At 43.7% G+C, this 1,135,094-nt stretch overlaps 2 protein-coding genes and 1 long non-coding RNA gene across 7 annotated transcripts; all 3 read left to right on the top strand.

Moving 5' to 3' along the window:
• Positions 1-18,839: 18,839 nt before the first annotated feature.
• Positions 18,840-66,926, top strand: LOC143781452 (uncharacterized). 3 transcript variants are annotated; one of them, XR_013216717.1, is made up of 3 exons: positions 18,840-18,936; positions 65,671-66,067; positions 66,494-66,926. It is a non-coding gene; the product is annotated as an uncharacterized LOC143781452 (long non-coding RNA). The 3 variants fall into 3 exon arrangements; XR_013216716.1 differs by lacking the exon at positions 18,840-18,936 and adding an exon at positions 63,656-63,724 and having other exon boundaries at positions 65,867-66,067; XR_013216715.1 differs by lacking the exon at positions 18,840-18,936 and adding an exon at positions 63,662-63,791 and having other exon boundaries at positions 65,867-66,067.
• Positions 66,927-206,354: 139,428 nt separating this feature from the next.
• Positions 206,355-290,724, top strand: SDC2 (syndecan 2). Its single transcript, XM_077270928.1, has 5 exons — positions 206,355-206,555; positions 285,694-285,805; positions 287,106-287,248; positions 287,633-287,741; positions 289,153-290,724. The coding sequence occupies exons 1-5, from the start codon at positions 206,496-206,498 to the stop codon at positions 289,314-289,316; spliced, it is 588 nt and encodes a 195-aa protein (XP_077127043.1). The 5' UTR covers positions 206,355-206,495; the 3' UTR covers positions 289,317-290,724.
• Positions 290,725-409,231: 118,507 nt separating this feature from the next.
• Positions 409,232-1,016,170, top strand: CPQ (carboxypeptidase Q). 3 transcript variants are annotated; one of them, XM_077270925.1, is made up of 8 exons: positions 409,232-409,353; positions 457,788-458,242; positions 585,503-585,710; positions 626,604-626,811; positions 855,537-855,648; positions 933,656-933,747; positions 978,154-978,355; positions 1,015,655-1,016,170. In XM_077270925.1, the coding sequence occupies exons 2-8, from the start codon at positions 457,813-457,815 to the stop codon at positions 1,015,813-1,015,815; spliced, it is 1,413 nt and encodes a 470-aa protein (XP_077127040.1). In that variant the 5' UTR covers positions 409,232-409,353; positions 457,788-457,812; the 3' UTR covers positions 1,015,816-1,016,170. The 3 variants fall into 3 exon arrangements, with proteins under 3 accessions (XP_077127040.1, XP_077127041.1, XP_077127042.1); XM_077270926.1 differs by lacking the exon at positions 409,232-409,353 and adding an exon at positions 421,091-421,267; XM_077270927.1 differs by lacking the exon at positions 409,232-409,353 and adding an exon at positions 451,916-451,938.
• The last annotated feature ends 118,924 nt before the right edge of the window (positions 1,016,171-1,135,094 follow it).

Below are 1,135,094 nucleotides of genomic sequence, written 5' to 3'. Positions count from 1 at the left end.
ACTACGTGACTGGGCAGTATAACTACGTGGCTCTGCGCTGTATACTGCGTGGCTCTGTGCTGTATACTGCGTGGCTCTGCGCTGTATACTACGCGGCTCTGCGCTGTATACTACGCAGCTCTGCGCTGTATACTGCGTGGCTCTGCGCTGTGTACTGCGCGGCTCTGCGCTGTGTACTGCGCGGCTCTGCGCTGTGTACTGCACGGCTCTGCGCTGTGTACTGCACGGCTCTGCGCTGTGTACTGCGCGGCTCTGCACTGTGTACTGCGCGTTCTGCGCTGTATACTGCGCGGCTCTGCGCTGTATACTGCGTGGCTCTGCGCTGTATACTGCGCAGCTCTGCGCTTTGTACTGCGCGGCTCTGCGCTATATACTGCGTGGCTCTTCGCTGTATACTACGCGGCTCTGCACTGTGTACTGCGCGGCTCTGCGCTGTGTTCTGCGCGTGTCCGTGCTGTGTACTGCGCGTGTCTGCGCTGTATACTGCGCGGCTCTGCGCTGTGTACTGCGCGGCTCTGCGCTGTGTACTGCACGGCTCTGCGCTGTATACTGCGGGGCTCTGCACTGTATACTGCGGGGCTCTGCGCTGTATACTACGCGGCTCAGCGCTGTATACTGCGCGGCTCTGCGCTGCATACTGCTTGGCTCTACGCTGCGTACTGCGCGGCTCTGCGCTATATACTGGGTGGCTCTGCGCTGTGTACTGCGCGGCTCTGTGCTGTGTACTGTGCGGCTCTGCACTGTGTACTGCGCGGCTCTGCGCTGTGTACTGCGCGGCTCTGCGCTGTGTACTGCGTGGCTCTGCGCTTTATACTGTGCGGCTCTGCGCTCTGTACTGCGCGGCTCTGCGCTGTGTACTGCGCGGCTCTGCGCTGTATACTGCGCGGCTCTGCGCTGTGTACTGCGCGGCTCTGCGCTGTGTACTGCGCGGCTCTGCGCTGTGTACTGCGCGGCTCTGCGCTGTGTACTGCGCGGCTCTGCGCTGTGTACTGCGCGGCTCTGCGCTGTGTACTGCTCGGCTCTGCGCTGTGTACTGCGCGGCTCTCCGCTGTGTACTGCGCGGCTCTGCGCTGTGTACTGCGCGGCTCTGCGCTGTGTACTGCGCGGCTCTGCGCTGTGTACTGCGCGGCTCTGCGCTGTGTACTGCGCGGCTCTGCGCTTTATACTGCGCGGCTTTGCGCTGTGTACTGCGCGGCTCTGCGCTGTGTACTGCGCGGCTCTGCGCTGTGTACTGCACGGCTCTGCGCTTTATACTGCGCGGCTCTGCGCTGTGTACTGCACGGCTCTGCGCTGTGTACTGCGCGGCTCTGCGCGGTATACTGCGCGGCTCTGCGCTTTATACTGTGCGGCTCTGCGCTCTGTACTGCACGGCTCTGCGCTGTCTACTGCGCGGTTCTGCGCTGTGTACTGCTCGGCTCTGCGCTGTGTACTGCGCGGCTCTCCGCTTTATACTGCGCGGCTCTGCGCTGTGTACTGCGCGGCTCTGCGCTGTGTACTGCGCGGCTCTACGCTTTATACTGCGCGGCTTTGCGCTGTGTACTGCATGGCTCTGCGCTGTGTACTGCGCGGCTCTGCGCTGTGTACTGCGCGGCTCTGCGCTGTGTACTGCACGGCTCTGCGCTGTGTACTGCACGGCTCTGCGCTGTATACTGCGCGGCTCTGCGCTGTGTACTGCGCGGCTCTGCGCTGTGTACTGCGCGTCTCTGCGCTGTGTACTGCGCGGCTCTGCGCTGTGTACTGCGCGGCTCTGCGCTGTGTACTGCACGGCTCTGCGCTTTATACTGCGCGGCTCTGCGCTGTGTACTGCACGGCTCTGCGCTGTGTACTGCGCGGCTCTGCGCTGTGTACTGCACGGCTCTGCGCTTTATACTGCGCGGCTCTGCGCTGTGTACTGCACGGCTCTGCGCTGTGTACTGCGCAGCTCTGCGCTGTGTACTGCGCGGCTCTGCGCTTTATACTGCGCGGCTCTGCGCTGTGTACTGCGCGGCTCTGCGCTGTGTACTGCGCGGCTCTGCGCTGTGTACTGCGCGGCTCTGCGCTGTGTACTGCGCGGCTCTGCGCTGTGTACTGCACGGCTCTGCGCTTTATACTGCGCGGCTCTGCGCTGTGTACTGCACGGCTCTGCGCTGTGTACTGCGCGGCTCTGCGCTGTGTACTGCACGGCTCTGCGCTTTATACTGCGCGGCTCTGCGCTGTGTACTGCGCGACTCTGCGCTTTGTACTGCGCGGCTCTGCGCTGTGTACTGCGCGGCTCTGCGCTGTGTACTGCGCGGCTCTGCGCTGTGTACTGCGCGGCTCTGCGCTGTGTACTGCGCGGCTCTGCACTGTATACTGCGTGGCTGTGCAATATACTACGTGGACATGCATATTCTAGAATACCCGATGAGTTAGAATCGGGCCACCATCTAATAATTATAAGACTACAGATAGTGGTTTGGAATTGTGCTGTACTGTCACTTTAAGAGCTGATATTATCTGACAAAACTTGTGACCTGGTGAGCTGATGTAGATTTCATAGGCGTTGGCATAGTAACTGGGTCTGACTGCGCATATCAATGAGCTAATCAGCCAGGTGGCAGTTATTTTTAGAAATTGCCTCAGAAACCAGCCCATTATAAACGTATAGGAAAATTTCTCCATTGAAACGCATTGAAAGACTTTTTTCAAACACAAATTGCGCAAAAACTACAAATCCGATCGGCACGAAAAATACTTAGCACACCTCTTGGGGACGCTGGCTTCGAAATGACACCTCACTGGAGTCTGTGAGTTTAGCGGTTCGGGCCGCATTACGTGCGGACTGAATAATAAGAATAATAAGAAGTTTACCACGGTGGAATAACAGTATAGTGCTTTGTTCCAAAGCACTATAACTAGATGGGCATTTCCTGAAGGAAATACATGGTGCTTGAACAGCGCTGCCAGCTGCCAATGAACCTCAGGAGCAAGTCTGGCATGCAGTGCCCTGCCCCTGGGTATCCAATTTGGCCCCTTGGTAGCCACTTTGATGTGCGGGGGCCCTTGTTAGCAACATTGGCCCCTTGGTAGCCATTTTGGCATGCAGGAATCCTTGGTAGCCACTTTGGCCACATCCTCTTATATACAGACATTACTCCTATATACAGACACCACTCCTATATACAGACATCCCTCTGTATACAGACACCACTCCTATATACAGACACCACTCCTATATGCAGGCACCTCTCCTATATACAGACATCCCTCTATATACAGACACCACTCCTATATACAGACATCCCCTATATACAGACACCACTCTTATATACAGACATCCCTCTATATACAGACACCACTCCTATATACAGACATCCCTCTATATACAGACATCTCTCCTATATACAGACATCCCTCTATATACAGACACCACTCCTATATACAGACATCCCTCTATATACAGACATCTCTCCTATATACAGACATCCCTCTATATACAGACACCACTCCTATATACAGACATCCCCCTATATACAGACACCACTCCTATATACAGACATCCCTCTATATACAGACACCACTCCTATATACAGACATCCCCCTATATACAGACACCACTCCTATATACAGACATCCCTCTATATACAGACACCACTCCTATATACAGACATCCCTCTATATACAGACATCTCTCCTATATACAGACATCCCCTATATACAGACACCACTCCTATATACAGACATCCCTCTATATACAGACACCACTCCCAATATACAGACATCCCTCTATATACAGACATCTCTCCTATATACAGACATTCCCCTATATACAGACACCACTCCTATATACAGACATCCCTCTATATACAGACACCACCTATATACAGACATCCCTCTATATACATACACCACTCCTATAAACAGACATCCCTCTATATACAGACACCACTCCTATATACAGACATCCCTCTATATACAGACACCACTCCTATATACAGACATCCCCCTATATTCAGACACCACTCCTATATACAGACATCCCCCTATATACAGACACCACTCCTATATACAGACATCCCTCTATATACAGACACCACTCCTATAAACAGACATCCCTCTATATACAGACACCACTCCTATATACAGACATCCCTCTATATACAGACACCACTCCTATATACAGACATCCCTCTATATACAGACACCACTCCTATATACAGACATCCCTCTATATACAGACACCACTCCTATATACAGACATCCCTCTATATACAGACACCACTCCTATATACAGATATCCCCCTATATACAGACACCACTCCTATATACAGACATCCCCCTATATACAGACACCACTCCTATATACAGACATCCCTCTGTATACAGACACCACTCCTACATACAGACATCCCTCTATATACAGACACCACTCCTATATACAGACATCCCTATATATACAGACACCACTCCTATATACAGACATCCCCCTGTATACAGACACCACTCCTATATACAGACATCCCTCTATATACAGACACCACTCCTATATACAGACATCCCTCTATATACAGACACCACTCCTATATACAGACATCCCTCTATATACAGACACCACTCCTATATACAGACATCCCTGTATATACAGACATCTCTCCAACATAGAGACATCCCTCTATATACAGACACCACTCCTATATACAGACATCCCCCTATATACAGACACCACTCCTATATACAGACATCCCCCTGTATACAGACACCACTCCTATATACAGACATCCCTCTGTATACAGACACCACTCCTATATACAGACATCCCTCTATATACAGACACCACTCCTATATACAGATATCCCCCCTATATACAGACACCACTCCTATATACAGACATCCCCCTATATACAGACACCACTCCTATATACAGACATCCCTCTATATACAGACACCACTCCTATATACAGACATCCCTCTGTATACAGACACCACTCCTATATACAGACATCCCTCTATATACAGACACCACTCCAATATACAGACATCCCTCTATATACAGACACCACTCCTATATACAGACATCCCTGTATATACAGACATCTCTCCTATATAGAGACATCCCTCTATATACAGACACCACTCCTATATACAGATATCCCCCTATATACAGACACCACTCCTATATACAGACATCCCCCTATATACAGACACTACTCCTATATACAGACATCTCCCTATATACAGACACCACTCCTATATACAGACATCCCCCTATATACAGACACCACTCCTATATACAGACATCCCCCTATATACAGACACCACTCCTATATGCAGACATCCCTCTATATACAGACACCACTCCTATATACAGACATCCCTCTATATACAGACACCACTCCTATATACAGACATCCCCCTATATACAGACACCACTCCTATATACAGACATCCCTCTATATACAGACATCTCTCCTTTATACAGATATCCCTCTATATACAGACACCACTCCTATATACAGACATCCCCCTATATACAGACACCACTCTTATATACAGACATCCCTCTATATACAGACACCACTCCTATATACAGACATCCCCCTATATACAGACATCACTCCTATATACAGACATCCCTCTATATACAGACACCACTCCTATATACAGACATCCCTCTATATACAGACACCACTCCTATATACAGACAATCCCCTATATACAGACACCACTCCTATATACAGACATCCCCCTATATACAGACACCACTCCTATATACAGACATCCCTCTAAATACAGACACCACTCCTATATACAGACATCCCCCTATATACAGACACCACTCCTATATACAGACATCCCTCTATATACATACACCACTCCTATAAACAGACATCCCTCTATATACAGACACCACTCCTATATACAGACATCCCTCTATATACAGACACCACTCCTATATACAGACATCCCCCTATATACAGACACCACTCCTATATACAGACATCCCCCTATATACAGACACCACTCCTATATACAGACATCCCTCTGTATACAGACACCACTTCTATATACAGACATCCCTCTATATACAGACACCACTCCTATATACAGACATCCCTCTATATACAGACACCACTCCTATATACAGACATCACTCTATATACAGACATATCTCCTATATTCAGACATCCCCCTATATAGAGACACCACTCCTATATACAGACATCCCTCTGTATACAGACAGAACTCCTATATACAGACATCCCTCTATATACAGACATCCCTCTATATACAGACATCTCTCCTATATACAGACATACCTCTATATACAGACACCACTCCTATATACAGACATCCCTCTATATACAGACACCAATCCTATATACAGACATCCCTCTATATACAGACACCACTCCTATATACAGACATCCCCCTATATACAGACACCACTCCTATATACAGACATCCCTCTATATACAGACACCACTCCTATAAACAGACATCCCTCTATATACAGACACCACTCCTATATACAGACATCCCTCTATATACAGACACCACTCCTATATACAGACATCCCTCTATATACAGACACCACTCCTATATACAGACATCCCTCTATATACAGACACCACTCCTATATACAGACATCCCTCTATATACAGACACCACTCCTATATACAGATATCCCCCTATATACAGACACCACTCCTATATACAGACATCCCCCTATATACAGACACCACTCCTATATACAGACATCCCTCTGTATACAGACACCACTCCTACATACAGACATCCCTCTATATACAGACACCACTCCTATATACAGACATCCCTATATATACAGACACCACTCCTATATACAGACATCCCCCTGTATACAGACACCACTCCTATATACAGACATCCCTCTATATACAGACACCACTCCTATATACAGACATCCCTCTATATACAGACACCACTCCTATATACAGACATCCCTCTATATACAGACACCACTCCTATATACAGACATCCCTGTATATACAGACATCTCTCCAACATAGAGACATCCCTCTATATACAGACACCACTCCTATATACAGACATCCCCCTATATACAGACACCACTCCTATATACAGACATCCCCCTGTATACAGACACCACTCCTATATACAGACATCCCTCTGTATACAGACACCACTCCTATATACAGACATCCCTCTATATACAGACACCACTCCTATATACAGATATCCCCCCTATATACAGACACCACTCCTATATACAGACATCCCCCTATATACAGACACCACTCCTATATACAGACATCCCTCTATATACAGACACCACTCCTATATACAGACATCCCTCTGTATACAGACACCACTCCTATATACAGACATCCCTCTATATACAGACACCACTCCAATATACAGACATCCCTCTATATACAGACACCACTCCTATATACAGACATCCCTGTATATACAGACATCTCTCCTATATAGAGACATCCCTCTATATACAGACACCACTCCTATATACAGATATCCCCCTATATACAGACACCACTCCTATATACAGACATCCCCCTATATACAGACACTACTCCTATATACAGACATCTCCCTATATACAGACACCACTCCTATATACAGACATCCCCCTATATACAGACACCACTCCTATATACAGACATCCCCCTATATACAGACACCACTCCTATATGCAGACATCCCTCTATATACAGACACCACTCCTATATACAGACATCCCTCTATATACAGACACCACTCCTATATACAGACATCCCCCTATATACAGACACCACTCCTATATACAGACATCCCTCTATATACAGACATCTCTCCTTTATACAGATATCCCTCTATATACAGACACCACTCCTATATACAGACATCCCCCTATATACAGACACCACTCTTATATACAGACATCCCTCTATATACAGACACCACTCCTATATACAGACATCCCCCTATATACAGACATCACTCCTATATACAGACATCCCTCTATATACAGACACCACTCCTATATACAGACATCCCTCTATATACAGACACCACTCCTATATACAGACAATCCCCTATATACAGACACCACTCCTATATACAGACATCCCCCTATATACAGACACCACTCCTATATACAGACATCCCTCTAAATACAGACACCACTCCTATATACAGACATCCCCCTATATACAGACTCCTATATACAGGTCAGAGTTGTGGGTCACTTACTTTTCACACACGGGGCCGGGGGGCACTTACTTTTCACACACGGGGCCGGGGGGCACTTACTTTTCACACACGGGGCCGGGGGGCACTTACTTTTCACACACGGGGCCAAGGGGGCACTTACTTTTCACACACGGGGCCGGGGGCGCACTTACTTTTGCACACGGGTCCGGGGGCGCACTTACTTTTGCACACGGGTCCGGGGGCGCACTTACTTTTGCACAGGGGGCCGGGGGCGCACTTACTTTTGCACACGGGGCCGGGGGCGCACTTACTTCTGCACACGAGGCCGGAGGCGCCCTTACTTTTGCACACGGGGCCGGGGGCGCACTTACTTTTGCACACGGGGCCGGGGGTGCACTTACTTTTGCACACGGGGCCGGGGGCGCACTTACTTTTGCACACGGGGCCGGGGTCGCACTTACTTTTGCACACGGGGCCGGGGGCGCACTTACTTTTGCACACGGGGCCGGGGGCGCACTTACTTTTGCACACGGGGCCGGGGGCGCACTTACTTTTGCACACGGGGCCGGGGGCGCACTTACTTTTGCACACGGGGCCGGGGGCGCACTTACTTTTGCACACGGGGCCGGGGGCGCACTTACTTTTGCACACGGGGCCGGGGGCGCACTTACTTTTGCACACGGGGCCGGGGGCGCACTTATTTTTGCACACGGGGCCGGGGGCGCACTTACTTTTGCACTCGGGGCCGGGGGCGCACTTACTTTTGCACACGGGGCCGGGGGCACACTTACTTTTGCACCCGGGGCCGGGGGCGCACTTACTTTTGCACACGGGGCCGGGGGCGCACTTACTTTTGCACACGGGGCCGGGGGCGCACTTATTTTTGCACACGGGGCCGGGGGCGCACTTACTTTTGCACTCGGGGCCGGGGGCGCACTTACTTTTGCACACGGGGCCGGGGGCGCACTTACTTTTGCACCCGGGGCCGGGGGCGCACTTACTTTTGCACACGGGGCCGGGGGCGCACTTACTTTTGCACACGGGGCCGGGGGCGCACTTACTTTTGCACACGGGGCCGGGGGCGCACTTACTTTTGCACACGGGGCCGGGGGCGCACTTAGTTTTGCACACGGGGCCGGGGGCGCACTTACTTTTGCACCCGGGGCCGGAGGCGCACTTACTTTTGCACACGGGGCCGGGGGCGCACTTATTTTTGCACACGGGGCCGGGGGCGCACTTACTTTTGCACACGGGGCCGGGGGCGCACTTACTTTTGCACACGGGGCCGGGGGCGCACTTACTTTTGCACCCGGGGCCGGGGGCGCACTTACTTTTGCACACGGGGCCGGGGGCGCACTTACTTTTGCACACGGGGCCGGGGGCGCACTTACTTTTGCACACGGGGCCGGGGGCGCACTTACTTTTGCACACGGGGCCGGGGGCGCACTTACTTTTGCACACGGGGCCGGGGGCGCACTTACTTTTGCACACGGGGCCGTGTGATAAATGATCATGTCCTAAAATGGATACCGTACATTTGCATAGCTGCCATCTTTGGAAGGTCAAGTTTGGGGTAATGGAAAGTTCGCCATTATTTCCTATGGGAATTTTTTTTTTTTAAATGCGATTTAAATAAAATCTACATATCGGATCGACTATAAAAGTCATAGCACACCTGTCCCCACCGAGGCCTTCGAAACGCCGCCTGAACGGGGTCTCTGCGCCGAGCGGTTCGGGCCGCATTAATTGCGGAAAACGCGGAGAAGAAGAAGAATAATAATAATAATAATAATAATAATAAAATATAAGAAATCGGATTACAATATGTTGCTTGAACCTAGGAGGTTCAAGCACCATAAATATAAGAAATCGGATTACAATATGTTGCTTGAACCTAGGAGGTTCAAGCACCATAACTAGATGGGTATTTCCTGAAGGAACTACAGATAGTGCTTTGGAATGGTGCCCGGGCTGCCCCTGCAAGACTTTGACACTTGGGTGCCCCTCAGGCAGTCCGATTTGGTGGGTTGGGTCAATCTGGGTCTGATTTTGTGGGCGGGGTAAATCTAAATCCGATTCGGTGGGCGGGGTCACTTTTGGTCCGATTCTGTGGGCGCGGCCACTCTGGGTCCGATTCGGTGGGCGGAGCCACTCTGGGTCCGATTTGGTGGGCGGGGCACCTTAGGGACCAATTTGGTGGGTGGGGTCACTCGGTCCGATTTGGTGGGCTGGGCACCTCAGGGTCTGATTTGGTGGGCTGGGCACCTCAGGGTCCGATTTGGTGGGTGGGGTCACTCTGGGCCCGATTTGGTGGAAGGGGTCACTCTGGGTCCGATTTGGTGGAAGGGGTCACTCTGGGTCTGATTTGGTGGAAGGGGTCACTCTGGGTCCGATTTGGTGGGCGGGGTCACTCTGGGCCCGATTTGGTGGAAGGGGTCACTCTGGGTCCGATTTGGTGGAAGGGGTCACTCTGGGTCTGATTTGGTGGAAGGGGTCACTCTGGGTCCGATTTGGTGGGCGGAGCCACTCTGGGTCCGATTTGGTGGGCGGGGTCACTCTGGGTCTGATTTAGGGGGCGGGGTCACTCTGGGTCCGATTTGGTGGGCCGGGCCCCTCGGGGTCCGATTTGGTGGGCCGGGCCTCTCGGGTTCCGAATTGGTGAGCGGGGTAATCTACTATCTAATTATCTAAGGGCACTTCCGTCTTTCTGTCTCACAACACCGCTACGTCATCATCTCGTGAGACCGCAATGCACTCTTGGGACCGGAGCGCGCAACAAGCATCGGGTACCGGCCACTCCAGGTGCAACAAGCATCGTGTACCGGCCGATCTAGGAGGTGCAACAACCATCAGATACCGGCCGCTCCAGGAGGTGAGTATGTAACTTTTTTATTTTAATTCTTTTTTTTTTTTTTAACAGGGATATGCAGAATACTATGTGACTGGACAATATACTACGTGACTGGGCAGTATAACTACGTGGCTCTGCGCTGTATACTGCGTGGCTCTGCGCTGTATACTGCGTGGCTCTGCGCTGTATACTACGCGGCTCTGCGCTGTATACTACGTGGCTCTGCGCTGTATACTGCGCGGCTCTGCGCTGTGTACTGCGTGGCTCTGCGCTGTGTACTGCACGGCTCTGCGCTGTGTACTGCGCGGCTCTGCGCTGTGTACTGCACGGCTCTGCGCTGTGTACTGCGCGGCTCTGCGCTGTGTACTGCGCGTTCTGCGCTGTATACTGCGCGGCTCTGCGCTGTATACTGCACGGCTCTGCGCTTTGTACTGTGCGGCTCTGCGCTATATACTGCGTGGCTCTGCGCTATATACTACGTGGCTCTTCGCTGTATACTACGCGGCTCTCCACTGTGTACTGCGCGGCTCTGCGCTGTGTACTGCGCGTGTCCGTGCTGTGTACTGCGCGTGTCTGCGCTGTATACTGCGCGGCTCTGCGCTGTGTACTGCACGGCTCTGCGCTGTGTACTGCGCGGCTCTGCGCTGTGTACTGCACGGCTCTGCGCTTTATACTGCGCGGCTCTGCGCTGTGTACTGCACGGCTCTGCGCTGTGTACTGCGCGGCTCTGCGCTGTGTACTGCGCGGCTCTGCGCTTTATACTGCGCGGCTCTGCGCTGTGTACTGCGCGGCTCTGCGCTGTGTACTGTGCGGCTCTGCGCTTTATACTGCGCGGCTTTGCGCTGTGTACTGCGCGGCTCTGCGCTGTGTACTGCGCGGCTCTGCGCTGTGTACTGCACGGCTCTGCGCTTTATACTGCGCGGCTCTGCGCTGTGTACTGCACGGCTCTGCGCTGTGTACTGCGCGGCTCTGCGCGGTATACTGCGCGGCTCTGCGCTTTATACTGTGCGGCTCTGCGCTCTGTACTGCACGGCTCTGCGCTGTCTACTGCGCGGCTCTGCGCTGTGTACTGCTCGGCTCTGCGCTGTGTACTGCGCGGCTCTCCGCTTTATACTGCGCGGCTCTGCGCTGTGTACTGCGTGGCTCTGCGCTGTGTACTGCGCGGCTCTGCGCTTTATACTGCGTGGCTTTGCGCTGTGTACTGCGCGGCTCTGCGCTGTGTACTGCGCGGCTCTGCGCTGTGTACTGCACGGCTCTGCGCTTTATACTGCGCGGCTCTGCGCTGTGTACTGCACGGCTCTGCGCTGTGTACTGCGCGGCTCTGCGCTGTGTACTGCACGGCTCTGCGCTTTATACTGCGCGGCTCTGCGCTGTGTACTGCACGGCTCTGCGCTGTGTACTGCGCGGCTCTGCGCTGTGTACTGCGCGGCTCTGCGCTTTATACTGCGCGGCTCTGCGCTGTGTACTGCGCGGCTCTGCGCTGTGTACTGCGCGGCTCTGCGCTGTGTACTGCACGGCTCTGCGCTTTATACTGCGCGGCTCTGCGCTGTGTACTGCACGGCTCTGCGCTGTGTACTGCGCGGCTCTGCGCTGTGTACTGCGCGGCTCTGCGCTGTGTACTGCACGGCTCTGCGCTGTGTACTGCGCGGCTCTGCGCTGTGTACTGCACGGCTCTGCGCTTTATACTGCGCGGCTCTGCGCTGTGTACTGCACGGCTCTGCGCTGTGTACTGCGCGGCTCTGCGCTGTGTACTGCGCGGCTCTGCGCTTTATACTGCGCGGCTCTGCGCTGTGTAGTGCGCGGCTCTGCGCTGTGTACTGCGCGGCTCTGCGCTGTGTACTGCGCGGCTCTGCACTGTATACTGCGTGGCTGTGCAATATACTACGTGGACATGCATATTCTAGAATACCCGATGAGTTAGAATCGGGCCTCCATCTAATAATCATAAGACTAAGGATAGTGGTTTGGAATTGTGCTGTACTGTCACTTTAAGAGCTGATATTATCTGACAAAACTTGTGAGCTGATGTAGATTTCATAGGCGTTGGCATAGTAACTGTGTCTGACTGCGCATATCAATGAGCTAATCAGCCAGGTGGCAGTTATTTTTAGAAATTGCCTCAGAAACCAGCCCATTATAAACGTATGGGACAATTTCCCTATTGAAACGCATTGAAAGACTTTTTTCAAACACAAATTGCGCAAAAACTACAAATCCGATCGGCACGAAAAATACTTAGCACACCTCTCAGGAACGCTGGCTTCGAAATGACACCTCACTGGAGTCTGTGAGTTTAGCGGTTCGGGCCGCATTACGTGCGGACTGAATAATAAGAATAAGAAGAAGTTTACCACGGTGGAATAACAGTATAGTGCTTTGTTCCAAAGCACTATAATAAAATATAAGAAATCGGATTACAATATGTTGCTTGAACCTAGGAGGTTCAAGCACCATAATAATAATAACATACAGCTGCTTCTCACAAAATTAGAATATCATCAAAAAGTTAATTTATTTCAGTTCTTCAATACAAAAAGTTAAACCCATATATTATATAGAATCATTGCCAACAGAGTGATCTATTTCAAGTGTTTAATTCTGTTAATGTTGATGACTATGGCACAGCCAATGAAAACCTAATCATTATCTCAGTAAATTAGAATACTAGTCATTATCTTGGTAAATTAGAATACTTTATAACACCAGCTAGAAAAATGATTTTAAAATCCAAAATGTTGGCCTACTGAAATGTATGTTCAGTAAATGCACTCAATACTTGGTCAGGGCTCCTTTTGCATCAACTACTGCATCAATGTGGTGTGGCATGGAGGCGATCAGCTTGTGTCGCTGCTGAGGTGTTATGGAAGCCCAAGTTGCTTTGATAGCAGCCTTCAGCTCATCTGCATTCTTGGGTCAGGTGTCTCTCATCTTCCTGTTGACGATACCCCATAGATTCTCTATTTGGTTAAGGTCAGGCAAGTTTGCAGGCCAATCAAGCACAGTGATACTGTTGTTTTTAAACCAGGCATTGGTACTTTTGGCAGTGTGGACAGGTGCCAAGTCCTGCTGGAGAATTACATTTTCCATCTCCAAAAAGCTTGTCAGCAGAAGAAAACATGAAGTGCTCTACAATTTCCTGGTAGACGGCTGTGCTGACTTTGATTTTTATAAAACACAGTGATTGTGTTTGATTGTGGAAACTTCACACTAGACCTCAAGCAGCTTGGATTGTGGCCTCTCCACTCTTCCTCCAGACCCTGGGACCTTGATTTCCAAATGAAATGCAACATTTACTTTCATCTGAAAACAACACCTTGGACTACTGAGCAGCTGTCCAGTTCTTTTTCTCCTTGGCCCAGGTAAGATGCTTATGGGGTTGTCTATTGGTCATGAGTGGCTTGACACAAGGAATACGACACTTGTAGCCCATGTACTGAATACATCTGTGTGTGGTGGCTCTTGAAGCAATGACTCCAGCAGCAGTCCACTCCTTGGGAATCTCCCCCAAATTTTTTGAATGGCCTTTTCTTAACAATCCTTTCAAGGCTGCGGTTATCCTGGTTGCTTGTGCACATTTTTCTACCACTTTTTCCTTCCACTCAACTTTCCATTAATATGCTTGGATACAGCACTCTATGAACAGCCAGATTCTTAAGCAATGACCTTTTGGGGCTTACCCTCCTTGTGGAGTGTGTCAATGATTGCCTTCTGGACATCTGTCAAGTCAGCAGTCTTCCCCATGATTGTGGAGCCTACTGAAACAGACTAAGGGACCTTTATAAATGCTTAGAAAGCCTTTGCAGGTGTTTTTTGTTAATTATTCTAATTTACTGAGATAATGACTTTTGGGTTTTCATTGGCTTTAAACTATAATCATCAAAATTAACAAAAATAAACACTTGAAATAGATCACTCTGTTTGTAATGACTCTATATAATATATGAGTTTCACTTTTTGTATTGAAGAACAGAAATAAATTAACTTTTTGATGATATTCTAATGTTGTAGAAGCACCTATAGAATACGCTGTTAAAAGAACATGGACCTCACATCCTCAAAATAATAGGTTGATGTAATGCCACTGGGCAAAAATATACATTATTGTACATGAGGTTCTTAGTATAACATTCTGATCAGACTGTATGAAGTCCACTGTCACATCACGGCAAACCTCTCAGTGGGTCCTAAGCTATTGCCTTATAGGAGCGGCCGCGTGCGTTAACCACCATCACTGTGACAATGCACCAGCAGGGCGAACAGCCTGGTGCCTCACAGTACCCATGCTGCAAGTCCCCATGACTCTAGACCGCACCACCCCACAAGCAAAAAACCACAACATCGTGCCTGCGTAGTAGTATCTATCGACGATCCCACCACCTTGGTGGAGACACTTTTTTCCACTAGCAAAATGGCGGTGATGCCTGCGCAGTAGCATTTATCGCGTTTTGAATTATACTAGTGTGCAGGCCCGGCCGGTGCTGTTTTAAGGAAGACATTTTTTTTCTAAAGAAATTGATATGACTAAGTAAAATAAAAATATGGATATTATAGATCCAATCATGCTACAGTGCAGGTGCCGCTGCCGACACCTGCCTGATGAATGTGATTTTTTTTTTCAAACCATAACATATACAGTATGTAAGATAGGTGGCAGGTCACTGATAGATCAGTGACTTGTCATAAGCCATACAAATGAAAATGTAAGCAGAGCACCACATAAAGCCCCACCCACAGCCCCGCCCACAGCACCACCCACAGGCCGCCCCAGAGCACGAGAATTTCATTAACTGAAAATAAAGATTAAACAACAACCACAAGACAGATTTCATCAACCTAGGTATCATTTTAATCAGAAAAACGGCGCCAACCTGACACTGTCTGTAGGTTATTCAGCACAATCCTGTTGACAGGTTCCCTTTAACTGCCCTGCAAGGGCCCCCTCTCCAGCTGTGGGCCACGGCACAGATGCACCGGCTGCACTGGCAATATGTCCATCCCTGGGTATAATAACAGTACTATAGATCTGGGTATAATTTGGTACATCAAGCTCCATCTGCATACCTCATTCCTCTTTGTAGCTGTCTATAGTTTTTATTCATACTGTACATAGCAAAAAGTTATATGTTATAAATATTTAGGACTTGATCTCATTATTTTTACAGATTTCTGCAAATTCCAACAGACCTCACAGAAAAAAGAAGTGATTAATGCATGTACATCTCTTCTGGTGTATGTAACGTGCCCAATGCCAATGAAAGACAGCCAAATCTCTGTGCAGCCTGATGTGCAGCATAAGCGCAATAACATGACTAGTTCTAATGCTGTTGCTTCTTATTTTCTGCTCTCCAGATGTAGCCTGTGATTCACACAGCTCCGGATCACAACTACAAGTGTCGTTACTGGAGGTGTTAATCATTACAGAAATAGTACGTTGGAAGACATCTGATTAGAGACACTGTGAACCCTATGGCAAAACACAGTGATACTGGTGTTGTTGTGATGTTTCAGATTTATGGATGAAAACATAATGATGAGACATGATTCTCATCTTCCATGACAAGTGATCACACCTAGAACACTCACAGAAGAGAGTATATTCCAGAAATCCCAAAAACTTACTGCAGGCATAGACTTCAACAATGCCGGTATGTCCTAGGTGCACAGCTGCAGAGAATTTTCATTTTCAAAAGAAAGAGACGAGCAGTGCTAGGTAGCCCACTCATCTCTGTGTGATCATCAGTTTAACAAGAGGTTTAGTAATCATTTAAAAGGAATATTTCACTTTGTACGTGCAGTCTGATCTGTGGACTACTCGGTATAGAGAAGAAGCTGAGCAGAATTATATATCGGTTTGTTATATCAGTATTACATGTATTTTATTCATTGAAATCCCTGGCGTTTGAAAGCCATTGCGTCCAGTGGGTGGTCCTACTGGTGATTGACGGCTATTCGTCTGCATGCAGTCGTGTAGGTGTAGACTTGCAGAGATCGGGATGTCATCACGGACAGGAAGCAGATCAAGAGTTAACAGGGAGAAAATGGGTATGGGAGGCAAAGGATATAACGATATGGGTACTGGAGGGGAGAACGGGGTAAACAGGTGTTAGGCAAATGCTCAGAAAGGGGAAAGAAGAGTACAACTTATTAGTCTGTCGGTTTCTTGATTCCAGCGTCTCGGTTTCCAACGATGGTACCGACAACAGCGGCACATGATGTCTCAGGGTTGTTTTTGATAGATGGAGGTCCGGTCCCTCGATGCAGATAGAGAGACTTTGCTACACTAGGCGGGTTCCCGCACCCGCGGTTTCCTCGTACTGGTCTCAGTTCTTTATACGGTACCACCTGAGTGTGGCTCTGCTCCACAGTGCAAGCGGGGAAGGGGTCAGTATGTCCTGACTCAGTCACCGGTACAAGGCTAGGCCGCACGGACACAGCAGTCACAGGTCCCACGTGTGAGTAACCTCCCGGCGCGGGGGTACGTCGGGAGAGTAGCTGTCTGATGTCCGCAAGCAGTGGACACAATTACAGGGATTGCGCTAGGTGGGCCTACGCTTACAAGATGCCCCGCTATAAAGGCTTGCACGTCACCCTGCTGCGCGCTCTGTCTTCCTGCCAGAACTCCTGCCTTTCTCCCACTTGTAGCCCTTTTTATCTCTGACCCGCCCCCTGCTGACAAGTGTAAAGGTCGGTCCAGGCAAGAATGCTCTCCCCCGTGCAACAATGGTGACAGTCCCGACAATTCCGGAACCGGCGCAAGAGTAGTACCCTGGTCCGGTTCATCTTCTTACATAGGGAAGACTGTCAGTCACAGAGTAATATCACCCACTTGTCTCATATGCTGTGAAATATCAGGAATTTAAATGAATAAAAAGCAAGTTTTACTGAAAATTTTCCAACATAAATCTGGTCAGTTCCTCCTGCTCTGTAACATCCTGCCTGAACACCAGGTACCATGCTCAACATGACAGAAGATATCTCTAATAAGATATAGCAGGTGAAATTAGTATTGAACATGTCACTAATTTTCTAAATAAATATATTTCTAAAGGTGCTATTGACATGAAGTTCTCACCAGATGTCGTTAACACCCCATCCAATCCACACAGGCAAAGAAATCAAACCATAGATGTCCATAAATTAAGTTGGAGGCGAATCTGGGGGGGGGGACAGCGGTGGCATGTGCATCGGGCGCAGTGGTCCAAAGTGTTTTCCCCATTGGCTGCATTTTGCCACCCCTCGGACTGGGAGACTAATGTTTTTTGAGCTGGCTGTCAAGCTGATAGCTGACTCACAGAACACGCAGCGCACTGGCTCCCATTGAACAATTGTACTCTTGTCTTTCAGATGTGAGTATAAATGAAGCTCTGACCACTGGGTCAAACCGGTGTTAGCAGCGTGATCAGGTCTGCTGACAGTGTCTGAGAAAATCTGTCCCCTGCAGCTCCCTCGGATCTGCCGGGCTGAGTAGCATACCACTGCTGGCACCAAAATGTGGAGACATGGGGATCAGCAGGTGCTCTAGTCCATTCCCATGAAACCGCATAGGCCAGGGCTCATCCCACCGAACGCCCACTCTACCATTACCATGGGCATAATACTACTCAGACAACACAGGGTGAGGGTAAAACGGCGTGGCAATACTTTACTGCACCAAAACACAGGCACATAATACATAGAACAGTCCCTGCAAAATACCCAAGATGGTGCAAAATTGTAAAGAGCATGTACCATCCAGGAGCATTATAATGACACTGCTATCTTTAAGGGTATCGTGTGGGGGGATGTGCTGCAGAAGACTGGAGAAGATGGAAGTCTCCAGAGATGAGTCGTGGATGAGAAAAGTCATCATGGCGTCTGGACAAGATGAAGAAGAAAAGAAATAGAAGGACTCCAGACATAACGTCTTCTATCAGGTACCTGGATGTATTTTTTTTGTGATACTGACTAATTCTCATATTTTTATTTATGTTGGGAGCATTATAGGAGGTTGTCCAAGTTTGTGATGAGTCTGCAGTCATTCTATGTGACTTCTGAATTCTCACAGTGCGCACTGCACACTGTCAGGATTATCTCATGCCATGCAAACATTAGGTCACGTGCCAACTACAGTAGACATGGGTGGCCTCACTCTATGAAAGTGAATTGAACAAGGCCGGACACGTCTAATTGGAATGTTGCCAGAAGTTTACAGATTGTACACTTGTACAAGGGAGAATCCTAAAAGTGTGCAGTGCATGCGATGTGAGAATTCAGAAGCCAGCAGTCACATAGAGTGACTGAAGACCTTCATCTCAAACCTAGTCACACCCTTTAATTATAAAATGGAGCCCTGTAGCCAATCCTAGCAGTATATAATATACTCAGTGTCAGGATTCAGCTCTACTTGCTGGTTCCAGTAGTCATCACATGGCCACTTCACTAATATGTGACTTTCAATTTTATGATCACATAACAACATGCCTTTCTTCCTGCTTCTTTCCATTTTTCACTGAACATTAAGAGTATTAGGAAGAGAAGCTCGTAGGCACTTGACACAATTGAATGGAAATCTGGAAAATATGTTTAATTTTTCTATATTTAAACTTTTTTTTAATATAGAAACCTAGATTGTGAGTGTGACATGAAAAATATATTTTCTCAGCATTTGCATGATCAGTTGATGTCAAACTCCCTGGAATCCCCATTAATCTATAGAACTTCATTACCGTACCCAGTATTGCAATGTCCACAAAGTACTGCAGGTCAACCTAATGGAGTCCCATTGACTTTTATGGGCTCAGCTACAGTCCCAGGAACATGCACACTCTTATGAAGTGCAGGATAAAGGGGCCATCATCAGCCCATTTGTTTAATTGGAAAATCTATTTACCGAGCTCCATTTTTCTTCTTGAAGGTTTTCAATTTTGTATGAATTTTGAGAAGTTTTGTTTCACAGAAATGAAATACTATACATCACCATTGCTATTTTCTTTTTTTTTCACTTTAATATTATTAAACCACTAGCTGTGTAAAGTGGGACACAGAGGGGGAGAATATTTTCCTTTCCAAGTAACAATCCAATATTTGTGGAATTATTTTTTTTCTAAAATATTCATTAAAATATTATAGGTGTAAATATAATTATTATAATTTACAGTATGTGCTACAAAGTAAGTGAAGAAATAATATGGGCAGATATCGTTAGGCATATTCAATAAACACATTTCCATTAGGCAGAAACTTCCATAGACAAAGGCATGATCGTTAGAAATGCTTGTTGTTTCTAATGTCAGTCATAAAATCTTTGTACACTCTTCAAGCAAAACTTTATTTGTCTTTATAAGTGTAAGGATCTATGTGTAGTACATGTAAAATATATCCATTAAAGTCCCGTTCACCTGATGGAAGCCAATGCCATAAACTGCCCTCATTCCCTTTGTCATTTTGTTCTATAGAAAAGCGTAGTCGACTATGCAGAGAAATCCCACAATAAATTAAATACTGCTCGGCAAACCTAAACATTGGGAGCCATAAGAAATGGGGGTGTATTTAGATTTTTTCAATGGATTTAAAAATGTGTCAAATATATGATCCAGCCTGATCCATTGGGATCAATTGTATTTAGTCTAATTATACACTAATTTTAAGACAGTTTTAGTAAGTTTTCCCCATTACTTCTATAAATAGTGATTGTAACACTTTTCTTATGTATTCTTCACATCATGTATTTTGGAGCAAGTGTCCGAGCTCTAAAGGTAATGTGTAATCAGAAATTACCTATCGTTTAAAAGGAACCTGCCATGTACAGTAGAATAAGGCTATTAACCTACAGATACACCATTCGGCCACCGGTGCTGAGAGCCCCGCTGCCAGGAGGAAATTAACTTTATTCCACCCGGCAGCATTCGGATTTACAGTTATATGGATGGTGCCTTCACGATTCAGCCACCGCTCAGTGTATACAGTAGAGAGCAGCAGATGAAATCGCGCCCCAGACAGTGACTGTCAGCTGGCTTTCTATTAGAACCGCTGTCAGTCAGTGCCAGGGGTGTGGTTATAGCCAACGCTCTCTATACATAGAGCGGTCACTGAAACCATTCAGGCGCTGCCCCTATGAATGAAACTGGAATGCTGCCGGTGGGGAGTAATGTTCATTTCCTCCTGTTAGCAGGGCTCTCACCACCGCACAGTGTCAGAACGCTATTAACCTGCAGATTAACCCTACATCTGCAGGCTAATAGCATTATTCTACATGACATCTTCCCTTTAAAGTAGGTTTTTATGTTAAATAAATTTTAAAACTTTTTGCTTATTTAAAAATAAAGGCCTAATTTATAGATTCACACTTCCTGTTTTTGTACAGAAGACTTTTCAACAGTCTCATCATTAGCGACAGGAATATAATGACAGATAACACCTGTAAATACAGTAGATAACTCAGGATGCGCAATTCACAATAGGATCTGCTATTCACGGCTCACCTCCTTCCACACCCTTCACAGGATTAGAGCAAGCTCAGTTTAGACTTCTAGACAAACAAACAGGGTCTGAGTCAGTACATTTCAGTGAAGAATAGGGTCTACAGGGTAATGTTTCTCCTTATGGAAAGTGACATGGAAGTGTAAGAAGACTTATAGGCCATGCAATATTTCTTTGCAAAATTAAATATCGATTCTTTTGCAAGTCTTGTCACATGACTTAGGATAAAAGACATACCAGAGTCTCAATTTGCAGACATGTGTTTCAGGGTATTTGACCCTCCTCAACGCAAAGCAAGATATATGATTTGGCTGTATGAGAGGCCTCTGACTGGGGTTTAAGGGTTATTGTCTCTCCCTGGGGAGAGTGACATGTTGTAAGGAGACTTATAGGCCATTCAATGCTCCTCTGGGAAATTGCCTTTTAAGGAGGAACAGGACTTTAAAATGGTTGTCTGGTCCAAATTGATAAGTCTGCATGATAAGTCTGCAATCACTCTGTGTGACTGGAGACTTACAGTACAGACCAAAAATTTGGACACACCTTCTCATTTAAAGATTTTTATTTTCATGACTATGAAAATTGTAAATTCACACTGAAGGCATCAAAACTATGAATTAACACATGTAAATTATATACTTAACAAAAAGTGTGAAACAACTGAAAATATGTTTTATATTCCAGGTTCTTCAAAGTAGCCACCTTTTGCTTTATGACTGCTTTGCACTCTCTTAGCATTCTCTTGATGAGCTTCAAGAGGTAGTCACTGGAAATGGTTTTCACTTCACAGGTGTGCCCTGTTAGGTTTAATAAGTGGGATTTCTTGCCTTATAAATGGGGTTGGGACCATCAGATGTGTTAAGCAGAAGTCTGCTGGATACACAGCTGATAATCCTACTGAATAGACTGTTAGAATTTGTATTATGGCAAGACAAAAGCAGCTAAGTTAAGAAAAACGAGTGGCCATCATTACTTTAAGAAATGAAGGTCAGTCAGTCAAAAACAATTGGGAAAACTTTGATTGTGTCCCCAAGTTCAGTTGCAAAAACCATCAAGCGCTACAAAGAAATTGGCTCACATGAGGACCGCCCCAGAAATGGAAGACCAAGAGTCACCTCTGCTTCTGAGGATAAGTTTATCCGAGTTACCAGCCTCAGAAATCGTAGGTTAACAGCAGCTCAGATTAGAGACCAAGTCAATGCCACACAGAGTTCTAGCAGCAGACACATCTCTACAACAACTGTTAAGAGGAGACTTTGTGCAGTAGGCCTTCATGGTAAAATAGCTGCTAGGAAACCACTGCTAAAGACAGGCAACAGCAGAAGAGACTTGTTTGGGCTAAAGAACACAAGAAATGGACATTAGACCAGTGGAAATCTGTGCTTTGGTCTGATGAGTCCAAATTTGAGATCTTTGGTTCCAACCACCTTGTCTTTGTGCAATGCAGAAAAAGTGAACGGATGTACTCTACATGCCTGGTTCCCACCATGAAGCATGGAGGAGGAGGAGGTGTGATGGTGTGGGGGTGCTTTGCTGGTGAAACTGTTGGGGATTTGTTCAAAATTGAAGGCATACTGAACCAGCATGGCTATCTCAGCATCTTGCAGCGGCATGCTATTCCATCCGGTTTGCGTTTAGTTGGACCATCATTTATTTTTCAACAGAACAATGACCCCAAACACACCTCCAGGCTGTGTAAGGGCTATTTGACCAAGAAGGAGAGTGATCGGGTGCTACGCCAGATGACCTGGCCTCCACAGTCACCAGACCTGAACCCAATCAAGATGGTTTGGGGTGAGCTGGACCGCAGAGTGAAGGCAAAAGGGCCAACAAGTGCTAAGCATCTCTGGGAACTCCTTCAAGATTGTTGGAAGACCATTCCCGGTGACTACCTCTTGAATCTCATCAAGAGAATGCCAAGAATGTGCAAAGCAGTCATCAAAGCAAAAGGTGGCTACTTTGAAGAACCTAGAATATAAGACATATTTTCAGTTGTTTCACACTTTTTTGTTAAGTATATAATTCCACATGTGTTAATTCATAGTTTTGATGCCTTCAGTGTGAATTTACAATTTTCATAGTCATGAAAATATAGAAAAATCTTTAAATGAGAAGGTGTCCAAACTTTTGGTCTGTATTGTATGAATCCCCCCAGCGCATGCACTGTGCGCTGCGGGGATTCGCCAGGTTACACACTCCTAGCCAGTGGAAGTGACTTCGCTTCGACACACGAGTACAGGGAAGGCCACGCCCTCAAGTTGACCACAAATCACAAGACGGGGTGCGATCTTGCTCAATACAAGTTATGGAGCAAGGCCATGCCCACTAGACGGGCCTTGGCCACGAGAATGTACAATGCATGCATACTGTACCATTCGGTCCCGGCACAAAATTCTATGAATCCCCACAGCGCACAATGCGTGCACTGGGGGGATTCATATGTCTGCAGTCACACAGAGTGACTGCAGACTAATCAATTTGGACTGGACAACCCCTTTACCTCTAATGCCACCTATTGGAAGCAGCAATCCAAAAAGTCAATATAGACCCTCTAACGAGCCTTGCCATATAACTTAGGATAAAGCCAAACCAGAATCTCAATTTGCAGACACATGTTTCACGGTGTTGCCAGGAGTCTAAATTCAGGCACAGGGATTAGTGTGAAAAATGCAAGATTTTAGACTTTTTTTGAATTGTAATATAACAAAAAAGCAAATATAAAAAAAAATTAATATAAAAACCTGATTTAAACAAGGGATCGTTTTTTGATGACATGTTCCCTTTAAACAGAATTTACTTTGATTGAAATCCAGGTAAAATTGTTCAAAGTGAAATTTAAAGGAGTGAAACCGTAAACCCGGGGAACAAAAATTTCAATTTAATTCTATTTTCATGGAGTTTTAAAAGATCGGGCTTCAAACAGATCGTATGAGTTTTTTACTCGCTAGTTACTAACAGCATGGAGCTCTATTATTGAGCTACTGTGCAGATATTCCCTCTCCCTGTGCAGCAGAATAATTCAGAATGATCTCCATAAAGACACTGAGAATCTATACATGATACCAGCAGTTTTCTTTTTTCTACTTCTATATCCAAAAAAGACCAAAAATTGCTGATAGAAAAGAAAACTGGATTTTTTTTTTTAGATATACTCTACACTATACTTTCTACACAGAAAATGTTTGATTTAAGTATTAATTTCCAATGTATTATCTGAAAATATCGTTTTCTATGGTATTGGTATTTTTATTATTTGTTTAGTTTTATGTTTGTAATATTTAGATAAAAAATCTAAACTTAACTTTATACTATAAACTTCCGATTTTATAGAGTATATTCATCTAAGGAGTACAATGGCATGTACAAGTTTGGACACCCCTAGTCAAAATTACTGTTATTGTGAACAGTTAAAAGGAACCTGTCACCAGGTTTGTCCCATATGAGAAATGGACACCACTTTTCAGACCTTACAGCTGTAATGTGCTTCCCCAATCCGGCCTACAACAAAAGAAAAACACTTTTCATTATACTCACCTGTGAGACAGATGGGTCTGATGGGTGTCACTGGTTTTGGTCCGGCACCCCTCTTCTTCTTTCGATGCCTTCCTCCTTTTGTGCTTTGTGTGGATGACGCATCCACAACATTCCCCGGCATTGTGCTCTTACGCAGACGTACTTCTTTGCCTTGACCAGGCCAGAGTAAAGTACTGCAGTGCACATGCGCTGGGGTTCTTTGAACTTTCACGGCGCATGCGCACTGCAGTACATTGTTCTGTCCTGGTCAGGGCAGAGAAGTATGCCTGCGCAGGAGTGATATGCCGAGGAACACTATGTGGATGACGTAGGATGCATCGAAAGAAGAAGGGAGGCGCCGGGCCAAGACCAGTGACACCAAACAAACCCGACTGTCCTGCAGGTGAGTATAATAAAAGGTGTTTTTCTTTTGCTGGAGGCCGGATTGTGGGCATATATACAGCATATTAGATTGCTGTACATGAGAGTTCTTATCTCATATGATACAAACCTGGTGACAGGTTCCCTTTAAGCAAATTGAAGGTGACATGATCTTTAAAAGGCCTAAAGTTAAAGATAACACATTTCCTTTGTATTTTAGGCGAAAAAAATATTTTTTATATATATTCATCTTTTACTTTGTAAAAATTCTAAAAATGAAAATGGGCCGATGCAAAAGTTTGGCCACTCTTGGAGATTTGTGTGCTCAGTTAACTTTGACCAAGGTTTCAGATGTTCATTAGCCTGTTTGGGTTATGGCTTGTTCGCTATTATCATTAGGAAAGGCGAGGTGATGAAAATTTCCCAGCTTTTTTAAAAAAAAAAACAGCATCCTCTAACCTTGTGCCAAAAATACAGCAGCCATGGGTACTTCTAAGCAGCTGCCTATGACTCTGAAAATAAAAATGGTGGAGGCCCACAAAGCAGGAGAAAAAAAAATAGCAAAGTGGTTTCCACAGTTCGAAATGTAATTAAAAAATGTCAGCTAGCAGGAACAGTGAAGGTCAAGATAAAGTCTGGAAGACCAAGGAAAATTTCAGTGAGATTGCTCGTAGGATTGCTAGAGAGGCAAATCAGGACCCTGCTTGACTGCAAAAGACCTTCAGAAAGATTTAGCAGACTCTGGAGTTGTGGTACATTGGTCTACTGTTTAGAGAGGCCTTCATTTTGGAAACGAGTCCTGTGGACCGATGAGGTTAAATAGAAGTCTTTGGCCACAATGATCAAAGGTATGTGTGAAGAAAAAGGTGCACAGAGTTTCAGTAAAAGAACATCTTGCCAACCATAAAGCATGGGGGTGGATCAATCATGTTTTGGGGTTGTTTTGCAGCCAATGATACAGGGAACATTTCACGGGTGCAGGACAGAAGAAATGATAAGAAACAAAATGGATAACTTTTATTACAAAATTAGTTTAAAAGAGTCAAAATGATGAATATTCCACCACAATAGACACAAGCGACAAGCATTTGTGAAACGCGCGTCGGGTGCGCTTGGGGGGTGAGTCTTCTTTCCTGGGCTTATGTATACTATTATACTTTTACTTTGATTGTCCTCATATTATCTATATGTTATACATTTTTGTTTGCTACTCCATCTTGCCTGGGTATATGTAATTATATATTTTCCTATAGTATGCCTCATTACCATCTCTTTACATTTTGAGGGGTGTTTTTCTTTTTGTCTCACCCACCAACACTTGTAATTTGTGTCTATTGTGTTGGACTTGGAATATTAATCATTGTGTGTCTTTTAAACTAATTTTGCAATAAAAGTTATACGTTGTATTGCTTATTATTATTCCTGCCCTGCACTTTATTATTATTGGTTTCTGCTTTGTGCTAGTGCTTTTGGGACTCATTACTCCATTCTGGGTTATGATACTTGGTTTATATGCAACAAAATAAATAAAATATGAAACATTTGTAGACTTTTGCTACACTTTATGGTAGCAAGGACCCGCAGAAACTCCATGTGCCATCATACGGTGCTTCTGTGAATCAAAAGAAATAAAGGAAGCTATATGCCATAAAATTGCAAAAAATGTTAGGGAAAAAAATAATTAAAAGAATGGATGTATACGATGCTTCTGTGTGACAGAGTATATAGTTTTTGTTACTTTTAGCGTAACAGTAGCCACTCAAACACCCAAAAAATCCTCATACCACATAAGACTTAGATTATAGTGTCAGATTGCCGTATGTTACATGAAATGTTTAGGCTATGTTTATGCTCCATGCTGGGGATAATGCTCAGAAATGCAAGCAGAGACAGATGGAGTGAGCAGACTGGAATAACAGTAGCTTTGCAGCAAAGGCTCTGTGCTGAATAACATCATGAACACATCATGGATAGCATGACACAGATTTTGCAGAAAATCAATGTTATGTACATTATTATTATACATTTGTTATAGCGCCATTTATTCCATGGCGCTTTACATGTGAAAAGGGGGCAAGTATAGACAAATGCAATAAACATGAGCAAAAACAAAGCACTAACAGGTACAGAAGGAGGGAGGACCCTGCCCGCGAGGGCTCACAGTCTACAGGGGATAGGTGATGATACACTAGGAGAGGATAGAGATGGTTGTGTGGCGGTTCAGTAGGTTGAGGATCACTGCAGGCTGTAGGCTTGTCGGAAGAGGTGGGTCTTCAGGTTCTTTTTGACGGTTTCTGTGGTAGGCGAGAGTCTGATGTGTTGGGATAGAGAGTTCCAGAGTATAGGGGAAGCACGGGAGAAGTCTTGGATGTGGTTGTGGGAAGAAGAGATAAGAGGGGAGTAGAGAAGGAGGTCTTGTGAGGATCGAAGGTTGCGTGTAGGTAAGTACCGGGAGACCATGTCACAGATGATGTTCATATTCGGGATGCGGTGCCCAAACAGTAGGTGTTCTGTACGGACCCCAAACTTTACTGTTCATGTTCCTCCATCACTATTTACCATTTCACCGATTTCACAGAAAGTAGAGATGACTGGATAAAATAGAGTGGAATTGAATTCTACACAAATTTTACAAAAATACACACTAGCCAACATGCAGGATTTTTTTTTCTAATTCGCTTACATACGGATTCAGCAAAATGGTGACTCATGGACGCCATTTTCCTGAACTGTAAAAGGCCATTAGAATATAAATATATAAAAAAATGTATACTCACGTCTCTGACCCCTCCACTCCTCACCAACACCAGTCCAGTCCTCACCACCTCTTCGGATCACCATAGGCAGCATTGAAATTCCCAGGCCTCAATAGCTAGGCTGAGCCTTTCAGGTTTGCTAGGTCCTGGAGAGTTTTGCCCCATCGCCCAATAAGTTAGTGACGTACACCGTGATGTCATATATCCCGGCATGGGCTGTGACGTTTGTGGGCAAATTAACAGAACTGTCTGGAGTCAAGCAAGCCTGGAAAGCTCAGCATACAGTGGCATGTAAAAGTTTGGGCACCGATGGTCAAAATTACTGTTATTGTGAACAGTTAGGCAAGCTGATCTCTAAAAGTCCAAAATTAAAGATGTCACATTTCCTTGGTATTTCAGGATATATACAGTACAGACCAAAACTTTGGACACACCTTCTCATTTAAAGATTTTTCTGTATTTTCATGACTATGAAAATTGTACATTCACACTGAAGGCACTATCAGATTCAGAAGTACTGGGACCCTCACCTCCCCAAGTGCCAAACATTAGGGCCTTGATGACTACCTCCTGAAACTGAAGGAAGGTCCCTGCAGATCGGAACAGCACAGAAGCATTGTACATTGCCATCTGTACAATGTGCAAGGTCAATTTTTTGTACCATACTTTGGCTTTTCGCATGGCACTGTATGGTTGGAGGACCTGATCTGAGAGATCCACACTCCCATGTACCGATTGTTTAGAAATTATTGGACTCTGTGCTGCGATTGGCTGCTGTGGGCAGAGATGATTTTCTTAACCCAGCTTCCAAAGAGTGTGGTGGTGTTCATAGCATCCATTCACAGCATATCTTTCATTTTACCTCAGCAGTATAAGAAATGAAAGCTGCTCTGTGATTGTGTGTTATAGGCAGTAAAGACTGATTTTTTTTTTTGTCACAGTTCATAACAGTGTGGTTGTGTCCGTAGCAACCAATCAGAGCACGGCTTTCATTTTACCTCAGCAGTATATGAACTGAAAGCTGCACTGTGATTGGTTGCTATGGGAAAGCAAAGTCAGATTTTCTTTTAGACAGAATTCATGAGTGTGATGGTGTGCTTACCATGATTCCTTTCAGTATTTAGTGGTTGTGGTGGATTAAGCTTCTTTGTCACACAATGTGATTGAAATGGCTACAAGGCGTGTCGTAATTTACTTGACAACTGTTGCTACAGTTGCGGTCGTTTTGTAGTGAAGAAACAATGAAGAAACACTACGGACTTCATTAGAAAAGTGTATTATGTGGGCTCCCCGTATAGCATGTTCTGATTGTGTAGAAGAACTACAACAGTGCTCTATATAGGGAAGATCAAGCTTTCCTTTTGGCGCACCTATGATCTGGAGGGAACCGCAAAATCATAGTGATGACGGTTACATTTGTACATGCAACATGGAGGGATTCAACCCTAAAAATAATAAGGAAATTATATACCTGGACCTCCCATCACTGTGATTCGCCCTGTGCCTTATGGTCCAGGAATACCTGTCCCTTCACCTGCGGAGAAACTTGAAGATACACCTGATTCAAAAGAATCAGAACATGAATAGCAGGCTTCTGAAGAAGACTTTCACACTAGTCCTAACGAGGCGCAGCTATTTAGTCAGGGACTTGGACCTTCCAAAACGTTCTGCAGAACATTTAGGCTCTAGACTAAGGAAAAGAACCTGCTAGCTCCTGGTACCTGTTTTTCATGGTGACGTTGCTGGGTTAATGCAAAAATGTAACATTAAGTACAATATGAGTGAGTGGAGACTTTTTATTGATTTATCCAAAAAAGTCTGAAAGCTGTGCTACTACACAATAGCAGCAAGTATGATTTAGTGTCTGTGGGGCATTCTGTGCACTTGAAGGAAAGCTATGAGAATTTAGACTTTATTCTCAAGAAACTTAACTTAGAGAATTTAGGATGGTCAATATGTGGTGATCTGAAAGTTCTATCTTTGCTCCTTGGGCAGCAAGGAAAATACACAAAGTACCCAAGCTTTTTGTGTGAATGGGATAGCTGAGATAGGACTCGTCACTGGAGCCAAAAAAAGTTGACAAACGAGAACATCTTTGCAACCTGGACTCAAGAACATAGTTGCGGAAAGTGTAGTTTGTCTCACTAAAGTTCTCCTTCCACCACTCCACAGTAAGCTTGGACTGACGAAGCAGTTTGTGGAAGCTCTACTGAAAGGAGGATAGACGGAAAGAAGGCATTTTTTGTGGGTCCTGATATTTGAAAACTCATGAAGGATGACATGTTCGAAACAAAAATTAAATCTGTTGAGAAAAGGGCTTGGGATTTTTTTTAAAGAAGTCATGAAGAAATATCTAGGTAACAATAAAGATTCAAAATTGAAGTCCATTGTGGAGAACACGCTGAAATGTTTCAAAGCCTTGGTGTTACAGGGGGTATATTCCATGTATTAATTCTTAATGCCAGGGTTGACTATCAATAATCAATATCCGTCTAATACCTCACCTGTTTCATACTCAGGTTCCTTTGCAATATAATACAGTATATGAACGGCCGCAACTAACAGACAAAACCGTGTATCAATAAAGGATATTTATTACGTACGAGTATACAGTTATTTTACTGTTAAATTACCACACTAATACAGTATCCAATAAAAACACACAATACTAATATACAATTAAACCCACAACTTAACTATATTTCCCACCCACGTTACCTAAAAACCACACACACGATAATTACAGCCCATGCGGATATCACTTGCTATCCCTACAGAGATTAAGGAATTAATAGCTGTGATACTTAGCCATGCTGAGGCTGCTTGATCCTAGGGAGGATCCTAGGGAGGATCATAAGGGAGGATATTATCGAAGGGAATGAGGATGTCAAGTTCATATGGGTCGAAATACATGGAGGCAAAAATAGTAACAAAATTCTCATTGAGGTCTGTTACAAACCCCCAAATATAACAGAAATCATGGAAAGTCTACTACTAAGGCAGATAGATGAAGCTGCAACCCATAATGAGGTCCTAGTTATGGGGGACTTTAACTACCCGGATATTAACTGGGAAACAGACCTGCGAAACCCATAAAGGCAACAGGTTTCTGCTAATAACCAAGAAAAATTATCTTTCACAATTGGTGCAGAATCCAACACGACGAGCAGCACTTTTAGACCTAATACTATCTAGTAGACGTATCAGAATAACAAATCTGCAGGTCGTCGGGCATCTAGGAAATAGCGACCACAATATTGTACAGTTTCACTTGTCTTTCGTTAAGGGGGTTTGTCAGGGAGTCACAAAAACACTGAACTTTAGGAAGGCAAAGTTTGACCAGCTTAGAGATGCCCTTAATTTGGTTGACTGGGACAATGTCCTCAGAAATAAGAATACAGATAATAAATGGGAAATGTTTAAGAACATCCTAAATAGGCACTGAAAGCGGTTGTGGGAATAAAAGGACAAGAAATAGGAAAAACCTAATATGGCTTAACAAAGAAGTAAGAGGGGCAATTAACAGTAAAAAAGAAAGCATTTAAACTATGAAAGCAGGATGTCACCATTGAAGCTCTAAAAAACTATAGGGAGAAAAATACTTTATCTAAAAAACTACTTAAAGCTGCCAAAAAGGAAACAGAGAAGCACATTGCTAAGGAGAGTAAAACTAATCCCAAACTGTTCTTCAACTATATCAATAGTAAAAGAATCAAAAGTGAAAGTGTAGGCCCCTTAAAAAAATTGTAAGGAAAGAATGGTTGTAGATGAGAAGGAAAAAGCTAACATATTAAACACCTTCTTCTCCACGGTATTCATGGTGGAAAATAAAATGCTAGGTGAAATGCCGAGAGACAAAGAAACCCCTATATTAAGGGTCAGCAATCTAACCCAAGAAGAGGTGCGAAACTGGCTAAATAAGATTAATAATACGGTAATAATAATAACAATAATTTTATTTCTATAGCACCAACATATTCCGCAGCACTTTACATTTTAGAGGGGACTTTTACAGACAATAGACATTGCAGCATAACAATAAACACAGATCAAAACAGATACCAAGAGGAATAAGGGCCCTGCTCGCAAGCTTACAATGAGGAAAAAGGGGAGACCCCAAAGGTCCATGGTAACAATTGCTTTCGTTGTTCGGACCAACCATAGTGTAATAATCGGATGTTCATGTAATGCTGCATGAACCAGTTATTGGCCTATGTAAGTACAGACACAGAGGGCTATAAATCCATAAAGCATGTGAGAACATGAAGCGATTAAAATAGATAAATCTCCGGGTCCGGATGGCATACACCCACGACTACTAAAAGAACTAAGTAATGTAATAGATAAACCATTATTTCTCTTTTTTAGGGACTCTATAGCGACAGGGTCTGTTCCACAGGACTAGCGCATAGCAAATGTGGTACCAATATTCAAAAAGGGCTCTAAAAGTGAACCTGGAAATTATAGGCCAGTAGGTCTAACCTCTATTGTTGGTAAAATATTTGAAGGGTTTCTGAGGGATGTTATTCTGGATTATCTCAATGAGAATAACTGTTTAACTCAATATCAGCATGGGTTTATGATGAATCGCTCCTGTCAAATCAATCTAATCAGTTTTTATGAAGAGGTAAGCTATAGGCTGGACCACGGTGAGTCATTGGACGTGGTATATCTTGATTTTTCCAAAGCGTTTGATACCGTGCCACACAAGAGGTTGGAGCACAAAATGAGAATGCTTGGTCTGGGTGAAAATGTGTGTAAATTGGTAAGTGACTGGCTTAGTGATAGAAAGCAGAGGGTGGTTATAAATGGTATATTCTCTAATTGGGTCGCTGTGACCAGTGCGGTACCGCAGGGTCAGTATTGGGACCTATTCTCTTCAACATATTTATTAATAATCTGGTAGAAGGTTTACACAGTAAAATATCAATATTTGCAGATGATACAAAGCTATGTAAAGCAGTCAATACAAGAGAAGATAGTATTCTGCCACAGATGGATCTGGATAATTTGGAAACTTGGGCTGAAAGATGGTAGATGCAGTTTAACAATGATAATTGTAAGGTTATACATGTAGCGCCCCCACTGCCGCAGGGCCGAGTGTCATGATTCTCAATGGCGAGAGAACATAGCCCAGCATATATAAGAACTAGCTCTTGGAAGATGGAATCTAAACTGACCATGAACTAAACCTGCCGCACAATTAACAGTGGCCGGGTAGCGTGCCTACGTTTTATCCCTAGACGCCCAGCGCCAGCCGGAGGACTAACTAATCCTAGCAGAGGAAAATACAGTCCTGGCTCACCTCTAGAGAAATTTCCCCAAAAGGCAGACAGAGGCCCCCACATATATTGGCGGTGATTTTAGATGAAATGACCAACGTAGTATGAAAATAGGTTTAGCAAAATCGAGGTCCGCTTACTAGATAGCAGGAAGACAGAAAGGGCACTTTCATGGTCAGCTGAAAACCCTATCAAAACACCATCCAGAAATTACTTTAAGACTCTAGTATTAACTCATAACACCAGAGTGGCAATTTCAGATCACAAGAGCTTTCCAGACACAGTAACGAAACAGCAGCTGTGAACTGGAACAAAATGCAAAAACAAACAAGGACGAAAGTCCAACTTAGCTGGGAGTTGTCTAGTAGCAGGAACATGCAAAGAAAGGCTTCTGATTACATTGTTGACCGGCATGAAACTGACAGAGGAGCAAGGTTATATAGAGACTCCCACATCCTGATGGGAACAGGTGAACAGAGAGGATGATGCACACAAGTTCAATTCCACCAGTGGCCACCGGGGGAGCCCAGAATCCAATTTCACAACAGTACCCCCCCCTCAAGGAGGGGGCACCGAACCCTCACCAGAACCACCAGGGCGATCAGGATGAGCCCTATGAAAGGCACGGACAAGATCGGAGGCATGAACATCAGAGGCAGTCACCCAAGAATTATCCTCCTGACCGTATCCCTTCCATTTGACCAGATACTGGAGTTTCCGTCTGGAAACACGGGAGTCTAAGATCTTTTCCACAACGTACTCCAACTCACCCTCAACCAACACCGGAGCAGGAGGCTCAACGGAAGGCACAACCGGTACCTCATACCTGCGCAATAATGACCGATGAAAAACATTATGAATAGAAAAAGATGCAGGGAGGTCCAAACGGAAGGACACAGGGTTAAGAATCTCCAATATCTTGTACGGGCCGATGAACCGAGGCTTAAACTTAGGAGAAGAAACCCTCATAGGGACAAAACGAGAAGACAACCACACCAAGTCCCCAACACAAAGCCGAGGACCAACACGACGACGGCGGTTGGCAAAAAGCTGAGTCTTCTCCTGGGACAACTTCAAATTGTCCACTACCTGCCCCCAAATCTGATGCAACCTCTCCACCACAGCATCCACTCCAGGACAATCCGAAGATTCCACCTGACCGGAGGAAAATCGAGGATGAAACCCCGAATTACAGAAAAACGGGGACACCAAGGTGGCAGAGCTGGCCCGATTATTGAGGGCGAACTCCGCCAATGGCAAAAAAGCAACCCAATCATCCTGATCCGCAGACACAAAACACCTCAAATATGTCTCCAAGGTCTGATTAGTCCGCTCGGTCTGGCCATTAGTCTGAGGATGGAAAGCAGACGAAAAAGACAAATCTATGCCCATCCTAGCACAGAATGCCCGCCAAAATCTAGACACGAATTGGGTCCCTCTGTCAGAAACGATATTCTCCGGAATACCATGCAAACGAACAACATTTTGAAAAAACAGAGGAACCAACTCGGAAGAAGAAGGCAACTTAGGCAAGGGAACCAAATGGACCATCTTAGAGAAACGGTCACACACCACCCAGATGACAGACATCTTCTGAGAAACAGGCAGATCCGAAATAAAATCCATCGAGATGTGCGTCCAAGGCCTCTTCGGAATAGGCAAGGGCAACAACAATCCACTAGCCCGAGAACAACAAGGCTTGGCCCGAGCACAAACGTCACAAGACTGCACAAAGCCTCGCACATCTCGTGACAGGGAAGGCCACCAGAAGGACCTTGCCACCAAATCCCTGGTACCAAAGATTCCAGGATGACCTGCCAACGCAGAAGAATGAACCTCAGAGATGACTCTACTGGTCCAATCATCAGGAACAAACAGTCTACCAGGTGGGCAACGATTCGGTCTATCCGCCTGAAACTCCTGCAAGGCCCGCCGCAGGTCTGGAGAAACGGCAGACAATATCACTCCATCCTTAAGGATACCTGTGGGCTCAGAATTACCAGGGGAGTCAGGCTCAAAACTCCTAGAAAGGGCATCCGCCTTAACATTCTTAGAACCCGGTAGGTATGACACCACAAAATTAAACCGAGAGAAAAACAACGACCAGCGCGCCTGTCTAGGATTCAGGCGCCTGGCAGACTCAAGGTCAATTAAATTTTTGTGGTCAGTCAATACCACCACCTGATGTCTGGCCCCCTCAAGCCAGTGACGCCACTCCTCAAAAGCCCACTTCATGGCCAAAAGCTCCCGATTCCCAATATCATAATTCCGCTCGGCGGGCGAAAATTTACGGGAAAAAAAAGCACAAGGTCTCATCACGGGGCAGTCGGAACTTCTCTGCGACAACACCGCCCCAGCTCCGATTTCAGAAGCGTCGACCTCAACCTGAAAAGGAAGAGCAACATCAGGCTGACGCAACACAGGGGCGGAAGAAAAGCGGCGCTTAAGCCCTCGAAAGGCCTCCACAGCATCAGGGGACCAATCAGCAACATCAGCACCCTTCTTAGTCAAATCACTCAATGGTTTAACAACATCAGAAAAACCAGCAATAAATCGACGATAAAAGTTAGCAAAGCCCAAAAATTTCTGAAGACTCTTAAGAGAAGAGGGTTGCGTCCAATCACAAATAGCCTGAACCTTGACAGGATCCATCTCGATGGAAGAGGGGGAAAAAATGTATCCCAAGAAGGAAATCTTTTGAACCCCAAAAACGCACTTAGAACCCTTCACACACAAGGAATTAGACCGCAAAACCTGAAAAACCCTCCTGACCTGCTGGACATGAGAGTCCCAGTCATCCGAAAAAATCAGAATATCATCCAGATACACAATCATAAATTTATCCAAATAATCGCGGAAAATGTCATGCATAAAGGACTGGAAGACTGAAGGGGCATTTGAAAGACCAAAAGGCATCACCAAATACTCAAAGTGGCCCTCGGGCGTATTAAATGCGGTTTTCCACTCATCCCCCTGCTTGATTCGCACCAAATTATACGCCCCACGGAGATCAATCTTAGAGAACCACTTGGCCCCCTTTATACGAGCAAACAAATCAGTCAGCAGTGGTAACGGATATTGATATTTAACCGTGATTTTATTCAAAAGCCGATAATCAATACACGGCCTCAAAGAGCCATCTTTCTTAGACACAAAGAAAAAACCGGCTCCTAAGGGAGATGACGAAGGACGAATATGTCCCTTTTCCAAGGACTCCTTTATATATTCTCGCATAGCAGCGTGTTCAGGCACAGACAGATTAAATAAACGACCCTTAGGGTATTTACTACCCGGGATCAAATCTATGGCACAATCGCACTCCCGGTGCGGAGGTAGTGAACCAAGCTTGGGTTCTTCAAAAACGTCACGATAGTCAGACAAGAATTCAGGAATCTCAGAGGGAATAGATGATGAAATGGAAACCAAAGGTACGTCCCCATGAGTCCCTTTACATCCCCAGCTTAACACAGACATAGCTTTCCAGTCGAGGACTGGGTTATGAGATTGCAGCCATGGCAATCCTAGCACCAAAACATCATGTAGATTATACAGCACCAGAAAGCGAATAATCTCCTGGTGATCCGGATTAATACGCATAGTTACTTGTGTCCAGTATTGTGGTTTATTACTAGCCAATGGGGTGGAGTCAATCCCCTTCAGAGGTATAGGAGCTTCCAAAGGCTCCAAATCATACCCACAGCGTTTGGCAAAGGACCAATCCATAAGACTCAAAGCGGCGCCAGAGTCGACATAGGCGTCCGCGGTAATAGATGATAAAGAACAAATCAGGGTCACAGATAGAATAAACTTAGACTGTAAAGTGCTAATTGAAACAGACTTGTCAAGCTTCTTAGTACGCTTAGAGCATGCTGATATAACATGAGTTGAATCACCACAATAGAAGCACAACCCATTTTTTCGTCTAAAATTCTGCCGCTCGCTTCTGGACAGAATTCTATCACATTGCATATTTTCTGGCGTCTTCTCAGTAGACACCGCCAAATGGTGCACAGGTTTGCGCTCCCGCAGACGCCTATCGATCTGAATAGCCATTGTCATGGACTCATTCAGACCCGCAGGCACAGGGAACCCCACCATAACATCCTTAATGGCATCAGAGAGACCTTCTCTGAAAATCGCCGCCAGGGCGCACTCATTCCACTGAGTAAGCACAGACCATTTACGGAATTTTTGGCAGTATATTTCAGCTTCATCTTGCCCCTGAGATAGGGACATCAAAGCTTTTTCCGCCTGAAGCTCTAAATGAGGTTCCTCATAAAGCAACCCCAAGGCCAGAAAAAACGCATCCACATTGAGCAACGCAGGATCCCCTGGTGTCAATGCAAAAGCCCAATCTTGAGGGTCGCCCCGGAGCAAGGAAATTACAATCCTGACCTGCTGTGCAGGATCTCCGGCAGAGCGAGACTTCAGGGACAAAAACAATTTGCAATTATTTTTAAAATTTTGAAAGCAAGATCTATTCCCTGAAAAAAATTCAGGCAAAGGAATTCTAGGTTCAGACATAGGTGCATGAACAACAAAATCTTGCAAATTTTGTACCTTCGTGGCGAGATTATTCAAACCTGTAGCTACACTCTGAAGATCCATTTCAAACAGGTGAACACAGAGCCATTCAAGGATTAGAAGGAGAGAAAGAGAGGAAGGCTGCAGTATAGGCAGACTAGCAAGTGATTCAATTATGAGCACACTCAGAACTAGAGAAAAAAAAAAAAATTTTCAGCAGACTTCTTTTTTCTCTCCTTTCTCAGCCAATAATTTAACCCTTTTTGGCCGGTCAAACTGTCATGATTCTCAATGGCGAGAGAACATAGCCCAGCATATATAAGAACTAGCTCTTGGAAGATGGAATCTAAACTGACCATGAACTAAACCTGCCGCACAATTAACAGTGGCCGGGTAGCGTGCCTACGTTTTATCCCTAGACGCCCAGCGCCAGCCGGAGGACTAACTAATCCTAGCAGAGGAAAATACAGTCCTGGCTCACCTCTAGAGAAATTTCCCCAAAAGGCAGACAGAGGCCCCCACATATATTGGCGGTGATTTTAGATGAAATGACAAACGTAGTATGAAAATAGGTTTAGCAAAATCGAGGTCCGCTTACTAGATAGCAGGAAGACAGAAAGGGCACTTTCATGGTCAGCTGAAAACCCTATCAAAACACCATCCAGAAATTACTTTAAGACTCTAGTATTAACTCATAACACCAGAGTGGCAATTTCAGATCACAAGAGCTTTCCAGACACAGTAACGAAACAGCAGCTGTGAACTGGAACAAAATGCAAAAACAAACAAGGACGAAAGTCCAACTTAGCTGGGAGTTGTCTAGTAGCAGGAACATGCAAAGAAAGGCTTCTGATTACATTGTTGACCGGCATGAAACTGACAGAGGAGCAAGGTTATATAGAGACTCCCACATCCTGATGGGAACAGGTGAACAGAGAGGATGATGCACACAAGTTCAATTCCACCAGTGGCCACCGGGGGAGCCCAGAATCCAATTTCACAACAGCCGAGGGGTACCCGGTACCAGGCCTGTGAGTCTCTGCTCTGGGGTTGTCACGGTGGCTAGGCCCGGTCCGTGACCCTGCTGAGGGGCGTACAGTAATCAATGTAGGTGGTAGTGTTGTAACGGTGCAGTTGTGGGGTGCAGGTCGCGGTAAATAACGAGGACACCAGGTTGCAGTCTCTTTACCTCTTTACTGGAGATCTCTGAGTCCTCAGTCCAGAATACGGTTCACCAGGCTGCGCAAGTCCGGCCGGTCCAATGGCACCTCCAGAGTTCACTTCACAGGTGGAAATCGGTGCCTTCCTTCTTAGCGCTATGTGTTGTAGTCCTTCCCTGCTGTGCTTACGGAAAGTACCCCACAACCGTTGTGTCTGTTTCTTAAGTTCCCTCACAACTCGATTAAATGATGTTCTTCTAATCTTCCGTCCCTTCCTGATGTTACAGTTAGAACGGCACCCGTTTGTCGGATAGGCCTGGAGTTCTTCCGGGACCCTAGAGACGCCCCTCTCCCGCAATTGCCTCCCAAGACTTCATAGGTGATATGTGTTAGACAGCCCGCCTTAAACTGACTGTCCTGCCGCTGTTTAGAGTATTGCTTGAAGCTGAATGTTATAATACTCCCTCGGCGTTCCGGCCACCGGTAGTGCGCCTCAGTAGGGTGTTGCTACGGTCTTACAGCACGACCCCTACTGGAATTCTCCTATTGCTTGATCTCGTTTCTCACTCAGCACAATCTATCTCGCTTCTAGTCCTTTCTTGGGTCCCGCCGCTTCCCGGAGCTGGCGCGGACCCGTTACGTTCTTTCAAATGCCAAGCCTCTGTCAGGATCCCACCCCTGACAGAGACCCTACTGTCTCTTTCTCCACAACACCCTCTGCCACTAGGTGTTGCTTCGTCCAATCCAGTCAGCTTTCTGATCTAACTTCCTGCCTGACCCCCAGTTTACCCACTATGGTGGGGAGTGGCCTAATGAATAGCACCCTTAGCTCCCCCCGGAGGCCCGGCTGTGAAATGTATTGGTGTCTGTGATACCTGATCAGATGAACTCCTTCAGTGCCATCGGACGCACCATGGCTCCCCATAGTGGCGGAGCCACAGTACTGCAACGACCAGGACTCTGGGGCGCTGCACTCCCCCCTGGTTAAACACAGTACTCCGGGACTGGGAAGAAAACAACAATACAAGTTAGCAAAAAGACATACAATTTTGTTGAGTGCAAATAACAATATGTATACTTGAACAGGCTTCCCTTTATGGGAGGTAAGGACACTTGAACGTTACAAACATGGCAACAATATCATAGCAACATGCTATAATTAACTTTTCTTACCCAACCGGGTATTCTACTAAGTGCAAACATTATTGAACAATAATTTAACTTTGCCTTTAAGGACATACACTCTTCATCCACTAAAGACCTTCCTATAATCACATTATAAGGCACTTTAACTTTTTCATTCTCCTACTTTGGATCTGCAGGACCGCCTGTCCTATCGGCACCAGACCTACTGCCTCTCCTTTCTGTTACAGGACCGCCCCGTTCAGCCAGGGCCTACTGCCTTTTCAACTACTATACACGGTATAGAACATAACATACTTTCAGTTTTAGAAACACTGAGCCATATACGTATAGCTCCTAGGAGGACTCACTACCTAACCCCTACGGGTTCACTTTCTGTCCTCTGTAACACATTACTAACTCTTTCTTAACTTTCTATGGAGGACTCAGGGTTTACCTTCTATCCCCATTTCTTATCAACATTATCAACTATCTTCTTAGATCATCAACCTTCATTAATACTTTCTTACTTCCGACTATGCAGGACACTCTGTCTACCCCTAGGGGCCTACTGCATCTTCCTTCTGTCTCTCAATCTTTCTTCTAAGGAACATCATCAGCATTTCTTTACAGTTAACCAATTAGATACATATAACTTTTACATGTAAGCATCATCATTGCTATCTATCAGTCTTAAAGCAATACCATTTCTCTAAGTGCAACATGTGAACATCCCCTTTAAGAGAGGACCAAGTCTCTGTGAGGTAGCGTATCTTCTCAGCTACCAGTCCATACTCAAAGGTTCCAGTGCGGTATCTTCGCAAAGAGTCTTTAAGTAAAACCAGTAGGAAGCGCCTTTAAGAAGGTGCTAACTATTTACAAGGAAAAGTTTGTATCATGCGCTGTTCATGATTTCAGCAGTTCTTTTAAATAACGTAGAAAAATAGAAAACAACCAAAAACAATAGGGATCCCGGGTCAACAAAGGGATCCCTTTAAAAGTTAACCCTAGACGGGTTCAGCAGCAAAAAACAGGAAACAACCAGTTAAGAACTATTTACATTTGTAAAGCAATCATGCTTACTCATTTTTCAGAATCCCCCACGAGGCGCCACCTGGCGGGTGAACCCCTGCAGACCAGGTCCCAAGTCCACTCCCGCTGCCAGGTACACCCCATGGGTTCGGGTCTGTTGCACAACCAGGTCGTGTGCGGTGATCAAGGTCTGCGTTCCCACTTCTCTCTGTGCGGGCACAGCAGGAACACCGGTCACAGACCGGTCACACGGTGACACTTTGGCTACAGGGGCCGGTTTTTCCGGCACCTTGGGCGGGGGTTCCATTGGCCTCTTCTTGCGCACATTCAGAGCGAACCACCCCTTCTCCCCGAAATGTCTGGTGTAGATGACACTGTCTCCCGGGTAGAGGTCTCGATCGGGGTGGCCCTCCCTGAGGTGCGACTCAACATCCCGGCGGTTAACAAAGACCTCCGCGTATAACCCCGGTTCTTTAATAAAGCCCCAGCCTCCTCGGAGCTTAAAGGTGGTGACGATGCCCTGCCTGCGCGGGGCCTGGTGAGCGGTGGGGTCCTTGCGGGCCCGATCCTTTACTGCCAGGTCCTTCTGATGGTAAGCCTCCATCCCAGCCCGGTACGCCTCGTCCTCTTCCTTCCATTGCTGTTCCAGCTGGGCCTGGTATGTCTCCCAGCTCAGGGCCTGCACCATCTCCCCTTCCCGTGTCTCCACCCCAGGGAATCCCATGAGGTCGGGTCCGGGGTTCACCCAGCGGTATACCGTGCGCTCCGCGCGGGCCTCGCAGGACAGGGTGATTGGTGTGATCGGGGCCCTCATATGATGTTCCATGCCCGTGGCTTCCTCCCAGGGCAACAGACGTTGGAGCTTATGAGTCCCAGGGGAAGGGGGCGCTGCAACGGGGCCTACTAACACACCCTCTGCTGGCGGGGCAGGATCGGCGGACTCACCAACCGGTGCGAGTTCACTTTCCGCGACAGGTCCCGCTGGTTCCTCCGGTGAGGTCTCCGATGTCCGGGAACTCTCTGCCGGCACCACTGAGTGCGGAGCCTGGACCCTCACATTCAGTTGGAGAAGTTGGTTGAATAAGTCCTCCATCTCGGCTCTCAGGAATCTGGTGTTGTCCACGGAGGACGGGCTGCTGTGCTCATCCGGGTAGTCGGGGGAGATTTCCACTTCAACCCCGCTGTCGGGTTCAGAGCTGCTGGCCATGGCGTCCTCCACGTGGGTCGCTTCCTGGTCTCTTTCCCGCTCTCTCCTTCGTGGGCGGTGTCGTTTTCTCGGTCTCCGCCCTCCATTGAGGATTAGGAGGCGGATCTCTGCTGCTGACGGACACGTCCTCACCGTGCAGAAATATTTAGACTGGGCGGCCATTGTTTTTCGCGCTCTCCAGCTTGCCTACGCCCACTCCACGCCCCTCTTCTCTTCCTGCGCTCTCCTCAGCGCTGTAATGGCGGCGGATTTTGGCGCAAACTTTTGGCGGCAAGTGACAATCCACAGTCTTTGCAATAAAGTACAGTCCAAGCACAGTAATTCACAGTTCCAAGGCACACATGACCTGATTCTTCAGGCTTAAGTAGATCCTGTTCGTGACGCCAAGTTCTGTAGCGCCCCCACTGCCGCAGGGCCGAGGGGTACCCGGTACCGGGCCTGTGAGTCTCTGCTCTGGGGTTGTCACGGTGGCTAGGCCCGGTCCGTGACCCTGCTGAGGGGCGTACAGTAATCAATGTAGGTGGTAGTGTTGTAACGGTGCAGTTGTGGGGTGCAGGTCGCGGTAAATAACGAGGACACCAGGTTGCAGTCTCTTTACCTCTTTACTGGAGATCTCTGAGTCCTCAGTCCAGAATACGGTTCACCAGGCTGCGCAAGTCCGGCCGGTCCAATGGCACCTCCAGAGTTCACTTCACAGGTGGAAATCGGTGCCTTCCTTCTTAGCGCTATGTGTTGTAGTCCTTCCTTGCTGTGCTTACGGAAAGTACCCCACAACCGTTGTGTCTGTTTCTTAAGTTCCCTCACAACTCGATTAAATGATGTTCTTCTAATCTTCCGTCCCTTCCTGATGTTACAGTTAGAACGGCACCCGTTTGTCGGATAGGCCTGGAGTTCTTCCGGGACCCTAGAGACGCCCCTCTCCCGCAATTGCCTCCCAAGACTTCATAGGTGATATGTGTTAGACAGCCCGCCTTAAACTGACTGTCCTGCCGCTGTTTAGAGTATTGCTTGAAGCTGAATGTTATAATACTCCCTCGGCGTTCCGGCCACCGGTAGTGCGCCTCAGTAGGGTGTTGCTACGGTCTTACAGCACGACCCCTACTGGAATTCTCCTATTGCTTGATCTCGTTTCTCACTCAGCACAATCTATCTCGCTTCTAGTCCTTTCTTGGGTCCCGCCGCTTCCCGGAGCTGGCGCGGACCCGTTACGTTCTTTCAAATGCCAAGCCTCTGTCAGGATCCCACCCCTGACAGAGACCCTACTGTCTCTTTTTCCACAACACCCTCTGCCACTAGGTGTTGCTTCGTCCAATCCAGTCAGCTTTCTGATCTAACTTCCTGCCTGACCCCCAGTTTACCCACTATGGTGGGGAGTGGCCTAATGAATAGCACCCTTAGCTCCCCCCGGAGGCCCGGCTGTGAAATGTATTGGTGTCTGTGATACCTGATCAGATGAACTCCTTCAGTGCCATCGGACGCACCATGGCTCCCCATAGTGGCGGAGCCACAGTACTGCAACGACCAGGACTCTGGGGCGCTGCAATACACATGGGAAGAAGGAATCAGTATCACCATTACACACTGAACGGGAAACCACTGGGTAAATCCGACAAGGAGAAGGACTTGGGGATCCTAGTTAATGATGAACTTACCTGGAGCAGCCAGTGCCAGGCAGCAGCTGCCAAGGCAAACAGGATCATGGGGTGCATTAAAAGATGTCTGGATACACATGATGAGAGCATAATACTGCCTCTGTACAAATCTCTGGTTAAACTGCACATTGAGTACTGTGTACAGTTTTGGGCCCCAGTGCTCAGGAAGGATATAATGGAACTAGAGGGAGTACAAAGGAGGGCAACGAAATTAATAAAGAGGATGGGGGAACTACAATACCCAGAGAGATTAGCAAAATTAGGATAACTTAGTCCAGAAAAAGACGCCTGAAAGGCGATCTAATAACCATGTATAAGTATATAAGGGGACAATACAAATATCTCTCTCAGGATCTTTTTATACCAAGGAAGGTGACGGTCACAAGGGGACATTTTCTGCGTCTGGAGGAGAGAAGGTTTTTCCACCAACATAGAAGAGGATTCTTTACTGTTAGGGCAGTGAGAATCTGGAATTCCTTGCCTTAGGAGGTTGTGATGGCGAACTCAGTCGAGGGGTTCAAGAGAGGCCTGGATGTCTTCCTGGAGGGTAACAATATTGTATCTTACAGTTATTAGGTTCTTTTGAAGGACGTAGATCTGGGGATTTATTCTGACAGAATATAGGCTGAGCTCGATGGACAAATGTCTTTTTTTCGGCCCTGCTTGCTAACTATGTTATGTTAGTTTAAAGATCCTGCTGGAGGGAGCTGTACAGGAAGAGGAAGGGGGCTGATGCTGTGGGAGAAATAAGAATTTGATCCCTTGCTGATTTTGTAACTTTGCCCACTGACAAAGACATGAAGAGTTTATAATTTTAAGGGTAGGTTAATTTTAACATTGCGAGATAGAATATCAAAAATAAAATACAGAAAATCACATTGTATAAGTTATATAAATTTATTTGCATTTCACAGTGAGAAATAAGTATTTGATCCCTCTGGCAAACAAGACCTAATACTTGGTGGCAAAACCCTTGTTGGCAAGCACAGCAGTCAGATGTTTTTTGTAGTTGATGATGAGGTTTGTGCACACAGGTCAGAAGTAATTTTGGCCCACTCCTCTTTGAAGATCATCTCTAAATCATTAAGATTTTGAGGCTGTCACTTGGAAACTCAGAGCTTTAGGCCAGGGTCACACTTGCAAGTGCAATGCGAGAATCTCGCTTGAGTCTCTTGCCTCAATACCCGGCACTGCTGCTGGCACTCAGGACCGGAGCGCTCAGCTGCATAGCAATACATGCAGCCGCACGTTCCGGTCCAGAGGGCCGGTGGCTGTGCCGGGTATTGATGCGAGAGACTCATGTGAGTTTCTCGCATTGCACTCGCAAATGTGACCGCAGTCTAAAACTCCGAGTTGAAAAGTGACAGCCTCAAAATCTTGGGATTGCCCTTTTTTTTGCAATTTTACCGCACTAGGGTTTTTGTTTCCTATTTTCCAGTACATGATATGTTAAAACCAATGATGTCGTTCAAAAGTACAACTCGTCCCTCAAAAAACAAGCCCTCACATGGCCAAATTGACCAAACAATAAAAAAGTTATGGTTCTGGGAAGAAGGGGCGCAAAAAACGAAAACGCAAAAAATGAAAATACCTCTGGTCATGAAGGGGTTAAGTCTGTTATTAAGAGTATTAATCTTTGCATTGTGTATGTTTCTCCAAAGACGATTGCACATATTTAATGACCTGCTTGATTGCAACTAATTCAGACTCTTCCTGTTTAATAATTTTTTGCTCTGTATTAGTGAACGCTCACTTAATATATTATTCTGTGCGATTTGATATTCAGCATCGTTTGAGGCGGTGACCATTTTTTTCATATATTTTAAGTGTAGTGAGATGCCACCAGACTTTAAGTTCTTTGGACATTTTTTGCTCTAATTCCATCATGAGATCCTTAAATTCAACACGTTCATGTCCAATGGCTAGTGTATTATCATTGAATATTGTAGCCAGTTTATTTAGTCTGGCAGTGCAGTCATCTATATCACATAATTTATTCTTGGATATTTCTATATTAAAATGGAGAAACTAACATGCCAATACGATATACTACCTAGTCCTGGTGAAAGCTCAATCCAGAAACTCTGATACGAACAAAGAAAAAACATTTTTTTGCAGATCAGCTTACCAATTAGTTGGGCGTAGTGGAAGTGGAGTACTCAGAAGCCACGCACGGGTTGCCGGATGAATTTGAAATTATATTTTTTACGTTCCTATTTGGACTACTTGAAAATCTGCTAGCGCTTCCCGTGCTGTTAGCAAAGAGCAAGGAGAAAGATTTCATCATAATATCAAGGAGATGGAACGACGATAATAAGATAGATAGAACGTGAACATGATGGGAGACTAGAAGCGTTCTTTTTTAAATCAGGGCACAAGAAAACATAAGAATCAGTCATTGGATTTGAAAAAAATTTCATAAACCCAAATTTTACATACCTAGGTGTAATTTGTCATGTGTTGTTGTTCATCTGAGATTGCATTTATCTTCATTGTTTTAATGACCTAATATGTAAAACCGTAGATTTCAAAGTAGGCATACATTAAGCAAATCGCTTCGCATAGCGGCCAGGTCAGTATTCCATGGCTACTGGACAGGAGAACTGCGAACCGTCTTCTAGCCTGGCATAACTTCATGGTAGTGGTGTGATGAATGCGCTACATTGCTCCAGTCCAACAGTTATAGAATACTGATCTGGTTGTTGAACTTGGGTCCTGCAAATGTATTCACTCATTTCTATTATACAGCATATATTCTCATACACTTATATACACTATAGAGATATACAGTGGGGCAAAAAAGTATTTAGTCAGTCAGCAATAGTGCAAGTTCCACCACTTAAAAAGATGAGAGGCGTCTGTAATTTACATCATAGGTAGACCTCAACTATGGGAGACAAACTGAGAAAAAAAAATCCAGAAAATCACATTGTCTGTTTTTTTATCATTTTATTTGCATATTATGGTGGAAAATAAGTATTTGGTCAGAAACAAAATTTCATCTCAATACTTTGTAATATATCCTTTGTTGGCAATGACAGGGGTCAAACGTTTTCTGTAAGTCTTCTCAAGGTTGCCACACACTGTTGTTGGTATGTTGACCCATTCCTCCATGCAGATCTCCTCTAGAGCAGTGATGTTTTTGGCTTTTCGCTTGGCAACACGGACTTTCAACTCCCTCCAAAGGTTTTCTATAGGGTTGAGATCTGGAGACTGGCTAGGCCACTCCAGGACCTTGAAATGCTTCTTACGAAGCCACTCCTTCGTTGCCCTGGCAGTGTGCTTTGGATCATTGTCATGTTGAAAGACCCAGCCACGTTTCATCTTCAATGCCCTTGCTGATGGAAGGAGGTTTGCACTCAAAATCTCACGATACATGGCCCCATTCATTCTTTCATGTACCCGGATCAGTCGTCCTGGCCCCTTTGCAGAGAAACAGCCCCAAAGCATGATGTTTCCACCACCATGCTTTACAGTAGGTATGGTGTTTGATGGATGCAACTCAGTATTCTTTTTCCTCCAAACACGACAAGTTGTGTTTCTACCAAACAGTTCCAGTTTGGTTTCATCCCAAAACTCCTCTGGATCATCCAAATGCTCTCTAGCAAACTTCAGACGGGCCCGGACATGTACTGGATTAAGCAGTGGGACACGTCTGGCACTGCAGGATCTGAGTCCATGGTGGCGTAGTGTGTTACTTATGGTAGGCCTTGTCACATTGGTCCCAGCTCTCTGCAGTTCATTCACTAGGTCCCCCCGCGTGGTTCTGGGATTTTTGCTCACCGTTCTTGTGATCATTCTGACCCCACGGGGTGGGATTTTGCGTGGAGCCCCAGATCGAGGGAGATTATCAGTGGTCTTGTATGTCTTCCATTTTCTAATTATTGTTCCCACTGTTGATTTCTTCACTCCAAGCTGGTTGGCTATTGCAGATTCAGTCTTCCCAGCCTGGTGCAGGGCTACAATTTTGTTTCTGGTGTCCTTTGACAGCTCTTTGGTCTTCACCATAGTGGAGTTTGGAGTCAGACTGTTTGAGGGTGTGCACAGGTGTCTTTTTATACTGATAACAAGTTTAAACAGGTGCCATTACTACAGGTAATGAGTGGAGGAAAGAGGAGACTCTTAAAGAAGAAGTTACAGGTCTGTGAGAGCCAGAAATCTTGATTGTTTGTTTCTGACCAAATACTTATTTTCCACCATAAAATGCAAATAAAATGATAAAAAACAGACAATGTGATTTTTTGTTCTCAGTTTGTCTCCCATAGTTGAGGTCTACCTATGATGTAAATTACAGACGCCTCATCTTTTTAAGTGGTGGAACTTGCACTATTGCTGACTGACTAAATACTTTTTTGCCCCACTGTATATCGATAGATAGGTTTTGTGTTACTTGGGCACCCCGAGGCACATCTCTGCAAGAAATTTAACACAACTGGAAATGCACTTCAATTTTTTTCTTTCATTTTCCATTCTGTTTTGTTAATCTATTGTTTCAATGAAAAAAAAATATTACGTTTTCCATAAAATTTATATTAAGGCTTTCTGCTTTGAGATATAGTCATCTAACCAATCCTGATTATCCACTGGGAATAAAAAATAAAAAAAAAACCACACATTGAATTCGCTACAGGCAACAATGAGTAAGCCACTCTTCATTTATTTCATTCGACTCACACTTTATCTAGAAAATGAGAAAGAGCTGGAAACAAATATATATATACACTATACATTTAATATATGGATTGTCAGGTTTTCTTCCTATAAATGTGGTGCAATAAATAACTGAAAAGGGCTGATTCCTGCAAACTACATCATACAGATATCATGACACAGACTTGGATAAATTATTACAGATTTAAATAATTTTGCATGTACTTCCTTAGGTTAATGTAGGTACCTGGTGCAGATATCAAGTTTAAAAATAATTCCTAAAATATTCCATTTTGTACACTAGATATCAGAAGCGTAATTATAAGTGCAAGGGTTGCAATTGCAGCCTGGCCCTGAAGTCAGGGGGGTCCAAAAGGCTCCTTTGGCCCATATGAAAAGACTAATAGTATTAACCCCTTCACGACATGCGCCGTACTAGTACTACATATGTCGTGTCTCCCCCTTTGATGTGGGCTCTGGCGCTGAGCCCACATCTTTCCTGGCATATGTCAGCTGTTTTGAACAGCTGACATGTGCCCGGAACAGCCGCAGGTGGAATCGTGATCCACCCTCAGCTATTAGCCCATTAAATGCTGCTGTCAAACTCTGACAGCGTCATTTAATGTGTGCTTCCCATCATAGTGCTGGAAATCCGCTCATCGGTGACCCCCATCACATGATCGCGGGTCACCGATGGGTTGGCATGACAACCAGAGGTCTCCTGCAGACCTCTATGGTTGTGAATGCCGGATTGCTATGAGGGCCACCCGGTGGTCTGTTAAAGTGAGAATAATAACCAAAGAGCTTAAAATGTACAAAATATATTTCTGACATTTTAAAAAAATATATATATAATATGTGACCAATATAGTTGCACTTCTGTTCAATAATAGTTATAAACTCCATTTATGGAGTCTGTCAGCTTCTTAATCTGTTGACGATCAACTTTTTGGGCAGCACCAACCACAGCCTCCCAAGACACTGTTCAGAGAGTTGACTGTTTTCCTTCACCATAAATCTCCTCTTTACAAAGGGGCCACAAGTTACCAATTGGGTTTACTTCAGGTGAGGAAGGGGCCAATGTCAGTATTGTTTCATCTTTAAGGCATTCACTGGCATCCGAGCAGTGGAGACTTCGATGCTGCGATGGAGCATTGGCCTGCATACAAATCATGGTTTTCGTGAAAGATACAGACTTTTTGCTGTACCCCTTCTTGAAGAAAGTGTCTTCTAAAACCAGGCAGTAGGTTTGGGAGCTGATTTTGAGTCCATCTTGAGCCAGAAAAAGTGCAACAAGCACATTTTTATTATTACCAGCCCTTAGTAGTACCCCATCCCCACATTGCTGGCATCTGAGTCAAAGTGGAGATCTTTGCACATTACTGATCCAGCCATGGGTCCATTCATCTGATCCGTCAAGAGTCACTCATCTCATCAGTCCATAGAACTTTTGAAAAATCTGTTTTCAGATACTTCTTGGCCCTGTCTTGACATTTCTTCTGTGTCTTACTAAGTGGTGGTCTGGTTTCAGCCTCCTTTATCTCAGCCAAAGTGTCTGAGCACTGAACATCTTGTACTTCTTGGCCTCCACTGGAATATGACACCACTGTAGGATTATGGCTTACTGGTCGCTTCACGTTTCATTCTTCAAAAATCTTTGGGAATTAATGTGCATCATTTACGTGAAACAGAGGCCAGGGGGGTAGTCGTGGCTAATGGTGGCTGCTCTGTTACACCCTGGCCCTCCTTCTCATAAATACATTGTCCCTTTTGTGATGCACTTGGTGATCCACTTACTTGTACATCAGGGTCCACCTCGATCCGCTGGGGCTTCTTTCTTTTAAGCACCACGTAATGACAGGCAGAGTCCAGATCCAATTTCAACCAAAACAAGTTTACTCAACTTGTTCAGTTTAGTCACAGAAACAGCATAAGGTTCTTCACAATATATCACTATTCTGTTCCCTATGCTATCCCTCACCCCTCCAGGAATATTGCAGGGTTGTACCGTCACCTTCGGTACCATAGCTTTCTGACTGGTCAGACTAACCCGCTTTAGGAATTGCCTGTCCGCTTCGCATCGGATGTTTAGGGTTGTTCCCACGAAGTTAGCTGCTACCATATTGATGCTTCCCTGTATTCCTCCACCACCGAGTGACTGGCAGCCCATAGGCCCTGGACGGCTGGGTTCCCCAGCTTGAATGTTACAGGACACAACTGTCCTGTCCTGCCTCCCAGCCCTTACTCCTCCTCCTATCTAGCTAAATCCTATTGGTCTAACTTATTCCTATCTTCTCTATTGTGCCCCCTAGTGGGCTAAATTCTATACTTTCCCTGTATCTACTTGACACATCAACATCTGTACATTGCATTACAACACATATCAAATATACATGACATTCCACAGTGTCACATATCAGATATACCAGCTTTGCAGGGACTTGGGCAAGGAGTGTGGGGCATGAACTAGCCCACGTACCCCTTACATACGCTACATGTTTTTTTGTGATCCTGCTGACTATTTGCAACAAAACAATATTTTTTTACTTTTCTGAGTTAGTTAAATCTGCTTCATCCAATAGGCATTCGGGATTATACAGATTAGAGTTGGAAAAAGATGATATGGTCAAATTACTCACTGCCTAACAATTGTGCACAGTGCATAGACTCAGTTAGCAGAGACATCTCAAATTTAGACAACAGGGTCATCTGGTTATTGTTATAGAAAAGAGCATTTTTTGGTAGCTCACAACTCTACAGAGCCACTGACTGCTGAGATATTAAAGTAATCCAACAGCTTTCTCTCCTGAAACTTCCATACACAGGAACTGACGAAAGAACTGGAGTTCCGAAACGCACGTTGGGGTGCACAATATCAAATACTTGGCAGTCTTAAGGGTTACTCCCTCATCTTTATAAGTGACTTTTGAACGTATCTGCATATAGCACCTTAATATAGCACTTTATTTTATGCACCCATGCACTTCTTTTATAGCCATTTTTCCTGCACTTGGCCTACCAGTATAAGGTTATATACACATTATATGCACTTCATACACTTTGTACCATATGGATCTCTTGATATAATCATTTCACTGAGTGGCATGTGCAATATATGGTTTCCTTTGATACTAATTTAGTCCTTTGGGGTATACTATATATAAAAAACTTGACCTACCGCACGCAAACATTTAAATGTTTCTATACATGAATTGAATTGTTAATATATTCTTGATATGTGCACATATATATATTATATACTTATATTATATATATTATATACTACATACACATATACTTCTCATGTACAGCACCATGGAATAATAATTTAAATATTGTATATTTTAATTGTTGCTCTATTGCTTTTAATAAAAGATATATATACATATATATATATATATATATATATATATATATATATATATTTTTTTTTTTTTTTTTTTAAACATTCCCTGTTTTGGTGGTTCTGGTTCTGTTTATGCTTGGAGCACGGTCCACAGGTATGCATGGGTAGGCCGAACATGTGTGTGTTCTTGCTTGGAAGGGAGTAGTAAGTCACTGTTAAACTCTTAGGAGGCTTTTGTCCTGAAAAACAAAAATAAAAAATACCAGAAGTTGGACCTCCAGAAATTAATAAGTGCAATATGCTACATTTACTGGGAGAGGAATAACGCTTTAATATAATAATGGTTGAAATAAAAAAAGAAAGATTGCACAAATTTACACAGCTATACATAAGGACTCAGGAACATCAGGGCTAATCTATGCTCACTTTTAGAGGAGGCACTGTCCTGGCACTGTCCTGGCTCTGTATCTACTGGATCGATCAAGGCGAGGTGGCTTATTGTGCCCCTTCCACAAATACTCAACACCCATAGCACATGCTTTTATTATCCCTCCTCTTAGCTACACCCCTGAGGGACATTATAATGTTTTCCTTTGCTTTTAATAGACAAAATGCACAAATGGTGGAGAAAAGTTGAACCTGATGGACCTACAGTGGGTACGGAATGTATTCAAACATTTTTCACTCTTTGGTTCATTGCAGCCATTTGGGAAATTCAAAAAAGTTCATTTTTTTCTCATTAATGTACACTCTGCACCCCATCTTGCCGGAAAAAAAAAACAGAAATGTAAAAATTATTACAAATTTATTAAAAAAGAAAAATCACATGGTCATAAGTATTCAGACCCTTTGCTCAGACACATATTTATGCAACTATGTAACCTATGTAACTATAGTTCTGCATTTTTTCTATACAGCACAAATTATTCTTCAGTGTACAACAGAGACACAAGAGCACAGACATTGTTCACATGGACCTACAGGACTAATGTGAACATTTTCTTTGTGCTGTTGGAACTATGAAATATGTCAGTGCTAAATACAAAAAAAGAAAATGCTAATATTGTATGTAAAACAGTGGAGATTTTTCCTAAAATTTTATAATCACGGGACATTCAATTAAGAAATTTCTAATTGTTTTTCCATATGTTAAAACCCAAGGACAATTCTGTGAAATGGACCACAAAAGTGGTCATATTTACAAAAACATGCCCGAATGTGATAATTTTAGGGGTATTCTCAAATGATGGTTAGTATGAGACTATATGGCTCCTTAGTAAGGAATCATGCAGGCTTCATGTGCTGGCCAAAATCGGATGCCTATGGAGGCACATTGGAGGTCATATGTATCTAGACATTATTTGTGAATCTGAAGTATATGGAGGTACAGTCGAGGCCATATACAACTATATAACACTAAGGAAACAGAACTATAATATGATAGTGGTTATGAGCCTAAGACTATATTTACATAGGCTAAAATTGCAGCAAAAACCATGGCAAACAAAAAAGCATAATTTTATATTTTTAAAGACAATGTGTCATCAAAAAATGACTTATTGTTAAAATCAGGTTTTTTGTTTTAAATGTAATTTTTTTAAGCAACATTTGTTTTACATTTTATGATCTTTCTAAAAGTAAAATTCTACATATTGCAATTTGAAGAATAGCCACTGGGGCTAACGCAATCCTATACATCCTGTCCTTTCAGGAAGTCCTCATGTACATTGGCAGCGGTAGACTGACTGTGACCCTATATTTTCTATCGAAGCATCTAATGATTGTATACAAAAATAATTGTGAAGTGAGGGATAGCAATGCGGGCTGTGACATCACCAATTATGATTGGTGTTATCAGCCGTATGGAGAAGTGTTACTTGTCATTGCAATTCTGCCTCTGATGATAATGAGCTCATTGAAAATTCTTCCTAAAAAACAAGAATAATTTAAAAATAACCAGGGGTATAACAATCGTAGTCATAGTGAATTTGACCGCGACAGGGCCAATGGGGGAGGTCCAGCGCTATATTCCACTCCAGTTCCAAACTATTGCAGCGCAGAGATCCTATGGCTCCTTGTCTGATACTTACTCTACTGCCATAGGTCTATCGGAGTCCTGCAGCTGCAGAACATGTTGGCGTCGCGTTGCAGGCAGGGTGTGTAATGTGTCACTGGGGTGATGTCATTGTGCTGCCTGCAACATGACGTTTCGTCTGATAGGCCTGCAGACTAAGTAAGTGTCGGGCAGGGAGCCAACCAGCAAAGAGAATGAGAAAGAAGACAGCCGCTCTGCGAAGGAGTGGGCACAGGTGAAAATTTAGGTTTTTTTAATAATTGTGTGAAGAGTACTGTGGGGGCAGACTGCAGCAACATAATATGGGTATTACTTCTACGTGGGGACCATATAGGGGCAATTATCATTTATGGGGGCTACATAGGAATACGATATTACTATATGAGGGACAGCCACATAGTGCACATCATTAATGTATGGGGGCCATATAGGAGTACAATATTAATGTTTGGGCATTGTGTCGGGACAATATCAATGTTTGAGAGCAAAAAATGGGAATATTACTAATATATTGGGGTCACAAAGTAGGATGTTAGGCTACGTTCACATTTGCGTTGTGCGCCGCAGCGTCGGCGACGCAACGCACAACGCAAACAAAAACGCAGCAAAACGCATGCAAAACGCTGCGTTTTGCGACGCATGCGTCTTTTTTTTGGTTGATTTTGGACGCAGCAAAAATGCAACTTGCTGCGTCCTCTGCGCCCGGACGCGTGCGCCGCAGTGACGCATGCATCGCAAAACGCAAGTGCAACGCATGTCCATGCGCCCCCATGTTAAATATAGGGGAGCATGACACATGCGGCGACGCTGCGGCGCCTGACGCTGCGGCGCAGACCGCAAATGTGAACGTAGACTTACACTTGCATGTAGGCATAATAGGTGGACATGGGTGCCACAGTATGGGCAATTCTACTGTATTTGGACAAAAAGGAGATACAAGCATTACTACTGTATTAAGGACAGATAGGGGAACATCACTACAGTACTGTGTTGTATTTTTTGAGAATACTGTTACTGAGGTACTTAGGCACAAAAGGTCTTGGTGTAAATATGGGGGTGCTTTAGGTGCATTTTGCAAAGACGACTCCTGGGTGGAAGAAGTCATTATAGCAGTCTGTTCCAAAAAAAATTGAAACGTGAAAATGGAATTACTTAAATTGGAGATGTCACTAGTGAGTATCTAGAGTTACCTATGCTGTAGAATAATTTTATGGGGGTAATATTCATGTTAGTACAGTGATTTTTATTATTAATCTGTATGGTGATATTATTGAGTCACTATTTGGTCGAAATATGTGGCTATTATGTGACAGTATTATTTCTCTCTTGTATGTGGTATTATTGGAATACTGGTCTTGGTACTGTAAGGGGATGGGAAGTTAAAGATGAGGTTCATCAGAATTCTACGGCACCTGCGACCAAATGTCACCATTTGATAAACAAGCCAAACAAGGTGGAACCGGAAGATGGAGGAAGAGTTTCTGAGGAGAGGAAGTTCAAGAGAGCACCTGGTTAGATGGTAGCTGATGGATAGTTACCAAATATAAAAGGGCGGAGCAACAAGGCAGGAATTAAGTTGGTGCCAACCAGTGTGAAAGTAAGAACGTGTGAACGGTGGAATGCAGAGTTAGAGCAACCAAGAAAGGGCTGGGGTTGGAGACCAGTGGAACATTGTTGGTCAAGCACTGAAGTCCGGACTACGTCGGTCAAGCCCCGGAGCCCTGACTCTGCTGGTAAAGACCCGAAGTCCAGCCTCCGCATGTTAAACACCAAAGGTTGAACTCTGATCCTCCTACGGGGCCGAACATCTGCTGTGGTGACCAGGAGATGCATGTGAACCGGGCCATTACTTACAGCATCAAAGCACGGTACAGGGTGTTGGATGCGGCTGTGCAGAAGAAGGAACAGGTGCAGGTGAATGTGAGGAGCACATATAGAGTACTAATTTACTGGCTACCAGAAACTTGATGCCTAGCTGAAAATACCAGTGACCCCCTTTAGTGACAGTATAAGAATCGAAACTGCTTGAAGGACACATTGTAGTGACAGGCTTACCATTGTGAGCACCAGCCATGAAAGGTAAAAAAGAAGGACATTAAAGTGCCTTTCACACCGTGAGATAGTTAGCTAGAATATGATATTGAAACTGTTAAATTGCTGTTATATCCATTTCTGCCAATCTTGTGTGACTTGATACTCTGTATCCAAACAACTGACTGATTTCCTAATTAACACCTTCATTTTCATGTTAGGAAAATAAATAACTTAGTCGGTTACTTTCGCCTCATCTCCATTTGCGTGTTGCATCCTAGTAACCTGTTCAAAATACAGTAGACTTTGTTCAGTAACAGCATGAAGATATTTGTTATTTGGTAATTATTTAACTCTATTATTCGAAGTATTACTTAGGAAAAATATGTAAAAAATTAAATTAATTTTCTACCGCATTTTTTATGGGGCCTAACATTAAAGGGGCCCACATACCTGAACAATATGCTTGTGAAGGAAGGGGATAGTCCAAATATTTCTCTGGGGTCCATAGGGCACTAGTCACACTATTTAACATGACCACAGTGCCCAATCTGCAAATGCAAGTTTCCCCCAAAAAATATTTTTTAAACTACATTCGTTCTATAAGTTTGTTCGTAATCGTAACCCTAATATGTATGTAAGTTGCAACAGAGCAGGAAAAAAAGTTAAAAACTTACATTCACTTTACAGCTGACCGCCTTCCATCCAGTCCTCATCTTTCCACCATTTTGCTGCATCTGCATCCCCTTCAACTATAGGCTAGTATTTACGGCTGTGTTTAGGCCTCGGAAGTCACAGTGTATCATAAGGTTGCAATATAAAAATGTGTAGAAGTGTTGATGTCGTGATCTTCTGACATACAGTGACCTCTGGGTCCTGGACATGGCCAGAAGTCTTGGAAATGCGGTGCACAATGGCAGAAAGAAGAGGACCAGGCAGGGAGCAACAAGGTGGCTAGAGAGTTGAGTAATAGGATATTTTCTTTTTTTTTTTTTTTTTAAACCAGTACCATTCCAGCCCCCCTGCTCCTGGCCGCCTGCTCTTTTTTTTACCATCGCTGAGCACTCCACAGCTTTGGCCTTAATACTATAGGCCAAGACTCCTGGCAGCACCCAGGCCGGAGCTCACTGTGCATTATAAGGTTGTGATGACGACGTGACCTTATGCAGAGCACTAAGCTCTGGCTTTGATCCTTGTGATCCTCCTTGAGATGGTTCTACTCCTTCATTGGAGTCCAGCTGTGTTTAATTAAACTAGATTTGGAAAGGCACAGACCTGTCTATATAAGACCTCACAGCTCACAATGCATGTCAGACTAAATGAGAATCATGAGGTCAAAGGAACTGCCAGGGAGCTCGGAGATAGAATTGTGTCAAGGCACAGAACTGGCCAAGGTTACAAAAGAATTTCTGCAGTACTCAAGGCTCCTAAGAGCACAGTGGTCTCCATAATCCTTAAATGGAAGACATTTGTGACCACCAGAGGTCTTCCTAGACCTGGTTGCCCAGCCAAAATGAGCACCCATGGGAGAAGAGCCTTGGTGAGAGAGGTAAAGAAGAACTTCAAGATCACTGTCGCTGAGCTCCAGAAATGCAGTAAGGAGATGGAGAAAGTTCCACAAAGTCAACTATCAGTGCAACCCTCCACCAGTCAGGCCTTTATGACAGAATGGCCCGATGGAAGCCTTTCCTCAGTGCAAGACATATGAAAGCCCTCATAGAGTTTGCTAAAAAACACATGAAGGACTCCCAGACTATGAGAAATAAGATTCTCTGGTCTGATAAGACGAAGATAGACCTTTTTGGTGATAATTCTAAGCGGTATGTGTGGAGAAAACCAGGCAATGGTCATCACCTGCCCAATGCAATCCCAACAGTGAAACATGTTGGTGGCAGCGTCATGCTATGGTGGTGTTTTTCAGCTGCAGGGACAGGAGGACTGTTTGCTATTGAAGGAAACATGAATGCGGCTGGCCAAATACAGAGATATTCTGAATGAAAACCTCTTCCAGAGTGCTCTGGACCTCAACTTGGCCACAGGCTCACCTTCAAACAAGACAATGGCCCTAACCACACAGCTAAAATAGCAAAGGAGTGGCTTCACAACAACTTTGTGACCATTCTTGACTGGCCCAGCCAGAGCCCTGACCTAAACTCAATTGAGCATCTCTGGAGAGACCTTAAAATGGCGGTCCACCAACGTTCACCATCTAACCTGACGGAACTGGAGAGGATCTGTAAAGAAGAATGGCAGAGTATCACCAAATCCAGGTGTGGAAAACTTTTTGCACCATTCCCAAGAAGAATAATGACTGTACTAGCTCAAAAGGGTGCTTCTACTCAATACTAAACAAAGGGTCTGAATACTTATGACCATGTGATATTTCACTTTTTCTTTTTTAATACATTTGCAAAAATATCTAGATTTCTGTTTTTTTCAGTCAAGATGGGGTGCAGAGAGTACATTAATGAGAAAAAAAATGAACTTTTTTGAATTTACCAAATGGCTGCAATGAAACAAAGTGAAAAATTTAAAGGGGTCTGAATACTTTGCGTACCCACTGTATACACATAGGATAGATATAAATATGTCAGTGACATATATAATTAGTACAGTGCTTGTGTAGTTTACTGCACATGTATCTTTTTACTTTACTTTTTTTTTATTTTTTTTAGCCAGCAGAAGGAAAGCGGGTAGCTGGGGGCAAATGTTTATAGCCGGAGAAGGGGGTAATACCCCTGGAGCTTCCCAGGCTATTAATATCAGCTCACAGCTGTATACTTAGCCTTTCCTGGTTACTAAAATGGGGGACCCCTCAAAAAAATGATGTAGGGTCTCCTTATAATTAATAATCAGCAAAGGCTAGGCAGACAGCTGTGGGCTGATCTTAATAGCCTAGGAAGAGGCCATGGATGTTGGCCCCCTTCTATACTAAAAATATCAGCTCTCAGCCACCCCAAAAAAGGCGCATCCATAAAATGCACCAATTCTGGCACCGCGCTTCGCTCTTCCCACTTGTCTTGGTGCGGTGGCAAGTGGGCTGATAGTTGTAGGGGTTGATGTCACCTTTGTAATGTCAGGTGACATCAAGCCCAGAAGTTAGTAATTCAGAGGCATCTATAAGACACCCACATTACTAACACCATAGTCAAATTGTAGAAAAAAACACAAATCCAGAATAAAGTCCTTTAATTCAAAGAATGACACAGACTCCTTTAATGAATCTGCATTTACCAAAATCACACATACTCACGTCATCGCCCAGTCCACTGAGGCCATTGTCTTCTGTAACAGAATTAAAATGATAAACAACCATATTCCTCACCTGTCCGTCGAGAAGATATTAGTCCATTTGTCCCACGATGGGTCTAGCTCTGCTACATCCAGATGGCAGGCTGCATTGTTACATGATGCGACCATGCAGCCTACTATCTAGCAGAGACACTGAGTGGCGCGTGCTTGTAAAAATCAGATGGCACTCACATGGTCCAAGTACTATGCTATTTTTTTCTTGTACCCATTGACTTCTATTGGTGAGTGCGATCCGATTTGCACATACAGTCGCAACATGCTGCAATCTTTTTCCAGTCTGATCGCGATCTGATCCTAGTTGGAAAAAAAAATTGCAGATGAACACACAATCACAGAATAACATTGGTCCAAATGCATTCCGATTTTTTATTGGATTGCATTCGTCCAATTTAATCGCAAGTGGGAGTGAGCCCTTATATTGCTGATTCATAGGGTATTACATCTTCTTGGGTACATTTTGTTGCTATAAAAGCCTCAAAAAACTTGTAAAAAAATGTATCGGTATTTTAATGCTCACCTATAGACTATTTTGTGATCTGGCGTACATTTCGTTGGTATATAACCCTCAAAAAACTTGCTCAAAATTTATCGGTATTATATCGCTCATCCATAAAGTATTACATATTCTTCCCTCAACCCTCAAAAAACCTGTTAAAAAAATTAGGTTGTGTGCAAGCATTGCAGATTTGGTGCGTTTTTGTTGTGTTTTTTTCTGCACAGATTTGTAGCAAAATCTGATGCCAGCAAAATGAATGAGAAATTTGACTTGCAGATTTGGTGGAGAAAATAACTTGCTGCATGTCATTTTTCTGTGTGTTTTTCAACATTCAATTCACTGAAATCAATTAAAAACACAAGCAAAAAACACGTGCTTTTGCAGCTGCATTTTTCCTGCCAAGAGATTCAGAAATTTTACTCCACGTGTGCACATACCCTTATCGGTAGTATATTGCTCATCCATAGAGTATTCCATGGACTGGAGAACATTTCTTTGGTACATAACCCTCAAAAGTGCATAGCCTTTATGAGTCTAGGAGACCAATACATGGCAATTTGAACAGAATGTGTATGAGACTCTCATTTAGGTCTAATACAGGGTGTATCTGAGTACGGCTACTTTCACACTAGCGTCGGGAACAACCCGTCGCTGTGCGTCGGGCCGAGGTTCCCGACGCTAGCGTGGTCTCCGCCGCACAACGGGGGCAGCGGATGCATTTTTCCCACGCATCCGCTGCCCCATTGTGAGGTGCGGGGAAGTGCGGGGAGGTGGGGGCGGAGTTCCGGCCGCGCATGCGCGGTCGGAAAAAGCGGACCGTCGGGAGCAAAAAACGTTACATGTAACGTTTTTTTCTCCCGACGGTCCGCTACCACACGCCCAAGCGTCGCAAAACAGACGCAACGTTTGGCAATGCGTCGCAAATGCGTCGCTAATGTTAGTCTATGACGAAAAAACGTATCCAGCAAGAACTTTTGCTGGATGCGTATTTTCGGCAAAACTACGCATTTGCGACGTATTGCAGTTAACGCTAGTGTGAAAGTAGCCTACCTCATTTTTGGCAGTTCTTGCTTCCTTCAGAAATTACATTGAAATTTCCAATTTTTTTATTAAAAAAATCAATTTTGGTTTATTTAAATTATAAATTTTTTACGTACTTTTTAAATGTTGCGTTATGTCAAGTCATTATACAGGAAAAAATGTTTCTTAATTTTTATTTCCTGTAAAATGCAATTTCTCTTCGATTAGGAATGTTTTATTGTCAGTCCATAAAGTGGAGTAAAAGTGTGACACCATTGTCCTCAGCAGCTATCTGGGAGTCTGAGATGCTTCCAGGGGTCTTCCCCATCCTGTTCTCCATCCCATCCATTTGAACATTTTCAGTGCCCCCTCCAGACCTCTTTGTGGGGGTCTACCAGAAAAAAAGTTTGGTTTTCCCATTGACTCCCATTATACGCATTATTCTAAATGAGCGTGCAGGTATTAGGAATAGCTCGGTACGAGTATCCGAGCATTTTAGTGCTCACTCATCCCAAGTGAATTTTTTTTTTGAACATCTGAAGTTCGTAACTAGATGTCATACGTACGTTGTAGGTACATAAGTTGGGACTACAAAGAGAAAAAAACAACCAGCTCACCTGCAGCAGCATGTGGCATGCAGAAGCACGGAACCGGTGCAGTCACACGTGCAGCAATCAGAAAGGAGAAGTAAAAATTTTTGTTCCAGCTTCTTTCAAAAGTGTGAATTTAATTTATCAAAAATTAAAAATAAATGATGACAAATAATCATGCACACATCATGCGTGGAATTTATTTTTAATTTTTGATAAATACAATTTTGGACTTTTTAAAGAAGCTGGAACAAAAATTTTTTTTTCTTCTCTCTGATAAATTGGGAGTGCCTGTACAGATTGTAATATGAAAATTAAAATGAAAGCAATCTTTTATTAAATGCATGCAACACTGAAAGCTGATTTACACAATAAGTTATTTTCTGATCGTTCCATTTCACAACAAGACTTTTTTTTTTTTTTTATGGATTTTGTGCAAAATAAAAACAACTGTTAGATATCTGAAGCCAAAAGTGTTCAAAATGTCCAATATGTTTGTATTCCTTACCCTACGACTAAAGCAGATCTGTACCGTATCATCACAGTGATTGTCATGCACAGGCTCAACTTCACTTTTTGTTTTTTTTTCTTTTTTATATGATATTAAATGGAAATAGATATCTCCCCGTACTAGATCTGACATTTAAGTTGCTGAATGTCATTGTTTGCAGAGGATGAAATGTTTCAGAGGCAGAATACAAACAGCAGTAGGTTACAAATGTGCCTTGAGATAATAATACTTCTGGAGATACCTAGAAAAAAAATGGCTTTTTGTACATGAATGTATCTTTTATAATGAGAAAAGGTGGATTTGTTTTGTTGAAGTACATTTGGTTTGGCTTTTTTTCTTGTCGATTTCACATTGAAAATTAGTTAGCGATTGTGCATCTTGTTACCGTGCAGAATAGATGAGAGATTGGAAAACTTAAAGAAAAACTACACTTTTACTCTTTAGACACTTATAGAAATATCCCATTTGTCTGCCTTAGGCCACGTTCACACATTCAGAATTTGGTCAGTATTTTACGCCAGCATTTGTAACCAGGAGTGGGTGAAAAATACAGAAGTGCTGTTGTGTTTCTATTATACTTTTCCTCTGATTGTTCCACTTTGCGTTTTGGCTTACAAATTCTGATGATACTGACCAAATAGTGAACATGTGAACGAGGACTTAGCCTCTCAAAGACATTTCTGTTTTAAAATAGCAGGAAGGGGGGACTTCAATCAATAAATTGCAAGCCATGTAATAACGTGGATGTATCAAACCCACTGAATCAGCAGCCAAACCTTGTGACCAATTCTTCACAGTGGCTCACAGAGTCCTAAGAGGCTGGCCTCACATTATGATATCCTCATGGCCTAAATGACCAATTGACCATGGGATGTTCTTCGAAGCACTTCAATCTTTTCATGACCAAGGGGTTTTTTGGCTTTCATGGCCAGAGTAAAATGTTTCCTTTTGTAACACTACATTCTAAAGGTCATTTTTTTTTATTTGTTAGACTACTCCAAAACATTTCTATTTTTTTTCACAAGACCCAAATGGCATTTTTATCATTTAAAATGAGAGATGCTATTGGTTTTATTCAGAGACAAATGGTCATGAAACAAAATACAGCATATATGTTGTTTAATTTTCTCATGTTTTAGTTTAAAGAGGTGGTCTGAAGGCAAAGCCATTTTCTTCCTAACTCCCTATCTATTGGATGCCATAATCTAAGCTATTTTCTAATTACTCGCTTTAAATTATTCCCTACCGTTCCCTATCTACACAAAGTGCTATTTTATTTTTTTTCCCTGCTTTCCATCTGATGCTGGGATACTCAAATGAAGCGTCATCAGGGAGCAGAGGCCCCGACCCCCTCACTGAGACGAAACGTCATTAGTGACACTCATTTCATGGGCTAGTCCCTTCTCTGAACACTGTGTGCTATCCCTTCTCCTGCACTTTCCCTTAACTTGTGTATGTTGTCCATCCCCTATGTAATGTCTAATTAAATGTATTTTCCTTCCTTTACATTTTCCTAGGATAAGTCATCAATATCAGATCAGTGGAGGTCTGAAGCTTGGCATCCTATTAAATGGCTGATACATGGTACTGCAGTTCAGCTACAACTGAAATACAATAATAATTCCAAAAAAGTATAAAGAAAACTGAGCAGGTACAAGATTCAAAGAGATCTGTGGATGATGTAGGATGTGTCATCCACATCAATCAGTGATTCTGTACATAGAGCAGGCACCGAAAAAAAGTCACCCATTGGACTGGACCGCACCGTATGCCAGAAGTATATAAGGTTTTTTTGGTATATACAGGGGGAGTTCATGGCTTAGATACAGGTCAAAAGACTGCAGTAATAGAGCAGATATAGGTAGTAGCTTTACTTTATAATGGGAAAATCTGCTGATAAGTCCCCTTAAAGAATAATTATCTTAGGGAGACTGGTGAAAGAGAGTCCACAATTGCCACCCAATATTTGTGTGCTTTTTGGGTTAGCCAGTTTATTGCTACTTTTGTGGGTCCTATACTTCCCTTTTTCTCTGACCTTAGATATATTTTATATACTATCCATTGGTGAATGGAGCAGTAAATAAAATAATTTACAGCCTCAGTTTACAAAAATAACCACATTTCCAATACATAACAAAGTAATTCTCAAAACCCTCCTGAGACACCTAGATTACTCGCATGCTTTAAAATGGTTAGGCCCCAAACAAAGCCAAAAATGAGTTTGATTTCAACCATTTGTGAGATAGCGCTACCTGAATGGGTTGGGGGACACTCACTTGGAACGGGATTAAAGCACTCAGGCACGATTTCTCCACATAAACAGTCTATCCGGTTTATTAAGACTCATAAACCGCAGCACAAACAGTTCATTATTTACATCAACGGAACACATTAACTACCGATAGTCTGTTCCAATGGCAGATACGTCTCTGCCTGTAACCCCCTTTATCTGGAGTTACCTTACAGGAGCTCCGGCTCTCCACACTGACTCCTGTCAGTGCTGGTTCCCAGGGGAAAGCTGCCTCACTGGGGTCACCATCATTGTGACCAGGGCACCTCAGATAGTCCAGACCCACAGTGGGGACTGTAGCTTCCCCAACACAGTAGCCGTCCCAGGCTCTGCAGATACGGCCTCTACGTGCGCTATTCCGAAAGTCCAGTCCCAGGCACTTCCAACACACAGGCCATCAGTCCATGGTCTCACCATGTGCTTCCAGGAATCCCGTCCATTCCAGGACATTCCAACACACTTACCATTCAGTCCATAGCCTCATCAGGCGCTTCCAGGAATCCAGTCCATTCCAGGACATTCCAACACACAGGCTACATAGTTGTAACCACTCCCATAGGTGGGAGGTGTGTGTGGCTAGTTCGACCCACCCAGCTCTCAAACTACCTGCAAGCATCCCTCTATAAACTATACAAATACTTGTGGGACTACGGGTCCCAGAACAACAATACTACAGGCTTACAGCGCAGGCTCCCTCAGTGACACATACCAGCCATTTACAATCATGTCGGACACTGTTTCATTATCATCATTACAGATACGCCTCCATGCGTATGCTGAGCACACACAGCACCCCCCGGCTGCAACATGGGCCACTGCATCACACATTGCAGACAATTCCTCACCTCTACATGTCTAAAGTAATCTTAACTGTGTGCCATCTTAGGAGCTATTTCCTTATGTAACGCACCTGTCCTGGATCTGTGCCTTGCATCCCTCACCCCTATCCTGTTGCTGAATTATTTGCTGCTCTATACACCTTGAAGTGCTTAGCTACTGTCTGCAGTCTCCTGGACATCTCACTCCTCCCCGCAGTTTCCTGCATCCCACCTATCTGCTTGTGGTCTCCTGGACATCTCCTGCCTGGGGTTTCTTGCATTTCCTTATCTTACGCACCTGTCCTGGATCTGTGCCTTGCTTCTCTCACCCCGATCCTGTTGCTGAACTCTGTGTTGCTCTATATATCTTGACCTGCTCAGCTACTGTCTGCAGTCTCCTTGACATCTCACGCCTCCCGCAGGTTTACTGGATCCCACTTATCTGCCTGTGGTCTCCTGGACATCTTCTGAATGCGGTTTCCTGCATTCCACCTGCCTGTGGTTTCCTGCATTCTGCCTAACTACCTGACATCTCATAGATGTCTCCAACCTGTTTGTGGTTTCCTGCATCTTGCCTATCTGTTTGCAGTCTCCTGGACGTCTCCTGTCTATCTGCAGTTTCCTGCATCATACTTGCCTGTGGTCTCTTGGATGCCTGTGGTTTCCAACATTCCGAATGTCTGCAGTTCTCTGGACATTTCTTGTGTACCTGCAGTTTTTATGTCCCTCGGCTGTCTGTGTCCCCCACCTATCTGCTGCACCGACGCCTGTGGCCGTGTCCCAACTTGGACCATGGACTTGGAGGATCTCTCTCACCAAGTAAGTCTAACCACTTACTTGTAAGAGAATGGTTGTTTAACGTGAAAAATATAGAAAGATGTAATTGATTTTCTTTTAGTTGAGATAAAACGTAATCATATCTGACTTTACTTTTCCCATGGCAAAATCTAATACTGTACTGTAATAACCTGGCAAAGATGATGTGGCTCACTGACACTTCCGCCGGCATCTAGCACCTGGAATACATGTCCTAATACTGTATCCTCAAATTGAAATCTAAGTAAAAATCAAAAATAAACCTCAATATTCAGCACATCCCTATTGAATGTTATACTGTAATGTTATATCTGTACATTCATAGCCTTTACTGTGTCTTATAATAAGTTGGATTCCATCTAATAGTTAACTAGTACGGTAGATTTTTTTACAGATGTTGTTTACCTGTGCTGTCTTATCTTCACACAGAATTCCTATTTCACATTATTATTGACATTACTTGACGGTATAGGTTGATTTGTTTGCGACGCTCAAGAAAGAAGTGATATCCAGAAGACGACACAGTTTGAAGACACATCTCGGAGAATACAAGGCATTCTGACATTAATCTGAGTTATAAAGAACCGCACTGCTACATGGTGGCAGCAACATCTGAAATGTGTTGATCTTTGTGATTTCTTTTTTTTTTAAAGTGATCAAATACTAAAGGATCAGAATAAGCAGCGAATAAGTATAACATCACCATAGAAAGTGAATACAGAATGAATGCAGTAACAGAGGAGGGATGTCAGCATTTTCAGATAAAGAGTCACAATTGAAATTTCTGAAACAAAACTTTTTGCTTTACACACTACTTCTTGTTACTTGTCAATTATTGTTTGCTGTTTTTTCTTATTAAATAATTAATGTAGGAACAGTGTGTTCTCAGAAAAATACTGAAAACATTGTTATATAAACTTACACATACACAAGCAGCTTAAAGAGGCTTTATTTGATGGTTCATTGATTGTCTGTCCTTAGAAACTGCAAGTACTATGGGATTGTGCCAGGATAATCAAAGAAATCCTTCAGATCACAACAATCTAGGGGTCAGACCCTCACAATCACATAATACATGGTGCTTAAAAAAAAGCCTATTCTAAATACTGAAACCAAAAAAAAATTGAGCCAGAGCATATGTTGATATATATTCAATGAATATGTTTGTATTCATACTCTGGCCATAATGAGGTGAATTACAAGAGTTAGGTACCGTCCCGATTGAGGTACACCTTGTCGTGGTGGTATGGCTTTTACATTTTTTGAACAAAACAATATTAACTAAGTATCCCATGTTGCATTTACTATTACTATTTATTTACTACAAGAAATTTGCTTATTTTATTTTATCTTAGGTTCTATTCTAAGGATTGGCCTTCAACTTAAAATCCCAGAAAACCTTTTGACAAGTTCCAAACTACATTGTTTATATTGTTGATTTTGAAAGTTTTTTTCGAAGACATATATACTTCATTTTTTATTTTAAATATTTGTTTTTTGGTGTTACTTTTGTGCGGATTCACTTCACATGGGCAAGCTGTGAGTCAGAGAAGTCAAGGAGTCTGAGGTCAAGAGCCAGGAGGATACGTCATAAACAGCGGGAATGAAAACCATAATTACAGAAACATGTTAAGATTCTAGTGGATTGATTGACCTGACTGTTAAAGGTGAACTCAGCAAGAGGTAAGAATGAGGACCAGTCCTCCTGCTGACCGGCCACAAAGTACCTTAAAATTAGTTCTAAAGATTGATTTGTCCTCTCAGTCTGACTGTTGGTTTCAGGGTGATAGGGAGAGGAAAATGTCAAGTCAATCTCCAGCTTACAACAAAAAGCTTTCCAGAATTTAGAGACAAATTGCACTCCCCTATTATTATTATCATTATTATTTTTTATTATTTCACCATTTATTCCATGGCGCTTTACATGTGAGGAGGGGTATATGCAGCACCCCAGAGTCCTGGTTGTTGCAGTACTGTGGCTCCGCCACTATGGGGAGCTATGGTACGTCTGATTAAACTAAGGAGTTTCTCTGACCAGGTACACTGACACCACACTTCACACTCCGGCCACCAGGGGGGGTGGTCCTATCTAGTAGGCCACTCCTCACAACTCTGGTAAAACTGGGGGTTGGACAGGAAGACAGGGAGAAGTAGCTGGGAAGAGCTAGTGAGAGGACCTGTCAGGGATGGGATCCTGGCAGACTCCTCAGAGCAGAACTAACCAGTAAACAACGGGAATACAGAAAAGGAAAAATACCAGAAGGGGTCCTGCTGTTAGACCGAGGCAACATCCTTCTGAGGCGCAAATAGTTGGTGGCCGGAACGCCGAGCAAGTAAGAGACTTTAAGTACATTGCAAACCACGGCCGGACAGCTAATTACAGGTTGGCTGTCTCACTTAACACCTAAGCAGACAACGGAGGCAGCTGTGGGAGAGGGGCGACTCTAGAGTCCCGGAAGAACTCCAGGCCTACCCCGTCATACGGGTGCGTCCTACCATATCATCTGGAGGACGGAGAAAGAACAGTAGAGACAGAAAGAAACAGTTGTGAGGACTATCCCGGGAGCTCAGCAGGGAAGAACTACAACACACAGCGCTAGAAGGTAGATACTGATTCCCACCTGTAAGGAGGAACTCCTGATGTGTCGTTGGACCGGCCGGTCTCTGAAAACCCAGTTAACAGCGCTCTGGACTGAGGTCTCCAACATCTTCAGTAAAGAGGTAAAGAGACTGCAACCTGGTGTCCTCATTATTTACCGCGACCTGCACCGTTACAACACCACTTATTGCACCGGACGTCCCCCACTGACAGACAGGGCCACGGACCGGGTCTAGCCACCGTGACAACCCCAGGACTGAGATCTCAGAGGCCCGGCTCCGGGTACCCCTCGGCCCTGCGGCAGTGTGGGGGCGCTCCAAACTTGGCGTCACGAACAGGATCTACTTAAGCCTGAAGAATCAGGTCATGTGTGCCTTGGAACTGTGATTTATCGTGCTTGGACTGTACTTTATTGAGAGAACTGTGTGCTACTGCTTGCCGCGGAGAGTTACCGCCAAAATTCGCCATTGCCGCGCGCGGAGGGAGGCGCCTTAGCTACGTGGGCGGGATCAGCCAAAAGAAGCGCGGAACGGAAAGCGCGGTAAGGCGCCAATCCCGGAAGAGGAACTCCGACCCCCAGCAGGTTAGTGGGAGGAAGGGACAGCCATGTCTGAGTCGGGAGGAGAGGAGGTGGCGGTCGCAGCCGCGGACGCAGGGGCAGCTCCGGTCCCCGCAGCGGGCGAAGCCGCAGCCCTAATACCGCCACTGGCTGCCGCAGAGCCCGCTGCCCCCATCAGCCAGTCGGACACCGCCGCTAACGCAAAAGCCATAATGCCCTTCTCCATGCCCTACCTGCCCGGAGCGACCTGGCTCCCACGATACTCTGGGGAGGCGCATACATTCACTGACTTTAAAGAAGGGCTCTGCAGCCTGCTCGAGTTCTATCCCCTAACCGAGCCCCAGAAAGTTCATATGATAACCGGCCAACTCTTTGGGGCGGCTCTTAGAGAATTGAAATCCTGGCCCGCTGAGGATAAAGGAACTGCACAACAGATTTTTGCCAAGCTTAAAGCCACCTTTGATACTCGCACTGCTACAGAAATTAAACTGATTTTTTATGGATGCAAACAAAGGTCACAGGATAGCTTGCGGGACTATGCCCTTAATCTCCAGGAAGCGATGCGGGCCATTAAGCAGAGTGACCCCGGCAGCATGCAGGATGAAGATAAAATCCTGAAGGAGCGGTTCATTGAGGGGCTCCTGTGCAGTCACCAGCGGGGCCAATTGCACTTCCTGGCTATGCAAAATCCAGACTTGACTTTTGTGCAGTTTAAAGATAAAGCTATCCAGGCATTGCAGGAGCGACAGCCCAGCCGCGCAGTAACACCCAGGCGCCCCGCTCTCACCTACCACCAGGAGGTGGCATCGGATACCCCAGTTGCCGCAGAGGCCGACGCCCAGAGCTTCGAGGACGACTCCCCCGCAGGACTTCGGCTCCAGATGCAAGAGCTAACTAAGAGCGTCGCTGCCCTGGCCCGGACGGTGCAGTCCCTACAGGAGGCCCCCAAAGAGAAGATCCAGTTGGCTTCCAGCCCGGAGGATGTCCCTTGGATGCGACAGAGGAGGACTCCGCCGACCAGGAGCCGGCCCGACGACCGCTTCCACCAGGATGGACGACCCATCTGCCGCCGCTGTCACCAGGTGGGCCATCTTGCAAGGTACTGTCCTTTAAACGAGCAACCCCTGGGGCAAAGGGCCAACCCCCAGGAGTAGGACGGTCAGGCCCGCAGCATTGGAGAACCAAGTATATTGGAGGACGACCAGTTCTCCCTGTAGTGATTGATGGAATCCCCTTGAATGCTTTGCTGGACACCGGTTCTCAGGTGACGACTATACCTTACGTGCTCTACAAACGGTATTGGGAGGACGCTGATATTACTCGTGGCCCTGACGATGATTTCACCATAATCGCCAGTAATGGTCAGCCGTTGCCACAAGTGGGGTATAAGGAGGTCACCATCAAAGTGGGGCGGGTGGAATTGAAAGCCCAAGGGATTGTGATTGTAGATATTGATCGTCGAGAATGTAATCCCATGATGACTCTTGGTACTAATGTTATAGAAAATTGTCTTGCAGAAGTGATTGTTTTGTTGCAACAGGTGGCAGAAAACGCTGGCCACAGTGAACAACGTGCCCTGCAGAAGGAAATCAGAGCTCTGATGCAGAGACAGCAGGTAGAGCTGACTGGTGGTGAGATTGGTCGTGTCACTGTAAGTGATTCAAACCCCATCGCGATACCTCCCAAGAGTGAAATGTTAATATGGTGTCGAGCAGCCATAGGCCTCAGGGGTAGGGACTACCAGGCCTTGGTAGAACCTGTATATTCAGACAATAGGCCTACTGTTCTGACAGCCCGGGGGGTGGTCGACGTCCGACAGGGGAGAGTGCCCGTACGTGTCCTCAATTGTGGGGAGGAAGAGGTCCACCTAACCAAGTATACCACGCTCGCCAAACTGTTCACTGTCAATAATAGTGTAATACAGACACCTGAACCCTTGGTCCCGTCAAACGTGGCGGAGAACAAAGGTTCTGCAGAGCACTCGAAAGACTGGTGTCGGGAATTGCATGTGGGCACTGACTCTACCCCATCTCATCAAATACAGGGGGCTTACAGGGTAGTACACGAGTACGAGCAGGTATTCAGCAAACACCCCTCAGATTTTGGACAGGTGAAAGGGATCCAACATCACATCCCCACGGGAGATCACCGACCCATAAAAGAGAGATATCGCCCTGTACCCCCAGCTCATTACCAGTGTGCCAAGGACATGTTGCGGGAAATGAAGGAGGCTGGGGTGGTGAGAGACAGCTGTAGCCCCTGGGCAGCTCCGTTAGTCCTCGTTAAAAAGAAAGATGGTACAATGAGGATGTGTGTTGATTACAGGCAGTTGAATCGCATTACACATAAGGACGCATACCCACTGCCCAGGATAGAGGAATCTCTGGCTGCTTTAAAATCTGCTAACTACTTCTCTACCTTAGATCTCACCAGTGGGTACTGGCAGGTTCCTGTAGCGGAGGCAGACAAGGAGAAGACGGCCTTCACGACACCAATGGGTCTCTGCGAGTTCAACTACATGCCCTTCGGACTGTGCAATGCTCCAGGAACGTTCCAGAGGATGATGGAGTGCTGCCTGGGACACATGAACTTTGAAACTGTGCTGCTGTATTTGGATGATGTCATTGTCTTCTCTAAGACCTACGAAGACCATCTGAAGCACCTGGCCGAGGTGTTCGAAGCCCTGTCCAAATTCGGCTTAAAGGTGAAACCGTCCAAGTGTCATCTGCTCAAACCTAAAGTGCAGTACCTGGGCCATGTGGTGAGCGCTGAAGGAGTGGCCCCAGACCCCGACAAGGTCACAGTGATCAAGGACTGGCCAAAGCCTAGTGACCTCCACGAAGTCCGGCAGTTCCTCGGGTTGGTAGGTTACTATCGGAGATTCATTAAGGATTTCACCAAGAAGGCCGCACCCTTGCAAAATCTGCTGGTGGGCCAACCAAAGAAGACCAAGGGGAGGAAAACCCCCTTTGATTGGAACGAAGAGCTGGAGGAATCCTTCACCTGTTTGAAGTCGGCACTGACGGGAGAAGAGATACTGGCTTACCCCGAATACGATCAACCGTTTGTGCTGTACACAGATGCCAGTAATGTGGGATTAGGAGCCGTGCTGTCCCAGGTTCAGAACGGCAAAGAAAGGGTGATCGCTTACGCCAGCAGGAAACTCCGTCCCACGGAAAGGAACCCTGACAACTATAGTTCCTTTAAGCTGGAATTCCTGGCCCTCGTCTGGGCAGTGACAGAGAGGTTTAAGCACTACCTGGCCTCCGCGAAATTCACCGTCTTCACGGACAACAATCCGCTAACGCATCTGGGTACTGCCAAACTCGGGGCTTTGGAACAGCGGTGGATGGCCCGGCTGTCCAACTATGATTTCACCATCAAATATCGGGCAGGACACCAGAATGCCAATGCCGATGCTCTGTCCCGAATGCCCAATCTACCAGAAGTGGGAGAAGACCCGGAGGCACTTGAAGAGGTGGAGCTGCCTGCCTTCCATCGCCCCAAAGCCACTCAGAACTCTCACCATGTGAAGAACAGGCACAAGAACCAACCGGATGCCACGTTGAATCCCCTGCCCCACCACGGATGGGCAGAAACCCAGGACAGTGACCCCGCGGTCCGTCAGGTGAAGGAACTCTTGACGCAGGCTGGGTTGCACCCTGGCCCAGATGATCCACAAGAAACTCAACAGCTGTGGAAGGGGAGAAGCAAACTGTTTATCCATGATGGCAAGTTGTGCAGGAGGAGCATCGACCCACGTACTCATGAATTGGTGTGGCAGATAGTGGTGCCAAGGCGAGATGCGCCCATGGTTCTGGGAGCCTACCATGATGGAGCCGGACACTTCGGATGGAGGAAGCTGGAGAAGCTGCTCCGAGGGAGGTTCTATTGGATTGGCATGAAGAGGACCATTGAGAAGTGGTGTCGAGAGTGTGGTCCGTGTAGTCTGCGAAGGAAGGACCGTGACAGTCAACGGGCTCCCCTGCGGCCTATCATCACCAAACGGCCGCTCGAACTGGTCGCGCTGGATCATGTGAAGCTGACGCCTAGCCGGTCGGGCTATATCTACGCCCTTACCATCGTGGACCACTACTCCAGGTTTTTGGTGGTTGTGCCTGTCAAGGATCTAACAGCTAGGACTGCCGCCAGGGCCTTCCAGCAGCACTTTTGTAGACCCCATGGCTACCCAGAGAAAGTACTGACCGATCAGGGGCCTGCATTCGAACCGGAAGTGTTCCAAGAATTCTGCCAGTTGTACGGGTGTAAGAAGATCAGAACTACACCGTACCACCCCCAAACCAACGGGATGTGCGAGAAGATGAACCAAGTAGTAATCGATTTATTGAAGACCTTGCCTGTGGAGGAACGGAACCTGTGGCCGACAAAGTTGCCTGACTTGGTGGATATGTACAACCACATCCCAGTAAGTTCCACCAACTGTACTCCAGCGTACCTGATGCGAGGAAGGTCTAGTCGGTTACCCGTTGATTTGGACATGGGGGTCCTAGTACCCGAAGATACCTCGCCGGAGGCAGATTGGGATACAGAAAGGCAGCGAAGATACCGCGAAGTACAGGAGTGTGTGGAGAGAAGTCTCGCCCAGGCTAGGCAGAAACAAGAAAGGGACTACAATCAACACGCTCCTGCGATTCCCCTGTCACCTGGTGAGCAAGTGCTTAAATGAAAGAGGAGGTTACACAAGCTTGATGACCAATGGGAAGCGGAACCGTATACCATCTTGCCATCCGACTTCGACAACACTAAGGTCTGTCTCATCAGCAAGGACAGAGGGGAGACCTCGACAGCGGTATCCAGGGATCACCTTAAGGTCTGCCCCGATAAGTTAAAAGAGAGGGGCACGGCCCCAGAAATCTCCCCGCCGGTGGAAAAGGAGAAGATGTTCCATACTGTCCTTGGTGACTTTCCCCAGTCCTGGACTCAGATAAATCAGGCCATCGCGGTACCTGTTCTAACGTTTCCACAGCCGGACCCACCAGAAACAACGGTGGTACCAGATCATCTGGTCCCGCAACCTCAACAAGCCTTGCCTGAAGAAGCCATGCCAACCGTTGAACCGGCAAATCCTCCCTCTGCTATCAGTGAGCCTGCCGTACCCACTGTTGATAGCAGCAGCTCTGAGAGCCCCAACCTGCCAGTGCTACCCAGACTCACTAGAAGTGTAGTTAGAAGACAGCGCACTACACCAGCGGTAGCAAGCATAGCGGGCCCTGTTAGGCCAATAGCAACCCCTGCGCTGCGAAGGTCCACACGCAGCACTCAAAATCAAACTCCCCTCCGCTACAAAACTTGGAGGTATTGATAGGGCTGCTATGTAATTGAAAATGTTTGTATGCATATCCTTTTGTTACAGGTTTTTAAATGGACACTAGAGTAATGGACGGTGAATTGCTCAAAAACTTCCACAAGGGGGGCCCCTTTGTTTACCCGGGGTCCCCGCTGTTTCAACCACTGAACTGAGAGTCATAAACTGTGCATGACCAAACTTTCGCAACGTTCAAGAATCCTCACCTCCCGTAAAGGGAAGCTCTGTTATGTTCAATTGTTATGCTATTTCAAAAATCTGTGTGTTTTCTGTTAACATGTATTATTGTTCTTGTTTTCCCAGTCCCGGAGTACTGGATTTAACCGGGGGGGAGTGCAGCACCCCAGAGTCCTGGTTGTTGCAGTACTGTGGCTCCGCCACTATGGGGAGCTATGGTACGTCTGATTACACTAAGGAGTTTCTCTGACCAGGTACACTGACACCACACTTCACACTCCGGCCACCAGGGGGGGTGGTCCTATCTAGTAGGCCACTCCTCACAACTCTGGTAAAACTGGGGGTTGGACAGGAAGACAGGGAGAAGTAGCTGGGAAGAGCTAGTGAGAGGACCTGTCAGGGATGGGATCCTGGCAGACTCCTCAGAGCAGAACTAACCAGTAAACAACGGGAATACAGAAAAGGAAAAATACCAGAAGGGGTCCTGCTGTTAGACCGAGGCAACATCCTTCTGAGGCGCAAATAGTCGGTGGCCGGAACGCCGAGCAAGTAAGAGACTTTAAGTACATTGCAAACCACGGCCGGACAGCTAATTACAGGTTGGCTGTCTCACTTAACACCTAAGCAGACAACGGAGGCAGCTGTGGGAGAGGGGCGACTCTAGGGTCCCGGAAGAACTCCAGGCCTACCCCGTCATACGGGTGCGTCCTACCATATCATCTGGAGGACGGAGAAAGAACAGTAGAGACAGAAAGAAACAGTTGTGAGGACTATCCCGGGAGCTCAGCAGGGAAGAACTACAACACACAGCGCTAGAAGGTAGATACTGATTCCCACCTGTAAGGAGGAACTCCTGATGTGTCGTTGGACCGGCCGGTCTCTGAAAACCCAGTTAACAGCGCTCTGGACTGAGGTCTCCAACATCTTCAGTAAAGAGGTAAAGAGACTGCAACCTGGTGTCCTCATTATTTACCGCGACCTGCACCGTTACAACACCACTTATTGCACCGGACGTCCCCCACTGACAGACAGGGCCACGGACCGGGTCTAGCCACCGTGACAACCCCAGGACTGAGATCTCAGAGGCCCGGCTCCGGGTACCCCTCGGCCCTGCGGCAGTGTGGGGGCGCTCCATATACATAATAAAAAACAAGTGCAATAATCTTAAACAATACATGTCACAACTGGTACTGGAGGAGAGAGGAATCTGCCCTTGAGGGCTCACAACCTACAAAGGATGGGAGAGGATACAGTAGGTGAGGGTAGAGCTGGTCCCTATCAGCCACAATGTTAAAAGGGATCTCATGTAACCTTACAATATGGGAAATAACCAACATGGAGAATGTCTCTGCACTAGGTAATACTGACAAAGGAACAAAATGAGCTTGCCTGCTGAATTGGTCAACCACCACCCAAATAATAGTTTTCCTACAGTTAGAGGTTAATCCATAATGAAATTCATGGACAGATGAGTCCACTGTCTTTCTGGAATTGGCAATGGAATCAATTCCCTGGCCGGCTTATTATCACAGATTTTAGCGTGTGTGCAAACTTCAGAAGCAGATATAAAATCTTTAATATAATTTATAGACGTCCACAGAAAAAGTCTAGCAATGGCTTTTCAAGTAGCTGTGACCCCAGGATGACCACCTAAGGTGGAATCATGAAACTTTTGTAACAGACGCAATCTTAGATACACAGGCACAAATAATTTGAACTCTGGAGTAGCGGAATGAGCCAACGACTAACTCTGTAGATACAATGGAAACCATCATGACCTAAGAAAGAATGGAGGATCTAGAGGAGAAACTGAATCAATACTGCGAGATAATGCATCAGCTTTCACATTCTTAGACCCTGGCCTGTATGTGATAGAGAAATTAAACCTAAAGAAAAACAAGGACTATCTGGCCTGTAAGGTGGTTAATCGTTTAGCTGATTCATTGTAAGCTAGATTCTAATTAGTGACCACAGAAACTTGATGAACCGCCCCTCCAAAAAATGCCTCCATTCCTCAAAGGCCAATTTAACATCAAGTAACTCACGATTCCCAACATTATAATTTCTTTCAGCAGACAAGATTTTTTCAGAAAAAAATACACATTGACCAGGTTAGAGTTTTGGATCACTGCAATAAAACGGACCCTACTCAGAAGCAGCCATGGAAGCCCCAGTACCAACCCAGCATGTAAATTATTGAAAACAAAACAGGAGATGGATTCACAGGGAAGTGCTTCCACTTGGTGCATGAATTCCACCATTACCCTCTTGACTAGTGTTGAGCGATACCTTCCGATATGCAAAGGTATCGGTATCGGATTGGATCGGCCGATACCCCAAAAATATCGGATATCGCCGATACCGATACCCGATACCAATGCATATCAATGGGACACAAAATATCGGAATGGTTCCCAGGGTCTGAAGGAGAGGAAACTCTCCTTCAGGCCCTGGGATCCATATTCATGTATAAAATAAAGAATAATAAAAAAAAAATATTGATATACTCACCCCTCGGACGGCCCCTGGCTCTCACCGGTCCAAGCATCTGCCTCCGTTCCTAAGAATGCAGAGTGAAGGACCTTCGATGACGTCGTGGCTTGTGATTGGTCGCGTGGCCGCTCATGTGACCGCTCACGCGACCAATCACAAGCCGCGATGTCATCACAGGTCCTACACTCACTGCATTCTTAGGAACGGAGGCTGCCGGTTACATCGCTAAGGTCCAGGGTCCGCCGGAGGGGTGAGTATATCCATATTTTTTATTTTTATTCTTTATTTTTTACATGAATATGGATCCCAGGACCTGAAGGAGAGTCTCCTCTCCTCCAGACCCTGGGAACCATACACTGGGAACTTCCGATTCCGATTTCCGATATCACAAAAATATCGGAACTCGGTATCAGAATTCCGATACAGCAAATATCGGCCGATACCCGATACTTGCGGTATCGGAATGCTCAACACTACTCTTGACCAAATTCCAGACTAATGGTGTCTTATCAATTTCATTGGGTATTTCCAAACTAACTGTCACTAATACTAACTTTAGAACCAGGCCCAAATTAATAAAATTAGCAGCAGGCCCTCAGTCAATGAACGTCAATATTGCTAACAACTGGTTCTTGAAGGATAACACCATATTCTTCATTATTTTATCAGAGGTAGAAAAGGTACCTGGGAGTCTGGGTGACCTCCTTGACAATCACCCAGACTTAGACGTTCTTCCGACGGTTTGCATGCCTGAGGACGAGTTGGGCAATTCTTGAGAAAATGTCCAGTGAGGCCGCAGTATAGACAGAATCCAATATCTTGTACACGTTTTTTTCTCCATAACACAAAAACTGACAACTCTAACCTTCAATGGCTTCAACTCAGGTAAATGGACCTACTCTGGGAAGTATAACGGGTATCATGCTGTTCACCATGTCTCTTATGGATTCTGCGTTCAATCCATATGGCCTAGTTCATGGCCTCTGCTAAAGATCAAGGGGAGTCATGCAAAACCAGAGGATCCTTTAGAGTCTCAGAAATACCTTTGCAGAATAAAAATACCGAGGTCTGAGGACCTCCTTGCAGTAGGGAGATGATTATCCCCACTCGCTTGAACTCATCTCCTGAAAACTTAGGTAGCTGGGTAAAAAATAGCTTACAGCTCTCCCTGAACTCCTGAAACTGGCTTTTCTCTCCCAAAAATTTATCAGGGTGGGCTGTTGTGAAATTGGATTCTGGGCTCCCCCGGTGGCCACTTGTGGAATTTAACTTGTGTGCATCATCCCCTCTGTTCACCTGCTCCTATCAGGATGTGGGAGTCGCTATATAACCTTGCTCCTCTGTCAGTTTCATGCCGGTCAACAATGTAATCAGTAGCCTTTCTGTGCATGTTCCTGCTACTAGACAACTCCCAGCTAAGTTGGACTTTTGTCCTTGTGTGTTTTTGCATTTTGTTCCTGTTCACAGCTGCTGTTTCGTTACTGTGTCTGGAAAGCTCTTGTGAGCGGAAATTGCCACTCTGGTGTTATGAGTTAATGCTAGAGTCTTAAAGTAATTTCTGGATGGTGTTTTGATAGGGTTTTCTGCTGACCATGAAAGTGCCCTTTCTGTCTTCATGCTATCTAGTAAGCGGACCTCGATTTTGCTAAACCTATTTTCATACTACGTTTGTCATTTCATCTTAAATCACCGCCAATATATGTGGGGGCCTCTGTCTGCCTTTTGGGAAAATTTCTCTAGAGGTGAGCCAGGACTGTCTTTTCCTCTGCTAGGATTAGGTAGTTCTCCGGCTGGCGCTGGGCATCTAGGGATAAAAAAACGTAGGCATGCTACCCGGCCACTTCTAGTTGTGCGGCAGGTTTAGTTCATGGTCAGTATAGTTTCCATCTTCCAAGAGCTAGTTCTCATATATGCTGGGCTATGTTCTCTCGCCATTGAGAATCATGACAGTGGGCCATTACAGGTTAGGGAGAGATCACATGTACGTAAAAAGCCACTGCCAGCAATGGAGTGCTATAGGAAGTTTTAAAACTGATTATCTAACCCTGCAATTGATATTGTGATGATTCAAGACATTTTTTCAAAATTAGCCGGATTAAGCTTGACGGCAAAAACCTGATGTATTAAAGCTGCCTTAGCTAGATCCTGCATCGTCTGCATTAGATTCACCATCTGGTCACAGAGCGTTTGAACAGGATCCATACTGGCAAAAAGAAAAAATGTACCGTATAGGCAAGTCGTAATGTCATGCTGAGTCACTTCTCACAGACAAGTCAGGGAAGTCAAAGAGTCTGAGGTGAAGAGCCAGGAGGGTACGTCATAAACATAGGGAAGAGACAAAGCCATAGTCAGGTCACAGTCCAGAGTCAGAAATCCATGGCCATTGTGCATCAATGCAAAAGGGGTAATACAAATGGGTAGTCAAAATGCAAATCCAACAGGTGGGAGGGTTTCTTGGGGGAATCTCTTTCTCTGGGTATGTGGCAGGGGGTCTGGAGGAGGGCAGTTAAGACTTCCACTTGTTACACGTATAAGGAAAACCAGTTTAAATTGCTTATGTTTTGGTACCACACTCCTTCATTATTACATAAATTTAATCCTAATATATCTAACCAATGTTGGAGGTGTGGTTCTGATTATGGAGACCTAACCCATATTTTTTGGACATGTTTAATTATACAAAGGTTCTGGAGTAAGGTCAAAACTTTAATTTTAAAGTCACGAGTCTTCATATTCCATTAGACCCTAAATTCTACTTGCTGAATATCCCCCCTATTCCAGATAGGAAGTAGGACTCAGTGGATTCTTTTACATCTGAACACAGCTGCGAGATGTTTAATAGCAAGGAATTGGAGGCTGGCTTATTCTCCGTCACTCAATGAGTTATATTTCCGGATACAGGACATACGAAATATGGAGCACCTCACAGCTTTAATAAATAATACGTTTGAAAGTTTTGAAGCAACGTGGAATCTGTAGGACGTATACTAGGCTTAGAAAGCCTAACAATGGTATGTACCCAGCAAAATGTACCATATTTCCCAGGGACCTCACCTCCTTCCCTCCCTCGTTTCACTGTCTTGTCAATCCTATTTGTTTCTATTATATTTTTTGTTAACTGATTTGCATTGAATGTTTCCATGTATTATACAGTATCTTGGTGTGATTCCATTCTGTAAATTTCTATTCAAAAATCAATAAATATTCAGTTATAAAAAAGGCAAATCCAGGGTCTGGCAACAAAAGATCAGAATGTCTAAGTTTAGAGCACAGAGAAAACCCACCCCTGAGCTGAAAGCTATGACTGGCATAGGTCTGGGACTGACAGCTTACATAGTAACATAGTAACATAGTTAGCAAAGCCGAAAAGGACATTTGTCCATCCAGTTCAGCCTATATTCCGTCAGAATAAATACACCAAAAACAAAAATAATAAAAAAACACCTTCACATAATAAAAAATAACTAATACAGGTAAAGTCACGAGCGGGTTAAAGCTCCATTTGCATTGCCAGTTTTGACAGTTTGCATATAATTATAAAATAGAAATTTTTACTTACTGTTTATTTTTTTCTATTTGTACTTTGTCACCTTATTTTGGTTAATAATCAGATCCTATTTTTACTTTAGCATTTCTAGAGTTCACAGTTATTTAAAAAAAAAGAAAAGTTTTATTCTCATTACCTTTAGGGCATTTTAGAAATAGCGTAATAAGCATTATAATTGTGAGCTGGCATTTACACCCACACAGTAATAATCAAGGATACCAAGCCAGCAAAGAAATACAAATACCTTGTTGAACCCCCTTGTTGGCATAGATACAACACAAATTCAGCAATATTCTCGTACAAGCTTTACTTACAGCATAGCTCCGAGCCGCTTCTCATTATACAAACTGTTTACTTAGTAAACTTCTGCAAAAGTTTCCTTTTATTCCTTTCTGGGCAGAACGTTTCAAGATGCCATCAACTGTGAATGATTTCCACACACTTTAAAGGGAAAACAGATATTTTTTGTAGAATTAATTTGTATGTTCTTAACAAGCGAAGCAAATAAACAACTCAAAAGAACTACGAAGGACGTCAATAAATAATCAATTTCGAAATTTGAATTTGTTAGTAACCTTTCCCCCCCCCCCCCCAAGAAAAATTGGTGGTCAGCCAGCTGCCATATGTTGGTCTTCTTTTGAGGGCTGGGAAGGGAGTACCCAATCCTCTACACCAATCTTCAGTTCTTCTGGTGCCCTCATTTGGGGCTGAGCCCTGTGATGGGCCCCATAAGGGTTCCAATCACAGGTCTTAGCATCAAAAGGAAGTTTTGAGAAGATCTGAAGATCAGTGAACAGTCCCATGAAGCGGTGGCAGTGTAAGGACAGATGAGGCAGGCCTAGAATAGGTGAGTATTAGCACTCATTCAGACATCACTTTTTCTCAAACATGTGCTATTCATGTTTTTTACAGATAGCATTTGTACCAATGAGCAGGGGCATAACAAATGCTGTCACAGAGGGTGCGACTGGCCCATGCGGGAGGAGGGCTCGCCAACATTAGCAGCTATTTCAGATGGCTGGACATCCAAGTCCACAATTCACACCGATGGCCAATAAGAGGTTGGCAGGCGGTGCATGAAAGTGTTTTTCATATGACACTCATAGCAGGCACGCCATTGCTAGCTAATGACCAAAAAAGATAAATGGTTGCACTCACCGGTATTAAATTAAAACTTCCTTAAAAACTTCCTTTATTGGTACCCTTAATTAAAACATGCCGGCAGGAAGGTACTCACGTGAAACACTGTGGACGACGGCCATTTCGCAAAGACCTGTTGAAGAGCAGGAGGAGCGAAACGGCCATCGTCTAGAGTGTTTCTTGTCAGTACCTTCCTGTGGACATGTTTTAATTAAGTGTATCAATAAAGGAAGTTTTTATTTAATACCGGTGAGTGCAACTGTAACACCCCAGGTAACCAGTTGTTACAGTGGCATTACTGTCCTCACGGTGAGAGTGATGTCACGCTTGGAAGCAATGAAGGATCCCTTTAACTGGTATTCAGCACCTTCAACACCGTTCTGACTCCAGGCCAGAAGGGGGAGCTCTACACCCGACTTCAGGGGAGCTGCTCTCTCTGGTCGGGAGGGGGAGTCAGTAGCTAGACAGTTGCTAGGCAGTTGCTAGGCAGTTGGGGAGAGAGAGGCAGTTGGTGAGATGAGAGCGAAGAGAGAGGAAGGAAAGCTGGGGCCGTACAGATGAGTGATTCTTTGGCTCCTGGGAAGGAAAAAGAGAGCAGAGCAACTTGTAAAGAGACTGAAAGGAGGAAGGAGCAAAGGTGAAGTGAAGAGCTGGAGAGAGCAGTTATGACTGAACTTCCTCCACGGTGAGCGCATATACCGGTAGCCGGAAGACCGAGGTTGTGGGGGTAACTTCATGCCCCATGGCAGAAACCGGCGGACAGCCTGATTTCAAGTTACCTGTCCACCATTAAAACCCGAGGACACAGTTACAGATAGAGCCCGTTTCGTGATAGAGATCCTGTAAAAAGGCTCAAGTTACCTGTCGTACGGGTTAGTGTCCTGCCTGGGGGGGGACAGGGAGAGAACATGAGGACCTTGTGTGGGGCCTAAGGCAGCAAGGGACTACAACAACACAGCGCTAGAAGGAGGGCTTCCAACTCCACCTGGTTAGGGGGATTCCTGAGATGCTTCCAAGCCCGCTGGACCACCACCAACACCTGTGATACGGTACCCTGGATTGTGGCTGCCTGAATCATTAGTAAAGAAGTAAAGAGACGGCAACTCTGTGTCCTCCGTTTCTTTCTACACCACCTACCATCTGTCCCTACTACACTGGCAGCCCTGGGGACCCAGTTTCACCTGTGGGAAGCCATACCATCCTTGCTGCCATAACATCACCCCAGTGGACCTCTTTAAGCAGCGTTGGTCACCTCTGACCGAATACCACAGGTGACGTCAGGAACTTTTATTATTTCACTAACCCCTTTAAAGACCGACCCTTTAACATGGGCACCCAGGGCCATGGACCAGGTCACCGCCACCATGACACATTCCTTTAAGTACCGGACCTGGTACCGAGTACCCCACGGCCCTGGCGAGTGTTTCACAACCATTTATCTTTTTTTGGACAATATTTGCATAGCTTTTCTCATGGTCTGCACCCAGTCATCCAGGGGCATGGTGGAAATCACTGTCAGCTAAACCAGCTAGCCTAAAGGGGTCACAGTGATGCCGGTTTGCCTTTGGTTACTGCGATTTACGCCAATGCCAGCTGCCAGCTACAGAAGAAAACGCCGCGATAAGTGAGAGAGGAGGAAGATGAAATAATTTTTTTTTATGCGCTAGAGAACAGTGACAGAATGGGGACAGAAGAAGAATTCAGCTTGTCTGTTTTTAATCATAGACCTAATGGAAAAGAGAAGAATTAGCTGGGTAGAAAGGCAAAATGAGCAATTGTAAGTGCACAGTGCTATATAATATGATGATTGCAATATATTAAGAGGATAAAAATGTTCTTTAAACCCCTTCCTGACATGCGCCGTACTAGTACTGCTCTGCGAGAGGTGCGTTTGCGCAAACCACAGTACTAGCACGGCGGCACGATCGATGTATGTGACAGCTGACACCCCGCAGCAACGCTCACGATCGGTGCTAGCACTGATCACAGGCATTTAACCCCTCTGATGCCGCTGTCAGTAGTGACAGCGGCAAAGAGGGGCATCGCGCAGGGCGGGGACTCCCTGTGTGTTCCATCAGGACAACGCGATGCGATCGTGTTGTCCTAATGGTCTCCATGGAGACCCCAGCAGCGATCTGACACAATATAGTGATGTCCCATCCTGGGACAATGTAAAAAAGTTTAAAAAATTTTTTACAAAGTGTAAAAATATATATTTTTTTTAATCCCTAAAGAAAAATAAATAAATATTTTTCCAATAAATACATTTATGTAAATAAGAAAAAACAAACAATAAAAGTACACACATTTGGTATAGCTGCGACCGTAACAACCCGCTTTATAAAACTGTCTCACTATTTAAGCCTTTCAGTGAAGACCGTAAAAAAAAGGGGGGGCAAAAAACAATGCTTTATCATCATACCGTCGAACAAAAGGTGCAAAAAACGCAATAAAAAAGGATGTAAATAAAAATTATACCAATGAAAACGTCATCTTGTTCTGCAAAAAACAAGCCGCCATACAGCTCCGTTAACAAAAAAGTAAAAACGTTATAGCGCTTAGAATAAAGTAAAAAATAATTATTTTTTCTATAAAATAGCTTTTATTGTGTAAAAGTGGCAAAACATAAAAAAATATATAAATGAGGTACCGCTGTAATTGTACTGACCCGAGGAATAAAGCGGTCTTACCAATTTTACCACAATATGAAAAAAGCAATTCCTGAATTGTTGGTTTTTGTTCATTCTGTCTCACAAAAATCAGAATAGAAAGTGATCAAAAAATGTCATGTGCCTGAAAATGGTACCAATATAAACGTCAGCTCATCCTGCAAAAAAACAAGCCATGACATGATTCTGTTAGCCGAAATATAGAAAAATTATAGCTCTCAAAATGTGGTGATGGCAATAAAAAGCGTCTTTTAGTGTGTGACATCAGCCAAACATAAAAACACAATATAAATCTGGTATTGCTGTAATTGCACCGACCCGAAAAATAAAGTCACCAAATCACTTATACCACACGAGGAACGGCGTAAAAAAAACTAAAACCAATTCTTCACATGCTGTTGATTTTTTCACTCTGCCTCCCAAAAATCGCAGTAAGGCTTGGCGCACATTTATCCTGCACTCTGCGCTGAGCGCTTACATTGGGGTTTCTGTGTAAATCTCTGAAATACATGATTTAGACAGAACCCCCGGCAGAAAATTCCCTATAATGAGGCAGATGGAGGCACTGTGGATGACATAGGACCTGTGATCTGACAGTGGCCATCTTTTTAGGATTGCATAAAAGTGCTGTCGGACACAGTTTTGTGCACTTCTGAAAAGGACACCGCTGACCAGAAGACAGATGGAGTCCAGAGTAACTCTGCAGCCTCATTATAGTGAAAGGATTCCCCGGGGGTTTCATCTGTCACGTCACTTGGAGATTTAGATGGAAACCCCAAAGTATGTGCTCAGCGTAGAGCGCCAGATAAATGTGATCCCAAACTTTATGTAAAATGTTTCCAATAAAAGCTACAAAAAAAAAAAAGACCTCACTCAGGTCCGTCATCTGTTAACAGAAATATAGGGGGCATTCACGTTACTGGTAGTACTAAGGCTCTGGAAAAGCTAAATGGCTCCTCGCTCCCCAAAAGAAATTCAGCAAATTTTCCGCTTCCAAATCCAAATGCCCCCCTCACTTCTGAGCCCCAGTGTGCCTAAACAACATTTAGTGCCCACATGTTTGTCATTTCTGTAGTGATACGAGCTCACCTAATTTGCAGGTGCGTGTCTCCAGAAGCATGAGCTGGGCTTAATGTACTGGTGACTGCAACGTACTGGTCCCTACAGCGTACTGGTCACTACAACGGCAGTTTGCAATTTTCACTCAGCAACATCCACTGCTGCCTGTTTCTGGAAAACACCCATGGAGTCAAAATTGTCACTGCATCTGTAAGTAAATTCCGAAAGGGATATCATTTCCAAAATGAGGTCCCTTATGGGGGTTCTGCTGTTCTGGCACCTCAGGGGCTCTGCCAATGTAGCATGGCACCTTCAAACAAGTGCAGCAAAACCTGAACTGTAATATGGCTCTACTTCCCTTCTGAGCTTTGCAATGTGCCTCAAAAGTAGTTTTCAACCACATATGGGGTTTCGGTGAACTCAGGAGAAATTGCACAACAAACTTTGGGGTCCATTTTCTCAATTTGCCCTTGTGAAAATACAAACTTTGTAGCTAAAAAAGATTTTTGTGGGAAAAATGTGATTTTTTTATTTTCACGGCTTAACGCTATAAACTTTTGTGAAGCACCTGTGGGTTCAGGGTGCTCAATGCAGATCTATATAAGTTCCAAAAGGGGTCTAGTTTCCAAAATGGTGTCATATTGGGGGGGTTTCGAGGGGATCTCCAATAGCAACATGGCAAACGCTAATTATTCCAGTCAAATGGCGCTCATTTCCTTCCAATCCCTGCCATGCGCCCAAACAATTGTTTACCGTCACATTTGGGTACCTGTGCACTCAGGAGAAATTTCACAACAAATTATATGGAGCAAATTCTCTTGTTACCCTTATGAAAATGCAAAATTTGGAGCTAAAAGAGATTTATCTGGGAAAAATTTGATTTTTTTATTTTCAAGGTTTGTTGTTATAAACTTTTGTGAAGCACCTGTGGGTTCAAGGTGCTCAATACACATCTAGATAAGCTTCCTAAGGGGTCTAGTTTCCAAAATGGTGTCACTTGATTTCACTGTTTAGGCACATCAGGGGCTCTCCAAACATGACAAGGCGTCTAAGTATACCAGCAAATTTTACACTCAAAAAGTGAAACGGCGCTCCTTCCCTTCCTAGCCCTGCCATGTGACCAAACAGTAGATTTTTCCCACATATGGGGTATTGGCATGCTCAGGATAAATTGCACAATATATTGTGTGGTCTATTTCTCCTTGCAAAAGTAAAAAAAAATAGGTTTAAAGGCATTTTTTGTGAAAGAAAAGTAAATGTTTATTTTGTTCTTCCAAATTCAAAAAAATCCTGTGAAGCACCTGAAGGGTTAATAAAATTCTTGAATGTGGTTTTGAGTACCTTGAGGGGTGCAGCTTTTAGAATGGAATCATTTTGGGGTATTTTCATATGTCATATAGGCCCCTCAAAGTCACTTCAAATGTGAGGTGGTCCCTATAAAAAATGGTTTTGCAGATTTTGTTGTAATAATGAGAAATCAGTGGTCAACTTTTAAGGCTATGTGCCCACGTTGCAGAATAGAAGCAGAATTTTCTGCTTCAATTCTGCATACCCTTCGCAGGTAAAACGCATGCGGATTTATTTGCGTTTTAGACGCGTAATTGTCACGTTTTGCATGTGTTTTTCATGCGTTTTTGAAGCGATTTTCTAATGCATGTCTGTGGGTGCGGAATTGCTGCGATTCCTCAAAAATAATGAACATGCTGCGTTTTTTACCGCGATGCTTTTCCGCCGCAGAAAAAAAACGCATCATGGGCACATAAATTGCGGAATGCATTAAAAAAAATGGGATGCTGTTTGTAAGCATTTTTTAAGCGTTTCCGCCATGGAAAATCGTGGCAAAAACGCTTTAAAAACGCAACGTGGGCATATAGCCTAACCCTTATAACTTCCTAACAAAAAAAATTATGTTTCTAAAATTGTGCTGGTGTAAAGTAGACATGTGGAAATGTTATTTATTAACTAGTTTGTGCGATATGACTCTCTGATTTAAGGGCATAAAAATTTAAATTTAGAAAATTGCTAAATTTTAATATTTTCGCCAAATTTCAATTTTTTCACAAGTAAGCACTTGTCATATCAAAGAAATTTTACCACTATCATAAAGTACAATATGTTATGAGAAAACAATCTCAGAATCACCGGGATATGTTAAAGCGTTCCAGAGTTATGACCTCAAAAAAGTGACAATGGTCAGAATTGTAAAAATTGGCCTGGTCAGGAAGGTGAAAACAGACTTCAGGGTGAAGGGATTAAGCAACAGTATTATTAACCAAAATCATATCCTCCACATGTCAAGATGAGTTGGGAAGGTGCAACCTAATTTAATCTTTATCTAGTTATTTAAGCCCCATTATTCATGCAAAAGTCAAACATAGTAATGATACGTATTGGGAGTTGTCTGGACATGATGAAACTTCTGCAAACTTGCTTGCAGATTATTGCGGACAAGCAATACTGCTCTCAACCATTCAGACCATAAATGCCATAGGCTTCATTGAATCCTGCTAATTTCCCCAATGTCCAGAGCACGCTGAACCCTCCGGCACCAAACATTGCCATATTTTTTCTAACTTATGATTGCTGTCTACTTCTAGGGCTACATTTCTTCCAGGTAAGGTAAACTTATCAGCCTGAGCGTTATCTGCTGTTTGTTGGAAAAAAGAAAATCATTCATTTCCGTGCTTGGTTTTGCAATTTTGCTTTTTCCTCCCGTTCTTCCAAGAAATATAACCTTTATATATTTGCATTGACAAGAAGAATTGTGTTTTTTTTATGTAAAAAGTTGTAGTCCTGAATAACACCAGTCATGTTACCTTATGTATAGAAAAATGGGAAAAAAATGGTTAATGGAAGAGTTCCTTAAAAATAAGAAAATATTAAAAGGTGGTTTCTCAAATAGACCACCCTTTAACCCCTTCACCCCCAAGGGTGGTTTGCACGTTAATGACCAGGCCAATTTTTACAATTCTGACCACTGTCCCTTTATGAGGTTATAACCCTGGAACGCTACAACGGATCCTGGTGATTCTGACACTGTTTTCTCGTGACATATTGTACTTCATGATAGTGGTAAAATTTCTTTGATATTGCCTGGGTTTATTTGTGAAAAAAATGGAAATTTGGCGAAAATTTTGAAAATTTCGCAATTTTCCAACTTTGAATTTTTATGCAATTAAATCACAGTGATATGTCACACAAAATACTTAATAAGTAACATTTCCCACATGTCTACTTTACATCAGCACAATTTTGGAACCAAAATTTTTTTTTGTTAGGGAGTTATAAGGGTTAAAAGTTTACCAGCAATTTCTCATTTTTACAACACCATTTTTTTTTAGGGACCACATCTCATTTGAAGTCATTTTGAGGGGTCAATATGATAGAAAATACCCAAGTGTGACACCATGCTAAAAACTGCACCCCTCAAGATGCTCAAAACCACATTGAAGAAGTTTATTAACCTTTCAGGTGTTTCACAGGAATTTTTGGAATGTTTAAATAAAAATGAACATTTAACTTTTTTTCACACAAAATTTACTTCAGCTCCAATTTGTTTTATTTTACCAAGGGTAACAAGAGAAAATGGACCCCGAAAGATGTACAATTTGTCCTGAGTACGCTGATGCCCCATATGTGGGGGTAAACCACTGTTTGGGCGCATAACAGAGCTCGGAAGTGAAGGAGCGCCATTTGACTTTTCAATGCAAAATTGACAGGAATTGAGATGGGACGCCATGTTGCGTTTGGAGAGCCCCTAATGTGCCTAAACATTGAAACCCCCCACAAGTGACACCATTTTGGAAAGTAGACCCCCTAAGGAACTTATCTAGAGGTGTGGTGAGCACTTTGACCCACTAAGTGCTTCACAGAAGTTTATAATGCAGAACCGTAAAAATAAAACAAAAATTTTTTCCCACAAAAACTATTTTTTTGCCCCCAGTTTTGTATTTTCCCAAGGGTAACAGGAGAAATTGGACCCCAAAAGTTGTTGTGCAATTTGTCCTGAGTACGCTGATACCCCATATGTGGGGGGGAACCACCGTTTGGGCGCATGGGAGGGCTTGGAAGGGATGGAGCACATTTGGAATGCAGACTTAGATGGAATGGTCTGCAGGCGTCAAATTGCGTTTGCAGAGCCCCTAATGTACCTAAACAGTAAAAAAAACCACAAGTGACACCATTTTGGAAAGTAGACCCCCTAAGGAACTCATCTAGATGTGTTGTGAGAGCTTTGAACCCCCAAGTGTTTCACTACAGTTTATAACGCAGAGCCGTGCAAATAAAAAATTTTTTTTTTTCCACAAAAATTATTTTTTAGCCCCCAGTTTTGCATTTTTCCAAGGGTAACAGGAGAAATTGGACCCTAAATATTGTTGTCCAATTTTTCCTGAGTACGCTGATACCAGATACGTGGGGGGGAACCACCGTTTGAGCGCATGGCAGAGCTCGGAAGGGAAGGAGCATCATTTGGAATGCAGACTTAGATGGATTGGTCTGCAGGCATCACATTGCGTTTGCAGAGCCCCTAATGTACCTAAACAGTAGAAACCCCCCACAAGTGACCCAATATTGGAAACTAGACCCCCCAAGGAACTTATCTAGTTGTGTTGTGAGAACTTTGAACCCCCAAGTGTTTCACTACAGTTTATAACGCAAAGCCGTGATAATGAAAAAAAAAATTTCCCCAAAAAATTATTTTTTAGCCCCCAGTTTTGTATTTTCCCAAGGGTAACAGGAGAAATTGGACCCCAAAAGTTGTCCAATTTGTCTTGAGTACGCTGATACCCCATATGTGGGGTGGGAACCACCGTTTGGGCGCATGAGAGGGCTCGGAAGGGAAGGAGCGCCATTTGGAATGCTGACTTAGATGGAATGGTCTGCAGCCGTCACATTGCGTTTGCAGAGCCCCTAATGTACCTAAACAGTAGAAAACCCCCATTTTGGAAAGTAGACCCCCTAAGGAACTCATCTAGATGTTTTGTGAGAGCTTTGAACCCCGAAGTGTTTCACTACAGTTTATAACGCAAGCCGTGAAAATTTAAAAAAAAAAAATTCCCCCAAAAATTATTTTTTAGCCCCCAGTTTTGTATTTTCCCAAGGGTAACAGGAGAAATTGGACCCCAAAAGTTGTTGTGCAATTTGTCTTGAGTACGCTGATACCCCATATGTGGGGGGGAACCACCGTTTGGGCGCATGGGAGGGCTCGGAAGGGAAGGAGCGCTGTTATGATCCTGGCTTAGGATCACAAATCTAACCAGCTAAGTAAGAGATAATAGGACAAGCTCTGGGGATGTGGTAACTGGACTGACCGCAAACCTGATCCTAACCAAACACACTAAAGGTAGCCGTGGAACGTTTCCTGAAATCCTAGACGTCTCTTCACGGCCTGAGAAACTGACTACCCCTAGAGATAAAGTAAGACCTCACTTGCCTCAGAGAAATAACCCCAAAGATATAGAACAGCCCCCCACAAATAATAACGGTGAGTTAAGAGGAAAAGACAAACGCAGAGATGAAACAGGTTAAGCAAATGAGGCCCGCTAACACTAGATAGCAGAAAATAGCATGGGATCTGTGCGGTCAGTAAAAAACCCTATACAAAAATATCCATGCAGAGAATGCGAGAACCCCCACACCAACTAACGATGTGGGGGGAGTGTCATGATCTCTGCAGGCAGAGATCATAGCAAGCCTATAGAGGGACAAGCTCTCGGAAGATGGAACTATACTGACCATGAACTAAGCCTGCCGCGCAACTAGAAATAGCCAGGTAGCATTTCCTATTTATCGCTAGATGCCCAGCTCTGGCCTAAGACCTAAATAGCTAGCAGAGGGAAATATAAGACCTGGCTCACCTCTAGAGAAATATTCCCAAGAAGACAGTAGCCCCCCACATATAATGACGGTGAGTTCAGATGAAACAACAAACGCAGCAGGAAAATAGTCTTAGCAAATTTGAGGTCCGCTTACTAGATAGCAGAAGACAGATAGTATACTTTCATGGTCAGCAGAAAAACACTAACAAAACACCATCCAGAGATTACCTTAAACTCTGGCATTAACTCATAACGCCAGAGTAGCAATCCCTGATCCACGAGAGCTTTCCAGACACAGTAACAAAACTTCAGCTGTGAACTGGAACAAATAGGCAAAACAAAACATGGACAAAAGTCCAACTTATCTAGTAGTTGTCAGAAGCAGGAACAAGCACTGAGAGGCATCAGATAACATTGTTGACCGGCAAGAAACCACCAGAGAAATGAGCTTAAATAGCGACACCCACTACTGATGGAATCAGGTGAAACAGGAAAGAGGATGACAAGTCCAATTCCACAAGCGGCCACCGGGGGAGCCCAGAATCCAAATTCACAACAGTACCCCCCCCTCAAGGAGGGGGCACCGAACCCTCACCAGATCCACCAGGGCGACCAGGATGAGCCCTATGGAAGGCACGAACAAGATCAGAAGCATGAACATCAGATGCATTGACCCAAGAATTATCCTCCTGGCCGTAACCCTTCCAGTTGACCAGATACTGGAGTTTCCGTCTGGAAACACGAGAGTCCAAAATTTTCTCCACAACGTACTCCAACTCACCCTCAACCAACACCGGAGCAGGAGGCTCAACTGAAGGTACAACAGGTACCTCATACCTGCGCAATAACGACCGATGAAAAACGTTATGAATGGAAAAGGACGCAGGGAGGTCCAAACGGAAAGAAACAGGATTAAGGATCTCCAATATTCTATAAGGGCCGATGAACCGAGGTTTAAACTTAGGAGAAGAGACCCTCATAGGGACAAAACGAGAAGACAACCACACTAAATCTCCAACACAAAGCCGAGAACCAACACGACGATGACGGTTGGCAAAACGCTGAGTCTTCTCCTGGGACAACTTCAACTTGTCCATAACCTGCCCCCAGATGTGATGCAATCTCTCCACCACCGCATCCACTCCAGGACAATCCGAGGATTCCACCTGACCGGAGGAAAATCGAGGATGAAACCCCGAATTACAGAAAAACGGGGACACCAAGGTGGAAGAACTGGCCCGATTATTGAGGGCGAACTCTGCCAATGGCAAAAAAGCAACCCAATCATCCTGGTCAGCAGAGACAAAACACCTCAGATATGTCTCAAGGGTCTGATTAGTCCGCTCGGTCTGGCCATTAGTCTGAGGGTGAAAAAGACAAATCTATGCCCATCCTAGCACAGAATGCCCGCCAAAATCTAGACACAAATTGGGTACCTCTGTCAGAAACAATATTCTCAGGAATACCGTGCAATCGGACAACATTCTGAAAAAACAGAGGAACCAACTCAGAAGAAGAAGGCAACTTGGGCAGAGGAACCAAATGGACCATTTTAGAGAAACGGTCACAGACCACCCAGATGACAGACATCTTCTGGGAAACAGGCAGATCTGAAATAAAATCCATCGAGATGTGTGTCCAAGGCCTCTTAGGAATAGGCAAGGGCAACAGCAGTCCGCTAGCCCGAGAACTACAAGACTTGGCCCGAGCACAAACGTCACATGACTGCACAAAGACTCGCACATCTCGTGACAGAGAAGGCCACCAGAAGGATCTTGCCACCAAATCCCTGGTACCAAAAATTCCGGGATGACCTGCCAATGCAGAAGAATGTACCTCAGAGATGACTCTGCTGGTCCAATCATCCGGAACAAACAGTCTATCAGGCGGACAACGATCCGGTCTATCCGCCTGAAACTCTTGCAAGGACCGCCGCAGATCAGGAGAAACGGCCGACAAAATTACTCCCTCCCTAAGGATACCTGTGGGTTCAGAATTACCAGGAGAGTCCGGGTCAAAACTCCTAGAAAGGGCATCTGCCTTAACATTCTTAGAACCCGGTAGGTATGACACCACAAAATTAAAGCGAGAAAAAAATAAAGACCAGCGCGCCTGTCTAGGATTCAGGCGTCTGGCAGTCTCAAGATAAATCAAATTTTTGTGGTCAGTCAATACCACCACCTGATGCCTAGCCCCCTCGAGCCAATGGCGCCACTCCTCAAACGCCCACTTCATGGCCAAAAGCTCCCGATTCCCAACATCATAATTCCGCTCTGCGGGCGAAAATTTGCGAGAAAAGAAAGCACAAGGCCTAATGACGGAGCAGTCGGAACCTTTCTGCGACAACACTGCCCCAGCTCCGATCTCCGAAGCGTCAACCTCAACCTGAAAAGGCAGATTCACATCAGGCTGACGCAACACAGGGGCAGAGGCAAAACGGCGCTTAAGCTCCTGAAAGGCCTCTACAGCATGAGGGGACCAATTAGCAACATCAGCGCCTTGTCTGGTCAAATCAGTCAGTGGTTTAACGACATCCGAAAAACCAGCAATAAATCGGCGGTAAAAGTTGGCAAAGCCCAAAAATCTCTGAAGACCCTTAAGAGAGGAGGGCTGAGTCCAGTCACAAATAGCTTGCACCTTGACGGGATCCATCTCAATGGAAGAGGGAGAAAAAATATACCCCAAAAAGGAAATTTTCTGGACTCCAAAAACGCACTTAGACCCCTTCACACATAAAGAATTAGACCGCAGAACCTGAAAAACTCTCCTGACCTGCTGGACATGAGAGTCCCAGTCATCAGAAAAAATCAGAATATCATCCAGATATATTATCATAAATTTATCCAGAAAATCGCGGAAAATATCATGCATAAAAGACTGGAAAACTGAAGGGGCATTAGAAAGACCAAAAGGCATGACCAAATACTCAAAGTGGCCCTCGGGCGTATTAAATGCGGTCTTCCACTCATCCCCCTGCCTGATCCGCACCAAATTATACGCCCCACGAAGATCAATTTTAGAGAACCACTTAGCACCCTCTATACGAGCAAACAAATCAGTAAGCAATGGCAATGGGTATTGATACTTAACAGTGATCTTATTCAGAAGCCGATAATCAATACATGGTCTCAAAGAGCCGTCTTTTTTTGAGACAAAGAAAAACCCAGCTCCCAAGGGAGAAGAAGATGGACGAATATGTCCCTTTTCCAAAGACTCCTTTATATATTCCCGCATAGCAGCATGTTCCGGCACAGACAAATTAAACAAACGACCCTTTGGATATTTACAACCCGGTATCAAATCTATGGCACAATCGCACTCACGGTGCGGAGGTAACGACCCAAGCTTGGGTTCGTCAAAGACGTCTTGATAATCAGAAAGGAACTCAGGGACTTCAGAGGGAATGGACGACGAAATAGAAACCAAAGGTACGTCCCCATGAATACCCTTACATCCCCAGCTCAACACAGACATTGCTCTCCAGTCCAAGACTGGGTTGTGAGACTGCAACCATGGCAATCCCAGTACCACATCGTCATGTAAATTATACAGTACCAGGAAACGAATAATCTCCTGGTGATCCGGATTGATACGCATGGTTACTTGTGTCCAGTATTGTGGTTTATTATTAGCCAATGGGGTGGAGTCAATCCCCTTCAGAGGAATAAGAGTCTCCAAAGGCTCTAAATCAAAACCACAACGATTGGCAAAGGACCAATCCATAAGACTCAGAGCGGCGCCAGAGTCAACATAGGCGTCCGTGGCAATGGATGACAAAGAGCAAATCAGGGTTACAGACAAAATAAACTTAGACTGAATGGTGCCAATGGAAACAGACTTATCAAGCTTCTTTGTACGCCTAGAGCATGCCGATATAACATGAGCAGAATCCCCACAATAGAAACACAATCCATTCTTCCGTCTAAAATTCTGTCGCTCGCTCCTGGACAGAATTCTATCACACTGCATACTTTCTGGCGTCTTTTCCATAGACACCGCCAGATGGTGCACCGGTTTGCGCTCCCGCAGACGCCTATCAATCTGAATAGCCATTGTCATGGACTCATTCAGACCTGCAGGCAAAGGGAACCCCACCATAACATCCTTAACGGCATCAGAGAGACCTTCTCTGAAAGTTGCCGCCAAGGCGCACTCATTCCACTGAGTAAGCACAGACCATTTACGGAATTTTTGGCAGAAAACTTCAGCTTCGTCTTGCCCCTGAGATAGTGCCATCAAAGTTTTTTCTGCCTGAAGTTCCAAATGAGGTTCCTCATAAAGCAAGCCCAAGGCCAGAAAAAACGCATCCACATCGCGTAACGCAGGATCCCCTGCTGGCAATGAGAAGGCCCAATCTTGAGGGTCAGCCCTGAGCAAGGAAATCACAATCCTAACCTGCTGAGCAGGGTCTCCAGCTAAACGAGACTTCAGGGACAAATAAAGCTTACAATTATTTCGGAAATTCTGGAAGCTAGCTCTATTCCCTGTGAAGAACTCCGGCAAAGGAATTCTCGGCTCAGATACCGGAGCATGTACCACAAAATCTTGTAAATTTTGTACTTTCGTGATGAGATTATTCAAACCCGCAGTTACACTCTGGAGATCCATTATTGTCAGGTGCACACAGAGCATACAGAGATTAGGAGGAGGGAGAGAAAAAAGACTGCAGCAAGGCAGACTGGAAAAAAAAAAAAAAAAAATTCCAGCAGACTTCTTATCACTCTCCTTTCTCAACCTGGGTCTTTAACACTTTATGGGCCGGTCAAACTGTCATGATCTCTGCAGGCAGAGATCATAGCAAGCCTATAGAGGGACAAGCTCTCGGAAGATGGAACTATACTGACCATGAACTAAGCCTGCCGCGCAACTAGAAATAGCCAGGTAGCATTTCCTATTTATCGCTAGATGCCCAGCTCTGGCCTAAGACCTAAATAGCTAGCAGAGGGAAATATAAGACCTGGCTCACCTCTAGAGAAATATTCCCAAGAAGACAGTAGCCCCCCACATATAATGACGGTGAGTTCAGATGAAACAACAAACGCAGCAGGAAAATAGTCTTAGCAAATTTGAGGTCCGCTTACTAGATAGCAGAAGACAGATAGTATACTTTCATGGTCAGCAGAAAAACACTAACAAAACACCATCCAGAGATTACCTTAAACTCTGGCATTAACTCATAACGCCAGAGTAGCAATCCCTGATCCACGAGAGCTTTCCAGACACAGTAACAAAACTTCAGCTGTGAACTGGAACAAATAGGCAAAACAAAACATGGACAAAAGTCCAACTTATCTAGTAGTTGTCAGAAGCAGGAACAAGCACTGAGAGGCATCAGATAACATTGTTGACCGGCAAGAAACCACCAGAGAAATGAGCTTAAATAGCGACACCCACTACTGATGGAATCAGGTGAAACAGGAAAGAGGATGACAAGTCCAATTCCACAAGCGGCCACCGGGGGAGCCCAGAATCCAAATTCACAACAGGGGAGCAACTCAGCACCCCAGAGCTACCAGCAAGCAGAGAAATCACATATTAGCAAACTGGACAAAACTCATAATATTCTAGGAAACATATTGAACATAGATGAGCAAAAATAAGCAAACAGAACTTAGCTTCTCATGGAGAGACTGATAACGGATGTAGACAGGAGAAATCAGAATAGCACTGAATACAACGACAGCAGGCATAGACTGAGAGTCCAAGTGAGCTTAAATAGAAAACCAGCCCACAGATAACGAGACAGCTGATGCCAGTCACAAACCTGCAGAAAGACAGCACTCACACAGTACCACTTGTGACCACAAGAGGGAGCACAGAAATAGAGTTCACAACAGTACCCCCCCTTGAGGAGGGGTCACCGAACCCTCATCAAGACCCCCAGGGCGATCAGGATGAGCCGCATGGAAGGCACGAACCAAATCGGCCGCATGAACATCAGAGGCGACAACCCAGGAATTATCCTCCTGACCATAGCCCTTCCACTTAACTAAATACTGAAGCCTCCGTCTGGAAATACGAGAATCCAAGATCTTCTCCACCACGTACTCCAATTCGCCCTCAACCAGCACCGGAGCAGGAGGCTCAACAGAAGGAACCATAGGCACCACATACCTCCGCAACAAAGACCTATGGAACACATTATGAATGGCAAACGATGCTGGGAGGTCCAAACGAAAAGACACCGGGTTAAGGATTTCCAAAATCCTATAAGGACCGATGAAGTGAGGCTTGAATTTAGGAGAGGAAACCTTCATAGGAACATACCGAGAAGACAGCCATACCAAATCACCAACACGAAGTCGGGGACCAACACCGCGACGGCGGTTGGCAAAGCGCTGAGCCTTCTCCTGTGACAACTTCAAATTGTCCACCACATGGTTCCAAATCTGCTGCAACCTATCCACCACAGAATCCACCCCCGGACAGTCAGAAGGCTCAACCTGACCCGAGGAAAAACGAGGATGAAAACCAGAATTGCAGAAAGAAGGCGAAACCAAAGTAGCAGAACTAGCCCGATTATTAAGGGCAAACTCGGCCAATGGCAAAAAAGTCACCCAATCATCCTGATCAGCAGAAACAAAATATCTCAAATAAGTTTCCAACGTCTGATTAGTTCGCTCGGTTTGGCCATTCGTCTGAGGATGGAAGGCCGACGAAAAAGACAAATCAATGCCCATCTTAGCACAAAAAATCCGCCAAAATCTGGACACAAACTGGGATCCTCTGTCAGACACAATATTTTCAGGGATGCCGTGCAAGCGAACCACATTCTGAAAAAATAAAGGAACCAAATCGGAGGAGGAAGGCAACTTAGGCAAGGGCACCAAATGGACCATTTTGGAAAAACGATCACACACCACCCAGATGACAGACATTCTCTGAGATACTGGAAGATCTGAAATAAAATCCATGGAAATGTGCGTCCAAGGCCTCTTCGGGACAGGCAAAGGCAAAAGCAAACCGCTGGCACGAGAACAGCAAGGCTTAGCCCGAGCACAAATCTCACAGGACTGCACAAAGGAACGCACATCCCGCGACAAGGAAGGCCACCAGAAGGACCTAGCCACCAAATCTCTGGTACCAAAAATCCCAGGATGACCTGTCAACACCGAAGAATGAACCTCGGAAATAACTCTGCTGGTCCATCTATCTGGGACAAACAGTCTCTCTGGTGGGCAACGGTCAGGTCTATCAGCCTGAAATTTCTGCAGCACCTGTCGCAAATCTGGGGAAATGGCAGACAAAATCACTCCCTCTTTGAGGATACCAGCCGGCTCTGAAACTCCCGGAGAGTCAGGCACAAAACTCCTAGAAAGGGCATCAGCCTTCACGTTCTTCGAACCAGGCAGGTACGAGACCACGAAATCGAAACGGGAGAAAAACAACGACCAACGAGCCTGTCTAGGATTCATGCGCTTGGCAGACTCGAGATAAATCAGATTTTTGTGATCAGTCAAGACCACCACACGATGCCTAGCTCCCTCGAGCCAATGTCGCCACATAGTTTGGCCAAATCCCTTGTTGACAAGAAATATGTAAAAAGCATTCCCGCATTCTATCTAGGGAAAAGGTGACAGGCCGTCAAGAAATGTGTGTTGTTGCCAAATGTTGTGTAACCTATACTCCTTGTGACTTTTGGGTTATAAAAGAAGGCTGGGGTGGCAATAAAGCAGATTATATCTGAAAGACAAACTGTTGTCTGTCTCTCTGATTTATTTCTCCATACTATAGGTACCTATCAACAACGATACCTGAGGTTGGTTTCCATTAGAGAGAAAATCTCGTCTCTAACACCACTCCTCAAATGCCCACTTCATAGCCAACAATTCCCGATTACCAACATCATAATTCCGCTCGGCAGGCGAAAACTTTCTTGAAAAGAAGGCACAAGGCTTCATTACAGAGCCATCAGAGCTTCTCTGCGACAAAACAGCCCCTGCTCCAATCTCAGAAGCATCAACCTCGACCTGGAAAGGAAGAGAGATATCAGGCTGACATAATACTGGAGCTGAAGAAAACCGGCGCTTCAGCTCCCGAAAGGCTTCCACTGCCGCAGGAGACCAATTAGTCACATCAGAACCTTTCTTGGTCAAATCCGTCAAGGGCTTAACCACGCCAGAAAAATTAGCGATGAAGCGACGGTAAAAATTAGCAAAACCCAAGAACTTCTGAAGACTCTTAACAGATGTAGGCTGAGTCCAGTCATGAATAGCCTGGACCTTGACTGGGTCCATCTCAATAGTAGAAGGAGAAAAAATAAAACCCAAAAAGGAAACCTTCTGTACTCCGAAGAGACATTTTGAGCCCTTCACAAATAAGGCATTTGCACGCAGGACCTGAAATACCATCCTGACCTGCTTCACATGGGACTCCCAGTCCTCAGAAAAGACCAAAATGTCATCCAGATACACAATCATAAATTTATCCAGATATTCTCGGAAGATGTCATGCATGAAGGACTGGAACACAGAAGGAGCATTAGAGAGTCCAAAAGGCATCACCAAGTACTCAAAATGGCCCTCGGGCGTATTAAATGCTGTTTTCCATTCATCCCCCTGCTTAATACGCACAAGGTTATACGCACCACTAAAAATCCATACTTCTACCCTATCCAGTCCAGGGTGGAATGTATGGATAAATTCCAAGAAATGATGGAGAAAGATTTAAAACATCTCAAAGACAATATTTCTACAACAAACAAGAGCAACCTCACATATAGACAAAAAAAAGCCCTCAGGGAACTGAAAGAAATGAAAAATATTATCATTAAAAAAAGTGATAAGGGGGGCATGATAGTAATTATGAACATAAAAGATTATAAAGAAAAAATGTTAGAATTACTAATGGATAATGAAACTTACGGTAAAATGAAAGGCAATCCATCTAAACAATATAATGATGAAATAAATATCATGGTAAATGAAGGTTTGAGTTTGGGTGTCCTTAGCAAAAAGCAGGCTGATTATTTATATGTTCCCAATCCCAAAATGCCCATATTATACGGTTTGCCTAAGGTGCATAAAGGAGTGGGTTTGCCGGCTATGAGACCCATAGTGTCGGGTATAGGGTCAATGAATGAACATCTCTGTGAGTGGGTGGACTCCGTTTTACAACCCCTTGTTGTTAAATTACCAGGCTATGTTAAAGATTCTAGGGAAGTTCTCAAAACCTTTTCAAATAAAATATGGCAGAAAAATTATTCATGGTTGTGCTGTGATGTTATATCACTATACACATGCATACCACATACCCTGGCAATGGAAGCGCTACGTGATCACTTGGAAAATTTCAGCTCCTATACCCAGGATCTAATTAATTATGTGTTGCAAGTCACTTTATTTTTTCTAAAACACAATATTTTTTCATTTGAAAATACGGTGTATGAGCAGAGGACAGGCGTTCCAATGGGGGCTAAGTATTCTCCCTCATTGGCAAATCTGACTATGGCGTATTGGGAACGCAAATATATCTACAGTGTGAACAATCCATTTGCCGGGTCCATGGTCTGGTACGGCAGATACATCGATGACACCCTAATTATTTGGGGTGGCGATGTATCTGCCGTACCGGATTTCATTGGATACATCAACGGCAACGATTTTGGTATCAAATTCACCCACAAATGGAATAAAAGTACTATTTCATTTTTAGATCTAGACTTGATGGGGGTAGAAAATCAGATTGTTGACAGCAAGACGCACATAAAACCCATCAGTGGGAATACTGTGCTACATGCGAGGAGTAGCCACCCCAAACATACTATAAAGTCAATTCCGGTGGGAGAATATACGCGGCACAAGAGAAACTGTAGTAGTGAAATATCTAAAAAGGAGGAATTTGATGGCTTAAGAGTGCAGCTAAAAGAAAGACAGTATCCTGACTGGACCCTAAATAGAGCACAAAAAATAGTGGATAAAAAACCTAGAGATAGTCTTTTAACCCTAGATAGGGAGAATAAAAGAGAAAGAGAAGGTAAAAGTAAGAAACCATATGTTTGTTTCCAATACAGCAGCCAGTTCAACGAAATTAAAAATATAATATTGAAAAGGTTACCTATGTTGCAGGAAGACGATTTACTATCAGATATTCTCAAAGATGGGCTCAATATTGTGGCCAGGAGAGCGCCAACTATTGGCAGCTCTTTATCACCTAGTCTCTTTCAATCACAGCCGGCTTCTAGTACATGGTTGCAATGTAAAGGCTTTTACAAATGTGGTGTCACTGCGTGCAGTACATGCAGGTACGCATTAACAAATAACACATTCCAAGATAAGGATAAAAACAAAACTTTCCAAATAAAATTTTTTATTAATTGTCACTCAAAGAATGTAGTGTACAAAATTGACTATAGGGTGCACTACGAGAAAGCTGAAAACTAGATTCACAGAGCACTTAAGGGACCTAGGAAGCACTAATATCCAAGGTAAAAATATATCAGCTGCTGCCAAACACTTTATCATGTGTCATTCAGGTAATACATCTATGATGACAATCCAGGGCATAGAACAAACTAAACTGTCACAGCGGGGTGGAGATATCAAAAGACAGCTTCTAACCAGAGAAGCTTTTTGGATATATAATTTGCGAACCAGATATCCATTTGGCCTGAATCGTAAAAATGAAATTATGTACCATTACTGCTGAATTTATTCCATTCTTATTCTTTGAATTTATCTTTGTATTAATCTTTGCATTGTTGATTGTTTTGTATGTATATTTATGATATGTCATTCAGTATTTTAACCACACTTGTGTGCAATTTCCGCAGCTGTGGCTAAGTTCATGTGTTCAGGACCTGTGGTAATAATCATGTGACCAGCATTGATCACTGGATTGGTCCATGAACACTGAATAACAATCATTGCAAATCTCAGAAAATCATGCATTGACTAAGATCGGGTACGATCGAAACGCGTCGCATGTACTCTGTACTTGGACTTTTGCGCTAAGGCAAGGACTGTTTGTACTACACCAATTTTTAATGGAGAAATAAAGCATTTGAATTTTATGGAGCTGGAACGCCTTCCTTACTTCGTTATGTATATCCATCTTAGTCCAAGATGATGTTCCGTGCACCTGCCTGGATTGGTGAGCTGGCTGTGGCTTCTTATAGCCTTTTCTTTTTGCACGAAGATCTATCTTGGTGAACCAACTGGACCCCTTAATCCGAGCAAACAGATCAGATAATAATGGCAAAGGATACTGAAATTTGACCGTGATTTTATTTAGAAGACGATAATCTATACAAGGTCTCAGAGAAACATCCTTCTTGGCCACAAAAAAGAATCCTGCACCAAGAGGGGAGGAGGATGGGTGAATATGTCCCTTCTATAAAGACTCCTTTATATAACTTCGCATTGCGGCATGCTCTGGTATAGACAAATTAAAAAGTCGTCCCTTAGGGAACTTACTACCAGGAATCAAATTTATAGCACAATCACAATCCCTGTGAGGAGGCAGGGCACCGGATCTGGGCTCATCAAATACATCCTGGTAGTCCGACAAAAACTCAGGGACCTCAGAAGGAGTGGAAGAAGCAATTGACACCAAAGGAGCATCGCCATGAATCCCCTGGCAACCCCAACTTGAAACAGACATAGCTTTCCAATCCAGAACTGGATTATGGGCCTGCAGCCATGGCAGACCCAAAACGACAACATCATGCAGATTATGCAGCACAAGAAAGCGAATCACCTCCTGATGTACAGGAGTCATGCACATGGTCACTTGAGTCCAATACTGAGGCTTATTCTCAGCCAATGGTGTAGCATCAATACCCCTCAGTGGAATAGGGAATTCCAAAGGCTCCAGGACAAAACCACAGCGCCTGGCAAACGACAAATCCATCAGGTTCAGGGCAGCACCTGAATCCACAAAAGCCATAACCGAGTAGGATGACAAAGAACAAATTAAAGTAACAGACAAAATGAATTTAGGCTGTATAGTACCAACGGTGACAGATTTAGCGATCTTTTTTACGCGCTTAGAGCATGCTGAGATAACATGAGTTGAATCACCACAGTAAAAGCACAACCCATTTTGACGTCTATGATTTTGCCGCTCAATTCTGGTCAGAATTCGGTCACATTGCATAGACTCAGGTCTCTGTTCAGAAAATACCGCCAGATGGTGCGCAGATTTGCGCTCCCTCAAACGCCGATCAATCTGAATGGCCAAAGCCATTGAGTCATTCAGACTTGCAGGCGTGGGGAACCCCACCATAACATTCTTAATGGCTTCAGAAAGACCTTCTCTGAAATTTGCAGCCAGGGCACACTCATTCCATTGAGTAAGCACCGACCATTTCCGAAATTTTTGACAATACACCTCAGCTTCATCCTGGCCCTGAGAGAGAGCCAGCAAGGCCTTTTCTGTCTGGTTCTCAAGATTAGGTTCCTCATAAAGCAATCCAAGCGCCAGAAAAAATGCATCCACATTCAGCAATGCAGGATCTCCCGGCGCCAGGGAGAAAGCCCAATCTTGAGGGTCGCCACATAACAGGGAGATAACAATTCTAACTTGCTGAGCGGAATCACCAGAGGAACGAGGTCTCAAACAAAGAAATAATTTACAATTATTCTTAAAATTCAGAAACCGAGATCTATCTCCAGAAAACAACTCAGGAATAGGTACCTTTGGCTCAGACATAGGACTGTAAACAACAAAATCCTGAATGCTTTGCACCCTTGCAGCAAGATGATCCACACTAGAAGTCAGACTCTGAATATCCATGTCTGCAGCTGAACTCAAAGCCACCCAGAGATTAAGGGGATGAGAGAAGCTGGACAGACTGCAGCAAAGGGAGAGGAAAAAAAAAATTGTACTCAGGACTTCTCTTATCCCACTTCTGCGATGCATTAAACACTTTTCGGGCCTGCTGTACTTTATGATCCCAGTGGCTTAGGATCACAAATCTAACCAGCTAAGTAAGAGATAATAGGACAAGCTCTGGGGATGTGGTAACTGGACTGACCGCAAACCTGATCCTAACCAAACACACTAAAGGTAGCCGTGGAACGTTTCCTGAAATCCTAGACGTCTCTTCATGGACTGAGAAACTGACTACCCCTAGAGATAAAGTAAGACCTCACTTGCCTCAGAGAAATAACCCCAAAGATATAGAACAGCCCCCCACAAATAATAACGGTGAGTTAAGAGGAAAAGACAAACGCAGAGATGAAACAGGTTAAGCAAATGAGGCCCGCTAACACTAGATAGCAGAAAATAGCAAGGGATCTGTGCGGTCAGTAAAAAACCCTATACAAAAATATCCACGCAGAGAATGCGAGAACCCCCACACCAACTAACGATGTGGGGGGAGCAACTCAGCACCCCAGAGCTACCAGCAAGCAGAGAAATCACATATTAGCAAACTGGACAAAACTCATAATATTCTAGGAAACATATTGAACATAGATGAGCAAAAATAAGCAAACAGAACTTAGCTTCTCATGGAGAGACTGATAACGGATGTAGACAGGAGCAATCAGAATAGCACTGAATACAACGACAGCAGGCATAGACTGAGAGTCCAAGTGAGCTTAAATAGAAAACCAGCCCACAGATAACGAGACAGCTGATGCCAGTCACAAACCTGCAGAAAGACAGCACTCACACAGTACCACTTGTGACCACAAGAGGGAGCCCAGAAATAGAGTTCACAACAGAGCGCCATTTGGAATGCAGACTTAGATGGAATGGTGTCATGGTTCCCAATGGCAAGGAAACGTCAGAGAACTTAAACTACAGACTAGCTCCTGGGTGATGGAATCTCGAGCTGACCGTGAGCTAAACCTACCACACAACTAACAGTGGCCGGGTGGCGTACCTACGTTTTATCCCTAGACGCCTAGCGCCAGCCGGAGGACTAACTAACCCTAATAGAGGAAAAGACAGACCTGGCTTACCTCTAGGGAAATTCCCCCAAAAAGGAGACAGAAGCCCCCCACATATATTGACGGTGAGTTCAGAGGAAAAGACATACGTAGTATGAAGGTAGGTTCAGCAAAGCGAGGTCCGCTTACTAGATAGCAAGAAGATACAATAGGGAACTTCACGGTCAGCTGAAAACCCTATGAAAATACCATCCCGAAATTACTTTAAGACTCATGTGTCAACTCATGACACCGGAGTGGCAATTTCGGCCCACAAGAGCTTCCAGCTACAGAAAAATAACATAACTGTGAACTGGAACAAAAATGCAAAACAAACTTAGGACTAAGAGTCCAACTTAGCTGATAGAAGTCTAGAAGCAGGAACATGCAACAGAAAGGCTCTGGTTACATTGATGGCCGGCACTAGAATAACTGAGCAGCAAGGCTAAATAGGATACACCCATATCCTGATGGAAACAGGTGAACAGAGAAAGTGAAGCACACAAGTCCAGTACCACCAGTGACCACCGGGGGAGCCCAAAAACCAAATTCACAACAGAATGGTCTGCAGGAGTCACATTGCGTTTGCAGAGCCCCTAATGTACCTAAACAGTAGAAACCCCCCACAAGTGACACCATTTTGGAAAGTAGACCCCCTAAGGAACTCATCTAGATGTATTGTGAGAGCTTTGAACAGTTTTATAACACAGAGCCGTGAAAATAAAAAATATTTTTTTTCCCACAAAAATTATTTTTTAGCCCCCAGATTTGTACACTCACTGGCCACTTTATTAGGTACACCTGTCCAACTTCTTGTTAACACTTAATTTCTAATCAGCCAATCACATGGCGGCAACTCAGTGCATTTAGGCATGTAGACATGGTCAAGACAATCTCCTGCAGTTCAAACCGAGCATCAGTATGGGGGAGAAAAGTGATTTGAGTGCCTTTGAACGTGGCATGGTTGTTGGTGCCAGAAGGGCTGGTCTGAGTATTTCAGAAACTGCTGATCTACTGGGATTTTCACGCACAACCATCTCTAGGGTTTACAGAGAATGGTCCGAAAAAGAAAAAAAATCCAGTGAGCGGCAGTTCTGTGGGCGGAAATGCCTTGTTGATGCTAGAGGTCAGAGGAGAATGGGCAGACTGGTTCGAGCTGATAGAAAGGCAACAGTGACTCAAATCGCCACCCGTTACAACCAAGGTAGGCCTAAGAGCATCTCTGAACGCACAGTGCGTCGAACTTTGAGGCAGATGGGCTACAGCAGCAGAAGACCACACCGGGTACCACTCCTTTCAGCTAAGAACAGGAAACTGAGGCTACAATTTGTACAAGCTCATCGAAATTGGACAGTAGAAGATTGGAAAAACGTTGCTTGGTCTGATGAGTCTCGATTTCTGCTGCGACATTCGGATGGTAGGGTCAGAATTTGGCGTAAACAACATGAAAGCATGGATCCATCCTGCCTTGTATGGAGCATCTTTGGGATGTGCAGCCGACAAATCTGCAGCAACTGTGTGATGCCATCATGTCAATATGGACCAAAATCTCTGAGGAATGCTTCCAGCACCTTGTTGAATCTATGCCACGAAGAATTGAGGCAGTTCTGAAGGCAAAAGGGGTCCAACCCGTTACTAGCATGGTGTACCTAATAAAGTGGCCGGTGAGTGTATTTTCCCAAGGGTAACAGGAGAAATTGGACCCCAAAAGTTGTTCTCCAATGTGTTCCGAGAACGCTGATACCCCATATGTTGGGGTAAACCTGTTTGGGCACACGGGAGAGCTCGGAAGGGAAGGAGCACTGTTTTACTTTTTCAACGCAGAATTGGCTGGAATTGAGATCGGACGCCATGTCGCGTTTGGAGAGCCCCTGATGTGCATAAACAGTGGAAAACCCCCAATTATATCTGAAACCCTAATCCAAACACACCCCTAACCCTAATCCCAACGGTAACCCTAACCACACTTCTAACCCAGACACACCCCTAACCCTAACTTTAGCCCCAACCCTAACCCTAACTTTAGCCCCAACCCTAACTGTAGCCTTAACCCTAGCCCCAACCCTAACCCTAGCCCTAACCCTAGCCCTAACCCTAGCCCTAACCCTAATGGGAAAATGGAAATAAATACATTTTTTAAATTTTTTAATTTTTCCCTAACTAAGCGGGTGATGAAGGGGGGTTTGATTTACTTTTATAGCAGATTTTTTTAGCGGATTTTTATGATTGGCAGCCGTCACACACTGAAAGACGCTTTTTATTGCAAAAAATATATTTTGCGTTACCACATTTTGAGAGCTATAATTTTTCCATATTTGAGTCCACAGAGTCATGTGAGGTCTTGTTTTTTGCGGGATGAGTTGACGTTTTTATTGGTAACATGTTCGGGCATGGGAGATTTTTTGATCGCTTTTTATTTCGATTTGAATGACCAAAAACCAACTATTCATGAATTTCTTTTGGGGGAGGCGTTTATACCGTTCCGCGTTTGGTAAAATTGATAAAGCAGTTTTATTCTTCGGGTCAGTACGATTACAGCGATACCTCATTTATATCATTTTTTTATGTTTTGGCGCTTTTATACGATAAAAACTATTTTATAGAAAAAATAATAATTTTGGCATCGCTTTATTCTGAGGACTATAACTTTTTATTTTTTTGCTGATGATGCTGTGTCATGGCTCGTTTTTTGCGGGACAAGATGACGTTTTCAGCGGTACCATGGTTATTTATATCCGTCTTTTTGATCGCTTGTTATTCCACTGTTTGTTTGGCGGTATGAGAATATAGCGTTGTTTTTTGCCCCTTTTTTTTTTTTTTTTTTACGGTGTTCACTGAAGGGGTTAACTAGTGATATAATTTTATAGGTGGGGTCGTTACGGACGCGGCGATACTAAATATGTGTACTTTTATTGTTTGATTTTATTTTTATTTAGATAAAGAAATGTATTTATGGGAATAATATAAATTTTTTTTCTTTATTTAGGAATTTTTTTTTTTTTTTTTTTTTTTTTACACATGTGGAAATTTTCTTTTTTTACTTTTTTACTTTGTCCCAGGGGGGGACATCACAGATCACCGATCTGAGTTCCAGTGCTGCAGGCTTACCAGAGCCTGGTCTGCACCCGGAAGTAATCCCTGCAGGACCCGGATGCGGCCATTCTGGATCCGGCGCCTGCAGGGAGAGGAGGCAAGAGACCCTCGCAGCAACGTGATCACATCGCGTTGCTCCGGGGGTCTCAGGGAAGCCCGCAGGGAGCCCCCTCCCTGCGCGATGCTTCCCTATACCGCCGGCACACCGCGATCATGTTTGATCGCAGTGTGCCGGGGGTTAATGTGCCGGGGGCGGTCCTTGGGATTCCGTCCTTGGGAATTAGGGCCCACCCCACATGGACGGAATAGTACGTCCAATGGCAGAAAGGGGTTAAAGAGGATTTGTCATCAGTAAAGATGAGTGGATCTTTTGAAATTAAAATTCACCGACGGCCAAATTTTCTCAAAAGATTTGATTTGAGGTGAAAACATTTGCATGAATCTCAATAATTGGAAGCTTGTAATTGCTTGAAAAATAAATGTGGGAGAGGAAAAACAGAGCGAACCCTGCTGATCATAAAAGCTAACATTCTCCAGGCAAGAGAGAGAAGACCCCGCTTGACCATAACAGTTTAAACTGTACAGGAGAGAGAGGACATTGTTGACCATAAGACCTTATACTCTACAAGAGAGAGAGAGAGGACTCCGCTGACCATAAGAGCTAACACTCTACAGGAGAGAGAGGACCATGGTGACCATAAGAGTATACACTCTACAGGAGAGAGAGAGGACCCCTCTGACCATAAGAGATTACACTGTACAGGAAAGAGAGGACCCCGCTGAACATACCAGCTTACACTGTACAGGAGAGAGAGGACCCCACTGACCATATTAGCTTACACTGTACAGGAGAGAGAGTACCCTGTTGACCATAAGAGCTTACATTTTACAGGAGAGACAGAGGACCTCGCTGACCTTAAGAGCTTACACTGTCCTGGTGTAGCAAAGTGGTCCGGGGTGGTAGTCCCAGCCGAGTTAACTAAGTCACAGTCAGTAGACACCCCGGCACCTTGTACAGGAACAGACAAGACGGACACAATCCTCAGGCACAACTTGCTGTCCAACAGGGAAAGAAATGTAATAACAGAGAGTAGGAATAAAGTAGTAAAGTACAACACTGGCTTTCTGCGTTCTCCCTGGCAGTGTCCACGGCTGTACCCACAACAGCCACAGCAGCTGGTAGAAGCAGTAGTCCATATGCCGGAATCTGGAGGCTTAAAATCCCTTTGGTGGGGCCCTTACCGAGTCCTGGGGCCTGTGTTGCAGTCCTTAAGTTCTGGGTAACAGAGTCTATCCCCTTCTGGGGTTTAGCAATGCTCTGGCTGTGACTGCACATCCACCCACTGCAGACGTGGCCACACTACTCACTGTGAGCAGCAGCGTCCTGACACTTTTTCTGCTGCTGACCCAGCCCACTCATTAAATCCTTGCTTTCCCTAATTCTACAACTGTGACACATATAGGAACATGGCAAAACAGGGCAAACACAGCACATCATATTACAATCAGAACAATGCAAACACAGTTATCAGCACATTAAAACTACTTGACATATGCATTGCAATATATATATAAATATACAGTACAGACCAAAAGTTTGGACACACCTTCTCATTTAAAGATTTTTCTGTATTTTCATGACTATTCTTAGCAAAAAAGTGCGAAACAATTGAAAATATGTTTTATATTCCAGGTTCTACAAAGTAGCCCCCTTTTGCTTTGATGACTGCTTTACACACTCTTGGCATTCTCTTGATGAGCTTCAAGAGGTAGTCACAGGGAATGGTTTTCACTTCACAGGTGTGCCCTGTCAGGTTTAATAAGTGGGATTTCTTGTCTTATAAATGGGGTTGGGACCGTCAGTTGTGTTGAGCAGAAGTCTGGTGGATACACAGCTGATAGTCCTACTGAATAGACTGTTAGAATTTGTATTATGGCAAGAAAAAAGCAGATAAGTAAAGAAAAACGAGTGGCCATCATTACTTTAATCATATCACATTGCATGAAACAGCCAGGAAGCCACCTCGTCATGGGAAGGTCACTATAGACTAATTGATAAACTGTTCCCATATTGTATCAGCATACAGCTTCAGTGTGGTCCCTATGAATCACAAACGATCTGTCAAATATCAATTATTGCTGGAAACATCGATCACATGATCACATAAGAGAAAATGATCGAAACAAAGAAGAGTAAAATCGACAAATACTGCCCATCTGTAGCTATAAGGCCGGGTTCAGATGAGCATATGAAAAATCATTCGATTTTCATCATGGAAAAAATGGACAATAATGATTCATATTCTCATCTGTATTCCATCCGTGTGTCCATTTCTTACATCCATATGGCATCTATTGTTATACATTAGCCCCTTCTTGACCTTGCAATTTTCCGTTTTTACACTTATATTTTTTGCTCCCCTTTTTCCCAGAGCCATAACTATTTTAATTTCCATCAATATGGCCGTGAGAGGGCTTGTTTTTTGCGGGACGAGTTGTACTTTTGAAAGACAACATTGATTTTACCATATAGTGTACTGGAATATGGGAAAAAAATTCCCGATCATGTGAAATTTCAAAAAAAGTGCAATCCCACAATTGTTATTTGTTTTTGTTTTTTAATCACCATGTTCCCTCAACGGTAAAACTGACCTGTCAATATGATTCTTCAGGTCAGTATGAATGCATACAAGTGCTTCTCACAAAATTAGAATATCCTCAAAAAGTTAATATATTTCAGTTCTTCAATATAAAAAGTGAAACTCAGTTTTATTTGTTAAAGGGAACCTGATGGCTGATACATGCTCCTTGATCCACGGCTGCATGTACCAGACACTGGCTGTACAATCTCACTCAGGTATGCTTGACTCTGAAGAACTGGGGCATTTTAGAGAGAAACATACTTTAAAAGATATATTCAGCTCTGGCTTGGGATAGCACACGTGCGGGGTCACGCATGCAACAGATATTAAGTGCAGCAGGATAAAGTGCTTGGCAGTTATACAATGGCAGTTGGACAGGGCAGGAGACAGGTAAGGTGCATAAGTTTTTCATACAAACATGCTGCTTGGTCAGTCATACTACATTATGCATTGATCATATCAATCTACTTCTTATTTGTTTTTACTTCTGCTTTCTCACAACTCACCAGCCCTTTAACACATTCTGTGCACTCTCTCCATATTCACCCCTCCCTTCTCCCCTCTCCCATGTATAACTCTGAGGCTCTACTGACATTTCTTACCCACTCCAAACGATTCAATACCTCCATGCAGCACTCAAAACGTTCATACAAATCATCCCACTACCTGCTCTTTCTGTTTTTTCTCCTTTTACTAGTTGCAGGTGACATCTCCCCCAACCCTGGGCCTCCCTCCACCAGCATACATTACTCTCCTCCAGCTGCATACAGAAACCCTGCTGATCTTACTAACATTCAGCGCATGCCTTCTGCTATCGCTTTCCAATGTGCTCTCTGGAATGCACTGTCTGTGTCTAACAAACTATCTTACATTCACTATTTTTTCCTCTCTAATTCCCTTAACCTTCTGGCTAGTACAGAAACCTGAATCCAGCATTCAGACACCACCGCCACTGCCGCTCTCTCGTTTGGTGGGCTGAAATTTTCACATACCGCCAGACCTGAGAACAGACAGGGTGGAGTGTTATGATGAGCTGGTGGTTAGGAGCACTAGAAATTACCAGATGAGCAAACTAGTAATACAGGACGAGCTCTGGGAAGTGGGAGCTCTGCTGACCGCAACCCCTAATCCTATCACAACAACTAGAAATAGCCGTGGAGCGTACCTGACTCTGCCTAGACGCCTCTTCACAGCCTAAGAGCTAACTACCCCTAAAGATAGAAAATACAGCCTACCTTGCCTCAGAGAAATTCCCCAAAGAAATAGGCAGCCCCCCACACATATTGACTGTGAGTTAAGATGGAAGTCACAAACACAGGAATGAAATAGGTTTCAGCAAAGGAGGCCAGACTTAACTAAACAGACTGAGGATAGGAAAGGTATCTTTGCGGTCAGCATAAAAAACTAACAAAAAAACCACGCAGAGTGTGCAAAAGAGACCACCGCACCGACTCACGGCGCGGTGGTGCCACTCTGCATCCCAGAGCTTCCAGCTAACAAGACAAAATCATGATAGCAAGCTGGACAAAAAACAGTGGTAACAAATAAGCTAGCAGGGACTTAGCTTTTGCTGAAGTAGACAAGTCATCTGAAAGATCCAAGAGAACTGAACCAGTACTAGGACATTGACAGCTGGCATCAAGTAACGATCTGAGTGGAGTTAAATAGAGCAGCCAGCCAAGGCCTAAACGAGATCAGCTGGGGAAGGAACCTCAGAACCAGCAGCTCCACTCACAGCCACCAGAGGGAGTCCATGAACAGAACTCGCCGAAGTACCATTCATAACCACAGGAGGGAGTTCGAGAACAGAATTCACAACAGTACCCCCCCTTGAGGAGGGGTCACCGAACCCTCACCAGAGCCTCCAGGCCGATCCGGACGAGCCAAATGAAAGGCACGAACAAGATCGGCAGCATGAACATCAGAGGCAACCACCCAGGAATTATCCTCCTGACCATAACCTTTCCACTTGACTAGGTACTGAAGTTTCCATCTCGAAATACGAGAATCCAAAATCTTCTCCACCACATACTCCAACTCCCCCTCAACCAACACCGGGGCAGGAGGATCAACGGAGGTAACCATAGGAGCCACATATCTCCGCAACAACGACCTATGGAACACATTATGGATGGCGAAAGAAGCTGGAAGGTCCAAACGAAATGACACAGGATTAAGAATTTCAGAAATCTTATAAGGATCAATGAAACGAGGCTTAAACTTAGGAGACAAAACCTTCATAGGAACATAACGAGACGACAACCAAACCAAATCCCCAACACGAAGTCGGGGACCAACACAACGACGGCGGTTAGCGAAACGTTGAGCCTTCTCCTGGGACAATGTCAAATTGTCCACTACATGAGTCCAAATTTGCTGCAACCTGTCCACCACAGAATCCACACCAGGACAGTCCGAAGGCTCAACCTGCCCTGAAGAAAAACGAGGGTGGAAACCAGAATTACAGAAAAAAGGCAAAACCAAAGTGGCCGAGCTGGCCCGATTATTAAGGGCGAACTCAGCCAAAGGCAAGAAGGACACCCAATCATCCTGATCAGCAGAAACAAAGCATCTCAGATATGTTTCCAAAGTCTGATTGGTTCGTTCGGTTTGGCCATTTGTCTGAGGATGGAAAGCTGAAGAAAAAGACAAATCAATGCCCATCTTAGCACAAAAGGACCGCCAAAATCTTGAAACAAACTGGGAACCTCTGTCCGACACGATGTTCTCCGGAATGCCATGTAAACGAACCGCATGCTGGAAAAACAATGGAACCAAATCAGAGGAGGAAGGCAATTTAGGCAAAGGTACCAAATGGACCATCTTAGAGAAGCGATCACAAACCACCCAGATAACTGACATCCTCTGAGAGACAGGGAGATCTGAAATAAAATCCATGGAAATATGCGTCCAGGGCCTTTTCGGGACCGGCAAGGGCAAAAGCAACCCACTGGCACGAGAATAGCAGGGCTTAGCCCGAGCACAAGTCCCACAGGACTGCACAAAAGAACGCACATCTCGTGACAAGGAAGGCCACCAAAAGGATCTAGCCACCAAATCTCTGGTACCAAACATTCCAGGATGACCAGCCAACACCGAACAATGAACCTCAGAGATAACTCTACTAGTCCATCTATCAGGGACAAACAGCTTCTCCGCTGGGCAACGGTCAGGTCTATCAGCCTGAAACTCCTGCAGCACCCGCCGCAAATCAGGGGAGATGGCAGACAAAATTACCCCCTCTTTGAGAATACCAGCCGGCTCAGGAACTCCCGGAGAATCAGGCACAAAACTCCTTGAAAGGGCATCAGCCTTCACATTCTTAGAACCCGGAAGGTACGAAACCACAAAATTGAAGCGGGAGAAAAACAGCAACCATCGAGCCTGTCTAGGATTCAACCGCTTGGCAGACTCGAGATAAGTCAGATTCTTGTGATCCGTCAAGACCACCACGCGATGTTTGGCTCCTTCAAGCCAATGTCGCCACTCCTCAAACGCCCACTTCATAGCCAACAACTCTCGATTGCCCACATCATAATTGCGCTCAGCAGGCGAAAACTTTCTAGAAAAGAAAGCACATGGTTTCATCACAGAGCCATCAGAACCTCTTTGAGACAAAACAGCCCCTGCTCCAATCTCAGAAGCATCCACCTCGACCTGAAACGGGAGCGAAACATCTGGCTGACACAACACAGGGGCAGAAGAAAAACGACGCTTCAGCTCCTGAAAAGCCTCAACGGCCGCAGAGGACCAATTGACCACATCCGCACCTTTCTTGGTTAAATCAGTCAATGGTTTAACAACACTAGAAAAATTAGCGATGAAGCGACGGTAAAAATTAGCAAAGCCCAGGAATTTCTGAAGGCTCTTCACAGAAGTAGGCTGAGTCCAATCATAAATGGCCTGAACTTTAACAGGGTCCATCTCGATAGTAGAAGGGGAAAAAATGAAGCCCAAAAATGAAACCTTCTGAACTCCAAAGAGACATTTAGACCCCTTCACAAACAAGGAATTAGCACGAAGGACCTGGAACACCATTCTGACCTGCTTCACATGAGACTCCCAATCGTCCGAAAAGACCAAAATATCATCCAAATATACAATCATGAATCTATCCAGGTACTTTCGGAAGATGTCATGCATAAAGGACTGAAACACAGATGGAGCATTAGAAAGCCCGAATGGCATCACCAAGTACTCAAAATGGCCCTCGGGCGTATTAAATGCTGTTTTCCATTTGTCGCCCCGTTTAATACGCACAAGATTATACGCCCCTCGAAGATCTATCTTGGTGAACCAGCTAGCCCCCTTAATCCGAGCAAACAAATCAGACAGTAGCGGCAAAGGGTACTGAAATTTGACGGTGATTTTATTGAGAAGGCGGTAATCTATACAAGGTCTCAGAGAACCATCCTTCTTGGCCACAAAAAAGAACCCTGCTCCCAACGGTGACGACGGGCGAATATGCCCTTTCTCCAAGGACTCCTTTATATAACTCCGCATTGCGGCGTGTTCTAGCACAGATAAATTGAACAGTCGGCCCTTCGGAAACTTACTACCAGGAATCAAATTAATAGCACAATCGCAATCCCTATGAGGAGGTAGGGCACTGGATTTGGGCTCATCAAATACATCCCGGTAATCTGACAAGAACTCAGGGACTTCAGAAGGATGGGAAGACGAAATAGACAACAATGGGACATCCCCATGTACCCCTTGACAACCCCAACTGGATACAGACATTGATTTCCAATCCAATACTGGATTATGGAGCTGTAGCCATGGCAAACCCAAAACGACCACATCATGCAGATTATGCAACACCAAAAAGCGAATATCCTCCTGATGTGCAGGAGCCATGCACATGGTCAATTGAGTCCAGTACTGAGGCTTATTCTTGGCAAAAGGTGTAGCATCAATTCCTCTCAATGGAATAGGATACTGTAAGGGCTCCAAGAAAAAACCACAGCGCCTGGCAAACTCCAAGTCCATCAAATTCAGGGCAGCGCCTGAATCCACAAATGCCATAACAGAATAGGACGACAAAGAGCAAATCAGAGTAACGGACAAAAGAAATTTGGCTGTACCGTACCAATGGTGGCAGACCTAGCGAACCGTTTAGTGCGCTTAGGACAATCAGAGATAGCATGAGTGGAGTCAACACAGTAAAAACACAGCCCATTCTGACGTCTGTATTCTTGCCGTTCAGCTCTGGTCAAGGTCCTATCACATTGCATAGGCTCAGGCTTCTGCTCAGAAAACACCGCCAAATGGTGCACATTTTTGCGCTCACGTAAGCGTCGATCGATCTGAATGGCCAAGGACATAGACTCATTCAGACCAGCAGGCGTGGGGAATCCTACCATAACATCCTTAAGGGCTTCAGAAAGACCCTTTCTGAAAATTGCCGCCAGGGCACACTCATTCCACTGAGTAAGCACAGACCACTTTCTAAACTTCTGACACTATACCTCCGCTTCATCCTGACCCTGACACAAAGGCAGCAAAATTGTCTCTGCCTGATCCACTGAATCTGGTTCATCATAAAGCAATCCAAGCGCCAGAAAAAACGCATCTACATTACGCAATGCAGGATCTCCTGGCGCAAGGGAAAATGCCCAGTCTTGAGGGTCGCCACGTAGCAAAGAAATAATGATTTTTACTTGCTGAATGGGGTCACCAGAGGAGCGGGGTTTCAAAGCAAAAAACAGTCTACAATTATTTTTGAAATTCAGGAACTTAGATCTAACCCCAGAAAACAAATCAGGAATTGGAATTCTGGGTTCTAACATCGGGTTCTGAACTACATAATCTTGAATGCCTTGTACCCTTGCAGTGAGTTGATCCACACAAGAGGACAGACCTTGAATGTCCATATCTACACCTGTGTCCTGAACCACCCAGAGATTTAGGGGAAAAGAAAAACAAAACACGCTGCAGAAAAAAAAAAAAATGGTCTCAGAACTTCTCTTATCCCTCTATTGAGATGCATTAACACTTTACGGGCCAGCTGTACTGTTATGATGAGCTGGTGGTTAGGAGCACTAGAAATGACCAGATGAGCAAATTAGTAATACAGGACGAGCTCTGGGAAGTGGGAGCTCTGCTGACCGCAACCCCTAATCCTATCACAACAACTAGAAATAGCCGTGGAGCGTACCTGACTCTGCCTACACGCCTCTTCACAGCCTAAGAGCTAACTACCCCTAAAGATAGAAAATACAGCCTACCTTGCCTCAGAGAAATTCCCCAAAGAAATAGGCAGCCCCCCACACATATTGACTGTGAGTTAAGATGGAAGTCACAAACACAGGAATGAAATAGGTTTCAGCAAAGGAGGCCAGACTTAACTAAACAGACTGAGGATAGGAAAGGTATATTTGCGGTCAGCATAAAAAACTAACAAAAAAACCACGCAGAGTGTGCAAAAGAGACCACCGCACCGACATGCGGCGCGGTGGTGCCACTCTGCATCCCAGAGCTTCCAGCTAACAAGACAAAATCATAATAGCAAGCTGGACAAAAAACAGTGGTAACAAATAAGCTAGCAGGGACTTAGCTTTTGCTGAAGAAGACAAGTCATCTGAAAGATCCAAGAGAACTGAACCAGTACTAGGACATTGAAAGCTGGCATCAAGTAACGATCTGAGTGGAGTTAAATAGAGCAGCCAGCCAAGGCCTAAACGAGATCAGCTGGGGAAGGAACCTCAGAACCAGCAGCTCCACTCACAGCCACCAGAGGGAGTCCATGAACAGAACTCGCCGAAGTACCATTCATAACCACAGGAGGGAGTTCGAGAACAGAATTCACAACAGTGGAGGTGTTGGTTTACTCCTTTCATCGCAATGTGCTTTCCAGGTCATCCCCCCGGTTCCCTCACTTACATTTCCTTCCTTTGAAGTCCACGCCGTCAGACTCTTTAAGCCCTTTTCCTTGCGAGTGGCAGTTGTTTATCGCTCTCCAGGCTCCTCCTGCCAGTTTCTAGACCACTTTGCCACCTGGCTTACTCACTTTCTATCCTGTGACATCCCCACCCTCATAATGGGAGACTTCAACATGCCCATCAATGATCCCCTCTCCCAATCTGCCTCTCATCTTCATTTGGCCTCTCACAGTTTACTAATTCTCCTACGCATGAGGATGGGAATACTCTATACCTGGTTTTCTCCCGTCCCGGCTCGCTGCATGACTTTACTAACTCCCCTCTCCCGCCCTCGGACCACAACCTTCTTTCCTTCTCTGTCAAGAATTGTCTCCTCACCCGGGACACCCCCACTTACCACACTTATCGGAATACACTTACCTTTAATACCCAGCAGCTTATGGGCAATCTGCACACATCTTTAGCCCCCATCTCCTCCCTCTCCTGTCCAGGCTTAGCATTGTCACACTTCAATAATACACTGAAGAATGCCCTAGATGAAGCAGGACCTTCTACATGCAAAAAGACCTGACACAGACAACGGCAGCCCTGGCACACAATGCAAACATGCTTTCTTCAGCGCTGCTCAAGGTGTGCAGAGCGGCAGTGGAGTAAATCTCTCTTAGCAGAAGACTTCATCCACTATAAGTTCATGCTCAAAGCCTATAACTCCGCCCTTCATCTGGCCAAACAATCCTACTTCACCACCCTCATCACCTCACTATCCAACAACCCAAAACGACTTTTTGAAACCTTAAACTCCCTCCTGAAACCTAAAGTACAGGCCCCCATCACCAACCTCAGCAGTGAGTATCTGGCCACTTACTTCCTAGAAATAATCAACCACATCCATCAGGATATCTCAGCCCAATCTCCTCAGTGCCTGGATCCCCTTCCCTGCCGCACCTCAAGCTCACTAGACATCTTTGAGCCTGTTTCAGAAGAAGAAACTTCCAAGCTCCTCGCTTCTGCTCGGCCTACAACCTGCAGCAGTGACCCCCATTCCTTCACATCTCCTTCAGTCTCTCTCACCAATGGTCACCACTCACCTGACTAAAATATTTAACCTCTCTCTTTCTTCAGGTATCTTTCCCTCCTCATTTAAACATGCCATCATAACCCCTTTACTTAAAAAGCCATCCCTGGACCCGAACTGCACTGCTAACTACAGACCTGTCTCTATCCTTTCCTTCATCTCTAAACTCCTGGAACACCTGGTCCACTCCCGTCTAATCCACTATCTCTCGGATAACTCTCTTCTTGACCAATCTGGTTTCCGCTCTTTACACTCCACTGAAACTGCCCTTTCTAAAGTCTCTAATGATCTAATAACAGCTAAATCCAAAGGTCATTGCTCCCTGCTGATTCTCCTGGATCTCTCTGCTGCATTTGACACTGTGGATCACCAGCTTCTCCTCACTATGCTCCGCTCTATAGGCCTCAAGGACACAGCCCTCTCCTGGTTCTCCTCCTACCTCTCTGACCGCTCCTTCACTGTATCTTTTGCCGGCTCCTCTTTCTCTCCTCGTCCCCTTACTATCGGAGTTCCACAGGGCTCAGTCCTAGGCCCCCTCCTCTTCTCTCTATTCACTGCCCCTATTGGACAAACAATCTGCAGATTTGGGTTTCAGTATCATCTCTGTGCTGACGACACCCAATTATACACTTCTTCCCTTGACATCACCCCTACCCTAATTCAAAACACCAAGGATTGTCTGTCTGCTGTCTCTAACATCATGTCCTCCCTCTATCTGAAACTAAATCTCTGCAAAACTGAACTTCTTGTGTTTCTCCCCTCTACTAACCTCACTCTACCTAACATCGAAATTACCCTGGAGAGTTCAACCATAACTCCCAAGCAGCATGCCCGCTGTCTTGGGGTCATATTTGACCCCATATATTTTCTCCCTATATCCCATCACTCACTCGCTCTTGTCACCTGCATCTTTAAAACATCTCCAGAATCTGACCTTTTCTCACCTTTGAAACTGCTAAGACTCTTAGGCTATGTGCACACATTCAGGATTTCTTGCAGAAAATTCCTGAGAAAAACCTGAAATTTTCTGCAAGAAATCTGCATGCGTTTTTGCAGCGCTTTTGCCGCGTTTTTGGTGCGTTTTTTTCCGGACATTTCCCAATGCATTTTATAGTGGGAAATCCGCAAAAAAAACGCAAAATTAATGAACATGCTGCGTTTTTTACCGCGATGCTCTTTTTTCGCGGAAAAAACGCATCATGTGCACAAAAATTGCGGAATTCATTCTAAATGATGGGATGCATATTGTATGCTGTTTTATTGCGGTTTTATAGCGGTTTTATTGCGAAAAAACGTGAAAAATCAGCAACGTGTGCACACAGCCTTACTGTCGCTCTTATTCATTCTCGTCTGGACTACTGCAACTCTCTTCTGATTGGTCTCCCTCTTAGGCTACTTTCACACTAGTGTCGTGCACTGCACGTCGCTATGCGTTGTTTTGTAGAAAAAACGCATCCTGCAAAAGTGCTTGCAGGATGCGTTTTTTCTACATTGACTTGCATTAGCGATGCATTGCCACACGTCGCAACCGTCGTGCGATGGCTGCGTAGTGTTGCGTCGGACCGTTGCCACCAAAAAACGTTGCATGTAACTTTTTTTGGTGCGTCGTGCCTGTCTTTTCTGACCGCCCATGCGCGGCCGGAACTCCGCCCCCGCCTCCCCGCACCTCACAATGGGGCAGCGGATGCGTTGAAAAACAGCATCCGCTGCCCCCATTGTGCGGCACTTTTACTGCTTGCGTCGGTACGTCGCAATTCGTCGTGCGTCGTACGACGCTAGTGTGAAAGTAGCCTTACCAAACTTTCTCCTCTCCAATCTATCTTGAATGCGGCACCCAGGGTCATATTTCTGTCCAGCCGCTTCACCGATGCCTCCATCTTGTGCCAGTCATTACACTGGCTACCCATTCGCTACAGGGTCCAGTATAAACTCATCTCTCTCACCCACAAAGCTCTCCACAGTTCCGCACCGCCTTATATCTCCTCTCTCATCTCTGTCTATAGCCCTACACGTGCCCACCATTCTACAAATGACCTAAGACTAACATCCCCCGTAATCCGAACCTCGCACCTCCGTCTCCAAGACTTCTCTTGTGCTGCGCCAGCTTTCTGGAATGCACTTCCCCAGACGATCAGACTGATACCTAGCCCCGACCTATTCAAGCATGCTTTGAAAACCCATCTCTTCAAACAAGCCTACCACATCAACTACTCAGTAAACTAACTTTGCCCTGTTCCCTCCTTCCAAATATTATTCTGAATCTGCACCCTACTATTCATCTGTCTCCACACCCTCCATGCACATGATAACTGCACTTGATACTTGACTATTGCACTTAAACACACAGGCTGATGACCGGATCATGCAGCATTTTATGAAAATCCCTATTTACTATAATTGCCAGACCTGAACTACAGTAACAAGCACTTTTCACCTATTGTGTCCCCTCCATTTCCTTGTATATTGTAAGCTTGCGAGCAGGGACCTCACCCCTAATGTCACTGTTTAAATTGTCTTAACCTGTATTGAATTTATTGTCTGTACATGTCCCCGCTTAATTGTAAAGTGCTGCGGAATATGTTGGCGCTATATAAATAAAAATTATTATTATTATTATTATTATTATTATTATTATTAAAAGACGTTTGGGACAGAGCTGCATGGAAGACTTGTAATTCAGGCGGGTCCCCAGTAGCTTCTCTCCACATGCTCCCCTGGGGTAACAGGCCTTTCCCTATATATGCAGGGAGAGACCTGTCAGTCATTGGGGATAAGCCACCAGGGACTCGTGCGGATCGGTCTCTGGTGGCTTTTAAAGTATGGCTATGATCACACGTTGCATTTTTGCTGCTTCTTTTCCACAGGCAAAACCTGCTCTCTTGGCAGTAAAGAAGCTGCTTATAAAAAAGCAGGTTTTGCTGAGTTTGTGCTGCTTTTTTGTTGTCTACAGGTCCTTCTCAAAAAATTAGCATATAGTGTTAAATTTCATTATTTACCATAATGTAATGATTACAATTAAACTTTCATATATTATAGATTCATTATCCACCAACTGAAATTTGTCAGGTCTTTTATTGTTTTAATACTGATGATTTTGGCCTACAACTCCTGATAACCCAAAAAACCTGTCTCAATAAATTAGCATATTTCAACCGTCCAATCAAATAAAAGTGTTTTTTAATAACAAACAAAAAAACCATCAAATAATAATGTTCAGTTATGTACTCAATACTTGGTCGGGAATCCTTTGGCAGAAATGACTGCTTCAATGCGGCGTGGCATGGAGGCAATCAGCCTGTGACACTGCTGAGATGTTATGGAGGCCCAGGATGCTTCAATAGCGGCCTTAAGCTCATCCAGAGTGTTGGGTCTTACGTCTCTCAACTTTCTCTTCACAATATCCCACAGATTCTCTATGGGGTTCAGGTCAGGAGAGTTGGCAGGCCAATTGAGCACAGTAATACCATGGTCAGTAAACCATTTACCAGTGGTTTTGGCACTGTGAGCAGGTGCCAGGAAGCATGAAGTGCTCCAAAATCTCCTGATAGCTAGCTGCATTGACCCTGCCCTTGATGAAACACAGTGGACCAACACCAGCAGCTGACATGGCACCCCACACCATCACTGACTGGGTACTTGACACTGGACTTCAGGCATTTTGGCATTTCCTTCTCCCCAGTCTTCCTCCAGACTCTGGCACCTTGATTTCCGAATGACATGCAAAATTTGCTTTCATCAGAAAAAAGTACTTGGGACCACTTAGCAACAGTCCAGTGCTGCTTCTCTGTAGCCCAGGTCAGGCGCTTCTGCCGCTGTTTATGGTTCAAAAGTGGCTTTATCTGGGGAATGCGGCACCTGTAGCCCATTTCCTGCACACGCCTGTGCACGGTGGCTCTGGATGTTTCCACACCAGACTCAGTCCACTGCTTCCTCAGGTTCCCCAAGGTCTGGAATCGGTCCTTCTCCACAATCTTCCTCAGGGTCCGGTCACCTCTTCTCGTTGTACAGCGTTTTCTGCCACATTGTTTCCTTCCAACAGACTTACCATTGAGGTGCCTTGATACAGCACTCTGGGAACAGCCTATTTGTTGAGAAATTTCTTTCTGGGTCTTACCCTCTTGCTTGAGGGTGTCAATGATGGCCTTCTTGACATCTGTCAGGTCGCTAGTCTTACCCATGATGGGGGTTTTGAGTAATGAACCAGGCAGGGAGTTTTTAAAAGCCTCAGGTATCTTTTGCATGTGTTTAGAGTTAATTAGTTGATTCAGAAGATTAGGGTAATAGGTCGTTTAGAGAACCTTTTCTTGATATGCTAATTTATTGAGACAGGTTTTTTGGGTTATCAGGAGTTGTATGCCAAAATCATCAGTATTAAAACAATAAAAGACCTGACAAATTTCAGTTGGTGGATAATGAAGTCAGTGCAGGGCAGCGGCGAGCAGACGCTTCTGGGACTAAGTCCTGCTTTTCTCGTTCTGAGCATGCCCAGAGTAAGATCTCACAGTGGAGATCGAGGGTCACATGATCAGATACTGCAGCTAAGGCCATTGGTCCTTCAGGAAGGTCCTGTAGGTGCTCACGCTCTGTGGCAGCTTCTCATTGGTCCTTCTAGGAAGGTCCTGTACGTGCTGCAAATATTTAAGGCTCGCATGGCCGCACGGCCATGTGCTAGTATTGTTGTTTGTTATATGCTTTGCACCAGTGTGGTCACGTGAGAGTGTGTTCAGGGACCCGGCTAAAATAAGCCCCTAGAATGCTGGCACCTCTGGTGAGGAGTTTGTGTTTGTATGTATTCAGGGACCTGGCTGAAATAAGCCCCTAGAATGCTGGCATCTCCGGGAGGAGTTGTGTGCATGCGTGACCACTGACTGCTCTCTGTTTGGGCAGTTAGCCTGTGCCTCTGTGAAGTCTAACAGGGCACAGTGCTTTGCTTTCACGGCTACTCGGTAAATTAACTGAGTTAGTCCTTACCGCCATATAGTGCCGCTGTTTGCTAGCAGCAGGTACTCTTGCACGCTGGACCCCGGGCTGCGAACGCACCAATATCAATAAAAACATCTCTATTTACTCGGTGCGTTCCGCTAGCACTAACAGAAGTGACAGTTTGCAGTTTGCAAAAACGCAGCATTTTTCCATATAAAGTAAATCATAAGATGTTGGAAACGGCCGCGAAACGGCCTTCGTTTGCTCCTGCTCACAAGAGCTCCTTTCCTCACTCTCCCGGCCATGGAATTTTTAAATGATGATTGAATAAAGTTGGAATTTTTAGATCGGTGAGCACAGATACTTCAGACACTTCAATAAGGTTGTGTATAAAAATAATATATTTTATTAATTAAATTGTTAAAATAGAACAACAAATTGTAGTAAAACAGAAGGTGCCTCTTGTGTGAGGGGCTGCATAATAAATATCCGCTGCACAAGGGGAAAACAGAAGGAAGCACAAATAGACTCTGCTACAGCTCACAAGATCCATACATTCCCTGGCAATATTGGGTAAGGTCTCTCTCTAGAATCTCACTTATAGACTTACATGTCTTCATATTCAGTATAGCAGTGATGAATTGGCTTGTATTTTGGGGATAAGATCAAATCCCTGTTTCCATGCACTTGCACTTTCTAATATGAGGATATCTAGAGGCGTTACTACAAGTATATTTTGATCATTCTGGTTATCATTATATAACCTCTTTATATACAGCAAAAACACTAATAGGAGGGCACCATCAAGCTAATAGTAAATGGGATCAACCCACAGCATGTCATGAAGACCAGCCATACTACAACAGAGACACAGAAACATGCAAAACAGCGGAGATCACCATAAAGGATTAACACATTTTTATTGGTATATACAAAAAAACACACAAAGATTAAAAACATTTAAAATCCTGAAGTTATAAAGCACCATACTTACCCATATAGGGCAAAGGCCCCAGAATGCCGACTAACACCAGAATATTATATAAATGCAAATGGTATATATATATATACAGTGGGGCAAAAAAGTATTTAGTCAGTCAGCAATAGTGCAAGTTCCACCACTTAAAAAGATGAGAGGCGTCTGTAATTTACATCATAGGTAGACCTCAACTATGGGAGACAAACTGAGTAAAAAAAATCCAGAAAATCACATTGTCTGTTTTTTTAACATTTAATTTGCATATTATGGTGGAAAATAAGTATTTGGTCAGAAACAAACAATCAAGATTTCTGGCTCTCACAGACCTGTAACTTCTTCTTTAAGAGTCTCCTCTTTCCTCCACTCATTACCTGTAGTAATGGCACCTGTTTAAACTTGTTATCAGTATAAAAAGACACCTGTGCACACCCTCAAACAGTCTGACTCCAAACTCCGCTATGGTGAAGACCAAAGAGCTGTCAAAGGACACCAGAAACAAAATTGTAGCCCTGCACCAGGCTGGGAAGACTGAATCTGCAATAGCCAACCAGCTTGGAGTGAAGAAATCAACAGTGGGAGCAATAATTAGAAAATGGAAGACATACAAGACCACTGATAATCTCCCTTGATCTGGGGCTCCACGCAAAATCCCACCCCGTGGGGTCAGAATGATCACAAGAACGGTGAGCAAAATCCCAGAACCACGCGGGGGGACCTAGTGAATGAACTGCAGAGAGCTGGGACCAATGTAACAAGGCCTACCATAAGTAACACACTATGCCACCATGGACTCAGATCCTGCAGTGCCAGACGTGTCCCACTGCTTAAGCCAGTACATGTCCGGGCCCGTCTGAAGTTTGCTAGAGAGCATTTGGATGATCCAGAGGAGTTTTGGGAGAATGTCCTATGGTCTGATGAAACCAAACTGGAACTGTTTGGTAGAAACACAACTTGTCATGTTTGGAGGAAAAAGAATACTGAGTTGCATCCATCAAACACCATACCTACTGTAAAGCATGGTGGTGGAAACATCATGCTTTGGGGCTGTTTTTCTGCAAAGGGGCCAGGACGACTGATCCGGGTACATGAAAGAATGAATGGGGCCATGTATCGTGAGATTTTGAGTGCAAACCTCCTTCCATCAGCAAGGGCATTGAAGATGAAACGTGGCTGGGTCTTTCAACATGACAATGATCCAAAGCACACCGCCAGGGCAACGAAGGAGTGGCTTCGTAAGAAGCATTTCAAGGTCCTGGAGTGGCCTAGCCAGTCTCCAGATCTCAACCCTATAGAAAACCTTTGGAGGGAGTTGAAAGTCCGTGTTGCCAAGCGAAAAGCCAAAAACATCACTGCTCTAGAGGAGATCTGCATGGAGGAATGGGCCAACATACCAACAACAGTGTGTGGCAACCTTGTGAAGACTTACAGAAAACGTTTGACCTCTGTCATTGCCAACAAAGGATATTTTACAAAGTATTGAGATGAAATTTTGTTTCTGACCAAATACTTATTTTCCACCATAATATGCAAATTAAATGTTAAAAAAACAGACAATGTGATTTTCTGGATTTTTTTTTTCAGTTTGTCTCCCATAGTTGAGGTCTACCTATGATGTAAATTACAGACGCCTCTCATCTTTTTAAGTGGTGGAACTTGCACTATTGCTGACTGACTAAATACTTTTTTGCCCCACTGTATATATATATATATATATATATATATATATATATATATATATATATATAGTGAGTCTCTAATTCAAAGAGACCAAGCAATAAGATCTGCTTGCCAGTTGAATAACAGTCCTCAAGTATAGGAAACCTCTTATTGTTGGATAATATTAATATAATCATATACTAATTTAATACAAAAGAGATGTTCGCATAATATCTAACCTCAAGACACCAGGCAAAGTTAGATAAGAAACAGTGAGTGGCACCCAATACAAAAACGTATCCACTGAACAATCACCATCCAATTATCGAATGATTATATCATAAGGCCATATCACTATAAATACCACTGATTCTGCCCAAAATGTCTCTGTACCGCAAACAATTGGCTGAAAAGATTCAATGCATGACCTGGTTCCTTAAATAGCAGGTAGCAGTGGTGGTGCAGCGGCAGGGTCCGGCTCCTGAAAGCCCAACGTGTATCGTCACAACTGTGACTTCATCAAGGGTAGGAATTGTGACTATCACATATCGGTATCCATATATACAGAAAAGTGAACGTAGATAAATACTTACAGCTGGAGAAATCTCCCGTTAGAGCCAAGTGCGGCATCGGCATGTGTTCTAAGACTGCCGGAAGTGTATCTATTCAAAATGGCGCATGCGCGCAGGTAGTCATAGTGATTTGAACAAACACAATACTGCGCCTGCGCCACATAATGAAACGCCGTATACAAATACCAGTGCATAGTGGTACAGCCACTACAAATTGCGCCTGCACCACATAATGAAACGCCGTATACAAGTACAAAGAAATAATGGTACAACCCCTACATAAGGAGTAAGTCATATATCGCTTTTGAAATATGTATATAATGTTAATGTGCAAGCGCCAAACAATGAGGCTGCATGCACAAGGCAAGAGGCGCAATGGTATGGTGCTGAAGTGCCGTCAGAGCACAAAAGATCTTTTATTTTATGGCGCATGCGCACTGGGATAGCCTGAAGATACAAGCGATACAAGCAGAGGAGACTATGTACAAAATTATCATTAGAATAGTTTTAAGGCAGTCCCAGTTAAAGACATACTCATTAAGTGAGCAATAAAAAATGATAGAATATGTGTTCACAAGAAATGACAGATAAGATCAGAAAAGGCTTCTAAAATGAGCCTTACCATATAAACTAGACAAACAGAGTTATAAGATGTTAATATGGTCACAGGACAGACTCATAAGATGAAAAATGTGACAAAGGTAGCAGACAAATAAGGCAGAAAAAGGCCCATAAAGCAAAACAATATGAACTGGAAAAGCGGGATGTTCAACAATAAGTCGCCAAAATATACATAATTCAAAGAGGTCATACCTGTCCAGATCGTCATGGAGATGTGAATGACCAAGAATGTTACATATACGTCACTCAGTAGAGCATTATTTAAAAGCAAAAAGCCATTGCCATGTTTCACTTGCATAGAGTATAACACCTGTAGCTTCATCCAAGTGTATGCACTAAGGTGACAGAGAGTTGCTGAAAAAGAATAGATAAGTCCACAATATCCTTTGTTTAGGTACGCTAGCGCACTGTATATAGAAAGCGGTAGACCATCAAATGCTGGAAACCTAAACAATATAATGGAGAGATGGCAATATTGTTATAGGCACTCCTTTGGCCCATAAGAGACACACAAATGAGCAATGACTCGGCAATAACAAGCTCCAGATAAATGGTCCCTACAAAGGCCATACAACAAATGCCAACATGTCCTGATGACGGCAAAAATAACAGTGGCGCAGTTATCTCCCCGAAGTAATCCTCCCTTAAGAAAGAAATCCTACCGGAAATGTTTTAACAATTTTATTTAATAATATAGCAAATCTGAAAGTAAAATTTGTATTGGGTGCCAGTCAGACCCAACTCATACACCAAATTGTATTGAGTATAGAGGAATACAATTTGGATTACTCACGGTGCTAGAGGGGATCTCACCAAGGTCACAGCAGTTCAGCCTGGCTGGGAACGCAGCCTCAGTGACCGGCAGTAACCTCAATGACGTCACCGCTAGCCACTGACGCTGTGCTCGCAGCAGCTCATTCATCAGTGGTTCTCAGCCTGGACGGTCACATTTTGGCACCGTCCAGGCTGAAAACTGTTTATCCCCTAGACATACATTATGGCGTGAGACCTAACAACGGACAGGTGAAGAATATTGTTGTTTTTTTATTTTTGTTTTATTACAGGAGACGAGGGATTCAGTGGAACTATGCGTTAGGTGATTATAACTGTTTTTGTTATTTTTAAATAAAAAAGTAAGTGTTTTATTTCTAATAAAATACTTTATTCTTGCTGTGTCTATATTTACCATATAACTATAGGATTATTAATGAAGAGGTGTTTTATAGACAGTTATAGAACTTCTTGGTGACTTATAATATTCTTGTAATTTACATGGGATATCCCACATAGGGTTGTATTTTGCCTCTATGTACTTGAGGTCCGATGTCTAGGGTAGCGCATCACAAGGGACAGCACCAGTTTTGAGCAATACATTCTGTATGTTTCTTTCACAACCCCACTGTCGAACTTCCAAGTAAAACTGTTGTTTTGTCCTAGGCGAGAGGAAAGAACCACATGGTTCGCATGGCAATGAGAGAGGAGACAAGCAATGCTCCCCCTCTTCTGCATTGTAAAATCAAGTGATCGCTGATTGGTGAAACTGCAGCTTTAGCATCTGCTCCACATATCAGCACAGCCAGAAACTGAGAAGGAGGTATTGAGAAGTTCGCACGGGTCACCCATGTAACTCCTTCCCAGCCATCTGCAAGAGCCTGGACTCAATGACAAGCATGGGCAGTGCTTTTTACATGGCAGTGCCAGACAGCAGGTGGTGTGAGGAGATCTGTAGTGTTCCTGTGAAGTCCATAAAACCAATACTCAACAGTGGGTGTGATCTAAGAGAAACAAGAAAAGAGGAGTCAGCAGAAAGTATGTGGAAAGGCACAATGTGGAGAAAGCTGGAAATATGCACAATATAAATGGGGGAGGTGGTAGAAGCAAAGGGGGAAACATGCACAATATAAATGGGGGAGGTGGTAGAAGCAAAGGGGGAAACATGCACAATATAAATGGGGGAGATGGTAGAAGCAAAGGGGGAAACATGCACAATATAAATGGGGGTGGTGGTAGAAGCAAATGGGAAACATGCACAAAATAAACGGGGAGGTTGTAGAAGCAAAAGGGGAAACATGCACAATATAAATGGGGGAGGTGGTAGAAGCAAAGGGGGAAACATGCACAATATAAATGGGGAGGTGGTAAAAGCAAACGGGGAAACAGGCCAATATAAATGGGGAGGTGGTAGAAGCAAAGGCTGAAACATGCACAATATAAATGGGGGAGGTGGTAGAAGCAAATGGGGAAACATGCACAATATAAATGGGGGAGGTGGTAGAAGCAAAGGGGGAAACATGCACAATATAAATGGGGGAGGTGGTAGAAGCAAAGGGGGAAACATGAACAATATAAATGGGGGAGGTGGTAGAAGCAAATGGGAAACATGCACAATATAAATGGGGGAGGTGGTAGAAGCAAAGGGGGAAACATGCACAATATAAATGGGGGTGGTGGTAGAAGCAAATGGGAAACATGCACAAAATAAACGGGGAGGTTGTAGAAGCAAAAGGGGAAACATGCACAATATAAATGGGGGAGGTGGTAGAAGCAAAGGGGGAAACATGCACAATATAAATGGGGAGGTGGTAAAAGCAAACGGGGAAACAGGCCAATATAAATGGGGAGGTGGTAGAAGCAAAGGCTGAAACATGCACAATATAAATGGGGGAGGTGGTAGAAGCAAATGGGGAAACATGCACAATATAAATGGGGGAGGTGGTAGAAGCAAAGGGGGAAACATGCACAATATAAATGGGGGAGGTGGTAGAAGCAAAGGGGGAAACATGAACAATATAAATGGGGGAGGTGGTAGAAGCAAATGGGAAACATGCACAATATAAATGGGGGAGGTGGTAGAAGCAAAGGGGGAAACATGCACAATATACATGGGGGAGATGGTAGAAGCAAAGGGGGAAACATGCACAATATAAATGGGGGAGGTGGTAGAAGCAAAGGGGGAAACATGCACAATATAAATGAGGGAGGTGGTAGAAGCAAAGGGGGAAACATGCACAATATAAATGGGGAGATGGTAGAAGCAAAGGGGGAACATGCACAATATAAATGGGGGAGGTGGTAGAAGCAAAGGGGGAAACATGCACAATATAAATGGGGGAGGTGGTAGAAGCAAATGGGGAAACATGCACAATATAAATGGGGGAGGTGGTAGAAGCAAAGGGGGAAACATGCACAATATAAATGGGGAGGTGGTAAAAGCAAACGGGGAAACAGGCCAATATAAATGGGGAGGTGGTAGAAGCAAAGGCTGAAACATGCACAATATAAATGGGGGAGGTGGTAGAAGCAAAGGCTGAAACATGCACAATATAAATGGGGGAGGTGGTAGAAGCAAATGGGGAAACATGCACAATATAAATGGGGGAGGTGGTAGACGCAAAGGGGGAAACATGCACAATATAAATGGGGGAGGTGGTAGAAGCAAAGGGGGAAACATGAACAATATAAATGGGGGAGGTGGTAGAAGCAAATGGGAAACATGCACAATATAAATGGGGGAGGTGGTAGAAGCAAAGGAGGAAACATGCACAATATAAATGGGGAGGTGGTAGAAGCAAAGGGGGAAACATGCACAATATACATGGGGGAGATGGTAGAAGCAAAGGGGGAAACATGCACAATATAAATGGGGGAGGTGGTAGAAGCAAAGGGGGAAACATGCACAATATAAATGAGGGAGGTGGTAGAAGCAAAGGAGGAAACATGCACAATATAAATGGGGAGGTGGTAGAAGCAAAGGGGGAAACATGCACAATATACATGGGGGAGATGGTAGAAGCAAAGGGGGAAACATGCACAATATAAATGGGGGAGGTGGTAGAAGCAAAGGGGGAAACATGCACAATATAAATGAGGGAGGTGGTAGAAGCAAAGGGGGAAACATGCACAATATAAATGGGGAGATGGTAGAAGCAAAGGGGTAACATGCACAATATAAATGGGGGAGGCGGTAGAAGCAAAGGGGGAAACATGCACAATATAAATGGGGGAGGTAGTAAAAGCAAACAGGGAAATATGTGCAATATAAATGGGGGAGGTGGTAGAAGCAAAGGGGGAAACAAGCACAATATAAATGGGGGACGTGGTAGAAGCAAAGGGGGAAATATGTACAATAAAAAATGGGGAAGGGATAGAAACAGAGGGGATAACATGCAGAAAATAAATGGAGTAGGTGTAGAAGCAAAGGGGGAAACATATTTAATTTCTACCCCTGAAGACACCAATTGCGCTGTTGTGTGTGTGGTGTCCTGCGTCTTTTTGTAAATATTGTGTCATGTGATGTTCACCTATGTAATGTGTAGTGTATAATGCAGGATGTCATAACGTAAGATAAGTAATGCTGGTAGTGTACAGTATCGGATAAGATATAGGTTAGGACTTAGGACATAAGATAGGTGGTATAACTTAGTGACTGCAGTTAGATAGTCATGTTACAGTAAATAGTGTTAAGGTTCGGAATGAGCCCATAGTGGGAGGGGTTTAGCATTAGGGATAAGAATGACTTCCTGTTAGTTAAGCAGTTAGGGGCAAGTTCAAGAAGTAGTAGGAAATATCTCTGAGCAGTTGTCACGGGGAGACTAGGTGGGCAAGAGCTAATAACCCGGGCCTGTTGTGAATTCTGCTCTTGGGCTCCCTCCGGTGGTTATAAGTGGTAGCGCTGCTGTCTTTGGATCACAGCATTCATCAGGTGTGTCCACTTATTGCAATTCTGACTGGGCTATTTAGTCTTGCTTGACCCTTTAGTTAGTGCTAGTTGTCCATTGTTTCCTGGAGGATTCACTTCCCTGCCTGGTCTCTCTTGCTTGCTGTTCATTTAAACAAAGATAAGTTCTGGCTTTGTTTTTTGCAGTCCACATGCTGTGGGCCTGATCGTTCAAGTTATTTTCCATGTTTTTGTCTTGTCCAGCTTGCTCTGTATAAGGATTTGTTCAGCCAAGCTGGTATCTCTGGAGATGCAGATATACCCTCCATGTCTTTAGTTAGATGTGGAGATTTTGTATTTTCTGTGGTGGATATTTTCTAGTGTTTTAATACTGACCGCATAGTACTCTGTCCTATCCTTTCTATATAGCTAGAAGTGGCCTCCTTTGCTAAATTCTGATTTCAGTCTGCGTATGTTATTTCCCTCTCCTCTCACAGTCCATATTTGTGGGGGGCTGTCTATCCTTTGGGGATTTTCTCTGAGGCAAGATAGTTTTCCCTTTTCTATCTCTAGGGGTAATTAGTCCTCCGGGTTTGTCGAGATGTCTAGGGAGCGATAGGTACATTCCACGGCTACTTCTAGTTGCGGTGTTAAGTTCAGAGTCTGCGGTCAGTACAGGTACCACCTTCTCCAGAGTACGTCTCATGCTGCTCCTAGGCCACCAGATCATAACAGTACAACTGGCCAACAATGAGTTAATTGCATCTCAGAAGAAGGAAAGGAAAGTGCTGAGCCATTTTTTTTCTGTAGTCTGTTGTGCCTTTTCTTTCCTCTTTACCTCTGGGTGGTTCAGGAGTTTGGCGCTGGTATGGATGTTCAGGGATTGGCTTCTCGTGTGGACCAGCTTGCTGCTAGAGTACAGGGTATTTCCGATTATATCGTTCAGACTCCGGTTTTAGAGCCTAGAATTCCAACTCCTGATTTGTTTTTTGGGGACAGGTCCAAATTTTTGAGCTTTAAAAATAACTGTAAACTGTTTTTAGCTCTGAAACCCTGTTCCTCTGGTGATCCCATACAGCAGGTTAAAATAGTCATCTCTCTGCTGCGCGGTGACCCTCAGGATTGGGCGTTCTCCCTGGAAGCTGGAAATCCTGCTTTGCTTAATGTAGACACTTTTTTTCAAGCGCTAGGGTTATTGTATGATGAACCTAATTCAGTGGATCATGCTGAGAAGACCTTGTTGGCCCTGTCTCAGGGTCAAGAAGCGGCAGAATTATATTGTCAGAAATTTAGAAAATGGACTGTGCTGACTAGATGGAATGAGGATGCCTTGGCTGCAATTTTCAGAAAGGGTCTTTCGGAATCTGTTAAAGATGTTATGGTGGGGTTTCCCACGCCTGCTGGTCTGAGTGATTCTATGTCTCTGGCTATTCAGATTGATCGGCGCTTGCGCGAGCGCAGAGTTGTGCGCGCTGTGGCGTTGTCTTCCGAGCGGAGTCCTGAGCCTATGCAGTGTGATAGGATTGTGTCTAGAGCTGAACGACAAGGATTCAGATGTCAGAATAGGTTGTGTTTTTACTGCGGCGATTCTGCTCATGTTATTTCTGATTTCCCTAAGCGTACTAAGAGAATCGCTAGTTCTGTTACCATCAGTACTGTACAACCTAAATTTCTGTTGTCTGTGACCCTGATCTGCTCATTATCGTCATTTTCTGTCATGGCATTTGTGGATTCAGGCGCCACTTTAAACTTAATGGACTTAGAATTTGCCAGACATTGTGGGTTCCCTTTGCAGCCTTTGCAGAGTCCTATTCCTTTGAGGGGCATTGATGCTACACCGCTGGCTAAAAATAAACCTCAGTTTTGGACACAGCTGACCATGTGTATGGTGCCAGCTCATCAGGAAGATTGTCGTTTTCTGGTGTTGCATAATTTGCATGATGCTATTGTGCTAAGTTTCCCATGGTTACAGGTGCATAATCTGGTATTAGATTGGAAATCTATGTCTGTGACTAGTTGGGGTTGTCAGGGGGTTCATGGTGACGTTCCTTTGATGTCAATTACCTCCTCCCCCTCTTCTGAAATTCCTGAGTTTTTGTCACATTTCCAGGATGTATTTGATGAGCCCAAGTCCAGTTCCCTTCCACCGCATAGGGACTGTGATTGTGCTATCGACTTGATTCCAGGTTGTAAGTTCCCTAAGGGCCGACTTTTTAACCTGTCTGTGCCAGAACATGAGTTATGTTAAGGAATCGTTGGAGAAGGGGCATATTCGGCCATCTTCTTCACCATTGAGAGCAGGTTTTTTTTTTGTTGCCAAGAAGGATGGCTCCTTGAGACCCTGTATTGATTATCGCCTCTTGAATAAGATCACGGTCAAATTCCAATACCCTTTGCCTTTGCTTTCTGATTTGTTTGCTAGGATTAAGGGGGCTAGTTGGTTTACTAAGATTGACCTTCGAGGGGCATATAATCTTGTTCGTATTAAGCAGGGTGACGAATGGAAAACTGCGTTTAATACGCCCGAAGGCCATTTTGAATACCTTGTGATGCCATTTGGGCTCTCTAATGCCCCATCTGTGTTTCAGTCCTTCATGCATGATATATTTCAGAATTATCTTGATAAATTCATGATTGTATATTTGGATGATATTTTGATTTTTTCAGATGATTGGGAGTCTCATGTGAAACAAGTCAGGATGGTATTTCAGATCCTTCGTGATAATGCTTTGTTTGTGAAGGGGTCTAAGTGCCTCTTTGGAATACAGAAGGTTTCTTTTTTGGGCTTCATTTTTTCTCCCTCATCTATAGAAATGGATCCGGTTAAGGTTCAGGCCATTCATGATTGGATCCAGCCCACTTCTGTGAAGAGCCTTCAGAAATTTTTGGGCTTTGCTAATTTTTATCGCCGTTTCATTGCCAACTTCTCCAGTGTGGTTAAACCCCTGACCGATTTGACGAAGAAGGGTGCTGATGTGGCGAATTGGTCCTCTGCGGCTGTTTCTGCCTTTCAGGAGCTTAAAAGCCGATTTACGTCTGCCCCTGTGTTGCGTCAGCCGGATGTCTCCCTTCCATTTCAGGTTGAGGTTGACGCTTCTGAGATTGGGGCAGGGGCCGTTTTGTCTCAGAGGAATTCTGATGGTTCCTTGTTGAAACCGTGTGCCTTTTTTTCTCGAAAGTTTTCGCCTGCGGAACGCAATTATGATGTCGGCAATCGTGAGTTGTTGGCTATGAAGTGGGCATTTGAGGAGTGGCGTCATTGGCTTGAGGGGGCCAAGCACCGTATTGTGGTCTTGACTGATCATAAGAATCTGATTTACCTCGAGTCTGCCAAACGGCTGAATGCTAGACAGGCCCGATGGTCCCTGTTTTTCTCCCGTTTTGATTTTGTGGTCTCGTACCTTCCGGGTTCTAAGAATGTTAAGGCGGATGCCCTCTCTAGGAGCTTTTTGCCTGATTCTCCTGGGGTCCTTGAGCCGGTCGGCATTCTTAAGGAAGGGGTGATTCTTTCTGCCATCTCCCCTGATTTACGACGGGCTCTTCAGGAGTTTCAGGCTGATAAACCTGATCGCTGTCCAGTGGGGAAACTGTTTGTTCCTGACAGATGGACTAGTAAAGTGATTTCTGAGGTTCATTGTTCTGTGTTGGCTGGCCATCCTGGGATTTTTGGTACCAGAGATTTGGTTGGTAGGTCCTTTTGGTGGCCTTCTTTGTCACGGGATGTGCGTTCTTTTGTGCAGTCCTGTGGGACTTGTGCGCGGGCCAAGCCTTGCTGTTCCCGCGTTAGTGGGTTGCTTTTGCCTTTGCCGGTCCCTGAGAGGCCTTGGACGCATATTTCTATGGATTTTATTTCGGATCTTCCAGTTTCCCAGAGGATGTCGGTTATCTGGGTGGTTTGTGACCGGTTTTCTAAGATGGTTCATTTGGTACCTTTGCCTAAATTGCCTTCCTCTTCTGATTTGGTTCCGTTGTTTTTTCAGCATGTGGTTCGTTTGCATGGCATTCCGGAGAATATTGTGTCCGACAGAGGTTCTCAGTTTGTTTCTAGCTTTTGGCGAGCCTTTTGTGCTAGGCTGGGCATTGATTTGTCTTTTTCTTCCGCATTTCATCCTCAGACAAATGGCAAAACCGAGCGAACTAATCAGACTTTGGAAACTTATTTGAGATGCTTTGTGTCTGCTGATCAGGACGATTGGGTGGCTTTCTTGCCATTGGCCGAGTTTGCCCTTAATAATCGGGCTAGTTCTGCTACCTTGGTTTCACCCTTCTTTTGTAATTCTGGTTTTCATCCTCGTTTTTTTTCAGGTCAGGTTGAGCCTTCTGATTGTCCTGGGGTGGACTCTGTGGTTGACAGGTTGCAGCAGATTTGGGCTCATGTTGTGGACAATTTGGTGTTGTCTCAGGAGGAGGCTCAGCGTTTTGCTAACCGTCGTCGGTGTGTTGGTTCCCGGCTTCGGGTTGGGGATTTGGTCTGGTTGTCTTCCCGTCATGTTCCTATGAAGGTTTCTTCCCCTAAGTTCAAGCCTCGGTTTATTGGTCCTTATAGGATTTCTGAGATTGTCAATCCGGTGTCTTTTCGTTTGGCCCTTCCGGCCTCTTTTTCCATCCATAATGTTTTTCATAGATCTTTGTTGCGGAAATATGTGGTGCCTGTTGTTCCCTCTGTTGATCCTCCTGCCCCGGTGTTGGTTGATGGGGAGTTGGGGTATGTGGTTGAGAAGATTTTGGATTCTCGTTTTTCGAGGCGGAGGCTTCAGTATCTTGTCAAATGGAAGGGTTATGGCCAGGAGGATAATTCTTGGGTTGTTGCGTCCGATGTTCATGCTGACGATTTGGTTTGTGCCTTTCATTTGGCTCGTCCTGATCGGCCTGGGGGCTCTGGTGAGGGTTCGGTGACCCCTCCTCAAGGGGGGGGTACTGTTGTGAATTCTGCTCTTGGGCTCCCTCCGGTGGTTATAAGTGATAGCGCTGCTGTCTTTGGATTGCAGCATTCATCAGGTGTGTCCACTTATTGCAATTCTGACTGGGCTATTTAGTCTTGCTTGGCCCTTTAGTTAGTGCCAGTTGTCCATTGTTTCCTGGAGAATTCACTTCCCTGCCTGGTCTCTCTTGCTTGCTGTTCATTTCAACAAAGATAAGTTCTGGCTTTGTTTTTTGCAGTCCACATGCTGTGGGCCTGATCGTTCAAGTTATTTTCCATGTTTTGTCTTGTCCAGCTTGGTCTGTATAAGGATTTGTTCAGCCAAGCTGGTATCTCTGGAGATGCAGATATACCCTCCATGTCTTTAGTTAGATGTGGAGATTTTGTATTTTCTGTGGTGGATATTTTCTAGTGTTTTAATACTGACCGCATAGTACTCTGTCCTATCCTTTCTATTTAGCTAGAAGTGGCCTCCTTTGCTAAATTCTGATTTCAGTCTGCGTATGTTACTTCCCTCTCCTCTCACAGTCAATACTTGTGGGGGGCTGTCTATCCTTTGGGGATTTTCTCTGAGGCAAGATAGTTTTCCCTTTTCTATCTCTAGGGGTAATTAGTCCTCCGGCTGTGTCGAGATGTCTAGGGAGTGATAGGTACATTCCACGGCTACTTCTAGTTGCGGTGTTAAGTTCAGGGTCTGCGGTCAGTACAGGTACCACCTTCTCCAGAGTACGTCTCATGCTACTCCTAGGCCACCAGATCATAACCCAGGCCCCTGCAATTTCCCTCAGACTAGGGAAATCCTGACTGACCCTCTACCTAGAGTTTACACTGATGGTGTGCATGTCTAGGCCTCGACCCTCGCCCTGTCTCCTGTTTCAACCCTAGGCTGAAACCAGCGCCCACCACCCAGTGAAAAGATCATACACCAATACCCACAGTTAGAACAGACAAGGATAACGGAAAATATACACCACGCCGCAGTCACTCAGGAATACACTATAAATGTGCAGGGCAAAATAAATACAAATATAGGAAGGAGTAAATAAGACAAAGGGAAATACACCACCAGCAACGATACTCCAACTACTAGCTCACCACTCCAGACCGAGATAACAACGCACAAGACAGAAGCTATAATCGGCGATGCCCAATGTTCAGGAGAACTATTTAAAGGCAATGGGCATGGCCCAGCTTCCAATCCGAGCATCAGGTAAATTAACCCCGGACCAGCTAGACAAAATCTAGCCGACGCCAATGAGCACATAGTGGTCAAAAGCGGAACTACCGCTGTCTGTCGAACGACCTGGTCTGAACAGCGTCCGACATGACAGTACCCCGCCTTCTACGAGGGACCCCAGGGCCCTCACGGCTTATAGGACCCGGCTTGTCCGGATGGCGACGGTGAAAAAACCTGACCAGCCGATCCGCATGAATGTCCGAGGCTGGTACCCAGGACCTCTCCTCAGGCCCATAACCACGCCAGTGTACCAAGTACTGTAAAGTGCGGCGCACTACACGAGAGTCAACCACCTTGGAGACTTCAAATTCCAAATTACCATCCACCAAGACTGGAGGTGGCATAGGCGCCGCGTCCACAGAACCCACCACCTTCTTTAAAAGAGACCTGTGGAACACGTTGTGTATCTTATACACCGTAGGGAGCATACACCTAGGTAGCAATCGGTACGCTACTGGGTTAATGACGGCGGTGACCCTAAATGGACCAATAAACCGTGGACCCAATTTAAGGGATGGTATTTTGAGTCTTATGTTTTTTGTGGATAACCACACCCAGTCATCCACACTCAGGTCCGGACCTGGCACACGCCTACTGTTAGCCACACGTTTGTACCTAGCACCCACACTCAACAGGTGCTGTTTAACTCTCCTCCAGACTGATGACAATTGTGCTCCTAACTGGTCCTCCTCCGGAACGCCAGAAGAGCCCCTCTGGCTCAAAATACAAAATTGAGGATGTAGCCCGTTAACACAAAAAAACGGAGACTCCCCAGACGACTCCTGGCGGTGATTATTGATGGCAAACTCAGCCAAAGGAAGAAAGGTAGACCACTCCTCCTGGTTATCAGAGACAAAGCAGCGTAAGTACTGTTCCAAATTTTGGTTCATACGCTCAGTCTGACCATTTGACTGAGGATGAAACGTCGAAGAATGAGACAACTTGATCCCCAGCCGTGAGCAAAATGCTTTCCAAAATTTTGCCACAAACTGAGTACCCCTATCAGACACGATGTCAGACGGAACCCCATGAAGTCTGACCACCTCCTGCACAAATACCTGAGCCAGAGTCTTAGCGTTAGGCAACGAAGGCAAAGACGCAAAGTGCGACATTTTTGAAAACCGATCAACAATCACCAAGATGACCGTGTTCCCAGCTGAGGAGGGCAAATCAGTGATGAAATCCATGGAGATTTCCGTCCATGGCTTACTAGGTACCTCAAGAGGAAGTAGTGTGCCAACAGGACGGGAGCGGGGCGTCTTAGCCCTAGCGCACGTGGTACAAGCTGATACGTATGAGACCACGTCCTGTCGGATCTTGGGCCACCAAAACCGACGTGACACCAACTCCAAGGTACCTCTAACCCCTGGGTGGCCAGCCAGGACAGCATCATGATGCTCCGCCAAAACCTTTAAGCGGAGATGAAGCGGTACAAAAGATTTGTTGATGGGAAGCTCAGATGGTACCTCCTCCTGAGCCTCGGCAATCTCAGCCTCAACCTCGGTAGTGAGAGCCGAAACCACAACACCCTTTTGGAGGATGGGTACTGGATCCTCCTGAGGTTCTCCCCCCGGAAAACACCTGGACAGAGCATCCGCCTTAGTGTTTTTAGACCCCGGTCTGTAAGTGACAACAAAATTGAACCGCGTGAAAAACAATGCCCAGCGAGCCTGCCTGGGGGACAGACGCTTGGCTGACTCCAAATACAGCAGATTCTTATGGTCGGTAATAACAGTAACCTGATGTACCGACCCCTCCAAGAAGTGTCGCCATTCCTCAAAGGCCAACTTGATTGCCAACAACTCCCTGTTGCTGATATCGTAGTTACGTTCGGCGGACGACAGTTTCTTGGAGAAATAGGCGCATGGACGCAAATCACTCAAAGATGAGCCTTGTGATAGTACCGCCCCCACACCAACCTCAGATGCATCGACTTCCACAACAAAAGGTTTTGATACGTCTGGCTGCACAAGAATGGGGGCTGAAACAAAACTGTTCTTAAGAAATTCAAATGCGCGCACAGCAGCCTCAGGCCAAACTGAGAAATTGGTACCCTTTTTAGTCATGTCAGTTAGCGGTTTAGCAATGATGGAAAAATCCTTGATAAATTTCCTATAGTAGTTAGAAAACCCAAGGAACCGCTGAAGTGCTTTCAGGTTATCAGGACGTTCCCAATGCAGCACCGCTTGCACCTTAGCGGCGTCCATTTTAAAACCAGAAGCAGACACAATATAACCCAAGAAAGGCAACTCTTGAACAGAAAATACACATTTCTCAAGTTTAGCATACAGCTTATTCTCCCTGAGAAGCTGTAACACCTTCCTGACATGATCTAAATGAGTATCACGGTCGCAAGAATATATGAGAATGTCATCAAGGTACACGATAATGAATTTCCCCAAAACATGCGAAAACACATCATTAATGAAATGTTGGAACACTGCAGGTGCGTTAGTCAACCCAAATGGCATCACCAAATTTTCAAAATGACCCTCAGGGGTATTAAAAGCCGTCTTCCACTCATCACCTTGACGGACTCTTATGAGGTTGTACGCCCCCCTGAGGTCAAGCTTGGTAAACCACTTAGCACCTGCCACCTGGTTGAACAAATCTGGTATTAGTGGCATAGGGTATGGATCACGAACCGTAATCTGGTTCAATTCCCTGAAATCCAAACACGGGCGTAATCCGCCATCTTTCTTCTTCACGAAGAAGAACCCTGCTGCCACAGGTGAGGATGAAGGCCTGATGTGCCCTTTGCTCAATCTTTCAGCAATGTAATCCTTTAATGCTTGTCTCTCCGGACCGGAGATGTTAAACATCCTTGCTTTAGGCAATTTGGCCCCTGGTTTAAATCTGATAGTACAGTCATAAGGGCGATGTGGCGGCAACTCTGAACAACCCTTCTCAGAGAACACATCCACAAAATCCAGAAGTGACTCCGGAACGCTTGAAGTTACAGCAGACACACATGTGGCCAGGCAACTCTCCTGGCAGAATTCGCTCCACTGAATTATGTCCTGAGTTTTCCAGTCAATTACCGGGTTGTGCATAGACAACCATGGAAAACCCAAATCCACCTGAGCAGGAAGATTCCTGAGCACCTTACATGTAACCTGCTCGGAATGTAGAACCCCAATGTGGAGTTTCACCTCAGCCACAAATTCATTAATCTCCCCCTGTGAGAGAGGAGCAGCATTGATGGTGACCACGCGGATAGGATGAGGCAGTTTTTCAATCCTAAAACCTGCTGTGCGCGCAAACTCCTCATCAATGAGATTTGTGGCTGAACCACTATCCACAAACACAGTAATTGGCAGCTCACTGCCAGAGATTATAACCTTAGCAGGGAGCATGCATTGAGAAACCACCATGGAGGATATACATAAGCTCAGATTGGTCTCCTCCACACCCTCTGAGCTTAGAAGTTTTCCGCCGTTGCGTTTTTCTTAGACAGTAGAGGACAGATGTTAAGAAAATGACCAGTCTTACTGCAGTAAAAACAGGCTCCCTGCTTCCTGAGCTCAGGGGCTCGACGCTTCACATGTGACACCCCTGCGATTTGCATAGGCTCCGTGGGCTCACCTGCAGCAACCTCACGTGAACCTAAACCCTCTCCCATAGGCGGCTTCTCATGCTCCCCCTGACGCAAACGGCGATCAATGCGGACAACCAGACTCATAGCAGAATCTAGAGAAGTAGGGGTCTCGTACATCAGAAGGGCTTTTTTAACCCTTCCAGAAACCCCATGAATAAGTTGACTCCGTAGCGCTGGATCATTCCACTGTGTATCGATTGCCCAGCGACGAAATTCAGAACAGTAATCCTCTGCTACTCGCTCCCCCTGGCGAATAGTGCGTATCTTAGATTCTGCTAGAGCCATTCTGTCTGGCTCATCGTAAATATTTCCAAGAAAGGAAAAAAAACTCTCCACAGAGTCAAATGCAGCAGAATCAGATGGCAAAGAAAACGCCCATGCTTGCGGATCCCCGCTTAACAATGACAACACCAGGCCCACACGCTGAGCCTCATTACCTGAGGAGATCGGGCACATACGGAAATATAGTTTGCAAGCTTTACGAAAAGAAACAAATTTACTGCGTTCCCCAGCAAATTTTTCAGGCAAAGGAAACTTAGGCTCAGCAACTCTACCTGTCGCTCCAGCTTGCACATTAGATACTGCTAGTCCTTGTTGCTGCACTGCCCCCCTCAACTCAGTGACCTGTAGGGACAGCGCCTCCAACTGGCGGGTTATGGAAGTCATGGGATCCATGACAAAACAAAAAAAAAAGGAAACCCTTTTTTTGTTGTTTTTAAGGCCGATTATAATGTCACGGGGAGACTAGGTGGGCAAGAGCTAATAACCCGGGCCCCTGCAATTTCCCTCAGACTAGGGAAATCCTGACTGACCCTCTACCTAGAGTTTACACTGATGGTGTGCATGTCTAGGCCTCGACCCTCGCCCTGTCTCCTGTTTCAACCCTAGGCTGAAACCAGCGCCCACCACCCAGTGAAAAGATCATACACCAATACCCACAGTTAGAACAGACAAGGATAACAGAAAATATACACCACGCCGCAGTCACTCAGGAATACACTATAAATGCGCAGGGCAAAATAAATACAAATATAGGAAGGAGTAAATAAGACAAAGGGAAATACACCACCAGCAACGATACTCCAACTACTAGCTCACCACTCCAGACCGAGATAACAACGCACAAGACAGAAGCTATAATCGGCGACGCCCAATGTTCAGGAGAACTATTTAAAGGCAATGGGCATGGCCCAGCTTCCAATCCGAGCATCAGGTAAATTAACCCCGGACCAGCTAGACAAAATCTAGTCGACGCCAATGAGCACATAGTGGTCAAAAGCGGAACTACCGCTGTCTGTCGAACGACCTGGTCTGAACAGCGTCCGACATGACAGCAGTGCTGCCATCTACAGCAAAGGAGAATAAGGGACAAGAGTTAGCGCGACCTTGAAGTGACTGAAGAGGCAGAGGGACTTTTCACCTTAAAGAGGTTCTTGGATTGGATGATGTGTCACGAGAAGCCCTGAGCATGGTGAACACCGAAGGTAATAGGACTGAATTTGTGGGACAAGTAGGGATCACGAGCAGTAGATCCATGGCACCAAAAGTGAAAGAAATAGGAAGCGGAAGCACTGAGCAGGTAGAGAGACTTGATGATTAGTACGGTGACGAGCTGAACTGTGACAAAGTAGGGTGAAACAGTGTGCTTTACCGGACCTGGAGAAGACAACAGTGGAAGGAAACCATGGGTTTCAAAATGCTTTACAATGTGAAGGAAGAGTCTATAAGACTTTGTACCCGCAAGCCCTTGCACCCCTTATCCATTCACCACCAGCTACAGGCGGCCTTCAGGGTGCAAGGCCCTCACAGCACCAACACCAAGCCACGACCCACTCTTTCATGTAGCATGCCGGGGCATCACAGGAGAATTCTAGATGGGGGCTGGAATGGGCGCAGCTGGATGGAAGCCCCCCATGACTGCGTTGCCATGAAAGGGTTTTCCTATATTATTTTTTAAAGGCTATGAATCCGATTGGCCGAAAAGGGGATGGGGAGGAGTCTGGGAACTTGGGGACGGGTGACAAAAGGGGTGGAAAAGTGCGGGAAAGCCATTAGCATGGGAACCTAGCGTTGAAAGAAGAACCCAGCAGGAGCCCAGCGTGGATCAGGAGCCCAGAGTGGAACAGGAGCCCAGCGCGACATCACCTCCCCCACTTACCATGGAGTCCATCGAGGACCTTGTGGACAGACTGCAGGACATGGCTCGGTCACGGAGGGATGGCTGGTTGCAGGAGCAGCTGGCCTCTCTGCTGGGCGACGGGGGTCAGCGGGGCAGCAGGGCGCGAAGGACCAGGCCCCCAGAGCGGCTATCCCCAGAGATTGTGGCACGTGGCAGGCGGAGGCCACGGAGCCCCTCCCGGGACCCTGCGGAGGCTAGGTGCAGCGGTGCGGCGGACCTCCACCTCCGGCAGGAATCCAGGTACCCACTCTGCCGGTGCGGGTCGGTGGCGCACCATCGCAACGAGGAGTTCGGCGGCCAGCCCGGCTTTGCCGGAAATGCAGGCCGCACCGAATGTTCGGCCTGCGCATGCGCGCCGGGGGTCGCCGCAGGTCAGGAGAGGGCCCAGTAGCGGAAGTGAAGCGCCGGTGTGCATGGCTAGGCCAGCGGCGGCTAGAGGAATGCAGGCAGCTGCGGCAGCTGCAAGAAGACATTCAGCGGAGTCAGCGCCCACAGGTACCCCAGGGGTGGCCGGAGGAGGGACACCGGTACAAGGAAATGGCAGGCAGAGTAGATTGCAGGGCAGGCAGCCTCCAGACGCTCTGCCGGGCTCCAGATCCAGAGATGACAGCAGTGCACTAATGGGTGGCAGACCACGGGAGGCTGCTGCCGACTGCAGATCCAGGTCAAGCAGACGGTCAAGGGAGCGGCGAGTATCTCCCCTGCTCCGGTCCCCCCTGGTGATGTGGAGGCCAGGGGCGCAGGCCTGGAGCAGCAAGGGGACGGCGACGCGAGCGAATCGGGGAGCGACCAGCCGCTGGACGGAGAGCAGCAGGAGTCCGGAGGTCCGGCAGGCGTGGACACAGCACCCGCGCAGCCTCGTGAGTATATGTCCATGTCTCGTTTGTTACCAGTGGGGGGTCGGTTAGGCGAGGTTGGGGTTAGTCAGAGTGCAGCAGCTGACAGTAGCGTGCTAGCAGGAGTAGGGGGTTCTGGGGTGTCGGGGATTAGTGATATTCTGGCAGGAGTGTCGCATTTTTTGAAAAGTCTGGAAGGGGGTGTTGCGGAAGGCGCTGTGGGGTCACCGCTGGGGGCCTGGTTACACGGTTTGGGTATCGGATCGCGGGCGACGAGCGACACAGCAAGGCATGGGGGGTCGGCACAGGCGTCAGCCACCGATGTATCAGTTTCAGTGCAGACAGAGAAGGATAAAGGGGATACTGTATAGTTAGATGATAGGGAGAAAGGGCAGGTGTATGTATGCTTTGAGGGTCCGCTCGGGGCGCATTTAAAGAAGGAGGTGTAGGAGAAAATTTGGAAGAACGAGTATGTGGAGATTTTCTCCCTCCTTCCTCTAGAAAAGTTTAAATTGGACAAGGGTAAGAAGGAGGATAGCAAGAAGGAAGAGGAAGAGAAGAGAAAAGGTGGCTATTGATTCCGCAAACTTTCGTTAACTGGCAGCAGGCTTTTGCGATAATGGCTAGTGTAATAGGCGAGAAATTTCCGGATAACTGTTCGGGTCTTTTTTGTTATTTCAACTCAATTGGAGAGGCACACCATACCTATGGGGGTCAGGCTTGGCTGCGTTATGACGAGCAGTTTTGTCAGAGGAAGGCGGTTAGTGTTGTGAATTCTGCTCTTGGGTTCCCTCCGGTGGTTGTTGGTGGTAATGCAGTTGTCCCTGGGTTGCAATCCTGGGCAGGTGTCCCTGCTAATTGCAGTGCTGACTGGGGTATTTAAGGTTGCAGGATTCATTAGTCCTTGCCAGTTGTCCATTGTTCTTGGAAGGTTTGGATCTCTGTCTGTTCCTCCTGCCCTGCTGCCATTCAGCAAAGATAAGTGTTTGGTTTTTGATTCTGCAGCACACATACTGTGTGCTTTACAGATCAGTGCTATTCATTGTTTTTTCTTGTCCAGCTTTGACTGTGCAGGATTTTTCCAGTCAAGTTGGATTCTTAGGAGATGCAGATATACGTTCCATGTCTTTAGTTAGATGGTGGAATTTTTGTATTATCTGCTGTGGTTATTTTCAGGGTTTTATTACTGACCGCTTAGCATTCTGTCCTATCCTATCCTATCTAGCTAGAGTGGCCTCTTTTGCTAAACCCTGTTTTCTGCCTGCATGTGTCTTTCCTCTAATACTCACAGTCAATATTTGTGGGGGGCTGTCTATCTTTTGGGGTTCTGCTCTGAGGCAAGATAGGATTCCCATTTCCATCTATAGGGGTATTTAGTCCTCCGGCTGTGTCGAGGTGTCTAGGATTGTTAGGTACATCCCACGGCTACTTCTAGTTGCGGTGTCAGTTTAGGGATTGCGGTCAGTATAGGTTCCACCTACTCCTGAGAAAGTCTCATGCGGCTCCAAGGTCACCGGATCATAACAGTACAACTGGCCAACAATGAGTTAAATGCATCTCAGAAGAAGGGAAGAAAAGTGTTGAGCCATTTTTTTTCTGTAGCCTGCTTTGTCTTTTCTTTCCTCTTTTTCTCTGGGTGGCTGAGGAGTCTGGTGCTAGCATGGATATTCAGGGATTAGCTTCTCGTGTAGACCAGCTTGCTGCTAGGGTACAGGGTATTTCTGATTATATTGTCCAGACTCCGGTTTTAGAGCCTAGGATTCCTATTCCTGATTTGTTTTTTGGTGACAGGTCCAAATTTCTGAGTTTTAAAAATAACTGTAAACTGTTTTTTGCTCTGAGACCTCGATCCTCTGGTGATTCCATTCAGCAGGTTAAAATTGACATCTCCCTGCTGCGTGGCAATCCTCAGGATTGGGCATTTTCCCTGGAATCTGGGAATCCGGCCTTGCTTAATGTAGACGCCTTCTTTCAGGCTTTAGGATTATTATATGATGAACCAAACTCTGTGGATCAAGCAGAGAAGGCCTTGTTGGCCCTGTCTCAGGGTCAAGAAGCGGCAGAATTGTATTGTCAGAAATTTAGAAAATGGTCTGTGTTGACTAAATGGAATGATGATGCTTTGGCGGCAATTTTCAGAAAGGGTCTTTCTGAATCCGTTAAAGATGTTATGGTGGGGTTTCCCACGCCTTCTGGTCTGAGTGATTCTATGTCTCTGGCCATTCAGATTGATTGGCGTTTGCGAGAGCGCAGAACTGTGCGTGCTGTGGCGTTGTCCTCAGAGCAGATGCCTGAGCCAATGCAATGTGATAGGATTCTGTCTAGAACGGAACAACAAGGATTCAGACGTCAGAATAGGTTGTGTTTTTATTGTGGCGATGCTTCTCATGTCATTTCAGTCTGCCCTAAGCGTACAAAGAGGATCACTAGTTCATTTACCATCAGTACTGTACAACCTAAATTTCTGTTATCTGTGTCCTTGATCTGCTCATTGTCTTCATTTTCTGTCATGGCGTTTGTGGATTCAGGCGCCTTTTCATTCCTTTAAGGGGGATTGATGCTACACCTTTGGCTAAAAATAAGCCTCAGTTTTGGACACAGGTGACCACGCACATGGCGCCAGCCCATCAGGAAGAGTGTCGATTTCTGGTGTTGTATAATTTGCATGATGTTATCGTGCTGGGTTTTCCGTGGTTGCAGGTACATAATCCTGTATTGGATTGGAAGTCAATGTCTGTGACTAGTTGGGGTTGTCAGGGGGTTCACAATGACGTTCCTTTGATGTCAATGTCCTCTTCCTCCTCTTCTGAAATTCCAGAGTTTTTGTCTGATTTTCAGGATATATTCGATGAGCCCAAGTCCAGTTCCCTTCCACCGCATAGGGACTGTGATTGTGCTATTGATTTGATTCCAGGCTGTAAGTTTCCTAAGGGACGACTTTTCAACCTGTCTGTGCCTGAACATACCACTATGCGGAGTTATGTTAAGGAGTCTTTGGAGAAAGGGCATATTCGGCCATCTTATTCACCGTTGGGAGCGGGATTTTTTTTTGTTGCTAAGAAGGATGGCTCCTTGAGACCCTGTATTGATTATCGCCTCTTGAATAAGATCACAGTCAAGTTTCAATACCCTTTACCTCTGCTTTCCGATTTGTTTGCTAGGATTAAGGGGGCTAGTTGGTTTTACTAAAATTGACCTTCGGGGGGCATATAATCTTGTTCATATTAAACAAGGTGATGAATGGAAAACTGCGTTTAATACGCCCGAAGGCCATTTTGAATACCTTGTGATGCCATTCGGGCTCTCTAATGCTCCATCTGTTTTTGTTCTTGATAAGTTTTGGATTGTATATTTGGATGACATTTTGATCTTTTCCGATGATTGGGAGTCTCATGTGAAGCAGGTCAGGATGGTATTTCAGATCCTTCGTGATAATGCTTTGTTTGTGAAGGGGTCTAAGTGTCTCTTTGGAGTGCAGAAGGTTTCTTTTTTGGGCTTCATTTTTTCTCCCTCATCTATCGAGATGGATCCGGTTAAGGTTCAGGCCATTCATGATTGGATTCAACCCACATCCGTGAAGAGCCTTCAGAAATTTTTGGGCTTTGCTAATTTTTATCGCCGTTTCATTGCTAACTTCTCCAGCGTGGTTAAACCCTTGACCGATTTGACGAAGAAAGGCGCTGATGTGGCCAATTGGTCCTCTGCAGCTGTCTCTGCCTTTCAGGAGCTTAAATGCCGATTTACTTCTGCTCCAGTGTTGCGTCAACCGGATGTTTCTCTTCCGTTTCAGGCTGAGGTTGACGCTTCTGAGATTGGCACAGGGGCCGTTTTGTCCCAGAGGGATCCTGTTGGTTCCTTGATGAAACCATGTGCCTTCTTTTCCCGTAAGTTTTCGCCTGCCGAACGCAATTATGATGTCGGCAATCGGGAATTGTTGGCTATGAAGTGGGCGTTTGAGGAGTGGCGACATTGGCTTGAGGGAGCTAAGCACCGTATTGTGGTCTTGACCGATCATAAGAATCTGATTTACCTCGAGTCTGCCAGACGGCTGAATCCTAGACAGGCTCGATGGTCCTTGTTTTTTTCCCGTTTTGATTTCGTGGTCTCGTATCTTCCGGGTTCTAAGAATATTAAGGCTGATGCCCTCTCTAGGAGTTTTTTGCCTGATTCTCCTGAGGTCCTTGAACCGGTGGGCATTCTGAAAGAGGGGGTGGTCCTCTCTGCCATTTCCCCTGATTTACGACGGGTTCTTCGGGAATTTCAGGCTGACAGTCCTGACCGCTGTCCGGTGGGAAAACTGTTTGTTCCTGACAGATGGACTAGTAGAGTGATTTCTGAGGTTCATTGTTCTGTGTTGGCTGGCCATCCTGGTATTTTTGGTACCAGAGATTTGGTTGGTAGGTCATTTTGGTGGCCTTCTTTGTCACGTGATGTGCGTTCTTTTGTGCAGTCTTGTGGGACGTGTGCGCGGGCCAAGCCTTGTTGTTCCCGTGCTAGTGGGTTGCTTTTGCCATTGCCAGTCCCTGAGAGGCACTGTACGCATATTTCTATGGATTTTATTTCTGATCTTCCGGTTTCCCAGAGGATGTCGGTTATCTGGGTGGTTTGTGACCGGTTCTCTAAGATGGTTCATTTGGTGCCTTTGCCTAAATTGCCTTCCTCTTCAGATTTGGTTCCATTGTTTTTTCAGCATGCAGTTCGTTTGCATGGTATTCCGGAGAATATTGTGTCCGACAGAGGTTCCCAGTTAGTTTCTAGGTTTTGGCGGGCCTTTTGTGCTAGGCTGGGCATTGATTTGTCTTTTTCTTCCGCATTTCATCCTCAGACAAATGGCCAAACCGAGTGAACTAATCAGACCCTGGAGACTTATTTGAGATGCTTTGTGTCTGCTGATCAGGATGATTGGGTGGCTTTCTTGCCATTGGCCAAGTTTGCCCTTAATAATCGGGCTAGTTCGGCTACTTTGATTTCGCCCTTCTTTTGTAATTTTGGTTTTCATCGTCGTTTTTCTTCAGGGCAGGTTGAACCTTCTGACTGTCCCGGTGTGGATTCTGTGGTTGACAGGTTGCAGCAGATTTGGGCTCATGTGGTGGACAATTTGGTGTTGTCTCAGGAGGAGGCTCAACGTTTTGCTAACCGTCGTTGGTGTGTTGGTTCCCGGCTTCGGGTTGGGAATCTGGTTTGGTTGTCTTCCCGTCATGTTCCTATGAAAGTTTCTTCCCCTAAGTTTAAGCCTCGATTTATTGGTCCTTATAGGTTTTCTGAGATTATTAATCCGGTGTCTTTTCGATTGGCGCTTCTGGCCTCTTTTGCTATCCATAATGTCTTCCATAGATCTTTATTGCGGAAATATGTGGTGCCCGTTGTTCCCTCTGTTGATCCTCCGGCCCCGGTGTTGGTTGATGGGGAGTTGGAGTATGTGGTTGAGAAGATTTTGGATTCTCGCTTTTCGAGGCGGAGGCTTCAGTACCTTGTCAAATGCAAGGGTTATGGCCAGGAGGATAATTCTTGGGTTTTTGCCTCTGATGTCCATGCTGCTGATTTGGTTCGTGCCTTTCATCTGGCTTGTCCTGATCGGCCTGGGGGCTCTGGTGAGGGTTTGGTGACCTCTCCTCAAGGGGGGGTACTGTTGTGAATTCTGCTCTTGGGTTCCCTCTGGTGGTTGTTGGTGGTAATGCAGTTGTCCCTGGGTTGCAATCCTGGGCAGGTGTCCCTGCTAATTGCAGTGCTGACTGGGGTATTTAAGGTTGCAGGATTCATTAGTCCTTGCCAGTTGTCCATTGTTCTTGGAAGGTTTGGATCTCAGTCTGTTCCTCCTGCCCTGCTGCCATTCAGCAAAGATAAGTGTTTGGTTTTTGATTCTGCAGCACACATACTGTGTGCTTTACAGATCAGTGCTATTCATTGTTTTTTCTTGTCCAGCTTTGACTGTGCAGGATTTTTCCAGTCAAGTTGGATTCTCAGGAGATGCAGATATACGTTCCATATCTTTAGTTAGATGGTGGAATTTTTGTATTATCTGCTGTGGTTATTTTCAGGGTTTTATTACTGACCGCTTAGCATTCTGTCCTATCCTATCCTATCTAGCTACAGTGGCCTCTTTTGCTAAACCCTGTTTTCTGCCTGCGTGTGTCTTTCCTCTAATACTCACAGTCAATATTTGTTGGGGGCTGTCTATCCTTTGGGGTTCTGCTCTGAGGCAAGATAGGATTCCCATTTCCATCTATAGGGGTATTTAGTCCTCCGGCTGTGTCGAAGTGTCTAGGATTGTTAGGTACATCCCACGTCTACTTCTAGTTGCGGTGTCAGTTTAGGGATTGCGGTCAGTATAGGTTCCACCTACTCCTGAGAAAGTCTTATGCGGCTCCAATGTCACAGGATCATAACAGGTTAGGCCGGAAATCAAATGGGATCAAAAAAGACATTGGGCTCTGGTTGAAAGTTATGGCCCCTGTGAGGTACGGGCAGTACTTTCATGGGAGCGGAAGTGCCGGCAGCCAACAGTCTGGACATAGCAGCGGAGATCATGGGGCCCAGGGTGGGAAAGAGAAGTCAGGAACATGTTGGCAGTTTAATGACGGCCAATGTAAGTACGGGAACTCCTGTAAATTTAAACACATTTGTTCCCATTGCAACGGAGGCTCTCATGGAGCGTCAAAGTGTTTCAAGAAGGCAAGGGGTAAGCCAAGAGTGGGTGGCAGTCAAGGGGGAGACTCCAGTGAGGCTTCAAAGGATGGCCCTTATCTAAATAGATACCCGGATCAGGAAAAGGCGGGTATTCTTTTACACGGGTTTTCTGATGGTTTTCGGATTCCGGCTCCTAATCACGTGGTTCCTTTTACTACCAAGAACTTTAGGTCAGCAGACTTGCATGGGGCGTTGGTCAGCAGCAAGTTGGCAAAAGAGGTGGAACTGGGTAGGATGGCTGGGCCATTTAGTTCTTTGCCGATCGAAGGAATGATTGTTTCGCCATTAGGGGTGGTGCCTAAGAAGGAGCCTAACAAGTTTCGGTTGATCTACTATTTGTCGTATCCGCGGGGTAGGTCAGTTAATGACGGCATTGATGAAGAGTTATGGTCAGTGGTGTACACTTCATTTGATGCGGCAGTACAGTGGGTGCGGCGGTATGGAAAAGGGGCATTGTTGGCTAAGGTGGACATCGAATCGGCCTTTCGGTTGCTCCCGGTTGACCCAGAGAGTATTCCTCTGCTGGGTTGTTTTTGGAACAGTGGTTTTTATTTAGATAGATGTTTGCCTATGGGCTGTTCGATTTCTTGTTCACTGTTTGAAACGTTTAGCACTTTCCTGGAATGGGTGGTTAGGGACGTTACCGGAGTCCCTTCCGTCATTCATTATTTGGATGACTTCTTGTTTATTGGCCCCCCGGATTCAGACGTATGTAGGAATTTGTTGGCTACTATGGAGTGGATGGCTGGGCTTTTTGGTGTTCCATTGGCCAAGGAAAAGACTGAGGGACTGGGCAAGGTTTTGAGTTTCTTGGGCATCCTTATTGATTCTGAGAAAATGGAGTGTAGGTTACCCGAAGATAAGCTTTTGTGGCTGGTACAAGAGGTACACAGGATTGGTCGATTGCGGAAGGTGACTTTGAAAGAGTTGCAGTCCCTTTTGGGGCGTTTGAACTTTGCATGCCAGATTATGCCCATTGGCAGGATTTTTTGCCGCAGGTTGTCGTTGGCGACGGCAGGAATTAGGGCGTCACATCATTTCGTTCGTTTGACTAAGGAACATAGAGAGGATTTGGTTGTTTGGCAGCGTTTTTTATCAAATTACAACGGTAGATCGTTGATTCAGTTAGAAAAGTTGGATGACTTCGATTGCGAGATTTACACGGACGTAGCCAGTTCGGTGGGTTATGGTGCGTATTGCGGAGGTCGGTGGAGTGCCGGTTTGTGGCCGGTCGGCTGGCGGAGGCAGGGCTTGCACAGGAATCTTGCACTATTGGAATTGTTCCCAATCGTGGTGTCAGTTGTGATTTGGGGTGACATTTTTCAAAATCGGAAGGTCAGGTTTCACTGTGATAACATAAGCATGGTCTCTATTATCAATAGTTAAACTTCATCCTCTCCTCCGGTGATTAGATTGGTTAGGGAGTTGGTGTTGCGGTGTTTGGAATTGAATGCATACATTTCTGCGGTACACTTGCTGGGTGTGGAAAATTCTATAGCAGATGCTTTGTCTCGTTCACAGTGGGAACGTCTCCGGGAGTTGGCGCCAGACGCGGAAGCCTCAGGAGTGGTATGCCCTTCACGTTTGTGGAAAATTGTTGCGGTCGAGGAGGTCGGTTGATTCAGTCCTCAGTCTCTGCGCCTACGTGGCTGGCTTACAAATCGGCTTGGAAAATATGGGAAAGCTGGTTTGGTCAATGGGGAGTGGTGGAATCTGATACTGATAGAACGCTGGCGGTATTGTTTTTGGTGGGTAAAGCGTCTGAGTGGGGTTGGTCTGTATCGAAAGTAAATAAATTTATGGCAGGTTTGGCTTTTGGTTTTAAGCTGCAGGGATCGGTTGATATTACCAAAAATTTTCTGATTAAACAGGCGCTGAAGGGTTTTCGTAGCGGGAATGTTAGTGTCGACAAGCGCAGACCCATTTCGTTTAACATGTTAACTAGGTAGGGGAATGTAGTTGGTAGACTTTGTTGTTCTCATTTTGAAGCTTCCCTGTTCAGGTTGGCCTATTCTTAGGCATTTTTTGGGGTGTTGAGATTGGGGGAGCTGGTGTCTCCTAGCAAACACAGAGCAGGGGGTTTGTTGGCAGAGGACGTTGATTTTTGGGCGGGAGGCATTTCGTTTTGGATTCGGCGGTCGAAAACTGACAAGTTTGGAAAGGGTAAGCAGGTAGTTTTAGGTAGGGTGGATGGAGGTTTGATGTGCCCGCAACGTTGTTTGGAGGAGTACTGGAGTCTGTGGTCTTGTAGATCGGGCCCGCTGCTTTGTCACCAAGATGGGACCTTTTTGTCGTGTTTTCAATTTACGGCAGTTTTGAAGAAGGTTTTGGTGGAGTTGGGATGTGATTCTGGGTCCTACGGGTCTCACTCTTTTAGGATCGGGGGTGCTACAGAGGCAGACGGTTTGGGTTTAGGAGCTGAAGTGATTAAACGGATTGGGAGATGGAATTTGAATCGTTATTTGACTTATGTTCGTCGTTAGGTGTTGTTTTTGGGGTGTATTGAGTCATGCTGGCATGTAATTGTTGTTCTGTTTTTTAGGTCGGCCCCCGTTATTGACCTGGATTTTCAGACATTCGTTCGTGTATTGGGGTGCGTTGCGGGCGGACAACAGGCCGGATGGCAGACAGTTAGGTTTTAGCCATAATATTGTTGAGATTTGTTGGTTGGGGTTCAGGGGTATGTTATGGAATAGGGTGTTGCCGGAATTTTCTTGGGCCGTGCATCTATATAGAGCTCCGGATATTTTACTGGTGCACATGGGGGGGAATGACTTGGGTACGAAACCGATTAGGGAACTGATTAGGGACATCCGATTTGATTTTTTGAGATTGTGGGTCTGTTATCTGGGAGTTCTGACGGTGTGGTCTGACATAGTGCCTAGGAAGCAATGGAGGTTGGCTCGATCCTTGAAAGGCATTAATAGGGCCAGGATAAAACTTAAAAGATCTGTAGCGGATTTTGTATCCAGGAACGGGGGAATTGCAGTGAGGCACTTTGAGTTGGAGGCTGGGGTCGGTAATTTTTGGAGAGAGGATGGCGTGCATTTGAATGAGATCGGTATTGACTTGTGGGCGCTCGCTCTCCAGGAGGGAGTTGAAAGGGCTTTGGCTGTGGTGGGGCACTAACGAGCCTGAGGTGGTCAGGGCTGTTCGTGGTTGGTGGGGGGAGGGGTTCTTGGAGTTGGTGATGTTTTATTGGAGGAAGGTCAATTTGATGGGGGTTGATCTGGCTGGTGGTTACGGGCTCTGGACGGGGATTGTCCTTGGGAGCTTTGGGGTTTTGGTCTGCCCTAAAAAGGGTTACATGGTGCCCTCAAGCTGGTGGTCACGGCTGAGGGTAAAAAGGGTTGTTTTGAAATTTTGGAGGGCATTTTTGCCTATATACATGATGCCAGATCTTTTAGCTCCAAGAACTCTCCCCCTCAAGTTCTTCAGATGTTTTTTTTTATAATTATATTTATTATGTTTTGTTTGTTAATAAATCTGGCCGCTGTGGCCAAAATTATACAAAAGAATTTAACATGTTATGTCTTTATTGCATAATTAGCGTTAAGTTGGGGAATTTTTGGTTTGGTCACAAGTGGCGGGATGGTTTTAGGAAAAGATCCCAAATGGGCTATACGCGGTCAAGTTCCTCGCCAGCGGCTACCATGCAGAGCTACACATGCCCATTATAAATGGATGAGGTAGTAGAAGCAAAGGGGGAAACATGCACAATATAAAATGGGAGTGGGGGTGAAAGCAGAGGGGTTAACATGCACAATACTCCTAGGAGGTAAGGTTTGGATAGGATTCAGAGAGCAACACAGTAAGGGTACTGTCACACAGTGGCACTTTGATCGCTATGACGGTACGATCTGTGACGTTCCAGCGATATCCATACGATATCGCTGTGTCTGACACGCAGCAGCGATCAGGGACCCTGCTGAGATCGTTTGGAACTTTATTTCGTCGCTGGATCTCCCGCTGTCATCGCTGGATCGTTGTGTGTGACAGCGATCCAGCGATGCGTTCGCTTGTAACCAGGGTAAACATCGGGTTACTAAGCGCAGGGCCGCGCTTAGTAACCCGATGTTTACCCTGGTTACCAGCGTAAAAGTAAAAAAAAACAAAAAACGTACATACTCACATTCCGGTGTCCTTCAGGTCCCTTGCCGTCTGCTTCCCGCTCTGACTGACTCCCGGCCGTAAGGCAGTACAGAGCACAGCGGTGACGTCACCTCTGTGATCTGCTTTCACTTTACGGCGGCACTCAGTCAGAGCGGGAAGCAGACGGCAAGGGACCTGAAGGACACCGGAATGTGAGTATGTACGGTTTGTTTGTTTTTTACTTTTACGCTGGTAACCAGGGTAAACATCGGGTTACTAAGCGTGGCCCTGCGCTTAGTATCCCGATGTTTACCCTGGTTACCCGGGGCCTTCGGCATCGTTGGTCGCTGGAGAGCGGTCTGTGTGACAGCTCTCCAGCGACCACACAACGACTTTCCAACGATCACGGCCAGGTCGTATCGCTGGTCGTGATCGTTGGAAAGTTGCAGAGTGTGACAGTACCCTAAGTCTCTTTTCACATCACGTTTGACCCTATGATTGAGATTCCATCAGTCTTCCATCTATAGCCCCAAAAAACAGATGATTGTGGAGTCTACTGAAATAGACTAAGGGACATTTTTAAATGCTCAGAAAGCCTTTGCAGGTGTTTTGTTTGTTAATTATTCTAATTTACTAAGATAATGACTTTTGAGTTTTCATTGGCTGTAAGCCATAATCATCAGCATTAACAAAAATAAACACTTGAAATAGATCACTATGTTTGTAATGACTCTATATAATATATGAGTTTCACTTTTTCTATTGAAGAACTGAATTGAATTAACTTTTTGATGATATTCTAATTTTATGAGAAGCACCTGTATATGGGGCACACAGATGGCACAGAATAAATGGCATTATTTGATGTTGGAAACATTTACACTAACATAACTCTCATGGAGTACTTAAGATCTTATATGGATAACTTTGGGGGACACTGTATTTTGAGGTTATTTACTATAGTGTAATTTAAACAGAATATGTCAGCACATATTCTCCATTTAGTCTGAGAGTAGCATAATATAGGTCAAGAGAGCCTGATTCCAATGATGTATCACTTAATTTACTGGGTGCAGCAGTTGAGACACAGAGTTCTAAGATGCAGCATGTAGCAGAGTTGAGAAAGCTAACAACATCCACAACATAGCTATCTGTGTACATACAGTGAGTATGGAAACTATTCATACCCCTTTGAATTTTTCACTATTTTCTTTCATTGCAGCCATGTGGTCAATTCAAAAAAGTTAATTTTTTTCTCATTAATGTACTCTCTGCACCCCAATCCTGACAGAAAAAAAAACAGAAATGTAAAACCACTGTAGTTTATTGACAGTGAGCTGCTTGTCAAAGGAGGGGGCACAGTCAAACCAGGGCTCATGCCCTGCTGTAGTCCAACAGTTATTATCTCCTAATGAATGATAAAACCTTTATTGTAAGTAAACAGCACACTGTCACAATTCCTCCAATCGGTGGGTGATTGTTTTGCTGTCCTGTGGAAACTGGGTCATGCTGAGTTGTCAGTGTTTTTGTCACGCTGCTGCAATGCAGGTAGGTGCAAGCTCCACTAGATGGCTATAGAGTGGAAGGAGGGCACCACCTAGACAAAGCAGGCCTGTTGTGCAGCAGCAAAGCTACCACTAGGTGGCAGTAGGAATGTCAAACAGGCCGGGTAGATATAGTCAGTAGCGCAGTACCAAAGGAATAGACATAACACAAAGTCAGAGACAAGCCAAAAGGTCAGTAACAGCCAGGAGCGGATAAGCAAAAGACAGAAGGCAGAAGCAGGTCAGGATACAAGCCAAGTCAAAACCATGGAGTAAACATGTAAAAAATGGAACATTGAGTCAAGATGGGGATTGGTGTTATGATCCTAGTGGCAAGGATCGCTGGTCGGACTAGCTAAGTAACTGAACAGATTGACCGCTACCTGATCCTATCCGCAAACAACTATAGGCAGCCGTGGAACGTTACCTAAAAATCCTAGACGTCTCGTCACGGCCTGAGAAACTGACTATTCCTGGAGGGAAAGTAAGTCCTCACTTGCCTCAGTGGAAGACCCCAAAGATATAGAATAGCCCCCCACAAATATTAACGGTAAGTTAAGGGGAAAGCACAAACGCAGAGATGAAATCAGATTTAGCAAATGAGGCCCGCTAATACTAGATAGCAGAAAATAGGAAGGAAACTGTGCGGTCAATAAAAAACCCTATTCAAAATATCCACGCAGAGATTGCTCGAGCCCCCGCACCAACTAACGGTGCGGGGGAAGCAACTCCGTACCCCAGAGCTTACCAGCAAAAAGAAATCACATGTTAGCAAGCTGGACTAGACTCATCATACACAGAAATCATATTGCAGGCAGATGAGCAAAAAATATTCAAACAGAACTTAGCTTATCCTGAAGAGGCAGAAAACGAGATAATCAGGAGTAATCAGAATAGCACTGAATACATTGACAGCCGGCAACAAGTGGAAGTGAAGCAGAGCTAAATAGGAGCCTCCCTGGTGAATAACGAGGCAGCTGATCCAGCAGACCCGCAGGATAATAAACCAAACCACCAGGGGGAGCCAAAAAACCAAAGTCACACAATACCATCTGTGACCACAAGGGGGAGCCGGAAAACGGAGTTCACAACAGATTGGGGAATACAGAGACACGGGTTTAGGCACCTAACGCAGCAGGACAAGTCAGGATATACCAGAGTCAGCTACACACGCTGTAGGCAGAACTATAACTGACGCCGACTGCAGGATGCAACAGAGATAAATAGCAAAACCTGAAACCAGACTGAGGCTGAGAAAAGTTAACCCCTGACATGATCAGACCGGGAAAGGGAAGACAGGACTCAAAACCTGGTCTGGATCATGACAGCTTTGATTGACAGCTTGGTTGTCCAATCTTGTTATGGCCGTGCTGAGCTATCAGTGCTTTGACAGTTCAGCTGTCCATTCTGGGACTGGGAGATGCAGGACTTTCTCCAGGTATTCTCTCTCATTGAGATTGCCCAAGCTGTTTAACTGAGCTGTGTGCCTGTGATCCCTGCCAGAAATAGTTTATGCTTCCTGATGAGTATTAGCCTGATTCTGTTGTTCTGAGTTCTGGTCTTCCATTGCCTGTCCCTTGGACTGTGCTTTAACAATCTCTTTTTCTTGTCCTTTTGCTTTGATCTGCTATCTCCTGGTATTTCAAACCCAGACCATGACCTGACTTACGCCTTTGTCTTTTCCCTAAGCTTTCTAAGTGCTCTCTGGGTAGTGACCCCGAAACTTTTGCCTCACAGTCCGTCCGTGAGTAGCAACTAGTGTCACACACACACACACTTTGCTGATTTTAGTGTCTCAGCTACCTAATTCTGTCCTTAGATTACATAGCTAAAACCTGCTGACAGATTCACTTTAATGTTTAACTGTCGTAATATTTTTATTTAATAAATCAATAGTACACATGAAAATAAGTGACTTTGTAATATATCTTGAAAGATTAGTCCAGGAGGAGAAAGAAGGAGACTTCTATAATAAAATATATACTATTGCTTTATGAAAATAAAAATGACCTTTCAAGGAGCACCATCTGAATGGCACAATTTAAGGAAGAATAATAACTGTAAGAAATAATGTAATTGACAGTATTATATATATAGCATCTATTCTTTCTTCATTTTTCTTAAAGGGTGTTAGTTTTATGGGGTCATTTACTAATTTTCTGTCAATCTACTATGTTATTTATTCATGGTGTGGCACCATTATTCAATTATTGCATTCCATATTGTTCACAGTTTGTTTGCTCAAGTACTTGTGATAATTAATTAATGTATTATAGCATTTCGTTGTTGCATGGCAGCAATATTCAGTTACAATACGCTGATATTTTTTACTGATCGTGCCTCCGATAACAGTTATTTTTCTAAGGTAGCACATTTCAAGATCAACAGTAAGCAATTTTATTGCTAATCATTGTTCATTTCATAGTTTACACTGGCCAATTATTGTTGAAGACATCCAAAAATGAGCACATCATAATAGTGTGACACCCCAGGGGTCCGGTTGTCAGAGTGGTATTGCCTTCCTCACGGGGAGGGTGATGCCATGCCTGGAAGCGACAAGGATCCCTTTAAGAGGTAACAAGTACATACAACACTGTTCTGACTCCGGGCCAGAAGAGGGAGCTCTAGACTCGGATTGAGGATAGCTTTCCTATATATTCTGGCTGGAGGAGGAGTTAGAGGGCAGTCTGTGAGGAGAGCTGGAGCCGAGCAGACATGTGGTTCTGCAGCTCCTGACAGGAGAGTCAGACAGTCTGTAGGAGATAGTGAGGGGAGAAGGAGCAATGGAGGAGAGAGAAACTGGAGTAGAGCTGCAGGTTCAAGCACAGAAACCGGAGGCCGGAAGTCCGAGGTTGTGGGGAACTGTATGCTCCACAGCAGAAACTGGGGGGCAGGAGATTCCAAGTCTCCTGGCCACAACTACACCCGATGGCACAGCAGCAGATAGAGCCCAAAGTTACAACGAGAGAGGGACCCCTGTAAAAAGGTTTGAGTTGCCTGCCATGCGGGTAGTGGCCACCTAAAAGGACAGAGTGAGAGAGGACCTTGTCTGAAGCCTCAGGCAGCAAGGGACTCAGAATACAGTGCAGTAAGGAAAGCTTCCAACCCCACCTGGCTAGGGGGATTCCGAATCGCTTCCAGGCTACCCGGATTCCAAAGACCACCTGTAACCTGTACCTGAACTGCACCAGTAAAAGGTAAAGAGACTGCAACTTTGTGTCCTCCAATTCTTTCCTGCACTTCACCATCTATCATCCTTACCAACTTCACCAGGAGCCCTGGGGACTACTCTTTAGACTTTATTTCCCACTGCACTATTGCCCCTTTTATTGGACGCCCAAGGCCATGGACTGGGTCACCACTGCTGTGACACATCTCTTTAAGAACCAGCCCGGTTCTGAGTACCCCACGGTCCTAGCGGGCGCTCTAATAGTCAACCATTGTACAGGCATTCTCAATTGCACAGGTAAGAAGGAGCTTTGACCAAATTTTTCATGCTGAACTAGACACACAATGTAATATTGGCTGCAAAGCGGATTAAAACGGATGTTGTTTTTTTGTTGCAGAGATATTACCAATCAAAGCACTTGGCATCTGAGGGTATGTAATTGTTCCCCTATATGATGTTGACCAATCATAAGCAGGCAGCAACACACTGGAAAAAGAACATGCCCACAAAAAAAACTAGGAGTAGGTTTCTCAGTGTGTGAGATGTAATCACACCTTATATGTTATTGTTCTTAGGTCAATTTGTAATTGCTCTGCAGTGAGATCAGAGCAGGCAGTCATTACATTTCACACAGGAACAGTCTGTTTTGGGTTTATACTGTATGAGATATAATGACACCCTGCTATGATCTCACTGCAGAGCAAGTACAAGTTGTGAGCATGACAGACATTAGTGTGATTACTGATACATCTCTAGACAGCAAATGCAAGGGCAGGGGGCAGTACAGCAGAGCTAATAGTGCTAGGACAGGAGGAGAGAAGATAAAAGGGTTTGCAATGTGACACAGCAAAACTCAGCTGTGCTGCCCCTTTCCCCAAGCTCCTCTCCTCTTCTCGTCTGACTACTTGCACCACTGACCCCATTCCCTCACACCTCCTCCAGTCTCTCTCTCCAGTAGAGAAAAATTTGATGAAAGGTTCCCTGATCCCATAAAGAATGAGAGGTTATAATGATACATACAGCTCTGGCAAAAAATTAAGAGACCACTGCAAAATGTTCACTTTGTCTGATTTTTCTCTTTATAGGTATATTTTTGAGTAAAATGTAAATTGTTCATTTATTCTATAAACTTCTGACAACGTCTCCGAATTTCCAAGCAATAAATTTAGTATTTTTTTTCTGACAAAGAAAAATGATCAAAATTAAAAAAACAGTGCTTTCAGACCTCAAATAATGCAAAAAAAACAAGTTCATAATCATTTAGAAACAACAATACTAATGTTTTAACTCAGGAAGAGTTCAGAAATCAATATTTTGTGGAATAACCATGATTTTTAATCACAGCTTTCATGCGTCTTGGCATACTTTCCACCAGTCTTTCACACTGCTTCTGGCTCAAAAATTTAAGCAGTTCTTCTGTATTTGATGGCTTGTGACTATCAATCATTCTCTTGATTACATTCCAGAGGTTTTCAATGGGGTTCAGGTCTGGAGACTGGGCTGCCCACGACAGGGTTTTGATGTGGTGGTCTCTTATTTTTTGCCAGAGTTGTATATCTCAGAAAGAGAACACGATACTGGATCTTCCCTTTACATATAAATAAATCCTGCAAACTCTGACCTTCCTATGACCATCCCCCAGGCCATTTCTGGTAAGAAAAAATTTTGGAAGCACTTATAAGCCATTTAATAGACAGCATTCAGATGATCTCTCCAGCCAACCTGTCAGCACATCTAATCTGTTACTTCATGTGTGGACAGATCTGCTGCATTTGTACATTTAACCTTTGGACGAGAGAAATTGGAGTTTTTTCAATCATGCAGTTATGTTGCCATCTATAACACAGGTGTTACACTAGCACCTTCTATTCTCTATAGGTGGTTAGAAGCATGGCGAGCATATAGATATTCTGTATCTGTTTTGTTTCCAGTGGAGGACTTTCTATAGTATAGCTGCGAGTTCCTCTGCATTATGAACCTTCCCACAAACTATTCTGGGACATCTCAGATCTCTTGTTTCTTTTTATGTCAAGCCAACATTTTCTCTACTTCAACGGCGCTGGAGTAACTGCTTTTACATATAAAAATAGATAAAAGAAAATTCTTAATAGTGATCACAAATCATGCAGAACAAGGGACATGAATAAACCGTCACACTTCTGTAATAAAACAAGCTGAATCCATTACCCAGCTGGCTTTATAGTATCATAAGGGAAAAAAAAGTCTACATTCAATTAAATTCAAAGGGAAAAACCTAGGATAACCTGAGTAGATTGATGCCAGATCATGACATGTTCTTTGTATTCAGTCCTTTCTATGGGCGGTATGGTATAGAAATGGGAAATTATTAATTTCCATGTTATTCAATTAATTATCTGTCTTTTCAGGCTGAGGAGTGGAGTGGGCCATGGGCGGACATACCGCATGTGCAGCCTGTGTGGCTGCACCGGTGCCCGGAGGTGGAGGTGGGTCCCTGCAGGGTGGCTAATAATGAGGGCAATCTGGCCTGTTTATCTGGCCCCGAGGGGGCCCTGGCCAGATCGCCCTCATGTGCAGCGGGCAAGGAGTGATCCCTGCAGCTCCGCTGCCTACAAGAGAAAATAGCAGCGGAGCGGAGCTGCAGAGATCTGTCCTGCTTCCTGCCCGCGGTTCCTCTCACACAGACAGTGCCGCTGGATAATGTCATCATTCAGCGGGCGGCTGTGCCAGAGAGAGGAAGCTGCCGATGGTGATGCTGTAGCAGAGAGGTCATTGTGTGTGTGTGCGTGCATGCGTAGCGCTGCGGGGGAATGTGCAGAGAGGTGAATGGTGCTGTGTGTGTCTGTGTGTGTAGGGGAGGAGAAGGCAATGATGTGGCAGATGGGGAGAAGGCAATGATGGGGTGATGGAGAGGGCAATGATGGGGTGGTGTGGGAGGAGGAAATCATGGAAGTTGTGGAATGGGCAATGATGGGGATGGTGGGGGAGGAGGAAATGATGAATGTGGTGGAAAGGGCAATGATGGGGGTTGTGGGGAAGAAGGCAATGATGGAGGTGGGGAAGAAGGTAATGATGGTAACGGAAAAGTCAATGATGGGAATGGTGGGGAAGAAGGCAATGAATTGGGGTGATGAAGGAGAAGGCTGTAATGGAGGTGGTGGAAAGAACAATGATGGGGTGATGGAGAGGGCAATGATGGGTTGGTGGGGGAAAAAGCAATGATGGAGGTGGTAGAAAGAACAATGATGGGGTGGGGGACAGTGCAATGATGGTGGTGGTGGAAAGGACATAATTGTGGTGGTGGAAAGGCAATAATGGGGGTGGTGGGGGAGAGGAAATGATGGAGGTGGTGGAAAGGGCAATGATGGGATGGTAGGGGAAAAAGCAATGATAGTGGTGGTGGAATGGACAATGAAGGTGGTGGTGGAAAGGGCAATAATGGGGGTGTGGGAGGAAATGCTGGAGGTGGTGGAATGCTGGTCCTAAACTGCCAAGTATCTTCTTGCCTACCCTTATAAGCTCTCTACCATGCTGCTACAGTTACTTCACAGTCGGCCCTTAACTGCCAAGCGGTGCTTTGCCTGTTCCATCTTAATTTTCTACCATGCTGCTCCTGACGCAGCTACTGTGCAACCATGCCAGCCACACACTTTCTGGCTGCCCACTGTTTTTCATAGTGCTAAACTGTGTTGCTGCCAGGACTACCTGTCTGTGTTTGCATTACAAAGCTCAAAACGTGTTCAATTGACACCAAGCTGAACTCACAATGTTTTACACATATTTTCCAGGCAATTAAAGGCATTTTAACTACCGTATGTGGTTTGCTGCAGATACATTTTTTGGAGAAAATTCAGCGAAGTCGGAGAATTTGAATTTTAAAAGATCCTCTCGTGACTGTTTCCCTCTAACCTCTGAACTGCCTTTGCATACCGCATAGTGATCTCCAAAGAACTGACAACCCATGTCACTAACCCAAGTTTTTTAAAATATTATTCTACCTATTCCCTAGGATACTATGTCTAGTACATGTATAGTGGCTTGTAAAAGTATTCACCCCCTTGGCTTTTTACCTGTTTTGTTACATTGCAACCTGTGTTTAAATATTTTTTTAATTCATTTTGTGTGTGATGCATCATCACTAAATAGTCTAAGTTGCCAAGATTATTCAAATATTATTCTACCTATTCAATAGGACACTATGTCTGGTACATATACAGTGTGTCACATGGTTACTGCATCATAGTGGAGCCAGAAGACCGCAGCGTCTGATTTCTCCTACTCCTGCGCAGAATAGAAGTACTTCGCCTTCATTGTAAATGGTGTCAATTTCTTTTTGGCAGTACAGGGGTTAATCTGCCATTTTGAGAGCTCTGGGAGCTAGGGCTCTCAACTGAGCATGGTTAGGCATTCCTATCTTCTATATAATTTAGGTCCTGACTGACACACATCATCAGAGATAGCTTATGCTGAATTTCTGGGAGGATAGTAGTTGGTGGTTATAAGCGTAGGTGTTTGCTGGATTTATCCGTGACTGTTGCTTGGTTTAGTGACTGTGATAATTCCCTTTCTTCTCCTACTTTGTTTCTACCTCATCCTCGATTGCCCGGTGCATTCCTCTGTTATATGTGAGTGTATACTTGTATGCCTGGTATTTTCTGTTTCCCCTGTTCATGTTACCTTGTTTGTCTGGTTGGTGTACTGTGGTGCATTTCTATTCCCCTCTTCTCTAGGTGGGGGAAGGGTACAGATGGAGGGCGGATTCAGGAGATAAAGCAGGGTACGTGGCCCTGGCCATGAGTCACCTGCTTAGTGAAAGGAAGTTCACCTGCATGCAGTCTAAGGGTACTGTCACACTCTGCAACTTTCCAACGATCACGACCAGCGATACTGTTGAGGGAGGATCTAAAGTGATCCTTCACGGTTAACCCAGTGATTTCCAAATTAATATACAAGGTGTTGCCGGCAACTGAAAATGACCAGACGGAGACGTGTGTCTCTGTATGGGGGATCGAGCAGATCTCTGGCCCCCGTTTATTTTGTGTATGAGTTTTCATTGTCATAGAAATTATACTTCAACCAATCAGCATAAGAACACGCTCACAGTTCTTAACCTATAAAAATACAGGAAAAACTTAACCCATGAGGATACAGGAAAAATGGAAACTACAGATATGGTCATGTCTTTTTGGCATAGTATGTGTTTTTCTAACACATGCCTCAGCCTTGTATAGTGATACACCCCCGAATCTCTTCCCTGGCTCGAGTCCGAAGACTCAAGGTCTTTATACCAATTATGAACCATAGCCTAGTTGCATACCAGGCTTGTGAACAACAAGATAAAGTTACTTCATGGCAGCTGTAACCTTTTACCTAATTAAATAACAGAATTTATCTTAAAGCAACAAGAAAATGGAGTCAAAAACACAAAATGGAGAATCTAGCACAAAATGGAGAACCTAGCACAATTTGTTCCTTCACATTCCCCCCTAGATACATTTTGTTAATGTCCAGCATCAGAGGTACTATCCCAAGCTCTAAGCTCGAGGGGTACTGGTCTTCACATGACTGATGCCATGTTACCAGCCATGGCTGTTGCGGCGTACCCGTCCCCCCTGTATACTAGAATTTACGAATAACAACTATTGATAACAGTAGTGGGGATCTTTTGAAGATAGCCATGCGCTTGGCTTCAACATCTTCATCAGGTAACTTTGTGAAATCGGTGTAGAGAAGAGCAGAGGTGGCAACGCTTTTGGTTTCATCATTAGTTGTCTTAGTGCAAAATTTCCTAATACATACAGAAATACACCAAAGAACAAGTTTTAGTATTACATACATAACAAGAATTAAGACAACAATATTTAACAAACTTTGAAAGATTCCAGCTATCCAGCCCCCAGGTCCCTCAAACCAATTGGCTGGATTAAGAAAGGAGAAGGTGTCTGCCCACCAACTGTCCTCATTACGGTCATTGTCTTTATCATATTAATCTCTGAGTCTTTGAATATCCTCTAACTTTAACTTAAACTTCATAGTGCTATTGGGATTTATATAATGACAGCATGCGGGTCCAATAATCTGACGCATACCACCCTGTGCTGCTGTTAAGTAATCCATTACTACAGTATGTTGATTAGTGAGTGACTATAATAAATTGGTTTTGGACAACAACCGTAGTATTAAGTATATCCAATATATCCCAAATTTGATCATCTAGATAGTCTGTGGCCCTAAGCAATTTATCCCACATTTGTGTAATCATAGGGTAAATGGAAATAGAACTGACAATTTTATTGGCTATACCCATCTGTACTACTAATCTTTCATGATATTTGACAAACTTATTATTCAAGGATATTGGGGAATTTAGGCTGTCCCATGTGGTTACCAATAATAATATAGAAAATGCGAAAACCAAAACATTATGTCCCCTTATTTGCTACTAGTCTGTTTGACCAGCTTGCAGTGCGATACGTGGATCCACGTCGGCCTTCCTTCCAGCTTTACTGACATAAGAGTGATACTGAGGACTTGGTAGGGACCGTCATACAAGGGTTCTAGTCCGTGTTTTCTGACATGCCTTTTCACGACCACAAAATCACCAGACTTTAAGTTGTAACAAATATCGGTTTCTGCTGAATCTGGAAGGGAAGAAGAAACTAAAACATGGGTGTTAGCAAGATTTTTACTAAACTGAATAACATATTGAACAGCACGGTTAGTTTCTTCTGACAACTACTGAGACTGGAAATTTGCAACTGTGGGCCTAGCACCAAACAATATCTCATATGGGGACAGGCCATGTTTTGCCTTAGGGGTAGTACGAATGTGGTACAGTACAATGGGTAGGAGCTCTGGCCGTGATGCCGTAGTCTCCTGCATCATTTTGGTCAATTGTCCCCTCAGTGTGCCATTCAGCCTCTCAACTTTCCCACTGGATTGTGGATAGTATGGAGGGCTACAGTGGATCCAAACATTGTCAAAACCTCCTGATACACATAGGACTTGGTCACTTTCAACGACTTCTGGAACACCATATCTGCATATAACTTCCATCACCAGTTTCTTCGCTGTAGTCTATGCAGTCATATTGGTAACGTTGAATGCTTCAGGGCAACTGGAGAACATGTCGACAACCACCAGACAATATTCATACCTTCCAGACTTAGGCAACATGATGTGGTCCACTTGGAGCCTTTGGAAAGGATAGTCGGGCTTAGCAAAATGCTTCTGGGGTACGCGTTGAAGTTGACCGGGATTGCAGATCTGACAGATATTACATGCACGGTTGTGTGCTGTCAGGACTGGAGAAATACCTGGAGCCCAGTAGAATTTTTGTACCAGGCTAGGGCCTGGTTTTTTCCTCGATGTGTGGGCCCATGTGCCCACGTGGCAATAGCAGGATACATCCGCTTAGGGAGACACAGAAATTGGTCCTTTTTCCAGAGACCATTGTCCATACATGCTCCATCAGCCTTCCACTGCTTCACTTCTTCCTTTGGGGACATTCTCTGCAGCGTCATTAAGCGGTCTCGCGGGGTCCGACAGAAAACCTCAGTCTGGCGTGGATCATCAGCTTCCTGTAGAGTCAATGTTTCTTGTAACTGTTTACGCTGAGAGCGTGTGGTCACCAGAGTTGGTATGGTCAGTTCAACGGGTAGGAGAGCAGCAGCTTTTGCTTGCATATCCACAAAGACGTTACCAACAGTGTGTGGACTGTTCCTAGGACCGTGCGCCTTAACTTTGATAATGGCCACCTTTGTAGGTAATTTGATTGAGTCCGTGAGGGTTTTAACAGCTTCAGCATTCTTCACTGGAGTCCCGGCGGTGGTAATAAACCCTCGATTGGCCCACAGGGCTCCGAAATCATGAGCAATACCAAATGCATACTGTGAGTCCGTGTATATATTAGCCCACCTGTCTTTGGCCAGAACACATGCAGTAGACGGAGCCTGAAGTTCTACTTCTTGTGCTGACAGTGAGGGAGGGAGGGAGGGAGTGCAGCTCCGTGCACTACAGTATCTTCCGTAGTAACAGTGTATCCGGTGTGGAATCTGCCAAAATCATCAGCACATCTTGAACCGTCTTCCAGGGCATTGTAGAAAGGTTGCATTATACGGGATGCGTCCGGTATCCACTGACAACAATAAGTACATAGTCCAAGAAAACGCTGGAGTTCAGTCTCATCTTTTGGTAAAGGAAGGGAGCTGACGGCTATTTTTCTTTCTTTTGTGAGGTGTCTGGCACCCTGAAGGAGACAGTGACCCAAAAATATCACTTGACCAAGGCAGAACCGAAGTTTCGAGGCCGAAACCCAACAGTTCAGATCTGCCAGATACTTGAGAAGGCCAACAGTGGCAGCAATGGCTTCCTGCTCTGTCTGTGCACACAACAAAAGATTATCCACATACTGAAGCAGCGTGACATAGGGGTGTTCTAATTGCCAGGGTAAAAGACACTCGCCCATATTTTTTGCAAACTGATTGGGACTTCTTTTTGGGCCCCCTGTGGCATAACTGTCCACGTCAATTGTCATCCCTGATAAGTGAATGCAAACAGAACTGGCAATCTGGGTGTAATGGAATACTGAAGAAGGCATTGGCAAGATCGATGACTGTGAACCAAGCAGCATCCTGAGATATCTGGGAAAAAAGAGTATGTGGATTAGGCACCGGAGTTTCCAGAACAGTAACTGCATTAACTGCCTGTAGATCTTGTACCAGCCGGTACACAGGGGGTTGGCCGGGTGGGGTCTTTTTCTTAACGGGAAACAAGGGTGTGTTACATGGGGAAACACAGGGTATCAGAGCACCATTATCAAGTAACATTTGTATTTGCCCCTTGAGACACTGCTCCTGATCATATTTCAAAGGGTATTGATGGACTTTAGAAAAAGGGGCACCAGGTTTGAGAAACACTTTTACTGGTTCTACAGGCATTATTGGGGGAGAATCTGGGTCTATCAGGACCATCATAACCGTAGGAAGGGCATGTAGGATACACATCTCTTTATATTCATCTGCATAGGGGTTATATAACGTAAGTATCAGCTGACCATCATCTTGGAATTGTATTCTGGAGCAGAACTGTGATAATAAATCTGCCCCCAGTAAATTTACCGGACATGAGGGAGAGATTAGGAACTGAACAGCAACCTCAAGGAAAGGACCCACAGGGTTTTGTAAGAGTATATTTATTGGGTCTGTCATCTACTCTAATTAAAACAACCTCTTGATCTGAGAATTGACATGGCGGGGCTGGGGAGTGAGATTCCCAGACAGGGTTAAAAGGGATATTTTAGTATGAGACTAGATTTGTGTAAGGTGGGGAGGGCAGGAGCTGGAGTCTGTTACATGAACCGCTGATAAGGGGAGCTGTGTCCTTGCAGCTGTGAGGGGGGGGCTGGAATTGGAGCGGGGAATTGCTGTGGCTGGTGCTGGCAGTGGCCGATAATAGATGCTGTCAGCGTTTAGCAAGGGAAAGGTGGGGGCTACAACCCTGGATCTCCTCGCTCCACAATTGTAACAGACCTCTCTACACTGAAAATTAGTAACTCCGCATACATCACAAATCCACCCATCAGGATCATAGGGTGGAAGCGCACTAAGTTTTGGCAACCCAGTATATATTGGTGCTTTGGGATTGAGGATTACAAGTTTCCTTCTAAAACTAGACACTAGATTTCACTTTCAATTTACAATATTTCTTTGTACTTCAAAACAATATTGTCGCCTTAAACAAAACACAGATCTACCAGCGTGTACTACACCAAGAAAATACAGAGAGACTCAAGAGCGCAGCCACATGCTGCTGCCCCCTCCCATCGGATATTTTAGAGATAAACACAGAATACAGCAGTTCTCAGACTTAATTAATTTCTACAAAATCTTCATCGCACAATTCACATACCAGGATACCTTAGGAAAAAAAACAATAATTGAGAATATTTTCCCTGCATTCCTGACAGATTTCTTTCCCCGTCTTTGAGCTAACAATATCAAATTCATCACACAATTCAAAATCTTCTTCTACCACGGAAACTGATTCTCCTTTAGAGTTAAATACCCTTACTTAGTCGTGCATAGTACTAGAGCAGCCGTATAGTCTATTCCACTAGGGTTTTTACCTGTCCCCCGCTGGGACAACCCAAAATCGCGGTACTCAGTGAAAGGAGGAGGGCATCTCAGACTAAACCCTCCGGACACCTCTGGACATATATAAATATTTGATTCCTGAGTTACGCATCCTACCCAATCTTCGATCACCTCACCGCGCCTGATTCTAACAGTGATCAGGAATTCAGGATATTTTGACTATAAAGAGAATTACATCACTGGTCAATCCGGGGTGTCCGTCCCTTATGAGGTACGGTTCGAGCACTGGGCTTCCAACGGAACTACACCTCTATATGATTCCACCCAAAAATCATCCCACCTCCGGGGACAAACCTCAGATCCTCTTTGCAGCAACAAACACAGGAAAACCACACCAAACGGTCAGTCTGGACAGTATAACTGCCAACTTACCGTGGTTGTTGTGGGGGATGATCAGTCCCAATTTTCCAGTGCCTGTGTCCGGTCCGAGGATCCTTTGTCTTGTTGTCCTCCGGGGGGCAGAGGCGTTCCTGCTTGGAGCCCCACGTTGGGCGCCAACTGTTGAGGGAGGATCTAAAGTGATCCTTCACGGTTAACCCAGTGATTTCCAAATTAATATACAAGGTGTTGCCGGCAACTGAAAATGACCAGACGGAGACGTGTGTCTCTGTATGGGGGATCGAGCAGATCTCTGGCCCCCGTTTATTTTGTGTATGCATTTTCATTGTCATAGAAATTATACTTCAACCAATCAGCATAAGAACACGCTCACAGTTCTTAACCTATAAAAATACAGGAAAAACTTAACCCATGAGGATACAGGAAAAATGGAAACTACAGATATGGTCATGTCTTTTTGGCATAGTATGTGTTTTTCTAACAGATGCCTCAGCCTTGTATAGTGATAAACCCCCGAATCTCTTCCCTGGCTCGAGTCCGAAGACTCAAGGTCTTTATACCAATTATGAACCATAGCCTAGTTGCATACCAGGCTTGTGAACAACAAGATAAAGTTACTTCATGGCAGCTGTAACCTTTTACCTAATTAAATAACAGAATTTATCTTAAAGCAACAAGAAAATGGAGTCAAAAACACAAAATGGAGAATCTAGCACAAAATGGAGAACCTAGCACAATTTGTTCCTTCACAATACGACCTGGCCGTGATCGTTGGAAAGTCGTTGTGTGGTCGCTGGAGAGCTGTCACACAGACAGCTCTCCAGCGACCAACGATGCCAAAGTCCCCGGGTAACCAGGGTAAACATCGGGTTACTAAGCGCAGGGCCGCACTTAGTAACCCGATGTTTACCCTGGTTACCATCGTAAAAGTAAAAAAAAAAAAACAGTACATACTCACATTCCGGTGTCCGTCAGGTCCCTTGCCGTCTGCTTCCCGCTCTGACTGAGTGCCGCCGTAAAGTGAAAGCAGATCACAGCGGTGACGTCACCGCTGTGCTCTGCTCTTACTTTACGGCCGGCAGTCAGTCAGAGCGGGAAGCAGACTGCAAGGGACCTGACGGACACCGGAATGTGAGTATGTACTGTTTTTTTTTTTTTACTTTTACGATGGTAACCAGGGTAAACATCGGGTTACTAAGTACGGCCCTGCGCTTAGTAACCCAATGTTTACCCTGGTTACAAGCGAACGCATCGTTGGATCGGTGTCACACACACCGATCCAACGATGACAGCGGGAGATCCAGCGACGAAAGAAAGTTCCAAACGATCTGCTACGACGTACGATTCTCAGCAGGGTCCCTGATCGCTGCTGCGTGTCAGACACAGCGATATCGTATGGATATCGCTGGAACGTCACGGATCGTACGGTCGTAGCGACAAAAGTGCCACTGTGAGACGGTACCCTAAGTGTCACCAGGTCAGTCAGTATCTACACACCTTTTCTGAAAAGCCACAGAGCCTGCAACACCATTAAGCAAGAGGCACCACTAAACAAACAATACCATGAAGACCAAGGAGATCTCCAAACAAGTCAGGGAAGTCTAATCAGTTTTTAAAAAGTACAAACCATGGCTGGGTTGTAAAAAAAAAATATCCCAATCTCTGATGATTCTCAGGAGCACCATCAAATCCATTATCATCAAATGGAAAGAACATGGTACCACAACAAACCTCTGCCAAGAGAGGGCCGCCATCAAAACTCTCAGCCCAGGTAAGGAGGGGAATAATCAGACAGGCAGCACAGAGACCAAAGGAGACTTACAAGGAAATTGTAAGGCTCGTTTTGAGTTTGTCAAAAGACATGTGGGAGACTCCCCAAATGTATTAAGGAAGGTGCTGTGGTCAGATGAGACCAAAATTAAGTTTTTAGTCACTGAGGTAAACGCTATGTCTGGCGCTAAACCAACACCGCTCAACACCCCAAGAACACCATCCCCACAGTGAAACATGGTGGTGACAGCATCATGGTGTGGGGATGTTTTTTGGCAGCAGGGACAGGGAAAATAATCCGAGTCAAGGGGAAGATGGATGGTGCAAAATACAGAGATATTCTTGAAAATCTGTTTCAGTCTGTCATTGATTTCAGACTGGAACAGATTCACCCTCCAACAAGACAATACCCAGATATACTGCTAAAGAAACACTCGAGTGGTTTAAGGGTATGTGTCCACGTTCAGGATTGCATCAGGATTTGGTCAGGATTTTTCATCAGTATTTGTAAGTCAAAACCAGGAGTGGAACAATTAGAGGAAAAGTATAATAGAAACATATGCTCCACTTTTGCATTTATCACCCACTCCTGGTTTTGGCTTACAAATACTGATGAAAAATCCTGACCAAATCCTGATGCAATCCTGAACGTGGACACATACCCTAAGGGTATGTTTCCACGGTCAGGAAACGCTGCTTGTTTGACGCTGCGCAGAGCTGCAGCGTCAAACACGCAGCGTTCAGATGTTCCAGCATAGTGGAGGGGATTTTATGAAATCCCGTCTCCACTATGCGTGGAAACCCGCACGCGGCGGCCCTGCGACTCCGGACATGCTGTGCGTCTTTTCAGATCGCAGCATGTCCATACACCTTGCGGGGACGCAGCGTCCCCGCAAGGCATATCACAGGGCGCTATGGGAGAGAGCGATCATCCCGGATGTGAAGAGTTAACACATCCGGCATGATCGCGTCCCAGAAAGGGGGCGGGGCTTAGCGCCGAGCGGCTTCGCCGCTGCGGCGATACCGCCGGCCATCCTGACCGTGGAAACATACCCTCAGGGGAAACATGTAAATGTTTTAGAGAGGCCTAATCAAAGCCCAGACTTTAATCCAATTGAGAATCTGTGGTCAGACTTTAAGATTGATGTTCACCAGAGGAAACCATCTAACCTGAAGAAGCTGGAGAAGTTTTGCCTTGAGGAATGGGCAAAAATCTCAGTTGCAAGATGTGCAAAGATCATAGAGTATTTATCCAATGTGATATGCAGCTGTGATTGCTGCAAAAGAAGGCTCTACAAAGTCCCATCTTTAGGGGGTGAACAGTTATGCACACTGAAGTTTACAGTTATTTTGTCCTATTTGTTGTTAGCTTCGCAATAAATAGAAATCCAAATGTTCACAGTTATAGGCATGTTCTTTACATTAACTGATGCAAAAAATAAAAAAAAAACAGTGAAATTCCAGGTTGTGAGTTAGCAAAACAAGAAAAATGCAAAGTGGTTGGATACTTTTGCAAGCCACTGAATTCCGCAAATATCCCTACTTGAACTCAACAGCCTCAAAAGTATATATGAGGCTGTTAAGCTCAGGGTGGGAAACCCATTGCTATGTCTGGACTAGCTGCGAGTGTCCTGGGCAATATATGAGGCTGTTGAGTTTGGTTAAGAAGACCTACAGCCGGTCTGGACTCAGCCTTAGGGCCCCTTTCCCCTTGCGAGGAAAACGGACGAGTGCAATCCGATAAAAAATCGGATTGCACTCGGACCAATGTTAGTTAATAGGTGTCTTTTCATTTGCAATTTTTTTCTCAGCCGAAATCAGACTGAGAAAAATCTGGATCGGCTGAGAAAAAATCGCAGCATGCTGCGTATTGCTGCGATTCTCGGACGAGACTCGCCAATGCAAGTCAATGGGTGCGAGAAAAAAAATCGCACAGCACTCGCACCATGCGAGTTCTGTCCGAATTTTACGCACCGGTGTCCTTTGAAAAGCCGGCAATTCAGCGCGGTGTACAGTAAAATCACACTGACAGGTTAGAATAGAGTAGATATATACATATAGAATAGGTATACAGTGGGGCAAAAAAGTATTTAGTCAGTCAGCAATAGTGCAAGTTCCACCACTTAAAAAGATGAGAGGCATCTGTAATTTACATCATAGGTAGACCTCAACTATGGGAGACAAACTGAGAAAAAAAAATCCAGAAAATCACATTGTCTGTTTTTTTATCATTTTATTTGCATATTATGGTGGAAAATAAGTATTTGGTCAGAAACAAAATTTCATCTCAATACTTTGTAATATATCCTTTGTTGGCAATGACAGAGGTCAAATGTTTTCTGTAAGTCTTCACAAGGTTGCCACACACTGTTGTTGGTATGTTGGCCCATTCCTCCATGCAGATCTCCTCTAGAGCAGTGATGTTTTTGGCTTTTCGCTTGGCAACACGGACTTTCAACTCCCTCCAAAGGTTTTCTATAGGGTTGAGATCTGGAGACTGGCTAGGCCACTCCAGGACCTTGAAATGCTTCTTACGAAGCCACTCCTTCGTTGCCCTGGCGGTGTGCTTTGGATCATTGTCATGTTGAAAGACCCAGCCACGTTTCATCTTCAATGCCTTTGCTGATGGAAGGAGGTTTGCACTCAAAATCTCACGATACATGGCCCCATTCATTCTTTCATGTACCCGGATCAGTCGTCCTGGCCCCTTTGCAGAGAAACAGCCCCAAAGCATGATGTTTCCACCACCATGCTTTACAGTAGGTATGGTGTTTGATGGATGCAACTCAGTATTCTTTTTCCTCCAAACACGACAAGTTGTGTTTCTACCAAACAGTTCCAGTTTGGTTTCATCAGACCATAGGACATTCTCCCAAAACTCCTCTGAATCATCCAAATGCTCTCTAGCAAACTTCAGACGGGCCCGGACATGTACTGGCTTAAGCAGTGGGACACGTCTGGCACTGCAGGATCTGAGTCCATGGTGGCGTAGTGTGTTACTTATGGTAGGCCTTGTTACATTGGTCCCAGCTCTCTGCAGTTCATTCACTAGGTCCCCCCGCGTGGTTCTGGGATTTTTGCTCACCGTTCTTGTGATCATTCTGACCCCACGGGGTGGGATTTTGCGTGGAGCCCCAGATCGAGGGAGATTATCAGTGGTCTTGAATGTCTTCCATTTTCTAATTATTGCTCCCACTGTTGATTTCTTCACTCCAAGCTGGTTGGCTATTGCAGATTCAGTCTTCCCAGCCTGGTGCAGGGCTACAATTTTGTTTCTGGTGTCCTTTGACAGCTCTTTGGTCTTCACCATAGTGGAGTTTGGAGTCAGACTGTTTGAGGGTGTGCACAGGTGTCTTTTTATACTGATAACAAGTTTAAACAGGTGCCACTACTACAGGTAATGAGTGGAGGAAAGAGGAGACTCTTAAAGAAGAAGTTACAGGTCTGTGAGAGCCAGAAATCTTGATTGTTTGTTTCTGACCAAATACTTATTTTCCACCATAATATGCAAATAAAATGATAAAAAAACAGACAATGTGATTTTCTGGATTTTTTTTTCTCAGTTTGTCTCCCATAGTTGAGGTCTACCTATGATGTAAATTACACACACCTCTCATCTTTTTAAGTGGTGGAACTTGCACTATTGCTGACTGACTAAATACTTTTTTGCCCCACTGTATATACCGTATATACTCGAGTATAAGCCGAGATTTTCAGCTCAAATTTTTGGGCTGAAAGTGCCCCTCTTGGCTTATACTCGAGTCACGGTCGGCGGCAGTGTCGGCGGGTGAGGGGGAGAGGGCGCTGAGGCATACTTACCTGCTTCCGGGGCTCCTGGCGCTGTCCCTGCAGTCCCACGGTCTCCGGGTGCTGCAGCTCTTCCCCTGTTCAGCGGTCACGTGGGACCGCTCATTAGAGAAATGAATATGGACTCCACTCCCATAGGGGCGGAGCTGCCTATTCATTTCTCTAATCAGCGGTAACGGTGACCGCTGACAGAGGAAGAGGCTGCGGCACCGGAGACCAGCTGTCCGGGGGAAGGAGCGGGACGCCGGGAGCAGGTAAGTATTACATATTCACCTGTCCGCGTTCCACACGCCGGGCGTTGCTCCATCTTCCCGGCGTCTCTCCGCACTGACTGTGCAGGTCAGAGGGCGCGATGACACATATAGTGTGCGCGCCGCCCTCTGCCTGATCAGTCAGTGCAGAGAGACGCCGGGACGGGACGCCGAGGAGCTGCAAGCAAGAGAGGTGAGTATGTGTTTTATTATTTTTATTGCAGCAGCACAGCTTTCTATGGTACATCTATGGGGCAATAATGAACGGTGCAGAGCACTATATGGCACAGCTATGGGGCAATAATGAATGGTGCAGAGCACTATATGGCACAGCTATGGGGCAATAATGAACGGTGCAGAGCACTATATGGCACAGCTATGGGGCAATAATGAACGGTGCAGAGCACTATATGGCACAGCTTTCTATGGTACAGCTATGGGGCAATAATGAATGGTGCAGAGCACTATATGGCACAGCTATGGGGCAATAATGAACGGTGCAGAGCACTATATGGCACAGCTATGGGGCAATAATGAACGGTGCAGAGCACTATATGGCACAGCTTTCTATGGTACAGCTATGGGGCAATAATGAATGGTGCAGAGCACTATATGGCACAGCTATGGGGCCATAATGAACGGTATGGAGCATCTATTTTTATTTTTGAAATTCACCGGTAGCTGCTGCATTTTCCACCCTAGGCTTATACTCGAGTCAATAAGTTTTCCCAGTTTTTTGTGGCAAAATTAGGGGGGTCGGCTTTTACTCGGGTCGGCTTATACTCGAGTATATACGGTACATATATATATATATATATGTCAGTGAGACACCTATATATGTATATTTATATTTAATTCAGCGCTAGATAGCATAAAAGCCGCTAATTCAATTGCCGGCTTTTGCTCTCTCCTTCACAAACCCGACAGGATATGAGACATGGTTTACATACAGTAAACCATCTCATATCCCTTCTTTTATTACATATTCCTCTTCACTAATGTTAGAAGTGTCTGTGTGTCAAATTTGGGGGCTCTAGCTACGAAATTAAAGGGTTAAATGGCGGAAACAATTGGCGTGGGCTCCCGCGCAATTTTCTTCGCCAGAATGGTAAAGCCAGTGACTGAGGGCAGATATTAATAGCCTAGAGAGGGTCCATGGTTATTGGCCCCTCCCTGGCTACAAACATCTGCCCCCAGCCACCCCAGAAAAGGCACATCTGGAAGATGCGCCTATTCTGGCACTTGGCCACTCTCTTCCCACTCCCGTGTAGCGGTGGGATATGGGGTAATGAAGGGTTAATGTCACCTTGTTATTGTAAGGTCACATTAAGCCAGATTAATAATGGAGAGGCGTCAATTATGACATCTATCCATTATTAATCCAATTGTATGAAATGGTTAAAAAAAACACACACATTATTACAAAGTATTTTAATGAAATAAACACACAGGTTGTTGTAATATTTTATTGCTCTCTCAATCCACCTGAAGACCCTCGTTCTGTAACAAATTAAAAATAATAAACCAACAATATACATACCTTCCGTAGATCTGTGACTTTCCACGATGTAAATCCATCTGAAGGGGTTAAAATATTTTACAGGCAGGAGCTCTGCTATAATGCAGCTGTGCTCGTGCCTGTAAACCCCGGGGAATGAAGATAATGTAGGTCAATGACCTATAGTTACCTTCAGTCGCGGTGATGCGCCCTCTGCTGGATGTCCTCATATGAACTCGAGCGTAGGAACTTTTACCAGGCTCCAGTTCATGAGGACATCCAGCAGAGGGCGCCTCACCGCAACTCAAGGTAACTCCAGGTCACCCTGCATTTCATTCATTCGCTGGGGTTTTTACACACAGGAGCACAATTGCTTTAGCACAGCTCCTGGGTGTAAAATGATTTAACCCCTTCAGATGGATTTACTTTGTGGGACTGACGGAAGGTATGGGATATTGTTTATTTTTTATTTTTACTTTGTTACAGAACGAGGGTCTTCAGCTGGATTAAGAGAATAATAAAATATTACAACAACCTGTGTCTTTATTTCATTAAAGGACTTTGTAATCATGTGTGTGTGTGTTTTCTTAAACATTTCGTACTATTGGATTAATAATGGATAGGTGTCATAATTTACGCCTCTCCATTATTAATCTGGCTTAATGTGACCTTACAATAGCAAGGTGACATTAACCCTTCATTACCCCATATCCCACCGCTACACGGGAGTGGGAAGAGAGTGGCCAAGTGCCAGAATAGGTGCATCTTCCAGATGTGCCTTTTCTGGGGTGGCTGGGGGCAGATGTTTGTAGACAGGGGGGGCTAATAACCATGGACCCTCTCTAGGCTATTAATATCTGCCCTCAGTCACTGGCTTTACCTCTCTGGCGGAGAAAATTGTGCGGGAGCCCACGCCAATTTTTTCCGCCATTTAACCCTTTAATTTAAAAATCGCATGACACTCGCATGACAATCGCATGATTTTCCTCCGTTTTTTCGGTCCGTTAATCGGACCGTTTTGTCTCTCGCAAGTGGAAAGGGACCCTTAGACCTAATTCGGATGTCAGTTTTTCATGTAAGAGTTCTAACAGTGTTTTTTACTGATAGAACTTGCACCTATTATAGTCTATGGGGCTGTTCACACGTCCATGTATTTTGAAGAGTGAGTAGTCTGTCTGATTCTGGAATCAAACTCGCCAATACAAGTCTATGGGTCTGTGAAAAAATTGGACAGCACCGGGATGCCATCTGTGTTTTATCCGTTTTTCAAGGACTGTTTGATACAAGACACTAGGAAAACTTTTTTTTTTCATCTGAGAAAAAGTTGAGGAAACTCTTGATGATGAAAATTGACTCACTAACCAAACTCTGATGACATTAATAAAAAAACACTGATGAAACTTATACTAATTTTTGCACAGGAGAAAAATCACTGACGTCCGAATGAGCCTTTACTCTGCAAGGTGACATAATAACAGCAATGCCAAGATTTTATGTTTTTTTACTAATTTTAGGTGGCAAATTCTGAGAACGACAATATTTTTACTTTTCCGTAGACGGTTTTGCAAGGGCTTCATTTATGTTTTTTGGGTTATTTTTTTTCAAGATAAGCTGAAGTTTTTATTGGAGTCATTTAAGGTATATATTTCTATTTATTCCATATTTGTGAGGCAGCAGTTTTTGTCTTTTTATTTTTTGTATACGATGTACATTATATGTGATAAATAATGATGATCATATAGAATGAGTCATTAGAAAAGAAACAATACTAATTTTAGCTTTTTTTTTTGGCTTTTTCAATAATAGAGCACTTTTCATTGTTGTAATGGGAATATTTGTCTTTGTATTGTGATTTGTGTTTTTTTGGGATCTTTTTTTGCCACAATAACATTTTTATTCTCATAAGGGAACCTTACTTTCTAAGTATGGAATGTCACTCATCCTTATTGCAGCACATCCGGTGACCATCCCTATCACATACTTATTAGTAGTCTTATTACTTAGTGCTTATATTTTATGGCATTTTTTTTCTTCATTTTGATATTTAGTTATTTCATTGTAGAGGCCATTTCCATTTTATATCTGAGTGCACCTTTAGGAGGGAAAAAGTGGTGAGAATTTGAGATATGTTCAGTAACAGAATTCATATTTATATTTCAATGAATTCTTTGAACTCTTGGAATTCCTTACTTTCTTTGTTCTCAGTATATTAAAACCTGTCTTCATACCACAAAGCTTTACTTCAGCCGATGAGAAACAATATCAGCACTGTATTGAGGTCATAGTTATGATAGTTGAGCATAATCACATGCCTGATTGTAGTATTACAGATTTTCTAAATATGGTGGACTATTAGATGTATTTATAAAGGTGACCACTTTTGCAGCAATGAGGCCAGAGGCACAACTACAATAAGTGCAAGAGTGGCATTTGCACCCCGGCCCTGGAGTCTCTTTTTCCCATATGAAAAGACCAATACTACTAAAGACTTGCAATATTTGGCGACCCTGCTGGAGCTTTTACTTTGGGGCCCATGAGCTTCAAGTTACACCACTGAATGGGGCCCTTGGATATGGAAGTCTCCTATTCTGAATAATGTTAGGTTAGTTACATGGGCTAAACTGGGTGCAGAAGGATTCCTTGATCTCCACACTTGTCTCCTGCAACAAAGGTTGAACTTGGTAGCAGATGAATCCCAAGCAGGCCCGGATTTAGGGGTGGGCCCAAGGGGCTTGGGCCCTGGGCCACCCACCAAGCAGGGGCCTTCCACCAATATAGGGATAAATATCTCAAAACATGTAAAATACACGTCTCTTTGATGTGAACCATTTCTAATGATAAGGAACATTTAAGAAAAGAGAAACTATTGAAAGTGTAGGGACCTGGCTACAGTCCTACATCTCAGTGGCTGGCGCAGAGTGGCAGAGTCATGGCACCTGACCTGCGTCAGCATCCACTGTCCTGGCTAGCCAGGCTTCCTTAGTACCCTCCCTGTACCTAATGCTTAGCTTATGGCATGCGGCACCGTTCTCCGATCTCAACAGAAGCTTCTAGGTGCTACCTATTCAGCTATATGATCGCTCCCTGGTTAGATCAGATGAGAGTTTGTTCAGCTACCTTTGAGGAAGGAGGTGGAGCCACGATGTCGGCGCGAGAAGAGGATTCTCCACCGCGGAGCGCGGCAGCACAACATCAGCCTCTGATATATACAGCCCGGCAGCAGCCCCTCATATATATATATATATATATATATACATATATATACAGGGGTTGGACAAAATAATGGAAACACCTGGAAACATCAACAAAGGTTAGTTTAATATGGTGTAGGTCCACCTTCTGCGGCGATTACAGCCTCAATTCTCTGAGGTATGGATTCATACAAGGTGTGAATTGTTTCCCAAGGGATTTCAGCCCATTCTGCAGTCAAAACACCCTCCAGTTCTTTGAGCAGCGATGGCGGCGGAAATCGACGGCTAACTTGAATGTCTAAAATCAACCATAAATGCTCAATAATGTTGAGGTCTGGGGATTGTCGGGGCCAGATGAGATGCTCAACTTCATTAGAATGTTCCTCGTGCCATGCTTTAACGATTCTAGCTGTATGAATTGGTGCATTATCATCCTGAAAGATGGCGTTCCCCTCCGGGAACAGTGCTTGAACCATTGGATGCACTTGGTCACCCAAAATGCCTAAATAATCTCGGCTGTTAATTCTTTCATGAAGGGATATCATTGGCCCGGCGGATCTCCACGAAATAGCACCCCAGATCGTCACAGAACCTCCACTATGTTTTACAGTTGGGAGTAGGCAGTCTGGATGGAATGCTTCTTTCGGCTGTCTCCAAACGTACACTCGGCCGGAGGTCGGAAATAGGGTAAACGATGATTCGTCTGAGAATATCACATGTTTCCACTGCTGGAGGGACCAGATCTGGAGGTTTCTACACCACTCTAAATGCTTGGAAACATTTGTCATTGAGAACATCGGTTTTCTAATTGCAGCTCTTCCGTGGAATCCAGATTTGTGCAGTTCCCGACGAACAGTTTTTGTGGAAACTGGGTTCTTTAGGTGTTCATTGAGCTCAGCAGTGATTTTCGGAGCCGTGGTCTTACGATCTCCTCCCACAATTCGCTTTAGAGTCCGACGGTCTCTCTCAGTCAACTTTGACTTTCGGCCGGACCTGTGCTTTGCTGCGGATGTTTTTCCTTCTCTTTCAAATGCAGTCATTACTTTGGAGACAGTACCTCTTGACATGCCAAGCATTCGGGCACTTTCTGTTACACTAGCGCCTGCCATACGAGCACCAACAATTTGGCCTCTTTGAAAATCTGAGAGGTCTGCCATTGGTATCAGGTTCTCATCAATGTTCTTACAATTCAGCAAAACAAACAGTTAATTTACATACACATCACATAGCACAAATAATCAACTACAAAACATTACCATATGTTATGTTTATAACATGTTCGAAGATTATGATGCCAGAACGTTAGGTGTTTCCATTATTTGGTCCAACCCCTGTGTATATACAGCCCAGCAGAAGCCCTCATATATATACAGCCCAGCAGAAGCCCCTCATATATACACAGCCCAGCAGAAGCCCCTCATATATATACAGCCCAGCAGAAGCTCCTTATATATATACAGCCCAGCAGAAGCCTCTGACATATAGAGCCCAGCAGAGGCCTCTGACATATACAGCCCAGCAGAAGCCTCTTATATATATATACTGTATATATATATACAGCCAAGCAGAAGCCTCTCATACACATACAGCCAGTACAGCAACAGCCTCTGATATATACAGGTAAACAGCCTCTGATATATACAGCTCGGCAGCAGCACCTCATATATATACAGCCCAGCAGAAGCCCGCACATATATATATATATATATATATATATATATATATATATATACAGGTCCTTCTCAAAAAATTAGCATATAGTGTTAAATTTCATTATTTACCATAATGTAATGATTACAATTAAACTTTCATATATTATAGATTCATTATCCACCAACTGAAATTTGTCAGGTCTTTTATTGTTTTAATACTGATGATTTTGGCCTACAACTCCTGATAACCCAAAAAACCTGTCTCAATAAATTAGCATATCAAGAAAAGGTTCTCTAAACGACCTATTACCCTAATCTTCTGAATCAACTAATTAACTCTAAACACATGCAAAAGATACCTGAGGCTTTTAAAAACTCCCTGCCTGCTTCATTACTCAAAACCCCCATCATGGGTAAGACTAGCGACCTGACAGATGTCAAGAAGGCCATCATTGACACCCTCAAGCAAGAGGGTAAAGGCCCCGTCTCACTAAGCGATTTACCAACGATCACGACCAGCGATACGACCTGGCCGTGATCGTTGGTAAGTCGCTGTGTGGTCGCTGGGGAGCTGTCACACAGACAGCTCTCTCCAGCGACCAACGATCAGGGGAACGACTTCGGCATCGTTGAAACTGTCTTCAACGATGCCGAAGTCCCCCTGCAGCACCCGGGTAACCAGGGTAAACATCGGGTTACTAAGCGCAGGGCCGCGCTTAGTAACCCGATGTTTACCCTGGTTACCAAAAAAAACAAACAGTACATACTCGCCTTTCGGTGTCCAGGTCCCTTGCCGTCTGCTTCCTGCTCTGACTGAGATCCGGCCGTACAGTGAGAGCAGAGCGCAGCGGTGACGTCACCGCTGTGCTCTCACTTCTCACTGTACGGCGGCAGTCAGTGAGAGCAGGAAGCAGACGGCAAGGGACCTGGACACCGGAATGTGAGTATGTACTGTTTGTTTTTTTTTACATTTACGCTGGTAACCAGGGTAAACATCGGGTTACTAAGCGCGGCCCTGCGCTTAGTAACCCGATGTTTACCCTGGTTACCAGTGAAGACATCGCTGGATCGGTGTCACACACACCGATTCAGCGATGTCAGCGGGGCCTCAACGACCAAAAAAAGGTCCAGGCCATTCCGACACGACCAGCGATCTCGCAGCATGGGCCTGATCGCTGGTACGTGTCACACATAGCGAGATCGCTATGGAGGTCGCTGTTGCGTCACAAAACTAGTGACTCAGCAGCGATCTCGCTAGCGATCTCGCTATGTGAGACGGGGCCTTTAGACCCAGAAAGAAATTTCTCAACAAATAGGCTGTTCCCAGAGTGCTGTATCAAGGCACCTCAATGGTAAGTCTGTTGGAAGGAAACAATGTGGCAGAAAACGCTGTACAACGAGAAGAGGTGACCGGACCCTGAGGAAGATTGTGGAGAAGGACTGATTCCAGACCTTGGGGAACCTGAGGAAGCAGTGGACTGAGTCTGGTGTGGAAACATCCAGAGCCACCGTGCACAGGCGTGTGCAGGAAATGGGCTACAGGTGCCGCATTCCCCAGGTAAAGCCACTTTTGAACCAGAAACAGCGGCAGAAGCGCCTGACCTGGGCTACAGAGAAGCAGCACTGGACTGTTGCTAAGTGGTCCCAAGTACTTTTTTCTGATGAAAGCAAATTTTGCATGTCATTCGGAAATCAAGGTGCCAGAGTCTGGAGGAAGACTGGGGAGAAGGAAATGCCAAAATGCCTGAAGTCCAGTGTCAAGTACCCACAGTCAGTGATGGTGTGGGGTGCCATGTCAGCTGCTGGTGTTGGTCTACTGTGTTTCATCAAGGGCAGGGTCAATGCAGCTAGCTATCAGGAGATTTTGGAGCACTTCATGCTTCCATCGGCTGAAATGCTTTATGGAGATGAAGATTTCATTTTTCAGCACGACCTGGCACCTGCTCACAGTGCCAAAACCACTGGTAAATGGTTTACTGACCATGGTATTACTGTGCTCAATTGGCCTGCCAACTCTCCTGACCTGAACCCCATAGAGAATCTGTGGGATATTGTGAAGAGAAAGTTGAGAGACGCAAGACCCAACACTCTGGATGAGCTTAAGGCCGCTATTGAAGCATCCTGGGCCTCCATAACATCTCAGCAGTGTCACAGGCTGATTGCCTCCATGCCACGCCGCATTGAAGCAGTCATTTCTGCCAAAGGATTCCCGACCAAGTATTGAGTGCATAACTGAACATTATTATTTGATGGTTTTTTTGTTTGTTATTAAAAAACACTTTTATTTGATTGGACGGGTGAAATATGCTAATTTATTGAGACAGGTTTTTTGGGTTATCAGGAGTTGTAGGCCAAAATCATCAGTATTAACCCCTTCACCCCCAAGGGTGGTTTGCACGTTAATGACCGGGCCAATTTTTACAATTCTGACCACTGTCCCTTTATGAGGTTATAACTCTGGAACGCTTCAACGGATCTTGGCGATTCTGACATTGTTTTCTCGTGACATATGGTACTTCATGATAGTGGTAAAATTTCTTTGATATTACCTGTGTTTATTTGCAAAAAAATGGAAATTTGGCGAAAATTTTGAAAATTTTGCAATTTTCCAACTTTGAATTTTTATGCCCTTAAATCACAGAGATATGTCACACAAAATACTTAATAAGTAACATTTCCCACATGTCTACTTTACATCAGCACAATTTTGGAACGAAAATTTTTTTTTGTTAGGGAGTTATAAGGGTTAAAAGTTGACCAGCAATTTCTCATTTTTACAACACCATTTTTTTTTAGGGACCACATCTCATTTGAAGTAATTTTGAGGGGTCTATATGATAGAAAATACCCAAGTGTGACACCATTCTAAAAACTGCACCCCTCAAGGTGCTCAAAACCATATTCAATAAGTTTATTAACCCTTCTGGTGCTTCACAGGAATTTTTGGAATTTTTAAATAAAAATGAACATTTAACTTTTTTTCACAAAAAATTTACTTCAGCTCCAATTTGTTTTATTTTACCAAGGGTAACAGGAGAAAATGGACCCCAAAAGTTGTTGTACAATTTGTCCTGAGTACGCCGATACCCCATATGTGGGGGTAAACCACTGTTTGGGCGCATGACAGAGCTCGGAAGCGAAGGAGCGCCATTTGACTTTTCAATGCAAAATTGACTGGAATTGAGATGGGACGCCATGTTGCGTTTGGGGAGCCCCTGATGTGCCTAAACATTGAAACCCCCCACAAGTGACACCATTTTGGAAAGTAGACCCCCTAAGGAACTTATCTAGAGGTGTGGTGAGCACTTTGACCCACCAAGTGCTTCACAGAAGTTTATAATGCAGAACCGTAAAAATAAAAAATCATATTTTTTCACAAAAATTATTTTTCGCCCCCAATTTTTTATTTTCCCAAGGGTAAGAGAAGAAATTGGACCCCAAAAGTTGTTGTACAATTTGTCCTGAGTACGCTGATACCCCATATGTGGGGATAAACCACTGTTTGGGCGCATGGGAGACCTCGGAAGGGAAGGAGCGCCGTTTGACTTTTCAATGCAAAATTGACAGGAATTGAGATGGGACGTCATGTTGCGTTTGGAGAGCCCCTGATGTGCGTAAACATTGAAACCCCCCACAAGTGACACCATTTTGGAAAGTAGACCCCCTAAGGAACCTAAGGAACTTATCTAGAGGTGTGGTGAGCACTTTGACCCACCAAGTGCTTCACAGAAGTTTATAATGCAGAACCGTAAAAATAAAAAATCATATTTTTTCACAAAAATTATCTTTTCACCCCCAATTTTATATTTTCCCAAGGGTAAGAGAAGAAATTGGACCCCAAAAGTTGTTGTACAATTTGTCCTGAGTACGCCGATACCCCATATGTGGGGGTAAACCACTGTTTGGGCGCATGGGAGAGCTCAGAAGGGAAGTAGCACCGTTTGACTTTTCAATGCAAAATTGACAGGAATTGAGATGGGACGCCATGTTGCGTTTGGAGAGCCACTGATGTGCCTAAACATTGAAACCCCCCACAAGTGACACCATTTTGGAAAGTAGACCCCCTAAGGAACTTATCTAGATGTGTTTTGAGCGCTTTGACCCACCAAGGGCTTCACAGAAGTTAATAATGCAGAGCCGTAAAAATAAAACAAAAATTTTATCCCACAAAAATTATTTTTTTAGCCCCCAGTTTTGTATTTTCCCGAGGGTAGCAGGAGAAATTGGACCCCAAAATTTGTTGTCCAATTTGTCCTGAGTGCGCTGATACCCCATATGTGGGGGGGAACCACCGTTTGGACGCATGGAAGGGCTCGGAAGTGAAGGAGCGCCATTTGGAATGCAGACTTAGATGGAATGGTCTGCAGGCGTCACATTGCGTTTGCAGAGCCCCTAATGTACCTAAACAGTAGAAACCCCCCACAAGTGACACCATGTTGGAAAGTAGACCCCCTAAGGAACTTATCTAGATGTGTGGTGAGTGCTTTGACCCACCAAGGGCTTCACAGAAGTTTATAATGCAGAGCCGTAAAAATAAAACAAAAATTTTTTCCCACAAAAATTATTTTTCAGCCCCCAGTTTTGTATTTTCCCGAGGGTAACAGGAGAAATTGGACCCCAAAAGTTGTTGTCCAATTTGTCCTGAGTGCGCTGATACCCCATATGTGGGGGGAACCACCGTTTGGATGCATGGGAGGGCTCGGAAGGGAAGGAGCGCCATTTGGAATGCAGACTTAGATGGAATGGTCTGCAGGCGTCACATTGCGTTTGCAGAGCCCCTAATGTACCTAAACAGTAGAAGCCCCGCACAAGTGACCCCATTTTGAAAACTAGACCCCCCAAGGAACTTATCTAGATGTGTTGTAAGAACTTTGAACCCCCAAGTCTTTCACTACAGTTTATAACGCAGAGCCGTGAAAATAAAAAATCTTTTTTTTCCCACAAAAATTATTTTTTAGCCCCCAGTTTTGTATTTTCCCAGGGGTAACAGGAGAAATTGGACCCCAAAGGTTGTTGTCCTATTTGTCCTGAGTACGCTGATACCCCATATGTTGGGGTAAACCCCTGTTTGGGCACACGGGAGAGCTCGGAAGGGAAGGAGCACTGTTTTACTTTTTCAACGCAGAATTGGCTGGAATTGAGATCGGACGCCATGTCGCGTTTGGAGAGCCCCTGATGTGCCGAAACAGTGGAAACCCCCCAATTATAACTGAAACCCTAATCCAAACACACCCCTAACCCTAATCCCAACAGTAACCCTAACCACACCTCTAACCCTGACACACCCCTAACCCTAATCCCAACCCTATTCCCAACCGTAAATGTAATCTAAACCCTAACCGTAACTTTAGCCCCAACCCTAACCCTAACTTTAGCCCCAACCCTAACTGTAGCCTTAACCCTAGCCCCAACCCTAGCCCTAACCCTAACCCTAATGGGAAAATGGAAATAAATACATTTTTTTTATTTTTCCCTAACTAAGGGGGTGATGAAAGGGGGTTTGATTTACTTTTATAGCGAGTTTTTTAGCGGATTTTTATGATTGGCAGCCGTCACACACTGAAAGACGCTTTTTATTGCAAAAAATATTTTTTGTGTTACCACATTTTGAAAGCTATAAATTTTCCATATTTTGGTCCACAGAGTCATGTGAGGTCTTGTTTTTTGCGGGACGAGTTGACGTTTTTATTGGTAACTTTTTGGGTACGTCACATTTTTTGATCGCTTTTTATTCCGATTTTTGTGAGGCAGAATGACCAAAAACCAGCTATTCATGAATTTCTTTTGGGAGAGGCGTTTATACTGTTCCGCGTTTGGTAAAATTGATAAAGCAGTTTTATTCTTCGGGTCAGTACGATTACAGCGATACCTCATTTATATTATTTTTTTATGTTTTGGCGCTTTTATACGATAAAAACTATTTTATGGAAAAAATAATTATTTTTGCATCGCTTTATTCTCAGGACTATAACTTTTTTATTTTTTTGCTGATCATGCTGTATGGCAGCTCGTTATTTGCGGGACAAGATGACGCTTTCAGCGGTACCATGGTTATTTATATCTGTCTTTTTGATCGCGTGTTATTCCACTTTTTGTTCGGCGGTATGATAATAAAGCGTTGTTTTTTGCCTCGTTTTTTTTTTTTTTTTTTCTTACGGTGTTTACTGAAGGGGTTAACTAGTGGGCCAGTTTTATAGGTCGGGTCGTTACGGACGCGGCGATACTAAATATGAATATGTGTACTTTTATTGTTTTTTTTTTTTTATTTAGATAAAGAAATGTATTTATGGGAATAATTTTTTTTTCTTTTTTCATTATTTTGGAATATTTTTTTTAATTTTTTTTTACACATTTTGAATTTTTTTTTTTTACTTTTTTACTTTGCCCCAGGGGGGGACAATACAGAGCGGTGATCTGCCAGTTTGCATAGCACTCTGACAGATCACCGATCTGAGAGAAGTGCAGGCTGCTTCACAGTGCCTGCTCTGAGCAGGCTTCTGTGAAGCCACCTCCCTCCCTGCAGGACCCGGATCCGCGGCCATCTTGGATCCGGGTCTGGAGCAGGCAGGGAGGGAGGTAAGACCCTCGCAGCAACGCGATCACATCGCGTTGCTGCGGGGGGCTCAGGGAAGCCCGCAGGGAGCCCCCTCCCTGCGCGATGCCTCCCTGCACCGCCGGCACATCGCGATCATGTTTGATCGCGGTGTGCCGGGGGTTAATGTGCCGGGAGCGGTCCGTGACCGCTCCTGGCACATAGTGCCGGATGTCAGCTGCGATAGGCAGCTGACACCCGGCCGCGATCGGCAGCGCTCCCCCCGTGAGCGCCGCCGATCGCGCTGGACGTACTATCCCGTCGGTGGTCATACGGGCCCACCCCACCTCGACGGGATAGTACGTCCGATGTCAGAAAGGGGTTAAAACAATAAAAGACCTGACAAATTTCAGTTGGTGGATAATGAATCTATAATATATGAAAGTTTAATTGTAATCATTACATTATGGTAAATAATGAAATGTAACACTATATGCTAATTTTTTGAGAAGGACCTGTATATATACAGCTCAGCAGAAGCCCCATATATACATATATATATATGTGTATATATACAGCCCAGCAGTAGCCCTCATATATACACAGCCCAGCAGAGGCCTCTCATACATATACAGCCAGTACAGCAACAGCCTCTGATATATACAGGTAAACAGCCTCTGATATATACAGCTCGGCAGCAGCACCTCTTATATATACAGCCCAGCAGAAGCCCCTCATATATATACAGCCCAGCAGAAGCCCCTCATATATATATATATATATATATATATATATATACACAGCCCAGCAGTAGCCCTCATATATATACAGCCCAGCAGAAGCCTCTCATGCATATACAGCCCAGCAGAAGCCTCTGACATATAGAGCCCAGCAGCAGTCTTTGATATAGACAGCCCAAACTTCTACAGTATACACATATACATATGTACATATTTTAATCTTTAAAGGGCACCTGTCACCTCGTTTTTTTCAGTATGAGATAAAAATACTGTTAAATAGGGCCTGAGCTGTGCATTACAACAGTGTATTTTGTGGACCCCGATTCCCCACCTATGCTGCCGAAATACGTTACCAAAGTAGTCGTTTTCGCCTGTCAATCAGGCTGGTCTGGTCAAAAGGGCGTGGTGTCTTCCCCCAGATCTTGCTTAGTTTTCCGTTGGTGGCGTAGTGGTGTGCGCATGCCCAAGGTCCCAAATCCACGTCACAGGGAGTGAAAAGATCGCGATGTGCTGTATTTCATTGGTGATCGGTGGGCGCGGCCATCTTCCTTTGGCCGCGCGTGCGCAGAAGCGGCGCTCTGCTGGCCGCGGCTTCAGGAAAATGGCTGCGGGATGCCGCGCGTGCGCAGATGGAGATCGCGGTGGCCATTTTCCTGAAGCAGAGATGCGAACTCTGCTTCAGGAAAATGGCCGCCGTGATCTCCATCTGCGCACGCGCGGCATCCCGCGGCCATTTTCCTGAAGCCGCGGCCAGCAGAGCGCCGCTTCTGCGCACGTGCGGCCAAAACAAGATGGCCGCGCCCACCGATCACCAATGAAATACAGCACATCGCAATCTTTTCACTCCCTGTGATGTGGATTTGGGACCTTGGGCATGCGCACACCACTACGCCACCAACGGAAAACTAAGCAAGATCTGGGGGAAGACACCACGCCCTTTTGACCAGACCAGCCTGATTGACAGGCGAAAACGACTACTTTGGTAACGTATTTCGGCAGCATAGGTGGGGAATCGGGGTCCACAAACTACACTATTGTAATGCACAGCTCAGGCCCTATTTAACAGTATTTTTATCTCATACTGAAAAAACGAGGTGACAGGTTCCCTTTAACGCCCTTTCAGGACTTCAAGAGCTGACAAGGTCAGATATACTGCGTGAATTGGACTTTAGTGACATCATTAGTGATTTTGCAGAACGAAAATCAAGGAAAGTGCCCCGGATTGTAAAAAATGAATTTTACTTGAATTACTCTGCATAAATGATTTTTGTAAATAAACTTGCATTCGTTTCATTTTGTGTTTTTGCATTACATATTGCAGCACCTTGAAAAATGGGCCTCCCTCCAAAATGGGCCCCGGGCCACACCCACCTCTTAAATCCAGCCCTGATCTCAAGGTCAGAATTCCCAACAGGATGGTCCTCAGCAAGGGGATGGACAGGAGTGCAGTCTGGAGAAAATTTAGAAAATAAGACACACCACAGGTACCAGCAGTCATATCTAAGATTATAATAACTTATACAGTAGTCTCAGGACCAGGAATACAGTGGCTGGTGAAAGTATTCACCTTCCTTGGCATTTTTCATGTTTTTCTACCTCACAACCTGGAATTTCACTGTTTTTTTTTAGGGTTTGCATCAGTTCATGTAAAGAACATGCCGACAACTGTGAACATTTGTTTTTATTTTATTGTGAAGCAAACAACAAATAGATCAAAATAACTTAAAACTTCAGTATGCATAACTATTCACCACCCTAAAGTCAGTACTTTGTGGAGCCTCCTTTTGCGGAAATTACAGCTGCAAGTTGCTTTGGATAGGTCTCTATGAGCTTTCCACATCTTGCCACTGGGATTTTTTGCCCATTCCTCAATGCAAAACAATTTTGTGTGTAAGTAAAGGCTTTTTTCTGGCCACTCTTCCATAAAGGCCACCTCTATGGAGTGTACGGCTTATTGTGGTTGTACGAACAGATACTCCAGTTTCTGCTTGGGAACTCTGCAGCTCCTTCACGGTTACCGTATATACTCGAGTATAAGCCGAGATTTTCAGCCCAAATTTTTGGGCTGAAAGTGCCCCTCTCGGCTTATACTCGAGTCACGGTCGGCGGGTGAGGGGGAGAGGGCGCTGAGGTATACTTACCTGCTTCCGGGGCTCCTGGCGCTCCCCCTGCCCGTCTTGCGGTCTCCGGGTGCCGCAGCTCTTCCCCGTTCAGCGATCACGTGGGACCGCTCATTAGAGAAATGATTATGGACTCCACTCCCATAGGGGCGGAGCCGCCTATTCATTTCTCTAATCAGCGGTAACAGTGACCGCTGACAGAGGAAGAGGCTGCGGCACCGAAGACCAGCTGTCCGGGGGAAGGAGCGGGACGCCGGGAGCAGGTAAGTATGTCATATTCACCTGTCCGCGTTCCACACGCCGGGCGCCGCTCCGTCTTCCCAGCGTCTCTCTCTCCACACTGACTGTTCAGGTCAGAGGGCGCGATTACGCATATAGTGTGCGCGGCGCCCTCTGCCTGATCAGTCAGTGCAGAGAGACGCCGGGACGGGACGCTGAGGAGCTGCAAGCAAGAGAGGTGAGTATGTGTTTTATTATTTTTATTGCAGCAGCAGCACAGCTTTCTATGGCACAGCTTTCTATGGCACATCCTATGGGGCAATAATGAACGGTGCAGAGCACTATATGGCACAGCTATGGGGCAATTATGAACGGTGCAGAGCACTATATGGCACAGCTATGGGGCAATAATGAACGGTGCAGAGCACTATATGGCACAGCTATGGGGCAATTATGAACGGTGCAGAGCACTATATGGCACAGCTATGGGGCAATAATGAACGGTGCAGAGCACTATATGGCACAGCTATGGGGCAATAATAAACGGTGCAGAGCACTATATGGCACAGCTATGGGGCAATTATGAACGGTGCAGAGCACTATGTGGCACAGCTATGGGGCAACTATGAACGGTGCAGAGCACTATATGGCACAGCTATGGGGCAATAATAAACGGTGCAGAGCACTATATGGCACAGCTATGGGGCAATAATAAACGGTGCAGAGCACTATATGGCACAGCTATGGGGAAATAATGAACGGCGCAGAGCACTATATGGCACAGCTATGGGGAAATAATGAACGGCGCAGAGCACTATATGGCACAGCTATGGGGAAATAATGAACGGCGCAGAGCACTATATGGCACAGCTTTCTATGGCACATCCTATGGGGCAATAATGAACGGTGCAGAGCACTATATGGCACAGCTATGGGAAAATAATGAACGGCGCAGAGCACTATATGGCACAGCTATGGGGAAATAATGAACGGTGCAGAGCACTATATGGCACAGCTATGGGGCAATAATGAACGGTGCAGAGCACTATATGGCACAGCTATGGGGCAATTATGAACGGTGCAGAGCACTATATGGCACAGCTATGGGGCAATAATGAACGGTGCAGAGCACTATATGGCACAGCTATGGGGAAATAATGAACGGCGCAGAGCACTATATGGCACAGCTATGTGGAAATAATGAACGGCGCAGAGCACTATATGGCACAGCTTTCTATGGCACATCCTATGGGGCAATAATGAACGGTGCAGAGCACTATATGGCACAGCTATGGGGAAATAATGAACGGCGCAGAGCACTATATGGCACAGCTTTCTATGGCACATCCTATGGGGCAATAATGAACGGTGCAGAGCACTATATGGCACAGCTATGGGGCAATTATGAACGGTGCAGAGCACTATATGGCACAGCTATGGGGAAATAATGAACGGCGCAGAGCACTATATGGCACAGCTATGGGGAAATAATGAACGGCGCAGAGCACTATATGGCACAGCTTTCTATGGCACATCCTATGGGGCAATAATGAACGGTGCAGAGCACTATATGGCACAGCTATGGGGCAATTATGAACGGTGCAGAGCACTATATGGCACAGCTATGGGGCAATTATGAACGGTGCAGAGCACTATATGGCACAGCTATGGGGCAATAATGAACGGTGCAGAGCACTATATGGCACAGCTATGGGGCAATAATGAACGGTGCAGAGCACTATATGGCACAGCTATGGGGCAATTATGAACGGTGCAGAGCTCTATATGGCACAGCTATGGGGCAATTATGAACGGTGCAGAGCACTATATGGCACAGCTATGGGGCAATAATGAACGGTATGGAGCATCTATTTTTATTTTTGAAATTCACCGGTAGCTGCTGCATTTTCCACCCTAGGCTTATACTTGAGTCAATAAGTTTTCCCAGTTTTTTGTGGCAAAATTAGGGGGGTCGGCTTATACTCGGGTCGGCTTATACTCGAGTATATACGGTACTTTTGATGGCGGCCCTCTCTTGGCAGGTTTGTTGTGTTACCATGTTCTTTCCATTTGATGATAATGGATTTGATGGTGCTTCGGGGATCATCAGAGATTGGGATATTTTTTTTAGAACCCAACCCTGACTTGTACTTTGTCCCTGACCTGTTTGGAGATCTCCTTGGTCTTCATGGTGTTGTTTGTATTAGAAATTTTTATGGGCTTCATTGCAAAAGGGGTGAATCCATATGCACATGCCAATTTTTAGCTATTTGATCCCATAAATTTAATTTTTGGCCATATTTTTCTCTCTTCACTTCCCCAACTTAGATTATTTAGTGCTGATGCATCACACGCAACTCGGATTGCAAAAAATCTAAACAAAAGTTGTAATGTAGGAAAATAGGTAAAATGCCAAGGGGTTGAATACTTTTGCAAGCCACTGTAAATCACTGGACAGAGCCAGGGGCATGCTTGATTGGGCGAACGGTGCATGTCACTAAATAGTATCAAGTTCAAACCTGGTGGGAATATAGAACACATTACTGATCAGATACGCACATATGACATGTAATATGGTGCTGTTAACAGGGAATACAATACCGTACAAGTTATTGTATGGGGGATGCCACTGGTCACCAGGTGGCATAGCTATTGAGGAATATTGTATAAGATACAATGCCAGGTGCCAACTGTTATGATGATATTACTACACTATGAGAGGTGCACACCTTTCTCTAATCTGTGCCAAGTGCCCAGAGTTTGAGGAACATAATACCGGTTACGTTACAATGCAAGTTGCCAATCTGACAGAGAATATGATACATGACATTGAAAGCCAGGTGCCAAGTTGTTAGAATATGGTGCACATTTCCAGGGTCAGCGACAGCCCCAAGAGACTCTAGGAGTACGGTAGACGCGCACCCAACTGGGATCAGAGTTAGCGCCGATAGCAGCAGTTCAACTGCTTAGATGCCACTGTCAGATGTGACAGCAGCACTTCAGTGTTTGGATATGGTGGAAGGTGACCCGTCTGACACCCACTGCCCTGGTGCAACATGATTGCAGAGTACGGATGGCATTGTCTTGGCAGGTGGGTGTCCTACTGAGATCTCTGTATCTGACATTTCTGTACACTGTTTAATAATCAAGGCTGGAAAATTTTAGCCTGGGCGCCAAGAACATGTTGCATAGTTTGGTCGCAGAAGAAACTTGTGAGAGTAGATTATATGGGGTAATTCAACTTTTATCTTCACAGAACATGAGGTACATGCATCAGCTTCTTAATACAGCAACATGAGGTACATGCATCAGCTTCTTAATACAGCATAACAGGAAGTCTAAAGGACCTTTTACCAGAGAGAAAATGAAACCAAAGTACAACAAGCATATGCATTACATTCAACTAAGCATATAACAGTAACAACATCGCCATCTACTGTCAGAAAAGTGTAACCTCCTTCACACAACTAAGTCTGTTGCATATCTGCCAACAGAACAAAGCATTGGCCCATGAATTCCGCAACTCATCCATAGTTTTGGGTCTTTATTTAGTACTCGTGCGTGCGAGTCCTAGAAGCGGCTACTAACAAATCATTTCATAAAAGTAACATCCTCTTTCTGCTAGAAATAAATTACAAATGGATTATGTATTGTTAACTCCTTCACCCCCAAGCCATTTTCCATTTTTTTGCTCCCCTTCTTCCAAGAGCCATAACTTTTTTTTTCTGTCACTATAACCATATCAGGGCTTGCTTTTTGTGGGACCAGTTGTTCTTTTGAACGACCATCTACTATATAATTGTCTAAGGGTCACTTCCATCTGTCTGTCTGTCACGGAAATCCCAAGTCGCTGATTGGTCGCGGTCAAACGGCCACGACCAATCAGCGACGGGCACAGTGCGGCCGCGAAATGGCTGCTCTCTACTCCCCTGCAGTCAGTGCCCGCTCCATACTCCCCTCGAGTCAGCACTCACACAGGGTTAATGGCAGCCTTAACGGACCGCGTTATGCTGCGGTGTAACGCAGTCTGTTAACGCTGCTATTAACCCTGTGTGACCAACTTTTTACTATTGATGCTGCCTATGCAGCATCAATAGTAAAAAGATCTAATGTTAAAAATAATTAAGAAAATTAAAAAATCATTATATACTCACCTTCTGTCTGCCACCGGATCCAGCCCAGGCCTTTCCCGCTCCTCACGATGGTCCGGTCCATGCATTGCGGTCTCGCGAGATGATGACATAACGGTCTCGCGAGACCGCTACGTCATCATCTCGCGAGACCGCAATGCACTCTTAGGACCGGAGCGTCACGAGGAGCATTGGTAAACACCTAGGCTGGATCCGGGGGCCAATGGAAGGTGAGTATATAACTATTTTTTATTTTAATTCTTTTTTTAACAGGGATATGGTGCCCACATTGCTATATACTACGTGGGCTTTGTTAGATACTGCGTGGGCTGTGTTATATACTACATCTCTGTGTTATATACTATGTGTGCTGTGCTATATACTACGTGGCTGTGGTATATATTACGTGGCTGGGCAATATACCATTGCTGTGCTCTATACTATGTGGCTTGGGTTATATACTGCATGGGCAGTGTTATATACTACGTCTCTGTGCTATATACTACGTGGCTGTGCAATATATTACATGGCTGTGCAATATACTACGTGGCTGTGCAATATATTACGTGGCTGGGCAATATACTACGTGTCTGTGCTATATACTACGTGTCTGTGCTATATACTACGTGGCTGGGCAATATACTATGTGGCTGGGCAATATACTACGTGTCTGTGCTATATACTACGTGGGCTGTGCTATATACTACGTGTCTGTGCTATATACTACGTCGCTGGGCAATATACTACAGTAATATACTACGTGGCTATATATTACGTGGCTGTGCTATATACTACGTGGTTGTGTTATATTCTACGTGGGCTGTGTTATATACTACGTGGCTGTGCTATATACTACGTGGCTGTGTTATACTGTATACTACAAGGGCTGTGTTATATACTACGTAGGCTGTGTTATACGCTACTTGGCTGTGCTATATTTCTCTGCTGTATCTGTGCATCATGAATCATGGTATGTGTTAAAGAGGGGGGCCCACTGAGACTATTTCGCCCGGGGCCCTCAAAAACCTGGAGCTGGCCCTGGCTTCACTGATTGGTCACGCCCAGCCGCGAACAATCAGTGACAGTCGCAGTCCGCCCGCGAATTGGCGCGGAATTTGAACCACGCTTCGCTAATTGATCGCGGCCGGCCGCCGAATCCTTTGTTTAAATTGCATTATTCTGAAAACTTCATAAATAAATTACATACATATTCTAGAATACCCGATGCGTTAGAATCGGGCCACCATCTAGTACCATATAATGTACTGGAAAACAAGAAAAAAAAAAAGTGCGGTAAAATTGAAAAAAAAGTGCAATTCCACAATTGTTTATTTTTTTTTTTTTTTTTTACAATGTTCACTAAAGGCTAAAACTGACCTGCAATTATGATTCTTCAGGTCATTATGAATTTGCAGACACCAAACATGTATAGGTTCTTTTTTATTTAAGTTGTAAAAAAAATCTAAATATTGTAAAAAAAAAATAAAATGGCTCCATTTTCAGAGACATGTAGCATCTCTATTTTTCGGGACCCTTGGCTAAGTGAGAGCTTATATTTTTTGCGCCGAGTTGACATTTTCATTGAAACTATTTTGGGGTAGATATAATTCAATGTTGCGGAGAACAAATAAATCGTAACTCTGGCATTTTTAATTTTTTTTCTTGTTACGCCGTTAACCAATCGGATTAATTATTTTTATATTTTGATAGATTGTGCATTTATGAACAAAGCAATAGCAAAAATGTGTATTTTTTTATATTTTTAAGGCTACGTTCACACGATCCTTTTTTTCATCCTTTTTTTTTCAGGTCCTGTTTTGAAAAACCGCAGCTAAATTCAGCGCTGATTTTAGCTGCGGTTTTTCATCCTTTTTCTTCTGCGGATTCCACTGCGGGTTTCCAAATGCAGTTTCCTATTGGGGCTGCTGGAAACCCGCTGCGGAATCCGCAGAAAGAATTGACATGGTACTTCTTTTTTCTGCAGGCAAAACCGCTGCGGATTTGCCTGTGGAAAAAAGGATCGTCGGCACAGCGGGTCCTGTTTTCCATTGGGTTACATTGTACTGTAACCTACATGGAAAACTGCTGCGGATCCGCAGTGCAAATCCGCTGCGGATCCGCAGCAAAAACCGCACCGTGTGAACATAGCCTTAATTGTTTTATTTTGAATGGGCAAAAAGGGGGTCATTTAAACTTGCCAGAGACTGCATCAAAGGGGCGTACACGACATATGACGTACCTATACGCCATATGTTGTGAACGGGTTAATGGTTGAAAATCCATTTGCCCATTATCAACAACCAAGAAATTTGCATTTAATTTCTAATTATACAGTGCAAAGATGCTGCAATTTGAATCCAACTGAATCACGATCATGTACCCCTGTGCAGTAATAACCCTGCTTGGTATAATGATAAATCACCCCCCCTCATTATAATTTCATATTCAATTGCAGTGATAATCTGTAGTATATTAATCTGCTCCAACCAGGTTATTATAACACATTTCCCTGCAGTACCAGCCATCTCTTCCCGCAGATTATAATCACCCCTCCCCCCCCCCCCCGTAGTGTAATAATTAATCACCAGGTAACCCTGATTACAACTATGGTAGCGCCCCATAATAGTAGATGTAGGAGAACCTCAGCAGATGACCGCGCTGTTAGTAAAAATATCTATACAAAGAGCAACACTGATAATACCGACATATGGTGACATAATGGTAGACACCAGTCCTGCAGGACATGTGATAGATCACAGTACAGTTATAGATGGTGACTTACCGCTGACGTTCTCTGATGGAATCGTTCACTTTTCCCATCTTTTCCATCTGGCCCAGACCGACATGACAACTTCTCCAGCCAGGACTCATCTGCAGAGAATACAACAAAGACACTTTTCACTTCTTAGATTTCAATCACCGTCCCCATCAATCCCCAACCTGCACAAACTCCTCATCCTTCTAAAACCCCAAGCTGAGCCGCTGCTGCCTTATGTGTCCCCATTACTGCACCTGCTGTGTGCTACTGTGCGCCCGCTATATGGTAAAACAAACGTCTAGAATATATTAGTGCCCTGTGAAAGTGCCCCAGAAAACAGTGCGCACATTTTGCCCCCTAGAAAGTAATAATTCCCTTTGTGTATCCTATTTGACAGCCACAATAATAACCAGAGTGCCCCTTGTGGTAGAACGGCTCACTCATCTGGACACAGAGGTATAACCAGAACCCTGTCTCTTTAAGAAATTGCTTGGTTTATTGGAAACAGCAAAAACCAAGCTTGGGAAAATAAAGACGGCCCTCTGGGCAAAACAGCAAAACAAAGAAACCAAAAGAAACACAGTCCTTTTCCTAGCGGAGATGAGCACGCTCACAGGTAGCAATCTCCACGGGTCAGGTTTAGCACACACCTTCCTGGAATGCTCCCTCTCCAGGCACACATTAAACACTGAAAGCTTTGGCAGTCAGCCATTTAGGTCCAGACTATGTGACTCCTCCATCATGTAATTGATCACATGATCTCGACATCACGCAGGTCCTATCAGGACAATGCAGGTAGAGATACGTGGACATTCTCCCTCCCGCTCTATGAATGTCCACTAACACAAGCTCATAATATAACTTTCAATAAACCGTCCCAACACGTATCTCCCCTTCATCACTTCACCAGTGACTCTGTCACACCCTATAAAAATAAGTGCCCACTTAAAATTTAATAATGTTCTGCGTCTCCCCCTTCACAGCTCCCCTCTACACAGTATGATGCTCCCATATACACGGTATAATTCTACCACACAGTATGCTGACCCCTTAGTAGCCTACATACTGTTTGATGGCTCCAACACTGTATGATGGCCCCCTCACTGTAATCCCCATACTGTATGATGTTCCCCTAAATAGCCTCCATATCGTATAATGCAGCCTATACTCCTCCACATAGTATTCTGCACTCCACATAGGTCTCTATATAGTACAATGCACTCCCTAAAGGCTTCCATGTAGTATAATGCATCCTATAGTCCTCCATAAAGTATAATGCACTCCCCATGGGCCTCCATATAGTATAATGCACTCCCCATAGACCTCCAAATAGTGTAATGCACTCCACATAGGCATCCATACAGTATAATCGACTCCCCATAGGCCTCCATACAGTATAATGCACTCCCCATAGGCCTCCATATGGTATAATGCACTCCCCATAGGCCTCCATACGGTATAATGCACTCCCCATAGGCCTCCATATAGTATAATGTACTCCTCATAGGCCTTCATATAGTATAATACACTCCCCATAGGCCTCCATATAGTATAATGTATTCCCATAGGCCTCCATATACTAAAATGCACTCCCCATAGGCCTTATATAGTATAATGCACTCCCTATAGATTTCTATTTAGTATAAAGCATTACATATATGCCTCCATACAGTATAATGCACACCTCATAGGCCTCCATATAGTATAATGCACTCTCTATTGGCCTCTATATAGTATAATGCACTCCTCATCGGCCTCCATATAGCATAATGAATTCCCCATAGGCTCTCTCTTAGTCCTCTGTATAGAGCACACATTGCTTCTTTCAGCCTCCAGTATACAGTATACCTCCCCCATCCTGCAGTACATTGCTTCCCTCTGCACCCTATATAAACAGCCACCATCCCCTCTATATACTATCCCATCTGGCAATATATTGCTCCTCAGCCCCATCATGCAGCACATCACTTCCCCTCTACATACAGCTCCATCTCAAAGTATATCACTCTTCTCAGACCCTCAAATTAAAGCTCCATCCTGCACTTCTGTATACAGCTCCAATTACACAGTATGTCAGTAATACACCAATCCCACAGTACATTGCTCCTCTAAGGCCTCTGTATATACAGCTCACATCCTGCAGTATATTGCTCCTCTAAGCTCTCATCCTGCAGTAAACTGCTACTCTCGGTACACTGCATATACAGCCCCCGGGAAGGGAGGGGGCATCTGCTTCTATACCCACTCTGTTCATAGGACAAGGGCCCTACATGACCCTGGATCTGGGGCCCTGCACTTTACCATGGTGTACACAAGAGAGGGCTGGGCGCCAACCTGTTGAGGAATAGAAAGGGCACACTAAGGCAGGGGAATCTTTTTTTCTGCCAAGGGCCGTTTGGATATTTATACATCCCTCGGGGACCGTACAAACTGCACGCTAGCTCTGCTCGCAAAGTACATACTGGTGCTAGTGCAGCGCCCCAGGGTCCTGGTCGTTGCAGTAATGTCATTTCCCTTTAGGGGGAGTGATGTTACGTTTGGAGGCAAAGGAAAGACAACCGAATCCAGGTAACACAAACATGCAACACATTTCGCACTCCAGGCCACCAGGGGGAGCTATGCTCCTATTTATTAGGGCACTCTTCACACTTAGGTAAAACTAGTTGCCTGGAGAGGAAGTTAGGCAGTTGCTGTCTGAGCTTTGCTCAGGGAGTTGGTCCCTGACAGGTGTGGGAGCCTGTCAGAGGCTGAGACAGAAGGACACGGAGCTGCGCCTGCCCTAAGTGCGGCAGTTCCTAAGAAAGGACACGACAAGAGAACTGTATTGTAGAGAGGGTGAAGAAGTCATAGGAAAGGCGTGGATACCAGAAGGAGTTCTGCCCTACACAGGCTGCCTTCTTCTGAGGCGCAGGATCCTGGTAGCCGGAACACCGAGGGAGCAGCAGTCCTTTATGCCTTGCTCCAGAGACCGGCAGGACAGCTAATTGCAAGTTACTGATCCGCCCCTACACCCAGGAGGCAAGGTGGCATGATAGAATCCCTGTAAAAAGCCTCAAGCTGAGGTGTGCAGCAGTAGGTCTCCTCTCTTCCACAATGGCCGCAAGAAATGCAAGGATTGCCTAACAGCCGCAAGACATGCAGGGACCGCCTAACAGCCGCGAGACATGCAGGGATTGCCTAACAGCCACGAGACATGCAGGGATTGCCTAACAGCCGCGAGACAAGCAGGGATTGCCTAACAGCCGCGAGACAAGCAGGGATTGCCTAACAGCCGCGAGACATGCAGGGATTGCCTAACAGCCGCGAGACATGCAGGGATTGCCTAACAGCCGCGAGACATGCAGGGATTGCCTAACAGCCGCGAGACATGCAGGGATTGCCTAACAGCCGCGAGACATGCAGGGATTGCCTAACAGCCGCGAGACATGCAGGGATTGGCTAACAGCCACAAAACATGCAGGGATTGGCTAACAGCCACAAAACATGCAGCAGCGGGGACTTGCACATATTTTTTGTGCATGCCAGAGTCACTTGATTACCACACGAGCATGCTCAGATAACACTTTATCCGAGCACGCTCGCTCATCATTAGTGGTGACGTGTTTCTATACTTTTCCTCTGATTGTTCCGCTCCTGGTTTTGTCTTACAAATACTGAGGTAAAATACCGACCGAATACTGAGAGTGACTATGGCCTTACATTCAGCCCTCATACACTGCTGCATCACAGAATACGAGGAGAATATACAGGGGTTGGACATAATAATGGAAACACCTAAAGTTTTGGCATCATAATCTTCGAACATGTAATAAACATGCAAACTGTGACATATGGTAATGTTTTGTAGTTGATTATTTGTGCTATGTGATGTGTATGTAAATTAACTGTTTGTTTTGCAGAAATGTAAGAACATTGATGAGAACCTCATACCAATGGCAGACCTCTCGGATTTTCAAAGAGGCCAAATTGTTGGTGCTCGTATGGCAGGCGCTAGTGTAACAGAAAGTGCCCGAATGCTTGGCGTGTCAAGAGGTACTGTCTCCAAAGTAATGACTGCGTTTGAAAGAGAAGGAAAAACGTCCGCAGCAAAGCACAGGTCCGGCCGAAAGTCAAAGTTGACTGAGAGAGACCGTCGGACTCTAAAGCGAATTGTGAGAGAGGATCGCAAGACCACGGCTCCGAAAATCACTGCTGAGCTCAATGAACACCTACAGAACCCAGTTTCCACGAAAACTGTTCGTCGGGAGCTGCACAAATCTGGATTCCACGGAAGAGCTGCAATTAGAAAACGGCTGCTCTCAATGACAAATGTTTCCAAGCGTTTAGAGTGGTGTAGAAACCTCCAGAATTGGTCCCTCGAGCAGTGGAAACGTGATATTCTCAGACGAATCATTGTTTACCCTATTTCCGTCCTCCCGCCGAGTGTACGTTTGGAGACAGCCGAAAGAAGCATTCCATCCAGACTGCCTTCTCCCAACCGTAAAACATGGCGGAGGTTCTGTGATGATCTGAGGTGCTATTTCGTGGAGATACGCCAGGCCAATGATATTCCTTCATGGAAGAATTAACAGCCGAGATTATTTAGGCATTTTGGGCGACCAAGTGCATCCAATGGTTCAAGCACTGTTCCCGGAGGGGAACGCCATCTTTCAGGATGATAATGCACCAATTCATAGAGCCAGAATCGTTAAAGCATGGCACGAGGAACATTCTAATGAAGTTGAGCATCTCATCTGGCGCCCACAATCCCCAGACCTCAACATTATTGAGCATTTATGGTCGATTTTAGAGATTCAAGTTAGACGTTGATTTCCGTCGCCATCGTCGCTCAAAGAACTGGAGGGTGTTTTAACTGCCGAATGGGCTAAAATTCCTTTGGAAACAATTCACACCTTGTATGAATCCATACCTCAGAGAATTGAGGCTGCAATCGCCGCAAAAGGTGGATCTACACCATATTAAACTAACCTTTGTTGATGTTTCCAGGTGTTTCCATTATTTTGTCCAACCCCTGTATATATATATATATATATATATATATATATATATATATATATATATATATATATATATATATATATATATATATATATATATATCCTCGTATTCTGTGATGCAGCAGTGTATGAAGGCCTGAATGTAAGGCCATGGTCACTCTCAATATTCGGTCAGTATTTTACCTCAGTATTTGTAAGCTAAATCCAGGAGTGGAACAATCAGAGGAAAACTATAAGGGTATGTTTCCACGTTCAGGAAACGCTGCGTTTTTGACGCTGCGATTTTCCGCAGCGTCAAAAACGCAGCATCCAGATGTTACAGCATAGTGGATGGGATTTCATGAAATCCAGACTCCACTATGCATTAAAAAACGCATGCGTGGTGCATTTTTTCGAAACGCAGCATGTTGCTACTATGAGCAAAACACGCATGTACACCGCAGGTGACCTGCCAGTGACCTCAGGTGCAGTTTTGGTCAGGATTTTACCTGCATAAAATCCTGACCAAAGCCTGAAGCAAAAACTGAACGTGGAAACATACCCTAAGGGTATGTTTCCACGTTCAGGATGGCCGGCGGTATCGCCGCAGAGGCGAAGCCGCTCGGCGCTAAGCCCCGCCCCCTTTCTGGGACGCGATCATGCCGGATGTGTTAACTCTTCACATCCGGGATGATTGCTCTCTCCCATAGGGCCCTGTGATATGCCTTGCGGGGACGCCGGAGTCGCAGGGCCGCCGCGTGCGGGTTTCCACGCATAGTGGAGACGGGATTTCATAAAATCTCCTCCACTATGCAGGAACATCTGGACGCTGCGTGTTTGACGCTGCAGCTCTGCGCAGCGTCAAACAAGCAGCGTTTCCTGACCGTGGAAACATACCCTAATAGAAACCTATGCACCACTTCTGCATTTATCACGCACTCATAGTTTTGGCTTACAAATACTGAGGTAAAATACTGACCGAATACTGAATGGCCACACAAGGCACAAACTTTAGGGAATGGGCTTCGCGCCAGCGGCTTTTTTAGTGGTGCAAAGTTTGGCAGAAATATTGCTGAATACTATTAGGTTGGTAAAGGTGGTCCTAAGCCTGTACACGGTGCCCCCCATACCTGACCCTTAGTTCCCCCTTTTTTTTATACATCATTTAGTGTTTTGCACGTGAATTTGTAATAAGAAAAGAAAGAACGGTGGATTGTAGTGACTGTAAAGGAGGAGGAGGAGGAGGGTCATGGAGGGAGATGTGAGGAGGAATGTCACTTCCTGCGCTGCTCATTCTCCCGGGTTTTAACTAGGAGTCGCACTACTCCATCTGTACAGATCGCGGAGGAGACTGAGGGAGGAACAGGCGGAAGGGGGGAGAGGAGCGCACGGAGCCTCATTCTGCAGCCGCACACTCCGGGGGAGCGCGGGAGAAGGGCGCTGTGCTATCAGAGTCCTATAGCTCTGCTCCACCAGGGCAGCTTCGGCGGTGCGGTGCTGTGCTGTGCTGTGCGGTGCGGTGCGGTGCGGTGCGGTGCGGTGCGGTGCGGTGCGGTGCGGTGCTGCAGCGCCCGGGCACGCAGGAGGCAGACATTGCCGGGGAGTCCTACAGCAACAAGTGACAGAGAGCTGCACAACTTTCTCCCGGGTCTCTGGTGTCACCCGCACAGCCTTACTGGGGAATCATGAGGAATATGTGGATACTACTAAGCTTTGCCTTGCTGGCGCTGGTGTCTGCGGAGACGGTGAGCTTCATGGGCTATTTACGCAATATTATACAGTTTATAGTATAGTTTACAGTGTACACTACAAGTCCCAGGATGCAGGCTGACAAGGCATGCTGGGAGTTGTAGTTTAATAAATAACCCCCTGGGTGAAGTCTCAGTGGGTTAATGTGTAGACGAGGAGCAGATGCTGCGGAAAGTTTCCTGCTACTTTTCTTTACAATTCTTGAAGCTTTTAATGCATTTTGTAGACTTCTTCTTATTAATAATAATAAAAAAAAGTGTGTTTGTTTATGAGTCCCATAGTAAAGTACACAGCTAATTAGGTAAAGGGAGAAAGTGCAAAAACACTTTGGTTTAAAGGGTCATTTCCCATATTGATGAGGTCTGTAAAGTGCTGTATAAGGGGGTACAATGAGTTGTTGTCTGGGATCATACAGCAGAGGTTTGGTGCTTGTATCTGATCGGCTAAGGATCATAAGATTCTATATTCTGATATTTTGGATTCTAAATTAATAGAATTTCACTTTTCCCACATTAAATCATTTTGATAAAAGGGTTTTGATTGCTCATGTGTAGTCACTTTAGGTTTGTTTTACAGGATTTAATTTACATCTAATCTGTTTGGAATTTTTAGGATTGCCCCTGGACATGTCTGATCAGTTTGGGATTATTAGGGTTGCTCCTGGTCGGTTTGGGATTATTAGGGCTGCTCCTGGTCGGTTTGGGATTATTAGGGCTGCTCCTGGTCGGTTTGGGATTATTAGGGTTGCTCTTGGTCGGCTTGGGATTATTAGCGTTGCTCTTGGTCGGTTTGGGATTATTAGGGTTGCTCTTGGTCGGCTTGGGATTATTAGGGTTGCTCTTGGTCGGCTTGGGATTATTAGGGTTGCTCTTGGTCGGCTTGGGATTTTTAGGGTTGCTCTTGGTTGGTGTGGGATTATTAGGTTTGCTCTTGGTCGGTGTGGGATTATTAGGGTTGCTCTTGGTTGGTGTGGGATTATTAGGGTTGCTCTTGGTCGATGTGGGATTATTAGGGTTGCTCTTGGTTGGTGTGGGATTATTAGGGTTGCTCTTGGTTGGTGTGGGATTATTAGGGTTGCTCTTGGTTGGTGTGGGATTATTAGGGTTGCTCTTGGTTGGTGTGGGATTATTAGGGTTGCTCTTGGTCGGTGTGGGATTATTAGGGTTGCTCTTGGTCGGTGTGGGATTATTAGGGTTGCTCTTGGTTTGTTGGGATTATTTGGGTTGCTCTTGGTCGGTTTGGGATTATTTGGGTTGCTCTTGGTCAGGTACGATTTGGTTTGAGATTATTAGGATTGCACTTGGACACATCTGATACTTGAGGGATTATTAGGATTGCTGCTGTTCTCATACTATTGGTTGGAGTCATATTTTGTTTTCAGTTTGTATCTAATCATTTGAGGATCATGTACGTTGCAGGGATTACCGTAATGAAATTGATCCCGTCAGTAAAATTTCACTGATCAGATTCCTAAATGCAACAAACGTCATCTTCGTTCGTTACGTGTGACAAGTGACCCAACCCTAATGACAGATGAAAGTGGTTCTGTGACATCAGCCGGGGGAACAATAGCTGTAATTGGGCTAATTCTGGTCTCATTTACTAAATATGGACTTTCCTAAACGAGAGTCTAAAATGGCTAATTGGATATCATCTACGTGTCTGTGGGTTTTCCTCTGATCGTAGGAAATAGATTCTCCCATCAATTCCCCAACCGAAGTGATCTGTATTAATGTAAAGTACATTGTGAGGACTGGTGCCCCCTGTGAAGGGTACCCCCCATATCTCTAGGGGCTGTGCAGCACATTGTATGATCAGTGCATGGAGTCGGGGGCACTTGATACGTTACATTTAGCGACTGTCAGGCTGGTGTGATCTATAACCTGCGTCCATATAAAAAGTTGTTTCTTGTGGGGTTAATCGTTTCCACCATCATCCAAGTGATGGAATTGTAAAAGCCTAAAGTTACAAAATGCAGAAATGCCATTAGGATGTAACTATCCTGGACTGGGCTGATGACTGATCCTGTGCACAGGCTTTTCATGGTATTGGAGGGGGGTCCCTCTAAGAGCTGCTAAAGTTTCAGTAACTTATTAATTGATGGCTGGAAGAATTAAGCCCCCCTAGTGCTTCAGCTGTGTTTATGATATCCAGTGCCCCTCCCCCACTTCCTGCTGGAGCTTCATCCCCTCCAGATCCCCCCTTTGTTGACAGAGCCTGCAGACCAGTGCTCTCTGAAAACTTGTTTGGAGAGTCCCAGTTTGCAATGGGAGGGGGGATGCGCTGCAGCTTTTTGTGCTGTTTTGTGTGTTTGGTTTTTTTCCCTGCAGATTTGGTTACAGATGCCCTGGATAGCCTGACATTGCTTGTGCTTACCAGAAGGAAATCAGATTAATTTGTTTTTGCTGTTTTTAGTGAATATCATCCGAGACCTCAGGGCACTTGTGAAAATTTTTCGACAAGCATAAATCTTGAGATTGATTTTTTTTTTTTCAACCCATTAGTTTATAGGAAAGAATAGCACAGATTGCAATCAGAATGTTGACTGCAGGGTCCTGCCCCAGAGTGCAGACTGTCTAGACTGCTGAGAGCTTGTGAAATCCCCACAAACTGCAGCTCTGGAGGAAAGTGCGCCTATTTCATGCTTGTTCTCCTAATCTGACCTACAGACCATACAGGATCCTGGATTATATTCTTCTATGGCTGCTCCCAGGTTACAGCGGCAACGTGTCATCCCTGTTCCCAGTTGGACTTGATCTCAAGATCCTGTACATATTAGATTAATAGCGTCCCATGTTTGTGTATTGGGCGGGGAGCGTTTAAATTCAACATTTTTGATCCTGAGGGAAATAATCCTCCATCAGAGGTGCCTGACAGCTGCTTGCACCCCTATTGCTATTGGAAACAGGTACACAATCATCCCAACTGAGCGTTCCTATGCGCTCAGGAAGAACAGCTACCTGTCAATTTTGGCTGGACTGGGTGATGTAAAGTGTATGGGGTCCCCATGACTCTCCTGGTGGATCATGTTGGAGATGACAAGGGTTGGACATATTGAATTTCAACTCCAAATCATTGGGAATTTCCTCCCGGGGAGAATCCACAGCCACAGGTGTGATATTATTTCTCTCCCCCGTTATACAGAACACATATGCCAAGCATGCATGTCTATGTGGCATCAGAAGTAGTCGTGAGGTGGTGGTGTCAACAGCCACCCGCCAGATATCAACAGGTCTCGTAAATGTCCGATGTGTTCTTGCACCAATTCTGTTACCTATACCTGCCAGATGGGCACAAGACTAGCTCCTTTTTGTGTAGATTCTTGTTTTCTCCTGTTGCCCAGCCACCAATATTGGTATTTTACAGCAGGCCTGGACAAATCTTGTGAAATTCTCGGAGCCAGCCTCATATTTTAGAAGCCAACACCTGATTGTGCTCCTCTAACCTAAGGCCTCATTCAGACGCCGATGATTTTTCAAAGTATGCAAAAATTGGTCATCGGTGTTTTTGGTTAGTTTTTACCATCTGTAATTTTCATGTATTGTAAGAAGACCTTAGACGCTGTCTTCTCTTTAGGCCAGAGCGACAAATACAGTATATTTCTAGAAGACCATATAGCTGGCAAAAAGAACTGGTGTCCCGTGCCCCCTGGTTGGAAGAATGGCGACAGGTGATTGTTTGGACCCCCAGAGATCAGACCCTTATCAGCTACATTATTTCCGGGATTGTTGATTAGTGTATATATATTACTTTTGTCCATAACTTTATAAAAGTTGATTACCCCCCCCCAGCTGTAGTGGTCTGTGACAATCTACAGAACTATTTTTCAGTCAAAATTATTTTTTTTGCTAGCGTTGGTTCATGTGAAACTTTTTTTTGTGGCGTCTCATTGTATCCGCTTTTTGGCCTTTAATCATGGAGTATCGATGTTGGACTATTAGGGGGCTTTTACACTTTGCTTGAGACTCGCCCATAGAATTCAATGGATGTGGTTAAAAAAAAAAAAAGTACTTTAGAAACTGAATTACGCTGTGCTTTTTTTTGGGTGGGGTTGATGTGGAGTGAATGTCTTCTTACTATGCGGAGAACAGAAATTCCGCTCCACTTCCATGGAATTTTAGTAAATCTTATATTTTTCGATATATAAAAGAAGTTATGTAGAAAATAAATCTGATTAACAAATCTCCATGTTCAAGAGTATGAAGGGGGGAATGTTGTTCTGCAACTTTAGTTGTGATATTTTTTTTTTCTATTCATATTTTGTTTTAACAAAGGTTCTGGAAGCAATTGAGGGAAAATGAGATTCGTGAACAAAACCAGCTGCGCTCTTGGCCCCCATTCCTGAAAAAAATTCTAGTGTCATCCACTCTAGAGATTTTTGGCTTCTCATATGGTAGGAAGCTGGGTCGTTGGGGTGCAGCCAAAGCTCTGCCCACCGTGATGGCCAATTCCCAAACAATTTTGTTTCACAATCTTATGGCCATTGGCCCCCATCGCAGGTGGGCGGAGGTTGTCATTATTATTATTATTATTATTATTATTATTATTATTTATTGTTATAGCGTCATTTATTCCATGGCGCTTTGCATGTGAGGAGGGGTATACATAATAAAAACAAGTACAATAATCTTAAACAATACAAGTCATAACTGGTACAGGAGGAGAGAGGACCCTGCCCGCGATGGCTCACAATCTACAAGGGATGGGTGATACAGTAGGGGAGGGTAGAGCTGGTCGTGCAGCGGTTTGGTCGATCGGTGGTTACTGCAGGTTGTAGGCTTGTCGGAAGAGGTAGGTCTTCAGGCTCTTTTTGAAGATTTCGATGGTAGGCGAGAGTCTGATGTGTTGTGGTAGAGGGTTCCAGAGTAGGGGTGATAAGCGAGAGAAATCTTGTATACGATTGTGGGAAGAGGAGATAAGAGGGGAGTAGAGAAGGAGATCTTGTGAGGATCGGAGGTTGCGTGTATGTAAGTACCAGGAGACGAGGTCACAGATGTATGGAGGAGACAGGTTGTGGATGGCTTTGTACGTCATGGTTAGGGTTTTGTACTGGAGTCTCTGGGCAATGGGGAGCCAGTTAAGGGATTGACAGAGGGGAGAGGCCGGGGAATAGCGGGGGGACAGGTGGATTAGTCGGGCAGCAGAGTTTAGAATAGATTGGAGGGGTGCGAGAGTGTTAGAGGGGAGGCCACAGAGCAGGAGGTTGCAGTAGTCAAGGCGAGAGATGATGAGGCATGGACTAGGGTTTTTGCAGATTCTTGGTTGAGGAATGAACGGATTTGTCAAATATTTTTGAGTTGAAGTCGGCAGGAAGTGGAAAGGGCTTGGATATGTGGTTTGAAGGAGAGATCAGCGTCAAGGATTACCCCGAGGCAGCGAGCTTGTGGGACTGGGGAGAGTGGGCAGCCATTGACTGTAATGGTTAGGTTCGTTGGGGGGGGTCGCGTGAGATGGGGGAAAGATGATGAATTCTGTTTTGTCCATGTTAAGTTTCAGAAATCTAGCAGAGAAGAAGGATGAAATAGTGGACAGACATTGAGGGATTCTGGTTAGTAGGGAGGTGACATCTGGTCCAGAGATGTAGATCTGTGTGTCATCAGCATAGAGGTGATACTGAAAGCCATGAGATTCTATGAGCTGTCCCAGGCCAAAGGTGTAAATGGAGAAGAGCAGGGGCCATAGGACTGAACCTTGCGGGACTCCGACAGATAGGGGGCGAGGTGAGGAGGTGGTGTGTGAGTGGGAGACACTGAATGTCCGGTCTGTTAGGTATGATGAGATCCAGGATAGGGCCACGTCTGTGATGCCAAGGGATGAGAGGGTCTGTAATAATAGGGAAGTGTCCACTTTGTCAAAGGCAGCCGACAGGTCGAGGATGAGGAGGACAGAGTAGTGGCGCTTGCTCTTGGTGGTTAAGAGGTCGTTGGTGACCTTATTTAGGGCAGTTTCAGTGGAATGGTGTGACCGGAAGCCAGATTGTAAGCAGTCAAAGAGGGAGCAAGAAGAGAGATGGGAGGACAGTTCAAGGTAGACGTGTTGTTCCAGTAGTTTGGAGGAATAAGGGAGAAGTGATATAGGGCGATAGCTAGATACAGAAGATGGGTCAAGAGAGGGCTTTTTGAGGATAGGTGTGATGGAGGCATGTTTAAAGCTTGAGGGGAAAACACCAGTTGTTAGTGATAGGTTGAAGAGATGGGTTAGGGTTGGGATGAAGACTGTGGTGAGGTTTGGGATGAGGTGGGATGGGAGCGGGTCAAGTGCACAGGTGGTGAGATGCGATCTTGAGAGTAGAGTGGAGAGTTGATCTTCTGTAATGGTGGAGAAGTTGGTTTTGGAGGTGGAGGGCTGGGAAGTCGGGAGGAAGGGCTCTGGGGGTTGTTGACCAAAACTGTCTCTGATGTTATCAATCTTCTGCTTGAAAAATGAGGCAAAGTCTTCAGCGGAGATAAGTGGGGGGAGGAGGTGCTGGGGGACGGAGGAGTTAATTGAAGGTGTTGAATGACTGTTTAGGGTTGTGAGACAGGGAGGATATGAGAGATGAGAAGTAAGTTTGTTTAGCTGTGGCGAGTGTGGTCTTGAAAGTAGTGAGGGACTGTTTGAATGCGATGAAGTGCTCGTTGGAGTGGGATCTTTTCCATCTGCGCTCAGCAGCCCTGGAAGCTCGCCTCAGTTCTTTGGTCGGGCTGGTGTGCCAGGGCTGTCTGTTGATTTTGCGAGCTTTGGTATGTGTGAGAGGGGCAAGAGATTCCACAGCTACAGCTATTGTGGTGTTATATAGAGCGGCAGCGTCCTCCACATTGTGTATGGAACTTATGTCTGTGAGAGGGAGGAGGGATTCAGAGAATGAATGGTAGGTCAAGATGTTTAAGATTTCTGCGAGGGTGTGAAAGTTTGTGGGGTGGGGATTGTAGACATGGAGTGGAGAGAGATGAGAAGGTTGTGGTCAGAGAGTGGAAGAGGTGAGTTAGAGAGGTTAGATAAGGAGCAGAGGCGGGTGAAGATGAGGTCCAGTGTGTGACCATCTTTGTGAGTGGCTGCAGAAGACCATTGAGTGAGGCCAAAGGAGGAAGTGAGAGAAGTTTAGTGGCAGCTGAGAGGGGAGCGTCAATGGGGATGTTGAAATCGCCCATGATGATAGTGGGGATGTCCGTAGAAAGGAAATGAAGTAGCCAGGTGGTGAAGTGGTCAAAGAAGGTGGTGGCTGGCCCTGGGGGGCGGTAAATGGCAGCCAGTTGGAGGGGGAGTAGATGCGCACAGAGTGCACCTCAAAGGAAGGGAGGGTAACAGAGGGTGGCAGTGGGATTGGGGTGAAGGAGCAGTTATCTGACAGGAGAAAACCAACTCCTCCGCCATGCTTGCTGCTGGGGCGGGGTGTGTGAGAAAGGTGGAAGCCACCATAAGAGAGTGCAGCAGGGGAGGCTGTGTCAGAAGGGGTGAGCCAGGTTTCGGTGATGGCGAGGAAGGAAAGTTTGGTAGTAACAAAAAGATCATGGATGTAGGAAAGCTTGTTACAGACAGAGCGAGCGTTCCACAGAGTCATGCTCTTTGTCAGTTTTGCCTAAAATTCTCAATTTCACCTAAAGGTCTCCATACACATTGGACTAAAGTTGGCTCTACCGGCTGATACCGTCAGGTTTTGCCAACCATCTGATGTGTAAAGCCTTACCTAGAAGAAGACTATGGGGAGAGACAAATTGGACAGTTTATATTTAACCTAATTAAATTTGTGCTCAGGAAGGATAAGCCGATGTCGTCATGGGCCAACAGAGGGGTCATGAGAACTTTCGTTCCTGATCATTGGCCTGTGTAAATGTGGCAGCGATCAGATCACATGGGGAAGTTAGTACGTGGTGTGTGTATGTAGATGTCAACGGTCTATCTGTTCAAAAACTACTCCACCCTTGTGTAAAACTATATCTAGAATTGAAGTTCATCCCCATTCAAGTGAGCAGAACTGTGTTCTGTGGGACGGACCGTGAATTCCCCGACTGACCACGGGTCTCTGGACTCAAACTCCACAGCCGCGTCCAGTCTGGGAACTCACCCAGGCTCTGATAACTCGGATGTCTGAATTCAGCACAAGGTTTCACTTACGTGGCTATATTAATTTTTTCTTGATCAGATTCCACTAGAGTTTTGCGTTTTTAACCTTTTCTAAACTATATTCACATGGTGCATTTTTGGTACTATGTTTTATGGTGCTATACTCTCTTATAGCCGATCATATCTTCACTGTACGGTGTAATGGGACCAATTATTCCAGCTTGGCACGAGCTTCAAGTGGGAAAACTACAGCCAGGACCTCCAAAGTACGTCTCCTCCCGACATCATTTGTTTCTGGGTAGCTACAAAATGCCGAGGACACCGTGCATTTTTTTTTTTTTTTTTTCCGAGATGTATCCAGGATTGAATCCTAAAAATAGGAGGTTTAGGCTAGGAAGGAAAAACTGCACCGAACTGTCTGTGTGAACCAGGCCATCTACCTATGTGTGAATGACATTAGTGGGTCTTTGGATAAGCTGCTTTTTTTTTCTAATCTGTAGAGTTTAGGATTAATGGCCTTTTAAGGCTAGTGCTACTGTCTGACTTTTTTTTTTACATATTGATTGGCATTTGACTTTTTCTATTTTCAGTTTTTCTTGCGGCTTTGATATTTTACAAATATTAATATTTCTGATGAATGAAGAAACAAAGCTCCCATTATTAGGAGTGGTTCCAGCTTGTTAAATTACGGGGCTTTGACATCTGTTCGATTGCAGAGCAGTCGTCCCAGGCCAGATTAGTATAACCGGTCCTCTCGGTCGGACAGTTTCCATGATGTGCAGATTGTTTTGCAACAGTGGTTGCCTGTGACCAGTCTAAAGAAGCAATGATGGTGGAGATCGCAATGTAGCCTTGATGACCAAAACCTAAATCTTTAATGTTTAACCATGGTGGGCCCTGAAGAAGTAGTGAAAAGTGTAATTCAGTCTGGAAAGCTTGGATAGTTTCCCATCATGGTTGTCTTTAACGTGGTGTCTATGTGTGGTAGCCCCCCATGCATGGTAACTTGGTCAGGTCACTTGGTTCTGTGCCTCCAAAACATGGGCCAGGACGCCAGCACAGACGGTCCATGCCTTAGTATTTCATTGGCAGTACCGCCGTTGGAAACAGAATGGGGGATCAAATCTACAAAACTGAGAAGAGGACCACTGGGGAGGGTTTAGGGAGTTTAGTCTTCGGCAAAAAAAATTGAAATGATCAACATGGTCTGTTGAGATCAGAGATAATTAACAAGTAGGAGTAATCAAAAGGAACACCGGTCACAGGGTGGAATCGGGTCAGCCAGGCTACTAAGGAGGAAGTTTAATCTTATTTGGTCGGCCATTTTAAACATTTACGTGTCAAGAGATGAGATGGGACAACCCCTATTAATGTTAACGTGATATTCTTTCTACACAGAAGTTTTTGACCACGATATGGGAACACGGCAATAGTTTTCAGGGAGGTAATGCCACCATCTCTCTTGCCCTGCTGTTCTCTGTGCAGAAAACTAGAGTGAATGAGGCGGCCTACAGGCTAAAACTCTACCAGCATTGTGGACCTTTAGCGGATCCCTCAGGAATCATTGTGGCTACTAGATGACAGACCACCACCGATCCTGGGCCGTTACTTTACAAAATGTGATTTTCTGTAGTCAGTTTATCAGGGACCCCTTTTATAACAAAAGATTAACGGACAACCAGTTTTGAGGGTCAAAATAAACTCATTGCACCTTAAGCGGTGAGTACAGGACACCATCTTGTGTAGAATCATTTCTCGCTTTGCACCCTACAACTACTTTCATGTCACGTTCACACGGCCTTTATCCCCGAGGTTTGCCTTATGATTGCTTTTCGTTCCGTTTCCCCCTATTTTGTCCTTCACGCCTTCAAAGAGTCCCTGGTCCTCCAGGTCTCCACGTAATCCAGATGTCAATGATCTCACTGGGGAGGGGGTGGCCTAATGTCTTTGTGTAAGTCACAAGATGAATCCAGTCAAAAAAAAAAAGTGGAGTCTTATTTTCTTAGGTGTCTGCCTAATGGGAGGTGGTAAATTCCAGCTTACTATAAAGCCATGATGGATGGAAAGAAAACTCCTGCAGGCGATAGGGGCCGTTTATGAGACGCTATTACCTCAATTTAGTTCTCCCGTATGTTTTGGAACCTTTCTTTGCCCGCCTCTCCCTTCTCCACTTGGTAGACAAAAATATTTTCACATATTTGCTTTTTTCACTTCCCAGGATTCAGGGGATGAAAATTAGATTTGTGTTTTGTCTGAGACTGTTTATATTTAAAGGGGATGTGTGCAAAAAACATTACTGCCCCCTTTTAGAAACGGCACCATTCCTGCCTATAGGATGAGTGCAATTGCAGTCGCTTAAATGAGGCTCATCTGCAATACCACAGGCCGCCCATGGGCTGGAGAGGCACTGTTTCTTAAAGGGACTCTGTCAACCTGCCAACAGATTCCCTTTAAGTGCAATAACAAAGACGGTATATGTCTTAAAGGGACTCTGTCACCTGAATTTGGAGGGAACATTTTTCAGCCATAGGGGCTATGGCTGAAAATTGTTCCCTCCAAATTCAGGTGACAGAGTCCCTTTAAGACATATACCGTCTTTATTATTGCACTTAAAGGGAATCTGTTGGCAGGTTTTTTTGCTATTTAATCTGAGAGGGGCATAATGTAGAACAAGAAAGACTGATTACAGTGATGTGTCACTTATTGGGCTGTGTGTTGTAGTTTCAATACAATCAGTGTTTTATAAGCAGGAGATTCACTGCTGGACTAGGTCTCATGTGCACAGCATAGTAAATATAGAAAAACTGACTGAACAGCCATCTAGTCTGAACTGGTGCATAACCAAAAAGTCTTACATAGCAAATAGATAATGGCTGCACTCAAGTTTATTGTGCTAAAGCAAGGAAATGTGCAATACATGAAATGTGAACAGCATAATGGCTTGTGAAATTTATGAAAAAACACATGAGATTTTTAGCACAAAATTTGGCCAAATATTGTGAGCCCATTCACCAAACGTCAAGGTAATCTCATGTGTTTTTTCATAAATTTCACAAGCCATTATGCTGTTCACATTTCTTGTATTGCACATTTCCTTGCTTTAGCACAATAAACTTGAGTGCAGCCATTATCTATTTGTCATGTGCACAGCAGTCCAGGCAATCTGTGTAACCCCGCCCCCACTACTGATTGTACACAGGAAGCTGCCAATCAGAGGTGTGGGCGGGATTACACATAGCTCATCATTCTGACCACTGCTACATCTACAGTAGAGAAAGCGGATTCTAACAAAACTGCACAAAGCTGCCCAGTAAGTGATACATCCCTGGAATCAGGCTTTCTTGCTCTATATAATGCTGCTTTCAGATTACATAACAAAAAACTGCTGAAAGATTCTCTTTAAATCTCACTTAAAAATGAGATATTAATTATTTCTCAATTCAAGAACAATTAGACCTAGTATTTTGGTCACGCTTAAGATTTGAACCTAGAAAATCCCTTTATCGCCCATAAAGTAACAAACCGAGCTTTGCCAGCACAGTATTGTGCACTATAGCCTTATAGCGTTGGGGTCCTGGGTTTAAATCAACACCTACAAGGAGTTTGTATGTTCTCCCCGTGTTTGCGTGGGTTTCCTCCAGGTTCTCCGGTTTCCTCCCATAATCCAAAGACATACTGATAGGGGATGTAGATTGTGAGCCCCAATGGGGACAGCGATGATGTCTGTAAATCGCTGCGGAATATGTCGGTGCTATATAAGCAAGTAAAATCAGTTTTTATTTATTATGCTTATTTATCTCCCCTATTCTACCATGGAAATTTGTCCTATTGTATATGACTGATGGAAATTGTCTTCTGTTTTGGACACTTTAGCATCTTTGAATATGAGCTCCATGTGTTTTATTTTTAGGCTTCTTTTACATTTCGCTACCCTCCTTCTATGGCTGAATACAAGCTGCCGATTATTTTAGCACATCTTGAAAGGCTTTTCAGAAGAAACCTTTTGTAATGATGAATGATGTTGGCTACGGTACATAATCCTCCAAACGTCTCACCTGTGGACACATTCTTGGTGGACAAAGCTCCTCTGTTTAAGAAATGCAGGAGAGCGGTGTGTAGTCAGCTTACCGACACAGGATTTATACCATGTTATTGCAGCAGGTCATCAAAAAAGCTAAAAAAACAAAACACGCCTCCTACCGCTTCATCTCTGCAAAAATGCACAAAATCCCCATGCATCCATTTTGGCTTCAAGGACTCGGACGTTTTGCAGCCATGGAAGTCTCCTGAAACATTCCGGAAACCAGTTGACGCTTTCTTATTCCCCAATGTCCATTTTGAAAGTGTAGGCGGTAAAAGGTTTTGAAGTTATCCCCCTCCCCAGTGAGACAATAAGGTGTTTACAAATAATTTTTTTTTGGGGGGTGGACAAATTCTGAGTTTTTCAAGAGGAAACTGCTTTGGTAAATTCATTCGTTTTGGGGCATGTTCACACAGTGTCTTTTACAAAGCCTTGTGCATAGACCCTTGGATAGAAGTTTAAGAAACTTTTTTTTATTTTATTTTCCTAAAGCTTTTCCAGAAGCTCACGAACCCATAAGGAAGGTGGATTTGACTTAAAAATGAACTGGAAGATTTTTTTCCATGAGGATTTTTAGGGGGAATTTTGGAGCAGAAGGAACAACAACAACAAAAAACCTTATCAGAAAACTGTGTGAACATAGTCTTAATGAGGTATTCCCATCTCCAAGATCCTATCCCAATATGTAGGTGTAATAATATTAGTAAGTACCTCCAATTAGAAATGTAGTATAGGTTTTTCTGACTCGCTATGTCTCGTTCCTCATGTGCAGGCATTGCAGGACCTTAGGTATCCATGGTTACGACCACTAGCTGTCACTAGATCAGCGGTCAGGTATCCATGGTTATAAGGTCCTGCACATGAGGAAAGCGACATGGCAAAAAAAGAAAAAACTATACTACATTTCTTATTGGAGGTATTTGCGAATATTATTGCACCTACCACATTTTGGGAAGGGATCTTGGAGATGGGAGTACCCTTTTAAATGGGGAAAAAAAACAAAACCCCAGCTTATTTTGGGAAACATGTTGTGAGTGACCTTCTCACAGTTGTAATGCTGCGATTTGTTACTGTGACATTTGGGCAAGCAAAGGTCGACATGTAACCCTTCCCTATATTTAAAGCATTCCTCATAGGAATTTTAAGCTTTGACGTGTGAAAGTCGTACCTGACGGAGTAATAATGGGGTAGGTTACAAGTAGCGTCCTTCGGATCACATTGACCTAACCATTCCCCACCCTCCTGCTATCCATGCTTAGTAAAGTGGGGAGGGGTTGGACATGACCCTCTGGAGTAAGTCCGGTGCCACTGTAATTTGCATATTTTTTTATTTTTTATTTTTTTTTTTACTGATTTTTTTTTTAAAGTTTTGCTTTTTTTTTTTTTTTTTTTTTTTATGGCTCTTTGGGACCTGCAACACCTGGTTGGAAACTGAACTGAACCTGGTCGGAAGACTGCTAATGGGAAGCAGAAAACATGAATGCGTTAGATTCATGCGGCTGATGTGATCGCTGACAGTATAGGGGCGTTATGCAATCATCTGCGTTTTATAAATGTTTCATTTGGTTGGAAATGAAAATTGTAATTTGACTTTGGCAGCGACTAAATGTTTATTTCCTCCGAAAGGCAGAATGTCACTAATTAAAGTTTTATTGCATGTAAACGCAATCATTGCGATGGATCTACTGATATAAATATTAGATCAGTTCTCTGTCGGTTTTCTCTTTGCTGATGGGATAATTGCTGTTTTTGTTTGTGTTAGGTCTCTCTTCTTGGATTCTCACCTACCTGCTGAATTGTAACTTTTCTATTGAATTATGACACTAAAGCCCCCGCCATACACATGAGATGGCTGTCGGCCAAACAATGCTTCGGGCGATCGTTTGGATGGCAGCCAGCTTTGCCGGCTCATTTTAATTTTTTTCTTAATGTTCTTCAGCTCGATTTCGAGCCATGGTAACTTTAATGGATGAACTGTAGGAAGACTTGTGCAAGACCAGGGTCTTGATCGTATCACGCCATCGGGTTGCTGGTCTTCCTCTTCGCCTTCTTCGGTCTATTCTTTTGACCCTTCTTCAGTGATTGCCCTCTTCGTATGTTGTGTCCGAAGTTGACAAGTCGTAGCTTGGTGATCATGTCTGGCTGGATTTGTTCCAAAATAGATCTTTGTTCTTCTTGCCATCCATGATATTGATAACGTCCTTCTCCAGAACATTTCAAAGGTGTCGATTCTTCTTCTGTCTTGTTTCTTTATTGTCCAGGTTTCACATCTGTATGTTACAGAAGCGAAAATACCAAACTATGTCTTTGCCGTCAGTGAAATGTTCCTCGATTTGAAGACCTCTCCAGTGACTTCATTGTTGACTTGTCCATAGCTATTCTCCTATCGACTTCCGGTGTTGTTGGTGCATCTTGAATAGAGGTCTTTAGGTTGTAGGATTTATTTTTATTTATTTTTTTTCCCTTTTAATTGTGTAAGATCGTAGCTGCAGTTGAGTTTTCAATTCTCTTGTGAACAAGTTGGAATATCGATATCCGACCGGTGGGATTTTTGCACTTGGCACCACCAATTGGCTGATAACTAGTCTTGAGACAGTTGTACCACTGTTATCTACTGCAGCTTAGCTACTATTCACTTTTATTAGACCCAACTGCACTTCCTGACACTGGCCACGTCGTAGTCTTTAGCGAGGTTCTGTGGTGCTCTGGCTGTTTTTGCTTTGGACCACCACAGGAACTGCCAGCAGCTGACCGGTGCCAGTGCAAATCTCCGATTTATGACCAATCAGGATATGTTATCAGTATCATAGTGCTGGGTATTTCCCATAAAAAAAAAAAATATGATTGTCAATAGTCCTTTAGACCACAAATTGAAATAACGTCCACAGGGAATTGTTTATTCTAAGGGGGTGCAAAGTTTCTTTTTGAATTGGGTTCATACTATACTATTGAACCAATTCAGAAATTGGCAATAAATATACGTAATATGTGAACTTGGGTTAAGGGGCCCAGAAAGGTCCCTCTGTCCCGTATGAGGCGATGAGTATTTAAATGGCACTGAATCCATATTACAGCAGATTTCAGTGAAAGGATCCATGATGTGAACGAATGGCGCGCAGAGGCCGTCGTCGCTGCATCCTGTGCTGTTACAAACACGTGACAATCGGTCCATGCACGCTATGCTAAATCTGGTTTTGTGCCCTCCCCGCACCCCCGCCCTGCTTTTACGGAGATGCATTTGTCGCCATCATTCGATATGAAGTTAATACGTTGCTCAGGGCTTTTCATTTATCACCAACGTGCCTGGTGTATCGTATGTAAGTAATAATGGACCTCTAATGCAGTGTCTCGCTGCGTCCTCCTGCCTGCAGGTTCCAGTAGATGTCATTTTACGCCTCTAAGTTATCTTCCTCATCATCTCCCGGTGATGGTGATCACGGTCTTAACAGCCTTTGGATTACCGTGTATAAAGATCTCATGAATGTATCCAGATGGGTGGCCAGACTGATTAAAGATCCGAATAGCTCCTCACGCAGTCATGCTTGGAAGCCATATTGCTTGGCTCGTGAATATGGCTTTTATTTCGTATGTTTATGGCAGATTTACCGGTTATTCTCGGTCTCCCATACACATGACTGGAGAGAGCCGCACGTTTGCTAAAACGTCTCTACACACAGCAGCATGTGATGGGTCCCCGATCTGGAGACTTGGACACGCAGCTTTCATACACTCCTGTCTTATGCAATAGATATGCCATAGGACTTCACCTTTCTACTGTTTCCTTGTACTTGTGTATGAAGATCCGACCTTTGGGATTAGAGTGGAACAGGCTGCCACGAGAGGTGGTGAGTTCTCTTTCAATGGAAGTCTTCAAACAGCGGCTGGACAGACATCTGTCTGGGATGGTTTAGTGAATCCTGGATTGAGCAGGGGGTTGGACAGGATGACCCTGGAGGTCCCTTCCAACTCTAAGGTTCTATGATCGCAGGTGTCAGAAGTGGGTCACTTCATTTCTTTTCTCCAGTCTAACACACTGGAGAATACTTTTTTTTTCTTCTTTTTTTTTCCTCCATTTACCTGTAAGTGAGCTGATACTCTTAAGTTTGTTCTATTGTTTGGCTTCATAGTTGCTCATAACAACCCGGTGTGTTTGTTCTAGTCATTATCTGTTGCCTGTCTGGATACAAGGTCTTCTGCGTGCTGACTGCTTTACATAGGATTCAATGATTAATCATCAGCCCGGGTATCTGTGTTTACACTGCACAGAGAAATCGGCTTGCATATATCAGCAGCTCTAAAGGGAATTTGTCATAATAAATGACCTATTGTTTCTGGTTTTTTTTTGTTGAATGTATTTTTTTTCCCCTATTTATTTAAGGAAAATAAAGTGCAACTCTCACTCTGGCCATTAGGGCCATTTTAGACTTGTGATCCCTGTCCTTTCAGAAAGTCGTTTCCAGCGACTCCTTATCACCAGAGGCAGGATGACCGGTAACGCTTCTATACAGAGCTGATAACACAGGATCCACCAATCACAATAGCCGATGTCACAGCTCACCCTGCTCACCCTCCCTTCACAATGACATTTGCACACGCTCATTAGATGCTTCAGTGCAGAACATAGGGTCAGGATCTGACCATTGTGGCTAATGTACATGTAGACTTCCTGAAACTAGAAGGTAGTCTAAAAAAAAAAAAAAAAAAAAAAAAATGGTGACCAGTGTGAAGATTGCAAAATTTTGATGTATAATTTTTTTTTCTTTAAATTTAAGATTGTAATATGCAAAAATAAATAAACATTTAGCAAAAAAAGCCTAATTTAAAACAATAGAATATTTTTCTGATCACGCATTCCCTTTACATGGTTATTCCCAACACAGAAAGCTCCACTGTATTCAGTCTCTCTAGAACTGTCGGAAATGGCCAAATCCAGCCCCCACCTACCCCCGGCAGTCCCGCATACAGACTGGAGGGTGGCGCAAGTGTGTAGCCACGACTAGAGTCCTAATCTGTGCCAGCGGTCACAACACACACTGATTTTTATTAAAAAAAAATATTTATTTTTAAATCACTTCTTCAGTGAATTGGTGATAACTTTTAATGTTTAACCCTTATCCAGCCTTTAAAAATAAACAAATAAAAACTGCAGCCGATGGATAAAATTCCAAAATACACTCTACTTGCCTATTCTTTCTGTATACCATTCGGGAGCTCCCTGATATTCTGCTAGCATGCGACTCCTGTCATAAATCCTTTCCCTCAGTGGGCATGACTGTTTTTCTAGGAATAAAGGGGTATTCCCATCTCCAAGATCCTATCCCAATATGTAGTAGGTATAATAATAATAATATTAGCAAATGCCTCCAGTTAGAAATGTATAGTTCTGATTCACTATGTCACTTACCCCATGTGCAGGGCATTGCAGGACCTTAGGTATCCATGGTTACAACCACTCAGAGTGCTAGTAGTCGTAACCATGGATACCTTAGCTACTGCAATGCCCTGCACATGGGGTAAGTGACATAGATAATCGGGAGAATTATGATAGCTTTCTAATAGGAGGTATTTGATAAGCTCAGCTCCGTCTGCCCTATAACATGTCGCCCATGGATCGGACTCTATACACCCAATGCGACACATTCCCTTTAAGGCCAGAACCAGCGCTAATCCACCCTGCGTATCATATAATGATGGCGATCACTTATTGCCATCTGATCAGTACTAATAATTCTGGCTGTGATGGGGTGTCTATTCGGGGATTATAGTGAATCAGTGAGCGAGCTCCCCACCTGCTGCTGCGGCTCCGTGCCTGTCACATTGTGACTTTCAGCATATCCCTGCTTTCTGCTCTGTCGCCTCAAGCTGAGTCATACCGAAAATATAATTCCCTCTTGGACGTGTTAATTAAGCCACAGAAGATAAAATGTGCCGCGGCTTCTATCAGGGGGTCCAGGATGGGCCCGCTCGCTCGGCCATGTGCTGTAAGGTGGCCTTTATTCCATGTGTCCCCGGCCACGTCTGACTTTCACTTAGGTCACATTCATGCTCCCTTAGTACAGTTAGTTTTCTAAATTTAACCCTGCTATTTTAAGGATCAGGACCGCTCACTAGGCACGTCTTTATCTGCAGGCACCAGTAATGCCTAGATGAAAGCCTCGAAGCTGGGTCAAGATCAAACCGTCACCGAATCCAGCCCGAGTGCACGTATATCGCCCGCCACGGTGGAAGCGGCGAAAATGTGTTATCGAGCGATGGATATAAACCATAGCAACCTGCACCACACAAACAAAGTGGGAGACAGGTTATCTGTGTGCGGGAGCTTTAATTGCTCCAAAAAGTGGAATTTTGATGAAAGTAAATGTAAAAAAATGTTGTTGGTTTTTGTGCCTTATTCCTCCTGGGATTCCACTACCTTGCCAGAACAGATCCCATAGTTTTTCTGTGGTTCAAGATCGACCTTGGTGTTAGCTAAAATAAAAAATGCTGCAAAAAAAAAAATAAAAAAAAATATATATATATATATATATATATATATATATATATATATATATATATATATATATATATATATTTTTTTTTTTGCTATCCACATACAGTCTCCAGAATGGTGGACCACCTTGTCGCCATTTGTGTCCGCCTCGCAGGCTGACTGAGAAGGACTAAACAGAACTAATATTCTGGAACCCTGCATTACCTGTAGTAATTTTTTTTTTTTTTCTTTACATTTTGTGGGCACATTTGTTATTTACAGACTATTGACACGTAAAACATTAATTTTACCTATGTCTGTTACATTTAGTTAATAAATTAATTTTCTTTCCGAGCCTCCTGATATGCTGTTTGATCTAAGTTTCAGATTTTCCCTTTGTGGGAGTGTCCCCTCCCAGTAATACAGGCTGGATGTGCTGCTGTCTTCATCAGCTCCTATATCCGCACAGCTTCTATCCTCCAATCTCATTTTCATGTTTGTTCCTCCTTTTTGTTCCACACTGTTTTCTTTGCCCTTCGTGAGATGGTTCCCTACCACCACCCGTCCATTCTGTGGCGACCTGCGTTTAACTCCATCCTTGCTGCTATCACTAAGAGCCCATCCAGATGTCCGCTTTTCACGTGTAAGTTCCATCCATGTTTTTTATTGATGGACTATGACGTGCACGTATTCTAAGGGAGTGTTCACAGACATATACAGTAGTTTTATTTGCTGACTGAGCAGTACGGACAAAAACATGAAGTCCAATTATGATCAGAATCACAGCTCAGTCTCTCCTATGGGAGTCTGGGTCTGTGGAAAAAAAGGATATTGCCTAAATCTATCCTGTCTGATTTTCATGTCTGCTTGATGGAAGCTTTTGATAACTTCTGATCCGCAAACAAAAACATATGCTTTACTGATCATGAAAACGGACAGACTGAGCAAACACTGATAAACATCGTTCACATTTTTTTATTTTTTGCGTACATGAAAATCACTGACATCTGAACCAAGCCTTAAAGGGAATGTCATTAGGTATTTTCTACCCCTTATTTGGAAGCAGCATGATGTAGGAGCAGAGACCCGGATTCCATTGATGTGTCACTTACAGGGCTGTTTGCTGCAGATTTTACTAAAAGCTGTTTTATCTGCTGCAGATCTAGCAGAGCTCTGAATGCTGAGCTCTGTATATACCCGCTTTCAGACTTGTAAGTAAATAGGAGGAAGTCAGAGCTGCGGCTGCTCCACCGCCTCTTGATTACATATACGCCTGAAGGCGGGGAGAGTGACAACAGCACTGATTGGGCGCAGGTCTCGCGTGACATAACAACCAACCTCACATGAGTCGTGGGAACTCTAGCGCCGGCACTGCTGGAAAGGCGTCGGCAAGGGATGTGAGTATAAATGCCAGATATTCAGATTGAGGAGGGTTTGTACTAGTAGTGGACCATCCTTTCACGGATCATGAAATCTGAGACAGTACATCCCTAAATTCCATTAACGAGTATCTCTATTTTTAAGGTTAACTACTGTTTCCCCCTTCAGAAAAAAAAAGGGGGGGGGGAATGCATATGCACCGAAACCATTTATTAAGTGATAATTAACTCCAATAAACCAAGAAAGATAGTGATTCGGCACAGTCAGATGGCCATACAGATCGGACCACACTGCACGGACTGGCTGCGGCTCTCTCTCGACCCGAGTGTGACAGCTGCATAGTTATACATGAAGCTGTCACTCTCGGGGCTGGAGAGCCGCCAGCCAGTCTGTGCACTGCGTTACGATCTCAGTCCGATTTTTATGGCCGTTTGCGTCCTACTATCCTACAACTGCTGCCAGAATACTCTGTGCGTTTTAGGTTGCCCATACTTGCTCAACTTCTGCATATATTCTCCTCCCAGCTGTGATTTCGGCTGGGTCCTCGTAGCAGCACAGATTTATTTTTTGTCACGTTCATATCAGGGCTGTGGAGCTTGAGTCGGTGTCCATTTTGGTGGGGTCGGTATAAAATGGACCAACTCCTAAAATAAATATATAACACATTGGGTACGGTAGTACAATGCAGGATGTGCTGTAAATTGTTTCATAAGAATTTTGGAAAGATATGAAATGTCCTATAAATGTCTGTTCTGTTCCTGATCTAAGGATCTGGGCTTTTAGTTCAGATGAATCTGTGCTGCACTTTACGGCCATGCTCATGAATCTGTGCTGCACTTTACAGACTTGCTCATGAATCTGTACGGTGGCTCGGTGGTTAGAACAGCAGCCTTGCAGCGCTGGAGTCCTGGGTTCAAACCCCGCCAAGGACAACATCTGCAAAGAGTTTGTATGTTCTGTCCGTGTTTGCGTGGGTTTCCTCCGGGTACTCCGGTTTCCTCCCACATTCCAAAGACATACTGATAGGGAATTTAGATTGTGAGCCCCAACGGGGACAGCGATGATAATGTGTGCAAACTGTAAAGAGCTGCGGAATATGTTAGCGCTGTATAAAAATAAAGATTATTAAGATTATTATCTGTGCTGCACTTTATGGCCATGCTGATGAATCTGTGCTGCACTTTACGGCCATGCTGATGAATCTGTTCTGCACTGTACTGACGTGCTCATGAATCTGTGCTGCACTTTACGGACATGCTCATGAATCTGTGCTGCACTTTACGGACATACTCAGCACTGAGTCAGTGCTGTGGAGTCGGGGAAGAAGATTTGGCTTACTGACTCCACAGCCATGGTTCATATGCTTTCCCCTTACTATTAAAACAAAACCAGAACACATGTTTCAGCAAAGAAAACCACAAGGGACTATTTAACACTAAGTAGTGTAAAAGGACCCAAAGCCTACAGGAAAGGCCACCCACTCCATATTTATGAGAACAAAGAGGATAAAGGAGTATAATGGGTATACAAAATTTATTAAATATGCAAAATGTAAATACACACATAACATATAAATATAAAGCATATACAAAATACATATAAGGTGCATGAGGATGGAAACAAATTTCCCCCGGTGAACGGAGCCCAAATGTAAAGTTGGTCTGCAAAAAACAGCAGACTAATATTGTATGGAACCACAAGACCCCACCTAATTAGTAAGTGCAGTGGAGCGACAAACCGTCGCTACTAGTAGGCAGTACAAGGTGTGCTTACCGCAGGTAGAATGGGCAGACCAGGGCACCGGGCTGGAACCAAGGAGAGACCCCCTTTATACTCCTTTATCCTCTTTGTTCTCTTTCCCCTTACTATGTAGCCTTTTATGTTTCTTACAAGACCCCTTATGCCCTCCTTGCTCTCATGCTGCCTTTATGCTTTAACCCATTTTCCTCCTGCCGCTGTAGAAGGGGCTTATATGGGACAGTGCGGACCAGACGGTTACATTGCTGCATTGGACTCATGATACATAATGGACTGGTGTTTACCATCCTGCAAGAAATAAAGCCTTGGGGAGAATTAGCGCTCACACAGTAGACAGAATCCGGCCATATTAGGAGATGATGTGAGTGATGTTAGCAGCGTGTCCGTGCATGCCGCCTCCGAGCCGATGGCTGGGGAGCATTGTTGTGTAAGTGCAGAGGATGGCATGCTACCAGCCAGGTATGAATGGAGTATTGTGCAATGTCGCCCCACCTGCACGTGAAATCAGCTTTTGCTTTGTGACGAGATACCGCTGATGGGGAACAATACGTATTATTTTGCGTACATTTTCATATCGGCATCCCGTAACCTGGTGTAGCTGCGTTTTCCATCTTCTGACCTTCTTGCCTTCTACTAGCTGACGTACATCTCAGAAGCTGCTATTTTAGACCCCGTTGACTGGGTCTGGGACACGGATATTCTGGCAGAGGCCGGCTGGACTCCTTGTTGTTTTAGCAGAGGGGGCATCTTGTGTCCTCGGCGCTGATGTATGTCTTTTGCATCCTCCTTGTTATTACAGCCATCGCCCCAACATGTCCTGTGTATTCAAGACTATTCACTAAAGGATGTCACTGTACAGACATATGCGTTGCTCTGAATTGCTTTTTGTGCCTCATGAATGGTAAATATGATTGATTGAATGACAGGTGCCTCTGCGTGTAACCGCAAAGACGACTGAACCTGTCCATTTCGGCAGGCCCAGTCCCAGTTTTCTTTTACAAGTGGCAGGAAAAATTGTTAAATTTCACCATGCCCCATTCTTTATTCTCACGGGAGATAAAAAAAACGTTTCCAGAAGTGTTAGCCAGATAATTTTTATTTATTTTTTCCTTCTGATAAATCATGCATGCTCGTCGGAGCGGAGCATGCATATCAATGGAAAAGGTTTGGGAGGAACCGATCAGACCCCGCAGTTAGTGGAGGCGTACACTAATCTTTACTGTGAACTGTTTTTCCATCGTGAGCGCTAGATGGGATTACCTCCACTTTTTTTTTTTTTTTTTTTTAATTTTGATTTTTTTTTTTCTTTTAGTCATTTATGGGAATTTGCAAGTTGTTGGCGATCCTTGTAGGCGACTTGGTCTAAAAAGCCAATATACATTAAGGTTGGCCAAAACCGCCCGTTTTTTTTTGAAGGACCAAATTATCTGATCTGTTTGGGGTGTCCTAAAGCTCCCCTGACAGATGCCACCGGGGAGGGTGAAGTCCTTCTGTGTCTGGTGGTGCATTTGTCCCCATTGAAAATACATAAAAGCTTGGCGAGATGGAAGTCACATGTATGGGGGAGTCTGAAGAGCTCTGCCGGACTGTGTATGGGGCACCTTTTAAAAGCATTGGTAAGGTTTTTCCTCTGTAATCTGACTGATGTAGGGACAGAGATTCTGATTCCAGCAATTTATCACTTAGTTTACTGGGTTCAGCAATTGTGAAACAATCCATTTTCACTGCTGCAGAGCTCAGAATGCTGAGCTCTGTATAACCCCGCCCACACCGGTGATTGGCTGCTTTCAGTGTACATTGTGCATAGACAGCTGCCAATCAGTGATGAGGGCGTGGCTGGACTAGGAGACACCTAGTCCTGTAGTAATAATCTCCTGCTGATAAAATGCAGATTTTATTGAAACAGCCTAGTAAGGGATGCCTTGCTGGAATCGGGGTCTCTGCCCCTACATAATAAAAACCTGTTGATATATATACGCTTCAAGATCTTTTATAATGTCCACAAGTCATACCTGGACAGAGGCTGTTGACAATAGTTTTTAAAGTCAGTGGGTGGCGCAAAAAAAAAAAATAGCGGTGCCAATGCAAAATTTTTATTTGCACAATACTATGACCTCTAGGGTGTCTGATTCTGTGCAAAATGCTGTTGACGCTATCAGGACCTGGTCTATAAGATGGAAGTCACCGTGTCAGCTTTTGGGAAGAGTCCTAGCATGGAAACTCGATGTCTTCCAGATTTCCCCCGTGTCCCATCCGTACCTGTATTTATCGCCCACATCGCTCTGCTGTCTGACGCCGCAGTACGGAGCCGTGTGTCTGACTATGGGTTTTCCTGGGCTTGAAATGAAATTTTGTGCGGAGATTTATGGAGGCCGTGGATTAGTGTGTCAGACTTATAAATGACCGCCGCTCGCCTGATCCCAGGTGCGCTGGGCCGCTGACTCCATTGTGGAAGGATATTGCTTAATGTATCACTGCCACGGCCGCAGATTGTCCCCGCGCGCTGCCGTCTTATTGCCCATTTATACACTTCAGCCTTCGCTTGCACCAAGCTAATAATATCCCATACACATGTCCGTCTCTCTATCGCCCCAGTTGGTGTAATATTATGACCGGCTTAATCGATCGCATAGATTCTGTTACCAGCAATGATTAAACACATTGCAGATGAATTATCCAGGGTGAGAACAGGTGTCTGCCCCCGACCTGTGATATTGACGGGTGTCAGACGCCTGATACCTTCCCTGCCGAAGAAGTACCGACTTCGCCACAGCTGCTTCTGCCCCCAATCTGTGGCTGCATGGCGTGTGCATGCTGCGGAAAGTCATCCAGTGCGAGCATCGGTCACAATTAAAGGGTTAGTCCACTCCTTTAAGGAGAACCAGTCACCAGCTCACAACTGGACAGTGTTTTGTTTTTCTTGTGGTTGTGGTGGGTTTTTTTTTTTAAATCCGCCCTACCGTTACGGAAATCTAGGCCATTTTTAATTTAGTGCCCATTTTTATGCTCACAGAGTAATCCGAAAAAGACCACCCCAGAGGATCCTGTAAGTTATACCCCCTTGTTATACGACCATGAAAATGAACACACAAGGCCTAGATCTCTGAAACTGCAAACTTTAAAAAGACAAAAAAAAACAACAAAATCCTCATGGGAGCATCAAGAGTAAAGTAAAGGCAAAAGCTATCCACTTGACTTGGTGATACTTCCTCTTTAAATGTGTTTATTTGGAACAAAAAAAATCATTTTTTACAATTGGGTTTCCGTAAAAAAAAAAAAAAAAAAAAAACTTGCACTGTTTGCCTCCTTTATCCTTTGTGGTGCATTGATGGCTGCAGAATGAGCTAACTGAGAATCCGTCAGTGAGTTTGTTCTCCGTCTAAGGTGAGCGTTCATTACTCCTTTTATCGGGCTTTTCTGAGCACTTTTCACGTTGATTGAGTAGAGGCCACATCAAAGTTGAATATGCAGGGAAACCACTTAACTAATTTTTTGTAAGTAAAATAAAATGAATAAATGTGGCATGTAAGTAGCGGTGTTGCATAGTGGTAGTTTTTTTTTTTTTTTGTTTTTTTCATAGATGGTGATCTGGGGTCCTGTTTTTTGTAAAAATAAAATGAAGGTTATTTTTATTGGCATGGGATTATATTTGCGGCTCATTCAGTGGCTGGTGCTCTCTCGATCTGCACCTTCATGTATTTCTATTCAGCGGTCACACCCGGGTCCGGAGACCTGCAGCCACTCCGTCTAATCTCGGGCCAATTTGCACAGATGTATGAATGAACCTTAATGCAGAGCACACTTGATGAGGGTACATTTTGAATTCTTCTTACCGTATGATTTTTTTTTTTTTTTTTTTCAATGTTATTTTCCCCTTTTTTTTTTCTTTTTTCCCTATAAAGTACTACTTTAGCTTTAGCTGAGATTTTTAATTTTTTTTATATATACCGTATATTTTTTTTATTTTATTTTGCCTCTGAGGCTTAAAAAAATGACGTAAGCGGATAACAAAACTAATGGAAAGGCCTTTAGATGCCAATTAGCAAATTATGCATCTCCAATGAGACGTCTAAGAAGAATACGGCCTGTAGTGGCCGGCTAAGTGCACCACCGTGTCTTCAGAGTGTTCACTTTACGAAAGAGAAAAAGTAAAAAAAAAAAAAAAAGCAGGAAATTGAGATATTTTTTTTTTTCTTCGCCTTTTGAATAATTACTTAAATGTGATTTAAAGAGGCACTTACATGGCTTCCTGTCCAGGATCCACAAATCTGTGTTTGAAGAGGTTTTTTTTTCCTGTGAACAGGACAAAGGTGCTGCAGAATATTTTTGTGATCAGTCTGTTGGATTTGAGATGACCCTATTATTTTGGCCAGACTTTCCACTGCCTTTGAAAATAATTGTGCCCGTGCTCCATATTGACCACCCCTGATTGTTTCTGCCAGCTATTACTCGGTGGAAAAGGCAGTGACCATACAGTACACCTGAAAATAAGACATTTAGTAATTTACTCCTGTCACCTCCTGGACTGATTTTTCACTCTCAGTTTGTGTGTAAAATCTGTGTTCAGTGAAGACAGATTTAGAGAGAATTTTAAAAGCACCAATCGTCATCATCTCTTATGGAAGGAGGCGCTGGAGGCAGAACCCGGACATTCTACTGCAAGTTCTCCTGAAAGGTAGTTCTCCATAGAACACTATGAGCACCAACTGTTCTCACACTTCAGTAAAGGGGAAAATATCTAGTCACTGGAAACTGATTTCACCTAGGAATTGATAATTTCTCTGTCCCCCATGACGGCACCACGGAGAGAGGGGATCCGCCCACCAAGGACAGGAAACCTACAGATAAAAAGGCGGTACCTCTCTCCCGCATCAGTTTGGTTTCCTGTCCTTGACGGGACCTGCAGCAGATCTTACCTCAGATCGTCGTTGGATTCCGGGGCCAGTCAGACCGGTTCAGGCAGCGGGGGTTCCCTGCCTCGGCTAGGCTGGGGCACCCGATGCGCCACCGCTGGGATCAGTAGGTCTCTAGGGTGAGCGGGGGGCTGCAGCAGCAGCGCTGCGGCTCCTAGAGGAATCCTCACTGCGTGGGGGTTCCACATGGCACACACCCGCGAAAACCACGGTGAGGGGTCCCTCCATAAGGTGGTGCACGGCGCGACAATGCGCGCGTGAACAGCGCTCCAGGAAGCATCAAGCGGCATGGTGCCGCACTTCCGGGTTGGTAACGCGCATGCGCGGGTGCCGCAATGCCTGCTGGTCGAAGCAGGGCATTCTGGGCGGCGCAAAGCTTGCTGGGACGGCGCGGTGCATGCTGGGATTCGCGCATGCGCAAATCTAGCATCGGGGAGCGCGCGGGAACCGGCGCTGACTATTTAAATGAGTCCTGTCTCCCTGGCTAGTTGCTCTATTGGAGTACAGCCAGCGTTCCTCAGCAGCCATGAGTGACCCCGAATTGCAGGGCTCACCAGCGCAGCAAACGCAGGCACCGCAGCAGCAGCAGCAGCAGCAAAAACGCCGGCAGCAGGGGCAAGCTACCTCTCATGTCCAGCGGCGTGCAACTGGAGCACGGTCTGGATCTCAGCACAGCAAAAATTCTAGTGCTACATCCGGATCGAAGGAGCACCATACTGTCGATACGGACCATCCACAGCCGGTACTGAGGGTACACCAGGTGGTGAGTGATCTCCGTGAATGCTCCGGCTAATAGAGCCTACCTTTCTTTTGTTGTTCTAGGGAAGGAAGAGCGCAGGGAAGTCCAAACATAGGATCTGCGCCCTTTGTAAAGAAGATTTACCTGCCTCCTGGGAAAAAAGATTATGTAAATCCTGTATGGAAGAGACTCTATGTGAAGGGCTTCCAGGGTTCGCCACAGAACTTAAAACATTAATTAAAACTCAGGTGGAAGATACCTTTAAGTCTCTCCAGGAGGGTAAAAAACGTAAAAAGATTAAACAAAATATCCCTATATCTGACTCTAGTCCCTCAGATAGTGGGGAGATTAGTTCAAATTCCTCCGATTCTTCTTCATCATCCTCTTCATCATCCTCTTCTCAGAGAGGTCGTAGTTGTTTCCCATTAGAAGAAACAGACTCCCTAATTAAAGCAGTCAGAAGTACCATGGGCCTCGCTGATTCCCACACTAAAAAATCAGTCCAAGACATCATGTTCGGTGGACTGGAGCAGAAAAAAAGAAGGGTGTTTCCCCTTAATGACAAAATACAAGCCTTAATAAATAAAGAATGGAAAAAACCTTTAAGAAAGGCCCTACTTACACCCAAAAGGAAATACCCTTTTGAAGACCCTGCATGCTCCTTTTGGGAAAAAGCACCTAAATTAGACGTGGCAATCGCTAAAGCGTCAAAAAAGTTTGCCCTACCTTTTGAAGACATGGGGGTCTTAAAGGATCCCATGGATAAAAAAGCGGATGCTTTCCTAAAAAGTTCCTGGGAAGCAGCAGGAGGGGGCCTAAAACCAGCGGTGGCCGCAGCTTGCACGTCCCGCTCCCTTATGGTGTGGCTTGACCAGCTGGAATCCCAGCTCAAAGATAAAGCATCCAGAGACAGTATACTAAATACCCTACCAGTAATGAAAGGGGCAGCCGCTTTTCTGGCCGATGCGTCGGCAGACTCAATCAGGCTTTCGGCCAGGTCAGCGGTGTTCTCCAATGCAGCCAGAAGAGCCCTCTGGCTCAAATGTTGGCCCAGAGACCTCCAAACAAAGGCTAAACTTTGTAATATTCCTTGTGAGGGAGAATTTCTTTTCGGCTCTACTCTGGATGATATTTTGGAAAAGGCAGGGGACAAAAAGAAGTCCTTTCCCGTCCTGCAATACCCATCTTATAAACTTCCTTTTCGGAGTAAAAAATTCTTCCGTAGGAAGCCACCTAGACCGCAGGACAGATGGGAAGACAAAAAGAATAAGAGCAAAGGGTTTATCTTCAACAAAAGCCCCACCGATCCCAAAAAACCATCACAATGAACTTTTGCCCCAGGTGGGAGGAAGATTGTCCCTCTTCCTTTCAGCCTGGGAAAAGATAACCAGCAGTGCCTGGATTCTGGATTTGGTACAGTCGGGACTAAAATTCAAATTTCTTACGTTCCCTCAGCCATCCTTCCTGGTGACATCCCAGAGAGCTTCTCCACAGGAGCGGATAGCTCTGGAACAGGAACTCACAACATTACTAGACAAAGGGGTTCTTCTGGAGGTCCCCCCCCGAGAAAGAGGGAGAGGGTTCTACTCTCCGATTTTTCTCAGGAAAAAGCCAGACGGATCTTTCAGGACGATTATCAATTTAAAAAATTTAAACAAACACCTGATTGTGGAACCTTTCAAAATGGAGACAATAAAGACAGCAGTCAAAATGTTGTTTCCGCATTGTTTCATGGTAGTGCTCGACCTAAAGGACGCATACTACCACGTCCCCATTCACAAAGACTTCCAAAAATTCCTCAGGGTGGCAATCGAAATAGGAGGGATGGTAAAGCACTACCAGTTTACAGCCCTACCATTTGGTCTCGCAATAGCCCCAAGGGTATTTACCAAATTGATAGCCGAAGTCATGGCAGACCTGAGGAAACAAAACACCCTAATCATCCCATACCTGGACGATTTCCTGATAATGGGCAACTCTCCCCAACATTGCAAAAACCAGCTACAGTTAGTTATGGACTCTTTGGAAAGCTTGGGGTGGCTCCTGAATCTGAAGAAGTCCAAACTAATACCGAGTCAGATTCAGGAGTACCTGGGGATCACGTTGGATTCCATCTCCCAGGAATGTCGCCTACCCCAAGAAAAGATCCAAAAGGTGGTGGGGTTAGTGTCCAGGGCAAGAGATCTTCCCTCTATATCACTTCGAGAGGCAATATCTCTCCTCGGGTCCATGACGGCCTGCATTTCTGCCGTCCAATGGGCCCAGGCACATACAAGGGAGCTGCAATGGCAGACATTAGCGGAAGAAATTTTCCTGAAGGGAAATTTAGAAGGTCGGTTCACCTTCTCATTAAACACAATTCTCTCGCTAGATTGGTGGACAAAAGACAGCAACTTGGGCCGCGGTCTACCATGGGTGATTCCAGTGTCAAAAGTGGTAACCACAGACGCAAGTCCCTTCGGGTGGGGGGCTCACCTACACGATCTAGTGGTTCAGGGGACATGGTCAGACGACGTAAAAGAAGCATCCTCCAACATGAGGGAGTTACTGGCAGTAAAATTCGCTCTTACAGAATTCCAAAAACCCCTTCACTCACATCATGTAAGACTGTTTTCAGACAACAGAGTGGTAGTGGCCTACATAAACCATCAGGGGGGAACACACTCTCAACCACTGATGGAAGTCACACATTCAATCTTACAGATGGCCGAGGAAAATTTAGCATCTTTGACGGCACTTCACATAAAAGGGGTGGACAATGTCAAGGCAGACTACCTAAGTCGGGTCTGCCTAAAACAGGGGGAATGGGAACTGAACCAGTCCATATTCAATCGGATAACGGAGATGTGGGGGGTTCCGACAATAGATCTCTTCGCGAACAATCTAAATCGGAAGGTGACCCCCTTTTGTTCCATAAACCCAGCAGGGAACCCGGTGGCGCTGGATGCTTTCATGATTCCTTGGAAGCACAAGCTAGCATATGCGTTTCCCCCTATCACACTGATACCAGCGGTTCTGAGGAAAATAAGGGAGGACAGCGCCCGGGTGATATTGATTGCCCCTTACTGGCCGAAGAGAACTTGGTTTTCCTGGGCCAGAAGGATGTCCATAACAGACCCTTGGATACTCCCAGACCTGCCCAATCTCCTATTCCAGGGACCAGTAACACACCCGCAGGTAGCGAGGTTACACATGACAGCCTGGAATTTGAGAGGGGGTTACTGATAAAGAAAGGTTTTTCTCAAGGTCTAGTGTCAACCCTCTTAAAAAGTAGGAAATTAACAACTACTAGACAGTATGGTAAAATCTGGAAGAAATTCCTCTCTTCCTCAGGGGCAAAAATCTCCGAAGGAATCCCTCTCAAATTAGTGTTAGAATTTCTGCAAAATGGGCTGGAAAAAGGCCTAGCCACTAACACACTGAAGGTTCATATTGCCGCACTGGGGGCACTATTTAATTACAATCTAGCAAAGAATCGTTGGGTGTCCAGATTCATTAAGGCGGCAGAAAGATCTAGGCCTCTACCCTCACGTAGAGCCCCACAGTGGGACTTAAATCTAGTTCTTACGGCCCTCACCAAAGCACCCTTTGAGCCCTTAAAAGAACTTCCCTTAAAGATTCTATCCTTTAAGACCTCCCTTTTGGTAGCCCTCACTTCAGCCCGAAGAATTAGCGACATACAAGCCTTGTCAGCCGGGCCACCCTTCACGCTAATATTGGAGGACAGGGTGGTGTTAAAAACTGATCCAGCATACTTACCAAAAGTGGCCTCCCGGTTCCATAGGTCCCAAGAGATCTCTCTTCCCTCCTTTTGTCCTAACCCTAAAAACGAGGGGGAAAAATCACTACACACATTGGATGTTAGAAGGTGTCTCATCCATTACCTGGAGGCTACTAGGGAGTGTAGAGAGGAAGGTTCTCTCTTTGTGTGTTTTCAGGGCCCTCGGAAAGGCAAGAAGGCCTCCAAGGGTACGTTGGCAAGGTGGATCAGAGATGCCATCAACCTTGCCTATACTTCAAGTGGGATGCCAGCTCCAGGGGCAGTTAAAGCTCATTCAACTAGGGCGATGGCGGCTTCCTGGGCAGAGAGAGCCGGAGCGACAATAGACCAGATATGTAGAGCTGCTACTTGGTCTTCACCCTCAACTTTCTTTAGGCACTATCGGTTGGACTTAAATTCTTCTTCAGACCTTACCTTTGGTAGAAGGGTTCTGGAAGCGGTAGTCCCTCCCTAATGTAGACAGTCTCTGCAATTCTCTCCGTGGTGCCGTCATGGGGGACAGAGAAAATAGTAGTTACTCACCGATAACGGTGTTTCTCTGAGCCCATGACGGCACCCGTACATTCCCTCCCTCACGCGTGGGTGTGCACACATTTATAATGTTTAGTTATGTATATAATCTATAAGCACGCGGTATCTTTATTAAAGGTTTAGTAATGTAGTAACATTTGTAATCATTAACCTGATGTTCCCTTTATGCTCTGTAAACAAACTGATGCGGGAGAGAGGTACCGCCTTTTTATCTGTAGGTTTCCTGTCCTTGGTGGGCGGATCCCCTCTCTCCGTGGTGCCGTCATGGGCTCAGAGAAACACCGTTATCGGTGAGTAACTACTATTTTTGAAAATAAATGATCAATCCACTCCATAGCTCCCATTGGGCGTGAAAACTCAGAATGCCACTTGGTGCCAGTCATGTACCCCCGGAGGTGTGCTGTGATGCATATTGTAGAGCCTAGCGAAGTAAGAAATGTCACAATTTCATAAGAAAATCGCCGTAAAATTTGGGCGCCAGTAACCAGATTTCCAGAATCCAGCTGTTTGCCTAGGTCGGCCAAGGGTTTACTAACACAGAAAAGGCTTGTCCGTTTATTTCCAGTCTGACTGTCTTCTTAGTTCTCAGTGTTTGTGCTGGTATAGAAGTCATCATGGTGTTATTTTGTAGAATACCAGGTCTGATTTCTGAGCTGCTTTATTATTATTTATTATTATTTTATAATTTATTTTATAATATAATTTATTATAATTTATATAGAATTATTATTTATAATATTTGCCGGGTTGAGATGCAGAATTTCGTAACTTTAGTAGGCTGTGTGGAGCTTAAAGGGAATCCGTCAGCAGGTTTTTACTACCTCATTCGAGAGCACCATAATGTAGGCAAAGAGAAGCTGAATCCAACGATATATCACTTAGTTTACTGGGTGCAGCAGTTGAGACACAATCAGTTTTTTTAGATTTAGCATGCAGCAGAGCTAAGAAAGTTAACCCCGCCCACCCCAGGCTCTGTGAACATAGTCTGTAGACAGTGAGCTGCTTATCACAGCAGGGGGCGGAGTTTGACTAGCACGCATGAGCTGCTATAGTCTGGGCAATGATGATCACCAGGTGATAAAACCTTCAATAGAAGTAAACAGCACGCAGCCTGACATGTGACACATCATTGAAATCTATGTGTTCAACTTTTTCTCAGACTGTCAAAGCAAAAACCTGCTTGCCGATTCCCTTTTTTAAGTGGGTTCTTCAGGCATATTGTATTGATGACCTATCTTTAGATAGTCAATAACAGCTGATCAGTGGTGGTGTCGGACCACCACCAACCTGATAATGATGCCCTATCCTAGCAATAGGGTTTTCAATATCCTTAACTAGGAGAACCCCCTTGAAGTTGAATCTTGAGTGTTTTAGTAAGCGCTTACATTTACCATAGAACTAAAGTGCTGGTGGATCTTTGGCGGCATGGTGACTTTTGTTGTTCCTCCTTGTCATTGGGACGCGTCCTCCCAGAGTCTGACACTATCGGCACAGATGTGACACATTTACTAACACAAGTAACGCTCAGTCGTCAGTTTATTCAAATATGTTTTCAGGAGGAATAACAGGAGCGCAGCGTTCCAGGTAATGATCCAGAAACGTTTCATAGACATTACAATTAAATACTAAGGCGGCCATGTCGGCAGTGGGGACAGATCATGTCGGTAGTGGGGACGGATCCTCTTCTGTTGGCCCCAAGGAGGGATTAACTTGTGATTTCCATTGGGGTCTCCTACTCCTAAACTAATTACCGTGTGGAATTTGCCCCCTCCATGGGATAAGATGCATCGCATGCCTGCTTCATTGCCGCTTATTAAACCACCCGTAGGCTGCTATTCATAGAGCGAAGCCAAGCTCGAGCTTCAGCTCACCATTAGATTGACAGATCCAGCTGACCCCGTCCTTGAGCGTACATAAGATACAACACGTGGTGGTCACACTGACCGACGTGGAGGGAAGTATGGAAACGTTCCACAGGTAAATGACCCTGACGCTTAGACCGGCTGACGGGGGCCTAAACTTTCCTCGGTTTCTTCAGACACCTTCTTGTGCCCAGATTTAGGTGAAGTTGGCCTCAAAAATCTTCTAATATAGAAATGTGTGTAGGTATATGTATGTGTATATATATATATGTGTATATATGTATGTCTGTGTGTATATGTATGTGTATATATATATATATATATATATTTTTTTTAATCTATGGACAGTCCTTGAAATCTCACTGCAATCGGATGTCATCCGAGTGCAGACCGATTGTTTCCACAGACTCATTGACTTGCGTGGCCTGGTGCGATCTGAATATCGGATGAAACTGTCATGCTGTGAGGAAAAACCCTGCCATATGCACGACCCCGCAGGATGACATTGATCCGAGTGCAAACTGATCTTTCTCCTAAAGGAAAGTGGTCCCCATAAGGAGAAATGTAACCATGGAGACACACAGGTCTCCAGTAGAGCTGCATACACCAAATAGAAAGAGGCTTGATTGAGTTTTTTTGCACAATTATTGTAGTCATTTTAGTTGCATTAGAGCAAAAAGTGCAAATGCTGGATGTTTTCTTTAACATTTAAAATAATTTCTGGCAAAAGTCAGTTTCCCACTGTGTATCTGCAGGTTTTTCTTTTTAGTTCTTTTGTTTGTCGTCGTTTCTAGAGATTAATGGCCAGAGGAGAAAATGCTTTTGGTTCCTGCAATCTGCGAGGCACATGTTGTTCAAATAAGAACATTGGTGATTCACCGATGTACAAGCGAGGAGCCGGGGTTTAGAGATTGCCTCTTTTTTATTTTTTTCTTATTTTTTGGGGGGGTCCAAGGTTGGTGCTCATAACATGGCTCCTGTGTATTGTATATTCCTAATTACCATCACATAATTACATTGCTGTAAAACATTTCATTATTAGCCATCATTGTAGCTAGAGGGATGAAAGACAACAAATAAGATATACAGTATGTGTTTATATGTATGTATATGTATGTACAGGTCCTTCTCAAAAAATTAGCATATAGTGTTAAATTTCATTATTTACCATAATGTAATGATTACAATTAAACTTTCATATATTATAGATTCATTATCCACCAACTGAAATTTGTCAGGTCTTTTATTGTTTTAATACTGATGATTTTGGCCTACAACTCCTGATAACCCAAAAAACCTGTCTCAATAAATTAGCATATCAAGAAAAGGTTCTCTAAATGACCTATTACCCTAATCTTCTGAATCAACTAATTAACTCTAAACACATGCAAAAGATACCTGAGGCTTTTAAAAACTCCCTGCCTGGTTCATAATGAAATTTAACACTATATGCTAATTTTTTGAGAAGGACCTGTGTGTGTGTATGTATATATATATATATATATATATATATGTATATATATATATATATATGTGTAATATATATATATATATATATATATATATATATATATATATATATATATATATATATATATATATATATATATATATACAGTGCCTACAAGTAGTATTCAACCCCCTGCAGATTTAGCAGGTTTACACATTTGGAATTAACTTGGCATTGTGACATTTGGACTGTAGATCAGCCTGGAAGTGTGAAATGCACTGCAGCAAAAAAGAATGTTATTTCTTTGTTTATTTTTTTTTTTAAATTGAGAAAAATATTTTCAGAGGGTCATTTATTATTCAACCCCTCAACCCACCCGAATTCTGTTTGGTTCCCCTAAAGTATTAAGAAGTAGTTCAGGCACAAAGAACAATGAGCTTCACATGTTTGGATTAATTATCTCTTTTTCCAGCCTTTTCTGACTATTTAAGACCCTCCCCAAACTTGTGAACAGCACTCATACATGGTCAACATGGGGAAGACAAAGGAGCATTCCAAGGCCATCAGAGACCAGATCGTGGAGGGTCACAAGGCTGGCAAGGGGTACAAAACCCTTTCCAAGGAGTTGGGCCTACCTGTCTCCACTGTTGGGAGCATCATCTGGAAGTGGAAGGCTTATGGAACTACTGTTAGCCTTCCACGGCCTGGACAGCCTTTGAAAGTTTCCTCCCGTACCGAGGCCAGGCTTGTCCGAAGAGTCAAGGCTAACCCAAGGACAACAAGGAAGGAGCTCCGGGAAGATCTCATGGCAGTGGGGACATTGGTTTCAGTCAATACCATAAGTAACGTAATCCACCGCAATGGTCTCCGTTCCAGACGAGCCCGTAAGGTACCTTTACTTTCAAAGCGTCATGTCAAGGCTCGTCTACAGTTTGCTCATGATCACTTGGAGGACTCTGAGACTGACTGGTTCAAGGTTCTCTGGTCTGATGAGACCAAGATCGAGATCTTTGGTGCCAACCACACACGTGACGTTTGGAGACTGGATGGCACTGCATACGACCCCAAGAATACCATCCCTACAGTCAAGCATGGTGGTGGCAGCATCATGCTGTGGGGCTGTTTCTCAGCCAAGGGGCCTGGCCATCTGGTCCGCATCCATGGGAAGATGGATAGCACGGCCTACCTGGAGATTTTGGCCAAGAACCTCCGCTCCTCCATCAAGGATCTTAAGATGGGTCGTCATTTCATCTTCCAACAAGACAACGACCCAAAGCACACAGCCAAGAAAACCAAGGCCTGGTTCAAGAGGCAAAAAATCAAAGTGTTGCAGTGGCCTAGTCAGTCTCCTGACCTTAACCCAATTGAAAACTTGTGGAAGGAGCTCAAGATTAAAGTCCACATGAGACACCCAAAGAACCTAGATAACTTGGAGAAGATCTGCATGGAGGAGTGGGCCAAGATAACTCCAGAGACCTGTGCCGGCCTGATCAGGTCTTATAAAAGACGATTATTAGCTGTAATTGCAAACAAAGGTTATTCCACAAAATATTAAACCTAGGGGTTGAAGAATAATTGACCCACACTTTTATGTTTAAAATTTATAAAAATTTAACTGAGCAACAAAACTTTTTGGTTTGTAAGATTTATGCATCTGTTAATAAATCCTGCTCTTGTTTGAAGTTTGAAGGCTCTAACTTATTTGCATCTTCTTAAACCTGCTAAATCTGCAGGGGGTTGAATACTACTTGTAGGCACTGTGTGTGTGTGTGTGTGTGTGTGTGTGTGTGTATATAGATAGATAGATAGATAGATAGATAGATATCCATCATGGTGCAGCCAGATGTTTAAATGCGCCCTTCCACCTATTTATGTTCCCTCTATCTATTCTCTCCCCTCCTCTTCTTTGATTGACAGCACTGGCGTCATAGCGCCAGAGGAAGGCCAAAGATAGATAGTAAACATGTAGGTGAGAAGGTGTACCTAAATGTTTGGCCCACCAAAGTGCACCGAGCGCCTGTGCTTGGTTTGAACAGTCATTCAGTCCTGACAGAGACCATTTGACTGGAACATCCAAGCACAGCGGGAAATTGAGGACCAGTCGCCATCTTCCAGTCTGGGGCTTCCTGGCTCTCCCTGGACAATTGTAGCTGAGGGAGATGAGGATCAGACAGTTTATATTGTACAATCGCTGTATGAACCCCTGCAGATAAGTCTGACCTCCGCTTACTCTGCTCTCCCCATAGAAAACACATGAACGCTCGATCGACATCAGGTGTCTCTTCCAAACTGCACCTTCCAATCATTATTCTTAACATTGATGTTTCCCGTTTTAAGGATTTGAGAATTAGTGACTGCAGTGCCACGTCTGAATGGAGGGGAGGATGAGCCTGTGCACCACAGCTCAATTCATTGTCTGTTGGACTGCCAGAGAAAGCCTAGCGCTATACTCTCTAAGCCAGTCCCATAGAGAGTGAATGGAGTAGCACTGGGAGTCCCTCACCGTTCGGACCCTCGGCGTTCAGCAAGTTATCACCCCCTCCCATTGATGGGTGATAATTTTAAAACTTGGTACAACCCAACCCCTTCATTACTCCAGAATTTGAGGCCTCATTGTCAGAATGTGAGACCTTGATCGTCTGGTGACATTGCTGAATCCTCACTCTACTGTATATGCTCAACATTAAGTCTGGGGCCAAATATTTCCAGTCTACCAGTACTGATGTTACACAACAGAAAGATGAGGGCGGCCCCAGCCCAGCACCGCACTTCTTGACCTTCATTTTCACCTTGGTGTCCTTGTACTGCCTAGATAGTGCAGTCTCATACTAGTTGCCGTCCTATTACTCTGTTTAGTAAAATCGTTTCCAATGTCTTTTGCCGTCTGATTCTGTGAAGAACTTTTGTAATGTGATTACAGGACTGATTAGATCTGAGGGATTCTTGCGTGGACTCTCGTGCTCCTAATAATGGTGGATCTTGAGGTAAACTGTTTATCTAACCAGAACAGATTGAGGTAGAAGCTAAGCAAGGATGACGGTAGTAATCTGGCCGCACTGTGTGGCTGCCGTCCCGGGTACGTTTTTATGGTACACAGGGTATTGTGTGATTGCTGTGTCCTTTGTATACTACAGCGCACCCATTGCCATTTTTGAAATTTGCCTTTAAATGACTTTTTATCTACTTTTAGGCTCTGTTGAAGTTCACAATGTGCTTCTTCTGGTGCATTACTGCCCCTGTAATTTTTGATCATGGGTATAAACTAACAGACCCCTAATCATCTGATATTACTGTCCTATCTAAAGGATGGCTCATCAATGTAATCCCTTATAAATGGTCTCTGGACATGTCTCCATGACTTAAGCAATTCTCACCCCCTGACAAAGCCGTGTGTGAAACGCTTCAGATTTGGTGGCTAAACCATGACCAGATATTGCGTCATTTCCCTGTTTTCAGAACCGTTACTTTACTTGGGGGAAATTACCCTGTTTCTCTATATGGCCAATGCATAATATGGATTCCTGGTGTTTCAGCCCCATAACATATTTCACTTTTATTCAATATATCTATCACTTATGGCTTTGTTGAGACGTTCCTATGTGGTACAACTACTTGGCTCGGCTGGGTACTTTATATTTTTTTCTAATACATGCTTTAATAGGTTATAGAAATAAAAATTTTGTTCTTTTTTTGATCCCACTTATCAACGTATTTTGGGCGTAGTTCTCAACATTTGCTGAAGTATAGTTTTGCCACTTGACCTTTTAAGAATTAGGAAAGTAGCGTCTACCCATGTTACCCAGGTGTGGCATATGGTGCCACCGTAATGCTTCCCAAATTCATTTTACGGCCTTTGAACTCAAGCCCTCAACGCAATTATTACATACATGAGCCCGATATTTCGTTCAAGGGCAAAAAAAAACTGTAGGAAACACTTTACCAAGCTGACGAGGAGGAATCTGATCCAGTTATCGGCCTAGGGTCCCAAGGGTGTCTGAGCTGCCCGAGGGATGCACCCTCATCGGTCCTGGGATTCGTAAAGTCAGTCTGCTGACATAAAGCCGATGTCCGCTCGCCGATAAAATAGATCATCCCACCCCAGACAGGTGGCAAAGCAGAATTTTGTTTTTGCGTCCTCAACAAATCTACTTCCTCAGTAGAAATTCAAGGATGAAATAACACGCTAATAACATGTAAATCTATTCTATATGTTAATGTAGACTCGTTAACACGTTGTCGGAGCACAGAATGTGGTTAGCGGGGGGGGAAAAAAATGGCTGCTGTAAAGGTGTAGAACTGCTGGGGGTTGTGGCACAAATGTGTACATTATTCTTCTTGATTTGTGGAAAATCTTTACTGAAAGGAGTGGAAGAAACCGCATCGATGTTATCTACTAACCAGTCAGGAAACTTTCAGGAATAATATTCGAGAGTAAAGAAAAAGAATTCCCCACAAAACGCCTTTTCCAGTTATTGTGCCATAATCCCTTCCAAATCTGCCGATACGTTGTGATGTGTGAATCCAATTAGTCAACTGGTGATATGCAGTACTAGTCCATATTGTATAGATGAGCAGTGTGCCCATGTGATACCCCTACATCCCTCCTGGTTTATATGGTTGCACACAGACATTGACATGATGACATAGTCCATTGTTTGCTGTTTTTATTGAGGTTTACTCCTCTCTTTCTTTTAATTATTCAGGGTCTCCATGCACACAGGGAAACATGGTGGCATCTGAACAAGCTGATATAGTTTCCTCTTTGCTACGTCTGTAGATTGTCCCACCATCGTTGCTCATAGACATTTATACCAATGCCGATATTCTATATTTATATACAGATGATGGCAGGACCATTAGGCGCAGTTGCACTGGTCGTCGGTGGCCTATATATATTTGTTTTTCGTCTCGCTATACAAGCTCGGCACTTGTAATCGATGAGAAGGATTGGTGTTCCTTGTTGCTCTTCCCATGGGAATCTGACACACACGCTCCAGTTCGGCTCCTGTTTGTAGCTGTCTATTTTTATGACCTAGTTTCTCTGTCATCTCCCATTGTTCACCATTTCCTGAATCACCTGAGGCCTGGGCTGCGAGGAAGCCAGACGCAGCGATATTTATAGAACATTTATATTTCTTCACCTAATGCCAAGCAACAAGCTGAATAAATATTCTTTTTACGTTCTATGATATTTGCTCACGGAGACAAGTCACATACTGGTCCCTGTGACTAGAAAAGACCAGACTTGGAGGATCTGTCAGCTCTCGCGTCTAGATTTCTGAACACCTCCATCATTCATGTAATAACCATCCCGAAGCATCTTTTCTTACATCTTTGTATTGCTCGGTCCCTCTCTTATTCTTGCTAGAAAATGTATGTATGTACAGTGTTATCAGAAGAAATGCTCTAGAATTATTATTTATAAGACATGGGGAGAGGAGTGACTTGTCGTCTTATTCTACAGCTGATCTGTAGATTTGTTAGCGGCTCTTTTTCTTTTTCTCTCTTTTTTTTATTTTTTATCCTGTACTGTTTTTAGGTTTTGTCTCTTGTGTATAATTAAAGGTGTTTTCTGCTCCTTTCTCTAAGCCTATAAATGACTCCAGTCTGATATAAAAATAATAAACTGCAAAACTTACCTACTGATCATCAGCCGCACCTCCGTCCCACCGGCCTTGACTTCTGGCGGTTTTCCTTCTCTTGCGATGTGGCTGCATTTGCTGACCACGGTGGAAGAGGAGAACAGGAGGCTGTCGGTGGACACGACCAGCCAACGGAGGAGGAATGGAGCATTGATAGGGGACTAAGAATTACATCTTTAATTTTATAGAGCCAAGAGAAGGGTGGCGATAGATGAGAAATTAGTAAGTGGGAAGGTGCACTGAAACTTTTGGCCACACCAAGGGTGCACCGAGCGCCTGTGCTTGGTTTGGACAGTCAAGTATATTCTTGCAGACTACGCAAGCCAGCTCAGTACAGATGTTACTCCAACAGCCTCTGGCTTTGTCATGGGTGTGGGCCAACGAGGCTTCAGTCACCACTCAATACATAGTGAGCTGTAGCCATGCCCCAGCACTGACTGACAGCTTGTAGCCACGCCCCAGCACTGACTGACAGCTGGCTGAGCATTAGAGCTGTCAGTCAGTGGTGGGGGTGCAGTTACATCCACCCTCACAATGCTCCAAGCGGTGACTGAAGTCGCGACTGTCCACACCCACAACTGAAAACCCGAGGCAGCCGGGAGAAAGAGTTATTTTCCTCCTGGCAGCGGTGCTCTCGGTTTGCGTGCCGCTTCAGAACACTATTACCTGCAGTTTAAACCCATATCTGAAGGTTAAGGCTGCCGTCACACTAGCAGTATTTGGTCAGTATTTTACATCAGTATCTGTAAGCCAAAACCAGGAGTGGAACAAATAGAGGAAAAGTATAATAGAAACATATGCACCACTTCTGGATTTATCACCCACTCCTGGTTTTGGCTTACAAATACTGATGTAAAATACTGACCAAATACTGCTAGTGTGACGGCAGCCTAATAGTTTTTTTTTTGTTTTTTTACATGACAGATTTCCTGTAAATGGTCACTGTTGCAGCAAACGTTGCATAAATCAATAGCACAAGCTAATAAAAGGAACTTTGGATTATATATTCATATGGATTCACAGCAACACTGTTCAATAATTTAATGTACGCCATGCAATAAAGAATAGCAGGCCTCTCTCATATCGGTTTACTGTGCATTTCAGTTGTCTCTGAGCTACTTTTCTCCCAATAGCTTAGAGACAAGTGAAATGTAGACAAAACTGATGAAAAATGCAGAATTCAAGTGATAGAATGGCCAGAAAGTGTTATTTCTCATGTATTTTCGTCCCTACATTAAAAAACTATATGACGGGTACACTTGAACACTAATTGAATAAGTTCAATAAGGGTCAACCACTGAGACCCTCACTAACGCCTGGAAAATGCGTGATGCGTCACTTGGGAAAGTGGTATTTAAAGGGGTTTTCCAGATTCAGAAACTCCTTAAGCTGCATATTTTTCAGTAAAACAAACTGAGCTTTACTCACCGTCCCCTGGGTCCAACGCCAAGTCTCCCCTCCCCCCCACACACACCTGCTCCCGATACCTGCTATTGTCTGCAGCGCTGACATGTCAGTAGCAGCCAGTCTGTTAGTGCCATAGCTTTGAGCAAAGCCGCTGAGCTCCAAGATTGGCTGCAGCGCTGTCGACATGACGTCACCACTGCAGACAATGGCAAACACTGGGAGCAGCGGATAGGACTTGGCGCCTGACCCAATGAGGGCGAAAAACAAATGTTTTTAAAAAAAAATAAAAAAATAAACTACATTGGGGGACAGTGGTTTTCAGAAAACTCCTTTTTAATTTTTTTTCTTTTTTCTTCTCCAAAGTAAGTAATTATCCACTGACTCTGTGATCACTGGGGGCCCCAATTACAAGAAACAGACTCTTTCTCTAATTGTTGTAGAGCTGCAATGACCCCCATTTTGTACGGGGACTGATGAGGGATGACTATCTCTCTACTGCGCCGCAGTATGTGTTGTCGCTATGATCATAAAGGTGGACACACAAACTGAATGATTCACGAGCAGATGAGTGGCAGTGTGGTCACTACTCTGCATTTTATTCTTCTGCCTCCCAGCAGGTGTGTTAAGGCCTTTCCCTCCTTTTTCCATCCCATCATGGTGCTGGCATTCTTGAGTATTGTGTGCAGGAATGTGCGCACATGTAGGGGAGCGCTCAGGGCCTCGCTCACTACAGCCAAAGTGGAGGGGAAGTCTGCCAAGCACTTTATGACCTTGTCATTGTTCTCCCTGAAGAAATCCATTCTCATTTGTTCTCTCCTTCATCCCACATGCGGCCCCCTCCCCCCATATCTCACACACGTGCGTGGGTTAATCCTGCCCTGCTCTGGTTGTTATCACTGTCCATGTAATGTTCTGTGCATCTTCCCTTTACCAAAATCGCTGCTCACAGCTGGTGCGACCATCTGTTGGGCGCAAAGCAGATTTCGCTCATGTTTGACTAACAAATCGTAGAGCGAGCCGCCCGGACACGTAACCCACCCTGGATAATATCTGTGCAGCCATGAATGTTGGGGTGGAACTAGAGCCTGGAGTGTAGCTGCACCCCCCGACCTGTGATTTGGGGCAATGCTTTATCCAAAACCTAATAAATCCATCCACGGTTCAATTAAGTCTGCGATGTCGTACGTTACTTCAGATCTTTAAGGCTTTATTTGTTCCCTCGAGCTTTTGGCGAGTGTTTGATATTACTGATTTTCTGCACCCATCAAATAAAATGGGTTACTTGCCTTTTTTTAAATAAAAAAAACTTGCCAAAAACTCAATGTGGGAACGTAGCCCTAAACTTTACTTGGGGTCTATTCTCGTCGCTCGGTCATATGGTGGTTTGCTGGATTTTTCAACTTTTTACACAGTCTCAAATCTGATTAAAAAATATAAAATTGTAAAAAAAAACAATTTGCGTATGAAAAGCCAGCATCAATATGCTACACACTGAGCTGCGCCAAAAGTTAAGAGCTCAGTTTACTCATCGGGTGGTGAAAAACTGACTGCTCCTACTATGGTAGTTAGCCGGGTCTCAGTGGGGTGTCCTAACTTAAAAAGAAGAAAACTACAGAGCATAGAAATTGGCGAGGGGGGGATAATTTCAAAAGGGGTTATCATTAGTGATGGGATAAGGTGTTCTCAGATCACACTCGTGTACTAACAGAGGGTCTTCAACGTCCTCGAAAAATATGTTCAAGTCCCGTGTCTGCGTGTCTGTTAGACGGCCATAACACATGGAGGGATTGCCGAACAGCAAGAGTCTCGGGGATTCAAACATATTTTTTTTCTGCACGCTGAAGACCCTCTGTTGGCACTCGAGCATGCTCAGATAACACCTTATCAAAGCACATTTGCTTATTACTAGTTCTATCAAGGCGGTCCTTTCCAAAAACCATTGAGAACCCTTGGACCCGCCATGGGTTCCTCCTCAGAGGCTGACTGGAGGACTACTATCCAGAATCTGACCATTTGTTAATGGAGCATTCCGCCTCGGCTCCTGGGAGGACGTGTACAATACCTGCCGATTGGCCATCTTTTATGATTTCCTTTGATACTCCAGCACTCCAGGTAGGACAGTGTGTGACTAGGGGCCCAGCCATTGTACACTGTAAATCCAAAGAACTAGATATGAGATAGTAGGGAATGTTATTTGCCTTCCAAAGGTGAGCGCACAACGTTTCGGTCACTGAAGAAGACCTTCATCGGGTGACAGATTTTTATTTTCTGTTTTGTTTTTTCTCAGTCCAGTACTATAACGTATGCTGCCTTCTGGATGGCAACTACATCTCCTAAGATCTCCTATCTAGTAGTGCCTAGTTCTTTGGATTTACGGCCCTTGTTACATGGACCTGGTGGCTACCTATGAATAATTCTTATGCCATAGTAAATGTTAAGTTCCTGTTTTCCAGATGTTTTTTTTTGTTACCTTCTACTTACCGTATTCTTTTTTTTCTCTTGGCTGACGCGTCATGGACTTGAGTTTCCTCATATTTTCCCTTCTTTAACCTTGGAACTTTTGCTTGAAATGTTTGCAGTCTTTGGCATCTGGGAAAAAAAAAAAAAAGTATTGTGTTTAACAAAACCTATAGTGTTCCTTCAGTTAGAGCCGGGGGCAACAATCTGTGTGCAGGGAACGTATCTGTGCCTTAAATAATGACTATAGCTCAGGCTGAGCTCTGCCTTAACGCCTGCAGTGCCAGACTTTGTGCCGATGACTTGTGCACATTAATATAATTCTATATATCCATTATCTTAAGCTTCTTCTAAAGAAAAGATGGGCGACAGCTGCAAATCCATCGGCAGTCACTGTTGGGGTTTCCTTTGTTTGGCTCCATGGTGGGTTATCGTTGGTCTCGGCTGTAGCCGCACCTTGTAGAGATGCACTTTAATTATTAATCTCCTTGTCATGCTTTATTACAGCCGTTAGGACAAACAGCCAGACAATGACCCAGGTACAGGAGACCACACTACAGACAATGACCCAGGTACAGGAGACCACACTACGGACAGTGACCAGGTACAGGAGACCACACTACAGACAATGACCCAGGTACAGGAGACCACACTACGGACAATGACCCAGGTACAGGAGACCACACTACGGACAATGACCCAGGTACAGGAGACCACACTACGGACAATGACCCAGGTACAGGAGACCACACTACGGACTATGACCCAGGTACAGGAGACCACACTACGGACAGTGACCCAGGTACAGGAGACCACACTACCGACAATGACCCAGGTACAGGAGACCACACTACAGACAATGACGCAGGTACAGGAGACCACACTACGGACAATGACCCAGGTATAGGAGACCACACTACAGACAATGACGCAGGTACAGGAGAGCACACTACAGACAATGACCCAGGTACAGGAGACCACACTACGGACAATGACCCAGGTATAGGAGACCACACTACAGACAATGACGCAGGTACAGGAGACCACACTACAGACAATGACGCAGGTACAGGAGACCACACTACAGACAATGACGCAGGTACAGGAGACCAGACTACAGACAATGACCCAGGTACAGGAGACCACACTACGGACAATGACCCAGGTACAGGAGACCACACTACAGACAATGACCCAGGTACAGGAGACCACACTACGGACAGTGACCCAGGTACAGGAGACCACACTACGGACAGTGACCCAGGTACAGGAGACCACACTACCGACAATGACCCAGGTACAGGAGACCACACTACAGACAATGACCCAGGTACAGGAGACCACACTACAGACAATGACCCAGGTACAGGAGACCACACTACGGACAATGACCCAGGTACAGGAGACCACACTACGGACAATGACCCAGGTACAGGAGACCACACTACGGACAATGACCCTGGTACAGGAGACCACACTACGGACAGTGACCCAGGTACAGGAGACCACACTACCGACAATGACCCAGGTACAGGAGACCACACTACAGACAATGACCCTGGTACAGGAGACCACACTACAGACAATGACCCTGGTACAGGAGACCACACTACAGACAATGACCCTGGTACAGGAGACCACACTACAGACAATGACCCAGGTACAGGAGACCACACTACGGACAATGACCCAGGTACAGGAGACCACACTACGGACAATGACCCAGGTACAGGAGACCACACTACGGACAATGACCCTGGTACAGGAGACCACACTACGGACAGTGACCCAGGTACAGGAGACCACACTACCGACAGTGACCCTGGTACAGGAGACCACACTACAGACAATGACCCTGGTACAGGAGACCACACTACAGACAATGACCCTGGTACAGGAGACCACACTACAGACAATGACCCTGGTACAGGAGACCACACTACAGACAATGACCCTGGTACAGGAGACCACACTACAGACAATGACCCTGGTACAGGAGACCACACTACAGACAATGACCCTGGTACAGGAGACCACACTACAGACAATGACCCTGGTACAGGAGACCACACTACAGACAATGACCCTGGTACAGGAGACCACACTACAGACAATGACCCTGGTACAGGAGACCACACTACAGACAATGACCCTGGTACAGGAGACCACACTACGGACAATGACCCTGGTACAGGAGACCACACTACGGACAATGACCCTGGTACAGGAGACCACACTACGTGCCCTGCTCACACAGGCTCATGGTGCAGAAGGAAAACATGGCGTTACTAGTAACAAACACTAGTACAGAGACATCGACCTCCCAGCGAGCGGGATCGCAGCTTCTGTCAGCACCATTCCTTCTCCTTAATCCATCCAATCTCAGACACACGGAGGTGCGGCACAGGCGGATAACCTGCGCGGATTCTCAGATTTCCTCCCACGCTTCAAAAATACACAGGAAAAAAACACCACATTGAGTAGAATATACACGTCACATAAATGTATTGTCCTCGGTCACATTCACACTGAAGGCCCTGCTGCAGAGCAACCGTGCTAACCCCTGTGTGACTGTGCTCCGCTGCTGCAGGACAACCGTGCTAACCCCTGTGTGACTGTGCTCCGCTGCTGCAGGACAACCGTGCTAACCCCTGTGTGACTGTGCTCCGCTGCTGCAGAGCAACCGTGCTAACCCCTGTGTGACTGTGCTCCGCTGCTGCAGGACAACCGTGCTCACCCCTGTGTGACTGCTCCGCTGCTGCAGGACAACCGTGCTAACCCCTGTGTGACTGTGCTCCGCTGCTGCAGAGCAACCGTGCTAACCCCTGTGTGACTGTGCTCCGCTGCTGCAGAGCAACCGTGCTAACCCCTGTGTGACTGTGCGCCGCTGCTGCAGAGCAACCGTGCTAACCCCTGTGTGACTGTGCTCCGCTGCTGCAGAGCAACCGTGCTAACCCCTGTGTGACTGTGCTCCGCTGCTGCAGAGCAACCGTGCTAACCCCTGTGTGACTGTGCGCCGCTGCTGCAGAGCAACCGTGCTAACCCCTGTGTGACTGTGCTCCGCTGCTGCAGGACAACCGTGCTAACCCCTGTGTGACTGTGCTCCGCTGCTGCAGGACAACCGTGCTAACCCCTGTGTGACTGTGCTCCGCTGCTGCAGAGCAACCGTGCTAACCCCTGTGTGACTGTGCTCCGCTGCTGCAGAGCAACCGTGCTAACCCCTGTGTGACTGTGCTCCGCTGCTGCAGAGCAACCGTGCTAACCCCTGTGTGACTGTGCTCCGCTGCTGCAGGACAACCGTGCTCACCCCTGTGTGACTGCTCCGCTGCTGCAGGACAACCGTGCTCACCCCTGTGTGACTGCTCCGCTGCTGCAGGACAACCGTGCTAACCCCTGTGTGACTGTGCTCCGCTGCTGCAGAGCAACCGTGCTAACCCCTGTGTGACTGTGCTCCGCTGCTGCAGGACAACCGTGCTCACCCCTGTGTGACTGCTCCGCTGCTGCAGGACAACCGTGCTCACCCCTGTGTGACTGCTCCGCTGCTGCAGGACAACCGTGCTAACCCCTGTGTGACTGTGCTCCGCTGCTGCAGAGCAACCGTGCTAACCCCTGTGTGACTGTGCTCCGCTGCTGCAGAGCAACCGTGCTAACCCCTGTGTGACTGTGCTCCGCTGCTGCAGGACAACCGTGCTCACCCCTGTGTGACTGCTCCGCTGCTGCAGGACAACCGTGCTAACCCCTGTGTGACTGCTCCGCTGCTGCAGGACAACCGTGCTCACCCCTGTGTGACTGCTCCGCTGCTGCAGGACAACCGTGCTAACCCCTGTGTGACTGCTCCGCTGCTGCAGGACAACCGTGCTAACCCCTGTGTGACTGTGCTCCGCTGCTGCAGGACAACCGTGCTCACCCCTGTGTGACTGCTCCGCTGCTGCAGGACAACCGTGCTAACCCCTGTGTGACTGTGCTCCGCTGCTGCAGAGCAACCGTGCTAACCCCTGTGTGACTGTGCTCCGCTGCTGCAGGACAACCGTGCTCACCCCTGTGTGACTGCTCCGCTGCTGCAGGACAACCGTGCTAACCCCTGTGTGACTGTGCTCCGCTGCTGCAGAGCAACCGTGCTAACCCCTGTGTGACTGTGCTCCGCTGCTGCAGAGCAACCGTGCTAACCCCTGTGTGACTGTGCTCCGCTGCTGCAGGACAACCGTGCTCACCCCTGTGTGACTGCTCCGCTGCTGCAGGACAACCGTGCTAACCCCTGTGTGACTGCTCCGCTGCTGCAGGACAACCGTGCTCACCCCTGTGTGACTGCTCCGCTGCTGCAGGACAACCGTGCTAACCCCTGTGTGACTGCTCCGCTGCTGCAGGACAACCGTGCTAACCCCTGTGTGACTGTGCTCCGCTGCTGCAGGACAACCGTGCTCACCCCTGTGTGACTGCTCCGCTGCTGCAGGACAACCGTGCTAACCCCTGTGTGACTGTGCTCCGCTGCTGCAGGACAACCGTGCTAACCCCTGTGTGACTGCTCCGCTGCTGCAGGACAACCGTGCTCACCCCTGTGTGACTGTGCTCCGCTGCTGCAGGACAAAGTGTTGAAAATCATGTGTGAGTGATGGGTCATTTGTATGTTGTTTCATTGATTCGGAGGAATCTGCGTTCCTGGGTGCAATGCTCTGCAGTAGCGACACTCTGTAGGCCTCATTCAGATGTTGGTGATTTTTCATGTACCCGTTACGAGTGTCATCAGTGTTTGCTCAGTGTCAGTTTTCACCATCAGTGTTTAATCAGTGCAAAGTAAACTGCAAAGCTTTTCCTGTTCCCTACAATGTTAATCATGGACCGCACATGGATCACAGACTTACATGGGTAACCTTAATCTTCGTCAAATCATAAACTGATAGATCTGATCTTCTTTTTTTTTTTTTTTTCTTGTGGACATACAGTACAATCCATAAAAACCATGGACTGGTTAATACCTCCATATCTAACGAGTCCCCTCCGCTCTGCATAGAATCTTTTGGGCACCAACAGACCTCTCCTAGATCAGTAATGGAAAAGTCTGTCTTCACTGAATACACATTTTACCTGTCAATTGAAAGTGAAAGATCAGTCCAGGAGGAGAAAGGAGATTAGTTTTTTCTGATAAGTTATAATATGAAGTTGCTTATTAAATCTTCATTTAAAACTACAGTTACTCTGTAAAAGTGGCCATGTAAAATCTGCCTTAGGTGTGCACCCGATGTCTTTAAGATGCTTAGCAAAAATGTTTCAGGAAAGAAGCAGCTGTTAAGTTTCTTGTTCTGTCTGCTTGGCGGTGACTGACGCCACCATCTTTGCCTTAGGTGGCTTCCGAAACGAGTCACCCATAGAAGGAACATGTTACGGCTTTTAACTGCTCCAAGGTTTCCAAACTCCAAAGTGGCTAAAAGTATAGAAACATTCAACCTGTGCATAGAGGTATCATTTTGCCATTGCTATACATTATGTTCATGTTTCGCTGTGCTGCTTCAGGCGGCTTCCAGGCGGAAATCTATTATTTAAAAAAAAAAAAAAAGTACGCGCATACCGACAATAAATCCTTTCCATGTAACAATAAAAACCTAATTCATAATACATACAATGCATAAGAAAAAAAAAGGTAAAAACATAATACATACCGTTAATAAGTCACCAAGAAAGATGATTTTTTTTTTTTATTATTTTTATACAAGAACTTAGAAAACCTGTGTGTGCGGCCATTACAATGATTTTTAGGCAAGAAAAGGTGGAATAAGATGTCCTACTAAAGGATTAACCTGTCGCGCCCCGGCTAATGCGGCGTCTGATTAATCAGCACTTCTGGTACAGTATCGTTTTTTAACGGAGCCATTTGTAAATTAGCGTGAAGTCTCTTGTTTAGTTGTAGCGGTTGTTAATTTACCTAAAAAGCAAATGTTTGTCGTGATTACTGTATTGTTGCCGCATGGAGGGAACAGATAATCTGCCGGACCGTGATCCATCTTTGTATCCGACTACTTTGCTTAAGCCGGGATAAAGCAAATGAAAATTCCTCGTGCTTCTTGAAGCATCCTTGCCTTTGTGAAGATCTAGTGTTTCTTCAATTCATTAAGCCGCTGAGTTCCTTGCTCCTGAATAAAAAGAATTGCTGGCATTTTAGGAATCTATGAATAGCAATATTGGCAATAAAAAGCCTGATCGGGAAGCGGCTTAGCTCTCCGGAGAACGTGTGTTCCTTCAGACAGACAGTCTTATTGTTGTCTTCCTGGTGGCGGGGTAATTCTCGATTATCTGGTGCTGCAAGTTTTCTTTATGAAGAGGAAAGGCCTTTAAATTAAGTTTTCAGAAAAGCTAAGTCACTGATGCCTCATCTGGCTTTAAAGGATACGATATTAATCCGCTAAAGACTGGGAGTTATTGGCGGCAGTGCTTAAGTGCTAATCCTGAAATCAAAACTTCGCTCAAGGAGGCATGGAGTGGTCGAAATTTGGGAGCGACATTGAAAAAATTGCATAGATATGATGTAGTCTGCCAGGATTCCGTCTTGTTTTTTTTTTGTTTTGTTTTGCAGAAACAGTGCCCCCTAGTCGGCTGGCTGAGCTTAGTATTGCAGCTCAGGGAGACTATTGTATCACGGCTGTTTTTCTTTTAGAACACGTTGCTCATCCGGAATTTACAAACGTTCACCCCTAAACGGCGCCAAACCTGTCTGCAAGTATGGATTACAATGGCAGCTCTGCCACATTGACGTCAATAGAGCTGAACGGCAATACCAAGAACAAACATTAGACAGGTGTCGCCTTAGTTTTTTTTGGGGGAAAAGGCCATTTTTTTAAATTAATTTGGTCAACCCCTTCTAAAGTCATGTTCTTTGTTCAGGAGTGCCCTGCTTTTCTAAACCCTCTGGATTCCTGCTGACTGGGGGTGGGGAGGACGGTGGGCTTCTGAATGATGGACAAATCGGGCTGGTGGCATTGGTGACCTGTTGACCCAAACTGCCTCCGCAGCACCAGAGGAGCAGACGTGCATGGATTTAGCCAGCTTTAGTAGTGATTGCAAGCTTTATGGGCGCCATCAGACGGCCTTATAAATCACACCGAGATTGGAACTCAGTGCACGGACTGGCCGGTGGCTCCACCGACCTGAGCCTGACAGCCGCATGAAATGCATGAAGCTGTCGCGCTTGGGTCAGACGAGCCGCCGGCCAGTCTGTGCACTGTGTTCCAATCTGTCCGAATTATGGGGCTGTCTGACTGCAACCCAAAAGCAAAGCGCTTGCAAACCCAACCTCCTTGGGCACCTGATCTCTGCAGTAAAACCTAGGCAACAAACAGTAAACTGTAGGATAAAAAAATCCCGCCACTGTTCAGAACAGAGGGTTTTTAAAAAGAAGCAATTGCAAAGTTGCTTTTTTTTTTTTTTTGCATTTTATCCCATATTTTAACTAGATGCAACGACTCCTTGAACCTATGAAAGCAAGGTTTGTTTGGAGTCTGACCTCTGGCCCTCCCCATTCCTGTTTGCCTTCCAAAAAGTTGAATTTAGAGAGTTGGAAACTTGTTGTCCAGGATTGGAAAAACTTGGCTGCTTCCCTTTGCTAACAGTGCCACCCCTGACCCAATCCCGGACCATGCAGGTTGTGTGGTATTGCAGCCCAACTCCACTCACTTCCATGGAAACGAGCAGCAATACCCTACATTTTTTTGGCCATGTAGGTAAAATACTACAGAATTCATCATAACAGAACCATATGGACCAGAAAATTTCATGGGAAAAATTCTGGGGTTGTAATGGGTACGACTCTTGTTTATGCGTAGTGTAGTATAGTACCTGCTCCATTGTCTATTGGAGGAAATGGTGGACTAAAACTAATGTCTGGTGACCGTGCATATTCCAGCGTACTGATGGCCATAACCTGATTCTGCTCCCTGCAGCACAATGTAATTTTTATTACCATGCATGAAGAACCTGCTCATTGACGGTACGTGGCAAAAGTTTCCAGTGTTTAGTTCATGATTGATTTTGCACATTTGTTGTATGATGTTATTCATTTTTACATTTAAAAATGACTTGATGTGATGACTTGAGTGTTCATAAATTCTTCCATTGCTCCGTATATAGGCTCGGAGGAGGAAGAATCATGAACGCTATGTGCACACATAGCTGACAGGTGGAGCAGATCATATGTCATCACTTTCCCCAATGTTGTACAAGCCTCTCCGGGAAGTAGACATTGAGTGGTTGTGATCCTATTTCCATCAAGCTAGAGAACTATCTCCATGGGGACAATGCACCCAGGACAAATCCTTAATTTTTGGAAATCGGGACTTACAGACTTTTTTTGTTTTTCTTTTAATTCAGTTTTTAAAAGACCAGTAACCGATATAAGCAGTTGTAGTAAAGGACTGGTTAGCTGTCTATAAATGCATGCCTGCAGTTTTACCTATTAGAATGGCTTATATGGTCTCTGAATTGACTTAAAGGGGATCTGTCAGTAGGGTCAACCCTCTATAAACCTTCTATATGGTCACACCGGTCATAAAAAGTTGAATAAACTGATACATTGATTTTTTTTGTGATCTGATGTCTTGTTCACACTTTTCTTAGATTTTAAAAGCTCATTTACATATTACGTGCCGGACATAAGATCTATGGGACTCGGGTTATTTTAAATGAAAGGGAGAGTTACCAGTGTGAGTCATGTAGATCAGGAGAGCAGACTCAGTCATTACATGGCTCACACTGGTAACTCCCCTTAGAAGATCTTAGAAGCTAATTTACATATTAATAAAAATGTGAATGTCTCTGGAATAAAAAATAGGATTGCAGATTTCAAGTTATCATTTTATTCAACTTTATGTGGGCATGTAGGTCATAGAGACGGTTTTAGAAGGTTGGTCTTACAGACAGATGCTCTTTTGAGTGTTTAGGAGCCTGGCGCACAACTTCTTTGTACAACTGGACAGTTTTATACTCTGCGACATCTTAATCAGATTCAACAGATTGCTCGAAAAGTGACCCAACCTCTTGTGCCACAATTCTGCCTTGATTTTACATTTCTTTAAAACATCCCTAAACATCTATCGGGGGAAACATTTGGAGCTGAATTCCCCATTGGATTCCCTCCTTTGGGATCTGTACGGTTTTTATGATACAGCCCTACTCTTTGCTTCCTATTCCTGGACTATTCAGTATCTGAGTCCGCATTAGACCGGAGATAATGGAATGAAGCCCCTTGCATTTAACTGTGTGTATACACTTGGCAAAAATAGGAGAAAACATATTTTTTCTTACTAACAAAGCAAAAAATATTGGCAAACCAGTACTAGTTGATAACCCGTCAGTCACTTGCCTCTGCTATAATCCCATCGATCTGGCCTTGCACATAGAAGATGCCTTTTTTCTGGTGGGCACTTTATCCTTTAGTGGATCTAGCAGCCTTTTAAGAAAGATAAACATTCTTACAGATCATTGGATCCATGAGTTAAAACTCCCACGGGCAAAAATAATTCTTTTATCTTTCGGGTCGGTGGGGAAAGTGGGTTATTGCCTTATTGTTAACATTCGTGTGCCGTTTGTACAATATAATGTATGAAGCTTTCTCCAGTCCTCCATGCTCTCACCCTCAGGTGAACTCTTAATAGCTTTTTCTATTGCCATGCGGAGTCCACCGTGAGTTCTATGTATTTTTTTATTTTTTTTTACCTCTGACGGATTTGTGCAGCTTATTAACAAATTTGGAAACAAAAGCGGAGCCCCGTCTGCAAGCTGTATATCAAGCATTATCTTGACAGGCTTTCCTTTCAGGAAGTAATTCTGCCAGGAGAATGTTGAACTTTAAAACATTGGTGAACATATCAAATCCTATTCTTTGCAGCCTGAACATTCTGGCAGCAAATCAAGTTATTTGGTTTATTAATTTATTTTTTAGTGATTTAGTAATAGCCTGTTTGCTCTTCAAGAACTTGATTTGTGAGAGTGTTGTACACTTTACATAGCTAGGAAGCTTGGAGGAGGAACTCCTTGGACAAGACTGATCAAGATAAGTTACATGGTCGATTGCTATGAGGATGTATGAGCTTAGAAGGAAACCCCTTTCTTCAGAGTCTGTATTCCCCCTCTCCTCCATCTCTCTAAAGAAATTATCCAACATCTATGTGCTTACCAACGTCTTTTCAGGCAAGCACAAATGGAGCCTAAAGTTTCATTCTTTGAACTACTTTGATCTTCTACAACTCAGTGCTTTTGACAAAGGCATGTCCGAACCTCATTTTTCAGGCATTGAACCCCGGGTGGCGGAAACAAGGCATTGCAAAACAGTGTGAACAGCTCTCTTCTGTGACATTTTGAGTAGACCGGTTAGCTTCTGCTCCTCACGTGCATCAACGAGCTTCTGGCATCCATGACTCTTTTGCCAATTCATGGGTTGACCTTTCTTGAACTACTTCTGCTAGGAACCAACCACTGAACACCCCAGTGGACCGGCTGTTTTGGAAATATTCTGATCCAGTATCGTCGCGATTAGGCAAACACCAGGAACACGCCAAGAACCTTCTATCTTCTGGAGATGCTTTTACACCAGTCATCTAGCCATCATGATCCAAAATAAGAATCTTTACGACTGACCCATTTTTCTGGTTTCCAACATTATATTAAGTTTAAGAATTGACTGTTTACCGTAATTTCCCACCATCCTAATCCAGGCCCTCCATCACAAGATAATCAATGCTTTTCTCATCTGTCAGTACTTTTTATTGTATAGGTGACCAGTGTTTTCCTGCCATTTCACACGTCCTCTTTAAAGAAAATCTTAAGGGAATTTTTCCCTAAAATATTAAAAACAGTTTTCGAAAAGTCTAGTGATACTCGTATAGCGCTACATAACCAGACAGATTTACTGTCCTGGAGGTGGTTGAATCTGGCTGATTAACCCTGAGAGAGCTGTAAAAGTGGCAATGTTGGTATCCACCCATCGTTCCCTGAAACATGGTCAATAAGACGTCCCCTGAGGTCCTCAAATGCGGCCCAGGACTGTCCATCAGTTAGATGAGGGCTGTCTGTTGCTCCCAGGGGACTAAAGAGAAATCTAGATGCTGCTTTTGTGATTTTGCTAGAAAATACTATTAATATTTTGACCTTCTTTCAGTCCTACGTGAGCTTTTTTTTTTTCTCCTTCTGCATAATACACAGAGGTTGTTTGCATAGCACCATGATTAATTTCTTTACCCAAGTCTCAGAACAACGCGGTTGTTGATCTGTTACACGTCCATTTGTACACACTGACTTTCCTTCCAAGAGACATAAGAGGGGAAAGCAAATCTAAGCTACAGTGTCATTGCTTCTCGGAGGAGTTTACACCCAGGTGGTGATTGATTGGTATTTTGTTCTAGCCATGGATTCACAGCAGATGTGCTATGATCTAAGCACGTACGTTCTCTCCCACCACAAAAATGTTGCGTTAAATCGATGAGATCCTTTTTGTGAGAGGTGTTCTCATAAGTCTCTCCCAGACCACATTCTGGTGAAGTGAGCCGTCAGTTGATGCCAATGGTATGAGGAGCATTGGGCTGTACGAACAAATGCCCTTCTGTCTTGCTTACAAGCCTTCTGGTGAACATACGTGTACCTTTTTGGTCTGTTTATTGATTTTGAGGGGAAAACGCTACTCTTGTGCCCCTCTCCTTACAGTTCTCAACTGTTTTTATATTTGAGGAGGAGGTCTGAGTGGTGGAGGATATTTTGGAGCTCAGTGTTGGACAAAATGTCTTCTACAGATATCCTCGTTTGTATCAAAAGTAAAAGGCCTGATTGGGCTTTGTATATTAAAAAAAAAAATAGATTTTTTATTTTATTTTACCATACATACTAAAGTTATGTTAACACTGTGTGTTTTATCCACTCATTAGTGTCTCCCTGAGAGTTTGTGTCTGAGGTCCTGGAAAATATGATTCGGATGTTAGCGCTGACTGGGCCATTGACTTTAATGATGGAGTCACTTTGTGTTGTTGGACATAATTTTTGGCAATATGAGTCTAGTTGGTGTTTCATAGTTACATAGTTATTAAGGTTGAAGGAAGACTGTAAGTCCATCTAGTTCAACCCATAGCCTAACCTAACATGCCCTAACATGTTGATCCAGGGGAAGGCAAAAAAAACCCATGTGGCAAAGAGTAACTCCACCATGGGGAAAAAAATTCCTTCCCGACTCCACATACGGCAATCAGACTAGTTCCCTGGATCAACGCCTTATCAAGGAATCTAGTGTATATACCCTGTAACATTATACTTTTCCAGAAAGGTATCCAGTCCCCTCTTAAATTTAATTAATGACTCACTCATTACAACATCATACGGCAGAGAGTTCCATAGTCTCACTGCTCTTACAGTAAAGAATCCGCGTCTGTTATTATGCTTAAACCTTCTTTCCTCCAGACGTAGAGGATGCCCCCTTGTCCCTGTCTCAGGTCTATGATTAAAAAGATCATCAGAAATGTCTTTGTACTGTCCCCTCATATATTTATACATTAACATAAGATCACCCCTTAGTCTTCGTTTTTCCAAACTAAATAGCCCCAAGTGTAATAACCTATCTTGGTATTGCAGACCCCTCAGTCCTCTAATAACCTTGGTCGCTCTTCCCTGCACCCGCTCCAGTTCAGCTATGTCTTTCTTATACACCGGAGACCAGAACTGTGCACAATATTCTAAGTGTGGTCGAACTAGTGACTTGTATAGAGGTAAAATTATGTTCTCCTCATGAGCATCTATGCCTCTTTTAATACATCCCATTATTTTATTTGCCTTTGTAGCAGCTGCCTGACACTGGCCACTGAATATGAGTTTGTCATCCACCCATACACCCAGGTCTTTTTCATTGACGGTTTTGCCCAGAGTTTTAGAATTTTAGAATTTTCACCAAAACTTCCAAAAATTATGTCTGACTGCGCACAAAAGTGACACTATCGTTACAGTAAATGTCCCCATCAATGCAAACATATGAATTCCATTTTTTTAAGGATTGTGACCTAAGCCCCAACAGAGCCATTTATTTGTGGCTAAAATGTGATGTGAACTTGGCCTAAGACCAATTTCAGACATTTGTAATAAGGATATCGTTATCATGCCATATGAACCAGACCTTGTGCAGTTGGGCACTACGTAGGCTTTCAGATGAACCACTGGTGCCGTTGTCCTTGATTGGGGCACAACTAAATGCTCCTACTACATTCTTAAAGCTGTTTTCATTTTTGTCGTATATTAACGCCTGTACTATGGCTGCAAGACTTGAACCCCCCACAATTCTAGTAAATTGACCATAGATCCCTACAGAACCCTGGTGGCAAAGAATATTCTACCCTAGGGCAAAAATTTTACTAGAGAATACCTTCATGTTGTGATGTCCAGTGAACCATGCCACAATGTGGAGGTCTATTACGGTAGATCATTTTAGACTTCTACGGGGCCTTTATTACGTCTCCATATTGCTCTGAGATCGTGCACAGCCTTACACAGCTGTGTGCATGAGACCGATAGCTTGATTCACATAAACATATGAAAGGTCCTTGTAAATCGCATATTTTATTAGATACCTGAGAAACGGGCGACCCTTACCTTTTTGGATAAATGTTGGTCAAACCAGCTAATTTTAGTGGTACTGGTCGGTTATCTAATGTTCATGATGTTGTCCTGATTTTTCCTACTTGGTGGAAGGTCTGGGTAAAGAAGCGCTGGACAACATTCCCAATTCTTCTTCTTCTGTCCGACGCATCGGGAAGCGGTTTATTCTCTTCTTTCTGTTGAGGACACATGCACAATTGGATTTATCAGCCGGTGTATGGAGGAAGGGATGGCTAATCTAATGTGCAAGGCCATTTTTAATCCCGTATTCCTTAGCGACAAAGATCTGTTATGTTCTGCCACATTAGGGAAAGTGGAAACGCGTGCCTGATGCTTTTTATTTATTCTGATTGACTAAATGTGTTGTAGCGACTCCATAAAAGCTTCCATTAACCGGCTTAACCTCTTCCAGGACTATGTGCATGTTTATTATCGCTTAAAACCCACGGTTGGTTTTATTTGATGGATTGAAGGGTCACTTTTTTTAAAATACCTAGGCCCCGGGTTGGACTTTAAACATTAAAACACAAGGGGCCTTTTCAAGTCGAGTTCTAGTCAATAAATTGTATTAGTCTCTGAACATCATTTTAAGGGAACCGGTCCTGTTCAACTTGATCAAACCAAGCCAGACAGAGCATGGCTTGAGGGGGAGCCACTGATGGGACTTTTTATCCCTTGCATGCCTTTCTCAAACGGTTTTCTCTAAAATGCCATAGTGTTCCTGAGCAAAACCTACTTTATTGCTACTCAACAGAATTGTATGCCACCCGTGGTTAGGACAACATGACATTGATATAATAGTTGAAATTATGTCTGTGATCTTTAGTTGAAATTCATGTTAGGATTGTTGCTACTCGCTGAAACGTTTTAGACCATTGCATGTGTCCTCCAAGATATTATTTTATCTTCATTCCCTTAGGCTATAGGTTCCTGCTTGATGGTCTTTGTCAGGATGATTCAATGGTGACCACTTTCCACCAGCTCTGTTGTTACCTATTGTATGATGAGCCCTCACGAGAAAACATACCATATCTTGCATAGCTTCCCTGGTCTCTTAAATGTAGCAGTATGAATTTCATGAGAGCCACATGCTTTGTTCCAGAAACTGGAACTAGTCCCATTAGAAAAGAGCACGGAAGCCATTCCCAACGGATCAGGTTCCCTGCCTTGTTCTGATGGGATCTGATTACTATTTCTATATAAAAAAAAAACGTACAGCTGTCATGAAGACGTATAAATGAGGCTATAAAAAGTGAATCCGTGATTCACAGTAAGGCTAGGTGCACTCTTGGCCTACAGTATACATTGGGAGATTTTCCATAAAGTAACGTTGGCCATAAACCTAGCGTAGACCTAGTCTAAAGGACTGTGCCTAGAATCTCCACCGTTCCTACAAACTAGGGTATGGAGAATTAACCCAGTGTAATGTATGGAACAACCAGTAGACTGCCTTATTAAATGTATTCTGGTCATATGATCTAGCCGGACATTAGCAATATCTCAATATCGTCCAGTATCCATGTGTCCGGCTTGTAGTATAAGGGTACGTTCCTCTAACGCTGTGGGAAGACATCCACACGCAAATTGAAATGTGTTGAAAATTGTATTTCCTCTGCTTGTCAATTCTTCCCACTTATTTCACTTTTCGCAGAGCGTAGGGTAAAATGGTCAAGTAAATTCTACTTAATTCCACGTGAAACTTTTTTTTATGTATTTATACAACCCACGCCCTACAGGTTACCTCACCTATTTACATCACACATGAAAATAATTTGTATGAAGTGCACAGTGTAATGTTTTCATGGAGCACAGAGGCCAAATGTCACGTTTATCCAGCTCCACATGAAGAGAGCCACAGCGGGTGGTAATGGGAAATGGCCGTTTTACAATCTTTCCAGTACCCGGGTCATAGGAAACGCAGCTTAATAGTAATACGGTGATTATCCGAGCATTGTGAGACCACCCACCGTCCACAACACTTGTGTGTACACAAACCGGAAAACACGGAGCGCCTGTTTCACATTGGATTCTCAGTTTGGCTGGTTTTCCTAAATTTCGATGTTACAAGAAGATTGCTGGAGAGGGATGTCTGATTTTGGAATGTATCATGTAAACTTTTTTCATTTCAGTTTACGCCATTAATTTTACATACAATCACTACTGTCCCCATTGGGGCTCACAATCTAAATTGCCTATCACCATGTCTTTACAGTGTGGGAAGAAACCCACGCAAACACGGGAAGAACATTCAAATTCCTTACAGATGTTGTCTTTGGTGGGATTTGAACCAAGGAACCCAATACTGCAAACTAACCGTGCTAACCACTGAGCCACCGTGCTGTGCATGGCTGCATAACTACGCCTTGGTAGGAGTCGTATATAATTCTCTGGGTCATACTGTTCATCTGTATCTCTGAGTTCATTATTGAATGTGAAAGCACATTTACTTTTTTCTATAGTATGAATGTATTTGTTCATCAGATCCACATTATGATGGTATAGTTCCTTAAAGGAGTTATGTCATAAGATATTGATGACCTGTTCTCAAGATGCCTCATCGATCTCATCCGGCGCTCCCATCAGTCAGCTGTTATTAGCTCCAGTGGCAGATAGATGTAAATGCATTGTACAGAAGTGCAATGTCCAGCTCCATTTATTATGTAGCAGCCACTGCTAGGTACTGCAGAACGTCTCCGGCTGTACACATTAAAGTCAGTGGCCAAATGCCAATCCACCAAGACTAGTGTGTTGCACGTTTGTCTTGACGAAGAGTGCGCCGGATTAAGATATGTAAAATTGGAAAAATAGATGTGCTCCACTTAATTTGTCACGCTTTTCAGTTGCTGTCCACCACCCACACATACTCTAGTCAGAAACTGGAGCACATTTATGGCGTAAATTTTGAAGAACTTGCTGTTCACACTTGGCCATGCCACATCCCCATTAAACTCCATCAACTGGAGCTACAAGTTGTGCAAATAATGTTGTGCTACCTCACAGTTGTGTCAAAAAAAGCGCTAAAATGGGCAGCTTAAAGTATTGTGTAGAGCCCACTGCTGGTTACTGCAGAACAGTTTGTATTCTCCTGAAGGATAGGGCATCAATATTTTGTGACTGGACAATCCTTTTTATTACGGTGCCGTAGAAAGGTGCCCTACATGGCAGCACATGGGGTGGCTATGGCTCCTTGGTACTCTGCTGCCTTGTGGATGAAGCCCCGCTCTACACCATGCCCATGGCAATCTTAGACTACTGGAAAGATTGAATGAAAACCTCTAGGGGACCTTTCATGGCGGCCCAGAGACGTAACTAACAAATTGCTGACTAGAATTGTACGAACGATGGCTGTGGTAATTCTGATTTGATTTTTCACTCCATGGGGCGTATCGGGACTTTAGGGAGTAATACTGCTCGTGTTATTGGGCACATTTATACCAAAGTCTCTAGTGAGAGTGAAGAATTGGTCTTTACTGGTGACCAGATGTTACGTTTACAATGTGTGCTATAGCCGGTGGGTGATTGATACAACTGTCGATCTTCACAAATTACAGCATTGCCCACAACATAATATAATTTTTGCTGTCCAGGGCATGCTGATACTTTTTGTCCAACCGAAGCTATTACACTGGACATGGACCATGATCACTAGGCAAATAATGTTGCTATAAAGATTGGCGTTGATATCCTGCTGTACTAGGGAGAGATACCTGGCCGGTCGGGTTTTGCCTAGAATTGTCTTTCTAAAACTCTGCTTGTTGATAGTAGATCAGCGTTTCCTTAACACAAAACCGTTCCATGTGTTATGAAAATACATGATGTACTGCTTTTGGTGTGGAATTTTATTTTTTTCCCCTTGCAATCATTGTATAATACACCATTTGTTGATAAGGAAAAAAGTCTACTTTTTACCAGAAACAGAGCCACTCTAGTGTATATTAGTCATATTATCGACTAACAAAAAGTGGCTAGTATTGAAAACCATACAGATTTTTTTTAACCCTTAAATCCTGCAATAAGTGACTGTGTTGGCTGACTTATCTTAGCAACTTTTCTACCCTGAGAACAAAAGGTTTGGGCACTGAAAATCCCACAGCCCGATGATTCCTCCCACCCCACCAAGATGCAGCCGAGTGTAGTCAGGACATCTCTCTGGAGGTTAAAGGGACTGAAAAGTGACTATACATCTCTCATGTATCACTGTGCAGGAGCTGTCCTACCTGATGTCCTTGGTTTGCCTCATCGCGCCTTCTCTGCTCAGACCGGCCTGCATTTCCTACTGCTTCTAAGATGTCCACCGCAGTGATGAGCCTAGACCATGCCTTACTTGGCTTTTCTGTGTGTGAGAAAGGAAAGGTAGGGGATGTGTGGTTTATACTTATCACTGCACCCTCATATGTAATGGCGGTGGCCATTGTGGAAGCAGGAAGAAATGCAGGCCAATTTGAGCAGAAGAGGCATTGGGAAAGAGGGAAGCACTTGGCTCAGTTTTTAGCAATGTTGGCCTTGCAGCGTTGGGGTCCTGGCTTCAAATCCCACCAAGGACAACACCTGTAAGGTCTATGTTCTCTCAGTGTTTGCGTAGGTTTACTCCTGATTCTCCCACACTCCAGACATCCTGATTTAGACTGTGAGCCCCAATGGGGACAGTGATGATAAAGCACTGAGGAATTAATGGTGCCATATAAGTGCGTAAATAAAAACTGAGGGCGCCTGTTAGGGTGATATATGTAGTGAGTTTTTCACTAGAGGATGCTGGATATTCACTAATCAGGCTATGTTTAAAGCTTTGCCCCTTCAGTCAGTGAGGAGAAACCAAGCTGTGGTGCAGATATTACAATACACTTTATTGATCCTGAGGGATATTATGGAGTTTGGGCACTGGAGATATTAGGGAGCCTTTACTCGCTGCAGATCTTTGTTGCTGAAATGTCTGCAATGCATAGGGTGACTTGTGTAACCTACCACACCATTTAAGCAACCATTCAAAAGGTAAAATCCATGTGAGATCGGCAGCACAAATTCTGATGGTGAGGATATTCCCTGGTACAATCCTGGTACTATCATACATGGTGGACTTTCCTTCTGGGGCACCTTGTGCGCTCTCTGTAGCTCCATACTACTGCAAGGAGTCCTGGCACCATGGTACAGTGCTGTCTGGAGACCACGTATGGTCTCCTCACGTCCATATAAAACGCGTACGAGAAAAACTGGTTCTGCTGCCATCAGGGTTTCATCCGTGTGTCCTTTTTATACCATTGGTGTTTTTCCAGTATGGATAAAAGAATTGAATGACAAAGCTTCTTCTATAATTTGCAATGTTAAGCACGGTCTGTACACTGCTGCCATCCGTGTGCTGTACATGGTTTTTCACGGACCCCTAGACTTGTATTGGCTTTTGTTAGCTTTGCTGATGGGGAAAAAAAAGGACATGTCTCCGTGTGGTTTGCAGACACATGGTCCATGAAAAACACGGCCATAGGTTATAATGGTTACGTATGGCATCTGTGGAAAAAAAAAAAAACCATACCGGAAAAACGGATGTGTGGAGGAGGCCTAGAAGTAATGGCTCCGCATAGTTGGCATTCAGGGGAGCACTGTGGGTTTTTTTTTCACTGTTGGTTTCTGAAGAACATCTTGAACCCATTGGTTGTCAACAAGACCTCTTTGTTGTCCTGTTTTCGGTGATGGTGTGTTTTTCTTCTCCACCAGGATAATCATGTGGAAACTTTTACATTTGAGACTTTTTTTAGTTTTGAGATGCAAAAAGCAGATGTTTCGGAAGTGATGGCCATAACAGACAAATCTACATTTAGATAGACGTCATAGAATACAACTTCCAAGATCTCCATCTGCCATTTGTACACGTAGTTTGGGCACTGGAGATAGCGCTACAGTTAAGAAACCCATCACCATCTCGCCAAAACTTGTGGCAGGAAATTTTGCCCAAAACTGTATTTTATTTTTTTTTTCAAAAAGTTGACATGCTTGTTTTTGTTCTGCTTTATTGTCAATTGAAGACGATGGGGAATCGACAAAAGTAGGGCTGTGAGTGGCACACTCGTCAGATGTGCCATGGATCCAGGTTTCCTTGCATGATGTGTTGGGGAAAGGTAGTGAAAATGCCACGTATACAGTATATGGCATGTGTAACAACTTGGGGTCCCCTCTGCCATGTTGGGGGCTTAATCTAATGATTTCTTTGTAGCTCTTGGATGTAAAATCAACGAACGTTTGTACCAAAAACGAGAAATCTTTCTCTTCATTTCTTCTTCTGATTTTGCTTTCATCTGGTTAAATACGATGTTCACATTAGGAGCCGCGGGAACATCCGGGATGTATGAAGCCGCTCCAGGAGCCGGCACTCATGCTTGCTTTTATAAAAGACCGTCTGCCATTATTTTGTTAGTATTGATCTGTGTTACGCAGAACACGATCGGTAAAAAGATTACACCTTTTTATGAAGGCATTTAACTTGCATGGGCTCAGTGGCAAAACATTATGATGTTATTTCCTGGAGCAAATGAAAACATTTAGCAAGTTGTCAGATTAGATTAATGGATTTTTTCCTACTGGTGTTAGTGCTTGTGTAGTAGGTTTTAAATGGATTTATTTTTTTCCTTTTTTTTTTTTTTACAATTTTGTTATTTATAATACATTTTTTTTTAAAAACAGGCCTCCTCTTTTTAATGTTTTATTGAAAATACATTTTTATTTTAACTTAAAACTTTAAACCTTTTTGGCACTGCCATCATAATGGTTCCTCCATAATGGTAAAAGCCCAAGTAAATGTTCCCTTGTCTCTTCCTCTACACATGACTTTTAGCTATTTTTTTGACGTGTAAATGACTGGGAGCCCAAGCAGCGCCCCACACTGGCCACCAGGCCCAGAACAAGCTAGTCAACAACACAAGAGCATGGTCACTCATGGCTTCAGCCCAGTAGGCTTCCTCAAGTGCAAATTGCAACTTCTTACAGTAAAGGTCCTTGGCTGAGCTCCGAAACAGTCAGTCCTGATCGTTGCCCTCTGATCAACCAACAAGAAGGCAAACTCTGACAGCTGATATCATCCTTAGAGGGGTGGTCCAACACTAACGTTTTATGTGAATCCTAAATAGCTGTCTAATGTCATCTTTTCTAATATACTTTCAATAAAAATCCCCTCTACTGTTTTATTTATTTTTTTACTTGCTGATTGCTGAAGCTTTGTTTGAGAATCCCCAGTTCATGCTGGCAAGAGTGCACTGTCAGTGCGCATTGTAAAAAGAAAACACAAGGAGCAGGAAAAGTCACTTGCGAGTGCGGCGCTGGTCTCTCCTTTTCCTACACACCAGGTTTTCTGCTTATCATGCGCACTGACTGTTCGTAACTGTTGATCAAAGACGGTGAGCGAGCGCACTGTCACTTTGCCTATTGCACTCATCCGAGAAAATCAGTTGTGTGCATGAGCCCAAAGATGAATATTTTGACACCGATTCTTATTGGAAATCAGTATGACTTATGGCACCATTTTATAAAACTTTCTCAGAGTAGCTTTTTTTTCTCTTTTCAAGTTTTAGTTGTACAAATTGTATATTGTACTGTGAACTTACTCAATGTAGAACTATCTCGCTGTGACCAGTAGTTATATGGATGACCGAGTGGGACCACAGTCTCAGAAGTGTACATGACCGAATAAACCAAATAACATCGCGCCATCATCAACATTACACAGAACTAAGGAAAGAGACAAAAACGACTTCAAAACAGGACAACAGCGGCTCTGCTGCAGCCGGCAGACGATGTGGAGATGAGAGGGATCTTTCTTCATTGTGCTCCTGGTTGGAGTCCTCTCTCCAGCGGTGAGAAGAGAAAGAGAATAACTTGTTTCACATCAGAGCGGATTATTTTTGCAGATGAAATGCAACAGATTGGAGAAAATTTATACGGTTCACCCTAGGATTGTCGGGCGACTTTTCAACGTTTTACATCTTTTTGTAATTTGTATGATTACAGGCTTTTTTTTTTTTTGTTCTTTTGAAGATTGAATAAGTGTGGGTTCTTTTTATATGTTTTTTTTTATGCATATAGGTAACATTTTGCAGCACTGTGCTAGAAGAGACTTGTGGGCCGATATCCTTATCTTGAGAGCACTTGCCATGGGCGCCAATTTCATGCCAATTCCCATAGCCCCAAACATTGAATCCTCAACTTACTTCTCCAATGTTAGGACTTATTCTCACAGATATGAGAAAAACGGACCGATTTATGTACTTCAGAATATGGTCTGAGTGTCAACATTTTTATCAGATCGTGATATGAAGAAAAAATAGTAAAAACTTATTTTTTTTTCTACGTATACGTTTGATTTAAACAATAGGTCATTTTCTGATGATGGCTTCCTCCATAAGGGTCCGTTCACAAATGAAGATTAATTGGTAAAACGGAGATGCGATTGTCAGCATGTGGAATGTAGGCATTTATGTGGAAGACTAGGATGACCGTCCTGTCTCCTCTACCGACGAGTATCAGATACCTGTTTACACCGGCAGAGAACACCAAAAAGCAATAATTTTTCGGCAATTTTGAAAGGATATTTTTCCCCAGTGTTATGATATTGTTGATCTATACACCGGCTATAGGTCACCATTATCCGATAGTTTGGTGGGGATCCAACACCAGTTACCCTTTATTGGCTCTTTCCAACTCCGGCACCAGGTTAATAAAAATCAGTCCTGAATGTTCAGCAACACATCCCTAGTATAAACTACAGTTCCAAATAACTGGACTGACTGTAAAAAATCTCTTAAAGGGTTTTTCCACTACTATGATATTGACGACCCATCCCGAGGATCGGTCATCAGTGTCTAGGGGCCCGACACCCGTGCCGAGATCGGCTCTTTCCAGCACCAGTTAGTCATGTAGAGAGGTGAACACCAGTAGTAAGAAAAAATGGCGCCCACTCCTCAGTCACTCATCTTCAGATACATCGCCTGCTGCGCTGGCTGTCAGTCAGTGCTGGAGCGTGGTCGTTGTGCCCTGACCGGCGACTGAAGCCGCGCTGGCCGCACCTCTATGACTGAAAGCAGGAGGCTCTAGGGAGGAATTTATTTTCCTCCTGGCAGCGGGGCTCTTGGTGCCGGTGCTGGGCTGCTTCAGAACGCTATTAACCTTCAGATTAATCCCATATCTGAACGGTAATTTTTTGTTTTTTACGTGAACGGTTCACTTTAATATTCTACCTATTAGCTTTTTGTACACATTTTCTTTATTGCATGATGTACTACAGTTACTAGTTTGATCGCCCACTGTTATTAAATTACAGCTGACTGGGTCCAAATAATTATGGCCTGCCCTGTTACTTCATTCCAAATGATCTGTAGTAGAGATCAGTCGGTTCACAGTATTGGGGCATAACATCCAGTTAAAAGTAAAGGGAGTTTGTCACCAGGTTTTTGCCATTTAATCTGAGAGCAGCATAATGTAGGGGCAGACACATTGATTCTAGCAATGTGTCACTTACTGCTTGCTGTAGTTTTATCAGCAGGAGATTATCACTAGAGGACTAGTAAACCTGCTGCCATGTAGTCCTCCATATTCATGTGCTCTGTGTAATCCCACCCTACCACTGATTGGCTGCTGTGTTCACTGTGCAGTAAGCTGCCAATCAGTTGTGTGGGTGGGGTTATACAGAGGTCAGCAATCAAGACTGCTAAATCTGCAGCGGAGAAAGGAAGGATTTTATCAAAACGGCGGCAAGCAGCCCAGTAAATGATACATCACTGGAATCTGCATCTCTGCCCTAATATTATGCTCAGATGGGGTAGCAAAATCCTGGTGACAGATTCCCTTTAATTTTGCTGTAAAGATACACGTGGAGAGTCTACTGATCAGGCTGCACATCAGCGCCACCTGCTGGGGGAGCAGTATACTGCAGGTGATGTTACAGAGCCAAGTCTAGGGCTTCACTTTGTACCTTGGCTGGTTGCTGATATATTTAGGAAGCACCTTGCAAAGTGTTGATCTCCAATTTCTTGTATGTGCACACGTTCAGGATTCGCAGCAGAAAATTCTTTTGCAAATCCTGATATGTTGGCAGGAAAAACGCTGCGTAAATTAATCGCGTATTTTGCATGCAATTTTGTTGCAGATTTTTGTTGCTCATTAGTATGGGTGAAATCTGCAGCAAAAAATAATTTTTAAATCTGCAAGAAAAAAAAAAGCAAAGTGTGCACGAGGCTTCTGGATTTTCGTTCACTTTGCTAGTACTAGGAAATCCTTCAGGTTTTGTACCAAAACCGCACAGAAAACACAACATGTGCATTTACACTTAGCTTTTCTTTAAATCTTTCTTAGTGGGGCAGATCTGTTCTCCATAGCCATGTATCTCATGGTAAACTCTGTTGTGCAGTGATTATAGGGTTAAAAGCGATTTTACAGGGTTTGTAGGGTGAGATTATTTAATTAGAAATAAATAATTCACTTCAAACAGCGCCTCTGTTGTACAAAGGACGCATCTGGTATTGCAGTGCTACACCACTCGCTTGAATTAGGATGGGTTACAATACTAGACACGGAATATGGACAAGAGGGCGGGGCATAGACGAGCGTCATAGTCAGGGAAAAGCTGTATACTTGTATGTCTAGGAGTAATTGTAAGTCCCGTGCTGCTAACGATGTGGAAGTTGGCCTAGAAGTAGCTTTGAAGAGCGAAGGATGCGACAAAGTGAGCGCAGTTCATTACGGCTGCCGCTGTGCACTGCAGAAAAAATAAAATAATCGGCCTTTATCGGCATGGGGCTTGATCGGTTGCAAACTGGTTTCCATGGGGCTGCCCTGAAATGTGATCACTAGAGGCTAGAGCCGGGGAAGGGGGACAATGGCCGTAGGGGACAATGGCCGTAGGTGAGCGGCTTGTATTCTGCGTGCCGGAGTTGTTGTCTCAGTAGCTTTAATCCTGTGTCCGCAGTGTAGGACGGGAAACGCAGAAGTTAATGCCAGTGAATGCCTACTGAAAAGCTCAGGGTGCGGGTACATTGTGCCATGTTTGTCTGCCGCTCTAACAAAACATTAATGCTATTCCTCTTTTTTTTTTTTTTTTTTTTAAGTGACTTTGAAGAAATTTAAAAATAAGTTTAACTCTGGTTTAGGCTACTAAAATGATTTAAAAAAAAATAAAAATCATGCAAATGTTAATACTTCAACATTTCCAACAAAATCTTAGCTGGAAGAACCACTGGTTTATTTCTATTAGGAAAAAGGATTATCCAATGCTGAGCTCTATTTATCCCCGCCCACACCTCTGATTGGCAGCTTTCTGTGTACACTGTGCATAGGCAGAAAGATGCCAATCGGGTTTGTGGTGGGGTTATGCAGAGCTCAGAAATATGGAGGACTATATTGCAGCAGGTGTACTAGTTCTCTGGTAATCATCTCCTGCTGATAAAACTGTGATTTCTATCAAAACTACAGCAAACAGCCCACTAAGTGATACATGGCTGCAATCCGTGGCTCTGTTATGCTGCTCTCCAATTGGGTGGCAAAAACCTGATGACAGATTCCCCTGTAATTCATATCAGTTTATATCAGTTTTTGGTGGAAATTAAGTCCCAGAAAAAAAAAAAAATTGAAAAGAAAAAGTTGCAAAAAGTTCCACATTCTGCAATGTTTTCCCTTTCTGTAATATGCTCAGCAAAATGTATAAAAGTATGAAGTGTGGAAAGTATGGTCGAACTTTTTAGGGTATGTGCATGCAATGTGTTTTTTTTTAAAGCTGCACAGCCGTCACAACAAATGAACAATTGTGCACAGTAAAATCAAAATGACATCGCTGTGTACATGTTCCATCTTGTTCTACAGCTTCAGGTTTCGTGAAGCCATGAAGTGGTTAGAAGAAGTAATTTGCCCATTCTTCAGGCGGCCGTGTGAACATACACTTATATGCTAACTTCTTGAGATTAACTAAATTCACAATGATGACGAACAATTGGGTTCATTCTGTTGGCTTCTGTCAACCGCAGATGATGGGTCTTAGAACGGCATGATGACCTGACGGAGGATTAGCTACAGCTGACACCTCCTTCCAGCACAGCTCTTGGGACTTTAGCACTAAAGACTCCCCTTCAACCCAATAAGTCTCAATTTGCACCCTATAAATACTCCCCGATGGAGCACCGATGGTTGTAGCTTGAGAAACAGCCAATTAGGAATCCAAGCTATGAGACGCCTAGTCAGGTAGTATGTATTAGTCCAGACATTAGAGGTTGAATGTCTACTGATGGACATGAATAAATCCTCTATGATGATTGAAATAGCAGCTGCCTGGCCCAGAGACCGCTCCGTGGTTTCATTTTGTGTGATAAAGTACTTTGCAGGCACTTTGTAAGGTGCATTTTATCATTTTCAGAATTTATTGGCCTGCGTGATGTTTAATCACAAAATGATGGCATCTTGATAGCTCGGAACAAACCTCTGATTTATAGCCTTAACACTTGGCCGAGATCTCCTGATTAGCACCCAACTTATTCAATTACAGGAGTCAAACACCTCCTCTGTGGACTGGCGTATAAATACAGACTGACTGGGAAATAAAATCGCACATGAAAACGAGACAGAAGGGAGAGAGGAAAGGCAAAACAATGACTAAATCGAAAATCGTACACTATCTGCTTCAGAGAGGGAGCCAGTAGGTCTAGGAGACACCACCTTCTGGTTCTTCTTTCTCCAGTTATCGGTCATTGAGGCCCCTCAACACTTAACAAATGTTTTTTAATGTGCCCTATTGGGAAGTATTTGTTGTCATGACCGGCCACCTTACACATTCACCGATGCCACCAAAGTTGGCTGGATCGAACAATACATGTCTCCAGATCATGGGCAGAAGTTATTTTTACTGTTCCGCTGAAGACAATGAAAAGTGGTATCATTCTAGGGGACAAGATGGAGCAGTAGGGTTTTATGCAGATAACAATGTTGGTCATATAAGCAACGATGCTCACCTGATGTGGTCGTGTGAAACACATCACTAAACTGGCATGGCTATTGGTGATCCCAGCTGCGGAGGTACTTCGGGTTGGAGGATCCAACATAATAGTAGATTAGTAGCAGAAAACTGGTATCCTGCGCTGCTGGTATCTATCCAATCAAAAATCCATTTAGCCATCAGTTTTATTTTCTACACTTTTCGAAGTTCTCCAACTTCTTCATGAAAAAAATGGGCTTCTTGGTGTTTTTTTTTTTCCTGAAGAAGTTGGATTACTTTCAAAATGAGTAGAAAATAAAACCATTGGCTAACTGGATTTTTTTACAGGATTGATACCAGCAGCGGATTATATTAGTTTCCCACACATTGAAAATAAAACCATATTGCCAATAGCTAATTGATTTTTTTGATTGGAGCAATACCACAAGCGCAGGATAAGTGTTTTTCACTACTAAGCTGTAGACAATAAGACAGATTTAAAGAAACTAGCAATTCATTCGCCAATCGAAAAAAAATTGTTGTTGTACGCTTACATTGAGCAGGATTGAATGTCCATGATTTTCTGTAAGGTGCATGTCTCGGAGGAGGCGCAAAGTGGTGTGTAATTGGCGACTTTTGTAAGATTTGTGATGTAAAGAATGATACCGCTCATCATGAATTTGACAAGTGGGCGTCTCTATGCCTCCCGCCCTGCCCCAGTACTTTGCCAGAGTTGGATGAAAATGACGTGAAACCGTCAAGCCCATATTGAACAGCATCGAAATGCACACAAATGTTGGGACTTTTCGATGCTTTTTACACCAGTTCTCTGGCATAAAATCTGTGATGGATCAGGGCCACTCTTTTGAATAAGCTTCCTAATGATTTCCAACTTTATGTGGATTTTGCAGCAGTAACGGTTCCAAAATCCATGTAAGAAAATAAGTGTGAGCATATGTTACTGGAATATATGTTAATGTATATGTAACATCTATTCTATGCATACAGCATCCTATGCGAGTACAGGCAGTTTAGCAGACAATATGTGGCATTTGGCCCCGTTCCACAGTTTGTATTGGCTCGGAACAAGTCGAATCCTTGATAATGATCTCTTTGAAAAGTCAGTCTGGGTATGATGCCAACTCAACAGATTGCCATGAAGCCGGAGTTGATCTCTCCACATCTTTTGAGTTGACATTGTCTTAGATGCAATGCACATGTACGACAATAAATTGTTCCCAAACTGTATAATTATTCTGGCCAGAATCTTACCTGCCATGTCTCCTTTACCATGTGCCATTTTATATTTTTTGTGCCTTTTTTTTTGTATGGCTGAAGAGATTTTGGGTCCCCTCACGCAGCGGGGCATGAGAGGAACAGCCATCTCTGTACTCCTTCTATAGCTTTGCACCTGAGCCAAGATCATCTGTGATAATCAGTGATGGGGCTCGTTCAGACATTGTTTTTTTCCTACGAGTTCTATCAGCGTTTTTCCCGGATGTATCTCGTACCTATTCTAGTGACTGGTGCTGCTCCATGTATGCTTCCGGACTGAATGATCCTCAAATAATCACGGAGACCTCTTCCATCCTGATCCAAATCCCTGATCAAATTCATCAATACAAGTTTATGGGTCCGTGATTAAAAAAAAAAATTGATGCCATCTGTGTGTTGTCCATTTTTCACGGATTGTGGTGAGAGAAGCTCAAGAAACCTCCATCAGCTTTGTTTTTTGTTTTTTCTCCTGACTGGAAAAACTGATGAATCTGACCAATCTGGTAAAAACTGACTCTTGCCAAATGCTAATGAAACATTTTTTATTTTTGCGTATGATAAAAATCACCGACATCTGAGGCTACAGTCACGTACAGCAGCGCTACACTGAGGTATTTTGTTTTGCCAACCGCATTTAATCTCTGCTGTTCTGGAAAAAAAATTACGTAAGATGCTTCTTTCTTTTTTTTAAATTTAATTGCATCAACTAGGCGTAATTGTTATATGCTCACAGCACTGTAAGCAATAAATTAGCTGTTTGGTGTGAGATCACAAGATTACATGATGCTGTAAATCACAGGATGACAGAGGAATTAATTGTGCAACATGTGAAACTACATGGGTCAAACAAATACTGTTTGTCGGGGAAGACGGCCGTGAAATATTGATCCACGTATTAAAGTTTCAGGGGAGACACAGTGATGTGAGAGCATAAGGGGATTAGATGACGACATTGTGTCCTGATGGATTACGTGGGATGTATTTTCTCATCGTACATATCTCTGGTTTTGCAGCACGGTGGCTCAGTGGTTAGCACAGCAGCCTTGCAGCGCTGGGGTCCTGGATTCAAATCCCGCCAAAGACAACATCTGCAAGGAGTTTGTATGTTCTCTCCGTGTTTGCGTGGGTTTCCTCCCACATTCCAAAGACATACTGATAGGGAATTTAGATTGTGAGCCCCATCGGGGATAGTGATGATAATGTGTGCAAACTGTAAAGCGCTCCGGAATATGTTAGCGCTATATAAAAATAAAGATTTATTTTATTTATCAAGCAGCTGCAGAAAGATGGTCTCCACCGATGGTAGCATCCTTCTACACCACTACCGGTAGTCTTCTGCTCCAGTGTAGGGGGCCAGTGGCCATCTTCTCCAGTACTTGGAGGCAAGAGTATTGGTGCTGTCTAAAAGTACTTTTATATTTTTCCAAGAAAATAAATGTCCTGTTTAGTAGATGGCAGGCCTAATCCGCAATATCTTAGGGTAATGTCCAGCCAGTCTCCTTTTCTTAATATCCTTGGTCTTCAGAAAATCAAATAAATCCAGCATATGTGCCTACTGTCCCTGCAGGAATTATAATTCTGCAGCACACAATTGGACATTTTTTTTGGTGTCTTAAGGGCTCCACACTCAAGTACAGACACAATGTAGCCTTAGGTTTAACGGCGTTGAGCTTGTTTGGCCAAATACTATAAGGGACAGGGAGACAACCCACTGCCAAACCCCCTTTGTTTAGTCTATTGACCTCCCATACACTAGATAGTAGCCCAAGTCCCTGAAATCTGCAGACATTTCCAACATTGTGAGCTTGAGACGAGCTCCCCATCATGTGTATGTTTTAGTTGATGATTTGGGCATTATCAAGTGACCATATGTATTCAATGTTCCGCCACCCGTTGTTGGGTGGAAGAACAGGAATGGTGAAATTTACCATGCATGATCCTTTGTTCCCAAGGTATTTTTCAGTGGTTTAAGGCCTTTTTACATGGGCCAAAAATCTGCCCAACCTGGCTTGGAAAAATGGTCATTCCCGAATACTAACCCAGTTAATCGTGGCCACAATCTGCGAATGTTAATGTCATCTTTTATGGAACTTTAACATTCGTTGCTGTCAGCAGCTCACCTCTCTGTGAGCGGTGGACGTGCTGCCGACAGTATGCAAACGGTATAAGGACTAATTAAAGTGTTATAAAACTTTGCTGTTTCCTTTTATGCTTTGTAGCCCCTCAAATTTCTTGTGAATCTGTGGGGGTCGAGGTTCTGAGACTCCCACCAATCACTGAAAAAAGCGACGTTCAGGAGGCAGAAATGCTCACCAACTGCCTGAGCGGCGCACAGAGCGCAGTATGGACCCAACGGAAAGCTTCATCGGACATGCAACTGAGAATTAAACAGCGGCATCGAGCAGTTCTACGACCGCCGTGGCTCAGTCCCGGTGCTTTTTTTTTGTTTTTGGTCACAAGCATGACCACAGTGTAGGAATAAAGCTTTAACGGGTGTAAATATGCGCCAATGAAGATAGTAGTATATTGTCAATCCATGCTTGTTCTGGGCGGAATGTGCCTTTACACATTCCGAGCTCTTACACATGGCTGAATAGTGCATGCATGTGTATGTGGGGGGATCGGGAGAGAGGGACGTCCACTTCCGAATCTGTGACAGCTGCCGATAGTAGTCCATTCTTTCTTTCTTTTTTTTTTCTGTTTTGAGTGGAATAACTAGTAAAGGCGATGGATTGTTCTAATATTTTCAAAGCCTACCAGGATAAAGGCGTCCTGGTCGGGTCATTTCTGTGGAGTGATGGTTTGATGGTGAAGTAATGAGATAATGAAGGTAATGAATCCCATTTTGTCAGGTACTATGGTAGCTCTTTAATCCTCCACTGTCTATTTTCTAGATGAAACGCCAATTCTATTTTTGTTTCTCCTTACATTGTCTGACGAGGATGGTAATTGTGCCTCGTGTGCTCTGGGGAGTACCGGGAACTGTTGTGATCAGGACAATTACAAACTAATTTCACAGTAAAAGAATTTGTAGTAATTTAGTACGTACACAAATGTTATGCAGTTTCTCATTGCATGGATCCTCTACTCCAATCCTTCGAGATAACAACTAAAGTCTTAATGACCATAGTAATATGAGCCGGTAATCCCAACAAGACCAAAAAAACTAAAATTGGTGGTAGTTTTATAGCTCCAAGTGTTTAGCTGGCTCTACATATTGGATGAAAACCGGGATAGTCTGATGAGGGGATGTCAGACAACGGACAATCTTGGCCGCTCACCACTCCGGGGCATGCACATCTATGGGATAATTTAGACATGATGACTTTACTTCACATCATGATTAATGTTGGAGTTGGTGCACATTTATTTGACTATCCCAGTCTTTTGGCCACAATAATGGTCTATGGCTGTTGGAACGGCTGAGGGATTTCTGCCTCTTACCTACTGACAGCCACGACTCTTCTTCCGATTAGCCAGATTTGGTATGACGTCATCGTGACGCACAAGTGATATCGTGCCAGGCTGGCTAATCAAAAGAAGACGACCGCAAGTAACAGACAACACTGCCTCTCCAGTGCAGTGACCACTATCGTTGCCGATGGACTGAGAGGTGCGGATCGATTTGCACCAACTTTAATATGTTGTAGATTTTACCTTCTACTTTTTTCTTTCACGTCACTGTCCCAATTAGGCCCATGTCACATGCCAGTTTTCATTGGTGAAACACATGTCAGATTGTATGCCTAAGTGAGAACATATCCATAAAGGGGTTGTCTAGTGTATAAAAGCGCTCTCTATGAGATTTGTAACCGATGGGGGAACCCAATTGAGGACCCTTAAATTCGGCTAACACACAGACAGCCCAATGATTTTTATGGTTGAGACGTCATGTTGGAGACCATTCTTTTCGAAAGTTGGCCCCTTGGTTGGCCCGGGTTTCCGGCTCTCCGGGTAACCCCAGCTGACAACTAATTTTGATGTAGAAGATGAATTGTAGTAGTTACTATATGGTGGCTGTTCAGATGAGTGAATGACCTTGTACTACAGGCGCTGACATATCTGCTAGTAGGGCAGCCGCTCATGCAAAGTGAGGCTCATATATGATGGTCCCAAGAAGATCCTGTTTCATTATGTCTGTATGCTGTAATGGCGCACAAGTACCAGGGCTTTCTTCATAAAATAAACCCTTTTAAAGACGTAAAATATTGTAGGGAACCTTTTCTTAACCTTAGAAAGTGTGATATGGTAGTGGTGGTTTACACAGTGATTCTCTATCTCAATGGGTACGTGGACATATTAATGGACTGTATGGACGTAAGTGTGTACAGACATCTGTACAGATCACAAGTTTGTCATGGAGGTTCTCGTATGTTAACAGACCAAGAGCTAACACCAATTGTCCCAAGGTTTGAGTAGCTACGGTACATGGATACACCGGGATAGATGTTATTTCACCTATTTAGCCATATGAGAAAACTCTTTGCATGAACATTTATCATCTATTAAGACAGACAATAATTGTTTAAGTAAAGCAGCTTTGCATATTCGAGAAATTTAAGTGTAATAGCAAAGTTTAGTAAGCAGTCAGCATTCTGGTACTTCTACGGGACCTATGCCGGGGCACATTAATCCATCGCTGCTCTCCGTGATTTCATTTTAATCTGTGTGATGACCACAGAGCCAATTTAATAGCAATGTGTAGACCTGGACATGAGCGGTAAATCCTCATGGCCTCAATCCTAGTGATTTTCCAATGATGTAGGTCAGGGTTCTTGTTTTTTTTATACACAATGGGGCAGCCAACAAAGTTGGGCTCCTCTGCTTTCCATTTTTAGATAATATTTCTTGATGATTTAAGCTCGCAGGATAGCTGTGCCACCATACAGTCCAAATACAATTAGGTTTTTTTGGGGGGCTTAAAGGGACATTCCACCCTATACAAGTCCATTGGCTAGGTGAGAGCTGTTTGTTCTTGCAGTCAGTGGACCGACATTGATCTGAGGACTTGTATCATCTCGTTCTCTCCTTACTGCAAAGTGAGAATGGAGGAGTTGAATATTACGGCAGGTCGTGCATGCACCTCGACCCTCCATTACAGTATGTCATTGATGATACCTACAGATAGCTAGGCGTTGTGCTGCTCTTTGTTCGGGTCATGGACTTAAATGAAGTGTCAAGACGACAAAGAACATCAAAACACTTAGCTATGGTCAGTGTCATACTTTAATGGAGCTTCAAGGTGCACATGTGAGTGGCCATAATATTCAGCTGCTCCTGGCTATGAAGGGAAGAATGAGGGACACAATCTTCCCATTTTTGCAATCCGTGATTGTCTCAGGAGTAGGACCCACATTTAACAGGAAAGGTGGGTGATAACATTTTTAATGCCTCTTTAAATGGGTTGTCCGGCCTGAGGCCACAAGTCTGCAGTCATTCAATGGGTTTGCAGATTTGTAAATCCTCACATTGCGCTGTCAGGATTCTCTTGTGCCGCGAGCGGGTGGTGATGTGACTGAAAGTATGTCATTTGCCTACTTCCTGCCACACTCCTGACTAGACGTGTCTCGCCTCGCCCAATACACTTGCTGCGCCCATCTAGTCTGCATGTGACCACATATATCAGATCTAATGATGAGCGAACGTGCTCGGATAAGGTGTTGTCAAAATATGCTTGTGTGCTAACTGAATGTGTCCTCGGTGTGCTTGAAAAATTGAGTCCCCGTAGCCGCATGTCCGACGGCTGTTAGACAGCCGCAACACCTGCAGGGATTGTCTAACAGCTGTGAGACATGCAGTCGAGGGGACTCGAACATATTTTTCGTGCACGCCGAAGACAGTCGGTTAGCACACGGGCGTGCTCGGGTAACGCCTTTTTCGAGCACGTTTCCTCATCACTAATCACATCGCATACTCCGGTCATGAGCCCTCAACGTGAGTGTTCACAAGTCTGCAGAGTGACTGCAGACTTGTAGCCTAAGGCCGGACAACCCTTTTAAGGTTACTTACAGAAACCTGGATAACTTGGGTGAAACAAGACCCCTCCATGGTGTTCTTACCATTGGCAAAGATCTGTGATGATCATACTCTCTCTGTAATCGCTGTGTCTTTATGGGTGGTGTACCTCTAAATATATGGTAAGAAGCGCGTATGCAAGATATACCGCTCCCACTTGTGTGACCTCACACTTGGAAACCTGAATTTGTGGGAAAAAATATAGGCGAGTCCCTCTAATAGTGTGTGAACTTTACAAGTGTTAACAGGTTTCTGGTGCTGTTGCATAGGAGTAGCCTGCGTTTTCTCTATAGATTCACTTTTAATTGGCACCTCTGGGCATAGCGCAGCTTTGTTTATATCTTGTTATAGCAGTCAGACCAGAGATTAAGAGGATTCTTAATTGATTCACAACAACATAAATCTGATTTCTTTTCTTTCTTTTTTTTTTTTATTTTTATTCTTACTCCTTTTAAATCTGCATAGGTGCTGAGGCTTGTCGGCCTTAATTATTTTCTGTGCTGTCACACAGCGTGACATTTATAGATTCGTTTGTTTGATTGTGCCAATAACAAAGCAATTGCTACTTGCCAAAGTACAGCGAAAGATGAATGAAGTATTGTTCTGCCTCAGCAATTTCCAAAATGTGTTCATGTAAAAGAAATGATTATGACTTGTACCTTGGGGCTCAACCAACGCCTCTTTTTTTATTTTTATATCTGACTTCAGTTTTGTTAACGTTTTAAAGATGTATTAGTCCTACCAGTATCCTAATTGTGGTACCTACAATATCTGATCTTACAGATGGTGGCCACCACATCAGACAAAGACTTGTATATCGACAACACTTCGGTCGAAGAATCCTCCGGAGTAAACCCAATTGATGATGAGGACTACTCATCTGGTTCAGGATCAGGTACAGTGATGATCAATTATCATTTTTTAGTGCTAGAGTTGAAGGCAGCTTTTTGAATTGTGGTATAGTCCACATACTGGATGGTCTCCTGCCATTCTTGCTCTATTCTGAAGCCCCATTTACTTATTCACAACCTGTCCACCATTGTCTTAGGCAGCCCGAGACCTGTCCCTTCTTCCACCACAGTAGTGATTAAGTTGGCCCTGGTTCTATCAGAGGGCGGTGGAGGAATTGAGTCTTGGGATTGAGTCTGAGAAAGCGGTGGCCAGTTTGTGAAGAAGACAACAGAGCTCCAACTGGGAGGAATGGTGTCCTGGAAGGATACCATGTATGATACCTGTTCCACGTATCATCACAAATTATTTGGTGATGCAGTTTACAAAAATTATCTATTTTTGTTAATAATCAGCATCCACAGTCTGCCTTAGTTTACTGGTTGGTTTAGTTTCGCTTCCCTCTAAGCCGAACCTACTTTACACTAAACTACACCTACATGGTTTTATGGCGATAGTCTCCACAACACGTAATCAATGTGGTACATGGAATATACACCAGGTCTTGACATAAATCGGAGTCTGAATTCGGACATAGTTATCTTGTCAAATCTTCCCATTCAGTTCTGTTTTTTATAAACTTTGGGAGGAGGGTGAACCAGCACAGAACTAGGAATTATTGGGGTAGGTGCACACATAGTTTTTAATTTTTAATGCAGGTTTGCTTAAAAAAAAAAAAAAAGCCTGAAAAATCATTTGACAGTTGCCATTTATTTCTATTGTAAAAACACTTGGCTGTTCATATATTCAGATTTTGGAGTGGTGTTTTTTTTTATTTCTGCTTTTGTATTTTGAAAAACACTTGCTGGAGGGAAAATAAGAGAGTGCATGTCACTTATGTTATTTGAAGCGGCTACTGCTGGAATCTACTCCAAACTAGGCACTGTCCAATCGGAAGGCTGCAAAAAAAAAAAAAAACACTTCCAAAAATGCGGAGGAGTGTTTCCCAAAGCCGATCATCCTAGAAAACTTTAGTCTTTGACCACCTCAAAAAACAAACAAAAAAAACCTTGGGCTCGGGGTGCATGTACCCTTATAATCCCCTCAAAATCCATGTATAAGTAAAGGGGCCATTATTACCTATTGATAACGGTGAGGACAAGACAAGATTGTAGCATTAGGACCAGGATGATTGTGTTAATTCATGAGACCATGTAGAAAAATTGTTCTGTAATTTGTTTGTACTAGATGTGTATCAATCACAAAATACGGTAGTTTTCAGAATGTTCATGGTAATGTTTTCTCAGGAGTTGTAGACGTTGATGACCAAGACATGGCAGTAGAACTTACGACTCTTAAAGCACTTCCAGAAGATCTACCAACCAGTCGTGCTCCAGTAGTAGAGATGACCACGCCAAAGATGCAGACAAACTTGGTCGTAAATCCAGAGGTATGTCCGTTCTTCAACACGATTACTTTGTCCTTTTGGCCAATTGATCCAACAACATTATCTTATTATATGGTAGGGGCAACTTATCAAAAGTGACCGATTCACTTTATATTTGCACAGTAACATAGACTACCTCAATTTGGGTGGAAAAAAAAAAAAGCTTTGTCCTGGTATTTTTGTAGGGTCTTTTTGTAGCATAGATGTGTCGAAATGTAAGTGGCTTACCTAGGCACCTACCTGCCTTCACCAGGCTTCCTCTATCACGTATACGAACACTCAACATTTGGGCCTACTCAGTTTATTTTCCATGATGAGTTAAGGAATGACATTTTCGGACCGACCACTTACGTCACATTGTTGAATCTGTATGTAATTCTTATTTAGGAGCCTGTGGAAAAGAGTAATAAAGAACTATTAGAACGTAACTCTGAGGTGGAGGTGTACACAGAGAAGCAGTCAGAAAACCTTTTCCACAGAACAGAAGTCCTTGCAGGTGAGCATTGAAGTTGGGTATAAATGTGTTTATCGCAGAATTTCCCCACCCCAAATTTTTTAACATGAATACAATCAGTACAAATCTATTTTACTTTACGAAAGTATATACCTCAAAGAGACTTATGTCCAGATTAACATGCCGGTAGTAAGGGTAGGGTCACACAACTGTTTTTGCCACATCTGAGAAAAACTCAACTTTAGACTGATCAAGACTTTGTTCAGAGTGGCATCTGTTTTTCTCAGACGTGGAGAGAAAAAAAAAAAAGTTTCTCCAATTTCAGCATTGGAGAAAACTATAGAGAAATTACATTTTGAAAATGTGTAGCTCCATGACTAATAAAGAAGTCAGATGTAGAGTAAAACAAAAAGATTCGCAGGACCCTCGTAAGGTGTCTACATCAGTCCTCCTCGGCAGCTGGACATTGAGGGGCATTGAGAACTGGAATGATTGGGACCTCTTATGAATACTAGCCCCCGTAATGTCATGATGTGTGTAGACCTCACACAAGATGGAGCAATAATCATACGAGATGTTCGGAATGCTGGCAAGAAGGTCCACCTGCCCCAGCGCCATGAAGCTTCTCCAGACTGCTCTCAGTCGGAAACACAAGATAGTCTTGTAGTTATGATACTAAGCAAGTTTTCAGGACTTTTTAGGTCTCTTCTTCAGGCATGGTATAACAAAATATCTGAAGAAATATATGTACAAAAAAAGTGTTTTGGTTTTGTTTGTTTTTTCGGAAAATATTTTTGTTTCTTCAGATACTTTTGTTATAACATACCTGAGGAAGAAACCTAAAAAGTCTTGAAAGCTTTCTTTGTAACATTTATTTTATTTTTGTTAGCCACCAACAAGTATCATAATTACAAGATTATCTTTTTTTTCAACTGCCAAGCACGGTACCAAACCCTTTTTCGTTTTTTGTTTGTTTTTTATTCTTTTAACTAAATGGAAGCACGGGCATGAACACCAGACCAAGGTACCTGAATTGAATTGCTTAATTTTAGTCTGAACCATTCCACAAGTTCAGCTCCTGCCAGTGATTCTTCGGCTTCCGCCTACCTCACGGTGACAGAGCAGCGGCTACTCTTCTTCTCTGCTCTGCTAATGGAGTGTGACTACCGACATCATGCAGATTGAAATCAGGCTCCCCGCTGCCTTACTGCGGGGAGCCGGCTGTCAGTCAGCATGACATCAGCAGAAACACCCTGTCAACAGAGCAGCCCGGAGGAAGAAGAGCTGCTCTGTTGATGTGGAGCAGCAGAATCGCTGGCTGAAAAATTAGAACACTGATTGCATTCTCTAGCAATCTATACATGAAGGATAACCATTCAGTGTAGCACTTGGAGCTCCGACCACAAGACTAATGCTTCTCCTAAGATAACACGCATCTAATCTTGTTTTGCAGCGGTCATTGCCGGCGGAGGTATCGGTTTTCTTTTTGCAGTTTTCTTAATCCTGCTGCTGGTTTACCGCATGAGAAAGAAGGATGAGGGCAGCTACGACCTTGGAGAACGAAAACCATCCAGTGCTGTCTACCAAAAGGCACCAACTAAAGAGTTTTATGCATAAAATCTACTATAGTGTCTCTCTTTTATGAGATCACTGAACTTCTTTTTTTTTTTCTTTTTTTTTTCCTTTTAAATAAAGCTTTTGCATAGAATAATGAAGATTTCATTTTTTTTTTTTTTTTTTTTTTCATTAAAGAGCCTCGGAGGCAACTTTATAATATGAGAAAAAAAATCCCATTGTATTTAAAAAAAAAAAGAAAAAGAAAAAAATGAAAACACTTTTCCTGTATTCCTTAATATAAAAAAAAAATTAAAGACAAAAAAAACAAACCCTGAATTTTGAGTTGGGTAGCAGTGGCAGAGTATTATCTTCTAAGACCATTGGTTTTCACCAAGATGTCTCAGACCTTTATGCATAAACATGCAAACCGACCCCCTGAGAAAAAACGGTTTCTTTTCCAATAGTCGGGTCTATGGCAGGTTGTTGAATATTTTTAGCATGTCTCGGATCTTACAAAATTTAGTTCTATTTCATTAATTTATCTGTTTCCAAATAAATGCCTTTAGTAGTTGTCATGGTGCAATTGTCTTAGAATTCAGATATACAGTATAATAGTGTAAATGTACTTTTTTTTCCTTCCTATGTAAACAAAGGAAATCTGTATAAATCTGTGTAATGATATTCATTTTTTTTTTTACACCTCTGCTGGTTTTTTTTTTTGGTTTTTTTTTCAGTGTACTTTCTGACCGATTTATGCTGACTAATATGTAAAAAGAGAAATGGAATAGCTGCACACTAGCGGTTACTTACAGTAGTAAAGCTACTCTTTTAAAGGTGCATGTTCTCTTAAGTGAAATTTGGATATTTTGGGAACCTCCTGCAGTACCCATGTTCTAACTGAGGTTTACAGGAGACAATTCGTTACATTTTTCACCTGTTCAAGTTCACAATACAATTTATTTTTATTTTTTTGTTACAAAAAAAAATAAATTGAGATTTTTCTTTTCTTTGCAGGCTCAATAGTTGTGGCTGTTCTGATTTTTCCTGATTTTTTTTTTTTTTTTTTAATTTTTTTTTTCAGTACAGGAGTTGATAAAATGGAAGCTGTAGTTTCTATTCTTTTTGTTTACATTGTTTTATGTAGCAATATTTAGTTATGTTTTTTTTGTTTTTGTTTTTTGCATTTACTTTATGGTTTGCCAATTTAGTCACAGCATGTAAATATCTAAAGTTGGGACAAAATTAAAAAAAAACACTTGGTGGAAGTGCTGGAATTGGAAGTGGGTGGGGAGAAGGATCTAGCAATTTTCTTTGGGCTCGATGGTAAATTTTTCTCAAATTCCACTGTATCAAAACTTTCAAACAGTGTAAGACCCTATTCTGGTCAACCCAAAAAGTTTAGTGGGTTTTTTTTTTTCTTTTTTTAATTGGAATAAATTTAGTTGTTTTTTTTTTTTTGTTTTGTTTTGGTTTTTTAAAAACCTGTTAGGTAGCCGGTAGTGTTGACAAGATTTTTTTTTTTTTTTTCAGCTTGTAAAAATGAAAATTCTAGGTCTAATTTTCAGAGAGGTACTTCAAATTTTGTCGGATTTATTTTTCGCATATCTACAAAACATTTAAAGCCCGTTCTTTTCACAGGGCACGTTTATAATTTTTAGGTTTGATATTGGCGTGAAAATGGAAAAATGGAAACTTATTCTCTCCAATCCAAAGCCAAGCCTTAGAAAACGATGTTCCGTTCATTTTTAGGAGTGGATGCACCCTTAGCGACTCCTGCGCAGGAGCGGGCCAGTCATACATTGCATACAGTGATGTGCGGGTGAATCTGGCGGCTATGTATTACATGTGTGATGACCCAGAATGAGACAATAGGAGGCTCCTCAGGAGTCGGAAAGCCACAGGATGCTTAATCCTGCTATGGACAATGGGGATGAGCCAAATCCAAAGACTATAACAGTATTCTGACAAAGTTGCAGAAGTCCACGGCCACTGTACAAACTCCTTCCCATTACATTTATTCTTTCTGAAGGTACGACTAGGAGTTTCGAGAGCAATTTTTGTCGTTTTTCACCATGCATTTAAGTTGTAAAGTCTTTTTAAGCCTTTAAAGTGCCTATGATTCCATGTAAATTGTCGCAGACAGTGTTACAGAGTGTATGACGGTAAACAAAAAAAAAAAATATGTTGGTATTTTATAAGCACAGAAAAAAAAATATTGGTAATTTTGTAGTCTTACATCAATAGACAAAAAAATGTAACTTGGGAACATAAACACTACTAAATAATAATAAAAAAAACAAAACATGTGGCCTAACAGCGGCTGTTACGTGTCGTTATTTCTCACGGCTTTGTACTAACGATCTGGAATTGGGTTTCTTTTGTAGTTTGCAGGCTTTTATCAAATGCGTGAGAATTTAAATCAAAGGTTGAAGAAAAGCATTCCACACTCAAGTCATTCCAACTCTTTGGGAAACGTTTGGTCACCTTTCAGGAGATAACTAGATGCAATGTCACAATGTGATTTCAGTGTTGCGTCATAAATGTCGCCATGTAACCCTAGCCCGATTGTTAGACACTAAACCAGATGATCTTCGATAAAAAGGCTCTACAGGGAATCCATCAGCAGGTTTTAACTATATAATCTGACAGCAGCATGATGTGGTGGAAGTGGTGTATCACTTGCTTTTTCAATTCAATCAGTGTTTTATCAGCAGGAGATTATCACTAAAGGACAAGCTTCCTCGTAGTCTAATCCTGCCCCCCCCCCCCCGCACTGATTGGCTGCTTCCTGTCACTATATAACATACAGAAAGCTGGCAATCAGTGGTGTTGAAGTTGAATTTTGGTCCTGTGCATCATCACCTTTGAAAAAGTGATCGATTTCCAGAATTACAGACTCTTCTTATTCCACATCTGTGATCAGTTCACACAATTTTTTTTTATCATCAGTGGTTGAGGCCGTCCCCATGAACAAGATGCACCTGTCACTAAAATGAATTATTGCTGTATGCACAGAGGTCCATCAATTAAAGTAACAAATCTACTCAAATATCGGGCACAGCAGACAGTTCAAAAACAAGACGCGCGCCAGACGAGCCAGTGAAATTCAAGTGCTCTAACAACACCGAGAAGGAAACTGTTTTATTAAACATTATGCGTTTCTTTCAATCCAAGCATTCTTGATATTGCCAAGACAAAGTCTGCCATGCCCCTGCTAAGATTTCATGGGCGCCGTTGACGGATGCCTACATTTTTCTCATTCTTTCACAATGTGAAGATGAAGTTTCCAATGGAACTTTTTAGTGCTGAAAAACATAATGGATTGTGGGGTCTGGAGGAAGACGATTAGCAACACCTATCGCCCTGAATGTGGATGCAGCAAGATGAATTAAAGGAATTTTCCATTTTACTATGAATATATATTCAAAACCTATTGTCTAGTAGTTGAAGCAGAAATATGTATGACTTTAATTACATACAAAAGCAGGACTCAACTCTTTTTTTTTTTTTTTTTTTTTTCCACTGGAACCTCATCAACCTGAATCGCTAATTAACGAAAGTAGTACTTTGCTGGTGTGGCCCACCTAGCAGTTTGACAAGCTTCTTAGAGATTCAGTCTTAACAGTGCGGAAAGACGGTCATCTGCCACCAAGACCTTGTCTACCGGGTGCTTGGGATTGGATAGACTGATGAGTTGAGAAAACCCTGTAGTCATGGTGCACATTAGTACCAATGACAAAGTCAGAGGGAAATGGAATGTCCTTAAAAACAATTACAGGGAACAAGGAGAGAAGCTGAAGGCCAGGACCTCCAAGAGGGTGTTTTCAGAAATACTTCCAGTGCCACTAGAATTACTAGGAAGACAGTGGGTGCTTAGAGAGATAAATAAGAGGCATAGAAACCGGGTCAGGAAGGGTTTGGGTTCATGGAGAACTGGGACAACTTCTCTGTCGGCTACAGGCTCTATGGTAGGGATGGGCTGCACCTCAAGGAGGAGAGTACAATTGTGCCAGGGGACAATAATGGTCAGACGGATGGAGGAGCTTTGGACCACTTTCTGAAGTTGGGCATAAAAGTACGCCCACGTCAGACTCCCTCCCTTTGATGTGGACTCCGGCGGTGAGCCCCACATCTTTCCCGACACATATTAGATGTTTTGAACAGCTGACATGTGCCCGGAACAGCCTCGGGTAGAATCGCAATCCACCCATGAAAATTAACTGGTTAAATGCTGCTGACAGCGGTATTTAACATTCGCTTCCGGCAATCGTGCCAGAAATCCGCCCACTGGTGACCCCTGTCACGTCATTGCGGGTCACAGGTTGGTTGGCATGACAACTGGAGGTGTCCTGGAGACCTCTATGATTGTCACTGACTGCTTGCTGTGAGCGCCGCCCTGTTGTCGGCGCTCGTAGCAAGAGAGTAATTCAGCTACATATAGGCCAACTGATCATCTGTATGTAGCTGAGCCGATTAAATTATGGCAGCTTATAGTCTCCCATGAAGACTATTGAAGCATGCCAAAAGTAAAAAAATAAATATAAAAGTTCAAATCGCCCCATTCACCAAAAAAATACACATTTTGTATTGCCGCGTTCAAAATTGCCCATTCTATCAATAAAAACAAGGATTAACTTGCTAAAAGTTTGGAATTTTTTTTTACACCACTTACATAAAAATTAACCTAGACAAGTTTGGTGTCTATGAACTCGTAATGACCTGGAGAATCATAATGACAGGTCAGTTTTAGCATTTCGTGAACCTAGTAAAAAAGCCAAACAAAAAACAATTGTGGGGTTGCACTTTTTTTTGCAATTTCACCGCACTTGGAATTTTTTTTCCCCGTTTTCTAGTACACGACATGGTTAAAACCAATGGTATCGTTCAAAAGTACTCGTCCTGCAAAATAACAAGCCCTCACATGGCCATATTGACGGAAATATAGTTATGGCTCTGGGAAGGAGGGGCGCGAAAAACGTAAACACAAAACCGAAAATACCTCCGGTTATGAAGGGGTTGACCTAGGATCCGGAGGATGGGAGGGTGGTTGTGCAAAAAAGGGAATGGATATTTCAAAGTGATGGAGACGGGTCAATGAGGATATAGGGGGGTCTGAGATGTGCAAGGTGAGCAGGAGTAATAAATGAGCTGATAGTATTAAATGTCTGCTGGTGAATGCTAGAAGTCTTGCAAACAAAATGAATGAATTGCACACTCATATCAGTGACAGAATACGATGTGGTGACATTACGGAAATCTGTCTGGTTACCGTACATTCAGAAAGGACAGGAAGCACAAAAAAATAAAAATAATCGAGGGGTGTGTATTTTCGTTATATCCACCTTAAGACCTCTGCTCAATGACGACATAGGGGAGAGCTGCGATAATGTAGAGTCACTATGGGGATGGTGATAATGGAAAGCTGCTAACTGGAGTTTGCTACAAGCCTCCTAATAGCAGGTAGAGGAGGAAATGCTGCAACAAATGGAACAGGCAGCAAGTTATATTAATAGGGTCCTTAGTGGTGATTTAACTATCCAAACATTCAATGGGACATAGAATCTTCTGGTTGTGCAAAAGCTGCAAGTTCTTATCCGCAGTTCAGGACAATTACCTCTTTCAGCTGGTAGATGAACCAATAGGAGACGCTAGGTAAATAGACCCAATTATATAGAAAAAGGAATAGCGAGATGGGGTAAAATATAACTTTTAATAGTAAACATTTAGAAAAGTTTTAAATAAAACCTTGTATATACAAAAGTGTGTTGGTCCAAAAAACTGCTATAACAATGGACGCAAGCAACTGAAGATGGTAAATTTAGTAGGGTATGTACTAGAGCAGTATTCCCCAACTACGGTCCTCAAGAGCCACCAACAGGTCATGTTTTCAGGATTTGCTTAGTATTTGGCAGGTGATGCAATTCCTCCCTGTGCAGGTGATGCAATTATCACCTGGGCAATACTAAGGGAATCTTGAAAACATGACCTGTTGGTGGCTCTTGAGGCCTGAAGTTGGGGAACACTGCTATAAAGCCTAGCGTTGGCTCCTAGTTAGGTAAATCCCAAAATTCAGTGATCACAACAAGGTACATTCAGAAAGAGTCGCACAGAAAAAGCAGTAAAAGGCCAAATTATTTTTGTTTGTTTTTTTCCCTAATACCAGACTCAACTATTATGTGTCCTAATTAACGCGGAGGTTGGCACCCTAGGGATCCTGGGCATTAGCGCCCCAACTCGACTGTGGTTATGCCTATGACAAACAAACCAGGGGAGATAATCTGCTGGATATGGTTCTGTGAAATAGACCAGATACAATTTCAGATCTACAGGTCAGGGAGCATTTGGGTTGCAGTGACCATAATACGGTAAGTTTCAATGTAATATTCAATAAAACATTTCATAGAGGAAACAGAAAAACCTGGAACTTTAGGAAAGCTAACTTCAACAAATTAAGGGAAGAGCTTAATCGTGTAGACTGGGACCATGTCATGGTAACTGGGAATACCGACCATAAATGAGGCGCGTTTAAGAAAATACTACTAAAATCCTGTGGAAAACCTATACCCTCTGGTAATAAAATGTCCAGGAATTAGAAGAATCCAATATGGATAAATAAGACAGTACAATAAGCATAAAACAAAAATAAAATACATTCAAAATCATGAAGGCCGAGATATCAGAGATATCAATGGGAAATGTAAAAAAGAAACTGCCAACCACATTAATATAAATCCCCCCAAAATTATAAATACATTAATGTCACACAAAAAAACTCTGTTGGCATCGGTCCCTTAAAATATGATCATCAAAAGATAATTATAGAGGACAAATAAAAGGCTGAGATATTAAACTAGCACTTTTCATCTGTGCTCATCATGAACTAACTGTTCCAGGGATCATTCAACAAGGCAAAAATCTAAGTTCATCAGTCATCACCTGATATAATTAATATTACACAAGACGTACAGCTGCGTCTGAGCCAATTAAATATTAACAAAGTCTCTGGGCCAGTTGGCATTCATCCACGGATATTAAGGGAGTTAAGTTTAGTAATCGACAGACGAATGTATCTCATCTTCTTGGACTTTCTTGTAACAGCTTCGTTGCAACAAGATTTGAGGACGGTTGATGTGGTACCGATAAAAAAGGTAAGGAGGTGGATCCATGTACCTACAGTCTGACATCGTTGGTAAGCAAAGTTTTTGAGCGCATTATACGAGATGACCCGCAGAGATATATTGCAGAGAATAATATAATGAATAACAACCAGCATGGATTCATGATAGGTAAGTCGTGTCTAATCAACATGTTGGGTTTCTATGAGGAGGTGAGTGCAAGTCTGGAGGTTAGTAATGCGGCTGATGTGATTTATCTGGACTTTACAAAGGCATTGGATACTGTAAGATATAACAGCCTTAGGGTCCCTTTCCACTTGCGAGATAAAAAACGGTCCGTAATCTGGACCGAAAAAACGGATGGAACGTATGCGATTTTCATGCGAGTGTCATGCGAGTACAATGCGATTTTTAATCGCATCATCCGTTTTTTATAATCGCATCATCCGTATGACATCCGTATTACTGTCCGATTTGTACGCACCGGTGTCCTTTGAAAAGCCGGCAATTCAGCGCGGTGTACAGTAAAATCACACTGACAGGTTAGAATAGAGTAGATATATACACATAGAATAGGTATATATACATATATATATGTCAGTGAGACACCTATATATGTATATTTATATTTAATGCAGCGCAAGATAGCATAAAAGCCGCTAATTCAATTGCCGGCTTTTAATTTCTCCTTCCCAAACCCGACAGGATATGAGACATGGTTTACATACAGTAAACCATCTCATATCCCCCTTTTTTTTGCATATTCCACACTACTAATGTTAGTAGTGTGTATGTGCAAAATTTCAGCGCTGTAGCTATTAAATTTAAGGGTTAACTCGCGGAAAAAATTGGCGTGGGCTCCCGCGCAATTTTCTCCGCCAGAGCGGTAAAGCCAGTGACTGAGGGCAGATATTAATAGCCAGGAGAGGGTCCATGGTTATTGGCCCCCCCCTGGCTACAAACATCTGCCCCCAGCCACCCCAGAAAAGGCACATCTGGAAGATGCGCCTATTCTGGCACTTGGCCACTCTCTTCCCACTCCCTGTAGCGGTGGGATATGGGGTAATGAAGGGTTAATGCCACCTTGCTATTGTAAGGTGACATTAAGCCAGATTAATAATGGAGAGGCGTCAATTATGACACCTATCCATTATTAATCCAATTGTAGGAAAGGGTTAAAAAACACACACACACATGATTACAAAGTAGTTTAATGAAATAAAGGGGGGTTAACTAATATTACAGGCAGGAGCCCTGCTAATGCAGCGGTGTGCTCGTGCCTGTAATTCCCCGGCGAATGAATGAAATGTAGGTCATTGACCTACATTTCCTTCAGTCGCGGTGATGCGCCCCCTGGTGGATGTCCTCATATGACCTGGAACGTGGGAAAAAGTTCCCAGGCTGCAGTTCATGAGAACATCCAGCAGAGGGCGCCTCACCGCGACTCAATGTAAGTACAGATCCTGCTTTCCTTTCAGCACCCGGGGATTACAGGCACGAGCGAGTGGTTTATTGCAGCTCGTGCCTGTAATATTAGTTAACCCCTTCAGATGGATTACCTCGTTGGACGTGATCTGACATCAGAAGGTATGTATCTTGTGCGGTTATTATTTTGCCAAGCAAGGGTGTTGCTGATGGATTGAGAGAGCAATAAATTATTACAACAACCGCTGTGTTTATTTCATTAAAATACTTTTAAATCGTGTGTGTGTGTTTTTTAACCCTTTCAAACAATTGGATTAATAATGGATAGGTGTCATAATTGACGCCTCTCCATTATTAATCTGGCTTAATGTCACCTTACAATAGCAAGGTGACATTAACCCTTCATTACCCCATAGCCCACCGCTACAGGGAGTGGGAAGAGAGTGGCCAAGTGCCAGAATAGGCGCATCTTCCAGATGTGCCTTTTCTGGGGTGGTTGGGGGCAGATGTTTTTAGCCACGGGGGGGCCAATAACCATGGACCCTCTCCAGGCTATTAATATCTGCCCTCAGTCACTGGCTTTACCGCTCTGGCGGAGAAAATTGCGCGGGAGCCCACGCCAATTTTTTCCGCCATTTAACCCTTTATTTCAGCAGCTACAGCGCTTAGGGTCCCTTTCCACTTGCGAGATAAAAAACGGTCCGTAATCTGGACCGAAAAAACGGATGGAACGTATGCGATTGTCCTGCGAGTGTCATGCGAGTGTCATGCGATTTTTTAATCGCACCATCCGTATGACATCCGTATGCAATCCGTTTTTTACGTACAGAAAAAATGCAAGCAATCAGAATTCATGTGTGCTATGCCTATATAAAGGCATTTAGCAACATCTGTGATTGCTTGTTGTGAGTTTTTTTTTGGGCACTTTTTGGCTGATCAACAAGCAAGCATGGCTGCCAGAAATCTTAGTCTGGACCCTACTGAGGAGCTCCTCTTTAACTGGATGCTATCACGGGAATATGGAGTGGGATATCCCCTTGTTGATGCTCCCAGGAGGCGGCGTCGATTTTGGGTGCATCCGCTCCTCACCCATCGGCCCAGAAAAGGACATTTTGTGCGCCTATATGAACATCTGCGGATGCATAGGGATAAATTTTTTAACTACACCAGGATGTCAGTTGAGGCCTTTGACTATCTCCTTGCAGAGCTTCGGCCAGCCATTACGTTTAAAAATACACGTTTTCGTCGCTGCATTTCTGCCGAAGAACGTCTCCTGTTAACCTTAAGGTATATTTCTACCTGAAAAGCACATATTGTAAACATATATGAATGTTGATATATCCCAAATCAAATTGACATGTTTGCTTTAATTTTGCCTAAGCCATTCCTGCACACTGGTTTTGGACATGTTAAAGGGACACTGTCACCTGAATTTGTATGGACCAATCTTTAGACCTAGGGGTGTTGTTTTCAGGTGTTTGATGCACCCTTTCCTTACCTGCCGGCTGCATGCTGGCTGCAAGATTTCATTGAAGTTCATTCTCTGTCCTCCGTCGTACATGCCTGCACAAGACAATGTGCAGGCGTGTACTACGGAGGTCAGAGAATGTACTTCAATGCAATATTGCAGCCAGCATGCAGCCGGCGGGTAAGGAAAGGGTGCTTCAAACACACAAAAACCACGCCCCTAGGTCTAAAGATTGTTCCATCCAAATTCAGGTGTCAGTGTCCCTTGAATGAATGGCCAAATTAATACAATTAACATCACTCTCCCTTTAGTATTTAAACTCAGGTATGTATCCTGCTGATTCCGACATTGTTTGTTCGCGACATACCGTATATACTCGAGTATAAGCCTAGGGTTGAAAAAACAGCAGCTACCGGTGACTTACAAAACTAAAAATAGATGCTCCATACCGTTCATTATTGGCCAAAAGGAGGTTCCATATAAAGCTGTGCCATATATAATGCTCCATACCGTTGATTATTGCCCCATAGATGCTCCTTCTAAAGCTGTGCCATATATGCTCTGCACTGTTCATTGTTGCCCCATAGATGCTCCTTATAAATCTGTGCCATATATAATGCTGCTGCTGCTGCTGCAGCAATTTAAAAAAAAAAAAAACATACTCACCTCTCTTGCTTGCAGCTCCTCACCGTCTGTCTCGGCGTCTCTCCGCAATGACTGTTCAGGCCGAGGGCGGCGCGCACACTATGTGCGTCATCGCGCCCTCTGAGCTGAACACTCATAGCCAGAGGACGGGAAGACAGAGCGGCGCCGGCCGGGTGGAACGTGGACAGTTGAATCTCAAATACTCACCTAGTGCGGGCGCTCCCCCTGCCTGTAACACTGTCTTCGGGTGCCGCAGCTCTTCCTCTGTCAGCGGTCACTGGCACCGCTGATTAGAGAAATGAATATGCGCCACCACCGCCAAGGGAGTGGAGTCCATATTCATTTCTCTAATGAGCGGACCCACGTGATAGCTGAACAGGGGAATAGCTGCGGCCCTGAAGACAGTGTGACAGGCAGGGGGAGCGCCAGGAGCGCTGGGACTAGCTGAGTATGCGACGATCCTCTCTCCCCCTCACCCGCTGACCCTGCCGCCGACCGTGACTCGAGTATAAGCCGAGAGGGGCACTTTCAGGCCAAAATTTTTCGGTGAAATTCTCGGCTTATACTCGAGTATATATGGTTTTTTTAAACAAAAAGTTTTAAAAAAATAAAAAAAACAAGTTTGGAATCCAAACATTTTGGTCACATACTAATTATTTCCTTTCAGCAAGGGTAACATGAAAAATGTATCTCACAAAGTTGGCCTATTTGGCCTGAGTACGCCCATAACCCATATGTGTGCTTAATCCACTGTTTTGCCATACCACTATCCATAACCCTACCCCTACCCCTACCTATACTAAGGGGTCGGGTTAGGGTTTTTTTGGTCTAAAAAAAAACCTTTTTGCACTATCGAAATCTTTTTGGTTTACTTAAACATGGTCTCATATTCATCATTTATAATTTGTTGCTGTTTGTGTTTTGCTGTTTACATTTCTAGGTTTTTGTCAACGGGCCAAACCTATGCTTCACTACATCTCGAGTTTCTTCTGGGTGTACCGACTATATCAAATATAGTGAAGCACACATGCTCCCAGATATGGATTGCCTTAAAGGACAAAGTGATGCCTCAGCCCACTACCGAAGATTGGGAACGGATTGCTAATGGCATCTACGACACGTGCCAATTTCCAAATTGTCTCGGTGCCCTTGATGGGAAGCACATCCGGGTCAAGAAGCCGCCGAACTCTGGGTCCCTATACTACAATTATAAGGGTTATTTTTCAGTTGTCTTGTTGGCCTTAGTTGACAGCAAGTACAATTTTATAATTGTAGATATAGGGGCCTATGGAAGAACTGGAGATTCTCGAATCTTCAGTTCTTCCATTATGGGTCGGCGGCTGAAGGCCAATGAATTGTGTGTGCCACCCCCGAGGAGTCTTCCTTCTTCTGGTGGTCAACCAATGCCATATGTGGTAGTTGGTGATGAGGCATTTCAGCTAACAGGGAATGTGATGAGGCCTTATCCGCGCCGGGGTCTGGACAGACGTGGGCGCATTTTTAACTATAGACTAACTCGTGCACGTCGTCTGGTGGAATGTGCATTTGGTATCTTGACAGCTAAATGGAGGGTCTTGCATAGTTCCATCCAGTTAAGCCCCAACAATGTGGACATAGTAATAAAGGCCTGCGTCATACTCCACAACTTTACCCGGCAACATGATGTCTCTGCGTCTCTGGATGGCAATTTAGGCTCACCAATCAATCCTCCACACATTGCCCAGGCTTTGCCCAGACGCACCCAGCTGTCAGGCCTCAGAGTCCGTAATTTTTTTGCAAATTATTTTGTTTCGCAGGAGGGAGCAATACCCTGGCAAGAAAATGTTGTAATCTGATTTTATAAAATTGTTGTGGATTCGTTATTTTTATTCTAAGTGTTAAAAAATTTCCCTTAGATCTGTTTTCCAAAAATGTTTATATTTTCAAAATAAGGAAAATACCAAAAGCCATAACAAACGTGTTGTTTAATTTTACAAACATAAAAACAAGATTCCGCCTTCATTTTGAAAAACACAAAAAGTGCCATACTTGGCAATGCTTGGCTAATTTAAAAAAAAAAAAAACATTACAAGTCAAACAAACAATGATTGGCTGTTCAGGGTGAGGTTGCTGGTTGTGATGTTTGCAATTACTAGTGATGTTTATTGTTTGTAGGCAAACGAACATTGTGTGAATGGGTGGGTCTATAATGTTATGTTATGGCTTCCTGACTGGGGCTATACGCATCAGGTCGTACCTAACTGCAAACAGTATGTTTTTACAAATGTCAGGATAGCCTTGTTTTGCGTTGCCAAAAAAGGCATTGGTGTTGGTTTAGTTTTTTGGCCAACTTGACCATGGGCATAAGCTTGCAAAAAACAATTTTTGGGTCCATGGTGGTACCTCGCACTACATAAATGTGAGCAATCAGATGATGGAGGCACGGTGGCATCAATAGGCGATGGATAAATAATGGCCTATGTTAGGAGGGCTTATACTCGCCGGGGTGTTGACCGTCATATGAGGAATTTGAATTTGTGACTAATTTTGAACAACATAAAAACTTTTGTATAAGCCGAGATTTAAGGGGCATTTATCAAGGCCCCAAATTCCCCCTCTTGGCTTATACTCGATTATCTTTGGAAAGTATTTGTAATCCTTACATTGGCTACATGTTTTAATGTAAAAATAGCCACATATATGTTTTGGAACTACATTTTGGCTTGGAAAGAATACAACAACCAAAAATAACAAGGCTTACTTTTGAATAAACTTTCAACTAGACAATGTTTGCCAAAAATTAACCATGGAAACATTTGCAAACTTTACAAATCTATAAAAGAATTATGTGATGTGGTTGGTGAAGAGGTTGAACTGTGAATATTGGGGCCTTCTGGAAGAGTGCTTTGCTCACGTGGAGCATTTTGATTGATTGATGCTGGGGGGTTGGCCTGTGTTCGCATTATTTGTTGCTGACTGGGCACATAATCAACTTGTCCATGAGAATAGAAAGCTGCTTGTTGTGTATGTTGCTGGGGAAATATATTGCTGGGTTGTGCAAAATTAAAATTTTGTGGTTGAGCCCGAGGAAGCCAGCCTTCACCCTGCCCAAATACATTTGCTTCCCTATACTGTGGACCATATTGACCTTGCTGACCATAATGTCTTTGGTATGGGGGCCATGCTTGCTGAGTCTGTGTGTGGGTAATATTGCTGATGGTGTTTGAATAACCACAAAAAGGAGGCGGTTGGCCTATGTTGCCATGCTCCTGTCCTAATTGCCCTTCCCCAATACTATGACGTGGCAATGATTGTGTGGAAATTACAGATGAAGATGCCCGCCCAGAGTCACTATTTTGACTAGTTAGAGCTGTTTGTTGTGACTCCCTAGTTGCAGGGACATGAGCAGTGCCAGAGCTGGATGCATCGGGGCAGGCAGACAGCTGTTGGTGGTTTTTCTCAATTATTTCAAAAAGCTCACGAGGATTTTGGGGGGGGGGTTGCAGCATGTATGAGGTGCATTATCGCTGTTTTGGTATTTAGCCTTAAATCCATTGGTATTCGGCGAAGATGTTGGGCCAAGCTGCGACAAAATGCTTCCTCGCCATCATCTGAAATGGTGCGACCAATGTAATCCATGACACGTCTATCAATCTCCCTCCTTGTCACGATATTTTGGGCTTCTCTCCTTCTGCGCATTCGCTGTGGTATTGATGCCAGTGGTGAGCTAGATAGGGGCAATGTTGGGCTGCTGCTCCTGGGCTGTTCTTCCTGCTGTGCATGATCCTCTTGAGGGTTTGGGGCTTCTCGACCTTCCTCCTCTGATGGTCCAGGGACATCTTCATCACTTTGGCGTTGTTGCTCACGTTGTGATGGCCCTGCCTCGGCCTCCGAGCCTGTGTCGGTTTCTCGTATGTTGGATTCGGTTCTGGATATTAAAAATGTTGCCAATTACTAAATTTTGTTTGGAAAACTAGGAATTAATGTCCTACAATTTGCAATGCCAATGAAAAACAGTGATGCAGGGACGGAGATGCAGCGACAGAGGGTGATTATGATGGGAAGGGGGGGAATGTCAGCCATGCCTACAACCAGGGTTAAAAGTGGGGAGATGAGCAATGCGGGCCCACGAGAGTCAGGCATACAACTGTATGAGCCACACATACCAGGACAGGACAAGGCAAGCCACATACCACAACAGAACGGGGTTAGGCACGCATAGCAGGACAGGGATGAGTGGGACAACGCATACCCAGCTTCTACTCGAGGGTATAGGGTACTTACGGTCTTAGGTCAATGATGCGTGCTAAAAAGTTTAAGCGGCTCATATACAGGTATGGCCTTTTTTGTCTAGCCCCAGAACCACTTTGCTGACGTTGTTGGCGCTCTCTCCTGTATTGATCCCGGCAGCTCCGCCACCTCCGGGTTACATCATTCACTGCGAACAAAAATTTAAATCAAAAAATTAACCAGACAAATCTTAGTCATGTGAAGGCAACAAAATATATGTAGGATATAATTGGATAAGGGGACTTCCGTCTTTCTGTCTGTCTGTGGCGGATCTTCGATTGCTGATTGGTCTCGGCAGCTGCCTGTCATGGCTGCCGTGACCAATTAGCGATGCGCACAGTCCGGACAAAAATGTACGCTCCTTAATCCCCGCACTCAATGCCCGCCGCCCGCATACACACCTCCAGTCAGCGCTCAGACAGGGTTAATGTCGGCGGTACCGGACCACGTTAGGCCTCGGGTAACGCACCGTTATCGGTGACATTAACCCTGTGTGATAAAAATTTTAAAGATGGATGATGCCTAGCCAGCCACAATATTTAAACGAGATTATGCGAAAAATAATAACTAACATAAAGAATCATTATATACTCACCCTCCAACAACGTTAGCGCTGTTGGGGAGGCTCAGGACCATGCATTGCGAGCTTGCAAGATTATGACGTAGCGGTATTGCGAGGACGCACGTCATCATCTCTCAAGACGACAGTGCATTCTTCAGACCACCGCCTCGCAACGTACAACGGTAAACACCTGCTTTGTATACACATGATGCAGGAGGGTGAATACCGCTTTTTGCATAAAATTGGTTTGGAAACAATAATATCCTGGCAACATATAAAAATAATCCGTGGATGGGCTAGATAATACGTGGGCTCTGTTATATACTACGTGGCTATGTAATCTAGTACGTGACCTGTGCTATATACAGTACTACCTAAACATTCTAGAATACCTTATGCGTTTCCAATTGTCCAAACATCTATTATATATATACACACATATCTCTATATATATATTTCTTTCTTCATTTTAAAATCAAACCAAACAAAAATCAAATATATATATATATATATATATATATATATATATATATATATATATATATATATACAGAGATATATTTATATATATATATATATATATATATATATATATATATATAATCTCTATATATAGATATGCAGATATATACATATATATATATATAAATAAAATCTCTATAAATAATTGACACACCCATAAATATATATATATATATATATATATATATATATATATATATATATATATGTATGTATGTATGTATGTATGTATGTATGTATGTATGTATATATATATATATATATATATATATATATATATATATATATATATATATACAGATATTAACACTTTACTTACTCAGCCTCGTCTGGACATCTGGGGTGCTCTCTGCATAATTGGGAAATAATTGCCGGCAAATATAAGTCCAGGAGGCGTCCTTGACAAGGCGGTTGTGATAATTGGAATCTTGAGGATCCCAAAGTTCGGGGCGCTCCTGGACTAACACCAAGAGCGTCTCCACATTAATTATATTCGACATGGCAAACTGAGGACAAATTTACACTCCGTGGAGGTGTGACACAAACAGGGATTCCTCACATGTGCTGTAGGGGAGCCTGCCAACACTTCCCTGTAGGTCACTTCCTGTCATGGGAGCATTTCACTGTTTTGTGCTAATTTCTCTCACTTCAATCCGTAAAAAACGGATGTCATACGCATGGTGCGAGTCCTGTGCGTTTTTTTTCTCGCACCCATTGACTTGCATTGGCGAGTCTCGTCCGAGAATCGCAGCAATACGCAGCATGCTGCGATTTTTTTCTCAGCCGATCCAGATTTTTCTCAGTCCGATTTCGGCTGAGAAAAAAATCGCAAATGAAAAGCCACCTATTAAATAACATTGGTCAGAGTGCAATCCGATTTTTTATCGGATTGCACGCATCCGTTTTCCTCGCAAGTGGAAAGGGACCCTTATACTGAAGCTCCAGAAGCATGGACTGGGGGAAACTATATGCAGATGGGTAAGGAATTGGTTAAGTACTGGGAGTAGTGGGTATCACAAGGATCTGTACTGGGAGCAGTGGGGATCACAAGGATCTGTTTTAGTGCCAATTATTTTTAATCTCATTACTAATGACCTTGTGGATGGGATTGAGAGTAAAGTGTCAGTCTTTGCTGATGACACCAAACTATGTAGATAAGAAAAAATCTGACCTTGACATATTACAAAATGATCTGGATAAGACGTCTGAATGGCTAAACACTTGGCAAATGACAGTAAATGTTGATCGTAGAGTAATGCACCTGGGACGGAGTAATCCTATTGCTGCATATACAGTAAATGGGAGTATACTCAGGACTACAGTACAGGAGAAGGACTTGGGTATTCTGGTTACAAGTCAGCTGAGCAGCAGCACTCAATGTCAGGCAGCAGCCGCAAAGTAAACAAGATTTTAGGGTGAATAAAAAGAGATAAAATCCCGCGATCCCAACGTATTATTTCCCCTTTATAAATCACTGGTGAGGCCACATCTAGAATATGGGATCCAGTTTTTGGCTCCACATTTTGAAAAGGATATTCAGAAATTAGAGTCAATTCAAAGGTGGGCAACTAGATTATTACAAGGAATGGAGGCCGCTCATATGAGGAGAGGGTGGAAAAGTTGGGCTTGTTTAATTTAGAAAAAGACGCCTCAGAGGGGATCTCATTTATATGTATAAATACACGTGTGGTCAGTACAAAGGGCTGACACATGACTTATTCCTCCCAAAGACCCTACTAAGAACCAGGGGACACTCATTACGAGTGGAGGAGAAGCATTTCCAGCAGCTAAATAGGAAAGGATTCTTTACAGTTAGAGCAGTGAGGCTGTGGAACGCCGAACACAAGAGTTAGTAATGGCCGACACTATAACAGCTTTTAAAAAAGGGCCAGATGCTTTTCGCACAACAAATTACATTGTGGGTTCACACGTTCAGTATTTGGTCAGTATTTGTAGCCAAAATCAAGAGTGGGGAAAAATGCAGATGCGGTGATGTGTTTCTATTATACTTTTCCTCTGATTGATCAGTATTTTACATCAGTACTTGAAAGCTAAAATTAGGAGTGGAACAAATACTTACCGTATTTTCTGGTGTATAAGACGACTGGGCGTATAAGACGACCCCCAACTTTTCCACATAAAATATGGAGTTTGGGATATACTCGCCGTATAAGACGGGGGTCTCCTTATACGCCCAGTCATCTTATACGGCATGTGCGGTGCGGATGGTTCCCAGGGTCCGGAGGAGAGGAGACTCTCCTTCAGGCCCTGGGATCCATATTCATGTAAAATAAAAATAAAAAAATATGGGGTATACTTACCCTCCGAAGGCCCGCAGCTCTCAGCGGTGCAAGCGGTGGCCTCCGTTCCTAAGGATGCAGTGAGTGAAGGACCTTCGATGACGTCACGGTCGCAGTAATGGCGTTCATACCACCTGCCAAGCCAGCAAGCTTTACCCGACATATAGATATAAAGGAATGTCTAATAAAAGCCGTGTGATTTTAGTAGGAAAATATATGATCATTCAATGCTCGATTTCTTGCATATAATTTTGTAAATCTTATAACAATTGTATCAGTTGAACGCTTCATCTTTTTAACAGCATCGCACATAAAAGTGGTGCAAGGACTCGGGAGAAAGGACTTTTGCATACCGTAATTTCTTTTACTTGGGTGACATTGATCTATATTCCTGATCATGTGAATAACGACCTTCACATTCCTCACTGGCGTGTAGGTGATATGTACTGAGCAGAAGTTAAAGATATCATGCTCATGTTACACGGAAATATAGGCCAGACGTATTTATAGATATCAGGGAGGGCCTGTAAGGTAATTCTACAAAAGAAAGCAGAAAAATCACCTTGTATAATTGTCAGCATAGTCAACGTAGACAGTATGGAGCAGGGGCACAGTAAATGGGCTTCTTAAAAGCCTCACAAGACTAAGTGGTTAAAATATACACGTTTGTTTAGGCTTTCTGACCTATTAATGTGTGGGCAGTGAAAATATGTAATCACCTCAATCATTGTGCTGTCACATGAATAGATTTCCCATAATAAAAGTTCTAACAACTTTTACTAAGATATATTTAACCCCTTCACCCCCAAGGGTGGTTTGCACGTTAATGACCGGGCCAATTTTTACAATTCTGACCACTGTCCCTTTATGAGGTTATAACTCTGGAACGCTTCAACGGATCTTGGCGATTCTGACACTGTTTTCTCGTGACATATTGTACTTCATGATAGTGGTAAAATTTCTTTGATATTACCTGCGTTTATTTGCAAAAAAAATGGAAATTTGGCGAAAATTTTGAAAATTTTGCAATTTTCCAACTTTGAATTTTTATGCCCTTAAATCACAGAGATATGTCACACAAAATACTTAATAAGTAACATTTCTCACATGTCTACTTTACATCAGCACAATTTTGGAACCAAAATTTTTTTTTGTTAGGGAGTTATAAGGGTTAAAAGTTGACCAGCAATTTCTCATTTTTACAACACCATTTTTTTTTAGGGACCACATCTCATTTGAAGTCATTTTGAGGGGTCTATATGATAGAAAATACCCAAGTGTGACACCATTCTAAAAACTGCACCCCTCAAGGTGCTCAAAACCATATTCAAGAAGTTTATTAACCCTTCTGGTGCTTCACAGGAATTTTTGGAATGTTTAAATAAAAATGAACATTTAACCTTTTTTCACAAAAAATTTACTTCAGCTCCAATTTGTTTTATTTTACCAAGGGTAACAGGAGAAAATGGACCCCAAAAGTTGTTGTACAATTTGTCCTGAGTACGCCGATACCCCATATGTGGGGGTAAACCACTGTTTGGGCGCATGAGAGAGCTCGGAAGCGAAGGAGCGCCATTTGACTTTTCAATGCAAAATTGACTGGAATTGAGATGGGACGCCATGTTGTGTTTGGGGAGCCCCTGATGTGCCTAAACATTGAAACCCCCCACAAGTGACACCATTTTGGAAAGAGGACCCCCTAAGGAACTTATCTAGAGGTGTGGTGAGCACTTTGACCCACCAAGTGCTTCACAGAAGTTTATAATGCAGAACCGTAAAAATAAAAAATCATATTTTTTCACAAAAAATATTTTTTGCCCCCAATTTTTTATTTTCCCAAGGGTAAGAGAAGAAATTGGACCACAAAAGTTGTTGTACAATTTGTCCTGAGTACGCTGATACCCCATATGTGGGCATAAACCACTGTTTGGGCGCATGGGAGACCTCGGAAGGGAAGGAGCGCCGTTTGACTTTTCAATGCAAAATTGACAGGAATTGAGATGGGACGTCATGTTGCATTTGGAGAGCCCCTGATGTGCGTAAACATTGAAACCCCCCACAAGTGACACCATTTTGGAAAGTAGACCCCCTAAGGAACTTATCTAGAGGTGTGGTGAGCACTTTGACCCACCAAGTGCTTCACAGAAGTTTATAATGCAGAACCGTAAAAATAAAAAATCATATTTTTTCACAAAAATTATCTTTTCACCCCCAATTTTATATTTTCCCAAGGGTAAGAGAAGAAATTGGACCCCAAAAGTTGTTGTACAATTTGTCCTGAGTACGCTGATACCCCATATGTGGGGGGAACCACCGTTTGGATGCATGGGAGGGCTCGGAAGGGAAGGAGCGCCATTTGGAATGCAGACTTAGATGGAATGGTCTGCAGGCGTCACATTGCGTTTGCAGAGCCCCTAATGTACCTAAACAGAAGAAGCCCCGCACAAGTGACCCCATTTTGGAAACTAGACCCCCCAAGGAACTTATCTAGATGTGTTGTAAGAACTTTGAACCCCCAAGTGTTTCACTACAGTTTATAACGCAGAGCCGTGAAAATAAAAAATCTTTTTTTTTTCCACAAAAAAATTATTTTTTAGCCCCCAGTTTTGTATTTTCCCAGGGGTAACAGGAGAAATTGGACCCCAAATGTTGTTGTCCTATTTGTCCTGAGTACGCTGATACCCCATATGTTGGGGTAAACCCCTGTTTGGGCACACGGGAGAGCTCGGAAGGGAAGGAGCACTGTTTTACTTTTTCAACGCAGAATTGGCTGGAATTGAGATCGGACGCCATGTCGCGTTTGGAGAGCCCCTGATGTGCCGAAACAGTGGAAACCCCCCAATTATAACTGAAACCCTAATCCAAACACACCCCTAACCCTAATCCCAACAGTAACCCTAACCACACCTCTAACCCTGACACACCCCTAACCCTAATCCCAACCCTATTCCCAACCGTAAATGTAATCTAAACCCTAACTGTAACTTTAGCCCCAACCCTAACCCTAACTTTAGCCCCAACCCTAACTGTAGCCTTAACCCTAGCCCCAACCCTAGCCCTAACCCTAACCCTAATGGGAAAATGGAAATAAATACATTTTTTTTATTTTTCCCTAACTAAGGGGGTGATGAAGGGGGGTTTGATTTACTTTTATAGCGAGTTTTTTAGCGGATTTTTATGATTGGCAGCCGTCACACACTGAAAGACGCTTTTTATTGCAATAAATATTTTTTGCGTTACCACATATTGAGAGCTATAAATTTTCCATATTTTGGTCCACAGAGTCATGTGAGGTCTTGTTTTTTGCGGGACGAATTGACGTTTTTATTGGTAACTTTTTGGGCACGTCACATTTTTTGATCGCTTTTTATTCCGATTTTTGTGAGGCAGAATGACCAAAAACCAGCTATTCATGAATTTCTTTTGGGAGAGGCGTTTATACTGTTCCGCGTTTGGTAAAATTGATAAAGCAGTTTTATTCTTCGGGTCAGTACGATTACAGCGATACCTCATTTATATTATTTTTTTTATGTTTTGGCGCTTTTATACGATAAAAACTATTTTATGGAAAAAATAATTATTTTTGCATCGCTTTATTCTCAGAACGATAACTTTTTTATTTTTTTGCTGATCATGCTGTATGGCGGCTCGTTATTTGCGGGACAAGATGACGCTTTCAGTGGTACCATGGTTATTTATATATGTCTTTTTGATCGCGTGTTATTCCACTTTTTGTTCGGCGGTATGATAATAAAGTGTTGTTTTTTGCCTCGTTTTTTTTTTTTTCTTACGGTGTTTACTGAAGGGGTTAACTAGTGGGCCAGTTTTATAGGTCGGGTCGTTACGGACGCGGCGATACTAAATATGTGTACTTTTATTGTTTTTTTTTTTTTATTTAGATAAAGAAATTTATTTATGGGAATAATATTTTTTTTTTTTTTCATTATTTTGGAATATTTTTTTTTATTTTTTTTTACACATTTGGAAATTTTTTTTTTTACTTTTTTACTGTGCCCCAGGGGGGGACAATACAGATCGGTGATCTGCCAGTTTGCATAGCACTCTGACAGATCACCGATTTGAGAGAAGTGCAGGCTGCTTCACAGTGCCTGCTCTGAGCAGGCTTCTGTGAAGCCACCTCCCTCCCTGCAGGACCCGGATCCGCGGCCATCTTGGATCCGGGTCTGGAGCAGGCAGGGAGGGAGGGGGGCTCAGGAAAGCCCGCAGGGAGCCCCCCTCCCTGCGCGATGCTTCCCTGCACCGCCGGCACATCGCGATCATGTTTGATCGCGGTGTGCCGGGGGTTAATGTGCCGGGAGCGGTCCGTGACCGCTCCTGGCACATAGTGCCGGATGTCAGCTGCGATAGGCAGCTGACACCCGGCCGCAATCGGCCGCGCTCCCCCCGGGAGCGCCGCCGATCGCGCTGGACGTACTATCCCGTCGGCGGTCATACGGGCCCACCCCACCTCGACGGGATAGTACGTCCGATGTCAGAAAGGGGTTAATTAAAAAAATATAGACAGATATGTATGATATATATATTAGATGGTGGCCCGATTCTAATGCATCGGATATTCTAGAATATGCATGTCCACGTAGTATATTGCCCGGCCACATAGTATATTGCCCAGCCACGTAGTATATTGCACAGCGACGTAGTATACAGCACAGAGCCACGTAGTATACAGCACAGAGCCACGTAGTATACAGACTTAAAATAAAAAATAAACATATACTCACCTTCCGAAGGCCCTTTGAAGTCCTGGCCCTGTGTGCGGTGCACACAGCAGCTTCCGGTCCCAGGGTTGGTATGAGCGCAGGACCTGTGATGACGTCGCGGTCACATGGCCGTGACGTCATGGCAGGTCGTTCTTGCATACCATCCTTGCCGCTTGCATGGAGCAGTCACCGGAGCGTCGCGAGGAGCGGGAAAGGCGGCGGAAGGTGAGTATGTATATAATGATTATTTTTTTTTATTATAATTTTTAACATTAGATCTTTTTACTATTGATAGCCTTGCTTGAGAAAGACTCTTTATGAGCTGAAACGTTGCCATGATGGGCTATTAAAACCTGAACAGATTTTGAAATTTATTTGCAATGGTGTGCTGCCTCTGACTTTTTGGACTCTTATTATAAGGTTTGGTACATGCCTGAGGGGCTTTGCACTCTGAATTTGTTTTTCTGTGCTGCTCTCACTTTTTGCAAAAAAAAAAATATATATATATATATATATATATATATATATATATATATATATATATATATATATATATATATACATACAGTGGGGCAAAAAAGTATTTAGTCAGTCAGCAATAGTGCAAGTTCCACCACTTAAAAAGATGAGAGGCGTCTGTAATTTACATCATAGGTAGACCTCAACTATGGGAGACAAACTGAGAAAAAAAAATCCAGAAAATCACATTGTCTGTTTTTTTATCATTTTATTTGCATATTATGGTGGAAAATAAGTATTTGGTCAGAAACAAACAATCAAGATTTCTGGCTCTCACAGACCTGTAACTTCTTCTTTAAGAGTCTCCTCTGTCCTCCACTCATTACCTGTAGTAATTGCACCTGTTTAAACTTGTTATCAGTATAAAAAGACACCTGTGCACACCCTCAAACAGTCTGACTCCAAACTCCACTATGGTGAAGACCAAAGAGCTGTCAGGCTGGGGTCACACATGCGTGTTTTACGGACGTAAGAGCGCAGAAACTACGTCCGTAAAACTCGCATTACATACGGCACAATTATTCTCAATGGGGCTGCTCCTATTAGTCGTATATTACGGTTCAGTATTATACGGCTTTCTACGGCCGTACAAAATCGCAGCATGCTGCGTTTGTCAGCGTATTGCACAAAAAAATCGCCAATGAAAGTCTATGGGGGCGAGAAAAATACGGATTCCACACGGACCAGCAGTGTGACTTGCAAGAAATACGCAGCGGTGTTAGTGAAAAGTCGGTAATTCAATTGCCGGCTTTTCATTTCTCCTGCACAAACCCGACAGGATATGAGACATGATTACATACAGTAAACCATCTCATATCCCCATTTTTTTTTGCATATTCCACACTACTAATGTTAGTAGTGTGTATGTGCAAAATTTCAGCGCTGTAGCTGCTAAAATAAAGGGTTAAATGGCGGAAAAAATTGGCGTGGGCTCCCGCGCAATTTTCTCCGCCAGAATGGTAAAGCCAGTGACTGACGGCAGATATTAATAGCCAGGAGAGGGTCCATGGTTATTGGCCCCCCCGTGGCTACAAACATCTGCCCCCAGCCACCCCAGAAAAGGCACATCTGGAAGATGCGCCTATTCTGGCACTTGGCCACTCTCTTCCCACTCCCTGTAGCGGTGGGATATGGGGTAATGAAGGGTTAATGGCACCTTGCTATTGTAAGGTGACATTAAGCCAGATTAATAATGGAGAGGCGTCAATTATGACACCTATCCATTATTAATCCAATTGTTGGAAAGGGTTAAAAAACACACACACACATGATTAAAAAGGATTTTAATGAAATAAACACAGCGGTTGTTGTAATAATTTATTGTTCTCTCAATCCATCAGGAACACCCTCGCTTGGCAAAATAATAAACGCACAAGATACATACCTTCTGATGTCAGATCACTTCCCACGATGTAATCCATCATCTTTTTAAGTGGTGGAACTTGCACTATTGCTGACTGACTAAATACTTTTTTGCCCCACTGTATATATATATTGCAATTAAACATGTTTTTTTATACATGTTATTTCCTTTGTGTGTATGAGAACAACACGAAAAAAAATAGAGGGAAAAAAGGCAAATTGGACATAATTTCTCACAAAACTACTCACAAAAAAAGAATGGGCCTGACAAAATTGTTGACACCTGTCCTAAATTGTGGATAAACAACTTTGTTTCAAGCATGTGATGCTCATTCAAACCCAACAGTGACAGGTGTGGGCGATATCAAAAAAATCACACCTGAAACCAGATAAGAAAAAGAGAAGTTGACTCAAAGTTCACATTGTGTGTCTGTGTGTGCGACAATAAACATGGAGAACAGAAAAATTAGAAGTATCTGAGGACTTGAGAACCAAAATTGTTAAAAATATCAACAATCTTAAGGTTACTGTTTACAAAAAACGGAATGAGACCTCCAAAGAAAAGAACACAATACCTACAGTCAAATATGGTGGAGGTTCAAAGATGTTTTAGGGTGGTTTCGCTGCCTCTGGCACTAGATGCCTTGACTATATGCAAGGCATCACAAAATCTGAAGATTACCAAAGGATTTTGGGACGCAATGTAGTTCCCAGTGTCAGAAAGCTGGGTCTGCTTCCTAGGCCATGGGTCTTCCAGTAGACAATAACCCAAAACCTATTTCAAGAAGTACCCAGAAATGGATGGAAAAAAAGCGCTGGAGAGTTCTGAAGTGGCCAGAGTCCGGATCTAATTCCCATTGAACACCTCAGGAGAGATCTTAAAATTGCTGTTGGGAGAAGGTGCCTTCAAATATGAGAGACCTGGAGCAGCTTGCAAAAGAAGAGTGGTCCAAAATTTCAGTTGAGAGTTGCAAGAACTGCTGCCGCAACTCCTGCTGCTCTTGAAAGAGCTGGATAAGAAGTTTATTGGTTTCCTGTTGGGTCTGCTGCTGTTGCACCTGTTCCAATTGCTTAACAAGCTCCTCTATGCTTTCACACTGTATTTACAATGCTATAGCTGCCTTAACCATGACATTGAATCTTTACACTGCAATTTCCGGTACTCTTTGGGACTTCATGCCCACAATTTCCACCAATGGTAGGGATTCACTCTCTTTAAGCAAAATGCACACATGGTAGGTGGAACGGCAGCAATAAATATATATTGTAGGGATTCACTTATTTTTAGACAACTGGTAGCCTTCACACAGTTACGTAGTTCATTGGTCAAACGGAGGTGTATTAAAGTGCATAAACTTCCATTAGAATGTAAAAAACAGCCTTTGTCTGGCATAAAGGAACAAAATAAGCAGTCCATATACAGGCACATGCAGGCTCATCCGTTCAGATAAATGTCCAGTTGTCTCTCAAGTTCCGTTAAAGAGACTAGTACCAAGAGGTCTCTTCACCTTTCCTCCCAGACACAGATCTCATCTCTCACCTGTACAGCAATCCTGGTCCTTTCCTTTGCTCAGTTTGGTCAGCAACAAACAGTTCTCTGAAGCTGCCAGAGGAATCCATACACTGCTCTGTTCCATAGCACACTGCTCACCATGTGTATCTATTTCCTGGTTGTTAGCAAAACACTGCAGGAGCACTTCTAATCAAGACCTGCAGTGCTGGGGCTTAACACTCACCTTATTGTACCACTCTTCTTTTGCAAACTGCTTTAGGTCTCTCATATTTGAAGGAGCCATCTCCCAAAAGTAATTTTAAGATCTCTTCGAAGGTGTTCAATGGGATTGAGATCCGGACTCATTGCTGTCACTTCAGAACTCTCCAGCACTTTGTTTCCATCCATTTCTGGGTGCTTCTTGAAGTATGTTTGTGTCATTGTCCTGCTGGAAGACCGATGACCTAGGACACAAACCAAGCTTTCTGACACTGGACACTACATTGCGAACCAAAATCCTATGGTAATCTTCAGATTTCATGATGCCTTGCACATAGTCAATGCACCCAGTGCCAGAGGTAGCAAAACATCCCAAAAACATATTTGTACCTCCACCATATTTGACTGCAAGTACTGTATTCTTTTCTTTTTAGGCCTCATTCCGTTTTCGGTAAACAGTAGAATGATGTGCTTTACCAAAAAGCTCTATCTTGGTCTCATCTGTCCACAAGACACTTTCCCAAAAGGACTTTGGCTTACGTACATTTTGGCAAACTGCAGTCTAGCTTATTTTGTATGTCTCTGTGTCAGCAGTGGGGATCTCCTGGGTCTCCTGCCATAGCGCTTCATTTTATTCAAATGTCAAAGAATAGTTCGTGCTGACACTGAAGCACCCTGAGACTGCAGGACAGCTTGCATTTTTTGGATAACTTGATTGAGGCTGTTTATTCACCATCCCGATCATCCTGCGTTGACATTCACATCCTGGGAGATTAGCTACAGTGCCATGAGTTGTAAATGTCTTGATTATGTTGTGCTTGGTGGACAAAGCAACATTAAGATCTCTGGAGATATACTTGCAACCTTGAGATTGTTGATATTTTTCAACAATTTGGTTCTCGTCCTCAGAGAGTTCTCTTCTCCATGCTTAGTGTGACACACAGACACACAATGCAAAGATTGAGTCAACTTCTCCCCTTTTTTATATGATTTCAGATGTGATTTTCATATTGCCCGCACCTGTTACTTGCCACAGGTGAATTTGAAAGAGCACCAACGTGCGTGAAATAAAGTTGTTTACCCACAATTTTGTAAAGGTGCTAACAATTTTGTCTTGTGTTGTTTGTGATTTCCAATACACACAAAGGAAATAAACATATGTATAACAAAACATGTGTAATTGCAATAATTTTCTGGGAAAAATATTTTCTGGATCAATTTTTAAGGGTGCCAACACTTTTGGCCATGACTGTATATGGAATCCAGAGGGTGCAAATGCATAAAAAAATGATAAATGAATCCCAGTACCCGTACATGCTATAATTCACGCCTCCAAGGAATTCATTCATAAGCTTAAAATCCCAAATGCAATATCCAAAAATATTATCAGAACATGGTCAAGACACTCACAGCTGCTAATGCCCTTGCAATCTCCACTAGTCAGGGTAGCTGATTTACCGGAGCTTTATCCAAAAGACGCTATAACCGCAATCTCAGACCCCCTATACAAGATCAGAGACAATTTAGAATGTATAATGAGTGACGGCACTCTACTCCCACTCCCGGAGCTTCAAACGAAATTTCCCCAACTCCATCTAAACTTCATTCATCATAATAGGCTTAAAAATGCAATAAAATGCTATCTCGGACTCGGCCACCTTCACAGGAAACTGACAATTTTTGAGAAACTTTTAGTTAATAAAAATCCACCAAGGGGAGTTTTAACCAAAATATACCAAGTAATCGTAGTTAACACAATGCCACTCAAAAGAGCTTTTATATATAACTGGGAGAAAGACCTTGGTATTGAACTACAGGACTGGGAGGTGGATCAAATTTACTAAAACTCACATGGTCCATCGAGCTGTATAAGGGTACAGGAAAATTCATACAACGTCATCACTAGATGGTACACCACCCCGACTCTATCCCACCTTTGGTACTCCAACCTGTTGGAGGTGCTCTAATGACACTGGGACTTTTTTGCACATGTGGTGGTCTTGCGAAATTTTACAAACCTTTTGGAAGGGAATATTGAAACACACAACTAAAATATGTAAATTACAACACCCTCCTTCTCTGACACTCATTTTTCTGAATTGGAGAGGAGACAAATCAAAATATAAAAATAAATCCCTACTGGCATTCCTACTGTCGGCAGCTAAGCTCCTCATTCCAGTTCATTGGTTGATTAAAAATTACCCGAGCCTTGCAGATTGGGTTAATAAAGTGGACCAGTTATACTACATAGAAGAAATATCCGCATTCACCTATTTTTCACAAGAGAGATTTTACACAACATGGGCTCCCTGGAAATCTTTTAGAACTAGCGATGAATACTTGGACATCATTAACAATTAAGAGTCTCTTTGGATGTTTGGATTCCTTTCCAACTCGAAGGTACATTCTCCGATATGTCCTATTAACTTCCTCGTTATTATATTATGATAAGCCGGATGTTCTCCCTTTTGAGGAGTCAACCCCAAACCCCTCTTTTCCCTGTCTTTTTCTCTTTCTTTTTCTTTTTCTGTTATTCTAAATTATCTGTTGAATAGATGTATTATCTGAGAGTTGCCGGTCTCGGCTTCGAGTTCGGTCATCAAGAAAATACAAGAGGTTGTAGACCGAACCTTATTAAAAGTAGTAATCAACCGAAACTGGATTTTTAATCATCAGGTCGTTGCTGATAATGTTTATTGAAATGTATTGGCCACTTGGTGAGCCTTGATTGGTGACTCGCTAGTGTATCTTTATTGTTACCTGCTGTTTGTTATATGTAAAAATTTAATAAAAAGAAATTTAAAACAAAATGATAAATGAACAGGGAGTCCACAGTTGTATTTTTCTGAAAAATAAGACAACTGACAAATATGTAATTTAGGAAGCCATGTGTCTTCTTTGTAATGACACCAACAACATAAAAAGATTTTAAGTTTATTGAACCCCCATAGGATTCCTCTTGGGATCAAGAACCTGCACTTTCGGTGGTGTTGTTTGCTTCTTATCTCTCAAGTCCAACAAATTTGGCATGTCTTCTAATTTATATCCCTAGTTAAGAGCCATCATCTGTCCAATGAGATTAGTTATTATCTATAGACCAGGGGTGGGGAATCATTTTTCTGCCAAGGGCCATTTGGATATTTATACCATCCTTCGGGGGCCGTACAAACACCTCCCACAAAGTACATCCTTACTCTGGCACTGGTGTCAGGACGTAATCTTTCATTGCATGCCCTTCAATGTTCAGTAGTGAACCCTACGTGTGTGCTAACAGAGCAAGAAGAAATTAATGAGCTGGTGGCAATCAAAATACAGCTCCCTACCCAAGAATGCGGTCCCTGAGAATCCTCTCGGGGGCCTGATAAAAGGTCATCGAGGGTCGTAAATGTCCCTGGGGCCTGAGGTTCCCCACCCCTGCTATAGACCATAACTTCTAGGATGAGAGTATTATTTCTGTTAATATTGCTTTTTAAGTATTTAGGTTTTTTTTGTTTGTATCTTTGCAACTATGGATTTTTTTACAGTTTTGTTTTCACAAGTAAAGATCTATTTTTTTATTATTATTATTTCTCTAGGACCTTCAGCATGAAAATTTCAAGGGATCTTAAATAATGTAGGCCACAAAATAACAATGTCCACCTCATGCCGGTCACAAAGCTGCTATGACGGAAAATTTGCATAATTGTTTGTTAACCTTCCTTAACAAATGCTTGTAATTCCTGTCACATCCATGCGAGCTGAACATTCACAGTTTGATTTAAGGAGCCAAAAAGTTTCCTTTTCTTTTTCTTGTTCTTCTTTTGGAGATCAGTCATTGTGCTGCTATATACTCCAGTGATTGCGGGACAGTATTCAATGACGGGAAAAAAAGTAAAACACTGTGATTCCAACTACAGAGATGGATGTTTCACCATAAAAATGAAATGATATAAAAACTTCACATTTCCTGTTACATCCAAGTACACGGGGCAGGTTGGCATAATAATGTCCTGTGTGATAAACGACTGCAGCCCCCAAAAAATCACATGTGAAAACGTTGTAATGACAATTTTACACAGAAAACAAGGCTTCAGACTAATGTGATATAAGGATAAAACTACATGGCGACTTTGATAGTGCAGCCATAAATTGCCAGTGTCTCTGCTACATTGTAGCACGATAAAAGCAAATGGAGTTGAAATACACCCCCAAAGGACCAGAACAAGCAAGTAGCACAAAATTTTGCGACTTGCTTGTTACGGTACCTTCAAGGTCACAATGTGACCCCATTCACTTGTATTGCACTGCGATGTAACAGCGACACTTTGCCTGTGCGACCTGATATCATCCTTTTTATGTGATGTCACTAGGTGCGTTGTCCCTGTTCTGTGATGTCACTAGGTGCGTTGTCCCTGTTCTGTGATGTCACTAGGTGCGTTGTCCCTGTTCTGTGATGTCACTAGGTGCATTCTCTCTATTCTGGGATGTCACTAGGTGCGTTGTCCCTGTTCTGTGATGTCACTAGGTGCGTTGTCCCTGTTCTGTGATGTCACTAGGTGCGTTTTCTCTGTTCTGTGATATCACTAGGTGCGTTCTCTCTGTTCTGTGATGTCACTAGCTGCGTTCTCTCTGTTCTGTGATGTCACTAGGTGCGTTTTCTCTGTTCTGTGATATCACTAGGTGCGTTCTCTCTGTTCTGTGATGTCACTAGGTGCGTTGTCCCTGTTCTGTGATGTCACTAGGTATGTTCTCTCTGTTCTGTGATGTCACTAGGTGTGTTCTCTCTGTTCTGTGATGTCACTAGGTGCGTTGTCCCTAATCTGTGATGTCACTAGGTGCGTTGTCCCTGTTCTGTGATATCACTAGGTGCGTTGTCCCTAATCTGTGATGTCACTAGGTGCGTTGTCCCTGTTCTGTGATATCACTAGGTGCGTTGTCCCTAATCTGTGATGTCACTAGGTGCGTTGTCCCTGTTCTGTGATATCACTAGGTGCGTTCTCTCTGTTCTGTGATGTCACTAGGTGCGTTGTCCCTGTTCTGTGATATCACTAGGTATGTTCTCTCTGTTCTGTGATGTCACTAGGTGCGTTGTCCCTTTTCTGTGATGTCACTAGATGTGTCCTCTCTGTTCTGTGATATCACTAGGTGCGTTGTCCCTGTTCTGTGATGTCACTAGGTGCGTTGTCCCTCTTCTGTGATGTCACTAGGTGCGTTCTCTCTGTTCTGGGATGTCACTAGGCGCGTTGTCCCTGTTCTGTGATGTCACTAGGTGCTTTGTCCCTGTTCTGTGATGTCACTAGGTGTGTTCTCTCTGTTCTGTGATATCACTAGGTATGTTCTCTCTGTTCTGTGATGTCACTAGGTGCGTTCTCTCTGTTCTGTGATGTCACTAGGTGCGTTGTCCCTGTTCTGTGATGTCACTAGGTGCATTGTCCCTGTTCTGTGATGTCACTAGGTGCATTGTCCCTGTTCTGTGATGTCACTAGGTATGTTCTCTCTGTTCTGTGATGTCACTAGGTGCGTTGTCCCTTTTCTGTGATGTCACTAGGTGCGTTGTCCCTTTTCTGTGGTGTCACTAGGTGCATTCTCTCTGTTCTGGGATGTCACTAGGTGCGTTGTCCCTTTTCTGTGATGTCACTAGGTGCGTTGTCCCTTTTCTGTGATGTCACTAGGTGCGTTGTCCCTGTTCTGTGATGTCACTAGGTGCATTCTCTCTGTTCTGGGATGTCACTAGGTGCGTTGTCCCTTTTCTGTGATGTCACTAGGTGCGTTGTCCCTTTTCTGTGATGTCACTAGGTGCGTTGTCTCTGTTCTGTGATGTCACTAGGTGCGTTCTCTCTGTTCTGTGATATCACTAGGTGTGTTCTTTCTGTTCTGTGATGTCACTAGGTGCATTGTCTCTGTTCTGTGATGTCACTAGGTGCGTTGTCCCTGTTCTGTGATGTCACTAGGTGCATTGTCTCTGTTCTGTGATGTCACTAGGTGCGTTCTCTCTGTTCTGTGATATCACTAGGTGTGTTCTTTCTGTTCTGTGATGTCACTAGGTGCATTGTCTCTGTTCTGTGATGTCACTAGGTGCGTTGTCCCTGTTCTGTGATGTCACTAGGTGCGTTCTCTCTGTTCTGTGATATTACTAGGTGCGTTCTCTCTGTTCTGTGATGTCACTAGCTGCGTTCTCTCTGTTCTGGGATGTCACTAGGTGCATTGTCTCTGTTCTGTGATGTCACTAGGTGCATTGTCTCTGTTCTGTGATGTCACTAGGTGTGTTCTCTCTATTCTGGGATGTCACTAGGTGCATTCTCCCTGTTGTGTGATATCACTAAGTGTGTTCTCTCTGTTCTTTGGTATCACTAGGTGCGTTGTTTCTGTTCTGTGGTATCGCTAGGTGACCTCTCTGTTCTGTGATATCATTAGGTGCATTGTCTCTGTTTTGTGATTTCACTAGGAGCATTATCTCTGTTTTTTTTATATCACTAGGTGCGTTATCTCTGTTCTGTGAAATCAGTAGGTGTTTTCTCTCTGTTTTGTTAAATTACTAGGTACATTATCTCTATTCTGTGATGTCACTAGGTGCATTCTCTCTGTTCTGTGGTATCACTAGGTGCATTCTCTCTGTTCTGTGATATCACTAGGTGCATTCTGTTAGGATAGTGTACCAGCTCACTTGGGAAACTAGGAAACACATTTAACACTGCTACTCATGCTGCCGGTTCCTGTACAGACTAGAGATCCTGATCCCGAAGTCCATAGTGGTTACTGCGTGAGCTGATTTAGCCCTAACCACAGACTATACAATGGCAACTCAGACCTATGCTGCCTGAGAGGCCAATGAGCGCTTAATGTTCCTCCTAAAGAACCGGAGGGCAGAGCAGAGTGCAAATTACCTACAGAAAGGAAAGTGTAGATAAAAAAGCTCACAAAAGACCATAACTTACCTCCTTCTGGTGTCTTGTGTTCGTCAGGTAACTCCTCCAATGCCCTTAACACTGATTGTTCTTCTTCTGTGGGAAAGAGAGTGTGTAGATTATCAACAAAAAATGACGCTTAGGCTATGTTCACACTTTGCGGGTTTTGCCGCGGATCCGCAGCGGATTTGACACTGCGGATCTGCAGCAGTTTTCCATGCAGGGTACAGTACAATGTTACCCTATGGAAAACAAAACCCGCTGTGCCCACGCTGCGGATTTCCGCGGGAAAAGCCGCGCGGCTTTTCTGCGGAAAAAAAGAAGGAGCATGTCATTTCTTGGTGCAGAATCGCAGCGGTTCTGCACCCATAGAAATGCATTGATCCGCTCACTTCCCGCATGGGGCTGTGCCCACGTTGCGGGAAGTTAAGCGGATAATGTGCAGATGGTACCCGGGGTGGAGGAGAGGAGACTCTCCTCCAGGCCCTGGGAACCATATTTTGGTGTAAAAAAGAGAATTAAAATAAAAAATGATGCTATACTCACTTCTCAGCGCTGCCCGCGGCGTCCGGTCTTCGGTTTGCTGTGCTTGCAGGACCTGTGGTGACGTCGCGGTCACATGACCGTGATGACGCCGCGGTCACATGACTGTGACGTCACGAAGGTCCTTGTCTGCACAGCCGCGTGCAGCGCCGGGGAGATCGCGACGTCAGAGGGTGAGTATAACCAATTTTTATTATTTTTTACATTACTATTGATGCTGCATATTGCTGCATATAAACCAATGTTGATACACAATACACAGAATGTCAATGCATAACACCTGTGCCCAATCAGGGGATTAGATATACAAAATCCCATGCAGCAAATATATATATCCTACAAGAAAATACTGCAAAGAACCAGGATACATAACCATATAAATTTTATTAATTATTAAAAAACTTCCCCCGGAAGAAGGCACGCACGCCGAAACGCGCGTTGGGGTGATGGCGCCGCAGGTCTGAGGTAACTATGCCGTACTCTAACTTTTTATGTTTCCCTTGTCTGTAACAGGTGTTGTTGCTGGATGTTTTGTACCAGCATAGCATATTGTTCCTATTTTTGGACTTGCTATTCACACCAATTTATGTCAATGTGGACAATGGCACTCTACCTAGCATTTGTTTAACCTCTGATCTGCGGCTCCTTTGTAGTATTCACCTTTCAAAGCATCTTGGTCTATGTTTGTCCAATAGTTTTTTAATAATTAATAAAATTTATATGGTTATGTATCCTGGTTCTTTGCAGTATTTTCTTGTAGGATATATATTGCTGCATATGCAGCATCAATAGTACAGGAGTAATCCCGCAGCGGAAACCGCGGAACAAACCGCGATAAATCTGCAGGGATAACCGCAGCAGTTTTGCCCTGCAGATTTATCAATTCCGCTGCGGGATTAACCCGCAGAGCAAGCTGCAACGTGTGAACGTGGCCTTAAACAGTAAGGACCGGGCAAAGATATGGAGGTCCTTAATAGGGTTGAGCGAAACGGATTGATCATTTTCAGAAATCGCCGACTTTTAGGCAAAGTTGGGTTTCATGAAACCCAAACCTATCCTAGTGTGGGATCGGCCATGCGGTACACGATCAGAGCGCCAAAGTCGCGTTTCGTATGACGCTGTTACCGCCGTTTTTCATCCAATGGAGGAGGACGCAGAGTGTGGGCAGCGTGATGACATAGGTCTCTGTCCCCACCATCTTAGACAAGGGCATGGCAGTGATTGGCTTGCTGTCTGCGGCGTCACAGGGGCTATATAGGGGCGTGCACGCCGACCGCCATCTTACTTCTGCCGATCTGAGCATAGGGAGAGTTTGCTGCAGTTAGTCAGAAGCAGGGACAGAGTTAGGGAGGAAATATAAACCCCCAAACCGCTTGTGCTGGAGCGATTTTCACTGTCCCACACCACCTTTTTGTGCAGGGACAGTGGAGTATTTTAGTGCAGCAGCTGCATAGCTGTGTGCACGGTGCTGTGCAAACCAACTGCTTTTTTCAAAGCAAAAATCCTGTTGCTCCTTTCTGCACAGTTACCTGTCTTGTTTATTTGTCCACACTTTTTTGTTCTGAAGTCCTTTTTATTGCTGCCATACTTGTCCTGAGATCATTGTAGGGACTAGGGAGCATGTTATTGCAGTAATTTTTTTTTTTATAATAATTACAGCCACATTCTGCCACGTTCATAGTGTTGTGTTATACCACTGGGCCAGAGTTGTGGTTCAGTGTCTCCCCCCAAAAGTGAGATAGTAATTCTCACACAGTTTATATTCTGCAGTACTGCTAGTGTGTCGTATATCAGGCAGCCACTTTCTGCCACGTTCATAGTGTTGTGTTATACCACTGGGCCAGAGTTGTGGTTCAGTGTCTCCCCCCAAAAGTGAGATAGTATTTCTCACTCAGTTTATATTCTGCTGTACTGCTAGTGTGTCGTATATCAGGCAGCCACTTTCTGCCAGGTTCATAGTGTTGTGTTATACCACTGGGCCAGAGTTGTGGTTCAGTGTCTCTTCCCAAAAAATGAGGAAGTCTGGTGGAAGAGGCCTAAGGCTGGAGGTGTTGAGCCTGCGTCATCGTCTGGCTACACAAGGCCTAGAAGGCTCCCTTACCTGGGAGTAGGAAAACAGCTTTTAAAGCCGGAGCAGCAGGAAAAAGTTTTGTCTTTCCTTGCTGACTCAGCCTCTAGCTCTTTCGCCTCCTCTTCCCAAAGTTCAAAATCTAAGAGCAGCCAGTCGTCAGTGGATGCTTCTGGTCCAGAAAAAGACGTTTCCTTGTGTCCTTCTCCCAAACCAAAAGTGAAGGATGCGTCAGGCGACACTACAGGTTACTCCATGGAGCTCTTTACCCATACCGTGCCAGGGTTAGAAAGGGAAATTGTACACTGCCCATTACAAGAAGAATCGGACATGGAGTGCACTGATGCACAGCCACAGCTAGATTATGATGCTGTTCCATTGACTCAGATCACTACATTGACCTCGCAGTTTCCTGAGCCAGAATCTGACCCTGATGAGACTATGGTGCCCTGTCCCGAACGCTATAGCACCGGCTTACACGGTGACACTGAGGAAGGTGCACATGACATTGTGGAGGAGGAGGTGATAGATGACCCAGTTCTTGACCCAGATTGGCAGCCATTGGGGAAGAGGGTGCCGCTGGCACTAGCTCACAAGCGGAGGAGGGTTATCCGCAGCAACACCAATCTACATCGCAACAGTTGTCATCAGCCAGGCCCGTATCAGGCCCAAAACGTGTGACAAAAACAGTTTTAGGACAGCGTGGCCAACCGCTGAAAGTTGCACAGCGTGCAATGCCTGAAAAGGAATTCCATAGTAGGAAGAGTGCAGTGTGGCATTTTTTTGACCAAGATCCCAATGATTAGTCTAAAGTGATCTGTAAGAAATGCTCAAAGACCTTTAGCAGAGGGAAGATTCTTCAAAATGTAAATACAACGTGCATGCGTAGACATTTAACCAGCATGCACTTGCAAGCCTGGACTAATTACCAAACGTCCTGTACCGTTGGTGCACCTGGTCAGAATGAAGGTAGTCAGCAACACTACATTGCTTCCCTCACTGTAAGCCCACCGGTTCGGACACCACCAGCAGCAAATGTGGAGGGATCGTCGCAAGGCCAAAGCAGGCAGGGAATCAGAAGGTTATTGGTAGGAAGCACTGTATGTAGGCCAACATCACCAACTGTCTCTCAATCCGCCATGTCCAAAACCACCGCTAGTTCCACCATCTTCAGGTCTCCTGTCCAGCTCACCCTAGAAGAGACTCTCGTGAGGAAAAGAAAGTACTCATCCTCTGATCCGCGTACACAGGGTTTGAACGCCCACATTGCCAGACTTATCTCGTTAGAGATGATGCCCTACCGGTTGGTTGAAGGCGAAGCTTTCAAAGCCCTGATGGCCTACGCAGTACCACGCTATGACCTACCCAGTCACCACTTCTTTGCGAGAAAAGCCATCCCAGCCCTCCACCAGCATGTCAAAGACCGCATTGTCCATGCACTGAGGCAGTCTGTCAGTGGAAATGTGCACCTCACCACAGATGCATGGACCAGTAGGCATGGCCAGGGACGTTACGTGTCCATCACGGTGCACTGGGTTAATGTGGTGGATGCAGGGTCCACAGGGGACAGGCATAGTGGGACAGTTCTGCCTAGCCCACGGTCTAGGAAACAGTTGGCAGTAGGCATTCGACACCCCTCCTCCTCCTCCTCCTCCTCCAGAAGTGACAGCTCGTCCACAGAGCGCAGTTGCCTGGCAACTCCATCCGCAGCTGCCAGTGTTGCACACGAGGTGTCTCATTATGGAACAGCTAGTGGTAAGCGTCAGCAGGCTGTGTTGGAAATGAAGTGTTTGGGCGACACAGACACACCGCGGAAGTACTGGCCGAGTTCTTGCAGCAAGAAAGTGAGTCATGGCTGGGCAGTGTACATCTTGAGGCAGGCAAGGTAGTCAGTGATAACGGAAGGAATTTTATGGCTGCCATAGCCCTTTCACAACTTAAACACATACCTTGCTTGGCTAACACTTTGAACCTGGTGGTGCAGTGCTTCCTGAAAAATTATCCGGAGTTACCAGCCCTGCTCCTGAAGGTGCGAAAACTTTGTTCGCATATCAGCCGGTCGCCCGTACACTCCAGCCGTATGCTGAACCATCAGCGATCGCTGAATCTTCCCCAGCACCGCCTAATTACAGATGTTGCAACAAGGTGGAACTCCACACTGCACATGGTTCAGAGGCTGTGTGAACAGAGGCGTGCTGTCATTTATTTGTGGGAGGATATGCATACACGGGCAGGCAGTTGGATGGCAGACATGGAGTTGTCTGGTGTGCAGTGGTCGAAGCTACAAGACCTCTGTCAAGTCCTTCAGTGTTTTGAGGAATGCACACGGCTGGTAAGTGCAGACGATGCCATCATAAGCATGAGCATCCCACTAATGCGTCTGCTGATGCAAAGTTTGACGCACATTAAGGAGCAGGCGTCTGCAGCCGAGGAGGAGGGAAGCCTTGATGACAGTCAGCCATTGTATGGTCAGGGAACTGTCCAGGACGAGGTTGCGGACGAAGAGGATGAGGAGGAGGATGATGGGGCTGAATATGTATGGGAGGAGGGAGCTTCTCAGGGGGCAATAGAAACTGGTGCCGTTGCAAGGTCTGGTACAGGTTTCTTGCGGGACACTTGTGATGTAGATTTGCAAGAAAGTGCTCCTCAATCCAGCAGAAGCAGTGAATTGACACCTGGAACATTGGCCCACATGGCTGAGTATGCCTTGCGTATCCTAAAAAGGGACCCCAGCATTGTCAAAATGATGACCGATGACGATTACTGGTTGGCCTGCCTACTGGATCCACTCTACAAAGGGAAATTGCAAAATATCATGCCACATGAGAACCTAGAGCAAATATTGGCTACCAAACAAGCAACTCTTGTAGACCGTTTGGTTCAGGCATTCCCAGCACACAGCGGCGGTGATGGTTCTCACACGAGCAGTAGGGGGCAACATGGCAGAGGTGCTAGCGGTGCAGAAATCCGAAGTGGCGTTGGACAGAGGGGTTTTATGACAAGGTTGTGGAGTGATTTTTCAATGACCGCTGACACGACAGGGACAGCTGCATCGATTCAAAGTGACAGGAGACAGCATTTGTCCAGTATGGTTACAAACTACTTTTCCTCCCTTATCGATGTTCTCCCTCACAGGTCATTCCCCTTTGATTACTGGGCATCTAAACTAGACACCTGGCCTGAATTGGCAGAATATGCATTACAGGAGCTCGCTTGCCCTGCTGCCAGTGTGCTATCAGAAAGAGTCTTCAGTGCTGCTGGTTCAATACTGACCGAAAAAAGGACACGTCTGGCTACCCAAAATTTTGATGATCTAACCTTCATTAAAATGAACCAATCATAGATTTCACATTCTTTTGCCCCACCTTCCCCTGCTGACACGTAGTTTTCCTTTAAAAAGGTTCTGCTTTTGGACTCCTCTTACTGACTGCTCCAATTCCTCCATTTGCTGCTGCTGAATGTCCACCATAGGCCATTTTTAACACCTCCCTAAATGGGCTGACTCCCCCCACGGGCCTGTGGTCACCACTTGGCGCAAGCACCCGTGCGAGTGCCGTTTGCCTGGACAGGTGGGTGTGCCCACTTTTGGCCGACGGCACTGGCACAGGGTCCCTCATCGTACAATTAAGTGTCTCTGGCGGTGGGGGTGCACACCCAACGTCAGACACACCGTCGTAATATGAGGGGCCCTGGGCCAGTACCGCCGCCTGCGAGAGAGTGTTCCCCCCCAGCTCAAACAGTGCTCCACCGCTGTTTAGTCGGTGCTGTTACATCCTTAAATGGCACTGCCAATACAAATTGAGAGATGATAGTAAATACACTCACCGGCCACTTTATTAGGTACACCATGCTAGTAACGGGTTGGACCCCCTTTTGCCTTCAGAACTGCCTCAATTCTTCGTGGCATAGATTCAACAAGGTGCTGGAAGCATTCCTCAGAGATTTTGGTCCATATTGACATGATGGCATCACACAGTTGCCGCAGATTTGTCGGCTGCACATCCCAAAGATGCTCCATACAAGGCAGGATGGATCCATGCTTTCATGTTGTTTACGCCAAATTCTGACCCTACCATCCGAATGTCGCAGCAGAAATCGAGACTCATCAGACCAAGCAACGTTTTTCCAATCTTCTACTGTCCAATTTCGATGAGCTTGTACAAATTGTAGCCTCAGTTTCCTGTTCTTAGCTGAAAGGAGTGGTACCCGGTGTGGTCTTCTGCTGCTGTAGCCCATCTGCCTCAAAGTTCGACGCACTGTGCGTTCAGAGATGCTCTTAGGCCTACCTTGGTTGTAACGGGTGGCGATTTGAGTCACTGTTGCCTTTCTATCAGCTCGAACCAGTCTGCCCATTCTCCTCTGACCTCTGGCATCAACAAGGCATTTCCGCCCACAGAACTGCCGCTCACTGGATTTTTTTTCTTTTTCGGACCATTCTCTGTAAACCCTAGAGATGGTTGTGCGTGAAAATCCCAGTAGATCAGCAGTTTCTGAAATACTCAGACCAGCCCTTCTGGCACCAACAACCATGCCACGTTCAAAGGCACTCAAATCACCTTTCTTCCCCATACTGATGCTCGGTTTGAACTGCAGGAGATTGTCTTGACCATGTCTACATGCCTAAATGCACTGAGTTGCCGCCATGTGATTGGCTGATTAGAAATTAAGTGTTAACAAGAAGTTGGACAGGTGTACCTAATAAAGTGGCCAGTGAGTGTATATACAGGGACCATGCCCTCCATTTTGACCTGTGAATACTGTGCGCGAACTACCACTATCTGGTACTCAGCAGAGGAACCCACCCCCGTACGTTGCTTTGCCACCTGTTTATTTACGAACATTTTTTTTGCAGACATTTAGCCCGCTTTACTATTTAGGCCAACGTACTGTGCCAGCCACTTATTCCAGTTGTCCTCCACCGAACAAAGCAGTGCCACCAGTTTACTCCTGTTACCAGTTTAGAACTGCATTGAGCCAACTTTTTTATTTTAGGCCTAGTAAGTCTGTCTGCGCCACTCCTAGCAATCATCCTCCGCTGACCAAACCAGTGCTGCCTGTGTACCCCTGTTACCCATTTTAAACTGCATTGAGCCTACTTTTTTATTTTAGGCCTAGTAAGTCTGTCTGCGCCACTCCTAGCAATCGTCCTCTGCTGAACAAACCAGTGCTGCCTGTGTACCCCTGTTACCCATTTTGAACTGCATTGAGCCTACTTTTTTATTTTAGGCCTAGTAAGTCTGTATGCGCCACTCCTAGCAATCGTCCTCCGCCTAACAAAACAATGCTGCCTGTGTACCCCTGTTACCCATTTTAAACTGCATTGAGCCAACTTTTTTATTTTAGGCCTAGTAAGTCTGTCTGCGCCACTCCTAGCAATCGTCCTCCGCTGACCAAACCAGTGCTGCCTGTGTACCCCTATTACCCATTTTAAACTGCATTGAGACAACTTTTTTATTTTAGGCCTAGTAAGTCTGTCTGCGCCACTCCTAGCAATCGTCCTCCACTGACCAAACCAGTGCTGCCTGTGTACCCCTGTTACCCATTTTAAACTGCATTGAGCCTACTTTTTTATTTTAGGCCTAGTAAGTCTGTCTGCGCCACTCCTACCAATCGTCCTCCGCTGACCAAACCAGTGCTGCCTGTGTACCCCTGTTACCCATTTTAAACTGCATTGAGCCTACTTTTTTATTTTAGGCCTAGTAAGTCTGTCTGCGCCACTCCTAGCAATCGTCCTCTGCTGACCAAACCAGTGCTGCCTGTGTACCCCTGTTACCCATTTTAAACTGCATTGGGCCAACTTTTTTATTTTAGGCCTAGTAAGTCTGTCTGCGCCACTCCTAGCAATCGTCCTCCGCTGACCAAACCAGTGCTGCCTGTGTACCCCTATTACCCATTTTAAACTGCATTGAGCCAACTTTTTTATTTTAGGCCTAGTAAGTCTGTCTGCGCCACTCCTAGCAACCATCCTCCGCTGACCAAACCAGTGCTGCCTGTGTACCCCTGTTACCCATTTTAAACTGCATTGAGCCAACTTTTTTATTTTAGGCCTAGTAAGTCTGCCTGCGCCACTCCTAGCAATCGTCCTCCGTTGACCAAACCAGTGCTGCCTGTGTACCCGTTACCCATTTTAAACTGCATTGAGCCTACTTTTTATTTTAGGCCTAGTAAGTCTGTCTGCACCACTCCTAGCAATCGTCCTCCGCTGACCAAACCAGTGCTGCCTGTGTACCCCTGTTACCCATTTTAAACTGCATTGAGCCTACTTTTTTATTTTAGGCCTAGTAAGTCTGTCTGCGCCACTCCTAGCAATCGTCCTCCGCTGACCAAACCAGTGCTGCCTGTGTACCCCTATTACCCATTTTAAACTGCATTGAGCCAACTTTTTTATTTTAGGCCTAGTAAGTCTGTCTGCGCCACTCCTAGCAATCGTCCTCCGCTGACCAAACCAGTGCTGCCTGTGTACCCCTGTAACCAATTTTAAACTGCATTGAGCCAACTTTTTTAATTTAGGCCTACTACCTGTGTCTGTCTGCGCCACTCAATACAGCTGTCCTTCACTGCACAAAGCAGAGCCTCAATTTGCCGCCGATATCACATATTAAAGTGCATTTGGCCTACTAGTTTGATTGGGCCTCCTAACAGTGTCTGCCGCTCCTTGGTATTCTCCTGTGTTTTTCTCCTGAGCTTCAATCTTCAGGCTTTCGGCCTATAGGAATTTTAAAACTGAATTTGGCCTACTGGTTTGGTTGGGCCTACTAATGGTGTCTGCCGCTCCTTGCTGTTCTCCTCCACTGAACAAAGCAGTGCTGCCTGTTTACTCCTGTTACCAATTTTGAACTGCATTTAGCCTACTTTATTCTTTGGGTCTATATCTGTGTTTCCTCCTCATCCTGCCCATTGCCCAGCCACTGCTAGATGAGTCTGCCGGTACATTGACCCAGACCACTACATTCCCCTTGCACTCTACATAGCCAGTATCTGACCCTGCAGAAAGTCTGGTTCCCCTTCCCGCATACTATACCACCTTACACGGGGACAAAGAGGAAGGTGCAGATGAAAGTGCAGGTTCCTTCAACAGGTGGGGGGGGCATACTCGTTGGCGACGTCACTGGCACAGGGCCCCTCATAGTACGCAAAAGTGTCTCTGCCGGTGGGAGGCGCCCCCGCCGTCAATCACAACGCCGTACTTTGAGGGGCCCTGTGCCACTGGCAATGCGAATGAGTGTGCCCCCCCTGCTTGCTCAGGATCACAGCACTTGCAAAGTTGAAATACTTACCTCTCCCTGCTCCACCGCCGTGACGTAGTCCGCGTTTCCTGAGCCCACGAAAAACTTGAGCCAGCCCTACTCCCCCCACAACTGTTGCCAAATGACCCCCAAATTTTCAATGGCTAACTATTATTATAAGGTAAATTAAGATTGACAAGCTTAAGTAACAAGATTTGATGTTTTTGGCATTAAAATGGGCTCTGTTGGTGTTTTCCTGTCCTCCACTCACTGCCGACTTTGATTCTCCATTGACTTGCATTGGTGTTATGACCCCAGTGGACAGGGTCTCAGAGGAACGTGTAAGTCTGCGAGATTCAAAAATCCAGCTCATAGGGCTGTGGTAACTGGGTTGACCAAATAGCTACTCCTAACGCCAACACTAGAAGTAGCCGGGAATCATGCCTACGGTGATCGCTAGATGACTCGCGCCAGCCGGAGAATCTAACTACCCCTAGGAGAAGAAAACAAAGACCTCTCTTGCCTCCAGAGAAAGGGACCCCAAAGCAAGATACAAGCCCCCCACAAATAATAACGGTGAGGTAAGAGGAAATGACAAACACAGAAATGAACCAGGTTCAGCAAAGAGAGGCCAGCTTACTAATAGCAGAATATAGCAAGATAACTTATCTGGTCAACAAAAACCCTATCAAAATCCACGCTGGAGATTCAAGAACCCCCGAACCGTCTAACGGTCCGGGGGGAGAACACCAGCCCCCTAGAGCTTCCAGCAAAGGTCAGGATACAGATTGGAACAAGCTGGACAAAAATACCAAACAAAACAAAAGCAAAAAGCAAGGAAGCAGACTTAGCTTGAAATACAGGAACCAGGATCATAGGACAAGAGCACAACAGATTAGCTCTGATTTCAACGATGCCAGGCATTGAACTGAAGGTCCAGGGAGCTTATATAGCAACGCCCCTGAACTAACGGCCCAGGTGAGGATATAGGAAAAGACAGAAGCTCCAGAGTCAAATCACTAATGACCACTAGAGGGAGCAAAAAGCAAAATCACAACAGTACCCCCCCCCTTAGTGAGGGGTCACCGAACCCTCACCACGACCACCAGGGCGATCAGGACGAGCGGCGTGAAAGGCACGAACTAAATCGGCCGCATGAACATCAGAGGCGACCACCCAGGAATTATCTTCCTGACCATAGCCCTTCCACTTGACCAGGTACTGAAGCCTCCGCCTGGAGAGACGAGAATCCAAGATCTTCTCCACCACGTACTCCAACTCGCCCTCAACCAACACCGGAGCAGGAGGCTCAGCAGAAGGAACCACAGGCACAACGTACCGCCGCAACAAGGACCTATGAAACACGTTGTGGATAGCAAACGACACAGGAAGATCCAGGCGAAAGGATACAGGATTAAGGATTTCCAATATCTTGTAAGGACCAATAAAACGAGGTTTAAATTTGGGAGAGGAAACCTTCATAGGAACAAAGCGGGAAGAAAGCCACACCAAATCCCCAACACGTAGTCGGGGACCCACACCGAGGCGGCGGTTGGCAAAGCGCTGAGCCCTCTCCTGTGACAACTTCAAGTTGTCCACCACAAGATTCCAGATCCGCTGCAACCTATCCACCACAGAATCCACCCCAGGGCAGTCAGAAGGTTCCACATGACCCGAAGAAAAACGAGGGTGGAAACCAGAGTTGCAGAAAAACGGCGAAACCAAGGTGGCGGAACTAGCCCGATTATTAAGGGCAAACTCAGCCAACGGCAAGAAGGTCACCCAATCGTCCTGATCAGCAGAGACAAAACACCTCAAATAAGCCTCCAAAGTCTGATTAGTTCGCTCCGTCTGTCCATTAGTCTGAGGATGGAAAGCAGACGAAAACGACAAGTCAATGCCCATCCTACTACAAAAGGATCGCCAGAATCTGGAAACGAACTGGGATCCTCTGTCTGACACAATATTCTCAGGGATGCCGTGCAAACGAACCACGTTCTGGAAAAACACAGGAACCAGATCGGAAGAGGAAGGCAGCTTAGGCAAAGGAACCAAATGGACCATCTTGGAGAAGCGATCACATATCACCCAGATAACAGACATGCCTTGAGACACCGGAAGATCAGAAATGAAATCCATGGAGATATGTGTCCAAGGTCTCTTAGGGACAGGCAAGGGCAAGAGCAACCCGCTGGCACGAGAACAGCAAGGCTTAGCTCGAGCACAAGTCCCACAGGACTGTACAAATGACCGCACATCCCTAGACAAGGAAGGCCACCAAAAGGATCTGGCCACCAGATCTCTGGTGCCAAAAATTCCTGGGTGACCTGCCAACACCGAGGAATGAACCTCGGAAATGACTCTGCTGGTCCACTTATCAGGCACAAACAGTCTGTCAGGTGGACAAGAATCAGGCCTATCAGCCTGAAATCTCTGCAACACACGTCGCAGATCTGGAGAAATAGCTGACAAGATAATACCATCCTTAAGAATACCAACAGGTTCAGCGACTCCAGGAGCATCAGGCACAAAGCTCCTGGAAAGAGCATCGGCCTTCACATTTTTTGAACCTGGTAAATACGAGACAACAAAGTCAAAACGGGAGAAAAACAATGACCAGCGGGCCTGTCTAGGATTCAGGCGTTTAGCAGACTCGAGATACATCAGATTTTTGTGAACAGTCAAGACCACCACACGATGCTTAGCACCCTCGAGCCAATGACGCCACTCCTCAAATGCCCATTTCATGGCCAACAACTCCCGATTGCCCACATCATAATTTCGCTCCGCAGGCGAAAACTTCCTAGAGAAAAAGGCGCAAGGTCTCATAACAGAGCAACCAGGGCCTCTCTGCGACAAAACGGCCCCTGCTCCAATCTCTGAAGCATCCACCTCAACCTGAAAGGGAAGCGAGACATCAGGCTGGCACAAAACAGGCGCCGAAGTAAACCGACGTTTCAACTCCTGGAAAGCCTCCACGGCAGCAGGAGCCCAATTAACCACATCGGAGCCCTTCTTGGTCATATCCGTCAAAGGTTTCACAATGCTAGAAAAGTTAGCGATAAAACGACGGTAGAAGTTAGCGAAACCCAAGAACTTCTGAAGACTCTTAACTGACGAGGGCTGAGTCCAATCAAGAATAGCTCGGACCTTGACTGGGTCCATCTCCACAGCAGAAGGGGAAAAAATGAACCCCAAAAAGGGAACCTTCTGTACACCAAAAAGACACTTTGAGCCGTGACAAACAAAGAATTTTCACGCAAAATTTTAAAGACCATCCTGACCTGCTCCACATGCGAGTCCCAATTATCAGAAAAAAACAGAATATCATCCAGATAAACGATCAAAAATTTATCCAGATAGTTCCGGAAAATGTCATGCATAAAGGACTGAAAAACTAAAGGGGCATTAGAGAGCCCAAAAGGCATCACCAAGTACTCAAAATGACCTTCGGGCGTATTGAATGCGGTTTTCCATTCATTCCCTTGCTTAATGCGCACAAGGTTGTACGCACCACGAAGGTCTATCTTGGTAAACCACTTGGCACCTTTAATCCGGGCAAACAAGTCAGACAACAGCGGCAAAGGATACTGAAATTTGACAGTGATCTTATTTAAAAGCCGATAGTCAATACAAGGCCTCAAAGATCCGTCCTTTTTAGCCACAAAAAAGAATCCCGCACCAAGAGGGGAAGAAGACGGACGGATGTGTCCTTTCTCCAGAGACTCCTTGATATATGAACGCATAGCGGTATGTTCAGGTATCGACAGATTAAACAGTCTTCCCTTAGGAAATTTACTGCCTGGAATCAAATCTATTGCACAGTCACATTCCCTATGAGGAGGCAATGCACTGGACCTGGACTCGCTAAAGACATCCTGATAATCAGACAAATACGCCGGAACTTCCGAAGGCGTAGAAGAAGCAATAGACACAGGCAGGGAATCCTCATGAATACCACGACAGCCCCAACTAGACACTGACATAGCCTTCCAGTCAAGGACTGGATTATGGGTCTGTAACCATGGCAGCCCCAAAACAACCAAATCATGCATTTTATGTAGAACGAGAAAACGTATCACCTCGCGGTGTTCAGGAGTCATGCACATGGTAACCTGTGTCCAATACTGCGGCTTATTTTCTGCCAATGGCGTAGCATCAATACCCCTAAGAGGGATAGGATTTTCTAATGGTTCAAGAATAAAACCACAGCGCTTAGCAAATGAGAGATCCATAAGACTCAGGGCAGCACCTGAATCTACAAACGCCATGACAGGATAAGATGACAGTGAGCAAATCAAAGTTACAGACAGAATAAACTTAGGATGCAAATTACCAACGGTGACAGGACTAACAACCTTAGATATACGTTTAGAGCATGCTGAGATAACATGTGTAGAATCACCACAGTAGTAGCACAAGCCATTCCGGCGTCTATGAATTTTCCTCTCATTTCTAGTCAGGATTCTATCACATTGCATCAAATCAGGTGTCCGTTCAGACAACACCATGAGGGAATTTGCGGTTTTTCTATCACATTGCATCACATCAGGTGTCTGTTCAGACAACAACATGAGGGAATTTGCGGTTTTGCGCTCCCGCAACCGCCGGTCAATTTGAATAGCCAGGGACATGGTATCATTCAGACCTGTGGGAATGGGAAAACCCACCATAACATTCTTAATGGCCTCAGAAAGGCCATTTCTAAAATTAGCGGCCAGTGCACACTCGTTCCAATGTGTCAGCACAGACCATTTCCGAAATTTTTGGCAATACACCTCAGCCTCGTCCTGGCCCTGAGACATAGCCAGCAAGGCTTTCTCTGCCTGAATCTCAAGATTGGGTTCCTCATAAAGTAAACCGAGCGCCAGAAAAAACGCATCAATATCAGCCAATGCCGGATCTCCTGGCGCCAACGAAAAAGCCCAATCTTGAGGGTCACCCCGTAAGAATGAAATAACAATTTTTACTTGTTGAGCAGAGTCTCCAGACGAACAAGGTTTCAGGGACAAAAACAATTTACAATTATTCCTGAAATTCCTAAACTTAAATCGGTCTCCTGAAAACAGTTCAGGAATCGGAATCTTGGGTTCAGAACTAGGATTTCTGGTAACATAATCTTGTATACCCTGCACACGAGCGGCAAGCTGGTCCACACTTGTAATCAAGGTCTGGACATTCATGTCTGCAGCAAGCTTAAGCCACTCTGAGGTAAAGGGGAAAAGAAAAAAAAAAAAAAAAAAATGAGAGAGGGAAAAAAAAAACTCAAAATTTTCTTTCTTATAATCCCACTTCTGCAATGCATTAAACATTTAATACTGGCCTGGCATACTGTTATGACCCCAGTGGACAGGGTCTCAGAGGAACGTGTAAGTCTGCGAGATTCAAAAATCCAGCTCATAGGGCTGTGGTAACTGGGTTGACCAAATAGCTACTCCTAACGCCAACACTAGAAGTAGCCGGGAATCATGCCTACGGTGATCGCTAGATGACTCGCGCCAGCCGGAGAATCTAACTACCCCTAGGAGAAGAAAACAAAGACCTCTCTTGCCTCCAGAGAAAGGGACCCCAAAGCAAGATACAAGCCCCCCACAATAATAACGGTGAGGTAAGAGGAAATGACAAACACAGAAATGAACCAGGTTCAGCAAAGAGAGGCCAGCTTACTAATAGCAGAATATAGCAAGATAACTTATCTGGTCAACAAAAACCCTATCAAAATCCACGCTGGAGATTCAAGAACCCCCGAACCGTCTAACGGTCCGGGGGGAGAACACCAGCCCCCTAGAGCTTCCAGCAAAGGTCAGGATACAGATTGGAACAAGCTGGACAAAAATACCAAACAAAACAAAAGCAAAAAGCAAGGAAGCAGACTTAGCTTGAAATACAGGAACCAGGATCATAGGACAAGAGCACAACAGATTAGCTCTGATTTCAACGATGCCAGGCATTGAACTGAAGGTCCAGGGAGCTTATATAGCAACGCCCCTGAACTAACGGCCCAGGTGAGGATATAGGAAAAGACAGAAGCTCCAGAGTCAAATCACTAATGACCACTAGAGGGAGCAAAAAGCAAAATCACAACACATTGGGTTTCGTGTTTCGGTCAGATCCCCGAATAATTGGCGGATTTCACCCGACCCGACTTTTGACAAAGTCGGGTTTCGCGAAACCCGACTCGATCCTGAAAAAGGAAAAGTCGCTCAACCCTAGTCCTTAATAAGTGTAAAGGTATCCAGACCTGCTGATGGAGAAAAAGAGAGGCCTTTATGTAATAGAGACAAATCAGATGCAGATAATTTGTAATCACTCAGTTTAATTACCTTATTGTCCCCATAACCTCCATCTGGAAAAATGGGAAACATTGACGTATGTATGGATGATAGTTGTGATTACGGAACCTCTTATTCATTGCTCCCGAACGTGTTACCATCGAGGAAGTAGAAGCATCAGATGTTTCTCCAATTGAGGAGACAGATGAAAACGTATTTGTCCAATGTCTTTGCTGAGACTTAGATGGTATCTTGGTCCATTGATAGACTCTTTTTAGATGGTAGTCCTTCAAATCTCTATTAAATTTTAAGATTTGTGTTTCATGTATTTTTTTCAATGTCACATCCAAGACTTTCTCAAGGTCTTTATCGAAAGACTGTAGTCTTTCATTGGTACATCCAGCCTGAAGTTCTGACTGAGCTGCGTCAATTATTATTATTTATTTATTTAGCACCATTGATTCCATGGTGCTGTACATGAGAAGGGGTTACATACAAATTACAGATACAGTTAGGTCCATATATATTTGGACAGAGACAACATTTTTCTAATTTTGGTTATAGACATTACCACAATGAATTTTAAACAATTCAGATGCAGTTGAAGTCCAGACTTTCAGCTTTCATTTGAGGGTATCCACATTAAAATTGGATGAAGGGTTTAGGAGTTTCAGCTCCTTAACATGTGCCACCCTGTTTTTAAAGGGACCAAAAGTAATTGGACAGATTCAATAATTTTAAATAAAATGTTCATTTTTAGTACTTGGTTGAAAACCCTTTGTTGGCAATGACTGCCTGAAGTCTTGAACTCATGGACATCACCAGACGCTGTGTTTCCTCCTTTTTGATGCTCTGCCAGGCTTTCACTGTGGTGGTTTTCAGTTGCTGTTTGTTTGTGGGCCTTTCTGTATGAAGTTTATAAAGTCTTTAACAAGTGAAATGCTGCTCAATTGGGTTGAGACTGACTTGGCCATTCAAGAATATTCCACTTCTTTGCTTTAATAAACTCCTGGGTTGCTTTGGCTTTATGTTTTGGGTCATTGTCCATCTGTAGCATGAAACGACGACCAATCAGTTTGGCTGCATTTGGCTGGATCTGAGCACACAGTATGGCGGCTCTGAATACCTCAGAATTCATTCGGCTGCTTCTGTCCTGTTTCACATCATCAATAAACACTAGTGACCCAGTGCCACTGGCAGCCATGCATGCCCAAGCCATCACACTGCCACCGCCGTGTTTTACAGATGATGTGATATGGTTTGGATCATGAGCTGTACCACGCCTTCGCCATACTTTTCTCTTTCCATCTTTCCATGTTCTTCCAGAACTGTGCTGGCTTTTTTAGATGTTTTTTAGCAAAATCCAGTCTAGCCTTTTTATTCTTGATACTTATGAGTGGCTTGAACCGTGCAGTGAACCCTCTGTATTTACTTTCATGCAGTCTTCTCTTTATAGTAGATTTGGATATTGATACGCCGACCGCCTAGAGAGTGTTGGTCACGTGGTTAGCTGTGGTGAAGGGGTCTCTTCACATGGAGATTACCCTGTGATCATCCACCACTGTTGTCTTCCGTGGGCGCCCAGGTCTTTTTGCATTGATGAGTTCACCAGTGCTTTCTTTTATTTTCTCAGGATGTACCAAACTGTAGATTTTGCCACTCCTAATATTGTAGCAATTTCTCGGCTGGGTTTTTTCCGTTTCGCAGCTTAAGGATGGCTTGTTTCACCTGCATGGAGAGCTCCTTTGACCGCATGTTTACTTCACAGCAAAACCTTCCAAATGCAAGCACCACACCTCAAATCAACTCCAGGTCTTTTATCTGCTTAAATGAGAATGACATAACGAAGGGATTGCCCACACCTGTCCATGAAATAGCCTTGGAGTCAATTGTCCAATTACTTTTGGGCCCTTTAAAAACAGGGTGGCACATGTTAAGGAGCTGAAACTCCTAAACCCTTCATCCAATATTAATGTGGATACCCTCAAATGAAAGCTGAAAGTCTGAACTTCAACTGCATCTGAATTGTTTTGTTTAAAATTCATTGTGTTAATGTCTATAACCAAAATTAGAAAAATGTTGTCTCTGTCCAAATATATATGGACCTAACTGTATCACTTACAGTAAGCAAACTAACAATGACAGATTGATACAGAAGGGAGAAGACTCTGCCCTTGCAGGTTTACATTCTACGGGATGGTGGGTAAGGAGACAATAGGTTGAGGGTTGCAGCAGCTTTGGTGTTGGTGAGGCGGTAGCTCCGGTAGTGATGAGGAGGCAGTGGGGTCAGTGCAGGCTGTAAGCTTTCCTGAAGAGGTAGGTTTTCAGGTTCCGTCTGAAGGATCCGAATGTGGTTGATAGTCGGACGTGTTGGGGCAAAGAATCCCAGAGCATGGGGGATATTCGGGAGAAGTCTTGGAGGCGGTTGGGTGAGGAGCAAATAAGTGTGCAGAAGAGAAAGAGGTCTTGGGAGGACCGGAGATTGCGTGAGGGAAGATATCGGGAGATTAGTTCTGAGATATATGGAGGAGACAGGTTATGGATGGCTTTGTAAGTCAGTATTAGTAATTTGAACTGGATACGCTGAGGGAATGGGAGCCAGTAAAGAGATTTGCAGAGGGGGGGAAGCAGAGGAGTAGCAAGGAGAGAGGTGAATTATTCAGGCAGCAGAGTAAAGGATGGACTGGAGAGGTGCAAGGGTGTTAGCAGGTAGGCCATAGAAAAGGATGTTGCAGTAGTCGAGGCAGGAGATGATGAGGGCATACAAAAGCATTTTAGTAGATTTATGGTTGAGGAAAGGACAGATTCTGGAGATTTTTTTGAGCTGGAGGCGACAGGAGGTGGAAAGAGCTTGGATGTGCGGTTTGAAAGACAGGGCAGAGTCAAGGGTTACTCCGAGGCAGCGGAAAAATCTGCTTTGTGGTTCTTCTTTAATCACCATTTGAAGTTTTCTGAAGATTAGATTTTGGTGCACAGAGGCCGGACTGTGCACTGGGTCTTCTCCTAAAGGTCTGTGATTGGCCTCCTCTAAAATCTTAGCAGTGACCTGTAATTCACTGACCGGAGGCAGCAGAGGGGCCAGGGAATCACAGACACTTAGATACCCCTGTTAAATAACATTAAAACCAAAGGTCATGTTCATGGTGGATTATCCTTTTATTGTAACCAGCATTTTAATTTTGTGGCTAACTTTAAAGGGGTTGTCCAGTACTTTTATACTGATCTATCTTAGGACAGGTAATCAATACTAGATCGCTGGGGGTGTAACACCCAACAACCCACACTGATCGGCTGTTCCTGGTGCCGTTGGCGACCAGATGTGATCAGTTGAGGAGCTGCACAGTACAGCTCCATCCTCTGCATAGTAGCCATGGCTGGGTCCTGTGTCATGGTTCCCAATGGCAGGGGAACGTCAGAAAACATAAATAACGGACTAGCTCTTGGGTGATGGAATCTCAAGCTGACCGTGAGCTAAACCTACCACACAACTAATAGTGGCCGGGGGGCGTACCTACGTTTTATCCCTAGACGCCTCGCGCCAGCCGGAGGACTAACTAACCCTAATAGAGGAAAAACAGACCTGGCTTACCTCTAGGGAAATTCCCCCAAAAAGGAGACAGAAGCCCCCCACATATATTGACGGTGAATTCAGAGGAAAAGACATACGCAGTATGAAGGTAGGTTCAGCAAAGCGAGGTCCGCTTACTAGATAGTAGGAAGATACAAAAGGGAACTTCACGGTCAGCTGAAAACCCTTTTAAAATACCATCCTGAAATTACTTTAAGACTCATGTGTCAACTCATGACACCGGAGTGGTAATTTCAGCCCACAAGAGCTTCCAGCTACAGAAAATAACATAACTGTGAACTGGAACAAAAAATGCAAAACAAACTTAGGACTAAGAGTCCAACTTAGCTGATCAGTAGACTAGGAGCAGGAACATGCAACAGAAAGGCTCTGGTTACATTGATGGCCGGCACTAGAATGACTGAGCAGCAAGGCTAAATAGGATACTCCCATATCCTGATGGAAACAGGTGAACAGAGAAAGTGAAGCACACAAGTCCAGTACCACCAGTGACCACCGGGGGAGCCCAAAAACCAAATTCACAACAGTCCTGCTCCTTTTCAAATGCGAACACTATGCAGTTAACGGAGCTGTGCTGTTCCGCTACACAAATAAGCACATTTGTCCGGCACTGGGAACAGCTGATTGTCAGGTTGTCAGGTAGTACACCCCCACCGATTTGGTATTGATGACCTTTCTCAAGGATAGGTCATTGATATAAAAGTACCGGACAATCCTTTTAAGCTCAATCCGCTCACCAAGTTCTCATGCCCTATGAGAGGTCTAAGATTATCAGTTTGGGCAGTGCCAGAATCTACAAATATACCTGAAATGTGAAGAAGATATCCACAATAGCTTTACTCTTTTTCCCTCTTGCACTTTCCATATTTTTATGAGAACATTTATGATATAACCTGTTAAACAGAACCTCTTTGTGCTGTGTAAAGATTACCAATAAGTGCATGCATGCTGTTTCCAAACTGTGTTAATTACTCGCTTCCCCCATCGTTAAGTTAATGTAAATATCCCCATGCTTTCCATTAAGACTAAATCCATTACTGGAACCTTGAGCTGTGAGAATATCATAGCGAACATAATGTCCAGATTCTCCATCTTGGGGCCGCGGGCGTTCTGCAGATGAACAATGTTATTTTAGGGAAATACGAGTTCACAAATCAGAATCAAACATTAGATGATTTGTTATTTTGTTTTAACTCATCTGTAGAGCCAGACGCTGTATAGATTACATCATGTATCTGGGCCATCACTATCGCTCTGTACATTTTGACACCAGACTTATAAATTATGTAGGAAGATTGGAAACATGAATTCTTTTTTTCTTGTCCTCTTCATGTTAAGAAAAATGCAGCTTTTACCACTTGATGCACTGGTATTTTGGTCCAATAAGACAGACAGGACCATGGAAATCCCCGTAGCTCTCTTACTATGCAACTATTGTCCTAATTAATTGAGAAGAGCATTATATACCATGGGGACAAGCAAAATACTCCATGCATGGTAAAACAAAAAGCTTACTCATATTCAAGACAAACTCTCCTGGTGCCCAAGGAAGGGGTTTCAGAAAGCACCATTCTTCCCTGACTCCTGACATGCAGTATGACTGCTGCCATTTACTTAGTTACCCCATGCCCCCCGACTAATCCATAGTATTATTATTTACAAATCTCATTTACCACCATCCACCAATATAGCACAACCTTAAACCCATCTGCCTACAGTTTTGAAGGACCACATTTGAGCAGCTAACAACACTCAGATTCATTGAGGCTTGAACTCCTCAAGACCTCTGATCTCCTCAAGATCTCTACCATTGTCATGGAAGTTTTATAGTAAGTCCTCAATGGATTATACACTTTTTTTTAGCAGATACACAAACGGAATGAGACCTGGGGATTTGGAAGTTAAGTCATCACACTGAACTCTTTGCCATTGATACACACCTGTCCTGGGTCTGAGCTTTAGTCCCCTAACCCCGGTCCACTAAACTTTCTTGTCATCTACTTTGGCTTTGCAAGTAGCCCAGCGGGCTCCCATGTGATCAACTACCTAGACCTCTAAAAAACAAAACAAACAGAAAACATCGAACATATGGCCAAAAGAGAATCTGGAGCATAGGTTTAAGGAATAAAAAACCTTTATTAGACAAACTATGATTTATGGTGGCAGTAAAGAAAAAGAATGCCTGCACTTACATAAAGAACAAAGTAATGTACAACAGTGATTAAAAGGTTAGTCTAGGACCACACAAGTCAAATACTATATCAAATCGAATATATACAATATTGGCTCACAAATGCCGTCCATATGATGGATATAGCGGAGTACAATGGATTGACACAACACAAATAGAATTACTATATTAGAGATGGTAGCCCTCTATGCGAACACCTACTGCTGGAATGAAAAGCTATCTATGCTGTGAAAGTACCATGAGGCTCACAATATGGAGATAAGGTAGATGTGGATAATATACATGTCAAAAGGACTCACACAATGGTATAACTGGTAGTCACAGAAAAAAATACATACCACAAAGGCTCTAATCAGAATCAGATGGTTGTACTCGGAGGAATGAACAGTTGACAGTGTAGATAAACATACCTGAGATACATATGATGCAGGACTTGTTCCAAAACACGCGTCGGGGTGTGCGCCGCACTTGATCCGTGGACCACATAGGTAATCCATACACCTCTGTCTGTTTGCCTCCTTTGTCTGCATTATAATGGGCATATTAACCACTTCTTCTGCATCTCTCTTACACCCATTGAGCACCTAGTTATCTCCTCTGCATCATATGTATCTCATAATGGAACAGGGGTGAGCATAAGCACTCTGACCAGGATGCAGCCCCCACACACAGCAATCGGCAATGCTCGGTGTGTTCTGTCACCTTCACATCATAGGCTTGTGCTAGAGTGACTCTTTGGTTGGATTGGACCAACCAGTTAGTATTTGCCCCTCAAATGCCCCAGCAAGCATTTTTTTACCCGTGACTTTGTTGTTAGTTTAAAACGTTACCCTTCCATGGGTCACTTTGGTAGATACTAAACCCACAGGAGCTACTAACCCAATCATAATACCATCACGATTAGGCCCTTGACAAAGTCGCTTGCACATTTTTTTCGACTTCAAAACCTGACTGTCCCCTTGCTAAATAATATCCATTGTCCCAGGATACTCAGATATTTATTGCTCCTGGCCTTAATGCACGGCAGTGAGGCTTTCACTCATGGCATTGCAAAAATTGTAAGCCATGAAGATGAAATAAAAGTTGAAGTTGTAATTTGTGGTGTTGGAATTCCTTTTTTTCATTAAAAAAAACAAAAAAACAAAGTATTTCCTGGTAATGGGAATTGGCATTGTTATGGGGTTTGGAAGGAATGTTGCCTTTACTGGCAAGGCAAAAGAATTCATGTTCACACATACAATGTACTGTGGGAAAATGCATAGCAAACAATAACAACATTTTTTTCATTAAATTCTATATCTTTCCACAATGGTGACAAATTCTTCTGTGCTGTCATAGCGCTCGAAATATGTAAAGTCCGTGTACTGAATTAATTCATGTAAATGGAGGTAAAAATTAAAGTAGTCACCACATGAAAAGAATGAGTTATCAGAGAATTGTTTAACTCATGTTTTTATGATAAATGTATTGTAAGCATTTTTTTATATTTTATAAAGTGATCTGTATTAAAAAAAAACTCTTGCCTTAAACCAGACTCATAATTAATAAAAAAAAATAAAAAAATCTTGCCTTATATCAGACTCATACTTAATGTTCTTTCATGAAAGCCACATGGACATTGAAGTATATATTGGGCATACTGTGATTAAGGATGGGGGTGAGCGGCAGCATTGCCTATTATGAATGGTGGATCTTTGTCTACTGTACATAGAGGGTTACCCTTCATTGTCATCCTGTCTGTGATGATAACGAAACTGCTGAAATGTCTTCTGTACAGAACAGGAGGTGTGAGTCTAGTGGACAGACTTCTCATTGTTTTTTTTTTTAAATAGATACTGACATTAAAAAATGTAAAAAAAATTGTAAAGAATATATTGAAGAAAATAAACTTTACATAAAACAAGATTTAAACAGTGGGTCATTTTTCTGATGATACATTCCCTTAAATTACTTTCTGTAGCCTAATTAATTAAATAAGACGTATGTGGACCCTGCATACAGCAGTCAATATCTGCTTCCTGGACTCCTGGTCATATAACTTAAAGCGAACCTGTCAGCAGGATTTTGTTCATTAACCTACAGACATTGTCTGGTTGGCAATGCTCAACCAACTGATTAAAATGATACTTCCGGTGAAGAAATCCATCTTGTGGTTCTTGTGTAATCAGTGTTAGACGTTTTCAGTTAATGATATGCGGTGTATCGGTGTGGGACTGTAGGCAGAGTCTTCTCTTCCTGCTCTAAGCCTGAGAAACCAAGGAAAGACCTGTCCAGTCACGCCCCGTTACACCACATATCATTAGCTGAAAACCTCCAACACTGATTATACAAGAACCACAAGACAGATTTCTTCACCTCAGGTATGATTTTAATCAGTTTAACAGCACCAACCTGCCAGTGTCTGTAGTTTACTTAACAAAATCCTGCTGACAGGTTCACTTTGAAGGGAGAAGGGCTTAGTGATTAATATGAACTAAACTTGATTTGAAATTAAACGCAGGAATATATAAATAGGAATAAATTAAAATAATAAATAATGTCCTTGTGGCAATTATTATTACAACCACATTTAGGCAACTATTACTTTCACCCTGAAATTTTAAGTAAAAAGACTAATAACAATAATTATATACATTAACAAATACCATTCCATCTAAAATGAAAGGACGCCCCCATTCTAGCACTCAAAAATGGCTATACATTATGTTACGGAGTTAGGTAATCGTCCTTCTGCATTCAAGACTGCAGTGGCAATAGGAGCAGTGGTAAATCTGAACCATATCTCTGCAGCACAGATAATGCAAGGTTGGCGTGGCCCAGGCCATGCATACTATTACACATAATGTTGCCTTCCCCTGGGTCCACAGCCCTCTGCAGTGCTCCATATCGGGATTTGCAGGTTGCCCCAAGTGGATGAGTGACATCATCTCCCTGGACCTAATGAAGGCCCATTGGCACACACACCTGTGTCTTGGGAGTAAGACTCCTATTCCTATGCTTGTGTGCTCCACCATCTGTGCTTGGTGTGTTTTGTGTCTGTGCTTGCATTTATCCTTGCTGGGTTCCACTTCATCCATTCTACTGCTCTTGAGATTCCAAGTTGTGAGTCTTTGCAGTCCTTGCTGCCCACGTGCCTTCCTGCTTGCTGTATCAAAGCCCATCCGGAGCTAAGGCTTAGATGATCCACCTCACCTAGTGAGCCTAACACTGGTCCACTGTTACTAATCACTGGCTTGTTTGACTGCACTCTAGATCACCTGTCTCTCCGTCCTATACTACCCTATAGGTTTCTAGCGACTTATTCTATTGTCATTGCCTACAATAACCATTCTCCCAACTATTACTCTTGCACTTACGTCTAGTGGTTGGTCAAGTAAGTACCTAATCTAGAACCAAAGCTGTAAGAAATAGGGTACTACAGGTAAATCGTGCCATCTGCCTGACTGGGTGTACACAGGGAACCATATCAATAGAGTATAGATACTAGGAAGACCGTCTAGTTTACCTTTGGTCATTTGGAAGTTGGTGTAGACCCCCATTAGCTGCTGGACCCCAGGTGTTTTGCAGCATTTATGGTGGAATTATCTGATAAAAATAAACCACCTTGACTGCTATAGGGTTTATAATTTGCATGTAGACGTCTTACGGGAAAAGGATAGTTGAATGCTAAACAGTCAATTTATCCCACAATAAGAAACACGTCTGACAAGCCGAAATTACAGCAGATAAAGCAACCTATGTGACTGAACAGAATACGAAATTCACATTAACCTCCAACCCATAAATTAATGGCATTTTACTGAATGCAAGTTAAGCAACGTCTATGTCAGTCTAGAAAGCCGTCTGTATTCTTAGTCGAGACAGAGGTGGAAGCTCAGTAGGAAATTTGTTTGTACAAAGAAGCAAATAATGGCAATCTTTTATATCTCGGCAGGAGTTTTTATAATACAACTAAAAGAGGCGCAAATGATCAAAACACATTTGGCAACAATAGGAAAATAATGATTAAGATGTCTATGAAGAACACCACAACACCACGGGTGACCCCCTACTGGAAAACAAAATATCAAACTTTAAGATTAAACATATTTACAGTTTGATGTTGGCAAATGTCATAAATCCACTTATACTTGTGTATTATCCATGAGTTATAAAGTACCAACACTCAACAAACAGAGGTCCTAGCTCTACAAAAGTTGAGCTTTAAAGAATAGCTATCACCAGATCAAAAGTGCCCAGTTTTTGCTCTTATTTTATTCTGTCTTCTACCCTGAGAACTCTATTTTTTGTTGTTTTTAAATCTGTCGTACTGTTCTAGAGATGTGTGCCCTTTTATTTCGTATTACATTTTTTGAACTTTACAAGGGGCTCACAGGTTAATAATGCCAAGTAGCCTACAGACACGCCCCAGAGGATCATTTGAGCCACACCCCCTTAAAGACGATAAAAATTAGCACTAAATTAAAAAATTCATGAACCATGTAGCATGAAGTTCCTGTACCCAAATGTAAAATTTCTACCTGCCCAGTCCTTACAGATCAAACCAATAGAAACATTATCTGAACTAAATTCTATCATGTCATTTAGGATCCATATACGAAATAAACATGAAGCCATCATTTATGTTCTGATGGACCAATATACCACTATAATACTGCCTTAACATTATCACTCATTTACTCTGTAAATAATATGGGGGTAGTATGGTTGCCCCAGGGCACTATTTTGGAATACTATTATATTAAGAAAGTCCTGTCATCTCTCTGCGAGCAATAAAGGGGACTGGTCTCACACCAGTTGCCCAAATGTGAGCAAAATGTTGTCTCCCTAAAGAGAATCTATCAGCACGATTCTGTAATGTAAAGTATCGACATGGCTGAAATAGCACTGTAATATAGATTACATTGATACCTTTGGTGAAGAAATCCACTTTGTTGTTCTTCTGTAATTCCTATTTGAAGTTTTCTTATTGTTAGATTTCGGTGCACAGGGGCCGGACTACGCACTGGGTCTCCTCCCCATGTCTGTGATTCCGTGGCCCCTCCGCCTGCCTCCGGTCTGTGAATGACCTGCCTTCTTTGTTTGAAATCTTAGCACTGACCTGTCATTCACAGAACTGAGCCAGAGGGGCCGGGGAATCACAGACAGAGAGGGGAAGACCTAGTGCACAGTCCGGCCCCTGTGCACCGAAATCTGATTTGCAGAAAACTTCAAACTGTGATTACAGAAGAACCACAAAGTGGATTTCCTTACCAAATGTATCAAGGTAATCAGTATCACAGCGCCATTATAGCCATGTCTTTAATATTATTACAAAACTGTGCTGACAGGTTCTCTTTAAAGTGTGGCCCCAAATATGATTTTCTCTGGGGCAACCGATTTATTCCAGTCCAACAGTTTTGGGAACTTTTTATCTTCTGGTAAGCCATTACAACTAAATGTGAACGTTTGGTTTAAATGAGTATTAGTTGATTTAAAAAAGGCTAATTTTCTTTTCATATAGTTGTTGAGCTTTACATTTTTCAGTTTTCCCAATCTTTTCACAACATGTCTACAGCGGCTTAATCTGAGAATAAAAATACTGAGCCAACGGAACCATCTGCTGACACAAACACTGACCTTTGGGGCTCAACTCTGCAAATTAATTATATCTGCTTTATGCTGGCAGCCAAGGATAAAGCGTTTAAATAAAATAAATTCACCTTTATATCAATAATGAGTAAAAATACAGCTGCTTGTTATCGGAGGAGGAAGGCAACGTAAGAAAAACACTGAGAATTCCAAGGGAAGGAGAAAAAGCAAAATCCGGTAAAGTTAGAATACGTTTTGGTTACATTACACATGATCAAGAGCATCTTTGCTGTCCATGCGTGGGGGAATCGCTCGAAGCTCAATGCAAACTCTCTAACAGGTGGCAATTATAAAACTGGCGTTTTCCTATGTAGCCGATGAGTCTTTGGGCCTCTCCCCATGAACCATGGCTTGTATTCAACTACAGTCCCCATAGATATGCTCCTGTCCAAAGGGCTGAAAATTCAAGAAGTGACATGATACCCATTCTGTGGCCATTCGAAAAGTCAAGATGCCATGTCACCCTAAACTTCAAGAGAGTCTTTCTGACGCTATAAAAATCGTATTTTTAGTATTCTAATCACTGACTCCAATACCATTGGCATGGTCAAGAGGCTCAGTGCATGACCCCTAACAGCTTTATCGGCAGGCAGGGCTTACTCCAGGCAAACAAGTGCTGTCACTCACCAGTGAGGGAGGTGGGTGCAAGCAAAATCCATCTGCAGAATAGTGCACTATGTTATCAAACCACAAGAAGTGGCTGTCCATCTCTTTTTTTATTTTACAAATCGGCCCAGTGGAAAGTAAAAAAAACAAACCATATACTCATCTACTCTTCTATACCACTGTGCAGATTTAGGTCTCCATGTTTCCGTTCGACAGGGACAGTACGTGATTGTGGCAGCTGTTTTTATTAGTTAAATTTTACATCGAGTTAGGGGTCATTTGTTTTTCTCAGATCAGTTTTATTGATTTGCATATATAAAAGTTATAAACAGACAGCAAAAAGATAACGGCAAAAACAATAGTCCCAAATAATACAAAAAATATACAAATCGACAAATCTAGTAATGTCCCACAGCCAAGCCCATCCTCTAAGTATTGTACATGAATATGTATGCTAGGCTTAGCCACTTTAGGTTAAGACCAGACAACCCCTTTATTTGGTTGAGTTTGCGGTTCCCATCTGCTTCATGAAAAGAATAGAGCTGCATCCTACAAACTGTTCTTGCTGACAAATGTGAAGGAACCCCAATTGGCCCTTGATAAAAGTAGAAATTTTTCTCTATTATCATTATTATTATACAATTTTATAGCGCCATTTATTCCATGGCGCTTTATATGTGCACGGGGCAAATATAGACAAGTACAATAAACATGAGTAAAACAAGGCACACACAAGTACAGAAGGAGAGAGGACCCTGCCCGCGAGGGCTCACAGTCTACAGGGGACGGGTGAGGATACACTAAGAGAGGGTAGAGTTGGTCATGCGGCGGTTCAGCAGACAGAGGTTTGCTGCAGGCTGTAGGCTTGTTGGAAGAAATGGGTCTTCAGGTTCCTTTTGAAGATTTCCGTGGTAGGCGAGAGTCTGATGTGTTGGGGTAGAGAGTTCCAGAGTATAGGGCAAGCACGGGAGAAGTCTTGTATGCGGTTGTGGGAGGAAGAGATGAGAGAGGAGTAGAGAAGAAGATCATGAGAGGATTGAAGGCTGCGTGTAGGTAAGTACCGGGAGACCATGTCACAGATGTATGGAGGAGACAGGTTGTGAATGGCTTTGTATGTCATTGTTAGTGTTTTGAACTGCAGCCTCTGGGCAATAGGAGGCCAATGAAGATATCAAGGAATCACATGCTACATTACAAAGCTGGTAATGGTGCTATATAAATAAACAATAACAATAATAATAATAAAAGCTAAAGAAGAAAACAACCGGGTGCCTCTAGTAGTCACCTACAATCCAAATCTGGAGGTGCACATTCCATCCAAAACACATAAAAAAACTCTGTCGTCTACAGCCAAGCCATCAGATACAATTGTATATGTTCCAACCCCATGGATAGGATGAACACAATGGTCGCCTGAGAAAGACCTTTTTGAATCAGGGTTACCATCCAAGAACAATTCAAAACCAAATTACAAGAGCAACTACAGTAGAATATTATTATTATTATTATACATTTTTATAGCGTCATTTATTCCATGGCACTTTACATGTGAATGGGGAAAATATAGACAAGTACAATAAACATGAGTAAAACAAGGCGCACACAAGTACAGGAGGAGAGAGGACCTTGCGTGCGAGGGCTCACAGTCTACAGGGGATGGGTGAGGATACACTAGGAGAGGGTAGAGTTGGTCATGCGGCGGTTCAGCAGACAGAGGTTCACTGCAGATTGTAGGCTTGTTGGAAGAGATGGGTCTTCAGGTTCCTTTTGAAGGTTTCCGTGGCAGGCGAGAGTCTGATGTGTTGGGGTAGAGAGTTCCAGAGTATAGGGCAAGCACGGGAGAAACTATAAATTCTATTCTTCAACAGGGCCACCATCAAGGTATTAATGCCCTTACTGGTGTATGGGGCGTGGTGAGCAGAATCAAGGAGGGGGGCCCCTCTCTCTTTTTGCTTCTGCTCACCGGGCCCCGGGGCAGAAATCAACTGGTTCAGTAAAAGCACATGCATCCTCGGACGTACAGTTAAAACTATTGCTGGGCAAGAAGCCACCATTTTCCTGCACAGCAATAGTTAATAGCTTCCAGCCAATCAGAGGCCGGCAGTGCCTCAAATGCATGAGGAAGAGGACACCGTTGGACCACAGCCAGGTAAAGAGAAACTTTTTTTTAACTTTTTTGTACTGAAAGCAGACATATAAGGCAGGATGGAAACATATGGGGGCAGGATGGAGACATATGGGGGCCAGAATAAGAGGACATATGGAGGCACGATGTTGACACATGGGGCCAGGATGGGAGGACATATGGGTGTGGCATGGAGACATATGAGGTGAGGATGGGAGAAGATATGGGGGCAGTATGAGCATTCATGAGGCCAGGATGAGAGAACCTATGGGGGCAGGATGGGAGGACATATGGGGTCAGGGTGGGAGAACATATGGGGGCAGGATGAAGACACATGAGGCCAGAATGTGAGAACATATCGGGGCAGGATGGAGACATATGGGGCCAGGATGGGAGGGCATATGGGGACAAGTTGAAAACATATGGGGCCAGGATGGGATAACATATGGGGCCAGGAAGGGAGGACATATAGGGCAGGATTTAGACATATGAGGCCAGAATGGTAAGACATGTAGGGCCAAAATGGAGATATATGAGACCAGGATGCCAGAACTTATGGGGGCAGCATGAAGAGAAATGTGGCCATGATTGAGACACAAGGGGCCAGAAATGACACACAATGGCGCCAGGAATGACACACAATGGGGCCAAGAAATGAGACAAAAGGGATGTGGACATTATTACTATAGGGGCTCTTTAAGGGATATTATTTCTGCTTTGATGTATTTTATTTTTGGGGATACTATGTCGCTTTTTTTCTTCATCTAGTGTAGAGTAGATATTGGGGAAAATTGGGGAATGTGCTCTGGAAGCGGTGCTCTACATAACTGTGTTATTTTCTGCAGTGACAAATCTTGGCTGGAAGAAGTGATGGAGGTCTGGGCTGAATGAAGAAGAAAAGCAAAGATGAAGGACTTCAACTAGAGCTGGTGAGTCAGTCTGTTACCTATACTCTTACACTATATACAGAGCTCTTGTGTAAAATGTCACTGGTGGTCACTTTTTTACCTGTACACTATATACTATATACAGAGCTCCCATATACAATGTCACTTGTGATCACTGTATTACCTGTACACTGACACTATATATAGAGCTCCTGTGTATGTCATTGGTGATCACTGTATTACCTGTACACTGACGCTACTTACAGAATTCCTGTGTATAATGTCACCGGTGAATCGCTGTATTACCTGTACACTTACACAACACAATATATACTATGTACAGAGCTCTTGTGTATAATGGCACTTATGATATTATTAGTATTGTGTTTTTTACTAATGATCAGTATTGTAGTATTCGGTCATTATGTGGTTTCGATATATACTCTGGTCATGATGAGGTGGTATTTGTTCCTTGTATGTGGTATTATTTTGTCACTATGTGGTGGTAATATGTTGTCTGGTCATGGTGAGCAGTATTTGTCCCTTGTATGGGATATTATTTGGTCACTATGTGGTGGTAATATGTGGTCCGGCCATGGTGTGACGGTAATTGTCCCTTGTATGTGGCATTATTGGTCATTTAAAAAAATGTATGTGACACAATCCCTTAAAGAAAAATAAATACACATATACCTAAAAATAGTATTGGGTATTTTAAGAAATGTTTAATTGGTTAGAGTAGAGTCGTGGTCGTGGTGGGAGGCTTAAAAATCTTTTGACCGAAACAAAAGCTGATGGCTATGCATGTGATATGGCATTCAATGGGAACTGCTAATGCATGATTGGTGAGGATGTGGTGCAGAAGTGGTTTTTCCAAGAGTGGGAGGTAGGATTGTGGAAGGTTCGAGAGATGGAGGCAGAACTAGGGAGGGGCATAGGTGGAGTCTCAAGGGGGCCTGAAAATTTAGCCAGTGTGGGGCCCTGGAATTCCTAGTGGCAGCTCTGTCCTTCAATAGTACCCTGGTTAGACGTGTAACCCAATTGTCCCTTGAGCCAGCCCGGTGATAACATGTGGGTCTGTAGGTCTAGGATAGCTGCGCAGTTTCCATTACTGGGAAGTAAAGGCAGCAAACTAAAAAAAATGAGGGTAAAATGGGAAAATTAAAAAATATTTTTGATATAGGCACAATACCACTGAGGGGTCTGCCAACTTGGCACTACAGTACAGCACATGCTTAGTCTTCGTCTGAAGCATATAATTCAGCTACTAAACTATGCCAGGTTGTTTTTTCTACTGCTTAAAACAATTCATATGTGTCAGTATAAAAGGCTGGGGAAATTGAATTTGGTGTTCCTGCTGAACACAATACGATTATGCCAGAAAAAAGGGCATTGATAAATGTTTCCGATAATGCTTCTTCATTTAAAGATGCACATATTACCAAAATGTGATTCCAGACCTATGAAGAAAATGTACTTGATGGTCAGGTCCTGGCTTTACAGGTTGATCTTGTGAGTGCTGTCAGTGGATCTGCAGCTGTACTGGAGCTGTAATGCACAAAACCTGCTCCTGCTGAAACTGCCAGGAGTTTACCTGCTTAGATGCCATGGACAGCAGCGACAATTTAGGTCATTAGACAAAGGGAGGGAGGCTCCCTCTTTTAACAAACCAGCACCCACTATTAACTGATTGCGGGAGGCTGAGCAGTGAATCGATTCGATGAGAATCAGCCACCGAAGGCTGACATAACCTCAGGCGCGATTGCGCAGGTTTCTCCATGATGTCTTGCATCTATCACGTGGAATATCACAGAGCTTGTATAAAAGCCTAAGCAGGGAATGCAGAAGCCATTTGAGGGTGATTTAAGAAAATGAAGTAAGTTAGAGCTCAAAGTCCAGAGAGCAAGCCCTAAAACATTGAACAGATACGCCAGACACTAATATGTTGTGCAACTGCAGCACTGAAGATGAGTAGTAGTCTGAGAATAATCTAAAGACTCAATTGATAGGCGGAGATAGAGATAGAAAAGATGCCAACAGCAGCAGTGCCAGACTCAGTGTGATTGATCAGTGATATAGTGTAGCTGGCATTAATGCTGTTACATTTGAATTGCAATTACACATTTTTTTCTTCATTCTTACTGCTCTAGAAAGCAACAGCAGGACACCGGAAAAAAAAATTCTGAAATCAGTGTCAGAGACAGTGTGCTTGCTTGTTACAAGCGATTGTACCGAGGTTTTTGCATTTCATGTGCAATCCTTTATTTTAAGGGAAAAATAATTGTTTTTTTTTTTTTTAAATAGAAAAGAAAATTTCCCATAATCCAGACATTTAACTGTGATGGTCTACCTCACATAGTGTGCAAGTTGCAGATAATTTTTTTTTTCACATTTGTGTAGCTAGATAAAGGCTTTAAGATTTTCAATAACCCCCCCCTTCCTTTTTTGTGTTAAGAAGCATGACTGCCCTGGTTTTTCATCCTCCAGTCACTGTCTGGTAGTATGTTTGTTAGGCCGGGGACACACTTAACGTATAAAAAAACGGTCCGTTTTTCACGGCCGAGAATCGCACAAATGTTTCAAAAACAGTGATCCGTGTGCAGTGCGAGGATGCGATTTCCTCGCATCAAATGATCCGTGTGACATCCGTATGGCATCCGTATGCCGAGATTTTCTCGCAAGCTTGCAAAACCGACATCTAATGGATTTATGTGCTCAAATGTTCGGGAAAACATATATACAGTATATATATATATATATATATATATATATATATATATATATATATATATATATATATATATATATATATATGTCATTGAGACACATATATATATATTCTGTATTTATATTTCATTCAGCGCGATATCTGTGAAAAGCCGGTAATTCAATTGCCGGCTTTGCATTTCTCCTTCCCAAACCCGACAGGATATGAGACATGGTTTACATACAGTAAACCATCTCATATCCCCTTTTTTTTGCATATTCCACACTACTAATGTTAGTAGTGTGTATGTGCAAAATTTGGCCGCTGTAGCTGCTAAAATTATGGGTTAAATGGTGGAAAAAATTGGCGTGGGCTCCCGCGCAATTTTCTCCACCAGAATGGTAAAGCCAGTGACTGAGGGCAGATATTAATAGCCAGGAGAGGGTCCATGGTTATTGGCCCCCCCGTGGCTAAAAACATCTGCCCCCAGCCACCCCAGAAAAGGCACATCTGGAAGATGCTCCTATTCTGGCACTTGGCCACTCTCTTCCCGCTCCCTGTAGCGGTGGGATATGGGGTAATGAAGGGTTAATGCCACCTTGCTATTGGAAGGTGACATTAAGCCAGATTAATAATGGAGAGGCGTCAATTATGTCACCTATCCATTATTAATCCAATTGTTTGAAAGGGTTAAAAAACACACACACACATGATTTAAAAGTATTTTAATGAAATAAACACAGCGGTTGTTTTAATAACACAGGCCAACAAAAAACAACTTTTTTTATGTTTCTTTGATGAAAATAGGCAAATATTACTAATTTTGGGTCGAGAAACTCAAATATACCCACAGAATTGTTTAATTAGCTCTCGTTTTTTAGATACACGCCATGGATGTATGTGCTGTAGGTAGCGAGAAGCATTCATTACAAGAGTATAAATTGCACACAAATGTCATGTTCAAACTTGAAATATTGTTTAAAATATGATTAAAATAGCAAGAACACAATACATTAACTGAACACAACAGTTCAGACAAGACCTATTCACGAGAACGCTTTCTTTTTGCTTGTCTATTGAAGTTTTCTTCTGGTACATCTCTGATTAATGTCCAACAGTAGTCTGCAAGCATGGAAGCATTCCACTTGCCCTGATATCTTTGTTCCATATTTAAAATATCTTGGTGGAATCGCTCACCATGCTCATCGCTTACTGCACCACAATTGTCCGGGAAGAAATCCAGATGAGAGTCCAGAAAGTGTATTTTTAATGACATGTTGCAGCCTAATTTATGATACTTCGTAAGAAGGTTATTCACAATATCAACATAGTTATCAACTCGTCTGTTTCCCAAGAAGCCACGTACAACATCTCTGAAGGCTTGCCATGCCGCCTTCTCATTGCCTTGTAGGATCTCGTCAAAATTTCCATCCCTAAGTAGGTCACGAATTTGAGGACCAATGAAGACACCTTCTTTCACTTTAGCATCACTGAGTTGTGGAAACTTCCCTCTGAGGTACTTAAAAGCATTTCCTTCTTGGTTCATTCCCTTAACAAAATTTTTCATAAGACCAAGTTTAATGTGTAGCGCCGGCAGAATGATTTTACTGCGTTCAACAAGTGGACAGTTTTGAACATTCTTAATTCCAGGACACATTTTGTCCCTTGTAGGCCACACTTTTATATTGTAGTGAGAAGATCTAGCACGGCTGTCCCACTCACATAGGAAACAGCAATATTTTGTGTATCCCAACTGCATGCCTAACAATATTGCAACCACTTTCAAGTCTGCACAGATCTGCCATTGGTGGTCACTGTATTTTATTGCGTCCAGAAGCAGTTTCATATTGTTGTAGGTTTCTTTCATGCAAACAGCATGGCCTACAGGAACGGAAGGAAGAACATTTCCATTGTGCAATAGTACAGCTTTTAAACTAACCTTTGAACCGTCGATGAAAAGTCTCCAATCTAGTGGGTTGTACTGAACATTCATAGCGGACATTAAACCATCAACACTGGTGCAGAAAACGAGATTGTCTTGCTTTTTAAAATAAACATGTAAATCTCTTTGTCGATGCCTATAGGCAGTCACTTTAACATTGTACAGTAGAAAGTTCCATTGTTTTAATCTTGAAGCCAGAAGCTCTGCCTTTTCTTTCGACAGGTCCAGGTCGCGTATCAGATCATTGAGTTCACCCTGAGAAAGCAAATGTGGTTCATTTGATGCAGACTGTGAATCATATTCAAGATCTTGTGATGAACTTCCGGGCGATTCTTCCTCCTGATCTGATTCCAGTACATATTCCTTTGGAGGGCGAGGAACGGGAAGATCTTTCCCATGTGGGACTGGTCTTATAGCCGAGGGGATGTTAGGGTACTCAATAGTCCCCTTCTTTTTTCTTGACATGCCATGCTGAAGAGGAGCAACCATGCAGAAATAGCAGTCGTCTACATGATTTCTTGGCTCCCTCCAAATCATTGGCACACCAAAACGCATAGAACGTCCTTTATTCTTCAACCATGCAACCAGATTTACTGAACAACTATTGCAGCAAATGTGTGGAGCCCAGGGCTTCTCCTGATCACCAACCTTTACACCAAAGTAATGATGGTAAGCAGTCTTCACAAGTGGAGTAATTGGTCTTCTTTGGTTGGCAAATGTCACATAACCACACACGTAACAAAAATTGTTAACAATATTTGCACATTTACGAGGCATTTTCAAAGTGTAAATTCTCTCCACAAAATTACTGCAACAAGAGAAAGAGACTTCAATTAGTACAAACTATGCAGACACAATGAATAAAATGGCTGACATTGGTTCAACAGGTCTGTAATCAGGTTTACCAATACACATTTGTTGAAAATTCAAAATTTCCCTATTTTCCTGCATAATAATCTTAACCCCTTCCCGACATGTGACGGTATAGTATGTCACATGTCGGGACCCCCGCTTTGATGTGCGCTCCGGCGGTGAGCGCACATCAAAGTCGCGACATGTCAGCTGTTTTTTACAGCTGACATGTGCGCGCAATAGCGGCAGGTGAAATCGCGATCACCCGCCGCTATTAACTAGTTAAATGCCGCTGTCAAACACAGACAGCGGCATTTAACTACCGCATCCGGCCGTGCGGCCGGATATGAGCGCATCGCCGACCCCCGTCACATGATCGGGGGTCGGCGATGCATCAGGAAGGTAACCATAGAGGTCCTGGAGACCTCTATGGTTACTGATTGCCGGTGGCTGTGAGCGCCCCCCTGTGGTCGGCGCTCACAGCACACCTGCAATTCTGCTGTGTAACAGCGATCTTATGATCGCTGCTGCATAGCAGAGCCGATCGGGCTGTGCCTGCTTCTAGCCTCCCATGGAGGCTATAGAAGCATGGCAAAAGTAAAAAAAAAAAGTTTTTAAAAATGTGAAAAAAATAAAAAAAACATAAAAGTTTAAATCACCCCCCTTTCGCCCCAATCAAAATAAATCAATAAAAAAAAACCCCAACCTACACATATTTGGTATCGCCGCGTTCAGAATCGCCCGATCTAGCAATAAAAAAAAAGCATTAACCTTATCGCAAAACGGCGTAACGAGAAAAAAAATCGGAACGCCAGAATTACGTTTTTTTGGTCGCCACGACATTGCATTAAAATGCAATAACGGGCGATCAAAAGAACGTATCTGCACCAAAATGCTATCATTAAAAACGCCAGCTCGGCACGCAAAAAATAAACCCTCACCCGACCCCAGATCACGAAAAATGGAGACGCTACGGGTATCGGAAAATGGCGCAATTTTGTTTTGTTTTGTTTTTTGCAAAGTTTGGAATTTTTTTTCACCACTTAGGTGAAAAATAACCTAGTCATGTTAGGTGTCTATGAACTCGTAATGACCTGGAGAATCATAATGGCAGGTCAGTTTTAGCATTTAGTGAACCTAGCAAAATAGGCAAGCAAAAAACAAGTGTGGGATTGCACTTTTTTTGCAATTTCACTGCACTTGGAATTTTTTTCCCGTTTTCTAGTACACGACATGGTAAAACCAATGATGTCGTTCAAAAGTACAACTCGTCCCGCAAAAAATAAGCCCTCACATGGCCAAATTGACGGAAAAATAAAAAAGTTATGGCTCTGGGAAGGAGGGGAGCGAAAAACGAAAACGGAAAAACGGAAAAAGCTCCGGGGGTGAAGGGATGACATGTATCTCAGCAACAAGAGCTAATAATGATTTTTAAGTAACATATTCGTTTTTAGGATGCTAAAATTATTACAAACCAGCTATTTTCATTTCAGACACATTTTCACTGTTGGCCAGTGTAATTTATTGCTCTCTCAATCCATTTTCAGACCCTCGCTTGGCAAAACAATAAACACACAATATACATACCCTCTCTGATGTCCTATCACGTCCCACGAGGTAATCCATCTGGAGGGGTTAACTAATATTACAGGCACGAGCTGCGATAAACCACTCGCTCGTGCCTGTAATCCCCGGGTGCTGAAAGGAAAGCAGAGTGATCTATACTTACATTCAGTCGCGGTGATGCGCCCTTGCTGGATGTTCTCATGAACTGCAGCCTGGGAACTTTTTCCCACGCTCCAGGTCATATGAGGACATCCACCAGGGGGCGCATCACCGCGACTGAAGGAAATGTAGGTCAATGACCTATAGTTACCTTCAGTCGCGGTGATGCGCCCCCTGGTGGATGTCCTCATATGACCTGGAGCGTGGGAAAAAGTTCCCAGGCTGCAGTTCATGAGAACATCCACCAGAGGGCGCCTCACCGCGACTGAATGTAAGTATAGATCACTCTGCTTTCCTTTCAGCACCCGGGGATTACAGGCACGAGCGAGTGGTTTATCGCAGCTCGTGCCTGTAATATTAGTTAACCCCTCCAGATGGATTACCTCGTGGGACGTGATAGGACATCAGAAGGTATGTATCTTGTGCGTTTATTATTTTGCCAAGCGAGGGTCTGAAAATGGATTGAGAGAGCAATAAATTATTAAAACAACCGCTGTGTTTATTTCATTAAAATACTTTTAAATCATGTGTGTGTTTTTTAACCCTTTCAAACAATTGGATTAATAATGGATAGGTGACATAATTGACGCCTCTCCATTATTAATCTGGCTTAATGTCACCTTACAATAGCAAGGTGGCATTAACCCTTCATTACCCCATATCCCACCGCTACAGGGAGTGGGAAGAGAGTGGCCAAGTGCCAGAATAGGCGCATCTTCCAGATGTGCCTTTTCTGGGGTGGCTGGGGGCAGATGTTTTTAGCCACGGGGGGGCCAATAACCATGGACCCTCTCCTGGCTATTAATATCTGCCCTCAGTCACTGGCTTTACCATTCTGGCGGAGAAAATTGCGCGGGAGCCCACGCCATTTTTTTCCGCCATTTAACCCTTTATTTTAGCAGCTACAGCGGCCAAATTTTGCACATACACACTACTAACATTAGTAGTGTGGAATATGCAAAAAAAAGGGAGATATGAGATGGTTTACTGTATGTAATCATGTCTCATATCCTGTCGGGTTTGTGAAGGAGAAATGCAAAGCCGGCAATTGAATTACCGGCTTTTCTATAGAACACCGCTGCGTATTTCTCGCAATGCACACGCATGGTCCGTGTGTAATCCGATTTTTTCTCGCACCCATAGACTTGCATTGGCGAGTCTCGGCCGAGATACGCTGACAATCGCAGCCTGCTGCGAGTTCCCTCGGATCCGAAATACGGTGGAGAAAATATCGGATGATGGGAGCTGAACCATAGATTAACATTGGTCCGAGTGCTATGCGATTTTTTATCGCATAGCACTCGTCCGTATTACGGTCTAGTGTGACCCCGGCCTTACTCTGTTGCAGGTTTTGGCTTTTTAGACTTATTCCTGACTAGCATTTCTTTTTTTCCCTCATTTTTGGGAAGAGGTTTACATTCTGTAAAAAAATATATATTTTTTTTAAATGAAGACATTTACCTGTGCATGTCTATTTTTACACACCTGGTTTACTAGTAACAGCTGACAACAGTACATGCCACACCTATACGGTGGCCAATTGCAACTTTTTTTGCTTTCCATACGTTTGCCTACATATTTAGCATTTTTTGTTATATCCTTATTGGCAAGGATTGAATTATTTGGGTTGATAAAATTGTCAAAAGTTAATAAGAATATTGTACAAAATGTATGGTAAAAGAGAAAGAAGCAATGGCAATGGGTGGGGTATTGTAAGAGAAATAAAAAACACACCATGGCTAAGAATGTGAGAGCCTCTAGCAGAAGCAGCAACTCTGGTACCAGCTGACTCGGCAGTAGTACTACTAATGTAGCACCCCCACTGCCGCAGGGCCGAGGGGTAACCGGTACCGGGCCTCTGAGTCTCTGCTCTGGGGTTGTCACGGTGGCTAGACCCGGTCCGTGACCCTGCTGAGGGGCGTACAATAATAGATGTGGATGGTGGTGGAGGTGCGGTGCAGTAAATAACGAAGACACCAGGTTGCAGTCTCTTTACCTCTTTACTGAAGGCTTCTGAGTCCTCAATCCGGAATACGGTTAACAGGGCTGCGCAAGTCCGGCCGGTCCGATGGCACATCCAGAGTTCCCTTTGCAGGTGGAAATCTGTGCCTACCTTCCTGCGCTTGTGTTGTGGTCCTCCCCTGCTGTGCTTACGGGATAGTACCCCACAACTGTTGTGTCTGTTTCTCGTGTTCCCTCACAACTCGATTCTGATGTTCTCCCTCTACGTCCCCCTGATCTTACGGTTAGGACGCACCCGTATGACGGGAGGCTCGGAGCTCTTCCGGGACTCTTGCGTCGCCCCACTCCTGTTGTTACCCCCCTGTGTCTTCCTGGGTCTGGGTGAGACAGCCCGCCTGTAACTGACTGTCCTGCCGTGGGTTTGAAGTTTGGCTTGGAGCTCTATACTTCCTCGGCGTTCCGGCCACCGGTTATGCGCCTCAATACGATGTTGCCTCGTCTTACAGCACGACTCCTACTGGTATTCTCCTTGTTGCGTTGATCTCGTTTCTCACTCAGCACAATAAATCTCGCTTCTTATCCTTTCTTGGGGTACCGCCGCTATATCGTGCAGGCGCGGTCCCGTAACGTTCTCTCTGTTCGCTAGGCCTCTGTCAGGATCCCACCCCTGACAGGGACCCCTCTGAATCTTCCTCTACAACACCCTCTGCCACAAGGTGTTGCCTGGTTCCAACCCAGCCAGCTTTCTGTCTAACTTCCTGCCTAACCCCCAGTTTTACCAGACTGTGAGGAGTGGCCTAATAAATAGAACCCTTAGCTCCCCCTGGAGGCCAGACTGTGAAATGTATTGGTGTCTGTGATACCTGGTCAGATGAACTCCTTCAGTGCCATCAGACGTACCATAGCCCCCCTTAGCGGCGGAGCAACAGTACTGCAACGACCAGGACTCTGAGGCGCTGCACTCCCCCCCGGTTAAATCCAGTACTCCTGGACTGGGAAGAAAACAACAATACATGTCAGCAAAAAGACATACAATTTTGAAAATGCAAGTACAAGTAAACTTTTTAACCCCTTCACCCCCGGAGCTTTTTCCGTTTTTCCGTTTTCGTTTTTCGCTACCCTCCTTCCCAGAGCCATAACTTTTTTATTTTTCCGTCAATTTGGCCATGTGAGGGCTTATTTTTTGCGGGACGAGTTGTACTTTTGAACGACATCATTGGTTTTAGCATGTCGTGTACTAGAAAACGGGAAAAAAATTCCAAGTGCAGTGAAATTGCAAAAAAAGTGCAATCCCACACTTGTTTTTTGCTTGCCTATTTTGCTAGGTTCACTAAATGCTAAAACTGACCTGCCATTATGATTCTCCAGATCACTACGAGTTCATAGACACCTAACATGACTAGGTTATTTTTCACCTAAGTGGTGAAAAAAAATTCCAAACTTTGCAAAAAACAAAACAAAACAAAATTGCGCCATTTTCCGATACTCGTAGCGTCTCCATTTTTCGTGATCTGGGGTCAGGTGAGGGCTTATTTTTTGCGTGCCGAGCTGGCGTTTTTAATGATAGCATTTTGGTGTAGATACGTTTTTTTGATCGCCCGTTATTGCATTTTAATGCAATGTCGTGGCGACCAAAAAAACGTAAATCTGGCGTTTCGAATTTTTTTCTCATTACGCCATTTAGCGATCAGGTTAATGCTTTTTTTTTATTGATAGATCGGGCGATTCTGAACGCGGCGATACCAAATATGTATAGGTTGGGTTTTTTTTTAATTGATTTATTTTGATTGGGGCGAAAGGGGGGTGATTTAAACTTTTATATTTTTTTTATTTTTTTCACATTTTTAAAAACTTTTTTTTTTTACTTTTGCCATGCTTCTATAGCCTCCATGGGAGGCTAGAAGCAGGCACAGCCCGATCGGCTCTGCTATGCAGCAGTGATCATAAGATCGCTGCTACACAGCAGATTTGCAGGTGTGCTGTGAGCGCCGACCACAGGGGGGCGCTCACAGCCACCGGCAATCAGTAACCATAGAGGTCTCAAGGACCTCTATGGTTACAATGGAGGAGCATCGCCGACCCCCGATCATGTGACGGGGGTCGGCGATGCGCTCATATCCGGCCGCACGGCCGGATGCGGTAGTTAAATGCCGCTGTCTGCGTTTGACAGCGGCATTTAACTAGTTAATAGCGGCGGGTGATCGCGATTTCACCCGCCGCTATTGCGCGCACATGTCAGCTGTAAAAAACAGCTGACATGTCGCGACTTTGATGTGCGCTCACCGCCGGAGCGCACATCAAAGCGGGGGTCCCGACATGTGACGTACTATACCGTCACATGTCGGGAAGGGGTTAACAGAGCTTCTCTTTATGGGAGGTGAGGACACTTGAACGTTACAAACATAGTTAAATACTTTAACTAACTTTTCTTACCCAACCGGGTATTCTACTAAGTTCAAAATCTTTGAACAATAATTTAACATTGCCTTTAAGGACGTACTCGCTAAATCCACTAAAGACCTTCTTATATCACATATAAGGCTAATTAACTTTTATGCATTCTCCTTCTTTCAATCTGCAGGACCGCCTGTCCTAACTGCTCCAGACCTACTGCCTCTCCTTTCTGTACAGGACCGCCCCTTTCCGCCCGGGCCTACTGTCCTTCCACTACTATACACAGTATAGAACATATCATTTTTCTTTCAGTTCAAGATCACTGAGCCATCTCTATATGGCTCCTAAGAGGACTCACCACTAACCCCTACGGGTTCACTTCCTGTCCTCATTCTTCTATTAACATTATTAAACATTTCTTACAATCAACCAGTTAACTACATATAACTTTTACATATCAGCATTATCAGTACTTTCTTTCAAAACATCATCATTCTTTAAGTGCTTTTGATGAACATCCCCTTTAAGGGGGGACCAAGTCTCTATGAGGTAGTGCAACTTCTCAAGCTGCAAGTCTGTTTGCAGTAAGGACTCCGATGTTGTTTCTGCGACCAGTGTCTTCGCAAAGAGCCCCTTTCGCTTATAAAACCAGTAGAGAGCACCTTTAAGAAGGTGCAAACTATTTACAAGATCAGTTTTTGAATCATTCACCGTCCATGATTCGGCAGTCCTTTGATAACTTGTGCAAAAAGGTAGAAAACAGACAAAAACAATAGGGATCCCGGGTCAACAAAAGGATCCCTTTAAGAGTTAACCCTGGACGGGTTTTAGCAGCAAAACAATGAAAACAATTAACTATGTACAATCAATAAAGCATTTTTGCTTACTCATCTTGTGGCTGTGCAGGGGGTGGTCTCCTTCCAGGCCTCACCCGGCCAATGGGTCGCCTTGGTGTAGCAAGGGCCGGTCCTGGCTCCAGCAGTGACAGGACCCCTCTGCGGGATGCCCTCCTTGCTTGTGGGCGAGCGCGACCCAGAGGCACGCGGTGGACCCGGACCTCCTGAGGTTCCGCGGGGACGGGCTCCGGCACCTTCCCTGCAGAAGGCTCGTCCTCCGGCGTTCCGGCAGCAGCCTGGAGGGCGACGCACCGCTGGATGACTCGAGCTATCCAGCCAGTTTCGCCAACTTCCCTCCTGCACCGGGTGTAGGTCACTGCATCGCCAGGCTCCAGGTCGGAATCGTACCTTCCCCCGCAGGGCTCCACTTCTTCCCGATTCACACGGACCTGCAGTGGCTCCCCGATCTCCTGGATAACTCCCCTTCCTTTCCGGGAGTTAAAGGATATTACTACACCCCAGTGTGACGGTGGAACCTCCTCGACGCTCCTCAGATCGACCTGGGCTGCCGGTTGGGGTCTGTTCCGCCACGCTGTCATCAGGCGCTGCAGGTGCTCCGCCTCCGGCAGGATCCTCAGGCCCTGTGCCTGCAGCTCACACTCTGCCGCGGTCGGGATAAAGGAAGCGGGGGACACCGGAGACAGGCGGACCTCCGTAGGTTGGCCCAGCCGAGCGATCACACGGGCATCGGCTTCCAGGCGGTAGGCTACCTGCCGGGCCTCAGCTGCAGCCGCACACTCCTCGGACATCGGCCATGGGGGTCGGCCTATCGGTAGCTCCGCAAGGGTCAATTCCCGCAACGATGGCGTGTCCGGGGCTGTGTCGGGTTGTGCAGCCTCTCGCTGAGTCGGGTCGTTCCCACGCAGTGCTCCTGGCGTCGCCATTTTCGCTTCCTCTCTGGTGTCCTCTTCCCGCGGTCTCTTTCGTGGGCGGCCCCGTCTCCATGGTCTCCATCCTCCAAAGAGAATGAGGAGGCGGACCTCGGCTGCTGACAGACACGTCCTCAGGACACAGAAATATTTAGACTGGGCGGCCATGGTCGTTCGTGCTCTCCAGCTTGTCTACGCCCACTCCACGCCCCTCTTCTTCTCCTGCGCTCTCCTCAGCGTTGTAATGGCGGATTTTGGCGGCAAGTGGCGCGGCACAGTCTTTGCAATAAGTCACAGTCCAAGTATAATAAATCACAGTTCCAAGGCACACATGACCCGATTCTTCAGGCTTAAGTAGATCCTGTTCGTGACGCCAAGTTGTAGCGCCCCCACTGCCGCAGGGCCGAGGGGTACCCGGTACCGGGCCTCTGAGTCTCTGCTCTGGGGTTGTCACGGTGGCTAGACCCGGTCTGTGACCCTGCTGAGGGGCGTACAATAATAGATGTGGATGGTGGTGGAGGTGCGGTGCAGTAAATAACGAAGACACAAGGTTGCAGTCTCTTTACCTCTTTACTGAAGGCTTCTGAGTCCTCAATCCGGAATACGGTTAACAGGGCTGCGCAAGTCCGGCCGGTCCGATGGCACCTCCAGAGTTCCCTTTGCAGGTGGAAATCTGTGCCTACCTTCCTGCGCTTGTGTTGTGGTCCTCCCCTGCTGTGCTTACGGGATAGTACCCCACAACTGTTGTGTCATTTTCTCGTGTTCCCTCACAACTCGATTCTGATGTTCTCCCTCTACGTCCCCCTGATCTTACGGTTAGGACGCACCCGTATGACGGGAGGCTCGGAGCTCTTCCGGGACTCTTGCGTCGCCCCACTCCTGTTGTTACCCCCCTGTGTCTTCCTGGGTCTGGGTGAGACAGCCCGCCTGTAACTGACTGTCCTGCCGTGGGTTTGAAGTTTGGCTTGGAGCTCTATACTTCCTCGGCGTTCCGGCCACCGGTTATGCGCCTCAATAGGATGTTGCCTCGTCTTACAGCACGACTCCTACTGGTATTCTCCTTGTTGCGTTGATCTCGTTTCTCACTCAGCACAATAAATCTCGCTTCTTATCCTTTCTTGGGGTACCGCCGCTATATCGTGCAGGCGCGGTCCCGTAACGTTCTCTCTGTTCGCTAGGCCTCTGTCAGGATCCCACCCCTGACAGGGACCCCTCTGAATCTTCCCCTACAACACCCTCTGCCACAAGGTGTTGCCTGGTTCCAACCCAGCCAGCTTTCTGTCTAACTTCCTGCCTAACCCCCAGTTTTACCAGACTGTGAGGAGTGGCCTAATAAATAGAACCCTTAGCTCCCCCTGGAGGCCAGACTGTGAAATGTATTGGTGTCTGTGATACCTGGTCAGATGAACTCCTTCAGTGCCATCAGACGTACCATAGCCCCCCTTAGCGGCGGAGCAACAGTACTGCAACGACCAGGACTCTGGGGCGCTGCACTAACATGGGTCACAATTAGTCTCCTTTGCCTCGGGCAACCATATTGGTGTGGAGGAAGTGAAGAGCATCATGGAATTAATGGCATATCACAGCAGAATGTTACCTCTGACAACGACATCATCAGTTTTGATTAATGTTCTCTAGTGAATTGTTTGCCTCATTACACACAACTAAAAAGGATCATTTTTGGACTATTTTTTTTAATATAAAACTTGAAAAGTTTGTCAATATTATTAAATTGGCTGTTGGCTACTTCTGAGTTTCTATCTGTTTCTATGGTGAGGTCATTTTCACATTATTAAGGCTGTGTTTTTGTTAAAGAGCTTAAAATAGTTGGATAAAATCCTGGGACACCTTAGAATGTTACACACAACTTTTCAGGGTAATTGGAGGCTTTTCATTATTGCGATTCATGGCAAATCAATTTTTGGGGAAAAATCTGTTGAGCTTGGAAACTTCAAAATTCAATAGATTGTCTCATCTCTAGTTCCTATGGCAGCAACCAGGTAATTATGCTAGAAGAATGGCCTAATAGATTGCCTGTGATTTTTACACTAAAATACTACAAGTGATCAAGCTCATACGCGTTCAAGTCCCAAAGTGGGGCTGAAAATAAGATGAAAAGTTTAAAGTAAAAAAAAAAGCAAAAAAAAAAGCAAAATATTTTCCCCAATATAAATTAGTATATGACATTAAAAAAAAGTAAGAAAAACAAACACATACAGCATTCTTCGCACTATAGGATGTACTTCACTATAAGAACAACTCAGGTTATTTCCTAATATTTACCGTAAAACTTTCCTCTTGGTGTAGAGAAGTGTAGTGGTCAAAAGCACAAATTTCCATACTCTATTATAGAATAGGGTGGTAGTAGTTCTGTTAGTTTTTCTCTGCAGAATGTAAATTAGACAAGGTTAACTCAACACTGTGGGTCTCCAGACACAAACCTACCACCACATACGTATCTATGAGACTGTAAGTTCAGGTAGGGAGACCCACTGTCTATTGAGGAATTGCTCTCTGTGTATATGGACCGTGAAATATGCTCATGTGAACCCAGCTCTACAGCTCTTTCTGCAGCACGCTCACATATACACTACACTGCTGCATACACAGTACATGCAAACTCATCTCTAGTACTTTGGGGAAAATAAGTATTTTAGACACTGCCGATTTTGCAAGTTTTCCCACCTACAAAAAGTGGAGAAGTCTGTAATTTGTATTGTAGGTACACTACAAGTGTGAGAGAGAGAGAATCTAAAAACAAAATAAAAAACAGAAAATAACATTGATTTTTTAAAAAATTAATTACATTTTATTGCATGAAACAAGTATTTGATCACCTACCAACCAGCAAGAAATCATGTTAGATTTTCTTTAAGAAGCCCTCCTACCTGTATTAATTGAACTCATTACTAGAAATAGGCAAATATTTCAATATCTGGTTCGGATTACAATCGCTGTATTTGCAATGTTCACCGAACATAGCCGAATGCCATTGGAGTTAATGGGAGTACAGATGAGCGAGCATGTTCGGAAACGATCGTCAAACATAAATTCGGAAACGATCGTCAAACATAAATTCGGAACCAATATGGCACGAATATGGTAAATTCGTATTCGGTGATCCTTTTCTGAACATATTCGCCCATCTCTACACATTACTTGTTTAAAAGACATCTGTCCACACACTCAAGGCCACCAGGGACAATATTGTAGACCTACACAAGGCTGGGATGGGCTACAGGACAATAGGCAAGCAGCATGGGGAGATGGCAACAACTGTTGGCACAATTATTACAAAATGGAAGAAACACAAGATGACTGGCAATCTTCCTCAGTCTGGGGCTTCATGCAAGATGTCGCCTCGTGGGGTAAAGAGGATTTTGAGAAAGATCAGGAATCAGCCCAGAACTACATGGGAGGACCTGGTCAATGACCTGAAGAGAGCTGGGACCACAGTCTCAAACATGACCGTTAGTAACACACTACGCCGTCATGGATTAAAATCCTGCAGGGCAAGCAAGGTCCTCCTGCTCACAGCAGAACATGTCCAGGCCCGTTTGAAGTTTATCAGTGACCATCTGGATGATCCTGAGGAGGCATGGGAGAAGGTCATGTGGTCAAATGAGACCAAAATAGGACTTTTTGGTATCAAGTCTACTCGCCATGTTTGGAGAAAGAAGAAGGATGATTACAAACCCAAGAACACAGTCCCAAATTTGAAGCATGGTGGGGGAAACCTCATACTTTGGGGATGCTTTTCTACAAAGGGGACAGGAAGACTGCACCGTATTATGGGAAGATAAATAGGGTCATGTATCGCAAGATACATGAGCTTTGAAGATGGGTCGTGGCTGGGTCATCCAGCATGACAATGGCCCAAAACACACAACCAGGGCAACTAAGGAGTGGCTCCGTAAGAAGCATTTCAAGGATTGGCCTAGCCAGTCTACAGTCCTGAACCCAATATAAATTCTTTGTAGGCAGCTGAAATTCAATGTTGCTCAGCAACAGCCCCGGAACATAAAAGATCTGGAGAAGATCTGTATGGAGGAGTGGGCCAAAATCACTGCTGCAGTGTGTGCAAACTTGGTCAAGAACTACAGGAAACGTCTGACTTCTTTAATTGCAAATAAAATATAAGTTGTGTTTTTCTATTGTATCAAATACTTATTTCATGCAATAAAATGCTAATTAATTATGTAAACATCATACAATGGGATTTTATAGATTTTATTTTTAGATTCTGTCTCTCACAGTTGAAGTGTACCTATGATAAAAAATTACAGGCCTCTCCATTCTTTGTAGGTGGCAAAACTTGCAAAATCGGCAGTATCAAATGTGTATTATCCCCACTGTGTATGCACACGCAGCTCTTCTACATTTACATACAGCATATAGTTAAGCTACATACACAGGTCTGCTACATACACAGCTCTGCTACATACACACACAACTTTGCTACATGGGCACACACATACTCCGCTACATCAACACATCCAATTTATGACCACATCAAAGATAAATTTGTGTAAGAGGAGACAGAAAAATAATAAAAGAGTTTCCAGAGTTCCAGGTTCTCAGTTAACTCATTTTATAGACATCAATATACAATGCAACATGGAGCCTATAGAAGTCAAATGAGGAAAATATTTTCATGAAATCCAACAGCAATTTTTTTGGAGCCTCAAATACATGCATTTAAATAAAAAAAATGTCCCTAAAGGTGGACACCCCCTTAAAAGGGAACCTGTCATGTCCTTTTTAGCATGTCAACTGTCCCAAGTCTATTGTTAGTGATGCTATGTGCATCACTAACAAGTTTTTTCATTAAAACTTTTTTTGAACGTATACTTTGTACCTTGTGAGTGTTAGTCATGTCTTGTCACTGTGGTCTGTGCTTTTTAATTCATTTTAAAGGCTAAATTTTATATTCACTGTAAAGAATGGTGAGGAAGAATATTTTTTAATGTATTAATTCTTTTCTAGGGTCTTTTTTGTTACCATTTTCGCAGGTTACCATTTTTAATCAGATGTAAGAGTAATACGCCGCAGATAAAGAAGTCGTTCCATCCAGCGGATGATAGAACTATCAGTTCCAAGTCAACGGACAAGAATTCGTCAAAGACAATCAATAAAGATTAGTCAGCATTTCGTAGGTGTTCTTTACACGAGAAATACTGATTCCTAAAGAAAGTAATGTGTCAGAAGCCCTGGACCGAATGAAGATTATAGCAGAGCAATCAGTCACTTGTTACAGAAGCCCCCGTCCTCTTAAAGATGACTACAATGGAACTTGAGGATGGATTTTCTAAAACCGGCTATTTTACTGTAAATTGCAATACCTTCGAGCACAAGGCAGAGTCCTTGAATACTTCAATATATAGGGAGTCCGATGGAGGAAACCATTTTCTGATGCTGGGTTCATACAGAATCAAACAAAAAAAAATCTGCATAATTCTATGTGAAATCGAATGCAATTGGCGGAATAAGACTATGGTCACACTATCAGTATTTAGTCAGTATTTTACATCAGTATTTGTAAGCCAAGATCAGGGTTAGGAACAATCAGAGGAATACACTGTGTTCCAAATTATTATGCAAATAATATTTCCTCATATTTTCTCTAAATTACCTATCTGAATTGCAGTCATTGTTATTTTCCAGTCATCTACTATTCTAGTATAATTGCAATGTTTTGGAACAAACTGCCTATGAAGACATTATCTTTTTAAAAAAAATAAACACTCAAAATGCATGTTCCAAATTATTATGCACAGCAGAGTTTTCAACCTTTTTTTTTTTAATTTGAATAAAAAAATGGTCAGTTGTGAAGTTATAAGCATTATCAGCTTATTACAAAATGAAATCAGTTTTCAAGTGAAAACTTTATTCTAGGTGATGTTACATTTGCACATAGGACCCCTTGTTCGAAAGAAGCTTCTGAACTCTCTCGTCCATTGAATTTGTCATTTTTTGGATGGTTTCTGCTTCAATTGTTTTGCATGTGGACAGAATACCCTCCCAGAGCTGTTGCTTAGATGTGAACTGCCTCCCGCCATCATAGACACTCCTTTTGAGGATGCTCCAGAGGTTCTCAATGGGGTTGAGGTCAGGGGAAGATGGTGGCCACACCATAAGTTTGTCCTCTTTTATGCCCATAGCAGCCAGAGATGCAGATGTGTGTTTTGCAGCATGAGACGGTGCATTATTATGCATGAAAATGATCTTGCTGCGGAAAGCACGGTTCTTCCTCTTGAACCATGGCAGGAAGTGTTGTTTTAGAATCTCCACATAGATTATGGAGTTCATCTTTACCCCTTAAGGGATCATAAAGGGGCCGACAATCTCTCTCCCCATGATTCCAGCCCAAAACATTACTCCACCTCCTCCTTGTTGGCGCCTTAGCCGTGTTTTCATGGGGTGTCCATCAACCAGCCATCCTCCACTCCATCCATCTGGACCATCGAGCGTTGCACGGCACTCATCGGTGAACAAAACAGTTTGGAAGTCAGTCTTCATGTATCGTTTGGCCCACTGGAGCTGTTTCTGCTTGTGTGCAGTGGATAGAGGTGGTCGACAGGATGGCTTACGCACAGCTGCAAACCTCTGAAGGACCCTGCATCTTGTTGTTCTGGGGACGTTGGAGGCACCAGCAGCTTCAAAAACTTGTCCGCTGCTATGACAAGGCATTTTTGCAGCTGCTCTTTTAACCTTACGCAATTGCCTGTTGGAAAGAGTCCTCAATTTTTCCTTATCAGCACGCACACGTGTGTGCTGGGAATCAGGTACATACTTCTTGATTGTGCGATGATCACGATGAAGTGTCTTGGCAATGTTGATTGTAGTCATGCCTTGACCTAAATACTCCACAATTTGTTGCTTCTCAGCAGCCGACACATCCTTTTCCTTTCCCATTTTGGCAAAAAATGTAGGCTGCTTAATAATGTGGAACAGCCTTCTTAAGTAGTCTTGCCTTTATTTGGACACACCTGCCAAACTAATTTGCACAGGTATCTGCAATTGCTTTCAGTGATATAAAGAGCCCTGACACACATCACCATCAATGAGTTTAAATGACAAACAAAAAAATTCTAACCTTATCACTCCTAAACTCTTTGTGCATAATAATTTGGAACACAGTGTAGTATAGTAGAAACATGTGCATCAAATCAGCATTTTTTTTGGCTTACAAATACTGATGTGAAATATTGACCAAATACTGATAGTGTGACGGCAGCCTAAGGGAGTATATGGCAAATGGAGCCGTAATATTGCCATGTGCATGAGCCCTAAGTGTTCACGATGCTGAATATTTGCTCTGTGAATGTCTTTGAAGGGAATACAGCAAAGAGAGAACAAGAGGAAAAGATCCAGCACGCCTTGTGGTGTTGCAGAAAACAAACTTTAATGGTGTAATTTAGATAAATAACGTTTCTGTCTAGTTTAGACCTTCATCAGGCAGATTACCATGTATAAAAGTGAAGAGAATATAGTGATTCACTGAGTGAGAAACGCTCCTCCCTGGTGCAGCTCAGCTCACCTGTCCCAGTCAGTGCTTGGTCTATAATCGCTTCACTTTCTACACAGTATTCCGTCTGATGAAAGTCTACAGTACATCGAAACGTTATTTTTCTGAATTGCACCATTAAAGATTGGGAGGTTGAGAAAAACAAGGAGTTCTGGATCTTTTTCTATTGCTTAATATGGGGTGGTTCAGCCCCCATCCTGCAGTAAGTTGCTCATTTGTATATTCAGCCCCTGTCCTGCAGTATATTGCTCCTTTGTATATACAGCCACCATCCTGCAGTATATTGCTCCTTTGAGGCCATTTGTATATTCAGCCCCCATCCTGCAGTATATTGCTCCTTTGTATATACAGCCACCATCCTGCAGTATATTGCTCCTTTGTATATACAGCCACCATCCTGCAGTATATTGCTCCTTTGTATATACAGCCACCATCCTGAAACATTGCTCCTTTGAGTCCCGTTGTATATACAGCCCACATCCTGCAGTATATTGCTCCTTTGTATATACAGCCACCATCCTGCAGTATATTGCTCCTTTGAGGCCCGTTGTATATGCAGCCCACATCCTGTAGTATATTGCTCCTCTCACCCTCTTTATATACAGCCCATTTGGCAGTATATAGCTGCTCTTGGCAGGCTCTAACCTGCAGTACCTCAGAGACCTCCCTCTCCAACAGTAGCAAGAAGTTTCTACAGCTCCAGATTCTGTTTTCGTCCATATGTTTATAAAGTACAGGGACACTAAAAAAAACATGGGCAGCTGGGTGGCTTTAAACAATTACTATCCTAGCAAATGTTTAAGGTCACCCGGCACTTTAGTGGCCTTGTCCTTTGCTTTAAAGAAGCACTCCTCCTCCCACTAAAGTTTTTATTCTTTTAATATATTGCAGCCATCTTATTACAGTTGTGCCCAACAATGTACATAACCCGGCAGAATTTTTGCTTTCTTGGCCTTTTTTCAGAGAATATGAATGATAACACCAAAACTTTTTCTCCACTCATGGTTAGTGGTTGGGTGAAGCCATTTATTGTCAGACTACTGTGTTTTCTCTTTTTAAATCATAATGACAACCCAAAACATCCAAATGACCCTGATCAAAAGTTCACATACCCTGGTGATTTAGGCCTGATAACATGCACAGAAATTCAGAAATTGACAAAAATGGGTTTGAATGGATACTAAAGGTAACATCCTCACCTGTGATCCGTTTGCTTGTAATCAGTGTGTGTGCATAAATGCTGAGTGAGTTTCTGGGATCCAGACAGACTCTTGCATCTTTCATCCAGCCACTGACATTTCTGGATTGTGAGTCATGGGGAAAGCAAAAGAATTGTCAATGGGAAAAGGCAGTTGAACTATAAAAAACAGGAAAGGGATACAGAAAGATATCCAAGGAATTGATAATGCTAGTCAGCAGCATTCAAACTGTGATTAACAAATGGAAAATTAGAGGCTCTGTAAAAACATGGTCAGGTAGACCTACAAAATTTTTTGTCCACAACTGCCAGGAAAATTGCTCGGGATGCAAAGAAAAACTCACAATAACATCAGCTGAAATACTGGGCTCTCTGAAAACTAGAGGTGTGGCTAAATAAGGACAATAAGGAGGCACTTGAAGAAAAATGGGCTGCATGGTCGAGTCGCCAGAAGAAAGCCATTACTGGGCAAATGTCACAAAGTATCTCGCCTACAATATGTAAAACAGCACTGAGACAAGCCTCAAAACTTCTGGAACAAGGTAATTTGGAGTAATGAGACCAAAATTGATCTTGGCCACAACCATAAACGTTACATGATGAAAGGAACACCATTCCTACTGTAAAGCACGGAGGTGGATCGGTGATGTTTTGGGGATGTGTGAGCTACAAAGGCACAAGAAACTTGGTAACAGTTGAAGGAAAGATGAATGCAGCACGTTATCAGCAACTACTGGAGGCAAATTTGCAATCATCAGCCCAGAAGCTGCGTATGGGACGTACTTGGACGTTCCAACATGACAATGAGCCAAGACACAAGGCCAAGTCGACCTGTCATTGGCTACAGCAGAACAAAGTGAAGGTTCTGGAGAGGCCATCTAAGTCTCCTGACCTCAATATCTTTGAGCCACTCTGGGGAGATCTCAAGCATGCAGTTCATACTGGATAGCCCACGAATTTACAGGAACTGGAGGCTTTTTGCCAAGAAGAGTGGGCAAAAAATAAAGAACCTCATCCACAACTACCGCAAAAGTTTTCAAGCTGTCATTGATGTTAGAGGGGGCAATACACGGTATTAAGAAATGGTGTATGTAAAATTTTGATCAGGGTCATTTGAATGTTTTGGGTTGTTATTATGATTTAAAAAGAGAAAAGACAGCAGTTTGATAATAAATGGCTTCACCCAACCGCTAACCATGAGTGGAGAAAAAGTTTTGGTGTTATCATTCATATTCTCTGAAAACAGGCCAAGAAAGCAAAAATTCTGCCAGGGTATGTAAACATTTGAGCACAACTGTATATAGCACTATGCACTTACAATTGCTGATTTTGCCTTTCTACCCAATAAATGATTCTCTTTTCTCTGCGCTATGTAGAAACAGGAAGTCTCTTTTCCCTGCAGAAATCATTCCCCTCTTCAACTCCTGACCCAGCTGTTCCATTGACCCCCTTGCCAGGCACTTTTGCAGCGATTAATGAGTCATAAAGGGAAAATTGACCTGTTTCCCTGGTGATGTAAATGTAAATCCTACTAAATGACCCATGGCCTGGTGGTTTTAAACAGTTACTAGGGAACCAGCTCGGGGGACATCTGCCACTCTGTTCCCCGTCCCAACCTACAGCTGGTTGGAATTCTGACACTACACTGTGCTGGGAACCACTGGCTAACACGGACAGAAAAGGGCCCCTGTGCAAGGACAATATATTGGCCTTTCCAGCCCAAGAGCTGCTAGAAATGCCAAATTTTCACCTGCGTAGGAGGTATAAATGGGCCTCGTTACTACTTGGGCCCCTGTGGGGCTGCACAGGTTGCACCAATGATATGTCCGCCTCTGCTGGGAACCATCTCTGGGCCTCAGCTCTGTCATTTTGTGGATACGGCTCTGTTATATAAATCCACTATGGCAAACTCAGCTCTACTACATCAGTTCCACATCACTTTGTCAATCCTGCTACATCATAGTGCCTACTCCGCATCATCGTGGATTCCAGCTCAGATACTCTCTCGTTGCTGATGTTCCAGCTCTACCACTACTGCCATGGTTGTTCCAACTTGGGCCCACTGCTGCACCAGCGCCACATTAGAGCTGCCCATCCAAACTAAGGGTTAGAAGATCCACATCAGCAGGTGAGATGGAACATTTTATCATTAGGGGATTGCTAATGGAGGAGAATACAGTGCTGCACCAAACACCAGTACCTACCAATGATTCCTTCGAGAGACTATATAATGAAGTGATAGGATCACCAAATAGAATGATCGCACTTATTATGTAAATTCGGAGATACAGAAGGATAACGCAGGTTTCCATTCCTGCATTTCCAGTGTAGTAACATCAGACAGGCTGTACAATCACTGACATCAGTCAGGCAGAAGTTACAAATTGTCATTGCACAGAACCGTTTTTGATTTGCTCGGAACCTATTAAAGAACCACAGGACAAAATTCCCTTTCCTCTCTATGGGTATATTACCATTTGACCTTCATTTTGTTGCTCATCTGATTGAAGTCCACTCTGCATGATATCAGCACTATAAAATGACTTACTTAAAGTGGCTTTCAGATGATATGAATTGAAGTGTGCCGGAGATAAGAGATTTTCTCTTACCAATAGGCAGAGAAGTGCGCAGAACAAAATTCATCCTCTAATATTTCCAGACGCTGGAGCTGGCAAGCAGCTATTATAGATGCTTATCGCTGATTTTTCAGGAAATATCGTAAATGCAGCCAGCACGAAAAGGATTAAGCCATGAAAATCAAGCTGCTTGGACTTGAGAAGTGATTCAGTTTATTATTCAGGAGTTCCACACTACACGACTTGTTCTATGTAGCTGGTAACATCTTGTAATATGGTGCCAGTAGCTCACAGGGTGTCTGTTGCTACATCCATACCGATGAGGGCAAAAGCTAAAAAATCATATAATTAAAGGGAGTCTGTCAGCCCAAAATGACTGCTCAAACCAAGCATAGGTACTTGGTGCACCCTTGGTGTGGCCGAACACTTCAGTGCGCCTTCCCAACTACTCACTTTTCATCTATCTCCATCCTTGATGGACAGCTCTGATGTCACAGGAGACTGAGGAGTGTAGAGATAGATGTATAACAAGTAGAGTGCTTGGTTTGAACAGTCAAACAGTCATTTTGTGATGTCGGACTCCCTTTAAAGGGAATCTATCAGCAGGTTTTTGCTATGCACGGTAATCTGAGAGCACTATGATGTAGAACCACAGACCCCGATTCCAGTGATGTGTAACTTACTAGAATGTGTTTTGTCAACAGGAGATTATCAGGACTAGGTGTCTTGTGCATCCTGGTCCAAACCCGTCCCCCACCACTGATTAGCAGCTTTCTGTTAATGTACAGTGTACAGAGAAAGCAGCTAATCAGTGGGGTGGTTGGGGTTATACCGGGTTCAGCATTCAGAGAACAGCTACATCTGCAGTAGAGAAAACTGCGATTATATCACAATTGCTGCAACCAGCAAACTAAGTGACACATCACTGGAATCAAGTCTCTGTCCTTACACCATGCTGTTGTCACATCACACAACCAAAACCTGCATATTCCCTATAAAGTGATTTCCAATATGTTTTATAGCTGCACACACAATTCATGCATTTGCTTTCAAATTTCCAGGAATGTTCAAAGATCTGGAGAAAGATCTTTCAACAGTGTCTGGTCAGTGTTCACACCAAAGATCCGTGTAACATATTTGCAGCGTGCACTAGCTTGATCTGGTTTTTGGATAAGACTCGCCTAATTAACTTAGATGATGGATGCCATATGGACACCATGTACTTGACATCCATTTTTTACAGCTCTGTCAAAATTAATAACAGGAAACTTTATGTGGGCAAATATATTTTAAATTATTGGCACACAAAAACGAACATACGGTTGATAAACTGATGGCATCCAGATGACAATATGGATGTCAAATCACTCTTTATCTGGAAGAAAAACGGATTTTCATATGCTCATCTGAACTCGACTGTAATGCCTGCTGCAATGCAGTAGCACACAACCTCCACCAGGGGGTGTGGTTGAAGGAAAACAGGTACACTCACAGTGAAATCACAGAGCAGCAGGCAGAAGCCACTAGATGGCGAAAGAGTAGTCAGAAAAAGACGGGTCAGCAACACAGAGGGAACGAAGTACCAGAGGTGACAGTAATACACGTGGTCAGAAACAAGCCAAAAAGTCAGAGCCGATCGGGAGCAGGAAAACCAGAGACACAAGACAGTCAAACAGGACAGAGGACAGCCAAGTCAAATATCAAGGGGTCACAACACTGAGAGCGAGTACAACGAGCGAAGTCACAGGGGAACACAGAAACGGGACCTAGGTAAATAGGCAAATCAGGGTATAAAGGGTCAGCTGCTCAAGCCAGAGACAGGAACTATAACTGACACTGCTTGCAGGTAACAGCAGATTGAAATAGCCAGATAGATCCTAAAACGAGGCAAGGAAGATTAACCCCCGCTTGACCATACCAGAGAGAATAATCAGAAACAAACCCCAGACTGGATCATTACATTGACTTTAGTATTGAGGCAATTTTAAGCCATTAACATGCATTGTTTTTCCCTTTTGCATTGGGAAATGGAAAAAAAACAGTACATTGATTGTTATTCCAATAAACGGGAGCCTCGCTGAATAGGAAAGTTTATGAGATTGAGAAGCACAAACAGTAAGTAAATCTGCTCTATTTTTGTTATAGGGACTAATGGTAACACTGCAACCAGGAATGATAGAGAAAAATTATAATTGAAAGATTGACCCTTGTTCTGTGTTGCATGACCACAGGAGAAATGAATTATTGCACAGTCACTTGTGGTATCATATGTCCCAAGATACAAATGGCCATTGTGTTCTACAAACTGTACTGGAATATGAGCTTTATGTCATCAGGCAGAATAATGTTCGGGTGGTTTTCAGGTACTTGTCACAACACGTTAGACTGAACAATACACATACGCCGTTCACATTTTTCTTCTTTGAAGACACAATATAGCTATATATTATGGCTTGACACATCACTTAGACTCCAGCTCCTTCTTTCAGGCAGGAAATTGTGCCGCATCCTACGGCTTTGTTTGGAATAACTTTGTCCAGTTGCTGTAGAAGGTGCGTTAGAAATAGAACCATCGGATCCTGTCAAATATAAGCGCTAATAATTATTCCATAAAATAAGCTGCCATTTCAGTTCATTTGGCTCATTGTTCGTTCATTGGGTTTGATTTCTTGACATTTTACATGTGTATTATCTCTCTAATTGTAAAGCTGCAGAATATGTGGTGTAAAAGTCCATCAACTTAAAGGGAACATGTCAGATTGGATAATGATATTACCCTACAGATATAGGGTTAATCTGCAGGTTAATAGTGTTATGAAAGTTCCTGGCCACTGTACTGAAAGTGCACCACCTGGGAGAAAATTAACTTTATTCCTCCTGGGAGCCGCCGGCTTTCAGTCATACAGGAGCGCCAGAGAGACTTGAGTCATCACTCACAACACTGAGAGTAACAGCTGTAAACATGTCCTGGCACACTGACTGAAAGCTGGCTCAGAAGTGCATCAGTGCAGAGGATGGTGGTTTCAACTGGCCCACGATGACCAATCCACTTTCCAGGAAACTGTGCATGTAGGAATGCTAGGACCTGACACCCATAATATGGTGGTGCACCATCTTGCTAGAAGAACTCAGGGAACGTGCCATCTTCAGTACATAAAGAGGGCAACACATCATCATGATGGCCATCGTGGGCCACTTGAATGGCCACCAAGGTCTCCCCATCTGACCCCCTTAGACTTTTATCTTTGGTCATCTGAAGGCAATAGTCTATGCTGTGAAGATACGAGATGTGCAGCATCTGAAACAACAGATACTGGAAGCCTGTGCTAGCATTTCTTCTGCGGTGTTGCTATCAGTGTGTCAAGCGTGGAAGAAGAGGGCTGCATTGACAATCCAACACAATGGGCAGCACTTTGAACACATTTTATAAGTGGTCATAAACTTGTAAATAACTCATGAAAGAATAAAGTTATGTTAAAACCAACACACCATTGTTTTTCTTGTGACATTCTCAATAAGTTTGATGTGTCACATGACCCTCTTCCCATTGGAAAAAAGAAAGTTGGATTCAAAATGTCTGACTCCAAAATGGCCCCCATGGTCACCACCCATCTTGAAAAGTTTCCCCCTCCCATATACTAATGTGCCACAAACAGGAAGTTGATATCACCAACCATTCCCATTTTATTTAGGTGTATCCGTATAAATGGCCCACCCTGTAGTGTGTAATTCCTGCATAATTAAAGGATGATTCCCAAGACATTAAGATTGCGGATGACTTACTGATTCTTGAGGGTCTGACTTGCTAGTAATCCAGAGACCGGGGCTTCTTTGGAAAACAGTAACCAGGTTTTGCTGAACAATGTCTTAATGTAATGTTGGTGCATATTTTCATCCATTCTCTATGGGACTGCTGGAGGAAGTCGAGCACAGCAATCCTTTATTTCCAGCAGTGCCATAGACAAAAAAAGCGGTGGTCGAGCATGCACTCCATTGCAGACGGGACTCTGCAGAACTTGGTTCATGGATTCCAGAGCCCCATCCTAGGGATCGCTGGGGGGTTGTCCGCTATCCTATCTTGTGAATATCCCTTTAAATTACAAAGAGTGAAATCGGTAATGAAATTAGCACAAAAGATTGGACGTGCTGAGGATTTTAATCTGCACAGCATGATAACTTCCATGTGAAATCTTTCTGCATGTTTAGAGGAGATTCAAAAAAATCTTCTCCATGTTGTGGAAACTGTATGTATTCCACTGTGGGTTTCCTGCTTGCTAAAACTTGTGGAAAATGTGCAACAAATACACTTCATGTGCCTACAGCTTAAACACTTCAGTCCTGATGAAAGCAATGCCAAGGTGTGAAAAAGGGAGCCCCCTCTCTTTGGAAGAATCGGAACCCGAATCGTTAGCAATATGGAAATGATTAACCCGCCAGTATTGGCGTTTCTTTGATTGCAACCATTAACACTGGAGGGGGACTGTCAGTTAGTCATCTTACCAGTGATTGACCACCATGGACACAAAAGATGTCATTTTCACCATCACATACATGGACATTGGTCTACGGGAATTGGCCCCTTACCACACTGGGTATACCTGGCTCTACTTCCTCCACCATGGTCCACTGCTCTCTGCTGTGCTCCACGTCGGGTTTTGCAGGTTGTCCGGCATGGCTCAGTGATGTCACCTCCCTAATTCCTTTTCAGACCCATTAGGACACACAGCTGTGTCTTAGGGTTGAGACTCTAGGCTTCTGTTTGGTGTGCTCCGCCTTCCATGCATACTGTACTTTACTTGATTCCATCCCTGCGGGGTTCTACTTGATCCTGAGATTTCTGAACATGCCAAGTCCTCGTTTCCCACGTGTCTTCCTGCACCAAAGCCCCGGGTCCGGTTTCACACCCTGACCTAAGGCTTAGAGGATCCACCTCACCAGGTGATCCTAAACAACTGTACATGTATGTGATATTATGGAAAGGGGATAAGACACCTGAAAGGTAGTAGATCCAAATAGATTGCATTATAGACTACAGAATGTTCCCCTGGGTGCTGGAAAATGTTCCTAAAGAAGACATTAGGTTCTTTCTATAATTTACTACAACAAAATATAAATATATTGGGAAAGAATTGACCCATAATATAGTTATAAACCCCCCGCCCTTTACATTTATCTGTATTATCCTCATATTAGATTATCTGTAAGACTCGTGACATTGTAGAAATACCACATTGATGGACGTTAATGTAATGCCCATTGTCCATGCTAAATCAAATCAGCGCCAGACGCAGGGTCAAATGAATTGGATTTATCCAATGAAACAAACCATGCTGCCGGCCTTGCCGGGAAAGTGGCGATTAGGTGAAAGCCTATGCTTGAAGCCATAAACAGGGGCTAATGTAATCAGCGAGAGTACAGCGAACAACATACACGGAGCGGTCTGTCGCTGAGTGCACGGGATCAGTGGGGGGCACGGGACATATCTACCATCACAGCCGGCAATTCTGTACACGGGAAAAGTCTTATCTCCAGCTGAGGCAATCAATAAAGACATTCTTCCAAGATTTTCTTATGTTTATGTAGAGCTCAGTTTTCGGTGTCTGGAGCCACATGGTTTCTGGGCAAAATAACTCAATTTCTTTATGATTCAATTTTCAAGTATTTCTATTTTATATGGTAATATTAAATCTTAGAATCAGTATATATTATATACATATATTATCATCCAATATGATCATTATTAATTGTTATTAGTTGCATGTATTATATGACGTACATAATAATATATTGTGCGTGTGTGTAATATTTAACTTGAATAATGGTTGTAGGGGAACTTGTACGTTGTACGTCCCCCTACAACCATTATTGTTGTAGAGAAGGATGAGCTGAACAGATTAATATATAGTTTTCTAAGGAAAGATTCAGCATAATTTCAGCATTGCTACTTTTGTGATTAGGAGTCCAGTGGGCGGTCCTATACATTGACTGACTCTCAAAGTGCAGGTTGTAAATCAGTAAGAACGCCCAGTGTTAGCAAGAAATACAAGTCATGAATCATTCTCCATAAATTCAATTCTTACCTCCTCCTGTCCTGTACCATTCTGCTGGCAGTTTGCACACCATGCTTAACATGACAGGTTCTCTTTAATTCGGTAAAGGGGTTGTCCGGTGCTTTAATATTGAGTGACGGCCTATCATTAGGATAGGTCATCAGTATGGGGGTGTCCCGGGAATCCCCGCCGATCAGCTGTTTCCTGGCCAGACAGATGTGATCAGTTGTAGTGCAGAACAGCACAGCGCCGTCATCTGCATAGTGGCCGCAGTCAGGTACTGCACACCTGCCTTTATTCGTATGAATAGGAGTAGATCTGCAGCAGTTTTTTTCAGTTTTTTTATTTTACTAAAATAAACCACAGTCAGGAGGGGATGTAGCTTTGGTAATATGGTTGCAAAAAAGGCAACTATGATCATCTAAAAGCGAAAACATAAAAAAAGGATCCAACTGTCATCCAGAAATTTTTTTTTTACATCCGTATGGCATCTGTTGTTATACATTAGAAGTTATTAAAATTTACAAGAACATGTACAGCTTTTTCTGCAAAAGAATTCCAATGTCCCCATAAAAATATGGTTGATCTGAATGGGTTCCGATAATTTTTGCGCACCTATAGACTTGAATAGGCCGATCCGAAATACAGAAGAGACTGGTGCATACTGGTGTATGGAGCGAGGCTGTGCCCACTGGCCGGGAGTATGTATAACTCATACCTCCGGTCCTTGCTCAATAACCAGCGAGTCCCCCCCAGTGCGTGCGCTGGGGGGGATTCATAAGTCTGCATTGGTTATCGGTTTGGACTGGACAACCCCTTTAATGCACAAATTGCCCAATTCTGATTAAGTAGGTTTCCATCAACAAAGATCGCCTTGTCATGGCTGGTGGGCACACTTGAATTTGCCAATTTGAGCACTCAGTATTCTCTTTGGCAGTAATACAGTTCAATACTCATACATTCAATGTTAACAGATATGTTGGTGCACACAAGGTGCCATTTATGGGGCTACTGCCCACATCCACACTCATTGAAGCGAAGACTGCGGCTGTGGAAAATGGCTATGTGAATTTCTGATAGCAAACAACAAAACAAAACATTTTGTGCATGAAAAATGTGTGTGAGAAAATAGTTGTGTGAACATTTCCTTTCCATACCGTGGAGAAAATAAGTATTTGATACACTGTCGATTTGGACGTTTTTCCACCTACAAAGAATGGAGAGGTCTGTAATTGTTATCGTACGTACACTTCAACTAAGAGAGACAGAATCTAAAAATAAAAACCAGAAGATCAAATCGTATGAGTTTTACATAATAAAATTGCATTTTATTGCATGAAATAAGTATTTGATCACCGACCAACCAGCAAGAATTCTGGCTCTCACAGACCTGTTAGTTTTTCTTTAAGAAGCCCTCATACTCTGCACTCATTAGCTATATTAATTGCACCTGCTTGAACTCGTTACCTGTATAAAAAAAACACCAGTCCACACACACAATCAAATGCACTCCAACCTCTCCACCATGGCCAAGACCAAAGAGCTGTCTAGGACACCAGGGACAAAATTGTAGACCTGCACAAGGCTAAGAAGGGCTACAGGACAATAGGCAAGCAGCTTTGTGAGAAGGCAACAACTGTTGGCACAATTATTAGAAAGTAGAAGAGACATAAGGTGACCGTCAATTTTCCTCAGTCTGGAGCTCCATGCAATATCTCACCTCATGGGGTAAGGATGATTCTGAGCTGGGACTAAAGTCTCAAACATGACCGTTAGTAACACACTACGCTGTCATGTAGGGCAAGCAAGGTCCTCCTGCTCATGCCAGCACATGTCCAGACCCATGTGAAGTTCACCAATGACCATCTGGATGATCAAGAGGAGGCATGGGAGAAGGTCATGCGGTCAGATCAGATAAAAATATAGCTTTTTGGTATCAACTCCACTCGCTGTGTTTGGAGGAAGAAAGATTAGTAAAACCCCAAGAACACCATCTCAACCTGAAGGCATGTTGGGGAGACATCATACTTTGGGGGTGATTTTCTGCAAAGGACAGGATGTCTGCACCATATTGAAGAGAGGATGAATGGGGTCATGTATCGCAAGATTTTGGCCAACAACTTCCTTTCCTTAGTAAGAGCATTGAAGATGAGTCGTTGCTGGGTCTTTCAGCATGACAATGCCCTGAAACACACAGACGGGGCATCTAAAGGTACCTTCACACTCAGCAACTTTACAACGAGAACGACAACGATCCGTGACGTTGCAGCGTCCTGGATAGCGATCTCGTTGTGTTTGACACGCAGCAGCGATCTGGATCCCGCTGTGATATCGCTGGTCGGAGCTAGAAGTCCAGAACTTTATTTAGTCGCTGATGGCCTGCTGTCATCGCTGGATCGGCGTGTGTGACGCCGATCCAGCAACGTGTTCACTTGTAACCAGGATAAATATCGGGTTACTAAGCGCAGGGCCGCGCTTAGTAACCCGATATTTACCCTGGTTACCATTGTAAAAGTTAAAAAAAAAAAAACAGTACATACTCACATTCTGATGTCTGTCACGTCCCCCGGCGTCCACAGGGTTAAAACTGCTTTCGGCAGGAGCGCTGCTAATGCCGCGCTGCTGCCGAGAGCTTCCCTGCACTGACTGTGTCAGCACCGGCCGTAAAGCAGAGCACAGCGGTGACGTCACCGCTGTTAATGCTGGCGCTGACACAGTCAGTGCAGGGAAGCTCTCGGCAGCGGCGCGTGAATTGGTAACCAGGGTAAATATCGGGTTACTAAGCGCGGCCCTGCACTTAGTAACCCGATGTTTACCCTGGTTACCCGGGTGCTGCAGGGGGACTTCGGCATCGTTGAAGACAGTTTCAACGATGCCGAAGTCGTTCCCCTGATCGTTGGTCTCTGGAGAGAGCTGTCTGTGTGACAGCTCCCCAGCGACCACACAACGACTTGCCAACGATCACGGCCAGGTCGTATCGCTAGTCGTGATCGTTGGTAAGTCATTTAGTGTGAAGGTACCCTAAGGAGAGGCTCCGTAAGAAGCATTTCAAGGTCCTAGAGTGGCCTAACCAGTCTCCAGACCTGAACCCAATAGAAAATCTATAAAGGGAGCTGAAATTCAATGTTATCCAGCGACAGCCCCGAAACCTGAATGATCTGTGGAAGATTTGTAAGGAGCAGTGGGCTAAAATCCCTGCTGCAGTGTGTGCAAACTTGGTCAAGAGCTACAAGAAATATCTGACCTCTGTAATTGCAAACAAAAGTTTCTGTACCAAATATTAAATTCTATTGTATCAAAAACTTATTTCATGCAATAAAATGTAAATTAATTATGTAGAAATAATTTTTCTGGATAGAGAGGTCTGTAATTTTTATTGTAGGTACACTTCATCTGCGAGAGAGAGAATATTAAATGAAATGCAGAAAATCACATTGTATGATTTTCACATAATGAATGTGATTTTCTGGTTTTTATTCTTAGATTCTGTCTCGCACAGTTGAAGTGTACCTACGATAAAAATTACAGTCTCTCCATTATTTATAGGTAGGAAAACTTGCAAAATCGGCAGCGTACCAAACACTTTTTTTCCCCACTGCATGTGTGAAATCAACCCAACATTACTAAACCCTACCAGAAATCAAATTTCGGAGCATTAAGTGGTGGCCAAATGTACATTCAGGGCTGTATGGAAAGATATGGAGGGCGACTGCCTATATCATACCTTCCAACCTTCCTGGATCCAGGAGGACAGTCCTAAAGGTCGGGGTTATGTCATCAGGACACAGCTACAGTTGAATATAATGGCGTGGCAAGCAGCCAACACGTCTTTGGTTGACCATTTTGTCTAGGTAAAGCCTCAAGGCAGGACATGCATACACTAGTCCCATGAATAGTTAGCAGGGATGTAACAAGCAAGTGTGTGAGACTGTTGGGGCATCATATTGTATGTACAGAGTTATGGGGGCCATCATATTATAGATAGGGAGCTATGGAGACATCATTCTGTATATAAGAATGTATGGGGGCCATCATACTGTAGGGGGGAGATGTGTGGACATTAGTGATGAGCGAGCACTAAAATGCTTGGGTGCTCATTGCTCGGGTCGAGCAAATTGGAATACTCGGGTACTTGGCCAGAACAACGAGCCCAATGTAAGTCTATGGGAAACCCGAGTATTTTTCCCGCGATCCCCTCCGGGGGTCCTTTTAAGGTCTAAAACGTCAGAACATTATGGAAACACTGCTCAAATGACACAGGGACATCATGGGGATCGCCCCGGAAGCATTTCTGACTCCTAGGTCACAGCTGTAAGCAATGTTGTCAGAGTTGCCATTTTTACAGGTGCCCCAACAAACATACAATAACGTAACCAAAATGGATTTTGCTGGGAAATATGTTAAGGTTAGTGTTGAGCATTCCGATGCTGCAAATATCGGGTATCGGCCGATATTTGCTGTATCGGAATTCCGATACCGAGTTCAGATATTTTTGCGATATCGGAAATCGGAAGTGTGCGGTGCGTATGGTTCCCAGGGTCTGGAGGAGAGGAGACTCTCCTTCAGGCCCTGGGATCCATATTCATGTAAAAAATAAATAATAAAAATAAAAAATATTGATATACTCACCCCTCTGGTCGGACCCTGGACCTTAGCGGTGTAACTGGCAGCCTCCGTTCCTAAGAATGCAGGCAGTGAAGGACCTTCCATGACGTCGCGGCTTGTGATTGGTCGCGTGAGCGGTCACATGAGCGGTCACGCGACCAATCACAAGCCGCGACGTCATCGAAGGTCCTTCACTCTGCATTCTTAGGAAAGGAGGCAGACGCTTGGACCGGTGAGAGCCGGGGCCGTCGGAGGGGTGAGTATATCAATATTTTTTATTTTTATTCTTTATTTTGTACATGAATATGGATCCCAGGGCCTGAAGGAGAGTTTCCTCTCCTTCAGACCCTGGGAACTATTCCGATATTTTGTGTCCCATTGATATGCATTGGTATCGGGTATCGGTATCGGCGATATCCGATATTTTTTGGATATCGGCCGATCCAATCCGATACCGATACCTTTGCATATCGGAAGGTATCGCTCAACACTAGTTAAGGTACATCCTTTCCAGGCTAATGACTTGTATATAAGGCAAAATAATTTACCCCAGACCAAAATATTCCTCCACCACTTGGGCTATGTTCATGCAGCGCCCCAGAGTCCTGGTCGTTGCAGTAACGTCTCTCTGCCACTAAGGGGAGTGATGTTACGTCTGATTGCACTAAAGGAGTTCACCTGACCAGGTAACACACACACTACACTTCACACTCCGGCCACCAGGGGGAGTGGTTCTATCTAGTAGGCCACTCCTCACACTCTGGTAAAACTGGTGGTTGGACAGAAAGACAGGGAGAGGTAACTGGGAAGAGCTAGAGAGAGGACCTGTCAGGGATGGGATCCTGACAGATTCCTAAGAAAGGCCAAAAAGTGAGAAAACGGGAATACAGCAAAGAGGCGATAGGACCAGAAGGAGTCGTGCTGTAAGATCGAGGCAACATCCTTCTGAGGCGCAAACAGTCGGTGGCCGGAACTCCAAGTAAGTAAGAGACTCTAAGCATTACTGCAAACCACGGCAGGATAGCCAATTATAGGTTGGCTGTCTCACCCAAATCACCTAAGCAGACAACGGAGGCAGCTGTGGGAGAGGGGCAACTCTAGGGTCCCGGAGGAACTCCAGGCATACCCCGTCATACGGGTGCGTCCTAACCATATCATCTGGGGGACGGAGAGAACGAACATCAGAGACAGACAGAATCAGTTGTGAGGACTATCCCGGGGTGCTCAGCAGGGAAGGACTACAACACACAGGCACTAGAAGGTAGACGCTGATTCCCACCTGTTAAGGGGACTTCTGATGTGCCTTCGGACCGGCCGGTTTCAGACAGCCCGGTTAACAGTGCTCTGGATTGGATACCTCGAGACCTTCAGTAAAGAGGTAAAGAGAATGCAACCTGGTGTCCTCGTTATTCACCACGACCTGCACCACACCACAACATCATCACATCCTCAACTTTCACTGGACGCCCCTCAGCAGGGTCACGGACCGGGCCTAGCCACCGTGACAACCCCAGAACCGAGACACAGAGGCCCGGTACCGGGTGCCCCTCGGCCCTGCGGCAGTGGGGGCGCTCCATTCACACACAGCGTTTTTCAACTTTAACATTGCTTTCAACCAATACAAATGCATTCACTGGGAAATGTCATTGTAACATTTAACAACCCTAGCTGGCTATGTGGTGTGTGACACATAGGGAGACACATCTTGTTTCATTTATGAAAGAGGGACTCTTAAAGTCACAAAGCCTACTTTTAGAGGGGCATCAGGCAGCATTAATATTCTTAAAGGGCCATTATTAAACAGTGGGTCTCCTATGCTGTTATTGCCTACGCAGTGAGTGGCTGGGCTGCCAAGAATTATGTAGCGCCCCCACTGCCGCAGGGCCGAGGGGTACCCGGTACCGGGCCTCTGAGTCTCTGTTCTGGGGTTGTCACGGTGGCTAGACCCGGCCCGTGACCCTGCTGAGGGGCGTACAATGAAGGTGGGGGTATGGGATGATGTTATGGTGCGGTGAAGTGCCGGTCGCAATCAATCACTAGGACACAGGGGTGCAGTCTCTTTACCTCTTTACTGAAGATCTCAAAGTCCTCAATCCGGAATACGGTTAACCGGGCTGCGCAAGTCCGGCCGGTCCAATGGCACCTCCAGAATTCCCTTTGCAGGTGGAAATCAGTGTCTACCTGCTAGCGCTTGTGTGTTGTGGTCCTCCCCTGCTGGGCTTACGGGATAGTACCCCACAACTGTTGTGTCTGTTTCTCGTGTTCCCTCACAACTCGTTCGGATGATGTTCTTCTCCTCCGTCCCTCCCTGATGGTCTGGTTAGGATGCACCCGTATGACGGGTAGGCTCGGAGCTCTTCCGGGACCCTAGAGTCGCCCCTCTCCTAGTGTGCCCTCTATGTCTTCGTAGGTGATGTAAGTGAGACAGCCCGCCTGTAACTGACTGTCCTGCCGTTGGTTTGAAGTATGGCTTGGAGTTCTATACTTCCTTGGCGTTCCGGCCACCGGTAAATTGCGCCTCATTAGGATGTTGCCTCGGTCTTACAGCACGACTCCTACTGGAATTTCTCCTTCTTGCTTTGATCTCGTTTCTCACTCAGCACAATAGATCTCGCTTCTTATCCTTTCTTGGGGCACCGCCGCAATGTCGTGCAGGCACGGTCCCGTAACGTTCTTCCTAGTTGCCAGGCCTCTGTCAGGATCCCACCCCTGACAGGGACCCTACCGAATCTTCCCCCACAACACCCTCTGCCACAAGGTGTTGCCTGGTTCCAACCCAGTCAGCTTTCTCTCTAACTTCCTGCCTAACCCCCAGTTTTACCAGATTGTGAGGAGTGGCCTAATGAATAGTACCCTTAGCTCCCCCTGGAGGCCAGACTGTGAAATGTATTGGTGTATGTGATACCTGGTCAGATGAATCCCTTCAGTGCCATCAGACGTACCATAGCCCCCCATAGTGGCGGAGCAACAGTACTGCAACGACCAGGACTCTGGGGCGCTGCACTTACGACGCACCGCAATACCCCTTTCACGAGAGGTACAAGAGGGCTTCCTGAAAAAACGTTGCATTGAATGCAAGGCCTGCCCTGCTATCAAGTCATATGCACCCCAAGAATCCTTTGAATACAGGTACTGGATGGCCACAGGAAAACCCACTTCACATTCTTCAGTTGGTCCTGCCACACTGTTTTCTTATGTATTAAGTGCAAGGCCTGCCCTGCTACCCAGTCATATGAACCCCAATAAGCCTTTGAACCCAGGTACTGGATGGCTACAGGAAAACCCACTTTGCATTCTTCAGTTGGTCCTGCCATACTGTTTCCTTATGCATTGAATGTAAGGGCCGCCTTGACCCAAATTTGTACGCACCCCAATCCCCCTTGGAAGAAACATGGAGGAGGGCCTCATAAAAAAACTGTCCCATTACAATGGAGCAGGTCTCCTAGACTCGTAATGCCCATACACTAAGTGCATGGGCTGACAAATATTTCCCCATGGGGGGTACATTTTTTAAAATATTTAATGGGGATCATAGACACCCTTGCCAAAAAATTGACTGTCTGTAGCAGCACGGAACACGTGAACCCTTCTAGTGGTGGAAAATGATGAGAGGTGGAGGAAGGCCTCATTAAAAACTAGGCCCAATGTAAAGGAGTGTGTCTCCTAGACTTGTAATACCCATACAGGCAGTGCATGGGCTGACAAACATTTCCCCAAGGGGGATACATTTTTAAAAAATATACTATGGGCATCATAGACACCCTTGCCAAAAATTGGACTGCCTGTAGCGGCACAGAAGACGTTAAGCCTGGTAATCTAGTGGTGGAGAATGACGAGTAGTGTTGAGCGATACCGTCCGATACTTGAAAGTATCGGTATCGGAAAGTATCGGCCGATACCGTCACAGTATCGGAATCCAATCCGATACCGATACCCGATCCCAATGCAAGTCAATGGGACTCATGTATCGGACGGTATTCCTGATGGTTCCCAGGGTCTGAAGGAGAGGAAACTCTCCTTCAGGCCCTGGGAACCATATAAATGTGTAAAAGAAAGAATTAAAATAAAAAATATCGCTATACTCACCTGTCCGACGCAGCCGGGACTTCAGCGAGGGAACCGGCAGCGTTGTTTGTTTAAAAATCGCGCTATTACTTGGTTACGTGAATTCCCGGCTTGTGATTGGTCAGGTCGGCCATGTTGCCGGGACGCGGACCAATCACAGCAAGCCGTGACGAAATTACGTCACGGCTTGCTGTGATTGGTCCGCGTCCCGGCAATATGGCCGCCCTGACCAATCACAAGCCGGGACGTCACGGGAGGCTGGACACGCGCTCATTTTAAAATGGGCGCGTGTCCAGCCTCCCGTGACGTCACGGCTTGTGATTGGTTGCGCCGCGATCAACCAATCACAAGCCGGGAGGCTGGACGCGCTCATTTTGAAATGGGCGCGTGTCCAGCCTCCCGTGACGTCACGGCTTGTGATTGGTTGCGCCGCGATCAACCAATCACAAGCCGGGAGGCTGGACGCGCTCATTTTGAAATGGGCGCGTGTCCAGCCTCCCGGCTTGTGATTGGTTGACCGCGACGCAACCAATCACAAGCCGTGACGTCACGGGAGGCTGGACACGCGCCCTTTTTAAAATGAGCGCGTTTCCAGCCTCCCGTGACGTCACGGCTTGTGATTGGTTAATGGCGGCCATGTTGCCGGGACGCGGACCAATCACAGCAAGCCGTGACGTATTTTCGTCACGGCTTGCTGTGATTGGTCCGCGGCCCGGCAACATGGCCGCCCTGACCAATCACAAGCCGGGACTTCGCGTAACCATGTAAAAGCGGGAATTTTAAACAAACAACGCTGCCGGTTCCTGCGCTGAGGTCCCGGCTGCGTCGGACAGGTGAGTATAGCGATATTTTTTATTTTAATTCTCTATTTTACACATTTTAACATTAATGTTGTTCCGATACCCGATACCCGATACCACAAGAGTATCGGAATCCCGGTATCGGAATTCCGATACAGCAAGTATCGGCCGATACCCGATACTTGCAGCATCGGAATGCTCAACACTAATGACGAGACATAAAGCTAAATCATACTGAAATTAAAAAAAAAAATAAAGGATGTGAATCCACCGATGAAAGTAAATAACAAAAGGGAGGGGCGAACACAGGTTCATATATATGATGCCAGATTGTGCCCAACAAAATATGTTTGTCCCTTGCAACAGTTAAGAGACAGGGATATATAAAAAAAAATATAATAGTATTTCAATATTTTCATACTGTAGAGGTATACACTGGGTCATAAAAGGAGAGTGCCAAGATATAAAAACTGGAATATATCAGAATAAATGGAAAAAATATACATACATCTCATTTTGATGACAGATCCCCCTGGGGGAGTTTATTTTGGTTTCTAATTAGTAACGGGCATCAGAAAAACACCCTTGCACAAAAATGTAGTGACTTTTGCATCGCGGAATACGTTCACCCTGGTGTTGCACTGGTTGTGGATGATGAGGATGAGGATAAGGAGGATGATAACACCAGACAAAATCAGGAAGCAGATACCCATGTGTGGTTGGGGAAAGGTGCATGACAATACACCTCCACAAAAAAGACAATGTATTAGAGGTTATGTTTCGTTGTTTTCACTTGGTGGTGTACAGAAATCTTGCCCAATCCAGCCCTTGTTAATTTTTATGAGTCAGCCTGTCCGCATTTTCAGTTGACAGGCGGATGCGCTTATCTGTTATAATTCCACCAGCAGCAATAAAAACCCGCTCTGACAGAACGCTAGCAGCAGGGCAGGCCAGGACCTCCAAGGTGTAGAGAGCCAGCTCATGCCACATGTCCAGCTTGGATACCCAATAATTAAAAGGCACAGAGGAATCACGGAGGACATTTGTACGATCTGCAAGGTACTCCCTCAGCATCTTCCCAAACATTCCACTTCTTGTGACATCACCCCTTGCCTCTGTTCCGGCACGATGGGAGAGTCTGAGAAAACTGTCCCAGGACTTGGCCACTGTTCCCCTGCCTGAGCTGGATTGTACTTCTGTCTCTCTCGCTTGGACTCCTTGGTTGTACAACAAACTCTGAGGTCTGCTGCCAGCGTTCTCACATGGGAATTTTCTAAGTAATTAGGGTACAAGGGGCCTCTGGTACTGCAACATTTTAGCACACCTCTCTGCCTCTGGCAGAAGAGATTAAAAGTTCTACTTATAGCGTGAGTCTAGAAGTGTCACCAACCAGTAATGAGTGTCACCAAAAATTTTTATAATGCGAGGGTCACGTGAAACGCAGCGCAACATAAAGTCAGCCATGCATGCCAGGTGTCCTCACTAACAGGATGACTAACGATGCTGTCCTCCTCCTTCTCATCCTCCTCCTCCCTGTCCTCAGGCCATCCCCGCTGAACAGACAGTATGACAGCTGTGCTTGTAGTACCGTCTATAGCACATGAAAGTAGCTCCTCCTCTTCCTCCTCTCCTCATTGCCTACCAATCCATGTTGGGAATACATGAGTCTGGGCTGAGTGTAATCCCCCTGTATGGTTCCTTGCTCCATGTCCTCATGCTCTGCCTGCAATGCATCCTCTTTGTGAGCAGAGAGTTTTTCAGAATGCAGAGAAGCGGGATGGTGACGCTAATTATGGCGTCATCGCCGCTCACCATCTTGCGCAGTCCTCAAAGTTTAGGAGGATGGTACATATGTCTGATATCCATGTCCACTCCTGAGGTCTTATGTGTGGAGTCTGAACTGAATATCAACGGCCTTGTTGCTGCTGGTAGTCAACACCTGCCCTCTTCTGCTCACAAATCCTTTCCAACATATGCAGTGTAGAGTTCCAATGCATAGGGACATCACACACCAGTCGGAAAGCCGGAAGCTGCAAACGCTGATGAAGCACGGCAAGGGCGGCTGAAGCTGTAGCTGACTTTCTAAAATGGGCAGACAGATGGCATACTTTAACTAGCAGATTTGGCAGATCCGGGTAGCTTTTCAGAAAACATTGAACCATGAGGTTAAGCACATGGGCCAGGCAAGGTACGTGTGTGAGCTCACCTTGCCTCAGAGCCACCACCAGGTTCTGTCCATTGTCACACATGACCATACCTGGCTGTAGGTTCAGCGGTGTCATCCAAATATCTGACTGCTCTTTCAGCGCTGTCCACAACTCTTCTGCATTGTGCGGTTTGTCACCTATGCAGATTAGCTTCAGCACAGCCTGTTGCCACTTGGCTGAGGCAGTGCTGCAGTGCTTTCAGCTTCTGATGTGTTGATTTCAGAGATGGAGGCTGAAGAGGAGGAGGAGGTGCAGGAGCTGTAGACTGTGGGGGCAGCCCTGATTGACGTAGGGCCCACAATCCTCAGCGTGGGGAGGATGTGTTCCATCCCAAGGTCCAACTGGGTCCCGGCTTCCACTATGTTAACCCAGTGTGCCGTCAGTGAGATGTAATGTCCCTGCCCACAAGCACTTGTCCATGTGTCTGTGGTTAGGTGGACTTTCCCAGTAACAGCATTGTTGAGGGAACGGGGAATGTTGTGGGACACATGCTGGTGTAATGCGGGGATGGCACACCTAGAGAAATAGTGGCGACTGGGGACCGAGTACCTTGGGACGACCGCCGCCATCAGGTTGCAGAAAGCTTCCGTCTCAACGAGCCTAAAAGGCAACATTTCGAGCGCAAGCAGAAGAGATGTTAGAATTTAGTACTGCAGCCTGTGGGGTGTTGGCTGGGTATTTCCGCTTGCGTTCCAATGACTGGGGTACAGACAACTGAAGGCTGTGCTGGGTCAAGGACGTGGATGGGCTTGATGATGGTGCTGCTTGACTGTGGGCAACAACAGGTGCAGGGCTAGAGGCATCTTCACATGCACGGTGGACTGGGGAATGGCTTCTACTCAAAACAGCGGAAGAAGCAGTGGTGTCACCTGCAGTGTTCCAGGAGCCTGGGGTTTGGGCCACAAAATAGGGTGCTTTGCTGCCATGTGCCTGATCATGCTGGTGGTGGTCAGGCTGGTAGTTTTGCTAACCCTGCTGATGCGGGCATGGCAGATGCTGCAAATGGCCTGATTGGGGTTATCGGCAGAGTCTTTAAAAAATAACCAGACTCAGAAAGATCTAACAGTTGGAATGGCAACTTCCCTCATGTTGGTGTTACGGGGAACGGATGCAAACCTTCTGTCTGTGGCCACCACACTGCTTCTTCCTGCCTGTTGTGGTGGTTTACCTCCTTCCCCATGTGTGCTGCTGTCCTTGCTCAGCATGTCTTCCTGCCAGGTTGGGTCAGTCACTATGTCATCCACCACCTTGTCTTCCACATCCAAACCCTGCTCATCCTCCTGACTTTCTGGCAATTGAGTCTCATCATCGTCCACCTCTTGTGACACTTTCCCACCATCGCCTTCGTGTGACCGTGGCTGGTCAAAGCTTTGGGCATCGCTACATGCGACCTTATCTGGACCCACTTCAAGTTGACCATCCGGAATCTTGAAAGGGAAAACTGAACAGCTCTTCAGAGTGTTTAAGTGTGTGATCTGTTGTCTCAGGGCACTCGGCATTGTGGGAGGAAGGAGGATCAGGGTGAGGAATATCCGGTCCACACCCACGGCTACTCAGACTTGACCATGTGGAAGACATGGTGGTGGTGGTGGCTAAGTGACTGGAAGCATTATCCGCTATCCAACCAACAACCATTTCACACTGCTCTGGCTTCAATAGTGGTGTGCTGTGATCCCATAGAAACTGGGACAGGAAGGTCGAGCGAGAAGCTGTGGGTCTTTGTTGTGGCCCACTTTCAGCTTGGCCACAGCCTCGTCCTCTGCATGCACCATCAGAATCACGTCCACTTCCCCGTCCCTTGCCTTGCCCATTTTAAATGGACTACTGAACTGTTTCAAAAGCTCAACACAAATGTATTTATTTGGAGGAAAAATTATATCTAATCAGTATGCCTTCAAAGCTATGATTTTTCCACTATAGATACTACAGGCCACAGACACAGATAACAGACTGTATAATTATTTGTTCTGTTGTCTGTGAAATTTTGAAAAAAAAAAAAAAAAGAGTAGAACAAAGCTAGCACACAGAACTATGCTACGTATGCTTGCGAGACTATGATTTTTCCACCACAGATACACCAGGCCTCAGCCTGACATAACAGACTGTATAAAAATCTTTTTTGTGTTTTTGTGAATTTTTGAAAAAAAAAAAGAGTAGAACAAGGCTAGCACAAAGAACTATGCTACGTATGTCTGCGAAGCTATGATTTTTCCACCACAGGTACAACAGGCCTCAGCCTGACATAACAGACTGTATACATTTTTTTTGTACTTTTGGTGATTTTTTGATAAAAACAAATGTGTGGAACAAGGATAGCAGACAGAACAATGCAACTTATGTCTGCGAAGCTACGATTTTTCCCCCACAGATACAACAGGCCTCAGCCTGACATAACAGACTGTATGAAATATTTTTTGGGTTTTTGTTGAATTTTTGAAACAAACAAACAAAAAAGTAGAACAAGGCTAGCACACAGAACTATGGTACGTATGCCTGCAAAGCTACGATTTCTCCACCACAGATACACAAGGCCTCAGCCTGACATAACAGACTGAGCTAAATGTGGCCTTGATTTTTTTTGGCACAACTAAATTGTGTCAACAAGTTGGCTATGACACACACAAAAAATTTTTGGGGCGCACTCACATATGATGCCTGGGACAAAAAAAAAAAATTAGTTTTCCATGCTCTTCGATTAGCATGACCTGGCTGTAGTCTGCAGCGTGACCAAGCAAATAAATGTAGAAATAAGGAGGCTATGGATTGCTTTAGAATAAAAGGAACAGGTATAATGTGAAAAAAAAATTGCCACAGATATGTGCACATAGACTCCCTGCCTACCTAGCGCTGCAATCACTGGACCCCCGAATTAGCCCTAAAAAGGACTGTTGGTTTCTCAGGAGTTGTGGACTGAACAGTTGCAGACCTACACTTACTATTAAAAGGACGATTCTGACCCTATCTCAGCAGCAGCTCTCCCTACACTAAGTCCGGAGCAGTATGCGGCGAGCAGGGCGGTGCCAGGTCTCTTATAGACCTTATGACGCTGTGCAGCCAGCCAATCATTGTAAGGCTACGTTCACATTTGCGGTCTGCGCCGCAGCGTCGCCGCATGCCTCATGCGCCCCTATATTTAACATGGGGGCGCATGGACATGCGTTGCACTTGCGTTTTGCGCCGCATGCATCACTGCGGCGCCCACGTCCGGGCGCAGAGGATGCAGCAAGTTGCATTTTTGCTGCGTCCAAAATCAATGAAAAAAAGGACGCATGCGGCGCAAAACGCAGCGTTGTGCATGCGTTTTGCTGCGTTTTTGTTTGCGTTGTGCGTTGCGGCGCCGACGCTGTGGCGCACAACGCAAATGTGAACGTAGCTTAATACCATAACAAAGATGTCTGCGGCATTACAGTGCATGGTAGACAATCCCTGCATTGTCATTGGTGCCAGAATTGCAGGGCGGAGACCCGAGCTCCCAACGAATAATCCCGGAAATACTCGCTGCTATCCGAGTACACCGATCACAGTGATACTCAGGCGAGTACCGAGTAGTGGTGAGCACGTTCGCTCATCACTAGTGGACATCATACTGTGTGTGGGGGCTGCTGGGACATTATACTGCATGTGGCTAGCATTGGGGACATAATACTGTGTGTGAGCTGTGGGGGCCATCATACTGCAATTAGGTGTTTAAGAGAGCCATTATACTGTTTATAGGGGGTGTAGTGCAGCGGCAGCACACTTATGCAGTGATGAGGCAGTGACCCAGCAAAGATCAAAGCAAAATGTCTCTTTAACCCCTTTCTGTCATTGGACGTACTATTCCGTCCATGTGGGGTGGGCCCTACTTCCCAAGGACGGAATAGTAAGTCCAGCACGATCGGCCGCGCTCACGGGGGGAGCGCGGCCGATCGCGGCCGGGTGTCAGCTGACTATCGCAGCTGACATCCGGCACTATGTGCCAGGAGCGGTCACGGACCGCCCCCGGCACATTAACCCCCGGCACACCGCGATCAAACATGATCGCGGTGTACCGGCGGTATAGGGAAGCATCGCGCAGGGAGGGGGCTCCCTGCGTGCTTCCCTGAGACCCCCGGAGCAACGCGATGTGATCGCGTTGCTCCGAGGGTCTCCTACCTCCTTCCTCGCTGCAGGTCCCGGATCCAAGATGGCCGCGGCATCCGGGTCCTGCAGGGAAGGAGGTGGCTTACCGAGTGTCTGCTCAGTGCAGACGCTGGTAAGCCTGCAGCCCTGTCAGTGAGATCGGTGATATGACAGAGTGCTGTGCACACTGTCAAATCACCGATCTGTGATGTCCCCCCCTGGGACAAAGTAAAAAAGTAAAAAAAAAATGTCCACATGTGTAAAAAAAAAAAAAAAAAAAAAAAAAAATTCCTAAATAAATAAAAAAAAAAAAAATTATTCCCATAAATACATTTCTTTATCTAAATAAAAAAAAAAAATCAAACAATAAAAGTACACATATTTAGTATCGCCGTGTCCGTAACGACCCCACCTATAAAACTACATAACTAGTTAACCCCTTCAGTGAACACCGTAAAAAAAAAAAAAAAAAAACGAGGCAAAAAACAACGCTTTATTCTCATACCGTCAATCAAAAAGTGGAATAACACGCGATCAAAAAGACAGATATAAATAACCATGGTACCACTGAAAACGTCATCTTGTCCCGCAAAAAACGAGGCGCCATACACCATCATCAGCGAAAAAATAAAAAAGTTATAGTCCTCAGAATAAAGCGATGCCAAAATAATTATTTTTTCTATAAAATAGCTTTTATTATATAAAAGCGCCAAAACATAAAAAAATTATGTAAATGAGATATCGCTGTAATCGTACTGACCCGAAGAATAAAACTGCTTTATCAATTTTACCAAACGCGGAACGGTATAAACGCCTTCCCCAAAAGAAATTAATGAATAGCTGGTTTTTGGTCATTCTGCCTCACAAAAATCGGAATAAAAAGCGATCAAAAAATCTCCCGTGCCCGACCATGTTACCAATAAAAACGTCAACTCGTCCCGCAAAAAACAAGACCTCACATGACTCTGTGGACTCAAATATGGAAAAATTATAGCTCTCAAAATGTGGTAACGCAAAAAATATTTTTTGCAATAAAAAGCGTCTTTCAGTGTGTGACGGCTGCCAATCATAAAAATCCGCTAAATAACCCGCTATAAAAGTAAATCAAACCCCCCTTCATCACCCGCTTAGGCTACGTTCACATTTGCGTTGTGCACCGCAGCGTCGGCGACGCAATGCACAACGCAGGAACACCGCATGCACAACGCTGCGTTTTGCGACGCATGCGTCCTTTTTTTGCTTGATTTTGTACGCACAAAAAATGCAACTTGCTGCGTCCTCTGCGCCATGACGCGTGCGCCGCAGTGACGCATGCGTCGCAAAACGCAAGTGCAACGCATGTCCATGCGCCCCCATGTTAAATATAGGGGCGCATGACGCATGCGGCGACGCTGCGGCGCCCGATGCTGCGGCGCAGAACGCTAATGTGAACGTAGCCTTAGTTAGGGAAAAATTAAAAAAATTTAAAAAATGTATTTATTTCCATTTTCCCATTAGGGTTAGGGCTAGGGTTAGGGTTAGGGCTAGGGTTAGGGCTAGGGCTAGGGTTAGGGCTAGGGCTAGGGTTAGGGCTAGGGTTAGGGCTACATTTAGGGTTGGGGCTAAAGTTAGGGTTAGGGTTGGGGCTAAAGTTAGGGTTTGGATTACATTTACGGTTGGGAATAGGGTTGGGATTAGGGTTAGGGGTGTGTCTGGGTTAGAGGTGTGGTTAGGGTTACCGTTGGGATTAGGGTTAGGGGTGTGTGTGGATTAGGGTTTCAGTTATAATTGGGGGGTTTCCACTGTTTAGGCACATCAGGGGCTCTCCAAACGTGACATGGCGTCCCATTTCAATTCCAGCCAATTCTGCGTTGAAAAAGTAAAACAGTGCTCCTTCCCTTCCAAGCTCTCCCGTGCGCCCAAACAGGGGTTTACCCCAACATATGGGGTATCAGCGTACTCGGAACACATTGGAGAACAACTTTTGGGGTCCAATTTCTCCTGTTACCCTTGGGAAAATACAAAACTGGGGCTAAAAAATAAATTTTGTGGAAAAAAAAATATTTTTTATTTTCACGGCTCTGCGTTATAAACTGTAGTGAAACACTTGGGGGTTCAAAGTTCTCACAACACAACTAGATAAGTTCCTTGGGGGGTCTAGTTTCCAATATTGGGTCACTTGTGGGGGGTTTCTACTGTTTAGGTACATTAGGGGCTCTGCAAACGCAATGTGACGCCTGCAGACCAATCCATCTAAATACAAAACTGTGGGCTAAAATATAATTTTTGTGGGAAAAAATTTTTGTTTTATTTTTACGGCTCTGCATTATAAACTTCTGTGAAGCACTTGGTGGGTCAAAGTGCTCACCACACCTCTAGATAAGTTCCTTAGGGGGTCTACTTTCCAAAATGGTGTCACTTGTGGGGGGGTTTCAATGTTTAGGCACATCAGTGGCTCTCCAAACGCAACATGGCGTCCCATCTCAATTCCTGTCAATTTTGCAGTGAAAAGTCAAACGGCGCTCCTTCCCTTCCGAGCTCTCCCATGCGCCCAAACAGTGGTTTACCCCCACATATGGGGTATCAGCGTACTCAGGACAAATTGTACAACAACTTTTGGGGTCCAATTTCTTCTCTTACCCTTGGGAAAATAAAAAATTGGGGGCGAAAAGATCATTTTTGTGAAAAAATATGATTTTTTATTTTTACGGTTCTGCATTATAAACTTCTGTGAAGCACTTGGTGGGTCAAAGTGCTCACCACACCTCTAGATAAGTTCCTTAGGGGGGTCTACTTTCCAAAATGGTGTCACTTGTGGGGGATTTCAATGTTTAGGCACATCAGTGGCTCTCCAAACGCAACATGGCGTCCCATCTCAATTCCAGTCAATTTTGCATTGAAAAGTCAAATGGCGCTCCTTCGCTTCCGAGCTCTGTCATGCGCCCAAACAGTGGTTTACCCCCACATATGGAATATCGGCGTACTGAGGACAAATTGTATAACATCTTTTGGGGTCCATTTTCTCCTGTTACCCTTGGTAAAATAAAACAAATTGGAGCTGAATTAAATTTTGTGTGAAAAAAAGTTAAATGTTCATTTTTATTTAAACATTCCAAAAATTCCTGTGAAACACCTGAAGGGTTAATAAACTTTTTGAATGTGGTTTTGAGCACCTTGAGGGGTGCAGTTTTTAGAATGGTGTCACACTTGGGTATTTTCTATCATATAGACCCCTCAAAATGACTTCAAATGAGATGTGGTCCCTAAAAAAAAATGGTGTTGTAAAAATGAGAAATTGCTGGTCAACTTTTAACCCTTATAACTCCCTAACCCAAAAAAATGTTGGTTCCAAAATGATGCTGATGTAAAGTAGACATGTGGGAAATGTTACTTATTAAGTATTTTGTGTGACATATCACTGTGATTTAATTGCATAAAAATTCAAATTTGGAAAATTGCGAAATTTTCAAAATTTTCACCAAATTTCCATTTTTTTCACAAATAAACGCAGGTAATATCAAAGAAATTTTACCACTATTATGAAGTACAATATGTCCCGAGAAAACAATGTCAGAATCACCAGGATCCGTTGAAGCGTTCCAGAGTTATAACCTCATAAAGGGACAGTGGTCAGAATTGTAAAAATTGGCCCGGTCATTAACGTGCAAACCACCCTTGGGGGTGAAGGGGTTAATGTTCAACTCAGCAAAACACAGTACACGATATCCTCTGGATTACAGTCACTAAACACGCCAACCAGTGCACCTCTGACCAGTTACTGTGGGCGACTGCACCGCTGTGTTAATATGCTACTCACAGCTTTACACAGTACATGATATACTTCAGTTTACAGTCACTAAACCCACCAGTCCTCCTCTTGAGACCTGTTACCGTGGGTGACTGCATCACCGTGTTAATGTTCTACTCACAGCATTACTCTGTACACGATATCCTCCAGATCGCAGCCGGAAACCATATCCTCTAGTTTACAGTCACTAAACATGCCAGTCCGCCTCTTACCAGTTACCGTGGGCGACTGCACCGCTGTGCATGCTGTGGGTGCCAGGTGTCTCAGCTCCCCTGGCTGCTTGGCTCAAGTTGCCTGTGTTTCCTCACACAGCAGCTCTGCAGAGCTGACTGCTTTGCCCTCTAGCATACACCAGACTGACTCTGACCCTGAAACACCCAAACCCTATACTGCAAGGTTTTTACCTAGCCACTTGTGGCCTTCAGGCACATGGAAAACCCGGCCCGAAATGAAACGGACTGCACGACTACCATCCTGCAGTCTGTTACAAAACACAAAAGCCCAGAGCAGGTTTTCCCTAAATCTGCCTTGGACAACCAGAATGTCCAAAACCTATATTCACTTTAGTCTGCATTGTAACCACAGTTACGCCTGTGACTGCAATGCACCCCCAGGGCCTTAATACGCCTCCGTGCGCATCCTGGGGAGAACACACAGCGACCCCTACCTGTGACATCAGTCACTGAATCACACGGGCTATGGGGGACATCATACTGTTTATGGACAGCTATTGGGGATGTTATACTGTATATAGTGCTATGGGGGTCATCATATTGCATTTAAGTGGCTGTGGGGGACCGCATAGAGGGCTGTGGACGCTGCCAAACTGTATATAGTGGGCTGTGGGGGACATGACACTGTGTATAAAGAGCTATGGGGCACATCATACTGTATTTAGGGAGCTGTGGGTGGAACGCCTGCCAGGGCAGCGGGGCACTCGGTACCGGGTCCGGTACTTAACCCGCCGTCAAGGGCAATATGTTTCATAACGAGTTTAGGGGCATTGCGCCTGTCTGGCACAGGATAGAAAATTGGCTATATTTTCCTTTTTTAAAAATCAGTTACCTTAATAGGAATGTAATAAATGAGAATACACATAATCAGGTTGAAAAAAAATGTTTATTAACCAAAAAAATAATATGTTTCTATCTCTTGAGCATCCTCCTCACTCTCTCCATCTTGATCTGTATCAGACACATCTGGACATTCTTCCACATCATCTTCTGAATCATTGTCACTTTCTTCCCCTAAATCTTCTAGCTGTAAGGGGTCTATCTCATCATCAAACAGTATATTTTGCACTTGCTCAACATGAAGGGCATTGGACAAGTCAAATATTCTCCTCGCCATTTCAGAAGAAAATGAAGCAAGAGAGAGAATATGTGTTAGGGCGCAATGTGCCTGAGAAGCACACTCTTATTTATAACAAAACCTTCTATGACAAATCCACAAATTTAGCACTAGCTATTCATAAAACAAGCTAAAAAAACTATTGGGATGAATAAAAACAGCAAATACTAAAAGTCAAAGGTGTGACGCATTCAGGGGCAATGAGCCGGAGAAGCCAAAACACGGATATCTGATCTCCTGCAGCTCTGCAGCACAAGATGCTTCTCAGGTTTCACACAGCCTTTAAAGTTAGGAAGGTACTGAGAGGAGGGTGTTTCCCAGACAAACCACTGAAAATAGAGAAATGAAACTAAGTGAGCTGCGCCTGTCAGATCAGTTGCCCCTTACGGAGGGTTAAGGCTATGTGCACACGTTGCGGATTAGGCTTAGGAATTTCTGGTGCGGATTCTGTCTCTCCTGGCAGAAAACGCACCTGCGGTTTTTTGTGCGGTTCCGCGTTTTTTTCTGCGGTTTTCTTGCGGATTTGCTGCGTTTTTTACCCCTGCGGTTTTCTATAATGGAATGGGTACAAAAACGCTGCAGACTCACAAAAAAGAAGTGACATGCTACTTCTTTTAAACCGCAGCTTTTCCGCAGCGGATTTTCCGCAAAGTGTGCACAGCATTTTTTTTTTCTCATTGATTTACATTGTACTGTAAATCAATTGCGGATCTGCAGCGTTTCTGCACCTCAAAAAATGCTGCGGATCCGCAACGTGTGCACATACCCTAAAAGGGATGTGTGACTGCAGTGCGACCCAGTCCGTAGCCCTGGGCGCCCATGTAAGAGGGTAAAGTCTTTAAAGGGGTTTTGAGAATAAAGTTTGTTTGTGACGCCACCTGTGGTTCTCGGTCAGAGGTGACCGATGCTGCTTAAAGGGGTCCTCTGGGGTGGTGTTACGGCAGCTGAGATGGTATGGCTTCCCACAGGTGAAGCTGGGTCCCCAGGGCTCCCGATGTATAGCTGAAGATGGTGAATGGTGCAGTAAGGCTACTTTCACACTAGCGTTAACTGCAATACGTCGCAATGCGTCGTTTTGCCGAAAAAACGCATCCTGCAAAAGTGCTTGCAGGATGCGTATTTTCTGCATTGACTAACATTAGCGACGCATTGCCACACGTCGCAACCGTCGTGCAACGGTTTCGCCATGTTATGGCGGACCGTCGGGACCAAAAAACGTTACATGTAACGTTGTTTGCTCCCGACGGTCCGCTTTTTCCGACCGCGCATGCGCGGCCGGAACTCCGTCCCCACCTCCCCGCACCTCACAATGGGGCAGCGGATGCGCTGGAAAAATGCATCCGCTGCCCCCGTTGTGCGGCGGAGACAACGCTAGCGTCGGTGACCTCGGCCCGACACACTGCGACGGACCGAGCCCGACGCTAGTGTGAAAGTAGCCTAAGACACGGAGGACACAGGTTTGCAGTCTTTTTACCTGGTTTACTGAAGACTTCAGAAAGCCACAGTCCAGGGCACCAAATCACAGGTACAGGCAGGGTCCGGCCAGCTTGGAAGCAAGTTCAGAGTCCCCTCTACCAGGTGGAGGTAGAAGCCTTCCTACTAGCGCTGTGGTGTAGTCCCTTGTTGTCTGTGGCTTCTGTCCAGGTCCTCACTGTTCTCTCTCTGTCCTCCTTAAAGGGTAGGACACTAAGGCTACTTTCACATTTCTGTTTTCTTGAATCCGTCACAATGCGTCATTTTGGGAAAAAAACGCATCCTGCAAATTTGCCCGCAGGATACGCTTTTTTCCCATAGACTTGTATTGCCGACGGATCGCGACGTATGGCCACACGTTGCGCCCGTCGTGCACTGGTTGCGTCGGGTTTTGGCGGACTGTCACAGAAAAACGTTCAAGGGAACGTTTTTCTGTACGTCGCATCCAGTGTTTCAGACTGCGCATGCCCAGCAGGAAATATCGCTCTCACGATCTTTTCTCACCCTGCAGTCTGACGGAAATGTGAAAGCACACACTTCCGTCGGTACGTCGCACCGACGCTTCGTGACCGCCCTGTACCGACGGAAATGTGAAAGAAGCCTTACCCGTATGACAGGTGACTCGAGCCTTTTTACAGGGTCTCTATCACGACCTGGGCTCTATGCGCCATTGTGTCTCCAGGTGTTAGGGCAGACAGGTGACGTGTAGTCCAGCTGTCCTGCCGGTTTCTGCTGTGCTTATTGGAGTCGACACAACCTGTCTTCCGGCTACCGGTATCTGCGCTCTGCAGGGAGGTAGCTCATTAGCAGCTATTCTCCCCAGTTCTCACTCTCCTGTGCTTCGCTCTCCTCCACGCTCACTACAAGCTGGTCTTCTTTCTGTGTTATCTCTGTCCAGGAGCTGCAGCACCCTCGTGGCTGCACGGCCCCTCAATCCTCAGACTCCCGTGTCTGCTCAGCTGCACTCCTCTCTTACCAATTACGGCTAAGCTGATGTTCCTCGACAAGCTCCCCTCTGGCAATCTCTGTCTAGCCCCCTCTGACAGGGAGCTCCTTCTTAGCACATCTTTCTGCTTCACTGTCCTCTCACAACCTGACTACTTTCCCTCCAGACCAGAATATATATCTAGGGGAGCCACCCATAAGCTGGATCAGAGCTCCCCCTTCTGGCCTAGAGTGTGAACATGTTGCATGGTTGTGTTTACCTGATAAAAGATCTTCCCTCGCTTCCAAGCGTGACATCACGCTCCCCGTGAGGAAAGCAATGCTGCTGTAACAACCAGGACCCTGGGGTGTTAAATGGGGACATCATACTGTGTGGAAGGCACCGTGGGGGCATCATGCTGTGTGGGGAGTACAGCTGTTACGTCATTGTACAGTGTGGTAGGAGCTGTAGGGCCTATTATTCTGGGCTGGGGGGACTACATGACAGTATGTGGGTCCTGTCTGGACATTATAATGTAGGGGTGGGGGCGAGTGTTGGGAACATGACAGTGGTCACATACTGTGCGAAAACACTCATAGGCTTTACTAGAATACTTTAGGTTGGGCGCATACACTGGACCGGGTGAGGTTAGGGTACTGACTGATAGAATTTGCTCATGGGTGCGATACTTAAAACTGTGTCCTTCTATCCTATGTTTAAAAGTTGTGAGGTAAATTTACAAGGACTTTTCTCCTGGACAGATGAAGAATGGGCACGTATGAAGCAATATGGTGGCATTTCTGATGTCGCCAGCGACTATTGGGAAGATCTGAGTGACATGATGCTGATCACTGTGTGTGGCTGACTGTTAGTAGTAGGGGGGATGGCGGCCATGTTAGTGGAGCAGTGTGTATGTGATGTGACCAGCGTCTCTGGAGAGCTGCTGCTCCTTCCTCACTTTACTACTGACTAGTATCAGAAATGTGTGTTTTGAACGTTGTCCCTCAGGACCGTACCACTTTATAATAGGGGTGTTTAAAGAAAAGAGATTCAGGGTGTAATTTGAAAACCTTTACCTCCTAGTATCGTCACATTCAGAAACAGCACAGTCTCCTGCGTGTGACGTGTAAGCCGCTATTACCACGCACGTCATGTTGTCATTAGGGTAACACTGGTCTGGATAAACCCTTCCCCCCTTTCTGGCACTTAGGACGGCCGGTTCAGGAAGTAAACGAAACGTGTTGTGAAATTAAAGGGAAATAAATGGTAGATAACTGGAGCACGGGAATGTCCTGGACTGTAGGACGTACAGCTCGGGTGACGGCCATTTTATTGGAGTCCAAAACTGATGCAGTGAGTGAGCAGTAGCAGGGCCGGTGCTGGAGACGCGGAAGTTACCGTCAGTGCGGCCTCTTGTGGCAGAGGGACACTTGACTGGTTCTTGGTAAGTTTTTGGGGTGGTCACGTACTAATGGGGGGTTATTGGGTATAAAGATCTGGTGTGGGAGCTCAGGGCATTCTGGAACTTGTGGTGAACTGTTAATATCTTACATTTCTGGCGTAAAGGTGTAGATGTGATTTACTTTCACTTACATTTGCATAATCTAATCTAATGGGGGTTTGATTTAAGGGATTTTCTAGGACTTTTTTTTTTAATTTGGCCAAAAGTTGAGACAGTTAAAGAATTGAGCATTACGTATGACATCAATTCCTGATGCTCTGGCATCCGTCCATCAGTCGCCTGACCGCTGCAAACAGTCACATGCATGCACCGCTAAGACACCACGTGATTGGCTGCAAGGATCAGGTGACTGGCACATGCTGACATCCAATACCAGTGCAGAGCAGGGTGTCGGGGGGCCGGAGCATCGGGGGAAGGAGATTTCTGGATTTTCGGTCATTGTTACTTTTTTGTTTAAATTAGAGGGGTAATAGCAAAATTATCATGGCATTACGAAATGACAAACGCCAACAGCGACAGACAGACCCCATTGACTATAATAGGGGTCAGTTGGGGTTTTAATAATTTTGTCCGGTGTTTTGAGCAAAATCTGCGACGGGTGCTGCAAGCAAGGGCTCCAACATGGGTGTGAACAGAGCCTTATCTGCTGTGCAGTTCTGTGTGCTCTACTGTACTCTGTTATCAAATAACAACTTATATAGCCAACTACCATGGTAACACTTAATATTTCAGAAATCTGTACCACTAGTAAAAAAAGACCTATCATCAAATACATAATAGTAACACGGAAAAAACATGATAAACGGTCAAACAGAGTATTATACCAAAAATATACTTTATTGATGATAATTAAATCAAGTGTAAGGAAGGAGATACAAAAAAGGCGACACATAGGAAGCGCTGTAAAAACTAGCAGGAGGCACGTACACAGGAATACCAGTCCACAGAGAGTCTAGTACTAACATAGTCACATGCTCATAATATATACCGGCATAATCCAGAAAAAATAAACAAAATGTAAAAAGCAACCTAAAAAATAAACAAAACAAAATAAATATAGATGTATATGGACTAATCCATTAAGGGTGTTATCAGCCATTCTCTGTCCTCCGTAGTACACGCAATATTGCCTTGCACTGGTGTGTACTCTGGAGGACAGAGAATGAACTTCAATCCAATATTGCAGCCAGTGGGTAAGGAAAGGGTGAATCAAACACCCGAAAACCCCGCCCATATGACCCAAAACCGGTCCCGCCAAATTCAGGTGACAGGTTCCCTTTAATTGAAAGAATGACCCAGACTCATTTTAATAAATTCTAATTAAACCATACTTACTACCTCGCCCATTCCCCCAACGCCATTGTCATCTGCAAAAGCGTTAAAAAACAAACTACAATATTCCTCACCTTTCCACAGAGAAGATAATCCATTTGTCCCACGACGGGTTCAGCTCTGCTGCATCTAGATGGCAGGCTGCATCGTTGCATGATTAGACCATACAGCCTGCCATCCAGCAGAGACACTGAGCAGCGAGTGCCCAGTGTCTCCCTGTGAACTCCTACCTGTCTGATGGCACCCAGAGCGTGACAAAGTTCTCCTGCTCGCGGTGCTGTCAGACAGGTCCTGCGAGTTCACAGCCAATTAGCTCACTTCACCTATGTGACGTCAGCGCGAGTGCGGTGGGAAATTTTACCTCAGGATAGGTCATCAGTGTCTGATTTGGTAGTGGACAACCTCTTTAATCACAGCAGATTTTTTGCACAAAAAATGTAATGGAAGAAATATGGCATTTGTGCCTCTTGGGAACATGGCCTTACTGCTATGATGGAACAGAAAATCAGAAATGTTTAGTGCAGATGTGAACATAACCTAAGCCAGTGTTCCCCAACTCCGGTCCTCAAGAGCCACCAACAGGACATGTTTTCAGGATTCCCTTAGTATTGCCCAGGTGATAATTGCATTACCTGGAAAGGCAAGAATTTCATCACCTGGGCAATACTAAGGAAATCCTGAATACGTCACCTGTTGGTGGCTCTTGAGGACTGGTGTTGGGGAGCACTGACCTAAGCTATAAGTGTGAAGGAGGTCATAAACTGTGAATATCCCAGCCATAACTTCCCAGAGATATTCTGATGGTGTCTCTGTCGGAAGCTGCAGATTTGTTGCAGAAATTACAGGGACTGATCAATGTGCTTGCAACCACAACAAACCAGTTTAGTTGCAGAGATTTCTGCTATACGTGAACTCACCTTTAAGGGGTTGTCCGGGCATATAATATTGATGGCCTATCATCAGGATAGCTCATCGATATTTTATTGGTGGGACTCGGGCATCCTGAACCTGCACGGATGAGATGTTATCACCTCCAGCAGCTGCATCTAAACAATATACTGATTATACTGATATAAGGGCAGCCCCATTAAATGTTTACATCTGGCCACCACCGGAGCTAATAACAGCTGATTAGTAGGGATGTCGGACCTCCATCTATCTGATACTGACACCCTATCGTATGGATCAGGGCTCATTCATCCTAGTTTATTGTATGAGGGTTATAGGTAGTTTTCATGGGTAGCACTCGTACCTGTCATAGTTTATGGGGTTGTTCACGGAAAATGTCGGAGACATGTTCGATTTTGATCCAAGCGTCGGATCTAAATCGGCAATGCTAGTCGAAATACACAGACGAATAACTGAGGCCTAGGAGATTGTGCTCATGCGTCTTGTTTCACAAGGAAAATCCTCCCTGGTAACCTGGAACTGTGTTTTTGTTTTTTTCTTGTCAATGTTGGCTGACATGCCATTGTTAGTAGTATTTTACCTGATGCTGTGATGGCGAAATATGGGCACTGGGGAATCTTGTAAACTTGTGATCTTTCTTTAGCTTAATTGTTGGATCTGCATACCTTTATTTTTTATGAATTTATGCCTACACCTTGATTTGTCCCATCATTTTTCCAAAGTTTCTTTAACCGTTGTGCTTTATATTTGTTTTGGAGGTTTGGACCTCTTAATACCTTGCTTGTAGTTAGATGGCCTATGTGCTTTCAGATATCTTGATTTTATGTGAGACATAAACTATCTGTCAATCACCATTTAACCCCTTTCTGACCTCAGACGGGATAGTACGTCCGAGGTCAGCTCCCCCGCTTTGATGTGGGCTTCGGCGGTGAGCCCACATCAAAGCCGGGACATGTCAGCTGTTTTGAACAGCTGACATGTGCCCGCAATAGCGCCGGTATTAACTAGTTAAATGCCACTGTCAAACGCTGACAGCAGCATTTAAATACCGCATCTGGCCGCACGGCCGGAAATGAGTGCATCGCTGACCCCCATCACATGATCGGGGGTCAGCGATGCGTCAGGATAGTAACCATAGAGATCCTTGAGACCTCTATGGTTACTGATGCCGGCCTGCTGTGAGCGCCACCCTGTGGTCGGCGCTCATAGCAAGCCTGTAATTAAGCTACATAGGAGCGATCTGATGATTGCTGCTATGTAGCAGAGCCGATGAGGCTATGCCAGCTTCTAGCCTCCCATGGAGGCTATTGAAGCATGGCAAAAGTTAAAAAAAATGTTTAAAAATATATTGAATAATTAAAAAAAATATAAAAGTTTAAATCACCCTCCTTTCGCCCCAAAATAAAACAATTTAAAAATAAAATCAAATATACACATATTTGTTATCGCCGCCTTCAGAATCGCCCGATCTATCAATAAAAAAAAGGATTAACCTGATCGCTAAACGGCGTAGCGAGAAAAAAATTCAAAACGCCAAAATTAAGTTTTTTTGGTCGCCGCAACATTCCATTAAAATGCAATAACGGGCGATCAAAAGAACGTATCTGCACCGAAATGGTATCACTAAAAACGTCAGCTCAGCACGCAAAAAATAAGCCCTCACCTGACCCCAGATCACGAAAAAAGGAGACTCAAGAGTATCGAAAAATGGCGCTTCTTTTTTTTTTTTAGCAAAGTTTGGAATTTTTTTTCACCACTAAGGCTACGTTCACATTTGCATTGTGCGGCGCATCGTCGGCGACGCAACGCACAACGCATGCAAAACGCAGGCACAACGCAGCGTTTTGTGACGCATGCGTTCATTTTTTGCATGATTTTTGGTGCAGAAAAAACTGCATCATGCAGCGTCCTCTGCGCCCTGACAGTTGCGCCAAAATGACGCATGCGTCACAAAACGCAAGGCAACACATGTCCATGCGCTCCCCATGTTAAATATAGGGGCGCATGACGCATGCGTCGCCGCAGCTGCGCCCGACGCTGCGCCGCACAACGCTAATGTGAACGTAGCCTTAGATAAAAAATAACCTAGACATGTTTGGTGTCTATGAACTCGTAATGACCTGGAGAACCATAATGGCAGGTCAGTTTTAGCATTTAGTGAAGCTAGCAAAAAAGCCAAACAAAAAACACTCATGGGATTGCACTTTTTTTGCAATTTCACCGCACTTGGAATTTTTTTCCCATTTTCTAGTACACGACATGGTAAAACTAATAACGTTGTTGGAAAAATACAACTCGTCCCGCAAAAAATAAGCCCTCACATGGCCATATTGACAGAAAAATAAAAATGTTATGACTCTGGGAAGGAGGGGAGCGAAAAACGAGCACGGAAAAACGGAAAATCCCAAGGTCATGAAGGGGTTAAAGGGTACATTGTCTTAACCCTGAGAAGCAGCCGGAAATGTCTAGGTGTCTCTTTCCCTTATAACTTGCTGTTCACTCCATGTTGTCCAGTATAATCTGTCTCTAGCAGCAGAGATAAAGTACAGAAAGTGGGGCTTTATCCGTCCACTCCTACTCTCCTGTCTGTCCGCTCCTGCTCTCCTGTCTGTCCGCTCCTGCTCCTGTCTGTCTGCTCCTGCTCTCCTGTCTGTCTACTCCTGCTCTCCTGTCTGTCCGCTCCTTCTCCTGTCTGTCTTCTCCTGCTCTCCTGTCTGTCCGCTCCTGCTCTCCTGTCTGTCCGCTCCTGCTCTCCTGTCTGTCCGCTTCTGCTCTCCTGTCTGTCCGCTCCTGCCCTCCTGTCTGTCCGCTCCTGCTCTCCTGTCTGTCCGCTCCTACTCTCCTGTCTGTCTGCTCCTGCTCTCCTGTCTGTCCGCTCCTGTTCTCCTGTCTGTCCGCTCCTGTTCTCCTGTCTGTCCGCTCCTGTTCTCCTGTCTGTCCGCTCCTGCTCTCCTGTCTGTCCGCTCCTGCTCCTGTCTGTCCGCTCCTGCTCTCCTGTCTGTCTGCTCCTGCTCTCCTGCCTGTCTGCTGCTGCTCTCCTATCAGACCTGCATTACTATCAAATGGCCACTATAAAGAAGCTGTAAACAGCTGATAGGTGGAGGTGTCACCTGTCGGACCCCACTGATCTGATGTAGATGATTTGTACTAGGGGTAGGTTCACACTGCAGATGTCTCCACATCTGTGAAAAACGATCCAATTATTCTGATCAGTGTCATCAGATTTTCTAGGAAGTGGCGAGAAAAAAAGTTTCTCCTTTCGGTCAGTCCATGAAAATCGGATCGTACTCAGATCTCATCTGAGTACGGTCTGATTTTTTTCACGGACCTATAGACTTGCATTTCCAATTTTCATCCAACACTTGGATTAAGATTGGACATGTTTGAATTTTTCCTAGGGACAGCTCCATAGAACATCATATATACGAGTGCTATCCTTGAAAACCGCTGGGTAGCACTCGTCCAAAAAAATTTGGTTGTGTGCACTAACCCTAAGAATAGGTCATTAATATCTAAGTCTTGAACAATATTAACCTTGTATTTTTCAAGTAGCCTGGTACAAAAGTCTCAGCATTTAGTGACGGTTGCCACCACATTGACGATGTGATGGGTTATGTGATTGCATCAGACTGTAACATCAGGATCTCATGACTGATGATCACAGGGTCTTTGATGGACAAACATCACATTGCTCTCATTTCCCTGAGCCCCGTTTTCCAGGACTCCTAATGAGAGTCTGAATGCTGCTATTTTCATGTGAGAGAAGTTGTGGTTTGCAGCTAATGAGGGCTTATTACAATCAGCTGGTGCAATAATCATAATCGTCTATTCATGGGAAAAAATACATTCAGACAAAAATTTCAAGAACAATTTGGCAGATGAGATTCTGTGCCGTCCTCACAGCTCCTTTTAGTCTATTGTCAATTTAGTCATTTGGTTTAAGATCCCATCTGCATTTTTACTGGAGCTTGAAAATCTACATAGAAAATATATTCAAACCCAAAATGGAATATAGGCTGAAATTTTAGGAAACTGATATGTAGAAACAGCATAAAAGTGCAAGGCTGGAAAGTTTCAGCAGGTTTTAGCTTAAAGGGGTATTTATGATTACTGGCACAATCAGTTCTCAATCAAGAAATCACTTAAGTAGCACCTGCCTGGCAATGTGAAGTAGACCAAAAGATCCTCAATAGCTAGACATGAAGAAATTTTGGGACAAATGAGAAACAAAGTAATTGAGATCTATCGGTCTGGGAAAGGTTATAAAGCCATTTGTCAAGCCTTGGGACACCTGCAAACCACAGTGAAAGCCATTATACACAAATGGTGAAAACATGGAACAGTGATGAACCTCTCAGGAGTGGCCAGCCAACCAAAATTACCCTAAAAGTTCAGCGACGACTCATCCAAGAGGTCACAAAAGACCCTACAAGAACATCTAAAGAACTGCAGGCCTCACTTGCCACAGTTAAGGTCAATGTTCCTGACTCCACCAGGTTCCCTTTAAGCTTCACACACCTATTGTTACTTCCAAAGAGAGAGTTTATAAGAGGCTGTACAAAGGATCAGTCATGTTGAAATCCAGCATGCACTATCGTAGATTTCTCCATACAGTAGAGGTTGTGGACAATTAGACTGCTTCCATAAAGGAATTGTTCGGTAAAAATAAGCCACAGGATAAATTGCTGATCGGTGGCTGTACCACCGCTAGGACCCACACTGATCTCTAGAACGGGGAATTTTGATCTCTGATAGGGGAACTTTTCTCTCTATTGCAAGATGCCTCGACAAGTCAGATACCGATCACCCGCTTCCCTTTACATCTCCACAGTGGAAGCGGCTTCTTACCCAATGGCTAAATTCTTGTAAGCAATATGCTGATGGCGGAGGAGAGTGTTGTAAGAGATCTGGGTGCTTCTTGCAATATTACCCTCTAGAATTGATAGCAACATTAACACTTTCTGAACCTGATCGTGTCCCTTTAAACCTGTAGTGATCTGTCCACGTCAGACATGTGTGGTCCCGGAGCACTGACATAATGACAGACAGTAGCTGGGAGCTTTGTAGTCATAGTGACATTGAAAATGTTCTAATATGAAGCTTTAAATATCCGTCTGATATTGATCCTAAGTGAAGGGGTTGATATATTCATTTACCGCTGTCCTTATTTCAGCGGAAAAGTGCAACCATTAGCCAAAGCTGGAAATTCAAAGTTGTACTTTTTCGCTCCATGGCAGAGAGTAATCGTATATATATTTCTTATTGTTCGATGTCTTGACCCTCCCCCATACAAATTAGATGGCTGTCAACCGAATGATGCTTTGGCCGTCAGCCATCTTGGCCATCTCTTCCATACACACAGGAGCGTTCATTTGTCCGAGCTTCCTTGTATCCTCTATGAGAAAGCCACTGACAGACCTCTTTGCCGGCGGTTTATCTCCGAGAGAACAATATGATCAGCCATCTGAAATCGGACGTACAATCTACACCAGAGGTGTCAAACTGCATTCCTCGAGGGCCGCCAACAGGTCATGTTTTCAGGATTTCCTTGTATTGCACAGGTGATAATTTAATCACCTGCACAGAATGATTCCAGCACCTTGTGGAATGCTAAGGAAATCATGAAAACATGACCTGTTGGCGGCCCTCGAGGAATGCAGTTTGACACCTCTGATCTACACATTAGAGTGTCGGCTGGACGTGTTGATATCGGTGGTTATGACCGACATTAGTCTAATGGATTTGGGGGGCTTTATTCCCACATAGATTGAAGGTGTCTCAGTAACTGGGCCATATATCAGGGATACCATGAATGGGGGTCACTGTTTGAAAACAGGATTCAAAATACTTGATGGGGATTTCATCAATCGATTTACATCATACACGTTGAATATGTTTGTACAACACATACAATGCTTGCGAAAGTATTCACCCTCCTTGGCTTGTTACCTACAACCTGTGTTTACATATTTTCGTAATCCGATTTGTGTGTGATGCATCAGCACTAAATAGTCTAAGATGGTGAAGTGAGAAAAATAAAGGTATAAATTAAATTTATGAGATCAAATAATGAAAAATTGGTATGTATTCAGCCATTTTGCTATGAAGCCCGTGTCACATTGGCAGTGCCTCTGCCGTGCCACAACAGCAGAACAACAAACCCCCCCCATAAGTGACCCCATTTTGCAACCTAAACCTCTCAATGAATTCATCTAGGGGTGCAGTGATTATATTGGGCAGCACGGTGGCTCAGTGGTTAGCACCAAGGACAACATCTGCAAGGAGTTTGTATGTTCTCCCCGTGTTTCTGTGGGTTTCCTCCCGGTTCTCCGGTTTCCTTCCACATTCCAAAGACATACTGATAGGGAATTTAGATTGTGAGCTCCATTTGGGACAGCGATGATAATGTATGCAAACTGTAAAGCGCTGCGGAATATATTAGCGCTATATAAAAATAAAAAAAAATAAAAATAAAGATTATTATTATTATTGACACCACAGGTGTATCACAGAATTTTTTTACCATTGGGCAGTGAGTAAAAAATAACTGCTGGTACGTTACATTTTTACCACCAAAATTATCTGGTAGCCCCAGATTTTCTATTTCCATACTGGGAAATGGGTAAAAATGGCACCAGAATATGTCCCACTTCTGCTGAATGTAGAAATACCCCATATGTGGCTGTACAGTACTGCTTAGTTATATGGCGAAACTCAGGAGGGATGGAGCGCTATTTGCCTCCTGGAGCACAGATTTTCCTAGAGTCCATATACAGAGCCCCTAAGTGCTAGAAAAGCAGAATCCCCCCTCAAGTGACCCTATTTTGGAAACTATACCCCTTTGGGAATTTATTTACAGATGTAATGATGATTTTGACTCCATGGGTATTTTCCAAAAACAACCAGCAGTGGATGTTGCTGAGTGAAAATTGCAAACTGCGATTGCAGTGACCAGTATGTTGTAGTGATCAATACGTTTTAGTGACCAGTACATTATGCCCAGCCTGTGGTTCTGGAGATACGCAGCCGTAAATTAGGCGGGCTCTCATCACTACAGAAATGACAAACATGTGGACGCTGAATGTTGTTTAGACACACTGGGGCTCGGAAGGGAGGGGGGCATTTGGATTTGGGAGCAGAGAATTTGCTGAATTTCTTTTTCTTTCCAGAGCCTTTTTGCCACCAGTAATGTGGAAGCCCCCTATATTTCCGACAACAGATGATGGACCTGAGTGGGGACTTGCTTTTTTTGGGGATTGAGCTGAAGCTTTTATTGGGAACATTTTACATGACATTCGGGATCACAGTTATCCGGCGCTCTGCGCTGAGCACTTACTTTGGGGTTTCCATTTAAATCTCTGAGTGACATGATTCAAATGAAAACCCCGGGGGATCTATTTACTATAATGAGGCAGCAGAGTTACTCTGGACTCCATCTGGCCTCTGTTCAGCATTGTCATTCTTTTCAGAAGTGCGCAAAACTGTGGCCAATGGCACTTTTATACAATCCTTTAAAGACGGACATCACCAGATCACAGGTCAGACGGCGTCCACAGTCATTGTAGGGAATCTTCTGCCAAAGATTCGGACTGAATCACGCATTTCAGAGATTCACACGGTAAGCGCTCAGCGCAGAGCGCAGGATAAATGTGCGCCAAGCCTTACTGTGATCTTTGGGAGGCAGAATGAAAAAATCAACAGCAGAAGAAGAATTGGTTTTATTTATATCTTACGCTGTTCCTTGTGCAGTATACGTGATTAGACGACTTTATTCTTCGGTTCGGTGCGATTACAGCGATACCAGATTTATTTGGGGTTTCTATGTTTGGCTGCTGTCACACACTAAAAGTCGCATCCCCATATTTAGAGAGCTATAATTTTTCCATATTTCGTCTGACAGAGTCATGAGAGGTCTTGTTTTTTTTGCGGAAGAGTTGACGTTTTTATTGGTACCATTTTTAGGCACATGACATGTTTTGATCGCTTTCTATTCCGATTTTTTGGGAGGTAAAATAAACACAAACCTGCAATTCAGAAAATGTTTTTTTTTTTAATACCATTATGCTTGTGGTAAAATTCTTCGGGTCAGTACGATTACAGCGATACCCCATTTATATATATTTGTTATGTTTTGGCGCTTTTACATAGTAAAAACTATTTTTCTGCTGATGGAGTTGTATGGCAGCTTTGTTTGCAGGACAAATGACGTTTTTAGAGGTACCATTTTTATTTACATTTGTCGTTTTGATCGCGTGTTATTGCACTTTTCATTCGGCGGTATGATGATAAAGCATTGTTTTTTGTGTCTTTTTTATGTTGTTCACTGAAGGGGTTAACAAGTGGGATAGTTTTATAGAGAGGGTCGTTACGGACTCGGCGATGCAAAATATGTGTACTTTTTGTTTGTAAATAAATGTATTTATTGTAATAATATTTGTTTCTTTTTCTTTTTGGGGGGAATTTGTAAAAACATTTTTACACTTTTTAATAACTTTTTTTTTTACTTTTTAGATTGGCCCAGGGTGGGACATCACTGCACAGTAACAGAACGCTGATCTGATACTCTGCAATGCTTCTGTACTGCAGAGCATCAGATCGGTATCTGACCGGCAGGGAAGCAGGTGTGTCAGGTCTCGCTCTGAGCAGGCACTGACAGGCCACCTTCCCTGTAGGACCCTGAAGGACCTTGCAGCTATCTTCCGCCCAGAGGTCTCCATGGAGTCCATCAGACCATCGTGTTGTTCTGATGGAAGCACACAGAGAAACCCCTCCCTGCATGATGCTCCTCAATGTCGCTGTCACGATTGACAGCAGTATCAGAAGGGTTAATCGCGCATGATCGTTGCTTGCACTGATTGTGGGCATTGCTGCAGGGTCTCGGCTCTCACATACAGCTGGCACCTGATTGCCGCAGCGCTCAGCGTGAAGTTGCGCTATCAATGCGCCATTCATATACTGCTCTTTTTCGGGAATGATAGCATCATAGCGTCGGGTCAGAGACCCTGTTTTCAGTGACGTGTCACTTACTGGGCTGCTTGGTGCAGTTTTGATAGAATCCCTGTTTTCTCTACTGTAAATGTAGCAGTGATCAGAATGCTGAACTGGGAATAACTCCGCCCACACCCCTGATTGGCAACTTCCAGTATACACTGTCAGCAAGCTGCCAATCAGTGGTGGGGGTGGGGTTTCACAGATTAGCAGGACTGTTTACATGTAACCCCTAGTCCTGCCATAATAATATCCTGCTGATAAAACACTGATTGTATTGAAACTACAGTGGAAAGCCTGATAAGCGACACATGCCTGGAATCAGGCTTTTTCCACTACATTATGCTACTCTCTGATTAAATAGCAAACATTTTCCAACAGATTCCCTTTAAGTTACTCCTTGATGTCACTTACATTAGCAAGCTGCTTTTTTCAACAGCACTTGTATAAAGTCATGTGACCTGTAGAACGGGTTTTTCTTTTCTTCAAGGATTCTGGTTGTACTTTTGTGCTTACTCAAGTGGGTACATGGGCAGACAAGTGTCCAAGAAGAAGTGACCACTACTCATCTGACCCCCCATCCACCCGTATATATATAGTTTCTCGCATGTTGAACCAGCAAGTTAATTACACAACGGCAGAGCTCGGGTGATCTACATAGTGGTCGGTAAGCGTCTGTAATCATTGTATACATCTTCATCTGAAATGTGCAGAAAAAGCAAAACTAGTGGTAATTGGAGAGGAAGTTAGTCTGCGGCCAGGAGAGGTTGATTTTCTCTTGTGATACATCCACACAGGACTGATACACAAGTTTTCCACAGCAAAAAAAAAATCTGCACCAATTTACCCAAGTTCTTGTTACAGATTTTTTTGTTGCAGAAATGCTGCTGATTTTTTGCAGGTTTAACTCTTTGCATTGTACAGTGAGAAATAATCAGAGAAAGGGTAAATTGACATTCTGCAGATTTTAACTCTGCAACGTAGTTCAATTTAGTGTGGATGAGATTTTGTAAAAAGACCATGGACTGTTGTGGTTTTTTTTTTTAATCTGATCGGTGTGGTTTTGGACATTTTTGATGATTAAGAGGGAGGAGAAGGCAGAAGATTTTACTAAATTACATAGTAGAATGGTAAAAACTGCGAGTTCAGTCCTTTATTACATATCGGTGTTGTAAATGTAGTAAAATGTGCTGTATAAAATATTTGGTTTTGATAAAAATGTCAGATTTCTTGATTTGTGGGTTGGATGTAAATGCCAGTCCTTGCAGACAGAGCCCATCGCTGACCGGTAACATTAGACACGAAGGAAACTGAAATCGTAGGAAGCTGAGGATCCAACGGCAGAATTGTTCTATGTATAATTCTAATTAATGTAACAAGTAGCTGCTGATATTTGCTAACATTAATTAGTCCTAGGTTCTTTTGTCTTATGTGCTTTGTAAAATACAAAAATGACCCTAGAGAAAACGTGCAGAAGTTCTAGGGAGCTGGAAGAGCGGCTGTAGTCGGAGGTCGAGCAGCTCGGAGATAAAGGTGCAGTAGGTGAAATACATCAAAGAGAGAGAAATGAATAGGCTACGGCCATGTGAGCCGGCGGTATCCCCCTGTGGAGTCCCTGCTAAGTATACAGGTACCTGCATTCTGCCTGGGGAGGGTTGGGGTCAGGTAGGTTTGTGTGTAAAATTACAGTACAATTTATTTATCTACATCAGAGTAAAAAACGTTAACATGATTCACGCTTCTTTGGTTCCATTTGTTTAGGGATAATAACTAGTGATGAGTGAACGTGCTCGGAAAAAGTGTTATCTGATCATGCTCGGATGCTAAAAGAGTGACTTAGGCGTGCTCGAATAATATATATATTTTTTTAAATTTGTTTATTGATTACAGCATGAATCATACATACATTTGTTTGTATTCATTATTATCCATTAGATGCATAGAATTACCACACATAGCCATGTCTGGAATATTGTAAAGGTTACAAGCAATGCATGTCAATCATTTGTTCATATCCTATTCAAACTTTAACTACATTAACTTCTAATAAAACCTCTAAAACTAACATGCTGCCGCTTAAAGGAGAGTTCTAGATAGATTCTGCCCTGTGAGTAGATAATGGCCGCAATCTTACACCCTTTCCTTGTATATTTGTTAAGTTATTTTAAACTAAACAGTATGGCAGGAGGAGTTCCATCTTCCCCAAATCTTTTCAAATTTAGCTGGATTACCTCTATTCTGGTACAATGTCCGCTCATACGGAATAATGGAATTTACCAAGTCTACCCATGCTCTAAGAGTTGGACAAGAACCACCCATCCATCGCAGAGCCAACACCTTTCGTGCCAAAAACAGCGTCTCCCTCAGAAAAATTCCCGTATGACGATCCCAAGTCTCTGCCTCCCATACTCCAAATAAACATACCAGAGGTTCAAGTGGGACAGGGATCGACACCAGTGATGTCAATAATGTCGTTACCTCATTCCAATATTGGAAGACAATAGGACACTTCCATATCATGTGGATAAAATCTGCGTTGCTAGAATGGCATCTCAAGCAGTCTGATGAGTGTAGACGACCCATTTTAAAAAGACGAATCGGGGTCAAATAGGATTGATACATGATGTATAGTTGGGTCATCCTATTATTAACTGATGGGGAGACTTTAGTTGGGGATTCCAAGATTTCGTCCCATTCCTCTCCCAGTGTGTCTGGGAGAAGTTGTCTCCATTTCCCCTTAATTGAATCTATGGTAGATCCCTCACCCATGGATAACAGATAGGTATACAGAGAGGAGATAAGTCCCTGGAGACCCTGCGAATTAAGGATACCTATTAATGGTAAATCTGAGATAGCTCGGCCTGTACCCACATTCCGCATATGTGACTGGAAGGCTGACCTTAGTTGCAAGTAATGGAAAAACTGAGATTTTGGTATATTGTAGGTATTTTGTAACTGCTCGAAGGAAACAAAAATCCCCTGATTATGTAGATTTCTTACTGTAAGGACACCATACGATATCCAGAATTCAGTGGACGGATGACCTAGTAATACCGGAAAATAACTATTATTCCACAATGGCATTTCAGCTGCTATATCAGCAAATCCCGTTACCCTTTTAATTTGCCTCCATATTGATCGTGCTAGCCGGAGCAAAGGAAGTAAATGAGGAGCAGTAGTTCTCTCCATCTCCAAAAATCCCAGTGGACAATCAATTTTGGCTGAGTACAGAATATGGTTTTCAGAGTTAGGAAGAGTTTTCCCGGGCATCCACATATTCAACATTTTAGCCTGACCAGCAAGGTAATATAGATAGAAGTCTGGCAGGGCCGCCCCACCCCCTTGTTTGGGTCTTTGCAGGGTGGATAACTTAAGTTTAGGCCTAGTCTTTCCCCATATGAAGGATGTAGTGAGGGAATTTAGGGTTGTAAAAAAAAATTTAGGTATTATAACCGCACTGTGCTGAAAACAGTAGCTCAGCTTTGGAAGCAATATCATCTTTATGAGATTAATGCGTCCAGCCACAGATAGTGGTAGTTTGTCCCAGGTAGCAAATTTGGATTTAACCACATCCAGTAACGGAAATATATTAAGATGCAAGTCTAGGTGACTACTCTGGGACATATGTATTCCTAGATATTTAAACTTGGAGACAATGGGTAGCGGTGAGAGGGTTTCAAGGCAGGACATTGAAGTATGGGAGAGAGGCATCAGAGCAGATTTTTCCCAATTTATATAAAGGCCAGAAAATTTACTGAATCTGTCTATCATCGTTATTACTTTTGGTAATGTGTCCTCCGTTTGATCCATAAACACCACCATATCATCAGCATATAGACCGATGACGTCCACCTTATCAGCGATATGTATCCCTTTAATATCTACAGAAGACCTCATTCGTATTGCCAAGGCCTCTATCGCCAAGGCAAATAAAGCTGGGGAGAGAGGGCACCCCTGTCGAGTTCCTCTGTGCAAAGAAAACGGTGCAGACATTGAGCCATTCACCACCATTCGTGCCCTAGGTTTCGCATATAATGTACCTATCCCTCTTAAAAATTTGTTCCCAAACCCATATTTCCGTAAACATGCAACCAAGAAGGGCCATTCAAGGGAGTCAAAAGCCTTGGCTGCGTCTATCGAAGCCAATGCCCACTTGTTGTCTGGTTCCAGAGAACTATATTGTATGACCGACTGTACCCGTCTGATGTTGATAGAAGTATTTTTCCCAGGCATAAAACCGGTTTGATCCGGGTGTATGAGATCCAATATAATCTTATTTAATCTAGTGGCTAGGATTTTAGTGAAAATTTTATAATCTACGTTCACCAAAGAGATTGGTCTATATGATCCACAATCCAGAGGATCCTTCCCCTCCTTCCTGAGTACTACAATATTAGCATCATAAAACGTTTCAGGTACAGATTCCCCCTCCCATATTCCCTTAAGTACCTTTAGCAGTATAGGTGCCAGTTTGTCACGGTATTTCCTATAGAACTCAATGGGAAACCCATCAGGTCCCGGGGCCTTTCCAGTTGCCATATCTGTTATAGCTTGTTCTACCTCTTCCAGGGTAAATTCAGCTTCCATAAGGGCTCGCTGGGGTGGGCTCAGTGAGGGGAATGTTACATCCGATAAATAATCTAAGCATTCATCTGTATCAAAACCACTACTAGATTTATATAACGAGGTATAATAGTCATAGAAGCCTTGAAGTATTCCATCAGTAGAGGATACTAAAGAGCCATCAGACACCCGGATCTGCAATATTGTGTTGGAGGCATTGTGTTGGCGTACCAAGAAGGCCAAAAGTGTACTGGCCTGATTCCCCAGCTCAAAATAGGCTTGGCGAGTGAAAAATAATTTTCGCTTTGACTTAACATCTGCGTGTTGGGTATATAGTCTCTGGGAAGTGAGCCATTCGATCCTATTACTGCTGGACTGGTTGGCTATGTAAGTGGCTTCTGAGTCTTTTAATCTTTGTTCCATCTCCTCATCCTCTTTCGCCGTTACCCTCTTAATATAGGAGATAGTAGAGGACAGACATCCCCTCAAGTATGCCTTCAGGGTGTCCCAAAATAAACCGAGGTTTTGGAGTTCCGAGTGTGTTAGAATGAAACTATTCAGCTGATCAATCGTCCTATCGCTAGCGTCTATTAATTTTAACCAGAAGGGGTTCAATTTCCAGGACTTACTATTATTATTGGATTGTCCAAATTTGAGTTTAAGAATAATTGGGCTGTGATCTGAGATCCCCCGACTACCATGTTCAATACTATCCACCCATAATGCCAATCCACTCGACCCAAATATATAGTCTATTCGAGATAGTGACTGTCTAGTAGATGAGTGACAGGTGTACCCTCTGACCTCTGGGTGACCCATTCTCCACAAATCTAGCCAACCACTGCCATCCATAAACAGTGCCAATTGAGAGGGGGGTTGAGGTAAAGTGTCTCCTGATGCTACGTCATCTAATCTCAATCTATCCATGGATTGATTCATAACTAGGTTAAAGTCTCCCATGCAGATAACGTTGGCTTCCGGGTATTTTAAGGAGAAGCCTAAAGCCATACGAAGAATTGACATGTTGGCAGGGGGGGGATTATAGATACATAACAACACATACTCTCGCGAGTTGATGAATGCATGCACAAAGACAAAGCGACCCTCGGGATCACGTCTCGCCTCCTTGGCCTCCCATCTGACCTCCTTGTGTATCAGTAAAGAGACCCCTCTGGAATAACTGGTGTGGAAGGCATGCAAGGCCCATTGTACCCATGGCTTTTGCAGACATCTAGCCGTATCTCTTGTTAAATGTGTTTCTATTAATGCTACAATGTGGGGATGGCACCTTTTTATCTGAGAAAATACCTTAATTTTCTTTCTAGGGGCTTTGATACCTCGTATATTCCATGTCATACATATAATTTCAGTCCCCATGTTTACTTTTGAAGGAAGAGTTAATGCATAACATTATTATTCGGGTGCATTCCAGCAGTATCATGCAGGGCAAAGAGTTAGTATCAGCGGCAGTCTTACTTAGTAAACAATCAAAACTGGTACATAAAACCAAAAGAAACAAAAAAACTTGAACAGTAGGGGAGAGTATTTCCATTCTCCCACAGTCAGATTGAAAAGGGGATACCCTCACTGGATACAGTGTCCGGTATTGGTGACTTTTTTCACACCCCTACGGAAAGCTCTAGGTATGTTGCCTTTAATCAAGGAGTCCAGGTTAGGAATCTTCCACATTCGGACCCCCGTGAGACCGCATCCACTCAATCGCCTCCGCTGGGTCCGTGAAGAATAAGGAAGAGCCATTGTGGTCGACACGGAGCCGAGCTGGATAGAGCATAGAATAGACGATGTTCTTATCCCTGAGTTGTTTCTTAACATCCATAAATCGTGTCCGTTGCTTTTGAAGTTCCATGGAAAAATCTGGAAAGATTGATATGGTGGCATTATCGAATTTGATGAGGCCCTTCTGCCGCGCCAAGCGGAGGATGGCATCCCTGTCTCTGCAATTAAGGAGGCGTGCCAGGAGAGGTCGCGGCGGGGCCCCGGGAGGCAAAGACCTCATCGGTACCCTATGGGCCCTCTCTACCGAAAATGTTGAGGAGAATTCATCCCCCAATGAAGATTTAAGCCATTCCTCTAAGAACTGTTCAGGTCGCTGACCCTCTGACCGCTCCGGAAGACCTATAATTCGGATATTGTTGCGGCGTAGCCTATTTTCCAAATCATCTGCCTTTTGCTTCCAGGCATTTACGGATCCAGTAGCTTTAGCCAGTTTAGCCTCCATAGGAGTGATAGTGTCTTCTATGTGGGACACCCTTGTTTCAACCTCAGAAATACGTCCCCTCATAGTTTGCATGTCATGTCGCAGGCGGCCCACCTCAGAATGCACATCCTCTATTTTCTCCGTAAGAGATGATCTAGTGAGGGATATAGCCTGCATTAACTGCTCCGATGCCTGTTTAAGAGTCATTTCTTCCTCCTCCCCCTCCCCAGTACCATCAGAGGGGCGACCCCTGCGCTGAGATGATGTAGGGTTGTTTCTAAGGTTGCGTACATTATCATGGGAGTCATCTTTAGCATATTTTTTAAGCTTTTCAGCCGCTGTCGCTCCTTTAGAATGCTGCATGGCGGGTATACGTAAGGGGGATCCCACAAAGCAACCTCAAAAGTAATTGTAGATAAGCTGTGCTCTAATTTTATGGTGTTAGATGGATCGAACTCCGACCCCAGATCCTATATATATATATAGTGCTGGATTGCGCTCTAAGTCTCCGCGAGCTCGACAAATAATGAGAATCACAGGGTGGTTGTCTGGGTGATTACTTAGGTCCAATATGGCTGGGCAGGCACTCCGTTTATGGACAGAGGGGGAGCAGCGGAGAAGGGGTTAATTCCCAATGTTATGTTGCTGTCAATGAGGCGGCTGTATGACAGGGGGGGCACAGGGCCCAATATTTCAGGGCGCACACCGCACCACCCCTCTAATTTTGAATGTTTAGTTATCCCCAAAACAGCACCGCAGGTTTGAAAGGCACCGCTCCCTTTGCTGTTAGGGAGCGCGCTATATTAATGACCACTGCTCCTCGTGAGTACCGTCATCCCCCTCAGGTCTCCCAGTCTCTGCGTACCGGCCCACGTTCTCACCACTGCGATCCTGCCTCCGTCGGCTCCAGCTGGAGGAAAGTCTGGTCCCAGCAGAAAATAATGGCGCCACGTCTTGTGTTCCGGAGCGTGCGCGCCGAAGACGGCCGCCGCTGCACGTGGACTCTCCTGGCGTCTCTGTCTCCACAGCTCCCGCCGCTTCAGATTATCGCCGCAGTCGTCCGGAGCGTCAATCCCCACAGCTCCTGTATGTAGGTACCGCACCCACCGGTACCGTCCACCGCCGCCTCCTCCGGAATGAGAGGGACCCAGCTCCGGCAAGGAGCAGCACCGCGCTCCGTATGCCCTCCTCGCTCCCGCGTGCAGGTATCTCGCTGCTCTCACCAGCGAGGTCGGTCACCGCTGCTTCCAAGGTGACAGAGGGTCCGGGCTCCAGCTGGAAGTAGCGCAGTGTTCTGTGTCTCCTGGTGCGCGCTCCAGAAATGGCCGCCGTTACACGCGGGGGGCCTCCTGACCGCTTCAGCTCCCGCGGCTCCCGGCTCCACGAATCTCCGCAGCGGTCTCCCGGGAGGTCCACAGGACTCTCTAGTGTATGGGGCTCCGGTTTAGTTTAAATTCGTTCAGCCACGTTCATTATTTTATGGCAAAGTTAGTTCAGGATAATTGGAGCTCTCCTTAGGTGCTTCCTGCTTCTTCGGCTACATAGCCACGCCCCTCGAATAATATATTTGAGTCCCTGCATGTCTCGGCGCTGTTCGACAGCCCCAACACATGCAGAAATTCCCTGTTAGACAATCCCTGCATGTGTTGCAGCTGTCTAAGGGTATGGCTCCACGGTCCGGAGGGGCGGCGGTATCGCCGCAGCGGCGAAGCCGCTCGGCGCTAAGCCCCGCCCCCTTCCTGGGACGCGATGGTGCCGGATGTGTACAGTACACATCCGGGATCATCGCACCCCTCGCCATAGGGCCCTGTGATATGCCTTGCGGGGACGCTGCGTCCCCGCAAGGTGTACGGACATGCTGCGATCTGAAAAGACGCGCAGCATGTCCGGAGTCGCAGGGCCGCCGCGTGCGGGTTTCCACGCATAGTGGAGACGGGATTTCATAAAATCCCCTCCACTATGCTGGAACATCTGGACGCTGCTTGTTTGACGCTGCAGCGTCAAACAAGCAGCGTTTACTTACCGTGGAAACATACCCTAACAACCGCGAGACATGCAGCCGCAGGGACTCGAACATATTATTCGAGCACGCCGAAGTCTCTCTGTTAGCACCCGAGCATGATCGAATAACGCCTTATCCCAGCATGCTCACTCATCACTAATAATAACCAAATTGACGTCATCGTGCAGAGGAAATTCACACAGTAATGTCACCTAGAAATGACAACTCAATTAAGGTTTGGCTTAAAAGGGTTGTTCCATCTCAGATAATGTTCAGTTCTGGCTGAAGTTCTTTATCTATAAATAGCAAACTTTCCTCTACCCGCTGTCTCCACTGGCAAGTCTCCACCGGCAAGTCTCCATCGGCAAGTCTCTATCGCTGCTCCTGATGTCTGACATTGACTGCTTCTCCTGAGCGGAAGCAACTGAGCTCAGTGATTTGCTGCTGCCCTGTCAATGTGACGTCTGCACCGCAGCCAATACCAGACGCCAGGAGCAACAGCAGAGACCGGGGGAACTTGGAATGGTGAGTACAGGACAGTTTATTTAAAAAAAAATTGCAGCTGGGGCTGAACATTAACTGATTGGGAACAACCCTTTTAAGCCAAACCTTCATGGAGTTAATTGTAATTTATAGGTGACATTATTGTGTTCATTCTCTCTGCACAGTGACACCATTACCTGAAAGGTAACAACCCCTTTAAGAATACTGCAAACAGTGATGTTACAGCACAGAGGTAATGTCACAGTAAGGCCACGTTCAGTATTTGGTCAGTATTTTATATCAGTATTTGTAAGCCAAAACCAGGAGTGGGTGATCCATACAGAAGTGGTGCATATGTTTCTATTATACTTTTCCTCTGATTGTTCCACTCCTGATTTTGACTTACAAATACTGAGGTAAAATTCTGACCGAATACTGAACATGTGACCGTGGCCTTAAGGTACCTTCACATTAAGCGACGCTGCAGCGATAGCGACAACGATGCTGATCGCTGCAGCGTCGCTGTTTGATCGCTGGAGAGCTGTCACACAGACCGCTCTCCAGCGACCAACGATGCCGAGGTCCCCGGGTAACCAGGGTAAACATCGGGTTACTAAGCGCAGGGCCGCGCTTAGTAACCCGATGTTTACCCTGGTTACCAGCGTAAAATGTAAAAAAAACAAACAGTACATACTTACATTCGCGTCCCCCGGCGTCCGCTTCCTGCACTGACTGAGCGCCGGCCCTAACAGCAGAGCGGTGACGTCACCGCTGTGCTGTACTTTCACTTTCACTTTACGGCGCTCAGTCAGTGTGGGAAGCGGACGCCGGGGGACGCGAAGGTAAGTATGTAGTTTGTTTTTTTTACATTTTACACTGGTAACCAGGGTAAACATCGGGTTACTAAGCGCAGCCCTGCGCTTAGTAACCCGATGTTTACCCTGGTTACCAGTGTAAAACATCGCTGGTATCGTTGCTTTTGGTGTCAAACACGACGATACACGCCGGTCTGACGACCAAATAAAGTTCTGAACTTTGTTCAACGACCAGCGATATCACAGCAGGATCCTGATCGCTGCTGCCTGTCAAACTAAACGATATCGCTAGCCAGGACGCTGCAACGTCACGGATCGCTAGCGATATCGTTTAGTGTGACGGTACCTTTACATATACTGATGTAAAATACTGAGCAAATACTGAACATGTGATTGTGGCCTTAGAAGGACAAGTAACTAAAGCTGGCCGTACACATTACATATAACAGTTATCTTTACTGACTCCATATGAGGGCGCCAATGCTAGAATCATCTGTCAAACATCAGGTGATTGAAGCTCAACCGTCTGCTCTTTGTGTCCTTCTTCTTAATATGTCAGGGGACAATCTGGAGATCCTTATACGCATCAGATGATCAGCAGATCACGTTGACTTTGGCGGGTTCGTACTACTTTTTTCTAATGTGGCCTTAAGCTTCGGTGTTATGCACACAGTAATGTCATAGCACAAAAATAATAAGCATGATAATATGACACAATGGCTGGATCTGAACATCCAGCCCAAACACCGGGTCTCCTGACCTGAACTCACTGCTTCATTGGCATAAATGAGGCAATTAGCTGAAGCCAGGCTGCGTATTTCCCATCTGAGCATTGCACCATTTTTGATATGTGAACTTAGCCTCACTCAATGATGTTTTAGGTTTAGGTATTGTGCACACAGTGATGTCACAGAGCTCATTGCTCTGCAGTAATTCATACAGTTATGTCACAACATTAAGATAATTCTCATAGCAAAGTTACAGAGCAAGGATGAATTGAAAAAATGATGTCACCATGCAAGTATAATGCACACAGTGATGTCATAGCACAGGGGTAAGTCGAACATAGTACCACAGTTAAAGAAGTTGCTTTGTTGGTATTTGCTGACCTCTGCTTTGTTAGTATTCACATAGATAAAATTCAGAATAAATGGCATACGAGTTTCAGAAGATTACTAAATGTTCTGAATTTAAAGGGATTCTGTCGTGTAAAAAACTTAACTGGCAAATTAACTTAATTTCTGCAGGCTAATACTCAATTTCTGCAGGTTAATAGCGCTCTAAAGCCACACAGACACTGCACTAGAAGCCCGGCTACAAGGAGGAAATCAACTTTATTCCACTAAGCAGCCTTGGGTTTTCAGTCACAGGGGCGGCACCAGCACAGCTTCAGTCACCACTAGGTATACACTGAGCAGCGGCTGTAATGGGACCCTGACACTGATTGACAGCCGGCTTTATGCTGATGCATTGCTGAGCCAGTTGTCAACCAATACCGGGGTGCCGGTACAGCCGCCGCTCTCCGTATATCGAGTGGTGACTGAAGCCACGCCTCTATGACTGAAAGCCACAGGCTGTCGGAGGGAATAAATTTAATTTCTTCCAGGCAGCGGGGCTTTCAGTGCTGCGGCAGCACAGCTTCAGAATGCTATTAACCTGCAGATTAACCTCATATCTACAAGTTACTAGCGTTTTGGGATAGGACTGGTTCCTTTTAACCTTGTGAGAAGAATTGAAGCTGTAAAGGTCTCTCTGTAGAATCCACCCCTGGTTTTCTAAGTCTCACAATTGTTTGATCACTCTTTTGCCTCTGATGGATCTATCTATCTATCTATCATCTATCTATTGTAGTGCAGTGATGAGGCAGTGACCCAACAAAGTTCAAAACAAAAGTCTCTTTAATGTTCAACTCACAAAAACACAGCAAACGATCGCAGCCAGCAACCATATCCTCTAGATTGCAGCCAATAAACATGCCAGTCCACCTCCAAGACCGGTTGCTGTGGGCGACTGCACCGCCGTGTACAAAGTCTCTTTAATGTTCAACTCACAAAACACAGCACACAATATCCTCTGGATTGCAGCCAATAAACACGCCAGTCCACCTTCATGATCTGCTGTGGGCGACTGCACCGCTGTGTTAATGTTCAACTCACAGCACTACACAGTACACAATATCCTCCAGATCACAGCCGGGAACTATATCCTCAAGTTTGCAGCCAATATACACACCAGTCCACCTCCTGAGACCAGTTGCCGTGGGTGACTGCACCGATGTGTACGCTGTGTGTGCCAGGCCTTCCAGCTGCCTTGGCTGTTTGGCTCCTCTTGCCTGTGTTGCCTCACACAGGTGGAGCTCTGCAGAGCTTTCTGCTCTGTACTCCTCCAAACTGACACTGAACCTGACACAATCAAACCCTTTACTGCAGGGATTTTAAGTGGAATCTGTGGCCTTGGGCCACATGGAAAACTCGGGCTGGGAATGAAACGAACTGCCCACTACCATCCTGTAGTCCGTTTAAAAAACATAACGATTATCTATCATTCTATCTACTCTATATCTATCCATCCATCCATCCATTCATTCGTTCTTTTTCCTGTATACTTTAGAAAGTTTGTTTTACAATATTGCTTTCTGATAGCCGGAGCAGACCGATGAGCTGCAGTCCCACCATGTCTGGGGGCTGGAGGCTGCTTACGTCTGATATACGCTCCCCATATCTAGACATGGCTCTTTTCATTACTCATTAACAAGTAATTTCCTGCTGTATGATTACACAGTGCCAGTAATAACTAGAAGTCATTTTGCTCTACAGAAGCCAGTGAATCAGAGAAACAAATGTGACTGTGACTCAAAGTTGAACCCTCCTCCTTCGGCCCGAACAGTAGACGTCGTCTTATGACTTTCATGCCAAGAGTGTTGTTTTCCCAGAACCCCCTCTCTGCAGTTCCAGAACCCCCTGTGCTTTTGGGGAATTCTGGGCATGCAGACTTTTATCTCCTTCTCCGCAGCAGCAGCCGCTCTTGTTGCCAGTAAAGTTTAGCGGCTTGTATTTGCATTTGTTCCATTTGACATTACATTTTGGAATTGTAGTCTTCGCTCCGAATTCATATCTTACCAGCACAGACTCAAAGGTTGACAGCTGCTGGATTCCCACGTAAGGACACTAACCCAGTTTCGGTGGGAAACAATAAAACAAACAGCTCATATGGGAGCGATGCTTAGTAATGGAGGGATTACACTAAGTGATGCCGGCTACATGCTGAGAATTACGACTAACACCAGTTTACTGCATAGGACATTTGTGCAATGCTTTGTGTCATTGTTTCTAGCTTTTAATATTCTTAAAAAATCTTTATCCACTTTTCTGTGTTTTCTGCTGGTTCTCTTGACAATGCAGTATGACTGCGAAACGCACTGGCTATCTAACGGAACATTAGTGGATACTACTTCCCCCCTCCGTATAACAACTTAATAATGAGAAATTTGGGTTTCATAGCTGTATAAAACTGATTAAAAAGTGGTCTGCTGACATCTGCTTTGTCTCCATCACATACTTCATCAGTGATATCTGATGAGAAGAATATGAAACTCACCTCTTCACATAGGAAGAAAACAGGGTCTATATTGCTACCTAATAGTAGAAGCAAGCCTCTAAAAGGAATACAGTGGGTTCGGAAAGTATTCAGACCCCTTTAAATTTTTCACTTTGTTTCATTGCAGCCATTTGGTAAATTCAAAAAAGTTCATTTTTTTCACATTAATATATACTCTGCACCCCATCTTAACTGAAAAAAACAGAAATGTAGTATTTTTTGCGAATTTAATAAAAAAAGAAAAACTGAAATATCACATGGTCATAAGTATTTAGACCCTTTGCTCAGACACTCATATTTAAGTCACATGCTGTCCATTTCCTTGTGATCCTCCTTGAGGCCGGTTTCACACGTCAGTGGCTCCGGTACGTGAGGTGACAGTTTCCTCACGTACCGGAGACACTGACACACGTAGACCCATAAAAATCAATGCATCTGTTCAGATGTCATTGATTTTTTGCGGACCGTGTCTCCGTGTGCCAAACACGGAGACATGTCAGTGTTCGTGGGAGCGCACGTATTACACGGACCCAATAGAGTCAATGGGTCCGTGTAAAACACGGACCTCACACGGACATTCTCCGTCTGGGGTCCGTGTGCATTCAGGAGACAGCGCTACAGTAAGCGCTGTCCCCCCCACATGGTGCTGAAGCCGCGATTCATATGTTCCCTGCAGCAGCGTTTGCTGCAGAGAAAATATGAATAATAGTGTTTAAAATAAAGATCTATGTGTCCGCCGCCCCCCCACCCCCTGTGCGCCCCCCCGCTGTCCTGAAAATACTCACCCGCTCCCACGTTGGCTGTCACTCCTTCCTCTCTGCCCCGCGCCTCCTACTGTATGCGGTCACGTGGGGCCGATCATTTACAATCATGAATAGTCGGCTCCGCCCCTATGGGAGGTGGAGCCACATATTCATGACTGTAAATGATCGGCCCCACGTGACCGCATACACTAGAAGCCGCGGCCAGACCAGGAAGCAGCGAGGGAGGCGGGTAAGTATTTTCTGAACAGCGGGGGGGGGGGGGGCGCACAGGGGGTGGGGGGCCTGCGGACAGATAGATCTTTATTTTAAACACTATTCTTCATATTTTCTCTGCAGCAAACGCTGCTGCAGGGAACATATGAATCGCGGCTTCAGCGCGATGCAGGGTACCAGACGCGTGGGTACCACATGCTCCGTGTGGTACCCACTCGCCATACGCGCGGCACACGTGTGCCGCACGTATGGCCTACGTGAGTTCCCAGGCACACGGACACGGATAACTCCGGTACCGATTTATTCCAGTACCGGAATTATCTGGATGTGTGGGACAGCCCTGAGATGGTTCTATTCCTTCATTGGAGTCCAGCTGTGTTTAATTAAACTGATAGGACTATATAAGACCTCACAGCTCACAGGGCATGTCAGACCAAACGAGAATCATGAGGTCAAAGGAACTGGCCAAGGAGCTCAGAGACAGAATTGTGGCAAGGCACAGATCTGGCCAAGGTTACAACAGAATTTCTGCAGTACTCAAGGTTCCTAAGAGCACAGTGGCCTCCATAATCCTTAAGTGGAAGAAGTTTGGGACTACCAGAAGTCTTCCTAGTCCTGGCCATCCAGCCAAACTGAGCAATCGTGGGAGAAGAGCCTTGGTAAGAGAGGTAAAGAAGAACCTCAAGATCACTGTGTCTGAGCTCCAGAGATGCAGTAGGGAGATGGGAGAAAGTTCCACAAAGTCATCTATCACTGCTGTCCTACATCAGTCGGGCCTTTATGGCAGAGTGGTCCAATGGAAGCCTCTCCTCAGTGCAAGACATATGAAAACCCGCATAGAGTTTGCTAAAAAGGACATGAAGGACTCCCAGACTATGAGAAGTAAGATTCTCTGGTCTGATGAGACGAAGATAGACCTTTTTGGTGATAACTCTAAGCTGTATGTGTGGAGAAAACCAGGCACTGCTCATCACCTGCCCAATACAATCCCAAAAGTGAAACATGGTGGCAGCTGCTTGCTATGGGAGTGTTTTTCAGCTGCAGGGACAGGACGACTGGTTGCCATTGAAGGAAACATGAATGCGGACAAGTTCAGACAAGATGGGGTGCAGAGTGTACATTAATGTGAAAAAAAGAACTTTTTTGAATTTACCAAATGGCTGCAATGAAACAAAGAGTAAAAAATTTTAAGAGGTCTGAATACTTTCCGTACCCACTGTATGTCAGCAGATTTTTTTGCTACGTAATTCAACAGCAGCATGATGTAGGGACAGAGACCCTGGTTCCAGCGACGTATCACTTAATTTACTGGGTGCAACTCTGAATGCTGAGCTGTGTATAACCCCGCCCACACCACTGATTGGCTACTTTCTGTGTACATTGTATATTGACGGAAAGCTGCTAATCAGTGGTGGGGGTGTGGTTGGACACATAGTCCTGTAGTGATAATCTCCTGGTGATAAAACACTGATTGTATTGAAACCTCAAAACACAACCTAGTAAGTGACACATCGCTGGTATCAGGGTCTCCGTGCCTACATCACGCTGCTTTTAGATTACATATCAATAACCTGCTGACAGATTTCATATAAGGATCCTTGCCACATGACTTAGGATACACAGCCAAAGCAAAGTCTCAATTTGCATACCCCTGTTTCAGTGATTTTGTTTCTCAACAGTGCAAAGTAAGAGACCTTAGTTGGGTAAGAAGCCGTCGATGGGGGTCTAAGCGTTGCATAGTTTGGTCGCAGAAGAAATTTTTGAGAGTAGATTATATGGAGTAATTTAACTTTTATCTTCACAGAACATGAGGTACATGCATCTGCTTCTTAATATAGCATAACAGGAAGAAAGTGGAACCAAAGTACAACAAGTATATGCATTACATTCAACTAAACATATAACAGTAACAACATCGCCATCTACTGTCAGAAAACTGTAAACTCCTCCTGCACACAAATAAGTCTGTATCTGTTGCATATCTGCCAACACTAAGAAGTAAAGGTTCAATCTGAAGAGACTGCCAAACTGGGGTTTGGAATTTGTACGCCATGTAATGCATCCCCTGGGAAATAAAATATGGAAATAGCAGCTTCATAGAGGAAGAGAAAATGGAATCTAGTGCCGCCTATTGGAAGTAGCACGAAAAGTCAGTAAAAACAGTGGTATAAGCCTTGCCTCTAATTCCTGCAATTTAGTGTTGACCATTTGCAGAGCCGGCTATAAAGCCCGACCAGAATCTCCATTTGCGCACTGCAACACTATTTTTCCTACTAAATTAAAGGGTCGCTTCACTATTTTCCTGAGGGTAGGAACTCAATCTCAGATCGGTGGTGGTCTGCCATCTGGTGCCCCCATCGATCAGCAGTTATGGTGGCTGGATGTTGGCTGTTGCGGAGTGGAACAGCACAGTTCTGTCAGATGTGTAGTTGCCACAGCAGGGTACTGCAGATCTGGCTCTGAATAACTGTAGATCATCAGGGGCCACTACACAGTTGATGGCGCCATGCTGTTCAGCTCAGGAACTGCTATCACTCGGCTGCCGCGGGTAATTTTGAGATGTCATAGAGCATTTATTTGTAGCCACAGTATATAAATCATCATCATGGAGTCCGTCTGGCTCTTTTTCTATTTGCGATGCTATTCTGTTACTCAGTAATGACAAGTATATTTGGCTTTATTTTGTAATTGTTGCTATTTTTCTGTTGGCTTTGCCCATAGTGATAAGTATCAGGATGGCAGTGAACATTATGCGTCTAGAAGAAGGAAGCAATTTGCCGTCCTCTAGCGTGCTGCTTATAGTAAATGAAGGTCGTGTTTGAAATAACGCAATTTCCAAGCTTCAATGTCACTTTTATTACATTATATGGGAAATAATGGAATATAATAACATGCACTCTAAGACAAGCTTCAAGTGTGTGGACATAATACTGTGATCCCCTGATCCTCCAGAAATGCAAGCTTCTCCCTGCGGTGTCACATCACTAAATGTGCGCTAATGTCATCCTCCATATCCGGGGAAATCTAAACGCTAAATGGAACATTTTAGAGTCCAACGTTATTAGTGGCGTTCGTCTTATTTAAATGAATAATCTTCCGGATATTTGAGGTAATGTCCTTTCACTTATCAGAAAAGCTTCTAAATTTTCCATATTAAAGATAATTTACTCTGATATAAAAAAAAAAAAAATCGTCATTAAATATAAGCCACTGCATAGAAATGTAGCTTAAAAGGGGTATTTACATTTTAGGCTTATACACTGCTCAAAAAACTAAAGGGAACACTAAAATACCACATCCTAGATATCTCTGAATGAAATATTCCAGTTGCAAATTTTTATTTATTGCATAGTGGAATGTGTTCAGAACAATAAAACATAACAATTATCAATGTAAATCAAAATGAATATCCCATGGACGTCTGGATTTGGAATGATGCTCAAAATCAAAGTGCAAAATCAAATTACAGGCAGATCCAACTTCAATGGAAATGCCTTATGACAAGGAAAAGATGCTCAGTATTGTGTGTGGCCTCCACGTACCTGTATGGCCTCCTGAGGGATCTCCTCCCAGTCCTGGACTAAAGCATCCGCCAACTCCTGGACAGTCTGTGGTGCAATGTGACATTGGTGGATGGAGCGAGACATGATGTCCCAGATGTGCTCAATCGGATTCAGGTCTGGGGAACGGGCGGGCCAGTCCATAGTTTTAATGCCTTCATCTTGCAGGAACTGCTGACACACTCCAGCCACATGAGGTCTGGCATTGTCACGCATTAGGAGGAACACAGGGCCAACCGCACCAGCATATGGTCTCACAAGAGGTCTGAGGATTTCATCTCGGTACCTAATGGAAGTCATGCTACCTCTGGCGAGCACATGTAGGGCTGTGCGGCCCTCCAAAGAAATACCACCCCACACCATTACTGTCCCACTGCCAAACAGTCATGCTGAAAGATGTCGCAGGCAGCAGATCGCTCTCCACGGCATCTCCAGACTGTCACATCTGTCACATGTGCTCAATGTGAACCTGCTTTCATCTGTGAATAGCACAGGGCGCCAGTGGTGAATCCTGGTGTTCTGTGGCAAATGCCAAGTGTCCTGCATGGTGTTGGTCTCAGAGCACAACCCTCATCTGTGGATGTCGGCACTTAGACCATCCTCATGGAGTCGGTTTCTAACCGTTTGTGCAGACACATGCACATTTGTGGCCTGCTGGAGGTCATTTTGCAGGACTCTGGCAGAGCTCCTCCTGTTCCTCCTTGCACAAAGGTGGAGGTAGCTGGGTTGTTGCCCTCCTACGGCCCCCTCCACATCTCCTGGTGTACTGACCTGTCTCCTGGTAGCGCCTCCAGCCTCTGGACACTATGCTGACAGACACAGCAAACCTTCTTGCCACAGCTCGCATTGATGTGCCATCCTGGATGAGCTGCACTACCTGAGCCACTTGTGTGGGTTATAGAGTCCATCTCATGCTACCTCGAGTGTGAAAGCACAACCAACATTCAAAAGTGACCAAAACATCAGCCAGAAAGCATTGGTACTGAGATGTTGTCTGCGGTCCCCACCTGCAGAACCACTCCTTTATTGAGTGTCTTGATAATTGCCAATAATTTCCATCTGTTGTCTATCTCATTTGCACAACAGCATGTGAAATTGATTGTCAATCAGTGTTGCTTCCTAAGTGGACAGTTTGATTTCACAGAAGTTTGATTTACTTGGAGTTATATTCTGTTGTTTAAGTGTTCCCTTTATTTTTTGAGCAGTGTATATTCACAAGATATGCCTTAAAATCCTGTTATTTACTGACCCCATTTAAGTATATTTTCCTATCTGGTGAATGAGGTCTACTGTCCACTGCCAATTTTCAGCCACTGGTTTCTTCATTCACTAGAGAAGTGTCCATGTTGCTCTTTTGTTATGTCTGTCAGTGGAAACATACCCTCAGAGTCTGTTAGATCAAAATAGCTACCTCATTCAGATTTGGCACTGGCCCCTCACTAGCAGATTTCAGCAGAAATCGCAGCCTTCCCCTTTAGCCCTTATACAAGAATTTGGACTTAGAAAAGGGTCCCCTGAGTTGCTTCCACAGAGTGGCTTCTGGCTCAAAGAGCAAGTCTAAGGCAAGAGAAGTCTAGCTAACAAGGTCCGTAACTGGAGTGAAAACACAGAAAGAAAGCCAAATTCAGAAGTATAGTCGGCGTCATTTGCCAGGAAATCAGTCGGAACAAAGTTAAACAGGCCTAGTTTGGGATAGATGAATTAACAATTTGATTTGGGGCTTATGCACACAACTGTAAAAATCGGGTGAGTGCTATCTGTGGTTTTGAGGGATAGCACTTGTATCCATGATATTCTATGGAGCTGTGCAGATCTCCAATTTTTTTGGGGGGGGACTGCGGGGTACAAGGAAAAAAATCACAGCATGAACAATTTGCCTCTGAGAATCGGATGGAACTTTCCCGTTTGAGTCTATGAGTCTGATTAATAGATCCCACTCTGATTAAACTCTGAGTCTGATTAGCATACGGGACTGTTTTTCTCGGATGGAGAGAAAATGGTTGTGTGACCCTCAGGTTACAAACTGAGTCTATGACAGGAATCGAGAACAACCAAACACCAGCTTTCAGACACAATATCTGGCAACTTCAACAGTATGCTCAGAGTTTAAACAGGGTGTGGTACTTTCTCATTGGCTTCTCAGAGAGGTGATTACTCCTGCTGGACTGCACACACACCCATTAACCTGGCCGACTAATCCCTGACTGGACGGTGTCTGTACTGTCCAGCGATACAGCCTATAACGCCTATTCTATTACCAGTGAATATGGTAGCGACTGAAGCAGACTTTGAGTAGTTCAAAGTAGATATATGACATCGCTCCATTAACCCCTTCACCCCCAAGGGTGGTTTGCACGTTAATGACCGGGCCAATTTTTACTATTCTGACCACTGTCCCTTTATGAGGTTATAACTCTGGAACGCTTCAACGGATCCCAGTGATTCTGACATTGTTTTCTCGTGACATATTGTACTTCATGATAGTGGTAAAAATTCTGTGATAGTACCTGCGTTTATTTGTGAAAAAAATGGAAATTTGGCGAAAATTTTGAAAATTTCGCAATTTTCCAACTTTGAATTTTTATGCAATTAAATCACAGAGATATGTCACACAAAATACTTAATAAGTAACATTTCCCACATTTCTACTTTACATCAGCACAATTTTGGAACCAAAATTTTTTTTTGTTAGGGAGTTATAAGGGTTAAAAGTTGACCAGCAATTTCTCATTTTTGCAACACCATTTTTTTTTAGGGACCACATCTCATTTGAAGTCATTTTGAGGGCTCTATATGATAGAAAATACCCAAGTGTGACACCATTCTAAAAACTGCACCCCTCAAGGTGCTCAAAACCATATTCAAGAAGTTTATTAACCCTTCAGGTATTTCACAGGAATTTTTGGAATGTTTAAATAAAAATGAACATTTAACTTTTTTTCACAAAAAATTTACTTCAGCTCCAATTTGTTTTATTTTACCAAGGGTAACAGGAGAAAATGGACCCCAAAAGTTGTTGTACAATTTGTCCTGAGTACGCCGATACCCCATATGTGGGGGTAAACCACTGTTTGGGCGCATGACAGAGCTCGGAAGCGAAGGAGCGCCATTTGACTTTTCAATTCAAAATTGACTGGAATTGAGATGGGACGCCATGTTGCGTTTGGGGAGCCCCTGATGTGCCTAAACATTGAAACTCCCCACAAGTGACACCATTTTGGAAAGTAGACCCCCTAAGGAACTTATCTAGAGGTGTGGTGAGCACTTTGACCCACCAAGTGCTTCACAGAAGTTTATAATGCAGAACCGTAAAAATAAAAAAATCATATTTTTTCACAAAAATTATCTTTTCACCCCCAATTTTTTATTTTCCCAAGGGTAAGAGAAGAAATTGGACCCCAAAAGTTGTTGTACAATTTGTCCTGAGTACGCTGATACCCCATATGTGGGGGTAAACCACTGTTTGGGCGCATGGGAGACCTCGGAAGGGAAGGAGCGCCGTTTGACTTTTCAATGCAAAATTGACAGGAATTGAGATGGGACGCCATGTTGCGTTTGGAGAGCCACTGATGTGCCTAAACATTGAAACCCCCCACAAGTGACACCATTTTGGAAAGTAGACCCCCTAAGGAACTTATCTAGATGTGTTTTGAGCGCTTTGACCAACCAAGGGCTTCACAGAAGTGTATAATGCAGAGCCGTAAAAATAAAACAAAAATTTTTTCCCACAAAAATTATTTTTTTAGCCCCCAGTTTTGTATTTTCCCGATTGTAGCAGGAGAAATTGGACCCCAAAATTTGTTGTCCAAGTTGTCCTGAGTGCGATGATACACCATATGTGGGGAGAACCACTGTTTGGGCGCATGGGAGGGCTCGGAAAGGAAGGAGCGTCATTTGGAATGCAGACTTAGATGGAATGGTCTGCAGGTGTCACATTGCGTTTGCAGAGCCCCTAATGTACCTAAACAGTAGAAACCCCCCACAAGTGACACCATTTTGGAAAGTAGACCCCCTAAGGAACTTATCTAGATGTGTGGTGAGCGCTTTGACCCACCAAGGGCTTCACAGAAGTTTATAATGCAGAGCCGTAAAAATAAAACAAAAATTTTTTCCCACAAAAATTATTTTTTAGCCCCCAGTTTTGTATTTTCCCAAGGGTAACAGGAGAAATTGGACCCCAAAAGTTGTCCAATTTGTCCTGAGTGCGCTGATACCCCATATGTGGGGGGGAACCACCGTTTGGACGCATGGAAGGGCTCGGAAGGGAAGGAGCGCCATTTGGAATGCAGACTTAGATGGAATGGTCTGCAGGCGTCACATTGCGTTTGCAGTGCCCCTAATGTACCTAAACAGTAGAAGCCCCGCACAAGTGACCCCATTTTGGAAACTAGACCCCCAAGCAACTTATCTAGATGTGTTGTAAGAACTTTGAACCCCAAGTGTTTCACTACAGTTTATAACGCAGAGCCGTGAAAATAAAAAATCTTTTTTTTTTCCCACAAAAATTATTTTTTAGCCCCCAGTTTTGTATTTTCCCAGGGGTAACAGGAGAAATTGGACCCCAAAGGTTGTTGTCCTATTTGTCCTGAGTACGCTGATACCCCATATGTTGGGGTAAACCCCTGTTTGGGCACACGGGAGAGCTCGGAAGGGAAGGAGCACTGTTTTACTTTTTCAATGCAGAATTGGCTGGAATTGAGATCGGACGCCATGTCGCGTTTGGAGAGCCCCTGATGTGCCGAAACAGTGGAAACCCCCCAATTATAACTGAAACCCTAATCCAAACACACCCCTAACCCTAATCCCAACAGTAACCCTAACCACACCTCTAACCCTGACACACCCCTAACCCTAATCCCAACCCTATTCCCAACCGTAAATGTAATCTAAACCCTAACCGTAACTTTAGCCCTAACCCTAACTTTAGCCCCAACCCTAACTGTAGCCTTAACCCTAGCCCCAACCCTTGCCCTAACCCTAGCCCTAACCCTAACCCTAGCCCCAACCCTAACCCTAGACCTAGCCCTAACCTTAGCCCTAACCCTAACCCTAGCGCTAACCCTAGCCCCAACCCTAACCCTAGCCCTAACCCTAGCCCTAGACCTAACCCTAGACCTAGCCCTAACCCTAGCCCTAACCCTAGCCCCAACCCTAACCCTAGCCCTAATGGGAAAATGGAAATAAATACATTTTTTTTATTTTTCCCTAACTAAGGGGGTGATGAAGGGGGGTTTGATTTACTTTTATAGCGAGTTTTTGAGCGGATTTTTATGATTGGCAGCCGTCACACACTGAAAGACGCTTTTTATTGCAAAAAATATTTTTTGCGTTACCACATTTTGAGAGCTATAAATTTTCCATATTTTGGTCCACAGAGTCATGTGAGGTCTTGTTTTTTGCGGGACGAGTTGACGTTTTTATTGGTAACATTTTTGGGCACGTCACATTTTTTGATCGCTTTTTATTCCGATTTTTGTGAGGCAGAATGACCAAAAACCAGCTATTCATGAATTTCTTTTGGGGGAGGCGTTTATACCGTTCCGCGTTTGGTAAAATTGATAAAGCAGTTTTATTCTTCGGGTCAGTACGATTACAGCGATACCTCATTTATATTATTTTTTTATGTTTTGGCGCTTTTATACGATAAAAACTATTTTATGGAAAAAATAATTATTTTTGCATCGCTTTATTCTCAGGACTATAACTTTTTTATTTTTTTGCTGATCATGCTGTATGGTGGCTTGTTATTTGCGGGACAAGATGACGCTTTCAGCGGTACCATGGTTATTTATATCTGTCTTTTTGATCACGTGTTATTCCACTTTTTGTTCAGCGGTATGATAATAAAGCGTTGTTTTTTGGCTCGTTTTTTTTTTTTTTCTTACGGTGTTTACTGAAGGGGTTAACTAGTGGGCCAGTTTTATAGGACGGGTCGTTACGGACGCGGCGATACTAAATATGTGTACTTTTATTGTTTTTTTTTTATTATTTAGATAAAGAAATGTATTTATGGGAATAATATATATATTTTTTTTTTCATTATTTTGGAATATTTTTTTTATTTTTTTTTACACATTTGGAAATTTTTTTTTTAACTTTTTTACTTTGCCCCAGGGGGGGACAATACAGATCGGTGATCTGCCAGTTTGCATAGCACTCTGACAGATCACCGATCTGAGAGAAGTGCAGGCTGCTTCACAGTGCCTGCTCTGAGCAGGCTTCTGTGAAGCCACCTCCCTCCCTGCAGGACCCGGATCCGCGGCCATCTTGGATCCGGGTCTGGAGCAGGCAGGGAGGGAGGTAAGACCCTCGCAGCAACGCGATCACATCGCGTTGCTGCGGGGGGCTCAGGGAAGCCCGCAGGGAGCCCTCTCCCTGCGCGATGCTTCCCTGCACCGCCGGCATATCGCGATCATGTTTGATCGCGGTGTGCCGGGGGTTAATGTGCCGGGAGCGGTCCGTGACACCCGGCCGCGCTCCCCCCGTGAGCGCCGCTGATGGCGCTGGACGTACTATCCCGTCCGTGGTCATGGGGGCCCACCCCACCTCGACGGGATAGTACGTCCGATGTCAGAAAGGGGTTAAAGTCTATAGGAGCTGTAGAAACAGCCTAGCACCGCTGCTGCTTTTTTCCTGAAATGTAGACTTCAATTGAGAGTACACATACTTATGGACCCCCATACTTCCCCAATACACAAGTATATACTGATTTAAAATGATACCTTGGTTGATGAAATCCGTCTTGTGGTTGTTGTTTAATCTTTATTTTCAGTTTTTAGTTAATGATATGCCCGTGCCCCGGGGCGGCCTGTGGGGGTCTTTCTGTGGTGCTCTGCTTAGGTATTCATAATGCAGACTGCTGACAGGTCACTGATTCCTCACTGACCTGCCCCCTAGTTTGCATAATGAATATGATGGATTTCATCAACCAAGGTATCATTTTAATCAGTATAGTGTCACCGACCTGACCCTGTGTGTAGGTTACTGTGCGCAATCCTGCTGACAGGCTCCCTTTAAATCATCCATACGGTTCCAGAGATATGGGCCTTTGCTTTGTATCTAGTGCTAAGTTTTCTGGTTTTTAGCAAGGGGGCGTAGCTCAGAGGATACCGCGCTCCTGTTTGGCTCTGACTTCTGGCTTGTCTCTGACTGCGTGCATTGCTGCTGCCTCTGGTACTTCTACTCCTGGTAGGTTCTGACTCAGCCTGTCTGACCACTCTTTTGTTACCTGTGACACCTGTGCGGCTGCTCAGTGTTGCTGCGCTGTTAGTGTGAGGTCTCTCTTCCCTCGCCAGCACCCCCTGGTGGAGGTTGCGCTGCACTGCACTGCAGCCGCATCACAATAGTAAGACTACTAGCTCCCTTCAGTAAGGCCAGGACCATCAGATGGTGGTATTGCAAGTCGGGCCAGTTATGACCGTAAATTGTGGACGTGACTGGCTCCGTGTGCGGCATTGGGTGGACGGCTGCCGGAGCCGTCATTCGTTGCACGCGTAATTCGGGTCCAAGAATCAGATCAAAGTCGTGCATGCTGCAATGTTTTTCCACACTTACCATCGGTTTTCTTGAAAATCGGCCAAAAAACTGACTACTACGGAAATGCATGTTCTCTGTGTGTGGCCTGGACTAATTATAATTTTGTCTGAACAAGCCCTAAAATTTCTATCTAGTGCTGTATTATTTTTACTTCTAATCCAATAGGGAGTTAAAGCAATGAAAACTGCACGGTCGGCCCCTCCTGTGACATACATGTGTTTTTGTCTGTGTCTCTAAGCCCCTTAAACCTCCATAGTATCAGATAGAAAATGCAATCTCAACGACGACATTCTTGTCGAGGTAAAGTGATATTAACAGAATGTGCTCCATTAAATGGACAATATCCCATTATATAAGACCCTGGGTTGTAATCACTTTCCAGCTTTATAAACTATAATCCAGTGTCCTCACGGTTTAGGAATTCACATAAATGTGGTCCATGTATCTGCGCTCCAATTTCACGCTTTACGCCTCCATTTTTCTCATTCCTTCTTCGTGCAATCATGGAAATAAATATCTGACACTTTGTAATGCCTTGTCCCTGCTTATAAACACAGCCGTAAGTGATCTGCAAAGGTTTACGTGCTGTTCTAGCTGCTGTGCAATTCTTAGGCCCCTTTGACACGTCAGTTTTTTGCCATCAGTCGCAATCCGTCGAATTTTGAAAAAAACTGATTTTTTTTCTCATTGACTTGTATTAGCGACGGATTGCAACGGACGGCCTCACGTTTCATCCGTCATTCGCCGGATCTGTCGAAAATTGTTTGTCCGGCTGCCGGGGACAACGGACATAGTAAAGTTTTTTGTGTCCGGCGCAAAAAACGGACAGCGACGGATCCGTCGCCATCCGTCGTTTGCTAGAATGGAAGCTTATGGGCGCCGGATATGTGAAATGACGGAATCCGGCGACGGATTTTTTTAAACCGAGCCTGCTCTGATTTTTTTTAGGATCCAATTAGCCAGATCAGCTAGTCAGATCAGATCCGTCAAGCCAATAGATTGTGACTGATGGCAAAAAACTGATGTGTGAAAGGGGCCTTATTCTGACAAAGCCGAATGACACAGTATGGACACCACTGTTGTCTCTAAGGGTCTATTCACATACTGTTTTTTTTAGAAACCAGCACACCCGCTGAGTGTTAAAAGAGGAAGACACCCCAAAAAATGATTGGTGCTTCTTTTTATACTGTGTTTTTTTGTTTGTTTGTTTAGTTGTTTTTTGGGGGGCAGGGGAACATTTTGATAAAAACGATTGATGGATTTTCGAGGCCTGAAGAAGTTTTTGAAGCACGTTAAACAAGCTAAAAAAAACCGAACATATGCACAACAGGTCATTTTGACATTGCAGAGCATATGGTGCATTCCTTTTATCCTTTTTCAGGTGGGTTCCTGGGCTGGAGAAGTCCATAAAAAAGAAGCCGTGTGCAAATGCCCCCCTCATCCGTTCGTCTTGAAATAGGTTGAAATAATAGAAGTAGTTGTTCCCCTGTACAGCTCTGCCTCTCTGCCGCTGTTCCTCCACCATACTTGCTTGGCTCGGCTGAGCATTCATGTATATTCCAGAAAGATGCTGGTATCGGGCAGCCGCCTATCCTTGTAGAGAGCTATAGGATTGGGCAATGAAATTCAAGAAGCCAATCCTTCTCCCCAAAATCGTTTGTCAGGACTGAGTCAAGATGCCTCTCATGCACTTCAGATGGTTAGTCAATCTCGCTGACAACAATGCATTTATCTGACTTTTTCTTTAATGTTTATGGGGCCTATAGGCATTGGGCACATTACTTAAAGTGAACCTGTCAGCAGGATTTTGCTAAGTAAACTACAGGCAATATCAACTTGGCGCTGTTATACTGATTAAAATGATACCTAAGGTAAAGAAATCCGTCTTGTGGTTCTTGTGTCATCAGTGTTAGAAGTTTTCAGTTAATGAGATGCCTGTGCTCCAGGGCAGGACTGTAGGCAGAGTCTTATCTTCCTGCTCTAAAACAGAGAAACCAAGGAAAGATCTGCCGAAAGGCCACCCCGAAGCACAAACATGTTCCTCGTCATAGAGAGAGACACAGACTGTCCTTCGGGGCGACCTGTGGGCAGATCTTTCCTTGGTTTCTCTGGCTTAGAGCATGAAGATAAGACTCTGCTTACAGTCCTGGAGCACGGACATCTCATTAACTGAAAACTTCTAACACTGATTACACAAGAACCACAAGAAGGATTTCTTCATCTCAGGTATCATTTTAATCAGTATAACAGCACCAACCTGATAATGCCTGTAGTTTACTTAGCAAAATCCTGCTGACAGGTTCACTTTAAGTAATGTGCCCAATGCCTATAGGCCCCATAAACATTAAAGAAAAAGTCAGATAAATGCATTGTTGTCAGCGAGATCCTGCTGACAGGTTCACTTTAAAGGTATTTTTCTCAAAATCGCAAATTACTTCATGATATTGAGTAACATGTTAATCACTGGGGGTCCAATTGCTTTGAACGCAGCTCCAGAAACCCCTTGAGCAGGGTTCTTGAATGGAGTTGAGCTATGCATCCTTGGCCTTCGCTGTTTGTTGTCAATTGGACTGATGGAAATAGCAGAGCTCTGTACTTGGCTTTCTCTGGCAGCCCCTGGCAATGAATGAAGCGAGGGTTGAGCACGTGCACCTATAATTCTCAACATATTACACAATTTATATCAGGAAAGATTTTCAACTTGAAAATTTAATCCTTCAAGACTCAATTCAACCCCTCCCTGATATTGGAGGTAGCGGTACGTCCTATATTGTGAAAGCAAATGGCGTAGATGATGCATGGGCTTCAGAGCTATGCCAGGAGTGATCAATAGGGACCACTGCATCTAGCTGATTGTGTGGGGGAGTGCTCGCCCTCTTTAACCTCTTTAGTGTAAAACTGACAGTCTAATACACTGCAATACATGGCAATTCTGTTGAAGTCTGTACAAAAGGTGAAATAAAACTTGATAAAAAAATGTAAAGAAAAATGGTATCATAAAAATGTCAACTCATCCTGCAAAAAAGCCCCCACTCCAATCTATCATCTGTTAATAGAAAATAAGGGGGTTTCCATTTTATTGGTAGCTCTGGAAAAGCGACATGACATCCAAAAAATATCCGTGCTTGCAAAGCCAAATTCTCTTCTTAGTTCCTGCTCAAACTACAGTTAGCGTCCACGTGTTTGGCATTGCTGTAGCAGGGTGAACACCCATAACAATTTACAGGGTGTCTGTCTCCAGAAGCACAAGCTGGACACAATGTATTGGGCACTACAATGTCATATTTGCAATTTTACGCATTACAATATTTCTTATAGCAATTTTACTGCATGCTTATTACTAGAAAGCACTTGCGGTGTCAAAATAGTTTTTATACCTGTAGTTGAATTCCCGGAGGGGTGTAATTTCCAAAATAAGGTCACTTTTGAGGCTACCGTGTTTTTAGAGGGTCTTTGCACAAGGCACCTGCAAACTATTACAGAAAAATCTGGACTTTAAAAGTCAAAAAACATTATTTCCTTTCCTAGACCTACCATGCACCCAAAAAGTAGATTTTGACTGGATAATGGGGTACTACTAATTTCAAAAGAAGCTATGTAACAAATTGTGGGGCCCATTTTCTCAAATTGCACCTTAAAAAACTGAAAAATCTAGAGCTAAACCAACATCTTCATGGCCTAATGGTATAAAATTCTGTGAAACACCTGCAAAGTCAAAATGCTCACTGCACCCCTAGATTAATTCCATGCAGGTTTTGTAAAATTAAGTCATTTTTTTTTTTTGGGGTGGAGGGTGGGATGGTTGCTGTTATGGCAACTCAAAGAGTCTGCAAATGTGACATGGTACCTGCAAACCTTTTCCGCAAAATCTGAACTCTAAGCTGACACTTACTGACTTATAGGCCCCTCAAGTCTCTTCAGAAGTAAAGTGGAGCCTAAAAAGCAGGGTTTTTTAAATTTTGTTTTTTTTTTAAAAAAACCCCTGCTGTTAAACATTTAAGGCTTCTAGTATCTTAACAAAATGAAAGGACATTCCTAAATGATGCAGACGTAAACTTTACTGTTTTTTGTGCTATGACTGCCTGATTTAAATGCACAATGAATTCAAATTTTAATAATTGATAATCACAGACGGTGATTCTTCATTGTAAGTCTACGTTCACATTTGCGGTCTGCGCCGCAGCGTCGCCGCATGCGTCATGCGCCCCTATATTTAACATGGGGGCGCATGGACATGCGTTGCACTTGCGTTTTGCGACGCATGCGTCACTGCGGCGCACGCGTCCGGGCGCAGAGGACGCAGCAAGTTGCATTTTTGCTGCGTCCAAAATCAACCAAAAAAAGGACGCATGCGTCGCAAAACGCAGCGTTATGCATGCGTTTTGCTGCGTTTTTGTGTGCGTTGCGTCGCCGACGCTGCGGCGCACAACGCAAATGTGAACGTAGCCTAAGAGCGTGCGACATGAGACTCCGAATTCCTTATTGTAAGAGCAGTTGGACTATGGACCTCTTTGCCATGTGATGTTTATTCACTAAGCAAGTTCACAGAACTATATATACTAGATTTCTGGATTTAGGACATTGATCCAGAGATTTATTCTGATTTGATATTTAGAGTCGAATAGTCTTTTTTCCCTTAACATGGGGCACTTCGCATCTACTGCATTGGGTTTTTGGCTTTTTGTTTATCAACATAATAGGACTATCGGTTGAGCTTGATGTGGACCCATACATCCTTGTAAAATGCCCATGTGCTGTCACCGGACACCAGATTGACCAATAGAGTTGAAAGCATCTATTCACACATCTATGAAAATCAATGATTCGAGAGTGAGATCCATGAAACTATGAGTATATCCTTTTCTGTTCTATGTGTGTGGATCAGATGCGGTCATACAAATTAGCAGGGATACATAAAACTCCAGAATGCTTCCAATTCGCATCTGTTATGAATTGGAATAAGGGAAGAGAGTCAAATGGCCATATAACTCCGACAGGGATCGCATTGCAAAGCTCGGACTGGCTGGCAGCTTTCCTGACCCAACCATTGTAGCATGTATATCTATGCAGCTGACATGATCGGGTCAGGAGTGCCGCCGGCCAGTCCAAGGATTACATTGCGATCCCCGTCCGAGTTATACGGCCATCTGATTCTTCCTTAAAAGCCAACTTTCCAGGGGTCCGTTTGCTTAGAAAGAAGCACATCTATTTAGTGAGAAAAAAAATCTAGAAAAGAATAAAAACGGAAGCAACTATTATAACCCCTAGGAAAAAAAATCAATCCATTTCTCTTGGATGTGGGAATGCAGCTGGGTTCACACAACCTTTTGTCTGTTTTGTTTTAGAACCCAACAAACAGAATTCATGTTCAAAACGATTCCGTTGCCCAACTGATGCAAACAAAAGCAAGAACTGCTGCTTTGATTAGTACCGAGTCCGTCTGGGTTCATTTTCCTTTTGTCGGAAAGAAAATCTGATCTATTTCAAACTTGAATTCTGTTTGTCTGATCCTGGAACGGAAAAGACAAATGAAATCCCCGAACGCGGATGTCAACCCGACCTTACAGAGTGTTTGACCATCTTCACGGTGCAACATCATAGATGGCGGAGTAATACAACCCAGACCATTTGCTATTTCAGTTTTCCAGTCTCTGCTGATGTGGCAGGCGGCTTGTATCCAACTGACTGATTAAATACTCCAGCCATTCGTTACCATCCTGTTACAGTTTGTCTATCTGGTTCAGTTGTTTTCGTTCACTAAGTCTGATTAATAGTCTGATTACTATCTAACAGGGAGAATATGTGCGGATCAGCAGATTATCTTTCCACTGACTTTACTTACAAAGAATGAGTTTCCTGGTTATAGATGTAGACGACAGATTTTCGGCCGGTGGTAGGGAAGTGTGTGTGATCTCTGAATAATATAGCTAAACATTTTATATTTCTAGTCATGGTGTACAAGAATGCTTGTGTTACAGGCCAGATATTAAGTATTCAGATCCATGTTTTTTTTAGACGTCTTATGAGCGGGTTCCGTTCTGTAAAACATCAGAAAAAGCGCTTAGAAAAAAAATTGAAAGACTACCGGTATTCATTTTATTGCTAAACATCTTGCTGTTCATATATTCAGAGTTTTGAGGGTTTTGTTTTATCACTTTAGGTTTCCAAGTGATAAACCAAGTGACCTGACCGTTCTTAATTCATTTCCAGCTATGAATCCACTCCATAATTTACAAAAGAAATTAATAAGATGGCTAAAAAAAATCCATGAGAGTCATGTAAGCAATTTTCCTTAAAGAGAATGCTAGCATTTAATTTATTGCTTAACGGATTTTAAAAAAGGTTAACAGAAAACACCCAAGAAAAACATTAACAAAACGCTACAAGAAATGCTAAGACAGTCACAAAAATACTTTGGGCCAAAAAAAAAAAAACCCAGCATTTCATAAAGCGATTTTCGCTACGATTGTTTTTCATCATTGGAAAAAAACGTAATTTGAACATACCCTAAATTTCCAATAAAATTTAGCTGCAACAGGATTTCAGAAAAAAATTCCAAAAGTGGCCCAGGATACAGAAAAATGAAAAAAAAAAATAGCAAAAACTGTAATAGGGTAAAAGAAAAAGCTATACAGTACTCACCTGTTATGTATCCTTATCTTATGTGCCCCAAAATGATATTAATGAAAATATATTTTCGCCGAAGAGGCCCTCATACATGTTCATTGACAAAAAAAGGTACAGCTCTCAGAAAATAGCCACACAAAACAAACTTTTTTTTAGAGTTATACTTGTTGGTTTTCACTAATAAAATATATAAAAATCTTTTGCAAGTTTGGTATCGATGTTATCATATTGAGATGAAGAATCATGTTGGCAGGTCATTGTTTCCATACATTGAATGCCGTAAAAACAGAAACCTCAAAAAATAATGGAAGAATTGCTATTTTTTCACCATTTCATTGCACTTGGCATTTTGTTCCTGTTTTTATTAAATTATATGGTAAAATGAATGATATCAGTGACATAATTACAAGACTACATTTCATCCCTCGAAAAAAATAAGGCCTGATCTGGCTATGCCAACAGAAAAATAAAAAGTTGGAATACGGGAAGGAAAACAAATGAAAATTGGTGGTGGGGAGGGGTTAAGCCGGGCATACAAATATCAAGGAACCTTCGTTCGGCAGAATTCTCTCTTACCAGTCTCTTTTATTTCACTAGGGTTGTCAGGGCTCGGGTTTCCAAGGTGTAATTCGTGAATCTTAAACACCGTATACTGGGGTCACTGAGTGTGTGCACATCTCTATATAGAAGAACAGCGCTCCACCGGGTGTAGTAGTCCAGAAGAATCTTTATTTAGCCATATAGCATAAGCAACGTTTCGACCATATGCTGGTCTTTTTCAAGCATGCTTGAAAAAGACCAGCATATGGTCGAAACGTTGCTTATGCTATATGGCTAAATAAAGATTCTTCTGGACTACTACACCCGGTGGAGCGCTGTTCTTCTATATAGAGATTGACGTTTTACCCAGGAGGGTTCCCTGGATATGGAACGAGCGCCCAAATGAGTGAGTGCTGTCAGTCACCTGTATATTCTACTTGAGTGTGTGCACATGTGATTGCCTCAATTGCTGTCACTCCCAGACTGCGTGCGGCCGTATTATGGAGCAAGTCGTGGCCTTTTGTTGTCATGAAAAGTGAGCTACACCTTATTAATAAAATAAACTCTTGTTTACTGATCTTGCAACTGCAACAGGTAGTAGGTAAAACACTTGAATTCATCATCTGCATTACATTACAGAGGCACAAACATTTTGGTTACGAACAGCGGCACGTAACTTGTGAAGAACATTGCTGAAGAACAACAGGTTAAGCTAAGGACCTACATCTTGCCAGCACAGGGCCAGGAAGATGTATTTTGCTGGGCCCACTGTACCCAGTACTACACTGGACTATATTAGGGAGCTCTTCCGACTTCTATACCGCACGGATTTGTCCCAGCCTGGTTGATACCATATTCCTTCACTAATACCTCCAGGTCTGGCAAACACTAAAACTTGTGCTTAAAAATGTCTTTCACTAGGTACTCCAACTTGCCTGCTGCTGAAGAACTGCCCCCACTCTAACTTGAACTTCCTTGTACATACTGCTGTCACTGCTGAGAGTATCTTCCTTCTCTGAAGTGGAACAATTGGCTATAAAAACAGGAACTAAGCTCCTAGTGCCCACTTACACTTCCCCAAACAATGGACCAGCCTTACAGTTAACCCTGTCAACCCTGAACACAAGAAAGCTGACTCCTATATGAGGATAACAGACACAATAATATACAGGTCACACAATACATAAAATGTCTTCAGAGAGGGTGTTCAACATCTTCCCCACCTTTACAGGGAGAGAAAAATGCCTTAAAAATTGCTATGTCAAATTTTCCTAGCTTTCGCATCCACACACAATTTTTGAAAATACAGACATAGAGTTGGATTAGGCATTTGCAGCAGTAAGAATAGTCGGCTCTGTTGCTGAACATACAGATTGCATACAGTCTTCCATCCATAATGTTGACATATGGAGAAAATGATGTGAATAATTTCTTTTTAACACAGAATCTTGTCTTCAGTCGCAGCCAAGGTGTCAGGAATAAACTTGTTTCCCAGAGATGAAATACAAAGTTGTATTTACTTCTGAATATAGTTATATTATTAAAATGAGAAGTTCTTGAATGAGGAATCTAAAAGAAGGTTTGATTTATTGTCTTGTATATTCAGCTGCTGTGTTATTTCCTACTGGAGGGATGACCCTAGATATTACGTACGTAGGGCAGTGTAGTGATCACTGTGTAAGGGACACACGGGTCAAGATGGAGCTCTGCTGACATAGTCACCAGTGAAACGGGGCTCTGGGTGTGTTTGTGTGTTGGTATCTTCTTTCATGATTTTACTCCCAGACCAAATAATGCTGGATGACATAACAAGTCAGGACCCAATAACCTCATAAGGAAGGAGTCACTCAGGGATAGAAGAATAAACGGTTGTGTACTGAATACGTGGGTGGAACATACCATATATGTAATAGACAGCAGGAATCAAGCTTTATTTTAGCATCTTATACACAATACAGAGGTTCTCGCTTTATGGTTTAAATTGGAGGCACTTATCTTGTGAACATCATTGCAGTCATACAGTAGACAATTTACAGGCAGTATTTACTTTTAATTTATAATCATAAAGCTTAAAGGGAACCTGTCACCCCCAAAATGGAAGTTGAGCTAAGCCCACCAGCATCAGGGGCTTATCTACAGCATTCTATAATGCTGTAGATAAGCCCCCGATGTAACCTGAAAGATGAGAAAAAGGTTAGATTATACTCACGCGGGCAGTCCGATCCGATGGGCGTCGCGGTCCGGGGCCTCCCATCTTCTTACGATCACGTCCTCTTCTTGTCTTCACGCCGCAGCTCCAGCACAGGCGTACTTTGTCTGCCCTGTTGAGGGCAGAGCAAAGTACTGCAGTGCGCAGTCGCCAGGAAAGGTCAGAGAGGCCCAGCGCCTGCGCACTGCAGTACTTTGCTCTGCCCTCAACAGTGCAGACAAAGTACGCCTGCACCGGAGCCGCGGCATGAAGACAAGAAGAGGACGTCATCCTATGAAGATGGGAGGCCCCAGACCGGACAGCGACGCCCATCGGACCGGACCGCAGCAGGACCGCCCCTGGGTGAGTATAATCTAACCTCTTTTTCTCATCTTTCAGGATACATCGGGGGCTTAACTACAGCCTTACAGAACGCTGTAGATAAGCCCCTTATGCCAGTAGGCTTAGCTCACCTTCCATTTTGGAGGTGACAGGTTCCCTTTAAAGTGTAACTTTAATTTTTTTGTAATCATTTTGTCCGACATGGAAAGTTATGAACCTTTACAAATCACTTTATTACGGTCACTGCCAGCATCTGTACTCCAAGTGAGTGCATTCTGATATCCATGCAGCCGAAACTAGGCTAATAAACGGGGAAAAGCAGGCGTTTGGAAGCCACTTACGGTACATGCAATTTTGTTTTTTTAGGAATGAAGGCAAATCCCCTAATAGGGTGATTTGTAAAGTTTCATAACTTTCAATGCTGGTCAAAATTATTAAATAAATTAATTAATGAAAGTTTAGTTGCCCTTTTAAAAGAGGAATTGTTTCAAGAACATGAAAAGCATGGAGGTCTTATGTGACAAATTTTTAGACATTGTTAGAAATACCAGTTGTATTTTGTGATGTTTTGCTTCTGTTAGGCCATGTATACTTGATGGCGTGAACGGCTCATGACAGTGTGACCAGTTATTGGCATGTAATGGCTACAGAGTTATATATGATCATTGGCAGTGTGTCGTTGGGGATTTTTACCCCTCCCCAAAATCCATGTCGGGTGTTTTGAGTGGTTTCAGGGGCTGAACTCGCTCCACACATGGTATATGGTGGTCGTATTTACAGCCAGCACCCACCATTAATAACAGCTGCTGTTGCTATTAGCCCCTTTAATTCATGCAATCGACTAATCACTGACAGAGGCCTAAGGGTGGCACGTAGATTTGGTGATGGCCTTGTCCCTATAGCTGCCAGCTTTGTGCTATCTGGATCACCATTTTGTCTACTTACTGCAATACTATACTTTTATGGTATAAAAAAACCTCTAATAAGATTAATTGAAAAAAAAAAATTAAACATCTTTTTTTCTCCCAGTTAAATGTAAAGAAATAAAAAAAATTTTGTATCACCACATCCGCAAAAGTACAATATATCACAATATAAAATTATTTAACCTGTATGATAAAGAATATTATGCAAAAAAATTACCCGTTTTTCTACCACTGGTTACCAAAAAAATGCAATAAAAGGCTTTCAAAATGTTTTACGTATCCCAAAATGGAATCAATGAAAACATCAACTCACCAGGCAAGAAACAAACTCCACAAAGGAAAAATAAAATACTGTAGTTGCTAGTCTCAATGGCGACAAAAACAAATTATGTATTTATTTTTTTCAAATTTCTGAACCAAAAAAACAATAGCGGAACTGTGTTTTTTTTTTTTCCCCACAACTTCACCGCCACTTGGAATTTTTATTGTGTTTTTCAGTGCATGATATGTTAAGATAAATGGTGTCATCCAAAACTACAGCTCATCCTACGAAGCCTTTACATGGGTGTGTTGCACAAAAAAAAAGTTATGGCTCTTGGAAGAGGGGGAGGGAAAAAAATAAAGAAAAGGAAAAATTAGCCAAGGTTGGAAGGGGGTTAAAAGTTTGTATGTGAACTACTATAAGCAGCTACCAGAATGTTTTTGTACAGCTGGAAACCCCCTAGAATTCAGTGTAGTAATGTAATTACTTCTTAAACTAACATTATTTTTTCGGAGACTAATTTAGCCAATTCTGCTTTTCTTCTCCCCTAGGGGTTCCGTCATTGGAAGCAGTAGGATGAAGCCTTCTGTATTGACTAGTGGGCTTATGCTCTATATTCTGTATATATGTGTAGAGATCGGCAATCAACATAAGGTCAGCCCAAGAAAGTTAAAACAGATAAAAAAGGAGGTTGCCAACTATAGAGATATCGCTAAATCCATTATCGACCTTGCCGTCTATGGCAGCGCCCAGAACAGATCCTACGAGAGGTTGGCCCTCTTTGTTGACACCATTGGGAACAGAGTCAGTGGCTCTGATAATCTCAAAAATGCAATTAAGTACATGTATAATGCCCTGCAAGAAGACAAGTTACAGAATGTGTCACTAGAGCCTGTCAAAATCCCACACTGGGAACGTGGAAAAGAGTTGGCCATGATGATCCAGCCACGGAAGAAAAATCTGGCTATACTTGGACTTGGAGGCAGTGTCGGAACTCCAGTGGAAGGTAGGACACAAGTTTGTACTAGATCAGATTCATGTTCCATCCCCTGACTTCACATCAAAATTACATGATCTAGATTTATCTATATAACATATGTCTTAAAGGGGATCTGGCATGAGGTCAAGAGTGACCAGGTTTTGTGTTTATTTTATTCCCGCTGCTCCTTTGAGTATTACATTTTTTGTTTTTTTCAAAATCTGCTACACAGTTCCAGACATTTAGGCATTTTTATTTAGTTCTAATTGTTATGATGTTTTACAAGGGGCGTGGCTCACAAGGTAGTTATGCAGATAAACCTAAAGACACACCCCTACAGAATCCCGTGAGGACCGCCCTCTTAGTGAAGACCATGTAAATAAACACTAAATAAAAAGGCCCAAATCTCTGGAACTGTATGGTGGATTTTGAAAAAAACAAAAAAAGGAAAACTCAGGGGTGAAATGAGAATAAACCAAGAGCAAAAACTGACCACTTTGACTCTGTGATTGGTCCCAGTAATGCGATGCGCCTGTGCTGAGAAATTGTGTACTGAAGCTACATGCACTTACACCGCCATACCAGTAGTTGCAGCGTTACTACAAGAGTGGTCTCATTTTTATGGCGCGTTACTACAAGAGTGGTCTCATTTTTATTGAGCGTTACTACAAGAGTGGTCTCAATTTTATTGAGCGTTACTACAAGAGTAGTCTCAGTTTTATTGATCGTTATTACAAGAGTGGTCTCAATTGTATTCAGCGTTACTACAAGAGTGGTCTCATTTTTATTGAGCGTTACTACAAGAGTGGTCTCAGTTTTATTGAGCGTTACTACAAGAGTGGTCTCCATTTTATTGAGCATTACAACAAGAGTGGTCTCATTTTTATTGAGCGTTACTACAAGAGTGGTCTCAATTGTATTCAGCGTTACTACAAGAGTGGTCTCAGTTTTATTGAGCGTTATTACAAGAGTGGTCTCATTTTTATGGCGCGTTACTACAAGAGTGGTCTCCATTTTATTGAGCGTTACTACAAGAGTGGTCTCATGTTCATTGAGCGTTACTACAAGAGTGGTCTCATTTTTATTGAGCGTTACTACAAGAGTGGTCTCATTTTTATTGAGCGTTACTACAAGACTGGTCTCATTTTTATTGTATTGTTGTATTGGGAACTATACAGCCACAACGCCAGGTTTAATTGTTAAAGCCTCCCGACAGATTATTTTTAAGGGTATGGTCACTTATAATTTATAAGCTGCCGATCTTCGGTCTCGATTTGCATGCAGGAGTCTGCTGCATACTGCATTAACCCAACGGAGAGAAATGACCTGGAGGATGCGTTGGTATACATGCAACGTGTAAGAGCATGTTCACATTGGCCCTTAAACAGACAAAACCTAAGATACTTCTACTCCCGTTCATTTTCCCTTAGGTTCTCACACTCAGTGCACACTTTCTTTAAGCTGGACATTATACGTTATTTAGCTTCTCATTGCTGGGTGTCCACAGTTGGACCTCGTTCCTGCTTGGCCCTTATTCACGTTGAGGTCATTTTTGACACATGTTAAAGTTTTAATACTAGAGGTTAGGACCATCCCGATTTGGGCACACCTTGTCGCTGTTACGATGGCTTCACTCTGGAGCAAAAGCCATTTGCAAACAGTGTTATTTTTTTTCCCCAGTAGGTGCAGATTACCCCCAGATCTGCAAAACCAACCATTTTTAAAAAGTGCACTGTTTGCAAAGTTTAACATAAGAGTACACTACACAGAGCCCCGTGCACTTTCGCGCTCCCTATCTTCATTTCTAGCCTGTGTCTGTATGATTTGGCCTTTTGTGATGGTGTCTCTTCCAATGTGACTGCTGCAGCCAATCACGGGCTTTTTTAAAAATTTTTGCCATATTTGCAGAAGTTGAACTTTACACCAATCTTTGGAAAAAGTTGTATGAATCAATGTGTGTTCCTTGCTGTGGATGTCTCCACAGTTTTGTAGCTTAATTGCTGCAGGAATTCTGCCCCGTGTAGTTGAACCATAAAATGGTGACCTGTTGCCGAAACCCTCTGTCGATACAGATCTTATTTTTAAGTTGCAGTCCAAACATAAAGACGACCCAACACTTGTCATAAATATATCATTTTGTTACCTGGTGATAAATAAATCTGCCATTGTTTTTCTTGTTGTTCCTGTTCCTTTCCGTTCCTGAGATATTTTCTCCTCTTCCTTGTATGCAAATGTAGTCTTGTTAGCCAAGTGGGTGTGTTACTCAACTGTTACTGTTCTCTGAGTCTTCTTGAAGAACATGCCCAATTGGTTAAAGCACTTTTTATATACTGGAAATAGAGGGCCATATCTCAGGAACATAGAGGCACTGGAAGAAAAGGAAAACAACGCCAGAGTCAGAGGAACAGTGGGATTTATACCTGGTTGATAAATGACTGGTCCGATTTAAAGGCCTCATGATCACGGCAAAGCTGTGATCAGTAAGACAGAGCATGTTGTACAATGCGACTCCATCCTTTGTGCGTCACCATATGGCTCTCTGTGTGATGCTTCTAGGGGATTGTGGCTTTGTAATATGTCATGTAAGGGAATATTTCATACCTTTTTTAGTTGGATTTCTTATGAATCAGATTAAAAAATGTAAAAACTCTGTATACTTCAGTATGAAGTTGGGGGAATGTTGAGGTACAAAAGTGTGTAGGTGACTCATTATGGCTCCATACAACTCTTAAGTTTGTACACAGCAGTAATACAACCATGCAAGTTTTCCAAAATATCTATTGATCGTAATTATATTTGACTATATAATTAATAATTACTAGAAGTCATTGAAGCGAACCAGTTACAAGTATTCAACAACCAAGTCCATATTTGCATCATATGAAAAACTGCACCAAAATCGGTTCCCAAATCTCAGATAAGCAGGAGTGGTAAGAGCACAGCAGCCCAATAGTGGCCGCTGACTGGCTGCAGGGCTCATGTGGCATAACAGTGTCATGCGGGCTTTGGGAGCCGACATCGGCAGTGCAGGAAGTGAGTATAAGGTGTTATTATTTTACAAGGGGGACTACTTTATTTGGAAAAGGGTTGTCCATGTAGTGGACAACTAACCTTAAATGCTCTTGTCATTGGTGGGGACCAAAAAGTCCTTTTGGCCCATATGAGAAGACCAATACTATTATAGACCCTTGATAGTTGAAGACCCTGTTGGACATTTTGAATTGGTGCCCACTAATTTCAAGTTACCCCACTGGCCACTTCAAAAACCAAAAATCTTCATTTGGTGGCTATGGGTACACGGATTGTAATGCTGAAAATGTGAACACAATTAGGTGCACAGATGATATGCAGCAGTTCTGGGCACTGTTAACAGGTTATGGGCGCGAGTATTGTTGTTTAGGGTTCTGGTTTTTCTGTGGCCCACCGTGTCTTGACAATGTTAGGGCTGCAGACCAAACCCTAAACTGCTCCCATTATGGGGTTCAACAGATACTTTTGGGATCCACCCAATATCCTTGATAGATTACCAAGGCATTGATGGAAAACTGATGGAAAAATGTGAACATGCGCCCTTAAATCCAACAGAAATCTCATGAATGATGAATAGTTGGGGGTGCATCGTACATAGACTCTATATAGCGAGGTCTAGCATTGAAACTAACATTTGCCTAGTACCATAAATATCTTGTAAGAAATTAAAGCATAGAAACAAAATCAGGGAAAATCAGGTAACAGTGCTGCTATTGTTCCAACTACAAAAGTGAGAAGTGCATTGTAGCAGCCCCAGGCAGGGCTCACATGTACTGAAAGCATATTAGCAATAAAAATAGAAAATAAAGCATGGATGACAAAATGAACCCTTTGGGGGTGACGAATGTTTCTAAATCATTTGAGCGTTCACAGAAGACAGGCAGCGCTTACTCCCCTGACAGCTAATTTAGACAGAACTCAAGCTAAGGTGACAAAACCAAAACAAGCGTTACCCAGTATTGTTCTCGGCACACAATGCAGGATTATACAAGGCTGCATATCGTGGCTTATTGTGAAGTTCTACTGTTATACATGTTCATTTTTATCGAGTTTGACTTTCTCAAATATTCCGTGCTCCATCATTTTATATATCCTCTGTCTGTGACCTGCTTGAAATTATTGAAAATATATGGTGACTATAATGCATACATCTACGTAAATGGGTTCTCCAGGAAAAAAACACATTAATAACTAAAAGTAATGTTGTTATAAATAAACTTCTAAATACATCTAAGTAGCAATTGTATTGTCTAAGGAGGTTATTAAAATAGAATAAAAATGGTTGCCAACTTGTTGCCCTGACAAAAACCTGTCTCATAATGATTATAGTCCGGGAGCATGTGAGCTCTTCCTAGTAATACTGGAAATACCATAAGTACTGAGGTGAGAAGATGCTGCTCACACTGCTGTCCACCCTGTTTGATCTAACGCTGGAGATACCAGAGGTGCTGAAGTAAGAAGATGCTGCTCACACTGCTGTCCACCCTGTCCATCTAATCTAACGCTGGAGATACCAGAAATGCTGAGATAAGAAGAGGCAGCTCATAGTGCTGTCCACCCTATCTGATCTACTGTAATACTGGAGATACCAGGAGTGCTGAGGTAAGAAGAGGCTGCTGTAAGATTGTAGTAGCATCGTACTCAGTGAAGAGGCAGTGACCCACAAAGTTCAAACACAAAAGTCTCTTTTAATGTGTTTCCTCTCAGCATTAAAGTCCAATTCACATAAATGCACATAACTTCAGTGTATATTATCAGTATTCAGTTTACACCAGTTCATAGCAATGCAAATCACATGGCTTTAGATTGCGGTCTCTAAACAGGCCAGACTTCCCTTTTCCAGTTTCCCTGGGCGACCGCACGCCATATTACAGTCTCCATACATCTCCATACACACAGCCTCATATGTTGCAGACACTACACACGCCAGCCCTCCTCTGACTAGTTCTCGTGAGTGTCCTGCATCGATGTATCACAGTCTCTTTACTCACACAGTCGTACACAGTCCAGTATATCCTCCGGATAGCAGCCGGGCACCATATTCACCTATTTGCAATCATTACACATGCTAATCCTCCTTCGGGCACAGGACATCCAGCTCCGGGCACAGGACTTGTCCACATCCGAGACCAGTACAATGGACGACTTGCATGACTGTATACGTTGCGGGTGCCAGACTATTCAGCTTCCCTGGGTGCTTGCTCCGCTGGCCTTTGCCTCCATGCACTTAGCCAGCGCTCTGCAGGCCTCTGCTCTGCACACTAGCACACACCAGACTGACACTGACGTGCACCTCACACACCTGACACTTGACACACCCATACCCCTTACTGCTGGGCTTTTAACACACACAAACCTGTGGCCTTCAGCCACATGGAGAACCCGGATCGGAAATCCGTGGCTCCCATGCACACCTATGGATTTCATCAGTCTGCATGCACATTCTGGGGAGCACAAACAGCGCCTCCTAGGTGTAACAGAGGCTTCAGCCTCACACTGCTCACACTGCTGTCTGCCCTGTTTGATCTAATCCTGGAGATACCAGAGGTGCTGAGGTAAGAAGAGGCTGCTCACACTGCTATCCACCCTGTCCATCTTAACTAATACTGGAGGTACCAGGAATGCAGAGTAAAAAGAAGTTGGTTAATTAAGCTGCTGCCATCATATCTGATCTACTACTGAAGATATCATGAGTGCTGAGGTAAAAAGAGGCTGCTCACACTGCTATCCATTCTGTATTTTTGATCTACTTCCGGAGATACCAGGGGTGCTGAGGTAAGGAGAGGCTACTCATACTACTGTCCACCTTACCTTATCTAATACTGAAGATACCAGAGATACTGAGGTAAGAAGAGTCTGCTCATGTTGCTGTCCAAATTTCTAATGACATTTCCTTAAGTTATTTTTTTTTTCTATATAGCAGACAATTAGAGGGGGTTATCCTTCAACAGGATAGATAATAAATGTGTGATCAGTGGGGGTCTGATCAATCCTCGGAAGAGGGGTCCCAAAGTCTTGTATGACTAGAGGGGTAGTCTATATGCGTGACTATTTCTCCAGACACTTCTCTGTGAGTAATAGTGTTCATGGGTGACTCTCACTTCCATAGATGGTAAATACAACGGTAGTCACACGTGTGTGTTACACCGCCCTTCACAAATTTGAACACATGACTCGCGTTCTAGTAATTAATGGGGGTCCCAGTTGTTGGATGTCCACTCATCCATTCTGTGGATAGGTGAGCAGTGTTGTTAGTTGGTTGACCACTGTGAGGCCTTTTTAGCCCTTCTCGCCCTAATCTTCCTAGTACTTACTGTGGATTTGTAATACCTAGTAATGTTTCCTGAAGCGTTTTGCTGTTTTCATGTTTGATGCTTTGTATTGCACAGAAAGAATAGACAATAGTCCCCTGCACTGACGGGAGGGAGAGAACATTATTCAGACATGAAATATAAGAGGTAGGAATAAAAGAGTCAATTATAATATGATACAAAAGCACAGAAGTTTCTGCAAGAAAATTACCATGAATATTTTTTTGTAAGAAACCAGCAGCATAACTGGTTTGTGGCACTTAAAAAAAAAATAGTGATATATACATACGTTCTCGATTAGGCAGATGTAATTTCCATTCTTTAGTTCATCTACCGCAAATAGGGATTTTCTGGGCACGTAGATTATTAAAGCTTTGTAAGGCTGCAGATGATCATATTAAAATTGTCTGATTTTCATCCAGAAATAGATGAACGGTTTTGAATGGTATTTCATCCATGTCTCCATTTTTTACATCCATATGGCATCAAATTCTATACAGTGCCATGCGAAAGTATTCGGCTCCCTGAAACTTTTCAACCTTTTTCCACATATCATACTTCAAACATAAAGATACCAAATGTTAATTTTTTGTGAAGAATCAACAAGTAGAACACAATTGTGAAGTTGAACGAAATTTATTGGTTATTTTAAATTTTTGTTGAAAATCAAAAACTGAAAAGTGGGGCGTGCAATATTATTCGGTCCCTTAATACTTTGTTGCGCCACCTTTTGCTGCGATTACAGCTGCAAGTCACTTGGGGTATGTCTCTATCAGTTTTGTACATCGAGAGACTGAAATTCTTGCCTATTCTTCCTTGGCAAACAGCTCAAGCTCAGTGAGGTTTGATGGAGATCGTTTGTTTGTTTTCAGCTCTTTCCACAGATTCTCGATTGCATTGAGGTCTGGACTTTGACTTGGCCATTCTAACACCTGGATACGTTTATTTGTGAACCATTCCATTGTGGATTTTGCTTTATGTTTGGGATCATTGTCTTGTTGGAAGACAAATCTCCGTCCCAGTCTCAGGTCTTTTGCAGACTACAACAGGTTTTCTTCAAGAATGGTCCTGTATTTGGCTCCATCCATCTGCCCATCAATTTTACCCATCTTCCCTGTCCCTACTGAAGAAAAGCAGGCCCAAGCCATGATGCTGCCACCACCATGTTTGACACTGGGAATGGTGTGTTCAGGGTGATGAGCTGTGTTGCCTTTATGCCAAACATATCGTTTGGCATTGTTGCCAAAAAGTTCGATTTCAGTTTCATCTGACCACAGCACCTTCTTCCACATGTTTGGTGTGTCTCCCAGGTGGCTTGTTGCAAACTTTAAACAACACTTTTTATGGATATCTTTGTAAAATGGCTTTCTTCTTCCATAAAGGCCAGATTTGTGCAGTGTGCGACTGATTGTTGTCCTATGGACAGACTGTCCCACCTCAGCTGTAGATCTCTGTAGTTCATCCAGAGTGATCATGGGCCTCTTGGCTGCATCTCTGATCAGTCTTCTCCTTGTTTGAGATGAAACTTTAGAGGGACGGCCGGGTCTTGGTAGATTTGCAGTGGTATGATACTCCTTCCATTTCAATATGATCGCTTGCACTGTGCTCCTTGGGATGTTTAAAGTTTTGGAAATCATTTTGTATCCAAATCTGGCTTTAAACTTCTCCACAACAGTATCACGGACCTGCCTGTTGTGTTCCTTGGTCTTCATGATGCTCTCTGTGCTTCAAACAGAACCCTGAGACTATCACAGAGCGGGTGCATTTATGCGGAGACTTGATTACACACAGGTGGATTACATTTATCATCATTAGGCATTTAGGACAACATTGGATCATTCAGAGATCCACAATGAACTTCTGGAGTGAGTTTGCTGCACTGAAAGTAAAGGGGCCGAATAATATTGCACGCCCCACTTTTCAGTTTTTGAATTTCCACAAAAATTTAAAATAACCAATAAATTTCATTCAACTTCACAATTGTGTTCCACTTCTTGTTGATTCTTCACCAAAAATTTACATTTGGTATCTTTATGTTTGAAGCATGATATGTGGGAAAAGGTTGAAAAGTTCCAGGGAGCCGAACACTTTCGCAAGACACTGTACATCAACATTTATTAAAATGTACAAAGCCGAAAACAGTTTCCTATTATTTATGTGCTTATATAATTCTGTTGTGTTTCTGAGCTGTTGTATGTAGTCACGTAACCACAAGCTCCTTCCTGGTACAGTCAGTTCAAAGCACAGAGTACATAGATTTCCTGTCTGTGCTTTGAACGGAACGTAGCATGCAGGAGGCGGGACTCAGCCAGTAGCTGTCAGATCAGTGTGCAGTGAATGGTGATATCATGGGAGTATGGGCATGTGAACCCTCTGAAAATTGTGGGTGCCTGGGGATGTGCACATGGAGCAAAAGCATAGAGGCAGTGCAGGCTCCACAGAGAATAGTAATCTTATCAACTAGTGACTTTGGCCAAAGGGTGCGGTGCTGGGTGTTCCTGAGTGCTAGATTACATTATAATATGTGTACAAGTGCTTCTACATTAGAATATCATTAGAAAGTGAATTTATTTCAGTTCTGCAATACAAAAAATTAATCTCATATATTATTTAATCTTTACAAACATAGTGATCTATTTCAACTGTATATTTCTGTTAATGTTGATGATTATGGCTTACAGCCAATGAAAATGTCATGATCCAGGCCAGAGTTTGTGTCTTATTTTTCTCTCCCCGGTCTGGTCGTGCGGGGGTTTACCTTCTCTGCCTCGTTTTGGGTTCTGTGGGGCTATTTCAGTCTGCTGTGGCCTGCAGACCAATGTCAGTGATAGTTCATGCTACCAGGCTAGAGCAGCTGACCCCTTGATATCGTGTTTTATCCTCTGCCCGTTTACTCTGTTCCCGTGACTTCCCTTTTCTTACACCCCGCTTGTCTTAGTGTTCACTCCCTGTGCTTGGACCTCTTGATATGTGACCTGGCTTGTCTTCCGACCTGTTTTACTGCCTCACGTCACCTTTGCTCCCGTATGGCTCTGACTTCTGGCTTGTATTGTACACATGTATTGCTGTGACCTCTGGTAGTCCTTGTCCTGACTGTTTCTGACTCAGCTCATCTGACCATGCTCTTGCCACCTGGTGGTGCCTCTGCTGCTGCACAGTGGTGCTATACTGTGTGTGCAACCTCTCTTCCCTCACCAGCATCCCCTGGTGGAGGTTGTGCTATATTGCACTGCAGCAGCATTACAGAAAACCCCAAAGTCATTATCTCAGTAAATTAGAATAATTAGCAAACAACACCTGCAAAGGCTTCCTAAGTGTTTACAAATGTCCCTTAGTCTGTTTCAGTAGGCTCCACAATCATGGGGAAGACTGCTAACTTGACAGATGTCCAGAAGGCAGTCATTGACACACTCCAAATGGAGGGTAAGCCACAAAAGGTCCTTTTAAAAAAGCTGGCTGTTCACAGAGTGCTTTATCCAAGCATATTAATGGAAAGTTGAGTGGAAGGAAAAAGTGTGGTAGAAAAAGGTGCACAAGCAAATGGGATAACCGCAGCCTTGAAAGGATTGTTAAGAAAAGGCCATTCAAAAATTTTGGGGAGATTCACAAGGAGTGGACTGCTGCAGTAGTCAGTGCTTCAAGACCACCACACACAGAGGTATCTAGGACATGGGCTACAAGTGTCGCACTCCTTGTCTCAGCCACTCATCACCAATAGACAACGCTAGAAGCCTCTTACCTGGGCCAAGGAGAAAAAGGACTGGACTGCTGCTCAGTGGTCCAAGGTGTTGTTTTCAGATGAAATTAACTTTTGCATTTAATTTATAAATCGAGGTCCCAGAGTCTGGAGGAAGAGTGGAGAGGCCACAATCCAAGCGGCTTGAGGTCTACTGTGTAGTTTCACAATCAGTGATGGTTTGGGGAGCCATGTCATCTACTGGTGTAGGTCCATTGTGTTTTATCAAGACCAAAGTCAGCGCAGCCGTCTACCAGGAAATTTTAGAGCACTTCATGCTTCCTTTTGCCGAGAAGCTTTTTGGAGAAAGAAATTTAATTCTCCAGCAGGACTTGGCACCTGTCCACACTGCCAAAAGTACCAATACATGGTTTAAAAATGGCAGTATCGCTGTGCTTGATTGGCAGCAAACTCGCCTGACCTTAACCCCATAGAGAATCTATGGGGTATTGTCAAGAGGAAGATGAGACAGCAGACCCAACAATGCAGACGAGCTGAAGGCTGCTATCAAAGCAACCTGGGCTTCCATAACACCTCAGCAGTGCCACAGGCTGATTGCCTCCATGACACACCACATTGATGCAGTAATTGATGCAAAAGGAGCCCTGACCAAGTATTGAGTGCATTTACTGAACATACATTTCAGTAGACCAACATTTTGGATTTTAAAATAAATTTTCAAGCTGGTGTTATAAAGTATTCTAATTTACTGAGACAATGACTGTTGGGTTTTAATTGGCTTTAAGCCATAATCATAAACATTAACAGAAATAAACACTTGAAATAGATCACTCTGTTTGTAATGACTCTATATAATATATGAGTTTCACTTTTTGTGTTGAAGAACTGAAATAAATTAAGTTTTTGATGATATTTTAATTTAGTGAGAAGCACCTGTATATACATATACATGTGATTCATTTGTTTCCTGCCATACATTGAGCCTGTGTGGTACTAGTGTCAACATCTGTAATATTATTGAATGCAGGAGATCATTGGGCTAGCATACACTAGTTGAAGTGGGAGGAATATGATGGGGACTATGTGTGCAGCAATGTTTCCATATTGAGACTGTATAGGAGTCTCAGATTGGTACTTTGTAGTGCCTATGCAGTAAAGATGTAAATTAGCTAAAAAAAGAGACTTTTTAGAAAGTTTCAAATGGTCAATTAGACTAACACATCTTGAATTTGTCAATCACACCGACATTGACAAACCGTAAAGAAAAGTGGCAAATACATAAACCGGACAACAACTAAGCTCTGTAGTATAACTGTGTTTGGTCCTAGGCTTTTACCTTGTGCTATTGTACATTTATGGTGTGGGATTAAAGAGGATCTTTCATCAGTTTGAGCATGTTAAAGTGACGAAATCAAGGAATTGTGGCTTCAAAAAAAACCCCAAAAAACAGTTTTTATTTTTTAATTTCTCTGTTGTGGAGATTTTTGCTTGCAAAATTTAGGTTATAATTTATGATATGCCCTACGGGGCATAACGAGAATGTGTCTTTGGGGGCGTGTACTGCTTCTCCTGCATGTAGTTGACCAATCATAAAGAGGCAGCAATACACAGGAGAAAGAAGAACACACCCCTACAATAGATTAGAGAAGGTGTAATGACAGTCAAATTTAACGATGCATCGCCCACAAAGTCGTCTATGTATTCCAATATAGAGACATCTTGCAATACAAAAATATACTAAACCGTGTGCATTTGGGAGTCTGTGAGCGTCATATGTGCATGTATTGGCATTATCCTGTTGTGCACCCCGAGCGTAAATCAGAAACGCGTTGTGAATAGACACAGTAATTTGGGCGGTCATAGTTTATTGTAGACTTTATATTCCTTTATCGTGTGGCGGTTTGTTTTACTTCGTGGATGAAGACTCTCACTTTATGCACACTTCTCTCCCTGTCAAGCTTCGGTCACCTATTGATTAATGATTTATACTATTTGAGCAGCATATTTTCTATGCGCACTTTGATTACTGCGTGATCCTCAGGATATTAACACCAAACCACCACACACATCACTTTCATCACTTGCGTGATGTGCGGGGGAGGCAGGGACGCACATATGCTTGTGATGATTTGTGTTTACTGGAAACCGTAAATCCTCTGTGTGATCTAAAGGATTATCAGACACTTCTCTAAAAGTGATTTAATCTCTAATCAAAAGACCTGCAGCTCGGATTAGAACCCGTGTTCCTGGCGTTGCGTCTGGTGCCTATGGGGAGAGGTCCCTCTGGACACAGATGGAGACAGGACATTTCAGTCACGGAGCCTGATGTTCAGCAACAGGTTCATTGTACAGTATTTGTGTCACACTGATTTGGCAGATATTGCACATTGTGGATGTCTCTGGTTGCTTAATCCCACTTTTAATACAAATTAGTTCTCCTCATTGTAAGCAAAGGAAACTATCCTGCTAGAGCCACTTATTGATTATAGCCACCATGTAAGTCAACTTGCAACCAATTAAATGGAATCTGTCAGCAGTTTTTTTGCTGTGTAATTCATAGACAGCATGATGTAGGGGCAGAGAGACTGATTTCAGGGACGTCTCACTTATTAGGCTATGTGCTGCTGTTTCCATACAATTAATGTTTTATCACCAGGAGATGATCACTGCCCAGACTAGCTGCCTTGCACCAAGTGGTCCAACCACACCCCCTCCTCTGATAAACAGCTCACTGTCAACAGACAATGTACACAGAGAGCCTGGTGTGGGTGGGGGAAGCTTTCTGAGCTCTTCTATATGCTACGTCTAAGAACGCTGATAGTATCACAGCTGCTGCACCGAGTAAACTCAGTGACACATCAATGGAATCAGAGTCTCTTTTCCCATATTTTGCTGCTCTAGTATGATGTAGCAAAAGCTTTATGATAGATTCCCTTTAACGAGCCTTGCATTTTTGGCTAGTGATATTACCCGTGCCAGATGCCCACTTGCAGATGGCTATTTTAGGGCACTTGCCTGAAATAAACGACCTTAATGCGGTGATGGGAGATTCCTGTTTGTCCATTTCTCACCATTTTGATGACATATCCACAAGATAGGTCCTCAAAGTGATATCGGTGGGGGTGCCGGGTGACGGATCCCGCCGATTTTCTTCATCAATGTGATATCAGTGGTGGTGCCGGGTGTCGGACCCCCACCGTTTTTGTATCCGTGACATTTCCCACAGATAGCTAATTAATGTGATGTGAATGGACAATCCCTTTAAAGAAACCAGAAAATCTTAATAGGATATAATGATGCGAATTACCTCTTTCCCAGAAGGCAAAAATACTATGAAGCTTGACTTATTGAGCTTGAATAGGAAATCCATTGATTGATCTTCTGACATGTCATAACTCCAGGGGTTAGGAGCTGGCGGCAGAGCGCCTCCCTCTGGCCAACATAGAATATCATCAGTAGCAGCTGTCATCTCCTATCTCAGTAATGGGAGAATCTGTCTTCATTGAATACAGATTTTACCCGTAAAACAAGAATTTTAAAAACGACTGATCAGTCCTGATGGAGAAAGAAGCAGATTCGTCTGATAAGATACATGACAAAGTTTCTTATTTTCACATGTACGATTGATTCTAGAGATAAAGATTAAAACGAAGGTTACAGTTTAAGGCCATGTGCACACGTTCAGGATTTTTCACGTTTTTTTCGCTATAAAAACGTGATAAAAACGCGAAAAAAAACGCTTACATATGCCTCCTATTATTTACAGGGTATTCCGCATTTTTTGTGCAAATGTTGCATTTTTTTCCGCGAAAAAATCGCATCGCGGACAAAAAAGCAACATGTTCATTAAAAATGCGGAATTGCGGGGATTCCGCACACCTAGGAGTGCATTGATCTGCTTACTTCCCGCACGGGGCTGTGCACACCATGCGGGAAGTAAGCAGATTATGAGCGGTTGGTACCCAGGGTGGAGGAGAGGAGACTCTCCTCCACGGACTGGGCACCATATAATTGGTAAAAAAAAAGAATTAAAATAAAAAAGTCATATACTCACCCTCTGATGGCCCCCGGAGTGTTCCCGCCTCTCCCGTGCATGCTCTCTCTTCCGTTCCTATAGATGGTGTGGTTCAGGACCTGTGATGACGTCGCTGTCTTGTGATTGGTCGCGTGACCGCTCATGTGACTCACGCGACCAATCACAAGCCGCGACGTCATCGAAGGTCCTGAACCACACCGGCATCTATAGGAACGGACGCCGCTGAGATCGGCTGTCTGCAGAGGGTGAGTATAACCATTTTTTTATTATTTTTAAACATTCTATCTTTTACTATAGATGCTGCATAAGCAGCATCTATAGTAAAAAGTTGGTCACACTTGTCAAACAGTATGTTTGACAAGTGTGACCAACCTGTCAATCAGTTCTCCAAGCGATGCTACAGATCGCTTGGAAAACTTTAGCATTCTGCAAGCTAATTACGCTTGCAGAATGCTAAAAAAAACCACGGAAAAAAAACGCAAAAAAAAAAATGCGGATTTCTTGCAGAAAATTTCCGGTTTTCTTCAGGAAATTTCTGCAAGAAATCCGGACGTGTGCACATACCCTAAATCCTATTCAGATTACTCAGTGAAATGTTTCTCATTGTTCCTTAGCATACCGATCACGTTTGATAACATACTGTTTAATAATTACCTAATTATCTATCTTACCCTTGAAGAGCACTCCCTGCGACCGTGTGTATGAGACCAGCATACTTGCAGTCACATGCCGACTAGACTCTGGCTTCTCTCAATTCTCTCCTATTGAGTCACGTTACCGTCCGCTCACTCTGGGATTCCCAGGGAACCGCAGATTCTTGTCCAAAGCCTAGACAACCCCTTTAAGGCTAGAAATGGCTGGAAAGCTGCCTCTATGGGATACTGATTTTAGTAATGTGACCGGAGATGCAATCAGTTAATTTGTTTTTTTTTTAGCTGTAATTAAAGCAATTTACTTTGTAAATCTTAGTTTTTGCTTTGACATTTAAGATCAGTGTCAAAAAGTTTAGAAGTAATTCTTTGTTCTTTTACAATAAAACTGGAAGAAAGGAAAGGAGGAGCCACTTTCCATATCACCTAAATATAAAAACCTCATGCCCCGTAATATTTGACAGGTAGCTAGAACAGAAAGCCTCCTCATCAGCTTGATTTGTGAAGCACCGTGACCCGGGTCATGCTCTCCAGGTGTTTGACATGACTTCGCCAAGAATTTCAATGTTGCAACCTGATAAAGAATTGACACTGTTCCCTCAACTTATAACAACTTCTGGATGTCCATTGTAGCTTGAAATTTGTAACTCTGTGAAAAAAAATAGAAAATAGAAATTAATGCGGAAGCTAATAAATATGCAATTAAAAGAGTAATTATAGCTACGCCGCTTCTGTATGCAGATGGATATGGAGAAATCCTAAATTATTCCATTGACTTATGATAGAGTGCGGGTGCAAAGTGCACTGTCAGAAGTATCAATAATAATGATGGAAATGAAACTATTCAAGAGTGAAAGAAGCCGAAAAGAAGGTTCTAACACAGGGAAGCAGAAAAGGAAGCTGTGAGCTGTGAGCCACCTTATACGTTGAAAACAGGTGCTACCATATATAATATACAAGTATATTAATAGTGTGCAGTTGAGCACCTACAGAGGTAAATAACAAGGACACCATTCTCTTCTGGCTCTCCTCCTACCTCTCACCACTCCATCACTGTACCTTTTGTTGGCTCCTCATCCTCTCCTTTTCCCCTTACTGCCAGGGTTCCTCAGGGTTCAGTCTTAGGCCTTAGAGCAGGGGTGGGGAACCTCAGGCCCCAGGGCCATTTACGGCACTCAATGACCTTTTATCAGGCCCCCGAGCAGATTCTCAGGGACCGCATTCTTGGGCAGGGAGCTGTATTTTGATTGCCACCAGCTCATTCTTCTTGCTCTGTTAGTACACACACAGTGTTCACTACTGAACACTGGAGGGCATGCAATGAAAGATTACGTCCTGACACCAGTGCTACAGTCAGGATGTACTTTGTGGGCGGAGTTTGTACGGCCCCCGAAGGACGGTATAAATATCCAAATGGTCCTTGGCAGAAAAAAGATTCTCCACCCCTGTCTTAGAGCTTAGACCAACATCCTCAATAATCTGAGCCTCCCACTCCCATCTCTAAGACTTCTTTTGAGCTGCACCAATTTTCTAGAATACACTACCCATAACTATTTGATTTTTTCCCAATACACACAGTTTTTAGTGTGCCCTAAAAATACACTTCTTTAGACTGAGCTATCTTTTTACGTCACTGATTCTTGTTTTGCGCTTCCACATTTTTCTTCCAAAACAGGACCCTCGTAGCATCTGTTCACACCCCCTCCATGCAGTTATTAGCCCATTGTGTCTGTACTTGTACAGACACTGGCTGGAGACCGGTTCATGCAGCTTTATGTGAACACCTTATTTACAATACAAGCGCTTGTCACCATTTACCTTTCGCGTCCCCCCTATTTCTTCATAGATTGTAATCTTGCGAGTAGCCGGACCCTCACTCATCTTGGTATCTGTTGAATTATGTTACTCTGTTATGTCTTTATTGTCTGTACAAGTTCCCTCTATGTTGGTGCTACAGAAGTAAAATTTACAATTTTTTTTTCAAATCCAGTGACTGATTCTCATGTTTTTTTTATGCCCTGATTAAATATAAAACACTTCAATTTTTAACCATCCATTATGCATTTTGCACAAAACACTCGTGAAATTACATACAAGCAAAATGAACAAGAAAAAAAAACTTTATTGTAGCTAAAAATATTCGCAATATTATATCTAAAAATGTATTGAACATTCATTCTGCAACTTTATTGGAAACTAATTCTTGCTCCTTTTCCTTTTCTCTTCAAAGCTTCTCTTGATACCTTTTCTCTTATAGAAGGCCTGGGGATCTTCTCTGAAGAATCCAGCAGTAGCCCCCCATCATGTTCACATTCCATCTACCTTGGTACCGTCGTTCCATCTCCTTGATATCCTGATGTCACGGTGATACTGCGATAGAGAGAACACAGGAGATCGTGGTGTCTGGTTACACGAACTCCTGCACTGATTAGAACTGCTTCACCATCCTATTAAACAGTGCAGGTTTTCCTGGCTCTTTCATTGCAAGGGTTAATCAGTTCAGTTGATCTCCTGGAGCCCTCCATCCTGTGTCGTCTCAGCTGTTCTGTGTTGGCCACTCCTCTCAGGTATATATGCTTGCCACTAGCACTTGGGAGTTGTCAGTGAGAGTTCACACTTCCTTGTTTAGGGTTGAAGGAGAAGTTCACTGTTTGGAGTAGGTGGTTAGAGAGTCCATATGACCACAATAAGCCATACACTCCATAAAGGTGGCCTTTATGGAGGAGTGAGCAGAAAGAAGCCTTTACTTACACGGAAAAATTGTAAGGCTCATTTTGAGTTTGCCAAATGACATGTGGGAGACTCCCCAAGTGTATTGAGGAAGGTGCTGTAGTCAGATGAGACCAAAATTTAACTTTTTGTCCACCAAGGTAAATGCTATGTCTGAAAGCAAACCAACACAGCTCATCATTCCAAGAACGCCATCCCCACAGTGAAACATGGTGGTGGCAGGATCATGCTGTGGGGATGTTTTTAAGCAGCAGGGACAGGGAAAATTATCAGAATTGAGGTGAAGATGGATGGTGCGAAATACAGGGATATTCATGAGCAAATCCTTTTTAGGGCTGTCCGTGATTTGAGACTGGGATGGAGATTCGTCTTCCAAAAAGATAATGACCCAAACCATACTTCTAAAGCAACACTTGAGTGGTTTAAGGTGAAACGTATAATTGTTTTGGAGTGGCCTAGTCAAAGCCCAGACCTTAACCCTTTCACGACATGCGCCGTACTATTAATGCGCATGTCGTGTCTCCCCCTTTGATGTGGGCTCCGGCGCTGAGCCCACATCAAAGTCGCGACATGTCAGCTGTTTTGTACAGCTGACATGTGCGCGCAATAGCGGCGGGTGAAATCGCTATTCACCCGCCGCTATTAACCTGTTAAATGCCGCTGTCAAACGCTGACAGCGGCATTCACCGCTCCCGGCCGTGTGGCCAGAAATGAGCGCATCGCCTACCCCTGTCACATGATCGGGGGTCGGCGATGTGTCAGAACAGTAACCATAGAGGTCCTCGAGACCTCTATGGTTACTGATGCCGGCCTGCTGTGAGCGCCCCCCTGTGGTCGGCGCTCACAGCACACCTGCAATTCAGCTACATAGCAGCAATCTGATGATCACTGCTATGTAGCTGAGCCAATCGGGTTGTGCCAGCTTCTAGCCTCCCATGGAGGCTATTGAAGCATGGCACAAGTAAAAAAAAATGTTTTTAAAAATATGAAAAAAATATAAAAATATAAAAGTTTAAAACACCCCCCTTTCGCCCCATCCTAAATAAAACAATTAAAAAAATCAAACCTACACGTATTTGGTATCGCCGCGTTCAGAATCGCCCGATCTATCAATAAAAAAAAAAGCATTAACTTGATCGCTAAACAGCGATGGTCGCCGCGACATTGCATTAAAATGCAATAACAGGCGATCAAAAGAACGTATCTGCACAAAAGTGATATTATTAAAAACATCAGCTCGGCACGCAAAAATAAGCCCTCACCCGACCCCAGATCACGAAAAATGGAGACGCTTCGGGTATCGGAAATTTTTTTTTTTTAAAGCAAAAGTTTTGAATTTTTTTTCACCACTTGGATAAAAAATAACCTAGACATGTTAGGTGTCTATAAATTCGTAATGACCTAGAGAATCACAATGGTAGGTTAGTTTTAGCATTTAGTGAACCTAGCAAAAAAGCCAAACAAAAAACAAGTGTGGGATTGCACTTTTTTTGCAATTTCACCGAACTTGGAATTTTTTTCCCGTTTTCTAGTTAAAAACATGGTAAAACCAATGGTGTCGTTCAAAAGTACAACTCGTCCCGCAAAAAATAATTCCTCACATGACTATATTGACGGAAAAATAAAAAAGTTATGGCTCTGGGAAGGAGGGAAGTGAAAAACGAAAACGCAAAAACGAAAAAGGGCCGCGACTTGAAGGGGTTAATCCAATTGAGAATCTGTGGTCAGTCTTGAAGATTGCTGTTCACCAGAGAAAACCATCTAACTTGAATGAGCTGGAGCAGTTTTGCCTTGAGGAATTGGCCAAAATCCCAGTGGCAAGATGTGGTAAGCTGATAGAAACGTATCCAAAGCGACTTGCAGCTGCAATTACCTGTAACAACTCTGCCGGCATCACGGCATGGCCTCTCATCTCTCACACTATCTTACTCACTGCTCCAGGCCATGATGTGGTTTCTGTTTCTTGCCAGCTCTATATTCTGTTCCTCTGCTCTCTGCATGCTTCCTGGCTGTGTGTATAGGTGGGAGGCGCCTGAACTCTCTGGTTCTTATAGGAATTAGGTGCACCTGTCTAATCTGTTCCTGACCAATTACCAAGAGGCCTCCAGTATTTCGTGCAGCTCCACCCAGTGGACTGGGCCTGTGCAATGTGTCAGCTCAGTTTGTGTAGCTTCTGAGTTTGCCAGGCCTTGCTCTGTGATACTCCCTCTCTAGAGACTTTTCTCCTTACCTTGCCTTGATCTTGTTTTCCGCTCTCCAGGAGGCAGAATATCCTGGTCCCTGTGTCTTTGTTCTTGTTTCTTGTCTTGTTCCATTCCCTTGTCTGAACCTAGTCTTATCTTGGTCTCCTTGTTTGTGGCTTCCTTCCCTGTTGTGTCTTTCCTTGTGTTCTCAGTCTGCTTATGCTCCGCATTCTTGCGGCTCTGCCTGCTCTGTACCTTTGTGGCTTTACTTCTGCTCCGCCCTCCTGCGGTTCTGCTCCTTTCTACTCTGCTTATCTTCTGCTGCTGCAGTAATCTCTTGCTGCAGCTCCTCTCCGCATTCCTTGCGGTTCTGCTCTGCTTTGCTGCTGCAGAAACCTCTTGCTGCAGCTCCTCTCCACATTTCTTGTGGCTCTGCTCTGCTTAGCTTCTGCTGCTGCAGTAATCTCTTGCTGCAGCTCCTCTCCATATTCCTTGTGGTTCTGCTCTGCTTAGCTTTTATTGCTGCGCTATCTCTTGCTGCTCTACCGCTCCTATCCACAGCCTTGCAGTTCTCTTCTTGTCTGAACAGGTCCCAACCTGTTCCTTCTTTCTCCTTTCCTTCTGGCTTGTTTCCGTACCTGCATCTCCTGTGTAAACAGGTTCCAACCTGTTCCTTCCTACCTCATTCCTTTCTGCTTGTTTCCTTTCCTGCACCTCCGGTGTGAACAGGTCCCTACCTGTTACTTCATATCCGTTCCTGCACCTCCTGTGTGAACAGGTCCCTACCTGTTCCTCCATACTACATATCCGTACCTGCACCTCCAGTGTGAACAGTTCCCTACCTGTTCCTTCATACACCACATCAACCAGCCCTGTGTTCTCTGCCGTGCCTGCCAGCCCTGTGTTCTCTGCCGTGCCTGCCAGCTCTGTGTTCTCTGCCTTGCTTGCCAGCTCTGTTCTCTGCCAGCCCAGTGTTCTCTGCCGTGTCTCTGTCAGCCCTGTGTCTCAGCCATGCCAGCCTACTCGTCTGAGTTTCAGCCGTGCTCTTCTGCCAGTCCTGCCTGATGCCCACACCAATCCTGGTGTTCCTGTCTCCCAAGTGGGATCAGAAGCCACAGCCAGACACCACCCTGGAGTAGCACCTGGCAGCTGCCTGCTGCACAAGCCTGACCTCACCATCAGAGGCTCCAGTGAAAACCCAGGCAGCTGTCATAGTCACGCCCCTTCCAGGGTAGTCTGGTTTGTGGCCCAGTGGGGCCACAAACCCCCCGAGCTCACGCCCACCAGTCAGGGTGTGAGCGTGACATTACCCCAAAAGGAAGCTCTACAAAGTACTGACTTTAGGGGGGTGAATAGAAATACACACTGCAGTTTTCAGTTATTTTGTCCTATTACTTTGCTTCCAAAAAAAAAGAAAACCAAATATTCACAGTTGTAGGCATGTTCTTTTCATTAACTGATGAAAACCCTCAAAAGAAAGTCAAATTCCAGGTTGTGAGGTAGCAAAACATGCTGAGGGGTGTGTGAATACTTTTGTAAGCCACTGTATGTACTACAGGCAGAGCAATAAAAGGTAGCAGTAAAGGTAGAAAGTGGTACAGTACATGTAGTGCAGGTAGAGAGTGGTAAAGTATATGTTGTACAGGTAGACAGTGAAAAAGTATATGTAGCATTGTATTTTAGAGAGTAGCATAGTACATATAGCACTTATAGAGAGTAGTACAGTACATGTAGTACAGGTAGAGAGTATTATAGCACATAGTACTGATAGGGCGTAGTACAGTACATTTAGTTCATTACTGATAATATAGGTAGAGAGTGGTACAGTACATTTAGTACTTTACTGATAGTGCAGTTAGGGAGCAGTACAGTATATGTAGTATAGGGGCAGTACAGTACATGTAGTACAGGTAGACAGTGGTACAGTACATATAGTACATGTAGACAATGGTATAGTATATGTACAGGTAGAGTGGTACAATACGTGAATTACAGTAGGCAGTGGCACAGGACATGTAGTACAGGTAGAGAATGGTACAGTACATGTAGTACAGGTAGACTGGTATAGTACATGTAGTACTGGTAGACAGTGGTACAGTACATGTAGTACAGGTAGAGAGTGATACAGTACATATAGTACAGGTAGACAGTGGTTTAGTACAGGTAGAGAGTTATTATGTTCATATAGAACTGGTAGACAGTGGTATAGTACATGTAGTACAGGTAGACAGTGGTACAGTACATGTAGTACAGGTAGACAGTGATACAGTATATATAGTACAGGTAGACAGTGGTATAGTACATGTAGTACAGGTAGAGAGTTAGTCTGTACATATAGAACTGGTAGACAGTGGTATAGTACAGGTAGAGAGTGCTACAATACATGTAGCACAGGTAGACAGTGGTACAGTACATGTAATACAGGTAGACAGTGGTATAGTACTTTTCAAATCCCTTCACTGGCTCCCAATTTCCCAGCGCATCCAGTTTAAACTACTAATATTGAACTACAAAGCCATCCATAACCTTTCTCCTCCATATATTTCCGAACTAATCTCTCGATATCTTCCCTCACGTAATCTCCGGTCCTCCCAAGACCTCCTTCTCTCCTCCACGCTTATTCGCTCCTCACCCAAACGCCTCCAAGACTTCTCCCGAATATCCCCCATCATCTGGAATTCTGTTCCCCAACACGTCCGGTTATCCACCACATTTGGATCCTTCAAACGGAACCTGAAAACCTATCTGTTCAATGAAGCTTACAACCTGTAATGACCACTCAACCACCTTCACACCACCGGAGCTAGCGCAACCCCCAACCTACTGTCTCCTGCCCCACCATCCTGTAGAATCTAAGCCCGCAGGGCAGGGTCCTCTCCCCTCTGTACCAGTTTGTCATTGTTAGTTTTGTTTACTGTAAGTGATATTTGTATTTTGATGTAACCCTGTCTCATGTACAGCATCATGGAATCAATGGTGCTATATAAATATAATAATAATAATAATAATAATGTAGTACAGGTAGACAGTGGTGCACCATATTATGGGTGTCAGGTCCGAGCATTCCTACATGATCAGTTTCCTGGAAAGTGGATTGGTTGTTGTGGGCCAGTTGAATAACCACCAAGGTCTCCTGATCTGACCCCCTTAGACTTTTATTTTTGGGGTCATCTGAAGTCAATCGTCTATGCTGTGAAGATATGAGATGTACAGCATCTGAAACAACAGATACTGGATGCCTGTGCTAGCATTTCTTCTGTGGTGTTGCTATCAGTGTGTCAAGAGTGGGAGAAGAAGGTTACACAGAGCACCCAACACAGAGCGCACAGCATAGAGCACATAACACAGAGCGCACAGCATAGAGCACATAACACAGAGCGCACAGCACAGAGCACTCAGCATAGAGCACCCAACACAGATCACACAGCACAGAGCACTCAGCATAGAGCACACAACACAGATCGCACAGCACAGAGCACTCGGCATAGAGGGCACAGCTCTCAGCATAGAGCACCCAACACAGATCACACAGCACAGAGCACTCAGCATAGAGGGCACAGCACTCAGCATAGAGCACCCAACACAGATCGCACAGCACAGAGCACTCAGCATAGAGGACACAGCTCTCAGCATAGAGCACCCAACAGAGCGCACAGCATAGAGCACTTAGCATAGAGTGTACAGTACTCAGCATAGAGCACACAACACAGAGCGCACAGCACAGATCACTCAGCATAGAGGGTACAGTACTCAGCATAGAGCACACAACACAGATCACTCAGCATAGAGGGCACAGCACTCAGCATAGAGCACACAACACAGATCGCACAGCACAGAGCACTTAGCATAGAGTGCACAGCACTCGGCATAGAGCACCCAACACAGAGCGCACAGCACAGAGCACCCAACACAGAGCGCACAGCACAGAGCACTCAGCATAGAGGACACAGCTCTCAGCATAGAGCACCCAACACAGCGCACAGCATAGAGCACTTAGCATAGAGTGCACAGTACTCAGCATAGATCACACAATACAGAGCGCACAGCACAGAGCACTTAGCATAGAGAGCACAGCACTCGGCATAGAGCACCCAACACAGAGCGCACAGCACAGAGCACTCAGCATAGAGGACACAGCTCTCAGCATAGAGCACCCAACACAGAGCGCACAGCACAGAGCACTCAGCATAGAGGGCACAGCACTCAGCATAGAGCACACAACACAGATCGCACAGCACAGAGCACTCGGCATAGAGGGCACAGCTCTCAGCATAGAGCACCCAACACAGATCACACAGCACAGAGCACTCAGCATAGAGGGCACAGCACTCAGCATAGAGCACCCAACACAGATCACACAGCACAGAGCACTCAGCATAGAGGGCACAGCTCTCAGCATAGAGCACCCAACACAGATCACACAGCACAGAGCACTCAGCATAGAGGACACAGCTCTCAGCATAGAGCACCCAACACAGAGCGCACAGCACAGAGCACTCAGCATAGAGGGCACAGCACTCAGCATAGAGCACACAACACAGATCGCACAGCACAGAGCACTCGGCATAGAGGGCACAGCTCTCAGCATAGAGCACCCAACACAGATCACACAGCACAGAGCACTCAGCATAGAGGGCACAGCACTCAGCATAGAGCACCCAACACAGATCACACAGCACAGAGCACTCAGCATAGAGGGCACAGCTCTCAGCATAGAGCACCCAACACAGATCACACAGCACAGAGCACTCAGCATAGACGGCACAGCACTCAGCATAGAGCACCCAACACAGATCGCACAGCACAGAGCACTCAGCATAGAGGACACAGCTCTCAGCATAGAGTGTACAGTACTCAGCATAGAGCACACAACACAGAGCGCACAGCACAGAGAACTCAGCATAGAGCGCACAGCTCTCAGCATAGAGCACCCAAGACAGAGAGCACAGCACAGAACACTCAGCATAGAGCGCACAGCACTCAGCATAGAGCACACAACACATCGCACAGCACACAGCATCCAGTATAAAGTACAGAGCATCCACCATAGAGCACACAACACAGGTCGCACAGAGCACTCAGCATAGATGGCACAGCACTCAGCATAGAGCACCCAATACAGAGCACTCAGCATAGAGCGCACAGCACTCAGCATAGAGCACCCAATACAGAGCGCACAGCACTCAGCATAGAGCACACAACACAGAGTGCACAGCACAGAGCACTCCGCATACAGCACTCAGCATAGAGCACCCAACACAGAGCACTCAGCATAGAGCGCACAGCACTCAGCATAGAGCACTCAACACATCGCACAGAGCACTCAGCATAGAGCACCCAACACAGCGCACAGCACACAGCATCCAGTATAAAGTACAGAGCATCCACCATAGAGCACTCAGCATGGAGCACAAACCACAGAGTAGTACAGCGCAAGCACCAGTATACAGCACAGAGCTCACAGCATAGAGCACAGAGCATCCAGTATACAGTACAGAGCATCCACCATAGATCACCCAGCATACAGTATAGAGCACACAGCACCCAGTATACAGCACAAAAGCACACAGCACTAAGTACACAGCTCAGAGCTGACTTGTGCGCTTTTTAAAACTGCAAAATAAGTTTCGGCTCTAAAATGTGGTGAGTAGTTGAAATAATAATGGAATTTATGATCTACATGACATTGATCCTGTTTGGAGTGTTGATTGTATTTTCTTAAAATTTATAAGAATGTTGAAACGAAAATATTCTTTAATAGATATTTCATAGAAAAACTATGGATTGTGATATTGTGAATTAAACCAAATGTACCTTAAATTAAAAGTCAATACAAATAGTTTGAAATGAAAAAGTGTTACTTTAAGTTATATCTATAACTCCAAAACAAATACAACCTCCCCTTGGGCATTTTCTGAAGTGTATTAGATGTGGCACAACCAGAAACTGTATCTTGCAGTTTTTGAGTACTTATTTTCCTCCATTGGTTTCTTCAATATACACATTCATCTGTCAGCAGAATTTCGCTATGTAATCTGACATCAGCATGAGGTAGGGACAGAGACCCTGATTCCAGTGATGTGTCACTTTACTGGGTGCAGCAGCTGTGATAGATTCACAGTTGTCTCTGCTGCAGATCTAGGAGAGCTCAGAATGCTGAGCTGTGTATATGCCGCCCACAACACTGACTATCAGTGTTGTGTGTACTTGTATATTCACAGCTGATAATCAGTGATTGGAGTAGGGTTGGACTAGTAGCCATAAGACACCTAGTTCTCTAGTGATAATCTCCTGCTGACAAAGCACTGATTTCATTAAAACAGCAAAACACTGCATGGTAAGTAATGATCGCTGGAATCAGGACCTCTGCCCTTACATCATGCTGCTCACAGATTACATACCAAAGATCTGCTGTCCAATTCCCTTTCATGCTTGCAGAGCAGGTGGTGTCAGACCTGTGCACTGAGATGTCCCCTTACACCCAGACTATCACTGGGCTACAGATGCTGTTGCTGCTTTACTCTTTTTCCCAATTTTTCATTTTTTTTTTTTTTTTTTTATCCCGAAGACCAGTGAGTTTTTTGAACATTAAAGGCTTATTCCAGCCCCAGCATTAAGTGACTGATTCAGGAATAACTGTGAGTACATGATATGGGGCTACGTCACTTCTTTATACATTTACAGTGTCAGAATTACATAAATGGTTATTCTCACATTCAGTCTTCAGGAGCGCACTGCTCCCCAGCCCCCGGCGCTTCACTCCTGGGGACTGACAGTTTGGACCAGGGGCATCGCTGTGTCCCAAACTGTGCGCTCGTCGTCTGCGACATCAGAGGAGCGCAGGTGCACTGAAGCCGGCCACATAGAGCCAGCCTCCGAGCAGCACGGGCAAGCTCTATATCACAGAGCCTGGAGACCAGCCACGGCTAACAGCCTGCAGAGGTGGCCGGTAATCTAGGTAACAAGCAGTAAACTGTGGAATTAAAAATTCTTCAGTCCTTATGAGCAGAATGAATTTTTAATAAAAAATAAACTGGAAAGTTACAAGCACTTTGCAATTTTACCCATGTAAAGAGGACAGGTCACCATCTAAAAAAATGAGCTCTTAATTTATTCCTACTGTTCTCCTGAGTATTCAATTTTTATTATATGGTTCCAGAGATACGGGCACTTTTTATTTAGTGCAACACAATTATGGTCTTTACGATGGCGGACGTGCTCACAGGATCCTCATGGGCGTGTCTTTAGGCTGAAAGTCTTTAGGTAAAGACCATAAAATGCAGTACTGTATAAAAAAGGGCCATGGTTTTGGAACTATATAGTGGATTTAAAAAAAAATGGAACACAGAGGAGAACAGCAGGAATAAGATAAGACCCTAAACTGGCCTCTTTTTCACTCACCAGCAAAGTAGCAAGGCAGTGACCCAGGTAAGCAGGTAACATCCATATTCAGTATGTACCTGCACTACTATGGTAATCCTTATTGTGGCGTCGGCTTTACCCAGGTCCCGACACAGGTCTGTGTTCACCTCACACAGCCAGACACACTCAGAACCTTCAGAACCTTCAAGTTTAAATGTAAACCGTGGCCATGGGCCACTTGCAAGACTGGTCTGGAGGGAAAGATCTATCCCACTATCTTGCAAAACTTTCAAAATCGGCCATGTATCAAATACTTATTTTCCCTATTGTACATACAATAACATATTTATATATATATACACACATTATATATATATATATATATGTATCTATACATATATATATAGATATATATAATGTATGCATAGTATAGACATAAATAAACTGAACACAAATACCATTTAAATGCAAGAAGCTGCAGATACTTTAATTTGGCCATAAGAATTTCTAGCAAAATACCGTGATGAAATAAGTGTTCAAAACATCCTGTAATCCTAATCAGTTGTAGTCATTTAATTACCATAAAAAAGATTGATGCTTTGATGCAGTTGAAACGCATGTTTCCCATCAGTTCTGCCTATGAGCTCTCAGACAGAGTGACATCAGAGGAAACTTGCTTGAAATGTGACCGAAGGAAACAAAGGCGAGATAATGGAACAACCTGTAAACAATTAACACAAATGCTTCATCCAAGAAGAGACAGGAATGGAAATGTATTGTTTGGTGGTTCAATTCATATGATTCATTACCCTTGTGGACTTAAAAAAAGGAATCTGTCAGCAGTTTTTTGTCAGAGCAACATGATATAGAGACAGAGACCCTGATTCCAGTGATGTGTCACCTACTGGGCTTCTTAGTGTAGTTTTGATGAAATCACTACTTTATCAGGAGGAGATTCACTCTAAGACTTGTAAACCTGCTGCCATGTAGTCCTGCACATTCATGAGCTTTCTTTAACCCTGCCCCTATCACTGATTGGAAGCCTTCTGCCTATGCACAGTGTACACAGAAAGCTGCCAATTAGTGGTGCAGGTTATACAGAGCTCAGCATTCAGAGAACTGATACACTTTCAGCAGATAAAACAGGGATTTTATCAAACCTTCAATAAGCAGCTTAGTAAGTGATACATCAGTAGAATCAGGGTCTCTACACTTACATCATTGTCATGATTCCCAATGGCAGGGACTTAGGCAAAAAACGGACAAGCTCTAGGAAGGATGGTATCTTAGGTAACCGCGATACTGAACCTAACACGCAACTAAAAATAGCCAGGGGGTGTGCCTACGTTGTCTCTAGACACCTCGCGCCAGCCGGAGAACTAACTACCCCTAATAGAGGAATACACAGACCTGACTTGCCTCCAGGGAAACCCTAAAGGTTATAGTAGCCCCCCACATATAATAACGGTTAGGTAAGAGGAAAACACAAACGCAGTATGAATATAGATTCAGCAAAGCGAGGCCCTCTGACTAGATAGCGGAATATACAAAAGAGGACTTCGCGGTCACCTCAAAACCCTGAACAGCCATCCTGGAATTACCTTAAAGGGAACCTGTCACCTGAATTTGGCGGGACCAGTTTTGGGTCATATGGGCGGGGTTTTCGGGTGTTTGATTCACCCTTTCCTTACCCGCTGGCTGCATGCTGGCCGCAATATTGGATTGAAGTGCATTCTCTGTCCTCCGCAGTACACGCCTGCACAAGGCAATATTGTCTTGCGCAGGCGTGTACTCCGGAGGACAGAGAATGAACTTCAATCCAATATTGCCGCCAGCATGCAGCCAGCAAGTAAGGAAAGGGTGAATCAAACACCCGAAAACCCCGCCCATATGACCCAAAAATGGTCCCGCCAAATTCAGGTGACAGGTTCCCTTTAACTCCGTTGTCAACTCATGACACCGGAGTAGCAATTCCAGATCACTAGAGCTTCCAGCCGCACGAGATATGAAAATGCATGCTGGACAAAACAAACACAAAAGCCAAAGATTCAACTTAGCTGACTTGCAGACTTGGAGCAGGAAGCAAGCAACAAGGTGCTCTGATAACATTGATTGCCGGCACTGCAATGACTGGGAAGCCAGACTAAATAGGAGACTCCCAATTTCCTAATGGAAACAGGTGCACTGGAAAAAACAAGACACCAGTCAACCAGTACCACCAGTAACCACCAGAGGGAGCCCAAAAACAGAATTCACAACAGTACCCCCCCCTTAAGGAGGGGGCACCGAACCCTCATGAGAACCACCAGGGCGATCTGGATGCGCCCTATGAAAGGCGCAAACCAAATCCGAAGCATGAACATCAGAGGCAGTCACCCAAGAATTATCCTCCTGACCGTATCCCTTCCATTTAACCAAATACTGAAGTCTCCGTCTGGAAATGCGAGAGTCCAAAATCTTCTCCACAACATACTCCAATTCACCCTCCACCAGCACAGGAGCAGGAGGCTCAACAGAAGGAACAACCGGTACCTCGTACCTCCGCAACAACGACCGATGGAAGACATTATGAATGGTGAAAGATGCTGGTAGATCCAAACGAAAAGATACAGGATTAAGAATCTCCAAAATCTTATAAGGACCTATAAACCGAGGCTTAAACTTAGGAGAGGAGACCTTCATAGGGACAAAACGAGAAGACAACCACACCAAGTCCCCAACACGGAGATGATGACCCACACGACGATGACGATTAGCAAACTGCTGAGTCTTCTCCTGAGACAGCTTCAAATTGTCCACCACATGACTTCAAATCTGGTGCAGTCTATCCACCACAGTGTCCACTCCAGGACAATCCGAAGATTCCACCTGGCCAGATGAAAAACGAGGGTGAAACCCTGAATTGCAAAAGAAAGGAGAAACCAGAGTGGCAGAACTGGCCCGATTATTGAGGGCAAACTCTGCCAACGGCAAAAAGGCGACCCAATCATCCTGATCAGCAGACACAAAACACCTCAAATAAGTCTCCAAGGTCTGATTAGTTCGCTCCGTCTGGCCATTAGTCTGGGGATGGAACGCAGACGAAAAAGACAAATCAATGCCCATCCTGGCACAGAACGTTCGCCAGAACCTGGACACAAATTGAGATCCCCTGTCAGAAACGATGTTTTCCGGGATACCATGTAAACGAACCACATTCTGAAAAAATAAAGGAACCAACTCCGATGAAGAAGGCAATTTGGGCAAGGGTACCAAATGAACCATCTTAGAAAAACGGTCACACACCACCCAAATGACGGACATTTTCTGAGAAACCGGGAGGTCCGAGATAAAGTCCATAGAGATGTGCGTCCACGGCCTCTTCGGAATAGGCAAGGACAACAACAATCCACTAGCCCAAGAACAGCAAGGCTTGGCCCGAGCACAAACATCACAAGACTGTACAAAGGTACGCACATCCCGAGACAGGGAAGGCCACCAGAAGGACCTGGCCACCAAATCTCTGGTACCAAAAATTCCAGGGTGACCTGCCAACACAGAAGAATGAACCTCTGAGATGACTCTACTGGTCCATTCATCTGGAACAAACAGTCTCCCAGGCGGACAACGATCAGGCCTATCAGTCTGAAACTCCTGCAAAGCACGCCGCAAGTCTGGGGAGACAGCAGACAAAATCACTCCATCCTTAAGGATACCCGTAGGCTCAGAATCACCAGAGGAGTCAGGCTCAAAACTCCTAGAAAGAGCATCTGCCTTCACATTTTTCGAGCCCGGCAAGTATGAAACCACAAAATTAAACCGGGAGAAAAACAAAGACCAGCGCGCCTGTCTAGGATTCAGACGCCTGGCAGACTCAAGGTAAATCAGATTCTTGTGATCAGTCAAGACCACCACCTGATGTCTAGCACCCTCAAGCCAATGACGCCACTCCTCAAATGCCCACTTCATAGCCAAGAGCTCCCGATTACCGATATCATAATTTCGCTCGGCGGGCGAAAATTTTCGAGAGAAGAATGCACATGGTCTCATCACTGAGCAATCGGGACCTTTCTGCGACAAAACCGCCCCTGCTCCAATCTCGGAAGCATCAACCTCAACCTGAAAAGGGAGCGAAACATCAGGCTGACGCAACACAGGGGCAGAAGAAAAGCGGCGCTTAAGCTCCCGAAAGGCCTCCACAGCCGCAGAGGACCAATTGGCAACATCAGCACCCTTCTTAGTCAAATCAGTCAGAGGTCTAACCACACTTGAAAACCCAGTTATAAATCGACGATAAAAATTAGCAAAGCCCAAGAACTTCTGAAGACTCTTCAGGGAAGTAGGCTGCGTCCAATCACAAATAGCCCGAACCTTGACAGGATCCATCTCAACAGAAGAAGGGGAAAAATATACCCCAAAAAGGAGATCTTCTGAACCCCAAAAATGCACTTTGAACCCTTTACAAACAAAGAATTGGACCGCAAAACCTGAAAAACCTTCCTAACCTGTTGAACATGCGACTCCCAGTCATCCGAAAAAATCAAAATATCATCCAAATACACAATCATAAATTTATCCAGGTATTTACGGAAAATATCGTGCATAAAGGACTGAAAGACTGAAGGAGCATTAGAAAGACCAAAAGGCATTACCAAATACTCAAAATGGCCCTCGGGCGTATTAAATGCAGTTTTCCACTCATCTCCCTGCTTAATCCGCACCAAATTATACGCACCCCGAAGATCAACCTTAGAGAACCACTTTGCCCCTTTAATACGAGCAAATAAATCAGTCAATAGTGGCAAAGGATACTGATATTTGACTGTAATCTTATTCAACAAGCGATAATCAATACAGGGCCTCAGGGAGCCATCTTTTTTACCCACGAAAAAAAAAACCTCCTAAAGGGGATGAGGATGAACGGATATGTCCCTTTTCCAAGGACTCCTTAATATACTCTCGCATAGCAGCATGCTCAGGCACAGACAGATTGAACAAACGACCCTTGGGAAACTTGCTGCCAGGAATCAATTCTATAGCGCAATCACAATCCCGGTGAGGGGGAAGAGAACCAAGTTTAGGCTCCTCAAAAACATCACCATAATCAGACAAAAATGCCGAAATTTCAGAGGGAGTAGATGAAGCAATGGAAACCAAAGGTACTTCCCCATGAGCCCCCCAACATCCCCAGCTTAACACAAACATTGTTTTCCAGTCGAGGACTGGATTATGAGTTTGCAACCATGGCAATCCAAGCACTAAGACATCATGCAAGTTATGCAACACAAGGAAGCGAATCACCTCCCGATGGTCAGGAGTCATACACATAGTCACTTGTGTCCAGAATTGTGGTTTATTCCTAGCCAAAGGTGTGGAGTCGATACCCTTCAGAGGGATAGGAACTTCCAAAGGCTCTAGGCTAAACCCACAACGTCTGGCAAAGGACCAATCCATAAGACTCAAGGAAGCGCCAGAATCCACATAGGCATCCACAGTGATAGATGACAATGAACAAATCAAAGTTACAGACAAAATAAACTTAGATTGTAAGGTGCCAATTGAAAAAGACTTATCAACCTTTTTTGTGCGTTTAGAGCATGCTGATATAACATGAGCAGAATCACCACAGTAGAAGCACAACCCATTTTTGCGCCTATAATTCTGCCGTTCACCTCTGGACAGAATTCTATCACATTGCATAATCTCTGGTGCCTGCTCAGAAGACACCGCCAACTGGTGCACAGGTTTGCGCTCCCATAAACGCCGAACAATCTGAATAGCCATAGTCATGGATTCATTCAGACCTGTGGGCGTAGGAAACCCCACCATGACATCTTTAACGGCGTCAGAGAGACCTTCTCTGAAATTCGCCGCCAGGGCGCACTCATTCCACTGAGTAAGCACAGACCATTTTCAAAATTTTTGACAATATATTTCAGCTTCATCATGCCCTTGAGAGAGGGCTAGCAAGGCCTTTTCAGCCTGAATCTCCAAATTAGGTTCCTCATAGAGCAACCCCAGTGCCAGAAAAAACGCATCCACACTGAGCAGCGCAGGATCCCCTGGTGCCAATGCAAATGCCCAATTCTGGGGGTCACCCCGCAACAAGGAAATAACAATTTTAACCTGCTGAGCGGAATCTCCAGCGGAGCGAGATCTCAGAGAAAGATACAATTTACAATTGTGTTTAAAATTCAAAAAACGAGATCTATCTCCAGAAAAGAACTCGGGTATAGGGATCTTGGGTTCAGACACAGGAGCATGCATAACATAGTCTTGGATATTTTGAACCTTAGAAGCGAGAGCATTTAGGTTTGAAGCTAAACTCTGGATATCCATTTCTCAACAGCAGAGATCTGAGCCATTCAGGGGTTAAGAGGAGAGAAAAAAAAAACAAAAAAAAAAAACAGCAGACTGCAATTATGGCTAGGAGAACTTCTGAGCAAAAACAAAAAAAAAAAAAAAAAAGTGTCAGAAACTTCTTTTTACTCTCTTTCTTCAGCCAATACTCTTAATACATTAGGCCGGCAATACTGTCATGATTCCCAATGGCAGGGACTTAGGCAAAAAACGGACAAGCTCTAGGAAGGATGGTATCTTAGGTAACCGCGATACTGAACCTAACACGCAACTAAAAATAGCCAGGGGGTGTGCCTACGTTGTCTCTAGACACCTCGCGCCAGCCGGAGAACTAACTACCCCTAATAGAGGAATACACAGACCTGACTTGCCTCCAGGGAAACCCTAAAGGTTATAGTAGCCCCCCACATATAATAACGGTTAGGTAAGAGGAAAACACAAACGCAGTATGAATATAGATTCAGCAAAGCGAGGCCCTCTGACTAGATAGCGGAATATACAAAAGAGGACTTCGCGGTCACCTCAAAACCCTGAACAGCCATCCTGGAATTACCTTAACTCCGTTGTCAACTCATGACACCAGAGTAGCAATTCCAGATCACTAGAGCTTCCAGCCGCACGAGATATGAAAATGCATGCTGGACAAAACAAACACAAAAGCCAAAGATTCAACTTAGCTGACTTGCAGACTTGGAGCAGGAAGCAAGCAACAAGGTGCTCTGATAACATTGATTGCCGGCACTGCAATGACTGGGAAGCCAGACTAAATAGGAGACTCCCAATTTCCTAATGGAAACAGGTGCACTGGAAAAAACAAGACACCAGTCAACCAGTACCACCAGTAACCACCAGAGGGAGCCCAAAAACAGAATTCACAACACATCATCCTGCTCTCAGATGGAGTAGTGATACCCTGGTGACAGGTTCCCTTTAAGGTGTTATCCGGCATCCGTGGGTGCTAACCGAGTGACGTCAGCGTGCTGATTGTTCTGATTGGCTGCAGGGCTCATGTGGTATAACAGCGTCACGTGAGGACCATGAGATCAGTGCCGTTATTGCTGGAGCGGCGCTGGAAATGGAGGTGACTATAGGCTGATTTTATTTTATAAGGGAGAATATAGCAATTTAGAAGGGGTGTCTGAATAGTGGACAACCCCTTTAAGGAGAGTCTGGCTGCACAAAATGACTGTTCAAACCAAGCACATGTACAAAAAGTAATAGCTTAGTTTTCTGAAATGCCCTCGTGTTGTAGGATGGGAAGATCGCTTTAATATTCTTGACGGCAAAACACAGCCCATCAGATTTATAGTTTAGTAAGAACTTAAAAAGTTTCCAGTCGACCAATGTTTGTTGTCACGGTGACCGCAGTTTTATTTGCTTTCCAGTTACAATCTATCCTTTATCAGTGACATTTTGTAACAGTGAAACGTGTCAGGTCCGCTCTTCCCATTTGTAGCGATTTCTAGGAAGTCTTCTGTCACAATGTTTAGATGTTTGCAGTGATTTTCTTTGTATGTGTTTTTCTAAATTAGCTGGATTTTAGCACCTCACGCTCACAAGAAAGCGAGGAAAAACAAGTTATTGTTACAAGGATTGATAAACCTTGTTTTTTGTAATGTTAAATATATTTTGTCTTAAAGGGCTTGCCTCTAGTGATGAGCGAACATGCTCGAATAAGGTGTTATCCACCATGCTCGGGTGCTAAGCACGTGACTTTGGCGTGCTCGTAAAATGTGTTCAAGTCTCCACGTCTGCATGTCTCGCGGCTGTTTGACAGTTGCAACACAAACAGACAGGTAATCCCTGCATATGTTTCTGCTCTGCTGTGTTGGTACTTATCTCCCCTCACTTACATTGCCTGTGACCCTGTCACATACCCCCCTCTCTGCCTAAAGCAGGTAGTTTTGGCACCTTCAGACACCAAACAGGGAATTTGGGAGAGGGCATCCGTGTTACCGTGTAACTTTCCTGGTCTATGCTCTACGTGGAAACTAAAGTCATGGAGGCTTAAGAACCACCTAGTCACCTGGACATTATTACCCTTCTTTTCCCTTAACCATCTTATAGATGCATGGTCTGACACTAGTTTGACCTTATATCCTAGTAGGTAATACTTCAGCATATCCAGGGCTCAGTTTATGGCTATGCAACACCCCAGGTAACCGGTTGATGCAGTGGTGTTGCCTTCCTTTCGGGGAGGGTGATATCACGCTTGGAGGCAAGGAGGATTCTCTCGATCAGGTAAGGCACCCACATTCAACATATTCCGAATCCAGACAAGAAGGGGGAGCTTAGGACCCGGATTCAGGGGAGCTCCCTTAGATTATATGTGTTCTGGTCTGGAGGAGGAGATAGATCACTCTGGAGGAGACGGTGAGGAGACAGGAGTGAGAGCAGAGAGTGCAGAGCCGTGCAGCCAAGACTGAGCTGCAGCTCTGGGAAAGGAACAGAACCCGAGGGGTTGAATCGTGGAGGAGCTTAGAGGAAAGGGGAATAGCGGCAGGACACCCTTAGAGCCAGAGCATAGTAACCGGGCACCGGGAGCCCGAGGTCACGTTCTCCAGGATGCGCGACAGAACCGGAGGGCATAGGACTGTATGTCAATTGCTCACACCAAGTCTGAGGTGATGCAGTAACCTGAGAGCCCGGGTCATGATAGAGACCCTGTAAAATGGCTCACACTGCCTATCGTACAGACATCTGTTTCAGGCCAGGAGAGAGAGGACTCTGTCATCAAGCTACAAGCAGCAGGGACCTCACCATCTAGCGCATGTAGGAAAGGCTTACGGACCTCACCTGGGACAGGGACCCTCTATTGCCTCTAAGCCGGCCGGACCACAGCTTCCCTTCACCTGGTACCCTGGACTGAGGACTGGTAAAGACTACAACTCTGTGTCATCCGTTATTTCCCGGCATACACCATCTTGCCATAGACCTAGGGAGCCCTGGGGACCTACTTCACCTGTGGGAAGTTACAAGATCTAGCTGCCATACCATCACCCCAGAGGACCCCTTTAAGCAGCGTCGGTCCCTACTGACCGAATACCACAGGTGGCGTCACGAATAGGGTTGAGCGACTTTTGCTTTTTTAGGATCGAGTTGGGTTTTGTGAAACCCGACCTTCTCAAAAGTCGGATCGTGTGAAATCGGCCGATTCTACTGTAAAGTCGGGTTCCGGTCCCGGAACACGAAACCCAATGCAAGTCAATGTGCATTCTCTCTCTCTCTCTCTCTCTCTCTCTCTCTCTCTCTCTCTGTCTCTCTCTCCCCTCCGTGCATATATTGTATTTGACTCCGGAAATCACTGCAGCCCAAACGGTAATATGGCTCCAAGACGCCGCAGAAACCGGGCCGGAACCTATGTCATCACGCTGCCCACAATTAATTGGCTGAAAAAATGGCGGGGAAGGCGTCATTCAAAACGCGACTTTGGCGCCAAGATCGCGTACCGCATGGCCGACCCCACGCTGGGATCGGGTCGGGTTTCATGAGACGCCGACTTAGCCAAAAGTCGGCGACTTATGAAAATGACCGATCCGTTTCGCTCAACCCTAGTCACGAACAATAGACTTTATTCACAATTCCCCTGAAAGACCGTTCCCCTTTAATTGAGCACCCAGGGCCACGGACTGGGTCACAGCCACCGTGACATCCCCTTTAAGTACCGGACCCGCTACCGAGTACCCCACGGCCCAGGCGGGCGACTCAGCTATACATGCTTTCTTGACAATGGCATAATTTTTCTTGTGGGAAGAGAGCTCCTGGCTCAGATACAGGATGGGATGTTCTTCACCATTTATCTCTTGAGACAGCTCTGCTCCTAACCTGACTTCTGAAGCATCGGTCTGGACCACGAATTCAGCTGCTCCACGATTTCTCCTCCCCTCAGTTTAGTCACCTCATACAATACCTCATTAATTGCAAAGTGTGGGAACCTGGTGTCTGACTCCGGCTCTTCAGCAACTCCGTTAGTGATGGAAATATTGTCAGACACCCCCTTTAAGGTAAGGTCTCTACTTTGGGCAGTCCCAAAGTTCTCTGCGGACACCCTCAAATCAGGGAGGGTGGCCTCCTCGGACACTGTCTTGTTCACTCCAGATCTGCCGAGAAAAGCTTCCACATCATCCCTTGGAATCATCTCCTGCAAGGCCCGTCCTACCGCCTTCCGGACGTCGGTGTTGCGACCTGAACTTGGTGGAGGAGCGGTTCCTCCGCTGAGGACATTCCCTGCCAGGAATTCCATCTGCTGCATCAGGACTTTATTTATCTCCTGCTGGACCTGCTGCCTCTCTTGGTGCTGCTGCTCTTGGCCCTGCTGGTGCTCTTGGTGCTGCTGGAGCTGTTGCTGGCTCAGGTGCTTGATCAGCTCCTCCATTTTATATGACCACTGTTCCATCCCTATAGCCACCTTTACCCAGTACATGCAGTTTTCTGTAGCCGCTACATGTGTTCCTGGAACGTTGCCCGCATTCGAAATACCAGCTGTGGTAATGTGACTCAGCTACTCACAGAGATAGACACAGGGACATTTCTTCTGCTGGTTTATTCAAACACGGCATAAACCAGTGCAGGGTTCAACAACACAAACCTGGCATTTTCTGGCAAAACTAGAAAACAAAAGATAACGTATAGTACAGTCCTTAGGCCTGCAGAGATCTGTCCAGTGCAGTTGTACATAAACACTTCACTGGAGCTGCCTGCCTCTAGACACCACAGAAACTCAGTGGTCAGATATTTAACTTTTCGAACCACGCCCTCCTGGTGGAGACATGGTGAGTGGCCGTCCCGCCCATCTCTTACAGCCACTCACAAAAAAACCCATTCCCATGGCTAATTAACCCCTCTCAGCACATAACATGCTGGACCAAAACTTCTGGGTCTTTACATCACAGAAAATAGCAATCTTCGTGATACATATCTCCCCTCCCCTACATTGCCAGTGACCCTGTCACAATATGTTTTAGGTAGTTCTAGTGAAATCTGTGTGTGTCCTAGTGAACAGAATATGTGACTAGCTAGCCTATGAACTGTAGTTATAGAGGAGATGGCACTGAGTCAGTACTAATATCAGATTAATCATTGCACTACTGTATATAGCTCCTCGAGACTTAATGCTATAGTAATACATCCCAGTGTAAGGAGACTTATAAGCCATGCAATGCTTTTCTGAGAAATAAAAATAGACAAATTGTCTCTTCAGAGAGGAAGAGGAATGGAACACTTATGCCAACTATTGGAAGTAGCAATCTTAAAAGTCAATATTGACTCTAAAGAGTCTTGCTACATGACTTATGACTGACTTTTATCCTGTCATATATGGCAAGGCTCGTTAAAGGGTCAATATTGACTTTTGAGATCGTTATTTTCAATAGTTGGCAATGGAGTTCAAGTTCTCTTCCTCTCTGCAGAGAGAATTTGCATATAAACTGCGGGAAAACATCCCCCAACTGATGCTTGCAGAAATACATCTACAGTTAGGTCCATATATATTTGGACAGAGACAACATTTTTCTAATTTTGGTTATAAACATTACCACAATGAATTTTAAACAAAACAATTGAGCTGCAGTTGAAGTTCAGACTTTCAGCTTTCATTTGAGGGTATCCACATTAAAATTGGATGAAGGGTTTAGGAGTTTCAGCTCCTTAACATGTGCCACCCTGTTTTGAAAGGGACCAAAAGTAATTGGACAGATTAAATAATTTTAAATAAAATGTTCATTTCTAGTACTTGGTTGAAAACCCTTTGTTGGCAATGACTGCCTGAAGTCTTGAACTCATGGCCATCACCAGACGCTGTGTTTCCTCCTTTTTGATGCTCTGCCAGGCCTTCACTGCGGTGGTTTTCAGTTGCTGTTTGTTTGTGGGCCTTTCTGTCTGAAGTTTAGTCTTTAACCCCTTCACCCCCAAGGGTGGTTTGCACGTTAATGACCGTGCCAATTTTTACAATTCTGACCACTGTCCCTTTATGAGGTTAGAACTCTGGAACGCTTCAACGGATCTTGGCGATTCTGACATAGTTTTCTCGAGACATATTGTACTTCATGATAGTGGTAAAATTTATTCGATATAACTTGCATTTATTTGTGAAAAAAATGAATATTTGGCGAAAATTTTGAAAATTTCGCAATTTTCCAACTTTGAATTTTTATGCCCTTAAATCACAGACATATGTCACGCAAAATACTTAATAAGTAACATTTCCCACATGTCTACTTTACATCAGCACAATTTTGGAACCAAAATTTTTTTTTGTGACGGAGTTATAAGGGTTAAAAGTTGACCAGCAATTTCTCATTTTTACAACACCATTTCTAAAAACTGCACCCCTCAAGGTACTCAAAACCACTTTCAAGAAGTTTATTTACCCTTCAGGTGTTTCACAGGAATTTTTGGAATGTTTAAATAAAAATAAACATTTAACTTTTTTTCACACAAAATTTATTTCAGCTCCAATTTGTTTTATTTTACCAAGGGTAACAGGAGAAAATAGACCCCAAAATTTGTTGTACAATTTGTCCTGAGTACGCTGATACCCCAAATGTGGGGGTAAACCACTGTTTGGGCGCATGGCAGAGCTCGGAAGGAAAGGAGCGCCATTTGACTTTTCAATGCAAAATTGACTGGAATTGAGATGGGACGCCATGTTGCATTTGGAGAGCCCCTGATGTGCCTAAACATTGAAACCCCCCACAAGTGACACCATTTTGGAAAGTAGACCCCCTAAGGATCTTATCTAGATGTGTGGTGAGCACTTTGACCCAACAAGTGCTTCACAGAAGTTTATAATGCAGAGCCGTAAAAATAAAAAATCATATTTTTTCACAAAAATGATTTTTCGCCCCCAATTTTTTATTTTCCCAAGGGTAAGAGAAGAAATTGGACCCCAAAAATTGTTGTGCAATTTGTCCTGAGTACACTGATACCCCATATGTGGGTGTAAACCATTGTTTGGGCGCAGGGCAGAGCTCGGAAGGGAAGGAGCGCCATTTGACTTTTCAATGCAAAATTGACTGGAATTGAGATGGGACGCCATGTTGCATTTGGAGAGCCCCTGATGTGCCTAAACATTGAAACCCCCACAAGTGACACCATTTTGGAAAGTAGACCCCCTAAGGATCTTATCTAGATGTGTGTTGAGCACTTTGACCCAACAAGTGCTTCACAGAAGTTTATAATGCAGAGCCGTAAAAATAAAAAATCATATTTTTTCACAAAAATGATCAATTTTTTTTTTCCCCAAGGGTAAGAGAAGAAATTAGACCACAAAAGTTGTTGTGCAATTTGTCCTGAGTACGACGATACCCCATATGTGGGGGTAAACCACTGTTTGGGTGCATAGCAGAGCTCGGAAGGGAAGGAGCGCTATTTTACTTTTCAATGCAAAATTGACTGGAATTAAGATGGGATGCCATGTTGCGTTTGGAGAGCCCCTGATGTGCCTAAACATTAAAAACCCCCACAAGTGACACCATTTTGGAAAGTAGACCCCCTAAGGAACTTATCTAGATGTGTTTTGATAGCTTTGAACCCCCAAGTGTTTCACTACAGTTTATAACGCAGAGCCGTGAAAATAAAAATTCTTTTTTTTTCACAAAAATGATTTTTAGCCCCCAGTTTTGTATTTTCACAAGGGTATCAGGATAAATTGGACCCCAAAAGTTGTTGTTCAATTTGTCCTGAGTACGCTGATACCCCATATGTGGGGGGGAATCACTGTTTGGGCGCATGACAGAGCTCGGAAGGGAAGGAGCGCCATTTGGAATGCAGACTTAAATGGATTGGTCTGCAGGCGTCACGTTGCATTTGCAGAGCCCCTGATGTACCCAAACAGTACAAACCCCCCACAATTGACCCCATATTGGAAACTAGACCCCCCAAGGAACTTATCTAGATGTGTTTTGAGAACTTTGAACCCCCAAGTGTTTCACTACAGTTTATAACGCAGAGCCGTGAGAATAAAAATTCTTTTTTTTTTCTTCACAAAAATAATTTTTTAGCCCCCAGTTTTGTATTTTCACAAGGGTATCAGGATAAATTGGACACCAAAAGTTGTTGTTCAATTTGTCCTGAGTACGCTGATACCCCATATGTGGGGGGGAATCACTGTTTGGGTGCATGACAGAGCTCGGAAGGGAAGGAGCGCCATTTGGAATGCAGACTTAAATGGATTGGTCTGCAGGCGTCACGTTGCATTTGCAGAGCCCCTGATGTACCCAAACAGTACAAACCCCCCACAAGTGACCCCATATTGGAAACTAGACCCCCCAAGGAACTTATCTAGATGTGTTGTGAGAACTTTGAACCCCCAAGTGTTTCACTACAGTTTACAACGCAGAGCCGTGAAAATAAAAAATCTTTTTTTTCCCCACAAAACTTATTTTTTGGCCCCCAGTTTTGTATTTTCCCAAGGGTAGCAGGATAAATTGGACCCCAAAAGATGATGTCCAATTTGTCCTGAGTACGCTGATACCCCATATGTTGGGGTAAACCCCTGTTTGGGCACACGGGAGAGCTCTGAAAGGAAGGAGCACTGTTTTCCTTTTTCAACGCAGAATTGGCTGGAATTCAGATCGGATGCCATGTCCCGTTTGGAGAGCCCCTGATGTGCCTAAACAGTGGAAACCCCCCAATTATAACTGAAACCCTAATCCAAACACACCCCTTACCCTAATCCCAACAGTAACCCTAACCACACCTCTAACCCAGACACACCCAACCCTATTCCCAACCGTAAATGTAATCCAAACCCTAACCCTATCTTTAGCCCCAACCCTAACTGTAGCCCCAACCCTAGCCCTAACCCTAGCAATAACCCTAGCCCTAACTCTAGTCCTAACTCTAGCCCTAACCCTAACCCAATGGGAAAATGGAAATAAATACATTTTTTAATTTTTTTATTTTTCCCTAACTAAGGGGGTGATAAAGGGGGGTTTGATTTACTTTTATAGCGGGTTTTTTAGCGGATTTTTATGATTGGCAGCCGTCACACACTGAAAGACGCTTTTCATTGCAAAAAATATTTTTTGCGTTACCACATTTTGAGAGCTGTAATTTTTCCATATTTGAGTCCACAGAGTCTTGTGAGATCTTGTTTTTTGCGGGATGCGTTGACGTTTTTATTGGTAACATTTTCGGACACGTGACATTTTTTGATCGCTTTTTATTCCGATTTTTGTGAGGCAGAGTGATCAAAAACCAGCTATTCATGAATTTCTTTTGGGGGAGGCGTTTATACCGTTCCGCGTTTGGTAAAATTGATAAAGCAGTTTTATTCGTCGGGTCAGTACGATTACAGCGATATCTCATTTATATCATTTTTTTTATGTTTTGGCGCTTTTATACGATAAAAACTATTTTATAGAAAAAATAATTATTTTGGTATTGCTTTATTCTCAGGACTATAACTTTTTTATTTTTTTGCTGATGATGCTGTATGGCGGCTCGTTTTTTGCGGGACAAGATGACGTTTTCAGTGGTACCATGGTTATTTATATCAGTCTTTTTGATCGCGTGTTATTCCACTTTTTGTTTGGCGGTATGATAATAAAGCGTTGTTTTTTGCCTCGTTTTTTTTTTTTTTTTCTTACAGTGTTTACTGAAGGGGTTAACTAGTGGGGCAGTTTTATAGGTTGGGTCGTTACGGACGCGGCGATGCTAAATATGTGTACTTTTATTGTTTTTTTTATTTTATTTAGCTAAAGAAATGTATTTATGGGAATAATATATATATATTTTTTTCTTTATTTAGGATATTTTTTTTATTTTTTTTTTACACACATGTGGGGAATTTTTTTTTACTTTTTTACTTTGTCCCAGGGGGGGACATCACAGATCATTGATCTGGCAGTGTGCACAGCACTCTGCCAGATCTGCGATCTGCTGTGCAGGGCTGCAGGCTTACCAAGTGTCTGCTCTGAGCAGACACTCGGTAAGCCACCTCCCTCCCTGCAGGACCCGGATGCCGCGGCCATCTTGGATCCGGGACCTGCGGCGAGGAGGGAGGTAGGAGACCCTCAGAGCAACGCGATCACATCGCGTTGCTCCGGGGGTCTCAGGGAAGCCCGCAGGGAGCCCCCTCCCTGCGCGATGCTTCCCTATACCGCCGGTACACCGCGATCATGTTTGATCGCGGTGTGCCGGGGGTTAATGTGCCGGGGGCGGTCCGTGACCGCTCCTGGCACATAGTGCCGGATGTCAGCTGCGATATGCAGCTGACACCCGGCCGCGATCGGCCGCGCTCCCCCCATGAGCGCCGCTGATCGGTGATGACGTACTATCCCGTCGGCGGTCATACGGGCCCACCCCACCTCGACGGGATAGTACGTCAAATGTCGGGAAGGGGTTAACAAGTGAAATGCATGCTCAATTGGGTTGAGATCAGGTGACTGACTTGGCCATTCAAGAATATTCCACTTCTTTGCTTTAATAGACTCCTGGGTTGCTTTGGCTTCATGTTTTGGGTCATTGTCCATCTGTAGTATGAAACGACGACCAATCAGTTTGGCTGCAATTGGCTGGATCTGAGCACACAGTATGGCGGCTCTGAAGACCTCAGAATTCATTCGGCTGCTTCTGTCCTGTGTCACATCATCAAAAAACACTAGTGACCCAGTGCCACTGGCAGCCATGCATGCCCAAGCCATCACACTGCCTCCGCCGTGTTTTACAGATGATGTGGTATGCTTTGGATCATTAGCTGCACCAAGCCTTCGCCATACTTGTCTATTTCCATCATTCTGGTAGAGGTTGATCTTGGTTTCATCTGTCCAAAGAATGTTCTTCCAGAACTGTGCTGGCTTTTTTAGATGTTTTTTAGCAAAGTCCAGTCTAGCCTTTTTATTCTTGATGCTTATTAGTGGCTTGCACCGTGCAGTGAACCCTCTGTATTTACTTTCATGCAGTCTTCTCTTTATGGTAGATTTGGATATTGATACGCCGACCTCCTGGAGAGTGTTGGTCACTTGGTTGGCTGTTGTGAAGGGGTTTCTCTTCACCATGGAGATTATTCTGCGATCATCCACCACTGTTGTCTTCCGTGGGCGTCCAGGTCTTTTTGCATTGATGAGATCACCAGTGCTTTCTTTCTCTCTCAGGATGTACCAAACTGTAGATTTTGCCACTCCTAATATTGTAGCAATTTCTCGGATGGGTTTTTTCTCTGTTTTCACAGCTTAAGAATGGCTTGTTTCACCTTCATGGAGAGCTCCTTTGACCGCATGTTTACTTCATAGGAAAACCTTCCAAATGCAAGCACCACACCTCAAATCAACTCCAGGCCTTTTATCTGCTTAGTTGAGAATGACATAATGAAGTGATTGCCCACACCTGTCCATGAAATAGCCTTGGAGTCAATTGTCCAATTACTTTTGGGCCCTTTAAAAACAGGGTGGCACATGTTAAGGAGCCGAAACTCTTAAACCCTTCATCCAATTTTAATGTGGATACCCTCAAATGAAAGCTAAAAGTCTGAACTTCAACTGCATCTGAATTGTTTTGTTTAAAATTAAATTGTGGTAATGTCTATAACCAAAATGAGAAAAATGTTGTCTCTGTCCAAATATATATGGACCTAACTGTACTTCATGCCAAACCAACCTTATTCAGATGAATGGAACTGAGTTTCATTTGCAGAAATTTCTGCATCAGAATCTTCAGTGTGCCAATCCAGCCTTTAACGAAGCATGCCCGTCAAAATTTGTATCCTCTTAATATGTTGCCAGTACATGAGACTGTGTACTTACAATTGCTCATTTGCCTTTCTATCCAGTAAATTCTCTTTTCTCTAAGTAGAAACAGAAAGTCTGTTGTCCCTGCAAATATCATTCCCCTCCACATCTCCTGACCCAGCTGCTTCCTATTCCCACCTTTCCAGGGACTTTTGCAGTAACTTGTGGCTCATACAGGGAATATTGACCTCCTGTTTCTACATAGAGTTTAGAAGGATTCATAGTCAGTTTTTAATTACGTGATGTCACAGTCCTAATGGAAAAGAGAAGAATTATCTGGTAGAAAGGCAAAATGAGCAATTGTAAGTACACAGTGTTGTATAATATGATGACTGCAATATATTAAGAGGATAAAAATGTTGGTGGGGGAGGAGTAGTAGTGCTTCTTTAATTGATTCTTCCTCATTTTCTTATGCGCATAAGATCCCATCAGATTTCGGTGCCAGAGACCAAGTTTACTATGTTCCCCACCTTCCTCAGACTCTAAAGTTTGAGAGTTTACTTGCTTCCCTATTCACTTCCCATTATCCTACATGCACAGCTCTCATTTCAGGGCTTGTTGGCCACCTTATGAAATATCTGTTAGGGTAGCATATATTCACACATGCTAGATCAATCATAGAATTTTCAACACCCAAAATTAGTCCCATTCATGAAAATTAGGTCTTTCTACAGCTTGAAAATACATTTCTGCAATCCCTAGATCTGTCATGTATGAATATATCTTTATTCCCTGCCCGATATATGACCTAGTGGTACATCATATGCCAGGATCCCGTGTATAGAGCAGATTTAGAATCTGAACCGGGATCGTATCCAGCGGATGCTGGCTGTGATATATAGCCGACATCTTCAGGTGACATCAACAGATGGAGCACGTGCTGATTGATGCTGTTTAACCCTTTAATCTGTACCTGCCCCCATTACCCAACCAGGTACGCTATAGCGGGTGTTCGATGGGTTGTCACACCTGCGGGGACTTGCTGAATACCTCCATGGTTGCCATCTTTGTCTACCTATAAAGCTTAACCTGTGGGTGGTCTTCATAGCAGAACAATAGTTTGTCTATAGAAAGAACAAGCAATCAGATGATTAATATCTGTTAATGCAACCTAAGACAGATTTCCAGTGGGCCACACTGCTTAAATGTGTGGTCGCTGTGAGATCAGTTTTTTACCTGCCGGCCCTTTAATTTTTGTGGAGAGAACTGTGCCGTGCGCATGTAGCATTCTGTACTGAACACCGACACTCACAGAAGACTTCCGGTACCCTTTCAGGACATTCTTTGTGGGTGGAATTAGCACGCTTTGCCCTCACGTCCTGCTACCATCATCGCAGCTCTGTAGCTTCATAGCTTTGCATCTCCAGGGTCTGGGTGAGTTTATATATGGCAGTCTCAGTGTATGGTATGATCCTATGTAATCTATATACATTTCCCCTCCAAAAGGGAACACTAAAATACCACATCCTAGATATCACTGAATGAAATACTCCAGAATAATAAAACATAAAAATGATCAATATAAATCAAAATTAACCCCTTCACCCCCGGAGCTTTTTCCGTTTTTTCATTTTCGTTTTTCGCTCCCCACCTTCCCAGAGCCATAACTTTTTTATTTTTCCGTCAATTTGGCCATGTGAGGGCTTATTTTTTGCGGGACGAGTTGTACTTTTGAATGACATCATTGGTTTTACCATGTCATGTACTAGAAAACGGGAAAAAAATTCCAAGTGCGGTGAAATTGCAAAAAAAGTGCAATCCCACACTTGTTTTTTGCTTGGCTTTTTTACTAGGTTCACTAAATGCTAAAACTGACCTGCCATTATGATTCTCCAGGTCATTACGAGTTCATAGACGCCTAACATGACTAGGTTATTTTTTACTTAAGTGGTGAAAAAAAATTCCAAACTTTGCTTAAAAAAAAAAAAAAAAAATGCGCCATTTTCCGATACTCGTAGCATCTCCATTTTTCATGATCTGGGGTCAGGTGAGGGCTTATGTTTTGCGTGCTGAGACGGCGTTTTTAATGATACCATTTCGGTGCAGATATGTTCTTTTGATCGCCCGTTATTGCATTTTAATGCAATGTCGCGGCGACCAAAAAAACGTAATTCTGGCGTTTGGATTTTTTTTCTCGTTACGCCGTTTAGCGATCAGGTTAATGCTTTTTTTTATTGATAGATCGGGCGATTCTGAACGCGGCGATACCAAATATGTGTAGATTTGATTTTTTTTTTTAATTGATTTATTTTGATTGGGGCGAAAGGGGGGTGATTTAAACTTTTATGTTTTTTTTATTTTTTCACATTTTTTTCAACTTTTTTTTAAAACTTTTGCCATGCTTCAATAGCCTCCATGGAAGGCTAGAAGCAGGCACAACCCGATCGGCACTGCTACATAACAGCGATCATCAGATCGCTGTTATGTAGCTAAAATGCAGGTGTGCTGTGAGCGCCGACCACAGGGGGGCGCTCACAGCAGGCCGGCATCAGTAACCATAGAGGTCTCAAGGACCTCTATGGTTACCTTCCTGATGCATTGCCGACCCCCGATCATGTGACGGGGGTCGGCGATGACGTCATTTCCGGCCGCCCGGCCGGATGCGGTAGTTAAATGCCGCTGTCTGCTTTTGACAGCGGCATTTAACTAGTTAATAGGTGCGGGCAGATCGCGATTCTGCCCGCGCCTATTGCGGGCACATGTCAGCTGTTCAAAACAGCTGACATGTCCCGGCTTTAATGCGGGCTCACCGCGGAGCCCTGCATCAAAGCAGGGGAGCCGACATCGGACGGAATAGTACGTCCGATGTCGGTAAGGGGTTAATATCCCACAGAGGTCTGGACTTGGAATGATGCTCAAAATCAAAGTGGAAAATCAAATTCCCAGCTTATCCAACTTCAGTGGAAAGGCCTCAAGACAAAGAAATGATGCTCAGTAGTGTGTGTGACCTCCATGTGCCTGTATGACCTCCACCGGGCCAATTTTTACAATTCTGACCACTGTCCCTTTATGAGGTTATAACTCTGGAACGCTTCAACGGATCACGGCGATTCTGACACTGTTTTCTCGTGACATATTGTACTTCATGATAGTTGTAAAATTTCTTTGATATTACCTGCGTTTATTTGTGAAAAAAATGGAATTTAGAAAATTTTGCAATTTTCCAACTTTGAATTTTTATACAATTAAATCACAGATATATGTCACACAAAATACTTAATAAGTAACATTTCCCACATGTCTACTTTACATCATCACAATTTTGGAACCCAAATTTTTTTTGTAAGGGTTAAAAGTTGACCAGCAATTTCTCATTTTTACAACACCATTTTTTTTTAGGGACCACATCTCATTTGAAGTCACTTTGAGGGGTCTATATGATTGAAAATACCCAAGTGTGACACCATTCTAAAAACTGCACCCCTCAAGGTGCTCAAAACCACATTCAAGAAGTTTATTAACCCTTCAGGTGTTTCACAGGAATTTTTGGAAAGTTTAAATAAAAATGAACATTTAACTTTTTTACACAAAAAATTTACTTCAGCTCCAATTTGTTTTATTTTACCAAGGGTAACAGGAGAAAATAGACCACAAAACTTGTTGTACAATTTGTACTCAGTACGCCGATACCCAATATGTGGGGGTAAACCACTGTTTGGGCGCATGGCAGAGCTCGGAAGGGAAGGAGAACCATTTGACTTTTCAATGCAAAATTGACTGGAATTGAGATGGGACGCCATGTTGCGTTTGGAGAGCCCCTGATGTGCCTAAACATTGAAACCCCCCACAAGTGACACCATTTTGGAAAGTGGACCCCCTAAGGAACTTATCTAGATGTGTGGTGAGCACTTTGACCCATTAAGTGATTCACAGAAGTTTATAATGCAGAGCCGTAAAAATAAAAAATATTTTTTCACAAAAATGATCTTTTTGCCCCCAATTTTTTATTTTCCCAAGGGTCAGAGAAGAAATTGGACTCCAAAAGTTGTTGTACAATTTGTCCTGAGTATGCTGATACCCCATATGTGGGGGTAAACCACTGTTTGGGCGCATCACAGAGCTCAGAAGGGAAGGAGCACCGTTTGACTTTTCAATGCAAAATTGACTGGAATTGAGATGGGACGCCATGTTGTGTTTGGAGAGCCCCTGATGTGCCTAAACATTGAAATCCCCCCACAAATGACACCATTTTGAAAAGTAGACCCCCTAAGGAACTTATCTAGATGTGTGGTGAGCACTTTGACCCACCAAGTGCTTCACAGAAGTTTATAATGCAGAGCCGTAAAAATAAAAATTCTTTTTTTTCACCACAAAAATTCTTTTTTAGCACCCAGTTTTGTATTTTCCCAAGGGTAACAGGAGAAATTGGGCCCCAAACGTTGTTGTCCAATTTGTCCTGAGTACACTGATACCCCTTATGTGGGGGGGAACCACCGTTTGGGTGCATGGTAGAGCTCGGAAGGGAAGGAGCGCCATTTGGAATGCAGACTTAGATGGAATGTGTTGTGAATTTGCTTTTTGCTCCCTCTAGTGGTTACTAGTTTTTTGACTCTGGTTTTTCTGTCATTCCTTTTATCCGCACCTGGGTCGTTAGTTAGGGGTGTTGCTATATAAGCTCCCTGGACCTTCAGTTCTATGCCTGGCAACGTAGTTATCAGAGCTAGTCTGCTGTGCTCTTGTCTACTGATCCTGGTTCCAGTTATATCAGCTAAGTCTGCCTTTTGCTTTTTGCTATTTGTTTTGGTTTTGTATTTTTGTCCAGCTTGTTCCATATCTATATCCTGACCTTTGCTGGAAGCTCTAGGGGCTGGTGTTCTCCCCCCGGACCGTTAGACGGTTCGGGGGTTCTTGAATTTCCAGTGTGGATTTTGATAGGGTTTTTGTTGACCATATAAGTTATCTTTCTTTATTCTGCTATCAGTAAGCGGGCCTCTCTGTGCTAAACCTGGTTCATTTCTGTGTTTGTCATTTCCTCTTACCTCACCGTCATTATTTGTGGGGGGCTTCTATCCAGCTTTGGGGTCCCCTTCTCTGGAGGCAAGAAAGGTCTTTGTTTTCCTCTACTAGGGGTAGCTAGATTCTCCGGCTGGCGCGTGTCATCTAGAATCAACGTAGGAATGATCCCCGGCTACTTCTAGTGTTGGCGTTAGGAGTAGATATATGGTCAACCCAGTTACCACTGCCCTATGAGCTGGATTTTTGTATTCTGCAGACTTCCACGTTCCTCTGAGACCCTCGCCATTGGGGTCATAACAGTTTGCCAGGCCTATCAGCCTGAAATCTCTGCAACACACGTCGCAGATCCGGAGAAATAGCTGACAAGATAACTCCATCTTTAAGAATACCAACAGGATCAGCGACTCCAGGAGCATCAGGCACAAAGCTCCTAGAAAGAGCATCGGCCTTCACATTCTTTGAACCTGGTAAATACGAGACAACAAAATCAAAGCGGGAGAAAAACAATGACCAGCGGGCCTGTCTCGGATTAAGGCGTTTAGCAGACTCGAGATACATCAGATTTTTGTGATCAGTCAAGACCACCACACGATGCTTAGCACCCTCGAGCCAATGACGCCACTCCTCAAATGCCCATTTCATGGCCAACAACTCCCGATTGCCCTGGTGGTCGTGGTGAGGGTTCGGTGACCCCTCACTAAGGGGGGGGTACTGTTGTGAATTTGCTTTTTGCTCCCTCTAGTGGTTACTAGTTTTTTGACTCTGGTCCACACTTGTAATCAAGGTCTGGACATTCATGTCTGCAGCAAGCATAGCCACTCTGAGGTAAAGTAAACCGAGCGCCAGAAAAAACGCATCAAGATCAGCCAATGCCGGATCTCCTGGCGCCAGCGAAAAAGCCCAATCCTGAGGGTCGCCCCGTAAGAACGAAATAACAATTTTTACTTGCTGATCAGGACGATTGGGTGACATTCTTGCCGTTGGCTGAGTTTGCCCTTAATAATCGGGCTAGTTCCGCCACCTTGGTTTCGCCTTTTTTCTGCAACTCTGGTTTCCATCCTCGCTTTTCTTCGGGTCATGTGGAGCCTTCTGACTGTCCTGGGGTGGATTCTGTGGTGGATAGGTTGCAGCGGATCTGGAATCATGTGGTGGACAACTTGAAGTTGTCACAGGAGAAGGCTCAGCGCTTTGCCAACCGCCGCCGCGGTTTGGGTCCCCGACTACGCGTTGGGGATTTGGTGTGGCTTTCTTCCCGCTTTGTTCCTATGAAGGTCTCCTCTCCCAAATTTAAACCTCGTTTTATTGGGCCTTACAAGATATTGGAAATCCTTAATCCTGTATCTTTTCGTCTGGATCTTCCTGTGTCGTTTGCTATTCACAATGTATTTCATAGGTCCTTGTTGCGGCGGTACATTGTGCCTGTAGTTCCTTCTGCTGAGCCTCCTGCTCCGGTGTTGGTTGAGGGCGAGTTGGAGTACGTGGTGGAGAAGATCTTGGATTCTCGCCTCTCCAGGCGGAGGCTTCAGTACCTGGTCAAGTGGAAGGGCTATGGTCAGGAGGATAATTCCTGGGTGGTCGCCTCTGATGTTCATGCGGCCGATTTAGTTCGTGCCTTTCATGCCGCTCATCCTGATCGCCCTGGTGGTCGTGGTGAGGGTTCGGTGACCCCTCACTAAGGGGGGGGTACTGTTGTGAATTTGCTTTTTGCTCCCTCTAGTGGTTACTAGTTTTTTGACTCTGGTTTTTCTGTCATTCCTTTTATCCGCACCTGGGTCGTTAGTTAGGGGTGTTGCTATATAAGCTCCCTGGACCTTCAGTTCTATGCCTGGCAACGTAGTTATCAGAGCTAGTCTGCTGTGCTCTTGTCTACTGATCCTGGTTCCAGTTATATCAGCTAAGTCTGCCTTTTGCTTTTTGCTATTTGTTTTGGTTTTGTATTTTTGTCCAGCTTGTTCCATATCTATATCCTGACCTTTGCTGGAAGCTCTAGGGGCTGGTGTTCTCCCCCCGGACCGTTAGACGGTTCGGGGGTTCTTGAATTTCCAGTGTGGATTTTGATAGGGTTTTTGTTGACCATATAAGTTACCTTTCTTTATTCTGCTATCAGTAAGCGGGCCTCTCTGTGCTAAACCTGGTTCATTTCTGTGTTTGTCATTTCCTCTTACCTCACCGTCATTATTTGTGGGGGGCTTCTATCCAGCTTTGGGGTCCCCTTCTCTGGAGGCAAGAAAGGTCTTTGTTTTCCTCTACTAGGGGTAGCTAGATTCTCCGGCTGGCGCGTGTCATCTAGAATCAACGTAGGAATGATCCCCGGCTACTTCTAGTGTTGGCGTTAGGAGTAGATATATGGTCAACCCAGTTACCACTGCCCTATGAGCTGGATTTTTGTATTCTGCAGACTTCCACGTTCCTCTGAGACCCTCGCCATTGGGGTCATAACAGGAATGGTCTGTGTTATGACCTGGTGGGTACGGAGCGGTACTGAGATGACCTGGTGGGCAAAACCAATCATGGACTCACTACGGAGCAGCACTGAAATGACCTGGTGGGTAAAACAAAAATAGGACTAGCTCTGAGGAGCTACTCCTAACACCAACACTAGAAATAGCCGTGGAGCGTACCTAACTCTGCCTAGACGCCTCTGCACAGCCTAAGAACTAGCTACCCCTAAAGATGGAAACGGAAAGCTATCTCGCCTCAGAGAAACCCCCAAAGGAAGATAGCCCCCCACAAATATTGACGGTGAGTGGAGAGGGAAATGACAAACTCAGAAATGAAACTAGATTTTTTAGCAAAGGAGGCCAATACTATCTAAATAGACAGAGATAGGATAGGTTGCTGTGCAGTCAGTATAAAAACTAAAAGTCCACGCAGAGTTTACAAAAATAACCACCACACCGACTCACGGTGTGGAGGGGCAAATCTGCGACCCCAGAGCTTCCAACTAGCCGGAATATTTCATAATGACAAGCTGGACAAAAGAGACATAAATTCAACTGAACCGAAGGTCATAAGCAGGGAAACACCCAAAAAGTAGCAGACTTATCTTAAGCTGAAATGGACTGGCCAACAGAGAACTTCCAGGAAAGGACTGAATCCACAGGAAATACATTGACAGCTGGCATCCACTAAAGCCAAAAGCCCAGTTAAATAACAAGGCCAGGAAACCGATTAGTGAACGCAGCTGCTAAGTTCCACTTGAAACCACCAGAGGGAGCCCAAGAGCAGAACTCCCAAAAATACCATTAGCAACCACAGGATGGAGCCCAAGAACGGAATTCACAACAGTACCCCCCCCCTTGAGGAGGGGTCACCGAACCCTCACCAGAGCCCCCAGGCCGATCGGGAAGAGCCAAATGAAAAGCACGTACCAAATCGGCAGCATGGACATCAGAGGCAAAAACCCAAGAGTTATCCTCCTGGCCATAACCCTTCCACTTGACCAAATACTGAAGTCTCCGCCTTGAAAGACGAGAATCCCAAATCTTCTCCACCACATATTCCAGCTCCCCCTCAACCAGCACCGGAGCAGGAGGGTCAGCGGAGGGAACCATGGGCACCACATATCTCCGCAACAAAGATCTATGGAACACATTATGAATGGAAAACAAAGCTGGAAGGGCCAAACGAAAAGACACCGGATTGATAATTTCCGAAATCCTATAAGGACCAATAAAACGAGGTTTGAACTTAGGGGAAGAGACCTTCATAGGAACATGACAAGAAGACAACCAGACCAAATCCCCAACCCGAAGCCGGGGACCAACGCACCGACGGCAGTTAGCAAAACGTTTAGCCTTTTCCTGAGACAATGTTAAATTGTCCACCACATGAGTCCAAATCCGCTGCAACCTGTCCACCACAGAATCCACCCCAGGACAGTCCGAAGACTCAACCTGCCCTGAAGAAAAACGAGGATGAAAACCGAAATTGCAAAAAAACGGCGAAACCAAAGTAGCCGAACTAGCCCAATTATTAAGGGCAAACTCGGCCAACGGCAAGAAGGTAACCCAATCATCCTGATCAGCAGACACAAAGCATCTCAAGTAGGTTTCCAAGGTCTGATTGGTTCGCTCCGTCTGTCCATTTGTCTGAGGGTGAAATGCCGAAGAAAAAGACAAATTAATGCCCATTCTACCACAAAAGGACCGCCAAAACCTAGAAACAAACTGGGTACCTCTGTCAGACACAATATTCTCTGGAATACCATGCAAACGAACCACATGCTGGAAAAACAAAGGAACCAAATCAGAGGAGGAAGGCAACTTAGGCAAAGGTACCAAATGGACCATTTTAGAAAACCGGTCACAAACCACCCAGATGACAGACATCTTTAGAGACACAGGAAGATCGGAAATAAAATCCATGGAAATATGCGTCCAGGGCCTCTCAGGGATAGGCAAGGGCAAAAGCAACCCACTAGCTCGAGAACAGCAGGGCTTAGCCCGAGCACAAATTCCACAGGACTGCACAAAGGAACGCACATCCCGTGACAAAGAAGGCCACCAAAAGGACCTGGCAACCAAATCTCTGGTTCCAAAGATCCCAGGATGACCAGCCAACACCGAACAATGTCTCTCAGAAATCACCTTATTAGTCCATCTATCAGGAACAAACAATTTCCCCACAGGACAGCGGTCGGGTCTATCAGCCTGAAACTCCTGAAGCACCCGCCGCATATCAGGAGAGATAGCAGAAAGAATCACCCCCTCTTTGAGAATACCAGCCGGCTCACGGACTCCAGGAGAATCAGGCAAAAAACTCCTAGACAAGGCATCAGCTTTCACATTCTTAGATCCCGGAAGATACGAGACCACAAAATCAAAACGAGAGAAAAACAAAGACCACCGAGCCTGTCTAGGATTCAAGCGCTTGGCCGACTCAAGGTAAATCAGATTCTTATGGTCGGTCAAGACCACAACACGATGCTTGGCTCCCTCAAGCCAATGTCGCCACTCCTTGAATGCCCACTTCATAGCCAACAACTCCCGATTGCCAACATCATAATTACGCTCAGCAGGCGAAAACTTTCTAGAGAAGAAAGCACACGGCTTCAACACAGAGCCATCAGAGCTTCTCTGAGACAGAACAGCTCTTGCCCCAATCTCAGAAGCATCAACCTCAACCTGAAAAGGGAGAGAAACATCTGGCTGACGCAACACAGGGGCAGAAGTTAAACGACGCTTAAGCTCCTGAAAGGCTTCCACAGCCGCAGAGGACCAATTCACCACATCTGCACCTTTCTTGGTCAAATCGGTCAGAGGTTTAACCACAGTAGAAAAATTAGCAATGAAGCGGCGATAAAAATTGCCAAAGCCCAAAAATTTCTGAAGGCTCTTCACAGATGTGGGCTGAGTCCAATCATAAATAGCCTGGACCTTAACAGGGTCCATTTCAATAGCCGAGGGAGAAAAAATGAACCCCAGAAAAGAAACCTTCTGAACTCCAAAAAGGCACTTACACTGTTTGTGAAGGGGTCTATTAGCACGAAGAATCTGAAATACCATCCTGACCTGCTTCACATGAGTCTCCCAATCATCGTAAAAAACCAAAATATCATCCAAATATACAATCATAAATTTATCCAAATACTCCCGGAAAATATCATGCATAAAGGACTGAAACACAGATGGAGCATTAGAGAGCCCGAAAGGCATCACAAGATATTCAAAATGGCCTTCGGGCGTATTAAATGCTGTTTTCCATTCATCACCCTGTTTGATGCGAACTAGATTATACGCCCCTCGAAGGTCAATCTTGGTAAACCAGCTAGCCCCTTTGATCCGAGCAAACAAATCAGAAAGCAAAGGCAAAGGGTACTGGAATTTGACCGTGATCTTATTGAGAAGGCGATAATCTATACAGGGCCTCAAGGAGCCATCCTTCTTGGCAACAAAAAAGAACCCCGCTCCCAACGGTGACGAAGATGGGCGAATATACCCCTTCTCCAAGGACTCTTTTACATAAGTCCGCATAGCGGTATGCTCTGGCACAGACAGATTGAAAAGTCGACCCTTAGGGAACTTACAGCCAGGAATCAAATTAATAGCGCAATCACAGTCCCTATGAGGAGGCAGAGGACTGGATTTAGGCTCCTCAAATATATCCTGGAAATCTGACAAAAACTCAGGAACCTCAGAAGAAGGGGACGAGGAAATTGACATCAGAGGAATGTCACTATGTATCCCCTGACAACCCCAACTAGTCACGGACATGGATTTCCAATCCAGCACTGGATTATGTACCTGTAACCATGGAAACCCCAGCACAACCACATCATGCAAATTATGCAACACCAAAAAGCGAATATTTTCCTGATGTGCTGGAGCCATGTTCATGGCTAACTGTGTCCAGTACTGAGGTTTATTCTTGGCCAATGGCGTAGCATCAATCCCCCTGAAGGGAATAGGACTCTGCAAGGCTCCAAGGAAAAACCACAGCGCTTGGCAAATTCCAGGTCCATTAAGTTCAGGGCAGCGCCAGAATCCACAAATGCCATTACAGAAAAGGACGACAATGAGCAAATCAGGGTAACAGACAAGAGAAATTTAGGCTGTAAAGTACTGATGGTAACCGACCTAGCAACCCTCTTAGTTCGCTTCGGGCAGTCAGAGATAGCATGAGTAGCGTCACCACAGTAAAAACACAGCCCATTCTGACGTCTGAACTCCTGCCGTTCTGCTCTCGTCAAAACTCTATCGCATTGCATAGGCTCAGAACTCTGCCCAGAGGACACCGCCATATGGTGCACCTCCTTACGTTCACGTAAGCGCCGATCAATCTGAATAGCCAGAGACATTGATTCGTTCAAACCAGCAGGCGTGGGAAACCCCACCATAACATCTTTAAGAGCTTCAGAAAGACCCTTTCTGAAAATAGCCGCCAGGGCATCCTCATTCCATTTTGTAAGCACAGACCACTTTCTAAACTTCTGACAATATATCTCTACCGCTTCCTGACCCTGACACAGAGCCAGCAAAATTTTTTCTGCCTGATCCACAGAATTGGGTTCGTCATAAAGCAGTCCAAGTGATTGAAAAAACTAATCTATATTGAGCAATGCAGGATTCCCTGGCTCAAGGGAGAATGCCCAGTCCTGCGGGTCGCCACGCAACAGAGAAATAACAATCTTCATTTGCTGAATGGGGTCACCAGAGGAACGGGGTCTCAGAGCAAAAAATAATCTGCAATTATTTTTAAAATTCAAAAACCTAGATCTATCCCCAGAAAACAAATCAGGAATAGGAATTCTAGGCTCAGAAACAGGAGTTTGAACAACATAGTCTTGGATACTCTGTACCCTTGTAGCGAGATGATCAACACGCGCAGACAGACCCTGAACCTCCATATCAGCACCAAGCTCCTGCACCATCCAAAAATCAAGGGGGAAAAAAAAAAAGGACAAAACAAGCAACACAAAAAAAAAAAATGACTCAGAACTTTCTCTTCCCTCTTTTGAGATGCATTTAACACATTGTGGGCCAGCTGTACTGTTATGACCTGGTGGGTACGGAGCGGTACTGAGATGACCTGGTGGGCAAAACCAATCATGGACTCACTACAGAGCAGCACTGAAATGACCTGGTGGGTAAAACAAAAATAGGACTAGCTCTGAGGAGGTGGTAACTTTACTGACCGCAATCCCTACTCCTAACACCAACACTAGAAATAGCCGTGGAGCGTACCTAACTCTGCCTAGACGCCTCTGCACAGCCTAAGAACTAGCTACCCCTAAAGATAGAAACGGAAAGCTATCTCGCCTCAGAGAAACCCCCAAAGGAAGATAGCCCCCCACAAATATTGACGGTGAGTGGAGAGGGAAATGACAAACTCAGAAATGAAACTAGATTTTTTAGCAAAGGAGGCCAATACTATCTAAATAGACAGAGATAGGATAGGTTGCTGTGCGGTCAGTATAAAAACTAAAAGTCCACGCAGAGTTTACAAAAATAACCACCACACCGACTCACGGTGTGGAGGGGCAAATCTGCGACCCCAGAGCTTCCAACTAGCCGGAATATTTCATAATTACAAGCTGGACAAAAGAGACAAATTGAACTGAACCGAAGGTCATAAGTAGGGAAACACCCAAAAAGTAGCAGACATCTTAAGCTGAAAATGGACTGGCCAACAGAGAACTTCCAGGAAAGGACTGAATCCACAGGAAATACATTGACAGCTGGCATCCACTAAAGCCAAAAGCCCAGTTAAATAACAAGGCCAGGAAACCGATTAGTGAACGCAGCTGCTAAGTTCCACTTGAAACCACCAGAGGGAGCCCAAGAGCAGAACTCCCAAAAATACCATTAGCAACCACAGGATGGAGCCCAAGAACGGAATTCACAACAGGTCTGCAGGCATCACGTTGCATTTGCAGAGCCCCTAATGTACCTAAACCGTAGAAACCCCCCACAAGTGACCCCATATTGGAAACTAGACCCCCCAAGGAACTTATGTAGATGTGTTGTGAGAACTTTGAACCCCCAAGTGTTTCACTACAGTTTATAACGCAGGGCCGTGAAAATAAAAAATTTTTTTTTTTCTATAAAAATTTTTTAGCCCCCAGTTTTGTATTTTCCCAAGGGTAACAGGAGAAATTGGACCCCAAACGTTGTTGTTCAATGTGTCCTGAGTACGCTGATACCCCATATGTTGGGGTAAACCCCTGTTTGTGCACACGGGAGAGCTCGGAAGGGAAGGAACACTGTTTTACTTTTTCAACGCAGAATTGGCTGGAATTGAGATCGGACGGAATGTCGCATTTGGAGAGCCCCTGATGTGCCTAAACAGTGGAAACCCCCTATTCTAACTGAAACCCTAATCCAAACACACCCCTAACCCTAATCTCAACTGTAACCCTTACCACACCCCTAACCCTGACACACCCCTAACCCTAATCCCAACCCTATTCTCAACCGTAAATGTAATCCAGACCCCAACCCTAACTTTAGCCCCAACCCTAATTGTAGCCGCAACCCTAACCCTAACTGTAGCCCTAACCCTAGCCCAAACCCTAACCCTAGCCCTAACCCTAATGGGAAAATGGAAATAAATACATTTTTTTAATTTTTTTATTTTTCGTTACTAAGGGGGAGATGAAGGGGGTGTTTGATTTACTATTTATAGCGTGTTTTCTAGCGGATTTTTGATTGGCAGCCGTCACACACTAAAAGACGCTTTTTTTTGCAAAAAATGTTTTTTTGAGTGCTATAATTTTTCCATATTTTGGTCCACAGAGTCATGTGAGGTCTTGTTTTTTGCGGGACGAGTTGACGTTTTTATTGGTAACATTTTTGGGAATGTGACATTTTTTGATCGCTTTTTATTCCGATTTTTGTGAGGCAGAATGACCAAAAACCAGCTAGTCATTAATTTCTTTTTTGGGGGGCGTTTATACCGTTCCGCGTTTGGTAAAATGGATAAAGCAGTTTTATTCTTCGGGTCAGTACGATTACAGCGTTACCTCATTTATATAATTTTTTTATGTTTTGGTGCTTTTATACGATAAAAACTATTTTATAGAAAAAATAATTATTTTTGCATTGCTTTATTCTGAGGACTATAACTTTTTTATTTTTTCACTGATGATGCTGTATGGCAGCTCGTTTTTTGCGGGACAAGATGACGTTTTCAGCGGTACCATGGTTATGTATATCCGTCTTTTTGATTGCTTGTTATTCCACTTTTTGTTTGGCGGTATGATAATAAAGCGTTGTTTTTTGCCTGTTTTTCTTTTTTTTCTTTACGGTGTTCACTGAAGGGGTTAACTAGTGGGACAGTTTTATAGGTCGGGTCGTTACGGACGTGGCGATACTAAATATGTGTACTGTTATTGTTTTTTAGCTAGAGGAATGTATTTATTATAACAATATATTTTTTTTAATTATTTATTTAGGATTTTTTTTTTTTTTTTTTGCACATGTATTTATTTTTTATTTTTTCATTTTTACATTGCCCCAGGGGGGGCATCACAGTAAAGTGACAGATCGCCGATCTGACACTTTGCTGTGCACTGTGTCAGATCGGCGATCTGACCTGCACAGTAGGGAGGCTTCCCGTCGCCTGCTCTGAGCAGGCCCAGTGAAGCCACCTCCCTGCAGGACCCGGATGCTGCCCCGCGGCCATTTTGGATCCGGGGCTTGCAGGGAGGAGACTCTCGGTAAAAGGTGAGCACATCGCCTTGTACCGATCGTCTCAGGGAAGCACGCAGGGAGCCCCCTCCCTGCGCGATGCTTCCCTATACCGCCGGAACACTGCGATCATGTTTGATCGCAGTGTGCCAGGGGTTAATGTGCCGGGGGCGGTCCGTGACCGCTCCTGGCTCATAGTGCCGTATGTCAGCTCCGATAGTCAGCTGACACCCGGCCGCGATCGGCCGCGCTCCCCCTGTGAGCGCGGCTGATCGCACTGGACGTACTATTCCATCCTTGGGAAGTAGGGCCCACCTCACATGGACGGAATAGTACTTCCAATGACAGAAAGGGGTTAAAGCATCAGTCAACTACTGGACAGTCTGTGGTGCAACGTGGCAATTGTGGATGGAACAAGACATGATGTCTCAGATCTGCTCGATTGGATTCAGGTCTGGGGAATGGGTAGGCCAGACCATAGCATCAATGCCTTCATCATGCAGAAATTGCTGACACACTTCTTCCACATGAGACCTAGCATTGCCATGCATCAGAACAAACCCAGGGCCCAGAGCACCTGCATATGGTCTCACATTGGGTCCGAGAATCTCATCTCGGTACCTAATGGCAGTCAGGGTACCCCTGTCGAGCACATGTAGGGCTGTGTGGCCTGCAAATAAATGCCACCCCTCACCATTACTGACCCACAGCCAAACTGGTTATGCTGAAGGATGTTGCAGGCAGCAGATCGTTCTCCACGGCGTCTCAAGACTGTCATGTCTGTCACATGTGCTCAGTGTGAACCTGCTCTTATCCGTGAAGAGCACAGGGTACCAATGTCGAATCTGCCAATCTTGGTTTCTCTGGAAAATGTAAATCGATCTGCACTGTGTTGGGCTGTAAGCACAACACCTACTTGTGGATGTCGGGCCCTCATATAACCCTCATGGAGTCTGTTTCTGACAATTTGATCAGACACGTGGTTGTTAGTGGCTTGCTGGAAGTCATTTTGCAGGGCTCTGGCACTGCTCCTCCTGTTCCTCCTTGCACAAAGGAGAAGGTGGAGGTCCTGCTGCTGGGTTTTTGCCCTCCTACAGACCTTTCCACGTCTCCTCGTGTACTGGCCTGTCTCCTGGTATCTACGCCATACTGTGGACACTACCCTTTTAGCCACAGGCCGCATTAATGTGCCATCCTGGATGAGCTGTGCTACCTGAGCAATTTCTGTGGGTTGTACTGTAGACACCACCTCATGCTACTGTACCTTTAGGGGTGAGTGCAATGACAAAATGAAAAAGTGACCAAAACAACAGCCAAAAATGATGACAACAGAGAAATTGTCTGTGGTCACCACCTGCAGAATTACTCCTTTATAGGGGTTATCTTGTTAATTGCCTATCATTTCTACCTGTTGTTTGTTCTATTTGCACAACAGCAGGAGAAATTGATTCACAATCAGTGTTGCTTCATAACTGGACAGGTTGATTTCACAGAAGTGTGATTGACTTGAAGTTACATCACATTGTGTTGCTTAAGGCCATGTTCACACGCTGCGGGTTCCTCTGCGGGTTAATCCCGCAGCGGAATTGAAAATCTGCAGGGCAAAACCGCTGTGGTTATCCCTGCAGATTTATCGCGGTTTGTTCCGCGGTTTCCGCTGCGGGATTACTGCTGTACTATTGATGCTGCATATGCAGCAATATGCAGCATCAATAGTAATGTAAAAAATAATAAAAATTGGCTATACTCACCCTCTGACGTCGCGATCTACCCGGCGCTGCAAGCGGCTGTGCCGACAAGGACCTTCGTGACGTCACGGTCATGTGACCGCGGCGTCATCACGGTCATGTGACCGCGACGTCACCACAGGTCCTGTTCGGCACAGCAACTGTGACCGGACGCCGCGGGCAGCGCTGAGAGGTGAGTATAGCTTCATTTTTTATTTTAATTCTTTTTTTACACTATTTTATGGTTCCCAGGGCCTGGAGGAGAGTCTCCTCTCCTCCACCCCGGGTACCACCCGCACATTAACCGCTTACTTCCCGCAACGTGGGCACAGCCCCATGCGGGAAGTAAGCGGTTCAATGCATTCCTATGGGTGCAGAATCGCAGCGATTCTGCACAAAGAAGTGACATGCTGCGGGTTGTAAACCGCTGCGTTTCTGCGCGGTTTTTCCCGCAGCATGTGCACTGCGGTTTGCGGTTTCCATAGGGTTTACATGTTAATGTAAACGCTTTGGAAACTGCTGCGGACCCGCAGCATCAAAATCGCGGCGGTTCCGCGGTAAAAACCGCAGCGTGTGAACATGGCCTAAGTGTTACTTTCATTTTTTTTTAGCAGTGTACATCACATAGGATACACTAAGACTGCTATATATACATCATAGTATACACTTACAGCAGTCTCAGTTTCTCCTAAGTGTTGTATAAAGCAACCTCCGTGTCTCTTATATGATGTACTTTTCGGATTATAATGCGCACTTTTCCCCACAAATTTGAGAGGAAAATGGGGGTTGTCTTATATTCCGAATGTAGCTTACCATCAGTGGCTCCCGAGATCTGAATTTACGCATGTGCCGCCTCCTGCGGACATTTACCCAAAGCCCACTGCAGGAAAATCAATGGGAACGTAATGGATATACAGCAGTCTCATGCCTCCTATGTGATGTATATACAGCAGTTTCCCATCTCCATTGTGATGTAGACAGCTGTCTAATATCTCTTATGTGATGTACACATCAGACTCAGTGTCTCCTATATGATGTATGTAAAACAGTATTATGTCTCCTATGTGATGCATATACACCTGTCTCATTTTTCCTATGTGATGTTTATAGCATTTTCAGTATATTCTATGTGAATCATATATATCAAAGTATCAGTGTCTCCTATGTGATGTATACAGCAGCCTCATCGTATCCTATGTGATGTACAGTGGGGAAAATAAGTATTTGATACACTGCCAATTTTGCAAGCTTTCCCTCCTACAAAGAATGGAGAGGTCTGTAATTTTTATCTTAGGTACACAATTAGAGATGGAATCTAACAAAAAAATCCAGAAAGTCACATTGTATGATTTCTACATAATTAATTTGCATTTTATTGCATTAAATATTTATTTGAAATAATAGAAAAACAGAACTTAATATTTGGTACAGAAACCTTTGTATACAATTATAGTGGTCAAAAGTTTCCTGTAGTTCTTGACCAAGTTTGCACACACTGCTGCAGGGACTTTGTCCCACTCCTCCATACAGATCTTCTCCAGATGTTTCACGTTTCAGGGCTGTCGCTAAGCAACATTGAGTTTCAGCTCTCTCCAAAGATTTTCTAATTTTCTATTGGGTTCAGGTCTGGAGACTGGCTAGGCCACTCCAGGACATTGAAATGCTTCTTACGGAGCCACGACTGAGTTGCCCTGGCTGTGTGTTTTGGGTCATTGTCTTGCTGGAAGCCATGACCCATCTTCAATGCTCTTACTGAGGGAAGGAGGTGTAGGCCATAATCTTGCAATACATGACCCCTTCAATACTGTGCAGTTGTCTAGTTGCCTTTGCAGAAAAGCACCCGCAAAGTATGATGTTTCCTCAACCATGCTACACGGTTGGGTCGTGTTTTTGGGGTTGTACTCATCATTCGTCTTTTTCCAAACATGGCTCGTGGAGTTTATGCCAAAAAGATCTATTTTGGTCTTATTTTACACATGACCTTCTCCCTTGCCTGCTGTGGATTATCCAGAAGGTCATCGGTGAACTTCAAACTGGCCTGGACATGTGCTGGTGTGAGAAGATTGACCTTGTGAGCCCTGCAGGATTTTAATCCATGACGGCGTAGTGTGTTACTAACGGTCATGTTTGAGACTGTGGTTCCAGCTCTCTTCAGGTCATTGACCAGGTCCTCCCGTGTAGTTTTGGGCTGATTCCTGACCTTTCTCAGAGTTATCCTTACCCAACCAGGCGAGATCTTCCAGATTGAGGATGATTGACAGTTATTTTATGGTTTTTCCATTTTCCAAGGGCATTCCTTTTAATGGATCCGCTAACGATGTGTCCTAAATGGTCTATATTTTTGCGATAGCGCTAATGCATGCGTTAATGTATGGTTGCATTGCTTCAGCAATAGAGTTCTATGCACAGCGAACGCTTCCGTTCACTGTGCGTTCGCCGTAACGGACCCAAAATCGCGGTAGTCCGCGTTCGAAGGTGCTTCACAAAGTAACGGACCATCGCTAACGCATGCCGACTTTGACATGCATTAGGATGCTTTACGCTAATTGAAGTATGTGGGCATGTTAACGGATCTGTTACATAGCGTTAGTGCCGCTTAGAAACGGATTGTCCGAACGCGATATGTACCTAGCCTAAGCCTACGTGAAATGTGAAGATAATATCCACAATAGTATTTTTGTTTTTCCCTCTTGCACTCTCCATATTTTTATGAGAAAAAATTATTATATAACCTTTTACACAGAACCTCCTTGTACTGTGTAAAGATTACCAATAAGTGCATTCATGCTGTTTCCAAACTGTGTTAATTACTCACTTGTCCCATCGTTAAGTTAATGTACTTACTTATTTTCCCCACTGTAGAGGCAGCAATCTCATATCTCCTATGTGATATATGTATACTGCAGTCTCAGTGTTTCATATGTGATGTACATGTGGCAGTCTCAGTGTATCCTATGTGATGCATATGCAGCAATCTCATATCTCCTACTTAATGTATATACAGCAGTTCTAGTGTATCCTATGTGATTTATATACAGCAATCTTATGTCTACTATGTGATGTGTAAACTGCAGTCTCGGCGTATCCTATGTGATGCATGCAGCATTCTTAGTATATTCTATGTGGATGCATTAACAGCAGTGTCTCCTATGTGATGTATACAGCAGACTCAATGTAGCGTTTTATCCCACATTTTTTATATTAGTGATTAAAATCTTGGGACTTGCTCGTCGATTTTGAAACACTGTCTGAATGAGCTGCAGCATAATTAGAATTATTGTCATGCTTTTTTTGCTTATCTATGGTGGCAGAAATCACAAAAGTTAAGCATGGACCTTTTATGTTGCTCATCAGTTTTCTTCCCAAGACAACTCTTCTTCTTCACATGTGCACATAAACACCAAAAGGTTGGACAACCCTGGGTTAACGCATCTGCTATCCTAATTCTATTCTTTGTTCCACCCAACACAGCCTGAAGTCAGCTTCTTCTCTTTGGAGAGAAGCATTGATTGGTTACAATGCGTGCCTCTAAAATATTCATGTGTGACAAATGCCATTCCCTCTCTAGTGCACTAAATGGAAGCTCTCTTCAGACCCTATCACTGATGTCACAACTCAGCTGTCGGATGACCTGGGACCAGGGGCACCTTTCCTGTCCCTAACACTAGGGTGTGCCCTAACTTGCCCTATTCCCCAGGATACTTCTGAAGGTGAAGATGCTGGGGCCACTACCCTTGCCTTATCTCCTAAATCAGCCCTCTGTCTGTTCCCTTCCCCCACCCAGGGAAGAAGGGAGCTGCCGTTTACCACAGTATACCAACCCGACAAGGCAACACGAACAAGGGTAACTGAAATTACCAGGCATCCAAATATTCACTCACATATAACAGAGGAATGCATTGGCGAGTGGAGGATGGGGAAAAACCAAAATAAGAGGAGAGAAGGGAATTCACGCTTACAAACCGACACAACAGTCACAAATAACTCCTCCAAATTTCCTCTCATACTAAGCACCAAAACACCTCTCCTCCGAGTCATGCAGCATTAGCTAGCTCTGACAATGTGTTTGAATCAGGACTCAGATTATATATGAGAAAGGAGTGGCTATCCGAACTCAGCTAAGAGCGCAGACTCCCAGAGCTTCCAATATGGCAGATTAACCCCTGTTATGCCAAAAGAAATAAACACCATTTATAAAGAAGGTGAAGTACTGCTTTTCAGCGCAGGAGTAGAACCAATCAGATCCTACGGTTTTCTGACTCCTCTCTGTTGTGGTAACCCCGTGACAACTAAGGCTTATTTCACACTTCCGTAGAGAGAGATTTCCCCTGTCTTGAAAATTTGTTGCTGGATTCCAGTGTTTGACGGTCAGCGACAGATCCTGCGTCCATAGGCTTCCATTGCAGCGCACGACGGACCGCTATTTTCTGATGGATCCAGTGCACGACGGATGGCCATTAGTGTTGAGCATTCCGATACCGCAAGTATCGGGTATCGGCCGATACTTGCGGGTATCGGAATTCCGATACCGAGATCCGATACTTTTGTGGTATCGGGTATCGGTATCGAAACAACATTAATGTAATAATGTGTTAAAGAAAGAATTAAAATAAAAAATATTGCTATACTCACCTCTCCGACGCAGCCTGGACCTCACGGAGGGAACCGGCAGTGTTCTTTGCTTAAAATTCGCGCGTTTTCTTCCTTCCGTGAAGTCCCGGCTTGTGATTGGTCGCGTGCCACCCATGTGGCCGCGACGCGACCAATCACAGCAAGCCGTGACGTAATTTCAGGTCCTTCAGGATTTTAAAATTACGTTCTGGCTTGTGATTGGTCGCGTCACGGTCACATGGGCGACGCGACCAATCACAAGCCGTGACGTCATGGGAGGCAGGACACGCGCGCATTTTAAAATGCGCGCGTGTCCTGCCTCCCGTGACGTCCCGGCTTGTGATTGGTCGCGTCGCCCATGTGGCCGCGACGCGACCAATCACAGCAAGCCGTGACGTAATTTCAGGTCCTTCAGGATTTTAAAATTACGTTCTGGCTTGTGATTGGTCGCGTCGCGGTCACATGGGCGACGCGACCAATCACAAGCTGTGACGTCACGGGAGGCAGGACACGCGCGCATTTTAAAATGCGCGCGTGTCCTGCCTCCCATGATGTCACGGCTTGTGATTGGTCGCGTCGCCCATGTGACCGCGACGCGACCAATCACAAGCCAGAACGTAATTTTAAAATCCTGAAGGACCTGAAATTACGTCACGGCTTGCTGTGATTGGTCGCGTCGCGGCCACATGGGCGGCACGCGACCAATCACAAGCCGGGACTTCACGGAAGGAAGTAAACGCGCGAATTTTAAGCAAAGAACGCTGCCGGTTCCCTCCGTGAGGTCCAGGCTGCGTCGGAGAGGTGAGTATAGCAATATTTTTTATTTTAATTCTTTCTTTTACACATTAATATGGATCCCAGGGCCTGAAGGAGAGTTTCCTCTCCTTCAGACCCTGGGAACCATCAGGGATACCGTCCGATACTTGAGTCCCATTGACTTGTATTGGTATCGGGTATCGGTATCGGATTGGATCCGATACTTTGCCGGTATCGGCCGATACTTTCCGATACCGATACATTCAAGTATCGGACGGTATCGCTCAACACTAATGGCCATCCATCGCTAATACAAGTCTATGGGAAAAACCAGGATCCTACAGAAAAATTAGCAGGATCCTGTTTTTTCAAAACTCGACGGATTTCGACGGGAGGAAAAAGACGGAAGTTTGAAAGAGGCCTAATCAGGAGCTCAAACACAGCAACCATTGTTAATAATCCATAATTTAGTACATTTTACCCATCCTCATCTCTTCTGGCTTCGTATTAGATCAATAGTAGCATGAAGCTACAGTTAGGTCCATATATATTTGGACAGAGACAACATTTTTCTAATTTTGGTTATGGACATTACCACAATGAATTTTAAACAAAACAATTCAGATGCAGTTGAAGTTCAGACTTTCAGCTTTCATTTGAGGGTATTCACATTAAAATTGGATGAAGGGTTAAGGAGTTTCAGCTACTTAACATGTGCCACCCTGTTTTTAAAGGGACCAAAAGTAATTGGACAATTGACTCCAAGGCTATTTCATGGACAGGTGTGGGCAATCCCTTCTTTATGTCATTCTTAATTAAGCAGATAAAAGGCCTGGAGGTGATTTGAGGTGTGGTGCTTGCATTTGGAAGGTTTTGCTGTTAAGTAAACATGCGGTCAAAGGAGCTCTCCATGCAGGTGAAGCAAACCATCCTTAACCCCTTCACCCCCAAGGGTGGTTTGCACGTTAATGACCAGGCCAATTTTTACAATTCTGACCACTGTCCCTTTATGAGGTTATAACTCTGGAACGCTTCAACGGATCTTGGCGATTCTGACATTGTTTTCTCGTGAAATATTGTACTTCATGATAGTGATAAAATTTATTCGATATAATTTGCGTTTATTTGTGAAAAAAATGAATATTTGGCGAAAATTTTGAAAATTTCGCAATTTTCTAACTTTGAATTTTTATGCCCTTAAATCACAGACATATGTCACGCAAAATACTTAATAAGTAACATTTCCCACATGTCTACTTTACATCAGCACAATTTTGGAACCAAAATTTTTTTTTGTGACGGAGTTATAAGGGTTAAAAGTTGACCAGCAATTTCTCATTTTTACAACACCATTTTTTTTTAGGGACCACATCTCATTTGAAGTAATTTTGAGGGGTCTATATGATAGAAAATACCCAAGTGTGACACCATTCTAAAAACTGCTCCCCTCAAGGTACTAGAAACCACTTTCAAGAAGTTTATTAACCCTTCAGGTGTTTCACAGAAATTTTTGGAATGTTTAAATAAAAATTAACATTTAACTTTTTTTCACAAAAAAATTATTTCAGCTCCAATTTGTTTTATTTTACCAAGGGTAACAGGAGAAAATAGACCCCAAAATTTGTTGTACAATTTGTCCTGAGTACGCTGATACCCCATATGTTGGGGTAAACCACTGTTTGGGCGCATGGCAGAGCTCGGAAGGAAAGGAGCGCCATTTGACTTTTCAATGCAAAATTGACTGGAATTGAGATGGGACGCCATGTTGCATTTGGAGAGCCCCTGATGTGCCTAAACATTGAAACCCCCCACAAGTGACACCATTTTGGAAAGTAGACCCCCTAAGGATCTTATCTAGATGTGTGGTGAGCACTTTGACCCAACAAGTGCTTCACAGAAGTTTATAATGCAGAGCCGTAAAAATAAAAAATCATATTTTTTCGCAAAAATGATCTTTTTGCCCCCAATTTTTTATTTTCCCAAGGGTAAGAGAAGAAATTGGACACCAAAAATTGTTGTGCAATTTGTCCTGAGTACGCTGATACCCCATATGTGGGTGTAAACCATTGTTTGGGCGCAGGGCAGAGCTCGGAAGGGAAGGAGCGCCATTTGACTTTTCAATGCAAAATTGACTGGAATTGAGATGGGACGCCATGTTGCATTTGGGGAGCCCCTGATGTGCCTAAACATTGAAACCCCCCACAAGTGACACCATTTTGGAAAGTAGACCCCTTAAGGAACTTATCTAGATGTGTGGTGAGCACTTTGACCCAACAAGTGCTTCACAGAAGTTTATAATGCAGAGCCGTAAAAATAAAAAATCATATTTTTTCTCAAAAATTATCTTTTTGCCCCCATTTTTTTATTTCCCCAAGGGTAAGAGAAGAAATTAGACCACAAAAGTTGTTGTGCAATTTGTCCTGAGTACGACGATACCCCATATGTGGGGGTAAACCACTTTGGGCGCATAGCAGAGCTCGGAAGGGAAGGAGCGCCATTTGACTTTTCAATGCAAAATTGACTGGAATTAAGATGGGATGCCATGTTGCGTTTGGAGAGCCCCTGATGTGCCTATTCATTAAAAAAACCCACAAGTGACACCATTTTGGAAAGTAGACCCCCTAAGGAACTTATCTAGATGTGTTTTGAGAGCTTTGAACCCCCAAGTGTTTCACTACAGTTTATAATGCAGAGCCGTGAAAATAAAAATTATTTTTTTGTTCACAAAAATGATTTTTTTAGCCCCCAGTTTTGTATTTTCACAAGGGTATCAGGATAAATTGGACCCCAAAAGTTGTTGTCCAATTTGTCCTGAGTACGCTGATACCCCATATGTGGGGGGGAACCACTGTTTGGGCGCATGACAGAGCTCGGAAGGGAAGGAGCGCCATTTGGAATGCAGACTTAAATGGATAGGTCTGCAGGCGTCACGTTGCATTTGCAGAGCCCCTGATGTACCCAAACAGTACAAACCCCCCACAAGTGACCCCATATTGGAAACTAGACCCCCCATGGAACTTATCTAGATGTGTTGTGAGAACTTTGAACCCCCAAGTGTTTCACTACAGTTTATAACGCAGAGCCGTGAAAATAAAAATTCTTTTTTTTTTCACAAAAATGATTTTTTAGCCCCCAGTTTTGTATTTTCACAAGGGTATCAGGATAAATTGGACCCCAAAAGTTGTTGTCCAATTTGTCCTGAGTACGCTGATACCCCATATGTGGGGGGGAACCACTGTTTGGGCGCATGACAGAGCTCGGAAGGGAAGGAGCGCCATTTGGAATGCAGATTTAAATGGATTGGTCTGCAGGCGTCACGTTGCATTTGCAGAGCCCCTGATGTACCCAAACAGTACAAACCCCCCACAAGTGACCCCATATTGGAAACTAGACCCCCCCAAGGAACTTATCTAGATGTGTTGTGAGAACTTTGAACCCCCAAGTGTTTCACTACAGTTTACAACGCAGAGCCGTGAAAATAAAAAATCTTTTTTTCCCACAAAACTTATTTTTTGGCCCCCAGTTTTGTATTTTCCCAAGGGTAGCAGGAGAAATTGGACCCCAAAAGATGATGTCCAATTTGTCCTGAGTACGCTGATACCCCATATGTTGGGGTAAACCCCTGTTTGGGCACACGGGAGAGCTCTGAAGGGAAGGAGCACTGTTTTCCTTTTTCAACGCAGAATTGGCTGGAATTCAGATCGGATGCCATGTCCCGTTTGGAGAGCCCCTGATGTGCCTAAACAGTGGAAACCCCCCAATTATAACTGAAACCCTAATCCAAACACACCCCTTACCCTATCCCAACAGTAACCCTAACCACTCCTCTAACCCAGACACACCAACCCTATTCCCAACCATAAATGTAATCCAAACCCTAACCCTATCTTTAGCCCCAACCCTAACTGTAGCCCCAACCCTAGCCCTAACCCTAGCAATAACCCTAGCCCTATCACTAGCCCTAACACTAGCCGTAACACTAGCCCTAGCCCTAGCCCTAACCCTAGCCCCAACCCTAGCCCTAACCCTAACCCTAGCCCCAACCCTAGCCCTAACCCTAGCCCTAACCCTAGCCCCAACCCTAGCCCTAGCCCTAACCCTAACCCTAACCCTAGCCCTAACTCTAGTCCTAACTCTAGCCCTAACCCTAAAGGCCCCGTCTCACTTAGCGACGCTAAAGCGATCCCGACAACGATACGACCTGTCAGGGATCGTTGCTGCGTCGCTATGTGGTCGCTGGTGAGATGTCAAACAGTGAGATCTTCACAACGATCGCTGCTGCGATCTCGCTGTTTGACATCTCACCAGCGACCTGTAGCGACCTGTACAACGATGTCACATGGGAGCTATTATGACGATTCAGTGTCTGAGTCGTCAACGAGGTCGTTGGTAAGGTGTCAAACACAGCGATGTGTGCTACCCAGCGGGACCTCAACGATCAAAAAAAGGTCCAGGCCATTTCGACACGACCAGCGATCTCACAGCAGGGGCCTGGTCGCTGCTACGTGTCACACATAGCGAGATCGCTAATGAGGTCGCTGTTGCGTCACAAAACTTGTGACTCAGCAGCGATCTCGCTAGCGATCTCGCTTACTCGGTTAACCCTAACCCTAATGGGAAAATGGAAATAAATACATTTTTTAATTTTTTTATCTTTCCCTAACTAAGGGGGTGATGAAGGGGGGTTTGATTTACTTTTATAGCGTGTTTTTTAGCGGATTTTTATGATTGGCAGCCGTCACACACTGAAAGACGCTTTTCATTGCAAAAAATATTTTTTGCGTTACCACATTTTGAGAGCTGTAATTTTTCCATATTTGAGTCCACAGAGTCATGTGAGATCTTGTTTTTTGCGGGACAAGTTGACGTTTTTATTGGTTACATATTCGGACACGTGACATTTTTTGATCACTTTTTATTCCGATTTTTGTGAGGTAGAGTGATCAAAAACCAGCTATTCATGAATTTCTTTTGGGGGAGGCGTTTATACCGTTCCGCGTTTGGTAAAATTGATAAAGCAGGTTTATTCGTCGGGTCAGTACGATTACAGCGATACCTCATTTATATCATTTTTTTTATGTTTTGGCGCTTTTATACGATAAAAACTATTTTATAGAAAAAATAATTATTTTGGTATCGCTTTATTCTCAGGACTATAACTTTTTTATTTTTTTGCTGATGATGCTGTATTGCGGCTCGTTTTTTGCGGGACAAGATGACGTTTTCAGCGGTACCATGGTTATTTATATCAGTCTTTTTGATCGCGTGTTATTCCACTTTTTGTTCGGCCGTATGATAATAAAGCGTTGTTTTTTGCCTCGTTTTTTTTTTTTTCTTACGGTGTTTACTGAAGGGGTTAACTAGTGGGGCAGTTTTATAGGTTGGGTCGTTACGGACGCGGCGATACTAAATATGTGTACTTTTATTGTTTCTTTTATTTTATTTAGCTAAAGAAATGTATTTATGGGAATAATATTTTTTTTTCTTTATTTAGGATATTTTTTTTATTTTTTTTTTACACACGTGGGGAATTTTTTTTTAACTTTTTTACTTTGTCCCAGGGGGGGACATTACAGATCATTGATCTGACAGTGTGCACAGCACTCTGTCAGATCGACGATCTGCTGTGCAGGGCTGCAGGCTTACCAGCGCCTGCTCTGAGCAGGCACTCGGTAAGCCACCTCCCTCCCTGCAGGACCCGGATGCCGCGGCCATCTTGGATCCGGGACCTGCGGCGAGGAGGGAGGTAGGAGACCCTCGGAGCAACGCGATCACATCGCGTTGCTCCGGGGGTCTCAGGGAAGCCCGCAGGGAGCCCCCTCCCTGCGCGATGCTTCCCTATACCGCCGGTACACCGCGATCATGTTTGATCGCGGTGTGCCGGGGGTTAATGTGCCGGGGGCGGTCCATGACCGCTCCTGGCACATAGTGCCGGATGTCAGCTGCGATAGTCAGCTGACACCCGGCCGCGATCGGCCGCGCTCCCCCTGTGAGCGCGGCCGATCGGCTATGACGTACTATCCCGTCGAGGGTCAGATAGGCCCAGGTCACCTCGACAGGATAGTACGTCTAAGGTCACAGAGGAGTTAAGCTGCGAAAACAGAAAAAACCCATCCGAGAAATTGCTACAATATTAGGAGTGGCAAAATCTACAGTTTGGTACATCCTGAGAAAGAAAGAAAGCACTGGTGAACTCAACAATGCAAAAAGACCTGGGCGCCCACGGAAGACAACAGTGGTGGGTGATCGCAGAATAATCTCCATGGTGAAGAGAAACCCCTTCACAACAGCCAACCAAGTGAACAACACTCTCCAGGAGGTCGGCGCATCAATATCCAAATCTACTATAAAGAGAAAACTGCATGAAAGTAACTACAGAGGGTTCACTGCACGGTGCAAGCCACTCATAAGCATCAAGAATAAAAAGGCTAGACTGGACTTTGCTAAAAAACATCTAAAAAAGCCAGCACAGTTCTGGAAGAACATTCTTTGGACAGATGAAACAAAGATCAACCTCTACCAGAATGATGGCAAGAGAAAAGTATGGCGAAGGCGTGGTACAGCTCATGATCCAAAGCATACCACATCATCTGTAAAACACGGCGGAGGCAGTGTGATGGCTTGGGCATGCATGGCTGCCAGTGGCCCTGGGTCACTAGTGTTTATTGATGATGTGACACAGGACAGAAGCAGCCAAATGAATTCTGAGGTATTCAGAGCCATACTGTGTGCTCAGATCCAGCCAAATGCAGCAAAACTAATTGGTCGTCGTTTCATACTACAGATGGACAATGACCCAAAACACAAAGCCAAAGCAACCCAGGAGTTTATTAAAGCAAAGAAGTGGAATATTCTTGAATGGCCAAGTCAGTCTCAACCCAATTGAGCAGCATTTCACTTGTTAAAGACTTTATAAACTTCATACAGAAAGGCCCACAAACAAACAGCAACTGAAAACCACCGCAGTGAGGGCCTGGCAGAGCATCAAAAAGGAGGAAACACAGCGTCTGGTGATGTCCATGAGTTCAAGACTTCAGGCAGTCATTGCCAACAAAGGGTTTTCAACCAAGTATTAAAAATGAACATTTCATTTAAAATTATTGAATCTGTCCAATTACTTTTGGTCCCTTTAAAAACAGGGTGGCACATGTTAAGGAGCTGAAACTCCTAAACCCTTCATCCAATTTTAATGTGGATACCCTCAAATGAAAGCTGAAAGTCTGAACTTCAACTGCATCTGAATTGTTTTGGTTAAAATTCATTGTGGTAATGTCTATAACCAAAATTAGAAAAATGTTGTCTCTGTCCAAATATATATGGACCTAACTGTAGATGACAGACCTGTTGGATCTCCTGGGAGAATCCATAGGCATTAATTTGGCGTTGGACCCTCTGCAATTACAATACCCCATGTGTTTAAGAATTTTGCTTTGTGTGCACAGGGGCACACTCATGGGGTGATGAAAAGGGTAATTCACAAACTGTTCCCAAAAACTTTACACAAACACATATTCATTAGCAAACCTTCCCTTAGTCTTGCTTTCTCATTCTTAGTATTCTAAAGCATGATCTCATTCAGTCATATCACAAGAATTTTCTTTCCTTCTGTACATTAACCCTGTGCTCCAGGGACGACAGCAACACATACTTTCTGTCTAAGAGCAGCATTTCACATATGTACTGACTTATCCTCCAGGATGCTTCAAGCACATAAAAAGTGTAAGCCAGGAATTACAATGTTCCTGTCATCAATTTTGTTTAGATGACTTGACCTATCATACATGTAACCAGTGGGTTATTTAACAATGACAACCTTGAAACAAGATCTAATAACATGTCTGTACTTAGCCATGAAGTCTACTACTAATGAGATCAATTTAAAGGAAGTCTACAGAGAGAACGAAATTATAAAATACTGGACTGATTAAATCAATGCCGAATGTTAAATGGAACATTGGGCTCAGTTCCAGGTACAATGTCTCCCACACCCAAATAGTCAAAAGTTTGCCTGTGAAACTGGAGGTCTATTGTTCACATTCCTTGACCTAGGAGTGCATTTGTCAGGATTCCCAGATACTGAGAATTATCGGGGCGAAAAATATGAAATACACATAAAAATATGAAACTCTAACCAGTGAGAACGAAATCTGAAATTGCAAATTATGAATTTCTAGGCAGTTTGCTTTTCCGTAAATGTTGGCTGCTTCAGACAGAGATAATTGTGTATATTTAAGACACCACATAGAAACTTAGAGGTTGATTCCTTACGACTGGAGTTTTGTACACTAGTCTTGATTTATGGTACGCTGCTTCCTCCTCTCTTTTCTCTATGTTAGGGAATGTTCCCAGTCAGTAAATGCTGCGGGTTGGACGCTGCCTACATCCGCAGCGTCCAACCCGCAGCCGCCAGATGTTACAGCATAGTGGATGGGATTTGAAGAAATCCCATTTCCACTCTGCGTGCATCAGCACCCTCAGCTTTCCTGCGGAGACGCACATGCGGCGCGTCTTTCCAGACTGCAGCATGTCAATTTATCTTGTGGAGACGCTCAGTCTCTGCAAGATAAATGTCCCCGTACAATGTATTGGGCACGGTGTTTCTGCACAGTTCAATGAACACATTCGGAATCACCTGCGTTCAAAAGCCGGCAGCGCTTTGGACGGAGAGGACATGTGCTGTGTCCAAAGTGCTGACGGAGGGAATTGTACACAGATCCGCAGTGGAATTCTAAAGGAGGGCAAATAAAAATAGAATATAAAGAAGTAGGTTTAATACCATTACCAGTATCCTTGCATGGCACACTTCCCTTCTCCCCACAGGGATGCCGACTAACTCACTGCCCCGGCCACTCTCCGGCCTCCGCTGCCGCTCCTAGGTCTCAAGACTTGCGCATGCTGCACAGGTTTCTGGCAGCATGCTGAGGGTGTGCTCTCCCTGCCTCTTACAGGGGTAGCATGTGGACTCTTGATTTGCCCCCAGCCAATAGCTGGGAGACACTGGGTACTTAAAGGGTTGTCCACTACTAGGACAACCCCTTCTTAAACTAAATGTTTGACCCCGATAAAATAATGAAGCTTATACTCACCTTCTGTGTCGACTCCATTCCAGTGGTGTCAGCACTCGCGGTCCTGGGGCTGTGATGCGTTGGAATGACACGTGATTTCTGGCGCCCAATCATTGCTGGCATCACTTTCTATGCATTTGGACAAACTACATGAAGAGGAAGTCCATGATGAGTTGCAGTGTATATACAGTTAGGTCCATATATATTTGGACAGAGACAACATTTTTCTCATTTTGGTTATAGACATTACCACAATGAATTTTAACCAAAACAATTCAGATGCAGTTGAAGTTCAGACTTTCAGCTTTCATTTGAGGTTATCCACATTAAAATTGGATGAAGGGTTTAGGAGTTTCAACTCCTTAACAGGTGCCACCCTGTTTTTAAAGGGACCAAAAGTAATTGGACAGATTCAATAATTTTTAATGAAATGTTCATTTTTAGTACTTGGTTGAAAACCCTTTGTTTGCAACGGCTGCCTGAAGTCTTGAACTCATGGACATCACCAGACGCTGTGTTTCCTCCTTTTTGATGCTCTGCAAGGCCTTCACTGTGGTGGCTTTCGGTTGCTGTTTGTTTGTGGGCCTTTCTGTCTGAAGTTTAGTCTTTAACAAGTGAAATGCATGCTCAATTGGGTTGAGATCAAGTGACTGACTTGGCCATTCAAGAATATTCCACTTCTTTGCTTTAATAAACTCCTGGGTTGCTTTAGCTTTATGTTTTGGGCCATTGTCAATCTGTAGTATGAAACGACGACCAATCAGTTTGGCTTCATTTTGCTGGATCTGAGCACACAGTATTGCTCTGTATACCTCAAAATTCATTTGGCTGCTTCTGTCCTGTGTCACATCATCAATAAACACTAGTGACCCAGTGCCACTGGCAGCCATGCATGCCCAAGTCATTACACTGCATCCGCCGTCTTTTACAGAAGATGTGGTATGCTTTGGACCGTGAGCTGTACCACGCCTTCGCCATACTTTTCTCTTTCCATCATTCTGGTAGAGGTTGATCTTGGTTTCATCTGTCCAAAAAATGTTCTTCCAGAACTGTGCTGGCTTTTTTAGATGTTTTTTAGCAAAGTCCAGTCTAGCCTTTTTATTCTTGATGCTTATGAGTGGCTTGCACCGTGCAGTGAACCCTCTGTATTTACTGTCATGCAGTCTTCTCTTTATGGTAGATTTGGATATTGATACACCTACCTCCTGGAGAGTGTTGGTCACTTGGTTGGCTCTTGTGAAGGGGTTTCTCTTCACCATGGAGATTATTCTGTGATCATCCACCACTGTTGTCTTCCGTGGGTGCCCAGGTCTTTTTGCATTGATGAGTTCACCAGTGCTTTCTTTCTTTCTCAGGATGCACCAAACTGTAGATTTTGCCACTCCTAATAATGTAGCAATTTCTCAGATAGGTTTTTTCTGTTTTCACAGCTTAAGGATGGCTTGTTTCACCTGCATGGAGAGCTACTTTGACCGCATGTTTACTTAACAGCAAAACCTTCCAAATGCAAGCACCACACCTCAAATCAGCTCCAGGCCTTTTATCTGCTTATTTGAGAATTACATAATGAAGGGATTGCCCACACCTGTCCAGGAAATAGCCTTGGAGTCAATTGTCCAATTACTTTTGGTCCCTTTAAAAACAGGGTGGCACAGGTTAAGGAGCTGAAACTCCTAAACCCTTCATCCAATTTTAATGTGGATACCCTCAAATTAAAGCTGAAAGTCTGAACTTCAACTGCATCTGAATTGTTTTGTTTAAAATTCATTGTGGTAATGCCTATAACCAAAAGTAGAAAAATGTTGTCTTTGTCCAAATATATATGGACCTAACTGTATATATATATACTTGGCACACTCCAGTTGATGTGATGAAAGGAGATTTAATATGTGAAATACATACAGTAGTCACAAGTACAAACGTTTCGGTCTGTGAAGACCTTCATCAGTGTACTAATAGAAGTAGTAAATGGGTATGGAGCTTCTAGCCCGCTAATAAAGATGATGTTCAAATAGCGCAAGATGAGCTGATGATCAGGAGCCAGATATAGGCAAGTCAAGTAGTTAGGGGTGGAGATGTGACATTATACACACTATAATTTAATGTTTGGGAACCTACTGTCGGCACCTCGTCCACTGGCTGTGCTAAGCAGTTTGCTTTGCAGGATGAGTTGCAGACCTAACTTTCTCTTCATGTTCAGTTTGTCCGAAGTCGCGGACAGTGACGCCAGTGCTGATTGGGCGCCAATGTCACGTGTCACAAAAACTGCATGGGAGCCCCGGGGAGAGTGAGTGCCGTCATCACGGGAACGGCGCTGGCACGAGAGTTGAGTATAAGGTCATTATTTTATCGGGGCCGAACATTTAGTTTAGGAAGGGGTTATGCTTGTAGTTGACAACCCATTTAAGGCACCTTTCCCTGTTGGGAGGTCCCTGAGCAACAATTTTGTTTAGTCAGTCTGCTTGCTGCTATCCCGTTGTCAGGTTCCTAAACCATAGAATCTTAGAATGCTAGAATGTTAGCATTGGAAGGGACCTCCAGGGTCATCGTGTCCAACCCCATACTCAATACAGGATTCACTAAGCCTTCTCATATGTCTGTCCAGCCTCTGTTTGACTTCCATTGAAGGAGAACTCACCACCTCTCGTGACAGCCTGTTGAACTCATTGATCACCTCCACTGTTAAAAAAAATGTTTTCTAATATCTAATCGGTATCTTCTCCCTTTCAATTTTATTGCATTGTTTGTTGTGTTTCCATGTACATGTAAATGAGAATAAGGATGATCTTTCTACACTGTGACATCCCTTCAGATATTTGTAGACAGCTATTAAGTCTCCTTTTTTGCAAGCTAAACATTCCCATATCCTTTAACCGTTCCTCGTAGGACATACTTTGCAGTCCGTTCACCATCCTGGTATCTCTTCTCTGAACTTGCTCCAGTTTTTCAGTGTCTTTTTTTTAAAATGTGGTGCCCAAAACTGTACATAATATTCCAGATGAGGCCTGACCAAGGAGGAGTAGATGGGGGTCTAATAATTTCACGTGATCTGGACTCTATGATTCTTTTAATGCATCCTAGAATGCGTTTTCCTTCTTTGCTGCTGCATAACACTGTTGACTCGTGTAGACTGTGATCTATTAGTATGTCCAAAAAGAAGAAAAAAAGCAATACCCGCACTGCTGCCTTATGCGATCATCTTACAGCGTGCCTTTGGTTGCTGCTCCAGTATAAATGCCCACTCATCCACTGTTTTTTTCTTTTTTTTGTTTGTGATCTATTAGTATACCCAAATTTTTTTCACACGTGCTGTTGCTTAGTTCTGTTTCTCTCATTCTGTAGATGTAATTTTCATTTTTCTTGCCCAGATGTAGAATTTAGCATTTCTCCCTGTTAAGTCCCATCCTATTAGTCGATTCCCTTTGTTCAAGCTTATCTTGATCCCTCTGAAGCCTCTTTCTTCTCTAGTGTTCGCTATCCCTCCTATCTTTGAATCATCTGCAAATTTGATTAATTTACCTTCAGTTCCCTTATCTAGATCATTTATAAAAACGTCAAACAACACTGGGGCCAAGACAGATCATTGTGGTATCCCACTTGAAACAGTCTTCCAATTGGATGTGCAACCATTTATTACCACTCTTTGAATGCATCTAACCGTAGCCTTGTCAATCCCATACTTGGTCATTTTTTAAATAAGGAAAGTATGAGATACTTTATCAAATGCTTTGCTGAAGTTGAGATATACTATATCTACTGCATTTCCCTGATTCACCCAGTCAGGTATTCCATCATAGTAAGATATTAGATTAGTCTGGCATGACTTGTTTGCTACAAACTCATGCTGGCTCTGGTTAATTACTGTACTCTTATCCAAGTATTTACATACATGCTGTTGAATAATTTGTTCAAAGATATTTCCTGGTATAGAAGTAAGGCTCACTGGCCTGTAGTTTTCTGACTCCATCTTCTTTCCTTTTTTGAAGATGGGGATAACATTAGCCATTCTCCAATCTTTTGGGACTTCTCCTGTTTTCCAGGATTTTTCAAATATTCTAGGTCATGGTTCTGAAATTTCCTCTGCTATCTCCTTCAGTACCCAAAGACGTAATTCATCTGAACCAGGAGATTTAAGTTAATTTAAATTAGCTAAGTGTTCCCTTACTATCTCTCTGTTTATAGATGGTGTGGATTCTTTTATTCCTTCCATTGCACCGTGAAAATCAGTTGATGTTACAATTGCTTTCTTACACAGATGCAAAATCAGAATTTAAAAGTTTGGCCTTGTCAACGTCATTTTTTGCCACTTCACCCTTTTCATCCTGTAAAAATTCTATAGCAACCTTGACTTTTCTTTTGCTTTTGACATACCCCTAAATTATTTTTTACTGTTTTTGGTCTCCCTTGCAAGCCTTCATTACTGGCTTCTAATGCTTGTGCTGCATTCCCTGCAGACAGCATTATATTCTTCTTTAAGAAGGCATTTAATATACATTTCTTTTTTCCTTTCTATCAAGTGTTTAAGTTTGTGTTCAACCATCCTGGTCTCTTTATATGCTTCAAATGCTTCAAATTCTTTCTTCTTTTCTGGATTGTTACTGATTGTGCAGTGAGAGTTTCATTTAACAAAATCTCTCATACGTCTTGGACATTTCTGTCCTTTAGAACATCCAGCCGTTGGACCTTTTCTACCATCTTTCTGAGTCCATTAAAATCTGCCTTTCTGAAGTCCAACCTTAAAGTCTGAGTCCTCGCTGGTCTTCCTTCTCCTGTAATCCAAAATTCGAGGATAGCATGATATCTGTCCCAAGTACCTGTGCCAGTCTTGTCTGAATCTGTACCTGAATCTGAAACTGCACCTGTGGTACCTGAGCCTGAAACCTCTCCAGCAGTAACTGAACCTGTAACCGCACCTGTGGTATCTGAACCCGAAACTGCATCGGCGGTACCTGAACCTGAAACCGCTCTGGCTGTACCTGTACCTAATCGAGAAAATTATAGGAATGAATTTAGGACTAATCAAAAGTCAATTGTGCACATGTAATCCCTTTAAAACTTAGCTTTTAATATAGTAATAATAATTATAAAACCCTGACCCAAAGCAAACCTTGGTTTAATACCATAAAAATACAATACCACACTTTAGGTCACCTGTTAAATTACTGTACTATAACCTACTGTTCTCGCCTGCCTTACTGTGGAGGTTGGCACCCTAAGAGACGATTTATTGGCGCCCCCACTCAACGCAGGCTGTCCCTCTCTTCCCTACAATGTCCCTCTAGATGTAGGTGGGAAAACAATATAGCGGAGAACAGTGGTGAAGAAAAATAGGATATTACCAAATATATGCAAACAATAAGGGAATTTTAACAGGTGCCTCCAAATGCTACATTAATGATCCAGCACATAGCTAAACACCAATAGAATATGGATATTCAGTCCAGCCAACAGACGTATTTGTCCCATGTCAATAATGAACATTCAATGTCATATATACAATACCAAGGGACCAGCCCAAAAGGATCAGAATATACCAATATGCAGTATAAAATATGACTTAGCGTGTGCTGGTATTGCTGGTATTGTCATTGTATATATGACATTGAATGTTCATTATTGACATGGGACAAATACGTCTGTTGGCTGGACTGAGCCTTTGGTTATTATTCTCACTTTGACAGATGAAAATTAACGTTTTTCATTTAGTTGCACACAGAGATATTCTAAGAAAGACAGAACTTAACTTTTACCATCTTAAATATTCAGGTTTCAGGTTTATAAACCTTTTGGATTGACCGACAGCACTGGAGTTGTTCAATAATAAAATTAATCATCAAAAATACATATTGCTTAATGATTGTGAACACAGTATATAGACAGTGGTGATTGAAAGTTTGTGAACACTACAGAATATTTCCGCATAAGGTTGGAAGAAAACTATATCGTATTTTCACACGAGTCCTAGAAATTAAAAAAAACAATAGAAGTGCACATATTTAGTATTGCCGCGTCCGTAACGACCCAACCTATAAAACTGTCCCACTAGTTAACCCCTTCAGTGAACACCGTAAGAAAAAAAAAAAAGAGGCAAAAAACAACTCTTTATTATCATACCGCCAAACAAAAAGTGGAATAACACGCGATCAAAAAGACGGATATAAATAACCATGGCACCGCTGAAAACGTCATCTTGTCCCGCAAAAAAACAAGCTGCCATACAGCATCATAAGCGAAAAAAATAAAAAAGTTATAGTCCTCAGAATAAAGCGATGCCAAAATAATTATTTTTTCTATAAAATGCGCCAAAACATAAAAAAATTATATAAATGAGATATCGCTGTAATTGTACTGACCCGAAGAATAAAACTGCTTTATCAATTTTACCAAACGTGGAACGGTATAAACGCCTCTCCCAAAAGAAATTCATGAATAGCTGGTTTTTGGTCATTCTGCCTCACAAAAATCAAAATAAAAAGCGATCAAAAACTGTCACGTGTCCGAAAATGTTACCAATAAAAATGTCAACTCGTCCTGCAAAAAACAAGACCTCACATTACTCTGTGGACCAAAATATGGGAAAATTATAGGTCTCAAAATGTGGAGAAGCAAAAACTTTTTTGCTATAAAAAGCGTCTTTTAGTGTGTGACAGCTGCTAATCATAAAAATCCGCTATAAAAACGCTATAAAAGTAAATCAAACCCCCCTTCATCACCCCCTTAGTTAGGGAAAAGTAATAAAATTAAAAAAATGTATTTATTTCCATTTTCCCATTAGGATTAGGGTTAGGGCTATGGTTAGGGCTAGGGTTAGGGTTAGGGCTAGGGCTAGGGTTAGGGCTAAAGTTAGGGTTAGGGTTGGGGCTAAAGTTAGGGTTAGGGTTTGGATTACATTTACGGTTGGGATTAGGGTTGGGATTAGAGTTAAGGGTGTGTCAGGGTTAGGGGTCTGTTAGGGTTACCGTTGGGATTAGGGTTAGGGGTGTGTTTGGTTTAGGGTTTCAGGTAGAATTGGGGAGTTTCCACTGTTCAGGCACATCATGGGCTCTCCAAACGCGACATGGCGTCCGATCTCAATTCCAGCCAATTCTGCTTTGAAAAAGTAAAACAGTGCTCCTTCCCTTCCGAGCTCTCCCGTGTGCCCAAACAGGGGTTTACCCCAACATATGGGGTATCGGCGTACTCAGGACAAATTGGACAACAACTTTTGGGGTCCAAGTTCTCTTGTTATCCTTGGGAAAATAAAAATTTGGGGGGCTAAAAATCATTTTTGTGGGAAAAAAAGATTTTTTATTTTCACGGCTCTGCGTTATAAACTGTAGTGAAACACTTGGGGGTTCAAAGTTCTCACAACACATCTAGATAAGTTCCTTGGGAGGTCTAGTTTCCAATATGGGGTCACTTGTGGGAAGTTTGTACTGTTTGGGTACATCAGGGGCTCTGCAAATGCAACGTGACGCCTGCAGACCAATCCATCTAAGTCTGCATTCCAAATGGCCCTCCTTCCCTTCCGAGCTCTGCCATGTGCCCAAACAGTGGTTCCCCCCACATACCACATACGGGGTATCAGCGTACTTAGGACAAATTGGACAACAACTTTTGGGGGCCAATTTCTCCTGTTACCCTTGTGAAAATACAAAACTGGGGGCTAAAAAATCATTTTTGTGAAAAAAAATTTTTTTTATTTTCACGGCTCTTAGTTATAAACTGTAGTGAAACACTTGGGGGTTCAAAGCTCTCAAAACACATCTAGATAAGTTCCGTAGGGGGTCTACTTTCCAAAATGGTGTCACTTGTGCGGGGTTTTAATGTTTAGGCACATCAGGGGCTCTCCAAACGTGACATGGTGTCCCATCTCAATTCCAGTCAATTTTGCATTGAAAAGTCAAACGGCGCTCCTTCCCTTTCCGACCTCTGCCATGCGCCCAAACAGTCGTTTACCCCCGCATATGGGGTATCAGCGTACTCAGGACAAATTGTACAACAACTTTTGGGGTCCAATTTCTTCTCTTACCCTTGGGAAAATAAAAAATTGGGGGCGAAAGGATCATTTTTGTGAAAAAATATGATTTTTTATTTTTACGGCTCTGCATTATAAACTTCTGTGAAGCGCTTGTTGAGTCAAAGTGCTCACCACACATCTAGATAAGTTCCTTAAGGGGTTTACTTTCCAAAATGGTGTCACTTGTGGGGGGTTTCAATGTTTTGGCACATCTCGGGCTCTTCAAAAGCAACATGGCGTCCCAACTTAATTCCAGTCAATTTTGCATTGAAAAGTAAAATGGCGCTCCTTCCCTTCCGAGCTCTGCTATGCGCCCAAACAGTGGTTTACCCCCACATATGAGGTATCGTTGTACTCAGGACAAATTGCACAACAACTTTTGTGGTCTAATTTCTTCTCCTACCCTTGGGAAAATAAAAAATTGGGGCGAAAAGATCATTTTTGTGAAAGAATATGATTTTTTATTTTTACGGCTCTGCATTATAAACAGTGGTTTACCCCCACATATGGGGTATCAGCGTACTCAGGAAAAATTGTACAACAACTTTTGGGGTTTATTTTCTCTTGTTACCCTTGGTAAAATAATACAAATTGGAGCTGAAATAAATTTTGTGTGAAAAAAAGTTAAATGTTCATTTTTATTTAAACATTCCAAAAATTCCTGTGAAACACCTGAAGGGTTAATTAACTTCTTGAATGTGGTTTTGAGCACCTTGAGGGGTGCAGTTTTTAGAATGGTGTCACACTTGGGTATTTTCTATCATATAAACTCCTCAAAATGACTTCAAATGAGATGTGGTCCCTAAACAAAAATGGTGTTGTAAAAATGAGAAATTTCTGGTCAACTTTTAACCCTTATAACTCCCTAAGAAAAAAAAATTTTGGTTCCAAAATTGTGCTGATGTAAAGTAGACATGTGGGAAATGTTACTTTTTAAGTATTTTGCATGACATATCTCTGGGATTTAAGGGCATAAAAATACAAAGTTGGAAAATTGCGAAATTTTCGCCAAATTTCCATTTTTTTTCACAAATAAACGCAGGTAATATCAAAGGAATTTTACCACTATCATGAAGTACAATATGTCACGAGAAAACAGTGTCAGAATCACCGGGATCCGTTGAAGCATTCCAGAGTTATAACCTCATGAAGGGACAGTGGTCAGAATTGTAAAAATTGGCCTGGTCATTAACGTGCAAACCACCCTTGGGGGTAAAGGGGTTAATGACAGATTTTTAATGATTTGGGTCCTAATGAATCAGAAACATAATTTGCAAAATGTTTTCAAGTACGGATTTTTCAGAAAAGTGCGTCCCAATATTCAATTAAAAATGACAATGACATGATTTCTTATTTTGAAAACATTCATTTTACAAACACAACACAAAAAATTGGACCTAATTATAAAAATTATAAAATCTTAGTTGCTAGAAGCTAAAGATTAGGCGTCCCAAAAAAAGGACATTGGTAGATAATGGGTTAACAACATGCAACGCCTTTAGTTACATGTGATCTGTTGTGAATTTGGATTCTGGGCTCCCCCGGTGGCCGCTTGTGGAATTGGACTTGTCATCCTCTTTCCTGTTTCACCTGGTTCCATCAGTAGTGGGTGTCGCTATTTAAGCTCATTTCTCTGGTGGTTTCTTGCCGGTCAACAATGTTATCTGATGCCTCTCAGTGCTTGTTCCTGCTTCTAGACAACTACTAGATAAGTTGGACTTTTGTCCATGTTTTGTTTTGCCTATTTGTTCCAGTTCACAGCTGAAGTTTTGTTACTGTGTCTGGAAAGCTCTCGTTGATCAGGGATTGCTACTCTGGCGTTATGAGTTAATGCCAGAGTTTAAGGTAATCTCTGGATGGTGTTTTGTTAGTGTTTTTCTGCTGACCATGAAAGTATACTATCTGTCTTCTGCTATCTAGTAAGCGGACCTCAAATTTGCTAAGACTATTTTCCTGCTGCGTTTGTTGTTTCATCTGAACTCACCGTCATTATATGTGGGGGGCTACTGTCTTCTTTGGAATATTTCTCTAGAGGTGAGCCAGGTCTTATATTTCCCTCTGCTAGCTATTTAGGTCTTAGGCCAGAGCTGGGCATCTAGCGATAAATAGGAAATGCTACCTGGCTATTTCTAGTTGCGCGGCAGGCTTAGTTCATGGTCAGTATAGTTCCATCTTCCGAGAGCTTGTCCCTCTATAGGCTTGCTATGATCTCTGCCTGCAGAGATCATGACAGTTTGACCGGCCCATAAAGTGTTAAAGACCCAGGTTGAGAAAGGAGAGTTATAAGAAGTCTGCTGGAATTTTTTTTTTTTTTTTTTTTTTTTCCTCCAGTCTGCCTTGCTGCAGTCTTTTTTCTCTCTCTCCTCCTAATCTCTGTATGCTCTGTGTGCACCTGACAATAATGGATCTCCAGAGTGTAACTGCGGGTTTGAATAATCTCATCACGAAAGTACAAAATTTACAAGATTTTGTGGTACATGCTCCGGTATCTGAGCCGAGAATTCCTTTGCCGGAGTTCTTCACAGGGAATAGAGCTAGCTTCCAGAATTTCCGAAATAATTGTAAGCTTTATTTGTCCCTGAAGTCTCGTTCAGCTGGAGACCCTGCTCAGCAGGTTAGGATTGTGATTTCCTTGCTCAGGGGTGACCCTCAAGATTGGGCCTTCTCATTGCCAGCAGGGGATCCTGCGTTACGCGATGTGGATGCGTTTTTTCTGGCCTTGGGCTTGCTTTATGAGGAACCTCATTTGGAACTTCAGGCAGAAAAAACTTTGATGGCACTATCTCAGGGGCAAGACGAAGCTGAAGTTTTCTGCCAAAAATTCCGTAAATGGTCTGTGCTTACTCAGTGGAATGAGTGCGCCTTGGCGGCAACTTTCAGAGAAGGTCTCTCTGATGCCGTTAAGGATGTTATGGTGGGGTTCCCTTTGCCTGCAGGTCTGAATGAGTCCATGACAATGGCTATACAGATTGATAGGCGTCTGCGGGAGCGCAAACCGGTGCACCATCTGGCGGTGTCTATGGAAAAGACGCCAGAAAGTATGCAGTGTGATAGAATTCTGTCCAGGAGCGAGCGACAGAATTTTAGACGGAAGAATGGATTGTGTTTCTATTGTGGGGATTCTACTCATGTTATATCAGCATGCTCTAGGCGTACAAAGAAGCTTGATAAGTCTGTTTCCATTGGCACCATTCAGTCTAAGTTTATTTTGTCTGTAACCCTGATTTGTTCTTTGTCATCCATTGCCACGGACGCCTATGTTGACTCTGGCGCCGCTCTGAGTCTTATGGATTGGTCCTTTGCCAATCGTTGTGGTTTTGATTTAGAGCCTTTGGAGACTCTTATTCCTCTGAAGGGGATTGACTCCACCCCATTGGCTAATAATAAACCACAATACTGGACACAAGTAACCATGCGTATCAATCCGGATCACCAGGAGATTATTCGTTTCCTGGTGCTGTATAATTTACATGACGATTTGGTACTGGGATTGCCATGGTTGCAGTCTCACAACCCAGTCTTGGACTGGAGAGCAATGTCTGTGTTGAGCTGGGGATGTAAGGGTATTCATGGGGACGTACCTTTGGTTTCTATTTCGTCGTCCATTCCCTCTGAAGTCCCTGAGTTCCTCTCTGATTATCAAGACGTCTTTGACGAACCCAAGCTTGGGTCGTTACCTCCGCACCGTGAGTGCGATTGTGCCATAGATTTGATACCGGGTTGTAAATATCCAAAGGGTCGTTTGTTTAATTTGTCTGTGCCGGAACATGCTGCTATGCGGGAATATATAAAGGAGTCTTTGGAAAAGGGACATATTCGTCCATCTTCTTCTCCCTTGGGAGCTGGGTTTTTCTTTGTCTCAAAAAAAGACGGCTCTTTGAGACCATGTATTGATTATCGGCTTCTGAATAAGATCACTGTTAAGTATCAATACCCATTGCCATTGCTTACTGATTTGTTTGCTCGTATAGAGGGTGCTAAGTGGTTCTCTAAAATTGATCTTCGTGGGGCGTATAATTTGGTGCGGATCAGGCAGGGGGATGAGTGGAAGACCGCATTTAATACGCCCGAGGGCCACTTTGAGTATTTGGTCATGCCTTTTGGTCTTTCTAATGCCCCTTCAGTTTTCCAGTCTTTTATGCATGATATTTTCCGCGATTTTCTGGATAAATTTATGATAATATATCTGGATGATATTCTGATTTTTTCTGATGACTGGGACTCTCATGTCCAGCAGGTCAGGAGAGTTTTTCAGGTTCTGCGGTCTAATTCTTTATGTGTGAAGGGGTCTAAGTGCGTTTTTGGGGTCCAGAAAATTTCCTTTTTGGGGTATATTTTTTCTCCCTCTTCCATTGAGATGGATCCCGTCAAGGTGCAAGCTATTTGTGACTGGACTCAGCCCTCCTCTCTTAAGGGTCTTCAGAGATTTTTGGGCTTTGCCAACTTTTACCGCCGATTTATTGCTGGTTTTTCGGATGTCGTTAAACCACTGACTGATTTGACCAGACAAGGCGCTGATGTTGCTAATTGGTCCCCTCATGCTGTAGAGGCCTTTCAGGAGCTTAAGCGCCGTTTTGCCTCTGCCCCTGTGTTGCGTCAGCCTGATGTGAATCTGCCTTTTCAGGTTGAGGTTGACGCTTCGGAGATCGGAGCTGGGGCAGTGTTGTCGCAGAAAGGTTCCGACTGCTCCGTCATTAGGCCTTGTGCCTTCTTTTCTCGCAAATTTTCGCCCGCAGAGCGGAATTATGATGTTGGGAATCGGGAGCTTTTGGCCATGAAGTGGGCGTTTGAGGAGTGGCGCCATTGGCTCGAGGGGGCTAGGCATCAGGTGGTGGTATTGACTGACCACAAAAATTTGATTTATCTTGAGACTGCCAGACGCCTGAATCCTAGACAGGCGCGCTGGTCTTTATTTTTTTCTCGCTTTAATTTTGTGGTGTCATACCTACCGGGTTCTAAGAATGTTAAGGCAGATGCCCTTTCTAGGAGTTTTGACCCGGACTCTCCTGGTAATTCTGAACCCACAGGTATCCTTAGGGAGGGAGTAATTTTGTCGGCCGTTTCTCCTGATCTGCGGCGGTCCTTGCAAGAGTTTCAGGCGGATAGACCGGATCGTTGTCCGCCTGATAGACTGTTTGTTCCGGATGATTGGACCAGCAGAGTCATCTCTGAGGTACATTCTTCTGCATTGGCAGGTCATCCCGGAATTTTTGGTACCAGGGATTTGGTGGCAAGATCCTTCTGGTGGCCTTCCCTGTCACGAGATGTGCGAGTCTTTGTGCAGTCATGTGACGTTTGTGCTCGGGCCAAGTCTTGTAGTTCTCGGGCTAGCGGACTGCTGTTGCCCTTGCCTATTCCTAAGAGGCCTTGGACACACATCTCGATGGATTTTATTTCAGATCTGCCTGTTTCCCAGAAGATGTCTGTCATCTGGGTGGTCTGTGACCGTTTCTCTAAAATGGTCCATTTGGTTCCTCTGCCCAAGTTGCCTTCTTCTTCTGAGTTGGTTCCTCTGTTTTTTCAGAATGTTGTCCGATTGCACGGTATTCCTGAGAATATTGTTTCTGACAGAGGTACCCAATTTGTGTCTAGATTTTGGCGGGCATTCTGTGCTAGGATGGGCATAGATTTGTCTTTTTCATCTGCTTTTCACCCTCAGACTAATGGCCAGACCGAGCGGACTAATCAGACCCTTGAGACATATCTGAGGTGTTTTGTCTCTGCTGACCAGGATGATTGGGTTGCTTTTTTGCCATTGGCAGAGTTCGCCCTCAATAATCGGGCCAGTTCTTCCACCTTGGTGTCCCCGTTTTTCTGTAATTCGGGGTTTCACCCTCGATTTTCCTCCGGTCAGGTGGAATCCTCGGATTGTCCTGGAGTGGATGCGGTGGTGGAGAGATTGCATCACATCTGGGGGCAGGTTATGGACAATTTGAAGTTGTCCCAGGAGAAGACTCAGCGTTTTGCCAACCGTCATCGTCGTGTTGGTTCTCGGCTTTGTGTTGGAGATTTAGTGTGGTTGTCTTCTCGTTTTGTCCCTATGAGGGTCTCTTCTCCTAAGTTTAAACCTCGGTTCATCGGCCCTTATAGAATATTGGAGATTCTTAATCCTGTTTCTTTCCGTTTGGACCTCCCTGCGTCCTTTTCCATTCATAACGTTTTTCATCGGTCGTTATTGCGCAGGTATGAGGTACCTGTTGTACCTTCAGTTGAGCCTCCTGCTCCGGTGTTGGTTGAGGGTGAGTTGGAGTACGTTGTGGAGAAAATTTTGGACTCTCGTGTTTCCAGACGGAAACTCCAGTATCTGGTCAACTGGAAGGGTTACGGCCAGGAGGATAATTCTTGGGTCAATGCATCTGATGTTCATGCTTCTGATCTTGTTCGTGCCTTCCATAGGGCTCATCCTGGTCGCCCTGGTGGATCTGGTGAGGGTTCGGTGCCCCCTCCTTGAGGGGGGGGTACTGTTGTGAATTTGGATTCTGGGCTCCCCCGGTGGCCGCTTGTGGAATTGGACTTGTCATCCTCTTTCCTGTTTCACCTGGTTCCATCAGTAGTGGGTGTCGCTATTTAAGCTCATTTCTCTGGTGGTTTCTTGCCGGTCAACAATGTTATCTGATGCCTCTCAGTGCTTGTTCCTGCTTCTAGACAACTACTAGATAAGTTGGACTTTTGTCCATGTTTTGTTTTGCCTATTTGTTCCAGTTCACAGCTGAAGTTTTGTTACTGTGTCTGGAAAGCTCTCGTTGATCAGGGATTGCTACTCTGGCGTTATGAGTTAATGCCAGAGTTTAAGGTAATCTCTGGATGGTGTTTTGTTAGTGTTTTTCTGCTGACCATGAAAGTATACTATCTGTCTTCTGCTATCTAGTAAGCGGACCTCAAATTTGCTAAGACTATTTTCCTGCTGCGTTTGTTGTTTCATCTGAACTCACCGTCATTATATGTGGGGGGCTACTGTCTTCTTTGGAATATTTCTCTAGAGGTGAGCCAGGTCTTATATTTCCCTCTGCTAGCTATTTAGGTCTTAGGCCAGAGCTGGGCATCTAGCGATAAATAGGAAATGCTACCTGGCTATTTCTAGTTGCGCGGCAGGCTTAGTTCATGGTCAGTATAGTTCCATCTTCCGAGAGCTTGTCCCTCTATAGGCTTGCTATGATCTCTGCCTGCAGAGATCATGACAGTGATCATTCCAAAAATAATAATAAGAATTGTAGATAATTTATTTTTATAATCAATGGCTTACATGCCATAGAGGCAGGTTATATGGCTGTTATAGGGGCTTCGAGATAGAAGAGTGAACCCCATTTTGTCATATATAGAGATGGGCGGACACCTGGATGTTCGGGTCCAGCAGGTTCAACCGAACAGTTACAAAAAGTTCAGGTTTGGGAACCAGAACAGTACCCGGATCCCAACCCAAACCCGGACCCCATTCACTTAAATGGGGGGTCCCAACATTCAGTGTTTGCAAACACCGCTTCTGATCGGCGATAAAATCATCACCGCTGGTCGGACAACCGCACTTCCCACACTGTCATTTGAGAGCGCAGCTGTGATCGGAGGTATAAAGTTTACCTCCAGTCACTGGTGTCATCTGATTATGGGTCCTTAACCCCTTAGTAGGGTCGTCATCTCATTGCCAGCAATAAATTACTAAAAAAGACAAATTATTTCGGGACATTATTTTCTCGTCTTCTCATAGCCAACAATGAGGGAGACAAACTATTTCAGGACATTTTTATTTACTTAAATTGCCCTGACGTTGAGTTGATCTCCTCCATACGTAAGTGCTCTTAATGTATCTTCTCCTTTTTCCATTTTCTCCAAATTTTCCTGATCACCAGAGGAAACAAAGCAAACGTCCAATGTCATTAAGGTTTCTAAAGCACTTAGCAGATGTCTACCTTAATCCTCCGGGGAGACGACGTTTAGTTTTGTTCTCTTACATTATAATTTTGAACGATTCTTCTAAATATGCAATGTGTATATCACATCCTCGCAACGTCCCTGCATTCTCTTTCAGCAAGTACAATATATCATTTGAGCGGAATGTAAAAATATAATTTAATATAGTTTTTTTCTTTTTTTTTATAGCTTTGCTGTAATTACACGTTTCTCTCCTGTGTAATTATTTTGCAGAGTCTCTGAAAGTGCTTTTAAAAAGAAAAAATGTAATGGATTACAAAAGTATTGGCATTTATAACATCATAATGGATAATACAGAAATGTAACAGTGCGAGCCAGGGTTACTGGATGGCAACGTGTCAGAACATTTGCAATTATGGCCCCAGTCTCTAGAGAAAATGATATAAATTGTGAAAAGCACAATGATCGACTTTAATATATATGATGCCGGGCAGACAGTCAAATGGGCCACTTTGTTATGTAACTTCAGAACTGTGTTTAAAGTCCTATTTTAGTGTATATGAGTTTACAGCAGCGTTATAAGAGAGGTCTGTAATCTTCCAGTATGGGCTTTCCATGAGTTAAATATACAGTCTCGTTCCCACAGCTATAAAATGACAAATGAATGCTCAATGTAGATGCTAAAAACTCTTGAGTAGTCATGACACATAGCTCTCATCCAGATGTCTGTTTTTCATAAATAAAATAGGTACCCATTTGTTGCGGTCAAGGCTGGGCCGATCAGACTGTTACGTCCAGCTATTGCACATGTGGATTTGTGGACCCACTGTACCACAGGGCCGGGCCTACCCAAGAAGGGGTGTAACTAAGTGGCTACTTTGGTGTTCACTGGAATCTCCAGTGGTGAGGTCAGGCTTGTGCTGCAGGTAGTGGCCAGGTGCCACTTCTGGGCAGAACCCGGTTCTGACACTACATTAGGGCTTAGTTCAGACATGCACTGGCCGTACCAGGACAATTGGACTATGGGCATTGAAGTGGCCACACTGGGACCAGGGGTTGACTGTCAGGCTCTGGCCACACTGGGATCAGGGGACCTCACAACTCAATAGCAGTACACCTTACGAATAGTGATGAGCGAATATACTTGTTGCTCGGGTTTTCCTGAGCACGCTCGGGTGATCTCTGAGTATTTGTTAGTGCTCGGAGATATAGTTTTTATCGCCTCAGGTGAATGATTTACAGCTATTAGCCAGCTTGAATACATGTGGGGATTCCCTAGCAACCAGGCAACCCCCACATGTACTCAGCCTGGATAGCAGCTGTAAATCATTCAACTGAGGCGATGAAAACTAAATCTCTGAACACTAACAAATACTCGGAGACCACCCGAACAACGAGTACACTCGCTTATCACTACTTACGAACTAATGATTCAATGCCTTGCTTGACGACTCCCTAGGGGAGAGATAGTGTCTTATACAAGATGCCTCCCTGCTATCGACTGGGAGCCATCTTGCAGGTGTACTACTAGCCTACTAATAGCTGAGCATTTAGGATAATGCGCGCTGCACCGTTAAGAACTGGGAAGCACAGGCACACACGTATTATGCGAGCTGCCACACTGCGGAGCCCTCCCCCCAAATCAGGATATAGCGGAGGGGCACGCCAAGAGACAATGCCGCGGGGCTGGGGCGGTGAGTAAGCTGCGTCCCTGCATGAAGGGCGAAGGTGACCCCAAGAAGGTTGCTGGCAGTGGCGATATGGCGATACACCTTTATAATCCATGTGGGCGTTTACGTGTTGATGTTTTTTTGTGGAATGAGTGAAAGAAAAAATTTTAAAAAAGAACCGAGACGTGTCAGTTTTTGATCCGAGATACTGATCAAACTTCCTAATCTAAGGCTAGGTTCACACTAGCGTTTCTGTGCGCAGCGTATCATCTGCATGCGCAAACGCATGCTTATACCTCCACATCATCTTACCCATGACACACAAAAAAGCACTGCGTGTGCATGCTTTTAAATGCGTTTTGGCATGCATTTGCATTTTTTATGCGCACGGTGGATTTGGTGACATCATTTCCTGGACATGCACAGTTAAAGGAAGTACACATGCGTATCGAACGCATGCGTACACATCTCCTTGCATGCCAATGCGTTTCCATAGACAGTAATGCATTTTTTTACGCACTCATCCGCAATCATCTGCATATGCACGATTGCACAATATTTTACGCCTCAAAAAAATGCAACATGTTGCGGTCGCCGGACCCCGCCGCAGACCACGAAATGATGCATGCATACGCATTCGCAAGCGAACTCATGCAAACGCATGTCTCTGCTTACAGCATGTTAAAGATATGTACGCATGACACATGCGGATGTATGCGGGAGCTAATGCGACCGGTCCGGCTGTAAACTACTGTGGAATGAATGAGAAGCTGCCGGCGTCAGCATCAGTGAGGTCACCATCTTGGGTGTCAGGTCCGAGCATTCCTACCTGAATAGTTTCCTGGAAAGTGGATTGGTCATGGGCCAGTGGAATGGCCACCAAGGTCTCCCGATCTGACCCCCTTAGACTTTTTTATCTTTTGGGGTCATCTGAAGGTAATTGTCTATGCTGTGAAGATACAAGATATGCAGCATCCGGAACAACGGATACTGGAAGCCTGTGCTAGCATTTCTTCTGCGGTGTTGCTATCAGTGTGTCAAGTGTTGTGAATTCCGCTCTTGGGCTCCCTCCGGTGGTTGTAAGTGGCATTTTTGTGAATTCTGTTCTTGGGCTTCCTTCTGTGGTTTTGAGTGGCATGGCTGCTTCTGGGATTTAGCATCAGCAGCTGTTTTCACTGATCGTCTTTCTGGCTCGGCTATATTAGTCTGGCCTGTTCTCTCATTCAATGCCAGTTGTCAATTGTTGAGCTTGGAGTCATGGCTCTCTGAGGATTTCCCTGCCACTCTGACCATTTCAGCAAAGCTAAGTCCTTGCTTGTCTTTTTGCAGTTCACTTATTGTGGACTTGTTGTTTGGCATTTTCTATGTTTGCTCATTTGTCCAGCTTATCAGTATGGATCTATTTAGCTAAGCTGGAAGCTCTGGGCAGCAGAGTTTGCCCTCCACACCTTTAGTCAGGTGTGGAGATTTTTGCATTTCTCTGCGGTGGACTTTTTCTAGTTTTTATTACTGACCGCACAGTTTTCTGTTCTGTACTAATTCTGTCTAGCTAGTAGTGGCCTCCTTTGCTAAATCTTGTTTCATACTATGTATGTCATTTCCTTCTCTCACAGTCATTATTTGTGGGGGGCTGTCCTATCCTTTGGGGATTTTCTCTGAGGCAAGATAGCTTTCCTGTTTCTACCTTTAGGGGTAGCTAGTTCTCCGGCTGTGACGAGGTGTCCAGGGAGTGACAGGAACATCCCACAGCTACTGCTAGTGTCTGTGTTAAGATTAGGAACTGCGGTCGGTATAGTTACCACCTGCTCAGAGCTAGTCGCATGTCGCTCCTTAATCACCAGACCATAACAGTCAAGAGTGGGAGAAGAGGGTTGCATTGACAATCCAACACAATGGGCAGCACTTTGAACACATTTTATAATTGGTCATAAACGTGTAAATAACTCATGAAAGAATAAAGTTACGTTAAAACCAAGCACACCATTGTTTTTCTTGTGAAATTCACATTAAGTTTGATGTGTCACATGACCCTCTTCCCATTGAATAAAATAAAGTTGGATCTAAAATGGCCGACTTCAAAATGGCCGCCATGGTCACCACCCATCTTGAAAAAGTCTTCCCGCTCACATATATTAATGTGCCACAAACAGGAAGTTGATATAACCAACCATTCCCATTTTATTTATTTGTATCCATATAAATGGCCCACCCTGTAGTTTCAGAGTACACATAATACAGTGATCACCAGTGACATTATACACAGGAGCTCTGTATATAGTGTCAGTGTACAGGTAATACATTGACTCATCAGTGACATTATACACAGGAGCTCTGTACATGGTATACAATGTATAGTGTCTGTGTACAGGTAATACTGTGACTCACGAGTGACATACACAGGACCTCTATATATAGTTTTAGTGTACACATAATACAGTGATTACCAGTGACATTATACACAGGAACTCTGTATATGGTGTCAGTGTACAGGTAATACAGTGATCACCAGTGACATTATACAGATGAGCTCTGTATATACAGTATTGTATAGGTAATACAGGGATCATTGGTGACATTATACACTAGAGCTCTGTATATAATATACAGTGTATAGTGTAAGTGTACAGGTAATACACTGACTCATCGATGACGTCTCTAGTTGAAGTCCTTCATCTTCGCTTTTCTTCTTCATCATCCAGCACAGACCACCATCACTTTTTCCAGTTAGGACTCGTTTCTGCAGAAAATAAGTTATCTAGAGCACTTTTGCAGAGCACATTACTTAATTTTTTGCCAACTTCTACAGTATACCAGATGAAGAAAAAAAGGTGACATAGTGTCGCCCTGCACAGTACCAGCACCCCCCATTGAAAAAGCATTCTCCAAAATAAAATACATCACTGCAGTAATAATATCCCTTAATTAGCCCCATATGCTAATAATGTCCCCCATCCTGGCCCCCTTATGCCTTGTTCCTGGCTCCAGCCATATGTTCTCCCGTCCTGCCCTCATGTGTCTCCATTCTGCCCCCATGTGATGTCCCATCCTGCCCCATATGATCTACCATACTGCCCCATTTTTTTTAAGGCTATACAGAGATTTAAGTTGCTGTTTTTTAAGGTCTGTTCTTGAAAGTATGTCTGGTTTTCAGTACTGACCACCAGCTGTAATATGTAACTTCTCATTTGTCATATGCCAGATTCAGATTAGATCAAGTCTTGTAAAATTTTGCTAAGTGGACTTTGCATTGGTCTTTACCTGAATGGGATAACATCGCTTTACATCATAGCAGATGCTCAGATTTCACATTTTAGCAGTCTTCTTTAGTAAAATGAATGGAAGCTTACCGTAATACATTACGCCCACATAACATTACAGAAATGTCTCAAAAATATAGCTGCCAACTGATCCTTATTCCATCACGATGTCTCATGTGCCAGAGCCTGTTTATGGAAAGTTCTTACCTCTGAAAACACTCACTTTTTAGTAATGTGTCTTGGTCAGAGAATTCCAAATTCCCACCAACATACATTAAGCATTTAGGATGAATATAAAACTTTTACATTCAGAAATACTTGTGGCATTACAATATATATATACTGTAGAATTTATATATGTATTGAACCTTCCGAGGACCTGACACTCGGCTCTTGTCCCAACCGACTCTGTGAGGTCCTGCAAAGTTCATGTTGGAATTATCGTAAATCTTTTATAGTTGGTTAGTGGACCTAAAGTCTCATCTCATAAGGATAATTTATAATACATTGTTATATATTGTCAACTGATTGCTAAGGGAATGTTATCTCGGATTATTTATGTCTTCAGCACATGGCTGAGTTGGCCCTGGGCATGGATGTTGGGCTATGTATGGGCTTGTGTTGGAACCTTTCTTAGGAGGCTCCGACTCAAGTTCTGCCAATTTTGCCATAGTAAAGGCACAGCATACTCCACAGTAAAATGACGGCCAGCCACACTGACACCATTATAGGTATGTGGGATCTGTCTGGCTCCGTTTAATTCTTTCATAAGATGGACCTTCATCAAACACAAGATTGATCCCTACCTAGACGGTTCAAATATTTTTTGCAGTAACTGCAGCGAAAGGTGGTCCTACAAAGTATTGACTCAAGGGTGGCTGAAAACAAATTTATATTTTTTAAATAATTAGAACACCATGCATCACTTCCTTTACACTTCTCAAATACTTGGTATATGACATAAAATCCAAATAAAATACATTTATGTTTGTGGGTGTAACATGAAAAAACGTGTGTAATAGGGAGGAGGAGGAGAGGAAGTCAACTCGCTGTTGTTCGCTGAACTCTGCTTAGATGATGATCACCTCATGGAGCCGCCCTGGTCTGGGATGCCTAAAATGAACGAGGAAAGGATGAAAATCTCCAGCATTGCATATATAAGTAAAAATTCACATTTATTTGTTGTTCATAAAAGTTTACCGCAAGTAATCCGATAGACTGACCGACGCGTTTTAATTTTAACAGTCTTAATCCTGGCCTGAAGTCGAAACGCGTTGGTCAGTCTATCGGATTATTAGTGGTATGCCAGTATGAAACTTTTATGAAAAAAATATGGGGTATGAATACTTTTTCAAGGCGTTGTTTTGCAACTTTTTTTTATTTTCATGTATTCTTTTGATTTACATTTTAAAAAGTAAAACATTTACTCTTTAAAAAGCATCTTAGTCTGCGTTTCCACATTCGATAACTTTAGTAAATAGGTTCCAGATGGCGTAATACTACCAGATATTGCAGGCAAGGACAGAACAAAGGATACGCACTGTAATTATATGCCGGTATTTCAAAAATGGAGTTTTGAAAGTTTGCCAACGCATTCCACTATAAAAGTACCGCACAAGTCACTCACTGCATTGTATCAGGACTCAGGTGAATGTCTACCTTGTGCTCGTGTGTGACCACCAGGCTTATCGCTCATTTCACAAATATCCCCTCGTGCTTTAACGAGAATCCATCTGTTTCTGGCAAGAATCTGATTTGGCAAACGTTGCTTACTGGCAGTTCAGAGCAGCAGATCTTTTACAAGATGAACAAATGCTTCAATGACTTCAATATACGACTCAAATGATGTTGCTTTGCTAAATCCTAGCAGTCTGTTGTGTTCGTGAACAGTTCGAATACACAGGCAGCAGATAACCAGATGCTTTTCTCCTTACTCACACAAACACTCGCAATATGTTAACGCTCACAACCGTGCAGATTCAGAATAACATTTGTAGAGATTTTCACCCACCCATAGACTTGTATGGGTAATTTTCATCCATGACTTGGATCAAAAAATGACATGTAGCCGTGATTTTTGGTGAACTGATGGTCTGCCAAAAACACAAATGTGTGAACCGCACCATAGAATATAATGGATACGTGATCTATCTGTAAAACACAGATCGGACACCCGAAGGCCTCATTCACATGTCCGATTTTCCCACTAACGAGAAATACAGACCGAATATTTTGATCAGACTTTGATCAGAATGTGGTCTGGGTATCATCCATTTTTCTATTACTTGGAGAAAAAATATTCTCCACTTTCTCTTTTTTGACAGTCCGTGAAAATTGGACTGCATTCGGATGTCATTTGAGTCAATTCCGATTTTTTTCATGAACCTTTTGACTTGCATTGACCCTTGGATCAAAATTGGACTTGTCTTTGATATTTTCTGTGGACCACTCAGTCCGAGGAAAAAATCGGACATGTGCATAGTACCATAAAATATCAGAGGTACGAGTGCGATCAGTGAAAACCAGGGATGGCATTCGTACGTGAAAATTGGAAGGTTAACGAGCCCTTAGGCTTCATTCAGACGTCCGTTTTTCACAGATAAAATACATAATAGTTAGTGATGAGCAAGTATACTCGTTACTCGAGATTTCCCGAGCACGCTCAGGTGATCTCCGAGTATTGTTAGTGTTCGTAGATTTAGTTTTAATCGCCTCAGCTGAATGATTTACAGCTGCTAGACAGGCTGAATACATGTGAGGAAAGTCTGTATGTTAAGGAATTCCCACCCGAGCAACGAGTATACTTTCTCATCACTAGTAATAGTCTGTGGGACTGTTCACATGTCTTGGATATTATTTTTGTGGACATGTAGCCATGTAACTGATGAATATTACCCTTACAAGTCTACGGGTCTGTGAAAATATCGGACAGCTCGCGGATGGCATCAGTGAGCAGTCAGTGTCCTGCCAATGATTAGCATGGAGAAGAATAGGGGAAGCTTTATCATTTATTTTTGCATTTATGAAAATCACTGATGGTAAAAACTGACACTAACCAAAAACACATGAAAATCGGATGAAAAACACTGATGACACTGCTACTCTTTTTTTTAGCAAATAGGAAAAATCACTTATATCTGAATGATGCCCAAAAAGGTGTGATAGCAACCGTAGCTCAAAGCTTTGGGCGATGTTCATATGTGGCAGATTTGCTGTGGATTTTTCATCAGTGGATCCGGAGCTCGTCTGCTGTCAAATCTGCATGTGTTACAAGAGGATTCTGCTGTGGATCTACTGCAGATTTCACCCTTTACTTTGCAAAGTGTGACATTTTCATTGAATTCTGGATAAAGACTTTCTTCAGTCTTCTCTACATGATAATTTCACTGCATACATTTTCAGTAATGTGTATATGTGATTTGTTCAAATTTTCTGCTAAATCAGCAGCAAAAACGCAACTTGTAAACACGTCTCTAAAGGCAGTTTTGGGGCTAACAAAGACCCCAGTTATTTGCTTGATGTATGCCCAAACAAATAATTGCCTGCACATCTTATATGGATTTGAAACGCACCGCAGGTCAGGTTACTCTGAGTAAGTAGAAAGCACAGAGGGCAGGAGATTTAATACACTGCGTGTTTGCATAGCAAAAATACGTAGCATCAAAAACTTGCCAAAAAGTCATCATGGTAACTAGTGATGAGCGAGTGTGCTCATTATTCGAGATTTCTCAGCATGCTCGGGTGTTCCCTGAGTATTTTGGGCGTGTTCGGAGATTATGTTTGAGGCGCCGCGCGGCTGCTAAACAGCCTGAATACATGTGAGGAATGCCTGTTTGTTAGGGAATCCCCTCATGTATTCAGGCTGTCTAGCAGCCGCAAATCATGCAACTGCGGCGACTCAAACACAATCTCTGAGCACGCCCAACATACTCGGAGAACACCCAGGACAGCTCGGGAAATCTCGAGTAACGAGCACACTCGCTCATCACTAATGGTAACTTGACTAAAAGGAATCCTGTCATGTAAAATAATGCTATTTACATGCAGATATGAGGTTAATCTGCAGGTTAATAGCATTCCGACACCATGCAACGCCAGCACTGAGCGCCCCGGAAGTAAATTAACATTATTCCTCCCCAGTAGCGTTCGTGTTCCAGTCACGGGTGGCGCAGGCACGGTTTCAGTCACCGCTCTGTGTATGGTAAGTGAAGGCTGTGACCACGCTCCTGGCACTGACTGACGGCAGCTTAGCATTAGGGCCGACTGTCAGTTAGTGCTGGAGGCGTGGTTACATCTGCCAATATCTATTCACAGAGCGGTGACTGAAATCTTGTTGGTGCCGCCCCTGTGACTGAAAGCCGAACAATGCTGGGGGGAATAAATTTCTTTTCCTCCTGGCAGCGGGCTCTCAGTGTGTGCACCGCATGGTGTCAGAATGTGACTTACCTTCAGATGAACCCAAAATCAGCAGGTAAATAACATTATTTTACATAAGGGGTTCCCTGTAATTGTGTTTTGTTCTGTAGAACTAAACTATTCCTGTAAACATTTTAGGAAACGTGAAAATATTACGAATAGTGTAGTATTTAGAGGGATTTCCATGAATTACATATTGATGGCCTAACTGTAGGTTTGGTCATCAATATGTGATCTGTGTATTTAGGATACCTGGGACCACCACTGTTGATATCTGCCCCGGCAGCAGGCGGGTGTAAGCAATGTAATTCATATCAGAAAAGAGGCACTAACACAACCAAAATACTAAAAGTGAAAAACTTTTTTGGAGTAACAATAAAACACATAATGTCAAAACATAGAAAAAGCGACAGGGAGATGACAATGGTAAACCAAGGCAATGATAGAACCACAGTAATGGATCAGGCAAACAGAACCACAGGCAGAGTAAACAATTGTAAACATGTAGGTCCGCTCAAAAGTGCAAGTGCATTGTGCAACAGAGTATACCATTAAGGGTAATATAGATGAAGAGTATATCCAAAGTAAAGGTACACACAGAAAAAAAAACCCATGGAGGCTAACAGCCAAAATCAGGGAAAGAGTGCAAAGACCATAGACAAAAGTGTACATGTAAGCCTGAGGAGTTACCTGGGCCGTGGCACCATGCACCCCAACGCGCGTTTCTGCATAGTGCATTGTATAGAGCCGGCCACCACAGTTCTGTATGTTGATTAGTGGCCGCTGATTTGGAGGTAAACTGCATATTGATGACCCATCCAGTGGACAATCCCTTTAATAACATGTACTGATAGGTGACGTTTCATGAATTTACTAGTGCAGTGACAAGTAATATTAGGATTGTTTAGTAATAATGCATTTGAGTGATATTTGCTGCACAAATTATAATGCCATATAAATATTTCCTTGCGATTTTGTGCAATCTCCTGTATGACAATGCTCTGTATTACTATGGTAATACCGTGGAGGAAGCTGGTGTGTGACACAGTATGTGAGGCTCTAAGCCGCTTTCCATGCCTTTGGCAGATGATGCTAATATCTTGCCTTTAAGGCGCTCGCACATTACATTTGACATTATAATGGGAGCTGAGCTGTAGTCAGAGGAGCTGAACTCCAGTCTTAATGCTCCATAATGATAATGATGTATTGGATGCATTATTTAAAACACCTTGAAACGCGTCATTAACTTCTTGACCAGCGCTGATTTGTGACTCCACTTTGCATTACCAGCAAACACCTTAGATTATTATCAGTAGTCACAAGCTGCCCAGGATTTGTCGGTATGATGACAGTATGGATTTATGACCTCTTGCCATGGTCTGAGTCTTGTGTGCCTCCTTCCTGGTAAACGCTTCATTCAGGGGGCTGAAGCATATCTTCGTATTGATCCTAATGACACTTTTTAGGAATTTGTGCAAAGATTTTATCAGAGCTGGACTACATAAGCCTACAGGAAATATCCCCGGTGTATCCACCCTCTAGGGTCCTGAACCAGTCTCATCTATTCTGTTCTTAAGATTTTAATTAGGTTGTGTAAGGCAGCAGCTTCCTCATCAGTATGGTAAAGAGGCAGTGACCCAAGAAAGTGTAACTTAAATGCATTCATTTGCCAATTTACTAAATAAATTGAAACATTATCTTCCGGTTTGCAGCCGGAACGTCCATATCAGTCTGTTGCCGCAGGCATCTGCACCACCGTATAACTCGTGGGTACGGTAATGGCTTTTCTCTATTCTCTAGCTCTAGTCTGTGTTCAGTCTCACACAACCAGGCATACACAGAGCCTCCTGCTCTGCTGCTTGAAAACCAACACTAACACACCCAACCCTTACCTGTAGGATTAAATGTGAATCATGGCCATGGGCCACTTGAAAGACCTGTACTGGAGGGAGAGATGCGTCCCACTACCTTGCTACAGCTCTCTCAAAAAACAAAAGCCATGTCAGGATTTTCGAAATCTGACTTGGTCAAATAGCTCGACCCAGTGTTTGCTTAAATTTACTTTGTATTGTAAGCACAGCTGTGGCTGTAACTGCAACACTCTCCAGCGGGTTCAGTATGTTGCCATTCACATCCTGAAAGACATGTAAGGACCCTCTTATATGATTCCCATCACTGCCTCACAGTTGGCACTAGAAAAGTTCCAATAAGGTTGCAGTTTAAAAAAAAAAGTGACATTGTAGATAAGTATGCCGTATGCCTCTGGCTTTTTTTTCCTTCAATTTATTAAAGGGAATCTGTCAGAAAGATCAACCTCCCCCTCCCAAACTGCACATGTGGGCATGTAGGTCTTTGAAAAATCCTTTGACACCTTTATGTCTTTTGTCTGTTGCAGCATTCCCAAGAAGTTAGATTTTTAATTATTATGTAAATTATAATTTAAGCATTTTCTGAGCCTTTGCCTCCTCAGGTTGTTTCCTCTGTGGTAGATTGTCTCACTCGGCTGCTCACAGAAGTAGATATGGGAATACTTTCCGTTTAAATCTTCCACTGGTTTATTAAAAAGGTGTAGAATAAACCAGTGCAAAGTTAACTAAAATAAACACGGCCCTTTTGGCATAACGGGAAAACAAAAATAGCATACAGTACAGTCTGTGTTGCGGCGGGGATTCGCCGGCTCAGGATAACAAAACACAGGGTTGAGAAGGCTGCCTATTTATCTTCTGGACCACACCCTGGGGTGGAGATATGGTGATCAGCCTCCCACCCACTTTTCAGCTGTCCACAAAAACCTAGCCCTTAAAATGGCCTATTAATGCCTCTCAGCACCTAGTGTGATGGAGCATTTTTCCAGGTTCATATCACTGAAGCTAACAACCTCAGTGACACATATCTACCCTCCAGTTTTTTAACAGTGACCTTGTCACACTTGCTTTAACTTGATTGATAGCTCACTTTTTGATTTTCTTGCCTGACATGACACAAATAGCGAGCCATCAATTAAGCTGACATGGCTGGTGCTAAGCAGGGAAACAACCAGGAAGTGCTCTGTCATGCCCAGAGCACCTAATGTCTCATTGAAATGTGAATTAAAATGCCGATTCCTCGAACATGCAGCAACTGATAGAAGATATAAAGGTGTTTATGGATTTATCTTTAAAAGACCTGCATGCTTATATGTGCTGTTTGGGGAGGGGGTAGTGGAGTTGATCTTACTGACAGATTCCCATTAAGTTACAAAATACCTTCTTAACTTTTTTTGCATTCATGCAAGTCAAACATGTTCTATATATGTTCTTTCTCAGGCTTCTTTTTATATGAGGATTTAATTTTCCGGGGAATTGATCTTAACCATTTGCTTCTGCAGTAGAATGTCTTAGTTCTCGCCATCAAGAAGGACGAGATGTGTGCAGTCATATAAACTCGAGCTCCAAAATTTCTTATTTATATTTTTAAGATTTTTCCGTGGATTCATTTGCATGACAAGCATATGCTAATCCCGTACAAATCTCCGTCGCTTTTCTGAGATCTCTGTACTCTTCGACTATTATTTTTTTTCTGCACTTATTGAAGGGTGATGATCAGTTATGCGAGAAAAAAAACGTATTTGCCTCCATTGATGAGCAATCAGTAACATATTGCATGTCATTACGTTTCTTCGTATGGTGCCTGAGTTAAGGATTGGGCTAAATGAGACACCGCAGTAATCCCTCTTTCATCTGTTATGAGAAGTGATATGAAATGGAGATTGCAGTGCCAGCCTGCTGGGACATTGGGTTTCTAATGGAATATGAAATTTTCGAGCAATCTGGCTGTTTTTCCAATGGCGTGGAGCCAGGCTCCCGAATTATCTTGTCATTGGGACATTCCTTAGGTAGAGTATTGAACCTGGTGTTCATTTCAGGCAGCTGCAACCTATCAGCACTATTTCTATTTACCTGCATGCCAAGAATATCTCCACTTTGGTGTCTACGCCGCTCGCTGTTCCTTATTCCACTGACAGCAGGTAATTATGCACAGTAAACATAGGGGCCGATTCATCAAGGATTCCGAGGCGCACATTCACGCTATGCCAGTCTTGCTGGAATAGAAGGCATTGAGTTCATTAAGAAGGGCACGCCACTTAATGAATTTTGTCATCTCTTCTGAGTGGTGTGGGCCGCTACTCCAGTCGGGGACAAAACTCCATCCCTTTTGATGAATTTGACAGGCGGTTGTAGCCACGTCCCTGTTCCTCCTCAGCTTCACCGATTTTAGCAGAGTTGATTCAAACCAGTACAAAACCGCCAAAAATTTAATATTTTTTCCTGCTCAGTTCTCAAATACATCAAAGCTTTGATGCCAGTTTTCTGACTTAAATTCTTTTATGAATCATCCCTTAAAAAGGGTTGTCTGACCTAAGGGTACAAGTGTATGTGACTGCAGACTTGTGAATCCTGACATCTCACACACCGCACACTGCGAGGATTCGATGGTGCCAGAGCCTGGCATGCATACTTCATACTTCCGATCACATTCCAACTAGACTTGTGCGGCCTCGCGCTACACACGCATTGAGTGAGGCCGCACCCAACTAGTAGGCACGTGACCACATGTATGCAGATCGCATACATGCAGTCATGTTCCTGACACTGGAGAATCCTCATGGCTTGCAGTGTTATGCAATGTAAGGATTCACTCATCTGCAGACTTATAGGATAAGGCAGGACAACCCCTTTCATGGAGTTTGACTTACCTCTGTAAGGCTACGTTCACATTTGCGTTGTTGGGCGTTGCGTCGGTGATGCAGCGCACAACGCATGCAAAACGCATCGTTTTGTGATGCATGCGTCCAATTTTGGCTTGATTTTAGCCGCAAAAAAAATGCAACATGCAGCGTCCTCTGCACCCTGACACATGCGCCAAAAATGACGTATGCGTCACAAAACGCGAGACAACGCATGCCCATGCACCCCCATGTTAAATATAGGGGCGTATGACTCATGCGTCACTATGCGTCGCCGAACCTGCGCCCGACGCAACGCTAATGTGAACGTAGCCTAACGCTGGCCGTGTTTAGTTTGGGTCTTGCTCATGTTACCTGTCATTTCTCTGACCTATACAATTTCAACAACATACTTTACATAAATCAATAGCACATGTGAATTAAGAAACTTTGTAATATATCTTTTGAGAGAAATCTTTCTTTCTCCACTTATGAGCCTTTTCTCCTCTGTCTGCATCCTAAATTCTTCATTCACTCCAACATAAAGGTAAAATTTGTCCAGCTCTTGACTATGATGGTATATCTGTGAGCGCCTAGTATGCACCTCAGAAGGCTATAGAGAAAAAAAAGTAATTACTTGACGATTGTGAGAAGGGAAGCATAATGTAGTGGCATTGCTTATGTAAGGGTAGCGCAGTGGCTCAGTGGTTAGCAGTGTTGCCTTGCAGCGCTGGTGTCCTGGGTTCAAATCCCACCAAGGACATCTACAAGCAGTTTGTATGTTTGTGTGGGTTTACTCCATGATCTCCGATTTCTTCCCAGAATCCAAAGACATACTGATAGGGAATGTATATTGTGAGCCCCAGTGGGGACAGTGCCGATAATGTGTGTAAAGTGCTGTGGAATTAATAGCGCTATATACAGTACAATAAATACTGGCTCTTTTTTCATACAGCCTACAATATGTTGCCACTGATTATGGCAGATGAAGGGCACCCCTTTTGGCACTGATTACATGAGTCTTTTTACTGACACTGTTTTCTATTATTATTATAGCGCCATTTATTTCATGGTGCTTTATATGTGAGGAGGGGTATACTTTACATAAAACAAGTACAATCTTGAACAAAATGGGTCACTGACTAGTACAGGAGCAGAGAGGACCTTTCCCGCGAGGGCTCACAATCTACAAGGGATCGATGAGGATATAGGAGATGAGGACAGAGCTGGTCATGCAGCAGTTTGGTGGATCAGTGGTTACTGCAGGTTGTAGGCTTGTCAGAAGAGGTACGTATTCAGGTTTCTTTTGAAGGTTACCACGGTAGGCGAGAGTCTGATGTCTGATATGTGGGATCGAGAGTTCCGGAATAGAGGGAATGCATGGGAAAAATCTTGTATGCGATTGTGGGAAGAAGGGATAAGAAGGAGAGGAGATCTTGTGAGGATCAGAGGTTGTGTGCAGGTAAGTACCAGGAGACGAGGTCACAGATGTATGGAGGAGACAGGTTGTGGATGGCTTTGTACGTCATGGTTAAGGTTTTGAACTGGAGTTTCCGGGCAATTGGGAACCACTGAAGGGATTGACAGAGAGGAAAGGCCAGGGAATAGCGGGGGGACAGGTATATTAGTCGAACAATGGATTTTAGGAAAGATTAGAGGGGTGCGAGAGTGTTAGAGGGGAGACCACAAAGCAGGAGGTTCCTGTAGTCAAGGCGGGAGATGATGAGGGCATGCACTAGTGTTTTTACAGAATCTTGGTTGAGGAATGTCCTGATCTGGGAGATGTTTTTGAATTGGAGTGGAAAGGGCATGCATGTGTGATTTGAAGGACAGATCAGAGTTAAAGATTACCCAGAAGTATCCAGCTTGCGGGTCTGGGGAGAGTAGGCAGCCTTTGACTTTGATGGATAGGTCTGTTGGGGAGTTGAATGAGATGGTGGAAAGATGATGAATTCTGGTTTATCCATGTTGAGTTGAAGGCAGATGACAGGTCCAGGAGGAGGAGGACAGAGTAGTGTCACTTGGATTTTGCAGTTAGTAGGTCATTGGCGACTTTAATCAGGGCAGTTTCAGTAGAGTGATGTGGTCGGAAGCCAGATTGTGGAAGAGGGAGCTGGAGGAGAGATGGGAGGACAGTTCAGAATGGACGTGTTGTTCCAGTGGTTTTGAGACATAGGAGAGAAGTGATATGGGGTGAAAGCTAGACAGAGAGGATCGGTCAAGGGAGGGCTTTTTGAGGATGGGTATGATTGAGGCATGTTTGAAACATGAGGGGAAGACACCATTTGTTAGTGATCTCTGGAAAAGATGAATTAGGGTTGAGATGAAGACTGTGGTGAGGTATGGGGAGAGGTGAGATGGCATTGGGTCAAGTTCTATACATTCTATAGGCTGTTGGCATTATTAGAGTTACTCTGAATTGGTGCACTTACTATCTTTATGGGCTGGATTTATGAATCAAAAAAAGTGTAGGAAGTTTGGTCTTTTTCATTTTGGTGTGGAATTAGCACGTAGTTGGCTCCATAGAAACACCAACAAATGAATCTAATTGTTTTACACGCATTCCGTTGTTTACAAAACGGCTTTAACCCTGCATTAGGTGTAATAGGCCTGATAGGCACAACTCATACATTTTTGTCTCCCCCTTCTCTCCAAGGAGGCAGGGGATCCCACCCCTCTCAGTACTTTTCTATCTTTAGGCGCTGTTTGAAACCCCTCCCGCTCAGTTTTACCGCCATCATTGCCGAGAGCAGGTGTGACCTCCATGGTCTCTCAGGCTCATTTTCATTGCGCCTGAAGGTTCTCACTTTTGAAGATTCATACTTTTTGTTTTTTTTTTCATCACTATTGTTTATTTTGTTTTATAAATGAATAATGCAAAGTTTGTGAATATTTAGTAGAAATAAGTAGGGTTTTCCCATAATTAAGAGAGATTTTTTAGAAATGGCCTTTCAGGCACATTGCGCCCGAACACATAATAATAATCTCTGATATGATATAATATGGTATGATATGATAATATGATCTGCCAACCTTGCTTTTCTCACTGCCAATATATATACATACATATATATATATATATATATATATATATATATATATATATATATATATATATATATATATATATATATATATATTTTTTTTTTTAATGAAAAGGATAAACAATTACCTCCTTTTATGGGTCAGGTTCATATTTTTACCGAAATTCACTTTTTCGAATGGATAGATCTGCGCTTTGCAAACCCATAAATTTACTCTTCAAAGTTTAGGTAGAGCAATTCAGAGCATATCCTCAGTTTTTTCAGTTCTTTTAATTCTGTAATTACATGTAATTGTAGAAAGGTTGTTTACGTCTAACATGTTGGGAGTAGACTAGTGATTTTGCAGCTACAATTTTCCAATTTTCCTCACTAGGAAATTGCTCATATATTTCATACAACCGCCATTCAATCCTAATTGAGCAAAGGTTTTGCAGCTGCTTTAGAGAAATCAGTTGGAGGACGCTGCGAGTTATTCCAGAGCAATTCTAGCTCGAATTATTCAAAATTCAGACTTTCATATTGTATCTTGAGAATTTAAAGGACAAGTTTTTTCATTAATTGTGGAGTGAATTGTCTTAAGAACTAGGTCTAAACTGCAGACAAGCAATAAACACTTTCATCAGGAATATAAAGTGCACCTGTCACCAGCTTTTTCATGTAGAGCTGGACACAGGATGTAAAAATGGTTGCAGAGCGTAATATAACATTTTCGTTTGTTTTTAATTTCGCCTCTCTGTCGCGGAGATATTAGCAATCAAAGTATTTGGCACCTAATGAGTTAACTTTAGTTAAGTGCTAGTGGGTGTTTTCACTGGGGGAGGTCACTACTTCCCCCTGTATGAGTCTTATAACACCCACCCGGACTTAAGAGAAGTTAACTCATTGGGTGACAAATACTTTGATTGTTAATATCTCTGTAACGGAGAGGAGAAATAAAAACAGTTTTATTCTGCTCTGCAGCCATTATTACATCGTGTGTCCAGTTCAAGATAAAGATGTTGTCATGGTTTGGACAGGGTTAATGCCCTGCCCTCTCAGGGTTAATTGTTGTGGCCTCCTTTTGGATCTGGGAGGGATATTTATACCCACTCAGGGCTAGGATTCTTTGTCAGTTATACTCTCGATTTGTCTTTGTGCCTGACCCCCTGGTGTGCGTGTGCATACTTTGTTGTTTGTTTGCTCTCTGTGTTCGATCTGGTCTGTTTTGATTCTCTCGGCTTTCTGACCTCCAGCTTCCACCTTACTATCCTTTTGTCTCACCCTCCAGTACCTTGCTTATCTCCCAGTTATTGACCTCGGCACGTTTGACTACTCTCCGGCGTTGTTCGCCTCCTTTGCACCCCGTCACCTGGTTCCGCCCCTGGCCATTCCCCTTCTGTCACATTGTTCAGGTCCTGCTTGCTACCCAGTGAGTTCTCTGCTGTTCTGCTCTGGACTCCCTTACTGCGGCGAGTAGCCTCCCGGCAGTAGTTACACCCGGAATCCTTGACAGATGTTAGGAGGTCATCTTTCAATTCAAAAATCGCAAGAAAGCAGGAGAAGGCTATAAGAAGATAGCAAAGCGTTTTCAAGTTGCTCTTTCCTCAGATTGAAATGTAAGAAATGGCAGTTAGCAGGAACAGTGGAGGTCAAGATAAGGTCTGGAAAACCAAGCAAAAATTCAGTGAAAGAGAGAAGCTGGTAGGATTGCTAGAGAGGCAAATAAGAAGCCCCACTTGACTGCAAAAGACCATCAGAAAGATGTAGCAGACTCTGGAGTTGTGGTACAATGTTCTACTGTTCAAAGGCACCTGCACAAATATGGCCTTCATGGAGGAGTCATCAGAAGAAAACCTCTCCTGCATCCTGACCTTACAATTTAGCGTCAGACGTATTAAAAAGAACATCTAAACAAGCCTGATGCATTTTGGAAACACGTCCTGTGGCCACAATGATAAAAGGTATGTGTGGAGAAAAAAGAGAACAGAATTTCAGGAAAACAACATCTCGCCAACCATTAAACATAGGGGTGGTTCAATCATGCAGTGGGGTTCTGTTTCAGTCAATGAGATGGGGAACATTTCACAGGTAGAATGAAGAATGGATTCAATGAAATTTCTGCAAATTCTTGATGAAACATAACACCATCTGTTAAAAAGCTGAATTGAAAACAGGATGGCTTCTATAAATTGTGGTAGATCGGCCAACTTAGCTGCACAGAGAGGTAAACACAGGAACGCTGTCTGTTTGAATCTTCCACTGGTTTATTAAAGGTACTGCATACACCATTGCAGTGTTTATGGCCTAACAATAAAAACAAAAAATTTACATGTGGCACAGTCCGTGTTACTGCGTGGATCTGCCCGCTCAGAAACAAACAACAAGAGCTTCAGCTTTCCTTATCATGAAAACATAGCTCTGGAGCTTGCACCTCCAGGCACACCCAGCTTTGAATGAGCCAGAAGGCTGTGTATTTATCTTCTGGACTTCACCCTGGGGTGGAGATATGGTGAACAACCTCCCACCCATTCTGCACTGTTTAATCAACCTAGCCCAAAACATGGCTGATTAGCCGCTCTCAACACTTAGTGTGCTCGAGCATTTTTGTAGGTTCATATTACTGAAGCTAACAACCTTAGTGATACATATTTCCCACAAGTCAACATCCGCAATAGACTACCTCAAAAGGCAAAATTGGAAGGATTTACAATGGCCCTCAAAGTCCCCTGATCTGAAAATCATTGAAAATCTGACCCCAAGTAGCAGTGCATGCAAGGCAACCCAGGAATCTCACAGAACTGGAAGAATTTTCCAAGGAAGAATGGATGAAAATCCCTCATCAAGAGGTGAAAGTCTCTTGACTGGCTTCAAAAAGCATTTACAAGCTGTGATACTTGCAAAAGGGGGTACTACTAGGTACTAACCATGCAGGGTGCCCAAACTTTTGCATTGAACCATTTTCCTTTTTGTAATTTTTAAAATCTAAAAAATTACAATATATATATTTTTTTCCCAAAATACAAAGGAAATGTCTCATCCTTAATGTTAAGGTTTTTTTTTTTAGATCATTTCACAATAACAGTCATTTTGACCAAGGGTGCCCAAACTTTTACATGCCACTGTATATATGGACAGAATGTAAATCTTTCTAATTATCTTTTTACATATTTGCTGAGGAACCATCCTCTTTGTTCAGAGGGAAGAAACTTTAACCTTGCTTACAATCAGCGATTCTTCATTCAGGTTTTTGCAATGTTATCGGAGAGCAGCATAATCTAGAGAAAGAGACCCTGATTCCAGCGATGAATCACATAGTTTTTTGAGCGCAACAGTTGTGATACAGTCGAGAGTTCTCAGATGTAGCATGCAGCTCAGAAAGCTAAACCCTCCCACACTACTGAATTCTGTGTACATTGTATATTGAAATTAAGCTGCTAATTAGTGATGGGGGTGGAGTCGGACCATGCTGCCCACAGATTACATAGCAAAAACTTGATGACAGATTCCTTTTAAGGCCAACTTACAAACTCCTTCTTGATCATCAAGATGTGTAAATATGCCACTGATCAGCCCACTGGCAGTCACAAAACTTATGGGGTCCCTGTGAAAACACAATATATGGGCCCTTTGCAGCTCAATAGCTCATCATAATGATCAATTCCACCTGATTCGAAGGTGGAAATGGACCCCCAGATCTCTGGGACTCTTGTGCGCTGCACAGGTTGCACTAATGATATGTGCGTGTGTGGATCAGTCCATGAACACATAAAACGCTGATTGGATTTTTTATACTGTCACAAAAATAAATGTTGTCGGAAGCATATTACCTATGCAAATGGGATGTGTCAACGACACTGGGATATCTGGATGTGTTTGGAATGATACATAACTCAGCGCTGCTGTATCTCAACAGTAGCTGCAGAGATCAGTGAGAAGAAGAGGGCGTGTTCTGTTCTCCCCTACATGATGCCTTTTGCTTATGATTGGTCAACCTCATACAGAGGAAGAAGTACACACCCCCAGAGGCAAATCTCTACCAATGCCCAGGTGAACTTCCATGACATGGACAGTTCACCATTCTCAGAGTATTGAAAAGTGCTCTTTAAATAGTCGGAACTGGAGTTATCTCTGATCTCGGCAGTTGTGCATGCGTCAACTGTCATAAAGAACTGAACTTACATAGTCTTGTGCCTAACATGTTCTCACTAGATGCTACATGTAGCGCTACCTTCATATTGCCAACTGCGTAAATATAACATGCATATCACCAAGAGTTTAGCCGTGCTATTATATATCATGATTGACTAGAGGGCTTAGTTATACAGAGACACAGGACTTAGGGTTGTCTGATCTAGAGCTGTATTGGCTACAAATGGATGTCACCTGTCTTCAACAGAAACAGATATAAGACACCAAAAGGCCAAGCTAATCATCACCTCCTAACAAAGTGAAGTACATTAAATGGGCAGGTGCAAATCTGCTGTGACAACTATGCAAAAGCAAACTAATGCAAAGGTGCAGCAGCACACTGGCTTTTAGTACTTGCAAACAAACCCTATTTTTTATTGCATTACGACAATAATCTTGCAAAATCTTCTCCACCAGACTTTTTTTTGCATACAAGAAAACCTGATGAAACCGAACTGTGAAAAACTATCACACTGACTGAATGTTGTTGAAAATGTTATTCCAAACAGTGATGGTAATTGCTTGTTTTTTACATACCGTACTAGAAAAATCAATAAAATAGAAATGAGGCCATAAAGAAGTTGTCCACAACATGGACAAGCCCTTCTCTTAGGCTACTTTCACACTAGCGTCGGCCCGACGTACCGACGCATACTGTGCAAGCGCCGCACAACGGGGGCAGCGGATGCAGTTTTTCAACACATCCGCTGCCCCATTGTGAGTTGCGGGGAGGTGGGGGCGGAGTTCTGGCCACGCATGTGCGGTCGGAAACAGTGGACCGTCGGCACAAAAAAAGTTACATGTAGCGTTTTTTTGTTCCGACGGTCCGCCAAAGCACGTCGCAATGCGTCGCTAATGCAAGTCAATGGAGAAAAAATGCATCCTGCAAGCACTTTTGCAGGATGCGTTTTTTTCTCCAAAATGACGCATTGCGACGGAGGCCAAACGACGCTAGTGTGAAAGTAGCCTTACCCCACGCTTGGCCCCAAGAAAATAAAAAAGCTTTTACTCACTTCCCGTACCGGCGCCGTTCCAGCAGTGTCGGCACTTGCATTCCCGGGGCTCTCATGTGGTTATGAAATGTGTTCCCCGCGCCCAATCAGCACTGGTGTCGTTGTCTCCACCTTCTGATGAATCGAACATTCAAGTCAGGGCTGCGGCTGCTCTCTCACTTCCTCTTGATGTTCAATTTGTTGAAAGGTGGAGACAGTGACACCAGTGCTGATTGAGCACCGGGCTCACATGTCATAACAAAGGGTTGTCCTGGTAGTGGACAACCCCTTTGACCTGACATGTATAGCTCACTGCAATAATGAAGTATTGCAGTGCGTTATACCAGTAATCAGACCATTGCATGTGCAAAAACAATAGTGGGACTATAGTAAGTAAAAAAGTAGATATAGAAAAAAATGTCTCCCCTTACTATAGTAGTGTAAGTGTTGATAAAAATATATACTTAATTAATATTGCAGATGTATGTTAGGTGTGTGCCAGATGTATGTTAGGTGTATGGTAGATGTGCCTGAATATCATTGAACATCTGTAGGATCATTTGAAGAGGGCTGTCCATGCTCGGCGACCATCAAACTTAACTGAACGGGAATTGTTTTGTAAAGAGGAATGGTCAAAACTACCTTCATCCAGGATCCAGGAACTCATTAAAAGCTACAGGAAGCGACTAGAGGCTGTTATTTTTGCAAAAGGAGGATCTACTAAATATTAATGTCACTCTTCTGGTGAGGTGCCCATACTTATGCACCTGTCAAATTTTGTTTGAATGCAGATTGCACATTTTCTGTTAGTACAATAAACCTCATTTCAAGGCAGAAACATTACTGTGTCCAACAGTTATTAGATATATGAAACTGAAATAGCTGTTGCAAAAAAAACAATTTTTATAAAACATTAAGCTTAAGATTAATAGGGGTGCCCAAACTTTTTCATATAACTATATATGAAACATGAATAGCAATATTGCTTCTGGATACTAGGAAAAAATGAGACACTTAGCACATAATTTGGCCAGTTCATGCATGCCCAGCAACCAACGACAAGGTGGTTTCAAAACTTTTTTTTGTCATCGTCATATGTTAGGTGTATGTAGGTGTGTTTTGTATGTTGCTAGTAATATGTAAGGTGTGTATTAGCTATGTGCCACATGTATTAGGTGTGTGCCAGGTGTATGTTAGATGTGTGTTAGGTGTATGTTGTTAGGATTATGTAACATGTTTGTTAGCTGTGCATTAGCTGTGTGTTCGGTGTTCTTTTTTTATTTCTCCTTGTATCTTGGAGGGTGGACATATATATATATATTCAAGTGTTCTTACTTCATTAAAGGGGTATTCCCATATCATTCATTTATGACATTTTCATAGGATATTACATAATTGTATCATATATCCTGGTCCCCAATGCGACCTGCTTCTATCTTGAACATAGGGCCCCATCACATGCTGCTGTCAGAGGAGAGGTGACCAGAATTCTCATACACCTCTGTGCTGCCAATGCTATGGTAACACCCACTTGTCAGAATACCTTACATTTCCAGAAAGTTTAACAGAGAAACATCACAATTCAAAACCATAAGAAAATTTGCCCCATTATTATTCATGATGATTGCAAGTCTATACTAACACAGACAGATAGAACCAACAGATGTGTCCGACTCCTCAGGTGTGCCTGTGTATCAGCAGAATATAACCTATTGTTTAACCCCTTCATGACCTTGAGATTTTTCGTTTTTCCGTTTTCGTTTTTCACTCCCCTCCTTCCCAGAGCCATAACTTTTTTATTTTTCCGTCAATTTGGCCATGTGAGGACTTATTTTTTGCAGGACGAGTTGTACTTTTGAACGACATCATTGGTTTTACCATGTCATGTACTAGAAAACGGGAAAAAAATTCCAAGTGCGGTGAAATTGCAAAAAAAGTGCAATCCCACACTTGTTTTTTGCTTGGCTATTTTGCTAGGTTCACTAAATGCTAAAACTGACCTGCTATTATGATTCTCTATGTCAGTACGAGTTCATAGACACCTAACATGACTAGGTTTTTTTTTACCTATGTGGTGAAAAAAAATTCCAAAGTTTGCTAAAAAAAAAATAAAATAAAAAATTGCGCCATTTTCCGATACTCGTAGCGTCTCCATTTTTCATGATCTGGGATCGGTTGAGGGCTTATTTTTTGCGTGCCGAGCTGGCATTTTTAATGATACAATTTCAGTGCAGATATGTTCTTTTGATCGCCCGTTATTGCATTTTAATGCAATGTCGCGGCGACCAAAAAAACGTAATTCTGGCGTTTCGATTTTTTTTCTCGTTACGCCATTTAGCGATCAGGTTAATGCTTTTTTTTTTTTATAGATCGGGCGATTCTGAACGCGGCGATACCAAATATGTGTAGGTTATTTTTTTTTTTAATTGATTTATTTTGATTGGGGCGAAAGGGGGGTGATTTAAACTTTTATGTTTTTTTTATTTTTTTCACATTTTTTTTTACTTTTTTTTTTCACTTTTGCCATGATTCTATAGCCTCCATGGGAGGCTAGAAGCAGGCACAACGCGATCGGCTCTGCTATGCAGCAGCGATCATAAGATCGCTGCTACACAGCAGAATTGCAGGTGTGCTGTGAGCGCCGACCACAGGGTGGCGCTCACAGCCACCGGCGATCAGTAACCATAGAGGTCTCAAGGACCTCTATGGTTACCTTCCTGATGCATCGCCGACCCCCGATCATGTGACGGGGGTCGGCGATGACGTCATATCCGGCCGGATGCGGTAGTTAAATGCCGCTGTCTGCGTTTGACAGTGGCATTTAACTAGTTAATAGGCGCGCGCAGATCGCGATTCTGCCCGCGCCTATTGCGGGCACATGTCAGCTGTTCAAAACAGCTGACATGTCCCGGCTTTGATGCGGGCTCACCGCGGAGCCCTGCATCAAAGCAGGGGAGCTGACCTCGGACGGTATAGTACGTCCGAGGTCAGTAAGGGGTTAAATCAAGTTTTTGTGTTTCATGTATGGATTTTGTTTATATCACATTCTTTATTAAAAAAAACAAGGTTAGTAACCTTGCAAATTTTACACTGCCCACTAGGGCTTTTTTTTAGTCTTCTTGCACTTTTAGGAAGAGTTTACAGGAGTTTTCTTGCCAGCAGAGACGGGATTACAATGTCAGGTAACGGCTCCATACGCAGTTGATAACACAGGATCCACCAATCACAATAGGTGGCGTAACAGCTCGCCTGCTCCCCCTCCCTACACAGCGACTTTTGTATGTTTTTGATGTTTTTTTACAAAGATAGGGTCTGACCATTGTGACTAATGTGCATGTGTGTTTTCCTGGGGGGGGGGAGAGAGATGGGTACAGACTTTAACAAAAAGAGTCAGTGGCCAGTGTGAAAAGTTCAAGATTTCCAATTAAAGGCTGTAGATAAGCCCCCGATGTATCCTGAAAGATGAGAAAAAGAGGTTATATTATACTCATCCAGGGGCGGTCCTGGTTCTGTTCTGGTCCAATGGGCATCGCGGTCCGGTCCGGGGCCTCCCATCTTCTTACGATGACGTCCTCTTCTTGTCTTCACGCTCCGGCGCAGGCGTACTTTGTCTGCCCTGTTGAGGGCTGAGCAAAGTACTGCCGGGAAAGGTCAGAGAGGCCCGGCGCCTGCGCACTGCAGTACTTTGCTCTGCCCTCAACAGGGCAGACAAAGTACGCCAGCGCCGTAGCGTGAAGACAAGAAGAGGATGTGCTCGTAAGAAGATGGGACCGGACCGCGACGCCAATCGGACCAGAACCGCAGTGGGACCGCCCCTGGGTGAGTATAATGTAACCTCTTTTTCTCATCTTTCAGGATACATCGGGGGCTTATCTACAGAATTACAGAATGCTGTAGATAAGCCCCTGATGCCGGTGGGCTTAGCTCACCTTCGATTTTGGGGGTGACAGGTTCCCTTTAAGTATTTTGTAATAAGCAAAAAAAAAGCTGACAAAAAAAAGTTAAGCACAAAAACCGTATTTAATAAAAAGGTAATTTTCAGATGTGCCATGTACAGTAGGACAACTACTATCCAGCACAATGATGATTCTTCCTTTATTATCGATGGGTCCACCCACTACAATCAGCGATAAAAGCCGATCACCGTGCAGCATGGGAAGGCTTGGACTGGCCCACTGTTGAACAGTAGAATCCTCCGGTGGGCCGTCATTCTCTTAAATGAGCAGTACTTGGCACAATATTCTTCCATCACTATGTACAGACACAGACCGCATCTTATTTATTTCACAATCTACCCAGATCATTGCTGTAGAAATTTGTTAGTGAAGTTAAGTCACATTTGCATGTATCTAAAAAGTGGGGCGGTGCAGTTAGTGACTGGACGGCCATTGGCACTCCAGTCCGACACTGAGCACGGGACTGGCACACAATACAAAAGTAGAAATGTTTCCAGACTCCCAGGCATTACATGAACATAGCGGAGCCACAGTCCGTCCAGAAAGCATATTTCCATGTAACAAACCGGCCAAATCACGACAGCTCTGGCTGACAGATCTTATAACGTAAATCACTGCGAACTGTAAATAGAAACTAGCAGGCGTAAATCTCACTGGAGACCCGGCGGCAGAACCAGGCGGCTTGTATAACAGGTGAGAAATTGGAAGAGAGATGCATTTCCCAGTCTGCCTTGTGAATGCAATCAGCGGAGAGGCTCTTGTGTCATCTCTCTAAGGGCGGCCGCCGCTTTACACAACAAAAAAACCCAGGGAAAGGCCGTGAATAATGTAAAGAGACACATGGGCGCGTCATCTGAGCCCATATTCCCTATTCGTCCTCTTGTGTCTTTATGACAATTTTACTGGAAAATCAAATTAAGTCTTATTGTCTTTGAAACTTATTGGATTACACACGATTTTCAGTCTTTAACCCTTATTCACCAGAATATGATTTTTTTTTCTAAAGGAAGGGCCATCTTTGTTGCAGCACATTAGAATAGCAGATTCATAAATATTTGCCCCCCCCCTCCATTTATGAGAAGCCAATAACTAATTACAGAATCTAATGTACAATTACAATTGCCCACAAGTCACTAAATGAATAATGCAAGTAATCAGCCACCAAGAATATGACCACCTTAGGGACCTTGTTACAGGACCCTTTTGATATGTTTTAGCCTTGATTTTCATATTTCTTTTAGGTGCATCTTCAAGGGATTGTCCATATATTTTTTTACTTAAATGAGCATCTTGGGGGTTAAGAATCATTTTTGCAACTGGGTTTCTGCCTTTAAAATTTTGCACAACTTTGCTCTTACAGGCACTCAATGTCCCTGCAACTTCAACTTTGATGTGGTCTTTACTCAGCTGAGAGGAACTAAGTAAAAAAAACAGATAAAAGAAATACAAACTCCCCACCAGACTGTCAGAAGGAACTCACTGACGGATTTTCATTCAACTCATTCTGTGGCCAGGAATGGACTGCAACACAGAGGCTTTAGAAGGCAAACGGTGCGGGATTTGTAATGCAACCCAATAGCAAAAATGAATTTTAGCCCCAAATACATGCATTAAAGTAAGAAGAAAAAATTAGACAAACCCCTTAAGACTATTACTTAGAAGTGCATTGGGGTGTGACAATGCACTTCCATGCCTTGTTTTCCTGACTATACCCCACCTAGTACCACCCATTTCTACTTGTTGAAAGGTAGCTTCCTTCACAACCACATGAACACAATCGAAATCCCAAAGATCTGTCAGTCAAGCTGGGGGGATCCTTGTCAAGTGGGGAATATGGACAAAAACTCAAGATAGAGGAAGAACTCAACCCATTATTCATGGAAGATGTTTGGAGTAGAAACAAAGTCCAGGCCCCCGATTGTTGTGAATTCTGCTCTTGGGCTCCCTCCGGTGGTCATAAGTGGTAGTGCTGCTGGCTCTGGATCGCAGCATTCATCAGGTGTGTCAAGTTTTTGCAATCCTGACTGGGCTATTTAGCCTTGCTTGACCCTTTAGTCAGTGCCAGTTGTCCATTGTTCCTGGAGGATTCACATCCTTGCCTGCTCTCTCCTGCTTTGCTGTTCCTTTCAACAAAGATAAGTTCTGGCCTTGATTTTTGCTGTCCACATGCTGTGGCCTTATTGTTCAGTTCTTTTCCATGTTTTTGTCTTGTCCAGCTTGGTCTGAATAAGGATTTGTTTAGCCAAGCTGGTATCTCTGGAGATGCAGATATACCCTCCATATCTTTAGTTAGCTGTGGAGATTTTTGTATTTTCTGTGGTGGATATTTTCTAGTGTTTTAATACTGACCGCATAGTACTCTGTCCTATCCTTTCTATTTAGCTAGAAGTGGCCTCCTTTGCTAAATTCTGATTTCAGTCTGTGTATGTTTTTTCCCTCTCCTCTCACAGTCAATATTTGTGGGGGGCTGGCTATCCTTTGGGAATTTTCTCTGAGGCAAGATAGTTTTCCCTTTTCTATCTCTAGGGGTAATTAGTCCTCCGGCTGTGTTGAGATGTGTAGGGAGTGATAGGTACATTCCACGGCTACTTCTAGTTGCGGTGTTAAGTTCAGGGTCTGCGGTCAGTACAGGTACCACCTTCTCCAGAGTACGTCTCATGCTGCTCTTAGGCCACCAGATCATAACAGTACAACTGGCCAACAATGAGTTAACCGCATCTCAGAAGAAGGGAAGGAAAGTGCTGAGCCATTTTTTTCTCTGTAGTCTGTTGTGTTTTTTTTTTCCTCTTTACCTCTGGGTGGCTCAGGAGTTCGGCGCTGGTATGGATGTTCAGGGATTGGCTTCTCGTGTGGATCAACTTGCTGCTAGAGTACAGGGTATTTCCGATTATATCGTTCAGACTCCGGTTTTAGAGCCTAGAATTCCAACTCCTGATTTGTTTCTTGGGGACAGGTCAAAATTTTTGAGCTTTAAAAATAACTGTAAACTGTTTTTGGCTCTGAAACCCCGTTCCTCTGGTGATCCCATCCAGCAGGTTAAAATTGTTATATCTCTGCTGCGTGGTGACCCCCAGGATTGGGCATTTGCCCTGGAACCTGGGAATCCGGCGTTGCTTAATGTAGACACCTTTTTTCAGGCGCTTGGGTTATTGTATGATGAACCTAATTCAGTGGATCATGCTGAGAAGACCTTGTTGGCCCTGTGTCAGGGTCAAGAAGCGGCAGAATCATATTGCCAGAAATTTAGAAAATGGTCTGTACTGACTAAATGGAATGAGGATGCCTTGGCGGCAATTTTCAGAAAGGGTCTTTCTGAATCCGTTAAAGATGTTATGGTGGGGTTCCCCATGCCTGCTGGTCTGAGTGATTCTATGTCTCTGGCCATTCAGATTGATCGGCGCTTGCGCGAGCGCAGAGTTGTGCACACTATGGCATTGTCTTCCGAGCGGAGTCCTGAGCCTATGCAGTGTGATAGGATTGTGTCTAGAGCTGAACGACAAGGATTCAGACGTCAGAATAGGTTGTGTTTTTACTGCGGCGATTCTGCTCATGTAATTTCTGATTGCCCTAAGCGTACAAAGAGGATCGCTAGTTCATTTACCATCAGTACTGTACAACCTAAATTTCTGTTATCTGTGACCCTGATCTGCTCATTATCGTCATTTTCTGTCATGGCATTTGTGGATTCAGGCGCCACTCTAAACTTAATGGACTTAGAATTTGCCAGACGTTGTGGTTTCCCCTTGCAGCCTTTGCAGAGTCCTATTCCTTTGAGGGGCATTGATGCTACACCGTTGGCTAAAAATAAACCTCAGTTTTGGACACAGCTGACCATGTGCATGGCGCCAGCCCATCAGGAAGATTGTCGTTTTCTGGTGTTGCATAATTTGCATGATGCTATTGTGCTGGGTTTCCCATGGTTACAGGTGCATAATCCGGTGTTAGATTGGAAATCTATGTCTGTGACTAGTTGGGGTTGTCAGGGGGTTCATGGTGACGTTCCTTTGATGTCAATTGCCTCTTCCCCCTCTTCTGAAATTCCTGAGTTTTTGTCAGATTTCCAGGATGTATTCAATGAGCCCAAGTCCAGTTCCCTTCCACCGCATAGGGACTGTGATTGTGCTATTGACTTGATTCCAGGCTGTAAGTTCCCTAAGGGCCGACCTTTTCAACCTGTCTGTGCCAGAACATACCGCCATGCAGAGCTATGTTAAGGAGTCCTTGGAGAAGGGGCATATTCGCCCATCTTCTTCACCATTGGGAGCAGGGTTTTTTTTTGTTGCCAAAAAAGATGGCTCCTTGAGACCCTGTATTGATTATCGCCTCTTGAATAATTCCAATACCCTTTGCCTTTGCTTTCTGATCTGTTTGCTAGGATTAAGGGGGCTAGTTGGTTTACTAAGATTGACCTTCGAGGAGCATATAATTTTGTTCGTATTAAGCAGGGTGACGAATGGAAAACTGCGTTTAATACGCCCGAAGGTCATTTTGAATACCTTGTGATGCCATTCGGACTCTCTAATGCTCCATCTGTGTTTCAGTCCTTCATGCATGATATATTTCGGAATTATCTTGGTAAATTCATGATTGTATATTTGGATGATATTTTGATTTTTTCAGATGATTGGGAGTCTCATGTGAAACAAGTCAGGATGGTATTTCAGATCCTTCGTGATAATGCCTTGTTTGTGAAGGGGTCTAAGTGCCTCTTTGGAGTACAGAAGATTTCTTTTTTGGGCTTCATTTTTTTCTCCCTCATCTATAGAAATGGATCCGGTTAAGGTTCAGGCCATTCATGATTGGATCCAGCCCACATCCGTGAAGAGCCTTCAGAAATTTTTGGGCTTTGCTAATTTTTATCGCCGTTTCATTGCCAACTTCTCCAGTGTGGTTAAACCCCTGACCGATTTGACGAAGAAAGGCGCTGATGTGACGAATTGGCCCTCTGCGGCTGTTTCTACCTTTCAGGAGCTTAAACGCTGATTTACTTCTGCCCCTGTGTTGCGTCAGCCGGATGTTTCTCTTCCTTTTCAGGTTGAGGTTGACGCTTCTGAGATTGGGGTAGGGGCCGTTTTGTCTCAGAGGAATTCTGATGGTTCCTTGATGAAACCGTGTGCCTTCTTTTCTCGAAAGTTTTCGCCTGCGGAACGCAATTATGATGTCGGAAATCGTGAGTTGTTGGCTATGAAGTGGGCATTTGAGGAGTGGCGACATTGGCTTGAGGGGGCCAAGCACCGTATTGTGGTCTTGACCGATCATAAGAATCTGATTTACCTCGAGTCTGCCAAACGGCTGAATCCTAGACAGGCCCGATGGTCCTTGTTTTTCTCCCGTTTTGATTTTGTGGTCTCGTATCTTCTGGGTTCTAAGAATGTTAAGGCTGATGCCCTCTCTAGGAGCTTTTTGCCTGATTCTCCTGGGGTCCTTGAGCCGGTCGGCATTCTGAAGGAAGGGGTGATTCTTTCTGCCATCTCCCCTGATTTACGACGGGTTCTTCAGGAATTTCAGGCTGATAAACCTGACCGCTGTCCAGTGGGGAAACTGTTTGTTCCTGACAGATGGACTAGTAAAGTGATTTCGGAGGTTCATTGTTCTGTGTTGGCTGGTCATCCTGGGATTTTTGGTACCAGAGATTTTGTTGGTAGGTCCTTTTGGTGGCCTTCTTTGTCACGGGATGTGCGTTCTTTTGTGCAGTCCTGTGGGACTTGTGCGCGGGCCAAGCCTTGCTGTTCCCGCGCTAGTGGGTTGCTTTTGCCTTTGCCGGTCCCTGAGAGGCCTTGGACGCATATTTCTATGGATTTTATTTCGGATCTTCCGGTTTCCCAGAGGATGTCGGTTATCTGGGTGGTTTGTGACCGGTTTTCTAAGATGGTTCATTTGGTACCTTTGCCTAAGTTGCCTTCCTCTTCTGATTTGGTTCCGTTGTTTTTTCAGCATGTGGTTCGTTTGCATGGCATTCCGGAGAATATTGTGTCCGATAGAGGTTCCCAGTTTGTTTCTAGGTTTTGGCGGGCCTTTTGTGCTAGGCTGGGCATTGATTTGTCTTTTTCTTCCGCGTTTCATCCTCAGACAAATGGCCAAACCAAGCGAACTAATCAGACTTTGGAAACTTATTTGAGATGCTTTGTGTCTGCTGATCAGGATGATTGGGTGGCTTTCTTGCCATTGGCCGAGTTTGCCCTTAATAATCGGGCTAGTTCTGCTACCTTGGTTTCACCCTTCTTTTGTAACTCTGGTTTTCATCCTCGTTTTTCTTCGGGGCAGGTTGAGCCTTCTGATTGTCCTGGGGTGGACTCTGCGATTGACAGGATGCTGCAAATTTGGGCTCATGTTGTTGACAATTTGTTGTTGTCTCAGGAGGGGGCTCAGCATTTTGCTAACCGTCGTCGGTGTGTTGGTTCCCGGCTTCGGGTTGGGGATTTGGTCTGGTTGTCTTCCCGTCATGTTCCTATGAAGGTTTCTTCCCCTAAGTTTAAGCCTCGGTTTATTGGCCCTTATAGGATTTCTGAGATTATCAATCCAGTGTCTTTTCGTTTGGCCCTTCCAGCCTCTTTTTTCATCCATAATGTTTTTCATAGATCTTTGTTGCGGAAATATGTGGTGCCCGTTGTTCCCTCTGTTGATCCTCCTGCCCCGGTGTTGATTGATGGGGAGTTGGAGTATGTGGTTGAGAAGATTTTGGATTCTCGTTTTTCGAGGCGGAAGCTTCAGTATCTTGTCAAATGGAAGGGTTATGGCCAGGAGGATAATTCTTGGGTTGTTGCCTCCGATGTTCATGCTGAGGATTTGGTTCGTGCCTTTCATTTGGCTCGTCCGGATCGGCCTGGGGGCTCTGGTGAGGGTTCGGTGACCCCTCCTCTAGGGGGGGTACTGTTGTGAATTCTGCTCTTGGGCTCCCTCCAGTGGTTATAAGTGGTAGTGCTGCTGTCTCTGGATCGCAGCATTCATCAGGTGTGTCAAGTTTTTGCAATCCTGACTGGGCTATTTAGCCTTGCTTGACCCTTTAGTCAGTGCCAGTTGTCCATTGTTCCTGGAGGATTCACATCCTTGCCTGCTCTCTCCTGCTTTGCTGTTCCTTTCAACAAAGATAAGTTCTGGCCTTGATTTTTGCTGTCCACATGCTGTGGCCTTATTGTTCAGTTCTTTTCCATGTTTTTGTCTTGTCCAGCTTGGTCTGAATAAGGATTTGTTTAGCCAAGCTGGTATCTCTGGAGATGCAGATATACCCTCCATATCTTTAGTTAGCTGTGGAGATTTTTGTATTTTCTGTGGTGGATATTTTCTAGTGTTTTAATACTGACCGCATAGTACTCTGTCCTATCCTTTCTATTTAGCTAGAAGTGGCCTCCTTTGCTAAATTCTGATTTCAGTCTGTGTATGTTTTTTCCCTCTCCTCTCACAGTCAATATTTGTGGGGGGCTGGCTATCCTTTGGGAATTTTCTCTGAGGCAAGATAGTTTTCCCTTTTCTATCTCTAGGGGTAATTAGTCCTCCGGCTGTGTCGAGATGTCTAGGGAGTGATAGGTACATTCCACGGCTACTTCTAGTTGCGGTGTTAAGTTCAGGGTCTGCGGTCAGTACAGGTACCACCTTCTCCAGAGTACATCTCATGCTGCTCTTAGGCCACCAGATCATAACACCCAATGTCCTTGGTGTGACTCCTGGAGACACATTTCGATCTTGACCGTAGGGCTCATGTCTTCTTTATTGAACAGTTGTTCAAAGGATCAGCATGTAAGAATAAAAATGTAATAATAAGGAATAGTTATACTTGAAGAATCGAGCGTCTGATGAAAGTAAGCACATTACATCTAGAAGCGTCCTTAATCTGAGGGTCCTTATTTGTGTGCGGAAACAGACACTTATGTATGAAGACAATAATTTCCTAATAGAGCAGGAGATGATTAGAATAATTGGATTATTTATTTCTCTCCATGATTTTTAATAGTGACTTGTGGTGATATATAACATCTCATCAAATGTATTATTCTAAACTATAGCAGCAATTATTGTAATCTAACGCATCTCTTATTTCTGGCTTGATAAAAAAGAAGAGTTTGTCCCATTAGATTTAAAGGGGCTCCTCAGTTTAGGAAAATATCTTATATGCCCAATTGGAAATTTTTTGTTAGTAGAGGAGGGTCTTCTGTTCAGGATTCTCATTACCTGTTCAGAGAGGAGAGAAGTTGCACCTTGTGTCCCTCTCTGGAGAACCTGTCCTAGTCTTTCAAAGACAGCCTATTGATTTAAAGGGTTTGTCCATACTTTCCTTTTTCTACAACATAGCACAGCATGGTCGAAAAATTAAATTATGCTCACCTAACGATCGCCTGCTAGCCTGATCAGACAAGTGACCGCTGCAGCCAATTAATGGCCATTGCTGTATCTTCATATATACCTATTCCATCTAAAAGGATATTTTCAAGTTTGGAGGTTTTCCCCTATTCAGTGGATGCAGGATAACTTCCCGATCGCTAGGGTCCAACTACTGTGACCCCCACCGATCTCAAGAAACAGATCTCTGAAGAGCCTCATGTGAATGGAGTGGTGCCCTATCATGTGTAGTACCACTCCATTCATTGTTATGGGAGTGCCAGACATAGCCAAGAGCTGCACTCAGGTATCTTCCCTTAAGTGAAGTGGCAATGCAAGTGATTGACCACCAATTTGAAAAGTCCCGGTTCTCAGCATTGGTTGGAGTCCTAGCGGTCAGACCCCCATTGATCGGGATCAGATGAATAAAAGATAACATTAAAACTTGAGCATACCCATTTAAGTGCCCACATAATGCATATACCACTTATAGCAGTCCCTGTTCCCTGAGAGTATCAGGCGTGAACATTACTTTTGGGCAAAGTCATGTGCATCAAATAAGTGTAATGATCGCTTACTTATTTTGCAGGAATAACGGCGGAAGTTCTTGTGGTGTCTTCTTTTGACGAACTACAAAGAAGATCAGTGGAGGCCAGAGGAAAGATTGTGGTTTACAACCAGCCTTTCATTAGTTATGGGGAGACTGTGCAGTATAGATCAAGGGGAGCCTCTGAAGCTGCGAAAGTCGGGGCCGTGGCCTCTTTGATCAGATCAATAGCGCCGTTCTCCATTAACAGGTAAGGCTTGTATGCAATCTCCAGTAACATCTGTAGCAACTTCTAAGCCTGCAATCATGGTGTCCAGAGCAATATGTAACTTTTAAGGTTTTTCAGGATAAAATTATATTCATAAGTTAAAAGGTTATTTCTATTCTACACATTTATCACATATTCTACACTGCATAGGTGCAAGCTGTTGGGTCCAGATTCCCTATGTAAGTAAAAGTAGAGCATGTTAGAGGTACTTCATAAGATCTCCTTCCTTCACCCCATAGTCATCCTATAAAGTATAATGTACTCTCATAGTCATCATACAAAGTATAATGCACCCTCATAGTCATCATGCAAAGTATAATGCACCCCCTTAGTCATCCTACAAAATATAATGCACCTCCTTAGTCCTCCTATAAAGTATAATGGACCCCATAGTCATCCATAGTAGTATGGCCGCTGATTTATTCATTTTTTAAAATAAGTTCTCACCGTTCCTTCACTCCCGCACCACGTGCGTCCTCTTGTGAAGCCAGCAGCTGGCTTTGGCCGACGTCAGCTGCTGACCTCTGATTGGCCGATAGTTTGTATTGTGGCTTGCGGACCTGCACGTCGCAATACACTTCAACTATATGTGTGTTCGAGGACTTACATCCAGTTGCAGCTTTTGCTAGCGTTGCCGGGCCCCTGACCCACTAGGCCCAGTCGTGGTGGCAACTGATGCAACTGTGGTCATTACGCCGCTGGTTGTACTTGTATTTTATATATTACTAGATGGTGGCCTGATTCTAACGCATCGGGTATTCAAGAATATGTATGTAGTTTATTTATGAAGTTTTCAGAATAATGCAATTTATATACAGGATTCGACCGGCCGGGCGAGACCAATTATTGAAGCGTGGTTCAAATTCCGCGCCAATTCACGGCCGAACTGCGCCGGTCGCTGATTGGTCATGCCCGGCCGGACGCGAGCAATCAGTGAAGCCAGGGCCAGCTCCGGGTTTTTGAAAGCCCCAGGCGAAAGAGTCTCCGTGGGCCCCCCTCTTTAACACATACCATGATTCATGATGCACAGATACAGCAGAGAAATATACCACAGCCAAGTAGCATATAACACAGCCCATGTAGCATATAACACAGCCAACGTAGCATATAGCACAGCCACGTAGCATATAACACAGCCCACGTAGTATATAGTACAGCCACGTAGTATATAACACAGCCCACGTAGCATACAGCACAGCCCACGCATCATATAGCACAGCCCACGTAGCATATAGCACAGCCACGTAGTATATAGCATAGCCCACGTAGTATATAACACAGCCCACGTAGTATATAGCACAGCCCACACAGTATATAGCACAGCCCACGCAGTGTATAACACAGCCCACGTAGTATATAGCACAGCCCATGCAGTGTATAACACAGCCCATGTAGTATATAGCACAGCCCACGTAGTATATAACACAGCCCACGCAGTGTATAACAGCCCACTCAGTATATAGCACAGCCCACGTAGTATATAACACAGCCCACATAGTATATAACACATCCCACATAGTATATAACACAGCCACGTAGTATATTGCCCAGCCATGTATATTGCACAGCTATGTAGTATATAGCACAGCCCACGTAGTATATAACACAGCCACGGAAGTATATAGCACAGCTCATGTAGTATATAGCACAGCTCATGCAGTATATAACACAGCCACGTAGTATATTGCCCAGCCACGTAATATATTGCACATATACGTAGTATATAGCACAGCTCACGTAGTATATAGCACAGCTCACGTAGTATATAGCACAGCTCACGCAGTATATAACTCAGCCACGTAGTATATTGCCCAGCCCACATAGTATATAGCCGGTCACGACCAATCAGCTATGCGGGATTTCCGTGACAGATAGAAGTGACCCTTAGACGATTATATAGATAGATATGTATGGAAACCCTCTTCACATGTGCAGCACCCTGAAACTAATGGTGCTTTAATATAATTAATAACTTTAGCATCCAGAGAATGTATAGCAGTCAGAGGTGAAAGTAGAAAATGTCATAATGGCTCAGCTCTCTACTTCATTCCAGTTAGGCTTCTTTCACACTTCCGTCGGCAGAATGCATCGATGCGACGTATCGACGAATGTTTTAAAAATGAGAGAGAGAGAGATTCCCCTGGCTACAAAATCCTTCCAGGCATGCTCAGAATAAAAAAACGGGATACGTCACTGGATTCCTGTTTTTGACGGTCAGCGGCGGATCATGCGCCCATAGGCTTCCATTATAGCCTACGACGGGCAGCGCAAGACACGTCGCTGAGCGATTTTCTGACGTGCAGAAAAAACGTTCCTCTGAACGTTGTCTCCGCCCGACGGACAGCAATTTTCCGACGGATCCAGTGCACGACGGATGAAACGTATGGCCATCCGTCACGATCCGTCGCTAATACAAGTCTATGGGAAAATACAGGATCCTGCAGAAAAATTTGCAGGATCCTGTTTTTTCAAAAATTGACGGATTTCGACGGGAGCTAAAAGACGGAAGTGTGAAAGAGGCCTTATCGGGGTGGGGCACAGCATGTACCAGTCACAGCTTTCATTAATCATACCCACTGTTGCTTGATGTTCTGCTTAGCCAGTGATTATGCTGAGTGGGATGTCAATCAACTGAATAGTGGGCATGATCAGACATTAGTCATGACTACTCCAGGCTGTGTCCCACCTCGATAACTGGAACAGAGCAGAGCACAGTGTGATTATAGCTTTGTTTTCTGTGTCCATCTATCACTCTTACCTGTGAGAAACACATGCTCTTGATGCTAATTATCACCTCTAAAATGCTCTTCTTCTACTGGCATAGGGAATCCGGCCCTGAAAGAGGAGCTTGCACCACGTTTAGCATGTTAAACTGGCCACATCATAGTATAGTAGCTGCAGAGCTGAGTAAAATGTTTTTCTTTCTAATTTCTCCTCCTCACTAAGGTATTGGCTCGTAAAGTTTAAGTTATAATTTATATAATGGTTCAACTGGGCATTACCAGAGATTTGTTTCTGCGGGGCGTGTCATTCTTCCTCTGCATGAGGTTGACCAGTGATAAGCAGACCGCAACATACAGCGTGAAAAAGAGCATGCCCTCTTTTCCTCATGGATATCTTCAGCAACTGTGTAGAGATACAGCAAGGCTGACTAATGTATAATTACAAACACTTCCAAACGTCATCTCACAGCAGTCAGTGTGGGAGAAGGGTGAGAGCTAACAACACTGTGATGTTAGTTCTGTTTGTAATGATACATAACTCAACTCTGTATCTCTACACAGTGTCTGCAGCGATCAGTGACGAGAGGAAGGCGTGTTCTTTTCCACCCTGCATGACGCTCTCTGCTTATGATTGGTCAAACTCATGTAGGGGAAGTAGTACACGCCCCCCAAAGACAAATCTCTGGTAAAACTCAGTCAAACTATAAAATGTAACCTAAACTTTACAAGTTAATATCTTTGCAACAGAGAAGAGAAAAAAAATAAAAATAAAAATTATATTTTACTCAGCTGAAATGCTAACAATACTTCTATTCATTTATTATGCAGCTGGCAGCTTTTCAAGTATATATTGTGATCCCCTATAGTTTATACCACTTTTATAATGAAATGTCTCTAAAGTCATTTTCTACGGTAGGAAAATCCTTTACAAAAATACAATTCTCTTGCCATATGACAAATAGTAATTTCCTGTTTCTCTGATTATTTAGTCTTTAGTTAAATGTAAATTAACCTCCAGAACAGATAAATATTTAATTTGGTTTGATTAGAAAATACCTCAGTGAGCAGATATTGATTCTGTATGTGTGCTCAAGAAATGGGAAGCATTTATATATATAAATATCGGTTAACTAACCTTTTATGTGAAGTAATGTTCATAGTGATTATACAGCACACGAAGGGGCAATAATACATCCATTATATAGCAAAATAGGAGTAAGAAATAATTAGAAAAGACATTTTACAGCTTTTCAGAAAAGCAATAATCAAGGACTTACCAGGATATGCAAGAACATTTTTGCTGTGCTTTTTTTATTGGATTTTTCTTTGCTGTACAAGAATCACAGTAGATGTAGCCTAACAATCAGGGGTGCAAATAAAGGTGGTCACTTACAAACCGAAAATTTATTATCTCACATTATATAGAAATATACGTGAACTAATTGTCACGAACACCACCCATGCGCTTCACATGTGACTTCAATCTGACTGTAAAGAGGGACTCTGCTTACCACACTCACTCGTCCACTCACAATAGGCTGCCAATCAGCGAGGTGCACACCACAGCCAGTTCACTTATCCACACCGCACTTTTTACTTCTACCATTCGCTATTTTCTTATTCCAGTGAGACATTTGCCGTAGGTAACACGCTAGTAAACCCGCACCTCCACTTTCCCAAGCACCTGACAGGTACGCTTCTGGCACTCTGTTATACACACTACCAGGCTATACTTTCCTCCTTCTTCAAGGTTGTGGGTACGTTTAGAGCATACACACTACCAGGCTATACTTTCCTCCTTCTTCAAGGTTGTGGGTACGTTTAGAGCATACACACTACCAGGCTAAACTTTCCTTCTTCAAGGTTGTGGGTGCGTTTAGAGCATACACACTACCAGGCTTAACTTTCCTTCTTCAAGGTTGTGGGTACGTTTAGAACATGCACACTACCAGGCTATACTTTCCTCCTTCTTCAAGGTTGTGGGTACGTTTAGAGCTTACACACTACCACACTATACTTTTCTCCTTCTTCAAGGTTGTGGGTACGTTTAGAGCATACACACTACCAGGCTATACTTTCCTTCTTCAAGGTTGTGGGTACGTTTGGAGCTTACACACTACCAGGCTATACTTTCCTCCTTCTTGAAGGTTGTGGGTACGATTAGAGCATACACACTACCTGGCTAAACTTTCCTTCTTCAAGGTTGTGGGTACGTTTAGAGCATACACACTACCAGGCTAAACTTTCCTTCTTCAAGGTTGTGGGTACGTTTAGAGCATACACACTACCTGGCTATACTTTTCTCCCTCTTCAAGGTTGTGGGTACGTTTAGAGCAACAAGGAACAAACTTATAAAATGTTAGATTTTGTATATGAAAACAGTACAGTGCTAACAAAAATTATATAAAAAGATTTTATAATAAAAACACATGCAGACGAGGCAAAAACAGCACAAAAATAACCAGGATAGTGATAGGACATGTCTTACGAAGTAAGACATTCTAGAAGAGGAGTCACCATTGAAATTTGGACTGATCTACGATACTCTGCATTTTTCTGGATGATATATTATAAAGGGTCTCATCCACACTCCTCCATCTGGTCAGGTGAGAGGGAGATGGTTAATTGTATACAAGGAAAGATGGGTGCAGGATATAATTCTTATATATGTCATATTTTCCCATATGAACATTCTAGTGGAATACTATGAGCGCCACACAAAACAGGACTATGATATCCACATAATTTGGGTTGATATTACATTTATGCGGTTTGTAAGGCTCTTTGAAGCAAAGAAGCAGTAATATTCCCCTGATCACAGATAACTCTGAGGATTGTGTTGACAGCAGATTACTAGTGATATGGCGCAGAAATGGCTCATTTCCATTGTGCCCTAGTATGGAGTGGAGATGTTCACCCTAGGGACAGCTATCTTTCCTGTAGATAATACAAGCACTTGGTCGTACTGAAGAATGTCTTGCTCATTTAATTATAGCAGAGTAGATGCTACCAGGTGTCCACGGACATCACATTTTTATCTGTCCAGTCCATAACAAATATCATTTTTTTTTATTGTCATACTGTTATTTTAGGTCAATTGTTCTGTGTTGGTTTCTTAATAAATCATATAGAGGCCAGCACAACTTATTTTCTGATACAGAGTCTGAAATCCCAGGAGATGTGGTGTGATCAGACCATGTTCCTGTACGTCAGACGCAGCCATTACACCGTACACAGCAGGGGCAGATTTATAAGATTATCTCAGCACAGGAACATTTTATTTACACTCATCCAATTGTAGAAATTATTATTATTATTCCTATATCTATTGATTAAAATCAACTTTTGTTTGTGGGGAAAACCCCTTTAAATGCTTTTACGCATGTAAAATAACAAATACAGATTATACTCACCCTCCCCAGCTCTCTACTGCTCTACGAATTTTGGCTGCAGAAGTGATGTCACAGCTGCAGCCAATCACTGAGCTCAGAAGCTTGTGCTGCCTACATCACCAGAGCTACTGAGCTCAGTGATTGGCTGCAGCGGTATTGCCCTCTGTAGTCTTGATACCACAGCTGCAGCCAAAACAGAGACAGGAGAAGCAGTGGAGAGTCAGCACTGGATCCTAAGAGGGGTAGTATTCGTTGTTTTATACATATAAGAGCTGTTGAAGACCAGTTTTGGTTAAGTATGAATCCCCTTTAAGTTACTTTTTTTTGGTTCCTTTTGGTTGGTAATATTAAGTCTAGGGTTCCATCTGGGCTTGATGAACAATGTACTGGAGATTGATCTAATGATGGGATAGATATCTTCAGGTAAGGGGTTATAAGGGAGGAAGTTAGATACTTGTGGTGAAGCACAAGACAAATTAATCCAACATTGACTGAGAAAAGATAATCTAATGTTCTGGAGGTGATATAATCATAATAATAATAGTAGTAATAATAATAATAATAATAGTAGTAATAATAATAATAATAATAATAATAAAATGTTCCCCTTTATTGTGGAAATTGTTACATTTACTTTTAGAGTTAAGCATAATAGTAAACCATTAAAATAACTCAGAGGATTTAGAAATGTTTTTCTTAAACACGCATAAGGAGAGACCTGTCAATAAAAGGGAGCGGGGCGGGAAGAACCCAGCACGGATCCGCCTCTGTGACTAGTCATCCTAGTCCACTTTCCCAGCCGCTGTCTTAAAGTATGTGTGTTCTGTAATGCCGCAGCTTCTCAAAGTAAAATACACAGTAAATGTCTGCCATAATGGAAACCGAACTCTGATTCATACTGCCTGTCGTTTTGACTAAGCTAATCAGCTAGGAAGTAAATAACTTGGCACTCAACTTGTGTATGGTGATGATTTTTAGAATTTAAATATTTATTACTTGAATGGCAGTCCAGCATAAACGTTTCGGTCAAGACAATGAGACCTTCCTCAGTAGACTGCATTATAAAAGTATAACAAAACAATAATAAGCACATAACAAATAATAGAGTGATTTAACAAAGGAAATCAAAACCAAGAACAATCTCACAAAATATCGTGAGATGTGTCAGGTAGGAGGGCAGGAGAGATAAGGGAAGGATAAAGTAGTATTTTTACATACCCGACTGCTTATATGATATGGAGGGTCACAGGGCATGGGTTAGATCCCATATACTGTAAATGGACCTCTATAAAAGAGCGATTTCCTAAAGTAATAAGATAGCACTTGTTTGATAAAGTATGTAATATACAGGTGAGGAAAATGAATAGTGTACTAACCAGATAACGTTGGATGTGAGCGTGTAGTACTTCAGATTTGTGGTAAGGATAATAGCTGTAACACAACATATAGTCATGTGGGAGGAGCTAATAATAATAGGAAGGATTAGTATAACAAAATGTGATGATTCTCACCTAAGGTAGCCAAAATTAGGTGCATGCGCTGTTGTATAAAGAAGCAGGGAAAACTCCCAAGTGTTGACTGTAATAGAAGACACATTTAAGGCTGTATCCATGACCATAAGAGTGAGTAGTTCTATGCATAAAAAGACTGTGTATCTTACCACGTAATAATTTGTTCCTCACTATGAGCTGTATAGGTATAGTATATACTGGCAGATAGTTGCTCGTATAATAACAAAGATATCTAGGAGAGACGTATACGTAGTGTCATAATCATTTGTATGGTGCAGAGTAAATACATGAGTCCCCTCAGGGAGTATCTATCAAGAGAGGAGTGTAGGTGAAACCTGGCTCACCTATTGCTTAAGGTCTCCTTAAGAGTCCTATTAGGATAGATACAACTGTGACATCGGCTCCTGCAATATAGCAGAGTGTCAGAAAAAAAGAATAATAAATGTGGGTAATAGGGAAGAAAGGTAGAACTTACCAATATATTATTACATTATAATACATACATACTTTATCAAACAAGTGCTATCTTATTACTTTAGGAAATCGCTCTTTTATAGAGGTCCATTTACAGTATATGGGATCTAACCCATGCCCTGTGACCCTCCATATCATATAAGCAGTGGGGTATGTAAAAATACTACTTTATCCTTCCCTTATCTCTCCTGCCCTCCTACCTGACACATATCATGATATTTTGTGACATTTTTCTTGGTTTTCATTTCCTTTGTTAAATCACTCTATTATTTGTTATGTGCTTATTATTGTTTTGTTATACTTTTATAATGCAGTCTACTGAGGAAGGTCTCATTGTCTTGACCGAAACGTTTATGCTGGACTGCCATTCAAGTAATAAATATTTAAATTCTAAAAATCATCACCATACCCAAGTTGAGTGCCAAGTTATTTACTTCCTATATGTTTACTGGTGTGGGTAACCTATCTTGAGCACCAACACAGCTGTGCCACGATATACTTCACTAAGGTAATCAGCTAACATGTTCAACTTAAAGGGAATCCTTCAGCAGTTTGCTATATATTCTGACAGCAGCATGATGTAGGGACAGAGACCCTGAATCCTGTGATGTATCACTTAGTTTACTGGGTGCAGCCGTTGTGATAGAATCACAGTTTTCTTTGCTGCAGATCTAGCAGAGCTGGAATGCTGAGCTGTGTGTAACCCCGCCCACACCTCTGATTGGTGGCTTTTCTGTACACTGTATATTGACAGCTGCTAATCTGTGTTGCGATCTGGGCTGGACCAAGAGGCACAAGACACCTATTCCTGTAGTGATAATCTCCTGCTGATAAAACAGGAATACATCACTGGAATTAGTGTCTCTGCCCCTACATCATAATGCTCTAAAATTACTTAGCAAAAACCTCCTGTCAGATTCCCTTTAAAACCATTTGCTTAGCTATGCAGGGAAACTACTTTTTCTTCATTGTCTTGTTTGCGTAATAAGGGATTGGAGAATGGCTGTGTTCACACTTTGTGGTCAAGCTCCGTGTTTTTTTTTATGTACTCACACCAAGTTTCATTGTGTGACTACAGCCTATAGATCAACGTAGGGAAGCCTATGTCCACTGTATATTATTTAGTAGGAAAATGGAAAAACTAATTATAGGAGGCTTTATGTTATTATGGCATTTAATGGGTTTTGCTGGTTTAAGTAGAAAAGCGAGAAGGATTTTGGGAAACGTCCAACTAACACATAGGGAAGATTTTGTCAAAAAATATCCGAGTCTCCAGCGTTCATCTCTTTGTGCAGTGTATTAAATGAAAATAATTGCCAATAAAGATTCTGACAAGTGTGTAAGAGACAAAATGGGATCTCCTACTTTTACTGTACAGAAGCACAAAACTGTATTGGCCATAGACGGAAAAAAAAATTAGAAATATTTTGTGGTATAATGAATCCGATCCTATTGTGTGTTGCTGGGTGAGGACACTGAGATGCAGGGATAAAGAGCGGAAATGCTGGTGCTTTGTATATTGCCTGGAAAAAGCATTGTTGAAACTATTCATTACACAAAAGAGCAGCTTCTAGATATGGGGAACCCGCAGAGAAATGGAAAAATTAGATGTCAATTTTTTTTTGAGGTTTCTGAAAGTTCACATAGAGGTGAATACTTTGACTCTATCATATCATATTAGAAGAATAATCGGTAAACTTCAATTTATTTCCGTGGGTGTATTCGTGAAGAGGCAGCGTTGCATTTGCACACAATGGTTCAGTTACTGGAAGACATTGGTGAACAGTATTCTAAAGTATGGCAGAGAAAATAATGTGTGTGTTAGGCTACTTTCACACTAGCGTTTTTCTGTAGACGTCGAAATGCGTCATTTTGTGTCAAAAACGGATGCGTCAAAAATAGTGAAAAACGTATGCAACGCATACAGCATTTCGATGGATCCGTCGCAAACACGCTAAACGGTTCCGTCGAAATACTGTATGCGTTGCATCCGTTGCATCCGTTTTTACGACTGATCTGTTTTTAGAATGGGAGGCTCCCAAATTTGATTGGCTGCTGGAAAATATGGAAAACAATATACTGACTGTTTTTACAGCCCATCTTTGAAGGTTTTAGTTGTGGCAGAGATGGAAGGTGTACTTGGTAGGATTGCGAGTGTGGTAACTGACGTGATATTTGAGACGAATCGCCTGGATATCATAGTGCGGGAGAAGGAGGCGGCAGCAGAAAGACGGAGGATGCTTCTGCAGAGACGGAGACGACTATGGATACGTCCGATAAATGAACTGCGGATGACCCGGGGTGTCCAGTCCACTCTGTACCTGGAGTTGCGGCACAATCCAGACAAATTTTTCAATTATGTCCGTATGAAGAAGGAACATTTTGATTATTTGCTGGAAAAACTTGAGGATGTCATCCAAAGGCAGGACACACGGATGAGGCGTGCCATCACACCGGCGGAGCGGCTGATGGTTACACTGCGGTAAGCCTCCTTTTTTTATGTCATTTTTTATATTTAATGTGATATAACATACTGCAGAAAATACCGCGCTGAAACATTGCGTTGCATTTTCTGCAGCATGTATTTTTTTTATTGTTTGTGGCCATTCCACTGCCTTTTTTATTATGTCATTGCTCATATGTAATGTGATATAACATACTGCAGAAAATACTGCGCTGACACATTGCGTTGCATTTTCTGCAGCATGTATTTTTTTTTTTTTTATTGTTTGTGGCCATTACACTGTTTTACACCTGTTTCATGCAGTTTTTATTGTGCATCCCGGCAGAACCTAAAATTCCACAGTGCCATTTATTGAAACTTTACCATGAAACAAAAATTTTTTAAATGTTATTGGTCTGTGCTATTTTTTCTAACATTTTTTTTTTCCACAGCTTCCTTGCTACGGGTGAATCCCTGACTTCACTCCATTATCAGTTCCGGCTTGGCATTTCGACAATTTCCGGAATAGTGAAGGAGACATGTCGGGCGCTATCTGGGATACTTTACAGCAGGAGTATATCCCCCAACCATCAATGAACATCTGGCTGACAAGTGCAGAACTGTTTGAGCAAATGTGCCATTTCCCAAATTGTGTTGGTGCCATCGACGGGAAACACATCAGGATTGCTAAACCGGCAGGAACAGGCTCTGAGTACTACAATTATAAGAAATACTTCTCTATTGTACTCATGGCTATAGCAGACGCCAACTGCAAATTCCTGGCTGTGGACATAGGAGCCTATGGCCGGTCCAACGACTCACAAGTATTTAGAAACTCTCCGATGGGCCGTTGCTTGTATGGAGATACATATGATTTCCCGCCAGCCAGACCACTCCCGGGAACAAGTGGACCACCCATGCAATATGTATGTGTAGGTGATGAGGCTTTTCAGCTATCGCCGCACCTACTTAAACCATATGGTAGCCGTGACTTAAACCGTATAAAACGGGTATTTAATTACCGCCTTACTCGAGCCAGAAGAGTAGTAGAGTGTTCTTTTGGCATATTGACGGCAAAGTGGAGAGTTCTGCTGACTGCAATAAAACTGCAAACCCAAACAGTAGACGAGGTTGTTAAGGCCTGTGTGGTGCTCCATCACTTTATACTGTCCAAGGAGCCTGTTTCCGTTGATGAAGAAGAATTGGAGACAACCTTGTGGGATTACTGCAGCAGCTCGGTTCGCTCCACAGGTTCTGTTACCAGAATGAGGGACCACTTTGCGAATTATTTTGTGTCACCTGTTGGGCGGGTTCCATGGCAAGACACCATTGTGTGACATGTTTATTTCATGTTTCATGGATGTATGTTTATGTACAAATTGTATTTCCCCCCCCCAAAAAAAGGTTCCAAAAGTGTGTTTTTCTTGGTATTAAACCCAATATGTTATACCTTGAAACGTGTGGTGTTTATATTTTTTTTACCTTTTTTTTTAGTTACCATATTACCTAAATGAATGCACAGACACAAAGAGTAGAGTTTAAATCAAACATAATTTTATTTTGATTTTTTTTTTTTAAATATCTTTTTTTTTGGTAAAAAACATACGGTATATATTTTTTGGTTCTTTTCAACTTTTTTTTTTCTTAACTTGTCAAAAAGTAATTTAACAGTTTTTAACCCCTTCACCCCCGGAGCTTTTTCCGTTTTTCCGTTTTCGTTTTTCGCTCCCCTCCTTCCCAGAGCCATAACTTTTTTATTTTTCCGTCAATTTGGCCATGTGAGGGCTTATTTTTTGCGGGACGAGTTGTACTTTTGAACGACATCATTGGTTTTAGCATGTCGTGTACTAGAAAACGGGAAAAAAATTCCAAGTGCAGTGAAATTGCAAAAAAAGTGCAATCCCACACTTGTTTTTTGCTTGCCTATTTTGCTAGGTTCACTAAATGCTAAAACTGACCTGCCATTATGATTCTCCAGGTCACTACGAGTTCATAGACACCTAACATGACTAGGTTATTTTTCACCTAAGTGGTGAAAAAAAATTCCAAACTTTGCAAAAAACAAAACAAAACAAAATTGCGCCATTTTCCGATACTCGTAGCGTCTCCATTTTTCGTGATCTGGGGTCAGGTGAGGGCTTATTTTTTGCGTGCCGAGCTGGCATTTTTAATGATAGCATTTTGGTGTAGATACGTTCTTTTGATCGCCCGTTATTGCATTTTAATGCAATGTCGTGGCGACCAAAAAAACGTAAATCTGGCGTTTCGAATTTTTTTCTCATTACGCCATTTAGCGATCAGGTTAATGCTTTTTTTTAATTGATAGATCGGGCGATTCTGAACGCGGCGATACCAAATATGTGTAGGTTTTTGGTTTTTTTAATTGATTTATTTTGATTGGGGCGAAAGGGGGGTGATTTAAACTTTTATGTTTTTTTTATTTTTTTCACATTTTTAAAAACTTTTTTTTTTTACTTTTGCCATGCTTCTATAGCCTCCATGGGAGGCTAGAAGCAGGCACAGCCCGATCGGCTCTGCTACATAACAGCGATCATCAGATCGCTGTTATGTAGCTAAAATGCAGGTGTGCTGTGAGCGCCGACCACAGGGGGGCGCTCACAGCCACCGGCAATCAGTAACCATAGAGGTCTCAAGGACCTCTATGGTTACAATGGAGGAGCATCGCCGACCCCCGATCATGTGACAGGGGTCGGCGATGCGCTCATATCCGGCCGCACGGCCGGATGCGGTAGTTAAATGCCGCTGTCTGCGCTTGACAGCGGCATTTAACTAGTTAATAGCGGCGGGTGATCGCGATTTCACCCGCCGCTATTGCGCGCACATGTCAGCTGTAAAAAACAGCTGACATGTCGCGACTTTGATGTGCGCTCACCGCCGGAGCGCACATCAAAGCGGGGGTCCCGACATGTGACGTACTATACCGTCACATGTCGGGAAGGGGTTAAAAAACAACACATGTTTTTACAATTCTTCAAAGTGTGGGGTGGAGATACGAGCGGAGGAGGGGCTGGAAGGTTGGACCACGTCGATAGGTGGGGAAAGCCTACTTGGTTGGGGTGCAGTGGAAGGGGGGGTAAAAACAGGAGGCTGACCAGAGGGGGGGTGGTGTTGGGGTAGGTGGAATACTTAATAGGGAAGGAAAGCTGGGCAAGGAAGAAAACAGTGGGGAAGACATTTGGTTTGGGGGTTGGGATGGGAATTGGGACTGGGTTGGGTATTGGGACTGGGTTGGGTATTGAGACTGGCTTGGGTATTGGGATTGCCGTGTGTATTGGGAATGGGTTTGGTAATGGGGGGCCTGGTGTGGAAATGGGGCCTGGTGTTGAAATGGGGCCTGGGGTGGGGCATGGTGTGGAAATGGGGCCTGGTGTGGAAATGGGGCCTGGGGTGGAAATGTAGTGGCTGTGTGGGGAGGTGTGGGGGTAGTTTGGGGTTCGGACAGGGCCTTAAGTAGAGCATCATGGCAGCTATTCATTACCCGCATCTGTTGCTCAAAAGAAAGCTTTTCCATGCTCCTGAGCATGGATTGGAAAAAAAGGTTGGCTGGAGATTGACTTACATCTGAATGCAGCCTATCCAAGCGACTGCTGGTTTCACGGCTTGTTTCACTGATGCGTGATTGCACCATGTTGCATAGGCAGCATCAATAGTAACAAGAGAGAGCGAGAGAGAATTTCCCTGACTGGAAATTCTTCCGCGCATGCTCAGTTTCAAAAGACTGAATCTGTCACTAGATTCCATCTTTTGACGGACAGCGACGGATCCTGCGTCCATAGGCTTCCATTATAACCAACTCTCCCAACCCTGGGCCCCCACAGCTCATACCCTCCATTACTACCCCCTCCTATCGCTCCCAACCCAATATGATTGCCTATGTTGCATAGGCAGCATCAATAGTAAAAAGAGCGCGAGAGAGAATTTCCCTGACTGGAAATTCTTCCGCGCATGCTCAGTTTCAAAAGACTGAATCTGTCACTAGATTCCGTCTTTTGACGGACAGCGACGGATCCTGCGTCCATAGGCTTCCATTATAGCCAACTCTCCCAACCCTGGGCCCCCATAGCTCATACCCTCCATTACTACCCCCTCCTATCGCTCCTAACCCAATATAAACACCCGTAATCTTGCCCACCTCAAATCTGTGCCCATGACGCCCACCCCCCTGCACCCTCTCTCTGGATCACTATGGAATGCCCGCTCCATCTGCAATAAACTCCATGTGATTCACGACCTCTTTACCTCTAGTAATCTTTTCTTTCTGGGCATCACCGAAACATGGCTGACACCCTCTGACACAGCCTCCCCTGCTGCACTATGTTACGGTGGCCTCCACTTCACCCACACTCCTCGCCCTGGCAACAAACATGGTGGAGGAGTGGGTCTTCTCCTTTCTTCCAACTGTACCTTTAACCCAATCCCACCTCTACCCTCCCTTATCCTTCCCTCTTTTGAAGTCCACTCTGTCCGCATCTACTCCCCCTACAACCTCCAAATGGCCATCATATACCGACCTCCGGGCCCGACCACTGCCTTTATTGACCAATTCTCCACCTGGCTCCTTCACTTTCTGTCTGCTGACATTCCCACCATCATCATGGGTGACTTTAACATCCCCATTGACACCCACAAGTCAGCAGCCTCCAAACTCCTGTCCCTTACTTCATCCTTTGGACTTACTCAGTGGTCCTCCTCAGCCACCCACACAGACAGACACACATTAGACCTGGTCTTCACCCGTTTATGCTCCCTATCTAACTTCACAACCTCCCCTCTCCCTCTATCTGACCACCATCTACTCACTTTCTCATCCCTGTCCTCACCTGTCACCCATGTCAAGCACCATGCGCACCCACGCAGGAACCTCGCACACCTAAACACCCACACACTCTGACTCTATCCTACCACTGTCCTCTATATCCTCACTCCACGACACAGACACTGCCACTGCTTTCTACAATGCCACTCTTGCATCAGCTATTGACACGGTCGCCCCCGTCATGCATACCAGAGTGCGACGAACCAATAGACAACCCTGGCACAATAACATCACTAAAAAGCTTCGGCAAGTGTCCAGAATTGCAAAACGGCGTTGGAAGAAAACGCATTCACAAGATGATTTTACTGCACTCAAACAAGCAACACTGGCATTCAAATCAGCTCTCACCTCTGCTAAACAGGCCTACTTCACAACCCTCGTATCTTCCTTATCCCACAACCCCAAACAGTTGTTCAACACTTTTAACTCCCTCCTCCGCCCACAACTGCCCCCTCCGAGTTCCCTAATCATTGCTGAGGACTTTGCCACGCCCTTCAAAAATAAGATAGACCAAACAAGGCAAGTCTTTGTTGTCCAACCACCACAACCCCTCTGTATGAGAGACCAATGCCCAAACCCTATAACTTCACTCTCCAAAATCTCCGAAGGGGAGCTTGCTCATCTTCTCGCCAAATCACACCTCACCACTTGTGCACTTGACCCCATCCCATCCCACCTCCTCCCCAACCTTACCACCACACTAATCCCATCCCTAACCCATCTCTTCAACCTTTTGCTAACTTCTGGTACCTTCCCCTCTGCCTTCAAACATGCCACAATCACACCTATCCTCAAAAAGCCTTCCCTTGACCCGAGCGCTATGTCCAGCTATCGCCCCATATCTTTGCTCCCATTTGCCTCCAAACTCCTTGAGCAGCACGTCCATGCTGAACTTTCCTCTCACTTTGCATCTAACTCTCTCTTCGACAACCTACAATCTGGCTTCCGTCCCCACCACTCCACTGAGACTGCCCTGACCAAAATTACTAATGACTTACTTACAGCCAAAGCTAACAGACAATTCTCTATACTCCTCCTCCTAGACGCTGCCCGACGGACAGCGATTTTACGACGGATCCAGTGCACAACGGACGAAATGGAAGGCCATCCGTCACAATCCATCGCTAATACAAGTCTATGGGAAAAAACGGATCCAGCAGAAACATTTGCTGGATCTGTTTTTTTCTGAAAACAATGGATTGTGACTGATAGCAAAAAACGGAAGTGTGAAAGAGGCCTTAAACATCAATTATCATGTCTCGTTCGTTCAAACATAAGACATTATGGGATGGATCTACTACAGGCGGAGGAGTTAGTGATCCAAACGTTCCGATTCCAACTCTACACTCCAAAATTTCTCAACTTTTCTAAATTCCTATAAAAGTAAATATCCAAGAAATATTGCATTTCCTGTGTTAAATTTATTTAAACCATATAGTAATAATAATAAATAATATATAATACTTTTATTTTGAAGCCAGAGTTGGTGTGGGAATATTTCTTCTGACTCCGCCGCCCTGTTTAATAGGTGACCCGCGATCAGAAATAGGAAGCAGCACAGAAGTGTATTGCAAACTTACATTTACTACATCGGTTAAAGTTTGTTTCTGAGCTTAGAAAACCATTTTAAAGGGTTTCTCCAAAGAAATAATATTAAATGATCAAAAGCATGTCCATGGGAAATAAGTTTCTTCCTACTTCTTTTGAAGTTTGCATTCCCAGATGTTTGTATCAAATATTCCTCAATAACTCTGCCCCAATAATGGCAAGAACAGTGCCAAAATGCAGCCAATAACGGCTTTTTGATATTTTCTAGGTGAAAAGAGATTACTTCTACGCTAGCATAGTAAAAATAAACCAAATAATATATAAATTGGCAACAATGTATCACAAAGATGCTATATTTTGCATCAGCGGACTTTTTTAGCCAATGTTAATCAATGGAGAAATTTCATGTTATCTTCGACTGTGGATGGAATAGGAGTATACAGTATCAGGAAGAGTTATTTATGCACCGTACAGTAGAAAAACATTATATAATAACTATTCTAGACTTGAAGAAATAGGATTGAGATCGAGGACCTCTTTGAAGGAATGTTCCACTTGGAATAGAGAAAATTTAAGAGAAGAAAGAAGCGTTAAAGCGGTTGAAATGGCTTAAAACAGTAAAAATAAGTCATACTACCTCCTCTAACCCCCATAGATCCAATGGGGGCCGCTCCGGTGGTCACGTCCAATGACATGCTGTTCCAAGTCACCTAAACGCTGCTGTCAATCACATTCCTTGGCGGTCAGGAGACCATAGAATGGGCTGTCCTTGGATCCAAGGTGGCCTGCCTTCGATCCAAGGAGGTGAGAACAGGGGAGGATGGCTTGTTTTATTATTTTTAATCCTTCCCTACCACTTTAAAATGTTGCGTAGAGGCCGGACAACCCCTTTAAGTGCTTGACACACTTGGGTCGCCTCTTCCAATGGCCGGTCTCTTGCAGAAGCAACAGGTGCAGAAGACCTGCCACATCTTTCTCCGAACCCCTGAGGTCAGTGGCCTTCATATAATAGTAATGGTTGACTTCGGAGAACTGTGTCTCCTTACGAGGTCCTCAGTCTTCCTGATGTGGCCCCCAGCCCCTCTTACCGGCCTGAGCCGTGTAGGTGCGAATTAAACTCTTATTTTCATGGCTGACGCTCAAACATGATGAAATTCTGAAAATGCTTTTTATGTTCGTACTGTGCACCGTTCAAGTCATTAAAACGTGAGGATTTATTTTAGGCCATGGATGTGTTTGATGGAGCAGTTATTCATCCCCGGCTCGCAATTAGGATTTTATAATTGTGATTTAAGCCAACGTTCCACGGATGACAGAAGATAAATCTTCTATCAATATTTGTGTAAAAAAAAATCACGTCTTTTCATTGACTCCAACTTTAACCGCCTTAGTGGACAAATATCCAGTATTGTGCGTTTATTTTAACACTTCGAGTCAGTGAGATAATAGATGAGAGTTGAAATTAAAGGGGTTGTCCCTTTTTCAATTAAAGGCAATCTATCACCAGGTTTTTTGTTACCCTATCTGAGAGCAGCCTGATGGTAAGGCATAGACTCTGATTCCAGCAATGTGTCGCTTCGAATAAAAGCTATTTTCTCTGCTGCAGATCTAGCAGTTCTCTGAATGCTGAGCTCTGTATAACCCCGCCCCCACCACCGATTGGCAGCTTTTTGTATACACTGTTCCAATCACTGGTGGGGGCGTGACACATCACTGGAATCAGGGTTTCTTTCCGTACATTATGTTGCTTTCAGATTAGATAGCAAGAATATAGTGATTCCTTTTAAGCTTCTACCCTGGATTCCTTTTTTCTTGTAAAACAACAAACTGCGCTCTCCTCCCCTTCCCATGGACCACCGGTGAGTCCCCGCCGCTGTTCCCGGTGTTTGGCATTGGCTACAGCACTGATGTCACTTTGCTAGTGAGCTCAGTGGGTCTGCCTGTGTAGACTGCTGAACTCACATATTGGCTGCCATGCTGTCGGCGCAACATCAAATCAACAGAGCTGCAGCCAATCAGTGAGTTCAGCAGCGCCTACCTATTTGCACCGATGACTTTTCAGAAGTCTCATTATCATCACTGACACCATCACCATGACAGGTAACATCTGTATACAGTAGATAACTCAGGATCCACCATTCCTTTTCCCAGATTAGAGCTTGTTCCGATACAGTTTCTATACCCTTCTATTGCTGCGAATGTCCATGTTCAAAACAAGAAGTAAGTAGGAGTCTGACATTAGGCCTAGTGGCTTGTGTGGAAATTGCAGAATTTTTTTTTAAATATAGATAAATCAAAAATAAATATAAAAATGTGTAAATAATGTCTGTAACATAACATTCACTTTCCGAAGCCACACTCACTTTAATCACTGACTTCTGTGATTGCAGCATGATCCCGCTTTCAGTTCACTACTCGGTACGTAGACAACAACAAACAAATTTCGCTGGAATTCTGGCGTAAAACTGTTTGAAAAGATTTTTGCCCAACTCTTAGTTGCACCCAAAATTGCAACGTTTGGTGCATTTACACCAGATCCATCCAGCTTCACTCAATTTCTGAAAAGGAGGCTGAGCTGTATGGAAGGGGGCATGACCGGCAAATTTATCGTAATGTACACCCCAGCATGTGTCAGAGACTAAGTATTACGCCAAAGGGGTCTTTCTCAACTATAGTGTATATGCACTGAAGCTGTATGTACTTTTCTTGCTTATTTACATAGCATCATTAATTCCCCAGTGCTTTACAGACATCATCACTGTCCCCACTGGGGCTCACAATCTAAATCCCCTATCAGTATCTCTGTGGAGGGTGAGAGGAAACCGGAGAACCCGGAGGAAACCCACGCAAACACGGGGAGAACATACAAACTCCTGCAGATGTTGTCCTTGGTGGGATTTGAACCCAGGACTCCAGCGCTGCAAGGCAAAAGTGCCAACCACTGAGCCACCGTACAGTGCTAACCACTGAGCTACCATTCAGTGCTAACCACTGAGCTTCAACACATTGCCAACCACTGAGCCACCATACAGTGCTAACCACTGAGCTTCAACACAGTGCCAACCACTGAGCCACCGTACAGTGCTAACCACTGAGCTACCATTCAGTGCTAACCACTGAGCTTCAACACATTGCCAACCACTGAGCCACCATACAGTGCTAACCACTGAGCTTCAACACAGTGCCAACCACTGAGCCACCGTACAGTGCTAACCACTGAGCTACCATTCAGTGCTAACCACTGAGCTTCAACACATTGCCAACCACTGAGCCACCATACAGTGCTAACCACTGAGCTTCAACACAGTGCCAACCACTGAGCCACCATACAGTGCTAACCACTGAGCTACCATACAGTGCTAACCACTGAGCTACCATACAGTGCTAACCAATGAGCTACTGTACAGTGCTAACCACTGAGCTACCATACAGGTCTAACCACTGAGCTACCATACAGTGCTAACCACTGTGCTACCATACAGTGCCAACCACTGAGCCACTATACAGTGCTAACCACTGAGCTACCATACAGTGCTAACCACTGAGCTACCATACAGTGCTAACCACTGTGCTACCATACAGTGCTAACCACTGAGCTACCATACAGTGCTAACCACTGAGCTTCAACACAGTGCCAACCACTGAGCCACCATGCAGTGCCAATCACTGAGCTATCATACAGTGCTAACCACTGAGCTACCATACAGTGCCTACAACTGAGCTACCATACAGTGCCTACAACTGAGCTACCATACAGTGCTAACCACTGCACTGAGGTACCATACAATGCTAACCACTGAGCTACCATACAGTGACAACCACTGACTCACCATACAGTGCTAACCACTGAGCTTCAATACAGTGCTAACCACTGAGCCACCATACAGTGCTAACCTCTGAGCTTCAATACAGTGCCAACCATTTAACTACCATACAATGCTAACCACTGAGCCACCATACAGTGCTAACCACTGAGCCACCATACAGTGCTAACCACTGAGCCACCATACAGTGCTAACCACTGAGCCACCATACAGTGCTAACCACTGAGCCACCATACAGTGCTAACCACTGAGCTTCAATACAGTGCTAGCCACTGACTCACCATACAGTGCTAACCACTGAGCTACCATACAGTGCTAACCACTGAGCTACCATACAGTTCTAACCACTAAGCTATCATACTGTCCTAACCACTGAGCTATCATACAGTCCTAACCACTGAACTACCGTACAGTGCTAACCAATGAGCTACCATACAGTGCTAACCACTGAGCCACAATACAGTGCTAACCACTGAGCCACAATACAGTGCTAACCACTGAGCCACCATACAGTGCTAACCACTGAGCCACAATACAGTGCAACCACTGAGCTACCATACAGTGCTAATCACTTAGCTACCATACAATGCTAACCTTCGAGTCACCATACAGTGCTATCCACTGAGCTACCACACAGGGCTAACCACTGAGCCACCATGCTCTGGGTGAAGCCTCTGGGTAAAACGTGGTGGACTCGTTTTCATATGTTGGTAGTTTAAAAAAAATGCAAACAATATCCTGGCTTTATCAAAGCATGATGAAGATACATGCTGAACCTCATACTCTTTATGACAGCTACAAATCTGAAATAACGGCTGGAAGTATTTATGTTGAGACTGCTCCAAATCCCTTCTACGCACCTTTTTATTTTTAATTTTAACATAAGAATGGTGACTGAATATTTCATAGTTATGAAATAGTATCAAACTGGAGAAATTTGTGGATATCACCTGCGCTGCTGTACAAATCACGATCCACACGGTTGTAAGAAAGAATTGACGGTTTATTCACTGACTCAGCGCGTTTCAAAGTCATTATGACTTCTTCTTCAGGTGATTTGTACAGCAGCGCTGGTGATATCCACAAATTTCTCCATTTTTATACTACGTTCTTTGGTCATCGGATCCTTTGACCAGTGGATCTGCAGCAGATGTCAACTCTGATGAGTTTCCACGCTCTAAAGTAAAGATTCGGATAAGACCCTATTTGCGCTTTTCTCTCCTACAGTATTTCTTACTATAGTTCTAAGATAAACTGATCGCTGTCTCAGATATACAATACTAGTTTCATTCATATTCCTAATGTAAAGCCTATGCACAATTTTTATTTTTAATTCATTTGTTTTTTAAATAAGAAGTTAAATAATTTTCTATATAGTCTTCATAGAAAATGTTAAAATGTTCTACCATATTGCTTTGGCATGTTGCCGATAAGTCCTTTATTTAGCTGAGTGCTATACAAAAATGTTACAAGTCCTTTAGAGCTCTTGATTCTTTCTCTTCTCAGCTGTACCTCCTTGTGGAGAGGAGAGAAAGTCTCTCAGAGAGTGTAGAGAAAATGATTAATAGAAAAAAAGGAAAGCACAAAAGAAGGAAATAAGTGCAGCATAGAAGCTGTGCAGAGAGATGAGCAGCATCCTGAATACACATAGACCTCACATCCAGCCTGTATTACTGGGAGGAACACTCCCACAAGAGAAAAATCTACAGATAGCATAAGACTGTAACTGCATATTGGAATTGTAGACTTAAACTCAGTACAATTTAGGTAACCACTAGCATATATCTAAAAAAAACTTTTTTTTTTTCATTGTAAAGATGTCCATAGCCTTTAAAGCTGTCAATTTATGGTTTCACCAACGGTCCACAGAAATTAATTTCCAGAATAAATGTGTTTTTTTTTTTTCAAAAGAAAAACTTGAGGCATCAAATGAAATTGCAATAAATGATTATGCAAATTCTTCAGACATGGGGCAGATCAAGATTAAGGCCAAGATTCATATGTACAAAACACTGGAGAAAGATGTGCCAAATTCATCAGGAGTTGTGTGTCACTCGCCACCACCAGAACAGAAACTGGAGTAAATTTATGTTGTAATGTATGCAATTTTTTTTTTTGCCATGAATTATGATAAATTTGTAGGCCATGCCTCTCTCAGCACAGCTATGCCCAATGAAAAAAGAAGAAATGGTAAGTGCCGACATAAAAAATGTCAAAAGTTACAACTTTTTTACCCAATAACAATGTCAGTAGAAAATGTTGACATTTCAACAGTTTTACATCCAGAAAACCAGCAAACACTACTTGATAATGGTTCCATAGCAGAATGCCGTCTCCGGTAAGGCACTTGAGCTGAGCTTGTCACTGGTGCAGTTTATCAGATTATCATCGCTGGTCTTGATGACGAGTCATGTTGGAGTCAGACATTTCTGAGTCATTATGTGGAGCTCGCCACCTCCTGATGAATTGGGAGCATTTCACAAGTGGCGAGTGCCTCCATGAACCTGATCAGAAATCTTCCTTCAGTCACTGAATAGACTAAAATTTCTGGCATAGGGAACACCACAGCTCGTCATGAATGAACCTAGCTGTAGCGTCTCACCCCGATTCCCGAAAAACTGGTGTGAAAACGCCAAGAGTTGCAACATTTTTGGTGCAACTCCGACTTGTTCAGAATTTTTGCACTTTTCAAAACAGAAGTCAAAATTCTGGCGAAATTGCTTTGATTAATCGTGGCCAATATAGATTCCACATACGTCATTGTACTAGACGCCTGAGCTCAGTGGCACACAGATCCTGTCATTCCATTGGAGAGTTGCAGGTGATTCATCAATGCTTTTACGCTAGAAAAATGTTCTAAATTCCTTTGAAAAGTCACAAATTTTTTGCATAACACAGAGTTGCAGGACAAGTTTGCAAATTTTCAGAGTCAAAACAAAAGAAAGTCAAAACTGCACGCTTATATATATAGATTGGAGGTCTCAGTGGACACAAGGGCGCACGTCCAAAACCAGGGAGCCCATCCTGGACAGTACCAAGACCAAAAAAACAAAAAGACAGCACCACAATGGATGGTGAAAAAATAGGAGCTTACATTTATTCTGCCTCCTGTAGCAACGTTTCGGTCAACAGACCTTGATAAAGGTCACCATCCATTGTGGCGCTGTCTCTTTGTTTTTTGAAGCTTGCAAATTTTGTCAATCTGAAGCGGCTGTACCAAAATGGGTGGAGCTTGGGAGGCGCGGAGGCAGGACTGGGTGTGGCTATTCCCGCTTATCAAATTCATTAAAAGCACTGGCGTTATTTACTCCTTAAATGCTACTCTGGTACCTGACTCTTAATGAATTCGGAGCATCATTCTCCAACATGTTAAATGCCATTTTTAATGACTTAGCCCCTCAGTGTGAAAGCAATTGGTAAGTCTCTAATATGGAAATACTTTTTTTCTATTAGGTTCATATGGATAAAGAACTCTATGTAATATCAGAGGCAATGGAGGTAGAGTATAGATTCATACTGGGCTGTAGACTCCACATCGTGGATCCAAATATCTGTGATATGGCTCTATGCAGGAGCCCTAAAGCTTTAATCCTTTGTTCACTTTAGTGCCTTTTATTTTTAAAAACAGAGCCCTTTGCTTAGCATTTTACGTGTTTTACGTTTGGAACTTCCAGGAAAGTTGCTATATTTTCTTTGCAAATAAAACACGGCCTGGACATGTTCTTTTAGGAATTAAAACATATTTAGAGGCTTGGCTCCATAGTCCATAAAATGCGCTAACTGGTATCAAATGTGCATGTGAAGTTCATTATCTCTAATGCTGTGCCAGAAAAACACTTTAAGCCAATGAAAACGCAGGAACCGGTTGTTAGAGACAGAATCAGTCTAAGTTTAGGAGAGATTTTTAAGAAAAAGTTATTTTACAGAGACTATAAAAAAAAAAACACCAGTAAATAATGAATGCACTGTCCTGACTTTTTTGGGGAGTAAATTGCCTTCGATGAAAATTAAAAATAGTATAAATACTTAAAAAAAAAATCTGCACTCTCATGATAGAATTGGGAGTATTAATTGGACCCAGTATTTCAACAGAATAAACCAACTAAATGGAACAAAACCAGCTGACTAATAAACTGGCCCCAATGTTCATCCGCTGCAATATTACTAAATGCGCCCACACAGTTAAAACTGAATGTGAAGTTTGATAGAATTCTCTCGATACCGGCAACATAGTAGAATTATGGTAAATAAAGCACTAAATGCGCTCATCTGGGGTCAGTGTCCAAATGTTTGAGAGGGGTATATTATGATTTATAATTCAGATAGGTCTGCTCAAAGTGTGACAAATCCTAGTGTCTCCTCATCCTCTGAACGGAGGCCCTCTGGGTGACAAGGTTGCTCGAAAAGTGAAAGCACAGGACTCACTGTTTTGTGATATCAAGCTATATTATAAAATATTCGACTTGGAAGGGACCTCTAGGGTCATCTTGTCCAACCCTCTGCTCAATGCATCTCAGACAGATGTCTGTCCCACATATGGAAAGTACATACGGACCCACTTTTTCCAACGCATTTCAGAAGATTTGTCCTCCTTTGTCAGGGTTCAAGAGCGTTTGGATAATAGCTGTTTAAATTGAAGCCTAGTCTTTTATTTAAACACAAATTATTTAGACGCTCCTCATACCTGATGAACGGGGCTGAATCATCTGAAACGCATTAAAAAAAAAAAGTGTGCCCATATGCATCCAGAGAAGCCTGTTTTCAAGTTAAACAGCCATTCTCTGGACACCTCTCATTCCTGACAAAGGAAGATGAATCTTCTGAAACGCGTTGGTAAATTGTGTCCATATGTACTTTTTGTACAAAGCATGACATCGTAGAAGCTAGTAGAGAGTCCTGGATTTTAACTTTCAGTGCGTTATCAACGAGAGCACGTCAGGTTCGCAACGTGATAAAATGTGGTAACATGGCAGCAGATAAGCATTGACCAGTTAGTGAACTGATTCCGTAGTCAGGTTATGGGTATATAGGCTTGTTTAAAGGGAATCTGTTACCCCAAAATGTGCCTATAAGCTAAGGCTACCGCCATCAGGGGCTTATCTACAGCATTCTGTAATGCTGATGTAACTTGCAAGATAAGAAAAACACGTAATATTATACTCACCCAGGGGCGGTCCCGGTCCGGACCGGTGGGTGTCGCGGTCCGGGTCCAGCGCCTCCCATCTTCATATGATGACATCCTCTTCTTTTCTTCCTGCCTCAGCTCCGGCGCAGGCGTACTTTGTCTGCCCTGTTGAGGGCAGAGCAAAGTACTGCAGTGCGCAGGCGCTGGGAAAGGTCAGAGAGGCCCAGCACCTGCGCACTACAATACTTTGCTCTGCCCTCAACAGGGCAAAGTACGCCTGTGCAGCAGCCGCGGCAGGAAGAATAGAAGAGGACGTCATCACATGAAAATGGGAGGCGCTGGACCCGCACCGCGACACCCACCGGACCGGGACCGCCCCTGGGTGAGTATAATATAACCTGTTTTTTTTATCTTACAGGTTACATCGGAGGCTTTTCTACTGCATTACAGAATGCTGTAGATAAGCCCCTGATGCCGGTGGCCTTAGCTTATAGGCAAATTTTGGGGTGACAGATTCCCTTTAAGTTCCATTGAGAAATTCTGTCCTACTCCTTCTCCCACTTTTTATATGTGAGCATAGAATTTTATAGTTTTATTTATATAACTTTTTTTCAGTGCCTTGGGCAGAAATCTCAGCTATCTAGAGCTGTTACAGATGTTCTGTGTTTTGTACATTAGCACCAGTGACTCCAATGTTGTATATATATCAGTTGTACCTATTGTCAGAGTTATTTTTGTATACGATACAGTGCTTAGCATAAGTGAGTACACCCCCTTTGGAAAAAAAAAATGCTTTAACTCCTTTACATCCTTGGATGTATCCATACATCCAGGCTGGGAAGTACTTCCCGACCTTTGATGTATGCATATGACCAGGCGATTTTGCGCCACAGGAGCTGCGCACACACAGTCGCCACCAGGTGTTCAGCTGACATGACAGCTGATACCCGGCACTCACTGCAATTTAACCCTCTATATGCTGCAATTAATATCAATCCCAGCATTTAGAAGACAGGCAGAGAGAGGGGGCTCTCACTGCCCTCCCATTGGCGTCCCCGCATCATCATTGCAAGGGGCCGATCGCTGCGCTGGTTAGATCATGCGTAGTGCATTTTAAGTACAATCAGAGTGCTGAAAAGTGAAAGTCCCATAGTGGGACTAAGTAAAAAAGTCAAGTAAGGATAAAAAAATTGTAAATATATTTTTTTGAAAATCACAACATATTAAAAAATAAAAGTATATTGTACCCATAAATAAATATTTTTTATGAAAAAAAAAATTATGCACATTTGGTATCGCTGCGTCCGGAACGACCCGACCTATATAACCCTTCAGTGATCACCTTAAAAAAAGTAAATAAAAAGTGAGACAAAAAACTATGTTTTTTCATTATACTGCCGAACAAAAAAGGGAATAAAGCGCGATCAAAAAGACAATTGTAAATAAAAATGGTATAGCTGAAAACGTCTTGTCCCGCAAAGAGCAAGCTGCCATGCAGCTCCATCAGCCAAAAACTAAAAAAGTTATAGCTCTCAGTATAAAGCGATGCAGAAATAATTATTTTTTTCTACAAAATAGTTTTTGTGTAAAAGTGGCAAAGCTGTAATCCTACTGACCGAAAGAATAAAGCTGCCTTATAATTTTACCACACGCGGAACAGCATGAAAACCCCCCCAAGAATTACTGAATTACTGTTTTTTTATTCATTCTGCCTCCCAATAATTGGAATAAGTGATCAAAAGATGTCATGTGCCCGAAAATGGTGCCATTAGAAACATCAACTCATCGTCCCGCAAAAAACAAGCCCTCACATGACTCTGTCAGATGAAATATGGAAAAATTATAGCTATCAAAATATGGCAATGTTTTTGCAATAAAAAGTGTTAATTAGTGTGTGACAGCAGCCAAACATAAAAACCTGATATAAATCTGGTATCGCTGTAATGGCACCAACCCGAGGAATAAAATTGTCTAGTCGCTTATTCCGCACGAGGAATGGCGTCAAAAATAAATAAAACCAATTCTTCACCTGCTGTTAATTTTTTCATTCTACCTCTCAAAGATCTCAGTGAGGCTCAGCTCACATTTATCCTGCGCTCTACGCTGTGTGCTTACACCGGAGTTTCCGTGTAATTCTCTGAAAAACGTTATTCAGACGGAAGCCTCGGCAAAAGATTCTGTTAATGGAAATATTGGGTGGTTCCACGTTTCTGGTAGCACAAAGGCTCTGGAAAAGCGCTATAACTCCTCGCCCCACAAAAGAAATTGAGCAAATTCTGCACTCCCAAATCCCCCCTAACTTCTAAGCACCACAGTTTTTCTAAACCACTGTTGGTGTCAACATGTTTGGCATTTCTGAAGCGATGAGAGCCTGCCTAATTTACAGGTACATGTCTCCAGAAGCATGAGCTGGGCACCACAACGTACTGAGCACTACAACATACTGGTCACTACAACGTACTGGTCATTACAATGTTAGTTTGCAATTTTCACTCAGCAACATTCACTGCTGCTTGTCTCTGGAAAACACCCATGGCTTCAAAATCATCACTACACCTGTAGATAAATTCCCAAAGGGATATAATTTCCAAAATGGGGTCACTTGAGGGGTTCTTCTGCTCTTCTAACATTTAGGTCTTCTGTTTATAGAGTCATTGATCGTTACATAGGTTGAAAAATTACCTAGGTCCATCAAGTTCAACTTTTATCCACCAACTATTCATTTTGTCACTAAATTAACTATAACCCGCAATGTTTTTTGTATTGAGGAAATCATTCAGCCCTTTTTAAAAAGCTATAAGTTATAGTGTCTGCCATTACTACCTCTTGTGGTCGGGCATTCCTCATTCTGACTGCTCTAACTGTAAAGAACCCTTTCCTATTTAGCTGTCGGAATCGACTTTCTTCCACTCGTAATGAGCACTCCTTCTCCTAAGTATGGTCCTTGAATGGAATAAGTTATTTGCCAGTCCTTTGTACTGACCACACATATATTTATACATGTAAATAAGATCCCCACCTAGAGGTCTTTTTTCTAAGCTAAACAAGCCCAACTTTTCCAACCTCTCATCATATGAGAGACCTTCCATCCCTTGTAATAATCTAGTTGCCCGCATTTGAACTGACTCTTAATTTCTGAATATCTTTATTTTTTATGTGGAGCTCAAAACTGGATTCCATACTCTAGATGTGGCCTCACATGATGAGTCTGTAAACTATTGTAGCAAAATCTGCACTACAGGATGCAAATAGCGCTCCTTCCCTCCTGAGTCTAACCGTGTGGCTTAGCGGTACTGTACAGCCACATATGGAGTATTTTTACAATCAGTAGAAATTGTAGGACACATATATATATATTTTTTTTTAGTTATAAGTACCCTGTCTACATGATTCATTAAGATATATGACCATATAGAAGACGTTCCTCTACCTAGGTCTCCAAAAAGAAAGTTTTGCTGTAAGAGCATTGGAGCTAATAAATTGCTATCTTTTGGACCGCCAATCATGAATGCATTCCATCTGAAAGTCACAAAAGTCCAGTCACAAAATAATAGGAGATGTTTGGTTAGACAAATGATTGCCATTTTTTTGTGAGGATGCCAGAAGAGAAATCTGTGGCCAAAAGTGTTTTTCTCTGAAAGGTATCAATCGTCACCCACAAGGCGTCAGATAGAAGATGTGCATTCAGTTGCGGCATAATCCTTTTTTGTCACCCAACCTAGATTGTTATGCCTTTTACATTATGATTTTCATGTCATGACCACATGTACCATATGGTTCTCGAGGAAAAGCTCTATATGGTGCCATATGGACCTGTATCCCAGTCTAATCCTACTTGTAATTATTTGGAAGCACAAATGGAATGTACAAATGTCAAGATTAAAATGGGGCCTCCGCCTGTTGCAGATTGATGGATTTGCGTATGGTTTTTTTTCCTGACCTTTTTAGATGTTCCTTATTTCAGGTAGAATAGTGAATGGGAACGGCGCAGCAATTTGAATTCCTCCTTTTAGTTTGCAGAAAATTGCCCTTCTCTATGTGCCAGCCGTCTGTCATCGATATCATCTGTAGTATCTGTAGTCTCAACCTGGATGTACGACTCTTCCAGAAGAATTTAATGAGCCATCTGGTAATATTTTTCAATCTTTTGTACAGAATCTTCAGAAAGAGGATAAAACCATCATGTTTTCTTTGGATCACAAGCCGAAATGTTTACTTCTGTGCCTCAAGACTGTGTCATTAACACTTCAGACATATTTTCTGCTGAGCGCAATCTTCACACACATTTTCTAAGGGAAGCGATGGCATGACATCAAAACCGACACAAAATAGACTCTAGTGCTGTCAGATTGCATCGTATGCTATTGTCTATGATGTCTAATGTTGGCGTTACAAACCTGAAGAATGAATGCACAGCAGGAAAAAGTTGTTGTATCAGTGAAACTTTATTGTGACAAATCATTTGCAAGTTACAAAGGGTTGGGGGGGGGGTAGAAATAATTTTATATGATGTCAAACATTTGTGAAACCCATATTCAGAAATGTATGCATATGAACAGATTCAACAAAGGATATTAAAGAAGTACTCCCTCCAAAGTTTGCATCCTCCTAACCCCTTAAGCCCCAAGGGTGGTTTGTACGTTAATGACCGGGCCAGTTTTTACAATTCTGACCACTGTCCCTTTATGAGGTTATAACTCTGGAACGCTGCAACGGATCCCGGTGATTCTGACATTGTTTTCTCGAGACATATTGTACTTCATGATAGTGGTAAAATTTATTTGATATTACCTGCGTTTATTTGTGAAAAAAACGGAAATTTGGCGATAATTTTGAAGATTTCGCAATTTTCCAAATTTGAATTTTTATACAATTAAATCACAGAGACATGTCACACAAAATACTTAATAAGTAACATTTCCCACTTGTCTACTTTACATCAGCACAATTTTGGAACAAAATTTTCTTTTTGTTAGGGAGTTATAAGGGTTAAAAGTTGACCAGCAATTTCTCATTTTTACAACACCATTTATTTTTAGGGACCACATTTCATTTGAAGTCATTTTGAGGGATCTATATGATAGAAAATAGCCAAGTGTGACACCATTCTAAAAACTGCACCCCTCAAGGACCTCAAAACCACATTCAAGAAGTTTATTAACCCTTCAGGTGTTTCACAGGAAGTTTTGGAATGTTTAAATAAAAATGAACATTTAACTTTTTTTCACTAAAAATTTACTTCAGCTCCAATTTGTTTTATTTTACCAAGGGTAACAGGAGAAAATGGACCCCAAAAGTTGCTGTACAATTTGTCCTGAGTACGCCAATACCCCATTTGTGGGGGTAAACCACTGTTTGGGCGCATGGCAGAGCTCAGAAGCGAAGGAGCGCCATTTGACTTTTCAATGCAAAATTGACTTGAATTGAGATGGGACGCCATGTTGCGTTTGGAGAGCCCCTGATGTGCCTAAACATTGAAACCCCCCACAAGTGACACCATTTTGGAAAGTAGACCCCATAAGGAACTTATCTAGATGTGTAGTGAGCACTTTGACCCACCAAGTGCTTCACAGAAGTTTATAATGCAGAGCCGTAAAAATAAAAAATCATATTTTTTCACAAAAATGATCTTTTCGTCCCCAATTTTTTATTTTCCCAAGGGTAAGAGAAGAAATTGGACCCCAAAAGTTGTTGTCCAATTTGTCTTGAGTACGCTGATACCCCATATGTGGGGGGAACCACCGTTTGTGCGCATGGCAGAGCTCGTAAGGGAAGGAGCGTCATTTGGAATGCAGACTTAGATGGATTTGTCTGCAGGCGTCACATTGCGTTTGCAGAGACCCTAATGTACCTAAACAGTAGAAACCCCCCACAAGTGACCCCATATTGGAAACTAGACCCCCCAAGGAACTTATCTAGATGTGTTGTGAGAGCTTTGAACGCCCAAGTGTTTCACTACAGTTTATAATGGAGAGCCGTGAAAATAAAACATCCTTTTTTTTCCACAAAAATTATTTTTTAGCCCCTAGTTTTGTATTTTCCCAAGGGTAACAGGAGAAATTGGACAACAAAAGTTGTTGTCCAATGTGTCCAGAGTACGCTGATACCCCATATGTTGGGGAAATCCCTGTTTGGGCGCACGGGAGAGCTTGGAAGGGAAGGAGCACTGTTTTACTTTTTCAACGCAGAATTGGCTGGAATTGAGATCGGACGCCATGTCGCGTTTGGAGAGCCCCTGATGTGCCTAAACAGTGGAAACCCCCCAATTATAACTGAAACCCTAATCCAAACACATCCCTAACCCTAATCCCAACGGTAACCCTAACCACACCCCTAACCCTTACACACCCCTAACCCTAATCCCAACCCTGTTCCCAACCGTAAATGTAATCCAAACCCTAACCCTAACTTTAGCCCCAACCCTACCCCTAATTTTAGCCCCAACCCTAACTGTAGCCTTAACCCTAACCCTAACCCTAATGGGAAAATGGAAATAAATAGGTTTTTTAAATTTTTTAATTTTTCTCTAACTAAGGGGCTGATGAAGGGGGGTTTGATTTACTTTTATAGCGGGTTTTTTAGGGGATTGTTATGCTTGGCAGCCGTCACACACTGAAATACGCTTTTTATTGCAAAAAATATTTTTTGCGTTACATTTTGAGAGCTATAATTTTTCCATATTTTGGTCCACAGAGTCATGTGAGGTCTTGTTTTTTGCAGGACGAGTTGACGTTTTTATTGGTAACATTTTCGGGCATGTGACAATTTTTGATCGCTTTTTATTCCAATTTTTTGTGAGGCAGAATGACCAAAAACCAGCTATTCATGAATTTGTTTTGGGGGAGGCGTTTATACCGTTCCGCATTTGGTAAAATGTATAAAGCAGTTTTATTCTTCGGGTCAGTGCGATTACAGCGATACCTCACTTATATCATTTTTTTATGTTTTGCCGCTTTTATACGATAAAAACTGTTTTTTAGAAAAAATAATTATTTTAGCATCGCTTTATTCTGTGGACTATAACTTTTTTATTTTTTCGCTGATGATGCTGTATGGGGGCTTGTTTTTTGCGGGGGACAAGATGATGTTTTCGGCGGTACCAAGGTTATTTATATCCGTCTTTTTGATCGCATGTTATTCCACTTTTTGTTTGGCGGTGTAATAATAAAGCGTTGTTTTTTGCCTCGTTTTTTTTTTTTTTACGGTGTTCACTGAAGGGGTTAACTAGTGGGACAGTTTTATAGGTCGGGTCGTTACGGACGCGGCGATACTAAATATGTGTACTTTTATTGTTTTTTTTATTTAGATAAAGAAATGTATTTATAGGAGCAATATATATATATACATATATATTTTATAAACAAATATTGGAACAGCATCCAAAAAAAATACCTTAACGTAGTGCAGAGCTCTCCCAGCCAGTAGTCCAATGACCTCCAAATAATATAAACAAAAAAAGGAAAAGCAGCACACAAAATAATAAAAAAGTGGACTTTATTGCCTGAACGGCGTGGCAATGTTTCGGATACAAAATCCTTTTTCAATATATACATTTTAGGAATTTTTTTTAATTTTTTTTTACACGTGAATATTTTTTTTTTTTACACTATAACATTGCCCTGGGGGGTGGGGGGGGGTGCATCATGTTATAGTGTAAGATCGCTGATCTGACACTTTGCTGTGCACTGTGTCAGATCAGCGATCTGACGTGCACTCCTGCAGGTTTACCAGCGCTTGCTCTGAGCAAGCGCTGGTAAGCCACCTCCCTACAGGACCCGGATGCAGCCCTGCGGCCATTTTGGATCTGGGCCTGCTGCAGGGAGGAGGAGGTAAGAGACCCTCGGAGCAACGCGATCACATCGCGTTGCTCCGGGGGTCTCAGGGAAGCACGCAGGGAGCCCCCTCCCTGCGCGATGTTTCCCTATACCGTCGGAACACTGCGATCATGTTTGATCGCAATGTGCCGGGGGTTAATGTGCCGTGACCACTCCTGGCACATAGTGCCGGATGTCAACTGCGATAGTCAGCTGACACCCGGCTGCGATTGGCCGCGCTCCCCCTGTGAGCGCGGCCGATCGCTATGACGTACCATCCCGTCAGTGGTTATACGGGCCCACCCCACCTCGACGGGATAGTACATCACATGTCAGAAAGGGGTTAATATATTGCAGTCATCAGATTATATAGCACTGTGTACTTACAATTGCTCATTTTGCCTTTCTACTCAGTTAATTCTTCCCTTGTCCATTAGATCTATGACATCACGTTGTTAAAACTGACTATGAATCCTTCTAAGGCTAAGCTCTTGGTAGAAACAGGAACTTTGTGCAGCAGGCCTTCATGGTAAAATAGCTGCTAGGAAACCACTGCTAAGGACAGGCAACAAGCAGAAGAGACTTGTTTGGGCTAAAGAACACAAGGAATGGACATTAGACCAGTGGAAATCTGTGCTTTGGTCTGATGAGTCCAAATTTGAGATCTTTGGTTCCAACCACCGTGTCTTTGTGCAACACAGAAAAGGTGAAACGATGGACTCTACATGCCTGGTTCCCACCGTGAAGCAAGGAGGAGGTGTGATGATGCGGGGGTGCTTTGCTGGTGATACTGTTGGAGATTTATTCAAAATTGAAGGCATATTGAACCAGCATGGCTACCACAGCATCTTGCAGCGGCATGCTATTCCATCCGGTTTGCGTTTAGTTGGACCATCATTTATTTTTCAACAGGACAATGACCCCAAACACACCTCCAGGCTGTGTAAGGGCTATTTGACCAAGAAGGAGAGTGATGGGGTGCTACGCCAGATGACCTGGCCTCCGCAGTCTCCAGACCTGAACCCAATCGAGATGGTTTGGGGTGAGCTGGACCGCAGAGTGAAGGCAAAAGGGCCAACAAGTGCTAAGCATCTCTGGGAACTCCTTCAAGATTGTTGGAAGACCATTCCCGGTGACTACCTCTTGAAGCTCATCAAGAGAATGCCAAGAGTGTGCAAAGCAGTCATCAAAGCAAAAGGAGGCTACTTTGGAAAATCTAGAATATATGACATATTTTCAGTTGTTTCACACTTTTTTGTTAAGTATATAATTCCACATGTGTTTATTCATAGTTTTGATGCCTTCAGTGTGAATGTACAATTTTCATAGTCATGAAAATACAGAAAATTCTTTAAATGCGAAGGTGTGTCCAAACTTTTGGTCTGTACTGTATATAGAGAGGTAAAGAACATCAGTCTTTATTACATAACAACATTACATGCAGCCATAATAAAAAGAGAATGAAACAGTGAGTCACTCAAATGGAATGGTCGACACGACACAGGAGGTGAAATTGTCCATATTATAAAAAAACTAATATTTACATATTAATTATTTTTAAAATACATATCCCAAAACTTGCTATATAAGCGGAATCAAAAGTATATATAAAGAGAGCAGACTAGGTTGAGTTGTGTGCAAATGTAGATAGAAATTTCCATTAATGGGATAATAGTAAAGGTATATTATTTATGCCAAATCCTCCCGTGAGAGTGACTTTCACCCCAACGTGCGTTTCGGTGCTAGCCATCTTCCAGGTGTTGTGTGACTTTAGCTAAAGCTCCTCTGTTAAACTATGCATAAGACAGTCAGTATAAAAATCTAATTTGTAGCTGGTGAATCATAGCCATCTTGCTGCACATGAAGTATTTGCAACAAAGACGCCAGACTATAACAATAATGCCTATGGGGTGCTACCCGAGTCACGATCATGTGGTAAAATACATATGTTCCATAAACAAAAGTAAAATAAAGATAAAAATTATAGGACAACAATTTCGTCAAATCTGTCATCTATAAGTTACAGAGTGTGAAATGTTAAAAATGCTCCCAGATCCATATCCCAGCATGGTATCCAATTTCCCATCTGAGATAAACCAGTCAGTGAAACAAATATTCATCAGGTAAGTATGAACATTCTGACATCTAGGATGTCTGTGTGAGTATAAACTGAAGTCAAACAATGAATAACATATAAAAAAGAATAAATCAAAAAGGATAGATTCTAATCTTAAGAGGTGACACTAGGGAGGAGATGATCAGAGATATAGGCAAAACTAAGGGTTTGTTGTGTCTGCTAAAGGCTATGAGTATATCTAGTGGGAGATTCAGATTAACAATGTAGAAGCAGCTATGTCCTCTTCCTTTGGACTATGAGTATATCTAGTGGAAGACTCAGATTAACGATGTAGAAACAGCTATGTCCTCATCCTTTGGGCTATGAGTATATCTAGTGGGAGATTCAGATTAACAATGTAGAAGCAGCTATGTCCTCTTCCTTTGGGCTAAGAGTATATCTAGTGGTAGATTCAGATTAACAATGTAGAAGCAGCTATGTCCTCTTCCTTTGGGCTATGAGTATATCTAGTGGAAGACTCAGATTAACCATGTAGAAGCAGCTATGTCCTCTTCCTTTGGGCTATGAGTATATCTAGTGGGAGATTCAGACTAACAATGTAGAAGCAGCTATGTCCTCTTCCTTTGGGCTATGAGTATATCTAGTGGTAGATTCAGATTAACAATGTAGAAGCAGCTATGTCCTCTTCCTTTGGGCTATGAGTATATCTAGTGGAAGACTCAGATTAACCATGTAGAAGCAGCTATGTCCTCTTCTTCTTCTGCTGAGTTGCATTATACACAGGGACATCTCATTACATGGCTAATAAATAGTAATATTTGAATAAGTTTTCAATAGCCAATTCGACACTCTATACCCTTACCCATCTTCTGTTATTTGCTCTGCCGACGGTCACTGCAAGGTACCGAGTATTAACTCCTATTCTTTAGAGCAGTGCAGCTCTGTTCAATATTCACAGTTGATGGGGTGGACTGCCAGGATCTGATACGTTCAGTTATGATCCCCTTCCTGCGATTCACTGATGTTTATCTTAAAAATACACATAATAGAACTTCTTTCTCCTTCCGTTATTTGATCCGGCGTTGAACGTCTTGGAAAAGTGCCAGGTGTCTACTTTCAGAAAATATATGGGTATGGCGGTCTAATACGATTTTTAAAAATGATAGGTTATTTTTAGTTTGTCAAAAATGTGAAAACTGTCCTTGTCAGGGTTAAATCTATCACATGCACTCAGTATAAGTCAGACAGTCTCTGCACGGGAAAGTAGTTTGGTGATGTTCTGTAACTTGACAATTTTTCAATTAATTTTCCTTTAATGGGATATTATTTTGCAGGAGCACATTGCATATATTAGCTCAGTCAGGATTCTTCTACAGTAAACTGTTTTATAATGAAATTTTCCCAGAGTAATGCCTGCCTTCAATTAGCTTACTAAATATCAAGTCACAAAGTGCCTGCTCTGGTTGTTTTTTTTTACTCGGCTCATCTTGTGAGGATTCACGTCCTTATGGATGAACGCTTTTATGCTGATTTCTTTCTTGTCTCCTTAATGGAGTCACTCGGAAATGTAGAAAGGACTATAGATGTTTGTCCTGTTACGTTACACCATATATATTTATTTTTTTTCCTATTTAGGATGATTTCCTGCCTTTATATTATGTATATATGACTCATTATACACGAGTTACTTTGTGATAATATCTCGTTTTATTACTTTTACTTTAAAAGCCCTTTAGTCCATTATTAAATTATAGATCTTGGGAGATTATACAATTTTCTGAAAAGATGGACAATATTAGAAAACGTACAGAAGGAGAGGAGTAAGAGGAGAGCCAAAATATCCCCCTTCATTTTTAAAAGGGGTGATAACAGGAGGAAAAGTCCCTTTTGCTGCTCCTGGGGTCACTCTACTGTCTCATCTTTCTTTCTGTTTCCATTTACAGCTTTCACCCATTCTTTATATTAAAAATAAGGTGTCTTAATTTCATATACCGTATTTTACGCTTTGTAAGACGCACTTTATTTCCCCCAAATTTGGGGGGGAAATGTGGGTGCGTCTAACAAAGCGGATATACCGCTTACCATTACAGGCTGGGATGAGGGGGTGTCCGCCGCTGCTACCGCCCACCGCCGCTGTCGCCCGCCGCCGCTGTCACCCGCCGCCACTGCCGGGGTTGTCCGCTGCTGCCCCGGGTGATGCTGGAGGCTCCGGTGCTGCGGGGGGCTCTGGCGACATTTTGTGAAAGACCAGAGCCCCCCGGCAGTTCGTCCATGCGTTCTAGTATGACTAACTCCTGGAAAATGGCCGCCGGAATCTCGGGCGATGAGATTTCAGCACTGAGATCTCATCTCTCGAGATTCCGGCGGCCATTTTCCCGGAGTCAGTCATACAGGAATGCATGGACGAACTGCTGGGGGCTCTGGTCTTTCACAAAATGTTGCCAGAGCCCCCCGCAGCACCGGAGACAGCCCTGGAGACAGCCCTGCAGCACTGGAGACAGCCCTGCAGCACCACAGCCCCCTGTAGTACCAGAGCCCCCTGCAGCACCAGAGCCCCCTGCAGCACCAGAGCCCCCTGCAGCACCCCTCATCCCAGCCTGCAGCACAGCAGCCCCCATGCAGCACCGAAGCCCCCCTGCAGACCCCATCATCCCAGCCTGCAGCAATGCTCCACTCCTGCCTCCAGCAACGACCCTGGGACCCTGATCCACCGCAGCCACAACCCCTGGTAAGCAATAAGACGCATGGATTATAAGAAGCCCCCTCAATTTATTAAAAAAAAGTTTTTTCCTATTTTTCTCCTCAAAATGTGGGCTGCGTCTTATAATCCGGAGCGTCTTACAAAGCGAAAAATACGGTAATTTCCTAAATTGGTTATTCCCGCTTTATTTTCTTTTGGGAGTGTTTAAGATTCCCGATTATTTCTTGCCGTTCTAGAATAGAAGCAATTGCCAGTTTGTCATCATTTTCGGAATATTTGATGATAGATTGTAGCAGTTGTATTGTGTTGCTGTTGTATTGTTATTCATAGTTTAATAGCTTCAAGGTTGAAAAAAGACAAAAGTCCATCAATTTCAACCTATAGCCTAACATGTCACATCCAGAGGAAGGCAAAAGCCCCATGAGGCAGATGCTAATTGCCTCATCTTAGAGGAAATCTGTCACCGGGTTTTTGCTATCCCATCTGAGAACAACATAATATCGGGGCAGTGACCCTGATTCCAGTGATGTGTCACTTATTGGGCGGCTTGATATCATTTTGATAAAATCCCTCTTTTATCTGCTGCCAATCTAGCAGTGCTCTAAAATGCTGAGCTCTATATAACCCCGCCCACATAACTGATTGGCTGCTTTCTGCCTATGTGCAGTGTACGCAGAAAGCTGCCAATCAGTGGCGGGGGCGGGGTTATACAGAGCTCATGAATATGGAGGACTATATGGCAGTAGGTTTAATAGTCCTCTAGTGATAATCTCCTGCTGATAAAACATTGATTATATCAGAACTACACTAATTACAGCCCTGGCTGGACAGACATCTGTCGGAGATGGTTTAGTGAATCGTGCATTGAGCAGGGGGTTGCACACGATGACCCTGGAGGTCCCATGCAACGCTAACATTCTATGATACTTCACTGGAATCAGGGTCTCTGTCTCTACTTTATGCTGTTCTCAGTGTTAGATGGCAAAAATCTAGTGGCAGATTGCCTTTTAGGGAAAAATTCCTTCCAGACTCCAAATATGTCAATCATTTCAGATTTTCTGGATTAACAGCCCATCACAGAATCTACTTCCCATACCCTGTAACAGTAGCACCTGTAAGGCTGGTTTCACACTTGCGTTTTTATCTGCATGCGTTTTTTAAAAAACGCATGTGTGAAAAAACGCATGTAATCGCGGCAAAACGCCGCGTTTTTTAGACGCATGCGTTTTTTTTTTCCCCATGAAAAAATCAACTAGAAAATCCACTAATAGTAGAATTAACTAGGGTTAGGGTTAGGGGTAGCTTTTTATTAGAAGAATGTCCTGGTCACCGTAACCCTAACCCTACCCCTAACCCCTAAACGTAACTGAAATACGTGGCACTGAAATACGTGGCACTGAAGTACGTGGCACTGAAATACGTGGTACGTGGCACTGAAATACGTGGCACTGAAATACGTGGTACGTGGCACTGAAATACGTGGTACGTGGCACTGAAATACGTGGTACGTGGCACTGAAATACGTGGCACTGAAATACGTGGCACTGAAATACGTGGTACGTGGCACTGAAATACGTGGCACTGAAATACGTGGTACGTGGCACTGAAATACGTGGCACTGAAATACGTGGCACTGAAATACGTGATACGTGGCACTGAAATACGTGATACGTGGCACTGAAATACGTGGTACGTGGCACTGAAATATGTGGTACGTGGCACTGAAATACGTGGCACTGAAATACGTGGTACGTGGCACTGAAATACGTGGTACGTGGCACTGAAATACGTGGCACTGAAATACGTGGTACGTGGCACTGAAATACGTGACACTGAAATACGTGGTACGTGGCACTTAAATACGTGGCACTTAAATACGTGGCACTATGACTGTCAGAAAATGTTCATTAAACGGTTAGGGGTGAGGTTAGGGGTAGAGTTAGGGTTAGGGTTTGGATCCCTTTTATCACCTTGATGGTGGTGGGTGGCTTTTCAGTCTGTTTTCTGGGTTTTTTCTATAAAAACGCATGCGTTTTTAACGCAAACAAACGCATGTGCTTAAAAACGCATGCGTTTACATAGACAGCAATGCATTTTTTTGCCGCGAAAAAACGCATGCGTTTTTTCGCGGCAAAAAAAACGCGCAAAAAAATACTACAGGTTGCATTTTTGAAAATGAACGCATGCAGAAAAAAAAACGCATGCGTTTGAAAACGCGACCAAACGCAAACAAAAAAAACGCATGCGTTTTCAATGTTAAATATAGGGGGAAAAACGCATGCGTTTTTTGTGCAAAAAACGCTGCAGACAAAAACGCAAGTGTGAAACCAGCCTTACCTGTAATATTATATATATCATGTGGTTGTTAAATGTATTCAGATGAGCAGACCACTATTTCTCTTGCAGCCCGCACACAGGATGGCAGGATTATGAGAGCGGTGTCCCGAAGATCCCCACAGCCTGCATTACAATTGAAGATGCTGAACTCATGGCCCGACTGGCCGCCCGCGGGGTTAGAATTGTTGTCAGTCTCCATATGGGAGCGGTCCAGCATCCAGATGCCGATTCATTCAATACAGTGGCCGAAATTGTTGGGAGCAAATATCCGGAGCAGGTATGTGAGTAGGCGAGGAATACAAAAGTCGGATCTCGCGGTCTGCGGTCTCATCTTCTTTGCAGAAAAAGTTTTATTTTTCGCCTGATAACAAAATTTTGGATGCAACTTTTAACTCCTCAGTTTGATATTATATCTGATACATAAAATATCCGACAGCTACATTTACAGTTCTGTACAACCCCTGAGATGTACATATTCATAGCGTTTGGGGTCTTACAACCACAGACCTCCGATTCATACAGAGTCATTGGGAAAGAATAGGAGCCACGTTTCAACGCCATTTTGGCACCTCACCGGTGTGGTCTGCCTTCATTGTAGGTACACCACTGGTTGTCTTCTTTTTGTCGAAGAAAATCTCTGTAATACAGGAGCGTACACCAGCTCCATATGGCAGCATTGGATAATTTGGATACATAGTGGTGCAATACAGGCACTGTGCACACAGATCTATCATGTGCATGAGGTCTATGCATAGTCTTCTCCTTTTTGTTCTATATGTAAGAATAGTTTCCATTAATTCAATATTAATTTGGAATTTAAACCTGAGATAAGGCTAACATCACGTTTCCTTCTGATCTAGCAGGCTGCCATTTACATCTGTTAGCCAGCATAAGTACATGTGGGGATTCCCTAGCAACCAGGCAACCCCCACATGTTCTTATGCTGGCTAACAGATGTCAATCATTCAGCTGAGGCGAAGAAAACTAAATCTCTGAGCACTAAAAAATACTCGGAGGTCACCCGAGAGGGCTCGGGAAATCTCGAGTAACGAGTATATTCGCTCATCACTAAAAACTATGCTACATTTCTAATTGGAGGTGTTTGCTAATATTATTATTATTACACCTACTACATATCGGGATCTCAGAGATGGGAAAACCGCTTTAAGTCTATTGTGTTCAACCTATAGCCAAACGGGTTAATTCAGAAGAAGTCAAGAACCCCGTGGGGCAGAGACTAATAGCTCAATATTAAGGGAAATATTCCTTCCTGACGCCATCTACCATGGAGTAATATATACAAAATAAAAATACAGATCCGAAGAGAAAAGAGGGAATATTAGGAAATGTCCTTCCATGGATGTATGGAGGAGGTGGGTGATCGGAGGACCAAAGCTCGTTTTTTCTTAACTGTTCAAAACTGAGTATAATGACAACTTTCTTCCCCCAATTACAGCAGAAAGAACGCTGCTCAAATAAGTGAAGTTCTGTACAACTGTTGCAAAACATATACAGTCTTAATAGAGCCTGCCTTTGGGGACATTTGTTTCCTTACTTAAATGCATGCAATTGGGGCTAAAGAAAACAATTTTTGTAATTGGGTTTCATTAAAATTGTTGCACCTTTTGCCTCCTATAGCCTCTGCATGACACTGACTGTTGCTGGCTGCAGAATGAAGTAGCTGGGTCGGCCACATTATCTTTATTTGAACAGATGTGTTTTTGTGGCACTTACGATACTATCGGTATGACAGGTTCTCCTCCTTCTCTGGTTCCTCACAGACTGCACAGCTCCCCATTCCATACAATGGCTGCTGTTGGAGGAGCATGTCACCAGACCTAAATTTTGTTGTCACCACCACCACCGCTCCTCCTGTAACGCTGCCCCGTTCCGGTGTCTGTATATCCTGTTCTGTCCAGATGGACCTGTGTTGCTGCAGTCAGTTGCTGCCCATGGCGGCCCATGTCTGGAATTAGGAAGCCTATAGGCCGGTGAGCGACCTGGGCGGCATTGGATGAGGAGCGGAGGTGGAGGGGGTATGGTGAGTAAGTGTGTACTTTGTGTTTTTATTTTAGATGTTGGATGTTTTCGTTTAGGACGACATTGTATCTCTAATTGTGAAATAATCGTTATACTGATGACATTACTGTTGTATCAGTAGGAGCAGAGTTTTGGTTGGCATGTGACCGGGGATTTTCTTCCAATCAGACTGCAAATCTTTTCCTTATTTTTTTTTTTTTGGGTGGAAGGAGGGGGATACTTAACTGGTCTTTTACTGTTTGGATCAAGTCTCCTTTCATTCCTAGCACTTGATCTGCCAAACCTATAACTATGTCGCACCTTGAGTGGAGCAGAATACTTTTGCCTTTGCGCTTATTAGAGGCGTTTTCATGCTTCTGCCTGTGTCTTGTATGCTGTCGTAGCCTCATGCTATTTTCTGAGATCAGAAATCTCCTAGTTCATGTCTTAGACCGTCTACGTTACATCCTCTTCCTGTGGCTACTGAGGTGTCGTGCTGATTGCGTGCGTCTTCCCGAGAGATCCCTATTTTGTATCTGTGCTTTCATTAGCACAGGTGCCTGTATCACACTGGGTTCTCCTGTGATGACCCGAGTGGATGGAGGAGTTTGAGGACAGTCGGGTCCCAGCATGATATAATGAGACACGTTTATAATAAGCTGCACTGTCTCGCTTGCTTGTACACCATCTTAAACTTTACGGTGACAGAAGATCAATAAAACTTGCTTTAAAAAATCTTGCCGTTTCTTCTATTGGAGTCGGCGGCTAAATAAGACATTTTCTTGTAAAAAGTTGAAATACAATGAAATACAATGCAGTGTTTGGCAATAAAGGTTTGTCCTGGGAACAAGGTCACTCGATAATATCTGCCGCAGGAGCTCGGGCAAATCTATAGTTTATAAAATTCTTACAAACAAATCAAATACCAAGAAAGTTCTAACTAAAGAGTTTGACCTTGTATTTCCATATCATTAAAGCTTAGAGAGTAAGTGTTGTTTTTTACCTAATTCATCAATAGTGCACAAGGAAATAAGCAACTATGTAATATATGTTATCAGAGAAATCTGCTTCTTTCTCCTCCTGGATCGATCATTCATTCTTACAATTCTCAGTTCATGGGTACAATCCGTATGCCGTGAAGACAGGATGTTACATTACTGAAATAGGAGATGACAGTTGGTGCCTAGAAGGTTCTATGTAGAGAAAAGGGGGTAGAAGGGAGGAGCTCTGTCTCTAGCTCCACCTGCTCCTTCCCCCTTTTCTTCTCCGTAGGACTTTATGAGCACCAACTGTCATCTTCTATCTCAGTAATAGGAAAGTCTGTATTCACTGAAAACAGATTTTAGCCGTGAATTGAGAATTTTGAAAATTATCAATCAAGTCAGGAGGCGAAAGAAGCAGATTTTCTATGATAAGATGTATTACAAAGTTTCTTATTCTCATGTACACTATTGATTTATTAAATAAAAGTTCAAACGACTGTTATTCTTAAAAATGTGCCCATTATAGCAAAGCCAGGTAGGATTGGGTTAAAACCTAGCCCCGCAGGCCTTGATCAGATGTACCTGATTAGCTTTGACTAAGAACAAGAACATGTGGTCACTAAGTGTTTCAGTCTGCTGGATGTTCAGCAGAATCGAGTGTGCTGCTGGTGAGTGACCAGCAAAATGTGAGCTATAGTTGGGAGAGAGAGACATGCCAGGGTCTCTTTCTGAATGGAGATTGCAGGGGTCAGCTAGGAAAGCTTAGCAGTCTGTGTGTTGGAGCAGCAGAGAAGCATGTGGAAGCTGCAGCCTGTTCAGTGTGAACTCTACCTGGAGTTAAACACTTCTGTTTGATGCTGGAAGCTGCTGAAGCTCGGGCTGAAGGGGATACCAACACTTTTGTGTATGAAGTTTGCTCTGGGAGAAAGTACTGTAATCTGTTCAGATGAGCCTGCACTGACATTGTTGAGGGAGGATCTAAATTGATCCTTCACGGTTAACTCAGTGATTTCCAAATTAATCTACAGGGCGTTGCCGGCAACTAAAAATGACCAGACGGAGACGTGTGCCTCTGTATGGGGGGTCAAGCAGATCTCTGGCCCCCGTTTTATTGTGTATTGCTTTTCATAATCATAGAAATTATACTTCAACCAATCAGCATAAGAACACGCTCACAGTTCTTAACCTATAAGAATGCAGGAAAAACTTAACCCATGAGTATACAGAAAAACGGAAACTACATATATGGTCATATCTTCTTGGCATAGAAAAACATATACTCACAGGTGCCTCAAAGTCTTATCTAGCAATACACCCCCGAGTCCCTTCCCTGGCTCGAGTCAGAAGACTCAAGGTCTTTATACCAATTATAAACCATAGCCTAGTTGAATACCAGGCTTGTGAACAACAAGATAAAGTTACTTCATGGCAGCTATAACCTTTTACCTAATTAACAGAATTTATCTTTAAGCAACAGGAAAATGGAGTCGAAAAGCACAAAATGGAGAATCTTTCTTAGTTTGTCCCTTCACAACATATGTGCCCTGCTGAATGAATTGTTTATTTGCTGTTATACCTTTGTGCCCAGAAGAGGCTGTTTTTGGTTGAGTTTTATGAAATCAATAAAACTGCATATGTTTGAACCAAACTACATTGCCTGTGTGAATGCTACCTACTGCCTATCTGAGAGTATCCCTACAATGTTTTTTCATAAAAAAACAGCTTTTGGCGCATATACCTGTATAAGAAGTCAAGGAACTGTCCCAATTCTCACGTACTGTAACTTGCCGTCCACTCCTTTCAAGTGATCAGGTACCTGTCATTCATCTATGTTTCTGCTGATAGGGGTGGATTACTCTTGACAACAGGCAGTGGGCAGCAAGTTAAACAGAAGGGAGATACATAGTGGATTGAAGTTTTTATTGCTTTTTTTTCTCTGAAAATGTTATTTTAGGTAAATTATTATCTTTTTGTAAATCATGCTAGAGAAGTAGAGTAATACCACCCTGACTATAAGCACCAAGATGGAGTGGTGGTCAAGGTTAGGTAAACAAGATGTTGTTCACTCATTTATATATATAATGTGATAACTGTACCGCACAGGCATAGATAACTGAATCAATCTGGGTATACAAGATCTAGGTGATCCCACCAGTAGTGCTCTTAGTTACTTGTCCTATGAAGCCTGTGGTTGTGGTTTCCATAGACGCTACCCGATGCTCCCGATTTACTAACCAAAACCATGGCATACAGGACATTGGAGGAAATCTTCATACTGATTACCCACCAGACACCGGTTTGTTACATCCATCTTTAGCCTGGACACTGCTATTTATCCATTTCCAGGGTTTGGATCCATCAGCTTCATAGAAGGAGCAACAACAGTTACTACATCTGAGTCCACCTAGATATACAATTAATTTATCGATGTTTGGGAGTTCAATTATCACTTTATATATGTGAGTGGACATGCTCTTGTTTTCCTAACTTTGACCACCGCTCCATCTTGGCCCTTATAGTCAGTGCGGTGTTCGTCTACATCTCTAGCATAGTTTACAAATTATAGCAAGAATTCACAGGGCTCGTGTAAGATCCCCAGCAGCTGCTAAAATTGTACATATTTTGGCGCTAGTGTATATGGTATAGTTTTTCAAAGTATTATTTTTTGCATTTTTTTAGTTGATGAAATGGCCATCACGTCATAGAAACAGTAGTGACCTTTTAATATGTAAGATTTGAATATCCCTCTTAATTGAAATCGAGTGACTACCTTCATACTTAGAGACAGCTCTGCTAAAAGGGTTCCTTAGTGTTAGCATTTAGTGTTTTTGCTAAGAGCAAAATCAATAATGTGAAAGACTGAAGTAGCCTATCTATCATATATTTCTATCTCATATCTATCTATTATCTATCTATCCAGCGTCAGACTGGAGCACCTTGGGCCCACCAGAGAAAATCATTCTTGGGGCCCACTGTTGTGAACTCTATTTTTGGGCTCCCTCTAGTGGTCACAAGCGGTACTGGGTAGTGTTGTCTTTCTGCAGGTTGCTTCATCAGCTGGTTCGTTATCCTTGGTTGGTTTCCTATTTAGCCCACCTGGATACTCAGTTCCTTGCCTGCTATCAATGTATTCAGTGCTCTTCAGATTCCTTGTGATTACCTTGCTCCCAGCCTCTCCAAGACAAGCTAAGTTTTTGTCTGTTCATTTTTTGATTATCAGCATTCATCATGTTTCTTGTCCAGCTTGCTAGGATGTGATTTCCTCGCTTGCTGGTTGCTCTAGGGGACTGAGTTTCTCCCCCCACACCGTTAGTTGGTGCGGGGGTTCTTGAATCTCAGTGTGGATATTTTGTAAGGGTTTTTTACTGACCGCACAGACCCCTTTACTATTTTCTGCTATCTAGTATTAGTGGGCCTCATTTGCTGAATCTGTTTTCACCCCTGTGTATGTGCCTTCCTCTTACCTCACCGTTATTATTTGTTGGGGGCTTCTATATCTTTGGGGATTATTTCTCTGGAGGCAAGAGAGGTCTTTCTTTCTCTCCAGGGGTAGTTAGTTCCTCAGGCTGGCTCGAGACGTCTAGGAATTTTTTAGGCACGTTCACCGGCTACTTCTAGTGTGTTTGGATAGGTTCAGATTTGCGGTCAGTTCAGTTTGCCACCTCCCTAGAGCTTGTCCTATGTTTGTTACTTAGCTGGAGTAATTCGTGATCCTCAACCACTAAGGATCATAACAGTATAGCAGGCCCAAAGTGTTTAATGCATCGCTGAAGTGGGATTAAAAGAAGACCTGAGTACATTTTTTTTTTTTTTGTATGCTGCAGTCTGTCTAGCTTCTTTTCATCCCCTTGAACTCTGAGTGGTTTTGAGCTCAGCTGCAGACATGGATGTTCAGACTCTGACTTCTAGTGTGGATCATCTTGCTGCACGGGTACAAAGTATTCAGGATTTTGTTATTCATAGCCTTATGTCAGAACCAAAGATACCCATTCCTGAGTTGTTTTCTGGAGATAGATCTAGGTTTCAGAATTTTAAGAATAATTGTAAGTTATTTCTATCTCTGAGACCTCGTTCCTCTGGTGATTCCGCTCAGCAAGTAAAAATTGTTATCTCCTTGTTGCGTGGCGACCCTCAGGATTGGGCCTTCTCTCTGGCGCCAGGAGATCCTGCATTGCTTAATGTGGATGCGTTTTTTCTGGCTCTTGGACTGCTTTATGAGGAGCCTAATCTTGAGAATCAGGCAGAAAAAGCGTTGCTGGCCCTCTCTCAAGGGCAGGATGAAGCAGAGGTGTATTGTCAAAAATTTCGGAAATGGTCAGTGATTACTCAATGGAATGAGTGTGCTCTGGCTGCAAATTTCAGAGAAGGTCTTTCTGAAGCCATTAAGGATGTTATGGTGGGGTTTCCCACCCCTACAAGTCTGAGTGATTCTATGGCTTTAGCCATTCAGGTTGATCGGCGTTTGCGGGAGCGCAAATCTGCTCATCCTTTGGCGGTATTTTCTGAACAGAGACCTGAGTCTATGCAATGTGATCGAACTCTGACCAGAATTGAGCGACAAAGTCATAGACATCAGAATGGGTTGTGCTTTTACTGTGGTGATTCTGCTCATGTTATCTCAGCATGCTCTAAACGCTTAAAAAAGGTCGCTAAACCTGTCACCATTGGTACTTTACAGCCTAAATTTATTTTGTCTGTTACTTTGATTTGTTCTTTGTCGTCCTAGTCGGTTATGGCCTTTATGGATTCGGGTGCTGCCCTGAATCTGATGGATTTGTCGTTTGCCAGGCGCCTTTGGAATTTCCTATTCCTCTGAGGGGAATTGATGCTACGCCATTGGCTGAGAATAAACCTCTTTATTGGATGCAAATGACCATGTGCATGACTCCCGTTCATCAGGAGATGATTCGCTTTCTTGTTTTGCATAATTTACATGATGTTGTTGTTTTGGGTCTGCCATGGCTGCAGGCTCATAATCCAGTTTTAGATTGGAAAGTTATGTCTGTGTCTAGTTGGGGTTGTCAGGGAATTCATGGCGATACTCCATTGGTGTCTATTGCTTCTTCCACTCCTTCTGAGGTCCCTGAGTTTTTGTCTGACTACCGGGATGTATTTGATGAGCCCAGGTCCAGTGCCCCATAGGGATTGTGACTGTGCTATAAATTTAATTCCTGGTAGTAAATTCCCTAAGGGACGACTTTTTAATTTGTCTATACCAGAGCATGCCGCGATGCGGAGTTATATAAAGGAGTCTTTGGAGAAGGGACATATTCGCCCATCCTCTTCCCCTCTTGGTGCAGGATTCTTTTTTGTGGCCAAGAAGGACGGTTCTCTGAGACCGTGTATAGATTATCGCCTTCTGAATAAAATCACAGTCAAATTTCAGTATCCTTTGCCACTATTGTCTGATTTGTTTGCTCGGATTAAGGGTGCTAGTTGGTTCACCAAGATAGATCTCCGTGGTGCGTATAATCTTGTGCGCATTAAGCAGCGAGATGAATGGAAAACAGCATTTAATACGCCCGAAGGCCATTTTGAGTACTTGGTGATGCCTTTTGGACTCTCTAATGCTCCTTCTGTCTTTCAGTCCTTCATGCATGACATTTTCCGAGAATATCTGGATAAATTTATGATTGTTTATCTGGATGACATTTTGGTCTTTTCTGATGATTGGGAGTCCCATGTGAAGCAGGTCAGGATGGTGTTTCAGGTCCTGCGTGCTAATGCTTTATTTGTGAAGGGCTCAAAATGCCTCTTCGGAGTACAGAAGGTCTCCTTTTTGGGTTTTATTTTTTCTCCTTCTACTGTGGAGATGGACCCAGTCAAGGTCCAGGCTATTCATGACTGGACTCAGCCCACGTCTGTTAAGAGTCTTCAGAAGTTCTTGGGTTTTGCTAATTTTTACCGTTGTTTCATCGCTAATTTTTCTAGCGTGGTTAAACCTTTGACGGATTTGACCAAGAAGGGCTCTGATGTGACTAATTGGTCTCCTGTGGCCGTGGAGGCCTTTCGGGAGCTTAAGCACCGGTTTTCTTCAGCTCCAGTCTTATGTCAGCCAGATGTCTCTCTCCCCTTCCAGGTCGAGGTTGATGCTTCCGAGATTGGAGCAGGGGCTGTTTTGTCGCAGAGAAGCTCTGAGGGCTCTGTGATGAAGCCGTGTGCTTTCCTTTCAAGAAAGTTTTCGCCTGCCGAGCGAAATTATGATGTTGGTAATCGGGAGTTGTTGGCTATGAAGTGGGCATTTGAGGAGTGGCGACATTGGCTCGAAGGAGCTAAACATCGTGTGGTGGTCCTGACTGATCACAAAAATCTAATTTACCTCGAGTCTGCCAAGCGCCTGAATCCTAGACAGGCTCGTTGGTCGTTGTTTTTCTCCCGTTTCAACTTCGTGGTCTCATACCTGCCTGGTTCGAAGAACGTGAAAGCTGATGCACTTTCTAGGAGTTTTGTGCCTGACTCTCCAGGAGTTTCTGAGCCGGCTGGTATTCTCAGAGAGGGAGTGATTTTGTCTGCCATTTCTCCAGATTTGCGACGAGTGCTGCAGAAATTTCAGGCGGATAGACCTGACCGTTGTCCACCAGAGAGACTGTTTGTCCCGGATAGATGGACCAGCAGAGTTATTTCCGAGGTTCATTCTTCGGTGTTGGCGGGTCATCCTGGGATTTTTGGTACCAGAGATTTGGTGGCTAGGTCCTTCTGGTGGCCTTCCTTGTCGCGGGATGTGCGTTCCTTTGTGCAGTCTTGTGGGATTTGTGCTCGGGCTAAGCCTTGGTGTTCTCGTGCCAGCGGTTTGCTTCTGCCTTTGCCTGTCCCGAAGAGGCCTTGGACGCACATTTCCATGGATTTTATTTCGGATCTGCCAGTATCTCAGAAAATGTCTGTCATCTGGGTGGTGTGTGATCGTTTTTCCAAGATGGTTCATTTGGTGCCCTTGCCTAAGCTGCCTTCCTCCTCCGATTTGGTTCCTCTATTTTTTCAGAATGTGGTTCGCTTGCACGGCATTCCTGAAAATATTGTGTCTGATAGAGGATCCCAGTTTGTTTCCAGGTTTTGGCGAACTTTTTTGTGCTAAGATGGGCATTGATTTGTCTTTTTCGTCGGCCTTCCATCCTCAGACTAATGGCCAAACCGAGCGAACTAATCAGACGTTGGAGACTTATTTGAGATGTTTTGTTCCTGCTGATCAGGATGATTGGGTGACTTTTTTGCCATTGGCCGAGTTTGCCCTTAATAATCGGGCTAGTTCTGCTACCTTGGTTTCGCCTTTTTTCTGCAATTCTGGGTTCCATCCTCGTTTTTCCTCGGGTCAGGTTGAGTCTTCTGACTGTCCTGGGGTGGATTCTGTGGTGGATAGGTTGCAGCAGATTTGGAGCCATGTGGTGGACAATCTGAAATTGTCACAGGAGAGGGCTCAGCGCTTTGCCAACCGCCGCCGCGGTGTGGGTCCCCGACTTCGTGTTGGGGATTTGGTGTGGCTGTCTTCTCGGTATGTTCCTATGAAGGTCTCATCTCCTAAGTTTAAGCCTCGCTTCATCGGTCCTTATAAGATCTTGGAAATCCTTAACCCGGTGTCTTTTCGTTTGGATCTCCCGGCATCGTTTGCCATCCATAATGTGTTCCATAGGTCTTTGTTGCGGAGGTATGTGGTACCTGTGGTTCCTTCTGTTGAGCCTCCTGCTCCGGTGCTGGTCGAGGGCGAATTGGAGTACGTGGTGGAGAAGATTTTGGATTCTCGTATCTCTAGACGGAGACCAGTATCTGGTTAAGTGGAAGGGCTATGGTCAGGAGGATAATTCCTGGGTTGTCGCCTCTGATGTTCATGCGGCCGATTTGGTTCGCGCCTTCCACGCAGCTCGTCCTGATCGCCCTGGGGGTCGTGATGAGGGTTCGGTGACCCCTCCTTAAGGGGGGGGGTACTGTTGTGAACTCTATTTTTGGGCTCTCTCTAGTGGTCACAAGCGGTACTGGGTAGTGTTGTCTTTCTGCAGGTTGCTTCATCAGCTGGTTAGTTATCCTTGGTTGGTTTCCTATTTAGCTCACCTGGATACTCAGTTCCTTGCCTGCTATCAATGTATTCAGTGCTCTTCAGATTCCTTGTGATTACCTTGCTCCCAGCCTCTCCAAGACAAGCTAAGTTTTTGTCCGTTCATTTTTTGATTATCAGCATTCATCATGTTTCTTGTCCAGCTTGCTAGGATATGATTTCCTCGCTTGCTGGTTGCTCTAGGGGACTGAGTTTCTCCCCCCACACCGTTAGTTGGTGCGGGGGTTCTTGAATCTCAGTGTGGATATTTTGTAAGGGTTTTTTACTGACCGCACAGAACCCTTTACTATTTTCTGCTTTCTAGTATTAGTGGGCCTCATTTGCTGAATCTGTTTTCACCCCTGTGTATGTGCCTTCCTCTTACCTCACCGTTATTATTTGTTGGGGGCTTCTATATCTTTGGGGATTATTTCTCTGGAGGCAAGAGAGGTCTTTCTTTCTCTCCAGGGGTAGTTAGTTCCTCAGGCTGGCTCGAGACGTCTAGGAATTTTTTAGGCACGTTCACCGGCTACTTCTAGTGTGTTTGGATAGGTTCAGATTTGCGGTCAGTTCAGTTTGCCACCTCCCTAGAGCTTGTCCTATGTTTGTTACTTAGCTGGAGTAATTTGTGATCCTCAACCACTAAGGATCATAACAGCCCACTATGTAGCTTCATAGAAATAAATACAAGACCACCAATTGTGTGGTAAAACGCGCTAATATCAGAATATGATATAAAGTAGTACACATCTTAATTATGTAGCAGGGGTTGGGGTAGCCCCCCTCATAGAATATAATGTAGCCCCCTCATAAAGTATAACAAGTCCCCTCATATAGTATAATGCAGCCCCCCTCATATAGTATAATGCAGCCCCCCTCATAGGTTATAATGCAGCCCCCATCTCCATCATTGTTCTCCCTCTCCACCGCCATCATTGTCCTCATCACCACCTCCATCATTGCCTTCTCACCCACCACTCCTATCATTGCCCTTTCCACCATCTCCATTATTGCTTTCTCGCCCACTACCCCTATCATTGTCCATTCTACCACCCCCATCATTGCCTCCTCCCCCACCAGCACCATCATTGTCCTTGCCACCACAGCCATCATTGCCTTCTCCCCCACCACCCCATCATTGCTCTTTCCACCACCTCTATCATTGGTTTCTCCCCCACCACTCTCATTATTGCTCTCTCATCTCCTCCATCATTACCTCCCCCCACCACCATCATTGTCCTTTTCACCACAACCATCATTGCCTTCTCCCCCACCACCCCATCGTCTTTTTCCACCACCACCAATATTGCCTTCTCCCCAACCATCCCTATCACTTCTCTCTCCACATCATTGCCCTCTCCAATACACACACACAGCACCGCACTGCACCACTCACACATACACACACCACAAACACACTCGTCACCAGACGCACACAGCACCACACACACTGCACCGCACCACTCTTACACACACAGCACTGCACCACTCACGCACACAGCACCACTCACCTCTACGCACGTTTCCCACAGCGACAGCACATCCCGGCAGCATCTCCTTTGCCGGTAGCTTTGTCGGTTGTAGCTAGAATGTTTGGGCTCCTTCCAGGTCCTGAATGCAGCCCATAGATTCTAGCTGTTTCCTGGAAGTGACATCATACCTGGAAGCAGCCCTTACATTCTAACATCTAGCCTGCAGGCAGTGTTAGCCTCAGCCTTCGGCTAACACTGCCCACTATGTGAAATGAATATTCAATTTTCTCCACGTCCTTGGGGGCATGGGGAAGCACAAATATTCATTTCTCTTTAGCAGCGGGGACAGGCTCCTGTTTCCAGCTGCTGCTCTGCTGGCACAGGGCGAGCCCCCCTGACTCAAGGACCCCATAGCAGCTGGGTTGCCACTATTAGCGACACGTGTCATGATCTCTGCAGGCAGAGATCATAGCAAGCCTATAGAGGGACAAGCTCTCGGAAGATGGAACTATACTGACCATGAACTAAGCCTGCCGCGCAACTAGAAATAGCCAGGTAGCATTTCCTATTTATTGCTAGATGCCCAGCTCTGGCCTAAGACCTAAATAGCTAGCAGAGGGAAATATAAGACCTGGCTCACCTCTAGAGAAATATTCCAAAGAAGACAATAGCCCCCCACATATAATGACGGTGAGTTCAGATGAAACAACAAACGCAGCAGGAAAATAGTCTTAGCAAATTTGAGGTCCGCTTACTAGATAGCAGAAGACAGATAGTATACTTTCATGGTCAGCAGAAAAACACTAACAAAACACCATCCAGAGATTACCTTAAACTCTGGCATTAACTCATAACGCCAGAGTAGCAATCCCTGATCAACGAGAGCTTTCCAGACACAGTAACAAAACTTCAGCTGTGAACTGGAACAAATAGGCAAAACGAAACATGGACAAAAGTCCAACTTATCTAGTAGTTGTCAGAAGCAGGAACAAGCACTGAGAGGCATCAGATAACATTGTTGACCGGCAAGAAACCACCAGAGAAATGAGCTTAAATAGCGACACCCACTACTGATGGAACCAGGTGAAACAGGAAAGAGGATGACAAGTCCAATTCCACAAGCGGCCACCGGGGGAGCCCAGAATCCAAATTCACAACAGTACCCCCCCCTCAAGGAGGGGGCACCGAACCCTCACCAGATCCACCAGGGCGACCAGGATGAGCCCTATGGAAGGCACGAACAAGATCAGAAGCATGAACATCAGATGCATTGACCCAAGAATTATCCTCCTGGCCGTAACCCTTCCAGTTGACCAGATACTGGAGTCTCCGTCTGGAAACACGAGAGTCCAAAATTTTCTCCACAACGTACTCCAACTCACCCTCAACCAACACCGGAGCAGGAGGCTCAACTGAAGGTACAACAGGTACCTCATACCTGCGCAATAACGACCGATGAAAAACGTTATGAATGGAAAAGGACGCAGGGAGGTCCAAACGGAAAGAAACAGGATTAAGAATCTCCAATATTCTATAAGGGCCGATGAACCGAGGTTTAAACTTAGGAGAAGAGACCCTCATAGGGACAAAACGAGAAGACAACCACACCAAATCTCCAACACAAAGCCGAGAACCAACACGACGATGACGGTTGGCAAAACGCTGAGTCTTCTCCTGGGACAACTTCAAATTGTCCATAACCTGCCCCCAGATGTGATGCAATCTCTCCACCACCGCATCCACTCCAGGACAATCCGAGGATTCCACCTGACCGGAGGAAAATCGAGGGTGAAACCCCGAATTACAGAAAAACGGGGACACCAAGGTGGAAGAGCTGGCCCGATTATTGAGGGCGAACTCCGCCAATGGCAAAAAAGCAACCCAATCATCCTGGTCAGCAGAGACAAAACACCTCAGATATGTCTCCAGGGTCTGATTAGTCCGCTCGGTCTGGCCATTAGTCTGAGGGTGAAAAGCAGATGAAAAAGACAAATCTATGCCCATCCTAGCACAGAATGCCCGCCAAAATCTAGACACAAATTGGGTACCTCTGTCAGAAACAATATTCTCAGGAATACCGTGCAATCGGACAACATTCTGAAAAAACAGAGGAACCAACTCAGAAGAAGAAGGCAACTTGGGCAGAGGAACCAAATGGACCATTTTAGAGAAACGGTCACAGACCACCCAGATGACAGACATCTTCTGGGAAACAGGCAGATCTGAAATAAAATCCATCGAGATGTGTGTCCAAGGCCTCTTAGGAATAGGCAAGGGCAACAGCAGTCCGCTAGCCCGAGAACTACAAGACTTGGCCCGAGCACAAATGTCACATGACTGCACAAAGACTCGCACATCTCGTGACAGGGAAGGCCACCAGAAGGATCTTGCCACCAAATCCCTGGTACCAAAAATTCCGGGATGACCTGCCAATGCAGAAGAATGTACCTCAGAGATGACTCTACTGGTCCAATCCTCCGGAACAAACAGTCTATCAGGCGGACAACGATCCGGTCTATCCGCCTGAAACTCTTGCAAGGACCGCCGCAGATCAGGAGAAACGGCCGACAAAATTACTCCCTCCCTAAGGATAGCTGTGGGTTCAGCATTACCAGGAGAGTCCGGGTCAAAACTCCTAGAAAGGGCATCTGCCTTAACATTCTTAGAACCCGGTAGGTATGACACCACAAAATTAAAGCGAGAAAAAAATAAAGACCAGCGCGCCTGTCTAGGATTCAGGCGCCTGGCAGTCTCAAGATAAATCAAATTTTTGTGGTCAGTCAATACCACCACCTGATGCTTAGCCCCCTCTAGCCAATGGCGCCACTCCTCAAACGCCCACTTCATGGCCAAAAGCTCCCTATTCCCAACATCATAATTCCGCTCTGCGGGCGAAAATTTGCGAGAAAAGAAAGCACAAGGCCTAATGACGGAGCAGTCGGAACCTTTCTGCGACAACACTGCCCCAGCTCCGATCTCCGAAGCGTCAACCTCAACCTGAAAAGGCAGATTCACATCAGGCTGACGTAACACAGGGGCAGAGGCAAAACGGTGCTTAAGCTCCTGAAAGGCCTCTACAGCATGAGGGGACCAATTAGCAACATCAGCGCCATGTCTGGTCAAATCAGTCAGTGGTTTAACGACATCCGAAAAACCAGCAATAAATCGGCGGTAAAAGTTGGCAAAGCCCAAAAATCTCTGAAGACCCTTAAGAGAGGAGGGCTGAGTCCAGTCACAAATAGCTTGCACCTTGACGGGATCCATCTCAATGGAAGAGGGAGAAAAAATATACCCCAAAAAGGAAATTTTCTGGACCCCAAAAACGCACTTAGACCCCTTCACACATAAAGAATTAGACCGCAGAACCTGAAAAACTCTCCTGACCTGCTGGACATGAGAGTCCCAGTCATCAGAAAAAATCAGAATATCATCCAGATATATTATCATAAATTTATCCAGAAAATCGCGGAAAATATCATGCATAAAAGACTGGAAAACTGAAGGGGCATTAGAAAGACCAAAAGGCATGACCAAATACTCAAAGTGGCCCTCGGGCGTATTAAATGCGGTCTTCCACTCATCCCCCTGCCTGATCCGCACCAAATTATACGCCCCACGAAGATCAATTTTAGAGAACCACTTAGCACCCTCTATACGAGCAAACAAATCAGTAAGCAATGGCAATGGGTATTGGTACTTAACAGTGATCTTATTCAGAAGCCGATAATCAATACATGGTCTCAAAGAGCCGTCCTTTTTTGAGACAAAGAAAAACCCAGCTCCCAAGGGAGAAGAAGATGGACGAATATGTCCCTTTTCCAAAGACTCCTTTATATATTCCCGCATAGCAGCATGTTCCGGCACAGACAGATTAAACAAACGACCCTTTGGATATTTGCAACCCGGTATCAAATCTATGGCACAATCGCACTCACGGTGCGGAGGTAACGACCCAAGCTTGGGTTCGTCAAAGACGTCTTGATAATCAGAGAGGAACTCAGGGACTTCAGAGGGGATGGACGACGAAATAGAAACCAAAGGTAAGTCCCCATGAATACCCTTACATCCCCAGCTCAACACAGACATTGCTCTCCAGTCCAAGGCTGGATTGTGAGACTGCAACCATGGCAATCCCAGTACCAAATCGTCATGTAAATTATACAGCACCAGGAAACGAATAATCTCCTGGTGATCCGGATTGATACGCATGGTTACTTGTGTCCAGTATTGTGGTTTATTATTAGCCAATGGGGTGGAGTCAATCCCCTTCAGAGGAATAAGAGTCTCCAAAGGCTCTAAATCAAAACCACAACGATTGGCAAAGGACCAATCCATAAGACTCAGAGCGGCGCCAGAGTCAACATAGGCGTCCGTGGCAATGGATGACAAAGAGCAAATCAGGGTTACAGACAAAATAAACTTAGACTGAATGGTGCCAATGGAAACAGACTTATCAAGCTTCTTTGTACGCCTAGAGCATGCTGGTATAACATGAGTAGAATCCCCACAATAGAAGCACAATCCATTCTTCCGTCTAAAATTCTGTCGCTCGCTCCTGGACAGAATTCTATCACACTGCATACTTTCTGGCGTCTTTTCCATAGACACCGCCAGATGGTGCACCGGTTTGCGCTCCCGCAGACGCCTATCAATCTGAATAGCCATTGTCATGGACTCATTCAGACCTGCAGGCACAGGGAACCCCACCATAACATCCTTAACGGCATCAGAGAGACCTTCTCTGAAAGTTGCCGCCAAGGCGCACTCATTCCACTGAGTAAGCACAGACCATTTACGGAATTTTTGGCAGTAAACCTCAGCTTCGTCTTGCCCCTGAGATAGTGCCATCAAAGTTTTTTCTGCCTGAAGTTCCAAATGAGGTTCCTCATAAAGCAAGCCCAAGGCCAGAAAAAACGCATCCACATCGCGCAACGCAGGATCCCCTGCTGGCAATGAGAAGGCCCAATCTTGAGGGTCACCCCTGAGCAAGGAAATCACAATCCTAACCTGCTGAGCAGGGTCTCCAGCTGAACGAGACTTCAGGGACAAATAAAGCTTACAATTATTTCGGAAATTCTGGAAGCTAGCTCTATTCCCTGTGAAGAACTCCGGCAAAGGAATTCTCGACTCAGATACTGGAGCATGTACCACAAAATCTTGTAAATTTTGTACTTTCGTGATGAGATTATTCAAACCCGCAGTTACACTCTGAAGATCCATTACTGTCAGGTGCACACAGAGCAATACAGAGATTAGGAGGAGAGAGAGAAAAAAAGACTGCAGCAAGGCAAACTGGAGGAAAAAAAAAAAAAAAATTCCAGCAGACTTCTTATAACTCTCCTTTCTCAACCTGGGTGTTTAACACTTTATGGGCCGGTCAAACTGTCATGATCTCTGCAGGCAGAGATCATAGCAAGCCTATAGAGGGACAAGCTCTCGGAAGATGGAACTATACTGACCATGAACTAAGCCTGCCGCGCAACTAGAAATAGCCAGGTAGCATTTCCTATTTATTGCTAGATGCCCAGCTCTGGCCTAAGACCTAAATAGCTAGCAGAGGGAAATATAAGACCTGGCTCACCTCTAGAGAAATATTCCAAAGAAGACAATAGCCCCCCACATATAATGACGGTGAGTTCAGATGAAACAACAAACGCAGCAGGAAAATAGTCTTAGCAAATTTGAGGTCCGCTTACTAGATAGCAGAAGACAGATAGTATACTTTCATGGTCAGCAGAAAAACACTAACAAAACACCATCCAGAGATTACCTTAAACTCTGGCATTAACTCATAACGCCAGAGTAGCAATCCCTGATCAACGAGAGCTTTCCAGACACAGTAACAAAACTTCAGCTGTGAACTGGAACAAATAGGCAAAACGAAACATGGACAAAAGTCCAACTTATCTAGTAGTTGTCAGAAGCAGGAACAAGCACTGAGAGGCATCAGATAACATTGTTGACCGGCAAGAAACCACCAGAGAAATGAGCTTAAATAGCGACACCCACTACTGATGGAACCAGGTGAAACAGGAAAGAGGATGACAAGTCCAATTCCACAAGCGGCCACCGGGGGAGCCCAGAATCCAAATTCACAACAGACACGCTTCTGGCTGGGTCCCCTGAAGCAGCAGGGGCCTTAGGCTGCTGCCGGCCCTATGTGCCAGCAGGTGTAAGTGCCTGGGCCCACCAGAGAATCCTCCAGTTCTCCAGTGGGCCACACCGACCTTGTATCTATCTATATATCTATCATCTAGCTGTCTCATATCTATTATTATTATTATTTATACTAGATGGTGGCCCGATTCTAACGCATCTGGTATTCTAGAATATGTATGTATGTATATAGCAGCTACATAGTATATAGCACAGGCCACGACATATTGTAGAATAGCCGATGCATTAATACAGGCCACGCAGTATATAACAGTGGCCACGCAGTATATATCACTGCCCACGTAGTATATAACATTGCCCACGTAGTATATAGCAGCCACACAGTATATAACACAGCCCACGTAGTATATAACACAGCCCAAACAGTATATAACAAAGCCCACGCAGTATATAACAGAGCCCAAGCAGTATATAAAATTGCCCACCACTAAGTCTTCTGGGTAATTTCGCTAAGCATCGGAAGATGGCGGCAGCCATGCGCGCCTCGACGGAAGGTGAGAATAGCAGTTTTGTTTTTTTTTATTATTTTTAACATTAGATCTTTTTATTATTGATGCTGCATAGGCAGCATCAATAGTAAAAAGTTGGTCACACAGGGTTAATAGCAGCGTTAACGGAGTGCGTTACCCGCGGCATAACGCGGTCCGTTAACGCTATCATTAACCCTTTGGAGGGGAGTATGGAGCGGGCGCCGGGCACTGACTGAACGGGAGTAGGGAGGGACTAATTCTTGTGTGCCCGTCGCTGATTGGTCGTGGCAGCCAGGACAGGCAGCTGGCGAGACCAATCAGCGACGCGGGATTTCCGTGACAGAAGTTGCAGACAGAAAGACAGAAGGACAGACAGAAAGACGGAAGTACCTCTTAGACAATTATATAGTAGATATCTATCTCATATCTATCTATCTCATATCTATTTATCATCTTTCTATCTCATATCATTATTATTTATATGTTAATATATCTATCTCATATCTATCTATCTCTATCTATTATCTATCTAATCTGTCTATCATCTATCGTCTATCTATCTCATATCTATTATTATTATTTACAAGACTATAACTACTATACAGTAATACTGCTCCTATGTACAAGAATATAACTACTATAATACTACAACAATCCACAAAGTATAACAATGACACATAAACCTTTTTGTGCTCTTGCTTTCCTTTATGGAAAGTGACACCTTAGTTTCTCCGCTTTACCCCTTTTGAAAAGTGTTACTGGGACTCTATATTAGATACCAGCTGCAGATAATGTCCACAGGCGCTGAAGAACTGTAAAGTGTTTAATGCTCTGCTGCTGTCACGGATTTGGCCGGCATGATATTCTGGGACTTGTAGTTGCTCGGCAGCCGCCAAACCACATGTTAGCTACCTATGGAGTGGATTTGGATTCTAGTTTGCAGTGTACACAGGTATATAGTGATTCTGACATGTCTGCCGGTTTACCGAGGAGCCTATGATTCGGCGCAGTGCCCTGCGGTAACACAATGAGGGGACGCGTAACATTTCTCCATTATATGTAAAGGGCCTAACTACGGGGGCCCCAATCTCATGACGGGGGGACGCTAGCGAGATGTAATGTGCACAGTATTCTGCTCCTGTGGGTGGAGAGGGGGCGTGCTAAATTTCACCCAAATCGGGCGAGAACTGTGGATTTGTATAGAGCGAGCCTACTACAGATTTTGAGTTTTATATATATATAGATTTATCTATCTATCTCATATCTATCTATCATCTATCTTATCTATCTCATATCTATATATCTATTATCTATCATCCATTATCTATCTATCATCTATCTATCTATCTCATATCTATCTGTCTATATATCTATTATCTATCTATCTATTATCTATCATCTATTATCTATCTATTATCTATCATCTATTATCTATCATCTATTATCTATTTATTATCTATCATCTATTTATCATCTATCTATCATCTATCTATCTCATATCTATCAATCTATTATCTATCATCTATCTATTATCTATCTATCTTTTAGAATTAGGTGAGATCCTGACTTCTGCCTTATCCATTTCTGAACCCTGTTGGAGGGTTTGTTCCATTTGGGTCTCACATGGCTATTTTCTTATCACTTTACCACAAACCATCTTATTCCCAGCAAGGATACTGTGAGTTTCAAGGGCATCTGATATAAGAGATAACACTTTAGTATTACATTCAGTCCAAAGAACAATGCTCCCATCTTCTCTTCCCTAGAAGTTCTGTACATGGAAGCAAGCAATGTTCCCTGTCATTTACGAATTGAGCAGATTTAGTGAATTTAAGAGTTTGTCTTGTACATCTTGAACAGCTCTGACAGAGGACAAGAAATTGACTTTGCCGAGGACTCCTCACCAGGCTGACAGTGCACACATGTTACACTATGTCATTTATGAGGTCTCTGCATATTGAGGTCTATCTATCTTTGGTACATAAGTACTGCCTACACCATTTCATTGTCTTATTGGGGCAAGACATTCTGTTGAAGATCAAACTTAAAGGTGTTGTGCACTATTTTGATATTGTCGATTTATCCTACAGCAGCCATATGTAAACAGTATATGGAACAGCACATCTTTGTACACCCTCTTTTTTTTAATAGTCTTTAGGTCGATCTTGAGCAAAGATGACTTGATGGATGAACGATCTTCTGCAAGACTAGATAAGTCTACCAGGGTCTTCTCTGCCGTTATCTTGATAGTGTCAAACCATTGAGCTGCTGGTCGTCTCCTTCCCCTTGTTCCTTCTATTCTTCTGACTATGATGTCCTTCTCCAGTGATTGCTCTCTTCGTGACATGTGTCCTAAGTCGTAGGTTGGTGATCCTTGCTTCGAGTCACGTGTCTAGCTTGATTTGTAAACTGTTTAGTGACTAAAAATGTTCATTTGGAGAGTGCATGGAGTTGTGGTATTGCTCTCCATATACTGTTTACATTCATCTGTCACAAGCGCTGATAACATCAGATCATGGGGGTGACGAGCAATGGAACCCCACTGGTCTGATTGAAGACTTCCATTGGAGAAGAACTCACCACCTCTCGTGGCACCTCTAAGACTCGACATGTCTGTGAATAGTAAAACAAGCAACTTAGCACTTGTTCTTAAAAATTCTCTCTGTTCTGAAGAATTGAAAGATTTTTAATTTTATTCTTTGCTACTCATCGCCTAGGTTACTGGCCACCTCAGGCAAGCAGCTCCATGCTCACTCACAAGCTCTTTTCTCTTGCGTTTTCTGAATTTGTCTGGATCTGTTTTTATTCAGTGCCACTGGCTTTTGCGGTGCTGTGAAGACAATACTACCTCTGCTCACAGCTCCAGGGAGTGCATAATTTGGGCCAGTGGCGCAACAATGCTGCTGGACCAACCTGTCAGTCAACCTGGAGTGCACTTGTCCCTGGCAAGTAGAAAGCCGGGAGGTAGGTGTAAGGTGCGCTCCTGAATGATGATGTTGAGGCAACCCTTTCAAGTGGGCACTGTGTAAAGCTTCATTTTCCCAACGTTGACCTCGTGCTAAATTTTAACATTTTCTGCAAGTTACCCTGCAGCTAAGGAGGTATGAACAGCAAGGCTAAGTTCACATATGCGTTGCAGATTTCACATCACAAATCTTTGGTCAAAATCGGTCAAATACAAACAAATGGGTTTATCAAGAATCCATTCACGTGTTCTGTTTTGTGGTGGACTTGGTCATGTTGTGCATATTTTTAATTCTCAGCATTTCAATTAAATTGCAAATCATTTGCAAATTTTTGTCATCAACATAAATGTATTTGTTAATGCACAATTTAAAATTGTAAATGTGGATATCAGTTGGGGACTCTACGCGTCTCAAATGCGTGATGTGTGAACTTGGCCTAATAATGCTTTTATATTTTTATTCCATCCATTCTTCTTAAAGAACTTATTTAACTTTCAGTGTAACAGTAAAAGTGTCTTTCTTGCCTACAGCAATCAATCTGTGAGCTGATCTCTGATTGTTTGCCATGGGCAACAAAGAAAAGTTTACCATTCAGAAAGTTTTGATAAATGAGGCTCCATGAGTTTTTGTAAGTCTCTTTATGCTAAAAAAAACACAGTACTATAAATCAGGGCTTCTCTATAAGATACTAGACACAGAAATGTTTAGGTACCCTAAACCCTGAACTAGAGGACCCTTTTCAGAGGACATCCAATTTAGCCAGACAGTGGAAGCCATTAACAATTTTGGAGGACTTGAACAAGTCTATCGTAGAGTCTCAAATAACCCTAACCCTAAGGTCATTCTGGAATACAGTACTGGAGGATAGTCATGGTCACTTTACGTTTGATTCTTCTCACATCTTTGCCTCAGCAAAGTTTTACAATACTGTTGACTATTTGTAATAAAACTTTTGTTGGTTCTGTGATCGCGCATCAATATCTTAGCAATTCCAAAAGTGCTGCATCCCGATGTAACACTTTTCACAATTTTTGTCATCTCAGAGTCAGTTAAATCCATTTTTGGTCCAATTTGCCTGAAGAACACAAGCTGCTTAATAATTTTGCAAACCTTGATAAAGGGCATTGTATCCTTAGGCCTCCATTCAAGTTTATACAGCTTTGCAGTTGGAACATATGCATAAAAATGATGATGTACTCACTTGCCTAATAATTCTGCACACAGTGTAGGTCTTGTCCAAGATTTTTAAGCCTTTTCTGCCCCATCATCCTGAGAGAGGATCTTTCAACTTTCTTGACAAGTTTGAGTCTATATAAACACAAAATTAGGCCACTGTTGAGGTAGCGACAAACCACCAATCAAATGGTATAAAATAAATATTTATTTAAAAATAAACACTGTTTCCATAAAGGTCTAATAAGGAGGAAAAAATTGTGAAAGCACATCATTATCCAATAGAGTACACAGATAAAGCATACACCACATCAAGTTCTGTTTTTATGATAATGCATAGAGTAAATACCAGAAAGATCCATTGGGATGCAGCAATCTCTGTGTCTGTTACACCTAAGTACCCATATCCTAAAATCTAATCAATAGTGGTATGAGAATTAGGGCCAAAGGCATCGCTTACCGATGATATGGAGGAAATGATGGACCCACCACGCTGCCCCGACGCACGTTATGCGTGATTGCTTTCTCAAAGGGAAGTGTGAACTTCAGAGCCTTTAAAAGGAACCTGTTACATCTAGAAATGTTATTTACCTGCAGATATAGAGTTTATCTGCTGCTATATAGTGTTAGAAATCCTGTGTAGCCCCCTTACTGGAGCAGGAACAGCAGCATAGAGAAAATTGGGGCTTCCAGCCATCGGGGTGATGCAGAGATCAGCTACAGTCACCGGTAACTATAAAGTGAGCTTATAATCACTCCCCGACACATTGATCAACAGTATTGTCTGCACACAAATGCTGCACACACACTCTGCAGAGCTGGTTGTCAATCAAAGTGCTGGGGAGCGATCAGATCAATCATTGTGCAGTGAGTGGTGGCTATAACCACTCCCTGCAGTGCCTTAATGATTGGAAGTGAGCGGCTACTGGGGGCATAAAACTTTATTTTCTCCCTGCAGCCACTGCTCCAGTAAGACGAAAACAATGGGGTTTAAATGCTCTTTCCCTGCAGATTACCGCTTTCAGGGATTCCAGTCTTTGGCAGTGGTTTCAGGTAGGCACAAAGACTTTTCATCTAAGCGAAATAGATTTATTTCAGTCCATATATCTGTGCAATACAAACAGAAAATAAATGTGCCTCAGCACAAAGGAGCAAAATAAACAAAGGAACACAATATATGTGAAAACAGGCATTGCAAACCTAGGCCGTCTCTTGCAGAGATGTCCAGTATGTATAAGGTGTTTCCACCTCAACTCCCAGCACTAAAAGAGGCCGATGAACTAGTTTTTATAGTGCGTTCCAAATCTTGGACCTGGATGAAAGTGAACAGCCAGTCCCACCCAGCTTTTTAGCCATTCCAAAAACCCGGACCCATTAAAGAACACCTCTCAAGTCCTACATCACCAAGGCTTGCCACCTCGGTGACACATACCTCCTGTCCAGGACCTATCCAACTGCCACCTTACACACTATACCTACAGGTATAAATAGCAATTCTAGATACGACCGGTTCCCTTTAAGCTGTGAACTTGTTTTTCCATTTTACGATGTACGTAAGTGAACAAGACGGCCCCCACACACTTTTATCCTGCCTTGTCTTCGCAGCTCAAAGCACTCCATTGCTCAACCTACATATCAGAATATTTATTGAAGGTTCACATCTTAAATCGGGTTTTTAACAGAACAAAGAAGTCAAGCATCACAGATCATTTTAAAGGATTTCTGCTTTTTCCTTTTTTCCCCAGCTTCCTCTGTCTACATTTATTTCTTAGGTTTGATACACAGCTCTGTCATGCATCCCTCTAGGATGTTTTTCATGGATTCTATTTTATAGCTTTTTTTATTCCATGTCTGAAGATGGTATTTACATCTTTCTGAAAAAAAAAAATGAAAATGCAAAGTTGGACTCGGGTCATTGAGGACGCTTCATTACATTGCAGAACTCTTTTATCATAAGTAACTGGAGCTCCTCGCTGTCTGAGCGACTGATATTTCTCTTGTTATAACTATATTCAGATGTTGCAGAAATGAAACCATAACTAATTATACCATGATACTGTACATAGAGGCGGCAATACACAAGGTATGGTCTATATATTAGTATCTTATTTAAATTCATCTAAGCATTTTCTGCAAAATATGTCTGTTCCCAGCACTGAAATAACATTATTATTAGCCTAGTCATACATGGAGCTCACAGCAATGCAGCAATGACAACCACGGAGGTCTCCATCAGACCAACCCATCGTCGCCCTGCCCTCATGTGACACAGGCACTGATTGGTTGAGTTAGTGACGCGCTTCCGTCTCGGCCATGTTAAATGCCGCTTTCGAAGATTGACAGCGGCATTTGACATGTTAACAGCCGCGGGTGGATCGTGATTCCACCTGCAGCTGTTCGGGGCACATGTCAGCTGACAAAATCAGATTACATATGTCGGAAAACATGCGGGATCATTGCCGAAGCCTGTATGGAGTGCAGACACATGACCTATGACGTATAAATAAGTCTTAGGTCGTAAAAGGGTTACAAATTTAATGTTTGTTTTTTTTCATATCTCTGTATTTTAAAAAAAGAAATCTTAAAATGTTCACACTGACCACTAGGTCTAATTTTAGACTCCTAATTCCAGTTTGGCGCATAGACATCAGCAGCAATGGTTATTTCATATAGAAGAATATTCATGGCACTCACCAGGATTATTTCCATCCACGAGACCCATTTATCTAAATAAGTTTCATACAGGATAAAGTGCAGTAGAGAAACATGCAACAGCTGTACCGATAGTTTCACTTGCTCAGATGCTTTCGTAGAAGGGATTTCCGGGACTTTGTACAAAAAAAAATGTGCCCGGTTACTACCTACCTGCCTCTTGTGCCCGGCGGCGTTCTTTGCCGGCACAGAGCGATTGCAGTACAAAAAAAGAGGAACACTTTAGATTAGGGTGGCTGGGACCGGCAGTGCTGTAAAAAACATCACAGAAAAAAGATACAGCCTAACCAACAGTCAGATTACTAATACGCTAGCAGGATGCAGCAAACCCCCATGATAAAGGCGGGGGGCAGCACAGGTGCAAAATACTGGCTCAGAGAGCCACTCAAAAACCTACCAATTCATGGAGGGGGTGGCTGTGGAGTATTAAATATGGACCAAGATGGATCTTGCATGGGACACCAGTGTGATGCATAGTGTCTGGATTACAGCCTATTAATGAAGACCATACTGTTAGATCACACGGTCTGTCCAGCACTATATAAGTGCACCCCGCAAGGACAGACACCCCAATACACCAAACCAACACTGAAGGGCCTGGATGCAACCTGCGTAAAAATGGAAAAAAGTACAATAATCTATTGTAATGATTTTCTGAGATGTTTTTTTTTAAATTCTGTTCTATGTTGACCTGCAGTGCTGTCCAGTTTGGCAGCCTGGCTGCGTGCTGTCAGGCTGGAGTTATCAGCTCCCTGCTCCAGCCAATTGGCAAGCACCACACCCTACTTAAGCTTCCCGCTGGAAGCTGACAGATATAGCCTTATGCTCCTCTGGTTGAGGTCTTGGTCTTTTCTCCTGTCTAGTATATGTGTTTCTTGTTTTTATTTTACTTTGGCTTGTTTATTGGCATTTCTTTTGCCTTATGATTTTGTACCTTCTCTGCCCTCTTGGTTTTGTCCCACCTACCAGACCACTCTCTTGTCTTGTTTGCTCCACCGGACAGCAGACCTTCCTTGGAAACAATCCAGTGGACCCTGTTTCCTGTTATAAGACCAGATGTCTTTTCATGGGTTAAATGGTTCATCTGGCATCTGCCGGACGGAGTGGCTTGTGCCAAGTCTGTCTGCGGAAGCCTTTTTGGTCTTTTGGCCTCTGACAGACGTAAAAGAACAAGTAGGAACCAGAAAACCTATTGCAATCCCTTATCTTTTTTTGTACCGTAATAAAAATTTTTGCATTATTATAATGCCAAGACTTTTCTCGTGCTGCGCCAATTCTTTGGAATGTACTACCCTGGTTAATACAATTAATCCCCAATCCCCACAGTTTTAAGCGTGCCTTAAAAACGCACTTGTTCAGACTGGCCTACCGCCTCAACGCATTAACCTAACTATCCCTGTGTTGCCCATTCAACATTTTTACCATAGCCAGGTTGCTCGCATCATGTTCTCACATGCTTTATGCATATAATAGCCCTCTGTGTCTGTACTGTTACATACCTAGGCTGATAACCGGTTCATGCAGCTTTACAGGAACACCCGAGCCTTACACTATGGCTGGTCCGAACAACGAAAGTACCGTATATACTCGAGTGCAGAGCATATATGGCACAGCTTTATATGGAGCATCTATGGGGCCATAATGAACGGTGCAGAGCATTATATATGGCACAGCTTTATGTGGAGCATCTATGGGGCCATAATGAACGCTATAGAGCATATATGGCACAGCTTTAAATGGAGCACCTATGGGGCCATAATGAACGCTATAGAGCATATATGGCACAGCTTTATAAGGAGCATCTATGGGGCTATAATGAACGGTGCAGAGCATATGGCACAGCTTTATAAGGAGCACTTATGGGACCATAATGAACGGTGCAGAGCATTATATGTGGCACAGCTTTATAAGGAACATCTATGGGGCCATAATGAATGGTGCATAGCATTGTATATGGCACAGCTATATATGGATCATCTATGGGGCAATAATCAATGGTATGGAGCATTATATATGGCACAGCTTTATATGGAACCTCCTTTGGGGCAATAATGAACGGTATGGAGCATCTATTTTTATTTTTGAAATTCACCGGTAGCTGCTGTATTTTCCACCCTAGGCTTATACTCGAGTCAATAAGTTTTCCCAGTTTTTTGTGGCAAAATTAGGGGGGTCGGCTTATACTCGGGTCGGCTTATACTCGAGTATGTACAGTAATTGTTACCATCCACCTCTCGTGTCTCCCCTTTTCCTCATAGTTTGTAAGCTTGCGAGCAGGGCCCTCATTCCTCTCGGTATCTGTTTTGAACTGTGTTTATTGTTATGCTGTAATGTCTATTGCCTGTACAAGTCTTCTCTATAATGTAAAGCGCTCCTGAATATGTTGGCGCTATATAAATAAAATTATTATTATTATTATTATTAAAGCTGTACTGGGATACTGTGTACTGTTGCCCTCTTATTCCTCCTGAAAATGTATGAGTAAATTTACAGCTACTCACCCTGGCACTGAACACTTCATTGACTAGAAAAATTGGTAACACAAAAGGGTTTTAGGAAGAATTGATGTATTAGCGGAAAAGCAAGTGCCCCATTCCTGGATCGTTGCCCTGGATGGATTATCCTATTACCCAGTCATGCTGTTTATTTCTTTTTTTCAAGTTCCACCAGATAATTTATAGCTTTTTTTATAGCCGTCTGAATAATAATTTTTGGGTTCCGACTTTTTGACCTCAAGAGAGACAATTTTTAGAATAAACAAGGTCTCCATTCTAGGACTGGGCTCTCGGTACGATGGTGTCGGAGCCGGCCGTTTCAGTTCTTTTACTCAGAAATCTATAGTTACATTGGTGTCATGTGAAGTATTCCTGTAATTTTTACTGCAGACGTATAAAACATGGGACAAAGTGCTTTTTAAGCCTGATTTAATGCAGCTGTTAAGTTCCCAGCTCTTAAATACCAAATACCACACTTTTATGTTTTTGACCTTCCGTACACGGAGATGTCTTAAAATAATTTTCTTCTCTTTTATTGAAATAAAAAATTCGGATAAACATCTCGTTTTTATTAAGTAATGAAACCTCAATGCCACCATGAACGTGATCTCTAAGAACTTCAGCGTGATCTCAAATGTTTGACAAGCAGGTTTCTTACATTTTCCCCATTAGTGCTGTCTATTTAATTTCTGGCATGACGCTGGTTACTATTTTTTGTAAAGATTTTTTTAGGTAACTAAACATCATTTTTTTTTAGATTGCAAAAAAATAAACTTGGTATTGCAAAACATTCTGTAAGAAAAAAAAGGTTAAAGTGCAATCATCATTTTGTATCTACAGTTCCTTTGCAGACCTACGTTTCTCCATGGTAACAGACTACAATCAGATTATGTAGTCTTAGGTCTCTTTCACACTAGCGTTGTTTGCTGTACGTCGCAATGCGTCGTTTAGGAGAAAAAACGCATCCTGCAAAGTTGTCTGCAGGATGCGTTTTTTCCCCATAGACTTACATTAGCGACGCATTGCGATGTATGGCCACACGTCGCATCCGTCATGCGATGGATGCGTCGTGTTTTGGCGGACCGTCGGCACAAAAAAAGTTACATGTAACGTTTTTTTGTGCGTCGTGTCCGCCATTTCCGACCGCGCATGCGCGGCCGGAACTCCACCTCCTCCTCCCCGGACATTACAATGGGGCAGCGGATGCGTTGAAAAACTGCATCCGCTGCCCCCGTTGTGCTACTTAACACACTGTCCGTCGGTACGTCGGGCCGACAGTTTGCGACGGCCCGTACCGACGGACTAGTGTGAAAGTAGCCTAAAACTGCAGTCATGTTCCTTACATTCAGCAAATTTCCATTGAAATAGATAACAGATGAATACGATGTGACTACAGGAGTTGTTTGTACTGTTACTATGAACATTCACACGTCTGTATAATGCTGGACTTGCACATCTCTGTGTTAAGTCTGTGTGCTGTACATTTTTTTTCTCGGACAGCACACAGACCCGTAGGAACCAATTAAAGGGAATCTGTCACCTCATTTTTCGCATATAAGTTGCAGCCATCGCCATTAGGGGCTTATCTACAGCATTCTACAGTGCTTTTAGTCTAGTGCTTCTCACTAAATTAAAATATAATCACAAAGTTATTTTATTTCAGCTCTTCAATGCAACAAAGTGAAACTCATATATTATATAGTCATTAAAGAGTGATCTATTTCTAGTGTTTATTTCTGTTAATGTTGATGATTATGGCTTACAGCCAATGAAAACCCAAAAGTCATTATCTCAGTAAATTAGAATACTTTATAACACCAGCTTGAAAAATGATTGTAAAATCTGAAATGTTAGCCTACTGAAATGTATGTTCAGTAAATGCACTCAATACTTGGTCGGGGCTCCTTTTGCATTAATTACTGCATCAATGCGGTGTGGCATGGAGGCGATCAGCCTGTGGCACTGCTGAGGTGTTATGGAAGCCCAGGTTGCTTTGATAGCAGCCTTCAGCTCATCTGCATTGTTGGGTCTGGTGTCTCTCATCTTCCTCCTAACCACATCCTATAGATTCTCTATAGGGGTAAGGGTAGAAGAGTTTGCTGGTCATTCAACCACAGTGATACTGTTGTTTGTACACCAGGTATTGGTACTTTTGGCAGTGTGGACAGGTGCCAAGTCCTGCTGGAGAATGAAATTTTCATCTCCAAAAAGCTTGTCGGCAGAGGGAAGCATGAAATGCTCTAAAATTTCCTGGTAGATGGTTGCGCCGACATTGGTCTCCATAAAACACAGTGGACATACACCAGCAGATGACATGGCTCCCCAAACCATCACTGATTGTGGAGACTTCACACTAGACCTCAAGCAGCTTGGATTGTGGCCTCTCCACTCTTCCTCCAGACTCTGGGACCTTGATTTCCAAATGAAATTTAAAATTTACTTTCATCTGAAAACAGCACCTTGGATCACTGAGCATCAGTCCAAGTTCTTTTTCTCCTTGGCCCAGGTAAGACACTTCTGGCGTTCTCTTTTGGTCACGAGTGGCTTGACACAAGGAATGCGACACTTATAGCCCATGTCCTGGATACGTCTGTGTGGTGGCTCTTGAAGCAATGACTCCAGCAGCAGTCCACTCCTTGTGAATCTCCCCAAAATGTTTCAATGGCCTTTCTTAACAATCCTTTCAAGGCTGTTGTTCTCCTGGTTGCTTGTGCAAGTTCTACCACACTTTTTCCTTCCACTCAACTTTCCATTAATATGCTTGGATACAGCACTCTGTGAACAGCCAGCTTCTTTAGCAATGACCTTTTGTGGCTTCCCCTCCTTGTGGAGTGTGTCAATGACTGCCTTCTGGACATTTGTCATGTCAGCAGTCTTCCCCATGATTGTGGAACCTACTGAAACAGACTAAGGGACCTTTTTACACGCTTAGGAAGCCTTTGCAGCTGTTTTTTTCTTAATTATTCTAATTTACTGAGATAATGACTTTGGGGTTTTCATTGGCTGTAAGCCATAATCATCAACATAAACAGAAATAAACACTTGAAATAGATCACTCTGTTTGTAATGACTCTATAATATACAAGTTTCACTTTTTGTATTGAAGAACTGAAATAAATTAACTTTTTGATGATATTCTAATTTAGTGAGAAGCACTTGTATATAAAACTGGAAATGGATGTGTGAAGGCAGCCTTAGAGATGTAGACACTAAATGTTAGGAGATTTGTAATTTATGATTAGCAAAGCTGCTTCATTTTTCCTTTTAAAGGGAACCTGTCACCCCCAAAATGGCTGGTGAGGTAAGCTCACTGGCATCAGGGGCTTATCTACAGCATTCTGTAATGCTGTAGATAAGCCCCCGATGTTACCTGAAAGAGGAGAAAAAGACGTTAGATTATACTCACCCAGGGGTGGTCCCGGTGCGGTCAGGTCGGATGGGTGTCTCCGGTCCGCTCCGGCGCCTCCCATCTTCATTCCATGATGTCCTCTTCGGGTATTTACGCCGTGGCTCCGGCGCAGGCGTACTTTGTCTGCCCTGTTGAGGGCAGAGCAAAGTACTGCAGTGCGCAGGCACCGGAAAGGTCAGAGAGGCCCGGCGCCTGCGCACTGCAGTACTTTGCTCTGCCCTGAACAGGGCAGACAAAGTACGCCTGCGCCGGAGCCACGGCGTAAAGACCCGAAGAGGACGTCATGGAATGAAGATGGGAGGCGCCGGAGCGGACCTGAGACACCCATTTGACCAGACCGCACCGGGACCACCCCTGGGTGAGTATAATCTAACGTCTTTTTCTCCTCTTTCAGGTAACATCGGGGGCTTATCTACAGCATTACAGAATGCTGTAGATAAGCCCCTGATGCCGGTGAGCTTACCTCACCAGCCATTTTGGGGGTGACAGGTTCCCTTTAAATGCAGTGGAACAATAAGAACAAAATATCTTTGTGAACATACAGCATCCATAGAAAGGGCTCTTTTCTGTTTCAACTTTGCATATTTCTGTGTCTTATCTTGTGCTCGGCTTTTGTCCCCTCCTGTAATGTTAGCCCCCCCGCGTAAACCTGAAAGAAATATAGCGGGGGTCTCATGGCCTCATGGACCCTGTCATTTAATATGACTTTCTGTCAGAAGAAAGGTCAAATAAAGGTCAGGTCAGTCATCTCTGAAAGTGTGACACTGGTTTTATCCAGTTTTTTCTGGTATGTTTGGCAGCTATTGTAACGGTTTTCTATTGGCTGTTAGCAGCTTTGCCGCTCTTTTTTTGAATATATAAACACCTGTTTTGTGGTATCTGGTCATTCTGTCAGCGGAAGAAAATAAAGACCCCACCCTCCCTCCCCTGAATTTTTGTAATTTTACTGTCGTGTAGTTTAATTGTGGGAAAATCACCCATGTCTGGGTGGATTGGTTTATTGGAAAAGTTTGGTACTTTGGTTTTATAATTTACTAGCTGTACTACCCGGCTTCGCCCGGGTTAATGACTGCTGTTAGCAAAATAGAATGTGTTAACAAAAATTTATTCTGCACACAAAAACCACAAAACAAATAGATAGAAATGTAATTATTAAAAGGCAAAAACTAAGCAAATAGAAGCATTTCACAACATATATTAGCTTTGTTATACTGAGAATGTCTTTGTTGCCTATATTAACCAATCAGAGCTCAGGTTAATTAACTGTAGCAAAATAGAAGCTGAGCTGTGATTGGTTGCTATTGGCAGCCTGATAAATCCCCAGCCAACAGGAAGCCCTCCCCCCTGGCAGTATATATTAGCTCACACATACACATAATAGACAGGTCATGTGACTGACAGCTGCCGTATTTCCTATATGGTACATTTGTTGCTCTTGTAGTTTGCTTATTAATCAGATTTTTATTTTTGAAGGACAATACCAGACTTGTGTGTGTTTTAGGGCGAGTTTTATGTGTCAAGTTGTGTGTGTTGAGTTGCGTGTGGCGACATGCATGTAGCGACTTTTGTGAGATGAGTTTTGTGTGGCGACATGCGTGTAGCAACATTTTGTGTGTTGAGTTGCATGTGACAGGTTAGTGTAGCAAGTTGTGTGCAGCAAGATTTGTGCATGGCGAGTTTTGCGCGTGGCGAGTTTTATGTGTGGTGCATTTTGAGTATGTGCAAGTTTTGTGTGAGGCAACTTTTGCATGTGGTGCAACTTTTGTACATGTGGCAATTTTTCTGTGTGTGCAAGTTTTGCATGAGGTGAGTTTTCCATGAGGTGAGTTTTGCACGTGTGGCGAGTTTTGCGTGAGCCTAGTTTTGCATATGGCGAGTTTTGCATGTAGCGAGTTTTGAGTGGTGACTTTTGTGTTTCGACTTTTATGTGGCGAGGTTGGTGTGTGTGTGTGGTGAAATGTGTGCTGAGGGTGGTATATGTGTTCAAGCACGTGGTAGTGTGTGGCGCATTTTGTGTTTGTGTTCATATCCCCGTGTGTGGTGAGTATCCCATGTCGGGGCCCCACCTTAGCAACTGTACGGTATATACTCTTTGTCGCCATCGCTCTCATTCTTTAAGTCCTCATTGTTCACATCTGGCAGCTGTCAATTTTCCTCCAACACTTTTCCCTTCACTTTTTCCCCATTATGTAGATAGGAGCAAAATTGTTTGGTGAATTGGAACGCGCGGGGTTAAAATTTCACCTCACAACATAGCCTATGACGCTCTCGGGGTCCAGACGTGTGACTGTGCAAAATTTTGTGGCTGTAGCTGCGACGGTACAGATGCCAATCCCGGACATACACACATACATACATACACACATTCAGCTTTATATATTAGATATACCTGTATGTAATCTCCTGTATATAGTATATACCTGTGTGTCATCTCACCTATATATAGTATATATCTGTGTGTCATCTCCTGTATATAGTATATACCTGTATGTCATCTCCTCCTATACATAGCATATACCTGTGTCATCTCCTCCTGTATATACTATATACCTGTAGGTAATCTGCTCCTGTATATAGTATATACCTGTGTGTCATCTCCTCCTGTATATAGTATATACCTGTATGTCATCTCCTCCTGTATGTAGTATGTACCTGTATGTCATCTCCTCCTCTATATAGTATATACCTGTGTGTCATCTCTCCTGTATATAGTATATATCTGTGTGTCATCTCCTCCTGTATATAGTATATACCTGTGTGTCATCTCCCCTGTAAATAGTATATACCTGTGTGTCATCTCCTGTATATAGTATATAGCTGTATGCCATCTCCTCCTGTATTAGCCCTCGTTCACACGTTATTTGGTCAGTATTTTTACCTCAGTATTTGTAAGCTAAAATGGCAGCCTGATAAATCCCCAGCCAACAGTAAGCCCACCCCCTGGCAGTATATATTAGCTCACACATACACATAATAGACTGGTCATGTGACTGACAGCTGCCGGATTCCTATATGGTACATTTGTTGCTCTTGTAGTTTGTCTGCTTATTAATCAGATTTTTATTTTTGAAGGATACCAGACTTGTGTGTGTTTTAGGGCGAGTTTCGTGTGTCAAGTTGTGTGTGTTGAGTTGCGTGTGGCGACATGCATGTAGGGACTTTTGTGAGATGAGTTTTGTGTGGCGACATGCGTGTAGCAACTTTTTGTGTGTCGAGTTGCATGTGACAGGTTAGTGTAGCAAGTTGTGTGCAGCAAGTTTTGCGCATGGCGAGTTTTGCGCGTGGCGAGTTTTATGTGTGGTGCCTTTTGAGTATGTGCAAGTTTTGTGTGAGGCAACTTTTGCATGTGTTGCAACTTTTGTGCATGTGGCAATTTTTCTGCGTGTGGCAATTTTTCTGCGTGTGCAAGTTTTGCGTGTGGCGAGTTTTGCACGTGTGGCGAGTTTTGCATGTGGAGAGTTTTGCGCGTGGCGAGTTTTGAGCGGCGACTTTTGTGTTTCTACTTTTATGTGGCGAGGTTGGTGTATGTGTGGTGAAATGTGCACTGAGGGTGGTATATGTGTTCGAGCACGTGGTAGTGTGTGGCGCATTTTGTGTGTGTGTTCATATCCCCGTGGTGGTGTGATTATCCCATGTTGGGGCCCCACCTTAGCAACTGTACAGTATATACTCTTTGGTGCCATCGCTGTCATTCTTTAAGTCCCCCTTGTTCACATCTGGCAGCTGTTAATTTGCCTCCAACACTTTTCCTTTCATTTTTTCCCCATTATGTAGATAGGGGCAAAATTGTTTGGTGACTTGGAAAGCGCGGGGTTAAAATTTCACCTCACAATATAGCTTTGACGCTCTCAGGGTCCAGACGTGTGACTGTGCAAAATTTTGTGCCTGTAGCTGCGACGCCTCCAACACTTTTCCTTTCACTTTTTCCCCATTATGTAGATAGGGGCAAAATTGTTTGGTGAATTGGAAAGCGCGGGGTTAAAATTTCACCTCACAACATAGCCTATGACGCTCTCGGGGTCCAGACGTGTGACTGTGCAAAATTTTGTGGCTGTAGCTGCTACGGTTCAGATGCCAATCCCGGACATACATACATACATACATACATACACACACACACACATTCAGCTTTATATATTAGATGGAGTTTATTTATTGGTGATTAATTAATTTATGTAACCCTAAATAAACTACACGGCCATTTTTATCCACAATTAAAGCGTTTTGTGTTTTTATTGTATGAATGGGTTCTATGAGGCCATGTCTAAGTGCCAGGTTTGGCTTTTGTTAGGCGTAATTCAGACGTTCGTGTTACACGTACGTGTGGTTTCCGTTTATTTTCATATCCCTTATAACCTTTGGTGCTGTTCATATGCCTGTGTTTTTTCATGGACTGTGTGCCCTTGCAAAACTCATGGTGACTTGTCCATTTTTCTCTGGCATCACAGACGAAAAGTGCCAATAAAAGTCTATGGGTTCACGAAAACATGTACAGCACATAAATGACATCGGTGTACAATCCGTGTGCTGTCCGTATACCCATCAGACTCTAACTCTTCGCTTGGCCATCTATTGCCAGCTTATCTGTCCTTGACTTACGGACTCTCCTGAGAACTTTCTTGTCTGCTCCAACATTGTACTATATACTCTGCCTTTGCCCTGTATTTTATTGGTTTCTGCTTGCAGGAGATACACTCTGACTTTAAATATCTTTTTTTGTGGAAAGTCCTCAGTTAAAAATGATGGACTCTGCACTTTTTGAAAGAAAACCTTTACAACTAGTACTAGAATAAAACCTTCATAGTGCACAACATGATAAGGCTATGTGCACACAGAGTTTTTTTTGTTAGGCCACGTGCACACGTTGGGTATTTGGTGAGTTTTTTTTTTTACCTTAGTACAAGGGGCGTTCATTAAAGGGACACTGTCACCCCCTCCAGCTTATAAACTAAAAGAGCCATCTTGTGCAGCAGTAATGCTGCAGTCTAACAAGGTGACTCTTTTAGTTTTTGTTGCTGATATTCCCACAATAAAGGTATTTATAATTTTGCTCAAATACCTATCTTTGTACCTGACCTGGAGGCAGGTCTGAAGCCTCCTCTTTGAAGCGCCCAACTGCCGTCAGTCATCTCTTCTGGGGCGATTGTCGCCGCCCCGTCAGCACTGTTTTCGTCCGAAATCCGGCGCCTGCGCTCTGCTCTTCTGCCTGGAGCAGGCGCATAGAGCATTGGCCGTCCTAGCTCTGATGCCGGGTTCCTGTCTGCGCCTGTGCGGCCACCCTGTTACTGAATCCCCGCCCCGCACTGTGTTATGCATTATGCACAGTGCGGGGCTGGGATTCCTGGGCTTGCGCACTGCGCTTGTCAGACGCTCCCCCAGGTCCCCCGCCTTCCAGCGTTGTTCTGTGCAGCTGTTCCAAACGCCGGCAAGGATACCTGTATATTCCGGCAAGCTGGTGTGTGGTTTGTCTTGGTGTCTGTGTTTGTATGTTGTAAGCCTAATGCACACGGCGGGGGACCTGGGAGAGCATCGGACAAGCGCAGTGCGCATGCCCAGGAATCCCAGCCCAGCACTGTGCATAATGCATAACACAAGGCGGGGCGGGGATTCAGTAACAGGGTGGCCGCACTGCCCGCACAGGCGCAGACCGGAACCTGGCATCAGAGCTAGGACGGCCAATGCTCTATGCGCCTGCTCCAGGCAGAAGAGCAGAGCGCAGGTGCCGGATTTCGGATGAAAACAGTGCTGAGGGGGCGGCGACAATCGCCTTAGAAGAAATGACTGACGGCAGTTGGGCGCTTCAAAGAGGAGCCTTCAGACCTACCTCCAGGTACAAAGATAGGTATTTGAGCAAAATTATAAATACCTTTATTGTGGGAATATCAGCAACAAAAACTAAAAGAGTCACCTTGTTAGACTGCAGCATTACTGCTGCACAAGGTGGCGCTTTTAGTTTATAACGGCTGGAGGGGGTGACAGTGTCCCTTTAAAGATTTCCCCTGACCCACTTCCTGTGGACTGAGAGCAATGAAACTTGGCACAGTTATTAGTCCTTGTCTACATAGGTGCCACCTAGTGACATACATCTCCCATCTCTTTACGCAACTGTAAACACCTCGCTTGTAGAAGTCAACAGGTTGCTCCAAAAGCAAAAAACGTTGTGACTTTGGAACTCAGAGTCTCATAATCTGGAATATGCTTGCCCTTCAAAAATAAATTCATTGTTGGAAAGAGGTGGAAGTCCGATGGTGCGAGGTCTGGTGAATAAGGAGGATGCCGTAGAGTTTCAAAGCCATTTGGGCAACATGTGAGTTGTGAACTGGTGTATTGTCTTGCAGAAGGTGGACACCTTTGGTGGGCATGCTACGTCTCTTGGCTTTGACGGCCTCCCACAATTTCCACAGCAGTGAAGCATATGCCCCAGTGATCATGGTACCCTTTGCTAGGAACTCCATCAATACGACTCTGTGCTTGTCCCAAAATACTGTAAGCATAACCTTGCCTGCTGAGGGTTGGCACGTACCTTTTTTGTAGGCGGTGAGTCATGATGCTTTCCTTGCATCGACTGGACTTTAGTCTCAGAGTATGCAGCAGCTCCATAGTGGAAAACGCCTAAAGAATGGTCTGTTGCTTCTTTTTAATTTGTGGTGTTTTTGGAAACCTGAAATTAAAGAAAATTATTCTAAAGCCTGAACATATGAACAACAAAGTCATTTAGAAATGACTAGAAAGATATGTTTCAAGCTTTTTTAACATGCAAATTGTTTCTTCAGGGAAGAAGAGGACTAGAGCTAGAGGACTAGAACTCTAGAGGACTAGAGCTAGGGGACTAGAACTAGAGGGCTAGAACTAGAGGACTAGAACTAGAGAATTAGAACTAGAGGGCTAGAACTAGAGGACTAGAAATAGAGAACTAGAAAGAGAGGGCTAGAACTAGAGGACTAGAAATGGAGAACTAGAACGAGAGGACTAGAACTCTAGAGAACTAGAAATAGAGAATTAGAACAAGAGGGCTAGAACTCTAGAGGACTATAACTAGAGGAATAGAACTAGAGAATTAGAACTAGAGGACTAGAATTCTAGAGGACTAGAAATAGCGAACTAGAACGAGAGGCCTAGAACTAGAGGACTAGAAATAGAGAACTAGAACGAGAGGACTAGAACTCTAGAGAACTAGAAATAGATAATTAGAACAAGAGGGCTAGAACTCTAGAGGACTAGAACTAGACGAATAGAACTCCGAGTTCTAGTCCTCTATCTCTCTGAAAAGACAATTTGCATATTTAATTTCCCAGAGGAGCATACATGGCTTTATAAGTCTCCACACACTGACATGCCAGGCTTGGCTTGTCACTGTCCATAAGGATAAACGTTACCCCTTAGACCCCAGGCTTTTTTTAAGCAATTTTTGGGTGCAGATCCCTTCCAAATGTCTCCTTTAAAAAAACATCTTGTGCACATACCCTATAAAGTAACTTGTCCCTGTAAAAGATTCTACTGTAACCCCATATTAAAATGTTTTCTACTTGGAAAGGACCACACTTTTTATATGAGTATAAAGAGTCCGTATGGAATGTAAGACTGATGAGAACAAAAATTAGTTTTGTAGATGTGCAGAGAAGTTTACAGATGTATAAGTCCATATATTGTGCTGTCTAGTGCTATTTGGTCATCTCTGCTGTCCCAGTAGAGCTTTCAATCTAATCCTGCAGTACAGACACATGATAGCACCCTAGGGCCACTTTACGAGGAAGTCAGTTAACTTGTCACTATGTTTCTGGATTCTGAGAAGAAAGTAAATTTGCTACAAGAATACCATGTGAACACAAGGGAAAAACATATAAATCCCATGCAGATGGTTGAACGCAAGCCCATGCCCCAGTCTTACAGAGCGGCAGAGTTAATCATTATGCCATCCAAAGCACTTAGCTCTCTGGCAGGAGAAATCCCGAACAGATCTGTGCTCTCTTCTTTGGCTGATACATCTCTCGTTAGACTCATTTTAATTAGTCTTGCAATGTACTTCATTTTTCACAAGAACCAACAGATTCTCTGTAATTCTTGTTGCTAAGACATTGCCACTGCTGCATTGTAGGATGAGTGACATTTTCCATGCGGAGGATCTGTCGTAGTTACTGAGCCTTGTAAATACAAAACACACGTTTCCCCAAATCCCAGTGGTTGATTACCTCAGATTATACATTTATTCATTATTGCAAATTAGTCAAGAACACTGACACAAATGGGGCACACCCACCGAGTACGGGCGCCGCAGGGAATCTAAGAACCATCGAGGAGTTATAAAAGTGTTTCCTAGGCTACGGCTTCCACACAATATTATCAATTAAATCATAGAAAACACACATTCGATGAAAATTAATGTTCTCCCAATGTGCCGCAGCATACGTGACCATAGTCCTCACTAAAAATAGATTTCTTTTAATTAAGTATGCACTAATTATTCCGAAATGGACGCCATCAATATCCAGACTTCTAGTGAACTCTTAGTGAAAAATGGAGACTTCACAGTGCTCTTATATAGGAAATACCCCCGTGAAAGACTTTTTCTTCAAATATCTGCACCAAGAAATTTCCGGACAGTCTGTAAAAATATAGTACTTTTTGCCCTTATCCGTAAAAGAAATGTAAAGTGTCCGTGATTTTTTAAAGAAACTTCTACAGATTATTTTGACTGTAATTATCACCATTTTATAGTTTACAGTGAATTCAGTTGATCTCGTCATATCAGAATTATGGCCTGTAGACATGAATCGCTTATAATTTGTGATGAGCGCAAGTGCTCGTTTCTTGAGATTTCCTAGGGTGATCGGGTATGCACCGAGTATCGCGGGTGCTCAAGTGACATGTTCGAGTCCCCGCGGCCGCATGTTTGGTGGCATGCGGGGATTCTGTGTTTGTCAAGCAATCCCCCTATGTTTTGTAGCTCTCTAACAGCCGTCAAACATGCGGCTGCGGGGACTTGAACATGTAACTCCAGCACCTGCGTTACACAATGCATACCCAAGCACACTAGGCAAACTCAAGTAACGAGCTTTTGCACTAAGCACTACTTATAATAATAATGATTTATTATGGTTTTATAATGTGTCCGTAAACAATATTGTCTTTCCTTGATTTTTTGATAACTTGTCCAGAAAAAAACTAAAAATCAAGTCGGCAACCATAGTCAGCACAGAAATGTCTTTCTTCCTTATTCACTAAACAAAAGTTATAATCTGTCATATTACAGATAGAGCTGGGCAGCAGTCCGGTCACCCGATCACTGGCTCTACAAGCTGTCAGCTCAGGTTTCCGTTATCCCTTCTCAGACCTCCTCTTACCTCTCTCCCTTATCCCCATTCAGACCTCCTCTTACCTCTCTCCGTTATCCCCGCTCAGACCTCCTCTTACCTCTCTCCGTTATCCCTGCTCAGACCTCCTCTTACCTCTCTCCGTTATCCCCGCTCAGACCTCCTCTTACCTCTCTCCGTTATCCCTGCTCAGACCTCCTCTTACCTCCCTCCCTTATCCCCATTCAGACCTCCTCTTTACTCCTCTCCGTTATCCCCACTCAGACCTCCTCTTACCTCTCTCCGTTATCCCCGCTCAGACCTCCTCTTACTGCTCTCCGTTATCCCCGCTCAGACCTCCTCTTACCTCCCTCCCTTATCCCCATTCAGACCTCCTCTTTACTCCTCTCCGTTATCCCCACTCAGACCTCCTCTTACCTCTCTCCGTTATCCCCACTCAGACCTCCTCTTACTCCTCTCCGTTATCCCCGCTCAGACCTCCTCTTACTTCTCTCCGTTATCCCCGCTCAGACCTCTTCTTACCTCTCTCCCTTATCCCCATTCAAACCTCCTATTACCTCTCTCCATTATCCCAGCTCAGACCTCCTCTTCTCTCCATTATCCCTGCTCAGACCTCTTCTTACCTCTCTCAGTTATCCCATTCAGACGTCCTCTTACCTCTCTCCATTATCCCAGTTCAGACCTCCTCTTACCTCTCTCTGTTATCCCTGTTCAAACCTCCTCTTACATCTCTCTGTTATGCCCACTCTCACCTCCTCTTACCTCTCTCCATTATCCCTGCTCAGACCTCCTCTTACCTCTCTTTGTTATCCCCTCTCAGACCTTCTCTTACCACCTTGTTGTCCTCGCTCAGAACTCCTCTTACCTCTCTCCAGTATCCCTGCTCAGACCTCCTCTTACCTCTCTCTGTTATCCCCTCTCAGACCTTCTCTTACCACTCTGTTTTCCCTGCTCAGACCTCCTCTTACCTCTCTCCATTATCCCTGCTTAGACCTTCTCTTATCTCTCCTTTATCCTCGCTCAGACCTCCTCTTACATCTCCCTGTCATCTCTGCTCAGACCTCCTCTTACCTTTTTCTGTTATCCCCTCTCAGACCTCCTCTTACCTCTCCCTGTTATCTCTGCTCAGACCTCCTCTTAGCTCTCTCCGTTATCCCCGCTCAGGCCTCCTCTTCTCTCTCTGTTATCACCGCTTAGACCTCCTCTTACCTCTCTCCATTATCCCTGCTCAGATCTCCTCTTACCTCTCTCTGTTGTCCCCGCTCAGACCTCCTCTTACCTCTTTCCATTATCCCCACTCAGACCTTCTCTTAACTCTCTCTGTTATCCCCGCTCAGACCTCCTCTTACCTTTTTCCGTTATCCCCGCTCAGACCTCCTCTTACCTCTTTCTGTTATCCCTTCTCAGTCCTCCTCTTACCTCTCTCCGTTATCCCCATTCAGACCTCCTCTTACCTCTTTCCGTTATCCCTGCTCAGACCTTCTCCTATCTTTCCCTGTAATCTCTGCTAAGACCTCCTCTTACCTTTTTCCATTATCCCTGCTCAGACCTCCTCTTACCTCTCTCCGTTATCCCTGCTGAGACCTCCTCTTACCTCTTTCCATTATCCCTACTCAGACCTCCTCTTACCTCTCCCTGTTATTCTTGCTCAGACCTCCTCTTACCTCTCTCCATTATCCCCACTCAGACCTCCTCTTACCTCTCCCTGTTATCCCTGCTCAGACCTCTTACCTCTGTCCGTTATCCCCCTTCAATCCTCCTCTTATCTCTCTCTGTTATCCCCGCTCAGACCTCCTTACCTCTCTCTCTTATCCCTGCTCAGTCCTCCTCTTACCTCTCTCCGTTATCCACATTCAGACCTCCTCTTACCTCTTTCCGTTATCCCTGCTCAGACCTTCTCCTATCTTTCCCTGTTATCTCCGCTAAGACCTCCTCTTACCTTTTTCCGTTATCCCTGCTCACACCTCCTCTTACCACTCTCTGTTGTCTCTGCTCAGACCTCCTATTAGCTCTCTCCGTTATCCCCTCTCAGACCTTCTCTTAACTCTCTCCATTATCCTTGCTCAGACTTCCTCTTACCTCTCTCCATTATCCCCACTCAGACCTCCTTTTACCTGTCTCTGTTATCCCCACTCAGACCTCCTCTTACCTCTCCCTGTTATCCCTGATCAGACCTCCTCTTCTCTCTCTCCGTTATCCCTGCTCAGACCTCCTCTTCTCTCTCTACGTTATCCCCGCTCAGACTTCCTTTTACTCTCTCTGTTATCCCTGCTCATACCTCCTCTTAACTCTTTCCATTATCCCCACTCAGACCTCCTCCTACCTCTCTCTGTTATCCCCGCTCAGACCTCCTCTTCTCTCTCCGTTATCCCCGCCCAGACCTCCTCTTACCTCTATCTTTTATCCCCGCTCAGACCTTCTCTTACAGCTCTGTTATCCCCTCTCAGACCTCCTTTTACTCTCTCTGTTATCCCCGCTCAGACCTCCTCTTACCTCTCTCCGTTATCCCCGCTCAGACTTCCTCTTACCTCTCTGTTATCCCCATTCAGACCTCCTCTTCTCTCTCTCCGTTATCCCCGCTCAGACCTCCTCTTACCTCTCTCTGTTATCCCCATTCAGACCTCCTCTTCTCTCTCTCCGTTATCCCCGCTCAGACCTCCTCTTACCTCTCTCTGTTATCCCCATTCAGACCTCCTCTTCTCTCTGTTATCCCCGCTCAGACCTCCTCTTACCTCTCTCTGTTATCCCCTCTCAGACCTCCTCTTCTCTCTCTCTCCGTTACCCCCCTCAGATCTCCTTTTACTCTCTCTGTTATCCCCGCTCAGACCTCCTCTTATCTCTCTCCGTTATCCCCGCTCAGACCTCCTCTTACCTCTCTGTTATCCCCATTCAGACCTCCTCTTCTCTCTCTCCGTTATCCCCGCTCAGACCTCCTCCTACCTCTCTCTGTTATCCCTGCTCAGACCTCCTCTTCTCTCTCTCCGTTATCCCCGCCCAGACCTCCTCTTACCTCTCTCTGTTATCCCCGCTCAGACCTTCTCTTACCGCTCTCTGTTATCCCCTCTCAGACATCCTTTTACTCTCTCTGTTATCCCCGCTCAGACCTCCTCTTACCTCTCTCCGTTATCCCCGCTCAGACCTCCTCTTACCTCTGTTATCCCCATTCAGACCTCCTCTTCTCTCTCTCCGTTATCCCCGCTCAGACCTCCTCTTACCTCTCTCTGTTATCCCCTCTCAGACCTCCTCTTCTCTCTCTCTGTTACCCCCTCAGACCTCCTTTTACTCTCTCTGTTATCCCCATTCAGACCTCCTCTTCTCTCTCTCTGTTATCCCCGCTCAGACCTCCTCCTACCTCTCTCTGTTATCCCCTCTCAGACCTCCTCTTCTCTCTCTCCGTTACCCCCCTCAAATCTCCTTTTACTCTCTCTGTTATCCCCGCTCAGACCTCCTCTTACCTCTTTCCGTTATCCCCGCTCAGACCTTCTCTTACCTCTCTGTTATCCCCATTCAGATCTCCTCTTCTCTCTCTCCGTTATCCCCGCTCAGACTTCCTCTTACCTCTCTCCGTTATCCCCGCTTTTTGGACATGGAAAAAAAATCATACGTATGTGAATGAGGCTGTAGTGCTGATAATATTGTGATAACAGGACTTGTTGGGGACAGATAGGATGTTTTGCACAACATTTGTCCCTATAGACACTTGTCCTGCTGTAGCCCCTCTCTTAAAGATGACCTGCCACCTGGTCAAAAGTGAGCAGTTAGTTCTTATTTTATTCCTGCTCTCAGTAATCTGTGTTTTTTTCTGTTTTTTTTCAACCGCCATATGGCCCAAGATATGTGGGTCTATTTATGCTACTTTTTATGGTTTATACCATAAGGGCATTGCTCACAGGGTAATTATGCAGAGCAGCCTAAAGACACGGCCCTAGAGAATCCTATGGGCCACACATAAGACCATACAAATTTGCACAAAATAAAAACGCCCATATCTTTGGAACCATATGGCATATCATATAAATAATACCATCATACCTTGACCAGTTATTTCCACATCATGAATAAATACCCCTCTACTGTTATAGAATAATACTAATTTAGCAAGAATAAATAATACTGCTATACTATAGCCTTGCCAATTTTCACCATGCCACTATTGAATTTTTACCATGCCACGATTTCAGTAACCTTTTATGAAAGACTTAAATAGATTTGACAGCACCACTGATATGATCCATTAGGTCAACCAAACCAGACCATCAATCCCCCACCACTGTTTTTTGGGTAATCGGGATGTAATAATCACTTTTGATGTTATTTTTTTGTCCCTTTTGTGTTACTTTTTTCAGCAAGGCCTTGGCCAAAATGAGGTCAGAATGAGGGTCTCATAGACTTACACTGAGAGCTTGTGACTGTTACCTCTGACTTTCGGTTAGTCACAAGTTACAGTCACAAATGGTGGCACTGGACCAGAGTGACACTGGGAAGAGCTGAAGATGGCGGCTAGTAAGTGTAATACCAAGGTAAGAGACCTTATGTTACAGGCTCCTCTCCAATGCTGAAATTTAATAAAAAACAAAACACTGTAGTGGTGCCTTAAAGGGAATTGTCATCAGAAAAATTTCCTATAATCAAGTTTTTGTTTTAATGTCATTTTTTTATTTTTTTAACCATTGTTTTTTTTCCATATCACAATCTTTTATGAAATACAAATTAGAAATCCTTTAAGTGCCATACTTTTTTATACTCTAGCTTCCTATTCTTTCAGGAAACAACACATGTACATTAGCCACAATGATCAGATGCCGACCCTACATTTGTACTAAAGCAGCTAATGAGCACGTGCAAATGTCATTGTGAAAGTTGGGTGAGATGTGACATCACCTACAGTGGGGAAAATAAGTATATGATACACTGCCAATTTTGCAAGTTTTCCCACCTACAAAGAATGGAGAGGTCTGTAATTTTTATCATCAGGTACACTTCAACCATGAGAGACAGAATCTAAAAATAAAGACCAGAAAATCACATTCATTATGTAAAAATCATACCATGTGATTTTCTGGGTGATTTTTTTTTTAAAGATTTTGTCTCTCACAATTGATGTGTACCTATGATAAAAATTACAGACCGCTCCATTCTTTGCAGATGGTAAAATGGCAGCGTATCAATTACTTATTTTCCCTGCTGTATTGTTTTTGGAGGATCCTGTGTTATCAGCTTTGTGTACCTGGCATTTTAATCCTGCCTCTGATGATAATGAGCCTGCTGAAAACTCTTTTTGTAAAGACAAGATGTGTGAGGCAAAAATAATCTCAGTGGTCAGCATAAAAATCATAAAATGACTTTTTTTTTTTAAATAAAGATCATGATATGAAAAAAATTAACACAAAAGGCTGATTTAAGCAATAAGTCACTTTTCAATGACACATTCCCGTCAATGAATTTGGGGTATGTTGCTCCAGCAGACTTGTAATAAAAATTGGCGCATAAATCCTCAGTTTTGATGAATTTTCCCCTTTGTTTGTTCCTCAATCATCAAACTAGCCAAGTTGTGTCGGCTGCTTTCAGAACAGCAGTAAATGATTATTTACGAGTACATAAAAATATCGTATTACTAATTGTCTGCATTTAGAGGAGGCTAATGAATTCCTATAAATTTTTCCTTAATTGCCGAAGATGGCATCGGAGCAGTAAGTCATGGCGCGGCCTTGTAGCTCTGCCACCTCTTCCTGATTGCTCGGCATTTTATTGTAATCTGGAGGTTTTGTTATTCAAATCACTTGTCAGCTGTATATTTTCTCGAATCCTGCCATGTGCAATAAATGTGGGTGGTCTACTTAGTCATGCCCCCATGGGAATTGTAATGATTGCAATCTTGATTCATAAATTGTAAGATCCATCTCCTTAATTGCACAAGAAACTATCTGCCATTAATCTCTACATAAAGACGTTGGAATTCCAGAAGTGCGGTAGAAATGGAAACGATTTCCTATTAATATTTCAGTATTGTGCCCACACCACGGAGGTTTAGTTGTCTTGTTTATAAAGATTTCCATTTCGCCTTGAATGTTAAAAATGATCGTTCTTTATATGAGAAAGTCAACATGTGTTAATACAATGCCGCACGGCTTAAAAGCAATATTGTCAATTTTCTCTGTGGTAGCGGGCTGCTTGCCTCTTTAGCAAGACTAAATCATACCCGCATTATAACATAATTTACGGTATATACAGATTCGCTTTCTATAATTGTCTTTATAAAGAATAGTCCAGTCCTGATTATTTTGTCTTTTATGAACAGAATGGAGCTGAACTGCAAAATCAAACACAACCCATGGGCAAGTGATACCTTTTCTGGAAGAGTCATGTTCTCCAATTAGTGATGAGCGAACATTCTCGGATAGCGTCTTATCCGATCATGGTCGGGTGTTATCCCAGCATCTGGGCATGCTCGTATATTATAATTAACAACATCTGACATAGCGGATATACATAAATAACTCAGAATTGCATTAAGCAAAATGAGCAGCTCCCAAGAAGCATATGTCCTACATGAAAAAGGAGCTCTATACTCACGAAATAAATCAAGTGAGACCACCTATTTTGAATTAAATCAGAATATATAAATTTTATTAGCCTCACACACATATATAGTACACAAAATTAGATTCAAAGTAGATTTTTGGACGAATGTGCAAAATGGGAAAAAGGAGCAAGAAAAAAGACAAAGTACACGGTAATTACTGGAGCATCAAGCCTAAAGGCAGGTCACAAGATTGTTGCCTCAATTATGAAATGGCTCAGGACCTGCCAGCCAAACAGAAAACAGACATCAAAAAGTCACAGACCGGATGTAAACTCCGGATATCTGTAGACGTCTGCCCACTCATAGCTACAAAACGGTCACTCTAGCGCCTTAAAAAAGTGCCAGTGCAGAAAGTGCAATAGTGCAGAGCAGCAGCGGTAGGTTCGATCATTGCTTACCCATGTGGGAGGATGATGTACACCAGACCGTGCACACGTCGCAGCCCCAACGCGCGTTTCGCGTTGCAGACATCTTCAGCGGGGGGCCGTGACACGGCTGTGACTTTTTGATGTCTGTTTTCTGTTTGGCTAGCAGGTCCTGAGCCATTTCATAATTGAGGCAAAAATCTTGTGACCTGCCTTTAGGGTTGATGCTCCAGTAATTACCATGTACTTTGTCTTTTTTCTTGCTCCATTTTGCACATTCGTCCAATAATCTACTTTGAATCTAATTTTGTGTACTATATATGTGTGTGAGGCTAATAAAATTTATATATTCTGATTTAATTCAAAATAGGTGGTCTCACTTGATTTATTTTGTGAGTATAGAGCTCCTTTTTCATGTAGAACACATGCTCGTATATTATGTTTGAGTCCGTGCGGTTGCATGATTTGTGGCTCTTAGACAGCCTGAACACATAAGGGGATTGTCTGTTTATTAGGCAATCCCCACATGTGTTCAGGCTGTCTAACAGCCGCAAAACATGCAGCCGCAGGGACTCGAACATAATATACAAGCATGCCCAGATGCTCGGATAACACCCGACCATGCTCGCATAAGACATTTTCTGAGCATGTTCGTTGATCACTTTCTCCAATCACTTGCAGCCCTGTTGCTAACCGCTCATGGTTCTAAAGATGTCTGCTTGCTGTTATTATTTACTTCCCGGGGATAAAAATGTGTGTGTCCTTGTCTTATGATGGACACAGAAGGTGTAGGGGTTGTTATGTGGCAGACACCAACACCTATCATCACATGTCCAGGATGACAATGATAAAATGACAGCAAAACTTTGGCCCAGTTCATCAAGTCCAGTATTGTTCACATCAGCCTTGATGAGGGGCCATTCAGGGGTGAAAGGCGCCTTATTCAATTAAAGGTGAACGTCACTTAATGAATCAGGTTCATCTTAAACATGACATGTGCCTCTATATTCCTCTCCACAAGTCTTACTCAAGTGTTAAAAACTTATCCCGGGTATCCCTGGCTCTGCTTCTTTCACCTCGGTCTGCTGCCCTCTGTTGTGCTGCTCTTTGGATTCTGCAGATTGCCCGCCATTACTCAGTGAGGTTATCTCCCAGTTTAACACTCATTAGGACACACAACCATATTTTAGGAATATGACTCTAGTATTTGGAGTTTGGTGTTCTCCACCATTTGTGCTCAATCGCTCTGATACTGCAATCATCTTTGCTTTGTTCCATTGCACCTGTACTACTGGTCCTAAGTTTCCTGCATGTGCCAAGTCCTCGCTACCTACTTACCTTCCTGCCAGCTGCACCAACGCCTATTATCTGTGTGCCCACCCAGACCCGGGGCTTAGTGGATCCACCTCACAATGTGAGCCTCACAGTAAGATTTCTGGTACAAGCCACAGCTTGTCATGAATTGTGCAAAAATATTGTGACTTACATATAGTGATTTACTGTAGAATTCTGATGTAATCACTTTGATGAATCGGGCCCTTTGTATTAACTTTTCTTAGAGTCATTTAAAGGACGTTATAAAAATTAGTATGTAAAGGGTCTTTGCGTGGATTCAACTTCCCATCCACAACAAAGTCCACATCTTATCTGGCACATACAGTATGTTTGTTTTCGTGTATTGATTTGCCTGGACAGATAAGGCACCACAATGTCAGGGATCATCCATTGGGTCCAGGTACAGGTACAATAATAGGTACTAAAAGTCCATCATAAGATAACCCCCTTCTCAGAGGAAAAGCCTGCCAGTCTATGTGATCGCCCGGCTGCTGACAGTCCAGTGCAGTCAGCATTGGGAAGTAATGTCTGTGCGCCACCTGACATCCTCTGAGTAACCCCATCCTCTAGTAGTCCGCGTGCCTGTTACAGTCTGGGTCCTGCCATAGGGATTGGTGGAGCAGGAGGCCAATGTCACTCAACTTTGCCATAGTTTTTTCTGCTCACCCAAGCGATTCACTGTTGGAGCAGCCCATCTGGCATTTGCCGGGAAAGGCTAGATGGACAGTCTGGTCTTGGCACACTCAATAGTGACAGCGACAAAGTAAAAAAAAGAATCCATTCTGGGAGTCAAATAGCAAAATTCATGACAGCGCTCATCAGAAGTTATAGAAAAAGTAAAATACTATTTATTCCTCCATAAACATGTGACCAAGTAGAAGCAACGTTTACACCTTTATGGTCTGTATCTAGCCTGATAAAGAAGACCATAAGGGCCTGTGCACACATTGCAGATTCGTATCATTTTTTTTGCAAAACCGTAAGGATTTCCTGATGTCAGCAGATCATTTGACGGTTTTTATTCTATCTATCTAGAAAAGACAGATTGCAGCCCAAACTTGAGCAGATTTCGGGTGCAATACTTCCTGAATAATGCGGTTGTCCAATGCAAAATATAAATGGAAAAAAATCAGGCAGCACTCCAGTTCAAGAAAAAATTGTGGGCTTTAATCCAGCACCAAGTGGTGCAACGTTGTGACCTCACATCTTGGTCTTTGTCAAGCGTCTAACTATCTATCTATTATATACACTGCTCAAAAAAATAAAGGGAACACTAAAATACCACATAACAATTATCAATGTAAATCAAAATGAAAATCCCATGGAGGTCTGGATTTGGAATGATACTCAAAATCAAAGTGGAAAATCAATTTACAGGCTGATCCAACTTCAGTGGAAATGCCTCATGACAAGGAAAAGATGCTCAGTGTTGTGTATGGCCTCCACGTGCCTGTATGACCTCCTTACTGTACAACGCCTGGGCATGCTCCTGATGAGGTGGCGGATGGTCTCCTGAGGGATCTCCCCCCAGACCTGGACTAAAGCATCCGCCAACTCCTGGACAGTCTGTGGTGCAACGTGACGTTGGTGGATGGAGCGAGACATGATGTCCCAGATGTGCTCAATCGGATTCAGGTCTGGGGAACGGGCGGGCCAGTCCATAGCTTCAATGCCTTCATCTTGCATTGTCCTGCATTAGGAGGAACTCAGGGCCAACCGCACCAGCATATGGTCTCACAAGGAGTCTGAGGATCTCATCTCGGTACCTAATGGCAGTCAGGCTACCTCTGGCGAGCACATGGAGGGCTGTACGGCCCTCCAAGGAAATGGCACCCCACACCATTACTGACCCACTGCCAAACCGGTCATGCTGAACTATGTTGCAGGCAGCAGATTGCTCTCCACGGCGTCTCCAGAGTCTGTCACATCTGTCACATGTGTTCAGTGTGAACCTACTTTCATCTGTGAAGAGCACAGGGCGCCAGTGGCGAATTTGGCCAATCCTGGTGTTCTGTGGCAAATGCCAAGCATCCTGCACGGTGTTGGGCTGTGAGCTCAGCCCCCATCTTTGGACATCGGGCACTCAGACCATCCTCATGGGGTAAGTTTCTAACCGTTTGTGCAGACACATGCACATTTGTGGCCTGCTGGAGGTCATTTTGTAGGGCTCTGGTTCTGCTGTTGGGTTGTTGCCCTCCTACAGCCCCCTCAACATCTCCTGGTGTAGTGGCCTGTCTCCTGGTAGCGCCTCCAGCCCCTGGACACTACGCTGACAGACACAGCAAACCTTCTTGCCACAGCTCCCATTGATGTGCCATCCTGGATGAGCTGCACTACCTGAGCCACTTGTTTGGGTTATAGAGTCCGTCTCATGCGAAAACATTGGTACTGAAAACATTGGTACTGAGATGTGGTCTATGGTTCCCACCTGCAGAACCACTCCTTTATTGAGGGTGTCTTGATAATTGCCAATAATTTCCATCTGCTGTCTATTCCATTTGCACAACAGCATGTGAAATTGATTGTCAAACAGTGTTACTTCCTAAGAGGATAGTTTGATTTCACAGAAGTTTGATTTACTTGGAGTTATATTCTTTTGTTGTTTAAGTGTTCCCTTTCTTTTTTCGAGCAGTGTGTATATATATATATATATATATATATATATATATATATTTATATATATATATATATATATATATATATATATATATATATATATACACTGTATATATATTGTAAGGATTGTACTCGCTCAGGTGCGGCGGGTGACACTCAGGAGACACGTTCCATTAAAAGTTCACAGGGTTTATTGCTCCATAAACCACATAGCATCATGAACAACAGGTAAACAGTCTTACGTCAGACAGATGAATCCTCTATGTCCAGCACGCAGGCTCTCCAGCCTAGATATGGTCTCTGTGTGCTGTGTTATGATCTGGTGGCCTAGGAGCAGCATGAGACGTACTCTAGAGAAGGTGGTACCTGTACTGACCGCAGACCCTGAACTTAACACCGCAACTAGAAGTAGCCGTGGGATGTACCTAACACTCCCTAGACACCTCGACACAGCCGGAGGACTAAATACCCCTAGAGATAGAAAAGGGAAAACTATCTTGCCTCAGAGAAAATCCCCAAAGGATAGACAGCCCCCCACAAATATTGACTGTGAGAGGAGAGGGAAATAACATACACAGACTGAAATCAGGATTTAGCAAAGGAGGCCGCTCTAGCTAAATAGAAAGGATAGGACAGAGTACTATGCGGTCAGTATTAAAACACTAGAAAATATCCACCACAGAAAATACAAAATCTCCACATCTAACTAAAGATATGGAGGGTATATCTGCATCTCCAGAGATACCAGCTTGGCTGAACAAATCCTTAAACAGACCAAGCTGGACAAGACAAAACATGGAAATGAACTGAACTATAAGGCCCGCAGCATGTGGACTGCAAAAAACAAGCCAGAACTTATCTTGTTGAAATGAACAGCAAAGCAGGAGAGACCAGGCTGGGATGTGAATCCTCCAGGAACAATGGACAACTGGCACTGACTAAAGGGTCAAGCAAGACTAAATAGCCCAGTCAGAATTGCAATAAGTGGACACACCTGATGAATGCTGTGATCCAAAGACAGCAGCGCTACCACTTATAACCACCGGAGGGAGCCCAAGAGCAGAATTCACAACAGTGCTGTTCAGGACATCTGTCCCCACTTGGAACCGTCCAACACACAAGCCACTCTGCAGTGTCCAGCCAGGACACATTGAAGTGTGTCCACCCTGACAGACTCCCAAACACGCACTCCCATGTGCCAAACACACCTCCATTAGATAGCCTGAAACCACACCCAGGAACCCATCACATGATTAGACATGTGGTTGTGACATCACCACAGGTCCTGAAACACAGATAGGTATGGTTATGCCCCTTACCTAGGGGTGAGGTATATGGGTAGCCAGACCCACCCATCTCTCATAGCTGCCCGTAACCCGGACCCAAATATACTAAGCAACTCCTTATTGCTTTATGTGCAAAAACACTCCGGGTTACATCGCAGGGAGCATCCATCCCTGTGATACATACCTCCCATTAACCACGTGACCACCAGTCACAACACATATTCCCCCCTCTGTTCAAACTTGTGGGGTGGAACACTTGTCCTAAACCGAGAGCCTCGAGACAGGGCACCCACATAATCTTGCTTAACCCGTCAAGAGGGCCTTCCCAATTGGTTTTGAGCATCAGCTCCTGAGACATAGTCCGTCACTGTCACCACATCCCTGTCTGTGAACAATGTGCTATCAGACTTTGTCGCCTCATGTTTCAGCGTCAACAATCTATTAGGCTTTCCCCGCCTCCATCGGTCAGTACGTAGGCATAATCCCCTTGTACCCATACGTCCTGTCTGGTCTGACTCTTTGTCATTTCGTCCACTACAGGGTCTCCCACTTAGGTCACTTAGCCCTGAGCTAACTGAGACATCACTGCTTCTACCTGTTTCATCAGGCCACCTTCTCCCATGGTCTTTATTGCTTGGAGAGCAATCCATACATTTTTCTCTATGTCCTCTGTTAGCTTCAGCTTGAGGACTTCCGGTCTTATGCAAACTTCTTCGCCTCTCTATACCACGAGTTGAAAGTTGAGGCAATCTGTTTGCCATTTCCTGTAGTTCTATATCGATCTGCTCCCTCTCACGTCTCAGCTGCTCATCTTCTTTTAGGCAACCCATGCGATACCCCAGGAGCATCCGGATATTTTCAAGACTCTCGATGGATCCGACAACAAGGAATGGAACCATCCCATCTTCACCCACGACCTGGGCCTTGTCATCACCAAGAACCCTCAGTCTCTTCTCACCGGATCTATTTACAATCTCCTGCATCACTTGCCGAAGCCTTCCGATGACTTTTCCCACCAAATTTCTGGGTACCAGAATGATGTCTTCCACCAAGCCGAGCCGATTTTGAGCTTCTCTCGCTAGCTCCAGACGTCGGACGGCTTCCTCATTCTTCAACGTGATCATTTGTTTTGTGCCGAGGCATTGTAGATGCATCTCTCTCAGGACAGCCACCCACTTCACTGTGACTTCCCAAGTCGAAAGTATGACCAGTTGATGAGTCTCAGGCGCCCAGTGCACCCTACATGCTTCGACCGCCTTTTTAAACGCTTCATGCACCTCCTCACTGGCACACGCTTCTTGCATGTCTTCGGGTATATCTATTACGCACTTGAAGATCAAAAACTCACCTTCTTGGTCATATCGTTGGACCTCCTTGTCCTTAGCATCAGCGCAGTTTTCCAAGACCTCGATGTCCTTTGTTCGGCCATCTGCGTGGCACTTCCCTTGCTGGATTTCTTCCTCCGTGGAGGCCCCTGTTATGACCCCAATGGCGAGGGTCTCAGAGATATCAGCAAGTCTGCAAAGTACAAAAATCCAGCTCATAGGGCAGTGGTAACTGGGTTGACCATATATCTACTCCTAACGCCAACCCTAGAAGTAGCCGGGGAACATGCCTACGTTGGTCGCTAGATGTCTCGCGCCAGCCGGAGAGCTAACTACCCCTAGAAGAGGAAAACAAAGACCTCTCTTGCCTCCAGAGAAAGGACCCCAAAAGTAGGATACAAGCCCCCCACAAATAATAACGGTGAGGTAAGAGGAAATGACAAACACAGAGATGAACTAGGTTTAGCACAGAGAGGCCCACTTACTAATAGCAGAATATAGTAAGATAACTTATATGGTCAACAAAAACCCTATCAAAAATCCACGCTGGAGATTCAAGAACCCCCGAACCGTCTAACGGCCCGGGGGGAGAACACCAGCCGCCCTAGAGCTTCCAGCAAGGTCAGGATACAGATAATATACAAGCTGGACAAAAAATGCAAACAATAACGAATTGCAAAAAGCAAAAAAGCAGACTTAGCTTAATCAAGCAGGAACCAGGATCAGTAGACAAGAGCACTACAGATTAGCTCTGATATCAACGTTGCCAGGCATTGAACTGAAGGTCCAGGGAGCTTATATAGCAACACCCCTGACCTAACGACCCAGGTGAGCATAAAAGGAATGACTGACAAACCCAGAGTCAAATCACTAGTAGCCACTAGAGGGAGCCAAAAAGTAAATTCACAACAGTACCCCCCCCTTAGTGAGGGGTCACCGAACCCTCACCAAGACCACCAGGGCGATCAGGATGAGCGGCGTGAAAGGCACGAACTAAATCGGCCGCATGCACATCAGAGGCGACCACCCAGGAATTATCCTCCTGACCATAGCCCTTCCACTTGACCAGGTACTGAAGCCTCCGCCTGGAGAGACGAGAATCTAAGATCTTCTCCACCACGTACTCCAACTCGCCCTCAACCAACACCGGAGCAGGAGGCTCAGCAGAAGGAACCACAGGCACAACGTACCGCCGCAACAAGGACCTATGAAATACGTTGTGAATGGCAAACAACACCGGAAGATCCAGGCGAAAGGATACAGGATTAAGGATCTCCAATATCTTGTAAGGACCAATGAATCGAGGCTTAAATTTGGGAGAGGAGACCTTCATAGGAACAAATCGAGAAGACAGCCATACCAAATCCCCAACACGAAGTCGGGGACCCACACCGCGGCGGCGGTTGGCAAAACGCTGAGCCTTCTCCTGTGACAACTTCAAGTTGTCCACCACATGATTCCAGATCCGCTGCAACCTATCCACCACAGAATCCACCCCAGGACAGTCAGAAGGCTCCACATGTCCCGAGGAAAAACGAGGGTGGAAATCAGAGTTGCAGAAAAATGGCGAAACCAAGGTGGCAGAACTAGCCCGATTATTAAGGGCAAATTCAGCCAACGGCAAGAAGGTCACCCAATCATCCTGATCAGAAGAGACAAAACACCTCAAATACGCCTCCAGAGTCTGATTAGTTCGTTCCGTTTGTCCGTTAGTCTGTGGATGAAAAGCGGACGAAAACGACAAATCTATGCCCATCCTACCACAAAAGGATCGCCAGAACCTGGAAACAAACTGGGATCCTCTGTCCGACACAATATTCTCAGGAATGCCGTGCAACGAACCACGTTCTGGAAGAACACAGGAACCAGATCAGAAGAGGAAGGCAGTTTGGGCAAAGGAACCAGATGGACCATCTTGGAGAAACGATCACATATCACCCAGATGACAGACATGCCCTGAGACACCGGAAGATCTGAAATGAAATCCATAGAGATGTGTGTCCAAGGTCTCTTCGGGACAGGCAAGGGCAAGAGCAACCCGCTGGCACGAGAACAGCAAGGCTTAGCTCGAGCACAAGTACCACAGGACTGCACAAATGACCGCACATCTCTTGACAAGGAAGGCCACCAAAAGGACCTGGCCACCAGATCTCTGGTGCCAAAAATTCCCGGGTGCCCTGCCAACACTGAGGAATGAACCTCGGAAATGACTCTGCTGGTCCATTTAGCAGGCACAAACAATCTGTCAGGTGGACAAGAGTCAGGCCTACCAGCCTGAAATCTCTGCAACACACGTCGCAGATCTGGAGAAATAGCTGACAGGATAACTCCTTCCTTAAGAATACCCACAGGTTCAGCGACTCCAGGAGCATCAGGCACAAAGCTCCTAGACAGAGCATCGGCCTTCACATTCTTAGAACCTGGTAAATACGAAACCACAAAGTCAAAACGGGAGAAAAACAATGACCAGCGGGCCTGTCTAGGATTCAGGCGTTTAGCAGACTCGAGGTACATCAGATTTTTGTGATCAGTCAAGACCACCACACGATGCTTAGCACCCTCGAGCCAATGACGCCACTCCTCAAATGCCCACTTCATGGCCAACAACTCCCGATTGCCCACATCATAATTTCGCTCTGCCGGCGAAAACTTCCTAGAGAAAAAGGCACAAGGTCTCATAGTAGAGCAACCAGGGCCTCTCTGCGACAAAACGGCCCCTGCCCCAATCTCCGAAGCATCCACTTCAACCTGAAAGGGAAGTGAGACATCAGGCTGGCACAAAACAGGCGCTGAAGTAAACCGGCGCTTCAACTCCTGGAAAGCCTCCACGGCAGCAGGAGCCCAGTTAGCCACATCAGAGCCTTTCTTGGTCATATCCGTCAACGGTTTAACAACGCTAGAAAAATTAGCGATAAAACGACGGTAGAAGTTAGCAAAACCCAAGAACTTCTGAAGACTCTTAACTGACGAGGGTTGAGTCCAATCATGAATAGCTCGAACCTTGACTGGGTCCATCTCCACAGCAGAAGGGGAAAAAATGAACCCTAAAAAGGGAACCTTCTGTACACCAAAGAGACACTTTGAGCCTTTAACAAACAAAGAATTTTCACGCAAAATCTTGAAAACCATCCTGACCTGTTCCACATGCGAGTCCCAATCATCAGAAAAAAACAGAATATCATCCAGATAAACGATCAAAAATTTATCCAGATACTTCCGGAAAATGTCATGCATAAAGGACTGAAAAACTGAAGGTGCATTAGAGAGCCCAAATGGCATCACCAAGTACTCAAAATGACCTTCGGGCGTATTGAATGCGGTTTTCCATTCATCTCCTTGCTTAATGCGCACAAGGTTGTACGCACCACGAAGGTCTATCTTGGTGAACCACTTGGCACCTTTAATCCGGGCAAACAAGTCTGACAACAACGGCAAAGGATACTGAAATTTGACAGTGATCTTATTCAAAAGCCGATAGTCAATACAAGGCCTCAAAGATCCGTCCTTTTTAGCCACAAAAAAGAATCCCGCACCAAGAGGGGAAGAAGAAGGACGGATATGCCCCTTCTCCAGAGACTCCTTGATATATGAACGCATCGCGGTATGTTCAGGTACCGACAGATTAAACAGTCTTCCCTTAGGAAACTTACTGCCTGGAATCAAATCTATTGCACAGTCACATTCCCTATGAGGAGGCAATGCACTTGACCTAGACTCGCTGAAGACATCCTGATAATCAGACAAATACGCCGGAACTTCCGAAGGCGTAGAAGTAGCAATAGACACGGGCAGGGAATCTCCATGAATTCCATGACAGCCCCAACTTGACACTGACATTGCCTTCCAGTCCAAGACTGGATTATGGGTCTGTAACCATGGCAACCCCAAAACAACCAAATCATGCATCTTATGCAGAACAAGAAAACGTATCACCTCCCGATGTTCAGGAGTCATGCACATGGTAACCTGTGTCCAAAACTGCGGCTTATTTTCTGCCAATGGCGTAGCGTCAATACCCCTAAGAGGGATAGGATTTTCTAATGGCTCAAGAACAAAACCGCAACGCTTGGCAAATGACAGATCCATAAGACTCAGGGCAGCACCTGAATCTACAAACGCCACGACAGGATACGATGACAGTGAGCAAATCAAAGTTACAGATAGAATGAACTTAGGTTGCAAATTACCAATGGCGACAGGACTAACAACCTTAGTAAGACGCTTAGAGCATGCTGAGATAACATGTGCAGAATCACCACAGTAGTAACACAAGCCATTCTGGCGTCTATGAATTTTCCGCTCATTTCTAGTCAGGATTCTATCACATTGCATTAAATCAGGTGCCTGTTCAGATAACACCATGAGGGAATTTGCGGTTTTGCGCTCCCGCAACCGCCGGTCAATTTGAATCGCCAGGGCCATGGAATCATTCAGACCTGTGGGAATGGGAAAACCCACCATCACATTCTTAATGGCTTCAGAAAGGCCATTTCTAAAATTTGCAGCCAATGCACACTCGTTCCACTGGGTCAGCATGGACCATTTCCGAAATTTTTGGCAATACACCTCAGCCTCGTCCTGGCCCTGAGACATAGCCAGCAAGGCTTTTTCTGCCTGAATCTCAAGATTGGGTTCCTCATAAAGCAAACCGAGCGCCAGAAAAAACGCATCAATATCAGCCAATGCCGGATCTCCTGGCGCCAGCGAGAAAGCCCAATCCTGAGGGTCGCCCCGTAAAAAAGAAATAACAATTTTCACTTGCTGAGCGGAGTCTCCAGAGGAACAGGGTCTCAGGGACAAAAACAATTTACAATTATTCCTGAAATTTCTAAACTTAAATCGGTCTCCGGAAAACAGTTCAGGAATCGGTATCTTAGGTTCTGACATAGGATTTCTGGTAACATAATCTTGTATGCCCTGCACACGAGCAGCAAGCTGGTCCACACTTGTAATCAAGGTCTGGACATTCATGTCTGCAGCAATCACAAGCCACTCAAAGGTAAAGGGGAAAAGAAAAAAAAAAAAAATGAGAGAGAGAAAAAAAACTCAGAACTTTCTTTCTTATAATCCCACTTCTGCAATGCATTTAACATTTAGTACTGGCCTGGCAAACTGTTATGACCCCAATGGCGAGGGTCTCAGAGATATCAGCAAGTCTGCAAAGTACAAAAATCCAGCTCATAGGGCAGTGGTAACTGGGTTGACCATATATCTACTCCTAACGCCAACCCTAGAAGTAGCCGGGGAACATGCCTACGTTGGTCGCTAGATGTCTCGCGCCAGCCGGAGAGCTAACTACCCCTAGAAGAGGAAAACAAAGACCTCTCTTGCCTCCAGAGAAAGGACCCCAAAAGTAGGATACAAGCCCCCCACAAATAATAACGGTGAGGTAAGAGGAAATGACAAACACAGAGATGAACTAGGTTTAGCATAGAGAGGCCCACTTACTAATAGCAGAATATAGTAAGATAACTTATATGGTCAACAAAAACCCTATCAAAAATCCACGCTGGAGATTCAAGAACCCCCAAACCGTCTAACGGCCCGGGGGGAGAACACCAGCCGCCCTAGAGCTTCCAGCAAGGTCAGGATACAGATAATATACAAGCTGGACAAAAAATGCAAACAATAACGAATTGCAAAAAGCAAAAAAGCAGACTTAGCTTAATCAAGCAGGAACCAGGATCAGTAGACAAGAGCACTACAGATTAGCTCTGATATCAACGTTGCCAGGCATTGAACTGAAGGTCCAGGGAGCTTATATAGCAACACCCCTGACCTAACGACCCAGGTGAGCATAAAAGGAATGACTGACAAACCCAGAGTCAAATCACTAGTAGCCACTAGAGGGAGCCAAAAAGTAAATTCACAACAGGCCCCTTCTTTGTTCAGCCTCTCCAGCTCACTCTCATTCATAGCGATCAGATCGGGAGAGTGCAACAGTTCGATTTCCCGGTCATCCATGGATTTCTGGAGCTGTTGATTAGTCTCCTTTCTCTTGAGCTCTCGGAGAACTTTATCTTGCTCTTCTACTAAGCAGTGACGCTCATCCTCTTTCTGGAGAAGCTCCTGCTGATTATTCTCTTGGGCCTCTCTGAACACCTCCATATCTTTCAGTATGGCCTTGTTCATGTTTTGACACGCTGATAGGTGACATCTGAGCTCAGAAACTTCCTTCTCTAGGTCACCCACTCTGTGCTCAATTGCTTGCCTCAGTACCCTTTCTTGTTCGACTGTTTCTTTAAGCAGCTCTATGTTATGGTCCTGCTCTCTTATGGCTAGCACATGTCGCACCACCAGTTCTTTAATTAAACTTTCAGATGGGGTCTCTTGCCCACCCACACTCTGCCTCTTCAGAGTTCCATCTGTTTCTGCATCCACCTCAATGGCCTCTGCAGGGCTCTCTGTCTGTTTACTCTTAGATACCTCTTGACTCTTGGTAACTCCAGAGTTCTCCATCTTTTTAGCATCAGGTACTCTGGAGCCTTCATCATACTGAGCCACTTCACTCTTTCCAGGCATTGCAGATGTGGGTCTACTACAGGTCTGTTCCAACCCCAGCCCGTCACTAACTACCTCAGTGCTAGGGTTTGTCAGAGACCAAGTAACCCCCTCATCAGGGACGATAACGTGATCTGCACGTGACCATGTCTTTCTGCGGCCCCCACGATGAGGTGAAGATGTGTCATTTTTACTTGGCTCCCCCTTACTGCACTCTTTTCCCCTTGCGTTTGAGTCAAAGTCTGAATAGGAGTCACCCCCTCTCACCCTGTCATCCTGGAACAACTAGTCCCCACATAAACAGGTGTCAGACCCACACTTTCTTCCGGTCACCCGTAACTCTGGACTATTGACTTTAGGTGGCGCTACTTCCTCTTTACACATCCCATTAACAGGAATCCCCACAGCCTGCTGCTTCAATATGACCACTCCGTCTCTCCTCTGAACAACCCCACACTTTGTCAACTTCCCATATGTCCTCAAAGATCACAAAGTCCCGGCCCATCTCAAAGGGGTAGAACAAGTCTGGTGTTATACCGCCACCTTGGCACTCTACATTTTTGGACATATCAATGATCACTCTGTCCACAGTATAATCAACAGTGACCCCATGAATGCAGGGTACATTGACCTTTTTCTCGGTTAGATAGAAAACGAGAGGAGTTCCTGTCAGAGTCACCTGACTCTTTGAGTCCAGCAGTCCAGATACTCCTTCACGGTGTAACATAACAGTACACACCTGGGGGCTGTCACCAAACGGGAAGTCTATGCCGCACTCAGAATACACAAAACACAAACACTGCTGTTCCCCAGACCTGTCAACTGAGGTAACCAAGGGACACCACCCCACTCTGGGGTACACCCCGTGGACTTCCCCCCAGTAGTTTCAAGCCCCAACAGTTCCACAGTATATGTCTCTTTAGGTCGGCACTGGCCCTTTAAGAGTCTGCACCACCTGGTCCAGCAATGTCTTTTCCGACACTTCACCAGTTCCTACTGGTGCTACCACAGCTCCCGCTGCAGACACAAACCACCGGCACCTTCAGCTGCTGATCACAAACTGCTGCTGCTGCCACCGCAACTCCAGCTGCTGCAGAACCTCTTGCTGCAACTGCACTGCACGTAACCACCGCAGACTTCGTGGACCCGCCGATCCACAGCAAACTTCGTAACCCTGCCGAGTTACCGCCAGACGCCTTCAGTCTTCGTGGCCTCGCCGAGCCACAGCAAGTTGATCAGAGAAGGAAAAAAAGAAATACATGGACTCGCCGGTCCACAGCAAGCACCTGCACACGTGCTTTATAAAAAACACAGTCTCTCACTGACCCCGGTCAGTATCACACGGACTCCTGTCCGTTACCTGTTGGTGGCGGCCACACAGGTTCCTGGAACCCTCTTCTCGAAGGTATCCCACAAACAACAATTCTCACTGACCCCGGTCAGAATAACACAGACTCCTGTCTGTTACCTGCCGGCCACACGGGTTCCCGGATCCCTCTTCTCCTCATAGGTATCCCATAAACAACAGTTCTTACTTACCCCGGTCAGTATTTACTCACGGTTGTCAAGACCGTCCACTCTTCTGGCTCAGACCAGCCAGCGCTGCAACATGTGCTCCTTGGATCTTTGCCCGCATTTGAAACACCAATTGTAAGGATTGTACTCGCTCAGGTGCGGTGGGTGACACTCAGGAGACATGTTCTATTAAAAGTTCACAGGGTTTATTGCTCCATAAACCACATAGCAACATAAACAACAGGTAAACAGTCTTACGTCAGACAGATGAATCCTCAATGTCCATAGTAGAGCTGCGCTCTCTCAGGTCTGTGGGCACACAGACTGTGCTATGTCCAGCACGCCAGCTCTCCAGCCTAGATATGGTCTCTGTGTGCTGTTCAGGACGTCTGTCCCCACTTGGAACCGTCCAACACACAGGCCACTCTGCAGTGTCCAGCCAGGACACATTGAAGTGTGTCCACCCTGACAGACTCCCAAATACGCACTCCCATGTGCCAAACACACCTCCATTAGATAGCCTGAAACCACACCCAGGAACCCATCACATGATTAGACATGTGGTTGTGACATCACCACAGGTCCTGAAACACAGATAGGTATGGTTATGCCCCTTACCCAGGGGTGAGGTATATGGGTAGCCAGACCCTCCCATCTCTCATAGCTACCCGTAACCGGACTCAAATATACTAAGCAACTCCTTATTGCTTTATGTGCAGAAACACTCCGGGTTACATCGCAGGGAGCATCCTGTTGTGAACTCTGTTTTTGGGCTCCCTCTTGTGGTCACAAGTGGTACTGTGTGAGTGCTGTTGTGAATTTACTTTTTGGCTCCCTCTAGTGGCTACTAGTGATTTGACTCTGGGTTTGTCAGTCATTCCTTTTATGCTCACCTGGGTCGTTAGGTCAGGGGTGTTGCTATATAAGCTCCCTGGACCTTCAGTTCAATGCCTGGCAACGTTGATATCAGAGCTAATCTGTAGTGCTCTTGTCTACTGATCCTGGTTCCTGTTTGATTAAGCTAAGTCTGCTTTTTTGCTTTTTGCAATTCAATATTGTTTGCATTTTTTGTCCAGCTTGTATATTATCTGTATCCTGACCTTGCTGGAAGCTCTAGGGCGGCTGGTGTTCTCCCCCCGGGCCGTTAGACGGTTCGGGGGTTCTTGAATCTCCAGCGTGGATTTTTGATAGGGTTTTTGTTGACCATATAAGTTATCTTACTATATTCTGCTATTAGTAAGTGGGCCTCTCTGTGCTAAACCTAGTTCATCTCTGTGTTTGTCATTTCCTCTTACCTCACCGTTATTATTTGTGGGGGGCTTGTATCCTACTTTTGGGGTCCTTTCTCTGGAGGCAAGAGAGGTCTTTGTTTTCCTCTTCTAGGGGTAGTTAGCTCTCCGGCTGGCGCGAGACATCTAGCGACCAACGTAGGCATGTTCCCCGGCTACTTCTAGGGTTGGCGTTAGGAGTAGATATATGGTCAACCCAGTTACCACTGCCCTATGAGCTGGATTTTTGTACTTTGCAGACTTGCTGATATCTCTGAGACCCTCGCCATTGGGGTCATAACAGTTTGCCAGGCCAGTACTAAATGTTAAATGCATTGCAGAAGTGGGATTATAAGAAAGAAAGTTCTGAGTTTTTTTTTCTCTCTCTCATTTTTTTTTTTTCTTTTCCCCTTTACCTTTGAGTGGCTTGTGATTGCTGCAGACATGAATGTCCAGACCTTGATTACAAGTGTGGACCAGCTTGCTGCTCGTGTGCAGGGCATACAAGATTATGTTACCAGAAATCCTATGTCAGAACCTAAGATACCGATTCCTGAACTGTTTTCCAGAGACCGATTTAAGTTTAGAAATTTCAGGAATAATTGTAAATTGTTTTTGTCCCTGAGACCCTGTTCCTCTGGAGACTCCGCTCAGCAAGTGAAAATTGTTATTTCTTTTTTACGGGGCGACCCTCAGGATTGGGCTTTCTCGCTGGCACCAGGAGATCCGGCATTGGCTGATATTGATGCGTTTTTTCTGGCGCTCGGTTTGCTTTATGAGGAACCCAATCTTGAGATTCAGGCAGAAAAAGCCTTGCTGGCTATGTCTCAGGGCCAGGACGAGGCTGAGGTGTATTGCCAAAAATTTCGGAAATGGTCCGTGCTGACCCAGTGGAACGAGTGTGCATTGGCTGCAAATTTTAGAAATGGCCTTTCTGAAGCCATTAAGAATGTGATGGTGGGTTTTCCCATTCCCACAGGTCTGAATGATTCCATGGCCCTGGCGATTCAAATTGACCGGCGGTTGCGGGAGCGCAAAACCGCAAATTCCCTCATGGTGTTATCTGAACAGGCACCTGATTTAATGCAATGTGATAGAATCCTGACTAGAAATGAGCGGAAAATTCATAGACGCCAGAATGGCTTGTGTTACTACTGTGGTGATTCTGCACATGTTATCTCAGCATGCTCTAAGCGTCTTACTAAGGTTGTTAGTCCTGTCGCCATTGGTAATTTGCAACCTAAGTTCATTCTATCTGTAACTTTGATTTGCTCACTGTCATCGTATCCTGTCGTGGCGTTTGTAGATTCAGGTGCTGCCCTGAGTCTTATGGATCTGTCATTTGCCAAGCGTTGCGGTTTTGTTCTTGAGCCATTAGAAAATCCTATCCCTCTTAGGGGTATTGACGCTACGCCATTGGCAGAAAATAAGCCGCAGTTTTGGACACAGGTTACCATGTGCATGACTCCTGAACATCGGGAGGTGATACGTTTTCTTGTTCTGCATAAGATGCATGATTTGGTTGTTTTGGGGTTGCCATGGTTACAGACCCATAATCCAGTCTTGGACTGGAAGGCAATGTCAGTGTCAAGTTGGGGCTGTCATGGAATTCATGGAGATTCCCTGCCCGTGTCTATTGCTACTTCTACGCCTTCGGAAGTTCCGGCGTATTTGTCTGATTATCAGGATGTCTTCAGCGAGTCTAGGTCAAGTGCATTGCCTCCTCATAGGGAATGTGACTGTGCAATAGATTTGATTCCAGGCAGTAAGTTTCCTAAGGGAAGACTGTTTAATCTGTCGGTACCTGAACATACCGCGATGCGTTCATATATCAAGGAGTCTCTGGAGAAGGGGCATATCCGTCCTTCTTCTTCCCCTCTTGGTGCGGGATTCTTTTTTGTGGCTAAAAAGGACGGATCTTTGAGGCCTTGTATTGACTATCGGCTTTTGAATAAGATCACTGTCAAATTTCAGTATCCTTTGCCGTTGTTGTCAGACTTGTTTGCCCGGATTAAAGGTGCCAAGTGGTTCACCAAGATAGACCTTCGTGGTGCGTACAACCTTGTGCGCATTAAGCAAGGAGATGAATGGAAAACCGCATTCAATACGCCCGAAGGTCATTTTGAGTACTTGGTGATGCCATTTGGGCTCTCTAATGCACCTTCAGTTTTTCAGTCCTTTATGCATGACATTTTCCGGAAGTATCTGGATAAATTTTTGATCGTTTATCTGGATGATATTCTGTTTTTTTCTGATGATTGGGACTCGCATGTGGAACAGGTCAGGATGGTTTTCAAGATTTTGCGTGAAAATTCTTTGTTTGTTAAAGGCTCAAAGTGTCTCTTTGGTGTACAGAAGGTTCCCTTTTTAGGGTTCATTTTTTCCCCTTCTGCTGTGGAGATGGACCCAGTCAAGGTTCGAGCTATTCATGATTGGACTCAACCCTCGTCAGTTAAGAGTCTTCAGAAGTTCTTGGGTTTTGCTAACTTCTACCGTCGTTTTATCGCTAATTTTTCTAGCGTTGTTAAACCGTTGACGGATATGACCAAGAAAGGCTCTGATGTGGCTAACTGGGCTCCTGCTGCCGTGGAGGCTTTCCAGGAGTTGAAGCGCCGGTTTACTTCAGCGCCTGTTTTGTGCCAGCCTGATGTCTCACTTCCCTTTCAGGTTGAAGTGGATGCTTCGGAGATTGGGGCAGGGGCCGTTTTGTCGCAGAGAGGCCCTGGTTGCTCTACTATGAGACCTTGTGCCTTTTTCTCTAGGAAGTTTTCGCCGGCAGAGCGAAATTATGATGTGGGCAATCGGGAGTTGTTGGCCATGAAGTGGGCATTTGAGGAGTGGCGTCATTGGCTCGAGGGTGCTAAGCATCGTGTGGTGGTCTTGACTGATCACAAAAATCTGATGTACCTCGAGTCTGCTAAACGCCTGAATCCTAGACAGGCCCGCTGGTCATTGTTTTTCTCCCGTTTTGACTTTGTGGTTTCGTATTTACCAGGTTCTAAGAATGTGAAGGCCGATGCTCTGTCTAGGAGCTTTGTGCCTGATGCTCCTGGAGTCGCTGAACCTGTGGGTATTCTTAAGGAAGGAGTTATCCTGTCAGCTATTTCTCCAGATCTGCGACGTGTGTTGCAGAGATTTCAGGCTGGTAGGCCTGACTCTTGTCCACCTGACAGATTGTTTGTGCCTGCTAAATGGACCAGCAGAGTCATTTCCGAGGTTCATTCCTCAGTGTTGGCAGGGCACCCGGGAATTTTTGGCACCAGAGATCTGGTGGCCAGGTCCTTTTGGTGGCCTTCCTTGTCAAGAGATGTGCGGTCATTTGTGCAGTCCTGTGGTACTTGTGCTCGAGCTAAGCCTTGCTGTTCTCGTGCCAGCGGGTTGCTCTTGCCCTTGCCTGTCCCGAAGAGACCTTGGACACACATCTCTATGGATTTCATTTCGGATCTTCCGGTGTCTCAGGGCATGTCTGTCATCTGGGTGATATGTGATCGTTTCTCCAAGATGGTCCATCTGGTTCCTTTGCCCAAACTGCCTTCCTCTTCTGATCTGGTTCCTGTGTTCTTCCAGAACGTGGTTCGTTTGCACGGCATTCCTGAGAATATTGTGTCGGACAGAGGATCCCAGTTTGTTTCCAGGTTCTGGCGATCCTTTTGTGGTAGGATGGGCATAGATTTGTCGTTTTCGTCCACTTTTCATCCACAGACTAACGGACAAACGGAACGAACTAATCAGACTCTGGAGGCGTATTTGAGGTGTTTTGTCTCTTCTGATCAGGATGATTGGGTGACCTTCTTGCCGTTGGCTGAATTTGCCCTTAATAATCGGGCTAGTTCTGCCACCTTGGTTTCGCCATTTTTCTGCAACTCTGGTTTCCACCCTCGTTTTTCCTCGGGACATGTGGAGCCTTCTGACTGTCCTGGGGTGGATTCTGTGATGGATAGGTTGCAGCGGATCTGGAATCATGTGGTGGACAACTTGAAGTTGTCACAGGAGAAGGCTCAGCGTTTTGCCAACCGCCGCCGCGGTGTGGGTCCCCGACTTCGTGTTGGGGATTTGGTATGGCTGTCTTCTCGATTTGTTCCTATGAAGGTCTCCTCTCCCAAATTTAAGCCTCGATTCATTGGTCCTTACAAGATATTAGAGATCCTTAATCCTGTATCCTTTCGCCTGGATCTTCCGGTGTCGTTTGCCATTCACAACGCATTTCATAGGTCCTTGTTGCGGCGGTACGTTGTGCCTGTGGTTCCTTCTGCTGAGCCTCCTGCTCCGGTGTTGGTTGAGGGCGAGTTGGAGTACGTGGTGGAGAAGATCTTAGATTCTCGTCTCTCCAGGCGGAGGCTTCAGTACCTGGTCAAGTGGAAGGGCTATGGTCAGGAGGATAATTCCTGGGTGGTCGCCTCTGATGTGCATGCGGCCGATTTAGTTCGTGCCTTTCACGCCGCTCATCCTGATCGCCCTGGTGGTCTTGGTGAGGGTTCGGTGACCCCTCATTAAGGGGGGGGTACTGTTGTGAATTTACTTTTTGGCTCCCTCTAGTGGCTACTAGTGATTTGACTCTGGGTTTGTCAGTCATTCCTTTTATGCTCACCTGGGTCGTTAGGTCAGGGGTGTTGCTATATAAGCTCCCTGGACCTTCAGTTCAATGCCTGGCAACGTTGATATCAGAGCTAATCTGTAGTGCTCTTGTCTACTGATCCTGGTTCCTGCTTGATTAAGCTAAGTCTGCTTTATTCTTTTTGCAATTCGTTATTGTTTGCATTTTTTGTCCAGCTTGTATATTATCTGTATCCTGACCTTGCTGGAAGCTCTAGGGCAGCTGGTGTTCTCCCCCCGGGCCGTTAGACGGTTCGGGGGTTCTTGAATCTCCAGCGTGGATTTGTGATAGGGTTTTTGTTGACCATATAAGTTATCTTACTATATTCTGCTATTAGTAAGTGGGCCTCTCTGTGCTAAACCTAGTTCATCTCTGTGTTTGTCATTTCCTCTTACCTCACCGTTATTATTTGTGGGGGGTTTGTATCCTACTTTTGGGGTCCTTTCTCTGGAGGCAAGAGAGGTCTTTGTTTTCCTCTTCTAGGGGTAGTTAGCTCTCCGGCTGGCGCGAGACATCTAGCGACCAACGTAGGCATGTTCCCCGGCTACTTCTAGGGTTGGCGTTAGGAGTAGATATATGGTCAACCCAGTTACCACTGCCCTATGAGCTGGATTTTTGTACTTTGCAGACTTGCTGATATCTCTGAGACCCTCGCCATTGGGGTCATAACAGTTTGCCAGGCCAGTACTAAATGTTAAATGCATTGCAGAAGTGGGATTATAAGAAAGAAAGTTCTGAGTTTTTTTTCTCTCTCTCATTTTTTTTTTTTTCTTTTCCCCTTTACCTTTGAGTGGCTTGTGATTGCTGCAGACATGAATGTCCAGACCTTGATTACAAGTGTGGACCAGCTTGCTGCTCGTGTGCAGGGCATACAAGATTATGTTACCAGAAATCCTATGTCAGAACCTAAGATACCGATTCCTGAACTGTTTTCCAGAGACCGATTTAAGTTTAGAAATTTCAGGAATAATTGTAAATTGTTTTTGTCCCTGAGACCCTGTTCCTCTGGAGACTCCGCTCAGCAAGTGAAAATTGTTATTTCTTTTTTACGGGGCGACCCTCAGGATTGGGCTTTCTCGCTGGCGCCAGGAGATCCGGCATTGGCTGATATTGATGCGTTTTTTCTGGCGCTCGGTTTGCTTTATGAGGAACCCAATCTTGAGATTCAGGCAGAAAAAGCCTTGCTGGCTATGTCTCAGGGCCAGGACGAGGCTGAGGTGTATTGCCAAAAATTTCGGAAATGGTCCGTGCTGACCCAGTGGAACGAGTGTGCATTGGCTGCAAATTTTAGAAATGGCCTTTCTGAAGCCATTAAGAATGTGATGGTGGGTTTTCCCATTCCCACAGGTCTGAATGATTCCATGGCCCTGGCGATTCAAATTGACCGGCGGTTGCGGGAGCGCAAAACCGCAAATTCCCTCATGGTGTTATCTGAACAGGCACCTGATTTAATGCAATGTGATAGAATCCTGACTAGAAATGAGCGGAAAATTCATAGACGCCAGAATGGCTTGTGTTACTACTGTGGTGATTCTGCACATGTTATCTCAGCATGCTCTAAGCGTCTTACTAAGGTTGTTAGTCCTGTCGCCATTGGTAATTTGCAACCTAAGTTCATTCTACCTGTAACTTTGATTTGCTCACTGTCATCGTATCCTGTCGTGGCGTTTGTAGATTCAGGTGCTGCCCTGAGTCTTATGGATCTGTCATTTGCCAAGCGTTGCGGTTTTGTTCTTGAGCCATTAGAAAATCCTATCCCTCTTAGGGGTATTGACGCTACGCCATTGGCAGAAAATAAGCTGCAGTTTTGGACACAGGTTACCATGTGCATGACTCCTGAACATCGGGAGGTGATACGTTTTCTTGTTCTGCATAAGATGCATGATTTGGTTGTTTTGGGGTTGCCATGGTTACAGACCCATAATCCAGTCTTGGACTGGAAGGCAATGTCAGTGTCAAGTTGGGGCTGTCATGGAATTCATGGAGATTCCCTGCCCGTGTCTATTGCTACTTCTACGCCTTCGGAAGTTCCGGCGTATTTGTCTGATTATCAGGATGTCTTCAGCGAGTCTAGGTCAAGTGCATTGCCTCCTCATAGGGAATGTGACTGTGCAATAGATTTGATTCCAGGCAGTAAGTTTCCTAAGGGAAGACTGTTTAATCTGTCGGTACCTGAACATACCGCGATGCGTTCATATATCAAGGAGTCTCTGGAGAAGGGGCATATCCGTCCTTCTTCTTCCCCTCTTGGTGCGGGATTCTTTTTTGTGGCTAAAAAGGACGGATCTTTGAGGCCTTGTATTGACTATCGGCTTTTGAATAAGATCACTGTCAAATTTCAGTATCCTTTGCCGTTGTTGTCAGACTTGTTTGCCCGGATTAAAGGTGCCAAGTGGTTCACCAAGATAGACCTTCGTGGTGCCTACAACCTTGTGCGCATTAAGCAAGGAGATGAATGGAAAACCACATTCAATACGCCCGAAGGTCATTTTGAGTACTTGGTGATGCCATTTGGGCTCTCTAATGCACCTTCAGTTTTTCAGTCCTTTATGCATGACATTTTCCGGAAGTATCTGGATAAATTTTTGATCGTTTATCTGGATGATATTCTGGTTTTTTCTGATGATTGGGACTCGCATGTGGAACAGGTCAGGATGGTTTTCAAGATTTTGCGTGAAAATTCTTTGTTTGTTAAAGGCTCAAAGTGTCTCTTTGGTGTACAGAAGGTTCCCTTTTTAGGGTTCATTTTTTCCCCTTCTGCTGTGGAGATGGACCCAGTCAAGGTTCGAGCTATTCATGATTGGACTCAACCCTCGTCAGTTAAGAGTCTTCAGAAGTTCTTGGGTTTTGCTAACTTCTACCGTCGTTTTATCGCTAATTTTTCTAGCGTTGTTAAACCATTGACGGATATGACCAAGAAAGGCTCTGATGTGGCTAACTGGGCTCCTGCTGCCGTGGAGGCTTTCCAGGAGTTGAAGCGCCGGTTTACTTCAGCGCCTGTTTTGTGCCAGCCTGATGTCTCACTTCCCTTTCAGGTTGAAGTGGATGCTTCGGAGATTGGGGCAGGGGCCGTTTTGTCGCAGAGAGGCCCTGGTTGCTCTACTATGAGACCTTGTGCCTTTTTCTCTAGGAAGTTTTCGCCGGCAGAGCGAAATTATGATGTGGGCAATCGGGAGTTGTTGGCCATGAAGTGGGCATTTGAGGAGTGGCGTCATTGGCTCGAGGGTGCTAAGCATCGTGTGGTGGTCTTGACTGATCACAAAAATCTGATGTACCTCGAGTCTGCTAAACGCCTGAATCCTAGACAGGCCCGCTGGTCATTGTTTTTCTCCCGTTTTGACTTTGTGGTTTCGTATTTACCAGGTTCTAAGAATGTGAAGGCCGATGCTCTGTCTAGGAGCTTTGTGCCTGATGCTCCTGGAGTCGCTGAACCTGTGGGTATTCTTAAGGAAGGAGTTATCCTGTCAGCTATTTCTCCAGATCTGCGACGTGTGTTGCAGAGATTTCAGGCTGGTAGGCCTGACTCTTGTCCACCTGACAGATTGTTTGTGCCTGCTAAATGGACCAGCAGAGTCATTTCCGAGGTTCATTCCTCAGTGTTGGCAGGGCACCCGGGAATTTTTGGCACCAGAGATCTGGTGGCCAGGTCCTTTTGGTGGCCTTCCTTGTCAAGAGATGTGCGGTCATTTGTGCAGTCCTGTGGTACTTGTGCTCGAGCTAAGCCTTGCTGTTCTCGTGCCAGCGGGTTGCTCTTGCCCTTGCCTGTCCCGAAGAGACCTTGGACACACATCTCTATGGATTTCATTTCGGATCTTCCGGTGTCTCAGGGCATGTCTGTCATCTGGGTGATATGTGATCGTTTCTCCAAGATGGTCCATCTGGTTCCTTTGCCCAAACTGCCTTCCTCTTCTGATCTGGTTCCTGTGTTCTTCCAGAACGTGGTTCGTTTGCACGGCATTCCTGAGAATATTGTGTCGGACAGAGGATCCCAGTTTGTTTCCAGGTTCTGGCGATCCTTTTGTGGTAGGATGGGCATAGATTTGTCGTTTTCGTCCACTTTTCATCCACAGACTAACGGACAAACGGAACGAACTAATCAGACTCTGGAGGCGTATTTGAGGTGTTTTGTCTCTTCTGATCAGGATGATTGGGTGACCTTCTTGCCGTTGGCTGAATTTGCCCTTAATAATCGGGCTAGTTCTGCCACCTTGGTTTCGCCATTTTTCTGCAACTCTGGTTTCCACCCTCGTTTTTCCTCGGGACATGTGGAGCCGTCTGACTGTCCTGGGGTGGATTCTGTGATGGATAGGTTGCAGCGGATCTGGAATCATGTGGTGGACAACTTGAAGTTGTCACAGGAGAAGGCTCAGCGTTTTGCCAACCGCCGCCGCGGTGTGGGTCCCCGACTTCGTGTTGGGGATTTGGTATGGCTGTCTTCTCGATTTGTTCCTATGAAGGTCTCCTCTCCCAAATTTAAGCCTCGATTCATTGGTCCTTACAAGATATTAGAGATCCTTAATCCTGTATCCTTTCGCCTGGATCTTCCGGTGTCGTTTGCCATTCACAACGCATTTCATAGGTCCTTGTTGCGGCGGTACGTTGTGCCTGTGGTTCCTTCTGCTGAGCCTCCTGCTCCGGTGTTGGTTGAGGGCGAGTTGGAGTACGTGGTGGAGAAGATCTTAGATTCTCGTCTCTCCAGGCGGAGGCTTCAGTACCTGGTCAAGTGGAAGGGCTATGGTCAGGAGGATAATTCCTGGGTGGTCGCCTCTGATGTGCATGCGGCCGATTTAGTTCGTGCCTTTCACGCCGCTCATCCTGATCGCCCTGGTGGTCTTGGTGAGGGTTCGGTGACCCCTCATTAAGGGGGGGGTACTGTTGTGAATTTACTTTTTGGCTCCCTCTAGTGGCTACTAGTGATTTGACTCTGGGTTTGTCAGTCATTCCTTTTATGCTCACCTGGGTCGTTAGGTCAGGGGTGTTGCTATATAAGCTCCCTGGACCTTCAGTTCAATGCCTGGCAACGTTGATATCAGAGCTAATCTGTAGTGCTCTTGTCTACTGATCCTGGTTCCTGCTTGATTAAGCTAAGTCTGCTTTTTTGCTTTTTGCAATTCGTTATTGTTTGCATTTTTTGTCCAGCTTGTATATTATCTGTATCCTGACCTTGCTGGAAGCTCTAGGGCGGCTGGTGTTCTCCCCCCGGGCCGTTAGACGGTTCGGGGGTTCTTGAATCTCCAGCGTGGATTTTTGATAGGGTTTTTGTTGACCATATAAGTTATCTTACTATATTCTGCTATTAGTAAGTGGGCCTCTCTGTGCTAAACCTAGTTCATCTCTGTGTTTGTCATTTCCTCTTACCTCACCGTTATTATTTGTGGGGGGCTTGTATCCTACTTTTGGGGTCCTTTCTCTGGAGGCAAGAGAGGTCTTTGTTTTCCTCTTCTAGGGGTAGTTAGCTCTCCGGCTGGCGCGAGACATCTAGCGACCAACGTAGGCATGTTCCCTGGCTACTTCTAGGGTTGGCGTTAGGAGTAGATATATGGTCAACCCAGTTACCACTGCCCTATGAGCTGGATTTTTGTACTTTGCAGACTTGCTGATATCTCTGAGACCCTCGCCATTGGGGTCATAACAGAGTGCTATCTTTGGGCTCCCTCTGGTGGCTCTTTTTGTCATTCTGCAGGTCTGTGGCTGGGATCAGCTGTCTCGTTATCTGCTAGTTGGTTTCCTATTTAGCTCACCTGGACTTTCAGTTGTTGCCTGCTGCCAATGTATTCAGTGCTATTTTGATCTCTCCTGACTACCTTCGTTTTCAGTCTCTCCAATAGAAGCTAAGTTTCTGTTTGTTTATTTTTTGATCATCAGTGTTCAATATGTTTCTTGGTTAATTATCTGTCCTTGTCCAGCTTGCTAATATGTGATTTCCTCGCTTGCTGGTAGCTCTAGGGGGCTGAGTTTCTCCCCTCACACCGTTAGTTGGTGTGGGGGTTCTTGAATTCTCAGCGTGGATATTTTGTAGGGTTTTTTACTGACCGCACAGTTTCCTATCTGTCTTCTGCTATCTAGTACTAGCGGGCCTCATTTGCTGAATCTGTTTCATTTCTACGTTTGTATTTTCCCCTTACCTCACCGTTATTATTTGTTGGGGGCTTTCTATATCTTTGGGGTTATTTCTCTGAGGCAAGTGAGGTCTTGCTTTCTCTCTAGGGGTAGTTAGTTTCTCAGGCTGTGTCGTGACGTCTAGGAATTCAGGCACGTTCACCGGCTACCTTTAGTGTGTTCGGTTAGGATCAGGATTGCGGTCAGTCCAGTTAACACCTCCCTAGAGCTCGTTCTATGTTCAGTAACTTAGCTAGTCAGCTCTGTGATCCTCAGCCACTAAGGATCATAACAGTACAGCAGGACAAAAAGTGTTTAATGCATCGCAGAAGTGGGATAAGAGAAGTTCTGAGTGCATTTTTTTTTCTCCTTTTGCTGCAGTCTGTCCAGCTTCTCTCATCCCCTTAATCTCTGGGTGGCTTTGAGTTCAGCTGCAGACATGGATATTCAGAGTCTGACTTCTAGTGTGGATCATCTTGCTGCAAGTGTGCAAAGCATTCAGGATTTTGTTGTTCATAGTCCTATGTCAGAGCCAAAAATACCTATTCCTGAGTTGTTTTCTGGAGATAGATCTAGGTTTCTGAATTTTAAGAATAATTGTAAATTATTTCTTTCCTTGAGACCTCGTTCCTCTGGTGATTCCGCTCAGCAAGTTAAAATTGTTATCTCCTTGTTACGGGGCGACCCTCAAGATTGGGCTTTCTCCCTGGCACCAGGAGATCCTGCATTGCTGAATGTGGATGCGTTTTTTCTGGCGCTTGGACTGCTTTATGAGGAACCTATTCTTGAGAACCAGGCTGAAAAGGCTTTGCTGGCCCTCTGTCAGGGACAGGATGAAGCAGAGGTGTATTGTCAAAAATTTAGGAAATGGTCGGTGCTTACTCAATGGAATGAGTGTGCCCTGGCTGCAAATTTCAGAGAAGGTCTTTCTTAAGCTAGTCTGAGTGACTCAATGGCTTTGGCCATTCAGATTGATCGGCGTTTGCGGGAGCGCAAATCTGCGCACCGTCTGGTGGTGTTTTCTGAACAGAGACCTGAGTCTATGCAATGTGACAGAATTCTGACCAGAATTGAGCGGCAAAGTCATAGACGTCAAAATGGGTTTTGCTAATTTTTACCGTCGCTTCATTGCTAATTTTTCTGGCGTGGTTAAACCCTTGACGGATTTGACCAAGAAGGGTTCTGATGTGACTAATTGATCTCCTGCGGCCGTGGAAGCCTTTCAGGAGCTGAAGCGCCGGTTTTCTTCGGCTCCAGTTTTATGTCAGCCTGATATCTCTCTTCCTTTTCAGGTCGAGGTTGATGCTTCTGAGATTGGAGCAGGGGCTGTTTTGTCGCAGAGAAGCTCTGATTGCTCTGTGATGAAGCCTTGTGCTTTCTTTTCAAGAAAGTTCTCGCCTGCCGAGCGGAATTATGATGTTGGTAATCGGGAGTTGTTGGCTATGAAGTGGGCATTTGAGGAGTGGCGACATTGGCTCGAGGGAGCTAAGCATCGTGTGGTGGTCTTGACTGATCACAAAAATCTGATTTATCTCGAGTCTGCCAAGCGGCTGAATCCTAGACAGGCTCGTTGGTCGTTGTTTTTCTCCCGTTTCGATTTCGTGGTCTCGTACCTGCCTGGTTCGAAGAACGTGAAGGCTGATGCTCTTTCTAGGAGTTTTGTGCCTGACTCTCCGGGAGTTTCAGAGCCGGCTGGTATCCTCAGAGAGGGAGTGATTTTGTCTGCCATTTCTCCAGATTTGCGACGAGTGCTGCAGGAATTTCAGGCGGATAGACCTGACCGTTGCCCACCAGAGAGACTGTTTGTCCCAGATAGATGGACCAGCAGAGTTATTTCCGAGGTTCATTCTTCGGTGTTGGCAGGTCATCCTGGGATTTTTGGTACCAGAGATTTGGTGGCTAGATCCTTCTGGTGGCCTTCCTTGTCGCGGGATGTGCGTTCCTTTGTGCAGTCCTGTGGGATTTGTGCTCGGGCTAAGCCTTGCTGTTCTCGTGCCAGCGGTTTGCTTTTGCCTTTGCCTGTCCCGAAGAGGCCTTGGACGCACATTTCCATGGATTTTATTTCGGATCTTCCAGTCTTTCAGAGAATGTCTGTCATCTGGGTGGTGTGTGATCGCTTTTCTAAAATCGTCCATTTGGTGCCCTTGCCTAAGTTGCCTTCCTCCTCCGATTTGGTTCCTCTATTTTTTCAGAATGTGGTTCGCTTGCACGGCATCCCTGAAAATATTGTGTCTGACAGAGGATCCCAGTTTGTGTCCAGATTTTGGCGGATCTTTTGTGCTAAGATGGGCATTGATTTGTCTTTTTCGTCTGCCTTCCATCCTCAGACGAATGGCTAAGCCGAGCGAACTAATCAGACCTTGGAAACTTATTTAAGATGTTTTGTTTCTGCTGATCAGGATGATTGGGTTACTTTTTTGCCATTGGCCGAGTTTGCCCTTAATAATCGGGCTAGTTCTGCTACTTTGGTTTCGCCTTTTTTTTGTAATTCTGGCTTTCATCCTCGTTTTTCCTTGGGTCAGGTGGAGCCGTCTGACTGTCCTGGGGTGGATTCTGTGGTGGATAGGTTGCAGCAGATTTGGAACCATGTGGTGGACAATTTGAAGTTGTCACAGGAGAAGGCTCAGCGCTTTGCCAACCGCCGTCGCGGTGTGGGTCCCCGACTTCGTGTTGGGGATTTGGTGTGGTTGTCTTCTCGGTATGTTCCTATGAAGGTCTCCTCTCCTAAGTTCAAGCCTCGCTTCATCGGTCCTTATAAGATTTTGGAAATCCTTAACCCTGTGTCATTTCGTTTGGACCTCCCAGCGTCGTTTGCCATTCATAATGTGTTCCATAGGTCTTTGTTGCGGAGGTATGTGGTGCCTGTGGTTCCTTCTGTTGAGCCTCCTGCTCCGGTGCTGGTTGAGGGCGAATTGGAGTACGTGGTGGAGAAGATCTTGGATTCTCGTATTTCTAGACGGAGGCTTCAGTATTTGGTTAAGTGGAAGGGCTATGGTCAGGAGGATAATTCCTGGGTTGTCGCCTCTGATGTTCATGCGGCCGATTTGGTTCATGCCTTCCATGTTGCTCATCCTGATCGCCCTGGGGGTTTTGATGAGGGTTCGGTGACCCCTCCTCAAGGGGGGGGGTACTGTTGTGAACTCTGTTTTTGGGCTCCCTCTTGTGGTCACAAGTGGTACTGTGTGAGTGCTATCTTTGGGCTCCCTCTGGTGGCTCTTTTTGTCATTCTGCAGGTCTGTGGCTGGGATCAGCTGTCTCGTTATCTGCTAGTTGGTTTCCTATTTAGCTCACCTGGACTTTCAGTTGTTGCCTGCTGTCAATGTATTCAGTGCTATTTTGATCTCTCCTGACTACCTTCGTTTTCAGTCTCTCCAAGAGAAGCTAAGTTTCTGTTTGTTTATTTTTTGATCATCAGTGTTCAATATGTTTCTTGGTTAATTATCTGTCCTTGTCCAGCTTGCTAATATGTAATTTCCTCGCTTGCTGGTAGCTCTAGGGGGCTGAGTTTCTCCCCTCACACCGTTAGTTGGTGTGGGGGTTCTTGAATTCTCAGCGTGGATATTTTGTAGGGTTTTTTACTGACCGCACAGTTTCCTATCTGTCTTCTGCTATCTAGTACTAGCGGGCCTCATTTGCTGAATCTGTTTCATTTCTACGTTTGTATTTTCCCCTTACCTCACCGTTATTATTTGTTGGGGGCTTTCTATATCTTTGGGGTTTTTTCTCTGAGGCAAGTGAGGTCTTGCTTTCTCTCTAGGGGTAGTTAGTTTCTCAGGCTGTGTCGTGACGTCTAGGAATTCAGGCACGTTCACCGGCTACCTTTAGTGTGTTCGGTTAGGATCAGGATTGCGGTCAGTCCAGTTACCACCTCCCTAGAGCTCGTTCTATGTTCAGTAACTTAGCTAGTCAGCTCTGTGATCCTCAGCCACTAAGGATCATAACAGTACAGCAGGACAAAAAGTGTTTAATGCATCGCAGAAGTGGGATAAGAGAAGTCCTGAGTGCAATTTTTTTTTCTCCTTTTGCTGCAGTCTGTCCAGCTTCTCTCATCCCCTTAATCTCTGGGTGGCTTTGAGTTCAGCTGCAGACATGGATATTCAGAGTCTGACTTCTAGTGTGGATCATCTTGCTGCAAGGGTGCAAAGCATTCAGGATTTTGTTGTTCACAGTCCTATGTCAGAGCCAAAAATACCTATTCCTGAGTTGTTTTCTGGAGATAGATCTAGGTTTCTGAATTTTAAGAATAATTGTAAATTATTTCTTTCCTTGAGACCTCGTTCCTCTGGTGATTCCGCTCAGCAAGTTAAAATTGTTATCTCCTTGTTACGGGGCGACCCTCAAGATTGGGCTTTCTCCCTGGCACCAGGAGATCCTGCATTGCTGAATGTGGATGCGTTTTTTCTGGCGCTTGGACTGCTTTATGAGGAACCTAATCTTGAGAACCAGGCTGAAAAGGCTTTGCTGGCCCTCTGTCAGGGACAGGATGAAGCAGAGGTGTATTGTCAAAAATTTAGGAAATGGTCGGTGCTTACTCAATGGAATGAGTGTGCCCTGGCTGCAAATTTCAGAGAAGGTCTTTCTTAAGCTAGTCTGAGTGACTCAATGGCTTTGGCCATTCAGATTGATCGGCGTTTGCGGGAGCGCAAATCTGCGCACCGTCTGGCGGTGTTTTCTGAACAGAGACCTGAGTCTATGCAGTGTGACAGAATTCTGACCAGAATTGAGCGGCAAAGTCATAGACGTCAAAATGGGTTTTGCTAATTCTTACCGTCGCTTCATTGCTAATTTTTCTGGCGTGGTTAAACCCTTGACGGATTTGACCAAGAAGGGTTCTGATGTGACTAATTGATCTCCTGCGGCCGTGGAAGCCTTTCAGGAGCTGAAGCGCCGGTTTTCTTCGGCTCCAGTTTTATGTCAGCCTGATATCTCTCTTCCTTTTCAGGTCGAGGTTGATGCTTCTGAGATTGGAGCAGGGGCTGTTTTGTCGCAGAGAAGCTCTGATTGCTCTGTGATGAAGCCTTGTGCTTTCTTTTCAAGAAAGTTCTCGCCTGCCGAGCGGAATTATGATGTTGGTAATCGGGAGTTGTTGGCTATGAAGTGGGCATTTGAGGAGTGGCGACATTGGCTCGAGGGAGCTAAGCATCGTGTGGTGGTCTTGACTGATCACAAAAATCTGATTTATCTCGAGTCTGCCAAGCGGCTGAATCCTAGACAGGCTCGTTGGTCGTTGTTTTTCTCCCGTTTCGATTTCGTGGTCTCGTACCTGCCTGGTTCGAAGAACGTGAAGGCTGATGCTCTTTCTAGGAGTTTTGTGCCTGACTCTCCGGGAGTTTCAGAGCCGACTGGTATCCTCAGAGAGGGAGTGATTTTGTCTGCCATTTCTCCAGATTTGCGACGAGTGCTGCAGGAATTTCAGACGGATAGACCTGACCGTGGCCCACCAGAGAGACTGTTTGTCCCAGATAGATGGACCAGCAGAGTTATTTCCGAGGTTCATTCTTCGGTGTTGGCAGGTCATCCTGGGATTTTTGGTACCAGAGATTTGGTGGCTAGATCCTTCTGGTGGCCTTCCTTGTCGCGGGATGTGCGTTCCTTTGTGCAGTCCTGTGGGATTTGTGCTCGGGCTAAGCCTTGCTGTTCTCGTGCCAGCGGTTTGCTTTTGCCTTTGCCTGTCCCGAAGAGGCCTTGGACGCACATTTCCATGGATTTTATTTCGGATCTTCCAGTCTTTCAGAGAATGTCTGTCATCTGGGTGGTGTGTGATCGCTTTTCTAAAATCGTCCATTTGGTGCCCTTGCCTAAGTTGCCTTCCTCCTCCGATTTGGTTCCTCTATTTTTTCAGAATGTGGTTCGCTTGCACGGCATCCCTGAAAATATTGTGTCTGACAGAGGATCCCAGTTTGTGTCCAGATTTTGGCGGATCTTTTGTGCTAAGATGGGCATTGATTTGTCTTTTTCGTCTGCCTTCCATCCTCAGACGAATGGCCAAGCCGAGCGAACTAATCAGACCTTGGAAACTTATTTAAGATGTTTTGTTTCTGCTGATCAGGATGATTGGGTTACTTTTTTGCCATTGGCCGAGTTTGCCCTTAATAATCAGGCTAGTTCTGCTACTTTGGTTTCGCCTTTTTTTTGTAATTCTGGCTTTCATCCTCGTTTTTCCTTGGGTCAGGTGGAGCCGTCTGACTGTCCTGGGGTGGATTCTGTGGTGGATAGGTTGCAGCAGATTTGGAACCATGTGGTGGACAATTTGAAGTTGTCACAGGAGAAGGCTCAGCGCTTTGCCAACCGCCGTCGCGGTGTGGGTCCCCGACTTCGTGTTGGGGATTTGGTGTGGTTGTCTTCTCGGTATGTTCCTATGAAGGTCTCCTCTCCTAAGTTCAAGCCTCGCTTCATCGGTCCTTATAAGATTTTGGAAATCCTTAACCCTGTGTCATTTCGTTTGGACCTCCCAGCGTCGTTTGCCATTCATAATGTGTTCCATAGGTCTTTGTTGCGGAGGTATGTGGTGCCTGTGGTTCCTTCTGTTGAGCCTCCTGCTCTGGTGCTGGTTGAGGGCGAATTGGAGTACGTGGTGGAGAAGATCTTGGATTCTCGTATTTCTAGACGGAGGCTTCAGTATTTGGTTAAGTGGAAGGGCTATGGTCAGGAGGATAATTCCTGGGTTGTCGCCTCTGATGTTCATGCGGCCGATTTGGTTCATGCCTTCCATGTTGCTCATCCTGATCGCCCTGGGGGTTTTGATGAGGGTTTGGTGACCCCTCCTCAAGGGGGGGTACTGTTGTGAACTCTGTTTTTGGGCTCCCTCTTGTGGTCACAAGTGGTACTGTGTGAGTGCTATCTTTGGGCTCCCTCTGGTGGCTCTTTTTGTCATTCTGCAGGTCTGTGGCTGGGATCAGCTGTCTCGTTATCTGCTAGTTGGTTTCCTATTTAGCTCACCTGGACTTTCAGTTGTTGCCTGCTGTCAATGTATTCAGTGCTATTTTGATCTCTCCTGACTACCTTCGTTTTCAGTCTCTCCAAGAGAAGCTAAGTTTCTGTTTGTTTATTTTTTGATCATCAGTGTTCAATATGTTTCTTGGTTAATTATCTGTCCTTGTCCAGCTTGCTAATATGTAATTTCCTTGCTTGCTGGTAGCTCTAGGGGGCTGAGTTTCTCCCCTCACACCGTTAGTTGGTGTGGGGGTTCTTGAATTCTCAGCGTGGATATTTTGTAGGGTTTTTTACTGACCACACAGTTTCCTATCTGTCTTCTGCTATCTAGTACTAGCGGGCCTCATTTGCTGAATCTGTTTCATTTCTACGTTTGTATTTTCCCCTTACCTCACCGTTATTATTTGTTGGGGGCTTTCTATATCTTTGGGGTTATTTCTCTGAGGCAAGTGAGGTCTTGCTTTCTCTCTAGGGGTAGTTAGTTTCTCAGGCTGTGTCGTGACGTCTAGGAATTCAGGCACGTTCACCGGCTACCTTTAGTGTGTTCGGTTAGGATCAGGATTGCGGTCAGTCCAGTTACCACCTCCCTAGAGCTCGTTCTATGTTCAGTAACTTAGCTAGTCAGCTCTGTGATCCTCAGCCACTAAGGATCATAACAGTACAGCAGGACAAAAAGTGTTTAATGCATCGCAGAAGTGGGATAAGAGAAGTCCTGAGTGCAATTTTTTTTTTCTCCTTTTGCTGCAGTCTGTCCAGCTTCTCTCATCCCCTTAATCTCTGGGTGGCTTTGAGTTCAGCTGCAGACATGGATATTCAGAGTCTGACTTCTAGTGTGGATCATCTTGCTGCAAGGGTGCAAAGCATTCAGGATTTTGTTGTTCACAGTCCTATGTCAGAGCCAAAAATACCTATTCTTGAGTTGTTTTCTGGAGATAGATCTAGGTTTCTGAATTTTAAGAATAATTGTAAATTATTTCTTTCCTTGAGACCTCGTTCCTCTGGTGATTCCGCTCAGCAAGTTAAAATTGTTATCTCTTTGTTACGGGGCGACCCTCAAGATTGGGCTTTCTCCCTGGCACCAGGAGATCCTGCATTGCTGAATGTGGATGCTTTTTTTCTGGCGCTTGGACTGCTTTATGAGGAACCTAATCTTGAGAACCAGGCTGAAAAGGCTTTGCTGGCCCTCTGTCAGGGACAGGATGAAGCAGAGGTGTATTGTCAAAAATTTAGGAAATGGTCGGTGCTTACTCAATGGAATGAGTGTGCCCTGGCTGCAAATTTCAGAGAAGGTCTTTCTTAAGCCATTAAGAATGTTATGGTGGGGTTCCCCACACCTGCTAGTCTGAGTGACTCAATGGCTTTGGCCATTCAGATTGATCGGCGTTTGCGGGAGCGCAAATCTGCGCACCGTCTGGCGGTGTTTTCTGAACAGAGACCTGAGTCTATGCAATGTGACAGAAGTCTGACCAGAATTGAGCGGCAAAGTCATAGACGTCAAAATGGGTTTTGCTAATTTTTACCGTCGCTTCATTGCTAATTTTTCTGGCGTGGTTAAACCCTTGACGGATTTGACCAAGAAGGGTTCTGATGTGACTAATTGGTCTCCTGCGGCCGTGGAAGCCTTTCAGGTGCTGAAGCGCCGGTTTTCTTCGGCTCCAGTTTTATGTCAGCCTGATATCTCTCTTCCTTTTCAGGTCGAGGTTGATGCTTCTGAGATTGGAGCAGGGGCTGTTTTGTCGCAGAGAAGCTCTGATTGCTCTGTGATGAAGCATTGTGCTTTCTTTTCAAGAAAGTTCTCGCCTGCCGAGCGGAATTATGATGTTGGTAATCGGGAGTTTTTGGCTATGAAGTGGGCATTTGAGGAGTGGCGACATTGGCTCGAGGGAGCTAAGCATCGTGTGGTGGTCTTGACTGATCACAAAAATCTGATTTATCTCGAGTCTGCCAAGCGGCTGAATCCTAGACAGGCTCGTTGGTCGTTGTTTTTCTCCCGTTTCGATTTCGTGGTCTCGTACCTGCCTGGTTCGAAGAACGTGAAGGCTGATGCTCTTTCTAGGAGTTTTGTGCCTGACTCTCCGGGAGTTTCAGAGCCGGCTGGTATCCTCAGAGAGGGAGTGATTTTGTCTGCCATTTCTCCAGATTTGCGACGAGTGCTGCAGGAATTTCAGACGGATAGACCTGACCGTTGCCCACCAGAGAGACTGTTTGTCCCAGATAGATGGACCAGCAGAGTTATTTCCGAGGTTCATTCTTCGGTGTTGGCAGGTCATCCTGGGATTTTTGGTACCAGAGATTTGGTGGCTAGATCCTTCTGGTGGCCTTCCTTGTCGCGGGATGTGCGTTCCTTTGTGCAGTCCTGTGGGATTTGTGCTCGGGCTAAGCCTTGCTGTTCTCGTGCCAGCGGTTTGCTTTTGCCTTTGCCTGTCCCGAAGAGGCCTTGGACGCACATTTCCATGGATTTTATTTCGGATCTTCCAGTCTTTCAGAGAATGTCTGTCATCTGGGTGGTGTGTGATCGTTTTTCTAAAATGGTCCATTTGGTGCCCTTGCCTAAGTTGCCTTCCTTTTCCGATTTGGTTCCTCTATTTTTTCAGAATGTGGTTCGCTTGCACGGCATCCCTGAAAATATTGTGTCTGACAGAGGATCCCAGTTTGTGTCCAGATTTTGGCGGATCTTTTGTGCTAAGATGGGCATTGATTTGTCTTTTTCGTCTGCCTTCCATCCTCAGACGAATGGCCAAACCAAGCGAACTAATCAGACCTTGGAAACTTATTTAAGATGTTTTGTTTCTGCTGATCAGGATGATTGGGTTACTTTTTTGCCATTGGCCGAGTTTGCCCTTAATAATCAGGCTAGTTCTGCTACTTTGGTTTCACCTTTTTTTTGTAATTCTGGCTTTCATCCTCGTTTTTCCTCGGGTCAGGTGGAGCCGTCTGACTGTCCTGGGGTGGATTCTGTGGTGGATAGGTTGCAGCAGATTTGGAACCATGTGGTGGACAATTTGAAGTTGTCACAGGAGAAGGCTCAGCGCTTTGCCAACCGCCGTCGCGGTGTGGGTCCCCGACTTCGTGTTGGGGATTTGGTGTGGTTGTCTTCTCGGTATGTTCCTATGAAGGTCTCCTCTCCTAAGTTCAAGCCTCGCTTCATCGGTCCTTATAAGATTTTGGAAATCCTTAACCCTGTGTCATTTCGTTTGGACCTCCCAGCGTCGTTTGCCATTCATAATGTGTTCCATAGGTCTTTGTTGCGGAGGTATGTGGTGCCTATGGTTCCTTCTGTTGAGCCTCCTGCTCCGGTGCTGGTTGAGGGCGAATTGGAGTACGTGGTGGAGAAGATCTTGGATTCTCGTATTTCTAGACGGAGGCTTCAGTATTTGGTTAAGTGGAAGGGCTATGATCAGGAGGATAATTCCTGGGTTGTCGCCTCTGATGTTCATGCGGCCGATTTGGTTCATGCCTTCCATGTTGCTCATCCTGATCGCCCTGGGGGTTTTGATGAGGGTTCGGTGACCCCTCCTCAAGGGGGGGGGTACTGTTGTGAACTCTGTTTTTGGGCTCCCTCTTGTGGTCACAAGTGGTACTGTGTGAGTGCTATCTTTGGGCTCCCTCTGGTGGCTCTTTTTGTCATTCTGCAGGTCTGTGGCTGGGATCAGCTGTCTCGTTATCTGCTAGTTGGTTTCCTATTTAGCTCACCTGGACTTTCAGTTGTTGCCTGCTGTCAATGTATTCAGTGCTATTTTGATCTCTCCTGACTACCTTCGTTTTCAGTCTCTCCAAGAGAAGCTAAGTTTCTGTTTGTTTATTTTTTGATCATCAGTGTTCAATATGTTTCTTGGTTAATTATCTGTCCTTGTCCAGCTTGCTAATATGTGATTTCCTCGCTTGCTGGTAGCTCTAGGGGGCTGAGTTTCTTCCCTCACACCGTTAGTTGGTGTGGGGGTTCTTGAATTCTCAGCGTGGATATTTTGTAGGGTTTTTTACTGACCGCACAGTTTCCTATCTGTCTTCTGCTATCTAGTACTAGCGGGCCTCATTTGCTGAATCTGTTTCATTTCTACGTTTGTATTTTCCCCTTACCTCACCGTTATTATTTGTTGGGGGCTTTCTATATCTTTGGGGTTTTTTCTCTGAGGCAAGTGAGGTCTTGCTTTCTCTCTAGGGGTAGTTAGTTTCTCAGGCTGTGTCGTGACGTCTAGGAATTCAGGCACGTTCACCGGCTACCTTTAGTGTGTTCGGTTAGGATCAGGATTGCGGTCAGTCCAGTCACCACCTCCCTAGAGCTCGTTCTATGTTCAGTAACTTAGCTAGTCAGCTCTGTGATCCTCAGCCACTAAGGATCATAACAGCATCCATCCCTGTGATACATACCTCCCATTAACCACGTGACCACCAGTCACACCACTATATATATATATATATATATATATATATATATATATATATATATATATAAATATATAGTATATTTTGATGAATACTTCATTTTAAAATGATGTGTAAATGACTTAGAGAATTTCTCTATGTAAATGCTCATGTTAAAATCACATTGCATTCGGATGTGAATCGGATGCTAGGTGTGAGAAATCGGATTGTACTCGCACAAAAAACGCATGACACTTGCATCACAATTGCATTGCACTCGTCCGGCTCTCCTGCATCAAAATCGGACCAATTTTTAAATTGCTAGTGTGTTTCCAGCCAGCATAACTCCTGATGAACACTGTCATGAATTTTGCTATTTGTCAGCTCTGTGAATAATCGACGTGGAGTATCTTTTGCTAGAAATAATTAAAAACCTTACGGCCGTAATTTACTGTTCCGTATAAATGTGTTTTTGAGTTCAAGAAAAAATGTTACGTCCCAAACTAATATCATTTCCCTACGGGAAGTTGCATAAATTGGCAACGCAGGTGCTGATCTACGGATCCTACTGACCACATGTGCTTTTATAAGGGAAGGGACCGTGGCTGTGTCCAATTTATTTAGGCTAGTTTTTTACATCTGTTTACCATCTCAGCCATGTGTCAGGTGTTGGAACGGTCACATTTAGTTTTGCCTTTAGTTTAATGGGCTATTAAATTGTATCAGGTGAAACACATTGCATACAAATGGGTAAATTCAGTCACTTGCAGCTCGGCTCCCACACAAGTTCCATTGGTTCTTATTTCTGTCATGTTCGTGATTACATTTAACATGAATAGTCAGGGTGAATTTTTACAGTTTGATGTAACTTTCCTGGAACTGTAGGATCCATTAAAAAAGCCAATCCATACTCTATTGACACGTAGCAGAGACGGACATTTTCAGGGCAAATCGATAATGTCTATCAGGCGTATCCTTCTTCTCATCGCATTTCCTAAACCTAAATGTGGACAAAACTGAACTCATCATGTTCCCTCTATCCCACATTACACCCCTACCTGATATATCTATCACAATAAATGTACCAGACGTCCGCTGCCTCGGAGTAACCCTTGACTCTGCCCTGTCCTTCAAACCGCACATCCAAGCTCTTACCACGTCCAAATCAAAAATATTTTCAGAATCCGACCTTTCCTCAACACTGTATCTACAAAAATGTGACTCCATGCCCTCATAATCTACGTGTCAACTACTGCAACATCCTTGTCTGTGGCCTCGCTGATAACACTCTTGCACCTCTCCAGTCCATCTTAGGTGTACTCTCACTCTGCTGTATACTCTCTCTTGCGAGAGAATTGGACCAATTATGCTATTATCTCTGTGTGTGTATATTAAACTGCACTTGGATAACATCCGAGCGCAGTTAAATGTCTCACACGCACCCATAGATTTGTATGGTTTGCACATAATCCAAATATTGGAATATTGGAGATCTGCACTGCCCAGTAGTATAACATTGAGCCAAGTGCTATCCGATAAAAAATCAGATAGCACTTGGCCATTTTATACGGCAGTGCGAGTGAGCCCTAAGGGCTTGTTCACACCTTGCAGATTCCACTGCGGATTTTTCCGCAGCGGATTTGCAAAACCCGCAGTGCAAAACCGCGGTGATTTTCACTGCGGTTTTTTGTGCGGTTTCTACTGCGGATTCCACTGCGGTTTTCCAACTGCAGTTTCCTATTGGTGCTGGTGGAAAACGGCTGCGGAATCCGCACAAAGAATTGACATGCTACTTTTTTCCGCAGAAAATCAGCGCGGATTTTCCAGCGGAAAAAAGCAAAGTGGGCACAGCGGTTTTTGTTTTCCATAGGGTAACATTGTACTGTACCCTGCATGGAAAACAGCTGCGGATCCGCAGCTGCAAATCCGCTGCGGATCCGCAGCAAAAACCGCATCGTGTGAACATAGCCTAACTCTGCAGCTCAACTAATCCATCTCTCTCCTTACTATCCCTTCATTAGATCCCAATTCCCCATAATCCAGTTACAAAAATACTAACACTAACAGCAAAAAGCCATCCATAATCTGTCTACTCCATATTTTTATGAACTAATGTCCTGATTTCTTCCCACTCCTAATCCCTGGTCCTCCCAAGACCGCCTTCTTTCCTCCACACTCGTACATTTCTCACCTAATCACCTGCAAGACTATCTTCCATCCTCTGGAATTCTGTGACCCAACATGTCCAATTATCCGCCACATTTGGAACTTTCAGACGGAACTTGAAAACCCATCGCTACAAGAAAGCATACAGCTTTCGATAACCCACCGAAGCTGCCGCAATCCGCCAACCTACTGTCTCCTTCCCCATTACCCATTACCCTGTAGACCGTAAGCACACAAGGGCAGGGTCCTCTCTCCTCTGTACTAGTCTGTCATAGTATGCTCACTCTAATTTAGGTTTGTATTTTGTGTGAACCCCTTCTCATGTACAGGACCATAGAATCAACAGTACTCTAAACATAAATAATAGTATACTCCGAACAAGTAATGACAACCTGCTCCATTGGGTACATACTACTATAGTCCAAATACTGTAATTGCAAAAATTGTGCATGCACTTGCATTATGGAGTAGAGTTTTCCAACTGGCAAAAAATGAGAATGAGACCCACTTACCAGAGGAAACTTATGAAGGAATCTTATTAAAATATGTTTTCTTCTCCCTACTTTGGGTTGAATTTTAACATGGTCTCAATCCTTCCTTTGCAGCCATCACCACCAGCTCCTTCTTCAGCATTACTTAGTAAGTTCCGTAACATTTTTAACCCCTTAAGCCCCAAGGGTGGTTTGCACGTTATGGACCGGGCCAATTTTTACAATTCTGACCACTGTCCCTTTATGAGGTTATAACTCTGGAACGCTTCAACGGATCCCGGTGATTCTGACACTGTTTTTTCGTGACATATTGGGCTTCATGACAGTGGTAACATTTCTTTGATATTACCTGCGTTTATTTATTTATTTTTTTTAAAAACGGAAATTTGGCGAAAATGTTGAAAATTTTGCAATTTTCCAACTTTGAATTTTTATGCCCTTAAATCACAGAGATATGTCACAAAAAATACTTAATAAGTAACATTTCCCACATGTCTACTTTACATCAGCACAATTTTGGAACCAATATTTCTTTTTGTTAGGGAGTTATAAGGGTTAAAAGTTGACCAGCAATTTCTCATTTTTACAACACCATTTTTTTTTAGGGACCACATCACATTTGAAGTAATTTTGAGGGGTCTATATGATAGAAAATAACCAAGTGTGACACCATTCTAAAAACTGCGGCCCTCAAGGTGCTCAAAACTACATTCAAGAAGTTTATTAACCCTTCAGGTGTTTCACTGGAATTTTTGGAATGTTTAACCCCTTACCGACATCAGATGTACTATCCCGTCCGATGTTGGCTCCCCTGCTTTGATACAGGGCTCCGCGGTGAGCCCGCATCAAAGCCGGGACATGTCAGCTGTTTTGAACAGCTGACATGTGCCCGCAATAGTGGCGAGTGAAATCACGATTTACCCGCCGCTATTAACTAGTTAAATGCCACTGTCAAACGCAGACAGCGGCATTTAACTACCGCATCCGGCCGGGCGGCCGGAAATGACGTCATCGCCGACCCCCGTCACATGATCGGGGGTTGGCGATGTGTCAGGACAGTAACCATAGAGGTCCTTGAGACCTCTATGTTTACTGATCGCCGGTAGCTGTGAGCGCCACCCTGTGGTTGGCGCTCACAGCACACCTGATTTTCTGCTACATAGCAGCGAACAGCAGATCGCTGCTATGTAGCAGAGGCGATCGTGCTGTGCCTGCTTCTAGCCTCCCATGGAGGCTACTGAAGCATGGCAAAAGTGAAAAAAAAAAAGTTAAAAAAAATGTGAAAAATATATAAAAAATATAAAAGTTTAAATCACCCCCCTTTCGCCCCAATCAAAATAAATCAATAAAAAAAAAATCAAATCTACACATATTTGGTATCGCCACGTTCAGAATCGCCCGATCTATCAATAAAAAAAAGCATTAACCTGATCGCTAAACGGCGTAATGAGAAAAAAAATCGAAACGCCAGAATTATGTTTTTTTGGTCACCGCGACATTGCATTAAAATGCAATAATGGGCGATCAAAAGAATGTATGTGCACCGAATTGGAATCATTAAAAATGCCAGCTCGGCACCAAAAAATAGGCCCTCAAGTGAACCCAGATCATGAAAAATGGAGACGCTACGAGTATCGGAAAATGGCACAATTTTATTATTTATTTTTTTTAGCAAAGTTTGGAATGGCAGGTCAGTTTTAGCATTTAGTGAACCTAGCAAAAAAGCCAAGCAAAAAACAAGTGTGGGATTGCACTTTTTTTGCAATTTCACCGCACTTGGAATTTTTTTCCCATTTTCTAGTACACAAGATGGTAAAACCAATGATGTCATTCAAAAGTACAACTCGTCCCGCAAAAAATAAGCCCTCACATGGCCAAATTGACGGAAAAATGAAAAAGTTATGGCTCTGGGAAGGAGGGGAGTGAAAAACGAACACGGAAAAACGAAAAATCCCACGGTCATGAAGGGGTTAAAAAATATGAACATTTAACTTTTTTTCACAAAACATTTACTTCAGCTCCAATTTGTTTGTTTTTTACCAAGGGTAACAGGAGAAAATAGACCCCAAAAATTGTTGTACAATTTGTCCTGAGTACGCCGATACCTCATATGTGGGGGTAAACCACTGTTTGGGCGCATAGCAGAGCTCGGAAGGGAAGGAGCGCCATTTGACTTTTCAATGCAAAATTGACTGGAATTGAGATGGGACGCCATGTTGCGTTCGGAGAGCCCCTGATGGGCCTAAACATTGAAACCCCCCACAAGTGACATTATTTTGGAAAGTAGACCCCTTAAGGAACTTATCTAGAGCTGTTGTGAGAGCTTTGAACCCCAAAGTGTTTAACTACAGTTTATAACGCAGAGCCGTGAAAATAAAAAATCATTTTTTTTCCACAAAAATGTTTTTTTAGCCCCCAAATTTTTATTTTCCCAAGGGTAAGAGAAGAAATTGGACACCAAAAGTTGTTGTGCAATTTGTCCTGAGTACGCTGATACCCTATATTTTGGGGTAAACCCCTGTTTGGGTGCACGGGAGAGCTCAGAAGGGAAGGAGCACTGTTTTACTTTTTCAACGCAGAATTGGCTGGAATTGAGATTGGACGCCATGTCGCGTTTGGAGAGCCCTGATGTGCCTTAACAGTGGAAACCCCCAATTGTAACTGATACCCTAACCCAAACACACCCCTAATCCCAACCACACCCCTAACCCCAACCACTCCCCTTACCCCTAACCCTAATCCCAACCCTAACCACACCCCTAACTCCAACACACCCCTAATCCTAATCCCAACCATAATCCTAACCACACCCCCAACCCTGACACACCCCTAACCTTATTCCCAACCGTAAATCCTAACCCTAACTTTAGCCCCAACCCTAACTGTAGCCCTAACCCTAACTTTAGCCCCAACCCTAACTTTAGCCCCAACCCTACCCCTACCTTTAGCCCCAACCCTAACTGTAGCCCTAACCCTAGCTTTAGCCCCAACCCTAACCCTAACTCTAGCCCCAGCCCTTACCCTAACTTTAGCCCCAACCCTAACTGTAGCCCTAACCCTAGCCCCAACTCTAGCCCTAACCTTAGCCCCAACCCTAACCCTAGCCACAACCCTAACCCTAGCCCCAACCCTAACCCCAACCCTAACCCTAGCCCTAATCCTAGCCCTAACCCTAATGGGAAAATGGAAATAATACATTTTTTTAATTTTATTTTTCCCTAACTAAAACGGTGATGAAGGGGGTTTTGATTTACTTTTATAGCGGGTTTTTTAGCGGATCTTTATGATTGGCAGCTGTCACACGCTAAAAGACGCTTTTTATTGCAAAAAATTGTTTTTGCTTTTCGACATTTTGAGAGCTATAATTTTTCCATATTTTGGTCCACAGAGTCATGTGAGGTCTTGTTTTTTGCGGGATGAGTTGACGTTTTATTGGTAACATTTTCGGGCACATGACATTTTTTGATCACTTTTTATTGCGATTTTTGTGAGGCAGAATGATCAAAAACCAGCTATTCATGAATTTCTTTTGTGGGGTGTGTTTATACCGTTCCACGTTTGGTAAAATTGATAAAGCAGTTTTATTCTTCGGGTCAGTACGATTACAGCGATACCTCATTTATATCATTTTTTTATGTTTTGGCGCTTTTATACAATAAAAACTATTTTATAGAAAAAATAATTATTTTTGCATCCCTTTATTCTGAGGACTATAACTTTTTTATTTTTTCGCTGATTATGCTGTATGGCGGCTCGTTTTTTGCAAGAGAAGATGACGTTTTCAGCTGTACCATGGTTATTTATATTCGTCTTTTTGATCGCGTGTTATTTCACTTTTTGTTCGGCGGTATGATAATAAAGTGGGGGTTTTTTTGCCTCTTTTTTTTTTTTTTACAGTGTTCACTGAAGGGGTTAACTAGTGGGACAGTTTTATAGGTCGGATCGTTACGGATGTGGCATTACTAAATATGTGTACTTTTATTGTTTTTTGTGTTTTATTTAGATAAAGAAATCTATTTATGAGAACAATATTTTTTTTTCTTTATTTAGGAATTATTATTATTATTTTTTTTACCCATCTAAATATTTTTTTTTACATTATCACATTGTCCCGGGGGGGACATCACTATATAGTTACAGATCGCTGATCTGACACTTTCCAAAGCACTGTGTCAGATCAGCGATCTGACGTGTACTTCTGCAGGCTTACCAGTGCCTGCTCTGAGCAGGCGCTTGTAAGCCATCTCCCTGCAGGACCCGGAAGTAGCCCCACGGCCATTTTGGATCCGGGGCCTGCAGGGAGGAGATGCTCGGTACAAGGTGAGCACATCGCCTTGTTCCGAGGGTCTCAGGGAAGCCCGCAGGGAGCCCCCTCCCTGCACGATGCTTCCCTATGCCCCCGGAACGCTGCGATCATGTTTGATCGCAGTGTTCCGGGGGTTAATGTGCCAGGGGCGGTCCGTGACCACTCCTGACACATAGTGCCGGATGTCAGCTGCGATAGTCAGCTGACACCCGGCCGCGATCGGCCGCACTTTCCCGTGAGCGCGGCCGATTGCATATGACGTACTTTCCCGTCACTGGGAATTAAGTCCCAGGTCACCTCGACGGGATAGTACGTCATATGGGATTAAGGGGTTAAAGAAAAACTGTCATGTGAAAAACCACTATCTTAACCTACATACATGCGGTTAACCTGCTGGTTAATAGCGCCCAGAAGCAAAATGATTTTTATTCTTCCCCGCAGCCTCAGGCTTTTAGTACAGATGACTGTATTTTCGGTCTGAGTGTGATTTGACAAAACATCAAATTGCACTCAGACCAATGTTATTCTAGGGGCCGTGCACATGTCTGACTTGTTCCTTGCACAGTGTCTGTCCGAGGAAAAAAAATTGCAGCATGACCGATTTGCATCCGATATTCGGATCGCATTTAACCATCCAAGTCAGTGAGTCCATGGGAAAAACTGGACCGCACTCAGATGACATCTAAGGGCATTCCAATTGTCACAGACTGACAGACTGGAGAAGAAGGAGAATTTTTTTTTCTCCATCTTCTCCTTATCCGAGAGAATTGGATCACAATCTGATCAAACTCTGATCAGAGTGTGATTAGCATAATCATAAAGATTTTCTCAGATGAGGGAAAATACTGTTGTGTGACCTTAGCCACATAAGCGTGGGCAGTGGGTGTCACACTGTGACGGTCTTTGGTAAGGAAAGGGGGCCTCAAACTTTGCCTGGGACCCTAACTATACCTGTTTCGGGGGTACCCTTGATGGTAGAGTGGCCCGAGTCTCCGACCTTACTATGCTCCTGCTATGCCCTAAGCTGTCCCCTCACACGGAGGCCTGGGACAGATATGTTAGTATTTAAACACATAAGACAAATAGAGATAACAAAAAGCAACTTTTATACAAAAACACTCCTCAAAGGTAAAGAGGACTATAGGGAAGGATAGGAAGGTACTAACCAAATGGGAATAGGATACTGGAGAAAGCAAACACCCAAAAACAATAAACAATCTACAGCAGCAACTACGAACTCCAACTTTAGCACACCAACTCTAGCAAGCCAGGAAGTAAACTTTCACAGGCAGGGATGAGAAGGTCTGGCCAGGTTTCAAAGAGGGAGAAAACAAGCAGGTCAGAAGCAGCTGTGAGATGGAGCATCATGTCGCCAACCAGCATACAAAGAGTCTTTAACCTCTTTAGCGCCAAAGGAAATAAACTCCATTTAATGAGGAACATAACACACAGGCTAAATTGTAGACTTGTGATTCCAAATGCATAATTATTGCCTAACCCCAGATCTCCCAGGGGAACGTGACACACTCGTGACAGCGACTCTTCAGTCACCGCTCAGTACATATTGAAGGATGGCTATAACCACGCCCCACATTATGACTGACAGTACCTGGGCGCAGTTTTCAGCCATCGCTCACTACGCACTGAACAATGACTGACGAAACCGAGGCTGCCGGGGAGATTAAAGTAAATTTTTCTGCCAGTAGCTGGACTTCCAGTGCATTGGAAACCTGGTTGCAAAACACTACTAACCTGCAGATTAACCCCATATCTGCAGGTTAATAACATTTTTTTCACATGACAGGTTCCCTTTAAGCATTTTTCTGTGTGGTAAAAAAGTTTGAGAACTCCTGCTCAATAAAAAAAAGTCCCACACAAACTATAAAAAAGCTCACAAGATCAAGCTTCTGATATAAACTGTCGTAAAACCCTAGACTGCCCTCCTTAACATGACCACAAACATGTAATTTTGCTTCCATTTTTACATAAATGTCATTGCTGTTTTGGCTTTGAGCAGTGGCCAGAGAACGTGATGTCTACATTACTGTACATCACAGGGTTTTCTTCTCTTTTGATTTCTTCTACGCGGCTAGCTTTCTGCACAATTGCCTGGGACATATGATATTAGCACATTATTCACTGCTTTCTCACCAGGCATAGCGGCCTATATTTATGCATGACCTCTGGACAAGTTGGGATGCTCTCGGAACATACTGTCCCGGTGGCTTTCTGTTTCGTCCACATATGCAGTGAGGTCACCCTCTGATCGGCAGTATCTGATAGTGGAGAAATTGTGATTTCCTCGTTTCCTCGGCAGCTTCCCCATGTGGATCTGATCAGAGGCGACCCAGCTGTTCTAGGGAGTGTCACTGTAACACATAATTTAGAACATGCCCAGCAGAAAAATAAGGAAAGACTTCAGAGTCACAAAATAAAATGTTTATATTCAGCTATTTCTATATCTCTGAGAAGCCATAATATAACTTGTGATATCCGCTTCGCTCCAACTTGGCCATAGATGTAAAGAATTCCCCAAGTCTGATCAGTATTCACCATTTTTTTCCCAATTATGACAGTTGTATCTACAGTCATGACCATAAGTTTTGAGACAGAGTGAAATACAATTTTCGGCATTTCAGAAGTTTTTTACACTTTTATTGACAAATACATCAAGTTTATACAAAGGCTCAATATTTCCAGTGTTGACCCTTATTTTTCAAGACTTCTGCCCTTCGTCCTGGCTGGTGGATATCCGCTTCTGCGCCAAATCCTGACTGATGACCGTCCATTCTTGCCTAATCAGTGCTTGGATTTCATCACGTTTTATGTGATTTGGTTAGTCCACCCACTTTTTGAGGATTGACCACAGGTTCTCAATGGGATTGAGATCTGGAGGTGTTTCTGGCTATGGATCAAAAATGTCAATATTTTCATTACGGATCCACTTGTTTATCAATTTTACATTGTGACATGGTCTCCATCATTATGGAAAAAGCCATTTTCATCACCAAATCGCTCCTGGATGTTTGGGAGAAGTTGCTCTTGGAGGAGGTTTAGATCTCATTCTTTTTTCATGGCAGTGTTCTTAGACCAAATTGTGATTTTTCTCTCATGAAGCCCCTTCAGACTTTTGTATATCTCAAAGAATCCGTGTCCGGAGAAGACAAGATGAGTCCTGTGTCATGCCAACAGTAAAGCTTCCTTTATGTGTGGGGTTGCTCTTCATACAAGTGATTGTGTTCACTCACAATTTTGTCAGGATTCAGTCACGATTTGTCCCAGAAGCTGATTTCGAGCAGAGGTTTTGACAAATAAAGGTCAACACTTTAAAAGGGTATTCTAATTTCCAAGATCATATCCCAATATGTAGTAGGTATAATAATAATATTAGCAAATGCTTCCAATTTGAAATGTAGTATAGTTCTTTTGATTAGCTATATTCCTTACCCCATGTGCAGGACATTGCAGTAGTTAGATATCCATAGCTACGGCCATTCATATAGTAAGAGTTATTTAGTTAGTGGTTGTAACTATGCATATCTAAGCCAGGGGTGTCAAACTGCATTCCTCGAGGGCCGCAACCAGGTCATGTTTTCAGGATTTCCTTGTATTGCACAGGTGATAATTTAACCACCTGCACAGATAATGATTACTGCACCTTGTGCAATGCTAAGGAAATCTTGAAAACACGCATGGTTTGAGGCCCTCGAAGAATGCAGTTTGACACCCCTGATCTGAGCTACTGCAATGCCCTGCACATGGGGTAAACGACATAGAAGAACTATACTACATTTCAACATTTCTGATTGGGGGTGTTTGCTAATATTATTATTATTACACACCTACTATATTGGGATAGGATATTGGAGAAGGGGACACCCCTTCAAATATAGAGTTTTTACATAGACTTGATGTATTTTTCAAAAAAAGTTTAAAAACTTCTGAGACTTCTTACTGCCTGGATGTGCCTTAGGGCTATGTTCCCATGTGACAATTCTGCATTTTCACTGCAAATTATGCTTAATGAGCCCAGCAGCATGACTAAAGGTCCACATACACATTACACTAACGTCAGGTGAACCCACTGATATCTATGGGCTCGGCCTACGGTCTAACGCGTATGGGTGTGCCGGCCAACTGATGGTCCGGAGAGGTGTTGATCGGGCAGGTCTGATTTCAGGCTGGCAATTGCATAGTTCTCCCTGACATAAGCCGCCAGCCGATGTGTCATTCCACGGCTTTCTCATAGAGAATACAGGTCCGCTTAGCCAAGCAAGCGCTCCTGTATAGGGGAGAGTTAGCTACGGGAGAGTCGTTTGGCCAACAGATATCTGATGTGTTTGGCCAACCTAGGGATAAGAGCCAAACCAGAGTCTCCTCCAAAAGAAAAAGCCTCGTATCTGAGTACTTACAGGCTCAGCAATTTTTCCTGCCTTGGCCTATGTCCTTATTCATGTCACAAGGCTTCGTAAGCCATCATACAATACCTTAACGGCAAAGGCATAAGTAAATTTGTGGAGCAAATACAAAATCTCCATGTCCTTAATATAATTGGTTCTCTCATATGAGTAACTTGTTTCCCCCTCGGCTCCAGGCTCCAATGCAACTCCTGCTCCGATCAGCGTTACACTGCTACTTAAAGGGTACCTACCTCTAATCAACGGCAGTAGAGAGACTTTCTTATTTTCGGGAGGAGAGCTAATTTGCACGTGTAGGTTAACACCTTAGCAGTCATGGCATGTACCCAATAGTGACCATTTTGACTTTTCAGGATCAACAATTGTGCAGTTTCAGTAATACATTGGTCATGCTCCTACAATTAGGTCCTAGAACCCTATGTCAGAGGATAGGTGTGCATACTGTTATCCATTATAAGGTCACAGTTATTATAACGTGGCAGCACCGTGGCTCAGTGGTTAGTAGTGTGACTTTCCAGCGCTGGAGTCCTGGGTTTAAATCCCACCAAGAACAACACCTGCAAGGAGTTTGTATGTTGTCCCTGTGTTTGCATGGGTTTCCTCCGGGTTCTTTGGTTTCCTCCCACACTCCAAGGACATACTGATAGGGGATCTAGATTGTGAGCCCCAATGGGGACAATGATGAGATTAATACTATGGGAATAATAGTGTTATGTAAGTAAAATAAGTAAAACAATAAATAAACCACTAGTCCACTGAAAATTACAATTTTGCATTTTGTCTTTTGTTCCAAGTAATGGTATAATATTAACAAAATTCAATATTAGGATGTATTATAGTTGGTAATATTGCTGTAACACTTGTAGAGGTGTATAGTTGTAATCTCCGTTTTTGGCAGAAAGGTGTATTGGCAAGAGCTGTTTAATTAAATGTTGTCGCAGCAGGAAGCTTATAATGATTATCCTATGGGCATCAGTGCAGAATTCTGGCAGTAAGAGCAATCATTATAGCAAAACACTTATCTGCTCTTTCAGACAAGGAAGAGTGATTTGCTAATAGGGATCAAAGGTGCAAAAAAGTTTCCTTTTGTGTTATTATTGTACACTTGTTCTTATCTTTTAATGAGACATTGAGGAACACTCCTTGTTGGATTTTGTAGAATTTTCAGCTTCCGAAAAACCAAATTCTAAATATATATACAGTGAAAAAGTTTGGGCACCCCTGGTCAAAATTACTGTTATTGTGAATAGTTAAGCAAGGTGAAGATTAAATGATCTCTAAATGGCCTATCGTTAAAGATGACACATTTCCTTTATATTTTAAGAAGAAAAAGAAGATATATTGGTGTTTTTCACATTTTAAAAATTAGAAAAAGGAAAATGGGCCAATGCAAAATTTTGGTCACCCTTGGAGATTCGTGTGCTCAGATAACTTTGACCAAGTTTTCAGTCCTTAATTAGTCTGTTTGGGTTATGGCTTGTTCACTATTATCGTTAGGAAAGGCCAAATGATGCAAATTTGCCAGCTTTATAAAAAAAGACAGCCTCCTCTAACCTTGTGCTAAAAAACATCAGCAATGGGTTCTTCTAACCAGCTGCCTAGGAGAAAATGGTGGAGGCCCACAAAGTAGGAACAGGCCATAAGATAGCAAAGCGTTTTCAAGTTGCCCTTTCCTCATTTCAAAATGTAATTCAAGAAATGGTAGTTGACAGGAACAGTGGAGATCAAGATATGGTTTGGAAGACCAAGCAAAATTTCAGTGAGAGCTGCTCATAGGATTGCTAGAGAGGCAAATCATAACCCCCTTCTTGACTGAAAAAGACCTTCAGAAAGATTTAGCAGATTCTGGAGTTGTGGTACATTGTTCTGCTGTTCAGAGACACATGCACATATATGGCCTTCATGGAAGAGTCATTAGAAGAAAACCTCTCCTGCATCCTCACCATGAAATTCAGTGTCAGAAGTATGCAAAAGAGCTTCTAAACAAGCCTGATTCACTTTGGAAACAAGTCCTGTCGACTGATGTTAAAATAGAACTCTTTGGCCACAATGATCAAATTTATATGTGGAGAAAAAAGGGCACAGAATTTGAGGAAAAGAACATTCTGCCAACCATTAAGCATGACGGTTGATCGATCATGCTTTGAGGGTGTTGCAGCCAATGGCACGGGGAACATTTCAAGCGTAGAGGGACAAATGGATTCAATGAAATTTCAACAAATTCTTGATGAAAAGATAACACCATCTGTAAAAAATTTGAAGTTCAAAAGAAGATGGCTTCTACAAATGGATAATGATCCTAAACACGTGAAAATCCTCAATATACTACCTCAAAGTGTGTGTTGTTTTCACTAACTGTGAAGGATTTATCACTAAGAGATTAACATTACCGAATTTGTCCGGAAACTAATCACGTCACGGTCTATGGATTTTGTACATGGAGATCCTGGTGTGGGCGGGGTTCGATTTCTCAGCTCTGCTTCATTCTAAATCTCAAAGCTCTGATTGTATCAAAACCACTGCATCCGGTAAACTAAGTGATATTTCGTTCGATTCAGCTTTTCTTTGCCGACATCATGCTGCTCTCAGATGAGGTAGCAAAAAACCTGCTGACAGATTCCCTTTAAGCCTTTCTCAGAAAGGCTCGATAGAGAGAGCTGTCTCTACGGGTGAATAATGGATCCTCATTTCTACTTGATATAAGTAAAGTGAACTCTAGAATATTTGTTGAATATTACAAACCCCAGGAGTAATTTTTCCTTTTTCCTGTAATGCCACCTGAAAGGTAATGAAACGTTGCGCACTTCTCATTGCCGTCAGTAAGCTGCGTAATGCACATATGTGCTGGGTCTTCTACTGAAACAAGTTGTTTGTATCTTAGAATCCCCTTTTATAAAATAACTGGATCAGGGAGCCACTAATAAGCTGTAGATTTCACACTTTTGGACTTGAAGTCATTGGGTAAAAATTTATTTGCATGGCCACGCTGTAATCCTACATCGGTCGGAGAAATGTCTAGATGACTTAACTTACCCCAGTAGTTTGCCGGCGGTATGTGTGTGGTGAGACAACACTTTAATAGGAATCTGTCAGCAGGTTTTTGCTAAATAATCTGAGATCGTGATGTAGGGGCTGAGACTCTGATTCCAGTGATGGGTCACTTACTAGACTGTGTATTGCTGTTTAAATTAAATCAATGTTTTATCAGTAGGTGATTATCACTACAGGACTAGGAGTCTCGTGCATCCTAGTCAACTTTTCTGTATAACCACTCCCCCAACAGTGATTTATAGCTTTCTGTTTACACTGTACATTGACAGAAAGGTGCCTAGTTGACTAGGAGGCACAAGAAACCTAGTCCTGTAGTGATAATCTGCTGAAAAAACACTAATTTTATAAGTGACACATCATGGGAATCATGGTGTCAGCCTCTACATCATGCTGCTTTCAGATTATGTAACAAAAACCTGCTGCTGCCAGATTCCCTTTAACTATTTAATTCACCAATATTTTTGAGTTTCCGGTCCTTGTCACAGCTCTCTCTTCCTCCCTCCCAGTAGGAAGTCACAAGCACAAACCTGCCTCTTTGAGGGTGAGGAAGCTCAGGCCAGTGATTTCTAACTACACCTCAAAAGAAAGCAATGATGTTGTAGAAAGCAATCTAAAGGTATTTCTGCACTGCCTTGCGAAAGTATTCGGCTCCCTGGAACTTTTCAACCTTTTCCCACATATCATGCTTCAAACATATAGATGTACATTTTTGGTGAAGAAACAACAACAAGTGGAACACAATTGTGAAGTTGAACGAAATTTCTTGGTTATTTTACATTTTTGTGGAAATTCAAAAACTGAAAAGTGGGGCGTGCAATATTATTCGGTCCCTTTAACTTAATACTTTGTTGCACCACCCTTTGCTGCGATTACAGCTGCAAGTCGCTCGGGGTATGTCTCTATCAGTTTTGTACATCGAGAGACTGAAATTCTTCCTTGGCAAACAGCTCAAGCTCAGTGAGGTTTGATGGAGATCGTTTGTGAACAGCAGTTTTCAGCTCTTTCCACAGATTCTCGATTGGATTGAGGTCTGGACTTTGACTTGGCCATTCTAACACCTGGATACGTTTATTTGTGAACCATTCCTTTGTAGATTTTGCTTTATGTTTGGGATCATTGTCTGGTTGGAAGACAAATCTCCGTCCCAGTCTCATGTCTTTTGCAGACTCCAACAGGTTTTCTTCAAGAATGGTCCTGTATTTGGCTCCATCCATCTTCCCATCCATTTTAACCATCCTCCCTGTCCCTGCTGAAGAAAAGCAGGCCCAAACCATGATGCTGCCACCACTATGTTTGACAGTGGGGATGGTGTGTTCAGGGTGATGAGCTGTTTTGCCTTTACGCTAAACATATCGTTTGGCATTGTTGCCAAAAAGTTTGATTTTGGTTTCATCTTACCAGAGCACCTTCTTCCACATGTTTGGTGTGTCTCCCAGGTGGCTTGTTGCAAACTTTAAACAGCACTTTTTATGGATATCTTTGAGAAATGGCTTTCTTCTTGCCACTCATCCATAAAGGCCAGATTTGTGCAGTGTACGACTGATTGTTGTCCTATGGACAGACTGTCCCACCTCAGCTGTAGATCTCTGCAGTTCATCCAGAGTGATCATGGGCCTCTTGGCTGCATCTCTGATCAGTCTTCTCCTTGTTTGGGATGAAAGTTTAGAGGGACGGCCGGGTCTTGGTAGATTTGCAGTGGTATGATGCTCCTTCCATCTCAATATGATCGCTTGCACAGTGCTCCTTGGGATGCTTAAAGTTTTGGAAATCATTTTGTATCCAAATCCGGCTTTAAACTTCTCCACAACAGTATCACGGACCTGCCTGTTGTGTTCCTTGGTCTTCATGATGCTCTCTGTGCTTCAAACAGAACCCTGAGACTATCACGGAGCAGGTGCATTTATACAGAGACTTGATTACACACAGGTGGATTATATTTATCATCATTAGGCATTTAGGACAACATTGGATCATTCAGAGATCCACAATGAACTTCTGGAGTGAGTTTGCTGCACTGAAAGTAAAGGGGCCGAACAATATTGCACGCCTCACTTTTCAGTTTTTGAATTTCCACAAAAATTTAAAATAACCAATAAATTTCGTTCAACTTCACAATTGTGTTCCACTTGTTGTTGATTCTTCACCAAAAATTTACATTTGGTATCTTTATGTTTGAAGCAAGATATGTGGGAAAAGGTTGAAAAATTCCAGGGAGCCAAATACTTTCGCAAGGCACTGTATGAGTAGAAGGAACGTTATGGTTTAGCAGCTTCCGATAATCCATCAAGAACGTATTTACAATCTTCCAAAGTAAATGTTTATATCCCGGTGGATTTCTGCATCCCTATACTAAAATGAAGGAATTTTTTGTCTAAGGTTCGGCCATATTTCATAGCTTTAATTCGCAAGTTAATGCCAATGAATCATAAATTTTCATTAATTTCCTGCTTCGCAGCTTTCCCTAATACAAATATGTCTTGCCAAGCTGCATACTCTACAGTAACATAGCTGCCAGCCTTTAATATACTTTCTTGGACACCTCACTGCTAAAACAGTATATCATGGAGAGGCAGCCACACAACACGACATTCCCCATTGTGATATTACTACAGCGTTTTTATTAGAGTGCATTGTTCGCATTCCTTATATTCATGTGATACATGTTTTAATTTAAAATGTCAACTGAAAATTAATTGAGGTTAAGACTCTTACATTAAGGGTACGTTCACACAGGACTTTTTTGCTGCGTTTTTTTATGCTAATTTTCAGCTGCTTTTTACAGTACCAGCAAAGCCTATGAGATTTCAGAAATCTCATGCACGCACATTGGGTTTTTGTTTGATCAGTGTTTTCTGCTTTGCTGCGTTTTTTGGACATAGGGCATGTCACTTCTTTCAGCGTTTTTGCTGCGTTTTTGCAGCGTTTTTTCACCCATTGACTTGAATGGGTGATGGAAAAACCGCTGCAAAAACGCAGCAAAAACGCATGTAGCATTATTTGCTGCGTTTTTTGTGCAGAAAAATCATAGCCAGCAGGAAGTGATCTCACAGACAAGAGCTTAGGGGTGTGGTTAGTGAGGTGTGAAGAGCCATTGTGAGCCATTGTGAGGTGTGAAGAGCCATTGTGAGGTGTCCTGATTGTGATCTATTGTGAGGGAGTTCCTTTTAGTGAGGTGTGAAGAGCCATTGTGAGCCATTGTGAGGTGTGAAGAGCCATTGTGAGGTGTCCTGATTGTGATCTATTGTGAGGGAGTTCCTTTTAGTGAGGTGTGAAGAGCCATTGTGAGGTGTGAAGAGCCATTGTGAGGTGTCCTGATTGTGATCTATTGTGAGGGAGTTCCTGGCAGTGAGGTGTGAAGAGCCATTGTGAGCCATTGTGAGGTGTGAAGAGCCATTGTGAGGTGTCCTGATTGTGATCTATTGTGAGGGAGTTCCTTTTAGTGAGGTGTGAAGAGCCATTGTGAGGTGTGAAGAGCCATTGTGAGGTGTCCTGATTGTGATCTATTGTGAGGGAGTTCCTGGCAGTGAGGTGTGAAGAGCCATTGTGAGCCATTGTGAGGTGTGAAGAGCCATTGTGAGGTGTCCTGATTGTGATCTATTGTGAGGGAGTTTCTGGTAGTGAGGTGTGAAGAGCCATTGTGAGCCATTGTGAGGTGTGAAGAGCCATTGGGAGGTGTCCTGATTGTGATCTATTGTGAGGGAGTTCCTGGCAGTGAGGTGTGAAGAGCCATTGTGAGCCATTGTGAGGTGTGAAGAGCCATTGGGAGGTGTCCTGATTGTGATCTATTGTGAGGGAGTTTCTGGTAGTGAGGTGTGAAGAGCCATTGTGAGCCATTGTGAGGTGTGAAGAGCCATTGGGAGGTGTCCTGATTGTGATCTATTGTGAGGGAGTTTCTGGTAGTCAGGTGTTAGCCATGTCTTGGTATAGGAGGATGAGCATTAATGTTTCCCAACTAATCATGGAGGTAATATTTTTTTTAATTTGTGATATATCTATCTATCCGATTGTTTGCAATGGTACACTTTGCGATGCTCATGTGCTGTTATGTACATGTTCATGTGTTCTGCATGTGTATGTTTGTATCTTCCTTGTCATGAATGTTGGCTTCATTTCATCTTGCATTTGGTAATTACTTTTTCATTTATTTTTCCAAGGTGGAAGCAATGCCTGTAATTTGGGATGTAGCTTGCCCAAACTACAGTGATTGTCAAAAAAAGGCCGATACATGGCATGTAATTCGCCGTAAATTGTTCCCCCGCTGGGATGAAGGCGATGCTAAGCTCCACTGGGGTCACTCAACTTTATTATCATGCACAAATAGACAAAAAAAATGCACCAAAACCGCACAAAAAACACATCTATTATAAGCAGCTGAAAATTGGCATAAAAAACGCAGCAAAAATACGCAGCAAAAAAGTCCTGTGTGAACTTACCCAAAAAAAGCACCAAATACGCACCAAAAAAAGCACCTAAATTAGCATAAAAAAACGCAGCAAAAATACGCAGCAAAAAAGTCCTGTGTGAACTTAAGAAAAAGAGTTTTCTTTTTGCAAAGTTGCCATTTACTTGTATTGTGCATATACTTTTGTAAGGTCGAAGATTATTTACTTTAGCTGGACTTAAAGGGGAGGTGTCATCAGAAAATGACCTTTTGTTTAAATCAGGTTTTTCTTTAACATGTATATTTTGGCAAATTTTCTTTATCCTATCACAATCTGTAGTATTAAAAAACTAAGTTAATAAATGTGCAATTTTTCCAATGGCCCCTAGTGCTCTCCTTTCAGGAATAGCTTTCAACAGGCTATTTATCATCAGAGGCAGGATTGGAATGGCAGGTACGACCATGGTCTGGCTGGCAAATTCTGGCTTTGGGAGCAAGCAGACATTAGTGGCCCATGAGCAGCGGCCCATCCTTATTATGGTTACAATATGAAATTCACCACTGAGTGGGCTATTCAGATGCGGTGAAAGACCCAAACCTATTACACAGATATGGTATCAATACCAAGCTTAGGGTAGATGCACAACATCTTTTTCAGGTGGATTGCTCCTGAGAAAGAGCTGCAAAAACTCCATAAAAAATAGTCATAATGCACAGCAATGTATAAACGACATTGCTGTGCACATGTTCTGTGTTTTCTAACCTTGTTTTAACCTCTTCAGTGATTGGAAACCGTGAAGAGGTTAAAAGAAGCGACCTGTTCATTCTATGTTGAAGTCACTCACCACTATTGTGTAAAATGAAAAGAAAAGACGCCAGGGGCAGGGCCACCACAGAAAAGTACAGCAAAGACCACCAGCTTTTTCCTGGAGCATCTTTGCCTAGAAAAACTTATCGTCACAAGTTTACCGCGACAGAGAAGAGCCAGAAGACCACAGGGTCTGATTTCTCCTACTCCTGCACTGATTAGAAGCACTTCACCTTCATATTAAACGATGTAAGTTTCTTCTGGCACTGCAGGGGTTAATCTCAGTTGGGAGCTCCTGGATTATTAAGACTCTGAGCTGTGCACTGTTAGCCACTTCCATCTCCTATATAATCTGGGTCCTGGCTAGCACTCATTGTCAGAGTTAGCTTTTGCTGCATGGCTGGAAGTTGTTAGTGGTTGTTATTGGGGATGGCGTTTGGTGGATTTATCTGTGACTGTTGCTAGGTTTTGAGTGTGTGATAATTCCCGTTCTTCTTCTTTAGTTTAACCCCATCCTGCACTCCCCCGTATGTTTTTTTTCTTTTTTGTTACCCCTGTTCGTATTACCTTGTTAGTCTGGTTGGTGTATTACAGTACACTACTATTCCCCTCTTCCCTGGGTGGGAAAAGGGTACAGACTGAGAGCAGATTCAGGAGCTAAGGCAAGGTACGTGGCCCTGGCATCTTCACGATCAGAAGTAATCCATGGAGCAGGGTGAGCTAGGGCGCCCCTAGCGTTAGGGACAGAGAGGGAGCCCCTGGTCCCGGGACACCCAACGACAGAGCCGTGTCACTTAGCTGACCAGAAGTTGTGTGCACATACCCTGAAAGATGTTTTCGGAAACACTGCCAGTAATTCATACACTGTTATGATACCCCTCTATTCCCAGCATGAGTGGGCCGTCTAGTCATCCCTGGTATGTGATTTTCATAGTGCGGTCAAATGCTGACTAGATTTTCATCCGCTTCTCTCAATGTTCTACTGAGAGTAGCAGCTGAGATTCTAGTCAACACGTGACTGCAAGTATGAAAATCACATACCTAGGATCACTAGACCGCCCGCTCACCCTGGGAATAGAGAGGAATCGTAACAGTGTATGCGTATCACACTATCGTGGTTCAGCAATCTGCAGTGACAGAGGGACTACAGAAATATGTCTATATTGTTTGGAAAATCCCTTTAACCGAAAGAGGCAGTAACAGATTCAGGTGTGCTGCACAGAACCAAGTTTACTACTACTACTTGATTTACTACTCATAGATACGATGCAAAATTAATATTAGTCTTTGTTTAACAAATATTATTAAAACATAAGCAAATCATATAGAAATAAATACTAAATCAGAGACTGCAATGCCATGTAATAGTCTGAGTCTTCATTACATATTTTGCCTTAAATAAAATCCTATGATAAGCCTAATTCATCAGAGCACAAACAATATTTTACAATATACGGTGCTGCTGCATAGCATGCATGTATAATGCAGTGCAAATTGTAATTGTAGGACTTACATAGGAGGACAAGTTATGATGAGGGTACTCCTGCCGCCCCAACGTACGTTTCATGTAGGTCACTTCCTCCTGCTCTCTCCGCATCTCAGTCACGTAACCCCCATGCAGACTCTCCGGGCCACGCTGTGCCCTTCATGACGTGGCAGTGGCTTTTACAATGTAAGTTTATGGTGCGTTACAACAAGGCGCCATATACTCACATTGTAAAAGAAACTTCTGGCTTACACATAGACCATCGTGTGATGTAGACTGCCATGTGATGTAGACTGTCATGTGATCTAGTCCGCTGTGTGATCTAGACCGCCGTGTGATCTAGACCGTCATGTGATCTGGACCATCATGTTATCTGGACCGTCATGTTATCTGGACCGTCATGTGATCTGGACCGTCATGTTATCTGGACCGTCATGTTATCTGGGTGGCCTGAATTGCCGTCATGTAACTTAAAAGAGGAGTAGAGTGTCTCTGGATACCAGAGAATACAGTGATAGGTGAATATATTAACACACTGATACTACGTTACATACATATGTATACCAATGTTTAGGGGTAAAAAAAAAATTCTACTTTTACATATATAAAGTAAATGTGAACATAATACAGTGCTACATTTTACAGTCTCTGCTCAGTACAATAAGTTGTGCTGAGGAACAGTAATTTCCCTTGATTGGTTACCAGTATGGACGTAAGTAATGTTTTCATTCCCTTAGCCTCGCACATAAACCGCCTGTTCCTTCCTCTGCATTCCTCCAGTTATTTTCTTTTCTTAAGACATATTAGTTCCTCTATCTTTCTCTTTCGTTTTTCCCCCAAGGGTAAATCCTGATAAGTACATTCATCCAGAACCTTTTGAAGCGCCATAATTCACCCGAATGTTTCTCACAAAGACGACATCCTAGACATCTTGCTTTCATAAGATCAAAATTAGGAATGCTAAAATGAAATGTTTTAGCGGAACCAGCAGAAGTTGAAATAATTGTGGATACTTAAAAGCTCAGGGGCACGTCGCTATTGTTTACCAGTCAGGGCTTTATTATACTCTTATTACAAATTCACAGGAGATACTTTTAGTGCCTCTAATATTGAAGAACATCCACATGATCTGCATCATTATTACACAATTAATCATCGGTCTCCCTACCACTGTCATTCTCCCCGGCCCCACGTATACCTCTAGGAATCACTGTTTGGTTATGCCTCCTACTGCCCGTGTAATGAAGAACCTGTCTATAGTCTTAATAAGTTGTTGCTCGTTTAATCAATGGCTAAAACAACAAAAACGTGAGTCAGGATGGCAGAAATTCTGCAACAAATGAAGTTGGTCAATGAATTCCAATGCTGTCTGAATCCAAGGTGTGTTCCACCTGGGAAATTTATTTCCTACTGATAGGATATGCCAGAAATGTTTCGTAGATTCAGGTCCCAACTTTGAGATTAGAGTCCCCGCGCATGACCTGATGGACTTGGCTGTGCATGCACCAGTTTCATTCACTCTTTCCAGGCGAGATGGGACAATCCTTTTTAGAGTTTCTAAAAATCTTTTTTTAATCTGGGAAAGACAGGGCATTTCTTAAAAAGGTTATCCCACTAAGAAAACCCTTTTTAATATGTCATTTTTAGGGCATATAGAAATCAAAGGACGGGTCCTCCGTTTGCCAGAATGGACAGCCTCTATAAAAGAGTTTCTCCTGCCCCATCCATGTGTTAAGGCTAGGGCTACATGGCGCCTTTTCTCAAAACAATGAGATCTGGGGATCATCTTGCGGCATCGCATCTAATGATTTCTTATGGTGTCTTACTGTGACCAACAACCTACCGTGACTGCAACAGAGTCGCAAATGATTCCAAATGCCTTAAATTTTTTATTTACAAGCTACATGTGACTAACTTACAATAGATTTAAATGCATTTTGCATGTGATTGCGACTTAAATTGCAATCTATGGCAAGTTAATCACATGCGACTTGTGAACAACAAAAGAAAATCCAGTTTGTCTGCTATTTGGCTACTTATTTTTACAGCAAAATCATAGCACTAAAATTGTCGCAGAACAGCAAGTCACACACAAGTTGCACAAATGTTTTTAGTTTCATGACTTGTCTCAGAATCGATGCTACACGACACAATTCACCATGTAGCCCCAGTCTAATTTTCAACTATAAATTTTAATGTCCAGCATGTAATACTACATTTCCCTCCAAAAACATACTGATAGGGAATTTAGATTGTGAGGCCAAAATGGGACAGTGATGATGGTGTCTGTAAAGCGCTGTAGAAATTAATTACGCTATATAAGTGAGTTAAATAAATAAAATATATATGAGGCTATTCCCAGTGATAATATCTGATTTCTGGGGATTAGATAAACTGAACCATGGTAATTAGCTGATCATCAGGGGTTATCTTTTAAAGAAAACCCTTCAAGTTCAGAATTTTTATTGATTTCTTTAAAGTGGTTGTCTGAGCTTTTTTCCTATTTTGTGTGTACCTAGGCTGCAAAATGCTGACAGGTTGTAATATACTCCCTGTCAACATCCTGCACCATTACCTAGATGCCATACTTCGGCATGTGACAAGCTCTCTCCTGATTCTGGAGAAGCTGGTCACACCCCATCTACAGTATTCCTGTCTGGCAGAGACTGGACATAACGTCACAACTGACAGCACACCCCCAGTTTCTGCCAGACCCTCCTCCTGCTTGAGCCTCCCCATGCCAACACACCATGTAAAACAGCAGTGTCAGTACGCAGCTGATTGGATGAGCTCCCTGTTGTCCTGGAACACCAGGCAAGGAAAGAAAAAGGCTTCTACATACTGTAGATAGGTTTGCATAATGTGCTGTGTATCTATCTATTTGTCTATAACATATATTTCTATCATCTATTACCTATCAATCTTTTTATTTATCTATGTATATATCTTTCTATCATATATCTATCTATCTATAACATATCTATCTATCTATCTATCTATCTATCTATCTATCTATTGTCTATTTATCAATTATCTATCTATCTATCTATCTATCTATCTATCTATCTATCTAAAAATCCAGAAAAATTGGAAGCAGCACACCGTTTGTAGTGAAAAGGAGCTATTTAATCAGCCCAGAAGGCGACATTTTGGTCCCAACAGGAACCTTTCAAAAGACCTTGAGACAAAACGGTGGTCATATAGGGGGCATTAAAGGGGTTGTCTGGGCTTGACACAAAAGTCTTCAGTCATTTTATGTGATTGCAGACTGCTGAATTGTGACAGCGTATGGTGTGTATGCCGTCAGGATTCCCCAGAATTCCCAAAGCAAATGTGGCCACATGTATGCAATTTCCATGCTTATTCTCACTTGCCATCTAGACGCTTCTGACTTCTCTCGATAGAAGTAAATTGAGAGAAGCCAGGTACATTTATTCAGCACAAGAACTCAAGTGTGCAAATTGCAGTGTGTGTATATATATTGTAGGGCAACGGTAGAACACTTATGCAGTGAGGAGGCAGTGACCCAACAAAGTTTCAACATAAAGTGTCTTTAATGCGGTTACTTCACAGCAATAATGTCTATTTCACACAAGTATGTGACAATAAAGTCCAATTCACAGCACTACATAGTACCCGGTATCCTTCGGTTCACCTCCGAGCACAAGATAGTCCACCTCGAGACTGGTTACCGTGAGCAACTGCACCACCGTGTTAATGTCTCTTTTCTCACAGCTTTACACAGTATACAATATCCTTCGGTTTACAGTCACTAAACACACCAATCCTCCTCTGACCAGTTACCGTGGGTGACTGCACCGCTGTGCACTCTGTGGATGCCAGGCGTCTCAGCTCCCCTGGCTACTTGGCTCCGCTTGCCTGTGTTGACTCACACAGGGGTTCTGCAGAGCCGATTGCTCTGCCCTCTAGCATACACCAAACTGATACTGACTCTGATCCTGACACACCCAAACCCTTTAAGGCAGGGATTTTAACTGGGATCTGTGGCCTTCAGCCACAATGAAAACTCGGCCCGGAATGAAACGGACTGCACGACTGCCATCCTGCAGTCTGTGTCAAAATACAAAAATCCCAGAGCAGGTTTTCCCAACCCTGCCTTGGACACTTACATGCCCAAGACTAACACTTATTTTTAGTCTGTATTGCAATCACAGCTACGCCTGTGACTACAATGCACTCTCATGGTCTCCATACGTCTCCGTGCGCATCCTGGAGAGAACACACAGTGACCCCTACCTGCAACACCGGTCACTGCCTCACAATATACACTCACTGGCCACTTTATTAGGTACACCATGCTAGTAACGGGTTGGACCCCCTTTTGCCTTCAGAACTGCCTCAATTCTTTGTGGCATAGATTCAACAAGGTGCTGGAAGCATTCCTCAGAGATTTTGGTCCATATTGACATGATGGCATCACACAGTTGCCGCAGATTTGTCGGCTGCACATCCCAAAGATGCTCCATACAAGGCAGGATGGATCCATGCTTTCATGTTGTTTACGCCAAATTCTGACCCTACCATCCGAATGTCGCAGCAGAAATCGAGACTCATCAGACCAAGCAACGTTTTTCCAATCTTCTACTGTCCAATTTCGATGAGCTTGTACAAATTGTAGCCTCAGTTTCCTGTTCTTAGCTGAAAGGAGTGGTACCCGGTGTGGTCTTCTGCTGCTGTAGCCCATCTGCCTCAAAGTTCGACGCACTGTGCGTTCAGAGATGCTCTTAGGCCTACCTTGGTTGTAACGGGTGGCGATTTGAGTCACTGTTGCCTTTCTATCAGCTCGAACCAGTCTGCCCATTCTCCTCTGACCTCTGGCATCAACAAGGCATTTCCGCCCACAGAACTGCCGCTCACTGGATTTTTTTTCTTTTTCGGACCATTCTCTGTAAACCCTAGAGATGGTTGTGCGTGAAAATCCCAGTAGATCAGCAGTTTCTGAAATACTCAGACCAGCCCTTCTGGCACCAACAACCATGCCACGTTCAAAGGCACTCAAATCACCTTTCTTCCCCATACTGATGCTCGGTTTGAACTGCAGGAGATTGTCTTGACCATGTCTACATGCCTAAATGCACTGAGTTGCCGCCATGTGATTGGCTGATTAGAAATTAAGTGTTAACAAGAAGTTGGACAGGTGTACCTAATAAAGTGGCCAGTGAGTGTATATACATATATACCTGTAATATTTAGGTGTCATTTACATGTTTGTAATTCTGCAAGTTGACACTGAAATGCTGAATTCTAAAGGTTTGGACTATGCACTTTGTTAGGATTTTGCTCTATTTGCTGATTTGAGTGGTCATCACGTGATCGCTCACATGCGATTTCCAGACTGCTGGTTATGTGCTGACTGACGTCTCCTCCTGCTCCTCTTAGTTGAAAATTAGAACAATGAGAGAAGCGGGAGAAGACTTCAATTCTCACATGACCACAAGTTTCAAAATCACATGCAAGTGATCACGTGACAACTGCACTAATCAGCAAGTAAAGCGAAATCCTACCAGAGTGCATGTTACACACCTTTACAAATGAGCATGTCAGTGTGCAGAATTACAAAAACAGGGGGGACACCCAGTCTAGGGGAGCAAAGCAGAGAAAAACTGCTGGATACCGGACTTTTGAGCTAGTCATAATAGTTGGTGGACGATATTAAATGTATGTTTTAACTGAAACGTGGCAGAATTTCAGTGTAAAACATACACGACTGCAGTAGTAGAGCCAATGTCTGATTCATGCGGCCCTGGAGTCCTGCATTAGGAATCAGCTGTCTGATTCCTTATCTTCTGGTAAAATTACATTGGAAGCCTTAGCTCATACCTTACATACTGCTATCTGCAGATCACACATAATGGTTCAATGTGGAAATAAAACCTCAGTTTAATTCAATTATACCAGCTAAGATGTATTATGAGGTTCTGCAGCAGCCGATGTGTGTATTATGAGGTTCTGCAGTAGCTGAAGTGTATATTATGAGGTTCTGCAACAGCTCAGGTGTCTATTATGAGGCTCTATAACAGCTGAGGTATGTATGATGCTGTTCTGCAGCAGTTGAGATGTATACAGAGATGGCCGAAAATGTTGGCACCGTTGTAATTGTTCTTGAAAATGACCTATTTCTCCCAGAAAATTATTGCAATTACACGTTTTGTTATGCACTTGTTTATTTCCTTTGTGTGTACTGGAACAACACAAAAAAATAGAGAGAAAAAGGCAAATTGAACATAGTTTCACACAAAACCCCCAGGATTGACCAGGCAAAATTGTTGGCAACCCCAGGAAACGCGCGTCGGGGTTAGGAGGTTCAGTGTGCCACTAGGCAGAGCATTTTTTGGAGCAGCGCAGACCCAGGTAATATGTGTATGGCATGGGGTGGTCGGAAAGGTTTCTGTTGTATGACCGCAATGTAATTGTGATATCCTGAGGGCACTTCGTGCTATGGCTTAATATGCGGGTATATAGTCCCGGTGTTGTGCAAGCCCTGCCACATTGCTCAATATAAAGACCGCATCTTTTCACGTGCATGTATCTTGATATAGCTATTTAAATATATTTCTCTTATTGCATAGCAGAAACACTGTATTTTTTATGCATGTGCATTTTGACAGAAGAATTCTGAGAGGTGGCAATGTTGATCAGTCCTTTTATCCTAACATAAATGTGTTTGCACGGCTAACTGGCAGTAGCAATATGCCATTAAATTACAATAGCTTATGATTACTTCCAGCAATCCAACACCCCATGCATTTGCATTTTCACATAGACCAGCTGACTTTTCTGTGTACTTTTGGTTGGTTCGAGCCACCTTGTCTATAGTTTATTCATGTATTTATATGTATTTTAGCTGTTTATAATAAAGAAATTTTTGTTTTAAAATATCTCATTAATTTCTCATTATTTAATATGTGAACACTTCTTAATCTGACCATAGTCTATATAACTGTGGGATTACTATGTTGCATCATTATGTGAAGTGTTGCCCATTCCTTGTTTAGGGAAAATGGGCCTGGGTAGTATGTTTATTAGTGATGAGCGAGTGTACTCGTTGCTCGTGTTTTCCTGAGCACACTCGGGTGATCTCCGAGTATTTGTTAGCGTTCGGAGATATAGTTTTCATCGCCTCAGGTGAATGATTTACAGCTACTAGCCAGGCTGAGTACATGTGGTGATTCCCTAGCAACCAGGCAACCCCCACATGTACTTAGCCTGTCTAGTAGCTCTAAATCATTCAGCTGAGGCGATGAAAACTAAATCTCCGAGCAATAACAAATACTCGGAGATCACCCGAGCGTGCTCGGGAAAACACGAGCAACGAGTATACTCGCTCATCACTAATGTTTACCTTTCCAAAATTGTGGATAAACATACATATGGCAAGTAACAGGTGTGTGCAATATGAAAATCATACCTGAAACCCGATAAAAAGGGGAGAAGCTCACTCAAGCTTTGTATGGAGAACAGAAAGAGAAGAGGAGAAGAGAACTGTCTGAGGAATTGAGAACCAAAATTGTTGAAAAATATCAACAATCTCAAGGTTACAAGTCCATCTCCAGCTATCTTCATGTTCCTTGAACCACAGTACGCAACATAGGATGTTTATAACCCGTGGAACTGTAGCCAATGTCCCTGGATGGCAGAGAAAAATTGGTGAAAGGTTGCAATGCGGGGTAGTCCGAATGGTGGATAAGAAGCCCCAATCAAGTTCTAAAGAAATTCAATCTGTACTGAAGGCTCCGGGTGCATGAGTGTCAGCACGAATTATCCGTCGACATCTGAATGAAATAAAACGCTATGGCAGGAGACCCAGGAGGATCCCAGTGCTGTGCTCTTCATGGATGAGAGCAGGTTCACACTTGACAGAGTCTGGAGACGCTATAGAGAATGTTCTGCTGCCTTCAACATCCTCCAGCATGACCGGTTTAGCAGTGGGTCAGTAATGGTGTGGGGTGGCATTTCTTTGGAGGGCGGCACAGCCCTCCATGTGCTGGCCAAAGGTACCCTGACTACTGAGATCCTCAGACCCCTTGTGAGAACATATGCTGGTGCAGTGGATCCTGGGTTCCTTCTGATGAATGGCAATGCTAGGTCTTATGCGGCTGAAGAGTGTCATTAATTCCTGCATGATGAAGGCATTGATGCTATGGACTGGCCTGCCCATTCCCCAGACCTGAATCCAATTGAGCTGATTTGTGACCTCATGTCTGGTTCCATCCACAAATGCCATGTTGCACCACAGACTGTCCAGTAGGTGACTGATGCTTTAATCCAGGTCTAGGAGGAAATCCCTCAGCAGAATATCCACCGTCTCCTCAGGACCATGCCCAGCTATTGTAGGGAGGTCATACAGGCACGTGGAGGCCACACACACTACTGAGCATCATTTCCTTGTCTTGAGACCACTGTGGATGTGATGTGGGAACATGTGATGGCTCTGTCACCACGGTGGATGTGTTATGAGGTAGATTATTCCACTACAGATGAGGACACAGGATCGCTCCTCTATCACTTCCAATGCTGGGATGAATGACAGGTCAGTGCTGTGGCCGATACTAGCAGCCAATGAGTGTGTAGTGGGCGGGCAGAGGGCGCGGCTGGACAGTGAGGCTGGAGGCGTGGCTACCTCTGGCTATGAGCTTAGAAATAAAAGCCCAGGAAGCTGCCTAGTCTGCAAGAGGAGCATGTGAGGAGCAACTAAAGGTAGAAACCAAAAACAAAATGTATAGGGGTGTTGTATTTTACAATACAGCACGGATTAGCTTAAAAACAAATTTGGATTTCTGAGTCAGGCAACTTCTTTAATGGGAATCTGTCACCAGGCTTTTGCTTCCTAATCTGAGTACAGCATGATGCAGAGACCCTTATTCCACTCATGTGTCATTTACTGGGCTTTTTGCAGTAGTTTTGATAAAGTCACAGTTTAATTAGCAGCCGATTATCCCTAGAGGACTAGTAAACCTGATGCCGTGTAGTCCTCCATATTCATGATCTCTGTATAACCCCGCCCCTACCACTGATTGGCAGATTTCTACCTATGCATAGTGTACACAGAAAGCAGCCAATCGGTGGTGTGGGCGGTGTTATACAGCTCAGTCCAGTAAGTGATGCATTGCTGGAATCAGACTCTCTGCCCCTACACCATTCTGATCTGGGGAAGCAAACCTGTAACAGATTCTCTTTAGGACAGAAGATATTTACACAGAAGTCAAGACCAGAGTTGATTTAATTTTCTCAAAAGTACCTGTATATTTTAAGATGACCGTGCCCTTTTTCAATAACATGAAGTTAGTGGAGAGAGCCGTGCGGTCACTTCTGCACTAACCATAATGGTTATGACCACAGATGAATTGCAGTCAGGGAACTCACACTGATTACACTGATTGAAAGTGCCATATATATATATATATTAAAAAGTCCCTTTTATTTACCTGCCACCATCTTGTACCCGCGTCCTGTGCAAAAAAATAAGAGGTTGAAATTGAACCGTACTACTTGTCTCACATATCACCCACACTAGTCTCTAGTAAGAGGCAGGTACCGACTGGGACTGAAATTCAGCCCTGGCATTTGAAATCACACAGGCCCATGACCAGACAGGCCCTTCTGGAATTTGCCAGAATTGCCAGATGGCCAGTCCGGCCCTGGTAAGAGGGTAATTAGGCATCCACCTAATTTATTTAGCCAGTACAGCATTTCTTCGTATTCCTTATCGTGCGTGCGGTGGTAGCAGAGAGACAGCGACATCAAAGACTTCCAGCACGTACGGGAGGATCAGTAGGAAACACTTGTGACATAAAGAAACAATTCTCAGGTCTTCTTTTCGTAACAGAATTGAATAAAGAGAAAATTGCTTCACTATTTCATCTTGGCAGATAATCAGCGAGATCTTGTGATTAAACTGTGCTTCATCGTAAATGAACTTCAGTAGTAGGAGGAGGGCTGCGGTGTTCGGACAGGTGCCGGCCTGTTGTTATTTTACAGCACATAGAAGTTGGTTTTTGTAAAACGCCCCCAACAAATCGTACTTTGCTGCACTATTTCCACGCTAAAGGGTAGCATCACATGTGATACCAGATCAGAAAAATGCATGTATTTGTTATAATGAATGCAGGTCTCTATACGGTATGACAAGACTATATCGTATCTTGTCTGCATGTATTTATTGCTACGCTTTGGTGAAGAGACCTGTTGGTCCCATGCTTTTTGATTTAGACTTATAGAGATAGATTTCTTATTATGGCCATGTACAGGGGCAAGAACTGGCTGTTATTACACAGACTTTCTCGCATATTAAAGGGAACCGGTCAGTAGGATCAACCCTCTTAAGCCGTCTATAGGGGCATGTAGGTAATAGAAAGTTGAATAAAATGATACCTTGATATCTGCGATCCGATGTCTCATACATGAGAAATCCGTGTTTTTCTTAATATGTAAATGAGCTGTTAAGATCTATTGGCCCGGGTATAAATCTCAATGAGAATCTGCCTCCAGAGATTAGTATAAATGAAATGAGGCATTAGCAATGCGAGACATGTAGGTCAGGAGAGCCGGCTGTCAGTCATTACATGTCTCACAATAATAATTTAAAGTAAACCTGTCACTATGAAAATGCACTACAATCTTTTGGCACCATGTTGGAGAGCAGGGGGAGCTGAGCAGATTGATACATAGCTTTGCAAGAAAAGATTCAGTATAACCCTTGTTTTAGTACCGTATATACTCGAGTATAAGCCGAGATTTTCAGCCCATTTTTTGGGGCTGAAAGTCCCCCTCTCGGCTTATACTCGGGTCATACCCGGGGGTCGGCAGGGGAGGGGGGGCAGGGGCTATCTAATTATACTCGCCTACTGCTGGCACGGTCCCTGCGCGTCCCTGCTTCTTCCAGCGCTGCATATTCTTCCTGTACTGAGCGGTCACATGGTCCCGCTCATTACAGTAATGAATATGCGGCTCCACCTCCCATAGAGGTGGAGCCGCATATTCATTTCGGTAATGAGCGGTAACTGTGACCGCTCAATACAGGGAAGAAGATGCAGTGCTGGAAGAAGCAGGGACTGCACAGCGCCAGCAGTAGGTGAGTATACAGCGCTGCGCGATATTTGCCGCTCTTCGTTCCGGTGCGGCTCCGTCATCAGCGTCCTCTGGCTGTGACGCTCAGGTCGGAGGGCGCGATGACGTAATCAGTGCGCGCCCTCTGCTGAACGTCAGTACTGAAGACGGAGCCGCATGAGGAGCAGGTAAATATTGAAAGTGCCGGGGGTCCTGAGTGAAGAGAGGTGAGTATGTGATTTATTTATTTTTTATCGCAGCAAAAGCATATGGGGCAGTGACTGTATGGATCATCTGTATGGGGCCATAACGATTGTGCAGCACTATAAGGGATAGTGACTGTACGGAGCATCTGTATGGGGCCATAATGTTTGTGCAGCACTATGTGGGGCAAGTGACTGTACGGAGCATCTTATGGGGCCATAACGCTTGTGCAGCACTATGTGGGGCAAGTGACTGTACGGAGCATCTTATGGGGCCATAACGATTGTGCAGCACTCTAAGGGGCAGTGACTGTACGGAGCATCTTATGGGGCCATAACGATTGTGCAGCACTATAAGGGGCAGTGACTGTACGGAGCATCTTATGGGGCCATAACGATTGTGCAGCACTATAAGGGGCAGTGACTGTACGGAGCATCTTATGGGGCCATAACGCTTGTGGAGCACTATAAGGGGCAGTGACTGTACGGAGCATCTTATGGGGCCATAACCATTGTGCAGCATTATATGGGGCAAGTGTCTGTATGGAGCATCTTATGGGGCCATAACGATTGTGCAGCACTATAAGGGGCAGTGACTGTACGGAGCATCTTATGGGGCCATAACGATTGTGCAGCACTATAAGGGGCAGTGACTGTATGGAGCATCTTATGGGGCCATAACGATTGTGCAGCACTATAAGGGGCAGTGACTGTACGGAGCATCTTATGGGGCCATAACGATTGTGCAGCACTATAAGGGGCAGTGACTGTACGGAGCATCTTATGGGGCCATAACACTTGTGCAGCACTATAAGGGGCAAGTGGCTGTATGGAGCATCTGTATGGGGCCATAACGCTTGTGCAGCACTATAAGGGGCAAGTGGCTGTGCGGAGCATCTGTATGGGGCCATAACGCTTGTGCAGCACTATAAGGGGCAAGTGTCTGTATGGAGCATCTGTATGGGGCCATAACACTTGTGCAGCACTATATGGGGCAAGTGACTGTACGGAGCATCTGTATGGGGCCATAACGCTTGTGCAGCACTATGTAGGGCAAATATCTCTATGGAGCATCTCATGGGGCCCTTATTACCCTTTATGCAGGATTATATGGGGCATATTTTAATATGGAGCATCTAATGGGGCCCATCAAACTTTATGGAGCATTATATGGGGCTCCTGATTCAATATGGATTCAAAAACACTTAACCTACTGATGTCTCAATTAAGTTTACTTTTATTGGTATCTATTTTTACTTTTGAAATTTACCAGTAGCTGCTGCATTTTCCACCCTAGGCTTATACTCGAGTGATTAAGTTTTCCCAGTTTTTTGTGGCAAAATTAAGGGGGTCGGCTTATACTCGGGTCAGCTTATACTCGAGTATATACGGTAATTTAAACCTCTGCACTTTCTGGGATTTTTAGCCCAGTGCGAGGTCCTATCAGTGACTGACAGCTTTCTTTGCATAAGTATGCATACAGAGGTAACTGTCAGTCACTGATAGGACCGCCCACTGGACCAAAAATCCAAGAAAAAGCAGAGGTTTAATTAAAACAGTTATTCTGAATCTTTTCTTGAAAAAACTACATATCTGTCTAATCAGCTCCTCCTGCTCTATAACATGGTGCCTGAATATTGAACAACATTTTCATGGTTACAGAGTCTTCTTAATATAAGTTCTGGAGAGAAGACAGCGGTAGATGTGTTTGTAATGGGACAAAGCTCAGCTACGCTGTACTGTGTTAGTTGTATTTGCACACAGCTCTGCAGTGAGATGAGGGCAGTAAAGTTTCATGCATTTCATGTCTCAGACTGTTAACACTTTCTTTCATTTAAAATAAGCTCTGGAGGCAGATTCTCACAGAGATCTATGTCCTGCCCATACATCTTAACAATTCATTTACCTGTACATATTAAGGAAAATGTGGATTTTTCTGTGATAAGACATTGGATCGCAGATATCAAGGTATAATTTTTTTTCAACTTGCAATTTGAGAATAAAACCGCTATAATTTTCCTATACCCTGGACTCTCTGGATATTTCTTATTTCATACTGACCACTTTGGACCCCCCAACTTATGGAGCAGCTTTCTCACAACAATACCAGGTGAACACTGCTACATCACCATATAATGCTATTGTCTGGATAAAAATCTATTTGGCTGTTTGTGCCCCCATCCGCCTCCTGTTCAATTCAGGCGGATGTGCAGTAACTAGCCCGGCGACTACACGTAGACGGCCAAGCTCCACCTGTAAGTACTCCACCGCCGACATCGATGATAGCTGATCAGCTGGGACGCCGAGTTCCGGTCATGACGACACATTGATGCCATATCCTAAGAAGAGAACATCAATGTAAAAGTAGTGGACAAACTCTTTAAGGGGTTAATGTAAATTTGTGCGTCAGGATTGCTAAAAGGTTATAGCTATGTTACCGAGTGCCAGCCATCAGGGCATTAATGCAGGGGGCTGCCATCACTCTATGGAGTAGCACATTGATTAAATTGAGGCGTACATTACTAGACGACACAGGAGCTTATTAAATCAACATCTCACTGAAGAGGATGTATGTCCAATTGATGATTTCTTTTGGCAAAGTAAAGTTGGTTAATAAATGACATTACAATCTAATTAGAAGTTGATTGCATCCATTACTTCACTCTCGGCACAAGCCCTTCATTGTCATTCATTGTTTCTTTTCCATATTGTGAAATAAGATAACTTACATTCTGCAAAAGATTAATCAGTGCCTCAGTCAATGTGAATCGTTTCTAAAAGCAACGTTAACTGTAAAGGTGTTGGATTAAAGGGAATCTGTTGGTTGGATCAACCTTCCTAAGCTGCTTATACGGGCATGCAGGTCACAGGAAGCGGAATAAAATGATACCTTGATATCTGTGATCCGATGTTTAATTCCAGAGAAATACCTGTTTTTCTTAATATGTAAATGAGCTGTTAAGATCTATGAGCTGGAGATAGATCTCCCTGAGAATCTGCCTCCAGAGCTTATTTTAAATGAAAGGGGGTGTTACCAAGGTGCAACGTGTAATGACTGACACATTGCTCTCCCGATCTCACTGCAGAGCTATGTGTGATGACAACTAACACAGTTCAACAGAGATGAACTTTCTCCCATTGCAAACACATCTCATCTGAAGCTCCCTTCTCACAATTCTCTCAGCTCTGCTGTACAGCCTCTCTCCTCACACTGGCTGCCTGTGAGATGGAAGCGTAAGCACTATGAGAGAACAACTTCAGCTGTAAATGTGTTTGCAATGAGACAAAGGTCAGCTCTGCTGTACTGAGCTAGTTGTGATCATACTTATGTCTGCTCTTCTTCTCCAGGCACTTTGTAATCATGCTCTCCAGTGAGATCAGGAGAGCAGACTGTCAGTCATTACAATTCTCACACTGGTAACACTCCTTTCTTTTATAATAAGCTCTGGAGGCAGATTCTCAGTGAGATCTATGTCTCGCCCATAGAGCTTAACAACTCATTTACATATTAAGAAAAACTTGGATTTCTTTGAAATAAGATATCGGATCGCAGATATCAAGATATTTTATTAAATTTTCTACGAACTGCATGACCATATAGATGGCTTAAGATGGTTGATCCTACTGACAGATTAGCTTCAAAAACAAAGATTTGACAACTCTTGGTCATGAGTTGTGTGGGGTGTTACTAGCTGTAGAAAGAGACAAGCTATTGAAAATATTATTTGATAGACTATAGCAAAGTAGCTGCAACAGTGGGTTATTACCCTCTTTCTGTATCTTGTTGTGTCTCATGAGGTACTATGAAGAATAAAAAAACGTATTTTTCTATATTTTATTTTTTGTCTCTTTCCAAAAATTTTCAACTGGTAGTCCATTGCTCGAGAAACAATCATTTTGAGCAAAGATATTTTGTTGGAATTAACAGTATTTAAGAACAAAAAAATACTGCTTGGTCATCCCTGTAGATTAAGACATTCATGGGTGATCGATGGGGTCCTCTGGATGAATGAGAATAAGCGGTAGTACCAAGCAGTGCCAGTAATGTGGAAGAACATATGTCCTCTGGATACACTAGTAAGTGCTGCAATACCTGGGTTCTGATGTTAGGTGTAGCTCCCATTGGTAGACTCTTTAAAACTTATTTTTTTGCCTTCCCCTGAACTAAAGGGGACCTGTCATAAGGTATTTACACCTCAAGCTAATGTCATATATGTACAGGCGCTTTCATGCAAATGAAATCGATTTCTTAATTGTAAAAATCGGTTTAGTATTTCCTGAGAAATCCAGCTTTGATATTGTATGTAAATGAGCCACAAGTGCTGTGGGTAGGACATAGCACTCGCAGCTCTACTGCCCTCTCTTCCAATCCGTCAGTGTGTGCAGGGCTGAAAATTCAACCGGGGCAGCGCTCCAAAGCGAGCATTGTCAGTCAGCATAAGGGGAGATGCTAAGAATTGTAATTGAGGGGGCGGAACAGTGCTTCGAGCTCTCGGCCACGCCAGACATGCACCCAGAAACCATCATAGACATATCTAAAATAACCCTAATTTCCGATCCTAAAATTTTGAATCTGTACCTTTAGGATGATTTTTATAGGCGCTAAGCCCCCTATATGAATACATAGTTTGAGTTTTGAAGGTAGAAGATTCGTTTTGATCTTTTTGGAGTTGTGCCGACTTAAAAACAAGTTTCATTGTCCCTTTCTTGGTAGATGTTTTTTTTCTAACCTCACTAAATTTTAATTAAGTAAAATTAGATAAACTTTCCTGCTGTTGCTCTCTGCCAGCATCCATTTCCCCAAAAGCCCTTACCTAAATATTTGTCGGAGCTCGGAACAGACAGAACGTCCTTTAGTGCTCGGTGATTTCGTAAGATTATTTTACATCTCATTGAGAAGACACGTCATGTTCCCAATTTCCTTGCTTCCTGGCTTGTCTAAGTGCTTACTGTTGTGACCTGTGTACTTCAAGTGTTCGTAAGAAAAAAAAACAAGAAAGCGCTTAGTGTTTTAGCTAAAATCCATGATAAAAGTGCAGAGTCTTTCTGGTTTTTTAGGCTGTTGTCTTGTGTACTGAGATGTGACTGTTAGTTTAGGAGACTGAACAAACGATCTCAGTGCAACTATAACATGATTTCCTTTGCAGGTCGGTCTTAATTCTCCCACTCTGCCACAAATCTTGTCTTTTACATACAACATGACATTTTATAGACATATTGTCCCAGTAGTAATGCATGGAAAATGAACAGAACCGCACACATAAAAGTAAAACTTTGTATGGCTGCAATGATTTGTTTTGCAGCATAATCTTGGGAATGAACAGAGCTGAGGACTAAAAAATGCTGTAATTCGTGCTGGCGGCTCTGTGACATTTGCATGGTTTAATAATTTTTGTTGAGGCTGCTGTTCATATTCTTCTAATATTGACATTAACAGAACAGTAAATTTCATGATGTTAAGCTATAGTCAATGGGTTATTAAAGGCCACCTCCATTTTTTCTAATTTTGCACTTCTGCCTCTTCACCCTGAGGCTAAGAAATACATATCTGTAATGAAACCATCAGGTCATAATAAGCATCGAAAGTCAGGTGTGGTGCAGACCAATCTTTTTTATCAGAGTCTCATCCTACAGCCAGCCTGTTTACAATTATAATGATCTTTATTTCCATTGCTCCAAACTATTATTCAGCACTTGATATTTTAGAAGGGGCATGCACAAACCATATTAGACATTACGTAGCAATACATAATTTACCAACTACCAAGAGGAGTGAGGGTCTTCCTCGCAAGCTTACAAGGAGTACACATACAAAGTGCTACTGAGGGCATGGACGATGAGGAAACAGGTGATACAAGGGACCAGATTTCTAAAAAAATATAAGGAAGGTAGAACAGGCAATAGTTAGAGATGTGAGGCTGTTGTCATGGTTAGAACATGGTTAATGTCCTGTTCTCTCAGGGTTAATTTTGCTGGCCTCCCCTTTGATCTGGGAGGGGTATTTATACTCACTCCAGACTAGGATTCGCTGTCAGCTATACTTTCTGTTCTAGCCTGCGTGCCTGACCCCTGGAGTGTGTGCAATTGTTTTCCTTGCTCTCCGTGTGTTACTCTCTTTGTTTGTGGATCTCTGGCTTCGCTTCTGACAAACCCCTGTCTCACCCTATTGGTACTTTGTGATCTGCTGGCTCCGATCTTAGCTTGTTCGACTACTCTCTTGTGTTTATCCTTTTTCTGTTCCCCGGTGTCTGGCTCCGACCCCTATCACCTCCCACTCTGTCACATGGTTCAGGTCCTGTTTGTACCTGGTTAGTAACCCGGCACTTTGCTCAGCTCCCTTGCTGCTGTGTGCAGCTTTTCCCACAGCAGTATTACCCTGGAGCCATGACAGGTATAAGCCGGTCAAAAGAAATGTGTTTTTAGAGCACGCTTAACCGCTTCACCCCAAAACCTGTTTACACCTTCCTGACCAGGCCAATTTTTACAATTCTGACCACTGTCACTTTATGAGGTCATAACTCTGGAACGTGTCAATGGATCCCGGTGATTCTGAGACTGCTTTCTTGTGACATATTGTACTTCATGATAGTGGTAAAATTTATTTGACATGACTTGTGTTTATTTGTGAAAAAAAACAGAAATTTGGCAAACATTTTGAAAATTTTGCAATTTTCTTACATTTTAGGCCCTTAAATCAGAGAGTCATATCGCACAAGATAGTTAATAAATACCATTTCCCACATGTCTTATTTACATCAGCACAATTTTTGAAACATAATTTTTTTGTTAGGAAGTTATAGGAGATAAAAGTTGACCAGCGATTTCTCATTTTTACAACAAAATTTGCAAAACCATTTTTTTAGGGACCACCTCACATTTGAAGTGAGTTTGAGGGGCCTAAATGACAGAAAATACCCCAAAATGACACCATTCTATAAAATGCACCTCTCAAGGTACTCAAAACCACACTCAAGAAGTTTATTAACCCTTCAGGTGCTTCACAGGAATTTTTGGAATGTGGAGGGAAAAAAAATAAACATTTACTTAACTTTCACAAAAATTTTCCTTTAGAGCTTTTTTTTTTACTTTCGCAAGGATAACAGGAGAAAATGGAACCATACAATTTGTTGTGCAATTTCTCCTGAGCATGCCGATACCCCACATGTGGGGGAAATCTACTGTTTGGGTGCACGGCAGGGCTTGGAAGGAACTTTTTGAATGTAAAATATGCTGGAATAATTAGCGGTTGCCATGTCATGTTTGGAGAGCCCCTGGTGTGCCTAAACAGTGGAAACCCCCACAAGTGACACCATTTTGGAAACAAGACCCCTGAGGGAACTTATCTAGATGTGTATTGAACACCTTGAACCCACAGGTGCTTCAAAAAAGTTTATAATGTTAAGCCTTGAAAAGAAAAAACAAATCACATTTTCCTGCAAAAATCTTTTTTAGCTCCAAACTTTGTATTTTCACAAGGGTAACAGGAGAAAATGGACCCGAAAATTTGTTGTGCAATTTCTCCTGAGTTCAGCGATATCCCATATGTTGTTGAAAACTACTTTTGAGGCACAGTGCAAAGCTCAGACGGGAGGAAACACCATATTACAGTTCAGATTTTGCTGCACTTGTTTGAGGGTAAATTTTATCACAATCTCATAGATTTGTGAGGCAAAAAATCCACTAATCAATATATATAGCACACAACCTCAGGTAGATAACATGAGGTAAAAAGACGGTTAGATTGTATATGGTAAAAAAATAAATCTTTATTCTGATAATTTAAAAAAGTTGTAAAAATTCATGACCGAGAAGTGCGCTAACGCTTGGATCACATTTTTATGATGACAATGTCCTATGCACAATTTGTAATTAAATGAGATTCAAGGCAGATATGGTATACTAATTACAAGTGCAATCAGAAGGTTATCTTAAAATGGGTTGTGCCATTACTGTGCATATAGAATGGTAACATGTACTATTAAAGTGCTTAGTGCATATAAAACATAATTGATCCCTGTAGTAGGAGATAAAAATATGTCTTAGCAAGGGCACAAATCTTTTTGTTCAGAAACAGTATATCTATCAATGCTAAGTTTTTAAACAGTCGTATCTGCAGAGAAAAACATTGTATTAGACTGTGAGCCCTCGCGGGCAGGGTCCTTTCAACTTCAGTACCTGTTAGTACCTTGCTTTTGCTCATGTTTATTGTATTTGTCTATATTTGCCCCCTTATCACATGTAAAGCGCCATGGAATAAATGGCGCTATAAAAAATGTATAATACCGTAATAATAATATTATAAAGAGGAAACGTTTCCTCAAGATTCAGAGAAAGTACTCACAAAGTGACATGTGCATAGTCTCCATGTGCTGTGTGCTCCTAACCCGACACTGCCGTTTCGTATATATGTGCTGGAAGAAGCAAATATGTGTACTTTTTTTTGTACACATAAAATAATTATTTATGGGTACACAAGCATTACAATGTTTTGTAAACTTTCAGTACCGCACTGACATATAAGCTTGATACACCATGCTCTGAGCTTGGTGTAACAAGATTGCTAGCTCTGATGACCTGGATGTAGCGACATTGCGGGGGCGCCAATCGGAGGGCAGAGGGGTCTCCCTCCTCCTGCCTGCCTACTATATGCTGCAATCAATATTGATCTCAACATTTAGTGGGTGAGGGCACTGCTCCTGGCAGTGAGTGTCAGGTGTCAGCGGTCATATCAGCTGAATACCCAGCGGTGATCGCCCTTCCACAGCCTCCTGTATGTGAGCGATCGCTATGATTTATTCATACTTCATCGGTTGGGAAGTACACCATGACGTGTATATACTTCAAATTTAGTTTTGACGGTTTGGCGACCAAATTGCAACTTGTTGCATTCGGCGCAGGTCATCACACCGTCAAAACGACGCATGCGGAGGCATCCACATACATCGCCATGGCCTGCGTACCTAATGGTAAAGATAGGGTACAAACGCCATATGCCGACGTAGGCGGAGCTGACCGGTGAAGGTGCGGCGGTGGGTGGAGCTTCACAGAGGACGTACCCAGCCCTCCGCAGCACCTCCATCCGCAAATGTGAATCCAGCCTTAGACTGGTTGGAAAAAAATGAAAGCTTCTCTGATTCTGTGCAGCTCCCAATGCATCGCTTGTCCTTTCCCTACTGCTTTCTGATTCCTGGTCGAATGTTTTTTACACAGGAAAAGCCCACTCAGTTAATCACTGTTATAGTCAATGAATGGTTGTGGTGGGTGTTTTACTTGACTGACATATCTGACTAGCATATAAATAGAAAATTAAATTAATCGTGTGACCATTAAGGATAGAAAGCCAATAGTGCGAAACACGATTTCATATTAAATAGTTATTGATACTACATAACATATAACAAGACAAATAACAAATGGAACTCCCAACCGGGAAAAAGATTGCGGGACCCGCCGGGTAACAGTGTGATACAAAAAATGTTTTCATAGATAAATAAAAGCTGCACGATATAAGAATGGAACTGCCCACAGTATGTGTAGAAAATGACATCAATACATAATATATAATTAAAAATCAGTGTAAAAATATAGTACAGGGTGTGATTCCTATCGATAAATATTTATTTAATATGAAATCGTGTTTCACACTATTGATTTTCTAACATATCTGACTGTTGTAGCTTTCAGGCTGCATAAAAAAATTAAGAGGTAATTCATACGGTATTAAACAATCTAAAAAAAAATGTAAAACCACATTTGTGCCAAAACTTTGCCTATTTCTGCCTCTTTGCGCCAGCTCTGATGCTTTTCTTAAAAGTGGGAGTGACTTAGCAGAAAAGGAAGGGGTGGGCCTATTGAATCCGTAGGGCTGGACCACAAGTTGTGACTGGCTATAAGGTAGAAGCTCCACCCACCCAATAGGCCAATGACTGCGTGATGGTGAAGCAAAACGTGTGGTAATGGGGAATCATGATGGGTTGAGGTCGTGCAAGCTGTTGGGGGTGGTCTCACTCATAAGGCCCTCCATATATATTAGACTAAAGTCAAACATACTGACCAATATCTCCAGGATCAGCCAACAATCTAATACATATGGGGGAATGCCTCCCAACAAATCATTCCTGGGAAGGGAAGGATTCGGTACGTTGGGTCCTTATATTTGTCAGGGAGATAAGCCACTGCCAGAGGAATGGTGGCGGAGAACAGAGAAGGGCTGGCGTCGGTCTAATGTTCTTGTATATGGCGTAGTTGGGAAGCCGACAGCTATCTAAGGCTACTTCCACACTAGTCCGTCGGCCCGACGTACCGACGGACAGTGTGTTAATTAATCACAACGTGGGCAGCGGATGCAGTCTTACGATGCATCCGCTGCCCAGTGTGATGAGCGGGGAGGAGGGGGCGGAGTTCCGGCCGCGCATGCACGGTCGGAAAAAGCGGAACCGACGGACCAAAAAACGTTACTTGTAACTTTTTTTGTGCCAACGGTCCGCCAAAACACAACGCATCCGTCGCACGACGGATGCGACGTGTGGCACTCCATCGCAATGCGTCGCTATGTATAAGTCTATGGAGAAAAAACGCATCCTGCGGGCAACTTTGCAGGATGCGTTTTTTCTACATAACGACGCATTGCGACATGCGTCGAACGACTCTAGTGTGAAAGTAGCCTAATGTGTATGAACCCAATAGTGTTTATTCATCTACACTTTTTTTTGTACCGGTAATTGTACTTTTGTTTATATAGATATTAGTGCATTCGTTTTCCACTTTTTGAGTCTAAGCAAGAATTTTCTGTAATTTCAAAAAGGGTATTTTTACCTGAAGGGTAATTTCACAATCACGTTTTCTTCTTCTTTTTGTCTTGATTTTAGTTAGTTTCACCTCAGGAAACCCAATTGCGTTTAGTTTTGTATCACACTGGAGTATTTTTGTTCCAAATTCAATTAAAAAGTCCAATAGAAAAAACACCTCAGAAGATAAATGGAGCTTTACAGCGGGACACATCGCGAGGAATAAGGAGCACCCCCTCAGACCTATACCTGTAAATCAAATTACAGTATATTTACACTCTTCTCTGCCCAGAGTCAATGATTTACTGCAGGCTCTGAGGTTTCAGCACAAAGGAGCACACATAAAATATCCAGTGACTTCTGCTCTTTTCATGTCTCTTTTCCCTGCAGGTTAGTCAGTGATGCAGTGCAGAAATTCTTCTGGGAAGCAACACCAAAGGAAAACTCCACTGTTGAGTGGCATCTTCATTATCATTTTTACATATTGTATCTCACTTTTACCTTGCGTGTGTTTGTCATTAGGACACCATCAGAAAGCAGGACAGCTGTTTTTCAATCAGTTTTTTTTTTTTGACTTGTATACCTTAAAGGGATTTTCTAGTTTCTCGTGTGATTGATCAGCTAATGATGAATGAATTATAGCAGGCGTGAGAGGGAAGTGACTTTATTGCCAGAACCTCAAGAATTTTTTTTTTCGTTACGAGAAACGTCCAGTGAGTCCAATTTACAGTACAGTAATACTGCTAGGAAATTTAACTAAAGTCCCCCAAACCCATTAGACTAATGTTGGCTGAACCTGCCGATAGACTGTAGGCCCAATCCATCACTAATGTGTTTGGGGGAGCTGGATAATTTATTAAGGGAGTTAAGGACCCTGTATGTCGAATTTTGGTCTGCCAATACATTTGTTCTGGAGATAATCTGCCTTCAGAAATGTCTGGCAGACGCAAATAGAGGCCACCCAACAGATAGAGCGCTCCTGTGTATGGCAGAGCCTGCTGAGATGACTGCTGGCTGAGCTGTCGTTTGGCTGACAGCCAGCTAATGTGTATGGGTGGTGTAAGATGGCCGCCTTGAGAGCCTCTACATTATTCACTAAAAATAGGCAATGTTGCTTCATATAGGTTACTGTAAGGATACTGTTGTATGTAATAGTGTTGCTTATTTAGTTATCACATACCGGTACTTTATTTTTGGCGATATATCAACATCTATATAGCATCTTTATCAGGAGCTTTTAATAACTACTGTACATATGCTAGAATCTCCTGAGCTCCCCCTAGTGGTTGCTGTAGGCAGCCAAAATGTTATCTATGGCTGTTTGAAGTTAAAGGGAACCTGTCACCCCCAAAATCGAAGATGAGCTAAGCCCACCAGCATCAGGGGCTTATCTACAGAATTCTGGAATGCTGTAGATAAGCCCCCGATGTATCCTGAAAGATGAGAAAAAGAGGTTAGGTTATACTCACCTGGGTGGGCGGTCCGATCCGATGGGCGTTGTGGTCCGGTCCGGGGCCTCCCATCTTCATTCCATGACGTCCTCTTCTTGTCTTCACGCTGCGGCTCCGGCTCAGGCGTACTTTGTCTGCCCTGTTGAGCAAAGTACTGCAGTGCGCAGGTGCTGGGCCTCTCTGACCTTTCCCGGCGCCTGCGCACTACAGTACTTTGCTCTGCCCTCAACAGGACAGACAAAGTACGCCTGCGCCAAAGCCGCAGCGTGAAGACAAGAAGAGGACGTCATGGAATGAAGATGGGAGGTACCGGACCACGACGCCCATCGGACTGGACCGCAGCGGGACCGCCCCTGGGTGAGTATAATCTAACCTCTTTTTCTCATCTTTCAGGATACATCAGGGGCTTATATACAGCATTCCAGAATTCTGTAGATAAGCCCCTGATGCCGGTGGGCTTAGCTCACCTTCGATTTTGGGGGTGACAGGTTCCCTTTAAGCAAAGGATATGGAGCTTTGTATCAGAAAAATGGATCCCAATTGCATAGTCATCTTATCTGTTTTACATTGATCATACCAATAAATGAGAATGTGCATAACTGGGAAGTTTCACTGCTCGAGTGAATAAGGTTAAAGTACAGCTGGATTCTGAGACTGTTTGTGCCGTTAAACTGGAATTGGATATCTTTTTCTAATATATTTACATGTGGGTTTTGTACGCTACAAATTTTCCACAAGTAAGTCAGCTTACATATTGCATGATGATGAACGCATGTCCTAAAAACTCTCACTTCGTAACCACATTCTGTGAGCTGGATTTTATTTTGGAGTAAAAACTTGGGGTAAACATATTTAGTGAATTTCCTTTTTAAAAAGGAAGTAATTATATTGGTTCAGTTATAGTAGAGTCAACAGTTTCCATTATTTACTTTCCACCGGACCTGGAGGTTGGAGTAGGCTCTAGTGATACTGATAGAAAAACCTTGTGTCCATCTCCAAGACAGATCTAATGAAAGAAACAGCTTTTATTAATATCTGCTGGTAATTATTTCCACAGATTTAGGCATCACCATTGTGTTTGTAATATTTTTTTTTTATAAAAGGTATTACAATTTCAGACCACGGCATGGATTTCAGCCTCTTGTAAAATCTTGTATAAAAACAAGGCAATAAAATATGATGTTTAAGAGTCAGTCGTCAAGTAAAAGTGTAAATTGAAAATACACAATATAGTGTAAGCGATCAAATGCAAGATCAATTCCCCTAGGGGGTTGGGCTAAAATGTAAATAACATAGTATAAAAATGTAAAAAAAAAAAATTGAAATCACCCCCTTCTCGTAATAAAAAATGCATATTTGGAACTGCTGCTTCTGTAAAAGTGCAATTTTTCCAAATATAAAATTAATGAGCCTCTACTATAAATACAATAAAGAAAAAATCAAAACACTAAAAGTGAAAAGTTGCATTTTTTAAGTCTTTTCAGCTCCTCAAAAAATGGGAATAAAAGGCGATCAAAAAGTAATTTATGCCCTAACAGGGTGCTGCTAGAAATGTCGGCTCAGCCCCTCTTCCACCCCCCAAAAAAATAAATAAATAAATAAGCCCTTACACAGCTTCATCAATGGAAATGTTTTAAAATTAGTTATAGGTTTTAGAAAATGGCAGCACAATCCAAAATATTAAAAACTATGAATTTGGTATCTCTGTGATCTTACTGGAGGAGCACATTGCCAGGATGTAAAAACAAAACCCCAAAAAACAATGACAGAATTTTTTTCACAATTTCATCCTACTTAGAATTATTATTCCATTATTATCGGACCCACTCCAATTTTCAAATTATCATCTGTCTAGTAGATAGTTGATAGTTTTAAAAATTGAGAATCGTAACCCTTTAACATGACTTTTGCTTCCTCTCTGTTACAATTCAAGACTCACTTTCTGAACTACAAAGGATCAAGCTCTTCGCATTACTCTGGTGGCTAACATATTGGACATTGATGTGTATCTCCATGGTTCTCTCTTGTTAAGGAACGTTAACTATCTATGGAAGTCAGCTATTGTGGCTAATAAAGATGTGCTGGAGTGGAACAAAAAAGTCCACAAATCGGGTGATGTCCTAATGGGAGGTAACAGAGAGACATCGGATACCTGTGCTCACCTAGAGATGTGATCAGGTACAAGTCCTGTAAAGATTTTTGGTCCAGCTGCTGCTGCTCCGAGACTTGGAGAGGTAGATCTCCAAGGTATATTGCAGAAATGGAGGGGCTTCCTTCTGGAATGAAAGCTCTTCAGACAAGATAACAGGAATAATAATTATAATAATAATATTATTTATGTAGCGCCAACATATTCCGCAGCGCTTAGGTTTTTATTGCCAACACATTTTGGTGCTGTACCTGCACCTTTTTGAAGACAAAAACATCTAGTTTTAAGGCCCCGGCACACATAGCGATTTACCAATGATCACGACCAGCGATACGACCTGGCCGTGATCGTTGGTAAGTCGCTGGGGAGCTGTCACACAGACAGCTCTCTCCAGAGACCAACGATCAGGGGAACGACTTCGGCATCGTTGAAACTGTCTTCAACGATGCCGAAGTCCCCCTGCAGCACCCGGGTAACCAGGGTAAACATCGGGTTACTAAGTGCAGGGCCGCGCTTAGTAACCCGATGTTTACCCTGGTTACCAGCGTAAATGTAAAAAAAAACAAACAGTACATACTCACCATCTGATGTCCGTCAGGTCCCTTGCCGTCTGCTTCCTGCTCTGACTGAGTGCCGCCGTACAGTGAGAGCAGAGCGCAGCGGTGACGTTACCGCTGTGCTGTACTTTCACTTTCACTTTGCGGCGCTCAGTCAGTGTGGGAAGCAGACGGCAAGGGACCTGACGGACATCAGATGGTGAGTATGTACTGTTTTTTTTTTTTTTACATTTACGCTGGTAACCAGGGTAAACATCGGGTTACTAAGCGCGGCCCTGCGCTTAGTAACCCAATGTTTACCCTGGTTACCAGTGAAGACATCGCTGGATCGGTGTCACACACACCGATTCAGCGATGTCAGCGGGACCTCAACGACCAAAAAAAGGTCCAGGCCATTCCGACACGACCAGCGATCTCGCAGCAGGGGCCTGGTCGCTGGTACGTGTCACACATAGTGAGATCGCTACTGAGGTCGCTATTGCGTCACAAAACTTGTGACTCAGCAGCGATCTCGCTATGTGTGACGGGGGCTTAAGTCTTGAAAAAGTTGTCGTTCTGGCACCGAAACGTGTAGGAAGTAAAAACCTTACTGTTATCTCATCTGAAGAACTTTTGTTCCAGCCCATCCAACCGTGCTTTATCCATCGTGGCTAATGAGGCACATACTATGATCCAGAGTCACCTGAGATAATGATCTATACATAGGAAATGACCATTAGAAGACTGAATGTGATGCTTACTAATGATCTCCCCCAAGGACTGATCGCATTTCACAGGTACGAGAATGGGCTGTGAGATAAAGGTGAGGACACGTCTCATTCTGCCTGGACTTCTATCCTTATTGTCTTCCGTATGTTTTCTGCATGTGAAATATTCGTTAATGACCTGGACCCGGTGGTACATTGTGTGTAAAGAGCATCTGCTATGATTTATCATAATAAGGTATCATTATAACGGGTATAATAAAGGTTGAGGTCTCTGTAGGTTATGGGAAGGCATGTGATTGACAGTTGCCAAACTTTTGCAATTATGCAAAAATAATTGGATAACTTTTTGTATTATTTCATGGTACAGTTATGTTCCCTGCTACCACTGTTTTGTCTGGAAAAGTCCTAGACCCTCAGTTATGTACTTATTTGTTGTGGTGTGTCAGTGGCAAGCATTGTGACTTTTCTAATTGCTATTGCTGATAGTATTAGGGGTTTGCTAAGACCAAAGCAAAGAAATATACAACTGAATAAACCACTTACCAATATTTATTTATTATGCTTTGCTTATGTAGTGCCATTAAGCCCTCAATGCTTTGCAGAATCATCACTGTCCCCATTCGGGCTAAATTCCTTATCACTATTTCTTTGGAGGGTGGGAGGAAACTGTAGAACCTTTAGGAAACCCACGCACACGGGGAGAACATATAAACTCCTTGTAAATGTTGTTCTTGGTGGGATTTGAACCCTGAGCCACCGTGCTGTCCTACCAATAGCAGTGCAGCATTAAAGGGTCTGTTTACTACAGCCAGGCTACTGCGTCTGATTGGCTGAAGCTGTCGTGGGACCTTAGTTATGCCATGAGACCGGTGGGTTACACAGGACTCAGTGCAGAGGAGCGGTGCCGTTTAGGCAGATAAGAATACATTTTCTCTGTTTTATGTAGCACTCTTTAACCCCTTCACCCCCAAGGGTGGTTTGCACGTTATGGACCGGGCCAATTTTTACAATTCTGACCACTGTCCCTTTATGAGGTTATAACTCTGGAACGCTTCAACGGATCCTGGTGATTCTGACAATGTTTTCTCGTGACATATTGTACTTCATGATAGTGGTAAAATTTCTTTGATATTACCTGCGTTTATTTGTGAAAAAAATGGAAATTTGGCGAAAATTTTGAAAATTTTGCAATTTTTCAACTTTGAATTTTTATGCAATTAAATCACAGTGATATGTCACACAAAATACTTAATAAGTAACATTTCCCACATGTCTACTTTACATCAGCCCAATTTTGGAACCAACATTTTTTTTTGTTAGGGAGTTATAAGGGTTAAAATTTGACCAGCAATTTCTCATTTTCACAACACCATTTTTTTTTTAGGGACCACATCTCATTTGAAGTAATTTTGAGGGGTCTATATGATAGAAAATACCCAAGTGTGACACCATTCTAAAAACTGCACCCCTCAAGGTGCTCAAAACCACATTCAAGAAGTTTATTAACCCTTCAGGTGTTTCACAGGTATTTTTGGAATGTTTAAATAAAAATGAGCATTTAACTTTTTTTTCACACAAAATTTACTTCAGCTCCAATTTGTTTTATTTTACCAAGGGTAACAGGAGAAAATGGACACCAAAAGATGTTGTACAATTTGTCCTGAGTACGCCAATACCCCATATGTGGGGGTAAACCACTGTTTGGGCGCATGACAGAGCTCGGAAGCGAAGGAGCGCCATTTGACTTTTCAATGCAAAATTGACTGGAATTGAGATGGGACACCATGTTGCGTTTGGAGAGCCCCTGATATGCCTAAACATTGAAACCCCCCACAAGTGACACCATTTTGGAAAGTAGACCCCCTAAGGAACTTATCTAGAGGTGTGGTGAGCACTTTGACCCACCAAGTGCTTCACAGAAGTTTATAATGCAGAACCGTAAAAATAAAAAATCATATTTTTTCACAAAAATTATCTTTTCACCCCCAATTTTTTATTTTCCCAAGAGTAAGAGAAGAAATTGGACCCCAAAAGATGTTTTACAATTTGTCCTGAGTACGCTGATACCCCATATGTGGGGGTAAACCACTGTTTGGGCGCATGGCAGAGCTCGGAAGGGAAGGAGCGCCATTTGACTTTTCACTGCAAAATTGACAGGAATTGAGATGGGACGCCATGTTGCGTTTGGAGAGCCACTGATGTGCCTAAACATTGAAACCCCCCCACAAGTGACACCATTTTGGAAAGTAAACCCCCTAAGGAACTTATCTAGAGGTGTAGGGAGCACTTTGACCCACCAACTGCTTCACAGAAGTTTATAATGCAGAGCCGTAAAAATAAAACAAACATTTTTTTCCCACAAAAATTATTTTTTAGCCCCCAGTTTTGTATTTTCCTGAGGGTAACAGGAGAAATTGGACCCCAAAAGTTGTTGTCCAATTTGTCCTGAGTACGCTGATACCCCATATGTGGGGGGGAACCACTGTTTGGGTGCATGGGAGGGCTCGGAAGGGAAGGAGCGCCATTTGGAATGCAGACTTAGATGGAATGGTTTGCAGGCGTCAGATTGCATTTGCAGAGGCCCTAATGTACCTAAACAGTAGAAACCCACCACAAGTGACACCATTTTGGAAAGTAGACCCCCTAAGGAACTCATCTAGATGTGTTGTGAGAGCTTTGAACCCCCAATTGTTTCACTACAGTTTATAACGCAGAGCCATGCAAATAAAAAATATTTTTTTTCCACAAAAATTATTTTTTAGCCTCCAGTTTTGTATTTTCCCAAGGGTAACAGGAGAAATTGGACCCCAAAAGTTGTTCTCCAATGTGTTCCGAGTACGCTGATACCCCATATGTTGGGGTAAACCCCTGTTTGGGCGCACGGGAGAGCTCGGAAGGGAAGGAGCACTGTTTTACTTTTTCAACGCAGAATTGGCTGAAATTGAGATCGGACGCCATGTCGCGTTTGGAGAGCCCCTGATGTGCCTAAACAGTGGAAACCCCCCAATTATAACTGAAACCCTAATCTAAACACACCCCTAACCCTAATTCCAACGGTAACCCTAACCACACCTCTAACCCAGACACACCCCTAACCCTAATCCCAACCCTATTCCCAACCGTAGATGTAGTCCAAACCCTAACCCTAACTTTAGCCCCAACCCTTAACCCTAACTTTAGCCCCAACCCTAACTGTAGCCTTAACCCTAGCCCCAACCCTAACCCTAGCCCCAACCCTAACCCTAGCCCCAACCCTAACCCTAGCCCCAACCCTAGCCCCAACCCTAACCCTAGCCCCAACCCTAGCCCCAGCCCTAACCCTAGCCCCAGCCCTAACCCTAGCCCCTGCCCTAACCCTAGCCCCAACCCTAACCCTAGCCCCAACCCTAACCCTAGCCCCAACCCTAGCCCAACCCTAACCCTAGCCCCAACCCTAACCCTAACCCTAGCCCTAACCCTAGCCCTAATGGTAAAATGGAAATAAATACATTTTTTTTATTTTTTTTATTTTTCCCTAACTAAGGGGGTGATGAAAGGGGGTTTGATTTACTTTTATAGCGGGTTTTTTAGTGGATTTTTATGATTGGCGGCTGTCACACACTGAAAGAAGCTTTTTATTGCAAAAAATATTTTTTGCGTTACCACATTTTGAGAGCTATAATTTTTCCATATTTGAGTCCACAGAGTCATGTGAGGTCTTGTTTTTTGCGGAACGAGTTGACGTTTTTATTGATAACATGTTCAGGCACGGGAGATTTTTTGATCGCTTTTTATTCCGAATTTTGTGAGGCAGAATAATCAAAAACCAGCTATTCATGAATTTCTTTTGGGGGAGGCGTTTATACCGTTCCGCGTTTGGTAAAATTGATAAAGCAGTTTTATTCTTCGGGTCAGTACGATTACAGCGATACCTCATTTACATCATTTTTTTTATGTTTTGGCGCTTCTATACTATAAAAACTATTTTATAGAAAAAATAATTATTTTGGCATCGCTTTATTCTGAGGACTATAACTTTTTTATTTTTTCGCTGATGATGCTATATGGCGGCTCGTTTTTTGCGGGACAAGATGACGTTTGCAGCGGTACCATGTTTATTTATATCCGTCTTTTTGATCGCGTGTTATTGCACTTTTTGTTTGGCGGTATGAGAATAAAGCATTGTTTTTTGCCTCGTTTTTTTTTTTTTTTTTTTTTTTACGGTGTTCACTGCAGGGGTTAACTAGTGATATAGTTTTATAGGTGGGGTCGTTACGGACGTGGCGATACTAAATATGTGTACTTTTATTGTTTGTTTTTTTTTATTTAGATAAAGGAATGTATTTATGGGAATAATATTTTATTTTTTTTCTTTATTTAGGAATTTTTTTTTTTATTTTTTTTTTTCACACATGTGGGAATTTTTTTTACTTTTTTACTTTGTCCCAGGGGGGGACATTACAGATCGCTGATCTCACAGTGTGCACAGCACTCTGTGAGATCTCCGATCTCACTTACAGCCGTACAGGCTGCAGCTTTCATCTGCAGCCTGCTCGGCACCCGGAAGTGATCCCTGCAGGACCCGGATGCAGCCCCGCGGCCATTTTGGATCCGGGGCCTGCAGGGATAGGAGGTAGGAGACCCCCGGAGCAACGCGATCACATCGCGTTGCTCCGGGGGTCTCAGGGAAGCACGCAGGGAGCCCCCTCCCTGCGTGATGCTTCCCTGTACCGCCGGCACACCGCGATCATGTTTGATCGCGGTGTGCCGGGGGTTAATGTGCCGGGGGCGGTCCGTGACCGCTCCTGGCACATAGTGCCGGATGTCAGCTGCGATAGGCAGCTGACACCCGGCCGCGATCAGCCGCGCTCCCCCCGTGAGCGCGGCCGATCGTGCTGGACGTACTATTCCGTCCTTGGGAATTAGGGCCCACCCCACATGGACGGAATAGTACGTCCGATGACAGAAATGGGTTAAATGCCTTTTAAACACTTTAGAGCATTTATCTAATTTATCTGCTTTTTCTTATACAGCTCTGGCAAAAATTAAGAGACCACTGCAAAATGTTCAGTTTCTCAGATTTTTCTCTTTATAGGTATATTTTTGAGTAAAATGTAAATTGTTCTTTTATTCTATAAACTTTTGACAACATGTCTCCGAATTTCCAAGCAATATATTTTGTATTTTTTTTTCTGACAAAGAAAAATGGTCAAATTAAAAAAAAAAAAAATCCATAGCATTTCAGACCTCAAATAATGCAAAGAAAACAAGTTCATAATCATTTAGAAACAACAATACTAATGTTGTAACTCAGGAAGAGTTCAGAAATCAATATTTTGTGGAATAACCATGATTTTTAGTCACAGCTTTCATGCGTCTTGGCATGCTTTCCACCAGTCTTTCACACTGCTCCTGGCGCAAAAATGTAAGCAGTTCTTCTTTGTTTGAAGGCTTGTGACTATCCATCATCCTCTTGATTATATTCCAGAGGATTTCAATGGTGTTCAGGTCTGGAGATTGGGCTGCCCACGACAGGGTTTTGATGTGGTGGTCTCAGATCTGTATATCACCTAAATATTCTGCATCTCAGCACAGCTATTGTCATAATATACATCAGTCTTTATACCCATTGTGGGTTGCACATTCTAATTTATCAATGTCAAGCACCCAACGGCCATTTTTATAGGAAGCCAATATGTTTTTGGATTGTGGGAGCAAACCTACACAATGATGTAAAGATCATAAAAACACTGAGTGATTTGTCTTGTCAGGATCTAAGATTGTCATATCACACATAAGAGTCATTTTCTTAGTTAGGTTTTTCTTCCATTGGCACACTTGTTCAGTTTGCTGCCCTAATTCTATATCCAGGTTCCCGGGCACAGTAATGGGCACCTTTCTCCTCCCACAGGTTATTAACAGAGGACCTGCTACAAAATGTTTAATGTTAGTAATGGAAGAGCGGTAACATGATTCATCAGCTCCTGCAGAAGGCACATGTGACCTGGAATTTAGCCCCCTTTCTATAATTTAGCCATCCTATTAGATTCATTATTGTATCGTGCTGTTTTGGACACTCTGTGTTGGTATCGTTTGGACACAATTCGTTGATATTAACTTAGGCACTATGCAGCATTATTATTTTGCAGTGTACGGTGGGGACGTCACTGACGGCATTGTTCTTTAGGCAAATTACATTATGTATGTAATAGGGTGCCAACAGAATGTATTTTAGCGGGCAATATCTAGTGACTATGCCTGTACAGATTTAGGCTCTATAGACTGTGTAAATATGAGGTATGGAGCAATAGCACATCTGTATGCATGGTTTACATTAAAGGGATTGTTTCAAAATCAAAACATCACCTATCCATGGAATAGGAGCCACATGTTTGATCGCTTCTTGTTCTAACCTCTGGGACCTCCACTGATCATGAGTAAGTGGGGTCTCCAAATTGCCTCTGTGAATGGAGATCAGGTTGCACCTGCTTCCTGCCGCGCCCTTCATTTTCTATAAATCTATATATCAGAGCTACTGTGTAAGACTATTCTATCATGTATCAATAGGATAAGCGATAAGTTTCAATTTTGAGAAAACCCCTTTAAGCAGATCTAAAGCTGTAATAAAAAATGAACAATCAGGAGAGTTTTGTTATAAGATGGCTGATTCCACATTTCCCATCTAAGCAGCGACGTTTCTGCTAAAACCCCTGTATTTGCCGGTCACAAAGAGCTGTAAATATTAATTTATTTTAATTTTTCCAATTTCGGAAGTGAGAATACCTCATTGAGCTCCAGCGTGCTTTCATTAGTTAATAAATTCCGCAGAAATGCTTTCAATCTAGGAAAGAATAAAATATGCATTAGTCTGAATCTTTTTTTTTTTATGCTGGCATAAGTACGGAATTTACCATGTGTAACCAATATTGCTTTATCTAATACACAGCCGGATATACTTCAGAGAAGCTGAAATTTCACTTTTTCTCTACAAAGTAAAATAATTTATCCTATCTGAAGCGGTTATTTGCAGAATCGGTATAGGGCCTTTATCGTTGTACAAATTGAATATCCTCTATCGAGAATCATTATTATCCAGCAGCTTATTGCACTCTATAGATTTCATAATCTGAGAAAATATTAGCAAATTGCTTACATATTTTTTTGCTCCCCACCACAAACTCCCCCACAAAAAATAATTATATTGTGTATATAATATGTTTCTGTACATCCAAGCTAATGGGATGTATATAAAGGCGCTTTTAGTCAGTGTAAATTCTCACCTTGCTTTTTGTAGAAATCTGTTTTTTGCTGTTATACAGAAATCCATAGTTAAAATTGTATAATAATGAGATGCAAGTACCATGGGTGGACATTACACTAATATGTTTCCTGCTTGTCTCTATATTTCTCAACCGCTGCCTGCCTCCTGTCTCTGAAAAATGAATGACCTATCAGTCAACGCTGTGTTGGCTGCTATTGGATGCAGATGATGACTGTCTACCATCAGCTGCTGGAAATGATGCAGCCTCAGCTCCTGAGCCTGCATCATAGATAGGGACCTGACATAGGACGTACTGTTATGTCATATGACTAGTAAGAGTTAAAGCTCGAAAGCAATCAGGGCTGTGGAGGTGGAGTCGGAGTCTGAATTTGAGCACATTTTGGTAGAGTCGGAGTCGGATTCGGTATAAAATGGACCGACTCCGACTCCTAAAATATATAATAAATTGGGTACAGTAGTTCAATGCAGTTTTTGGGGAATATTTTTATCATAAGAATTTGGGAAAGTTATGAAATGTCCTATAAATGTCTGTCCTATTCCTGATCTAAGGTCTAGACTTTTAGCTGAGATGAATCTGTGCTGCAGCTTATGTTCATGATAAGTAGTGAAGCTCCTCCTCTACAGATAAGGGGAAAAATAACAAACACACAGGGAAGGAATGCCTGCATTTATCTCAGAGCTTCTGGAGTGAACAGGAAAGCAGGATTAAGGCAAGTACTTCTTAAAGCATAGCTAAACTTTCAATAAACTGTGCATAAATCAATAGCCCAGTATATGTATGCTTGATGTTTTAATTTGTTTTTCCTATTAGCTCATGTTTGGAGAAATTAGCTGCCCTGATGACTTTTATACACTATACATAGAATATAAGGGGAAAAACTGTTTTCTAACATCTCAAATTCAGAAATACAGTAACAGGATCAATGAGGACATATACACTCACTGGCCACTTTATTAGGTACACCTGTCCAACTTCTTGTTAACACTTAATTTCTAATCAGCCAATCACATGGCGGCAACTCAGTGCATTTAGGCATGTAGACATGGTCAAGACAATCTCCTGCAGTTCAAACCGAGCATCAGTATGGGGAAGAAAGGTGATTTGAGTGCCTTTGAACGTGGCATGGTTGTTGGTGCCAGAAGGGCTGGTCTGAGTATTTCAGAAACTGCTGATCTACTGGGATTTTCACGCACAACCATCTCTAGGGTTTACTGAGAATGGTCCGAAAAAGAAAAAAAATCCAGTGAGCGGCAGTTCTGTGGGCGGAAATGCCTTGTTGATGCCAGAGGTCAGAGGAGAATGGGCAGACTGGTTCGAGCTGATAGAAAGGCAACAGTGACTCAAATCGCCACCCGTTACAACCAAGGTAGGCCTAAGAGCATCTCTGAACGCACAGTGCGTCGAACTTTGAGGCAGATGGGCTACAGCAGCAGAAGACCACTCCTTTCAGCTAAGAACAGGAAACTGAGGCTACAATTTGTACAAGCTCATCGAAATTGGACAGTAGAAGATTGGAAAAACATTGCTTGGTCTGATGAGTCTCGATTTCTGCTGCGACATTCGGATGGTAGGGTCAGAATTTGGCGTAAACAACATGAAAGCATGGATCCATCCTGCCTTGTATGGAGCATCTTTGGGATGTGCAGCCGACAAATCTGCGGCAACTGTGTGATGCCATCATGTCAATATGGACCAAAATCTCTGAGGAATGCTTCCAGCACCTTGTTGAATCTATGCCACGAAGAATTGAGGCAGTTCTGAAGGCAAAAGGGGGTCCAACCCGTTACTAGCATGGTGTACCTAATAAAGTGGCCAGTGAGTGTATATTTGTGTGTGTTCTGCAATATAATTCAGCACAAACATGCTCCCTGGCTCCTCCCGTCTTCATAGACTGTGAAGAAATATGATGTGAAGCATTTAGTGAGCTGTACCCTGAGACAAGCCTGACATTGAAAGTTCAGCATAAAGCTATCTAACATATTTCACAAACTTTATACTTATCATCTGTCCTATTGATTTATGCAAAGATTGTTTTATTTATATCCTAAATTATACAGTGCATGATTCCCCATTATTGCAAGAATTACAATATACCTTATTTTTTTACAGGACAAAATTATTTTGAGAGCGAATTTACATAATTACAAAATGTCTAAGAAGCATCTTATGAAGTCAGCTGTATTTGAGCATTTTACTGTGACTCAAGATAAAAACATTTTGTGTGTCAGTGTATAAGTGACCCAGATGAAAACAAATGCTATGATGCCAAAATCAGGCAGTGATAAAATTGCTCCTTCAAGAGATTCCAATCTAAGAAGACATTTACAATGCTGCCACCCAGAAGTTTACAAAGCTGTGTTTGAAAAAGATCACAGCAACATCAAGAAACCAGAGACCAGCACTTCCCGCCAGGCAAAGGAGGAGGAAAGAGCATCTCAAACGTCAGTTACAAGATATTTTGTAAGTGACAGTTGCTGTAACAATGACAGAAAATGTGTTTAAAAGACAGCTCATGGAGCTTGTTGTGAAGGACAGTGTATCATCATCATTATTTGCATGACCAGCTTTCACAGCTCTTAATGGAGAAATGGCCCACAAACTTGGTGTTTCTCTTGAAAGAGAAAGTATTAGAAAATTAGTGATTGAACAAGTCCTTAACCAAAAGGAAGATCTTAAAAAGACTCTCAAGAGACGCTTTGTGTTTCTTAAAATGGATGCCTGCACACGTCACAGAGTGAACTATTTTGCTATCAACGTTCAATATGTTTGTGACAACAACAAACTTGTTATTAAGATGCTGGCAGTAAGATACTAAAGCCCAATACAGCAGCCAGTTTCTCCAGACCTTAGTGGAAAAAGTTCTGCAAGATTATGAGCTCAAAAAAGAGCAGGTTGTTGCTATTGTAACTGATAATGCTGCAAACATGATAAGTACAATTGAACTGATAAATGAGAATAATGAAGGTTAACAGCAGCTAGAAGAACATTTCACATTCAGTATGTTGGAGATGGAAGGCCACAGTCCTGTTCCCATAACAAAGGAACAAACAGATATTACTAACGAAGAACATCAAAATGATTCTTTACAATTAGATAATCTTTTTGAAGCTGCTTCACACCTCTTTCCTATTCATCACATGCACTGTGTTGTGCACATGCTGCAGCTGGCAATAAGAGATAGTCTGCAAGAGGGACATGCTGGAACTCTGATTAGCAAAGTGAAAAAATTGGCTATTGCTGCCAGAACCCCTAAAATTGATTCCATCTTGAAGAGACGTGCTGGAAAAGGGGCAATTGTGGATCAAGCCACTCAGTGGGGCAGCACCTATTTAATGATTGAGCGATTGCTTGAGCTGAAACCCTTCCTTGTAGATATAGCCGACCCTCAGGTAACACTACATGAAGGTCAATGGACACAGGTGGCTGAATTGAAAGAATTTCTTCATCACCCATTTACAGTGATTAAAAAGTTACAAGCTGAGATTTAACTCCTGGCATTTTTATAAAAGAGTGGAAGAACTTGTTGTTTTGCCTGTCCCAAAGATGAGGTTTAATCGCAGATGGCATTGCTGCTTCAATGAAATGGAGAGACACACTGCTATTAGAAAATAAAATTCTTCTGGCAGCTGTTTATGTGGACCCGAGTCATCGTATATTGTTGGATGATCAACAGCTTACTAAAGGAAAAGAAGCATTGATTGAGGTTGCAGTTAGGATGAGTGGGCTACAAGATGGCCAAGAGCAAGAGGACCCGGGTCCTGCCAGTGCTGCCGCTGCTGCTCCTTCATCCTCATCAGATGAGGAGTTTGATTTCGACAAGTATTTGGATGACGTGGAGCAGGCAAAGCGTTGCCTCAGGGAAAAAGATTCAACTCCCATAGAAAACAGATTGACCATTTTTCAGCAACATTTTTCACTTGCTCTCAAAGTAGAAGAGTTCAATCGTTCATCAAAACTGACTGTGCACAAGGCAATTCCTTTATACCCTGAAATTGTTAGAGGTGTCGCCCATTTGGTTACTGCTTTGCCACCAACCCAAGTTTGTGCAGAGAGGTTGTTCTATAGCCTTAAAAAAATTAGGTCAGATTTGAGGTAATCTATAAAGGAGGATCTGATGCAGATGATACTATTTCTTAGAACAAATTCATAGACTGTACAAATGTTATTCAGTAAGTTTTTGTTGAAAACTTTTTCTTCACTTACTGCAGAGTGTATAATAAATTGTAAATATGAAAAAGTTTTTGTTCTAAAGTTGCATTCCAATAAATATATTGTATGTTCTGTCTAAATGGCTTGATTATTGTATCATACTAATGATTAAAAGCCTGATGTTACCATTTCACCACAGTAAATTTGTCACTTAAACTGAACTCCTTAATCCCATATGACATACTATCCTGTCGAGGTGACCTTGGACTTAATTCCCAGGGACAGGATAGTACGTCATAGGCGATCAGCCGAGCTCACAGGGGGAGCGTGGCCGATCGCCGCTGGGTGTCAGCTGATTATTACAGCTGACATCCGGCACTATGTGCCAGGAGTGGCCATGGACTGCTCCCGTCACATTGACCCCCAGAACACTGTGATCAAACATGATCGGGGTGTTGCGGTGGCATAAGGAAACATCGCGCAGGGAGGGGGCTCCCTGCGTGCTTCCCTGAGACCCTCAGAACAACGCGATGTGATCGCGTTGTTCAGAGGGTCTCCTACGTCCTCCTCCCTGCAGGCCCCGGATCCAAAATGGCCGCGGGGCTCCTTCCAGGTCCTACAGGGTGGTGGATTGCAAGCGCCTGCTCAGAGCAGGCACCGGCAAGCCGGCAGCGCTGCCTGTCAGATCCCTGATCTGACACAGTGCTGTGCAAAGTGTCAGATCAGCGATCTGACACCATAACATGATGTCCCATGGGACAAAGTAAAAAATATATATTTACATGGGTAAAATAAAAAAAATTCCTAAATAATGAAAAAAAAAATATATTGTTCCTGTTAGGGGTCGAGTTCCCTCCTCTGCACAGGGGGAATCTCGGTCCATCTTCGCTGCGGTCTCCCATTCTTCTCCTGCCGCAGTGGAGCCTGCTCAGCGGAGACGTCGGTCCCAGCGTCTCGCTCAGTCTGACTCTGTACAAAGAGTTACTGCTGCCTTTCCTGCTTCTGCCATTGAAGTCAGTGCTGGGCAGCGGCGAGCAGAGGCTTTTGGGTCTAAGTCCTGCTTTGCTCGTTCTGAGCATGCCCAGAGTAAGATCTCTCAGTGGAGATTGAGGGGCACATGATCTGATACTGCAGCTAAGGTCATTGGCTCCTTCAGGAAGGTCCTGTAGGTGCTCACGCTCTGGTGTAGCTTCTCATTGGTCCTTCTAGGAAGGTCCTGTACGTGCTGCAGCTATTTAAGGTTCGCATGACCGCACGGCCATGCGCTAGTATTGTTCTTTGTTAAGTGCTTTGCGCCAGTGTGGTCACGAGAGTATGTGTTCAGGGACCCGGCTGAAATAAGCCGCTAGAATCCTGGCACCTCCGGCGAGGAGTTTGTGTTTGAATGTGTTCAGGGTCCCGGCTGAAATAAGCCCCTAGAATGCTGGCACCTCCGGCGAGGAGTTTTGTGTGCATGCGTGACCACTGACTGCTCTCTGTGTTAGCCTGTGCCTCTGTGAAGCCTAACAGGGCACAGTGCTTTTCTTTCACGACTACTCGGTGAAGTAACTAAGTTAGTCCATACCGCCATATCGTGCCGCCGTTGCTAGCAGCAGGTACTCCTGCACGGTGGACCGCGGGCTGCGAACGCACCAATATCAATAAAAACATCTCTATTTATTCGGTGCGTTCCGCTAGCCGTAACAGTTCCAATACATTTATTTATCTAAATTAAAAAAACCTAGAAAAGTACACATATTTAGTATCGCCGCGTCCGTAACGACCCGACCTATAAAACTGTCCCACTAGTTAACCCCTTCAGTGAACACCGTAAAAAAAAACAACTGAGGCAAAAACAACGCTTTTTTATCATACCACCGAACAAAAAGTGGAATAACGCGATCAAAACAACGGATATAAATAACCATGGTGCTGCTGAAAACATCATCTTGTCCCGCAAAAAAACAAGCCACCATACAAGCATCATCAATAAAAAAGTTATAGTCCTCAGAATAAAGCGATGCAAAAATAATTATTTCTTATATAAAATAGTTTTTATCGTATAAAAGCACCAAAACATAAAAAATGATATAAATGAGGTATCGCTGTAATCGTACTGACTCGAAGAATAAAACTGCTTTATCAATGTTATCAAACGTGGAACGGTATAAACGCCCCCTCCCCCCAAAAAAAAATAAATTCATGAATAGCTGGTTTTTGGTCATTCTGCCTCACAAAAATCGGAATATAAAGCGATAAAAAATGTAACATGCCCGAAAATGGTACTAATAAAAACGTCAACTCGTCCCGCAAAAAATCAAGATCTCACATGACTCTGTGGACCAAAATATGGAAAATTATAGCTCTCAAAATGTAGAGACGCAAAAACTGTTGTGAATTTACCTTTTGGCTCCCTCTAGTGGCTACTAGTGATTTTACTCTGGGTATGTCATTCATCCCTTGTATGCTCACCTGGGTCGTTAGGTCAGGGGTGTTGCTATATAAGCTCCCTGGACCTTCAGTTCAATGCCTGGCAACGTTGATATCAGAGCTAATCTGTAGTGCTCTGGTCTTCTGATCCTGGTTCCTGCTTGATTAAGCTAAGTCTACTTTCTTGCTTTTTGCTATTTGTTTTTGTTTGCATTTTTGTCCAGCTTGTATATAATCTGTTTCCTGACCTTGCTGGAAGCTCTAGGGTGGCTGGTGTTCTCCCCCCGGGCCGTTAGACGGTTCGGGGGTTCTTGAATCTCCAGCGTGGATTTTGATAGGGTTTTTGTTGACCATATAAGTTATCTTACTACATTCTGCTATTAGTAAAGTGGGCCTCTCTTTGCTAAAATCTAGTTCATCTCTGTGTTTGTCATTTCCTCTTACCTCACCGTTATTATTTGTGGGGGGCTACTATCCTACTTTTGGGGTCTATTCTCTGGAGGCAAGAGAGGTCTTTGTTTTCCTCTTCTAGGGGTAGTTAGTCCTCCGGCTGGCGCGAGACATCTAGCGACCAACGTAGGCATGTTCCCCGGCTACTGCTAGTGTTGGCGTTAGGAGTAGATATATGGTCAACCCAGTTACCACTGCCCTATGAGCTGGATTTTTGTACGTCGCAGACTTACTTGTTTCTCTGAGACCCTCGCCATTGGGGTCATAACAAAAAACTATTTTTTGCAATAAAAGCGTCTTTTAGTGTGTGACAGCTGCCAATCATAAAAATCCATTAAAAACCCGCTATAATAGTAAACCAAACCCCACTTCATCACCCCCTTAGTTAGGGAAAAATAATAAAATAAAAAAAAAAAAATTATTTTCATTTCCATTTTCCCATTAGGGTTAGGGTTAGGGTTGGGGCTAAAGTTAGGGTTGGGGCTAAAGTTAGGGCTGGGACTAAAGTTAGGGCTACAGTTAGGGTTGGGGCTACAGTTAGGGTTGAGGCTAAAGTTAGGGTTGGGGCTAAAGTTAGGGTTGGGGCTACAGTTAGGGTTGAGGCTACAGTTAGAGTTGAGGCTAAAGTTAGGGTTGAGGCTAAAGTTAGGGTTGGGGCTAAAGTTAGAGTTGGGGCTACAGTTAGGGTTGAGGCTACAGTTAGGGTTGAAGCTAAAGTTAGGGTTGGGGCTAAAGTTAGGGTTAGGGTTGGCGCTAAAGTTAGGGTTTGGGCTAAAGTTAGGGTTTGGATTACATTTACGGTTGGGATTAGGGTTAGGGGTTTGTCAGGGTTAGGGGTGTGGTTAGAGCTGTGGTTGGGATTAGGGTTAGGGGTGTGTTGGTGTTAGGGGTGTGGTTAGGGTTGGGATTAGGGTTAGGGGTGTGTTGGGGTTAGGGGTGTGGTTAGGGTTATGGTTAGGGTTGGGATTAGGGTTAGGGGTGTGTTTGGGTTAGGGTTTTAGTTAGAATTGGGGGGTTTCCACTGTTTAGGCACATCAGGGGTTCTCCAAACGCGACATGGCGTCCGATCTCAATTCCAGCCAATTCTGCGTTGAAAAAGTAAAACAGTGCTCCTTCCCTTCTGAGCTCTCCCGTGCGTCAAAACAGGGGTTTACCCCAACATATGGGTATCTGCGTACTCAGGACAAATTGCACAGCAACTTTTGGGGTCCAATTTCTTCTGTTACCCTGGGGAAAATAAAATATTGGGGGCTAAAAAATCATTTTTGTGAAAAAATATGATTTTTTATTTTTACAACTCTACATTATAAACTTCTGTGAAGCACTTGGTGGGTCAAAGTGGTCACCACATATCTAGATAAGTTCATTAGGCGGTCTACTTTCCAAAATGGTGTCACTTGTGGGGGTTTCAATGTTTAGGCACATCAGGGGCTCTCCAAACGTGACATGGTGTCCTATCTGAATTCCAGTCAATTTTGCATTGAAAAGTCAAATGGCGCTCCTTCACTTCCGAGCTCTGCTATGCGCCCAAACAGTGGTTTACCCCCACATATGGGGTAGCAGCATACTCAGAATAAATTGTACAACAACTTTTGGCATCCAATTTCTCCTATTACCCTTGGTAAAATAAAACAAATTGGAGCTGAATTAAATTTTTTGTGAAAAAAGTTAAATGTTCATTTTTTCCTTCCATGTTGCTTCTGCTGCTGTGAAACACCTGAAGGGTTAATAAACTTCTTGAATATGGTTTTGAGCACCTTGAGGGGTGCAGTTTTTAGAATGGTGTCACACTTGGGTATTTTCTATCATATAGACGCCTCAAAGTGACTTCAAATGTGATGTGGTGCCCCCCCAAAAAAATGGTGTTGTAAAAATGAGAAATTGCTGGTCAACTTTTAACCCTTATAACTCGCTAACAAAAAAAGATTTGATTCCAAAATTGTGTTGATGTTAAGTATGCATGTGGGAAATGTTACTTATTAAGTATTTTGTGTGACATATCTCTGTGATTTAAGGGCATAAAAATTCAAAGTTGGAAAATTGCGAAATTTTTAAAATTTTCACCAAATTTCCATTTTTTTCAGAAATAAACACAGGTAATATCAGTGAAATTTTACCACTATCATGAAGTACAATATGTGTCGAGAAAACATTCTCAGAATCATCAGGATCTGTTGAAGCGTTCCAGAGTTATAACCTCATAAATTGACAGTGGTCAGAATTGTAAAAATTGGCCTGGTCATTAACGTGCAAATCACCCTTGGGGGTTAAGGGTTTAAACATAAGCCATGTATGAGGGAGTCCGAGTTGGAGTCATGGAAATTGAGGAGTCGGAGTTGGAGTCGGAGATTTAGCCTACCGACTCCACAGCCCTGAAAGCAATCACGTGCCGTGACAGGTACAGACAAGGCTTGACAATGGAGTGGTGGTCTCTACCTCCACCAACTGCTTATCTATTGACAAAGTTAATGTTTATCTTTCTCTGGACCTCAAATTTACTTTATAAATTTTAGTTCCAGTAATTTGAGCTGATTATTTTCTTAATCTATCTTTAATTAAAGATGTCAGAACTATTTTTCTAGCAGAGATACATATCCCCTGCATAGCCACGGATGTAAAATTTTGGATGCAACCATCCACACTGTATAACGATTTATAATTAATTGGTTGCTGTACTTGTAGGAACTCAATCAACTTAATAGATATGTGATTGACAATATGCAAATCCCTTTATTTCAAAATGATCTTGTTTCCCACCCCCTCCCCACAAAAAAAATTACTTCCTCGAACCGGCCCTACTTGTATCTCTTATGTCTAACTTGCTGTACACTGCCTGTTGTTAAGTGTAATCTATCTCTAGAAACAGATACTCTGAGATGGATTATAGGAAGTGGATATTGGTCTTGTTTCTCTTCTGTTCTTTGTCTGTGACACTCCGTAAAGGCTTATAGAGAGAAGGCTTCCAGTTCAGGTCATTGGACAATGACACGAGTAATGCATGCTAAAAAGTGAGGGGAACAAATCCCTGTACATGTAGTGCTAGCAGAGTGATGATGAAAACGAACCATCCATTCAAAAAAAGGAATGTCACAAATCATGAGAATCAGGATAGTCCCTATACATACACTTCTCAAAAAAATAAAGGGAACACTTAATCAACAGAATATAACTCCAAGTACATCAAACTTCTGTGAAATCAAACTGTCCACTTAGGAAGCAACACTGTTTGACAATCAATTTCACATGCTGTTGTGCAAGTGGAATACACAACAGATGGAAATTATTGACAATTATCAAGACACAATAAAGGAGTGGTTCTGCAGGTGGGGACCACAGACCACATCTCAGTACCAATGCTCTCTGGCTGATGTTTTGGTCACTTTTTGAATGTTAGTTGTGCTTCCACACTCGTGGTAGCATGAGACGGACTCTACAACCCACACAAGTGGCTCATGTATTGCAGCTCATCCAGGATGGCACATCAATGCGAGCTGTGGCAATATGGTTTTCTGTGTCTGTCAGCGTAGTGTCCAGAGGCTGGAGGCGCTATCAGGAGACAGGTCAGTACACCAGGAGATGTGGATGGCAACAACCCAGCAGCAGGACCGCTACCTCAGCCTTTGTGCAAGGAGGAACAGGTAGAGCACTGCCAGAGCCATGCAAACTGACCTCCAGCAGGCCACAAATGTGCATGTGTCTGCACAAACGGTTAGAAACTGACTCCATGAGGATGGTCTGAGTGTCCGACATCCACAGATGGGGGTTATGCTCACAGCCAACACCATGCAGGACGCTTGGCATTTGCCACAGAACAGCAAGATTGGCCACTGGCACCCTGTGCTCTTCACAGATGAAAGCAGGTTCACACTGAGCACATGTGACAGACGTGACAGAGTCTGTAGACGCCGTGGAGAGCGATCTGCTGCCTGCAACATCCTTTAGCATGACCGGTTTGGCAGTGGGTCAGTAATGGTGTGGGGTAGCATTTCTTAGGAGGGTCGCACAGCCCTCCATGTGCTTGCCAGAAGTAGCCTGACTGTCAGGTACCGAGATGAGATCCTCAGACCCCTTTTAAGACCATATGCTGGTGCAGTTGGCCCTGGGTTCCTCCTAATACAGAATAATGCCAGACCTCATGTGGCTGGAGTGTGTCAGCAGTTCCTGCTAGATGAAGGCATTGAAGATATGGACTAGCCTGCCCATTCCCCAGACCTAAATTTGATTGAACACATCTGGGACATCATGTTTTGCACCATCCACCAGCATCACGTTGCACCACAGTCTGTCCAGGAGTTGGCGGAAGATTTAGTCTAGATCTGGGAGGGGATTCCTCAGGAGACCATGTGCCGCCTCTTCAGGAGCATGCTCAGGCATTGTAGGGAGATCATACAGGTACGTGGAAGCCACACACACTACTGAGCATCATGTCCTTGTCTTGAGGCATTTCCACTGAAGTTGGATCAGCCTGTAACTTCATTTTCCACTTTGATTTTGAGCATCATTCCAACTCTAGACCTCCGTGGGATATTATTGTGATTTACGTTGATCATTTTTAGGTTTTATTGTTCTCAACACATTCCACTATGTAATGAATAAAGATTTACAACTGGAATATTTCATTCAGTGATCTCTAGGATGTGGGATTTTAGTGTTCTCTTTATTTTTTTGAGCAGTGTATTAGACTGGTGTGTACACAAAAGACAGTTTTAGCTAGTTGGGGGGTGAGGACAGCAAGACCAGGCTTTTCTAGAGGCGTGAAAGAACAGGTAGTTGACCCCGTGTTTCTGCATGGGAGTGGTAGCGTTGTAAAAGAAGACTGAGCCCCATACAGGAATCAATCAACACAGAATTCAATAAAATAAAACAGAATGGTATTTTAATATGGATTTTAAACATTTTTTGTTATCAAAAGAAAGAGATGGTTATACAAGAATCTTTTCACTATCTTTAACTCCCATTAGAGATGAGTTAGATCAGTGTTACCTGGCGGCTAGACAGGAGGCCAGCAAATATCTTACCTTCGGCATCTCAGGCACACAGCTTATGTCATGCCAGCCCCAACAAATTAAATATACAAACTCTGGAAGGACTACACATGGTCAAAATTTTTGGTACCCCTCGTTTAATGACAGAAAAACCCACAATGGTCACAAAAATAACTTGAATCTGACTAAAGAATAATAAATAAAAGATCTATGAAAGTGAACAAATGAAAGTAAGACATTGCCTTTTAACCATGCTTCCACAGAATAAAAAAAAAAAAACCTCATGAAATAGGCCTGGACAGAAATGATGGTACCCTTAATATTTTGTTGTACAACCTTTTGAGGCACTTACAGCAATCAAACTATTCCTGTAACTGTCAATGAGACTTCTGCTCCTCTCGACAGGTATTTTGGCCCACTCCTCAAGAGCAAACTGCTCCAGTTGTCTCATGTTTGAAGGTTGCCTTTTCCAGACGGCATGTTTTGCCTCTTTCCAAAGATGCTCAATATGATTTATGTCAGGGCTCATAGAAGGCCACTTCAGACTGGTCCAATGTTTTCCTCTTAGCCATTCTTGAGTGTTTTTAGCTGTTTTGGGTCATTATCCTGTTGCAAGACCCGTGACCTGTGACTGAGACCAAGGTTTCTGACCCTGTGCAGCACATTTCTCTCTAGAATCCCTTGATAGTCTTGAGATTTCATTGTACCCTGCCCAGATTCTAGACACCCTGTACCAGATGCAGCAAAGCAGCTCCAGAACATAACAGACCCTTCTCCATGTTTTACAGTAGAGACAGTGTTCTTTTCTTGATATGCTTCATTTTTCCATCTGTGAACATAGAGCTGATGTGCCTTGCCAAAAAGTTCAATTTTTGTCTTATCTGTCCATAGGACATTCTCCCAGAAGCTTTGTGGCTTGTCAACATGTAGTTTGGCAAATTCCAGTCTGGCTTTTTTATGATTTTTTTTTTTCAACAATGATGTCCTCCTTGGTCGTCTCCCATGAAGTCCACTTTGGCTCATACAACGACTGATGGTGCGATCTGACACTGATGTTCTTTGAGCTTGAAGTTCACCTTTAATCTGTTTAGAAGTTTTTCTGAGCTCTTTTGTTACCATTCTCATTATCTGTCTTTTGATTTGTCATCAATTTTCCTCCAGGGAGGTTGGTTACATGGATCTTAAATTTCTGAATAATATGTGCAACTGTAGTCACAGGAACATCAAGCTGCTTGGAGATGGTTTTCTAACTTTTACCTTTAACATGTTTGTCTATAATTTTCTTTTTGGTCCATGTTGAGTGTGATACACACCCTGTCACCAAACAGCACAGTGAGTATCTGTAACCCTATATGTTCTTTTCGTGTTTGCGTGGGTTTCCTCCGGGTACACCGGTTTCCTCCCACATTCCGAAGACATACTGATAGGGAATTTAGATTCTGAGCCCCATTGGGGACAGCGATAATAATGTGTGCAAACTGTAAAGTGCTGTGGAATATGTTAGCGCTATATAAAAATAAAGATTACTATTATTATATACAGGCCCACTGACTGATTCCAAGATTGTAGACCCCTGTGATGCTAGTTAGTGGACACACCTTGATTTAAGATGTCCCTTTTGTCACATTATTTTCAGGGGCACCATCATTTCTGTCCAGGCCTATTTCATGAGTTTTATTTTTTTTTTTAATCTGTGGAAGCATGGTTGAAAAGCAATGTCTGACTTTCATATGTTCATTTTCATAGATTTTTTATTTATTATTACTTTTGTTAGATTCAAGTTATTTCTGTGACCATTGTGGGTTTTTCTGTCAATAAACGAGGAGTACCAACAATTTTGAGCATGTGTGTAAGAGATTTGTGGGCTTTCCGTCTAGCCCTCAGGTACCACTGATTTGGCTGACCTGGACGCTAGACCAGAGACCCTTGAATCTATCCGCTAACCTCTAACTCCCATAGTTCCAGTAGAGGTCTTTAGTCACCTGATTGCTATGGCCTGAGATTGGCTGCAGGGATCAGTTGTCTGAAGAACATCACTTCCTGTTCCGTCAGAGACCAACATATATCTTCTCTAATTATTTTTCCTTCTGAATTTTGTTTTTTTAATGTCACACAACCCCTTTAAACTTTACTTCTGAATCTATGGAAGAATCAAGAGGATCTCACTACCAGTGCTCTGATTCAACAAATAAAGCTGAGTAGATTTTTCACATCGTCTTGAAACGTGTTATTTGGTTGCTTTTCGATGAACTGTGTGTGCAATTACTCAAACATTTATTGACTGGTATATATTCTAATAAAATATTGTGACTGCTCCGATTCTCAGACGGGTAATTTCCTGACAGACATCAAGTGTAATCAATGCACTGCTGAGCTGATTTCTAGCCAAGTTAATTGCCCCGGCATATGCAAGCGCATCGCTATGTTTTCTCTTCTACCTATTTGAGGATTCTGTTTGTTATTAGAAGACATTCTTTGAATGATTACAATCCCCATGTGAGCCGTGTATATGTCTCATCACAGAAAATGTTTTCTTTGTACCAAAGGTCAGTACAGTTCCCCAGTGTTGATGCAGACAGTGCGCTCGTTTTTCAGTCTTCTGCTCCTATTTTCTTTGTTTTTGGCCTCTCCTTTACTCATCCTTTTTTTAGAGAGTGAACAATTTTGTAATTTTTTGACTTTTCATACAGCTTTCATTTTTATTTAACTTTTTGTATATGCATATATTAATGACAACAAATAAAATAGTAGCCCAAAAAATTGATGCTATTGAAACTCTAAAACTAGAATGCCTGTTTTGGTTTATTTTGTATCAGGTTCTCCCTGAATCGTCAGTTTCTCTCTAAAGCGTCAGAAGAAAGGAGTCAGGGAGGAGAACACACATTGACACCCAGGACCCCAGCACTGTAAGGCTATACTGTTAACCACTGAGCCACCGTGCTTCCCAAATATATATTAGCTTGGAATTACATTATGATTTTTCTCAGAAACATAAACTTCAGTGCTACGATGATCACAATGATCTCATTCTTGGAACGTCTAAAGAGATAACCCCATGTATATGGTCACTGCTTGATGTAGGTCCTTTTAATATGGCACCGTATTTTTGATTAAAAAAGTAAAGGAAGCCTGTATTAAATGAAAGATAATCCACCACCTGAAAAATGCTCCTACCACATGAGACTGAGCACAGTGGAAACCAGTGTAATTATGTTTTTCAACCAGCCATAATGATATTTTTACAGCACTTCAGGAATCTGGTGATGTCATAGTACATTGAAGCCTATATTTTGCGGTCTTCCTTTCAGCACTGTTCAACAGTTTTACGTATTAAAATAATAATAATTTTCCTTTGCTTGGAAATCACTCCTGGAATAATCAGGCATAGATCTCGTATTCTCATGGATGAAATGTGGTTAAATGTGTTTTTCCAGACATTTCCCCTGTTCTGGGGATTGATGACGTTAGTTCGTGGATGAAAAGCACTGCAAACTTCACACATTACTGAGGATTGGGGTGTCGTGTGTTCCACCCAATGAAGCTACCCTTTTTTTTCCCTACTTTTGTTATTTTGCATGTGATTGTGTAACTGTATATACGTTTCTGATGAACCATATATGTTGTAGAAATAGAAGTCCATAAATAGCCAGCCAACCAGCTAAGTCATGTTCCATACCGCCAATAATGGGGACGATTAATCGATTCTGCCTTTCCCCATTAGAATGTTTGCAAAAAATGTAAGAACCTACCACTGTACAAAAGATATACTACCGCACTCAAAAAACTGGGATAACTTGTGCAAACTCAGGTTCTTCTGAGGGACAAAGGTGGTTGCTTGAAAGTTTGCTTGGAGAAAGGTCACAATTTGAGTTTCCCCTTTCTTTCAACGTACGGTTTCCTTTCTGTATACTATTATAGCTTTACTTGTCAGATGTCTCTTTCAGAAATCTCTGACCTCCCCACACTTAATTTCCGATCCTCACACGACCTCTATCTTTGCTCTGTTGTTTGCTCCTCACAGAAACGGCTCCCAAGATTTCTCCAGTGCATGTACATTCTCTGAAAATTTGTAGCACAACTGGTCAAACTACTGAAAACCAGTGTAACCTAATATAGCCCTGCATTTACTGTACTAACCTATGAACCACCTTTAAGCTGACCATACACATTAGATGGCCGTCGGATGAACAATGCTTCTGCCGACAGCCATCTCGGTCCACTCTCCCACACATAGGAGTGATCGATCGACTGATCGTTCCTGTGTTCTCTGTGAGAAAGCCGGCGCCTGACATGTCTTCTGCTAGCTTATCTCGAGGAGAACAATGTAGTCCAAAATAGAACATCCATGATCGACATCTTCCCTGACCATCAGTCAGCTGGTGCCCCCAAACACATTAGGCCGTCTGTCAAAACTATATATGGGGGTCTTTACTCTTACCTGTCACTTTTCCCTTTCCATTGTAGATTGTAAGCACTCAACACAGGGAAGCCTATCTCTATTCCAGTGAACTAGTCAGAAGACATTTCTATAGGCTAAAATACCAGTAGTTTTGTATTGAAAGATTACAGCCGAGCTTTTCGTTTGATGCAAAAACCAACACTTCCCACTGCACCAAGCCAAATGTTGGCCTAAAGTTACCATACTATTAGTTTATTGGACTTGATGTATAGAGTATTTACCAGCTTAGTGTACAATATCAATGCTTGCATAGTTACAATCCAATTCCGAAAAAGTTTGGACTTTGGACACTGTGTAATATGTAACGAGAGCAAGAATGCAGTGATTTGGAAATCCCTTATAGCCATAATTTATTCACAACAGTACATAGAACATGGATTGGAAGATGAAAATTGGACATTATCTATTTTATTTGAACACATTCACTCATTTAGAATTTTATGGCAGCAACACATTTCAAAAAAGTTGGGACAGGGCCATGTCTTACAGACTATTTTTACAAGTCTGTAAACGTCTGGGAAGTCAGGAGAACAATTGCTGGCGTTTTGGTAGAGGAAAGTCATCCCATTCTTGTCTGACGTAGGATTCATGCTGCTCAACAGTCTTGTGTCTTCTTTGCTGGATTTTTCATTTCATAATGCATTAATTGTTTTCAGTTGGTGAAAGGTCTGACCTGCAGGTGGACATTTCATCACCTGAACTTTTCTTCTGTGATGCCATGCTGTCGCGATGGATGCAGCATGTGGTTGAGCATTGTCTGAAATATGTAAGGGCATCTCTAAAATATATTTTGTCAGAATGGGAGCATATGTTGTTCTAAGAACTCGATATAAGGCTCACCATTAGTAGTGCCTTTCAAGATGTGTAAGCTGCCCATGCCATAAGCTGGATGGTCCCTCTCCTCTTAAGTCCGTTGGACACTGTGTCCGTAGTTTCCATAAAAAGTTTTGCATTTGGATTCATTGTTCCTCAAAACAGTTTTCCATTTTGCCTCAGTCCATTTAAATGAGTTTTGTCCCTGAGAAGACAACAGCTTTTCTGGATTGTGTTGAAATATGGCTTCTTCTTTGCATGATAGAACTTTAACTTGCCTTTGTGGATAGCAGGGGGAACTGTGTTCACAATGATTTCTGGAAGTATTTCTGAGCCCATGCAGTGATTTGCACTACTGAATCATGTTTGTTTTCAATGCAGTGCTGCCTGAGAGCCCGGAGATCACGAGCATCCAATATTGACCATTAGCCTTCTACCTTGTGCACATGGATTTCTCCAGGATCTCTGAATTATATACTTTAGATGGTAGGATGTTCAGTCTTTGATATTTTACATTGAGGAACATTTTTCTCAAATTATTCCACAATTGTTAGACTCAGTTGTTCTCAGATTGGTGAATCTCTGACCATCTTTGCTTCTGAGAGACTCTGCCTCTGTAAAATGTTATTTTTTTTTATACAAAGCAATGTGATTTAGTTGATTTTTCAGTAGTGCCAACTTTTCCAGCATTTTATTAACCATATCCTTACTTTGCTGCCATCATTTTGTAAATTAATTCATTTTTTTTCAAATGAAGTAGAAAAATTTCTAATGTTTAACTTCTGCTGTGAATAAAATATGGCTATAAGAAATTTCCAAATCATTGTGCTATTGTTTTCTTTAAATTTTAAAATACATCCCAATATTTGTGGAATTGGTGTTTTGTCTTATATAAGTGAAGCATAGTATGGTGACATGTCCGTTCTTCTTGTAGCCAAAACAGCACAATGTTTTTGATCAGAGGTTGCACCAGACACAGAGTTTGAGTCCAATGTATTTTAAGGGGAGCTCTACCCCTGGATAGATATATCTATAGATAGATAGATAGATAGATAGATATGAGATAGATAGATAGATAGATAGATAGATAGATAGATAGTTCTGTATTACACTGTGCTTGAGACTAGTGCTGAAACTAGGAATCGAACCAAGTTGAAGCATAGGACTTTACCTGATAGCACCAGGCAGATCAGATCTTTTTTGCCACTTGGACGTATTGCGCAGTCATTATCAGCACAAGGCTTTCAAGTAATAGCACAATGTTCTCCGTGGTTTGAGATGCTGCTTGTGTTTATGTTGCACATGTAATAAAAAGATGTCTCAGTGCTAGAAGTTGATATCTTTCTCAGTATTTTTCTAAATTTGTATTAACTATTATTAAGTATTGGCTGCAGTGAATAATACAGAACATGTTTACATATTTGCACTAAACATTTGTGTATAATATGTTGATGTTACTTGAAAAAAAATGTATAAAAGGGGTTGCCTAACGAAGACAACCTTTTAAAGGGCCACTGTCACCCCCCTCCAGCCGTTATAAACTAAAAGAGCCACCTTGTGCAGCAGTAATGCTGCAGTCTAACAAGGTGACTCTTTTAGTTTTTGATTCAGTTATTCCCTCAATAAAGCGTTTTAAAATTTGTACAAAATAACCTGTCCTTAGACCTGGAGGCGGTCCGAAGCCTCCTCTGTGAATCTCCCAACGGCCGTCACTCTTCTCTTCTGGGGATGTGGTCGCCGCCCCCTGAGCGCTGTTTCTTCTTAAATCCGGCGCCTGCGCTGTGCGTGCCTGCCTGTGACAGGCGCAGTCTTCATTGTCCTTCATAGCTCAGATCCAGGGTGCCTGACTGCGCCTGTGCGGGCAGTGCGGCCACCCTGTTGCTGAATCCCCGCCCCGCACTGTGTTATTCATTATGCACAGTGCGGGGCTGGGATTCCTGGGCATGCGCACTGCGCTGTTCAGACGCTCCCCCGGTCCCCCGTCCTCTTCCTCTCTGAAGAAGTAATTTGCACATTTAATTTCCCAGAGGAGCATTGCATGGCCTATAAGTCTCCATACACTGGTATGTCAAACATGTCACTTTCCACAAGGAGAAGCTTTAACCCTTAGGCCGGCGTCACACTTGGCGTAAGACAATACGCCACGTATTATACGTCCGTACTACGGCCGTAATACGGAGAAATGTTCCCAAAATATTGATCCGTACTCAGGGTGTGTCAGCGTATTTTGCGCATGACATCCTCCGTATGTAATCCGTATGGCATCCGTACTGCGAGATTTTCGCGCAGGCTTGCAAAACCGACATCTAATGGATTTATGTGCTCAAATGTTCGGGAAAACATATATACAGTATATATATATATATATATATATATATATATATATATATATATATTATATATATGTCATTGAGACACATATATATATATTCTGTATTTAGATTTCATTCAGCGCGATATCTGTGAACAGCCGGTAATTCAATTGCCGGCTTTTCATTTCTCCTGCACAAACCCGACAGGATATGAGACATGGTTTACATACAGTAAACCATCTCATATCCCCATTTTTTTTGCATATTCCACACTACTAATGTTAGTAGTGTGTATGTGCAAAATTTCAGCGCTGTAGCTGCTAAAATAAAGGGTTAAATGGCGGAAAAAATTGGCGTGGGCTCCCGCGCAATTTTCTCCGCCAGAATGGTAAAGCCAGTGACTGAGGGCAGATATTAATAGCCAGGAGAGGGTCCATGGTTATTGGCCCCCCCGGCTACAAACATCTGCCCCCAGCCACCCCAGAAAAGGCACATCTGGAAGATGCGCCTATACTGGCACTTGGCCACTCTCTTCCCATTCCCCTGTAGCGGTGGGATATGGGGTAATGAAGGGTTAATGCCACCTTGCTATTGTAAGGTGACATTAAGCCAGATTAATAATGGAGAGGCGTCAATTATGACACCTATCCATTATTAATCCAATAGTACGAAAGGGTTAAAAAACACACACACACATGATTTAAAAGTAGTTTAAAGAAAATAAACTCAGCGGTTGTTTTAATAATTTATTGCTAATTGACGCCTCTCCATTATTAATCTGGCTTAATGTCACCTTACAATAGCAAGGTGGCATTAACCCTTCATTACCCCATATCCCACCGCTACAGGGAGTGGGAAGAGAGTGGCCAAGTGCCAGAATAGGCACATCTTACAGATGTGCCTTTTCTGGGGTGGCTGGGGGCAGATGTTTGTAGCCGGGGGGGCAATAACCATGGACCCTCTCCTGGCTATTAATATCTGCCTTCAGTCACTGGCTTTACCACTCTGGCGGAGAAAATTGCGCGGGAGCCCACGCCAATGTTTTCCGCCATTTAACCCTTTATTTTAGCAGCTACAGCGCTGAAATGTTGCACATACACACTACTAACATTAGTAGTGTGGAATATGCAAAAAAAAAGGGGATATGAGATGGTTTACTGTATGTAAACCATGTCTCATATCCTGTCGGGTTTGTGCAGGAGAAATGAAAAGCCGGCAATTGAATTACCGACTTTTCACTAACACCGCTGCGTATTTCTCGCAAGTCACACTGCTGGTCCGTGTGGAATCCGTATTTTTCTCGCCCCCATAGACTTTCATTGGCGATTTTTTTGCGCAATACGCTGACAAACGCAGCATGCTGCGATTTTCTACGGTCGTAGAAAGCCGTATATTACGGATCCGTAATATACGGCTGATAGGAGCAGCCCCATTGAGAATAATTGTGCCGTGTGTAATGCGAGTTTTACGGACGTAGTTTCTGCGCTCTTACGTCCGTAAAACACGCATGTGTGACGCCGGCCTTAGACCCACCAGACCCACTCACATAAATCACCATACCCTTCAGCCAAACAGTGGCCTCAGCAATTTTTGCCTATATGGATGGGACGTCATCTCTACCAGTCCTGAATATACCAACCCTTCCTGATGGAAAACCCTTGTACTGTATATTGCAGAGCCTTTAGTTGTCCATATTGTCAAATTTATAGGTAAATCTGTTCCTGAAAATATAACTATTGACTTAAAGCAACTAAAAAAAAATATGCAAACTACTGTATCATCGGTGGGTAGGGTTTGGATGGCACAGCTGGCACTTCCACCAACAATGATTGGTACAGATTGTGGCATTTGTAACACCTCAAGTGACGATGCTGAAAAGAGCTTTACAATTTGTTTGGGATGTAATTTTCTCCTTATCACCCTGCTGTGGATAGGATTTACTTATAAGAGCCATATTAATTAATTTGTTCATGCATACGTTTAACAAACACAAAAAAAAGAGCCCAGCGTAATTAATTTAAATTAAGAATAAAATTACCTTCCAAGTATGTATAAGTGATTCCCGGTTTCAATATGCAAAAACGAAATGTCATAGTTATAATTAGTCATTTTCATACAACCGAATATAAGTGGATTAGTGACTCTTACAGCTTTAAAGGGTCAGTAGCTACAACAAATGAAAGCCCTACACGCAGGCAGATTACATTATTTGAGGAATTTCGCAGCTACATTTGTTACTAGTACTTGTAATGGATCAGACATGTTTATACCAGCATTCCCTCTCCTGGTTGTGGGAAATGGCAAAATAATGTCTCTTGTTAGACAAGAGAACTCAAGATTTTTTTGCTCCCCAGTCCGCTTAGCAGCCACTTGGTCTATTGGATGTACCCTGCTAATTAGTATGTTCCTTATCTTCCTTGTCCACTACTAGGACAACCCCTTCTTGATCAAAATGTTGGGTCCCCATAAAATAATACCGCTTATACTGCTCTCCCGTGTCCACGGTGTCAGCACTCGCTCTCCCGGGACTTTGGTGCGGTTGTTGTGACATGTAACCTCGGCGCCCAATCAGCTCTGGCATCACTATCCCTGCCTTTGGAGAAATCGAACATGAAGAGGAAATCGGGTCTGCAGCTGACCTCAGACTTTTTCTTCATGCTCAATTCGACAGGAGGTGGGGACAGTGATGCCAGGGCTGATTGGGCACCAGCATCACGTGTCACAACAACAGAACGGGAGAGCGAGTGTCAATACCGCGTGAACGGTGCCGCACGGGAGGTGAGTATAAGCTTTATTATTTTATGGGGACCAACCATGGGGTATGAGAAGAAGTTGTCCGAGTAGTGGACAACTTCTTTAACTCCTTCCTGACAATTTTCCCTTTTTGCGTTTTCATTTTTTCCTCTTCTGTCAAAATAGACATATGAAGGCTTGTATTTTGCAGGACGAGTTGTTGTTTTTTTTTAATGACACCCTTCATTTTATCATGTGATGCACTAGAAAGCAAGAAAAAAATAAATAAAAGTGCAATTCAACAATTTTTTTTTTTTTACCATGTTCAATATACAGTAAATATGACTCATCAATATGATTTTCTGGGTCATTGATAAGATACTAAACATGTAAAGTTTTTTTTATTTTAATGGCAAAAACAATTTGTAAATTTATAAAAAGAAAGAAAAATGTTTGCTTTAGATGCCATTTTCCAAGACCCGTAACGGTTTAAATTTTGGAGTGATGGGGCTGTGACAGCTTTTTTTTACGCCGTGAGCTATAATTTTGGGTAAATATGTTTTGATCGCCTCTTATTACAATTTTTTTTTATTGGAGTCTTGCTGTGTGCGGAAAATAATTCTATCTTTTAGATTTTTTTTTTCTGATTACACAGTTTACAAATTAGGCAAATTAATTTTATATATTTATATATCAAACTTTAACAGATGTGGTGATACCAGATATGTGTATTTTTTAAATGTATTTATTCAATACTTTTAAAAACATTTCTTTTCACGCTTTACTGTATTTATTAGTCCCCTTAGGGGACTTAAACCTGCAATTCTCATTTTTCCAACAAAACTTACACAACCGATTTTATTTAGGGACCAAATCACATTTGAAGTGACTTTGAGGGGCCTATTTGACAGGAAATACCCTAAAGTGACACCATTCTAAAATATGCATCCCTCAAGATGCTCAAAACAACATTCAAGATGTTTTTTAACCCTTCAGATGCTTCCAAGATTTCTCCTGAATATCCCCCATCCTCTGGAATTCTGTGCCCCAACACGTCCGGTTAGCCACCACATTTGGATCCTTCAGACTGAACCTGAAAACCCATCTCTTCAAAAAAGCTTACAACCTGCACTGACCACACGGCCACCTCCACACCATCAGAGCTACTGCAACCCCCGACCTACTGTCTCCTTCCCCATTATCCTGAAGAATGTAAGTCCACAAGGACAGGAGTCCTCTCCCCTCTGTACCAGTCTGTCATTGTAAAATTTGCTTACTGTAAACGATATCTGTAACTCTGTATGTAACCCCTTCCCGTACAGCACCATGGAATCAGTGGTGCTATATAAATAAACAATAATAATGCTTCACAGGAATTAAAGCAATGTGGGAAACAATGAAAATATTACCTTGAAACCCACAGGTGCTTCAAATAATTTTATAATGTTGAACCGTGAAAATGAATAGATACATTTTTCCCAGAAAAGTGTTTTTTTCCCTATTTTTTTTATTTTTCCAAAGATATCAGAAGAAAATGGACCATAGAATTTGCTGTGCAATCTTTCCTGAGTACACTGATAATTACTACTACTAAACTACTGTTTGGGCACATGGCAGGGCTTGTAAGGGAAGGAACGCCAATTAAATTATGGAGCACAAAATTGGCTAGACTAGATAGTGGATGCCATGTCGCATTTGCAGAGCCCCTGACATGCCAAAACAGCAGTAACCCCCATATTCCATTTTGGAAACTACACCTTTTGAGGAATTTATCTAGTGGTGTAGTGAGCAATTTTACCCCTCAGGCGATAAACAGAATTGTATATCGTTGGGCTGAGTCAATGGTAAATTGGAGTTCAGATTTTGCTGGAATGGTTTGAGGGTGCAATGTCACATTGGCAGAGCCCCTGAGGTGCCAGAACAGCAGAACCCCCTTAAAGGGAACCTGTCACCTCATCTTTTGCATATAAGCTGCGGCCACCGCCATTAGGGACTTAACTACAGCATGCTGTAGATAAGCCCCCGATGTATCCTGAAAGATAAGAAAAACAAGTTAGATTATACTCACCCAGGGGCGGTCCGGGTCCGATGGGCATCGCAGATCCGGGCCGGCGCCCGGACCTTCATGCGATGACTTCGTCTTACTTGCTTCTGTCGCGGCTCCTGCGCAGGCATAATTCTCTGCCCTGTTGAGGGCAGATCAAAGTACTGCAGTGCGCAGGCGCTGGGAAAGCTCAGAGGGTTTCCTTTTGGGGGCGAAGAGCCATAGTGCTTTTTCAAGAGCCTTTGTGCTACCAGTAAATTGGAAGCCCCCTAAATTTTCTTTAACAGATGACGAACCTGAGTGGGGGCTTTTTTTTTCGATTGAGTTGAAGCTTTTATTTGGAATATTTTACATTGCATTTTGTATCACATTTATCTGGCGCTCTACACTGAGCACTTATATTAGGGTTTTCATCTAAATTTCTGAATGACGTGATTCAGATGAAACTCCTGAGTGATCAATTCAATATAATGAGGCTGCAGAGTTACTCTGGGCTCCACCTGGCCTCTATTCAGCAGTGTCTTTCTTTTCCGAGATGCACAAAACTGTGGCCTTCCTCACTTATGCAATCTAAAAAGAGGGACATCACTGGATCATAGGCCAGACAGAGTCCACAGTGCCTCCATCTGCCTCATTATAGGGAATCTTCCGCTGTGGGTTTTGTCTGAATCATGTATTTCAGAGATTTACCCGGTGTAAGTGCTCAGCACAGAGTGCAGGATAAATGTGATCTAAGCCTTACTGCGATCTTTGGGCGGGACAATGAACAAATCAACAGATTCAACAGGTGAAGAATTGGTTTTATTTATATTTTATGCCATTGCTTGCGTGATATATGTGATTAGGTGACTTTACGCTTATTCTTATATTTTATACTTTATTCTTTGGGTCAGTCCGATTACAGTGATACTAGATTTATTCAGAAATAGGAGAATAAGGAGTATCTGATTAATATAGTAAAACCATATATAAATTTTATTAGGGTATTAATATAAAATAGCAATAAGGTAAAGTGACAAGCTGCATAGACAGACACAGAACACAGGGTCAAGAATCACAGTGAACATCCATAGTAAATAGAACAATACATGTACAATAGTAACTTCCTGTTCAGATCTGTCCCTATATGTGAGAAGTGCATAGTAGCAAGTAAATACACATCTGTGGTAAATATGGGAGAGGGGCAGAGCTTACGAGGGATGGATGGGTGACCCTGAGCCAGATGGAAAGACGACTAGATTTATATAGTTTTTTATGTTTGGCTGCTGTCACACACTAAAAGATGCATGTTATTGCACAAACACGTTTTTGCATCCCCATATTTTGTAGCTATAATTATTCCATATTTCGGCCGACAGAGTCATGTAAGGGCTAAATTAGGTCACAAATAAACAAGATCGAGGCGATTCAAGAGTGGCCACAACCATTTTTCAAGAAGCAAGTGAGGGCTTTTCTTGGAATTGTGGGGTATTATCAGCGATTAATTCCAAGCTTCGCCATAATCGCCACACAGATCTTCTTAAAGGCACCAAATCGACAATAGTTAACGGGACTGATGACACAGAGATGGCTTTCCACGAGCTGAAGCAGGTTCTTTGTAAACACTCGGTTCGAGCCACACCAGACTTCAAGAAAGAGTTCTTGGTCCAGACGGATGTGTCAGAAGTCGGCTTGGGAACCGTGTTGTCTCAAGAAATAAATTGGAGAATATCCAATCCTGTATTTGAGCCGGAAGCTCTCGTCATGGCAAAAGAACAATGCCATCTTCGAGAAGGAGTGTCTAGCCATAAAATGGGCCGTGGATACATTGAAGTATTATTTATTAGGCCGGAGGTTCAAACTGGTGTCTTATCATGCCCCTCTGACATGGTTAAGGGAGAAAAAGGGTACTAGGTGTTTCTTAGGCCTCCAGAATTTCAAGTTCTACATAGAATACAGGCCCAGAAAGTTACACGGAAATGCAGATGCCCTCTCCCAGATTCACTGTTTAGTGTCTGAAGGTGCCAAAGCCCCCCGGCTTTGGGAAGAGGGGTGGGAATACGTGACAGGGTTACTGGCACCATGCGTGAAGGGAGATATGTGTTGCAAAGGTTGCTTTCCTGCGTGATTTGAAAGCCATACGTTTTTCCTCCAGCATGATATGTGCTGAGAGCAATCCAGTCGCTATATGGGTCTGGCTTTCATGGTGTATAGGTCAGAGATGGGCGGGACACCAACCCACCATATCTCCACCTCCAGGGTGTGGCTGGAGGGAGTTTAATGTCCAGCCAGTTTTTTTTCTCTGCCTGTGTTGTGTGGAGGAAGGAAGCCTTCAGATTGAAGCTCCTGTGAGCGCTGCCATATGTGTTGTCCCAGGAGGCGGAAGCCATACTGGGAAGGACTTTATATGAACTTTTTACTTTCATTTGAGCTAGAAAAGCTGTTTTCTGTTACCAGATTGGGCTTATTGGTTTATGATGCAATAAACAACCCAGAGACTTTAACCAAACTTGTTCCTGTGTCTAACTTGAGGAGCAGCTAAGTGAGCCGCCCTTCCACAGTATATATACTACAAATGTAGCGAAGGGGTTAATAAATATTGTAATAATTTTTTTTTTTTTTTACATTTGAAACTAAAACATATGGGAGAGACCTGTAAATCAATAAGACCGCTGCAAGGTAAAGCCTGCAGTGTTAGAGCTGGACTAGTTTTCTCTCCCTATGGATCTTTAAACCATGCCTTCTCTGAAATGTCGGCAATAACATACATGAGAGCAATGGCGCAGTCAGGCTTTGATTTCTGCTGCCCATAGTTTTGGCAGCATGAACCGACTAACAGGTTCTCTTTAAAACCTGTCTAAGAAAGATGGGTGGATAAGAGTGCGTGGCCCAATCTGCAATGCAAAAAATACACAAAAAATATATTGCTCTAGTAATAAATTAATGCACAGGTGCAACACGTTTATCCTGGCCAATATACACACACATAAATGCTAACAAAATGCATTTACTCACTGCAATCATTTCATACATAAGATTTAAATTCCTCACATTTGTAAAGGGGAAAGCAAAAGTAGAAATGAAGCATTCCTTGTTTGTGATGAGCTGATGCATTAGAATTTATGTTTGTATATTGGAAAAGCCATATGTGCACTTGTGCATCAATTTAATACGAAAAGAGGTAATGGCCTTTTCCATATACTTTTTGCATGATGCGCTGAGGTGTGTGGCCCTCTCCTGGGTTGTACCCCCTTATCCACCCATCTTTGTCAGGCAAGTTTTAATTGGAGCTAAGACAGACCCTCTTCCTCACTACATGTGAGGGCTTTGGGCATAGAAAGAAGTGAGTCAGGAGGGCTAGGGTCAATCCAAGAGGTCCATTTTGTGGCTAGTGTATGTTCTAAGAAGCTTCTGTCAGTGCAGCACTGACACTTATAATGATAGAGCACTAGATAAATTATAATTATGTAAAATGTTCCCAGTAGAAAATAAAAGCTTCATCTCAATCCACAAAAAAATCAAGTCCCCACTCAGGTACATCTTCTATTAACAGAAATATAGGGACTTTCCACTTTACTGGTAGTAAAGGCTAAAAAACATTTTTGTGGGAAAATGTGATTTTTTTTTTTCACATTCTTACATGTAAATACCTGGGGTTTGAAGGTGCTCACTTGTAATAGCATGCAAGTACTGAGTGTGTCACCACAGAACAGACAGACCAACAGTTGAGGGGTTTATAAACAGGAATCAGGTTCTCACAGGGAGGAAGCAGTGGAATATAACTACCAATATAACAGTGCAAAAATATGGGAGTCAAACAGTGTAACAGTAGAAAACGGAATTTATTGGGAAAAACACTTATCAGTCTGATGAGGACTTGCTTGAAGGGTCATCTTCTCTAACGTAGGTGCCGAGATACAGTGGCACTTGTCGTCCCTCTCAAATGCTCAGTCTATTATTAAGTCTCTCAACAGGAATCAAGGGCTCTGCACTGGTACCGTGGGTACCAGGGGTCACAGTCTCTGCACGGGCCACTGTCTCCGCACGGGTGTCAAGGCGCCCCTCTCCAGTCACAGCAAAGTCTGCTTTCATGTACTCACAAGATGCAGTCTTTTTGGGCGATCTCCCTGTATTTGTCCTCTGACCGGGAGCTGCTCTGACCCTTGCGCGCGTGCTTTTCCCGCTCTCTGCCCGGCTTCCTTGCTGTCCCGGTCTCTAAGTCTGCCCCCTGGGGAACCTGTAGCACAGCTCAATGGTTCCAGGCACGGAGCCAAGAAGGTAACCGCCCCCGGACTCTTCTTGTGCTTCACCTCCTTACACACTTCACATCTAAGTACATGCCTTGGGGGGTCTAGTTTCAGAACTGGGGTCACTTGTAGTGGTTTTCCACTGTTTAGGACCATCAGAGGCTCTCTAAACACAACATGGCGTCCGCTAATGATTCCAGAAAATTATGCATTCAAAAAGTCAAATGGTGCCGCTTCCATTCCAAGCCCTGTCATGCTCTCAAACATTAGTTTCCCCCCACATAAGGGGTATCGGCATACTCTGGAGACATTGCACAACAAATTGTATAGTGAAATTTCTCCTATTACTCTTATGAAAATTCTCAATTTGGGATTAAAAGAACATTTTTATGGAAAAAAAATATTTTTTATTTTCACAACTTTGTTATAAACTTCTGTGAAGTACCTTGGCTGGTCTAGTTTCCAAAATGGGGTCAATTATGGAGGGTTTCCACTGTTTAAGTACATCAGGGGCTCACCAAACCAAATTTTGCATTCAAAAAGTGAAATATCACTCCTTCCCTTCCGAGCCCATAAAGGGTGTCAGCATGCTCAGGAGAAATTGCACAACAAATTTAGGGGTCCATTTTCTCCTGTTACACTTGTGAAAATGAAAAAAATTAATCTAAAGTAAAATTTTTGTGAAAAAAAGTTAAATGTTAATTTTTTCCTTCCACATTTCCTCAATTCCTGTAAAGCATCTAAAAGGTTAATACATTTCTAGATGTGGTTTTGATCAACATAAGTGGTGCAGTTTTTAGAATGGTGTCACTTTTGGTATTTTCTGTCATATAAACCCCCCGAAGTCATTTAAAATGCGATGAGGTCACCAAAAACTGATTTTGTAAATTTTGGTGTAAACATGAGAAATCCCTGGTTAAAGTTTAATCCTAACTTCCTAACAAACAAAAAAATCATGTTTTTACATAATTACACTAATATCCCATTTATGGAATAAAACCACTGTTGGGGTGCAATATTGGCTGAAATCGAGAGCGGACGCCATATCACTTTGGGAGAGTCCCAGATGTGCCTAAATACTGGAAACCCAACACATGTGGCCCTATTTTGGACACTAGACCCCCCAAGGAATTTATCTAAATGTGTGGTGAGCACCTTGAACCCCCAGGTGCTTCACAGAAATTTATAATGTTGAGCTGTGAAAATAAAAAAAAACTAATTTATTTCACAAAAAATGTTTTTTTAGCTCCAATATTTTTATTTTCACAAGGGTAACAGGAGAAAATTGTTGTGCAATTTCCCCTGAGTACGCCGATACCCCATATGTGGTGGAAAACTACTGTGTGGGTGCATGGCAGGGCTTGGAAGGGAAGGAGTGACATTTTTTAGTGTAGACCTTGTTGGAATGGTCTGCACGCACCATGTCACGTTTGGAGAGCCACTGATGTTCCTAAATAGTGAGAATCTGCCACAAGTGACCCCATTTTGGAAGCTGCATCTCTCCAGGAATTATATAGAGGCATAGTTATAGTAATGATAAGAATGCTTTTGATTTTACTGGTGTATGAATTTATAATGTGGTGGTATGTGTAAGTTGTGTGGAGTACATCAGATTATAAAAGTGTGTTGTGTCAACAGGGTAAAAACAAATTATATTAATTTGTGGACGTGTGGTATGCTTTGAAGCAATCATTAATGTAAATGCCAGGTTTGTCAGAGCAGATGTCACAATGTTAAATTGTTTATTTTTTGATTCCCCTCTTGGAGTATACTCTGCACCATTTTTGTGATCTTCCCTTCTTCACTCTTTGGAGAACCTCTGCTGGAAAATGTTGACCTGGTACAATACACTTTCACTGGTTTACCGCGACATAGAGGAGCCAGAAGACTGCAGTGTCTGATTTCTCCTACTCCTGCACTGATTAGAAGCACTTCACCTTCATATTAAATGGTGTAAGTTTCTTTTAGCAGTGCAGGGATTAATCTGCTCAGTTGGGAGCTAAGAGAAGAAAATGTCCAGCTTCACCGAATCTGTGAAAAAAAAGTTTTCTTTATTCACAAACTTAGACATGGAGGATACAAACTTCAGCACAAACCATAGAACCACAAACCAAGAATCTCAATGCGTTTCTGAACACTAAGCTCCTTAAATCATGACATGATGATCAGTTGGGAGCTCCTGGAAGCTTTCCTGCCTTAAGGCTCTCAGCTGTGCACTATTAGCCACTCCCATCTCCTATATAAACTGGCTCCTGGCTAGCACTTATTGTCAGAGAAAGTTTATGCTGCATGGTTGTTGATTGTTGGTGGTTGTTATTGGAGAAGAGACATTTGGTAGATTTATCTGTGACTCTTGCTAGGTTTTAAGTGTATGATAATTCCCTTTCTTCTCCTACTTTGGTTTCACCCCATCCTCCACTCCCCGGTGTTTACCTCTGTTGTTTATGTGTGCATATTTGTATGATTGGTATTTCCTTTATCCCTGTTTGTATTACCTTGTTAGTCTGGTTGGTGTATTATGGTACACTACTACTCCCCTCTTCCCTGAGTGGAGGAAAGGTAAAGACAGAGAGCGGATTCAGGAGCTAAGGCAATTTACGTGGGCTTGGCGTTTCCACCATTAGAAGTAATCCGGAGAACAGTGTGAACTAGGGTGCCCAAAGCGTTATGGACAGGGAAGGAGCCCCTGGTCCTGGGAGACCCAACAGAGTCGTGACTGGCACCATCAATTTCTGAAGTACTGGGACCCTCACCTTCCTGAGTGCCAAACATTAGGGCCTTGATGACTACCTCCTGAAACTAAAGAAAGGTCCCCGTATTGCCTGCAGATCAAAGCAGCACAAAATCATTATACAATGCCATCTGTACAATGTGCACGGTCAGTTTTCTTGTACCAAACTTTAGATTTTTGCATGGCACTGTATGGTTTGAGGACCTTATCTGAAAGATCTACACCCCCCCATGTACTTATTATAGTCCACAATACAATCTGGTTTTGGGACTTGTGTTGTGGTACCTCGGACAGTGACAAGGGAGCTGTTGTCACGGTGTATAATGGTTAAGATAAGGACATCCCTCTTGTCCTTTTACTTGACCACCATCATGTTGTCGCTGCATTGGGCTCTGCTTTCGCATTTCTCAGCAGTTGCCCAATTAGTGGCTTAGGTAAGTCTCTGATTTCTTTGCATGTTACCGCATGCAACTGTACCTTTAACAGAGAGGTTCTTGAAGAGTAGGATTCTTGTGTTCTAGTTATATACTGTATGTAGAGGTGATAACCCTTATCTAGCAGTGGGTGCAGCAATTCCCAAACAATTTTCCCACTCACCCCAGAACGGGGGGGTTCCAAAGAAAAACAGACGTCACTAACACTGCAACGTACACTCACGTAATGCACTAGCTAAAACTTTATTTGGTGCTAACAATTCTTTATTTTTGCAAAAGAAAAACAGACATTACTAACATTGCAATATATGCTCACTAATGCACTAGGTAAAAATTTACTTGGAGCAAACCATTCTTTTTTTTTTTTAACGGACATTACTAATACTGTAACGTGTGATCCCTTAATTTTTTTGGGGAAAAACGTTTTTTTCCCTACCTATAAAACTACTTTGTACCAACTATATTATTTTTTTTTCTAAAAGAAAATTGGACGTCTCTAACACTGCGAATTCCACTACTCTAATAGGCTACCTCCCTAGCTATAAAGCTACGCTGAACTAACTACTATTATTTTTTTTCTAAAAATAAAATCGGATGTCACTTGCACTGTGAAGTATGCTGCTCTAAATAACTAAAAAACAACAAAGTCCCTTGGAGCAGTCTCAGATCAGCAGCAAAAACTTGATTTGAATAATAGATAATTTTCTGATGAATTATTTTTTTAAGGCACAGGCATAAATGAATGTTAATCGGACGATACATGTAATGAAAAGACTCAGACATTTCTTATTATTTTTTAATCCACTGTAGTTTTGGCTTTAAAAATGGGTTAAAATAATCTGTTTATGGAAACCTGTCCTTAGACCCTTGAGAGGTCAAATAAATCACACTAAATATCAATATTAGAAAGTAATGGTCAGTTTTGAAGTTGATGTGTTGGAAACTGTACAAATGAGGGCCATAAAAGTTTCTCCGTTCACTTTGCCAGAGACATAATGTTGTAAGTCAATGTCATATACCGGTTCTAGATGATTTCTCCATTAACAATACATCCTTGCAGTGGTGTAATTAGAGTCCAATGTGCAAAATTTGGACCTGGCCTTCCCCCCTTCTCCCGCCCCTTCTAGCCCCACATGTTGGTCAGATGTATGGGCCCTTGTAGCGTTCTAAATCCTATAAGGACATACGATTTGCACCTCCTCCCCCATTATGTAGTAATGCCCCCCATTCTGAGCTCCTTCCTGATTTATATGTCCCTCATCCTGGCCCCATTATGGCATATATATATATATGTCCTCCATCCTGGTTTATATATGTCCTCCATCCCAGGCACATCCTGGTATGTATCTCCTGCATCCTAATATAACTGTCCTTTACCCTGGGCCCCATCCTGGTATACCTATCCCCCATCCTGGCATATGCCTCCATTCTGCCGCTGTTTTTTATTGCATAGGAAAAAATCCCTCCGCTGCCCCGCGATGTCTTCTTCTGACTTCAGCGTGCAAGTGACGAGATTGCATGACATCACTGCTACACGCCCCCAGTCATATGGACGCTGACGTCAGCTGCCGGCCTCTGATTGGCCTGCAGCATGCATGGCAGCGCAAGGACCTTACGCCGCAATACACTTCAACTGAATGTGCGTCCGAGGATGCACATCTAGTTGAAGTTTGTGCTAGTGTCGGCCAGCCCCTCACCCGCCTGGGAACGGTCGTCCTCACTGCGTCTGCGACCACAATCGTTGTACCCCTGCATCCTTGTCATGTTTTCTAAACTCTCTAGGCATATTTTTACAATGGTTGGATTTAAAGCGCAATTCCAAATTCTGAAGGAAGACATTAAATGGATCACATCTGGAAATGTCAGCAATGATCCAGACAGTAATGCAATGCGTAAGGATCTAGGCTTTTAATTCGAGCCAAGACTGACCCATCCACTCATAGTCCAGCATTGTGTGTTATTAATGGAACTGTGTCAGGTCGATGTATTAAAATTTGCAAGACAAGATGAGTGAAGTGATTTAGTCATGTAATTCAGAAGTAATCCTGTCTTTCCAAAAGAAAAGCTTAGGCTGCTTAGGAGGCCACTTCAGTGTTATTATTGGATGTAACAGAAGAGTGCACTCACATTCATTGTTGATGACCATCTGATCAGAATGACTTTTGGTAACTGTGGTGACGATTGGGTTCAGTCCAGGATCCCAGAGTTATGAAAAACAGTATCTAAGACACATTCTTTTTCAGTGTGTTCTTAGACGTGACTACAGATCACACCCAGACAATCCCTAAAATGCCTTGAAAAAACTTCGACAGGATGAGCTAAGCACTTCGGCAGCTATCCGAGAAGTGGAGATAATGGAAAATAATGATGCGTAAGCTGCGGTGAGAATGGGTTTTCTGAAATTTGCACACAATTCGTGTTATTTCACAGAGTTCACTGGTGGAGAAAACTTATTTTCTTTAACTTTATTTTCAAATTTGAATTAGTAAAAGGGAATGTTCATTCAGGACTTTCATCTACTAGCCAGATTAAAGAGAGGCTTCAAAGGTTCAAAAGTTGTCTCTCACTCTGGAGGACTTGGCTCGTCCATGAATTATATGGACAGTCTACTGATGTTATTATGAATTATGCAATGCTACATTTCCCATGTGGTGGCGCTACATGAGAACTAAACATTTACTGCTGGGTTCCTCTACAGATTGCAGTTGAGCAGTGGAAACCCAGAAGAAAGGCATTCAATAATCATATTCTCCCTGGGCTCTTTTTAACCCCTTTACCCCCAAGGGTGGTTTGCACGTTAATGACCAGGCCAATTTTTACAATTCTGACCATTGTCCCTTTATGAGGTTATAACTCTGGAACGCTTCAACGAATCCTGGTGATTTTGACACTGTTTTCTCGAGACATATTGTACTTCATGATAGTGGTAACATTTCTTTGATATTACCTGCGTTTATTTGTGAAAAAAACGGAAATTTGGAGAAAATGTTGAAAATTTTGCAATTTTCCAACTTTGAATTTTTATGCAATTAAATCACAGAGATATGTCACACAAAATACTTAATAAGTAACATTTCCCAAATGTCTACTTTACATCAGCACAATTTTGGAACCACAATTTTTTTTGTTAGGGAGTTATAAGGGTTAAAAGTTGACCAGCAATAACTCATTTTTACAACGCCATTTATTTTTAGGGACTACATCTCATTTGAAGTCATTTTGAGGGGTCTATACGATAGAAAATATAAAAGTGTGACACCATTCTAAAAACTGCACCCCTCAAGGTGCTCAAAACCACATTCAAGAAGTTTATTAACCCTTCAGGTGTTTCACAGGAATTTTTGGAATGTTTAAATAAAAATGAACATTTTACTTTTTTTCACAAAAAATTTACTTCAGCTCCAATTTGTTTTATTTTACCAAGGGTAACAGGAGAAAATGGACCCCAAACGTTGTTGTACAATTTGTCCTGAGTACGCCGATACCCCATATGTGGGGGTAAACCACTGTTTGGGCGCATGGCAGAGCTCGGAAGCGAAGGAGTGCCATTTGACTTTTCAATGCAAAATTGACTGGAATTGAGATGGGACGCCATGTTGCGTTTGGAGAGCCCCTAATGTGCCTAAACATTGAAACCCCCCACAAGTGACACCATTTTGGAAAGTAGACCCCCTAAGGAACTTATCTAGATGTGTGTTGAGTACTTTGACTGATTAAGTGATTCACAGAAGTTTATAATGCAGAGCCGTAAAAATAAAAAATATTTTTTCACAAAAATGATCTTTTCGCCCCCAATTTTTTTATTTTCCCAAGGGTAAGAGAAGAAATTGGACCCCAAAAGTTGTTGTCCAATTTGTCCTGAGTACGCTGATAACCTATATGTGGGGGTAAACCACTGTTTGGGCGCATGGGAAACCTCGGAAGGGAAGGAGCGCCATTTGACTTTTCAATGCAAAATTGACAGGAATTGAGATGGGACGTCATGTTGCGTTTGGAGAGCCACTGATGAACCTAAACATTGAAACCCCCCACAAGTGACACCATTTTGGAAAGTAGACCCCCTAAGGAACTTATCTAGATGTGTGGTGAGCACTTTGACCCATTAAGTGATTCACAGAAGTTTATAATGCAGAGCCGTAAAAATAAAAAATCATATTTTTTCACAAAAATGATCTTTTCACCCCCAATTTTTTATTTTCTCAAGGGTAAGAGAAGAAATTGGACCCAAAAAGTTGTTGTCCAATTTGTCCTGAGTACACTGATACCCCATATGTGGGGGTAAACCACTGTTTGGGCGCATGGGAGAGCTCGGAAGGGAAGGAGCGCCGTTTGACTTTTCAATGCAAAATTGAGAGGAATTGAGATGGGACGCTGTTATGACCTGGTGGTTAAGGAGCAACACTGATATGACCTGGTGGTTAAAAAGCAACATGGGACAAGCTCTGAGGAGGTGGTATCTTTACTGACCGCAGTTCCTAATCCTAACACCAACACTAGTAATAGCCGTGGGATGTTCCTGTCACTCCCTAGACACCTCGTCACAGCCTGAGAACTAACTACCCCTAAAGATGGAAACAGAAAGCTATCTTGCCTCAGAGAAATTCCCAAAAGGAAAGATAGCCCCCACAAATATTGACTGTGAGTGGAGAGGGAAATGACATACACAGAAATGAAAACAGATTTTAGCAAAGGAGGCCAATACTAATCTAGATAGACAGAATAGGAAAGGATACTGTGCGGTCAGTATTAAAACTAAAAATCCACGCAGAGTTTACAAAAATAATCTCCACACCGACTCACGATGTGGAGGGATAAATCTGCTTCCCCAGAGCTTCCAGCTAGCCTGAATATATCATAATGACAAGCTGGACAAAAAGAAACATAACATGAGCTGAGCAATAAAGTCCAAAGCAAATGGACAACCCAAAGAACTAGCAAGAACTTATCTTTTGCTGAAATGGACAGGCCATCAGAGAAATCCAAGGAGAGATCTGAATCCAACCCAGAAACATTGACAGCTGGCATGAACTGAAGACCAGAGCCAGGTTAAATAGCAAAGCCAGGAGAGACGATCAGTGAAAGCAGTTGCTACACCTAAACTCAAGGAGCAACAGTTCCACTCGAAACCACCAGAGGGAGCCCAAGGGCAGAACTCACAAAAGTACCATTCACAACCACAGGAGGGAGCCCAAGAACGGAATTCACAACAGGACGCCATGTTGCGTTTGGAGAGCCCCTGATGTGCCTAGACATTGAAACCCTCCACAAGTGACCCCATATTGGAAACTAGACCCCCCAAGGAACTTATCTAGATGTGTTGTGAGAACTTTGAACCCCCAAGTGTTTCACTACAGTTTATAATGCAGAGCCGTGAAAATAAAAAATCTTTTTCCACAAAAATTATTTTTTAGCCCCCAGTTTTGTATTTTCCCAAGGGTAACAGGAGAAATTGGACCCCAAAAGTTGTTGTCCAATGTGTCCTGAGTACGCTGATACCCCATATGTTGGGGTAAACCCCTTTTTGGGCTCACGGAAGAGCTCGGAAGGGAAGGAGCACTGTTTTACTTTTTCAACGCAGAATTGTCTGGAATTGAGATCGGACGCCATATCGCGTTTGGAGAGCCCTTGATGTGCCTAAACAGTGGAAATCCCCCAATTATAACTGAAACCCTAATCCAAACACATCCCTAACCCTAATCCCAACGGTAAACCTAACCACACCCCTAACCCTGACACACCCCTAACCCTAATCCCAACCCTATTCCCAATGTAATCCAAACCCTAACTTTAGCCCCAACCCTAACCCTAACTTTAGCCCCAAACGTAACTGTAGCCTAACCCCAACCCTAACCCTAGCCCTAACCCTAATGGGAAAGTAGAAATAAATACATTTTTGTAATTTTTTAATTTTTTGCTAACTGAGGGGGTGGTGAAGGGGGGTTTGATTTACTTTTATAGCGGGTTTTTTAGCTGATTTTTATGATTGGCAGCCGTCACACACTGAAAGACGCTTTTTATTGCAAACAATATTTTTTGCGTTGCCACATTTTGAGAGCTATAATTTTTCCATATTTTGGTCCACAGAGTCATGTGAGGTCTTGTTTTTTGAAGGATGAGTTGACGTTTTTATTGGTAACATTTTCGGGCACGTGACATTTTTTGATCGCTTTTTATTCCGATTTTTGTGAGGCAGAATGACCAAAAACCAGCTATTCATGAATTTCTTTTGGGGGAGGCGTTTATACCGTTCTGCGTTTGGTAAAATGGATAAAGCAGTTTTATTCTTCGGGTCAGTACGATTACAGCGATACCTCATTTACGCCATTTTTTTATGTTTTGGCGCTTTTATAAGATAAAAACTATTTTATAGAAAAAATAATTATTTTTTGCATCGCTTTATTCTGACGACTATAACTTTTGTATTTTTTCTTTGATGATGCTGTATGGCAGCTCGTTTTTTGCGGGACGAGATGACGTTTTCAGCGGTGCCATGGTTATTTATATCCGTCTTTTTGATCGCGTGTTATTCCACTTTTTGTTTGGCGGTATGATAATGAAGCGTTGTTTTTTGCCTCGGTTTTTTTTTTTTTTTTTTTTGCGGTGCTCACTGAAGGGGTTAACTTAGTGGGACAGTTTTATAGGTCGGGTCGTTACGGACACGTCGATACTAATTATGTGTACTTTTAGAGTTTTTTTTTATTATTTAGATAATGAAATGTATTTATAGGATACATTTTTTGGGGGGGGGGTTGGGGGGGAAATTTTTTTTTTTTTTTTTTTTTTTACACGTGAATATTTTTTTTATTTACACTATAAGATTGCCCCAGGGTGGGGCATCATGTTATAGTGTAAGATCGCTGATCTGACAGTTTGCGGAGCACTCTGTCAGATCGGCGATCTGACGTGCACAAGTCCACAAGGCTTCCCGACGCCTGCTCTGAGCAGGCGCTGTGAAGCCACCTCCCTGCAGGACCCGGATGCCGTGGCCATTTTGGATCCGGGCCTGCTGCAAGGAGGAGGAGGTAAGAGACCCTCGGAGCAATGCGATCACATCGCGTTGCTCCTGGGGTCTCAGGGAAGCCTGCAGGGAGCCCCCTCCTTGTGCAATGCTTCCCTGTACCGCCGGAGCACTGCGATCATGTTTGTTCGCAGTGTGCTGGGGGTTAATGTGCCGGGGGCGGTCCGTGACCGCTCCTGGCACATAGTGCCGGATGTCAGCTGACACCCGGCCAAGATCGGCCACGCTCCCCCCATGAGCACGGCCAATAGCATATGATGCACTATCCCGTCGGTGGTCATACGGGCCCACCCCACCTCGACGGGATAGTACGTCCAATGTCAGAAAGGGGTTAAAGTATTCTTTAGAGCAGTGTTTCTTAACTCCAGTCCTCAAGAAGACCCACCAACAGGTCATGTTTTCAGGGGATCCTTAGTATTGCATAGGTGATTGAATTAATGCTTGGGCCGGTGATGAAATTATCACCTGTGCAATACTAAGGATATCCTGAAAACGTGACCTGTTAGTGGGTCTTGGGGACTGGAGTTGAGAAACACTGCTTTAGAGAGAATCTTTCACCTGAAAATAGCGTTCTAAACCTGCCCAGCACTTAGACCCCCGCTGCCAGGAGGAAAGTAACTTTATTCCCCCTGACAGTGTTCAGCGTTCAGTCACAGAAGCAAGGCCAGCACAGGTTTAGCCATCACTCTGAGTATAGTGAGCGGCGGCTGTAACCACACCCTCAGCATTGACGGACAGCCGGGCCTAATGGTCAGCTGCTTATTTATATGAAAAACCTCTGGCACTCAAAAAGCGAACAATATTTAAAGTTTTTGAAAAAAGGCCTCCATGGGGTGCATATGGCTTACGGTCACCTTATCTATGCTTGTTTCACTTTCCTCATGTGAATTATAGATATCCTCTTACTCACTTTCGGTGTGTTTCTTTCCTTAGGATTTCTCACTACTCTGCGGCATGATTTGATACCCAATATATACAGATAATGAGCTAAATTGTACTGTATGACATACCATTCTTTGAATGATGGTTTATTGTTTATTATTTATCTTAGATTTCCTTGATAAAGGCTTATATATAGCCGAAACGTTGGAGATTGTCTGTTTAATATGACCGGTAGTGAATAAATCCATTTTTTTTTCAAAAACTTTAAATATTGTTCGCTTTTTGAGTGCCAGAGGTTTTTCATATAAATATAAATATTGAATATTTGTCTCTCTGAGCACCTTCTACTTATACAGAGAGTGCGCCCCTCCTGTTTCTATAATAATATAATGTTGAGCTGCTGTCAGTCAGTGTCAGGGCATGGTTACAGCCACCGCTGACTATACACAGATCGGTGATTGAACACTGCCAGATGGAATAAAGTTAATTTCCTCCCAGTATTGGGGGTCTAAGTGCTGGTAACGGGCAGATTCACAACGCTGTTAACCTGCAGATTAACCCCATATATGCAGGTTAATAGCATTTTTTTCAGGTGACAGGTTCCCTTTAAGCTAATCCCTTAAAAAGGTTGTCTGGCCTTGGAGTACAAGTCTGCAGTCACTCTATGTGACACTGCACGCTGTGAGGATTCTCCGTTGCCGGGAGCGGGCGGTCATGTGACCAGACGTGTTTAATCTCACTCAATTCACTTGTATTGAGGAAGCCCGCACAAATTTAGTCAGCATATGACCGCATATATGAAAATCACATACGTATCTGCCCGCTCCTGGGGCGGGCACCGGAGAATCTTGACAGCGTGCACTGTGAGGATGCTCCGTTGCCGAGAGCGGACGGTCATGTGACCAGACATGTTTGGCTTCACTCAATTCACTTGTATTGAGCAAGGCCCCACACATCTAGTCGGCAGTGGATCGCATGTATACAAATCACAATCTTTTGGTCATGCGCCCGCCCGTTCCTGGCACCGGCACCAGAGAATCCTGACTGTGCACACTGCGAGTATTCACAAGTCTGCAGTCAAATAGACTGACTGCAGACTTTTACCCTGAGGCTGGACAAACCCTATAATGATCCATAACTAAAGCATACGCCATCATTTGGTGCACTCTGACATACATTTCATCATGTTGATCTCTTGTAGGTTGTCATCACCAATCATTTCTACAGGCCGATTGTATCTACTTGGCACATTTAGGGAATGTATTCAGTTTAGATAAACTTGGCACACATAATGTCTCTTCCATCCATCACATATGAAAGTGAGCTGCAAAGTAAAAATAACCAAAATCATACATGTATTCATACATTCTGGTTCTTAAAATTGGATATGCTATAACATTTCCACACTTCATTATTCACGCATCTGCATGGTAGTGACATCGAGCACATTAACCTCTTACAGCCTTATGCGGATCTTATATTCATCAAAACAAATTAATGGAATCTTCAAATCGTTGACTTCACTGTTCGCTATTTCTGAAGCAAAAACCAAACAGCCCCGTGTGTTGAGACTGCAGCCATTGTGTGTGTTCTTTCTAGTCGTGCCAACGAGTCACACATCGCTGAGTCTATTATTTAGCATAACGTGACCCTTAACTCTTGTCTTACAGTCTATGTCCCAAACCACAATCTATTCTCCATACTTTGTCTTACTTGTTCTCTCTTGTACTGTAATCTGTCATTTGAGAAGAAAGTGAAGGTGAAACTTTATGGGCAGCTTGACAAATCGCAAGACTATATTTCATTGTGGAGTAAAAAAAAACCTTGATATCTACGGCTTTAAAATAAGCATGTCCGTGCAAATTTGATGTGGTTAGGCATGTCAGACAGTAAATAGGGAAAAAAAGTAATGTAATGGCCACCAGGTCACATTGATGATGTCCCTTAAACTATGTATCTTCAAGGTGATATCAAAGTGATATCTTCAAGGTGACCATTTTGGGGAGATTAAAAGTATTTAGTGATCTAGAATAGCTTCTTGTAATCTGTAGTGATTTTATAGTTCATTTTTTAACACTGGTGGTTAAGGCTGGTATAGAGGTAAGTGATAATTATGGTAGTCAAAATTGGTTAAAAAATAACTGTACTTTTAAATAACTTTTCAAAATAAGCTATTACATGTGTGTAAATGAGGAATAATTATTTGACTGTTCTATGACTTCTATCATCAGTGTTCACATGTTTGCAGACTGTGTCTCCTAATTTGCAATTGACTCTGAGCTGGTGGGTGGTAACTAGATGCTAAGATGTCTCCCATACAGAGCACATTACACAGGTATGAATTGCTGCTGTTCATTTCTTAGTGAGCACATAGAGCGAAGCAGCATGGATGACATTATACAGCAGTACTGAGCTGTGTAGTTGTGAATCCAGCTCTAAGGTGAGGTAAAAGACTTGAAAGGAACCTCATCAAAATCTTTTTGAGTCTACCTCTGCCTGATCTGATTCCTCATTTTAATAGTCATTACTCCTCCCCATTTCCTCCCCTTACAGAGCAATAGGCTGTGCAAACTGACACCTTGCTGTGCTAACAGTCCATTTTGTGTTACGCAAGACAGAGTGAGCTGTTTTTTTTTGAGTGAATGGAGAGTTCGGGTGGAGGTGGGAGAGGTGTCTCATAAGTGGATAAAGAAGTGGGTAAGATATATCACAGAATTTCTTATATTCACGTGTACTTTTCCCTTAAAGGTAGTAATATCACAAGTGGCCTAAGTTGGTAAAGGGGTTATTTTTAATAGTCTGTACACATAAGGTGAAAGTCATCTACAGATCTTGATCGTTTTGGTTGATGATTGTTTGAAAATAATGTGGTTAAATTTGTTCAGTTGTCAGTGGAAACCACAAGTGTATGACATGACTTGTCATTGACTATGGCCCATCATTTGCAACTTTTCTTAAGCCCACATTGATGTTTGGTGTTTTCTTAAAAGCACCACACCAGTGGATTTTCTTATTGCAGCGCTAGAGTGGTGCTGTTAATCTAAGTACCCTGCCCCTAGTATTATACTTACCAGCTATCGTATTCATCTTTTATTGGTGCAGCTCTGTTCGGTCACCAGCAGTTTGTGACTTGCTGGATTACTGGAGTGTTTGCTGGACATTCTGACAATCACAACTTGATGTAAGTCTATGAGAGGCAGAATAAAGCCAGAACGAGGCTCTCATAGACTTACAATGATCTTTACCTCTAACTTCCGATCAGTCAGAAGTTGCCTTCACAAGGTGGCGGCACGGGACCATAGAGGCACAGACTGGTGCTTTAAACTCCATGATCTGCCATTATGGTCTGGTACATTAATGGTCAGAATGATTCAACATAAAATTATTGTCTGCATTCTGAAAGTGTATGACCATGTTATGTGTTATGGACCTGGTGGTTAGGTGCACCCGGAATGACCTGATGGTTAAACTAGGAATCGGGACAAGCTCTGGGGAAGTGGGAGCTCTGCTGACCGCAAACCCTACTCCTATCACACACACTAGAAATAGCCGTGGAGCGTACCTAACTCTGCCTAGACGCCTCTTCACAGCCTAAGAGCTAACTACCCCTAAAGATAGAAATAGAAGCCTTACCTTGCCTCAGAGAAATTCCCCAAAGGAAAAGGCAGCCCCCACATATATTGACGGTGAGTTTAGAGGAAAGTCACAAACACAGGAATGAAACAGGTTTTAGCAAAGGAGGCCAGTCTTCACTAAATAGTCAGAGGATAGAAAAGGGAACTATGCGGTCAGCACAAAAAACTACAAAACCACGCAGAGTATGCAAAAAGACCTCCACACCGACTCACGGTGTGGAGGTGCAACTCTGCACCCCCAGAGCTTCCAGCTAGCAAGGAAATATCATGATAGCAAGCTGGACTAGAATTAGCAGTAACAACAAATGAACTAGCAGGAACTTAGCTTCTGCTGGAGTAGACAGGTCATCTGAGAAGTCCAAGAGAGATCTGAACCAATACTGAGACATTGACAGCTGGCAAGAAGTAACGATCTGAGTGGAGTTAAATAGAGAAGCCAGCCTAGAATAAACGAGGGCAGCTGAGAAAGCCAACCTCAAGGACCAGCAGTTCCACTCAAAGCCACTAGAGGGAGTTCAAGGACAGAACTCACCGAAGTACCATTCATGACCACAGGAGGGAGTCCGAGAATGGAGTTCACAACAGTTATGGTTGTCAGATGGTTCATGATAGGAGCCCTAATGATTTAAATCTGTAAGACGATTTATAGAAACGATGTTCATGGGCTACGATAGTGACGGAATGATTGTTTATACCAAGTTTTCTGCAAGTTACGGTACTTACCTTTCCAATCTCCAGAGCTTTCTTGCTGTGCCTGAAAGATATTTAACTGCATTGACATGCAAACCACCCAATGCAAGTCTTCTTCACCTTTACACCACTATGTGCTTTCTGTACAGCGTGCTAGTCCAAACAACTCCATTAGTACACCTTCAGAAAGTGCTGACCAAAGTGTATCCCCACACCCTCCTTGGCCAGCATCATCACACCCTACTTGTCAACCACAAAGCCTCCCTTTGTATTATATTACTCCTAATGTCATTAAGAATGCATCAAGTTTCAGCAGGAGTCTCAAGACATACTGTACTTAGGAGCCCCATATAAACAATGTTCACCTCATCGTGGCAGCAATCCCTTGTGACTCCTCCATACACAGGAGAGGTCCCCAATTTCCAGGTGCTGGAGTCCCCTCTACCCTCCTCTAAGGTCTCTGATCAGCGCCTGCCAACATTTCTGTTCCTCCTCCTGCTTGAGAGATTGAAACAGTAGAGAAGAGACCCTCAGCAGGATCAGTTTCTGGTAGATTACTCACCTTTTGTAGGATCACTCATTTCAGTAAAATTGTTACAATGTGATGTCGAAACACACATATTCTTATAATTATCTATTTATGTAGCACCGTTAATTCCATGGTGCTGTACATGAGAAAGGGGTTACACCAAAATACAGATATCACTTACAGTAATGAAAACTAACAATGACAGACCGGTACAGAGGGAAGAGGACCCTGCCCTTGCGGGCTTACATTCTACAGGATTGTGGGGAAGGAGACAGTAGGTCGTGGGTTGCGGTAGCTCCGATGGTGTTGAGGTGGTCGTGTGGTTATTACAGGCTGTAAGCTTCCTTGAAGAGATGGGTTTTCAGGTTCCGTTTGAAGGATCCAATTGTGGTGGATAACCGGACGTGTTGGGGCACATAATTTCAGATGATGGGGGATATTCGGGAGAAGTCTTGGAAGCGATTGGGTGAGGAGCGAATAAGTGTGGAGGAGAGAAGGAGGTCAACAATTTCCATTATAAATTTGAATTTTAAATTAATATTAGATGAGGAAACAGTACTTTTAGATTGGAATCTCACAGACATCTGATCCAGTCTTGTGCTCCCATAATTTCTTCTCAATGTGTGAACTGCTGATGCTGGCTCAATATTCCCGGCATGAATGCTGCAATAGGCAGAGGCTTGCGGATGTTCGCAGCCTTGGTAAACTTTCCTCTGAAGTTTTAAACACTGAATTCAATTTAAGCTCAAGAGACTGTGACTGGTGCATAGTTCTGTGGAGCTTCTTGTACGTGGAAGACTTTGTATTACTGTCTGCTAAACACACAAAAGATACTGAAAAGAGACCAGACCCGTGAATAATAGAGGATCGTGCTGTAACATATCGTAGATTTCCTGGAAAAGACATCAGATTGAATCTTAAAGAATTAAAGTGGGTGTCTGTTTTGAACAATCCATTGTTGTTAGTGGATATCTCAGAAATATGCTGAACAAGTTTTGTCCCACTGGTATCAGCTGTAATCTGTAGGGTAATATGGGAGCTAATGTTTAATTGACTTGCAGTTCTACCATAGCAGTGTGTCATATATATCAATGCCTGCCTCTGCTTCTGTCACCAGGCGGCGCCTCACTCTCGTTACAGGTGATGCGGGCAGACACAGAGTGCTGGGGCTGCAAGCTATTTAAGATCCTGAAATCCTTCTGTCCACCACAAGTTATAGACTGACCTGCTTCTGTGTAATTTGTTTTGCTATTCTCCCTGTAGACAGTCCTCACTTTTGACCTCAGCTTGCTTTTTGGCTATTCTCCTTCTTTACAATTTTTTGTCTCAAAACCGACCTCTAGCAGCCTGCATCTTCTCTTCAGACCTGATGATCAATGCATCATCTGCTGTAAGCATTACGATCTGTTTCATAGAAAATGTTTACATTGCAATTTAATCGTCTCTGCAAACTCCTCTGTGGTTTACACAACCTGCAACTACATCCTGGTTCAGACCTACTATTTGTCTACACTCTTGGCTTTTTAGCTGTCATTTGCCCAGATCCTCTTGTTCGCTTGCAATCCAGCATCTCCCACTGTCCAGGTCGTCACTGTTCACAGATATCACTAGTGTTGAGCATTCCGATACCGCAAGTAATACCTAATTCTAGGCATTCAGGATTTGAAAATTACGTCACGGCTTGTGATTGGTCGCGTCGCGGTCACATGGGCGGCACGCGACCAATCAGAAGCCGTGACGTAATTTTAAAATGCGCGCGTTTACTGCCTCCCGTGACGTCACGGCTTGTGATTGGTCGCGTTGCCCATGTGACCGCGACGCGACCAATCACAAGCCGTGACGTAATTTTAAAATCCTGAATGCCTAGAATTAGGCATTCAGGACCTGAAAATTACGTCACGGCTTGTTGTGATTGGTCGCGTCGCGGTCACATGGGCGGCACGCGACCAATCAGAAGCCGTGACGTCACGGAAACCATTAAACGCGCGCATTTTAAGCAAAGAAGGCTCCCGGTTACGGCGGTAAGGTGCAGGCTGCGTCGGAGAGGTGAGTATAGCAATATTTTTTATTTTAATTCTTTATTTTACACATTAATATGGTTCCCAGGGCCTGAAGGAGAGTTTCCTCTCCTTCAGACCCTGGGAACCATCAGGGATACCGTCCGATACTTGAGTCCCATTGACTTGTATTGGTATCGGGTATCGGTATCGGATTAGATCCGATACTTTGCCGGTATCGGCCGATACTTTCCGATACCGATACTTTCAAGTATCGGACGGTATCGCTCAACACTAGATATCACACAAAACATCCTGACGTACAGGTGATTGATATTCTATTTTCTTTTTATCTCTGCTATTATATCCATCCAATATATCTTTCATTTAGGGCAGCAGTATAATAATTGCATTAAGTCTGGCCTTATCCAATCCAGGTTCGGGGCATATCTCTACCCTTCTTTTAATGTGAAATTATAGCTTGGTTGTGTTGTATGTTGGGCTCATTGTAACTAAGTCTTCTCTAAAGTGTTTTCACATTGTGTTATTTGTGTCTCCCCAATATATTACTGTCATCTATTTTTCATTTATCGGGTCTTGTATAATTTTGAGCTTTTCTTGCCCTTGCTTTTACAACCCCGATTAAAGAACATTGGGACACTGTATAAAATGGAAAGAAAACCAAAATACAATGATTTGGGAATCTTTATATCCATGTTTTATTCACAATAGAACATAGATCAGAAGTTCAATTTTCAACATTTTTCAATTTCATTTGAAAAAATTAACTTATTTAGAAATTGATATAGGTAACACATCTCAAAAAAATTGTGTCTCGCCTCTCTCTGTGCCCAGGCAGGACTCAACTGAAACAGGGAAGAGATAAGGAGAAATAGGAACCAGGCTTAGCTCGTAATCAAACCTTTTTGGGAAGGATGGATAGATAAGTGTGGACAGCCTGGGAGGGGACCACCGCCCAAATACAAACTACAAAATAAACAAAATTAGGACACCTTAAGTATTAAATACTATGTGGCCATTATACAAACATACATACAGTGTGCAACAGCACATGGTGACTAATGAATGCATGAACTCTTCATTCCTGACATATGGCTCCTTCTTCCTTGCATATAAATCAAGTCTAGTTAGGCAAGTGGGTATGGTCCTCATAGCTAATAGTTTTAGGACCACGACCAGTTGGTAATTACAGTAGATTTACACATAAGGTGGAAGCAGCCATATCTCAGGAATAGAAAGATGCAGGAACAAAAAAATAGCGGCATCTACATCAGATAATAAATTACAGATTTAGAAAGGTCACAGCTTCTCTTTAAGTGCATCAATTCTTTGATAATATCTTAATTTGTGGTTTATTGTAAGTGCATAAGACTTATCTGTTTCCCAATTGCTTACTTGCAGTAGGAAAAAAAGAGGAAAAAATAAAACTTTACTGAATAATAATAATAGTAAAATAAATTATATGGCTAGATGGCTAAGAGTGGATACCATACATAACAGAAACCAAGCTTTTGCAGGCAACATTGGCTAGAAGTAAGCAAAGAAGAAACTTAATGATTAACCCCTTAGGGACCAAGCCAATTTTTACAATTCTGACCACTGTCATTTTATGTGGTTATAGCTCTGCAACGCTTCAACGGATTCCACTGGTTCTGAGAATGGATTTTCATGACGTATTGTACTTCATGAGAGTGGTAACATTTCTCCGATATGACTTGCCTTTATTTATGAAAAAAAAACTGAAATTTGGCAAAAAATAAATACATTTTGCAATTTTCAAACTGTTCATTTTTGCGCCCTTAAATCAGAGAGTGGTGTCACATAAAATATTTAATAAATAACATTTCCCACATGACACCTTTACCAAACCACATTTAAGAAGTTTATTAACCCTTCAGGTGCTTCACAAGAACTAAAGCAATGTTGAAGGAAAAAATTAGCATTTTACTTTTTTCACAGCTAATTTATATTAGACCCAAACTTTTTTATTTTCACAAGGGTATTAGGAGAAAATGGACCACAAAATTTATTGTGCAATTTCTCCTGAGTACGCCGATACCCCATATGTGGGGGAAAGCCACTGCTTGTGCACTCGGCAGGGCTCAGAAGGGAGGCAGCACCATTTGACTTTTTGAACGCAAAATTGTCTGGAATCGATGGCGGGCACCATGTCAAGTTTGTAAACCCCCCGATGTACCTAAACAGTGGAACCCCCCAATTCTAACTTTAACCCTAACAGCCCTAACCCTAATCCCAACCATAACCCTAACCAAAACCGTAACCCCAACACCACCCTAACTCAAAACCACAACCATAACCCCAACACAACCCTATCCCCAACACAACCCTAACACCCAACCCTAGCCCCAACCCTAGCCCCAACCCTAACCCTAGCTTTAACCCCAACCCTAACTTTAGCCCCAACTGTAACCCTAGCCCATCCCTAACTCTAGCTCTAACCCTAGCCCCAACCCTAACCCTAGCTCTAACCCTAGCCCCAACCCTAACCCTAGCTCTAACCCTAACCCTGCAAAGAATGGAAAAAAATAAAAAAATTTAATTTTATTATTTTTACCTAATGGGCTGATAAAGGGGTTTTGATTTACTATTTTTTTATTTAGAGTCTATCACAGTGATCAAAATGAACCAATAGGAAAAATCTCCTATTGTTGCCGGGTACTGTCCGGCAGATCTCGGCGGGCGCACTGCGCATGTGCCCGCAATTTTCTTCCATGAAGAGATGCGGAGGGCCGGGAGACAGAGAAAGAGGGTCCGGGAATGGCAGAGGTACCGGGGGATCTCGGAGGACCCCATTTCTCTCTCCTCTGATATTCTTGATCATATCAGAAGAGAGAGAAATAAATGGGAAATCTGACTCATTTCTTTTTTTTTTGCGATCGCCGTTATTCGGCAAATAACGGCCATAACAAGACTGGGGACGGTAAAAACCAACCCGAATCATGTTCTCTGGAGTCTCAGCTACCCCGGTAACCGAGACCTCAGAGATTTTAGCGCCGATAAAAAGGCGCTGAGGAATAAGGCCCCTTAACTGCCGTTGTTAAAAGGCGTATCAACGGTCTTTAAGGGGTTAAATACTCTGCAAAAAATAAACAGCAATAGTGCATAAAAATAATATACAGTACTTAGTTAACATGTTTTTTGATTTAAAAAAATGTGAAAGCCATCCCACCACTTCACTTTGTCCCTATTTGGTACAGTCCTAACCCTAATATTAAAAACCTTACCATTTGTCATGTGACAGGCATGTGGATAAGGGCTGAGAAGGACTGGGCCCAGCTAGTGGACACATAGACAAGGGAGACCACATCAATAATGCCCAGCTCAAAGGAAAGGCAGGCCACACCATTATATGCTCATGATGCTAACAGACTAAAAAAAATCCAGGTTTGAACTGGGATATAAACTGGTGTGCATGCCGCATGTAAGCGCACGTTCACAGTGGCCACTGAACAGAAAAAAAATACAGAACATAATGATTAACCCCTTAACGTCCAATGACGAACAGAGTCTGTCCTTGGACGCCTTCCCCCCGATGAGCGCCCGCACCTTTTCTGGCACATGACAGCTAATTTGATCAGCAGACATGTGCCCAAAACAGCCGTGGATGGAATCGCGATTCACCCTCGGCTGTTAACATTTTAAATGCCGCTGTCAAACTCTTTAACATGCACGCGCAGGAAACACGTCATTACCTCCTCCCATCAGCGCCCGTGTCACATGACCGCAGGTGGCCAATGGGTTGGCATGACAACCCAGGGTCAGCAGGAGACCCCTGCAGTTGTCATAGCTGGATAGCTATGAGTGCCACCCAGTGGTCAGCGCTCATAGGAAGTGAGGTATTCTGCTATATGCAAGGTATCTGATCATCGCCTGCATGTAGCAGAGCCAATCGGGTTATGGCAGCTTCTAGTCTCCCATGGAGACTATTGAAGCATGGAAAAAGTAGAAAAAAAAATAAAATAAAAAGATTTAAAAAAATAAAAATATATAAAAGTTCAAATCACCCCCCTTTCACCCCATTCAAAATAAAACAATAAAAAAATTAAAAATACACATATTTTGTATCACCACGTTCAGAATCGCCTGATCTATCAATATAAAAAAATAATCCAAACAGTGAACGGTGTAGCGAGAAAAAAAATTAAACGCCAGAATTACTTTTTTTTGTCGCTGCAACATTGCAATAACAGGTGATCAAAAGATTGTATCCACACTAAAATGGTATCAATTAAAAAGGTCAGATCGGCACCCAAAAAAATAAGCCCTCACTTGGTCCCAGATCACGAAAAATGGAAACGCTACGGGTCTCGGAAAATGGCAAAAATTTGTTTTTTTTACAAACTTTGGAATTTTTTTTCACCACTTAAATAAAAAAGAACCTAGACATGTTTGGTGTCTCGTAATGACCTGGAGAATCATAATGGCAGGTCAGTTTTAGCATTTAGTGAACATGGTAAAAGAAATCCAAAAAACAATTGTGGAATTGCACTTTTTCTGCAATTTCACTGCATTTGGAACTTTTTTTCCTCCGTTTTCCAGTATATGATATGGTAAAATCAATGGTGCCATTCAAAAGTACAACTCTTTCCGCAAACAACAAGCCCTCATATGTCCATATTGATGAAAATTTTAAAAAGTTATGGCCGTGGGAAGAAGGGGAGCAAAAATTGGAAATGCAAAAACGAAAATACCCCTGGTCCTTAACCCCTTAGTGACAGAGGCAATTTGGTACTTAATGACCGAGCCAATTTTTACCATTCTGACCACTGTCACTTTAAAAGGTTATAACTCTGGAACGCTTTATCGGATCCCGCTGATTCTGAGTTTGTTTTTTCGTGACATATTGTACTTCAAGTTAGTGGTAACATTTCTTTGATATTACTTGCGATTATTTATGAAAAAAATGGAAATATGGCGAAAATTTTTAAAATTTTGCAATTTTCAAACTTTGTATTTTTATGCCCTTAAATCAGAGAGATATGTCACGAAAAATAGTTAATAAATAACATTTCCCACATGTCTACTTTACATCAGCACAATTTTGGAAACAACATTTTTTTTTGTTAGGGAGTTATAAGGGTTAAAAGTTGACCAGCAATTTCTCATTTTTACAACACCATCTTTTTTTTAGGGACCACATCACCTTTGAAGTCATTTTGAGGGGTCTATATGATAGAAAATAACCAAGTGTGACACCATTCTAAAAACTGCACCCCTCAAGCTGCTCAAAACCAAATTCAAGAAGTTTATTAACCCTTTACGTGCTTCACATGAACTGAAACAATGTGGAAGAAAAAAATGAACATTTAACTTTTTTTTGCAAACATTTTACTTCAGAATCATTTTTTTTTTATTTTCACAAGTGTAAAAACAGAAATTTAACAGCAAATTTTGTTGTGCAATTTCTCCTGAGTACGCCGATACCCTATATGTGGAGGTAAACCACTGTTTGGGCGCACCGCAGAGCTTGGAAGTGAAGGAGCACCGTTTGACTTTTTCAATGCAGAATTGGCTGGAATTGAGATCGGACGCCATGTCGCGTTTGGAGAGCCCCTGATGTGCCTAAACAGTGGAAACCCCCCACAAGTGACACCATTTTGGAAACTAGACCCCTTAAGGAACTTATCTAGATGTGTGGTGAGCACTTTGAACCCCCAAGTGCTTCACAGAAGTTTGTAACGTAGAGCCGTGAAAATAAAAAAATCGCATTTGTTTACACAAAAATGATCTTTTTGCCCACAAATTCTTATTTTCACAAGGGTAACAGGAGAAATTAGACCACAAAAGTTGTTGTGAAATTTCTCCTGAGTACGTCGATACCCCATATGTGGGGGTAAACCACTGTTTGGGCGCACCGCAGAGGTTGGAAGAGAAGGAGTGCCGTTTTACTTTTTCAATGTAGAATTGGCTGGAATTGAGATCGGACGTCATGTCGCGTTTGGAGAGCCCCTGATGTGCCTAAACAGTGGAAACCCCCCACAAGTGACACCATTTTGGAAACTAGACCCCTTAAGGAACTTATCTAGATGTGTGGTGAGCACTTTGAACCCCCAAGTGCTTCACAGAAGTTTTTAACGTAGAGCCGTGAAAATAAAAAATCACATTTTTTCTACAAAAATGATGTTTTTGCCCCCAAATTTTTATTTTCACAACGGTAACAGGAGAAATTAGACCACAAAAGTTGTTGTGCAATTTCTCCTGAGTATGTCGATACCCCATATGTGGGGGTAAACCACTGTTTGGGCGCACCACAGAGCTTGGAAGAGAAGGAGTGTCGTTTTACTTTTTCAATGTAGAATTGGCTGGAATTGAGATCGGACGCCATGTCACGTTTGGAGAGCCCCTGATGTGCCTAAACAGTAGAAACCCCTCACAAGTGATACCATTTTGGAAACTAGACCCCTTAAGGAACTTATCTAGATGTGTGGTGAGCACTTTAAACCCCCAGGTGCTTCACAAAAGTTTATAACGTAGAGCCGTGAAAATAAAAAAATCGCATTTTTTCTACAAAAATGATCTTTTTGCCTCTAAATTTTTATTTTACCAAGGGTAACAGGAGAAAATGGACACCAGAAGTTGTTGTACAATTTGTCCTGAGTACGCCGACACCCCATATGTGGGGGTAAACCACTGTTTGGGCGCATGGCTGAGCTCGGAAGCAAAGGAGCGCCGTTTGACTTTTCAATGCAAAATTGACTGGAATTGAGATCGGACGCCATGTCGCGTTTGGAGAGCCCCTGATGTGCCTAAACAGTAGAAACCCCCCACAAGTGACCCCATTTTGGAAACTAGACCCTCCATGGAACTTATCTAGATGTGTGGTGAGAACTTTGAATGCCCAAGTGCTTCACAGAAGTTTATAATGCAGAGTCGTGAAAATAAAAAAAAATTTTTTTTCCACAAAAAAGATTTTTTAGCCCCCAAGTTTTTATTTTCACAAGGGTAACAAGAGAAACTGGACCCCAAACGTTGTTGTCCAATTTGTCCTGAGTATGCTGGTACCCATATGTGGGGGTAAACCACTGTTTGAGCGCATGGCTGAGCTCGGAAGGGAAGGAGCGCCGTTTTGGAATGCAGACTTTGATAGAATTGTCTGCGGGCGTTATGTTGCGTTTGCAGACCCCTAATGTACCTAAACAGTAGAAACCCCCCACAAGTGACCCCATTTTGGAAAATAGACCCCCCAAGGAACTTATCTAGATAAGTGGTGAGAACTTTGAATGCCCATGTGCTTCACAGAAGTTTATAATGCAGAGTAGTGAAAATAAAAAAAATATATTTTTCCCACAAAAAAGATTTTTTAGCCCCCAAATTTTTATTTTCACAAGGGTAACAAGAGAAATTGGACCCCAAACGTTGTTGTCCAATTTGTCCTGAGTATGCTGGTACCCCATATGTGGGGGTAAACCACTGTTTGGGCACACGGCAGAGCTCGGAAGGGAAGGAGCGCCATTTTGGAATGCAGGCTTTGATAGAATGGTCTGCGGGCGTTATGTTGCGTTTGCAGAGCCACTGATGTACCTAAACAGTAGAAAACCCCCACAAGTGACCACATTTTGGAAACTAGACCCCCTAAGGAACTTATCTAGATATGTGGTGAGAACTTTGAATGCTCAAGTGCTTCACAGAAGTTTATAATGCAGAGTAGTGAAAATAAAAAATATTTTTTTTTCCACAAAAAAGATTTTTAGCCCTCAAGTTTTTATTTTCACAAGGGTAACAGGAGAAATTGGACCCCATAAGTTGTTGTCCAATTTATCCCGAGTACGCTGATGCCCCATATGTGGGGGTAAACCACTGTTTGGACACACGGCAGAGCTCAGAATGGAGGGAGCACCATTTGACTTTTTTAGCGCAAAATTGGCTGTCGTGTTTGGAGACCCCCTGATGTACCTAAACAGTGGAAACCCCCCAATTCTAACTCCAACCCTAACCCCAACACACCCCTAACCCTAATCTCAACCTGATCCATAATCCTAATCACAACCCTAACGATAATCACAACCCTAACCCCAAAACAGCCCTAATCTCAACCCTAACCATAACCCTAATCAAAACCCCAAATCCAACACACCCCTAATCCTAATCTCAACCCTAACCTCAAACCTAACCCTAATCCCAATACACCCCTAATCCCAACCCTAACCTTAACCCTAATCCCAACCCTAACCCTAATCCCAACCCTAATCCCAAACGTAACCCTAATCCCAACCCTAATCCCAAACGTAACCCTAATACCAACCCTAATCCTAACCCTAATCCCAACTCTAACCCTAACTTTAGCCCCAACCCTAACCCTAACTTTAGCCCCAACCCTAACCCTAACTTTAGCCCCAACCCTAACTCTAATTTTAGCCCCAACCCTAACCCTAACTTTAGCCCTAACCCTAACCCTAAATTTAGCCCCAACCCTAACCCTAAATTTAACCCTAACCCTAGCCCTAACTTTAGCCCCAACCCTAACCCTAGCCCTAAGGCTACTTTCACACTTGCGTCGTGTGGCATCCGTCGCAATCCGTTGTTTTGGACAAAAAACGGATCCAGCAAATGTGCCCACAGGATGCCTTTTTTGCCCATAGACTTGTATTGCCGACGGATGGCCACACGTCGCATCCATCGTGCACTGGATCCGTTGTGTTTTGGCGGACCGTCGTCACAAAAAAAGTTCAATGTAACCTTTTTTGTGTACGTCGTGTCCGCCATTTCCGCGCATGCTTGGCCGTAACTCTGCCCCCTCCTCCCCAGGACATAGACTGGGCAGCGGAGGCGTTGAAAAACTGCATCCGCTGCCCACGTTGTGCACAATTTTCACAACGTGCGTCAGTACTTCGGAAAGAACACATTGCGACCGCCCCGTACCGACGCAAGTGTGAAAGAAGCCTAAGGCTACTTTCACACTAGTGTCGTACTCGGCCCGTCGCAGTGTGTCGGGCCGACGTACCGACGCTAGCGTTGTAAGCGCCGCACAACGGGTGCAGCGGATGCTGTTTTTCAACGCATCCGCTGCCCCATTGTGAGGTGCGGGGAGGCGGGGGCGGCGTTCCGGCCGCGCATGCGCGGTCGGAAATGGCGGACACGTCACACAAAAAAAGTTACATGTAGCGTTTTTTTGTGCCGACGGTCCGCCAAAGCATGACGCATCCGTCGCACGACGGATGCGACGTGTGTTGCAATCCGTCGCAATGTGTCGCTAATGCAAGTCAATGGAGAGAAAACGCATCCTGCAAGCACTTTTGCAGGATGCATTTTTTCTCCAAAACGGCGCATTGCGACGGAAGCCAAAAAACGCTAGTGTGAAAGTAGCCTAACCCTAAATTTAGCCCCAACCCTAACCCTAGCCCTAACCCTAACCCTAATTTTAGCCCCAACTCGTCTCTCCTGCCGGCCGGCAGATGGCAGCAGATGGCGGGCGCACTGCGCATGCGCCCGCCATTTTCTTTCCCGAGGAAGAAGCCGGCCGGCAGGAGGAGACACAGGAGGATCCAGGGACACCGGTAAGTATGATAGGGTCCCTGAATCCCCCTATTTCTCTGTCCTCTGATGTGCAATCACATCAGAGGACAGAGAATTAGATCGCTTTTTTTTTTTTTTGCGGTCGCCGGTAAACAGTTAATTACCGGCGATCGCAAAACAGGGGTCAGTAAAAACCCGGAAAAAGATGGCGGCGCCCATCGGGAGCCACGAGGAGCACCGGGGGAGATAGGTGAGTATTGGGGGGCTATCGGGGGCCATCGGGGACCCTATTTCTCTGTCCTCCGATGTGCGATCACATCGGAGGACAGAGAAATTAAATGGCAAATCGCGTTTTGTTTTTTTTTTGTTGCGACCGCCGGTAAACGGTTAATTACCGGCGATCGCAACTCGGGGGTCGGTAAAACCCCCCGAATCATGTTCTCTGGGGTCTCGGCTACCCTCGGCAACCGAGACCCCAGAGAAAATCCGACTCTGGGGGGCGCTATTCACTTTTTCCACAGCGCCGGCTGTGCGCTGTGGTTTAAGTACCCTTAGCGGCCGCCGTTAAAAGGCATATCGGCGGTCGTTAAGGGGTTAAGGGGCTAAATAAATACAGTAATAGTTCATGAAAATAATATAAGGTACTTAGTTAAAGTTTTTTGATCAAAAATAATATAAACACTTAATAGGTTTAATAAAACAAAAATGTGATTGTCTAGATAATAATTTTTACCATAAGTGTTTTATCAGTGATTTTCTCATATTAAAAAAAATAAATAAATAAACAAATTGCAAAGCTTCTCATAATAAGAGCAATCTACATGGATTGCACATATTAGGCTACGTTCACATTTGCGGTCAGCGCCGCAGCGTCGCCGCATGCGTCATGCGCCCCTATATTTAACATGGGGGCGCATGGACATTCGTCGCACTTGCGTTTTGCGCCGCATGCGTCACTGCGGCGCCCGCGTCTGGGCGCAGAGGACGCAGCAAGTTGCATTTTTGCTGCGTCCAAAATCAATGAAAAAAAGGACGCATGCGGCGCAAAACGCAGCGTTGTGCATGCGTTTTGCTGCGTTTTTGTTTGCGTTGTGCGTTGCGGCGCCGACGCTGCGGCGCACAACGCAAATGTGAACGTAGCCTTAGAGATTTTTCACAGGCTTGTATGGATAACTTTGATCCATGACTCAGATCACATCTCTATTAATTTTTTTTCGGACACGTGGTCTACAAAAATACTTGGATATAAAAAGAGTTCTATAGATGATAATAGTCATGTGATCTATCCTCTGATGGAACCCGTACGCCATTCACAGACGTCTGAATGAGGTCTGAGATAGAACAGTTGTTTAGTCACTTTACCAGATAGGGTTAAAACATACTCATATATCTCCAATTAACTGCATCTATTCCAAGAAGATGGAGAGGTTGGGGAGAGCCTTGTGAGTGATGTCACCAACTATTACATTACATGGACCCTGCAGGTTCCATAACATGACTCAATACAGTCTTATACACTGTGTTCCAAATTATTATGCAAGTTGGATTTAAGTGTCATAAAGATTTAATTGTTTTGTTTTTCAAATAAACTCGTGGATGGTATTGTGTCTCAGGGCTCAATGGATCACTGAAATCAATCTTAAACACATGTGATAAATAGTTTTCCAGGTGATTCTAATTAAAGGAAAACTACTTAAAAATGATGTTCCACATTATTAAGCAGGCCACAGGTTTCAAGCCATATGGGAAATAAAAAGGATCTCTCTGCTGCTGAAAAGCGTTAAATAGTGCAATGCCTTGGACAAGGTATGAAAAAATTAGATGTTTCATGAAAACTTAAGAATGATCATCATACTGTGAAGAGATTTGTGACTGAAACAGAACACATAAATAAAATGAAAGACCTTGCACTCAACTTAAATGCTCAAATGAAAGATTTAATGTAGTACTCCACAAAACGTTTCGGTCCAACATACAGGACCTTCATCAGTTACTACAACAAAAGGTGAGACACCACAATTATATACATGAATATAGAAACCAAAACTGAAAAGAAAAAAGTAGAAAAAAACAAAGTATATACAGCAACCAGGTATTAAATATAATGTCTCTGAGCAATAGAGAGATGTGTCATGGTTAGATCATTGGATTTTTAATATGGACCAGTCGTCCATGTGAGAAAAGAAATACCCCTAATATCTGGCACCGATATAGGTAGAAGGTGAGTATGGATTGAAAAATATAACGTACCGTACTGTTAGAAAGGTAGTGGATAGACACGACTAGCGTGTCCTAAGGCACATGTGTACACAGCGTCTGTGATAAACAAGAAGTTAAATGGTGACCCCAATTCTATGTATCACATATATGTGTGCTGTCAGGGAGTCAGTGGGGAGGCATACCTGTATTAGGATGCTATGAGAAAACCAGACCTTCTGTGGAGGAACAAATAGGTAAGACCTGTCATAAGCAAGATCTGAAGCGGCATATGCCGCTGGCGTAGTGCACTTACTCTAGCGGTCCCGCTCCGATGGGCGTCTCAGGTTCGGTACAGCGCCTCCCATCTTCATTCCATGACGTCCTCTTCTGGTATTCACGCTGCTGCTCCAGGGCAGGCGTACTTTGTCTGCCCTGTTGAGGGCAGAACAAAGTACTTTAGTGCGCAGGCGCCGGTAAGGTCAGAGAGGCCCGGCACCTGCGCACTGCAGTACTTTGCTCTGCCCTCAACAGGGCAGATAAAGTACGCCTGCACCGGAGCCGCGGCGCAGAGACCAGAAGAGGACGTCATGGAATGAAGATAGGATGCGCCGGAGCTGACCTGAGACACCCATTTGACCGGACCGCAGCGGGACCGCCCCTGGGTGAGTATAATCTAACCTCTTTTTCTCCTCTTCCAGGATACATCGGGGGCTTATCTACAGCATTACAGACTGCTGTAGATAATCCGCTGATGACGGTGAGCTTGCCTCACCATCGATTTTGGGGGTGACAGGTTCCTTTTAAGATCTGACAGTCAGGTAGTGACTAACTACCTCCTTGTTGTACCCAGTGGTGATCTCTGCCAACGCAGAGCAGTCAGAGACCGCTCCTGCTGGCGATTCAGCAGCTTCCGCTGCCGTCACGTCAACAGAACAGCTACTTATCTTCTACTCTGCTCTGTTGATGGGATGTGACTGCTGATATCATGCTGATTGAGAGCCAGCTCCCTGCTACCTAACTGCGGGGAGCCAGCTATCAATCAGCATGACTTCGACAGTTACAGCCCATCAATAGAGCAGCTGCTCTGTTTACGTAGAGCAGCTGGCATCGAGTAGAACATGCAGGTAATGCCTGTGTTAGCAACTACCCACCTGTTAGTTTTTAGCTCCATATTTAGAAAAACAAATTAGTCCTGGACCACTCCTGTAAAGTTTTTGGCAGCGTGTTTTCAGTGTTGTTCATAACTAGACTTTCCTTTACCCAAAGCAAAAATGTTATTGCCCTGTATCCCAAAATCCTGGCCAACTTAAACTGGCTTGTTTGTGCCCTCCCTGGCACTTAGTATTTAGGCTAAGGGCTCCTCCTACCTAAACCCCCGAACAAACGCAAACATATCTTTAATGCAGTGTCGGCCTTTGATCAGAACTGTGAGTGAAGAGAGTTGGCTGACTGCTCATATTAACATAGAAGGGGTCTGGCTCAGATAGTAAAATAAGTAGTCAGCCAGTCCATTTGCTCCGGTGTGCCGAACACAGAATGGAAGTGGACCCGCTGGGACAATGCTTAAGATCAGGGCACTTTTTGGACATAAATCGTATAAGTAAGTCACATAATTTACAGAGTTAGGTACATTAAACTACATTTTTATTTAGCTTGAAACCCTCTTTAATGTGTTGCCACATTATGTTGTAACCGTATAGCTTTTATATCAGCAGACAATTAGTCCTTTGTCATTTACCTACTATTAGTATGCGTTTAGTAGGGGGCCAGGCCTGCTCTACCGCGGGTACATTACTTGAATTGTTAATCATCCTGTTTGCGGGTTTACATCTGTACATGAATGCACCAGCGCTATACAAATAACAATAATATTCTCTAAAAAGCTATATGCAGAAAGAATCAACCCGCTGATGCTTGGTATTGTGAATTACATACATGAACCCCTTATACAAATAATATCACAGAACTCTGAAAGCTGCAAACAGTTTAGCTCAGCAAAATAAAACATATGGCTGTTTTCAAGGGTTGATTATAATTATAGACCTAGTGATGGGAGGCGACACAAATGTATAAAGACGCACAAAGCCACTCACTAATCGTACAAAATAACGAGAATTTATATGAGATTGTTTTTTATTTTTCATTTCATATACTTTTTTTGTATTTCTAAGTATAAACAGTTATTAGATCGATCGATAAAGATCCATCAGTTTTTTACTGCCAGTTTGGAGTGAAGCCTCTGTTATGTTTTTAGATAAATGATAGGTATGCAATTGACAAGTTTAAAGCTGGAAGGAGTGACAGCTGGATGAGATGAGGATATCCACAAGAGCTAGGTTTGCTCTGTGAAATATGTCTATAGAGTCTTCAAAAAGTTTTGTTTCAGGGCCTGGATTATTATGAAGTGACAGGTAGTGTGGTAGTGGCCTATCACTTACAGAGAGGAATTAACTAAATAGAAATAGAGACAAGGAGATAAACTCACTCGTACTACAGCCAAAAACAGATCACCATAACTACTACTACTACTACAGCTACTACTACAACTCCCACTCCAACTACTCAGCATTAGCACTTAGCACAGGAACACAAATCTTTCATCTGCAAGGACCAAATGCCCAGAGCCAGTGAATATAGAGGGAGTAAATGATAAGCAGTTGCAGCAGAGAACAACCAGGCTGTATGGTCTCAGCCAGCTTGGAAAGAGTCCTTAACCCTCTCCGCACTGAAGGAAAGGAAATCCATTTAAAACTGGAAATGAATCACACCATCTCTAAAGAGGGCCTGTGATTCATTACCCGACTTGACCTTCTATCTCCAGGTCTTTAGGGGGACATGACACCCTCATAACACTGCATGGCTGAAGCCTGGTATATTTTGTTCTGAGGCGTTTATACCTTTCCGCGTTTTGCAAAATTGATAAAGCAGTTTTATTCTTCGGGTCACTACGATTACAGCGATACCTCATTTATATCATTTTTTTATGTTTTGATGCTTTTATATCATAAAAACTATTTTATATAAAAAGTAATTATTTTTGCTTCGCTTTATTCTGAGGACTGTAACGTTTTTATTTTTTTGCTGATGATGCTGTATGGCGGCTCGTTTTTTGCGGGACAAGATGATGTTTTCAGCGGTACCATGGTTATTTATATCCGTCTTTTGGCAGTATGATAATAAAGCGTTGTTTTTTGCCTCAGTTTTTTGTTTTGTTTTTTTTACACATCTGAATATTTTTTTTTTTAACACTATAACATTGCCCCAGGGGGGACATCATGTTATAGGGTCAGATCGCTGATCTGACACTTTGCACAGCACTGTGTCAGATCAGCGATCTGACAGGCAGGGCTGCAGGCTTACCAGCTCCTGCTCTGAGCAGGCGCTGGTAAGCCACCTCCCTGCAGGACCCGGAAGCAGCCCCACGGCCATTTTGGATCCAGGGCCTGCAGGGAGAAGGAGGTAGGAGACTGTTATGACCTGGTGGTTTAGGAGCAACATGGGACGAGCTCTGGAGGAGGTGGTAACTGTACTGACCGCAGTTCCTGAGCTTAACTCAACACTAGAAGTAGCCGTGGGATGTTCCTGTCACTCCCTAGACACCTCGTCACAGCCGGAGGACTAACTACCCCTAAAGATGGAAACAGGAAAGCTATCTTGCCTCAGAGAAAATTCCCAAAGGATAGGCAGCCCCCCACAAATATTGACTGTGAGTGGAGAGGGAAATGACATACGCAGAATGAAACCAGGATGTAGCAAAGGAGGCCAATCTAGTTAGATAGATAGTACAGGACAGAATACTGTGCGGTCAGTATTAACAACTAGAAAATCCACCACAGAGTTTACAAAAATCTCCGCACCTGACTAAAGGTGTGGAGGGTAAATCTGCTATCCAGAGCTTCCAGCTTAACTGAATAAATCCATAGTGACAAGCTGGACAAGAATAAACATAGAATGTGCTGAACGATTAAGTCCACAATATGTGGACAGCAAAAGAACAAGCAAAGACTTATCTTTGCAGAACTGGTCAGAATATCAGGGAAATCCAAGCAGAGATGTGAATCCAAGCAGGAACCATTGACAACTGGCACAGGCTGAAGGATAAAGCCAGGCTATATAGCCGAGCCAGAATAGACGATCAGTGGAAGCAGCTGCTGACTGCTCAATCCAAGGAGCAGCCGTACCACTTAAAACCACCGGAGGGAGCCCAAGAGCAGAACTCACAAAAGTGCCACTTACAACCACCGGAGGGAGGCCAAGAGCGGAATTCACAACAGTACCCCCCCCTTGAGGAGGGGTCACCGAACCCTCACCAGAGCCCCCAGGCCGATCAGGATGAGCCAAGTGAAAAGCACGAACCAAATCGGCGGCATGGACATCGGAGGCAACAACCCAAGAATTATCCTCCTGGCCATAACCCTTCCACTTGACAAGATACTGAAGCCTCCGCCTCGAAAAACGAGAATCCAAAATTTTCTCCACCACATATTCCAACTCCCCTTCAACCAACACCGGGGCAGGAGGATCAACAGAGGGAACAACGGGCACCACATATCTCCGTAACAAAGATCTATGGAAAACATTATGGATGGCAAAAGAGGCTGGAAGGGCCAAACGAAAAGATACCAGATTGATAATCTCAGAAATCTTATAAGGACCAATAAACCAAGGCTTGAACTTAGGGGAAGAAACCTTCATAGGAACATGACGAGAAGATAACCAGACTAAATCCCCCACCCGAAGCCGGGGACCAACACACCGACGGCGGTTAGCAAAACGTTGAGCCTTTTCCTGAGACAACGTCAAATTGTCTACCACATGAGTCCAAATCTGCTGTAACCTGTCCATCACAGAATCCACACTAGGACAATCAGAAGGCTCAACCTGCCCCGAAGAAAAACGAGGATGAAAACCAAAATTACAAAAGAAAGGCGAAACCAAAGTAGCCGATCTAGCCCGATTATTAAGGGCAAACTCGGCCAACGGCAAGAAAGCCACCCAATCATCCTGGTCAGCAGACACGAAGCATCTCAAATAGGTTTCCAAGGTCTGATTAGTTCGCTCAGTTTGGCCATTTGTCTGAGGATGGAACGCCGAAGAAAAAGACAAATCAATGCCCATCCTAGCACAAAAGGCCCGCCAAAACCTAGAAACAAACTGGAAACCTCTATCAGACACAATATTCTCCGGAATGCTATGCAAACGAACCACATGCTGAAAAAACAATGGAACCAAATCAGAGGAGGAAGGCAATTTAGGCAAAGGTACCAAATGGACCATTTTAGAGAACCGGTCACAAACCACCCAGATAACAGACATCTTCTGAGAAACAGGAAGATCCGAAATAAAATCCATGGAAATATGCGTCCAAGGCCTCTCAGGGACCGGCAAAGGCAAAAGCAACCCACTAGCGCGGGAACAGCAAGGCTTGGCCCGGGCACAAGTCCCACAGGACTGAACAAAAGAACGCACATCCCGCGACAAGGAAGGCCACCAAAAGGACCTAGCAACCAAATCTCTGGTACCAAAAATCCCAGGATGACCAGCCAACACCGAACAATGAACCTCAGAAATTACCTTACTTGTCCATCTATCAGGAACAAACAGCTTCCCCACTGGACAGCGGTCAGGTTTATCAACCTGAAATTCCTGAAGCACCCGCCGTAAATCAGGGGAGATGGCAGAAAGAATCACCCCTTCCTTAAGAATGTCAACTGGCTCAAGAACTCCAGGAGAATCAGGCAAAAAACTCCTAGAGAGGGCATCAGCCTTAACATTCTTAGATCCCGGAAGATACGAGACCACAAAATCAAAACGGGAGAAAAACAGGGACCATCGAGCCTGTCTAGGGTTCAGCCGCTTGGCCAACTCGAGGTAAATCAGATTCTTATGATCGGTCAAGACCACAACGCGGTGCTTGGCTCCCTCAAGCCAATGTCGCCACTCCTCAAATGCCCACTTCATAGCCAGCAACTCCCGATTGCCGACATCATAATTGTGCTCCGCAGGCGAAAACTTTCTGGAAAAAAAGGTACACGGTTTCATCAAAGAACCATCAGAGCTCCTCTGAGACAAAACGGCCCCTGCCCCAATCTCAGAAGCGTCAACCTCAACCTGAAAAGGAAGAGAAACATCCGGCTGACGCAACACAGGGGCAGAAGTAAATCGGCGTTTAAGCTCCTGAAAGGTCTCAACAGCCGCAGAGGACCAATTCGTCACATCAGCGCCTTTCTTCGTCAAATCGGTCAGGGGCTTAACCACACTGGAAAAGTAGGCAATGAAACGGCGATAAAAATTAGCAAAGCCCAAAAATTTCTGTAGGCTCTTCACAGATGTGGGTTGAATCCAGTCATGAATGGCTTGGACCTTAACGGGATCCATTTCCATAGACGAGGGAGAAAAAATAAAACCCAAAAAAGAGACCTTCTGAACTCCAAATAGGCACTTAGACCCCTTCACAAATAAAGCATTATCACGAAGGATCTGGAATACCATCCTGACCTGCTTCACATGAGATTCCCAATCATCGGAAAAAATCTAAATATCATCCAAATACACAATCATGAATTTATCAAGATAATTGCAGAAAATATCTTGCATGAAGGACTGAAATACAGAAGGAGCATTAGAGAGCCCAAAAGGCATCACAAGGTATTCAAAATGGCCTTCGGGCGTATTAAATGCAGTTTTCCATTCGTCACCCTGTTTAATACGAACAAGATTATATGCCCCTCGAAAGTCAATCTTAGTAAACCAACCAGCCCCCTTAATCCGAGCAAACAAATCAGAAAGCAAAGGTAAAGGGTATTGGAATTTGACCGTGATCTTATTAAGAAGGCGATAATCAATACAGGGTCTCAAGGAGCCATCCTTCTTGGCAACAAAAAGAATCCCGCTCCCAATGGTGACGAAGACGGCCGAATATGCCCCTTCTCCAAAGACTCCTTAACATAACTCCGCATGGCGGCATGCTCTGGCACAGACAGATTAAAAAGTTGGCCCTTAGGGAACTTACAGCCAGGAATCAAATTAATAGCACAATCACAGTCCCTATGTGGAGGAAGGGAACTGGACTTGGGCTCATCAAATACATCCTGAAAATCTCAAAAACTCAGGAACTTCAGAAGAGGGGGAAGAGGAAATTGACATCAAAGGAACGTCACTATGTACCCCTTGACACCCCCAACTAGTCACAGACATAGATTTCCAATCCAGCACCGGATTATGTACCTGTAACCATGGAAAACCCTGTACAACAACATCATGCAAATTATGCAACACCAGAAAACGGCAATCTTCCTGATGTGCTGGGGCCATGCACATGGTCAGCTGAGTCCAATACTGAGGTTTATTCTTGGCCAATGGCGTAGCATCAATCCCCCTCTGCAAAGGCTGCAAGGAAAAACCACAGCGCCTGGCGAATTCCAAGTCCATTAAGTTCAGGGCAGCGCCTGAATCCACAAATGCCATGACAGAAAAGGACGATAATGAGCAAATCAGGGTCACAGATAAGAGAAATTTAGGCTGTACAGTACTGATGGTAACAGACCTAGCGACCCTCTTAGTACGCTTAGGGCAATCAGAAATAACATGAGCAGAATCACCACAGTAAAAACACAGCCTATTCTGACGTCTGAATCCCTGCCGTTCTGCTCTAGTCAAAATCCTATCACATTGCATAGGCTCAGGATTCTGCTCAGAGGACACTGCCATATGGTGCACGACTTTGCGCTCACGCAGGCGCCGATCAATCTGAATGGCTAGAGACATAGATTCGCTCAAACCAATAGGCATGGGGAACCCCACCATAACATCTTTAAGGGCTTCAGAAAGACCCTTTCTGAAAATTGCTGCCAGAGCCTCCTCATTCCATTTAGTGAGCACAGACCATTTTCTAAATTTCTGGCAGTATAATTCTGCCGCTTCCTGACCCTGACACAGGGCCAGCAAGGTTTTTTCTGCATGATCCACAGAGTTAGGTTCGTCATACAATAATCCGAGCGCTTGAAAAAATGCGTCTACATTGAGCAATGCCGGATCCCCTGATTCAAGGGAGAATGCCCAGTCCTGAGGGTCACCACACAGCAGAGAGATGACAATCTTAACCTGCTGAATGGAATCACCAGAGGAACGGGGTTTCAAAGCAAGAAACAATTTGCAGTTATTTTTAAAGTTCAAAAACTTGGATCTGTCCCCAAAAAACAAATTAGGAGTTGGAATTCTAGGCTCTAAAGCCGGAGTCTGGACAACATAATCTTGGATACTCTGTACTCTTGCAGCAAGTTGATCCACATGAGAAAATAAACCCTGAACATCCATGCCAGCGCCAAAATCCTGAACCACCCAGAGATTAAGAGGAAAAAAAAGACAAAACAGACTACGGAAAAAAAAATGGCTCAGAACTTTTTTTTCCTTCTTTTGAGATGCATTTAATTATTTTTGGCCAGTTGTACTGTTATGACCTGGTGGTTTAGGAGCAACATGGGACGAGCTCTGGAGGAGGTGGTAACTGTACTGACTGCAGTTCCTGAGCTTAACACAACACTAGAAGTAGCCGTGGGGTGTTCCTGTCACTCCCTAGACACCTCGTCACAGCCAATATGTGGACAGCAAAAGAACAAGCAAGGACTTATCTTTGCAGAACTGGTCAGAATATCAGGGAAATCCAAGCAGAGATGTGAATCCAAGCAGGAACCATTGACAACTGGCACAGGCTGAAGGATAAAGCCAGGCTATATAGCCGAGCCAGAATAGACGATCAGTGGAAGCAGCTGCTGACTGCTAAATCCAAGGAGCAGCCGTACCACTTAAAACCACCGGAGGGAGCCCAAGAGCAGAACTCACAAAAGTGCCACTTACAACCACCGGAGGGAGCCCAAGAGCGGAATTCACAACAGGAGACCCTCAGAGCAATATGTTGTTCCGAGGGTCTCAGGGAAGCACGCAGGAAGCCCCCTCCCTGCGCGATGCTTCCCTATACCGCTGGAACACTGCGATCATGTTTGATCGCGGTGTTCCAGGGGTTAATGTGCCAGGAGCGGTCCGTGACTGCTCCTGGCACATAGTGTCGGATGTCAGCTGCGATAGTCAGCTGACACCCGGCCGCGATCGGCCGCGCTCCCCCTGTGAGCGCGGCCGTTCGCATATGACGTACTATCCCGTCGGTGTTCATACGGGCCCACCCCACCTCGACGAGATAGTACATCATATGTCAGAAAGGGGTTAAAGAGACTTTTGTTTTGGAACTTTCCTGGGTCACTGCCTCATCACTGCACAGTGTGCATAACGCTGTACTACATACCATACAACTATAGGATTAGTAATGGATAAGTGTCTTATAGATGCCTCTCCATTACTAATCTGTGGGCTTGATGTCACCGGACAATACAAAGGTGACATCAACCCCACAAATATGAACCCCACTTGCCACCACTACAGGGCAGGTGGGAAGAGCTGGGCAAAGTGCCAGAATTGGCGCATGTAATAGATGTGCCTTTTTTAGGCGGCTGCGGGCTGCTATTTTTAGGCTGTGGGGGCCAATATCCATGGCCCCTTATCAACCTGAGAATACCAGCCCCCAGCTGTCTGCTTTAGCAAGGCTGGTTGTCAAAAATGCAGGGCACCCCATGCCATTTTTTAAAATGATTTATTTAAATAATTAAAAAAATTGGCATGGTGACCGCTCTATTCTTGATAACTAACCTTGCTGAAGCTGTCAGCTGAAGGTTGCAGCCCCAGACGTGAATTTTGCATGGCTGGTTATCAAAAATACAAGGAAACCCCCGCCATTTTTTTAAATGTTATTATTTATTTACAACGCAGGAGCCGACTAATGAATACTTCCATCAGCTGCTCCTGCTCTCGCTGTTATTAGCGGCGGCAGGCGTAGGATGATGTGAGCAGTAGTCAGCTGACACCAGTGACCGGAGGTGAACTTTATACCTCCGATCACAGGTGAGCGCTCATTCATGCTGTCTTTTGACAGCATGGGAAACGTGACTGTTTGACCGGCGTGGATGATTTCACTGCCGATCAGAAGCAGTGTTTGCCGCATGCACATGACAGCATGGCAATCACTGGATGTTCTGGTCTTCCATTCAAGTGAATGGGGTCCGGGATCGGGTCCGGGTACTGTTCTGGAACCTGAACTTTTTGTAACTGTTCGACCGAACCTGATTATCCAGGTGTCTGCCCATCTCTAGTGATGAGTGATTGAAGAACTCATATAAATTCATAGCGGGCAGATATAAAATATGTTGTCGTCTTAGCAGGGGAGACACACAAATGTATCTGCCTTTACATACAGTCATTTTAATGGAACTGTTGAAATTCATTATGTATTATACTAGATGAAAAGGTAATCGGTGCGCCCTGTCATCTTATCAGGAAAGGAATTCTTTAAGATCACAGAAAAGTAGAAGCTTCCTCTGAAATAAGACAATTTTTTTCATTCGAAATAACCTGTAAGATGCATCTCCATAGTCCAAGAACACAAGTGGCTCATTGTGATGTGCCAGTAAATTAGTTGTGAATTATTCAACTGTGTAAAAGGTCAAAAAAAAGAATTGTTCAGATACGCACAGGAATAGCCAACAGAAATATGCAGACAGTTCGAGATTAAAGGAGGATTTTAAGCTACTTTTTTCAAAAAATGCAATTTAAAGTGTCTATCCAGTCGTAAGCTAAACATTATTTCTAAGTCAGTCCATAGAGCTAATAATTACTTTCTAATTATTGGCTACTTGGCTCTTTCCTGCTCAGTTGCATTAGAGCAGAGTTGTCACCTGTGACCACAATTTATCTGCATTGTCTATAGGGGATCGGAGGTAGTCTGAGACACACCCCTGCCTGGTTATTGGTTCAAGCTGCTGCTCTCTTCCTTCCCCTGCAGATCTGCCTTATCTTACTATCCGCTATATATAAACACAAACCCCATACAGGCTGACCAGCAGGAGCATACACAATAATCGTGGGGCCCCATAGGAAAATTCTCAATGGGCCCCACAGAGATCTACAGAGTATGAAACAGAATGGCATAGCGGGCCATATCACATACAACCGGCCTCTGTGGTGAGTACACCACTGCTTGCCAAGAAATTGGTGCAATGAAAGATGATTTTTATTCTGCAAATTATAGATCCATTCATTCTTTTTTAATTGGTGATAATGCAGGAATTATTTTTTTTCATCCCCAATTGAATTCTATTGACTCGGATTCTGTTTCTTATTCTGATCATTTGTACAGTACAATAAACCCCACAAACCATAGTCCATTGTGTGGCATTGTGGGTAATTAGGGAAAATGGACAGATTCCAACATTTTCTGTGTTCTGTATATTGTTGGAAATGTGTGAGCATTCTATGCTCCCTAGAAAAGAACAGCAAGAGCTGGCAGCATTGCTATAGGGATTACAAACAGAGTGATCTACTTCAAGTGTTTATTTCTGTCTAATGACTATATATATATGTGACGCCCGGGAGACCGAAGTACCCAGCACCAGATCAATGAGGTCCGTCTCTTGAGGGGGATGTCACTAGTGGCTTGACCCGGTGCTGTGGCCTCAGGCGATGCACAGTGCAAGGGATATCATGAAGGAACAGACACTTACTTGATCAGCAGCAGGTCCTCTCAGCTGTGATGACCCCGATCCTGGGTCGATGGTTATTGTCCAAATGAAAGACTGAGGCGCTGAAACGTTTAACTAGTTTACTACAACAAAGAGGGATTTGCAACCAATACTGTCACCGGAGTCTGTTTAAGAACTCTGAATTACTTTGATCCTGTCAGGATCTCCACCTCTTATTATGCGCAGTTTCTGTATGGCCCTGCTGCTGTGTGTGAACTGGCTGCCGACCCAATCTGTCTCTTCTGTACTCTGGTTCGACGGACAACCCGAGTCCTTTTTTTTGTCGGCTTACCCCCTCTGGGAGTACCGCTGAACTCTGTGTCTGTTGCTGCGTCTTACCCTAGTGAAGCTGATATCACCTCACTTCCTTCCGGTTGCTGTATTATATATAATGAATATAGCCACGGATCCGGTATCCGTCTCTGCGCCTATTCTGGGTAGAGGTTATTGCTACCCGGTTCTCACAATGTCCTTTTTCTCTATTCCTCTTTTCCTACTATGGGTATTACGGGCCTATAATCCGTCATAGGGCTGTTAGGAGTTCAGTTATACGACCTCTCACTTTCAGCTCCTCAACCCAACTGCCAGTCCTTTTCTCAGACCAGAATAGATCAAGGGGAGTCTCTGGAGTTCCCCCTTCTGGCCGGAGATGGTAGTGCAGTCTTGCTATTCTAGTATTTGTATTTGGTGTCAATAACTATTTTTGTGGCAAATACCCCTAGGGGCGCCACATCTAATATATGAGTTTCACTTTTTGTATTGAAGAACTGAAATAAATTAACTATTTCTAATTTTGTGAAGAAGCACTTGTATATATACACACATAGTATAAACCGCCTAGAGTCCATACATTCTAGGCTAAACCACATCAAAGAGACACACAGACAGAAACACACACACATCATTCACATAATTGGGCTGTCTGTGTCGTACAGAACGGTGTCATACAGATGCTTTTTATAACCATTTATTCTTTGACCAAGAGATAAGGTTCTGAGCACAGGAGTCCTTATATTAATTAGAAATTACTTAAAAATGTGTAATAAAATAGGTTTAACAAACTGGAGAGTCAGTAAGAAGAATGTTTTCATTGGATCATCTACTTAAGTTAAATTTGTATTATTAAGTGCCATCCTGGTGTTCCCAAATCCCTATGACAACACTTCCTGTCTTGCAATGTTATGGGGGTCATTAGGGTGGTCACTAGTGGAAATGTTGAACTTAATGCCTTGTAAGTTCTGCCTGCTTGAAAAATGTATAGACCAGATGCCCCCGACCTTTCTGACCTTGAGGGCCACTTTTTAGCTATGAAAGAGAGTCACAAGCCACATTCTTCTCTTAGAGAGGGTCGGGAGCTCCTGTCCCACTCACAGTAGTGACCCCCGGAGCCCCCATTACTGATATAGTGACAGTCAAAGCCTGTCTACTGGAATCTCACCAGGGCGGTATGCCAAGCTCCAGGGTTTCCTTTCTTGCCCTCGTACAGATCTGCTCTTCTGTGGAGGGCTGCACACAAAAATCGACATATAGAGAGGTCTGCTCTTAATAGCTATTTGCTGCATCTGTTGTTAATGCATCAAGCTGGCACACAACCGAGAGCCACTCATCACGGGATCGCAAGCCACACATAGTGGGGAAATAAAGGATTTAGTCAGCCACCAATTGTGCCAGTTCTCCCACTTAAAAAGATGAGAGAGGCCTGTAATTGACATCATAGATAGACCACAACTATGAGAGTCAACATGAGAAAACAAATCCAGAAAATCACCTTGTTTTAAACCCTTCACGAACTTTGACGTATCCATACGTATGGGTACGCCATATCTTTAATGCAGCACCACCACTGTGAGTGCATTAAGGTGCATGCTGAATCTTACAGCAGGACATGGGGAGTCGTCATCACTGGGAGGGATCCCTGTAATTAGTGGTTATCAGGGCTTCCCAGGTTCAGCCACTGTGTAGCGGGGGCGCCACATCCGCTGACGAGTAGGGTGCCAGCCTCCGCTGTATAGACAGGGTTCAGCATCGGTTCAGTTCAGAGGGGTTTATCTATCACACACTTGTTTATATCATCTCTTACAATCAGGCATGGCAAGTCACCTTTTCCATTGACCTGATATACACCTGTATCTCCTCTTTCTTACTGTCACTATATAATACTGGGCTTAAAAGGTTTGAAAGCTGATAGATCATCACGTGTTACTAGGGCATTACAGGACAGTAGGGCCAGTCATAGTTGAGCGGGGGCACCATTCTCGTATAGGCTGTTCATATGGTCAACTCCTATAAATATCCCTAATAAACTGCCATGAAGGAAATATATAACACACCAAAACAACCAGCCTTCACACCAAAGACATAGAATAAAAATAAATACAATCTTTATTAAATCCAATACATGTACATATTAAAATCAGATAATGGCGGGTGAAATACCCAAGGCACAGGACAGAAGGTGGGTAACCCAGAGCAAAAGTTCCATAAATAGTATTGCTAGTAAAGGCAAAAATAAGCCAGCAAAGTGCCAATGTGCAGTTACTCATATATAACATATATAGCATAAGTAAACAGTAATGTATATATTTACCACCTGGAGCGCTCCTGGGGACCCACCACACCCGACGCGCGTTTCGCACCGAAATGCTTCGTCTGGGGGTGGTTAGGTGCCTATCAGTAATCATATTTATATACACATTGTCCAATAGGATTGATACTGTCATTATAATCTAGCAAAGAGCTGCTGTGGACGCATGCGCAATCCCGTACCAGCGTATACCTATAGGTAATAGCGTAACATCAGGAATAAACCGGCGCCGAAATGTAGTCCAATGGAATGCGCAGATACGGAACCACAAACCGGACATTGTAAGAGGTCTCTACGCAACATCCAGCTCGACGCTAGCATAGCTAGCAACCGAGCTTGGTAACCAGAACGTGGCGCCTAAGATGACACGCACAAAAGAGGCGTGGCAATCAAGCTTAGTGTGGACCTGCTAGAGGTGATTGCAAACGCCGCAATACCTTCAGCGTCTAACGCCTGTATCCATGGGAAAGAAGTAAGTGATAGTACTAGCCGTCTGTATAAGGAGGACGCTGTGTTTGTCAGCATAGCATAGCTAGTCAAACAAATCGCAGCAGTAGATCCTGAACTGTGGGAAAAATGATCCCAACAAAAGGACTGCACCAGCAAAATGTGCACTTAAGTGGGCAAGACGCCAAATGGCTGTAACCAAAAAAAGAACCAAACCGAAATTACAATAAAATAATACAACAGTGCCTAGTGAAAAAAAGTGCGCAGTGAAAAAAATCATTTTCCTGTTAGGGAAAAAAATAATAAAATACACAACATAGCACACAGTATAATACAAAAGTAATTAAATATATATAGGTATATGCCTAAAAATAAAAGTGACAAATATAAATATAATATAATATAAGGACGACAGACATCCAAAATACAAAGAATACATGAGTAAGTGCACATAGTGCCAATGCACATATAATGATGCAGCAAGTTCGTGTACATAAATCGCCTCCATACATCCACGAAAACTGCACAATCAATAAATTTCCAGAGTGGACATCAATCCTATATGACAAAAAAATAAAAACAACAACAATTAAAACATATATAAAACACAAAAGACACCAATGAAACCAAAGAAAATTAATATAAAAGAAAAAACTGCATTAAGATAAATAGATCTCGTAATACACATCGCTACCGCATCAGATAAGTAACACTGATCAAAGAATCGCACATCAATAACAACCATATACTCAAAGAAGAATAGGGATATAGCGGCATTATTTTGGTAGGAAGGAGGAAAAACTATTATGCTCATTCAGACCCAGAGGTGCAAGGGTGCCCAGCTTGAAGATCCACCGTGCCTCCTTCTGGGCCAGCATCTTTTTCCAATTGCCTCCCCTCAGTCCAATAAAAACTCTATCAATGCCTTTAACTTGTAACCCTGTTGGATCACATCCATGGAGGGTTTTAAAATGACGTGGGATTGGTTTTAGTTTGAGGGGGTCCGTCTCAGTGGTGGCCCCTTCAATATCTAACACGTGTTCACGTACCCTCCTGCGGAACTCACGTGTGGTCATGCCAATATAAATCAAGCCACAAGGGCATGTGGCATGATAGATAACCGCCTTTGTAGTACAAGTGATGGTGTGTGTAATACGGTACATCCTATCTCCTTTAGAATTTGAAAAGTCCTGGGCTGTAACAATGTTGCAACACGCTACACATTTACCACAATTGGAGCAGCCCCATGCAGGGCCCTTGGCTCCAAAAATATAGTTAGGGCCAGGTCCCCTGTGGTAACTGTGTACCAGTTGATCCCTTAAATTAGGTGAGCGTCTGTAGGTAATCGATGGATAAGATCCAACACAGCCTGCAATTGTCCCATCCGTCAAAAGTACCGGCCAATGTTTAGTAATTGCCTTTCTGACCTCCTCGCTTCTGGAATTAAAATCCAGGATACAACGTACCTGATCTTGATCTTTCACAGTTTTTTGTTTCTGCAATAGAGCACTTCTTTGGCTATGATAAGCCCTCTGGTATGACCGGCATATGGTCTTTTTACCATAGCCCCGATCTCTAAAGCGTAACCATAGGTCCTGGGCTTGTTGTTCAAATAATTCATCTTGGGAGCAAATCCTCCTAGCGCGCAGATATTGTCCAGTAGGAATATTTCTAATCAAATGGCGTGGGTGCTGTGAAGTAGAATGCAGGAGGGAATTAACGGAGGTAGTTTTTCGAAAAAGATCTGTATAGATGGTTCCATCACCCCCAACCTTGATGGAAACATCCAAAAAATCAATCTGTTGAGTATCGTGGTGCCAACCTCCGCAGGCAGGCAGGTGTTCAAGTCAGGGTGTATTTATAGGGTGAACGTAGTGTGCCCTTTTAAGTATGGTGTTTGTTCATGTTGTTTGTTCCTTTTTTAAAAGTTTATAATCAAAAGTTATATTTTATATCGGCCGCATATTGGGCTTCTCTTATGTTTTAAGGGGTTAGTGCTATTATCAGTGTAGCTGACGCTGCAGATGTTGAAAGCCCCCAAGGGTGTGGGACCCCCCTAACGCCAGACCTGCTGTGCAGCAAATCTACCAGTACTCTGCTGAGTTCTGTGTAACCCAAGTGATCGGGCAGCTTTATGTGTACACGGCTCATAGCTGAAAATGGCCAATCAGTAATGGGTTCGGGATCCTGCAGAGCTCATGAATATGGAGGACTACATGGCAGCAGCAGACTTACTAGTCAAAACTACAGCAAGCAGCCCAGTAAGGGACACATCATTACAATTAAGGTCTCTGCCCCTACATCATGCTGCTGTCAGGTTAGGTAATAATAATAATTTTATGTATATAGCGCCAACATATTCCGCAGCGCTTTACATTATAGAAGGGACTTGTACAGACAATAGACATTACAGCATAACAATAATCACAGAAACAACAGATACCAAGAGGAGTGAGGGCCCTGCTCGCAAGCTTACAAACTATGAGGAAAAGGGGAGACACGAGAGGTGGATGGTAACAATTGCTTTAGTTATTTGGACCAGCCATAGTGTAAGGCTCGGGTGTTCATGTAAAGCTGCATGAACCGGTTATCAGCCTAAGTATGTAACAGTACAGACACAGAGGGCTATTAACTGCATAAAGTGTACGAGAACATGATGCGAGGAACCTGATTATGGTTTAAGTTTTTTGAATGGGCCACACAGGGATAGTTAGGTTAATGCGTTGAGGCGGTAGGCCAGTCTGAACAAATGCGTTTTTAGGGCACGCTTAAAACTGGGGATTGGGGATTAATCGTACTAACCTGGGTAGTGCATTCCAGAGAATTGGCGAAGCACGTGAAAAGTCTTGAAGACGGGAGTGGGAGGTTCTGATTATTGAGGATGTTAACCTCAGGTCATTAGCAGAACAGAGAGCGCGGGTAGGGTGGTAGGCTGAGACCAGAGAGGAGATGTAGGGTGGTGCTGAGCCATGGAGTGCTTTGTGGATGAGGGTAATAGTTTGTACTGGATTCTGGAGTGGATGGGTAACCAGTGTGATGACTGGCACGAACAAGGTAGAGGCATCGGAATAACGATTGGTGAGGAATATGATTCTGGCTGCAGCATTCAGAACAGATTGGAGAGGGGAGAGTTTGGTAAGGGGGAGGCCGATTAGTAGAGTTACAGTAGTCTAGATGAGAATGAATGAGTGAAACAGTAAGAGTTTTTGCAGTCGAAAGTAAGAAAAGGGCGAATTCTAGAAATGTTTTTATATGCAAATTGCCTCTTCTGAGAAAAAGAGGACTTAACTCTATAGCGCCACCTGTTGGAAGTAGCGATACTACAAGTCACAATCAACCCTCTAACGAGTCGTGCAATATGACTTAGGATAAAAGCCAAATCAGTATCTCAATTCGCAGACGCGGTGTTTCGGGCTATTGGCCCTCGTCAGTGCGAAGCATGAGAACTGATTTGGCTAGGTGAGAGGCTCTGGACTGGGGTCTAAGGGGTATCGTTTCTCCTTATGGAGAGTGACATACCATCTCTGGCTTGTCAAGGTAAGGAGGCTTATTTGCCGTACAATGTTTTTGAGATGCAGATAAGAAGAGCGAGCAAGTGATCGGATGTGGGGGGTGAATGAAAGCTCGGAATCAAGTATGACCCCAAGGCAGCAGGCATGTTGCTTGGGAGTAATGGTGAAACCACACACGGAGATGGCAATGTCAGGGAAAGATAGGTTAGTAGAGGGAGAGAACACGAGGAGTTCAGTTTTTGACAGGTTCAGTTTCAGATAGAGGGAGGACATAATGTTAGAGACAGCGGTAAGACAATCACTGGTGTTTTCTAAAAAGGCAGGCGTGATATCGGGAGCAGAAGTATATAATTGGGTGTCATCAGCATAGAGATGGTACTGGAAACCAAATCTACTGATTGTTTCTCCAATAGGGGCAGTATACAAAGAGAAGAGGAGGGGGCCTAGGACTGATCCTTGGAAAACCCCAACAGTAAGGGGAAGGTGAGAGGAAGAGCAAGCAAAAGAACCAGCAAAAGATACAGTGAAGGATCGGTCAGAGAGATAGGAGGAGAACCAGGAGAGAAAGTTGTCCTTGAGGCCGATGGAGCGGAGCATAGTGAGGAGGAGCTGATGATCCACAGTATCGAATGCTGCTGAGAGATCCATGAAAATTAGCATGGAGTAGTGACCATTAGATTTAGCTGTTAGTAGATCATTAGAGACTTTATTGAGGGCGGTTTTAGTAGAGTGTAAAGAGCGGAAACCAGATTGAAGAGGGTCGAAAAATCTAGTGACAGATTCCTTTTAAAGTTTTTAAAATCAAATAAGTAAACTTTTTTTACGGTTGTCTACCTTTGAAATCCACTGAAGAACTTCTTCTGTAATCAGCCAACCCCTTTAAAAAAGTTGACAGAGTTCGAGAAGGGACTGTGTGAAATTCACCTCTAGTACATCGATATCATCAAGAAATGGAGAAAATGTTGTTTGGTCTGGCTGTTTTGCACTTTACTAATGACCTTCAATGCCCTCTTTTCCTATTACTAACCTTGTGGTTTTCCCTGGGCCTCTGGGAACAGATTTGACTCTGTGCGCTGATAAACAGAGCAGGTACAAACCACCACTCATGGTGCTGCGGCATTCCTTATAGTGACGAGAAGACGCCTTCAACAGCCTCTGAAGCATGTCGGTGTTTAGCTTATGCACAGAGAGGCCTTCGTTTTTCGGGAATGAAATGTTCTAAAAAGACACAACTGTGTTCTTCATCACTGAGGTTGTTGGATTGTTGCCAGAGTTAAAAGAGAGAGAAAAACAGAGGCGCCAGTATTAGTGGCAGCAGAGGATTCATAAACATTGCTGCCTCTCGAAAACAGTTGTGGAAGGGGCCTGTTTGTGCACAGAGTCTGGATTCACCTTTTGATGATTCTGTAGCGACTTTGGCGTCAGGAGCCGTGAATCCTGGTTTGTCCGATTGCTCGTGAAATGAGTAAGGCAACGTGTAGTCATCTGCCGCTGCCTTGTCTCCGAGGAAAGACTCTGACTTTTTTTTTTCTATATTATGCTTCGTATAACTAAAGACGACGCTGGAAAGTGATTGCCGCGTTTCGCCATCTTTCTTTTATGACTAGATGAAACAACAGCTGCAGTGATGTAATAATTCACATGTAACGTCCTCTTGTACAGCTGAAAGGTAGACTTTAATTAGTCACATTGAATTAGCTGTAAAGTGAAACATTTTGGATCTCATTCTCTGTCATCTTAATGACTATTTTCCCAACTTGCTTAGATTTACTACTTCCATATATCTGAGCATTAAACCCTAAATGTTCAAACTATGTAAATTTTCTCACAGTCGTAACTAACGTATCTTTTTTGGGCTGTAGGAAGTTATTTCTTTGTACTAAAGGGGTGTCCAAGATAATCCAAAGCTGAACACATCGGAAATAATAAAATGTATGCTCATTCTTTTACTTCCCGCTGTTCCAGCTCTGCTCTCCCAATGCTCCCCTCTGATCTTCTTTTCATCTTGGGGAAGACCATAGCTTGTATACAGCACTGCAGAGAAAATGTAGTATTCCTTGCAGGTCATGACTGTAGCCGCTACACAGGATTTAGAGTATAACCATAGACACAGAAAAACGTTGTCCATATACTTTAGTCTAAAATTTATTAAAATGGACCACTGGAACCAAAACTTTAGATTGTTGGGTGAAATTGTAATAAGTCTTTTTTGCTGACCTTTGACAAACATTCATGGTTTGAAAAAGAGTCGACCATGTTTAAAATATTCATGCATTAGCTGTTTGTCCATGGGTGATCTCTGAAAGAATGTTCCTATATAGATAATTCGCCCTTCACTCAGTGTCACCGAACATGTACAGTATATCCAGTCTAAATAACTGTAAAGTACAGGGTGATTCAACCACTACTTTACCAGGAAAAATTGCTGTCACTTCTGAAAGAGACTGTCGGCCGTACTGAAATTTGGCCTATACCTTGGTTCATGACAAGTGAGAGTGCAATGAACCTAAGCGACAAGAAACCTGCTTGCACCGAGTGGTATCGCCGACTTGTTGCCCTGCCGGTCGGCTCCACTAGGGGATAGACCTGCTGCACCGCCTTTCTGCGTGTCGGTAGTTTGTGTGTGGTGCTTGCATTTCACTCCTGCCGAATTACTTCTTCATTTGTTAGCAGATACAGTTTGGAGGAGCATGTTTTTATTGTGAAAACTTATTGGACAACTGAGTCCTTAACCCCTTTCTGACGTCGGACGGGATAGTATGTCAGATGTCAGAAGCCCCGCTATTGTGCCCATAATAGGCGCGGGCGGAATCGTGATCCGTCTGCGCCTATTAACTAGTTGAATGCTGCTGTCAAATTCTGACAGTGGCATTTAACGCGCCCTTCTGGCCATAGGGCCGGAAATACGCGCACCACTGACCCCCGTCACGTGATTGGGGGTCAACGGTGCGTCAGCATTACAACCAGAGGTCCCCTTGATGCCTATTGTTGATGCCGGATTGCTGTGAGCCAGCCTTTCGTCGGCGCTCATAGCAATGCAGTAATTCTGCTACATAGGGGCGATCTGAGCATCGCCCCTATGTAGCAGAGTGGATCAAGTTATGGCAGCTTCTAGCCTCCCATAAAGGCTATTGAAGCATGCCAAAAGTTAAAAAAAAAAGTGATTAAAAATGTGAAAAAAATACAAAAAATATAAAAGTTGAAATCACCCCCCTTTCTTCTCCCCATTCAAAATAAAACAATAAAAATAAAATCAAACATACACATATTTGGTATTGACGGGTTCAGAATCGCCCGATCTATCAATGAAAAAAAGGATTAACCTGATCTCTAAATGACGTAGTGGTAAAAAAAAAGTAAAAACGCCAGAATTATGTTTTTTTGTCGCCGCGACATTGCATTAAAACGGGCGATCAAGAGATCGCATCTTCACAAAAATGGTATCATTAAAAACGTCAGCTCGGGACACAAAAAATAAGCCCTCACCCAACTTGAGATCACGAAAAATTGAGACGCTAAGGGTCTCGGAAGAATGTGCAAATTTTTTTTTTTTTTGTAAGCAAACTTTGGAATTTTTTTTCACCCCTTAAATAAAAAAGAACCTTGACATGTTTGGTGTCTATGAACTCGTAATGACCTGGAGCGTTTTAGCATTTAGTGAACCTAGCAAAAAAGCCAAACAAAAAACAAGTGTGGGATTGCATTTTTTTGTAACTTCACCGCACTTGGAATTTTTTTCCCATTTTCGAGTACATGGCATGGTAAAACCAATAGTGTTGTTAAAAAGTACAACTCGTCCCGCAAAAAATAAGCCCTCACATGGCCATATTGACGGAAAAATAAAAAACTTATGGCTCTTGGAAGGAGGGGAGTGAAAAATGAAAACTCAAAAACGAAAAAAGCTCCGGTCATGAAAGGGTTAAAGGTGTCCAAGTGAGTTTCTAAAGAAGTTTGAAGGTCGAAATCTGCCATCCAAACCATGTATTGAAGCCTTCTTTGGTGACAGAGTAATCACCAAGGGACTATGGCCACCAAGATGGCCTGGTTTAACACCACCAGATTTTTTTCATTGGGGCCATTTGTATCACCAGATATCTGCAAAAAAATACAAACTTGAGTGGGAAAATAACATAAAAATGAATCTGTATGTGTCATGAAAATAAAGAAATGCAAAAGCTATTTGAATATCCAACCGAGAATTATTTAAACTTATCAATAAAACAATAGATACCGCGCTTTTTTTTTTTTTTTTTATTATTGATTTTTTAGGTACTGTTATTACTGCTGTTCTTACTGGGTGCTTTTAAGGGTATCTCGGCCACCTTCTCAAAAATGTCCTTTACAAAAAAAACCTTCTCGATCAATGTTTATATTATAATGTATTCATAAATTTATCCTAAAAAGTCTCCATCAGGAGGGGCCTTCCCCTTAAAAAACCTTACGTTACTACTATTACTCTTGATCATTATACAAGACTCCCATTGGTATCTATTTATGGGTCTTCTACTACCTAATTTTCCAGTATGCTGTCTGGTTGCTACTTTACCACCTTTTATCAGAACGGGGAACCTTGGTACACCTAAAATGCAAATAGTTCCACCTCATGATTCAAGCCCTTCGGGGCCAGGCTGTCCAGGGTGAATATCCATTGCGTCTCTGCCCTGGACATGCTCTTAATGTAATCGCCGCCCCTGGGATTCTGATGGACACGTTGGATGCCAGTGAAGAATATTCCCTTTGTGGATTTATTATGTTTCATCAGGAAATGCCGGGATAGGGGATGTCCTAAGTGGCCTTTCTGGATATTTTTCATGTGCTCCTTTAATCGGGTCATGAGACACCTCTTCGTGCGTCCCACGTATAATTTATCACAAGGGCATCGGATAACATAAATGACCCCTGTGGAGAAACATGAAATCCTGTCCCTTATAATGAATTCTTCTTTTCCACGGGCATCTTTAAAAGAGGTCTGTACTGTTTTCCTGAAATTGGTGTTAATGCAACTGAAACAGCTACCACAAGGCACGAAACCCGCATTTGGTTGTAAAGTGGTTTTGGGTTTCCTACTTCCACTACTGATTGCTAGTGCAGTAGTGGGGGCTATAATATGGCCCAAAGATTGGGCTTTTCTATATATGAACCTTGGGGCCCTAGGTAGATACTCTCCCACTATTTTGTCCCCTTGTAATACCGCCCAATGTTTTGCTATTATTTTCCTAAACTGCTTGTGGCCTGTATGGAACTGAGATATGAGTGGAAGTTGGTTAATTTGTTCCCTAATGTTGATTTCCTGAGTGATAGTTGTTTTTGTGGGATAAACCAGCTCATTTCTTGGTATATGTTCCATATTCTGTCTTGCTTCATCTACCAGGTATTTCGGGTAACCCTTATCTAGAAACTGCTGTGACAGGTGTTCTGCCTCCACATGGTAATCCTCCTCTTTGGTGCAATTGCATTTGATCCATGTGAATTGACTCCGGGGAATATTTGTGAGTCAGACTCGATATTTCAGAAAAAGTTATTTTGCGTGCCTTTTAATGCGTGTTTTTAGATATTTTGTGTTTATTAATAATAAAAATACGGTCTTAATTCACACACACACACACATATACAGTTTTTAGTATGTAGATATTTATTTAACACTTTGAGGCAGGAGCCCGTCTATCCTAATAAAATACTCCATCCGTAGTTTGCAAACGCACAGTACTGATATGGGAGGTCCCATGTGAATTGGGAAACCTGGGGTTAAACAGAGGGCGGTACAGAGTGGTGGCCAGACACTATATATAATAGGATGAGCTAGGGGAACGGTAACCCTGAGGAAGAAGAGCGTTGCTCTTTGAAACGCGTTGGTGGAATCCTCTCCCCTTTTTGAGCATCCTAGCGCTCCTTACTGCAGGTGACGTCACTAGGTAGGAGGAGCTTAGCGGCCATCTTTTTTCGTGTGCGGTATCCAGGGAACGCTACCGGCCGGGGCTTCCCTGGTTCCAACTGCACAGTACACCGCCCCGAAACCCCGGAGGTGCATACCGGACGGATGCACACCCAGCACGGGCCCGCATTCAGCTGTAAGAGCCTCACCAAATTTAAGCCCTAAGCTATCGGCACCTGGTTAATTGACAACTTGCGGCAGGTTGTGTTGTGTTGGTGCGGCGTAAGGTCACTGGTGTAGGGATTTCTTCGGTACAGGGAATCAGCCCACGAGTTTTGTGCATCCCCTGTTTTAAGTTTTCTATCTTGGAGCAATTGTTAAGGCATCCTCAAGCGCGGTATCTATTGTTTTATTGATCTATATTGCCATACAGGGGGGGCATTACCCTGGTTGATTCCAGCAGCTGAGGACTGCTGTTTTTTCGGGTGAGCGCCAGTGTTTGTATTGTATAATTATTTAAACTTCTTTAAACTGTATGTACGGAAAACAAACAGAAAACTGAACTGGTTAATAAAGGCAATACAATAAATTATGAAAGTCATCAAATTATGAATATTTTTTAGCAATACAATGGAGCAATTACATTATTACTTTATTCAAGTTCAAACCTTGATGTGAAGACCCCAATGTCCATAACTTTTTGTAGCAGGTTTTTAAATTTGGAAAACACTACTTTCAGCACCTGAATTGAAATTCACACTGTGGGTTATAACTAGACATGAGCGAATATCATTGGATCCCTCCTTATTCTGCTCGCTAATAGCACTTACCGAATAGCTGCAGTGGGAACCCGGATACCTGGAGCGCACCCTATAATCAGGTGTCTGGCTCCGCATCTGCATATGTCGCCACTGTGTGACAGTCACAACACATTCATGGAGAGCCTGTGTGTTCTGATAGTGACACAGCCGCGACACATGCCGCTGCGGAGCCGGACACCTGATTATCGGGAGTGATCCAGGTATCCGGGTTCCCGCTGCAGCTGTTCGGTAAGTTCTATTAGCGAGCCGAATAAGCAGGGATCCGGTGATATTCACTCATGTCTAGATATAAGAAATATAAGCTGATATTTAATATATAACACTGGATATTCCAGATCTGGAACTCTGTCAAAATGAATTCTGTAATAACTGTATATTTGTTTCCTGATGCTATAACATATACAGCAGCACATTACAGACTATATGTCGTCACATCACTTTACAAGGTGAATCTTGTATCTCTTGCTATAAGATTACTGATCTGTAAAGTACGGAAATGAGTAATAAATGTAAATTCATAAATCTGCATTAATGGTTTCCACTTCGTTGAAATTTGGACATTAGTGGAAAACCAGTATTAGCCTCGTCTCATATACAGAAACGATTAGGCAGGAAATATACAGTGGCAAAGCAAGTTTTTACACTTATTTGTGCCAGAACAGGCCTTTAATTCAACACTCGGAGACATGGATGCTTTAGCTATGGATCCATGCCAAGGTAAACCATTGCTAAATTTATACAAAGAGGCAACACAGACTTCGAGGAGAACTTCAGTTATGAAGCGCGATGGTTGATGGACATCATGAGTCTGAGACAGTCTGTCCAGTGTGTATGACTTGTGTGATGTCGGGCAGAACACCCAGATGTCTCTTTCTTATAACAGATTCGCGTAGCTCTTCCAGAGGGAAGATCCCCTAGGGGAGGCCTGCTATGGGTAATACTTGTTTGTTAGAAGGATCACGTGGAGATCAGATATTCACCGGATGTCCTGCTGCTGTAACCTGCCGCTATCAACTGTTATCTAGCAAACATTCAATTTCCCTACATCACTAATTACAGGGAGGCATTATATGAAGTTTCCAGCCAAAAAAATATTGAAGGCAGTAAATGTGACAAAAAAAAGAACTAGTACTCACCTGATAGATCGAGGATAGATAGAAGTGCTCCAGTGGCACTTCTCCGGTGATCCTGTTGCTCTTTGTTGTTCTACAGTGATGACTTGCTCATTATCTTGTGAACAACATGTAACCGCTGTTGTTAGTGGTGATGACACCTTCTATGGCACAAGACCGCTCAGTACAGCGATCATGAGCACATGGTCGGCATCTCATTAGTGCGGAAGAAAATAGGTAAAGGTGCTTTTAGACAGGCCAAGAATTGGTGTTCACATCAGTCTTCTTTGGCCCATTTATACAGTCCAGTAACTGCGTGCTGACCATCTTGTGAATAGTTGTTAAGCTCTCATTAATAGGTCAAGATTGGCTCACCTAAATGCACTTTAAAGGGGTGATCCAGGGCCTAAAATGTCCTTTCTAAATACCTATCTTTACACCCTAAGCACTTTTATAAATTCCCTACACCTCCATATTTAGCCAATCCCTATTTGTGTTTTTTTACTGCATTTACTGTGAAGTTTCGTTTGAGAGGAGTCTCAAACAGGACATCACAGGAGGCTAGGGCTGCACTCACTTCCCTGCAGCATATTTCGCATCTCCTGGACAGGACGTCATCAGGGGGCGGCCTGCAGCTACCTTAGTTTTTTGTATCGTCGCCCTCTGAAGACGTCATGGATCTATGGTGGTAGAAACTGCTGGAGAGGTGAGTGCAGCACACTCACTTTGTTTCTATCGCCGCCACCACTGCATTTTCTAACTGTGAAACAAGACGTCGTCAGGTGCGGAGATAGAGGCAGCGAGTGACACCAGCGACTTCCTTTGATGGCAATTCGTTGCTGTCACTCGCTGCTTCTATCTCTGCCCCCTGATGACGTCTCCTTTCACAGTAAGGCTAAGTTCACACTGGGCCTTTTTGCTGAATTTTTTTATGCTTTTTTTGTATGCTAATTTTCTGCCGAATTTTACAGTACCAGTCAAATTTGTAAGATTTCAGAAATCTCATGCACACAGATTTTTTTCGTCATCAGTATTTTGTGCTTTAAATGTTTTTTTGGACATAGAGCATTTCACTTTTTTCAGTGTTTTTTCAGCATTTTTCACCCATTGACTTGACTGAGTGGTGAAAAACTGCTGAAAAAATGCACCAATAATGCAGGTATCATGTTTTGCTGCACTTTTTGTGGCAAAACCTGATTCTATGGAATATGACTTTTTTTTTTTCAACACTAAACTTTATCCGCATGCACAAGAAAGAAGTCTAGCATGCAAAATCGCCACAAAAACACAAGGAAAACATGCTTTGTTTTCTGCAGTTTCTTTTTTTGAAAAGAGATCAGGTTTTGCTGCAGAAGAAATGCATGGAACAAAAAATGCATGAAAAAAACACCTACTGTGAACTTACCCTTAAAAGATGCAGCAGCGGAGATAGAAGCAGAGAGTCAGCGCTGCATTCACCTCTCCCATAGGATCTATCAGCATGGATCCAGAACATCTTCTGAGGGCAGCAATGCAAGAAACTGTAGCAACTGCAACTCTGCTGCCTGGTAACGTCCTATTCCAGGAGGGGTGATGGACGCTGCAGGGAAGTTACTGCATCTTCAGCTTCCTGTTCCACCATGTTTGAGACTCTTCTCAAATGAAACATCTCAGGAAGTGCAGTTAAAAGAAACACATTTAGGGATTAGCTAGATAGGGAGATGTATAGGACATTTTAGGTGACGGACCAGCAGTTTAAGAATTAAACCAGCCAAACCATTGATTTACCAAATGGGACATGATGCGGGGCAGTTAAATGGAACCTTTCACATAGAAAAACGGCTATTTACCTGCAGACATAGTTGTTGTCTGCAGGCGAATAGCATTTAAATCATGATTGGAAGCATGTTTATAGGGAGAAAGCAAAGTTTTGTTCTCCCTGCAGCTGCTTGCTTTCAGTCATCGGGGCTGTAACAGTCACTGCTCACGACACGGTGAGCACAATGTAATCACTTCCCTCCACCTTGACTGACAGCCGACTCTGCATACATACTCTGCACTCATGCTGCGGAGCAGACTGTCAGTCAAGGTGCAGGGGAAGGGATTGTGTAGTGAGCATTGACTATAATAGCTCCCTGTACCGCCCCAATGACTGGACCTGCGATGGGCCAGAGCTAGCAGTCATATTACGAGCTTGTAAATGTTTATGTAAGACACTCATCTGAAATTGGCCTTGGGCTGCCTCAAACTACTGAAGGTGGGTAGCGCCATTTTTTTGGGTTGTCTTCTTTATTATCCCCTGTATGAGCCAAATTTGAGAACCATGTGATAGCAGCCCCCATTCTGTTGGGTTTGTGCCATTTACTAACTACATAGATGCCTAACCACCTGGCTATCATTTAATATTACATTTACTGTGTTTTTTCAGCAGACTCTGCAAGGTAAGGTCTGGCTGGCTCAGGCGCTTACCCGTACAAAACTTGTGTTTGCTAGGGGTGCCAAGGTGGCTCCAAAGTAAAAAGGAGTTGCCTCAGATAAGACATTATTTAAATTGCTAATGAAAATACAAACAAATTGAATATATCTGTATATTCAAATAAAAGAGTCAATTTGCTTATTTAATTTTGCAGAAGAGGATTGGACGTCCTGTAAGCCTCTTTACCCTGTCGTATCAAGCATGTCACTCTCCACAAGGAGAAACGTTACCCGTTACGCCCCAGTCAGAGGCTTTTCATGCAGCCAAATAAGATCTCATGCTTTGCACTGAGGAGGGGCAACACCCCAAAACACGTGTATCTACAAATTGAGCTTCTGGTTTGGCTTCTTATTCGAAGTCATTTGGCAAGGCTCGTTAAAGGGTCGTTATTGACTTCTAGGATTGCTACTTTCAATAGGTGACTACAGAGTTCAAGTCCTCTTCATCTCTGAAGAGATAATTTGCATATTAAATAAGTAATCAAAATAGAACTGATTGAATATATCTGTATAATCTGATAAATGAAGCACAAATGCAAAATGTGAATTGTTGACCTTGCTCGTCTTGTCTTTGCAGTAAGACAAAACGCAAACTCATTTCAGAATACATTCCTCACCATATTTCAAACAAAGGAACTCTCTTCCCACCAAAAAAAAAAAAAAAAGAAATGAAAAATCTGCTACCTAAGGACTTAACATTATATAGAAACATTTCCAAAAATAGGTCATTTTCTTCTGGTAAAGAAATGAAGTTATTTCATGATCTCATGAAGCTCCTCGTCGAAATTTTGTGTCCAAACGTCTTTCACAGCCCTATTAGGAATTACACCCACATTGAGACACTTTGTTTCCGGCTCTTGCAATATCTGTTCCCATTCCAGAATGAACATGTCATCCCGTTATGAAACAGCCACACACTTTTCCTGCCAGGAATCTTGTACAAGCGTATTGTAAGGTATCCAAAGACAATGATACAGATTCATCTATTACATTCATGTTTGCCCTGATTTTTCTACATGGAACGGACGTGTCTTGCGGAACTTAACCAATGAAGACATAAGTGAAACTTGTACAATATTTTGATATATTTACTCCTCGTTGTAGGTGGTGATTGTCAGTGGACATCTGGACAGCTGGGATGTTGGGCAAGGAGCCATGGATGATGGTGGTGGAGCCTTTATCTCCTGGGAAGCGCTGTCCCTCATTAGAGATCTTGGTAAATATTTATAAATGGAGTCATCTACCCTTAATTTAGCTTAATAGTTGCTGATAGTCATGCCTTTGGTGTTTCAGTTTCCTATCTTCCAATTTTCACATTTCCTTATTGATCTCATGAGTTTCCTGTTATACTGATGATACCATGGTTGACCCTTGTATAAATTTGGATCAGTCTCTTAGTGGAAACCATGGGGAAATTAATTTTATATTCTGCTGGACAAAACCTCATATCTCTGTTCTACCTTCACCCGTCCGTAAATTTTGCCAACTACTCCAGTTTTATTACAATATAAATCCAATACATGACTGCAACATGCAAGCAACATCCTCAACATGGTGTCCATTGAGTGTCAATATATAGCATAGACATCTCCCAACAGAGTACCAAAATTCTGTTTATCTTTTCTTTAAACTAGGTCACTTATCTCAAGATATCTTGAGACAAGAGTAAAAGGTAATGAAGGATACATACAGTATGTTTTGCTTTTGGAATGCTCTGTTCTTCGCTCGCATTACGGATCCTTAGTACAAAGCTTCATTCCCGCCACATGCTGCAGTACAGACTATGTCAGATGGGGAATGTATGGAAATATATTTCCCTGAAACAAATGTTCTGGGAGAAAATTTCTCGACTATATGGAATGTAATGGGAAATGTGTTTAAAATGTTTTATGTATTTTTAGGGATACCTATTTTTTCTGGATTCAAATGGAAATGGGCAATACCTTACTAAGCTACTTTTAAGGCCTTGCGAATGTGATGACTGCATGCACCCACCGAGCTGTATAATATTATGCCCTTAGAGTGTAGTAAGCCATGCTGTACCTCTGCACGTTTCCTTTTCCATACATGCATGTGTCTTATTTTCAACATGTGGAATTAAAGCGCTAAAACTATGAATCTATGAGGGCATGATATGCTTGGTTGGATGCTGTAACATGTAGCTATTCTATATGAGTCACAGTGGCTCAGTGGTTAGCACTGTTGCTTTGCAGCGTTGGGGTTCTGGGTTCAAATCCCACCAAGGACAACATCTGTAAGGAGTTTGTATGTTCTCATGTTTGTGTGGGTTTCCTCCAAGTTCTCCGGTTTCCTCTCACACGTCAAAGACATACTGATAGGGAATGTAGTTTGAGCCCCAATGGGGGCAATAATGATGTTTGTAAAGTGCTATGGAATATGATAGCACTATATAAGTAATGGGGGCAACAATGATGTTTGTAAAGTGCTACGGAATATGATAGCACTATATAAGTAATGGGGGCAGCGATGATGTTTGTAAAGTGCTACGGAATATGATAGCACTATATAAGTAATGGGGGCAGCGATGATGTTTGTAAAGTGCTACGGAATATGATAGCACTATATAAGTAATGGGGGCAACAATGATGTTTGTAAAGTGCTATGGAATATGATAGCGCTATGTAAGTAATGGGGGCAGCGATGATGTTTGTAAAGTGCTACAGAATATGATGGCACTATGTAAGCAATGGGGGCAACGATGATGTTTGTAAAGTGCTACGGAATATGATTGCATTATATAAGTAATGGGGGCAGCGATGATGTTTGTAAAGTGCTATGGAATATGAGAACACTATATAAGTAATGGGGGCAGCGATGATGTTTGTAAAGTGCTACGGAATATGATAGCACTATATAAGTAATGGGGGCAGCGATGATGTTTGTAAAGTGCTACGGAATATGATAGCACTATATAAGTAATGGGGGCAACAATGATGTTTGTAAAGTGCTATGGAATATGATAGCGCTATGTAAGTAATGGGGGCAGCGATGATGTTTGTAAAGTGCTACGGAATATGATAGCACTATATAAGTAATGGGGGCAGCGATGATGTTTGTAAAGTGCTATGGAATATGATAGCACTATATAAGTAATGGGGGCAGCGATGATGTTTGTAAAGTGCTACAGAATATGATGGCACTATGTAAGCAATGGGGGCAACGATGATGTTTGTAAAGTGCTACGGAATATGATGGCACTATGTAAGCAGTGGGGGCAACGATGATGTTTGTAAAGTGCTACGGAATATGATTGCATTATATAAGTAATGGGGGCAGCGATGATGTTTGTAAAGTGCTACGGAATATGATTGCATTATAAAAGTAATGGGGGCAACAATGATGTTTGTAACGTGCTATGGAATATGATGGTGCTATATAAGTAATGGGGGCAGCGATGATGTTTGTAAAGTGCTATGAAATATGATTGCATTATATAAGTAATGGGGGCAGCGATGATGTTTGTAAAGTGCTATGGAATATGAGAACACTATATAAGTAATGGGGGCAACAATGATGTTTGTAACGTGCTATGGAATATGATGGTGCTATGTAAGTAATGGGGGCAACAATGATGTTTGTAAAGTGCTATGGAATATGATGGTGCTATGTAAGTAAAATATGGTGAATAAAATTAATATTGTTAACAAAAGCTTCCAGAGGAAAATAATTCCGTAATATGTGCCTTATAAAGCACTATATGGTGGCACATGTAGTCATTATTCCTCATTACTCCAGAGCTGCCAGAATTCCTTTGCCACTTTTCAACATGCCAGTTATGAAATAGTTTTGCAAAGCTGCAACATTTTTGCATCAGTTTTGGAAAAATTTAGCACCAAAACATTTTGCTTGAACACATCCTCGCGGAACAAATATATTGTTCGAGTAACAAAAACGATTACAACGATTTAGATAAATTATATTTCAGTGGTGACCTTCAAACTGGGCTTCTGTAATTGGGAAATATTTGCGTTTACCAATTTTCTGGACATTCGCCGGACATGTATATCGTATGGCTTTAATAATGTTTTAGAAGGAGTATAACGACATGTACAGTACAGTCATATATAACATTTTTCCTTCAATCCTTGGCACACTGTGCTGCTACTCTTTTTATTACGGTAACTGTTTTGTGCAAATATGGACGCTTCGCATATTAAAATTCAAGATAAATGATTACACAAACAACTGGTAGGACTGATGTCTCTGGAGTCGCACTAACCGCCTTAATTGAGTTGAAATATGTTCCATAAATAACAGCCTTCTGCAAACACATGGACATCAGCGTGAGGATAGGAACGCAGGGTTTTTTAGCGCTCTTACTGATTTTATTAAGTGTTAATGCAACTTGACTTGTTTTTCACTTATTTTTATAATTTGAAAGACCTCTTCCTAGAAATTCCTTACGATTGTGGTCATGGAGGAAACACTTAAAAACAATTTTAAAAAATAATTTAAAACAGTTTTTTCAACTATTTATAACAGACCTTTCCCTTCCAGTTGAAACTGGGTGGCGCATGTGCCATATGCTTTGCCGCCCAACAAATGTAAATGACAACAGTACTGGCAAATCAGGGAATCCGACTGATTGACCGATTGAGCTCTTTAGATTCAGACCCCACAATCAGTGTCTTCTTCTTTTGTTCAGATCTGCCGACGTCTTCCTATCGAGTTTTTTGACCCACATCTTGCTTCACAGTGACTACTTTGTGGACACAACCTGGGAGCCTTGCATCAAAGCTCCGACCCCTGTATTGTTCAAAGCGAAATATGATGGACTTCCTTGGACTCTGCTAAACTGAGTGGCCAGAGCAAAGTTTGACTGCAGGAGCCCATTTTTGTGCCGACACATCTGTTACAGACTTCTTAAGTTAATAGAGAGGGGTCTGTTGTTCAGGTTCTCAGTGCAAAGCAGAACGTCACTCACTCCTGAGGACCCAACATATCCTTGCCATGAATGGACAGCCCAGTAATGGAAATGGTAAATTGTGTAATGCTTCATTTACTCATTGGTGGCGCTGCTGGACAATTACTGCCAGTTCTTCCACAGATTACATCTGATTGTTGAGGGTCCCAGCAGAAGGATGACCATCAAGAGACTCTTCATCACAAAGCACAAAAAGTTAAATCCTTGAGATAATCAGCATGCAGTATACTCTCAGTCTTGTACTGATTGTTTCCATGGCAGTTTTTTTTTTGCATGCAAATCCTCTACAACTCTCAAAAAAGAACATAAAGAACATCACTGAAAAAAGGCAGCCATATTTACCAAAATCAAGACCCGATATTAATGCACTGCACGATGCAGCAGCCGCATGGTAAAGACTGAAAAGCACAGGTACAAAAAACTGATGAATTAGCCACTCTCATGTCTACTATTCATGGAGGGGCTATTTGCCTAGTATTACATATGCAGACAGGTAAAGCTTGCATAGGGCGCCAGTCACAGAGATAAGTGTAATGGACAGTGTCTGTTTTACAGCCTATTAGTGACTCCCATACTATTAGATCAGGTGGGTTCCCCAGCACTATCTAAGTGCACCCCACAAATACAGACAGACCAATTCCCCAAGCCAACCGTTAAAGGCCTGTCTGCACCATGCATGAAAAATGTGCAACAAAAACTGAAAACGATGTATAAAATGCATGAGGTATTGGTCTGTATTTTGGCCAAAATACCCAAATCAGCCCACGTCAAGAGCCATCATTGTCATTGGGACAAATCCTCTACAAGTTATCATAATTTGAATGAATTTTACTGTAATTTTTTTGTGGAGTTTTTAGCCCAAATCCATACTAAATATCCTTAACAAATCATTCATATTCGGACATGTCCTTAGAAAGCTTTGCTGATCATTCGCTGATTAGAGGAGGTCTATTCAAGATTTCTCTCAGATTAGTAATCACTTAGCAAATGTGAAAACCCCTAAATATCTATGTCACTATTTATATTCACTGCTTTTCTGTGTCCTCCCTCAATTCTACTTTTGAAAGGAGGAAATATAGCATATGGATTGCGATAATACACAGGAAGACCAGCGGGACGTATAGGAATTGTAATGGATGCCATATGCCTAGTATTTGTCATCAATGTTGGTGATCACGACATATCATAAATAGCTGAATTTAATGCAAAAAAAAAAAAGAATTTACGTAAATGGTTTTATGAAATGTTGAAAATGCAAAATTGTGATTACAAAATGACAGTTTTTTTACTTTTGTGTACTTATTGATAACATAAAGCATCTGATTGTTTCTATGGTGCATCCACATTTTAGATACATAACTTCACTATGATGCATAAGTTCCACAACCTCATCACTGACTGGCATTACAAGAAGGGTCTGTGGGACAAACCTGTGGAAATATTAGGACATTTCCCAATTATGTCCATATAAGAGATTCAAAGGGAAAAGATGACAGAATAGGAAACATTACATTACTTCACATGGTCAGCAAAAATGTTCCATATTTCGTCGAAAGTCTTAGAAAATAGTCTCGACGTTCTCGCTGTGCTCATGATCTAAAATTTTAGTTCTAAATGCTCTATAAAAATACTTTTTTATCAATAAATCAATAAATGACAAAAAAAAGCATTTAGAGTAATAAATCAGGAGAATAGTGCTGAGGCATTAAATAATTATAGAAAAAAATTGTGTAAATGAAAAAAAAAAGGACATCAAAGGATTGAGACAGAGAGACTTGTTGCCAAAGTAACTGAAAATAACCAAAAAATATTTTTTAACTGCACAAAAAGTAAGAAACCCAGAAATGATAGTGTTGGCCCCCTCAAAAATAGTATGGGTGAAATAGTAGAAGAGGATGAGAGAAATTCCAATCTACTAAACTCCGTTTTCTCTACAGTATTCATACATGAAAATCCCATGACAGACGCCATGATCAGATACTAGAAATTCTCCACTAAATTTCAACTGCTTAACACCCAGCAGGAAGTAAGGCCCTGACTCAAAATCACCGAGCACGGATGGCATACAAACCCGAGTACTGAAGGAATTAAAGAGGTTGTCCGACCCTGACATTTTTGTTAAACTCATCTCTGCTGTATTATAATATAAAACACCCCGATACATTTAGTTTTCTGTATTCATCCTTCCTTCCTCCTGAATTTCACTTCACTTCCTGCACCCACTTTGTTTACCTGCTGCTCTATTGAACTTGACAGATCCCTGTGCTTTATTATCTAACCTCACAGTCAGAGCTGGCACCGCCGGGCCTCATTGTCCAGCACCGCCCTCTGCACACACATTGGCTGTCAGTAATCTGCCCCTGCGCTGACCGCTGTCATCACTCCAGTACTGGAAATAACAGAGCAGTGGTCCTGTGTCCTCAACTGTGGAAAGGAGCACAATCACTACATGCCACACCACATCCATAGTGGTGACAGAGCTTCACTTGTCTCCACATTACCCCTGACATATGAGTACTGGGAGGTGAAAAGTCTATGGTGATGTGTGTGTGCAAGAGCGTACATGTGTGTGTGTGTACAGGGCCGCCATCAGGGCATTACTGCCCTTACTGCTGTATGGGGCCCGGTGAGCAGCAGTACACAGAGGGGTCCGCAGGTCCGGGGCCCCGCTTATGCGCTTCTGCTCACCGGGCCCAATTGTGCATTTAAGTGGTGCGTGCTGTGGCACACTCGTCAGCGCTGAAGCCCGGGAGCTTTCTCGGCGCTGTGCACAGTCGTTTAACCTTGATGGCTGCACAGCTCCCGCTCCCTCCCTCCGTCTTCTGTGTACTTCCTGTCAGGTGACGGCGGCGCGTACGCGCCGACATGTCCCAGATGCTGGAAGCAGAGCCGCACTGTTGGGGAACATCTGTAATTTAAGTGTAAAAAAAATTGTTATTTTCTTTATTAAATGAATTAAATGGGTGAGGCGAGGAGGAGGAACTGCAAATGATGAAGTGGTGGGGACTGCGCATGATGAAATGGGGGAGTAAATGGGACTGCACATGATGAAGTGGGGGGTAAAGGGGACTGCACATGATGAAGTTGGGGGGTTAAAGGGGGCTGCACATGATGGTGGGGGTGGGGACTGTACATGATGGAGTGGGGGGTAAAGGGGACTGCACATGATGAAGTTGGGGAGTAAAGGGGACTGCACATGATGAATTGGGGGGTTAAAGGGGACAGCACATGATGAAGTGGGGGGTAAAGGGGCCTTCGCATGATGAAGTTGGGGGGTTAAAGGGGACTGCACATGATGAAATGGGGGTTAAAAGGGACTGCACATGTTGAAATGGGGGGTTAAAGGGGAAGCACATGATGAGGTGGAGGTTAAAGGGGACAGCAAATGATGAAGGTGGGGTTAAGGGACTGCACATGATAAAGTGGTGTGTTAAAGGGGACTGCACATGATGAAGGGGAAGGGGGATTGCAGATAATGAAGTGGAGGGGGAAAGGGGACTGCACATGATAAAGTGGGGGGGACGGGGACTGCACATGATGACGTGGGGGAGGAGGGACTGCACATGATGAAGTGAGGGGAGAGGACAGGAGACTGCAAATGATCAATTGAGAGTGAGGGATGGGGACAGCAATTGAACTGAATGTGGGGAGAGCAAATGATGATCTGGGGAGAGCAAATAATGAATTTTGAGGGTGGGGGAGTAAATGATATATTGAATGTGGGGGGAGAGCTGTTGATAATGAATAGAGGGTGGGAGCGAGAGAAGACATGACAATGAATTGGGTGGAAGGGGCATGTAAATATAATGAATTGAGGGAACGGGAGATACATAGTTGGGGGCGTTGAGTATGCAGTGACTGGTAATGAATTGGGGGAAAGAGTACAGGTGCTAATTCATTTATATATTTATTAGGTTGGGAAAGTGGCTATGTATAGTTAGTTGGGGCACAATGGCGGATTATAATTTATATTTGGAATGGTGGGTTGCATAATAGCCAATTATATATTAATGGTGGGTGCATATCTGTATTCAGATGTGTAGTGTAGAAGAAAGGGAAAAAGTGGGGAATGTGCTCTGGAAGTTGTGCTCTGGGTAACTATGTGTTGTTTTATGCAGAGATGAGTCCTGGCTGGAAGAAATTATGGCAGTCTGTGCTGCATGAAAAAGAAATGCAAAGATGAAGGACTTCAGCCAGCGACGTCACTGATGAGTCAGTGTTTTACTTGTACACTGACACTATACACTGTATATTATATACAGAGGTCCTGTGTATAATGTCACTAGTGATCGCTGTATTATGTGTACACTGACACTGTATACCACATACAGAGCTCCTGTATATAATGTCACTGGTGATCACTGTATTACCTGTACACTGACACTGTATACAGAGGTCCTATGTATAATGTCACCAGTGATCACTATATTATCTGTACACTGACAATGTATACAGAGATCCTGTGTATGATATCACTCGTGATCCCTGTATTACCTGTACACTGACACTATATACAGAACACCTGTGTATAATATCACTGGTGATCCCTGTATAATCTATACACTGACACTGTATACAGAGGTCCTGTGTATAATGTCACTAGTGATCACTGTATTGTGTGTACACTGATGCTGTATACTATATACAGAGCTCCCGTATATAATGTCACTGGTGATCACTGTATTACCTGTACACGGACACTGTATACAGAGGTCCTGTGTATAATGTCACTGGTAGTGATGAGCGAATATACTCGTTACTCGAGATTTCCCGAGCACGCTCGGGTGTCCTCCGAGTATTTTTTAGTGCTCGGAGATTTAGTTTTCATCGTCGCAACTGAATGATTTACATCTGTTAGCCAGCATAAGTACATGTGGGGGTTGCTTGGTTGCTACGGAATCCCCACATGTAATCAAGCTGGCTAAGAAATGTAAATCATTCAGCTGCGGTCAGGAAAACTAAATCTCCGAGCACTAATAAATACTCGGAGGACACCCGAGCGTGCTCGGGAAATCTCGAGTAACGAGTATATTCGCTCATCACTAGTCACTGGTGATCACTGTATTATCTGTGCACTGATACTGTATACAGAGGTCCTGTGTATAATGTCACGGGTGATCACTGTATTACCTGTACACTGACACTATATACAGAGCTCCTGTGTATAATGTCACTGGTGATCACTGTACTATCTGTACTCTATATACAGAGATCCTGTTTATAATGTCACTAGTGATCACTGTATTACCTGTACATTGACACTGTATACAGAGCTCCTGTGTATAATGTCACTAGTGATCACTGTATTATGTGTACACTGACACTGTATACAATATGCAGAGCTTCTGTGTATAATGCCACTGGTGATTACTGTATTACCTGTACACTGACAGTAAATACAGAGTTCCTGTGTAATGTCACTTAGTATTGTGGGTTTTTTATTAATGATCTGTATTGTAGTATTCGGTCACTATGTAGTAGTAATATATGGTCCGGTCATGGTGTGGCGGTATTTGTCCCTTGTATGTGGTATTATAGGTCACTATGTGGTGGTAATATGTGGTCTGGTCATGGTGTGGTGGTATTTGTCCCTTGTATGTGGTATTAATGGTCATTTAAAAAAAAAATTATGTGACTCATTCCCTTAATTAAAAATACAGAAAAAAATATTTATATTTAATAGATTAGAGTAGAGTAGGGCCCGGCCAAAAGAGTCTACCATGTCATGGTGGCGGCTTAAAAATTCTTTTGGCTAGAACAAAAACTGCTGGCTATGTATGTGATCTGGTGTTTGATGGGAACTGTTAATATCTGATTATTGAGGAAGTGGTGGAGAAGTTGAGTTTTTCAAGAGTGGGTGGTGGTACTGTGAAAGGTTCGCAGGGTGGAGGTGCAGCTGGGATGGAGCCTGGGCAGAGTCTCAAGGGGGCCCAAATATTTTGCCAGTATGGGACCCCGCAATTCCTAGTGGCAGCCCTGTATGTTTATATCTACATATATCCCCCCTGACGAAGGTCTGGTACGGTCCAAAACATGCGTCGGGGTTTGGCGCCGCAATCCTCAACACAACACAGCCTCCTGATATGTACCCTCATTAGCAAATGTGCTATGCAGCACACATACGCTAGTCTCTCGGCTTTCACTATAGGCTTCCCACTGATATGATACATTTCCTGTGTCAACCTTTCTATGTATTACATATTCTTGTAGTAATTACAATACACGTTTTACTACCATGAATGCTATACCTTTTTGATTACCTAGAAGTTGTAAACCAGTAAACATCTCAGTTTGGCATTTACACCTCTATGCTAGATTTTTTACTATTATTCTTTTGCTTTGCATATACTGTATATGGTTACTTATGTGTTTTTCAGCTGCTGCTGGCACTTTGCACTTTATATGCTCCTTTTTGCCACATAAGTCCATATTTTGTGAACTAATATACATTACTCTTACTACTGTTCACACTTTAGCATTCGTTCGCATATATGTGGTCACCCGTGTATTTTTCAACTGCTGCTGTCACTTTATACTTTATTGACATTATTAAGGGTACAATGTAATTTTCCAATAATCTGCGGCTGTGTGTTCATCTGTATCAGATTTCCATTTTAAATTATTTTTATTCTTTATGAGCGCCTTCTGTGCCACCACTCATCCATGTACTATTTAATAAAGGCTATTTTAGTCAACATATTCCCCTGTTGTCCTGGAATTTTGAATTCATTGTTTAAACCTGTTCTCGTTTTTTTCTCTTTCGGTTTCCTCATATATCCCTCATAATACACTACAGCTGCTGGAGAACCTCTTTCTATAGTGAGATGTGTGTTCACATGAGTGTTAATGTGTGTGTATATCTACATACAGGTGCTTCTCACAAAATTAGAATATCATCGAAAAGTTAATTTATTTCAGTTCTTCAGTACAAAAAGTGAAACTCATATATTATATAGAGTCATTACACACAGAGTGATCTATTTCAAGTGTTTATTTCTTTTAATGTTGATGATTGTGGCTTTCAGCCAATGAAAACCCAAAAGTCATTATCTCAGTAAATTAGAATAATTAACAAAAAACACCTGCAAAGGCTTCCTAAGCATTTAAAAAGGTCCCTTATTCTGTTTCAGTAGGCTCCACAATCATGGATAAAACTGCTGACTTGACAGATGTCCAGAAGGCAGTCATTGACACACTCCACAAGGAGGGTAAGCCACAAAAGGTCATTGCTAAAGAAGCTGGCTGTTCACAGAGTGCTGTATCCAAGCATATTAATGGAAAGTTGAGTGGAAGGAAAAAGGTGCACAAGCATCCGGGATAACCGCAGCCTTGAAAGGATTGTTAAGTAAAAGCCATTCAAAAATATTTGGGAGATTCACAAGGAGTGGACTGCTGCTGGAGTCATTTCGTCAGGAGCCACCACACACAGACTTATACAGGACATGGGCTACAAGTGTCACACTCTTATGTCAAGCCACTCCAGACCAATACACAACGCCAGAAGCGTCTTACCTGGGCCAAGGAACTGGAAAAAAAGAACTGGACTGTTGCTCAGTGGTCCAAGGTGCTGTTTTCAGATGAAAGTAAATTTTGCATTTCATTTGGAAATCAAGGTCCCAGAGTCTGGAGGAAGAGTGGGGAGGCCACAATCCAAGCTGCTTGATGTCTAGTGTGAAGTTTCCACAATCAGTGATGGTTTGGGGAGCCATGTCATCTGCTGGTGTACATCCACTGTGTTTTATCAAGACGAAAGTCAGCACAGCCATCTACCAAGAACTTTTAGAGCACTTCATGATTCCTTCTGCCGACAAGCTTTTTGGAGATGGAAATTTAATTCTCCAGCAGGACTTTTCACCTGACCACACTGCCAAAAGTACCAATGCCTGGTTTAAAAACAACAGTATCACTGTGTTTGATTGGCAAGCTAATTTGTCTGACCTTAACCCCATAAAGAACCTATGGGGTATTGTCAAGAAGAAGATGAGAGACACCAGACCCAACAATGCAGACGAGCTGAAGACTGCTGTCAAAGCAACCTGGGCTTCCATAACACCTCAGCAGAGCCACAGGCTGATTGCCTCCATGCCACGCCTCATTGATGCAGTAATTAATGGAAAAGGAGCCCCGACCACATATTGAGTGCATTTACTGAACATACATTTCAGTAGGCCAACATTTCAGATGTTAAAATCATTTTTTCAAACTGGTGTTATAAAGTATTCTAATTTACTGAGATAATGACTTTTGGGTTTTCATTGGCTGTAAGCCATAATAATTAACAGAAATAAACACTTGAAATAGATCACTCTGTCTATAATGACTCTATCTAATATATGAGTTTCACTTTTTATATTGAAGAACTGCAATAAATTAACTTTTTGTTGATATTCTAATTTTGTGAGATGCACCTGTATCTATCCAGTGTTTTGCCTTTCCCATAGGGGTTGAATTTTGGACATTTAAACCAGATAAGAGATGGAGTCCTTAGTTCTTGATTGCATTTCAAAGAAATAGTAGAGAAAGCTTTGTCAATTTTATGTAGAATATCAGGCATTTTTTTATTACGTAGAGATAAGTTCATGATTAAGTTCCAGTGATCTGGCCATCTTTGGAGCAGCACTTGCAAGCTGTTGGCAAAGATATTGCAAGTGCTGTGCTGCTTACCTAGAAAGCTGGTGACCACTGATACACTGGAGAAGTAGACGGTATCCTAAGCAAAGACCCGTAAACTATAACATTATGAATTTCTCCGTTCTTGAGAACGGTGAGGATTTTTAATAAAAAATTTGACATGTTCTCTGAATAATATTGTCATCTATTGTTATTCATGGTGAGGGATGGGCAATGTTTTATCTTTGTTTCAAAAAAGGTTCCACTGGGTGCCTTTGAACATCGAGAGTGCTTCTTACTTAGTAACTTTGTCACTCTCGTCTATATATAAACCATGAACGTTTGTCCTAGCAGTAGGCTTTTCAACATCAAAGATGTACAAATAATTCCAGAAATACCTTCCCTTGGCTAAAAGAGTTAAGATAACATACACTGATGTTATTTCTAAAGACTATCAGGATTGCAGATACTTTGTGTTGAGACTTCTATAGTGACCTATGAGATGGAGAACTTTTCCAGACACACAGATTTTATGATCCCTTACAGAGACTCCTTGACTATTTCCCCTACTTATTGTTTTAGCAACTGACAAAGAGAAATTGTCCGCTGTCCCTTGTGTCTGCCTCGCCCTTATATATTACAGAAACCAGACTTCAGTAATACATAATTCATGGAATATGACATAAGAGACAAGTAACAATTCATATTTTGAGCAAAATTTCTTTTTTAGTAAAAGATGAAGACATCAGCATCATTAATTAGTTACTGTGACATAATTATGGTGGCATCAACCTCCCATTAAGGACAATGCCATCTCACATGCTAGGAACCTGTCCACTTACATGTAAATCTCAAACACCTCAGCTTACAATCACTCTCGGAGTCCCTTCTCCCTCTTACAGACATAGCCTCCCTTCATGACAGATACTGCTGCCACTTTTTATAACAGCACAATAACAGCAACACTCGATTCGTCCGCCCCCCTCATGCATAGCAAAACTCGTACACTCAATAGGCAGCCCTGGCTGACCAGCCTGACCAAAGAACTGAGACGGGCCTCTAGGATCGCAGAGCAGAAATGGAAGCGATCCCGCTCTGCCAACCACTTCACTGCATACAAGCAGTCCCTCGCCAACTTCAAGTCCACGCTCACTGCCGCAAAACAAACTTACTTCTCAACTCTCATATCCTCCCTGTCTCACAACTCTAAACAGCTTTTCAACACTTACAATTCTCTCCTCCGTCCCCCCGCACCGCACCTCCTCCCCCCTCCCTTCTCATTTCTGCTGAAGACTTTGCCTCTTTCTTTAAAATGAAGATCGATACGATCAGAGAAAGCTTCGGCCCACGGCACCCAATGCCCCTCTTAGCTGCTCAACCCTGTTCCCCCAAAACCAGCTTCTCCACCATGGCTGAAGATCAGCTCTCCACCCTCCTGTCAAGATCACACCTCACCACTTGCACGCTTGACCCGCTCCTGCCCCACCTCATCCCTAACCTTGCCACAGTCTTCATCCCAACCCTAACGCACCTCTTCAACCTCTCACTCAGAACAGGTGTCTTCCCCTCATCCTTCAAGCATGCCAAGATCACACCCATCCTAAAAAAGCCCTCCCTCGACCCATACTCTGTGTCTAGCTATCGTCCGATATCTCTTCTCCCTTACGCCTCCTAATTACTGGAACAACACGTCCATCTTGAACTGTCCTCCCACCTCTCCTCCTGCTCCCTCTTTGATCGGTTACAATCTGGCTTCCGACCCCATCACTCAACTGGAACTGCCCTAACTAAAGTCACCAATGAACTACTAACTGCCAAAAGCAAGCGACACTACTCTGTCCTCCTCCTAGACCTGTCTTCTGCCTTTGACACTGTGGACCACTCCCTTCTCCAACAGATCCTCTCTTCTCTTGGCATCACAGACTTGGCCCTGTCCTGGATCTCGTCATATCTGACAGACTGAACATTCAGTGTCTCCCTCCCCCACACCACCTCCTCACTTTGCTCCTTGTCTGTCGGTGTTCCTCAAGGCTCTGTTCTAGGACTCCTACACTTCTCCATCTACACCTTCGGCCTGGGACAGCTCATAGAATCCCATGGTTTGCAGTACCATCTCTACGCCGATGACATACAGATCTACCTATCCGGACCTGACCTCACCTCCTTACTTACCAAAATCCCACACTGTCTGTCTGCTATCTTGGCCTTCTTTTCTGCTCGCTTTCTAAAACTGAACATGGACAAAACAGAATTCATCATCTTTCCCCCATCTCACTCTACTCCTCCACCAGACCTATCCATCAATGTTAACGGCTGCTCACTTTCCCCAGTCCCACACGCCCGGTGCCTCGGGGTGATCCTCGACTCTGCCCTCTCTTTCAAGCCGCATATCCCAGCCCTTGCCTCCTCCTGCCATCTTAAACGCAAAAATATTTCCCGTATCCGCGCATTCCTTGACCACGGCACCACAAAAACACTAGTGCATGCCCTTATCTCCCGCCTTGGCTACTGCAACCTCCTACTCTCTGGACTCCCCTCTAGCAATCTGGTAACACTCCAATCCATCCTACACTCTGCTGCCCGACTAATCTACCTGTCTCCCCGCTATTCCCCAGCCTCTCCATTATGCCAAGCCCTTCACTGGCTTCCTATTGCCCAGAGACTCCAGTTCAAAACCCTTACAATGACATGCAAAGCCATCCACAACCTGTCTCCTCCATACATCTGTGACATGGTCTCCCGGTACTTACCTACACGCAACCTCTGATCCTCTCAAGATCTCCTTCTCTACTCCCCTCTCATCTCTTCTTCCTATAACCGCATCCAAGACTTCTCCCGTGCTTCCCCCATACTCTGGAACTCTCTACCCAAACACATTAGACTCTCACCTACCATAGAAACCTGTTATGACCCCAGTGGACAGGGTCTCAGAGGAACGTGTAAGTCTGCAAGATACAAAAATCCAGCTCATAGGGCTGTGGTAACTGGGTTGACCAAATAGCTACTCCTAACGCCAACACTAGAAGTAGCCGGGGATCATGCCTACGGTGATCGCTAGATGACTCGCGCCAGCCGGAGAATCTAACTACCCCTAGGAGAAGAAAACAAAGACCTCTCTTGCCTCCAGAGAAAGGGACCTGTCATGATTCTCAATGGCGAGAGAACATAGCCCAGCATATATGAGAACTAGCTCTTGGAAGATGGAAACTATACTGACCATGAACTAAACCTGCCGCACAACTAGAAGTGGCCGGGTAGCATGCCTACGTTTTTTATCCCTAGATGCCCAGCGCCAGCCGGAGAACTACCTAATCCTAGCAGAGGAAAAGACAGTCCTGGCTCACCTCTAGAGAAATTTTCCCAAAAGGCAGACAGAGGCCCCCACATATATTGGCGGTGATTTTAGATGAAATGACAAACGTAGTATGAAAATAGGTTTAGCAAAATCGAGGTCCGCTTACTAGATAGCATGAAGACAGAAAGGGCACTTTCATGGTCAGCAGAAAACCCTATCAAAACACCATCCAGAAATTACTTTAAGACTCTAGCATTAACTCATAACACCAGAGTGGCAATTTCCGCTCACAAGAGCTTTCCAGACACAGCAACGAAACAGCAGCTGTGAACAGGAACAAAATGCAAAAACACACAAGGACAAAAGTCCAACTTAGCTAGGAGTTGTCTAGTAGCAGGAACATGCACAGAAGGCTTCTGATTACATTGTTGACCGGCATGAAACTGACAGAGGAGCAAGGTTATATAGCGACTCCCACATCCTGATAGGAGCAGGTGAACAGAGGGGATGATGCACACAAGTACAATTCCACAAGTGGCCACCGGGGGAGCCCAGAATCCAATTTCACAACAGTACCCCCCCCTCAAGGAGGGGGCACCGAACCCTCACCAGAACCACCAGGGCGATCAGGATGAGCCCTATGAAAGGCACGGACAAGATCGGAGGCATGAACATCAGAGGCAGTGACCCAAGAATTATCCTCCTGACCGTATCCCTTCCATTTGACCAGATACTGGAGTTTCCGTCTGGAAACACGAGAGTCTAAGATCTTTTCCACAACGTACTCCAACTCACCCTCAACCAACACCGGAGCAGGAGGCTCAACGGAAGGCACAGCCGGTACCTCATACCTGCGCAACAATGACCGATGAAAAACATTATGAATCGAAAAGGATGCAGAGAGGTCCAAACGGAAGGACACAGGGTTAAGAATCTCCAATATCTTGTACGGGCCGATGAACCGAGGCTTAAACTTAGGAGAAGAAACCCTCATAGGGACAAAACGAGAAGACAACCACACCAAGTCCCCAACACAAAGCCGAGGACCAACACGACGACGGCGGTTGGCAAAAAGCTGAGTCTTCTCCTGGGACAACTTCAAATTGTCCACCACCTGCCCCCAAATCTGATGCAACCTCTCCACCACAGCATCCACTCCAGGACAATCCGAAGATTCCACTTGACCGGAGGAAAATCGAGGATGAAACCCCGAATTACAGAAAAACGGGGACACCAAGGTGGCAGAGCTGGCCCGATTATTGAGGGCGAACTCCGCCAAAGGCAAAAAAGCAACCCAATCATCCTGATCCGCAGACACAAAACACCTCAAATATGTCTCCAAGGTCTGATTAGTCCGCTCGGTCTGGCCATTAGTCTGAGGATGGAAAGCAGACGAAAAAGACAAATCTATGCCCATCCTAGCACAGAATGCCCGCCAAAATCTAGACACGAATTGGGTCCCTCTGTCAGAAACGATATTCTCCGGAATACCATGCAAACGAACAACATTTTGAAAAAACAGAGGAACCAACTCGGAAGAAGAAGGCAACTTAGGCAAGGGAACCAGATGGACCATTTTAGAGAAACGGTCACACACCACCCAGATGACAGACATCTTCTGAGAAACAGGCAGATCCGAAATAAAATCCATCGAGATGTGCGTCCAAGGCCTCTTCGGGATAGGCAAGGGTAACAACAATCCACTAGCCCGAGAACAACAAGGCTTGGCCCGAGCACAAACGTCACAAGACTGCACAAAGCCTCGCACATCTCGTGACAGGGAAGGCCACCAGAAGGACCTTGCCACCAAATCCCTGGTACCAAAGATTCCAGGATGACCTGCCAACGCAGAAGAATGAACCTCAGAGATGACTCTACTGGTCCAATCATCAGGAACAAACAGTCTACCAGGTGGGCAACGATCAGGTCTATCCGCCTGAAACTCCTGCAAGGCCCGCCGCAGGTCTGGAGAAACGGCAGACAATATCACTCCATCTTTAAGGATACCTGTGGGCTCAGAATTACCAGGGGAGTCAGGCTCAAAACTCCTAGAAAGGGCATCCGCCTTAACATTCTTAGAACCCGGTAGGTAAGACACCACAAAATTAAACCGAGAGAAAAACAACGACCAGCGCGCCTGTCTAGGATTCAGGCGCCTGGCAGACTCAAGGTAAATTAAATTTTTGTGGTCAGTCAATACCACCACCTGATGTCTGGCCCCCTCAAGCCAGTGACGCCACTCCTCAAAAGCCCACTTCATGGCCAAAAGCTCCCGATTCCCAATATCATAATTCCGCTCGGCGGGCGAAAATTTACGGGAAAAAAAGGCACAAGGTCTCATCACGGAGCAGTCGGAACTTCTCTGCGACAACACCGCCCCAGCTCCGATTTCAGAAGCGTCGACCTCAACCTGAAAAGGAAGAGCAACATCAGGCTGACGCAACACTGGGGCGGAAGAAAAGCGGCGCTTGAGCTCCCGAAAGGCCTCCACAGCATCAGGGGACCAATCAGCAACATCAGCACCCTTCTTAGTCAAATCAGTCAATGGTTTTACAACATCAGAAAAACCAGCAATAAATTGACGATAAAAGTTAGCAAAGCCCAAAAATTTCTGAAGACTCTTAAGAGAAGAGGGTTGCGTCCAATCACCAATAGCCTGAACCTTGACAGGATCCATCTCGATGGAAGAGGGGGAAAAAATGTATCCCAAGAAGGAAATCTTTTGAACCCCAAAAACACACTTAGAACCCTTCACACACAAGGAATTAGACCGCAAAACCTGAAAAACCCTCCTGACCTGCTGGACATGAGAGTCCCAGTCATCCGAAAAAATCAGAATATCATCCAGATACACAATCATAAATTTATCCAAATAATCATGGAAAATGTCATGCATAAAGGACTGGAAGACTGAAGGGGCATTTGAAAGACCAAAAGGCATCACCAAATACTCAAAATGGCCCTCGGGCGTATTAAATGCGGTTTTCCACTCATCCCCCTGCTTGATTCGCACCAAATTATACGCCCCACGGAGATCAATCTTAGAGAACCACTTGGCCCCCTTTATACGAGCAAACAAATCAGTAAGCAGTGGTAACGGATATTGATATTTAACCGTGATTTTATTCAAAAGTCGATAATCAATACACGGCCTCAAAGAGCCGTCTTTCTTAGACACAAAGAAAAAACCGGCTCCTAAGGGAGATGACGAAGGACGAATATGTCCCTTTTCCAAGGACTCCTTTATATATTCTCGCATAGCCGCGTGTTCAGGCACAGACAGATTAAATAAACGACCCTTAGGGTATTTACTACCCGGGATCAAGTCTATGGCACAATCGCACTCCCGGTGCGGAGGTAGTGAACCAACCTTGGGTTCTTCAAAAACGTCACGAAAGTCAGACAAGAATTCAGGAATCTCAGAGGAAATAGATGATGAAATGGAAACCAAAGGTACGTCCCCATGAGTTCCTTTACATCCCCAGCTTAACACAGACATAGCTCTCCAGTCGAGGACTGGGTTATGAGATTGCAGCCATGGCAATCCCAGCACCAAAACATCATGTAGATTATACAGCACCAGAAAGCGAATAACCTCCTGGTGATCCGGATTAACACGCATAGTCACTTGTGTCCAGTATTGTGGTTTATTACTAGCCAATGGGGTGGAGTCAATCCCTTTCAGAGGTATCGGAGCCTCCAATGGCTCCAAATCATACCCACAGCGTTTGGCAAAGGACCAATCCATAAGACTCAAAGCAGCGCCAGAGTCGACATAGGCGTCCGCGGTAATAGATGACAAAGAACAAATCAGGGTCACAGATAGAATAAACTTAGACTGTAAAGTGCTAATTGAAACAGACTTGTCAGGCTTCTTAGTACGCTTAAAGCATGCTGATATAACATGAGTTGAATCACCACAATAGAAGCACAACCCATTTTTTCGTCTAAAATTCTGCCGCTCGCTTCTGGACAGAATTCTATCACATTGCATATTTTCTGGCGTTTTCTCAGTAGACACCGCCAAATGGTGCACAGGTTTGCGCTCCCGCAGACGCCTATCGATCTGAATAGCCATCGTCATGGACTCATTCAGACTCGCAGGCACAGGGAACCCCACCATAACATCCTTAATGGCATCAGAGAGACCTTCTCTGAAAATCGCCGCCAGGGCGCACTCATTCCACTGAGTAAGCACAGACCATTTGCGGAATTTTTGGCAGTATATTTCAGCTTCATCTTGCCCCTGAGACAAGGACATCAAGGCCTTTTCCGCCTGAAGCTCTAAATGAGGTTCCTCATAAAGCAACCCCAAGGCCAGAAAAAACGCATCCACATTGAGCAACGCAGGATCCCCTGGTGCCAATGCAAAAGCCCAGTCCTGAGGGTCGCCCCGGAGCAAGGAAATTACAATCCTGACCTGCTGTGCAGGGTCTCCGGCAGAGCGAGACTTCAGGGACAAAAACAATTTGCAATTATTTTTAAAATTTTGAAAGTGAGATCTATTCCCCGAGAAGAATTCAGGCAAAGGAATTCTAGGCTCAGACATAGGTGCATGAACAACAAAATCTTGCAAATTTTGTACCTTTGTGGCGAGATTATTCAAACCTGTAGCTACACTCTGAAGATCCATTTGAAACAGGTGAACACAGAGCCATTCAAGGATTAGAAGGAGAGAAAGAGAGGAAGGCTGCAGCATAGGCAAACTAGCAAGTGATTCAATTAAGAGCACACTCAGAACTAGAGGAAAAAAAAAAACAAAAAAATTGTAGCAGACTTCTTTTTTCTCTCCTTTCTCAGCCAGTAATTTAACCCTTTTTTTTGGGCCGGTCAAACTGTCATGATTCTCAATGGCGAGAGAACATAGCCCAGCATATATGAGAACTAGCTCTTGGAAGATGGAAACTATACTGACCATGAACTAAACCTGCCGCACAACTAGAAGTGGCCGGGTAGCATGCCTACGTTTTTTATCCCTAGATGCCCAGCGCCAGCCGGAGAACTACCTAATCCTAGCAGAGGAAAAGACAGTCCTGGCTCACCTCTAGAGAAATTTTCCCAAAAGGCAGACAGAGGCCCCCACATATATTGGCGGTGATTTTAGATGAAATGACAAACGTAGTATGAAAATAGGTTTAGCAAAATCGAGGTCCGCTTACTAGATAGCATGAAGACAGAAAGGGCACTTTCATGGTCAGCAGAAAACCCTATCAAAACACCATCCAGAAATTACTTTAAGACTCTAGCATTAACTCATAACACCAGAGTGGCAATTTCCGCTCACAAGAGCTTTCCAGACACAGCAACGAAACAGCAGCTGTGAACAGGAACAAAATGCAAAAACACACAAGGACAAAAGTCCAACTTAGCTAGGAGTTGTCTAGTAGCAGGAACATGCACAGAAGGCTTCTGATTACATTGTTGACCGGCATGAAACTGACAGAGGAGCAAGGTTATATAGCGACTCCCACATCCTGATAGGAGCAGGTGAACGGAGGGGATGATGCACACAAGTACAATTCCACAAGTGGCCACCGGGGGAGCCCAGAATCCAATTTCACAACAGGGACCCCAAAGCAAGATACAAGCCCCCCACAAATAATAACGGTGAGGTAAGAGGAAATGACAAACACAGAAATGAACCAGGTTCAGCAAAGAGAGGCCAGCTTACTAATAGCAGAATATAGCAAGATAACTTATCTGGTCAACAAAAACCCTATAAAAATCCACGCTGGAGATTCAAGAACCCCCGAACCGTCTAACGGTCCGGGGGGAGAACACCAGCCCCCTAGAGCTTCCAGCAAAGGTCAGGATACAGATAGGAACAAGCTGGACAAAAATACCAAACAAAACAAAAGCAAAAAGCAAAGAAGCAGACTTAGCTAGAAAAACAGGAACCAGGATCAGAGGACAAGAGCACAACAGATTAGCTCTGATTTCAACGATGCCAGGCATTGAACTGAAGGTCCAGGGAGCTTATATAGCAACGCCCCTGAACTAACGGCCCAGGTGAGGATATAGGAAAAGACAGACGCTCCAGAGTCAAATCACTAATGACCACTAGAGGGAGCAAAAAGCAAAATCACAACAGAAACCTTCAAAAAGAACCTGAAGACTCACCTCTTCCGACAAGCCTACAGCCTGCAGTGATCCTCAACCTACTGAACTGCCGTACAACCAGCTTTACCCTCTCCTAGTGTATCCTCACCCATCCCCTGAAGACTGTGAGCCCTTGCGAGCAGGGTCCTCCCTCCTTACGTACCTGTGTGCCTTGTTTTTTGCTTGTGTTTAATGTATTTGTCTATATTTGCCCCCTTTTCACATGTAAAATGCCATGGAATAAATGGCGCTATAAAAATGTATAATAATAATAATATTAAAAATCAATGGCCGGCGTGTAATACTACTTTCTTCTTGCATCAAGAATGTAGGACCCTCCTTCCATTAACCAGCAATAACTGCTAAACACTGAGGGTTGCAGAAGCCGGACCTATGAAAGTCTTTATACTCAGGACAGTTATTGTGATGACACATGAACATCTCTTAAGCCTGGCATGTAAATTAGATCTATATTGGCCCATTGATTTTGGAGGGAACAGTCAACTATCTAATATGTTTGGAGGTCACCTGATTCACCAATGGCCAATGTCAAAGAAGATGAGGATCAGACATTGAATTTCAACCACATAATTATTTTCTTCTCAAGTAGATAATCTGCTGCCAAAGGTTTTTAATAGTGCCAATTCCAAAATTTCTACAGAGAAAACATGCAATTTTTACTGGGCCATTGTAAACTTGAGGAAATCCCTTTCTTCATAGGCGATACAGCATAAGGAAAGAAGAATGAAGAACCCAGACTACTACCGGTAGCGGCAGAGTGCGGGAAATGTTGGGATAGATCCGCACCAATCATATGTCATTACTTACCAACACAAAAGCATAATAACCCCTTAATGACAGCCAATACGTCTTTTAACTGACCTGAGATATAAGAGAATAGCGTCCCCATACAGGTGACAATGCAGCAGCTGTCGGCTGTACACTATAGCTGACAACTTGCTGCATCAGCCACGATCAGTGTTTGCACCATCCATATCTGTTTAACCCCTTAGATGCTGCTGTCAATAGTGACTACATCATTATAAATGGTTAGCAGAGCGGGGGCTTCATTTTTAGTCCAATTGGTGCCCTCAGATCATGATTTTGTGGTCTTGATGTTTGCCATGGCAATTCACAACCAAATAGTGGCCTAAGAATCTAACGGCTGTAGTAATCTGTTCAAAAGTTAGAGACATTTAGGTGATAAAAATACACATTTTCATTTCTGTCATGCCATTTTGCATTAATTCCTGTAAAGCACCTGAAGAGTTAATAAACTACCTGAATGCAGTTTTCAATACGTCAGGGGGTGCTGATTTAAAAATAGTATTGGGGGTTTCCCAATGTATGGGACCCCTAAAGCAGGGTGGATAAAAATCAATGTTTTTTTAAAAAAAAATCAAAAAAATCTGATTTTTTTTATTTAAATCGGATTTTTTTTATTTAAATCGGATTTTTTTGATTTAAATCAGATTTTTTTCAATAAACTGCTTTTTGAGGAAAATATTTTACCATCCAAAGGTTCTTCCATCATGAGATAAAGCTGAGATGTTTAACTCAGTAGAATAAAGGCTGTATATGTGTAACATTCACAATGCCATGCTCTTCCAGAGGTTTCTGTAGGATTAGTGGGCAGTTTCTCTCCTATATTATCACAGACGCTTGCTTTACTTACGCAGTTCTCAAAACTGAATTTGACTCCGCAGAGGTCCCAGCCTCTTCTTCACGGCAAAAATGTTACAACATGAACAGAGTTGAGAAAAAGACCTTAATCCTATTGTTCTACAAACCTATGAATACAGAATCAACCCCTTCAGTGCCAAGTCCAAGAAGTTAGACAATATGTTTCTGATTGTTTGGAGTGGAATAGATCTGCACAACACAAGAAGAATGTGAATCTAAGTGTGAGGAGGAGGAAGGGCAAGCAGACAAGAAAATGAAAGTGAAACTTTGAGCACAATACTGCAGCATAGCCACAGACAGACAAGTCTGGATCTGTTTGTGTGTACGATCTGAGGTTTATTACATTCTTTCCTTATAATGGCAGCAGGCCGTAAAAGAGACCCAGTTTGGGAATATTTTAATGAAGCTCCTTCGCCTATCGGTAAGGCAGGCATGCGTGCAAAATGCAAACGATGCAACAAAGAGATGCAAGGCCTGGTTGCGCAAATGAGGCAACATCATGAGAAGTGCGGTGATGAAGATGACCAAAGAAACACTTCTGAACAGGCAGGATCTTCAGATTGGTAAACATTTTTATTAAATCCTATTTCTAAAGACTGAACTGTCATGTGTGAGAAAAATTATATTTCTTATTATTACTGCATGTTACTGTCATTTGGTACAGTTATGAAGAAAAACAAATATTCCTTTTGGGGCAGGGGCAGTGATGTGTTGTGTACAATAAGCAGAAATTGTATAAACAATAAAATAACAGCATTGACTTTTTTTGTTTAACCCCTCTGTGACCTTAGACGTACTATCCCGTCGAGGTGACCTGGGCCTATCTGACCCTCGACGGGATAGTACGTCATAGCCGATCGGCCGCGCTCACGGGGGGAGCGCGGCCGATCGCGGCCGGGTGTCAGCTGCATATCGCAGCTGACATCCGGCACTATGTGCCAGGAGCGGTCACGGACCGCCCCCGGCACATTAACCCCCGGCACACCGCGATCAAACATGATCGCGGTGTTCCGGCGGTATAGGGAAGCATCGCGCAGGGAGGGGGCTCCCTGCGGGCTTCCCTGAGACCCCCGGAGCAACGCGATGTGATCGCGTTGCTCTGAGGGTCTCCTACCTCCCTCCTTGCCGCAGGTCCCGGATCCAAGATGGCCGCGGCATCCGGGTCCTGCAGGGAGGAAGGTGGCTTACCGAGTGTCTGCTCAGAGCAGACACTTGGTAAGCCTGCAGCCCTGCACAGCAGATCGCAGATCTGGCAGAGTGCTGTGCACACTGCCAGATCAATGATCTGTGATGGGACCCTGGGACAAAGTAAAAAAGTTTAAATAAAATTCCCCACATGTGTGTAAAAAAAAAATTAAAAAAATATCCTAAATAAAGAAAAAAAAAAAAAAATTATTCCCATAAATACATTTCTTTAGCTAAATAAAATAAAAAAACAATAAAAGTACACATATTTAGTATCGCCGCGTCCGTAACGACCCAACCTATAAAACTGCCCCACTAGTTAACCCCTTCAGTAAACACCGTAAGAAAAAAAAAAAATCGAGGCAAAAAACAACGCTTTATTACCATACCGCCGAACAAAAAGTGGAATAACACGCGATCAAAAAGACTGATATAAATAACCATGGTACCGCTGAAAACGTCATCTTGTCCCGCAAAAAAAGAGCCGCCATACAGCATCATTAGCAAAAAAATAAAAAAGTTATAGTCCTGAGAATAAAGCGATACCAAAATAATTATTTTTTTCTATAAAATAGTTTTTATCGTATAAAAGCGCTAAAACATAAAAAAATGATATAAATGAGATATCGCTGTAATCGTACTGACCCGACGAATAAAACTGCTTTATCAATTTTACCAAACGCGGAACGGTATAAACGCCTCCCCCAAAAGAAATTCATGAATAGCTGGTTTTTGATCACTCTGCCTCACAAAAATCGGAATAAAAAGCGATCAAAAAATGTCACGTGTCCGAAAATGTTACCAATAAAAACGTCAACGCGTCCCGCAAAAAACAAGATCTCACATAACTCTGTGGACTCAAATATGGAAAAATTACAGCTCTCAAAATGTGGTAACGCAAAAAATATTTTTTGCAATGAAAAGCGTCTTTCAGTGTGTGACAGCTGCCAATCATAAAAATCCGCTAAATAACCCGCTATAAAAGTAAATCAAACCCCCCTTCATCACCCCCTTAGTTAGGGAAAAATAAAAAAATTAAAAAATGTATTTATTTCCATTTTCCCATTAGGGTTAGGGTTAGGGCTAGAGTTAGGACTAGAGTTAGGGCTAGGGTTAGGGTTAGGGCAAGGGTTAGGGCTAGGGTTAGGGTTGGGGCTAGGGTTAGGGCTAGAGTTAGGACTAGAGTTAGGGCTAGGGTTAGGGTTAGGGCAAGGGTTAGGACTAGGGTTAGGGCTAGGGTTGGGGCTAGGGTTAGGGCTAGGGTTAGGGCTAGGGTTGGGGATAGGGTTAGGGCTAGGGTTAGGGCTAGGGTTAGGGTTAGGGCTAGTGTTACGGCTAGGGTTAGGGCTAGTGATAGGACTAGGGTTATTGCTAGGGTTAGGGCTAGGGTTAGGGTTAGGGTTGGGGCTAGGGTTGGAGCTACAGTTAGGGTTGGGGCTAAAGATAGGGTTAGGGTTTGGATTACATTTACGGTTGGGAATAGGGTTGGGTGTGTCTGGGTTAGAGGAGTGGTTAGGGTTACCGTTGGGATTAGGGTTAGGGATGTGTTTGGATTAGGGTTTCAGTTATAATTGGGGGGTTTCCACTGTTTAGGCACATCAGGGGCTCTCCAAACGGGACATGGCATCCGATCTGAATTCCAGCCAATTCTGCGTTGAAAAAGGAAAACAGTGCTCCTTCCCTTCAGAGCTCTCCCGTGTGCCCAAACAGGGGTTTACCCCAACATATGGGGTATCAGCGTACTCAGGACAAATTGGACATCATCTTTTGGGGTCCAATTTCTCCTGCTACCCTTGGGAAAATACAAAACTGGGGGCCAAAAAATAAGTTTTGTGGGAAAAAAAGGATTTTTTATTTTCACGGCTCTGCGTTGTAAACTGTAGTGAAACACTTGGGGGTTCAAAGTTCTCACAACACATCTAGATAAGTTCCTTGGGGGGTCTAGTTTCCGATATGGGGTCACTTGTGGGGGGTTTGTACTGTTTGGGTACATCAGGGGCTCTGCAAATGCAACATGACGCCTGCAGACCAATCCATTTAAGTCTGCATTCCAAATGGCGCTCCTTCCCTTCCGAGCTCTGTCATGCGCCCAAACAGTGGTTCCCCCCCACATATGGGGTATCAGCGTACTCAGGACAAATTGGACAACAAAGTTTGGGGTCCAATTTATCCTGATACCCTTGTGAAAATACAAAACTGGGGGCTAAAAATCATTTTTGTGAAAAAAAAAGAGGAATTTTTATTTTCACGGCTCTGCGTTATAAACTGTAGTGAAACACTTGGGGGTTCAAAGCTATCAAAACACATCTAGATAAGTTCCTTAGGGGGTCTACTTTCCAAACTGGTGTCACTTGTGGGGGTTTTTAATGTTTAGGCACATCAGGGGCTCTCCAAACGCAACATGGCATCCCATCTTAATTCCAGTCAATTTTGCATTGAAAAGTAAAATAGCGCTCCTTCCCTTCCGAGCTCTGCTATGCGCCCAAACAGTGGTTTACCCCCACATATGGGGTATCGTCGTACTCAGGACAAATTGCTCAACAACTTTTGTGGTCTAATTTCTTCTCTTACCCTTGGGGAAATAAAAAAATGGGGGCGAAAAGATCATTTTTGTGAAAAAATATGATTTTTATTTTTACGGCTCTGCATTATAAACTTCTGTGAAGCACTTGTTGGGTCAAAGTGCTCAACACACATCTAGATAAGTTCCTTAAGGGGTCTACTTTCCAAAATGGTGTCACTTGTGGGGGGTTTCAATGTTTAGGCACATCAGGGGCTCTCCAAACGCAACATGGCGTCCCATCTCAATTCCAGTCAATTTTGCATTGAAAAGTCAAATGGAGCTCCTTCCCTTCCGAGCTCTGCCCTGCGCCCAAACAATGGTTTACACCCACATATGGGGTATCAGCGTACTCAGGACAAATTGCACAACAATTTTTGGGGTCCAATTTCTTTTCTTACCCTTGGGAAAATAAAAAATTGGGGGCGAAAAGATCATTTTTGTGAAAAAATATGATTTTTATTTTTACGGCTCTGCATTATAAACTTCTGTGAAGCACTTGTTGGGTGAAAGTGCTCAACACACATCTAGATAAGATCCTTAGGGGGTCTACTTTCCAAAATGGTGTCACTTGTGGGGGGTTTCAATGTTTACGCACATCAGGGGCTCTCCAAATGCAACATGGCGTCCCATCTCAATTCCAGTCAATTTTGCATTGAAAAGTCAAATGGCGCTCCTTTCCTTCCGAGCTCTGCCCTGCGCCCAAACAATGGTTTACACCCACATATGGGGTATCAGCGTACTCAGGACGAATTGTACAACAAATTTTGGGGTCTATTTTCTCCTGTTACCCTTGGTAAAATAAAACAAATTGGAGCTGAAACAAATTTTGAGTGAAAAAAAGTTAAATGTTTAATTTTATTTAAACATTCCAAAAATTCCTGTGAAACACCTGAAGGGTTAATAAACTTCTTGAAAGTGGTTTTGAGTACCTTGAGGGGTGCAGTTTTTAGAATGGTGTCACACTTGGGTATTTTCTATCATATAGACCCCTCAAAATGACTTCAAATGAGATGTGGTCCCTAAAAAACAATGGTGTTGTAAAAATGAGAAATTGCTGGTCAACTTTTAACCCTTATAACTCCGTCACCCAAAAAAATTTTGGTTCCAAAATTGTGCTGATGTAAAGTAGACATGTGGGAAATGTTACTTATTAAGTATTTTGCGTGACATATGTCTGTGATTTAAGGGCATAAAAATTCAAAGTTGGAAAATTGCGAAATTTTCAAAATTTTTGCCAAATATTCGTTTTTTTCACAAATAAACACAAGTTATATCGAAGAAATTTTACCACTATCATGAAGTACAATATGTCGTGAGAAAACAATGTCAGAATCGCCAAGATCCGTTGAAGCGTTCCAGAGTTATAACCTCATAAAGGGACAGTGGTCAGAATTGTAAAAATTGGCCCGGTCATTAACGTGCAAACCACCCTTGGGGGTGAAGGGGTTAAGGGAATTCATGGATTCTGGAAACTATCCACATCCAATATCACCATCATCCTGTTCTACAGTTTCAGAGTTATCCATCCAGCAGCATCATCATCAGACACCCACAGCCACATACAGTGGGGCAAAAGTATTTAGTCAGTCAGCAATAGTGCAGGTTCCACCACTTAAAAAGATGAGAGGCGTCTGTAATTTACATCATAGGTAGACCTCAACTATGGGAGACAAACTGAGTAAAAAAAATCCAGAAAATCACATTGTCTGTTTTTTTTAACATTTAATTTGCATATTATGGTGGAAAATAAGTATTTGGTCAGAAACAAACAATCAAGATTTCTGGCTCTCACAGACCTGTAACTTCTTCTTTAAGAGTCTCCTCTTTCCTCCCCTCATTACCTGTAGTAATGGCACCTGTTTAAACTTGTTATCAGTATAAAAAGATACCTGTGCACACCCTCAAACAGTCTGACTCCAAACTCCACTATGGTGAAGACCAAAGAGCTGTCAAAGGACACCAGAAACAAAATTGTAGCCCTGCACCAGGCTGGGAAGACTGAATCTGCAATAGCCAACCAGCTTGGAGTGAAGAAATCAACAGTGGGAGCAATAATTAGAAAATGGAAGACATACAAGACCACTGATAATCTCCCTCGATCTGGGGCTCCACGCAAAATCCCACCCCGTGGGGTCAGAATGATCACAAGAACGGTGAGCAAAAATCCCAGAACCACGCAGAGGGACCTAGTGAATGAACTGCAGAGAGCTGGGACCAATGTAACAAGGCCTACCATAAGTAACACACTACGCCACCATGGACTCAGATCCTGCAGTGCCAGACGTGTCCCACTGCTTAAGCCAGTACATGTCCGGGCCCGTCTGAAGTTTGCTAGAGAGCATTTGGATGATCCAGAGGAGTTTTGGGAGAATGTCCTATGGTCTGATGAAACCAAACTGGAACTGTTTGGTAGAAACACAACTTGTCGTGTTTGGAGGAAAAAGAATACTGAGTTGCATCCATCAAACACCATACCTACTGTAAAGCATGGTGGTGGAAACATCATGCTTTGGGGCTGTTTCTCTGCAAAGGGGCCAGGACGACTGATCCGGGTACATGAAAGAATAAATGGGGCCATGTATCGTGAGATTTTGAGTGCAAACCTCCTTCCATCAGCAAGTACATTGAAGATGAAACGTGGCTGGGTCTTTCAACATGACAATGATCCAAAGCACACCGCCAGGGCAACAAAGGAGTGGCTTCGTAAGAAGCATTTCAAGGTCCTGGAGTGGCCTAGCCAGTCTCCAGATCTCAACCCTATAGAAAACCTTTGGAGGGAGTTGAAAGTCCATGTTGCCAAGCGAAAAGCCAAAAACATCACTGCTAGTGTTGAGCGATACCGTCCGATACTTGAAAGTATCGGTATCGGAAAGTATCGGCCGATACCGGCAAAGTATCGGATCTAATCCGATACTGATACCCGATACCAATACAAGTCAATGGGACACCAAGTATCGGACGGTATCCTGTATGGTTCCCAGGGTCTGAAGGAGAGGAAACTCTCCTTCAGGCCCTGGGATCCATATCAATGTGTAAAAGAAAGAATTAAAATAAAAAATAGGGATATACTCACCCTCTGACGCGCCCTGGACTTTACCGCCGTAACCGGGAGCCGTTGTACCTAAGAATGCGCGCTTCAAGGGCTTTAGATGACGTCACGGTGCTCTGATTGGTCCGTAGCGGTCGCTGTTGTGAATTCCGTTCTCGGGCTCCCTCCTGTGGTCGCAAGTGGTACTGTGTGAGTTCTGTTCTTGGGCTCCCTCTGGTGGCTTTTAGCGATACTGCTGGTTGATAGCTGGGCTCAGCTGCCTTGTAATCTGCTAGTCTGGCCTCCTATTTAATGCCACCTGGACCTTTACTGGTTGCCTGCTGTCGTTGTATTCAGTACTGGTTCTGATCTCTCTGGACTGCACTTGTGACCTGTCTCCTTCTGGAGAAGCTGTCTTACTAGTTCATGTTTGCTCATTATTCTTTTGAAAATATTTCTCAGTATATGATGAGTTTAGTCCAGCTTGCTTATATGTGATTTTCTCGCTTGCTGGAAGCTCTGGGGCGCAGAGTTGCTCCCCTCATATCGTAGTCGGTGTGGGGGTTCTTGCATTCTCTGCGTGGATGGTTTTTGATAGTATTTTATACTGACCGCACAGATTCCTTGCTATCTTCTTTCTATTTTAGTGTTAGCGGGCCTCATTTGCTAAATCCTGTTTTCATTCCTACATCTGTGTTTTCTCCTTACCTCACCGTTATTATTTGTGGGGGGGCTGTCTAAACTTTGGGGTTATTTCTCTGAGGCAAGTGAGGCTTTACTTTCTCTCTAGGGGTAGCTAGTTTCTCAGGCTGTGAAGAGACGTCTAGGATTTGTAGGCTGCCTATAGTGTGTGTTGATAGGATTAGTGTTGCGGTCAGTATAGTTTCCCACATCCCCAGAGCTCGTCCTAATATTCTGGTTTACCCATCAGGTCAGTTTTGTGATCCTAACCACCAGGATCATAACAGGTCGCGTGACCGCTACGCGACCAATCACAAAGCTGTGACGTCACCTAAGGTCTTTCAAGCGCTTGAAATACCTTAGAAGATGTCCGCAGCTTCTGATTGGTCGTGTAGCGGTCGCGTGACCGCTACGCGACCAATCACAAAGCCGTGACGTCACCTAAGGTCTTTCAAGCGCTTGAAAGACCTTAGGTGACGTCACGGCTTTGTGATTGGTCGCGTAGCGGTCATGCGACCGCTACGGACCAATCAGAGCGCCGTGACGTCATCTAAGGCCCTTCAAGCGCGCATTCTTAGGTACAACGGCTCCCGGTTACGGCGGTAAAGTCCAGGCTGCGCCGGAGAGGTGAGTATATCCCTTTTTTTAATTTTAATTCTTTCTTTTACACATTGATATTAATCCCGATACCGATTCCCGATACCACAAAAGTATCGGATCTCGGTATCGGAATTCCGATACCGGCAAGTACCGGCCGATACCCGATACTTGCGGTATCGGAATGCTCAACACTAATCACTGCTCTAGAGGAGATCTGCATGGAGGAATGGGCCAACATACCAACAACAGTGTGTGGCAACCTTGTGAAGACTTACAGAAAACGTTTGACCTCTGTCATTGCCAACAAAGGATATTTTACAAAGTATTGAGATGAAATTTTGTTTCTGACCAAATACTTATTTTCCACCATAATATGCAAATTAAATGTTAAAAAAACAGTCAATGTGATTTTCTGGATTTTTTTTTTCTCAGTTTGTCTCCCATAGTTGAGGTCTACCTATGATGTAAATTACAGACGCCTCTCATCTTTTTAAGTGGTGGAACTTGCACTATTGCTGACTGACTAAATACTTTTTTGCCCCACTGTATCACCATCACCCAAAAGGAAGAAAAAACCTTTACCTCCTGGAACCACCATAGATAGGTTTGTGATAAGAACTAGCAGATTAGAAAAAGAGTTGATTGATGAAAAAATTGCCCAGTTTATTTATGCAACGATCTCTTCTTTCCGTCTGACTGAGAACCCACATTTCATTAATATGGTTCAGTCACTGAGACCAGGATACAGTCCACCCAGCAGAGCTGATGTTGCAGGGAAACTGCTGGATCAAGTGTATGACAGAGAAATGGAGCAATGTGCAACAGCTCTGGAGGGTAAAATTGTTAACCAAAGTATTGATGGGTGGAGTAATGTCCACAATGATACTATTGTATGTGCTTGTATAACAACAGAAGAAGGTAAAGTCTTCCTTGCACAAACAACTGATATGTCAGGAAATGCACACACAGCAGAATACTTACAAGAAGTGGCAGTAAAAGCTATAACGACATGTGAACAAAAATTCAAATGTCTAGTATGCAGTTTGGTCACTGACAAGATCCAAGATGAGAAGAGATTTAGAAGAGCAGGGAGGGAATACAAAGCTGCTAATAACATATGGTTGCAGTGCTCATTTGCTGCACCTCTTAGCCAAAGACTTAAGTGTTCCAGAAATAAAGGCTAATGTTGTTGAAATTGCTAAATACTTCCGTAATAATCATTTTGCTGCAGCAGCTCTGAAAAGGATGGGTGGAACCAAGCTAACGCTCCCACAAGATGTTAGATGGAACTCTGTGGTGGACTGTTTTGAGCAGTATATCAAAAACTGGCCTATTCTGATGACACTTTGTGAAGAAAATCGATAAAATAGATGGCACTGTCACGGCCAAAATCCTCAACATTGGGCTTAAGAGAAATGTTGAACATATGCTGAGCTTCCAGAAACCCATGTCTCAAGCTTTAAACAAAATATAGAAAAATAGCTGTTTTATTGTGGATGCTGTTGAAATTTGGAAGGAACTGAGTGAACACTTAAAAACAGAACTACACATGGACAGAATTAAATTACAAGCAGTAAACAAACGAATGGGACAAGCACTGACTCCAGCTCATTTTTTGTCAAATATTGTCAATATCCAATATCAGGGTCAAAACCTAAGTGCTGAGGAAGAGGAGTTAGCTATGACATGGGTATCCAGCAATCATCCATCTTTAATGCCAACTATAATAAACTTCAGAGCTAAGGGGGAACCATTCAAGAAATATATGTTTGCTGAAGATATTTTAAGGAAGGTCTCACCAGTAAACTGGTGGAAGTCACTTAAGCGCTTGGATTTAGAGACTGTTCAAGTAATGATTTCACTTTTAACAGCAGTAGCTTCTTCTGCAGGCATTGAAAGAATATTCTCTTCCTTTGGACTCATTCATTCTAAATTGAGAAATCGGTTGGGACCCAATAAAGCAGAAAAGCCTGTTTTTATTTTCCAGATTATGAATAGGAACAAAGAAGAAGATGATGATGAAGATGACGACAAGTGAGCTACAGAGGACAGCAGGGACAGTAGTATTTAAGTTTTTCATGTGTCGGCTGGGCTGACAGTCTAAGTTTCTTAAAATATATATATATTTTGTTTAGCTAAATTAGTTAACAAACATGGATGTTTGTTTAAGCAAATAACTTATGCTGTAATGTTGTTATTGTTTCAGTTGAATAAATCTATTTAAATTGTTATTAAGGTCAGGATTATTTTTCTCCTTCCTAAGTACAACAGAACAGTGGTGTCCAAATATGAATGATTAACCCATTAAACTGGGGAGAAAAAAGTAATATAAAAAGTGATTCTAAAAATCTTCATCTACTTGCATGTTAAAGTAGCAAGAAGAACTAGTTTAGGTAGAAACTTTGATTTAAATCACTGATTTAACCCCTTAATGACAGCCAATACGTCTTTTAACTGACCTGAGATATTAGAGAACAGCATCCCCATACAGGTGACAATCCAGCAGCTGTCCGCTGTCCACTATAGCTGACAGCTTGCTGTATCAGCCACGATCACTGTCTGCCCCATCCTAATCTGTTTAACCCCTTATATGCTTCTGTCAATAGTGACTACATCATTATAAATGGTTAACAGAGTGTGGGGGCTTCCTCTTTATCCAAATTGGTGCCCTAAGATCATGAATGTATGGTCCTGATGTTTGCAATGGCAATTCATGACCAAATAGTGGCCTTAGAGTCTGATGGCTGTTGTAACCTGTTCAGAAGTCAGCAACATTTAGGTGGTAAAAATACACATTTTCATTTCGTCATACCACTTTGCATTAATTCCTGTAAAGCACCTGAAGGGTTAATAAACTACCTGACTGCAGTTTTCAATATGTCAGGGGGTGCTGTTTTTAAAATGGTATCACGTTTGGGGGTTACTCAATATATGAGACCCTAAAGTCACTGCAAACATGGATAAGTCCCTAAAAAAATAAATTTTGTAAATTTCTTTGAAAAAAATGAAAAATTGCTCCTACATTTTTAAACCTCCTAAAAGGCTAACAAAATAAAATAACATTTTACAAATGGTCCTGATGTAAAGCCGACATGCGGGAAATGTTATTTATTAATGGTTTGCTGTGGTATGACCATCTGGATTAAAGGGATAATCATTCAAATTTAGAAAATTGCAAATTTTTTAAAATTTTTCTCAAATGTTTTATATTTTTTATAAATAAACACAAAACATATTGACCTAAATTTACCATTATCATAAAGTATAATGTGTCATGAAAAAACAATCTCAAAATCACTGGGATTTGTTGAAGGGTTGCAGAGTTATTACCACATAAAGTGACACTGGTCAGATTTCAAAAATTTGGCTCCGTCACTAAGGGGTTAAATCAAGCCTTACTGACTAGTGATTTAAATTGTGACTTAAATCAGTTAGATTTAAATCAAATCCACTCTGCCCTAAAGTCACTTCAAACATGGATAAGTCTCTAAAAAAATAAATGCTGTAAATTTCCTTGAAAAATGAAAAATTGCTGTTACATTTTTAATCCTCCTAAAATGCTAGCAAAATAAAAATAACATTTTAAAAATGGTGCTGATGTAAATCAGACATGTGGGAAATGTTATTTATTAATGGTTTGCTATGGTATGGCCATCTGGATTAAAGGGATAATCATTCAAATTTAGAAAATTGCTGATTTTTTAACATTTTTTCTCAAATTTTTTATATTTTTTATAAATAAACACCAAACATATTGACCTACATTTTACCATTATCATAAAGTATAATGTGTCACGAAAAAACAATCTCAAAATCACTGGGATTTGTTGAAGCGTTGCAGAGTTATTACCACCTAAAGTGACACTGGTCAGATTTCAAAAATTTGGCTCCGTCACTAAGGGGTTAAAATTAATTCCACATGACTATGAAAGCGGCAACTACTAGTATTCTCAATAACAGAAAGTTTTCTAGATATTAAAGAAGCAAAAACAAAGAAATTAGCCTGAGCACATGTTAGTATAAATGCAATATCTAGGTACACATTGACCCTGTGGCCATTTTTTGGACAAACCTTACGATATGAGCAAATACCCTGCAATAGATAAACAAATAGTAATAGTACATGAAAATAACAGGGTACTAAGTGGACACTATTCTGATCAAAAGAGAAAAAAAAAAAATCCCTTCGCAAAAAGGTTTACCCAATCAGGATGGGCCTTAAGTCTTGTAGTTGACCTCGCCATGTGTCTTCTGTCCTCAAAATAGACTGGGGCAGAGCAGGATCCAGCCCTGACTGTTTTGCTCCTACCCATGGAAAGATATATAGACAAAATGCATACTTAAAAAAGGTGGAGCTACGCCCCTGTATGTACAGGGTACAAAAAGCTAAAGCAAAACCTAAGAAATGGTATAAATGCTATATGTAGGTGTACATTCACATTATGGCCAGTTAACAGACAAAACCTAGGATAAAAATAAAATGAGAAAATACCCTGTAGGAAGTAAATACATAAATAAATAGTAATAGTACATGTAAATAATATAGGGTATTATTGCTGCTCTTCTTGACACTGGACCAGCTTCTAAAATCCTTTGTCTGTGTGTGTAGATGCGCTGACACCTGCCGGTTGCCATTCCTGAGCAATCTCTGTGCTGGTGTTGAACTGATCCCGTAGCTGTATCCTCTTTAATAGACGGTCCTGACACTTCCTTGTCTTTCTTGGGCATCCTAGAGCTTTCTTCCAGGAATTTAATCTCTCTCTTTAAAGTTCTTGATAATCCTATAGCTGGTTGATTTAGGGTCAACCTTATAAGCAGCAATGCTCTTGCCTCTAAATTCCTTCTATTGCAAAGCAGTGATGACTGCACATTGTTCTTTGGAGGTAACCATGGTTAACAGAAGACGGTAATGATTTAAAGCAGCAGCCCATTATTAACAACCAGTCTGCTCTTATAATTCAATGGGAAAGACAGAGTCAAATCAGCTGCCTTGTCCTCGTTAACGCTTTCTCGTCAGCTAAAAAGATCACTGAAATTATGTAAGCAGGTCAACCTGTAAAATTGAAGAAAAGCGGTGAAAATTGGCTTCATGTGATTAAGTTAATTTAAATAACAAGGAATGACTGCAATTTTTTGCAATTTATCTCATCACTATTCATAACAATATAGAGTTAATGCAAATTGTCACTATAAAAACTGAAGCAGCTAACTTTGTGAAAATTAAAATTTGTCAGTCTCCAAACTTTTTGACTGTCCAGTATGAAGTCTAGTGCAGGATCCACGTGCCATCCAGCATATTCAGCCCTACTGATTTTTGCTGCTCCATGAATTGTCTGGCCTGTCCAACTCTGCTGCATTGACGGTTTTGGTCCGTGCTGCTCACTCTGACCTGCGGCTTAGCGAATCCACCTCACCAGGGTGAGCCCTTATCACATTGGGCCTGTTGGTAATTACATACCTGGTAGTTAATATAATTGGTCAGATTGAAATACAAACACTACCTCTATGGGAACTTCACACACAGATTCATAAAAAACTGTATTTTTTCATCTTTTTTCACTTGTTGTAGTTTTCAGGCAGTTTTGGTCATTTTTCCACCACACTTCCATAGATTTTTTTTTTAACTTATGTGTTAATTGTGCTTTTGTTGCTTTTCTGTTGCATTTTTATATTACAAATCATGAAATTCTAATAGTGATTTCTGAATCACATATAATGTTAAAAACACAACTAAAATAACAGGCATGTTTTAAAACTCATTTATTTAAAAAAAAAATAAGGCAAAAAAAGCTATTAAAAATGCATGTGAAGGATTCGTTAAGCAGTCTTCAGATCAGCACTTTTGTGGTTGTGGTGTTTGCTGTGAGCTATTTTTGTCTTACAACTTGCACATTGACTTTCATAATTTTTTCCTCCATTCATCTTATTGATTGTTATGCTGTATAATTTATACTTATATAATGCTTGTCAAAACTTTGTCACTCTCTTCTTGTTTTCTTTGCTCTCTCTAACATTCAATTAATGAAAATCATTTTCTAAATAATAGGTTTTTGTCTGTTCACTTAGAGAAGAACATTGCACAGAACGATTCTTCAAAGAGGATATTCTGTGCCAGTGAACGTGAGCCTGGTGTCCGCTCCTATTTATTATATAAAGTGCTTTATGACTGTTATTTCTCCTTGAAAAAAAAATTATCTATTAAGCTCATTTAGGCTGTGTATTTTTCTGCAGCCAAAACCTGGTCTATTGGCTGGAAAAATTCTGGTTTGGCTTTTATCCCAAGTCATACGGCAACACATATTAAAAGGTCGATAGTGACTTTTAGAATTGCTACTTCTAATAGGGGCACTAGATTTTAGGTCCTCTTTCTCTCTGAAGAGGCAATTTTCATATTTAATTTCCCAGACGAGCATTGCATGGCTTATAAGCCTCCTCATATTGGAATGCCAGGCTAGGCATACTACTCTCCGCAAGGAGAAACCCCTGTAAATTGAGATTCTGGTTTGGGTTGGCTTTTATCTTAAGTCATGTGGCAAGACTCGTTAACAGTCGATAGCGACTTTTAGGATTGCTATTTTCAATAGGTAGCTCTAGAGTTCAAGTCCTCCTCCTCTCTATAGAGGCAATTTGAATATTTAATTTCCCAGAAGAGCATTTCATGGCTTATAAATCTCCTCATATTGGCATGCCAGGCTAGGCATGTCACTCTCCACAAGGAAAAATGTTACTCCTGTAAATTGAGATTCTGGTTTGGCTTTTATTCCAAATCATGTGGCAAGGCTCGTTAAAAGTTGATAGTGACTTTTAGGATTAAGCACTGTGCAATCATAGTTTCCTCTGGGGTGGTGCTACAGGAACATTGAGCATGTACTATCAGGTTTCCCACATATTAGCAGTTCATCGCGGGGGGGGTCCCAGCAGCAGGACACTTTATAATCATCTGATTGTCAAGGGATTCTTCCTACAAGCAGAAATTGTCCTAAGCAGAGAACCCCTTACAGTCCCAAATGAAATACTTGATCCAAACATTTGCACAGCTGCCTGGAATCAGCCCTTTGCCAACATTTATGATTTTTATAATGATGCTTGTTTTAATATATTTATATAGTAAAAATAAATCTTTTTATTCTATGATCGTTATTAGAAATGACTAACGTTTCCACAAGTGCACACGGTTCACAAACTTTTTGCTCACAACTCAGGGTAGAGTTTCATCCAGTTTGATGGCTGAGAGGTTGCAGGGTGTCTTGCGTTTTAGTTTTGATCTTGGAAGTCTATACAAATGTAAATGCGGTCTATTGTGTTCGCACTACATTATACTGTTAATGAAAGCAGGAGAACTCCAGGCAAATAACAACAACAACAAGAACATATCCAGGGGAAGAATGCAACTACGAACATTCTTTATCTGATTCTCATTAACTAGCTATACGTGGGGAGATTTGTTCACATCTTGGACTAAATAATCCAATATGTGTTTTCTCCTCTTAACAATGGCTCATTGCGCTAGACCACCACACGGCATCAACTTGTTTTCTTCTTTGTTTTTTTTTCTTCAACATGATTTTGCATTTCCATTACTGATTTTTCGACCTCACACAGTCACAGATATCAAACCAATCTAACGTGGTTCGCATGGAAGCCTACGGGCAATGATAAAAAGATTTATTAATGACCAAATGCATGCGTAAATATGGCCACCACGTACGATGTGCAGAACCAAATTTCCAAAAACATACAAAATCTGTATGACTTTGAAGGCAAGCTTAAACTTTATGAACTCTCTCGTAAAGCCTCTCTGTATAACTTGGAGGTTGTATGGAGCCTCTGTGTTCACAGTAAGCTTTTTCTAGGAGTTTTCAGATCAATCAAAACTCAACATTTTTATCTACTCTTGCTTTTTGGAGAGTTTCTACTCCAGAATTCCCTCATATACCAAATATACAGTGCCTACAAGTAGTATTCAACCCCCTGCAGATTTAGCAGATTTACACATTTGGAATTAACTTGGCATTGTGACATTTGGACTGTAGATCAGCCTGGAAGTGTGAAATGCACTGCAGCAAAAAAGAATGTTATTTCTTTGTTTATTTTTTTTTTAAATTGGGAAAAGTCTTTTCAGAGGGTCATTTATTATTCAACCCCTCAACCCACCAGAATTCTGTTTGGTTCCCCTAAAGTATTAAGAAGTAGTTCAGGCACAAAGAACAATGAGCTTCACATGTTTGGATTAATTATCTCTTTTTCCAGCCTTTTCTGACTATTTAAGACCCTCCCCAAACTTGTGAACAGCACTCATACATGGTCAACATGGGAAAAACAAAGGAGCATTCCAAGGCCATCAGAGACAAGATCGTGGAGGGTCACAAGGCTGGCAAGGGGTACAAAACCCTTTCCAAGGAGTTGGGCCTACCTGTCTCCACTGTTGGGAGCATCATCCGGAAGTGGAAGGCTTATGGAACTACTGTTAGCCTTCCACGGCCTGGACAGCCTTTGAAAGTTTCCTCCCATGCCGAGGCCAGGCTTGTCCGAAGAGTCAAGGCTAACCCAAGGACAACAAGGAAGGAGCTCCGGGAAGATCTCATGGCAGTGGGGACATTGGTTTCAGTCAATACCATAAGTAACGTACTCCACCGCAATGGTCTCCAATCCAGACGAGCCCGTAAGGTACCTTTACTTTCAAAGCGTCATGTCAAGGCTCGTCTACAGTTTCCTCATGATCACTTGGAGGACTCTGAGACTGACTGGTTCAAGGTTCTCTGGTCTGATGAGACCAAGATCGAGATCTTTGGTGCCAACCACACACGTGACGTTTGGAGACTGGATGGCACTGCATACGACCCCAAGAATACCATCCCTACAGTCAAGCATGGTGGTGGCAGCATCATGCTGTGGGGCTGTTTCTCAGCCAAGGGGCCTGGCCATCTGGTCCGCATCCATGGGAAGATGGATAGCACGGCCTACCTGGAGATTTTGGCCAAGAACCTCCGCTCCTCCATCAAGGATCTTAAGATGGGTCGTCATTTCATCTTCCAACAAGACAACGACCCAAAGCACACAGCCAAGAAAACCAAGGCCTGGTTCAAGAGGCAAAAAATCAAGGTGTTGCAGTGGCCTAGTCAGTCTCCTGACCTTGTTATGGAAATATTAGGGTTGGATAAATATATCCCTGTGTGTGCTGCGGCCGCTCCCAATTAGACTGAGTATTTTGAGCGCTCATCAAGAATGGACTGTACACAACTGTGACAGAACAACATTCCATCAATACTGAATCTTTATTGTACATACATAGTTTTATATTTTCACATAGAAAGGAGTGGTTAGGGGTTGTCAGGGGTTGTTAGTTAATTACCATATTGTCTAGCTCCTCTGTCATTGGTTATCTAAACATATATGGAATATTGTGATTAATGCTCATATGACTGCTGATTAAGCAACTAAACCTGAGTTCTGTGTCTAGGACAAAGTGGAGACACCTGATCAGCAGTCACCAAACATCTGACTCTGTTCTGCTTTTAGGGATGGAAAACCCCATATGATCTATCTGGGTTATATCAGTTTGTCAGCCATTTTAAACCATTGATTATAATGTATATACTAGATGTGAGCATATAAGTATATATTTGATTATAGAGGAGTATACATGCAAGTGAGATCTACATGATATATATATTTCTATCACAAGCCCCCCTTAGATATCACTTGCCCTAATCCTAGCCTCCTGTCCCAAAGCGCTGCAACTCTTTTGTGCTGTCGGCGAACTGACACAAGCCTAACGCCTGTGCCCCACTCCATACAGACTTTTCGCAAATGGGCGGTCAGGAGATCTGTCCCTAACGGGGTTCGTTGCAATCAGTCTCTTAGTCAATAGCATGTGTAGTGAGCGATGTGTAGTCTTTATCAGGTAGGTCATCTTTTCGGTCAGGCCGCAACATCATTCTGGCTTGGGTGTCATCTTCTGGTAGGGGAGCTTTCTTGCCATGCGATGAGTGAATCCAAGTGGGTCTTCCCTCCAGTTTCACAGAGTTTGGTGTCATCAGCAGCACTTGAGCAGGATCATCAAATCTGGGATCGAGTGGTGTTCTCCTTACAAGCTTTTTCACCAACACTCAGTCTCCTGGCTTCTAGGAGTGCATACCGGACACTGAATCTGGATCTGGCAATGAAGAAAAAACTCGAGAATGGATGTTAGCAAGTTTCTTGGTGATTTCAATTACATAAGCAGACAAAGTATCATATTACATAATCAGCTGCTAAGGGAAAGGATACCCCTAACCTGGGACTAGACACAAACAAAATTTCATATGGTAACAGCTTTCCTGGGCCTCTGGGAGTGTGCCTGAACACTGAGTAGTGTGATTGGGAGTGTGTAGGCCTAAGTCTGACCCTACTGCTGACTAGATCTCTCATGTGAGGTTTGCTGTGAATGCAGGTCCCTGGTCACTCTATCACTTCTGGGACCCCATGGCTGCATATCTCATCTCTGAGAGTAGCTTCTTTGCAGTAGTCTTTGCTGACTGGTTCCTCACTGGGAAAGCTTCTGGCCATCCTGAGAACACGTCCACGACCACAAGGGCATATTCGAATCCTCCACTTGGCGGCATCTGGATGTGGTCTATCTGGATCCTCTGGAAGGGGTACAGTGGTCTGGCAAGACGATGTGTGGGAACTTTCTTCATTCTTCCAGGGTTGCATTTGCCACAGGTCAGACAGCTGTTTATGAACTTGGCTGTTAGGGTGGAGATTTCTGGAGCGAACCAGTAAGCACCAATCGGATCATTCATCTGTGTCTTTAATCTGTGTGTGGGCCCATGTGCCCACTGGACCACCATAGGGTACATGCTTCGGGGTAAACTGGGTTTGTAGTCCATTTAGTATACCCTTCCTTCTTCATGTGTTGCTCACTTCTGCATCCAGCATTCCTTCTTGTCCTTTGGGGCTTGCTCTTGCAACTTTTTTGAGCAGATCCCAGGATGTCATCTTGTCAGGTTTCCTGTCTTCAGCCGTCCTGTAGTAGCCGTCCGGCTCTACGACCTCTTCCACTTGTCCATATTGTCTTCCCTTGACTGTTTCTTTGGCTGCCATATCCGCCATGTTGTTGCCTCGTGCCCCTACTGTGTTCAGTTTTCCATGCGCTTTGACTTTTAGCATTGTCACCACTTTTGGAAGTTGAAGTGTGTTCAGCAGGTCCTTAATGGCTCCATTGATGCTTCACGGTTGTTCCGCTGGCTGTTATGAAGTCCCTTGCAGCCCAGATGGGTCCGAAGTCGTGTGCTATGCCATGCAAGTACCTTGAATCGGTATACATTTTCTCAGTCTTGTCTTCTGCCATCTGGTAGGCCTTCATCAGCGCTATCAGTTCTGCTTCCTGGGCTGACAGACTGGGCGGCAGACTTCTGGACCACAGGATCTCTTGATTGCTGGTCGCTGCACCTCCCGTGTGGAATCTTCCTTCATCATCTGCAAATCTGGAGCCATCCACATAGAGGATCAACTCTGGGTTGGTCAGTGGCTCTTCTGCCACCTTGGGTAGTCCTGCTGTTTCCTGTTGCATGATGCTGAAGCAATCATGGTCATCCGTCTGGAGCAAATTCAGATCCCATGCAGACTTTTTATCTGAGGGTCCATATCTGTATCCCCCCTTGGGAGTGGGAGTAGAGTGGACGGGTTGAGGACTGTGCATCTGGAGATGGTGACATTGTTGGGCAGGAGTAGAGAGCACTGGAGGCGAAGATGCCTGGCGGTGGAGAGATGTTTTAGCTGGGTTTGGTTGAGGATTGCCGAGATGTCATGCGGAGCCAGGATTTCCAATGGTTTTTCCACTGATGTCAGTAGTCCTGTCCAGGAAGGCGTGTGCTGCAACTGCTGCTCTCATGCGGGAGGAAGAGGCTCCCCTTGCAACTGGATCCAGGCAAGCTGAAAAGTAGTCCGAAAGTCTCTGCTTTGCCCCCTGAAGCTGTGTCAGGACTCCAGTAGCAAGGCCTTCTCTTCTCATCAAGTAGAGACGGAATGGCTTCTTGTAGTCAGATAGGCCTAGTGCTGGCGCTGAGACTACAGAGCCTTTTAACTTCTTGAACGAACTGAAGGCCACATCTGTCTGGAGGAACGGGGTCACGCTGACGTATTCACACAGAGGCTGCATTAGGACGGAAGCATCAGGGATCCAGGCTCTGCAATACGAAACTAGACCAAGGAAGGCCTGTAGCACCTTTGGAGTTCTCGGAGGGACCATCTTCTCCACTGTGGTCTTCCGGTCATCTGTCAGGTGTTTCGCCTGGTGAGCAATACAGTGTATCTGGAACGTAACTTGCTTCAGACACCACTGGACTTTGTTCTTTGAGATCTTGCAGTGCTGCTCCGCCAGGTAGAGTAGGAGATACAAGGAAAGGGCTTTACACGTGTCAAAGTCAACTGCACAAAGGAGTAGATTGTCCATGTATTGTAGCAGGGTTACTTCTGCTTGTTCTGTGACTCAGTTGGTGAGAACTGTGGACATTGCTTTGGTGAACTGTGAAGGGCTGTTCTGGGCCCACTGTGGCATCACTGTCCATGTGTGTTGTCCCCCCTGGTGCATTAAGGCAAACAGGAACTGGTCTTCCGGATGAAGGGGAACACTGGAGAAAACATTAGCCAGGTTGTTCACTGTGAACACTTTTGCTGTGGCAGGCACATTTGAGCGCAGAGTGTGCGGATTCGGCATAATTGCAGTTTCAAACACTGTGGCGTCATTCACAGCTCTCAGGTCATATACCATTCTGAACTTGGCTGGCTCTCCTTTTACAGTCTTTTTCTTGACGGGGAAAAGCGGGGTATTGCAAGGCGATGTGCGAGGAACAATGATTCCTATTTCCAGGTAGACCTTCAGTTGGTCAGAGGCAGCTTGACTCTAGGCCTGGCCTGGGCCTTACGAGGGTACGGGGTACATGGCTTGAGTGACACCCGTACTGGGGCAACTTGAGGTTTTCTCACGTGCTGGGGTCCCTTAGACCATAGACTTTCTGGTACTACATCCAGTACCTCCTTGGGTAGGCCTCATCGATTGTTTAATGTTCTTGTAGGGCCGCCAGCATGACTCTTCTCGGGTCAGGGATGAAGAAAGTGTCACTGTCCCATCTTCCTGGAACACTGTGGTTGCCTTCAGCTTCTGCAGTAGGTTCGCTCCCAGCAGGTTGAGTGGCAGATCCTTTACACCACAAACTGGGACAGGATAGAGTGTCCTGGCTGAGTGCACACGCTCAGTGGCTTTGTAAGCTGAGAATGTCTGACTTGACCATCAATGCCCATGCGAGACACAGAGGATTCTGATAGGCAGGTGGGATCAGCGAGTTCCACAGGTGTCATCACACTTCTGGCTGCACCACTTTGGATCTGACAACGCCATCCATTTTAAGGGTAATTTGAGGTACTGGTCTTGCAGATGAAGTTTTACATGTCAGGAGCGTAGTGTCTTGCGGACCTGGCTTGCTTGCCTCTGTCCTATGGACAGGGTACTTCACTGCTTTCTGCACTTCCTCCTTGACCTGTTTCTCTGGACCAACTCTTGGGTTGCATGGGTCCAGTCTCTTCGGGGGCGTTGGTGCTTTTGCACTGGTTCTGGTAATGGCCAAACTTGCCACAGATGTAACCCTTGACACTTCTGTCTTTGTAGGGTGGTTGCTCTTCCAGGTCAGTGGTCACCATGAGAGGGGCTGTCTTCTGCACCCCTGGTTGAGAAGCTGCGGTGGTAAGACGGGGCCTGCAGGTGCATTCGTGGCGAGGCCCGGGGTGCCATGAGACCGGCGGCTGCATCCAACCCAAGGTCTTGGGGCGTTACAGGGGCTGTGGCTGCATCTGCCATCACTTCTTCCTCCTGCTCCGACATAGCTTCTCCCCTTTGCTAACCTTATTGAGGTCGGTGTCTCCTCTCTGGAGTCTGCAGCGGTTCTTCTGGTGTGTTGGTCGGCACTTTGCAGCGTCTTCACCTCTGGCTCCCCTTCCAGCGTTCTCAGCAGCACGGCACCCGTTTCCTTCTTTGTGCTCTTTTGTGGTGCTATAATGGTGGCAATTTTGGTGACAATCGGCAATAAACAGTCTCCTAGGCGCACATAAAACATTTTTTCTGGGTCAGTCCACTGCTATTGACCTGTTCCTAGGCCTAGCCACTATCAGTGGTTTCCTGATTGGCTGTCTCAGTCCATGCCCAAAGGCCTGTGTATCTGGTCATGAATGGTGAAGCCCAAGTCTTGGAATACTTGCATTACTCTGCAATGAAACTTCTTTACAGACTCTGTCTTATCTTGGCTCATGTCATTGCTTGTCCTGCCAATCTGCCTTTGGCCCACTCTCTGAGCTGTTCAATTAGCTGTGGCCCTGACTCCCAAGCGTGTATGTCTGATTCTGCTGGAGGTTTGAATTGTTCCTTCATGATTGGCCAGAGTGCATCACCTGCTTCTATTTTCATTCATGGCCCAGAGATCATTCCAGGTGGCTGCATATGTTTACTGCTTCTGCTACATTCTTCGGTAAAATGGCATGGGATGCATCCCTGGGTCTGGAAGATTGTCATCTGACTTGAAGTGCAGTGCACATAGTGTAATGGTGGTGCCTCTATCTGCCCTTGCATTCTTGGTGCCTGTGGGTTTCTTTTCTAGTACTAGACAGCATGTATGATGTTCCCTCTTCATCTTCATCAGAGGAATAGTTGTGATAGCTTGTACTGGGGTCGTACACTGACTGATTTTGAACTTAGAAGTTGCTTTTCCTTTTGTGAGGATGTCTCCCCCCTTGCTGAAGCTATGATGGATTAGGCTTATAGTTTCATGTTGGTGTGAATGTAGGCAGCTCTGACCGGTGCTGAAGATGTACATTATCAATACATGGTGATTTCAAAGTTCATGTAAAACCTTAAGGGTTACAATATTGTTGACTGTGAAATGAGGTAACGGAGGATCTGTCAGTGAGCTCGTTCTGATATCATTCCTCCCCCCTCTGCACCCAGGGCTGAGCTGTCTGCTACCTGATGTGTCTGGGGCTGCCCACTGTGGGGGGGCTTTCACCTTTTTTCCCCGATATCACAAATGGCAATGGCTAGACTGTGCCAGGGACATGGAAAGGGAACCTTGTGCTGTAAGCACCATATTGTTTGAATTGGGCGTTGGCCCAGCCGGCAACAAGGAGGGAAAAAGAGGAAGAAGAAGGGGGAGGGGTTGAGGAGTGAGACAAAGGAATAGTAGGAGGGGAGAGAGAGAGAGAGAATGTGGAGAGAGAGGGAGGAGAAGAAGATAGGAGAGAGAAGGAGGGGAGTGCGAGGGTGAGAAGAGAAAAAATGTGGAGGAAGAGGAGAGGAAAGGAGAGAGAATGTGGAGAGAAAAGACTGACAGAAAAAAAGAGGATAGATGAGAACAACAAGAATAATAGAGAGGAGCAATTATGCCTTCTCCCTGTAGGGAGAGACGGGGCGCACCACATACTGTGCAAAAATAACTACCTATACCATGGATTCTGCTAAAAGCAGACTGCGCAGATTCTCCTGTCTTATACCCACAAAAATCACTTCCTGGTTTGCTCACATAACTTTCTGTACCACCTAAACGATGTAAGCTCTGCTGCCACTTCATACCATGTATTAGTATTCAGCAATCTAACATCAGCTAACTTCCATTTTTTCCCTTTCTACGTCATGCCATTTTGCAGCTTGAAGTCTGCCATTCTAATGAATTTCACGTACTTTATACCTTCCAAAATCTTCACATACTTAACACCTTCGTATTCTGCCACTATCTAGGGGCTGTTTTCTCATCAGGAAGTAAAAAGACTTTCCTGTTGCTCGGCCACTCTATTCCCCATGGCAAAAGCAAAAAAAAAAATGAAAATGAAAAACACACAAAAATGAAAAAAAGAAAACAGTACTAAAAAAAACTTCTAAAAATGAGTAAATAAAACACTAAGAAAAACCCAAAACGATAAGAAAAACCGTCAAAAACTTAGTTTACATCCAAAAACTCAAAACTTTGATACAAGAGTAAAGAAAAAAAACTTTTTTCAAAAATAAATAAATAAAAAATAAAAAGGTAAATAGATTGAAGATTGTGGAAAACTTAATTAAAAAACTTTAAAATGCCGCAAAAAGAAAAAGACCCTTTAAGAGAGTAAAAAAAATTAAAAATTAAAACGGCTTTTCTCTTCTTTTTTTTCCTTAGAATCTCTGCGCTCAAATGCAGTCAGAGACACACTTCCTCTTAGATATCACGTATGCCATTGCAATAATATCAAATGTCACTAAAATCACATTTCTGAAAACACTTATGTCACATCAAAAATGATAGATACAATTTAAATTTCACTTCTTCACACAAAAAAAAAAAAAAAACTACACATAGCCAGCATTGCAGCTGAAAACAGTCAGAAAAAAACCAGATGTGACAGTTTGATTTACAATGCATATCTCCGCTTCAGCTGAAAAAAGAGGAAGTTTAAGAGAACTATTTCTGCTTCTTAAAGCGGCAATAGTACATGACACAAACAGAAACAGATAGACAATCCGAGAGATGCCCTTTTAAATTCTGTGACACATGCAGGTTGCGCTGGGAACAGACTACTGCCAATCGCACTGGACGCACCTGCGCCCGGGCCGCCTGAGTGCCTGAGAAGCACAACAAGCGGGAAATCTACCACCCCGGTCCGGACATCCTGACTGGATCGCCGGCACTACGGGAATCTGCAGTAGCCCTCTTAAGTTATCACTACCCGTGCCTGGAACCTGGAGCCACCTGCTCCGGAACTCTACGTGTTCCTCCTATGCACGGGAATCCTGCAATAACTTATCGAGCGATTTGACCTCCGGCGGTCTGTTTCCCAGCAACCACAAACAAAAGTCACTTTTTCCTTCTTCTCTCGGATTTTACACAAAACATATACACGGTACACAGCAGACACCTCCCAGGGTGGATTCGTGGCTACGGATTTTTTACACTACCTGGGAATTTGTGACCACATCTGACCGGCAAGAGGCATAGACAAGGACTGGGCACAGGGGACTTTCAGGTAAGATGATAACATTTTCTTACCTTACTTATGGAGCTGCGCAGTCTCCTGCCCCTGTGCCAAGGCCACGGCTACAACTTCCGTATCTCCGGTCAGAAGGATCCCGTGCGTTTCATCCGTGCCGTTGGGCGCCATTCTGTTATGGAAATATTAGGGTTGGATAAATATATCCCTGTGTGTGCTGCGGCCGCTCCCAATTAGACTGAGTATTTTGAGCGCTCATCAAGAATGGACTGTACACAACTGTGACAGAACAACATTCCATCAATACTGAATCTTTATTGTACATACATAGTTTTATATTTTCACATAGAAAGGAGTGGTTAGGGGTTGTCAGGGGTGGTTAGTTAATTACCATATTGTCTAGCTCCTCTGTCATTGGTTATCTAAACATATATGGAATATTGTGATTAATGCTCATATGACTGCTGATTAAGCAACTAAACCTGAGTTCTGTGTCTAGGACAAAGTGGAGACACCTGATCAGCAGTCACCAAACATCTGACTCTGTTCTGCTTTTAGGGATGGAAAACCCCATATGATCTGTCTGGGTTATATCAGTTTGTCAGCCATTTTAAACCATTGATTATAATGTATATACTAGATGTGAGCATATAAGTATATATTTGATTATAGAGGAGTATACATGCAAGTGAGATCTACATGATATATATATTTCTATCACAACCTTAACCCAATTGAAAACTTGTGGAAGGAGCTCAAGATTAAAGTCCACATGAGACACCCAAAGAACCTAGATAACTTGGACAAGATCTGCATGGAGGAGTGGGCCAAGATAACTCCTGAGACCTGTGCCGGCCTGATCAGGTCTTATAAAAGACGATTATTAGCTGTAATTGCAAACAAAGGTTATTCCACAAAATATTAAACCTAGGGGTTGAATAATAATTGACCCACACTTTTATGTTTAAAATTTATAAAAAATTTAACTGAGCAACAAAACTTTTTGGTTTGTAAGATTTATGCATCTGTTAATAAATCCTGCTCTTGTTTGAAGTTTGAAGGCTCTAACTTATTTGCATCCTATTAAACCTGCTAAATCTACAGGGGGTTGAATACTACTTGTAGGCATTGTATATATATATATATATATATATATATATATATATATATATATATTCACAAAAAAAGGAACAGCACAAATTTTTAACTTATCTCCGGGTGCAATTTCCTCCAGGTAACCTGTTCACCGGTTAACTCAAATACATAAAGTCCAAAAAAGAAGGCAGCACTCCATTTTCCAAATAACTGTGCAGGGTTTAATCAGACCCACGTGTCTGTGCAGTGACGTTTCGGCTCTGAATGAGCCTTTCTCAAGCCTTTTTTGTACTTACCGTATATATATATATATATATATATATATATGTATATATATATCCATGAACAAGAGAAAAGAAATCGGACCGCACTAACAGTCTATGGAAAGCGTGGTGGGGAACCGCTCACCTGCACAGAGCTTGCCGTCGTCTTCAATCCTGGGTGCCGGACTCCACAGAAATCCAGTGTTGTAAATCAATGAAGAGAGAAGAAGGACTACGTGCTTCAATAAAAGTTACCTGCAATGGACCTCCTGTGAGTGCGCTCCTTCTTCTCTCTTCATTGATATATATATATATATATATATATATATATATATATATATATATATATATATATATATATACAGTATATATATATAACTCACCCTAAGTCAACAATGTGCATAACAATAAGATGTAAAGCATACAAAAAAAAACAAAAGACAATTAACATAAAAAGTATGAGAAGCGTTTAACATTTTCAGAAGATTGATGTTGGGCAAATGGATTTCATTGGGATTCTGAAGGCCATCCTACATCCATCCATACATGTACACTTTCACTTTTAATTGTGTCATAAACTATTATTTTCTCGCACACACAGGACATATTAGCAATAATATCTAATAGGTTATTGTGAATCAATTTACAATTGATCCTAGTGGCAGGTGATTGGCTCCAAAAGGTGTTGTTGCCGACTGGACCTTGGGGCATTATTGTGTCAGAAACTAGGCCTACCGGAAGATCCTCTGATGCTCTTGTGTCTGTCCCTGCATAAATGTCCCATCTGTGTCATTTTCTGAAAACTATTGGCCAGGTGTTATAGGACCTAGGCTTAAACAGTGTGGATACATGACTTAAGGTGGTATATTCTTTGGCAAAGACACACGAACTCTCATCTTGTGCTTAACATGTAACACCATATATGATTGTAGATTTCACTTGCGTGTGTATATTTAGCTTAGAAATATTGCCATACTTTATTTATGAAGAATTCCCAGAAACACTAAGCTCTCAAAATTCATAAACTTGAGATGTCTTTATTAAGTATTCCACAAAGAAATGAACAAGAGACTGGTGTAGAAATGCAATGCGTTTCGGATCACTTATGTTCCTTCTTCATAGCAGAAAACATACTGAGAAAATGCAGTTTAAATATATACTACCCTTCATGTTGATTGGACATTTAAACCAGGTGTGGATTTAAAGGTCAGAGAGGCCCGGCGCCTGCGCACTGCAGTACTTTGCTCTGCGCTCAACAGGGCAGACAAAGTACGCCTGCACAGGAGCCGTGGCAGGAAGCAAAGAAGAGGACGACATCGTATGAAGATGGGAGGCGCAAGACTGGACCACGACGCCCATCTGACCGGAGCGCACCGGACTGCCCCTGGGTGAGTATAATCTAACCTCTTTTTCTCATCTTTCAGAATACATGTGGGGTGAGAGACTCCCTGTAATGAACAATTTCAGGGAGGGAGGTGTATACACATAATATAATGATAAATAATTTTCTATGTATGCTATATTCTTTGAAGAAAGATCATGGGTGATCTGAAATGCATTGCATTTCTTCACCCATGCATTGTTCTTATCTTTGTTAAAAAGATATAGAGTAGAGTAGAGTAGAGTATATATAACATCATTCACTATATTTTGTTAGCCATGAAAAGGTATCACACCCACAAGATTCCTATTTTGTTTCTCCCACTGAGAGCTCTCTATATCTTTTTTTCTACTGGCTAACACGGTACCAAACCACTTTTTTTCTTATCTTTGTGGAATACTGGAAGTCATCTCAATTTTATGGATTGTGTAAGGCTGCTTTCACACATCAATTTTTTGCCGTCAGTCACAATCCGGCGAATTTTGAAAAAAACGGATCCGGCAAAAGTTGCCGCTGGATCCGATTTTTTCTCATAGACTTGTATTATTGTTTACCCAGCGGCTGGAGAAAATAGACATAGTAACGTTTTTTGTGTCCATCGAAAAAACGGACAGCGACTGATTCATCGCAGTCCGTCGTTTGCTGGAATGGAAGCCTATAGCGCCGGATCCGTCAAATGACAGAATCCATTTTTTTAACTGAGCATGCTCCTATTTTTTTAGGATTCAGTTAGCTAGATCAGTTAGTCAGATCCAGCGAAAAAATGGATCCGTCGCATCAATTTTTCACAATCCGCGATGTATCTGTTTTTTTCAAAATTTGATGGATTGTGACTGATGGCAAAAAACTGATGTGTGAAAGCCGCCTAATCTGGATGTTTTTTCGATTGTCTTCATATTACAAGATTTCTCTCGCGTATCACCCCTACTCTGGAACCCTCTACCACAACACGTCAGACTCTCGCCTGCCATCGAAACCTTCAAAAAGAGCCTGAAGACCTACCTCTTCCGACAAGCCTACAACCTGCAGTAACCACCGATCGATCAAACCGCTGCATGACCAGCTCTATCCTCGCCTACTGTATTCTCGCCCATCCCTTGTAGATTGTGAGCCTTGGCGGGCAGGGTCCTCTCTCCTCCTGTACCAGTTATGACTTGTATTGTTTAACCCCTTAACGACCGCCGATACGCCTTTTAACGGCGGCCGCTAAGGGTACTTAAACCACAGCGCCGTTAATTAACTGCGCTGTGGAAAAAGTGTATAGCGCCCCCCAGAGTCGGATTTTCTCTGGGGTCTCGGTTGCCGAGGGTAGCCGAGACCCCAGAGAACATGATTCGGGGGGTTTTTACCGACCCCCGAGTTGCGATCGCCGGTAATTAACCGTTTACCAGCGGTCGCAACAAAAAAAAAAAACGCGATTTGCCATTTAATTTCTCTGTCCTCCGATGTGATCGCACATCGGAGGACAGAGAAATAGGGTCCCTGATGGCCCCCAATAGCCCCCCAATACTCACCTACCTCCCCCGGTGCTCCTCGTGGCTTCCGATGGGCGCCGCCATCTTTTTTCCGGGAAAAAATGGCGGGCGCACGCCGCGCAGTACGCCCGCCGCCCGGCACCCGGAAGATCTTTGGGGTCTCGGCTGCCGGGGGTAGCCGAGACCCCAAAGAACATGATCGGGGTCGGTTTGCACCGACCCCTGTTTTGCGATCGCAGGTAATTAACAGTTTACCGGCGACCGCAAAAAAAAAAAAAAAAAAAGCGATCTGTAATTCTCTGTCCTCTGATGTGATCGCACATCAGAGGACAGAGAAATAGGGGGATTCGGGGACCCTAACATACTCACCCGGTGTCCCTGGGTCCTCTTCTGTCTTCTCCTGCCGGCCGGCTTTTTCCTAATGGCGGGCGCATGCGCAGTGCGCCCGCCATCTGCTGCCATCTGCCGGCCGGCAGGAGAGACGAGTTGGGGCTAAAATTAGGGTTAGGGTTAGAGTTAGGGTTAGGGTTAGAGTTAGGGTTAGAGTTAGGGTTAGGGTTAGAGTTAGGGTTAGGGTTGGGGCTAAATTTAGGGTTAGGGTTAGAGCTAGGGTTAGGCTACTTTCACACTAGCGTTTTTTGGCTTCCGTCGCAATGCGTCGTTGGAGAAAAAACGCATCCTGCAAAAGTGCTTGCAGGATGCGTTTTTTCTCCATTGGCTTGCATTAGCGACGCATTGCGACAGATTGCCACATGTCGCATCCGTCGTGCGACGGATGCGTCGTGCTTTGGCGGACCGTCGGCACAAAAAAAGCTACATGTAACTTTTTTGTGCGACGTGTCCGCCATTTCCGACCGCGCATGCGCGGCCGGAACTCCGCCCCCGCCTCCCCGCACCTCACAATGGGGCAGCGGATGCGTTGAAAAAACAGTATCCGCTGCACCCGTTGTGTGGCGCTTACAACGCTAGCGTCGGTACGTCGGCCCGACACACTGCGATGGGCCGAGTACGACGCTAGTGTGAAAGTAGCCTTAGGCTTCTTTCACACCTGCGTCGGTACGGGGCGGTCGCAATGCGTCGGCCCGACGTACCGACGCACGTTGTGAAAATTGTGCACAACGTGGGCAGCGGATGCAGTTTTTCAACACATCCGCTGCCCAGTCTATGTCCTGGGGAGGAGGGGGCAGAGTTACGGCCATGCATGCGCGGGAATGGCAGACGCGACGTACAAAAAAAAGGTTACATTGAACTTTTTTTGTGACGACGGGGCTAAAGTTAGGGTTAGGGTTGGGGCTAAAGTTAGGGTTAGGGTTGGGGCTAAAGTTCGGGTTAGAGTTGGGATTAGGGTTTGGATTAGGGTTGGGATTAGGGTTACGTTTGGGATTAGGGTTGGGATTAGGGTTACGTTTGGGATTAGGGTTAGGGGTGTGTTGGATTTAGGGTTTTGATTAGGGTTATGGTTAGGGTTGAGATTAGGGCTGTTTTGGGGTTAGGGTTGTGATTATCGTTAGGGTTGTGATTAGGATTATGGATCGGGTTAAGATTAGGGTTAGGGGTGTGTTGGAGTTAGGGTTGGAGTTATAATTTGGGGGTTTCCACTGTTTAGGTACATCAGGGGGTCTCCAAACACGACAGCCAATTTTGTGCTGAAAAAGTCAAATGGTGCTCCCTCCCTTCTGAGCTCTGCCGTGCGCCCAAACAGTGGTTTACCCCCACATATGGGGCATCAGCGTACTCGGGATAAATTGGACAACAACTTTTGGGGTCCAATTTCTCCTGTTACCCTTGTGAAAATAAAAACTTGGGGGCTAAAAATCTTTTTTGTGGGAAAAAAAAATATTTTTTTATTTTCACTACTCTGCATTATAAACTTCTGTGAAGCACTTGAGCATTCAAAGTTCTCACCACATATCTAGATAAGTTCCTTAGGGGGTCTAGTTTCCAAAATTTGGTCACTTGTGGGGGGTTTCTACTGTTTAGGTACATCAGGGGCTCTGCAAACGCAACATAACACCCACAGACAATTCTATGAAAGTCTGAATTCCAAAATGGCGCTCCTTCTCTTCCGAGCTCTGCCGTGTGCCAAAACAGTGGTTTACCCCCACATATGGGGTACCAGCATACTCAGGACAAATTGGAGAACAAATATTGGCATCCAATTTCTCTTGTTACCCTTGTGAAAATAAAAACTTGGGGGCTAAATAATCTTTTTTGTGAAAAAAAAAAATAATTTCTATTTTCACTACTCTGCATTATAAACTTCTGTGAAGCACTTGGGCATTCAAAGTTCTCACCCCATATCTAGATAAGTTCCTTGGGGGGTCTAGTTTTCAAAATGGGGTCACTTGTGGGGGGTTTCTACTGTTCAGGTACATCAGTGGCTCTGCAAACGCAACATAACGCCCGCAGACCATTCTATCAAAGCCTGCATTTCAAAATGGCGCTCCTTCCCTTCCGAGCTCTGCCGTGCGCCTAAACAGTGGTTTACCCCCACATATTGGGTACCAGCATACTCAGGACAAATTGGACAACAACTTTTTGGGTCCAATTTCTCTTGTTACCCTTGTGAAAATAAAAATTTGGGGGCTAAAAAATTCTTTTTTGTGGGAAAAAAAAATATTTTTTATTTTCACTACTCTGCATTATAAACTTCTGTGAAGCACTTGGGCATTCAAAGTTCTCACCACATATCTAGATAAGTTCCTTGGGGGGTCTATTTTCCAAAATGGGGTCACTTGTTGGGGGTTTCTACTGTTTAGGTACATTAGGGGTCTGCAAACGCAACATAACTCCCGCAGACAATTCTATCAAAGTCTGCATTCCAAAATGGCGCTCCTTCCCTTCCGAGCTCTGCCGTGCGCCCAAACAGTGGTTTACCCCCACATATGGGGTACCAGCATACTCAGGACAAATTGGACAACAACTTTTGGGGTCCAATTTCTCTTGTTACCCTTGTGAAAATAAAAACTTGGGGGCTAAAAAATCTTTATTGTTAAAAAAAAATATTTTTTATTTTCACGACTCTGCATTATAAACTTCTGTGATGCACTTGGGCATTCAAAGTTCTCACTACACATCTAGATAAGTTCCATGGGGGATCTAGTTTCCAAAATGGGGTCATTTGTGGGGGGTCTCCACTGTTTAGGCACATCAGCGGCTCTCCAAACGTGACATGGCATCCGATCTCAATTCCAGCCAATTCTACATTGAAAAAGTAAAACGACACTCCTTCTCTTCCAAGCTCTGCTGTGCGCCCAAACAGTGGTTTACCCCCACATATGGGGTATCGACGTACTCAGGAGAAATTGCACAATAACTTTTGTGGTCTAATTTCTCCTGTTACCCTTGTGAAAATAAAAATTTGGGGGCAAAAAGATAATTTTTGTAGAAAAAATGCGATTTTTTTATTTTCACGGCTCTACGTTATAAACTTCTGTGATGCACTTGGGGGTTCAAAGTGCTCACCACACATCTAGATAAGTTCCTTAAGGGGTCTAGTTTCCAAAATGGTATCACTTGTGGGGGGATTCCACTGTTTAGGCACATTAGGGGCTTTCCAAACGCGACATGGCATCCGATCTCAATTCCAGCCAATTCTGCATTGAAAAAGTCAAACGGTGCTCCTTCACTTCCAAGCTCTGCGGTGCGCCCAAACAGTGGTTTACCTCCACATATGGGGTATCGACGTACTCAGGAGAAATTGCACAACAACTTTTGTGGTCTAATTTCTCCTGTTACCCTTGTGAAAATAAGAATTTGTGGGCGAAAAAATCATTTTTGTGAAAACAATTGCGATTTTTTATTTTCACGGCTCTACGTTATAAACTTCTGTGAAGCACTTGGGGGTTCAAAGTGCTCACCACACATCTAGATAAGTTCCTTAAGGGGTCTAGTTTCCAAAATGGTATCACTTGTGGGGGGTTTCCACTGTTTAGGCACATTAGGGGCTCTCCAAACGCGACATGGCGTCTGATCTCAATTCCAGCCAATTCTGCATTGAAACAGTCAAACGGTGCTCCTTCACTTCCAAGCTCTGCGGTGCGCCCAAACAGTGGTTTACCTCCACATATGGGGTATCGGCGTACTCAGGAAAAATTGCACAACAAAATTTGTGGTTAAATTTCTGTTTTTACACTTGTGAAAATTAAAAAAAATGGTTCTGAAGTAAAATGTTTGCAAAAAAAAGTTAAATGTTCATTTTTTTCTTCCACATTGTTTCAGTTCCTGTGAAGTACGTAAAGGGTTAATAAACTTCTTGAATGTGGTTTTGAGCAGCTTGAGGGGTGCAGTTTTTAGAATGGTGTCACACTTGGTTATTTTCTATCATATAGACCCCTCAAAATGACTTCAAATGTGATGTGGTCCCTAAAAAAAACATGGTGTTGTAAAAATGAGAAATTGCTGGTCAACTTTTAACCCTTATAACTCCCTAACAAAAAAAAAAATTGTTTCCAAAATTGTGCTGATGTAAAGTAGACATGTGGGAAATGTTATTTATTAACTATTTTTTGTGACATATCTCTCTGATTTAAGGGCATAAAAATACAAAGTTTGAAAATTGCAAAATTTTAAAAATTTTCGCCATATTTCCATTTTTTTCATAAATAATCGCAAGTAATATCGAAGAAATGTTACCACTAACTTGAAGTACAATATGTCACGAAAAAACAAACTCAGAATCAGCGGGATCCGATAAAGCGTTCCAGAGTTATAACCTCTTAAAGTGACACTGGTCAGAATTGTAAAAATTGGCTCGGTCATTAAGTACCAAATTGGCTCTGTCACTAAGGGGTTAAGATTATTGTACTTGTTTTTATTATGTATACCCCTCCTCACATGTAAAGCGCCATGGAATAAATGGCGCTATAACAATAAATAATAATAATAATAATAATATTAAACTCAGACCGAGCTCTGTGGACCAGGTGGTGAATTAGCTGGACTGTTTTTCATTATTTTATTTATGCATTACTTATATTAATACTCGCCAACTCTTTGAAAAAGGGGGAACCTCCCAAACTCCTGAAGAAGATGGCAAATCACCTGATAGCCACTGCAATTCCCAGAAAACAGTATTTCTGGAAGCTTTCTTCTATAGAGGCAGCTTGGAAATAGAGTGAAATGGTGCATGGAAGAGGTGTTGCCGCTTGTAAACTTAAAATAGGTATTGACTAAGGGGAAAATTTTCGGACCCAGTGTTTTGCACACTGCCTGCTCTTTCCTCCCAAAACTGTTAAAATAAGAGTTGGTAAGTATGTTTATGTTGTTTATTTATTTCGGTTTATTATTGTCATTGTTTTTAAATGACCCTTTTGTGTATTCAGCATCAGGAACTTATTCAGTGGATTTCAAACCAATGTTTTTGTGAAGAGACATCTGGCAATTGTACTGATGCAGGCCCATGACGCAAAGTATAATTTACATGAGGGTTTACAATAGTTAGTTGTATTGTCGCTGCGAATATACACAATATACTGTCTGAGCCATTCTGCTTTTTCCGCATTTCAGAAGTACCAGCGTTGTTTTGTTTTGGCTACAGCAGATTACTAAACAGGGTAATCATTCAGACTCTAAATATTGGCCAACATCTGTCTGACATCCGTTGCCTGACTTGGATCTCGGCATGTCCTTGCCACATATATAACAGCATATGCTGCGTTAATTGCCCACATGTATTCGCGCTCCTTCTGCAGCTGTTCCTATGGTTGCTGTCCTCGTATTCTTTACCAGCCTGGATGTCCTATTATTCCTTGTGCCCTTCGCTTCTCGCCGATGTGTCCAGCTGTAATTCATGATCTCACTGTGCGATATTATAAAAAAGACTCCTCAGGAGGGATCTTAATCTCATGGTGTTACATATTATTATTTTCTTTTCGTTTTGCAGCATAAATAGGGACGAAGAAAATCTTTTAGTTTAATGTAGCAAACTGCATTTACCAAATCAATTTCTGTAGACCACTAATGTAAAATTCCAAACATTTTTAATTTAGAATTTTTTATAGTCTTTTTGCCTATCAGTTGCATGTTTAAAGGTGTTGTCCGTTCTTCCAATAAAAGTCCGCAGTCACTCTTCACGACTGCAGACTTCTGAATCCTCGCAGCGTACATTGTGGACACTGTCAGGATTCTTCGGTATTTCCGGCAAGAGCAGGTGGTCACTTGACAACAAATATGTGATTTGCATATGTGCACCCATGTGCTGAGTAGACCTGCCCATCTTCTCCCAATTCACTTGTATTAAGAGAGGACATGCACGTTTATTAGGAATGTGGTCAGAAGAGTCCAAATCGCATACTAGCAATAACGTGACCTTTCTCTCTCTCTGGCGGTATCGGAGAATCCTGACCTCAAGCTGTAAGGGTTCAGAAGTCTAGAGTCACAAGGAGTGCAGACTTTTATCAGATGACCAGATAACCCCTTTACTAAATGCATCTATTAAATTGAAACCAAACAGACGCCCTTCTATACCATGCCACGTAACATTACAGCCCTAACAAATATTTATTTTCTGTTGCTTATATCACACCAATATAGTTTACAGTGCTGTACGGAGAATGTCACCATTCACATCAGTCCCAGTCCTCAATGGTCACAGTCTAATTTCTCAAACACACAGACAAAGGCCAGTTTCATGGGAAGCCAATTAATCAGTATATTTATGTCAGAAACCGGAGATCCTGGAAAAAATCCATGAAAACACAGGGGGAACATACAAACTCCATGTAGATTTTGATACTTATCATTTTCTTTTGCTTATATGGCACCAAGATATTCTGCAACACGATGCAAAGATTTTCACCATTCACATTTGTCCAGACCCCAATGGGGAGCAATTTTCTGCTGTTTTAGATAAACACACGAGTTAGATATGAGTGAATCGATTTGCAATTAATTACGTTAATTCCGTATTTCCTTAAAGTTTTTGATTTATATACATTTTCCAGGATTGTTTTCAGGGTTTAGAAGGGCTTGCATGACATTAAAAGACCCACACACTCACCTGGTTCTCCAAAATTTGTCACCTGATCCCCCACTAGGTTTTGATCGGTCTTTGACTCTTCGGTCTTGAGATTGGTCTACAATCTCGATCTCCCAGTGCTGAGTAGGCCACATACAGTCATGTGAAGCCAAGTCAGCATTAGAAGATCCGGACTGAACACTGATATGGAGACCAAAGACCGTTCTGAAGACCACTTGATTGGAAGACCAGGTTGCAGGACGGGTGAATATATTATTATTCTTTCATTCCTTTCTAGCCCCATGTTTATTATTTATTGGAGCCGGCAGACCTCAGGGCACAATTAACTTTTTTGGGGGGCAGATTCGATTCAGATCTAATAGAAGGTGTTAGACGATTTGAGCGCATCTTCCCCAGATTTTTCTCATCTATAGCAGGAGTCGATTTCATAGGAAGGAATAGAGGAAAAACAGCTCCATCAAGTAGAAAGGATTTGTTCGCTCTTCGCTATAATGTCTCCACCACCGCATGGTCCAGAGATTCAGTAAGCTCGTCAGTCAGGGGAGACATACAAAGTCCAGTTAAAAGAAATAAACTAGCATTTCTTGTAAAACTTTCTGAATTTCTTAAATTACCAGTAAAAAGATTGTTTTAACAGAAGAGTATTCATATGCTGAGGCGTTTCGAAAACCCCTAAGAGTTTTGAAAATATTTGCATTATTTAATAAAGATTAAGTTAGAAAAAACTATTAACTACAAAAACATTTCATGATAAAGCAGTTTAAAAAAAGCATAAAAGTGGTAAATTGATGGTGGTGTTAATTAAGAGGCCAGCACCATTTATTTGGGCTGATTAGTTCCAACCTAATCTCAGAAAAATATTTAGAATTGAGATTCCTCAGTGGTTGATACCTTTTAATGGCTAACTGAAAAGATGGTAACAAATTGCAAGCTTTCGAGACTACTCAGGTCCCTTCATCAGGCATAGACTAATACAAATTCTGAAGAATCACATATTTATGCACAATACAGCCCAGAAATAATGCCATAGATAAGACAGGTGACGTGAAGCAGAACTACCATTATATGAGAGTGATAAACAGTTGTGTCCATAAATATTGGAACAGTTCATAGATAAGGAGTGTGAATGTTTTATTGTCCTCTGATTGGGGTCTGGTTCTGTGTTGTGATGCCCCCACACGGTCTAAGGAGCAAATTCCTTAATTGATGTAAAAAGACATAAATCCATGCAACACGTTCATTCCTGCACTGAGTTTGCCTAAGGTCGTCATCAGTTTATGTTCCCAAACTTCTGTCTCTCTGAGATTTGAAATGATACTTTAATACAAGTAATCTCATGTCCATGGTGCTATGATCAGGGAGACAAAAATGTTTTGCCACAGGTACATCTATTCTTTTTTCTCTTATTGTGGGGCGATGAGAGTTCATCCTTGTTCTCAGTGCTTGCCCTGTCTCCCCTACATACAGACTCCCAGTTGGACATTTAGTACAAATAATTAGGTACACCGCATTAGATGTGATGCAGCTGAAAGTACCTGGGATCTTGTAGTCTAATCTCAATAATTTACGATTAATAATATTCAATCCTACCAATTCATTCCCAGTTCCTCCTCTTATAAACTGCTTTATGTTGCAATCAAAATTTTAAAAAATATTTAACGAGTATTTCCCAGGAGCTAGCTTGGACTGGCCCACGGGAGAACAGGTGAATCTCCCGGTGGACCCCATACAGAAATAAGCCACTAACCTCCCCAGCATGAGCAATAGTTGGCACAATACACTTGATTCACTGTGGACAGATGAAGCAGAATCTCATAATTCCATCAACAAACTACCCAGTGTATTAGAATGTTGATGCATAAGCAAATTTATGAAAGAATGTAATGTAATTTTTGCATGTAGCTGAACAGTGGGTCCCCGGAGTCAATGTTACTGGTGGGCCCTTGCCATCCCAGTCCAACACTGCCCAGGAGATCAGCTGTGCTTCCGTTCTCACAAACTTCAAACCAGGCACTGACTGTAAGGCAATGGGCTGCCACAGGAGTCCTCCTACACTCTTCTTACTGCAATAGGAGGCCAAACCTGCTTATCAATGTGAACATGTGAAAACAAGAAGACGTCGTAAGCCGGCTATGCACATTAGATGGCTGTCGGCCGAATGATCGTTCGGCCGACAGAGATCTCAACAGACTCTCCCATACACAGGAGCACTTATTTGGCTAAGTAGTCCTGTGTTTTCTATGAGAAAGTCACTGATTGACACTTGGCCAGTGGCTTATCTCAGGGAGTACAATGCGTTTGGCTGTCTGATATTGGACATGCCTGATCGACATCACTTTTGACTATCTTTTTGTGCCCCCATACACATTAGAACATAGGCCAAACTTGTCGATATTGGCTAACCTAAGCCTACTGTATATGGCCATATTTGTCTTTTCACACAAGTTGATGATTGGCTGAACTACTATTCACAAGAATACACGTTCCTGATCTCTGACCCATGTAAGCATGCAGCCGATCAGCCAGCAAACAGTTCTGTTTGCTGGTAATTGGATGGGCTATAAGTTTTCATTGTCAGTAGCACATCATGTTGCGAAAACATGGTTATCCTGCCAATATATGAGGTATTGAGAGCCATTTGGCATGTATCGAGCCATTAGCCTCCTAGTCTTTCAGTTTAAAAAAGCTAAATTGTTCTATAAATATATAAAGTTCTTACCAGCACAAATCAACAATAAAAAATGTAGGCAATGCCATCTAATGCAGCAATACAATCAATCTGCCTTGAGGCAGTTGTTGATTATATGGTTACTGGCCAATATTACCCTACTGGTGGTTTCTAGCATTATGTTACTACAGGTGCATCTAGCATACCATGCCATAGAAATAGTCTATCATAACATTTTGAAGCTTTCTTCTTGCTTACTGAAAAACATATTGTAACACGTGTTTATAAGTTTCAGACGCTGCGTTCCTACTCCCATCACCATGTAGAACCCCGGACGACCTTGTTAGCACAATACTCCACACAGCTGCTGAGTTTCTTGGCCATTTGTGAATGTTGTTCAAGTCATCTTACAATTTTTTATCCAATGTACGGCAATGTGACTTTACTTTTATCCATTCTTTGAAATCTATTTTCAGTTGTTCTTTAAGGATTGTGTATTAGTCTAACGACTGGCTAAAATGCCAAAAAAACTCATTGCCAACATCTGCCCTTTATCAATGAATAAAGCTGAATAATCAGTGATGGAGTTCTATCATTCACGTTATAATAGTCACAATAACTATCCAAAGGGCCCGAGAAAACTGTCCAGATGAATCTCAGAAGTGCTTTGGATGGGTTGAAGCAAACATGGATAATTTAAAGGGTAGTGGCCATCATGTAAAGCTGCAATAGAGTTGTTAGACTATCTCTTGCCAAGCTCATTATTAGAGAGCATCCAAAATCCGAAGGTTTAGTGTGTTGGCTGTTGATTAGACTATCATTGAATTAATTGATGTCCATCATACATATTTCCCATTAATCTCTAGTGTCACTTTCCTAATCCTTTCTTGATGAAGCGATTTTCCATTTTTGCCCCTTTTGTTTTTTTCTCCCCTTCGATTTTGTTTTTCCATCTACATAGCTGTATGAGGGCATGCCATGGTACCCTATTGGCACGCAATATTCACATTATGAATTATGGGGGTACAATAGAAGCCAATGTGTCTGCACACCAGTAATAATACCAATTAAATGCCGCTGTTAATTTTTTGTAAACAGCACCTATGTGACTGGCATACATATGACATAATTCTATGTTATGTGGTTGTGAAGGGTTCTGTCATTCTCCTATCAGAGTTCCCTTGTGAAGGCCTCTTCTTGGAATTACCCATGTGGTTTCTAGATAGAGACTGAAGTCTGAAATGGAACAATAGAGGCGGGAACGGAGGTCTGTCCTCTTCAGTGTCCTGATTTTGTCTTGGATGCAATGCTAGCCAGAGATTGGTGTGGAGATCACGTGGGCAAGGCCATGAGGAGGCTTTCACAAGGGAACGTCACTTCGGTTCTACTCCCAGGATTATGTTGTGGGGTGGCAAAATGTATGTAATGTTGCCAGTCCTCTCTAGTCTTCACTTCAGGGACACTGACAGCTTGGTGTTGCATTGATTTTACTGTGGAACCAGTGATAGTCACTTCTCCAAAGTGTTCCAGGAGCTGCTTTTAAACACGACAACGCCATGCCACATGTTGCTCGTGTTACTGTGAGCAGCCTTCGGGGCCTAAACATGCTACCATGGCCTGCAACATCTCCAGACTTTAGCTGTCAGCAGAGGATCTTGATGATTTGTGTGCCCAAGTGCATTCAGCATGGCAAAACAACAATTAATAACCATATTGATAGCTGATAAGGTATATAAGAGTTGAAATTTATGCATATGGCGCTCAACTCGATATTGAGCAAATCAAGATGTTTGGAAATTGTTTTTCCATCCTTTCATTTGCACATCATTAACCTGTCTATCAATGTTGTGATTTCCATAAATCCATGACTTTTCGTTCTTGGTGTTGCAATTTCAATATTGAGAAGTGTATATACAGTACCATTTTTGAGACACCTGTCCATGCTGTGATTTTCCTTGTTCTTATTGGAATGTGCACATTGTAGATTCAGACAAAAGGCAGCCAAACCAAGAAGAAACATATATGGAAACAAGGAGTAAAGAAACACGTATGAAACAAACCAGAATATATGTTAAAAATTATATTTTCTCAAAATACCTAATTGTACTCTGATGATAACTCTATACCTTATAACTCTTGGCATTGTTTGAACCAGCATCATCACATAGTCACCTGGAATTTCTTCCCATCATTCTTAAATTCACAGAGGTGCTTAGCACTTGTTGGCCGCCCAACTTATCCAAAATCATGTCGGATGGGTTGACGTTGGTGATTGTGGAGACCATGTCATCTGTTGCAGGACTCCATCTCTCTGCTTCTTGGTTGCAAAGCCCTTACATAGCCTGAAACATATTGGAATTATTGTCTTGTTGCAACACATATGATTGTCCCACTAAGTGCAAACCAGATGTGATGGTAGACCATTGAAGTGTGCCTTGAATTTGGAATAAATCAACAGTGTCACCCACACCTTCTCCTCTATGCTTCATGGTGGGCACCACGTATATAGAAACCATCTGCTCACCTTTTCTGCTTCTCACTAAAAAATGTCGGTTCTCAAATTTTGACTGTTAAGACGAATGTACAAATTACCACTGAGATAATGTCCAATCCTTGTGGCCCAAACAATTTTCTTCGTCATGTCTTCAGTAGCGGTTTGTTTGCAGCAATTTGACCACAGAATTACTCGTCTCGTAGTCTCTTCTGGACAGTTGATGTCACGTTGTATCTGCAACTTGTTGTCTGGGAATTATTTAACATGATGGTTGTCTGAGGTTTTCAGTTTCTGAGGTTGGTAGCTCTGATGAACTTATCATCTTTCCTGGGCAGTCCTCATGAAAGTTAGTTACATCATAGCTATTTATGGTTTTCATGACTGCATTTGAGGATGCCTTCAAGGTTCTAGCAATATTACTGATTGAGTGAGCTTCATGTCTTAAAGTAATGATGAACTGTCATTTTTCTTTACTTATTTGAGTGGTTCTTGCCCTAGTATTACATAACGGTTGTGGAATAGGGCTCAGTACTGTCTAGAACTGTGTGCCAACACTTTCTTTAAGCCAGTAAATCCACTAATGAACTCTTGACAATACATACCTGGTCATTTGAAGCCATTCCCGGTGACGACCTGATGAAGCCATTTGAGAAAATGCCAAGTGGGTGTAAAACTGTCATCAAAGTAAAGTGGGATACTTTGATGAAGGCTTAGCATATCTTCAGTTTTATTTTATGCTGAATTCTTTACTGCGTGTTGCCATATGTGTTCCTGCATGGTTTTGCTGCCCTCAGTCTGAATCTACTTTGTTCACATTGCAATAAGAAAAAGGAAAACCATTACATGAACAAGAGTGTCTAAACATTCGACCAGTACTACATACCTCTAAAAATCTTTTGAAGGTGCAAAAAAGCATATAAAAATTGACCTTCTAACCTCAAACTTCCCTAATTGCCATTTTGATTGGATGGTAAAATGCTTTTAAAACCTAGATCCACTGGGCTTTGGAATAACTGAATTTGAGATACTAATATTGTAATAATAAGTAAATTACCTACAACAGTGTTTGTCATCTCCTAATAATGGTGCATAGTTTGGCAATATGATCACAATGATCTTTGACAACCTGATATTTTTCCAGGATCGGTGATACTTGATGTTCATGAGTTTGTTTGACTCCAAAAACTTAAATACTGAGACCTTTGATTAGACTGAAGACCCGACATACAGTGCTGATATGGCAAAACATGCAGCACCTCCGAGGCTTTAAGTGTCCAACAAGAGACACTCAAGAAGATTTAGGAATAAAAGAGATTACTCACTTTGCATCCTCTTTACATATTCAACAGACATACAAACTTCATATTAACATAAAACACAACTTACCATATAAAGCTATTTGAGAAAACGGCAAAAATATTAAAATTCACAGTTTTTCAGAGCTAATATATAATAAACGAGACATTATTCTAGCAATACCTGTTTCTTTATCAAAATGTTAAACAAAAATTCAGATTCTTCAAGTTTTGCAGATCAAGTAGTATTGTCTGTGATATTATAAAGTAATACATCAAATCTGACATTGGGTCTCGTCTATTATTGACCCTAATTTTTCATCTTTTGCATGACTGGAACATTATATTTCAAACATTGATGAAATACGATGCTGTGAAAAAGTGTTTACCCTATTTTCTTGCATCTATCACGCTGAACACTTTTTGACTAATTTATTGTAGAGTTTGTGAAGTATTACTGCATATATTTAAGGAGTTAGATATTTAACACCTTCATGTACGGTAACTAATCTGGTAAGATGTTGCTTCCTCTAGACTAGTCCTGCTTCGGATCCTCTAATCATACCTTCCTGATGTGTGTGGTTGATATCCTCCATACGCGGTGTGCTAATGGTCCTACCATTGCGGCGATGGTAGAGGATATCATGCACAGATCGGGGAGGCGTAACTGGAGGATTGGAGGCAGGACTACTCTTGGTTGTACCAACATCTCATCGGACTAGTCCTGCCTTGGATCCTCTATTCATGCCTCCCTGTCGTGTGGTTGATACCCTCCGTAATCGGTGTGCTAACGGTCCTACCATTGTGGCTATTGTATAGAGGATATCAGGCACGGATCGGGGAGGTGTAACTAGAGGATTGGAGGCAGGACTACTCTTGGTTTTACCAACATCTCATCAGACTAGTCCTGCCTTGGATCCTCTATTCATGCCTCCCTGACGTGTGGTTGATACCCTCCATACTCGGTGTGCTACCATTGTGGCTATTATATAGAGGATATCACGCACTGATCGGGGAGGTGAAACTAGAAGAATGGAGGCAGGGCTACTGTTGGTTGTAGCAACATCTTATTGGACTAGTCCTGACTCATTAGAATATCCAGAGCAGCAGAATAAAGGTTCATTTTAAGGGTATGTGTGTACAGATTTTTGTATGAATCTTTTGCAGCGGATCCACTCCAAAAATATGCCCCAAAAAAGGCTCAGAAAGTGCTTGAGACACTTTTCATATTCATTTCTATTATAAACCCCCTTTGTTCATATGTTTAGTCTTTTGAGCATTTTTCTTCCTCTTCAGATTTTGAAAAACACCTGGTGGGAGAAAATAAAATGGATCTCACTGCTTTGAGACATCTTCTAATAAAAAAAAAGCTCCAAACTAGGCACTGTCTAATCAGAAGGCTGCAAAAAAAAACGCTTCAGGACAGAAAAAAAACTTTTCAGGAAACCGAAAAAATTCTCAAATAACCCCCAATGGAGCATGTGTTGAAGCTATTTCCACTAGAAAACTTTTTTTACCGCCTCAAAATATTAAGTTTGCACTAAGCCTTTTTGCTGGCTTTTTGGAATAGAAACTGAGTGGAAATGCCATGTTTTTGAGATTTTTTTTGCATTTTCTGGTGAGTTTTCAATCATTGGCTATGTGTATGCGATGTTTCTAATCCAATGGCAAAGCCTCCGAAGTTTTCTTTCATAAACTGCTTCTGCCGGCATTTTAGCACTCGTTTTTGCATCTTTTGCCCATATCTTCTATTAGGCCGGGGTCACACCTGCGAGTGCAATGTGAAAAACTTGCGTGAGTCTCTTGCCTGAATACCCAGTACTGCCACCGGCACTCGGGACCAGACTGTGCGACTGCATGTATTTCTATGCAGCTGAACGCTCCGGTCCCGAGTGCCGGCGGCAGTGCCGGGTATTGATGTGAGAGACTCGTGCGAGTTTTTCGCATTGCACTCGTAAGTGTGACCCCGGCCTTACACAGAGAATGAACATGTTATTTCTTTTAACCGATCCAGGCTTTCTGAACCCTGAAGCTGTTTAAAAAAGTTTAAAAAAATACTGAACATTCACACAGCAATGTTGTTTTGAAAGTGCTGCACATTATGTCCATTTCTGGCAGCAGTTATTTTGCTTTTTTTCAAAGCGGAATCCACCTGAAAAAAGACATTGTGTGCACATAGCCAGTTTCTGCTGCGAAACCTCAAAAAAAATCAGCAAAAAGACATACCCTAACTGTGAAACAAAAAGTGCCTGTCACTTATATGAAGGATCGCCAGGTGGAAAACATTTTAAACTAGTCACTGTCTAATCAAAATGCTGCAAAAAATGCTACAGGAAAAAAAATGGAAAACTTTTGAAAAACTCTTTAAAACCGTTTTAGCAAACAAAAGACTCCTCCAAGCCCAAAGAAGGAGGGTTTCCAGAAGCAGTTTTCACTAGAAAACTCTTTGTTTTTGGCTGCTTAAAAAAAATACTCCCAGAGGACATATTCTAAAAGATCACACTTGTGTGCAACATACCGTAAGTGACCTTATGCATTGACAGTTTGGAGCGACTCGGGAAGCTGACAGGTTCTCTTTAAGATGAGAAATGTTTTTTTTTTTAATTTTTAAAAAATCATTTATATTATCAAATATTGTAATACCGGAATAAGGACATCATAACTTTCTTCATAATTTGGAGAATCTGAGAAAAAAAATTATAAAAAATGTTGTTTAGAACTCATTAATATAAAGAGCTCCTTCAGATGGTTCACACCTCAAGGCAAGATCTTTAGACTTCAGAAAATGATTTATTCTTTATATCTTTAAAATGTGACCTCCTGAAATTCTCTTCAAACGGCTGGAAACAGTAAATATCACATTAACGTGGCATTTTTGGGACATGCAGGAGAAGTTTATTTGGTGAAAAATTCTCACATCACATCACATCACTCAACATGTACTTTGGTTTATTTTGCTTTGTGGAAATAAGGGTGTTTATGTTGCCATTCATTTTTTTGTGATGGCTCACATATTTATCTAATCTATATAACTGAGTGACCATATCTCAACTGGGATCAAATAAACTATAAAAAAAAATAATCCTGATATATTGCAGTTTTTACACCAGTCATTGAGCTCACTTGTATTGTGTACTGTGTGGGCAGGCTCAGCATTACATCACAATCTTTACAGGACATGATTACAATGAAGGATAGCACCTCTGTATAAAGCTAAAATCTTTCAATGGACAAGTCCCCATCTCTGCACAGTGACCTCTGCACATGTCACAGAGCATCACCTTGTTTTCTTACGGATCTCAATAGGTTGTATAGAGCTGCTGTTGCCGCAAAAGAGCAAAATACTGCAGTGCGCAGGCGCTGGGCCTCTCTGACTTTTCCCGGCGCCTGCGCACTGAAGTACTTTGCTCTGCCCTCAACAGGGCAGACAAAGTACGCCTGCACCGGAGACCCAGGGTGAAGAGAAGAAGAGGACGTCATCGTAAGAAGATGGGAGGCCCCGGAACGGACCACGACGCCCATCGGACCAGAACCAGACCGGGACCGCCCCTGGGTGAATATAATCTAACCTCTTTTTCTCATCTTTCAGGAAACATCGGGGGCTTATCTGCAGCATTACAGAATGCTGTAGATAAGCCCCTGATGCTGGTGGGCTTAGCTCACCTTCGATTTTGGGGGTGACAGGTTCCCTTTAATGTGGGTCTCTGGATAATTTTTGGGCCCAGTCGCCTAAATGGTCATGGTGAGCTTGTGTAGTTTAGTGCCAGCATACCTTGTATGGCAGAGTGACCGGGCTAATAAGGTCATGTGCTAAGTAGTTCTCCTGACGTAAAGTGAAGAAATATTTTCACGCCTTTAAAGAGTGATGTAGCGAGCTAATAAGCAGACATCATTTTGCACATGTATCTGTGGGGTTGCCTGTAGCAGTGACTCCTTAAAAGTCTCAAAATAGACCAGGCCCTGTTACGTGTAAATCCACACGGATGTGTAGATTGGTGGATTGAGATAAAAGAGCAGCCCAAGGTTAAATTATATATTTAATTGCCTTAAGGGAACACTAGACAATACACTATATACACAATGGTTATACACATATTCAATGGTCATATATGCATATACCGGTGAAGTACAAAAGATATAAGCAAATGTATCATGTCAATTACCAGTTTGATGTTCAACCATGTGTGCTGGGCTGCATGGGGGCATGAGCTGCCAGCTGGTTCCCGTTCCTTCATAGCACTTTACTCAACGTGGCTCTCCCTTTAAAAGTGGACAGCAAGCATGACAGATAGTTAGCCCATGGCCTTACGCAAGCCTTTTTCCCCTTGGTCAGTCACTCATTTTTGTCCCCAGCAGGGGCCTTATCCCCCTCTCCTGGTTATTTGCAGCTAAAACTCTCAAAACCTATGAAGGATCATAACTTTCCAACTGAAGGTCATAAGACGGCAGTTCTGGTGCCATCAGATCCGTCCGAGCCCCCGTTATGCCTGGAGACCTAAAACGGCTTTGGTACCTGGCTTCTACTAGCCGTTCTGTATTCTCCCCACCCTGAGATGCTAGAACTGATCGAGACCCTGGAAAACATTCGGCCCATTCCAGAAATCTCAAAAATGTAACTGGTATGTGTCTAGGATGTATGATAACTCCATGTTCTCCTTAAATCTCCTCATGAAATCCTATCTTACATCGACAAAGCAGTTAGCACAGCGTGGACTCCACAGGGGGTCATCATGTATGAGCTTGGCTACTAGCTGATGTGGCTGGACCACCTGCAGTCCTGTTATAGCTACAGATGCTGAAAGAGGATTGTAAGCTGCCATTAAATCCACCCATATTCTTCTCAATGAGTATTACAAATTTACATTGACAAAGTAAAAACAGATTAAAGGAATTGGACACTTCTGTACTATTCCTTATTAATGGCCCCCTGAGGGTTGCATAAATGTAAAAAAAAATCTAAATTTCTCTTCTGGACCAGCATCTCTCCTCAACTCTCAGCACATGAGAGGTGCAACCAATCAGCGCTTGTTGATTGGCTGCAGCCTTGACATTTACGTCCTAACGGAAAAATAGTGTTTCTTCTGCCCAGATGTAATTATGAAGGCTGCAGCCACCACCGCTGATTGTCTGCAGCAGTCATGTGACAAAATGTCAGGAGATTGGCGGTGGATAGAGTCCAGAGATCAGAAGAGTGGTGCCGGTTCAGGACGTAATTATGAAGGCTACAGCCACCGCTGATTGGCTGCAGAAGTCTTGGGGCATTATGGCGAGAGACTGGCGGTGGAGAGAGTCTAAAGATCAGAGGAGTGGTGCCGGTTCAGGAGGTAAGTATAGATTTTTTTTCAATTTATGTAGCACACATGAGAGAACCCATCAGGATGATTTTACATATGGAAGTAGTGGTATGATAAGTAGGTGCTTGTCCCTTTTTTGTAAAGATTTGTTGTACTAGTCATGACAAATTTGGTGTAGAAGGAAATCAGTCTGGAAGTGCACTGTGGGCGTGCTCTGGTGGAAACGCATTGGCACACCCCCATGTGCACTTCAACCTTATTTGCATATGGCTTCTACACTTGATTTTTGATGACTTGCACATCGGATCTCTACAAAAAGTGCATCATTTTTAGTGGGGGTTAAGCATCTTTAGAGCCATACCACTCCTTCCATATGTAAATACATGGTTGCCTTTAAGAAACAGTTCTTTAAGATGGAGACAATTATGCGCGTATACCATGCCATAACATTACATTTACTCTACTTGTCCTCATTTCTTTGCCCAATAGCCCTAAAATTATATTTTGTGTTTCATTTAGAAATAAGCATTGTGTATATAACTGCAGTATTTCTTTGCCGTATGTGCCGCATTGTGCTTGGAATCCTCCGTTTCTGTAACCTGCTGCTCCTATTGTGCTCACACGTCCATATATTGTCCACAGGATAGAACAACATCTCATTGTGTGTTGGATTATACCTGCACGTGTCGGCTTAGTTCAAAATACTGTTATGTGCGGCCAACATGGAGCTCGGTGCAGGGGAGCCTGCGCTAAAACATATCTTCTTACTGCGGTCTCTAAGATACTTCAAGTATGTCTTTATTTCCAACAATGGTTAAGGCAAAGAAATACCTTTCATCAGTCATTAGTGCAAAAATGTCGAGCGTCTAGGAACAATGCCGTCTACTATATACCATAAGTCCTGAAGAATTATACAGCACAATATCCATCATATTGTTATTCCATATGGTATGACTGTAGGGTCTGATATTATTTATAACTGAATATTTACCATGCCTCCTTCAAAGGAGCTCTATTCTTGCCCTTTGGTGAACCCCAGCGTCTTCCATCTTTGCATTTGTCTCACTGCCAAGCGACCACTATCCAGAAAGCGACACACACTATGCTGCTTTGTAGATATAAGATAAAGTATCAGGCCATTTTGTTGGCAATGTTTTAATTAAAATTGACCTGCTACCCTGATATAAAACTTCAGTGCTGCCTTGAAAACATCAAATAAGAAATGGCCTTGTTAAAAATGTAGAATCTTGCTATTATATGTCATTCTTTACATTCCATTGTGAAGGGGCAAAGGGCAGACATTTTTCCTTTACAAGCTTAATTCTTTCCACCATTGAGACACATGAGGATCTCATTATTACATATTGTATTTCAGGAGAATATTTTTCTCTTCGGGGTGCTGAGAAGTAAATTGAGTTTGCAGAAATCCTGACCAGGGTCTTCACACAGTATCATACTAGGCCATACACTGTACACAGAACAGTAAAGTTATTTCAGCTTTCGTACTGAACACATATTTTTCAGGCACAGACACCGGAAACGGACTTCACCAGGACGTCTGTGTTACTCTTTGGGTTTGGCCCCCGAACACCTGGTGTTTGTCGCACTGATGTTCATGATACCATGGCCCCTTACCAGCCTAAGAATACCATCCCCCAGCTGTCTGCTTTAGCTTGGCTTGATGTCAAATATGGGGAACGCCACATGCCATTATTAAAAACTATTTATTTAAATAATTTTTAAAAATAGCGTGGGGACGCCTCCATTCTTGATAACCAGCTTTGCTAACGCTGACAGTTGAGGGTTGCAACCCACAGCTGTCAGTTTTGCCCGGCTGGTTGTCAAAAGTACAGGGAAAACCACACCGTTTTTTTTATTTCTTTATTTAGAGCGCATGCGCCGGCTGATGAATACTCCCATCAGCCACTTCCTGCTCTCGCTGTTATTAGCGACAGCAGGCGTAGGCTGATGGGAGCAGAAATCCTATCAGATGCCAGTGACCGGGGGTAATTTTATTTTACCTCCGATCACACCTGTGGCCTTACGCTGTCATTTGATAGTGTAGGAAAAGCCGCTGTCTGACAGGTGGTAATGATTTTACCGCCAACCAGAAGCAGTGTTTGCCGCACTGTCATGCACATGACAGCATGGAAAACACTGGATGTTTGGGCCCTCCATTCAAGTGAATGGGGTTCGTGTTCTGGTCCGGGTAATGTTCTGGTGCACAAACCTGAATTTTTTTTAAGTGTTCAGTCAAACCTATCTGACCCGAACATCCAGGGATCCACCCATCTCTACTTATCTACGATCAGCCAGGACTCGGCACATAAAACAGGCCAGATTGGGAATAAACACCAACCCTGGCTGATAAATGCCAAATGCCCACTAAGGGTTGTTTCAACTTCTTAAATGGGTAAAATTGCAAAGTGCTTGTAAAAACAAACAACTTTGCAATTTATTTCTTATTAAAAAAATACTTTCATTTCTCAAGAATGGAAGAATTTTAAATTGTAACGTTTACTGCCTAGATTACAGACCACTGCTGCACTTCATCAGAGTTGGCTAAAAAAGGAATGCAGCGTATATTGGCTCTTTGCTATGGAGTTTGTGAGTACTGCTCTGAAGCAGGCAGGATTGCTGACGCTGTAGAGACAAAGCTGCCTCCGCTTTCAGCATTCGAGAGCACACAGTTCAGGCCAGCGGCTCAGCCATGCTGTTTGGTCTGAACTATCAATCATCAGGAGCTCACCATCCCCCAGCAAGCAATAAGCTGGGCAGCAGAGGAGCAGTGAACCTGTCATGTGAAAGAAAACACTATTACCTGCAGATATGGGGTATGACCACAAACAGGATATCATTGTTATTATTATTATTATTATAGCGCCATTTATTCCATGCCGCTTTACATGTGAGGAGGGGTATACATAATAAAAACAAGTACAGTAATCTTAAACAATACAAGTCATGACTGGTACAGGAGGAGAGAGGACCCTGCCCGCGAAGGCTCACAATCTACAAGGGATGGGTGAGGATACAGTAGGTGAGGGTAGTGCTGGTCGGGCAGCGGTTTGGTGGATCGATGGTTACTGCAGGTTGTAGGCTTGTCGGAAGAGGTAGGTTTTCAGATTCTTTTTGAAGGAATCCATGGTAGGTGAGAGTCTGATATGTTGTGATAGAGAGTTCCAGAGTAGGGGTGATGGGTGGGAGAAATCTTGTATGCAATTGTGGGAAGAGGAGATAAGAAGGGAGTAGAGAAGGAGATCTTGTGAGGATCGGAGGTTGCCTGTAGGTAGGTACCAGGTGACGAGGTCACAGATGTATGGAGGAGACAGGTTGTGGATGGCTTTGTATGTCATGGTTAGGGTTTTGTACTGGAGTCTCTGGGCAATGGGGAGCCAGTGAAGGGATTGACAGAGGGGAGAGGCCGGGGAATAGCAGGGGGACAGGTGGATTAGTCGGGCAGCAGAATTTAGAATAGATTGGAGGGGTGTAAGAGTGTTAGAGGGGAGGCCACAGAGCAGGAGGTTACAGTAGTCGAGGCGGGAGATGATGAGGGCATGGACTAGGGTTTTTGCAGATTCTTGGTTTAGGAATGTACGGATCCGTGAAACATTTTTGAATTGAAGTCGGCAGAAAGTGGAAAGGGCTTGGATATGTGGTTTGAAGGAGAGATCAGTGTCAAGGATTACCCCGAGGCAGCGAGCTTGTGGGACTAGGGTAAGTGGGCAGCCATTTACTTTAATGGATAGGTCAGTTGGGGGGTCGAGTGAGATGGAATCAAGATGATGAATTCTGTTTTGTCCATATTAAGTTTTAGAAATCTAGTGGAAAAGAAGGATGAAATAGCAGACAGACATTGTGGGATTCTGGTTAGTAGGGAGGTGATATCTGGTCCAGAGATGTAGATCTGTGTGTCATCAGCATAGAGGTGATACTGAAAGCCGTGAGATTCTATGAGCTGTCCCAGGCCGAAGGTGTAAATGGAGAAGAGTAGGGGCCCTAGGACTGAACCTTGCAGGACTCTGACAGACAGGGGGCGAGGTGAGGAGGTGGTGTGCGATTGGGAGACGCTGAATGTTCGGTCTGTTAGGTATGATGAGATCCAAGATAGGGCCAAGTCTGTGATGCCAAGAGATGAGAGGTTCTGTAATTATAGGGAATGGTCCATTGTGTCAAAGGCAGAGGACAGGTCCAGGAGGTGGAGGAGGACAGAGTAGTGTCGGTTGGCCTTGGCGGTTAATAGGTCATTGGTGACCTTAGTTAGGGCAGTTTCAGTGGAGTGATGCGGCCGGAAGCCAGATTGTAAACGGTTGAAGAGGGAGCAAGAAGAGAGGTTTGGCAATAGCTATTGCTTTTTCCAGATCCCGGGGTTTGCCCTGTTCTTCTCCCTTTAACTCCTATACAGAGATCCGGACTTAACAGGGACCCTTACGCTTGGGCCATGGAGTTAGCTGCTGGTCGGCGGTGCAAGCTGAATAGAAGAATGGTTTGCTAGCTGGCTTAGAAGCAGGAGGTCAGTGCAGGGACAAAATCGTAAGGCAGGAGAGTAGTCAAAAAATGAGCTGAAGTTAAAATCACGAATGGCTACTGTGAAGCAAAGCATGATGGGAAGATGTTAACTGGATCTAGTTAATTTATAACTGGCAGTGGACAGCAGGCTTTTAGTAGATTAAATAGCTTGCAGTCCCACCCAAGCCGTACAGGAGGAAGCAAATGTGTGGACATATAAGGTTTTATTCTCATTTCCTGTATGTCCTATAGAACATTTGCCGTTGTATATCTATACAGTTGCATATATATTTCCCATATCAAAAGAATAAATACATTTTTATTGTATAACCTCATGATTCCAAAAAAGTTGGGATGTTGTGTAAAATGTAAAGAAAGCAAGAATGCAATGAAATGGAAATTTCTTATAGCCATATTTTATTCACAACATAATCATTGCATTTGTGTATCGTTTACATATTTCACGGCGTCCCAACTTTTTTGGGGAATTGGGGTTGTATTTTTCTGCAAGTAATTACATAGTCAACTACACTATTTTGTACAGCTGATGCTGATGATCAGCCTTGTATATACCAAAATGACATTTTTGTTGGGCTCCATTGATACATTTGGCATGCCTGATGGGAGCTTTTCTTGTGCCTATGCACAATGCTTTATACAAATGAGTGTCTCTGCAATGGTTGATATCCCTAGTAATGTTTTCATATATACATTCGGTACTGTGCAAGAGTTTTAGGTTTGGGACAAATGCTGCAAAGTAAGAATGCTTAAAAAATAGTTGGTGTGGACCGCCCTTTGTCTTCAAAACAGCATCAATTCTTCTAGGTACACATTTTTGAAGGAACTCGGCAGAGAGTTTTTTCCAAACATCTTGGAGAACTACCCACAGATCTTCTGAACTGCCTTTTGGTACAACCAAACATTTTACATTTTGACTCATCAGTGTAAAGCTCTTGCCGCCATTTTTCTGCACCACAGATCCTCTGTTTTTGTGCATAGTTGAGTCGCATGTCCTTGTTTCCAAGTCAAAAATATAACTATTTTGCCAAAATTCTTTCATAACGACTCCATCTGGCCAGATTTGTACTTATCCAAACAATAGATGGGTCCCACTGGTTGCTGCTAGTTCTTAGCTGATGGCACTGCTGGACATATTATGATATTAAAGGGAGGCAAGCATGAAGTGTCTGTAATCTGCTGCACTAAGTTTCCAATGTGTCAACGGTTCTTTTTGTTGCCCATTTGTTGCTGTCCTCAAAGCTGAGAAATACAGGCGGATGCTTATACATCATACAACACCATCAGGGAGGCATTTGGTTAGCTCCAAATTTATTCTGCAGCAGGACAACAACTCCAAACATATAGCCAATGTGATTAATGTTATTAGTGGAAAGAAAAATGAGAAGTCCTCGAAGTAATGATATGACCCCCACAGAGCCCTGATCTCAACATCATCGAGCCTCTGTGGGACTGCATGAAGTTTCTGCACAAGCCTACATCCACGGATCTGTGGTTAGTTCTCCAAGATGTTTGGTACAACCTGCCTGCCGAGTTGCTTCAAAAACTATGTGCAAGTGTACCTAAATAAACTTAAGAAAGCAAAAGGTGGCCACGACAAATATTGATGTGATTTAGATTTATCTTTTTTTTGCATTTTGTTAATTGATAAAATCAAACTTTTAACTCTGCTATTGTTGAACACCATCTCACTTTATGCATTTTTTCCACATCTGTCTAAAACCTTTGCACAGTGTTGTTCCCAGAGAGCATTGCCGTTAAGAATCTGTACATATGCCTACTTCCCTCAGGGAGGGATAATACCTTCCAAGATACTGTGGGTATAACACATGCACCAAAAATTGATATGGCAAACTAGTGGACCAAACTATTGTTCGAAAGCATTCCCAACCTCTAAATTTTGCATTACAATATTGAGTCCTCCTTGCACACATCGGTTATATCCATATACAGACAACCTGTGTTTTCCTCGTGTCACACGTTACTCATCACATCGTGCAGGAGTCCAGCATCAGTCACCCCAAATAAAGTTTCCAAAGATTTTATTAATAAATCCATTATTTCTTTCATTTCTCAGGTCTTCATCCTAAAAGAACAATTCGTCTTGTGCTATGGACTGGTGAAGAACAAGGAGGAGTTGGGGCCAGTCAGTATTACGATATGCACAAGGTAAGGAGCCATTTTTGTTCATCTTGCACCTATTGCTCGTTGTTGTCAGTGAAGAGATGGTCAGAATTCCTGATCATTTATATGAGAATTATGACCACCTCTTTACTGCTGTAGCAAGCAAAGAGTCCCTTCTCTCAAGGTACATGCAGGTCCTATTGGAGAGACTCAAATCTACTTATGGATCATCTTGAGGAAATGGCATAAATGTACAAGATTGAAGTACTCGTTTAAACTCTGTGGGACTGATGGACACAGTCGAGCGATACAATAGACCTCATCAGTCCCTAGTAAATGGCATAAAGGTCATCTTCTAATGTGGTTGCCTTCTTCTAGACCTTTGGAGCCCACAACTAGGTTGGAGTTTGGATCCACTGTATGACCTTCTGGTTCCCTGGATGACCAAACCAACCCTGCTGATGACCACTTACTGTAGATATTGCACCACCAGAAATATGACTCATGGCTTGTCATCCCAAATAATAAATTATGGTTCAAGCTAAAAATTCTCTTCAAGAATATTGAACTTAGATATGTTCCTTGTCTTATTGCTGTAGCGTTTGAGTAGATTGAAAAAGCATTACGGAAATAAGGCAATCATATTTATCAACATTAAGATACAATATTAATGCACTGTAGGATGCAAAAGGCCCCCATTATAGAGGTGCAGGCATCACAGGTGCAAAATACTGATGAAACAATCACTCACATGCCTACCATTCATGGAAGGGTGGTTGCCTAGTATTATTAATGCACACGGCTAAGGCTTGTATAGGGCATCGGTCACACAGATATGTGTGGTGCACAGTGTCTGGCTTGCAGCCTATTAGTGACGCTCATACATACTATTAGATAATGTTGGCTAAAACACATTATATAAGTGCTCCCCACAAGAACAGACACCTCAATTCCTCAAGCCAACACTAAAAAGCCTAGCTACACCCTGCAAAAGATGAAGAATGTACGACAAAAAAAAAAATGGAAAAATTAATAAAATACATGAGATATTGGTCAATGTTTTGGTTATAATACACAAACTTGCAACCAACATAGGCGTCCTCATTGTCTTACGAGTTCCTAGACTAGAAGTTCCTTTTCTGTCAGCTGCTTTGATTTTGAGTGCATTGAGCTGTAACTTGGTGAGAGGTTGATTTGTCAGTTGATGAAGCTCAGTGGAGTTAATAAGAGCACAGATCAACACAAATAACTGAAATTATCCCAAAATAATAGCTAATTAAATAAACCTCAAGTTGAGTAATGTAGCAAAAAAGGCATGAAGCAGTGTCAGATTTCTTTCCAGTGTAGGAATGTTGTTGGCTGCACATTTTGGGTGGTGTTAGTGCCATGTTGTCCATCAGCAAAAAGTAGTTATGGTGGAAACTTGCTGTTTCTAAGAAATATGATGTACATAGAAATGAAAGTGTAAGTAGTCTTGTATAGATCACAGACTGTTTGTAAGAGTACACAAGACGTTTTGAGAAGAGTTTAAAAACTTAATGTATGGAATGTCAAACATCTTCAGAACCATGGAGTAAGTGCGAGCTCGAATGTGGACATGTTAACATTTCAATCTTAGCGATTCCCTTTTAACATAAATTAATTACGTTTTTTTATTATCGTTCTTCATTTGCTGTTCATGCAAGAATAAAATTGCAGGATAAAAACAATGGGTTCTAATTAGTGATGAGCGAATATACTCGTTGCTCGAGATTTCCTGAGCACGCTCGGGTGTCCTCCGAGTATTTTTTAGTGCTCGGAAATTTAGTTTTTATTGCCGCAGCTGAATGATTTACATCTGTTAGCCAGCATAAGTATATGTGGGGATTCCCTAGCAACCAGGCAACCCCCACATGTACAGTGACGGCAAAAAAAATCTTTACAAGTTCAATGAAACCACAAAATCTTAATATTCAAGTGGATTCAAGTGTTTTATTGTGGATATTTTATAACAATTAGTATTTTGTCATGTCACCCTTACATTTTATCACCATCTGCAGTTGTTTAGGCATGGATTCAGCAAGGCTGGCTAAGTATGTACACCCCACATCATCAGACTGTCAGGGTGTTTAACAGTCTTAACTGTATATTTTGGGTCATACCGTGACACGGTACTCGGACGACGCACAACCTTTGAGCCTCCCCTGACCAGCCTGAAAGTGCTTTAATCACTAATCATCACTTTCTTCCACTCTTCAGATGTCCAATCTTGATATTTCTTACAAAAGGCAAGCCATTTCTTCTTCATTGCTGCTGTTAGCAGAGGCTTCTTTGCAGCACGGCAACTTGGTAGACCCAGGTCCTTCTGCAAGCGGTGACGAATTGTCCTAGTTGCAAGGTTCTGAAGGAGCATAGGGTACTTGTTTTTTAGTTCAGCGGCAGTTATAGAAGGATGTGACATCACTTCACGCTTCAGAAGCTTATCAGTCCTTGGTGAAGTCTTCTTAGGTGCGCCAGAGCCTGACGTCCTCTGCGGTACCATCCCAGGAGGCAATGATGCCGCCGACCGCTTCACTTGATAAATTGCTTCTCTTGACACTCCCAGATCTCTAGCTACAGCAATCACCAAATCCCCCTTCTCCAGCAGAGTCAAGGCACGGGATTTCTCTTCCATTTTAAGCTTCTTTCGACCCATTGTGGGAGATAATAAAAAACTGAGGGAGATAATTAAAAAACTGCCTAATAGCAAAACTTGCTGAGCTGCACATAACAACCAATCTGAGTGCAGCTTTCGCTTTACCAGAGAAGTGAAAACTGAGCGTTGATTGGTTGATATTTGCAACAAAGCCAGCTTTATTATTAGACAGTTTTTTATTATGTTCCCCATTGTGTACACTTTTAAAAAGTGAAATTATGATGTGGATTTTATATGTAAAGTTTTTTTTTTGCTGCGCAAGTGTAAAGATTTTTTTTGCCGGCACTGTACTTATGCTGGTTATCAGATGTAAATCATTCAGCTGTGGCAATAAAAACTAAATTTTCGAGCGCTAAAAAATACTCGGAGGACACCAAGTATATTCGCTCATCACTAGTTCTAATGGGTTCCTAGGCAAGGAACCCACAAAACTTACCCATGGAATATTGTATTTAGTGTAGAGTTATTATAAAGTGATGCCATTAGCTGTGCCTTTTGCAGCTAAAATCCTTCTGCTTGAATTAACTCCACTTTCATGTTTTTCATAGGAAGAAGCAACATGTTAAGAGGTTTTCTCACAAAAAAACCCCATTTATCACCTATCCTTTGACTGGGAGTCCCACCAATCACTAGCATGGAGACCCAATCACCCATTCCTTTTCATTGAGGTTTTTATTGAATGGAGCAGCATAGTTGTGCATGACTGCTGCTCCATGTAATGTCTATGGGACTGATGGCTATCTCTATGAGTCCTGTTGACATGAATGGAGCAACAGAGGTTCTATGCCACCTTGCCATTCCATTCAATTCCATCAATTCCATCCACAGTGATTAGCTTCAGGAGATCAAGACCCCCTAGTCAAGAGATTGGTGGGGTTACCAGCTGTATAATTTATAATTGTCTTTTGTGGGAAAAACCCTTTAACGGGACAGACATGTCAACTGTTGGTGCTTAGTCTATATATGAATATCTTTTAATATTTGAACCTTATCAGAACTGAGCAACACAGTTCCTTGGTTCCTTGGTTCATTTCTGAAGTTGTTAGTTTTCTATTTTGGATTTGACCCAGATCCTGCCTTTGGGTCACTGCCATTCTTGAGCTCTATCTGTCTATTGTGATGAATAAACTCTAAATGTAGTCAATCAGCAACTACTGTTGAAGACAACTCTGAGGGCATGATCTGGGGATCTTCTGGATTTTCTATACCCTCAAGAACAACATATTTACTGCTCCCAGTTTGGCGCTAAACAAAATCTAATAATGACACAGTGGAGCCATGCTCCTATGCAGAAGCCTGACCATTACATATATTATATTTTATGGTTTATTAAATTGCAATCTGTTCTAGAACTAGTGACTTAGATTCTCTGCATAGTCAGTGTTATAAGGCTTTCCAGCTTCAGCTAATGCCAGAGATGATATAGATACTTTCTGCCGATACCAGATCAATCAGAACAGCAGTCAACGGTTGGGTCATAACTCTATAATTGGCTATACACAAAAGATGGCTGTTGCATGAACACTAGTGTGAGCAGAAGTTATTACAACTTTACCATAGTCAATGGAAGAATTGAAAAAAACACTGCCAGACAATAAGGTTTTTAACCAGTTGAAAGGGAAGGACTTTACCAAACCTTTCATGAAATATGTGGTGTATATAGAGGAAACAGTATGATTATTATTATAAGCTTCAGGAGTCTTTATTGGGTAGAGAAAATTTTGTTTTGGCTAGGTCCACATGGCCATACTAAAACTCAGGTGAATTTACGTTTCTAAATTGCAAAGTGGTCGGGTGCAGAGCTGGACCAGCCTAGTGCATGCTACGATTTTGTTCACACGGACTATCGGTATAAATTTAAAATCACTGTTGTGTGCACAATAATAACACCAGTTATTATTGGATCATTGTGCTGTCTGTTGAGCAGACAGACAACACACCGACTGGTAGTAGAGGTGACTGAAACCAGTCTAATAAAAATGTAAAATGGCTAAAAAGTAGGAAAAGAATTTGTGATTACAAATAAGATAACTATGTACCACATTTTCTTTTCACGGTCACTTTATGGGGGGCACAGGAACCATAGGTTAATATGCAGCTGCTGGGAGACTGACACTAAGAATACATCTTAAAAAAAAAAAGCTGATTGCTCCTCACCAAGCTACACCTGGGCAGGTGGCACCCTGCTATTCAGTTTGTGTCATTCAGATGCAGGCATGGGCCTGAGTAGAAGACCTGGCTTAGCCTTGATTCAGATGCTGCTCCTAAGGCTCTGTCCTTCCCAGGGACAGTCTGGTCTGCCGCTTGGCTCCCTCCTTTCAACTTAGTATGATTCTTCACCTTAATGAGGATATTTCTCTCCTTCCTTTAGGTACTTTGCTTCATCTCCCAAAGAGGTCTATCCGCAATTTGACATAGTCAGTCAGAGCTCTGCAGCTGTACCTGTCTCTCACATCTCCGTTAGGTCATTTGGTTGGCTTGTGGTTCATCCTGGTATGCTCTGGCAGAGGTCAGACCACATCTAGAGCTGCCATTGTTCTCTAGTTTTGATCCGCCAATGTGGAAGGTCAGGCTAGGAAAACAACAAGAGTTGAGCGGGCACCATCCAACAACAATACTAAAAGGGGATCACCTGATGCCTGCATGTATAACCAAACACTTCACAAGAAGAAAAAGACTGCATCATAGAAATGGGATCACCACAAATCAGATTTCACAAAAATATCACAAATTTTATTTAGACCACACCACACAAACAACTGTATTAAAAACAATTAAAAACTCCCACACACAATGGGAGATAAGGGTCCATACAATACACAGTGTAAAGGCCCCGTCTCACATAGCGAGATCGCTAGCGAGATCGCTGCTGAGTCACAAGTTTTGTGACGCAACAGTGACCTCAGTAGCGATCTCGCTATGTGTGACACGTACCAGCGATCAGGCCCCTGCTGCGAGATCGCTGGTCGTGTCGGAATGGCCTGGACCTTTTTTTGGTCGTTGAGGCCCCGCTGACATCGCTGAATCGGTGTGTGTGACACCGATCCAGCGATGTCTTCACTGGTAACCAGGGTAAACATCGGGTTACTAAGCGCAGGGCCGCGCTTAGTAACCCGATGTTTACCCTGGTTACCAGCGTAAATGTAAAAAAAAAAAAACACTACATACTCACCATCTGATGTCCGTCAGGTCCCTTGCCGTCTGCTTCCTGCTCTGACTGAGATCCGGCCGTACAGTGAGAAGTGAGAGCACAGCAGTGACGTCACCGCTGCGCTCTGCTCTCAGTGTACAGCGGCACTGTCAGAGCAGGAAGCAGACGGCAAGGGACCTGGACACCGAAAGGCGAGTATGTACTGTTTGTTTTTTTGGTAACCAGGGTAAACATCGGGTTACTAAGCGCGGCCCTGCGCTTAGTAACCCAATGTTTACCCTGGTTACCCGGGTGCTGCAGGGGGACTTCGGCATCGTTGAAGACAGTTTCAACGATGCCGAAGTCGTTCCCCTGATCGTTGGTCGCTGGGGAGAGCGGTCTGTGTGACAGCTCCCCAGCGACCACACAGCGACTTACCAACGATCACGGCCAGGTCGTATCGTTGGTCGTGATCGTTGGTAAATCGCTTAGTGAGACGGGGCCTTAATACTATGAAAACAATGGAGAGTCTAATAATACTGATAATGCCGGCTTATATACACAAATAGTGGGCAAAGAGGTAATATATATATTGCAAAACCCTATGTGCATGCTGTGTCACCTAACAATATTGGATTAACCTCCTAACTTGTTGTTCAGGTAAATAAGACACAAAATTACCCATGCAGGCTTGTACGGGTTTGCAAACTGTCCAGAGGGAGCTGGCTGTCAGCGGCTGCAAGATAGAAAAGAGACCGCCCAGAGTAGAAGCCTCCTAGGTCTTACACCTTCAGTTGTGTTATGGACTGACCTGAGTTGGAGTAGTGGTATTGCAACCACTAGGGGCAGCACCGGCAGGTAGCGTAGTCAGAAGTAGCCAGAGGTCGGTTCACAGTAGCAGCAGTATATTCTTGAGGATAAGCAGCAGGTGGAAAGAAGCTTGACTAAAGGCTGAGAGCTCAATAATATCACAAGGAAGGAAGTGCACTGCCAGGTTTTAGTTGTGTGTTCAATCAGTAGATCACGGGGTTGAACCAATCAGGAACTTAGGGTGGAGACAATCAGGAAAAACACCGGTACTAGTATCTGGGTTAGCAAGGAACTATCCAGTGAGCTGAATAACTCAGAGGGAAGAACTACTGCCTGGTGCACAAGAGCTGCTGGGTTCGAGTCCTGACAAGGTGTCTAATATTCTATTCCATATGGTGTCTCTTTAATATTCTGGGCACATCATTGTGGAGCTCTTACCTTTGCGTCTAGGGATGGAAGTCTTATCAAAAGGGTAATACAAGCAATAGTTGCTTGTGTAGTAACCTAAGGGATTGTTATTATGCCTTCTGCAGTACAGATATTAGTTTTCAAACTCTAGAGACAGCTTTAGGATATCCAATGGCTCCTGTCTCCCAAGGAAGCGACTGAGAAATAAAGATTTTTGGTATACACCATAAAGCTCTTGTGTCTCCCTAGGAAGCGACTGAGAAATAAAGATTTTTGGTACACACCATAAAATCTCTTTTTCGTAGCCTTCATTGGGTAACACAGCAGCCTCCCTTGTTTGTTTGTTTTTTGTTTTTTTTTTGAGGAGGGGTTGGTTTTGCTTCCCCCACTGTTTTTGCAGTAAATGAACATTAATCCATGGTTTCTGTGTCCCCCCAATGAGATTTTACAATGAGTGCCATCAATTTTTATTTTTTCAGCTTATGTGGGACATGTAACACTAAAAACTAGTACATTTAATAACAAGAATAAAAAGCTTATATTGTGCTATACAAACAAAAAAAGAAGCCCAGATACAACCATAGCACTAGGCCAGATGGAGTTCACCAAAATTGTCAAATTGCATAAAATATATTTGTAAAAAGGCAAATTCAATTTAAGGATTCAGCTGCTTGGCTGATTTTGAAACTCCCATAAAACAAGTTGACTCCTCCTGTCTTTACGTAGGTGCATCAGGCAACGACTGTTACATAAAGCCAGATGGGATTTAGAGAAATGGCATTCTCGATTTAGGTGTGGTTGTTGAGGGGAGAACCACACCTATCAGACATTTCTGGCATATCCACATGGCATAAATGTCTAGGGTGGAAATACCACTTTACAGAGAGTCTGTCTATCACAAGGATACAGCGACAGAGAGGGGTCAGAAGATTGCAGCGTCTGTTTGCATGAACTCCTAAACTTATTATCCTATTGAACAGTGCAGGTTTCCTTGCTTTCATGGCAAGGGTTAATCAGTTCAGTTGATATTTTGGAGCTCTCCTTCCTGAATTGTCTCAGCTGTTCAGTCTTGGCCACTTCCCTCTGGTATATATGCTCCCCACTGGCACTTGGGAATTGCCAGTGATAGTTCTACGTCCTGCTTTGGTGGTAAAGAAAAAGGTTCAGTGTTTGGAGTTGGCAGTTGGAGAGTTTTTCTGGAGATTGCTGTTTGGAGTTGGTTTGCGTGTTTTTCCTTATCCTCTCAAATTTGTTTTCCCCTTCCTATACCTCCTCTATTTCCCACTCTCTTGTTTCATGAGTGTATTTGTATAATTGTAGTTTTCTTTTATTCCTGCCTGACTCTATCTGTCTGGTTAGAGTGTTCCTATGCACATCCCTTCTCTGGGAGGGGGAGGGATCAAATAAGGGTTAAGGAAGGAGCATAGATAGGTACAAGAACTGTTGTGATCCTAATGGCAGAGGATCTCAGGGTCTTCAGCAAAGTCTGCAAACATAAAAACTAGCTCTTAGGGAGGTGGTAACTGAGCTGACCACATACCTGATCCTAGCCCACAAATAATAGCAGCCGGGGAACGTGCCTACGTTGGTTCTAGACGTCTCGCACCAGCCGGAGATCTAACTAACCCTTTCAGAGAAAATACAGACCTCACTTGCCTCCAGAGAAAGATACCCCAAAGTAGATACAGGCCCCCAACAAATAATAACGGTGAGGTAAGAGGAAAGGACAAACGTAAGTATGAACTAGATTCAGCAAAGAGAGGCCCACTAAATAATAGCAGAAATATAGAAAGCGGACTTATGTGGTCAGCAAAAAACCCTACTAAAATATCCACGCTGAATATCCAAGAACCCCCGTACCGACTAACGGTATGGGGGGAGAATATCAGGCCCCTAAGAGCTTCCAGCAAAATCAGGAATCACATTTTGAACAAGCTGGACAAAAAACAGAATAATACAAATAAACAAAAAACAAGAAAGCAGGACTTAGCTTATGTTGCAAAAATCAGGACCAGTAGACAAGAGCAACCAGACAAGGACTGATTACATGGATGCCAGGCAATGGACTAAGACTCCAGGAAATTTAAATAGAAACACCCAGAGTCTTAACGAACAGGTGACTACAAACCTGAGGAAAGAGAATCCAAGAACCGTACCGTGAGTGACCACAAGAGGGAGCCCAAAAGTATAGTTCATAACAGTACCCCCCCTTTAAGGAGGGTCACCGAACCCTCACTACGACCACCAGGACGATCAGGATGGGCAGCGTGAAAAGCACGAACCAAATCGGCCGCATGAACATCAGAGGCGACCACCCAGGAATTATCCTCCTGTCCATAGCCCTTCCATTTGACCAGATACTGAAGCCTCCGTCTAGAGAGACGAGAATCCAAGATCTTCTCCACCACATACTCCAACTCGCCCTCAACCAAGACCGGAGCAGGAGGGTCAACAGCAGGAACCACAGGCACAATGTACCGCCGCAACAAAGACCTATGGAACACATTGTGAATGGCAAACGACACAGGAAGATCCAAACGAAAAGACACCGGATTAAGGACCTCCAAAATTCTATAAGGACCAATAAAGCGAGGCTTAAACTTAGGAGAGGAAACCTTCAGAGGGACAAACCGTGAAGACAACCAAACCAAATCCCCAACACGAAGTCGGGGACCCACACCGCGGCGGCGGTTGGCAAAACGCTGAGCCTTCTCCTGTGACAACTTCAAGTTGTCCACCACATGATTCCAAGTCCGCTGCAACCTATCAACCACAGAATCCACCCCAGGACAGTCAGAAGGCTCAACATGACCCGAGGAGAAACGAGGATGAAAACCAGAGTTGCAGAAAAATGGCGAAACCAAAGTAGCGGAACTAGCCCGATTATTGAGGGCAAACTCAGCCAATGGCAAGAAGGTCACCCAATCATCCTGATCCACAGAAACAAAACATCTCAAATAAGCCTCCAGCGTCTGATTAGTTCGCTCCGTTTGGCCATTAGTCTGAGGATGAAAGGCAGACGAGAACGACAGATCAATGCCCATCTTAGCACAAAAAGATCGCCAGAATCTGGACACAAACTGGGATCCTCTGTCAGACACGATATTCTCAGGAATGCCGTGCAAACGAACCACATTCTGAAAAAACAAAGGAACCAGATCGGAAGAGGAAGGCAACTTAGGCAAGGGCACCAAATGGACCATCTTGGAAAAACGATCACACACCACCCAGATGACAGACATTCCCTGAGACACCGGAAGATCTGAAATGAAATCCATGGAAATGTGTGTCCAAGGCCTCTTCGGGACGGGCAAGGGCAAAAGCAACCCGCTGGCACGAGAACAGCAAGGCTTAGCCCGAGCACAAGTCCCACAGGACTGCACAAAAGCACGCACATCCCGTGACAAGGAAGGCCACCAAAAGGACCTAGCCACCAAATCTCTGGTACCAAAAATCCCAGGATGCCCTGCCAACACCGAGGAATGAACCTCGGAAATAACTCTGCTGGTCCATTTATCAGGAACAAACAGTCTATCAGGTGGACAAGAGTCAGGTCTACCAGCCTGAAATCTCTGCAACACACGTCGCAAATCAGGAGAAATGGCCGACAAAATCACTCCCTCTTTAAGAATACCAGCCGGCTCTGAGACTCCAGGAGAACCAGCCACAAAGCTCCTGGAAAGAGCATCAGCCTTCACATTTTTCAAACCAGGCAGGTATGAGACCACAAAGTCAAAACGGGAGAAAAACAATGACCAACGAGCCTGTCTAGGATTCAGGCGTTTAGCAGACTCGAGATACGTCAGGTTCTTGTGATCAGTCAAGACCACCACACGATGCTTAGCTCCCTCGAGCCAATGACGCCACTCCTCAAATGCCCACTTCATGGCCAACAACTCCCGATTACCAACATCATAGTTCCGCTCAGCCGGCGAAAACTTCCTGGAAAAGAAAGCACATGGTTTCATCATAGAGCAACCAGAGCCTCTCTGCGACAAAACAGCTCCTGCCCCAATCTCAGAAGCATCCACTTCAACCTGAAAGGGAAGTGAGACATCAGGCTGGCACAAAACAGGCGCCGAAGTAAACCGGCGCTTCAGCTCCCGGAAGGCCTCAATGGCCGCAGGAGCCCAATTAGTGACATCAGAACCTTTCTTGGTCATATCCGTCAGAGGTTTAACAACGCTAGAAAAGTTAGCAATAAAACGACGGTAGAAATTAGCAAAACCCAAAAACTTCTGAAGACTCTTAACAGACGTGGGTTGAGTCCAATCATGAATAGCTCGGACCTTGACTGGGTCCATTTCCACAGCAGAAGGGGAAAAGATAAAACCCAAAAAGGAAACCTTCTGCACTCCAAAGAGACACTTTGAGCCCTTCACAAACAAAGCATTATCACGCAAAACCTGAAACACCGTCCTGACCTGCTTTACATGAGAATCCCAATCATCAGAAAAAACTAAAATGTCATCCAGATAAACAATCACAAATCTATCTAGATACTTCCGGAAGATGTCATGCATAAAGGATTGAAACACTGAAGGAGCATTAGAGAGCCCAAAAGGCATCACCAAGTACTCAAAATGACCTTCGAGCGTATTAAATGCAGTTTTCCATTCATCTCCCTGCCTAATGCGCACAAGGTTGTACGCACCACGAAGATCTATCTTGGTGAACCAACAGGCACCCTTAGGCTACGTTCACACGATCCGTTTTTTGCTGCGGATCCGTAGCGGAATTGCAGCTACGGATCCGCAGCCGTTTTCCATGCAGGGTACAGTACAATGTTACCCTATGGAAAACAAAACCCGCTGTGCCGACGATCCTTTTTTTCGCTGGAAAATCCGCGCGGATTTGCCAACGGAAAAAAGAAGTACCATGTCAATTCTTTCAGCGGATTCCGCTGCGGGTTTCCAACAGCACCAATAGGAAACTGCAGTTGGAAACCCGCAGTGGAATCCGCAGAAGAAAAAGGACACAAATCCGCCAAGAGAAGCACCGCCGTTTTCCACTGCGGATTTCCCCGAAAAAGGACCGGAAAAATCCGCAGTGAAAAACGGATCGTGTGAACGTAGCCTTAATCCGAGCAAACAAGTCCGACAATAGTGGCAGAGGGTACTGAAATTTAACCCTGATTTTATTCAGAAGCCGATAGTCTATACAAGGTCTCAAAGATCCGTCTTTCTTGGCCACAAAAAAGAATCCCGCACCAAGAGGGGAAGAGGATGGACGAATATGTCCTTTCTCCAAAGACTCCTTTATATAAGAACGCATCGCGGCATGCTCAGGTACCGACAGATTAAATAATCGTCCCTTAGGAAACTTGCTACCAGGAATCAAATCTATAGCGCAGTCACAGTCCCTATGAGGAGGAAGAGCACTGGACCTGGACTCACTGAACACATCCTGATAGTCAAGCAAAAACTCAGGAACTTCTGAAGGAGTGGAGGAAGCAATAGACACCGACGGGGAATCGCAATGAATTCCCTGACAACCCCAACTAGACACAGACATAGCCCTCCAATCCAGAACAGGATTATGAGCTTGTAACCATGGCAGACCCAAAACGACCAAATCATGCATTTTATGCAGAACAAGAAAACGAATCACCTCCCGATGTTCAGGAGTCATGCACATGGTCACTTGTGTCCAATACTGCGGTTTATTCTCCGCCAATGGCGTAGCATCAATTCCTCTAAGAGGAATAGGATTTTCTAAAGGCTCCAGGACAAAACCACAGCGCCTGGCAAACGACAAGTCCATAAGACTCAGGGCAGCGCCTGAATCCACAAACGCCATAACAGGGTAGGAAGACAATGAGCAAATTAAAGTCACAGACAAAATAAATTTAGGCTGTAAGTTACCAACGGCGACAGGACTAACAAACTTTGTTAGGCGTTTAGAGCATGCTGATATAACATGTGTAGAATCACCGCAGTAAAAACACAACCCATTCTGACGTCTATGATTTTGTCGTTCAGTTCTAGTCTGAATTCTATCACATTGCATTAAATCAGGCATCTGTTCAGACAACACCGCCAAAGGATTAGCGGATTTGCGCTCCCGCAAACGCCGATCAATCTGAATGGCCAGCGTCATAGAATCATTCAGACTTGTAGGAATGGGAAAGCCCACCATCACATTCTTAATAGTTTCAGAAAGGCCATTTCTGAAATTTGCGGCCAGAGCACACTCATTCCACTGAGTAAGCACGGACCATTTCCGAAATTTTTGGCAATACACTTCGGCTTCATCCTGGCCCTGAGAAATAGCCAGCAAAGCCTTCTCTGCCTGAATTTCAAGATTGGGCTCCTCATAAAGCAATCCGAGCGCCAGAAAAAACGCATCAATATTCGCCAATGCCGGATCTCCTGGCGCCAATGAGAAAGCCCAATCCTGAGGGTCGCCCCGCAAGAAGGAGATAACAATTTTAACTTGCTGAGCTGAGTCTCCAGATGAACGAGGTCTCAAAGAAAGAAACAATTTACAATTATTCCTAAAATTCCCAAATTTAAATCGATCTCCAGAGAACAGCTCAGGAATAGGAATCTTAGGCTCTGACATAGGACTGCCAATAACAAAATCCTGAATGCTCTGCACACGAGCAGCAAGCTGATTCACACTAGTAATCAGAGTTTGCACATTCATGTCTGCAGCAGAGTTTCAAGCCATTCAGAGGTAAAGGGGAAGGAAGAAAAAAAAAAAAAAACTCAGAACTTCTTTTTTCTTTTAATCCCACTTCTGCAATGCATTAACTATTCAGCGGCCTGGCATACTGTTGTGATCCTAATGGCAGAGGATCTCAGGGTCTTCAGCAAAGTCTGCAAACATAAAAACTAGCTCTTAGGGAGGTGGTAACTGAGCTGACCACATACCTGATCCTAGCCCACAAATAATAGCAGCCGGGGAACGTGCCTACGTTGGTTCTAGACGTCTCGCGCCAGCCGGAGATCTAACTAACCCTTTCAGAGAAAATACAGACCTCACTTGCCTCCAGAGAAAGATACCCCAAAGTAGATACAGGCCCCCAACAAATAATAACGGTGAGGTAAGAGGAAAGGACAAACGTAAGTATGAACTAGATTCAGCAAAGAGAGGCCCACTAAATAATAGCAGAAATATAGAAAGCGGACTTATGTGGTCAGCGAAAAAAAAACCCTACTAAAATATCCACGCTGAATATCCAAGAACCCCCGTACCGACTAACGGTATGGGGGGAGAATATCAGGCCCCTAAGAGCTTCCAGCAAAATCAGGAATCACATTTTGAACAAGCTGGACAAAAAACAGAATAATACAAATAAACAAAAAACAAGAAAGCAGGACTTAGCTTATGTTGCAAAAATCAGGACCAGTAAACAAGAGCAACCAGACAAGGACTGATTACATGGATGCCAGGCAATGGACTAAGACTCCAGGAAGTTTAAATAGAAACACCCAGAGTCTTAACGAACAGGTGACTACAAACCTGAGGAAAGAGAATCCAAGAACCATACCGCGAGTGACCACAAGAGGGAGCCCAAAAGTATAGTTCATAACAAAGAACCTGGCATCTCCACTTTCAGGTGTAATTCGGGGGACAGGGATAGACTAGGATGCCCCTAGTTTGAGGGATCAGTCTCTTGACACCACGTGACACTGTCAGTGTGAAGTGACTTTTCATACCAAGCATAGTCGCTTGGTACACCCTTGGCATAGCCAAATAGATCAGTACTCCTTACCACCTACTTGTTTTCCATCATTCTTCCTTTATTTTTTTTCTGTAAATCCAGAACTGTCAATCAAAGAAGAGGAGTGCAAAAATAGATGCAAAACAAGCATTGAACTGGAACTGTTTGGTCATGCCAAGGGTGCACAGAGTGCCTGTGCTTGGTTTGAACAATTGTTTTGTACTGACAGAATCTGTTATGGATACACAGCCAAGGGCATCACGTAGATCCCACCAATGTTACCACTTTGTCACAGACGACACCAGAGAGATCACACAGATGCCACCGCTGCCACAAGTATATCAAGGGAACGCAATTCTGCTGCTTCCAATCGTCAGGACAGTTACACAATTGGCTGATGAGTGGTGGACAAGACCACGGCTGCTTCCGCTACTAGTCTGGTTATTGGGGAACTAACAATGAACATATGGTATGTACACCTCCATTTCCAACACATGGAATATATTTATATACCCCTCATATGATCACTGACAGCTCTGCAATAGCAAATTAACTACTAGCTGCCACTACCAATCGTTTATACTGGCCAATTGGACACACATTACAGGTAATGTATGTCTTCAGGGGTGCGGTTTACAGAGCAAGAGGAACAGCGCTATTACATTTTATTTACAATATTTAATCCAGAAAGATAGGCAGTGTTTATAAAAAAAATATACAAGATGGTGCAAAATGGGAAAAAAATATGGTATATATAATTACATGCTGTATAAAGGAATAATGAAAGAAAGCTACTAAATCTGGTCATGGAAATGGCTCAGAGCTTAGCAGAGGGAAGCATTCTGATTGGCAAAATGGCCAGATCCCACAGCGAACTGTGTCTTCCAAGGACTGCCAAATGACCCATGCCCAAATACTGCTTTTTATAAGCTCAGGGTTGCGCCCACATAACTCTTCTTGATGAGCTCATGTGGAGGCAGATTGTGGGATGTGCTGAGTCTGTTAGAATTTTATGAGATCCCCAACTTACGGGATATCTTTGCCCCTGAACGTTCCAGGCAGTAAAAATTGATGTCATATTCCTTTTCATGATTTTACCTTTACATAGAGATCAAACATGGCCTGGTTCGCATCATCTATTGCACCATTATAAAGTTGGAGGGGTTCTACTGGCCCCATGGCGATGTGAGTGAATTCATCATGTCCATCCCTTTGCTGCAACAATGAAAATCTATATCCAATAAATATCATTTCAATACAAAACCTCAATATTCATATCTGGACAAAAGAGACTCAAAGTCTGGAACACTCTTAGAGAAATGCTTTGAACACAGAATGCTAAATTCTTTGGAACAAAGGCAGCCCCTTCACTTGTCCTCCTCTGCGTGAATAAATCTTAGCCTCGTTGTCTGTTTCCCAGATAATTTTCCTGCTATAACCATTTGGTCACCGCAGGAGATCTCTGCTTCAATAAGGTGAGTTGTTAGTCTCACTTCACAGGAGGTTGGCGTGTCAGCTCGTCTCCAGTTGTAAGTAGTTTTCCCTCTTTCCCATATGTTTAGTGTGAGGGGGACATGTCTCCTCCCTGGAGATGTCTTCTGTATTTCAAGTTTCCTCTGTGACAGACTCCTTAGGGGAGCAATTGCTTAGATATCAGTTGGGTCCTGTCTAGTGTCCAAGAATTGTACAATTTGGTTGACGTTACTTGATTTTCAATTAACTTGAACTGCTTGAAGTTTTATGATAGTCACCTATGCTAGAAAATAATTTTTGGAACCTTTCATCCTGTAACTGCTGTGAGAGAAGATGGTTAGGTGCATTGTGATTTACATCCATGAGTTCATTTTGTTTTTCTGTTCGGCCCAGCAGTACTCTTCTATGGGGAAGTTTCAAAATAATCGCAAATAAAAAAAAAAACATTGGTTTTGAAAAAATAGCAGAGGTTTCTGTTGTGAATTTGCTTTTTGCTCCCTCTAGTGGTTACTAGTTTTTTGACTCTGGTTTTTCTGTCATTCCTTTTATCCGCACCTGGGTCGTTAGTTAGGGGTGTTGCTATATAAGCTCCCTGGACCTTCAGTTCTATGCCTGGCAACGTAGTTATCAGAGCTAGTCTGCTGTGCTCTTGTCTACTGATCCTGGTTCCAGTTATATCAGCTAAGTCTGCCTTTTGCTTTTTGCTATTTGTTTTGGTTTTGTATTTTTGTCCAGCTTGTTCTAAATCTATATCCTGACCTTTGCTGGAAGCTCTAGGGGGCTGGTGTTCTCCCCCCGGACCGTTAGACGGTTCGGGGGTTCTTGAATTTCCAGTGTGGATTTTGATAGGGTTTTTGTTGACCATATAAGTTACCTTTCTTTATTCTGCTATCAGTAAGCGGGCCTCTCTGTGCTAAATCTGGTTCATTTCTGTGTTTGTCATTTCCTCTTACCTCACCGTTATTATTTGTGGGGGGCTTCTATCCAGCTTTGGGGTCCCCTTCTCTGGAGGCAAGAAAGGTCTTTTGTTTTCCTCTACTAGGGGTAGCTAGATTCTCCGGCTGGAGCGTGTCATCTAGAATCAACGTAGGAATGATCCCCGGCTACTTCTAGTGTTGGCGTTAGGAGTAGATATATGGTCAACCCAGCTACCACTGCCCTATGAGCTGGATTTTTGTATTCTGCAGACTTCCACGTACCTCTGAGACCCTCGCCATTGGGGTCATAACAGGTTTCCAAAGGAATATATAATCAACTGAGTTTTTTACATTTTCAATGCATGTAGATATATCATTATTTTATTTTCATTCAAACAGCATAGAATGGCAAAGGTGGTAGAATTATGCAAAAATAAACCTATGTTAGATTAACTCGTTAAACTTATTTATCAAAAAAATTCACAGACATGCAATTTTCTTCTCTGGTAGGAATAAGTATTATGACACATATTTTGGTGATATTTCAAAATTGTTAAATCGCTGTCAATATTAAAAAAATGAAATTTGACAAATTTCAGAATTAGGAGAACGTTTCCTGTCCTGTCCAGATCACTTTTTATCGGTCATCTCATCATCATCACAGGCAGTATTAGGTTAGGTTCTCATGTGTGTTCGATTCTCCATTATATGTAGATTCTGTTGTTTTTATCGAAAAAATAGTGAAGTTGTGAAGCGAGCGGTGATATTTTTTCCAGGAAAATGACCAACACAAGTCAATGGGAGGCATCTGACTTTGATGCTGTACGTCGTGTGATGGATCCGTCCTTGGCATAAGTTCAGTTTTTCTATTCCTAATACGGAACAGAGTAACAGGATCAAGTGTAATACCACTCGTCATGAGCACTCCTTCACAGGGGTCTACCGGAGGATTCTCCTGTTGCCCTGTGGGCCAGTCTGAGCTTGAACAAGATGCAGAACGCTGGTATAAACCAAGCCCAAAATGTAAGGTATCACCAATAAATGGATAACACAGGAACCACCATTGACAATAGGTAACGGTCACAGCTCACCTCCTCTCCCTCTCTGCACAGGTCACAGAGCATGCCTAGAAAACTCTCAAATAGAACATCTGAAGACTGTTGAACCCTTCTTTTCTTATTTTTCAGCTAAATCACTTTGGATTTAGTGGTATGTTCACAATCACTCTTATGGTGCAGGTCTTACTTCTGACTGAGGTTCAGTCTTCTGACAGATAATCAGCATTCAGTAATCTCTTAAAGAGGAACTGTCAACTGTCATAAATGTTTTTTTTTTTTTTTTCATCCTGGCGCTGTCCTCCTGAATCTGGCATTGTTATTGTTTTGTTTCTGTGTCTGTGCTCCTTTTTTTCCTGTATAAAAAACAATTTTTTTTTAAAACTAAGTGGGCGTGCTCCTCAATGCTTCCTTGTGGGCGTTTCTTATAGATCACACCCATTTGACTAAATAGGTTACACTTACACTCACGGAAGAGGCGGCCATATTTCAAGAATAAAGAGGCGCAGGACCAGAATAATTAAACAATGCCAGATTTAAGAGAACAGCGGCATTTACAACAGGTTAAAAAAAAAAAATATTCATGGACAGTGACAGATCTTTTTCTAAGCACCCTCTAAAAACAGACCCTGTGAGAGGCATATTAGATGTTCACTATTATACCATACTAATGTGAACTGTTTCATGTTCTCATTTATTTAACAAAACCTATCCAAGAAATGTTTTGTCCTTACCTTGTGATAACTTAAGACCGATGTTGACGACTCTCATGCATTGGCTCCTTATACCTCTTAATTTGTTCTGGTCTTAGGTGCAACCGTTTTGCCAAATATCACACTAAACCCTGGACAAACGTACTGTTATTTTATGATGTGTCTGTGTAATCCGCCTAATGACAGTTCCAGTGGCGCAGCCAGTGAGTCACGTAATGAAACCTCTCACCGATGTCATTTGTGTCCGTCTAATGTCACACGGAGTGATCTGCACAGATATCCCCTGTTAAATATTCCTGGCAAAGGTCACTCTATAGAGACTGTTTGCCACTTTTGTTAGCAGCACGAATGACTAATTTGGAGAAATCCAGTGATCTCGCATAATAATCTGAGCCCGATACTATATCCAGATCATAATACTGCACCACATTATCTGACTGTCTGTTTATTTAAGAGTCACCAGATTAATCTTCAGACAAGAACGTGGAATTAAATAGAGTATTGGACTGTATGCCTGCCCCGGATCTCTTAAAATGCTACCTTGAGATTTAGGATTACCAGACATCAGACAGGCTCAGGGTTCAGCTCAGAAATTCTGTCTCCAAAGTTTTTAATGGATTATTATTACTGTGTTCAGTATAGATTGTTTACGCATTGGTAAGCACTAATTTTATTTTTTTTTTAAAGAAGTTATTCTTATAGAAAGCCAAAATAAACTCTTAAAGGAGTATTCCAAAAATAGTAAATTTTCCCCATGTATTGGTTAGAGGAAATCTTACAATACTGATTGCTGGGTGTCTGACTGCTGGGACTACCCATTATCCTGAGACTGAGGCTGTGTATCCAGAGAATCTTGCCTTGAGCAGAGCAGAAGTGCACATGTTCTACCTGTGCTCCATTCATTGTCTAGGGCAGTGGTTCTAAAACTGTGGGGCACCACCTAGTTGTTGGTGAGGCGCAGATAAGGCAGTTTTCATAAAAGTGATTTATATGCTGTTATGTGACTGCAGCAATATTTAGTTTAAGAACTTTTTAGTTATTGTAAAAAAGAGTAGAACTTAGGACACAGTTTTTTTTATTATGGCCTTCAACTACTTATTGTGAGGGCCAGATATCATATTGGTCTGTCTGTTGAGGCCTTGTCAGGAAATAGGAAGAAGTTCTGATTATTTCAATTACACATACAGAGCTCTCAGCTGCAGTTTCCTGTGCCTGCCAGCCAGCAGAAGGCTGGAATTCTAAGCCTGCAGGCAACTCCCTCCCCCATGCTATATAATTGTAATGTGAGCTCAGTATGCCAACACTAGGATGGGCACCGAATTTATATGGCTGTGTGCTGCGAAAGCCGTCTCTCCCTAAATCCCTCATTCCCCCCTCCCACCTAATACCAGCCAAAACTGGTACAGCCTGTTCCAGAAGGCATGGGACTCTATTGTTCTTTGAAAGTTATGTATATTCGCACCGATCCGGGCTAGAGATATAAGGAATATATATTCCGGATGTCCATCGAGAGATCTATAGCTCACGGAAATCACTAGGAGCTAAACCCAACGAGTGCAAGGAGCAGGTTTCTCCATAAGCAGGTCATGTAACTACGCCGTGTTTACACTTAAAAGAATCCTCCCGACGTGGCGCACATCCTGATCATTGTGTTGTTCGTATATGAGGTTCATACAGCGAGCTATGTATAAAAATGGTTTGTCCCAGCTCTAAGAAAGTGGAGGATTCAGCCTCTGAGTGAGGCCACCACAGTGGGAGTGCCTTGGTTTTAGGCTGGGAAATAAATGAGTGAAGCAGCAGTCTTCGCTTGTCTTTTTGTCCGGGGTCTAGCTGCTAGACAGATGTGTGGTATTCATCTAGATGTGTCCCCTGAGCACATGATCAGCCAGGAGATGACATGAAATGATCTGAACAAAATTTAAGTGTCTTTTCAACTTTAATCCCATTTTATTTGTAATTGTACTGTACATACGACTTGTCTACTTTTATAATATTCTTTTACCTTTTGTAAACACTGCCTACCTTTTTTGGAGTGAAATATATAAAATTACTAGCTTGTCTCTCCTTGCTCTATAACGAACTGTCACGTCCTCTGAAGTGAATTACGCTACTAATTTGGGTTGGCTCCAGACCCGTTATAAATTAAGGAATTGGAGCTGGTGGCAGCGGATTTGTCCTGTGCATTTGGGAGGCTTTGTAGTGACGACGGTGTTGATAATTATTGTTCCTGCCTGAGTGGGATTAGTTATATCGCCCTTGCTGCAGTGTGCCCATTAGCCAGTACAAAATAAGGCAGCCTTTCTGGCGACTAATTATCCTAGGTGCAGTACCCGGTCTGACCAGAGGGTAAGGGGGGCACGAGAGAGCTGCAAGTTCCAAAGCAGAACTGGCAAGTGGGATATAGATAAATCTCCTTCAGAAAAGAACTGGGCAACCAAACATCCCCGGTTCATGTCAAATTGGTGTGAGCGGCGGGGATGAAAAAGGTATCCTCCCCGTGAACCGTGACAGGCCTCAATAGGAAAGGTTTGAGAAACCCTAGTTTATGGAATTGCCAGAAAAGGTATAACTGTGTGCTTGGCTTTCTCCATCCTTCCCATAGACAGTAAATGTAGTGGATGTCGAGCATGTGCGTCTCCACTCCAATCAAGTCAAGGTTCTGCAGCAGGGCCAGGATCCGTTCTTGAAATTGCTGAGGGTCCCAAAGATTGAACACACAGTTATCAATGAGTTATCCATAAGATATGCACAGTTTAGGGAGCAACATCCTACTCTGGAAAACCTCTATAAGTTATTTCCACTATTTAAAATCATGCAGTTTTTAGATCAAACATTATTTGCCTAGTGATTTTTAATATGTTTTTATTAAAATGGAAGCTGAGACTTTCTGATACAGAGCACTGGATAGTGGGTGGCAATATACTATTCTGACTGACAGCAGTCTCCTCTAAAAGGAGCCTAGTGCCTGCTGTATTGTTATACAGCATAATGGGATTGACCGGTCAAAAATGACAAGTCTGCAGTAACTCTATGTGACTCCAGACTTGAATCCTCACACAGAGCCAGGACCGCCATCAAGGCTTTACTTCCGAGTCAGATGATGGCGCGTACACGGTGACCTGTACAGGACGCTGGAAGCAGAGCAGCGCTCCTGGGGAGCGTCTGTGAGGTAAGTATGTAAAACGTTTTTATTTTCTTTATAAAATGAATTGAATGGGTGAGGGGGAGAGGGTAACTGCAAGTAATGAAGTGGGGAGTGTAAGGGGTACTGTACATGATGAAGTGGGAGGTAAGGGGGACTGCACATGATGAAGTGGGGGGTAAGGGGGACTGCACATGATGAAGTGGGGGGTAAGGGGGACTGCACATGATGAAGTGGGGGGTAAGGGGGACTGCACATGATGAAGTGGGGGTAGGGGGCTGCACATGATGAAATTGGGAGATAAGGGAGACTGCACTTGATGAAGTGGGGGGGACGATGGACTGCACATGATGAAGTGTGTCTGAGAGGGGACTGCACATAATGAAATGAAAGAGGGATAGGGGGCTGCAAATGATGAAGGGGCACTGCAGATGAAGTGAGGGGGTGATAGGGGACTGCCATTGTAAAGTAAGGGGAGGGGATGGGGGACTGCAAATGATTAATTCAGTGTAAAGGACGGGGTACAGCAATTTAATTGAAGGTGGGGAAAGCAAATGATGAATTGAAGGTGTGGTTGGGGTGAGCAAATGATCTAGGGGGAGAACAAATAATGAATTTTGAGGGTGGGGGGTAAATGATGTATTGAATGTGGGGGTAGAGCAGTTGATAATGAATAGAGGGTGGGAGAGAAAGACATGACAATGAATTGGGGTGGGAGGGTCATGTAAATATAATGAATCGGGGTTAAGGTACCTTCACACGAAGCGACGCTGCAGCGATAGCGACAACGATGCCGATCGCTGCAGCGTCGCTGTTTGATCGCTGGGGAGCTGTCACACAGACCGCTCTCCAGCGACCAACGATGCCGAGGTCCCCGGGTAACCAGGGTAAACATCGGGTTGCTAAGCGCAGGGCCGCGCTTAGTAACCCGATGTTTACCCTGGTTACCAGCGTAAAAGTAAAAAAAACCAAACAGTACATACTCACCTGCGCGTCCCCCAGTGTCTGCTTCCTGACACTGACTGAGCTCCGGCCCTAACAGCAGAGCGGTGACGTCACCGCTGTGCTTTCACTTTCACTTTAGGGCCGGCGCTCAGTTAGTGTCAGGAAGCAGACGCTGGGGGACGCGCAGGTGAGTATGTACTGTTTGTTTTTTTTACTTTTACGCTGGTAACCAGGGTAAACATCGGGTTACTAAGCGCGGCCCTGCGCTTGGTAACCCGATGTTTACCCTGGTTACCAGTGTAAAACATCGCTGGTATCGTTGCTTTTGCTTTCAAACACAACGATACACGGCGATCGGACGACCAAATAAAGTTCTGGACTTTATTCAGCGACCAGCGACATCACAGCAGGATCCTGATCGCTGCTGCGTGTCAAACGAAACGATATCGCTAGCGAGGACACTGCAACATCACGGATCGCTAGCGATATCGTTACAAAGTCGTTTCGTGTGAAGGTACCTTTAGGGTTAGAGTGGGAGGTACATAGTGGGGGCGTTGAGGATGAAGTGACTGGTAATGAATTGGAGGAAAGAGTACAGGGGCTAATTAATTAATATATTAAATGGGGAAAGTGGCTATTTATTGCACAGTCTGATATTGAGAAAAATGGTCCGGAGTATAATACATACAACTTATAGGAGTATGTTCACACAGACAAAACCTGATAGAAACAAAATGTGTAAATACCCTTCTGTAAGTCAAAAGCAATAGTGCATATAAGTGGTACTTAGTAAGCACTGTTTTTGATTAAAAACATAAAAGCTATCCCACCGCATCAAGGTGTAACCCAAATCGGGTTGGTCCTGTACTGTCTCATATTAAAGGGCCACTGTCACCCCCTCCAGCCGTTATAAACTAAAAGAGCCACCTTGTGCAGCAGTAATGCTGCAGTCTAACAAGGTGGCTCTTTTAGTTTTTGATTCAGTTATTCCCTCAATAAAGCATTTAAAAATGTGCCCTAAATACCTGTCCTTAGACCTGGAGGCGGTCCGAAGCCTCCTCTGTGAATTTCCCAACGGCCGTCACTCTTCTCTTCTGGGGATGTGGTCGCCGCCCCCTGAGCGGTTTCTTCTTAAATCCGGCGCCTGCGCTGTGCGTGCCTGCCTGGTGCAGGCGCAGTCTTCATTGTCCTTCATAGCTCAGATGCAGGGTGCCTGACTGCGCCTGTGCGGGCAGTGCGGCCACCCTGTTGCTGAATCCCCGCCCCGCACTGTGTTATTCATTATGCACAGTGCGGGTCTGGGGTTCCTGGGCATGCGCACTGCGCTGTTCAGACGCTCCCCCGGTCCCCCGCCTTCCAGTGTTGCCGGAATATACAGGTTTCCTTGCCAGCGTTTGGAATGAAACAGCCGCAAATAACAACGCTGGAAGGCGGGGGACCGGGGGAGCGTCTGAACAGCGCAGTGCGCATGCCCAGGAACCCCAGCCCCGCACTGTGCATAATGAATAACACAGTGCGGGGCGGGGATTCAGCAACAGGGTGGCCGCACTGCCCGCACAGGCGCAGTCAGGCACCCTGCATCTGACCTATGACAGACAATGAAGACTGCGCCTGTCCCAGGCAGGCACGCACAGCGCAGGCGACGGATTTAAGAAAAACAGCGCGAAGGGGGCGGCGACCACATCCCCAGAAGAGAAGAGTGACGGCCGTTGGGAGATTCACCGAGGAAGCTTCGGACCGCCTCCAGGTCTACAGACAGGTATTTAGGGCAAATTTTAAAACGCTTTATTTAGGGAATAACTGAATCAAAAACTAAAAGAGCCACCTTGTTAGACTGCAGCATTACTGCTGCACAAGGTGGCTCTTTTAGTTTATAACGGCTGGAGGGGGTGACAGTGGCCCTTTAAAGCCTTAATATTAAAGCCTATCATGTGTCAAAAATACCCTCAATGTGAATAAGGGCAGAGCAGGACTGAGGCCCGACTGTGGACACTCAGCAGTGGGAAGCTTTATAAATGCAATAACCAGCTCAAAGAAAAGGATGCCACACTTTTGTTTGTGCTGAGTGCAAAAACCAAAAGAAAAATCGAGAAAAATGAGCCAGAGTATAAGTTGGTATGCATGCAACGTATAGGAGTATGTTCACACTGGACATTGAACAGACAAAGCCTAAGATAGGCACAAAATGAGCAAATACCATGTTGTAAGTAAGTAAAAAGGAAAAGTGCATATAAAAAACATAGGGTACTTAGTAAAGACTGTTTATAGCGAGCCGTGACTATAGTGAGCCGTGACTGAAGCCACTTTGTATACACCCATCACTGAAACCCAGCAGCTCCCTGGAGAAAATAAGTTAATTTTCTCCTGGTAGCCGCACTTTCAGTATAGCTCGGCAACTTTGTAGCATTACTTACCTGCATATGAACACTACATCTGCAGATAAATAGCATTTTCTGAGGATAGGTACCCTTTGAGGACACTTGAACTTAATGATGTTTATATAAGACAAATGCGTGAATAAATCGACAACTGGGCGTTGCTATTTCCTAGCATAGGTCCCTCCGCAGTGTGATATTGACACCACTGATTGGCAGACTGTACGCAAACAAAACCTATTGACATTAGGAACCAACTCTTTTATGGAATGGCAGAAACAATGTTTCTTTGTGGTCTACATCATGCATTCAAATATTAGCTTTTAGTAACATGTGAAAGGTTATTCTCTTTTTTTATATAACTTGCTTCCAGAGCTGTTACAAGAGTTCATTTTTTATTAGGAATGTTTCCATTCTAAACTATATTCTGTATATTTATTCTTATCTGCCAGCTAAGCTATAGATATTAATGGTTTTTGGTTTTTCTTGGCATGCATCAGATGTTGAATTCTCTGGGTGCCGGGTGGCTTGGAATGTTTAAGCCATTAAATGGACCCTGGGAAAAGAAGCCAAAGCTGGAAGCCACAAAATCATAAAAACAGCCTCTCGGCCAATTGTGTAAGGAGTGCCAGTGGTTGTTTCAATGTTGAAAGACCTGAACTTATAAAAGCACTATGCAAGATTCATTAGAAACAGCTGGGCCAAGAGTCAGTCTATTTATAAGATGTTTACAATGTAATCGTATTTTACTTGAGCTACTTACAAGAGTGAAAAGCCATGCTAGCCTATATTTGATAAGCCCTACCGGCCTTTTTAATCTGTGCTTGTCAAAATAATGTCCATGATGGTTTTGTATGTTTTCCAGCAGGCAGTACACTAGCATTGTACATATTTATACATATTCAATTGCCTAAACTTGGCAATGCATGATTTTAATATTAATGTCTCCTTGAAGGAGAACTACCTATATAAAAGCTAATTTTGCTGAACATTAAAGGTTTCTGTTGAGCAGGATTTAAAAAAAAAATAAAAATGGACTCCTTTTTCAGAACTCTCACCCCACTTGCCTTTGGTTGTTTGGTACTTTTCGAAGAGAAAGCTGCAATGTTTTTCTAATCTGATATAACTTTTTTTTACTGTGTTGTGGAGAACAGATACAGAGGTAGGGATTCAACACAGTGAGGGGAAAACATATCTAAGTGGACCCCTAAAGCTGGCCATATATATTAGGTGGCTGTCGGCCGAAAGATTGTTCGGCAGACAGCAGTCTCAGTTGATTCTCCTGAACACAGGAATACTATTTTGGCCGAGAGCTCCTATGTTCTCTATGTGAAAGCCGCGTACTGACACGTCGGCCGGCAACTTATCTCAGGGAGAACAATTTGTTTGGCATTCCGCAAACAGACATGCCTATTTAATGTCACTCCACACCATCAGTCAGCCGGTGCCCCCACACGCACTAGTCTGGTGGCTGAACTCATCAGTATTGGTGAGTTCGGCCTATATAAGTCTAATGTGTATGGCCAGTTTAATCCAAGCTACTGCTCAAAAATCACTATACAAAGACCAAAACTGATCTTACCGCTTTCAGTGACCATATAGTGATAGCGACCAGTTCCTCAGACCATATAAGCGATTACAGTACTGATCTATATAGGTGACGCTCTTTCTGATGGAAGTCATTCAATTTTCCCTTCTTTTCAGCCTGATCCAACCCTCTAGCAAATAAGGTAGCACACTGTAGCGCCGAAACACGCAAACACGAAACACGAAAATTTTTAACTGCACTACTGCACCAGAAATATGAAAAACTAGAGCGTTTAGCGCATAAAAAAGGCCAATTCTATGTGTACCCGGTAGCCACTTCACGGCATCTCTCCCATACCAGGTCCTACGATTTCCTTCCTCACTGAGAATAAACGTCTCCATCTGAATGGGTGCCTATGAAAACCTCTTGTGAGACTACCATTCTCTCTCTCTGTGGAGGGGTAATGGACCTGCTGTAATTAAAACACCAGTGACTAGGAGGCAGAGTGCTCGGTCAGAAAGCTAAATAGTACATTTGAAAAAATCACCGAGCACTCCGCCTCCTAGTCACTGGTGTTTTAATTACAGCAGGTCCATTACCCCTCTACAGAGAGAGAGAATGGTAGTCTCACAAGAGGTTTTCATAGGCACCCATTCAGATGGAGACGTTTATTCTCAGTGAAGAAGGAAATCGTAGGACCTGGTATGGGAGAGATGCCGTGAAGTGGCTACCGGGTACACATAGAATTGGACTTTTTTATGAGCTAAACGCTCTAGTTTTTCATATTTCTGGTGCAGTAGTGCAGTTAAAAATTTTCATGTTTCGTGTTTGCGTGTTTCGGCGCTACAGTGTGCTACCTTATTTGCTTGAGTGTATAGGAGTTGGCGACTCTAGGTTTAGCACCTGTTCACACTTAGTCTATGTATGGATGTGACGGTCAGTTTTTTCAAATGATCCAACCCTCTATGACAACTTCTTCCAGCCATGACTCATCAGCAGAGCTTGTGACACACGCATTTCACTTATCACAGTTTAAGAACTGTGACGAATCCGCACCACGCCACCCCCCCTGACTTCACTATTACGTCATAAGGATCATGTAATGCGGTATCCCCACTATCACCATGACATTCCACACCCCCTGGGGACACGTAAGGTCAGCTTGGTACAGTTTTATACAGATATTCCCTGTCCACACGTTCCCAGGGAGTGAAAGGATGTGGTCCACGTAGTCACTGATGTGGCACCACACTCGTTCACAACCCTGACAGAATGAGAGGCCCCTTTCACTAGCACCAGTGAACTATCGCATGGTCAGCCCGGTAGGGCTACCACCAGTTCCCTGTTAGATATAAGCCCGGTCCATTAACTGGATTATATCGGGCCAGAAACCAGCCCTGGTAGCATGGAAAGTTAAGTCAAGAAACAGACTTTTTGATTTGTGAATTGAGATAAAAGTGCAGCTCAAAGTTAAATTGTTTATTTAACTGCCTTAAGGGCACACTAGATAATACACTATATACACAATGTTTATACAAATTGGATAGCCCTTAGACCAATGTTGTTCTATGGAGCAGTGCAGACTTGCGTGCTTTTCTCCGGACTGAATCAGTCTGTAGAAAAAATCTCAGCATCCTGCGAGTGGCTGCACAATTCAGATCGCGCGTACCCATTCAAGTCTATGGGTGCGTTTGAAACATGGGACTGCACTCTGTTGTATGACATCCGCAAACTCAGACAATGGAGAAGATGGAGAAATTTAGTTCTCCATCTTCTCCACACCTGTGATATGATTGTTGCATGCGAGAGAATCTTATCACACTAAGCTGACACTCTGATTAAACTTTGAGGCGAGTGTCATTACCATAATCGAGTTCATTATCTCTCATGAGAGAACATACACTTGTCTAACCCCAGCCTAATAGGAATGTGAAGTGGACTCATTATTAGAACCTGGAAATAGATTTGGATCTATTTCAGTTTTTAGAAAAGAAGGAGGATTACACATTATTTTTCTATAGTTTTTTTTTGCGTTTTTACTAAAGGGCCCTTTTATATTTTCCGTTATGTCTTGCTTGGCATGCAGTAAATTAAAAGCTGCTTTTATATTGTGCGTCTGGAAGTTCTCTTTGATGGATGGCTCGGGTTGTAGCTCTCTGACTTGTGCCCTTTGCAAATGTTTAATTGTGCTCCATAAACACTTGCCAGGCATGACTTTTAGGCATTATAACTTCATTCTTGAACTATAGTTTCTTTTTGTGTTAGTTGCTAGGTGGTGTCAGAAGGATGAAAGAAGGGATCAGAAAGCCCTTTACTGCATCCGGTGTCTAATTACAGATAAAATATCTGTTTTAATTTTAGATAATGAATAATTAAATTTTTTTTTAAAACAAAAATGATATTCAGTACAGTGCATTGTTTTAGCCAGGTGTGGAAAAAATGCTATGAAGTAAGAATGCTTTAACGATAGACATATTAATAGTTTATTTTTAATCATTAACAAAATGGAAAGTGAATTAACAAAAGAGAAATATAAATCAGCTCTATATCTGACTCTGCCTCTACTATGGTCACACTGGACATTTTCTTAAGGAAGCAAGCAAGTCGTCAGGAAATGCCTAAAGGTACCGTCACACTAAACGATATCGCTAGCGATCCGTGACGTTGCAGCGTCCTCGCTAGCGATATCGTTTAGTTTGACACGCAGCAGCGATCAGGATCCTGCTGTGATGTCGCTGGTCGCTGTATAAAGTCCAGAACTTTATTCGGTCGTCCGATCGCCGTGTATCGTTGTGTTTGACACCAAAAGCAACGATACCAGCGATGTTTTACACTGGTAACCAGGGTAAACATCGGGTTGCTAAGCGCAGGGCCGCGCTTAGTAACCCGATGTTTACCCTGGTTACCAGCGTAAAAGTAAAAAAAACAAACAGTACATGCTCACCTGCGCGTCCCCCAGCGTCCGCTTCCTGCTCTGACTGAGATCCGTCCCTAAAGTGAAAGCACAGCGGTGACGTCACCGCTCTGCTGTTAGGGCCGGAGCTCAGTCAGTGTCAGGAAGCAGACGGCAGGGGACGCGCAGGTGAGCATGTACTGTTTGGTTTTTTTACTTTTACGCTGGTAACCAGGGTAAACATCGGGTTACTAAGCGCGGCCCTGCGCTTAGCAACCCGATGTTTACCCTGGTTACCCGGGGACCTCGGCATCGTTGGTCGCTGGAGAGCGGTCTGTGTGACAGCTCTCCAGCGATCAAACAGCGACGCTGCAGCGATCGGCATCGTTGTCGCTATCGCTGCAGCGTCGCTTAATGTGACGGTACCTTAAGTCTGGGTGATTGTTGAGGGAAGTCACCCAGACTTCCAGGAGTCTTTTTACCCCTCAAATAAAGTACTAATAAACATGGAACTACTTTTCAAGTACCAATTGTTAGAACCAGTTTTTATCATCGTTGGCTTTCATTGACTACGAGTCTGCAGCCTACTTTATTGAGTCAGGACTAGTGGTGAGCGAATATACTCGTTGCTCGGGTTTTCCTGAGCACGCTCGGATGATCTCTGAGTATTTATTAGTGTTCGGAGATTACGTTTTCATCACGGCAGCTGAATGATTTGCATGTATTAGCCAGCTTGATTATATGTGGGGATTCCCTAGCAACCAGGCAACCCCCACATGTACTCAGCCTGGCTAATAGCTGTAAATCATTCAGCTGTGGCGATGAAAACTTAATCTCCGAACACTAACAAATACTCGGAGATCACCCGAGCAACGAGTATATTCGCTCATCACTAGTCAGGACTGGTTCTGAAATTAGGATTAGGGACAGTTAGGTTGAAGGGACCCATTCAAATTTTTGCCACTGACAAGACATTGTGACTTCAGAATCTTGCCCTGTTGCTAATGGTAGAGTTCACAATGCAAGTGGGAACACTTCACTCCCAGTCCATCTCCTGCTGTGTCTTGGATAAAATTTACATAATGGGTTAGTATTTAGGTTTCCATGGCTGATTGTTCACAATCTTGTTTTTGATTGGTTTTGGAAGGATATTGTTAAGTGGAACCTCAATTGTCTTAAGAGATGTCTTAGTTCTGTACAAATTTGCTTCGCTATTCTGGAGGATCTGTGCCAGGGTACATGAAAGACATTGGATATGTGTTTTCAGAAAAAGAGGCAGAGATATTACCTCCTTACCGTACTTGTGCTATTAATCTTGCCCCTAATTCCAAATTGCCTAAATCTTGCCTGTACAATTTGTCTGGGCCTAAATGTACCACCATGAAAGATTATGTAAACGAAAGTTTAAGGAAGGGCAATATCCGTCCTTCCTCCTCCTTTGTAATTGCAGGGTTTTTCTTTGTTAAATATCGTGGGTCTCCCTCCTTGCCTCGATTTGCATGAATTAAATAAAATTACGGTGAAGAATACATACCCACTTCGACTCATCACTGACCTATATAATCAGCTTATGTTGGCTAACTGGTGTTCTAAACTTGAACTTAGAGAGGCTTATAATTTGATACGCCTCCAGAAGAATGAAGAATGGAAAACGGGGTTTTAACATCTGAGGGTCTATTGGAAAATCGTGTCATGCCTTTTGAATCAACCAATGCACCAGCAGTATTTCAAAACTTTACCTTTTTTGATTGCATTGGAAGGTTTATTGTGGTAGACTTAGATAATATTTTCTAAGGTTTGGTCCCTGGGGCTTTTAAAAAATTAAGTGTTTCATGTCTGCTCCAGTTATAATTCAACCCAACCTACAGGAACTGTTCATTGTGGAGATGGATGCTTCGGAGGTTGGGGGAGGGGCTGTATTATTTCAACGTCCCCAAACTCTGACCAACTTGCAGCCATGTGCATTTTTTTCTAGGAAATTTTCTCGTTTGCTGAAAGAAATGATGATGTTGGAAATCGTGATCTTCTCACTATCAAATTAGCGGTTTAAGAATGGAGTCATTTTTTAGATTGGGAAGTTCATTAAGTCACTGTGGGGATGGATCATAAGAATTTACGGTAGCTTATATTGAATCTGTTAAATGGTTAACCCCCCAAAACAGACCAGATGGTCCTTATTTTTTCTAGATTCAATATTTCTGTCATGCTGAGGGCAACGTTTAAGAATATAAGGGCTGACACACAGCTTTGATTCTGTTTCTCCTCTAGACCCTCCTGCCTCCATTCTACCTCAATCCGTAGGGGTTTCCATGTTATCTTAAGAGTTGGAAGCAGAGATACGGAGAGTCCAGTCTTTGGCCCGTTCTGCTTCCTGGGGTCTAAATTATTTGTACCTGTGTACCTAAGATTGCATCTTTTACAAGAGTTTCATGATTCCATCCTGTGTGGTCACCCTGGGGTCACAGCTACGCGAAAACCATTGCTAGGCTTTTTTGGTGGCCATCGATATATAATGATAGTTGAGATTTTGTTTCCACCTGGGAAGTTTAAATAAAAATGGAAAACTGTGTTTTGTTTTATTTCAAATAAAAGACTTTATTCTGGCTATGTCTTTATTTACAATACTACTATAGGATTAGTAATGGAGAGGTGTCTTATAGATGCCTCTCCATTACTAATCCATGCGCTTGATGTCACCTGACAATACAAAGGTGACATCAACCCCACAAATATGAACCCCACTTGTTAAAACTACAGGGCAAGTGGGAAGAGCCGGGTAAAATGCCAGAGTTGGCGCATCTAATAAATGTGCCTTTTCTGGGCAGATGCGGGCTGCTAGTTTTAGGCTGTGGGGCCAATATCCAGGGGAACCCATGCCATTTTTTAAAAAAATATTTATTTACAGCGCAGGTGCAGGCTGATGAATACTCCCATCAGCCGCTCCTGCTCTCACTGTTATTAGCAGCAGCGGGCATCGGCTGATGGAAGCAGTAGTCCCATCAGCCAACATCAGTGAACAGAGGTAAATGTTATACCTCCGATCACAGCTGCCGGCTCACGCTGTCTTTTGATAGTGTTGGAACCACGGTTGTCTGACCGGCGGGGATGGTTTTACCGCCGATCAGAAGCAGTGTTTGCCACGCTGTCTTGCACATGACAGCGTGGCAAATACTGGATGTTTGTGCCCCCCATTCAAGTGAATGTAGTCCAGGTTCGAGTCCGGGTACTGTTTTGGTACCCAAACCCAAACTCTTTGTAACTGTTCGGCTGTACCCACCGGACCTGAACATCCAGGTGTCTGCCCATCTCTAGTCACCATATTGTGTACTGTAAATGTTGTGTTTAGTACTTCCCTGTTGATTACCCTCCACCATCTGCTACTGTGTTTTGCCAGAAGTGCCAAATAGGTGTTAGAAGATACTTATGAAAATAAGTTTTTTTTGTTTTAAAAAAAGGGTATACTATTTGCTGGCCAATAACACGTATTATCAGTTAACTGGATAAGAGACAGTCACCCCCACCAATCACAGGAATTTGGAACACCTCTGAGAAACACAAGAAGTTACATGGACCGCCAAAAGCTCATCAATAGTCTTTTAATATATGTTGCTGTACATTCTAAGGGCATACAGTATGGTAGAGGGGAAACCATAGTGAAATGAAGACGTAGCCCACCTTCTGACCTCTGAAGCAGCCGGTGGGAGCTCAGCAGCACTATGCAGTCCATGCAGGATGATTTAGTTTTAACTAGTAATTCATGTTTCCAAATCAATAACCTCTAGAAAAGTTTATACTGAAATATTGCAGTGGTTTATAGGGTATGGGAGCCGTACATTTTATTAGGAATGTGATTGTGTTATGTGGGTGGCTCAATATTAAAAGCACATGCTGGTATGTTATAAATAGTATGTGCAGGCTGCAGCTGCCTTACACTATGTATGTTTGTAAACCTGCACATTATATTCCGGAGAGATACTTTATATAAGTGGTACTTTTTACATAGTTTTTCCTGTTTTTCAACCAAGATCCAATGGCCTCTTCAGAGAGGAAGAGAACAGGAACACTGGTGTCACCTATTGAAAGTTCCATTGCTACTTCCAGAAGGGGGCACTGCAGTTCCTTTTCTCTTTTGTCTAATAGGTGGTGCAGCGCCCCAGAGTTCTGGTCGTTGCAGTACTGTGGCTTCGCCGCTAAGGGGAGCCATGGTACGTTCGATGGCACCGAAGGAGTTCCTCCAATCAGGTATCACAGACACCAATATGTTTCACAGCTGGGCCTCCGGGGGGAGCTAAGGGTGCTATTCATTAGGCCACTCCCCACCATAGTGGGTAAACTGGGGGTCAGGCAGGAAGTTAGAAGAGAACGCTGACGGGATTGAACGGAGCAACACCCTGTGGCAGGGGGTGTTGTGAAGGGAGAGACTGTAGGGTCTCTGCCAGGGGTGGGATCCTGGCAGAGGCTTGGCATTGAAAGAACGTAACGGGTCCGCGCAGGCTCCTGGAAGCGGCGGGACTCAAGGAAAGGACTAGAAGCGAGACAGATTGTGCTGAGTGAGAAACGAGATCAAGCAGAAGGAGAATACCAGCAGGGGTTGTGCTGAAAGAGGCAGCACCCTGCTGAGGCGCAATACCGGTGGCCGGAACGCCGAGGGAGTGGATTAGAATACAGCTTCAAGCCATACTCCAAACAGCGGCAGGACAGTCGGTCTCAGGCGGGCTGTCTACCACATATCACCTATGAAGTCTTGGGGGGCAATTGCGGGAGAGGGGCGACTCTAGGGTCCCGGAAGAACTCCAGGCCTACCTGACAAACGGGTGCCATTCCAACCTGAATACAGGGAAGGGGTGGATTGCAGAGGAACATCAAATCGAGTTGTGAGGGAACTTAAGAAACAGACACAACCGTTGTGGGGTTACTTTCCGTAAGCACAGCAGGGAAGGACTACAACACATAGCGCTAGAAGGAAGGCACAGATTTCCACCTGAGAGGAGAACTCTGGAGGTGCCATTGGACCGGCCGGACTTGCGTAGCCTGGTGAACCGTGTTCTGGACTGAGGACTCAGAGATCTCCAGTAAAGAGGTAAAGAGACTGCAACCTGGTGTCCTCGTTATTTACCGCGACTTACACCCCACAACTGCACCGCTCCACCGCTATCATTACTACCACCTATTACACCGGACGTCCCCCACTGACGGACAGGGCCACGGACCGGGTCTAGCCACCGTGACAACCCCGAGACTGAGAACTAGAGGCCCGGCTCCGGGTATCCCCTCGGCCCTGCGGCGGTGTGGGGGCGCTCCAGTGGCACTAGAGTTACTTTCCTTTTTCTACCAATACAGTGGCATGTAAAAGTTTGGGCACCCTTAGTTGAAGCCACAACACTAGCAGACTAATTAAGGTCTGAAACCTTGGTCATAGTTATCTGAGCACACAAAGAGTGGCCAAACTTTTGCATCAGCCCATCTTCCTTTTTGTAATTTTAAAATGTAAAAAATGACAATATTTTTTTTTTTTTAGCTGAAATACAAGCCGATTGTGTGATCTTTAGCTTTAGGCCTTTTAGAGATCATTTCATCTTTAACTTGGTTAACTGTTCACAACAACAGTAGTTTTGAGGAGGGGTGCCCAACATTTTACATGCCACTGTAGGTAGCATTAGAGTTCATTTTTATTCCAGTAGGTGGCACTAGAGTTCCTTTTCTTTTTCTTTCAGTAGGTAGTACTAAAGTTCCCTTTCTCTTATTTCCAATGGGTGGCACGAGAATTCTTTTTTTACCAATAGATGGCACTAGAGTTCCTTTTGTTTGTTTTTTCCAGTAGATGGCAGTAGAGATTATTTTCTTTCTTCCAGTAAGTGGCACTAGTTATTTTTTCTTTCTCTCAGTAGGTGGCACTAGAGATCCTTTTTTTCTCTTCCTCTCTGAAGAGGCTATTTGTATAATTCCATTCCCATGGGAACATTGCATTGCATGTAAGTCTCCCTACACCATCTTGGCTCTCACCCGCGAGTATGACACCATATTAGCCAGCCTGAATTGCTACTGTGGAAACACGGGGGTCGGCGAGCGCCCCAGGGTCTGCTGGCCAGAACCGCATGGACTAGGGATCTTCCGCCCAATGCCTGCTCTCCGGTTAACGTGGGAATAACGCTACTCAGACAACACAGGGTGAGGGTAAAACAGTGTGGCGATTATTGAACCACAATACAAGCAGATAACACATAGAACAGTCCAGCAAAGTTCCCAAAGATGGTGCACATTGCAGAGTCTCACCCTTCCGCTGACCCACCGGGATAATGGCAGATGTTACGTCAGAGCTCCCAGGGTTGGCTACCCCACCTGTGGTACACACGGAGAGGAGGTAGCGACAAGCTTAGGAAGATGACAGTCCATTGAGTCCATACGAGATACAAGGTCAACTGACATGAGAGTCACAATCTGGCTTATCCAAACATCTCCATGGAGCCAGGCGACCAGAGGGTCCCAATCCTGGCTTTCTTCAAATGTATGCATGGTCCAGCGATGGTCAATGGAGCAGATCTGTATTCTTCCAACCGGAGCCAAAAACCCCTAGGTTGTTTCCTGTAGAATGATAGAGCCGTGTCCCACGTGATGGTGCCATGATATTGGCTGCTGCTCTGTCTCTGGTCCATTGGATGTATATGTCTTCGCTAAATCTCTAGCTGTCTCTCTCCCCATCTCTCTGTCTCTGAGTCTCTTTATACAGAAGTATGTAAGTTATTTCTAGATTTACCCAGTGTCCTTCAGTCCAGTATCAAGATAAAGGGAAGAATGGTGATGAGATCAAGTAGTATTACTTGATTATTTAATCTATTTGCATAGTTTTTCAATCTCTGCTTTTGAAGTCAGCAAACTGGTTCCATAATACAATGCATAATTAGCATATCAGCAAACATCACTAGTCATCAAAGATAAGCGCACACCATGTTATATGAAATATCAGCTTACAAGTCCTTATTACATGTTTACACAAGCAAAAGTATAGATAACAGCATATTCTTCTTGGTTTTATATAAATAGTCATCTGGGTTATTAAGCTATAATCCGGTTTATTCACAGCTACCATGCCTCATACTTTGTATAAAACGATATAATTAAGGCAACGAGGTGGTAGAGACGGGCGGGGGAAACCCTTAAATTGTGATGACGTGATGTCTATAGCGGCTTTTACCCGACTACGGTGATGTTACTATCTACCAAAACCTCTTACCATACCAAACAGAGGGCACATTATGGAATCTGTGTGGGATTGGTGAAGGGAGTCTTTGTCTCCATCTGTTGTTTTTTTTTCACCTCCAATATGGCACTAAGACACCTGATGACAGAACTGATCCCATAGATTTTTATAGTATTGTTCCTGGCCTCCATTGCACCAGTTGTTGTTCCAGACTGGTTCTAGATCAAAGTGTTGCCTTCAACATTTCCTTTTACCCGGAAATTGACATTGGACCAATGCACAATAATATCAGCTCAAATGTAAAACAGACCAGACATAACTGATATATGGGAACACAATGAGTTCTCCAGTTTGAACAATACCTTTTTTGTTATCGGGGTCTTTTGTAAAACATACAACATATGGAACATACAGTCTCCTGGTGCCCAGTTTAATCAGGTCATGTGCTGGAGATGACAGCAGGTAGGAGCAGGATTGCAAGGCTCAGGTCCATTGGACACAAATGTCTGACGGCTCCAAGGTCTTGCCAATCAATTTTCTCAATTCTAATTAGCAGCAACAACTTTTAAAAATTAAGAAATAAATAGACAATAATCTGCACACTTCTGTAGCTCCAAAAAGATCCTGTGTTATGGACTGTTCATGATTATTGAGATGTTTGGCGACCAACCGTGACTTTCAGAAGAACCTAGTAACAAGAGCTTTTTTCCATGCAGCACAACTGCAGGGAAAATCAGGTATTACATGACGTCAGTTGGGTTGAATGGGCTGTCGTTACTCAGAAAATTACTGGCTCCTCCAGACTTCTCACCCATGGAGATTACGATTGTGTGACTTTATAAAATCGTGTAAAGAAACAAAAAGATTAGACTAGAGAGCACTCAGGGAGCAAAAGGTGCTCATATCAAACTTATGTGTATACAAAGTAAAATAGATATTCACTAACACAGTTTACATGGTGAAGATCTCATTCAACTCAACCTCACTGTCCGGGATATTTTTAGTTAAAAAGGTTATCCAGGACTAAATTATTTTTTTTTACTATGAGCCAAAAAACTAATTGGCAGGTAGCTACTAACTAGTTATCAACTACCTGCCTTTTCTGTCCGGCGCTGACTCAGAGCAGTCGCCAACCGCTCCTGCCGGCGATTCAGCTGCTCCACGTCAACAGAGCAGCTCTTCATCCAGGCTGCTCTGGTATGTACTGTATGTGACTGCCGATATCATACTGATTGACATCGCTGGGTGGAATAGGCAGGTAGTTAGCAAGTACCTGCCTGTTAGTTCATAGGCCCACAATAAAACATTATCTTAACCTCTTCCTTCCCGACCTTCGCCGTACTATTACTGCGGAGGTTGGGTCCCCTGCTTTGATGCAGGGCTCCAGCGGTGAGCCCACCTCAAAGCTGGGACATGTCAGCTGTTTTGAACAGCTGACATGTGCCCGCAATAGCGGTGGGTGAAATCGCGATTCACCCGCCGCTATTAACCAGTTAAATGCCACTATCAAACGCTGACAGCGGCATTTAACTACCGCATCCGGCCGGGCGGCCGGAAATGATTGCATTGCCGACCCCGTCACATGATTGGGGGTCGGCGATGCGTCAGGATGGTTAAACATAGAAGATCCTTGAGACCTCTATGGTTACTGATGCCGGCCTGCTGTGAGCGCCACCCTGTGGTCGGCGCTCATAGCAAGCCTGTAATTAAGCTACATAGCAGCAATCTGATGATCGCTGCTATGTAGCAGAGCCGATCCAGTTGTGCCAGCTTCTAGCCTCCCATGGAGGCTATTGAAGCATGGCAAAAGTAAAAAAAAATGTTTTAAAAAATAAAAAAAATATAAAAGTTTAAATCACTCCCCTTTCGCCCCATTCAAAATAAAACAATAAAAAAAATATCAAACCTACACATATTTGGTATCGCCGCGTTCAGAATTGCCGATCTATCAATAAAGAAAAGGATTAACGTGATTGCTAAACGGCATAGCGAGAAAAATATTCGAAACGCCAGAATTACGATTTTTTGGTCGCCGCGACATTGCATTAAAATGTAATAACGGGCGATCAAAAGAACGTATCTGCACCAAAATGGTATAATTTAAAACGCCAGCTCGAGACACAAAAAATAAGCCCTCAACTGACCCCAGATCACGAAAAATGGAGACGCTACGGGTATCGGAAAATGGCACCCTTTTTTTTTTTAGCAAAGTTTGGAATTTTTTTGTTACCACTTAGATAAAAAATAACCTAGACATGTTTGGTGTCTATGAACTCATAATGACCTGGAGAATCCAAATGGCAGGTCAGTTTTAGCATTTAGTGAACCTAGCAAAAAAGCCAACCAAAAAACAAGTGTGGGATTGCACTTGTTTTGCAATTTCAACGCACTTGGATTTTTTTTCCCGTTTACTAGTACACGACATTCTAAAACCAATGATGTTGTTGAAAAGTGCAACATGTCCCGCAAAAAACAAGCCCTCACTTGGCCATATTGACGAAAAAATTAAAAAGTTATGGCTCTGGGAAGGAGGGGAGCGAAAAACGAGAAAGCAAAAACGGAAAAGGGCAAGGTCGTGAAGGGGTTAAATCCATAGTGAAAAGTTAAAGAGTAACTCTTGTTTTCATTTTTATTTAATAGTCAATAGTAGACATGAAAATAAGCAACTTTGTTATATATCTTATCAGAGAAATCTGCATCTTTCTCATCGTGGATTAATTGATGTGTAATATCTATATTCAGTGAAGACAACTTTTCCCATTACTGACATCGGGGATGACAGTTGGTGCTTTTAAAATTCTATGGAGGGGAGGAGGAGCTAGAGGCGGAGACAGACATTCTGCTGCAAGTTCTCCTGAAATGACAGTTACAGTTCTCCATAGATCTTTATGAGCACCAACTGTCATCTCCTATCTCAGAAAATCTGTATTCAGTGAAGACACGTTTTACCTGTGAATTGACAATTTGGAGAATTTTTTTTATTTTCTTAGTTTCTTATTTTCACATGTACTAAAACATCGGTTCCTCTTTAAATTCCCACCATGTGTATGAGTGAGTATATGCTTTATTCCAAATTTTTAGGCACATAGGTGTAATATGAGCACCTAAATATTCCGTAATTCTTTTAGTCTCCTACTTTTTGTTTCTTTTTATATATTTTCGTATGTCGTCTAGGTTTAGTGTGGTGTCAGCTGGCACCACACATCTGGTGGGTCTCTAACATTGTTTGTCCTTTTTCTTAATTTCCTTCTTCTCCAATATCGAGATTTTTTTTTCTTCTTGTGCTTATTTGTCTTTGTAAAAGGGCATTTTAAAATGTTTTTCCTAATCCCGACACCCTTCTATTAATACAGAAACCCCCTGTATTACATTCTGACAAGGACTTGCTGAAATCCAGTACGTTCTCACAAGTTACATGAGGCCGCTATAAGGCCGCGTGCAGACCCAGATCGGATATATTGTCATAATCTCGCGGAGAACATAATTCATGGCTGAACTGGGACATGATGTAGAGATTTAGCTCCAAATTACAGACTGACATGACATCCAGAGGGTTTTATTCTTGTAGTAAGGATAGGTTAGAGGAGCAATCACAGAGACGAATAGGTGGATAAGACTGCCAGGGAAGTGGAGAGGGTAATGATAGAGGAGACTAACGTCTTTGTCATTAGCGGACTCTGGACGGAGGCGACGTTCTGACACCTTCTCTCTTTTTTTTTCCATTTTCCAAGTGCAAGTTGAACCTTGCGACTTTGTGGCCTTATTAGTCAGCAGCGGCGAGGACAGAAGAGGAAAAAAAACGTGGCAAGAATCTATAAGAATCCTTATAATAAAACCAGACCCACTTTTTCTGTAAGAAAATATTATAGGAACCTACACAACATTTGTAAAAAAAAAAAAGTAAAACACAACAAATTAAACTTCTCTTAGCATTCAGTCGGTACTATAGGCTCCTCACATCCAAGCATGCATTGCTCCTGTCAATGGCTTTAAAGCCTCCCTCTCTGATATGTCTGTTTGCAGTCTGACAGATAAGAAGCAGAAGCCTAGATTTTTTATGAGAGTGGTGCAAATACCCGGTCCTGCAGCTAGTGCAATAAACTGTGACTGTAGGACACAAGCTCTGAGAACCGTCACTTACATTTCGACATCTGTAGCTCATTTTTTGATTAGTTGACCTAAAGTGACGCCATCGTTGTGGTGTGACACGTGTGTGACGTAACGTTGCTACCGGCTAGCGAATCAACAGGATTGCCGCAGATCTTGAGAGGGACTGTCATCTGGTGGCCACAGATCGCCTGCAAATTGATTCGCACAAACTCTATTTCCGGCAATAAGTACATTTATGTACTTTCTAAAAAAAACGAAACTATTTTTATTTTCTGCCATTTAAATTATCTGGCAGCAAAAAACACCCCCTACCCAGTGAAAAGAAGGCCAAATAGATGCCAGTAGGAGGGAAGGATAGTGAGGATTTTAGCTAACCAATCCTGTTCTCATTGGTGGACTACGGTCACACAGCCAATTCTCTCTCATCCAAGAAACTTGGGCCAATTATTCTAATCACACTCTCAGTGTGATCCAATTTTCTCAGGTGTGTAGAATAAATTACAAAAAAATCTCCATCTTCTCCATTCTGTAAGTCCGTGAAAATTGGACCGCACTCTGATGTCATCCGAATGCAGTCTGATTTTTTCCACAGATCCATAGACATGAATGTCTGAGAGTGATCTAATAATCAGATGCAGCTCATGCATGCTGTTTTTTTTTCCCATTGGATCGACTCGGTATAGTAACCCACATCATTGTTAATAAATTTCAGATCCATCCCATCATTTTCTTTTCTTTTCTTTTTTTTTTTACAACAGTCATGATAAATTCAACTTCAACACATCATACACTAAAAAAAGAAAATATAATTATTTTTTACACATGTAATTATGCAGCAATCCTGTTGCCCCCTAAATTCCCTCATATTATGCCAGGAACTATGTCATCAACTGTGATGTCTCAGATTGTGTATAACTACAGGTGCTTCTCACACGATTAGAATGTTATCAAAAAGTTAATTTATTTCAGTTCTTCAATAGAAAAATTGAAATTCATATATTATATAGATACATATATTTATATAGAGTGATCTATTTCAAGTTGTCACGGTACCACCCCTCTATGTGTCTGGGATGCAATTACTGACAGTACTGACTTGGCCATCCACTCTGATATAGGGGTGTGCTGAAGCTGTCAGGACCTTGAGTGACAGCTTGGCCATCCAATCTGGTACAGGGGCGTGCTGAGCTGTCAGTGTGTTGATTGACAGCTCGACTATCCAGTCTGAGACTGTGAGGCATCTGCTGTCTACAAGTGTTCATTATTCCAGGTAATTGCCATGCTACTTAACTGAGCTGTGTCTCCCAGTACTCTGCCAGTCGTACATTCAGCATGTTCTCCTGTGCCTTGAGTTCTGTATGCTTGATCTGATGCCTGACCTTGGACTTCGTTCTGACCATCTGCCTGTTTAACCCCTTCAGCTCTGATCTGTTATCCTCCCGGTGCTCTGACCTCGGAGCGTTACCTGACTATGCTTTTGTCTCTTCCTTCTGTTTATGATCTATCTTCCTGGCTTCTGACCTTGAACTCCTTCACCACTCTGACTCATGTCTTGGCCCTGAGAAGTGACTAGCGTCATACAAGTGTTTATTTCTGTTCTGTTGAAAAATGATTTTAAAATTTGAATGTTGGCCTCCTGAAATGTATGTTCAGTAAATGTACTCAATAGTTGGTTGGGCTCCTTTTGCATCAATTACTGCATCAATGCGGCTTGGCATGGAGGCGATCAGCCTGTGGCACTGCTGAGGTGTTATGGAAGCCCAGGTTGCTTTGATAGCAGCCTTCAGCTCGTCTGCATAGTTAGAACTGTTGTCTCTCATCTTCCTCTATGGGATTAAGGTCAGGCGAGTTTTCTGGCCAATCAAAGTGATGCTGTTGTTTTTGAACCAGATATTGGTACTTTTGGCAGTGTGGACAGGTGCTGAGTCCTGCTGGAGAATGAAATTTTCATCTCCGAAAAGCTTGTCGGCAGAGGGAAGCATGAAGTGTTCTAAAATTTACTGGTAGACGGCTGGGCTGACTTTGGTGTTGATAAAACACAGTGGACCTACACCAGCAGATGACATGGCTCCCCAAACAACCACTGATTGTGGAAGCTTCACACTAGACCTCAAGGTGCTTGGATTGTGGTCTCTCCACTCTTCCTCCAGACTCTGGGACCTTGATTTCCAAATGAAATGCAAAATTTACTTTCATATGAAAACAACACCTTGGACCACTGAGCAACAATCCAGTTCTTTTTCTTCTTGGCCCAGGTAAGACGCTCCTGGCGTATTCTTTTGTTCATGAGTGGCTTGACACAAGGAATGCAACACTTGTAGCCCATGTCCTGGATACGTCTGTGTGTGGTGGCTCTTGAAGCAATGACTCCAGCAGCAGTCCACTCCTTGTGAACTTCCCCCAAATTTTTGAATGGCCTTTTCTTAACAATTCTTTCAAGGCTGCGGTTATCCCGGTTGCTTGTGCACCTTTTCTACAACACTTTTTCCTTCCACTCAACTTTCCATTAATATGCTTGGATACAGCACTCTGTGAACAGCCAGCTTCTTTAGCAATGACTTTTTGTCAGTGACTGCCTTCTGGGCATCTGTGAAGTCAGCAGTCTTCCCCATGATTGTGGAACCTACTGAAGCAGACTAAAGGACCTTTTTTAAATACTTAGGAAGCCATTGCAGGTGTTCTTTGGTAATTATTCTAATTTACTTAGATAATGACTTTTGGGTTTTCATTGACTGTAAGCCATAATCATCAGCATTAACAGAAATAAACACATAGATCACTGTGTTTGTATATAAGATGAGTTTCACTTGTTGTATTGAAGAACTGAAATAAATTAACTTTTTGATGATATTCTAATTTTGTGAGAAGCACCTGTATGTCCAATTTTTACAGTCGTGTGCATGAGCCCTAAGTTTCCCTCTGCTAGCCTACACACCATTTTTTAACTGTGCACAGGCACAATAACCACGGCTTGATGACTAGCTGACATAGAATGGGACAGGGAGAAAGTATTTGTGTGACAAGCGACACGGCCTCAGCTCCATTTTAAAAGACTTTTTCAGAACTCGTAGAATCGGTGGGGTACCAGTGGTCAGACTCCCAGCGATCAGCAGGTATACTGGGTGGATCTGTGTAGTGCAGTAATTCTCCACGTATGTCTTGCTGCATACATAGAGATCCAAAGAGTAAACTGCAGAGTGATTGTATACCTCGGATCAGGGCTTCAGGTCCCCAAACTGCAGTGGATTCTGATGCTATTTATTAATTGTCTGATAGTTGGAGATGTAACTTACACGTGATGACATATTTCAGGACTTTTAGTATCTTATACTGTATTTTTTATACAGTATATACATTATATTAATGCATAAATCTTATTACAGTTGTATTTTCCTATATATTTTTTAACAGAAAGACATTGCCAACATGGACTTGGTCATGGAGACAGACATGGGTACTTTTATGCCACTGGGTATGGAGTTTTCCGGCAAGCCAGAAGCCAAAGCCATAATGTCGGAAATAATGCAGCTACTAGAACCCATCAACATAACCAAACTGTATGACCATGCTGATGGAACAGACATTAGTTTCTGGATGGAAGCCGGCGTCCCAGGTGAGTAGATACCGCGCCTTGGTTCAGTAGTTGTAGTAAACTGTCTTTACATGAAGAGCAATGTTTTCATTGTATGTCCTAACCCTGAATATACCCAGCCAAGGCAAAGTGACCTGTTGACTCCTCTTTTGCAACAAAATTCAAGGCCACTGACCACATCAGATCCTCTCCCTCCAACTAGCTGCACCAAGATGAGGCCATTAAGATTGGACTATTGGTCAATTTTGTCTTCCAGATGGAAATTAAGGTTCTGTACCTACTCGAAATCCGCCTGGAAAATTAAACGCGAAGCGTGGACACAATCACAGACATTAGCGAGCCAATTAAATTGCAATTCATGAACGTTAGTGAAAACAAGTGACATATCTCAGCAACCATGCAAGAAATATATATTTGCATTCTTCGCCTCAGATCTATAATTTTATGTTCGTATTAAGCCATTTGCATTAGTTTAATGTAGCAGAAAATAACTCCTTTTTATACCACTGTCTACGAAGTCTGTGCGCCCACGGAGACTATTTTCTGCCAAGTTTTATGAGGTATAATTAAAGATTATTTCCAGGAATGATAGGGTCAGCGCATTTTGCTATGTTGTAAGGTAGAATAGCACGTGAGTGACAGATGGGAACACAAAGTGCAGTCTTGCAATAAATAAGTTGTCACATTTGCACCTATCTCATGACGGAGAGTCGATGTTATGGAGCTGTGTGACTGACGGCACAAAAACACTCGGCGTCGGTCTAATAAAACAATACGCCGCAAAGAGAAGACTTCTCATTGTGAAAGGCAAAAACGTCATTGAAGGATGTGACTAATGTTTATGGAAGAACATCTACAGGAGCTCTTACCTAGGGTGCTGTCACATATTGTTTTCACCTACGCTCGGTGGCTTAAGTCCGAACCTCCCAAAAAACGGGATTCAGGCATATGGGCCATTGACTATAATGGTGCAGACAGAGTCCCCTTTTGCTCTGTCATGCATCATGTTCAGCTGTGTATGCTTATTGAAGACAAAGGTTAAATAAAGTAGACTATATCTTGGTGTCCACCACGATAAGGTTTATGACTGAAAATGATGCCCGACAGAGCACCAGGGGACTCCATTTGCACCATTGTAGTTAAAGGCCCCTTGACAGGGCTACCAGATGTGTGAAAGGGCCCTTAGACTCGTCTATGTCTTATGTCCTTCTGTTGCAGATTTCAGCTTTCAGCGGAATCATTCAGCATCATAAGTTGTGGGATAATGATCTGTGTTACTTGGGAATTTATGACATAGAGCGACCATTATCTGCATCATCTCATGGAGAAACTAATATTAACAAACCAGACAGGTCGTAGAATACAGGATAGAGAGGAATTAGGCTAATATCAACAGTAAACAAAGTGCCATGTGCAATTTGTTTTAAATACTCCATTAGCATAATCCTGCAGCTGTTGTATGCTTCAATGCACACTACAAAGCTGTAGGTACTCCATGTTTTACCATATGGTTACAGAATACACCAGCATTTTAGATAACAGCACCTCGGCAATGTAGCATTAGATAAGACATAGCATGTAACGAATCAGGCCTATAGATGTTCTGCAGTACCTGTGGAAGTCTAAGGATGCCATGTTAGAGCTATATACCTAATATGCTGTATATCTTTTTCAATGTCGCTCTGTGACTCAGTAGTTAAGCTATAAGAAGGTGATCAGGAAATCTACTCTAGATCTATTTTGCTGATAACTGCCCTCCTATGTTGGATTTGTGGGCAGCGAGTTATTTGCTTTAATGCTCCTGCTCAAACATTGAAACCCAAAAGTAGTCAGACGGCGATATTTGCATTGTCACCTAGAAAGCAGGAACATTAGGAGACATATTTTCCCCGTGCAAAATAAAAGGCATATGATGGCCATTTGCATAATTCAGAGAGCTTTACGGGATTGTTCAGATCTTTCTGTAACTCCTACAGCATCCATAGGGAACCTGTCCTGTCGAGTCTCCTGTCTGTATCTAATCACTAAGGGTATGTGCACACGTCCGGATTTCTTGCAGAAATTTCCTGAAGAAATCCGGAAATTTTCTGCAAGAAATCCGCATTTTTTTTTGCGTTTTTTTTCCGTTTTTTTTGCGTTTTTTTAGCATTTTGCAAGCGTAATTAGCTTGCAGAATGCTAAAGTTTTCCAAGCGATCTGTAGCATCGCTTGGAAAACTGACTGACAGGTTGGTCACACTTGTCAAACATACTGTTTGACAAGTGTGACCAACTTTTTACTATAGATGCTACAGATCGCTTGGAAAACTCTAGCATTCTGCAAGCTAATTTCGCTTGCAAAACGCTAGTTTTCTGCGGGTATATGCATGCTAATTCTGCATGCGATATACCCGCGGCAGGAGGCGCAGAATTGCCGCGGAAATTTCCGCTGCAATTTTGCTACGTGTGCACTCAGCCTTAATGAACATGTTGCTTTTTTTTCCGCGATGCAATTTTTTCGCGGAAAAAAATCGCAACATTTGCACAAAAAATGCGGAATACACTGTAAATAATAGGAGGCATATGTAAGCGGTTTTTTTCGCGTTTTTATCACGTTTTTATAGCGAAAAAACGCAGAAAAAAACACGAAAAATCCTGAACGTGTGCACATGGCCTAATATAGCAAAATGCTTGGAGATTTCTTTATTTTCATATGGTCTTTTCTGCGCCTTGATAATCCTTTAAAAAATGTACTTTTATTCAGCAGCATTGCATATGCTAATGAGGCAGGACTAGTTTGACAGGGCGTCTCTTCCTCCAGACTAGTCCTGCCTTGGATCCTGTAATTATACTTGCCTGGGTGTGATTGGCAGCTTCACTTAATTCTTGCTATGACGAGTCCCCACAAAGCCCCCACATGGTATGATGTCCCCATACAGCCCCCACCCAGTTTGACATCCCCACAAACCCCCCCCACACACACACACACACAATATGATGTTCCCAGGTGTCCCTCACACATTATGACATCCTCACAAACCCCTCATACAGTATGATCTCTCCACAAATCCCATCACACAGTATGATGTCCCAACAAAGACCGTAGCACAGTGTAATGTCCCCATGCAGACCCATTCCCAGGATGACATCCCCCACAAAGCCCCCCACATAGTATGATGTTCCCATGCAGCCCCACACACAGTATGACTCCGCACAGAGCCCCTCATATAGTATGATCTCTCCACAAATCCCATCACACAGTATGATGTCCCTACAAAGATCGTCACACAGTGTAATGTCCCCACAAAGACCCGCACGCCGTATAATGTCCTCAGTTTCCCACAAGTACTGACAACAGACAAACCAAAGGGCCGCTCGTGATACGCGAGTTGTACTTTGGCCATGTCTGCTACACGGGATGAAAATGGCTAACAAGCTTTGTAGAACTGACAAGTTACATAAATTGGCCTATATGGATATTAACAAGTATTGCTGTAGATAGCGTTTGTTTCTGTGCCTAAATATGTACACAGCATTGTTGCTTGGCAGCTTTTTATTCCTAAATTCTGTGCACTTAATGGAAATCAGATGGGAATTTCTACACAGCACAATGCGACTATTAGAAGGTAATTTTGCGGGTAGAACATTTTAATAATGTCAAAAAGTCTTTGGATCAAGAGAAAATCTTTGCATCTATGATTAGCATGAAAACTGTAACTTCCTTTGTTGTTTTAGTATTTACTAAGGAGGCTTACCCATATGTGAGCGTTGTCCCAACAGTCATTAAAATAATCCCATCTCAAATAATGAAACGTGACAGGGTTGGCATTGCAATTTTTTGGTCTGTTTTGGAAAGGCTTGTGAGAAATCCACCCAACATCTGCATTAAATACGTTTTTTAAAGAGCTTTTCCGAGAATTGGTATCTTCCAAGAGAAAGTACATACAACATCTCGCCCAGCCAACGAGAATCTTACGGTACCAGAGAAGCAGGAACTCGGAACACCCTGCTGGGTACAGATAGGTGTCTCCAGTTTGGTGTTTCATGTGATTAATGCATATTTGCTGACTTTTTTATGATTGAAATTAATTTATTCAACAGATAAAATTTCCTGATGACTTTGAACCATGGAACAAATCAGATGCTTTGCATAAAAATAAAATGGCTTACAAAATTATAAAGTTTGTCTCCATGAGATTTCCAACCAAGGGTCAGAATGAGGCCTTAGAGTTTACTCACCTGTCAGCTAATACCTGAGTCCTGGCCCCAGAGCGACTCCATAAAACCAGCATGTCTCTTAGACCTTCTCCCAGCTCCCGGCGGTTCCAAGCTTGCTAGATCAAGAGACCGTAGCAGTCCCTCTTCCTCGTCCAAATAGCTATCCGGCAAGTCTTGGCTAATCCAAGATTTGGTGTAACTTTATATTTGTGTTCTATTCTTCCGTATCCCACTCCGAAAACATTTCCACCTATATTTTATAGTCCCTCTATTCAACCCGCCAAGCATAGGAAGTAGGTATCAATAACGTCCACATCGTCTCCAATACGGCACCCAAGATGGATTTTCCTCATTGCCATGTAGGTTCAAAAGAACAAACATTCAACGGGACTAAAAAAGGGATGGAAGAATAAGTGAGACAAGGTAGAATGGACAATGTAGAAACATTTATCCGGATGATCGTGCACTTATCAACGTGCAATGGGGAATATAAGTAAAGCTGCATGAGCCGGGCACACGGGGGGTATATGTCCCAACACAGGTGAACACTTCAGACTGATGCCGTGAGGTCAGGGCTAGGGTTAGGGCTCTGAGACGGTCCAGCCTTGTGTTGTGGATGTGAGGACATTTGCAGTAGAACTTGTGGGTGACTTCATTTCTAGGAGCGTTTTCTATCATTCCGATCTTATGCGTCTCAGTCACTTGTGTATTTGAGTTTCTCTTTAATAACGATTTGGATTATTTTCCTAGAAAATAAACAAAATCTCTTCTAAGCTTTAGGTTTTATATTAATCCCCCCTGGGCCAATGTATAAAAATAGCAGGGGATTCCTGACAAAGGTCAGATCGGTTCATATGCAAAATTATATATCCCTCCAATTTTTTCTTTCTTTCAGAAACAGTGTTAAAGTTTCTTAGTATTAAATGTATATACAAATAATCTGTATTAAGCCTTAAAGACAAACCGTCTCATTGAAAATGCAGTCTGATCTGTGGACAGCATAGAAGAGAGGAGGAACTAAGCAGCATGGTATGGGATTTTATAAGAAACTGGAGGGAAAGATGTAGCAAGTAAGCATGAAAAAGTTTAATAAGTAATACACATTGAAGACAGCTTATGGTACAAAAAAAAGTACAAAAAAGTGTGTGAGGCAAGACAAAGATGGACAAACGAGATACGAGCCATGAGTCATTCCAACATCTTATTTAAGAGTATGAATGGGTAAAATGAGGCACATCCACATCAATATAGTCAGGGTCTACAAGGCAAGTGGGGCTGCTAGTAAATGCGCACTAGTAGGGAGATGCCTCTTACCTGACAGGTGACGGGAGACTCCGGCTGGAATATATTTGCACAAAAGTTTTGAGATTTTTTAACAAGTCGTAATTGATGAATCATCTGAAAAAATCTGGAAACCTCAAATCCTGCTCACAATGCCGAACATAAAGAAAAACAGCTGAACACATGTAAAATTCACTTTATGAAAGGTGCAAATTAAAAAGAATAAGGCGCAAATGTAAAAAAGGCAAAAAATTCAGCCAAAAAAAGGTGCAAGTGCAATAATGAATCGGGACCATTTTGTTTTCCTATACAGGGAAGAGGGATTTTGATCGTCATCGTCAAGTAACATCATAGGGCCTGATTCATCAAGATTGCTGTTTTTTATGCTGGTCTTGATGAGGATGTGCACTGGAGTCAGAAGCTCCTGATTAATGAAAAGAATCGAGAGCACCGGACGAGTGGCGAGAGCACCGGATGAGTGGCGTGCACATCCTACTCCAACCCATGCTGGAGTAAGATTTGTGACGTAGCGAATGCCGTCATGAATTTGACGAGCTGAACTTGCAACTCCTCTTCCAGCCTCAGTTCCGCCCTTTTTTAGCAGAGTTGGAAGAAGCTGGCGTGAAGACATCAGACGTCGTAAAATTTAGGCACAGCTCCGAGTTGTTCCTGAATGAAAGCTTTGATGAATCTATCCTATAGTGTTAGATGTTCTTTAGAAGGGTTGTGTGCCAAGATTATATGGTTTCCTCTACCCATCGGTGAGGAGGTAACTTATTGATCACTGAGGGTGTGACTGTTGAAATGCCCACTGGTCCAAAAAACAGAGGACTGAAGAACTCCATCTGAATGGAGCAGAGGTTGAGCAGGCTGGGTTTCCACCAGTCTCTACTACCGGGTAGGTCCCATCATGACACACTGAAAATGGCAGTAAATGCCAGCTCATCCAATTACTGGCCAACATGTTGACCTTTACTTAGATAGTATTTGGCTAAGTGGTATTTTGACCATTTTGGGAGGGACCAGGAAATAGAGACTGGCCCGGGAAGTGTGAGGCATGGCACGGAATCAGGGAAGGCGCACTCATTGCTTTGGCGAAATAAATGTCCGACCAGATAATTCATTTAAGGGGTTAATGAAATTGTTCTAGAATAACTTTTTCCTTGACCCTGTCAATACATTCCCGGAGCTATGACATATTCATTATCACCTTCTGTAAGCAGTGGAAATATTCTATTTTTTAAATGTACAATGTCCTAATATATCAATAGAAACAATGGCTGACTTCGTTAAAAGTTTGTATTATTTTTGTTGCGTTATTTTTCTCTAATTGAAGCTATTTCTAGCATGTTCTATTTATTTCTGACAGTTTTATAATTAGAAAAGTATGTGTTGACTCGTAATGATGGAGCTGGAGTCAAAACTGCTGGTTTTTTTTTTCATTCCAATAATATTTTGTTTCTCGTGGTTACAGAAGAGAATACATTAAATTAAGCATCAGTGGCTAATTGTGTCAGAAAGTCGGGATTCAAAGGTAGCGCAAGAAGTTTTCTCTTAAAGGGATTGTTTGTCATTTTTTTATTAAATAGGTTTAGACCAGGAAATGTTTTAGAATGGTAAATTAACCACGAGGTTTGTGAACCAGGTATGTAATGGTTTAATGCCTCTAAACGGAAACAGCGTTATCATTCACTGACAGTAGAAAGAATACTTTGGTGATTGATTAAAACATTAAAGTAGTGTAACCTTTAAAATAAAGGATGATGATATTTCTGTGCTTTTTATGGATTGTTTCCTGCATTTTTTAGCGTTTTTCTATTTGTCTGTTTTTCCTGAGCTTCGCACTCTAGTGAGTGGCTACTGGTGGTCTCCCTTACAGTGTGCGTGGAGAGAAGTGGAGATCCTGCTCTCCTCTCCTCACATGAGCAATCAGAGTGTGAATTGGTTAGTAAGAGAAGTGTGGCCACCATCCAGAAAAGATTTTTAAAAAAACAGAGAATCTGTGAATCGGCAGCAGAGTGAATGAAAAAAAGAGCTCCAGTGAAATTTTGTTCATAATTTCTTTGCTAAAGTTATATTTTTATGTTAGACTGTAGGATCTCTTTAAGTCTTCCTTAAATAGAGCGTGATCATAGCTGCATCCTAATGTAACAGAGCTTAAAGGGAATCTGTCTCTTGATTTTAGCTACCTAAACTGAGAGCAGCATGAAATAGGGGCAGAAATCCTGATTCCAGTGATTCACTATCTGGATTGTTTGCTGTAGTTTTTAAAAATCACCGTTTTATCAGAGATTATCACTGGTAAACCTGCTGCCATATGGTCCTGCATATTGATGAGCTCTGTATATCCTGAACCCTGATCGGCAGTTTTCTGCCTATGCACAGTTTAATCAGGAAGCTGACAATCAGTGGTGAGGATGAGGCTATACAAAGCTCTGCAGATAAAACAGGGATTTTATCAAAATTGCAGAAACCAGCCCATTAAGTGATATTTTGCTGGAATCAGTCCCTACTCCTATATCATGTTGATCTCAGATGGGGTAGCAAAAAAAAAACAACTAATGACAGATTAGATTACCTTTAGGCCATGTTCACACAATGCGTTTTTTACCGCATAACCGCAGCGATTTTGCCGCTGTGGGTCCGCAGCTGTTTTCCATGCAGGGTACAGTACAATGTAACCCTATGGAAAACAGGAAACGCTGTGTACATGATCCTGAAATTCACTAAAAAAGCCGCGCTGAATAGCTGCGGTAAAAAAGAAGGACCATGTCACTTCTTTGTGCGGAACTGCAGCGGTTCTGCACCCATAGACCTCCATTGTGAGGTCAAACCCGCAGTAAAACCCGCAGATCAAAAATATATCTGCGGGTTTTATTGCGGTTATGGGTGGAGAAACCGCTGCAGCAGGAAGTGCGGGGAAGCGGGCGGAAGTGCGTGGGCGGAAGTGCGTGGGCGGAGTGTGTTCCGAAGTGACGGAGGCATACCGTCGCATGGGGATCGATGTCGGCTGTTTGATAGATTTGGTATGTATGTATGTGTGTGTGTGTGTGTGTGTGTGTGTGTATGTGTGTGTGTGTGTGTGTATGTGTATGTATGTGTGTGTATGTGTGTGTATGTGTGTATGTGTGTGTGTCCCCATGCGACGCTAGTGCCATCCGGTATTAGGATGGGAGAGTTGTCCCTGTGTCCGGCGACTTAGCACAGTTGTAAAGTTACACAAAACACACACAATACACATACATGACACACAGTACATACAACATATAACACAGAGTATATACTCACCAACAGCACACTGGTAGGCGAAGCCTTCGATCCCCTAGAAAAAAATCCCAAAATAAAAAATCAAATCCATACTCCCTGTCCGAAGAATCCATAAAACGAGTGTCCCACGCCGATCGACTGCTCTCCGGCGATACACTGCCAGGAGCGAAGCTCCTAGCAGTGTATCGCGTACTGTTCCGGAGTTCAATGGCGCCGGCGTCTCGGTTAACGGCAGTACAGCTGCGTTGAACTTTCCCACGCAGCACTGCCGTTAAGCGAGAGTGCCGGGGTCAATGACCGCCGGTAAACTCGCTCGCGCATGCGCAGTGACACACCGACAGGAACTATGGCTCCTGTCAGTGTGTTGCTGCAGCCGTGGAGAGCAGACATATCTCTGGATGTGTCTGTTCTCCATGGAAGATCTTCGTGGGACCCTCGATGGATTTCTGCGGACAGGGCCAGGGAGTATGAATTTGTTTTTTTATTTTGCGTCTTTTTCAGGTCGAGGGTCTTCAGGACGGATTGAGCGTACAATAAAATATGGTCAAAAAGTGGGTGTCTTTATTTCATTAAAATATTTTTTTTCTAGTGTTTGTGGGTTTTTTTTAACCCTTTCATAGGATTAATAATGGATAGGCGTCTTATTGATGCCTCTCCATTATTAACCGGGCTTAATGCCACCTTACAATAGCAAGGTGGCATTAACCCCTCATTACCCCATATCCCACCGCTACAGGGAGTGGGAAGAGAGGGGCTAAGTGCCGGAATTGGCACATCATTTTGATGCGCCTTTTCTGGGGTGGCTGCGGGCTTATATTTGTAGCGAGGGGGGGGGGGGGGCAAATATCCATGGCCCCTTTCCTAGGCTATGAATATAAGCCCACGGCTGTCTGCGTAGCCTTTCTGGCCTAAAAATATAGGGGGACCCCAACACTTTTTTTTGGGGGGGGGGGCTCTCCCTTTATTTCTGAGCCAGAAAGGCTACGCAGACAGCTGTGGGCTTCATATTCATGGCCTGGGAACAGCCATGGGTATTTTAACCCCTTCCCAGGCCACAAATATTGGCCCGCAGCAGTCTGCCTAGCCTTTCTAGCCTAAAAATATAGGGGGACCCTATGTCATTTTTTTTTTTTTTTTTTTTTTTGGGGGGGGTCCCCCTATATTTTTTTTGATCATTTTAATAGCATTAATAATGGATAGGCGTCTTATTGACGCCTCTCCATTATTAACCAGGATTAATGCCACCTTACAATAGCAAAAATACGTGCAACTGAAATACGTGGCACTTAAATACGTGATACGTGGCACTTAAATACGTGATACGTGGCACTTAAATACGTGGCACTTAAATACGTGGCACTGAAATACGTGATACGTAGCACTTAAATACGTGGCACTGAAATACGTGGCACTGAAATACGTGGCACTGAAATACGTGATACGTGGCACTTAAATACGTGGCACTGAAATACGTGATACGTGGCACTTAAATACGTGGCACTGAAATACGTGGCACTGAAATACGTGATACGTGGCACTTAAATACGTGGCACTGAAATACGTGATACGTGGCACTGAAATACGTGATACGTGGCACTGAAATACGTAATACGTGGCACTGAAATACGTGGCACTGAAATACGTGGCACTGAAATACGTGATATGTGGCACTTAAATACGTGGCACTTAAATACGTGGCACTGAAATTCGTGATACGTGGCACTTAAATACGTGATACGTGGCACTTAAATACGTGATACGTGGCACTTAAATACGTGATACGTGGCACTGAAATACGTGGCACTGAAATACGTGGCACTGAAATACGTGGCACTGAAATACGTGATACGTGGCACTTAAATACGTTGCACTTAAATACGTGGCACTGAAATACGTGATATGTGGCACTAAGTCTACGTTCACATTTGCGGTCTGCGCCGCAGCGTCGCCGCATGCGTCATGCGCCCCTATATTTAACATGGGGGCGCATGGACATGCGTTGCACTTGCGTTTTGCGCCGCATGCGTCCCTGCGGCGCCCGCGTCCGGGCGCAGAGGACGCAGCAAGTTGCATTTTTGCTGCGTCCAAAATCAACCAAAAAAAGGACGCATTGTTGTGCATGCGTTTTGCTGCGTTTTTGTTTGCATTGTGCGTTGCGTCGCCGACGCTGCGGCGCACAACGCAAATGTGAACATAGCCTTAAATACGTGGCACTTAAATAGCTGGATAGAGCTGGATCCGCGGGCTGTGATCTGGCCTACGCTCAGCACTCTGCGGAGCGCTGTCATTCAAAACACGTCCACTCATTTTGGTGTTTAGTCCCAAAATGGAGGATGGAAGAAGAAAAGGGTTGGACAAGGAAATGACATCATTTCTTTTTTTTTTTTTTCCCCACTGCAGTTAAAGCTTTATTTGTGTCAAACACAAACAATCTGCAGAGAAAACTGCATAAAAAACCGCACTAAAAACCGCATCAAAAAACGCACCAAAAAACGCACCAAAAACGCACCAAAAACCGCACCTGCGTTTTCTGCCAAGAGCTGCGGTTTTTAGTGCAGAAAAACAGCAGGGAAATCAGGAACGTGTGAACATGGCCTTAGGGTTCATGCACAAGACCGTATTATTGGTCCGAGTGCTTAAAATGGACAGCACTCTGACCAATGTTATTCAATGGGGTGGTGCAGATGAGCGAGTTTTTTTCACTGACCAAATCTGCGTGTGAAAAAATCGCAGCACGCGCTCGTTTCATCCGTTAATTGGATGAGACTCATCATTTCAAGTCTAAGGGGGCGCATAAATAATCGGATGCCATATGGAGCCCCAGTGCAGCATTACAGATACATTGCAATTCTGTAGTATAGGAAACTATAAATGATCTTGTAAATGATTAATAGCTGCTGTAAAAATGCATTGTATACGGGTGACAAGTGAGAAGGAAATTGTCCAAGTTTTCTGGTTGAAACTCTGAACGATTTGTTTATATGCTCTTGTGATCCCACACTTAAGGAGTGGGTGAAAAATCCAGAAGTGGTGACGAGGTTCTATTCTACTGTCCCTCTGATTGTTCCACTGCCTAGTCATGGAATACAAATACCGATGTGAAATACTGACCAAATACTGATCGTGTGAACATGGCCTTAAAGTGATCTTCCCGTTTCCAGCTATCTTTTGGATAGGTGATAACTTGTGGATCAGGTGGAGTCCGGCCGCTTGGCCCTCCACTGATCCCACCAGTGGGGCTCTGCAGTGCCTCGTCAGAATAGAGTGTACACACGCGCATCAATGCTCAATTCATTATTTGTTGAAATGCTAGAAAAAGCTGAGCATTGTACTTGGCAATCACTGGTAGCCTCAAAGTGAATGAATTAGCCACGTGGCACTCTTGCTCAGCCACGGCATTTTCCAATGTGGTATTTTAGAGCCCCATTTTCGCGATCGGTTGAACTTCCACCGATAAGAAGATCATGATATATCCTGTTAATAGGCGATAACTTTCACTGATAGGAATACCCTATAAGAGCAGATAAGACAAGGAAGAGGTAAGGAATACCCAAAGCTTGTGACTGCTATATAACATGTCGTGGCTGCAGATCCGATCTAAACAACGTCTGAATTTTACAGACTAGTAACAATTCTGAACTAAACTTTGGGCCCCATCATTTACAATTTTTTTTTTAAGTTAACAGTACTTTAGTTTTTTTGTCTTGTGGCATTCGCTAATGTTTTTTGTGCCAAATTCATCAAAAGGATGCGTGGGTGTCGTGATTTTTGAGCCAGTTAAAATTAAGCTCCTTATTTTAACTCATTTTTAGTGATGAGCAGTGATGATCGGGTGACCTCCGAGTATTTTTTAGTGCTCGGAGATTTAGTTTTCTTCGCCGCAGCTGAATGATTTACATCTGATAGCCAGCATAAGTACATGTGGGGGTTCCCTGGTTGTTAGGGAATCCCCACATGTACCGTACTTATGCTGGCTAAGAGATGTAAATCATTCAGCTGCGCCCAGGACACCTGAGCATGCTCGAGAAATCTCGAGTAACGAGTATATTCGCTCATCACTAGTGATGAGTGAACGTGTTAGGATAAGGTGTTATCCGAGCATACTCAGGAGCTAACCGAGTGACTTCGGGGTGCTCGATTAATATGTTCGAGTCCCTGCGCCTGCATGTGTCGAACAGCCGTGAGACATGCGGCCGCGGGGACTGGAACATACTTTTCAAGCACACCGAAGACACTCGGTTAGCTCCCGAGCATGCTCGGATAACACCTTATCCTAACATGTTCTCTCATCACTACTCTTTTTGTGACTGTTTAGCTTAAAAAGTCACACGTTTCGCTAAACAGTGCAAATTTGCCCCTCAAAGAACTGTCGTATACAAAATCACCGCAATGGAACACTGGAGTACATTTGCGCCAATTTTGCTTCTTTTTTTCATAAATTGCAATTGATAAAACAGCCAAAAACATTTGGAAAACAAAAACCGTGCCCAGTATGGCAAACACAAAAAAAAGACAAAAAAGGGCAAACATGTAATATAGTCGATCTAAAATGAGGCAAATGAAATTATGAATTAGGTGAACATGTAAAACAGGCGACAAACGCCACAAAAGGTGCAAATACAATAATGATTTGTGTCTTTAGCATCTACAGTATTATGCAGATATTGTGAGAAAACCTGTTAGTGGGTCATTACCGCTGTACTCAGGCTTCTCCTGCTGTGATAATGTAATGTAGAATTTTATGAATTCATGAAATGCTTTTATAAATCCTTCAGTTCTTTGTATTTTAAAGTTAACGTCTTGTATTGTAATTTAGAGATGTTATTTGACTCTTCTAATATTGTAACGCAGCAGAATAATTATCACATAATATAGAAAGGATGGACATTATTTCATACAATAACCCTATTTACATGTCGTATAATTGCCTTATTAGCGAGGTAGAGTTATCCCGTGTCTTATTCTGCCACATTATCATTTAAATCACCTGATCTAATAAGGAAAAAATAATTAAGAACACAAACTAAGCGAAAAAAAATCGCCATGTTTAAAGTGAACCTTTAAAAGTGTTCCCCTTTCTAATCTGCTGCCTCCTTTACTTCTTTGGCGCCTTATGTAAATCAGCAGCAGTCAGCCCGATCGGCATGCCTGGACCGTCCTCTGCGCATGGTGTCAGCCTCAGAATTCAGCCTCTGGCACCCCTTAAATCATCCATACAAAGGTGCCCTGCGGTCAAAGATGTGGCAGCAGCAGTTGTAATAACCCATAGGATATAGTTAACGTCAAAGTACTTCTCATAAGTTTTTTCCATTCCTCCCCCCAAAATAAGATAACCCTAGCAAATAAATTATGTGTTCCCTAAAATGGCACTAATAATTGTACAACCATTCCTACAATGAGCCCCTCATCCAGCTGTCACTGCGACCAAAACCCTGCCCATCACAGGTACACCAGTGGCCATATTATTGTCTGTGCATGTAACCTTTGGTATATGTGCCATAACAAGGAAACTTTACCAATGTGCCGGGTCTTATACAGTATGTATGGGACAGAGCTAGTGGCACCATGATTACTCAGAATAGTTTGGTCAGTTGTAGATCAGGTCCTCTTGGATGGCTTTACAGTTGGCTAAAAGATAATACACATACAAGATCAGTCCCTTGTTGTAGCTTCTCTTGAAGATTTGCTGACTACACTGCTTAATCTGTGAAGAAGAGAGACTTAAAGGGAACCTGTCACCCCCAAAATGGAAGTTGAGCTAAGCCCACTGGCATCAGGGGCTTATCTACAGCATTCTGGAATGCTGTAGATAAGCCCCGATGTATCCTGAAAGATGAGAAGAGGTTAGATTATACTTACCCAGGGGCGTTCCCGCTGCGGTCCGGTCCGATGGGTGTTGCGCTCTGGTCCGGGGCCTCCCATCTTCTTATGGCAACGTCCTCTTCTTGTCTTCACGCTGCAGCTCCGGCGCAGGTGCCGTGTCACTCTGACCTTTCTCGGCGCCTGCGCACTGCAGTACTTTGCTCTGCCCTCAACAGGGCAGACAAAGTTCGCCTGCACCGGAGCCACAGCATGAAGACAAGAAGAGGACATCATCATAAGAAGATGGGAGGCCCCGGGCCGTGATGCCCATCGGATCGGACCACCCCTGGGTGAGTATAATCTAACCTCTTTTTCTCATCTTTCAGGTTACATCGGGGGATTATCTACAGCATTCCAGAATGCTGTAGATAAGCCCCTGATGGCAGTGGGCTTAGCTCAACTTCCATTTTGGGGGTGACAGTTTCCCTTTAACAAGGGTTTAAAGGGGTTGACCACTACTAGGACAACCCCTTCTCACTCCTCATGCTTGGGCCCATTAGTAACATAGTAACATAGTAACATAGTTAGTAAGGCCGAAAAAAGACATTTGTCCATCCAGTTCAGCCTATATTCCATCATAATAAATCCCCAGATCTACGTCCTTCTACAGAACCTAATAATTGTATGATATAATATTGTTCTGCTCCAGGAAGACATCCAGGCCTCTCTTGAACCCCTCGACTGAGTTCACCATCACCACCTCCTCAGGCAAGCAATTCCAGATTCTCACTGCCCTAACAGTAAAGAATCCTCTTCTGTGTTGGTGGAAAAACCTTCTCTCCTCCAGACGCAGAGAATGCCCCCTTGTGCCCGTCACCTTCCTTGGTATAAACAGATCCTCAGCGAGATATTTGTATTGTCCCCTTATATACTTATACATGGTTATTAGATCGCCCCTCAGTCGTCTTTTTTCTAGACTAAATAATCCTAATTTCGCTAATCTATCTGGGTATTGTAGTTCTCCCATCCCCTTTATTAATTTTGTTGCCCTCCTTTGTACTCTCTCTAGTTCCATTATATCCTTCCTGAGCACCGGTGCCCAAAACTGGACACAGTACTCCATGTGCGGTCTAACTAGGGATTTGTACAGAGGCAGTATAATGCTCTCATCATGTGTATCCAGACCTCTTTTAATGCACCCCATGATCCTGTTTGCCTTGGCCGCTGCTGCCTGTCACTGGCTGCTCCAGGTAAGTTTATCATTAACTAGGATCCCCAAGTCCTTCTCCATGTCAGATTTACCCAGTGGTTTCCCATTCAGTGTGTAATGGTGATATTGATTCCTTCTTCCCATGTGTATAACCTTACATTTATCATTGTTAAACCTCATCTGCCACCTTTCAGCCCAAGTTTCCAACTTATCCAGATCCATCTGTAGCAGAATACTATCTTCTCTTGTATTAACTGCTTTACATAGTTTTGTATCATCTGCAAATATCAATATTTTACTGTTAAACCTTCTACCAGATCATTAATGAATATGTTGAAGAGAACAGGTCCCAATACCGACCCCTGCGGTACCCCACTGGTCACAGCGACCCAGTTAGAGACTATACCATTTATAACCACCCTCTGCTTTCTATTACTAAGCCAGTTACTAACCCATTTACACACATTTTCCCCCAGACCAAGCATTCTCATTTTGTGTACCAACCTCTTGTGCGGCACGGTATCAAACGCTTTGGAAAAATCGAGATATACCACGTCCAATGACTCACCGTGGTCCAGCCTATAGCTTACCTCTTCATAAAAACTGATTAGATTGGTTTGACAGGAGCGATTTCTCATAAACCCATGCTGATATGGAGTTAAACAGTTATTCTCATTGAGATAATCCAGAATAACATCCTTCAGAAACCCTTCAAATATTTTACCAACAGTAGAGGTTAGACTTACTGGCCTATAATTTCCAGGTTCACTTTTTAGAGCTTTTAGAGCCCTTTTTGAATATTGGCACCACATTTGCTATGCGCCAGTCCTGCGGAACAGACCCCGTCGCTATAGAGTCCCTAAAAATAAGAAATAATGGTTTATCTATTACATTACTTAGTTCTCTTAGTACTCGTGGGTGTATGCCATCCGGACCCGGAGATTTATCTATTTTAATCTTATTTAGCCGGTTTCGCACCTCTTCTTGGGTTAGATTGGTGACCCTTAATATAGAGGTTTTCTTTGTTTCTTGGGATTTCACCTAGCATTTCATTTTCCACCGTGAATACCGTGGAGAAGAAGGTGTTTAATATGTTAGCCTTTTCCTCGTCATCTACAACCATTCTTTCTTCACTATTTTTTAAGGGGCCTACATTTTCAGTTTTTACTCTTTTACTATTGATATAGTTGAAGAACAGTTTGGGATTAGTTTTACTCTCCTTAGCAATGTGCTTCTCTGTTTCCTTTTTGGCAGCTTTAATTAGTTTTTTAGATAAAGTATTTTTCTCCCTATAGTTTTTTAGAGCTTCAATGGTGCCATCCTGCTTTAGTAGTGCAAATGCTTTCTTTTTACTGTTAATTGCCTGTCTTACTTCTTTGTTTAGCCACATTGGGTTTTTCCTATTTCTAGTCCTTTTATTCCCGCAAGGTATAAACCGCTTACAGTGCCTATTTAGGATGTTCTTAAACATTTTCCATTTATTGTCTGTATTCTTATTTCTGAGGATATTGTCCCAGTCTACCAGATTAAGGGCATCTCTAAGCTGGTCAAACTTTGCCTTCCTAAAGTTCAGTGTTTTTGTGACTCCCTGACAAGTCCCCCTAGTGAAAGACAGGTGAAACTGTACAATATTGTGGTCGCTATTTCCTAGATGCCCGACCACCTGCAGATTTGTTATTCTGTCAGGTCTATTAGATAGTATTAGGTCTAAAAGTGCTGCTCCTCTGGTTGGATTCTGCACCAATTGTGAAAGATAATTTTTCTTGGTTATTAGCAGAAACCTGTTGCCTTTATGGGTTTCACAGGTTTCTGTTTCCCAGTTAATATCTGGGTAGTTAAAGTCCCCCATAACCAGGACCTCATTATGGGTTGCAGCTTCATCTATCTGCTTTAGAAGTAGACTTTCCATGATTTCTGTTATATTTGGGGGTTTGTAACAGACCCCAATGAGAATTTTGTTACCATTTTTCCCTCCATGTATTTCGACCCATATGGACTCGACATCCTCATTCCCTTTGCTAATATCCTCCCTTAAAGTGGACTTTAGACAAGACTTTACATAGAGACAAACCCCTCCTCCTCTCCGATTTTTACGATCCTTTCTAAACAGACTGTAACCCTGTAAGTTAACTGCCCAGTCATAGCTTTCATCTAACCATGTCTCGGTTATTCCCACTATGTCAAAGTTACCTGTAGATATTTCTGCTTCTAGTTCTTCCATCTTGTTTGTCAGGCTTCTGGCGTTTGCAAGCATGCAGTTTAGAGGATTTTGTTTTGTTCCAATCTCCTCGCTGTGGATTGTTTTAGAAATGTTCTTACCTCCCTTCTGAGTATGTTTTCCTGGGTCTTCTTTGTTCGAGTCTAATGTTTTTCTTCCCGTCCCCTCTTCTTCTAGTTTAACGCCCTCCTGATGAGTGTAGCGAGTCTTCTGGCGAATGTGTGTTTCCCAGGTTTGTTGAGGTGTAGTCCGTCTCTGGCGAGGAGTCCATCGTACAAGTAATTCACACCGTGGTCCAGGAATCCGAATCCTTGTTGTCTGCACCATCGTCTTAGCCAGTTGTTCGCATCAAGGATCCTGTTCCATCTCCTGGTGCCATGCCCGTCTACTGGAAGGATAGAAGAAAAAACTACCTGTGCATCCAGTTCCTTTACTTTCTTCCCCAACTCTTCAAAGTCCTTGCAGATTGTCGGTAGGTCCTTCCTTGCCGTGTCATTGGTGCCAACATGTATCAGAAGAAATGTTTTTTTTTTTTAAAAAAAACACCTTTGCTCACCTCGGGTTCTTGCGCCGTTCCAGTGGTGTCGGCACTCACATTCCCGGGGCTCATGGGGTTGATACATCACACGAACCCTGCACCCAATAAGCTCTGGCTTCACTGTCCTGTCCTTTGTAAAGTATTTGGGAGGAATAAGTCATGCGCCAGTTCTTTGTATTGACCACACTTATATTGATACATATAAATGAGATCTCCTCTGGGGTGTCTTTTTTTAAGGTAAACAAGCCCAACTTTTTTAGCCTCTGATTGAGAACAGCCCACCTATTTTATGCAATACTCTAATTATCCGACTTTGACTTTCCATTATCATTATTTGAACTAGGAGCCCAAAACTGTACCCAATTTTAAAGATGTGACTTTACAATGGATTCATAAAAGGGTAACAATACGTTGGTATCACAGGAATTTATCTCTCTTTTTATACAACCTAAAATCTTATTTGCTTTTGCAGCTGCTGCTTGACATTGAGTATTCAAACTTAGCTATGTTGTGACCAGAATGTCAAAGTCCTTTTTCGGTCCTGTTATCCCGACCTCCAAGAGAAGTGTTGCACAACACTTCCCATTCTATGCAAGACAGTAGATGAGGGTCCTGATGTGCAACTCAACTCAGAAATTCTTAATGCAGTATTTGAAACCAGACCCCCCCCCCACGCCTCATTACCTTGAATTTCAAATTTCTTATATAATGAGCTTTACTGATGCATCCGATCCTCATTAATATCATAATATCAATGTCTTCACCACACTTCTATTTCTGGGTTCTTTCGAAAGACAGCATTTAATTTGGAATTAAAAATAGTATTTAAATGCTGGCTGATATTTTATTAGCTTTTTAACACTGTACCAATTCCAAGTCGATCTATGTGGAGCTATGATATTTACACAGTCTGAAATTTATTACGTCCCCAGCTGTTCACAAGCAAATATACAGACACAGATTAAATAGAAATCACATTTTTCTTTCTCACCTTGTTTTTTTCTAATAAAAGTAGTCACATAGAACTTTAACCATGTACTGTATAATGTGCCATCTAAATATCAAGCACACTTTACACTATGTGAATCTGCCCTTATCGGGCGTATAGACAAGCCCTGGGCAGCTATTGACCGCAGAGAGCCATTGTGCAAGAGCATTATAATGGCCTCTGGCCCCTTGTTTTCCTATTATTGAATGAGAGGGGCTTGTCTTAGAGAAGCATATCATCCATTGATGAATCAAAACGTCTTCAATGGTGTACCAATCTACCAGTGGGCAACATTCGATTCTATGAAAGTGTATCGTTAACAACGCCCACTCTTGGAATCTAGTACCAGGTGTCCATGCCATCCCCATCTACTCTTGGGTTAGGAATCAAAGATCCAGGTTGTAGGTTTATTAGCACTGAATTATAGGTTTATTTGTCCCTGTATCTACTGGTGATAAGGAAGTAAAAATGTCACCTCTGAATTCCTTTAATTGTAAAATATTCAAGAAAATGTCTAATTTGAAGGTTAAATTGTCTATTTGTCTGGGATCTTTGAAGTGACATCCAAAATAGAGCTATCTGTGGTAAGACAAAAATTTTAAAGGCAACCTGTGGCATCCAGAAATGTTCTCTAACCAGTGAATTCTCTGTGATCACTCTCCAGCACACTGATTGACAGCCTGCACTGCAGTGAGTGTGTGCAGCGTGCATGCTGTCAATAAATGCCAAGGCGTGACTACAGTGCCGCACTGTATAGTGAAGAGTGACTGTAACCGTTCCCTGTACAGCTCCGATGACTGTAAGTGAGCGGCTGCAGGGAGAATAAAGCTTAATTTTCTCCCTATAGCTGCTGCTTCATTAAGGTGGGTATGTGAGATTTAATTCCTGCAGCTTGCTGCTATATCTGCAGGTAAATACCATTCCTGGACCTGACAGGTTCCCTTTGAAGAGGTTGTTTCACAATCACTATTTCCTAATCTAAAAAATGGCTAAGAAAAAGTTTTAAAATGTGATTGATACTTATTTTTAAGCAAATGCCTTTGGATCATGGCGAATGCATCTCATAAGCAATGAGTGCACATTTTCAACTTATGTTTGATGTATTATGCGTTACTTACCTTATTATCTTCCTACATCTGCCTCCCACATCTGACCGATCTCCATAATAAAGTTTATCCTAAATCTGTACTTTTTGGCTCACTCTGATGGAGGGCAACGCCTTCTGTCACAGAAATGATATATTGTCTTCCTGGTCTATGTGAGCGTAATAATTCATCTCATTAAATAGCAGGAAAAAAAAAATTGCTTAATTTCTAATAACAAGCTTAAAAATACTGCGGAAAGTTGATTCATTGCAGTTTGGTCATTCCAATTATCCAGACCTCTGCCTATAATTTATTTAAAAACTAAATTATGCATGAACGGTGTCTTGCTAATTATGGCAAAGAAGGAAAATGTAATTTACATTCTTGATAAGAAAATTGTGCTTTAAAAAAATATGTAAAACACGATGAAGTAGCGAGTTACTTCAGTTATTAGCATGGTAATTTAGCACAGGTCAGGGCTGAGAGATGACGACTGAGTTGTTTCTGGACTACACTTAGTTGTTACATTCTGGATAGGGGATTGAAGAAAAACTGTGGTACACAAAAATGGAAAATGTCATGTATAACTATATTCTAATTTATCCTGAATGCAACAGCCAGGCTTATATTTGTGCCAACCTACTACTCTGATGCCTCCACCCTGTGCCAGCCATTGCACTGGTTGCCCATCCGGTACAGAATACAAGACAATCTTATCACACTCAACAACAAAACTCTCCATGATGCTGCATCACCTTACATCGTCTCCCTCATCTGTCTACCATTCTTCCCATGATCTGTATTCTGCTACTGACCTAAGACTGCCATCCGCCATACTCTGAACCTCCCACTCCCGTCTCCAAGACTTCTCGAGCATTTCTCAGCTTTTTCTTTTCAACATTTATACTCACAATGTGGTCCCTTATATCATCTATTTCTAAACACTCCATGCCCTCAGCACTTTTCTCCCAACTCTAAAATCTGCCATTCCTGTTATTTCACCTTAATATTTATCAATGAATTGACTACTGGTTGTTACTATTCCTTTTGTCAAAAGGATGTGTTCCTACAAGACTAGGATTGCCAACTTTGATTTGCGTTACCTCCAACCTCACCTCCAATAGTTCTCATTTTTTCCTAAAATAAGGAGGAAGAATAAGTGATGAACAGCACAATGTATTTATAAGAAAAAAAAAATGCTCCTACTACCCCAGTACTATCCCTCCAGCGTGTTAGCATTTTTGATCCCTTTAAGAGATAATGAATGGGTGACAATGTAATATTACAGTACTTTTTTGTGGGTGCCTGGCCCCATATCGCTTCTTTAGATAAACTAGCTGATGCTTGAAGGTTAGAAAAGCAGGACCAGCATCAGTCAGCTAATTTGAGGACAGCTTCATCTGCAGATGAGGAAACGCCTTGAAATAAGAAGAAATGACTAAGAATTGGACATTAAGATATGTTTAGTTACCAATTTCCCAATACTTTAAAAACACGAACCAGTACACATTTTGTACTTTTACAGATTTGTAACCTTTCCAATTGACTTGTTTATAACGACATATTGGGCCACAAAAACCCATTTAACTGTTAAAAATAGGAAAACATGATTGGAAATGATCAACTGAGGCTCAATATCCCTTTGCAATGCTTGACCTTTATGTCACCAGCCTGACATCAATCCATAGCAATTCACCGGATGTTTCCACATTCATATATCTTTTAATATGTATCGGAAACTATGTGAATGGAATGGCTTTTGTCGATGCATCTCATCTTTATCCAGCCCGGATACAGGTTCCTTTTCATTAGAATACAATTTCTTTGTAATATAACAGTGATTCAAAACTTGCAGGCATCGTTCAGAAGTGATAACCTTTAATGCAAGCAATCCTATCTAGTAGTAAACCCAATCAGAGCAAGCACAAGACAGAATATGCAAAGCTCTATCCACTGCTGTCGCTGTTTAAATGACGCGCTAAATATAACTTACTAGATGGTGGCCCGATTCTAACGCATCGGGTATTCTATAATATGCATGTCCACGTAGTATATTGCCCAGTCACGTAGTATATTGCCCAGTCACGTAGTATATTGCCCAGCCCCGTAGTATATTGAACAGCCACGTAGTATATTGCACAGCCATGTAATATATACCACAGCCACGTAGTATATTGCACAGCCACGTAGTGTATTGAACAGCCCCGTAGTATATTGAACAGCCCCGTAGTATATTGAACAGCCCCATAGTATATTGCCCAGCCACGTAGTATATAGCACAGCCACGTAGTATATTGAACAGCCCTGTACTTATTGAACAGCCCCGTAGTATATTGAACAGCCCCGTAGTATATTGAACAGCCCCACAGTATATTGCCCAGCCCCGTAGTATATTGCACAGCCACGTAGTATATTGCACAGCCACGTAGTATATAGCACAGCCACGTAGTATATAGCACAGCCACGTAGTATATTGAACAGCCCTGTACTATATTGAACAGCCCTGTACTATATTGAACAGCCCCGTAGTATATTGAACAGCCCCGTAGTATATTGAACAGCCCCGTAGTATATTGAACAGCCCCGTAGTATATTGAACAGCCCCGTAGTATATTGCCCAGCCACGTAGTATATTGCACAGCCACGTAGTATATTGCACAGCCACGTAGTATATAGCACAGCCACGTAATATATAGCACAGCCACGTAGTATATTGCACAGCCACGTAATATATAGCACAACCACGTAGTATATTGCACAGCCACGTAGTATATTGCACAGCCACGTAATATATAGCACAGCCACGTAGTATATTGCACCGCCACATAGTATATTGCACAGCCACGTAATATATAGCACAGCCACGTAGTATATTGCACAGCCTCGTAATATATAGCACAGCCACCTAGTATATTGCACAGCCACGTAGTATATAGCACAGCCACGTAATATATAGCACAGCCACGTAGTATATTGCCCAGCCATGTAGTATATTGCACAGCGACGTAGTATATAGCACAGCCCACGTAGTATATTGCACAGCCCACGTAGTATATAACACAGCCATGTAGTATTTATCGGTCGTCCATGACAGCACTACGGAGAGAGGGGATCCGCCCTTCAGGAACAGGAAACCTACAGATACATAAGGGCGGCACCTCTCCCACGCATCAGTTGGTTTCCTGTTCCTGGAGGACAGGATTCCCTGCAGATACGACTTCGTTTCTCCTATCAATACCCAGGCCGGCTGTCCGACCCAGGTAGCGAGGGGGTCTCCTACCTCGGGCAGTGCGGGTCCCTGGAAGCGCCACGGTGGGTCCGGGTAGGGCTCCACGACAGTGAGCGGTGCAGTGTGGAGCGACGTCCGGAGGAGGTCCATCCCCAGTGGTCAGCAGGTGAGTATGTCCCCCCCCGGGGTCCGCTCTCCCCCCTGGGCCTCGGTCTTCCCCACTCTGATCCCCGTCGGTGCGGTGCAGTGCGGCGTCCTGTGTGCTCCTTTTGATTCGGGACCGGAGCTGGGGGTCGGACGCTGGCCTCTGCCGCGGTCACCGCTGGGCTGCGGCCGTGGAAGCGGCGGTGGCGTAGCGGGGGGGCGGCTGGATGGTCCGGCGGCACCGTTCCCCAGCTTCCGGGCACGTTTCTGAGCGTTCTGCCCGAAACCGGAAGTGACGCGCAGGGGGCGGGGCCAAAACCGGAAGTCAAACGCCGGCCGGTTTTTTTCTAAAAACGCCGCTGTCCTGCATGCGGCGGGGGCGGGGGGGGGGGGCGTTTGGGTGCAGGGGGGGGTGGAGCAGTCACCTGCAAGTCGGGGGGGTGGATTTGGCCACACACCTGCACTGATTCCGGATCCGGGGGAGGGCTATTTATAGCCAAACAGAATGCTGCAGCACTGCTTGTGAGCCCATCTGCAGCTATGGATGAGCCGGAAGCTGCCGTCAGTCTGCTGGAGCAGGAGCAGGATGGATCCTCGGAGAAGTCCCATGCGAACCCCCAGCTGAAGACCCGCGGACGCAGTAACCAGACCAGTCGCAGATCTAAGCAGAAGGATCTGGACCGACCCCCCAGTAATCCGGTACCTACCGCTACTGCCTGGGTAAGAGATCTTCGTGAATGTACCCTGATGCAGTCTTTTCCTATGTTTATTTCCGTAGGGGAAAAAAAGCGCTGGTAAATCAAAAAACAAGGAGTGCGCGCTATGCGCTTGCCCTTTGCCAGACGCCTACCCTAAGAGACTTTGTCAGTCGTGTGTACGGCAGACGGTAGGAAATAAATTGATGGGAACACTGATAGCGGTAGCGCCAGATAAATTACATAGCCTTTTTCTCCGCTCCCATAGGTGGCGGAAGAGTCTCCTGATTTCACATCAAGCCTTAGGGAGATTATCAGGAAGGAGGTGAAAGATTCCCTGAAATCCCTGTCCCGGGGGGAGTCTTCAAAAAGAAGAAGGGAGCCTAGCGCCTCAGAGTCGGAGTTGTCCGCTGGCCCTAGTAGGGAGAATGAGTCAGACGCCTCTGTCTCCTCAGCGTCCTCTTCGGAAGAGGAGTCTAACCGGTTCTGTTTCCCATTGGACCAAATGGACAAACTTATTAAGTCAGTTAGATCCACCATGGGGGTGGCTGATGAAAGGCCAGAACTCTCTACACAGGACCTAATGTTTGGCGGTCTAGACCCTAAAAAACATAGGTCTTTTCCGCTCAATGACAAGGTCCAGAACCTCATCAAAAGGGAATGGAAAAAACCGGAGAAGAAAGGCTCTTTTCCACCTGCCTTTAAACGCAGATATCCCTTTGAGGACCCCATGGTGAATACATGGGATAAGGCGCCGAAATTGGACGCAGCGGTGTCTAAGGCGTCTAAAAAATCATCTATCCCCTTCGACGACATGGCTTCCCTAAAGGACCCTCTCGATAAGAAGGCTGACTCATTCCTTAAAGGGACATGGGAGATGTCGGCGGGTGCCCTGAGACCTGCTGTAGCGGCGACATGTGCAGCCAGATCGATGATGGTCTGGCTGGATCAGCTAGGGTCTAAGTTGGAAGGCGGTGTTTCCAGAGACTCTATGTTGAAATTCCTGCCAACAATTCAGAATGCCGCTGCCTTTCTCGCGGACGCATCTGCGGATTCGGCAAGAATGGCGGCTAGGGCGGCCGGACTATCAAACGCAGCACGCAAGGCCCTATGGCTGAAATGTTGGCCAGGTGACCTTCAATCCAGATCCCGTCTGTGCTCTATCCCATGCGAAGGGGAATACCTGTTTGGTCCAGTCCTAGACGAACTGCTGGAGAAAGCTGGAGACGAGAAGAAAAAGTTTCCCAATCTACCAGCTACCTCTTACAGGCGTCCCTTCACAGGGAAAAGATTCTTTCGGAGGAGACCAGCCAGAGACCAGAGCAGATGGGATGAGAAAAAGAAGAAAGGTACTGGATTTATGTTTGGAGGTGGAGGACGTCAGGAGCCATCCCGTGAGGTCAAAAAACCACCCCAATGACTAGTCGCCCCGGTGGGAGGTAGACTATCTGCCTTCTACCCGGCCTGGTCCAAAATCTCCAGTAGTGATTGGATTTTGGGGTTAATAGCTACGGGTCTGCGGCTAGAGTTCTCCTCCATCCCTCAGAACTTCTTCAGAGTTACCCCACTCAGGTCCTCTCCAGCAGAACAGGCGGCCCTGGAAGCAGAAGTTCACGACCTGCTCAGTAAGAATGTCCTGTCAGAGGTTCCGGAAGGAGAACAGGGTAGAGGATTCTACTCTCCTCTATTTCTAATAAGTAAACCTGATGGCTCCTTCAGAACAATTATTAACCTTAGGGCTCTTAATAATTTCCTGACCGTCCAATCATTTAAGATGGAAACTATTAACACCGCAATAAAGCTGCTGTTTAAAAACTGCTTTATGGTAGTATTGGATTTGAAGGACGCCTATTACCATATCCCCATTTATGCAGGTCACCAACGATACCTGAGGGTGGCGGTAAGGTTGGATGGGGTAATCAGACACTTCCAGTATAGGGCCCTCCCCTTTGGTATATCGGTCGCCCCTCGAGTGTTTACCAAAGTTATGGCGGAGGTTATGGCTCACTTGCATGAGTCCAACATTCTAATAATCCCTTACCTGGACGATCTCCTTATCGTAGGTAAAACGGCGGATCACTGTCTGGAACAGTTACATAAAGTGATGTCTGCTCTGGAGCGTCTGGGGTGGATGCTAAATGTCAAAAAATCACGCTTACAGCCCATGACGGTGCAGCGATTTTTAGGCCTGACCCTGGATTCCCAGGTTCAGGAATGCCGTTTGCCTCAAGAGAAAATTGATCGCCTGCACCTTCAGGTGCTGAATGCCTCTAAAAACCCCACCATGTCCCTTAGAAGAGCCATGTCTCTGTTGGGCTCTCTCTCGTCCTGTATTCCAGCGGTCCGATGGGCCCAGTATCATACGAGGATACTTCAGGGCGAGGTGCTGTTACAACAAAAAAGGTTGGGGGGATGTCTGGAGAGCCTGATGACCCTATCCCAAGACGCTATTATATCCCTCGGATGGTGGCTAGTCCAAGAGAACCTGTCCACAGGGGTCCCCTGGGAATATAATGTAACTCGTATAGTCACCTCGGACGCTAGCCCTTCTGGATGGGGGGCTCACATGGGGGATACATTGATCCAGGGGCTTTGGGATCAGGATCAGATAGAAATGTCTTCCAACCTAAAGGAGTTAACGGCTGTGGAACAGGCAGTTAAATCACTCCTTGTCTATCTACAGGGCCACCACGTGCGGGTATTCTCGGACAATCGGGTCGCCGTGGCATACATAAATCACCAAGGCGGGACTCGTTCCAAATCCCTAATGTGCGTAGCAGATCGTCTATTCCATCTAGCGGAGCAACATCTTCTGTCATTGACGGCTCTTCACATAAGAGGGGCAGAAAACACTACAGCGGATTTCTTAAGCCGCAACACATTGAGGCAGGGGGAGTGGTCCCTGAACGACTCCATCTTCAACCTCATCGTGGAAAGATGGGGTCAACCAGAAATAGACCTGTTTGCCACAAAAGAAAACAGGAAAGTGGCACAATTCTGCTCTCTCAACCCCAGAGAAAATCCTCTGTCAGTAGACGCCCTCCTCATAGACTGGAACTTCAGGCTAGCCTACGCCTTTCCTCCCCTGTCTCTACTTCCTCTGGTGGTGAGGAAAATCAGGAAGGACAAAGCCACAGTGATAATAATTGCCCCCTTCTGGCCCAGAAGGACGTGGTTTCCATGCCTGAGGGCTATGTCGATATCCGACCCATGGGTCTTGCCAGACATCCCGGATCTCCTGTCCCAGGGCCCAGTCTACCATCCTCGGGCGGTTGGCCTTCATCTGACGGCGTGGATTTTGAGCGGGCGCTGTTAAAGGATAGGGGGTTCTCTCCGGGCCTCATTAACACTCTACTGAAGAGCAGAAAAATAATCACCACAAAGATTTATGTTAGGATCTGGAAGAGGTTCCTTCAAAACTCGGGGGTAATAGCTGGTCAGTCAATACCAATAGACCAGATTTTAGAATTCTTACAGAAAGGGTTAGATATGGGGTTATCCCCAAATACACTTAAAGTGCAGGTATCAGCCTTAGGGGCCCTCTTTGGCTGCAACATTGCTGAGAATCACTGGGTCAGCAGATTCATCAGAGCGACAAAACGGTCCAGGCCAATGGTGAAGAATAGGGTCATGCCATGGGACCTGAACCTAGTCCTCTCAGCCATGACAGAGGCCCCATTTGAGCCAATTGCATCAGCCTCTATTAAAAATGTATCACTTAAAGTAGCCTTCCTGGTGGCCCTAACATCGGCGCGTAGGATAGGCGACATCCAAGCATTATCCAGGGTTCCCCCTTACATGCAGCTTAGGGATGATAGAGTGATACTATCCCCTGATCCAGCATATCTTCCTAAAGTAGTGTCCAGGTTCCACAGAACACAGGAAATAGTTCTTCCATCCTTCCTCCCCAATCCTACTAACGATAAGGAAAGGAAGCTACACACTTTAGATGTAAAAAGATGTATCCTGGAATATCTGGCAGTAACTGATCCCTGGAAGATAGATAACGCCCTATTCGTGTCCTATCAGGGTAGTAGGAAGGGTCACAGGGCATCAAAATCTACTTTAGCTAGATGGATCAGGGAGGCTATCTCGCTGGCATACATCTCAAAAGGCAAGCCGGCGCCTGAAGGTCTGAAAGCGCATTCCACTAGAGCTATGGCGGCTTCGTGGGCGGAAAGATTGGAGGTGTCGATCGACCAAATTTGTAAGGCTGCTACTTGGTCTTCTCCACACACATTCTATAACCATTATAGATTGAACTTGGGTGCCTCTTCTGACCTTTCGTTTGGTGTAAGGGTGCTGCAAGCTGTAGTCCCTCCCTAGTTAGTTACTCTCTGTAATTCTCTCCGTAGTGCTGTCATGGACGACCGATAAAGTCTTAGTTACTCACCGGTTAACGGTGTTTTTCGGAGTCCATGACAGCACCTGTACATACCCTCCCGTCTTCTTTAGTTCTGGGTGTACACCTCTTCCTTTATTTATATAATTCACGGGTAGTGAATAGTTAGTTATTTGTATCATTGTTTATTATGTATGCTATTAACCTTGGTGGTCCTCTTGTGCTCTGTAAACCAACTGATGCGTGGGAGAGGTGCCGCCCTTATGTATCTGTAGGTTTCCTGTTCCTGAAGGGCGGATCCCCTCTCTCCGTAGTGCTGTCATGGACTCCGAAAAACACCGTTAACCGGTGAGTAACTAAGACTATTGCACAGCGACGTATATAGCACAGCCACAGAGTATATTGCACAGCCCACATAGTATATACTCACCTTCCATCCGCAGCTGTCACTGCCGCATGTGCTGGGCTGTTCCCTGCTGTCGCAGCCGCCATCAATAACCGCGGCCGCCATCGATAACCTCAGCCGTCATCACTGACCGCGGCAAATTTAGTCCCCGGCTTTTGGCGGCGGTAGGCCCAACAGCGCCCATGGTCCCAACCGGCTCCGCCTTCCTCACGGTGACTCCACCACCTTTGCAGCGCTTCTGGCCGGGCCTGGCTCTGCCTTCCTCACGGTGACTCCGCTGCCTTTGCAGCACTTTTGGCCGGGCCTGGCTCCTCCTTCATCACGGTGACTCCGCCACCTTTGCAGCGCTTCTGGCCGGGCCTGTACTGGCTGGCCGCCACCCGCAATTTAGTCCCCGGCTTTTTGGCGTGGTAGGCCCAACAGCACGACCCGCGGCCAGTAATTTAGTCCCCGACTTTTTGGTGCGGTAGGCCCAACAGCGCCCATGGTACCGGCCGCCTCCGCCCTCCTCATGGCGACTCCTTCCCCTTTGCATCGTTTCTGGCTGGGCCTGTACTGGTTGGCCGCGACCCGCAATTTAGTCCCCGGCTTTTTGGCGTGGTAGGCTCAACAGCGCCCATGGTCCCGGCCGCCTCCATCGCTGATTGGTTGTGGGCGTTTTGCCACGACCAATCAGCGACTTGGATTTCCATGACAGAGGCCGCGACCAATGAATATCCGTGACAGACAGACAGAAGGACAGAAAGACGGAAGTGACCCTTAGACAATTATATAGTAGATATGGATGTTCCCCATTCTATTAATTATCATTATCGTCAAGGGGTTGTCAAAGAAGATTGCAATGGGCACTGAGTGGTTTGAAATAAAAAAGAGTTGATCCCTGTGACTCTCACTCTGATACTTAATAGGTTCCCGCTGATCTTCTCTTCCTGGTCCTGTCTCAACACCCAGAAAATGCCATCGTGGAACGTCACTGTGGATCATCTGATCTTCAATAGATTTCGGCTGCCAAGGAGTACAGAGTTCATAGGGCTTATCCTGGACTTTTAACATTTTTGCGTATGAGACTAAGAATTAACAGGCAGGCAGTTGCTACCTACCTTACTTTTCAACCTGGTGCCCATCTCTGCTGGCTCAGATAGGTCACAGACTGCTCCTGCTGGTGATTCTGCGATTCCACTGAAGTCATGTCAACAGAGCAGTGTCCATTCTTCCACTCAGCCATAGACGCCCCATCAACAGAGCAATCTCACATTGATTGATTGGCTGTCTCCCCACTTCCAAACTGCAGTGAGTTGGCGGTAAATCGGCAAGATATTTGCAGCGACTTCTCGCCGACAGTGCTGACTGGAAGAGAAGGTAGTTCTCTGTTTACTATGTGTGAAATGAAGCAGGGGAATCATTAGTTGAGCCGGCATAGATCATAATAAAAGCCCTGGATAACCCCCTTAAGGAATGTCTCTGTTCTTCATACTTACCCTATGCAAGAAGGTATGCAGTTTCCTGGTTTGCAGTATCCAGAATAGTCACCGATTGCTGGAGTGCTGAAACAGAGAAATTGTAGATAAGTCAGGAATGTAGTGAGGGGTCATCAGCTGGATAGAATTCAGGAGTTAGACGTAGAGGTGAGCAAATCTCCTGAAATTTGGTTTAGGGGAGATTTGCTCCATTCGGCCAGCAGATTTGATTTGGCTTTAATAAAATCGACCAGAGTCAAAAGTGTCCAAATTGATATTGAAATATATTTTTTTATGCTCTGAGCTTACTCCAAACCTCAAGACACAATAAATGGAGGGGAGGAAAAGAGATAAAAAATAATATACTATATTCACCTTCCCACGTCCTTTGTCCTCTTGCCACCGCGGCTGCTCTTTGGTCCTCCACATCAGTTTTTGGTTTTTCTGTTTTTCTCTTCAGGCTCTGAGGTCAGAGATTAGACTCACACTGTCATGTGTGGGGTGAGATGCACATCATTACGTCACCCTACACTTGACTGTGAGTGATGGAAAATAGATGCAGAGGACTGGAAATTGGCAATGAGGGACATTTTGCTGGATTTGTGTGAATTGAATGCCACAATTTCTGGATACAACAAAATCCATAACAAATTATATTTTGAATCGATGTGTTTCTCTAGTTAGGATGCAAAAGGCTGCTAGGGTCAAATCATATTTGGGATGCAAGCAATGAGTTGACAATATTGGGAGTGGAACCACAGAAATCTGGGGACAATCCAAAGGTCAAGGTGGGAGCTTAATCCAGTTACAAAGCTGAGGTCAGGATCAGGAGATATGATGATCACAAAACTAATATCCAGGCTTGGAAACCATTTGCAGAAAGTTAATCCATGGCAATTTTTCCTTTAAATAATCATGGCTTCATCAGAGGACATGACAAATTGATGAAGGCATGGACAGTAACCGGGAGCCACAGCATCACTGGATTAGGTATAGGAGATAAGGAGGTGTCTAGTTGTCTTTCAACCCGGTGCAGCTATCGGATGAAGATGCAGCCACTTACCGGGACTCTTTGGTGGAGTTGGGCGATGCAACAGTTGCATCTGAGCCCGGGTGCCCAAAGTCCTTTTTGCAACCAAATAAGACAACAATATTATAAATGGCACATGGTCGCATGGTGCTTGCACCCTGCTACAGACTTTGCTCTGGGGCCCAGGCATTAGAAATTACGTCGGTGTAGTTAGGAGAAGGGGTGACTATGACTATTCTTATTAGAGACGTGCACCTCACATCTCATAGATCATATAACTGTTTAACCCAACCTTATTAGCTCTCTCATTTATCCTGCTGAAGTGTAAATCTATCCACATTTCCTTCTTTTCTCTAAACGTCACCAATTTAATAACCTCTATTTTCCCTCGTCTCCATTTCAGCACTCTCTTTATTTGCACGCCTACAGTTCCAATCTAATTCCCTTTAGCATCACATTGTGCAAAGTTTCCTCATCTTCCTATTCGTACAGAAATGCATTTCCAACTGTCATATTTAATAAATTTCTTTCTCTTTTTTCAATCAGGGTCAATATAAATGAGTTTTCTTTAAGCCACCATGATTACAGTCAGTATTATATTACATAAGACCTTTACTAGATAATTCATTAAACTTTAAAGTGGGTGTTCAAGTTTAATTAACTGCCACTTTACTAAAGGTAGCGAATGGTTTCCATTGGTGGCAAAGTAATTATTATCACAAGATAAGAGTGGAGATGCCGAGTTCTTAGAAAAGAAATCAAAATGTAAATTCAGCTCACGGAGCAAGGAAGGGAAATGTAAGTAATTGAGGTTTTCTAAAGGGGAAGAAATACACTGTGAAATTGCATCTCTTTTTCTTTGTCTTGCCTCGTTGTAATGTGCGGATATAGAGGCTAGCTTAGACTTACACTAAATGGACACATCATTCACTCGTGAAAACTCAAAAGACTCTCTTCGGTATTGAAAAAGGGTTTGTCTAATTAATATCTGATCTATTCTTTAAGTTGGGGGGTAAAAATAGAGGTTCATCTTGTTCATAAGATAACAAATGTTCTTTAAAGGGTATGTATATTAGTACAACTCGATATGTTATTCCCCAAATGCAACTATTACGCTCCTAGGTGGCACACATGGAGGGGCGTAACTAAGCAGCTACCTTGGTGTTCCCTGGAGCCTCTAGTGGTGAGGTCAGACTTGTGGGGCAAGTAGCTGCCAGGTGCCACTCCAGGTCAACATCCAGCAGTAGCTGGTGACCGCAAAGGGCAGAGACATTACTTCAGATTCTCAGATAAAGCAGGACAGCCACTTGGGACAAGTTCAGACAGGACGGGCTCTTGGGACAATTTCTGACAGGACGGCCACTTGGAACAAGTTTGCACTGTGCAGACAGGACGGCCTCTGGGACAGGTTTTCCCTGTGCAGACAGGGCAGCCACAGGGACAGATTCACACTGTGCAGAGTGGATTCTCACAGGGATAAGTTCACTGTTCTGGCCTGGGTATGCAGCTCCCAAAGTGGCAGACCAATACCGCTTATGCGACCATGGGGTACAGGTACCGCAGACACGGTTAAGGGATTTGGTCACCGCTGAAACAGTCACAGGAAACAAGGGCTAACTATGGCGGACTAACACACAGGACACTAGCAGACTAAGAAAAGGGGAGCTGGCAACATACAGTTACCACCAAACCACCTAACAGAACTATAGGAGTTGCTCAGGCACCTTCCAGTACTGGAGGGTGCCTTTTATGCAAGATGATTCCCAGCTATTGGTTGGCAGACAACTTGCAGGTATATACACATTAAACTAAATGCGTCCCAGCTGGGAACATTTACCATGTGTGCACAGCCCCTTTAAGAACAGGGGAGTGTGCAGACCCGTGCCCTAGGCACGCTGCCGAGACAGTGTGGCATCCACAGAGGAGGATGGAGGCAGCAACAAGAGCATGCCAGGGATAGCACCATGGGCTGGGGTGGCGAGTAGGCCGGCATCCCTGCATGGTAGCAGAACGGGACACCATGCAGAGGCGCCTGGCATGACATTACAGCAACTACTATCAAATACAACTGCACCTTCAACCCAATCTTTCTACCCTCCCTTATCCTCTGTTCTTTTTAAGTGCACTTTGTCGGTATCTATGTAACAGGCTGGCTGGTGAAACCACTGTGTCGGAGTCCAAGGAAGACTTGGAGGGATATGACAAGGATCCTCACCCAATCTGACCACAGATCACCAGCAGCATATGATACTGAGATCCGAGGAGAGATAAGGTAGATGGTCCAGGTGCTACTCCAGGACTGACCCCTAGAAACGGGTAGCTGGGGCGGCCAGAGGGACATCCCTCATCTCTGCTGAGAACTTTGCCACACACTCCAAAAATAAGATCGACCAAAAAGGCAAGTCCTTATTGTTAAACCACCACAACCCCTTTGTATATGCCCTTCCCCCCATAACGTCCCATTTCTTCAACACATCACAAACTTCTGGTACCTTCCCTTCTGCTTTCAAACATGCCACAATCATGCCTATACTCAGTAAGCCATCCCTCGACTCGACTATATCGCTGTTCCCATTCGCTTCCAAACTCATTGAGCAGCACGTTCATGCCGAACTTTCCTCCCACCTTTCATCTAACTTGCTCTTCGACATTCTTTAATCTGTCTTCTGTCCCAGTCATTCCACTGAAACTGCCCTGACCAAAATTGCTAATGACTTACAACCAAAGCTAACAGATAATTCTCTATACTCCTCCTTCTAGACTTGTCCACTGCCTTCGATACAGTTGACCACTGCCTCCTATTGCAGATCCTCTCTTTCTTTGGCATCAAAAACCTAGCCCTATCCTGGATCTCCTCGTACCTTTTCAACCGCACATTTAGTGTCTCCCACTCCCACACTACCTCCTCATCCTGCCCGCTTTTATTGGAAGTTCCTCAAGGCTCTGTCCTAGGACTCCTACTCTTCTACATCTATACCCTTGACCCGGGACAGCTTGTAAAGTCCCATGGTTTCCAGTACAATCTATACACTGATGACACTCAGATCTACCTCTCTAGTCCACAGGTCACCTCTCTGCTGTTCAGAATCCCGGAGTAACCCTTGACTCTGCCCTGTCCTTTAAACTGCACATCCAAGCCCTCTCCACCTCCTGTCACCTGCAGCTCAAAAATATTTCTATAATCTGTCCTTTCCTCAACCGTCACTCTAATAAAATGGTTGTGTATGCTCTCATCATCTGCCGCATTGACTACAACATTCTCCTCTGTGGCCTACCTGCTAACACTCTCGCTCCTCTCCAGTTTGTTCTTAAGTCTGTAGCCGGACTTATTCATTTCTCTCCTAAACACTCCTCCACTTCCCCCCTCTGCAAATCCCTTAATTGTCTCCCAACTCCCCAGCATATCAAGTTCAAACTACTAACACTAACCTACAAACCATCCATAACCTGTCTCCTCCGTATACCTCCGAACTAATCTTATCTTCCCTCACGTAATCTCTGGTCCTCCTGCAATAACTACTCTGCTTCCTCAACACCATCGGAGCTACTAGATACAAAATCTCAGGAACAGAAACCGTAATCAAAGAGTCATAAAGTAGTAAACCCAGACTAATATGGGCTATAGCCCTGTGGAGCTCCCTCCAGCCATGATAACAAAATGCTTGGAGCACATAGACTACATAAAGATAGTAGTTAAAAAATTCAGGGTGGGCCATGTATATGGATACACCTAAATAAAATGGGAATGGTTGGTGATATCAACTTCCTGTTTGGGGCACATTAGTATATGGGAGGGGGAAAATGTTTCAAGATGGGTTGTGACCAGAGGTGGCCATTTTGAAGTCAGCGATTTTGGATCCAACTTTATTTTTTCCAATGGGAAGAGGGTTATGTGACACATCAAACTTATTGAGAATTTCACAAGAAAAACAATGGTTGCTTGGTTTTAACGTAACTTTATTCTTTCATGAGTTATTTACAAGTTACTCTTTGTTTACAGCCATTGACATGTCGCAGAGGTTAACACATGAGAAGCGGATAGAAATTGTGTTGATGTCTGGTGAACGCAGTACCCGGGTCATTGCAACTGTCACCATTCCCATGTTATTTAGGTGTATCCATATAAATGGCCCACCCAAAAAAGTTTGCCTCATCACTGAACATAATGTTCTGTGTTCCAATTTTTGTTTTGCCCATTCTGCAAATTCAGCCCTCCAATTGGGGTAATCGTCGTTGAGATACTGCAGCAGCTGGATTTTGTAAGGGTGCCATTTGTGAGTAGCTAATATCTGCCAAAGGGATGTTCGACTGATGCCAGATCGGCAAAGGCTCAGCCAATAATCAGCTCCAGGATGATCAAAGACAGTCTCAAGTTACCTGTGAGTACTGTGATAGTTAGAAGATGCCTGTATGAACCTAATCTCAAGAAGTCCTTGCACAGTACCACTGTTTAAAAAAAAAACCGTACTGAAGTGGATACAATTTGCCAAAGAACACATCAACTGGCCTAAGGAAAAATGGAGAAACATTTTGTCGATTGATGAAAGTAAAATTGTTCTTTTTGGGTACAAGGGCCGCAGACAGTTCATCAGACAACACCAACACTCTGCATTCAAGCCACAGTACTCTCCGTAGACAGTGAAGCATGATGGTGCAAGCATCATGATATGGGGATGTTTCTCTTACTGGTGCCGGACCTATTATATACCAGGGATCATAGATTAGTCTGCATATATTAAAATACTTGAGGCCATGTTGCCTTACGCTGAAGAGGATATGCCCTTGAAATGGGTGTTTCAACAAGACAACGACCCTAAATACACCAGTAAACGAGCAAAATCTTGGTTCCAGTCGAACAAAACTGAGGGTATGGAGTGATCAACGCAATCCCCGTACCTTAATCCGATAGAACACTTGTGTGGTGACATTAAAAATGATGATTCTTAGGCAAAGCCAACAAATGCCCAAAAATTAAAGAATGTAGTCAAAGCATGCTGGGCTGGAATAACAGGTGCCAGAAGTTGGTTGACTCTATGCAACATAGATGTGAAGCGGTTCTAAAAAAAAACTGTGGGTATACAACTAAATATTAGGTTAGTGATTCACAGGAATGCTAAATCATCATAAAAAATACATATTGTGAGTTTGTAAAGACAAATGCAGACACTGTTATTTTTTAGAACATCCCAATGTTTTTTTGTCTTGTTTTTTTTTCTGTAAAGTAGTTAAAAATGATCTACATTTCTCTTCATGTTTTGAATTAGAAAACAGCGTGCAATGTTCCCAACGCATGGAAATAATAACTAGTATAAAGATTTTGTGATTAACTCGTGTTTAACACACTGCTATTATTTTGAACACTACTGTGTGTATATATACGGTATATGTAATCTCCTACCGTCATTAATAGCATTGTATAATTTATGTTGTAGGTGCAAGTCTCCTTGATGACATAAGTAAATATTTCTGGTTCCATCACTCGGAAGGAGACACGATGACCGTTCAGAACCCCGTCTGGATGAACCTCTGTGCTGCTATCTGGACTGTTGTTGCTTACGTGGTTGCTGATTTGGAGGAAATGTTGCCACGATAACAATAAAAAGGACGCCTGAAGGATGATCTTACAATGGGAATGGTTACTCGTCTGCTGCCTCATTATAGAATCTGAGCATGCTGTTATATTGTACCGTATATTTTAGATCAGGAGATGAAATGTGATTATTTCTCTCCTCTCTGTGGATAACGTTTTTGGTTGTAATTTTAATTGTTGCACAATCTGAATCTTCCTAAAAGACTGGTATTGGCAGCTATAGTCTATATTTCGAATTCTTGATCATTTGCAGCGTTTTGACGTTTTTGCAGCTTCTGATGTTTTCTGAAAATTGTTTGCCTCAAGGTATGGTCCGCTATAAGTAATCTTTCTTGGAAAAAAATGAATTTTTCAGTAACCAGGTTTTGTGTGTCTTTATTTAATGGGCAAAGCACCAATGAAATCCATCAACTTTTGTCATTAAGCTCTTTGAAAAAAATTAATACTCAGGAATACTCAGATATTTGCTGTGCTTAATAATCAGTACACGTGAATTTGTAATCTATGCCGAAATATATATAATTCCAAAGGATTTATTTAATTATTCTTCCAAAAATATTACTATGGTATATGGTAGTGTGCACTTCCATTATTTTACTTCAGTGTAGTAATATCTACCCCTATTGCATTACTATCAGATATTAGTATACAGTCTACTGCTTTTATCTTACTGCAGTGTATTATTATTAGATCTTTTCATTTTACATTACTATATTAGTGACTGTTCAGGCAGGGGGCGCACACTAAACACGTCATCGCGCCCTCTGACCTGAACGTCACAACCAGAGGACGCAGAAGACACAGCCCGGCGGTGGAACGGGGACAGGTGAATATCGCATGGCTCACCCTCCCCCGTTAAACTCACCCCCTCCTGGCACAGTCTGCACTTCCCTGCTTCTCCGATGGTCTCCGGCGCGCCGGCAGCTTGTTCCTGTGTTCAGCGGTCACTGGGTACCGCTCATTAAAATAATGAATATGCGCTCAACGCTTATGGGAGTGGAGGTGTGTCCATATTCATTACTTTAATTGAGCGGTACCACGTGACCGCTGAACACAGGAAGAGCTGCGGGCACTGGAGACCATCTGAGAAGCAGGGAAGTGCAGAGACCGCGCCGGGAGGAGGTGAGTATGATGTGACAGCCACCACTCCTGCCGCTCCCCCTCCCCCGCTGACCCCCTGGGACAATGACTCGAGTATAAGCCGAGAGGGGCACTTTCAGCCTAAAAAAATGGGCTGAAAATCTTGGCTTATACTCGAGTATATATGGTAGATCTATTCCTTTTATATTACTATATTGTATTACTAGATGGTGGCCCGATTCTAACGCATCGGGTATTCTAGAATATGCTATTGCCCAGCCACGTAGTATATTTCCCAGCCACGTAGTATATTGCCCAGCCACATAGTATATTGCCCAGCCACGTAGTATATTTCCCAGCCACGTAGTATACTGCCCAGTCACGTAGTATATTGCCCAGCCACATAGTATATTGCCCAGCCACATAGTATACTGCCCAGTCACGTAGTATATTGCCCAGCCACATAGTATATTGCCCAGCCACATAGTATACTGCCCAGTCACGTAGTATAGTGCCCAGCCACATAGTATATTTCCCAGCCACGTAGTATATTGCCCAGCCACATAGTATATTGCCCAGCCACGTAGTATATTTCCCAGCCACGTAGTATACTGCCCAGTCACGTAGTATATTGCCCAGCCACATAGTATATTGCCCAGCCACATAGTATACTGCCCAGTCACGTAGTATATTGCCCAGCCACATAGTATATTGCCCAGCCACATAGTATACTGCCCAGTCACGTAGTATAGTGCCCAGCCACATAGTATACTGCCCAGTCACGTAGTATATTGCCGAGCCACGTAGTATGCATCATATCCCTGTTAAAAAAAAGAAATAAAATAAAAAATAGTTATACAGTGGGGCAAAAAAGTATTTAGTCATTCAGCAATAGTGCAAGTTCCACCACTTAAAAAGATGAGAGGCGTCTGTAATTTACATCATAGGTAGACCTCAACTATGGGAGACAAACTGAGAAATAAAAATCCAGAAAATCACATTGTCTGTTTTTTTATCATTTTATTTGCATATTATGGTGGAAAATAAGTATTTGGTCAGAAACAAACAATCAAGACTTCTGGCTCTCACAGACCTGTAACTTCTTCTTTAAGAGTCTCCTCTTTCCTCCACTCATTACCTGTAGTAATGGCACCTGTTTAAACTTGTTATCAGTATAAAAAGACACCTGTGCACACCCTCAAACAGTCTGACTCCAAACTCCACTATGGTGAAGACCAAAGAGCTGTCAAAGGACACCAGAAACAAAATTGTAGCCCTGCACCAGGCTGGGAAGACTGAATCTGCAATAGCCAACCAGCTTGGAGTGAAGAAATCAACAGTGGGAGCAATAATTAGAAAATGGAAGACATTCAAGACCACTGATAATCTCCCTCGATCTGAGGCTCCACGCAAAATCCCACCCCGTGGGGTCAGAATGATCACAAGAACGGTGAGCAAAAATCCCAGAACCACGCGGGGGGACCTAGTGAATGAACTGCAGAGAGCTGGGACCAATGTAACAAGGCCTACCATAAGTAACACACTACGCCACCATGGACTCAGATCCTGCAGTGCCAGACGTGTCCCACTGCTTAAGCCAGTACATGTCCGGACCCGTCTGAAGTTTGCTAGAGAGCATTTGAATGATCCAGAGGAGTTTTGGGAGAATGTCCTATGGTCTGATGAAACCAAACTGGAACTGTTTGGTAGAAACACAACTTGTCGTGTTTGGAGGAAAAAGAATACTGAGTTGCATCCATCAAACACCATACCTACTGTAAAGCATGGTGGTGGAAACATCATGCTTTGGGGCTGTTTCTCTGCAAAGGGGCCAGGACGACTGATCCGGGTACATGAAAGAATGAATGGGGCCATGTATCGTGAGATTATGAGTGCAAACCTCCTTCCATCAGCAAGGGCATTGAAGATGAAACATGGCTGGGTCTTTCAACATGACAATGATCCAAAGCACACCACCAGGGCAACGAAGGAGTGGCTTCGTAAGAAGCATTTCAAGGTCCTGGAGTGGCCTAGCCAGTCTCCAGATCTCAACCCTATAGAAAACCTTTGGAGGGAGTTGAAAGTCCGTGTTGCCAAGCGAAAAGCCAAAAACATTACTGCTCTAGAGGAGATCTGCATGGAGGAATGGGCCAACATACCAACAACAGTGTGTGGCAACCTTGTGAAGACTTACAGAAAACGTTTGACCTCTGTCATTGCCAACAAATGTATATTACAAAGTATTGAGATGAAATTTTGTTTCTGACCAAATACTTATTTTCCACCATAATATGCAAATAAAATGATAAAAAAACAGACAATGTGATTTTCTGGATTTTTTTTTCTCAGTTTGTCTCCCATAGTTGAGGACTACCAATGATGTAAATTACAGACGCCTCTCATCTTTTTAAGTGGTGGAACTTCCACTATTGCTGAATGACTAAATACTTTTTTGCCCCACTGTATACTCACCTTCCGGAGCCTCAGGATCGAAGCAGCCGGTTCCCGATGCTCGTCGCGCGCTCCGGTCTGAAGATTGCATTGCGGTCTCGCGAGATGATGACGTAGCGGTCTCGCAAGACCGCACGTCATCATCTTGTGAGATCGCAGCATGTACCGGTTACCGGAGAGTCGCGAGCAGGGAAGGCCTGTTGTGGATCCGAGGGGCCGACGGACGGTGAGTATATAACGATTTTTAATTTTTTTTTAACTATTTTTAACATTAGATATGTTTACTATTGACGCCGCATAGGCAGCATCAATAGTAAAACATTGGTCACACAGGGTTAATAGCATATAGCACGGTCGGTTAACGCTGCCATTAACCCTGTGTGAGCGCTGACTGGAGGGGAGTACGGAGCGGGCACTGACTGCGGGGAGGAAGGAGCGGCCATTTTCTTCCGGACTGTGCCCGTCGCTGATTGGTCGCGGCAGCCATGACAGGCAGCTGGCGAGACCAATCAGCGAACGAATAACCATGACAGACAGACAGACAGAAGGACAGACAGACGGAAGTGACCCTTAGACAATTATATAGTAGATGATTAAATATATTCCTTTTATATTATTGTAGTATACCAGATCTATTCCTTTTAGATTACTACAGGGTATTATTATTAGATCTATTCCTTTTATATTGCTATTGAGTAATATTATTAGATCTATTCCTTTTATATTACTATAGTGTATTATTGTTAGATCTATTCCTTTTTATATTACTATTGAGTATTATTATTAGATATATTCTTTTTATATTATTGCAGTGTATCAGACATATTCTTTTTATATTACTATAGTGTATTATTATTAGATCTATTCCTTTTATATTACTATAGTGTATTATTATCAGATCTGTTTTTTTATGTTTCTATAGTTTACTACTATCCAGTCCACTATTGTCTGATGTTTTGTTATAAACACACACTTTTGCAGCGTAGAGTTATTCACTTTATGGGTTTTTATACCAAAGCTTCCTCTGAACCTTGTGCACATCGTTATTTAATACAATCTTTCTTTTTTTCTCTTTCTTTCCTGTCTTTTTGTTGCAGCCATTGAATCATTAGTATTGCAGGTTAGAGCATAGAACCTGCAATGTTATACAAATTACCTGATTTCTTTGAATGCTACAGAGGCATATACAATGGAGCGGAGCCGAGGATGTTCAAGAACAATGTGAATCTTATTTTCTGTCTTTTTGCACCTTTTTTGCTGTGAATAATTTCAGCAAAGATTAAGTATAACATGAATACCATTAAATATGTGTCAATAATTGACACTAAAAAAACAGATTAGCATATTCAAAGGTTTATTTTGCAAAGACTAAAGAGAACTTTTCATCTAGGACCCTGTTGGCTTATTGGGGAACCGTTTTTTTGCCAAGAGCCGATTACATATTTATAACATCATTCGGGTACCGTACAAAATTATCAACTTGAAATTTACCCTGCTATATTAGTTCAAATATTTAATTAACTCACCCCTAATGTGAAGGCTGGAGCTGCTTTTCTTTGGTGTTTCTGTGATGTTAGATGGTATGGATGAGCTTGCTACTCGTAACTGCTTTTCCAGGTTTGTGCCAGTCTGAAGCATCGGTGACTCTTTGTGATAAGTTTTGTAAAGAACTTGCTGCAGTAACTCATACCAAACACAGATGTGTATTACGCTGCATGTCTCCTCACAGTGGGACATTTATCACTATTCATGTAACATATATTAAACTAAAGAAATAGGAGATCTGCAGTATACATAACATAGGAGACACTGAGACTGCTGTACATACATCACATAGGAGACACTGAGACTGCTGTATATACATCACATCGGAGACTCCGAGACTACTCTATGCACATCACATTTGTGATAAAGAGAGAGCTTTATACATTACATAGGAGACACCAAGACTGCAGTATATAAATCACATAGGAGACACTGAGACTGCTGTTTACATCCTATAGAAGACACCAAGACTGCTGTATATGCAACATATTAGAGACATAGAGACTACTGTGCATACATCACATAAAAAACACTGAGACTGCTGTATACATCACATAGGAGTCACTCCAGCTGGAGTATATACATCATGTATGATACACTGGGGCTAGAGTATATAAAATAGCGATCAAAGTTTGGGATTTTTTTTAAAAGTGTGATTACTTCTGTCTGGTTGTTGTGATGCAATTTTCCTAATGATTTTAGGAAACGGGAAGCAAATGGTTGTCAGCTATAAGGATGAACATTGTGTTTGACATTGTTTTATCCATTTATGTGTTAGTTTTCCACATTTGCTGGGCCAAATGTTTAGCATATTTTGTCATGGGTAGTCGAACTTTTTTGTTGTTTATGTGTCTTTAGGGTAAAACGAGTGATTGCGCGCCCCACGCAATGGGGTGTAACCACGCAGCAGACTGACCTTACAATGGGGTGTACCCACGCACCAGACTGGCGTATGTGCAGACTAATAGCAAACAAATACCTGGTGTACCTCTTTTAAGGTGAACTCTGATGTCCCTATTAAATGGGGGTTCACCCATTGCATTTTGATAAATTATAGCTACTTCATTGCACCTTGGTGCATTGTAGTGCCTCTGGTCATCATTGTAGTCATTTATAATTGACATTGTTATTTCGAGTGGATCACAAATTTCTAATTCAGCAATCCTCTCTTCCTCTATTTCAAATTCCCTCCTCATTGTGAAGGCTCTTGCGAGCGGGTTAATTGCTTTCACATTCTCTCCAAGAGATGATAGCAGTGCTGGGAGGCACTTTTTATTTGCTTGACTTCTTGTACTTAAAGGGAACCTATCACCCCGTTTTTTAAAGATTAGATAAATAGAGCGGCTTCAGGAAAATGGCTATCGCGGCGGCCATTTTCGTGAAGCCGAGATGCGAACTCTGCTTCACGAAAATGGCCGCCGCGATAGCCATCTGCGCACGCGCGGATGCCCGCGGCCATTTTCCTGAAGCCGCGGCCAGCAGAGCGCCGCTTCTGCGCACGCGCGGCCAAAGCAAGATGGCCGCGCCCACCGACCACCAATGAAATAACGGACATCGCTGCTATTTTCACACCCCTGTGCAGGATTCGGGACCTTGGACATGCGCACACCACTACGCCACCAACGTAATGATGAGCCTGATCTGGGGGAGAAACAGCGCTGTGACCACGCCCATCCGACCTGACCAACTTGAGTGACAGGACAAAACGGCCACTTCACAAAGGTATTTCGGCAGCCTAACGGGGGTGTAAAGGCACCAAAAAGGCACTAATGTAAAGCCCAGCTCTGCCCCTATTTCACACTATTTTTATCTAATCTTTAAAAAACGGGGTGATAGGTTCCCTTTAATGTTTCTACACTGTCCAAGATATAAATCTGGGTAAACTTGGGAGTCCTACCCACAGCGGGATGCAATGGGGCAGTTCTGTGGTAAATTTGTCCATGAATTCGAAAACAGTATGGACCATGCCCAGGAGGTGGCGCTACTTGTGCTCCCATTGATGCCAAAGCAAGCGAGCTATTGTATTGCCTTATATTAGCCATTAGCCAGATCTGAGGCGCACATGGTCAACGTGTAACTCTGCAATTTCCTCACAGCTAGATATTGTTTCATCTGTGTCTAATCATGCTCCTGCTACCTCGACCTTTGTCATTAAGCAGAGCAACACTAAGGCTATGTTCACACACAGCTTCTTTTTTTTTTACTCTGCAGCCAAAACCTGCTCTATTGGCACTTAAAACGCGGCATTCAAAATTCTCATTTTCCAGCATTTTTTGTTGTTTTTTTTTTGCTGCTTTTTTGTTACTATTTTTTGGTGTGGATTACATGTTTGCTTTGTCTACAGTACATGATTGACAAAGTTAGTTTTATGCACCAAAAACACTTAAAAAATGATACACCTTGTCACGGTGGGATGGCTTTCAGGCTTTTTTGATCAAAATACTGTTAACTAAATACCCTATGTTATTTCCGCGTACTATTACTACTTACTGCAAGGTATTTGCTCAATTTGTTTTATCCTAGGTTATGTTTGACACTAGTCACAATGTGAATGTGCACCTACATGTTACACTTATACCAAGATGTATTCCAGCTCATTTCTTTGGTTTTGCTTTAGTTTTTTGTACTTTCTTGAAACAGGGGCATTGTTTCCCCTTTTTGGGCTGAGCATTTTTTCTACATAGCTTTCCACTGACAGTTGTTTAAACAGTCAGACCTTTGTCCTGCTCTGCCTCCATCTATTGAGGCCTGCTGGCACATGGAGAGGTTTAATACTAGAGATAGGACCATCCCGATTGGGTACACCTTGTCGCGGTGGGATGGCTTTTACACTTTTTTGATCAAAGTTGTGTTAACTAAGTACCCAATGTTATTTAGATGTACTATTACTACTTACCGCACGATATTTGTGATTTATTGTTATCATAGGTTAGATTTAAAAACTCTGCAGTTTTCCAATTCTGTTGGGTAAAAAAAACAAGCGTCTGCATGAGATTTCTGAAATCCCATAGCTTTTTCTGGTACTGTTAAAAGTAGCTTTTAAATTGCATAAGAAAATGCTGCAAAAAAAGCAGCAAACAACTTGTGTACATAGCCTAACAATACGGATAACATTGGGTGACACCAGCGTGTTTCAATTAAACTTTAGTATTGCTGGGTTGTATTATTCCTCCTGCAGTTTACTTGTGTTTTACTGCAGGGAGCTGAGATATAATTAGCTGTTTCTATGTAATGTAACAACTCACATCTATATATATATATATATATATATATATATATATATATATATATATATATATATATATATATATATATATATATATGTATATTTTTTTTTTTTGGTAGACCTATTGTTCCCAGAATAATAAAAATCCAGATATGTCTGTTTTTGATCTAATTGCCATACGTTTGATATCTAAGTGTTGTCCGATTTTTACTTTTTACCGTATTTTTTCCCCAAAAAAATTGTGAGGAAAATGGGGGGTGCGTCTTATAGTTGGAATGCAGGCTTACCGGCATTGTGGCGGTGACAGAGGTGCGGGGATGATGTGGCGCGGTGAGCGGTATGGCGTGAGCAGGGTCCCTTCCACATTTGCGGTGACGCCGCGGCCCGGTATTGAAGGAGAGCAGCAGAGCTGGGTGAGTTACGGTTTTCCCGGTGGCGGCGGCCATCTTCCTGAGGCCGCGCGTGCGCAGATTGAGTTTTCTGCTTCCTGGGGCTTCAGGAAAATGGCCGCGGGAGGCCGCGCATGCGCAGATTGAGATCGCGGCGGCCATTTTCCTGAAGCCGAGTTCGCAGATTGAGATCTCGGCTTCAGGAAAATGGCCGCCGCGATCTCCATCTGCGCATGCGCGGCCTCCCGCAGCCATTTTCCTGAAGCCCTGGGAAGCAGAGTGCTGAATCTGCGCACTCGCGGCCTCAGGAAGATGGCCACCACCACCAGGAAAACCGTGACTCACCCAGCTCTGCTGCTCTCCTTCAATACCGGGCCGCGGCGTCACCTCAAATGTGGAAGGGACCCTGGCCGCCACCACCTGAGGAAGTGACCGCACATCTGCCGCCGCCACAGCACTGCCGCAACCTCCCCATGGACACCAGGCCATGGCGTCGTCCACCTAAGCAGGATGGGACCCTGCTCAGGTGCACGCCGTTCCGCCCACTGCACCTCAGCATCACCTCACCTCTGCCACCACCATGCTTCCTGTGACCCTGCTCTGCCACTGCCTGCCCTCAGGTAAGAGATCTTAAATTCGGGCAATAAGACGGACCCTCATTTTATAAAAAATCTTTTTTTCTGCAATTTTCCCCCCAAATTTGGGGTGCGTCTTATGGTACGGTGCGTCTTATAGTCCGAAAAATACGGTAATCAGTAGATGTTTGTTGCACATGAGAAAAACTACTGATGGTAAAAATAGACAAAAATGGCTGAAAATTGGTTCCAGCACAACTATAAAAAACGGACCAAAAAAATATTTCTTACAGTGATCTAATTTCCATTTCCATGATTCTAGTGATGTTCCTTTAAAATACCTGTTTCACGCTTTACTACAGAATCTGCATACATTTTTCAAGGCGTTAAGAAAGTGTACGTCTCCTAATAAGCACTGTCACAAAGCTAATGGCAGCTATATCAATATGACACTCAGAACTGAGCAGCATAATAAATGAGCTCAGTATTATTGCCACGGGCTTTAATACCAGCAAGCTGACGTTAATTGATGGCAGATAGGATAAGCACATTCGATTATAACGACTCATTGAAGCCCTATGGCAAGAATTTGATATTCTGCGTTTTCGACTCAATAATGTATGCCCCAGATTAATGCTCATTGATGCAAAATTAAGATATAATCATCACAGTCACCAAAATTTAATGAACAGTTCATTCCATAGTATAATGTATTTAGGTCATGTACTTCCAGATTCCTTCCCAGTATTAAATCCAAAAACATTATAGTGACTATTGGAGATGAGAAAATTAATTTGTGTGGAACTGAATTCTATTTGAATTTTACAAAAATTTGCATTTGTCAAAATGTGAATTTTTTAGTAATTCTCTTTCACACAGATTTAACACAATGGCAACCACTGAACACCGTTTTTCCTGAACCATAAAGGGTCATGAAAAGGTTAAAAAATAAAAAAAATCTTTATACTCACCTTACTGCTCATCTCTCCAGCCCCTCTGCTCCTCACCATCACTCGTATGGTCCTCGTCACATCTTCTGATCCTCGACTCTTGCACTGAAATCCCCAAGCCTCACACAGTGAGCTGCAACTTCTGGCTCTGATGAGGCCTTGGACATTTCTGCGCATGCTCGGCAGGTTCACAACACAAGTCGTAATGTTGCAACCTTTCGCATGCTTACACAGAACCCTCCTGGGCCTCATCAGAGCTGGAAATATTGGCTCAGCATGAGATTTCAGCTCAAGCGGCATGATGGCATCAGACGATGTGATGAGGACTGGACAGATGACAGTGAGGAGCGGAGGAGCTGGACAGGTGAGTGGTGAGGTGAGTATAAGATTTTGATTTTTTATCAAATGTTGTTTATTATGCTATGAGATCTATAGAGTTGGCGAAGCATACCAAGGGGCAATAGCTGAAAATAACTTCTCAGCAAATTGAATTTAAAAAAAAGCAAAAAACCAGTCGAATTTCAATTTTGATTGATCCACTCATCTCTAGTGAATATGAATTTATCAGGGCTAAACGCTGACAGCAGAGTGCCTGTTGTAAGCAAATCACATGGACTCTTGCCACTTGTGGACACAGTCAAGGGAGGGGACCTTTCTGCAAGAACAACATATGGGCCCTCTGTAGCCCAATAGCTCATCATACTGTACAATTCTGCAAGCTTTGGAAGTAGAAATGGGCCTCCATACTTTTGGGCCCCTATGCAACCCACACAGGTAGCAGCAATGATATATCTACTTCTGACTGTAGCGCCAGCGTCCCGGTGTGTGTCCAGTCTCTCTCCTCTGAGGATGCCCCGCCGTACTCCCCATGTCCTGACCGCTCCCCGTTCAGATACCTCGGGTTCGGCACTCCTGCACTGTTCCAGTCAGGTTCACCGACTCTCCAGGGCTTCTGTCCCTGGTCCCACGCTTCCCTCTTCTGCTGGTGCTATCTGGTTCCTGCGCGTGCCCCGCATGTCTCCAGGCACGGCTCTAAGTGTGCGCACGCACTCCCGGTCTCTTAAAGAGACCGCACCATTTCCTGGTAAGGGTCTCAACATATGGCTCAATGACGCATACTACTTCAGGCATCTATACCCTAAGGGAGGTGCCTGAGCAACAAGTGTTTTCCTGTTAGCTCTCAGGTCCGTCGTAACAGTGTCAAATGTAAATGTCAAAATCCAGAATTGTCTGGCCCAAAAAGCGTAAGCTGAAGGTTTTACAATGGCCCTCACAGTCCCCTGATCTGAACATCATTGAAAATCTGTGGCTTGAATTGAAAATAGCAGTGCATGTAAGACGACAGAGGAATCTCACAAAACTGGAAGAATTTTCCAAGGAAGAATGGATTAAAACCCCTCAAAAAAGAATTGAAAGACCCTTGTCTCGCTACTAAAAGCATTTTCAAGCTATCATACTTTCAGAAGGGGGTACTATACTATTGCCATGCAAGGTGTCCAAATTTTTGCATTGGCCCATTTTCCTTTTTGTAATTTTTTAAATGTAAAAGATGAATATATATACACAGTATATATACAGTATATACTGCTAAAAAAATAAAGGGAACACTAAAACCCACATCCTAGATATCACTGAATGAAATATTCCAGTTGTAAATCTTTATTCATTACATAATGGAATGTGTTGAGAACAATAAAACCTAAATATGATTAACGTAAATCACAACTAATATCCCATGGAGGTCTGGAGTTGGAATAATGCTCAAAATCAAAGTGGAAAATGAAGTTACAGGTTTATCCAACTTCACTGGAAATGCCTCAAGACAAGAATATGATGCTCAGTAGTGTGTGTGGCCTCCACGTGCCTGTATGATCTCCCTACTAGTGTTGAGCGATACCGTCCGATACTTGAAAGTATCGGTATCGGAAAGTATCGGCCGATACCGGCAAAGTATCGGATCTAATCCGATACCGATACCCGATACCAATACAAGTCAATGGGACTCATGTATCGGACGGTATTCCTGATGGTTCCCAGGGTCTGAAGGAGAGGAAACTCTCCTTCAGGCCCTGGGAACCATATTAATGTGTAAAATAAAGAATTAAAATAAAAAATATTGCTATACTCACCTCTCCGACGCAGCCTGGACCTCACCAAGGGAACCGGCAGCGTTGTTTGCTTAAAATGCGCGCGTTTCCTTCCTTCCGTGACGTCACGGCTTCTGATTGGTCGCGTGCCGCCCATGTGGCCGCGACGCGACCAATCACAGCAAGCCGTGACGTAATTTTGAGGTCCTGGATGCCTAATTCTAGGCATTCAGGATTTTAAAATTACGTTCCGGCTTGTGATTGGTCGCGTCGCGGTCACATGGGCGACGCGACCAATCACAAGCCGTGACGTCACGGGAGGCAGGAGACGCGCGTATTTTTAAAATTACGTCACGGCTTGTGATTGGTTGCGTGTCGCCCATGTGGCCGCGACGCGACCAATCACAGCAAGCCGTGACGTAATTTCAGGTCCTGATGCCTATTTCTGCATTCAGGACCTGAAATTACGTCACGGCTTGCTGTGATTGGTCGCGTCGCGGCCACATGGGCAGCACGCAACCAATCACAAGCCGTGACGTAATTTTAAAAATGCGCGCGTCTCCTGCCTCCCGTGACGTCACGGCTTGTGATTGGTCGCGTCGCCCATGTGACCGCGACGCGACCAATCACAAGCCGGAATGTAATTTTAAAATCCTGAATGCCTAGAATTAGGCATCCAGGACCTCAAAATTACGTCACGGCTTGCTGTGATTGGTCGCGTCGCGGCCACATGGGCGGCACGCGACCAATCAGAAGCCGTGACGTCACGGAAGGAAGGAAACGCGCGCATTTTAAGCAAACAACGCTGCCGTTTCCCTCGGTGAGGTCCAGGCTGCGTCGGAGAGGTGAGTATAGCAATATTTTTTATTTTAATTCTTTATTTTACACATTAATGTTGTATTTTACACATTAATGTTGTTTCGATACCGATACCCGATACCACAAAAGTATCGGATCTCGGTATCGGAATTCCGATACCCGCAAGTATCGGCCGATACCCGATACTTGCGGTATCGGAATGCTCAACACTACTCCCTACAATGCCTGGGCATGCTCCTGATGAGGATGCGGATGGTCTCTGTTGTGAATTTACTTTTTGGCTCCCTCTAGTGGCTACTAGTGATTTGACTCTGGGTTTGTCAGTCATTCCTTTTATGCTCACCTGGGTCGTTAGGTCAGGGGTGTTGCTATATAAGCTCCCTGGACCTTCAGTTCAATGCCTGGCAACGTTGATATCAGAGCTAATCTGTAGTGCTCTTGTCTACTGATCCTGGTTCCTGCTTGATTAAGCTAAGTCTGCTTTTTTGCTTTTTGCAATTCGTTATTTGCATTTTTTGTCCAGCTTGTATATTATCTGTATCCTGACCTTGCTGGAAGCTCTAGGGCGGCTGGTGTTCTTCCCCTGGGCCGTTAGACGGTTCGGGGGTTCTTGAATCTCCAGCGTGGATTTTTGATAGGGTTTTTGTTGACCATATAAGTTATCTTACTATATTCTGCTATTAGTAAGTGGGCCTCTCTGTGCTAAACCTAGTTCATCTCTGTGTTTGTCATTTCCTCTTACCTCACCGTTATTATTTGTGGGGGGCTTGTATCCTACTTTTGGGGTCCTTTCTCTGGAGGCAAGAGAGGTCTTTGTTTTCCTCTTCTAGGGGTAGTTAGCTCTCCGGCTGCCGCGAGACATCTAGCGACCAACGTAGGCATGTTCCCCGGCTACTTCTAGGGTTGGCGTTAGGAGTAGATATATGGTCAACCCAGTTACCACTGCCCTATGAGCTGGATTTTTGTACTTTGCAGACTTGCTGATATCTCTGAGACCCTCGCCATTGGGGTCATAACAGTTTGCCAAGCCGGTACTAAATGTTAAATGCATTGCAGAAGTGGGATTATAAGAAAGAAAGTTCTGAGTTTTTTTTCTCTCTCTCATTTTTTTTTTTTTTTCCTTTTCCCCTTTACCTTTGAGTGGCTTGTGATTGCTGCAGACATGAATGTCCAGACCTTGATTACAAGTGTGGACCAGCTTGCTGCTCGTGTGCAGGGCATACAAGATTATGTTACCAGAAATCCTATGTCAGAACCTAAGATACCGATTCCTGAACTGTTTTCCGGAGACCGATTTAAGTTTAGAAATTTCAGGAATAATTGTAAATTGTTTTTGTCCCTGAGACCCTGTTCCTCTGAAGACTCCGCTCAGCAAGTGAAAATTGTTATTTCTTTTTTACGGGGCGACCCTCAGGATTGGGCTTTCTCGCTGGCGCCAGGAGATCCGGCATTGGCTGATATTGATGCGTTTTTTCTGGCGCTCGGTTTGCTTTATGAGGAACCCAATCTTGAGATTCAGGCAGAAAAAGCCTTGCTGGCTATGTCTCAGGGCCAGGACGAGGCTGAGGTGTATTGCCAAAAATTTCGGAAATGGTCCGTGCTGACCCAGTGGAACGAGTGTGCATTGGCTGCAAATTTTAGAAATGGCCTTTCTGAAGCCATTAAGAATGTGATGGTGGGTTTTCCCATTCCCACAGGTCTGAATGATTCCATGGCCCTGGCGATTCAAATTGACCGGCGGTTGCGGGAGCGCAAAACCGCAAATTCCCTTATGGTGTTATCTGAACAGGCACCTGATTTAATGCAATGTGATAGAATCCTGACTAGAAATGAGCGGAAAATTCATAGACGCCAGAATGGCTTGTGTTACTACTGTGGTGATTCTGCACGTTATCTCAGCATGCTCTAAGCGTCTTACTAAGGTTGTTAGTCCTGTCGCCATTGGTAATTTGCAACCTAAGTTCATTCTATCTGTAACTTTGATTTGTTCACTGTCATCGTATCCTGTCGTGGCGTTTGTAGATTCAGGTGCTGCCCTGAGTCTTATGGATCTGTCATTTGCCAAGCGTTGCGGTTTTGTTCTTGAGCCATTAGAAAATCCTATCCCTCTTAGGGGTATTGACGCTACGCCATTGGCAGAAAATAAGCCGCAGTTTTGGACACAGGTTACCATGTGCATGACTCCTGAACATCGGGAGGTGATACGTTTTCTTGTTCTGCATAAGATGCATGATTTGGTTGTTTTGGGGTTGCCATGGTTACAGACCCATAATCCAGTCTTGGACTGGAAGGCAATGTCAGTGTCAAGTTGGGGCTGTCATGGAATTCATGGAGATTCCCTGCCCGTGTCTATTGCTACTTCTATGCCTTCGGAAGTTCTGGCGTATTTGTCTGATTATCAGGATGTCTTCAGCGAGTCTAGGTCAAGTGCATTGCCTCCTCATAGGGAATGTGACTGTGCAATAGATTTGATTCCAGGCAGTAAGTTTCCTAAGGGAAGACTGTTTAATCTGTCGGTACCTGAACATACCGCGATGCGTTCATATATCAAGGAGTCTCTGGAGAAGGGGCATATCCGTCCTTCTTCTTCCCCTCTTGGTGCGGGATTCTTTTTTGTGGCTAAAAAGGACGGATCTTTGAGGCCTTGTATTGACTATCGGCTTTTGAATAAGATCACTGTCAAATTTCAGTATCCTTTGCCGTTGTTGTCAGACTTGTTTGCCCGGATTAAAGGTGCCAAGTGGTTCACCAAGATAGACCTTCGTGGTGCGTACAACCTTGTGCGCATTAAGCAAGGAGATGAATGGAAAACCGCATTCAATACGCCCGAAGGTTATTTTGAGTACTTGGTGATGCCATTTGGGCTCTCTAATGCACCTTCAGTTTTTCAGTCCTTTATGCATGACATTTTCCGGAAGTATCTGGATAAATTTTTGATCGTTTATCTGGATGATATTCTGGTTTTTTCTGATGATTGGGACTCGCATGTGGAACAGGTCAGGATGGTTTTCAAGATTTTGCGTGAAAATTCTTTGTTTGTTAAAGGCTCAAAGTGTCTCTTTGGTGTACAGAGGGTTCCCTTTTTAGGGTTCATTTTTTCCCCTTCTGCTGTGGAGATGGACCCAGTCAAGGTTCGAGCTATTCATGATTGGACTCAACCCTCGTCAGTTAAGAGTCTTCAGAAGTTCTTGGGTTTTGCTAACTTCTACCGTCGTTTTATTGCTAATTTTTCTAGCGTTGTTAAACCGTTGACGGATATGACCAAGAAAGGCTCTGATGTGGCTAACTGGGCTCCTGCTGCCGTGGAGGCTTTCCAGGAGTTGAAGCGCCGGTTTACTTCAGCGCCTGTTTTGTGCCAGCCTGATGTCTCACTTCCCTTTCAGGTTGAAGTGGATGCTTCGGAGATTGGGGCAGGGGCCGTTTTGTCGCAGAGAGGCCCTGGTTGCTCTACTATGAGACCTTGTGCCTTTTTCTCTTGGAAGTTTTCGCCGGCAGAGCGAAATTATGATGTGGGCAATCGGGAGTTGTTGGCCATGAAGTGGGCATTTGAGGAGTGGCGTCATTGGCTCGAGGGTGCTAAGCATCGTGTGGTGGTCTTGACTGATCACAAAAATCTGATGTACCTCGAGTCTGCTAAACGCCTGAATCCTAGACAGGCCCGCTGGTCATTGTTTTTCTCCCGTTTTGACTTTGTGGTTTCGTATTTACCAGGTTCTAAGAATGTGAAGGCCGATGCTCTGTCTAGGAGCTTTGTGCCTGATGCTCCTGGAGTCGCTGAACCTGTGGGTATTCTTAAGGAAGGAGTTATCCTGTCAGCTATTTCTCCAGATCTGCGACGTGTGTTGCAGAGATTTCAGGCTGGTAGGCCTGACTCTTGTCCACCTGACAGATTGTTTGTGCCTGCTAAATGGACCAGCAGAGTCATTTCCGAGGTTCATTCCTCAGTGTTGGCAGGGCACCCGGGAATTTTTGGCACCAGAGATCTGGTGGCCAGGTCCTTTTGGTGGCCTTCCTTGTCAAGAGATGTGCGGTCATTTGTGCAGTCCTGTGGTACTTGTGCTCGAGCTAAGCCTTGCTGTTCTCATGCCAGCGGGTTGCTCTTGCCCTTGCCTGTCCCGAAGAGACCTTGGACACACATCTCTATGGATTTCATTTCGGATCTTCCGGTGTCTCAGGGCATGTCTGTCATCTGGGTGATATGTGATCGTTTCTCCAAGATGGTCCATCTGGTTCCTTTGCCCAAACTGCCTTCCTCTTCTGATCTGGTTCCTGTGTTCTTCCAGAACGTGGTTCGTTTGCACGGCATTCCTGAGAATATTGTGTCGGACAGAGGATCCCAGTTTGTTTCCAGGTTCTGGCGATCCTTTTGTGGTAGGATGGGCATAGATTTGTCGTTTTCGTCCGCTTTTCATCCACAGACTAACGGACAAACGGAACGAACTAATCAGACTCTGTAGGCGTATTTGAGGTGTTTTGTCTCTTCTGATCAGGATGATTGGGTGACCTTCTTGCCGTTGGCTGAATTTGCCCTTAATAATCGGGCTAGTTCTGCCACCTTGGTTTCGCCATTTTTCTGCAACTCTGGTTTCCACCCTCGTTTTTCCTCGGGACATGTGGAGCCTTCTGACTGTCCTGGGGTGGATTCTGTGGTGTATAGGTTGCAGCGGATCTGGAATCATGTGGTGGACAACTTGAAGTTGTCACAGGAGAAGGCTCAGCGTTTTGCCAACCGCCGCCGCGGTGTGGGTCCCCGACTTCGTGTTGGGGATTTGGTATGGCTGTCTTCTCGATTTGTTCCTATGAAGGTCTCCTCTCCCAAATTTAAGCCTCGATTCATTGGTCCTTACAAGATATTGGAGATCCTTAATCCTGTATCCTTTCGCCTGGATCTTCCGGTGTCGTTTGCCATTCACAACGTATTTCATAGGTCCTTGTTGCGGCGGTACTTTGTGCCTGTGGTTCCTTCTGCTGAGCCTCCTGCTCCGGTGTTGGTTGAGGGCGAGTTGGAGTACGTGGTGGAGAAGATCTTAGATTCTCGTCTCTCCAGGCGGAGGCTTCAGTACCTGGTCAAGTGGAAGGGCTATGGTCAGGAGGATAATTCCTGGGTGGTCGCCTCTGATGTGCATGCGGCCGATTTAGTTCGTGCCTTTCACGCCGCTCATCCTGATCGCCCTGGTGGTCTTGGTGAGGGTTCGGTGACCCCTCACTAAGGGGGGGGGTACTGTTGTGAATTTACTTTTTGGCTCCCTCTAGTGGCTACTAGTGATTTGACTCTGGGTTTGTCAGTCATTCCTTTTATGCTCACCTGGGTCGTTAGGTCAGGGGTGTTGCTATATAAGCTCCCTGGACCTTCAGTTCAATGCCTGGCAACGTTGATATCAGAGCTAATCTGTAGTGCTCTTGTCTACTGATCCTGGTTCCTGCTTGATTAAGCTAAGTCTGCTTTTTTGCTTTTTGCAATTCGTTATTGTTTGCATTTTTTGTCCAGCTTGTATATTATCTGTATCCTGACCTTGCTGGAAGCTCTAGGGCGGCTGGTGTTCTTCCCCCGGGCCGTTAGACGGTTCGGGGGTTCTTGAATCTCCAGCGTGGATTTTTGATAGGGTTTTTGTTGACCATATAAGTTATCTTACTATATTCTGCTATTAGTAAGTGGGCCTCTCTGTGCTAAACCTAGTTCATCTCTGTGTTTGTCATTTCCTCTTACCTCACCGTTATTATTTGTGGGGGGCTTGTATCCTACTTTTGGGGTCCTTTCTCTGGAGGCAAGAGAGGTCTTTGTTTTCCTCTTCTAGGGGTAGTTAGCTCTCCGGCTGGCGCGAGACATCTAGCGACCAACGTAGGCATGTTCCCCGGCTACTTCTAGGGTTGGCGTTAGGAGTAGATATATGGTCAACCCAGTTACCACTGCCCTATGAGCTGGATTTTTGTACTTTGCAGACTTGCTGATATCTCTGAGACCCTCGCCATTGGGGTCATAACAGGTCTCCTGATGGATCTCCTCCCAGATCTGGACTAAACCATCCGCCAACTCCTGGACAGTCTGTGGTGCAACGTGACGCTGGTGGATAGTGCGAGACATGATGTCCCAGATGTGTTCAATTGAATTCAGGTCTGGGGAATGGGCCGGCCAGTCCATAGCTTCATTGTCTTCATCTTGCAGGAACTGCTGACACACTCCAGCCACATGAGGTCTGGCATTGTCCTGCATTAGGAGGAACCCAGGGCCAAACGCACCAGCATATGGTCTCACAAAGGGTCTGAGGATCTCATCTCGGTACCTAATGGCAGTCAGGCTACCTCTGGCGAGCACATGGAGGGCTGTGTGGCTCTCCAAAGAAATGCCACCCCACACCATTACTGACCCACTGCCAAACCGGTCATGCTGAAGGATGCTGCAGGCAGCAGATCGCTTTCCACGGCGTCTCCAGACTCTGTCATGTCTGTCACATGTGCTCAGTGTGAACTTGCTTTCATCTGTGAAGAGCACAAGGCGCCAGTGGCGAATTTGCCAATCCTGGTGTTCTGTGGCTAATGCCAATCGTCCTGCACGGTTTTGGACTGTGAGCACAACCCCCATCTGTGGACGTCGGGCACTCAGACCATCCTCATGGAGTCGGTTTGTAACCATTTGTGCAGACACATGCACATTTGTGGCCTGCTGGAGGTCATTTTGTAGGGCTCTGGCAGTGCTCCTGTTCCTCCTTGCACAAAGGCTCAGGTATCGGTCCTGCTGCTGGGTTGTTGCCCTCCTACGGCCCCCTCCATGTCTCCTGGTGTACTGGCCTGTCTCCTGATAGCGCCTCCAGCCTCTGGACACTATGCTGTCAGACACAGCAAACCTTCTTGCCACAGCTCACATTGATGTGCTATCCTGGATGAGCTACACTACCTGAGCCACTTGTGTGGGTTGTAGAGTCCGTCTCATGCTACCACGAGTGTGAAAGCACAACCAAAATTCAAAAGTGACCAAAACGTCAGCCAGAAAGCATTGGTATGGAGATGTGGTCTGTGGTTCCCACCTGCAGAACCACTCCTTTATTGAGGGTGTCTTGATAATTGCCAATAATTTCCATCTGTTGTCTATTCCATTTGCACAACAGAATGTGAAATTGATTGTCAAACGGTGTTGCTTCCTAAATGGACAGTTTGATTTTACAGAAGTTTGATTTACTTGGAGTTATATTCTGTTGTTTAAGTGTTCCCTTTATTTTTTGGTGCAGTCAGGTGCAGTCAGGAGACCATCCTCCGCCTCATCAGGAGCATGCACAGGCATTGTAGGGAGATCATACAGGCACGTGGAGGCCACACACACTACTGAGCATCATTTCCTTGTCTTGAGGCATTTCCACTGAAGTTGGACCAGCCTGTAACTTCATTTTCCACTTTGATTTTGAGCATCATTCCAACTCCAGCCCTCTGTGGAATATTAGTTGTGATTTACGTTGATCATTTTTAGGTTTTATTGTTCTCAACACATTCCACTATGTAATGAATAAAGATTTACAACTGGAATATTTCATTCAGTGATATCTAGGATGTAAAGTGTTCCCTTTATTTTTTTGAGCAGTGTATATATATTTATTTGCCTAAATACAAATAAAATGTGACATCTTTAACTTTTGCCCTGTTAGAGTTCATTTCATCTTCAACTTGCTTAACTGTTCACAATAACAGTAATTTTGATCAGGGGTGTCCAAACTTTTACATGCAACTGTAAGTGCCAAAAGTAAGGTAATCGTCATAGAGTATTGTCTTCAAGATTCCCTAGGAAAACTATCTATGATGTGTTACTACATGGAGAATGCAAGCATTTACTAAGACATGTCAGGGATTGTGACCAAGACTTTTATTTTAGGGTAAATTGATCTTGTGTTTGTTAACATTAGTACGAAAAGAAAAAAAATGAAGGAAATGAAAAAAAAGAATAGATATGACAAAAAAAAAATAAAATTCCAGAATGTTTCTTATTGAGGAAACTTCCTATGAATAGCTTGTCTTTCCAGGAGTATCCGTGTTTCCTTGGTGTTAATGAGGAATGAATTGGATACTACTGTGTGTTGAATGCACTGGGACTATAGTAGTAGAGACCGGCATATGGATTCTTCCTCTGCTCTTCTGCGCCTCCGCCTGTTGCCAGTTCTGCAGCTGCTTATATGATAAGAGTTCATACGACTCCTAAAAGTTCTTCAACAGAAAATGCCAAGTAAAATGTTCTGGGATTTTCTTGGAACTGCAGCATGGAATTCATCACAGAAACAAAAAAAACAAACTTTGGCCATTGGAGGCTTCTCTTATCCTGCAGTTGTGGAGTCTGTGCTGGAAGAGGTTCCTGGTGAAAGGTTTTCAGATATTAGGAGGAAGTGGCTTTCTGGAGGAAGATATCCTTAGAGCAAGAGATTAGGTATGGAATAACAATAAGTACAGTAATTAGACTGAAGTACTGCGTAAATGCCAGGTCCCAGAATTCAGGTCAGGAGGGGTCATTTCTTTAAAAATATCACTTTATTTTAACCCCTCCAGGGGGATGCAAGTTTTAGTCCTAGAGCAAAATTTGCCACTAGATTTCTTAATGCACACTGCATTCATCGTTGAATTCATCTGACCGTATGAGGCTGGTTTCCTTACAGTGAAAATCCACCATAATGGCTGTATAAATGTATTTGAAAATTTAATCTCAATCTTGAAGCTTGAGTGATATCTTCTCAATGCCCCTCCTCCCTGCTGCTGATGAGATCTCACACTGCTCAGCACAAGCTGCAGGTTTCAGTAACGCTGGATGGGAGGAGATTGAATTCACTTGGACTTTTTCCAGCACAAACAAATAACAAAACAGTCCTTTCACTGGGTAAGCAAAGTATTTCAAAATGGTCTCACCCAATTTGTTTTATATCCACCTCTCAGGCTCTTGCAGAGACTGTCCACTATTAACGGTCTTTTCCCTCTCCACATACCACAGACACTGGTGAGCTAGTACCACTGCCTGTTATTAGATGAGCAAACCCTGGATGAAGTGTATGAGAGCCACCTTTCTCACCCAGGCTCTTTTGGTCATTCCTAAATCTCGGGCTCAAAATCTGGTCCACTAAAAAATATCCTCTCAGTAACCTTTTGTTTCTGGGGTACTTTCTTCTGGGACTTGCATCACCGAGGCCAGCCACCTTGGTGACACATACCTGCCATCCATTACTTTACCACCTACTTCCCTACACACTGTTTTGCTGGCCTTATAAATTGTTTGTTTTAATAGCACGATTATACCGTTGCTCTGAAATTGATTTTCAAAGTAAGTACACCAGCCTCATCGTGTCTCAGAGAGCTAGCCAATAATATATGCTGTTTGTGTTGTGAAATCTGGTGACAGATTCAGTTTAAGAACAAGAAAGGCTTTGTAGAAAGGAGTTAAGTTGATCTAAGAAAAAAAAATGCTGTTTGGCAATTGATTCACAAAAGTGACCGACTAGCAATCAGGGGGCTAAAAGAATAATAAATGATGTTAGTCTGAAACCCATATGAATCACAGAAGGATTATGAATAAAGTTTAATCTTTAATACTTCTTTTTAAATCTCAACCTATTTCCCATCAACAGCAGCAAATGGAATTATTAGACAGAAAAATGAATCAATAGTATAATTAGCTATAATCAAATGATAAAGGCAACAAACATCAGAAAACTCACATGGTGATTCTAAATAAAAGAAAGTCATTAAAGAATTTTTAAACTTCTGTTTTTCATTTATCCTCCAGGCATGGCAAAGTTGTGAATTTTTGTAACATACTTCTTTACGTTATTTTGCTTTTCTGTCTCCCAAACACTATGCTGCATTGCTGTTTCAATAACCATTTTATGCTCCTTTAAATGCTCCTTTTAATTGCTGCTCTGTATGATCCATACACTATATTCAAAAAGTGTGTATATGAGATGTCCCCTGCCTGAGTCTATCTGTCCCCACCCCCCAAGAATTCAGTCAAAAAACATGACTTTTCAATGCCTGGAGGAGAATTACCGTACGTGATAATTTAAAAAAAAAAAATTAGCACATTTTTAAGTTATTTCCTACCAAAAAGTACATTGTTGTTTCATCTGATTGGACCTCCTCTTGCTTTGGGCCCTATAGTAACTGCTATGGCTATAGTAGTGACCCCCATGGCTGCGTAAATGAAAAGTATTAAAGTATTAAAGTGATCTTTATGATAAGCAACTAACATCAGCAATCCACTAGATAAGTAATAAATGTTTGACCACTGGGACCCCACTGTTCACTAGAACAGGGGTACCAAAGTCACTGTGTAAGAAAAAAGTGTTAGTGAGCATGTGCAACCACCTCACCACTGTGTCCATATGTGATTATTTGCTATGAGCAACAAAGTCAATTTTTCCTTTTGAGAATTGTTTCAGTATACTTTTTGACAATTAAACAATCAATTCCTTAAGGGGAACCACCAGGTTTTTGCTTCCCTATCTCAGAACAGGCAGAGATCCTGATTCCAGTGATTTATCACTTACATCAGTTTTGATCAAAAATCCCTCATTTATCTTCTGCAGATCTAGCAGTGCTCTAAATGCTAAGCTCTGTATAACCAAGCCCACACCACTGTTCGGCTTTCAGTATACACTGCGCATAGGCAGAAAGCTTTCAATCAGTGGTGAGGGCAGGTTTATACAGAGGAATTTGCATATGAATATGGAGAACTACTTGGCACCAGACTTTCTAGTCTTCTAGTAGGAATCTACAGCTGATAAAACTGTGGTTTTATCAAAACTACAGCAAGTAACCCAGTAAGTGACGCATCACTGGAATCAGGGTCTTTGCCTCTACATTATGCTTTATGTAGATTGGGAAGCAAAAAACTGATGACAGATTCTTTTAAAATGTAACATTTATAGAATATATTAAAGACAAAAAAAGTGTGATCTGCTAACTTCCATAGTGTAACGGGGATCACCATCCATAACTATAATCACAGTTCTGGACACGAATGACCAGCTGACCCGTCATCATGCATTTCATATTTGTCAGCCGGGCCCGTAGGTTAAGAGTTTGATATTCTGTGTGTAAATACTATTTCCCGGATAAAGTGTAATGCGGGTGTAGTAAATCAAATACATGTACTTTATACGTTAGAGTGAGTCCGGCATGACCGATGGGTCCGACACTGTCAGTTTGTCAGTCTGAAGGCATGACTAACAACTGGAAAACAGTTACATCATCGCAGTGCAAGCAAAATAAGCCATAAATTACCAGCCACGCTCACATTCTGCAGCGGAGTACCGGAGAACACATTTACTGTGTAAAACTAGCGGAAAATAAAAATCTTTCAAGCTGATGACTGCATGCATAAATAATTGAAGGCGAGGTGCCAAACGTGATACTTTCTCAAAGTTTCATGAGCAACCTGTAGTGCAATATTCACATGAAGGATTGCCCAGCGCTAATGGGTTTGTATCCGAGTCCTGAGAGATGATATCGGGTTTAATCTAAAGTGAAATATTTATTGTGGACATACTCTTACATTGGTCCAATATTTTACATAATTTGTGCACGTCAAAGCCAGGATTGCTGCGGAAAATTTTTAACGTTTCCGTTTGAAGTAATATAGATGGCTGCAGTAAGGCGAAACTTACTTTTTTTCACAAAATATATACAGAATTTAATTCTTTTCTTTTCGCCATAGTGGTAGCAAAAACTTTCCGACAGCACCCTTCTATCTAATCTAGCGGAGATGTCATTCAGAGAAGAATCCGCGATAAGCGATAACTCATAAACTCTGCAAATGAGGGCTTTTCACAAATGGAGCTGCTGGACCATTAGATCCTGTATGGACTAATTCAGATGTCCATGTATCATGGTCCAAGTAGGGACAATGTCTCCTAACCCCAACTCAACAGCCTCATAAGTGTCAGAAGGCTAACGGTCTATACTAGGACTGTAATATATTGATGTCTAAATTCAACCTAGTTGTAAGCCCCTATACCCGCTGTGGCACTAATTAACTAGTACTATATAATTAGTGCTTATTTCTAGAATTAATTATCAAAGACTGGTATTGATGAGTAGAGGACTCTGCTCTCGTGGGCTTATAGTCTATAGGGTAATGAGGAAAGAGACCGTAGGTCAGGAGATGCAGCAGGGTATGAGGTAGTGAGGTGACCGTGGGGTCATTGCTGGCTTTTCGTAAGAGATCAGTTTTCAGGTTACGTCTGAAGGTTCTGAATGTGGGAGACTGTCGGACATGTTGGGGCACAGAATTCCATAGGATGGGGGATATTGATTGCGGAGAAGTCTTGAAGGAGATTGAGTAAGGGAGGTATAAGGGCAGAGGAAGAAGGAGATCTTGAGAGCACAGGAGATTACATGTGGGAAGGTATTGGAAGATTAGTTTGGAGATGTAGGGGGGAGACAGATTTTGGACGGCTTTGTACGTCAATGTTAGTAGCTTGAACTGGATTTGCTGCGGAATTGGAAGACAGAGAAGGGATTGGCAGAGGAGCAGTGAGGGGAGAGATGGATTAATCAGGCAGCAGAGTTCAAGGTGTCCCATAAACAAAGTACATTTTAATCAAAGTTTGGAAAAAAAAGTTACACAATTGAATGTGTTAAAAAATGTTCCTGTGCTGAGATAATCTTATAAATGTGCCCATGCTGTGTACTATGTAATGGCCTTGTCTGACTGTACAGGAACATGGTCTGATCATACCACATCTCCTGGCCAAGGGAGGAAGCAAAAAGTATACAGACATTACAGCAGGGGATCACAGTTACTGCTTTTTGTGAGGTAAAACACTTCCCTGGCTGTTTAAAAGCAATGCTTTACCTCACAGAACAAAATGTGTTACCTCACAGAAAGAATCAGCTGTGATCTTGTGCTGTCATGTCTGTATACTCTTTTGCTTCCTCCACAGGAGCTGTGGTACGATCAAAACTTATTTCAACACCTATTAATTAAAATGTACTTTGAAGAGGTTGTCCACTACTTTAACATTGATGACCTATCCTTAGGATAAGTCATCAGTGTCTGATTGGTGGGGTTGCGACACTCAGCACCTTCACCAATCAGCTATTCTTGGCTCCGGCGGCAACCAGAAGTGCCCAGTTATGGACCTGCACCGTCTACTGATAATGACTGTAGCCAGGTACTGCACATCTGCCCCCTATTCAAATCAATAGATCAGACATCAGTGTTAAAGTAGTGGACAACCTCTTTAAGGATGGACTGGAGAGGTTTGAGGATGTTAGTTGGGAGGACACAAAGGAGGATAGGAGGAATTTGTAATAGTTGAGGCGGGAAATGATGAGGGTATGAACTGACATTTTAGTAGATTCAGAGCTGAAGAAGGTACAAAATCTGGCAATATTTTTGAGTTAGAGGCGGCAGGAGGTGGATTTTACATCCCATTAGGTACTCAGCAGGACTATATCATAGAAAGAGAGTGGGACTCACGCTTTTCTAACCACACCCCCAGTCATTGTTTTTCTGTTTGTTTGTTTTTTGCCATAATCCTGTAGTGTTAGCTGTGAGTCAGGTTGAGTTTTTTAAGCCCTTGATGACTGAGTAATTTTTTTTTCAAATCTGACATTTACCACTTTTTGTGACAAGAACTCTGAAATCTTTCAACATTTCTCAGTGACTTTGAAATCTGCTTCTTTTTCCTTCTGAGCTGACCGATCATTTTCAAAATTCTCGATTCACAAGTAAAATGTGTCTTCAGTTAATAGAGATTTCCCTATTACTGAGATAGGAGATGGCAGTTGGTGCTCATAACGTTCTATGGAGAACTGTAACTGTCATTTCAGGAGAACTTTCATCAGAATGAAGTGAGAGTGAAAGACCAATCCAGAAGGCGAAAGAAGCAGATTTCTCTGATAAGATGTTTTACAAAGTGACTTATTACCAAGCGTACTATTGATTTATATAATGAAAATAAAAACGACGGATACTATTTAATAATGGTTGCAGTTTTGTACTGTGTAATCTGCAGACAGATACACATTAAAGGGAACCTGTCACCATTTTTGTGCCATACCAGCTAAAAATAACATCTTAGTGTCTGCTGTGCATTCCCTAAATACTTATGTAACCCCCTGACTCCCCCTCTATGGCCCTGAAAAAACATTTTGATTTTTCCCGGGCTGTATTCTAATCAGGTCCGGTCTGATGGGCGTGGCTTCTGGAGACTCCACCCCTTCCCACGGCTGCTGCTTGCCGTCCTTAAAATGCATGACGCATCCTGTGTCATCCTCATCGCCGTGAGAAATTTTGCATCTGTGCAGTCAAATCACTTCACACTCTTGCACAGTATGCTTTGCCCAACTGCTGGCAAAGCCGAAAAGCAGAAGTGCACATGCGCCGGCAAACGTATTTCCAGTACATGGAAGTAGTTCTGGTACAGGAGTTGGAAATACGTTTGCGGCACAAGTGCACTTCTGCTTTTTGGCTTTGCCCGCAGTTGGGCATAGCATACTACGCACACGATTTTACGGCAATGAGGATGACGCAGGAGGTGTCATCCACATCCAGGATGGCGAGCAGTAGCCAGGGAAGGGGTGAAGTGGCCCAAAGCCATGCCCATCGGACCAGACGGATATGATTAGAATACAGCGCGGAGAAACCCAAAAGGTTTTTCAGGGCTATACAGGGGGAGTCAGGGAGTTACATAAGAATTTTGGGGATGCATATCAGAGGCTGAGTAAGATGATATTTTTAGCTGGTATGACACAAAAATGGTGACAGGTTCCCTTTAAGTAGTCCCAATAATTAAAGATAATTAAAGTAGCTCTAAAAGGTGATATGCGCACAATCCATGAGAAAACCCCAGCTATGGCTCTCCTCATTCTCCTGATATCAATGCACCATTACGTTGGCATCATTTGTATGATTTCCCATTAGACGTGTGTCGATTGCTTCCTGTCCACTGAAGCATTTACCTCATTAATGTCAAGTTGGCTTTGTTCAGGCGATATCATAGCTGTAGCTTATGGCTAATTGAATGCACTGATCACTTATTGTTTTATCACACGTGTCCAATAAGTGCTACTCCAGAGATGAATTTTTCCGCACTAGGGTTATTATCCGTGCCTACAAGTAGCCAATTTATATGTATGACATCCTTGATCTTTAATATTCAGTGAAGTAATCCCATTTCCTTTCTATGACAGACTTAACATCTTTATGTTGCGGCACACGAGGAATGCTCCCGAGAGCCAAAAATAGGTTTTATCTAGATATAAATAACGAATGGAAATGGAAAACAGATTTGCTGCATTGGGAGTCCCAAAGAATTACATATTTACCTCATAAAAATTCAATGTTTCCTGGAGCCATAAAATCTATTGTTTCAGCCATTTTGCCGTCAGGCAGCTTGTGTCCCAGTAGGGAGATGATGACTATGTTTCTCTGATTAGTAACTACATTGCCGGAGAATTATTTGGTTCAGACATAATGGCCGTAGAGCTAAGCTTCCCCAATTGTGGCACCACACCTTTTGCAATGCCGTAACTCCTGGTAAGCTTCGGCTCCCAGAATATTAGACTTGTAGTAGTTTGAAAACAACTGGAGTGCCACAGGGTGGAGACCAACTTCAGCTGTTCATGAACCAATGCCAGCATGCTACACTACACTCATGCGGTGTCTGGACGTTACCACAAATCCTGATGGCACATGCCAGGCGGAAAGTCAAGGAGGCAAATTGAGCTTACTAATGCATCATGCCACATGCCAAGCATGGCATCAATGGAGGCAGAATGAGCGTGCTAATGCCTGATGGCACAAGCCAGGTAGGGAATCAAGAGTAACAGAATGAATGTGCTAAAGATTGGTGGCACATGTCAGGTGGAACATTAATGGAGGCAGAGTGAGTGTGCTAATGCCTGATGAAACATGCCAGGCGGGACATCAATGGAGGCAGATTGAGCTTGCTAATGCCTCATGCCACATGACAAGCATGACATCAACGGAGGCAGAGTGAGCATGCTAATGCCTGATGGCACAAGCCAGGTGGGCAATCAAGAGTAACGGAGTGAATGTACTAAAGATTGGTGGCACGTGTCTGGTGGGAAATTAATGTCTGATGAAAAATGCCAGGCAGGGGATCAATTGAGGCAGAATGTACAAATCAATTCCTGATGGCACATACCAGGCGGGGCATCAGAGGTGGCAGAGTTAACATGCTAATGCCAGATGGCACATGTTAGGTGAGACATCAGTAGAGTAAGCAGAGTGAGCGTGCTAATGCCTGATGGTACATTCCAGGCAGGACATCAATGGAGGCAGTGATGGCGTGCTAATGCCTGATGGCACATGCCAGGTAGGACATCATTGGAGGCAAAGTTAGCTTGCTAAGGCCTGATGGCACATGGCAGATGAGACATCAGTGGAGGAAGCAGCGTAGGACATCAATGAAGGCAAAATGAATGTGCTAATGATTGATGGCGCATACATGTCAGGTGGGACATCAATGGAGGCAGACAGTACATGCCAACGGTACATGCCAATGCCTGATGGCAAATGCCTGGCGGGACATCACTTTGGTCATAGTGATTGTACCAATGCTTGATGGCACATGATAGCCAGCACTTCAATGGATGCAAAGTGAGTGTGCTAATACCTGTTGCCACATGCCAGGTGGGACATCAATGGAGACAAAGACAGGGTGCTAATGTCTGATGGTAGATGCCAGGCGAAACAACAATGGAGGCAGAGAGAGTGTGCTAATGTCTGATGGCACATGCCAGACAGTTCATCATTGGAGACAGAGATAGCGTGCCCGTGCCTGATGGCAGATGCCAGGTGCGACATGAATGGAGGCAGAGTGAGCGGGCTTATGCCTGATTGCACATGCCAGGAGGGACATCAATGAGAATGAGTGTGCTAATGGGGAAGAGACCCTGACTATTCTCCTCTGCAGCATGGATCTTCAGAGCGTATTATTAATATCAACCTCTAGCTGCCTGTTTTGCTTTAGCTGGGAATGAAAAATAAGGGGAACCCACGTAATTTTTTTAGAGTCCCGCCATTTTTAGTTTCCTTTTGATTTTTATTATTTTATATATATATATATATATATATATATATATATATATATATATATATATATATATATATATATATATATATATATATATACTGTTTTTAGGCTGCTAGCAATCTTATGGTATGTTCACATGTGGCCTAATTGCAGCCCGTTTGGTACATAAAATATACAGTGTTTTACAGTACTAGCAAAATGAATAGGATTTCTGAAATGCTGCTTATTTTTCCTTGAAAATTTTAATCGTCATTGTGTTTTTTCGAATCTGCAGCATGTCAATTGTTTCATCGTTTTTGAAACTTTTTCCCCCATTTCAATTGACTACGGAAAAAAACACAAGTAAAAATGCATAAAAAATGCACGCAATGTGCACAGTGCTTTTCCTACCAGTACTCTGGTTTTTGGCTAATAAAAAATCTGCCGCACGCAACTATGCGCCACATGTGAACATACCCTTACGCTACTGGTTCTCTAGCTGACTCTTTTGTAGGAGCAGGTTTACTTACAGTCCTGAGATACCGCACCGTGCCATCATGGAACATTGTGCCAAATTACAAACCTGGCTCTGATCTATTCACATCCTCAACTCAGCTACATCCCTACATCTGTTATAGGAATGTAGATACGGACTTGTTACAGCTTATGCACCTGCCAGTAAGATATATGATGGTCAGTTACTATGGGATATTTTGATATCATCGTCGGCCAAAATCTCACGGTGAAATGAAATGTGATGAATTTCAGATCAGTAATTGTGCGGGACCTCTGGCTGACTGCGGCTGGATGGAGTCCGGCCATCACTATGTGCAGAACTCACAGCCACAAAACTGATGTAATGCAACAGGTTTGTAATTCTCATATATTAGGGCCTTATGGGTCATTGGGGACAATAAACTACTGCTCTAAGCTGAGGAGAAGGGTCACAGTCAGCCTAACGATTACTAGCCGAAATCCATTACATATGATGTGGGCTTCAATTAATCAGTCCGACGAGGACCAAGAGCTGTCATTTTTATAGTAGATCCAGTAGCTGTCACTTTAACCGTGGATTTAGTAGCTGTCACTTTTACCGTGGATCTAGTAGCTGTCACTTTTACAGTAGATCCAGTAGCTGTCACTTTTACAGTAGATCCAGTAGTTGTCACTTTTACAGTAGAGCCAATAGCTGTCACTTTTATAGTAGATCCAGTATTTGTCACTTTTACAGTAGATCCAGTAGCTGTCACTTTTACAGTAGATCCAATAGCTGTCACTTTTATAGTAGGTCCAGTATTTGTCACTTCTATAGTGCTTCCATTAGCTGTCACTTTTACAGTAGATCCAGTAGCTGTCACATTTACAGTACATCCAGCATCTCACTTTTACAGTAGATCCTGTAGCTGTCACATTTACAGTACATCCAGTATCTCACTTTTACAGTAGATCCTGTAGCTGTCACTTTTAGAGATCCTCCAGTGTTAACTTTCAGTCGAAAAGTGATAGCACCAAGAACTGTCACTTTTATCCATAGGGATGCAATTTTTACACCTGTCACTGGGGCTTTTTTAGATTCATGTATCCTGTTGTTTCACAAAACAACACATCCACAGAGCAAAAAAAGTAGAGAAAATGTGATAAACTCCAAGCACTGATTAGACAAGAATTGTGTCATCAGTCAGGATTTGGGCCAGATGCTGATATCCAGCTGTCAGGGTGAAGGAGCAGAAATCTTGAAAAACAATGGATAACGCTGGGAATACTGAGTCTTTCCATAAACTTCATGTTTTTGTCAATAAAAGTGTAAAAACTTATGAAATGCTGAGAATTGTACTTCAGAAACATCTGACTAATGGAGCTAAAAACACTGAAGCAGCAAACTATAAAAAACGTAAATTTATGTCAGTCTCAAAATTTATGGCCACAACTGTAGGCATATAACCATGATCCCACAAAAGAAGAGTCCATGTATAAGGCAAAAATATGTGCATAGACCCTGAATGCCTATGTTATAAGTGTCAGTATTTCAGCAGTAGGTGTGGACCCACTGTGCCACTGGCAGGGCTTCCCCTGGAGGGGCGTGACTAAGTGGCTACCTGGTCTTCGCTAGTGCCTCTGATGGTGAGGATATTCTTTGGCCACAAGGTAGTCACCAGGTGTCATTCCATGGCAGTGCCCTTCAGCAGCTGACCAGGGAATCAAGTCAGAGATATGTGGTATGAATGCCACAAGGAGAGATGTAGTCAGACAGTTCAATGTTGCGGCAGACAGCATAGTCAGCACAGGTCCAGAATTCAAAGCTGAGGTCAGGTGCTGAGAGGTTAGACTGAATGGTTATGCAGCTGGGTTGGTAACAAAACAGGAAAACACCTAGGCAGGAAACTAGAAGCGGACTGCAAACTAGAACCTAATGGAGGAATAGACCCAATAGGTCCCGTCATGTACCTCCTTCACTCTCTGGCTCCGTTTCCTCCCTTACCTCAATTGATGGAGGTAGTGTGAAATCTGACCAGATTAGAAATCCAGGTAGCGATGTTGCCAGAAGTGTACCCCCATTTAAAAATACGAGGGGCCACCGTAACAACAAAAGGAGGCTCACCCCCTCACCCACGTATGATCGCAAGTCCAGGAATACGGGTTTACAGGTAATTAATCTCTCCTCGATTCCATTATCCGATACACAGTTGGATTTATTGGGCCTAGGCCTTAATTTTGTACCCAGTAACGGTTTCAATTACTTCACAGCACTAAAGGATTTGCACCTTTTCTGCCGCAAGCTTGTCCTCAAAAAGTTACACCAACAAACGGATTCCGGCATGAATATTACTAGTCCGGTGGAACAACAGGTACTTATTGATTTGGAGGACCTTTTGAGAGAGCAGGACATTGGAGATGTAGATACCTTGCCGCGTTCAATCATGCCAAAATCTTCGACCTTCCCCCCCTTGTCTGTTTGTCCACAGGTGGATATTTTTTGTAAACTTGTCACTCAGGATCTTAAGAGCATTTCTGGCTTTGTGCGGGATGACAATTTGTCAATGGCACAGAGACGGGCTCTGAGAGAACTGCAGACACTTGACACTGTGGTTTTTAAACCAGCAGACAAGGGGGGGAATGTGGTCGTATGGCCAGTTGACCAATACGAAAAAGAGGCATTTCGTCAGCTCAGGGACAAAAATACCTATCGTCTATTGCCACACAATCCACTGGAAAGCTTCTCTAGTCAACTAGAGGGTATTATTTCCAATGCTGATGAATTAGGCCTGGCTCCCAGGAAGGTCTTGAATGGCTTATTGCCTAAACATCCTAAAGTACCAACTTTCTATATGTTACCTAAGGTACATAAGGACCTTCGGAATCCCCCGGGTCGACCCATCGTCTCTGGCATGGGAGGGCTGTGTGATAATGTGTGTAAATACATAGACCATTATTTAAAACCTCTGGTTGAGACGCTGCCCTCCTATGTCAGAGACACGATGGATGTATTGACCCGGGTGAATGGCCTCTCTCTTGAAGCTGGTATGCTCCTAGTCACGATCGATATCAAGTCACTCTACACATCCATTAGGCATAGTGATGGTCTCCGGGCGGCCCTCTTCTTCCTCGGGACTACCAACTGGGATGACCATTTTTCGGAATTTATTTTGGATTTACTTGAATTTATTTTGACACACAATTTTTTCGTTTTTAAAGACCGGTTTTATTTACAAACTCAAGGTACAGCCATGGGTGCGGCGTGCGCTCCGTCATATGCTAACCTGTTCCTCTGTTACTGGGAGTGGCAGGTTTTCCAGGTTGACGGCACGCACGCCGCCGACCCAGTGGTGGGCTGTTTTCGTTATATTGATGACGTCCTCATGATTTGGAGGGGCGACGAGACCAGCCTTTCTCAATTTATGCAGTTTCTTAATAATAACCTCTTTAATTTGAAATTTACATATAAATTCCATGCACGTCAGATTGATTTTCTTGATATTACTTTGTTTGTGGGGGAGGATGGGAATATCGAGACGGATATATACCGCAAGGATACTGCGGTTAATTCCTTGTTACATGCCTCCTCCGCACACAGCTATTCTACCATCAAGGCCATCCCAGTTGGTCAATTCCTGAGGAATAGGTGGGTGTGTTCCACGGAGACACGTTTTGAACAGCAATCAGCCATATTGAGTGACCGATTTAAAGATAGGGGATGCAGCGGTCGCTGTATCAAGAGAGGGTATAGACGAGCGAGACATATGAACAGAGAGGACCTTTTGGTGCCGAGAGTGATGCCCCAAGAAAATCCGAATAAGATTAGATTTATTTCCACCTCAAATTGCCGCTGGGAACAGATTCGCGATATTCTATCTAAACACTGGTCGGTTTTATGTACTGATAGTGCCCTTGCGGCACACTTATCGTCTGGTCCCCAGATGACACAGCGTAGGGGGAAAAATTTACGAGACTATCTTGTCAAAAGCCATCATGTTACTAAACAACCCACAGTGTGTGGTTCTAGTACCAGGAGAGTTGTCTGTTTCCCATGTGGATCCTGTGTCGCCTGCCCTAATGTCCTGCGCTGTAGCACGTTTAAATCTTCCGATGGGAGCAGGGAGTACAAAATTCGTGATTATATATCGTGTAGTACTACTCATGTAATTTATTATGCCACCTGCCCCTGCTCCCTTATCTACATCGGCCTGACTTCAAGGGAGTTGAAAGTCAGGACACGTGAGCACGTGCGGGACATTAGGGCAGCACGAGGTATTGTAGACGCCAAGGCTTTGGCATCTCTTAAGACACTTCCCAAACATTTCAGATCCTTTCATGGATCTGACCCTAGTGGCCTCATGGTGCGGGGCATCGACCGGATTCACGGCGGAATTAGGGGTGGAAACTTGGGTCATATTTTAGCACAACATGAGTGTCGGTGGATTGCCACCTTGGACACCATGGCCCCGAAGGGACTCAATGAGAAGTTGTCCTTCGCCTCCTTCTTGTGATTGACACCATCTCCTTTTTGATTTATATTTGGCATCTGTATCCACCATTGTCTTTGCTTGCTGTGTAGCAGATACCTTGTAGTAGATATATATATATATATATCTCTTTCAGATGTTTTTTCCACCCTATTTTTTAATTAGTGTTTTATTAATGTTGTGTCATGTTTTGTTTTTAGTTTTTAGTGTTTACTTACCTTCTTGCCTCAGGTGCTATGCGCACGCTCCCCGATAAATCTGTGCTGTTCTGGACTCTTGCACACGGTGATGTTATATTCGCATCTGATTCCAGCGGGGACTTGCTGTGCATCTTGGAAGATGTTCTACGCCGCGTGGGATCACTCCAGGCCATCTGCATATTGTGATCATATGGACACGGCATTTGTAATTTTTTATATGCATCATGTTACGCACTATGTCACTTTATTAATGTCAACAGTTATTTGGGAAATATTATGTCCATGTAGAGTATATGGACTTGTTTATGGTATAGGCATATTTTTTTCTTTTCACTTTTGGATAGGGTCTTAGTCAATACTGACTTTAATTAATAGTATGTTATTTATTAATGTCCCTTAACTGTTTATCACTAAAATATACCATTTAGAACATCTGTTGTGCAGGGAGCCCCATATCAGATCTATATACTTTTGTATATGTCGATAGTGCACGCCCTCCTTTCGTGTGCGTGTTCTCTCTGACATCACTATCACTGTTTCACTCTTCACGCCCATGTTAGTTTATCACTTCCCACTATCTGCTGTACTTCATTAATATGGCCGTCGCCTGGGTCTCCATGATCATGGACGCCATGGTGTGCATGCGCAATTTGATTAGTGCATTATTTATTCATCTAGTCGCTGTGTGGGGAGGCTTATTTAGATCTGTGCACTCTTTTTTACAACGTAAGTTGGTTATGTACGCCCCTTCCAGTGGGCGTATTTGCTCCGACATCAATACTCCCCTTTTCCTCACGCTCTTGTTTATTGCACCTCACAAACATGGCCGCTGCCTGGGTCTTCATGATCATGGTTGCCATAGTGCGCACGCGCAGTTTGATCAGCGCATTACCAACCCATCCCTGTGGTTATCTCTTCATGCGATGTGCTCTTGCTCTATGACGTCACCAGGCAAGATTTTGCCGCAGGCGCACATCGTATTGATGGCTACAGCATGAGATGGGCACTTCCGGTTTGCGCTCCTCGGGGCGCGTGCGCCGCACCTGTTGGCAATTTATGGTAGCTCTATTTAAACCCAGGGGACACAACATACGCTACTCCCCTTCTTGAAGAAGCACTCACGCGAAACGCGCGTCAAGGGGTCACAGCAGGAGGACCTAGGACACTTGTAACTATGGGTGAGTGACAGCATCCTATTGATATGTGTAGGGAGTTTGGGGATCTTACATTGATGGTAGCATCCATAGATGTTCATGCGCAGAGCCTGGATGTGTGACCCAATCAGATTCTATTTTTTCCTCCCTCCTCACTTGGTTTAGGATTAGCTTACCCTGCCCTTACATATATTATATTATTGGTCCATATAGCCTGCTGTGCTAGTAGGTTCCCGGTATTCTTCCTCTTTTTTGTATTATGCCCTTTGATTGGGCCGTTTTTGTATGTTGTATATGCAATAATAAAATGATTGTTTTTACTTTTTCTATCTATTGGTGTTTTGTTGTACTCCATGGTCTCTAGTTTTTTATATGTCTTAGGAGTAGTACAACCATGACTATTTTGGTTTCATTTATGTATTTACGGAGAGAGCAGGGCTCTAGCCCCTCCCAGTCTCGATATTTTGCTATATTTGTTGTGATTTTCATTCTAAACTAGAACCTAAGCTCAGGGAAGGACTGGATGGAGGAGCTGCCTCCCCTGTTGGCAGGTGATAGGCTAGGGAATCAGAACTCTGCAGGACAGAGCAGGGTTAATTTCCTGCAAATAGCCAGGTGAAAACAGTAGGAAGTTACAGCAGTGCTGAGAGTGCTGCATGAGGCAACTCAGTGAGAGAGCCTGACATGAGGAGAAGCAGAGCGGAGACCGCAGTGAGTAGGAGACCGTGTGCAAATTACTGTCATGACAGTCACCATATAGTGCCTCTGAGCGGTACTGTATTCTCTACACAAGGAGAGTTGAAACTGTGGGAATTAAAACCCTCTATTATGTCGTCAAATGGAATATTACACTTTTTTTTCTCTTTAGGATTACATATGGACCTGGAGGGGCACACAGAGGTAGGTGCATTGGAGACTCAATGTTTTGTGCACAGCAAGAATGCGTAATAAGCACAAGGGCACAAACCCTTCCATTTTAGGCACTTGTTACCTTTGAAACTCAGGGGTAATGGACTCTTCACCCTTAATGCTTCCCATAACAGATGAAATCTCAAATATATGTTTTCTTTTTTGTTGTAGCAGCTGCTTTCCTGTATGGTTCTGTATGTGTGCATCCCTGTCAAGGACTCTTCTGCTCCAGATTAGGGACACATTCGGGCTGAAATCCAAATTACATTTCCAAATACATTGAAAGTCACAGTAAACCTAGATGAGTTAATAGAAAAAAAATATCAGGGAAAATATTTACATTTGCCAGCCTAGAACATTTCACTTTTAAGTTAACAAGGTCATCCTTGCCAGCCAAATCATTAGCTGGATCTGAGCCCTGATTGCTAATGTAATAAGAGGAAATTTTAAAAGAAAATGACATCCCCGTGTATTGAGAATGGATTAAGGGCAGGCTCATCCCCGCTCCACCATAAATAATTTAGTTTTTGGAACAGATAATTAGGAGTCATTTCTCACCGAACACTTTGAAGTCAATGATATGTCAAAAAAATTCATAGGTTGCTTCCTCTTTTGGCTCGATGAATCATTTACCTTCTTCTCCTATCTTTCCCTGAGTACAATTAGCAACTATTGGACCTTTTCAAGATGTATAATTAATATTAACTACTTGAAAATAGCGCCCTGGCACATTTTGGACTCTATACTTTTGATCATTTATTTTTCGTCAATGAGCACACAGTACTATTTCTTACCTGCCCTATTATTACACCATTATAATGTGTTGATGATCTTTCATCCCTTTTTCTCTTGATTGCTTTATTTAGAATTAGTAAGTAGGGAACTTATAACCTAACTTGACCTATTATGCAAATGCACAAACAAATACTAACTAAAAGGGTTGTCTTGATTAAAAGTGCATTTAGCCTTTTACAACTTTCTGACCAATGTACCTTTTTTGAATATCTAACAATCAGGGTGGAGAACATCAACAAAGGGAATCTCTCTTTGGAGGACTCAGCATATTCATTCATTATATCAACAGCCCATTGATTTCAGTAGGGTCCTTGCAATGTTATTGTCATGACCCAACAGGGGTCGGTCCAGTGGACGGCACAACACACACACAACAATAGGGAATGAGGGATGGGGCACCTCATAACACAGTCTGTGCCTATCCCTAAGCCTTTCCCTAAGCTCCACTATCGCCCTATGGGGGTCCTTCCCCTCGCCACCGTCACGTGCCTAGTCCTTAGTTGTCACCTCACTAAACCCTGGCTAGTGCACTGGCCGGCAAGGATGCTCGCCTCACCACTGCTGATGGTGTAAACACAGGTGGTAGTGACAAGCACAAAACAGACAAGGAGAGAAACAGCAAAAACTTAGCTTGTGCTGCAGCTGCAAGCCCACACAGCAGAGGATATGGGACCAGGACTTCAAGCAGCTGATACCCTGCTGGCACCAGAAAACTCCTTACTCCAAGGCTGGTCTTCAGAGACAAACTCTATTACCAACAGTCAGCTGATGCGCCATGTGACTATTTATAGGATGGTGGGAGTGATCACCACCCACATCAGCTGACCAGCAACACAGCAGCCGCCAGCAAGGAAACTGAGATTAACTCTTGCTGACCTGAAGGGAAAAACTATATCAAAATTATAGCGGAACCAGAACTGCCATGAATCCAAAAATGAATAGTGACAGTTATATTTATCCTCTGGGTGTGTTACAGGGCAAGTGAACACTTACTGAAGGGAACACTTTGTCACCGGCTTATTTATAGAGACCCTTTATTAACCCCTTATTGACAGAGCCAATTTTGACTTTAATGATCAAGCCAATTTTAACAATTCTGACCACTGTCACTTTATGAGGTTATATATAGCTCTGGAACACTTCAACGGATTCCACTGATTATGAGACTGTTTTTTCATGACATATTGTTTTATATGAATTGTGTTTATTTATGAAAAAAGTGGAAATTTGGCTACATTTTTAAAAACTTAGCAACTTTCAAACTTTTAATTTTTCTGCCCTTAAATCAGAGACTAGTGTCACACAAAGTTGTCAACTAATACCATTTCCCACGTCAACTTTATATCATCACAATTTTGGAAAGACATTTTTTTGTTAGGGTGTTATAAGGGTTAAAATTTGACCAGCGATTTATCATTTTTCCAACAAAATTTACAAAACCATTTTTTTAAGGACCACCTCACATTTGAAGTGAGTTTGGGGGGATGAATATGACAGAAAATACCCCAAAATGACACCATTCTAAAAAGTGCACCCCTCAAGGTGTGCAAAGCCACATTCAAGAAGCTTATTAACCCTTCAGGTGCTGCACGAGAACTAAAGCAATGTGGAAGGAAAAAAATAACATTTTACTTTTTTCACAAAAAAATTACTTTAGGCCCAAACTTTTTTATTTTCTCAAGGGTATAAGGAGAAAATGGACCAAAAAAATTTGTTGTGCAATTTCTCCTGAGTATGCCAATATCAGGATGTGGGGGAAAGTCACTGTTTGGGCGCATGGCAGGGCTCAGAAGGGAGGAAGCACCGTTTGACTTTTTGAATGCAAAATTGGCTGGAATCAATGGTGGGCTCGCGTTTGGAGACCACCTGATGTGCCTAAATAGTGGACTATTTAACTCCGACCTTAACACAGCCCTAACCCCAACCCTAACCCCAACACACCCCTAAGCCTAATCGCAACCCTAACCACAACCATAACACTTACCACAACCCTAATTCCAACACAACCCTAACCCCAACACAACCCTAGCCCCAACCCTAAACCTAGCCTGAACTCCATTCCTAGCCCCAACCCTAACCCAACCCCATAGGTACTGGGAGGGATTGGGGGACCCCATTTCTCTCTTCTCTCGTATGCTGGATCATATCAGGAGAGAAAAATTAATATAATCAGACTTTTTTTTTCTGCTCACAAGACTGGAGATGGTAAAAAAATGACCCGAAACATAGGAAGCCGAGACCCCGGAGATTTTTGGGCACTGGGGGGCGCTATACCCTTATTTCTCAGCGCCATTGAAAAGCAGCAATGAAGAATAAGGCCCCTTAACTGCCGCCCTTAAAAGGCGAATCGGTGGTCGTTAAAGGGTTAAAAGGTATTTGTCTAAAGCAGACAAGCCTCTTAATAAAAATACTTAATTAAAAAATATTTTGTCTCGTATTTATACCGTTGTATTTATAGTTTTAGCAGCCACCAATATGATGCAAAGAAGGCCATATGATGAAAAAACATGTAACAGATACCAATTTATAGACATTTATTTAACACAAATTAATTAATTAACACAAACTTGATAGGGAATATATAAAAGAAATAGCAGATACACAGTATTATAAACATTTCCTTTTGAACTTGAAGTATTTTCCATGCTGTTTCCTTCTTTGTTCTCTATTGTTTCTCACTAGTCCACCACAACTCAGCTTTAACACTACTGTCCTTTATAGTCGTTTACTTGTCTGGTGGTTCCGCTTCCTCTTTTCCCTTTAGGGTGCCAGTATGGCCGGTAATGCTGATGCTCTTGAATAACTTTACATCATTCTTCTGCAGTCCAATCTTTTTCCTGCAGAAATCCATCTGTGGATTTTTTCTTAGTCACCCTAAGGGTATGTTCACACGTGGCGTTTTTGCTGTATTTTTTATGCTAAACGTCAGTGGCTGGATGAAAGATGCAAGAGTCTGTGTGGATCCCAGAAACTCACTCAGCTTTTATGCACACACTGATTACAAGCAAACAGGTCACAGGTGAGGATGTTACGTTTAGTAGCCATTCAAACCCATTTGTGTCAACTTCTGTGCATGTTATAAGGCCAAAATCACCAGGGTATGTGAACTTTTGATCAAGTTCATTTGGATGTTTTGGATTGTCATTATGATTTAAAAAGAGAAAACACAGTAGTTTGACAATATACTGTATGGCTTCACTTAACCACTAACCATGAGTGGAGAAAACATTTAGGTGTTATTCATATTCTCAGAAAAAAGGCCAAGAAAGCAAAAATTCTGCTGGGGTATGTAAACTTTTGAGCACAACTGTATAATCACTTCCCCTATGGGGCTGTCACATCCTTGCAGTGTAAAGGGAGTGTATTCTCTGACTTCTATCGGTTCAGGAGCTGTAGCCTGTAAGTTACAACAGTAAATTTGAATATCTCCTGTAAATTTCACCTATTTTTAAATATATCTAGTGTAATAGAGACCAAATTATCATAGACTTAAACACTATTTAGCAAAGTATTTTTATATATAAAACATCACTTTTATTAATGATATGTTAAAAAGAAAAACAATTCTCTCTAAAAAAACAAATATCAGTTCATATGGCCAGAAAACCAAAAACAACTATACAAGGTAGGAGTAATTGATTCACCCCAGAAATTGTCTACTATAGTCCTACCTTGCTGCAGAGGTTGGCACCCTTCACCTGCGCAATGGCACCCCCCTCGGACTGTGACTTTCCCTATCTGACCCTATTAGGCCATAAAGAGAGGAAGTCAAAGTCAGAAAAAAAACAGATAGTAATCTCAGTACCAATGGGCTGCCGTCACACTAGCAGTATTTGGTTAGTATTTTACATCAGTATTTGTAAGCCAAAACCAGGAGTGGGTGATAAATGCAGAAGTGGTGCATATGTTTCTATTATACTTTTCCTCTAATTGTTCCACTCCTGGTTTTGGCTTACAAATACTGATGTAAAATACTGACCAAATACTGCTAGGGTGACAGCAGCAGCCATAGAAAGAGTATTCTGTAGTTACGTTCTATGTCAGGTGATAAAGATACAATTTACAATTCACCCGAAAAATGTAATAATTACTGCAACGTAGTTCAATGACTTGGTGTATTTTAGACCATATTAATTAGACACTCATCCATATATTCTCATGTGGTACGATCAATAGCACATATAAAAAAGTGGAAGGAATACCCTATAAATGGTCTAGTGTGACCCTACCTTGCTGCGGAGGTTGGCACCCTACAGCTGCGTACTGGCAACATCGCTCAGACGTTGACTCTCCCAGTCTGACCCTGTCAGACCCTACAAAGAGAGATAAAGTGAGGAATGACAGACAGTTACAACAACTTCAAAAAAACAATTTTATGGTTGTATCCTAATTCAGGATAGGAGGAAATTATGATAAAAATAGAAGGCAACAGAAGGCAGGCATGGCTGAAAAACAGGCAGGCATAGCTGAGAGGATGATGGGTATGGCTAATAGACAGGCAGGTGGGTACTGCTTGAAGACAGGTAGGTACACTGGGATAAGAGAATTGGGACCTGACAACTAACAAGCGTCTTTTAGAACCAGGCTAACAATGTTGCACAGGCACCTCCCATCAGGTGGAGGTGCCTTAAATAATAAGTGTCTCCCAACCATTGGCTGGGGACACTTTAGGATGGCATGCATCCTAAGCACAGTGTCTGGGGATCTGCGATTCGTGCACAGACCCCAGGCAGTAGCAGCAGCAAAAGGAGGAAGTGTGGGGCCTTGGCGGTGAGTGATTCGGCGTCCCTGTCGGGGAAGCGGGTGTCATGCAGGGACGTCGACGCTAGAGTCTGTACAGAAATTACCAGGATCAGTTGTAGATTTTAGTGTAGTACCTATTTTCCAGAGTAAGTTGTTAAACTATCATAACAGCAGGAGGGTAAGATACCAGGACCTGCCCTTCACTAAAGTTTCACGGATGTTGCAGGTCCTGATTAGCTGAAGGTCCATCCAAGGAATATATTTAGTCACATGCATAAAAGGATATTCAAAATGTGGAAGTGTATATGCAGTGTATAGGCTGTATGTAGCAGAGCAATGTATGTGTGTGTGTTAATGTACCAGAGCTGTGTGTATGTAAGAGAGTTGTGTGTTTATGTAGCAGAGCTTTGTATGTGTATGTAGCGGAATTAAGAGTGTGTGAATATAGCAGACCTGTGTGAATTTGCTCCTGTAGCAGAGCTATGTGTGTAGCAGAGTTGTATGTGTATGTATAACAGAACTGTGTGTTTGTGTGTAATATAGCAGAGCTTTGTGTCTATGTGTTTATTCTGCAGAGGTGAGTGTGCATGTACTGTACACACAGCAATGTTGTGATGTTATGTATATGTATGCATTGCAGAGAGTGTACATAATATGCTCTCTGTAAAGCTACATGTCTATAATATAAACACTGCAGTGAAATACTAAAAATAGCTCTATTACCTCCCTATTATTCCCTATTGCATTAAAATTAGTGATATTGACCCCTCCAAACCTTCACGCCATCATGGAAGTTTTCATTAGTAGGAAATGTTTTTTCCTATTTTCTGCTGTTTGAACCTGGGGTGCGTCTTATGGTAAGGTGCTTCCTATGGTCTGAAAAATACAGTAAGTAAAAAAAGTGTTGTTAGGCTTCTTTCACACTTCCGTCATTTGGCCAATGTCGTAATGCGTCGTTTTGGAGAAAAACCGCATCCTACAAAGTTGCCCGCAGGATGCGTTTTTTCTCCATAGACGTGCATTAGCGACGCATTGCGACATATGGCCACACGTTGCATGCGTCATCCACTGGATGCGTCGGGTTTTGGCGGACCATCGTCTCGGAAAAACGTTCAAGGGAACGTTTTTCTGTACATCGCATCCAGTGTTTCACACTGCGCATGCCCAGCAGGAAATATCGCTCTCACGATCTTTCCTGCTCGGCAACGCAGCCGGAAATGTGAAAGCAAACACTTCCGTCGATGCGTCGCACCGACGCTTCGTGACGGCCCCGTACCAACGGAAGTGTGAAAGAAGCCTGACTATTTAAATAATCCTCTTTGCATATGTGTAACAACCCTGCCGGCATCACTGCATGGCCTTCCATTCCCCACCTGCCTGTTACATCAACTCACTCACCCAGTGCCATGCTGTGAGATCTGTCTGCTGCCGGCTCCATGCCATGTGCTTCATGGCCGCTTGCTCTGTGTACACTTCCTGGCTGTGTGCATAGGGGGGCGGCGCCAGCCACTCCGGATTCTTATTGAGACTGTGTGCACCTCCCTAAGGTGTCCCTGGCCAATGGCCTAGTGGCCTCTGATACTTAAGGCCTCCTCACCCATTTGAGGATGCCTAAGCAAACTATTTCCCTCAGTTAGCACTTGCTATTGAGCTGCCAGGTCGTGTCTGTTTCCTGTCTCAGGGGGCTGCAATTAGCAGTCCTTCATCTGTGCTCTGTTTGTGTATCCGTTTCTGTTCCTGTCTGTACTCTGGTCTATGTCCGTTCCTGTTCCTTCTTTGTCATTTGTCATTTCCCACTCTGCTGTGTGTACCTCTGCCTTATCTTTCTGCTCTGCTTGCCACTATCAGTGGCTCTGCATCTCTCTGCTCTGTTCGCCACTATCTGTGGTTCTGCACTACTCTGCTCAGTTCCGCCACAACCTGTGGTTCTGTGCCTCTCAGCTTTCCTCGCGACAACCTGTGGTTCTGCACTCTTTGGCTCTTGGTGTTACCTCCTGCGGTTCTGGCTCTTGGCTCCGCCTCCAGCGTCTCCGCTCTTGGCTCTGCCTCCAGTCTTCGCTCTTGGCTCCGCCTCCAGCGTCTCCGATCTTGGCTCCGCCTCCAGCATCTCTGCTCTTGGCTCCGCCTCCAGCGTCTCTGCTCTTGGCTCCACCTCCAGCGTCTCCACTCTTGGCTCCGCCTCCAGCATCTCCGCTCTTGGCTCCGCCCCCTGCGGCTCCGTTCTTGGCTCTGCCTTCTCCTTCTCTGCTCTTAGCTCCACCTCCTGCTCTTACTCCGCCTCCTGTGATTCTGCTTTGCATCCACTCTTGCTCTACCTTTATTCAGCAACTTGCCGTACGGGTCTCTACCTGTTTCTTTATGTTCACCAGTCTGAACAGGTTCTTACCTGTTTCCATACATCCGCCTGTATACCAGTTCCTACCAGAGTATCAGCCCTGTCTGCCAGTGCCAGCCGTACCCGCCTGTCTGCCTGAGTGCCAGCCGTGCCCGTCTGCCTGCCTGTATCTCCGTCAAGCCAGTCTGCCCATCAGGGCCTCTGCCATACCCGTCCGTCAGCCAGTATCACAGCTGTGCCTGCCTGTGTCTTGTCCCTGGTGGTATCAGCATCCACAGTCCGACTCCACCCTGAAGTGGTACCTGATAGCTTCCTATTGCACAAGTCTGACCTCACCATCAGAGGCTCCAGCGAACACCTAGGAAGCTACTTAGTTACGCCCCTTCCAGGGAAGTTTGATCTGTGGTCCAGTGGGGCCACACCCACAGGCACCCGCGCCAACCAGTCTCGGCGCGAGCGTTACAGATTGCTCAGGCCATGGTCCCCGCTGAGTCCCATGAGCCGCTGCTCTCGGAGCAAAATGAACTCTTTTCTAGCCAGTATTGGCCCCTGGAAGGTTTTTATGCTCAGTTGAAAGATCTGCCTACACCTACTCCAGGTGGTCAACTCATAGTCTCAGATGAGTTGTATAATTACCTTGCCAATAAAGAAAAACTACTTCCGCCAAGATACTATGGGGATCCAGAGGAGTGCATGGAATTCCTGGCGCGTAGTTTGACGTACATGGAATCGAATGCTTCTGAATTTCCCTCTGATTGGTCCAAGGTAGGATTCATGTTGACCTACCTAGCAGGAGATGCATTGAATTGGATGAACCCTCTCTGGGAAGCAAGGGATCCTATCCTCTCAAACCTTGAGGCCTTTCTGATAGCCTTCGTTAAAGCCTTCAAAGTGCCTAAGCCAGCTCCTCCTGCAAAGTCTTCCCTCACCAGATCCCAGAGGCGGTCTAGACGAGCGAATCCCCCAAAGAAACCGCCACGTCTGACCAAGTCCGTCCAAAACCCGCCTGTTCCTCTACCTGTCCCAGCAGCTACCCAAGCGAAACCCCAGAAGGCTGATAAAAGTAGGCTGGCAAAGCAGAGACCGAATCCAGCTGCAAGATGGGAACGCGGTATCACTGCGGTTGCAAGGAACATCCAGACGGTCTCTGCCCTGTAGATCTAAATCTCCAAAACCCTGGGCCAGCAGGAGAGGCTGCCCTAGGTGAGAGTACTTCCTCTCCATCGAAATCAAAGACTGTGTCTCTGTTTTCTGGGAGCTCTGGCGTGGTAAAGTTGCCTGCCATTCGGAGTTGGTGTGTGGTCTCCGTCATACAGCTCCAGAACCCGGTGAGGGCGTTGTCTGAAGTTGGTCAAGTCCTACTCAAGAGCAGTCTAGCCCTTCAAGGACAACTACAGCTCCAGGTTGGAGTCTTATACTCGAAGAAGTTTGTCTTCCATATGCTGTCTGTTATACCCATGGGTCATTCTGAGCCTAGGACTCTACCACCCGCTCTGGTCAAGAGTTCCTGCAAAATGCTTCGTTTGAATTTACCCAGTCATGAGAGGTGTCTGGTTCCCATGCGTCTAGGACAGTCAACTGTGTTGTCTTCTTCTTCTGCTGGTCTGCTTGTCGTCGAGTCAAGATGTGCTGACGTCACCAAAGATGGGGAAGCGGTGACAATCTCTCCTCACAACTCTAATGACTATACCTGTAACCTGTTCATGGAAACATCCCTGCCTTTTGGATGTTTTCTTCTGAATAACGGGCAGAAGATGGTTCCTATGTGAGTACCTTCATCGTCAATATGGCTGGTTGGTGAAGATTCCAAAACAGAAGTTTTCTCCTCTCAGTTTTTTCCTAATCCGGTGGAGTTGTTGTTCTCCACCCTCAGCTCCAGTGATTTTTCCTGTGTTCAGTAGTGTTGAGCATTCCAATACCGCAAGTATCGGGTATCGGCCGATACTTAGCGGTATCGGAATTCCGATACCGAGATCCGATACTTGCCGCGTATCGGATATCGGAATCGGAAGTTCCCAGATTCAAACTGCACAAATTCAGCCAATGAGAAGGATTCCAAGTGTGGGCACATCCTGTTCAGCATGGAGGGCATGAAACTACTGGCATGGCTGTGATTGGCTGCTGAAATGATGTCATGATGCAGTTTAAAAGTCGCTGGCGCCATTTTGCGCTCACTCTGCTGTGAATTCAGTTAGTGACAGGACGCTGTTTGCTGACTGAGGGCCAGTTTAGAGATAGCGATTTGCTTCTTTGTGCTTTTCAAAGGCTAATTTAGCAACCGCTGTGTTCACCTAATATTCACCTTGCTTTTGCCTTGTAGCGCTGTTTTCACAGCGATCTGCAAGGTCTGTGTGTGTGTGTGTGTGAGTGCAGCCCACTCTCTAGTCTGAGTGCAGCCATAGGCCATCCATAGCTGGTTGTATTCAGTTCAGGGAGGGTGGTTCATTGCCTCATACTGTTTTTTTTTTTTTTTTTTTCAAGTAGTGTAGTCTGCTGCTCATTTTTTCAAAAAATTCCTATTAGTGTCTTTCCACCCGTCTCCAGCTAACTTGTGGAAAAACACTACATAGGATAAAGTAGAGGAGGGTTTTTGGGCCTTGCAGCGCCGTTTACGGCTGTCTGCACGGTCTCCGTGTGACTGCAGCTCGCCCTGTAGTCTGTGAGCAGCCATAGCCTGGTTGTCTCCAGCTCAGGGTTCTTCACTGCGTCATACCGTAAAATCAATTTTCCTTTTGTTTTAAGTAGTGCAGGCTGCTGCACATTTTTTCAAAAAATTCCTATTAGTGTCTTTCCACCCGTCTCCAGCTAACTTGTGGAAAAACACTACATAGGATAACGTAGAGGAGGGTTTTTGGGCCTTGCAGCGCCGTTTACGGCTGTCTGCACGGTCTCCGTGTGACTGCAGCTCGCCCTGTAGTTTGTGAGCAGCCATAGCCTGGTTGTCTCCAGCTCAGGGTTCTTCACTGCATCATACCGTAAAATCAATTTTCCTTTTGTTTTAAGTAGTGCAGGCTGCTGCACATTTTTTCAAAAAATTCCTATTAGTGTCTTTCCACCCGTCTCCAGCTAACTTGTGGAAAAACACTACATAGGATAACGTAGAGGAGGGTTTTTGGGCCTTGCAGCGCCGTTTACGGCTGTCTGCACGGTCTCCGTGTGACTGCAGCTCTTTCTGTTGCCAGTTCAGTCCCCAAAAAATAAATAAATAATAAAGTTCACCAAACACACCAGTGACACCACTTAACATTTGTGTAGGCCACATTAGCTCATATTAAAGTCTAGTCCACACTGTAGAAAATTAGTGTTTCTTATACCTGTTAGGAGTTGTTCAGGAATAAGCACACAAAGCCGTTAGTACTTTTCTGCTTATCTTTATCAGTCAACCAAGATGAAGAAGGCAGTGAGTAAGGCACGTGGGCGTGGGCGCGGAGCAGGGAGAGGACGTGGGGATTCTGTGCCTGCTGCGGGCACCGGTGACTCATCAGCACCCACTTTCACCAGGGAACAGTCCTTCATGCGCAGCTTTGTCGCAGAGCGCCGTACACCGCTGCTGCGTGAAGAACAAATTGAAGCCGTTGTCGGATGGATGGCAGCTAATGCATCAACTTCAATTAGTGCCACATCCTCTCAGACACAGAGCACTGGAGAGCAGCCATCTGTCTCTTCACCACCTGCCAAATTGCCCAGGCAGACAGAGAGCCCAGGACAGGAGCCATCTCTACATCTGTTCTCTGAATCTCTTGGCTTGGAAACAGGGGGCCAGCCAAGCAGCATTGGAGAAATGGAAGAAGAGGCAGGGTGCAGTGATGCCCAACAGCTTTTTCTCTCTTCCTCTGAAGAGGCGGGTGGGCCAGTGCTTCCGGTCACCACATCGCAGGCCGCATCCGCTGATGATGACACTCAGGTGCCACTTTCTGGTGCGTGCTCTGCTGCTGAGACTACCCAGGAGGAGCAGTTGGGGGCAGAGGGTAGTGTAGATGATGAGGTCCTTGACCCATCTTGGCGTGAGGGACAGGAAGGTGGTGGGAGCAGCTCTGAGGAAGAGATTCCCCATACGGCCCAAAGAGGGAGAGGGAGGGGGAAGACTGCGGATCCTGCAGCCTCCGCTTTGGCACCCGTTAGGAGCATGTCTCTTCCAAAAGCCAAAAAGGGCGCTCCCAAGACTTGCAATGCCTGGTCCTTTTTTGACACAGTTGCAGATGACATTTGCTATGTCAAATGCAAGGTGTGTCATCACAAAGTAAAAAGAGGTCGAAATGTCAGCAACCTCAATACCTCCAACATGTGGAAACATGTGCGCAACAGGCACGCGGCGGAGTTAGAAAAACACACTGAAGAGCTAGGCCAAACAACAGCGGCAGCTACCACCTCTTCAGCTTGTGTTGCCTCTTCCTCCAGCTCACACGCAGCTGGTTCGGCTTCCTCCCAGGATCGCCGTGGAAGAACCTCTGGCCCTGTTGTCCAGAGACCCGCTGTAATTCCACCCGCAGGACCACGTTCCCAGTCATCCACACACTCCCAGCCCAGTGTACAGCCATCGGTAGTACAGGCATGGGAGAAAAGGCGGCCTTTCTCGTCAAACCACCCACGAGCACAGGCTCTGACTGCAGGCATTGCCAAACTTCTGTCACTGGAAATGCTGTCATTCAGGCTGGTGGAGACTGACAGCTTCCGTGACTTGATGTCACTGGCAGTCCCACAGTACAATGTGCCCAGCCGCTTTTACTTCAGCAGGCAAGCCGTCCCTGCCCTGCACAAGCATGTGGAGGGACACATAAAACACGTGCTACTGAATGCCGTCAGTAGCAAGGTCCACCTCACCACCGATGCGTGGACCAGTCAACATGGACAGGGGCGATACCTTTCCCTCACTGCCCATTGGGTTAATGTCGTTGAGCCGGGTACAGATCATGCGAGTGGCGCAGGACGTGTCCTGCCCACTCCAAGGATTGCAGGAATCCATTCTGTACGCATTGACTCCTCCTCTTACACCAGTTCCTCAGAATCATCGCTGCAGGAGCCGTCACAGTCCACCTCCACATGGACCCGTGATGAACGTTTACCTGTTACGACCGACATGAGCACAGCCGTGGCCAAACGTCAACAGGCCGTATTGAAATTAATTTCTTTGGGGAATCAAAGCCACACAGCGCAGGAGCTCTGGAATGCCATCAAGCAGGAGAGCGATTTGTGGTTTGTGCCAGCGAATCTCCAGCCAGGCATGGTAGTGTGTGATAATGGCCGAAATCTGGTGGCAGCTCTGGGCCTCGGCAACCTCACTCACATCGCATGTCTGGCACATGTGCTCAATTTGGTCGTGCAGAGTTTTTTGAGGGACTATCCGGATCTTGATGCACTGCTGCACAAGGTCCGCCTAGAGTGTGCTCACTTGCGGCGTTCCAGCACGGCAAAAGCGCGCATTGCGGCTCTGCAGCGCCGACACCACCTGCCGGAACATCGCATCATATGTGACCTACCTACCAGGTGGAATTCCACGTTACATATGTTGGAGCGGTTGTGTGAGCAGCAGCAAGCTGTAATGGAGTACCAGCTGCATCAGGCGCAAAGAAGTCGCACTCCGCGCCGTTCAGACTTCACAACCACAGAGTGGGCCACTATGAATGACGTCTGCCAGGTTTTGCGTCCCTTCGATTATTCCACGCGGATGGCGAGTGCAGATGATGCACTAGTCAGCATGACTGTCCCCCTTATCTGCCTGCTTGAAAAATCACTGCAAGCGCTAAGGGATGATGTTGTGGAAGAGGTGGAGGATGAGGATTCAACATTTCCATCATCTTCTGGACAGTCAGCGCCACGTGGTTCCTCACAAACGCGTAGGCAGGGGACAGTTTGTGAGGAGGATGAGGAGGAGTCAATGGAGGAAGAAGACATCCGTCCAGAGGAGGGAGTTACACAATTGTCCAGTACTCAGTGTGTACAGTGAGGGTGGGGTGATGACGAGCGGGCAGAGATCACGCCTCGAGCAGGGGACAGCGTTTCTTGGGCAGTTGGCAGTCTGCAGCACATGGTGGATTACATGCTGCAGTGCCTGAGAAACGACCGCCGCATCGCCCACATTCTCAACATGTCTGAATATTGGGTGTTCACCCTCCTCGATCCTCGCTACCGGGACAACGTAGAAAGCCTCATCACACCATTGAACCGGGAGCGAAAAATGCGGGAGTACCAAGACACACTGGTGAATTCCATCATCTTCTCCATTCCAAGTGAGAGAAGTGCTGCTAGTGCATTACAAAGCAGCTCAGTGCGTCCAGGCAGTGGTGGAGGCTCTGCACAAAGAGGGAGCAGAAGCAGTGCCTCTGCCCAAGGCAAGAGCAGTATGGCCCAACTGTGGCACAGTTTTCTGTGCCCGCCACAAAAGTCAACACCATCACAGACGGCTCCAGTCAGCAGGAGGCAACGGTTCCGTCAGATGGTGACAGACTACATGTCTTGCCCTCTTGCTGTACTCCCAGACGGCTCTTCACCTTTCAAGTTTTGGGTCTCAAAGCTGGATACATGGCCAGAGCTAAGCCAGTATGCATTGGAGGTGCTGGCTTGCCCTGCGGCTAGTGTATTATCGGAGCGCGTCTTTAGTGCTGCAGGTGGTGTACTAACTGACCGTCGCATGCGACTATCCTCCGATAACGTTGACCGGCTTACTTTCCTGAAAATGAACAAGGCCTGGATCTCGCAGGAATTTGCCACTCCTCTTCCTGATTAAATAATTAGGTGACTGTCTACGTTATCCAGGTCTCCTGTTGTGTTCATCTTTCTACCACCTGAACTTAAATTCCTGGGCTCCAACACCGCCAGTTGAGGCTCAGAAGTGCCGTCTGCACAGTCAAAACATACGACCCAGTGTTATTGGGTTTCAGTAACGTCAGCTGATCCCCAGCTGCGTAGCCGGCAATGTGTCCTGCGACCGCCACGCTGACACAACAACTGAAATGTAAGGGAACCTGTCCCCCCCCCCCAAGGCGTTTGTTACTGAAAGAGCCACCTTGTGCAGCAGTAATGCTGCACAAGGAAAAGGTAGCTATTTTTGTTTAGCTCCTTGCACACGCAGAACTTAACACTTATAAAATGTGTCCACTGATACCGTAAAACCGTCCTGGAGGTGGGACTTTCCTTCGTAATATGACGCAGCACAGCTGTCATTCCTACCCCCTTGGCGCCGTGCTCCGGCTCCTCAGCGTTGTTTAAATCTGTCCCGGAGCCTGCGCTGTTATGTTATCCCTTGGCCAGGCACACTTAGCGCTGCCCATCTTCTGACATCAATTGGTGTCAGGCTGGCTGCGCCTGTGCGGCCGCGCTGGCTGAGAGCCCGCCTCGCATTGTCTTCTGATTTCATCCCACTGGGGGCCTGAGATCCATGGACATGCGCAGTGCATATCTGAAGCTCCGACTCTCACTCATCTCCCTACGCCTTCTTCAGACTGTGCGCCGTCAGCTGATCCCTAATAGCATGCCACGGCCGTGACGCCGCACAGTCTGAAGAAGCCGTAGGGAGGGGAGTGAGAGGCGAGGATATGCACTGCGCATGGCCACGGATCCCAGGCCCGCGGTGGGATTACATTAGACGACACTGCGAGGCGGGATCTCGTCCAGCGCGGCCGCACAGGCGCAGCCAGCCTGACACCAAATGATGTCAGAAGATGGGCAGCGCTAAGTGTGCCTGGCCAAGGGATAACATAACAGCGCAGGCTCCGTGACAGATTCAAACAACGCTGAGGAGCCGGGGTACGGCGCCAAGGGTGTAGGAATGACAGCTGTGCTGCATCATATTACGAAGGAAAGTCCCACCTCCGGGACGGTCTCACGGTTTCAGGGGACACATTTTATAAGTGTTTAATTCTGTGTTTGCAAGGAGCATAATGAAAAGAGCCACCTTTTCCTTTTGCATCTTTTGTGCTGCACAAGCTGGCTCTTTCAGCTACAAACGCCTTGGGGGGGGGGTTAAAGGTTCCCTTTCGACTTTCTCCAATCAGGCTTCGGCCTACATTGTGTTCCTCTGCTTCTCCTGCTGTCCCTGGGCTACAACACCGCTAGTTGTTGCCTGGTAGTGCTGTACATACAGTCCCAACAGTCCCTCCTCTGTTATTGGGGTTCAGTAACGTCAGCTGTTCCCCAGCTGTGTGTGTGGCAATCCCTCCTATCTCCTCCACCTCCTCCTCCTCCTCCTGTCCCTGGGCTCCAACACCGCTAGTTGCTGTCCAGAAGTGCTGTACGCACAGTCAACAGTCCCTCCTCTGTTATTGGGGTTCAGTAACGTCAGCTGTTCCCCTGCTGTGTGTGTGGCAATCCCTCCTATCTCCTCCACCACCTCCTCCTCCTCCTCCTGTCCCTGGGCTCCAACACCGCTAGTTGCTGTCCAGAAGTGCTGTACGCACAGTCCCAACAGTCCCTCCTCTGTTATTGGGGTTCAGTAACGTCAGCTGTTCCCCTGCTGTGTGTGTGGCAATCCCTCCTATCTCCTCCTCCTCCTCCTCCTGTCCCTGGGCTCCAACACCGCTAGTTGCTGTCCAGAAGTGCTGTACGCACAGTTCCAACAGTCCCTCCTCTGTTATTGGGGTTCAGTAACGTCAGCTGTTCCCCTGCTGTGTGTGTGGCAATCCCTCCTATCTCCTCCACCACCTCCTCCTCCTCCTCCTGTCCCTGGGCTTCAACACCGCTAGTTGCTGTCCAGAAGTGCTGTACGCACAGTCCCAACAGTCCCTCCTCTGTTATTGGGGTTCAGTAACGTCAGCTGTTCCCCTGCTGTGTGTGTGGCAATCCCTCCTATCTCCTCCACCACCTCCTCCTCCTGTCCCTGGGCTCCAACACCGCTATTTGTTGCCTGGTAGTGCTGTACGCACAGTTCCAACAGTCCCTCCTCTGTTATTGGGGTTCAGTAACGTCAGCTGTTCCCCAGCTGTGTGTGTGGCAATCCCTCCTATCTCCTCCACCTCCTCCTCATCCTCCTGTCCCTGGGCTCCAACACCGCTAGTTGCTGTCCAGAAGTGCTGTCCGCACAGAGCCAAACACCTCGCCAATGTGTTAGTGGGGTTCAGCACCGCCAGCTGTTCCCCTGCTGTGTATACGGCAACGTGTACTGCGACCGCCACGCAGGCACAACAAGTTAAATTTAAGGGAACCTGTCCCCCCCCCCCAGGCGTTTGTTACTGAAGGAGCCACCTTGTGCAGCACTAATGATGCAAAGGGAAAAAGTGCCTCTTTTCGTGGTGCTCCTTGCACATGCTGAACCTAACACTTATGAAATGTGTCCCCTCCTACCGTGATACCGTCCGGTAGGTGGAACTTTCCTTTGTGATGTGACGCAGCACAGCCGTCATTCTTACCCCCTTGGCGCCGTGCGCCGCCTCCTCAGCGTTGTTTGAATCAGTCCCGGAGCCTGCGCTGTTAGGTTAGCCCTTGGCCATGCACACATTTTGCGCTGCCCGTCTTCTGACATCATTTGGTGTCAGGCTGGCTGAGCCTGTGCGGCCGCGCTGGACGAGATCCCGCCTCGTAGTGTCTTCTGATTTAATCCCACTGGGGGCCTGAGATCCATGGACATGCGCAGTGCATATCTCAACCTCCACCTCTCACTCATCTCCCTACGGCTTCTTCAGACTGTGCGGTGTCAGCTGATCCCTAATAGCATGCCACGGCCGTGACACCGCACAGTCTGAAGAAGCCGTAGGGAGGGGAGTGAGAGGTGAGGATATGCACTGCGCATGGCCACGGATCCCAGGCCCGTGGTGGGATTACATTAGACGACACTGCGAGGCGGGATCTCGGCCAGCGCAGCCGCACAGGCGCAGCCAGTCTGACACCAAATGATGTCAGAAGACGGGCAGCGCAAAATGTGTGCATGGCCAAGGGCTAACCTAACAGTGCAGGCTCCGGGACTGATTCAAACAACGCTGAGGAGGCGGCCCACGGCGCCAAGGGGGTGAGAATGACGGCTGTGCTGCGTCACATCACAAAGGAAAGTTCCACCAACCGGACGGTATCACGGTAGGAGGGGACACTTTTCATAAGTGTTAGGTTCAGCATGTGCAAGGACCATAATTAAAAGAGCTAAGTTTACCTTTTCCAGCATTAGTGCTGTACACGATGGCTCTTTCAGCTACAAACGCCTGGGGGGGGGGTTAAAGGTTCCCTTTCAACTTGCTCCAGTGCAGGCTTCGGCCTACACTCTGCTCCCTCTCCTCCTCCTGCTGACCCTGGGCTCTAACACCGCCAGTTGGGGCCCAGATGTGCTAGCTGCACAGAGAAAAACACCAGCCAATGTGTCAGTGGGGTTCAGCACCGCCAGCTGTTCCCCTGCTGTGCAGCCAGCAACGTGTCCTGCAACAGCCACGCAGACACAAGAACTGAAATTGAAGGAAACCTGTCCCCCCTCCCCCAGGTGTTTCTACGTTTTACAGCCACCTTGTACGACAGTAATGCTGCATGTGTGCAAGGTGGCTCAGAAACTTATTCTCCTTGCCCATGTTGAACTGAACACGTCTAAAATGAGTCCTCTGTGACCATTAAAACGTCCCTCAGGTGTGATTTTCCTTTGTATTGACACGCAACAAGCTCCTTGGTAGCGCTGCCCGTCTTCTGGCATCATTGTTTGGCTGCCTGCGCCTCCGCGGCCGCCTTGCCCCACACAACGCCCCTCGGTGTCTTATTTATTTGGACTGCGAGGGTGTGATTGATGGGCATGAACGATGCATTTCTTCGCCTGTCCCTCATCTCCTTCCGCCTTCTTCGGACTGTGCGTCTTCATGGCCGTGGCATGCGATAAGGGATCAGCTAACGCCGCATAGTCTGAAGCGGGTGTAAGAACCCAAGCGAGAGGCGAACATATGTACTGCACCAGGCCATGAATCCCAGCCCCGCAGTGTTTTAACAATGTTAAGACACTGCGGGGCTGGGATTCATGGTCATCGCAAACCGCAACGGCCGACATTACATGATGTCAGAGGATGGGCAGCGCTAACAGCGCAAGGCCAAGGGATAACACGACAGCGCAGACTCCTGTGCAACAAATAACGATGCTCAGGAGGCCGCGCCAAGCACCAAGGTGGCATTTTTGCCAGCTGTACTGCGTCTCTTTATGAAGGGAACTCACGCCTCAATATCAGTTTGACTGTGTAAGGGCCTAAATGTTATACGTGTTCCTTTCAGCGTGTGCAAGGAGAAAAATTAAAAGAGCAACCTTTGACTTGTGCAGCACTACTGCTGTATAAGCTGTGGCTCTTCTAGTTTGGAACACCTGAGGGGGGGGTTAAGGTTACCTTTGAAATTGGTTCAATTAGGCTTCGGCCTACACTCCGCTCCCTCTCCTCCTCCTGCTGACCCTGGGCTCTAACACCGCCAGTTGGGGCCCAGATGTGCTAGCTGCACAGAGAAAAACACCAGCCAAAGTGTCAGTGGGGTTCAGCAACGCCAGCTGTTCCCCTGCTGTGCAGCCGGCAACGTGTCCTGCAACAGCCACGCAGGCACAACAGACCCAAAGCTGCCGCCAGTGCAGGCTTCGGCCTACACTCTGCTCCCTCTCCTCCTCCTGCTGACCCTGGGCTATAACACCGCCAGTTGGGGCCCAGATGTGCTAGCTGCACAGAGAAAAACACCAGCCAATGTGTCAGTGGGGTTCAGCACCGCCAGCTGTTCCCCTGCTGTGTAGCCGGCAACGTGTCCTGCAACAGCCACGCAGACACAAGAACTGAAATTGAAGGGAACCTGTCCCCCCTCCCCCAGGCGTTTGTATGTTTTCCAGCCACCTTGTACAGCAGTAATGCTGCATGTGTGCAAGGTGGCTCATAAACTTATTCTCCTCGCACATGTGGAACTGAAAACACGTCTAAAATGTGTCCTCTGTGTGACCATTTAACCGTCCCAGAGGTGTGACTTTCCTTTGTAATGACACGCTGCAACCCCCTTGGTAGCGCTGCCCGTCTTCTGGCATCATTGTTTGGCTGCCTGCGCCTCTGCGGCCGCCCTGACCCACACAACGCCCCTCGGTGTCTTATTTATTTGGACTGCGAGGGTGTGATTGATGGGCATGAGCAGTGCATATCTTCGCCAGGCTTTCACTCATCTCCTTCCGCCTTCTTCAGACTGTGCGGCTTCATGGCCGTGGCATGCGATAAGGGATCAGCTGACGCCGCACAGTCTGTAGCAGGTGTAAGGACCCGAGCGAGAGGCGAACATATGTACTGCGCCAGGCCATGAATCCCAGGCCCGCAGTGTGAAACACTGTAAAGACACTGCGGGGCTGGGATTCATGGGCATCGCGAACCGCACCAGCCGACATGAAATGATGTCAGAAGACGGGCAGCGCATGGCCAAGGGATAACGCAACAACGCAGACTCCTGTACATCAAAATGCGATGCTCAGGAGGCCGCGCCAAGCACCAAGGTGGTATTTTTGCCAGCTGTGCTGCGTCTCATTACGAAGGGAACTCCCGCCTCCAAGACAGATTGACTGTATAAGGGCCAAAATGTTGTACGTGTTTCATTCAGCTTGTGCAAGGCACAAAATTAAAAGAGCAACCTTTGACTTGTGCAGCGCTACTGCTGCATAAGGCGTGGCTCTTCTAGTTTGTAACACCTGAGGGGGGGTTAAAGGTTACCTTTAAAATTGGTTCAATTAGGCTTCGGCCTACACTCTGCTCCCCCTGCAGAGCCTGGGCTCCAACACCGCCAGTTGGTGCCCCGAAGTGCTGGCTGCACAGAGAAAAACACCTCGCCAATGTGTCAGTGGGGTTCAGCACCACCAGCTGTTCCCCTGCTGTGTAGCCGGCAACGTGTCCTGCAACAGCCACGCAGACACAAAGCTGCCGCCAGTGCAGGCTTCGGCCTACACTCTGCTCCCTCTCCTCCTCCTGCTGACCCTGGGCTCTAACACCGCCAGTTGGTGCCCGGTACTGCTAGCTGCACAGAGAAAAACACCAGCCAATGTGACAGTGGGGTTCAGCACCGCCAGCTGTTCCCCTGCTGTGTAGCCGGCATCGTGTCCTGCAAAAGCCACGCAGACACAAGAACTGAAATTGAAGGAAACCTGTCCCCCCTCCCCCAGGTGTTTCTACGTTTTACAGCCACCTTGTACACGACAGTAATGCTGCATGTGTGCAAGGTGGCTCAGAAACGTATTCTCCTTGCCCATGTTGAACTGAACACGTCTAAAATGAGTCCTCTGCGACCATTAAAACGTCCCTCAGGTGTGATTTTCCTTTGTATTGACACGCAACAAGCTCCTTGGTAGCGCTGCCCGTCTTCTGGCATCATTGTTTGGCTGGCTGCGCCTCTGCGGCCGCCCTGCCCGACACAACGCCCCTCGGTGTCTTATTTATTTTGACTGCGAGGGTGTGATTGACGGGCATGAGCAGTGCATATCTTCGCCAGGCTGTCACTCATCTCCTTCTGCCTTCTTCAGACTGTGCGGCTTCATGGCCGTGGCATGCGATAAGGGATCAGCTGACGCCGCACAGTCTGTAGCAGGTGTAAGGACCCGAGCGAGAGGCGAACATATGTACTGCACCAGGCCATGAATCCCAGGCCCGCAGTGTGAAACACTGTAAAGACACTGCGGGGCTGGGATTCATGGGCATCGCGAACCGCACCAGCCGACATGAAATGATGTCAGAAGACGGGCAGCGCATGGCCAAGGGATAACGCAACAACGCAGACTCCTGTACATCAAAATGCGATGCTCAGGAGGCCGCGCCAAGCACCAAGGTGGTATTTTTGCCAGCTGTGCTGCGTCTCATTACGAAGGGAACTCCCGCCTCCAACACAGTTTGACTGTATAAAGGGCTAAATGTTATACGTGTTTCATTCAGCGTGTGCAAGGAGAAAAATTAAAAGAGCAACCTTTGACTTGTGCAGCACTACTGCTGCATAAGGCGTGGCTCTTCTAGTTTGTAACACCTGAGGGGGGGTTAAAGGTTACCTTTAAAATTGGTTCAATTAGGCTTCGGCCTACACTCTGCTCCTCCCGCAGATCCTGGGCTCTAACGCCGCCAGTTGGTGCCCCGAAGTGCTGGCTGCACAGAGAAAAACACCTGCCAATGTGTCAGTGGGGTTCAGCACCGTCAGCTGTTCCCCTGCTGTGTAGCCGGCAACGTGTCCTGCAAAAGCCACACAGACACAAAGCTGCCGCCAGTGCAGGCTTCGGCCTAAACTCTGCTCCCTCTCCTCCTCCTGCTGACCCTGGGCTCTAACACCGCCAGTTGGGGCCCGGTAATGCTAGCTGCACAGAGAAAAACACCAGCCAATGTGTCAGTGGGGTTCAGCACCGCCAGCTGTTCCCCTGCTGTGTAGCCGGCATCGTGTCCTGCAAAAGGCCCGTAGACACAAGAACTGAAATTGAAGGGAACCTGTCCCCCCCCCCAGGCGTTTGTATGTATAACAGCCACCTTGTACAGCAGTAATGCTGCATTTGTACAAGGTAGCTCACTAAGTTATTCTCCTTGCACACGCCGAACGTAACACGTCTTCAATGTGTCCCCTGAGACCATTAAACCGACCATGAGGTGTGACTTTAATTTGTAATGACACGCTGCAACCCCCTTGGTAGCGCTGCCCGTCTTCTGACATCATTGTTTGGCTGGCTGCGCCTCTGCGGTCGCCCTGCCCGACACAACGCCCCTCGGTGTCTTATTTATTTTGACTGCGAGGGTGTGATTGACGGGCATGAGCAGTGCATATCTTCGCCTGTTGTCACTCATCTCCTTCCGCCTTCTTCAGACTGTACGGCTTCATGGCCGTGGCATGCGATAAGGGATCAGCTGACGCCGCACAGTCTGTAGCAGGTGTAAGGACCCGAGCGAGAGGCGAACATATGTACTGCGCCAGGCCATGAATCCCAGCCCCGCAGTGTGAAACACTGTAAAGGCACTGCGGGGCTGGGATTCATGGTCATCGCGAACCGCACCGGCCGACATTAAATGATGTCAGGAGACGGGCAGCGCTAACAGCGCAAGGCCAAGGGATAACACGACAGCGCAGACTCCTGTACAGCAAATAACGACGCTCAGGAGGCCGCGCCCAGCACCAAGGTGGGATTCTTGACATCTGTGCTGCGTCTCATTAAGAAGGAAACTCCCGCCTCCAAGACAGTTTTGATTGTTTAAGGGGCTAAATGTCATACGTGTTTCATTCAGCGTGTGCAAGGAACAGAATTTAAAAGAGCAACCTTCGACTTGTGCAGCATTACTGCTGCCCAAGGCGTGGCTCTTCTAGTTTGTAACCCCTGAGGGGGGGTTAAAGGTTACCTTTAAAATTGGTTCAATTAGGCTTCGGCCTACACTCTGCTCCTCCCGCAAATCCTGGGCTCTAACGCCGCCAGTTGGTGCCCCGAAGTGCTGGCTGCACAGAGAAAAACACCTCGCCAATGTATCAGTGGGGTTCAGCACCGCCAGCTGTTCCCCTGCTGTGTAGCCGGCAACGTGTCCTGCAACAGCCACGCAGACACAAAGCTGCCGCCAGTGCAGGCTTCGGCCTACACTCTGCTCCCCCTGCTGACCCTTTGCTCCAACACCGCTAGTTGGGGCTCTAGGAAGATAAGCTTGAATAGGTCCCCATCCTGGTTCCAGCACCGTCAGCTGGTTCCGGGCAGAGCCTTTGGCTTAGGTGCCTCCTTCTGGGTATCCGAGTTCCACCAACGTCAGGTGGTCCTTGGTAGTGCTTTCAGGCACGGGTACCTCCTGCTTAGTAACCGGGTTCCAGTAACGTCAGCTGGTCCTCGGTAGTTCCATTGGCTCTTGGACCTTCGGCTACCCATCCGGGTTCCTGTACCGTCAGCTGGTTCTCGGCAGTGTCTTTTGCTCTTGTACCTTCTGCTCCCCATCCTGGTTCCAGTACCGTCAGCTGGTTCCGGGCAGAGCCTTTGGCTTAGGTGCCTCCTTCTGGGTATCCGAGTTCCACCAACGTCAGGTGGTCCTTGGTAGTGCTTTCAGGCACGGGTACCTCCTGCTTAGTAACCGGGTTCCAGTAACGTCAGCTGGTCCTCGGTAGTTCCATTGGCTCTTGGACCTTCGGCTACCCATCCGGGTTCCAGTACCGTCAGCTGGTTCTCGGCAGTGTCTTTTGCTCTTGTACCTTCTGCTCCCCATCCTGGTTCCAGTACCGTCAGCTGGTTCCGGGCAGAGCCTTTGGCTTAGGTGCCTCCTTCTGAGTATCCGAGTTCCACCAACGTCAGGTGGTCCTTGGTAGTGCTTTCAGGCACGGGTACCTCCTGCTTAGTAACCGGGTTCCAGTAACGTCAGCTGGTCCTCGGTAGTTCCATTGGCTCTTGGACCTTCGGGTAGCCATCCGAGTTCCAGTTCCATCAGCTGTTTCTCGGCATTTTCTCAGCCTTCTTGTACCTTCTGCTACATTTCCAAGTTCAAGACCCTAAAGACGACAACCCAGAAGACCACCCCTAAGATGACGACGACACCAGAGACGATGACCACTGAGATGACGACGACCCTGGAGACGATGACCCTGAAGACCACCCCAATGACGACGACCCCGGAGACGACGACCCTGGAGACGACGACCCTGGAGACGACGACGACATGGGAGACCGAGAAGCAGAAGAACAAGAGGCTGCAGAACAAAGAGCAGAAGAACATTAAGCATAAGACTAAATATCAGAGCAAAAGATATTATCTAAATTATAAGCAGAAGAAGACTAAGCAGTGTATGGGGGTGAGTCCGGTCCTCCTCGTGGTGCCCCTGGATAAAGCCTGATGCTGCAGGCCAAACTGAACGCGGACAAATGTAACTCTTTTGTGACAGGCAGAACGGAAGGTGTAATCTTCAAACTTTTATAGATAACAACTACGGGAATGCCTGTCACAAATAAGAATATGATGAAGAAGTTGAATATGAAGAAGATAATAGTTAAATAAAAAGAATATGAACAATGTAAAAAAAAAAAATTATAGGTAGAAGAAGAAGATGAATAAGGTGAAGATAGTTGATGTCAAAGAAGCTGATGATGAGGATAATGAAGAAGAAAGTGTGGGAGAAGTAAAAAAGAAGGTGAAGGGCGTGGAAGTAGTGAAACATCAATATCTGACAAAATAAAAAAAAAAATAACATAGTCAAAATCTTTCTAACGCCGAACGCCATAAAAAAAAACAAAAAAACCTGCTATTCTATTTGTTTGGGCTAAACCTCTGTGCCTTTAATGTCTCCGCCACCTCCCCCAATACATCCTACATTATTCTTAGTTGTTTTCCTTCATGTAGAATTAACCTACAAGGAAAGAAAGGGTTTATTTTAATTCCGATATTTTCATCCCATTGACTTGCATTGGGATCGGGTATCGGTATCGGATTAGATCCGATACTTTGACGGTATCGGCCGATACCGATACTTTCCGATATCAGAAGGTATCGCTCAACACTAGTGTTCAGTACTCTACAACATCTCTGCTACCTAAAAATTTGTCTCTGGATATCAGGCAGAAGATGTATCCTGTGAGTATTCCTTCGGCTTCCATGTGGCCGGCTGGCGAAGATAACAAGTCAGTAGCATCCAAGTCCCTGCTTCTTGTCTACCCAGAGGAAATGGTCCAGTCCATTGAGGAGGCTAACCCCATTGGGTACAAAGAAACTTTGCTATCTGAGATTTCTGATGAAGCTAACCCTGTTGAGCACAAAGAGACTTTGTCTTCTGAGATTCCTGGTGACCCGTTTGCCTTATCCTACTTTGAAGATGTTATGATGACTTGGACTGTGAGTGGTTTCTTTCTTCTTCTACAGATCATTCTGGCGGGTTTGAAGAAGAAAGGGCGTAAAGGAGGGGGTACTGTAACAACCCTACCGGCATCACTGCATGGCCTTCCATTCCCCACCTGCCTGTTACATCAACTCACTCACCCAGTGCCATGCTGTGAGATCTGTCTGCTGCCGGCTCCATGCCACGTGCTTCATGGCCACTTGCTCTGTGTACACTTCCTGGCTGTGTGCATAGGGGGGCGGCGCCAGCCACTCTGGATTCTTATTGAGACTGTGTGCACCTCCCTAAGGTGTCCCTGGCCAATGGCCTAGTGGCCTCTGATACTTATAGGGAAATAGTTTGCTCAGGCATCCTCAAATGGGTGAGGATGCCTGAGCAAACTATTTCCCTCATTTAGCACTTGCTACTGAGCTGCCAGGTCGTGTCTGTTTCCTGTCTCAGGGGGCTGCAATTAGCAGTCCTTCATCTGTGCTCTGTTTGTGTATCCGTGTCCGTTCCTGTCTGTACTCTGGTCTATGTCCGTTCCTGTTCCCTCTTTGTCATTTGTCATTTCCCACTCTGCTGTGTGTCTTTCTGCTCTGCTTGCCACTATCAGTGGCTCTGCATCTCTCTGCTCTGTTCGCCACTACCCGTGGTTCTGCGCTACTCTGCTCAGTTCCGCCACAACCTGTGGTTCTGTGCCTCTCAGCTTTCCTCGCGACAACCTGTGGTTCTGCACTCTTTGGCTCTTGGTGTTACCTCCTGCGGTTCTGGCTCTTGGCTCCACCTCCAGCGTCTCCGCTCTTGGCTCTGCCTCCAGTCTTCGCTCTTGGCTCCGCCTCCAGCATCTCCGATCTTGGCTCCGCCTCCAGCATCTCTGCTCTTGGCTCCGCCTCCAGCGTCTCTGCTCTTGGCTCCGCCTCCAGCGTCTCCACTCTTGGCTCCACCTCCAGCATCTCCGCTCTTGGCTCCACCCCCTGCGGCTCCGTTCTTGGCTCTGCCTTCTCCTTCTCTGCTCTTAGCTCCACCTCCTGCTCTTACTCCGCCTCCTGTGATTCTGCTTTGCATCCACTCTTGCTCTACCTTTATTCAGCAACTTGCCGTACGGGTCTCTACCTGTTTCTTTATGTTCACCAGTCTGAACAGGTTCTTACCTGTTTCCATACATCCGCCTGTATACCAGTTCCTACCAGAGTATCAGCCCTGTCTGCCAGTGCCAGCCGTGCCCGCCTGTCTGCCTGAGTGCCAGCCGTGCCCGTCTGCCTGCCTGTATCTCCGTCAAGCCAGTCTGCCCATCAGGGCCTCTGCCATACCCGTCCGTCAGCCAGTATCACAGCCGTGCCTGCCTGCCTGTGTCTTGTCCCTGGTGGGATCGGCATCCACAGTCCGACTCCACCCTGGAGTGGTACCTGGTAGCTTCCTATTGCACAAGTCTGACCTCACCATCAGAGGCTCCAGCGAACACCTAGGAAGCTACTTAGTTACGCCCCTTCCAGGGAAGTTTGGTCTGTGGTCCAGTGGGGCCACACCCCCAGGTGCCCACGCCAACCAGTCTCGGCGCGAGCATTACAATATGGTAATTACAATGAAAATCTTGTAAGGATGAAGTTTCTTCTAAATGTGAGAACATTAAGGTGTTTAACAACACTTGTCTAGACGATAGTTTATAGGCTCTGAGTCTGGATGGTGACAGGAAGTATCTGGTAAAGTCTTCAGAGCAGACGCATTGTTTTGATGTTCTGGGATGCGCTCTTGAATCCCACCTAGGGAAATCAGGACATTTCTCCCTAACACGATCGTTTTGCCAAGTCACATCTGCATGATCGATCATTATCTGCTGCTTTGTGGTTTCGCTGGATGGAAAAGAATTCTCTGTAGAGTTATTATTGTGAGTCTGACTTTCAGCTGCTGCAGAATCGGGCTGAAAATGGAAGTTAAATGAATGTGTCATATGCTCATAAGCTAGTAAATTAGGGAGACAAAAAGCGCATATAGGGTCTTATCCTCAGACTAAGTGCAGTTTTTTAACAGGGAGCTGCTCACCTGACGGTGTAAGGCAAAAATCATGTGCACATCGGCTGCTGCAGATCCACAGCCGCCCACGCGATCTTCTCAGAGACTTTGTGCAGGATAGTTTGTGGATTACCATATATACTCAAATATAAGCCGACCCGAGTATAAGCCGACCCCCCTAATTTTGCCACAAAAAACTGGAAAAACTTAATGACTCGAGTATAAGCCTAGGGTGGGAAATGCAGCAGCTACCGGTAAATGTCAAAAGTAAAAATAGATACCAATGAAAGTAAAATTAATTGAGACATCAGTAGGTTAAGTGTTTTTGAACATCCAGATTGAATCAGGAGCCCCATATAATGCTCCATACAGTTCATGATGGCCCCATAAGATGCTCCACATTAAAATATGCCTCATATAATCATGCATAAAGGTTAATAATGGCCCCATAAGATGCTTCATAGACACATTTGCCCCATATAATGCTGCACAAATGTTGATTATGGCCCCATAAGATGCTGCTTCATAGACACATTTGCCCCATATAATGCTGCACAAATGTTGATTATGGCCCCATAAGATGCTCCATAAAGATTTTTGCCCCATATAATGCTCCACAAACATTAATTATGGCCCCATAAGATGCTCCACAAAGATATTTACCCCATATAGTGCTGCATAAACGTTGATTATGGCCCCATACAGACACTTGCCCCATATAGTGCTGCACAAACGTTATGGCCCCATAAGATGCCCCATACAGACACTTACCCCATATAGTGCTGCACAAACGTTATGGCCCCATAAGATGCCCCATACAGACACTTACCCCATATAGTGCTGCACAAACGTTATGGCCCCATATAGTGCTGCACAAACGTTATGGTCCCATATAGTGCTGCACAAACGTTATGGCCCCATATAGTGCTGCACAAATGTTATGGCCCCATATAGTGCTGCACAAACATTATGGTCCCATATAGTGCTGCACAAACGTTATGGTCCCATATAGTACTGCACAAACGTTATGGTCCCATATAGTGCTGCACAAACGTTATGGCCCCATATAGTGCTGCACAAACGTTATGGTCCCATATAGTGCTGCACAAACGTTATGGCCCCATATAGTGCTGCACAAACGTTATGGTCCCATATTGTCATGAATCCCCAATGGCTAGGGATAGCACAGGACAAGCAAAGTACAAATAAATAACGGACGAGCTCTAGGGTGATGGAACCTGGGCTGACCGCTGCCCTACGCCTGACAAACGCAACTAGAGATAGCCAGGGAGCGTGCCTACGTTGGTTCTAGACGCCACGCACCAGCCTAAGAGCTAACTAGTACTGCATAGAAAATAAAGACCTACTTGCCTCCAGAGGAATGAACCCCAAAAGATATAGTTGCCCCCTCACATGTATTGACGGTGAAATGAGAGGAAGGCACACACATAGAGATGATATATATAGATTTAGCAAATTGAGGCCCGCTGTAAACTAGAAAGCAGAACGATACAAAAGGGGACTGAGCGGTCAGCAAAAAACCCTAATCAAAAAAACCATCCTGAGATTACAAGAACCCATGTGCCAACTCATGGCACATGGGGAGAACCTCAGTCCACTAGAGCTACCAGCTAGCATAGAGACATAATAAGCAAGCTGGACAAAAAACCAAACAACTGAAAATCAGCACTTAGCTTATCCTGAAAGATCTGGGAGCAGGTAGGCAGGAACCAAACAGAGCACATCTGAATACATTGATAGCCGGCAAGGAAATTACAGAAAGGCCAGGTAAAATAGGAAACACCCAGCCTCTGATGGACAGGTGGAAACCAAAGGCCGCAACCCACCAAAGTCACCCAGTACCAGCAGTAACCACCAGAGGGAGCCCACAAACAGAATCCACAACACATATAGTGCTGCACAAACGTTATGGCCCCATATAGTGCTGCACAAACATTATGGTCCCATATAGTGCTGCACAAACGTTATGGCCCCATATAGTGCTGCACAAACGTTATGGTCCCATATAGTGCTGCACAAACGTTACGGCCCCATATAGTGCTGCCCAAACGTTATGGCCCCATATAGTGCTGCACAAACGTTACGGCCCCATATAGTGCTGCTCAAACGTTATGGCCCCATATAGTGCTGCACAAACGTTATGGCCCCCATATAGTGCTGCACAAACATTATGGCCCCCATATAGTGCTGCACAAACGTTATGGCCCCATATAGTGCTGCACAAATGTTATGGCCCCATATAGTGCTGCACAAACGTTATGGCCCCATATAGTGCTGAACAAACATTATGTCCCCCATATAGTGCTGCACAAACGTTATGGCCCCCATATAGTGCTGCACAAACGTTATGGCCCCATATAGTGCTGCACAAACGTTATGGCCCCCATATAGTGCTGCACAAACGTTATGGCCACCATATAGTGCTGCACAAACGTTATGGCCCCCATATAGTGCTCCACAAATGTTATGGCCCCCATATAGTGCTGCACAAATGTTATGGCCCCCATATAGTGCTGCACAAATGTTATGGCTCCCATATAGTGCTGCACAAACATGGCCCCCATATAGTGCTGCACAAACGTTATGGCCCCCATATAGTGCTGCACAAACTTTATGGCCCCCATATAGTGCTGCACAAACGTTATGGCCCCCATATAGTGCTGCACAAACATTATGGCCCCATAGATGTTCCATACAGACACTTGCCCCATTTGCTGTTGCTGCGATAAAAAAATAAAAATTCACATACTCACCTCTCCGTCACTCAGGCCCCCGACACTTTCAATATTCACCTGCTCCTTGTTCCAGCGCCGCTCAGTCTTCAGCGTCTTCAGCTCTGACGTTCAGGCAGAGGGCGTGCACTAACCACGTCACCGCGCCCTCTGACCTGAGCGTCACTACAGAAGACGCTGAAGACAGAGCGGCGCCGGAACGAGGAGCAGGTGAATATCGTGCAGCGCTCCCCTCCCCGTTATACTCACCTGCTCCTGGCGCGGTCCCTGCTTCCCGGCGCCGCAGCTTCATCCTGTACTGAGCGGTCACCGTTACCGCTCATTACAGTAATGAATATGCGGCTCCACCTCTATCGGAGGTGGAGCAGCATATTCATTACTGTAATGAGCGGTACCATGTGACCGCTCACTACAGGAAGAAGCTGCCGGCGCCGGGGAAGCCAGGGACCTGCAGGGACCGCGCCAGGAGTAGGTGAGTATAATTAGACAGCCCCCGCTCCCCCTCCCCTGCCGACCCCTGGGTATGACTCGAGTATAAGCCGAGAGGGGGACTTTCAGCCCCAAAAAATGGGCTGAAAATCTCGGCTTATACTCGAGTATATACGGTAAGTCCGCGCTGCCACAATAATACAGATTCAAATGTAATGAAAAAGTCTGGTGGTTTATTCAACGCGTTTCAATGTCTATCTGACCCCTTCATCAGGAAAATACCACAAAGACATCTGTGTCTTTACACTAGACACTAGAGGCTTCATACGAGTGTGCTGTATATATATATAATCACTTTATCCTGTGTTATATGTAATTTTATAGTCCGTTCAGTGCCAGTGTCCACCCTTCCAAAATGTCAGAAAAATGCAGCAACATTGAGCAGCACCTGTGAAGTCATCGTAGCCTCCGCATTGCGATCTTGAACATGGTGTCATGCTCTCCGTCATTGACTGTGTCACTATTTCTCATCACATATTGTCTTGGACCAGTGGGTTGAAGATGACGTTATTTCCTCTGATATCTACACTTTGTATATTAATGTGGTTGAAAATGTGCTATTTAATGTTGCGCAGCGCATATCAGTAATACGACATTTCGGTGCTTACATTTACCATTTTGCTTATGAAGAAAGATGTTCCTCTGCTACAAGGAAAAAGAGGAGAATGACAAGAAACTGGTGGCTCAGTGGTTAGCGCTAATTTCTTAACCACTAGGCTCAGAAATCTGAATTTTCACAGAGGAGCATATGCATGTCAACTCTGCTGTTATCACAATTCAATCATTCCCTTATAAAATGCAATGGTTTCCATTACAGAAGTATTTTAGTTAAAGTGTCTCTTTCTGTACCTGGACGAGAAGCCGGTGACGACAACGTGGTTCCGCTAAGCAAATTAGGCAGAGAGGCACGATAATTAGAATACAACGGATGCTTTTATGGTGCTGTTCAGCGGTCGTAATACATGTTACATGTATTATTAAAACTTTATTATAGGTTTTCTTTAACTTCAAGATTAATGACCTAGTCTTAAAATAGGCCATCAATATTTCATTGCAAAGAGTCCAATGTCACACGCCTGCTGACTTTATGATTGTCAGTATTGTATATTTGAAACAAATAGTTTACACTGGCGCTACCCACCTAGGAGGGATAAGATGGGGGCCTCAGATGTAGCTGGTGATAAAACAAGTCCTGTTGGTAAGCTCTGCTAGTAATTTACTAGCATTATACTGAGGTTAAAAAATGTGAATTGTTCACAAAAAGATTATTAAAATTGTCATGTACTTACTTATACTAATGCTGCTGTTGCTATGTGCTTGTGAGATCAACGAGTAATGGACTTTTTCTTCAGCTGTTGGATGATGCTGATTAAAAATAAACATGCAAGATCAATGTACTGAATTAGGGTGGCTGGCAAGCAAATATATAGATCCTGGAGTTGTTGATTGTTACACTTACTTGTGCTAGAATTGGTGGTGCAGCGTATTAGTGGCTGAGATAGTACTGGAGTCCATGGTCCTTGTGTGGAGCTGTAACTGCGAGTGGCAGAGACGCCAGCACCTCATGTGCTCCGGCCAGAAGCAAGTGTGATGTCACAAATTGTAAGGACGGGAGCGCAGGAGAGACAGATTGCCAACACGTTTCGAGGGGTATCTACCCTCTTCGTCAGGGTTATGTCCCTGACTAGATCGCCCATCCTGATTGGTGGAGGTGCCGGGTGTTGGACTCCCACCGATCTGATATTGATGACCTATCTTATGGATAACTCATCAATATCATATGCCCAGAGAACCCCTCCCATTTAAGGCAGTAATAAGACAATAGTAGTCTATTTTGGGTCAAGGACAGGATTGGTTCTGATCAAGACAAACCAGGGAAAACGTCTACAAAGAATATGTTTTGTAAGGATTCCCCTGCTTTGTCTTGAAGGGTCCAATCTCATTCTTGGCGTTAAAGTCTGCCAATGACAAGCAAGCAGGGAAGATCCAGAGTGGAGCGTACCGTCCCAGGTGATTATAAATAAAACTTAACGTTTAATTGTTCATTTTAAAAACTCCAGAAGTAATAATCACTTGTAAAATAGCAAGTAAAAATGCAGGTGTCAGGCCGAAACAATTGAGCATTAAATAGTATAATGAGGAGAAAAGAGAGTCACTTTATGTCATTAGAATGAATGTTACAAAATTTGTTAAACATGTAAAGTAATGCAATGGATACATATAGGTCTCTACAAGCGTGACCCAAGGTAAAACAAAGACAGGACAGGGCAAGATAATATATGTCTAAGGCCATGTTCACACGTTTAGTATTTGGTCAGTATTTTACATCAGTATTTGTAAGCCAAAACCAGGAGTGGCACAGTCAGAGGAAAAGTAGAATAGAAACACGTCATCACCACTTCTGTATTTATCATCCACTCCTGGTTTTGGCTTACAAATACTGAGGTAAAATTTTGGCCAAATACTGAAAGTGTGAATGTGGCCTAAATCTGTATAAATTACTGTAAGGCCAGGGTCACACTTGCGAGTGTGTTGCGAGAAACTCTCACGAGTCTCTCGCATCAAAACCCAGCGCTGCCGCCAGCACTCGGACCGGGTAGTTTCTTGCATCACACTCGCAAGTGTGACCCCGGCCTAAGGAAAAGAATTGTATAAATTTCAGTGGGTTACCAAACAAATTAGTATATAACGCTCTGCTGGTAAGCATAAAAAGTGCAAGTTCCTTAAATATAGTAATTGCAGTTTCTGTTTGAGTGCACTACTATAAATAGTAAAAATGAGTGGTATGTATTTTTAGTGGTATTTACCCATGATTGACGTCCTCTCTTAGCGTTGGTCCCGTTCCCAAAAGTACGTTTCGCATCTGTTGCTTCTTCATTAATATTTTTGCAACTATACAGGATATTTTGTTATGCCAATTTTTCAGAGGAATCTTAGCAACAGTTCAAATAACTAAGGCATGTTACACGTTACAGAAATTGCTCTACAAAATTTGGTCCTCATTCAGTGACAACTTTTTTGCTTGTCTCTTGCATCGGATCATCTCTTACAACTGTCCAACAGTAATCTGTAAGCATTGATGGATTCCATTTTCCTTGATATATTTTCTTCGTAGCCACAATATCTTGGTGGTGAAAATTTTTCACCAAGCTCGTTGCTCACTGTTCTGCAGTTTGGTGGAAAAGGTGCAAATGTAAGAAATTAATATTTAAGGACATATTATAGCCAACATTCTTACATATTTTGAGATTTTCCCCCAACTATTAATAGTTATCTGCTCTTGAGTGTCCCAAGATATTAGCTACCACTAATGTGAATACTACCCATGCAGCCTTTACCTTGCCATGCAGCAAAATGAGAAACCACATTTAAAGAAGTCTATGAATCTGTAGTCCAATAAAGACTCCTTCCTTTATCTTTGCTTCACTCAACTATGGAAATTTAGCAATGAGATACTTGAATGCTTTTACATTTTTAACCGTTGATGTTAAAAAGTTTTTCATCATACCCAGCTTGAAATGCAATGGTGGTAACTAGGGTTAAGCGACCTTGACCTTTTTAGGGTCGAGTCATGTTTTGCGAAACCCAACTTTTTGAAAAGTCGAGTCGGGCGAAATCGGCCGATTACTGCGAAAAGTCGAGGATCGGCCGGAACACGAAACCCTATGCACGTCAATGGGTTTTTTTTTGTTTTTTTTATTCTCTCTCTCTCTCTCTCTCTCTCTCTCTCTCCCCTCCGTCCCATATTCCCCTCCATCCCAGCACAGAAAATCTCGTGTTACACATTGCAAATCCCTACTGCGCACAAGCGCTAAAATGATGATAGCCGTGCACGCCCCTAACCCCTATGTCATCACTCTGCCCACACTCCTTCATTGGCTGAAAAAATGGCGCTAAACGCGTCATACGAAACGCGACTTTGGCGCCAAGATCGCGTACCGCATGGCCGACCCCACACAGGGATCGGGTCGGGTTTCATGAGACGCCAACTTTGACAAAAGTCGGCGACTTATGAAAATGAACGATCCGTTTCGCTCAACCCTAGTGGTAACAAAGTCTAATGTGGATCAACAAGTGCTGGATGCAGGACATATTTATTCCCTGGCTGAAGTGAATGTCGGAGAGGACAGTCTCTTTTATTGTAGTGATATTCTCTTGCACAACTTTCCCACTCACACAGAAAGCAGCAGTACTTTGTGTATCAACCCTGAAGACTAACTAAGAGACCTTCAAGTCACCACAAAGGGGTCACAAATGTTGGTCATAGTTCCGGCTCCTCAACAGCTGTTTCATGTTGCCATTGGCATCTTTCATGTGAACCGTATGACCAACTAGAATTGAAGGTAGCACATTGCCATTATGCAGCAAGAAGGCTTTTGAACTTGGCTTGTTTTTGGATGAATCAATGAAGAGTCTCTATTACACTGGATTATGACTTATCTTCAGAGCTTCCATTAAACTGTTGATGTTGTTGCAAGCCATAAGATCTCGCTCCATGAAGAATTATTGGAAAAGATCTTTATCACAGTTGTGGAACAAAGAAATATGAACATCGGCCGCTAGTAGATTCCACAGGTACTTTTGGTTTCATCCTCAGCACTTTAAGAATTTGATTTGGTTTATGGATTTCAAGCGCTGTATACTGTAGTGTATTCTGGCACCTCGCTCCAGTGCCATATCTATTTCTGATTATATAGATATAGGAAGTAAGAAAGGTGTATAGTGGATTCTGACACCCTATATTTAACATACTTTACTGTTTTCCTATACTTATTTCATTAGAGGTCTATGCCTTGGATGTTACTTGTGCACTGCACCCAGTATACATATGTTGTTGTTATATGAGACCATATGGTAGATTCCATATTTTTCAGTGAACCATGATAAGGGGAGTTATTGTACTTTAATTTTTTTACATACCCCATTTATAAGTAAATTTTCTCATATTCTGAGTTTTTACTATTTTTTACCATCTCACCGTCCCCTATACGGCATTTTTGCTTTTTTAGTGATAGGTTTTATGTGTGTTTCAATAAAGTATTGTTTTTTAATTCATGGATCTCTTCATTAGTCATTCGTAATTATTTCATGGCTTGGGTTGATTGTTGTTGCGTTTAGTATGAAATGCCATACCACATTATTTACGACATTTTGTGTTTAATAGATTCCACTGCTGTAGCCCGGAACCCAAGAGCTCAGCGTTACTTTTGGGCAGATCCAAATCTCTAACAAGATCGTTCAGTTCACTTTGTCTTGTAAGGTGTGGTTCAGTTGAGGTTGCTGACAGAAAGTCCACTTTTTCACCCTTGAAATTCCTTTCCTAATGGGGCACCATGCAGAAATAGCAATTGGTAGTATGATCGGTTGTCTCTCTCCCAATCATTCGTACAGCCATAGAGTACCTCTTTCCATGGAACCACTGGGTACGATGTGATACACATCTATTGCAGCATATGTGTGGAGCTCAACTCTTGTCCTGATCTCCTATTCTGCAGCCAAAATCTTTGTCATGGTATTCAACTTTAACCTTTGTGACGCAAAAGTGACCTCTCCGCATATCTAGCAAAAACTGTCTGCTTTCTTAATGCAAGAATGAGGCATATCTGTAAAAACTTATGAAACATGTCAATATGTTAAGAAACTAAGAAAAAATAAATCCTAAAACTGTCTACCTTACACAGAAAGCACTGATGCAAGTGTAATTAAGAGTAACTCATCAGAGCTGGGTTGGCTTTTTTTTGATTGGTCACCCTAAGATGATAGAATACTGAAGGTTCAAGAGACTAAATAGATGATGTAATAGACGAGCTACTAACAATGCATTCAAAATTATGAAATAATAAATATGCAATTTTTCTATAAGCCCATATAAAAGGAGTCATAAGAAATTACAAACTCCTCTGGAACTTTACAATTAGAGCCAATCATCAAATGTAAGCAACATATTCGTTTTCAGCACCACAAAATTAATTGAGTTCAACTGTTTTTGTCTCTGAACCAATTTGGCTGTAGAACAGAATCAGCCCAATTCCCTAAGAAAAGAGAAAATACTGTTGCGTGACCCTAGCCTTAGGATAGGTCATCAATATCAGATCAGTGGGGGTCTGACACGCTCTAAGGGAAATGTATAACGTCAGTAGAGTAATATTAGTGAAGTCTGCATCCACAGGACCGTCTCTACACAAACAACATGGAACCCAGAACCAAGAACCCAGAACTAAGATTTTTTTTGTTCACTGAGAATACAGATGTGTCAGTCATGACATCTCAGCCTGGTGAGCCAAGCTTCAAAGAGTGGGCAGATGATTATTGTATTTCCTATTTACTACATGGAGGGGTAGGGAGTTGGAGACACAAAGTATTTAAAATGCAAGGTGCTTGCCCCTAAATGAGCCCACGGTCCACTTAAAGACCAGCAATTTTAATATTATTAACTAGGCCATCCTGGAAATGTGAGCCCAGAACCAAGTGTATAAAAAGAAAGTGTTCATATGTGGGGGTCAACTGCTGTTTAGTTGTGATACATAATTTGTTTCTCCTTCCCTCAAGGAAACAGAAGAATAACTTTAGACAGAAAGTTTATGTATTTCTATTATTTTCCCTTTTTATTTTAAATCTGTTTTGCAGATTTGTGTGTCATTTATTTTGATCTTTTATACCTTTTCTTGTAAATACAGTATTTTTTTATATTAAAGCTTAAAACTTTAGTAAGTTTGTTCCTTTTATGCTCTAAGGAATCCATTGCCTTTCAAAGAATGTGTAACCTTTTTTTTTTATTGTCAGACAATAGCATATTTCAGGGACTCATCACCACGTGTGTTGATGAGTGGTGTCAGCGTGTTGTGTATTTACAGTGTGTGAACTGGGTCAGGGTGTGACTTGTGTTCACTTTATAAGGCTGCCGTCACACTAGCAGTATTTGGTCAGTATTTTACATCAGTATTTGTAAGCCAAAACCAGGAATGGGTGATAAATGTAGAAGTGGTGCATATGTTTCTATTATATTTTTCCTCTAATTGTTGCACTCCTGGTTTTGGCTTACAAATACTGATGTAGAATACTGACCAAATACTGCTAGTGTGATGGCAGCCTTACAGAGGTTGAGTGCTGGATTGAGTGAGAAGAGATAAATTAACCCTTGCTGATAAGTGTGTGCTTGACATAACCGATCAGTTGGTTGAAGATCCGGTGGAGCAACAGAAGTGGCTGGGAGAAATTAAACTCTCAGAACGCCCTTGTAATTTATACTAAAAATGTACAGTGTACGAAAAAAGGTTTTGCATATTTTATACTACTTGGTTTACTGGGTCTAATTTTCTCATTTTGTTCTTCCAATATATATTTAGACTGTGCAGATGTACATAATATGTCTGAATATCATTGTTTGGCACTGCTGGAGGTATTCAACATTTTGGCAGGACATTTTCTTAATTTAGGTCCAGTTAGTTGGAGAGACAGCTGTCTCCAGACCCTCCAGCTTCGTTCTGCGTCTGATTACCAAACAAGATACAAAGTTTCATAAGTCAAGACAGACTGTTGAAAAAGCCATTCGTGACCATGTAGGATGTGCAAGGTGCTGACTCAAAAAAGTAAAAGGTAAAAAATTAATTATTAATTAAAAAGAGTTTTATTTCATTATAGACAGAAGGTTTTGAAGTAATTTAAACGAGCTGATATCTTTAGCTTCAGTTCTTACCGCTATGAGTCAAAATTTCCTGGCAGACTGTGAACAACAATATTTCTTCCCAAACATAAGACTTGAGATGATTTAAATAATCTATGTTACATCACTAGATTAATACATGTTACAAGTATAAAACATGCGTTCTCCTGTTATTCACTTTGAGGAGCAAAAATGAGCGTGAATTGTGATCGCGTTTCTGCTATCAGTTCTTCTATGGAATGAGAACAGGAATATAATGGACACTTGGAGGAAACAAAAAGACAGATTTTTTTGTCCTAACTTTAAAGTTTAGTAACTTTTTAACCCTTTCCCACTGAAGCCACTTAATTTTTGGTTGTTGTGTCTTGTGTTTAACCCCTTTCTGACATCGGCCATAATAATCCGTCCATATGACCTAGGTCTCTCTGACCAGGGACGGATTATTATGTCTGCGAGATCGTCTGCGCTCACGGGGGGTGCGCGGGAGATCGCCGCCGGGTGTCAGCTGATTCTGATAGCTGACACCCGGCACTAAGTGCCAGGAGCGGTCACGCACTGCTCCCGGCACTTTAACCCCTGGAATGATGCGATCGATTGAGACTGCAGCATTCCGGGAGCCAGCAGAGGGCTGACAGCCACTCTGCCTTTGGATCAGAGACCCCGTGGCGTGACGCAGGGTCCTGATAGTTGCCATGGTGACCTGATGTCATCATGACGACATCAGGGTCACCGGATCTGGGAAGCTTGCTGATCATGTGCAGTGCATGATCAGCAAGTTTCTCTGTCAGTGCAGAGCTGACAGTTTCTAAAGCACGGGTAAGCTGATGCTTCGCCATGCTTTAGAAGTGATCAGCCTGCAAAAAAAGATAGTCCCATAGTGGGACTAAATAAAAAAGTTAAAAAAAGCAAAACTTTTTTTTTAAATAATTGTAAAAATATTTGAAAAATATCTATGTATCTATAAATAAATATTTGAATGAAAAAAAAATATAAACAATAAAAGTACACCACGACCTATAAAATTGTCCCACTAGTTAACCCCTTTAGTGAAAACCATAAAAAATAAATAAACAAAGCAAAAAACAATGCTTTATCATCATACCGCTGAACAAAAAGTGGAATAAAATGCGATTAAAAAGACAGGTATAAATAAACATGGTACCGCTGAAAACATCCTCTGGTCCCGCAAAAAAAAACAAGCTGCCATACAGCTCCATCAGCGAAAAAATAAAAAAGTTATAGCTCTCAGGATAAAGTGATGCAAAAATAATTATTTTGTCTATAAAATAGTTTTTACTGTGTAAAAATGTCAAAACATAAACCTGTAGCTAAATTCCCCAAGGGGTATAGTTTCCAAAATGGGGTCACTTGAGGGGGGATTCTGCTCTTCTAGCAATTAGGGGCTCTATATATCGAGTCCATAAACTGTTCTAGGAAAATCTGCGCTCCAGGAGGCAAATAGAGGCAAGTCTCTCCGTATGGCTAAGTAGTACTGTACAGCTACATATGGGGTATTGCCACTTTCAGTAGAAATTGTGGGACAAATTTTGGTGTCATTTTTACCCACTTCTTGTGTGCAAATGTAAAATCTGGGGCTAAAACAAAATTTTGGTGGTAAAAATGCAGTTATTTTTTCTTCACTGCCCAATGGTAGAAAATTCTGTGACACACCCGTGGTGTCAATATGATCACTGCACCACTAGATTAATTCATTGAGAGGTGTAGTTTGTAAAATGAGTTCACATACAGGGGGTTTCTGTTGTTCTGACACCTCAGGGGCTCTGCCAATGTGACATGGCACCATCAAACCATTCCAGCAAAATCTAAAACTCCAATATAGCGCCTCTTCCCTTCTGAGCTTTGCACTGTGCCTCAAAAGTAGTATTCCCCCACATATGGAGCATTAGTGTACTCAGGACAAATTGCACTAGAACTTGTATGGTGCGATTTCTACTGTTATCTTTATGAAAATGCAAAATTTGGAGCTAAAATATCATTTTTGTTAGGAAAATGTAATTATATTATTTTCATGGCTGAACGTTATAAACTTTTGTGAAGCACCTGGGAGCTCAAGGTGCTCATCACGCATCAAACTACATTCATTGAGGGATCTGGTTTCCAAAACGTGGTCATTTTGGGGGGATTTACACTGTTTAGGCACATCAGGGGCTCTTCAAATAGGATATGACATCTGTTAATGATTCCAAGAAATTTTACATTCAAACGGTGAAATGACGCTCCTTCCCTTCCGAGCCCTGCTGTGTTCCCAAACAGTAGTTTTCTCCCTCATATGGGGTATTGGCGTACTCAGGAGAAATTGCACGACAAATTGTTTGGTGCAATTTCTGTTAGGCCGGTGGCACACATGCGTGTGCAATGCGAGAAATTCGCATGAGTCTCTCGCATCAATACCAGGCACTGCCGCCGGCACTCAGGACCGGAGGGTGCGGCTGCATGTATTTCTATGCAGCTGAACGCTCTGAACTGCCGGTGGCAGTGCCGGGTGTTGATGCGAGAGGCTCGTGCGAATTTCTCGCATTGCACACACAAGTGTGACACCGGCCTTGCCCTGATGAAAATCCAATATTTTGTGCTAAAAACATATTTGCGGGAAAAATATATTTTTTAACTTTGACGGCTCAAAGTTATAAAGTTATGTGAAGCACCTGAGGGTTCAATGTGCTCACCACACATCTAGATCAGTTCCCTCAGGGGTCTAGTTTCCAAAATGGTGTCACTTGTGGGGGATTTTCCTTGTTTAGGCACATCAGAGGCTCTCTAAATGCGACACAGCATCCGTGAATTGTTCCAGCAAATTTTGCATTCAAAAAGTCAAATGGCTCTCCTTCCCTTCCAAGCTCTGCGGTGTGCCCAAACAGTGGTTTTCTCCCTCGTATGGGGTATCTGCATGCTAAGGAGAAATTACACAACAAATTTTGCTGTCAATATTTTCCTGTTACCCTTGTCAAAATAAAATAAAATTGTATCTGAAGTAATTTTTTTGTGAAAAAAAAGTTAAATGTTAATTTTTGTTTTTCAAAAAATTCCTGTGACACATCTAAATAATAATAATCTTTATTTTTACATAGCGCTAACATATTCCGCAGCGCTTTACAGCTTTCACACATCATCTAGACAGTTAATGAACTTCTTGAATGTGTTTTGAGCACCTTAAAGGGAACCTGTCACCCCGTTTTTTCCATATGAGATAAAAATACTGTTAAATAGGGCCTGAGCTGTGCATTACAACAGTGTATTTTGTGGACCCCGATTCTCCACCTATGCTGCCGAAATACGTTACCAAAGTAGCCGTTTTCGCCTGTCAATCAGGCTGGTCTGGTCAGATGGGCGTGGTGTCTTCCCCCAGATCTTGCTTATTTTTCCGTTAGTGGCGTAGTGGTTTGCGCATGCCCAAGTCCAGAATCCACTGCACAGGGGAGGGAAAAGAGCGCGATCTGCGCTTTTCCCCTGGTGATCGGTGGGGCGGCCATCTTCCTGTGGCCGCGCGTGCGCAGATGGAGCGCTCTGCTGCCAGGGGCTTCAGGAAAATGGCCGCGGGATGCCGCGCGTGCGCAGATGGAGATCGCAGCGGCCATTTTCCTGAAGCAGAGTTCACATCTCTGTGACCGCTGACAGAGGAAGAGGCTGCGGCACCGAAGACCCGCTGTCCGGGGGAAGGAGCGGGACGCCGGGAGCAGGTAAGTATGTCATATTCACCTGTCCGCGTTCCACACGCCGGGCGCCGCTCCGTCTTCCCGGCGTCTCTCCGCACTAACTGTGCAGGTCAGAGGGCGCGATGACGCATATAGTGTGCGCGCCGCCCTCTGCCTGATCAGTCAGTGCAGAGAGACGCCGGGACGGGACGCTGAGGAGCTGCAAGCAAGAGAGGTGAGTATGTCATTTTTTTTTTATTGCAGCAGCAGCAATGGCACAGCTTTCTATGGCACATCTATGGGGCAATAATGAACGGTGCAGAGCACTATATGGCACAGCTATGGGGCAATAATGAACGGTGCAGAGCACTATATGGCACAGCTATGGGGCAATAATGAATGGTGCACAGCTCTATATGGCACAGCTATGGGGCAATAATGAACGGTGCAGAGCACTATATGGCACAGCTATGGGGCAATAATGAACGGTGCAGAGCACTATATGGCACAGCTATGGGGCAATAATGAACGGTGCAGAGCACTATATGGCACAGCTATGGGGCAATAATGAACGGTGCAGAGCACTATATGGCACAGCTATGGGGCAATAATGAACGGTGCAGAGCACTATATGGCACAGCTATGGGGCAATAATGAACGGTGCAGAGCACTATATGGCACAGCTATGGGGGCAATAATGAACGGTGCAGAGCACTATATGGCACAGCTATGGGGCAATAATGAACGGTGCAGAGCACTATATGGCACAGCTATCGGGCAATAATAAACGGTGCAGAGCACTATATGGTACAGCTATCGGGCAATAATAAACGGTGCAGAGCACTATATGGCACAGCTATCGGGCAATAATAAACGGTGCAGAGCACTATATGGCACAGCTATGGGGAAATTATGAACGGTGCAGAGCACTATATGGCACAGCTATGGGGCAATAATAAACGGTGCAGAGCACTATATGGTACAGCTATGGGGCAATAATAAACGGTGCAGAGCACTATATGGTACAGCTATGGGGCAATAATAAACGGTGCAGAGCACTATATGGTACAGCTATGGGGGCAATAATGAACGGTGCAGAGCACTATATGGCACAGCTATGGGGCAATAATGAACAGTGCAGAGCACTATATGGCACAGCTATGGGGCAATAATGAACGGTGCAGAGCACTATATGGCACAGCTATGGGGCAATAATGAACGGTGCAGAGCACTATATGGCACAGCTATGGGGCAATAATAAACGGTGCAGAGCACTATATGGCACAGCTATGGGGAAATAATGAACGGCGCTGAGCACTATATGGCACAGCTATGGGGCAATTATGAACGGCGCAGAGCACTATATGGCACAGCTATGGGGCCATTATGAACGGCGCAGAGCACTATATGGCACAGCTATGGGGCAATTATGAACGGTGCAGAGCACTATATGGCACAGCTATGGGGAAATAATGAACGGCGCAGAGCACTATATGGCACAGCTATGGGGCAATTATGAACGGCGCAGAGCCCTATATGGCACAGCTATGGGGCCATTATGAACGGCGCAGAGCACTATATGGCACAGCTATGGGGCAATTATGAACGGTGCAGAGCACTATATGGCACAGCTATGGGGCAATTATGAACGGTGCAGAGCACTATATGGTACAGCTATGGGGCAATTATGAACGGTGCAGAGCACTATATGGCACAGCTATGGGGCAATTATGAACGGTGCAGAGCACTATATGGCACAGCTTTCTATGGTACAGCTATGGGACAATAATGAATGGTGCAGAGCACTATATGGCACAGCTATGGGGCAATAATGAACAGTATGGAGCATCTATTTTTATTTTTGAAATTCACCGGTAGCTGCTGCATTTTCCACCCTAGGCTTATACTCGAGTCAATAAGTTTTCCCAGTTTTTTGTGGCAAAATTAGGGGGGTCGGCTTATACTCGAGTCGGCTTATACTCGAGTATATACGGTATATGCCAAAAAACAAACAAATGAGACCACATCTTTAAAACTGAACCCTTCCAGTATTCAAAAATCTGATCTAAGAAGTTTGTTAACTTTCAGGTGTTTCACAAAAATTAACACAAAGTAGTACACAGTAATGCTCACAAGGAAAAATAAAAAAAATCTCTATGAAAAAGCCGCCGACTGACATGTCAACCAGTGGCTTATCTCCTGAAAAACAATGCGTTCAACAGTCCAATATTGGATATGACTGACTGACATCTTCTCCAATGAACAGTTGGCCATCGCTTACATATGTAATGCCAGTGATGCTCTACTTTGCCATAGGCCACGCACCATGTATTGTGCGGATTTTACCACCTCGCTATGGAAGGAACAAAAGTAAAAGAAAATGTAGTTTGTGATGCCAGGTGCACTGTATTCACGTCTGTTTCCTGGTAGTGTTGTAGGGAGGTGTACCAAGTCAGCGGTCCCTCTTGCGTGTCTGGATCGGAACAGTCGGGACTGTCACCAATATTCCAGGGGGAAGAGGTTCCTGACTGCAACAGTTCTGAACACCTGACTGGTGGGGGCGGGTCCGACATAAATAGCGGTATGAGCAGGAAGACAGGACATTTGGCTGGAGACAAGTTTGTGAGCAGTGAGACGGTTGACTCCCTCTCGACGGACCCACGCCAGCTAGCTGTGCCTGTATTCCCGGCTAGCAAAACTGCCGACACGTTCTACCCTCAGCCCACAGAGACAGCCGCACCGGGTAGTGACTAGTATAGAGTGCATACCTTGGCTCCACTCACCACCGCAGAGGAAGCACTTAGCCCCATCTTTGCGGTGCCTGCCAAGGACCGGCCCTTGCCTGTGGCTGTGTCCGCTGGACTGTGTGCTTCTACTGCGGCCTTGTCTACTGAACTTTCTGCTTCTTCCACTGTGCCGCCGACCTTCATCTCTACCCCACCGTGTGCCCGGATCAGGAGATCACGTGCTGAAGGACCCAGAGGATTCGTTATCCCAAGGAGACAGTGCATTGCCCTTCTGCAGGACCTGATCGGAGACATCTCGCGCCGCCTGTGGCGCCGCCGAGGGATCTTCCAGCCACCTTCCTTCACCGCACAGAGACTGATAAGTTAACATGTTATTATCTTCTGCATTTGACTCTCCCCATCCGCAACTTCACATCCTTTACCCCCCTGCTTGTACTATTACTGTTTGATATAAAGAACCTGTTAACCCTTGCTCTGCCTCCTGTGTGTCACTGCATCCTACGCACCTGCTAACATCTTACAGTGTGATGACATGTAATGCACCCGATTGTCCAGAAGCACAGAGAGGCCAATAGGCCATAGATAAGCTTTACTTGTTGCATAAAAACACAGGTAAATCCAGACAAAGGCTGATTCAGCAGATTCAGTTCCAATGCAGCAAGCACAGCTATTTTCCAATATAGTAATGCACATACATAAATGGTGCAGCGAGTCCTGAGTGCTATCTTCTGCTTATATGCACACAACTGTCTGCAGCTCAGGCGCTGGTCTCTCAGAAGCACAGATTTTCTGGATTCTAAGGTACATTATCTGCAAAGGAAATGTGAACATTGTGCAAACATAATGAGGTAGCTGCAAGCTCTGCTACATCGTAAAGGTACATACACAACAACTTTGGGGCATTGCACATACATTTTAGGGTGTCAGCAAAACCCGTTGATATAATCCGTTTACGCCGGCATTAGCCCAATGTGTATGGGGGGATTCATCATTGTACGTGCTGTATATGGGATCTTCTTTTTTTATATGGTTTGGATTGCTTGTCCTTTTTATACATTTAATGGATATGCAGTATTGTTAGTCTACTCACCATTATCTCCTTGTTTCATTTGCACATTCCTGTACTGTTTTTGGAGGGTTCTGTGCTTCGGTGATTGAGTAATTTTGATGGCACTATTAATGCAATGCATTTGGGTTGCTTTATGGCAGCAATGTGCATTGTCTCTCAAACACTACTAAATTTTATTACAAAAATACCCTAACATGCAGGTGCTAACAAAAATATCTAAAAAAACCCCCAATAATATAAAGACACTGAAAAAAAGAAAAAAAAGGAATTTTCAGGCCACTCTTACATTCCCTGGATTTATATTCTGATAATTGCAGTGGAATAATATTGTACCTTACATGAGAAGTGATGTTCCAAGTGTGATGCATATAACAAAGGTAGAGGCCATGTTTCCAATGGAGGACTAAAAATTCAAGACTTTATTAGATTTGCTGCTTTGGGCAACTACTCAAGTTTACGTTTGCACCTTTTTCCTATAGTCAGTATTAAAGGAATTTTCTGTCCCTGAGAGCATTGAATCCTCTCCTAATTATCACATTTGTCATTGTTCTCCCTTTGTATTCAGGTTTCTGGATAAGACAGACTCATTTACCGAGAATAATTATAATACTACATTGCAATCTGATAGCAGAGAAATCTTATATAAAATGGTAATTCTTATTATTAGAAAATGGAAACTCAGGTCCATAGCAAGTCAGACTAACCATACCGGATAGGATTACATGTAAAAAAAAAGATAATAACCAATATTTAAGATAAGCCTTCCATTTATTTCTTTGGTTCGACAATGGTTATCTTCTGCAGAATAGTCCAATGTTATTTCCCTGCGCTCTAATCTTTTCACCGTCTCTATCTCATTCGGTTCCAGGTTTATAGACTTGTTCAGTGATTATAAATTTTAATAGATTCCGTGCACAGGACCGTACTCTTTCAGGATGAACTGCCCTTTATCTGTGTGCATATTTAATGCTGATGTAAGATAGCAAATGTGAGGTTTTATCACCTTTCCTGCAAAAGGCAATTGGTAAAATCTACATTGTATGTAAAGCAGCTGCCGATGTGCAAAACAACAGTAAATGTCATCTATGCTGTCATTTACATCTACTGCTCACCCCAAACGCAGGACCACCAGATGGAAGAGAATGGCTGCAGGGCAGCATACAATGTATGTAGCAAATCAAAGGCTTCCTAGAATGGAAAATAGTGCAGTGAAGAGCCTTGGTTTGGATACCAAGGATATGTGCACATCAGTAGTGGACAGACAGGAACGGGCCCCTGTGCAAGAACAGTATATGGGCCCTTTGCAGTACAATTTTTCTATCTATGAGAGAAGCTGCTTGTTGCTTTGGAAGTGACAATAGGTCCCCTTACCTCTTTGTTCCCTGTGCGGCTACCCAAGCTTCACCAATGATATGTCCGCAGCGGTGCAAGCAAAGCAGTCCAGTTTCCAAGAGGAAGACGCTTCAAGGCGGGTTTGCAATTTTTGGGGTCATTTCTAGAGATGAGCAGATCGATTCACGAGAATCCGGTCCATCATCCAGGTCAGCGGTTGCTGGCAGCTAGGCAGGAGGCCCAGGAATCTCTTACCTTCTGATGACCCCGGTGCTGCATTTAATTTGGGATGGCAAAACCTCATCGATGCAACATGATGCAGAGATGATGTCGCCACCAGTCCTGGCTAGTCAAATGCCATGCTGGAGACACCGGAAGGCAGGAGATTCACAGGCTTCCTGTCTAGCCGCCAAGTGCCACTGACCTGGACAAGCGATCAAATTCCCTTAAATCGATCCACTCATCGTTAGACATTTCCAGATCATTTGTTTGTCATTTTTCACAGCTGGCAATTTTTTATGAGCATTTTGCCATCATTTTTGGGTTGTTTTTTGTAGCGGTATTTTCAGGTCCTTTTTTTCCTATATTAAAAAAATGAAGTAACTAGCTATTCGTTTCTGAAACAACAACGCTGCAAAAATGCTCAAAAATACTCCTTTCAAGTATTCACCTTGACTTGTATTGTAAAGGGGCAACTTATAACTGTGAGTAAAGCATTGGAAACTGTACCCTGCTGTGTCCTCACACTTACAGTATTTACTGCACCATCCCCCCTGCACCACATCCACTATCAACATCTTCATCTTTTACAACCTGGGACTAAAGGCCCCGTCACACACAGCGACGCTGCAGCGATACAGACAACGATGCTGATCGCTGCAGCGTCGCTGTTTAGTCGCTGTGTGGTCGCTGGAGAGCTGTCACACAGACCGCTCTCCAGCGACCAACGATGCCGAGGTCCCCGGGTAACCAGGGTAAACATCGGGTTGCTAAGCGCAGGGCCGCGCTTAGTAACCCGATGTTTACCCTGGTTACCAGCGTAAAAGTAAAAATAACAAACAGTACATACTCACCTTCGCGTCCCCCGGCGTCCGCTTCCTGCCCTGACTGAGCGCCGGCCCTAACAGCAGAGCGGTGACGTCACCGCTGTGCTGTGCTTTCACTTTATGGCCGGATCTCAGTCAGAGCGGGAAGCAGACGGCAAGGGACCTGACGGACACCGGAATGTGAGTATGTAGTGTTTGTTTTTTTTTACATTTACGATGGTAACCAGACTAAACATCGGGTTACGAAGCACGGCCCTGCGCTTAGTAACCCGATGTTTACCCTGGTTACCAGTGAAGACATCGCTGAATCCGTGTCACACACACCGATTCAGCGATGTCAGCGGGACCTCAAGGACCAAAAAAAGGTCCAGGCCATTCCGACACGACCAGCGATCTCGCAGCAGGGGCCTGGTCGCTGGTACGTGTCAAACATAGCGAGATCGCTACTGAGGTCGCTGTTGCGTCACAAAACTTGTGACTCAGCAGCGATCTCGCTAGCGATCTCGCTATGTGAGACGGGGCCTTAAAGCTCTCCCTGTGGAGAGCTGTACCAACTCTGCTGCATCACTATCAGCCCGAGCGGTCTCTTTAAGCAGCGTTGGCTAACATCACCTTTATTGCCGAATACCACAGGTGGCGTCACAAACACCATTTACCCCATAAGCTTTATTCCCCTTTCATCATCTTTTATTGGACGCCCAGGGCCACGGACCGGGTCACTGCTGCCATGACACTTCCTCTTTAAGGATCGTCCTGGTACCGAGTACGCCACACCCCTGGCAGGGCGTTCCATCTCCATAGCAAGACCGACAAAGCAATAAGTATACGGACACGCTTATAAAGTATGCATACACAAAAATTGGAGTATATAGTCCAAGATGAGATATAAAAGTATTTTATTCATAATTAGACATACAAGGCAACAATTAATATAAAATACGTATCTAAGGACAAAGTAATTCAAATCGGAGAGTGGGTACCAAAAAAGAGAGAGCGTGAGTATCACAAATATAGTTTTAGGACAGGGAGAGCATAGAAAACAGCTTGAAGTCTTATATAAAGTGACAGTGCAGCATAGTAATAATGATTGGTATATTAAGTGTGTAATCTCTCATATGGTCTGCAGGATTGGTATGTACCACTATATGGTCACTGTATGGCGGTAATATCAGTGTTGGTCTTTGGATAATGATTTACTTTCATTAGGAACCTGGTCATCTGTTGAAGTTCCCCTATACCCATTATTAAGGGGCGCCAATGTAGCTGTAATCGGGGTTACCTGGTTAGGGGCCCATTCAGACGTTTTGCTCCTCTGAGCTGAACCCCTAGTTATGCCTCTGGACCTGCCACTTTCTAATGTGGATGGGGTCCTCACAACTCTCCTACATTATGGCCTTTTTCTACTTACAAAATGTGTTTGTTATAAACTTTCTACACTTTCCCAAATGAAAGATGAGAAACATCAATTTATCCTAAAAATCATGAATGAATCTCATATGATTTGACTGATTTGAAGATGCTATGGGTACACTTAGCAGTTGTGTTGGCCACTTCTACGGTATGTGGCCCATTAGCAAAGGAGCACAAATCAGGTGGCACCAGCCTTCTCCTCCTGGAGAAGGTGCTTCTTCTGAGCAGCAATATCAATATGAAGAAATAAGGGAAGGAGAATACTTTTTGTACTGAAGGACATAAGCAGCTTGATAAAAAAAAATCACTAGATTGCCCAGTAACCAGAATGGGATCTGAAACAGTACTAGAAGGTGGCCTCATTTGACATCTGTTAATGGACTCACTCTTCGCTACAGGCCACCAATCTACCAAACAGCCGGGGTGCTGTACAGAGACACAAATCTACATTCACATGCCCCAGGTGCCGGCCAATGGATCTACAGGAAATTTGTGGTCTGCCTATAATGCACAACCCCACTATAATAGCATGTTCTCCTTCAAAGCAGAAGTGCACTTTGTGGTCAATGGAACAGGGATCGAACAACCAATGCAAAAATGTGATACAGTGCCTTGCGAAAGTATTCGGCCCCTTGGAACTTTTCAACTTTTTCCCACATATCATGCTTCAAACATAAAGGTACCAAATGTAAATTTTTGGTGAAGAATCAACAACAAGTGGAACACAATTGTGAAGTTGAACGAAATGTATTGGTTATTTTACATTTTTGTGGAAATTCAAAAACTGAAACGTGGGGCGTGCAATATTATTTGGCCCCTTTACTTTCAGTGCAGCAAACTCACTCCAGAAGTTCATTGTGGATCTCTGAATGATCCAATGTTGTCCTAAATGCCTAATGATGATAAATTTAATCCACCTGTTTGTAATCAAGTCTCCGCATAAATGCACCTGCTCTGTGATAGTCTCAGGGTTCTGTTTGAAGCACAGAGAGCATCATGAAGACCAAGGAATACAACAGACAGGTCCGTGATACTGTTGTGGAGAAGTTTAAAGCCGGATTTGGATTCTAAATGATTTCCAAAATTTTAAACATCCCAAGGAGCACTGTGCAAGCGATCATATTGAAAAGGAAGGAGTATCATACTACTGCAAATCTATCAAGACCCGGCCGTCCCTCTAAACTTTCATTTCAATCAAGGAGAAGACTGATCACAGATGCAGCCAAGAGGCCCATGATCACTCTAGATAAACTGCAGAGATCTACAGCTGAGGTAGGACAGTCTGTCCATAGAACAACAATCAGTCGTGCACAAATCTGGCCTTTATGGAAGAGTGGCAAGAAGAAAGCCATTTCTCAAAGATATCCATAAAAAGTGTTGTTTAAAGTTTGCAAAAAGTCACCTGGGAGACACACCAAACATGTGGAAGAAGGTGCTCTGGTCAGATGAAACCAAAATCGAACTTTTTGGCAACAATGCCAAACAATGTGTTTGGCGTAAAGGCAACACAGCTCATCACCCTGAACACACCATCCCCACTGTCAAACATGGTGGTGGCAGTATCATGGTTTGGGCCTGCTTTTCTTCAGCAGGGACAGGGAAGATGGTTAAAATTGATGGGAAGATGGATGGAGCAAAGTACAGGACCATTCTTGAAGAAAACCTGTTGGAGTCTGCAAAAGACCTGAGACTGGGATGGAGATTTGTCTTCCAACAAGACAATGATCGCAAACATTAATCAAAATCTACAATGTAATGGTTCACAAATAAATGTATCCAGGTGTTAGAATGGCCAAGTCAGAGTCCAGACCTCAATCCAATCGAGAATCTGTGGAAAGAGCTGAAAACTGCTGTTCACAAACGATCTCCATCAAACCTCACTGAGCTCGAGCTGTTTGCCAAGGAAGAATGGGCAAGAATTTCAGTCTCTCGATGTACAAAACTGATAAAACATACCCCAAGTGACTTGCAGCTGTAATTGCAGCAAAAGGTGGCGCAACAAAGTATTAAGTTAAAGGGGCCGAATAATATTGCACGCCCCACTTTTCAGTTTTTGAATTTCCACAAAAATTTAAAATAACCAAGAAATTTTGTTCAACTTCACAATTGTGTTCCACTTGTTGTTGATTCTTCACCAAAAATTTACATTTGGTATCTTTATGTTTCAAGCATGATATGTGGGAAAACGTTGAAAAGATCCAGGGGTCCGAATACTTTCGCAAGACACTGTATGTAGTCTTATCTTGGGGCTACATTACAGCGGGCATGTTAACTGAGCGGCTACAGCTGTTACCCTGGAAATAGCTGATCACTCATCCTCCGATGTAAAGATTTTAGGATTATTAATAGAAAATGAATAAAATAAATCTAAAACTGCACAAGCCTTATTTTCTGCATAATTGAATACAAGCTGAAGCTTTATTAAAAATTGTCCCAGCGTGCAAAGTTTTTATTAGTATTTGACAACCTTCAGCTACTGTAGCCAATTATTGCTGTCCACTGCGCTGGAAGCAGAAGAATAATCTTCCATAAAGGCCTTTTATTACATGTTGATAACAAGAAGCACATTATCTTAGTCAACTGATTCTTCAAATGATTTCTAGGGCCAGAACATATGAATCGCAGATTTGTGTTGTAGATCTAGGTTTTCAATTTCACTTGACCCTGACAATATAATGTTGTCATAAAGATAAGGGTCTATTCATATTTGCATTTTTAGGTTTCCATTAGTGGTATTTTTGATGGTAGTGTGTAGGGCTGATCTGGTAGATCATTTTTCTGTATCTCATGTTTTGCCCTTAGAAGGGGCAACACCCCCACCATACCCCACCCCGAAAAATGTGTCTGCTAAGTGAGATTCTGGTTTAGCTTTTATCCTAGGTCATGTAGCAAGGTTGGTTAAAGGGTTGATATTGACTTTTAAGATTACTACATACTTCCAATAGGTGGTACTAAAGTTCATGTCATCTTCATCTCTGAAGAGGCAACTTGCATATTTAATTTCCGATATTTAATGGCCTATAAGTTTCCTTACCCTGGCATGTTAGACATCTTCATAAGGAGAAATTTTAACATGGAAATATAGTAGAAGTGAACATATGAAACACCCCTCCATTGGCCGTTTCACTTGTCCGTTTCACTTTTATTCTGCCCAAATCTTTGGCAGTTAATGTGCATCTTTTTTTCTCAACACGTTTTTTGCAACCCTGTCGACTATTTTCTACAAAACCTTTGATGATTCTGGGATTTTAGCAATTTCAAGAGTGTTGCTTCCCTCTATAAGACTTCAAAAACACTGGAGAAGGCTAGGAGTTTTGATAAAAGATAGAAAAGCTTTATTTAATCACAATACAAAAAAATGCTTAAAAAGACACAGACAGTATAAATTAGATATATGTTATAGAAAAAACACCAGAAAGATTAAAGCACTCAGCACACCATTTACTTTGTATCATGACCATTATATAGGTAATGGGTGAGGACGATAGATGAAAATAATCCCTTCCCTGAATATCCACAAGAAAAAAAAAAAGGATGAATCCCTCTTTTAAATAAATCAAGGCCCTTTCGTAAGTAATGTTCACAAATTGCCACCTGGGAAATTCCCATACATGTCCACCAGTTCTCTAAGGCATTATATCAGGTAGATGTGCCCAACATGGTGGGCATAGAGGGGAGAGGGTAGGGAAAGGAAAAGAAAATCTCTCACCGTGTGCTTGAATGCTCACTGAACGCACCCCGACGCACGTTTCTTTCTCAAGGGGAGGTATGGCTTGACTCAAGTTGAGGACCTTAAGTATCCATGGATACTAGTCACATGGGTATCACATGACCCAGCCAAATCATTTGAAGATCCTTAGGTATCTATGGATACTAGTCACATGGGTATCACATGACCCAGCCGACACATGGCTGCGTAAATATGGCGCATGCGTGCGCTGCCACCCACGACAGACCACCCTGCCCGGTCGCATCCCGATGCACACACGAGTGGGTGCACACAGTGGGACAGTGCCGGACAAAGGGGGGCAGCCGCAAGTGACCAGCACACGCACGCGCACTACAGCCATGGTAGGCATATCTTATAACCAGTAATATAATGAGGCAATATGTCCTCAAAAGCAGATTACAATGCGAAATCAATAATTAAAACAGTGATATAGCACATAAAGATTATTTTTCGTCCATGCATCAGCAGAACATAATAGTTCATTCCTCATTTTATGGCATAATTCTTCATGTGCACATTAAGAATGATCCAGTCCCAAAAAGAAAAAACTGTAATGAATGAAATGATCTAATAAGAACCTACTTGAAACATATCAAAAGACAAAAAAGTTTTTAAAATCAATCACACACTAATCAGTATAAAAATACAAATGAGAAGGGTCATCAAAGGTCCTAAAAATTCCTAGATATTAATATCATAAGTAGGGCCAAAGTTCAGGGGCTCATTAACCCCTTCACCCCCAAGGGTGGTTTGCACGTTAATGACCGGGCCAATTTTTACAATTCTGACCACTGTCCCTTTATGAGGTTATAACTCTGGAACGCTTCAACGGATCTTGGCGATTCTGACATTGTTTTCTCGTGACATATTGTACTTCATGATAGTGGTAAAATTTCTTCGATATAAGTTGCGTTTATTTGTGAAAAAAACGAATATTTGGCGAAAATTTTGAAAATTTCGCAATTTTCCAACTTTTAATTTTTATGCCCTTAAATCACAGACATATGTCACGCAAAATACTTAATAAGTAACATTTCCCACATGTCTACTTTACATCAGCACAATTTTGGAACCAAAATTTTTTTTTGTGACGGAGTTATAAGGGTTAAAAGTTGACCAGCAATTTCTCATTTTTACAACACCATTTTTTTTTAGGGACCACATCTCATTTGAAGTCATTTTGAGGGGTCTATATGATAGAAAATACCCAAGTGTGACACCATTCTAAAAACTGCACCCCTCAAGGTACTCAAAACCACTTTCAAGAAGTTTATTAACCCTTCAGGTGTTTCACAGGAATTTTTGGAATGTTTAAATAAAAATGAACATTTAACTTTTTTTCACACAAAATTTATTTCAGATCCATTTTTGTTTTATTTTACCAAGGGTAACAGGAGAAAATAGACCCCAAAATTTGTTGTACAATTTGTCCTGAGTATGCTGATACCCCATATGTGGGGGTAATCCACTGTTTGGGCGCATGGCAGAGCTCGGAAGGAAAGGAGCGCCATTTGACTTTTCAATGCAAAATTGACTGGAATTGAGATGGGACGCCATGTTGCATTTGGAGAGCCCCTGATGTGCCTAAACATTGAAACCCCCCACAAGTGACACCATTTTGGAAAGTAGACCCCCTAAGGAACTTATCTAGATGTGTGGTGAGCACTTTGACCCAACAAGTGCTTCACAGAAGTTTATAATGCAGAGCCGTAAAAATAAAAAATCATATTTTTTCACAAAAATGATCTTTTCGCCCCCAATTTTTTATTTTCCCAAGGGTAAGAGAAGAAATTGGACCCCAAAAATTGTTGTGCAATTTGTCCTGAGTACGCTGATATCCCATATGTGGGTGTAAACCATTGTTTGGGCGCAGAGCAGAGCTCGGAAGGGAAGGAGCGCCATTTGACTTTTCAATGCAAAATTGACTGGAATTGAGATGGGACGTCATGTTGCGTTTGGAGAGCTCCTGATGTGCCTAAACATTGAAACCCCCCACAAGTGACACCATTTTGGAAAGTAGACCCCCTAAGGAACTTATCGAGATGTGTGGTGAGCACTTTGACCCAACAAGTGCTTCACAGAAGTTTATAATGCAGAGCCGTAAAAATAAAAAATCATATTTTTTCACAAAAATGATCTTTTCGCCCCCATTTTTTTATTTCCCCAAGGGTAAGAGAAGAAATTAGAGCACAAAAGTTGTTGTGCAATTTGTCCTGAGTACGACGATACCCCATATGTGGGGGTAAACCACTGTTTGGGCGCATAGCAGAGCTCGGAAGGGAAGGAGCGCTATTTTACTTTTCAATGCAAAATTGACTGGAATTAAGATGGGATGCCATGTTGCGTTTGCAGAGCCCCTGATGTGCCTAAACATTAAAAAACCCCACAAGTGACACCATTTTGGAAAGTAGACCCCCTAAGGAACTTATCTAGATGTGTTTTGAGAGCTTTGAACCCCCAAGTGTTTCACTACAGTTTATAACGCAGAGCCGTGAAAAAAAATTCTTTTTTTTTTTTCACAAAAATGATTTTTTAGCCCCCAGTTTTGTATTTTCACAAGGGTAACAGGATAAATTGGACCCCAAAATTTGTTGTCCAATTTGTCCTGAGTATGCTGATACCCGATATGTGGGGGGGAACCACTGTTTGGGCGCATGACAGAGCTCGGAAGGGAAGGAGCGCCATTTGGAATGCAGACTTAAATGGATTGGTCTGCAGGCGTCACGTTGCATTTGCAGAGCCCCTGATGTACCCAAACAGTACAAACCCCCCACAAGTGACCCCATATTGGAAACTAGACCCCCCAAGGAACTTATCTAGATGTGTTGTGAGAACTTTGAACCCCCAAGTGTTTCACTACAGTTTATAACGCAGAGCCGTGAAAATAAATTCTTTTTTTTTTTTTTTCACAAAAATGATTTTTTAGCCCCCAGTTTTGTATTTTCACAAGGGTAACAGGATAAATTGGACCTCAAAATTTGTTGTCCAATTTGTCCTGAGTATGCTGATACCCGATATGTGGGGGGGAACCACTGTTTGGGCGCATGACAGAGCTCGGAAGGGAAGGAGCGCCATTTGGAATGCAGACTTAAATGGATTGGTCTGCAGGCGTCACGTTGCATTTGCAGAGCCCCTGATGTACCCAAACAGTACAAAACCCCCACAAGTGACCCCATATTGGAAACTAGACCCCCCAAGGAACTTATCTAGATGTGTTGTGAGAACTTTGAACCCCCAAGTGTTTCACTACAGTTTATAACGCAGAGCCGTGAAAATAAAAATTCTTTTTTTTTTTCACAAAAATGATTTTTTTAGCCCCCAGTTTTGTATTTTCACAAGGGTATCAGGATAAATTGAACCCAAACAGTTGTTGTCTAATTTGTCCTGAGTATGCTGATACCCCATATGTGGGGGGGAACCACTGTTTGGGCGCATGACAGAGCTCGGAAGGGAAGGAGCGCCATTTGGAATGCAGACTTAAATGGATTGGTCTGCAGGCGTCACGTTGCATTTGCAGAGCCCCTGATGTACGCAAACAGTACAAACCCCCCACAAGTGACCCCATATCGGAAATTAGACCCCCCAAGGAACTTATCTAGATGTGTTGTGAGAACTTTGAACCCCCAAGTGTTTCACTACAGTTTACAACGCAGAGCCGTGAAAATAAAAAATCTTTTTTTTCCCACAAAACTTATTTTTTGGCCCCCAGTTTTGTATTTTCCTAAGGGTAGCAGGAGAAATTGGACCCCAAAAGATGATGTCCAATTTGTCCTGAGTACGCTGATACCCCATATGTTGGGGTAAACCCCTGTTTGGGCACACGGGAGAGCTCGGAAGGGAAGGAGCACGGTTTTCCTTTTTCAACGCAGAATTGGCTGGAATTCAGATCGGATGCCATATCCCGTTTGGAAAGCCCCTGATGTGCCCGAACAGTGGAAACCCCCCAATTATAACTGAAACCCTAATCCAAACACACCCCTTACCCTAATCCCAACAGTAACCCTAACCACTCCTCTAACCCAGACACACCCAACCCTATTCCCAACCGTAAATGTAATCCAAACCCTAACCCTATCTTTAGCCCCAACCCTAACTGTAGCCCCAATCCTAGCCCCAACCCTAGCCCTAACCCTAGCAATAACCCTAGCCCTAACTCTAGTCCTAACTCTAGCCCTAACCCTAACCCTAATGGGAAAATGGAAATAAATACATTTTTTAATTTTTTTTGTTTTTCCCTAACTAAGGGGGTGATGAAGGGGGGTTTGATTTACTTTTATAGCGGGTTTTTTAGCGGATTTTTATGATTGGCAGCCGTCACACACTGAAAGACGCTTTTCATTGCAAAAAATATTTTTTGCGTTACCACATTTTGAGAGCTGTAATTTTTCCATATTTGAGTCCACAGAGTCATGTGAGATCTTGTTTTTTGCGGGATGCATTGACGTTTTTATTGGTAACATTTTCGGACACGTGACATTTTTTGATCGCTTTTTATTCCGATTTTTGTGAGGCAGAGTGATCAAAAACCAGCTATTCATGAATTTCTTTTTGGGGAGGCGTTTATACCGTTCCGCGTTTGGTAAAATTGATAAAGCAGTTTTATTCGTCGGGTCAGTACGATTACAGCGATATCTCATTTCTATCATTTTTTTATGTTTTGGCGCTTTTATACGATAAAAACTATTTTATAGAAAAAATTATTATTTTGGTATCGCTTTATTCTCAGGACTATAACTTTTTTATTTTTTTGCTGATGATGCTGTATGGCGGCTCGTTTTTTGCGGGACAAGATGACGTTTTTAGCGGTACCATGGTTATTTATATCAGTCTTTTTGATCGCGTGTTATTCCACTTTTTGTTCGGCGGTATGATAATAAAGCGTTGTTTTTTGCCTCGTTTTTTTTTTTTTTTCTTACGGTGTTTACTGAAGGGGTTAACTAGTGGGCCAGTTTTATAGGTCGGGTCGTTACGGACGCGGCGATACTAAATATGTGTACTTTTATTGTTTTTTTATTTTATTTAGATAAAGAAATGTATTTATGGGAATAATATTTTTTTTTTTTTTTTCATTATTTTGGAATATTTTTTTTTATTTTTTTTTACACATTTGGAAATTTTTTTTTTTACTTTTTTACTTTGCCCCAGGGGGGGACAATACAGATCGGTGATCTGTCAGTTTGCATAGCACTCTGACAGATCACCGATCTGCGAGAAGTGCAGGCTGCTTCACAGTGCCTGCTCTGAGCAGGCTTCTGTGAAGCCACCTCCCTCCCTGCAGGACCCGGATCCGCGGCCATCTTGGATCCGGGTCTGGAGCAGGCAGGGAGGGAGGTAAGACCCTCGCAGCAACGCGATCACATCGCGTTGCTGCGGGGGGCTCAGGGAAGCCCGCAAGGAGCCCCCTCCCTGCGCGATGCTTCCCTGCACCGCCGGCACATCGCGATCATGTTTGATCGCGGTGTGCCGGGGGTTAATGTGCCGGGGGCGGTCCGTGACCGCTCCTGGCACATAGTGCCGGATGTCAGCTGCGATATGCAGCCGACACCCGGCCGCGATCGGCCGCGCTCCCCCCGTGAGCGCGGCCGATCGCGTATGACGTACTATTCCGTCCTTGGGAAGTAGGGCCCACCCCACATGGACGGAATAGTACGTCTAATGACAGAAAGGGGTTAAAGGCCAGCAGGTTTCATGGTCCCCAATGTCACAATCCACTTCAACTCCCGTTGTGCTAAGAGTTTTTTGATGTTTCCCCCCCCTAATTCCAACATGTACCACATCTATTCCCCTGACCTTAAAATCTTTTGGATTACAATTGTGGGCCAACCTAAAATGTTTTGGGATGGTCTTAAGAGTCGACATACCTTCCACCGCCTTAGCTGCGCCAATGTCCCGTACGTGCTCTCTTATTCGAACCCTCAATTCACGTGATGTATGTGAGGACAGCTACATGTAGCATAGTAGATTACTTTACTTGTATTGCAAGAGATGTACTCTCTAATTTTGAATACTTTGTTACCGTCTACTGAGCAAAAAGATGATGTACAAAGAACATTGTTGCAAGCCAGACAATGGCCACACTTAAAGGAACTCTTCATTGGTCTTGTCATGCCAAATGGATTTGCACTCTGTGCCACATAATGGCTTGATGTGAGTAGGTCCCTGAGATTTTTAGATCTATGGTGGGTCATTAACGGTCAGTAAGAAAAGGTCCCAGGGAGGGTTCGGCACTAAGAACGGGCCAATGTTTGGTTAAAATGGCCCGCATACTATCCCATTGACGGTTGAATACAGAGATAAACCGTATGGTCTCGTCCTTCTTCTCTGTTTTGGTGCTACTATATAACAGCGAATCTCGCAACACCGACCTTGCTTTATTGTAACCATTTTTGACACATCTCCTACTATAACCCCATTGTTTGAATCTTTCCCTTAAATCAAGGGCCTCTGTCTCAAATCTCTGATTTGTCGAGCAGATCCGCCTCACCCTCAACAACTGTTCAACCGGGACGGCCCTGATGGTGGCATGGCTGTATGCAGAACTAGCATCTATTAATGCATTCACAGATGTTGTTTTAAGAAAAACATCAGTCTGGATGGACGATGATGAGTCGACCTCCAAACTGATGTCCAAAAAGTCAATTTTAATCAAATCATACCTATAGGTAAGTATAATATTTGGAGAGTTATTATTCAACGCAGCCATGAAGTCATCCAACTGCTGCACCGTTCCTTGCCAGAATAACAAAATATCATCAATATAGTGCAGTCAACACAGCATGTGGTTGGCGGCCCCTGCCCCCAAGTCACCAAACACCAATCTCTCCCAGTACCCCAGGAAAAGGTTGGCGTACACGGCGGCACAGACCGCACCCATTACTGCGCAGCGCTTCTGTTGATAAAACTGATCCTTAAAGGTAAAAAAATTATGTGTCAGGACAAAGTGCAGCAGTTCAAGGATGAGCTCTATAACACTTGTAACAATATTTGACTTTTCAGAGTTAGTTAATAGAGATGAGCGAACGTGCTCGAATATGGTGTTATCCGCCATGCTCGTGTGCTAACCGAGTGACTTCGGTGTGCTCGAAAAATATGTTCGAGTCCCCTCAGCTGCATGTCTCGCAAATGTTCGAAAGCCGCAAAAATTGCATGGCTTGCCTAAAAACAGGGAATCCCTGCATGTGTTGCGTTTGTCGAACAGCCACAAGACATGCAGTCGCTTGGACTCAAAACACTCCGTAGACCAGTGTTTCCCAACTCCAGTCCTCAAGAGCCACCAACAGGTCGTGTTTTTAGGATTTCCTTAGTATGGCCCAGGTGATGGAATTGTTGCCTGTCTAGATTATGGAGTTCTCACCTGGGCATTACTAAGGAAATCCTAAAAACATGACCCGTTGGTGGCTCTTGAAGACCGAACACTGCCATAGACACTCGGTTAGCACATGAGCATGCTCGGATAACACCTTATCCAAGCACGTTTGCTCATCACTATTAGTTAAATCTCTTTTCGGGCCCATTTTGCCTGAGGAAATTCACATAACCTGATTTTCTTCATCCAGTAGAGTATTCAAGTTTATACAAAATGGAGTTGGAAAAATCTGCATAAAAGTGACAATATGGTCAAAATACTCACTGCCTAATAATTGCCCACATAGTGTAGACTAAAAACCTGTCAGTGTATCTGAGTGGGCAGGGAGAATCCAGCAGATACACACTTCTTTGACTAGTCGCCTCTCCCCCAACTGCACTCTGAACTATGTTGTGGGTTTTCAGAGTAAAATATACATGTTTGCAGTGGATGAACCAGTATCTGATTCATGATTTCCGTGGTCCAGGCAGCATGAGTCATGTGGCAGTGGCAGGTTCCCTTTATGACTTGCATATGAAAAGCCAGACTTCACACATTCTGTATAAATGAGCAGGCGCATAGGATGAATTTAATACAGATGATGTGAAGCACACACTCTGAAATGTAGGTGATAATGAGGGTTTAGCTTGCTCTCAGCTTGTTTGGTTGTTATAATATAAAACCTAGTGGAGTGAAAACATACTTTTCTGCTGCGGATTGCTTCCTTGCCATGCACATCCCTTTGAAAGCCAACACTGTTGCCAACTTGAGTTATAATTCCATTGAAAGTATTTGCAAATCTCTTACTGACGTTTTTATCTTGTGACCTGTCAAGATGTGTAATAGTATGTGAGCAGATTGCTATCATTCTGCTAGATTAGACAATGACCTGACTACCATTCATGACTTTTGACAAATAAAACACATTTTTACAAGTACTGTATCTCGATCCTGATAACCACTGGTTTAGACTTTGATATTATTTAGCTAAGGCTACTTTCGCATTGGTTGCATTGTGTTGCGTCGGACCGTCGCCACCAAAAAACGTTGCTTGTAACGTTTTTTGGTGCGTCGTTCCTGTCTTTTCTGACCGCGCATGCGCGGCTGGATCTCTGCCCCCGCCTCCCCGCACCTCACAATGGGGCAGCGGATGCGTTGAAAAACAGCATCCGCTGCCCCCGTTGTGCGGCGCTTCCACAGCTAGCGTTGGTGCGCCGCCACGTCGCATAGCGATGTGCAGCGCACGACGCTAGTGTGAAAGTAGCCTTAAAGGGTTTGTCGTGCACTTTTATATTGATGGCCTAGAATAGGATAGGTAATGAATATCCAATCAGTGGTAGTGTGACGCCCGACACCTCAGCCAATCAGTGGTGGTGTGACGCCCGACACCTTAGCCGATCAGTGGTGGTGTGATGCCCAAAACCTCAGCCGATTAGTGGTGGTGTGATGCCCGACACCTCAGCCGATCAGTGGTGGTGTGACGCCAGACACTGCAGCCAATCAATGGTGGAGAGATGCCCGACACCTCGGCCGATCAGTGGTGGTGTGACTCCTGACACCTCGGCTGATCAGTCGTGGTGTGACTCCCGACATCTCGGCCGATCAGTGGTGGTGTGACTCCCGACACCTCGGCCGATCAGTAGTGGTGTGACTCCCGACACCTCGGCCGACCAGTGGTGGTGTGACACCCGACACCTCTGCCGATCAGTTGTTCCTGGAGCTGCTGGATGTAGTCAGTTACGGCACTGGACAACACAGCTCCGTCAACTGTATAGTGGCCATGACAGAGGTGTAAAGGGATGGAGTAATGATGCTGTTATATTGCGGTACTGCTACATAAACCCATGTATTACCGCCTATAAATGTTGGTACTGCTACATGAACCATACCTCCCAACCGTCCCGGATCCAGCGGGACTGTCCCGATTTTGACAGTCAGCCCCGCGATCCCGGGTGGGACATTAGTTGTCCCGCAGTGGTTGGGAGCTGTGCTGCAATATCAGGCAGTCAGCCTCATCCCTGCACCCGCAGAGCTGCCTGAGCACAGCACACCACATATTGGCTGCTTCGTGGCCACAGGACCTGTGATGAGGTCACAGGGGGGAGGAGTCAGGGGTCACATGATCGGGACCTCCGTGGATTGCAGGACTCGGCTGTGCTGGTTGCCAACTTGCCATGATGCTGGATGAGGTAAGCTGCCGTGTGTGGGGTCAGGAGGTGTTTACAGTGTGGATGTAGCGGAGCCGTGTGTGTATGAGGTGTACAGAGCGGAGCCGTGTGTGTATGAGGTGTACGGAGCAGAGCCGTGTGTGTACGAGGTCAGGTGTATGGAGCGGAGCCGTGTGTGTATGAGGTGTATGGAGCGGAGCTGAATGTGTACAAGGTGTATGGAGCGGAGCGCGTGCGTATACGAGGTATATGGAGCGGAGAGCGTGTGTGTACGAGGTGTACGCAGCTGAGCCGTGTGTGTACGAGGTGTACGGAGCTGAGCCGTGTGAGTACGAGGTGTACAGAGCGGAGTCATGTGTGTACGAGGTGTATGGAGCAGAGAGCGTGTGTGTACGAGGTGTACGGAGTGGAGCCGTGTGTGTACGAGGTGTACGGAGCGGAGCCGTGTGTGTACGAGGTGTACGGAGCGGAGCCATGTGTGTACGAGGTGTACGGAGTGAAGCCTTGTGTGTACGAGGTGTACGGAGCGGAGCCGTGTGTGTATGAGGTGTATGGAGCGGAGCTAAATGTGTACGAGGTGTATGGAGCGGAGCGTGTGTGTACAGAGCGCAGCCCGTGTGTAGGAGTAGCTATGTGTGGCCATTATACGGTACAAAGTATCATGTGCGGCCAATATACAGTATGGAGCATCATGTGTGGCCATTATACAGTATGAAGCATCATGTGCAGCCATTATACAGTATGGAGCATCATGTGTGGCCATTATACAGTATGGAGCATCATGTGTAGCCATTATACAGTATGGAGCATCATGTGTGGCCATTATACAGTATGGAGCATCATGTGTGGTCATTATACAGTATGGAGCATCATGTGCGGTCATTATACAATATGGAGCATCATGTGTGGCCATTATACAGTATAGAGCACTGTGTGGCCATATTTTTTGTTTATAATTATTCTTTATGAAACAGTGTGATCAGCAGTGCTAAATGGGTGTGGTTGGGACGTGGATATGGGTGTGGCTAGTTATGAATGGGTGTGGTCAGAGGCGTGGCCTGAAATTTGCTGTGGCACGCATTGCTCACCGCAAACTTTATCCCTCTTTCCCATCTTCAAAAGTTGGGAGGTATGCATGAACCCATGTATTACCATTAATGTTAAATGTATATTGTTGTGCACTATATAAGTATAGGAAAAGTGTAGTTTGTAGGATTGGTCACTAGATGGGGGGGCATCCTAGCACACATAATTCACAGTTAGTGGAAAGAGTTAGCATAGGGTTAATTACATAGGAGGGGATGCTGTGTGGTAAGAGAGGAACATTTCCTGTTTTCTAGTGAGTCAGGTCTAGGGAGGCCATAGAGCCTGAAGGGCCTAGTGCCCTGGGGCGATGCAGGGACAGTGGTAGCAGAAGCTTGAGCTACAGCAGTACAGAGTAGGGCCTACGTGCCCGAAGCATCCACATGGGCACTAAGCCCAGGACACAGCAGCAGCACGCAAGGTTTGAAGGGGAGCACAGCATTTGGAGTCCTGTGGGGACAAAAGAGACAGCATGCAGTAGCAGATCCACAACAGTCTGGGAAACTAGTGAGAGAAGCGACCCAGAAAGTACAGGGTACAGAAGGTTCAAGATGTGGCAGCTCATTGCATGGGCAAGTACTCTTAAATCCGAGGCAAAGCGGATGAAGGAAACCCCAGAAATAGTGAGTCTGGACAAGGAGAACGCTGTGGTACCACCTCAGGCGTTATTACCCCGTAATGTACTGGAGGGCGTAGAACTGAGTGCAGGGAAGATGCAGGATGCTTATTGTGTGGAACTTGACGTGTATGCTGTTTCTGACAAGAATGTGCTGCAAGGTATTCTAAGTAAAGTTCTTTGTTCTGCAATGGAAATGGACTGTGTCTCAGTTTTTGTGCCAGAGAGTGTCCAACACTGCAGAGGAGTCCCTGATAGTGTGGAGAAAGAAGACACAGGTATGCTGACAAAGGAATGTTATTTTTCTGTAAGGGGAGCCCAGGACACCAAAGCTCTCATGTCCTCTGCCATGACTATGGTCCTGGCCGACTCTTACAGGGGTACTGCAGATATACCCTTTCTTATTTCATTAGAGCCGGATGTGCATTACCTGGCTGCAGCCATTATACAATTCATGGAGCTGTGATGTTCAGTTCTGCTTCTACATCTGGCTGCTGCCCACATAGGGGACAGCTGATCGGCGGGCGCGCTGGGTGTCCCACACCCACCGTTCAGATATTGATGTTCTATACTTCCCAATATAAAAGTACCCTTTCAAACTAAATCTATATGTAAACCACATTTTGAAATAAACCCTTATCAGCTATTCATTCTTCAGACACTTAATTTTTAAGACATTATGGCACTTTTTTGGCATGATTTAATATGAGTACCAAAATGGCGCACCTAGAGTACTTTATTATGCCCCTCACTGCCATGGAAACTCATGGGTGCTCCATGATTGCATAGTGAGGGTGTGAAGAACTAAATTAAGAAAAATTAAAGCAGGCTTCATTTTGTGCTTTTCGACTCCATCTTGCTGCTTTGAGATAAATTCTGTTACTAGGCTAAAGTTCATGGCTGTTGTGGGACCTTGATTGTTTCACAAAAATTGTAGAAAAATGCGGCACTCACCCAGATTGCAGCGTGAAAAACTTTAATCAGTCCTCATTTCATGTACAGACTTTTCATGAAAGACGTGCGGAGACGACGAGGGTGCGGGAGAGAAGGAGCTGGACGACGGCCGTTTCGCACGATTAGTGCTTCAACGGGTCCATAAACCCGTTGAAGAGCTAATCGCGCAAAACGGCCATCGTCCAGCTCCTTCTCCCCCGCACCCTCGTCGTCTCCGCATGTCTTTCATGAAAAGTCTGTACATGAAATGAGGACTGATTAAAGTTTTTCACGCTGCAATCTGGGTGAGTGCCGCATTTTTCTACAATTTTTGTGCAAAATCATACTGTGCTGTCATGTCTTCTAATGCTGAGCACCACGCTCCAGTACTGCACTGATATCGCAAGCTGTTGGTCTTTGAGAGGTGTATTAGATTCAGCGCTCCCAAATGCAGCTGTTGAAGTCTTGGTGCCGTTCAACTTTAAAACTCTTTTGAAACCTTGATTGTTTCAGCCTGAAGAAGATATGAGACTGAGGGTATATTGTTGTGCAAAGACCTTGACGTGCAAGCTGTTCCTGCATTCTTATAGGTTAAGTGCTGCAAGCGTGTTTTTATCCTATTGGTTGAAGTATAACTTGCTAAGATTATGAAAAGTGCGACACAATAAACGGGATTAGGGATTTGCTTTTGATCCCCCAAACAGAGACACGTCTCCGTCTGGTCATTCTCAGTTGCCAGCAATGCCCTGTGGATCAATTTGAAAATCACTGAGTCAACCGTGAATGGTCACTTCAGATCCTCCCTCAACAAGGGCACCAATAGATGGGTGAAAGGATGCGATCTTCCTTTACATCTTTCTTTACCGTTTAGTTGCCACAATGGCTATTGACCACAACATCTGAACAAGCTTCTGAGTTATCTTGGATTCCTGCCATTACAGCCAAATGATGGCTGTTAGCTACAGCCAGAAAGCTCTTAACTTATGTGTCTGCTCCATCAGTATGATATCTATTTACCGTGTTTGGTGTAACAGCTCCATAAATGTGCATCCAATGTTGCAAAGGAGACAACGAAAAGCACCCATGTATATTCATCCATTTTTCATCAGGACTCCTCTCTGTCATCAGACCTTACCACCTAATTTAGTAGATGTGTAAGTTGACTTGGACAATGTTGAGAAGATACCAATTTCACCAAGGTCAACTCTTTGATGGGACCTAAATAACTGGAGATCAAGAATCTACATAAGGGCAGAGACACACTGCTGTATTTCTCATGCGAGAATTGCATCGTAAGTGTAACACCCCAGATAACCGGTTGTTACAGTGGCATTGCTTTCCTCATGGGTAGAGTGATGTCACCCTTGGAAGCAGGGAAGGATCCATTTATCAGGTAATCAGCACATACAACACCAGTCTGACTTCAGGCCAGAAGGGGGAGCTCTACACCCGACTTGAGGGGAGCTGCTCTCTCTGGTTAGGAGGAGGAGTCAGTTGCTAGGCAGTTAGGAAGAGTTAGTGGTTGGTGATAGGAGAGCGACGTGTGAGGAAGGAAAGCTGGAGCTGTGCAGACGAGTGATTCTGCAGCTCGGAAGGAAAGACAGAACAGAGCCACTGATAAAGAGACTGAAAGGGAAAAGAGGCACAGGCGAAGTTAAGACCAGAGGAGAATAACTGCAATTTAGCTACCTCTTGACAGAGCGCATACACCGGGGGCCGTAAAACCGAGGTTGTGAGTGGCTTTAGGAATCACAGCAGAAACCGGCAGGACAACTGAACTACAGGTCACTTTCCCGCCCTAACACCTGAAGACACAGTGGCGTATAGAGCCCGGGTCATTATATAGACCCTGTAAAAAGGCTCGAGCCACCTGTCATACAGGTTAGTGTCCCACTTACACAATGGACAGAAAACTTGTGAGGACCTTGTTGGACAGCTATAGGCAGCAAGGAACTACACCACAGTGCTAAAGGGAAGGCCTCTAACCCCATCTGGTAAGGGGGAAATCCCAAATTGCTTCCAAGCCGGCCAGACCACCACCAGCACCTGTGATCCGATACCCTGGACTGTGGCTGCCTGAATTGCTTCAGTAAAGAGGTAAAGAGACTGCAACCTTGTGTCCTCTGTTTCTTATTAGACCATCTCCATCTACACATGGGATCCCTGGGGACCTACTTCACCTGTGGGAAGTTATACCATCTGGCTGCCCTAACATCACATCAGAGGGCCCCTTTAAGCAGCGTCGGTCACCCCTGACCGAATACCACAGATGGCATCATGAACATTCCTTTATTTCAAAAACCCCTTTAAAGACCGTCCCTTTAACATGGGCACCCAGGGCCACGGACCAGGTCTCCGCCGCCGTGACACATCCCTTTAAGTACCAGACCCGAGTACCCCATGGCCCTGGCGGGCGCACCATAAAACTCATACTGGCTCTTGGCTATCCTGACCTGAGCTTGATAGCTGCATAGTAATCCATGATGCTGTCATGCTCGGGTCAGGAGAGGTGCCGGCCAGTCCGTGCAGTGCGATGCGATTATCACACGAGTTATATGGCAGTGTGTCTCCAGCCTAAGTGATAGAAACTGACAAAGGCTAAGGGAGGAGGTGCCAAATAGAGGTGCAAAGTGGGGAAACATTAGTTACTTCTGGGGCCTCTGAAACAGCAAGAAAGCAGCCGCAGGAGGAAGGCGGAGGGTAGAAGGAGCTTTTTACTGGACACTGGAAGACACTAAGTTCCTGATTTGCATTTATTTTAATCCACTTTTGTTTTAGACTTGTGGTATCTACAGTTTTGCCTTTAACCTTTTTGGTGACTTTTTAGCTTAAAAAATTGCTCGTTTTGCAAAATGATGCAAAAATTGTGCAGTTTTGTGGTGTACATACATTTACTCCATAAGGGACTAAAATAAATTGACAACTGTTCAAAAAGTCGTAATTGATGTATCAGACAAAAACATGCAAACCCTAAACTGTGCCCACAATTGCGAACATAAAAGAAAAAAAACAGTCGAACACATGTAAAATATTCTTTAAAAAAAGCGCAAATTAAAAGAAGAATTAGGCGTGAATGAATAAGAGGCAAAAAATAACAAAAACCAGACCAAGAAAAGCCACAAATGCAATAATGGATCAGGGATGAAGATATAGAACAGTAGGTAATAGAACTGCATTACTCACAGTAATTTAGCATTTTCATATTCATATTGGATTTCAATATAAATTTAACATTAACTAAAAAAATAAAAATGAAATCTAATAGAGCCTGCACGGCACCCTAGAGCCCAGAGTCGGTGTGGGTTTTGAAGAGATGCTAGAAAACACGTACGGAGGTTATAAACTGTGATGCAGTCTGTTTGATCTTCACCTTTGAAGAATGGAGCAACTCTTTGTGTTGTGGCATCTTATCAAGCTTGTATGAAATATGTGATATTGCGGCCCGATTATGTAAAAGAGCAAATGTTGCAGAGTAGAAAGTGTCAATTAACTGATTCTCGTGTGCAGGTAACACTAGCCTAGATTAAGCTCATTGGTATAGCCAGCCTTAACATCCATTTCTCAATGTGATTGTGCTAATAGCATTTGGTTAAAAATACTTTTGGTAAATATAAGAATAGATGCCAGCTTAGAATAGAAAATAGTGTGGCAGAGAACTGGCAGCTGCATGTGCCTGTAAGAAGGTCAAAATTGGTCCACCAGCCTCTTACAAAAGTTAGGTCTGTAATCTGAATGAACCCCACTATCATTATGGACTATACAATAGTGATTTTTTCATTTGGGTGCTATGTGTAACTGCTGACCAAAATCGCAGTGGAGATACCACCTTTGCTTTGTAGGGTATGAGCGTGGGCAACTTATCAGAAAAGCTACAGCAGAACTGTCACGGGGTTACCATGACAGAGAGGAGCTAGAAGACTGCAGCGTCTGATTGCTCCTACTCCTGCACTGAAAAGAAGCACTTCACCTTCTTTTTAAACTTTGTACGTTTCTTTCGGCAGTACAGGGGTTAATCAGCCATGTAGAGAGCCCTTGGAGTTATGGGCTTTCAGCTGAGCATGGTTAGCTATTCCTATCCTCTATATACTCTGGGTCCTCACTGACTCACATCGTCAGAGCTAGCTTATGCAGCATGGCTGAGAGGATTGGAGTTAGTGGTTATATGAGAAGGCTACTGGTGGATTTATCTGTGACTGTTGCTTGGTTTAGTAAGTGTGATAATTCCCTTTCCTTCTTCTACTTTGGTTTTTCCCCATTTTCCACTCCCCAGTCCATTCCTTTGATGTATGTGAGTAAATATTTGTATGCCTGGTATTTTCAGTTGCTCCTGTTCATGTTGCCTTGTTTGTCAGGTTGGTGTACTGTGGTTCACAGCTCCTCCCCTCTTCCCTGGGGGGGAAGGGTACAGACAGAGGGTGGATACAGGAGATAAGATAATGTTCGTGGCCCTGGCATCTTCACCTTCAGAAGTAACCCAGGGAATAGGGCGAGCTAGGGCGCCTCTAAGGTTAGGGATGGGAAGGAGCACCTGGTCCTGAGTCACCTGACAACCGAGTCATTACAGGAACATTGTGTTGAGAGCTGCACAAACAGTGACAAGGGAGACTGTTCCTTAGTGAAGGAGATACTGCTGCAGACAGTGCCAGCAGACTGCCAACAGTGTAAAAACAAAAAGTTGCAAGTGTCAGTCCAATATTTAAATTATTTATCTTGGTATAAGACAAGACTGTTGAAAACACTAAACTAATTTTCTTCATGTAAGACTTTGTAACCATCAAGCTTGTATAAAATTGTTGAACTGTCATCACCTGTGTATATCTGCTTGTATTCTGCCATCCCTGATGGGGGAAGCACTCTATCATTATTACTATAGCCTATTTTACATTTAAAGCGATATACCCAGTCAATTTTGAAACAGAATGTCAGGAAGAGGAGCTGCAGAGAATTAGAAATAAATTGATAACATTTATTCTACTCTATAGGGAGTAGAACATGGCTGTCATTCAAGAGGTTAGACACTCACTTGAAAAATAAGATGAAAATTCCAACTAGCCACATCTTTTTTAATTTTGAAATTCTCTCTTGAGCTCCTCGGTATGCCAGCGCTCATAAAAGACAAGCGAATGAATTCTTTGCTATGTAATTAAATGCACCATGGAGCAATGAAAAGTAAAATTGTAAAATTATTTTACTGCAAATAATACATAGATGGGGAGAAAAATTTATCAACAACCAAGTACATGATACTGTAAACTAATGACCTCGTCGTGGCAAGTCGACTATAATTTCCTTCTTGAATTTATTCGTCAACTTTCTGGAAGTTCTCTTGCAGTTTATTTCTGTGCTTTTTCCTGCTGGCATTATTAAGATTTTATGTACTTTCTAGTTACCTGCGGCATTATTAATCTACAAATGCAAAATGTTACTCTGTCCACCTGCTAAGCTCATTGTTTACAACTGAAAACAGGTTTGGCATTTTGCGAAGCAAATGGAGAGAAAGAAATGTCTTGGGGACATTAAATAAGCTGACAGAAGTAAGTGGGTTGACTGTAATTCTGAAGGCTATCACGCGTCTCCGGCCTCCAGGGAAAGTGCAATTTGTATTTGTACAGGAATACAAACTTGACAGCGGGGTCACTGCCGAAAGCCCAAATGGCTTGATGTATGTTTTGGTTTTCAGAAGAGTTCAGTAATACATGCTGGGAAACAGATTACCAGTTTCACAGAAAGAAAAATGAAATACAACTGAACTGTATGAATCATTTCTCACTTTATTGAGCAAATTAGGTCCAAGGTTTAATCAGGACTGGGCGACCCTTTCTAGGTGATGAATTCCAGTGTTTTTAGAACTTAATGTAGTTGTTAATTGCCACAACAATGTAGAGACATAAATGTAAACCTTTACTTTGGAATTGGGATAAAAGAAAGCTAAGAATTAATGTTTTACCTGGCATCACTGCAAATAAGGAATAGACGGAAAAAAAAAGAAAATAAATGTCATTATAAATAACTTCATAAAGACCCTTAATTAGCAAATCACAACTATTTTGTCTAGAGGAGTAATCACTATAATACAGTACATAAAAATGTCCATCTTGTTTCACTGAGAGAAACCTGTCCAAGCATGTGCAGAAGAAAGTGATGCCTCTCTTTACATGTAGGTAAATGTCCTCACAATGGATATTCTTATTTAATTCTGGAGATACTACGCATTCTGAGGAAAGAAGAGGCTGCTCACATTGCTGTCCACCCTATCTGATCTAATACTGCAGATACCAGGAATGTTGAGGTAAGAAGAGACTGCTCAAACTGCGGTATATCCTATATATCTGATCTAATACTGGAGGAAGAAAATTAGAGCAGCACAAAGAAGGAGTCTGGGTGCAGAGTCCCCTAGGCAAATACCAAACCTCAATTATAAAAATCCAGAAAAATTGGAGGCAGCACACCGTTTGTATTGAAAAGGAGCTATTTAATCAGCCCAGAAGGCGACGTTTCGGTCCCAACCTTCTGGACTGATTAAATAGCTCCTTTTCACCACAAACGGTGTGCTGCCTCCAATTTTTCTGAATTGATCTAATACTGGAGATACCAGGGATGCTGAGGTAAGAAGAGGCTGCTCACACCCCTGTCCATCCCGTCTATATGATCTAATACTGGCGATAGCAGAGGTGCTGTGGTAAGAAGAGGCTCCTCACAATGCTGTCCCCCCTATTTAGCTGATCTAATGCTGGAGATATCATGGTTGCTGAGGTAAGAAGAGGCTTTTCACGCTGCTGATCATCCTCTCTATCTGATATAATACTGAAGACACTGTGCCAGGGGTGCTGACGTAAGAAAAATCTGCTCATGCTGCTGTCCATCCTGTATTTCTGACCTAATGCTATAGATACCAGGAGGGTTGAGTTACGAAGATCACACTGCTGTCCATCCTATATCTGATTTAATACTGGAGATACTGTGGATGCTAAGGTAAGAAGAGGCTGCTAACACTGCTATCCACCATGTTTGTCTGATCTAATACTGGAGGTACCAGGGATGCTAAGGTAAGAAGAGGCTGCTCATACTGCTGTCCATCCTGTCTGTCTGATCTAATGCTGGAGATACCAGGGGTGCTGAGGTAAGAAGAGGAGCTGCTCACACTGCTGTCCATCCTGTCTGTCTGATCTAATCCTCATGACAAGTTACTTTTAACACCTTACCGACATCGGGCACACATTTACGCCGATGTCGGTCTCCCTCCCTTTGATTTGGGCTCCGGCGGTGAGCCCACATCTTTCAGGGGACATGTCGGCTGTTTTGAATAGCTGACATGTGCACGCAATAGCTGTGGGTGAAATTGCGATCCACCTGCTCCTATTAACCAGTTAAATGCTGCTGTCAAACTCTGACAGCGGCATTTAAATAACGCTTCCGGCCATCGGGTCGGAAATACGCACAACGGTGACAGCCGTCACGTGATCGTGGATCACCGGTGTATTGGAATGAAATCCTGAGGTCTCCTGGAGACCTCTATGATTGTCAGTGCCGGCTTGCTGTGAGCACCTCCCAGTGGTCGGCGCTCATAGCAAGTCAGTAAATCTGCTATATAGAGGCGATCTGAATATCGCCTCTATGTAGCAAAGCTGATTGGGCTAAGGCAGCTTCTAGTCTCCTATGGATACTATTGAAGCATGGCAAAAGTAAAAAAAGTTTTAAAAAATATAAAAAAATTTAAAAAAATATTAAAGTTCCATGCATCCCCCTTTCGCCCCATTCAAAATAAAACATTAAAAATAAAATCAAATATACACATATTTGGTATCGCCGTGTTCAGAATCGCCCGATCTATCAATAAAAATAAAAAATCTGATCGCTAAACGGCGTAGTGAGAGAAAAAGTAAAAACACCAAAATTAAGGGTTTTTGGGTTGTCAAGTTGACATTACATTAAAATGCAATAACGGGCGATCAAAAGATCATATCTGCACCAAGATGGTATCTTTAAAAATTTCAGCTCGGCATACAAAAAATAAGCCCTCACCCATCCAAAGATCACGAACAATGGAGACGCCATGGGTATCGGAAAATGGCGCCATTTTTTTTTAACAAAGTTTGGAATTTTTTTCACCACTTAGATAAAAAAGAACCTTAGACATGTTTGGTGTCTATGAACTCATAATGACCTGGCGAAACATAATGGCAGGTCAGTTTTAGCATTTAGTGAACATAGTAAAAAAGCCAAACAAAAAACAAGTGTGGGATTGCACTTTTTTGTGCAATTTCACCGCACTTTGAATTTTTTCCCCATTTTCTAGTACAAGACATGGTAAAACCAATGGTGTTGTTCAAAAGTCCTGCGAACAAAAAAGCCTCACATGGCCATATTGATGGAAAAACAAAACAGTTATGGATCTGGGAACAAGGGGAGTGAAAAACAAAATCGTAAAACCAAAAAAAGCTCCAGGGGTTAAGGGGTTAAGAAAAGCATATCCATTGCTTGAGCATCATGAAAGAATATAGTAGATTATGTATAGTAGATTATGTAGTATAATGTTAAAAATCACCAACAGAAATAGAGGACAACTCCAGATGGAATATCCATTTATAAATAGCTGAAGAAAAATTTGGGGGGGCTTATAATTTTTTTTTTAATGAGACTAACAGACTGGACGAGCAGTTGGTTTGCCTTTGCTCTGTACGTCTTAGTTTATCTACTCAATGAACCATACAAAGTTCTTGTAAAACCTTTGTTTGTGCTGAATGTAATACTGCTGAAAAGAGCTGATCTAGTAATTTAAATATTAATATTATATCTTCTCTCACAATGTGTTTTTATTGTTTCCCAAAAAAAGATTCTTTGCATAAGTAAAATGAAGAACTTTAGATGACGTAGAATTCCACTGACAGTCGTGATAATAGGGCAGTTGCCAAAAAGTAGTTGAGAAAAGAATAACGGGAAAGAGACCACTGCAAAAATGTAAATTGTTCTTTTAGTCTATAAACTTCTGACAACATGTCTCCGAATTTCCAAGCAATACATTTTGCATTTTTTTCTGAAAAGGAGAAATGGTCAAAATGAAAAAAAAACCCAGTGCTTTCAGACCTCAAATAATGCAAAGAAAACAAGTTCATAATCATTTAGAAACAACAATACTAATGTTTTAACACAGGAAGAGTTCACAAATCAATATTTTGTGGAATAGCCATGATTTTTAATCACAGCTTTCATGCGTCTTGGCATGCTTTCCACCAGTCTTTCACACTGCACAAAAATGTAAGCAGTTCTTCTTTGTTTGATGGCTTGTGACTATCCATCATACACTTGATTACATTCCAGAGGTTTTCAATGGGGTTTAGGTCTGGACATTGGGCTGCCCATGACAGGGTTTTGATGTGGTGGTCTCTTATTTTTTGCCAGAGCTGTATATCCTTTGATGTGGGTGTGAAATCAGCTCTTCTGCAAGAGAGATTTCCACCACTGGTATGATTGCTACCTCCAATAGGTGGCACTAGAGTTCTAGTCCTCTTCCCCTCTGAAGAGACAATTTGCATAGTTCCCAGAGGAGCATTGCGGCTTTAAGTCTCCTCACCTCGACATGCTTATCATGTCACTCTCCGCAAGGAGAAACGATACTTCTTGGACACCACTGGTAAGAGAAGGCAAGAATAGTCATCAGAGAGGGTAGAAGATAGGCACTATCCTGTGAGTGATCTTGGCCCTGGTGGGAAGTACAGCCCTATACTATCAATATTAACCTGAGCAAAGGGGAGCAAAATGGCATAATTCTGACTGTGGGTTACCACAACAGAGTTATCTGAGTGTTAATACCTTTATGTGAAGGGGGCTGCCACTCCTGAGAAGAAAAAGTTTGCAATATTGACAGGTTTGTGTTGCTGTCAAGAGGGGTGTCAGAACTTATCAGGTGAGGTGGATATTCTAAGTGCTAGGTCCAGGAACATAGACCTCGGGCATAGATGCAGCAAGCTGGTAGCACCATGGGGAATGAGGACTTGGCACACTTAGGAATCTCAAGAGCAACAGGATGGATAAAGCGCAACCCAGCAGGGATGGAAGTAAGTAAAGCACAGTATGCACAGAAGGTGGACACACCAAAAAAGAGGTCTAGAAACTCAATCCCAAGAGACAGGTGTGTGTCAATGGGCCTTAAATATGTCTTGGGAGATGATGTTATTGATCCAAGCCAGGCAACCTGCAAAACCCAATGTGGAGCACAACAGAAGACAGCGGACCCAGGAGAAGGGGTAGCGAAACCTGCAACACCTGAGACAGGTGTGTTATAAGGGGGATAATTTCAGTACTGACAGGAAGTGTGCTGTGATTTATGATTCAGAGTGATGTAGACAATGTGATGAAGGAGCTGCTGAGGAATTTGCCAGCAGATAATGGTAATAATTAAAACGCCATTACTGTATTCCTGAACTTCTGGATATTGTACATACCGTATTTTTCTGACTATAAGATGCACCGGACCATAAAACGCATCCCAAATTTTAAGAAGGAAAATGGGGAAAAAAGAAATGGGGGTCTGTCTTACAGTCTGAATTCAGCTTACCCTTGGTGGATCTGCAGTGCTGGTGGAGCGGGATCATGGGGGTGTTCAATGGTCCGGCGAATATATGAAACATATATTCTCATAAAAACAATATTTTTAATTTTAATTTGTTAAAATTCACCTTACCCAGTGCACATAGTATACAGCATAAGTTAATAGCCTGTCATTATTGATAACCTGTCATATCCCTATGCTTACCTGCTGACCCTACCTAACAGTGGAGGTTGGCACCCTAAAAACAATTTTTTGGCGCCCCCACTCCGCGACGGCTGTCCCAGACTAGCCCTGATATATCCTGAAGAATACTATAGGTGGGAAAACAATAAACAAAAAGGTAAGAAATTAAGGGATAGTACGTAACAAGAAAAACCGGCTATTTTGAAAAAAACCTCATTATCTTAGATATAGCGTACCACTCTTGTCATTCAGAAAATTAAAGTTGCTCCAATAGATATACCACAAAAATAACCCTCAATAAAATAGACAAGGTGTGTACAAAAAAGGTGTTACAGCAAAGCTTGGTTCAAAGATTCTAAGACATCCAATGTTCACAGCGATTTAAAAAAATCTGCGAATAGTGTACATTGGTGCCAATAGGAAAAATATAGGCTATGCAATGAGCCTCCAATAATATTTAAACGAACACACAAAGTGTGCATTGATATCAAGAGAACAGTAAAAAAAACAGAACTGTCTCCCAATCTTAGATATACACCATTTTCACACACACACAAAGTGTGAGTTGATGTCAAAAAAGTACACAAACATAGCACAGCTGGGGGTTAGCCCAAGCTTATCTTTCAGCCTCGATGCATTTCCCCGTCCATACAGTTCATCAGGAGGTACAGTATAGAACCAGCAACAAGTAAATAGATATGAGGTGTCCAGATGCAGAGATAGTCCTTTTTAGACCTTTTTCCTTTTTTCAAGCGAATATATGACCCTGACTGGTGCGGCAGGTTTGGTGGTGCTCGGCAGTGCGGGGGCTCTGCAGACATTTTGTGAAAGCTTGGAGCCCTGCACTTCCATTGCCTCGCTCTGGTCTCTGGGAAATCCTATGCCAGGCTGGTGAGACAGGTTCGTCAGTGTTCGGTGGTTCGGGGGCTCTGGTGGCCATTTTCCCACAGGCCACAGCATTAAGGCAATGGAAGTGCGGGGGCTCCAGGATTTCACAAAATGTCGGCGGATCCCCAGCACCACCGAGCACCGCCGAATACTGCCGCTCCAGCCTGGTAAGGGAGTGTGATCATCGCCCTGCAGTGTCGGAACACTGTAGAATCGCCCAAGACTATAGACTTCTGACTATAAGACGCACCCCCATTTTACCCCCAAATTTGGAAGGAGAAAAGTCTTATAGTCCAAAAAATATGGTATATATAGTGCTCTTGTTCTCTGGAACCAAAGCGTCCTGGAAAGAATAGTACCCAAAATACAGAATCCAGTTGTAGGGCAGCACATGGAACAGCATAGATATGTGCATGAGATCAAGACCAACTTTTAGGCTCATGTAATGATTAATAGTTAACAATGACATTAATGTATTTGGTCAGTAAGCAAAAATAAATAAAATATAGTAATGCAATGTTGTATATGTCATACCATTCTAAATGACAATAAATATTATTTTATATGAATTGTCATATGGAGTATTTTTAGGGAAAGTCAAAGTAAAACATGAAAAATACCTTTCAAATGTAAATTTCAACTTACTACAAAGAAACCCTGGAGGGAATTAGCAAAGCCGCAGGTAAATTATTTAAAAAAAAAAAATAATAATTTTCACATTTACCTGTAGCTGTCTCGGCATGAGGTTCCAAATTACCCATCAAAATGTGAGAAGCTGCATTTAACAAGTCAGGAATACATGAAAGGGTGAAATGGAAAACCAAGAAAGCCGTTGTGGATGGGGTTAGTATCTTAAAGCTATATATTATCATAGTATATATTAGACCGCAATTTATAATATTTATTTTAGCAACTTTGCCATCATATTCCAATACCCCACCCCCTTATTTAAACTATCTATAGTGTTTGCTGGATTTTACATACACAACCATTTTTGAGGGAGGAGCAGCTATGTGGTCACATTTACAGCAGCAAGAGAGGGAACCACAATTCTCAAGGCAAGTGCAGGTTCTAGAGGTAAGACTTGCATGAATCAGACAAAGAATATCCCGTGGATATGAAATACATGTCTGAGATGGGAACACCCCCACAACGGTGAGATTTAAAAGTGTTTCGTTTGGCCTTTCTACAGCTCCGGCAAAAATTAAGAGACCACTGCAAAATGTTCAGTTTCTCTGATTTTTCTCTTTATAGGTATATTTTTGATTAAAATGTAAATTGTTATTTTAGTCTATAAACTTCTGACAACATGACTCCGAATTTCCAAGCAATAAATTTTGTACTTTTTTTCTGAAAAGGAGAAATGGGGAAAATTAAAAAAAAACCCAGTGCTTTCAGACCTCAAATAATGCAAAGAAAACAAGTTCATAATCATTTAGAAACAACAATACTAATGTTTTAACTCGGGAAGAGTTCAGGAATCAATATTTTGTGGAATAACCAAGATTTTTAATCACAGCTTTCATGCGTCTTGGCATGCTTTCCTCCAGTCTTTCACACTGCTCCTGGCGCAAAAATGTAAGTAGTTCTTCTTTGTTTGATGGCTTGTGACTATCCATCATCCTCTTGATTACATTCCAGAGTTATTCAATGGGGTTCAGGTCTGGAGATTGAGCTGCCCATGACAGGGTTTTGATGTGGTGGTCTCTTAATTTTTGCCAGAGCTGTTTAGTTTGGCCTTTGTATTTGCCAGGAACTGCGCCTACATTTTTGCCTTAGAAGATGGCTGTGATATTCAGCTACGTTCCATCTCTAAGGCTATGTGCACACGTCAGGATTTTGTCAGGATTTTGTCAGGATTTTGTCAGGATTTTGTCAGGCTTTTTCATCAGGTTTTGTAGCCAAAACCAGGAGTGGGTGATAAATGCAGAAGTGGTGCATATGTTTCTATTATACTTTTCCTCTAATTGTTCCACTCCTGGTTTTGGCTACAAATACTGAGGAAAAATCCTGACAAAATGCTGACAAAATCCTGACGTGTGCACATAGCCTAACAGGCACACGTGGAGTGGAATTCCACCCACGGCTGTTAACTGCATCTGTCAGTCTGACAGTGGCATTTACAGCGCACCAGCATGGGGGCATGTCATTTTCCACCCATTGGCGCATGATGCGATCATGGGGCACTGATGAGTTATAAAGATGGCCGGGGATTTGCTGAAGGCCTCAGTGCCTGTCATGATGGTACTGTGAATTCCCGTTTCTGGATCGTGTTCATAGGAGATGGTGATTTTTTGCTATATACATGAATACTGTATTATTATTATTATTTATCTATATAGCACCATGGATTCCATGGTGCTGCACATGAGAATTGCTGGATATAAGAAGAGCAAGCTGATGATTGCACGTTCACGTCCCCTATGGGGACTAATAAATACAGGGAAAATAGAATAAAAAATGTTTTTAAAAATATAAAAAAAGTATAAAAGTCGATAGCACCCCTCTTTTCTTACAATAAAATAAATATATAAATAAATAAAAAACACATATGAGGTCTTGCTACATCCATAAAAGTCTGACATATCAAAATAAAAAAATAATGAATCTAATCAGTAAACGGTGCAATGAGAAAACGTAAAATGTAAACGCCAAAATCATGTCTTTTTGGCCTCCACAACACTACAAAAAAATACAATAAGGGGCGATAAAAACATTGTTTCTACCCCAAAATGGTGTCAATACAAATGTCGGCTCAGGGCACAAAGAACAAACCCTGATCCAGCCCCATCAACTGAAAATGGAAACATTATGGGCCTCTGAATATGATGACACAATTTAAAAAAAATAAATTTTAGAATTTTTTTCACCACTGAAATAACGAACTATGAATGTTTGGTATCTACAGGATGTTCTCATACTGATATTGCTTGGTACATTTTTACCATATAGTAAACACTGTAAATAAATAAAGCCAAGAAACAATTGTAGAATTGCATTTTTTACACTATTTATTTTTACGCATTACATGATAAAATTAATGGCGTCATTAAGGTCGTAATTTTTTTTTTTTTCTAACAATTTGTGCTTCAGAAAAAAACAGTTATCTGTGAGACTATTATTTTATCAATGCTCTTACATTATAAGAACTGTAAGAGGAGACACAAGTCTACTATGCCCTGACACCTTTATAACTGAGCTGTGTGGTGAACATTTTGGGGTCTGTAGCTACGTTATACAACACCAGAATATAATCCCTGGCCTGAAGGGTTTATGGTAGAGAAAATGAAGCAATATGAGGGGCACCAATATAACATCAATAGAATATTATACTTCTTAACTCTTTGATCTTGGAAATAATTTCCCCTACTCCCATGAAGACAATCACATTCATTCCAGTCCATTTATTTTAACGGTGGAGCAGAAGACAAGAGAAAAATGGTTCAGCTCCTCAGTGAGTCCATAAAATATGCAACTGCTAACTGGAATGAAATATCAAATCATTTCTGAATTCATTCTAGGACTTATTTCTCATTTACCCCAAAAATCCAAATAAATAGCTTTTTTAGACTGCAAATCTTTGGTAAAGAACACACTAATCAATCATCATGTATAATACACGAGGACCATTAGTCGATCACCGGACTGTATCTGACATCCTGAATGGCGCGTTCTTATGGCGTGATTATAGCCGTATTGTAATCACATATTCCTATACAGAATTACGTTTCCGTTTTTTTTTAATACAAAGATTAGTAATTTTTATGTGTAAAGTTAAGCTTGATTTTAAATAATGCTTAAAATATATTGATTTAGCAAGTTGAATTTATTCTTTAATCCCTTCCCGCTGCAGCCAATTTTTGTTTTGGAGCTTTCGCTTTATCCTTTACCTTCTTCCAAGAGCCGTAACTCATTTATTTTTCTAACTACATAGCCGTATGAGGGATTGTTTTTGTGGGACAAGGTGTACCGTATTTTCCGGCGTATAAGACGACTGGGCGTATAAGACGACCCCCCAACTTTACCAGTTAAAATATAAAATCTTCTTAAAAGTCGGGGGTCTTCTTATACACCCTATGTCGTCTTATAGGGCCGGTGAATATGTGCCTTTTGGGGGGGGGGGGGGAGTGATCCTGATGACGAGGGGGCGTCTCACAGGAAAGTGAGTATCCCCCATTACCTTATCGTAGCGGTGCAGCGTGGGGGTCTCAGTGCTGGGAGTGGCGGCGGCGGCTGCTGTGCTCTGGTGCGGCAGCTGCTGTGCTCTGGTGCGGCGGCTGCTGTGCTCTGGTGCGGCGGCTCCTCTTCTGTGTGGGGCCTCTGTGCTGTGAGGTGGCGGTGGCGGCGGCATATCTTTATCCAGTTGGGGCTCCTCCGGCATCTCCTTAGCCCTGGAGGCCCCGCCGCAACTCCATCGGTGCAATGCAGCGGCCATTTTCCCGGAGGCAGCTCAATAGGTGCGATGCGGTGGCCTCCGGGAAAATGGCCGCTGCTCAGATTCAGATCTCGTCCCGAAATCTCGGGACACGAGATCTGAATCTGAGCAGCGGCCATTTTCCCGGAGGCCACCACATTGCACCGATGGAGTTGCGGCGGGGCCTCCAGGGCTAAGGAGATGCCGGAGGAGCCCCAACTGGATAAAGATATGCCGCCGCCACCGCCACCTCACAGCACAGAGGCCCCACACAGAAGAGGA

This window comes from Ranitomeya variabilis, chromosome 6 (assembly GCF_051348905.1).
Source record: "Ranitomeya variabilis isolate aRanVar5 chromosome 6, aRanVar5.hap1, whole genome shotgun sequence".
In the NCBI taxonomy this organism is placed as follows: domain Eukaryota; kingdom Metazoa; phylum Chordata; class Amphibia; order Anura; family Dendrobatidae; genus Ranitomeya; species Ranitomeya variabilis.
Note: the sequence above shows the minus strand (reverse complement) of the source record. Positions and strands in the feature narration are given on the sequence as shown.

Excerpts from the sequence above, each read along its gene's own strand:
- SDC2 (XM_077270928.1), top strand. The coding sequence starts at position 206,496 with ATGAGGAATATGTGGATACTACTAAGCTTTGCCTTGCTGGCGCTGGTG. Across the intron at positions 285,806-287,105 it reads CTCATCTGGTTCAGGATCAG|GAGTTGTAGACGTTGATGAC; the intron begins GTACAGTGATGA and ends ATGTTTTCTCAG. Across the intron at positions 287,742-289,152 it reads CAGAACAGAAGTCCTTGCAG|CGGTCATTGCCGGCGGAGGT; the intron begins GTGAGCATTGAA and ends CTTGTTTTGCAG.
- CPQ (XM_077270925.1), top strand. The coding sequence starts at position 457,813 with ATGAAGCCTTCTGTATTGACTAGTGGGCTTATGCTCTATATTCTGTAT. Across the intron at positions 458,243-585,502 it reads TGTCGGAACTCCAGTGGAAG|GAATAACGGCGGAAGTTCTT; the intron begins GTAGGACACAAG and ends CTTATTTTGCAG. Across the intron at positions 855,649-933,655 it reads GTCCCTCATTAGAGATCTTG|GTCTTCATCCTAAAAGAACA; the intron begins GTAAATATTTAT and ends TTCATTTCTCAG.